General features: G+C 42.0%; 9 protein-coding genes and 2 long non-coding RNA genes across 24 annotated transcripts in view; 4 read left to right on the forward strand and 7 right to left on the reverse strand.

Annotated features, from left to right (window-relative positions):
• Positions 1–3,196, forward strand: part of LOC144598899 (sex comb on midleg-like protein 2) — a 99,106-nt gene extending 95,910 nt beyond the window's left edge. The window contains 2 exon segments of the mRNA XM_078409471.1: positions 1,538–1,701; positions 1,822–3,196. Of these exon segments, the coding sequence (XP_078265597.1) occupies positions 1,538–1,701; positions 1,822–1,947 (290 nt within the window). The 3' untranslated portion in view covers positions 1,948–3,196.
• A 3,431-nt stretch (positions 3,197–6,627) lies between these two features.
• rai2 (retinoic acid induced 2) lies at positions 6,628–59,335 on the reverse strand. Of its 2 annotated transcripts, none has more exons than XM_078409473.1 (2): positions 59,024–59,335; positions 6,628–14,359 (listed from the first exon to the last, which is right to left on the reverse strand). In XM_078409473.1, the coding sequence occupies exons 1-2, from the start codon at positions 59,039–59,041 to the stop codon at positions 12,599–12,601; spliced, it is 1,779 nt and encodes a 592-aa protein (XP_078265599.1). In that variant the 5' UTR covers positions 59,042–59,335; the 3' UTR covers positions 6,628–12,598. The 2 variants fall into 2 exon arrangements, with proteins under 2 accessions (XP_078265599.1, XP_078265600.1); XM_078409474.1 differs by lacking the exon at positions 59,024–59,335 and adding an exon at positions 58,013–58,355.
• On the forward strand, positions 59,268–74,186 carry LOC144598905 (uncharacterized). The gene is made up of 3 exons (XR_013547927.1): positions 59,268–59,452; positions 72,407–72,503; positions 73,843–74,186. It is a non-coding gene; the product is annotated as an uncharacterized LOC144598905 (long non-coding RNA).
• Positions 74,187–80,891: 6,705 nt separating this feature from the next.
• LOC144598559 (uncharacterized) lies at positions 80,892–179,597 on the reverse strand. 2 transcript variants are annotated; one of them, XM_078408738.1, is made up of 12 exons: positions 179,333–179,597; positions 159,666–159,827; positions 136,054–136,304; positions 131,900–131,986; positions 130,631–130,705; positions 125,849–125,950; positions 123,069–123,621; positions 117,867–118,070; positions 114,067–114,176; positions 107,458–107,626; positions 85,127–85,330; positions 80,892–83,000 (listed from the first exon to the last, which is right to left on the reverse strand). In XM_078408738.1, the coding sequence occupies exons 1-12, from the start codon at positions 179,487–179,489 to the stop codon at positions 82,816–82,818; spliced, it is 2,259 nt and encodes a 752-aa protein (XP_078264864.1). In that variant the 5' UTR covers positions 179,490–179,597; the 3' UTR covers positions 80,892–82,815. The 2 variants fall into 2 exon arrangements, with proteins under 2 accessions (XP_078264864.1, XP_078264865.1); XM_078408739.1 differs by lacking the exon at positions 117,867–118,070.
• Positions 179,598–181,350: 1,753 nt separating this feature from the next.
• On the reverse strand, positions 181,351–221,347 carry LOC144598906 (uncharacterized). 6 transcript variants are annotated; one of them, XR_013547929.1, is made up of 13 exons: positions 221,032–221,345; positions 214,275–214,430; positions 212,760–212,956; positions 209,975–210,064; positions 206,926–207,000; positions 206,239–206,343; positions 200,484–201,030; positions 197,322–197,525; positions 196,645–196,766; positions 194,901–195,108; positions 190,822–191,025; positions 182,729–183,976; positions 181,351–181,793 (listed from the first exon to the last, which is right to left on the reverse strand). XR_013547929.1 is itself a non-coding variant. In XM_078409477.1 (12 exons), the coding sequence occupies exons 1-12, from the start codon at positions 221,045–221,047 to the stop codon at positions 183,825–183,827; spliced, it is 1,956 nt and encodes a 651-aa protein (XP_078265603.1). In that variant the 5' UTR covers positions 221,048–221,347; the 3' UTR covers positions 181,351–183,824. The 6 variants fall into 6 exon arrangements, 4 of the variants coding, with proteins under 4 accessions (XP_078265603.1, XP_078265601.1, XP_078265602.1 ...); XR_013547928.1 differs by having other exon boundaries at positions 181,351–181,546; positions 181,660–183,976; XM_078409477.1 differs by having other exon boundaries at positions 181,351–183,976; positions 212,880–212,956; positions 221,032–221,347.
• A 934-nt stretch (positions 221,348–222,281) lies between these two features.
• LOC144598908 (uncharacterized) lies at positions 222,282–293,786 on the forward strand. The gene is made up of 3 exons (XR_013547930.1): positions 222,282–222,528; positions 292,635–292,810; positions 293,558–293,786. It is a non-coding gene; the product is annotated as an uncharacterized LOC144598908 (long non-coding RNA).
• LOC144598907 (actin remodeling regulator NHS-like) lies at positions 230,756–582,522 on the reverse strand. Of its 5 annotated transcripts, none has more exons than XM_078409481.1 (9): positions 582,187–582,522; positions 297,723–297,875; positions 280,504–280,625; positions 263,022–263,084; positions 246,472–246,667; positions 242,964–243,095; positions 238,060–241,074; positions 235,385–235,505; positions 230,756–234,910 (listed from the first exon to the last, which is right to left on the reverse strand). In XM_078409481.1, exons 1-9 carry the CDS (start codon positions 582,461–582,463, stop codon positions 234,340–234,342), a joined length of 4,650 nt encoding a protein of 1,549 aa, XP_078265607.1. In that variant the 5' UTR covers positions 582,464–582,522; the 3' UTR covers positions 230,756–234,339. The 5 variants fall into 5 exon arrangements, with proteins under 5 accessions (XP_078265607.1, XP_078265606.1, XP_078265610.1 ...); XM_078409480.1 differs by having other exon boundaries at positions 238,060–241,077; XM_078409484.1 differs by lacking the exon at positions 582,187–582,522 and adding an exon at positions 356,788–356,989 and having other exon boundaries at positions 238,060–241,077.
• Positions 582,523–620,686: 38,164 nt separating this feature from the next.
• On the reverse strand, positions 620,687–749,225 carry reps2 (RALBP1 associated Eps domain containing 2). Of its 3 annotated transcripts, XM_078409486.1 has the most exons (20): positions 748,833–749,225; positions 726,051–726,174; positions 701,758–701,909; positions 697,954–698,071; positions 688,627–688,733; positions 685,360–685,510; positions 682,588–682,651; positions 678,610–678,758; positions 675,308–675,414; positions 663,745–663,832; positions 661,007–661,093; positions 654,487–654,532; positions 653,617–653,753; positions 647,023–647,084; positions 643,971–644,075; positions 638,573–638,656; positions 629,857–629,996; positions 628,794–628,899; positions 624,455–624,562; positions 620,687–620,965 (listed from the first exon to the last, which is right to left on the reverse strand). In XM_078409486.1, exons 1-19 carry the CDS (start codon positions 749,010–749,012, stop codon positions 624,494–624,496), a joined length of 2,076 nt encoding a protein of 691 aa, XP_078265612.1. In that variant the 5' UTR covers positions 749,013–749,225; the 3' UTR covers positions 620,687–620,965; positions 624,455–624,493. The 3 variants fall into 3 exon arrangements, with proteins under 3 accessions (XP_078265612.1, XP_078265611.1, XP_078265614.1); XM_078409485.1 differs by lacking the exon at positions 620,687–620,965 and having other exon boundaries at positions 621,463–624,562; XM_078409488.1 differs by lacking the exons at positions 620,687–620,965; positions 643,971–644,075 and having other exon boundaries at positions 621,463–624,562.
• Positions 749,226–770,682: 21,457 nt separating this feature from the next.
• Positions 770,683–802,959, forward strand: LOC144598560 (histone-binding protein RBBP7). Its single transcript, XM_078408740.1, has 12 exons — positions 770,683–770,811; positions 773,210–773,354; positions 783,953–784,098; positions 785,335–785,508; positions 789,283–789,398; positions 789,666–789,826; positions 790,864–790,990; positions 791,140–791,217; positions 795,949–796,025; positions 797,410–797,467; positions 801,538–801,648; positions 802,018–802,959. The coding sequence occupies exons 1-12, from the start codon at positions 770,787–770,789 to the stop codon at positions 802,084–802,086; spliced, it is 1,287 nt and encodes a 428-aa protein (XP_078264866.1). The 5' UTR covers positions 770,683–770,786; the 3' UTR covers positions 802,087–802,959.
• A 9,106-nt stretch (positions 802,960–812,065) lies between these two features.
• Positions 812,066–869,944, reverse strand: LOC144598912 (gamma-taxilin-like). The gene is made up of 10 exons (XM_078409489.1): positions 869,829–869,944; positions 840,976–841,288; positions 832,065–832,156; positions 827,899–828,069; positions 825,416–825,610; positions 820,478–820,597; positions 819,470–819,544; positions 818,910–819,002; positions 816,979–817,074; positions 812,066–814,665 (listed from the first exon to the last, which is right to left on the reverse strand). Exons 1-10 carry the CDS (start codon positions 869,886–869,888, stop codon positions 814,330–814,332), a joined length of 1,551 nt encoding a protein of 516 aa, XP_078265615.1. The 5' UTR covers positions 869,889–869,944; the 3' UTR covers positions 812,066–814,329.
• A 27,750-nt stretch (positions 869,945–897,694) lies between these two features.
• On the reverse strand, positions 897,695–925,198 carry LOC144598913 (synapse-associated protein 1-like). The gene is made up of 9 exons (XM_078409490.1): positions 924,955–925,198; positions 917,765–917,883; positions 916,553–916,619; positions 915,106–915,179; positions 913,329–913,468; positions 905,334–905,479; positions 904,486–904,544; positions 904,217–904,358; positions 897,695–900,768 (listed from the first exon to the last, which is right to left on the reverse strand). The coding sequence occupies exons 1-9, from the start codon at positions 925,097–925,099 to the stop codon at positions 900,644–900,646; spliced, it is 1,017 nt and encodes a 338-aa protein (XP_078265616.1). The 5' UTR covers positions 925,100–925,198; the 3' UTR covers positions 897,695–900,643.
• Between the last annotated feature and the right edge of the window lie 228,235 nt (positions 925,199–1,153,433).

The following is a 1,153,433-nucleotide window of genomic DNA, read 5'->3' on the forward strand; positions in this document are numbered from 1 at the left end:
AAAGCATACTAGAAATGCTCAGTGGGTCATGCAGCATCTGTGGGAAAAAATGGGCAGACATTGTGGGTCAGGTCCTTCAAACTGATGGAGTAGTGGGCAGATAGCTGATCGAAAGGTGAGTGAGGGCAAGATGAGGGGCAGGAGCTAGCAAGTGATGGGTGAATCTAGATAAAGAGGGAGTTGATTGTGGGGGAATGGGAATATAATAACCAAAGCTGGGGGTGATAAGTTGAGGAAATAAAATGGTGCTGCATGACCCACTGAGTTTGTCCAGTAGTTTGTACTTCGCTCAAGTTTCCAGAATTTGCAGTCTCTTGTCTCCATTTAAGTCTGGGATGGTAGATGCTGTTTGAACAGTTTATATTGTTTCATAACATGGAATGAGGGAAGGAGAATTAAAATGAAAGGTTACCTAAAGCTCAAACCACTCTGGAGATGACTGTTTATCTCTGACCTCTTTCTCGCTAGTTGTGATCAAAGTCAATTAGCTTAAACGTTTGCTCTTCTGCCTTTGTCGGTGTTTATTGAGGATTTCTAGTATATTCTATTTCAATTACACATAGCATTGTGATTAACTATCATGATCAAAGGACGCATATGTACCACAAATCATCATATCATATCATATCATATCATATCATATATATACAGCCGGAAACAGGCCTTTTCGGCCCTCCAAGTCCGTGCCGCCCAATGATCCCCGTACATTAACACTATCCTACACCCACTAGGGACAATTTTTTTAAATTTTTTTTTTTTACATTTACCCAGCCAATTAACCTACATACCTGTACGTCTTTGGAGTGTGGGAGGAAACCGAAGATCTCGGAGAAAACCCACGCAGGTCACGGGGAGAACGTACAAACTCCTTACAGTGCAGCACCCGTAGTCAGGATCGAACCTGAGTCTCCGGCGCTGCATTCGCTGTAAAGCAGCAACTCTACGCGACATAACACAATATTTTGGGAACACAGGATGTTCCAGGGAAGATTTATTCACAAAATGCTGGAGTAACTCAGCAGGTCAGGCAGCATCTTGGGAGAGAAGGAATGGGAAGAATTCCAGGGAAGAATCACAAATGATATTAGCAAGTGCAATCAGAATTGTCGTTCAACTATTATTGAGCTAGCTAGCAACGGATCAGAATTACTTCACATATCACCCAATTCCATTCAATTTTAATGTTATGAAACGTGGTATGGATATACTTTGAATTTCTTTGTGGCTTACATTCTCAATTCATTGTTGGCTCGCAGGAAATTTCTTTTGGTTTACACTTCCAAATTTTAGTTCCTAAAATGGATATTTCTGTAATTACATTATACTAAAGTGAAGTGAATTGACTCTTGAAACCACAATTAGCCTTGGGTACCCATAAATCTGTAAAAACAAAAGATGTTATTCATTCTGAACACAACAATAAATGATTTTAGAAGTCGAAAGCCTTTTTGGAGATTTCACAGGAAGGATTACAGAATTATCAACCCTTGAGCTTTATGATGTTTGGCTTATATTTATCTTGCATTTTTTGATGTAGCTGCAAGTTCTACTACTGGACCTGACCTTCATTCGACAGAACGGGACTCTCCAAGAACTAATAGCAAAGATCCTTCGGCTTGGTCTATTGAAGAAGTCATGAAGTTTGTTAAAGATGCAGATCCCCTGGCTTTGGCACCACATGCAGATCTCTTCAGAAAACATGTAAGTGTTTTTCAGAGCTGTCAGAAGTATTTTTCTTCAAGTCTACCTGTTCATCAGCATTTATTTTGTGGCAGGATTTGTCACCTTTATATGTTTTAACATGTGTTTATGGTATTGCAGGAAATTGATGGAAAGGCACTGCTCTTACTGCGAAGTGACATGATAATGAAATACATGGGGCTGAAGTTGGGTCCAGCTTTGAAGCTTTGTTATCATATTGAAAGATTGAAACATGGAAAATACTAACAGAAGATAAAAAATTATCAACATGAGGGAAATTTTGATCCCTAAAGCCGCTGAAATCCTTTGTGTGAAATATTTTTCAGATTTCTCTTGTGAGGAGTGGCTGTTTTGCTGTTTAATGAGACTTTTAAACCAAGAAAAATGTACTTTTATTCTGCAATGTAGCATTGAAGCATTTTGCAATGTAGCATTGTGTAAGTTTTTGTTTTCAAGGGTGCTGAAAATGCTAAATATTGTGCATTTATACTATTTCTGTAAATTCATTCATTCTTTAAACACAATTCAGTCTGCAGTTAGTCATGCAGGCCACATACCTTTCATTGTATGCTCCCGATTTTAAAATGCAAGTGTTACAATATTCCATTTGCAATACCTGATAATCCACAGTTAGTTTCCTGTTTCCAAAATAGCTAAAATCCAAAGGATATCTGCATCAGGATTTTACTGTACTAAAATGTTTATGCAAAACTTCTAGATTACTAGAAGGATTTTTGAATGATCAGGTGTTCTTGTTAGCAACTCCTGGGACTGTTCTTACCTAGCTCTTCCTATGCTCCAGTGGAGCAATCAGTCTTGTACCATATGATTTTTAATCATATGTTCAACCAGGCTAATGCTGTCACACCTTTATGGGTCAGACAGTAGTTTACACTGTTATGCAGTAATTGAAAACTAGACCAGTACAATGTCTTAGAAGGTTACATTGAGACATTTACATTTATATTATGTTCTTACCCTCATTTTTAAAAATAAATTTGTTGACTATATGGATTAGTCAACTAGCCATGTTTTTATACACTGTGAGATCTAACATATTGATAGTAATCTATTTTACTATCTGTGCCTGTGAAGATAAATTAAATCAGGGACAAGAATGTAACATTTCCTAGCCAGTAACAGTTTGAATGTATTTCATAAATAATTTAATTGGAAGAAGTAACTATTTTACACAATTATGTAGTTGCCTTTTTGTACAAGGTAATTTCCTTTTAGTAAAATAAAAGCAAAATATTTTTTGCATAGGTAATGATACACTTATGGGAAAAGATGCTTTATGCTTAACAAATATTTTGTAGTTATATAAACTCGTAACTTGTGTAAGTGTAGTCATGTTATAATTTAAGAATAGTCTTTGTTATTGTTTATAAACAGTCCTGTTTTTGTTTTAACTGAGCATTTCTCTGTTGCAAATCTAATAAGCAATAGTCAAAGCACTGTATATAATAAATAATCTTGGCAAGAAATAAATGATTTTGGTCAGTTTTGTGTTTCACAGTGTCTGTTAATGTCAATGAAAGTTGGCATGAGTGTTATGTTTACTGTGATAGTTAAAGGACCTATCTAGACATCATTAGCGCAGTATGGAATCGGTAGCCGCAGAAGTCTGAAACATCTGATAAAATTAACAATGTCCTTTCTCCACAGATGGGACCTGACCTGACTATTTTCTGTAGACATTTTATTGGTGGATTTTGAGTAAATGAAGAGAAACATCCCATGGCAGGACTGTCAGTAAGCAGAGGACAGATTTATTTCTGAAAACTAACAAACAAAGAAATGCATTTCATACAGTGAGTTGCCTGAAAAGGAAGTGGAACTAAAGTGTTTCAACTCAATAACATTCTTATGAAGTCAGAGCAAATGGCATGTTGGCCTTCATAATGAGGATTTGAGTAGAGGACCAAAGAGGGCCTTCTGCAGTTCTACAGATCCCTGGTGAGACCACACCTGGAGTATTGTGTGCAGTTTTGGTCTCCTAATTTGAGGAAGGACATTCTTGCTATTGAGGGAGTGCAGCTTAGGTTCACGAGATTAATTCCTGGGATGGGGGACTGTCATATGATGAAAGAATGGAATGACTGGGCTTGTATGCACTGGAATTTAGAAGGATGAGTGGGGATCTTATAGAAACATAAAATTGTTAAGGGATTGGACACACTAGATGCAGGAAACATGTTCCCGATGTTGGAGTCCAGAACCAGGGGCCACAGTTTAAGAATAAGAGGTAGGCCATTTAGAACTGAGATGAGGAAAAACCTTTTCACCCAGAGAGTTGTGAATTTGTAGAATTCTCTGCCTCAGAAGGACGTGGAGGCCGACTCACTGGATGCATTCAAAAGAGAGTTAGATAGAGCTCTTTGGGCTAACGGATTCAAGGGGTATGGGGAGAAAGCAGGAACAGGGTACTGATTGTGGATCATCAGCCATGATCACATTGAATGGCAGTGCTGGCACGAAGGGCTGAATGGCTTACTCCTGAACCTATTTTCTATGTGACTTGCAGTAGATCCTTAGGTAGAAAGAGCAGGGGAGTATTTCAATGACCAGGATATCTAATTCTTTATGGAATCCTGTTTTAAGCAAATTGTTGCGCGTCACTATACTGCAGTGCTGATGAGCGTGTTTTGGTTGTGAGATGTTTGAGTCATACTGAGATCACGGAAGATGCTATATGTCCAATTTCTTCTTGTCTTTCAGACTAGGCCAATGTATTCATGTGAACCTGGATGTGTTAAGTTATCAATTCACAAGAGCAAAACAGCAGATGATTTCACCTGCCCACCACACCTTTTTCATCAGATAGAACATAAGAAATAGAAGCAGTAAACCAGTCCTTTGTACTTGCTCATCTATCAATAAGATCATGCGTGTCACTTTTCCTCAGCCACTATTGCATGAACCACGTAATCCCTCAATTCCCCATATATCTTTAAAAAAAAATTAAATCAGATAAACTCTGATTTACTGCCCTCAATCCTTTGGGACAGAATTCCAAAGATTCACAACCGTGTGGATGAAGAAAATCCTTCACATGTGAAACCGAGTCCTTGCTTTGACATCCCAGCTTGGAGAGCTACATCTAGTTGGTAAAATTTGTTTCAATTAGATCATCACTCATTCTTTTAAATTGGGGTAGAATCCTAGACTGCTTAAACGTCCTTTTAGGGCCATCTGGCTATGTTGCCATCCCACCACATGGCTGGATATATCTTTATATCTATCTATATATATATATATATATTATATATTTACTACTAAAACTCATATCTTGTATATATATATATATATATAAAATTATATCCGTATGTATCTATATATGTATTTATGTGGGGGAGGAGAGGGGGGGGTGGGGGAGGAGAGGGGGGTGGGGGGGCGAGGAGAGGGGGGGCGGGCGGGCGAGGAGAGGGGGGCGGGCGGGCGAGGAGAGGGGGGCGGGCGGGCGAGTGGGAGCGGGGAGTAGAGAGTGGGGCTGGGGGGAGGAGGGGTGGGAGAGAGTGGGAGTGGGGCTGGGGGGAGGAGGGGTGAGGGAGAGTGGGGCTGGGGGAGTAGAAATGGGGAGGAGAGAGTGGGGGAACGGGGGGTGGTGGGGGTGGGAGAGAGTGCGACGGGGTGGGGAGGAGGGGTGGTGGGGGGATGAGAGAGTGGGGGTGGGGGGGAAGGGACTGGGGGTTCAGGGAAGATGGGAGAGGGGGATTGAGTAGGGGGTTGAGGGTGCTACACCAATTCAGGAGAGGCTTTGGGTCCAGGGCTCCTCAGTCACACCCTCTCCCCTTCCCTGTACCCCCTCTACGGCCCACTAGAGCTCTTAAAGATATATATATATTTATTATCTATCTATATATATATATTATTATTTATTATTATACTACTAAAACTCAAATCTTGTATATATATATATAAATATATCCGTATCTATCTGTGATTTTGGCAAAACGGTAAACCGACCGTCTTAATCACCATTCTCGCCGCCAGTGCATATAACAATTATATTTAAATTGGTCTTATATTTTTTAAGTTAGAGAGGTTTTAAAGTTAAAACATTTCATTTCTCACCAATTTCTTGAAGGTCTTCAGCGTGTGACGTCACAATGGGACCAGAGATGAGCTCGCTTCCCCCCCCCCGACCTTTAACTAATGCGCCCCCCCGACCTTTAACTAATGCGCTCCCCCCACCCCCCAGACCTTTAACTAATGCGCTCCTCCTCCCCCCCCCCCCCCCCCGACCTATAACTAATGCGCTCCTCCTCCCCCCCCCGACCTTTAACTAATGCGCAATTAACTAATTGCGGAAAATTGTATACCCGCAATAAATTCAACATAAGGTATAAAATGGGCTCATGAAAATTTAGACTATTTAAACTGGTTCAAATGTAAAGATGTTAACTGGCATAATAAATATTGTATTAATTTACAATGTCTTAGATATTAATAAAAATCAAACCACAGATTTTAATACCTGATGAATCATAAAATGGTAACATTTGATGTGATATTGGATGATAAAGGATCCTGATGTAAAAAAAAATATATATATATACTTCATTACAGAATTGTAAATTAATCTGTTCTGTTCTTCACTTTGATTTGAATTCAAATTTGAAGTCACGTTCAACGATAGGATTTGATTATTAAATCAGTTTGTTAACATGCACATGCCTATAGTGAACTGAATGTATGTATTAAATTATTAAAATTAATTCAGATCACACCTAATGGATTTAGATACAAACTATTTTCCTCTTTCAGAAAATATACTGCATGCACATCTTTTATAAAAAATCAGCTCAAATCTTAATCTAAGGTTTTGCAACAATAAAAAAATGGATGTTAAAAAGGGGATAAGTAACAACATGGTTCAGTACAAAGAATCTAGAATTACTTAATTAATAATCTGGCCTTTATTTTAATAATGTATCAGTCGTTCACATTCATGGTCTACATCATCCATGATACATAATGGGCCATACACAAAATTTCCTTTGCATTGATTCAATGCCTACAAGGCTGTATCACATGGATTGAAAATATTGTCATTCTCGTACAGCACAAGGACAATTTTGCACTTGTAAAAGAAAATATTTTTTGGTCCCATTTTCCTATTGATTTTTTTCTTTGTCATACTATATAATTTAAGGTGAAGAAAACAATGCAAAGTATAAAAATTACATCCATCATCAATGGTAGCATTACAGTAAATGTTTCGCAATGTGGTGGGAACAAAGATCTCCAAGTAATTATTAACTTAGAAGCATTGCTTAATACTATTGAATAATGGGTTGAATAACAGGAATGTTAACCCTAGCCACTTGATGGATCAAACGAAGACCAAAAAAATCATGCACAGAATATTTGAACCAATATACAAAATCTATTGCTTGACCAGCAGTTTTACATCACTATAATAGTCATGAAAGGTTTAACTGATATATTGTTTGGAAAAAAAATCAACGGTACCACTTAAACAAGGCCACAAATGGGCCATGCATTTTGGAATATTACCAGGAGAATCAACTTAAAATTTGAAGGTAGACACAAAATGCTGGAATAACTCAGGTCAGGCAGTATCACTGGAGAAAAAGAATAGGCGATGTTTTGGCTTGGAACCCTTTTTCAGCCAGAAAGTAGAGGGTGTGGGGGGGAGATATACAGGAGGCGAGAAAATAATGCAACACAATACAAAGTTTAGATGTAATTTTATTGTCATTTGGCTGATGCCAATCAAATGACATTCCAAGTCTTGAACTGTTTCATTGACACGATCAACATTTGCATAACAAAGCAAAATGACTACACACCATGGCACAAATCATTTAATTTAATCGTTTTCACACTGGGAGACTTCAGTCTCAAATCATCCATGTTACCACCTGGGTATTAATCATAGGCATATAACACCCCTCCCCCCCACACACAAAGAATTTCAATCAGAAATTAGCAAACAATGCTGCAGAATTTTATAGCTCCTCAATTTTTTTACTTTGTGTGAAAATAAATAGTGTTGCCTGTGGAAACCATCATTGCATGATGTACCAATCCCAGTTGTTCTGCATAGACATCTAACAAATCAAACTGGTTTAGAGATTTTACTATTTTATCCATCCATGATGGATAGTAAAAAGTATGTGGTGTGGTGGGAAACATAAACAACATTTATTTCCACACCTACCCATTGTTCCTAGAAAATTCTAGCATATTGTAAGAAATTAATTTCCTGCTTTGGTCAATAACAGGACTGCTATTTGACTACCATATATAATAATTTATTTAAAGTAAAGACCAACCACATTTACAAAGCTGCTGAATAACAATCTGTACGCTACTTCGCTTGGCTTTCTTGTGAAAAAACATCGTTGTCAAGATTAATTTAGAATATATAGATTTCTCTCAGTATTTAACAAAATACAAATTACATTTAAAAATTTGCCATAAATAACATTTTCTAAATAACATTATTCCATTTTGGTAAGCAATTTATCTTACTATCACTCATTCTGTTATTTAAGGCAGATTTAAACAGCTCATTGTGCAGATTTTATACCAATATCACCGGGGAAATAATAAGGCAAAGCCAGAAATGGTAACCAAAATCATTACAACACAGGAGTTAATTGGTCCCTACGTGGACCTTACACACAACACTTGCTTGGCTATATCTTCATATAATCTATCAAAAATCATATTCTTTGAGTGCAACATTTCATAAACTGTAGTAACATACTCCAAAAAGGCTTTCATGAAGCATGGTCCTTGTTAACCACAATAGCCAACACAACAATTCATAATTTCCTTATTACTCTCAAATCAGGCACAGCATGCTTAAATGCAGTTACTTTCAGTTGTAAGACCCTTACATCTGCAGCAATGTGATATTTTAACAATTCTCAAAAGAGCCATTCCTTGAGTAATAGTGACAATTTATTGCAAAATCAGGGGCAGGTTTTGGATTAGTGCCCAGTTTTAACTAAATTAAAGATGCTCAAGCTCTTTTAGAATGGATATTTACAACAAAGATAAATTTGCAAATCAGACTGACCTGGAGTCTCTGAAACAAGGCATGAATGCACTTGAAATTTTCCACTGCAGTGACTAGTCTGACATGTCATGTGTGCAGGGGAGGGTGACCCATTAGTGAAATTTAATAGGAACAGAGGGTGGATGAAGAGCAAAAGGGGGGGGGGGGGGGGGCAGGACCAGGGAATAGTTCCGGGCAGATACACTGAACAGGAGGATAATGAAAAAATGGCGTAGTTAATGTTATTGTCTATGAGGCAGCAGTCTATGTCTCTTGCTCCTTGCTGGGGTCCTTGGAAAATGAAGGGTGGCTGTGGATTCATCCAAAATTGTTTTAAGTTTGAGTTATTAGCAGACAATGGCAGAGTGTTCATTGCAGTGCAAATTCACAAAGGAGGTGGTAGTGGGAAGCAAAGTACACTAGAAAGGAGAAATGAAAAGTTAAATACGAAGAAATAATGAGCAACGGGTCATGAGAAAAAAATAAGATGGAAGCAATCAAGGTATGGAGCAGCAACGAGAGTGTGTATGCAAATGGAAAGGAAGCAAACACAAAACATTTTGGAAGAGCAGAGTCTCAGTTGCTGCTTTTCTTGAGGTTATTTAGAGAAAAACAAACAACTGAAGAATGGGGGCAGTATACAGTGATCCAGGAGAGTATGTTTCAGTGATATAATTGAACAATGTCTTGCAGTCTCTTGTTGGAACCTGTGATCGGGGTAGACAAGGTAGGAACGAAACACCAAGCACTAAGAGCAGTGAAATCCAGAAAAGGGCAAGAGGTAAATTCAGTGTCACTGCTAAAGTGGTATTGGGAACACATGTGATTGAATGCAGAATTATGAATGAGCCATTGAAGAACATGGAGTAAACAATTGTAGGGAGTGAAGGATGGCAACAAGAGAGAGAAATTGTTTAAGCTAAACATACCATTAGCTTAAACAATAGAAAAGCAGAAAATGGAGGACATAGGATAAGACGCAGTTCAATGAAGAATACAGAGTCGACAAGATTGCCCAAAACAGAGCTCATTAAAAGACCCATAACAACGGAGACAGCAGATTTCTTATTAGGATTTAACAAAGCAGTTTAATGGTATTTCCTCGAATATCTGAAGACTCATGTTTGCTGGCAGTGTGATTTAATTTGCAAAACAAGTGACAAATTATAAATGTACAATCATTTATATTTGTTGAATTAAGTGATTGTTCACTGTAGCAAAGTGGACAAAATAAGAAAGCTTGATGGATTGGATGCATCGGTTGGATTTCAATAAGATTGTTCCTGGAATATTTCCTATTGAAGAATTAGTTGGAACTCTGCAATTAATTAGCCTTAAGAGGCGCCTTTATGAAAGAATGATCACATCCCATTTGTACTACTGAACAAATCAAACTGAAATGACACTGCCTAAAGAGCAACAAACGATAAAAAAAAACTTGGGTCCAAGATTAATGCATTTTCTAATTTTAGTTAATAAACAAAATACATATAAATTTGTTAAATATATCTTTGTAATACCATTGTGATGATTTCTTCAAGGTTAATGAAGTGTTTGCATTTTTCAAGCCATAGTTAATTCCTGCCACAAGAGTGTAAAAAGACTTACTTTTGAAGGACTGTGTGTGGTTGTCAGCTGTAAAGTATTTGATATTTTGTTGCAAGTAGATTTTTTTTGTCCAAAACTACATACATTTCAAAAACCACAGCACAATTTGAAATCAAAGAAAATAATAAATTCAATGATCATCATCTCAAACTGTACAAAATTAAAGTACAATTATAAGCTAGGAGTCATTAAATTCTTAATTTGTGAAACAAATTATTTTTTGTTATTATTCTGGCTACATTATAAACAATGGGTTTTAACCTTTAATCTAATAAATGGTATGTTTTATTAAGTTTTCCAATATCATGCTGATCATATAATTTTCAAAGATAAATTACTTAATTATGATGAATACAGTTCAATAAGCTCGTTAGCATAACAAACTAGTCAAGTTCAGGATTCTTCAAAAGTACGCTTAATTTTAAGCTTTGTTATGTTGCCAATTTACAAATCACTATCGTCATAAGGTTTTTAAATATTCTGAACAGCAAACTTAATATACTCATTATTATTTCTATAGTTCCACAAAACAAATTCAAAAATGTAACACTGAACCATCCCAACCAAGAACGAATGAGTTGCATTTTCCATAGCTGTGTTATTATGGCTGATTAGAGAATACGAAATATATTGCAGTAATTTCAAAATTCCAATATTACTCCTGGTTCAGATGGCATTATCAACACAAATGAGAATTTTGACAGGTGGTTTGAGCCCTGTCACATCATGCAGTCTTGAAAATAATTGTACAAAATAAATACATTCTCTCTCCCTCGCTCTCTCACACACACACACACACGTTTCTATGATGAGGATGAATGCCCTGTGTACCCATATTACAATGACGACAACAGAGACACAAATGATCACTTTGTAGTTATGTACAGTATGCTCATTATTTAATAATATTATTGACCAATTAAGTACCCTCATGAGTACTCTGCTTATGGCTAGGTTTGTGTTAATGCGAATGTGACTTTCATCCAACCTTAGTTAATCTAGATATGGTACTCAAAATACATACTTCCACAAGAGATACAGAAAGTTTTACTTCTGTGTATCACATGAAAAATATCATTGGCTTGGATAGAATGTGAGCATACTTTTGGATGACTGGTGGAATCCCCAAGAGTCCTTCATAGAAAGCTAAACCCAGTGATTGATGACTAATATTCAGATAGAAGTTCCCCCATGCATTGTTGGAAGTTGATGGAAATCACTGTAAGTTGGAATAGCAACCAACAGAGAAAGAAAGTCATTACTGAGCAGATATTATTTCATTTAGTGAGGCATACAAAGAGTCATGAAAACAAACACATGTTTACACTGGCAGAGTTCTGTTGCCTTCAGGCTAGTTTTACTTAAGTGGCAGTTTCAGATTTGTCATAAACTTTTTTTCTTCTAGGTTTATTTCAGATTACTGCAGAGTCAGAATTTCAGAACAATATAAAGGATACCAATTTATTGAGTGTTTGGGCTGTTAAAGCACAACGGGAAACTCCTGTGGTTACGCTGTAGCAAACATCAATATGCAAATAACTCTTTACCAATTCCTTTTAACTGTTTCTTTCAATATAACAATAGTCAATGACCAGGCAATAAGCAAAGCAATTATAATTACTGTAAATTATACTACATTAAATTAGATGCATATAACATTATTTAATAAAACTAAGTACAACATTTGCATTAAACTGAATGGATTCAGACAAAGTAGTTGCCTCATGAATATTGTTTTAAGTTCTAGAAATACCAGTCAAACAAAATTAATCATGGAAAACAAAAGGAAACAACTGTTCATTAATTTTTATGTGGGCCAATTGGTGGTTGTTATGAATCACATGGCAATTGGCTCACATATTAAATTAGATTAATGATGAAGTCACCTGACTTTTGTATAAGTACTTAAACTAATGCAAGAGGGAGATTTAACACCTTCAGAGTTAGGGGTTCATCAGGAAATTATTTAAGATATGAAACATTACACCTTGTAATTGTAATTAGATTTGTAACTGCAGTGTTCATTCAAATATAGAGGAAGAGTGGGACCAAAATAATTCCAACTTTGTTCCAATACAAGGTGTTGGCAAGATTCAAGCAAAAACTTATTTAATAAGTACTCTATAAAACTTCATTACCACAAGAATTAATTTCAAAACAGATGCTCTGTCCTAATCCGTATTCCAGTTTGTTCTATGGGTTTCCTTTTACTCTGTTTACTTCCTTAAGTACTCTAAATTAAAATATCGAACATTATTTCCTTGCAAAAAAGGCAGCGAGTCGCTGTTTTTTTATTGGGAGGACTTGGAAATCTTGTGAGCTCATTTTCTTTAATTTTATGCCTCTATTTTTGTTGTTTTTTTTGCTGTCTCTGAGCTCAAGTTGAGATTTGACATCGTAACATTGTAAAACAGACTCTTGCGATAAATCTGTCTTGTAAGAAAAGTTTTTTGTAGATACTCCGACAACAGTTTTTATTTTACCACACAGAATAGCTGGACCAGCATCCTTTACAGACACTATAACTTTCGTAGTGTCCGTGCTGCTCAAGGTGTCGGTATTATTGCCAGCTCGCGAGTCATCCCTAATTCTATTGTAGTTTTGATCCACTACCCACTTATGCTGGCTTGAAAACTCACAACTATTAGATGTGGCATGTAACACTCCTTCCACTTTCTGTGTACCTATCAGTGGCATTGTATTAGACCACGATTCACTAGAGTGAGACAGAGCTTCACTGAACAAATTAGCTGGCAGATTAGATGATGTATTACCTGGTAGGTTCCGACTTTCTTTGAATTTCTTGGGTGTTGCAACTGATAAATCCAGCACACCATCCTGTTCAATCTGTTGATAAAAAAACTCATTTTTCTTTACTACAGATGTTCTTTTTATTGAAAGATCAAGAGCCTCAGCTTCAGTATTGAGCTTACAGCTGGTGTGTTGATAATCTTGTACTCCCCGTTGCTGGATGCACTCTAGGACTTTTGCATCTTTTTCAGCTGTCGTCTGAGTTCCTCTGTTTGTAGTGCTGCTACTGAAGGTAGCTTTTCTCTGCATGTCTGGCAATTTATTGGGATCTGAATCCTTGGGAATGGGAATAGGAATGGAGATGGGGATAGGTATTGGGACTGGAAGAGGAACTATCACTGGATATGGAACAAGAAGGGTAGCCGGAGGAACTAATGGAGCAAGCAGACCGAGGTTCTGGTGAGGAAGCGAGGAAAAACCATTCGACATGGTCTCAGGGCCCAATTGGACATTTGGCACTGATGGCATGCTGTGTGGAGGGAAAAAATCTTGCAGAATGGTAGGAAATCCAGGGATCGGAAGAGGCGGTGGCAGGTCATACTCCTGCGTTTGATTTGAGGATTTCTGGCCCAGTGGTTGAGACTGAATGCAAGAACCAGCAGTGCCTTGCAGAATGTGGTTTTGGACAGAGTTCACAGGACTTGGGGCAGGTGATGCCAGCAGGAGTGGAGAATTTAAATGCTGAATCAAATGCTGCTCCAGTAACACAGAGAGTGGTACTGCACCTTGATTAGTCATCACCCATGGTGCGTTGCTACTAGGTGGTATCTGTGGTGTTGAACTACCAGCTACCTGCAGGTGGATCGGTAGGACCATAGGATTATCTCCTAAACAAATTGGTTGCAGTACAGTGGCAGCCAGTTTAAGTGACATCCCACTTGGTGGGTCTGTTTGCGGTGTCATTAGAGAAGCTGGTACTGCAACTAAAGGGGAAAGTGCCTTCTTCATGATACCAGTAGGATTGATATTCCAAGCTTCTGCTGTGATGAGCTGAGTCACTCCATTCTCCAGTTTATTGTTTGATATTGTAGGGGATGGAGAGTCTGTAACATCCATCGTCAGGTTAGACTGAGCCTCTTTGTAAAATCGATCCATCTTGTACTGGTTTAAGCATTTCATGCTACAGAACTGAATCTTGCTTTCACTGTCACTAGTGTCCACATTGTCTTTAGTGTGGTGAATGTGTTTACACCAATCGCAGGCCTGCAAGTTAAATGGAAACATATTTATTAGTGACCATGACCTTTTAGGTATCTTCATCCATGACAGTGGAATATAGAAGTTTTAAAAATAAAACATTCTGACCAATTGAGTGTAGTGTACACAAGCTATGTTGGAATGCTCTACGTTATTGTAAGTATTTTTAAAATTCTCGTGTACCTTGGTTCAATGATTCAGTGAACTAACTGCCCAAAAGATAGGACAGATCAACCACTCAGTTCTCCACCAAAATCTCTAAGTCTCTCAGCTGAGCACTTACCACATTTCCTCAAGATATCTTCCCTCTATAATCTACAGCTTTATAGCCCTCTACCCCCACACAGCCCATGCTTGCTTCCTTCCCAAGATTTGCAAGGATTGTCCAAGAGGTCCCATTGTTTCAGTCCACTCTCACCAAACTGCTTTCATCACCTATGCCATTTTGATAGTTTCCTGGTTCTAATTGGTTCATGTTCTCCACAGACAAACAATCCCTCTCCCCACCCCATTGGAGAATGGTTCAGTGGCCTTTGCTTCCTCCATGAAAAGGCCCTACTAGTTCACCTTAACGAACCCAATCATTCACAAAGCATAACTCAATTAAATTGAAAAACTACTTTATTTTCACTCGTATTCTTTTGATCAAAAGGTATAGTGATGGGAACTCACATGACCCCAAGCTATGTCACTCTTTGTAGGATAGGTGGAAAAATCCTTGCTTCAGTTCTACTCAAATGCAGACTGGGTGATCACTATGCAAAGCACCTCTCTGCAGGTGTGACTCTACACTTCCACTTCCCTATCTCTTGAATTCTCCATCCCACTCATCAGTCTGTGGTTTCCTGTACTGGTCCAATGCAAGCTTGATGAACAGCATCTCTTGGCAAAACTCAGCATGTTACCACCTTCAGGATTTAATATGGAATTCAGAAATTTCAGCTAACTTTATTTTTTTGTTTGTATCAGGATTGGACCGATCCACTGTAGAGTTCTCCACCTGTAATATAATTTATCTCTCTATGCTCAATGTTCTGGGGATTTGCAGTATTATTTTGGTTTCAGATTCAGTAATAGCTGTGACCTGCATTTCACAGTTTTAACATCTCTTTGATTTGTTTATCTCTTTATTAATCTGTTTAACCAGAGAGCACTGTAAATATTGGACCTACTTGAGAAACCTCAGCCTCATCCCATGAAAGATTTCCCTTTGTATTATCCATCCCCCTATCCCACATATAACTAATGTATTCTCATTTCCCCAGTTTTGATGAAAGGATCTTTGACCAGAGCTGAAATGTTATATCTGTTTCTCTTTCCAAACATGCTGCCTGACCTGTTGAACATTTTCAGCATTTTATTTCTGCTGCTTCTTCCGAATTTTGCAAGGATCCACCATCACAAAATCATACGTTGAAGTTAAGTTTGTGGAAAGGGTGTTCATGTCTCATAGCATTGGGTATCAGGTGTCAAGAGAGAACATAAAATCGTAGGAGGACCAATACAAAATAATTTGTGTTTTATGAGATCATTTATATTTGTTTCTTGCTTGATTAATTAGTATTGATGATATTGATAAACTGTCACATTCAGTCAAAAACTGTCCATTAGAAGTACTAATTAAGATCACAGAATGTTGTCTTAAATTAAAACACTTTTAAACATAATGTGGCATAAATTTTCATTTCAATAGGTGCCAGATACTGAAGGGATCATCAACAAGAAGATAGATATTTTAAGGCTTTAGGTTTTGTGGTGTATGGAGTACACACTTTCACTGTGTACAAAAGCTCAAGTATATCTGCTGGTAGACCTCTCTTTGCTGTTCTTTTCTTTCCCCTTCTGCACTATACACCATCTGCTGCAACTTGGAACCATTAATTGAGACCAATGTCACGTTGCCCTGAGTGCCCGAGCAATGTTGTGCATCAGATCATTATCAGCACAATTCATAGGTTTAACTCGCTCACCACCAAGCCAATAACAATATTGGCAATTGTTTATATCTTTTGCAAATTCAAGTCTCTCCATTAATTGTGTAATTGATGTGATTGGAGACCATTAAAAAGAAACTTCAAAACAAGTAATAAAATTAGCTTATTTAATATTTGTTCCTTCAGTAGTCCAGGTACAAGACTCAGTATTATTGTTTTTGCATCTTTGTCACTGAAGTGAGACAAAACGAGTTGGAACCTTTCCACACTTTGTCAGTTAATGATTGGCCAGCCGCAGCCAATAACTGATGGCAAGACAAACCTGCCAAGGTTGTTTCTCATTTATCCCTAACAACACATATGCATAGAAGTAATTAAACAGACACAGAATATATGAAAATGAGATCAATAAAAACATGAGTTTAGCCTCTTGGCATTAGAAGTAAAATGTTTGTCAGTCAGTGGCTGAGCTGGTGGCAATGAATCAAGTGAGATCCCAAATTTCAATAAAAGCAGCAGAGTGCAGACTGTCTTTGTTAATTTGTGACAATCTCCTTCTCTCTCCTCCCCCCTTACCCCCCTCTTCGCACATACAATGCAACCTGCATTACCTATATTACTTTTAACAATCTGGGGCAGTTGTTTTGGTCTTATTTGCATTGTGGTTAACACGCTACTTGCTCATGTGATTAACACACTAAGATCGGTACATTAACTTGCTATTGAGTTAGTATGGTGGGCAAATGGGCAGAAACAATTCTAACAGTACTATTTGTAGCACACATTATCTCAACTTCTGTCTTAAAATAGATGGTACAAGGTACTTTGGAGGTTAAAGATAGCTTGACTGCAAAGACAATGTGGGTTATTTTAGGGAGGGACAGCAAAAGATGAAAGTGTATTTCTTTCACACTTTTCATTACCCCAGGAATCTGAAAGCTCTTGACTACAAAAGAGATACTTTTGACAAAGTATACACGTAAAGTAGGAAATAGTACAGCTGCACACAGTAAGCTATCACAATCAGCATTTAAATCAATGGTTCAATCATTTACTTTAGATTTTGGCTGAAGAATAATTGTTCAGTTTGAGGCAAGAGAGAACTTCCCTTCTCTTAGTTAAGTGGACTATGGAGTATTTTATATTCACCCAATGGTTTCAATATCTCAACGAAAATAGTGCTGCACTATTTGGCCCACCTTTCGCCCACCGAGTCTGCACCAACCAGCGATCACCCCATACACTAAGCACTATCCTACATATTAAGGACTATTTACAGAAGCCCATTAGCCTACAAACCTGTACATCTTTGGAATGTGGGAGGAAACTGGGGCACCCGGAGAAAACCAATGCGGACTCAGGGAGAATGTACAAACTCCGTACAGACAGCACTATCAGGATCGAACCTGGGTCTCTGGGGATGTAGACAGTAACTCTACTGCTGCGCCACTATGCCACCCCAAACAACAAAAGCAATTCTGAACAAAGAACTTTGACCTGCAACATTAATGGTTTCTCTTTACACAGATGCTGCCTGACTTTAGTGCATGTGGAAAACAAAACAGGCCAATAAGCTCAATTTGCTTAACACCTATATTTGATGATATCCTTCAGTGCCATACCATTAAACAACTTGATGTTTTAAATTTTGATCCTTGACAAAAAAAATTCCAGAGCCTCACCCCTTCAAAAGTCCATCATTTCTATAATCCACTGGAATTTCTGCACTTGACTAATTTTCTCCTCTTGAGAATTATGTTTAATTACCCCATGGCTATGCCTTTATATGTTAAGTTTTGCAGTACCTTCCCTAAAACTATCCTTTTATTTCTTTGCTTCAACATCCAGATAATTATCATGTGATTGTGTTATGACATTTAAAATAATTAAAAACGCTATGCCAGTTTAAGTCATTATTGTTAGTAGATTTATACTTGGCATCATTATAAGCCATCTAATATCATTTTAGCTGTCCACATTTTAACAATTCTATTTTATGGACTACATCACATTTGCCACACACCACTGGAGTTGTGCAAGTCTTGTTCACATTATGTAGAAAGCACAAGATGGGCCACAGAAGTTGGTGAATTGCTGTTTTTCCATCATGCAAAGCTGGAGCAGCACTTCTTGGGCAGTAAACTTTGGATTTCTGCTTATAACCTCTCATCAGCCTTCACCTGAAGTTGCCAATGCAGTTGGATAGGCATGGTGTGTGATATTAGACTTCCATTTATTTTGATAGTAAAATATAGATTTGCCTTGCACAAAAGCAGTTGTAGTTTCTGGAAGTCAATCAACTCTGACCCAAGAGATTCTCAGGGCCATGTCCTTACCCCAACCATTATCAGCTGCTTCATCAATGACATTCCTACCAGAATAAGGTCACACATGGGGATGTTGGCTGATGATTGTACCACAGTCAATTTCATTTGCAGTTTCTCCATAAAGTAAGTAGTCCCTGTTCAAATGAGTAAGTTGTGCAGCATTTAAGTCAATTTGGGTCACTGTGTCAAGGCCAACCATCTATATTAATCCACTTGACTACATTAGTTCCATATCCGTATTCCATAACCCTGATCATTCAAGTACTGTCCAGATGCCTCTTAAATATTGTTACTATTCCTGCATTCACCATTTTCTCTGGCACCTCATTGCTGATACCAACTATTTTGTGCAAAAAAATCTATCCCTCATATTGCCATTAAACCTCCTTTCTTTCACCTCAAATCTATGTGGAATTCTCTGCCACAGAAGGCAGTGGAGGCTAATTCACTGGAAGTTTTCAAGAGAGAGTTAGATTTATCTCTTAGGGCTAAAGGAATCAAGGGATATGGGGGAAAAAACAGGAACAGGGTACTGATTTTAGATGATCAGCCATGATCATATTGAATGACAGTCCTGGCTCAAAGGGCCGAATGACCTACTCCTGTGCCTATTTTTCTATGTTTCTCTGGTTATGGATGTTTGCTTATAAGCTCTCATCAGCTTTCTCCTGAAGTTACCCATGCAGTTGATCAGGCATGGTATGTGGATTTGACTTCAATTTATTTTTATTGTAAAATATATATATTTGAAGAATAGCCTTGCGCAAAGGAAAACAGTTGTAGTTTCTGAACTTCTGCCATGGGATGCAGACACTGGCTCTCTGCCTTTCTGTGCCTCTCAGTGCAGCAAAGGTTCGATAAAATTCAAGGATAAGTTGATGTGGCTAAAAATATTTGAGTCACAAAGTGCCAGATGATGACCATCTTCAATAAGAGAGTCCAAAAACCTTCCATTGATATTCCATGGCATTACAAGTTCTTCATCATCATCATCATCATCATGGGATGGCACAGTGGTAGAGCTGCTGCCTTGCAGCGCTGGAGACCTGGGTTCGATCCCGACTACGGTGCTGCCTGTATGGAGTTTGTACGTTCTCTCCATGACCACGTGGGTTTTCTTTGAGATCTTCGGTTTCCTCCCACTCTCCAAAGACGTACAGGTTTGTAGGTTAATTGGCTTTGTACAAGTGTAAATTGTCCCTTGTGTGTGTAGGATAGCTTTAATGTGCGGGGATCATTGGTCGGTGCGGACTCTGTGTATAGAACATTGATAAATATATGCAATTATTGTTTTAATTTTTCAAAATGTCTCTCATTTTTTATTGTTGACGGTAACAGCAAAATACAAAGAGCATTTTTACAGTGTACTGAATGTACCAATCATCAATACTTCATAAAATGCGTTCTGACTGTGAGCCAAATTATGTTTTTGTCTGCAATAAAGATTTATCAACATGTACTTTATCAAAGTACCCTCTTGTAAATGAGCTCCCAGGAAATATAAATTGATTTAAAAATTAATTCAAATGCAATTCTTAAAACTGTTTTAAAATGCTTTTGAGGGTTTTCTTTTTGAGAAAAAAAATCACTTTCTCTTTTCACAGATTAAAACCTTACACAGAACTATTGATAGGATTTTATGAAACACAGACTGCTTAGCTTAATATATCGAAGCATAGGTTACTATATGGTAAGACAGATTACTAAGCCATGGATGGACAAGGTATTGTGCCAAACTGTAGTTACATTGGAAGTAATTTTGCAAGGAATTGACTTTGACATCTTACGTCTTCATCCGGCACTGGCTCGAAGAGCCACATGGCCTCCTCCTGCACCTATTTTCTATGTTTCTATGCACAGCCCACACAAGGTGCGCTCCTGTAAGTCTGAAAGTCCAGAGTGATTCAGGTTTAGCTCCCAAGTCCACGAGGCCATAAAATACTGAAGAGCCCAAGCCAGTTCTCTATCCACACCTGTGTATTACACCAATACAATAAATACAGCCCAACTTCATGTGTAATGATTCCAACCAGCATGTAGATCCTACAGTTTGACCTCCAGTAATCCAATTGTGGGTGCAAGCACTCTGACAATGGAATCCCAACATACTTGTGTGAAGATATCAATAAGCTATGTCGGAAAGTTGTGTTGAAACTGAGCAAAACAAAATATGCAATTCATTGAAATTATTACTACAGATAAGGCAATATTGGAAAGCATTCTCTAATCAATTTTTTTGTACATTTCAAAGGTTCAAAAAAAGGTTCAAAGGTTCAAAAAAAGGTTCAAAGGTATTTTATTGTCACGTGAACCAAGGTACGGTAAAATTCGATTTACCATACAGTCATACTATAAAAAGCAACAAGACACACAACTAACTACATAAAAGTTAACATAAACATCCACCACAGCAGATTCCCCATATTCTTCACTGTGATGGAAGGCAATAAAGTCTAATCTTCTTTCCTCTTTATTCTTTGACCCAGGAGTTTTATGTGAAGGATGAATAATTCATTTATTTTGCTTTTATTTTTCATAGTTGAATAGACTTTTGTCAAACAAAAAGCAAGCAACTTATTCTCTCCAGTAAGATTATTTTTGTTTCTATGGTGCAAAGTCTTAGCTATTACATTCAGTAGTTTTAATGAAGATATATAATTTCGTTATATCACATCCACAAACAGAAATGACGATGCACTACCAGTAGTACACAAAAAAGATTCATAGTGTGGAAACAGGCCCTTTGGCGCAACTTGCCCACACCAGCAAACATATCACAGCTATACTAGTCCCACCTGCCTGCATTTGGTCCATATCCCTCCAAATCCCCCCATGTGCCTGTCCAACTGTTTCTTAAAAAGTGGGGCAGTCCCTGCCTCAATTACCTCCTCTGGCATACACCCACTACCCTTTGTGTGAACGAATATCCTTCCTGCAGCATCACCTGCTAGCCATCAGTTTCAATGCAAATATCGGCTTTTACTAAATGTCATCAATTTAAATACAGTTCGGCAAATAATTTTTAAACTGATTTTAAACATCGATGTTAAAGTTTAAAATACTAAATGTATACCTTTGTATTGCGGCAAAGTATTGTGCGATTCCTGATCTGACTTTTCTGTGCCCTGCTCCCAAATGGCATCTGAAAATACTGTGTAACAATGGGTACTCATTCTTTCCTTCCATTTGGCTCATGAATGGCATTATAACCATAGAAACATTGAAAATAGGTGCAGGAGGAGGCCATTTGGCCCTTCGAGCCAGCACCGCCATTCATATAAACATAGAAACATAGAAAATAGGTGCAGGAGTAGGCCATTCGGCCCTTCGAGTCTGCACCGTCATTCAATATGATCATGCCTTCTCTCCATACCCCCTGATCCCTTTAGCCACAAGGGCCACATCTAACTCCCTCTTAAATATAGCCAATGAACTGGCCTCAACTACCTTCTGCGGCAGAGAATTCCACAGATTCACCACTCTCTGTGTGAAAAAATACTTTCTCATCTCGGTCCTAAAAGACTTCCCCCTTATCCTTAAACTGTGACCCCTTGTTCTGGACTTCCCCAACATCGGGAACAATCTTCCTGCATCTAGCCTGTCCAACCCCTTAAGAATTTTGTACGTTTCTATAAGATCCCCCCTAAATCTTCTAAATTCCAGCGAGTACAAGCCGAGTCTATCCAGTCTTTCTTCATATGAAAGTCCTGCCATCCCAGGAATCAATCTGGTGAATCTTCTCTGTTCTCCCTCTATGGCAAAAATGTCTTTCCTCAGATTAGGAGACCAAAACTGTACGCAATACTCCAGGTGTGGTCTCACCAATGCCCTGTACAACGGCAGAACCTCCCTGCTCCTATACTCAAATCCCCTCGCTATGAATGTCAACATACCATTCGCTTTCTTCACTGCCTGCTAGACCTGCATGCCTATTTTCAATGACTGGTGTACCACGACACCCAGTTCTCGTTGCATCTCCCCTTCTCCTAATTGGCCACCATTCAGGTAATAATCTGCTTTCCTGTTCTTGCCACCAAAGTGGATAACCTCACATTTATCCACACTATACTGCATCTGCCATGCATTTGCCCACTCACCTAACCTATCCAAGTCATGTTGCAGCCTCCTAGCATCCTCCTCACAGCTAACACTGCCCCCCGGCTTCGTGTCATCCGCAAACTTGGAGATGTTGCATTCAATTCCCTCGTCCAAATCATTAATATATATTGTAAATAGCTGGGGTCCCAGCACTGAGCCTTGCGGTACCCCACTAGTCACTGCCTGCCATTCTCAAAAGGACCCGTTTATTCCTACTCTTTGCTTCCTGTCTGCCAGCCAGTTCTCTATCCACATCAATACTAAACCCACAATACCGTGTGCTTTAAGTTTGCATACTAGTCTCTTATGTGGGACCTTGTCGAAAGCCTTCTGGAAGTCCAGATATAACACATCCACTGGTTCTCCCTTATCCACTCTACTAATTACATCCACCATTGTAATCATGGCTGAACGTCCCCAATCAATACCCATGCCTGCCTTCTCCCCATAGTCCTTGATTCCACTAGCCCCTAGAGCTCTATCTAACTCTCTGTTAAATCCATCCAGTGATTTGGCTTCCACTGCCCTTTGTGGCAGAGAATTCCACAAATTCACAACTCTCTGGGTGAAAAAGTTCCTTCTCACCTCAGTTTTAAATGGCCTCCCCTTTATTCTAAGACTGTGGCCCCTGGTTCTGGACTCGCCCAACATTGGGAACATTTTTCCTGCATCTAGCTGTCCAGTCCTTTTATAATTTTATATGTTTCTATAAGTTCCCCTCTCATCCTTCTAAACTCCAGTGAATACAAGCCTAGTCTTTTCAATCTTTCCTCATATGTCAGTCCTGCCATCCCAGGGATCAATCTCGTGACCCTACGCTGCACTGCCTCAATTACAAGGATATCCTTCCTCAAATTAGGAGACCAAAACTGTACACAATACTCCTATACAACTGCAAAAGAACCTCTTTACTCCTATACTGAAATCCTCTTGTTATGAAGGCCAACATTCCATTAGCTTTCTTCACTGCCTGCTGTACCTGCACTCCAACGTTCAGTGACTGGTGTACAAGGACACCCAGGTCTCGCTGCACCTCCCCCTTACCTAACCTAACTCCATTGAGATAATAATCTGCCTGCTTGTTTCTGCCGCCAAATGACTTAGACGAAGGGATTAAAAGTACCATTAGCAAATTTGCAGATGATACTAAGCTGGGGGGTAGTGTGAATTGTGAGGAAGATGCAATAAGGCTGCAGGGTGACTTGGACAGGTTGTGTGAGTGGGCGGATACATGGCAGATGCAGTTTAATGTTTAATGTAGATAAGTGTGAGGTTATTCACTTTGGAAGTAAGAATAGAAAGGCAGATTATTATCTGAATGGTGTCAAGTTAGGAGGAGGGAGAGTTCAACGAGATCTGGGTGTCCTAGTGCATCAGTCAATGAAAGGAAGCATGCAGGTACAGCAGGCAGTGAAGAAAGCCAATGGAATGTTGGCCTTCGTAACAAGAGGAGTTGAGTATAGGAGCAAAGAGGTCCTTCTACAGTTGTACTGGGCCCTGGTGAGACCGCACCTGGAGTACTGTGTGCAGTTTTGGTCTCCAAATTTGAGGAAGGATATTCTTGCTATGGAGGGCGTGCAGCGTAGGTTCACTAGGTTAATTCCCGGAATGGCGGGACTGTCGTATGTTGAAAGGCTGGAGCGATTGGGCTTGTATACACTGGAATTTAGAAGGATGAGGGGGGATCTTATTGAAACATATAAGATAATTAGGGGATTGGACACATTAGAGGCAGGAAACATGTTCCCAATGTTGGGGGAGTCCAGAACAAGGGGCCACAGTTTAAGAATAAGGGGTAGGCCATTTAGAACGGAGATGAGGAAGAACTTTTTCAGTCAGAGAGTGGTGAAGGTGTGGAATTCTCAGCCTCAGAAGGCAGTGGAGGCCAGTTCGTTGGATGCTTTCAAGAGAGAGCTGGATAGAGCTCTTAAGGATAGCGGAGTGAGGGGGTATGGGGAGAAGGCAGGAACGGGGTACTGATTGAGAGTGATCAGCCATGATCGCATTGAATGGCGGTGCTGGCTCGAAGGGCAGAATGGCCTACTCCTGCACCTATTGTCTATTGTCTATTTATCTATATTATACTGCATCTGCCACGCATCTGCCCACTCACTCAACCTGTCCCGGTCACCCTGCAACCTCCTAACATCCTCGTCACAGTTTACACTGCCACCCAGCTTTGTGTCATCCGCAAACTTGCTAGTGTTGCTTCTAATTCCCTCTTCCAAATCATTAATATATATGGTAAACAGTTGTGGCCCCAACACCGAGCCTTGCGGCACTCCAGTCGCCAGTGCCTGCCATTCTGAAAAGGACCCGTTTACTCCTACTCTTTGCTTCCTGTCTGCCAACCAATTTTCTATCCATGTCAACACCCTACCCCCATTACCATGTGCTCTAATTTTGGTCACCAATCTCCCGTGCGGGACCTTATCAAAGGCTTTCTGGAAGTCTAGATACACTACATCCACTGGCTCCTCTTCATCCATTTTACTTGTCACGTCCTCAAAAAATTCCAGAAGATTAGTCAAGCATGATTTCCCTTTCATAAATCCATGCTGACTTGGACTTATCCTTTTACTGGTATCCAAATGCACCATTATTACCTCTTTAATAATTGACTCCAGCATCTTTCCCACCACCGAAGTCAGGCTAACTGGTCTGTAATTCCCCATTTTCTCTCTCTCGCTCCTTTCTTGAAAAGTGGGATAACATTAGCCATCCTCCAATCCACAGGAACTGATCCTGAATCTATTGAACATTGGAAAATGATCACCAATGCATCCACTATTTCTAGAGCCACCTCCCTGAGGACCCTGGGATGCAGACCATCAGGCCCAGGAGATTTATCATCCTTCAGTCCCATTAGTCTACCCAATACTATTTCTCGCCTAATGAAAATTTCTTTCAGTTCCTCTATCCCCCTAGATCCTCTGTCCTCCAGTACATCTGGGAGATTGTTTATCTTCCTTAGTGAAGACAGATCCGAAGTACCTGTTCAACTCTTCTGCCATTTTCTAAAGAAGCTTTTCCTGTCCTTTATATTCTTGGCCAGCTTCCCCTCATACTTCATCTTTTCAGCCAGTATTGCCCGTTTTGTTACCTTCTGTTGTCCTATGAAAGTTTCCCAATCCTCTGGCTTCCGGCTACACTTTGCTGTGTTATACATCTTTTCTTTTCGTTTTATTCCATCCCTAAATTTCCTTGTCAGCCACAGTTGCCTCCTACTCCTCTTAGAATCTTTCTTCCTTTTTGGAATGAAATTATCCTGCGTCTTCCGGATTATGCTCAGAAATTCCTGCCATTGCAGTTCCACCGTCAATCCTGCTAGGATCACTTTCCAGTCTACCTTGGCCAGCTCCTCTTTCATGCCTTCATAGTCCCCTTTGTTCAACTGCAACAGACACTCCCGATTTAACCTTCTCCTTCTCAAATTGCAGATTAAAACTAATCATATTATGATCACTACCTCCAAGCGGTTCCTTTACCTCGAGTTCTCTTATCAAATCTGGTTCATTGGACAACACTAAATCCAGAATTGCCTTTTCTCTGGTAGGCTCCATTACAAGCTGCTCTAAGAATCCATCTCAGAGGCACTCTACAAACTCTCTTTCTTGGGGTCCAGAATCAATCTGATTTTCCCAGTCTACCTGCATATTGAAATCGCCTATCACCACAGTGGCAGTAACTTTCTTACATGCCAGTTTTAACTCCTGCTGTATCTTACACCCTACATCCGGGCTACCATTTGGGGGTCTGTAGATAACACCAATTAGTGTCTTCTTGCCTTTACAATTCCTCCCGTGTAGCAGTGGCAAACCTGCCCGCCAGAATACTGGTCCCCCACCTGTTAAGGTGCAATCTGTCCCTTTTGTACAATTCCCCCTTACCCCAAAACAAATTCGAGTGATCTAAGAATCTAAATCCCTGCCCCCTGCACCATTTCCTCAGCCACACATTCAGGTCCTGTATCTCCCTGTTCCTGCTCTCGCCAGCACGAGGAACGAAGCAAACTGGAGATAACCACCCTGGAGGTCCTGCTTTACAGCATTTTTCCGAGCTCTCTAAAGTCACGCTGCAGAATATTCATCCCCTTCTTTCCGACATCGTTTGTGCCAACATCTACTACCACTTCCAGCCGTTCACATTTGCCCATGAGGATTTCCTATATTCTGTCCGTGACATCCTGGATCCTGGCACCAGGGAGGCAGCACACCATCCTCGAATCCCGTCTGTTGCCGCAGAAACCCCTGTCCCTACCTCTCACAATGGAGTCTCCTACTACCACGGCATTGCCTGACGTCGGGCTCTTTGGTTTTGGCTCAACAGCACTTTTTGCTTCGCAAGCCAGTCTGCCGCTCAGTGTGGCAACGTCTTCTTCCCCGACAGCTTCCAAGTGGGTGAACCTGTTCTCAAGAGGCACAACACCCGGGGATCTTACCATTCCATGTTTCATTCCCTTTCTCACCGTCACCCACCTTCTCTCTTCCAGTACCTTCGGTGTAAGAATCTCACTGTAGGACTTGTCGAGGATCTTTTTGATAGTTTTGTTGACCTTGCTTGGGAAAGGTACACAATGTATATTTCATTCGAATCAATGTCAAATACCTCTGCAGCCAAATGTGTTTTATCACAAGGCTCTAGCTCAAGCTGTAACATGCCTGAACAAATGGTTTCCAATTTATTCTTTCACAAATGCAGCATTTAATCCAGCGTAATTACGTAGTGAAGTTTTGGTGGACAGGGTTTAGATGGCTCCCAGGTAGTACTCAGTCCCTGCATCCTCCCATTTCACAATCAATGTAAAATACCCACGATAAAGTGACGAGGTGATGCTTTTTGCAACAAATTGCTCATTTGCAACAGTCTGCAAAAACATTATAGAGAACATCACTATTATAAACATATCTTAAATTTAAAATACTCCTCAGCAAAAATTAAGCATTATTTTTGTTGTTGCAATGATCTAGTACGGAGGCTCCAAGAACATCAGACAATTACTAATTTTGGTCAATTACTATTGATCGTTCATTACTAGAATCAGAATCTAGTTCATTCTGTTGTGGTGTAAATTGAAACTGCTGATAAAACAAATCTTGGCTCAAAAATGTATTTCACTCTGGTGATAAAGGTGTAGGGATGCTGTAAATGCAGAGGTACATGGTTTACGGTGTTCTTTTTCTTCTTGCTTCCTCCATTTTCACTTTCTCATGCGAGCAAGCACTGCTTTTTGTGCGGGTAAGCCAAATTGGATGATCCAATTCTTCTTGTTCACAATGTTTGTACATACTAATTGTATACAGAGATTCTGGTTACCATGTGATCTACCAGGTGTGCTCAAGAACCAAAATAATAGCACTTTAAGTAAATGAGATCAGTCCACTTTCGATCCTCCTATGTATGCCACACGGCTCTTATTTTTTTAAAAAAGAGTCATTAATTATGCCAGCAAATTATACATCCAAATTGTATATTTGTAGCAAAGGTGTATTTCACATATCTGTGCGATGACTGCCTTGGAAAACATAAAAGCTGCAAGTATATGGTTTAGAGGAGATCCTAAACACAGTTTACAATGGATTTGCTGTTTCTGAAGAATCTCTGGAAATGGGCTCTTTACAGATGATGGATATGCCTTTGCTTCTTGCCAGAGGTTCCCAACCCAATCAATGCCAATAATGATTCCTTCAATGGAAGATACCCTCCTTTAATTTAAGCACCCTTTGTGGAGTTTGCAAGGTGTTTGAGCAATTCCAAAGCTACCCAGTTAGGTACCAAAATGCCTTGCATGTCCTTTAAAAAATATACAAATGCAACAAAATACCATCATGTGCTCAGAACTGCCAACTATGCGAGTTTGAGTCAAGTCGTCAGCCGTATCCAAAAGCTCCAATTTCTAGCAGAATGCAAGGAAATGCCCATGGCATGACCAGTGGCACATCAGCTATGTGACTGACACCATTAAAACATCAGGTATACCCAAGCCAATTTATAAATGGGTGCAATTTCATCTGGTAATGATGATGAGCCTGATCCAACCTGGGTTAAACTGGTTTTCTGCACCAGAAACAGCCATAACTGGTTTCCAAGCTACATTTTCTTTACACAAAACCTTCTTTTGCAAAACATGACATCCTTCTCATTATAATGGAAAAATGCCTCTTAATCATAACATGAATATCTCAGTATGACAAAAGAGACACTTCACCTCCGATACAAAATATGGTCATGATTTCAATCACCAGACGTATGAAACACAACATTCCTCAACATTGTAGTGGCACTGATGGAAGCCCATGAGTGTTTATGTGCCAGTGACACTCCTGAACAAATATTGTTTAGTTTAGAGATACAGCGCAGAAACAGGCCCTTCGGCCAACCGTCCACACCGATCAGAGATCCTCATACACTAACACCATCCTACACACACTAGGGACAATTTACATTAACACCAAGCCAATTAATCTACATAGCTGTATGTCTTTGGAATGTGGGAGGAAACCAAGATCTCAGAGAAAACCCACGTGGTCACAGGGAAAACATACAAACTTCATACAGACGGCATCCCTAGTCATGATCCAACCCGGGTCTCCGGCGCTGCAAGGCAGCAACTCTATCGCTGTGCCACCGTGCTGCCCCACTGGCAATGTATTGTTATCCATTAGTTTCATACATGTATTTTAGTTTTGACATGCTTGCATTCGCAGTTTCGGTGAAATATCTTTATCCTCTTTGCTTAATAAAGCCTAATGTTTTCCCTTTGATATGCACCTAATACATTCAAACAGATTTAATCCAGTTGTTTTCTTTCATAGAAAGAAATTCCATTCCAAACAACTACTGTATAGCCACTTGAGATATGGATCGTTAACTTGTTTTTACAATATGGAAAGCGTGTTAATAAATTCAATGATTTTTTCCCCAGTTTTGTTAAAATAAGCCACAAAAAACACACAAATTTAGAAATAATATATTCTTGGAGTTGCACACAATGAAGATCTAGATCAAAATGAATCTGGGAATAATGGTAGAAGGAATCTTTAAGCTAAAGGCATTATACACCCTTCCTTGATTCACTTGTGCATTGTATCATTTAGAGCATTGATGAAAGCATCATGGAGAAAGAGCCAGTAGACTAATTATGGGCCCTTATTATTATAGATCGCATGAAGGAACAGAAATGCCATCCATGAGTCACAAGGGAAAATCTAGTCTAAACAAAATCCACTGAATGTCTGGTAAACAGTAAAATGAGAGGCCAACATGGTGTCCACAATTCACTGCATGTGGATTAATGCACGGAGGCTGATGTTAAAGTAAGCAACAGGGATCACTGTCGATGATGTCATGCTGTTATATATATATATAACTATGACCAGCCAGAGTTTTAACATCACTATATATGGATACAAGTGCCAGTCATTTCACATTATTCACATTTAGTGGAATTATCTCATGCAAGGAGTATAGTTAATTTGAATGGCCATTTTTCTGCTATGGTAAAGCGGGAGACAATAATAGTTTTGGGCTATTACAAAATTATTAAAAACAGCAGCTGAGAGATATGACAAACACATTTGTAGCCTTTACAACTTGGGTACTTCAATCAGTTTAACCCCAATAATGGATCAAAACAAAGGAGAAAATCCATACAAATTAGGCCTTCACACAATTGGCAACGAGCTTGAAGGCAGGATATTCAAAATTAATTTAGTTTAGTTTATTGTCACATGTACTGAGTGAGGTACAGTGAAAAGTTTTTGTTGCATGTTAACCAGTCGGCTGAAGGACAATACATGTTTACAATCAACCCATTCAGTGTACAGATATATGATAAAGGGAATAATGTGAATAACATTTAGTGCAAGATGAAGCCAGTGAAGGCCGATCAAAAATAGTCCCAGGGTCTCCAATGAGGTAGATAGTAGTTCAGGACTGCTCACTAGTTGGGGTAAAATGGTTCAGTTACCTGATAACAGCTGGGATGAAACTGTGCCTGACTAGAGGTATGTGTTTTCGCACTTCTCTACCTTTTACCCGATGGGAGAGGGGAGAAGGGGGAGTGGCCAGGGTGCGACTTGTCCTTGATTATGCTGCTGGCTTTGCCGAGGAAGCACGAGGTGTAAATTGAGTCAATGGAAGGGAGGTTGGTATGTGTGATGATCTGGGCTGCGTCCACAACTCCCTACAATTTCTTGCGGTCTTGGATGGAGCTGTGCTGTGATGTGTTGTGCTGTAATGCACCCCAATAAGATGCTTTCACTACTGTAGAAGTAGGTGAGAGTTGTTCAGGACACGATGAACTTCCTAAGACTTCTAAGGAAGTAGAAGTGTTGGTGTGCTTTCTTGGCTGTTGCTTCGATATGGGTGGTCCAGGAGAGGTTGTTGGTGATATTTACTCCTAGGAATTTAAAGTTTTCCACCATCTCTACTTCGGCACCATCATTGCAAACTGGATATGTGTATAACTTTGCTGAAGTCGATCACTGTTTTCTGTCATGCTGACATTGAAAGGTTGTTGTCTCGACATTAGGACACAAGGTTCCTAATCACTTTCCTGTACTCTGTCTCATTATTATTTGATATCCGACCCACAATGGTGGTGTCATGTGTGAATTTCTAAATTAAATTAGATTGGTAAATGGCTGCACTGTCCTGGGTTTACGAGAAGAGGGCTGCAAATGCAACCTTGTGGAGCACCAGTGTTGAGGATTATCGTGGAAGGTGATTTGTCTCCTATCCACACTGATTGGAGTCTGTTGGTCAGGAGGTTGAGAATCCATAGAAACATAGAAAATGGGTGCAGGAGTTGGCCATTCAGCCCTTTGAGCCAGCACCGCCATTCAATATGATCATCCATAATCAGTACCCCATTCCGACTTTTCCCCCATATCACTCGGTTCCCTTAGCCCTAAGAGCTAAATCTAACTCTCTCTTGAACACATCCAGTGAATTGGCCTCCACTGCTTTCTGTGGCAGAGAATTCCACAGATTCATAACTCTCTAGGTGAAAAAAGGTTTTCCTCATCTCAGTCCTAAATGGCCTACCCCTTATTCTTAAACTGTGACCCCTAGTTCTGAATGTAGGGCCAGGGAGATGGCATTGTCCGTGGACCTGTTGTAGCGGTGGGTGAACTGCAGTGGGTCAAGGCTGCTACATAGACTTGATTTAATGCATTCCATAACTGGCCTCTCAAAACATTTCATGATGGTGGATGTTAAGTCCACTGGACGGTAGTTGTTTAGACATGAGATCTTGTTTTTTTGGCACCGGAATGATGGTTGTCTTTTTGAAGCAGGTGGGTAACTCAGAACAGAGCAGGGAGAGATTAAAGATGTCTGTGAATACTCCCGCTAGCTGGTCCGTGCAGCTACTCAGGACACAGTCAGTTGCTTTCCATGGGTTCACCCTCAGGAAGGCTGATCTAACCTCTGCAACAGTGACCCTGAATGGAGTAATCTTCAGAACGTTAGAGAAACTGTTAATCTGTGGTGACGACCCTTCAGAACCAAGCACACATGAACCTCACTGCAGCAGCTGCAGCATGCTGATGAAGCTTGCGCTTGAGAGACCAAGTCTAACACTTCACTGAGTAGTTCACTGAAGGAAACGAGAGGATGGCCTTGACATCAATATTGGCAGGATCAATCTCCTTCCACCAGTGTGCTTCTGCTGCACCACATTGCCCTCCAACATTAAATGGTTTGCAGTAAAACTATGGAATACACAGCACCATCTTGCAACTTCATGATCACGGTTAATTCAATTTTGTTCTCAACACCACTCCCCTACTCAATTCCCACTTCCTTTGATTTTATCCTTTATGCTACAAAAATGCTACAGGATAATTTCAGTCAACAAAGCAAAAAGGTTTTACTGTGGCAAATCTCTGAATTATGCCCTGATAAAAATTCTGAGGGGGTGGATCTAAAAAAAAATTGGTTTGAATCAAAGGCGAGGACTTATCATAGGTAAAATTCTTTGGTGCTAAAAGATTTATGGGGCTTCGTATGAATGGAAATTCCTGCCACTGCGTCTCAGTCCCGTTTGGAGTATGTTAATGTAGAAGTTGAGAACATGGGAAATGCAGTGGAAAATTATGATACCTTAACAAGTGGCCTTGGAAATGAAGGAAGATGAATCTCCTCTCTCCACAATAATGAAAGCAAAGAGGTGATCCAATAGAGATGTGCAAAAAGATGCAGGGTTTTGAAAAGATAAATATGGAACTGTTATTTCCATTGGTTATCCTGCATCCAATGAACCTTGGTTCTAGATTCAGGGAATGAAGTAATTATTCTTCCTGTGAACTTTGAACATATTCCAGAAATAAACATTTATAACCAATGCTTAAAATTGCTTACTAAAACCCATGCAAGAATAGTTTTCTACTACAAAAATAAATATGGCTACTTTCTATGTCATTCCATTCATGTTTGAAATAATTCTATTTGCATGTTGTGAAGTGATAACTAATTAATGACAGCTGGAATCATATGCACAAAAGCATCTGAACACATATTGTTTACACCAGGATCAAGCCTAGAGTTTCCATTTTATGAAGGTCCACTGCCGATGTTGCTGGTCAAATAACTTCTAGTCTTTCCCCTGTCCCCCCGAGGTAAAGCAAAAGAGAAGATAAAAATAAAAAGTGCAGAAAATAGTAATGCAGCTAAAAAGTGCAGATAAAAAAAATTAACATTAATAAGGTGGACTTGGAAGCACAGCTCATCATTTCAAAGTTTCTAAGTGTTTTCATGATTTTTTGTGGGAACTTTGTATTTTCTCCTTAAAACATGCTTGAACAGTTTAATACAAGTTTTAATAATTTCCTGTAATTAAAAATGAGCAACATGAGATCTCTTTCTTTGGGATTTTGAATATTTTGGAATATATTTTCAAACATCAATTTTTTTTTCTTTTATAAAAAACCCATCGTCTTTCCTACTCTATTTCTGTGTATGTTGAAACTGATTTCATTCCTTTAAACACCTATTTTTCCTCTTGAGTTTTCAATTATTAAATATCAATGGAAAAATCTATTGGTTCCCCTGTACTCAAGTATCAAATGTCCTGTTTGCATGTTGAGTTCTTATCAGCTCATACATTCAGTCACTTTGTGTATCATTTTCCAAGCAGAAGATTGCTGGGCCAAGTTTAATTACCATAGCTTAACATCTAGTGGCAGTTATGACAAATTTTGGCTAATTATTTTGAGAAGTCTATGCAGCATTGTGTAAACATTGTACTTTAGTCTCGTATAACGTTATATGGCATGGAAACAGGCCCTGCAGCTCACCGAGTCCACACCGACCCATACACTTGTTCGATGTTATCTCACTTTCACATCCTACACACTAGCAGCAATTTACAGATGCCAATTAACCTACAAACCTGCACGTCTTTGGAACCTATACTCCAAGGCCACTTTATTTCAAACAATCTAGTCCCTCCAATCTCGGTCTTTGATGCAAAAGAAACATTCAAAATTATTTCAAGAAAGACCACTGGCATTATTCTGGCATCATCCCCGATATTTATTTCTCAACTTGCACCACTAAAAAACAGACCAAGTTGAATTGTACCGTTTTTATTGATGTTAGTTGAGAGATAAATATTGAGATGTAGTTGAGATGAGAGATCCAGTGGAGTGAAGTTGGGGAGCCTTAGCAACAAATGTCCGGACTGCCTTTGACAGAAGCAAAGCTAGGGGAGGGCAGAGCTTTGCCTCCTGTCAAAATCTGAGGGGCTTCTATTAAACTGTTCTTAAATGAATGATTTTTAGACGTGCAAATTAAAATTGCTGTAAATGAAAGTCTTAATTAAAGTAAAAGACATTTTAAATGATTAAAAGGTCAAGAAATAATTAAAATAATCATCTTTGTAATGATTTTGATCCTGTTTGGCTGTACGAGGGGAAAGACAACGTGGAATCCAACAATGGAGTAGAGTGGCAGGTGCACTGGTGTCTATGAACCAGCCCATCCCACGCTTACAGCAGTTCTATAGATATGCTTACCATGCACTGGCAATTATTTTTTGGAACTGCTGGCAGATGCTGCACAATTCTGTTCAATATACCACTACTGTTCAGTGCACTTGGCTTGTGCAAACAACTGCTATGCTTTCTGAATTACAAAGGAATTTAATTAGCTGAAAAATACATTGCAACACCCCAAGGTCAGAAAAAGGCATGATATAAATTTGTTATTTTATTTTCTAGATTTTGGTAGAGCTCTTTTTAACAGATTGAAGTGGGAACTGTTCACAGCAAACAGCTCAATCATCATGCATAACTATAAATGCACCACAGGAGGGTTCGATAAATAAAATAATTAACTTCCAGCACAGTGGCACAGCGGTAGACTTGCTGCCTTACAGTGCCAGAGATCAGGGTTTGACCCAGACTACGGGTGCTGTCTGTACGGAGCTTGTATGTTCTCCCCGTGTCCGCATGGGTTTTCTCCCACATTCCATAGATGTACAGGTTTGGTTAATTGGCTTCAGTAAAATTGTCCCTAATGTGTAGGATAGTGCTAGTGTGCAGGGATCGCTGGACGGTGTGGACTCACTGTGCCGAAGGACCTGTTTCCGTGCTGTATCTCTAAACTAAAATATACCAAAAAAGAATCATATTGAACCATGGAATAAAAGCTCTACTTCCCAAATAAAATGGCAATGGTCAAGTAGTAGAAAAAGATGACAAACAATTCAATAGAACTACAATGTAGAAATGCAAAGATGAAGAATAATACAAGAAATAACAATAAAAGTTAGAAATAATTGAAGACACAATGACAATTTTTTTTATTCAAGCACAATCATTGTAATAAGAAAAAATAAGGGCAATATTACTATTGCAAATAGTGACGGCAAACTAATTTTAGAATTAATTAGAGTCAAATGTTAAAAGAATTAAGGACCACAAAACAGCATGGGTAAGCAAAAACAGTGTATTAGAAAAAGCCATATTACTATATGTTAAACACCAAATACTGAATGGTGTTAAATCTTGAGCCTTTAAGCAAGTAGAATCTTTCAAAGTTCTCACAGACAATGTTTTGGATTTGAATACTGAAAATGAAACTCCACTTAATTCAGAAGACAAAGCAATAAAGATTTTAAAACAAAACACAGTAAATTATAAATATATGTCGGCAAGCTTTTGCTGTCCATAATTAAAGTGACTAAGGAATTTAGAGAAATTGCAGTTGAATAGCGGGAACATCGAACAAACCTTTTTGAAATGTCTGAATAATTGAAGTAGATGAAATAATCTACAGAAAAACTTACGTGTCTTTAATAAAAGGAGAGCATTACCTAAAGTTAAAACCTGCACATTAGGACTCTAATATTCATGATGTTACTTATTGACTTGAAGAACACAATATCGACTATTGTCAATGACAAAAACATGGTGGTTGATTAAGTGATGGCAAAGGTAGCACAAAAAAAAATCAATAAAATTTGTGCCTAGAAATTTATCCCCAGTTGTTAGTGTTAAACACATTGCATAGAAGCAGAAGCAAATTGCATTCTGCCTTTGAATAAATCTATTGATGTTTAGACGTTTATACGACATGATATCTTTCCCATTATTGATTGGGATTAATTGATGGGCATTGGTATGTAAATTAAGATGGTGATGCAGTGGCATGTTGATTTCAATGCTGCGGAATGAGGTAAAGTATCTGGATTTAAAAAAGTGGCTTCACAATGTAAATGTTACTCAAAAGGAACAGTAGAAAATCCAAAAGGGATTTCGGGTCCAAGCAGTTCATTAAAACAGTGTCAGCTACAAAACAAATCAAAATGAGCACCAGGGAGCCATCCGTCATAACTGACAAACTATTAAAAAAAAGCAAGATGTATTTTGTATAGCCTGCAATATAAAAGGGATATTTGATTGCGATTGATATGGTTGTGAAATAAACCAATAAATGTGAAAAACATTGACCATTTATAGCGAAACGTGTAAGAAGGGGTTACAAATTGAACTCCAAGCCACACCAGTCAGGAAACTAACTGTGGAACTCCTGCAAAACAAGATCCCACCTGAAGTAACAACTTTAAATTTAGAATTTAGTTTAGAGACACAGCATGGAACCAGGCCTTTCAGCCCCTGCCGATTAGTAATCACCCGGTACCTTAGTTCTATCCTACAAACTAGGGACAATTTACAGAAACCAATTAACTTACAAACCTACACATCTTTGGTATGTGAGGAAACTGGAACACCTAGTGAAAACCCACGCGGTGACAGGGAGACCGTACAAATGCCATACAGATAACGCCCGATGTCAGGATCGAACCCAGGTCCCTGGAGCTCTAAGGCAGCAACTCTAATGCTGTGCCACTGTGCAGTTTATTATATTATGTTTTGCACTAATGTCTTATTTTTTTGCATTCTTTCTTTTTAATATCTTGCAGAATTTTTGTTCAATTTTGCATAATTCATTTTTTTTATATGCCCATGATAATGCTGCAAACAAGATTTCAATTATGCCTGAATCTCATTGTAACATAGAAACTACGTGCCGGAGGAAGCCATTCAGCCCTTCGAGCCAGCACCACCATTTATTGTGATCATGGCTGATCGTCCACAATCGATAACCCGTGCCTGCCTTCTCACCATATCCCTTGACTCCACTAGCCCCTAGAGCTCTATCTAACTCTCTCTTAAATCCATCCAGTGATTTTACTTCCACTGCCCTCTGCGGCAGAGAATTCCAAAAAATTTACAACTCCCTCTGGGTGAAAATGTTCCTTCTCACCTCAGTTTAAATGGCCTCCCCTTTATTCTAAGACTGTGGCCCCTGGTTCTGGATTCACCCAACATTGGGAACGTTTTTCCTGCATCTAGCTTCTCCAGTCCTTTTATAATTTTATATGTTTCTATAAGATCCCCTCTCATCCTTCTAAACTCCAGTGAATACAAGCCTAGTCTTTTCAATCTTTCCTCATATGAGTCCTGCCATCCCAGGGATCAATCTCGCTGCACTGCCTCAATTACAAGGATGTTCTTCCTCAAATTAGGAGACCAAAACTGTACACAATACTCCAGATGTGGTCTTACCAGGGCCCTATACAACTGCAGAAGAACCTCTTTACTCCTATACTGAAATCCTCTCATTATGAAGGCCAACATGCCATTAGCTTTCTTCACTGCCTGCTATACCTGCATGCCAACTTTCAGTGACTGGTGTACAAGGACACCCAGGTCTCGCTGCACTTCCCCCTTACCTAACCTAACACCATTGAGATAATAATCTGCCTCCTTGTTTTTACCGCCAAAGTGGATAACCTCACATTTATCTATATTATACTGCATCTGCCACGCATCTGCCCACTCACTCAACCTGTCCAGGTCACCCTGCAACCTCCTAACTCCACTTCACAGTTCACACTGCCACCCAGCTTTGTGTCATCCGCAAACTTGCTAGTGTACATGTGACACTAACCTCAACTTGACCCAATTTTACCAGCCAGGCTTCAACTCAGCTGCTCCATCAACTCAGTACTCCCAACAAATTAAACAGATAAGGCACAATGACAACTCAATTTCAGCTCTACCCTGTAAAGTCTCATAGCTAGCACAACAATTTAATGGTGTGACCTGCACAAAGGAAGAGCAAATAATTGCTGAGCAGTTCTATCAAAGCTAGTCCCAGATACATCAATGTTTCTCTCTGGAACCAGCTGTCACAGCTTGTGCTACCTCAAATACAAAAAGATCTGATATGCCCAGGAAACTCCTCTCATCCTGCAGACCATGTGTGTCATGATTCCCATGCTGCTGCCCATTTACAGCTGGATAGGTAACAAACTGACGCTTCTTGTGGTTGTCCATCCCATTCCTCTGGATCTTTCAGCTGCAGAATTACAGTACAATCTGCAGATTAAATTCTAATTTTGCCATTGCCTTTCATTAAAAAGGCAAAACTTACATTGGTCTAATAATTTATATCCCACCTCAAATAATCTGATCAATATTTGTGAAGTCAAGCTCAGTTCCAAAAACAATCCTGGCAGAAGACAAAATTGTAGTAAAGTGTCATGGATCTTTACTTTACAAAACAGTACTGATGCTTTTGCAAATTTACATTGGAACATGCAGTTTTAAAACTGGATCATAAATTTTCAAAAGATTTTAAATGGTGCAAATTTGAGCCATGTAGTGTTTAATTAATTGGAATAAATTTCAATTACAACCAGGGTCTCAAATCGTGCACTAATTTATACACACTTTGAAACAGGATCCTTTGCTGAATGCTTTTGACCCATGTTCCATTACTCTGTATTAAAATCAACTTTTAACACAGTTCTGTTCAAAATAGTCTGTGAAATGTTACCTACTGTGAGTTTCTCCATTTTGTACTTGATTGTGTCCTTGCACAGTCTCAGTTTATTCTTTTTTCCAGAGCACAGAGTTGTAAAGTAATTATAAGGCTATTTCAAATAAAATTAGGTGTTTTTGAAAAAAAATCTCCCAAGTGTTGTATTCGTCTGGCTGCTAGCGTTGAGGAGGCTAACAGCAGTCAGTTTCAGGTGCCCAGTCTCACACATTAGCAAGATCATGTCAATTTGCAGAATAAACCATTTTTAATCGATCCAAATCCCAGAAGCCTTAGATTCACGTGGCAGAGTGGCGCAGCAGTAGAATTGCTGTTTTACAGCACCAGAGATCAGTGTTTGACTACAGGTGCTGTCTGTACAGAGTTCAGACTTCCCAACATTTGATTTTACAAATTCATAATTTTGATGTCCAAAATTCAGAATTTTACATCAAAATTAATAATATGGCACGTAATGCAACTTTTCAGCCAAATGTGCATACGCGTTGCGCTACATTCATGTGTGAAAAACTACTATTATTTTGAACAGTCTGTAGTTCTTTTTCCTCGATGGAGATGCGACTTTTTCCGTATCGTATCTCCTTCCGCGCTGCAGCCTAACATCGAGGCGCTGGCGGCCTCTGCTGGGAATTGACTTCGGGAGCACCAACTGCGGAAACCTGCAGGACTTAACGTCCTCGGAAGCTCCAACTGAGGAAGCAGTTAGGTTAGGACTGCATTGTTTAATATCATGCTTGAATTGGTTTTAAATTCCGATTTGTTACTGATATTTAAACAGAACAATTACAATAGTCCAAGATCCAGAGTCTACCCAATTGGAAATCCAAAATATTGCTAACCTCACTCCCTTCTTTCGTGGTCAACTGCTGCTTTTTACAAATGGTGCTTCTCACATCCAGTGCAGAACATTCCGAGTCACTCTGAAGCACCCCTTTCTGCAAATGGTTCCTCGACTTCCTGACCCTTAAATCATGATCAGCAGGGATAGGTAACAAAATATCCTCCACAATCATTCTCAACACCAGTGTCCCTTAAGGATGTGTTCTCAGCCCGCTATACACCCATGGCCACGCGGCCAAAGTCTGCCCAACCTCATTTATAAGTAAGGTAGACACAAAATGCTGGAGTAACTCAGCGGGACAGGCAGCATCTCTGGAGAGAAGGAATGGGTGACATTTCAGGCGAGACCCTTCTTCAGACTGTGGGTAGTACAGAGATAAATGTAGTCAATGACAGTAAGACTGGTAGAATTGGGAAGTGGGAGGATGTGGAGAGAGAGGGAAAGCAAGGGATACTTGAAGTTAGAGAAGCCAATGTTCATTCCGCTGGGGTGCAAGCTACCCGAGCAAAATATAAGGTGCTGTTCCTCCAGGTCAGTGTGGGAATGGGAGAGAGAGTTAAAGTGTTGAGCAACCAGGAGATCAGGTAGGTTTAGGCGTACTGAGTGGAGGTGTTCAGCGAAACGATCAACGAGCCTGCACTTGTTCATGCCGATGTACAGGAGTCCACACATGGAACAGCAGATACAGTAGATGAGGTTGGAGGAGGTGCAAGTGAATCTCTGCCTCACCCGAAAAGGCTGTCGGGGTCCTTGGACGGAGTCGAGGGGGGAGGTAAAGGGACAGGTGTTGCATTTCCTGCGGTTACAGGGGAAAGTACCTGGGGAGGGAGTGGTTTGGGTGGGAAGGGACGAGTTGACCAGGAAATTGCGGAGGGAACAGTCTCTGCAGAAAGGGGTGGAGATGGGATGATGAGGCTAGTAGTGGGATCCTGTTGAAGGTGGCAAAAATGTTGGAGGAGTATGTTCTGCGCCTTCATTTATAAGTATGCAGTCAACAGCCCCGTAGTGGGCCAGATCTTGAACAATGATGAGATGGAGTACAGGGAGGAAATAAAGAGCTTAGTAACATGTAAGACAAGAAGATCTTCCTCAATGTCAATGAAATGAAGGAGCCTCAGGAAGTGGAATACTGTAGATGCCTCAGTCAGCATTGATATTTCTGATGTGGAGATGATCAAAAGATTTGGTTGCCTGGTTATAAATAGCACCAACAATTTTTCTGAACCCAACCAAGAACAGGAAAGCAGACTATTACCTGAATGGTGGCCGATTAGGAGAAGGGGAGATGCAACAAGACCTGGGTGTCATGGTACACCAGTCATTGAAAGTAGGCATGCAGGTGCAGCAGGCAGTGAAGAAAGCTAATGGTATGTTGGCATTCATAGCGAGGGGATTTGAGTATAGGAGCAGGGAGGTTCTGCTGCAGTTGTACAGGGCATTGGTGAGGAGACCACACCTGGAGTATTGCGTACAGTTTTGGTCTCCTAATCTGAGGAAAGACATTCTTGCCATAGAGGGAGTACAGAGAAGGTTCACCAGATTGATTCCTGGGATGGCAGGACTTTCATATGAAAAAAGACTGGATAGACTCGGTTTGTACTTGCTGGAATTTAGAAGATTGAGGGGGGATCTTATAGAAACTTACAAAATTCTTAAGGGGTTGGACAGGCTAGATGCAGGAAGATTGTTCCCGATGTTGGGGAAGACCAGAACAAGGGGTCACAGTTTAAGGATAAGGGGGAAGTCTTTTAGGATCGAGATGAGAAAGTTTTTTTTCACACAGAGAGTGGTGAATCTGTGGAATTCTCTGCCACAGAAGGTAGTTGAGGCCAGTTCATTGGCTATATTTAAGAGGGAGTTAGATGTGGCCCTTGTGGCTAAAGGGATCAGGGGGTATGGAGAGAAGGCAGGTACGGGATACTGAGTTGGATGATCAGCCATGATCATATTGAATGGCGGTGCAGGCTCGAAGGGCCGAATGGCCTACTCCTGCATCTATTTTTTATGTTTCTATGTAACCACATTGATATTCCATCCAAGAAAACACATCAAGCCTCTACTTCCTCAGAAGACAAAGAAAATTCTGCACATGTCCAATGACACCAATTTCACAGATGCATCATAGAAAGAATCATGTTTGGGATGGCAATTGCTTTGCCCAAGACCACAAGAAAGTGCAGAGTTGTAGATGCAGCCCAGCGCATCTTGCAAACCAACCTAACCCCCCTCCCCTCCAAACTCCATCTATATTTCATGGTGCCACAGGAAAGCAGCCAACATAATCAAGGACTCATTACACCTTGGTCATTCCTTCCTCTCCCCTTTTCAGTTGGAAGATATGGAGTCATAGTGTCAGACAGAATGAAAAAAGGCCCTTCAGCCCAACTTGATAACACTGACCAACACGCCCCATCTACACTCGTCCCACCTGCTTATGTTTGGCCCCTTATTCCTCCAAACTCGCCCTATCCATGTACCTATAAATGTTGCCTGACTGAAGTCCATGTTGACAATATGTCCAGTGACCTACTCCAGCAATCACTTTTGACACCTCCTCAAACAAAATCTTACGCAAGTTTGTAAGATGTGACCTGTCCCACACAAAGTCCCTCTGACTGTCCCTAATCAGTCCATTGTTTGAAATAAAAGCCTCCCTCAATAACTTGAGATAGATATTATTAGGCCTTGGGGACTTATTCAATTTTAGCGCTCATCGACTCTGTGAACACCACCTCCTTGTTGATCTCAAAATCCTCTGGCCTATTAGTGTAGCCCACAAAGAAATTGAACACTTTACCCCCATAATGAATCATCGTGTGGGAGAAGAAATCCTAGATACAGAACTCACATAACAGTCAAGTCAGTTTCTTTAATTTGAAATATTGTCCCAAAGGATTTTTGGAGAACTATTTGATACCAACACGACATATTAGCTGTAAAAAAAATCTGACATATAGTAGCTAGTGGGGGGGGGGGGGGGGGGGAGGGGAGAGGGGGGAAAGGGGGGAGGGGAAAGGAAAGAGGGGAGGGGAAAGGAAAGGGGAGAGGAGGGGAAAAGGGGGGAGGGGAAAGGAAAGGGGAAAGGAGGGAGGGGAAAAGGGGGCCGGGGAAAGGGGGGAGGGGAAGGGGGGAGTGGAAGGGGAGGGGGGGTGGAGATGGGGAGGGGAAGGGGGGAGGGGAGGGGAAGGGGGATGGGTAGGGGAAAGGGGGAGGGGAAAAGGGGAAGGGGGAGGGGAAAGGGGAAAAGGGGGGAGGAGAAGGAGGAGGGGGAAGAGGGGAGGGGGAGGGGAAGGGGGGAGAGGGAAGGGGGAGAGGGAAGGGGGGAGGGGAAAGGGGGGTAGATTTATACATTTATTCAAACCAAGCACCATTTTGTGAGATGGAAAAACATCACATTCATATGCAAAGGCCAAAAACAAGATCGACCTTACTGGAACCTGCTATTGTTAACATAGCATAGTCTAACAGTCATTGCTGGAACATTGACAAAAATATAAAATGTTCTACCTCTAGTCCTATAAAATTCAAGTTAATCTGAAACGGTGCCATTTAGCAGTTAATTCCACGGTAACCCCATGGATGGTTGGGCAGTTAACTCTTGACTGTCATAAAAGGAGCTGTGGGGCATAAAAACGTGCTGAATGTGATTATTTTGCAGAAGTTAACTCATCTGTTTTTCTTTGCATATTACACATTTTAGTTGGTGTGAAAATCCAATGTGGCAAGTTCCCCAAATTTACGGTTTGCATTTTTATTTATATCAAGATTTCAAGATCAATTTATTGTCACATTTACCAATTAAGGTACAGTGAAATTTGAGTTACCATACAGCCATACTAAGTAAAAAGCAACAAGACACACAGCCACATAAAATTACATTTAACATAAACATCCACCACAGCGGATTCCACATTCCTCACTGTAATGGAATGTAATAAAGTTCCATCAGCTTCCTCTTTTTTCACCCGTGGTGGGGGCTGTTGAACCATCCACAGTCGCTGCTGCGGACTGTCCGAGGCCCTCGCGTCGGGATGATCAAAACTCCCCGAGTCGGGAAGGTTGAAACACTCTCAGCAGCATGGAGTCGGGTCGGCCTCTTCTTACCGATGATCAAAACTCCCGGAGTCGGCCTCTTCTTACCAGAGACCGTGGGCTTCACGATGTTAATGTCCATAGGCCCTGTGGTCGGAGCTCTCCACAGTCGATCCCCGGCAAAGGATCACAGCTCTGTGATGTTAAAGTCGGCGCCGCGTCCGCGGTATGAAGCCACGGCCAGTCTCCAGGAAAGGCCGCCAACTCCACGATGTTAGGCCGCAGTGGGGACAAAGATACGATATGGAGAATAATTGTATCTCCGTCGAGGTAAGAGATTGAAAAAAAGTTTCCCCCAATTCCCCTCCACCCCCCACATAAAAGTACGTTTTAGTTTTCGTTGGTTTGTTTTAACATACTTAAAATAACAAAAACAGTAGAAAGGACAGACAGACTGTTGGCGAGGCAGCCACCGAGTGCTGGTGGCGCCACCCGGTGGGTGGTCTTTAGTAATAACCATCACTCACAGATATCACTTTTTTTTGGTATGAAGTTCTGCATGTTTTAATAAAATGAATACAGTACAGAACAGCATCGAGGGCGGTCACGGTGGCGCAGCGGTAGAGTTGCTGCCTTATAGCGAATGCAGCACCGGAGATCCGGGTTCGATCCCGACTATGGGTGCTGTCCATACGGAGTTTGTACATTCTCCCCATGATTGCGTGAGCTTTCTCCGAGAACTTTGATTTCCTCCCCCACTCCAAAGACCTACAGGTTTGTAGGTTAATTGGCTTGGTAAATGTAAAAATGGCCTCTAATGGGTGTAGGATAGTGTTAATGGTCAGCTCGGACCCGGTGGGTCGAAGAGCCTGTTTCCACGCTGTATCCCTAAACTAAACTAAACTGATCTCTGGACAGAAAGAATGGGTGACATTTCAGGTCTCGACCCGAAATGTCACCTATTTCTTCTATTCAGAGATGCTGCCTGTCCCGCTAAGTAACTCCAGCATTTTGTGTCTACCTTCGGGGTAAACAGCATCTGCAGTTCCTTCCTACACAGTATAGAACCAAATGGACACAAGGAACAGCAATTGCACAAAAAGAGACAAAGAAGTCTACTGGATTAACTCCGCGAGTCAGGCAGCATCTCTGGAAAATATAGACAATGTTTTGACATGACACTTCTTCAGACTAATTGTAGTGGGGGTGGGGGGGGGGGATAGAAGAGGAGAAATTTGGAAGAGACGTGGAGACAGGGCAAAGCCTGACAAGGAGAGGTGCGAAATGTGAAGCCAGAAAGAAATATAGGTGGAAGTGGACGGAGGGTGGGGTGTTTGTTGGTTAGTTATCTAGAATTGGATAAATGAGTGGTATATTTCCAGATACAAGTTTCACATAAAAAAAGTTTTTAAATCGTAAAAAACATTATTAATGCAAATTGGTTGAAATTCATAAAGTACAGCACACAGAACCAGTTATTGCAGTTAAAAATACAGTTATGGTTATTTCTTTTGACCAAAACACCAACCTGCAGCGCACAAAAGTGGAAGCAGACACTTTGGGACTCCTGACTGCATGGCAATTGATAGAAAAAAAAAGAACGTTTATTTGATGACGTTTACATCATTGTTATCCTGAATTTTAAATGAAATCAATACATACACAAACACTTACTCCACTGAATCTCTGGAAATTAAACTGACTCCATTTTGTATTAAAGAAATAAAAATCCATAATATTTTGTGGGTATCCTTCATGCCAATTTGCCTGGAAATTCGCTTTTTTTGTTATATTCCAACAAGTCTCATTCCAAACTGCAACTGTGATCGTTACAATTACATTGCGTTTGTTCCTCTACAGGATCAGAATCACAGACCTCTGGCAGTATGAAAGTTGCCTGGCAGGCAAACATTTCATTATATTAATCAATACTTCAGATGTGTTATGTAATTGCCATATTTTACATATGAAAGGCATAGTGGCCAATATTTGTTGCCAAGGTGGATTTTATTGCTTTTCTGTCACTATTCTTGGCAGAGTACAGTCATCCTCAGCTGTTATTGAATGAGATGTGAATGAATGGAATTAATATAATTATTTGTCCTTCACATCACCTTTTTACGTTTGCATTTATAATCAAGGGCCATGATGTAAGGATGTAATAATGTGCATCCAAACTTCGAAAGCTTTTATTGCTCATTTGATCAGTGTGAACAAGATGCAACCTGCCCCTGCAGGACTTGAGGAAAGACATTTCAGCAGCTTCTGGATACTCTGCCACCCTTTCATGTGTAGGAAGGAACTGCAAATGCTGGTTTAAACCAGATAGACACAAAAAGCTGGAGTAACTAAGCGGATCAAAAGGAATAGGTGACGTTTCGGGTCGAGAACCTTCTTCAGACACTGTGGCTGGATGAAGAAGAGCACACTCAGCAACTTGAAGCCATTAAAACTTTCCATTGCCATCCCTTTGATGAAAGTATGTTCATGGATCCTCAGCTTTCCCCTCCTGAAGTATGAGGAAAGGTTTCGGCCAAAAACATCACCCATTCCTTCTCTCCAGAGATGCTGCCTGTCCCGCTGAATTACTCCAGCTTTTTGTGTCTATCTTCAGTCAACAATCAACTCCTTGGCTTTGCTAATGTTGTTCTGGCATCAGATTTTCAGTCCCCTCCTATACTCAGTCTTAGTGTTACCGATTATTCGTACAGCAATAGTGGTATCGTGTGCAAATTTAGACACAGGGCTGGAGCTGTATCTAGCAATAGAATCATGGGTATAGGGAGAGTAGATCAAGGGACTGAGCATGCAGCCTTGAGGTGCTCCTGTGTTAATGGTTATCGAGGAGGAAGTGTTGTGGCAATTCATACCAATTATGGTCTGCTGATGAGGAATTAGAGGATGCAATTACATAGGGATGAACTGAGACTCAATTCTCAGAGTTTAAATGATACGTTTTGAGTTAGTGTTGAAATGTTAGCTGTCGTTATCAAAATATTAACACAATTTCTCACACCACAGATGGCACCTGACCTGCTGTTTATCCGTAATATCCATAGGATTTTACTTTTCTGCAAACGTACACACTTATCAGTTTGAGATTCTGAAATGCCACAAATTCAGTTTTAACTCTTAGAAATTCCAGTGTAATTCATACCATTTTACTTTTGCATCTCTCCCATTAGAGATGATAACATAATGCAATTATTTATCAATGCTCTTCTGTACAGTAAAGGTAACATGTTTGGAAGTATAAAATAAACAGATGAGGAAGTAAAATATAAATTCTAAGAATAGGTTAAGTTGGTGGCTGAAAGAAAGACATGAAGGAATATAGGTGCCTGGGATGGGGACTAAGGTTCACAGGCAGGTTTAACACCATGTGGTTAAAAATTCTCGGTATTTACATACAACAAATCCTTCAGTGGTTTGTTTTTGCACAAGTGTTCCATAAACACACAGTATTCACCAACAATCTTTTGTAATTCCACAAATAATAGATGTTCTTATTCTCAGGAGAGCAAACAAGTTTTGCTTTTAAGAAGAAGCAAATAATATTTTAAAAATGTTTCACATTAAAACATTCCACTGATTTACATCAAACTCCAGGAAGGAATGACTGCACTAATTGAAAAATATTTGAGTATTTTCCCAGCAAAGTTAACAAGGAGCCATTCTGAAAACAACACAAACTCTCAGCGCAACATTTTACTCTCTGGTGACAGATTTCATAAACTTGCTCACAAAGCAGTAATTCCTTAATTTGTGCTTTACTTCCATTGACATTTTGTAATTTGTGTATTCCCTTTACACTCTCTCCCATGAGGCACTTTGCAGAATTCCCCATGCCATTACATTTTCAATGTCCTCCTTGTTATCATATTAAACAGCTCAGAGGATGCAACCTGCACAGGACTACTTGGACAATAAGAACAAGCACATCGGGTTGTTGCTCATACTACAGTTCAGCGTTCCACACTATCATCCCCTGTAAACTTAGCATCAAACTCAAAAAGATTTTCGAAAAGAAGCATATAATTGGGGAAAGTGGCCATTTTCTGAAGCCAGCATATAATGCAGATGAGATGGGGCCTTTTGGCAGATGCTACACCTCACACCTTGAGCGAAAATAACTCTGGGCTTTGGAACATAAAAGTACATCTTAGTGTGTGCAGGCAATGCTGAGTGTGGCTCAGAGCTTAAGCCTCTCCTCATAACCTCCAATTCTCTTACTAAGAGATTCCAAGCCCCCAAAAGGTATAGTCAATGGTTAATCTTCCAGTGATGTGGCAATCTGATAAAATAACTGGATGACAGAAATGTTATTACAAGTTTATAACCACATTATTTCTCTCCTGCTTAATTGAATAGTAATGTGAGAAATGTATTTTGCTCCTAGTTAACAATATCTCTGGATATCCAATCAGCATCAAGGACAAGTTTGACACCATTTGGGTAATATTTTGACCAAACTTTGTTCTTACAACCCATGGATGAGGATGCTTCCATTATATTCAAGGTCTTACTACCTTTAATGCATAATAATGTATGCCATTTTGGAATCAAACAAATGATCACAAATAACACTATAAACATGTGGAATTTGTACAAACCAAGATAGCCAAGGAGAGCCACTCAGTCTCCCCTGCGATGATGCAACTCATGCAAGATAAATGGTACATGGAAGAAATTATGGTCAATATGCACTCATGCATCCTGCCTTAAATATGGCCCCATGACGAAAGATTATATGTTTTGCCTCGCAAGTCTTTATCATAGAAAAATGGACAATTGGAGCAGGAAGAGACTGTTCAGTTCAGTCTGAAGAAGGGTCTCGACCCGAAACGTCACCCATTCCTTCTCTCCCGAGATGCTGCCTGACCTGCTGAGTTACTCCAGCATTTTGTGAATAAATACCTTCGATTTGTAACAGCATCTGCAGTTATTTTCTTATACTGTTCAGTCCTTTGTTTGCCATTTATAACCTTATGGATACTCGGTCTCAATTCCATGGTTTTGCTTCCTCCCCACACATATTGGTGCCCCTTTGATATACAAAGGAAAAAGTGGAGAGCCGCACTTCTACTAACATCCCTTCAAACATTTTCATTAGCCATTTGGAAGCCTAAACATCGCACAAAGAAATGTCAATATCTCAAACTCCATCAAGCCCAGGTTTACCATCCAAAAACCAACAACGCTTATGCTGGCACCCACTCCCACCCAACCTCTCCTCCGCCAATGCCACTAAAAAGTGCAAATTTAACCTTAATTTGCTTCATTAAGTTAACAGGAATGGACTTCGATTTTCCAGGAATGTTGCTTTTCAAAAATTAAGAAATTACTGTTTCACATAATTGGTTTCACATAATTAGTTAAATCTTTTTAATAAAACCAAAATATAATGGAGGCAGTAGTTCAAACAGCATCTGTACAGAGAAACATCAAGCTAAACATTTCAGGTTGAAGAATATTCTTTAGATCACAGTAGGACTAATGCACTAATTAAAAAGTAATACCTTGAAAATACAGATCTCCAATGCAATAGCTGGAATGTTTGAAATGACATGTTGAAAGATCATCAACACCCCTGTCAGGGTCAGTGTCTTCTGTCTACTTCAGTTTGCAAATTATACCAATTAGCAAATGTTACGTTTTTGCAATTTTGTCAGTCATTTCTATAACTCGGTTGCACTTATTTTTGAAAACAATATTTTCCTGCAACTTTTGAAGACTATTACATAGAAGTACATGCTTTCTAGTTTTACGGCATATTTCTCCGGAGTCAAATCATTAAATGTGTGGGGAAAATGTACATGGATTAATAATCTTTTCCATCATTGGTTCAAAAAGAATTATTAATGAAACTACTAAAGCAAAAAGTACATATCTCCATCTTTTGGCAACTTCAAAGCAAGCTTAAATACAGTCTTCATTTAAATAATGTTCTGTATTGCATATGAGCTGTCAATCAAAATGACAACCTCTCCAACATTCAGATAACGCGTGGCTAAATAATCAGGCTAATTGGCATTTAACAAGCCTACACAATTCCCAAAACAGAATCCAAGCAAACATGGGTGATACAGGCAAAAGACAGGTATGAGGAGTTAAATATTCATACCGCTTTTTTTTCAGTTTCAACATCTTTTAGTACATATTTATTAAATTATTGAATTAAATTATATTAACTGACCAAGATAAAGTGTCTGGGATGAAAAGTAATTTATTTCACGAGGTTCATTTTCTGATCGACTTAATTCATTTGCCACAGTGTCACAATTAACAGATCCCAAACTAGAGTTGATTTCTAGAAACTAGAGTTGGTAATAAAAGGCATTGGCTTACACAAGCCTTCATTTGACATGAGTATAGAGACAGCCAAACCCGAGAATATAATCCATATCAAATGTTACACTATAAAATAACTATTCTAACTTCACTTAGGAACAGACTCATAAAATTAACATGAAATGCCACTGAAGATCATGTCCAGAATTTACACAAAATACTACATTCATGAGACTATTTAATCAGAAAATAAATTGCAGTTGTTATCGCAAGGTCACCTCTGATCATTGCGTTTATGCATTAGCTCTCTGCCACTGGACAGAATAGAAACATACAAAATAGATGCAGGCTTAGGCCATTTGGCCCTTTGAGCCAGTACCACCATTCAATATGATCATGGCTAATCATCCAAAATAAGTACCCCGTTCCTGCTTTCTCCCCATATCTCTTGATTCCATTATCCTTACGAGTTATATCTAACTCTCTCTTGAATACAACTCTCTCTTGAATCATCCAGAATAATGGACATCATCATGTTGTTATTTTTCCAGGGGTGTCGCTGGCTGAGGAAACATTGGCATTGATCAGAAACAAGTCTAATTTAATCCTATGAAAATTACAAACACTTTCTGGCATTCAAAATTGTGTTTTTACATGTTTGGGGGGGGGGGGGGGGGGGGGGGAGGAGGAAGGGGGGTAGCAAGTGTGTAGCCTTTTATTAGTGCTGTTGCTATGGTATCATAATAATTCCTAAAAAGTATTGCAAGTGCATTCAAGATCCAAAGCAGCTAGTTACAAATAGACTTTGTTTTTCTATATTTCTTGAAAAATCTCCTCATGTAAATTTCTTAGTGTTTATCAGAGATACCATTGAAAACTGAATTGGCTGATCCTTGGGTCAATTACTGGTCTTAGCATTCATTCCCCACCAGTATCAAACATGAAACTTTAATGTTATCAATTAATGCTTTTATCATTATTCCCTGACCATTCTTCAGACTGAGAGTCAGGGGAGAGGGAAAATAGAGGTATGAAAAGGTACAGAACAAATCAGAGCCACCACTAATGACCCAGGAAAGGTGGAGACCACAATGGGCCATTATTGACTGTGGAATAGGTTCAAGAGCTTTCTGTCAGTATCTCTACCACTCCCTCCCCCACCTGGTTCTATCTGCTCATCAACCCCTTCTCACCTGGATTCACCCTTCACCTGCCAGTTCCCGCCTCAACCCTTATCCTTTTATAATAGTCATCTCCTCTTTACACTCATTCCTGGGTCATTTCCCAAAATATCGATTGTCCATTTCTCTCCACAAATGTGGCCCAATCCATTACGTTCCACTGGCAGTTTTTCCACTCCAGATTCAACAATCCACTGTCTCTTGTATTTGGATGTTCTGCAGCAAGGGACCCAGCAACTTCAATGTTAGGGCACGGCATTTCCCACTGTACCCTCCCACTGCGACCTTACTAATGCCTGCAGTTAAACTAAGATGGAATGAGTCAATAGACAATTGGTGCAGGAGGAGGCCATTTGGCCCTTTGAGCCAGCACTGTCATTCAATGTCATCATGGCTGATCATTCTCAATCAGTACCCCGTTCCTGCCTTCTCCCCATACCCCCTGACTCCGCTGTCCTTAAGAGCTCTATCTAGCTCTCTTGAATGCATTCAGAGAATTGGCCTCCACTGCCTTCTGAGGCAGAGAATTCCACAGATTCACAACTCTCTGACTGAAAAAGGTTTTTCCTCATCTCCGTTCTAAATGGCCTACCCGTTATTCTTAAACTGTGGCCCCTGGTTCTGGACTCCCCAACATTGGGAACATGTTTCCAGCCTCTAACGTGTCCAACCCCTTAATAATCTTATACGTTTCGATAAGATCCCCTCTCATCCTTCTAAATTCCAATGTATACAAGCCTAGTCGCTCCAGTCTTTCAACATATGACAGTCCCGCCATTCCGGGAATTAACCTAGTAAACCTACGCTGCACGCCCTCAATAGCAAGAATATCCTTCCTCAAATTTGGAGACCAAAACTGCACACAGTACTCCAGGTGCGGTCTCACTAGGGCCCTGTACAACTGCAGAAGGACCTCTTTGCTCCTATACTCAACTCCTCTTCTTATGAAGGCCAACATTCCATTGGCTTTCTTCACTGCCTGCTGTACCTGCATGCTTCCTTTCAGTGACTGATGCACTAGGACACCCAGATCTCGTTGTACGTCCCCTTTTCCTAACTTGACACCATTCAGGTAATAATCTGCCTTCCTATTCTTACCACCTAAGTGGATAACCTCACACTTATCCACATTAAACTGCATCTGCCATGCATCCGCCCACTCACACAACCTGTCCAAGTCACCCTGCAACCTCATAGCATCTTCCTCACAGTTCACACTGCCACCCAGCTTTGTATCATCTGCAAATTTGCTAATGGTACTTTTAATCCCTTCATCCAAGTCATTGATGTATATTGTAAATAGCTGCGGTCCCAGCACCGAGCCTTGCGGTACCCCACTAGTCACTGCCTGCCATTCTGAAAGGGACCCATTTATCCCCACTCTTTGCTTTCTGTCTGTCAACCAATTTTCTATCCATGTCAGTACCCTACCTCCAATACCATGTGCTCTAATTTTGCCCACCAATCTCCTATGTGGGACCTTGTCAAAGGCTTTCTGAAAGTCGAGGTACACCACATCCACCGGCTCTCCCCTGTCAATTTTCCTAGTTACATCCTCAAAAAATTCCAGTAGATTAGTCAAGCATGATTTCCCCTTCGTAAATCCATGCTGACTCGGAAAGATCCTGTTACTGCTATCCAAATGCTCCGTAATTTCGTCCTTTATAATTGACTCCAGCATGTTCCCCACCACTGATGTCAGACTAACTGGTCTATAATTTCCTGTTTTCTCTCTCCCTCCTTTCTTAAATAGTCTACATCATTCCATTATGTTACCATAGCTACTTTGTGTAGGAAGGAACTGCAGATGCTGGTTTCCGTCGAAGATAGACACAAAATGCTGGAGTAACTCAGCAGGACAGGCAGCATCTCTGGAAAGAAAGAATGGGTGATGTTTTGGGTCATAGAAGGGTCCAGACCCTTCTCCTTCTGAAGCAGGGTCTCCACCTGAAATGTCACCCATTCCTTTTCTCCAGAGATGCTGCCTGTCCCGCTGAGTTACTCCAGCATTTTGTGACTACCATAGCTACTTTATCATGCTTCACACAAGGCCTCTCTTGACAAAGTATTTGCTCATCCTTTCTGCATCTCCTCCAAAACTGCAAAACACACATTTTTAACCAAGCTTGCACTCGCCCTTTTAATCTGTAACCAGACTGCACAACCCCTTGGATGAATCACTTTAGTCAAATCCAGACTCTACCCCTCACCAAGTCAAACTTATATTTCCCACTCTTTACCCAAAACAAATCTGTAGATATTTCAAACCCACTGTGTGAACATCAAAATCTTATGCAGTTTACACACATGCACACAAATCAAGCACAGAATCAGCACAAAGCCGCTCTGAGAGCTCATGTTAATTATTCAAATGAGTTGACCTCTTCAAATTGCAGTCAGTCAGTCTGCTCTGGTTTAATAGGAGCAAAATCGGAATAAAGATTAGGCTGCAATCCACAAATCACTTTGGGTTACTTGACCATGTTCAATACATCTGGAATGATTGATAGGTTTGATAACACATTAAATATGACAAGCCATGAGTTACTTTCAGGTACAACGATCATTATTCCAATGTGGTACATTTGGAAAATAAAGGAATATACAAGCATGAAGGAAGCAGTTCGGATTGAAATCATCTTTTGTTTTTAAACCTGCTTTGTAATCGACTGATAACATTGATATGGTAACAAAACTGATCATAATTCAAAAACACAGAGAACGAGGAATGTATTCATCTATATCCAATGTTACCTCTTTCAGACAGATTAGTCTATTGTCTCATTCACCAGGGGCAATGAGATTTCTTGTTCAGAGGCAGTTCAGAGTAATCAGTATACATGGTAATGATATATACAACAATGAAAGCAAAGCCACAAAATGATGTGAAGATTGTACTGCATTGTGAAGTAGTGCAAAAAAACCTAAAATGCAGTGACTGGATAACCGAATGAAGTAAAATTAAGAGTAAGAATACACGGCAGCACCTCCAAGAAGTGGGTTTGTAATAGATGATTGGTTCAGGAGTCTGATAGCAGTAGGGAAGAAGCTGTTCTCGTCTGGAAAGCATTCACTTAAAGCCAAAGTAAAATTGCCTTACATGTTCTGCAAGTAATTTATTCTATTGTGATCCAGTTGTAACTAAAATGGCTATTCCAAGGAGGCTTATTCAAGTTCCAATATTGAAAATATCGCAAATGCACCGACCTCAGCCCAGACTTATATTATCACTGTGCCAATTCCATTTGGTAAAAAAAACAACACAAACCAATTACTGCACTTTCAGGAAAGGAAATCCTGACAGGTATCTCACACTCTGCTGAGTGCACTGTTTCCACTTAGATTATGGATTAATCTAGCTTGCTCGCTCGAAGGAAAATGTGGAAGTAAAACCTAGGAATTTAAAACAATAGTAAGTGTGGAAATCAATTATTTAGAGTATTTTATCAAAGTATTAAAACAATTGAACTATTTAAATGTCACATCTGTGTAATTCAACTATTGCATGTAATTTGCATAAATTACAAGATAACAGTAGATGAACAAGAACATTTATCTGTGCACACACACACCGAAACTCAGGTCTCCAATTCAAATTCTAATGCATTTTACTGCTAGCAATGTTGATTGATATTTGCTTTAAAATTATAAGGACATAAGAAAGATAAATAGGAACAGGCCATATGGCCTATTGAACCTGCTCCACCATTCAATAATGTGGATGATACGGTTTCCTGTCTATTCCCCATAATCCTTCATTCCACCGAGTCCAGAAATCCATCTCAGTCTTGAATATATTCGATGACTCGTCACCAGAGCTTTTTGGGGCAAAAGAACAAAACTGTACACTGTATTTCAGGAGAGGTCTCAATGGCAATATGTAGAGCTGCAAACAAATTTTCCCTGCTTTATATAGTGCACCTACATTGTATTAAAGGTCAACAATCGATATGCATTCCTAAATACTTGCTATATCTGCATGTTTACTTTACACTTGCAAGGCCACACAGATTCCTTTGTACAGCAGCATTCTATAATCTTTCCCCAATTAAACAATATCCTGTTTCTCTACTCTTTCTATCACAAGTGAAGAGCATTGTATTTCTCCTCATTAAACTCCCAAGGCCATATTTTTGCCTATTCGTTGAATTTATTCATATCTTTTGCAGACTTTGTCCTCCTCACAAGTTGCTTTCCAACATATCTTTGTACATTCTTGAAATTTGGCAACAATACCTTGAACCGTCGCCTAGATGGTAAATAATTGAAGCTGCAGCACTGACCCCTATGGCTCGTCAACAGTTGTCATGTGCCAATCTGATAGTGATGGATATAACCCAATTCTGCTTTGTGGGAATCAACCTGTGTTCTATGCATTCAGACATATTTTCCTCAACTGCAGAATGACATAACCTGTGCAGCGACCTTCTACATGATACCTTAGTGAGAATGTTGTAAAGTCAAATCCATGTGTAATCATTCCCCTTTATTCTTCCTATTCATTGCATCTTCAAAAACTCAAATAAATTCGTCCAATACAATTTCTATTTCATAAAAGCATGCTATCTGTACCCATTTGCATTACGATTTTCTGAATCACCTGCTACACTTTGCCAGAAAACCACCATGACTGAATATACTTTAACGATGCAAAAATAGAACATTCTGAATATACTCAGCATTCCAATGTCATCAAACAAAAATGTTGATTTATTTCTCACAGATGCTGTCTGACCTGCTGAGTATTTTCATCATTTTCGTTCAGATTTTCAGCATAGAAATTTTTGAAGTGTTTTAATGAAAGGTTTTTTCAACAGATAGGTACAGAAAATCATTGGAATAATGCATTTGCAAAATTGCATATACAATTACTCTATTCACATTCATCTGTTGTTTTTGTAGATTCTGTGTTCAATATTTTGTAACATATATACATTTTCCTGTGTTGTTTTACTTAAACTTTACAAAGTGGTGGATCTATCCTTGCAGTCTGAAATACATAGTTGCTTATATATTCCCATGTTACATATGCATCTATACCAGGATATTCTACATGACTGCCGAATTCCCTCAGAATCCGTTAGCACCTGTCAAGTGCATGTGTTCTATTCACTGAGGAGTCACTACTGCGGGCAACCCAGAAATTAAAAGAACTCCTACTGGGAATTCTTAGTTCACATGTTTACATGGCTCCTTGTACATCAGTCAGTATCCTTGTTGAATAGAGAGGATCCTTATTTAGTCTATGATGAATGTTAATTCCATTGAGAATGTCGAAACAGCAGGTGCAGCTGTTGGTTAAAAAATACAAAGTACTGGAGTAACTCAGCAGGTCAGGCTGCATCTCTGAAGAACATAGATAGGTGATGTTTTAGGTCGGGACTCATCTTCAGACTCCATTGACCTTTGTTTAATTGATGCCAACTCAAGGACTTGCTGATCGTAGTATTTCCAAAAAGAATGACAGATAAAACAGAAGGGCTGTCATGATTGTGGCTTCCTCCTGTAATCTCCTTGCTCAGAATATTTATTCTTTAGTTTGCCAACCTTTTACAAAAAACTTTTGGGGAGTTAGAGAAAGAGAAAAACAAAATCACTCAGCTCTGCCCAAACCAATACATTGAAGTGATTACCCAAATGCTTCCATCATCTTAAAATAGAAGCAAATCGGTCATTAACTGCTCAGATTATTTTTGTCAGCCGTTTTACTTCATTCGATTGGACTTGCATAACGCAACCAATTTATATAATGAATAACCAATAACTTAAAACAATACTCATAAGATGCGATATTGCTGGCGACAACATTCGTTAACAATTCTTCATTCTTCCTGGACTTTGAAAGCAGTTAAAAGTAAACCACACTGGTGTGTCAGGCGTCACCAGAAAACTCGGCTGGATAAACTCGGCGGAGTTCCTTCCCTGAACGACTTTTTATCAGATTAAGTCTTGACAAGGCGTTCTATTCAGACAGAGCACAAACGCCTATTTGCTAATGAAAAAAATAAGTGTAACGCATTCCATGGGGTTCTTTCAATATCTCCTCGACGTTGCCTGAAGGGCAGTTTGTGGTCCGTTCTTCTCGCACTTCAAAGGGCGACTTTGTCTTTGATTAATAAACTGGCGACGAATTTCACTTTTTTTGACGAAAGCGAGATGTAGAGGGGACCAGGTGGGAGCAAAATCCGAGGGAATACTGGAACAAGCTCGAGAGATCACACAATAAACTACTTCAATTTCTTACTCCCCCTCCCACCCCCTCAAAAAAAACACACGGTTAAAAACTCGCCCTTCTCAATTAAAACACCACTTAAAATAGTCAGGAATGAATTAATAAATGCAATGACTGCAGCAAATTTATGCACATCGCACAGATATGAATAAATACCCGGCGGCGACGTTCGCTCACATGACATTTCGCGGGGTGTTTTCAAACACCAGGTAGTCCAAATATTTCATTAAATCGACAGTTGCTTCATCACTAAAGTCAAATATCACTAATGATGATAATTTTTTGCAATTCACCCTTATATTGCTTTGCTATAAATAAACAGACACCAATTTTTTTTTCTCAGATGAAGGGGAGATCTCACACGCACCTGAAACTATGCAGGCCAACCAATCCAAACATCGACGGTCGATCTATCTATCTGTCTTCTAGACAGCATGTTGACGGTGACGTTTGGAGCCGGAGTCCATCATGGGGACGCCGACAACCAAGGGCAGGTTGTCGATGTTTTAATTTTCTTGTGTTGTCTCTGACAGACACACCTCTCCAACTGGCCGGGTCCAAGGGGTGGCCAGCGGCGGCCGTCAATAAGGTTGTCAGCTCGAGAGAGCGTCGGCAGCGGGGCTTCCACCCGCCTCTAAACACAGCGCGGTTACCGATGCCTTCGACCGCGCGAAGCCCCGCACCGCACATCCTCGTGTGTGTGTGTGAACGAGAGAGTGGGCAGGGTTTTGATGAGTAATCTTCCGGATTTGCATAAAGGTGTGATAGTGGGAAAGCAGTCGTTGACAGCTTTCATTAAATTACCTTTAGCATTTCCTTTTTAAGAAAATATAAAACGTGTACCGAACAAAAAGATAAGACGCACTTTCTGCATTTGTCAATATTTTGACGGGGACGACGGCATGAATCTGATTATTGCCTTTAAAAATGTGCGTTTAAACAAAAATGGACAGGGCATAATTAATGCCACCGCATTACGAGTTTCGTTTAATGAATGCGTAGGTTTACGCAAATAGCGAAGGGGGGGGGACCTCGATTTCCACAGGATTGCGAGTCTATTTACCCAACGCAGTGTTTGTTCAACAAAAGAAAAAAACAGCATTTTTCACCCTCAGGAACAACTGAATCAGAATAAGAAGAGAGCCCTCAGGAAGCGGGCGAATTTTGACCGCAAGAGCTCAAGATGCAAGATATGATTAAAAAAAACAAATATATTCCCTCACAAACAGAAGGATCAAGGCAGCCCCGGGCTTCCATTCCACGGCCGCAATGTATCAGTGTCTGAGTGCTGTTGAATATTTGATGACACTGACTCATTTTTTAAAATGTTTCATGAAAGGTTCCCGTGGAGGATGTTGGGTTTTATTTCCATACTCACCTTGTTGTTGTCATTCATCGCTGGCGTTCAAGGAAACAGCGTAATATCCAATATTTATACACAACGGATGCTTCGCTTGTGTGTGAGTTTCCTCTGGGTTACATGTCCTTCTCTTTCTTGCCACGGCGGATGATGAAGAGGTCTCTCTTTAACCCTCCCCGGTTTTAGGGGGCGGGTGGTGTCGGTGCGGTCAAGGGACGGATGTCTTGTGATCTGCGACCTGGAGTCGCGTCGCTAACCGAGGCGAAGCGACAAGCTGTACACTCTCCGCTCTGCTCTGTGCTGCCCCGCCCCGTCGCATCACATCCCATCCCGCCCATAGCCGATTGCAATGGAAGTCCCTCCATGCCGGGCACAGCCCTCACACGACGGAATCACGTTGTTAGCCACGGACTTTCTGCAACCACACCGTCGGTTCTTCGAACCCGGGTGAGGAAAACCGGGTGCAAATTCATATCAGTCTCCAATTCACAAATGTCTCCCTTAAAAGCTCATATTACCTGGGCCATTAATATATCGAAATAACCACATCATGCGGTAACCTACCGCGTCTACCTGCGGGTCATTTGCGGTTTTACAAAATGCTCGTTTTACCTCATGTGGTAGAAGATGAAGTTGGATAGATATACCACTGGACTCCGGTCTTTAAAACATAACATGGAAAAGGAAGAGCCTGATAAAAACATAAATAAATAAACACATATAGCTTGTGGTTAGATTTTAGCGCGGAAACAGGCCCTTCAGCCCAGCGAGTCCGCGCCGACCAGCGATCGCCGTACACTTTCAGGAATTTTTACTATTTTACCGAAAAACACTAGGTGTCGTAGGTTTGTAACCTACAAACTATGAATTTGGAGTGGGAGGTACCCGGGGAAAACCCACGCGGTCAAGGGGAGAACTTACAGCTCCCGTAGTCAGGATTGAAACCGGATCTCTGGCGATTAAAGACAGCAACTCTGCCGCTAATTTGAAGTTTCCAAAAATATTGTTTTCAGCTATTTTCTAAAATCACCAATGACCTCGGTGTATTTAGGCGATTGCTGTGTGGTTTCATTGCTTTAAAGTCTAAAGTATATAAACTCGTGAATACCCGCTGAATAAGGCTAATTGTTATTTTTTTAAGCTGAGAATAATTCAGCCAAAAATCACAAGTTTTAAATCATTTTCTTCTGATTATGATAGATGCTGCATTTCGTTTGTTTTCAAAAATTGTGTATTTTAATCCAATGCATCCCTGGTTTTTTTCATGGTTTTTTTGCCAATGATCTGTGAATTAAAGCAAAAAAACGAGTTGCTGGAGGAACTTGGCGTACCAGGCACCATCTGCGGATGGAAATGACGGTCAACGGTTCGGGTCAGGACCGTTCATCCTCCCGCAGCTCCTTTTGTTACCCTCCAGATTCCAGTGCGTGGAGTCTTTTGTGACTCCTATGAACTAAACTTTCTTTGACTCCAACTATTCACAATATATATCAACAGATTTTTCTGGTGGAAACAAAATATAGTGTTTTCAAATTTTGCGGGTGACACAAAACAAAGAGGAAATTTGAGTAATGATAAGAATGTAAAGAGACTTAGTCATGTCACATAGCATATAAACATGCCCTTCAGCCCAACTTATCCCTGTGGAGTCATGCCCCATCTTGGTTATTTCCATTTGCCTGCGTTTGGACCATATCCTTCTAAACCTTTCCTATCCATTTACCTGTCCAAGTATCTTTTAAATGCTGTTATTGTACCTGCCTCAACAACCTCCTCTGGCAGCTCATTTCATATATTAACCACCCTCAGAATGAAAGAAGTTGTCTCACAGATTCATATCAAAACTTGCCCCTCTCACTTTAAACATACATCACTTGTTTTTGATTCCCCTACCTTGGGTAAAAGACTTTGTACATTCAACCTATCTGTTCCCCTCATGATTTTACATATCTCTTATAGACCTCAAAAGATCACCTCAGTCTCCTGTGCTCCATGGAATAAAGTCCTAGCCTGCTCAGAAGCTGGAGGTGGTACAGCCAACTAAATGAATGAATAATTGACAATGAGTATAATGTAGAAAAATATCAGGTCATCCATTCGACAAAAATATGGATCAATTAGTATTTTAAAATTGGGAAATGTTGATGTTAAAAGGGACCTGGCATCCATGTACATAATTCTTTGAAATAACATATAAGTAGAACAAGGGGATAACAAGGCAAACAATATGTTGGCCTTTATTGGTGGAAGATTTGAATACAAGACCAAAGATATTTCCCTACAATTATATTGGGCCTTGGTGAGACCACCTCTTCCAATGGAAGGTCTATCATATGAGGAAAGACTGTATAGATTAGGGCTTTATTCCAACAAATTTAGAAGAATGAGAAGCGCTCTTTAAGAGCACACAAAGTAATTCCAGGGAAGTATTTTGTCCTCGCTAAAATATCTAGAACTGGAGGTTTTAACATAAGTAGAGGTCATTCAAGATGAATAGGGGAGAAATGTCTTCAGTTACAGGGTGATGAATTCACTTATTGTATTCAAAACAAAGATCCATAGATTTATCGTATGTTAACTTGTATGGATCTCTATATTTATCTCCAGAAAAATCAGTTACATTCTCCAAGAATGCTTTTGCTCACTTTGAAAAAAAACCATCAACATTTCTATTTCCACTTGTGCAAACCCATTTATGGTAATAACTCCTTCAATTATCTTTATCAAAACAAAACAAACTTTCCATAAAAAGCTGCAAGAAAGACGATGGCAGTCTTATCTCTGAATTACAAGTTGCCTGTAAAGCACAAAAGTTATGAACATTATATCATATGTGGAAGAGTTGCAGTTCCCAGTATTCTGCCTCAATCACATCTCTATTGAGGTGCATTATATATGTAATCCTGGAAAATAATATATTTAACCATAATTAATTACTTATTACTGGTTCATGTTCATAGAATCATACAACTATGATACAATGTACAATGTTATCTAATCATACAACATGGCCTAAAGATATTCAGCCCTTCCAGCCTTTGCCAGCTCTTAGTAGAGCAATATGATGAATCCCAGTTTGATTTTGAGATATATTGCTGGTCCCAAATCCTGAACCTCCCTATCCAACAGCACTGTGGAAGATCCTTCACCCGTAGGCTGAGAGAGGTGCATGAAGGTGGCTCATCGTCACCCCCTTAAGTCCAGTTAGGGATAGGCAGTAAATCTTGCCAGCAATGTTCAGATCCTGCAAATGAATTAAAAAAATAATCCAATTTAGTGGATTATTTTTGTCTCTCTGTCAAGTGACAAGCTAGAAACTCTTGTACTGGTCTCCCTGTTCTGTCCTGTAAGGGTCTGTCCTTGGTCCTCATATTTCTCATCAACATGCTGTCCCTGAGTAAAACACATTCATAAACACATTAGAGTCCACATATATGTCAGCAACGTGCAAATACCTCATTACCACATTGCCTGAATTCTCATATGTCTTGTTGCACATAAAATACTGGACAAGCAGAAAATTATTTTTATATCACAGCCATTGTGTTTGATTCCTGGCTATGGAACTCAATTTAATGACATCAACTGCATTTCTATCCTTGGCCCATGTGTCTGCTTAAACGATATAATTTATGTTCTTGGTTTCTTACTTGACTCTGATTTTCTAATCGCACATATCCTCCCATCACCAAGTCTAATTTATGCTTTGCTAAACCACTCAACTTGCCTCAGCCTTGGAATCATTGTAACCTCTGGAGAAAACTATTCACATCCTTTCAACCTCTACCCTTCAGTCAACTGCATCTGAAAACTGCTGCAAATAAACTAACCTATGTGGTACCAATCACCTTTCATTGCCCCTCATTGTCTTTGTGGCAACCAATGCTTGAAATGTAATTTTTTCATCCATGCATTAGAATCCATCCATTACTGCACCTCCTGCTATCTCTGCAACTTTCCCCAGCAACACAATCCTTGTTTCTGTGCTCTGCCAATTTTAGAATCCTTCACAACCTTTTCACCTTTCTCTCCCCTACTACAATCAGTCTGAAGAAGGATCCTGACCTGAACATTTGTCCATCCATTTCCTCCACCGATGCTGTCTGACCCGTTGTTCTTCAGGCATTTTATATTTTTACTCAAGATTCCAGCATCTTCAGTTTAGACAATAGACAATAGACAATAGGTGCAGGAGGAGGCCATTCGGCCCTTCGAGCCAGCACCGCCATTCAATGTGATCATGGCTGATCATTCTCAACCAGTACCCCGTTCCTGCCTTCTCCCCATACCTCCTGACTCCGCTATCCTGAAGAGCTCTATCCAGCTCTCTCTTGAATGCATTCAGAGAATTGGCCTCCACTGCCTTCTGAGGCAGAGAATTCCACAGATTCACAACTCTCTGACTGAAAACGTTTTTCCTCATCTCAGTTCTAAATGGCCTACCCCTTATTCTTAAACTGTGGCCCCTTGTTCTGGACTCCCTCAACATTGGGAACATATTTCCTGCCTCTAACGTGTCCAACCCCTTAATAATCTTATACGTTTCGATAAGATCTCCTCTCATCCTAAATTCCAGTGTATACAAGCCTAGTCGCTCCAGTCTTTCAACATATGATAGTCCCGCCATTCCGGGAATTAACCTAGTAAACCTACGCTGCACGCCCTCAATAGCAAGAATATCCTTCCTCAAATTTGGAGACCAAAACTGCACACAGAGCTCCAGGTGCGGTCTCACTAGGGCCCTGTACAACTGCAGAAGGACCTCTTTGCTCCTATACTCAACTCCTCTTGTTATGAAGGTCAACATTCCATTGGCTTTCTTCACTGCCTGCTGTACCTGCATGCTTCCTTTCAGTGTCTCCTTCACAACCTCAATCACTTAATGACTGTCTTCAGTTTCTAAAGCTTTAAATTAGTTGCTCTGTACAACCTATATCTTTGATTTAGCTGTTGTTCATCAGCATGAATATTTATTTGTGTTTAATGCCATGTTTTGTCTGGTAACCTTTTGCATGTTAGTGGCAGTATATAAATGAAAGCTCATGCATTACAGTTTTGAAATATGAATTTATGAATAGATAATTCATTATTTAAATAATAAAATTGCCATTTACCACTCAGAATAGATACTATCTATGCTCCAATCATGTATTAGAAAATTTCATGTCACAACATTTGTTAAATGCTGTTGCTGAACAAAAAATGTGAAATTTCATGTCACAACATTTGTTAAATGCTTTTGCTGTACAAAAAATGTGAAATATTAATGCTTTATTAGTAGTAGATATTTTTCCAATTCAAAACCCTTTCTAATCCAAATGGATAAAGACAGTTTTGTATCTTATTATGTTCCCATTGTCTGTCCATTATAATTAAAAACAAACACATCTTTTTTTAATAGTTCATTAGTACAACATTCCAAGACTGACAGATTGCAATATGATCATAATGTGCAGAAAATTGCCACGCAAAGTTCAAAGTGATAATTAAACCCCTTCATCAAAAACAAGAGCATGTGTTATAAAAATGATATGTAGAATGATATTGACTAATAAGGAAAAACAAATAAAATAAATTGGAAATAGTCAGTATAAATTCCTTAATATACTGATTTAAGCACCTGATATTTTTGGGGGTATCTCCCAACTGCTATTGTATGTCATAACTTAATAGAGCTCCACAGCACAAGGACAGGTCCTTTGGCCCACCACATCCATGTGACCTCTGTGCTTATCTACACTAATCTCATGTGCCCTCATTAGGTCCATATGCTTTTATGCCTTACCTATTGAAATGTATGTCTAAATGTCTCCTAAACATAGTGACTCCACTACCTCCACCGGCAGCAAGTTCCAGATATCAAACAATCTCTGTGCAAAGGCTTTCCCCTCAAATTCTCTTCTTCAGATCAAATATCAGCAGCTGTTCAATTCTTAGCCTGTGCTATGTACATATGGCACATTTTTTTTCCCTTGTGTTTTCAGTTACTATTTCCTGGAGGTAGAGCCAACTCAATTCCATTCCTAGTAAGAAGTTAATCCCTGGTAACAGTGACAACTTCATTCAGCATAACAAGAAATACTGGCAATTGATCCAACCAATGTCCTCATCTCTTAGTTTAAGTGGCATTCATTAAATACTCAATTTCAATCTTTTGTCACATGAATCCTACAAGGGAGTTGTTGGCCTCCTACTCCTGTTATTCAAAGCAAGTATAGAAAGAATTTTCCAGTAATTGACTCCAATTTTATTCTGATAAGATTTAGGTTGTGGCTTTCTTGGCTTAAAATCAAACAATGCCCACACCCACAGGAATTAAATAATGTATGTTCTTAAACTTGGTTGTTATCAGAGATTATATTCAAACATGCAATCTGATAGTTGGGTCCAGATAATAGTTGCAACTGCATCAGTTTCAGGTTGTTGCTTTATGATATCTAAATCCTTTGATTGGATTATGGCTGTATAAAACTTTTTTTTTTGGTTATTTTATCTTTAACAATGTGTCCTTCTTGGTAGATAATAAACTAAAACCTATTTATAACAAACACCTTTGATAATGTAATGCACAATGGTTTTCAAATACAAGTTAAAGTCTGCTTTCATTAACCATTGAGACTGATAAGGGACCAGAGGCACTTTAATCATTATGAAAGACCCATTGTATGATTTCACATTGTTCTGTATTGACCAAAAAATGGTTTCTTAAAGTGGTTGTGTATTTTTCATTCTTTGCCAAATCCCTTAAACAAAATGAATTTTTCTAAAATAGATGAAGACCAATTTATCAAGCCGGCTGATCTAGTACAGCTTTGATTGAAATTGTTCCATAACTTTAAGATAAATCGTCCAAAATATTTTTAGCCCAAAAGTTAGCAACAAAAGCTGAAGTTTATTGGAAAATTCTAAAAGGCAAATTGGTAGTAGCATTTTCCAAGCAAGCCATACTATTGATCACAAATTTGAAAATTATTCATTTTTAAAAAATCAGTGAAAGATAGGCATGAAAAGAAAACCATTTTCCCCCAAAATAGAGATTTCTATATTTGAGTTTGTTGGTTTAGTCATTTATAAAGTCAAATGAAACATGGCCGATTGGGAAAGGCAGATGGTGAGGGACCAGTCGAGTAGGTTCTGGCGACTATACTGGTAATAAGCAGTTGTTAATGGGATTTAATTAGGCTAATTCCAGTAGATTTTTGGTTGACTAACAGACGTGAACATAATGAAATTTATAATGGAATAAGACAAACGCAGAATGATTGGCAAAAGTAAATTGAGGTTTCTAATGAAATCTCATCGTTCAAATAAGTTTTAATTATTAAATGAAGTACAAATAAATTATTGGTAGAGTTTAAAATATGACTATCGTAAGTTAGTTACTTTTCTGCACTTGTTGAAACGCAAATCGTTTAGTTATATGCCCCCATCTGTATGTTTCAAAAGCCTGTGAGCTTTTTCCGAGTCCTGTGGTAGTTATGTTCCATTTTTCTGGGACAAAATAATTATTTGTCAGAAATATAATTCGCCCAGAAGCCGTGGGGAATTGGTTTTAGATAATTTATTGCAGCGAAAAAAAAACACAGCCCTGCCCCTTTTCACAAGTTTATTATCATTAAACCCGAATACTTCTTGAAAAAAATAATTTGTTGTCAAATTAAGAAGCCGTCCCTGGTTTGATGATCATGACTTCGGGTTTAATACAAAGATAAACATCGTGTATAATGCGAAACGTTAATGTTAAGGTGAAATATTCCCAGTGGACAAACGAGTCACTGAATACCAGAGTCGTGGCTTTATTTCGATTACAGTTTTAGCTAAAATACAGCGGGAATGAAGAGATTCTCAGATTAAGCGTTGATGAAGTTTGATGAAACCAAGCTGCCGTGAAACATCGTAGTCTATAGGCAGCCAACAGTGAGACACGATTGTCGACGTTAAGTACTTAGCCTCCCAGGGCAGACAGATTTACTGCGGTTTATTTGGCGGCAGCCTGTGCACAGAAAACGTGTGGAGGGAGCTGTAATCTAAAGGAAGCCAACCGTATCCCGCCGGTACCGGGGACATCGGTGCAAGGCTTATTTGTGCAAAGAGCAATCCCAACTTTCGCTCTCAGACCGAAAGAAAGCGACGAACTGATGCATTACACACCAACCTCAATATTTTTCAATTGGAGGAACCACTTGCTTGTTTTATGCAGGATTTTATTTTAAATTCTAAAGATAGCGAGGTTATATATATATATTTTAAAAAGCAGCTGGAAAATATAAAGTGGAAAAGTCATAATTAAGATGTTGGCTAATAATATGCAAGGAAAATTAATTACTTAATAAAGCAGTTTGTAAAATGTAAAGCCAGGTCCCAGCTGCCAGTAGTTCATTTAATTGATTAAGTGGAATTGCAAGTCATCGATATAAATAAGCGGCTTCGTGGGCAAAGGAGTGGGTGGCGGAGTTTGCTCTCCTTTAATTAGGCAACATTTGACTTGAACTCGCTGGTTCACCCGCCCTCCTTGCCTCGCCGGAGCTCCCTGTCAATCACACAACACAGATACTCCTGAAATTTTATCATGAGATGGAATGAATGGTTTATGACTTTGGTGCCTCCCATTCTGTCAAGTCCTGAACACACACACACACATGTACAACTCACTTACTGAGACTCCACACAGGAAAAGGCCATCTAAAAGTAGGTAGGGAAGTTTAATCTAGCGAATTTCAATTGCACACTCTTGTGTGGGGAAAGAGGGAGATTTAAAAATAAGACGGTTTTCTTTGGAAAATATAAATGATTATATTAAAAAGATCATAAATGACCTTGTCCAGCCATTACATAATTTCAGGTTTAGGTTTATTATTGTCACGTGCAATGAAGTACAGTGAAAAGCTTTGATTTGCATGCTATCTGAACAGATCAGATATACCAAATATACACCGAACAGCCAAAACATTATAACCACTGATAGGTGAAGTGAATAACATTGATTATCTTGTTACAGTGGCACCTGTCAAGTGGTGGGATATATTAGGCAGCAAGTGAACAGTCAGTTCTTGAAGTTGATGTGTTGGATGCAGGAGAAATGGGCAGGAGTAAAGACCTGAGCGACTTTGACAAGGGCCAAATTATTATGGCCAGACGACTGGGTCAGAGCATCTCTGAAATGGCAAGGCTTGTGGGGTGCTCCCGGTCAGCAGTGGTGAGTACCTACCGACAGTGGTCCGAGGAGGGACAAACCACCATCCCGCGACAGGGTGTTGGGCGCCCAAGGCTCATCAATGCGCGAGGGCAACAAAGGCTATCCCGTCTGGTCCGAAGCGACAGAAGGTCTACTGTGGCACAAGTCACAGAACATTTTAATGGTGGTCACGGGAGGAATGTGTCACAATACACAGTGCATTGCACCCTGCTGAGTATGGGGCTGTACACGGAGGACCAACAGCATATTCGGCAAGTGGTCATAATGTTTTGGCAAATCAGGTCATAATGTTTTAGCTGATCGGTGTAAATACAATCAAGTGAAGCTCAAATACAATAGATAGTGCCAAGGGGAAGTTGGAGAGTATAGAATAGAGTTCTTGGCATTGTAGCGCATTGCAGTGCATCAGCTACATACATAAACTCTAATGTCCTCAATGGTGTAGAGGTGAATGGGACAGTACCCCAGCATATGGAAGGGCCATTCAGAAGCTCTACAGAGGGGAAGAAGCTGTACCTGAGTCTGGTGGTGCATGTTTTTAAGCTTCTGTGTTTTATGTCAGATGGGAGCATGGAGAAGAATGGCCGTGTTCCATTACATTGGCTGCTATTCTGAGGCAGCATGAAGTGTAGATGGAGTCTTTGGTGGGAAGTCTGATTTCTGATGGACTGGGCTGCATCTGCAACTCTCCAATTTCTTGCAGTCTTGGGTAAAGCTGTTCCCAGACCAAGCTGTGATGCAACCCGACAGTATGTTTTCTATGGTGCATCTGTAGCGGTTTGAAAGAGTCACCGGAGACGTGCCAAATTCCCTCCATCTCTTCAGGAAGTAGAGGCATTGGGGTGCCTTCTTGACTGTTGCATCAATGTGGTTGGTCTAGTGACATATCATTGGTAATATTAATGCCAAGGAACTTGAAGCTCTCAAACATTTCCACTTTGGTACTATTAATGCTGATTGGGGCATGTGCTTCATCATGCTTCCTGAAGGCGATAACTAGCTCCTTCGTCTTGCTGACATTGAGGAAGAGGTTATTGTTCTGACACCATGTCACTAAGTTCTCTATATCCCTTTCATCTCTTTCTACTCCATTATGTCATCGTTTGTGATTCTTCCCACCACAGTAGTGTCGCCTGCAAACTTGTAGATGGAAGCAGAACTGAATTTGGCCGAACAACTTTTTGTGTACAGGGAGTATAGTAAGGGATCGAGAATGCATCCCTGCGGGGCATCGGTGTTGCAAATTATTATGATAGCGATATTGTCACCTATCCTCACTGATTGAGGACTGTGGGTCAGGAAGTCAATGATCCAGTGGCAGAGGGGGTGCTGATTCTTAGAATCAGGAGTTTGGAGATGAGTTTGGATGGGATTATGGGATTGAAGGCAGAGCTATAGTTGATAAACATGAGTCTAAAGGAGGAGTTCTTGTTGTCTAGGTGTTCCAGAGATGGTCACACAATGGGGAATACGCCCCGATCTTTATCAACGGGGACAGTGTGGAGAGAGTGTCCAGCTTCAAGTTTCTGGGCACTCACATTTTGGAGGACCTAACATGGTCCAATAACACTGCTGCGCTGGTCAAGCAGGCACAGCAACGACTGTTCTACCTAAGGACACTGAAGAAGTCTGGTCTACCCCAACAGCTGCTGACGACATTCTACCGCTGCCCCATAGAGAGCATCCTAACACATGGCATCCCTCTGTGGTAGGCAGAGAGGAAAGCTCTTCAGCGGGTAGTCCATAGAGCTCAGAGGACCATCGGAACACAGCTACCAGCCTTGGAGGGCATCTACAACACACGATGCCTCAGAAAAGCCACCAGCATCCACAAAGACTCCTCACACCCCTGCAACAGTCTGTTCGAACTTCTACCATCGGGCAGACGATACAAGTCCTTCTATGCCCGCACCTCCAGACTCAGGAACAGCTTCATCCCCAGAGCCAAAGCTGCTATGAACCGGTCCTGCTGAGCCGGATGGTCACATTGCACAGTGATCCGGCACAGATCTACTTGCACTTTATTCTGTTTTAAAACTGTTTCATTGGGTTGTTTAAATTAATACTGACTAGCTAATTAAATTATTGCATCGTATAGGAGGCGCATTCCCAACCTCGTTGTACCCCTGTACAATGACAATAAAGATATATTGTATTGTATTGTATGAGTTTAGGGCAAGAGATGACATCTTCTGTGGACCTGTTGTGAAACGTAAGCAAACTGGTGGCTCAAGACTGGCTGGGATGATCGAGTTAATGTACGCCATCACTAGTCTTTCAAAGCATTTTGTGATGGTGGCTGTCAGAACAGTGGAGGGCAGTCATTAAGACACACCATCTTACTTTTCTTTGGCACTGATAGTGGTCTGATTGAAATAAGTGGGGACTTCAGAATGGAGTACTGAGGGTTAAAGATGTCTGTGAATATCTCTGCCAGCTGATCCTCATAGATCCTGAGGACGCGGCCAGGGACTTCATCTTGCCCAGTTGCTTTCCACGGATTCACTCTCAGAAAGATCGATCTTGCATCTGCCGCAGTAACTGTTGGTACAGGCACACCCAAGACTGATGGTGGGGGGGTGGCATTACACCACACCACCAACTTTCTGTTCAAAGTGGGCATAGAATGCATTGAGTTCATTGTGGAGAGACTCATTGTTCCCAGCAATACTGCCCGCCTTCGCTTTGTAGCCCGTTATAGCATGCATGCCTTGCCACAATCCATGGGTATTTGCTATCACTGCTTTTGCACAGAAGTCAAATTATTTTTCACCTTGGTGCTACTGAAAATGTTTTGCAGTCGATACAAGGCATTCTTTTCATATTCTCATTGTTCAGAATTCCATGCACTTAAAATTTCATCTTTGCCTTTGTTTAAAAAAAATATTTCAAGAGCAGCAAAGTGAAATGCAACAAAATGAATGGTAATAACAAAAACACTGTGGACTAGATACCGACCAAAGCAACTACTAAGACTTGGTTCGGGCTTGTGCAAAGGTGAATCAGGAAGATACTTGGAGTAGGAAGCTAGAAATGTAATGGTTAACTACTAACGCCAGTGATATGAGTGCTGAAGAAGATAAGGGTGCTAAAACTGACAAGGGCTTGTTGTACGCATCCTATAATATTGATAGAAGCCTGTGTGTTATTTGTCAAAAACTTTGTTAAAGGATAAGAATGTCGCAAATGTTCTAAAAGGAAGGAAAACAAAACACATAACCTGAGCATTAAGTTGTCGATTGCCAGAGAGCACAATTAAGGATAATATAAATAGATTATTGAAGGCCCATAAGGAATGTTCAGCATAGATCTCTGGAGCACTGGTCACGATAAAATTTTAAGAGAATATCTAAAATCAAATCTAAGTATCTAGTGAGTATATTTCACATGGAAGGCATCTTGGTTCATGCAAATTGTTTGAGAAAATCAGGGTTCTTTAACATGAGAGGGACAGTTGTGGTTTTGTTGATACATGGAACTGCAGATGCTGGCTTACTTAAAAAAAAAACACAAATTGCGGGAGTAACTCAGCGGGTCAAGCAGCATCTCAGGAAAACATGGATATGTGACGTTTCGGGTTGGGACCCTTCTTCAGACTGATTGTGGTCGTGGTGGTAGGGGGAGGGAAGAAAGCTGGAAGAGAAGAGGGAGATGGGGCAGGACAAAGCTTGGTAGGTAATAGGTTGATACAAGTGAAGGGGATTTTTCAAGGAGGATTTGAATGGGAAGAGGAGTTAAAATGGTTAGCAACTGGGAGATCCTGTAGGCCTTGATGGATCGAGCAGAGGTGTTTGGCTAGAAGCTCGCCAAGTCTATACTTTGTTTCGTCGATGTACAGGGGCCCACATCGGGAACACCGGATGAGTTATATCTTAGAGGCGGTGCACATGAACCTCGTCTCTCATGGAAAGACTGTCGGGGTCCCTGGATGGAGGTGATGGAGGAGGTATAGAGACATTTATTACATCTGCGGTTGCAGGGGAAAGTACCTGGGGAGGGGGTGGTTTTGGTGGGAAGAAATTGGTGGGAAGGATAATGTGTTGGATTTGGAGGCTAGTGGGGTGAAAGATGAGGAGCAGGGGAACTCTAGTTAGGTTTTGTAATAGTGTTGGTGAAAGGAAAGCAGCAAAGCATTGTGTGGTACTGATCATTCCTGGATGGAATTCTTATTGAGGCTACATTAGTTTTCTGTGATTTTAATTTAGTTGCGAAGGTTGTAAACCAATTAACACCAAATTGAAGATGGAACAAATTACATGCAGAATGATGCAAGCAGATGTACAACGCTTGGGCGAAACAAATGTGAGTTACTATATAACGATAAAGAATGGAAGAAGCCTTAAATTGTACCCTTAATTAATTTCAGACATGCAAGGGTAAAATGTAGTTCAACATAAATACATAAATAAGCTAGAGTCGACTCTTAAAACTGTTAACTGTTAAAGAGTTTAGATTGAGATCTTAAATACAAGATTCTGTATAAATCAATGGGTAAACCACATATGGAATAAAGGATGCAGTTTTGGCTTCTACCTCAGAAAAGACTACTATTTTGAGGGAAAAGTACAAATGTAAAGTCATGTAAAGACATAAACTAGAAATATTAAAACATAGTCATAACACAATGACAATAACTGAATTAAGCATAAATAGCTCTTACAGAGTGATACAGTGTGGAAACAGGCTCTTTGGCCCAAACTCACTCACACCGGCCAACAATGTCCCAGCTACACTAGTCCCACTTGCCTGCGCTTGGTCCATATCCCTCCAAACCTGTCCTATCCATGTACCTGTCTAATTGTTTCTTAAACATGAGGACTATTTAAGAGGTGCGGGGCGGAGTGGGCACAGCAGCTCATAATATGTCAAAACGATTTAAAAAATGATCTAGGGCATAATTGATCATGTCTGCAGTTATAAGCTTTTACAAATTAAAAGTCTTTAGACAATGATTTAACTTGTTTATAAACTGTAAATTAAACTTAGCTGCAAACCCCCAACTTTTAAACAGTTGCAATAATATAGGAAATATTATTTATATAGCAGTGCTGTTGTTATTTTTTTAAATGTGCGTGGTTCATTAAGCAATTGGGAATTGTTATGGGGAAAAAGTGGTGGAATCCCATCAGAAAATACTAAGGGTATAATAGACCAATTAACAGATGAAAAATTAGCTAATAATTGTTATCAGAAATAACCATCAAGATGAAGTTTTGCCCTTAATTTTTTTCTGATACTGTAAAACGAGTCTATTCATTTTTTATGCTTTCCAGTTGCAATATTCAATTTCTTCTATAGTTTATGTTGTATTATATGTATTATCCATGGAATTATTTTAAACGTTTAAGTTTTGTTGAAATATATTTTCAGGTCTGGAGAAAATGCCAAAATAATGTCGTCAAGAAAAGTTGACTAACAAGTATTTAAAATGGAAAATATTAAACTCGAACATCAGAAATTAATGGCATTACTTAATTCAAAATTATTTCAGGTAGATTAAGGGATCTAATGATTTTTGTGATTGTCAATAGATAACAACTGTAAAAATTCTAGAATGCCATAAGAATTTGTCATAAGTAACTCCATGACATTTTATGTTCCAAACATGTTGACAATCAGAGTTTGTTCTTCACTCAAAAAGGAAAAAAATCAACCCATTTTCGAGTGAATAAGGGACAAAACTGCACCCGATATCCAGCCAGTACAGAGGAAACAAAAGGCTCAACAAGTTAATCAGAAATATACAAATCAAGAACACGAGAAACAAATCGAAAACCTCTGTGTGGTTAATAACAGAATTAACGGATTAAATCAATCAATCAATTTATATTTTATGCTCCTATGTTAATGAAAATGTAACAGGAAAGGCATGGATTTCATTCTGTTCCCCATATATTGTCACATTTTCTCGTAAATACAACCATGCTATCCAGCTCATTGACTCCTTGTTCGATATTCTCAATAATCTTACTATAATCTTGTAAATTTCCCCGGTGTGGGACAAATAAAGGAATATATTATTATTATTATTATAAAGTTTTTTTAACTGATTTCCTTAATGGATCTTTTTTTGTGCCTACTTTAAGTTTATGATCTTGTGCTTTCAGGTCCCAATTCATAGTTTAAAAAGTTATAGATTTCCTGCCAGTCCAATAACAAACATCTTTCAAACTAGGTATTCATCAAGTGGTTGTTCTTTGAATTTTTTTCTGGGATCTCTATTTTCTCTTTCATGGGAGTGGACTATTTATAGCCAGCCAAAACCCCTTGCAAGGCATTACTTCCCAATATGTTTTTCTCTTTCTCCTCCTTCCCTGGTGCATAGATAAGGTGAATAACCACAATTTTTTACCCATGGTAGGGGGAATCTTAAACTAGAGAGCACTTAAGAAGTGGTTGAATTGTTTTTGAACTATTGAAGTGAATAGGGTGCCGCAGTGGTGCAGCCTCAGAGCGGTTTGGTTAGATTTTACGTGTTTTCTTGGTGTGCCTTTCCTTGCAGTTCTCTCTTTTCCTTCCATGTATCAAATATGTGCAGATCGGTAGATTAATTGGATGATGTAAAATTGGCGAGTGTAGATGTAATGGGAATTTGGGATGTATGGGTTACAGGGAATATTAGTGGGAGAATGGAGTTGCTCTTTGAGCTGGCATAGACTCAGTGGACAAAATGGCTTCCTTCTCTGTCATAGGGTAATACAGAAATAGAAAATAGAGTGGATGGTGAAGGTCTCTGTATCGTTGGTAAGTTCTCCAATATTCTCTATTGTCATTGTGGTCGGCCCTTTGGCCAGAGATGTCCTTGACAACATCAAAAACCCTTGCATATATTTCATTCTTATAATCTGATTCATTTTCACAATAAACATATGTCTTTAATGATCTATGCACCTTGACCTTTTCATCCCTCACCTCTCTAAGATCTACAGGTCTCAGTATGCAACCTAACAAAATTATAAGTATGAGGAAATGCATCAAAGGAAAAATAAAATAAACAAATTGGAACTGTTGAGGTGGCAGTGGCGTGCTGGAAACGAGGACAAATGCTAATCCATCGAGAAAAAGAATGGGACACATTAATAAGAGGTTGATATATTAATAATAACACCTGCACTTGGAAATAAGCAAATGACTAAGTTGGAGCAATATAAATAAGCAGCTTTAAAACTGTCTAAAAAATGAAATAATTAGAAGGCCCAGACCAAGCTATAAAATAAAATATGGAGAGGAACAGCTGGAGTTATAAACAAGAAGCAGGAATGTCACAGGTTAGAAGTTTTGTAACAAGTCCTCTTCTCCCAACTGTGCTGTGGTCAGTGACTGTAGTTCAAATTCTTCTTTAGCCACCAGTGTTATCTGTGGACATTGAGACTGCTCATGCTACCAAGGGGAGTTGTTGATTTATTGGCAAGAAACTAGGGACTGAGGAAAAGAAAAGGGTTTGAGTAAGTATTCATGCGAATTAATAGAACTTAGTAAACTGGCACAGAAAGTAATCAGAAAGACCAATGAAATGCTGGATTTTATCAGAAAATAACTTGGAAAACTTCAGGATGAAAATTGTCTACTAATAATTTGGAGCTTTGGTTAAACCCCATCGAGATGATACTAAATTCAATGGTTGTTTAGTCAGTAAAATTGTAAAGACATTTTTAACAAATATATATGTATATATTTTTTTAATTCTTCAACAGAAAATAAATAAAAGAACTTTTTCAGTCAGAGGGTGGTGAAGGTGTGGAATTCTCTGCCTCAGAAGGCAGTGGAGGCCAGTTCGTTGGATGCTTTCAAGAGAGAGCTGGATAGAGCTCTTAAGGATAGCGGAGTGAGGGGGTATGGGGAGAAGGTAGGAACGGGGTACTGATTGAGAGTGATCAGCCATGATCGCATTGAATGGCGGTGCTGGCTCGAAGGGCTGAATGGCCTACTCCTGCACCTATTGTCTATTGTCTAACAGGCAGGATTTTGAGATTAGCCAAGCTTAACATTATTAAATTGTAAATTGGATAATAAATTCCAGTCACCATTGTCAAATGTAGAAATCGGGAAGTTGTGCTTGAGGTAAAACACAAACAGCTGGTGGGTCAGGCATCATCTCTGGAGAACATGGATGGGAGATGTTTTGAGTTGGGACCTTTTTTCAGGTTGATTGTAGTAGGGGGAGAAAGCTGGAAAAGAGGTGGGCATGGGACAAAGCCTGGTTGGTGATAGATGGATACTGGCATGGGTGGTTTGATTGGCAGATAGGTAGGTAAAGGCAAAAGATGAAAAGGAGAGAAAAGAGGTGTGAAATGAAATGCCAGAGGGAGGGATCAAGATGGACGGGGGAGGGATATGAGGGACATGATAAGTTGGAAAAAATGGGTGTGCACTGGGGTAGCGATGGTGGGCACAGGAAAGAGAGGGGAGGGTGATGTTACTTAAAATTAGAGACATCAATGGCCATACCACTGGGTTGTAGGCTACTTAATCGGAATATGAAATGCTTTTCCTCCAGCTTTTGGGTGACCTCACTCTAGCAATAGAGAAGGCTCAGGATAGAAAAGACGGAATGGGATGGGGAGTTAAAATGGTTAGCAACCGGGAGATCGAGCAGGCCTTGGCAAACTGATCGCAATAGTTCGGTGAAGTCTACGCTTAGTCTCATCGATATAAAGGAGGCGACATCTGGAGCACCAAATGCAGTAGGTGAGGTTTGAAGAGATGCATGTGAACCTCTGTCTCACCTGGAAGGGCTGCTGTGATCTCTTGGACAGGTGTTACATCTCCTGTGATGGCAGGGGAAAGTACTTAGGGAGGGGGTGGCTTCGGTTGGAAGAAATGAGCAAATCAAGGAGTTGCGGAGGGAGTATTCTCTGCGGAACGGGGTGGGGATGGGATGTGAATGGTGGTGGGATCATATTGAAGGTGGTGGTAATGTCAGAGAATAATGTGTTGGATGTGGAGGCTGGTGGGGTGAAAACTGACGACCAGGGAAACTCTATCCTTGTTTAACACTTCCAGAAACAGTTACTCTTCCAGAAACGATACCATTGCACTATCTGAGAAACTTGGCAATATTGCAGATGTAAAACGTACTGCTCTTTCTTTGCCACTGACTACATTATCCCATCGAACAGTGAAAAGCTTGGATAGAGTGGATGTGGAGAGGATGTTTCCACTAGTGGATGAGTCTAGGACTAGAGGTCATAGCCTCAGAATTAAAAGACGTTCCTTTAGGAAGGAGGTGATGAGGAATTTCTTTAGTCATAGAGTGGTGAATCTGTGGAATTCTTTGCCACAGAAGGCTGTGCAGGCCAAGTCAATGGATATTTTTTAAGGCAGAGATAGATTCTTGATTATTACGGGTGTCAGGGGTTATGGGGAGAAGGCACGAGAATGGGGTTAGGAGTGAGAGATAGATCAGCCATGATTGAATGGCAGAGTAGACTTGACAGGCCGAAAGGCTCTATTTTGCTCCTATCACTTATAACCTTATGACCTTATTTCATGCAGCATGTTAAATTGCAAGATTCAGACTACTGGGCTACCAGCAAGACTGGAAAGTGTTGTGCCGTCTGGTCACACTTTTGTAATCAACCAATTGACATAGTTTCCCTCCTCTTTGAATTATCCTGCTGCTGTGGAGTATGAAATATTCACTCTTCTTTTGTTTTTTCTTTTATTTGGTGGTTTTCCTACATGCATCATGTAGAGAAGTACCAGATAGTTTCAGCTGTGTTAACATTTAATGATTCTATAACACTGGGATTTAATTTAATGACTATTGCACTGGGATTTTAAAACAGTGAATAAATGGAGAAATGGTTAAATACTGAACACTTAATGGAGCAGTATTCATTTTATAGAGGCACCAATTTAGATAGACCACAGAGCAGATGTGAAAACCATGGAACAAGGAATAGTTGTATTTAAATGAAAACATTGCAACTTCAGTTGCTAAGAATAAGTAAGAAAATTGGAGGTTAAAACTTGAGTTTTTAACCATAATCTCTAGCTGAAACAAATTTTAAAACAATCTGTGCTATTAAATGCTAAGCTTTTCATTTTATGTGTTACTTAGTTGACCTTGTGCAGTAACCTTTCATTCTTCACTAAACCAGCCTCCGACATTAAAAAAAATTGTTAACGACACCCTGAAAATGAGGGCAATATACAAAACAGACTTTTTCTAACATTCATCATATGGTCTTTTTGGATGGCTCCCAAATGGAACTTTGCAGAAAGGGATTTAGTATCTTTAAAGAAAAACCCCTTCATCTCTCATGTGATATTGTTCTAAACTTTCTAAAGAGTGAATGCATTATTAGCATTGACATTTCAAAGCAACATTTGGCATGTTTTCAGACTTGGATTTGCATCTATAAGCACATAATTGTATGCTCATTTCACAAACATCATGCCCCAGAAGTCACATTTTGGAGCACTAAGCATTTCTTTAATGCAAATTATATCAAATATTTTAAAAGGTTACAATATAGAAGCAGCGACACGTAATTTTTAGGCACTCTGCTAAATGGTTACATTCTAAAACTGTAGCTAGTTCTGACAGCACATCCCATGCTCTACATATTTTCAAGTCTCTAGTCTATGCAGAACTGATTTTACTGCCACCCTTACTAAAACTGTCAAAATGCATCACATTGATCCCTGAGTACGGTGGATGCTTGTTCAATTGGAGCTTTCACAATTGACACAGATAGATTTTTAAACTTGTACATAGGCGTGAAAGGCTGTGAAGGTGGGGTACGGATGAAAAGTACAGCGGGATGAATGGAGGTTAACCTTCTGTTCTGCCTATTTGTTTTGCTGCCTTTTTGAACACAGTATAACAGTCTGAACACAATAATCTTTTAACAGTCCTAATGCAATGGGATAATGGATGCAACAAATCATGCATTGGTTGTGACTGTGTGTTGCAGCCTACATTTCACATTATAACTTATCATATATGACAAATCGTGCATGACTGGCAGTTTCATAGGGTTGAAGGTCAGGACACAAGGTGTCTGCAGATGGTGGACTGCCCTCAGTTGTACTTTTTTTTCTGACTAGGTTGCTACACAGGCATTGGAAGGTTAGAGTGAATGTCAATTAAAGGAATAGAGATGGAATCCTTCATGACATGCCCTGAAATAGGTAAGTGCTGGAACGGTTACTTTAGATTAACCATAGAGATTTTACCTGATTTGAGAGAGAAGACTCCTTATGAATCTGTTGTTGGCATCCACTTCTTACACACTAGGAGCATTTTACAGCGGTTAATCAACCTACACATCTTTGGAATATGGGAGGAAACCGGAGCACCCCCAGCAGTCACAGGGAGAATGTGTAAACTTCACACAAACAGCACTTGAGATCAAGATGGAACCCAGGTCTTTGGCGTTGAGTGGCAGCAGCTCTAACAGTTGTGCCACTGTGCTGCCCTCTGAATCAAATTCTGAATAAATTTTTATATTTTGTCTATTACCTTTTACATAATGAATAAAAAATGTTAATTGATTTATCTGGTAAGTTATGTCAGAAATCTGCACACCTAAAGGAAAAACTGAGGAACTTGAGCTAACAAAAAAAAAATCCTTGTAGAATGAGCCTGTGTGTTTCCGTAATGTACAAAACGAATCAAACACTTCTGTGCCAGTTAATATAATGGAAAATCTTATTACATTGAAACTATCAGTATTATTTATTAATAGTCCAGTAAAGCCCCACATCAATAGAGGCAACACCTCCCCACCCCCGGTTACGCAGGGAGAGGGGTTGTCTTCCTGGAAAACAGTCTGTGTCATAATTTTCCGTATTGCACATCTGTGTCTTCTGTGCATGCATCAAGAAATGTGAATTAAAAAAAATATTTAGTTAGTTTTTATTTACTTAAAATCTGGGTGTTAATTTTGTTCTGTAACTCATGTTTTTGTTGGTGATTTGTAAGACAAGTTTCTGTAACCTGAACGGCTGCAATGTGAGGATTGTCTGCAGCTCTCTGCTCAACATCAGGGCTTGGCTTTACACTTAGTGGCTCTTTGGTTGAAAAATAATTTAAGAGAGGAAAAAAACAATCTTCCATTGACTTTTCTCTGTGACATTGCTTTTCGGAATCGACTCATTTGTTTAACTTGCAAATATTTAATCAGATATGCTTTTTTTCCTTCAGAAGCCCAGAGTTGAAAGCTACCTTGTAACAGTTACTCTGTAAATGTTTATCTAGCTATGCTTTCTTTGTCTGCTTGTAATTCAATGTTTGGCTGACACTGAGTGAAGGTTAGTCACCTCCCACTAAACCAAAATTCTTGATATTGTACTTCAACATGGCAAATACAATTTAAGTTTTTTTTAAAAGAGCCTATCACAATCTATGTGCAATATAAAATCTAACAAGGTTGTGTTTTTGGCTGCTGTTTCAGTGCACATACTTGCCCATAAATAACCAATGACCTTGTACCTCACTAATCCTGTCCTTGACCATCTGCGGCTTCTAAACAATACATACAAGGTTTTCCTTTCAAGCTCATTTATCTAAAAAAATAACTGCAGGGGAGCTGGGTCACATCCAATTGAGAGGAGCAAGTAACCCAGTAGTTAAGTCTCAAATTAAAAATGTGAGCTGCTGCAAAATAACAAACATGCCAGAGTTAAGTCAGTGTGTATAAATGTTCATGAATACAAATTAATACACATGTAAATAAGCAAATTTTTAATTAAAAAAAAGGTGGATTAAAGTTTTAAAAATGTTTCATAAAATAGATCTTTCAAAGAGACTATTAACTGGAACTACAAAGTCTAAACAGTGAAGAACAGGCAAAGCACCCTTTAAAAAGGTAGAAAAAAAACCCTTTCATTTATAGCTGTTATAATTTGGGATGCATTACTCAATAGGGTGGAAATAGGTTCCATGGCAACTTTCCAGTCACAGTTATACTGAATTGTTAAGCAAAATGTTTTAGGGGTGCAGAAAAAGAACAAGGGATGAAAGTAATTGGATAAGAGCTATTATGAGCAAAATGGTCCAAATGTCTTCATCTTAAATTCTTTGTTTTCACCATCTTCTGCATTGTCTTTCAGTATGCCCAAAAGCGCTTTACAATTGCTGTCACTGTAGCAATGCAGAAACTGCTGCAAATAATCTGTACATGGCAATATCCCTCATTAGTCCATAATAAAACAATTAAACCGGTTAAATCCTTCACTGAGGAATTGATATTATTCTTCAAGAATTTGAAGGCTGATAGGATATGGTTTAAAATATCACCTGAAGGACAGGACCAAATGCAGTGGAAGACTGTGTCAGTGTACCACTGGGATATTTTGTGATCGGGTGTCTCTGGACTTAAATCTACAGCCTTCCAGCTTAGAGATGAGTGTACTACGACCAAGCTAAGGCCAGATTTATATTTAGTTATAATAGACTGGATCATTATCTTTAGACTAATTCAGTGCCTAGTCTTGGTACAGCAATTCCTTTCAGAGAAGGAATTCACAACTGTACATATTCAGTCACCATCAAATATAACACTACTCTCATTCTCTAGCCTCTCCAGCATAAAATCATGATGATCACAAATTTAAAACACATTTATTCTTATTTCTAGTAACTGCTCTGCCGGTGAATTCACACACAGTGCCTGGGGTTTCAATTTTAATTTTTTTTGTGGTACTGAGCAGGTGGATGTCAGATACCTGGAACATAGATATGAACTATCTATGCTGACCTGCTAAACCTGCTGACATTGGTACCATAGAACTATCTGTCATGCTTAGGAAGAATAGAGGAAGAGTTTCTGTAGCAGGGAAAGCAAAGCTTCCAAAATCTTTTCTTTAGTTTTTTGTCTATGAAATATGCTTTTCTGACTTCACTCAGCTTGGCAAGGAAATAAAGAGAACTCCCCTGCCCGAATGTGCCTGAATTATGACTTCAGTTGACTATCAGTGATGAAGTTGGGACAGAACAGGCATACGTTAATAATGACTTTATAGCTTGTATGGCAAATTAGGTTAAAAAATCATAATGCTGGAAATTGGACAGGTTTCCAGCATGTAAGTAACCTGGGTGAATTTCAATCACCATTTGTCTGAGTCTGCAGAGGGTTAGAATTGCCCTGTCCATATCTTGGAGGATATTGGCCATGGAATTCATGATGCCAGTGTGCTTGTCATCTCCTGATTACGATTACTATGATGATGCATGTTTTAGTGAAGGTTCAAGTTATCAACCTTTCACAACAATATGGGAACTCCACTCTCTTCAGCTGCAGACTGTTACATATTTTTATGGGCAAAGATGCATTTAACTGTGCAAATAGATGTCTGTATTGGTCTTCATTTTTAATGAGGTCTGTTTTTATGTCAACAGATGTATTGCTCGCAGATAAAATGAATGTGGTATGAAAATCTAGCGTTATCATTTTTAATTCTTATTTTTGAGAATTGAGTAATGATTTTGTTACATTCTAAGCAAAACACAGCTGAAACTGAATGTAACCTTCTCATGGGATGTCCACTTTAATGTTCCTATATAAAATTTTTCCATATTTTCCTGACACCTCAGAGCATTCAATTAATACTTGGATTTGCATCTGTAATCGTGTAAATGCAACCTTCAGTCATTTGCTTCTTATCATTCCATCTCAACTTGGCCTGGGACAGGTGATGAATAATGTTTAAGGAACGACCTTCCTTGTGGTGTCTTCTTTAGTTCATATCTGAGACATCGAATGACACCATTAATTGCATCAACACATACTTTCCAGTCTTTGCCATCCTCAGCCAGGTCAAAACCTGCAAAGTAATCTGATAGAAATTCTGTGGAAAAATGGAAAGTAGTCAAAATTATATTTTTACCTGATAAATAACTTTCAGATTTGTTTTTAAAAGGCTTTACTTTTCTAAGGCATCTTAAAATTATTAAATAAATATATATATATGTATATCCCCAGAGAATGGTGTTTAAGGAGAGGTTTGTGGAAATCATAGTAAGCCCATGCAAAATGCCTAAACATCTGGATAAGGCTTTGAGTAGAAATGAAAGGAAAAACAGATGTCGGAAATCTGGAGTAAAACTAAAAACTCCTGGCACCATACAGTGGTTTGATTAATACCTGGAGGAACACAATAGGTTAATACCTTTTGTATAACTGCTTGTCAGATTGAGCATGGTTGACCTACAGTCAATTTTTGCAGAACTGATGGGGGTAACTCGGTTTATTTTGTAAATTCAGTTGTTTAATGTTTTTGGAGGGAAATGTGTCAGGCCTATATATCAAAGGAATGTTATCCTGCCATTGTGTAAGGATAGCAAGAGGACAAAGTGCTGTTGTGTCAATCATGAAAAGTCACCCTCTCTAACATCTGGGGACTGATGCCAAGGTTAGGAGACCATTCATGTATCACAGACTAATCATGTATCACCCAACTGTTATGGGTATTAATATCAAATAACATTCTTCCACCATCTGAACAGATCTACTGCCATTTGGGATGCAATGTTTTGGACGGGAATGCCTTTAGGAGTCCTCAGAATTGTTTTCACGGAAAACATTGGCCAAAAAAACGTCAATTGTAAATAACATTTTCTCTTGGTTAATCTATCAGTGTGCCTATGTATCAAACAGGATATGAGAAGCACCGAGGGTAACTCAGACACAGAATGTACTCTGGGTGGGGTGCAATCACTGATAGACTTGTGATTACTGCAGAATGCAGATGTAGGACTGGGGTTGCAGCATGTGCTAAACAAAAAAACACCTTACAGTTCATGGTACAAAGGAAGAATGCTGTGGTAACTAACTCCCTAGAGTAATGTGGAGCCATTCCTGTTCCTCTTTCGGAGGCGGTTGGCAGGCCTGGCTTTGCCGGGGCTGGGGGTGGAGATGGTTCTCTCGGCCTATGCCGATGACGTCCTAATGTTCACCGACCCTGTTGACCTGCGGAGGATGCGTGAGGGTCAGCAGCTGTTGTCCGCCAGGATCAACTGGGGGAAGTGTTATAGTCTCTTGGTGGGTCAGTGGCAGGTGGACTCCCTGCCACAGGAGATGGCAGTTTTTGCATGGAGCACCACGCACCTCCTCTATCTGGGGGTCTACCTGAGTCCCACTGAGGGGGCTTGGCAATGATCTTTCATTGTCCAAGGGAGAGTGAGAGAGAGAGAGCGAGAGAGGCCTTTGGCTCACTGAGTCCATGGTGATAGTCAACCATCCACTTCGCTTCTCTGACATTCACAAATTCAGAGATAGGCCGATCATTGCTGACTATGACTAGCAAATCAAACCAGTCTACCCAATTACAGCAAGACCAAGGTAAAATTGAGGTTTGGGTTAACATATATGTGATAACATTCCCCCATACAAGGACCAAGCAACAATAAGTTCCATCGCAGAGCACAGCCACCTTGCTGCCTTAGCTTTCAGTTGAATGATCTTCACCTGAATATCCCCCATCAATATCCTAGGGCCACTATTGATTAGAAGCTCAAATGAACCAGGCAAACAAATGCCATAAATATTTTAAAGGATGTCAGAAACTGGATATTCTATAACCTCCTGACTTCTCATGTATTACAACTGATAAACACATTTCAGGAATGTGATGGAATAGTTTCCACTTGCTGAAATAAGTATAGTTACAGTGCTCAAGAAGGTCAATATCACACAGTGCAAAGAGGCTTCCTTCAAACAGCATCCTTCACTATATTAAACATTGCAAAAGGTTTGTGTAGTGAGGATAACAGTTGGCATTATAATTATTGAACCAGCCTTGAAGGCCCTTTGAAAATTCTCTGGTTTATTTCATAGAATTAATTTAAACTATAATGAATAAACTTTATACGAATATCACTAAACTCTATTAATTTTATACACAATAATCCAAATTATCCCCAATTTAAAAAACTCTGCTGAACTGGATATCAAAATTGGTCAAGTGCAGCTCACCTCTAACAGCATTTATCTTATTACAGTCTAGAGGAGCTTTTCCTTTCCGAATTGCTCCGTACACGTTACTCCTGAGAAGAATGCTGTCTGGGAAGAGATGTCTGATGAGGAAACGAGCTGCCAATTCAGGACGTGTCCTCTGCTTGGCAAGATGAATCACAGAGGCTGGCAACTCCACTTTCCGGTCAGATCTACCGAGGCACTCTAGTACGAAAAGGTAGATTACATGTCATCAATCAAATTGTGAACACGAAAGGGAAATATTGAACTTGTGAAAAATTCCCCAATAACATTTTCTACACACAATAATAGGGAAAGAATTTATATATATTGATGATTCACTGGTAATTCAAGCCTTTCCATTGCCTGGTTTAAATCTAATGGACACGCTGCTCTATGTTGCAAGTTAATTTATATTCTAGTCAATTGAATTACATATTTCAAGTATTTTGAGGACATGGGTAGGTGACGTTTCAGGTCAGTACCCTTGTCCCACAACAAAAAAAATGACAAGCTTTTTTTAAAACTTCATATTATTGTACGTTTTTGTAGATAACACAATTACTGAAATAATCCCTCAGCCAAACTGGCTGTGTTTTGAAGAAGGCAATAATTTGTCAGATGAGGTTTTTTAAGGCTATGTACAACACCAATAAGGTCACATTATGTGAAAAGAAAAAAAAATCACCAATGGTCTCAATGAAACTATTTGGTACCAATGCTTTGCTTTGAAGACTGATACTTTTAAGGAACAGAATGCCTGTAGACAATAGACAATAGGTGCAGGAGGAGGCCATTCGGCCCTTCGAGCCAGCACCGCCATTCAATGTGATCATGGCTGATCATTCTCAATCAGTACCCCGTTCCTGCCTTCTCCCCATACCCCCTGACTCCGCTATCCTTAAGAGCTCTATCCAGCTCTCTCTTGAATGCATTCAGAGAATTGGCCTCCACTGCCTTCTGAGGCAGAGAATTCCACAGATTCACAACTCTCTGACTGAAAAAGTTTTTCCTCATCTCAGTTCTGTCTTTGTATGTCGGGCTAAGCTAAACGTTTCATTGGTCTTCCACTCCTAAAGTTTCACTACGCACTGCTTGTGTTTCTCCCTGATGCACATGATCTAGAATGTAGAAAAGTATAGTACAGGAACAGGTCCTTCAGCCTACAATGTCTGTGCCGAACATGAACCCCAATGTCTTAGTTACCAAGTGGTAGGAAGGCAGTGAAGACAAATTCCATAATTAAATCCAGCTTAGTTCAATGTCATGAACCATGTTTTAGTCTGTTGGAAATCCTGTCCACCCTAACAGTTAATTATCTAGCTGATTGTGGCCACATTCCACCAGAATTTACATCACTGTTGGATTTCTTGCACTTGGCTTCTGTCTCACTTTGTCCTATTTTAATTGACATTTACCATCAAACTTGATTATTTTGGTCATCCTGATATGGCTGGATTATTTTAAAGATAAATCTGAAATAATCCATCTAAAATCTTCTTTTGTATGGATGATTGAAAGCTACAAATATAAAATCAGTTTACCAGTTTAATGCATTTCAGGATGGGAGAATATTTTTGGAATGTTACCTTCAACTTTATATAGAGGGCATTGTGTTTCTACGTGGTCCATATGTGACTAACCTGTCCATGGATGATGGCTCTGTACCTATACATGATATCAAGGCATTAGTACAGCAATTACATAGCTAAAGACACAGAAATGTGTCTTTAGAACTGATGTCTATGCTGGTATTTATGTTCCAGAGTTTATATCCAACTTACTTCATTTCCCTTATCAATACATCCTATTTCTTTCACCCTTATCGGACTGTGTCAGTGTTAGCTCCAGGTGCCAGATGTCCATGTTCTTCTGGCAAGGCTTCCTCATTTATAGATTTACAGGCAAAAGTAAGCAGATTAATTATGAAAATGTAAAATTACTGTCAAGAAACCCAATAATAATATTTCTTGCAGGAATAATCTGGCATTCCTTCATCAAAAATTATCTAGGTTGGTTAAGGAGAATATCTATTAGATAAATCTGATGTTACTTTGAGGCATTATTATTATAAATATTAGTTATCCTTTCATGATTAATGAATTGTGAACATTGATTATTCACCAGAGGTCAACAACGGCATGAATGTTCAATGTGATCACCAAAAGCACATCTATTACTAGCAACAGATAAGACTTTGTGTCCACAATATTTCTTCGTGGTTTGCTTTATCTAATGCACCAGTAATTCAATTGCATTTCAAGGCATTTGTTCTGCAAAATATGTATATTTTCAGGTTGAACTCATTTTCTCACCACTTTTTAAATTTCGTTTTTCCTGATGTTATACATTTATTGACCTGACATTCACTCCATGAGAACCTTGTTGATAATGCTTGTCAGTTTTCTCACAACACTTGAGTGTTCAAAGCAAGCAATGTCACTTGTGGGAATAGATCATATTACATGCATTGAGTGTTTGACGGTCAAGTACAGCTATCTTGATTAAAAACAAAGTAGATTCTCATCAGCTCTACCTCAGGGAACATGTATGTGGATCACTGCATTGGGAATTTTCAAAATATTTCCTGCAATGGAAAGATGAAGCAAGAACATCAATTGCAAGGTTCATAGAATAGTGATGGTAGGTTTCCCCGTGCATATCTACGTTCATTGTTAGTTTCATCACATTGTTCTTATTGATGTGTTGAAGTTAATGACATTTAGCTTGGTTTATGCAATCTCTCAATCTAGCACGTACATAAGGCCGTTGTTCGACTTCAGCCTGTTGTTAAATACCATCTTCCCTTCAGTTATCATCAAGCTCTGAGAACTGTGCCCCCGGTTATCCCTATGTAATTGGATCCTTGACCACAATCAATTTGAATTGGCAACAACTCTTCCTCCTCGATTGCATTAGCACATGCGCAACTCTCTCTATACCCATGACCGTGTAGCCAGACATGGTTCCAATGCCACCTTTAAATTCGTGACGCGTAGGAAAGAACTGCAGATGCTGGTTTCAATCGAAGGTAGACACAAAATGCTGGAGTCACTCAGTGGGACAGGCAGCATCTCTGGAGAGAAGGAATGGGTGACGTTGTGGGTCGAGACCCTTCTTCAGACGGATTCTTTAAATTCGTGACGATACCACCATTGTTGGAAGAATAATTGGTAATGATGAGCCAGCGTATAGGAGGGAGATTGAAAAATGTGATTGGATGGTGCCAAAACAACACTCTTGCTCTCAATGTTAGCAAGCCGAAGAAGCCGATTGTCGACTTGAGGAGGGGAAAGCTGAGGATTCACAAATCAGTCATCATCGACGGGATGGTGGTGGAGAGAGTGAACAGCTACGTTACTGGGCGTGCATATTTCTAAAGATCTGTCTTGGGCTCAGCATATCGATCACGAAGAAAACTCAGTTTAGCAGATTGAAGACATTTGGTACGTTGACGGATACTCTATTGAATTTCTACAGGTATATAGTAGAGAGCATACAGCCTGGTTTGGCAACTTGAAAGTCCAGGAACGAAGACTACAGATGGTAGACACTGCCTGGTCATCACAGCTACTGACCTCCCCACCATCGATGGGATCTATAGGGATGCAATCTAGAAAGGCAGCAAGTGCCCATGAAAGACCTACACCATCTTAGCCGCGCCCTCATTTCACTTCTACCTTCAGGAAGAAAGCACAAGAGCCTGAAAACCGTAACCCCCCGGTTCCAGAACAGCTTCTTCCCAGCAACCATCAGGTTCTTGAATATTACACATTAACCTGAGCAACTATGATCTTCTATGGACTGTGGCTTTGGTTGCACTATGAACTTTGGATTTTTTTGCAATAGAGACAAAACCCTGTGCCTGTTCTACCACTTTTGGGGCCGAAGGTGATCTAAAAGTAAAGTGCTAATATGATTGCTCTAAGTCCTCAAAATATGGAAAGGAAATAGTTTACTCAGATGAAGTTTCCGACACCACTGCCAAAAAGTGTAAGTCACAATAATTTACATTTGTCTATCAAAACATCACAAGGCAGTAGACAAAAATGTTACATTTGTGATTGAGCAGGGGCAGATCGTAAAAGGTTTTATCAAGCAAGTATATTATGATAAATGTCTTGGAGGAGAAAATAGAGAACAAACAAGGAGATGGTTAGAGCTTAACGCCAAGGAAGCAAGATTGTCAAAGGTGCAGCATTTAAGTTCAGGGAGGAACAAGAGACAGGGTTACAAGTGTCAGCAAGTGCAGGAGTGATAAATGAATTGTGCAAAGTAGGATACAGGCAGCGCAGTTTGGGATAACATCAAATTTACAGGTTGTACAAATGAGGGTGTCCATCAGGTGTTGAAAAGGTCAAATCTAACAAAGGGATAGCTGAAAGTATGAGCAGAAGATCAGCTTATGCGTTGGTCTGGAAACATGAATGATGTCAGGTAAGTCATTGTTTAAGTTATGCTACCTGCACTGTGTGTTGAGACCCATATGTACAGAATGACCCATCAGGTAAATTACCAGGGGGCCTGTTGACTCATGACATTCTTAAAAGGAAAGATATTATGTGGGAAATAGAGCCAAGGAGGTATTTTAAGGTAATACACAGTGCAATCAATATTCATGATTCTTGTTTGATTGAAACACTTACACACTAAAAGCATCTATATTATCATCTTGAATCTTTTTCCAAAGTGACCTGTTACTAAATGAGTTATTCATCAGATTTGGTACAAGCATCAAGGACATTTTAGACTGTTCTTATTTTTTAAATCCTGAAACCTTTGAAATACTTCCAAAATATTTTTTTTCATGATGGCGATAAACAGATGCAGCATAGAACTTAAAACAGATTCACTGCTGCAAAGTCCTTGAATGGAATGACAGTAACTCTCGAAGTACTGGTTTATGGCAAAGAAAAATTGTGTTGTATTATTCTTCTGCAAGTATTATTCTTCTGCAATGTCATATTTTCCTGCTGAATAAAAATTGTGCAGATTAAAAACACCCATATAGTGACTGAAAGCAAAAAGTATTCTTCTGCAAGAATAATACTTTTTGCTTTCAGTCACTATATGGGTGTTTTTAATCTGCACAATTTTTATTCAGCAGGAGCACACATCATTAGGCGATCTGTGTAAGAGAAGTTTTAGAAACATAGAAAATAGATGCAGGAGTAGGTGCTTTGAGCCAGCAACGCCATTCAATATGATCATGGCTGATCATCCAAAATCAGCGCCCCGTTCCTGCTTTCTCCCCATATCCCTTTATTCTGTTAGCCTGAAGAGCTGTATCAAACTCTCTCTTGAATACATCCAGTGAATTGGCCTCCACTGACTTCTGTGGCAGAGAATTCCACAGATTCACAACTCCCTGGGTGAAAAAGTTTTTCCTCATCTGTCCTAAATGGCCAACCCCTTATTCTTAAACTGTGGCCCCCGGTTCTGGACTCCCTCAACATCGGGACCAATTTTCTTGCATCTAGCCTTTCCAAACCCTTAAGAATTTTATATGTTTCTATAAGATTCCCTCCCATCCTTCTAAATTCCAGTGATTATAAGCCCAGTCGATCCATTTTTTTAGGAAGGTGGTAATTAGAATGATAGTGTACAAGATAGCAATAGATGGAGGATTTATTTTCATGAAGAAAGGTAAGTTTTGAAAAGTGGAGGATATTCAGTATGGAAACAATGATGATTTTGAGAACAGGTTATTGGATGGAAAGTAAAAAGTGGGAATAAATAGATCCTTCTCAGATTGACAGACTATCAGTGGGGTCCACAGGCCACTGGTCGTCCCAGTTATTCACGTCTAATATCAACACTTGAGAGTGAAGAAAATGTCATATTTTCCAGTTGCTTATGATATCTAAACCAGGTGAGATTAAGAGTACGGGAAAGATATAAAGAAGCTTTAAAGGAATAGGGAGTTGACGAGTGAATGAGTAGTTGAGAACATGGCAGATGGAATATAATGTGGAAAGATGTGTTGTCGCCCACTTTGCTACAAGTAGAGAAAGGCAGAGTGTTACATGATGAGAGGTAATGATATCCAAAGAACTGGCTATGCAAGTACACAAGTTACTTAAAGGCAAGTTCAGCAAAAAATTAAGAAAGCATGTTATTTTGTTTCCATTATGGGAGGGTTTATTATTTGAGTAAGGGTGTCTTGTTGCAAGTGTGTATGGCCATGGCGACACTGCACTTTGTAGTATTGCGTGTAGTTTTGGACTTCTTTTAAGCTAAGAAAGGATGTACTTGCCACAGGCTAGGTGCAGCAACGATTCATGTCTGTCCATTAAAGGTTTTCCTTTCCAAAGAAAGGTACACCTCCAGCTACTTCCCTCACCTGACATTGTCATAGGCATTTTATCTCATGTGGGCCCCTTGTACGCAGACGACTATTTAGTTCTTCTTTCTCGTTGAACATAATTTCTCCTCCATCTATCATTCTTTCCCCTCACTACAGAATGCCTTCCCAGTGATTGAACTGACATCCAAAAGTGAAGTGATGGATGTTGCACCAATCTTTTTAATCTCACTTCTAAATGAACACTGGATATTAATTACTCTACATAAAGGTGATGACTGCATACTCGGGATGACCACTGGTCCACATTGGAGCTCATTACACAAGCATATCACAGCTAATTTGCAATGTAACATTGAGAAGCCTTAAGTGCTTCATAATCCTGTTGTGAACTTTGCATATGATCCACCACAAGCCAACATAGACAGATGGACCTGGGCACTCATTGAATATACGTGTTACCTCAGTAGCCACACCTATTAAAGTGAGGTTCGGGATCCTGTGCTTACATTGTGAAACTGCTCTGACACAATTGCACTGATTGCAACCAACCAGGAGATGTTGAGACGCGGGTCTATAATACAGACATTATCTAAGGACTAGACCTGGGTAGTGTTTGACAAAAGGTCATAAGTTGGAGAGGTACCAACGACGGACACCTCCAGAAGATCCCTCACAGCTAATCAGGCATCCACACTAAAATTAACATACAGAAATGAAGCATTGTGCGTGAAACCAGATTCCTACATGCCCAAGAAAGACCTACAGCCCAAGATTGCCCTTGATCGGAGGTCCTGCAATGGCCAGAAAATACACTGCAAAAACACAAAAATAATGTTATCATTAACTCGATGGACAAAGCCATTAATCAACATCCATGGACTTACAATCTCCACCTAGTAGTGTCATAGAGCATTATAGCATGGAAACAAGCCCCTCAGCCCAACTCATGCTGACAAAGATGATCCATCTAAGCTAGTACATTTGCCTACATTTGACCCATATCTCTCTAACCTTTCCTTTCTGTGTAACTGTCCAAGTGTCTTTTTAAATGTTATTGTATGTGCCTCAACTATCTCTTCTGGCAGCTCATTCCACACACCTACCTGTTGTCAGTTTCATGGCGATAATACTATCCTCAAAACTGAAGAGGGTTTGTGTTTTCAGCGCTACGATCCCGATTCATCTCAGTACTGTATTTAAATCAGTGGCAGTGGTCAAATTGAGGGATCACGGCTCCTGACCCTCTGTACTTGAACAGAAATATTTCATGCAAACTGCTGAATTCTCTTCCTTTCAGCCCCAAATAAACTTTTAAAAAATAACATGACCACAAAAGGTCTATTTTAAGTTACTAGTATATTGAATTTGAACAAGATGAAAAGAAATATGGCTAACCACAAAGGATCTTGTCTGGCTTGCAGATAAATATGCTCATGAAATTGTGCACCACACTTTATATTGATTTTTCCTTTTCTCGGGTCAGGCACACAGCCAAAACTCAAAGTAAGGCAATACAAATACTGACGATCAGATCAATAATTAAAATATAAAACTAACAATTAAATGTCATAAAATTCTTCAAAATACCTTGTGGAGTGTAGTTGCTTTTCTAATGTAGGAAATATGCCAATCAATTTTAGGATAATATCTTGTCAATAATAATACGCTTGGCTAGCACAGTGGTGTAGTTGTTAGTGATACTTTATCACTGTTCCTGCAATCAATCCTGACCTTACATGCTTGCTGTATGAGTTTCTGCCGAGTGCTCCAGTTTGTTCCTACATCTCAAAGATATGCCAGGCAGTTAACGAGCCATTGTAACTAAGTGCCTCTCATAATCAAAGGGCACCTGAGGACAAGTTGCAGGGAAAAAAAGGGGGCAGTATTGGCACTGATGGGATTGATCTTCTAAGAGCTGGCAAGGACACGAGAAGTTCAATGGCCTCCTTCATGATAAGCAAGTAAAATATAGGTCAGGATATGAGGGATAACACCTGTGCTCTTTTCAAAATATTGCTCTGGCATCTTTTGCATACACCTGACAGCACAGATGGAACCTTGGTTTAACATTTCAATTAAACAATCAGCACTACTGATAATGAAGCACTCATTCAGCACTGCAGCTCAGGTTTCTGGAGTTGAACTTGAACGTACAAGCTTCTGACTTAAAGGTAAGAATTATGTTGTCGACAGCACTGAACCTCAGTTGACACCAGCTATGATACCTACTGTAAATTTTACTACAGGGTTCCTTTGATTTTTTCAGTGATACCAGAGAAATCATGTTGGAATGTAGCAACTGATTTACTGAGGAAAAATATGGAAAACATAAAGATGTCACATGCAACTATCTAAACCAACGAAGCATCTAAAGTCCATTATTGCTTGACATGGTGTTCTTGAACAAGAGATATCCAAATATCAGATCTACCTTGCCAAGTTTGCAGCTGAAATTAGTTTAACTGCAGTACAAGTAGATACAAATTCTTGCAAAGCAGTAAAGAAACAAAGAGAATAGTGCAGTGAAATATTGGTGAAAAAAGCAGATCACCGTTATTGGAATTTGTAGACCAGGTACAAATTGGGTGCAGGCTGGCAAAAACTAATTACCAATAGGAAAACAAGAATTATATTAATAATGTACCGATAAAATTAATGAGAGAGTAAACAAGTCAAATCGGAGAGCACGATCACAACTCTCCAGACTGTGAAATCCTGAAATCAGATGGTCACCACAGGAGATGTTACAAGTGTTAGTAGTTTAGTTAAGATCAGTCACTGAGACACAAAGCTGACCTCAACTCAACGGAATAAATCAAAGCAGGATCAAAGGGTCAACTAGGCAGCAAGAAACATTTGTACCTCAATCATAAACAATTCAAACTGAGACTTTTCATCCTAATGCACAGAAGGCGAGACGAAAGTTGGCATCAAAAATGATTGCCTAGACTCCCACCTCATCAAGACTCTTTAGATTGATGCCTTGGAAGATGAGATGGTCTCAACTGGGATTGTGCAATGAATCTCCTCTTCCCAACCCTTCTCCATAGCACAATGAAAGCAGACCTACTCTGGGAAATCTGGAAATCATAAAGATGTCACATATCACAACATATTGTCTGATTCTCATCCAACAATTATTCTGTTATGGGAAAATGACAGGTGAAATGACTTTAGATGATTTTTGGCCTTGATATGTTGGTTCCTTCTACACTTATCCTCGGTCTAATGAATTCCCTGAGCCTTTGAAGTCTGTTCGTTAGACTGTTGGCTGCAGTGAAGCAAAAACCACTGATCATAACCATCAAAGGTCTTTCTGTGCTTTAGACAACTTTTAAACATGGAACTGGCAGAAATTTTACAGAACAAATTTACGAGCTGAAAACTCAACAAAACTTGCTGGCAGTGTAATAAAAATTGAAGCTACTAAATATTTTGTCATCATATACAGGAAGAGCACAAACCACACTAACATAAACAATGATAATAAACAGAACCATCAATTATTGGGTCTGGAGCATAGAGCTCTCGAGAGGAATAGCAGTCTTGTAAAAATGATAAAAATGCTCTAAAATGGAGCGAAAATGTCAGTTGAAAAGAAACTTCACCTTAAGAGTTATACCCTAAATTCGAAGCAAATTTATTTACAAAAACTGAACAGTCAAAATGTAAGTTGTCAGAATATCAAAAGCAAAATGCGCTGCTTTGAGAAAGGCTTAATTTAATGGTTATATGAAGTCCAATCGTGCCATAAAACATTATGTAGCTTCAACTCTATAACCATACCATACCTCTATCACACTGATAACACTACCAACAGTACTTGCACCTTTTCCCATGCTCAAGACTGGTAGCTTTCCTATCATGACAAGGACCTACTCTCGGGAATTCTTTCCCCAACCTCTCCATCTTATCAATTGCTTTACTTCTGAAGACCTTAAAAGTCATCTCTTGTCCTCCCCAGATTTGGGGACTCAACCATTACTGTGGCTCAGTCTATTCTCCACAAGACTGTGAGGACTATTTCATGTTCAAGTTTCTAAGCATGCCCATTGTTGATAAATGAATCATCAAAAGCTTGGCTTAGGACCTTTTAACTGACAGTTCGTTGTTATTTTTTGGTAAAACTGTTGAACAGTGATTGTCAAAACACTGCAACTATCTCGGAATATCATAGAACAAGGATGGAATTTCCATTATTGAGTAGCCATACCTCTGGCCCTTACAATCACCAATAGAACAAGTCGTCAATGAAAAGGTTTCATTTGTAAAAATGCAAGGTTTTCCTAGGGCTACAAATCATCCAGGTAATCACCTACATTCACTCCCAAGTTCAAAGTGAATAAAACCCCCAAGTTGCTGTCGGTTTGTACTCTTCTTAAAAAATCATGGACACAGTGAGAACTGGATTGTCAGTATGAGAGAAAAATAAATGTTTATCATCCACATAGCTGTAGACTTCTTCATAAGTGAAAGATTATTTTACTTTATATCATCCCTTCCTCGACCCCTACCCCCCCCCCCCCCATTGGGTTCCCCCATAATTCTTGGCCGTCAAGAATTAAGGGGGAACCCATTGGGGGGGGTGTCAAAGAAGGGATGCCAAAGAATGCAGTTGAGGCAGGTACTAGAACAACATTTAAAAGACATTTGGACAGGTACATGGTTAGGACAAATTTAGAGGGATATGGGCCAAACACATGGTCGGCATGGGAATGTTTTGCCGTCGGGCCTGTTTCCATGCTGTATGACTCTATGTACATTCTGATTAATAATATGCACCAAACCTTGGCACTTATTCTTTCTGGGAAAGCAAAAGGTAAATAAATCCGACAATTCAGTTTGCAAGTAGTCATGTTTATCAAAGTACATTGCGTGGGTCTGAATTTTTTAAAATAAAGATTCTATGAAAATATTTCATGCTTGGCCTTGTAGTTCATTCAAGGTCTTTAAATCTATTACTGTTTGTTCAGATATAGGTAAGCCCTTTCTAAGAAGGCTATCTGATCTCCCATTATGCTGCGAATAAGAAATAAAAATAAAAATTGTGTACTATTTTCCATTTTAGGTTTTTGTTCTTCCTTAGTGCATCCAGATTGAGATCAAAAAGTGTTTCTTTTTTCATAATACCCCAGCATAAGAACAATATTTGAAAATCCTCATTCGAACATTTGTAAAGCTGTACACATCCCCCCTCCCTTTGTAAAGCTGTACACATCCGAAACTTTACTTGTTTATGTAACTGGGCTGTGCTAATTCTATGTTGTACTGACAAACACCTACAGCACAATGGCCTTGATATACCTTACCTATTGCAATGTATGTGTTCCTTGGTTGATTCTGTGGCCCTGCCACAAGAGGAAAATCAGGCATCCAAATACAGGAAGACAATGTTAATTTGTCACTTCAAATCACCTTGTGACACTCGATCACAAACCTGACTCAGGTTTGGGTGGATTCAGATAGTGGGCTTGAGTCTGAATGTGTTTGGGTGGATTCAGATAGTGGCTTGAGTCTGAATAAGCGAGAAGGAGCAATTGAAACTTACAATAGAAGAGCAGGAACTTACCATAACTGTGGATTGGTTTCTTCCTCAGCTCCAAAGCATGAGGTTTGGACCACAGAAGGTCCGATTATGTATGGTTCTGTGCATGATCTATTGGAACAAGGCAAACTCCCTAAGCTAGATATTGAGGAGTTTATTACCCATATTCATGAGGAAAATTACTCTGCACTGTTGCATCACAAGTTTAGAATGTAACAAAGCAGGACATTATCTATACACTAAAACCCGTTTGTTTGTCCCTGAACTACAGCCAAAATGGTACACGATAGCGGCACGGTAGCGCAGCGGTAGAGTTGCTGCTTTACAGCGAATGCAGCGCCGGAGACTCAGGTTCGATCCTGACTACGGGTGCTGCACTGTAAGGAGTTTGTACGTTCTCCCCGTGACCTGCGTGGGTTTACTCCGAGATCTTCGGTTTCCTCCCACACTCCAAAGACGTACAGGTATGTAGGTTAATTGGCTGGGTAAATGTAAAAAATTGTCCCTAGTGGGTGTAGGATAGTGTTAATGTACGGGGATCACTGCACTCAGTTTTCAGCATGACATAGACAGATAGAAATAGCCCCCCACAACTGCAATCGTGGGGGATCACTGGGCGGCACGGACTTGGAGGGCCGAAAAGGCCTGTTTCCGGCTGTATATATATGATATGATATGATATGATAAATTTAGGCCCACCTTACTCACCGTCATCCCTTTGGTGCTAATGGAAGACGTTTCATTGAAATTGGTGTTATATTTTTTAAGTTATTCACATTTTAAAGTTTAAATCTATCTCCTAGGGAAGGGGAGGGGGGAGAGGGGGAAGGAGGAGGGAGGGAAGAGGTGAGGAGGAAGGGGAGAGGGGGGAGGGAAGGGGAGGGGGGTGGGAGGGGGAGAGGTGGAGGGGGGAGAGGGAGAGGAGAGGAGAGGGTGCTGCACCAATGCAGGAGAGGATTGGGCCCAACGGGTCCACTTGGTCAAGTGGTTAAATAAAATTCACCAACAGGGGAATCTTAGTACAATTAGATCCACTTCCCCGTGTTCTGCGATTGCAGTTGTGGGGGGCTATTTCTATCTGTCTATGTCATGCTGAAAACTGGGTGCAGAGAGCTATGAAATAGAACTTCAACATCAGTGCTTCTTTCAGCCTTTCCTTTGGGCAGGTTAGCCATCATGTTGATGGAGAGCCCTACAGGGCAATAGAACACATATGAGACGGTCATCTTTCAGGCTGTGCACACCACTTTACTTGACCTTCATCTGGAGAGTTTGTGAATTACAGAATACAGTAGCATTGATAGTAATTGAAATAGAACAGAGAGCAATTTTTGAACCATTGATTGTGTGCAGACAGACAGCTCAGTCTGCATTTAGCTTAATGTGTGCTCTGGTAGTCTTCCTGGCTGCAGAATTGTTTCCATAGCAACAACTAATGCACCATTGTCTGTCCTGCCAAAGTCTTGATGATAAGTGAGCCTTCACCTCCATCACTGTTATGACTCGTTGTACTGCAAAATTACCGAGGGAGACTCTGGCAGGACAATAGTGTAAGATGACCTTAATTTATACAGGTATGTGATGCCCAACTTCATAGTGGGAAAAACAGCTCTATCAGATTTTGGAGCTCAACCTTTCTAAGCGCCACTTACTACTGAAGCTTATGTAAGGTTATCATTAGTTATAGCTGAAATGGCTATGCTTTGAATTTGAATAATCATTCCTGAAGTCTGCCTTTCTCTTCAAGCAAGTTTTCCAGAGGCAATTGTCTTGAAATAAAAATACTGTCTCTCCTTCTTGGGACCTGGATACCAATTTGCATGACTCGACTATATTCCAGCTGTACACTGAGAGAGAAGCTTTTCTGTTGGCATGAACAGTGGATGTTCTGGATGGCTGTTTGGTGCCAACAGTGTACATTGTGAATCCGGTAATATAATGAAACTGCAATGTCCTGACATGCTGTAATTGCTTTTCAATGGGAAAATGATTGAAGTGCTTGCCCTGCTATGCAATTCATTAGTCACCTGCTCAGAACATCTGTCTACCAAAAAATAGGCATACATTCCTGTTGTTCCCCTGTGGAATGGATTAAAAAGGAAACTACTATTAGCAGTGTCATTTATGTGTCGTCTGCAGGTGCCCTTGCAAAGTACAGTACTGCTCAGCAACTGAGCCCTTGTCGAGCTATAGCAATGCTGTTCATACATTCCTTGTGGTTACAGCAAATATGAGCAGTCCACCTGCTGTTACCAGTCATCTCTGGCACTCCACATTTGTTTATACACTATGTGGGACTTGAACATTTGTCACTTCTACTGATAAAAACTGAAATAGTACCTTTAAAGGTTGACATGGGACTTATTTTTGTTCCCAATGAATGTCTGTGTCAGCGATAAATGTAATTAATCCAAGAGTTTTGTTCTTAGAACATCAAGAACACCACATACATTTTCTTCAAAATGATAATAGAGTTTACATACTAATTGTCTGTAGGATACACCGATCAAGCAGCGTGACTAGTGAAAAAAAGCCAAAAGAATCCAAGAGTGGGGCATCAAGAAAATAAAAATTTGCAAATACTTGAAAGACAATGAGGTATAAAGCCTGAAATAACTGGAATTAATTGAGCTTTATGGAAACTGAAAACCGATGTGCCTCTTTTAAGTAACTTTACATGATGGATACTACCTAATTTTGCCAAAAGCTAATAAAAATGCAAGAAAACCATTCCTGAACTGAACAAAAATTAAAAATATTAAGAAGCTGTTTGTGAAAGGACTATGTGTTGCAAATCACTTTTTAAAATTATGGTGTCAGCACAAATCATTGTGAAATACAAATATTTAGATTCTGAAATGAGAAACAGTTGAGAGGAATATAATTTTTAACATAGGCCATAAATGATGACTGTCCAGTGTATTTATTTTAAGAATAAAGTGATCATCATTATCATGGCTCCTTTGATATATTCACGGTGGACATTTGTCTTGGAGTTCTTTATGGACATAGAATAGTACAGCGCAAGAACACGCTGTTTGGGCCACATTGTCTGTGATATTTTCTCTTACATCTCAATTCAGAAATTGCTGGCCTAAATGTTGATCAAAAAGATCAACATCCTTTTGCTAGAGGAACTCAGGCAGCATCTGTGGAGGGAAATGGACAGACAATATTTCAAGTTGGCTCCCTTCTTAAGAATGGAGCAGAGAGGAGTTAGTTGATAGAAAGAGATGAGAGGAAGGAGTGGGGCAAGAGCTGGAAAATGATAGGTGGATCCAGGCGAGGTAGCGTGGTTTAGCAGATGAGTCAAGTGGGAGAGAGAAGGATGGAGATAGTCACAAAGTCTGGAGGGAATGTGGAGAAGACCAAAAGGTGAAATTGGTGGAATCTGATCAGGAAGGAAAATAAGGAGTGAAATGTAGATTCAGAGGGAGGGATAGCAGGTAGTACAGAATAGAGGGTACGAGAGGGAGGGGAAACAACAGGCGACCCACAGGAGGGAAGGGTGGATGATGAGTGGGTGAAGGAGGGGAAAAATAACTGGGTGACCAGGGCGGTGGTGGACAGGTAGGTGTGTGCTGGGTAGAGATGAGGTGGAAGGGTTACCTGAAATTGGACAATTCAATGTTCATGCAGTTGGGTTGTAAGCTACCCAAGTGGAATATGACGAGTTATTCTTCTAGTTTGTGTGCGGCATTCATTCTGCCAATGGAAGAGGCTGAATATTGCGTGACTGGGATAGCAAGTCATTATGTTTTATAACAATGTCTCTCCAAATACAATCTTCATTGTCATGTAAATTTCCCCGGTGTGGGACGAATAAAGGAATATATTATGTTAGCACCATAAATCTAAGATAATGTGTTGCTTGTACACATGCTTCTTTGCCTAGCCTATGTGTTCTTAAGAACAGGGCTGTCCAACAGTACTGCTATTAGCAACACATAAAACAAAGAACTGTAATCCACATTAACCTCACCTAACATTAGTCTCACCTTAATAGATATGTCCATCCCAGCTGTCTCTTCTGCAAATGAAATTTAACTTGCCTTTTCTCTTACCTAGTTCTGAAACGTCGATGAAAGTAGGTGCCCACTTGATAACCCAAATGACGTGTCTGCCCAGCCTTTCTCAACATCGGAGGAGCATAGGTGAATGCATAAGCCTCGGGAGCAAGTTGACATTTGGCACTTTGGATTTTAACATCACGTCCTGTGTATTTGAAAACATGACAAAGGGTCTTGGACCTTGAGTTTGAGCACTGTTTCTTTTTCCACAGATGCTGCCTGGCCTGCATGTTTCTAGCATTTCCTGTTTACATTTCAGATTTCCAGCATCTGCAGTTTTATTTTCCTTTACTATAATGATTTAACTTCTAGCTTCACACATATCCTTTGCTTCTCATTCTGTCTGAAGATTCGCTCCAGGCTATTTCACAAGTAATGGTCATGTTAAAAATAAATATGATGCACTTTGGTAGGGAAATAAAATTAAACTCACAGATGGTGAGAGTCATTGGTGATGGTCAATAAAAGTGAGAATTAAGCAGCATTTGTTAAAAAAAAAAATTACTTACATCAGCTCAAGGGTTTAATGACAATCTCCTAACCCTGCTGAAATTCAGGCCATCAAGAATTAGATTTTTACACACACAGAAAAAGTAATTAATGGATGTCACTGTACCAAGAGTACAGTATATATATATTTATAAAACATGCATTTCACCTTGTACCTTAAAAAAATTGTTAACATACAAGAGAAGTCTTTACTGCTGACAGTAGTCCTGAATCCTGTACATTGCATTATTGACCTATAATGAAATCCTTATCTTTGGGATAATTATCATGCCTTATCCCCCACAAAAAGTATTTGTCACTCAGGTTCAATTTTCTCTTGGTCTTTGTTTTTAATATTAGAGTGGACATTGGAAATTTCAATATTCTGCGTGTATTCTTTTAAACATACTATTACTATTTGGTTTTGTTTACTGCACTAGTTCTCCATTCTACTAGTCCTCCTTCCATAGCCACAGTGGCACAACTAGGACTATTGCCTCACTCTTCCAGTAAGATGGGTTCAATCCTGACCTCTGGAGCTGTCTGTGATGAGTTTGCATGTTCTCTCTGTAATTGTGTGGGTTTCCCAGGTGCTCTGGTTTGGCAGGTTAATTGGCATTATAAATTGTGCTAGTGTGTAGGTCTAGGGTAGCTGATGGAAACGAGAGAATAAAATGAAATTTGTGAAATTGAGTGCTTGATGACTGGCATAGATTTGTTAAGCCAAAGGGCCTATTTCTGTACTGTATGACCCTATGTTTTACCTGGTTATGCCTTCTCTGAAGCTTCTAACAAAAATCTGACATATGATTTGATTGTGTGGGATCATTATTGTCAAGTCAAGTCTTGAGTTTATAAACATTTACTTACAGTTAAGTGTTAATGGAAAATAAACAAGATTTTATTGTGTGTTTTCAGAGGCCAATGGAGTGCAAAGCTACCTCTTCTGACATTAGTTCAGATTAGATATTGAATCTGACACTTTTATATTTGTGAAACTCAGTTCTCTTCCTCTCAGAGGGTCAGGAGTCTTTGGAATGTTTTTCTTCCATGGATGATGGATGTAGAGATTTGAATATTTTAAAGACAAAGGCAAGTTTATTCTTGAAAGGCAAGAGGGTGACATATTTCCATGGGTAGACTGGGTAGAATAGAATGCGAAGTTGAAGTTACACTTGGATCACACATGATCCAAGTAATTGGTTGAGCAGACTTGAGGGCCTGAATGACCTGCTCCTAATAATGTCTGTGTGTGTGTTTGCATAACTATTCTGGGCAGTGAAGTTATTAATTGAGCTAAGCAGAACCAGGCTGACTGTAATTTATAATTGAGATTGAATAGGTCAATACACAAGGTTTGGCAAGTTAGCCATCAACTGCATATTTGTTTTAAGAGAAAGCATCCAATAATATTTGCTGTCAGCAGCACCAGTGCAATGCGTTTCCTCTTTTACTAATCTGATTGGTTTCTGTCACAAGGGTGTTGCGGAGAACAGTGAAGAATGGCATAGCAACAGAGTTAATGGCTAATGGTAACCATGTCATTTTTCACTGTCATTCTTTCCATAGCTTCAGGTTCAGAACTGAAGTGGAAAGTAATCATTCTGAATCACTAGTGGTTTATTGCAAAATGAACTACCCACCTCGGATACAGTCTTGATAGCCAATCAACTGCTCTTTTAGATTTATCAAAATGTCCTTACTCTAGATCACTTTAAGGAATTTAACAGTTGGCTCGTTGATTATTCTGCTTCCTTATTTTCAGCATTATCTGGCTTGAAGCCCTTGGGAAAACTGGAAGAGGGTGAACAGATTGCTACATGAGTAACACTGCTTGCAAAAGGAACACAGAAAAACAGTTTCAAAAAGATCAAATTCCCTTGAGCTCAAAAGAAAAATCTAACCAAGGAAAATACAGATAAGAGAAGTTGTTACCACCATGATGCACTGGCCCGTTTTAACAAAAGATATTTTGAAATCTTTACACAGATATGTCCCTTTGATTACATCGCCTGACTATCTTGGGTAGGCTTTCTTTCAAATAAAGAACAGGCTGCTTTTAGTTCAATGAATAAACACTTCACGGGAGCAAAGCGGAAATATACAGATTAGATCCTAAATGTAAGCCAAGTCAACCTGTGTTCAGAGGGGACTAAACATTCTGGTGCAGATTTTTGCATCCGATTGCTGAAAGTGACCCCTGTTGACAATATGCTAATTTAGACAAGAGTGTTGAATTTCATCTGGCAATGCTTTGTTTAATGTATTTGCATAATATTCCCATGGGTCTTTTTCAATGTAACTCTCCCCTTTTATAAAAAATGGTTATGATCATTAAAAAAATCTGTTGTAATGTAGAGAGAAAATTCAATATAAATAACGCTGACTAGATGCATCTAGATGCATGTATGTCGGTCAATTTTGCAAGTTGCTCCAAGGTGAATGGTGGCTGAAAAATAACGTTCAACTAGAACTAGGAGTCAGTATCCTTTGCAGAGAAGATGAAGAAAATCGAATACCCGATTCGCACTAATTGATAATAGTCCAAGTCGCATAATTTTTCAAGCCATTAAATCCTGCTCCAGATTAACATCCGATTGAGGCTTCTGCTGCTGTCCTCACCCAGAATGGGCAAGGAGAATATGCTTTTTTTTTTAAAGCAGTGGCCCTGGCCATTTTCTATGCTTCTGTAATGTATTATTATATCCACTTAAAGTAATTCCCATAATCTCATCTGCTCGTCTCTCCCCCTCAGCACCTCCCCATCCCACCCCCGTTGCGCAAGCTGCTCCCACAACCCTCTATTCCTTTCCATTCCTCCTTTCATTCATCTCCTACCCCTCCCTTTCCTCACCCCCCTACCACTCATATCCCTCCCTCCGGCTTTACATTTCTCTCCTCTTTCTCTTATCTGACACCCTCCTGTCACCATTTTATCTCTTGCCTTTGTGATTATCTCCACCTATCCTGTGCAGGTTTTTGCCCCACCCCTACCACTCTTTACCAGGTTTCTCCCCCATCACATCAGTCTTGACTTGAAATGACATCTGTCCATTTCCCTCCATAGATGCTGCCTTCCCTCCATAGATGCTGAGTCCCTGCAGCATTTTTTAAAATTCAAGGTTCCAGCTTCTAGTTTATTGTGCCTACATTAAAAGTTAATTGCCTTTCTGCATAAAATGTAAACAATCTACTAGTAGTAATTGAACATACAGCACAGGAATGGGCCCTTCGGTCCACAATGTTTGTGACGAACACGATGTTTGTTCACTAGCTGAACAAATCTCATCTGCCTCCACATGATCCATATCCCCCTATTCCCTGCATTTCAATGTGCCTATCTAAAAGACTCTTAAACACCATTATCACATCTGCCTCCACCACCACCACTGGAAATGCTTTCCAGGCCCCCACCACCCTCTGTGTAAATGACTTGACCCCGCACATCTCCATTAAGCTTTCGCCCTCTCACCTAAAAGCTGTGCCCTCTACTGTTAACACTCTGGGAAAAAGGTTCTGACTATCTACCATATCCTAATTTTATGAGCTTCTATCAAATCTCCTCAACCTCCAATGTTTCCAGAGAAAAAAATCATAGTGTATCCACCCTCTCCCTGTAGCTGAAACTCTCTCATTCAGATAACATTCTGGTAAACCTCCTCTGCACCCTCACCAAAGCTTCAATATCTTTTCTGTAATGGGGTGAACAGAATTGCATGCAATATTCCAAATCTTTCAATGGAAAAGTAATTATATAAAACTATAGTTTGTAGAAGCTTTAAGTTTTAAATGTAGTTAGTTTGACATTTGGGAGCAGAGGGTAGATACCTGCCTGTGATCAAGTACATTTACTCAATGAGATGATGGCCTTGACGGCATTCCTGGGTTGATGTTAGAATGTGTAGTTGAATGGTATTTTTCCGAGCAATTATGGTATTTTTGAAAAGTTTACCTTCCAATTTATTCTCTCATTCTCTCTCCCCATCTCTTTAATTCTTCTTCCAGTTTATGAACAATGTACCAGTTCATCCTCAATCCAACTTTCCGTCTCTTGCTACCCATGCTGATGACTTCCTGCGGTCATTTAGTAGACATCAGGAACTCAGCAAGGTATATAAGGTTTCATCTCCCCCACCAATCCACTGTACAAATCTCACTCATTCCTTTATCTTTAAATGAATGACAGATCCAAGTGTGGGCATCCCCGATCAAAGCAAGTAGCAGATCAGAATCAAATAGCTGAATGTACTGTTTCAGGAAATGTACTGCTTTCCTACAATATTAAAAAGCAATAAATATATTGGAATGAATTACCACATAAAATGTTAATACACTCTGAAAACTCCCATAACAGGATCAGTGAAAAAAAAAAAAATCTATCTGTCATATGTTTATTTCCCTCTAATATGAATTGGAAGTGATATTTTCAGATTGGTCACTCGATGGTGCTGGGTCCTGGCCAGAACACTAAGACCATAAGCAGAGGAGCAGAATTAGGCAATTTGGTGCATCGAGTCTTCTCTGCCTTTCGATCATGGCTGATCCATTTTTATCTATTCAATCTTGACTCGGTTGCTGACTGTATGGAATTTGCATGTTCTACCTGTTACCTGTGTTTCTTCCCTTTATCCCAAAGATCATACCAGTTAATTTCCTACTGTAAATTATCCTGGAGTGTACATTGAGGTAAAATAATTAAAGGGAATTGATGGGTATGTGAGAGAATGAGTTCTATGGTTAAAGGGAAATAGGAGGGGGAAATTGAACTAATGGATTTGCCCTGGTGGGAGCTACACTGGACCTTAGGGATGAATGGCCTCCCTTTGTCATAATAATTAAGAAAGATCCCAGAATCTTTGTAGATAATGTTGGTCTGATCAAATAAACCAAGTGATGAAATCATCTCTGTCCATTTTGTTCCCTCCTGCTTTCTCCACTTCCCATTTCCAGTACATCACATTTAGTATGCGAATTATGTTTTTTTTTTTTTTTGCTGACTGAACTATTTAGCGAGATTTTCTGAGCATTTCATGCTTCTTGAATCATATTTACTATTTTACACAGTGTGTCACTAAATTCCATCATCCAGCCTGTTTACAGGTTGCATTCCATTAAAGAAATAACTTGCTTGAATCTCTTGAATCCCTCTCCGGTGCCAGTCAAGATATTGAAATGGCAAAATTGTTTCAAAAATACAGACATCCACAACCTCTTAAGGCACTTTGCATCCTGAGCACACGATGACTTGGTTATGATGAGCACGAGAGATTAAACAAGAAAGATTCAAACAGAAGGCTGTTGCTAGGGGCTGATGATTTAGGTACCTGGGAGCTTGTGGGCAACATCAGACTCCAATTTTAAATGACACATTTGAAGTACACAACTTCTGTGTACAGATCTGCTGTAGTCTATTCTGTGCTTGTACAAACACCCAAGGGGCAACTGCATGTTCATTGCATGGTACAAACATCCAAGGATTAGTGTGCAGTTTAAGTGTGAATTAGACAGAATATAAACCATAATTAAGTAGTACTAGAAGTTAATTCGTTCATTCTTTAGTAATTATAATTATGCCTTGTTTATCTTCTGATCTGATTATCATTTTTCCTCGACGGTGACCACTTACAGCTGGGCAGGAAATCAACCTTGACCTAAAACATCCATCAAGCTAATGCAACATTGTAAAGAGCCTACGGGAAAGAGGTGCAAGACAATAATATCAAGCAGGGAAATATTCAGACAAAGAATGCCTCCTTCTCTCACACATACACACAAGCTCAAAGGAGTCTAGCCAAAGTAGTTTCTAAGTGAGACAAAAAGACTGAATGACTTATGCTTTAGTGATTGAGCCAAGAGATTAAACTAATGAGTCAACCGGCTAATTTTTGTAAAAATAAAAAACCTTAAACATTAGTCTTACCTAATTTCTCATAAGGTTTTTGATTTGGAGTGGGAGATAATGGTGTTGGGTTCTGGTAAAGCCACCACAGCTGACCATTAGCAACAGAATCAGAAGTGGATGGAGACCCAGTTGAAGTTGATGCTTTTTCATCAGATAGGTATTCTCTTTCCTGGTTTGAGCCCGTTTCCTGGTAACAAAATACAGGACAATTATTACTATTTCTTCCACTCATTAACTCAAAAGTCATTCAATGACAGAATAAAAAATATACCATGATGCTGGTTATTATAATGTAGTTAAAAAATAGGCGGGATTCTCTCTAGTGGCAGCATGTAGTAAGGTTGCATATTGCTTGCTCCCTTAACTTTTAACCCTTTTTTACCACTCTTTCAATATTACTTGATTTCAAGACACGGAATAACTTTGTTTAAAAGTGTTGACAACACTTTTATACATTTTAATCTTACAAAGGATGGAGACAAGAGGTAAAAAAGGTTCTCCAAACAAAGATCGTGGTGAAGGCATGGTGTCTGATCCCAGTACTTTAGAAGCAATAGCAAAACTGAATGATAAACTGGATAAAAGATTCTGCAGCTTGGAAGCATTAATGAAAGAAGTTGGAAACAAGCTGAAAGAAGTTGAAAACAAGCTGAGTGTGTTACAAGCCAAGTCTTGCGAACAGAAGGAACAAATTGCTAATTTGTTAACCTTGGGTCAGGAAAGAGATGCAAAGATTGCTGCATTGGAACAGAAAATGACCGAGAACTCGAACATTACAAGATTAAAAATATGGATCTGGAAAATAGAAGCCGTCGGCAGAATCTGCGAGTTGTTGGTCTGCCTGAAGGTCGGGAAGGTGATGATGCTATTAAATATGTTTCTCGAATTCTCAAGGAGATTTTCGGCGCCGAGCAGTTTGGAGATCTGCCGATTTTGGATAGTGCAGGTTGGGGAAAAACCCGGTCTCGTAGACAAACCGAGACATTTGATTGTTCGGTTACACTTTCTGCAGATGAAGGGAAATACCCTCCGATCAGCAAGAAGATTGGGCATGATCAAATTCCAAGATTGCAAGTTTCGTATTCTACCTGACTACAGCCGTGAACTTATGAGACTAGGACTGCCTTTCTATAAGGTAATGTCTGAGTTATTTAAGAAGCATCTACGCCCTTCCCTGACCTATCCAGCCAGATTGCGAATACGACTCCCTGAAGGTACTATTCAGTTCTTCAACAACCCGCAAGATGCTTCCTGCTTTCTGAAGGATTATCAAGACCCTGCATAAACTTTATATTGTTTTCTCTGCCGGTACTGACTGAATTTATAGTTTATCGATTAGTTTATTCATGGCTCCCGGCAATGCTGTGACGGGGGTGGACAGTGTTCACTGTGTGTCCCCCGAGCTGCGGCGAGGAGCTGCTGAGAGCCGGTTTGAGCTACAATTTGAGATCTCTTGTTTGTAATTTGACAACATAATGCTTTTTCATTCTTGGATGTTTATTATGATTTTATATGATTTTATATTTTAGTTTCTTCTTTCTCTTACTATTATAGTTATCCTTTTTATAATTGTTTGACTTCGTAAATAATTAAGAATTTAACCTGATGAGTTATTTTTTATTATTTTTCGGAACATTAACATGATGGTATCATACCTTAACTTTTAAGTTTTTTAAGATATTGGTATTTTTCGGAATATTAATATGACAGTATCATACTTTAACCTTTAAGATTTTTAAGATATTGTTTTTTATTTTTAATGACCCGCTTTTGGGTTTTCAGAATAAGTAAGAATTTATTTCGGTAACTGATTTTTTTGAATAACATTACGACCTTTTTAGATTTTATTTTGTAAGATTTTCCTTTTTCAAAATGTCTTTCGAATGGTTTTCTTTTTAGAAAACAATACTGAGCTGTCCTTGTTCTTCACATTTTTCATGTATTTTGGCTGCACTGTAAGGAGTTTGTACGTTCTCCCCGTGACCTGCGTGGGTTTTCTCCGAGATCTTCGGTTTCCTCCCACACTCCAAAGACGTACAGGTATGTAGGTTAATTGGCTGGGTAAATGTAAAAATTGTCCCTAGTGGGTGTAGGATAGTGTTAATGTACGGGGATCGCTGGGCGGCACGGACTTGGAGGGCCGAAAAGGCCTGTTTCCGGCTGTATATATATGATATGATATGATAATATTAATTTGTTTTGACTATTGAGTGGTAAATATACCTTTCCTCTACTTATGGAGCTGTTGCTAGAGAGACGGGGTTAGGGGAGTAGTTAGGTAGCGTACTGACTGCCTACTGGTCAGTTTCGGGCTTTGCGTGGGTGGGGGGCGGGACTTGCTTTTAGTTTAGTTTTTTCTTTCTGGGCTGTATTAGAACTACAAAAATGTTTGAAATGTCGTAACTTCCGATTCCGCATTAGATTCTTTTCCTTCCGGTTGCATGAATTACTGTGGTCTACAAAGCTAACCCTTTACATTCCATATGATTTTTACAAGCAATATGGATAAAGTTATTAATCTTATCTCATGGAATGCTAATGGTTTGAACCATCCTATTAAGAGGAAAAAATAGGCAAGGGAATATTGACAATGTGCTTGCTCATCAAACTGGACCATTGTTGCTTCGTAGTTAGCTGGTCTCACTTGAACCTGGGATGTCGACCAACTTATTAAAGACATGCCTCTGTTGACTTTTTTAGCAATGAAGCATTATAAAGTTAAGAGGCACTGCCATTCTAGCTTCTATATAGTGCAACGAAGGGTCCATTTTAATAGAATCTAGTTTTAGGTTCTCTCCCTGAATAGTGTCTGTTATGAATTGCCAAGGACATAAAATGTATATCTAGACCTAAGTTCGCTTACTCTGAACCGTGTCTTTTGTTGCACTGTTCAGCATAACCAATGATTAAGGCCATGCCTAGGATTGTGGCCTTCGGGTACTATCAGGTACTAAGACTGTTGACTGATATTCGGTTCATTCTCCTTTACACCCAATATTATATGTATCCTACATTGAAAATAATTACATCTAAGCAGAACAGCCTGGAGGCTATTAAACGGAAACTGTAGGACCAGCTTATAAAAGATTAGCAACTTGTTTCCTGCTGAGCTACATAATATTTAATCAGAATCTATAAATTTAACAAAACATGACAAAATATTGTGAATGCCTGAAATTGAAAAACCTAAAATGATAGCATTGCACACAAGGGGTTCTTGTTCTCATCCAATTAGGCCAAATTGGAAATATTGATTTAAATGATGTATTTACAACGGCACTATAACACTGAAAGAACTTTATCATGCAAGGCTAACCAGCATCGGTTGCATCAATGTTAGGGCAGTCATTCTTTGTCAAAGGTTCGGTACCTGTGCATTCTTTAGTTGATTGAAAAGGTTTCATTTTTGGTGATGTTATCAGGAAAACTGTAATAATTTAGTTGCAAACGGGGAAAAAAAGATTTTCAAAAACATCAGTAGGTAGTATTGCCAATTCTAATCCATTATTTTGATAAAATGTACTTTTAAAATTGAAGTAATGTGTACATCTAAATTACACCACTAGGTCATTAGAGCTCTGCGCATAATACTATGTTCACATTAAATATTCAGATCTGACTAATTGCAGCTTCATGAATGAAGCAACCAAAACAAATACAGAAATATTGAATGAAAAGCACACACTCAATTTTGCCACAAAAATGGGAACAAAATATGTGCAATGTTGCAAACAGTTCAATTTGTCCTAACGATATAGCCATGTGCCAAAAAAAGTATGCTCCTTTATCGTAGTATCACTATTGATAAACATGTAGGTTTTATATTACCTTGGCCGCAATCATCAGCAAGCTATCATATCTTTGTTCTAGTACAATGTAATTCCCAGTCTGGTGAAACCAAATCGTTTGCGTTTACATTGTAAACTATATTTTTTGGCAAGGTGTTTCTTACTAGTATAATGGTGTTAATTTGTAAGACAGGTGCTGGCAATGAGTGAAGGGGGAAGCAGAGAACCTTATCCACTGACAATTCTTGTTAGACAAATGACAGACAAGATGCCATACAGTTGAAAACTATTCCCAATACTGACCAATGGGAAATTAAAGTTATTTTCTTGTCTACAAAGAATGGACAATGAAAACCCAATGCTAAGATATTTGCCCATTTAAAATAATGGCCAGAAGAACATAAACACTGTCCTAAAATGCCAAAACACACTGTTAATGGCTGAATCACTCCAGCAGAAAGACAATGTGGAAATATAATAGAGAAAAGAAAATCAATTTCCTCCACATGTCGTTATTAGAATAACTAGCTTTAGCTTACACCTCACCTTACAGGGAATTCTGTCTATGTGCAGGTTTCTAGTATTTGATAAATGTCACTGCATTGTTACAGTTCCTCACAGTGTAGTGAAAGGCACACAACCCATATTAATGTATGCAGGGGAACTACAGATGAGCAAGAAGGATGAACATTTCAGTATCACCCATATCCTGAAAACAAATGCATGAACAAATGCATTTTTAAAAACTGCTATTATCAATGCCAATTTGTATGATCTTGTTGATTGAGTTTAAGAAAATAACTGCAGATGTTGGTACAAATCGAAGGTATTTATTCACAAAATGCTGGAGTAACTCAGCAGGTCAGGCAGCATCTCAGGAGAGAAGGAATGGGTGACGATTCGGGTTGAGACCCTTCTTCAGACTGATGTCAGGGGGGCGGGACAAAGGAAGGATATAGGTGGAGACAGGAAGATAGAGGAAGAACTGGGAAGGGGGAGGGGAAGAGAGGGACAGAGGAACTATCTAAAGTTGGAGGTCAATGTTCATACCGCTGGGCTGCAAGCTGCCCAAGCGAAATATGAGGTGCTGTTCCTCCAATTTCTGGTGGGCCTCACTATGGCACTGGAGGAGGCCCATGACAGAAAGGTCAGACTGGGACTGGGAGTGGGAGTTGAAGTGCTCAGCCACCGAGAGATCAGGTTGGTTAAGGCGGACTGAGCGAAGGTGTTGAGCGAAACGATCGGCGAGCCTGCGTTTGGTTTCGCCGATGTAAAGAAGTTGACATCTAGAGCAGCGGATGCAATAGATGAGGTTGGAGGAGGTGCAGGTGAACTTCTTGTTGATTGAGTTTTCTCATTATACAATTAACTGTTGTTAAATTTTGGGGTCTGGAAAACTATAATGCTGCAGATTAGTGCTCCAATTGGTTACTTAATACTTGAAGATAATCTTTCTGCTGTTGTGAAATTTATGCACAAACCTTCCTTCCCAGTCTTTTTCATTTGATGTCATAACTTAACTAAACTTAATGGTATCAAGGCAACATTTTTCCTTCCCAAAATTCTCCCTAAAGGCAGTCTGTCATCCTGCTGCAGAATCAGAATTATACGGCTGCCTTTGATTTCCAAACCAAAGGACTAATTCTTTAGAGTTAAGCCTCGACAATCGAAATTGAATACTGACTGTTCAACTATGAAAGCTCAGCTGCTAAGTATAATCACATCATTGCCTAATATTTGCCCAGCGCACTTTCCAATTTGATGTAGGTCAGGGAAGAACCCTTTTCAATGCCAATGGTAGAGAAATTATTGTCAAATAAAATTTCTTTGCTGTTGCCCGAATGGAGATTTGTTAATTCTGCCTAAACTCAGGATAAAACATGGGTTATTTGTGGCATGCAATACAGCTCAATCGTTTAAATACTCAAGATTACATTTATCAAATGTGCTGTTGAGCAACGCTAATGCACTGGTGGCGGAGGTCATGAAATTCTGAGTTAAATCATGTATAATGTATCCTTATGATAATCAAAACTGCCAGTTTTGCAGGTCTAGTGTTTTTTAAATTAGATAGGAAAGATCATCCAAACAGAAGAAGTAATCCAATGTATGAAACCACTCTGTGTGACATTAGACTGCTACAATCTTACAGCTGTTGTTCATGAAGCTGTCAGCAGTGAAGCCAACCATTCTACTGGAATGACATTTTATACCAAAGATAAATGTGGTACTCAAAGAGAAGTTGATAGGGTAGATAGACAGATGGGGGAAGAGGAAATCAGGGGAGCTTAACTTAAAATTTTAGCTAGTTTGCTCAGGGATGATGCCAGGAAACATTACAACACAAACATTCTGCACACAAAGAAGAGAGGCGATTTGGACCTCTTTATGCAAAAATCCTGGATCAGGTGAAGGTTTTAAAACTGAGATTGGTAAATATTTTTAAACTAAAATAAGGCAGCAATATTAAGGGTAGAGGAACTAAAGCCAGAGGTTCAAGTTAACAGGGATCAGCCACAATCCAAATGAAGGGCTAAGAGAGATTTAGTCATGGGAAATGAAATGCATTTATAAGGTATGTTCTAAAATTAAACCTGAAACTTTCCAAGTTTCTGTGGCTTAGCATCATGCTAGTTAGTACATGAACATTCTACACAAAAATACATTTATTGTATAATACTTTTTGTACAATAGACTCTGCTGCTGTTTGAATTATAATCAGGCGATTTATACATATTGATACAGTTGTCTGAATTGCAGTGGAAAAGGTCAGGAGAGCAATTTTACGGTATTCTTTTACAGAACTTGTTCACTATCAATACTGGAAGTAAGAACTTACAACTCTTCTCCTAGTAGTGCTGATCATATTGTTGATTGCTGAGATGCAGATTTTCCAGTCTTTACCAACTTCAGTTAGATCATGGTGAGGAAACTGTTTGCTTAAGAACTCTGCAATGACAAATGGTGATTTTTAAAGTATGTTTACTGAGTTCACAAGCAGATTTGGAGTAAAGAAGAACTCCCAATGTGGCCATGATTATTTTCTAAACTTTGCCATGTCCAATTTAAAATATACTTGAGTCCCTTTGTAAATTGATTCTCATATCTTAGTACAACAGAAGCAGACCATTCAGCACACCATGTCTATGTTGACATATTAATTATTTGTATTAGTCTAATTTGTCTGCATTGATCGATGTTCTTCTATGCATTGGTGATTCAAGCACTTGTCTGAATGCTTCTTAAATGTTATAAGGTAACTGCCTCCACCACCACCACCTCAGGCAGTCTGGATCCCAAGTGGAAAAAAAATCATCCTCAGAACCCCTGTACACCTCCTAGCACTCACCTTATACCTATGCACTCTTGTTTTATACTTCCCACCAAGAAAAAACCCCAATCTATACTTTGCCCTTCATAGTTTTGTATAATCGTATTAACTACCTATAGACAACTACTTAAAGTTTAATGATTAATTAAAACAGCTTAATGTAAATGTTGAAAAAAATGTGTATACTGTTTGAAAGGACATTGTTCTGTGGATGATTTGTTTATCAGCCTCCGTTACTCCATAAGTATGTGGAAGGTTTTAAAATGTACATGATCAATGCTGGTGTTTATAATGTACGAGCCTCCGCCCACCTTACTTCTCATTGAGTCAGTATTCTCTTTCATGTATGTATCTAATTTATCCTTAACTGATCTATGTCATTTGTCTCAACTATTCCACCTAAGTAACAATTTAATGGAATTTGTGAATCGAATATTTGCTTTGATCAGCCATTGTGATTTTACTGCCAAGAAGGCCACTGTACTTTTACTGCAATGAAGGTTTATCTACACAAGAAACTGCACATGTCTTCTGACTAGAAAGTCATATTTTTGAATACGGCCATCACTTGAAAAGGTTTACCAGTTTGTCATAGAGTTTGTGGATGCAGCGACTAGAGTGAACATTCATTAATTGAAAACACTTTAATACATATTTATTAGCATCCTCTTGGTGAAGATGGACATTAGTGATGAAATTCACTATCTTCTTCAATGTACCAGTGCTAAGTTGGGACGATTGAGAAATGTGGTGTCCTGAATATCAAGAGCCCATATCTGGCACAAAAGACCTGGTCTGACAGCTATCAGGCGATCCCTGCCCTGCTCTGAGACCTGGATTACTTACAGTAGGCACCTCAAGGCACTGGAAAAACATGACCAATCCTGTCTTTGCAAATCATCCAAGCACTGAAAGGATAAGTGATTCAACGTCAATGTTCTCCCATGAAACTATCCTCAGCCTTAAGGCCTTAGTCAGTCACTTGGCAATGTACAGTTGGCCTCATTGTATGCATGTGCAACTGCAGATTTCCGAAACCAACATTCTAGTCTGAGCTCCATTACAGAAGATTATGAGGAAAAGGAAAAAGATGAAATGATATGCTCAAAACGTAGAAAAAATACCTCTTCAAAGATTCCTGGGAACCACTGATTCGTGACTACTCAAAATGGGGAAGGAACATTCCAGATGAGGTCCTGACCTATGCCAATAGCACATAGATGAGGAAGGAGTGCACTATCTCATGAACTACTCCCTGCCTGTCCCATCAACAGCCCCATGTGTTGAAGGGTTTGCAGTTCCCACATTGCCGTTATTGAATAGCACAGAACCTAGAAAAGGGGAGAGGAAGCAAGTGACTCTTGATCCTGGTGGACTGCTAAGAAGATGATGCAGCCTATTATTTCAGTTGCAGAATAATACAAATTCATTTTAGTAATGCAGTAAGTTGGATTGCAATAACTCTGAGGAAAATGCAACCTGACAATTTATAATACGAACAGAAAAAAAAAATGTTCTCTGAAGCACAAGATTAAGTATTGACTAGACCAAGTGGACCCGTTGGGCCCAAACCTCTCCTGCATTGGTGCAGCACCCTCTCCTACCCCCTCCCCCTCCCTTCCCCCCACTCCATCCCCCTCAACTCCCCTCATCATCCATCCTCCCCCCTCTCTCCACCCCCTCCCTCCCTAGGAGATAGATTTAAACTTTAAAATGTGAATAACTTAAAAAATATAACACCAATTTCAATGAATTTTCTTCCATTAGCACCAAAGGGACGACGGTGAGTAATGTGGGCCTAAAATTGTCGCGCTATCATGTACCGTTTTGGCTGTAGTTCAGGAACAAACAAACAAACAAACGAGAGTTTTAGTATATAGATTGTCAGAGAAGCTACTGAAGCAGTTACTAAACCTGAACTGCGAGAATACAGAGCTGATATCAAGAGAAGAACAGTGGATTTTCTAATTGATATGTAGAAGCTTGACTCTGCTTTCCACTGTGTCATTTTTAGGCGTGCATAAGCCAATTTAAATTAAACTGGCAATGTCTGTTTAAAATTAGCATGTCTGCCTTTCATCCAGCAGTGGATGTTATTTTCCCTTTGATTTTTTTTTCCATCTCCCGAATACAGTCATGAGTACACTGACGTCAGCTGTCCTCAACTACCACCAACACCCTCTCTGCAGTGACCTTCAGCCATTGTTAATGCTGGCAGGCTTCAACGAGTGGAGGGGTGGGGGAGGGGAGGATGCGGCATTGCAGTCATTTTATATCACAATGTTACGATTTATTGATCAGGAAGGGAACGACTATCCTTTGTCCCATGGAAACAATAGACAAATTGTATACCCCTTCCAATTTGTGCTTAATCAGCAAGTCCTAATGCAGACTTCTTTATTAAAATGGTGACACATCCTCCCCTCCCTTCAGTATTTGTGATGTGTTTAAATAAAATAATAATTGTATGTTTGACAATAACATGATTAAAGTTAAATAATAAATCACTACTAAATTTATAATGCTTCAATTACAATTTTCAGTCAAAACCTTTATTCTGGCTTAAAAACTTGGGGATCAATTCAGTATTTCAACCTTGCATCAACTGAAGAGAACTTTCAATCCCAGCTGGTCTCTATACGCAGTTGGAAATATTTAGCATGCAAATCGGTTCTTCGGGCGAAGCCGATGGATATGAGTGTGCAAATACTTATTCTGTGTTCACGGAGGGTTTCTGTGCTTTTGAACAACTGTCTTGTAGAGTTTTGCTTGATTCATGCATAATTTATGGTTTTGTGTGTTGTTCAAGTCTAGGTGCTTGTGATGCTGCTGCAAGGAAGATTTTCATTGTAACTGTACATCACCATACTAGTGTAATTGATAAACTCAATTTGACTTGAGATTCTACCCTTCAATGGTACGACAGGGCAAATTACAGTAATCGATTACTCCTCAAACCTGCACATTTTTGGGATGTAGGAGGAAGTTAGAGCACCAGAGGAAATTTACAGTCATGGGCGAACGTGCAAACTCCACACAGAACGCCCTGATGGTCAGGATTGAAACTGGAATCGCTGGAGCTGTCAAACAGTAGCCCGACTAGATGCACCACCATGCTATTCACAAGCATTAAATCATGCTCGAAAAGGACTGTCCAAGCATTGCTTTAGAATTACACATGAAAAAATGGTTCCTACAGAATACAGGCTGCCTGCATTTTGAACTGTAGAATAGGCTAATCCTACTTTCTCAAAGAGCTAAACTGAGGTGAAATCCCATTCTCAGTGCAGAAGAGTAATTAAGCTCACCTCTCACAGCTGCAAGTTTGTTAGGATCCAGTGACTTCAGCCCATACTGTTTGTTTCCCAGAACACTACTTGATATGAGAACCTCATCGGTGAACAGATTCCTAGCCAAATAACGTGCTGCTAACTTTGGCTGTGTCTTCTGACTGGCCTTCAATATAAATGCACCAGGTATTTTAACATTGCGCTTGGGATTCCCCAGAAATCCTTAAGAAAAAGAGAAAATGAACCTTAGGATGATGTGATACTTAGAATCAACTTCTCTCACAAACAAAATAAATTACAGTCACCATGACTGGCAAGTTAAATTCAAACTTTTGACGCAAATGAATCCAATCTGGGTATTTTCCAGGAAGATCAATGCATTGAATTCCAACTTTTATCATTGTGTATTTGTTGTGAATGCATCTGCAGTGGAAATTATGCAGCCCTGGATCTTCCACTAACATACCAGGGAGCCACGAAACATGACGACAGAGATTATTTAGTCAGGCTATGTCACCAGCTTATTCACAACCTCCATATTTCTCAGCAGACATCAATAGGATTCTTATCATAGGAAAGGACTAGAAGTGCCGCAACTACTCCTGCTGGGATTCATACCTAGAAATGATCCCGGGGCATGCTTGATGCAACAACTGATTTATTTACAATTAAGATATAGGAGTGTATAATGTACTCTCTTACAGCCATTCATTCTAGAATGCCATGTACACAGAACTGAACTTGCTCAATAACTAGTTTATTATCAAATTATGCTGAAAAGATTTTTTCTACAATTGAGGTGTGCAAATTCCAGTGATATCATGAAACATAACATGGGTTTACATTGCTTATCACTGTCATTTGAATTACCTAAAATTCAACAACTCATCCCAGCCTGTGACTATCAGGAACATTGGTGAAGTTCTTCAAGTTATTTTTTTAACCAGTAGTTTTATTTTTCTAAGCGATGCCCAATCCTTCAAATTGTATTTTTGGAATGATATGACATAATCTGTTTTTAAGCAGCATTTTTCCCTACAATAACTTTCTACCTCAAACTTATTTTAAAGTGGTCTTCACTGTACATCTGTGTTGAGGCAGAGCTTTATTTCTAAGTGATGACAGATCCTTCAAATCCTATTATGTGAAATCAAAGTATTTTTATATTGCTGTCCTAATGTACATCATGATCTGGAATAATGATACCAGATTTAATTTCACTGGATGGATGTGGAAAGATTTGTTGTTGAACAGATGTTGTTGAACAGCATTTTTTTCCTACAATTACATACTGCCTCAAACTGATTTAAAAGTGGTCTTCGCTGTGCAACTGTATTAAGACTATCCAATTTCATTATCACAACTGACTTAACGACTTTTAAAAGAGTCTGTTCCTTTCTCTTCTCCCTCTCCCCATCGCTCCCAAGTAATTCCTTACACTGTGACTTAGTAGTTACTCAGGAAACGAGTGTGGGGATTGCCTCATCCCTCATCAACAATCAAGCCCGACACTCCTGTGCAGCATTGCTGAGATCTTGAACAATAACCTCACATGTTGGGAGTAAATTGGTCACTATTATACAACCTACCTAATTGCCCTTTTCAGTGAGGTGGAAAGGAAAGTCACCAGGTAGATATTAGGTGGCCCATTCTGTTTCCTCAAAATTGAATTCACCCAATGGGGATAATTTGCTTACTAATCATCCTTTTTTTTACATTCATTTGTTCGACGTGAGTGTACATGGCTAGGCCCTTCCTATTATACTCCTCAAATGTCCTTAAAAAGACAATGGTGAGCTGTTCTCTTGAATTACTGATTGATTAATTAGTAGGACTGGCTGTTATAATCCCTGAAATTTTGCACTACAATTGACTTGCATGGTGTTGTTCTTGGGGATGACCACTAGGTGATGTTGCTACCATTCAGACACATTTTCAGTTGTGTACCTCAACGTCACTGGGTGTTTCGGCCTTTCATCCTCAGTCAGCCTCAATCTCACCCTCAAGACACCCTCAGTCGAGGCAGGCCCACCGCAGGGTGATCAGACCAGGGTTTGTGTCTTATGGTTAGCCTCTAGATGGTCAGGTGGCATCCCAGACAGCATCTCTTCTTTTCAGTCACAGCCAGTGACTGCTCCTTCGGCGGCATTGGCAAGTTATTTGGTTGCTTTCCTTTAGGCCTATCCTCTGACTCCTACTTCCCTCAGGAGCCTTGCGCTGGAACTGGCTACAAAGCCCCTGCACCCCACCTCCACTGGACACACTTTTACATTCCAACCCCCCTCCTCTGCTTCTACTGCAAGTTTGGAATATCTCAGCCTTTTCCTTTCGTATGCCTTGTCCACAGCCAACTCCCAGGAGACCGTCAGCTCAATGATGAAAACACGCCGACAGGAGTTGGACCAGAGGATGAGGTCTGGTCGCAGGTTGGTAGCTGCGATTTCAATTGGGAAGATGAGTCTCTGGCCTAGGTCAACACACATTTCCCAGTCCCTGGCTGTGTTCAGTGGGCATGAGTTGAGAGGCGAGAGGTTAGTCCACTGTTTCTCTCCTTCTCGGATGAAGGATGGTATTTGCGGGAATGTTATCTGGGCATTGATAGGCATGGCATTGGTGGTAACTCTCTTGTACTCAAGTTCAGCACCTGGTTGTGTCGCCAGGTGTATCTGCCTTGTGTTGGGCTGGTCTTACAACTGGCCAGGATGTGCTTGAGGTTTGCTGGAACTGCACACAGGGGGCAGGCTGGATCCTCTCCCAGCCAAAGATTTAGGTTTGTGGGAGAGGGAAGGACGTCACATGTGGCTCTGATAATAAAACTCAACATATTTGATCATGCTCCACAGCTCACTCCATGTGATCTTCCTCTTTTCAACGCCATCCCACCTCATCCAGTGGCCTTGCTTGGCTTGGGATATAGCTTTGGCACACCTGGCTGCTTTTTCTTGGCGGCGCACCTCCTGCACCACCAAGTGCTGACGTTCAGCTGGAGTAGCCTTTTGCCAGGTAGGTTGCATTGCTCCCAGGCCAAAGCCCCCTTTGCCTTGTTGGACATGGCCCACTATGTCCCGGTGTCGGAGGGCAGATTTTGCGTCCAGTACTGCTGCGGCTTGAGTCCTGTTGTTAGGGTTGGAACGACGCCTCTTACTATTGGGTCCCGGGATTCTGTCAGTGTCATGTCCAGCCTCGCTTTGGCACATTTGTATTCCTCCACCAGGCTTGAGACTGGCAGTGAGAGGGCTCCATTCCCATAGAGCCCAATAAAGTTATTCTTGTGAAGATACTCCCAGAGTGCATCCGGTATGAATTAGGTCTAGCAATAATGAAGGAACAATAGTATTTTCCAAGATAGATGGGTGTGCGATTTGGAGGGAAACCTGCAGGTGGTGCTATTCCCATGTGGCCCACTGCTCGTATCCCAGGTGGTTGAGATTGTGGGTTTGGGAGGGTTCAAGTAGCTTTGGAGAGTTGTCTATGCAGGAAAATTATAGAGGCTTGGAGACATTTAAAGAAATGGTAGATTTTTTTTGGAAATATTATGGAATTGTGTTATATGAGCGACAGAAAAGAAGATGGGGCAGGGCAGCCATGATCATATTGAATTGCACATCATTTATGACCTTATTGTCTGTGAGGTTTTAAAGCTTTGACCTTCAATTTGATTAGTTGAAGTTATTTGTCCATTGAATAAAGATACAGCAATTCAACCAAATTTTACACATGGAATTTCCTTTCCTTTCAGCAGACCCAGGCGCTGTTCATTTGGAATATTAGTCTGGTATGAGATGGCAAGCACTATATTTTGCACTGTAACTAGCCTGCTATTCATTTTGTGAATAGGCTTTAAATTCCACTCTCACTGCAGGCCTGTTAGAATGGGAAAACATGGAAATCACAGGTCATATGATTCTACTCAACAGTATGGAAGGTGAGCATCCAATGTATGTTAGAATTCCAAGTACATCATCACATTTGGATCTCTCAACTCTGAACCTATGCAAAACCACTGCAAATTAGATGTAATCATTGCTGGACAAGGGTAACCGCTTAATAATCTTTTGATCAGGAATGTCTGGGGTTAGAGAAGGCAGGCGAATGGGGTTAGGTGGGAGAGATAGATCAGCCATGATTGAATGGTGGAGTAGACTAGATGGGCCGATTGGCCTAATTCTGCTCCTATCACTGTGACATGATATCAAATGTGCATGAATGCAGCACTAGTTACTTCATTGTACATGTTTCTTTCTATTTTTATTTAACCATACCATTTCAATATATTATTAACTTCCATCTCAATTCCTTTTGGTATTTCTTGGATCATAAGTTCTAATAGTAATAAATGAACATCAAAACAATAAAAAGGTGGTACAGTGTTTAGAGCTGTTGGTTCACAGTTCCAGCGATTTGGGTTCAATCCTGACCTCTGGTGCAGTTTGTACAACCACCCTGTGAGCCAGTGTTTCCTTTGCGTGCTCCTGTTTCCGCCAACAGTGGGACATGTGCGATGATTTGTTAAATGGTCACTTTAAATTTCCTCTACTGTATGGACGAGGGGTACAGTGTGAAGGGAGTTGATGGGAATATGGGGAGAATAAAATAAATTAGCATGTTGGGTACTTGATGGTCATAATGATCTCAAGGGCATGTTTCTGTTCTGTATGGCATTACGATTCAAATTGTAGATGAACTAGTGCTCAACTTCTCTGCCGGTATTAGAGTATGTGAGTACCTCATGATCATCAGTCATTTGATCCTGTTGCAATGAACAAGAAATACAAACATGGAGCAAGCCTGTGAAGCAAATACACAACGGACTCCATCTTTTCAACAGGGAAGTTCACAGCACGTCAAATCATCTCATAGATAAATAATCAATGGCACAAGAATATAGTATTTCTCTGCTGAAAATTGAAAGCTGAAAGAAAAGTAAGCTTATTTGTTCTGGAATAGCATGATTATGGTCTTTATTATTAGGCGAAAGCATAATATTCTTCAAGCTGTATTACTTACTGAGGGCTAACACATTTATCCATGCAATGGAACAAAGGACAGAGAGATATATTTGAGTTCTTGTTCATACAGTTAACAGAAATTCCAAATTTGCCTATAATAACATGACTGAACTAATGCATGGTGCCATGATAGTCTCTTTAACTCCTCTTTATTAAAAAATAGTTTGAAAAAGAAAAAGTGACTCGCTACATAAAAGCAGTTCTGACTTACCAAAGCTATTCTTTGAAAGATCAAAGGATGACTCCTCCAGCATTGGATCCTTTTTCAAAGGCTCCACGTTACTACAATGATCAGCTGAGGGATCAATGTTCTGGTGAGCATTTTCTATGGTTTGCAAAGTTTTTTTAATTTCTAGCTGTTGAAGCACTGGTCGCTGACCATGGTAGTTCAGTAGTTTGTTCATTCTATATGTTGCTGGTGTGGATTGCGGCCTCTGGTCTGGTTGCTGAAGTTCTGGTTTTAGGGCCAGACGTTGTAGCACTTGACCATGCACAGCTGAGTTAGTCGGTGGCAGCACATTTTCCAGGATCTGCTCCGTGGGATGAAAGACTGCAGATTCATTTGGCTTCTCGTTAACTAACATATCTGCAACATCTTCTTCATCCTGAATTACTATAGGATCATTAGAGTAATTGGGCTCACGTGGACAAGAGATGTTGGGGCAAGTAATTTTCTTCTTTCGCATATTCACAGCAGACTTCAGTACCATTTTCCTCTTCAAGGTCTGATTATAACCATTGGAAAGAGATGCTAAAACTTGCCTCTATAGTAAACATAAAAGCGTTGAGTTAATATATGCCATCTTAGCTTTAACAGGAAAGGCGGAGCAGGCTGGTGCTCCTTTCTGTGGAAAATTGGAAGCTGGAGAAGGGGTGGGGGCGGGAGCTGGGAGGGTGGGGACGGTGACCCTGCAGATACTTATAAATCCATGAGGAGATTTGACAGGTTAGATGGAGAAAATGTTTCTGCTTGTGGGGAGTGCAAAAGCAGGGGACATAAAAGTTGTATAAATCAAATAAATAAATAAAGCCAACCAGGAATTAAGAAAAATATGGTTGAATGGAGTAGTTAGAGGGTGATTATGCTTCTTTGTCTGGGTATTGCATTGTTACTTGCACAGCTTTGGAACAAAGAAAAACAGAGCCAAAATTACACGTGGATGGCTTACAGCAGAAATGGTGATAGTGCATATGGGTGTTTCTGTAAATACAGCACTCAGTAGTGAAACTGATAGTCTCCAAACTTCCAGGTTATCGTTCTGTTTTTTATGTAATATTCTCATTGTTTCATATCCTGCATTTTAAGTAGTATAGATCATGGTGTATAGCTAAAATAATGAGATGAAGCAAAAATAAATAAATCTGTTTTTACAAAAAATATCAGATATGTCAATGTTTTCTTGCCTTTTTTGTGAAATTTTTCAAGCATGATTTCATCAAATCCTTAGGCTAATTTATACCCTGTGGTATTTCATTATGATTTAATAACCTTCAAATTTGGGCACCCATGTCACAGGTTGGTACCCTTATTCACGGAAACACCCATATAGGAGAGCCTCAAGGACAGATGCTTGAAGGACTCCAGACATGACAGCATGGGAATGGGATAAGAAACCAGCATGGGGAATTCTCTAGCTGCAAATGGATAGACAAGAAAGGATTTAAGAGAATGATAAGGGCTACTTCAAGAGGAGTAATAGAATTGGAAAGTAGAATAGTTTTAGTTAAAACAGCTGCAATCGTAGAGGAAAGGGTGTAACTGAGGAGATAGGAAGTTGGAAAAATGTCATGGTGCATAAAAGGCCCAAAACTAGACAGATGGAAACTTGAAATTGTTGTTTTAAGAGACTTGACAGAGTAGACAAGGAAACAAGAAGATGTTAGGAATGCCAAGAAGTCATTAGTCTATCAAGTCTGTGCCGGCTCAATGCAGAATAATCCAGCTAATCCCATTCCCTGCAGTATACCCGTGATCCTGCAAATTTATTTCCTTCCAATGCTTATGAAATTTATTTTTGATATCATTATTAAAATTTTCACTACCTCAACAAGCAATGTTCTGGGTCATTACTATTTGCTGCATAAGGAAATTCTTCCCTAAATACTTCATTGCCTACAACTTTAAATCTGTGTTCCCTGGTCCTTGTTCAAGCAGCTAAAGCAGCTATCTCCTTTATCAAAACATCACCATCATGTGCATCATCTGTTCATATCTCTGCTCAAAAAAGCACAGCACTAGCAAGTATATCTTAATCTTGTAACTAATATTTCTCAACCCCTGAATCATTCTGGAAAATTTCCTCTATGCTATTTCAAGGACTTTCACATCCTTCCCACAATGTGATGACCAGAACTGAACGCAATTCTCTAGTTGTGGCTTAACACAGCTTTGTAGAGATTCGGCATAACTTCACTGCTTTTGCACTCAATACCTCAATTTTCTATCTTCACTTTCATAACTAGCAAAGATCAGCCCCTTCACAACCTGGGAGTCAAGCTAACTGGACAAGGCAATATCCATTCTAGGCATAGCCAGCCTTTTCACTACACTCTACCAATCAATATTTCATCCCATCTTCTACCATCTTTGTTGATATCGACAATTTGACAGCTTTATACCATTATTTACTAAAGAAGTTAAGATGAAAGGGAATGCAAGTGAAATACAACAGGAAAGTGATCAGAGATGGTCACAATTGTGACTGACATGATGGGAATAGAGAAAGCACATGGAATAGCAGAATCAGGGAGATGGCCATGTATCTAGACAGGGAGAAAGAAGTTCAGCAACTTCAGAAAAGTGAAGGAAAGGGAATTGAAGATGGAGCAGTAAGTGAGTTAAAGAATTAGGATCTCAATTGCCTAGTCACATTATCAGCAAGTAATTCAGCACCAGTTCATGAGTTTAAACAGCGAGCAAACATATTTTGTTTCTAAATGGTTGAGCATTTAAATCTGGATGCTGATACCTTTTGTGCAAGGTATACTCACCTGTTTAGCAAAGTATCTTGTTTTTCCTTGACGCAGATCTGATACTTTTCTTTGAATGAATTCCACTTTTCTGTCCAGTCTTCGGATAGCAGAATATATAACCTGCATGAATAAAATAAATGTCTGTAAATTAACAATTATAATACACCAAAGGTTGGTTTTGAAGTCAAAATAAATTTTATTTCATCCTTTCGCAATTCTGACTCCAGATCTCACTGCTTGGTTGCAAAATGTGAAGACTTGTTCTTTCCACATTTAGTTCCCTTCTTAAAATTACAGAATTCTCCCACCCATGAACAACCTACCAAGCAATCCATGTAGGAATGATACAGTCAAGGTAAATTAACCAAAATTATGTTTTTTATACACTGGCCTCAACACACATTTAGAATTGGATTTTCCAGGTTTTCAGTTGACTGCATATAAAGATGAGTAGTGAAATTGTGAACAACTAAAAATTGTAGAAATTACTCGTAATAATAATAACAAAGGGCAGAAATAGGTGGTAGCAAATTAATTATTCACTCGATCATCAAATTAAATGGTGTGTGCAAGTTACACATCATAAAGTTAGAATAGGGTTGTATCTATTTTCTGTGCCGATTATCATTATGGTTACATCTTCAAGACAATTGTTGGGATTCATTTACAAAAGATTTACATTACTAATCCTCAGAATGAAGCATTACCATTATCAGCTATTGAGAGCCTCATCTCTATGTGCTTGCCTTAGTTTTAGGGAAAAATAGTCCATCTCCTTTACATGTGTCTGAATATCTCTATTCTTCTACTGAATTCATTGTAAATATCCTGAACTATATTATCATATGATTCTAACATTGATTTCATGCAAATGGGATCAAGGAAATCTATTTCCTGTACACAAGTTATATTGTCTCCACTATATACTTGGTTCATATGGTAAAACAAGTACAGAAGTAGTCAAGGCAGACAAACTATTAATCATCCTCAATGTCCCGCTGATTTTTTTTCACCTGGTTGAGGTTCACTTTACTGGGCTAGAGGGTTATTTGATCAGATACTTACTGCATATGGGAAGTCCAGTGCAATTCCACAGTCCACCTGCAAAAATTTCTAAACATCTGTTTTCGCTTTTTTATTATGGGGTATTGTGTGTAGATTGATGATTAAAAAAAAAAGAATTTAATCCATTTTAAAATAAGGCTGTAACGTAGCAAAATTTGGAAAAAGTGAAGGGGTCTGAATACTTTCTGAATGCACTGTGTGTGTGTGTGTGTGTATATATATATAGATAGAGAGAGAGAGTGAACACTTCTTTAGACTTGCCCTTGACTCTTGATCTCAAAATGTTGTGGCTTTATGCCCCATTCCAAAAGCTTAGAAGATGCGAAAAAAAGAGCAATCTTCACTTCAATTATTCCACAAAATAATGCGACCCCTCATCATATCCAGGTAGAGATTAATAATTTTGTAATTACTAATGGGCTGCAGCCTGTAGAATGCTCTGCTCTCTGTGGGAAGCAAGAGGAAATGGAGAGAGTGGGCTGATCTCCTACAAATCAATGAGACAATAAAGGAAAAGGAGAATGTGTGATTCACGCACAAAATGACACAGGAATACATGGATGATAGTCACCGGCAAAGCTAAAAATTAAGCAAGCCACTGGAAGAGGCAGGATGGCTAATTTTTTGAATGTTACCAAATGGGCAGCAACTTGGTTAACAAATGTCTTCATCGACAGATTTGAATAAATGCCAGGTGCCAGGACTTTTGCCATTTTACTGTTAGCAGGCAGGATGGGAATAGTCCCAGAGAAGCAGAAGGACTGCAAGGGAATCCAAACTGTTCCATCACGAATTGGGGATAATTAGACAATAGATGCAGGAGTATGCCATTCGGCCCTTCGAGCCAGCACCGCCATTCAATGTGATCATGGTTGATCATTCATAATCAGTGCCCCGTTCCTGCCTTCTCCCCATACCCCCTGACTCCGCTATCATGAAGAGCTCTATCAAGCTCTCTCTTGAAAGCATCCAGAGAATTGGCCTCCACTGCATTCTGAGGCAGAGAATTCCACAGATTTACAACTCTCTGACTGAAAAAGTTTTTCCTCATCTCAGTTCTAAATGGCCTACCCCTTATTCTTAAACTGTGGTCCCTGGTTCTGGACTCCCCCAACATTGGGAATATGTTTCCTGCCTCTAACGTGTCCAATCCCTTAATAATCTTAAATATTTCAATAAGATCCCCTCTCAACCTTCTAAATTCCAGTGTATACAAGCCTAGTCGCTCCAGTCTTTCAAGATACGACAGTCCCGCCATTCCGGGAATTAACCTAATGAACCTATGCTGCACTCCCTCAATACCAAGAATGTCCTTCCCCAAATTTGGAGACCAAAACTGCACACAGTACTCCAGGTGTGGTCTCACTAGGGCGCTGTACAACTGCAGAAGGACCTCTTTGCTCCTATACTCAACTCCTCTAGTCGTAAAGGCCAACATTAGCTTTCTTCACTGCCTGCTGTACCTGCATGCTAACTTTAAGTGACTGATGAACAAGGACACCCAGATCTCTTTGTACTTCCCCATTTCCTAACTTGACACCATTCAGATAATAATCTGCCTTCCTGTTCTTACCACCAAAGTGGATAGCCTCACATTTATCCACATTAAACTGCATCTGCCATGCATCTGCCCACTCACACAACCTGTCCAAGTCACCCTGCATCTTCATAGCATCCTCCTCACAGTTCACACTGCCACCCAGCTTTGTGTCATCTGCAAATTTGCTAATGTTACTTTTAATCCCTTCATCTAAGTCATTAATGTATATTGTAAATAGTTGCGGTACCCCACTAGTCACTGCCTGCCATTCTGAAAGGGACCCGTTAATCCCAAGAAATTATACACAAGAAACTTGGGATACAGATTAATATAATATCTGTAATTAATCTGTAATCTGCAAATAATTATCTGTAAATATTACAAAAAAATTATGTGTGCATAAATAGTCCAATTGAAACTTCTAATTCTACAAACATTGCATTGCTCCTTAATGATGTGTGCAGCTGGTTTCTTGCCAGACCACAGCTCTCCTTCTTATTAGCATCCCAAGATTCTAACATGAGTATAATTTAAAGTACAGTGGTGTAATGGGCCAACCAGATGTTAATGTTCAACCACTGTATTATCCAAGCATTTGTTTTGCTTTTAATTAAACAATTGTCTCGTCTTTGAAAGTACAACCACTCAAAGTAAAATTCCAAAAGAAAGATGTCCATTATTAGGCACCTAAAGGAATATAAATAAACTAAGCCAGCCAGTCCGGAGCTAGGAGGAAATAATTAGGTTCTACCCACCCCTCCCACAGGTATATTTTTGACAAGTTTACAAAATAACGTATGTGAAGATCCCACATAGGAGATTAGTGGGCAAGATTAGAGCACATGGTATTGGGGGTAGGGTGCTGACATGGATAGGAAATTGGTTGGCAAACAGGAAACAAAGAATAGGGATTAACGGGTCCCTTTCAGAATGGCAGGCAGTGACTAGTGGGGTACCACAAGGTTCAGTGCTGGGACCGCAGCTATTTACAATATACATTAATGACTTAGATGAAGGGATTAAAAGTAACATTAGCAAATTTGCAGATTACACAAAGCTGGGTGGCAGTGTGAAGTGTGAGGAGGATGCTATGAGGATGCAGGGTGACTTGGACAGGTTGTGTGAGTGGGCAGATGCAATTAAATGTGGATAAATGTGAGGTTATCCACTTTGGTGGTAAGAACAGGATGACAGATTATTATCTGAATGGTGTCAAGTTAGGAAATGGGGAAGTACAAAGAGATCTAGGTGTCCTTGTTCATCAGTCACTTAAAGTTAGCATGCAGGTACAGCAGGCAGTGAAGAAAGCTAATGGCATGTTGGCCTTTATGACAAGAGGAGTTGAGTATAGGAGCAGAGGTCCTTCTGCAGTTGAACAGGGCCCTAGTGAGACTGCACCTGGAGTACTGTGTGCAGTTTTGGTCTCCAAATTTGGGGAAGGACATTCTTGCTATTGAAGGCGTGCAGCGTAGGTTCACTAGGTTAATTCCTGGAATGGCGGGACTGTCATATGTTGAAAGACTGGAGCGACTAGGCTTGTATACACTGGAATTTAGAAGGATGAGAGGGGATCTTATTGAAACATATAAGATTATTAAGGGATTGGACACGTTAGAAGCAGGAAACATGTTCCCAATGTTGGGGGAGTCCAGAACCAGGGGCCACAGTTTAAGAATAAGGGCCATTTAGAACGGAGATAAGGAAAAACTTTTTCAGTCAGAGAGTTGTAAATCTGTGGAATTCTCTGCCTAAGAAGGCAGTGGAGCCCAATTCTCTGGATGCTTTCAAGAGAGAGTTAGATAGAGCTCTTAAAGATAGCGGAGTCAGGGGGTATGGGGAGAAGGCAGGAACGGGGTACTGATTGTGAATGATCAGCCATGATCACATTGAATGGCGGTGCTGGCTCGAAGGGCCGAATGGCCTACTCCTGCACCTATTGTCTACTGTAAAATGCAAGCACAAAAACGTGAGTCTATCAGCATAGACCAGTGGATTTGACATTCCAGAACACTGCCTTGTTTGTGCTGTAGTGCAATTTCCATGGATTTATGACGGTTCATGAAGCAGAAGGCAGCTGCTTTAAGTATGCAATTTGTCAAATGTCCATCTTGCACAGGACATAAAGGGAAACAAACTATTAATTTTTAAAGCCACGTAAAGCAGTTGGTAGGGTACTTAAAAGGCCTCCTTCTTACCTGACAATAGTTGATAACTTCCATCAGTGAGGTTTGCTGACCTCCATTTTCAGAGCTATCCGACAAATCACTAGCCTGATTAAAGTGCAAATATATTAATACCTTTTCTCAGTTGAATCAATGAAACATCATGTTATTAGAAACATGTCCTACACCGGAAATTATAACTCCTTACAGATAATGCAAGTCGTGTCACACGGAACTGCAGATGTTGGAAATTTGAGCAAAACATTAAGTGCTGAAGAAAGTCAGCGGGTCAGGCAGTATCTGTGGAGGGAATGATTGGATGCTATTTTGGGATAGGACATTTCATCACATTGTGTCCTAACCTGGAACATTGCCTGTCCATTCCCTCCACAGATGTTGCCTGACCCGCGGAGTTCTTCCAGCACTTGTTGTTTACATAAAGCAAGGAGAATACTGCACAATGGGAATTTATGTAAAAGGACTACAATTATTAAGTGCTAGTTCCAAAGTTTCTTGAGCTCTCTCTTGGAGTAGTTTCCCATTTGAAGGGAAAGTATGTGTCTTGTATAGCACTTATATGAACATCTTTTAATAGAGATCTGATCCTATGCCAATAGGGACTCCTACATAATTTTACAGTGCATTGGAAGAGATGGATGATTGGAAGGGTAGAAATGAGAAGGGTACTAGGTATTGGAACCAGAGGAAACCAGGAAGTGGATAGAGGGCAAGAACAGGATGGAAGACCTGGAGGGAGTCTAGTGCCCTCAGGGATCAGAAGTGGTAATGATGAACAAGCTGTGGGATGGGGTTTAATGACAGCAGTAGACAGCAGCCCTTTTGGCGGCCACATGCAGGACCACACACAGGTCTGTCTGGTTTGGCCAAGTTACATTATTTCAGAAGGAGATAAACCATATTTTGTATTATGTAAATGAGGCAACATCAGTTTCAGGTGCACATCATATTGAAAGCTTAGCAGTTCGTGTAGCTCCAGAAAAAAAAACTAGATGCAGGTCCATCACATATTTTATCTGTTATTAATTTTTTTTAAATGTTTTATTGCCCATTGTTAGTTTTTCTTGAGAAGGGGATGTTAAAGTATTCTATCCCACACGGTAGCAATATATTCCATTTTTACTTAGGATATCTAAGGCAGAAAATGTTCCAAGGCGTTTAATAATTTAAGTAGCAAATAATAAATGAGGCCATTCTATGAACAGATGTTGAGGCCTAGAATGTGGCTTGGGAGAGGTAACTGAAAGCTTGGCAGTAAGAAATATGGTGTTGTTTCCTGCTTACATTATCTGGCATTGCATCAGATTCCTCATCGTAGTACTCTTCATAATCTTCGTCATCTGATAGTCTCCTAAATGCAGGTGGTCTTACCTGGATAAACAGAGCAATGTATTGAAATATTACAGCACTGCACTAGGTGTCTGGGATTTGTGTTATTTGACACTGAAACCTCTGAAGGTGGAGCTGCAATGATTCTGTAATTATTATCTGCACAACCTGTCATGCAACAATGGTTACACAATAGGCAATATGTGCTGAATATCTTTGTAAAGATATATTAACAAAATTGGTAGCCAGCTCCATTTTATAAGTCAAAAACCAAGGGTTAAGTTACATGTCACCAACAAAGCTTCATTTTATTCAAAACACTAAGTAGTATTGGTCTGTTCACTATTGCCATTTAGATGGTTTCCCTTGTATAGCAGCCATATTAGAAAGCTTAAACCCAAGATCACAAATCAGAGCTGGAGTGGGGCATTGACCATCATGGTATATTCATTGTAATGCCAATAACAAGCGTAGCTGTGACTTAATGGCCAGATTTTCCTATCCATCACTAGAGCTGGAGGATGGTTTCTACTTTGTCTCACATGCCCAAGATCTAGATTAAATGAAAGGTGAGATTAGATCAGTTTCATAGCATTGCATGCTGATCCTCTAATTACTCTACTGTGTCCCATTATTTTGTAGACAAATTGAAGAATTTTGGTGAATAATTACTGATTTTGGTGAGCAACATGATTTTAATGAATTGAAATAGTTGGTCTCAGTCTCTCCTCTGCAGCTAGATATGGGGGGTGAAAGTTCAGCTACCAGAAATAGTTGCTGAAGATTTTAAGCCATCTGAGGGACACTTACTTCAGCAAGGCTCACATCAATATCACTAACTTATATTTTGATAAACAATGCAGCACTGATGTTTTGCCATATTGCATTAAAGCATTGAACAGAGGAGGCATAGAGTCACACAACATGGAAACAGGCCCTTCGGCTCAATTCGACTATGTTGACCAAGATACCCCATCTAAGCTAGTTCCATTTGTCCTAAACATGTATCTATCCGTATCTTTAAAATTATGTTATAGCATCTGCCTCAATACCTCATCTGGCAGCTCATTTCATATACTCACCACCCTCTGAATGAAAAAAGGTTGCCCTGCCCCTCAGGTTCCTGTTAAATCTTTCCCTAGTCACCTTAAACTTCTGTTCTAGATTCCCCTAGTCTATCTAAAAAATTCTGTGCATTCACCCTCTCTATTCCTCACGATTTTATACACCTCTACACGATCACTCCTCAGCCTCCTGCCTACAAAGAATATAGTCCGAGCCTGCCCAACATCTCCCTATAGCTCAGGGCTCGTTCTGGTAACATTTTCATAAATCTTCTCTGCACTCTTTCCAGCTTAATGACATCTTCCCTGTAGCAGGGTGACCGAAACTGAACACAGTATTCCCAATGCTGCCTCACCAACGTCCTGTACATCACTGACATAACCTCCCAACTTCTGACTGATGAAGGCCAATATACCAAAGTACCTTTTATCACTCTTTCAAGATTCAAGAGATTCAAGATATCTTTATTTGTCATCCAAAAAACAAGTAAATTACACAACCCCAACCAACACACAAAAAAAAAGAAACATCCATCACCTGTGACATAACTTTCAGGGATCTAACCATCCAGAGCAGCCTACCATGTGGGACCTTTTCAAAAGCCTTGCTTAAGTCCATATAGACAACAGTTGCTGTTGTGTTCTTGTCAAACTTCTTGGTTACTTATTCAAAAAACTCAATCAAATTTGTGAGACATGATCTCTCATGTACAAAACCATGCATCCTATCTCTAATAAACTGCGTGCAATCTCTTGGCATATTTGTTCTAATTCCCATTGACTATTTTGGGGCCTATTGTACACTCCCAACAAGGTGAGCAAAGTCCACTAAAAATTAAGATACCTCAAGATTGTCTGAAAATTGACATATGTAATTACATGTACTGAAGCAGATATCCTGTCAGCTACTGAGGTTCCTTGGAGAGAGAAATAAACTTGGATTCTCTGAAGAGAAACTGAGATTTCAAAAAAATAAAAACACTTACAAAAGGAACCCAAATTGTTTTGCAATATGGCAGTTTAAATGGCAACAGCATAAATGTTGGTCATTAATTGTTGCTTTGGATCTTATGCAGATAGTTAGCTGCAATAGATCAGGTTGGCCTGCAGGGATACAGAACCTTAACCTCCTTGGCCTCATCTCATAAGATATTGGGTCAGGTATTTCCTTCTTAACATTTCAGGTCGAAGACCCTTCATCAGAATTAAACTTCAGCAAACCTTATCATCGGTTCTGATTATCAGTGTTTCCAATCTTTTTTGCTTTCATTTCAGATTTCTGGCATCTGCATTTTGTTTGATTTCTATTAATTAGACTGCAGATGTAGTCTTGCACTCTGTTACATCCTGCTTTCCATTGTCTACAGCACTCCCGCTGCCACCATCACAAATATTTATGAAGATTCAAAATTAATCTACATTAAGATAGAGTGGTTATTCGATATTTTATTCAGTTTCTCAAGTAAAGTTCCAATGAAGCTCATTTGCTTGCACAGGCACTGTCCTTGAAATGTGTTATGGTCACTTACTTTTGGCCTGTAAGGAATTTCATCATCCTAATGAAGGTGTTAAGAATGGAAGCCAATCACTTTGCCACAGATAAAAGGAAATCTTTGAGGCCAATAACTTACAATAAGTTTGTGAACCTGCCAGTGAAACTAATAAAGATTCTGCAGGGGACTAGTTGCAAAGTACTAAAAATAATGGAGATAAATCAACTTCAAACTGTGGAACATGTAAAATAGTTAAACTACACCAAACAGAATAATTGTAACATTTGTGGACACCATAATCGAATTGGAAATAATAAAATACATAATAATTCTTGCTTCAGTAATGAAGCAATTCTTGCTTCAGCATGAAGAAGGGTCCTGACTCAAAATATCATCTATCCATTTCTTTCCACAGATGCTGCTTGGCCTGCTGAGTTGCTCCAGCATTTTGTTTTACACTTGCTCCAGTCATGTTGGAAATGCACCAGAATGATAGTTGATTCGACACTCATGAAGCAGTTAGGTGAGATTTACCAGCAAGTCACCTACAAGCACTGGGAAGAAGAAGGGCCTCACCTATGTCAGATCTTTCACTGCTAGAGTTCCCAGATAGAACAGTTGGATACTATGCAGTATCAACACATGTATGTTATATTATTAGAAGATAGACACAAAAAGCTGGAGTAACTCAGCGGTACTGGCAGCATCTCTGGAGAGAAGGAATGGGTAACGTTTCGGGTTGAAACCCTTCTTCAGACATTGGTTACGATACGATATGATAGAACTTTGTTAGGAAATTGATCTGCCAAAATTCATAAAACACAAAATCCATGAAACATGAAATTAAAGTGACGAGTGGAAAGGATTGGGGATGTGCAAAGATTGGGGGGGGGGGGGGGGGGGAGAGTCAGTCTACCCAACGACAGAAGGAGGAGGAGTTGTATAGTTTGATAGCCACAGGGAAGAAGGATCTCCTGTGGCGTTCTGTACTGTATCTTGCCAGCTTGCACACTTACTGCCAGCATTCACTCCTTCGGTGCTCCCATCTCAAACCTGGCTCAGAAAAGCCAAGTCACTTCCTCTACTTCAAGTTCTCATGTCATTCTGTTCCAGCAAATAGTTAATTCTACCAAAAAGGTAGAATTTTGGTAGAATTGGGTCATTGGGTGTGTCATTTGAATAATATCGATTAGTACTGCTGGCTTCACTTCTGCACACCATAACAAAAGTACCTGGATTTGATAACGTCAACATCCTGTGACATCCAAAAAGCTCCGTGGAATGAGCTCAAAAGGTCACAATCTGTCATGCTAATCTTTAATGAAAGCTGTTGAACTGAGTGATAAAACCATACACACCACCCACAAGGAAATCATGTGCTGTACAACATCAGTCACGCTTCAGCAAATCAATTGCCATTCGTAATGCCTAATGCATTAAAAAATGCAAGTGACATTCAAATCAGGCATTAACGTAGGTTAAATAGAGATTAGCGCAAATGAAAATACATATATGCATATGTTAGCTCATACGGATCTGCTTCATGGCTTACCATACTGTGCAATCTCTTCTTCTTCAATGTTACTTCATTGTAGTTGGTCAGTTTTTCCATCTGGGCATTAGGGGTAGAAAACGTTTTCCTTTTGCCTGATCGAAGCCCACATGGGTGATGAGTAACAATGCCAGCAGGCTTATTCTCGGTGATGGGTTGCTCCTGGTAACCAGTGCTTTCAGATTTCACATCAGATAGATCGCCTCCTGCAGAGCTGTACTCCCCAGCGTTATTGTTTCTAGTATTTTTCACTGCAATAAGAATGTTTATAATAATACTATTATTTTAAAAATACCTCTTGTTTTCATTAATATACAAAGCATCACAAATCTAAATAAACTGTTAAAATACATGTGGTATTTTGACAAAAAAAATTGCAGTAAATACAAGAAAGGAGAATGGAAATGTGTGTGTGGGAAATTATAAACACAGAAATTCCATCAAAAATATTGATTCTCAAATAACCTTTAGTAAATGTGTACGCTGCTTCCCTCAATGGAGAAAGCAACAAAGGAGATAAGCATTCCAACTGAGAGTAATTAAGATGTAAAGATGTAGAAGATACAATGGTTCAAGTGTTTCCTTGCCACTTAGAAAACAAGATTTATTTAAATCCCAATCCGTGGAACTTATTTGAATGAAGTGGTCCCAAAGTAGGCTTGACAGCTACCAGCTGACATCATTCTCAGTCTGGTTAATTTGAGGGAAAATAAAACTGCCATTAATACCAATACTTACTCCACTGCAATTGTCAGGATAGGTCACCATTCTACTACCCAATCCCAGGACACTGCACTTCTTTAGCAGCAGACAGCAAAATACCCCTGATTTCTGGCAAACAAGCTCCTCCTATCCACATTCTAATCAGAGAAGTGACATTCAGAGATTCAATGAAACTTTTAAACCAGGATGATTGATTCTTATTCCTTCCATTCCTCAAACACAGATTTTATGCTGTCAGATACACATTTCAGCATATAAAAGATTTGTTACAGTAAGGAAGGATGCCATTCAATCCATCAAGTTCACTGTGATTCAATGCAAGAATTCAATGCAATGAATTATATTCAATTCAATGCAATGTGATATCATGAGAGGTAGAGTTATAGAGGGGAGATACATTTCCTCCCGGTGGATGCAACAAGGACTACAAACCATCATGGCTGCCAGCAAAAGACTACAAAAAGGCTGCCTGCCCTGCTGACACTGATTGCTGCTGATACTGATTGCTGCTGACACTGATGGCTGCTGACACTGATGGCTGCTGACACTGATGGCTGCTGACACTGATTGCTGCTGACACTGATTGCTGCTGACACTGATTGCTGCTGACACTGATTGCTGCCCAGCTGAACCAGATGAGCTGATTGCCTCAGTGAGAGAGCTAAAAGGGAAGGGAAGCAGTGTATTTAAAAAGAGAGACAACGACTGGAGCAGACAGGGAGAGAAGCAGTGTTTGAGTTATATTTTGTAAGTAGGCAGCAAGCTACAATTTTGATTTAACTACCTGTTTTGGTTTTGTGTACCTGTCTGCAAACAATTAAGTTTACCTGTTTTTGGAAAAGACTAAATATATGGAATTTAAGTTTGAAAACAAGAACTTTTCTGTCTTCATTTCCGGCACCCACACCTCCCAACCTTCAAGAGAAAAGCTCCCGACCTCTCAAGACATCACAGCAAGTTATTTCCCTATAAATCCTTCAAATTCATTCATATTCCTTTCAGACACTCCCCCAATTCTCCTTTGAACACCACAATTGAACCTCCCTCCACTACTAATACTGGCAGGGAATTCATGACTCTAACCCAGACCTCCCAATATTTGATTTTACAAATTCAGATTTTTGATGTCCAAAATTCTGAATTTTACATCAAAATTCATAATATGGCACATAATGCAACTTTTCAGCAAAAAAAGGTATGTACACCAAATGCGCGTACCCCGTTGCGTTACATTCACGTGTGAAAAACGACTATTATTTCCAACAGTCTGTAGTTCTTAGACTATATGTACAATGTCAGGCCTATCATGAGTATATTCTACTATTATAGAAAGGTTATTGAACACAAATGCTTTTTACAACAAAGAAAAATTTGTTTTGTTTCGTTTTGTTTTTTCTATTTTGCTTTTTCCTTACACATCCCAATTCTCTTGGTATTGAATAAAAGAATGATCATAAAATGTATGACTAAGTTATGAAGAAAGAGTTTCATTTAAAAAACTGCACATACCTAATTTAATTGAAGACATACTTGCTCCAGTGGTCTTCAACAGCAAATCACAATGGTCCATGTCCCCCCCCAACCCTACTCCCCCCCACCCCTACTCCCCCCCACCCCTACTTCCCCCCACCCCCTCTGTCCCCACCCCCTACTCCTCCCACCCCTCCCCTCCACCCCTCCTCCCCTTCCCCCAAATCTACTCCCCCACCTCTCCTCCCCCACTCCCCTCCCACCCCCACTCTCCCCCTCCCTTCCTCCACCCCCACTCTCCCCCTCCCTTCCTCCACCCCCACTCTCCCCCTCCCTTCCTCCACCCCCCGACCCCCATTCCCTCCTCCCATTCCACTGCCCCCCTCCCCCGCACCCCAACCCCCCATCCCCTCTCAACATCAACGGGCCTCACGCTCCGCAGTGAGGCTAGGCCAGCGGCGAGCGGCAAGAGGCAAGGCGGGGCCGGGCCAACGGCGAGAGGCCAGGCCAGGCCAGGAACAAAGCGAGGCTGGGCGAACGGCGAGATGAGGCGAGACTAGCGGCAAGGACGGGCCAGTGGCGAGGTGAGGCCGGGCCAGCGGCGAGGCGAGACCAGCGGCCAGGCCAGGCTAGCAGCGGGGTGAGGCGAGTACAGCGGCGAGGCCGGGCCAGCGGCGAGGCCAAGCCAGAGGCGCCAGCGGCGAGGCGAGGCCAGAGGTGAGGCGAGCGGCGAGGCATATGTTTTGCGGAAAAATGTGAGGCAAAATCAGAATGGCGGAAATGAAATAAGAAAGCGGAAACTTTCCGCCAAATTCGGAAGGGTTGGGAGGTCTGCTAACCATGCCCACTAAAAAATGATTTTCCTCTTGTCACTTTTAGTTCTTTTGGCATTATCATTATTCTATAATTCCCTAGTTCTTGATCCTTCCATCAATGGGAATAATAACTCTCCAAACATTGCTTATACCTATCATGATTTTAAATACCTCTGTCAGATCTACTTGCAACCTCCATAGTCCCAAGAACAATCACAACTTCTCCAGTCTATCCATGACCCCATCTTTCATCACAGGAATAATTTACTAAATCTCTTTTGCAATTGCTTTAAAGTCTTTACATTATTCCTAATATGCATCACCCAGTGAAAAAATGTGTGACAATATTTAGAGGTCCATCACAATTTCTTTGGCCTTGTAGTCTATAAAGTCAGGAGCCTGTCTGCTTTTTTTTTTAAAAGCACTTTTGCAACTACATTCAGGGAGCCCAGACCATTGTGTTTTTTGCACCCCTTTTTTAACAGAGCCTTCGATTTCAAATAGCTTCCAATTGAGTCTTGCTACAAATATTTAACACTTCACATTTTTTATGCATTCCGCAAGCTATTTATATCTCCCTCAAATCTATTATTATCCAGTTCACAGTTCCCCCAAGTCCAGTATCATCTAGAAATTTTGTAAATGTGCCTTGTACACCCAATTCCAAGTTACAATATATATTAAGAAAAGCACCCTCCTGCATACTAAAATATCACCTTTCCATTTCATATAACTTTAAGGTAAAAGGGACAAGTTTTAATACAAACCCGAGGGACAAATTCTCCCGAGAGGATGGTGGGCGTATGGGACAAGCTGACAGAGGAGGTAGTTGAGGTAGGTCCAAAACAGCAGTTAAAAGGCATATGGACAGGTACATGAATAGGAAATGTTTAGTGGAATATGAACCAAATGTGTACAAATGGAGCTAGCTTAGGCATCTTGATCAGCGTTGATGAATTGTGTCAAAAGGCTTGTTTCCATGGTGTATGACCCCATGACTCTGTGACTATGACTTTAAGAGGTGAACCAGATGACTTTTGATTCCAAGACTAAGTCTGTTCCACAAAACAGATAGCTTACAACTGCACAAGTTGTAAGACACAAAAAACTTGAGAGTAACTCAGCGGGATAGGCAGCATCTCTGGAGAGAAGGAATGGATGACATTTCGAGTCGAGACTTCTTCAAACTCAGTCCAGTCTGAAGAAGGGTCTTGACCCAAAACGTCATCCATTCCTTCTCTCCAGAAATGCTGCCTGTCCCGCTGAGTTACTCCAGTTTTTGTGTCTATCTTCGGTTTAAACCAGCATCTGCAGTTCCTTCTTACAACTATTGGAATATCCGCCAACTCATGAATGCAGTGACGGGATGATCAAGTCACCTCTTTTGAACAATTTCCCTCACAACAGGAAAAGAAAAGCAGCAATATTTATTCAGCCAATAAACCCTGCACTCTCTCTACATGATAATTTTCTCTACAAATATGCCCTGCTGACATCTACAGGTTCAAACCAGTATTACTCAAGAATCTACTCACTAATTTACGTTCACAGACTAAGCTGAAATTTTGATTTTATTGCATGATTTTTTTTTAAACTAATGGATTTTGGGGCATGGTCTGAAGCTTGTGCCGCTATAAACTGTGGATGTGACATTTACTCTTCAGAAAAAAGAGAGAAATGTTATTATTGTGCATTAAAAAGTATATAATCCTGACAATGCCCCGAGTCTGGATAATAAATAAATCAATTTGGGTAGAGTTATGGTGTGGGGTAAAGAGGAAAATTAGCAGCGGAGGATTTGCTCAACTGAATAATATATATACATTTCAGAATTTCTTCCCAGAGGTATATTTTCCAATTTAAATAAAGATAGATCCTTCACTCTTAAATACCATCATTTTATTTTCATCGAGTCTTCATATGATAGACCACAATAACATAATGTGAGTTTTTCTGATACAGGCAGCTTATAATAAAACCTCAATCGGCATGGGCTGCTGAATATCTTTAGGCTCATAATGCATTATGATCTAAAAACTGCTGTGCTGGGATTCATCTCAAATGTTAAAATGGTGTCGCTGACAGCTGCATTTCTCAAGACCAAAGTCTAGGCGCCATGGTGGTATACAACTGATGAGTGTGCATTTCTTCCAACCATTATACAAACAATGTTGTCTGTCATAAAATGCAGTACAGCATGTACAAATAATGCAAATATTTAGTGCTGCTTAGTAACTTACTGGGCCAAATGCTGTTTCTCAAAGAATAGTGACTGCTTGTGACTGGGAAATAAATTGCTTGTTATAAGGTCATCAGGAGGCATAAGGTAATGAAAGAGGCAAGAGATACATATCATGCGGAAAATAGTAAGCACACCGATTTGCTGAACTTACAGTCAAATTAAAAGGACACAAAGTGCAAGAGTAACTAAGCGGGTTAGGCAGCATCCCTGGAGAACACAGATTGGTAGATATGGGCCTAATGTTATTATATGTCTTACTTAAATTCCATGTAAACAATATCCACCACCTCACTGATTACATTTGTCACCTCCTCAAAAATCTCAAATTTAGTTTGCAAGACATGACCATGTACAAAGCCATGCTGACTGTCATTAATTAACCCAACCGAACAAATTCTGCCCCATCTGAGCCTTTTCACTTTTCACGGGGAGGCCGAAGTCAGGAAGAGCCATAGTAGTGGGTGACTCCATTGTCCGAGGTACGGATAGTAGATTCTGTGGCCGCAGGCGGGACTTGAGGATGGCCTGTTGCTAGGGTTCAAGACATCACGGACCGGCTTCAGAACATCCTAGTGAGGGAAAGCGATCAACCGGATAGTAGTTGTGCACCTGGGCACGAACGACATCGGGATGAAGAGGAAGGAGATACTGCAACGTGAGTTTAGAGAGTTAGGAAGAAGACTGAGAAGTAGGACGTCGTCGAAGGTGGTTGTCTCTGGACTGCTACCTGTACCTCGTGCTGGTGAGAGCAGGAACAGAGAGATCAGGGATATGAATGTACGGCTGATGGGCTGGTGCACGGAGCAGGGATTTAGATTTCTAGACCACTGGGATATCTTCTGGGGTAGGGATGACCTGTACAAAAAGGACAGGTTGCACCTTAACAGCAGGAGGACCAATATTCTGGCAGGCAGGTTTGCTAGTGCTACACGTGTGGCTTTAAATTAAGTAGTGGGGGGAGGTGTTGACAAATTGGGAATATGAAGATGGAGTTAAAGGGGAAACGAATACAGGAGAAAATGCAAAGGACTCTCAAATAAATGGGAAGGGAAGTTCTAGAAGGGATAAGAGAGAAAGGTCAGGGCCAATTGTGACCAGTGTGAGAGGGGAGGTGAATACCGAAATTAAAGTGTTGTATTTAAATGCGCAAAGTATAAAAAATAAAGTGGATGAGCTTGAGGCTCAGTTAGACATTGGCAAGTATAATGTTGTGGGAATCATTGAGACATGGCTACAAGAGGACTAGGGCTGGGAACTGAATATTCAGTGTTACACAACATATAGAAAAGACAGACAGGTGGGCCGAGGGGGTGGGATCCCTCTGTTGGTGAGGAATGATATTCACTCCCTTGCAAGGGGTGACATAGAATCGGGAGATGTAGAATCAGTATGGATAGAAATGAGGAATTGTAAGGGTAAAAAGACCCTAATGGGAGTTATCTACAGGCCTCCAAACAGTAGCCTCGACATAGGGTGCAAGTTGAATCAGGAGTTAAATTTGGCATGTTGCAAATGTAGTGCTACGGTGGTTATGGGAGATTTCAACATGCAGGTAGACTGGGAAAATCAGGTTGGTAATGGACCCCAGGAAAGAGAGTTTGTGGAGTGCCTCTGAGATGGATTCTTAGAACAGCTTGTACTGGAGCTTACCAGGGAGAAGGCAATTCTGGATTTAGTAAAAGAGCCATTAGGAGGCAGTGATCACAATATGATAAGTTTTACTACAAATTGAGCGGGGGGAGAAGGGAAAATCGGAAGTGTCAGTATTACAGTATAGCAAAGGGGATTACAGAGGCATGAGGCAGGAGCTGGCCAGAATTGACTGGAAGGAGGCCCGAGCAGGGAAGACGGTGGAACAGCAATGGCAGATATTCCTGGGAATAATGCAGAAGTTGCAGGATCAATTTATCCCAAAGAGGGGGAAAGATTCTAAGGGGAGTAAGAGGCACCCGTGGCTGACAAGGGAAGTCAAGGACAGCATAAAAATAAAAGAGAAGAAGTACAACAAAGCAAAGAAGAGTGGGAAGCCAGAGGATTGGGAGCAACAGAAGATAACTAAAAAGGCAATACGGGGAGAAAAGATGAGGTACGAGGGTAAACTAGCCAATAATATAAAGGTGGATAGTAAAAGCTTTTTTAGGTATGTAAAGAGGAAAAAAATAGTCAAGGCAAATGTGGGTCCCTTGAAGACAGAAGCAGGGGAATTTATTACGGGGAACAAGGAGATGGCAGACGAGTTGAACTGGTACTTTGGATCTGTCTTCACTAAGGAGGATACAAGCAATCTCCCAGATGTTTTACTGGCAAGAGATCCTAGGGTGACAGAGGAACTGAAGGAAATCCACATTAGGCAGGAAATGGTGTTGGGTAGACTGATGGGACTGAAGGCTGATAAATCACCAGGGCCTGATGGTCTGCATCACAGGGTACTTAAGGAAGTGGCGCTAGAAATTGTGGACGCATTGATGATCATTTTCCAATGTTTTATAGATTCAGGATCAGTTCCTGTGGATTGGAGGGTAGCTAATGTTGTCCCACTTTTTAAGAAAGGAGGGAGAGAGAAAAAGGGAAATTATAGACCAGTTAGTCTTACATCAGTGGTGGGGAAGATGCTGGAGTCAATTATAAAAGACGAAATTGCGGAGCATTTGGATAATAGTAACAGGATCGTTCCGAGTCAGCATGGATTTACGAAGGGGAAATCATGCTTGACTAATCTTCTGGAATTCTTTGAGGATGTAACTAGGAAAATTGACAGGGGAGAGCTGGTGGATGTGGTGTACCTCGACTTTCAGAAAGCCTTCGACAAGGTTCCACATAGGAGATTAGTGGGCAAAATTAGAGCACATGGTATTGGAGGTAGGGTACTGACGTGGATAGAAAATTGGTTGACAGACAGAAAGCAAAGAGTGGGGATAAATGGGTCCTTTTCAGAATGGCAGGCAGTAACTAGTGGGGTACCGCAAGGCTCGGCGCTGGGACCGCAGCTATTTACAATATACATTAATGACTTGGATGAAGGGATTAAAAGTACCATTAGCAAATCTGCAGATGATACAAAGCTGGGTGGTAGTGTGAACTGTGAGGAAGATGCTATGAGGTTGCAGGGTGACTTGGACAGGTTGTGTGAGTGGGTGGATACATGGCAGATGCAGTTTAATGTGGATAAGTGTGAGGTGTGTGGTGGTAAGAATAGGAAGGCAGAGTATTATCTGAATGGTGTCATGTTAGGAAAAGGGGACGTACAATGAGATCTGGGTGTCCTAGTGCATCAGTCACTGAAAGGAAGCATGCAGGTACAGCAGGCAGTGAAAAAAGCCAATGGAATGTTGGCCTTCATAACAAGAGGAGTTGAGTATAGGAGCAAAGAGGTCCTTCTGCAGTTGTACAGGGCCCTAGTGAGACCGCACCTGGAGTACTGTGTGCAGTTTTGGTCTCCAAATTTGAGGAAGGATATTCTTGCTATTGAGGACGTGCAGCGTAGGTTTACTAGGTTAATTTCGGAATGGCAGGACTGTCATATGTTGAAAGACTGGAGCGACTAGGCTTGTATACACTGGAATTTAGAAGGATGAGAGGGGATCTTATCAAAAAGTATGATTATTAAGGGGTTGGACACGTTAGAGGCAGGAAACATGTTCCCAATGTTGGGGGAGTCCAGACCAGGGGCCACAGTTTAACAATAAGGGGTAGGCCATTTAGAACGGAGATGAGGAAAAACTTTTTGAGTCAGAGAGTTGTGAATCTGCGGAATTCTCTGCCTCAGAAGGCAATGGAGGCCAATTCTCTGAATGCATTCAAGAGAGAGCTAGATGGAGCTCTTAAGGACAGCGGAGTCAGGGGGTATGGGGAGAAGGCAGGAACGGGGTACTGATTGAGAATGATCAGCCATGATCACATTGAATGGCGGTGCTGGCTCGAAGGGCCGAATAGCCTACTCCTGCACCTATTGTCTATTGTCTATTGAGTAAATCCCAGTGAATATTGGGAAGTTAAGGTCAACCACTAAGCCAACCCTGTTGCGTTAGCATCTTTTAGAAATCCGTCTACATATGTTCATCTATCTTCCTCTGGCTATTAGGCGGCCTATCGCACAATCCCATTGTTGCATCTTTCTAAAGGGCTGTCCCACTTTAGGCAATTTTAAGGCTACTGCCGGCGACTAGGCTGTCGCCGATAGTTCGCCGGATGTCGCGGGCATGATCCTGAGGTATCTTCCAAGAATCGTAGTGGATCTCAGCGCATCGCTGAGAAATCATCCGGAGTAAAAATTTCTCGTCGACAGCTGGCTTGTCGGCAGGTATCGTTGATATTGCGGGCGCTGTCGCCTGCTGTCCTCAGGTTTGCTAGGTTCTCTTAGATGCATTTAGAAGCACATTATATTAAAATAAGTAAAGCCATTTCAAAATACCATAAAATGCTTGTGTTTAACCAATTTATTTATTGTCACGACATTTAACAGGTAGATTGGAAGCGACGGTTAGACGGTCAGGTAAGCGTGGGAATTTTCGCGATGTTTATGGCCATCAGCCATTACATTTAAAGTGGGCTCCCAACCCAGATATGCAACCCAGAAACCAGATATGCATCTCCCATACATTTTCAAAGAATGCCCACACACTTTTCACAAAAATCCACTTAACCACTTAAAAAAAATAAAAATTTTTAATACGGCTATTAGTAAACTGGAAGTAAATCCAATTTATGCCTTGTTACAGTGAAGCTTGGTTTTTAAGTAACCCATACAAGATGTTATAGTTCAAAACACTCAAGTACTTACTGACTTGTCAGTGATTTCAGAGAAAATTAGGACGCCGGAGAAGCACTGACAGCGTGGCAATTTCACGATGTTTCCGAAGACGCTGTAATCTCGACCTGACTCAGCATTGTCGTGATCATTGTCGTCGGGTCAAAGAAAAGTTCGGCGATCTGCTACGACTTTGACAGTCGCCTTAAAATCGCCTAAAGTGGGACAGGCCTTTTATTTTTGAGCTCTACTCAAATTGCCTCGGTGGAGGAACCGTCCAGTATTTCTACTGGTACCTCTTACTCACCTTCTCTGTCTTGGAGAAGGAGCAGAGTGGGTGGAGGACCTCCCTCCCCCACTATTTCCCATCATCCTCAAGGAAGCCATAGAAAGTCACAGAGAGTTTTGATGCGGTTTATTCACAAAATGCTGGAGTAACGCAGCAGGTCGGGCAGCGTCTCGGGAGAGAAGGAATGGGTGACGTTTCGGGTCGAGACCCTTCTTCAGACTGATGTCAGGGGGGCGGGACAAAGGAAGGATATAGGTGGAGACAGGAAGATAGAGGGAGATCTGGGAAGGAGGAGGGGAAGGGAGGGACAGAGGAGCTATCTAAAGTTGGAGAAGTCGACGTTCATACCACCGGGCTGCAAACTGCCCAGGCGAAATACGAGGTGCTGTTCCTCCAATTTCCGGTAGGCCTCACTATGGCACTGGAGGAGGCCCATGACAGAAAGGTCAGACTGGGAATGGGAGGGGGAGTTAAAGTGCTCGGCCACCGGGAGATCAGTTTTGTTAATGCGGACCGAGCGCAGGTGTGCAGCAAAGCGATCGCCGAGCCTGCGCTTGGTTTCGACGATGTAAATAAGTTGACATCTAGAGCAGCGGATGCAATAGATGAGGTTGGAGGAGGTGCAGGTGAACCTTTGTCTCACCTGGAAAGACTGTTTGGGTCCTTGGATGGAGTTGAGGGGGGAGGTAAAGGGACAGGTGTTGCATCTCGTGCGGTTCCAGGGGAAAGTGCCCGGGGTTGGGGTGGTTTGGGTAGGAAGGGACGAGTGGACCAGGGAGTTACGGAGGGAACGGTCTCTGCGGAACGCAGAGAGGGGAGGGGATGGGAAGATATGGCCAGTGGTGGGGTCCCGTTGTAGGTGACGGAAATGTTGGTGGATGATATGTTGGATCCGCTGGCTGGTGGGGTGGAAGGTTAGAACGAGGGGGAATCTGTCCTTGTTGCGAGTGGGGGGAGGGGGAGTAAGAGCAGAGCTGCGGGATGTAGAAGAGACCCTAGTGAGAGCCTCATCTATAATGGAGGAGGGGAAGCCCAGTTTTCTGAAGAACGAGGACATCTCGGAAGCCCTAGTGTGAAACACCTCATCCCGGGCGCAGATGCGGCGTAGACGGAGGAATTGGGAGTAGGGGATAGACTTTTTGCAGGGGACCGGGTGGGAAGAAGTGTAGTCCAGATAGCTGTGCGAGTCAGTGGGTTTATAGTAAATGACCGTCACTAGTCTGTCTCCTGTGATGGAGATGGTGAGGTCCAGAAACGGGAGGGAGATGTCAGAGATAGTCCAGGTATATTTAAGGGCAGGATGGAAATTGGAGGTGAAGTGTATGAAGTCAGTGAGTTCTGCATGGGTGCAAGAGGTAGCACCAATGCAGTCGTCGATGTAGCTGAGGTAGTGTTCGGGGATAGGGCCAGTGTATGTCTGGAACAGGGATTGTTCGACGTACCCGACAAAGAGGCAGGCGTAGCTAGGGCCCATGCGAGTGCCCATAGCTACGCCTCTGGTTTGGAGGAAGTGGGAGGAGTCAAAGGAGAAGTTGTTGAGGGTAAGAACCAGCTCTGCTAGGCGGAGGAGAGCGTTGTTCGATGGGGATTGGCTGGTTCTACGGTCGAGGAAGAAACGGAGGGCTTCGAGACCATCCTTGTGGGGGATGGAAGTGTAGAGTGACTGGACATCCACGATGAAGATGAGGGAGTGGGGTCCTGGGAACCGGAAGTTATCAAGGAGATGGAGAGCGTGTGAGGTGTCTTGGACGTAGGTGGGGAGGGATTTAACCAGTGGGGATAGGATGGAGTCGAGGTAGGTAGAGATAAGTTTGGTGGGGCATGAGCAGGCAGAGACAATGGGTCTGCCGGGACAGTTATGTTTGTGGATTTTGGGTAGGAGGTAGAATCGGGCCGTGCGGGGCTGGGGAACTATGAGATTGGAGGCACTGAGGGGTAGATCGCCGGAGATGATGAAGTCAGTGATGGTGCTGCTGATAAAGGTCTGGTGTTTATCGGTGGGGTCATGGTCCAGGGATAGGTAGGAAGAGGTGTCTGATAGTTGTCGTCTGGCCTCGGTCTGGTAGAGGTCAGCACGCCAGACTACCACAGCCCCTCCCTTGTCAGCGGGTTTAATGATTAAGTCCGGGTTGTTGCGGAGTGAGTGGAGGGCTGCACGTTCAGGAGGGGAGAGGTTGGAGTCCGTCAGGGGAGTGGAGAATTTGAGGCGGCTGATGTCACGCCGGCAGTTGAAGATAAAAAGTTCTAGTGAGGGTAGTTGGCCAAATGGGGGGGTCCAAGAGGAGGGGGTCCATTGGAGACAGGAGAAGGGGTCATCAGTGGGGGGTTGGGACTCCTTACCATGGTAAAAGGCTTGGAGGCGGAGGCGGCGGAAGAAGAACTCGGCGGAAGCGGAACTCGTTGATGTGGGGGCGGAGGGGAAGAAAGGTAAGGCCTCTGCTGAGGACCGACCGTTCGGTGTCTGAAAGGGGGAGGTCAGGGGGGATGGTGAACACCCGGCAATGGTGGGGGTTGGGGTCAGATGGAGGCAGGGGGGCAGGTGGAGGGGGAGGGGATGTATGGTGGGGGGGGTGGTTGGTTAGCAGGGCAGAGGGGGGCATGAGGACCGATGTGGGGAGTACTGGGGGTTGCCTGGCTAGAGGGGGAAGGGGGAGACCCAGTGGAACCCCTGCTGCAGTTACCTGTAGTAGGGGGTGGGCAGTAGGACCCAGCAGTGCTGAGGGACTGCCTGGTGGGGGCTGTGGGCCCAGCGCGGTGTCTGTGAGCCGGGTGGAGCTGCGGCCTGTTGTTGGTCCCGGGGGCCGGGGACAACGACGTCTGCGACCTGCTGCTGGGCGGTGGAGCGGCGCGGGTCGAAACGGCCGCTGGGGGAGGCTGGGGGAAGCCCGGATAATTGGCGGTCGGCCCGGTCAGCGGATGGCCGGGGAGGGCGTGGGCGGCGGTGAAGGGATCGGGAAGGACGTGGGCGGCAACGGTGAAGGGGTCGGGAAGGACGTGGGCGGCAGCGGCGGTGCAGAGGCCTCGGTCGTCGGCGGCAGCGGCCCCGGGGTGGCTGTGGAGGTCGGCGGCGGCAGCCTCAGGTAAGCCTCGGCAATCGGCGGCCCCGGGGAGGCGGTGGAGGTCGGCGGCAACAGCGGTGGAAGCCTCAGGGGGGCCTCGGACGTCGGCGGCAACGACCCCGGGGAGGCGGTGGAGGTCGGCGGTGGTCGCAGCGGATCCGGGGAGGCGGTGGAGGTCGGTGGTGACGGCCTCAGGTAGGCCTCGGCAGTCAGCGGCCCAGGGGAGGCGGTGGAGGTCGGCGGCGGCGGCACCGGGGAGGCGGTGGAGGTCGGTGGGGGCGGCCTCAGGTAGGCCTCGGCAGTCGACGGTGGCGGCCCCGGGGAGGCGGTGGAGGTCGGCGGCGGCAGCCCCAGGTAGGCCTCGGCAGTCAGCGCCCCCGGGGAGGCGGTGAGGAGCGGTACTGCACCTGGTGGCAGTAATGGCGTCGTGGGCCTCTGCCTCATGGTGTGCGGGCCGGCGGTGCGGACCAGCGGTGGAGTTGCGAGCCTGCGGGCGGTCGAGTCGCTGCCGAGGAGTGTCGGTGGTGGCAGCCGTCTGGAGGCGGGATAGTTTGCGAGCCTTCGTGGAGTCCAGGTAGGTGAAGAATCGAGTGTTGAGGGCGTGGATCCGTCGAAGAATAAAGTAAAGTTGGGGCCCGTTGCAGGTGTGGGTTAGTGAGGCCCGGAGCTGTGGGAGAGTCAGAGAGAGGGCCTGCTGGTGCCGGCGCATCCCAGCCAGGGTACAACGCAGGGCACGGAAAGAAAACTGTTCAGAGAAGTGGCAGATGGTCTGTTGGAGCCGGTAGTCCGGTTTGGGTCCGAATTGGGAGGTGTGAAAACGGAGCTGGAAACCACGAGGCAGAAGATGGAGGCGCAGGCAAGTCCCAAGGTAGCGAGTCTGGGTCAAGATGTGGTCGTAGAGTAGGAGGGCAGGAGAAATCACAGAGGGGGAGCAGCGAGAGAGCATGTTGCTAAACTCTCGTCGAAGAGAGGAGGAGAACTTCTTCAAAGTGGGCATACCTCGAAGAGAAATCGCAGTAGAGCAACAAGTAGTATAAGAAAATAACTGCAGATGCTGGTACAAATCGATTTATTCACAAAATGCTGGAGTAACTCAGCAGGTCGGGCAGCATCTCGGGAGAGAAGGAATGGGTGACGTTTCGGGTCGAGACCCTTCTTCAGACTGATGTCAGGGGGGCGGGACAAAGGAAGGATATAGGTGGAGACAGGAAGATAGAGGGAGATCTGGGAAGGAGGAGGGGAAGGGAGGGACAGAGGAGCTATCTAAAGTTGGAGAAGTCGACGTTCATACCACCGGGCTGCAAACTGCCCAGGCGAAATATGAGGTGCTGTTCCTCCAATTTCCGGTAGGCCTCACTATGGCACTGGAGGAGGCCCATGACAGAAAGGTCAGACTGGGAATGGGAGGGGGAGTTAAAGTGCTCGGCCACCGGGAGATCAGTTTTGTTAATGCGGACCGAGCGCAGGTGTGCAGCAAAGCGATCGCCGAGCCTGCGCTTGGTTTCGACGATGTAAATAAGTTGACATCTAGAGCAGCGGATGCAATAGATGAGGTTGGAGGAGGTGCAGGTGAACCTTTGTCTCACCTGGAAAGACTGTTTGGGTCCTTGGATGGAGTTGAGGGGGGAGGTAAAGGGACAGGTGTTGCATCTCGTGCGGTTCCAGGGGAAAGTGCCCGGGGTTGGGGTGGTTTGGGTAGGAAGGGACGAGTGGACCAGGGAGTTACGGAGGGAACGGTCTCTGCGGAACGCAGAGAGGGGAGGGGATGGGAAGATATGGCCAGTGGTGGGGTCCCGTTGTAGGTGACGGAAATGTTGGTGGATGATATGTTGGATCCGCTGGCTGGTGGGGTGGAAGGTTAGAACGAGGGGGAATCTGTCCTTGTTGCGAGTGGGGGGAGGGGGAGTAAGAGCAGAGCTGCGGGATGTAGAAGAGACCCTAGTGAGAGCCTCATCTATAATGGAGGAGGGGAAGCCCAGTTTTCTGAAGAACGAGGACATCTCGGAAGCCCTAGTGTGAAACACCTCATCCCGGGCGCAGATGCGGCGTAGACGGAGGAATTGGGAGTAGGGGATAGACTTTTTGCAGGGGACCGGGTGGGAAGAAGTGTAGTCCAGATAGCTGTGCGAGTCAGTGGGTTTATAGTAAATGACCGTCACTAGTCTGTCTCCTGTGATGGAGATGGTGAGGTCCAGAAACGGGAGGGAGATGTCAGAGATAGTCCAGGTATATTTAAGGGCAGGATGGAAATTGGAGGTGAAGTGTATGAAGTCAGTGAGTTCTGCATGGGTGCAAGAGGTAGCACCAATGCAGTCGTCGATGTAGCTGAGGTAGTGTTCGGGGATAGGGCCAGTGTATGTCTGGAACAGGGATTGTTCGACGTACCCGACAAAGAGGCAGGCGTAGCTAGGGCCCATGCGAGTGCCCATAGCTACGCCTCTGGTTTGGAGGAAGTGGGAGGAGTCAAAGGAGAAGTTGTTGAGGGTAAGAACCAGCTCTGCTAGGCGGAGGAGAGCGTTGGTCGATGGGGATTGGCTGGTTCTACGGTCGAGGAAGAAACGGAGGGCTTCGAGACCATCCTTGTGGGGGATGGAAGTGTAGAGTGACTGGACATCCACGATGAAGATGAGGGAGTGGGGTCCTGGGAACCGGAAGTTATCAAGGAGATGGAGAGCGTGTGAGGTGTCTTGGACGTAGGTGGGGAGGGATTTAACCAGTGGGGATAGGATGGAGTCGAGGTAGGTAGAGATAAGTTTGGTGGGGCATGAGCAGGCAGAGACAATGGGTCTGCCGGGACAGTTATGTTTGTGGATTTTGGGTAGGAGGTAGAATCGGGCCGTGAGGGGGTGGGGAACTATGAGATTGGAGGCACTGAGGGGTAGATCGCCGGAGATGATGAAGTCAGTGATGGTGCTGCTGATAAAGGTCTGGTGTTTATCGGTGGGGTCATGGTCCAGGGATAGGTAGGAAGAGGTGTCTGATAGTTGTCGTCTGGCCTCGGTCCGGTAGAGGTCAGCACGCCAGACTACCACAGCCCCTCCCTTGTCAGCGGGTTTAATGATTAAGTCCGGGTTGTTGCGGAGTGAGTGGAGGGCTGCACGTTCAGGAGGGGAGAGGTTGGAGTTCGTCAGGGGAGTGGAGAATTTGAGGCGGCTGATGTCACGCCGGCAGTTGAAGATAAAAAGTTCTAGTGAGGGTAGTTGGCCAAATGGGGGGGTCCAAGAGGAGGGGGTCCATTGGAGACAGGAGAAGGGGTCATCAGTGGGGGGTTGGGACTCCTTACCATGGTAAAAGGCTTGGAGGCGGAGGCGGCGGAAGAAGAACTCGGCGGAAGCGGAACTCGTTGATGTGGGGGCGGAGGGGAAGAAAGGTAAGGCCTCTGCTGAGGACCGACCGTTCGGTGTCTGAAAGGGGGAGGTCAGGGGGGATGGTGAACACCCGGCAATGGTGGGGGTTGGGGTCAGATGGAGGCAGGGGGGCAGGTGGAGGGGGAGGGGATGTATGGTGGGGGGGTGGTTGGTTAGCAGGGCAGAGGGGGGCATGAGGACCGATGTGGGGAGTACTGGGGGTTGCCTGGCTAGAGGGGGAAGGGGGAGACCCAGTGGAACCCCTGCTGCAGTTACCTGTAGTAGGGGGTGGGCAGTAGGACCCAGCAGTGCTGAGGGACTGCCTGGTGGGGGCTGTGGGCCCAGCGCGGTGTCTGTGAGCCGGGTGGAGCTGCGGCCTGTTGTTGGTCCCGGGGGCCGGGGACAACGACGTCTGCGACCTGCTGCTGGGCGGTGGAGCAGCGCGGGTCGAAACGGTCGCTGGGGGAGGCTGGGGGAAGCCCGGATAATTGGCGGTCGGCCTGGTCAGCGGATGGCCGGGGAGGGCGTGGGCGGCGGTGAAGGGATCGGGAAGGACGTGGGCGGCAACGGTGAAGGGGTCGGGAAGGACGTGGGCGGCAGCGGCGGTGCAGAGGCCTCGGTCGTCGGCGGCAGCGGCCCCGGGGAGGCGGTGGAGGTCGGCGGCGGCAGCCTCAGGTAAGCCTCGGCAATCGGCGGCCCCGGGGAGGCGGTGGAGGTCGGCGGCAACAGCGGTGGAAGCCTCAGGGGGGCCTCGGACGTCGGCGGCAACGACCCCGGGGAGGCGGTGGAGGTCGGCGGTGGTCGCAGCGGATCCGGGGAGGCGGTGGAGGTCGGTGGTGACGGCCTCAGGTAGGCCTCGGCAGTCAGCGGCCCAGGGGAGGCGGTGGAGGTCGGCGGCGGCGGCACCGGGGAGGCGGTGGAGGTCGGTGGGGGCGGCCTCAGGTAGGCCTCGGCAGTCGACGGTGGCGGCCCCGGGGAGGCGGTGGAGGTCGGCGGCGGCAGCCCCAGGTAGGCCTCGGCAGTCAGCGCCCCCGGGGAGGCGGTGAGGAGCGGTACTGCACCTGGTGGCAGTAATGGCGTCGTGGGCCTCTGCCTCATGGTGTGCGGGCTGGCGGTGCGGACCAGCGGTGGAGTTGCGAGCCTGCGGGCGGTCGAGTCGCTGCCGAGGAGTGTCGGTGGTGGCAGCCGTCTGGAGGCGGGATAGTTTGCGAGCCTTCGTGGAGTCCAGGTAGGTGAAGAATCGAGTGTTGAGGGCGTGGATCCGTCGAAGAATAAAGTAAAGTTGGGGCCCGTTGCAGGTGTGGGTTAGTGAGGCCCGGAGCTGTGGGAGAGTCAGAGAGAGGGCCTGCTGGTGCCGGCGCATCCCAGCCAGGGTACAACGCAGGGCACGGAAAGAAAACTGTTCAGAGAAGTGGCAGATGGTCTGTTGGAGCCGGTAGTCCGGTTTGGGTCCGAATTGGGAGGTGTGAAAACGGAGCTGGAAACCACGAGGCAGAAGATGGAGGCGCAGGCAAGTCCCAAGGTAGCGAGTCTGGGTCAAGATGTGGTCGTAGAGTAGGAGGGCAGGAGAAATCACAGAGGGGGAGCAGCGAGAGAGCATGTTGCTAAACTCTCGTCGAAGAGAGGAGGAGAACTTCTTCAAAGTGGGCATACCTCGAAGAGAAATCGCAGTAGAGCAACAAGTAGTATAAGAAAATAACTGCAGATGCTGGTACAAATCAATTTATTCACAAAATGCTGGAGTAACTCAGCAGGTCGGGCAGCATCTCGGGAGAGAAGGAATGGGTGACGTTTCGGGTCGATACCCTTCTTCAGACTGATGTCAGGGGGGTGGGACAAAGGAAGGATATAGGTGGAGACAGGAAGATAGAGGGAGATCTGGGAAGGAGGAGGGGAAGGGAGGGACAGAGGAGCTATCTAAAGTTGGAGAAGTCGACGTTCATACCACCGGGCTGCAAACTGCACAGGCGAAATATGAGGCGCTGTTCCTCCAATTTCCGGTAGGCCTCACTATGGCACTGGAGGAGGCCCATGACAGAAAGGTCAGACTGGGAATGGGAGGGGGAGTTAAAGTGCTCGGCCACCGGGAGATCAGTTTTGTTAATGCGGACCGAGCGCAGGTGTTCAGCGAAGCGATCGCCGAGCCTGCGCTTGGTTTCGCCGATGTAAATAAGTTGACATCTAGAGCAGCGGATGCAATAGATGAGGTTGGAGGAGGTGCAGGTGAACCTTTGCCTCACCAGGAAAGACTGTTTGGGTCCTTGGATGGAGTTGAGGGGGGAGGTAAAGGGACAGGTGTTGCATCTCGTGCGGTTGCAGGGGAAAGTGCCCGGGGTTGGGGTGGTTTGGGTATCCTTGGATGGAGTTGAGGGGAGTTGAGTTTTGATGCGGTTACCATGTGAAGGACATGGTAAGGGGCAGCACAGTGGCGCAACGGTAGAGTTGCTGCCTTACTGCGCCAGAGACCTGGGTTCGATCCTGACTACGGGTGCTGTCTGTATGGAGTATGTATGTTCTCCCTGTGACTGTGTGGGTTTTCTTTGGGTGCTCCGGTTTCCTCCACACTCCAAGGACGTACAGGGTTGGAGGTTAAGTAGCTTCTGTAAATTGTCCCCAATGTAGTGTATGGGGTGATCATTGGTCCACGTGGACTCTGTGGGTCAAAGGGCCTGTTTACACGCTGTATCTCTAAAGACATGTCCAGCAGGCAACTGCTGTTTACAAAGTGCAGCGTCACATTTTAACACTATTAAAAGGGAAGCAGAGCACACTAACAATTTCCTGAAGAACAGATGTTTATGTTTCATGGTTATTTTTGTCCTCAGGTTAACTCTTAACAGAGGATTCCAAAAATCCCTGTAACCCTATTCCTAGGCATGTCTCCTAATTCTCAGGTAATTTTATGAAAATATCTCAAACCCTTGTGCAATTATGCCTCTTGTGTAAACCTCAAATAACATTCAATATCCATGGATACATCTCTCGCCCCATTATCAAATTGCTCAATTTAAAAAACCCACTAGATTAATCAGATATTGGCCATGAAGATTCCTCTGATCAATTGTTGCTTTTTCTGGTATTCCATCACTGGTTCATCTATTTGAATAATTTCCATATGATTGATTTTAAATCATAATTTCGTACAGTAATAATTCTTATTATAAGGCATCATCTGCCGTCATGTCCGTGAAACACAATCCAACCAGCCCCCTTCCCCCTTGAGCAAAATACTGGAGGAATTCAGCACTGTGGGGCTGTATCTGTGGAGGGATTGGAAAGTTTACGTTTTGGGTCTGGACTCTTTCTCAGATGAATTATAGGGGGAAAGAAATGTGAAGAGAGGTGGGTACAGGGCAAAGCATGGCAAGTGATAGGTGGATACAAGTGGGATGTCATTGGCAGATACGTAGAGTAAGTCACTTTCTGCAACCATCTACCAATCACCCCCCTGCACCTGTATCCACCTATCACTTGCCAGACTCTGTCCCAGCCCCACCTCTCCTTTTTTAGCTTAGCCCAACCCCACTACATCAGTTTGAGGAAGGATCCAGACCCAAGAAGTCATGTGTCCATTCGCTCCACCAATATCGCTCGACCTACTGAGTTCTTCCAGCACTTTGTTTTGCTCAAGAGTCCAGCACCTGCAGTTTTTTGTGTCCCCATTCCCCCTCACCTTGTTCTCCTCTCACCCTGCAACATATTCCCTCTCAAATGTCATCCAGCTTAACTTTATTTTAAAATTATTTTGGCACTTACAAAATAAGGGGAAACTGGAGCAAACCAATGGAAACCGAGGTAGTCGCAGGGAAAACAAATACTGCAGAGAGCACATCCGAAGTGAAGAACAATCCCTGGAGCAGAGGCAGCAGGGCTAATTGTCACCCTTCTCCTACCCTCTCATCCAAATAAGCAACCCGTGGAAAATATTGACCCACAGTTGTGATCTCGTTTCTTTAAGAATCCAGTGTTTGGAGAGTGTGCAGTTGGTGTCCAATACTTGCTCTGTTACTTTTATATTAAATACTCATTGTACACATTTCACAACAGTGAAATGAACAAAGTACTCAACAGGTTTCCTTTTACATCTTATCATAGCTATAAATGCATGTCAGTAACACACCCAGCTTATTTTGCCCTACTTCAACAAAAAAAAAATTGTGCATTATTTGGCATTGGAACTGAATATGCTGTAAACTTGAGCAAAACACAAAGTACTGGAGTTACTCAGTGAGTCAGGGAGCATTTGTGGAGGGAATTTAGTTACATTATCACTTTAAAATTAAAAAAAATCCCCATCTATTCATTCATACCAAACGTGCTTCTCCCCCATATCCTTTTGCATAAAGACCAACATAAAATATTTTGTTTCTGACATTTCCTTATTACTCATCTTTGTCTATTTGGAGCCCCCATTAATTTATTCTAATTATTTCCTTTTATCTATTGAAGACTTTTAAACATTTGTTTCGTCTTTCTCACTAGATTGCTTTTGTATTCTACTTTCTCTATCTTTAACAATGTTTTAGTTCCCCTTACTGAAGCTTTCCCAATTAGCAGACTTACTGGCTTGTTTGGCAACTGTGTCAGCCTTTTCTTGTAGACCAATATGATCTTAACTTTTCTTAGACACTGGTAGACCATTTCTCATGTAGGGATTTTGTGGCATAAAATGGATATATATTTGTGTGGATTCTGTGACGATTCTTCAAACTAATTTCCATTGCGTGGTATTATTATAACTTTTAATATAGTTTCCCATCACAGAATATGCTGGAAATATTTAGCAGGTCAGGCCACATCTGTGAGAAGAGAAATGGATTTCAGGTCAAAGACCCTCAATTAGAACTGGAGTATTCTATCTTTGTAGTATCTCTTAAGATTTAAGACACTGGTTTCAGTTTGAACTAAATCACTTTGAATTTTTCTATAACATTTTAACATGCATAATCACCCTCCCCTAAAGGCTTCTTAACAACCAGATTAGTAATAGCCCATTTTCTCTGTTTTTTTCAATAGATTGATTTAGAAAATGATCTGTTATATACTATCTGATATACATTGAATTGAATAAATTTTATTAGCCAAGTATGCATACATACAATTAATTTGTCTTGGTGCTTTGCTCACAAGTAACATAATATACAGTAAACAATTAAGAATGAAACATAAAACATTAAGAATAAAACATTAAAGTTTAAACATGTGAAGAATGAAATAAAATACCAGAGCAAAAGGAGGCTACAGACTTTTGGTTGTTGAGTAGAGCTACTGCTCGTGGAAAAAAAGCTGTTGTTATGTCTGGCTGTGGTGGCTTTGGCAGTCTGGAGTCGCCTTCCACAGAGAAGTGCTTTGAAGAGTTTGTGGCCAGGGTGAGAGGGGTCAGAAGTGATCTTACCCGCTCGCTTCCTGGCCCTTGCAGTATACAATTCGTCAATGGGGGAAGGTTGCAGCCAACAACCTTCTTGGCTGATCGACCAATGCGCTGCAGCCTCCGGATGTCATGCTTGGTGGCTGACCCAAACCAGACCATGATGGGAGAAGGTGAGGACAGACTCTATGATGGCAGTATAAAACTGGACCATCATTGCCTGTGGCAGATTGTGTTTTCTCAGCAGCCGCGGGACGTACATCCTCTGTTGGGCCTTTTTGACTGTGGAGTCGATGGTGGCTTCCCATTTAAGGTCCCTGGAGAAGATGGTTCCAAGGAACTTAAATGACTCCACAGATGTGACTGTGGTGTTGTTGATGGTGAGTGGGGGGAGGGCAGGGGGAGCTCTCCTAAAGTCTACTCTCAATTCTACTGCCTTAAGAGCATTGAGCTGTTGCAAAGGCACCAGGATGCCAGCTGTGTCACTTCCTGCCTGTAGGTAGATTCCTCCCCATCCTGGATCAGTCCAATCAGGGTTGTGTCATCCGCAAACTGGAGAAGCTTGACTGAGGAGTCTGTGGAGGTGCAGTCATTGGTGTAGAGAGAGTAAAGAAGAGGGGAGAGTACGCAGCCTTGTGATGCTCCTATGCTGAGGGTCTGCGGGTCTGAGATGTGCTTTTACATTATGGGATGCTGCAGACCACTGGTCATTTTAGCCATTACATCTCTGTAGTGGCTATTGCATTGTAATACTTGGGTTTTATTTGTGCCATTAATTCATTTAGTTGCTTGGTCTTTTTGCTATGAACATTCTGATGGACAACTTTCAATTTTGCTGTTATTTTTAACAAATTTTCACTGCTTGAACTCTAATTGGAGGTATATTCCCATGCTTCATCCCTTACTGATAAATCCTGGTTTTTATTACCCATGACCCAACTTTGATCCTGTCTCCACAAATTTCCCATCACCTGACCTTTTCCTCCCACTATTGAATTTAAAATTATACCTGAGGCTCTCGTTATTCATTTTCCCAGACAATGGCCTCAGCCCTCAGTGTTACCTTCAGGATCCTCACACCTGCTTCACCTACAGCCGCACTCTCTGTCCTTCCTATCTCTTTTAACCAACCACTTCTTAATCCAAGTTGAAGCTGGAAGAAAGCAGCATTGTGAATTGCCTTACTAGCCTGCAATGTCTCCAGTTTCCAAAAGATACTGAGAGCCACAGTAGTTGATTAAGTGAACCTATGCATGTCAGAGTAGTCAAATTTTGAGACAACTATGGAGTTCCATAATTCAAAAATTAAAAAGAGCAGAATTCTGTCACTCACAAAATAACATTTGTTGAGTTAAATGTCTAAAAAAGGACTGACAGAAACAGAAATATAGAAATAATTTTAATTCATTAATACTGGTGAGAAAAAGTAATTTGATAACAAGGTCATGAAAATCAGCCAATTTGCCAAGAATGTTATATTTCTGGTATCTTTTAATATGTGACTGACATTCAGCTTTCAAAACAATAGGCAACAGCTTCCAAGGTTACTTACGGTATACTAGGGTTGCCAAACATCTCCTTTGTTCCTGACTTTCTTGTGAAGTTGAAGGGACACTATTAACTGAAAGTACTCGCTGTGGAACTTGCATGTTGCGAATGTCAACAACCTCTGCACCATCAAAAATCAGTGCTTCTATTTCCTCTTCTGTTTTCACTAAAAGGCAAAAATTTGGAAAGAGTTATTTCAGGCATTTCTACCTTTAAAAAAAAAAGGTTTTGTAAACTTATGCAACTTCAACAATGCACATGGCATTGAACTGTATGTAAATCAGGTTTAGCAAATTATTGAGCTTTGCTTGTTCAAAGTGAAATGCTTAAGTATCTTCAAAATTAAGTTGGGTCCATCTATCTTAAGAATTAAGATACCACCGGACATCACACGTCGCACTCTCTGGTTCGTCTTGACTGAGCAGTTCTGCAGTAAAGTGTAATCTTTATCTTCAATAAAGTAACCATGTAAGTTGATGCATTATAATGTCCAAATCCAGCTAAGATGAAATTTCTTGAGCCACAGAACTAACATAGATGTAGTTGCAACAATCTCCATCAGCAACCACAAACTATAATTGCAGCACATCACATGCCCTGCCCATGCCTATCCTGTTGAATAGATTTTATTTATTTAAACATCTGAGGCTATACTTTTGGCTGTACCTAAACAAAGTCCAAATCTTGTAACTCAGTGGGTGTTGCACACTAGGCTAAACACATCATGCCTTAGCAGAACTTACAATACATGGGCCTGAACTGCAAAATGAATTTGGATTAGGGACACAAATAATATGTGTCATATACATACTGCCAACAATCAGGCAATGAGGTAAGTGATCTGGATCTATGTTAAGAAAGATATATGATAACACTGAATTGAGTGTATGCAACATGCATCAAATGTAGACAACGCCAACCACAAGCAAGCAAGGTTAAGGCACGTGACAGCAGATTGAATAGGGAGGAGACAGGGTCAATGTACAGAAGCTATGGAAAGTAAAAACACAAACATGAAACAAACATAGCAAATGCTGAAAACCTGCAGCAGCTCAGGCAGCACTATGGCAAGAGAAACAGAGTTAATGTTTCAGGTTAGTAGGTTAGTAGAACAAAAAAATGAAGTCTTCAACTTGAAACATTAGCTTCATTTCTCCTTCCACTGGGTGCTGTCTGAGATTTTGAATGTTGCCAACATTTCCTGTTTTTGTGTCAGATTGCCAGCATCTGCAGTTTTTTTTGTATGTTCACAGGAGAATGATTTATAGTGATGATCCGGCAGTTTTAATGATAATCCTCTCTAATAGAACTGTTACTCCAAATGTCCCAGTTTATAATGTGAGATATAATAATTTACTTATTAAAATGCTAATTTTTTTTATGAGTTTGCAGCTCTGTTGTGTCAATCCCTGATAACTGTAATTCATTTTCTGATGCCTGCCCTTGATTGGTGATTTGTACAAATGTTGCTAATCATCTTACATTCTGTGCAATACCACCTAAGCAAAACCTAAGCAAAAACAAAGTAACTCACGTGTCCATGCATTGGAGTGATTAGGGATAGTTAACTTGACTTTGTGCATGGTAAATCGTTTTCTCACCAATTTGGTTGAATTTTTTTTTAAAGAGAAGACCAAGATGATCAATTCAGCGTGATAGACGTTGTCGATGTGAACTTTAGCAAAGCCTTTGACAAGGTACTGAATAATAGGCTGGTTTGGAAAGCAAGATCGCATGGGGCCCACAGCATGCTAACCAATTGAATAGAAAACCAGCTTGTTGGTAGGAAACAAGTCAATGGCAGTGGGGGGGGGGGGGGGTTCAGATTAGAGGCCTACAAGAAGTGGCATACCACAGAAATTGGAGTTAAATTCATTGTTGTTCATTATTTACCTTAACAATTTGAATGTGAATAGCTGACATGGTTAGTAAGTTTGTGGAGGACACTAAAATTGGTGGTATAGTGGACAGTGAAGAAGGTTATCTATGTTTAAAACAGGATCTCGATCTAATGGGTTAATAGGCCAAGGAATAGCAGATGAAAGATAGACACAAAAAGCTGGAGTAACTCAGCAGGACAGGCAGCTATCTGGAGAGAAGGAATGGGTGACGTTTCAGGTCAAGACTCTTCACTGTCACGTCACCCATTCCTTCTCTCCAGAGATGCTGCCTGTCCCCCTGAGTTACTCCAGCTTTTTGTGTCTATCTTCGGTTTACAATAGACAATAGATAATAAGTGCAGGAGTAGGCCATTCGGCCCTTCGAGCCCATTGAACGTGATCATCCACAATTAGTACCCCGTTCCTGCCTTCTCCCCATATCCCTTGACTCCGCTATCATTAAGAGCTCTATCTAACTCTCTCTTGAAACCATCCAGGGAATTGGCCTGCACTGCCTCTGAGGCAGAGAGTTCCACAGCTTCACAACTCTCTGAGTGAAAAGGTTTTCCGCATCTCCGTTCTAAATGGCCGACCCCTTATTCTTAAACTGTGGCCCCTGATTCGGGACTCCCCCAACATTGGGAACATGTTACCTGCCTCTAGCGTGTCCAATCCCTTAATAATCTTATATGTTTCAATAAGATCCTCTCTCATCCTTCTAAATTCCAGAGTATACAAGCCCAGTCGCTCCAGTCTTTTAACATACGACAGTCCTGCCATTCCGGGAATTAACCTTGTGAACCTACGCTGCACTCCCTCAATAGTAAGAATGTCCTTCCACAAATTTGGAGACCAAAACTGCACACAATACTCCAGGTGTGGTCTCACTAAGGCCCTGTACAACTGCAGAAGGACCTCTTTGCAGCTATACTCAATTCCTCTTGTTATGAAGGCCAACATTCCATTAGCTTGCTTCACTGTATCTTCATGCTTACTTTCAGTGAGTGATGAACGAGGACACCCAGATCTCGTTGTACTTCCCCTTTTCCTAACTTGACACCATTCAGATAATCTGCCTTCCTGTTCTTACCACCAAACTGGATAACTTCACATTTATCCACATTAAACTGCATCTGCCATGCATTTGCCCATTCACACAACCTGTCCAAGTCACCCTGCATCCTCATAGCATCCTTTTCACACTGCCTCCCAGCTTTGTGTCATCTGCAAATTTGCTAATGTTACTTTTAATCCCTTCATCTAAGTTATTAATGTACATTGTAAATAGCTGCGGTCCCAGCACCAAGCTTTGCAGTATCCCACGAGTCACTGCCTGCCATTCTGAAAAGGACCCATTTATCCCTACTCTTTGTTTCCTGTCTGCCAACCAATTTTCTATCCATGTCAGGACCATACCACCAATACCATGTGCTCTAATTTTGCCCACTAATCTCCTATGTGGGACCTTGTCGAAGGCTTTGTGAAAGTCCAGGTACACGATAACCACTGGCACTCCCTTGCCCATTTTCCTAGTTACATCCTAAAAAAATCCCAGATTAATCAAGCATGATTTCCCCTTTGTAAATCCATGCTAACTCAGAACGATCCTGTCACTGCTATCCAAATGTACTGCAATTTCTTCTTTTATAATTGCCTCCAGCATCTTCCCCACCACTGATGTCAGGCTAGGTCTATAATTTCCTGTTTTCTCGCACCCTCCTTTCTTTAAAAAGTGGGATAACATTAGCTACCGTCCAATCCACAGGAACTGATCCTGAGCTGTGACATGCTGCATGACACGTGCACTGTAAAGGAGCTTGCAGAGGCCAACGACATGGCACTAAAATTTGCTCCCTATTGGCAAACAGTTGTGTGATGACATGAATTAATAAATAAGATGCTTAAAAAAAGTTGCTCATTTCAGTTTAGTTTATTGTCACATGTACCGAGGTCGTGAAAAGTTTTTGTTGCGTGCTAATCAGCCAGCGGAAAGACAATACATGATTACAATCGAGCCAGTCACAGTGTACATATATTTGAGAAGGGAATAACATTTAGTGCAAGGTAAAGCCAGTAAAGTCTGACAAAGATAGTCTGAGGGTCCCCGATGAGGTAGATAGTAGTTCAGGACTGCTCTATCATTGCGGTAGGATGGTTCAGTTACCTGATAACAGTTGGGAAGAAACTGTCCCTGAATCTAGAGGTGTGTGTTTTCACACTTCTATACCTTTTGTGCGATGGGGGGAGTGGCCAGGGTGCAACCCATCCTTGATTATGCTGCTGGCCTTGACGAGGCAAAGTGAGGTATAAATGGAGTAAATGGAAGGGAGATTGGTTTGCGTGATGGTCTGGGCTGTGTCCACAATTCACTGCAATTTCTTGCGGTATTGGATGAAGCTGTTCTCAAACCAAGATGTGATGCATCCTGCTAAAATGCTTTCTGTGGCGCGTCTGCAGAAGTTGGTGAGGATTGTTGGGGACATGCTGAACTTCCTACACCTTCTTAGGAAGTAGAGGCATTAGTGCGCTTACTTGGTTGTTGCTTCAATATGGGTGGTCCAGGAGAAGTCGTTAGTGATATTTACTCCTAGGAATTTGAAGTTTTCAACCATCTCTACTTTGGCGCCGCCAATGCAAACTGAGGTATGTGTATCGCTATGCTTCCTGAAGTCGATCACTATCTCCTTTGTCTAGTTGACTGGGAGAAAAGTTGTTGTCTCAACACCAGGACACGAGGTTCTTGATCTCCCTCCTGTACTCTGACTCATTATTTGATATCTGGCCCACAATGATGGTGTTGTCTGCAAATGTTTTAATTGAATTAGAGTTGGACAAGGCTGCACAGTCGTGGGTGTACCAGGAGTAAAGAAGGGGACTGAGAACACATCCTTGTGGAGCACCAGTGTTGAGGATTATCGTTAAGGATGATTTGTTCCCTATCCTCGCTGATTAGGATCCAGTGACAGAGATGAGTGCTGACTCCAAGTCCCGGGGGTTTGGTGTTGAGTTTCAATGGTGTAATGGTGTTAAAGCCCATTACTTGTTTCATGTGCATCATTTAAAAAAATGAACCATAAACCTATTTTGTACGAATGTATTTACAGTAATTGAAACAGATCAACATATTTAAGTTCTGAATTTATTTCCTGGTTTTTGGACCCTCTGAATAGCAAAGAGACCCCCCACCCCCCACATCATAACCTGTGGTAACACAGCTGACAAATGAATTAAAATGGCAGATGAGCACTATTTCCTCCCACAAAAGGAAATGCTTCAATCCTAGATAGTGTTTAATTTCCTTTCTTGGATGAATAATTTGTCAAGTTTTCTCTAAAAATAAATGAAAGACCCCAAATTATGACAGTTGAATCCCATCTTGAATATGATCCTGTCTGCATACAAATATGTAGAAACAAAGAACTGCAGACTCTGGTTTATACCAAAGATAGATATAAAGTGCAGGATTTACTCAGCGGGTCAGGCAGCATCTCAGGAGAAAATGCATATGTGACATTTTGGTCCGGGACCCTTCTTCACGATGCAAACATACGAACATGCCCTGCTCAGGCTGGAAGAACAGCACTGTACTGGGGCCAATAATATAATCTCCCTGCAGTGTACACAAACTCACTAGAATGAGCTTATAATGAAAATATACTTTAATGTAATGACTTCTGTAATCCTGGTGGACAGTGCTTTAACAGAAGAATTGAAAAGAGGTGAAAACAATTGCACTGGTAGCGAAGATCTTTGTGGCCGACTTAGCTCCGCTTTAGTGTTTCCCAAGTGAAGAGACTGCATCTCCAATAAACCCAGACAAGTCTTTAGTGACCACACCAGGATGGTGGGTGCCAGTTGACTTATCAATGCTATTTTTGCTTTGATTATCCTCTTTTAATGCCATTAAATAACCCAACCTCAATTTGTAGTCTCAGACAAATTGCAGCCCATTTATGAGCAAGACAGGCAAAATTCTGTAAAAGAACTATTTACTTTTCTTAATTGTGATAATCTGCAAAAGTTATTAGTGGTGCTGTAAACGGTATTGCTACTTCACAGCTTTAATTTGTTCTCCATTGCTGTCTCCATGGAGTGTGCATTTTCCCCTCGTGACCATGTAGGTTTTCCCAGGTGCACCAGTTTCCTCCCAGTTCCCAAATGTGTGTTGGTAGATTAATTGGCTTTTGTAAAATAGCGTTTAGCATAGGTGAATGGCAAAAGAATAAAAATGGGGATGTTTGCATGAGATGGCTTCCTTCTCCACGAGTAAGCAAACATCCTTTAGCTCACAACATTTAATTACTCTTTCATAAACCCTGATTTTGAGGCCATACCTTCTGTTGCCCAAGCACCCTCTGCAATCTCCTCCAATCCAAATGATTCCTCCCTAACATTTTGACCCAGACTCACTACCACAGCCACATCTGCTTTCTTGGTTCTCTTCCTCCCTAACTACATCATTATCTAAAATTTGATTATCCAGCCTATGTCTTTGTCAAATTAAAGCTCCTGTGAAGATTCCAATGTTTTATTTGCAAAAGACGTTGCACATATACAATTTGCTAATGAGGTAGCATGAAAGAAAACAGATGAAGAGAATGGTAATTGAAGAAATTACATGACCGCACATGAGAGAAAAATATAGATTACAGGGGAAATTTAATGATGCAGAAGAAACATAGAAAATAGGTGGAGGAGGTCATTCGGCCCTTCGAGCCAGCACCACCATTCATTGTGATCATGGCTGATCGTCCCCAATCAATAACCCGTGCCTGCCTTCTCCCCATATCCCTTGATTCCACTAGCCCCTAGAGCTCTATCTAACTCTCTCTTTAAATCCATCCAGTGATTTGGCTTTCACTGCCCTCTGTGGCAGAGAATTCCACAAATTCACAACTCTGGGTGAATTTTTTTTTCTCACCTCAGTTTTAAATGGCCTCCCCTTTATTCTAAGACTGTGGCCCCTAGTTCTGGACTCGCCCAACATTGGGAACATTTTTCCTGCATCTAGCTTGACCAGTCCTTTTATAATTTTATGTTTCTACAAGATCCCCTCTCATCCTTCTAAACTCCAGTGAATACAAGCCTGGTCTTTTCAATCTTTCCTCATATGTCAGTCCCGCCATCCCTGGGATGAATCTCGTGAATCTACGCTGCACTACCTCAATTACAAGGATATCCTTCCTCAAATTAGGAGACCAAAACTGTACACAATACTCCAGATGTGGTCTTACCAGGGCCTTTATACAACTGCAGAAGAACCTCTTTACTCCTATACTGAAATCCTCTTGTTATGAAGGCCAACATTCCATTAGCTTTCTTCACTGCCTGTTGTACCTGCACACCAACTTTCCGTGACTGGTGTACAAGGACACGCAGGTCTCGCTGCACCTCCCTTTTACCTAGCCTAACTCCATTGAGATAATAATCTGCCTCCTTGTTTCTGCCGCTAAAGAGGATAACCTCACATATATCTATATTATACTACATCTGCCACGCATCTGCCCACTCACTCAACCTGGCCAGGTCACCCTGCAACCTCCTAACATCCTCTTCACAGTTTACACTGCCACCCAGCTTTGTGTCATCTGCAAACTTGCTAGTGTTGCTTCTAATTCCCTCTTCCAAATCATTAATATATATGGTAAACAGTTGCTGCCCCAACACCGAGCTTTGCGGCACTCCACTCACCACTGCCTGCCATTCTGAAAAGGACCCGTTTACTCCTACTCTTTGCTTCCTGTCTGCCAACCAATTTTCTATCCATGTCAACACCCTACCCCCAATACCATGTGCTCTAATTTTGGTCACCAATCTCCCGTGCGGGACCTTATCAAAGGCTCTCTGGAAGTCTAGATACACTACATCCACTGGGTCCCCTTCATCCATTTTACTTGTCATGTCCTCAAAAAATTCCAGAAGATTAGTCAAGCATGATTTCCCTTTCATAAATCCATGCTGACTTGAATTTATCCTTTTACTGCTATCCAAATGCACCGTTATTACCTCTTTAATAATTGACTCCAGCATCTTTCCCACCACCGAAGTCAGGCTAACTGGTCTGTAATTTCCCGTTTTCTCTCTCTCGCTCCTTTCTTGAAAAGTGGGATAACATTAGCTATCCTCCAATTCACAGGAACTGATCCTGAATCTATTGAACATTGGAAAATGATCACCAATGCGTCCACTATTTCTAGAACCACCTCCCTGAGGACGCTGGGATGCAGAACATCAGGCCCAGGAGATTTATCATCCTTCAGTCCCATTAGTCTACCAAATACTATTTCTCGCCTAATGAAAATTTCTTTCAGTTCCTCTACCCCCTAGATCCTCTATCCTGCAGTACATCTGGGAGATTGTTTGTGTCTTCCTTAGTGAAGACATATCCAAAGTACCTGTTCAACTCTTCTGCCATTTCCTTGTTACCCATAATAATTTCACCCGTGTCTGCCTTCAAGGGACCCACATTTGACTTTGCTACTCTTTTTCTCTTAACATATATAGAGAAGCTTTTAATGTCCTTCTTTATATTCTTGGCCAGCTTCCCTTCGTACTTCATCTTTTCAGCCCGCATTGCCCATTTTGTTACCTTCTGTTGTCCTCTAAAAGTTTCCCAATCCTCTGGCTTCCGGCTACTCTTTGCAGGGTTATACATCTTTCCTTTTAGTTTTATTCCATCCCTAACTTCCCTTGTCAGTCACGGTTGGCTCCTACTCCCCCGAGAATCTTTCTTCCTTTTTGGAATGAAATGATCCTGAGTCTTCCGGATTATGCCCAGAAATTCCTGCCATTGCTGTTCCACCGTCAATCCTGGTAGGATCCCTTTCCAGTCTACCTTGGCCAGCTCCTCTCTCATGCCTTCATAGTCCCCTTTGTTCAACTGCAACACTGACACTTCCGATTTAACATTCTCCTTCTCAAATTGCAGATTAAAACTAATCATATTATGATCACTACCTCCAAGTGGTTCCTTTATCTCGAGTTCTCTTTATCAAATCTGGTTCATTGGACAACACTAAATCCAGAATTGCCTTTTCTCTGGTAGGCTCCATTACAAGCTGCTCGAAGAATCCATCTCGGAGGCACTCTACAAACTCTCTTTCTTGGGGTCCAGAACCAACCTGATTTTCCCAGTCTACCTGCATATTGAAATCGCCCATCACCACAGTGGCATTACCTTTTTTACATACCAGTTTTAACTCCTGCTGCATCTTACACCCTACATCCAGGCTACTATTTGGGGGTCTATAGATAATACCAATTAGTGTCTTCTTGCCTTTACAATTCCTCAACTCAATCCACAGTGACTCTACCTCGTCAGTCCCTATGTCTTCCCTCACAAAGGACTGAATTTCATCCCTCACCAGCAGAGCTACCCGACCACCCTCTGCCCACCTGCGTCCTTTCTATAGGGTGTATAACCCTGAATATTAAGTTCCCAGGCCCGATCCTCCTGCAGCCACGTCTCTGTAATCCCCACAATGTCATATCTACCAACCTCTAACTGAGCCTCAAGCTCATCTACTTTACTTCTTACACTTCGTGCATTCATATGGCAATTAAATATTCCAGGATTTCATTGTTTCAGATGTGATAGAATCGGAGGGGCAAGAGGTGGGGGTGTTGCATTGCTTGTCAGGGAGGATATCACAGCAGTGCGTTGGCAGGACAGACTAGAAGGCTCGATTAGGGAGGCTGTTTGGGTGGAACTCAGAAATGAGAAAGGCTTAGCAACACTTATAGGGGTGTATTATAGACCGCCAAATAGGGAACGAGAATTGGAAGAGCAAATATGTAAGGAGATAGCAGATATTAGTAGTAAGTACAGAGTAGTGATTGTGGGTGATTTCAATTTTCCGTACATAGACTGGGAATCACATTCTGTTAAAGGGCTGGAAGGTTTGGAGTTTGTAAAATGTGTGCAGGATAGTTTTTTGCAGCAATACGTAGAGGTACCTACCAGAGAAGGGGCAGTGTTGGACCTCCTGTTAGGAAATGAGACGGGTCAGGTGACGGAGGTATGTGTTGAGGAGCACTTTGGGTCTAGTGATCACAATGCCATTAGTTTCAATATAATTATGGAGGAGGTCAAATCTGGACCAAGGGTTGAGATTTTGGATTGGAGAAAGGCTAATTTTGAGGAGATGAGAAAGGATTTAAAAGGAGTGAAATGGGACATTTTGTTTTATGAAAAGGATATAATAGAGAAATGGAGGATATTTAAAGGTGAAATTTTGAGTACAGAGTCTTTATGTCCCGGTTCGGTGGAAAGGAAAGAATAATAATTTAAAAGAGCCGTGGTTTTCCAGGGAAATTAGACACTTGGTTCGGAAAAAGAGGGACATATACAATAAATATAAGCGGCAGGGAGTAAATGAGGTTCTTGAGGAATATAAAGAATGTAAAAGGAATCTTAAGAAGGAAATTAGAAAAGCGAAAAAAAGATATGAGGTTGCTTTGGCAAGTAATGTAAAAGTAAACCCCAAGGGGTTCTACAGATATGTCAATAGCAAAAGGATAGCGAGGGAATAAATTGGTCCATTAGAGAGTCAGAGTGGACAGCTATGTGCTGAGCCGGAAGAAATGGGGGAGATATTAAACAATTTCTTTTCTTCGGTATTCACCGAGGAGAAGGATATTGAATTATGTGAGGTAAGCGAAACAAGTAGAGTAGTGATGGAAATTATGAGGATCAAAGAAGAGGAGGTACGGACACTTTTGAAAAATATAAAAGTGGATAAGTCTCCAGGTCCTGATAGGATATTCCCTAGGACATTGAGGGAAGTTAGTGCAGAAATAGCAGGGGCTATGACGGAAATATTTCAAACGTCATTAGAAATGGGGATGGTGCCGGAAGATTGGCGCATTGTGCATGTTGTGCCTTTGTTTAAAAAAGGTTCTAAAAGTAAACCTAGCAATTATAGACCTGTTAGTTTGACGTCTGTGGTGGGAAAATTAATGGAAAAGATACTTAGGGACAATATATATAATCACATGGATAAACAAGGCCTGATTAGAAACAGTCAACATGGATTTGTGCCTGGAAGGTCATGTTTGACTAATCTTCTTGAATTTTTTGAAGAGGTTACCAGGGAAATTGATAAGGGCAAGGCTGTGGATGTTGTCCATATGGACTTCAGTAAGGCATTTGACAAGGTTCCACATGGAAGGTTGATTAAGAAGGTTAAATCGTTGGGTATTAATAGTGAGGTTGCAAGATGGATTCAACAATGGCTGAATGGGAGATACCAGAGGGTAATGGTTGACAACTGTATGTCAGGTTGGAGTACCCCAGGGATCTGTGTTGGGTCCACTGTTGTTTGTCATTTACATTAATGATCTGGATGATGGTGTGGCAAATTGGATTAGTAAGTATGCAGATGATACTAAGATATGTGGTGTAGTTAATAATGAAGTAGATTTTCAAAATCTACAGAGAGACTTGGGCCTTTTGGAAGGGTGGGCTGAAAGATGGCAGAAGGAGTTTAATGCTGACAAGTGTGAGGTGCTGCATTTTGGTAGGACAAATCAAAATAGGACGTACAGGTTAAATGGTAGGGAATTGAGGAATGCAGTGGAACAGAGGGATCTGGGAATAACTGTGCATTGTTCCCTGAAGGTGGAATCTCATGTGGATAGGGTGGTGAAGAAAGCGTTTGATATGCTTGCCTTTATAAATCAGAGCATCGAGTATAGAAGTTGGGATGTAATGTTGAAATTGTACAGGGCATTGGTGAGGCCGAATCTGGAGTATGGTGTGCAGTTCTGGTCGCCAAATTATAAAAGGATGTCGACAAAATGGAGAGGGTACAGAGGAGATTTACTAGAATGTTGCCTGGGTTTCAGCACTTAAGCTACAGAGAGAGGTTGAATAGGTTGGGTCTTTATTCTTTGGAGCGTAGAAGGTTGAGGGGGGACTTGATAGAGATTTTTACAATTTTAAGAGGGACGGAGAGTTGACGTGGGTAGGCTTTTCCCTTTGAGAGTGGGGAAGATTCCAACAAGGGGACATAACTTCAGAATTAAGGGACAAAAGTTTAGGGGTAACATGAAGGGTAACTTCTTTACTCAGAGGGTGGTGGCTGTGTGGAATGAGCTTCTGGTGGAAGTGGTGGAGGCAGGCTCGATTTTATTATTTAAAAGTAAATTGGATAGGTATATGGATGGGAGGGGATTGGAGGGTTATGGTCTGAGAGCAGGTAGATGAGACTAGGTCAGAGAAAGTGGTCGGCGTGGACTGGTAGGGCCGAACGGTCCTGTTTCCGTGCTGTAATTGTTATATGGTTATATACAAGACTTTTAAATCCTTACTCATCTCACCCTTCACATCGATCCCTATTACACTTGGCCATACTCTCCTATCCCTTTGTGAGTTTTCTTTCCTGTTAATTCTGGGGTCATTAACTATCCCTTTACTCTCTTTCCTTTTAACTCCATCCTTGACTATCACATTTGACAGCCCCCCCCACTTATTTAGTTCAAAACCACCCGTGTAGCAGTGGCAAACCTGCCCGCCAGAATGCTGGTCCCCCACCTGTTAAGGTGCAATCCGTCCCTTTTGTACAATTGCCCCTTACCCCAAAACAGATCCCAGTGATCGAAGAATCTAGATCCCTGCTCCTTGCACCATTTCCTCAGCCATACATTCAGGTCCTGTATCTCCCTGTTCCTGCTCTCGCCAGCATGAGGAACTGGAAGCAAACCGGAGATAACCATCCTGGAGGTCCTGCTTTTCAGCATTTTTCCAAGCTCTCTAAAGTCACGCTGCAGAATATTCATCCCCTTCTTTCCGACATCGTTTGTGCCAACATGCACTACCACTTCCGGCTGTTCACCTTATAATAATAATAATAATAATGCATTACATTTATATAGCGCTTTTCAAACACTCAGACGCTTTACAGGGATTACTAGAACATAGAGAAGAAAATAAATAGATAAATAAGTAAACGAGCAGAAAAAGGAGACAGAAGGTGAGGTGACGGTCAGTGGTTGAAGGCAGTACTGAACAGGTGAGACTTCAGTGATGTTTTGAATGTGGTGAGTGAGGAGGAGTCTCTGACGGTTTGGGGTAGTGAGTTCCAGAGGGTGGGAGCAGCGATGGAGAAAGCCCTGTTCCCCCAGGATCTGAGTTTGGTCCGGATGGGGGGGGAACAGGACAGGACAGGACCTTCACCCTTGAGGATTTCCTGCACTCTGTCCATGACATCCTGGATCCTGGCACCAGGGAGGCAGCACACCATCCTCGAATCCCGTCTGTTGCCGCAGAAACCCCTGTCCCTACCTCTCACAATGGAGTCTCCTACTACCACGGCGTTGCCTGACGTTGGCCTCTTTGGTTTTGGCTCAACAGCACTTTTTGCTTCGCAAGCCAGTCTGCCGCTCAATGTGGCAACGTCTTATTCCCCGACAGCTTCCAAGTGGGTGAACCTGTTCTCTTTTTTTAAAATATTTTATTTAAGTTTTAACAGAACCCATACGTTATACATTTTACATTCCTTAGTAAACAATAGTCACTGACCTATAACTTCGATTATACACGTATTGTTCTGTATTTTCTCCCCTCCCCCCCACCCCCCAGTTCAAAAGAAGGAAAAAGAAAAAGCAGAAGAAAGAAAGAAAAAGAAGAAGAAAAACCTGGAGTCCCGAGGGAGTCACTTCCGAGTAATTTCTTTTTAAATTCTTGTTAGGTATCAAAGCAATCCTGAATTTAACTACTTCCTATTCTTAATCCTAGCTTTGCCATGAATGGGTTCCACACCTTCAAAAAGAAGTCATATCCATTTCTCAGATTATACGTTGCTTTTTCTAATGGGATACAACTCCGCATTTCTGCATGCCATCTTTCAAATCTTATTTCATTTTGTTCTTTCCATGTGACCGCAACACATTTTTTTGTTATTGCTAATGATATTTTGAGAAATCTTTCCTGATGTTTATCCAATCTTAGCTTTGGTATTATTCCTTTTGTGTCTCCTAGCAAAAACAACCTTGAATCCATTGGTATGATCTTATTCATCATTTGATCTAAAAACTTTTTTAGGTCTTGCCAAAAAGGAATTACCTTCTGACATGCCCATGTAGAGTGTATAAAAGTGCCCACGTCTTGGTTGCATCTAAAACACCTTTCAGATGAGTTTGGTTTAAATTTATTTAATTTTTCCGGGGTTAAATATAGTTGCTGCAAAAAATTATACTGTACTAAGCTGTATCTCACATTAATAGTAGGGTGAACCTGTTCTCAAGAGGCACAACACCCGGGGACCTTACCATTCCATGTTTCATTCCTTTTCTCACTGTCACCCACCTTCTCTCTTCCAGTAGCTTCAGTGTAACAATCTCACTGTAGGACTTGTCGAGGAACGACTCCGTTTCTCGGACGAACCTGAGGTCATCCAGTTGCTTCTCCAGTTCCCCAACACGGTCCTTCAGGAGCTGTATCTGGATACACTTCTCACACTTGCGGCAGCCAGAGGCACCAGCAGTGTCCTTGACCTCCCACATCCTGCAAGCATCACATTGAATCAACTTGCTTGACATTTCCTTCTTTCGTCTCTCTCTCTCCAGCGCTTGGTGTGGCGTCCTCCCGCAGCCAAAGACTCGCAGCCAAAGACTCGCACTTTACTCACAGGGCACTTCCCTCGACAGGGCCACACTCCTTGGGCAAGCCTTGCTTATATCAGATGCTAAATTGACTAATTGTCCAATTTACCAATCTTCCAATCTAATTGTTAAGCCAATCCCCACACTCACTCCTAACCTTCCTTCCTCTGATGAGCTTAAAGGTATGTGCTTTGCCCGGCCTGCACTCAAAGACTGCTAAAGTGCCGTTTGCACCCTTTTTATAGCTTGCTCTACCTGTAACTCACCAAGTCCAGCCAACGGTTGTTCTCGCTGCTGCTTTGCCCGACCTGCACTCAAAGACTGCTAAAGTGCCGTTTGCACCCTTTTTATACCTGCACTACCTGTCTCACCAAGTCCAGCCAACGATCGTTCTCGCTGCTGCTTTGCCCGACCTGTACTCAAAGAAGCTTCAGTAAAGTAGTCTGTCCATTGTTATTTAATGTTATTTAATCCATTATCTACAGCAGCGGTCTCCAAACTGTGGCCTGCGGGCGACATCCGGCCCGCCAGGAGATTTTATTCGGCCCACAGCAAGCACGTTCCGTGCTGCAGGCTCTGTGGTAGCGTGGGAACTTTTTTTTAGCGGCCTATATGAATGGTGGTTTATTGTCATGTGTGCACTGCACAGTGGAATTATTTTAGCGCAGATCACACGTGCACAAGTCAGCACAATATTTTGGTGTCGTTTATAAAAGTCCAAAGTCGGGTCAGGGCGCTGGATGTACTGGAGCGGCTCCCGATCCAGGCGAGCCCCAGGCTGCTGCAGAGCCTGCTCCGTCTCCCTCGACTGGCTCGGCCCGTCGATCGACGTCCCTCTCCTTGCCTGACCGACCGCCTGTGTGTCCTGGGGGAAGAGCCTTCTGCAGCTGACCTTGCAGGCGCAGGAGGCATTACCCCTCTCCTACTGGCCCTTATCATGTCCATCGTCGCCAGCGGCTCCCTCTTCCTCGGTTCTCCGGTCTTCAGGGCCGATCTCGGCGGCTGTTTCGAAACCTACATGCCAGGTAGGCTATCAAGTTGAGGGCTTGTATGCAGCTGCCGACTTAATAATAATTTTAAATTTTAATGATTTCTTAGCGGAGTGCCCACCCGTGAGTCACTGCGACGGTGACAATCATATGGTCACTCCGCCATTACATCATATATTTCTATACTGTCTGCATGCCCACTGGTGGTCACTGTAATTTTTTCTGTTTTGTAAATAATTGTGTACCTACGGTATTCCAATATTTAAAGCTCTTTTTAAAAATTGAATATTATTTATTTCTTGCCATATAAACCTCATTAAATTTATAAAACTGACATTTCTTTATTTTTTCTTATGGCCCGCAAAAATATGCCAAATATATAATGTGGCCCTCATGCTGAAAAGTTTGGAGCCCCCTTATCTACAGCATACAAATCCTGCAAAGAATACTAATATAGGCAGCATAGTAGCACGGCAGGTAGAGTTGCTGCCTCACACCAGACACGGGTTTGACCCTGACCTCAGGTGCTATCTATGTGATGTTTGCACATTCTCCGTGACCACGTGAGGTTCTTCCCACATCCTAAAAGACATCAAGAGTTTGTAGGTTCATTGCCCTCTGTAAAATTGCCCAAAAATGTGTACAAGACGGATGAGAAAGTGGGATAGCAGAACTACTGTGAACGAGTGATCAATGGTCGGCGTGGACTCAGTGGGCTTATGTGTACAAAATGAATGAGAAAGTGGAATAACATAGAACTAGTGTGAACGGTTGATCAATGGTCGACATGGGACTCAGTGGGCTGAAGGGCCTGTTTCTATGCTGTATTTCGAAAATAAACTATGTCATAATATTAGGTCAAGAGTGTATTACAGATGCTCCCCGACTTACGACGCTTCGACTTATGCTATTTCGACTTTGCGATGGTGCAAATGGCAGCGACTCGTAGCGGGCCGCAGCTCGCTTCCGGCCACGTGATCAGGTGTATTAAATGCATTTCGACAGGATATTTTCAGTTTGCGGTGGGTTTCTTGGAAAGTAACCCCATCGTAAGTTGAGGAGCACCTGTATTGTTAAATTGTTCTGGAACAGAACAATTAAATTCTTATTGCAACATTTTAGTAAAACTCACCAACATTTTGTTAGTTTATTGATTTGATTAAAGCTCAGCATTTCATAGCTGAAATACAGCTGCACTGAACATACTGTACTTGTTACAAATTATGATAGATGGTTAAGTTTAACATTAGCTCAATTTTATGACCTGTTAGAAGAGCATTAAGCTATACTAGAGAAAGTAAATGGTTGACAGCGAATTTTAGCAGCATCCAAGACAAGGCCAGGCAGAGAAGATTTTTGTTACAATGGCGGAGATAGGCGATCATGGTGACAGAGAGATGGGACTGGAACTTGGTTCAGAAACTTGAGGTGGTGATAATAATGGCAAATTTAATGGCGAGGTAATGGACCCAAGCAGGAAGAATCATTAACGATATTAGATTATATGGAGACCAGGCTGAGAAGCTGAGTGGTCAACATTTTAGTAAAAAGAGAATCAAAGGAGTAGAAGGTGGACTCCTGGTCACGACACGAGGGGAAAACAGGAGAGAAGTAGCCTCGGTAGTTATAAGAAAGGCAACTGAATAGATGGCAATACAAGGAACTAGAGATAAGCTCATGTCACAGAAGCAGAATTAGGTCATCCTGCCCATCGAGTCGACTCCGTCATTCAATCATGGCTGATCTACCTCGCCCTCTCAACCCAATTCTCTGGCCTTCTCCCCGTAACCTTTAACAATCTAGAATCTGCAAATTTCCGCCTTAAAAATATCCAATGACTTGGCCTCCACAGTCGTCTGTGGCAATGAATTCCACAGATTCACCACCCACTGACTAAAATAATTTCCCCCTCATCTCCTTTCTTAAGGTACGTCCTTATATTTTGAGGCTGTGCCTTCTGATCACAGATTCTCCCACTAGTGGAAACATCCTCTCCACATCCACGCTATTCAGCCTTTCATTATTCGGTAAGTTTCAATGAGGACACCCTCAATTCTTCTAAACTCCAGCGAGAACAGGCCCAGTGCCATTATATGTTTTTCATAAACCTCCTCTGGACGCTCTCCAAATCCAGCACATCCCTCCGTCAGATTTGGGGACTAAAACTGTTCGCAATATTCCCAATGCAATCAGACCAGTGCCTGATAAAGCCTCAGCATTACATCCCTGTTTTTATATTCTAGCCCGCTTAAAATAAATGCTAACATTAAATTTTTCTTCCTTAGTACCAATTCAACTTGCAAATTAACCTTTTGAGAATCCTGCTCTCAAGTCCTGTGCACCTCCAATTTCTGGATCCTGGTTGTATCAAAATGCTGGAATCTCGAGCAAAACACAAACTGCTGACTAGCTCAGCAGGTCAGGCAGCATCTGTGGAGGGAATGGATATCTATTCCCTCCAAAGATCTTGCCTGACCAGCTGAGTTCTTCCAGCAATAGACAATAGGTGCAGGAGTAGGCCATTCAGCCCTTCGAGCCAGCACCGCCATTCAATGCGATCATGGCTGATCACTCTCAATCAGTACCCCGTTCCTGCCTTCTCCCCATACCCCCTCACTCCGCTATCCTTAAGAGCTCTATCCAGCTCTCTCTTGAAAGCATCCAACGAACTGGCCTCCACTGCCTTCTGAGGCAGAGAATTCCACACCTTCACCACTCTCTGACTGAAAAAGTTCTTCCTCATCTCCGTTCTAAATGGCCTACCCCTTATTCTTAAACTGTGGCCCCTTGTTCTGGACTCCCCCAACATTGGGAACATGTTTCCTGCCTCTACTGCGTCCAATCCCCTAATTATCTTATATGTTTCAATAAGATCCCCCCTCATCCTTCTAAATTCCACTGTATACATTTTGTGTTTTAATGGGTGTCAATCTGGAATCCTCTGCACTTGTTCAGTTAAGCTGCAATCTGCAAAGGAGGCCATAACACCACCTGTTTACACTAAAGACAAATTAGGAACAACTTTTATTTTCGATGGAAATCCTAAAACATTGGACATTTCCGACAGAGAAGGACAGTAAACAATGATGATTCTCCAGTGAATAGCTGAGCAGTCATTTCTTCCTATAAACATTCAGACTGGCATCGCATTTTTCATTTCTCTCCATGTTTGTCACAATATGTTCCTATAGTCAAACGAGGATTAAAAACTACCATACTTTGCAAAGTTGCAATAATTTTTTGTTCGTGTTTGTCATTTGCCCAAACACACAAATTCAATATTGGGTGATTTTTGGTCAAAAAGCAATATATATCTGCCGACTGGAGGGGGAGAGAGATAAATAGAAAATAATAATTTATTTCACTCTTTTAAAATGAATGCAGTTTCAGCAACTAAACACGACAGGTATCACATTTATGGCCTCGTTTACAGGTTTCCAAAATGGTCTCATCGCTTTCAACCGATCGCGTACATTTAAAAAAAATAAACTCCACATATCCCAGGAAACCCAACCCAGCATCACGGTTTGGAAATCAAAATAAAACGTTTCATCAACATCGTTTCAGGCAAATGTTCACCTCTGCTAAAATTGTCATTAATAACTTAGTAACCAAAACTTTTGTTTGGCAGACGCTAGCCGTGACTACAAGTACAAACATTTAAAACATGACCGCTCGAGAAGCAGCGGTGGGGAATCTGCTGGGCGGGAGTCGGGAATTGCTGGGAGAGGAGCTTCAGCCGGCCATCGCGACGGCGCCGAGCCGCCACAAAGAGGATCACTTGCGATGTATTTCGTGGGGGCCATCTCAATTAAGTTTCTTCTAAATGCACGTCCGTTAATGAAAAGCCGCACAGCTTTCCCCCAATAGGGGGAGAGAGAGAGATTAAAAAAGACGGGACATGTATTCCACGATCCGGCACAATTCGCGTTTGACTTTTTGTTTCCGTCAGATTACATTTCAATAATTTCCTTTGAAAACAAAACGATTAAATATTGTATTTGTTTTTAAAGAAAAGGAAAAAGCGTTTGCTTTGGGTTCCGGCAGGGGGGGGGGGAGGGGAGATGGAGCCAGACGGTTTGGTGACAAATAGCCCAAAGCATCACCATTTTCGACGGTCTGATCTCGTTGACTGCGAGAGGAGGCGAGGCCGGGTGTTTATTTTTAAAACGCGGCCAACGTTAAGAGTGGCCACTTACCGTCGGGCTGCGTCGAGGCGATCCGCTCACCCTCCATGCGTGGTCCGCGAGCAAGAGCGGGGAGCGGGCGAAGGCGGCCGAGCGTCTCCCTCTTTGGCTGATGGCGCTGTTCTCTGGCTCGCCCACGGACGCCCGATGATGAAGATGATCGGTGCATCCATCAGCATCATGGGCTTTCTCGCGAGGAGACTCTACGCTCTGCAAACCCCATGCGGAAGGAGCAATCAGCCAGATCGGCCGCTACCCTGCGGCGACTGAACAACTCACTTGCTCCATTTTATCCAACCCTAAAGTTCATGCAAAAAGTGCAACAAAAAAAAACCCTTCTTGCCAGAAGGGGAAAAAAAACTGCTTCTAAAAAATAAATATTTTGCTCATGCGTTTCCATGGCAACGGACGAAATTACACTTTCCATGCAGCATTCGGAATAAGATCAGGAATAATTGCAGGTGTATTGATTGCGATAAGAATTTTTAAGTATTAAACATTGCATCGCTGAGACGGGCGACAGACTTTAAGTAATAATTGTTGGTTACCAAAATTCCATATACTACAAAATCAATAGGGTTACAAAATCAAACACGTCTAGCATTTCACTCTTTATAGATACTGCCTAACGTTGGATTTTTGGGGGATTTTCTGATTTTATTTTAGATTCACAATATCTGCTGTTGTATTATATATTTTCCATACCGTAGGAGTCCTCGGGATGATGCTTTTTATATGACCATCAATAACATTCCAGTCAGAAGTCAAGAATGAGAATGTTTGCACCATTTAATTATAGCTTTACATCCTGCTCCCCTTTCACCTACATTCCTTCTAGCTTCACAACTCTTCAATACTTTTGTCTCACACCTTCTGCATTTTCATCTTTGGCTTTTGTCCACCATTCCTATCGAAAACCTCCCTTGCCTGTATCAACCTACTTTTTAGTTTAGTTTAGAGATATGGCATGGAAACATGCCCTTCAGCCCACCGAGTCCACACTGACCCATTCCCATAGTTATCTCACCACACACTAGGGGGCAATTTACAGAGGCTAATTAACCTACAAATCCATTGGTGGTACAAATATCACTGTACCTTGATTGGTGCATGGGACAATAAAAGACCTTTGAAATCCACATGTTTTTAGGATGTGGAAGGAAACAGGACCACATGGAGGAAAGCCATGTGGTCACAGGGAGAACGTGCAAACCACAGACTGCTGGCAGGATCGAACCCGTGTGTCTGGTACTATATGGAAACCGCTCTACCGCTGCATCACTGTGCCTCCACTATTAAATGCCAGGCTTTGTCCTGCTCCTCTTCTCTTCCAACTTTCTTTCTCCCCACCCCACAATCAGTATGAGTAAGCATCCCACCCAACCTGAAACATCACCTATCCAAGTCTCCACAGATGCTGCCTGGCCCAGTTACACTTTGTCTTTTTTGTTTTGCAAAGCAGTTCCTTGTATCTGCTTTTTCACTCCACCGTTTAACCTAAAGGCTTTAATTACCCCCATGTACTGAATTACTGCCATAAACCTCTGCCCCTCAAAACCTTTCTTCAAGTTCTCCCTTTTGACAGTTATAGATGGTCAAATTTTGAGATCTTTATTCAAATTCATTTATTGGGTTATACCCGGTACTTTGTTTTCAATGCTGCAGGTGTTGTAGAAATGCAAACTGTGTTTGCAGATTAATATAGTTGTGGGCACCCTGTGGCAAAGTGATCCATCTTTGTCCTGAACCTTTCCCATGATATAGAGGATCCTTGCAATAAATGTCACGTCCCAGCCATCCAACCCACAAATTCCCACTAGGTGAAGCAACCTTATGAGACATCTTAGTGAATTTCTTTGGAAAATATAGGCATTTTCACTAGCTCCTTTTCATCTATCTGCAGTTAAGTCTTCCAACAAAAAAGTGTCAACAGTAACTTAGATTTGTCTTCATCTGTGGACAGGAACACATGAGACATCTTTCACATTTCAAAAAAGTCAAACTTTAATAATTCAACATCAGATTTGCAGATTCTCCATTCCTGGTTCACCATCTCCTGTGTCTGGTGGGTACATTCATCACCAGAGTACAGCAGCAACATTTCAAACCTCATTATCCAGATACTGGAGCTAAGAAATATATAATTGCACCTCAGAATTGTTGACTCCATTCTTGACTAATCAAGAGATTATACAAAAAGGTCAATCTTCTCTTGCAGATGACAATCTAAATACGCAAAAATTTGCAAGTTAGCTATGGTGTTAAGATAAACAAATAGTTTATTGTAACAAAAATGACCAAAATATATTTTGTGTTGCTTCCTGCAAAATACCACTGACCTCTTGAAATGACCACTGTTAACTCTTCCTAATTCATAACAACAAATCTGGGTTGCAGTCATTATTCTCCATGTGAAAAATTACAGCGTCAAAATGTCCATTGTGTGCAGAGCCATAACTACCATTACAAGATCCTGCGAATTGAGCATTGGAAAATGTGGTATTACAAAATGCTGGAGTAACTCAGCAGGTCAGGCAGCATCTCTGGAGAGAAGGAATGGGTGACATGTCAGAAGGGAAGGTGGGGGGCAGAGCCGTGGGTACCTTTTGATAATACCTGCCCCTTATTGTAATCAGAATGCTGCACTGAGCTAAACCAACAACTCAATAAATCAAAGCCGTGTGATTAATGATAACCAGAGCTTGACTGCATAGACTGGAAATCAATATGAGAGTTTGCTTGGACAAGTAAGTGTGCTTAATGGATTCACAGAATTTAAACATGCAGGGATCTTCTAAACTTTAGAAAGAAAACTGAATATAAGATTGGATACAGAAAAATGTATTAGAGCTCTACAAGAATACAATTTGTTGCCTTAAGTTAATCACATATAAAAAATGGCAGCATGAATAACATTTAACAAAATTATATTAAGTGACACTTCTGTTTTTTGTTTTACAATTTAAACATCATGTTTCTGAAAAAAGGCAAAGAATTAGTGGCTCCGACGCCCAACTTTCATTTGTACAATTTGCACTGTTGAATACTTTAAAAATCCAGTGTCTTTATCAAATACGGTACGGTAGCGCAGCGGTAGAGTTGCTGCTTTACAGCGAATGCAGCGCCGGAGACTCAGGTTCGATCCTGACTACGGGTGCTGCACTGTAAGGAGTTTGTACGTTCTCCCCGTGACCTGCGTGGGTTTTCTCCGAGATCTTCGGTTTCCTCCCACACTCCAAATACGTACAGGTATGTAGGTTAATTGGCTGGGTAAATGTAAAAATTGTCCCTAGTGGGTGTAGGATAGTGTTAATGTGCGGGGATCGCTGGGCGGCACGGACTTGGTGGGCCGAAAAGGCCTGTTTCCGGCTGTATATATATGATATGATATGATATGATATGAAATACCTCAATATTCGGGACTGATGAGCTTGAAGGGAAGATTTACTTCCTCTCAAAAGATGCAAAGGGTCATGGTTTAAACTTCATTATTGTTCTCCATTGCAGAAGTGAGCATTTTTTGTTTCTCTAAACAGCATTCTCAATGGCCTCTAAGTGACATGAAGAATTTAGTATCAACACCATGGAAAATATAATACTTGTAAACAATTGGGTTCAGACTGTCCCAAACTCATTTTACACAGGGTTTTCACAAAATACGTTCTCTTATTAATTCAGGATGAAGTCAGTTGAAAACTTCAAATATTAAACAACTGCAAGACCTTCCTCTCCCTCTCTAATTCACATCTTTTGCATTGTTTTTTGATTGCACATTATTTTGTCAAGGCATACAAAATAGACCACATTATCAAAATTAGTTGTGTTGCGTGAGCAGTTAAGATCATCTTTACAATAATGGAATATTCTATGGTGAGGGAAGAAAGAACATTTTTGTTGAGGTGCATCATGAACTTAAAAAAGAAAAACATACAACTAAAAGCACAAATCTTCATACCAGCATCACAAAGTAATAACTTTAGAAAATAACTTTAGAAATAGTCTCTCCCTGCAAGTAAATTTCAGCAATAATTCACAGCACGGTTACCTCAAACATTTCATTCCATTTTATTGTTCAGTTTGTGCGAGTGCTTTTACTACCTGCTCTGCTATAATTTCTCCCCCCCTCCCATTTTTTGCTATTTTGCAATTCATCCTTTTGACTATTGCATGAATGCAACCTTTGACAATCACATAAAATCACATAAAAATAAAATTATAGCATTAAAGCACAACTTTACATATTGGGGGAGCTCTCAGCTAAACTCAGAGGCTTTTAAAAAAATAACAGAAATAATTAGGTATGCTTTCAAGGATTTTATTCTTTCAAATAATTGTTATCCCCCCAAACTTATACTTCATTTTTCATTCTCAGTATCTGCCACACTTCAGATAATCAGAGGATGTTTGTGTCTCCACTGAATTTTTCTTGGGGATCAGTGCTGCGAGAAGTACTGATTTTGTCATTCTGTTTCTCTGACAGTTTCTTATAACACAAACCAAAATACTAAGGAAGCTGTTTCTTGTAATAACCCGGCAGGGACTTCCTGAGGTCATGCCTTATGCTGCGTATGGAACTATTTATAGCAGCCACACATGCTTTCCAGTCACGTCCATTCTCACGCAAGTCAAACACTGGATAGACTTCTTCAAGAAATTCTGTCAACACAACAGAAATATGTTATAAACACTGAGATACATTTGCCACAACAATAGTTATTGCATGCGATATCCAATCACGATTCAGTTCCCTTAATGTTTAGGCTGAATGGGAGAAAATACTTAGCCTGACTGGTCCTGGTTGTATTCAACTCATATTTTGGAACAATATATATGATGACATTTGATGAGAGGACAGAACACCACAGGAGATCCTTCTTCTCTGTGGCTCTCAAACTTTACAATTCCTCCCCCTTCTGTCGTGGGTAGACTGAGACTGCGACTGACTCCGCTATCCCTCCCCCCACCTCAATCTTTGCACATCCCCAAGCCTTTCCACTCGTCACTTTAATTTCACGTTTCACATATTTTATGTTTTTTATGACTGTTGGCAGATCAATTTCCTTCATGGGACAAATAAAGTTCTATTGTATCGTATAAAGCTGCTTGATACATCTAGTATTGAACAAGTCAGGAGAACTTAATGGTCATGTGTACGACAAGGGAACACTGAAATTCTTACTCAATCCTCAGTTAGAAAACATCTTCAACTCCCCTCCCCTCCTTGCTCAAATTGGAAAATTGCCAACTGTAATAGCTACAAATGGCTCCCAATGATGGTCTTTCAGCTCATCAAAGGCACAAGTCCAGACTAAGTAATTGGAAGTGCAGGTAGTTGAACATTATTCCATTTATTCAAGAGAGAGTCTTTTACTATATGTCCCAAAATAGAACAATGAAATTCTTGCTTGCAGCAGTACAACAGCTATGTAAACATATTACTCTGTAAAATCCATTATAAACAAAAAAGTTCAGTATATATTAAAAAAAAGACAATAGTAGTAAAAGGTCAAAAATAACATCCCCAAGTCTGTATTGTTTGGATCCTATTTGGCAGTTGTAGTGTTTAATAGCCTGATGGTTATAGTGAATAAGTTGCTTCTGAACCTGGATGTTAGTTTTCAGGCTCCTATACCTGCCTCCCGATGGCAGGAGTGAAATGAGAGCATGGAGGGTGGTGTGGGTCACTGATGATGCCTTTTTGAGGCAGTGACTCTTGTAGATCCCTTCGATGGTGGGGAGGTCAGTAGCCATGATGGACTGCGCAGTGTTCACCACTTTTTGCAATCTTCTTTGTTCATGGGCATTTGAGTTACCGAACCAGGCTGTGATGCAACCGGTCATATGCTCTCTACTGTACACCTGTAGAAGTTCAAGAGAGTATTCGTTGACATACAAAATCTCCTCAATCTTCTAAGGAAGTTGAGACATTAATGGGCTTTCTTTATGATTGTATCAATGTGCTGGCTCCAGGACAGATCTTCAGAAATATGCACATCTAGGAATTTGAAGCTTTTGATTCTCTCCACCACCAATGTCAATGAAGACAGGTTTGTGGATCCTCTTTCAAAGTTCACAATCAGTTCTTTGGTCTCAATGATGTTGAGAGCAAGTTTGTTGTTCTGGCACCTCACATTTAGTCAGTCGATTGATCTCCCTCCTATACTCTGACTCATTCTCATTTATAATTCATCCAATAATAGTGGTGTCATTGGCCAACTTGAAGGTGAGTTTGAACTGTATCCAGCTACACAGTCAGCCGCGAGTCAAGAGTGAGTAGAGCTTTTTGGAACTGAATCAAATCAAGCCAAATCAAATTTTAACACAAGTCAAATCTATTAAATAAATGTTGTCAAAAATTTGTTAAGAATTCTTATATCCTAATGGTTACTCAGACAGCTGATGACAATAGTTGCTGAACACAAACATTTGCCTATGGCTCAGTGACATCAGGAAAGGAGAAATCTTATTTCCACTCATAACTTGAAATCAAAACCTGTGGCAGTATCCTATTTTAGACAAGATATCAAAGCCATGTATGGAAGAAATATGTAAAAATATAATGGAGAAGAAGCTGCTGTTATGAGGACAGACCAACAAACTTTTCTCTAAAATAAAATTATCAGTAAAGGTAATTTGGAAAAATCAAGTTTTCACAGATCAAAAAGTCATTAACTAGATTGCATGAATTCATACGATACCAAAGTATTTAACAAAAAATAATTGAAACGAGAACCATTGACAGCATAGAAAATGCCATGCCAGAATCAACACTACAAATGGATGAATAATGAAAAAACAAAAAGGCAAGAGGACAGGGTGGCTGTAGGATGGGACAATGTAGAGCTTAAACACTGCTAAGGCAAATAGTTTTCCCTATTATAAACTACCAGGGTCTAAAAAATCTGTGCACAGCAGAAAGTTCACGTACACGCTTGATAAAATTCAATTGGAAAGCATAACATGTAGTTTATTACAAGCTCCACAAAGTCTGAGATTTTTCCTCTGGATCCTCCATGCATCTGAAAGGCTAATGGACAGTCACCTGGACCCAGGGCCGTCTTAACGCATGGGCCTGATGGGCACTTGCCCGGGGCCCCACGAGCTTATATGTTTAATTTTATCGACCATTTACATTTTTATTCCTGTGAGTAGTTGTCGTAGGGGCCCCAGTACACTGCTTTGCCCGGGGCCCATAATGCTGTAATGACGGCCCTGCCTGGACCTACACAAGGGCATTCAATGGTGCACAGCACATTGGTGCACACACACAGGCTGATATTTGCCTGATTTTTAAGACTGTTTCTAAGATGGTGCAGCCGCAGACTTTCACACCAGGACTTGAAACTTTATAAAATAATCAGGATGATGTACTCCAGATCCAAAGTAGTGTAAATGTAAATAAGATCTTGAATGTATAACTACCATCTCTGCGCATGTAATATCAAAGATAAACAAATCTTTTCTCCCACCTTTGTTTTGAATACACTTTACGATTTTATCACAGTCATGTTAAAAATTGCATTCAAAACATCCGGTTTAAAATTAAGGATATTTTGAGAACTGTTAGAATATGAAAGCAACGCAATATTTTGCATGGGTACAATATTTGCTGTCTACAGGACATTTTATTTGATCCAAAATGATCATAATTCAGGCAGAATTAACAAACTCAATTCATGCTTACCAAATTTAGGAGGTGCTTAGTTGTAGAATTATTTAAAAGTTTTACCATCAGATGAAACAACTAATCATTCAATAATGTGCAGAAGCTGTACGTATTAGCACTCTAAAAAGGCACCAACAGAAATTAAACTTGTTTATAATTATTCAAGACAGAAGGATGAGAGGGGATCTTATAGAGACATATAGAATTATATAAGGACTGGACAAGCTAGATGCAGGAAAAATGTTCTCAACGTTGGGCGAATTCAGAACCAGGGGCCACATCTAAGAATAAAGGGGAGGCCATTTAAAACTGAGGTGAGGAGCTTTTTCACCCAGAGAGTTGTGAATTTGTGGAATTCTCTGCCACAGAGGACAGTGGAGGCTAAATCACTGGATGGATTTAAGAAAGACTTAGATAGAGCTCCAGGGGCTAGTGGAATCAAGGGATACCGGGAGAAGGCAGGCACGGGTTATTGATTGTGGATGATCAGCCATGATCACAATGAATGGCGGTGCTGGCTCGAAGGGCCGAGTGGCCTCCTCCTGCACCTATTTTCTATGTTTCTATGTAATAATGACAATGCCATAGTCCCTTCTGGTCAAAGCTTTAGGTGCATTGAAATGTAAATGCAATTTGTATAAAATATCCCAAATATGGTCTCAACTGTCTGAAATAAACCTCATTTAACTAATCAACTGCAGGTTCTCAAGAAACAAGCTTCAGAGAGAACAAATAAACTCATGGAGGTAGGATGGCGACAAGGGTCAGGCACGTACCTGATCTACTGAATATTTTTCATGAGTAAAAGCTATTGACTCGCTCCTACATTTTTTTGCACCCCAGTAAAGGTGGTTTCATTCTTCATTCAATGAACTCATAAAGCTAGATTTTATAAAACAACATGATTAAAACAAAATCTGAATTTAATAATGGAAAGTAATTGCCAAAATATGATAGAAGCCGTTCTTAGTGTCACATGACCTTGAAAGATAACATTTTCCAAATGTCAAGACCAAAACCTCTGATGAACAGTCTGATCCTTTCAGGACTCAAATCATCTGTGAAAGCATCTAATATAAAATGTTCTTAGATCCAAAGAGATTCCTGTTTCCTTGGATGGCTAGCTTTACAAGTCTTCAATGGACCAAAACCCAAGTTTTAAAAAATTAAACCTGTTCTACAATCGAAACATGTGTTTTCAAATGTGATTTTGGATCAACTGCATTTTCTCACATATGCAACTTTTATTTCTGCATTTGTAAGATTCACATTTATTGAGGATGTAATACAAAATACATTTTATTTTAAAGAGAAATTCATGGACAAACTTATTATGCATCCAACCCCACCCCTAAAGGTCAATGTCAAACTATAAAATCTAAAAGGCACAGTCACTTAGGCCCAATGCAATGGTTCTTTTTAACTTAGCTGGGGAATAAATGATTCCTAAGTCTATCAGAAGGGTCTCGACCCGAAACGTCACCCATTCCCTCTCTCCTAGATGCTGCCTAACCTGCTGAGTTACTCCAGTATTTTGTGATACCTCCGATTTGTACCAGCATCTGCAGTTATTTTCCTACCCAAGTCTATCATGGTTGATTTTTTTAAAATTACGAACAAGAATCTTGTTCATGTATAGGAATGTGACCTCAGAGCCAGTAAATTACCACTTAACTAATTTCACTCTATATTAAGTATTCATTGATAACATTCATTTAACATTTGATTTTTCTTAATGATTTTTCTCTTTCAAAGCACAAGGCAGATTTGGGTGCAAATATAAAAATATACTGTTTTGTGCAAAAGTAGTTTAATTAATTTCATTTGTTTGATCTTTTAAAAGAAATCTACTTATATTATTTCTCCACCTCTGGAAGATATTACCAGGGGATGCCGCACGATGGCTGCCTTGCCTACAGTCTGTCTGTCCTTTTCAAACTCTTTTTTATATTTTTGGTAGGTTTTAAAAGTTGGTGTAAATGTTCTCTGATTTGTTTTATGTGGGGGTGGGGAGGGGGTCAGGGGCAACTTTTTTTCAATCTCTTACCTTGCGAGGATGTGATTGCTTTCCGGATCGTATCTCCTGTCGCTCTACGGCCTAACATCATGGAGCTGGAGGCCTTGCCTGGGACTGATTTTAAGTCCCCTCCGGGCACGGACTTACCATCTGAGCGTGCGATCCCTTGGCTCAACGCTCCAACATGGCCTTTAACATCGCGGAGCTCGCAGTCTTGGGTTGAGACCGGTCGGGAGCTCCAAAAGCTGCACGACGTTTGATAGCCCCGACCCAGGGTCCGATCGCCTGGCACGGGGGAGTTGAAATCCCCTCCCCCCATGCAGGAGCTAGATTGCCCCGATGAGGAAGACCCACCGCCGGCTATGGAAGTCAAGATCGTCCCGTCAACGGAAAGTTAGAGGCCCCCGATCGCTGGAGGACAGAGGGAGAGATTTACTTTTTTTCGCCTTCCATCAGTGAGGAATGTGGAGGAGTCACTGCAGTGGATGTTCATGTTGAAATGTATTTTGTGTGTCCTGTTGCTTTTTATTGTTATGACTGTATGGCAAATGAAGTTCCTCGTATGCTGCAACACATACTTGGCTAATAAAGTATTATTGTGATTGTGATATCAAGTGCTTTTACAGAAAAATTGAGAGAGCTTGGGTTCACTCCAAATGAGAGTGGAAAGAAAATAATCCCATAAAGCATCTTAGTGTAACAACACAAGTAGATAAGATTGGTAAAGAATGCATATGCTTGTTTTCAATTGGTCAGGAATCAGAGTCGTGTTGCAGCTTCATAAAGCTTTGGTTAGGTCGTATTTGGCGTACACTTCTTGTTGCCCCATTGCAGAAAAGATGTGGAGGCTTTGGAGAGTGTGCAGAAGAAGTTTACCAGTATTATGCCTGAATCATAAAATATTAGCTTCAAGGAGAGGTTGGAAAAGTTTGAATTATTTTCTCTAGAGCGCTAGAGGCTGAGGGGTGACCTGATAGAAGTATATAAAATTATGAGAGGCAGAGATAGGGTAGATAGTCAGAAGATTGGTTTGTGCTAGAATGCACTGCCAGTGGTGGTAGTGGAAGCTGAAACAATGGTGAAATCTAAAAAGGCTTTTAGCCAAGCACATAAATATGCAGGGAATGGAGGGACATTGAATCACAATTGGGCAGAGGAGACTAGTTTAACTTAACATCATGTTTAGTGCAACATTATGGGTCGAAGGGTCTGTTTCTGTGCTGTAATGTTCTATGTTCTACGTTTATCTTTCTGGCTCATTCAAATCTTCCAATTAGTTATAAACTGGCAGCAAAAAAATTCTCTTGACATTTGGAAAATGGAAACAAATGAAAAATAGAATGCAAAGGAAAAAATTTCCCGCAATCTATGTGATTCAAGTGCTCATCCAGATACTTCTTAAATGCTATCAGTGACTTGCTTCAACCACTCTCTGTGTAAAGAAGGTCCCCATCAGATCTCCTTTAAATCTCTTACAAATAAACATTAATATATGGCCTCTAGTTTTACAGGGGAAAACTTTCCTGCAGCCTATCCTATCTATACTGCTCATAGGTTTATATACTACAATCATGTCTCCTTCAGTGAAAACAGACCTAACCTAGCCTGGCAAATGCCAGAGAACCGCTAACCAACTGCAACACAAGTTGATGGGACAAGCAATGGAAAACAAAACCTTAAATGGAAAGGAACTCCAAATATTTTGAATTTCGTAATATTTTGTATTTGATACAGATATGTCAGTAACTAAGCACAATCAATACTGCCATCGCTTTTTACAGACCTCCATAGAAAATTTAAATCATATTGATTAAATACCTCGAATAGCACCGATTTTGTTTCTGTCTAAAGGAGTAATGCCCCGATCAAAATTTCCATACACATTGCTTCTGACCAGCACCTCCTCAGGAAACAGATGTCGAACTAGACATCGGGCTGCCAGCTCTGGTCTTGTTTTTTGCTTTGAAACGTACATCGCAGAGTATGGGACTTGGACTTGTCGAGCTGGATTACCAAGAGTTTCTAGTGAGGAAAAATTGTTAAAGTTACGGTTAAAAAATCACCCACACAAACGTGTAATTACTTACCTATATTGATCACACAAAGTATAATGACTAATGCAGCCACTTTAAATTTCTTAACAGCTCATTTGTAAATTGAACGCGTCTTGTTAAAGCACAAGGAATAAATGAGTTAAACTCGTTATTTATTTGTTCTTAATGATTTGAAATTGGTCAAGGAGAATGTTAGAGTCATAGAGTGATACAGTGTGGAAACAGGCTCTTTGGCCCAACTTGCCCATACCGGCCAACAATGTCCCAGCCACACTAGTCCCACCTGCGTTTGGTCCATATCACTCCAAACCTGTCCTATCCATGTAACTGTCTATCAACATGTGGACTATATGCCTGCTTTATTCACTTCAGTGGGTGAATGGCAAGCAACATCTCCAAACTACAACTTGAACAAGCATAAAGTAACTATGGTTCTTCAGTGGAGGACACAGGCAAAATAACTTTCCATTTGTTCAATAGATTATCTCCAATTCAATAAACCGTGCGTTTGAAATGAGGTGCAGCACTTCAGCGAAAAAGATTTTGAATTACTGGGATGCTAAACGGTAATTGCTCGATGTTCCTGGACAGCTAAACTCTCTACACTGATATTTGTTAATGTCACAGTAATTTGAATTATTTTTAGCAAATGACCCACCGCCCAGAAAAAAAGGTGTATTTATCAGAGATAGAGTTCCTTCTGCATTTTGTGTTTTGCTTAAGATTGCAACATCTGCAGTTTCTTGCATCTGCATTTATTGCTCATCTGTCTTCTATTCATGCCAAGACATTACCACTGCTGCATGACCACTTATTTCAAACAGCTATTCATTATGAGGTATATTAACAAGTGTCATTTGGAAATCCAGATTTGCATCTGCTCATTCCACTTTACCTCCATTCTTAGTCTTATCCTGAAAAAACTCCAATTGATTTATTGAATGTTAGTATTCTTGAACCTTCTGATGAGCAGCAAATGGGTTAGATATTTGGAGAGATGAAAATAGAAGATGAAAATGCTATTTATTTGTATTTCAAGGGCTCAACCGCAATACACACACTTTGAAGGGCCTTTTTTGTGATGTTGGAATCACAGGCAAGGCCTGCAGTTATTGTCCACCCTTTTGGAAGTGTTGGTGGTGACCCCTGCTGCAGTTTTTCCAATGAAAATGTTGTCGGGTTGGTAGTTTTAGGGATTAGGGCCTACGATGATGAAGAAACACAGATCCATTTTCTAATCAGGATGGTGTGCAATTTGGAGGTGAACCCCAACGGGTAGTACACCATTGCCCTTGTCTCTCCTGATCGTTGAGATTATGGATTCAGGAGGAGCTGAAGTGGGCAAGCACAGCATTTTTTATACCATTGTACAGTATAAATCTTCATAGTCATCCAGAGTTGAAGATGCTCCCACTACAGTTCTCTGGTTCTAAGGTGTATGATCAATGTTATGCAGAATCTGCCACATGTGAGACATATAGAGCTCAACAGGCCAGGTAGATGGATTGCTTGGAATCTTGCATGCACCTTCTAATTACTCCTGACTTCCTAAGTAGACAGACTGACACTGTCTGGAGCCTTTCCAGATGCTTCATTGACCGTCTGAGTGATCTTGGATCAGGGACTACCGGGTCAACAGGAATGTTACATGTTTTTTTTTTAGAATTTTTAGGAAATCATTGAAGTAATTCTCTGTCCTTTTGGAAATCTCTTGCTGTGATGGGGCTTAATATAAAGGAGATGTTGTTAGATGTTATGGGACGCATTAGGGTTGATAAATCCGCAGACAGATATATCCCAGATTGAAATGTGAACGAGAAAGGAGGTAGCTGGGGCCTTGATGGAGATTCGTGTTTTTTTTGAATTACTGGTGAGCTGCGTGGTGCCTGCAAGGTAGTTAATTTACCTTGGGAAAGGAGGGATAAGCCAACAACTTCAGTGTGGGTAGACACAAAATGCTGGAGTAACTCAGCGGCACAGGCAGAGAAGGAATGGGTGACGTTTTGGGTCGAGATCCTTCTTCAGACTGATGTTAGGGGAGTGGGCGGGACAGAAATAGAATATAGTTGGAAACAGTAAGACAGGTGGGAGAACAGGGAAGGGGGAGGGGATGGAGAGAGAGGGAAAGCAAGGGCTATTTGAAGTGAGAGAAGTCAGTTCATACCGCTGGGGTGTAAGCTACCCAAGCGAAATATGAGGTGCTGTTTCTCCAATTTGCGCCAGGCCTCACTCTGACAATGGAGGTGGCCCAGGACAGAAAGATCAGATTGGGAATGGGAGGGGGAATTAAAGTGATGAGCAACCGCGAGATCATGTAGGTTAAGGCGGACTGAGCAGAGGTGTTCAGCGAAACGATCGCCGAGCCTGCGCTTGGTCTTGACGATGTACAGGAGTTGATAACTGGACCTCAGTGTGGTCTACTTTACATCGGTGATAGGGAGATTATTGGAGAAAATGTTAAGGAATATGATATCTGTACATTTGGAAAGGCTGATCAGAGATAATCAATGTGGCCTTGTGCAGAAAAAATTCTGCCCGTGTTAATTTGATTACGTTTTTTGAGGAGATAACGCACTAGAATGATGTAGATAGGCTGGTGGTCATTGACTTAATGGACTTCAGTAAGGCGTTTGACAAGTTCCTGGGTGGCATGATGGTCCAGCTGGTTAAAGCACATGGGATCCAAGTTGAGCTGGCTAATTGGACCCAAAATTGGCTTGGTGTTAGAAGGCAGAAGATAATGGTGGAAATATGCTTTTCTGAATGGAAGTCCATGACCTGTGGCTTCCCTCATGGATCAGTGGCAGGACCCTTGTTGTTTGTGATGTACATTAATGACTTGGGTACAAATGTAGGAGAAATGATTAGTAAATTTTAAGATGACACAAATGATCAGATAGAAAGTCGGATGGCGTGTTGACAGATGGAATTTATTCCTGAAAAGTGTGAGATGAAGAATTTTGGGAAATCAAATGGGGACACAGTATGCACAGTAAATGGACTAGTGCTGAGCAATGCTGATGGACAGAGGGAACTTGGGGTTCGTCTAAAGTTTCCCAAAAGTGGTAAAAACAAGCAGAAGAGGTGAATGCTTTCCTTTATAAATAATCAGGGCATAGAATATTAAAATTGGGATGTTATATTTTAACTTTACAAAACACTGGCTAGACCTCAGAGTATTGTGTGCAGTTCTGGTTGCCACAGTGTAGGAAGGATGTGGTTGCATTGGAGAGTGGGCAGAGAGGATTCATCAGGAAGTTGCCTGGATTGTAGGGCTTTAGTTACAGGGAGAGATTGGATATGGTGGGTTTGTTTTCTAATGCAATTCTTTGCTTAGCCAGCCCCATGATAGTGGTGCTGCTAAATGCCAGCAATCTTCTTGAACTCCTCCCTCACTGGAACCAACATCAGAAACAGGAAGTTCTTGCACACAGATTGTTGGATTCATGTAAACACGTTTCTTTCTCAGCAAAGTGGTGTTACTTCAACACGAATCACAAATGCAGGCTGAGAAATCAGGGGATTACATCAGCAGCAACTGCTGTTGTTAAATTCTGTTCTGCCATGATAATATATTTTCTGAATCAGTATCTTGACACTAGATCCAGATTCAAAGGAGGAGTTTATTTTTAAAAAGTTATGATAATGCAAAAATTATATTTAGTCATAATATTTAGATTAGTTCTTAGAGATTCCCTTTTAAGTAAAATACCTGCAGATATCAAGCACGTTAATGATAATAATTTTGAACAATTGACCTAATGAACAATTTGTGACAATGCAGAAATTTCAATAGCTCATGAAACTACTGGTTAAAATAATAAAATAAGTAATTCTCCACACCTTTAGGTTCAAAAGCATTATGCCTATCTTTCTTCGGTACAGCAGTGATGTTCTGCTGCTGCCATTCCTGTTGTTGTAGTGCTGAAGTAATTTTGGGTTCTTCAAGTTTTTCTGAACAGATCTGTTCATCTTCTCCATCGGAATCCAGATTTACACACACCTGTGCTCCTTCATGTCCCAAAGCTTTATCATTATCATCCGTGATGTCCTAATGACCAGAAACAATGGGGAACAGAAAAAAACCATGTTCAAATTGCATTTATTCTCACATGACCTGTATTTTAAAAACAGATTTGTGCTCAACTAATGAAGCGCTCAAAACCAAATACATTGCTAAATACACAAAACACAATAAACAATTCTACATGGAGAAGTTCCATTACGTAGATGTATGCAAGTTCATAAGTTGTAGGAGCAGAATTAGGCCATTCGCCCCTGAAAAGGATGTCAGGTAAGCATTGATAATAATCTAATTCTAGCAATCAGAGATGACATTATACACTTTAAGCAGAGTTTACTACTTGCAGAAAATTAAAATTTAGAGTTTCAATTGTTTTCAGTCTGTGCAAGAGAGCCCGAGTTGTGCTGTAGAACCAAACACATTCCTTTTAATGCTATATCCTTCCCAAACTTTCTGTACATGACAGAATTGTGTAAAACACAGAAATATTTTAAAATTCAGGTTGATGAAAATTATCCAATAACTTTGACACATTACATGAGCATCTCCTGCTGTCACAAATTGCAGGATTAATTACACATTGACGATTGTGCTCACTATTATTTTCCCAGATAATATTTGGTCACTGAGTGTTTGAATACCAAGATTTTATTATAGGTCACCTTGTCTGCTACAATTTAATTATTTTGATAATTTGACATGTTATAATTTAGATTCTAGAAATTGGCATATTAAATATTAACTACTCGCAGGGAGAAAACAGATAATCTAATAATTTGCCATGCAATCTGAAAAGAAACACACACACAAAAATTGCATTACCATTGCTCTATTCTGAATTTTAGCAAATACCTGGAAGAATCATTTATTTATTTTAATACAACCCTAATATCAACAATCTGAAGGGTCCCGACCAGAAACGTCATCTATCCATTTTTTCCAGAGATGCTGCCTGACCCGCTGAGTTACTCCAGCACTCCAAGTTATTCCGCCCCCAATATTAACTGTTTTTCTTCTGTTTCTGTGGCCAACTGGGAAATCTCCAACTTAATATGGAACTAAAATTGCCAATCAACTCCATCAGACATATCACTAACATTTCAAAATGCTGCTTTATGGGTATGATAGGCTTAAGTAATAATCACCATAATTCATTTCCTATACAATACAACCATTCCATTTACCACAAGGATTAAAAAAAGATGGTTGTTTTTCTTTGACATCTTGTACGGAAATGTCCAGCAACACTGGTATTCCCCTGGCTGTTGCAGTTTTCTCCTACATCCCAAAAGGCATGTTGGTATGTTCATTGGCTGCACCGGCTGAGAGATTTTTTAAATTACATCGCAATATCTTTGTCTGAATAGGTTAACACCAGATATAAATTGAATTTTTATCTACTGTCCCATTTTAGGAATTATTTCAGCTGTTCAAAAATTTCCCTGTTCCCCCATTTTTTTTGGTGCACTTGTTTTCAAACATTTTGTCCACATAGATTCACTTTACGCTCAAGCTGATGTGCACCTCCCCATAATGTATCTATTCACTATTGACTCGACTTACTGCTCCTCTTTGGATTTCACAACGTAGGCTGCGTATCATGGAATTCACACTGATGGTGCAAGTCTTCCAATCTTTGCCTTCCTTATTCAGATCAAACTTGGGGAAATATGTACAAAGGAATTCTAGGCAAAAAGAAATAAAGATTCAATTTTAAAAGAGAAAACTAAAATTTGTTGTAAACTTGTACCCCTACATCAAAAGCATGCAATATTTCTCTTTATTTCATATCCAAAGTTATAATATAATTTGTTTATAAGTATTGTTTAAAAATGGCTTACAATGAATCAGGAACATATCCATATACATATACATGACCTGGCATTAGCACATAATTTATCATTGGAAATGGCGATGAAGAGGAAACAGGTCAATTACTTTTTCCAGACATTAAAATGCTCTAGTTTATTAAATGAATCTCTTGGGAAGTCAGGAAGAAAAGAGCATTAAAATGTTATACACTAAAACATTACTGTTCAAAGCCATGAGCAAATAGGTCAATTTTTCAAAAATCAAAACTTCGTAATTGGATTCTGACTACCAATTCAGTCCCAAAACAGGCAAACTACATGCTGCACCTCATATGCAAAGGCCTTTTATATTTAATAACATGTGTAAAGATACAAACTTAAATATCTCAAGAGGTTAATTAACCGTCTATCACTCAGAGAAACACTTACCTCGTAAACCAGTGACCCAATTGGGGTCTAGGGGTTTGATTCCTCGAGCTTGGTCACCTTCCATCTTACTACACATCAGCACATCTCGAGGGAACAGCATTCGAACGAGGTAGCGTGCTGCGTACTTGGGCTTGTTTTTTTCACGGGCTTTCATCAAAAAGGCTGCAGGCACCTTTATATTCCGTCTTGGGTCACCTAGATAGTCTGCAATTTCAACAGTCATAGGTGGGTTAAACATGTAGCAAAAATCTTTTTAAAACATCTTCACTTAATCAAGCCATAATAGACAGGCCAGGAGAAAGGAACATCTATCCTCACTTTACCATTAAAACCCACATATTTAGCCTATTCTTATATTGTTATCTTAGCTTATTATAATGTTATAACCATTTTATTCTTGGGCAGCGGAGACTGATCGGATTCAATCTTCAGTTTTTTTAGCATCACTGCCCTGTGTCAATGGTAAGCAGCTTCTGTTTCTGTTTGAGCTTCTGATCAAGTCATTGATCTTTAATGACTTCTAAAACAGACTGGGAGAAGTTTCAGAACTGACCCGTCCTGCAGAGCACAGTACCGCAAATGCTGGAGCTGCTTCCTCGCATTCCAGCAACCCAAGTTTGCAAGTTCTCCCTGTCATCACATGGGTTTCCTCCAGGTTCTCTGGTTTCCTCTCGCATCCCAAAGACATGCTGGTTAAGGGATGAATTGGGTGCAGCAATTTATTCCTTTGTGTGTGCAAATAGTAGAATCTCTGGGCAGTTGATGGAAAGTTAGTGGGAAATGACCTCCTTCATTGCAGTAAGGAAACCAAACTGTTCAAAACTGTTCAAAAGTAACAACAGGACCAGTTTAGTGCCTCTGTTGGAGCTATCACAGATGGCCCAAGACAGTCCCACAGTGTAACCGTGGAATGAAGAACATGAATAATTAACCACAATTTAGAAGCAATTATGTGCTAAATTACCATGGGGACAAATTTATTGCCTAGGAACCTTACAGTCAACATGCAGCACATACATTTTGTTCCAACAATCCAAGTTTGGTGAGAAGCCTACAAAGGAAAACTTAAGTGCGTTTAATTGTCATCTGCAGCAGGTATGGAACAATGAGATTCTTACCTGCTGCAGCTTTACAGGCACATTATCATAACAACACACAAATAAATATGTGCTAAGCAATAAATTATCAGTAATACTAGGTAACCAGACCATAACAGTGCAACCCAAGGTACAATGCGCGACCAAAACAAAGTCCAAACTGCTGACATAGGGATGTGCAGGTGCTTCAAGAAACTGATGGTTGATGGGAAGAAGATGAAATGAAGAAAATGTAATATACTGCTGTGAGTTTATCCATCCATAATATATTTTTGTTTTTCTTCCTTTCTGATGTGCTGGATATTTCCAGCATACTTTCAGTTTTGGATTTAGCAACAGCGCCGAAGAGCAGTACACAGCTTTAACATGGCCCTTTATTTGTTTCCTTCCTCTCTGTAAAACAGTCATCATTAGCCAAGATGGCACCATAGATACTGGAATCACCAGGGCAAACTGGCCTCATCCCATCATAGATTTTTCGTTTATCCTAACCATTCTCTAACTTTAAAAATATTTTACTTCTCGCTTTCTTAATGAAAGGATCTTCCACCTAAAACTTAAATTCTATTTCTCTTTCCACGGATGCTGTCTGACTGGTTGAATGTTTCGCAAATTATCAGATTTTATTACCAATTCCTAGCACCTACAGTTTTGTTTTGATTTTTGATTACAAGGATAAATAATTCTCACTGCAACTTTAACAGGGCTTTTGAGTCCAAACGTGGCATAGTGTGTAAACATTCAAAGACCTTATTTAAGGGATTGTTTTCTCCCTTTCAGGACAATGCAGTGAAGTTGGGATCAGGGAATATAAAACAGAAGAATGAGAAGAATGTGAAGGGATATGAGAGAATAGATATCAAGAACGTTTCCCCTGGTGTGGGGAGTTTAGAATTAGTAACTGTAGTATCAGAATAAGGAGATTGACCAGTCAACCGCTTAAAACTGGGAAGATAATTTTTTTTCCTCACTCTCTTCTCATTGTCTATGCCCGACACCAGAGAACAATGAATCATTAAGCTTACTCAAGGCAGGGATATTTTTGCATACATGGGAATCATGGTTAAGAGATGTGAAGAGATGGCTAGAAAATAGATCAGATACTCTTGCCTTACTTAATTGAAAGGCTTAACAGGCCCAATGGGTCTTCCAGTAGATTTGGTAGGATAATTTTATATTAAAAAAGTGAATTCACCAACTGTGCCAAAAACTGGATCTTATTATTCCTTAGAAGATGCTATTAACCTGTTGTATTAGGACTATTGCACTCTTGCATTTTAGTGCTTATAGCAAATGCATAATTGGTTCATTATCTTTTTCAGTGTGTGTGTAAAATATAAAAAAGGTGTAAATGATGGAGAATTGCTCTGCACACTCTATTACCTATTAGCTGCCAAAAAAAAATAAATCCACCTCTCAGCTGTCAATCTTCAGTCCAAGGTTCCTTCTGGGAGATTTAATGCAATGTGAATTTCTTTCTGCATCACCATTTTAAACTCCAAGTAGATTTACATTTATGTTACCTGCTTATTGGCGTCTTATGACAAGAAAAAGAAGTCCTTCCTGACCAAACTTTTCATATATATTTTTACATACTTCCATTAAATGTTCCAAAGATAACCACTTCGAGACGTTCCCTTCTCAAAAGTATAACTTTCCCAGCCACAAAAACATTCACAGCCAAAGGTGGCCTCCCGGCGGGCCACAGCAACGAGAACAAGCCCGGAGAGGTTGCCAACAAGCCCAGCCTCTGCTAAACCAGTGCACCGGAGAGGAGGAAGAATGACTTGATTGGATAGTACACAAAAAGAGTTTTTCACTGTATCTCAGCACACGCGACAATAATAAATTATAAACCAATTACTATAAACAAGGTTTTATATACAAGTCTGAAAAAGAAAACAGATTTTGTGATATTTAAAAATTAACCATACAAATGTAGTTTCATTACAGGGTTTGAGGTTAAAAATTCATGCAATTAGCCTTAAGACTATAACATGTCTATGTCCAAACATTTAAGTGCGTGTTCAAATAAAAACATATTTAGTAAATGATGATAACTCACCGGAATTGACATTGGTTGCACTTGATGAAGGAACAGAGGACAAATGTTCAGAAAAGTTGTTTTGCTGCTTAGTTCCATTTGTAATATTTGCATTAACAAATGTTTCTCTATCTCTGGAACTACATCCATCTTGATATAGCCTACTTGTGGGTCTCACTGAGTCGATACTGCCTAACGGCTTTGGTACCCTTGTGTCTTGCTCAACAATCGCTTTCCCAGGGACAAAGTCAGAAATCCCAATAGCCGTGCCTGAGCCCTGCATTGCTGGATCTTGTAAAGATTGGACAGATTGAATAGTTGGCAGAGGTGGGCTTGTTCCTCGTGTACAACTGTACATCGTCTGTGGATTGGTCAACGATCGGACAGCTTGGCTTGGAACCGAAACATTTAATGGCTCTTTCTCAACTCGTATCCTGAGTGGGGAAGAACAAAGCCCTCGATCAGGTGGAGGCACCCGGATCCTCATTTCTCTTTCCATTGGTTTGTGTATTTTCATTTTGTTAAGTGGCATCTGATGTGTTTTTCCATATGGCATTGCCATAAGTCTCTGCAAATTGCAATTAGAATTGATGAGATTGAAAAGAAAAAGATAAGTAAAACAATACCAGGTTCATCGAAAAAGGTACGGTTCAATGGAGCACAGGAATGGAGGCCCTGGCATGTTAAAAGGGAGTATGGGAATCAGCATCCTGTGAGCCTGATACCGAACCTTCATGATTTCCAAAACAGCCAGAAATCAAATTATCACAGTTTTACTGAACTTGCCCTCTGTACTGAAGACTCCCATCCCTCCCATTGGAGGCCGTCAATGGATATTTTTAAAGCAGAGATAGATTTAGATAGATTCTTGATTAGTACAGGTGTCAGAGGTTATGGGGAGAAGGCAGGAGAACGGGGTTAGGAGGGAGAGATAGATCAGCCATGATTGAATGGCAGAGTATACTTAATGGGCCGATGGGCATGTCATTCCTTATGATCTATGACCATTTAATCTTTGCTAAACAGTAATACTGAAAATGATTTATAATTTTATTAATGGATGCTGCATCATAGGTAGGGAATGAACAGGAAGCAGAATACTTAATACTGATCCGTTTCCATTACCTGTTTGTAGATATTTCTGCCATGCGGTACGCTAGTCATGTAAATCAGTGCTTCTTAAACTGGTGAATGGTTCACCCAAGAGTGAATTAAATTATTTTTGGGGTGAATGAAACTAGAGGGGTGAATGAAGGGTGAATGACTCCATTTATTCAGATATTTATATATTTTTTTCTATACTTAAAAAAGGCATTGCCATTCAAGTGGTTAGTAAGCTCTTATTGGTTTTAATGGCAGTGGAGCTGGAAATTTGATATGTTTTTTTCTCTCTACATATGGTTTTCTAATTTCAAAGCAGCAGGATATTTCCCAAATTTACTATAACATAACCTTTTAGGGAAGACCAGACAAACTAGTGGGATCATAAATTTATAAATGGCAACACTGGAGGATCGCCCGTTGGCAATTGTCGAACTGTAACTTTACTTTGTGTTGCCAATTTAGCTACTTTTCTGCTAGAACTAGAATTCTATATATATTTACTGTACTTCAATCTACCAGCACTTACTTGCATCAAGCCACATGAATATTAGCTATATTAAGGAGATTTGAGCCCCGTTTTTAGGCAATCTAAAGTTAGATTGTGCCATTTTCTTGTAGTGATATTCTGCATTTTCTATTCTAGCGACTTCAGTATTTTGTGAGTTTGATTTGCAGAATAAGACATTATGTTTTTGTTGAAGTACCTAAAGAAACCAGCTCTAGAGGAAGAGTGTGCAGGAGAAAGTAGTTAATTTCTGAAAGTGAAACGAACAGGACTCAAGAGGAGGTATGTTCAGGAGACAAGTCACTTGTGAAGGGTGACAAGAAACTGAGGATAACGAACTTAAAAATGCAGTTACGTATGTTACAGATGATGACTCTGTTAATGATACGGGCAAGGAAAAACTTAATCTCAAGAGAAAATACCAGGACCAAAGTACCCTCTCCTCAAGACAAGAAAGTGGAATGAAGAATATATCAAGTATGGCTTTTTCCTTCCCCAAGATTAACTAACAAGCCCTACTCCCTCAACTCAGTGCATGTTTTGCAGTGTAAAATATAGTAACCAGTGCCTGGCTCCTTCAAAGTTACACTCATTTAAGAACAAAGCATAGCAATCATCAAAACAAGTTCATACAGTTTTTCAAAAACACTCGTATTTGCGGAAGCAGCAGAATTTCTTCCAGTTGATGGTAAAGAATGACACTGCGACTAAAAAAACTCTTCTTGCCTCTCTTCAAATAGCACATGTGCTCATGAAAGAAAAAAAGCCGTTCACAGAGGCTGAGAAAGTTGTCAAACCATGTTTGAAATCGTTGCCAATCTACTACTTGGTGGAAAGCAAGATAAAGTAGTGCAAATTCCTTTGTCCAATGACACAATGAAACTTTGATCTACTATGATTGCTGAAGATCTGAAACATCAGCTGATGGCGAAACTGTTGGAAGCACCATTTTTCGCTCTGCAGTTTGATGAAACTACGGACAATAAAAACAATGCACAACTCATCAGTCTGAAGAAGGGTCTCAACCCGAAACGTCACCCATTCCTTCTCTCCAGAGATGCCGCCTGACCCGCTGAGTTACTCCAGCATCTTGTGTCTATCTTTGATTTAATCCAGCATCTGCAGTTTTCTTTCCTACTCATTGTGTATTGTCGTTTCCCGGAATAAAGCTTGGGAAAAATTGTTGAGCATTATCTCTTTTGCTTGCCAGTTGGAGAGCAAACTACAAGTGAATTTATTTTCTCCAAGCTTGACTAATTCATGGAAAATGAAAATTTATCTTGGAGCAAATGTGGTGCTGCAGCCATGATGGGGAAACATAAAGGAGCCACCACTCACATCAAAGAAAAATCGCATAATTGCACCTTTTTACATTGTTGTTTACATCGAGAAGCACTGGCTGCCAGGAAAACGGAACACTTGTTGCAATGACCAGAAAAATGAGCTGGAAGAATTGTTGCAAGATGTGGTGAAAATTGTCAATGCTATTCGCCCACAAGCAAAAAAATGTTGGCTGTTTTCAGAGCTATGCAAGGATATGTCTGCAGATCACATGATTCTCCTCCTGCATTCTGAGGTTCAATGGTTGTCATGTGGAAGAGTCCTTGAAAGAGTACTGTCCCTGAAGAATGAACTGTCTGTATTTGTTTACTGAGCAAGGTGACGTGAAAGCAATGCATTTCAACAATGATTTTTGGCTGGCCAAATTGTGTTACATGACTTCTATTTTTGAACATTTGAATCGGCTCAACTTGTCACTTCAAAGTAAAGGAGGTGATATCTTCGATGTCCTTGGGAAAATAGAAGCCATGAAAATGAAGAGCACCATGTGGCATATTAACATTCGCAAAGGCAATTTCTCCAATTTCCCACATTTGAAAAGCTTCCTCAACGAGTGTGAGTGGGAAGAAAAGCAACCTGATCTGGAGAAAACACTGAAGGACATCATTTCCGACCATCTGCAGTCGCTGTCTAAAAATTTTGAAACATATTTTCCTCAGAAGCATCTACAGGACTTGGAAAATCAGATGTGGATAGTTAATCCTTTTATCACCAGCCACATCAAGTGAGCAGATTTGGGGGAAATGTCAGAAGTGTTGATGGAGCTTCATTCTGACTTCACTCAAAAATCATCTTTTGAGATGTACTCCTACTATGGAGACTATTGGATTGGATTACGTGCTTTCCCTGAATACAAGTCAATTGCCTTGAAGGCCCTTCAACCACGAGTAATGATGACACCATCTTTCCTGTCTGAACAAAGATTTTCGACCTTGGTAGAATTGAAATCCAAAAAACGCAATTCACTTCAGTATGTTGATTCGGTAATGAGGGTTGCTTTGGAGAAGGAAATTGAACCTCAGTTTGAGAAGCTTGTCACAGGAGTACAGGAACATCCTTGTCATTGATGATAAGTGTAGAAGTATACTGCTTGTCATTTATTTGCGGTAAACATACACAAGAAAGCATTGTTTCTAAGAATCTAATTCTAAGTTCTAAGACAGTTGTTTACTAACTTTACTTTATGTAAACTAGAAAAATTCTAATAATTTTTCTGTTCTTAGTTTTTTTGTCACTCCTAGTTGGGAGAATGGGAGGGCACCAGATATTCAGAACTGAGCAACAGACAATGTTGTGATGATGTTTTGAGCCTGCATGTGACATAAACATGTCAGTACACATGCACAACTTAAAAAATATATCTGGGTTTGGAAGAGCCAGTTTCTGGAGAGAGGTATACCAAATATGGCAAGTTGTTATTTGGTGGCATTGTGAGCTTTCGTCGGGAAGAGATACAGAAAGCTATATTAGTTGAATACTAATATATTAAATCACATACTCCATGGGTTTTTGAGCTAGTTTTCCAAGAAAAGATTACTTTTCCAAGTAATCAAAGCCCGAAAGGATAAGATGGGGCTGAAGCCCACTGTGTAGACGTTGGAATAGTTTTTTATCATTCTAATAGAATGATTTTCCAACTCCAGTGGTAATTAAACTTTTTTTTTCCTCGCCTAGTTTTCTTTACATATTTTTAGGATGTTCAAAAAGTTGAATAAAATAAACACACAAGAAATTAGTTGATTTATGTTTTTTGCTCATGCGACAAAATAAATTATATATAAAATTATATACAAGGGAGATTAAAACGAAAATTACCAAAAAACATAAGAAAATTTAGTCGTAGGTGAATGAAATTTTGTGATAAAGATTCAAGGGTGAATGACTGAAATAATTTAAGAAGCAATGATGTAAATGATCCTGGCGTCAGGATCTGTGCCCTAGCTACTTATTTTATTGAGACCTAGATTTATGTTGAAAGATGCACTCTCAACTTTAGAAAGAAAAAAAAATAACAGGCTGTTCAAAATTTTTGAAAGCTTAAACATTTGAACGATAATGACTTTTAATCCATGTCAAATTTAAATTCACTCCCATTGTGATTCTGACCAGCCATAATTTTTTTCACGGCTCATTTTAATTGTGTGAGAAAGGTATGTGCTGATTGTTTTCTTGCGTTTTGAATCTAATAACCTCAAGGATATTGAATGTTGGAAAGGAAGCAGAACTAGTGTTTGTTACTTGCACACCAGGTTAGCATTGCAGTCACTGAAGAATTTCACCCTTCTCTACCATCGACACCAACCCAAGGATTTTATGGCAAGCAAAAAGAAAACATCTTGGGAAGGAACTCAGGTAGTTGAGCAGCATTTATGGAGCAAAGATGCAAATTTATGGATGGTCTACATTTTGAGTTAAGATTCTGCATGAGGCTTTCTTATATCGATTTCCTAATTTTTTACAGAACCACAATATCTCAAACTCAGGTCAAGGCTCCATAGATACTGGCAAAGCAATCGAGTGGCATCAGATTTATGTCACAACTCTGTCAATGAGGAAGAGCAGAGGATAGCAAAGCTCTTCACTTCAGTTCACCACAGAATTACTGATACCGGGAACTACCTAAATATTTTTAGCTTCATTTTCCTTAGTCCCTTGTGTCTGTGGTTACTCCCATTTAGGAAGCCATCTAACCCCAACAATTTCTGTTTTTGCCTTAGTTTTACAGCTTCTACACCTTTCTTGTAGATTTTTAGAAATTATTTGACAATTTCAGTAGTGGTATATGCATCACACCTTACTACTAAGGCTGATAACACCAATACTCACCGGCTTGAAAAACATGGGCTTCGTTCTTCCCTGGTTCATCTCTGTGACTCGACGATGCAGAACATCAAATTTCTTGTCCAGTCTCTGGATGGCGGCATACATTACCTGACAGAAAAGGGAAGAGAAGTTTGTCAGAATAGCAACAGAGACTTGACTTATTTTTTCAAAAATAATAGAAATGCATGGTATCAGTAGTCTTCACCTTAGTAGAATTAAAAACTATTGAGAGAGAATGGAGAAGTTGGACCAATTTTCATTTATGAATAGTCAAGATTTGATCCCCGTTACCTTCAAGGTTACATCACGATTTACACGAGCATAATTACATGGTGAGTCATCTCAAGAGGAGAAGGGGACCTCTATGAAGTAGGTCCTCCGTGACAGGCTCCACAACTGGGACCTTGTTCAGATGGGCTCTTTTTAACTAACCCATGGCAAGCATGTGTCAACTGTGTGCAGGTTCCGGGTATTACTTATTTTTTAATGATATTATACTACGTGATAGAATTTCAAGATCATAATCATCACATCATTGACCAGGGATGCACACTCTCTGTGCATTAACAGATTTTCAGTTTCTTAGATTCACTCTTTTTTGTGTATCGGGAACAAAAGATTAAAGATCAAACGAGTAAAAAACAAAAGAATTGTACAAGGAGCTCAGATTATCACTGGCATTGCAGTTACCTGACAGTAATTAAGAATCTCCACTAAAGTCCTCTGCTGATCTGTAACATAAGAACCGTCTGACATATCACTTGCCTGTAGAGAAAAAATACAAATTGGTTCATTGCAATTGTATAAAATGTAAATGCTGGGTTACACCTGAATATATATACAAAACGCAATGTGTTGGAGTAACTCAGCTGATTGCTGCCTGACCTGCTCAGTTACTTCAACACTGTGTTTTGCTCAAGATTCCAGTATCTGCAGTTCCTTGTATCTCTCTGTATATGCACAAAAGCTTATCCCCTAAACACCAGTAAATTCTTTGTAACTTTCAATTTATGCCATGATTCCCCCAAGATATTAATGAATAATTTCCATTGGACCACCAATTGGAACAGAGCAATGAGAGCTGAAGAATTTACACATCATTCAACTACACATGATGCCAAATGTGTTGTACGGGAGATGACAAGAGACATGGAATAGTCAGGGTTCACCCAAAACATGGAGAACCTTAGTTTATATATGTATAAAAATATGATACTGGAGAGATTTTTTAATGTTATTTTCATTTGTCTGTAAAAGTATATTCTGTTTACTTGATGGGAAAGTTTTGCTTGTATGTGGTACTTCATATAGCCATGTAATACATAATATAAACTTATGGTTCCAGACTTTCTTCAACTGTTGTAAAATTAACATTTGTTTTTGATTTTGACCCATAATTGGACACAAAAATGTGACATTTTTTACACATCATAACTTATGTGAAAATATATACGTATCGTAATGGCCTACATTTGTCTAAACAATTTTTTTTTTAGGACCTTTGATATGCCTTTCCAAACCCGACTTTGCTTGGAGAAATTAGTTGCACATATTCATTTGGGAGAGTAAAAAATATCATGCTCATGTACGTAACTCATCGTGTCCTGAGAGTTAAGTACGTAAGATGCCGTTGGAAATCATGAAAAATGAATATTTTTCGGATCGATATTCATTTGTTTCTATGATGCTCAAGCCAAGTAAAAAATATATGTCCAAAAATTCTTAACTCAACATACTTTAAAGCAAACGAGACATAATGTGCTTACTTTGTTCTCCGTGTCCAAATCGTTACGTACATAAGCAGGCATCATTAACCCGCTGTTTTCATGTCTGGTGGATTTGTCAACTTATAAAAACATTTTATAGATTTACAACTCTCTGACTGGAACTCTCTGATTTACAACTCTCTGACTGGAAAAGCTTTTCCTCATCTCCATTCTAAATGGCCTACCCCTTATTCTTAAACTGTGGCCCCTGGTTCTGGACTCCCCCAACATTGGGAACATGTCTATAAGTCTGTTCAACTCATAAAAACATTTTATAAGTAAGTGTAAGTGTAGTTTGTCAGTTTTCTGCTGACGGTGCTGCAGCCTGATGACTCTTCGTGTCTTCGGAGCGTCTGCTGGTTAAATACAGGAGACGTTCAATTGTCCAGCGCTATCTTCCTAATGAAAGCTGCCCATCGGACACCATTTTGTTTGCGTTTTGAAAGGTAAGATTTTGTTTGTATTTTAAATGTATTTTGGGGGAAATATTACCCCAGGTCGAGATTACCGCGTCTTCTGAAACGTCGCGAAAATTCCCACGCTGTCAATGCTTCTCCGAGTCCTAACTTTCGCTGAAATCACTGACAAGTCGGTAAGTACTTGAGAGTTTTGAACTATAACACCTTGTATGGGTTACTTAAAAACCAAGCTTCACTGTAACAAGGAATAAACCGGATTTACTTCCAGTTTACTAAGAGCTGTATTAATTTTTAATTTTTTTTAAGTGGTTATGTGGATTTTTGTGAAAAGTGAGTGGGCATTCTTTGAAAATGTAAGGGAGATGCATATCTGGTTTCTGGGTTGAATATTTGGGTTTGGAGCCCACTTTACATGTAATGGCGGAGGCCAAAAACATCGCGAAAATTCCCACGCTGTCAAACTGTTACCTCCAATCTACATGTCAAATGGCCTGACGGTAAATAAATTGGTTTACTGTCCAATTTCATTGTGGACCGCCACGGATAGGATGTATAACTACACTTTAATGAATTAGAAAAAAGAAGTTCTACCATTGCAATAAAATGCCATTGAGACACCATGTTATGTACGTTAACACTTTTATGGTAAATTTTAAATTACCTGAAAAAACTACTTGCGTTTGCGGAACTATCTTTCTTTCTTTTTGATAGAGTCAGACGATTGTCAAACTTGTAAATAAATGTGTTTGCATTGGTTTTTACAACAATTAATTTTTGGGTGTCTATGTCACGCTTCTATGTCCCAGTATCATATTTATACACATATGCATTAATACTGGACCTTATGTCTGCTTAGGCTGTTGGTTCACTTAACACCGACTTGGAGCCAGATTAATTATCTGCCACATTGGACAGATTGCACTACATAGCAAAAATGTAACTAGAAAAACAATACTTGACAATCTAAAATACTAAAATTGGATTTTCACATCTACCAAATTGTATTCGTCATATTGGGAATTAAAGCATTTCCAGCTGTGTGGGACAAACAGTTAAATGGATAGCAACACAGGCAGTAAAAAAAAAAAGAATTCAGATACCTTGCATCATAGACATAACAGCTCAATGCAAAGAAATGGGACATTTAAGTGATGGTGAGACATGTGTAACCAAAATTATTCGCTGCATAATCAGTTATTTGATCTGAATAAGGGAAGAGGCGATGAAAGAGGAGAGTGAATCACCAAAACATGCCCCTTTATAGATCCAAAGCAGCCGACTAAAATCCATTAAATTCACTTGCTGCTCTTTAGATCAGAAAAAACATGCAACAGGTGGCATAGAATAATTAAGCTTTATAAAGGAAATGAAATAATTAAATCTTCCAAAATAGTTTTTTTTAAATTTTATAATCAAAGACCATGTAGGCATGACATGAATAGTTTGTTTTTTTAAATTTAAAACTATTTCCTTTAAGTACATTGGTTGTATGTACTACGTGATATAAAAGGCAAGTGTATCACATCCAAAGACAATAAAATTATGATTACTCACGCATTCATAGTCTGCACTGTAGTCATAAACAAAGTCACCATTTTCTTCATAGTCACCATAATCACCAGCATCTCTTATTCTCATCTGAGGCTGAAGATAATATGTGCAAAATATTTAGCAGGAAGTATAGATAGTGCCCTCCATAATGTTTGGGACAAAGAGCCATCATTTATTTATTTGTCTCTGTACTTCACAATTTGAGATTTGTAATTAAAAAAAAATCACATGTGGTTAAAGTGCACATTGTCAGATTTTAATAAAAACCTTTTTTATACATTTTGGTTTCACCATGTAGAAATTACAGCAGTATTTATACATAGTTCCCCCATTTCAGGCCACCATAATGTTTGGGACACAGCAATGTCATGTAAATGAAAGTAGTCACGTTTAGTATTTTGTTGCATATCCTTTGCATGCAATGACTGCTTGAAGTCTGCGATTCATGGACATCACCAGTTGCGGGGTGTCTTCTCTGGTAATGCTCTGCCAGGCCTGTATTGCAGCCATCTTTAGTTTATGCTTGTTTTGGGGGCTAATCCCCTTCAGTTTTCTCTTCAGCATATAAAAGGCATGCTCAATTGGGTTCAAATCGTGTGATTGACTTGGCCATTCGAGAATTGATCATTTTTTATTTTTGAAAAACTCCTTTGTTGCGTTAGCAGTATGTTTGGGATCATTGGCAAATGAAATTCCTCGTATTTTGTAAAACATCCTTGGCGAAAAAAGTATTATTGTGATTGTGATTGTCTTGCTGTAGAATGAACCACCGGCCAATGAGTTTTGAGGCATTTGTTTGAACTTGAGCAGATAGGATGCGTCTATACACTTCAGAATTCATTATGCTACCACCATCAGCAGTTGTATTTTCAATGAAGATGTGAGCCAGCACCTTCAACGAAGATGTGAGCCAGCACCTTCAACAGCCATACATGCCCAGGCCATAACACCCCCACCACCGTGTTTCACAGATAAGGTGGTATGCTTTGGATTTTGGGCAGTTCCTTCTCTCCTCCATATTTTGCTCTTGCCATCACTCTGAGATAAGTTAATCTTCGTCTGATTTGTCCACAAGACCTTTATCCAGAACTGTGGTTGCTCTTTTAAGTACTTCTTGGCAAACTAACCTGGCCATCCTATTTTTGCAGCTAACCAGTGGTTTGCAGTGTAGCCTCTGTATTTCTGTTCATGATGTCTTCTGCGGAGAGTGGTCATTGACAAATCCATACCTGACTCCTGAAGAGTGTTTCTGATCTGTCGGACAGCTGTTTGGGGATTTTTCTTTATTATAGAGAGAATTATTCTGTTATCAGCTGTGGATGTCTTCCTTGACCTGCCAGTCCCTTTGCGATTAGTAAGCTCACCAGTGCTCTCTTTCTTCTTAATGATGTTCCAAACAGTTGATTTGGGTAATCCTAAGGTTTTGCTGATGTCTCTAACAGTTTTATTCTTGTTTCTCAGTCTCATAATGGCTTCTTTGACTTTCATTGGCACACATTTAGTCCTCATGTTGATAAACAGCAATAAAAGTTTCCAAAGGTGATGGAGGAAAGACTAAATGCTGAGAGCTCTCTTACACCTGCTTTAAGGAGGCAATTAAACATACCTGAGCAGTTACAAACGCCTGTGAAGCCATGTGTCCCAAACAATATGGTCCCCTGAAATGGGGGGACTATGTATAAACACAGCTGTAATTACTACATGGTGAAACCAAAATGTATAAATATGGCCTTTAATAAAATCTGACAATGTGCACTTTAACCACATGTGATTTTTTTTCTATTACAAATCTCAAATTGTGGAGCACAGAGGCAAATAAATAAATGATGGATCTTTGACCCAAACATTATGAAGGGCACTGTATAAGCAAGAGAAAAGATTATTGTTCTGTACAAATATCATCCACAAGAAAAATCTTGCTTTCTCCCCACATTAAAATGAAAAATGCACCAATTTAAATATAATGCAAGAGCATCTTGACAGCTGAAAAACTTGTAAGCTGCTGGTCTAAGCAGATGACTTCTCGCATGGCAACATTTAGAATTATGTTATCATCAGGTGGGTCACAGTTCCTCCACAGGCAGTATTGTCGCTTTTTTTTTGGACCAGGGCTGTTCACCAGTAACACAGTGTAGCAAAGCATAGACAAAGACAAAATATAAATCTGGCAGACTGAACCAAAGAGGATGAATCCTGTGGTCCTCATTACATGCACACACCTGGATAATCCCTTTTAAAGTGAGGAGAACAAATACCATCCACATTTATCCAGGATCAAGCATTCATTGGGTGTTATCAGCTATAATAATTTCTGACCTTGTCGTTGCCACAGGAAGATAAGAAATGGAAAAAGATAAGACCCATCCATTTCATGTTATAACATCTTGATGTAGCTACAACAGAATATGATGAAGCTACAACAGAACACAAGGAGCAACCTAGCAGGAACCACCTACATGCCAGAACAAACACTTTGAAACACAAACACCTTTTTCTGAACAAATGACAGCATATATACATACAATGATATGCTCAATGATGCAATCACACTCTGAACATGATAGTTCAGTCACCCACAGGTGAAGAATTCCATTTTTTTTAAAACAATCTCACTGAAATTGCTTTCATCAGTAGCCAGCATTAGCAAAGTATGAATCCAATGCATTGACACAATAGACATTAAAGTTCTACTTTGCTCTTTATATTACTAATGATTTTTGAATTATTTGATAATTTGAATTAAGACTTTCCCCAACCACTTCCTTCCTCATGAGGTAGTGACACATACTGCATTACGGACTGTGATTTTCCTTCTTTTTGGCCTATAAACGTAGCTGTATTCTCCAGTGCGTGTAGTCTCATGCGATGCCATGTCAGTTGAAGTATCATTCCTCTTTGGTAGACGAACCTGCGGCAGGTTTCCTGCTGACTCATTGGTATTCATGCCGGGATCATCTGGTTCACCTTCTGCTCCTGATTGCTGTACTAATAAAAAATGGATGGGGATATGAAAGAGTTTTCTTTTATCATCAATTATTTTCTACATCATCTTATAATGTGTAGATGATTTTAAATATCAATTTTATGCAAGTTAGTTCTAAAGTGCAACTTAACCAGTAAGGGTAGATAGAATGTGGAATGGCACAGTCACAAGTACAAATCCAAAGAGGTTACCCAAGGCTTTGCACTGCGTTAGCCAAACCAGAGTCAGAATACTGTATTCTGTTTTGATGCCAACGTCCAAAAGAGACCACTCCCTGCAGCTAAAAGATTAAAGAGGGAACTCCTTCATTTCAATATGCACAGTCACAATTAACAATTGTCTTTATTGCGACAAAATACTGCTCAACCTCAAAAGGGTTTTCACAGAAACAACATTAAGTTTGGCATTGTCACTTTAAGATATTGGAACAAAAGAAACTGAAGATGCTGGAATCTAGAGTAAAACAGAAAGTGCTAGAGTGACTCAGCGGGTCACACATCCTCTGTGGAGGGAATGGATAAGCAAAATTTGGGGACAGGATCTTTCTTTAAATCCAGTTTATGAGATGGTGGCCTGGTGTTAGTCTGTAGGGTCATTGTCAAAGTTAAGTATGAGGAGGAATCCAAGAACTGACATTTGGCTTCAGCATGATAGAGGTCGGCTTGGATATTAGAATAGCTTGGAGTCAAGGTAGGATTTAAGGAGCAATCTAAAAGTCTTTTTCCATTTTCTTAGAATGCACACTGTCCCCCCCACCTTCCCGCTTCACATTCTGGTTGGGGGGGGGGGGAGGGGGGATGGGACAGTGTGCATTCTAAGAAAATGAAAAAAGCCTTTTAGGTTGGTTCTTAAAACCAGAATGTGGGGTGAGAAGAGGTCACCTTTATTTCAAGAATTTTCTGTTTTTATTCATTAATCAAGGGTTTGAGAGGTAGAAAAGCTTAGGGATGGAATTCCAAAATCAAGTTAGCAAGCAATTGAAAGCATGGACACAAATGGTAGAGTCATTAAGATCAGGGAATGCACAAATATTACCTATTACACGATTGTAAGAGATGAATCTAGCATGCATGAAGATGAGATTTGTTCTGTTGGAAATTTTAAAACAATACAACAATCTGATAATTATATTGTGGAGAGAGTTAGGACACAAATGATGGTCAATTAAATAAATTGAAAGAAATGTGCCAATACAAGACTCATTCTTGATTTCTGGTAAATATGGTAAGACAAAGAATATATTCTTCTTGCAAAAGAAGGGAACAAATGTTAGCTTTGAACCAACGGGGCTCCTATTGTTAAACTGACGTCTAAATTTACCATAAACAACAGCAGCTAGATATCTTTTCTGATTATTCACTTGCGACTGATCTTCAGTAGCTGGAGATGAAGAATCATTCTGAACGTCAACCATTTCGGCTCCATTAAATATCACAGGTTCCACATCATCTTCCATTTTAACCCTAAGGTATGCATCTGCAACAAATGAAAGGCAAATGTTCATATTATCACTTAAGTCAAAACAGTCAAAATTATTTTGGCCTCATCTATGAAATCTGGTCTCTGAATGAGATTATTGGAACGTGCTAGATGAAGTTAGACCTAATCCCACAACCAAGGCTCTACAATGCAGCTGGGCTTCCTGCACACAAATCCAATTAGAGAAGTCAGCCAAAAGAAGGCCCACAAACAACACAGCTAACAAACTTTAACAGAGGCAAAGCCATGCCCTTTGGCTGAGCCAACTGACCAAGCTGTGAAGCACCTTTGCAACTACAGCTAGGGGTGGCACAATGGCATAGTGTTAGAGTTGCTGCCTTACAACGCCAGAGACCTGGGTTCGATCCTGACTACGGGTGTTTGTCCAGTGTTAGTACAATCTCCCTGTGACCACATGGGATTTCTCCAGATGCTCGAATTTCCTCCTATACTCCAGAAGTACGTATGTAGGTTAAATGGCTTTTGTAAATTGTCCCTAGTGTGTAGGATAGTGCTAATGTATGGGGTGATCGCCGGTTCGGCACGGACTCACTGTATCTCTAAAGTCTAAAGTAAAGTCTAAAGGATTTTAAACTTGCTCATTACCGGACCACTATTAGTATGAATTGGCAACACCAATTCCTTCTCAATGAGCATCAGCACAGGGGCATCTCAAGGTTTTGTTCTCAGTCCCCTGCTCTACTCTCTAGACACATGACAATGTAAACAGATACAGCTCCAACGCCATATTTAAATTTGCCGATGACACCACAGTTTCTGGAAAAATAACAAACAGGTAAAGGTAAGTCAGAGCACAAAAGGGAGATCGATAATCTGATTGAACGGTGCAGGAACAAACTTTCAAAGTTAACAAGGCCAAGTTTAATGACTTGAGGAAGGGGAAAACCAGAGATCCATCAACCTGTCTTCATCGATAAGACAGCAGTGGAGAGAGTCAACAGCTTCTAGTTCTGGGTATACATATCTCTGAAAACCTGTCCTGGACTTCAGGAAATACTGTATGTCACTGAATACTCTGTTGAGTGTCCACAGATGTACAATAAAGTGCTTACTGACTGGTTGCCTCATGGCCTGGTTCAGTAAGTCAACATCTGGGAAAGAAGGTGGCTGCAGAAGGTTTGTCTGGTCCATCACAGGCACTGACCTCCCCAACATCAAAGGGATCTACAGGAGATGCTGCCTCAAAAAGGCAGCTAATAATCAAAGACCCATATCACCCAAGGTTAGTATAAGAAAATAACTGCAGATGCTGGTACAAATCGATTTATTCACAAAATGCTGGAGTAACTCAGCAGGTCAGGCAGCATCTCGGGACAGAAGGAATGGGTGACGTTGGGTGGCAGTTTTTACATCTTTTAAATCTTGGCACGGTGTAGGATTCTGGCAGAAAGCAACATCGACCCACTCCTGCCAATACTCTCTATGGCCGCTAATTCTTGTTACTTTGTCATATTTTGTGTTTTCTTGATTGGTTTTGATACAAGGCTGCAATTTGGTCAAATTCCTTGTTGCCAATACCCACTGACCTGGAAATGCTGTGTGCTTACAATTATTAAGTTACCATGAGATGATGCTAGATGTCATACATCTCTGGCATAGCTTTTACTTGTTTGATAAGATGTTATTAACTTCCAAACATGACTAATGCTGATACACCTATAGTTCCAGTAAGTCAATTATATTTCCATGCATTGGATGCCTTACAATCTGATATAATACTTAACATACACTGGTCTTCTATGAAAAAAATATTTAAACGCCGGTTTTCAATCTAACAAATATACACACCTAATCCACCATTTCTCCTCCAATAGCTTTGCTTCCTTAGATCTGAAATCATTACATTTTTCCATGAAAACATTTACTTCTGCATTTAATCCCGATTCCTTTCATCTCTTCAAAGCACTGTTTGTTCCTAGATACAAGGACTGTATTTCTCTCCGCATAGTTTTGTGATATCACTGCTCTCTCACCTTTGAAAAACAATCTCTCAGAAGTGCTAAACTCATCTTAATTATGGAAGTTGGGGCAAGCCCATATGAGAGCCCTTGTAGATCTCCAGAAGCAGATTGATAGATGCATCAGCTGTAATCCATCTCAGGCACTATTCCAACGTGAGGGAAGACAGTGGTTTACCACTGGCAGTTTTGGCATTTATATTAATACGACAATCTATCACTTGGCTTTCAGCTACCCAGTTATAATTTGATTACTTGATTTTAAGCATTGCAGACCTCCCAACATTTGATTTTACAAATTCATAATGTTAATGTCCAAAATTCAGAATTTTACAACAAAATTCATAATATGGCACGTAATGCACCTTTTCAGCAAAAAAAAGTATGCACCCCAAATGCGCATATGCGTTGCGCTACATTCATGTGTGAAAAACGACTATAATTTCCAACAGTCTGTAGTTCTTGGACTCAATTTACAATGTCGGGCCGATCATGAGTATATTCTGCTATTTATAGAAAGGTTATTGAACAGAGATACTTTTGGCAACACAAAGAAAAAAATGTTTTGTTTTGTTTTTTCTATTTTGCTTTTTCCTTACACATCCTAATTCTCTTAGTATTGAATAAAAGAACAATGGTCATAAAATGTATGACTAAGTTATGAAGAAAGATTTGATATACGTGACTCGACTAAGCATACGGAAGTACTTGTTGAAGTAAATTTGCACATTAATTGATAATCAGCCCAAAAAGATGGTATAAGAAAATAACTGCAGATGCTGGTACAAATCGAAGGTATTTATTCACAAAATGTTGGAGTAACTCAGCAGGCCAGGCAGCATCTCAGGAGAGAAGGAATGGGTGACGTTTTGGGTCGAGACCCTTCTTCAGACTGATGTCAGGGGGGCGGGACAAAGGAAGGATATAGGTGGAGACAGGAAGATAGAGGGAGATCTGGGAAGGAGGAGGGGAAGAGAGGGACAGAGGAACTATCTAAAGTTGGAGAAGTCGATGTTCATACCACTGGGCTGCAAACCGCCCAGGCGAAATATGAGGTGCTGTTCCTCCAATTTCCAGTGGAGGAGGCCCATGACAGAAAGGTCAGACTGGGAATGGGAGGGGGAGTTGAAGTGCTCGGCCACCGGGAGATCAGTTTGGTCAATGCGGACCGAGCACAGGTGTTTAGCGAAGCGATCGCCGAGCCTGCGCTTGGTTTCACCGATGTAAATAAGTTGACATCTAGAGCAGCGGATGCAATAGATAAGGTTGGAGGAGGTGCAGGTGAACCTTTGTCTCACCTGGAAAGACTGTTTGGGTCCTTGGATGGAGTTGAGGGGGGAGGTAAAGGGACAGGTGTTGCAACTCGTGCGGTTGCAGGGGAAAGTGCCAGGGGTTGTGGTGGTTTGGGTAGGATGGGACGAGTGGACCAGGGAGTTACGGAAGGAACGGTCTCTGCGGAACGCAGAGAGGGGAGGGGATGGGAAGATATGGCCAGTGGTCGGGTCCCGTTGTAGGTGACGAAAATGTTGGCGGATGATTTGTTGGATCCGCTGGCTGGTGGGGTGGAAGGTGAGAACGAGGGGGATTCTGTTCTTGTTGCGAGTGGGGGGAGGGGGAGCAAGAGCGGAGCTGCGGGATGTAGAAGAGACCCTAGTGAGAGCCTCATCTATAATGGAGGAGGGGAAGCCCCGTTTCCTGAAGAACGAGGACATCTCTGAAGCCCTAGTGTGAAACACCTCATCCCGGGCGCAGATGCGGCGTAGACGAAGGAATTGGGAGTAGGGGATAGATTTTTTGCAGGGGACCGGGTGGGAAGAAGTGTAGTCCAGATGGTAATTGGCTTTTCTGCTGTGTTTTATATTTTAACCCCGTCTTAATTAATTAATATAGTTATATAATCTTGCACTTAAATTTAATATTTACTCATTACAGTTCCACCACTGATTTTCTGGCACTCTTGGTTCCAGAGCTTTGCTGGTTTATCCGGCCGGCCAAGGAAATTGGCTATGGGGATAGATGTGCTGGCTCCAGCTGGGCTGGAGTTCCAGAGCCTCGGCCGCAGGTTGCAAATTCAACCCACCGATTGGCCATGAGAGTCCCGATGAGGTCGAGATTGGCATCCTTGCCCGGCCTAGATGCTGCATTTTCAGAGAGACTTCGGGGGGGGGGGGGGGGGGGGGGGGATTTCTCGGGGAACCCCAAGTGGCCTCTAGTGGCCGAATTGACAAATTGCAATTACCGACTGTTTTGCAGAAAAATGTGAGGCGAAATCGGAATGGCGGAAATGAAATAAGCGGAAACTTTCCGCCAAATTCGGAAGGGTTGGGAGGGGTGGCATTGGATGCTTGATTGCCAATTTAAAGGATTAGCTTTCATGGTGCAACATTCTATGTAACTAAAGTTTAATAAATAACCTTCAGTTATTTATTACCCAAGTCGGCATTCACAGAAAATATTTCAGGCGTAGCTGGAACTTGGCTAAGTTTGAATGAGGTACTAAAACTGAAGGACCAGAATTGCTTGAACTCACTCAATCAGAAGTTACTGCCACCTGTAAAAGGGAATCTTGGGCTTTTAAAAGCATCACAATTATGTTCTTTGCCTTTTACAGAAATTTTCAGGAGTGACTTTTGGATATTGCTGAGGGATTTCACCATTATACTTAAAATATATGGCACATGTGGTAATACCGTGAGGATTACATTTGCTCAATGCTATGGGTCGTGTACCATGTTTTGCCATAATTAAAGCAGAGGACTTTATTCTGCCTTCTGTTTTACCAGCAGTACAACTTATTTGCTGTTTATCATGAAACAAAAGCAGTCGAGCGTAATAACAGAAATTAATTCAGAGCCATTTTCTTTTAACTCCAAGGAACCTTGTTATTCTAAAAGAATTCAATTCTAAAAAACTCCAATAATCCAGCGGGACTAGCCCTTTGCCTGACTAGCCAATTTTACAGACTACTGGATGTTATTTCTGTTAATAACCAAACAAATCTATGTCAATTGTTCTTTTAAAGAGGAGTGTTACAGGGTAGTATAATACATTTTCCAGTGAGCTTAAAGGAAATGAGAAATGTACACAAAAAATACACCCCTAAATGACAACGTTATTAAAGATAGTTATGAACAACTTCACCTAATCTGGTCCCAATGCACAGATTGGCTTGAAAGGGAAAGGAGGCAAAGATTATAGTTGCTCAGTCGGCTTTCTGGCTAATTAGAGTCAATAATCGTTGGACCAGGTCCTGAAACAGACACCAATGCTCATGTCAGAGAACTAGAGCAACATGGTGACATAGCTGGTAGAGTTGTTGGCTCAGTGCCAGAGACCCAGGATTGATCTTGACATTGGGTGCTGTCTGTGTGGACTGTGCAGATTCTCCCTGTGACCACAAGTTTCCTCCCACAACCCAACGACATGTAGGTTCACAGGCTTCTATAAAATTGGCATAATGTATAAGGAGTGGATGAAAGCGTGGGACAATATAGAACTAGGGTGATCGATGGTCAGCGTGAACTCGGTGGGCCAATGGCAGGTTTGCATGTTATATCTACAGTAAACATTCAGGACTAGTACCACTCTTGGACACATCTGATATCAAAGGGGAGCCGGTGAGAGCGCAGGGTCCGCGTTAACCAATCTGATCAACTCCCCCTCCCATTCCCAGTCTGACCTTTCTGTCATGGGCCTCCTCCAATGCCATAGTGAGGCTCACCGGAAATTGGAGGAACAGCACCTAATATTTCGCCTGGGCAGCTTACAGCCCAGTGGCAAGAACATTGACTTCTCCAACTTTAGATAGTTCCTCTGTCCCTCTCTTCCCCTCCCTCTTCCCAGATCGCCCTCTATCTTCCTGGTATCCACCTATATCCTTTCTTTGTCCCGCCCCCCTGACATCAGTCTGGTCTCGACCCGAAACGTCGCCCATTCCTTCTCTCCCGAGATGCTGCCTGACCTAATTTAATTTACATTTCCGCTTACAGCTAACGGATTTGTACCAAACTTTCGCTGAGTGACCGATGAAATGTAGATCGAACCAACTCAAACGTTACTGAAATCACCTTGGTTGTATAAATCACAACGCGCGCACAGCCGAAAATCTAGCCCAGAGTGCAAATATAACGAATTCATTGCAAGCGACAGATAACCAGCGTGGCAACACACATGCAAAAAGGGAGCCATCAGATGCAGAAGCAGCAGTGAGCATTATTTCAGCAAACGGACGGCATCGACAGCGCGCGCACGCGCCAACACCCGCGTTCCACCGTGTCGTCACAATGACGGACACGTGGCCCAGCCAATCGGGACCATCCTGGCACCCGCCAACGTTTGGGACGGTCCAATCAGACAAGCGGCTGTGCGCGGCAGGGGCGGGTCCAAGCCCAGCGTTGGCGTGTCCAAGCCCAGCGTTGGCGTTGCTGCGAAAACGCCCTTTAACCGTTTCCGAGCCCTCCGTCGCGTTGTGTTCGGTGCGTCCGTACACAGCCAAATGCAGGCGCCATTGAGGGCGAGTAGAGAAGGAGTGTCGAATGCTGCGACAGCGACGGCCAGCCGACCGTCAATGAGAAAGGGAAAGTTGACCGGGTTAGAAGGGGAAAGCGGGGCTTACTTACCGCGTTTGGCCGACATAGCAGGCGGGTTGCGGAGTTTGACACCGTTGCGCACTTTGCCTCCCTTTTTGCAGACGCTGCACGAATGGCGTGTTAACGGAAGAGAAGCGTTCAACTAAAAAAATCCTCCGTGCACTTCGTCCAATGACAGTGAGGCGAAGCTTTGCGCAGATAGCAACACATTGCTAGAATTGGACGGGGTGGAGAGGAAGCCGCCGACCTGCCCGAGTCTACTGGCCCACAGGGCGTTTGCAAACCTGCCAATGTCTCGATGTGAAACAACGCCTGAGGCGGGGGCGTCACTCGGCCCTCGTTAAAGCATTCGTTGCTGCAGCACATCGTTGCGTTTGCGTGTTTTCCCCATCTGGCTTACAGGGGTTTGAATAATGTATGAAATAGGCGTTGCTGAACGTTTACGGCGTTCGTGTGGCCAAAAAATAAATAATACCACAGGAAATTGAGTTCATTATTTTTATCTGGTAGATGCTAACATCCAGTTCAACACTCCTGGTGCCATTATTTCCCCCGAATGAAGGATTTACAAATAATCGGGAACATGAAACGGATACGGTTGAAGTATTGTTGCCATATCCGTAAAACGTTTTTACGTACATGGTATTTCTACATTTCAATTACAGTGCTCAGACCGCAAATTATTGTGAATAAATCTCAAAGGAGTTCACTCTCACAGACCATCTGCCATGAATTACAAAATAATAAATGGTTGAGAGATGAAGGGTTCCGACCGTAAAGATGTGTATATCTTCCGCAGATGCTGCCTAACCCTCCGAGTTCCTCCGACTACTTTTTGCTCAATTCGACCATCTGCGGTCTCTTGCGCCGTCAGGAATTATGTTTGGAGAGGACCAGGGAATTCTAGAGTATATGATCATTTGCTCACTTTAAATACAGGCTGATTAGTCCGGCAAAGATCAACGTATCGTCGAGGGATCACGTTAGTGTTTGTGCATATGCAATGAATATTCGAAAATGAGCCCAGCAGTTACTGCGAGAGAAAACGTTGATGTCACACAATAAACATGGTTTATGACAGGCAATCTGTTGAAGAGTTTGGCCCACCATTTTTTTTTTGCGTGATAAATGCAACTTATTTTTTCAACAGTAGATGCTGATATTCATGAAAATGGGTGGTGCACGTTTGATGCTGGGAAATTGTGGCATTTAGTGCCGTGTGTCAGGCCCTGAAGTGTCCAGACCAATGTTCGGTTTTGTGCTCTTTGAGAAGAGAATGTTAATCAGTGCCGGATTAACATTGTTGCAAAAGTAGCATTTGCCACGGGGCCCACATTTTCGAGGCCCCTGCGCTAAATGCTTGAAATCGGCATCCCACTGAGGGACGCTGTGTTGCGCGCGCCGCTCCCCGACCGCCGCGGGTTGAATGTGTTGGCGGGGCTAAGCGGACCAATGGGCAGCCGGCGTGTCACCCCCCAACCCCCAACCGCCAACGACAGACCCAGAGGGATAGAGACAGGCACAGAGGTGAGACCGGGGTAGACTGGGGTGGGGGGAAGCACCTAGGGTTGCCAACTGTCGGGATATCCCTTATTTTGGGCAAAATTTGTTTGTCCTGTACGGGACCGCCCTTGTCCCATATGCGGGCCGCTGTAAACCCGGACAGCGTAGGCTAACGGAGCTTGTTAACGGAGTTTGGGGAGCGGGGCCGAGTGTGTTCGCCGAACGGAGGTTGCAACCCGCCGTCATTGGTGGAGCGGGGGCACGTGGCCACCGGCTGGGTTAGGTCACGTGGGGCGCGGGCGGTGACATCACTTTGTCCCATATTTAAGGCACTTTCATAACATATGCTACGGGCCCCGCACTAGCTTAATCCGGCCCTGGATGTAAACCGGGGTAAATAATTTGTATTTAATTTAAAAAGGATGCAATTCATCTAATACACAGGCTAGAAACTTTACATAGAAAAATCACTATCTGCATCCCATTGGAAATTAACCAAATCACAAAAATAAGACAAAGAAGGAAACCCTTCTTAATCAATATGGAATAACTATAATGCTTCAATTGATTTGTGTGATTACTATTTGATGGAATGAAATTAACCAACAATAAATTTATTACCTGTCACTGTCTTACCATTGACAGTTAATGGAACCATTTATCTGAATAATTCATGTTTTTCTGAATTTCCTGGACTATTTGGACCTTAGAACTGATCTCCGCTTTGCAGCCCGTCCATAGTGTTCTGCAGTTTAATCGTGACTTGAAAAGTACAATTTTACTATTTGTTGCTGCATCACCTATGTCCCTCTTAATTTCATCCATCGTATTCAAAACAAGTCTTGACCCCTTGTTAAATTTATAACATTCTTTAGGTTCTTTCTTTTGACCAACATAAACCTATATGATAGGGAGTTTATCTTTACAGGACCACGTTACGGGCTCCGGGCTAAAAAAAAGCCAAACTATCTAGTTTCTGTAATTCCCCATTTTGTCCTTTTTTAATTCAATGCTTACTTTCTCTGAACGCCGATCCTTGTATTGAGATAGAGAGACATAGAGTAGTAAACCAATAAGGATACTGAACTTTGGTCCATCACCATTTACTGATACTCATCCTATATTAATCCCATTATTATTCTCATCAACTCCCTGACCCCCATTCTAACACTAGGGGCAATTATAGTAACCAATACACTTGCCCCAACTTGCATGTCTGTGAGATGCAGGCAGAAACCTGTGCAATCACACACAACACTCCACACAAACACACCCAAGGTCAGGATTGAACCCAGATCTCTGGCACATGTGAGGCAGAGACTCTACTGTGTTACCTAACTTAAATGCCGAGTTTGTGCTATATTAATAGCCAGTTTATTCAAAGTATATGGGTGTAAAACTACAATCATCCAAAACTAATTTTTAAAAAACAAGAGAACCAGTTAAAATAATTTTTGAAAATCTAAAAATAACTAGATGTTGGAAAAACAAAATTAAAACAGAAATGCTGGAGACTCGGCAAGTTAGGTAGCATCATTGGAAGGAGAAACAATGTTGACGCTTCAGATGAAGAGTCTCAGACCTGAAACATTAATTAGACAATAGACAATAGGTGCAGGAGTAGGCCATTCGGCCCTTCGAGCCAGCACCGCCATTCAATGTGATCATGGCTGATCATTCTCAATCAGTACCCCGTTCCTGCTTTCTCCCCATACCCACTGACTCTGCTATCCTTAAGAGCTCTATCTAGCTCTCTCTTGAATGTATTCAGAGAATTGGCCTCCACTGCCCTCTGAGGCAGAGAATTCCACAGATTCACAACTCTGACTAAAAAGGTTTTTCCTCATCTCTGTTCTAAATGGCCTACCCCTTATTCTTAAACTGTGGCCCCTGGTTCTGGATTGTTCCACTTTCCACAGATGCTCTGACTTGTTAAGTATTTCCAGTATTTTGTGTTTTGGGAACAAGTATAATAGGTCATACAATTTTCAGTTTCTGTTACAACTTGCAGATTCAGCAGTTTACTCATGTCAAGTAAAGCAGACCCATTCCCTGTGTTGAATCAAATGCCACCATTATCCTGGGTTGTAATGGTAGCTTGTTATTTGAACTAAATTTGAAATTCATATGCATCTTTTATTTGGGTGTCAACATATTGTTCCTTAACATTGTTTTATAAAGCTCTTAGGAAATCATTAGCATTAGTTGAAAGCCAATAGGTTTGGCTCCTATTCCGCTTTAGGACCAGCAGAATTACTGGCAAAACACTTCACTGCTGCCTGGTACTAGTTTCACTGACAGGGTTCTTCAAAGATTGGTAGATCAGAACTGAAGGAGGAATGCTCTCTATTAAAGGTGGACACAAAGATTGAAGTTGTTAACAATAGATTTCAAAAATAAAGCTCAATTTAGGGCAGACATTTATTATTGAAAAACGTTCCATTATGGAACTATAGACTAAATCAAATGATCTTCCAGGACAACATTCAGGAACATCTGGCAGGAATCAATCAGGAAAACCTCTATTACTACACAACATAATTGCAGATTGACTATATTTTGAGAAAGGCTACAATGCACAAAAAAATATCCATGGTCTGCCTGTTTCTATGGCTGATAGAAAAGTAAATGAGGTCAGATCTTCTGGAGTAGAGTCTATCATCACACCCTAATGCAGGAAGGATTAGTGACCTATGCAATGTTACATACATCGGTTGCTGGGTCTGGTGTCATAATGAAGTACTGTTCCTACGTTTCAAGAGAGATCATTGGGATACGAGTGAGTTCTGGGGCAAACATCGATTATTCCATCAATCTGCTCACTTCAAAGACATGCACGTTTATAGATTAATTGGCTTGGTATCATTGTAAATCGTCCCCAGTATGTGTAGGATAGCGTTAGCGTGCAGGGGTCGCTGGTCGGTGCGGACCCGGTGGGCCGAAGGGCCTGTTTGTGCACTGCATCTCTGAACTAAATTAAACTTGTGACGTAAATATTGTAAAGGTTTGTGGATTCGGATGCCACTCACCTCAAGTTACCTATTTTCTGGCCTATATTTGTAGTCAATATTTATTCGGATGATCCTGTTAAATTTCCGGTCAATGTTAATTTCCTGGATGTTGATAGTGTGCAACTCAACAATATTAATACAGATGATTGTCAATTGGAGATGATTAGATTTTGTTTTATTAATCATTTCGCTACGACCTAACATCGTGGAATCGGCGGCCTCCAGCTGGGATCGACCTCAAAGACTCCGGTCGCAGGGCCTGGACTTACCATCTCGGAGGCTTCGGCCGTGGGCCCTGCAGACCGCAACATCGGGAGTTCGCAGGTCCCTGGCTGGTGACCGGCTTTTGGGAGCTCCAGCCGTAGCAACTTCGACCGCCCCGAAGCGTGAGGTATGATCAACCCGCCCGCAGGCCCTTCATCGCCCTGCGTGGCCTGGCCGCAGCACTTTCCATCGCCTGGTGGGGGCTCAGGACTTTCATCGGCCTGCTCAGATCGGCCCTGGGACTTTCCATCGCCCGGTGGGGGCTTCAAAAAGTTGGGAGCCTCGATCACCTCGTGGCACCACGGGAGAAGAACGAGGAGGAGATAAGACTTTGCCTTCCATCACAGTGAGGGTGTGCCTAGAGCAATCACTGTGATGGCTGTTTTATGTAAAAAAAAAAATTATCTGTGTGTCTTGTGCTTTTTAATGTCTACTGCCGGACCCTGACGTGAGAGGACGCTGGCGTTGAGTATTCGCCGCTTTTCCGTCAGGATAGTTTGTCTGTTTGTTTCTATGTTAATTGTTTTTGTAAAGCGCTTTGAGCATGTGATAAGGCGCTATATAAAATAAATGGATTATTATTATTATTATTATTGCCTGGTGCTGGGATGGTGCAATCTTTAATCATGTTTAAACTGAATATTTTCCAAGTCTTCCTGGATGTGAACATCAAATACATCATCATCTCAGAAGTTGCAAATGGAATTGAATATTAAACAATCATCACCAAACATCCACTCCTCTGATTGTATGATGAAGTGAAGGCCCGGATGAAATATATAAAGGCCACTCTGAGGAACTTCAGCAATTACATCCTGGGGTTGAAATAAACCTCAACCATCTCATATGCTGAGGTCTTCCAGCATTGAGGATAGGGATATCTATGATCCTACTCTTCCCACTCACCTTTCAATTGTCCACTATTTTTCACCACTGGATATGACATCATTTTTTGATCTGATTTTTTAAAATTGTGGGATCACTTAGCTCTGAAACAGCACACATCTTTTGCTGTTTAGCTTGTATGTCGTTGTGTGTTCAGTTGTAACTTCAATTGTAAATGTACAGTGCATTCAGAAAGTATTCAGACCCCTTCACTTTTTCCACATTTTGTCACGTTACAGCCTTATTTTAAAATGGATTAAATTCAATTTTTTTAAATCATCAATCTACACACAATACTCCAATGAAGAAGCGAAAACAGGTGTTTAGATATTTTTGCAAAGTAATTAAAAAGAAATAAGTGAAATATCACATTTACATAAGTATTCAGACCCTTTGCTATGACACTCAAAATTGAGCTCAGGTTCATCCTGTTTCCGTTGAATATCCTTGAGATGTTTCTACAACTTGATTGGAGTTCACCAGTGGTAAATTAAATTGATTGACATGATTTGGAAAGGCACACGCCCGTCTATATAAGGTCCCACAGTTGACAGTGCATGTCAGAGCAAAAACCAAGCCATGAAGACGAAGAAATTGGCCGTAGACCTCCAAGACAGGATTGTGTCGAGACACAGATCTGGGGAATGGTATAAAATAATTTCTGCAGCATTGCAGGTCACGACCTTTTTTCTGGGTCGTGTCTCCGTTCACGCTGCGGCCTACCATCGGCCAAACACCTGGAGCTGGCGGCGTCCAGCTGGGACCACCTGGGGCTCTGGTTCGCAGAGCCCGCGGACTGGACTTACCATCTGCGGAGCTGGCTGCCTTCGGAGGCTGTGGTGGCGCTGCGAGTGCGGCTGCGACTCGCCTTGGGAGGCTTCGGCCACGTGGACGTCGGAGGCTCGCAGGCCCCTGGGTGGGGGCCGACTTCGGGAGCTCCGGCAGCGGCAGCGGCAGCGTCTTCACCCGCCCCGAATCGCGGGGCTTGGGTCGGCCCGCTGCGGACCTTTCACCGTCCGGCGCGGCCTGAAATGGGCCGCGGGATTTTCTCTGCCCGGCGGGGGCTTCAATGTCGGGAGCCCTGACCGCCCCGATGTGGCAAGTTCAACAGCCTGACCGCGGGAGAAGACGGCAGGGAAGAGAAAAGACATTCTGGCCTTCCATCATAGTGAGGAGATGACTGGAGGAGACTCACTGTGATGGATGTTTTTTTGTTTTATGTTGGTTTTGTGATTGTGTGTGTTATTGCTTCGTATTGTTGGACTGTGGGTAACGAAATTTCGTCAAAAAAACATGTTTTTTTGGATGACAATAAAGGCTATTCTGATTCTGAAGAGCACAGTGGCCTCCGTCATTCTTAAATGGAAGAACTTTGGAACCACCAGGACTGTTCATAGAGCTGGCCGCCCAGCCAAACTGAGCAATCGGGAGAAGGGGCTTGGTCAAGGAGGTGACCAAGAACCCAATGGTCACTCTGACAGAGCTCCAGAGTTCCTCTGTGAAGATGGGAGAACCATCCAGAAGGCCAACTATATCTGCAGCACTCCTCTAATCAGTACTTTATGGTAGAGTGGCCAGACGAAAGTCACTCCTCAGTGAAAGGCACATGACAGCCCGCTTGGAGTTTGCCAAAAAGGACTCTCAGACCATGAGAAACAAGATTCTCTGGTCTGATGAAACCAAGATTGAACTCTTTGGCCTGAATGCCAAACGTCACATCTGGAGGAAACCAGGCACTGCTCATCACCTGGCCAATACCATAACTACGGTGAAGCATGGTGGTGGCAGCATCATGCTGTGGAGATGTTTTTCAGCGGTAGCAGCTGGGAGACTAGTCAGAATCGAGGGAAAGATGAACGGAGCAAAGTACAGAGAGAACCTTGATGAAGTGGGGATAAATGGGTCCCTTTCAGAATGGCACGCAGTGACTAGTGGGGTACCGCAAGGCTCAGTACTGGGATCGCAGCTATTTACAATATACATTAATGACTTGGATGAAGGGATTAAAAGTACCATTAGCAAATTTGCAGATGATACAAAGCTGGGTGGTAGTGTGAACTGTGAGGAAGATGCTTTGAGGTTGCAGGGTGACTTGGCAGATGCATGGCAGATGCAGTTTAATGTGGATAAGTGTGAGGTAAGAATAGGAAGGCAGATTATTATCTGAATGGTGTCAAGTTAGGAAAAGGGGACGTACAACGAGATCTGGGTGTTCTAGTGCATCAGTCACTGAAAGGAAGCATGCAGGTACAGCAGGCGGTGAAGAAAGCCAATGGAATGTCGGCCTTCATAACAAGAGGAGTTGAGTATTGGAGCACAGAGGTCCTTCTGCAATTGTACAGGGCCCTAGTGAGACCGCACCTGGAGTACTGTGTGCAGATTTGGTCTCCAAATTTGAGGAAGGATATTCTTGCTATTGAGGGCGTGCAGCGTAGGTTTACTAGGTTAATTCCTGGAATGGTGGGACTCATATGTTGAAAGACTGGAGTGACTAGGCTTGTATACACTGGAATTTAGAAGGATGAGAGGGGATCTTATCGAAACGTATAAGATTATTAAGGGGTTGGACACGTTAGAGGCAGGAAACATGTTCCCAATGTTGGGGGAGTCCAGAACCAGGGGCCACAGTTTAAGAATAAGGGGTACGCCATTTAGAAAGGAGATGAGGAAAAACGTTTTCAGTCAGAGTTGTAAATCTGTGGAATTCTCTGCCTCAGAAGGCAGTGGAGGCTAATTCTCTGAATGCATTCAAGAGAGAGCTAGATAGAGCTCTTAAGGATAGCGGAGTCAGGGGGGTATGGGGAGAAGGTAGGAACGAGGTACTGATTGAGAATGATCAGCCATGATCACATTCAATGGTGGTTCTGTCTCGAAGGGCCGAATGGCTTACTCCTGCACCTATTGTCTATTGTTTATTGTCTAAAACATTCTCCAGAGCATTCGGGACCTCAGACTGGGGCAGAGGTTCACCTTCCAACAGGACCACGACCCTAAGCACACAGCCAAGACAACGCAGGAGTGGCTTCGTGACAAGTCTGTGAATGTCCTTGAGTGGCCCAGCCAGAGCCTGGACCTGAACCCGATCGAACATCTCTGTGCTCCAAGCATGTTTTCTGCACTCTGCAGGTGTTCACTGGTTTGATGCTAACATTAGAATGAGGCACATGGCTGGTCATGAGTTTTCAGATTATAGCAAAATATAATTCTGCTGGACATGACAGCTCACAGTGTCTCCTAAAAACCTAAAAAATAAGCTTCTTGATCAGTTCTGAATCTGTCTCATTTAGTAGTGTGGTGGTGTCAATATAGAAAATGGAGTCCTTGGTGTGAAAACAGGATTTGTTTCCAAAAGGACTGGACTGTGGTCATTTCTGCTGAAGCTATAAAGAACAAACACTTCTGCAGCATGAATAATGCATGAGAATAAGGTAAAATCAATTATTCTCTCATATTAGTCTTTCACCCACTGCTGTCGGGCTCATCTGGTATCTGTGATGTTCAGGACCCAGCCAATTCAATGAGTAGTGGTGTCACTGAACAAATCTCTTGATGGACAATAAAATCCTGAACCCAGAATATATTTTGTGCAGTTTTACCCTCACTGCATCTTCCATGTCAGCTTGATGGTTTATCATTTGTATTTAAAAATTGTCCCGATGAAGTCACCAAACTGAAATGTTCCTTGTTTCTTTCCTTGCTCCATTTGATCTCCTAGTACAGAAAGTTACTTTTTCATTTCATATATTGTTCAACTTCCTTTATAATGCTCTATCCCATATCATTTTACCCAGCAGAAATGATCAACAAGCAGAAATAATCAACCAGTAGGTCCAAGACAGCATTTGGGGTTCACCAAGCTTTCGGTTTCTACAAGCTACAAAAAGAGCTGATTGACCTTCGCTCAATTTGCCGCTCAAAAGCTTAGCTGGTTTGTGTTAGTTAAGAGCACCTGTTTCCATGCCAGGGAGATTTAGGCTAGTTGTAGTACACTCATCGTGGCTCTATCTGAAACCAATGAATCTTGTACAAACTTATTTTCTTATTAAATAAAATAATTAATTGGCCTTTTTGTTTAAGGATCATTATTGCAGATGCTTGAAACAAATCACAATGTAATTTTAAAATCATTCACAAAACATTGAAAGTCACAAAGTACCCATGAACTGTGTGTACAACTGGTGCAAAGAATATATTTTGGTCCTCTTCTGAAATCACAAAGATAGATATAACGAGTTCAAATATGGAAAATAGTTCTTTTTCTGCCGATCAAATGCAGTCACATTTATTGTCAGGCTCTATGCACACCGTCAAAGCAGCCAGACTTGACTGGCCATATGTACTGTACTTGGGGAGAATTCACAGGGAAAGATTCACAATTTTTACTAAAAATAAATACAAGACTTAAAAGTGTTGCACAGCTCTAAAATATACAAAGGCTTAGAAATTAATTGTAAACTTTGAAAACATTTTACAAAAAAGCATCTCGGCATTTTAAAAAGTCCATATTTACAAATATTACAAAAAAATTATAAAATGGCTGCATATCCATAAACCATTCTTGTCTTCCAGATTGGACAGGTTCTAGTACCAATACAGTTACACTGTAACCTTCTTTTATATTTAATTTTATACAATAAACCAAAACTAATATTTTGTTAACTCTGCCAACTATGCAGTTAAGATGCATTCATTCAACCTTTGGCAAAACCGTAGGCATTATTCTTTTAGAGACCATATACATTTTATTTCAACTGTGCAGAACCTTGTAGTTGTCTTATATATGCCAAAATAACTGAAAGAAAGCCTATATAAATTAGGAATCATCAGATACTATAAGAAAACAGCTGCAGAACTTCAAACACTCACTCTCTTACACTTCAGTGCAAACAACAGAACACACCTATTGGATAATGTTTCACAAAAGTAATTCATATATAATTAGATCACCTTATTTAAAGATGGCAGTGCTGTCGGAGCATTCAGTAATTGTATGAGTGCTTCAAATAAAAACAAAGCAGTTCCTCTTGCAACTATGCATCATATATTTTAACATGTAAATTGTCCAGAATGGTTTTTCTTCATTTTAAAATATTTTCATGTAGCCACCTATTCCAGGGAAAAGAAAGATTGGCACATGACTGCTGCTATTGTAACTGTGCAGGGATTGATATATAATCTTTTGCTGAAGAATGGTGCTTTTTATTGAGTGCTTTACACTGCAAGCTTGACAATGTTACCTAACGCAGCCACCAGCAGTGATACAAAGTTTTCAAATTACACAATAAATTGTGCTCATTCATAAGATGGGGATTATTGCAAATAATGTAGAATCTGACCAACAGGAATGAAATATTTGATGACACAGAAGCAACCTTATCAGCGGATGAAATTTATACCCGCCAAGTTTCCCATTTACTTCAAGTTCATCAGCATTTGATAAAAACAAGGTTAACATTTTCAGGGAAAGCCCTGTTTTTATAACTAGATGCTCATCATTGAATTGTTAACTAACATTTTATCATGTACTGATTGGTCTTGCATTTTCAACACTTTCTGTTCTCATTTGCAATTCCTTCATTTGCAGTGTTTCCTGGTATTTTGTGTGATTGTTGCTATTATAAAAAGTGGCCAGATATGATTGCTGTGACTTTTAACAGTCATTGCCTTCAAGCTGAAGTTGACCAAGGTTGATGGGTAAACGCTCTGTGAACAGACCAATGGCGCTTTGTCTATTTTACATAGTTCATATATTCAAAGAGACTCATGTCATGGTGTCAAATATACTTACAATTTTGAACAATTAATGTTTATAGGTTTGTACTACCTTTGCTATTCTGAGATTATTTCCCAGTCTTCAATGCAGCTATTTCATTATCTACATTGCTCTACAATATTTCATCTTTCATTGTCAAAGTGGGATTACAGCCTCTTCGCAAAATATCTTTACTGAACATCTCTGGATCAGTCTGCACTTTAGAAATACCCTATTTTCTTACCCATTCACATATCATTCATCTCTCACAGTTACTCATCCGCTTCGCACTTTTTGAACATTACATTTTTCAATTCGCATGAAAGCTCCTCTTTCTTATCCATTCTTTTTAAGTTTACACTATCACCAATTCCTTCCCAAACCTATAAGGGGATCATAACAAGCTATCTCGACAGGAGGGAAACTCACTGGAGTGGGTGAACAAATGGCTTAAGTTAAAATTGCCCCATGCACTTACTGTTCTTCTTTCCCTTTTCACTAAAGAACTGATAACCACAGAAAACTGTCTTTTTACCTTTTCAGTAAATCCCATTACTTACATCTTGCATTAATAACGTGTAACTTCTGCTTATTCAACACAATAATAGTAGATTATCTGATAAAGAATGTCAAACCTTGTTAAAAAGGTTTATTGTTTCTCTTCTCTTCACCCTGATCTGCCCCAACCAAACCTCATCTGTTATTGTGGGTTCTGAAAATGCTTATATATATTGTTTTAAATGATGCCATTTTGCCAGCATGCAATTCTTGGTGTCTATACACAAGTAATTCAATTGTAATCACAAAAATAACCATTTCCTTAGGTTTCTTTTTTTATATTTGTACAATATAATATTCTTTAAGATTTTTTTTTAAAAAGGTAACATTGTTTATGATTAGGTAGTACCATATTAATCCTTTGAGTGTAATTCCTATTTCTTCAGTAAACAATAGAGGTTAATGAAAGTTTAGGCTATGATGGAAGACCGCTTGAGTAAATATAGAATATTAAGCTCTTAAAACTAGGCATTTGTATCTGCTTTCTGTTGGATTTATGAGAAAGAAAAAGTTAAATTTTAAACTAATTATCACAACAGAGCATCTTAATTGCGATTTGTGGATGACAAGAAGACACAATTTGAAAGGGGTCATTCTCAAAAATAATACCCATTGTATAATGATGCATTTAAAATGATATGTGCATATTATGTATTGGCGCAAATACATCTGCTCCTGCATCATCTCATTTCTCACTGTCTTACTCTCTAAGGTACAGTACAATTTTTTCCCCAGAATATACAGAAGGTGCAAATGATGAAGAATGTCCATGGCTCAAATGATTAACACTTTTTGTAACTATCTAAAATTTGTGACATTTACAGTAGTTTTTAAGTCTGTGCTACATTTAGCACAGAATATTTTATTTAATGTTTACAAAATCATGTTTGGAGTAACAAGAACGGCATTGTCCATTTCTCAAAACTGAGCTTTCTTTAGGCATCTGTTTTATGGCACCGAATAATAGGTGAAAGGGAATGACAGTGCATACGAGGTTGCAACATTCTTAAGAGTTTTAAATTGAATATTACCCAAATTCAGAAAACATAGCCTTTGATTTTCTTTCATTAATGAGTCAAAATCACTTTTCGTGATTTACTCTAGTTATATTTGAAAAAGTAGCTTATTTAATCAGTGTTTATGTTGATCAAATTACTAGTAGTTTTTGAGAAACAATTAAGGGATCTATTATTTCAGTAGTTATTTTTTGTTAATACCTCAGGCAGCAGTATATATTCTTGTGTTTATGACCTACCTTACTTCTGATAAACCTCTCAGTCTAAACATCACTAAACTAAACCGCATGCATGTTCATGTTTGTTTTACCACTGTTGCTGCCGCAGACAGCCATTTGATGCCTGATTGTCATGTGGGAGAGCTCCGATCATCATGTAGACTTCCATCTGAGTTTTCAGCTTCCCCTTCAGAGATGACTTGCATTGGTGCACTATGAAGGCGACTGCGAGCACTGTAGCGACTACTGCCCGCTGCCGGTGGTGCTCGAGAGCGACTTGGTCTGGATGATAATGGGCTGGAGAAGCTCCTGGAGGAGATTCCTTCCGTACTAAACCTTGGGGAGCATGGTGAAATTAGCAACTGCATTTCACATCCAGAAGGGGAAATGGAATTGTCTTCAGAATCTTTAGCATGTTCTGGGGAAATATCTTCAGGAGACTTGGGAGAAACTGGACTTGCATTTTTCAATATTTCTGTCGCTGACAGTCGATAGCTTGAGTCTGACCGACTGCCTTTTTTGAGCAGCAGTAGTTTGAACTCCTCCTGTGAGGTGTTGGATTTGCGGACACTCCTATAAATAGGGCCAGGCTGTTTCTGGACAGTTGGAGGGGTCCCAGGGGAGCTGCCAGGGGATGATCGTGGTTTGTTTACATTCGGCCCTTCATCAGAATCTTTCCTCCCAAGTAGTTTCCTCTTTGATCTGGAGTGAAGAGCAAAAATACATTTCCTCAAAGGTGTTTCAAGACATTGATTAAAATGAATGTGCTACTACTACGTTCAGAAATGACTTCAAAGAGGATTACCAACCCTGCATTCATACATCTTGTGGAAGATTTCGTACCGTTCTTTTTTCCACATGGCCTATTTTCAGAACTCAATAAATTGTTCAAATAATATAAAAAGAGACCCAAATGAAAATCAAAGCAAAACTGTAGAAACTGTAAATCTGAAGAAAAACCCCAAATGCTGGAAGAACTCAGCACGTCAGGTAACATCTGAGGAAAGAGGAACAATCACGCTTCAAGTCTGCAGCCTTCATCAGAACCTGGTTTCCCAATCCTTTCAGCTCTTGTTTCAACCTTGTTACCAACAGCAGCCACCTTGAAACTATTTTACCTCTTGTGTGTTTCTGAGCTATTGACCATTACAAAATAAAACTGTAAAAGATACTGACCTATGAATCACAGCAAAAAGGTCTTCTGTTGTGCGGAGTTTATTTGGCGATATGAATACATTATCTTCATTCATTTGAGGATCTGCGGGAGAAGTTAAATAACTCTCACCCTGTCCCACGTCTGCATATAAAAGAATAATTTACTGTTATAGTTATAGTTATTTTAGTTTGATTAGACAACAGACTTTTAAAAATTGTTACAATCTCGCTAACTCCTTCATTTCACAAATTGTGAACCAAGAAAGCAATATTCTAACCAGAAAATGACAAAAAGTGCTGGAGTAACATAGCTGGTTAGGCAGGCTCTCAGGAGAACATGGATAGGTGATGTTTCAGGTCGCGGCCCTTCTTCAGACTCAGGATGGAAAAATCAAATACTAGAGGGCTTAGCTTTAAGGTGAGAAAGGCATGTTTCAACATTCTAACCAGAATCACTTAGCTCAATTTGTATTTGCATAAATATATATAATCACATGCATAAGTGAACAGTCTTATTCAGGTGAAATTGGCTTCAATTGTTCATCCAAGACTTTCCAGGTGTACGTTCAACTTTTCCACCTATTTGCTTTTAAAATTTTATTTTATTTATAAACTTAAGAACCAAGGTCCCCTTTGATTATATGAAATGCTTATTATTTAGTTTTTAGAAAAAATTGCTTACATTTAGCATATAACTAATCCTATCTTAAAATATTGCCTGTAAATATTGTGTCATATTGAAGACTGCGCATTAAGAGCTTGCCTTATTTTCAAATAGTGCAAAAAAATCATAAATATCTTCCTAAGATTTTCATTTTTGGTTATATAATATTGATGTTCATAAATTTAAACAGGGTATTGTTTAATACTATTATTGTGTCATACTCCAGTGTAAGCTAAAAGTTAACCAGAAATGGCATAACCGAATTTAAAAGCCTCTACTTAGATACATGTTCTCCTTAATTATGATTTTCCAAGATTGATTAAGGGATCAGCATATCTGTTTTCAAAAATAATTGCAGAAAACTCATCTTATAGTCCATAACCTATAACACAGGATGAAAATCCAATTTAAATGAGCTAATGAGAAACGAATAAATATTTTCCCAGATATGTATCCAAATGTAAATGAAACTGTACCAAATGTAAATCATTGCAATGGGTAAAGTCAAAGGTGATAAATATGATCATAATGTTTATGAAGTATATCTAATACTTAAAGTATCTCAAATAAAATTATTTAACACTCATGTCTATTTATTGCCAAATTTAGATGTATTAAAACGAAACATTGGACAAAGATTGATTAAATTGTGCTGATGAAACACAATTGACAATCTCTGATATAAAAAAAATCAAAGCATACCACCAACATACATTTAGGTGTGGATATAAGCATACATCATCCACAATCTGGGCACATTTTGCACTTCCAAGGCCTAATTAGTTGCTTCAGGTTAATGAAATACAGCTGTTTTATTTTACATGAGTGGTTGAGTTTCATAAGATGTTCTTAAAACAGTCTGACGACTTGTGCAATGAAAAGATGCATTGCTGGTGGAATGAACACACTCAAAAATATTTTATGTTACTGCAACAATGCTAAAGTGGCGGAAGTGGCGGCGCCTAACGGCTGCGGCTCGCTAGCAGTCTGTTCGTCTTTTTTCCTTTTTTCCTTTTTTTTTGTTGTGTGTGTAGGGATGGTCTTTTTTTTTTTTTTTTTTGGTTGTGTATGTGTGGGGGGTGGTGGTGTGGGTGGGGGGGTTGGGGGAAACCTTTCTCTTTAGGTCTCTTCCTCACGGCGCGGGGTGCGGCTCAGCCGCGGGGCCTTCCATCGCCCGGTGCGGCACGGCCGCGGGACTTTACATCGTCCGGTGCGGCTCGGCCGCTGAACTTAACAGTGCCCGGTGCGGCTCGGCCGCGGGGCCTAACATCGCCCGGTGCGGCTCGGCCGCGGGACTTTACATCGCCCGGCGCGGCTCGGCCGCGGGACTTTTCATCGCTGGTGCGGCTCGGCCGCTGGACTTAACATCGCCCGGTGCGGCTTGGCCGCGGGGCCTTCCATCGTGCGGCTCGGCCGCTGGACTTAACATCGCCCGGCGCGACTCGGCCGCAGGGCCTAACATCGCTGGTGCGACTCGGCCGCTGGACTTAACAGTGCCTGGTGCGGTTCGGCCGCGGGGCCTAACATCGCACGGCGCGGCTTGGCCGCGGGGCCTAACATCGCTGGTGCGGCTCGGCCGCTGGACTTTGCGGTGCCCGTTGCGGCTCGGCCGCGGGGCTTAGCATCGCACGGCGCGGCTCGGCCGCGGGACTTAGCAGCGCACGGCTCGGCCACGGGGCCTTCCGTCGCCCGGCTCGGCCGCGGGATGTTTCAGCGCCCGGTGCGACTTCCATCCCCTTGCGGGGACTGTGCGGGTCGGTCGGGGACGAGCTGTCTGTCCGTGGGCGTGGGGAAGAGAATGGAAGTTTTGTTGCCTCCATCACAGTGAGGGGGTGTTTGGAGTCACTGTGATGGACGTTTGTGTTGGGGTCATGTGTCTTGTGTTCTTTTTTGTGTATGACTGCTATGTAATTTCGTTCGGTACCTTGGTACCGAATGACAAATAAAGCTCTGTTGAACTGTTGTTGAACTGTTGAAATATTGAGCTTAATAATTTCAACTTGATGTCGAAATAAAATGAGAAAACTTTTACCTATGTGACCTTTGTATCGCCCATCGTAAGGGGTCTCACAAGGAGCTTCAGCACTTCTCATGGTATCAACAACATTTTCTAGGCTGCCATCTTGCAACCTCTGTGTCATTTCTTCAATAGTGTCTTTACTGAGCTTCTGTGCACCTATTGATTCTAGTTGAATTATGTCTGGCGGTACAGTTTCATCTTCATTGACTGAATCAAAATTTAGCTTTCTTTCCAATTTCTCAGTGGTTGCAGGTTTTGGTAGTGCTGCGGACAGGGTTTCTGTAATGGTGTTATTTGATGAAGGCACACTTTTAGGTTTCTCTTTGTTGACTATTTCTAGTGCAAGGACCTCATTCTGAAACTCATTATTAGGATTACTCAAGTCTTGATATATTATCTGTATGGAGCTCTTCACCAAATTTGCTTCACTTATATCTGTGCGGGTACTGGAGACTGCCTGGCAATTTGTTGTTTCAATCGTTTGATTTTCTCCAAACTCTACATTCTGTGAACTCCGATTAGCTTTTAAAGACTTTGCCATATGAAAATGCAAGGATAAAGGGGTTAAACTGTCTCCATTCGGATTATTTTCTTGAAGCGCTTTAGTACTTTCTATATCCAAAAAGTTGGTGTTTGCTTCTGAGGAAGATGATTTTTGTGGTGGTAAATTGGAAAATTCATTGTAGTTCTGTGTATTATAACCAAATAATTCATTTTTATAGGGTGGTTCTTCTGTTATCCCAGATTCTTCCTGCCGTTCTTTCTTGGGTTGCTTGGTTTTACTAACAGAGCGAAGCTGTACAGACTGTAGCACTGAGGGGGTTATGGCAAGGGAAACTGATGAACCGTTGTTGAATCGGTCAGCTGCCTCATGGTCTTTGCTATGATTTGAGATATGCAGTTGGTTTCTGTGAGCAGAAGGTTTGCTTTTAAACACATTCTGAAGAGCACTTAGGTCAAGATGTGTTGGAGGTATAATTGGTAATTCAAGGTCTTTCTTTAAAACATTAACATCCCTTGCAAAAGATGGCTGTAGAGAAGACCTCCTCTCTGGAACCTTTGGCTTTCTTTTTCCGCTGTTTGGAGACAGGGGACCAGGAAAAAGAGGAGTTGGCAAAGTTGAGGTCGGTGTTCCTGACTGGCTTGAATATCCACTTGATGGTGATGCCAAGCCTGCCAATTTGTCGGGAGAGGACAGTTTGAAATCATTGTCAATGGAGGGAAGGGATGGAGTGGTAGCACGGGATTCTGACTGGGATGTTTGCGATTCCGAACCTTCCGGAGACTTTGTGCATTCTATGACAGTTGTACCTGTTGCAGTACTGGAGTTTGATAATGATCTGTAAGGGTCATTAGATTTTAAATCATTCAAGAGCCAGAGGCCTGCATAATCTGATTGTATGGCACCTCCATCTTTAAATAATGGTGTTTCAGATGGGGTAAACTGAGGGTCTGATAACTCATTATCATTTGCATATGTGCTGTGACTATCCCAAGGAATATTCCTTTCATTTGGTAGCATGGGACATTTGAACCCATCAGATGCAAGGCTTAGGTCAAGCTGCAATGAGTTTTGTGCATCTCTGGAAAATACTGTCCCATCCTGCCCATTGTTTGTCTTTGGTTCGTTCTGGTAACTCTCACTTGTACAGACTTCATTTTTTCTCAAAGATGAACTGCGTTTTGGTGGGGCTGGTTTTGCCTTTGGTTTCTTGAGAGCAATGCTCTGGCTCCGAAACCTCTGCTTTCTTAACTCTAAAGGATCCGGTGGAGGGAGCTCAACAAACTCAGAAGCATTTTCTGCACTCTGGATTCCATCAGAGCCTGTAGATGCATAGTTAAAAATGTAGTTTCTAGTAGTTCTTAAACCACAGTCAAAGTGCATGGATGTATAATACCCTTCAGTATCCACAGAGAAATGTGAACCTGAGTCAGTTCTGGAGGAGGATGGTCTCTCAAGAAAGCTGTCACATGTGACCATACTAGCAAAACTTGAGCATCCTAAGCTATTGGTCCTTGAATGCCTCGGGCTAAAATCTTGATTGCACGATGCATCATGGCAATGGTGTAAATAATTCCATTCTGCGTCACTTGTGTTACTTGTATTGAGATCTTCAACAACATCTGTCTCTGTGGAAGTAAAGGAGTTCAGTCTGTGCCCTCTGACTTTGTCTTCTTGATATGCATACTGCTCCAGTAGGAAACTGGGTGAATCATAATTAGTATGGGCGGGTGTATTCAAATATAGTTCTGAATCACAGTGTGATGATCCTGTCAGTGGCGGCGAGGATGCAGTGTGGATTGTCTCTGATGTCTGTGAAGGGCATGTTGAATTACTTCCACTCCAATTACCACTGGAGGATTGATGGTCCTCCTTTTGATCCATCTGACTGCTTAAAATAACTCCTGCACTGGAGAGACTGTTGACTGGACTCCCAAATGTATCTGAATTTGATGAGATCTCACTGTTTCCCATATCTTGCTCTGGCACAAAATTGGACATTTTTGTCACTTGGTCTTTGTGTTCTGGACTCTGCACTGGTTGAACAGTCACACCTATTGAATGATGTGTCTGTGGGCTCTGATGAAATAAACTGGCCTCACTGCCTTCCTCCTCTGCCTTTCCTGGGGTCGGCAAGTATTTTTCAGCAGCACTAATGATGCTTTCAACACTATTGTCCTGGCTTAACTTGTGAGATAACAATGAAACTCTGACACCTTCTCGAGAAAGGCTACGGGAACGGACGTGGTTGTCGATTGGTGCAAGGAACATTGAGCCTGAGTCATCGGCTAGGGTTGTGATGTTCCCATCCGAACGTGACAGTGAAGATGTGATATCACTGCCCCGCTGGGCTCGGATCCGCCTCACTGATGGCGCTGCAATAAGGATATCCTCTGTCTGGCACTCTGAGTCCTTGGTCCTAGATCGGGCACTGGTAGAATTCACTTCATCACCATGATAGTCCAAGTTTGGGTTAACATGAACAATCACATTCCTTTCTTTAGCCACTGAAGATTCATCAGAACCTGCTGCCAAGTAAATAAAAGGTAGAATTATAGGGATCCCACAAAATAAAGTTGCAGAATGCATGCAAACGCCTTTAATTTCCTCAAGTCTGGTGGCTTTTTGACAAGCAGCAATAAAATCCTGCATCAGAGGACTTTTGTTCCAAAGATCATTCTGAACAAATATGCTGACAATCAAGCCCTGGAAGGAGTTCCATTTGGCCTCTTGACAGATCTCCATCAACTTCTTTTCCCCATTTGAACAATTCAATGGGGATATGATGCCAGCATTTCATGATTAAAACAGTCCAGAAATGCTGCCAAGTTAAAGACTACATCTTTAACGGGTGCATACTTCACATTTACTTCTATTCTACAGATGACCTGGCAAGTTTAACCCACATACAGCATGGAAATGCGAGAGTTTGCTCCATTATTAGAAGGCATTATGATGCACAAATACTGTGCCAGCCTAATTTATGGAAATTACCTGATCTGAGAAACTTTGCCCCCTGCTGTTGACTAGTAGGAATAGTATAAGGAATATAGGGGTACAATTCATTAGGAATTTAGGAGGGCGAAAAGAGGATATGAGATATCCTTGGCAGAGTAGATAAAGGAGAATTCATCGATGGGCAGGGTAGACTTGGTGGATCATTCGGGCTGTTTTCATTCTCTATCTCTAAACTAAACTGAATTAGATAGTCTAAGGAAGGGTCTCGACCCGAAACGTCACCCATTCCTTCTCTCCAGAGATGCTGTCTGGCCCACTGAGTTATTCCAGCATTCTGTGTCTACCTTCGATTTAAACCAGCATCCACAATTCTTTCTTACACATAGGCATCTTGTAGGCATGGGTGAATTGGGCTGCAAGGCCTTTTTCCATGCTGCATAACTATGAATCTATGAACTGGTTGGGATATCACGACAAAATCATAGTCAGCTCAGGAAAAATATATAATAAAAATGAACTCATTTTAATTGTTGAAAGGCATTGTCAGTCATGGCAGTGTTATAGTGGTCTTCTTTTATAGCCAGGAAGTTGTTCATCTTGATTTCACATTCTTGATCACAAAATCCACACTGCCATTTTACTGCAGTACTGTGAATGCTTTAACGGCTACCTTTCAGATGAGGGTGTTGTCCAATATTTACCTGTCAACTACATAACTTCAAAATACAGTGATTGTCTAGGATATGCTTGAATTTGAACACAGTAACTCTGTTTATCCAATGTTACAAAAGTGATGTAATTTAAGAGCTTTGAAACATGATAAAGTTATGAATGCCTTTGAATAAGGAAGGATGAGGAAGGATGTGCTGGCTCTGGAGTGGGTCCAGCAGAGGTTTGCAAGAATGATCCCAGGAATGAGTGGGTTAACATATGATAAAAGTTTGACAGCACAAGGCCTGTAGTTTAGAAGGATGAGGGGGGACATCATTGAAACTTACCAAATAGTGAAAGGCAGATAGCATGGATGTGGAGAGAGTCAAGAACGAGAGGTCATAACGTCAGAATTAAAGGACGTTCCTTTAGGAAGGAGATGAGGAGGAATTTCTTTAGTCAGAGGGTGGTGAATCAGAGGAATTCTTTGTCAAGCCAGTGGATATTTTTAAGGCAGAGATAGACAGATTCTTGATTCGTACAGGTGACAGGGGTTATAGGGAGAAGGCAGGAGAATGGGGTTAGGAGGGAGAGATAGATCAGCCATGATTGAATGGTGGAGCAGACTCGATGGGCCAAATGGCCTAATTCTGCTCCAATCACATGACCTCATGACCTAATAAATGCAACTCTTCTTTAGTGTATGGGAACTTCTGCTCTGATTTTGTGTTCAGCTGTAGGTTTTTTTTTAAACGATAGAAAATTGTTCAGCGTGCATTAATGGATTTTTTTTTTCAAGATTTACCAATTTCTTGTTGTACACGCCTTGGAAGTCCACAGATAGTTTTTCGCCTCTTTAACTTCCTTCTTCGCTGCAATGCAGATTGAGGATGAGCAAAGGAGTATCGACCTATGACCTGTCTCTCAAAACCCACTCCTGTAATGGTGAATGGAAAACAATTTGGAATCTGTAGCATTGCCTTTGCAACCATACTTATCAGCACATCACTCGACTCTTTTAACACATTGGTACCAATAGATAAATCATATTTAATCATATATTTTAGGTTGGACTATATTCTCTCTCTCTGTGAAATTACTAACCTTTCATCATCACAAATTCCTGTTAACACCCGTAAGATTCTTATAGCAGCCTAATAATGTCTCACAATATTTTCTTAATAAACAAGCCACGACTAAAGGGCCAAAATTTATCATTATTTTCTAAATTATTTTCACAATTAAAGTGCATATATTTGATGTCATGCAATTCCATCCTACAATTAAATACTCCACAAATGGACTCGGCATCTAGTATTACATGGAAAAATAGTCATCTGAGCTGTCAAGACCTATACGCCCTCAGTGGAAAAGTGGACAAATTGAGCAAGGTTTACAAGATTTGGGAAAAATGTATCACATTTGGCAAAAAAAGTTAAAATGAAAAGGGAAGTACATGGGTTCAATGGTCAAAATATGAAATGTTGGGTTTGGTGTTGGCAAAGCAATTCTGGAGCCAAACTGTTAATTCAAAGGTGCAGATTATCAAATTGGAGATGGGAGTTCAAATCACAAGCCAGTCATCGAATTGTTGTAAAAACTGATCATGTTCACTAATCTTCTGACTAAATCTAGACTATAAAAGCCTTGGTCTAAACATGGAGTAAAGAGCTTAATCCAGAAGTGAGGCAAGAGCAAATGCCATTGAGTTTTAGTGAAACAGATGGCCAGTCAAGGAAAAAAATGTCCTGTGGTTGGAGGCAAACCTTGTACCGTGGTAGCTGGAAGAACTACAGCTGGTCATTGGAGTGGTTTCCCACCATCTCAAGGTCAATTAGGATGGGTAATACATGCTGGCTATTTCAGTGACACTCAAGAATTTACAAATTAATTAAAAAAAATTAAAAGGCCAGTGGATATTAAATGATTCTGTACCTCAGATTATCAGCATTACTCGACATCCATATAGAAAGTTAATTGTTGCCTTGGAAAATGTCTATTAGAATGTGTCAAATGACGTCTGGAATGGATGGAAGATTCTGAGAAATTGAATATTTGCTTAAGGATAGACAGAGATTATATTGTTCTAATTTGAATTTCTGAGCATTTGAAAATGATAAACTAATATAGCATAATACAATTGTCAGCAATGAATGATGTTCAAAGCAGTTTAATTCACTCATACTATAGTACGATTTCTAAAATATTATGTCCTGGTATTCACGTACATCTGGGTGCAAGTACAAATGGCCTCTAGAATTTCTAGAACTGAGAAGTACTAATGACTTATTTGTAGCTCACTGAAAAAGGAAATCCAAAAAGACTCTGTTGGTCAATGCATCTGGGACAGACTATGCTGTTCATTTCTTTGTAGGAGAGGGGCATGAAAGGAATTTGCAGAAACCATGTATTAGAAAGGAATAAAATCATCAGGTCACATGCAGAGATTAACCTTGATTGATTTTGAGGGGTTAGATGTCTGACATGTTTCAAACATAGGTGAGACGACAAACAGAGTCAGATGAAGTAATCACATCTGACCAGGCTGTTCATTCGTAAGAAATGACTTTGTGCCCAATGGGTTTGCCTTATAATACCAATAGGAGATATAGTATAACTTAATGTGAAGCACATATTCCAATTCAGCTACAGGGAATTGTGTGCTTGTACACTCCCTCCAGAACAGCCAGGAAACCTTGCAGTGCACACTGACGTAAAATTTCTGCAAAACACTGTCAATTTATAGCACAGGCCCAATAATCACAGACTGTGGTATGGTTTAAAACTGAGGTGAGAAGGATCTTTTTCACCCATAGAGTTGTGAATTTGTGGAATTCTCTACCACAGAGGACAGTGGAGGCCAAATCACTGGATGGATTTAAGAGAGAGTTAGATAGAGCTCTAGGGGCTAGTGGAATCAAGGGATATGGGGAGAAAGCAGGCACGGGTTATTGATTGTGGACGATCAGCCATGATCACAATGAATGGAGGTGCTGGCTCGAAGGGCCGAATGGCCTCCTGCACCTATTTTCTATGTTTACAAAGTATGAATAAGGGTACATTCTACCTTTTTAACAACTGATTTCCTTCATCTGTTTTTTTAATGTTTTCAATCTTTGTTGTATTATTTCCAAGGGCATGCCTTGCTTTCTGGCACCTCCATCAAATTACCTTTATAGGTAATCCTCATCTTTAACCAGTAATCGATCCAAGGGGCTTCACAACCATCACTTTTCCACTCATAATCAACCCTCACTTGCTGTTAAAGTTAATGGATTGAAATCAGGAACTTGCTGGAATTTGAGCCTTTTGTCACTCTGTTAACCAGGAACCAGTTATAGCTATCTTGACCAGTAGAGACAAAGACTTTGACCATCATGACAACAACTTTTACTTATAGACAATTATAATGTTTTGTTTAAATCAGATGGTTGAGAATGAACTTTGTTGTACATGTTTATGAAAAAAATATAAAAGGTATTCAAAAATATAATTTAAATCTAATGACTCATAAATTGGTTGTACTTTACCCAATATTTTTAAGTGGGCATTAATCTTAATAATGCTTTCACTGTAGAACTATCATAAGGATTACATTTTAATCAAGTTTTAAAAAAAAGTGTTGCTTTTGATTATTGAATGGCTATGCTTCTAATTTACACAATCCTAATCCTGGAAATTAATAGTGGATCAAGTAAAATAATGAATACAAAATTTCATGCACCACTTTAAAATATTTGTCTCTCCCATTCTGAATGCATGCATGATCCTGCGAAAATAATACACTAATAACTTTGTGAGATCACTTTAAATTTGGGCAGACAATACAGCAAAGTTTAATTTCAAGCCGGAAACGGTATAAAGTTAAATGTTCCAATGTTTGAAATTTGGTTTTAAACTATCAAACAAATATATGCCTCATAAGAATCTGCTTTCATTGAATAAAGTCACATGTAATCCTATTTAAAGCTTCAGCCGTGGGAAGAAATAGTCAATGATTTTGTTTTTATTTTTTGCTCAAGGAACACTGTTGAAGTTTATGTCCATTTCTAAGCATTCATATGTATGTGTGAATTTGGACACCTCTCCGAGCCAGAGGCAGAGCCTGCCTGGACCTGCTCCGATCACCCAGATTCTTTGCCAGCAGTGGCAATCAACAGCGACTGATTGTCACTGTTAGCAATGACTGGCGCACATAATGGAGAATAACATGTCCCTGACATGGCTCTACCAAAGAACCTAAATTATTTTGCTCTTAGTGGACGTAATCTAATATTGCTCTTCTTAATAAATATGAAGACTTAGAACTGTACCAGTCACATTGATGGGAATAACAGTAGAAGATACAGCCTGGGCCTGCTGGCGCATCTTCTGCTCTGGAGTAGGAAGAGGTAGATCTTTGCTCCAATTTGTCTGCCTGTCTAGTGTTGTAGGGACGTTCGGTACAGGATTTTTCGGTCTCTGACCTAAAGTGATCACGTCATTATCACCATCTGTTGGTGGAATGGACTGTAAAAGAGTAAAACAGTTTGATAAGATTTGCATACTTGTAAAACGGCAAGTGTAATACGAAACACATTTAAGTAGCATCCTCTTCATGAAATTATCTTTGGCAAATCTTACCTTTTTATAAACAAGTGATAAAATGACACTTATCACTTAAAATTACCATTTTACCATTGATAAAATGTTCTCTCTGTAATTTTCTCCCTATACCGTCTAAAGGTAGCAATATAATGTTACAAATACTTATCATAGTTTAACACTTTTTACAACTACCCTTTCTTTAAGAAATGTTATAGCTATAGTTATAGTAGGATGTTTAACCCTGGAGATATTAAATATGGACAAGCATGCAAATGCCATTGTGATCTTCATTAGACGATGGAAAATGGAAACACAGGATTAATTTTCCACTCTCTTTACCCAACAGAATAGGGCCCAGTTGTGGTGCCTATAGTGCTAATAAAATAACCCAGCTAATGTTGTTGAGTTATCAAAGTCCAGGCAGTCGAACCTGGATTTTCCTGGCTTATCTGATATGCACGTCATCAGTATCATTTAGGATACGTCATCATGTTACTGACATGCAACCCATTTACTCTGCTCCCTTTAAAGTGATAGAGTAGCAGCAGTGAGTACTGCTGGTGCATACTTCCGGTGACCCACATTCTTTTGTGATAACTAGTCTACTCTTTGTAAACTTTAGATGTTCTCTCTGTGACCACATGGATTTCCCTCCCACCTTTCCTCCAGTTTCTCAAAGACATATTGGTTGAGATGTCAACTGGATCCTGCAAATTACCTCGAGTGCAGGTGGGTGTCAGGAGAATCAAGAAAGAAGGATGGGTATGTGAGAGAGAATAAGTGAAAGGAAAATTAAGTGGGAGAATGAGGTGGATGGGATTTCTCTGTCCACTGTCAACTTCCTTTTGTGTCCAACAGTGCTCCTTCAAATATTTGCAAAGCATTAAAATCAAAATCTAACATGCAACGTGCATACACACACTCTCAATAATTCTGCATTAAGTCAGTCAATAATTAATATGTGAGATCAATTATGACATTTTATGATAAAGACTATTTTAACATTAAAATGTAAATAGCATGTTGAAAAGCTTCCTTTGCTTAGATTAGATTAAAGATGATTGAAAATTACTGAATGTAACAATAGTTAAATTATTTTAGATTTTTTTAAGAACTGACTTCTTAAAATCATATTTATAATTCAGTTGGTTGGAAATCCATCTGGTTTAAAAAGTTAAGTAAATTAGAATCCAGTTGTATTAAAAATGAACTAAATAGTCTACACTAGTGAGACAATGGAGTAAATTTCTCTTTATTTAAAGTTATTCCTAGGTGCAGGTCTTTCATTTTACTTTCACCTTATTTTTAAAGACAACACTTCAAATGTCATTGACAGTATAAGCCTATGGGATATATGAAGGTTGTGAAAAGAGTTGCATAAATGCAAGTCTTTTTTTTCTACCTATACATAACGTTTTATAATTTACCATCAATCATGGGTATAGACCTCCTCATCATGTACAGGAAGATCTGCCTCAAGAAGCAGTTTATATCGAGCAAACAACCACAGCATCCTGGCTGTGGTCTCATCTTGTTGCTACAATCAGGAAGCAAGCCCAAGAACCATTATGCCCAGGTTCAAGAACAGTTTAATCCCATCAACCATCAGGTTCTTGAACCACACCACGCTCTCCTCGAGACATTTCTTGAGAGGTAATGGAATAAACCTCGCTTTATTTGAGAATTCAATAATCACATCTGAGGAATTCTCTCTCTAGTTCCCATTTTTCTCTTAATAAACTTAATATTTCTTTGGATTCTCCTTAATCCTATCTGCCAGAACTATCTCATGTCCCTTTCTGATGTCCAGATACTTCTGATGTCCAGAACTATCTCATGTCCCTTTCTCCTTAATCCTATCTGCCAGAACTTTCTCATGTCCCTCTCATCTCATTTCCTACCTGCCAGAACCATCTCATGTCACTAAGATAACCCTGTTGCTTTAGCATCTTTCAGTAATCTGTCTACATTTTTATTCCTCCATTTCCCACTTGCGAATGGGGACCAAAAGTACAATCTCATTAGAGTGCTAACACCTTTCTTATTTTTAAACTCTACCCCTATCGCCTCAGCAGACTAAGCCTTCAGTATGTCCTCCCTCAGTGCCGTTGTGACAGTCTCCTTGATTAGTATAACAACTCCGCCACCTCTTGCATTCCCATCTATCACATCTGAAACATCAAAACCTGGGAACATTGAGCTGCTAGCCATGTCCTTCTTGCAACCACGTTTCGCAATCATTAAAAATATCACTGAATTGTCGCAAATATCGGTTAAATATTTTGATCAAACTACAAGGAAAGTAAATCCGTCATGCATGTAAAACGGAATACACTATATAGGTGAACATTTTACTGAGGTTAAGCTGTACATCAATTTTTTTCTAAATTTACAAAATATTGGATTTTGAAATGATCAATTGAAAAAAAAACTAATTTGGACAAGTTTTTTTAATAGTCCAGACTAATGTGTATGCCAACAGCCTTTCAAAGTAGATCACGTAACCCTTAGTTCACATGTTCTATCTTTGCTCTTGCACCCTGACTCACCAACTGTTCGCGGCGTGCTTCTCTTTAGCAAACCCCACATCTTTTATTCCCATTTGCGCATAGCCACTTCAGCAAACATTTATCTTTAGCATGTTCACAGCACAAGGGATAATTCTACAATGGGCAGCTAGCGCTGTTTACCCAGATTCCCTCCTCAGTCAGGAGTTTGCCCTTGTGACTAGCGCAAGAGCTGCCCAAGATTCATGCATGCTTAATGCGGTGTCATCACTATAGTGACCGTTTTTTTTGTGAAGGCTGCTATTTTCTTCTTTGGTACAGCTCTTTGACGGTGCATATTAAGGACACCATGGGGAGTAATTAGCTACAGACTAGGTTTTCAAACAAGTTTATTTTCTTTCATAGATGTTTCATTCTCCAGTGAAACAAAGAGGGTCTGTTTTGTCAAGATAAACTAATCTTTCTACTGAGCCTGCAAAATACGCAATGCAGTTAAAAATTAAGCTAAATACAGGTACCTACAATGGGCCCTCTGTGACCTTGAATCTTGTGCATTACTGCTGCTTCCATTCATTTAATTTCTTCACACACATCACAAAACAATGCATAAAGAGAGCTAGCCGTACGATTGCATAAGTGATTAGAAATTGGTATACTGTCATGGTTGATTTCCTGAAATCTTTATTGAATGCAGCAGGAGAGCCCATATCACATTGCCCCAGAAAAAGAAGTCTGAAGGTATCTTACAGTACCAACAATTAATTGGACTGTATCAGGTTCTGCACCTGCTAATAAAAATACCTTGTTATGTTGAAAGGTTTCTCGAGTGAACTTATCATTTTTTGGGGCGTGTGAATTATTTTTGTGGTATAATCTGCAACTTTCTCATCAAATCTCACTTTAAAAGAAAGGTATATTTGCTCAATGATTCAAGAACATCAAAACATAAGAAATAGATGCAGAAGCAGCTGGTGCAATATTGTGAACCTATAGCCATTCCATAAGGTCATGAATTAACAATCTCTTTTCTTGCCTGTACTTCGTATCACTTGATTCCCTTGGTGCCTGAAAACCAACTGATCTCAGTCCAAAATACACTCAATTTTCAAGTATCCTCAGATCTCTGGAATAGCAACTTTAAAGATTCATTATACTGTAATTAAAGGTATCACCCTTCATCTCAGTCTCAAGTTGCTGACCGCTTACACATTTTCCAGCTTGTGAAGCTATTTTTTGCAATATAAAATAATATGCCACTTTCCATGCACTTTGCCCAACTTTTTTATTTATGGAATGTTGCTTAACAAAATGTTTTCCAGTATCTCAAGGAATGGTTGTGTATCTTTTTATAATCTACAAGTTTCCTACTTACTGTCAAACACTCAGCCACCTTTTGCATCCTCAGCAAACTTTTAATATGTGCTCTACTTTTAGAACTAGTCAAATGTATGTTACAAAAATAAAGGGACTGATAAATCAGATCTGTGGAATCCCATGAGTAAGAGTCTTCCAGTCACAGACTTCCCCTGTATCATTACTTTATGGTTCCTGCCATTGAGCCAATTTTGAATTCAATTTCTGTTAATGCCATCATTTTGACTAGCCTACTTGTTGAAAGCCTCGTGAATCAATGCAGATTACATCAAATGTACTGTGCCAATTGATTCTCCTTTTGATCTCCTCAAAAAACAGAATCATTGTTCAGACCATCCCGTTACAAACCAATGCTCTCTATACCTGATTAATCTATATATTCCTAAATGGTTTACATTCTTCCTTCGAATGGATTCCAATAATTTGTCCACCATTGCAATTAGCGCAAAACATGTAATTACTTCCTTATTAAGCAATGATACAGCATTAGCAATCCAATCCGCTAGCACCCCTCTGTAATCAGGGAGAATTAAAAAATTGGAGTCAGATCCTTACATTAGGACAGGCAAGACAGGCACTGAGGAAATGCAGATGGATGACTGGTTGAATTTATGTGCAACAGGGTATGATTTCAGGTTGAATTTTAAAGCAAACTTGGTGAAACTGTTTTGGCCCCAATGAAGGATGTATTTGCCACAGTGAAGGTTCGCCAGACTGGTTCTGAGGGACAGCAGGCCTATTGTACGAGGAGGGACTTGGTTTGACTAAATCTATTTGCAATAGTCTTTAGAAGAATGAGAGAAGAATCTCCTTTAAATGCACAAAGTTCTGACCGGCTGGACAAGAGTGGAGACATTTAAGAGTGACCTTAGGGGCAACCCATTCACTCAGAAGGTAGTCCATATAGTGTGACAGGATGCTATTGAAGCAAAAACAATTATGACTTTTAAAAGACATATGGGCAGTTATATGGATAAGAAGAATTTAGAGGGATTTGAGCCAAATGCAGACAAATAGGACCAGCCCAGTAAGATAACTTGGTTGGCACAGGAAAGTTGGATTTAAGAGCCTGTTTCCATGCTGAACAGCTCTATGACTTTTGGAGATGGTGCATGGATGGAGGATTCCAGTGCATTTTGTGGATCAATTTTGATTATAGAATATTTATAAGAGCAGTGGACAATATTTGAGGGGAAAGGGACAAACAATATCAGCTAATAAACAGGACAGGAAAAGAAGCTAGCTGATCATTGGAAATCAGGTTAGTGGAAATTAGGTTAGCACTATACAGCATGGATACGGGTCCTTAGGCCCAGTGAGGCAACACCCATCATGAAATACCCATCAATAAAGTAGCATTTCCATTCAGCCCACATTCCTACCAACTCCCCCAAATTCTACCGCTCTACCTGTGCATTGGGTTATTTGCAGTGATGTGTTAACTGACTAACCCACACATCTTTGGCATTCGAGCAGAAAGTGGAGGATTCTGAGGAAAGCCATAAGGTCACAGGGGGAACATGCAAACTCTACGTATGCAGCAGCTGAGGTTAGAATTGAAACCAGGTCTCTGGATTGTGAACAGCAGCTCTGCTAATCGAAACAACCTTGTTGCCCAGATCAGGGAACCAGGGATAGATCTTCTGGATGAAATGAACTCTGAAAGAAGAACGGTGCAAGTTCTGGCTTGGGCAACAACTATATGGATCAATGAGTTTGGGGAAATGACAAATGTGGCAGAAGATGCGGGTTTGCTGTTGGTGAAATATTTAAGAAGACATTTTTTGATAGTGAAAATAAGCCAAGGGATATCTTTTAATTCCTGAAAAAGTGAATAGTTTTGGCAGACACAGTAGGTTCTAACAGTCCTTTCTTTGGTTCAGATCTGGTGGGGAATGGCCAAGTCAAATCAAGAGTGAAGAGTCAAGTGAAGAGTGTTTTATTGTCATATGTCCTAAAACGGAACAATGGAATTCTTAATTGCAGCAGCACAACAGATATGTAAACATTGTACTCTGTGAACCAGTTGTCAACTGTGCAGATCTTCTTGGACAAGAAAATGCTGATGAGAGTAGTCACAAGGAAAGCAAACTGAGCAAGAGGGGTAATAATTTTAAATGAAACTGGGGCATTAGATGAGGTTGTGGTTCACTGCATCAATGTCATTCAGAATGTATTGGTGGAGAAACTGGGAGACAGAAAGGGGATCTCCCAAAAATGTAATGAATTACTGATGATGATATTTAATGAATGTGCAAAATCCATCACTGATAAAAGAGGATGATTTCAAACAGAATTGGCAATTGATTTTGTTCTTGCCAACAGGATGGAAGCTCATTTGAAGCTTATTGAATATAATTCAGTAAACGTTTAATGAAAACAATGTATTCTGCAGTAGAAATGTTAAAAGCTTATTCCTTTCTGGCTACAATTTTAGGTACACGGATTATAAATAGATATTGAGTCTCTCTATAAAGCAAAGCAAAACATTCACTAATGCAGGTCACAAGCACATTGATATTCTAGATTTTAAATATGAACTTTGTTACTACTGTTCCATTATTGTCATAATAAAAGTATTAGTCTCAATTATCATTTAGGACACATGTGAGCAGACACCAAGCAAATGCTCTATGAGCTCAGTAGATCATTTTATTGATTGAAATGGCAAATCTGGGAAGTTAGAAATGAATATTCCAAAAACAGCATAGAAGATGTCACACCATCTGATATTGAGCAAATGTAGCCGAGAGGATCTTGAAAACAAAGCTCAGTTATAGCTACTGCTTCTGAGCTATTGGATAAATGGTGCGGGTAAAGATTTACAATTGTAAGTTAAACCTCTTGGCAAACAATTATTTGTTTTGATTACCCCATTACCACTCATTTATGTATAAGAAAATAACTGCCGATGCTGGTACAAATCGAAGGGGTATATTCACAAAGTGCTGGAGTAACTCAGCAGGTCGGGCAGCATCTCGGGAGAGAAGGAATGGGTGACGTTTTGGGTCGAGACCCTTCTTCAGACTGATGTCGGGGGGGCGGGACAAAGGAAGGATATAGGTGGAGACTGGAAGATAGAGGGAGATCTGGGAAGGAGGAGGGGAAAAGAGGGACAGAGGAACTATCTAAAGTTGGAGACGTCGATGTTCATACCAAGGGGCTGCAAACTGCCCAGGCGAAATATGAGGTGCTGTTCCTCCAATTTCCGGTGGGCCTCACTATGGCACTGGAGGAGGCCCATGACAGAAAGGTCAGACTGGGAATGGGAGGGGGAGTTGAAGTGCTCGGCCACCGGGAGATGTTTGGTTAATGCGGACCGAGCGCAGGTGTTCAGCGAAGCGATCGGCGAGCCTGCGCTTGGTTTCGCAGTTGGCATCTAGAGCAGCGGATGCAATAGATGAGGTTGGAGGAGGTGCAGGTGAACCTTTGTCTCACCTGGAAAGACTGTTTGGGTCCTTGGATGGAGTTGAGGGGGGAGGTAAAGGGACAGGTGTTGCATCTCTTGCGGTTGCAGGGGAAAGTGCCCGGGGTTGGGGTGGTTTGGGTAGGAAGGGACGAGTGGACCAGGGAGTTGCGGAGGGAACGGTCTCTGCAGAACGCAGAGAGGGGAGGGGATGGGAAGATATGGCCAGTGGTGGGGTCCCGTTGTAGGTGACTGAAATGTTAGCGGATAATTTGTTGGATCCGCTGGCTGGTTGGGTGGAAGGTGAGAACGAGGGGGATTCTGTCCTTGTTGCGAGTGGGGGGGAGGGGGAGCAAGAGCGGAGTTGCGGGATGTAGAAGAGACCCTAGTGAGAGCCTCGTCTATAATGGTGGAGGGGAATCCCCGTTTTCTGAAGAACGAGGTCATCTCCGAAGCCCTAGTGTGAAACACCTCATCCCGGGCGCAGATGCAGCGTAGATGGAGGATTGGGAGTAGGGGATAGACTTTTTGCAGGGGACCGGGTGGGAAGAAGTGTAGTCCAGATAGCTGTGTGAGTCAGTGGGTTTATAGTAAATGTCCGTCACTAGTCTGTCTCCTGTGATGGAGATGGTGAGGTCCAGAAACGGGAGGGAGATGTCGGAGATAGTCCATGTGACATTAATAAATAACATAACATTTATGTTATTTATTAATTTCCAATCTCCACTCATTGCAAAGATTCTTTATGTCTCTCTATTGCTTACAACACACCATATCCAGGTCCCATTCACCCGTAAGCCTTGTCCACTCAAAGTCCTGCTCCTGGTTGAATGTTTGCCAACAAACTGATCAATTTCCATTTCTTTCAGATATGATAGAAAGCTAAAGCTGAAATATTAACTCTGGTTCACTCTCCACAGATGGTGACTGGCCTGTTGGGTTTTTCATAAACAAAGGATTTAGTGTTGATTAATTCTATTTGAAACCTGTAGTAAAATCAGATAATTGTAAAAGGTTTTTAACTCTCACTTTTGTATGACTTTGTTTTGTAAATTCTCTGAAGGAGAAAGCCTCAAAGAAATTTGAAAACAGGAACGAATATTCAGACACCAGGATGAATAATAAGAAAGGCAAGTGTTTTTATGGCAGTGCTACGTGCTAGTCACAGTGACCCATTCAATTTTGGGAATGAATTGGGTAGCAAATCATTTACTTTATGATATGACACAATGGCAACTTATCTGCTTACAGCAATGGAAGTGGCTCACCATATTAAAGCAACCCAATAAGCAAACTGTCACGAGTGCTGTTCTAGTCATTTGGAGGGAATGCCTATGATCTCCCTAGTGATGAGTTTAGTTGCAACATATCTCAGGAATGTTTTAGGTCTATGCCCAACCATCTAAACTTTTGACAAATCTGGAAGCAAAGTTGGGCAGCTATTAGGAGCTAATTCAGAGGTTTGCATTATCAACGACAACCATCATCACTTGGCTAATATTTACAAATATGGATGTCGAAGAAGAACAACTCATATTTCTATTACCAAACATTAGCCTATGTCTCAATCAACAATTCAATTCTCATTCAAGTATTGACCTTTACAAAACGCATTACTTATGACTGAAACCCAATGCAGAATTTTCTTAGCCATAAGATTGAGACCGACACACCTGTGGAGAAATAGAAATGTGATCAGATGTTCTTCAGCTCCCCCCCCCCCCCCCCACCCAGTAGCTGCAAATAAAATTTTATAAATGCATATTGCACTTTTAACATAGAAAGCATTCTCGGGCACTTTACATCACATGAAAAAGCTGCACCAAACATCAAGGATAGTTTCTTCCCAAATGTTAGCAGGCAAATGAACTATCTTACCACAACTAGAGAGCAGTCCTGAACTACTATCTACTTCCTTGATGACCCTCGGACTATCGTTGATCGGACATTACTGGCTTTATCTTGCACTAAACGTTATTCCCTTATCATGCATCTCTGTACACTACGAATAGCTTGATTGTAATCATGTATTGTCTTTGTACTGACTGGTTAGTACACCACAAAAGCTTTTCTCTGGACCTCGGTACACATGACAATCAACTAAACTGAACTGAAAAAAAGGCATAATTGCAGATATTAGGGTAGGCAACTAAACATTTGTTTAGAAAGGGGAATTTTTAAAAATGTCTTGAAAGGAAAAAAGTGAGGCTGGAAAACAACAATCTTTAGGGAGTGAAGTCCAGCTGGTAGGTCTCCTTCAGCAATAAAAATCATGGATTTTAAGATTCAGCGGTATGAACATTGACTTCTCAACTTTAGATAGTTCCTCTGTCCCTCTCTTCCCCCCCCCCCTTCCCAGTTCTCCCACTGTCTTCCTGTCTCCACTTATATCCTTTCTTTGTCCCGCCCCCCTGACATCAGTCTGAAGAAGGGTCTCGACCTGAAACGTCAGCCATTCCCTCTCTCCTAGATGCTGCCTGACCTGCTGAGTTGATCCAGCATTTTGTGATACCTTCGATATGTACCAGCATCTGCAGTTATTTTCCTATGGATTTTAAGAGGTCAGTTGTGGAGGGCAGAATTGATGTGCTGATTCTGACCCCACAGGTTGCCAATGTAAATTTTAGAAACCAGTGAGAGAACTCAATAAAGTCTGCTGCGTGACTTAATACACGGGTTACTCTTGTTTGCAATATAAATACAGGCATGTTTCTGCTCCTTGTACAGCAGTGCTTTGGATTTAGTTCACATAATGAAAAGAAATTACATAGTGGCATACATTGTTAAACATATTTTCTTGCATTTGTATCAGGAACGTTTGCTAGCAATTAACAATTATCCTCAAAAATAAAGTCTGGCAACAAAGAAATGTTTTGTATTGTGTTCCAAACATGGTGAATTGGTTAAAATGCATGTTGACAGCTACTTCCAGAAATATCTTGCTGGATGTTCCTATATTTAGTGTTGAGCACAGGCTGAAGTGCCGACGGGTTCAGGTTTCCTCTCATTATCTTTCTAGGAACTGCCTTTCTGCAGCAGATCTTGGCAAGCATGAGTATTCATCTTTCAGTCTTAAAATCGTACATGAAAAGTGCTGCTTTTACCATACCTAACTCTTGTTGCTCTTGCACGATAATACCAGAGTTAGTAGGCATGTTTGCAGGATCGGAGAGGAGTGGAATTTAGCAACAATCAGCAACAAGCAAAGGCGGGCAACCTCCCTCCTCCAAACATCTAAAAATGATCTTAGGTAATGGAGGTATGGTTGTTTGGAGGTATAGGTTTATTGCATGACATTAAGGTTACACAGATAAGTTCCTCCAAATTTAAATTCTTACGAGCTGCCGAGATACTGGAGGATCCTGCAACACTGAGCCGAGTGACTGCATCTTGTAATTCTTTTCATATATGGTCTAGGAGTTTATAGAAAAACAGCCACATTTGAAGTAAGGAAACCATATCTTGCACCATCCAACAAGATCATGCCTGATGTGCTACTTTTCCACATGATCCCCATTAGCTCTTGATTCCCTCTGCATTCACATGTACCATTAATTTTAAATCTGGAATATACTAAATGAATGAGCTTTGAAAGCCCATAACATATTGCAACAATTCCTTTTTATTTTTGTCTTATGTCTTCTGTATGAGGCTGTGAAAATGAGCATAAACTAGCAGAATGTTTTGCCACAGCTTTCACATATTTGCATATCCGGAGGGTTGTTGCCAAATTGAAGGACATTGATTTTCTGGCAAAATAGTGAATGAGATCAGTAACTGCCTGTCCGCCATGCTTGGGCAATGCGAGGGTGATCATTGATTGTCTATCTGCACAGATGGTTAATGTGGCTGTGATGATCAATCATCAACTTGTACAGCAGTTAATGCGGCAACAAGCATCGATTGCCGGCCTCACATTCTTAGGATGTCTAATAAATAAAGGCTCTTTAGATGCATCCAATATATATCCTGTGCCATGGAAGATCTCCAGGATGATTTTTGTGTCCTGGAGAAGCACATGTTTAGAAAATATTAGCAACACATTAGTTTATATTTTAAACCAAAGAGTCAAATGAATAAGGGAGAAGAACTGAGAGCACCCACGAACTTAACCCACTAATGGGAACAAGAGCTGGATTGAGACTGTCATGAGACAGGTTAGTTTTACCCTACTGATGATGTCTTGTTGCAATGCTAATCCTGGTCAGAACAAGAAGAACTACAGATTGGACATTTGGACCCCTGATTCTGGCTCAGTTTTTCATAAGTAGCAGAACAGCTACCTCGCTGCGATCTATTGAAAGTCATCCCTCAAACCAAACATTTGTTAGGGCGGCACAGTTGCACATCTGGTAGAGATGCTACTGTCAGAGGCCCAGGTTCGATCGTGAACTCGGGTGCTGTCTATGCGGAGTTTGCACATTCTCCCTGCGAGAACGTGGGTTTCTTCCAGGTGCTTCCAAAGACGTGCGGGTTTGTAGTTTAATTGGCCTCCGTAAATTCCCCGAGCAAGTAGGGAGTGGTTGAGAAAGTGAAATAACTAGTGTGAACTGGTGATCAATGGTCGGGGTGGCCTTGGTTGACTGGTTTCATGCTGCATCTATAAACTAAACTAAACTAAGCACAGATTAGGATATGGAAACTCATCAATAGGTAAGTCATCAAATGGTATTTTTATAAGCTGATTGATAGCTAAAGCCATAATTTGTTCAATTGAGAAAATATTTCATGAATAGTAAGAATATTTCATTGTCTGAAAGGGCAGTGGAGTTAGATGGTCTCATCACATTTCAAAAGTACCTGGATGATCACTTGAAGAATCCTAACCTACCAGGCCATGGATCAAGACCTGGGGCTAGGATTAACGTAAAATCCATTCTTTTCTCATTCGTATAAAACATTATGATAAGTAGTGAGTTGCAGCCATCTTAATATTAAGCGAGATTACATTTGTGCTGTAATTATAGAGGGTACTAGACCAAGTGGACCCGTTGGGCCCATTCCTCGTAGAGGGGGGGCAGGGAAGGGGAGAGGGTATGATTGAGTGAGGCCTAGACCCAAAGCCTCTCTTGTATTTTAGCACCCTCAACCCCCCCACTCAATCCCCCCTCCTCCCCCTACTCCTCCCCCTACTAACCCACTCCTTCCCCCCTAGCCACCCCCACTTGCCCGTCCCCTGCCCCCACCCGGGAACGCGGGGGGATGGAGTGGCTGAGTGTTAGACCAATGCAGTAGAGGTTTGGGGGAGTTTCAAAGGTGGTTCAGGGGGGATGAATTGGGCGAATGGAGGGTGGAAGAGAGGGGGGGATAATGGGGCTGGGGGATAGAGTGGGTGAGAAGAGGATAAGGGGGTGGGTTGTGGGGGGGGATGATAAGGAGTTGAGGGGGCGTGAATGGAGTGGGTGAGTGGGGCTCGTAAAAAAAAAACCTGAAACCAATTTAAGTTAATGCAGCACAGGTTTGGGGGAGTTTTAAGGGGGATTAAGGGGGAATGGAGTGCGTGAGTGGGGCTCTGAAGAAAAATCCTAAACACAATTTCAGTTAATGCAGGAACAGTTTAGGGGAGTTTTAAGGTGGGGGGGGGGGTTGAGGTGGGAATGGAGTACGTGAGTGAGGGGATGTGGTGGCTGAGTAAGGGGAGGGTGTTAGACCAATGCTGTTGAGGTTTGGGGGAGTTTTAAAGGGGGTTCAGGGAGGATGAATTGGGCGAATGGGGGATGGAAGAGAGGGGATAAGGGGGCTGAGGGGAGGATAAGGGGGTTGAGGTGGGTTGTGTGGGGGATGATAAGTGGGGTTGAGGGGGTGTTGATGGAGTGGGTGAGTGCGGCTCTTAAAAAAGCCTGAAGCCAATTTAAATTAATGCAGCACCGGTTTGGGGGAGTTAAGGGGGATTGAGGGGGGAAAGGAGTACGTGAGCGGGGCACTGAAAAAATTCTAAACACAATTTCAGTTAATGCCCGAGTGGTTTGGGGGAGTTTTAAGGGGGGGGGGGTTGAGGTGGGAATGGAGTGCGTGAGTGAGGGGGGGTTGAGGTGGGTATGGAGTGGCTGAGTGAGGGGGGGTTGAGGTGGGTATGGAGTGGCTGAGTACGGGGAGGGTGTTAGACCAATGCAGGGGAGGTTTGGGGGAGTTTTAAAGGGGGCTCAAGGGGGATGAATTGGGTGAATGGAGAGTGGGGGAGGGGGGGATAAGGGTGCTGAGGGGGATGGAGTGGGTGAGGGGAGGATAAGTGGGGTTGTGGCGGGGGATGGGTTTTGTTGGAGTGGGTCTCTTACAAAAACCTGAAAACAATTTAAGTTAATGCAACACAGGTTTGGGGATGTTTTAAGGGGGATTGAGGGGGGAATGGAGTGCGCTCCTCCTCCTCCGGCTCCCCCATCTCTCCCTCCTCCCCTCCCTCTCCTACCCCCCCTCCCCTCACCCAGTCCATCCCCCCCCCTTCACCCACCACCACCCCCTCAACACTGCCGTCAGTCGGGCGGGTGCCCCCCTCACGGCGCGGGACAGGCGACTACAACTCCCGGCGGTCAGCGCGGCCCGATCTGAGGAACGGCAGGCGCGAGGCGGCTGTGCTCGGGGGGGGGGGGGGGGGGGGGGGCAGCGCATTAGTGAAAGGTCCGGGGGGGGGGCGGGGGAGCGCATTAGTGAAAGGTCGGGGGGGAGCGCATGAGTGAAAGGTCCGGGGCGGAGCGCATTAGTGAAAGGTCCAGGGGGGGCATTAGTGAAAGGTCCGGGCGGGGGGGAGCGCATTAGTGAAAGGTCCGGGGGGGGGGGGGAACGCATTAGTGAAAGGGCGGGGTGGAGCGCATGAGTGAAAGGTCCGGGGGGGGGGGGGGGGGGGGGAGCGCATTAGTGAAAGGGGCGGGGCGGGGGAGCGCATCGGTGAAAGGTCCGGCGGGGGGGGGGGGGGGGAGCGCATCAGTGAAAGGTCCGGGGGGGGGGGGGGGGGGGGGAGGGGAGCGCATTAGTGAAAGGTCGGGGGGGGGGGGGGGGGGGCGGGAGCCGATCTGTTGAAGACGTGAGGGTCGCATTGCTTTGTGACGTCACACGCTGAACACCGGCGGGGAGCGCGAGCTGATCTCTCATAGGTGCACGGGTGCCATTGTGACGTCACACGCTGAAGCCCTTCAAGAAAAGGATTAGAAATGAAAATTTTAAACTTTAATATCTCTCTAGCTTTAAAAATGTAGCTTCAATTTGAATGAAAGTAATTGCATTATTTGGCCAGGATAATGGTGAATATGGTGGTGCAAAAATTGTAGCGCTATGGTGTTCCGTTTTGGCGGAGTAGTTGTCAAAAGTTAAGCTGTCCACATACACACATACGTACATACGTACATACACACGGACATCAGAGTTTTAGTAATATAAATAGAAATAGAAAGATAATAGATAGATAGGATTCTTGAAATATTTTGAGTAATGCTTTGCTTACACAACATGTGGAGAGTTAAATAAGTATGGGGCAATTCTTAAATTTTTAGTACAAGAGGCTGTTCAGATAAATTCAGTGGAGCAGCATTTTGGTACTGGTTGTAGGTCTGCCAGGTTGAGTATAATTATAGAAAAGAACAGCGAAACCAAAAGTAAAATTAGGGTGAAGCAGCTTAACTGAGATGAGATATCATTTAACAAAATTAGAGTGTAAAGAACAGGTCAAATTTAAATCCTTGTTAGACCAGTGGGGGATATTTAAGGAGGGGACCGTGAAGGTTTTAGGCTACAAATCTTTGACAGAAAGAAAGTTAGGGACATCTGGAATATCATGAAATATAAAGGATCAGATAAATTGACTGAAAAGGGAAAGCTTACTCCAAGACTAATAAAATATGAAAAATGCACTGTATTAATAAAAATAGATTTAGGAACGCAAAAAGATGGCTTGAAAAGATATGGGCAATTAAAATCGAGAGAAACAAAATTATGTATTTTTGTGGGGTGATGTTGTCTTAGCTGTAACTGCATTGTTACAAGTTGTGAGATAATGTGGTCTTAGATTTAGTTTCAGGTGATCCGTGCATTACAGCCATTTTAGCTATGAAATTCGCCCTTACAAAATTCACAAATAACTATCCAAAAATTTTAGATGTGGAATAAAATTTGCTCCCACAGAATTTATGAAATAAAGTAAATAAATCAACATAATTTTTTCCTTGACATATGCGCAGATGGCTCAGTTTCATATTACAGAAAATCGCAGGATGGCCCATTTTGGAGGAATATAAACCACTGGTTCGCAGGAGTCACCTGTAATGTTATTGGGTGTCGGGGGGGTATTCTGTATTATAACTGCATTTTTGCAGTATAGGGAATTATGTTGTGTGCGCTGAAACAATTTATAACACAGTGTGAGGTAATATGGTCTGAGCTGGTTAAAGCATTTGGGATACTTCAGACTGAGCCACAACTATATGGCTACGATAGGTGGCACCATGTTCTTAGATATCAATAATCTGGTAGAGTATTTGCTTGTGGTACTGTGACCTCTACTGTTGTCACAAGGGACAATGCAAAGTTGAATGAGGAGTCAGTACAATAACAAATACGTATTTTGCTCATATAGGCACATATGCATGTTTTTTAAAAATCCATAAAATCTGCATTATGTACCAAGACCAACAAAAGTGGTGGTGCAGCAGTTAGTGCAGCTGTTTCACAGATCCAGGGTTTGGGTTGGATCCTGATCTCAGGTGCTGCATGTTTTTCCCATGACAATGTTTGGTTTTGCTGGGAGCTTTGGTTTCCTTCCACATCCCAAAGATGTGCTGATTGGAAAAACTAAATTATGTTAAATGTTAGGGACAACTGCTTATCAATACCAGCAGCTGAATGCATAACTCTTCCCAACACTAATACAGACATTAGCTTACTTCAAAATATAATTGAGAAGATACTGTAAAGGAAAATAGTTAAGGTTAGCTACAGCATCATAGGTTTTAGAATAAGGACTAGGAAAGAGCAAAGTGTTACTTGAGATGAAATCCAGTACCTTTCTACTCCATGGGGTCATTTGGCAACATTCAGTGGGGGAGGATGAACGAGTGCTGTGAAACTACAAACGACACAAAACATGGCAATGAAACATTTGAACTAAAAAAGAGACAAGTATGTTTTACTCGTATGGAAAACAAAATAAGAATGAAAATCTGAATGAACTGATGCAATGTAATAAATCACAAATACAATAAAATAAAACATAGATGTATTAACATTGATGTAGAAGCAGTTTCAAATGTTTATGACTCCAATAGTTTTTATTACAGAGCATATGGTGTAATAATATATATTTTTATTTTATCACTGAAATATCCAATTGCACCAGGTGTACATTATAGATCACACAGTACTAACAGCCTCATATATGTGCATAAAACAGAACAGAATTGTGGATTTGAGTCATCGCTTAGTTAAATTATTGAATTTTATTAAATTGGAGAGCAAAAGGAAAACAGTTTATTTGACAATTGGACTAGGGTTTTTCACCTATGCATTAAGCTAACTGGAATATTTCCTCATCCTTTTATGCTTGGCCTGTGTCAGGTTGAAGTACCATGGAACAGTAAATAGAGATTGAAACTCTAGCCCGGCACCTTTGGGACATTGCCAGTGCTATAGACACACCCCAGGTTACAAAGGGGTTTCAACAACTGTCCAGACCCAAGGTTTTGTCAAGTTGAAAACTCTGTTGGCAGAGATCACAAAAGTTGCACTGGTAGGTTAATTAGCTGCAGTTTAGTACAGATCTTAGTTGATTTCAGATCTTAGGTAAATTAGTTAATTAGTATAGATTTGTACCACAGCAGTTGTCAGACCACAGAATACTGGACGAATGAATTTAGACATGCAATGTATTAAAAAGATTGTACAAAGCACCAAAACCCTGTTTGCCCTCTCAGCTGTAGGATCCTGCGACAGCATTCCTAGGAGCTCTGACTGGTGTTTTGGCCAATATTTATCATTCATCATCACTCAAATAATAATACTAAAACTGATGATCTGCTGTATGCAAAATTGGATATTACATTTACTTCATAAGAAGGATCACAATACTCTCAATGGTACTTTGGGATTGGATCTAAAAATAAATGTAAGTAATACTTTTTCCCCTCCAGATCACAGGGTCCATGGGTCTCACAGCCCTGCCAGGCAGATTATGGTGGCTGGACAATGGGCAATTTTGAATGATTCATGCATCCCACAGAGAACATTTTTACTTTCACCGTGTTAAACTACTCCTTTTCCCTCCCCCGAACTCCGGTCTCTGCAACTTAGTCATGTCCATTTACAATAGACTATAGCAGGTTCCTATACACATTCTCTTTACTACTCTTTTTTGTTCACATCAGATGGGGATGTGGTATTGAGGCCCAGTGGTGACAATCCTAAAGATCTCAAGCATCTGTGGGCAGCAGAAAATTCACAACATTCATGTGGTTACCTGATGGAATTAAAACAGGCTGCTTCATCTGAAACATTTGTTAGACCACCTTTAAAGGACTGTGTGCAGTTTTGGTTGCCCCATCATAAGAAGATGTGGAGGCCTTGGAGAGGGTGCAGAAAGTTTACCCAGATGCTGCCTGGATTAGAGCGTATTAGATATAAGGAAAGGTTAGACAAACTTGGTTTGTTTTCTCTTGGACAAAGTATATAAAATAATGTGAGGCATAGATTGAGTAGACAGTCAGAACCTTTCTTCCCAGGTTGGAAATGTCGAAGACTATAGGGCATAGCTTTAATGTCTGTGGGGAAAAGTTTAAAGGACATGCGTGGGGAAAGGTTTTTGGGCCAAAGAGCCTGTTCCTCTGCTCTATTGTTCTATGTTCTAAAATACATGCACTTATGCTCAAGAGCTTTTAATGGAATAAACCCAATATTGCACAATTTTGTCAGCAATGAAAAAAGAGCAAAGCTATCAATCCTGCATGGCTCTTGTAGTGCCCTTCGTCTCCTTTATCATTGAATTTGCAGTTTTAATTTCAGTGGAGTGGCAGTGAAGCACATTTTGAATGCCTTATTTATTGGTCATCTGCAACTATGTCAATGAAATTAGACCAGGTTATGTTGTTATTCTGGACCTCATTGTGCAAAGTAAGCTCCAGTATCAAAAGAGCACAAAAACAGACCAAGGTTCTTTCTTCATCATCAGATACATCTTCAGACATTTCCAAAAAGTAACTGCAGCTTGATTCATAAATGTTTCAAAACAACTTTACCTTCTCCCAGTAACTGCAAGGGGATAAAATAATTATTTAGCATTCTACTTGGCATCAACTGAACAAGTACTATTTAGTCAAGACCAAAAAATCTACATCATGCTAAGCACCTGTGAAATGACACTTTAAGATATAAAGTTTCATCTTGCCAAGAAGTTTACTTTCTGTAAGATATTGTTTGTATCAAGAACCAATCGGACAAGTAGATTGAAATTGGGACAAAAGAATAGGATATGCTAATGTAGTTAGATTTCAATAGACAATAGACAATAGGTGCAGGAGTAGGCCATTCAGCCCTTTGAGCCAGAACCACCATTCAATGTGATCATGGCTGATCATTCTCAATCAGTACCCCGTTCCTGCCTTCTCCCCATACCCTCTGACTCCGCTATCCTTAAAAGCTCTATCTAGCTCTCTCTTGAATGCATTCAGAGAATTGGCCTCTACTGCCTTCTGAGGCAGTGAATTCCACAGATTTACAACTCTCTGACTGAAAAGGTTTTTCCTCATCTCCGTTCTAAATGGCCAACCCCTTATTCTTAAACTGTGGCCCCTGGTTCTGGACTCCCCCAACATTGGGAACATGTTTCCTGCCTCTAACATGTCCAACCCCTTAATAATCTTATATGTTTCGATAAGATCCCCTCTCATCCTTCTAAATTCCAGTGTATACAAGCCTAGCCGCTCCAGGCTTTCAACATATGACATTCCCGCCATTCCGGGAATTAACCTAGTAAACCTAGGTTGCATGCCCTCAATAGCAAGAATATCCTTCCTCAACCCACTGACTCGCACAGCTATCTGGACTATACTTCTTCCCACCCGGTCCCCAGCAAAAAGTCTATCCCCTACTCCCAATTCCTCCGTCTACGCCGCATCTGCGCCCGGGATGAGGTTTCACACTAGGGCTTCACAGATGTCCTCGTTCTTCAGGAAACGGGGCTTCCCCTCCTCCATTATAGATGAGGCTCTCACTAGGGTCTCTTCTACATCCCGCAGCTCCGCTCTTGCTCCCCCTCCCCCAACTCGCAACAAGGACAGAATCCCCCTCGTTCTCACCTTCCACCCCACCAGCCAGCGGATCCAACAAATCATCCACCAACATTTCCGTCACCTACAATGGCCACCACTGGCCATATCTTTCCATCCCCTCCCCTCTCTGCATTCCGCAGAGACCGTTCCCTCCGCAACTTCCTGCTCCACTCGTCCCTCCCTACCCAAACCACCCCAACCCCGGGCACTTTCCCCTGCAACCGCACGAGATGCAACACCTGTCCCTTTACCTCCCCCCTCAACTCCATCCAAGGACCCAAACAGTCTTTCCAGGTGAGACAAAGGTTCACCTGCACCTCCTCCAACCTCATCTATTGCATCCGCTGCTCTAGATGTCAACTTATTTACATCGGCGAAACCAAGCGCAGGCTCGGCGATCGCTTCGCTGAACACCTGCGCTCGGTCCGCATTAACCAAACTGATCTCCCGGTGGCCGAGCACTTCAACTCCCCCTCCCATTCCCAGTCTGACCTTTCTGTCATGAGCCTCCTCCTTCCCAGATCCCCCTCTATCTTCCTGTCTCCACCTATATCCTTCCTTTGTCCCGCCCCCCTGACATCAGTCTGAAGAAGGGTCTCGACCCGAAACGTCACCCATTCCTTCTCTCCCGAGATGCTGTCTGACCTGCTGAGTTACTCCAGCATTTTGTGAGTAAATATCCTTCCTCAAATTTGGAGAACAAAACTGCACAAAGTACTCCAGGTAAGGTCTCACTAAGGCTCTATACAACTGCAGAAAGACCTCTTTGCGCCTATACTCAACTCCTCTTGTTATGAAGGCCAACATTACATTGGCTTTCCTCACTGCCTGCTGTACCTGCATGCTTCCTTTCAGTGACTGATGCACTAGGACACCCAGATCTCGTTGTACATCCCCTTTTCCAAACTTAAAACCATTCAGATAATAATCTGCCTTCTTATTCTTCCCATCAAAGTGGATAACCTCACACTTACCCACATTAAATTGCATCTGCCATGCATCCGCCCACTCACACAACCTGTCCAAGTCACCCTGCAACCTCATAGCATCTTCCTCACAGCTCACACTGCCACCCAGCTTTGTATCATCTGCAAATTTGCTAATGGTACTTTTAATCATTTCATCTAAGTCATTAATGTATATTGTAAATAGCTGCGGTCCCAGCACCAAGCCTTGCGGTACCCCACTAGTCACTGCCTGCCATTCCGAAAGGGATCCATTTATCCCCACTCTTTGCTTTCTGTCTGTCAACCAATTTTCTATCCATGTCAGTACCCTATCCCCAATACCATGTGCTCTAATTTTGCCCACTAATCTCCTATGTGGGACCTTGTCGAAGGCTTTCTGAAAGTCGAGGTACACCACATCCACCGGCTCTCCCCTGTCAATTTTCCTAGTTACATCCTCAAAAAATTCCAGAAGATTAGTTAAACATGATTTCCCCTTCGTAAATTCATGCTGACTCGGAACGATCCTGTTACTGCTATCCAAATGCTCCGCAATTTCATCTTTTATAATTGACTCCAGCATCTTCCCCACCATTGACTAACTGGTCTATAATTTCCTGTTTTCTCTCTCCCTCCTTTCTTAAAATGTAGGATAACATTAGCTACCTTCCAATTCACAGGAACTGATCATGAATCTATAGAACATTGGAAAATGATCATCAATGCGTCCACAATTTCTAGAGCCACCTCCTTAAGTACCCTGGTATACAGACCATCAGGCCCTGGGGATTTATCAGCCTTCAGTCCCATCAGTCTACCCAACACCATTTCCTGCCTAATGTGAATCTCAGTTATATAACAGCTACATAGATTCAGATGAATACAAACCCCATCGTGTGATAATATGTAATCTTCCTGACTGCGCTTTGCAGTTAATACGATCACAAGATCTTATGAGGGAGCCATAGAAACCAACTTTATTTGAATCACTATTTGATCTTCCTCTGCAGAAATTAAATCAAGGCACAAACGGATTTTTATAATTTCTCAAAATCCAATTACCTAAATTAAGTTGTCCACAAACAAACACACTGAAGGCTTTTTATATGTCAGTCCTTGCTTCATAACATTTACTGTGCTGAAAATAAACTTTTCAGATAGATTACAGCTGCTCACAAATATTCAACAAAGCTGGTGAATCACCTTGCTTTTCATTAGATTTGTTTCTGATAGTTGATAGGCAATTGTGTATATTTTTTCATCTGTTTTGGCATTTTGAAAAATCAAATGTTTTTGTACCAGATGCATGGCTCTATTCCTTTATTACATTTACATGCTTTGTTGTGAGCAGTATTTTATGGCGCAGGTTCTCCAATGGCATGGCCACACCTTAGAAGCTCAAAAAGATGCCCCTTTGAAGTAGACAATAGACAATAGACAATAGGTGCAGGAGTAGGCCATTCAGCCCTTCGAGCCAGCACCGCCATTCAATGCGATCATGGCTGATCACTCTCAATCAGTACCCCGTTCCTGCCTTCTCCCCATACCCCCTCACTCCGCCATCCTTAAGAGCTCTATCCAGCTCTCTCTTGAAAGCATCCAACGAACTGGCCTCCACTGCCTTCTGAGGCAGAGAATTCCACACCTTCACCACTCTCTGACTGAAATAGTTCTTCCTCATCTCCGTTCTAAATGGCCTACCCCTTATTCTTAAACTGTGGCCCCTTGTTCTGGACTCCCCCAACATTGAGAACATGTTTCCTGCCTCTAATGTGTCCAATCCCCTAATTATCTTATATGTTTCAATAAGATCCCCCCTCATCCTTCTAAATTCCAGTGTATACAAGCCTAATTGCTCCAGCCTTTCAACATACGACAGTCCCGCCATTCCGGGAATTAACCTAGTGAACCTACGCTGCACGCCCTCAATAGCAAGAATATCCTTCCTCAAATTTGGAGACCAAAACTGCACACAGTACTCCAGGTGCGGTCTCACCAGGGCCCGGTACAACTGTAGAAGGACCTCTTTGCTCCTATACTCAACTCCTCTTGTTATGAAGGCCAACATTCCATTGACTTTCTTCACTGCCTGCTGTACCTGCATGCTTCCTTTCAGTGACTGATGCACTAGGACACCCAGATCTCGTTGAACATCCCCTCTTCCTAACTTGACACCATTCAGATAATAACCTGCCTTTCTATTCTTACTTCCAAAGTGAATAACCTCACACTTATCTACATTAAACTGCATCTGCCATGTATCCGCCCATTCACACAACCTGTCCAAGTCACCCTGCAGCCTTATTGCATCTTCCTCACAATTCACACTACCCCCAGCTTAGTATCATCTGCAAATTTGCTAATGGTACTTTTAATCCCTTCATCTAAGTCATTAATGTATATCGTAAATAGCTGGGGTCCCAGCACCGAACCTTGCGGTACCCCACTGGTCACTGCCTGCCATTCCGAAAGGGACCCATTTATCCCCACTCTTTGCTTTCTGTCTGTCAACCAATTTTCTATCCATGTCAGTACCCTACCCCCAATACCATGTGCTCTAATTTTGCCCACTAATCTCCTATGTGGGACCTTGTCGAAGGCTTTCTGAAAGTCGAGGTACACCACATCCACTGACTCTCCCCTGTCAATTTTCCTAGTTGCATCCTCAAAAAATTCCAGTAGATTTGTCAAGCATGATTTCCCCTTCGTAAATCCATGCTGACTCGGAATGATCCTGTTACTGCTATCCAAATGCTCAGCAATTTCGTCTTTTATAATTGACTCCAGCATCTTCCCACCACTGATGTCAGACTAACTGGTCTATAATTACCCGTTTCCTCTCTCCCTCCTTTCTTAAAAAGTGGGATAACATTTGCTATCCTCCAATCCACAGGAACTGATCCTGAAAAATGATCTCCAATGCTTCCACTATTTCTAGAGCCACCTCCTTAAGTACCCTGGGATGCAGACCATCAGGCCCTGTGGATTTATCAGCCTTCAGTCCCATCAGTCTACCCAAAACCATTTCCTGCCTAATGTGGATTTCCTTCAGTTCCTCCATCACCCTAGGTTCTCCGGCCCCTAGAACATTTGGGAGATTGTGTGTATCTTCCTCAGTGAAGACAGATCCAAAGTAACGGTTTAACTCGTCTGCCATTTCTTTGTTCCCCATAATAAATTCCCCTGCTTCTGTCTTCAAGGGACCCACATTTGCCTTGACTATTTTTTTCCTCTTCACATACCTAAAAAAACTTTTGCTATCCTCCTTTATATTATTGGCTAGTTTACCCTCGTACCTCATCTTTTCTCCCCGTATTGCCTTTTTAGTTAACTTTTGTTGCTCTTTAAAAGAGTCCCAATCCTCTGTCTTCCCACTCTTCTTTGCTATGTTATACTTCCTCTCCTTAATTTTTATGCTGTCCTTGACTTCCCTTGTCAGCCACAGGTGTCTCTTACTCCCCTTAGAGTCTTTCCGCCTCTTTGGAATAAATTGATCCTGCAACCTCTGCATTATTCCCAGGAATACCTGCCATTGCTGTTCTACCGTCTTCCCTGCTAGGGCCTCCTTCCAGTCAATTTTGGCCAGCTCCCGCCTCATGCCTCTGTAATCCCCTTTGCTATACTGTAATACCGACACTTCCGATTTTCCTTTCTGCCTTTCCATTTGCAGAGTAAAACTTATCATGTTGTGATCACTGCCTCCTAATGGCTCTTTTACCTCTAGTCCCCTTATCAGATCAGGATCATTACACAACACTAAATCCAGAATTGCCTTCTCCCTGGTAGGCTCCAGTACAAGCTGTTCTAAGAATCCATCTCGAAGGCACTCTACAAACTCTCTTTCCTGGGGTCCATTTCCAACCTGATTTTCCCAGTCTACCTGCATGTTGAAATCTCCCATAACCACCGTAGCATTACATTTGTGACACGCCAATTTTATCTCCTGATTCAACTTGCACCCTATGTCAAGGCTACTGTTTGGGGGCCTATAGATAACTCCCATTAGGGTCTTTTTACCCTTACAATTCCTCATTTCTTTCCATACTGATTCAACATCTCCTGATTCTATGTCACCCCTTGCAAGGGAATGAATATAATTCCTTACCAGCAGAGCAACCCCACCCCCTCTGCCCACCTGTCTGTCTTTTCTATACGTTGTGTACCCCTGAATATTCAATTCCCAGCCCTGGTCCTCTTGTAGCTATGTCTCAGTGACCCCTACAACATCATACTTGCCCATGACTAACTGAGCCTCAAGCTCATCCACTTTATTTTTTATACTACGCGCATTTAAGTACAACACTTTAACTTCTGTATTTACCTCCCCTCTCACATCGGTCACAAATGGCCCTGCCCTTAATCTCTTTTCCCCTCTAGAACTTCTGTTCCCATTCCTCCGAGAGTCTTCTGCAATATCTCCTGTATTCCCTTTAACCTCATCTTCATATTCACAATTTGTTAACCCCTCCCCCCCTCTACTTTGTTTAAAGCCACAGGTGTCGCACTAGCAAACCTGCCTGCCAGAATGTTTGTCCCCCTGCTGTTAAGATGTAACCCGTCCCTTTTGTACAAGTCACCCCTAGCCCAGAAGAGATCCCAGTGGTCCAGAAATCTAAATCCCTGCTCTCTGCACCAGCCCCTCAGCCATAAATTCATACCCTCTATCTCTCTGTTCCTGGCCTCACCAGCACGAGGTACCGGTAGCAGTCCAGAGATAACCACCTTCGACGTCCTACTTCTCAGTCTTTTTCCTAACTCTCTAAACTCCTGCTGTAGCACCTCCTTCCTCTTCCGCCCGACGTCATTCGTGCCCACGTGCACAACGACTTCAGGTTGATCGCCTTCCCTCACTAGGATTTTCTGAAGCCGGTCCGTGATGTGCTGAACCCTGGCACCAGGGAGGCAACAGACCATCCTCAAGTCCCTCCTGCTGCCACAGAATCTTCTGTCCGTCCCTCGGACGATGGAGTCACCCACCACTACGGCTCTTCCTGACTTCGGTCTCCCCTGTCGAGTATCCTTGCCAACAGGTCCGCCACTCGGACTGGAAACGTCTTCTGCCCCGACAGTTCCCAAGAGGGTATACCTATTTGCAATAGGCACAGCCACTGGGGTCTCCTGTAGTCCACGTCCACTCCCCCCTGAAACAGTCTCCCACCTTCGCTCGACCTGGACCCTTGGCGTGACAGCCTCACAATAGGTCCTGTCGAGGAAACTCTCGCATTCCCGGATGGCCCTGAGGTCATCCAACTGCCTCTCCAACACCACACGTCCATTCAGGGGCTGCACCTGGACACAATTCTTGCAGGTGTAGCTCCCAGAAGCTCCAGCGACGTCCCTATCCTCCCACATCCTGCAGGAAACACACTGTACCAACTTTTCCGCCATTACTTTGTGTCTATAAACAGTTCAGGCTTAAAACAATTGTAACCTCCTCACCTCAGCCTCCTCACCTCAGCCTCCTCGCCGAAGACTCGCAGCCAAAGACTCGCACTTTTCTCACTGAGCAGGTACTTACTTTCAGCCAACGGTCGTCCTCTCTCCAACTTCCCGACCTTTACAGACTGATTAACAGTGCCCTATTGGCGCTCTTTTTAAACTGCCGTTCCTCCCACTATTAACAGGTACTTACTTTCAGCCAACGGTCGTCCTCTCTCCAACTTCCCGACCTTTACAGACTGATTAACAGTCTGTAGATATAGAAGTAGATATGTAATGTGTCAATTCTAAGTATACAATTTGCCCAGAAGAGACAATAGCACTTTTATGTTGATTTGTTTTACCCTCATTCTTTATTCCTCTGATAAATTAATCAGTATGGCTGCAGATAGCCGGTGGCACTAAAACACCAAAATCATGTGGAAATATCTGGAAGGCAAACACACACTGCCATGGCTACCAAGATCATGTCTGAACTTCAATGAGGATGCATTGCTCTGATGGCTGGCAAAATTCCAAACCAATTTTTCAAACAATAAATTACCAAGCCTTGCTAAGGGAATGGTAGGATTCAAAGAAAATCCGAGGGAGCAATTGACATAATTTACAGCGAACCTTGGAGCAATTATCAATACCAAAACCAGTAAAGAGTCTGGGTAGAAAATATTGACATGCTCGTAATTAAAGAATTGCAAATGTTCATATAGAAATCAATTATATTTATGTAGCAGTAATTAATAGTTTTTTTGCTTGATGTGTGTGCATTACAGTACTTTAATAGCTATTCCACTTTGCCTAAGAAACAACAGTTAATTAATTAGTGTGGAGAATCAAGAAATATGCCAGACGTCTTTCGTGCCAAGAAAATGTCTTGCAGAGCCCACAGGACAATAATAAGTGTCTGCACATTAACAAACTCACAGAGCTGATAAAAGTTCTTAAATGATTTGCTGGCAATCACTGCTTCGAGTTTCCTTATTGCATGGCACCCGCGCTATATTCTGTGCACGAACTCACTGAGCTACGATACTAATGAATGCAAATCACCTCACTAATCCCTGCGATGAGAATTTGCTCAAGAAGCAAACGTCCAGTCAACTTTAACAGCTATATGGACGTATTGTGCAAATTAAAATTTAAAATTAATTCTGAATTATTTATATTTGGGATAGATATCATCTTTCAAATCCCCCCCCAAAAATTCAGCACAGTTTACATTGCTCCACTGAAATATTTAAAAAGTTGTGAAAAGCTAGACTTACTGGATCATGCCTGCAGTAATTTACTCTGACCACTCATCATATATTCATTGATGATAAGCAGAATAACGACATTGGCACATTTACTATGCAGTAATCCCCTCGACACACTTTTCAATTTTCAATTGTTGAGAAACTGGAACCTAACAAGCAAAACAGGGAATTATGCAATCTTCATCAAAATTAAGATATTATGGTGCTTGGGGATACACTCTATGCTAATGAAATTATGTCTGGGCCAAATTTTAGCACTCTCTTATGGAAATTGGACATCGAATCAAGTAGGAATTTTAAAATGTGCTAATGGCAGTGCATGAACTTGCAACAGAAAAGCATTTGATCGTTCATTGTCTGACAGGATCTCCATGCTAACTTGTTGGTTGAATGGTTCTCTTGTGATCGTATTAACTGCAAAGCGCAGTCAGGAGCGTTATGCTACCCATAAAGTAATGCAGAGGGAGAGATATACAATTTTGAGGGCTAGAGATTCAATACCATTGTATTGTTACCTGTAGTCCAGATATCCACATTTTTCAGTGAATAAGAGTTAGGTGTAGATGGCTTCCCTTCCTAGTTTGAGAATTGCACCAACCTATGCACTTCATGCACACTTAAACCTATGTCCTCTGGTTCTTGATTCCCTTACACTGGGTAAAACACTCTGTGCATGATTTTATACACCTCTTTAAAATCACCCCTGAGCCACCTGTGCTCCAAGGAATAAAGTCCTCGCCTGCCCAATCTCTCCCTCTAGCTCAGACCCTTGTCTGACAACATCCTTGTAAATGTTCTCTGCACTCTTTCCCACTTAATTGCATCCTTCCTGTAGTAGGGTTCCCAAACCCGAGCATAATATTCCAAATGTGGCCTCACAAACGTCTTGTACAACTGTAACATAACTTCTTAACTTCTATACTCAATACCCAAACCGATGAAGGCCAATGTACCAAAAGCATTTTTTATCACCCTTTTGACCTGTATCACCACTTTCAATGAACACCTCAAGGAGTTTTACTATATTCAACTCCATGAGCCAGTCTTCAGCCCACTTGTCCAACTGATCAAGGTGCTATAAATTTTGACACCATCTTCGGTGTCTACGATATCACCTATTTTTGTGTCATCTGCAAACGTATGCAACTTTAGCTTGTTCGTATGAGGGAGCCGTAGAAAGGAAATTTATTTAAATCACTATTTGATCTTCCTCTACTGAAATTAAATCAAGGCATAAACAAATTTTTCGTAATTTCTCAAAATGCAAAGTAAGTTGTCACCAAACAAACTCACTGAAGACTCTTTATATTCCAATTCTTGCTTCGTAACATTTACACTGCCAAAAGTAAACTTTTCAGATAGATTATAGCAACTCACAAATAGTATTCTTCTGACATATAAATATTCAGCAAAGCTGGTGAACTATTAGGCCAGTAGGCAGCGAATTTCAATGCGCCTAATATTAAATGGGATTGAATTAGTCCTGAAACCATGGAGAGTATAGGATTCTTGAGGAAAACCAAAGAAGATGTTCGGATAATATCAGTGGAGCAGCATTATGGTATCAGTGACTATGTCAGCCAGGTTGTGTCTAATTATGGAAAAGAATAGACCAGATGTAAAAAATTTAAATTGGGGGGAAGCCAGCTTCACTAAGATGGGATATGATTTTAACAAAAGTGGCGTGAAAACAGCAGGTTGAATTTAAATCCATGTTCAACTAATGGGAGATATTTAGGAGGGGATAGTAAGGATTTAAATCACAAATGTTCCAAAGAGAGAAAGTTCGGGGCTCCTGGAATATCATCATCATCTATATACTAAAACTTGTTTGTTCGCTTGTCCCTGAACTACAGCCAAAACGGTACACGATAGCATGACAATTTTAGGCCCACCTTACTCACCGTCGTCCTCTGGTCCCATGGAAGAAGTTTCATTGAAATTGGTGTTATATTTTTTAAGTTATTCACGTTTTAAAGTTTAAAAAAACACGCATGCACAGTTGGGGCTCCATTGATCCAGTACTTATGTAAGATGGCCGCCGCATCTGCACGTGCGCAGATCAAAAGCGTCTGCGCCTGCGCAGTTGGGGCCCGTTGAGCAGGGCTCGACCGTCAGTCCCATGGGGGCAGGCTTGCCCGCTCCGTAGCGGTGGGAGAGCCAGACCACCGGTGCCGGGGGAAGCAGCCTGGGCCTGGGCCTGGGGGGGTGGGTGAGGGAGGTGGGGGGGGGGGGGTGGGTGAGGGAGGTGGGGGGGGGATGGGAGAGGGATGGGGTGGAGGAGGGAGGGGGGTGGTAGGGAGAGGGGGGAGGAGGGGAGGGAACGGGAGAGGGGAGGGAACGGGAGGGAGGGGGAGGGGAGGAGGGTGGGGGAGGAGTGGGGGAGGAGAGGGTGCTGCACCAATGCAGGAGAGGCAACCCTTGGGGAGGGGGGATAGGGGGATGGAGGGAAGGGAGGGAGGCCGGGAGAAGGGAGGGGGAGGGTGGAGAGGGGAGTGGGGAGGAGAGGGTGCTACCCCTATGTAGGAGTGGTTTGGGCCCAATGGGTCCACTTGGTCTAGTGAAATATAAAGGTCAGATAAATCAACCAAAACACACAAAGGGAAAGCTAATGTCAAAGCTCAGTACTTCCAGACTAACAGGATATGAAATTGCAGGGTAATAATAAAAATGAATTTAGGAGAGCAAAATTATGGCTTGAAAAGATATGGGCAAATAAAATTAAGAGAAACAAATTGATATCATATTGTGAAGTGATATGGTCTTAGCTGCAACTGCATTGAGCCAGGTTCAAAGTTAACGTGGTCTCAACTTTACAGGTGACCCTTGCATTATTGCCATTTGGGTTATGGAAATTTGCCCTTTTAGAATTCACAAAAATCACTACCTAAAAATATGAGATATGGAATTAAATTTCCTACCACAAATTTTATGAGAAAATAAATAATTCAACATAATAATTTGCTTTGACAGATGGCATGGTGTCAAGTTATGGAAAATCTCAATCTAGCCTGTTTTCTAGGAATGCTAACTGTTGGATCGCAATGGGTCATCTGTATTGTTACAGGAAGATGTGGTCTGAAGTATAACTGAAATGTTGCAGGTGTAGATGGTTTTTCCTTCTTGGTCTGGGAATTGCAACACTTAGTGTACATTTAACCAAGTCAACCATCAGAAAAACATCACTGGATATGAGGCAAGAGAGTGGAAATATCTGAAGGCCAAAAGACGAGGAATTCTTTGTGCATGGCAACATTTAGATATACTACATGATTCAACTTCAGTAATAAAAAGACAAATGTAAAGGAAAATTGGGAACCTAGTGGGAGTTTCAAAAAGTTATTGTTTATCCTTTAGGGTCCTCTACGTATAACTTACTATTGCACAGACTTGACTTGCAATTGCCTACCATATTAATTCTTTACAAGCCCTGCTCCATTGTTATCCTAAGTGCTCCTAATCTCTAGCCAGTGTTTTACCCAACCTTTGCCTCCACTCACCAAATTGTACTCCAGCCTGTCCTTGATCACTCCGCCTCTACCCCCACCCCGAATCTTGCTCTCCTCATTGCATTTCCTGGAGAGGTTACTTAAAGTTGGAGAATTCAATGTTCACTCCATTGGGTTGTAAGCTACCCAAGCAGAATATGAGACGCTGTTCCTAAAGTTTGTCTGTTCCTTCTCTCCAGAGATGCTGCCTGTCCTGCTGAGTTACTCCAGCTTTTTGTGTCTATCTTCGGTTTAAACCAGCATCTGCAGTTCCTTTTTACACAAGGAGATGCGGAGGCAGATGATGATGCCTGATATTGCACATGCCTTTCTCCCGAGGTAGACAGTCTCAATTTTCATTGTATGTGAAAATTAATGAAATCCAGGAGCAATGTAGGAGAGCTAAAAAACCTTTGGAATGTAAAAGATTCTTTATAGGTGCTGAGAATACTGTTGCTGCGATGCTGGTCATAATAGTGCACAGTAAATGCATGTTACCATGGAAACAAGAGCAGCAGAAAGTAGACTATACTCATTCAGACCTGGTTACAAACCTGTCTACAAGGCTGACATTATTAGTTCACAAATCACACTTAAAAAGATAATGCAGGAAGGATGCCTGCCCTCTCCTTTCAGTGCTTAGGACAGTACTGAGTTGGAGTAATGGGATCTATCAACCCTACCTCCAGCCAGCAGTTCCTTGCAGAACCATTGGCTGTTTGCTGTTCATTCTTCAGCTTGGTTCCCACTTTCATGCCTGTGCATTTAAAGGCGCAGTCGCAGAAGAGCTGGAGATCAGATTCTACCATTCATGTATACAGTGCAGTGGCCAATTTACCTACCAACCTGCAGGTCTTTGGAATGTGGGAAGAAACCAGTGGACTCAGAGGAAACCCAAGTAATAACAGGCAGAATGTGCACACTCCACACAAACTCAGGAATGAACCCATGTCTCTCAGTTGATTTAATAATGGTATGTAAGTATTTTAATTAAATATATGTTTTAATTTATTTTATATATTAACTTAAATCTATTTGAATGTTTTATTAAATATCTCTGACGATCAAAAACGTCTTCACAGGCCTTTGGCAGGATATGCTGCCTGAATCTTAGTCACCCCTTACAGCCTATGCCTCTGTGGTTTATCTCGCAGGATCAGCTCAGATACAAGCAGTCAGTGTGGACAGGTGGACACTGCAGGTGGCAAACCCAATAAATGGGTTGCTTGCCAGGCGACGGTCTTTTTACTTGTAACAACATCATTCATGTGGTGCTGGGAATGATTGTACATGTTAAAACAGAAGGAATAATTTCTGCAGGTTGGGCTTATAGTTAGCTTATAGAGAAAAATACTTACTTTTACATTCTCAGGCTGACTCAAAGTATTTCACAGCCAATGAAAGACACTCAATTAAGAAATAATTAGCTACAAAGGCAGTTCTCACAAACTTCCCTGTAAGAAATCTGGTCTTACACAGGTATCAGCATGGTGCTGATTTATTACAGTGCTCTTGCTCTTCCAATCTGAACACCCACAAGATGCATCCCCTATACTTTTAAAACAAGACATATTTTAGAGCTGTGCGCTGCTTTGCCGGAAAACCTGCATGAAACCCTGCCTTCCATTGTTGCTTATGCTGCAAGGTATCGCTAACAGCTCAATGTGGAGAGGCTACCTGTGAGTGCTGGTGTTGGCTGGACTAGGAAAGCAGTGACAAACATTTAGTGCAGAGATGAGGGCATCAGGGCACCGTGGCGAAGACTGTCATTGCTGGGACTGCCAGCAGCTGCTTCATGCATTGACAAACCACCCAGATCCTACGGTCTTGCTCAAACCATCCTTTGAATAGGATGCAAACTGTTGGTTCCACTTCTCTTTCTGTGGCTACACAAGTTTAAAGGCCAGTACTCACCACAGATGTTGTTGCCTGATTGAGAAATCACCAGGCTGGGAAGACCTGCGCGATTGCTGTCAATCCTCAGCACTGCCAACCAGGAAGCACATCTCTGCGCTCAGTGGCACTGTGGAGCAGCAGTAGAGTTGCTGTCTTACAGCGCCAGAGACCCGAGTTCAATCCTGACTATGGATGCTGTCTGTATGGAGTTTGTATGTTCTCCCCGTGACCTGCGTGGGTTTTCTCTGGGAGCTCCGGTTTTTCCCCACACTCCAAAGCCGCACAGGTTTGTAAGTTAATTGGCTTGGTATAGCTGTAAATTGTCCCTAGTATGTGTAGGATTGTATAAGTGTGCGGGGATCTCTGGTCAGAATGGACTCGGTAGGCCGAAGGGCTGGTTTCCGCACTGTATCTCTAAACTAAACTAAACTAAACAGCTTAACACCAAATCTAATGGGCAGTATATCTAGACTAGATGCTGGATTCAGACTAGATTGCTGGATTTAGCCCAGGTTCCTGGCACAACAGCATTTCAGTAAAGCATCTCTACATGTGAAGTACTATAAAATAATTTTAGGTGCGATTCCATGGATGGTCTTGTTCCCAAGGATGCACCCTGAACACGAAGCAAGGTACAAGTTTATTTCTAGATTGTGAGATTGCTCCCAAGTGTCAACTCAACAGTGCAAACTGGTCAGCATGTAATTTCACATCAAATCACCATTTTAATAAATTAAGTATATTGATCTCCAAGGTAATACACTAAGTGTTTACATAAATGATTCAGCTAAATAGAGATGATAGATTTTCAGCAAATTTGCATGCAGCCTAGTTTAAAAATTTTATTGCACAGATAATGATTTTCTTTACACTGCCGTATAACTTAAATGACTTTCTGTAGCCTGCATACCCCAGAGAAATGTGCTTACAATGTTTAATGGGGAATATAGGTGGGAGTTGTATTTAAACATTTGTCAAAATCATGCCAAGCCAGGGTGAACAGCGTCTTACCACAGTTTCTCCACAATATATCTGATCCAACTCCTTTCCCACCTTGCCAACATGGAGAGTCGCATGTTCACCTTAGGAAGAACTCTTAATGCACCTATGTGAAGTTCTAAATGTACAAAGTACTGTGTGATCACAATGCAAACCTAGTGCAAAACCAAACTTATTAACTAAAGCGTGAAGGGGTGAACTTACCTTTGTGGTTTGTTGCTTCCTCTGCGCTCTGAGCCTGTGGCTATGTTGTGTCAATGGCAGTGGTGGGGGAAACATTGAAGGACGTTTCATTAATCGTCTCTCTCCAAGTTGTCTCTGATGCTCTGTCAAGAAACCAGAATACAACATTAACACATGCCTTGTCAATTCTGCCAGATGCTGGTGTTGAAAAATATACGTGCCAGCTCAAACCGTGATAGCCTCCCTCTGATTTTCTCCATATCTGATGATCTTTTCTTGGAATGAGGCTTTCCATTCCAGGACATCTGAAATGTTCTCTTTTTTCAGAAAATACAGCCCCCCCCCCCCCGCTGAACCCACTATTGTTGACCACGGTGTTAGCCATATCTAAATCCTGCACTCTGCTCTCACCCTATCTGCTCCCAGCAGAACAGGGGTAAAGTTCCCTTAGTTTGTATCTTTCATCCCATCAGCCTCTACATCCAGCTCATCATTCTTTGACATTTCAGCCAGCTACAACATAATCCCACCGCCACTCACATCATCTTCTCCTCCCCACTGTGGATCACGCTCTCAAAGACTTCCTGCTTTGCTAATTTCTCCCCCTTCCCATGCACATTACCCTGCAACTGTAGGAGGTGCCACACTTGTCACTGCACCTCTTCCCTCACCTCCATCCAGGCCTAAACAATCCCTCTGAGTGAAATGAAGATTCACCTGCACCTTCTCCAACTTCATCTATTGCATTTGGTGCTCTCAACGTGGTCTCCTCTGCATTGGTGAGACCAAATACAGACTGCTTTGCTGAGCACCTGTACTCTGTCTGCTGTGGCCACCTGGGTCGCTCTGTTGACAGCCATTTTACTTCCCCTTCCCACACCGACTTGTCTGTTCTCAGGCTCCTCCACTGCCAGAGGAACAGCACTCATATTCTGCCAGGGTAGTCTACAATCCAACAGCATGAACATTGCATTCTCCAGTTCCTGACACACTCCTCTCACTGGATCTCTTTTCCCCACCTTTTGCTCACTCCTCCCTTCCTCCATTGTTCCTATCTGCCACCACCTCCCCTCATTCAGTTTCACTCTTCACCTTCCTTTCCTATCAGAATCTAAAATATGCAGACGTTTGCTCTCCAGCTGTGGCTACCTCCAACCTTCTCTCCCCCACCTGGCCGTTATCTGATAATCAACCCTTCTTCACCTATTGTTTGCTACCTCTTGCTATCCCTACCATCAACTTTATACTGGCTCCATCTCCTCCACCCTTTCAGTCGAGGTAAAGGGTCTCAAACTAAATCGTCAACTGTCATTTCTTACTAGAGATGCTGCCTGACTCACTGACTTCCTCCGGCTGCTCTTTTTTTTGCTACAGATTCCAGCATCTGCAGTCTCTGGTGTCGCCTTGAAAGTTCCCCCATCAATACCATACCTTAATTTGAATGACTGCAGAATGATTTTCCATGCAGAGTCAGTGTCTCTTCAGAAATTAAGTCTATATCTTTGTTTAGAGAGTGCACCTTATATCGAACTATTGATCACAACTGCCATAAGTTGTCAGCTGAACTACAGATTGGATCTTGGATTCAAGAGTCATGAACAAATTAGCTGGCACAATTCTCCTACTAGAGCAGTAATTGCACTTCATAATGAAGATTTTCCATTGGAATTTTGCGAAGACTCAAGGGTCATGAAAGATGCTTTATAGATATATTTTGCCTTTCGTACGTACGTCATCTGTCTGGATATTCACGGCACAAGATTATTTGCAATTTTACTGCTTGAATTCATTTACAAATTAGATAAATTCTGGGACTGATAACACAACAATGATACAATATCTGACAATCAGTAAATTGCAGAAGACTCAAGAGTGGAGTCAAAAGTATTTAACTGTCTTATGTACCGTAAATGGAACAATGAAATTCTTACTTGCTGCAGCTTTACAGGCCCATTAATGGAATAACACAACAAGTAAATATACAATTATCGGTAATACAATAAATTAATAATCAGTACCACTAGGTAACCAGATTGTGGTGACTGTTTAGAGGCCTCACAGTTCATTTGGCTTCCCACAATAATGTCTTTATGAGGAAGTCTCCATTACATAATTGTAACTTCCACTAAATTACAAATAGGCTGACTGGCAACGTGCAAGCACGATACCACATGTGAGTCAACTTCATTAACAAGGCTGCAATAAGTTAATGATGTGGCTGAACTTGCTTTAAAAAAAACTACTAGTTCTGTTTCACCATTGTCCTTCCATTGCTTCTCAGCTTTATTTAAACATCAGGTATCTCATGAAAACAGCCAAGTTATTTTAACATACTGTATGTTCTGAACAATCATAAAAGATAAAACTGAGCTGTACCAAAATAGGATTCTTAAACTGTGATTCAAATCAAGGATTTAAATCCCTGAATCGAGGATTTAAATTTCTCGGCCATAAATCCAAATAACATGAATGCTGGCGGTGGACTAAATAAATACTTAAATGAATTTTTAACTTTCATACGCAAAACATATATGGTGGTGTAATGAAACTTCTATTCTACAAAACTCTGATCAGAATGAACAATCTTGGGGAAAAGTTATAGTACTCTTGCACATTTCAATGTAGCCCCATTATGTGGAGCTAAGGAGGCTTTCTCTGCTCATAGCCCAGCAGAGTAGTGAAGAATTTACTGCATTAATTTGCACATATCCAAGGTCCAAGGAGTAGCAGTAGTGCCTCTCAAAGTGCTAAATTACTCAGATTTTTGCCCGTAATTCACATGAGCAGTAATTCACACTTTCAGTAGTGATGATAGAACTGAATTCACAGACAACTGTTCGCATTTCTGCCAACAGACACACACACACATTATTCCGTTAATCCAGAATTGAAGACAAAAGCGTTTCACTCGGTTTATGTTTCAATGCCAACAATACCTCTTTCACCCAGTTTGTGATAGCGACCCATTGTGGCACCGACTGCTCTTCTCTGCAGAATGCTGCCTTGCAGTATCAGCTCTCAGCAAGCTTCTCAGGAACGCAAACTTCACTGTGGCAGAGTATGGAGCCGAGGCTCCCAATCCGCAGGCTGCCAGCTGCACACTGGGCAACACTGCTGCCCAGAGAGACTATTTGCTTTGCACAGGACTTCAAAATGATGCTGAATTGATTCAGTCAGTGACAGCTTAGAATGAAGCTATCACGGGTTGCACCAACACAGCAGTACAATGGAGCTGCAGTAGTTTCTGATATCAGCCAGACAATTCATGCATTCCACAAATGGGAAGCTTGATTTTTAGCTTTCATTCATTTGGCTGTAAACAACAATTCCACAATTCAGAAAATAAACTTTCTTTCTGTGGGCATCGCTTTGATTATTTATACCAAGTCCTTCATCAGGACTAAATTTATATTTTACCCTTAGATTGCAACGAGACTTAGAGTGCTCCCAGTAAAAAGTACCTATGACTTCTAAAATATTTATAAGAGGAAGTTGTAATCTGTTGCTCCATGCAATATATTCTGTGATAACCACTCTTCCAGTGTAAAGTGATGAATTGAATGATAGGCCTCTGACCTACAGTGTTCAGCTGTTCTGCAGGCTGTGGGTGAGATTGTAAAGGGCCCAATCTTTGGTCTTACACCCCTAGGTGAATCGAGGACATAGGTTTTAAGTGAAAGGGAAAAGATTTAATAGGAATATGAGGGGTAACTTTTTCACACAAAGGATGGTGGGGATATGGAACAAGCTGCTAGAGGAGGTAGTTGAGGCAGGGACTATCCCAAAGTTTAAGAAACAGTTAGATAAGTGCATGGATAGGACATGTTTGGAGGGATATGGGCCAAACATGGGCAGGTGGGACTAGTGTAGCTGGGATATGTTGGCTAGTGTGGGCAAGTTGGGCCGGATTGCCTGTTTCCACGCTGTATCACTCTATGACTCTAGCCTCATTTTTTAATCACTTTCATCTCTATTCCTGATGACTTTGCCCCTGAACAATCATAACTCTTATTTGGTTGTTGCCTTTGATTATTTGCCTCCTCAAGTCCAAGGGGTGCATGCTTTGCATACATAATGCATCGCTGGTTTCCCTGGAATAGTTAGATCTAACTGACCGTGTACCATTCTACAAATCATAAACCTGTTTTTCTTGGAACTTTCTTCTGCATCACTGGCCCTTATGCTTTGTCCTAAGACCCTCCTCTTAACCTTTCTTCACTATCAAGTTTAATGCCCTTCTGATTATTCCTAGCTTGACTGAATTTCACTCCACTGTCATCACATTGCCATCATGGCCTCCCTGCTCCTCTCTCTGTCAAACATGCCTGTTCCCCTGACTCTCTTTCCTTGCCCCTATTCTAGCTGATATTCATAGCACCCTCTTTTTGCATTACATCTACCTTCTTCCAGACTTCTTCAAATACTATAACTGCACATCTCACTAGCTCCACTATTCTTTCCATCAGTCTCATCTCTAAACTCTTCTCTAACCAGACCCTGTGTTTATGCTCTACACAAGCCCATTGCCATCCTTCCTTAATACTTATTAGCATTACTCTTTATTTCCTTTCCCACATGCCCTTCACCCAGTTGACTTAAATGCACCAGAGTTACTCTAAAGATGCTGCCTGAACTGCTGAATTACTCCAGCACTTTGAGTTACTCACGATTCCAGCACCTGCAGCTCATTGTGTCTACATTTGCTTCATTCAGCTGCTGCCGTAGCAAGTTCCATGTTGTCACCACCCTCTTGGTATTAAAATTAGCCCCGAATTCTCACATGGATTACTTCGCCACATATTCTGCACATACCCTTTCAAAGTTCTACACATGTGTCTCATAATCAAGGATTTTCTTCTCGTACTGTACTGTTGACCACCCTGGAGACCTACAAATAGAATCATATGCCCCTTTTTCTTTCCACTCGACACTAGACTTCTTGTTGGCATCAGGATTTCAATCTACTATTTCACTAAGCAAAAGAAGCAATTCATTGCAAATGCTGGAAATTCAATCACAAAAACGCTGGAAATTAAATCACAAAAACGCTGGAAATATTCAGAGAGGATGAACAAAGTTAATGTTTCAGGTCAATGACCTTTCATATTAATGAGATAAAGTTAAAAAAAACAGGCATGTTTTAAGTTGCAGAAAAGGGAATGTGAATAAAGAAAAAAACAGATTTAAAGGGGAGTTTTAAGACACAGGCTGGTGAGGGATAGGTGGAAACATAAGGGGGGAAAAAATTAGCTTAAAACCTCCTCCCTCCCTCCTCCCCCAACTGGTCCCATCTGCCCAACACCCCCCTCTTCATTTGGTTTCACTACCATCCCACTCTCATCCCTTCCTCTCACTTTTTTTTATACTGGTTCGCTTCCCTCCACAATCTTGGTCCTGATGCAGATTCTCATCATGAAATGTCAACCATCTCTTTGCCTCCAGAGGTGCTGCCTGACCCGCTGTGTTCCTGCAGAAGCTCAATTTTTGCTTCAGAATTTGGTATCTGTGGTCTCTTGCGAATTCTTACCCCATTAGTTATTCTTTCAGATTGGTCCTAGTGACTCTGAACTACATTTCTTGACCTATATCCTTTTTACTTCCTCAATGTCATCAATCTCCACGTGCAGACTTGGTGAACTACGCCTTGGTACCTTCAATCTTCAATTGCCTTATACTGCCCTAGCCGGTGTTTTAATATCAACTTTCCATATGTCAGCTCATACAAAACGCTGCTGCCATTCCCATCCTGTCTTACCCTGCTTCCAGTGATTGCTGATATCTCCTGGGTAGATTCCACCAATGGCCCTGAATAGCCAGGTGTTGCCCAGTTGACAGTGTGGTTGCTGGCCATAGATCCTGTCCTGTTTACCCAAACTGACAAGATTCATAGAAAACATCAGTCTAAAAAGTAGGTCTCATCAAAATACCATGAATAAATCATTTCCCACCAGCAGCTGTGAGGACCTCTGCAATATTGCCACATTTAATAAGCCTGCTCAAATATTGTCATGTTCCCACCTTGAACTGCTTGGCAAGTTTCAAGAAGTGCAGGAATTCATGGATGTGATATTAATTTAAAAAATATGTTGCATCACACCCACTGAGCAAATAGCATGTGAAAAGGCAGCTCTCCGCTATTGAGAGGGCTGCATGTAGTCTTTTGTGCTTGAATTAATTACAGAAGGCAACAGCTCTCTGATATGTTCACATACAACCGCATCTATCATCACACAAACTCATGTATTCCTCAGGCAAAGGGTCTACCCGTTATTTTGAGCATAAGGGTGGGCTCATAGAATTCAATACATTATCATGCCTTTTTGATTAAGGGCAGATGTTTCTTTTTTGTTGCTATGTGTTTCTTTGAGATTGGAAACAAGCTGCAAGGGACAAGAAATCCACCCTTCCCAGGATGGAGTGAAACATTATGCCCACTAGGTGGCAGAAGATCCCTCCTGTGTGTAAATCTATCCCAAGCTCAGAAGCCTCCCATCAACCTTAAAAAATCAAGCTGAATAACACTGTATAAAATATCTCTGACCAATGTTCATTAACTGAAATGTTAACTTCATTTCCATCGTCTGTCATTCCCTAACCTGATGGCGTTTCCAGTATTATCAGTTTTATTTTTTGAGTACAAATTGACTAACAAAATCAAAGTACATTTAAATTAAATTAAGTTATCATTTGGTGTACCTTTGGAAATTGGGTTCAATCAGAGTTTATTTGGGAAAGAAAACCAGGTATAATTACATTCTGGAACACTGTTGTTTTCAAACATTAACAAATATATGAGGCAGAACTGTAAATGCACCAATGTAACAACAGGGAGAAGACCACTTGGCTGACCAGTCCAGGTCATTGTTAATTTTCCACATGATCACATTGATCTAACATTTAGCCATCCTGTTCCACATCCCAGATCCAGGTGAACCTTGAGTGCTGACAGTTTCTGCTCAGTTGGCTGCACTCTTGCCCCAGTTCAGAGGCTACAGATTAAAGATCTAGTCTGCAGGCTGGAGAGCCGAATCAAGGTTGACTGAGCAAAGAGAGTGCGACTGAAGTTCTGTCTGTCCTGTTAGGTGGAGGTAAAGGATCCATGGTTGTATTCTGTGAAGGCAAGTTGCAGTTCACTGGTTAACAAATCAAACAACAAAATTTAAGGGAAAAGCAATTTCTTTATCAGCTTGTGTGCAACTTGGCTGTTTCATTTTTACACTGTATACATCAAAGAAGATATAGACTGGCAACTTGGTAGATTCTATTTTACATTACCACACAAAGTCAAGATCAACAGTACAGGTCCTTAATTTTACGCATCTGTGATTTTGCCAGTGGGACAAGGGATAATATCTTTCAACGTAAACACAGTCATTTGGTTGACTTCAGTCAGGTTAATATTGGCTCAAGGTCTGTCTTCAACAGTGAGCACCCTGAGCTGAGCCAGGGCAAAAAAATAGACAGGATTCCTTCTCGAGATCACTGCCCATGCAGGAAAGTAGATATTGTACTTCGGGCAGAAAGAAGACTGAAATATGAGGGCTGTGAGTACTCTGCAGTCATACGAACACACCAGCACACATTAAGAATGAAAGTGTGAATTTTCATCGTCGGGGCATGTTTCATGTGTTTGCTGTAAATCAGAAAACATGAAAAGAGTGTAGAGAAGCTTCATAACTTAACCAAGCACTCTGACAAATAGATTTACAACTATGTCCATTACTTGGACGGTTATCTGAAATGATTTAATCCAAAGGTACTCAAGGGACCAGCAGGAAACTCACTTGTGCTGATGATTATAATTCAGCAATAGCTAGGATGAGGTAACAATGCACTTCAGCTGACAGGATGGTGAGCAGAATTCAATGATATTGACAGAAAAGTTCCTCAGCATATCTCTAAGACAGTGAAGCCCTTGTCAGCTGTTGATCTATTGTACAAGGAAGGATAAACAGATGACTTGGAAGTGGGTGGCAGCATAGACAGTGAAGTGAACAAGGTTATCCAAAATTGCAGGAGTTGGGCAACTGGGCTGAGGAATGGTTAATGATTTTAATACAGATAAGTGCGAGGTGTTGCATTTTGGGAAGTCAAACCAAGGCAGGACCTTCACAGTGATTGCAGGGCTCCAGTGAATGTTGTGGAGCAGAGGGATCTAGGTGTACAGGAAAATAGTTCCTTGAAAATGGCATCACGGGTAGATGGAGTGGTCAAAAAGGCTTGCGGCACATTGGTCTTCATCAGTTAAAGTATTGAGTGTAGAAGTTGGGACGTTATGCTGCAGTTGTACAGGACATTGATGAGGCCACATTTGGAGTATGGTGTTCACTTTTGGTCACCCTGTTATAGGAAAGAAGTTGTTAAGCTGGAAAGATTACAGAGAAGATTTACGAGGATGCTGCCAGGACTCGAGGGCCCAAGCTATGGGGAGAGGTTGAGCACGTTAGGACTTTATTCCTTGGAATGCAGGAGGATGAGGGATAATCTTATAGAATTGTATAAGATCATGAGGAGATTAGATAAGGTCAAATGCACAGAGTATTTTATCCAGAGTAGGAGAAATCAAGAACCAAAGGGCAAAGGTTTAAGGTGAGGGGGGGAAAGATTTAATAGGAACCCAAGGAGATATTTGTAGCAGGTACTATGACAAAATCAATATACTAAAACTCTTGTTTGTTCGTTTGTTTGTTCCAGAACTACAGCCAAAATGGTACATGATAGCGCAACAATTTTAGGCCCACCTTACTTACTGTTCCTTTGGTGCTAATGGAAGAAGTTTCAATGAAATCGGTTATATTTTTAAAGTTATTCACATTTTAAAGTTTAAATCTATCTCCTAGGGAGGGAGGTGGGAGGAAGGGGGGGTGGGGAGGGAGGGACAGGGGGAGGAGGGAGGATAAGGGGGGTTGAGGGGGATGGAATGGGGGGAGGAGTAGGGGGGAGGGGAATGGGGAGGGGGGAAGGGGAGGGGGAGGAGAGGGTGCTGCACCAATGCAGGAGGCTTGGGCCCAACGGGTCCACTTGGTCTAGTTTAAAATAAATTTGGACAGGTACATGGACATGATAGGATACTTAAGATAGACGCAAAATGCTGGAGTAACTCAGCGGGACAGGCAGCATATCTGGAGAGAAAGAATGGGTGACGTTTCGGGCTGAGACCCTTGTTCAGACACTCTTAACTCTACCTCATTTGGTTATTCCATTATTGTGCATTTTCGGGGGTTTTGCACCACTTCAATTTTCACAGCATTCTGCTGTTTTGGATTTGCCGTTGTATCTGGCATTGTAAATCTGAATTTGGGAAAGAGGGGAAAGCCACTTTACCTTAAAACAGTGAGCATCTTCAGCTAGATCTGGGGATGGAAGTAAGGGAAGACATGCCCAAACCTCCAACAGTGAATCATAACAAGGGGAATGTTCAATTTTTTGCGTAGTGAGACTTCACGTATCATGACAATTAAATAGAAGGTATCACAAAATACTGGGGTAACTCAGCAGGTCAGGCAGCATCTAGGAGAGAAGGAATGGGTGACATTTCAGGTCGAGACCCTTCTTCAGACTTCAGTCTGAAGAAGGGTCTCAACCCGAAACATCCCCCATTCATTCTCTCCTAGATACTGCCTGACCTGCTGTGTTACCCCAGTATTTTGTGATACCTTCGATTTGTACCAGCATCTGCGGCTATTTTCCGACTCCTCCATGACAATTAAATACATAGGTACCAATCCACAAATCCATAGCAGAATATTTTTGTTAAAAAATAACAAGTTACCAAACATGCATAGAAATGTTTGATCTGATGAAAAGTTTTTTTCTCTCTTTTCACAGAAACAGCATAAAATGGATCAATAAATATATTTCGCATCTCCTCTTTTCATTTCACGCTTCCATTTTTTTTCCTAATGCTAGCTTTTTTCCCCACTGCAAGCTTCTACATTGGCCCTGCTGGCATCACTGCACAATTGAGTGATTTCACAGTTTGGCACCAGTTGGCCTCTTAGCCCACCTTTCTGATAGAGATTGGACATTCAGGTACTTGAAGACCCAATATTCTTTATAGCTTCTGTGTTTTACTGTTTACTGGATAGGGGAGTGTATGGATGGGCGGGGGAGGGGGGGGGGGGGGGGAGGGTGCTTTGGAAATGTAGTCTGCTGTAATGTTAGAAACCACAGTGGCTGCCTCGCCAACAATGTGTCTGTCCTTTCTACTGTTTTTATTATTTTAAGTTTGTGTTAAAAGTATGTTTTAGTGTTTCTTGGTTTGTTTTATGTGGGGGGTGGGGTAATTAGGAGAAACTTTTTTTTCAATCTCTTACCTTGACGGAGATGCGATTTTTCTCCATATTGTATCTCCGTCCCCTCTGCGGCCTAACATCGAGGAATTGGTGGCCTTTCCTAGAGACCGGCCCGACGCTTCAAGCCGCGGGTGTGGCACGGACTTTAACATCGCGGAGCTGCGATCCTTTGCCGAGGATCGACTGTGGAGAGCTCCAACCACGGGGCCTGTGGACTTTAACATTGTGAAGCCCATGGTTTCTGGTAAGAAGAGGCCGACTCGGGAGCTCCATGCTGCGGAGAGTGTTTCAAACGTCCCGAAGCAGGGAGTTTTGATCATCCCGACACGAGGGCTTCAGACATCGGCGACAGTGGATGGTTCAACAGCCCTGACCGCGGGTGACAAAGAGGAAGATGATTCAACTGTATTACCTTCCATCACAGTGAGGAATGTGGAATCCGCTGTGGTGGAACTTTATGTTAAATTTTACTTTATGTGTGTCTTGTTGCTTTTCACTTAGTATGGCTGTATGGTAACTCAAATTTCACTGTACCTTAATTGGTACATGTGACAATAAATTAATCTTGATCTTGAAATCTCGAATCTTGAAATGCAACAGCCAAATTGTGCAATAGCACAAACAAAATAATAAAGAGCTGATCATATATTATGTGTAGAAAGGAACTGCAGATGTTGGTTTAAACCGAAGATAGACACTAAAAACTGGAGTAACTCAGCATGACAGGCACCATCTCTGGAGAGAAGGAATGGGTAATGTTTCGGGTCGAGACTCTTCTTCAGACAGGGTATTCTTTAGATAGTATATTAATCTACACCTTGGTTGAAAGCCGAGCATTGGGGGAGAAAGGGATAATTGAATTCTAAGTTTAATGGAATTATAATAGGTGTTGTAAAACAAACAGCAATGTACTGCTGCTCATCTCTTCTGATTGCTATTTCCATTGACTTCTCTGCAGTATTTGGTTGAATGACTACATCCCCTCCTCCCATACCATCTTACCCCTCCCTCCCTCATAGGCTTCCAGTTAGTTATGGGCCTGCATGTGGCCATTCATAATTTCTGGGTCAGTTCTGCTGCTTTTGTCAGTCACTGTTGCCCATTGCGTTCTGTCAGCCACTCCCAGCGTGTCCCCATTATTTCACAAGTGCTTTTCCCCACCTTCCCATCATGCTGTCCAACAGTTTCCACCCGGATTCAGCGAGATGGTCACAGTTTAAAAAGGGACAAAAATTCCATTTAATTCTCTGTGCGAGATAGTGGTCTGTCCAAAGCAACCAGCCTCAGTTGACCTTGAAATAACTTTACTTTGCAACCATAGCGCTGCATTACAAACAGCAATTCATCAGCAAAAAGTGGTGTACTGCGTTTCACATCCCATAAGTATGTCCAGGAAAGATCCAAGGAATAAGATGTAAACACCAATAATGTAAGATTCGAGCAGCGCAGCAATCAGTTTTCAGACTGATAACCAGAAGCCCCTTTACATCAATGTAGAAGTTCCAAATCTCCTAAGAGGTCTTCCTCAGTATCATTCCAATTGTACTCTGATGTTAAATTACCTATGCAGTCCATTGCATTCTGTCCAGTTGTGAAGTGCTATTTTCCTGTGCTTTATCAACAGTTAGATTGGGAATTTGTGCAATAAACCTACACAAGATTAGAGCATGTTCAGTAATTCTATTCATACAATGGAGAGTGGCTCAGGCAACATCTTTTTTATAGAGATACAGCACAGAAACAGGCCCTTCAGTCCACACCAACTAGCAATCCCTGCACTTACATTATCCTACACACACCAGGGACAATTTACAATTTTACCAAACCAATTTATCTACAACCCTGTACGTCTTTTAGAGTGTGGGAGGAAACCAAAGATCTCCGAGAAAACCCGCGCGTTCATGGGGAGAATGTGCAGACTCCGTACAGACAGCACCTGCAGTCAGGATCCAACCCGGGTCTCCGGCGCTGCAAATGTTATAAGGCAGTGACTCTACCGCTGTGCCACCATGCCACCCATGGAGTGATGGAAGGTAATTTACATATATTTTAACTAATTAAGTTGACTTTGCTGTATTTTAGTTGTTGATTTAAAGGTGTTTAATTTTTTGTTTCTGAGTATTATTACTTTGTTACAGCCTTTTTTTAAATGTCTAATAAATTTTAAAACATGGTCTGGTTAATTTGAAATGGTTTGAATATTTTTCAATTTGTGTGAATGTTGGCTATATATTGTTGTTAATGTAGAAAATGCAGCTGGTGAACAAAGATCTCAAAAGACATCTTTTAACTGAAATTATCATCAGTTACTTCATCACAAATTTTGCAATTTTCAATGACCTGCTCTTTTTAGATTATTTTCAAACTCGGCTGAATACAACCATGGTCTACCCCTGAATCCAATGGCGCACATATTTCAAAGAGATCCTGGAAGTTGGACTTTACAACAGATGTAAAGAAGATATTGTACACTGCATCTGCCATGTAATCCACGCACATATTTTGAAAACTATCTTTACTCTGCTGCAATTTTGCATGAGTGGATACAACAATTCAAATATTCACATAAATACATTTTTAGAAATATGAAAGAAATGGTTGATAGTGATACACATTATCATTGGTGTCAAGCTATCTGCCGCCTTTGTTCTCCCCTTTCAGTTGTTTATCTGTCAAGTGATGTTGTCCCTCTGTAAAAAATTACCTCATTTGCCTGTAATGCTGTATTAAGGAAAATGTTCAGATTTCCAAAAGAATTACAGAACATTTCTACTTTACAGAATCAACCCCACTGTAATGGAACATGAAGCACATTTAGTTTTTGGTTGTATTTGTTTCCAGATATGTCCAGACTTTGCTGAACCAAAGGAAATCCCACCACGACCAGATTTACCTGCGATGATAAAGTGCTTTTGCCCAAATCAAAGGGCCGAGAAACAGATAAAATGTCAACTGGAGCTAGGGATGGGCTTCTGTTTTATTTGACCTTGCACTTGTTAATCTGCATGATGCGAAATGTATATCAGTGAGAGCTGTGAAGTTTACCGACATTACAACTTGATTTATAACAACCAACTGCTGTCTATGCAAGATTCCTTTCTGTCAGAACACACCGTACAGCTAAGAGTAATGGTGACTGGGTAGATTCAATAGCTTCAGTGAAAAAAGCTAGTTACAAATCCAATTCGGACTGATGGGAAGGACCTTTGATTTTGTTTGAAGATGTAAAATTCATGCACTGAGTTGGTGGTCTAGTTTATATATCTCCAATTTTCTTCTAAATAAATAAAAGTCAGGAGAGAAGCAAAATGGGTCAGTAAATGCAATCAACATATCCCCGTGGGATGAAAAGCTTTAATATTCACAGCCATAAACACTGCAACTTAGTTTAATATTAGTTGGAACAAATTAGGAATCTGACCTCATGAAGTCATGGGGCAGTGGGTATTAGAAGTAAAAATGACCCTCTATACAGTTGGAGCAAAACCATTTTATTGGGAGAGAAAGCAGCTTCACTGAAGGTCAGAACACACATTAGGAATGCTTCTCTTGGGACTATCGCTTGCTGTACAAGCGAGGTAAAACTATTTCATGACTTAATGTGTAAAAACAATACACCACAAAATGTTCTTAAAAAGGGAAACACTTAATATTGCCAAGAACTTGACAAGAACATAGAACGGCAAATTCATATTAAGTCATGTTCCAAATTCATAGCTCATGCCAAGAAACTCTACTGGTATTAACTAAGTTTGGAGTTGTTCCTGTATTTGGTTCATGGGTTGCCTACAGCAGTGCATTAATGATGAAAACTGCCACATAAAATTCTGTTTATATTGAACTAAGCATTATTTATATAGACCCAGGCATTGATGAATTGTCTTATATCTCTTAAATACTGAGCATTGGAAGGTAATCTGATGGCAGGAAATCAGTCCTAAAATTGGTTTACAGACTAAAATTGATTTACACTACTTAAACATTAAATTGCTGTTCACATATGGGCAAATACAAACATACATTTTCTATCATGATCTCATGCCAATAAAAGTCACTTATAAAATCCTCCTCAATATCTGAACACCGTTGCTTTACACATTTACTTCTCTTATATACCAGATGTATTCCATTGAGGTCATCACAGCAGAGCAAGCATTAGTAACACTATTAAATGCAGCCAAAGTCTCTTAAAGGCTAGGAATGGAGGCTTGCATTACGTCTAAGTGATTGTGAATATTGTAAAGATTGAGCAGGCAAAATAGAAGGCACTTGTGTTGTAAGTAAAGCCTCTGTTTCTCTGCTGAAGCCTTGAAGGTGCTGGTAAAAGAGGCGAGGACTGTTCTTTCATTGAGGAAGCAAAAGAAATGTCAAGACAAGCTGCCCAAAAATATTGGGCACTGGTGTCAGAGCAAACCAATAGAATAAGCCCTGGAACTGGCTATAAATTTATAGATGTCACCAAAGCTACTAGACTCCGTCTCTCAAATTTCTCTTACTTTTTCTTTAATCCTGCAACATCTGGAACCTGTCAATAGTAGTTCTAATGTTAATTCCCCAGGTGTCTGATGTGGAGACGTTAAAACACAAAAAGGGCTACTGTGCATGTCAAACCATAACTATATAAAATTAAACTGTCCCCAAAAAACAATTAATTCATTATCTTTCCAAATATGATCCTTCAAGCTCACATAATTGTCAATGTGATGTCCAGATAGTCATGTTTTGATGATTGGATGAAGTGAATACTCAGTAAGGCAACAGAGAGAAATCTGATCCTGTTCTTTAAACAATGTCAAAGGATCTTATTTTTACAGCTACAAGGGCAGATGTGGCCTTAGTTTCCAAACCTTATTCAAAGGATGACTTGTTCAACAATGCAGATCTCATCTTCTTATCTTTTCCTCAGAAGATCATTCAGCCGATGAAGTCTATGCTGGGTCTCAGAGCATACCCATCAGACCCAATACCCCACTTACCTCCCTGCAACCTATTTTCACTCACATACCTATCAGCCCTCAACCCGACTTTCATGCCACCAGCTTCAGTAAGAGGAATTTACAACAAGCAATTAACCTACCAGCACATCTGTAGGACGTGGGAAGAAAAATGGATCACCCGTGGAAATCCACACAATCACAGGGAGAAATCACTCATTATTGTATTGGAACCACTGTCCAAATTTTGGACTCAAATCTCTGGGGCGAGACTTGAACCCATAACCTTCTTGTAGAGAATAATCCCTGGTGAAGGTACGATCACTAATTCAATGCTTCAGAGCTGCTGTCATGGAAATGATCAAGTCCTGTCTTTAGACGAGATCTATATACAATCAGCAATGGCCATTGCATTTGAGAGTTCATGGACGAAAACAGGAAGGAATTGAAAACAAAATAATTTGCATTACACATTAGCACAACTGCAGCAATTATGAGTAGGAAGGAACTGCAGATACTGGTTTAAACCAAAGATAGACACAGAATGCTACAGTAACTAGGCTTGAAGCAGACAATTTGCATATCATACCTTGATTTGTTGGTGTGAGGTGATCTCTATGCAGAATGCATATCTGATCCTTGACTATGCAGGATGCAGTAATTTAACTGCAGGAATTTCAGTTTTAACCTACCACATTTAAAGTAACTATCTATCTTTCTGCATTTCTCTGTCTCTACTTAGTGAATGGTTTATTGACAAAAAAAACTGATGATGAATGCAGTAGTTTCTATTGATGTCACCTCTAATTTTCTCCACATGGCCAGACAAATCTATTTTTGGCACAACCACAATATCCAGTGGCTTCAATGCTACAAAAAAGTGCCCAGAAAAGAGAGTGACATTCTCCGTGTCAGAAAAAACACAAATAACGTTTTCTCTTCCTGAGGGTGCCAACTTATGCTGGGTTCCAGTTCTAGAGACCAAATGCCAATTTTCTCTCTTGTGGTTGTTAACTCTATGCCAGATCATGATACTACAACTACTGAACCCATGTAGCCATTCACTGCACAAATACAGCCTGAGCAGAGCTTCAGCAGGCAACTAGATCACCAGGGCCCATACACTCCTGTACATGTATGTATTATGCTAAAATAGTTTAGAGATTTGGGCTAGTGGGGTGAGGTGTAGTATTCCCTGCAAACTCTTATCGATATTCTTATATCGATACCCCTAGATTCTACCACTCACCTGCAAAGTAGTGGCAATTTACTGTGGCCAATTAACCTACCAACACGCAGGTCATTTGGACATAGGAGGAAACCGTAGCTCATACAGTCACAGGGAGAACATGCAAGCTCCACACAGGCAGCACCAAAGGTCAGGATTGACCTCGGGAGGTGTGAATCATCCCCCAGATAATGGAGGTTCAGTCTCAGCTACACAGATTCCAGGACAGGTACGTGGATAGGAAAGGTTTAGAGGGATTTGGGCCAAACTCAGGCAGATGAGTCAAGAGTAGATGGGGCATCATGGTCGGCATGGGTAAGTTAGGCCGAAGAGCCTGTTTCCATGCTGTATGACTTTATTACACTCTGACCAGATACTTTTTAAGGTCCAGATTGATGCTGTGATCATCACATCCGGGGACACTTCAATTTTGAAATGCAACAGACAATTAGTACAAAGCCTAAAATGTATACAGAGATATGATAAATACTAAATGGAACATTTCACATCAGTTCTTATTTCCCTGTAGTTAGAAATTCTAAATTGCCACTATAATGTAAAACCATAGACTGTTACCTCATAGAAAATGTTTATTTGACTTCTCGGGTATGCGGAGGTAATTTTCTCAGCATGAGATACACCACCTGACCCTTTCTTAAGCATTTCATTTTTAAACAGGATAATCTAACCTTAAAATAGAGATCCTGAGCATAACATGAATTAACACCGAATTAACTATACTTTCTTTAATTTCCATAAGTACTTGTACATTTTCGCGCTTACCTTTATGCAGGGATTGTAGTTTCTGGATGGCAAATTGATGAAGTTCCTCTATACATGGTGGCCTGGTCGATGGGTGAAGTAGATCTTTCTGCTGATGCCATGGAATTTGGAAATGGACTGTTAGTTTACTCTCCCTGTCCAGGTCCGACACCGCTGTAACACAGAAACACAAAGTAAGCATTCCTGCTGCATCGCCATTATAATAACATAACCAACATCAAAAAATAACTTAAAACAACTGGAGACACGAGGAACTTCAAATGCTGGTTTACCCAAAGAAACACGCAAAAGTGCATTAATTACAATGTTTCTTTAATTACAGATTACTGTGCAATAGAACAATGTATGTAATCTTCCATCAAAGTAAGATTTTGCCATAAACCAATAATAATGTCTTTATCATGTGCTTTCATGGAAAGTAGAGAAACGTAACTTAAACAACTATTAGCATCAAGGGAGCAATTGTAAATTTACAGACCGTTAAATGTTCAACCACTAGCTTACAATACCTTTCCCAAAATAATTCAAAACAATTTACACATATTCCATAACTACCCCATGCGCTAGCATCTCAGCAAAGAATCAGCTGAACTGCCCACTATTAACAGTGGGAATACAAATACGTCAGATTAAATTTTTTAAAGTATTTTTATTTTGAACCACTTTATACAAGTAAAAAACAGACCCTTACAGATTACAGAGCAGTAAATCTGCTGATGAGTTTCCTTGATTACTTTAAATTAGTAAAGGATCATAATTTAGGACAAAGCCACAAATTTCTACCTTTAATCTCTGGTTTGTTTGCCATTTTAAATGAAAACGCTGTTAGCTATGATTCAGGTGGTACTCTCACTTCTTACGTGGGTCATTTATGCGATGGGTCCCATAGTCAAACAGCCTGTAAATACTGTATTGCACATGGCCACGTTATTGTACCATAGGTACTTGGCATCAATGGAGTTAAATCTGATGAGTACCTTCAGAAGGGGGAAGGAAACGGTTTTATGTGATCCTATGTATGTACATGGCTTTGGCTAAGAAATGAAAGGAAGCTAACAACATGCCAATTTCGGCAGTTGACAATTCAAACAAAAGTGAAAACAATGCGTGTTCCTTTATTTTTCTTCTCCTTGGCAAGAAAGATGCAACAGATCTCAATGTGCTGATGGATCAATGGGGGAACTGGCCCAGTGAACAACAGCTTCATCTGACAGAATGCATTGTATTTTTGTTGGCCAGATCCTAATGCAGTTTCCATTGTCATATCATCCTTCATGTGTGCACCACCATATCTGGCAATATAGCAACTTATTAGCACATTGTAACTGATTTCCAATTAGTCCCACTTCCTTACTCTTACATCACAGTTGTCCAATTTTCTCCTCTTTCAGTATTTTGAAAATTACAACCTTCCTGAATCATTTCAGGCAAAGCATTCTTAATCGCTTCATAAAATAATTCTCCTCGTCTCCCCTTTTGTTATAGGGTTATAGAATCATACAACATAGAAACAGGTCCTTCGGCCATCGCATTAATGCTGACTATCATGTCCATCTATATTAATCCCACTTCCCTGCATTACTTCCATATCCCTTATTCAACTACTTTTGCAAATGGCTCTAAGATATTTTTTACCGGTCCTGCCTCCTCCACCTCCTCTGGCAGCTCACTCCAAATATCAACTACATGGTATATGAAAGATTTAACACACGCCCTCTCCGTTTTAGATACTCCTATCATGGGAAACCGACTGTATCAACGCCTCTCATAATGTTACATTCTTCTATCATGTCATGTCTCAACCTATTTTTCCACAAGGAAAACAGATTCAATTCATCCAACCTATCCTTATAACTCAAGCCCTCCAATCCAGGCAACATCCTTATGAATCTTCTCTTCACCCTTTCTTGCTAAATTAAATCTTTCCTCTAATGTGGCGACCAGTATTGGACATAATATTCCCAAATGCAGCCTTACTGAGGTTTACATCTGCAAATGATATCCTGATTCTTGTAATCAATGTCTTAGACAATAACGGCAAGCATGTCATATCCCTTTTCACCACCCTGTCTATCTGTGTTTCCATTTTCATGGAACTATAATCGTGTACTCCTAGGTCTCTTTGTATATCAGTATTCCCTAAGGCCTTGTCATTCATTGTATATGTCCTGCCCTGGTTTAGCTTCTCAAAATTCGTCGCTTTGCACTTGTCCGAGTTTAATTCCATTTTGACATTTTTCACGCTGTTCGGCAAGGCCATCAGCATAATCAAGGGTGAGTCTCACCCCCGGACACTCCCTATTCTTCCCTCTCCCATCAGGCAGGAGGTACAGAAGTGTGAAAATGCATACCTCTAGATTCAGTTACAGTTTCTCTCCAGCTGTTATAGGGCATCTGAACCATCCGATCACCAACTACAGCGGTCCTGATCCATTGGAAACCCTTGGACTCTCTTTATTCGGACTTTACTGCTCTTTATCTTGCACTAAACATTATTCCTCTTATTCTGTATCTGTACACCGTAGATGACTTGATTGTAATCTTGTATAGTCTTTCCACTCACTGGACAGCCCGCAACAAAAGTGCTTTTCACTGTACCTCAGTACAAGTGACAGTAAACTAAATTAAAAAGAACTGAATGAGGAAATAGTAGAAATTTATTCTCCTCCTGCAAATAAATCAACTACCAGGTCACAGTTTAAAATCATTGGCAAAACTTTGAGGGTAGATGAGAATTTTCATATTTTGCAAGAGCTGGAACAAATCCTGAAAAGATACTCCTCGACCAAAAGTTGATTTACTGAGGCAGGATTATTGAAGGTCCCAGATAATCTCTCCCCTTTCAGGACACCTGATGGAAATGTACCAGATTTCACCTCCTCGCCCTCAGTCAGAGCAGAACAAAATCAAATTCACACATTGCAAATCTATTTTTGCAAAAATTTGGAAAATGTTCAAATGGCAAAGTCATATTCAGAAAGGTGGAAAGAGATTTGTAGTTTGCCATACCTAAATTACCTCAATCTTTACCTCAATTTTTTCAGCCTTTCTTAAATTGAAATAAATGGGTTCCTGATCTCTGCCATATTAGATTCGGTTTATCGTCATTTACTCCTTGAAAACCTTTTATTATTTTGAGCAACTCTATTAAATCTTTCATTAACCTTCTCTGCTCCGAGAATAATTCTGGTATCTGAATCATCTTATGCCACTGAACCTTTCTTTCGATGTCCACAAACATTTTCATGCATTTAAGCTAGACCCATAGCCTCACATTTACCTATGTCTACAAACCTGCTTCCAGATTATAGATTAGGTTTTAGAAATTTAAATTAAGGAAAGGATGACCCAAGAAACCCTTATAAATGGGTGCGGCATTGTTCTTGGCCAACTGTTCCTCTTATTTTACTTCCTAGATGGGAAACAACTCGATCCCACGTCAATTCTTCAAAGTAATGATACTGTGGTTCAGAATCCACCAGAATTCCAGACAGAAATCTGTTATATTGCCTCCTAGAGAAGAATTTTCAGGCTACAGTATAATATCTAATTAATTGTTAAAATTACTTTTTCATGATATACCCTGACTCGCTGGTATTTCATCTGCAGAACCTCTCTTTTGACACCATGATTTTGAGCCCAAACCTTTCCACCAATGCAGTAAAAATAACTTCACAGCTAGATTTGACATATACTGTAGTTGCAAAATAAAACATTGCAGGGAATGAGCAAGACAGTGAGACTAATTCAAGTAGTCTGAACAATCATGAAGCTTTGATTTCATTTAGTTTGTGCCATTAGATTTGGTGAACTCCACTGCTCATGACTGGAAAATAGTTCAAGACATAAAGAAGTTTAGTCAGTAGCACATTTTAATGCTATGTAAAAACACACAGCAGTCATTAATAGTCTGTTCTAATGACCCTGATCAATACTTTTATAAACCACTAGACGACCCTTGGACTCGTTGGGTCCAAACCTCTCCTGCAGTGCCCACTCCAAAAGCGCAAAGCAAGATCCCAGGGTATATCTGAGTCTGTGGTGGCCGGGGAGTCGCCCCCAGGGCTGGGGGTGGGCGAGGGGGGGAGAGGAAAGGGGAGAGGGAGCCACTTAGCCCGGCCCCGGGCCAATATCGGCAACCAGCAGCAAGAGAGCGACTGCCTGGCCCGGCAAGTTGAAGCGCACTGCACAGGCACGCCAGTCGGTCTGTTGAAACTGCCTCGGGGCCAGGGGTGGGTGGGGGGGGGAGGAAAGGGGAGAGGGAGCCACTCACCCCGGCCCCAGGCGGCCATCGCGGCGGGCAGCAGCAGGAGAATGGTCGCAAGGCGCTGCCCCATGTTCGTCCTGCCGGTGGCCATCTTGTTTGAGCTTCTCTCTGCCGCAGGGCTGCACCACGGGAGGAAAGTCAGGGGCGGGGCATGCCGGGACGGTGCCTGTCCTCCCCAGCAACCCTCCCACAACTGCGCACATGCAGATCCGGCGGCCATCTTCTTTGACCTTCTCCCATTGTGACGCCGAACACGGAAGTATTACTGCACAGGCGCGGCTGCCGGGCACGGCTAGTGGGAGCGATTTATTAAATTTTTATAAAGTGAATAACTTTTAAAATAGAACAACAATCTGAACGAAACTTGCTACTGCACACTGCAGGCGAATGGTGAGTAAAGTGGACCTAAAATTGTTGCGCTCTCGTGCACTGTTTTGGCTGTATTTTGGGAACAAATGTATATACATACATACAAGATGAGAATTTTAGTGATATAATATATATAGATATATAGATAGATAGATGGCACACACACTGCATTGGTCTCCTCACAGCAGGGATTGTCTTGTCTGCTAACATGAAAAAGCATAAAATGTTCAGAGCAAGTTAAAGGGTACTACAGACAGGACAAAGGAGTGTGTAGGAAGGAACTGCAGATGCTGGTTTACACCAAAGATAGACACAAAATGCTGGAGTAACTCAGTGGGTCAGGCAGCATCTCTAGAGAAAAGGAATAGGGTCGAGACCCTTCTTCAGATCTTCATCAAGTCTGAATATGGGTCTCGACCCGAAACGTCGCCTACTTCTTTTCTCCAGAGATGTTGCCTGACCCGGAGAGTTACTCCAGTATTTTGTGCCTATCTTCAGAACAAGGGCGGACTTTGACGTAAAACTGATTATTAATTCTAGACCAGAGGAAATTGTGGAAAACTACAGGAAGATATCCATTTTAAAAGTACATTAGCTGGATATAGAAAAAAAATTGAAATGGAAGCAGAATTGTATAAAGTTAAGTGGTGTGGATTCCCATTCAAATAGAAACAAAAAGCACATTCGACATCCATGAAATTGTAGTGAATTGGTACTTGAGCATGCTAATTTGTGTGGTCCCATTGACTGCAAACGGAGCTGTGGAACATCTACTCTCTCAATCAATCGTCTAATCAAAACACTAAATGAAAGGGATAAAACCACAGTGGTAAACATCTGGAATTATGATGACGTAAATTTTGCAGTTGTAATAATGACAAAGCTGCCATTGCTCACTATAACTATAGTGCAAAATTGACAGTATTTTCTGGAGGACATCAATGAGCAGTTAAAAACAGAAGTACAGAAACTGGTGCCAGTGATTCCTTACTGCTGCCAGGGTCTGCAGTCCTCTCCAAAGTTACTCTCGGATATCAGTGAATGTTTCAGAATGTATTCTCACTATAAAATACTCCACCAATATCACATTTTTGCGCCATAAATTCAGAATGATACTTTGATTGCATCTAAACCATAATTGTGACTTCGCAACATCTGGGTCTAAAAAGCTAATTTTGTATGTGTGGATTATATCATCCTCAGGTAAATATTTCAAAATGCAAAGGATGTTGAATAATAAAAGAAGCAATTATTATGGTCTGTTGATCATATTTTAGTTTCTATCTTACTGTCAAACATATATGTCCTAATCATATTTTGTTCTCTGTAAAATGTTTAAAACTTTAATTAAAAAAACACTTGATAATAACCATGCATGGGTTTCATTGTCAGCTTTTTTGAGCTTAGCAGTAAGTGATTGCATTTTTCTCCTTGCGGCAAAATCTGGCCTGATGGATAAGCTTTAAATGAGGACCCTTCATTAGAATGGATAAATGGACTGAATTGTTCTGACATTTCTGATGGAAATACCCATCTGAAACATTAAACCTATACATATTAATCTTTTCAGACTACGCATGTCATAGAATTTCCTTAACATTTGTATTAGTATTACGTTACCAAAGCAAAATTGCCTAGTCAAATGCTTAGAATACACAGTGGTATTCAGAGTATGACGGTAATATTCTGAGTACAGCAGCCATATTCATAATAGAACAATAGCTGCCAAGTTCTGAATATTGTAGTTAAATACAGAGCACTATTGTGGCATTCAAATTATAACAGTGCAATTCATAATATAACAATGGATTTCATTTTATTATAGTAGAATTGAAAATATAATTGTTGTAATAATAGAGCACAGAATATAACAGTAAAACATTGAATTCCAAAGATTGGTATCGGGATCATTGTCTTACTGTTATATACAAAATGGACCTGGAAAAAGGGAGTACAGTATCAAAGTGCTTTTTCAGTTGATGTAGACAAGGCCTGCATTTATTGCCCACATACCATGGCCCTTGAGAAGTTGGTGCTGCACAGCTGTGTTGAACTTCTACAGTCCATCTGGTGAAGCTATTCCCTTAGTACTGCTGTTTTGCATGTTCCAATATTCAGATTTGGCAATGGTGACATATTTCCAATCCAGAATAGTGTGTGAATTAGGGGTGAATCTGTAGGAGGTAATATCCCATATATCTGCTCCCCTCTATTTCTCAAAGTAGAGTCCACAAGTTTAAGTCCTGCTAAAAAGCCTAAGCAAATTACAGATGGAGTTGCAAGTGCAAATTGCAGATGCTACATACTATAGCCATGTTGCACTGGTGATAGAAGAAGTCAATAGTTAGGGGTGTCAATCGTGCTGGCTGCTTTCTCCTGAAAGGTGCCAAGCTACTTATGTGTTGTGGAGTTATACTTATCCAATTATGTGGACATTGATTTTTGCTTCGCAGATAGTGGAAAAGCTCTGCAGGTGATTTATTCATTGCAAAATATTCAGCCCTGAACTACCTTTTATGGCCATAGTATTTACATGGATTAACTAATTACGTTTCTGTTCAATTGATCACAAGGCATTTTCCAACTAGACTGAGACTTTATGCCATGGGAAGGTGATAGACTGCCTTCATGAAGAGGGCAGTTATGTTGTGTGTTAACACTCATCAGTCCAAGTCTGAATATTGTCCATGTCTTGTATGTGGGCAGAGACAGCCTCATCATCTAAGAAGTTGTGACAAGAACTAAACACTGTGCAATCACAGCAAATATCCTCTCCTCTGACACTATGATGGAGGAATAAGGATTAATGAAAGTGCTGAAGATGATGGGATAGGGCCATGCCCTGAGAAACTCTTCCATCAACTTCTAGGGGATGGGAGGATTGGCACCCAACATTTTTACCAGTGTGTGTGCATTACCCTTGTCCCTATCTTCTTTCAAACAATTACGAATTGCAGGTGAGTGAAGTGGTTGCACATATCAATTAGTGAAGGTGAAACTGCAGTGTCACTTAATTTAATATTTTCAGTCGCTGGTTCCAACAGTGACATTTGCAGAGGTTAGTTTAACTGCATGGATTTGCAAATGATGATATAAGTGGTTTGCAGCCAGGAGAAGGGGAAAGGATAATGCTAGAACCAGCACTCAAGAGTGTGAGATCAAAAACTTTTGCTCCAGAGGTCCCAGATTTAGATTGGGACGGGGCAGTCAATGAGTGAATGTTAATGACTAGACACTGAAAAATTGTTGATATGGTTGGCAGACTTGCCTTAAGGTTTGCATGCAATGTTGAGGTGGTGGGGCCGAATCTATTGTTGGATACCACACGTACCTTCCCTAGCACCCTCCACTCAAATATGAACACGCCACCCTGTCGAATTCAGCAAGATGTTCATCTTTCTGGGCGTTCATATTCCGAAGATCTTTCCTGGACCCAGCACACTGATGCAATTATAAATAAAGCACATCAACATCTGAGAAGATTAAGGAGATTCGGTATGTCAAAGAAGATTCTCTTGAACTTCTACAGGGGAACAGTAGAGAGCATATAGACTGGTTGCATCATGGCCTGGTTCGGCAACTTGAATGTCCAGGAGCTGAAAAGGCTGCAAAAAGTTGTGAACACTGCCCAGTCCATCACCGGCTCTGACCTTCCCACCATCAAAGGGATTTATCAGAGATGCTGCCTCAAAAAGGCAGCCAGCATCATTAGAGACCCACACCATCCTGGCCACACACTCATTTCACCACTGCCATTGGGAAGAAGGTATAGGAGCCTGAAAACTGTGCTTCAACTTCGATTCCCTACCAAAGCCCGGCTGAGATCTATTAATTAATTGTCTCTGCACTATTGCTCCTGGGGGTTTCCTGGTCAGAGATAAGGACTTCATCTTGAGTATGATCCGTTCTGCCAAAATGCTATCCTTTCAAAATTGAAAGAAGTCATTAAGCCAAAAGAGGCTGTTATTAATGCACCATCTGTCACAACTGCTTTACAGCCGATTAATTACATTAGTAATTGCAGTTACGGTTGTAATGAAGGAAACACTGCAGCTGCTATGTACACAGCAAGCTCCACAGAATGCAAAATAAATGACAGATCCCTTGACTAAATAAATGACAGCTCCCTTGGCGGAGGGATTATATTGGCCCGGGACTCGAAGAATTAACTTTCCCCAAACAGGTGGGCAGTGAGATATTGCGTACTAGGAAATTATGATTCTTAAAGAAACGGAGATCAAAAAGTATCAAAACATCTGAACCAGCTTATAGAATAAAAGAATTGCCGATGTAGGTTAATACACAAAGGGATACAAAGTGCAGGAATAACTCAGCAGGTCAGGCAACATCTCTGGAGAGCATGGACAGGTGACCTTTCGGGAGAAGACCTTTGATCTGAAATGTCACCTCTCCATGTTCTCTAGACATGCTGCCTGACCTGCTGAGTTACTCCAGCATATTGTATCCTTTGTGAACCTTATAAATGAGCTTGTGATCCACCCAGGTCACCGGGAGAACGTATAAACTCCTTACAGCCAGCACCTGTGGTCAGGATCGAAACCGGGTCTCTGGCGCTGTAAGGCAACAACTCTACTGCTGCACTTCCGTGCCTCTCGGCTACAGGGCACATATCTGGAATGTGTTACATTATCCCAATTTGTCTGGATGGGTGCCTATTAACAGACATAAAAGAGAGTGGGAATAAATGGGGGATTTTCAGATTGGGAGGCTGTAACTCGTGGGTGCTGCAGGAATCAGTGCTAGGGCATAGCTGTTCACAAGCCAAAAGAATGCTTTGTACGTGGTGTCCAAGTGCGACTCGTTCTTGATTATGCTGCTGGCCTTGCCAGGGCAGCGCGAGGTATAAATGGAGTCAATTGAAGAGAGGTTGGTTTGTGTGATTGTCTGGGCTGCGTCCACAAATCATTATATAAAATGTATCTGCTTATGTATTTGGAGAGTTGTGACCTTCAGGGCAGCAAAGCTAGGGTTGGAAGGCTGGGTTTTTCAACCAGTGATGTGCTCAACCAAATGACTTCCATCCATTCATAAATTTTCTAGGATTCATTTTTTAGATTCCTCATCACAACTGCACTAATAATTGAAAACATTTTGCCTGACTATACAATAGATCTACTACATTATATAAAATGCAGACAATCAGCGTGTGTCACTTTCTTCGTTAAAATATTACAGTTTAGAAAGCTGCAGTTTGGGATTCCTGCAGGTTTGTGAAATCCAGGAGAATGGGGAGAGGCTGATCTCAATCTCTGTGAACACACACAGTGCCATGGTGAAAGAAATTCTTATCTCTAGATTTTGTACACCTTACTATAAATGGCAGTGTGGCTGAGACCAATCTTGAAGGAAATAAGATCCTATGCCAATACACAGAATAGAACCATGTCTGAAAGTTTATTTCCATTGGTACAGGAGTCTTGAAGTAGAAGCACTGAGATAATTGACTCAAAAGACAAAAACAAATTAAGTACTTAAATAAACCAGGAAACTAGAAACAATCTTAATTAATTAACATTAATTAAGCACTTAATTTAAACTGAAACTCAATGTTTTGCTACCCTAATCTATAATAATCTCACCACTGCAACCTAAAGTATAACCATTAATAACATTATTCAGCATAAAACCAGGTAACTGGAAACCTCCATTAGCATCAATGCACTGTAAAAGAGTATATTAGTTTCCAGACCAACAAGATGGAACCTGCGCAAAATTAGCATACCAATCCACATCTCTAGTCATTAGGGATTACAGAGATTTCACACAATATGTACCACTTAAAAAAGTACTTCCTGACAGAAAATGGCAAAGAGCACTGCAATTGAATGAAGTATTATTGTGATTCTAGAAAATTAAGTTTTGATGTTTTAGTGACACAATGAAATTACGAGTGAATACATTTTATTTGGTACATGCTGAGTCATTTTCACTGAGGAGTCTCTTTGCATTTGTCTCTAAAGTAGGATTTAAGGAGCCGCTGTTTTGTAAGAGATGATTTACGATAACAGAGGCTGCAATATAGAACTTCATCTGCAACTAATTTGCCTTGCTGCCAAGAAGCCAATTCCTGATGCAGCTTTTGATTTAGATCTAGTTTTACAGGATCTGGCAATGCAGCAGTACAAAATCTTCTGTCAATTGGATTGCTACCCAAGCATCTGACAAACCGACAGCAGAAAACTCTAAGCACACACTTAAACCGGAAAAGGCTATTAAAAATGTTTGCTTTGTTAATTTAAGGAATGGACAATGAGGTTAGTCATAGTCTAGAAATTTGATTTGCGATGCTGCATGATTGAAAATTAGTTGTTCCAATAGTGAAACATAGTAATGACCATTTCTAGATTGTTTGTATGTGACTTTGAAAATGTAAGTTTGTGTTTAGTTACGTGTCACGTGTACGCGTCAAGTGAACAACTTCTAAATAGATTTGCACTTGAACATTTGACGTGACTTTCACCAATGATGTGAATCACCATCCAATATTCATTCAAAAACTGCTAGGGAAATAAAACGATATTGACCTGGGAGCGTCTCATTCCAGGATCCACCATTTTTATTACAGCTACTCCAACATATGATGCACAAAGATGGGTCGTATTTCTTGTCTTCTATCCCTTGCGCCCAGCTTCTCTCAAATTCACCCCTAACCAACGATCACAAGTCATAAAATGATCACCTCAGCCCTGACCCCAATTTCCCCAGGACCTAACCTCCCAATTATTCCAGGCTAAAACCCCAATAACCAATACATCAATCATTACTGGTCCTTATCCACAAAATTCCCCAAACCCACAACCTTCCTGATCCTCTGATTCTTCGATGACCAGAACAAACCCCCCCACCCCCACCCCCACTATTTTCCTTTCCCTCAAACTCTGCTCACCAAATTTCCCAAATGGCCAAATTCCCTGATCAAATACCTAAACCCCATTCCCATTCCCCAAAAGGTGCCAATATGGTGATGGTATTTGAGGTAGTCGTTGCTTAGATTCCAACCGCTTTGTAGCCCAAACTCTTAATTAGGTCTCCTGCAAAAATAAAATCAAGAAGCTGGCTAACATCCAATTTAAAGAGGTAGTTGGATGGTTTACACTCAGAAACGAGTACTAAAACACGACCCATGTGGTTCCTAAAATCAGACAATGCTGAGCATGACCTGTAACTTGATAGTGAAGCATTTAGACAATTGGCATCAGCCTTTAGAGGTGCACTCTCCTTGACAGCCACATTGCCACAAAGTATATCGTACTTTGGCTGCCGTAGTGGTGACAGAGGCTGAAGAAGAGAAGGAGACAGCTCTCATCTCCGCACAAAGGTATAAAGAAGTTCTGATCATTGAGATCCAAACCAGAAGGTCCTGTGCACTAGATGTACCATGACACCCACCAAGCCCACCATAAGACACAGCCTAACATGAGATGGCTAGTAATCTCTGTTAGCAATGATAATCCCTACACAGTGGAGCAATGGTTACAGAAATCTAGAGAAACAGATGCTGGAATCTTCAAAACATAAGGTGCTGGAGGAACTCAGCTGGTTAGGCAGTATTTATGGAGTAAGTTGACAGACAGTGTTTCAGGTCAGGACTCTTCTTTAGACTGAGTGGATTGGAGGGAGATAGTGTGAAAAGAGAGGTGGGTGCTGGACAAAGCCTGGCAAGTGACTTTTGTAGATACTGGTGAGGGGGTGGGTCGATTGGCAGATGGGTGGGGTAAGTAACAAAGGCTTGAGGTGAAAAGGAAACAAAGGGTGTTAGATAAAGAAAGGAGTCAAATGTAAAACTGGAAGGAGGGATATGGGTGGGAAGGACAAGGGAGGGGAAAACTGACTTGGGGATCGGAGGAGCACATGGAGGAGACGAGAGGAGCAGGGTGGCTGGGGGGAATGGGAGATGGTTGGAGAAATGTGTGAGCACTGGGGTGGAGAGGGGCAGGGGACAGAGAAGAGGAATTTAGTTGGGCGGGGTGTTACTTTATATTGAAGAATTTAATGTTCATACTGTTGGTTTGTAAACTACCCAAGCGGAATACGAGGAGTTTGCATGTGAATGAATGATACTTTATTGTCAAGTGAGACAAGTCACAGTGATATTCTTTGTTTTGCATCCCCAAGATGCGACATAAAGGGCGCCGACAAAGTTACGAAGTATTCCATTTTACCCAAACCAATTTTAACACATTCCATTTGTGGTCCCACTTAATTCACGGCAGTTCCCCCATGCTGGGTCCTCCATTGTTCTCCCCGCCCCTCACGGCGGTTCCCCCATGCCGGGTCCTCCTTTGTTCCCCCATGCTGGGTCCTCCATTGTTCTCCCCGCCCCTCACAGCGGTTCCCCCATGCCGGGTCCTCCTTTGTTCCCCTATGCCGGGTCCTCCTTTGTCCGTCCTCCGGCACTCACATGGCAATGGAGGAGGCCAAGAACTGAAAGGTTGTAATTGAAATGGGAAGGGAAGTTAAAATAGTTAGCAACCAGGAGCTGCAGAGAGTGGTGCATAAAACCCACCATCACAGGTTTGTCACTTCCTTCCATCCAGAACATCTGCATTGCATCAGGAATGTTAGGGGTATGGCGAGTCCGAAACTTGTTGGTTGTAGACGAAGTTTATTGCAGCCGCAATACACGAATACAGAGTTAAACAACAAGGTACAGGACAACCAATACAAACTTACTGTCTTCCTTGAAGACTTCGCCGAACTGACTAAAAACGGGCGCCAAACGCGCACCTGACATCGCTGGCCAATCAGCGATGTCGTTCTCTGGACCAATCCCCATGGTCGCGTTCCCACGTGACCTCGCTGGCCAATCCGAGGGTTCGACGACCTGGACCATTCTCTATGGTCGCTACATGACCCCCCCCAGAACCCGAGGTGCGGAACCTAGCTGGGAGCCGGATTTCGCGACCATAACGAGTACGGAGAGGGACAGCCTGAACCACAGGAGCCGGAGGTTCCGGACTTGGAGGAACAGCCGGAACGAGAGGTTCTGGAGGAACTACCGGCACGGGGGGTCCTGGAGGAACTGCCGAAACGGGGGGTCCTGGAGGAACTGTCGGAACGGGGGTTTCTGGACTGGGCGGAACTAACGGAGGTCGGCCTCTCCTAGGGGTTTGACCGACCAGGACTGGTTGATCCGGGTCCAAATGGGCAGGTTTAAGCCGGGACACCGAGACGAGTTCACTCTTGCCGCCCATGTCTAAGGTGAAAGTAGCCGTTCCCTTACGTAAAACCCGGAACGGCCCTTGATAGACCTTCTGCAACGGGGCGCGATGGGCATCTTTACGCAGAAAAACAAACTCACAGTCCTTCAGGGAAGACGGTTCATGTACCATGGGACACCCATGACGTGAAGTCGGCACTGGAGCCAGGGAGCCCACCCGTTCCCGGAGAGATGCTAACGCTGATGGGACTGTAGGGAGCAGGGCTGAAGGGTCCGGAAACAGATCTCCGGGTACTCGAAGTGTCGAGCCATATACTAGCTCTGCGGACGACGCACCGAGATCTGGCTTAGGAGCAGTCCGGATGCCCAAAAGAACCCAAGGGAGTTGGTCTACCCAGTCCGGGCCTTCAAGCCTTGCACTGAGGGACGCCTTAAGTTGGCGGTGGAACCTTTCTACGAGTCCATTTGCCTGGGGGTGATATGCAGTTGTGGGTTGTAACTTGGACCCGTACAGTTCCGCCAGCGCGGCCCAGAGGGACGAAGTGAACTGTGGCCCTCTGTCAGTTGTAATAACTGCCGGGACCCCGAAACGAGCTACCCAATGAAGGGCCAAAGTCCTAGCACAAGACGCTGACGAGATATCAAACAATGGGAAAGCCTCTGGCCACCGGGTGAACCGATCCACCACCGTGAGGAGGTGGGTGTAGCCCCGGGAGGAAGGCAAAGGCCCGACCAAATCCACGTGGATGTGGAAAAAACGACAAGCCGGGACCTCGAAATCCTGTACGGGGGGCTGGACGTGGCGCTGGACATTAGCGGTCTGACAGGGCACGCAGGAACGTGCCCACCCCGCTACCTGTTTCCGCAGGCCATGCCAGACAAACCTCGCTGCTACCAAGGCAGAGGTGGAGCGGATGGACGGGTGCGCCAGCCCATGAATGGCATCGAAAACCCGGCGCTGAAGGGAGGGCGGTACTACCGGCCTGGGACGAGGAAGAGAAACATCGCACCAGACTTTCGTGCCCTCCGACCCACAAGCTACCTGGGCCAACTTCAATCCCGAAGTGGTGGACCGGTAAGCCGAAACGGTATCCGCTAGGAGCTGTGCCTCCGTAAGCTCCTGGGGATCCACTTCGCAGTCCACCGCCGAAATAGGGGGAAAAGCAGGTCTAGACAGGGCGGCAGCAACGGCATTAAGCTTACCCGCGACATGACGGACATCTGTGGTAAATTCGGAGATAGCAGTTAGATGCCGCTGCTGGCGGGCCGACCATGGGTCAGACAATTTCAAAAAAGCAAATGTTAATGGCTTGTGGTCCATAAATGCCACAAATGGGCGGCCCTCGAGGAAATACCTGAAATGACGGACAGCTAAATAGAGAGCTAGAAGCTCTCGGTCAAACGCGCTATATTTCATCTCGGCCGAATTTAGTTGCCGGCTGAAAAACGCTAAAGGCTGCCAACGGCCACTGACCTGCTGCTCCAGAACCCCGCCCACCGCCACGTCAGAGGCGTCAACCGTCAGGGCCGTGGGGGCGGAGGGGCTCGGATGGACCAACATGGTGGCGTCTGCCAAGGCTGCCTTAGCTGCTGTAAAAGCCGACTCTGCAGTCGGGGACCACAACAACTCTACCGGATTCCCCGCAAGGCATTGGAAAAGCGGGCGCAGGACTCGCGCCGCTGCCGGAACAAATCTATGGTCGAAATTAACCATGCCAACGAACTCCTGCAGCCCTTTTATTGTGGTGGGCCTGGGAAAAGCCCGGATAGCCTCTACCTTCTCGGGCAAAGGGGCGGCGCCGGCAGGAGTAATTCTGTGCCCTAGAAAATCGAGAGCAGGCAGGCCGAATTGACATTTGGAGAGTTGGATAATGAGCCCGTGGTCTTGGAGTCGCTGGAACACGGTCCGCAAATGGACCTGGTGTTCCTGCACTGAGGGGCTGGCGACCAGGATGTCGTCCAAATAAATAAACAAAAAGGGTAAACCCCGGCCCACGCGGTCCATCAGTCGCTGGAAAGCCTGTGCCGCGTTCTTTAAACCGAAAGGCATACGCAACCATTCAAACAACCCGAACGGAGTAATAGTGGCAGTTTTCTGTATGTCCTCCGGTCGCACCGGAATCTGATGGTATCCTCGCACCAAATCGATTTTGGAAAACACCACCGCTCCTTCCAGCCCAGATGAAAAGTCCTGTAGGTGCGGTATGGGGTAGCGATCAGCCGAGGTGACAGCATTGAGACGCCGATAATCGCCACATGGCCTCCACCCCCCAGATGCCTTGGAGACCATGTGTAACGGCGAGGCCCACGGGCTGTCAGACTGACGGACAATTCCCATTTCCTCCATCTTCCTGAACTCCGCCCTTGCCACCACCAGTTTGTCTGGCGGTAGTCTCCTGGCCCGAGCGAAAACGGGAGGGCCTTCGGTGCGGATGTGATGGACCACACCGTGCTTAGCCGAAGGTGCGTCAAAACGTTGGACGAGCAGCTCTGGGAACTCTGCCAGAATCGCAGCATACGAGTCGGGGGCCGTGACGACGGCCTGGACAGTAGGGCTGGGCGAGGAGGCGATTGTCGGAGCGACGTGCTCATCTTCGGCAGAGGGTCGGAGGTCGTTACCGCGGACATCAGGAACCAGTGAAAAAGCCCAGAGAAAATCTGCGCCCAGGATCGCTTGCTTGACGTCGGCTATGATGAATGGCCATTCGTACGTGCGGAGGCCTAACACAAGGGACATCTTCCGTGTACCGAAAGTGCGAATTGGGCTGCCATTAACCGCGATGAGGGTGGGACCTGTCTTACCCGATCTGGTTTCGAGGTCGGTCGGCGGCACTATGCTGACGATGGCTCCCGTGTCTACCAAAAATTCTGTGTCCGTGAATCGATCATGGACATAGAGGCGCCGGTTCTGGCCAATCGTAACTGCCCCTATGTACGATCGGCCGAGGCATTTCCCGCGAAGGTACAAGGCAAACGACAGTTGCGGGATTCGTTACCCCATCGTAGGTGATAATAGCACCAGCCGCGCTTGTGCGGATCTTTTTGGTGGGCTTTCGGAGAATTGGCGGGAGATGTGGCGCCATCTTGCCGTCGCTGTGGCGTGGTCACCGATGTCGAGACTTTGTTGATTGAACCACTTGCCTTGTTTTTTGCCGCTATGAGCGCGTCCGCTTTCGCTGCATATGCTTCGGGGTCCTTAAAAGAACAATCCGTGAGCAGCAGTCGGACATCCTCGGGAAGTTTCTCGCGGAATGCCTGTTCAAACATCGGGCAATCTGTATGCTCACCGGCTAGCATCATCATTTCGGCCATGAGGACGGAAGGCAGTTGGTCTCCAAGATCCGGTAGGTGCAGAAGTTTTGCCGCACCACCATGCTTATTAAACCCGAAGGTTCGCAGTAATACCTTCTTCATGGCCTCGTACTTGTCTTCCGCAGGTGAATTTACGATGAACCGCATCACGCGCTTGGTTGTGTCCGGCGATAGAGCGCTGACGAGGTAGAAGTACTTTGTGGATTCGTCCGACACCTTCTTTATATGGAATTGAGCCTCGGCGTGGATAAACCAAGCTTGCGGTGCGTACGTCCAAAATAACGGAAGATGGACGCCCGCCGCGCTTGACTCCGGTGTGCCCTGCTCGGTCATCGTCAACGAGGCGTCGGGTTCCTGCTCAGTCGGTGATCGTCCAGATCACGTCGGGGTCACCAATATGGCGAGTCCGAAACTTGTTGATTGTAGACGAAGTTTATTGCAGCCGCAATACACGAATACAGAGTTAAACAACAAGGTACAGGACAACCAATACAAACTTACTGTCTTCCTTGAAGACTTCGCCGAACTGACTAAAAACGGGCGCCAAACGCGCACCTGACATCGCTGGCCAATCAGCGATGTTGTTCTCTGGACCAATCCCCATGGTCGCGTTCCCACGTGACCTCGCTGGCCAATCCGAGGGTTCGACGACCTGGACCATTCTCTATGGTCGCTACAGGGGTATCATCAAGGATGCCTGCTACCCAAGCCATTCTCTTTTCTCTCTTCTACATTCTGAGAGAAGATAGAAATGCTTGAAAACCCAGATATCCAAAGTTAAGAAATGCTTCTTCTTTTCTACTGTTAGATCTGAACAAATAATCTCTTTTATACTCCCACAGGTGTTGCCATGTAATCTTTCTCTTACATAACTATGCCCTATCCAGTTATTTCATTATTGCACTTTAATTTTTTTTGTACTACTTTAAATTGCATAACAGTTTTTGCACATTCTGCTATTATGCATTTGTGCAATGTATTTAGTTGTATCTGTCATTATTATGTTTACTGTGTACTCTATGAACTTCATGCAAACAAGGAAATGCATTTCAAATTGTTGGTATAATGAAGATTAAAAAGTAAAACTGAAATACTGGACAAGATGCTGAAAATACAAAGATTAAATATAGCTGATGAACAGTCACATCTGCATTATGAACTCAATTGGTGATCTCCTGAGTAAATTCCCTCACTGAAATTATTGCTTTGAAACAGTTGATAGGTAAGGAAGATTTCTCTTTACACATTTGTACAATTAACATCAAACATAATTGCTGACCGTACAATACATTTCCACTGGAAAAGTTTGGAGGACAAAGCGCCATCGAGTTACTAAGTGAGTGCGTGTGTAAGTGTTCATTCAAAATTTGTTAATTAGTGTGCCACCCAAAACAAACTGAAATAATCCTCTGATAAAATGTTGAGCTTCAATACACTGCTGATCAATTCCAGTTCTATGCACTGTTTAATTACTCAACACTTAGATACAACATTCAGCTGCACGTGCAATTACCATGAATAACAGAACCATTATCATGTATATCTTGCCCCCAATTAGACAGCAATCAAATCTGTCTCATGCCCAAACCGAAGGGAAAGAAGAATCCTCCATGTGCCAATCACTTTACACAAGCAGCTCCTCATTGGTGCTGAGCCCAACCAAGTTCTTCTTTCTGTGATTTATTCACAAAATGCTGGAATAACTCAGCAGGTCAGGCAGCATCTCGGGAGAGAAGGAATGGGTGACGTTTCGGGTCGAGACCCTTCTTCAGACTGATGTCGGGGGTGGGACAAAGGAAGGATATAGGTGGAGACAGGAAGATAGAGGGAGATCTGGGAAGGAGGAGGGGAAGGGAGGGACAGAGGAGCTATCTGAAGTTGGAGAAGTCGACGTTCATACCACCGGGCTGCAAACTGCCCAGGCGAAATATGAGGTGCTGCTCCTCCAATTTCCGGCGGGCCTCACTATGGCACTGGAGGAGGCCCATGACAGAGAGGTCAGACTGGGAATGGGAGGGGGAGTTAAAGTGCTGGGCCACCGGGAGATCAGTTGCGTTAATGCGGACCGAGCGCAGGTGTTCAGCGAAGCGATCGCCGAGCCTGCGATTGGTTTCGCCGATATAAATAAGTTGACATCTAGAGCAGCGGATGCAATAGATGAGGTTGGAGGAGGTGCAGGTGAACCTCTGTCTCACCTGGAAAGACTGTTTGGGTCCTTTGATGGAGTTGAGGGGGGAGGTAAAGGGACAGGTGTTGCATCTCGTGCGGTTGCAAGGGAAAGTGCCCGGGGTTGGGGTGGTTTGGGTAGGAAGGGACGAGTGGACCAGGGAGTTATGGAGGGAACGGTCTTTGCGGAACGCAGAGAGGGGAGGGGATGGGAAGAAATGGCCAGTGGTGGGGTCCCGTTGTAGGTGACGGAAATGTTGGTGGATGATATGTTGGATCCGCTGGCTGGTGGGGTGGAAGGTGAGAACGAGGGGGATCCTGTCCTTGTTGCGAGTGGGGGGAGGGGGAGCAAGAGCGGAGCTGCGGGATGTAGAAGAGACCCTAGTGAGAGCCTCATCTATAATGGAGGAGGGGAAGCCCCGTTTTCTGAAGAACGAGGACATCTCGGAAGCCCTAGTCTGAAACACCTCATCCCGGGCGCAGATGCGGCGTAGACGGAGGAATTGGGAGTAGGGGATAGACTTTTTGCAGGGGACCGGGTGGGAAGAAGTGTAGTCCAGATAGCTGTGCGAGTTGGTGGGCTTGTAGTAAATGTCCGTCACTAGTCTCTCTCCTGTGATGGAGATGGTGAGGTCCAGAAACGGGAGGGAGATGTCAGAGATAGTCCAGGTATATTTAAGGGCAGGATGGAAATTGGAGGTGAAGTGTATGAAGTCAGTGAGTTCTGCATGGGTGCAAGAGGTAGCACCAATGCAGTCGTCGATGTAGCGGAGGTAGAGTTCGGGAGCTAAACTCTCGTCGAAGAGAGGAGGAGAACTTCTTCAAAGTGGACATACCTCTTTCTGTGATACTGCTTTGATTTTCAATATCCTCCATTGTCATGATCAGCCTTACCAACAGCCAAGCAGCAACTCTATGGACAACAATTGTAAGAACTATTCAAGCTTCACTGATGCCTGATACGACTAACACACAAGAGGCTGTGCCTGTCAGGAAAGATTGAAAAGGCTGAGGCACTTTTCTCTAGAAACTACATGCCTTATCATCACCATCATTATAATCATAATCATACTTTATTAGCCAAGTATGTTTTGCAACATACGAGGAACTTCATTTGCCATAGTCATATAAATAAAAAGCAACAGAACACACAAAATACATTTTAACATGAACATCCGCCACAGTGACCTCCGCATTCCTCACTGTGATGGAAGGCAAAAAAAAGTTCAATCTCTCCCTTTGTCCTCCAGCGGTCGGGGGCCTCTAACCTTCCGTTGAAGGGACGATCTTACTCCCATGGCCGGCGGCGGGCCTTCATCATCAGGGCGATCAAGCTCCTGCATCGGGGGGGAATCTCAGCTCTCCCACGCCAGGTGATCTGACCCCGGGACGGGATTAGTGGAATGTCGTGCGGTTTTGGAGCTTCCCGACATCGATCTCAACCTGAGACTGTGAGCTCCTCGATGGTGAAGTCCACAGGCCGCGGTGGAAGTGTCGATCCCAGGCAGGATGGTGAGTCCACGCCCCGTGGAGGGGCTCAAAGTCAGTTCTGAGTCAGGCCGCAGAACGACTGGAGATACGATCCGGAAAACAATCACATTTCCGGCAAGGTAAGAGATTGAAAAAAAAATTCTCCCGAACCCCCCGCCTGCCCACCCCGCACATAAAACAAACCAGAGAACATTAACACATACTTTTAAAACTCACTAAAAATAACAAAAAAAGACGAAAAGGACAGACTGTAGGCGAGGCTGCCATCCAAGCACCATCTGGTGTCATATCCAAACCTAAGCAATATTTGAGCAAGGGTCCTGACCAAAAACATCACCTGTCCATTCCCTCCACAAACTCTGCCTGACCCTCTGAGTTCCTCTAACACTGTGGTTTGCTCAAGATTTCAGAATCTGCAGTTCCTTATGTACCATTGTCTTTACAATTGAGAAAGAGTTAAAAAAACTAAGAGAAAGAAAGCCTTGCACAAAGCATCTTTCACAGTCTCCAATCACCCCCAAACCTCTAATAATGTGCTTTTAAAGATGTTGCAGAGTTGAAGAGAATAACATCTCTTGATTTCAAGGAAGATTTGGCAAAGTGAAAGGAAAATAACAACCATGTGCACAAAGCAAAATCCCTAAACATAAGTGTGACGATAACTTATTGACTGAAAGATAACGGGTCAGTCTGAAGAAAAGTCTCGACCTGAAACGTCACCCATTCCATCTTTGCAGAGATACTGCCTGTCCTGCTGAGTTACTCCAGCATTTTGTTTCATGTTCTTGTTCTATGCCTGTATGAAACTTTGTGAGTCTTCAAGCTACAACAGAAGTCTTTATTACAGTAACTCAACGCTGGCAGCAAGACAACTAAAATGGCTGCCACCCAACTCCACACTGTATACAGCCAAGATAACTATGTACAAAACATCTCCCTTTGTCCTGTGCAGCGCCACCTGCTGCACAGGAGGAGCATTGGGTCCTCCCACCCCACACAGTCCATCAAACATCACACTCCCCCTTTCCAGTTTGAACGTCTCTATTCCTGAATGAGTCGCCTTGGGGGAGTGCCACGATTGCAACGTGTCAACGTGATGAAGGACCACAGGCAGATCGGCGGGGAGTTCGTCTGGTGGAACTTCGTCAAGCCAGGGGAGGGGCAAATCAGGCACTCCAGTGTCCATACAATTCGGCACCGGGGTGTCCGACTGCTTGGTTCTGGTCAGGCTCTGCGCAGTCTTCGCTGGAGGAACGCGGCTTCTTAATTGGTCAACATGCCGTCGGCAATGTCCTTCTTGTCCTTGGACGGTGTACATTATGGTACCAATGTGAGCCATGATCCTGGCAGCGCACCATTTGTTTCGCTTGGTCGTATAATTGCGATAATATACGTAGTCGCCAATGTCGAATTTGGACTTGTTCGACTTCGTTGGCTGAGTGCGCGCCGTGTTTGAGTTACGGGTCGGGTTCAAAACTGATAGGGGAGAGCGCACTTGACGCCCGAGCATCATCTCCGCTGGCGTTCGACTGGTAGTGCAGTTTGGAACAGTTCGATACTGCTGTAAGAAATCACGCAATGCCAATTGTTTCGATTTCTTTTCAATTTCTGCAGAGCGTTTCATGGCTTGCTTGAAAATGCCGACGAGCGCCGTCCGGTATAATTATGTCATAAAGTCGCACACATTCATCCAAGAGGGCATACAAGAGTCTCCTCAATTTAACAACTGTTGTAAAGTCTGTGGTTCCAATGAAACAGCACAGTGTTGGTACTGTCTGGGTTTGGTGGGGGGGGGGGGAGATAGCCATGGGATTGGGTAGGCTGCGATGGGTTGGGCGGGCTGTAATGGGTTAAGGGGCTGTTTTTAAGGGGGGATTTGATGGCGGGGGTTTGTGAATGTGGTGATAATTGGGAGACTAGAACGATGGAAGGAATTAAAGAACAAGACAACAAAGAAATGCCTTCAATGGCAAAATCAAACTCCCGAAAATATATTCTGTAGATAAATTCTAATAAAGAGTCCAATGGTTTTGAGCTATTCAGCTATTATCAGATGCTAATGATTTTGCTGTGTGTTTCCAGAGTATTTTCTTGTACACTCTTAACAGCCAAAAAGCAAATTTCTCTTAATAATGCTTAAAGCAGTCTCTGTAAATGCAAGCCGTTGGCAGACTCGAATATAGATGTTAGTAAAATATGAGGCCACCCACCAGGTAGCTACCCCACCCCATCTTATTTTGTACTCAGGTGCTCCCTGGCACTGGTTGCGCTCGTATTACCCAGAATGTTTTTACAAAGAGTTTTCTGATGTTTAAAGTAGACTGTGTTATTAACAGGAAGTCACCTATCATGCAAATCCTAATCCGTTGATAGGTCTTCAAAACATTTCAACACATTTCACTCATTTTACTTCAAGGCATACTCGTAATGTAAAACAACATCTTTGATTACATGGGTTTGTGGATAATACATACTGGAGAATTGGTGAATATTAAATATATATATATGTTAAAAGAACCATGTGTGGGATCAAAAGTCATGCAACGGATTGAAAGGTGCAGTGATGTTACACCACGTACTTATGCCTTCAATGCTCTGCTAAATATTTCTCAAGGACCGAATTGTTGTCAACTGTAGTTCAGTTTGTACTCTTACATCGAGAGTCAGGAATATTGAGGTTGACCCCTCAAATCAATATTCAGGAAGTGCATGAATGTTAGAAGTGCTGAGTACTAGCCTCTTAAATAGACGAGATCAGGTTTTGAATGAATGAATGAAAGAATGAATTAATGAATACGTTTATTGGCCAAGTATGTGCACATACAAGGAATGTGCCTTGGTGCTCCGCTCACAAATGACAACACAAACATACAGTTAACAATTAAGAATAAAGCATAACCACATCAAAACAATAAGGATACAACATTACGGTCTAAACATGTGGGTGAAAATAAACCAGAGCAAAAAAGAGACTACAGTCTTTGGTTATTGAGTAGAAGAGACTACTGATTTTGGTTATTGAGTATGTTCATTTTCCATGCACATGTTATGAAATGCATAGATCTTGAAATTCAGTTTTTCTGCTCCTTCTCCAGAAGCAGAGCTTCATTTTGCTGAATTCCCCAATATTTATGCTGGTGAAATCACCTTGTTATGATACATTTACAATAGTGTTTAAATGTTGGTGAAAGACAGGGATATTATATTTTTAAAATAATCTCTCAGTTTTTATAGTTGGAGTCTTTCAGCATCATTTTGGGAGCAGGAAGTCAAGAGCAGGTGGTGCAAGATAACTTGGGTTAGTATGGTAGGCTCTCTGCATCTGAATTGTATAAATACAGGTGAGCAGAGACTATGAGCTGTAATTTGTAGGAAAGAACTGCAGATGCTGGTGTAGGTAGACACAAAATGCTGGAGTAACTCAGCGGGACTGGCAGCATCTCTGGAGAGAAGGAATGGGTAACGCTTCAGGTCGAGTCCCTGCTTCAGACTGAAGAACTGTAATTGAACTGTAATTCTGGATAGTGGAACTACATCAGTAAGAATCAGTTTATTCAGCCAACAGACTGCCTGCCCCCTCATGTAGGTGTAAAATATCCCATGCACTTGTTGAAAAATAGCAGGACACTGCTCCCAGGTTAGTACTCCCAGCACTTATTCTCAACGCACCCAGAAATCACAATACCTGGTCATTTATTTATGCAAGTTGGTTGCACCATCTTTATGGTACAACAGCGAGCATGCTTCATGAAAAATATTTAATTGACCATGAGGCACACTTGGATCTCTGAGGTTGTAAAATAAACCATAAAAATACAAGTTACTCCTTCAAGAGAGCAGAAAAGCACAGAGCAATTTCTGAGCTTGGGGCAGATTGCACAGCTCATCTTTTGTTTGAGGTAACTGCAGAATAATTGTTTTCTGTGCTCTTGTATTAGTAAGAGGAATAATCCAAGAATTATGTTTCTCTTTCCAATGCTTCTTATCATAGTAAGCAGCCATGATTGGACGTTCAAGCTGAAAATTGCTGCCAAGTGTAGATGAAATGATTTCACTCTCAGTTTCATTTTTACCACACATGAATAAGGGTATCATACACAAAAAAATCTATAGCGCTGTGCAAGACAAAAACGAAAATATACAAACTGTGTTAAATAGAGAGATCAGTGTTTTCTATGTTCAATCTCGACAGGAGATGAAAAGGGGTTAATTGAACAAAGCGAAAAGAGGAGGTGGGAAGGGAGGGAGCTTCGATCCTGCACTGGAACCAGTCAAGGGTGTTTTCTATTGAAGCATTTCACATGTTTCTGCAATCATTTCCTCATACCTGTGTAATATTTTGTCAACAGCCAATGTTTTTGGTGGAATTATTAATGAAATGAATATCTACCAATTTCACTTCTTGTTTTCAACAAAGATTGATATCCCCTATCAATGATCAAATATAGTGCATTTAGAGGTAAAGTTACTTTTTAATTATGCTTCTGTATTAACAAATTCTTCACTTTACAAGTCACAGAGCATATTACCATTAGCTTTCAGTGGTTGAAACTGATTAGAGATTAAAACATTTATGCATCCCTGAAAAAGGATAATAAATCATGGACAGATCACCATACAAGCATGAAGGTACTGATAGTATTGTCAGCATAGTAACAGCTGGATGGAATTATGAAAAGCAGCAGGAGACCAATTTAGGGTAAAACAACTTTTAGAGTGTGAACAATTACAGAGAAGACCTCCAATTGGCTGTGAATTATTTCACATTCCAGTTAATTCTGTAACTATTTCATTCCAATGGTTAATTGCTCACTGCCAAATGATGCACCATTTCAAGTCAAATAACTTGGAACTGGAATCAAAAGGAAATGTTGTAGATACAAAAGTCTATGATATACCAATTTAAAAACAGGTAATTCCATCTTTTGTTTAGATTGCAAACAGTGGTTGGATATTCCTGGAGGTTTTATCTCAAACATTTTCCTCAAAAATGCCCTCATCCATAATCCCTTGTTGCAACCATAGTATCTCTCCAATGCCAATATTAATATTACCATTCAATAAATGTGGGAATGAAAAGTTTTTCTTTTTCAAAATCTACCTTGATTTTTCTCCTGGATTCATTCCAGAAAATTCTTGAGATTAATCCTCAGTTCTGAATATTCTATGGAAATCCCAGAGGGTAAGTTTAGTGACCATCTGTCACTCAGCAAAGACATTTAGAAACTAGTGTCATAGTGAGTCTTATCCATGCTCTCCAGAGATGCTGCCTGGCCTGCTGTGTTTTCCAGCACTTTGCGCCTTTCTATGCTTTAACCAGGATCTGCAGTTCTTTGTTTCTGCATTCTGTTAGAAGTGGACTTGCCTAATAAATAATGTTCCCAATTTACTCTCCCTAGCTCCTGCCTAATAATGCTACAATAGACAATAGACAATAGACAATAGGTGCAGGAGTAGGCCATTCAGCCCTTCGAGCCAGCACCGCCATTCAATGCGATCATGGCTGATCACTCTCAATCAGTACGGCACGGTAGCGCAGCGGTAGAGTTGCTGCTTTACAGCGAATGCAGCGCCGGAGACTCAGGTTCGATCCTGACTACGGGTGCTGCACTGTAAGGAGTTTGTACGTTCTCCCCGTGACCTGCGTGGGTTTTCTCCGAGATCTTCGGTTTCCTCCCACACTCCAAAGATGTACAGGTATGTAGGTTAATTGGCTGGGTAAATGTAAAAATTGTCCCTAGTGGGTGTAGGATAGTGTTAATGTACGGGGATCACTGGGCGGCACGGACTTGGAGGGCCGACAAGGCCTGTTTCCGGCTGTAGATATATGATATGATATGATAGTACCCCGTTCCTGCCTTCTCCCCATACCCCCTCACTCCGCTATCCTTAAGAGCTCTATCCAGCTCTCTCTTGAAAGCATCCAACGAACTGGCCTCCACTGCCTTCTGAGGCAGAGAATTCCACACCTTCACCACTCTCTGACTGAAAAAGTTCTTCCTCATCTCCGTTCTAAATGGCCTACCCCTTATTCTTAAACTGTGGCCCCTTGTTCTGGACTCCCCAAACATTGGGAACATGTTTCCTGCCTCTAATGTGTCCAATCCCCTAATTATCTTATATGTTTCAATAAGATCCCCCCTCATCCTTCTAAATTCCAGTGTATACAAGCCCAATCGCTCCAGCCTTTCAACATACGACAGTCCCGTCATCCAATTTAGTATCTTCCCCAATGTCCAGGCTTATGCTTATTCGCAGCTATATTAAAACTTATGGAGTTGTGATCACTGTTCCCAAAATACCATTCCACTGAAACTCCAGTCATCTGGTCACCTTGTCCATTATGGTTCCTCCTTGAGTTAGATAATCCACATACAATTGCATAAAACCATCTTGGATACACTCAACAAATTCTGCCCCATCTAAGCCTTTTGCACTGAGTAACTCCCAGTCAACACGAGAGAAGTTAAATTCAGCCAATGCAACATCCCTGAGGGTTTTTTTCTGTAATCAGCCTACAAATCTGTTCCTCTATCTCCTGCTGGCTACTGGGAGGTCTACAATGCAATATATCTTTATTATCATTGTACAGGGGTACAACGAGATTGGGAATGCGCCTCCCATATGATGCAATAAATGAATTAGCTAGTCAGTATTAATTTAAACAACCCAATGAAACAAATGAGAACAGTTTTAAAACAGAGTAAAGTGTAAATAGATCTGTGCCGTTAGTGTGACTGCACCTTTCTTATTTTTGAGCTCAATCCATATTTCCTCAGTGTGTCCTCTCTGAGGGTTGCTGTGTCATTCTCCCTGATTAGTAAAGCAAATCTTCCGCCTCTTTCACCTCCCTCTCTGTCATGTCGGAAACATTGAAACCCTGGAACGATAAGCAACTAGTCCTGTCCTTCTCACAAAGTCTCCATAATGGCCACAACATCATAATTCCAAGCATTGATCCAGCCTCAAAGTTTATTTGTTTTACCCACGATACTCCTTGTATTGAAATAAACACACTTCAGGCGAATCATAGATAAAAGCCAGAAATAGATTGCTTATATTACAAAACACACACTGTGAACAGATAAGGTGGCAATGGCATTCAAAGAATACCATCACCATGCAGAACCTTAAGCCATTTGTAGCCTGGCAACCATAAAAACTTTCAAATAAAACTCTCTGAGAGTCTGCATAATTACAATACAATACAATACAATATCTTTATTGTCATTGTACAGGGGTACAACGAGATTGGGAATGCGCCTCCCATACGATGCAATAAATTAATTAGCTAATCAGTATTAATTTAAACAACCCAATGAAACAAATTAGAAACAGTACAACCCAATGAAACAAATTAGGAACAGGCCTATTAGAAAGATACATCTTGATTGCTACAGTTTTCCCAATAATATGACCTAAACTAATATAAAACAATGATTCAGGCTTTTTCTAGAATAGGAATAGAAATTGTTCTGTGACCTTAGTAAAGAAGCCACTGCAGTAAAACATAACACCATCAGAATCAGGCATATATTACTCATGCAGCAAGCAGGGGTCTTGAGAATAAGTAATTGTTTCCCTCCTCTCTTGAGGTAGTTCTGAGATACAATTAAGGTCCTTGGCAAAAGGCACATGGAAAACTTTTTTCCCCATGATAAACTACAGTGAACCTGCAAATAATAGTGGGATGAGGTTCATTAACTTTCATTGCAGGCTGCAGCTTTCATGATTCGTTGTAGAAGACCAAAGCCTCATTGGTGAGATAGCTTGCATTGCCTTCTGGGAGGATGGCAGTACTCGTCACCTCACCAACTGTGTTATCAACAACTATTCTGCTCAAAAGCTTCCTTTTCATCAATGTTATTTTAATGGGAATTTAGGTCACTTTTCCTTTCAATTAATTTACTGCATCTAAGCCAGTTTCTATTGACCTCATGGTTCCACATATTTGTGGCTAACAGCAGAGGGTACATATATTGTGGAGCAAACTACAAGATTGAGGGGGTTGAACCCAAGATCAATAGGGAGTAATTTCATGAGAGCCCCATGACCGTTCTCTTTTTATTTAAGGGGGAAGGGGTTAGCAGAGGAAAGATTTTAACACATCTACTTGATGGACTTCATAGCTCAGCCACCTTATTACCTCTTTACAGAACTTTGGTTTATCATGTACGTTCTATACTGTTTGCATCTGTTGCAAGCCCAACACCAGACTCCCGAAACAGGCTAGAGTTATCAAGGGGACAGAGAAATACCTCATGGACATTCTCAAATCATGCTTGAAAAATATATAACATCTTTATCATCATGTGGGAATTGGTAGCCCATGATTGATCAAAATGGAGGAGGAGCAAAAGTGAAGGTCAAAGTACCTTGAGTCTTTTTGTCAGTACAAGGAAGCTCAGCAGACTCGGTGGAAGCCACATCACTTTTGCATGTAACAAGCTGGAGCTAATCACGAGGCAAAATTAGCTGAAATCTACAGATTGATCTCCTGGCTCCAAATGCTGCAACCCATGTTCTCCAGCAATGTTTTATCTTGATTCTGCTATGTAATATGGCAGGACTCAGGCACTGCCCCTAGAATGTGCTCAAGTACAAAAACCCAGAAATCCAAGGGTTCTTGTCAGCTCTTCCGTGCACTCTCAAACTGCCGGCTGCTCACTCTCATCAAGAAAGAGGCCACCACCAAAGTGACCAGTGCTCTCATCCGCTCCATTTTCTCTGCAGCTGTGCAGCATGAAGCCTGTAGTGTGGACAAGAAGCTCAAGCCCTCTCCTGGGAAACGAGCTGTCTGCCTGATGCCACTTATATTGGCATGTTGTGGTCTCCTGGTGTTTTATAGGCAGGATGGTGGGACTTTCTAGCCAATGAAGGTGGGTTCATCCTGCTCATCTCACTCAGCCACCATCATCATTCAGCATATGCAAGGAAATCTTTTTTTCCCCAGAGCGTAGTGGAGGCAGAAACCTTCATCACCTTTAAAAAGCAATTTACTTTGGAGAGCCATGACATGCAGGGTTACAGATCTAATTCCGGTGGGATCAGACTGAGTACATCTTACCCGATCAATCTAAATAGGATGGCTCGATTAGCATTCTTCTGCATTGTGAACTTTCTACAATCTCTAACATTATGCAGTTTGATCTTCCTGGAATTGATGGTTTCAGCAAAATAAAATAACTTTTTAAATGCCAAGAGGTTGTGAACTCAAGTTGAGAGCCTGTGATATACAAGTTTAAATTGCCATGCTCCAAGGATTTACTTTCAGACTATTACTGATCATAATTAGTATAAGTTATTACAAAGACATTGGATCATAGTTCAACAGGTGGTTGTGAATGCAGATGTTGATGCAGCTCAAGTGTATCAACCATTTCTATTTCTATCTCTGGTTTGCAACGTGTTAAAACTTGACTCAAAGGCAGGTCAGACCCAACAAAAACCAAACCATTACCACTGGTTTCACCTGCACTCTGTTTTGTTAAGAGCAATGCATCTTGATACTGTTGCAGATTCAAAGAATCTGGAAAATGTTAAATATTTAAAAATACTGTAGATTTTACATCTGGCCAAAACTTCCCCTCAGCCAATTCCACAAAAACAAATTATTTAGTCACTAGCTGTTTTCAGGGAGTCATCACATGCATTTTGGTTCCTTTACATATGTCCAGAGACTGTGAAATGTATGTTTTATTCCTGATCGGATCAGAATAGTTTATTTTCATATACACCAGAGTGTAATTAAATTCTTTGTTCTTACTTTGTTTAAGACTTTGTTCACAGAGCACACATTTTTTCATATGTATAATTTTCCAAGATCCAAATGTCTTTGGCATGGACAGCATAAACATGTCCATTGCTCATGAAACTGAGTTTAGAGATATAGCATGGAAACAAGCCCTTCAACCCACCGAGTCCACACAACCATTGATCACTTGTTCACATTAGTTCTATATTATCCCACTTCCTCATCCACTCCCTCACACATTGTCTTGGGGTAATTTACAGAGACCAACAACTTAGAAACCTGTAACATCATTAGGATGTGGGTGGTAACCAGAACACCTGGAGGAAACCCACTCGGACTAAGGGACAATGTGCAAACTCCATAGAGGCAGCACCCAAGGTCAGGATCAAACCTGGGTTCTTGGTGCTGTGAGGCAGCAGCTCTACCAGATTCAGGTGATCCCACTGGAATTAGATCTGTAACCCTGCATGTTTGGCTCTCCAAAGTAAATTGCTTTTTAAAGATTTCAACATTTCTGGTCTCTTGTGTGTCCAAACATTTACACTGTTCCTTCTATCGGCTCTTCACAATTATTAACCAAGTTATTGGTATCCAGATCCTTATCTAGTCTGCAAAGTCCTGACCATTTCTTTGTCTTTCCTATTCATACTGCAAACATAAAACATTTTGGAAATCTGAGTGGCTTGAATGAAAAAAAATCCTCTTAGCTTACAACAGTTTACCTATCTATATTCTCCAGAGATGCTGCCTGACCTGCTGAGTTACTCCAGCACTTTGGGGTTTTTTGTGCATTAACCAGCATCTGCGATTCTTTGTTTCTTCAAGAGAATGGAATCTTTGTTTAGATTAGTCATGTCATGTTTTATGCATGGATAATTACAATATAGGAATTGTTACAGATGAATCTCACCAATTACGGAACAGTAGTCCAGTGAGATTTTAATCACATGTGAGAAAGGACAATTTTTTTTAAGTGGCTTTTTAAAAAAGCATGATCTACATTACTCACTATCAGGAGTCAGCTAAATGATGCTGCTAATAGCTTAAAATGGAATCCGTCACCATGACAATGTATCCTGATCCATAAATTTAGTCATTAATGAGAATATCCTGTTTATTGCTAATATTACAATCGCTTCTAGCTGACTCTCAAAATACATGTTCGATCTATATGTTCTGGGCATCCATTATCATTGACAATGTAATCTGGTCCCTTCATGCAAATGTGGTGATCTATAATGTGTACCAGTATATTTACTTTCTTAGGCATCTGAGAAGATTTGGCATGTCCACAATGATTCTCTTAAACTTCTACAGTTGTGCTAGGGAGGATATTTCAACGTGATGCATTTCTGCCTGGTATGGCTAATACTTTGCTCTCAACCACCTGAATCTGCAAAGAGTGGTGAGGTTCTGCCATTCAGTCCATCTTTATGGTGCTTTTCACCACAGAAACTGGGAGTATCATCAAGGATGCCTACCAATGTACCCATTCACTTTCCCCTCTTCTACCTTCTGGGAGAAGATAACAAGAGCTTGAAAGCCCAGATGTCAGATCTTAGAAAAGTTTCCTTCCCCACAGATCCCTGAACCAATCATCTCTTTCATGCTCCGTTTCCGGAGGTGCTGCCACGTAATCCACCTTGTGCGGTTATTCCATTATTGCACTAATAAGTTTTGTACTACTTCAGATTGCACTCAAATCTTTGCACCATTCTGCTGTTTTGCATTCATTGTTGTATTTATTATGTGCTTATTGCATTTATTGTTTACTGCAGGTATTTCATACTAACAATGCATTCCGTGGCACCCTGGTGCATATGACAATGAACTAATCTGGACATAATTGGATCAGTGTGGCATGGTTTAATATTTTTTCTGCTGAGGAATAAACCCAAAGTTGTATATAACCTTCTGTACCTGGCAACCTATTCATGCACTTATTCCATCTATAATGAAGCTGCTTTATGATTTTAATATCCAGCCTCATCTCACTAATATGCTAATTAGTCTACCACTCAGAAGTTTGAAGCAGTTTTCATGAAAACACAAGGTGATCAGTGATCACAATATCGCCTTTGGACATCAAGAGAGTCTTTATTGCACTCCCTGGATTATAGCATTGCACCAATAAATATTAGATAGTGAATATTGATTCTGCAGGATACTGCCTGCTTTGGTCCCAGATGTTTTCATTGTTAAAGCACGAGTGCTAGTCTTCAAATTACAATATTAATCTAAGATTTTATTTATGTCAAACAACCGAGAGTTAACAGAAACAAAAGCAGAACTACCAATAGTACATAAAGCATCTTTAATGCGGTGATTAATTTACATAAAAAGTGAGACTGAAGCTTGTTTCCTTGGCAGCTTAATTTCAAGATATCCTAACCATTAAAGTGCAGGTTATAGAAGGACTGTGGATATCCATTATGGGTCCTGGAGTTCCAGCTTTAATTCAAAAAGCAGTCAGTGGATAATAACATTTCCAGTGATATATGATACCAAATATTAATTTTAATCAACTTCTAAACATTCATCACACAAAGTAATCACTTCTGCAGATGCTCAATGATAGGAAACAGGTGAGTTTTAAGGGCTGCAGGAGGTCTATGTTCAAGACATAACTGCTTCCATGTACAAGACTAATTAATATTCTGTAATGCAGCACACTGCAGCCTAACACATCACTTAATACACTGGCAGCTACCACCATGCAGTACTGTTTGGAGAAAAAAAACACAATGTTGGGAAACTTAATAAGTGCTGCATTAATTCCCTCGAAGTTCCAGTGGCCCTCGATACATTAAAAAAAATAAAGCCTAGCAATTTGAATACATAAAATGGATTGGCTGAGAAACACACAAATTACTTCAATTTGCAGCAGAGACAACCAGCATGATGGTATTCATTAAAAGCAATACACCCTCTAAAATTATCCCTTTGAAGTCCACCTGCGTGTATCTAAATTTAAACCAGCTGTTGGCCTCAATCATCTGTCCTTCCACATACACAGCTGGATTTTCTTTAGAAGCTGGTACACAATGACCCTGCAGTCTTTGTACAATCTGACTCAGTCCAACAATTTGGTATCCATGGAATCAATATTTTCTTATGCTAATAAATTATCTTCAACTCAGGGGTTTGTGGTTTTGGCAGCTGATTGTTAATTTCAGTAAGCAGCAAACTGGAAGGCCAGGAGATATCACATTACTAATTAACTGTAGGTTAGGTTAACATCATAAGCAGGCAAGGAGCACACATGGCAATTGCATTACCACAGACGCAAGATAAATTGGGTTTGCAGTCCAGTATTACAGACAATGGAAAAGAGACTTGAAAGGGAGACAGAACCTGTATTTACACTGTATCTTTCACGGTGTCTGACATCCCAAACTGTTTGTTCACAAAATACCTTTTTGAAGTGCAGTCACAGTTGTAATTTGGGAATCAGGTGTACAACTCGCACAACACAAGTTTCCTTGAACAACTATGCAATAACGCTTAGAGAGTTTTTTTGTGCGATGGCTGTGGGAACGTATTTGCCAGGGCAATTACCCTGCTCTTTTATAAAATAGTATTGTGCGATATTTTACATCCACCTCATTACAAGGATTGAATTACTGACAGTACACCTTTCTGCACTGGAAGAATCATCCAGGATTTTGTAATCTGGAGGATAAACCCCAAATCTTTTTGACCCAGTGGTTGCCACCTGAAATACTACACCCACGTAACTCCAACAACTGGATACTGTAATAAATGAAACTCTGGGTGAATGAACATTACCTGGATGTATGCAAGAATATCTCAATCTCTATTCACCGTCATTTAGCATCTGCTCAGAAGATATGAAGTCTAGATATCAATGGTGTCAATGGCCTGTGCCAAATTAGCTGAGTGCAGTTGTGTTGGTGAAAGGGGATATAATAATGGCCTCAGGTAGCCTGAGCCAGAAAAAAATCCCTATTAAGATCTCTGCTGTTGGCTGTCTAGCAATTTTACAATCCCCGATTGTGACAGCCCAAAGTCACCAATAATACTAATAGCAGAAAAGGAAATAACATGGGCCTACAGGTCTGTAGGGCCCAGTAATGGACTATTTCGGTACATTTACCCAAAAGTTACCAACCCTAGTTGGGCATCTGCCTATGAGTTTATTGCATGACCTCCCACTCCAAACACTGTGCCCCCATAATCCCACCTATAATTCCGAAACTGATTAGAAAGTGAAGCCATTTTTCAGTACTTGGTTGAACAATCCTTGAATTGCTTACCCGTCTATTACAAGCCTTTTAAAAAGAAAATAGTTTACACTGTTTGTAAGGTTGCTTGCAACAGTATCTGGATTAATCTTGAATTTGTTAAACTGAATGTGGGTTAATCTGATTAACACACATTCCCCAAAATTTTACCATCAGTGAACTGAAAACTGTTTCAAATTTAACTAAGTTCATGGATAATGTATAGCTATCATTATTGATCAAAGGTAGCCTGGATAAATATTGGAAGAGGTAAAAGAATCCTAGACTACATTCAGTTACAATTTGTACATTATTTAAATAAAATGCTTGTCCAATCAGCCAATCACTTTAACTTTCCTAAATAATATTTCAGCTAAACAGTGTCTCTGGGGCAAATATTAGAAATATTCTGTGCGGTAAGCACTGTGCAATATTAAATAACCAGGACAAAGTGCATCTAAGTGTTTTAATTCAAGATTGACAAAAATAAATTCCAACTGGCTAGAGATGTTTGTATGGTTGCGGCTCTCCTCACCATAACCACAAAAAAATGAATACATGTTCAAGTGTGTGTGGTCATGTTTTGAAGAACTGTGACTAACCTTGGAGCACCACCGTAAGCTTCTTGGACTATATATAACATTAACCCTCAAATCGTCAAACTTCTCAATAAAGCTCAGATCAGGTTTAACTATGTAAAGCACTGTGTTCTGAAAAAAATAAATCAATCTCTCTGATTTGGGTTTGTAAAATCAAACATAAAAATTACATGATACCAGAAAAGCAGATCTATCTCTTAATTCCAGTCAACCCAGCAGAGGTTTGACATGCACTTTTACACATACGCCCTCTCATTCCAACAAACCAACTGGCAATAAACACAATTTTGCACTGACACAAGCTGGCATTTAGCATCTACTCTTATTCAGACCAGCAGAGATCTGACATATACTTCCCTCTGACGAACAGGAATCTGACACATTCTATTTAGACTAATAGGGATAAATAGGGATGGATGTACATTCAGGTCAATAGGATTCAGACAAACATTGCCATTTCAGATCTGCAGGAATTCAAGACACACACCCAATTAAACTATTAGGATTATGACACATCTTCCTCTTCAGATCTAACATTCAATACCCCATTCAGACCAGCAAATGTTTCCTGCTCTATTTCCAATTGGTATCTATCCCTAAATATGTGCATGTTCAATTCAGCCTATGTGCCCCAGGAAGTTGACAACCATAGTAAAATCTTTATATCTGTACCACATCTATATATCAATTGTACCTCAGATCCTGTGGATCTGTCCCTTCACATCTGCATCGCACTGACGCTGCAGAACCTTAAAGTCTGCCCTGCAATATCCATACATCTGTAATGCATCTTATGTGCTCCTGTATCTGAAAATCTGTACTACAATATCTTTACCACAGCACTTGTGCAATTGCATCCCAGCATTCGTACCTCAAAATCTGTACCTCAGCATTTGTGGAAACCCACCCCCAGCAATGAATTTAATTGTTGAGGAGAAGGGGAGAAGAAAATGATAAATAAACTATCAATTAAATCTCACTGTGCTTACAGGGTTAACATCAACCAGAAAACAAATAAAATATTATTCCATGATATATCTTTCAAAAAGTCGGCACACTTCCAAGGATGCAAACTGTGCTGTAACCTTCTGGATTTAATAAGGTTTGGTGGACTTACACCATGTTTTCATTTCTTTGTTCTTAGTCCAATTGACAATTTAATTCCATCGTTCACCAGATGTAAAGGAGTGGTATGTCACTCTGTGTAATTTATTAGAAATAAATACTAGTTCTGTGGTCATCAAAGACGGAATTTATGAGCCAAGATGGAGCATTGTAATAATCCCTGAAGACCCAGCAGGGAACAGCCTCTATCTGGTTGTTTGTGCCACTATGATTGTCATAAAGTAAAACAGACTTAAAAAGTTCAACTCTTGTAATACGGACTACAGCTGTAATCATTCACAGCCACTGCTGCTGCAAGAAAAAATAGAATGTTTTTGAAGATGTTTAATACAAGCTGTAATGTAATGACTTAAAACCAATTAATTTTTGTATGTGAAGTGATTGCTTTGAGTTCATTAAGTAACAGTGGTCCAAGTATCCCACTATTTCACGATCTCCTTCATGCAAAGTACAATCAACACTTGGAATGGAAGTCCATTAGGGTGTTTATAGTTAGGTGAGAAAACCATTGTGGTGTGGGCAGTCTGAAGCAAAACTGCTCCAATTTTTAAATCCTATGTTTCTTTGTTTGAAAATGTTCACATTATAATGTTTCTTTTGCCACAAATCTGGCATATTTCATACAACTCTAAAGACCCCACGGAGTAAAATCATATTTAATACTTGTTACAAGATATCTGCAACTCATAAGGAAGGAACATTATATCACGAGGTCCAGGTTCTTTTACAAAACTACCTCCTGAGCACGAGCAAATTAATCTTCTGATGACGTGTCTGTTTTTAACATTCCCCATGGAAATAAAAGCAAGCAAATCTGAATATTTTTGTCCTGCCAATTAAATATGCTGCATGCATTAAGACAGGTAAATTTCCTCATTCTCACCTATACAACAAATAGAAAAGGCTTCGTAGCTTAGCTTAGATACTAACGCTTTGCAAATCCATTATATATTTTAGACTGATTTAATAATTTGGAGAGTCAAAGTTGTCCCTGCTGTCACTGACACATTGAGATTCATTGTTTCTGATGTACTTTCCTTGCCTCAGCTTTGGACTGCATTGCACTTTCTCCTCTTCCTCGTGTATTCCTCTCTCCTCCTTTACATTCCCTGTGCATCAACACTCTCTCTCTCTCTTTCACTTCCATCCCACCCCGCATTAATGATTTTTCCATCATATGCTAATCCATCAAATCCACCAGATAGAGGGCTTTCTGTTTGACACTCCATCTAGTAATTATCACCTCTGACAATACAACTTTCCTTTTAAAATACAGGAGAAAATTATTTGTCAAAGGTAAAAACTTCTGAGTGGGATAAAAGGGGAAGCACAGAGAGGAATCAACTGAATTTCAATTTGCATTGGCTACTGACTCAACCAAAGCCTTTCACACTCAGGCACAAAAGAGCCATGGCAATTACATGGAGATATATTTTCAACTTGTAACGGAACAAATTTATTGAATTTTTTACAAATTAAAATTTTGATGTTTATACAATGTTTATACAATTATCCGTAACACTGACATTATAGCCTCTCCCTTCTTCCCCCACCTGGACTCGCATCTATTTTTCCCCTCCCCTTCCATCTACATTCCTTCCTTAAGCTTCACAATTTGCAACTCTTTAATCCTTTTGTCTCAATCCTTCTGTCTTTTCATCTCTGTCCAACATCCAACCCCACCCATTCACCTGTATCCATTCACCAGCCAAGCTTTGTCCTGCTCCTTCTCTCTTCCAGCTTTCTCCTCCCTTTCCCCCTACTATCAGTCTGAAGAAGGGGCCTGGCCCAAAAAGTCACCTATCCATGTTCGCCAGAAATGCTGCTTGACCCGCTGAGTTACTCCAGCACTTTTGTGCCTTTTATCTTTTAAAGAAAACACTGGTTTTATCGTTACCTCAACCTGCATTGGAAAACCACTCAGGGGCTCTTCATACAGAAGCAAGTCACTGACAACAGCTGTTCCATCTGACAGCTGAAACAATAAATGAAATTCTTTTCTCTCAGGTGTTAGATTTCCAACATGCCTTGTAAAGGTTGAAGTCTCCATCTCAAAGAGATCTAAAAGAAATTTAATCTGCCAACTACAAGAACCTCTTTTTTTTATAACATGATCCAAAAGGTTTGGGGGCATTTCTACATATATGTCCATCAGATTCATGAAATGGGAAATGTGAATTTAAAAGCAAGCTTGGCCAAGACACCAGTGGTTAGATATGGAAACAAAATGAGAGAAATGTTACTACATATTGATCTTATTAAAAAATGGTAATGGTGAATACCAATACAGAAGCAGATTTATTTATCCAAGCTAAGACAAAGATGGAAGTGGTAGAATATTTTAGTGGATTAAACTCAGTCCTTTTGAACATGGCTATTATACTGCTTCATCATAGAAAATTTACAAATTCTCCAACTTTTTACACTTAAAATACCTGAGAAAACCGATATAGGTATAAACTGCTAATGCATATATAGCTGTCCCCAGATTATGATGCCCAAGTTATGGAAACGAGTATGAGCTCCTGTAAATTAAAAAATCCGATTTTCATACATAGAGCCATTTCTACACACTGCAGAACTAGTTTCCTTTGTGTGCTGAGTAAATGAGAATGCTTGATGACAACATAACCCCACAGCCTCCACTTTAGAATGTTATATTGGATATCAATGTTTGAGATTCTTTAGAAACACTGCATTTTATTCATTTGACCATTATCATGCCTCCAAAAGTAAAAAAAGATACACGTGTTGGATCAATGGAAATTATAATGGATATAATTAAGTAATCTGAAAAAGGGAGAAACACTGTTGAACATTGGCTAAATGTTGGGGTTCAGTCACTATCATAATGTGGGACAAAGTATGTATTCTTGAGCATGTTATCATCCTGATACAGGCTGTTGCAGATGCTTGGGCTGAGGTAAACTTAACAAATATGAATGGTTTGTGGAAGGATCTTTGTCCTAACTTTGTTTATGTTTCCTGAGGTTATTCCAAGTGTAGACGATGTTATGGAAAAAGTGGTGGCACTTGGTAATCTATGTCAGTTTGAAATTAATGAGGATGATGCCACTGGCTAGTTTGAATCTTAAGTTTAAGAACTAAGCAATGAAGATCTCATGGAACTGGAAAACCCACGGTTAGAAGTGAAAGAAAGAAACAAGAAGTTACAATCCTAGAATCTGAAAGGAGATTCATTACAAAAGGATTGGCAGCAATTCTGAAGACATTTGATGAAGGCTTGCGAATGTGAAGAGCAAAACCTTAACATTGCAAGATACGACAAGGTATGTTTGATGTTGTAAAGACATTTTAGAGGAAAAGAAAAAGCAACTGTCTAATCTTGGTTTTATATGTTTAAAAAAGAGTTTAGAAGGATATCAAAATCAGTTGCCTTTACCAGGCAACATTTCTAGAAAAAGTTGAATCTACCTCATTAGCATCTCTAAAACCAGTTGCTTCTACCACAATATTGTGAAGATATAGTTACCATATTGAGTGAGTTTATATGTACAGATATATTTTCCAACTTATAGCTGAAATCGATGCCTGTAAAAATGGAAACGGTTCGTAACCCGTGACAGCCTGTACCTACACATTAGACTGAAGTCTCAATGTTGCTACCTTTGGTTGTTTCTGCACCTTCTTAAGTAATTCAGCTGAATGAAGAATGATTTTTATTTAATGAAATCAATTTTGAAGATGATGGCATTATGTTCATTAAAAAAATAATTGCATGGTATCGTTAACTACACTGGATCAGCCAGTATCCTGCATTAGAAGTGAATTGAAGGGCGACTGATATTAGTTTTCCTTATACTGTACAATAATCCTATCTAGCTATTCCAACACAATAAGATGTTTTAATAGACAATAGACAATAGGTGCAGGAGTAGGCCATTCGGCCCTTCGAGCCAGCACCACCATTCAATGTGATCATGGCTGATCATTCCCAATCCGTACCCCGTTCCTGCCTTCTCCCCATACCCCCTGAATCCGCTATCCTTAAGAGCTCTATCTAACTCTCTCTTGAAAGCATCCAGAGAATTGGCCTCCACCGCCTTCTGAGGCGGAGAATTCCACAGATTTACCACTCTCTGACTGAAAAAGTTTTTCCTTATCTCCGTTCTAAATGGCCTACCCCTTATTCTTAAACTTTGGCCCCTGGTTCTGGACTCCCCCAACATTGGGAACATGTTTCCTGCCTCTAATGTGTCCAACCCCTTAATAATCTTATATGTTTCAATAAGATCCCCTCTCATCCTTCTAAATTCCAGTGTATACAAGCCTAGTCGTTCCAGTCTTTCAACATACGACAGTCCCCCAATTCCGGAAATTAACCTAATAAACCAACGCTGCACGCCCTCAATAGTTTTATGTACACAATTGGGTAAAGAGAGAACTTGAGAATCAAAATTCATGTAGAACTTCACTTCCCCAAGTGCAATCATCCAGTTCAACTCTTCCAGTGTACAATTATTCTCCTTTTTAGATTATTCTCCTTTTCTCTTTGTACAACCTGTTGTACTTGTGTTTGGCTTGATTATACTCATGTATAGTATAATTTGACTGGATAGCACGCAGATAAAGCCTTTCACTATATCTTTAGTATATGTGACAGTAATAAACTAATACCAATATCAGAACATGTATCAAGCATCCATCTGAATGCTGCAACTGAATCCGCTCCACACCGATCCCAGGAGTGCATTCCAGACCCTTACCTCTTGTTATGTGAAGATGATCTTTTGTCACTGTTACACTCGGTTCTTTCACCAATCACATTCTTTCTAAGTCCCCTAATTTTTTACCCTTCTGGCAGTTTCTCTCTATTTGCTTTGGCTTTGCCCTTCGTGATTTTAAATATCTCTACCTGATCCTCTCGAAACATCCTCTGTGCTGATAAAACCAGCCCCAGTTTCTCCTGTCTATCCATTCAACTGACGTCACCACACAGACCATTTTACTAAGTCCTTTTTGCATCCTCTTAAAAGAATGTAAACCTTTCCCAAAGTGTGAAGAACTGGAAACAATACTCCAGGTGTGGCTAATCCAGAATATCATAACTTTCTTGCTCTTGTATCATCAAATGCAAGTACTGTTAACACCATTAGAACTCTGGGATTTAGTTCGACACATGATGAAAAAATGGTAATATATTTTCATGACAGAATGATGTGTTTATTTGAGTATTCCAATAAACCTGCTGCCCCAATACTACTTGATATTCAGCTTATGAGTTTGGAAGGTGGAGTTAAAGAAGCACTGGTGAGTGTTTGCAGCGCAATTCGTAGATGGCACACTCTGAACAACAATATAACAATAGAGAGGACAATAAATATTTCACATGGTGGTCGTGCTGCCTACCAGGTAGAAATATTTCCCTTATTTTTCCATTTATTTCTGCTTTACTAAGGGTATTTCATGTTGCTTTCAGTCTGCATTCCCTGTCAATTTTAACCCAAGAGAGATGGTAATTTAGGAATGAGCTGTGAGAAATGTATTTATGTAGATATCAAAATTTTCCATCCCTGAGGGCTATAAATGCTCGGTTGTTCGGTATATTTAGAACTATGATTGATAGATTTTTGAATAGTTTGGAAATCAGAGAATAAGGGATTTGGGTAGCAAGGTAGACATATGATCTGCCATGATCTCTCTGAAGGGCAGTGCAGGCTCATCAGGCCATGTGGTTTTCACCTTTTCCATTTTTATGTATTTCTGGTTAGAGCCAAGAGATATTGGTCAAAAGCAAAATGGCCAGGAGTGTTTGGGTTATTGTGAAGTTAAGTGCAGCTTGGTAGCACTGTCACATTTGCAATTACTTTGGTTATATGTGAGAGTAGACTGATGGGATGGTACCTGGCTGAGGTGGAATTGTTATGGTTTTTGGATTTACCTGGATAGTTCTGCACATTGTTAGGTGAATGGCAGAGTAGAAGCCAAGAGTCTGGGCTCTGTCATTGTAAAAGATTAGCAAGCAGATAGTGGGAAAGATTCAAGGATGTACTCAAAGCCTCTTTGAAAAAATGTAATATCCCCATTGCCCATTGGGAAACTGTGTCATGACCATACAAAGTAGGGAATTACACTTGGAGTGGTGTTGCGAACCTCAAATTCATGCAAGTGGGAGCCCAGAGAAGCCCTTTGTAACTGGTGGAAGCAGCACACACCACATACTAACCACTGAAAATAGAAAATAGAAAAGCTGGATTAACTCAGCAGGTCAGCCAGCATCTCCAGAGATGCTGCCGGACCCGATGAAATAATCCAACTTTTTGTGTCTATCTTCAGTTTAAACCAGCATCTGCAGTTCTTTCCTACACATACTAACCACCCATCTGCTCTGCCTAATCTGTAGAAAAAATATACAATTCACATATTGGCTTAATCAGCCACTTCAGTACCCATAAAACAGGAATGAAACAGGAACAGAAGTCATCATCACCATCAGAATGCATGGCTTGCGAGGCTATTTTCTGAGACTTTGCGGCACACAGAGGTCAGGCCAAATTGATGTTAGATTTCCTTCAGTTGGGTTGGGTCAGATGGGTTCTGAAAGAGTTTTGTGACGTCTTTTATTCCAGATTTATTTCATTATTTTAAGTTAAATTCACTGGCAGTTGTGGTGAGATTCAAATTTACATTTCAGGGTCAACAGTATAGATCAGTAACTTAACTGCAATATTCCTGTACATCTCTCCTAATTGTATAATAATGTGCCACTACCTCTGGAGGAACTGTCCTGTTGATGGCACATGATATATCGAGTCCTGCTAATGAAGGAGTCAGGCTACTGATGAGGGACAGTTTATTCGTTTTGGGATCTGCTAAGTACGTTGATATGTAGGCTGCAGTGCTAGTTTACACCGAAGATAGAAACAAAATGCTGGAGCAAATCAGCAGGTCAGGCAGCATCTCTGGGGAAAACGAATAGGTGAAATTTCAGGTCGCATCCCTTCTTCATACTCTGTGATATGCCAGTTTGATATGGCAGTTTCATTTATGGTCCAAATGTGTTCCTTCTGCTCTTGAATGAGCACCATGAAAAATACATCAAGGTCAAGTGGCAAAAAATAGTGTTGGAAGTGGAGAGACAGCACTGTCTTATTTTCATTATCTTTGCTTTGAACTAAACAGTTGACTTGCTAGTGATTCACTAGCTACAAAGGGCAACATCATTTGCTTAATCTGCTGTAGTTGGCTTTCCAAAAACAAATGTCATTGTGGCTATCAAGAGCTCTGCCAAGACAAGACGTTAATTTCAACCAGCTTTCAAATATTAATAAATAAATGTCTTCACAATAACATTTCAAGGGACAGAACATACAATAGGCTACTTTGGTCTTGTCAACATCAGGATGCTAAAAGCAAAATACGTGATAGTTATGAACTGGAATGCTTCTTCATCTTTTAAGAAGTATTTCTCTGGTCTGGAATGTTCTCTGCAGGGGAAGGAAAAGAGGCTTAAATTCAAGCAGCTGTCTGTTTGGTGAAAAATTACCCAGACAAAGCCTAAATGTTAAGGCCTGGCTGCCTCTCAAAGCAAAAGCTTTTGCTGACAGATGCTAGAATTGAGCCAATAAATTTAATTTGTGGAATTAATTATATGTAATGGTAGACAGACGGACAGCAACTTGTTTGGAACTTTAGAAAATTGAAACAGAGCTTGGATTGACGTTGCCTGCTCCACTAATAACACAGGTTAAACTGAACTGGCTATCCCCTTGTACCTCAATACAGATGTCTGATCCCAGTCAATGAGTGTCAAGGCTCGAGACCATGAAGGGTAAGTCCATTGCTCTCCTCGTATTATATCTAGCCACACCTACTTTCCAGGATAAGTGACAAGAGACATCATTAATTTTTCTCCTTCTAGACCAGAGTATTAAAGTCAATCCATCCAGTTGTTACCGCACTCAGAAAACAATATAATGCCCAATGGTTTTGAAGTTATTTCATTCCAGTTATCTCTCCTGGAGTCTGGAGTTAAGCTGCCGACCGCATAGACACGGACCATTTCCCCTTTCAAACAGATCTGAATTTCCTCTAACACTGTACTTAAACATTCCCGTTGGACACTTTTATATCCCGCCATGCTCAGTACTTTCATTTCTCCTTCACTGACATTTATTCAGTTTTACTCACTTTCGACAGCATTTCAATACCAGTTTGAATAAGTAGAACAACTGCTACTGAGATTTCCCTTGTACCCTGCAGAATCAGATTTTCTAATTAATAAAACATTTCGTAACCACAACCCGTGGCTGGTAGGACCTGCAGCTCCAGAGGCAATTATAACGTGATGGAAATCTGGCTGGTGAGCAGTTAAAATTGCAACAGAGACTTAACCACTTTCTTTCTGCTTCCTGCCTGCATTCTTCCAATTCATTCTTCCAAACAGCCTCGAAGGATATCTGGAAACCGACAAAGTCCCTCTAGTTAATACTCTTAAGATGACATTGTGATTTAAGGGTGATTTTAAATCTAGGCCTGGGTGAAAGACATTTGATTGGTTTCATTCAATATGAAGCTGGCTTAATTCAGAAACAATGATGATATTCTCATTCCTGCATTACTACTCAATAAATAGCCTTTGGATCTTCCCTCATTAAATCACCATCCATCATCTGTTTTACATTTAGAAGTTTAAGGTACCATGTATGAAAAGGTAAATTCAATATAAAGATTTAAGGCATTAGGCAGGATTTGGATAGTCCCAGACACACTTATTACAGATATAACTATAGGTTACATTCAACGGTCCTGTTTTAGGTACACTTGGTTAAAATATGTGGCCTTCAGCAAAGCAAATTTGTTTCACTGAGCAAACTTTAGTCATTCATTTGGATAAGCAGCAGCCACAATGACTGCCGATTTCCTTTGTGTAAAGGCTGATGTGAAGATGCAAAGAGCATGCCTACTGCTCTTTGTATTCATTGTTTGGCAATAGTGTAACCCAATTTCAGATGAGCCTCGGACCTCGTGGTTGGGACCACAATTTAGTTAGTTAACAAGACATGCATTGTGGGCTTTAGTGTGACTTACAGGGAACCTATCTGAGCTAATCTCAGCTGAGAAGTCTGGTGCTAGGAGCTTGGCTCTGCAAAGTAGATTACTCTCTCATGGCTTCCCACCACATACCATTGTCATGATAGTTCTCTACACCAGCTATGATTCTCATTCACCCCTCAGCCCATTCACAGCCATGGCCTCTATCCCAATGGCTGAGTATACCCCTGAAACTCAGCCGTACAAGGGTGCCCAACCCCAATTCTTGAGCTGCTGATGCCCACTTGAATGTCTCCCTAACCCATAGCTTGTATCCATGGCATGTTTCTATTCTCCACTTAGCTCCAATAATAGTGGGCAATGTGGAGGAATGAATATTTACTTAGTTAAGTAAGCTAAGCCAATTTTATTTAAACACAAAGGCCCATGATCCTAAGCATTGTATTCAAAAGTATTTGGTAGTGGCAGTCTTTGAATCTTGCAGACAAATAGGATTAACTTAGATGGGCATCTCGGTTGGCATGGGGGGATTTGGTCCAAAGGGCCTGTTTCGGTTCTGTATAACTATGACTCTCTTTGTTGAATCACAACATACCAAACACTCAACATGCCTATCCAGCTCGGAAAATCGTCTCGGCCAAGGCATTTTTATTCTATGCCAACATGATGATCTGGGACACAAAAAAGAATAAAAATCCAGGTTTTAGATAAAAGTAAATAGTTCTGTTTCTGAAATGTTTGAAAATGCTCAGGAGAATTAATTAATAAACATTTCATCTACACCACTCTCCTTTTAAATGTTCAGAATTTAGGTGTTGAGCCATACTGACCATCTCAGAAAACATTTGGCTGTAGGGGCAATTATTGAAATGAATAATGTCTATTATGTACAATTTGTGATCACAAACAAACTGATTATGAGAGGAAAAACTTACAAATCTGGAACGAACTCATTAAATAAATTTACATCAGGGAATGTGTGATACTATTTGGTGGAATGCTGGAATCTAATTATTCTGAAGAAATCTCATTCATGATCAGGTGATTCAACATCCATATCAATCTTCCTCTCTAGTTGATTTCAATACAAGTTGTATTGTCTGATAGCCTTTAAACCATAATGCAATCAGACATTCAAATGGACTAGTTGAACTTCCCTTATACCATTCAATAAATGATTAACAACATACATTTTGGGTTGTTATCTGGATTGGTCCTTGTGTGGGAGGGACTGGACCTGTGGGATTGTGTCCCGACACAAATCCACGCTTTCAGATGAAGAGAGAAGCAATCTGGGGGAGGAAATCTCCATAATGTCTGTTATTACATATTAGAGACACTACCAATTAATCATTAAGTTGATTCAGTAAATCACTACGTTCATGCTATTATTGGCTGGTACGGCCCATTTTCTTTGGGGTTTTGCCAATGTGCTTCGTACATCTAACAGGGACCCAACCAAAAGCAAAAGGAAACCATAGAAAGCTGATGACAACATGAATTTCCCGGTGGTCTAACTTCTGGCATTTTTCCATCTTCTCTTTACATGGTAAATGATAGTTCAAGGCGGCCAGAAAGCAGGATTTTCACACTTCTCGCACACAGATGGAACATAGCTCAAGCAGCTGGGTGGAGATTTTATTGTTTTATTTCTCAATTTTCCCTTATGCATCTTTTTCCCCTCACCTAATCCATTCTTTCTTTTGTTCTCCTTAATTTTCTTTCATACTTGATTTAATATTGAACTCTCCTAATCTAATTCATTCTCTTCATCAGTACTTTCTCCACTTATTTACCAATCCTTTAATTAGGATTCATTAGTTAGGAGGTACACTGTTAGTTCTGCTGTTCACCAAGTTTCCTGCTGCTTTATTGTATGCACTGCACCATTATTAACACAGTGGTAGTTATTTTAAACATATGTGTATACACTTAACTAATGGGGTACTTTGCAAGATACTGCACTCCTACAAAATCTGACATTCATTCCATATTTTCCAAGATCTTCGATTATACATGTTGATGCATGTATTTCCAGGATTTTGACCCCTTTTTGCTAAATTTCCTCTTTGTATGAAAAGTGAGAACACTGTGAAACATTAGACATTATATGGATTTTCACCAGATTAAAACAATGGTAGTAGAAAGGGACATGGTATTACACCCCTCACTCTACTCTGTGCTCAATAAAGATAAAGTTTGAGGAGTGGGGGTGAAGATTTAAAAAGTGGACTTTATAGATAGTAATATAATGTTCAGAGAACCATATAGCACAGAAACAGGCTTTATTGGCCAACCTTGTCTGTCCCAATCATCACGTACCAATCTGTACCAATTCCATTTTAAATGATGTGAGAGTATCTGTATGCATCATTCCCTCAGGCAGAGTGTTCTAGATTTCAATCACCTTCTATGTAAAAATAATCTTCCTTAAATCTCCTTTAAGCCTTCTACCACTTACCGTAAGGTTATGTCATCTGCTTATAGATACCTCTGCTAATCGCAAATGCTTCCAGCAACAGTTTCCCAATGAGAATAAAATTGCAAAATAGGTAGATTACTGCATAATATGGTTCTGGAAGGGGGCTTCACATTTTTGGGCCACTGAGACAGCTCTGGGCAGTTAGATGATGAAATCTAACTGTGGCAAGAGTGTTGAACAGAAAGGTAAAAAAACAATGGAAATAGGAACTTCAACAATTATTTAAACCAAGAAAATGCAACCTACACAGACAAGATTCAAAAGGTTGTAGTCTCAAGACAATTGAACAATGTCTGATTAATGGTAAAACTAGTTCTAAGCATAAAGGCCAAGGGATATATTTTTAAAAGACATTGCATTTGGTGATAACCACTGCAACTGATCACAGGCAGAAGTATTTAAAAGCAGCACGAGAGACATCAATCGACCTTGTGAATTTAGGGCCAGCGTATATACTGTTTGACGATGGCTGTCGAGAGATGCTCCCACTCCTGCAGGATGAGTCCATTTCCAAAGACCAAGGAATCGCATGCAGTGACTCGAGAAGAGTCTGTCTCCAGTCATCTTGTTGTGCTTTGCTATTGGATCTGCAGTTGCTTTGTCAGCACCCTATAGTTCATGGTGTGCAATGGCATCCCATGTTAAAAGAAATCACGGACAGGTATCTTTCATTCTTTAGAAATGTATCAAGTTATGCTTCATCCAGAGTCATAGAGACATACAGCATGGAAACAGGCCCTTCAATCTTCATTCTTTCAAAACGAATTCTTGCATCTGCAGCAGTCCCTCAGCATTGAGTGATTTATAACTTCAGTAGATCTGGATATTAATCAAAATCCTTACATGATTATGCCTTTCCCTCTTGGCATTTCCATTTCCTTCAAAGTGTTGAAAAGCTCTCTCAGTTTGATTTTTCTGTCCTCCTGTAACTATATCTCTTGAGACACTGTTACCAATGATTTCAAGCTGGCTCCGCCTTACATTAGTCTTTCCTTTGTTTGCTCCCCTATATTCACAGTTTCTAAACAATCATTGGTTGTTACCGTTTCCTCACTTATAGTAGAACTACTGCAGATCAAACATTTATTGAATCCCCCCCCCCCAGGACCTTTAACTAATGCGCTCCCCCCACCCCCCCCCGGACGACCGCCGCCCGTCCCAGCATGCCTCGCGCCTGACATTCCTCAGATCGGGCAGCGCTGACCGCCAGGAGGTATAGTCGCCTCTCCCACTCGGGGGGGGGGGAGATGCGGCACCCGCACGACTGATGGGAGTGCCGGCCAATGAGCGTGTGGGGTGACGACAGCTCTGCTGCTGTTCTCCCCTTTCCTCCCCCCCCTCGCACTCCCTCAACCCCGGAGGAGCTTAAAGCGGCATTGCCGGGCCTGCAGGAGGGATTTGGGCTGCAGTTGGGGGAGGGTTGACATTTTGTCTTCCGCTCCGGCGTGTGCGCAGATGGTGGCTGCGAGCCATTTTTTTCTTTTCAGCTCCCACATCACGCTCCACCTCTGATTGGTCTGGGTCCCACGTGGAAGGGGGTCGCAGCGCGTCATCATTTGCTCCTGCCCCTCGCCACGTGGGCACCAGTGAAAGTCTCCACCCTCCCGCTCGACGTCCGATTGGTCCGCCTCCAACTGCGGGGAGCTCATTTGTTCCTGCCGCTCACCACGACATGGGCACCATTCATTGGCTCCGACCTCTCTATTTGCGCCCGATCGGGCCGGGTCCCTTATGTGGGGTCCAATGATTGGCTCCGACCTCCCGCTCGATGCGGGTGGAGCAGTTGCTTCGGGCTGACAGCAACTGCCGTCGCAGTCCACCACGCGCTGCTGCTGATTGAGGACACAGTCTCCAGCGTCGCAAAAAGAGGATTTTCAACGATATAGAGACGAAAACTTTATAGATAAGTTTCATTTCATTTCTAACAAAAAAACTACATTTATTTTAATTGTTGATCGTGATTTCCATTGCGTTTAATTTTATTTGAAAAGACTATTAACAAAGCAAAGATTTCATAGATAAGTTTACTTTCATTTTTAACAAAAAGACATTTATTTTAAATAAGTTTAATTTCATTTATAACAAAAACATTTATTTTAAGTGAGGAACGCGATTTTAATAAAGTTTGATTTTATTTTTTTAAAATTATTTTTAAAAAGCAACTGGTCTATAGATAGGTTTAATCTCCTTTTTAACAAAAAAAAGCTGTTTATTTTAAAGGGAATAAAGCGATTTTCTTTCATTTGGTTTAATTAAATTTTTTGAAAAATACCATTTTAAACTAATTCTTCGCTTTTCATTGGTGACTGAAATTGTGTTTAGGTTCTTTAAAAAAACCAATGTGATTTTCATTGAAAGTTTTAAAAGGATTCATTTTGATTTAATACTTTTGTTTTCAATAATGACAAATTGTGTTTTGGTTATTTTAAAGAAAAAATGGCATTTTGATTAACATTTTTTTCATTCCCAAAAAAAGACCTCCATTTTGATCTAATACTTCTGTGTTCATTGATAACTGAAATTGCCTGATCTCCATTTTGATCTAACTAAAATTCTCTTGAGGAGTTTATACATTTTAAAAGAACTCCATTTTCTTCTAATACTTCCGTGTTTACTGTTAGGTTACATTGTTTTCCATTTTCATCTAATACTTATGTGTTTTTTAATAACTGAGATTGTCTTTTGGTTCTTTTAAAGAAAAGACGCTATTTTCATTGATATTTATTTCATTCCAAAAAGAGATCTCCATTTTCATCTAATACTACTGTGTTCATTAATAACTAAAATTGTGTTTCGCAGTTTATAAATTAATGACTCAGATTGTGTTTACGACTTTATAAAATTAAAAAAAATCATTTTGATCTAATACTTCATAACTTTAATTGTCTTCCATTTTCATCCGGTACTTCCGTGTTCATTAATAACTGAGATTGTGTTTAGGTTTCCTCTTTTTAACATCATGCCAAGAGGAGGGAGCAAACGACGTGCAGGCTGGACAAGGAACAACGCAAAGAGATGTCAAGGAGTAAAGAGGGGCAGAAGGGAACAAGAGAAGCAAGGAAGAACTGAACGCCTCCAACATCTCCGACAGAGAGCGCAAGACAGAAGGGATAAAGAGATGCAACAAGAAAGAACTAAACGTCTCCAACATCTCCGACAGACAGCGTGAGACAGAAGGGATAAAGAGACGCAACAAGAAAGAGCTCAACGTCTCCAATATCTCCGAGAAAGAGCACGAGAAAAAGAAGGGATAAAGAGAAACAACAAGCGAGAACTGAACGTCGAGAGCATGTCCAAGAAAGAGCACAAGACAGAAGGAATGAAGAGACGCAACAAGAGAGAACTGAACCTCGAGAGGATCTCCGACAAAGAGCACGAGACAGAAAGAATGAAGAGACACAACAAGTGAGAACTGAACGTCGAGAGGATCTCAGACAAAGAGCACGAGACAGAAAGAATGAAGAGACGCAACAAGTGAGAACTGAACATCGAGAGGATCTCCTAGAAAGAGCGCAAAGCAGAAGGGATGAAGAGACGGCAGGTGAAGAAACTAGAAGGCTGGCTGATCAGCGGTCCAGAGATAGAAATACAACAAGACGAAATGCACAACTCGCAAGGAGAAATCTTTCTGCTGATGTTGGTGAAATGATGAAGATTTGCCCTCAGTGTCGAGCGCACCGTTTCTCTGGAGAAACCGCAAACTTTTGCTGCATGAAGGGCAAGGTCAATATTGCTCCTCTCCGGCCACTACCTGATGAACTGATGAGATTGTATACTATTGGCACACCGCAAGCAAACGAGTTCAGAAAGAATATTCGACAATACAACTGCCTCGTTCAAATGACATCATTCGGTGCCAAGGAAGTGCTGCCACCAAGGCCTGGATGGAGTCCCTCAGTCATCATTCAAGGGCAGATTCATCATTACCTTGGTCCGTTGATGCCTGACCTAGACCAACCAAGTCAATTCTTGCAGATCTCTTTCATGGACCCCCAAGATAGCATTGAATTGCGAATGGGTATATTGCAAGATGCTGGCATTCAAAGGGAAATTGTTGAGATTCTTGAAAAATTGATGAGTAAATAACCCTTACATTAATTCACTTTACATTGCCAAGGATAGAATTAGAGATTTACCAGAGGCATCAATCGTCATTGATCCAGATCATCGGCCAGCTTGTGGAAATGAAAGGCGATTTAACACACAAATTGCCAATGAAGTTGCTGTCATAATACCAAACAATGATGAACCTGAGAGAACATCACGGCACATTGTCTTGAAAGAAAGAGGAGGACGCCTGCAAATTATTTCATAGTCTCATAGGTCGTATGACAGTCTTCAATACTGTCTTTCCACTTGGAGATGATGGATGGCATCACCAACTTGAAATGAATGCTAGCAAGAAATTGACAGCAATGCGATATTATGCCTATAGGATCATGAATCGTTATAATGAATTTAACCAACTTTTGAGAGGACGACTCGTTTAACAATACGTAGTTGACATGGCAGCTAAGATTGAAAGTGATAGGCTCAATTATATTCGTGTAAATCAACCATCGTTGAGATCAACAACTTACAGAGGCCTGACGGATGCATTAAATGATAATGATGATTTGGATAACATTGGAAAGCGCATAATCCTCTCCTCAACATTTGTCGGTGGACCGAGATACATGATGGAACGATGCCAGGACGCCATGATGTATGTTCGGATGTATGGCAATGCTTCGTTTTTCATTACGATGACTTGCAATCCGAAGTGGAGCAAGATCCGACGGTGCCTCTTTCTGAATCAGCAGCCATGTGATAGACCAGATTTGATTGCTTGGGTCTTCGATCTGAAAAGAAAACTCTTCATCAAGTGCCTCACTGGACCAGATGGCCTCTTTAGAAACTGTATAGCTTTTGTCTTGACTGTGGAATATCAGAAGAGAAGACTGCCTCATTTGCACTGTCTGCTGTATGTATGTCTGTATGTACGTATGTATGTATGCTCCCGAAATACAGCCAAAACGGTACATGATAGCGCAACAATTTTAGGGCCACCTTACTCACCATTTGCCTGTGGTGTGCAGTATAAAGTTTCATTATATTTTAAAAGTTATTCACTTTATAAACTTTAATAAACTTTATACTGTGAATAGGACAAGTTATTTTGATCTAATACTTCCGTGTTCGGCGTCACAATGGGAACCCAATAGGTCATATATGAGATTGTCATTTTGAGATCGTCATTTTGATCTAATATGGCATCACAACGGGGGAGGGTTATTGGGCCAGGTGGCGGTGCGCCTGCGCAGCAGCCCCGGGAGTACCGACGCCTGTCCCAGTGTGCCCCCCGCCTGACCTTCCTCCCGTGGTGCAGCGCGGCGGCAGAGAGGTCAAAGATGGCCGCCGGCAGAACGAACATGGCGCAGTGCCTTGTGGCCGCTCTCCTGCTGCTGGCCGCCGCGATGGCCGCCCGGGGACGGGGTGAGTGGCTTCCTCTCCCCTTTCCTCTCTCTCCTCTGGCCCCAGAGGAGACTCCCCGGCCGCCACAGCCTCGGATATATCCTGGGATCTTGCTGTGTGCTTTTGGAGTGGGGGAGGGGAGGGTGCTAGATCAATGCAGGAGAGGTTTGGACCCAACGGGTCCATGGGTCGTCTAGTACTTCCTAAAAGTAGGTTGAAGAATGGCAAATGGAGTTCAGCTCAGATAAATGCGAGGTTTTATGTTTTGACGAGTCAAACCGGGAGAGGACTTTCACAGTGAATGGTGGGATGCTGGGCAGTGGTGTAGAACAGAGGGGCCTAGGAGTACATGTACATGATTCCTTGAAAGTGGCATCACAGGTGGACAAGGAAATGAAGAAGGATTTGGGCACGCTGGCCCTCTCATCAGTAAGCCGTTGAGTATAGAAGTTGTTATTCTATGTTTCATGTTGATGAATTAAAACTGGAATCAAGGAAAATTTGTTGTTAAAATATTTTGTATAATTTAGAATTATGGAGGCTCGATGTAGAATGGACACAAATTTCCTGGATGATTCTGGGAAGAAACAGGACAAAATGGTTGGGACATGGGCTGATAAATCCCCAGGGCCTGATGGTCTGCATCCCAGGGTACTTAAGGAGGTGGCTCTAGAAATAGTGGAAGCATTGGAGATCATTTTTCAATGTTCTATAGATTCAGGATCAGTTCCTGTGGATTGGAGGATAGCAAATGTTATCCCACTTTTTAAGAAAGGAGGGAGAGAGAAAACGGGTAATTATAGACCAGTTAGTCTGACATCAGTGGTGGGGAAGATGCTGGAGTCAATTATAAAAGACGAAATTGCTGAGCATTTGGATAGCAGTAACAGGATCATTCCGAGTCAGCATGGATTTACGAAGGGGAAATCATGCTTGACAAATCTACTGGAATTTTTTGAGGATGTAACTGGGAAAATTGACAGGGGAGAGTCAGTGGATGTGGTGTACCTCGACTTTCAGAAAGCCTTCGACAAGGTCCCACATAGGAGATTAGTGGGCAAAATTAGAGCACATGGTATGGGAGTAGGGTACTGACATGGATTGAAAATTGGTTGACAGACAGAAAGCAAAGAGTGGGGATAAATGGGTCCCTTTCGGAATGGCAGGCAGTGACCAGTGGGGTACCGCAAGGTTCGGTGCTGCGACCCCAGCTATTTACGATATACATTAATGACTTAGATGAAGGGATTAAAAGTACCATTAGCAAATTTGCAGATGATACTAAGCTGGGGGGTAGTGTGCATTGTGAGGAAAATGCAATAAGGCTACAGGGTGACTTGGACAGGTTGTGTGAGTGGGCGGATACATGGCAGATGCAGTTTAATGTAGATAAGTGTGAGGTTATTCAGTTTGGAAGTAAGAATAGAAAGGCAGATTATTATCTGAATGGTGTCAAGTTAGGAAGAGGGGATGTTCAACGAGATCTGGGTGTCCTAGTGCATCAGTCACTGAAAGGAAGCATGCAGGTACAGCAGGCAGTGAAGAAAGCCAATGGAATGTTGGCCTTCATAACAAGAGGAGTTGAGTATAGGAGCAAAGAGGTCCTTCTACAGTTGTACCGGGCCCTGATGAGACCGCACCTGGAGTACTGTGTGCAGTTTTGGTCTCCAAATTTGAGGAAGGATATTCTTGCTATTGAGGGCGTGCAGCGTAGGTTCACTAGGTTAATTCCCGGAATGGCGGGACTGTCGTATGTTGAAAGGCTGGGGCAATTAGGCTTGTATACACTGGAATTTAGAAGGATGAGGGGGGATCTTATTGAAACATATAAGATAATTAGGGGATTGGACACATTAGAGGCAGGAAACATGTTCCCAATGTTGGGGGAGTCCAGAACAAGGGGCCACAGTGTAAGAATAAGGGGTAGGCCATTTAGAACGGAGATGAGGAAGAACTTTTTCAGTCAGAGAGTGGTGAAGGTGTGGAATTCTCTGCCTCAGAAGGCAGTGGAGGCCAGTTCGTTGGATGCTTTCAAGAGAGAGCTGGATAGAGCTCTTAAGGATAGCGGAGTGAGGGGTATGGGGAGAAGGCAGGAACGGGGTACTGATTGAGAGTGATCAGCCATGATCGCATTGAATGGCGGTGCTGGCTCGAAGGGCTGAATGGCCTACTCCTGCACCTATTGTCTATTGTGAAAGGCAAAGTCTCAAGGAGATAGTAAACAACACTCAGAGCATCCTAGTTAATCTAAGTGGACATTGAACTGGAGTTGGAGAGATTTGGGTTGGTGTTCCTGAGTATTATGGGAATTGATAAGGCACTTATGGAGGTGGTGGAAATAGAGCATGTCACAGCATTTAAAGCACATACTAGTGGTGACTAAAGGTTTTATGGTTGTTGGTACTGCAAATTAGAAATCCCATTGCTGAGGTAATTTAAACACTTTATTTCTAAATAAAAGGGAAGAGCTGAGCTTTATTAGGAAAAATAGAGTAAATTGCCTGTCATTTGCAATTTAAGCTAAATCCATTCTTACCCACCACAGGTGAGCAAATGGCACAGAGAAAATATTGGCACAATTTTGATTTTTCTTTGTAACAAAGCATGTGCTGCGACTGGAGACTTGGCTATCTCACAAAACCACTCTTTTCTGAATTTACGTACTCACTGGCAGGGGAATTCAGAGCTAATATATTCTGAGGTGTTCTCAATAAAATAAAATGTTCTTAAAAAATAAAATCAGTTATGAGGATTGTGACATGCCCCTGATTATACAGTGTTCAATTCAATTTCCAACTGTTCCGATTATAGCAAATGAAGCAGCATTTCTGCATTTAGCAAGATCCAGATAACAAGCGGGCAGGGAATGATAAGTGGCAAGTGAAGTGCCAGGTATCAAGCGAAGTATCAACAAGAGTGCCAAACCACCTACCCTTTATACTTAACAACATTACCACTGCTATCCTTCTTCATTAACATCTTGGGGTCACCATTGACTAGAAACTCAACTGGACCAGCCACATAAATACCGTCACTAAAAGATCTTCTGACATTCCAAAGCCGTTCCTGCATTTATATGACATGTCAGAAGCATGGTGTAATACTCTCCACTTGCCTGAATGAGTGCTGCTTAGACAACACTCAAAAAGCTTCATGTGATTGTGCATGAAACATCTTGCAGTTGGTAATCAATGAATGAGAGACCTCAGTATAAGTCGACAACCATTAATGTGGGAAAACTCTTGTTCATTATTAGCGGTATTTCTTAAGTAAACTGGCTACCTCACTATCCCAATATTAGCCATCCACAAGGACAAATCTTATAGATTTGTAACTAAATCCACAAAGTAGTGTGGGATGGATTATTTAGAATAGAAGTTCATTTCACTCTTGATATTGCAATTTTAATCATAGTGGCAATAGGGATGTTACATTTGATCCTTGGCTGGGGATTGGGAAATTAAAATCAGAATAATAATGTAAGTATGAGAACAGGTCAGGTAAAAAGATGTTCAGTCTTATTGTAACATCCACGATGCAATAGCCTTGTTAATTCTCATTGTAATTGTGCTTCTCCACTAGTGAAATACTTCTGGCTTTAATGGAGACTTACTAATGGAGATTGACACAAAATGCTGGAGTAACTCAGCGGGACTGAATAGTGCCAAGTTAGGAAATGGGGAAGTACAAAGAGATATGGGTGTCCTTGTTCATCAGTCCTTAAAGTTAGCATGCAGGTACAGCAGGCAGTGAAGAAAGCTAATGGCATGTTGGCCTTTATGACAAGAGGAGTTGAGTATAGGAGCAAAGAGGTCCTTCTGCAGTTGTACAGGGCCCTAGTGAGACCGCACCTGGAGTACTGTGTGCAGTTTTGGTCTCCAAATTTGAGGAAGGATATTCTTGCTATTGAGGGCGTGCAGCGTAGGTTCACTAGGTTAATTCCCGGAATGGCAGGACTGTCGTATGTTGAAAGACTGGAGCGACTAGGTTTGTACACGCTGGAATTTAGAAGGATGAGAGGGGATCTTATTGAAACACATAAGATTATTAAGGGATTGGACACGTTAGAGGCAGGAAACATGTTCCCAATGTTGGGGGAGTCCAGAACCAGGGGCCACAGTTTAAGAATAAGGGGTAGGCCATTTAGAACGGAGATGAGGAAAAACTTTCTCAGTCAGAGAGTTGTAAATCTGTGGAATTCTCTGCCTCAGAAGGCAGTGGAGGCCAATTCTCTGGATGCTTTCAAGAGAGAGAGATAGATAGAGCTCTTAAAGATAGCGGAGTCAGGGGATATGGGGAGAAGGCGGGAACGGGGTACTGATTGTGAATGATCAGCCATGATCACATCGAATGGCGGTGCTGGCTCGAAGGGTCTACTCCTGCACCTATTGTCTATTGTCTATTGACAGGCAGCATCTCTGGAGAGAAGGAATGGGTGACGTTTCGTGTTGAGACCCTTCTTCAGACTTCTGAGTCTGAAGAACGAATCGACTCGAAACGTCACCCATTCCTTCTCTCCAGAGATGCTGCCTGTCCCGCTGAGTTACTCCAGCATTTTGTGTCTACCAGCATTTGCAGTTCTTTCCGACTAATGGAGATTGTCATGATTAGCCAATAGCTCCAATATCATTGCATCTTGTGATTGCCAATATGGCAAAAGTGAAAAAGATGGACCTTGTTCTTTTTCTGTCAAGAAATTCTTATCATCCCAATAGTCACTTGGAAAAACCGGCACTTGTGTAACCAACGGCAATGTCAGGGGTTGGATTGGCTGGTGTAAATAAATAATTATGTTTAATTCAATTTTACTCGTACCAATATGCTCCTCCTAATTATCATAGTGGATTGTCTCAGCTTGGTTGAACGAAAATCGTTTTCATGTTGAAAGGACCTTGCTTTTGGCCAATTGTGGATGCGGAATAAATTTACACAAGCAAGAAAGCAAAACATATTAAAATGTAAAATAGAGGTCACTCCTAAAAAAAAAATTCTGCTCACTTGCACAGCTTCTTTGTAACAGTCCATCACCATCAGCCCATTTTGCTGAATGTGCAAAATGTGCAAAATTGAACTGCCTCTTTCAGGCTTTCATTGTTTGCCTTTCTTTACCTAACAGACAGATAAATAATCCCTTATAATCCTGGTTAAAGAACATTACTGCAACCAGGAACAACGTAAATTGCTGGTTTCATAAAGAAGATGTAAATTTTGGATGTGTTTGCAGTGGAAGGCATGATGCAAACATAAACTAACGTACAAAACAAATTGCTATATGTGTCTTATGTTAAAATATGCTTCTAACATCACAAGTGAGTAGGGACAATGCACACAAAAGCTGCTGTCTGGGGAGAGATTCAAACGGCTTTAAATCTCACAAACAACGCACTATAAAACTGTCCTTAAAAACCATTCTTTGTATTACTATTCCAGTTGCACATTGATGCAGAAATTAAATGATTTTTAAAACGTAGCTTCATTTATCCTGTCTCCATCAGAAGAATAGCTGCATTTTTCAGCAAAATTAACTCAAAGCCGTTCACCTCTGCACTGAATAACATGCAAGGATGCTCTACACACCACAGTATCAGCATGCACTGAGCACTTACAGAGTTAAAAGCAGCTTCAGCGAAGTTTCCTCACCCTGCCCAGCAAAGCGCTTGAAGCTCATTGTGGGCACCTGCTTTCCTCCGCGGACAGCATCCCATGGCCAAAGCTGGATGTGCTGCTGTAATGGAGAATGGCGCCTTAGCACCACATCAGCTTCTCCCCTTCAGCAACAGCTTGCATTTTAGTCACGCTGATGATGTAGAAAAGCTATCCATCCTTTGTGCGGGTGGAGGTGCTGTGTGATGGTGTCAGAGTGAAAGAAGCGTTGGGGTAAAAGACGGCTTGCAGCTCTACTGTATCCAAAGACCACCCCCTCTCAGCTCCTGCGATGGTTCAGTCCACTTTGCTTGCTTTTTGCTCTCCTCCTAATCCCATCACGGCCAAACTGCAGAGCACATTCCCATGCAGTGGCTGCAGCTACTGGGCTTCATGCAACACCAAAAGAGGCAGCAGGGAGGGGTTGTGGTGGCACCGCTACGTGCAACAAGACAAAACTGTCCTCTCCGTAACGTGCAGAGGAAGGTGAGCCATTGTGAGGAAAATCACAGAGCTCATTCAGTTAGCAGCAGACATGCTATTCATTGTGAGGGTAAACCGAAACATTGGAAACTGTGGGACAAAACTAGAACTTGAGCATGGCAGGGGCTTTTGGATTTACTGGCTGGGGCCCAGAAAAACTGCAATGCTCAAGGAGTGTGTTTGGAAAGTATTGGCACCGGCATCCAGCACCCCTATCCCCTCCTCCTTCAACCTAAATTGAACACAAATCTTTTTTCCGTGTGCATTTACCAATTAGCACTTTTCAAGATCAGTGTATTTACCGTTATGTAAGCTTAACTGTTTGTTACACGGTGACAGATTTTGATTGGGATTGCACATCTATCCCCTTGTCCATGTAAATATCCACCACCTACCATTGCAGTCTAGCACTTTCATTTCTATCTGCCTATTGCCATCCACAGATTGCAGAACCTGGTGACAATTAGCCAAACCTCAAGTCTCACCGTTCATCCCCATGCCGAATTTCTGAGACAGGGAGAGGGAGAGAAAGAAACCAGGAAAGTGTCATGCTTATACATCCTTCTCTGCTGACCAGAAATACAAAATTCCCATGAAATAACTCGACTTCTCTTTCACTGGCACACAATAGAAACCAGTGAAATCATTGTGGTGGACTCCAAAATTATAGCAGAGAATACTGCCGCATTATAACCAACATGTACTCAGCAAAGTCACCACTGCACGCTCAGCTGCTCAGTCAGAAAGAGGTTCAAAACACAAGCACTAAAAAGAAAACATGATCCAAAGATATCATCCAACGATGGGAGAGTGAAACAAGAATTTGAAGACCAAATGAACATCTGCTGCCTATGAGGAACTGGCCTGATTCCTAAATCAGCTCCAAATATGTTATTCGAGGGAGACACGATTGAAGTGCTTCTTGGGAGATTGCAGGGTGCATGACTTCCTTCTCTCTCAAGCCTTGCAATCACATCTGCCTCTTCCATGTAACTTAAAAGGATGGGAGAGGAAAGATTCTAAAGTCTGCTTTTAGCTGCTGATACAATGCCTTCCGGCTGCTGCTGAGAAACACCATACCTGAGCCCCTGAGGCAAGTAGATTGCAGTTGGAAGAAATGAGAGTAATTTAAACAAAATTTCTAACATTTGTCTATGGCGCTTTTGACATGTCCCCAGGATCCCTGGAGGCACTCAAGTTTGAAAAATGAAAGATCTTTCTCCAGGTTTCAGCAGCTGCCTCTCACATTGGGGGCTAAAAATGGGAACCGTCTGTAAAGTAAAATGGGATACCCATTTCTATCTTCACAAAATATCACTACTTGGTTCAGTCCCAATGACACATTCTGCGACCAATAGTCTTAGAACTGACTTTTCCACGCCTTCTACATATGTCTTACTACAAGAGAACTCTGTTTTTTCTTGAAAGGAGTTAGAAAATTACTTGCAGTGTATAGGAAATGGTAGCATTATGGTTAAGAATGCTAAAACTGATTTGCTTTTTCATAAATCATATCATATCATATATATACAGCCGGAAACAGGCCTTTTCGGCCCACCAAGTCCGTGCCGCCCAGCGATCCCCGCACATTAACACTATCCTACACCCCACTAGGGACAATTTTTACATTTACCCAGCCAATTAACCTACATACCTGTACGTCTTTGGAGTGTGGGAGGAAACCGAAGATCTCGGAGAAAACCCACGCAGGTCACGGGGAGAACGTACAAACTCCTTACAGTGCAGCACCCGTAGTCAGGATCGAACCTGAGTCTCCGGCGCTGCATTCGTTGTAAAGCAGCAACTCTACCGCTGCGCTACCGGAGAATATTAAATGGCGGCGCGCCAGACCCTTCCACTCCGTTTATTGCACAACTGAATTTCTGCATCAAAACCGTCTACAAGAGCATTCTCCACCAGGATGGATTGATACCAATTGCTGGGACTACTGATCCACTGGTTTGAATTTGAATCCCACCATTATATTTTCAGTAAAGATGAGCAACAACCGAATTGTCATAAGTTCTATAATCTAGTTCACTGATGTTCTTGAGAGAATGAAAATAGTTGATCTTTGCTAGGTCTGTATTAAAATGTGACTCCAAACCTACAATGTGGATTGCTCTTAGCTGAACTCTAAAATGCAATGGAATTTCGTTCAAATATGCACTCGTCCGGTGTATAGTTTTGAATGACAATAAAGTTATATTCATTCATTCATTCAAATGGTCTAGTAAGCCATTGAATTCAAGGTCATTTGGAATGGGCTGTAAAAACTGGGATAGTCTAGCCAATAACGATCACATCGCATCACATACATGAATAATAATCATTGTAATCAATTATATAATTGTAAACAATTGTAATCATGTATTGTCTCTCTGCTGACTGGATAGCACGCAACAAAAGCTTTTCACTAATACACGTGACAATAAACTAAACTGAACTGAACTAAAAATCTTCCATTGTCAGAAGAATAATACTAAATTATCTTGACCCCATTAGAGGAAGGGCTTGACTGACTCAAATATAAGGATATCAACTCCCATTGAAGTTCTAGTATTACTTCTGGAATTTTCAAATTATCCTGCATTCCAAGTTGATCCCTAATGGAAAATAACAAGAAAACATTCAGCACTCACAAGTGAAAACAAAGATAGGCTCCTGATCTTGATAGAAAATGTTTCACACAGACACCTGAAGCAACGAATTGTAAATGCCATCAGGCAAAAACAAATCCCACAATGTGCACCTGAAAGGAGGAGTTTCCCAGGATAATCTGTCAAAAGGCACCATTGATACCTCAAGAATGAATTTAATTCTCATTGACAGGGCATTCAAACAATGCCGGTTGACTCCACATAAACATCCTTCATCATCTAACTCTACCAACATATCATCTGTTTCTTTCTCTTTCCTAGATTATGCATCTATGCTATTTATCTCAAGGATGGCACAATAGAATAAGAGGATTGTTATTTTACAGAAGGCAGCCATTTGGTCCAATAATTCCTTACTAGTACTGCCAGACCAATCCACAATCCCATTCCATATCCTTCCATCAAGTCATGTAATCATATTCAAGTATTTATTCAATTCCCTTTTAATTGTGTCTTCTTCCACTGCTCATTCAGGCAATGAATTCAGGCCATTTTCTATGGAGTGGTCTGCTGAAGCAGCAGCATCTCAGCGGCGGAAGGGAAGAGACTCGACAAGCTGGTCAGGAAGGCCAGCTTGGTCCTGGATTGCCCCCTCGACTCAGTGCAGGTGGTGGGAGAGAGGAGGATGATGGCTGCTGGACAACGACTCCCACCCCATGCAGGACACTGTCACTGCACTGAGTGGCTTCTTCAGTGACAGACTCCTTCACCCCAAGTGCGTGAAGGAGAGATATAGGAGGTCCTTCCTTCCCGCTGCTGTGAGACTGCACAACCAGCACTGCTCCCAGCAGACGAGTCAACAATAACAGCTAAGAACACACAGAAAACTGATGACAATTTATGTATCTTTTATTTATAATGAATGATCTCTTGCTCTCTTGCTATCCACTTTGCTGCTGTAACACTGTAAATTTCCCCGGTGTGGGACAAATAAAGGAATATATTATTATTAATTCCGAATTAGGACTACTCAATATGTGAAATCTTTCCCTGCTGTCACCTTAGATTTTTTTTTGTAAATCACCTTTTGGTTTAGTTAGTTTAGAGATACAGTGTGGAAACAGGCCCTCCCCCCCCCCCCCATGTCCGCGCTGACCAACAATAATCCATACATTAGTTCTATCCTACACACCGGGGACAATTTTACAGAGGCTAATTAAGCTACAAACCTGCACTTCTTTAGAATGTGATAGGAAACCAGGGCACCCAGAGAAAACCCATGCGGTCATGGGGAGAACATACAAACTCCATACTGACTGCACCCGTAGTCATGATCGATGTACGGCAGCAACTCTACCACTGCGCCACTAGGCCATCCTTAAATCAATGTTCTCTGGGTCTTCACCCATTCTGCTGATATTTCCTTTATTTAGACCCTGATTGATTTTGGACACCTCTCTAAAGGAAACAATCCAATCATCTCCTGCCTATTCATGTAAATAGTCCCTTGTCCACAAAATTCCAACTGGGAGCAAGCTTATCTTGTTGTTTTTTTTTATCGGGGGGGGGGGGGGTCCAGATAGAAATCTTTAATAAGATTATATAAGAAAATAATCTTATTTTTATGACACTAAGTTTTTAATTATCTTCTCCATATGCTGTTAAACACCTACCAAATTTAGTGGAACTTTATCCAGACACCTTGCATTCGTTTTCTCCAGTAATGAACTGTACACTTTTCGATCCATTCTGTTAGATATATGTCTAGAACACTAAATGGTGTAATATATAATAGAGGCACTTTACTGAACTCTGCTCCCAGTATTTGGTTTTTGTAGGAAGGAACAATGCAGTGCTGCCAGGGTTGAGTTTCTAAGGCATAACCCTTCAGTTTGGATATCAGAGTCTTAAATCTTTTATTGTTCTTTCTCTGGTTATATATCTCTTTTGCATTATGAAGACCAGAACGTTGCACAGTACTTGTAGGTGTGGTGAATTATTTTGCTATTTAGCCAATTCAGCATAAACTCTTATAAATTTGACCCACTGTAGTTATAGCCTCAGGAGATATGAGCACATGACAAAAACAATGTTGTTCTGTCTAAAGTAGTAGGGCATCTGGCTTGAGCCTCATTGATTTTTATATGCAATATATTGTAGCTCAATTTGCAAGATTTTGCAAAAATATATATCAATATTTCAGACATATCGAAAAGTATTAGCAGCATGTACAAAAGCAAGCAACATTAGTCTTGTTAAAGTCAATTTCTCAATATACAATGTATTTGAGGAAACAGCCAGCAGGCATCCTAACTTGGATACAAAAATGTCCTTGTTTCAGTCCCGATGCGTATGACAACCAACCACTCTTGACACTAGGCTATATTTAAGAGGGAGTTAGATGTGGCCCTTTTTGCTAAAGGGATCAGGGGGTATGGAGAGAAGGCAGGTACAGGTTACTGAGCTGGATGATCAGCCATGATCATATTGAATGGCGGTGCAGGCTCGAAGGGCCGAATGGCCTACTCCTGCACCTATTTTCTATGTTTCTATGTTTCTATGTAGACTAACTACTATGTTACTTGAGTAATGCAATAGATTCATTTTAAATTACTATGTATGCTTTCACAAGGCAGAAAAAAATAGTGAGATAGTGGAGATAAATTAGAAATCACTTGAAAACTGTTGTGGGAACAGTGATGTTCAGTTCAGACATGTTTACCAGCTTCTTATGAATGCCCACACCAATGTCATGGTGCCTACATGTTCACAAATTGCAAATTAGCCATAAACCAGCCATTGGTAAAGATATATTCCAAAGAGCAGTCAATATCACACGCTTGAATGATTAATTTTGTACCATCACTGCCTTTTTGTCCTATTAATGTTTGATTGAAGACCCTTTCTAATGCAGCCCTCAGGAGAGGACAGAAAGGACACAATCATCTAGGTATAACTGTGCATGATGAGGTGGTATTTGGTTTGGAAGTTTCTTTATTGGCGTAGTTAAGTTGTGTTGGGGCAAGATGCAAAAATAATCATTGCAAATAGCTCTGTACTTTAAGTCAGCTTTTCAAGCAAACCTTCTGGTCAATTTTCTTATCCATGACCAAATTATCGATATCAGGGTCCTTGCTAATCTTAGCTGCTCAGGATAGATTGAAAAATAAAGCCAGTACCTTCTAACCGTGTTGTTGAGCTACCAATCTGCTGTTGGGAAAGCTCGAAATACAGATTCATTTTTGTGGGAGTTTATTTGAAATTGAGCGAATCCTGGACAGCCTATGTTGCAATCACATCATTACATTGCTGGAGAACGTTTCATTTATTTCCATGTGCTATATCTTCCTGCCTGTCAAATTGAAGAGAATTTTTTTCCCACAGGGAGAAACAAGAAAATTACAATGTGGAGTTGACAACATTCAAGATTTTTAATTGAGAAAATTCTCATTTAGAATTTAACTGCAGCTGCAACAACTTTCAATTATGTAGCTACACAAGAACATGATCAAAAAGAACTTGGAGATGACGATTGGATCGGATCGGATCGAAGGATTGGATCTTAACTCCGGACATTAGGCAGGAGCCAGATATGAAGGATGTTAAATTTGGATCAGCTTTCCACTTCAGCACTTGCTTGTTTGACTTACCCGAGAACAACTGATGCATTAGATACATTCCCATGCTTACTAACAATCTTTCTTGGAGCCTTTACAAAACAGCCTTCCTTGTTCATTAACAGGACGTTTGTCTAATCTGCCAAAGGTATGAAGAAAGAAGGATTTCTACAGCATCTTTTGTGACATTAGGACAATTTAAAATATTTTATAGCCAATAATCTTTATTGAAGGATAATCACTGTTGTAAATGTAGAAAAATATAGCAGTTGATTTGTATGCACCCAAATTTCAAAGACAGCAATGAGATAATAACCAGTTAATCAGTTCAAATTATATGAAGAGGATAAAAACTGACAATTATAAAATGAAGGGTTTTCATCCCAGACCCCTCTATCACCTCAGGGAGAGTTAAAATGACTACGTTCATTTTTATGCCTTTGATGCAAATAGTTATATTGAACTAAAGCAAATCTAAATGCAGCTATTCATTGTTAATAATTTCAGGATTTTGATGAAAAAGAGCAATCAGAAAATATCCACTCAAATGTCAGAAATGTATTTGTTAGCTCTGATGGCCTATGGCTCAATGAAGTTGCTTTTGTGCTTTTTTTTGGAATCTCCAAGTAGGCAGCCTTCTTTGCAGTTTTAAGGGTATATGGAAGCAGGTACACAAAGACTTGAATCAGACACATGTTGTAAGATCACTGCATTCTAGCCAGATTCAAACTTTTGCAACATGCTTCTATTGATCCAACTTAATTTATTTTTTGAATAATTCTGTAGAGTCACTTTGCACATGGTAAGGCTCTAATGTGAAAATCTGCTTTTGTGGTGCAGTTTGTGGGATTAATGTTGGTTAATTTGTTGGAAGAACTCCACTTGTTCTCAGGCTTGTTAATGCAGCGTGGGCTTGAACCCACAGTCCTTTACATATTGTTTACAGGATTGGCACCTGGAGGTCTGGCCCTTCAAGTTGGTGATGACTACACACCCAACATATTTGTATAATTAAACAAATCTGAAATTTTAAAAAACTAGTGTCTGTAATAGTGCCTGTGAAACAATAAAATACTATAAAACCTATCTGGTCCTTTGGAAGGAAAACTCTCCAAATATGACAAAAAAGCTTTGAAATAGTCCTCTTAATTGTCATCTGAAATAACACTACAAGACCCTTAAGCATTGTCAGGGATGGAGAATTAAGGCTTTACAAAGCAGATTAATTTAAAACTATTTTGTAATCTCCTTCAGAGGTTACCTGTAACTTTCTCCTTCAGAAACATGAGCAGTGAGTGTTAATGAGTTGGGTGAACAGAGCAGCCCAACTCCTTACTTGTATGATCTCAAAAAGTAGGTAGCTTTTACAGGAGACCAGACTGTAATTATAAGTGGGACTTCTCTTGGACATTGATAAGCTATGAACCCCTTTGTGAAATTCACCCCAAGATTTATTGATTGAATCTCAGTGTTTTACAATGATTCACTCTCCATACCCTGTTTCACGTTAGAAACATAGAAACATAGAAAATAGGTGAAGGAGAAGGCCATTCGGCCCTTCGAGTCAGCACCGCCATTCATTGTGATCATGGCTGATCATTCACAATCAGTAACCTGTGCCCAACTTCTCCCCATATCCCTTGATTCCACTAGCCCCCAGAGCTCTATCCAACTCTCTCTTAAATTCATCTAGTGATTTGGCCTCCACTGCCCTCTGTGGCAGAGAATTCCATAAATTCACAACTCTCTGGGTGAAAAAGTTCCTTCTCACCTCAGTTTTAAATGGCCTCCCCTTTATTCTAAGACTGTGGCCCCTGGTTCTGGACTCTCCCAACATTGGGAACATTTTTCCTGCATTTAGCTTGTCCAGTCCTTTTATAATTTTATATGTCTCTATAAGATCCCCTCTCATCCTTCTAAACTCCAGTGAATACAAGCCTAGTCTTTTCAATCTTTCCTCATATGACAGCCCCGCCATCCCAGGGATCAATCTCGTGAACCTATGCTGCACTGCCTCAATTACAAGGATGTCCTTCCTCAAATTAGGAGACCAAAACTGTACACGTTCTTCCTTGAATCTCATTGTGAACTGTAATTATACTTGATGTATGTGACTCACAGTAAGAAGCCAGGTACTTTGGTGCACATGTACAGAATTTGACTTTGGAATAAACCCCTGCTGTAAATTGACTGTTTTGAGCAGTTCAATCTTTTGTAGCTTTAAAGAATTGCTTGCTCTTTGAGACGGTTCCAACATAAAATAGCCTTTGGTGTTCATAATGCAGCAACAAATATTTATAAAACCCAGGAAGTTAGTATGGTGGGGAGATTTAGCATAGCATATGCAATGCTCTCTGCTGTAGCTATGCATGTTAAATATTAAGGTCACAAAATCTATAAATTTTAAATCTTGATATAAAAGCTGGATGTTAATTCTTCAGGCCTGACCTACTTTGTACTTCACCTGAACTGGGGAAGTCTTCTATTTTGGAACCAATAAATCCAACAGGATTCATGGTTGCATTATGACCTTGAAACATACTGCTAAACATTATTGGCTATAACTGCTCAAATCCATGCTTCACTCTACTTGTGTTGCACATAATATAAGATGTTCATTTTGATTCAGGAGAATTAAGGTTAAATAGACTGAGCCTTTTTGCAGCATTCTGTCAATAGTAATAATGACTAGACTCTTCACAATATCCCCTCCATAAACCTGCTATGCCACTGAAATGCTGCTAGTTCTCTCCATCACAGCAAGCAAGCAATTCTGATTTTCATGTAATCCAGTTGTTCTACATTTTCAACCTTTGGTCTTCTTTTTCTGGATCTGTACTTGTTTAGATTTTGTCATTTATGTCATACAGGTGAAAGTTCTTGACTGGTGATTGAAGACTTTTTAAAACCGTAAAAAAATATATAAAATTGCACGGATAGCACAAAGCCAGAGTGTGAATTTATGAGTGAGTTTTCCCTTAGCTCTCAAACACCTGACATGAGTACCTTCCTTCTACCGCTCCCTCTGGCTGCACCTAAATGTTAAACAGTACAATAGCATGTAAAGCAACTACTGCTGAAACAGCCACTTTGTCAATTACACCTGGAAGAGACAGATCAAAATCAAACCATGCACCATTAAAAAGTGCCAAAAAGATTCCAATTCATGAAACTTTGTCGGCGGCGACTTTGTGTACTGTCTTGGTGAGGTCTGCTGTATGATTTTACCAGTATGTGCAAAAATCAAAGAATTTCACTGTACCTAGGTACAAGTGACAATAAAGTATCATTGAATCATTTAATTCATTGAATTAATCTATTTGTCTTTCCTTATATGCAACAAAAGCTTTTCACTGTACCTCGCTCGGTACATGTGACAAGAAATTAAAATTGAAATTGATATTGGTAATTTAATTCTGTTGAACAGTTTGATAGACCTTGCCATTTCCCTGATATCTTATTAACAAGAAGTGTTATTTTCCTATGATTCTCATGCATTGACATAGCGCTGTGAAATTTTTAGTAGCATTGCCCAGGCCGTGCATTGTGTAGGAACTGCTGAAGAGGCTTGCTGGAAGTGATACAAATGCAAAATACTACAGATGCTAGAAATCTGAAATATAAACAGAAAACACTGAAACTACTCAACTGCTCAGGAAGCATACGAGGAAAGGAGAAAAGAGTTAACTCTCTATGGCGATCAACATTTTAAGCAGTAAATATTAGTCAGGACATTGAGAAAAACTTTCATGCATTTCTTCAAATAGCATCTAGCAATCCTCTTATGTCCACTCCAGGCAGTATAAAATTTCCAAAGCATCAGTTCAATTGATACCAACTGCCTCAATATAGATAAAGAATAAACATTAAAGACTGTTCTGGTCTGTATGGGTCAGTTGTACTAACCAAATATTTTCCAAAAGGGATTTGTGTCAATGCAAACAAGCTTCAGCAACTCTTGGCTTGATTATGGTGCAGAGCATTTTCCCTTAAGTAGGAAGGTTTGAAACTGACACTGTCTACTGCAGAACAATATATGCTCTCAGTTCTGCCTTCCACCTTTTGGCCTGAGTTCTGAACACGAAAAAAGACCTCTTTGTAAACCTTTACAGCATTCATTTCAAAGCCGATTACAGACATGATTTTTTCTCCATTTTTGTTGGGAAAAACAACAAAGGACTCTGGTTTCTCATTGTCAGTCTAAAATAATTTTGATCTTGTCTTTATTCTAATGATGGATTTAAAGGGGAAAGATTGTCTCTCGGAGAGCAGTCTGCATAAAAGGGAAAGAAGCTGCAAAAGCTTTCTCGGTAATCGGCAGATTAGGACTTTGCACAAGCTGGCGAAAGACTGATTGGATTCACAGGCTGGAGAACTACAGAGGTTTTTGTTCTCCAGGGGCCTCTCAACCTAGTTAGAGTCATAGAGTCTTACAGCATGGAAACAGGCTCTCTGGCCCAGCTTGTGCATGCCAACCAAGATGTCGCATCTAAAATAGTGCCATTTAACCATAAGGACACAAAGTGATGGAGTAACTTAGCAGGTCAGGCAGCATCTCTGGAGAACATACACCGATTAGCCAAAACATTATGACCAATGACAGGCAAAGTGAATAACATTGATTATCTTGTTACAATGGCACCTGTCAAGGGGTGGGATGTATTAGGCAGCAAGTGAACAGTCAGTTCTTGAAGTTGATGTGTTGGATGCAGGAGAAATGGGCAGGAGTAAAGACCTGAGCGACTTTAACAAGGGTCAAATTGTTAAGGCCAGATGTCTGGGTTAGAGCATCTCTGAAACGGCAAGGCTTGTGGGGTGCTCCCGGTCAGCAGTGGTGAGTACCTACCGACAATGGTCCGAGGAAGGACAAGCCACAAACCGGCGACAGGATCTTGGGCGCCCAAGGTTCATTGATGTGCGAGGGCAACAAAGGCTATCTTGTCTGGTCCGAACCGACAGAAGATCTGTTGTGGCATGTCACAGAAAACTTTAATGGTGGTCACGGGAGGAATGTGTCACAATACACATGTGCATCGCACCCTGTTGCGTATTGGGTTGCACACAGAGGACCAACAGCATATTGGGCAGGTGGCATAATGTTTTGGTTCATCAGGTCATAATGTATTGGATGATCGGTGTAGATAGGTGATGTTTCGAGTCAGGACTTTTCTTCAGACTTAAGGGCCTGTCCCACTTAGGCGATTTTAAGGTGACTGCCGGCGACTAGGCTGTCGTCGACAGTTCCGGGGTGTCGCGGGCATGATCGTGATGAGTCTTCAAAGAATCGTAGTGGATCTTGGCGCGTCGCTGAGAAATCAACTGGATTGAAATTTCTCGGCGACAGCTGGCTTGTCGCCAGATATCGTTGCTTATTGTGGGCGTTGTCGCATGCTTTCCCCAGGTTTGCTAGGTTGTCTTAGATGCATTTGGAAGCACATAATATTACATTAAGTAAAGTCATTTGAAGATACCATAAAATACTTGTTTAACCAATTTATTTACCGACAAGACATTTGACAGGTAGATTGGAGGTGACAGTTTGACGGTCAGGTAAGTGTGGGAATTTTCGCGATGTTTATGGCCATCAGCGATTATATTGAAAGTAGGCTCCCAACCCAGATATGCAACCCAGAAACCAGATATGCATCTCCTGTACATTTTCAAAGAATGCCCACACTCCGCACAAAAACCATTTAACCACGTTTAAAATTAAATTTCTTAATACTGCTATTAGTAAACTGGAAGTCAATCCAGTTATGCCTTGTTACCGTGAAGCTTGGTTTTCAAGTGACCCGGGCAAGATGTTATATTTCAAAACTCTCAAGTAATAACAGACTTGTCAGTGATTTCAGTGAAAATTAGGACGCCGGAGAAGCATTGATAAGCGTGGGAATTTCGCGATGTTTCCGAAGACGGTGTAATCTCGACCTGACTCAGCGTTGACGTGGTCATTGTCGTAGGGTAAAAGAAAATTTCGGCAATCTGCTACGACTTTGACAGTCAGCAGAAAAACAATACATGATTACAATCAATGCATTTACAGTGTATTGATACATGATAAGGGAATAACACAAGGTAGAGCCAGCAAAGTTTGATCAAGGATAGTCCAAGGGTCATCAAGGAGGTAGATAGTAGTTCAGCACTGCTCTCTAGTTGTGGTAGTATGATTCAGTTGACTGATAACAGCTGGGAAGGAACTGTCCCTGAATCTGGTGGTGTGCATTTTCACACTTCTGTACCTTTTGCCTGATGGGAGAGGGGAGATGAGGGAGTGGCCAGGGTGCAACTCGTTCTTGGTTATGCTCCTGGCCTTGCCGAGGCACCAAGGTATAAATGGAATCAATAGAAGGGAGGTTGGTTTGTGTGATGGCCTGGGCTGCGTCCACAATTCGCGGCAATTTCTTGCGGTCCTGGATGGAGCTGTTCGCAAACCAAGCTGTGATGCTTCCTGATAAAATGCTGTCTATAGTCAACCATAATCCACCAGGCTAAACAAGAGCGCATATAGATAGCATTCTTGAGAAGTATGGGTGGTAAAAGAGTGATCACCTTCTCGTGTCCAAGCACCAAAATCATATGTCTTTCGGTCGATGGGTTATTTTTAGCATCCCAAACCATGTGTCGCCTGTCCTCATGTAGTGTACCATTCAAAAGGTTGCATGGCCTGCCTGTCACTGCAGTGGTAGGTCTCAGATATAGTAGCACCAACCCATTTCACCACAATGGTTCTTGACTGGTTGATAAAATATGCAGGGAATATGGGCATTCCAGGTAGTTTATTTTGCTCCTGCAGAAAGCTGCACAGTAGTTTTATCCTTCATGCTGCACCCAGTGAAAAGATTTGCAACCCATGCCTGCCACAGCATCTCACAGATGGTTGCAGCAGTGGTGCTTGCTCTCTGGTTGTTCATGAAGAAGCCCTTGTACATCATCAGATTTTTTTTGCAGCAGTGTGACCACGTAGGCAGTGTGCGTCATCCACTGCTGTTTCATTTCTCCTTCACTGCCCACAATTCTCATGTATGCCTGGTGGTGCGATTCCAGCAAGGATACACAAGCCCATTGATACTCAATGGCTTTAGGCAGTTAATGATATTCTACAGTTACCATTCAGATCTGGATGAGTAGAGCTTTGTGTGGGCAGAGTACTCTCATACCAGCAAACATATTGGCACTGGAGTAACAGAATGTGTGGTGGTTCTAACAATGAATAGGTGTGCTCTCTATTTTAAATTTGCAAGCTTCCATATGATGCCGTTTCATGCACAGAACTTAATTTTTTGTCACCTCAACGTGGTTTTTGTAAGAATGTGTGGTGTACAGTCTTCTCTGAGGTGCTGGTTTATACAGTGAGTGAGAGAGGCACCATTTCTATTTGCATCACCATTCATTCATTGAGTACATTGGTTTGCTACAGGACTAGTAACTTAGAGGCCTGAATTGATAAAGTGTTTCTACATTTTGCTTGATCTAATCCCATCATCAGTGCATCTCATAAATTTAAATTCAGTTACTGAAGCAATTCGAAATTAATAAGGCTCAGTAATGAATCTTCGAGATTGTTTTAAATTGGAATTTCTGTTTCTTTCATTTACCTTTGCACTCGTTAGTAGGCCCTTGCTGGTATATGCTTTCCCCTTTATACCTTGAATCATCCTTCTCAGTTGGGAGTTATGCTCTGAGGGAACTCATGCCACAGTAACAGTGGTCCTGCAGTTTTACAGCCTGGCTAATGAGGATTGACAGCTAATAAACCACATGTGGTTTATTATGGTGTTTACAGAGTACCATGTTTACATATCTGTGGTGCTGCTGCCAGTAAGAATTTCATTGTTCTGTTTCGGGACATATGACAATAAAACACTCTTGACTCTCTTGACACAGGTTTCTTCATAGCTGAACTCAAATCTGTTCTCAGAATATCTCTGCTTTCCAATTGATTGCAACAATCTGGAGGGCATTTCCCCCATTCCAGCATTGGAAGGGAACCACTACATTGAATTTATCTGAGATCGATAACCACAATGAAAGCTATGGAAACTGGACATTTTTCACTTCCTACGACACAGCATGTGTTAGATTTATGCATTGAATACAAACAATACAAACAATAGATCTGACCTATGCTGCACAGGTTTGAATGCCAGAGAGAATGCCTAGCTGAGGAAATCGTATGCAGCTGGATTATAATTTCTCACTTTGCATATGCATTTTAATTCATGGACTATAAAATGCATAAATCTCATCAAGCATTAGTTTTGCTATTGGAGCAATGTCACCACTAGAGGCCTCTGATGGTCCACGGCACCTGGGTCCTAAGGCCAGAAGGAGGGCATCATAAGAACTTAGAAATGCTTGAGAAATGCCCCTATGCTAAAGCCACTGTTAAAAGGCAAATTCCCAAACCTGTTTTCAGGCCAAGCAAACTCTTTAACAATTGCAATGGTAGGCATTTATTTACATGGTAACAATATTCTGAATCAATCTGCTAGATAGCTCCAAAATTGTGGATTGTAGCTCTGAAAATGGGGCTTGTGATGCATGCCAGCCAAATTTAGACAAAACATTTTCACCAGCATTCCATGGCCCTTTGAATTTCCCCGGGAGCTTGCCCTGGGACTGACCTTCTGCTCACTTGAAACATGTTATCCAATGATCAAGAGTGGGCACATCTGAAGAGTAGGAACTCCACAGGCAGTAGTTGCTCCGGTGGATGAATAGGGCCATGCTTGGTCCACGTAAGTAGGGTGAATCTGGGATTGAAGATATCCCGATCTTGAATAATCCCATCCCTGATCCCCCATATCTAATCCAAAAGCAATCTAGAAGCTTTTGCACTGGATAAATGGAAGGGTTAACAAAATTAAATAAATATAGGAGGTTATCATTGGCATTAATTGGCAAAAGACTTTAGTACATGAAGGATTTCAGAATTGGTAACTGATGGATGTGCAAGGTGCATCCATTGCATTGCCTTTGCCAGGCCTGGACTGGCCATCTTAAAATTCATGTAAATGCCAGAGGGGCAAAGACACTCAAACGTTGGTGGGCCAATCTTCATGGGAAACCTAAATGGAAGAACATCTGTACTCAATGTCAAAATTACCAAAGCTCAACCCACTCATTATTTTTATTTTATTTTATTTTATTAGATCTGTATATGTTATTTATGGCATTGCTGTGTTGCTAGTTCATGCTTCATTTGTGATTCCACCATATAACCTGATTAATTGTCCATTGCTGAGAAGAACCGGATGAACCTAACCTAGGTAACCCAGAACATGCTGCCATAAATGTAGACATTAACTAGCCCAAAAGATGAAAAGGCAGAGCTGAGCATGTCAAAGAAAATAAGACTCAAGAGACTAATATAATAAAAGTGTGAAAATAACTGATTTGTTCTGTCCTCATCCACGAAGCCAAAGTAAATCTAAACCTGGGCCTAAAGAGAACACATCTGCTGAAGATATTACAAGGCCTACATAAGAAAGCACATCTGCTGAAATAAATGTCTCAGAAGTACAAAATGAGGTAAGCAGGAGGTAAAAGGGAAAGCAAGCCAGGGCAAAATAAAAAGATCCTGAAACAACAAAACCAGTAATACGTTCAGGTTGAGCCCCATTCAATTATTTTATTGTTTCATTCTGTTCAAAAAGCATAGAACAAAATAATTTTTGCAAAAAGAGTTACATGCTATAAAATAACTAAAACGTCAAATAAATAAGCAGAACATTAAAAAAAAAATCCGTCCAACTATTTATAGTTTATTTTTTAATTAAACACACAAAAGACATATATAAATTAAGCACTGGAAATTCATGTGGCGTAGAGCCCATAGCTTGAACTTGGGCCAAAGTGCTTTAAATATTAGAGCCAATTTTTACTCCAGTTAGTCACTGGCTTTTGCTTACCGTGCATATTAAGATGAGCAAAACTCCCTATCATCAGGAATAGCTATTTTAAAATTTATTTAGCTTGATTTATTTGTGAGTAATAAGTTATCTACAACTTCAAGTAAAATAACCTGGTGACATACACATTTCTAAACACCCACATATGTTTTAAAGAACAAATTTGCAGCCAAGGTCTCTAAGTGTCAGCTGCAATTCAGTTGGTAGCACTCTTACTTTGAATTTTAGTTCAGATGCACTTCACAGATCTAGCACAATAATCTAGGCTCTTACTATAATGCAGCCTTTAAGGCTCTTAAAAGAACAGTGTTCACAATAGTCAAGATACTGCGGGCTGCAAAATGCCCACTACAGGATTGGATTGGAGTTGAGAGTTGAAGTGAGTTGTCAAATTCTGCCAAAAACTCTCCAAAAATAAGCCATTGAAAAAAAGAGATCTACACAGCAACTTTCACCTCCTTCAGAACATGCGAACATGTGCCTTATAGCCAATGAAGAATTTTTAAAGTGTAGTTACTGTTGTACTGTATTAAACATGGCAGTCAGTTTACACCGAGGAAGCTCCCACAAATGACAATGTGTTCATATCCTGATCACTTGTTATTTGAAGCTTGGATATTGGCGGTGACACCAGGGATTACAAACTCCTCCCTTGTTGTTCTTTGGAAAAAACAAGGAAACTTTAGCAATTATCTGAGAGGGAGAGCAAATTCAGTCACAATTTGGCATCTCATCCATAGAATAACAGCTCTGCACAGCAGTACAGCCTCAATTCTAGACCGTCAGCCTACTTTTGCTCATGTCTACAGAATAAGATTCAATTCCAGAACTTGCTGAGTTAAAGAAAGTTACTCACTGACCCACAGTCAAACACATTCATGATCTCCACTGCCGGATCATAACGAGAGTCCTTTCTGTGCTGAGCAGTACGAGCCATGTAGCTTTAGAAAGAGTTTAGTTTAGTTTAGTTTAGTTTAGTTTTCATCGCGAAAACAGGCCGTTTTGCCCACCAAGTTCACACCGACCTACGATCCCCGCACGTTAACACTACCATACACACACTAGGGACAATTTACACTTATACCAAGCCAATTAACCTACAAACCTGTACGCTTTTAGAGTGTGGAGGAAACTGAAGATCTCGGAGAAAACCCACGCAGTCACGGGGAGAACATACAAACTCTGTACAGACAGCACCCATAGTTGGGATCGAACCCAGGTCTCTGGCGCTGCAAGCGCTGTAAGGCAGCAACTCTACCGCTGCGCCACCGTGCCGCCCTGTACGAGAGAGTGAGAGCATTTTGTGAGCTTTTCTCTTCAGCCTGATTATGCCCATTGCACTGTTCCTCCCACCTCCTGGAGCAGACAGCTTAATGCAAGCCTGCCACAAGTTGGATCAGTGTCAATTCTTCAATGATTTACATCGCTTTTGACTACCATTTTGAGTTTGTGAATCAATTACTGCTGATGACTTGGCACAGCCCAATACTACTTTAACCGCTCTGAGATGAGTAGAATTTAAAATCTCTTGAGGAAGCTTTATATAGCACTTCATGGCATTCTCATGTTATCCAGGCCAATTACAATAGCTGGTCTCTGTCATATCAAACGAGCAGAAGCATTTCTCAATAGACAATAGACAATAGACAATAGGTGCAGGAGTAGGCCATTCAGCCCTTCGAGCCAGCACCGCCATTCAATGCGATCATGGCTGATCACTCTCAATCAGTACCCCGTTCCTGCCTTCTCCCCATACCCCCTCACTCCGCTATCCTTAAGAGCTCTATCCAGCTCTCTCTTGAAAGCATCCAACGAACTGGCCTCCACTGCCTTCTGAGGCAGAGAATTCCACACCTTCACCACTCTCTGACTGAAAAAGTTCTTCCTCATCTCCGTTCTAAATGGCCTACCCCTTATTCTTAAACCATAGTCCCAACTCTATTCAGAGATTCTGATTGAATAGCATGCATCTATTTACACCTGAGAAAATGAGTGTGGGGGTAGGTTGTGCTGCCTTCTGTTATTAACCTGTATTGTTCATTTAACTGACACATTTAAGAAGAATGGACAATTGACAACAGCCAGAACAACAATGGCCATCTTCCAGATGATTTAGCTCCACCATGATAAAGTGGAGATGTGGCTGCTGGGAATCAGCGGGTAATAATCACTGTGAACTTTTCTAGTTAATGAAAGGAAAGTGGGAGCTGACCCTTCCAGGAAAACCATTTGTTCATTCCTAGTTCCAATCTTTTAATGGAATTCCTAGCTCTGCAGCATGGTCCAAATAGGAAAGAATTGATTCCTTTTAAAGAAGACATGTCATCATTGTACATGATTTCTAGCCCTGTCCATCCCAGGTACTGACCTGCACACTATTGAAGGGTATAGATATAGGGTGCACTGCCTCAAAAAAGCACCTAATATCATCAAAGACCCACTCCACCTTGACCATGCTCTCATTTTGCTGCTACCATTGGAAAGAAGGTGCAGGAGCCTGAAGACCATGACAACCAGTTTTATGAATAGCTTCTTCTCAACAACCATCAGATCTTGTACATTATACAACACTAACCTCAGCAACTATGAACTTCTATGGACTGTTTTAATTGCACTAAGTACTTTGGGGCTTTGTTGCATGAATATTACGATTCTTAATTTATTGAATATTAAAAAAATTATATTTTGTCTGTGTGCATTGCATTTACAGGCCTGTTAAGCTGCTGCAAGTAAGAATCGCATTGTTCTGCTGTTGGTACAAAGGGCCATTAAATATTCTTAACTCTTCACTTTTGGACATTTTTAATGGAGGTGGATAAAAGCTTAGTTGTGATACAGCTTGCGTCTAACAGTCAAATGGTGGAATAATTACCAAGTCAATTTCAGATGAAAAATGAAAATACGAAACGAAAGGACATAAGAAGAAGCTGGTTGCAATATTTTTGCCTATTAGTCAGAGGCGGCAGGGTAGAAATTGCTCCGATTCTTAAATACATAACCTATGCTGATACTGTAGCACAGATGAGTGCTACAGAGTTGGAGGTGTTGCTTTCCTAACAAGAATTAAAGTAAATGTCTCCTCGATTCTCTCAGCTGAGCAGGAAGGTTCCTGTGAAACTACTTTGAAACAGAATTAGGACAATTGGCCAGGTGTCTTTGCCAATATTACTCCTCAACCAACAAACCAGTATGTCTAAAACAAATGATGTGGACATTATCACATTGTTGTTGGCTTTACAGTGCACTATTTGCTGTATCATTCTTACAATAATAAAAAAACATGTTAGAATTGCTCAGCAGGTCTGAGACTATTTGTGATGAGAGAAACAGAGTTAACTTTTTAAGTCAACAACCATCATTGATCAGAAATAGTGATTTCGTTTTTCTTTTCACAGATGCTGATTGACCTGCTGAGCAATTCCAACATGGTTTTTACTTTTTTATTTCAAGTATCTTTCTTTGGAAGACTTTCGAAATCAAGGATCACTTGCGTCTATTATATCTCAATAGGTTCTGAAGACTGGTGCAGAATCTATAAATGCTATCATAGGTAGGTGGAGGGGTGCCATAGAGACATTGAGCATTGCAACACAAAAATTATGATTAATGTAGAATTAACAAAAGTGGATGGTTGCCAGTTGGCATGAACTCAATGGGTATTCTCATCAACTCTCCCATATGCTCCAATCCATCTGCACACTGGGGCCAATTTACAGTGGCCAATCAACCAACCAACCCACAATCCTTTGATTATAGAGGAGCCATGAAAATCTACGTGGTCACAAAGATAATGTACAAACTCCACATAGATGGGGTGGATTAAACCCAAAGCTCTTGCACTGTGAGGTAGCGGCACAACCTCTAAGGTAGGGAGGATAATGGTTTGCAGGTTCCATGCTTTTTCTGCCATTTTTGCTCATTCTCTGCATGTTCCTGATAAGCTGAGTTACATGGTGCAGAATATCCTGCGGTTGTGAAACAAAAATTTGTAAGCCCAAGTCTTACTTTACAAAAAAATTAAGGACAGGGCCAGAGATCAATAGGCTAAACTGGCCCCTCCTTTTTGTTTTACGAAGCGTTTAGAATGCTTTGAATCACCAATGCAAATTTTAAAAATCTGACCATGGATTGTAAAGTGTGTGCATGCAGCTGCAGGACCTTTGAAGGAAAGAATTTAATTAAAATTTACTGCACACAAAATGTGAGACCTCCTAATTATACTTCTTTGACGGTGTATGAATGACTGCACAGTGTTGCATGGTCGTTGCTTGTAATTATTAAATATTTTGAAATGGTAATGTGATAGGCTGGATAGTCGTGGGAAGTCCTGCTTGTAGTTAGGACGATGATTAGTCGGAACGATGGATAGAGCGGTCTTTGTTCCTGCTTTATGTTGTAGTACCTGAGGAGGTGTTTTCTCATTTAATGCCTGAATTGTGGCTAGGGAGAGTTAGTCTGTGTAATGTGAGTGGTTCTTTAAGCCCCCTTTTAGCTTGCACCATGAAATGAGGTGAGTGTCTCTTTTGAAAAGTAGAATGCATTTACCAAACCACTTTTAACACAATAAAATACTGCATCACAAGGATGTGATATGACCAAAATAGAACCTAGCTCTTTTAGCTTTTTGTCTGAGGCACTGATGCCTCTTGAAACAGTTAATAAAAGGATAAGCTGTAAAAATCCAAAAACTTCTTAACACCTGGGTTTCAGAGGGAACTGAGTGGTCTACTGAGTGATTTGCAAAAGACTAGAGTGGAGGCACAGATATAATGAGGAAAGCTCATAGAATGTTAACGCTGGAGGAAATTAGTTATTTAGGCCACTGGTGAGACCACATCCAGAGTACTATGTTCAGTATCCACGTCCAGAGTATTGCGTACTCATTTAAAGGATGTAAATGCGTTGGAAACAGTTCAGAGAAGGTTTATTACACCGATACCTGGAATGAGTGTGTTGTCTTATGAGGAAAGGTTGTACTTGTATCTGCTGGAGTTTAAAATATTGAGGTGACTTAATTGAAATGTATAATATAATGAGAAGATGTATAAGAATTGAAGAGTTGTGCATGCAGAAGATGTTAAGAAGGCAGCCAGCATCATCAGAGACCCACACCACCCTGGCCACACACTCATTTCACCCCTGCCATTGGATAGAAGGTACAGTAGCGTGAAAACTGTAACGTACAGGTTCAGGAACAGCTTCTTCCCTACAGCCATTAGGGTGTTAAACACTACAACCTCAAATAAGATCTGAACTGCATAGACTATCATTGTTATTATTGCACTATTATTGTTTGTTTCACAAAATGCTGGAGTAACTCAGCAGGTCAGGCAGCATCTCAGGAGGGAAGGAATGGGTGACGTTTCGGGTCACGACCCTTCTTCAGTCTGAAGAAGGGTCTCGACCTGAAACCTCACCCATTCCTTCTCTCCTAAGATGCTGCCTGACCTGCTGAGTTACTCCAGCATTTTGTGAAATAAATACCTTTGATTTGTACCAGCATCTGCAGTTATTTTCTTACTTTATTGTTTGTTTCTTTTTTATGTGTATGTGTGCGCATGTGTGTGTGTGTATGGTATACACACACACGCACACGCATACGTACATATAAAAAACATACACTGAACTTTTTTTTCTCATTCATTACATTGTTTACAGTGCACTATGTTTACACATTCTGTTGTGCTGCTGCAAGTAAGAATTTCATAGTTCTATCTGGGACATATGACAATAAAACATTCTTGACTCTTGACTAAACTAGGACTTGTAGTCACTGTTTAAAAGTAAAGGGTAATTCTATTAAAATCATGATGAGGCAATTTGTTTCACTTAGAGGATTATCAATCTTTGCGACACTATCATTCTGGGGTACTCGAAAAGGCTTACGGGACAGAGCCTTTGAATATTTGGAAGGCAGAGATAGCTAGTTAAACAAAAAGATGGAGGTTAGTGCAAGTAAAGGAAATGTGGGGTTGAACATATAATCCGATTAGTATGACCTTATTGAATAGCAGAGTGGCCTCAAGAAGCTATATTATTAAAATTATAGGGAATTTGCATTGATCAAAAAGGTTTATCCTGGCTTCCATTCAATGTGCCTGAAAGAGTGGTTGACCTAGAAAAACCATCATCAGACTTATAACACTAAATCATTGTCTTTCAGCCACGCTGGACAGAATAAGCTGAATGACTCCTATGTTATACATTTCTGTAGTTCTAGAAAGACTGGAACTCCTCCATGTATCATAAAAAACCCCATTCCATTACTTCCATTCAATTACAGAAATAGTCCTTCACTCCACTTCCAATGAAGAAGCCATATAGTTTGCAGGCAATCCACTCTCATCTCTCCATTCATCATGGAGTCAGTTCTTTATTTATTCAGCAAGGAGGCATTTTTGCCTTAACTTTCCCCACATTGCTTGTGATGTGACTGGTCCCCTTTTTTAATTCATTGTAAAGATGGCACACATTTCCTTTTCAGCTTTCTGGCCATTTCTGGAGATAATGCAGGCAGCAGGGGCCATGGCAGGCCTGGTACAAATGGCAAGATAAATTTCCTAATATTCCTCATCTCCATTCTCAGCTGGTTTACCTTCACTGGATCAATGCAGTGCAAGGCAATTGCAGGAACTTTCAAATCCATTTAAAGTAACATGACCTAATTTGTCACATACCAGGACAGGTCCATCCAGGGATCACCTTTACCTTCTCAATCTGTGCTGTTCTGTCTCCGCCAGATGGTTTACCTTTTATTGGGCCATCAGAATTATATGAATCATTTGAGTTTGTGCATCTGTGAGGGGACTGATAAATTTTGAAGGGAATTAGAAAATGTAGTTTTGACTTGTCAATGAAGGGATACCTATTTTACTGTAAACATTCTGAATATCAAAGCAAGTTGGAGCACAAAATCTACACAACAATGAGTGCTACCAAGAGAAAATGGAAACTTTCAGATCAGAACATTATTGTAGCACAATAAAGGACAAAGTGCCCTTGAGAGTGCTGCCATTTAATCTTCTTTGCATTGAAAGAAAATAGGCCACTCGGATATCTGGTGACTTTGTTCCGACCATCTTGAACTGTAATCATACTTTATGGAATTCTGACCACCATCTGACAGACCATTAAAAAATGTAATAAAATAATTACTGAACATCATTAATATCATTTAAGATCAATCTTGCTGTAAGTGAACCCGAACCTATCATTTAAACACAGAGCTTTATCTTGTCACCGGCCCTGCACATATTTTTCACGTTATGAAGCAGATGGGAGCTGTTGATCCTGTGAAGCGTGGGGCCTTTCTAGCAAATGCTTACAGATGATTTCCACGTTTCTGTGACCTACTTCCAAATACTGCTGCAGCAGTGATGCTCTGATCAAATGCGCTCCTGAAATACCAATGGGCAGTCCTTTGGAATTACACGCAAAATGCTAATCCCATTGGCTTGTTGTGGCACACCTCAGACATTCCTGCTTCTAAATACCAGGAAAAAACCCCAGCTTTTATTCTGTGTAATGCTGCTTCCATCTTTACATTGTATATTGTTGATCATCAGCACAAATAAGAAATGTTTTACTTGACCTGGCGTAGAGCAGGACTGTGTTTTGTGAAGAGGAGAGTCAGCAGTAGTGACAGATTAAACATATTAATTTTATCAACTGAAAAGATGTGTCCTTTCATTGGAAAGCATTGAGGCTTATATCTGGGGGTTTGAACATTAACACATTATCATAACGCACCTTATTTACATAAGCAAATGCACATGATTTGCATACACTTGCGGCAAACATGGCTATTAAGATTTTGCACTGTGCTTTTATTTTTTCTACTATGAATGTCCTTTATTGGAGAGCTAAGGACCTGCGCAGACCCACTCCCAGGTCACGGAGCTCAATGGGCTACAGCAATTAATCCTTCTAACCCACATAAACAAAAGTGGCAGCATTTCTATGCAGTTAAATTGGCAACGCTAAGAGACCCCTTTAAACCTCAGTGTGTCCAGGATTGTAGCTCTGAAAGTAGCAGGAAATGAAAGAAACCACACTGATCCAGGTGGATTTTCTTCTGTCAGTAGCTGCTAATTGTAGGGTCAGTTGTCTCTGCAGAGAGAAACTATTCTCTGCATGTCTAGTCTGTCACCATTGCCTTGGGTTGCGATTCCAATACACAGAGGGGCTTTTCATTTTCCAAAGCTCCCAACACAAAAGAAAATTCACGGTCATTGTTCAGTGCAGTGTCTGGCATTTAATTATGTAATGCTTGGTTGCATTGACAGAAAACAAGATAACAAATACAGTTATTTCAGGAAATGTAATCTTCCAGCATCTCAATTTTTTTACCAACTTATATATTACAACAGTTCAGTAGAACCCTGTTTAGTTAAACCTTCAGGCAAATGTGTAAATCCACAAGAAACTATTCTTCTTCCAATTTAAGGCAGTATGGTTACAATGGAGATTCAATGTTAAAAGAAGCTTTGTTTTTCTAATATGACAACTCTTTCGGATGATCCCCTTCCCACCACATTCTCCCTTTGTTAAGATGCAATTTTACTGTGATCTACGAGTCAATAGACAATAGACAATAGGTGCAGGAGTAGGCCATTCGGCCCTTCGAGCCAGCACTATGAATACTATGAAATGTGTGTTATTGCCATACACTTCTGATAACTCAAAAAGGTAGTATCATGCGTGCTTGCAGTGAAGGGTGTCAGTAGAACTTATCATGCAATTAATCAGAACTTTGACATGCATTGTATAGGTTTATTAAATTCTTTCATGTTTGAGGCAGATGGAAGGAAGTTTAATTTAGTTTAGTTTTGTTTAGTTAAGTTTAGAAATAGAGCGAGGAAACAGGCCCTTTGGCCCACAGGGCCCTTTGCGTCGACCAATGATCTAGTTCTATCTGGGGCAGCACAGTGGCGCAGCGGTAGAGTTGTTGCCTTACCGCATGAGAGACACGGGTTCAATCCTGGCTATGGGTACTGTCTGTATGAAGTTTGTGCATTCTCCCTGTGACCACATGGGCTTCCTCTGGGTGCTCTGTTTTCCTACCACTTTCCATGGATGTGCAGATTTATAGGTTAATTGGCTTCTGTAAATTGTCCCTAGTGTGTAGGATAAAACTAGCATATGGGTGATCGTGGTTGGCATGGACTCAGTGGGCCGAAGGGCCTGTTTCCATCCTGTCTCCCTAGTGGTCAGTCTGAATTTCTCGAACCTCTTCCTCAGACAAAAGAACCAACTTATTCCAATCCTTTATTATAACAGAGGTCTTGGACGAGAGTGAGTAGGTTTGAGTGGCTATGTTTCATTACAGGACAGATTTCAGGGGAACAATAATGCCACATGATAAAAAAAACTGTTTAATAATCGACACAGTGGCTGACGGGGCACTCTATTATCATGGCAGTCACAGGGAAATATGTTGCCTCTTAAAGTAAGACTTCCTCCTCCAGTATCAGCAGATGTCAGGCATAGCAAAAGTGGGACCGCTGCAATGTAGGTGGCACCTGTTGTGACTGCTGCTACCAGACAACTGCATTTTTAATTTTACTACAAACAAACTATTTTTTGTAGTACATATGAAGTTCTGATAGCTTTGCTGTTGTGGAATGTATATGCCTCAGTAACTTCTCTGCCTTTTGGGTTCAAGCCAATATAAACATCACACTTTACACTCTTTAAAAACTGCCACCATTGCTGCCAGTTAAAACATACGTGTTTTCACACAAAAGCTAATTTGTAAAATAACATTCTCCTTCCTTCTTCTTATCCTTCTCTTTTCCTTCCTGCTTTCTTTCCCTTCTTCTTCTTCTTTGCCATCTCCTTGGGATTGAGAATGACTTGCTGTCACTCCAGTTCTGTGGATCAGAGGTAGCCACTAAGGCCAATGTTGGATCTGTAGACTTTGCCAAAGATGGATTAGGAGGCCTTGATTTGGTGAAGGGGTTGAACTCTGGTAGATGGTGTGTTATTTCTACTGTTTTTGTTGGGTTTTCACTCTTTTCCAACATAGTGATTAAGATTCTCAGTGCCATATGCTGCTTTTCTTGTTTTGCGCAATCTTAGTGGCAGATTCCCACAAGCAAGTGAGGATGTTATATATTTCTAGGGAAAATTTGAGTTCATCTTTGAATTGGTTTATTTTTGTCTGACTTGTATCCAGGCACAGGTTAAAGAAAGGACCTTGTTTTATGAATATTGTATCAAGAGTGCAAATAATGTGCCTGACCATTGCAAGCCCGAATAGATACAATGTTAGCCTCAGAGCAGACAATGATATTGATTAGCTTATACCACCAGTGCTTTGGCAGTATTTTGCAAAGCCTAGGATGGAGGTTCCTCCTCGGCGTTTTGAGATGCTTTCTGTAGGGAGTCCATGTCACAGAAGCATACATGAGGGTTGAGATCATTGCTTGATAGACCACGAACTTCGTGTCTCAAACTTTTAAAACTGTTTTTGTCAGATGGCCGGAGGCCGTACTGGTCCACTGAAGACCGCGATCAATGTTGTTTAGCAGTGGTGATAGAGGACCTTTGTCTTGAATGGTGTACAAGAGAATGGGCCTATCAGCAAATATTCCTGATGAGGCCCATTCTCACATACGTTTCTCCTATGTGGCAGACAGGAGAATGTGGCCATGATTGTCGTGTCTCTGAGATCCCCTGGCATATTTCTCCTCTTCTCAGATGTGTGATATGATGCTATGAATTTGGTTTTAAAGTTGTTCTCCAGCAAGTTTTTGAAATTCAGCAGGGATGCTGTTGACACCTGGGGGTCTGGTTGTTTTTCCATTAACATGTGGCCTTTCCAACTTCTTGTTGCTCTAAGGTGGAGGTGAAACTTTTTTTTTCCCTTGGAGGTGTGACTTGACAGTTTGCTGTGGAATGGCCTCCAAGACACACATATCAAGAGGTAATTTATTGTTGATAAGTTCTGCAATGTGCTCCTTTATGTGCACCATGATTACCTTCAATCCTTGACAATATCTCTTCCAATATGAGGCAACTCTCATTGAGATTCATCTTTTTTCTGCCCAGGCATGTTCCATACTAATCTCAGTGGCTCAATTTAGAGAAATGATAGTGATGTCGTTATGTTATTAGATTAGTAATCCAGAGATTTGGTGAATTTAAGTAATTACATAAATCTGGAATAAGATGTTAGTACCTGTGAGAGTGCGCATGAAGCTAACAGATTGTCATATAATTGCACCAGGTTGACCAATTCCCGGAATAAAGCAAACTTGCTTCCTTCAGCCAGTCTAGCATATGTGTGATTCCAAATTCACAGAAATGTAGTTGATTCTGCCCTTTGAAATCAGGGTGATAAATGCCTCACCAACCACACCACATGCCTTGACAGGATTAAATAAAATTCTACCTTCAAGCAAAGAGATGGATGGTGGCCTTGCATTAACCTCCGAGCCGTCAGCAACAGGCTCAACTTTTCGGAGTGAAATTACTAGCACATGTATCAAATAAAGGAGAACAATCTGGAGCATGAGTGCTGAAAGATTTTTTTTATGTTTTTGTCTCCTGCACATCAGATATCACAAGAACAGGGTTTAGGTTGCTTCCCTCAAGCTTCCTGTGATATGGGAATGAACTCAGACATACAATCGTTCTTTGAGTTTACACAGCAGGTATTGAGGGAAAAGATAATTATGATACTTGGAAATGTTTGAGTGGTACCTAAGAACTGGTCACATTTTGATAGCATCTAAAACACAGATGAGGCAGCAGTTCAGAAACATATTAGTTTTCATAAGAGTGAATAGATTAGACAGTAGTAAATTACCTCTAAAAGCTTGTCTTGAAAGTATGTCTCTTTATTCTTCCCCTATAAGAACAGACCACAGAACCCGCTGGCACAAGGAGCCCCCGTTGTTTTGTACTTATAGCTGCTTTTGTTTGCTCCCCTTCTCTTCCTCCAAATTTACCCAGTTGTTGTGTGCTTGCTGCTTCTTGTCTAATAGCATTAACCGATGCCAATTCAATAATCTCAGCTATTCCTCTAACACCCCTCATTTCTTCTTTGTGTCCAATTTTAAAGCTGCCTGATTGTTCACGTATGTCTGATTGTTTTTCTCCTTACTCAATCAGAATTGTGGGCGTCATAGTGCTGCAGCAATAGAATTGCTGCCTCACAGTGCTGGAGACCCAGGTTCCAGCCTGTCTACAGATGCTGTCTGTATGGAGTTTGTACATTCTCCCTGTAGTCACGGGGTTTTATCTGGGTGCTCCGGTTTCCTCACACATCCCAAAGATGTGCAGATTTGTAGGTTAATTGGTCTCTGTAAATTGTCCCTAGAGTGTAGGATAGAATGTGTATCGGATGGTTGTTGGTTGGCACAGACTCGATGGGCCAAAGGGCCTGTTACCACGATGTATCTCTTAACTAAACTAAACAGCACATGAACAAGTGCACAAACATATGCACATGGTTGCACGCTTGCAGGAACACTGAGTTGTGGATCAATTGGCAGCACTATTGCCTCTGTCAGAAGTTTGTGATTTCAATCTACAATCTGCAGACATTAGTTTAGTTTAAGGTAGACACAAAATGCTAAAGTATCTTCTTCAGACCGAAGAATGGTCTCAAGCCGAAACGTCACTCATTCCTTCTCTCCAGAGATCCTGCCTGTCCCGCTGAGTTACTCCAGCATTTTGTGTCTATCTTCTGAAATAAAACCCTTGCTGAAATAATAAAAAACAGTGTTATGGTTAGGATGGCTCATTGTGTCACTAGATGGCATGAAAACCTCCATGACCATTGGCACAGTGTAGCGTGGTGACAGGCAGAGGGATTGGGTCTTCCATCAAATTCTAATGCAACAATAATGCCGACGAATATTACGCAACTGAATCATTAAATCTTACTCTTGAAGGTTCAGCTATTGAAACTGTTTGAACTTAACATATTGCTGCTGCAGTACATTGTATTATTAGTGCAAGATACATTGCAGAATTGGGTTAAATGCCTGTAGTTTCTCAAACCCACCCTTGATCAAGGTTATCCTTTGAAGTGTCAGTAGAAACAACAAGATGAAACATTTGAGAGACGATAAAATTACATTTCTTGTTTGTCTCCTTTGAATATCATTGCCAAATATCTTGAAGTGGGACAGTTGACATATGGAATATCCATTGTGTGCAATTTATGAAAAAAATAAAGGTAAAGAGAGACAATAGTGTAATAAATTAAGTATAAATTGCACAAGGCTCAATCAAATCGAGTTGTGTCTTAAGATACTTTTTTATTGTAAACCCAGCATCTGCAGTTTCTTGTGTCTCTCTTCTTCTTAATATACTTGAGCATATGCAGTTCAGAGTTTAAATGAGTCAACGGTTGCCCAAGCACATTTTCTTGCTTAGTATCCTTAAAGTGTGCTTTCTTTCTGAGACTAACAATCAGACTTAGGGATTGGAAATCACAGATGTGCACGTACTCATGATGAAACACTTAAAAGGTGACCTTAATCTGCTTCAGCAAAAGAAACATCATAGTAAATGTGCTTCGAGCTCTGTGTCAATGTTAGTTTGCACCAGCGATCCCTTTGATTGAAAGGTAGCTCATAGTACAAGCACATAATTTTGATAAATAGCTGTCATACTCAGAAGCAATTTACTGTTTGCATAAAGCTCCCACAAATGTAAACCTGAAGTAAAAAAATATCGCCCTTTGTTTTGAATGAAAGATAGGTTGGTAAGGATTAGATGTAAAGAAATAACTTGTCATGCATCTTTTCACCTAATAGTTCATTTCACTGACAAGCTAGTTTAAAATATCATTTTTGTTCCGTGCTTTTATATCTGCTGTGCTGACTCATATATCAGGTAAATTACAACATCAGAATCTCATTGTAGCCAGGAGGACAACTTATTACAGTTTAAAGAGAACAGTGGCTACAAGTTTTGAAACATACAAGATGTATTTATGCCTGTAACCATGGTTACATATAGAGTATAAGTATTTTCTCTGCCAAAACAGTTTGATGGCTGAATATCATGAGACTCTAAATAATGTTACATTCTGAATGATGTTTCAATAAGAGACAACAGTCAAGGAAAGGCCATTTTTCATTAGACAATGAGTAAAAAACAAGGAAGCTGCTTTGTAATTTTGGGAAATTAAAAGATTCAAGGGATTTGAGGTTTATAACAGTAAAGTGGTACTGAGATAAAATATATAATCTTATTGAGTGGTGGAACAGCTCAAAGGTCAGATGGCTGCCTCCTGCTTCTATTCCTTACCATCTTAGTAATATTGGTTAAACTATTGCATTCAATTTTGAGCAACTCTTTCCAGGGTGGAGTATCAGAGCAATGGGAAGCATTCAATGGCACAGCTAGTGGAGCGGGACAGTGGTGCAGCTCGTAAAGCTACAGCCAGTCTGAAGAAGAGTCGTGACCCGGAACATCACCCATTCCTTCTCTCCAGAGATGCTGCCTGACCCGCTAATTTACTCCAGCATTATGTGTCTATCTTTGGTGTAAACCAGCATCTATACATCTTCCACACGGGCAACACCTGAGCCCGGGCTCGTGTGGATTTTGCACATTTCCCTGAAACCATGTGGGTTTCCACCCAGTGCTCTGGTTTCCGCCTACATCCCAAAGACATGGTGATTAGTCGGTGAAAGGACCACTGCAAATTGCACCGTGTGTAGGTGAGAGGCAAAAACGGGAAGGTGAGTTATTGAGACTGTAGGGAGAATGAAGATAAAGGATTCATGCCGGATTAGTGTAAATGGGTGATTAATGGTCAGCTGGACTTGGCTGAAGGACCTGTTTCTTATGTTGTGCCTCTCAATGACTCTATGACATTGTATGCTTTCCACTTGAATGGCCAGACAGGTTACATTGTTTGCTTCATGCACTCCCTAGCTTTCAGCCGAAAGTGGAAGACCTTGTAATGCCCACTGCAAGAAGTTCAAGAAGCCAAAGGAGAACAAGAGGGACATTTATAATCCAAGACGCACTGTGTAAATTCCTTTGGGTCATTGCCTGCTTTACTGCCATACCATCATGGAGACCCCAGATACAACAAATATTATCTTCCTGCTGCAAAGGTAATGGATATAATGAAATGAACAACTCTACTTCAGTAAAGATGTTCTTAATGTTCTTGGATTTTACAGAATATTTTCTTAATTATGATGTTGCAAGTTCTAGGTCCAATTGCCTAGAGTTTACAATTTTAGTTCTGACTGACTGTAAGGTCAGCTAGCATGCAACATAAGACTAACAAAAATGCATAAACTACCCACTTAACCAAAATAATATTTGGATATATACAAGCTCATTTTCTGCCCAACATTAGTGACAGCTATCTTCAGCAGTCAATTTAAACCATAAGATGGATGGAAGAACAAATTATGCACACAATCGGACTGGCCGGAGGTGGCCTATTGTGCCTTTGTTTATTCTCTGAAAGAGCTTTCCCATTATTCTTATCTTTCAGCATTATCCTGCATTTATTTCGTCTTCAACTACATATCCAATTCCCTTCAGGAATTTATAATTGAACCTGCTTCCATCACCTTTGCAGGACCAGTCAGATCTTAATAACTTGTACACTTAAAAAAACATGCTCCATGTTTCCTGCAAGTTATTTTGCCCGTATCCTTAAAATGTGTAGCTGACCCTTCTTTAATTAAATACACATTTGTTCCATAAAGCTTACCACACATGTCTAATCCGTAAATCTCAGATATTGTTTTCCTAATGTCCATACATTGGCCATTTGCCAGGCTCGGCTCCTTGAACTAATAACAACTCTTTTGGTCTAATGTCATATATTAATATCCTGACAACCTAACAATGACTATGGTTATATTAATATCTGTGGCATTAATAACTAGGCTCTACAGTCCTGAAGCAGTAATTTTCCTTTTCATTTATTGAATGTAATTATATTTCCTTTGTCATGAATGACAGTCAGGTTATTAATTTGGACAATCTTTCTTGCTTCTCCACATCCCAAGCAAATGTGTTTGTATTTTGACCGAAGGCTTTGGTGCTCTACAATCTGGTTAGATGAATGCAAAATATTTAGCAGTTCTGCCTTTTGAGCATATCTGCCTGTGAAAATGAAAGTTTTACTCCTACTCAGAAGTAAACTGGAGGCCAAAAGCCCTTTTAATCCATTTATCAGTGGCACCTCCTCCAGCATAGTACTTACAGTCTACAATATTACTTCACCTTTCTGCTGATTTTTTTGTGTTAATTGATGGGTTTAACCAGCAATTTTCTTAGAAAATTTTATATGATTAACTCCTGCACTTCAATGTTATTGCAATAATCAGTACTTCAAAATCATACATTGTCAAATTGGACATAAATCTTGTTGAATTGCTCAAAGTAAATTAAGCAGGATCCTGACTCAATCCCTTTTAGGTAGAGCAGTGATAGAAGGATTAAGAATGTTTCTTGCTGAAATAAATAAATGGCAGAAATAGGTCTGAAGGAATAAACAAAGTGGTGGAGCTGGGTTATGCATTTATAAAGCATCTTTCATGTCCTTTTTGTGATGTTCCAAGTGTTTAAATAAAGTAGATTGAAAGTACAATAATTTTTAGGATTGGTATAATTGAGGGGACAGTTGGGTCAGCCAGTAGCAATCTTGCCTCTCTGTCAAAAAGATAATGGCTCAATCGATTCCAAATTGTCTCCGAACAGAGTCAACCACAGTTAAGAGTCAACCACATAAGTGGGTCTGGAGTCACACTTGTGCCGAACCATGTAGGAATGCTGGGTTTGATTCCCTCAAGGGCAATAGTGAAGCAGATAGATTTTTAAAGATAATCTGGCAGAGTCTTGGAGTTACAGGGCACAGAAACAACATTTTAGCCCACCATGTCCATACTGACCATCAAATAACTGTCTATACTGATCCCATTTACCAACACCTAGCCAACAACCCTGATTAAATTCCAGATTTACTTAATTCCCCAATTATCATTGTGGCAATCAGACTCATGGTTCTGGATCAATGGCTCAGTGCACTGGTGTAGAATAACTTAACAAAACAGCAGTATTGTTTATAACAGTGGTTATATTTCAATCTACTTTATTGGCAGTAAAGAACTTGGGAACCCCAAAAGGGACATTAAAAGTGGTATGTAAATATAAACGTTTATTTTCTTTAATTTTGGATCAAATGCTTACTTTATGGTTATCATTTAACTTTGGGAATTTAGTTGGCCATGTTATGATTGATATAGTCTGGAGCTGATCTGCAGAGCTGGTGAGGTGCAAGTTCAAAGAAGTAGCACTTATGGATTATTTTTGTGTGAATTTTCATATGCCATTCAATAAAGATTATTTTTATATAGCAGGCTCAGTGAATATTTATTGTGATGGGTTTAATTGGAAAGATTAAAAATATATGAGAAAGCTAATTGCAAAGAATTCAATGGGGTACTTGATTAGTCAAACACAATAGGTAATCATAAATAAATCAACAGGGAGAAAAAATAAACAGACAAATGCGCCATTTACAATATGAAGAGTACAATCAAAGTTGGAATACTGTTTGTCATATAGAGGGCAGTGGATGTCTAGTGATATTTCTCGGGATGAGATGGATGAAGGAGATCTGTTTATGAAATTGTGGCATAAGTCACTGGTTGAGTCGATAAAGGAAGCAAAACATAACCCATGATCATGAATATTGTCGTAGACATGAGGGGGTGAATGGCCTACTCTCACTTCTATTTCTGATGCACTTGTATGTTCTATTCAAGGTCAGTGGTCATGATGGTTTATTTTACGACCAATTCAAAATTTGAGCTCTTTAGTCGACAACTAAAATCTGTTTATAATGAGTCAATTTTTTCCCAGGGACCAATCTTAAGAGCTTAGGATATTATGTGCACTGCAGATCATAGATCAGACCCCTGGCTTTTCTGCTCCATTTTAATTCTATATTTAAGTTTTACAGCAGCCAAGATCATCATTGGATGAAGTTATTTTCTTCTTTGCTTTACTTTGTAAAATACATCTGTCCATCTCCTAGATTGTTTTCCACAAGGACCCTTTTCTTTGCACAATTGCATGGTGAATTCTCAATTTCATTGAAAATTATTGGCCAGACCAATAAACCAAAAGGTAAAGAGTGATAAAATGTTGAGCTGCAGCAAGCTGCAAGTATTTCCAGAATAAAGAATGAACAATCGAAAATCAGGGTGTGATGTTTAGCATCTATAGTCCCAATCTGGGGAAGAAATAGAGACCAAGCAAAGATCCACATGCAGATGCTGCTACATTGCTACATAAGGGGCGGCACGGTGGCGCAGCAGTAGAGTTGCTGCCTTACAGCGAATGCAGCGCCGGAGACTCAGGTTCGATCCTGACTACGGGTGCTGCACTGTAAGGAGTTTGTACGTTCTCCCCGTGACCTGCGTGGGTTTTCTCCGAGATCTTCGGTTTCCTCCCACACTCCAAAGACGTACAGGTATGTAGGTTAATTGACTGGGTAAATGTAAAAAATTGTCCCTAGTGTGTGTAGGATAGTGTTAATGTGCGGGGATCGCTGGGCGGTGCGGACTTGGTGGGCCGAAAAGGCCTGTTTCCGCGCTGTATCTGAAATAATTGTGTGCCAGGAAATATGTATGTCTCTTTTGTAAACAATGATCTGCAGTCCCATATTTATACCCAACGGAATTTCATTATAATCAATAGGTTATTAACACTCCTCTGGGAATTAGAGATTGCAACAGCAGTAAGCAATTCTCAAAAAGCATGTATTTTTCCAATTTTCTTTATTCATTAGCTATAAAAATATTGGAGATGGAAAAGATTATTTGGTTATATGATGAACCTCTCGGTATATGTCCCAGCAAAGTTGGCTATCCTGGGGCAGATTGTGCACAGCACAGCTATTATAAGGGGCACTTTCACCGACAAACTTCTAACAAGCGGCTGATATGCAGGAGCTCTGAGGTAAACCTCGACAGCTGCTTCTAATTGACATTTGATTATATCATAGAACTAATACATTAAAGGTTGAAAAGAAAATATTTGTTGAACTCTAACATTTTGAAAGCCACAGTCCCTGCTGGAGAGAAAATATCAGTAAATAAGTATAGATGGTAACAGAAGCATGGGCAACATGTATTGCTACTGTGTATTGTGATTACATTGAAAATATAAGGATTATAAAACATAGATAATTTAATATTCTGCCGCACAAATGCCCAGACAAGTCCCATTGTTTGCTTCATGCACTCCTTAGCTGTCAGCTGAAAGTGCAAGGTCTCGTGACCACTGCAAAAAAATCAAGGAGCCGAAGGAGAAAAAGAGCGATGTTTATAATCCAAGACGCACATTGTAGATTCCTTTGGGTCATCGACTGCTTCTCTGCCATAACCCTGGTGGACATTCCAGATACAATAAATATTATCTTTCTGCTGCAAAGGTAATGGATACAATAAAATGAACACCTCTTCCTCTGTAAAGTTTCACCCAGATGCTCTTGGAGTTTACAGAATATTTTCTTAATTAAGAGGTTGCACGTTCTAGGCCGTATTGCCTGGAGCTTACAATTTTAGTTCAGACAGACAGCAAGGTCAGCCATTCACGAAACCTGTCAGCACAGGCTATTGCAAAGACTTGTGCACTGCTGATTATCAATAGAAAATCACTCCAGGTGGAATTCTTGTGGTAAACTAATTTTAACAACACAGATAATGAAAATCATTTTGCTAATCAACCCACCATGAAGTGCAACTAGAGTGCCAAGCAGAGGAAAGGGGTAAACAAGTGGAGTTGGGATGGGCAAGGGAAGGATGTGGTATCTGGAGAGAACAACTCAGAATAGCTCCATACAGGAGATTTTTGCCTCAATACTCAAGGATCAACCAAAAGCAAATACTGGAATGCTTGCTTGATTAATTCAAGTTTGGAAGAAGACTTTGACAGATTCCAAATTGAAACAGTTTTATTTAATCAGCTTATTTTGGCTACATTGACAGGAACTTGTTAGAAAGGGAAATATGCAAAATAATTATTTTATTCAATCTATAAAATTGTAATCTTTCAAACCCTAAACAGACGAGGAGAGAATGTTAACTGCTGATTATTCAAATTTAAAAGAGATACATAAATATTATCTGTTCACAAAACATAGAAAATGTATGAAGATAGGTACATCTCCCGGGCCTGATCTAAGGACTCTGTGGGAAGCTAAAGAAGAAATTGTAGGAGCCCTGGCTGAGATATATGAGTCATTGTTAACCAATAATGTTGTGCCTGGATTTAAGAGGGATTCAAAGAAAAACCTAGGAAGGTTTTAGGGATGTTCAGCAAGGGAGATTGTGTCTCACAGATTTGATTGAGTATTTTGAAGAAGTTATCAAAAAAAATTGGTGAGGTAAGGGCTATAACCGTAGTTTACATAGAGTTCAGCAATGTCTTTGTTAAGGTTTTGCCATCATTAATCCATCCACTGATACTTGTGTCTTCACTATGAATGACAATTGGTTATACGACAACATGGAGCAAAATACATACACATCTGGTATCTTCAACTATTCTCTACATACCATCTTCCAGCATTAATTCCATGAAAATCTTCCCATCCCCAACCTCAGTCAATTGTAGCTCCCTGACTCTATCCATTCTCAGGTAATTCAGACCAAGAAGTAAATACTTTGTGAGGTTATTTCCAGGCATTTAATTGTTGAACAAGAGCAAAACTTTCTGACCTTATCTTCTGCTATTGGTGTAAGACTATATCCTGCATTCTGTTTCCTATATTTTTTGTATTACCTATCTATCATGTATGGTGTGATTGAATTCATGTAAGGTGTGACTTGTCTGGATAGCAGGTAAAACAGTACATGTGACAACAAAATACCAATACCATTATCAATACAAGGGGTGAGGGGCTATTCTTTAGTTGCAGAGATAATTTTGACTGTTGGGCGATGCTCATGCAGCACTGTCACTAAGCATGCAAGAAAAACCTGTGTATTCTTTTTGTCTTAGAAAGGAAACTGATACCTCTATGGTAAACCACAGGGATAATCCTGCTTCCCTTTATTCAATTTCACAGCTTTTATTTTGCATCCCATTCAGCATTGTTTCCGAAAAATAATTTGATGTAGAGTTGATGCACTAAAGACAGCGAGTTAAACCTGAAGCAGTGGCTCCAGGAATGGGAGGAAGCATGAAATTGAAACAGAACACAGGGAGCAGCTGGATGGGGAAAGGGTGACTGCAAAGTGGAGTAGTTGGTGCTGGAGCATGTTATTCTTGATTTACATTACTAACTTGGAACTCATTGTAAATTGATCAAGTTCGCAGACGAAAGGAGAACTGAATCCGACAAGGCAAATTGGGAACAATAAGTTCAAAGGAGACTAAACATAAAAGTTGACAGATAAATTTGGCATGGATAAAGAATAGATAATATCTATTCCATGAAAGGTGCTGAAATGGGAAAGGATAATTGAGAGTGATTTGAAAGTGTTGGTAGATTCATCATTCAACATACCCAATTATTCCTGAGCAACATTGCAATTAACAAAGCAAGCAGAATGATGGACTACAACAGCTGAGCACCAGTCATGCCTAAATGGTGCAGTGTTCCAATTAGATGCACCTTTACGTTCTCAATTCTAGTCACAGATGCATTCAAATCTTGGCAGCAATTCAAGGAGAACCACAAGGAGAAAACATTGACTCTTGGCATTAAAGGGCTGACGTCAGAGAAATGACCCCAAAAAAATGGCATTGGCGAAAAATACTCTGAGGCTTTTAAAAGTGTCGATTTTTTATTTATTTTTGCTGCCTACAAACTGTCTGCCAAGATGTGAAACCCTTAAAGCAGGTTCCACACCTCAAGACGACTGCGTGGCTTTCCTCCAGCTTGAGTTTAGTTTAGAGATGCAGTGCGAAACAGGCCCTTCAGCCTACCAAGCGCCGACCAACGATCCCCAAACACTAGCACTATCCTACACACTAGGGACAATTTGCAATTTTTACCACAGCCAATTAACCTACAAACCAGTACGTTTTTGGAGTGAGGGAGGAAAGCGGAGGACCCGGAGAAAATCCATGCATTCACGGGGAGGAAGTAAAAACTCAAAAACAGACAGCACCCATAGTTAGGATCAAACCCGTGTTTCTGGCACTGTAAGGCTGTAACTCTACCCCTGCACCATCGTGCCATCTCTGTCTGGTTTCCTCTCACATCCTAAGGTTATGTGGGTTATAGGTTAATTGGTCACTATAAATTGTCCCAAAAGTGTTGGTGAGTGGTAAAATCTGGGGATAGTTGATGGAAATGTGGGAGATTAAAATGAGATTCATATGAATGGATGCTTGATGGCATCCATTTATATACAGTGGACCGAAGGGCCTGTTTCTGCACTATTCAGTTCTTTAATTTTAGGACTCTTTGTCCTTCACTAGCTATAAAATGGATTGAGACGTCCTGAGGGTGCTGTGTAAATGCATGCAGTTTGTATTCTTTCAGTCCAGACACATACAATGAATGGATAAAATACTTGGACATAGGCACCAGAGGATCTACACAAGTAAATACATTTAGGAGAGAAATAATCACTGGAAAAACCAATAAAAGTGGGCTCTTTTAAACTCCAGGCTTTCATTTAGTGCCAAGACTGGATTAATTTTGCTCCATACAGGTTTAATTATCCAATTCTATTTCTCTCAGACTCAATCATCTGAGTCTTGAGTTGAGAGGCTAAAAATGATTTTTTCCTGGAACTTGAAGAGAGAGACAGACATCAGTAGTGACTTTTACAAGCATATTGCTAGGTAACCCAGTCTATCTCATTATCACCATTCAAGCACTTCCTGTAATTTGAGCTGTTAGAGCTACAAACTGTAATTATTTCCCTTTCCCTGGCTTTATTCATTCTGATTGCAGCACAAAAATATGATACGGACTGTTAGCAGCCCACAGTGGCAATTATTAACTGCTTATGGACTTCTGTTTAGTGATTTTTATTTCACTGACGTAAAAAGATTTGTTGGTAAAATCATCATTTGTTACCCTTGTTACAGCTTACAACACCATTATGCAACATTACATCAATAAATTGCGAGCCATTGCAAGAGGCTAGTTCATTGAATCTTACAGCATGGAAACAGGCCCATCGGCCCACCATATACTCATCTTTACTAATCCCATTTTCCAGCTCTTGGCTTATAACTTTCCTTGCCTTAACAATTCAAGTTTTCATCTGGATACTTTTTAGATATTGTGAATCTCTGTCTCCATCATTTCCTCTGGCAGTGTGTTTCAGATTCCAACAACCCTCTGTACAAAATAATTCTTCCTCAGATCCCATCCAAACCTTAGTTTATAATCCCATGCCTTCTGGTTTTACACATCTCAACTATGGGGAAAAGTCTTTTACTATCTGCCCTATCTATGTCCTTCATGATTCCTCAGTCAGGTCCTTCCTCAGCTTCCTCTGCTACAAAGAAAATAATCTTAGCCTGCTTTCTGCTCTTGTGATTAATGCCTGTGTTAATGAAGGTATGCCTTCTTCACCACATTATCTACCTGTGCTGCCACCTTCAGTGTGGTGCCAGAATTGACGCCTGCATTTCTGAACAAGAACGAAGTGTCAAGTGTCATTTGCCAACTATTTGGATTGATGAGTCTTTTTGGTTCTGGCCCTAGTTCCAGTATTCACCAAAGGTAAATGGTCCACTGATACTAAAAGTTGTTTACAAACCCAAAGAAGTACCTCATTTCACAGTACCTCATTCAACAGAATTGCCAGTCAATTGCCAGTTAATGATTCAACGATTCAATGATACTTTATTGTAACATGTACCTTGGTATGGTGAAATGCTTTGTTTTGCACATAACCCAGTATAAAATCATACAGCAGACCTCACTTGGGAAGTACACAAGTGTCGCCACGTTTCTGGTGCCGACAAAGTTACAAAAGATTACTGAGCAGTCCTATCTTCTGCCTGCCACTGTACTTGGCAGCAGGTGGCCTCCCACCAGTTTCCCCTTGGATTTTGGCAGCCCCTCCGGGTGCCCCTTTGTTCTGGCCAGCTCCCTAGCAGATCCCCCCTTCGTTCTCGGCGGTACCCCACCAGGTCCCCCTTTGTTTTTGACAGCCCACCATTGGGATCCCCTTGTACTGCTACTCAGAGTAGAAGGATTCTGCCTGCCAACAGGGTGTGCCCCATATTCATTTTTCTATTTTGATGCCCTTTGAAGGTATAATTTTGGTTGCTCCCTTGCCTCTGCATCAAGGTAAAGGCAAGGAGCGGGGTTAATGGAGGAGGATGGGATAGTCAATTGGCAAAAAGTTGGCTGTCGGATGCTTTAAAGACATTTATCATCATGGTATTGAAGGCAGCTGCTGCGTTAAGGAAATCATTTCCTCACTTTTATTTTTGAAACTATGCCAACTGCTGATTCACAATAGTGAAATAGAAAGAAACCCAGTTTCTTGACCCAGTTTATCCTTGCCAGGAAAATCAGCAATGGAAGGGTGGGAAATCCTAAGCAAGCACCTCAACATTGCATTTAGTTCCTTTTTTCTTACAAGTGTCCTGTGAAGAAATTTCAGCAGCGAGAAAATTATTTCAGGGAGGGGTTCTGCTCAATGTGTTATTGTTTTGATTAACTTTCGAAAATGAAACAATGTGACAGAGTTCAGAGAACTCATAAACCAGAAGAGTGAAGTTCAAGTGGTTGAAAAGAACATTTGCACTGCCAGAATGCAGCAAATAGAAAGTGTGCTCCTTCCCCACCCCACCCACCATGCATTTTATATAAATAGCAACGTGTTTATATACAGTGTCTTTAACAGAGTGAAACATCCCACAGGAGATCTACCAGGCATTCCGATACTGTGTTATAGAACAAGACAAAGACCAGCACTGACTTGATCTATGAGTTATGCTAACTGCTGATGAAAATCCACAGGTATCCATGCCCCTTGGATGCCAGCAACCATGCCAGTTCAGGAGCTATTTTGGCACAGTTATAAGTTCTAATCAGAGAAGTCAGAATCAATCTAATGGTGATTTATGAATCAGTGGGAAATTTAAGGAGTACTGTAAATTATCTGTAAAATTTACTGGTCGTTAAATCTCAAACACAAAAAGAGAAATATTCTTTTGATCTCCCAAAAAAAGGCTTGGATTACTCAGCACTGTTGGTGAACCCACCAAATTCAAGCTTCAAATTCCTAGGAGTAAATATCATCAACAAAATCTCCTGGACCACCAATATTGAAGCATTTGCCAAGAAAGCACACCAATGACTCTACTTCCTTACAAGCTTAGGAAGTTTGGCATGTCCCCAACAACTCTCACAGATGTGCCGTAGAAAGTATTTTATTGAGATGTACCACAGAATGGTTTGGGAACAGCTCCATCCAAGACCGCAAGAAATTGCAGCAAATTGTGGATGCAGCTCAGACTATCACACAATCCAATCTCCGTTCCATTGACTCCATTTACACTTCACACTGCCTCAGCAAGGCCACCAGCATACAGTAATCAAGGACGAGGCGCACCCTGGCCACTCCCTCTTCTCCCCTATCTCATCGAGCAAATGGTATAGAAGTGTGAAAACACACACCTTCAGATTCAGGGACAGTTTCTTCCCAGCTGTTTTCAAGCTACTGAACCATCCTACCAACAATTAGAGAGCAATCCTAAACTACGATCTACCTCATTGGAGACCCTCAGACTATCTTTGATCTGACTTTATTGGCTTTATCTTCCACTAAACATTAATCACATTATTCCCTTTATCATGCATCTGTAATCTGTGGGTGGCTTGATTGTAACCATGTATTGTCTTTCCACTGACTGGTTAGCGTGTAATGGCGGATAGCAAAAAACTTTTCACAATTTTTGAGTTTGAGTTTAAGTATAGTTTGAGTTTAGTTTATTGCCACGTTGTCAACTCAAATTCAAAACTCATTGCCAGGTGATTGTATTGATCTCTATTGCCTGTTCATCAGGTATTGACCTTGACAAATACTTGGTGTTGGGGCCCCCGGAAAAAATGGGCTGGCTTGATGAGAATACAGGTCACAGGTGTTTCAAAGATATTTAGGATGTCCAACTGCCATGGTAGCATGAAGCACGTCATCAGCTTTCTGAGGATTCATCTCGGTTTATAACTTTCCACTGTTTTCAATACCTTTACTGGCTGATGGAATGGGAGATGTTAGGATTGAAAAATGCAAAATGCATCTCAAGAATGGCTGCAAGAAGGATCATGCAAATTCAGAAACAGATTTTTAGTAGCAAGTTGAATCCCAGTATATTATTGCGGCTTGGTTCCTGGAAATTGTTGGTGTCCTTGTTATATTTTAAAACGCCATTAATGTGCTCAATATTAGGAATGAATTGATTTTCTTTGAATTCTCAATGCAATACAAAGTACACAGTCCCACAGGAAGAAAATCTTTATTTATATCACAAGTTCCCAATGCATCAGCAGAATACAGAATTTGTGGATTAAAACACTTATCTAATCAAACCACCAATCATGGTCTCTTGGATATGTAACGTCCCAAACAGTCTGGCAACATATTAATCATTGGTTGTCAACCTGGGGTGCACAATCCTCTCAAGAATGTGTAGGGGGTGGGAAGAGCATCAAAGAATACAGGGGGCCATAAACTTCTAACTGACTGGATAAAAGGTTTGAAAGTTCACAAAAACAAAAGTAAAATAAAAATATATGGAACAAATTAGTTTTCAAGCTATTGAGCTGCCACTGTCCCCAGGGATGGCCCTAACTCCTTAAAAAAAGTGGCTTATGATGTTATCATGTTTATTGAACGCGAACAAATAGGGCTTTCATTCAAAAAGGCTGGAAACTATCGTTGTAGACAAACCCCAGATCCCTTACAAGATTATCTCAAAAAATGAAACACAATTTGAAATTCTCAGATTCTCTGCATGATGTGGCATTATTTTTCATGGATTATTTACTTTTGTAAACAATTATAATTGGAAATTGGAAAGAAATTTTTATTCAGACGTTACAGGCAGTTTAGAGAGATCAGGAGCATGATTCATCTTTGTCACAATTCGTGATCGTAATGAGAATGTCATTATGATCCCAAAAAGAAATACCAATACTTTGGCAGGGGCAAAACTTTGATTGGAAGGATTCAAAGAATCATTGGGGGAATGAGGAGCAGAGGAGTCAAACATGAGTATTTTGAGGGATAATGATGAAAGATCACAGGTGAGGAAAATCATTGATAACAACAACTAAATTTGGGACAAGGATGTGTAATCAGGTGGTCAGCAGTTGAATTAGTTTGCAGAGACCGTGACAGGAGGTAGAACAAAAAAAATTAAAGGGTTTAATTCAAGTGGATAACAGATATGTGCTGAGTTTACGCGAACTTGATTTCTCTTCCACCAATTTTTCCCTCTCAGTTTATGTATCAACTTGCCATCCATTCTCAACAGCATGGTTTTTCATGCAAAAGCATTTTTCATTCAATACAAAGTTAACACAAACTGTATGTGCTCTGTTTTCGTCCCAGAAACAGGAAACACAAACAGGATGGAGACTGCTAAAGCACGCTTCAATCATTTTTCATGCAGAAACTTTATTATTTGTTGACATTAATGCAATCTGCTTCTTTTCCTTTAAGCAGTCCCTTGAGGTCAAGAGTGGCTTGCCTCCAGTTTTGTGTGTTCTGATGAGGAAAACATGGGATCTGTAAATTCTGTCAGCTGGAAGAGGAAGAGGTTATGGGGTGGATGATAGTTAGGAAGTGGTGAGATTCTTCCACTGTTTTGGCTGGGTGTGAATATCTGGTGTTGGCCACATGTATTCTGATTTGCTTTGCCAATTTCCAATATTGCAACTTGGAATTCACGCAATGCAAAGAATAGTATTCAAACAGTTTTTAAAATGGTTTTCCCTTTCTGTCATCATTCTCTTCCTTGGCCAAAATCCCAGTAAAGAAATTGCTGCCACATCCACTCCTTCCTTTTCCCTGCAAAATGACTCAGTTTGGAACTTGCACAGCTGAGATATGGGAAATGATCACAAAATGTCATCTTTCTCCTCAGCTCCACTAAGTACTGGAACGTTGCTATTGGGTGATATCAGGCACAGTCTGGAGTTGTCAGTGCTGTGCTGGTTAGCACCCTATGCAGTGCAGAGAAGGGGCATAATCTCAACGTTTACTTCATCCAATGTGAATGCATTCAATAAAACCACATGGTATTTCACAATTTATGATGATCACGCTGAAGCTTGCCCACTGTTTCTATTCCATACTTTACGGCATTCCTTTAAGTATGAAGGGAATGGGCTACAAGGAATGATTGCAGATGTTCATGCTCAGCGGTAATGCATGAGGGTGATTTGGGAGAATTTTATCCAGGTGATGTAAGCAGCATGGAATTGGCCTATAATCCTATCAGTCACTGACCATCCTATTTATGTTTGGCCCGTTACCTTCATGGACAGAGTCCACAGAAAGATATCTGAAATGCCTACTAATGATCAGTTTCATGTGTATGTATGTATTCATTTCCTGGCTTCTCAATCCGCCTTCGGTTGACTATTTGGCGCCATTACAAGACTGTGCAATACTAGAAGGATATTTCCTTTAATTCTATTCCAGCACAATGATGCTTCAGGAGAACGTGCAAGTGTCAACAATAGTTAGTTTTAAATCATTTGAATTAGGTCCATAAAGCATTTGTCATCCTTTCTGCATGCAGCAACAATACCCAAGCAATCTATTTCTACTTGTATTAAAAAGTTAGAACATGACTGATAATGTGCTTAATCCATCAAAGAAAATGGCCTGAAATCATCTTAAACTATTCTTTTTCAGGGACATTACAATGCTGCCCAGGGTGTTTGGGATAGGAACAACTGAGGTTCTGTTTACTTTGAAAACATTTCAAATTCCAGTGAACTCGGGGTGTGTTCAACACCAGGAAATGCTGGAACGATATAAAAATAGAAACAGACAAACCTGCAGCACTTTATTCTCAAGCCAAAATGATCTGGCACTAACACAAATACCAAATTACACACATCACTGTCACAATAGCGTAATGCAAACCCACCACATGGAGAGGAAATGAGGGATAATGTAAACTACCACAAAGGAGAAGTTGGAGCTAGCACAGGTTTAGTTTAGAGATACATAACATGTGTAAACAGGCCCTTCGGCCCACTGAGTCCATCGATCACCCCTACACTAGTTCTCTGTAATCACACTTTTACATCCTACACAGTAGAAGCTAATTCACTACAAACCTGCAGATCTTAAAATGTGGCAGGAAACTGGAGTACCCAAAGAAAACCCAGGCAATTACAGGGAGAATGTACAAACTCTGCACAGATAACACCTGTAGTCAGGATCAAACCTGGGTCTCTGGTGCAGTGAAGCAGTAGCTCTACTGTTGTGCCACTCTGCCACCCTCAACCTTGAGTGCCATGAACATGAGAATCACAATTGAGACCCTCAACCATGAGAACCAGGAACCTAGATCAACCATACTCATATTGAAAAGCTGTCAAGTGGAGTGGAAGGTCTGAAGCTGTTTGTTGACCACTGTTGAGTGGTCAACATCAATATTTGAGGCACTTCAATTGATAGAGGGGATAAATCACAGCAACCTCAGATCGCTATCCTAAGACCCCAGATGAATCTTAGAGCAGAGCTGGACAGTTGACTGTAAAGCTGCCACTACAGCCAGCACCGATATAGATATTTGACCCACTAGGTCTATGCCAATTGTCAGGTATTTTCCAATTACCCTAATCCCATTTGATTCTCCCCACAGTCCCATCAACTCCTCTCAGATTCTACCACTCATCTACACACTAGAGACAGGGTGGTGATGAAAGCTTATGGCACGCTTGCTTTTGTTTGACAGGGCATTGAGTACAAGAGTTGGGGTGTTGTGTTGCAGCTGCACAAGACAGTGATGAGATATCGCCTGTAATATTGTGAGCAGTTTGGGCCGCCATACTCTAAGACAGAACTGATTAAGCTAGAGAAGGTGCAGAAAGGTTTCACAACGATATTGCCAGAACAGGAGGGTTTGAGTTACAAGGAGAGACTGGATAGGCTGGGTCTGTTTTCATTGGACTGAGGGAAGGAGTGATGTTAAAGAGATTTATAACATCATGAAGGCATAGACAAGGTGGATGGTCACAGTCTTTTTCCTATGATAAGGGAATATAAAACTAGAGGTCATAGGTTTAAGGTGAGAGGGAATTTTTTAAAGGGGTCCTCGGGAGTATGTTTTGCACAGAGTGGTGGGCATATGAAATGAGATGCCAGAGGAAATGCTGGAGGTGGGTACAACCATGTTTAAAAGACATTTTGATTGGTTCATGGATAGGAGAGAGGCTTAGAAAGCAAACAGGACTAGTTCATGAAGCCACCTTAGCTGGCATGGACGGTTGGTCTGAAGGGCCTGTTTCTGTTCGATATGACTCTATGACAGCAGCTCAATGCATCCAAGATGATTGAAACATTTCCCTTGGTGTTTTCAGGAATTGATCATGTTGAATGCAAGACACATTTTGGAGTCCTTTAACTAATATAACTTCAATGACAAAGTAATTTTCTCACTGTAGTTCCTCATTTACATGATAACATTCCAAAATATACCATAGGACAAGGAATATAATAGGCGCAGAACAGGAGATTAAAGAAAGGGGAACAGAAAAGCTGGCAGGAGAATAATGGACTCTGGATGACTTTTGAAGACAAGGTGTGAAGTGAAAATTGCACGGATTAAGGCAGGAGGTTCCTGAGGCCAACAAGATTAGGGGCTGAAAGAACACGATTAATTATGGAGCACATTGGCCAAGTTACTGGGCTGGTAATCAGAGACCTGACTATTGATCCAATGGTGTTAGTTCAATCTCCACCACACTACTTGGGGAATTCAAATTCAAGTGATTTAATAAAAAGGTCAGTTTGGTAACTTTAAAACTAAGGGATTGTCAAATAAACCCATTGGATTCACTAATGCGTAGAAATGCTGGTTTATACCAAAGTGCTGGAGATGCTCAGCTGGTCTGACAGCATCTTTGAAGAAAAAGGATGGGTGATGTTTTGAGTTGGGACCCTTCTTCAGACTGGAATTCACTAATGTGCTGTGGTGATGAAATCTACCAGCCTATCCCATCTAGTTTATAGGAATTCCAGGACCCACCTATGTGGTTGGCCCTTTGCTGAATTTGAAATGGCCTGCCAAGCCCCGAGGTAGTTAGGGTTAGATCATAAATACAGACAACCTTCATTTACAGGGATTGTGGTCTTAGACAACCATTCATATTGTGACTTTCCATAATGCAAAACATAATGCGTCCGACAAATGCGCATGTGTCAAAAAATACAAATTGAGAAAAAAATAATATGGTGTTTACATATCATATCATATCATATCATATATATCATATCATATATATACAGCCGGAAACAGGCCTTTTCGGCCCTCCAAGTCCGTGCCGCCCAGTGATCCCCGTACATTAACACTATCCTACACCCACTAGGGACAATTTTTACATTTTACCCAGCCAATTAACCTACATACCTGCACGTCTTTGGAGTGTGGGAGGAAACCGAAGATCTCGGAGAAAACCCACGCAGGTCACGGGGAGAACGTACAAACTCCTTATTTAGTTTTTTTCACATAAATTTTGCGGAAGCAAATAAGTAACTTATTGATTAGACATTAATCGTGATTGCAGATTAATATAGCCTGGTCTACTGATTTCCACCATCAGCAGGCATTTTCCAGAACAAATGATGATTGCTGGTTCCTCCATGAATCAAATGGTTCCACTGCTGCATTTGACTGAGATCAACCTGACATGCATAATTTAAACCTTTCACCCACAATGTTTGCTGGAGAAATTGCCCTACTTTGAAGGGGATGTTGCTGTGCTTTCTGTTTCCTCCCTTCTTTAAATGTACTGTTTTCAGGATAAATTGATTTTGTGTGCTGTACACAGGCTGTGGTGGTTTGCTCTAAACTATTGACTGATGCAATGTTGTCAATAGGTTGGCGTGTAACTTTTTTTGAAGAAAAACTTTCCATTCCATCAACCCAGTTGATGAAGAAAAATATTAATTTTAGCCGATATCTCATCAAAAATCTGGCTTGGAGATACGCGTAGAGGACATCATGATGTTTGCAGGCATTTATCTTTCGTATGTGCCAAACTACTAAAATCTGACGGATGCACATTTATTTAGCCTTGGCAGCACAATTTAAATTTTCTGAAGGTATTTGGATCGTTCATCACCTCCACGAGGACTAAATTCTTTGTTCTCCGGCTATGCCAACTGACCTTTGCTGGTTGGGTTAGCTAATATACTAACACAGTTACCACACAGAGACATTCCTTGAGACCAATAATGAAAGGATCACGCATCAATTTAGTGATGACCAAGTAAGAGGCAAAGTCAACAACAAGGTTCTCAATACAGGAATTTAATATGAATTTGCAGTGAGGTGCATAAAAGGATATCTATGAACAGCATAAATGATTATAAGTTTTGGTAACTCCTTCAATTGTGTTTCAGTTTCTGAATTAGAATCTTTTTTTGCTTTCCCTGGCTTTTGAGATCCTTTTATTTTTGGGCCATAAACAATATCAGGAAGAACATTTTTATGTTTGGCAATAAAACTGGGGTTTACTGAACTTTGTTCATATCTACTTTACAGAGAGGAGTGATGACTTTGTGGTTGGCCAGCTTTCATTGTTGAAAAACATTTGTCCCTCACACACAGAAGAAAATACATCTTGTCCTGCAAGACTTATATCTTGATAGGATCAGGGAAGAACAGTTGGCTCAAGCCAATGATTCCCACAGCAATTCACACTCTCCTTCTGCTTTCAATCAGTTTACAAGCTGAGTGGTGGAAAAGGGATCATGTCATTGGCAGCATGTGCCTTCAAATCTTTAACATTCTTGCCTGTAAAAAACATATTACACTAGAGCCATCCAAGGGACACCAGACATGGAAATCTTTTGCAAGCTTCAATCATAAGATCCAAATCTTCCCTGAAGTCTAGATTAATGAAGCCACATGAAAAACAACAAAAAGACAGCACATTTTGCCTTTCATTCTTGACCAGTACAGCTGTAATTTATAAATCTAATCCTGAGCTCTAGCAAACAGTACATAAATAAAAGGGCATTTTCAGCAAAGTGCAAACAGCAGAGATTTGTGTGGGGTGCTATGTGATGGTGCTTAAATCAGAAGTGCACAGGGAAGACCAAAATGTGTGCCTGTGAGGCTTTGGAGCTTATGTGCATCCCTGACTTTCATAGTTTCACTGCTGATGGCCATCCTTCCTTCAATTGCCAACCACTGAACATTGGTATTTCATCACTAACCACTCTGCATCTCTTCTGCTCTCTTTTCATCTGAGATTTTCTTGAAAACCTGTTGCCTTGACCAAGCTCTTGGTCACTTTTCATTCCATCTCCCTATGAAGCTCAGTGCCAAACATGGTTGATAGCAGACCTGTGAGATGGCTTAGGATGGTAAAGATGCTCTATCCTTTGTAAGCTATGGTCACTGGTACTAATATATCATCTAATTATCAGCCTTCTACATATGACTCCATATAACATATAACATATAACAACTACAGCATGGAAACAGGCCTGTCCGGCCCTACCAGTCCACGCCGACCATTCTCCCTGACCTAGTCTCATCTACCTGCACTCAGACCATAACCCTCCAATCCCCTCCTATCCATATACCTATCCAATTTACTCTTAAATAATAAAATCGAGCCAGCCTCCACCACTTCCACCGGAAGCCCATTCCATACAGCCACAACCCTCTGAGTAAAGAAGTTCCCCCTCATGTTACCCCTAAACCTTTGTCCCTCAATTCTGAAGCTATGTCCCCTTGTTGGAATCTTCCCCACTCTCAAAGGGAAAAGCCTACCCACGTCAACTCTGTCCGTCCCTCTCATAATTTTAAAAACCTCTATCAAGTCTCCCCTCAACCTTCTACGCTCCAAAGAATAAAGACCCAACCTGTTCAACCTCTCTCTGTAGCCTAAGTGCTGAAACCCAGGCAACATTCTAGTAAATCTCCTCTGTACCCTCTCCATTTTGTCGACATCCTTCCTATAATTTGGCGACCAGAACTGCACACCATACTCCAGATTCGGCCTCACCAATGCCCTGTACAATTTCAACATTACATCCCAACTTCTATGCTCGATGCTCTGATTTATAAAGGCAAGCATACCAAACGCCTTCTTCACCACCCTATCCACATGAGATTCCACCTTCAGGGAACAATGCACAGTTATTCCCAGATCCCTCTGTTCCACTGCATTCCTCAATTCCCTACCATTTACCCTGTACGTCCTATTTTGATTTGTCCTACCAAAATGCAGCACCTCACACTTATCAGCATTAAACTCCATCTGCCATCTTTCAGCCCACCCTTCCAAAAGGCCCAAGTCTCTCTGTAGACTTTGAAAATCTACCTCACTATCAACTACTCCACCTATCTTAGTATCATCTGCATATTTACTAATCCAATTTGCCACACCATCATCCAGATCATTAATGTAAATGACAAACAACAGTGGACCCAACACAGATCCTTGGGGCACTCCACTAGACACTGGCCTCCAACCTGACATACAATTGTCAACCGTTACCCTCTGGTATCTCCCATTCAGCCATTGTTGAATCCATCTTGCAACCTCACTATTAATACCCAACGATTTAACCTTCTTAATCAACCTTCCATGTGGAAACTTGTCAAATGCCTTACTGAAGTCCATATAGACAACATCCACAGCCTTGCCCTTATCAATTTCCCTGGTAACCTCTTCAAAAAATTCAAGAAGATTAGTCAAACATGACCTTCCAGGCACAAATCCATGTTGACTGTTTCTAATCAGGCCTTGATTATCCAAATAATTATATATATTGTCCCTAAGTATCTTTTCCATTAATTTTCCCACCACAGACGTCAAACTAATAGGTCTATAATTGCTAGGTTTCCTCCCAATGTTCAGCACTCTTGAAGTCAGTGGAATTGAAAATCGGAAGTGGAAGTGATGGGCATGTTTCCTTTAGCACCTTCTCAGTAACGGCGATCAAATATGAATTTCTACCCCAAAACTCTGTCTGCGCCACACAGCTTTGAGGTCTTTACTGTTTTACCAATAGTACATTTGTTCAAAGTCAAACAGTTCCAGAGACGTGCCAGTTGCAAAAAAAAGTAATCCAGATTCTTGCGGTGATCATTATCCACTTTCTTGTCATGCAAGGTGAGTAAGAGGAGGAGGTTTTGGGGTTAATCTTTCAGCTGTCCATCTTGCTCTTTAAGTTCTCAACTATTATTGTGTCTAACTGCAGGACTTTTACCAAATCAAAGAGAAGCCAAATTGTTCTTCAACTTCATGTTGTAGGATGTCTGTGATCCTCTGAAGAGTTCATACAAACTGCTCCTGCATAGAATCCAACTTCCCCTAATACCATCATCTAAATCCCTGCCCACCCACTCTAAGCCGTCTTCATTCCTGTCTTCCTTATCCCCTTCTGCTTCCAAATCCCTCTGTTGGCATTGATTTAATATCTTCATTCTTATCTGCAATCCCCTCTATGTCTTTGCCTTCCCGATGTTTGCAACATTTTCCTTCCCTATTTGATGAAGAATGTCCTTTATTGATTCTGGATCCTAATATATCTTCCTTCATTCGTCTCACTTTCAATGATAGAGCTTTAAGCTGTCTTCATATTATTTTTTGAAATGCTCTTACTAAAGCTCATCTTGCTGAAAAAAATCCCCAAAACTTACCACTCTGAGCCTTTAGTCACCTTGCCAAGTAGCTTGTTGTTATTATCTATCGAACTACTTTATAAAGCGGACGCACAGACTTTCATTCCCCCTTCCAGAATTCACTGCAATTGGCAGTCATTTAATGGCTAACCCAAATTTAGAGGATGTTGTGGAGAAAAGACCAAATCCAACAATCAGTCTGAAAGCAGTACAATGCTTGCTAATGTTAACGGCAAATTATGAAGGACATGTTTATTGGAGCATATACAATGCAACAGGACCAAAAAGAATCATTTGAAATGCACACCAACCCTCTTGGAGTCAGCTTTTGACAGGGAAAATTAGTGTAGGCAAATACCTTCCACAATATACAAAGATTTTATATCCAGACAACATTGTGTGGTCTTGTAGCTACTGTGCAGTGATGTAGGAGCATTCAGCACAGTATCAGTGGAGGAAATCTTAAATATTATAGATGTTTTAGAAAATACACTGCGTAATGAAAGCTCTACAAATATTGAGGGCAGTTGCCACATTGATGTTCAACATGTAACTACTTAATGCTGTAATATTTCACTTGGTGGTAGAGCATAGATTGGGTTCTTAAGTATATCACACTCACAGACAAAACTGCTCTGTTATATGGCTGATAGACATCAGCCATTGAAATTAGTTAGGTGTATTCAATGGAATTTTCAGGACAATGCAAGAGCCAGAGGCACAATTGAGAAAGTTCATATAAAAGATTATGTTCGGTATTATTTTGCTTGTTCTACAGGTTCATTTACTTCTCTCTTTCTATTGGCCAGAAAGGTTTAATTAACAAAAGAGTCAATGGCTCACAAGAATATGGGGTGCCCCAAAAGATCGGCCAAATATTGTTCAACCACTCCCTCTCCTTCAGTGCTGCCATTAATCACCTCTGTATCCATCGCAGGTCCACCCTGCTTCCAAAACTGTGCCTTTAATTTTTATTAACATATTCACAATATCAAATCCCTTTGCCCTGTTTTTGCAGAAATGATTCCATGGGAAGTCTTCAAGAACTGGCCAATAATTATCTGTTACCCATAAATTTTAAGATTGTTTCGCACAGGGAGAAGGCTGAACCTTGCTTGAAAGTAATAAATTGGAGTAAGTCAAACTACAACATTATTAGACAGGAGCTCAGGAGGGTAGACTGGGGGCAGTTGTTATTGGGCAAGTCCACATCTGACTTAGTAGAATACAAAAGTCTGTAAATTATTCTGAAAAAAACCTTACAATTGTTTCTGGCTTGACAAAGAGAAAGTATTGGAAAGGAAGATAACAGATAACAAGCTGTCATTAGATAAGTGCATCTTGTACATGCATGTTTCTTTCAAATCTGAGCATTCTTTTTTGGGTAGCTCTGAATTTAAGGATATTTAGTGACAGCTTCAGCCAATATGTGACTGAAATCACAGATCATGTTGAGTCAATTCAAAGCGCACAAACCAATCATGGGGGTAAAATCATAGCAATACCGTCCACTGCCTGATCAGTGGCAGAAATTCAGACACAGTGCAGGTGCAAGCCTGAGGCAAACATTGTGCCCTATCCCTAGCTAATTCCTGTCTTCAGACCACTACCATTAATCAGCAATCAGTGGACCACGGCCCTGGTTTTTCCGATTCTGGACTCTTCAGCAGGAGGCTCATCAAGTTCCAACAGAAGCCCGGAGGACAACAGCTGGCCTACAGCTGCCTATTCCCAATTGCTTAGCTCAGACCCTTTGATAAATAAAGCAGAATTAACCAATGCTGAAATCCTCACAATGAGCACGTTGTCTCACAAGACGCGACAAGCACCTGCACGTCTTCCAAATTATCATAATGTGGCTTGGTTCCTCCCCATCAGATCCTTCCTGCACAGCCAGAGCCTCAACTACTACTGTACACTGATCACAAAATTGCTGAAAGGTAATCGAGACAACATTGCTGCTTCATGAGCTATGCATTTGCCATGAAGGTCTTGGAAAAGATGCAATGGTCCGTGTCAAGGTTGATCCCGAACAACTACGGAACTGAGGATTGTGCCCAAGGATACGGACTCAGACAAACTTCAACTGCTACTGAAAGGTCAACAGCTCAATGAAAGATACATTTCAGTCTATCCGAAACTTGTTGGTCTCCCATTGTAAGGAAATGACCATAAGTGAATTCTGTCAGTATGCATGGTTTAAGATAAATGAATACTGCTGAGGAACACACTGAAGCTCGATGCAGCCATCTCAAAGACTGTGAGGAAGGACCACAGTCAGGAGTCCTGCCACAATGAGGGGCTAGCCCTTGTGCAACAACCTTCCAAATGCTTAACATATATCATGATTAAGGAGAAAGCAAGTGGGGTATTGCAGCTTTGTGAGAGATTGTACTAATTTGATGAAACAAGGAAGGTAGAGAAAGTCAATAATCAATTGTATTTTGTGTATCTATTATTATGAATAAAGTGTATTTTTGAAATAAAAAAATACAACATGACCTCGTACCCGATATAGTGTAATTGCCATAAAGTTGTGGAGAGGGACAGAAGGGAAACAGGCCCTTTGGCCCACCCAGTTCATGCTGACCATGAGTCACACATTTACATGAATCATATATTAATCCCATTTTTTATTTTCTCTGCATTCTCACCATCTCCTCTAGATTCTACTGGTCTCCTACAAACTAGGGCGAATTTACAATGACCGCCGATTAACCAACCAACCTACACATCTCTGGACTGAGAAAACCAAAGCACCCGAAGGAAACCCAATCTTTCACTTGAAAAACATTGCAGACAAAAGGGTGGGTCATAGGCCTTACAGCTGTAAAACAGGAGGACTGTACACCACTGTTTGAAGGTATTTATTCACAAAATGTTGGAGTAACTCAGCAGGTCAGGCAGCATCTCGGGAGAGAAAGAATGGGCGATGTTTCGGGTCTAGACCCTTCCTCAGACTGATGTCAGGGGGTCGGGACAATAGAAGGATATAGGTGGAGACAGGAAGATAGAGGGAGATCTGGGAAGGGGGAGGGGAAGAGAGGGACAGAGGAACTATCTAAAGTTGGAGGTCGATGTTCATACCACTGGGCTGCAAGCTGCCCAGGCAAAATATGAGGTGCTGTTCCTCCAATTTTCGGTGGGCCTCACTATGGCACTGGAGGAGGCCCATGACAGAAAGGTCAGACTGGGAGTGGGAGGGGGAGTTGAAGTGCTCGGCCACCGGGAGATCAGTTTGTTTAACGCGGACCGAGCGCAGGTGTTGAACGAAGTGATCGCCGAGCCGGCGTTTGGTTTCGCCGATGTAAATAAGTTGACATCTGAAGCAGCGGATGCAATAGATGAGGTTGGAGGAGGTGCAGGTGAACCTCTGTCTCACCTGGAATGACTGTTTGGGTCCTTGGATGGAGTTGAGGGGGGAGGTAAAGGGACAGGTGTTGCATCTCGTGCGGTTGCAGGGGAAAGTGCCCGGGGATGGGGTGGTTTGGGTAGGAAGGGACGAGTGGACCAGGGAGTTACGGAGGGAATGGTCTCTACGGAACGCAGAAAGAGGAGGTGATGGGAAGATATGGCCAGTGGTGGGGTCCCGTTGTAGGTGACGGAAATATTGGCGGATGATTTGTTGGATACGCTGGCTGGTGGGGTGAAAGGTGAGAACTAGGGGGATTCTGTCCTTGTTACAAGTGGGGGAGAAGGGGGAGCAAGAGCGGAGCTGCGGGATGTAGAAGAGACCCTAGTGAGAGCCTCATCTATAATGGAAGATGGGAAGCCCTGTTTCCTGAAGAATGAGGACATCTCTGATGCCCTAGTGTGAAACACCTCATCCCGGGCGCAGATGCGGCGTAGACGGAGGAATTGGGAGTAGGGGATAGACTTTTTGCAGGAGACCGGGTGGGAAGAAGTGTAGTCCCTAGTCTGTCTCCTGTGATGGAGATAGTGAGGTCCAGAAACGGGAGGGAGATGTCGGAGATAGTCCAGGTATATTTAAGAGCAGGATGGAAATTGGAAGTAAAGTGTATAAAGTCAGTGAGTTCTGCATGGGTCCAAGAGGTAGCACCAATGCAGTGGCCGAGCACTTCAACTCCCCCTCCCACTCCCAGTCTGACCTTTCTGTCATGGGCCTCCTCCAGTGCCATAGTGAGGCCCACTGGAAATTGGAGGAACAGCACCTCATATTTCGCCTGGGCAGCTTGCAGCCCAGTGGTATGAACATCGACCTCTCCAACTTTAGATAGTTCCTCTGTCCCTCTCTTCCCCTCTCCCTTCCCAGATCTCCCTCTATCTTCCTGTCTCCCTATATCCTTCCTTTGTCCCGCCCCCCTGACATCAGTCTGAGGAAGGGTCTCGACCCGAAACGTTGCCCATTCCTTCCTTCCCGTGATGCTGCCTGACCTGCTGAGTTACTCCAGCATTTTGTGAATAAATGCCTTCGATTTGGACCAGCATCTGCAGTTATTTTGTACACCACTGTTCGATCACTAGAAAACAAGCCAAAATAAAACATTACCCTGTACATTAGGGAGAATGCTATAATTTCTCGTCCACACTGGGTTCCATTTTCTCCAGAAGAAAATCGATAATGATTCCTGCTTTGAATCATTGTGCTCTGACACATTGCAGAGTGTGAACAACCAGTGCAGAGGAAAGACTCACCCAATGCACTCTTCAATGGACGACACACATTGGCTGACACATAAAGAGTAGCAAATTTGGAGATAGAATTATTTGTGGATTTAGAGCAGAAGACAAGTTAACATTGGGAAGGGGGGTGTTAGAGGGTGGAAGTGGAGATAACGTGGCAGAATTTTCTTGATCAGCAATCCCTGCATTTTCTTTTTATGCCAGTTTTGTTTTTAGAATTCAAGAGGTCAAAGCACAAAACTCATTCCCATAACCAACTAAAAGAGCCAGACTGGAGACAAAATGAACACAAAGTAAAACAAAGCAGCATAGAAGTTAAGTATTAATGATACAACCATCTTGGTACCAGCACAAGGTTCACCCAACACTTCAGAGAGAGCTGCTTAAGATGTAAAGTGGTAAAGTTAAGGATTGACTTACATGAACCTTCTGGTTGCTTTCTTACCACAATTTGTACTGCATGATTAAGGGCTTGTTTCCAACCCACAAAGCTTTTGTAACCCATTATATGCACTAAACTTCAATGCTGTCACTAAATTCGTCCAACTTCATCGGTGAATTATGAAAAGTTTCATATTAAACCGATAGAGTTCAAAACAAGAGTTCAATGTTCTTTTTCCCCTCTCGGTGAAAATTTAAAGAACAACTGGTCCTTTATAGATTTTTCGGGTTTCATTTGAAATGAGAACTTTGAAAAGTTTGGTTCAGCTGCATCACAATTGTGTCAATAATAGGTCAATCAATGTGCACAATATCCCAACTGCCTTTCCTTGGATTTCAACCATCTGAAGTCATTTAAAACATCTAGGCGGCGTGGAAAAGACTGGATAATTCTGTTACCCATCTGTTAATGGCTGATTCTTTGGACACATGGATTTCTTAATGAAAACCAAAATCTAACACTGGTTGCAACATGGCTCTGAGGAGTGCTATACCTCAGGAATTGGTGCAGTGCCCATTGCTGTTTGTGGTTTATATCAACAATTTGGAAGAAAATGTACAAGGCATGATTAGTAAGTTTGCAAGTGACAATAATATAGGTGACACTGTAGACAGTGAAGACAGTTGTCAAGAATTACAGTGGGATCTTGATCAGCTGGGCAAGTGGGTTGAGGAATGGCTAATGGAGTGTAATTCAGATAAGTGTAAGACGTATTTTGGGAAGTCAAACCAAGGCAAGACCTTCAGTGATCAATAGGCCATGGGGAATGTTGCAGAGCAGAGGGAACTAGGAATACAAGTACATAGTTTCCTGAAAGCGGCATCATTGATGGATAGGGCAGTGAAGAAGGCTTTTGGCATGGTAGGATGTTTTACAACCAACAAGGTTGTGACCAGTGGAGTTTCACAGCAATCTACACTTGGACCTCTGCTGTTTGTGATATATAGTGACTTGGACGTAAATGTAGATGAGTTGTTTAGTTTGTTTGCAAATGACACTAAGATTGCTGGGATTTTAGACTATGAAGGAGACTGTCAAAGTAAAACATTGTGCACTGAAGAGCCTGTCCCTGTGCTTTGCTGTTCTATGTCATATGTTCTCTTTCTGAAAGTGGCACACATGGCTCTGTATAAATGGAAGAAACAAGGAACTGCTGATGCTGGTTTAGACACAAGGACACAGTGTTGGAGTAACTCAGCGCGTTAAGGCAGCATCTCTGGAGAACATGGATGGGTAACGTTTTGGGTCGGGACCCTTTTTCAGCCTGATAGGTAATGTTTCAGGTCGGGGCCCTTCTTGAGACATTTCTGAAGAAGGATCGCAACACAAAATGTCATCTATCCATGTTCTCCAGAGATGCTGCCTGACCTGCCACATTTCTCCAGCACTTTGTGTCCTTCCGTGTAAATGGAAATCTTTTTTCTTTTTTTTTGGTTTGGGAGTACAATTTAGTTTGAGATTTCCTTTCATCCCTCACATCTGGGAAAGACCTCAGGCGTCTCAGCATATGTGACCATTGTTGACATGTCAGCTGAAACAGAGTTTGATAGTGAACTGCCCAATTCTGGGAGGACTGAGTGTGGACTGCAACATCAGTTTTAAACGAAGCACAAAAGCACCAACCCACCCAGTGTTCCAGATCCCATTGCTTTAATTGAAGAGCAGAAGAATTTTCCCTTACATCCGAGATAATGTTTATAGAGTAATAGAAAAAAATATAGCGCTAAAGGAGTTCATTCCACAGATGAACATGCTGGCCAAAACTCAGCTTTAGGTTAACCATACTTTCCCTCTCTGTGGTCAAAGTCCTGTGGTTTGTGGCTCTTCAAGCATTAGTCCAGCTATATTCTAAAAGCGGTGATTTAATTCTGCCTCTACAATCCTTTCAGGCAACAAGTCATGTTTAATGAAATAAATCTTTCCTTAGCAAACTTCACTAAAATATGATATCAGATCATGTTCACGTGGCTGTTGATTGAGAGCTTGCTGTGAGCAAACTGGCTGTAATCTTTCTGCACTACAAAAGTGGCTATTCTTGAAACTGTCTTCATTGGCTGTAAATCATCTTGGGACATTGTTGCATAATTCCAGACGTTCCCTTGACTGAGCGTTTTCAAAAACAAAGTCTGTGTTTGAAAAAGACTGCACCTCTTCCCCAGTCCAGTACTTTTCCCTTCTTCTTCCCATCCCTTGGAATGGGAAGAAGAAGGGATGGGAAGAAGGGATGGTTAGCCAGGCTAACCAGGTGCCATAGGCACCAACACACACGCAAGTCATTGTATATTAATTCACTTCCAGCACATCATAACTTGCTTTGGCATGTTTATTGGCAAATGTCAATAATTGTTCATTTCACCTCACAGAACAAGTATTTTTATTCTAAATAATCAGAATTCATTAAGTTATTTACTCCAGGAACAAAAGACCTGAGGGTCTTTAATATTTTTCAATTTGTTTTCTTACAAGTATTTTGCCAAATGAACCCAATGTGCTAAAATAGGTATACTTTATTAAAATACGCCTTTGTTGTGTTTGGCAGGCCATTAATATTAAGCTTTTAATAATACACTGTGATTGATAAATGATCTGCCCCTTTTCTCAGCCATGATTTTGCACAATCCTGAGATCCATATGATAGAAACCAAAGTATATGAAAACATATAAATCTTATCTATTGAAATTATTTAACAAAATTAACATTCATTTCTGTTGAGCTGAATCATAACATACCATTAAATGACCCAGGCATGAGATAAATAGTATCAGCAGCGTTTTACTTTATCTGGAGCTTTCATCAACCCACACAGATAAATATATTGTTTACTTGAACAAGCTGACCTCACTCAATGATCTAAGTTGCTGCTTCTTTTTCTAACCAATTTTCTTCTCCCAGTATTTCAAGGCATTGGGAGTCGCAGCAATATAGTTTCCTCAGGCAATATAGTTTCCTGGTGGTAGCCAGAAATTTCCACAAGTTCCCATTACGCATGGATAAACTTTAACATTCGTTGTTGGCAGGCAATTCAACTAAAGGGGCATCACAGCTGCCCCTAATCCCATAATTGCCTTGGCATCCACGCACAAATGCAGTTGTTACTGGAAAATGATTAACAACAACTTCTATTTATGTGGTAACTTTAACGCAGTAAAACATATCAAGGTGGTTCACCCAAGTCTTTAAGTACTGCAGAGTTTAATTAGACTTTAACATAGTGCCCAAGGAAATATTGGGACATAGGGATCAAAAGGGCAGAAATTATAGAGTGCTTCAAAGGAGAAGAGAGAGGGTAGGGAGTTCCCAAGAGAGGAAGGTGTGATGAGGGATGTGTTAGAGGCTAGAGTCAGGAGAACATAGGGTTCTTGGAGTATTATGTGCTGGAGATTTTACAGACCTACTATAATAATTTAATATAATCCAAACCACAATTGTATCTGGCAGATCATTATGCCACCACTTAAATTTTAAGGCAAAAGTAAGGAACCTCTACACTCCTGTGCAATCCATTTCAACGAGGCTCCTGTACATTATTTGCACCTTTGCAGATTTTTTAAAAGGAGTTGTCCTGGTTAGAAATGCATTTACATTTAAATTACTCCCTTAAGAACAATCATAAGAGCAAAATTAAACATGTCAAATCCCATTACTAGTGCTGGTTTAAACCTCCCCTTCTCCACCAGAGCCCAGACATCTGACAGTAACAAGATGTGTGTTGACCTGGGGAACACATTGTGAACATTGTGCATTCCCCTTTCAGTTAAAGTTTGGAGCAAAATCAAGCAGGTGTAATGGCAATGTTATGTACAGTCTAAATTATTATCCATGTTCAAGTGATTTCCTTTTAATGTGCTTTCATTTGGCAAATATTCAATGTTCATTTCCCCAGCCTACTGTGGTGTGACAATATTTAAAAAAACTGCTATCAGGCATCAGGGTCTCTGAGACAAACTACTAACATCTTTGTAATTTCCATTGACTTATTTAGAGTGCAGTCTTTTCATGAAGAATAGTGGTTCTTACCAGAGCCAATGGAATTCATGTCCATATGGCTGGAACCAAGAGCAGGGTAACCCCAACTCTCTGCAGTATTGTGACATTAATTGGCCACAAACAGAGTTTACCAGCACTGTTGACCTTATTCTTTAATATTGTGGTGAAGTTTCTACTCTAATATTCTTGAGGATTGGTATGATTCTCAAGGATTGAAGACAAAGGTGTAAGCTGATAGAAACTGGGGCGACTTAAATTCAATTTGATAAAGTTCTGAATTATCACTACTCTGAATCGGTTAGATTTAGATTTAGATTTAGATTCTACAGCGCGGAAACAGGCCCTTCCGGCCCACCGAGTCCGCGCCGCCCAGCGATCCCCGCACATTAACACTATCCTACACACACCAGGGACAATTTTTACATTTACCCAGTCAATTATCCTACAAACCTGCACGTCTGTGGTTACCAAGACTATGAAACCATTAGGCTGCCATGGTTTAGAGCAAAAAATCTGCTGTATCCCAAAAGTGATTCCAAACTTGCAGCAAAGTGAATGACCTTCAAATGTCCTGGAAAATGGCTCAGCAAACTATTAATTTCAATGAGCAACGGGCAAGGGGGATTGAGTGTTGACCTTGGCAGTAATACACACAGACTATGAGTATATAATGATTCTGTGCATTGCGGATATGTCTGGCTCAGGCATTGGTTTAACAAGTCTGCCAAGTTCACATTTGATTTCTAAGTTGCCTTGCCAAGAGTATCATCTGGTTGCCAACCTGACCTCAGAGAGCAAATGGCTGCCACAATCCAATCTGGACCACTAAATGGATTCAACCTGCCACTCTCTAATGCTTGATGATACCCTTAACAATACAGATTGCAGTGTTCATTTTTCCCCAAGGTGTGAAAGGGTGAGACAGCAGAAATATTGTGCTGCATTGGCTGACTGGGATCATGAATTTTTGGCTTGAAGCCTGTAAATCTGAAAGAGGCTTTGATCACTTGGATACTAAACCACGCAAGCGTGGCTCCACTTAAAATAACCACCTAGAGAAGACAATATTTGTGCGATTTAGTTACCCTGGGAATGGGTGATCTCGGATATTTCTGGCTTCATCCCATTTTGCCCAGAGTAGTTTGTATGATTCATGGAGCTCACACGTCCCACCAACTGTGCAGCTTGCAATGATTACATGATTAAATCACAATGTTTGTGGGTGGGCCAGTGTAATGGCATAATGTGATGTGTAATGATACAGTGCATATCATGCATGGAACAATCTGCCGGAGGAGGTAGTTGAGGCAGGTACTATCACAACGCTTAAGAAACATTTAGACAAGTACATGGATAGGACAGGTTAAGAGGGATATGGGCCAAATGCAGGCAGGTGGGATGGGACATGTTGGCCGGTGTGGGCAAGTTGGGCTAAAGGGCATGTTTCCATACTGTAAGATTCTTTGGCTCTATGACATCTATAATCCTTGAAAAATCTCTGAAATAGCCCATGCATTTTGAAAAAAAATCCCTGTAGATACTAGGCAACAACCTGCATTAATTAAATAGATTTAAATGCGGATGAGCAGCATTGCGGGAGTGCTTCATCAGAAATATTTGCTGTGGTCCTAGAGGGCAACTCCCCACCATCTTCTCAAAAGGAATTCAAGATGGGCAAAAAATGTTAACTTTACAAGCAAGACTCTTGGCTGAACAATATTGTGCGAGTCTCCATGGGCTCAGGTTTTAGAATCCATAATGAGACCCACTTGAAGGAAATAATTGTATCTGGGTAGTGTCTTTTACAATTAGGCATTGCAATGCATTTTGTATCCAATTAATTGCTTTTAGAGTGTTGCTGGTGTTAATATGAGAAACTAAGGATCCAACTTAGACAAAACAATACAATATAATTTTCCTTAAATCAAATCAGACAATCTACTTCAGCAATGTTGATGGACAAATCAGGAAGACATAAAGACAATACAAAAACTGATAGGTTCGTAGACAACAAAGACAGTTGTCTAACGATACTCTGGGACTTAGATCAGTTGAATCTTTGGCAGAGTGATGATGGATAGAACTTAATCAAGGCAAGTGTGAGGTAATGCACTGCCAAAGGTCAAACTCTAGTTGGGATGTATAGAATAAATGGCACAGATTTTAGGAGTGTTGGCATACAGAGATACCTTGATGTGCAAATCCACAGTACCCTGAAAGTGGCAAAACAGGTGGATAGGGTTGGAAGTATTTTGTATGCTTACCTTCACAGACTGTGGCATTGAGTGTAAGAGTTGGGATGTCATGTTGCTGTTGTACAGATATTGGTTAGATTACACTTTGGATATTGTGTACATTTCTGGATGCTCCACCTATCGTGGGTTTCACAGTCAAACGACTCTCAGCACCACCTGCACACCCCTTCATCCTGCAGGGCTTTCCCCCGGATACTCCAGTTTTCTCCCATGCTGGTTGGTTGTCTTATCGGCTATTGCAAAGTAGCCCTGGTGAAGGTGGATGGCAAAAGAATCAGGAGAAGTTTTTAATTTCTCTCATTTCCTTATGTTTAGTTTAGTTTATTGTCACGTGATGGGTTACAGTAAAAAGCTTTTTGTTACATTCTATCAAGTCAATGGAAAGACTTTACATGATTACGATCAAGCCGCCCAAGGTGTACATACAGCATATAGGGTATAATGTTTACTCCAAGATAACATCCAGTAAAGTCCAATTAAAGATTGTTTAGAGGTCTCAAATGAGGTAGATGAGAGGTTAGGACTGGACTCTAGTTTGTGGGAGAATGGTTCAGTTGCTTGATAATAGGTGGGAAGAAAATGTCCCTGAATATGGTGGTACGTGTTTTCAAATTTATGACATAGAAGGAGATCATTTGGGACGTTGAGTCCTATGCTGATTCACAAAGCATTCCCATCTGTCTCAGTCCCCCACTTGTTTCACGTATTCCATCACTCTCACCCAATTCTCGTATCATCTACCTTCACCAGAGGCAACTTACAGCACCCTATTAACCGGCCCATGTCTTTGTGATGTGAGAAGGAACCAGAGCACCTGGAGGAAACCCACACATTCACAGGGAGAATGTGAAAACTCCACATGGAGAGCACTGGAGATCAAACTCACGTCACTGGATCTGTGATGCAGCAGATCTACTAGCTGTGCCACTGTGTCAACTACCAAGGAAATCAGTGAAGAAATGAAATTGATGGAAATCTATTCTGAGCTAGTACAGACTCGATGGACCAAATAACCTCCTTTTATGTTGTAAGGTAATATGAAAATATGAAATTCATCCAACTAAAGCAGTTAATTCAAACAACAGCATTCATTTGACCATCTTAAGTCAGGGAGAAGCCACTAATCATCTTTCCAAAGAGCTGTCAATGAATAAGATTGTGTAATAAGAAAGAGTAAACTGGCCATACAATATGAGCTGAACCAGACCTTTTTGATAAAAATATCCTTTTCAAAGCCAGTACCCATGCAATCCCCAGTTACAAATTACAGAGTAATTGAGGCTCAGTGAGAGCAGCAGAGTGCACCAAAAGTAAATGACTCACTGACCACTGTACGCTTGTTTAGGTTTGAGATAAGCCATTTTTAATAATGCAGTATCTATCAATAATTCATTCATCTTATTTAGCAATAACTGGAAGATGTGCACGGAAGAGGCAACGGGTCTAGGCGTTCCTTTTCTAAAGCATAATTGCCAGAATTTCTCTTCCATATTTACACTTCCCTTCCAGCTTGGTTCTGGTTCAAACAACTGAGGTCTTCACATATGATTCCAGACATTTAGATCCTGTGGCTCTGCTGCATTTTAGAAAAAATGATTGACTGGCATTTCCAAGCCAGTCTTTTGTGAATGGTGCAGTAAGCTCTCTGGCACCAGCACTGGCTGACTAATCAGTCTGTAGAGATTGGAGGTGTGTCAACACGTCCAAATTCTGTCAGGCTCAACTTCATTCATTCAACAGTGGTAATCCAGGCATCAGGCTGACAAACATGCTTTAAAGTGACACCATGCTATTGTATACCTCCACAGGGGCCTTATTAACCCCTCAACCCCACAAGGAACCTTTTTTTAAAAAGTTTATTTAATATAAATCTTTCTTCTCTGGAAAAAGCCCCTTGCCTAACATTTAAGTAATTCTCCAATTCTCACATGTGTTCATTTCCTCAATAGATAAACAACAGGTACTGAAAGAAAAGCCTGGGTCATTTAGCAAATATTTCCCAAAAGGCAGCAGAGAAACTAACACATTTTAAACAGAAGTACTTTACCTTTCAACTGAAGGCACAGCTGGTCAGAGTTGCATATTTGGTAACCTGTTCTCTTACATAACAAGATCCAATATTTTTTGCTACTTACTTGGCCACTTGATAAAAAGAAACAACTGAATAGCTTCATTGATTTGTTACTTTCCCCTTCCTGGTGCATTACTGAACATTCAGGGTGGCACAATGGCGTAATTAGTAGAACTGGTGCCCACTACGCCAGAGAACTGGATAAGATCCTGACTTCAGGTGGCCTCAGTATGTGGAGTTTGCACATGCTCCCCGTGCCGACGTGGTATTCCTCCAGGTGCTCTGGTTTCCTCCCACATCCCAAAGACGTATGGGTTGGAGGTTAGATAGACACAAAGTGCTGGAGCAACTCAGCGGGTCAGGCAGCATCTCTGGAGAAAAATGATGGGCGATGTTTCAGGTCGGGACTCTTCTTCAGTGTCTGAGGAAGGGTCCCAACCCAAAACGTCACCCACCCTTATTCTCCAGAGATGCTGCCTGACCAGCTTACTCCAGCATTTTGTATCTATTTTTGGTATAAACCAGCATTTGTAGTTCTTTGTTTCGAGGTTTGTAATTTACTGGGCCTTTGTAAATTGTTCCTAATGTGTAAGGAGTGGATGAGAAAGTGTGATATCATAGAACTAGTATAAATGTGTGATCAGCGTGGACATGGTGGGCTGAGGGCCTGTTTCCATGCTGTATGTTTAGTTTAGTGTAGAGATACAGTGTGGAATCAGGTCCTTTGGCCGACCATGTCCAACTTTCACATCCTACACACCAGGGGCAATTCACAGAACCCAATGAACTTACAAAGCAGCACGTCATTGGAATGTGGGTGGAAACTGGAGCACCCAGAGAAAACCCGCAAGGTCAGGATTGAACCCTGGCCTCTGGCACTGTGAGGCAGCAGGTCCACCAGGTGCGTCACTAGTTTATCTCTAAACTAAACTAATTCTTGGCTACAGCAGTGGAAGAGAGTTGGCTTTCCAGCTGAGTTTCACAATTCCATTTTACAATTCTGACATATTTACAAAGATTTTTATTCCCCGGGGATAGGCAAACTCAACTGGCCGAGATTCATGTAACAGCTTCTGTGTCATTCTTAATGTCAACTGAAGACCTCAATATTAAAACAACAATTTTGAATAAATTGGGATGTTTGGTGTCTTAAAAAACCCAAGTGACCTCACAGGAATGAGATTAATCACATTTTAACATGGAACCACATAAGGAGATAATCTGAGAGATAATTAGAAGCGATACCAGCTGACAGCCACAGGCTTACAGGACTGGACTGGAAGGGCATCAATGACACAGCCTTGTATCAAATATGGACCTTCTGTACACACCATTATGGCCGAATGCTGTCAGGTAGGAGCATGATTTGTGACTCCAGAGCTGACATGCATCAATCTCAGATCTGGAGAAGGTTGTCCGTGTACTCAACAGCACTGGAATTCCTCCATATACCATAGGATAAATTTATTGTGTGCTATAAGCTCTGAATATTTGCTGACCTCTCCTGCAGCTTTGGAATTCTTCCCTCTTTGTGCCTCCTCATGATAACTTTCCAAGCAAATGTCCAACAGTGGACAAACACTGAACATTCTCAAATAAATTCCTAGATGTTCCTGGCACATCTCTATCTCCTTAAGTTGTTGACACAGATGAGACCATTTCAGACCAAATTGTGCAAATGTTCAAGCTGGAATATGATATGTGCTCCTATTGAATGTGGAACCAGCAGCTGCTGACCCCTGAGCCTGTGCATAGACTACATATGCATAGTTGCTCTAAGCTTCGGTATGTGTAGGCCCAGCCTCTATTTTGAAGTAGATTTCAGCGCTTCGGTAAAGATTGACAATTGTATCTAGTATGCAGGATAATGCTAGTGAATGGGGATCGCTGGTTGGTGCGGACTCAATGAGCCGAAGGGCCTGTTTCCGCACTGTATCTCTAAACTAAACTAAACAAAATTAAACTAAATTAAATACTAATAAAATACCAACATTTTGTTTTTGTCCTGATATTCAATCACATAGCTTACACAAGTGAAAATCTATTTTTCCAGATTGAAATATGATAATGACCGTTTGCAGGTCAACTAACAACACTTCAGGATTTAGCTAGATACTTCCTGTGGTCAGTCACCCTCATGCCATGGACACGTGTGATAATGTCATTGACTGTGTGATTCTTCTTTTCAAGCAATGCAGGGGGACAATGCAAGTTGTCCTGTGAACAGCTGTCGTTGGGTGGACACTGGTAGGGCAATATGGACTCATCAGCCAATTAACTGTACATCTTTGGATTGTGGGAGGAAACCGGAGCACCCGGGGAAAACCCACATGGTCTCAGGGAGAACGTACAAACTCCGTACAGACAGCACCCATAGTCAGGATCAAACTCTGGTCTCGGGCACTGTCAGGCAGCAATTCTACAGCTGTGCCACCATGCTGCCCTAAACAGGACTGCCCTAAAACACCAGCTATGGGATGTTACAGTGTTGAAAGGGGGTGCCCACTGGGGGTATAATTCTTCAATCAGCCTTCCAAATTGCACTGATAGCCCCATCACCTCCTGGTCTCCAGCAGGTCTCTATCACATTGATCTGCAGTCCCACCAAACCTGTCATTCTCCACGATGTGCTGGTCGAAAGGTGCACATGCTCACCCTCCCAGGCACCTGATTCTGCTTCCCCCCCACCAACCACATCAGCAGCTGACTTCCTGCTCCCAACACACTCTCCAACGCCAAATACTCCCCCTCTCATCAACCTAAACTAGCACTGTCCTGTGCCAAATCCCTCCCTTTGACACCAACAGCTGATTTCACATTCCTAGACCAGTCCCCCAAAGATGAACAATATGCAGAGTCCCAACCTTGCCTAGTCTTTCTGATGAACCATTTGGGTCCTGGTTCCATCTGCAACATCAAGAGCTGATCTCCCTCTTCCCCACCCCTAACTTTGCCCCTAGTATCAATAACCGGTCTCCCATTCCTGATTGCACCCACAAGTTGGCTTTCTGTTCCTGATTTGCTCCACCATGCCGCCAAATGCTGGGCTCTGCTGCCACCTCCTGCTTAACCAATCAGGCCAGCAGCCTCCTGAATCCACTCGTGATGGAACAATCAAGTGATACACACTCAACTCTGAAAAGGCTAAGAGCATGAGAGATGGCAGTTTGTTGATGAGGTTTTTTTAATATTTCAAAAATATAGAAATACCGTTGGAACACATCTTTTTCTTCATTCATAGTATCATCAATCCAATACATCCTCTGACATCAATACCACTTTTGTTCCCTCCTTAAGTAATGCACCCATTAAATGTTTGAGAGGCTGTCACATAGGACCAAGTCTCTCCGTGTCCAGTGGCAAAAGGACTCTACATTGTGGTCCTTCCTCACAGAGCATTTCCGCAGCTACACGAAGATTCAGTGTGTCTCTCAACATGTGTACCTGCCATTTGTGAACATGCCATTTGACAGCATTCGCTTGCAGACATCTCGATGCACTGGAAGACCAATAACCTTTGGGCCATCTAAAATGAGTCTTTCATAGATTGATGATCTTCCAGCAGCAGTTGATGTCTCATTCAGAGTATGTGCCCAGGAACAGCCTGTAGTTGAAGTTTGATTCAATAACTTGCTCCATGGTAGTGCATCTGCGCTGATTGTGTATCTCACAGTTTAATGTCAAGATGTCTATACACATAGGTTAAAGCTGACTGTCCATTGCCTCACTTGACCCAGTCCCACATAGGTTAATCTTTGATCCTATAGTTCTTTAAATTACATGATAAACAAGCACACACGCCTTAAAAGCTTTGCTTATCTTCCCAAAGGTTACAAGATATGGTTACGCACATTATGTTGAAAGAGAGCTGTAAAGGCAGCAAAACCAAGAAACAATCATTACTTTCCATTCCAATGAATATCTAGAACAGTGCTGAGTGATTATTCACAAAATTTTGTGTAATGAAATTAAGTATAGGGTCCATAAAATAACTTCCATAATTGCTGGTTTATGTAGAACTCAGAAAGCTAACAGGTAACTGGAAACATGACGTAAATACAAGGGAGCAAAACTTGTTATTACCAATCACTGCTTCTTTTCAAATGAACCTCACAAATCTGTTGTAAGAAAGCAATAATGTTTGGTAATCCCTCTGGGCATAATGTGTGCACACCAGGGAGTTTCTGAGTTATTTAAATGGATCCCACTAACTTTTCCAGGCAGCCTTGTCTAAGTATTTAATGTGGACATTCTTAAGTAAAACTCTTGCAGTTCATTAATTCACCTTCCTTCTTGTTAAAGGTAGACACAAAATGCTGGAGTAACTCAGCGGGCCAGGCAGCATCTCAGGAGAGAAGGAATGGGTGATGTTTGGGGTCGAGACCCTTCTTCAGACTCACAGAGTCCCTCTTGTAATCTTTTTTGTCTTTTCTAAATGTGCCAACGTTCTGGGCTTTGGACATAGAGATAAAGATACCAAACAAACTGTGGCCTTTCACTCTGCATGAGCCAGTGAGCATTCAAAAGTGCGTGGGGTCATATCAAAACCTCTCCCTGCTCTCATAAAGATCCAAGCACATGCAATTTTCATCATGTTTTACTCTGCATCGTCCAGGAACACTGTGGTTAACTTTCCTGCACCTGCCTTAACTGCATGCAATTAATTTAGTAAATAGGCCTCAAAGCTTGGGCCACATTTTATGGCCTAGCCTCTCAATAAGACTCGAATTAGACTCTCAATAATTCATTAACCTATGGAGCATTCATAGACACACAATTCACTTAATTAATAATGGGTTGTTCTCAATTACTGAATAATTTATAATTAGAAAAGATTTGCATTCATAGCCATTTCTGCTCAGTATCCTACCGAGATGTTTTCTCTTACTAAATGTCAGTTGGGTGATTAATATAGTGCGTTTCATGTCTGCTTTGGTTTATTTATTCACCCTTATGTGTTTCTTTTGTTGAAATGGATGAAACTGTTTTGAAAGAAATGGTACTCTAAATTCTGGAGAAAGCTGGGACTGATTACAAAGCAGTAATCTAACTGAGGGGGTTTAGTTGCATCATAAATACCTTGTCTAAGCTCCTTAAATCTAAAATCTCTCTGGAAGATCTTTTTCTTGACATAGCAATATTGCAAAAAAAAATTTGAGGGCAAATGTATCATTCAGCTATGACCTGCACTGTGTAATGTTAGTAATGTTAATGGTAACGGCCATTCACTGAAAATGTTTGTGGATAATGACATTTTGACCATGTGATTCAGACTATGTGATGTTTTTATAAATATATTGAGAGGCAGGTAAAAATTATCTACCAAGCAATATTATAGTCAGTGTATGTTGTAGATATTTAAACAAACAAAATGTCTGTGTGGTCGTATGAGTATGCCTGACCTTTGTAACTCTGTATTTATGTGTACTGCGAAAAGGTATACAGGGTTGTAGAGAGTTAAGTGGGGGCAAGTTATATAACCTTAGGGGAGGACAGAATATAGGGGGATGATCACAGACCACAGACCGGTACATGGATAGGACACGTTTGGAGGGATATGGACCAAGCGCAGGCAGGTGGGACTAATGTAGCTGGGACATGTTGGCCAGTGTGGGCAAGTTGGGCCGAAGGGCCTGTTTCCACATTGTATCATTCTATGACTCTATGACCAAAAATATTAACACTGTTTCTCTTTCAATAGATGCTACCTGACCTCGCTGAATGTCAGATTTTTGATATCTGATCCTGGAAATGTAGGGGATCTTAAAGATATACTGAAATTGCATGATAAACAAGGCAGATATCCTGAAGATACACTGACATTTAAATGAATGAGAGGCAATCTTATCAAAACATTTAAGATCCTTGGGTGAACAGCCATCATGGATGCTGAGAGGATGTTCCCTTTGGTCTCAGAATAAGTGGACACTCATTAAGAATGAGATGACAAGGAGTTTCTGAGATAAACAAATAGCAAAGGGATCAAAGTTTATGGAGAAAAGGCAGGAAAGTGAACTTGAGAATATCTGATCAGCCACAATCCTGTTGAAAAGTGTAGCAGGAGCAAGGGGCTGAATGGTCTAACTTGTTCCTCCTTCCCATGACTGTTCTGTTTTATGGAAAGACTTATCACATTCCTACGTTACAATGACCATGACACAACACTCGAATTGGTCACTAAAGCTGCCTGCTAAAAGCTTTCTAAAAGAGTCAAAAATCTCTTCGAAAATAGCCTTGAATGCAATCTGAAGGATGTTTGACCAGTGTGGTGGTCATCTCACAAATCCTGAAGCTCCTCAGTCTATAGAGAGTGAACTGCCGTCACCAAAAACTCCTCTGGAGTATCAGCTTAACCACAAAATGTAGCTATTTATATAACAGCATCTGCAATGTAATGTCAATTTCCTAACTACACTTGTGGAGGAAGGAACTGCAGATGCTGGTTTACATCGAAGATGCTGGAGTAACTCAGCGGGACCCAGTAATAACATCACACATTCCTTCTATCCAGAGATGCTATCTATCCCACTGAGTTACTCCAGCATTTTGTGTCTATCCTAACTACACTTCCCTGCTTTGATCAATAGGTTTGTAGTGGTAATTATAATCTGGAGTTTTTTGGCTCTATTATCAGGAATTGAATGTCAGGGAGAACAAAATCAACACATATTTCCCTTTCAATTTTAATTAGTTTTTTCTAAGAGGGAAAAAGAAGATAGCAGAGAGCTTAGCTTTGTTTTCACCAGTACACACTGATTAGGTTTATGCAATAGCCACTTGGGAAGGTGTTGTGTAAACTATAAACTAGTGTGAATTAACAGTTTCAAGAAAAAAATATGTTAAGATAGCTCTTTTCATTGTCTCAATGTGTCCCTTGCAACCAATCAAGTATCTTTGAAGTGGTGTTACTGTTGAAATATGGGAAAATAAGTTGTATGTTTTGTGCATAGCAAACCCCTACAAACATCAACGTATTAACTAGACATCATGGTTTGTGGATGTTGAATGAGGGTTAATACTGACCAGAGCTCCCAGGATAAATGAAATTTGAAATTTTTCAATGGGATCTTTATGTCTATCTTGAGGGAACAGATGGTTGAACTAAACTATGTTTGGTTTAGTTTAGAGATACAGCGCAGAAACAGGTCCTTCGACCCACTAAGTCCGCGCCGACCAGCGATCCCCACATATTAACACTATCCTACACACTAGGGACAATTTTTTACATTTGCCAATCCAATTTACCTACATACCTGTGCATCTTTGGAGGAAACCGAAGATCTCAGCGAAAACCTATGCAGGTGACGGGGAAAACGTACAAACTCCATACAGACAATATCCATAGTCTGGATCGAACCCGGGTCTCGGATGCTGCAAGCGCTGTAAGGCAGCAACTCTACCACTGCCTAGCTACCGCTACCGCATAGGTAGTGGCACAGTTGTGGAATGGGTGGTACTAATGTCTACAGCTCCAGAGACTCCAGTATGATGCAGACCTCTGCTCTTGTCTGTGTGGACTTTGCTTCCTACAAACATGTGGGTTTCCTCTGGATGCTCAGTTTTCTCATGCAATGCCAAGACATGGTGGTCAGTAGGTTAAAGAGCTATTGTAAATTGCCCCTACCTTAGGTGGCTGGTGGAAGAATCAGGATGTGGGTGAGAGAGTATTGGAAAATGAATGGGGGAATGTGATTGTTCTGGCGCAATAGGTTGATTTACTTCCTTCCATGTGGTATGAAAAATGTAAAATAATATCTCATCTGGGAGATGGAACCTCTGACTAGTGCAGCACTAACTTAGTGATACACTGAAGGAATAGAAAAGGAAGAAAATCAAGTTATTCATGTCAGGGGACATTATAGAAAATTATAACATGCATAATGATAGCAAGACACCATTGTTAATGTTCCTTAAAGCAGAGAGTATTGTGTGTCAAATATAGAGTACCCAGAGCTTGAAACAAATTACCTCCAAAGGGATTTTAAAGATCGGTAATTTTTCCCTATTGGCAGTAGTGGTTGACAACTGTGAAATGATGGGTGCTAACAGGAATACATGTAATTAAATAAACATCTTGCAGTCATACCTGCCAACAATAGCAATAGATAATCAGTTTATGTTTGTCCTTAATCAATTATTGCTTTCCTGTATCCCAAGAGCAACTCTGACCTTAACTGGTTATTTTTATGGTGACATTATCTAATCTGAAAGGCTTTCAGCTCAACAAGACAAATCCTAAAGAGCTTCCCACCTTGTGTCAACAGCTAATAGCTCATCTGCTCACACCCCTATCAAGAAAAGCAAATAAAACCCAGACTCAGGCATCATTTATTGTGTGCAATTAAGCTTTTTTTCAGCTAGATGAAATGTTGAAATGGGCTGTCAGGCCTTGATGGCTTTATCACACTACATGGACATGGTTTATCTCTCCCACTGGAGGAACATGTCAAAGTGATCCACACAAGGCATCTGCTATATTTTGAAGTTGAGTTTCTACCTAGACAGGAGAGTTTTAAACCAAGAATGACTGCCACACAGTCCGCCTTGGCGATCTCCCGGTTGCCAAACATTTTAACTCCCCTGCCTATTCCCATACTGACCTTTCTGTCATGGGCCTCCTCCACTGTCAGAGTGAGGCCACACACAATTTGGAGGAACAGCACCTCATATTTTGCTTGGGTAGCTTACAACCCAGCACTATTAATATTGATTTCTCTAATTTCAAGGAACTCCTGCATTCCCTCCCCTCCCCTCTCTCTCCCCCTCCTCACCCTAGTTGTCCTACCAGTTCCACTGTTCGCATCCTTGTATCCCTCTTGTTATCACACCTTCCTCAGCCAACAATGGGCTATTGTAGGCTTTACCCTTCCTGAGGTCATCTGTTGCCAATCCTGATTTGTTCTGGTCTTTCCTTGCCTCTAGTTTATTCCCCCCCCCCCCTCTCCTCCGACCTCTAATTTCATTTGGAAGAAGAGATCCGACCCAAAACATCACCTATTCTTTTACTCCAGAGATGCTGCATGGCCCATTGAGTTACTCCAGCATTTTGTGTCTATCTTCGGTGCAAACCAGCTTCTGCAGTTCCTTCCTACACAATGACTGATACTTGAAGCTTTCCCTTTGTTGTAGCTGGAAAAAAAACTTGATCAGTATCACCTTCACAGTCATTCTCACATCACTATCCCCTGTCGATAAACACAAAGTGCTGGAGCATCTCTGGAGAAAAAGGACGGGTGACATTTTGAGTCGGGACCCTTCTTCAGACTTCCTATATGAAACCTTCTTCATTATCCCCTGTTTTTGTTTGCCCTTCCTTTCCAGAAACCTGCAGCTCCCTGCAGTGGATGTCAGAACTCAACCACTGTTTGAGTTGGATCTACAGCGGTATTTAAAATCTGAAGATAATATGGATAATCTAGTTCAGTTAACGTTCACAGAGATAAGATCATGACCAAGGAATCTAAACAGGGATTAGATTCCTTCCCTTGGTCATGACTTTGTATCTGTGGCTCCAACTCCAACAATGTTTCTCTACTGTAGAGCTCTAGATCTTGTTTACATATTCTGTTGTGCTGCTGCAAGTAAAAATTTCATTGGGTCATATGACAATCATCTGGGACATATGACAATAAAACACTCTTGACTCTTGACTCGAGATACTGTGACCATGACTCTATGACTCATCTGAGAGGACAAGCAGGCCATGGCTAGTTCATAAGTTCATAAGTTCTAAGATTCATAAATTTGGTCCATCAAGTCTACTCCGCCATTCAATCATGGCTGATCTATCTTTCCCTCTTAATCCTATACTCCTGCCTTCACTCCATAACCCCTGGCACCCTTACTAATCAAGACTGTCAATCTCCACCTTAAAAATATTCATCGACTTGGCTTCCACATCCGTCTGTGGCAATGAATTCCACAGATTCACCAATGTCTGACTAAAGAAATTCATTGTCATCTTTCTAAAGGTACGTCCTTTTACTCTGAGGCTCTGGCCTCTGGTCCTAGACTCTTCCACTAATGGAAAGATCCTCTCCACATTCACTCTATCCAGGCCTTTCACTATTTGAATGTCACATCTGAAAGGCGGCATCTCTAGGAGAACAGGACATCCTCAGCAAGCACTGGATGGCAGCCAAGATTTTTTTTGCTCAATTTCTAAGGGAAATTATTTTACTGTATTAGATCAACCATCCATTTTACACTCAACATTGGACTTTGCATTCCAGATAAGTCCTTCGATATTTTTGTTGGGGTTATTTTGTGGATTCTAACTTTCCAACAAGTGGGTGAAGCTAAAGTTTTCCCAAAACTAAAATGTTTGCAGTTGTGTAATACTGGCCCTCCATAATCTGCTGAGTAAATCAGAAATTAGGTCACCTTGAAATAACAATTCCTCAGGTCTTAGTCCAAGGACAACTTCCTCCTTCTTTATGGAGAGAAGCCGCAATGCTGAGTTAAGTAAATATGCTCTCAGCATCTTACAGTTAACAAATTAAATCAAATGGCCCACAGCTATTGCGTGTAGCACAGCTGGTTTGAATTCTGAACTTTATTTATTCATTACCAATAATATAAATTTATTTTTTATTTAGCTGATATCTACTCCAAAAAAAATTTAAATAACAAGAATGGTTTGTTTTCCTAATCCCCTGAATATCTATTTAGGGGTGAGTTAAATGAGGTTGACTTGATTAATGCATTTGATCGGGCAGGCAGAAAGAAAACAATTTGCTCTGGAAGAGGAGTCCAGAACTGGAGGCAATGAATTTAAAATTAAACTTAGGCTGCTCAAAGTAATGAATAGAAGTCATCAGTGATATATCAATGCAAATCTGGAATTATTTGATTTCAAGAAGCTGCTATGGCTCTTTTAATTAAAATAAAACTTTACAATTGAGTGACTGACTGATATTAGATAAGGGTATCAAACCAAGGAGAATAGATGATGTTGGCATACTAATCAGCCATGACTTGAGTGTCAAAAGATCCTGAAAGACCAACTTTTTATTCCACTGAATGGCTGACTTGTTCCACTGAATGGTCTAAATTTGTTGCATTGAAGGGAATGCTCTTCTACTCATTGAGTGACTCTTGTCCCACTGAACGATCTACTCTTGTTCTCCTCAATGAACAACTCTTGATCCACCAAATGGTTGACTCTTGATACAATGAATGGCCAGCTGTTTCTCTCATAAATAGCCAATTCTTGTTCCACTGAATTACCTCTTCCCCTTCATTGTTCTCACTGCTATTACTCCAAAGACGTACAGGTATGTAGGTTAATTGACTGGGTAAATGTAAAAATTGTCCCTAGTGTGTGTAGGATAGTGTTAATGTGCGGGGATCGCTGGGCGGCACGGACTCGGTTTCCGCGCTGTATCTCTAAATCTAAATCTAAAATTACTTCGTAAAATAATAGAAACTAGACCAAGTGGACCCATTGGGCCCATTCCTCGTAGAGGGGGAACAGGGAAGAGGAGAGGGTTTCGTCACTGAGTGAGCCCTGGACTCAAAACCTCTCCTGTATTGGTGTAGCACCCTCACCCCCCCACTCAACCCCCCTTATCCTCCCTCCACTGACCCATTCCATCCGTCCTAACCCCCCCCACTTGTCCCTCCCCTGCCCCCACCACCATTCCCCCCTCCCCACCCCCATTTCCCCTCCCCACCCCTATTCCCCCTCTCCTGACCCTCACCTCCCTCCCCTCCCCCACCCCCACTCTGCCCTCCTCCCCACCCCCTCTCTCCTGCCCCCCTCTGTCCCCCTTTCCCCCCACCCCCACTGTTCCCCACTGCCCCCTCCCCCACTCCCCCCTCCCCATCCCCTCCTCCCCCCACCCCTACTCTCCCCAACCCCATCCCCCCACCCCCACTCTCCCCGACCCCCACTCTCCCCCTCCTCCCTCCTACTCCCACTCCCCCTACCCTCCCCTCCACCCACTCGGCCGCCACGCCCACTCCTCTCCTTGGAGCCGTTGGCTGCGAAAGGCACTTACCAGTGCCTGTGCGTTCAACGCTGACTGCCAACGTGCGAGTCTCTGCCAGGGCGGGGCCGGGCGAGAGGGGAGAGGCGAGGGGGAGGGGAGAGAGGGCAGGTGCGAGGGGAGAGCATAGGGGAGGTGTGAGGGGAGGTGCGAAAGGAGAGGGAATGACTGAGGCCGGGCGGGCAGCGGCGCTGCTGGCGGCCATCTTGTTTTGACGAGTGAGGAGCAAATGAAGTCGAACGTGGAGCATTGTGACGTCATACGCTGAGGAGTTTCAGGAAATGGGTTAGAAATTGAATTTTTAAACTTTAGAATGTCTGTAGCTTTAAAAATGTAGCTTCAATTTGAATGAGTTGTTAGAGATTATGCCCAGGATAATGGTGAGTAATGTGGTGCAAAGATTGTGGCACTATGGTGTACCGTTTGTGCTGTGCGAAGCAGCAAAGTTATGGTGTGCACAAACACGCATACACATGGACAGAGTGTTTTAGTAATATATATATAGATAGAAGATAGATAGATGACAATAGCTGCCAAATTGGCACCCTCAGTGTATACATTTACTACACTACTTGGCACTGAGCCACACATAGCATTGTGGCTTCAGGCTCATTATGTGCTGTGTACCAAGGATCTGACAATTAGTGGCACCCTTACTTTAAATGGTTTTAGAGCTGGAGAGGGCAGGAAGGGAAAGTGGAGTGCAGGGGAAGGAGGAGAGGAAGAGAAATGAAGAGGGAGACAGGAGAAAGGAGAAAGGGAGAGAAGAATAAAAGATGAAGGGGAAATGTGGATAGGAAGGGAGGAGTTAAGAGGAAGGAAGAATAGAGGAGATGAGGGAAGGGGGAAGAGAGAGAATGGGAAGGGAGGGGACAGAGGAGTTGAAAATTCAACCAAGAACCTATGCTTCATCACTGGACAAAGATAAAGTGGGGTTTGACTGGAGTGTGAATAGATTGTGAATAGATTGCCAGAAGAATAACCAGCAACTCAATAGCAACATTTATACTGCAGCTTCAATAAATCAAAGCCTCCAGAAAACTCCCTTTATGGGAGCAATATCAAAGACAATTTGACACCAAGGCATACGAGGTGAGTAAAAGCTTAGTTTTGAGGAGCATCTTTAATGAGGAAGAAGAGGCAGAAAAATAAAGGGGTTTTAAGGGGAGAATCCATGGCTTAGGGATTTGGCAGCTGAAGTGACAGACTTCAATTGTGGCGTGATTAAATTTAGAGATGATCTGAAAGCCAGGATTGAAGGAAAACAGAAATCTTATTGGGTTAGAGAGGAGCAAATCCGTGAACTAAAAGAAAATAAAAATGCTGAAAAATAAAAGAGACTCACCACCCATTCTATTCAAAGCAAAAAACAAAGTGATGAAAAAGCTCAACAGGTCAGGCAGCATCTGTGAATGGAAATGGATAGATGGCACTTCTTCAAGATTTGCCTCCACAGAAATTGCCTGACTCTTGGCTTTCTCCAAGTCTTTTGTTCTTTACTCAAGCTTCCAGCATCTGCAGTGGCTTGATTTCTCTTGAAATATTATAGGGTTTTGCCATTTTCAGAATAGGGGCTGACTGACATTTCACTCCAGTGCAAGTTGAGAGCAGAACCTCCAGACAGCTGGAGACATGGATGGAACCTCCTTCTGGGCTGCTTGGTGCAGGCAATTTGGAAATGTACGCTCATATACCAGACAGATACACCGGATGAGACACATCCTCTCCAATGGGGCAATGCAAGTCCTCCTGGGCTCTGAGATCTCTGGCTCCCACAGGAGCTGCAATAGTGGTACGATACGCAAGTAAGTCTTGGCAAGTTGCAGGATCCGTGATGTGTCAGATATCTTTTATAAGCATGAAGGCTGGAGTTCCAAGTATAGTCAAGGAACTCTATAATACTTCCACTTAAAGGTAAGAATTACAAGCTAATGTTCCTGCACCCACCACCACCATCACAACCATCCTCTATCCCACCAACCAATTCCCTTGCAGTGGAGGATGGACAGAGCTACATGACAATCCTGATCTCAACCCACTTTCCAGTTCGTTGACCAGAGATAAACTCTGGGCCCAATGCTGGATTACCAAAGGCAAACTGGATTTAGTTGTGGGAATAAAGGAAGGAAAAGCAGCCTCAGTTTCTGCTAAATAGTCAAATAATGACAAAATAGGTTTAGCTTGCATTTGACAGGATTTAATTTCCATCAACTTTTTTTTGCATTAGCTGTGTAATATACTCATTTCAATGATTGAAGTCTCTTGTCAAAAACAAATGAAATAGAGAAAAATGAAAGGCAAGGGTTTTAAAGCTTTCATTTTAAGATGATGGATGAAATTGATTGCAGTTGTCCAATTAACAAGTTGAATTAACTTGGGGAGGCCAGCTCCCATAACTAAAGTGAGCCAGGTAGCTGCCTGAAACCGATGTAATGTTTGAGTATGGTATTCTCAAATAGACCAACATTTGTATTGGACACAAAATGCTGGAGTAACTCAACAGGACAGGCAGCATTTCTGGAGCGAAGGCATGGGTGACATTTTTGGTCGAGACCCTTCTTCAGATTGAGAGTCTGCCTGTCCAGCTGAGTTACTCCAGCATTTTGTGTGTATCTTCGGTTTAAACCAGCATCTGCAGTTCCTTCCTAAACATTTGTATTAGGATATCCTTCCCAAATTCAGCAAAGAGGCCTCACACATTCTGGGTCTTCGGTAGCGAAATCTGTCTTAAAGTTGCATTTTGTGAGAAGAATGGCGCTTCCTGGTTTGACCACAATCCTGATGTTTGCTGTTGGCACAGAAACATGCCCATGCAGAACTTTCCAGTTCCAGCCTTTGCTGGAACCCATGAGCGTTATTGTTCTGATGAGGTATTTCAGGCTTACAACAAGCAGATGCAGATACCTGACTGACTGCCACACCTGATTAGTTTGACCCGGGTGAGGCCAGTGGTGAAAATTGACAGCAAGATCTTGGTGCGTCATCATCGTAGACAAGCATGTCACCCATTGCTGTCACTGAATAACTTGGCAATTTCTTTGAAAAGCAATTAATGCCCAACATGTAGTGACATTGAAACTGTTATTAAGAAATATTTAAATTATTTTTCCATTTTATCAGATTATTGTTCAAAACAAAATGTTATTGACATTGCATGGTCCATTGCAACAGTTAACTGATTTCAGACAAAAGAGTTCCTGGGTGGGGATGGGGAGGATAAGTTAGTGTTCCTTCCCAAGAAAAGAGAGAGTGGATGAACCTCAAGTGGCGGATCTGCCCCATTCCATCCCTGTGATTGAATAGTTGTCTGACCACCACCATCAGTAATCATTCCTGAATGATGCACAGTTGTAGTGAAGAGCTGGAGGTTACCGAGCTTTATGTAACTATACGCCCACAAAGGGTCAGGTCTTGGAAAGGCAGAGAGAGAAACTGCCAATGGAATTGAAAACAAATCATGCCACACACCTTTATGCTTTTTTTTTGTTTTATCCTCAATGCAAATCATTTCATTTGAATAAATAATCTATTAAATTATTCATGTCTGCGGATATTGCAGAAGAGTGAAATATAGACTACAATGGGCTACAATTTTCTAATTACACAACTGACAGTATTTCACTTGAAATGAATGGATTACTATCGGTATTACAATTGAAGCAACTAGCTCCATATGTATATTTTGTTCTTGGGGGTTTGATCCATTGTTAAAGCTAAGTAATCTGACCCACCTAGTCATTAGTTGCCTGCGTTGGATGCACTGTGTTTTTATTTGATTTAATTTTCACGATAAATTACTGCTTGGCTGATTTTAAAGTGGAGTTACATTATAGCATATTTAATGCAATTGACAAATGTCCAACTTCAGTTTTAAAGAGGGGAACATTAAGCTGGCCCAATTTCACCACTCTCCAGTGGTTACCCTGCAGAATCAGTTCTGACCTTCATTTGGTTGATTCCAAAATTAGAACTCAGCACATGAGTGGTTGGAAACAAAATGCTGGAGTAACTCAGTGGGTCAGACAGATGAACATCTATGACCTGCCATGGTTTGTCCTGCCCCTCCACTCTTCTAGTTTTCCTTCCTTCCACCCCTGTGGTCAGTCTGAAGAAGAGTACTGATCCAAAACATCACCTATCCATGTTCTTCAGGGATGCTGCCTGACCCAAGAGTCAAGAGTCAAGAGTGTTTTAGTGTCATATGTCCCTGATTGAACAATGAAACAATGACAACAGAATATGTAGACATAGTACACTGTGAACAATATGATAAATGAGAGAAAGAAAAGTTCAGTGTATATATATACACATACTCATAAGTGTACACGTTAGAACACATGGTATTGGGGTTAGGGTATTGACATAGATAGAGAACTGGTTGGCACACGGGAAGCCAAGAGTAGGAATTAATGGGTCCTGGTGAGACCGCACCTGGAGTATTGTGTGCAATTTTGGTCTCCTAATTTGTGGAAGGACATTATTGTTAATGAGGGAGTGCAGCGTAGATTCACCAGGTTAATTCCTGGGATGGTGGGACTGACGTATGATGAAAGAATAGGTCGACTGGGCTTGTATTCACTGGAATTTAGGATGAGAGGGGATCTTATAGAGACATATAAAATTCTTAGAGGCTTGAACTGGGTAGATGCAGGAAAAATGGTCCCGATGTTGGGGGAATCCTGAACCAGGGGTCACAGTTTAAGAATAAGGGGTAGGCCATTTAGGACTGAGATGAGGAAAAACTTTTTCACCCAGAGAGTTGTGAATCTATGGAATTCTCTGCCACAGAAGGCAGTGGAGGCCAATTCACTGGGTGTTTTCAAGAGAGAGTTAGATTTAGCTCTCAGGGCTAGGGGAATCAAGGGATATGGGGAAAAACCCGGAACGGGGTACTGATTTTGGATGATCACCCATGATCATATTGAATGGCAGTGCTAGCTCGAAGGGTCGAATGGCCTACTCCTGCACCTATTTTCCATGTTTCTAATGGGGGTGATACAGTACCAAAAAGAGCCATTTTATTTATATGATCCAGTTAAAGGCTTGCTCTTATCACCAGCTTCAGATTTATTTGGGTCAATTTACTATTTTAGCTATATGTAACATACACCTGGCAATTGCAACAGGATTGAAACCAGATATAGCTTATCATATAGGTCTCAGAAAGACTGCGGGGTTTGAGCTTAGCTACTTCTCATTGAAATCTGCTGCTGAACCAAATCAATTTGCAATCGATCGTGTTATTAGAAAACAGTTATTAGGAAATGATGGTCTTCCTTCCTTTGTTATTGCTATACATAGGAGTGTTACAAACACCATCAATGGGAAGAGCAGAGGCTCGCATTAAATTAATAGGTCTTTTGTTCATTAGTCAAAGGGAATATCCTCAGGGATCAGGATTTTCTTTTTTCAATCTCTGATGTGCCCCCAAATATTTACAGTAAGCATGTATATTTTGGTTCACTACAATTTAAACTGTTTCATGCCAAATATTTCAAAGAAGATTCTACATCTGAAAGGAAGGTTACTATTGAATGAAGGAATGTGGCATCCAATGTGTTTCACTTGGACACGTCCCAAAACCAGTTCTTTTCTTGCTAGTCCATTAAGAACTATTACATTAAGAAGGATGGCTGACACAGTGATTGCACCTATTGAATTTTCTGTGCCTTACCACCAAGTGTGCAGTTTCATTGCTCGGTGGGACCGAGAGCTCAAAGATTTTGTTCACAGGTACAACTCCACCAATTGTACATGGGTCATTTGAACTGGTCTCTTTAAAGCATTTACTTGTCTCAGTACTCTTATTTATAGTGAAGTATGAAGGAGTCCTGGGATAGATTTCAATTGACAGAAGTGAGATGATCAATGATGCGTAACACCAAACCAAGGAGAAACAACTGTGTGGGTTCAACGACACACTGAACAGAGGTGCATTTAGCAGTAAGGAAAATTAGTCATTGGAGACTTCCCAAAACAACTGCCCTTCACAGGTAAATCTTCCCAAATCACAACGTTCTAGTAACTCCCCATTTTGTTTTTAGCTCACTACCTCTCTGGACTTTCTTGATCATGGACTAAATATCTGATGCTAGCTTAGTATTCTTTTTAATCCTTGTTCATGTTTGGATTCCCTCTATAGAACATTGAACAGTACAGTACAGGAATAGGCCCTTTGGCCCACAATGTCCGTGTTGAACATGATGCTGAGTTAAACTATTTTCTTCAGCCTGTAAGTGATCCATATCCTTCCATTCTTTGCATATCCATGTGGCCATTCAAAAGCCTCTTAAATGCCAGTATCATTTCAAAGCTGTTAAAGGGAAGGAATGGGTGATGTTTCGGGTCGAGACGCTTCTTTGGACCCAAAATGTCACCCATTCCTTCTCTCCAGAGATGCTGCCTGTCCTGCTGAGTTACTCCAGCATTTTGTGTCCATCTTCGGTTTAAACCACCATCTTAACAAAGCTGTTAAAGGTCTTGCCATTAACTGTATTCTTTCCCCTTACATTTGACTTCCCAAAGTGCAACACCTGACCCTCGCTCAGATTAAACCATCTGCCATTTCTTCCATTTCTGTCTCTGATCTATATTCTGCTATATACTTTGACAATCTTCCTCATTGTCCACAACTCCACCAATATTGGTGTCATCTGCAAACTTACTAACCAACCATCTACATTTATTTCACAAACAACAGAGGTTCCAGAACAAATCCCTGTGATACTCCACTGGTTGCAGACCTCCAGGCAGAAAAACACCCTTCCACCACAACCCTCTGTTTTCAATGAGTAGGCCAATTCTGAATCCAAACGACCAAGTGAGTATGGATCCCATACATCTTAGTTTTCTTGATCAACCTACCATGAGGGACTTTATCCAAAGGCCCTACTAAAATCCATGTGGACAACATCCACTGCCATACCCTCATTGATCACCTTTGTTACCTCCCCAAAATACTCAATCGAGTTCATAAGACATGACCTGCCATGAAAAAGCCATGCTGACTCTCCTTAGTTAGCCCATTCTCTTCCAAATGAGAGTAAATACGATCCCAAAGAATCCTCTCCAGTAGCTTCCCAAACACTAATGCAAGATCGCTTGTCTATGATTTCCTGGATTATCTCTACTTCCCTTCATTAATAAAGGAACAAAATTGGCTACCCTCCAATCCTTTGGAATCTCACCTGTGGCTAGAGAAGATGCAAAGACCCTTGTCAATCGCATGTCAACTCAGGCAATGTATTGGCAAACTAATAAATCTACATTCCTTGCTTCTCTCCTGAGCCCAGCACTGTTCTGAGAGAGTAACTGGCCTGGAATTAGGTAGGAGGTTGAATTTTGTACATTGGTAAGCAAAATCAGGATCAGATTTTGACTGTCTCAACACTTACTTTCGATCGATAGCAGCAGAAGAACAATTGTGAGAGGATGGAAATGGGCCCAGAAAAGAAGCAGTGTTAACTTGCAACAACCCTAATGCTCACATGATTTGGCTTCTAATAACCAGGAGTTGCTAGTTTGCATGATGCTTCACCCCAGCAATCATTGCCCGGGCTCACTCAAGAAGAGTGGGTGCTTGAAATCGGTGCCAGGAGGTGGCTGTTACTGCGGAATATCATTAATTTAGGCCAGAAAACAGAGGAAAAAACACAGGAGGGAAAGAATTAACACACAATAACATCGCAGAATGTTTACATTGGCATTAACTCTGCTTCATTAACTACATCACACTGTGAAGAAAAGATGGAAATGAGCACAGTTTGCAGACTGTGGTCTTCAGCTACTTATTTTAATAATTACACAGTGACAGTATGGCAATGAGGGCACCATATTCTCAATATTTGTCAGTCTGTCTGTTTAGTTATTTTTGAATGTCTTCCTCCTTCAGACAATAACCAGAGTTCTACCCTGCAATCAACCTATGTCCTTGCTGGTGACTAGACAGCCAGGTTGCTGGCAGGTAGATTAACTGCATAAATGTGGTCAGTTGGAATAGCAGGAATGCATTGCCGTGGTAACTCGCTCCATTCATTCTCTGCCGTTGTTAACTTGCTGCCACTTTTAGAATACCTGGCTGATTTGTTTGATGACCAAACTCATTCATGCTGACAAACCACATGACCATGACCTCATAACGCACAGGTTGTTTACCACAATAAATAGGTGGAGAATGTCAAACTGATCTTCACAGTCCTGCAGTGAATACTGAAGGATGTTGCTTTTGCACCATGCCAGAAAACTGTATGGCTTACTGGGAGTCGTGCAGCGGTCATAAGGTCTTCACATCAATAATCACGCATTCTCTCACACACACACAGAGGCACAGGCAACGTACAAGCAACATACATTCACAGACACACACACACACGCAGTGTCACACATGCAAACATAGACACAAGCTCACTCATTATACACACACATGCACAAGTTGATACATACACAGACATGCACACATACATTGACACACACAACCTCACATGTGTTTTTGCCGTACACACAAACATACTTACATAAATGCACATCCAAAGACACATATAAAGACAGACACACAAACATACTTCCTTACATGGAGACATCCAGCCAGAGGCACGCAAAAAGATAAACAATCTCTCTCTCTGTCACACATTCACATACAGACTGCCCCAGATACATTTTTTCTTTAAATCTACTTTCCTTCCTGTGACAGCATAAAGAATCCCTTGTTGCAGTCATCTGTCCAAGCTCTGGGCACTGGGTTATACTGATCCTCTCAGCAATGATGCCTGTCAACACTGCAGGTTGTGGGAATGCTTAGTCTACATCAACAAACAGCTTCTGGAGGTGGGATTTGTGGAGAGTTTTGTGAGATGGTTACAGAATCAGTGAAGGGAGGACGTGGCGAGAGGTTCTTTCACAAGGTGTGCTGTTCAGATCTGGAACTGATTACCTGGAAGGGAAGTGAAACAGTGACTTCAAAAGAGAATTGGATAGATTGCTGAAAGCAAAAACTTGGCAGGGTTTTGACAAATGAGCAGCTGAATATGAGACTCATCGGATTCCTCTATCAAAGAGCTGGCACCGCGGTATGATACACTAGGCTTCCCCTGTGTAGCAAGATTACATTCTCAGATATGTTCAGAGACAAAAAAGTTAGATTATCAGACATGTTCGGAGAAAATATAGTCAATACTAGATGACATCAAGAGATTTAAATCAACCAAATAAATGTATCTTTTGCACCATGGTTATATTTAACACACTGTCTGGACAAGATACCTTAACCTTGAAATAATATAAACCAAACATTGGTGCTGTGAAGTTACAAGTGCACAATGATGTTTGTAACAAATTCTGAAAACTTTGCTGGTGTCAGATATGGCTCGGTTAGTTTCTTACATCAGAAGGCTGATTGTGAAAATTACAGTTTGGGGCACTTAAGAGTCAAGGGAATCAAGAGTGATTTATTGTTGTATGTCCAGAAACGGAACAATGAAATTCTTACCTACAGCAGCACAACAGGTATGTAAACCTAGTCATTATTCAGTAGATACCACAATAAACAACAAGAAGTGCAATATTTTTTTTAAAAATAGTGCAAAAACACAAACAAAGCCTGAAGTTCATAGAGCAATCAAGGCAGTTCATAGTTTAGTTGGACTTCATGGTGTTCAATGACCTGATGGTTGTTGGGAAGAAGCTGAACCTGGACAGTACAGTTTTCAGGCTCCTATACCTTTTTCCGATGGCAGGAGAGAACTGAGAGTGTGGCCTGGGTGGTGTGGTACGTAAGGGAATGGTACACTGGCATGGGTACTCCCTTTTCAATCAGATGTTAAATGGAGACCCTACACCACTCTAAGATAGAACAAGATTCTGTTCTGAAGAGCAGGATAGTCATTGCCAATGTGCTTTCTGTACAATATTTATCTCAATCATTGTTATAAATCAAATTGCTGACTGTGTTGCCACTGTGTCTACAACATGTTAACAATAACTACACTTCAGAATCTGTATAATTGCCTGTAAAGTGCTTGAGATGTCCTGAAGTCACGAACAGTTATATAAATGCAAGTAATTATTTTCGCTGCTGATGTGGCATATAGATTTGGAGCGTGATACTTGGGAGAATAATTAGGTCCAGAATTTTTAATTTGTGCTTAAACCCTCCGATTTTACCTTCTCATCCCCAGTGTTCAAGATGAGTTGTGCCATGACCATGGAAGGAAGTAGAGGCAAGTTTAGACTTCTAAACCTGAAGTCCAAATAGCAGATATCCACTGGAAGTCATTGAAGGAGAGTTTATGTGGGACTTTGCAGAGGCAGTGAGACTAATTGCAGAATCCCAACAGAAGACTATGATGGGGGTGGAGAGGGAAATGCAGGCAGAGCCAGGTGCCCAATCATCCAAGTAAAATATGAGAGATGAGGTTATGCTCATCTCATAGCATTGAGGATGGCCTTAAATACCCTCGAGAAAGCCAACACATTTGAAGGCATACCCATGCCCTGTTTAGCTGAAATCTCAACTCATTGGGTATTCAAACTGGAGCATTCCCATGAGAGGCAATATTGTTCTCTCCGCATCGCACTCATTAGCTGAAGGCAGAATGCCAATTCCACAGGTTATCCTCCAGAAAACCACAAGAGCGACTAATGCAGTTTTGAGTCTTGACACACAAGGTAAATGCAGTCATCAGCAACAAGTTGCCATGGCAGCAAGTTGCATCTCAACGGCTCTATACATCTAAAAAAACACTCAATCGGCTTTATAGAGGTAGAAAGAAAATGTTGTTACCAAATAAAGGAGCTAAGAGTAGGGGGAGTTGACCAAAGGTTTATGGGAAATCTTAAAACAAGACAGGGAGGTGGGAAGGTTGAGGACATGGGGATAAGAATTCCAGAGCATGCAAGCTAGGTGGCTGACACTAAGGTCCTAAGGTCATAAGGAATAGGAGCACTTAGGCGATTTTTTAGGCGACTACAGGCGACTAGGCTGTCGCCACACGGTCGCCACATGGGTGTCGCCTATATGGTCGTGAGTCGTCTCCAAAGAGTCGTAGCATTTTTCTGGTCGCTTCTGGATTTTGAGATGTTTAAAAATGTTTGGCGACTGTTGGTTTGACGCCAATGATCGTAGCTTGACGTCTCCCGACATAGGTGCTGTCGTAGGTTGTCGCCAAGTGACGTAGGTTGTCGCCGGTGCTGACTTCGGTGAATTCAATTGGTGACTACCTACGTCAACCTACGTCAACCGGCGACAAGTACCGTTGTCAAAACCGGAGGCCAAAATGAAGTGAATTGTCTTCAGTTATCGCCGACAGGGTCGTAGCTTGTCGTAGCTTCTCGCGGGTAAACAGGTTGATTTCAGTTGTCGTAGGTTGTCGCCTGTGTGGTCGTAGGTTGTCAAAGGCGCGGTCGTAGGTGGACATCCTAAGTCGCGACGATTGGGTCGCCGGTAGTTGGTAGCTTGCCATAGCTTGACGTCGACTAGGTGGTAGATTGTTGTAGCTTGTCGTAGACATTGTCGAAGGGGAGGTCCAGTCGCCGTTTTTTTAGCGACCTGCTACGACTATGACAGTCGCCTAAAAAATCGCCTAAGTGGGACAGGCCCTTTAGGCTTTTCTGCCCATCAAGTCTACTCTACCATTCAATCATAGTTGATCAATCTCTCCCTCCTAACCCCATTCTCCTGCCTTCTCCCCATAACCTCTGACACCTGTACTAATCAAGAATCTATCTATTTCTGCCTTAAAAATATCCATTGACGCTCTCCACAACCTTCTGTGGCAAAGAATTCCACAGATTCACCAGCCTCTGTCTAAAGACATTTCTCCTCATCTCCTTCCTAATAGAACGTCCTTTAATTCTGAGGCTATGACCTCTAGTCCTAGACTCTCCTACTAGTGGAAACATCCTCTCCACATCCGACACTAATAAAAAGAAAAAGATGTGCACACCTAGGATATATAAATTCTGTTTGTAAGCTTTCTCCCTGGTGGTATTTAGCAAGACTCCAAAGTTGACAATGTTCAGCGGCATCTGGTTATCATCTCCCTATTGCAAGATTACCACAAAAGCTACCTGGGGTCAGAATTAACCTCAGGTACAGATATAGACTCAGTCACGCTAGCCACCCCACGCTAGCTACAGATTTGACTTCCCATTGAGAGTATGGATTGGTGAATACTTGTGTTGCTGTCAACATTCATTAACTAAACAAACATATAGTGGCAATGAAGAGTCAAACTCCTGCGAATTAATGTTAGCGGGAGGGCTGGGTCTTCTCATGAAAGATATGTTGAATATTTCTCATTCTGAAAATCAAATAAACTGCAAATTGTGGAAATCTGAAATAAAAAGAGAAAATGCTGGAAATGCTCAGCAGATCAGGCAACATCTGTGAAGAGAGAAATAGAATTAATGTTTTTGAATGAAGATGTAACTCTGTTTCTCTTTCCACATTTGTTGCCTGAATAGTTTATTATTTTTAGTGATTTATTTTGTTAATTTTGGATAGTTATTGCAATAAACTTCATTACAATAGGACATGAATGGAGACAGCGATAAGTGCTGCCCGACTGGCTACAACCCTTCTTATTTAGCCCTGTCCAACCTGGTTAATTGCTGGTAAGTGAGTTCTGTGGCCGAAAACAAGAAGAAAGAAGTGCATAGCCCAATAAACCACAGTTGGATCACAATAAAAGTAAATGTCATTTATGTCTACAATGTAAGCTTTAAAACAGGCTGAAAAGCTAGACGTTCCACAAATTTGGAAGGTCATAAGTCCATTTCTCAGTTTGTGCTGCAACAGTTGATTTTGACCGGGCAGGACCTCTGGAACTCATGTCAATTTTCAGTCTCACAGCTGGGGAACTTTGCAAAATTGTAACTTTGTTTCTCTTTCCATATTTGTTGCCTGACTAGCTTAGTATTTCCAGCAATTTCTATTGTTAATTTTGAACAGTTATTAAACCACTATAATAGAACAGGAAGGTCGATATAGCCAGACATGTGCTGTGTGACTGCCTCCTGGCAAAAAAAACTGGCTACGATTCCCGCTACTCATTGGTTTCCAGTGACCACTGGAGGAAGTATAAAATAAAAACAGAGCATGCTGGAAATGTTCAGCTAGTCAGGCAGCGCCTGTGGAGAGAAAAACAGAGTTAAGGTTTCAGGCTGATGACTATTCATTAGAACTGATCGTTGACCTGAAACTTTAACAGATGCACTCTAAAATAATAAATATTTCCAGCACTGTATCTATGTATGCATGTTTCCAAGTGTGTATATCTGCTTGCTTGACCTTATGTACATCGAAATGCCAAGATCTGTCTGTGTTCATCCTTTTGGGCATTTGCTTGCATACCTATTTATACACCCGTGCATATCCATGGGGTGTACCTGAGTGTGGGGATCCTGCAGCAACATTGGGCGAGAATGAGATTAGCTGCAGTCCTCTCCACCTCAATAGTCCTCACCTGGCCTCATGAAATAAAGGGATCATTGTATTTGTCGGTGCCCCTGACTTGGTATCACATATCATGAATTCAATACCATTTGCTTCTCGGTTTTTCATGGTAGCCGCCTAACTGATGCCTGCACCTGGGCTGCAGTGACAGCGTGAAGATCGCCTGCTTTAACAGAGACCAGATTGTGCCATTGGCGCTGTAACTCAGCACTTTCAAAGACAAAGGGAGCATCTATTTAAAGAACATGGAGGGCATAAAATCCCACAGGTTCTATCCCATCTGTGGAGAAAGGGAGTATCTTTGGTGAAATTCTATATTTATGATCGGCTCTGCTATCAGGACCCCATTTTATTTTGTTATTTTAGTTTTGGTCTGGCAATTCCGGCACGATAAAAAACAGTTTACACAGTTTACAGGTGAAACTCAGTACCTTACAAGGGTTTTATTGGTGGGTGTGATGAAACTCAAATCAAGTTAGTGATTCCCTTGAGAGGTTTACTTCAACCATGATACATTTCCCCAGTGCGAGTTCTAGAGGGAGAAATTCCCAGTGCTACCTCCCCATTCTGCCCATTACACATTTAGCTTAGTTTAGAGATACAGAATGGAAACAGGCCTTTTGTCCCATCGAGTCCACTCCGACCAGCAATCCCTGTACATTAACACTATGCTACACACTAGGAACAATTTACAATCTTTACCAAAGTCAATTAGCTTCTTCAGAGTGTGGGAGGGAACCGGAGCACCTGTGGAAAACCCACGTGATCACGGGGAGAATATACAAACGCCGTGCAGATAGCACCCGTTGTCAGGATCAAACCTATGCCTCTGGCGCTGTAAGACAGCAACTCTACCACTGCACCACTGTTTGTAAATTGCCTATCATCTCCAAAAGCTATTAATTGATTTAATTTTATGGCCAACTATTATTCATAAAATGGATAGCAGTCAGGCCACATGGTGTAGTTGACCAATCTGTTTGGGACCAGACTAAAGCCAAAGGATCAGATAGGTAAGGTGTGGCATGTTGGGAAAGCAATAAGGAAATTGGCGCACTGCTGATTGTTTCCTATCGTGGGAGGGGCTTGAATTGTCAGGAGAGCTGGCTATGCTGGGACATTTTCCTTTGAAGTGTAGGAGGCTGCGGGCTTACCTTTTTGAGGTAAACAAGACAATGAGGGGCATGGATAAAGTGAATGCTCACAGTCTTTTACCCAGGATACATGATTCTAAAACTGGAGGGCATTGGCTTAAAATGAGAGAGTAGAGATTTCAGAGGGTCCTCATGGGCAATGTCTGTAGTCAGAAGGTAATCTGTATGTTGAATGAGTTGCTGGAGGACACAAGGGAAGCGGATACTAAATGACACTGGGGCAGAAATATGAATAAGAAGGAGTTGGAGAGATATGGGCCAGCTGCTGGAAAATGGGACTAGCCTAGAATGGCAACTTGTTCGGCATGGACATGGTGGGCTGAAAGGTCTGTCTCCATGCTGTATAGTTCCATGACTCTATGACTCTGGCAATGTTTGATATTAGTGTCACATTATGTCACAACTGTCACAAAAACAAATGATGCAAAGAAAAGTTTCAGAGCTCAACAACAGCTTGGTTGCTCACTAAGCTACTTAGAACATGCACTGCAGCCAAGCCTTAGGTTCACTTCCAGCACCATCTCAAACTGGTGGTGAACACAACGTGGCTCTGAGTCAGGAAAAAGAACAAAAATAATGTTATCACCTTTTCCAGGAGCGAACGTATATCACTTGGGATGATGCCACTGTGTGCAGAAAATTGGATGTCCATCTTAGACTATTATTATAACATAATCCATCTCCAAATCATTATATATTGCCTCCATAACCACTCTCAGCTTTCAACCACTGGCAACTAATTATTTTATGCCTTGATGAGCTACACTAATAGCTGCATAGTTGTTGAATGATTGATTGCTAACGAGGCCACCATATTCATCCCACATCCCAAAAAGTTTTGTCGGGTAATTGATCACTGTAAATTGCCCTTAGTGTGTAGATGTGTGGTGGAATCTTTTTTTTTGAGGGATGGGGTGGGGTTAAGAGGATTGGGTAAATAAAATAGGTAATGGTAGGATTAATTGTGTAGGAAAGAACTGCAGATGCTGGTTTAAATCGAAGATTGACACAAAATGCTGGGGTAATTCAACGGAACAGTAAGGCAGCATCTCTGGAGCGAAGGAATGGGTGACGTTTTGGGTCGAGACCCTTCTTCAGACCTGTCTCGCTGAGTTACTCCAGCATTTTGTGTCTATCTATGATAGGATTAATGCTTCTGCACAGACTCAATGGGCCAAAGAGTATGTTTCTGTATAGGAAGGAACTGCAGATGCTGGTTTACTCCAAAGAAAGACACAAAAAGCTGGAGGAACTCAGCAGATCTGACTGCATCTCTGCAGATGAAGGCGACATTTCGGGGCATGTGGGTCCAATCTGAAGAAGGATCTCAACCAGAAACATCACCTATTTCATTTCTCCAGAGATGTTGCCTGACCCGCAGAGTTCCTCCAGCTTTTTGAGCTTGTTTCTGTGTTGTTTCTTTCTATGAGTTGGCAAACAAGTGGCCTTTGGTGAATGATAGGTCGTGCACCAAGGCTCAGGAAAATGGCCAAATCGGCTGGAGAGGCGGAAAACTCCCATTAAAAGCAGCAGTCTGCAGACAACAATATGCACTTAACCTGTCATGAGGCAGAGAAGACCACACTTGACAACAAGGAGGATATCTGAAAAGGTTACGAATAACTTAAAATATATATAGGGGGATTGCATGTAAGGTCATAAGGTCAAGGGGCGTGACGCACGGAGTCGCTCAAGCCATCTGGAGTGCATTGCAGCTTCCAGCATACACTAGTAACACATGCGACACGTACGATACCTTGAAAAAAGCGCCAAAATGGTCAATTTTGTGCTGTTAAAATGGGGAAGAAGCTGGAGGATCCGGTGGAGGAAGAGGAACCGGGAGAAGGGCTGCAAAGCCCGGGGTCACAAGCAGCAGATGGGAAGACGTCTGGACAGCCGGCGGGAGAAGGGGAAACGTGACCGGGAAGGGAGGCAGGAGAGCAAAACCGAGAAGTAGGGGGCCGCTGGGGCGAGAAGAAGAGGAGGAGGAGGAGGAGGAAAGGACGGGGTTGAGCGAGCTGGGGGAGGAGCAGTGGGAAAAACCCAAGCCGAGGGGCTGGAGGGTCTGCAAGGGCAGAAGCAGCGAGCGCTGGAGGTCGACGACCAGTCTTGGAGGAGGAGACGGTGGAAGAGGAGGAGAAGTGGAGTGTCGAGCCCGAAGAGGAGGGCGCAGAGGAGCCGGGTAGGCCGATCGGCAGCGGAGGCCGAGCAGCAGTGAGAGCTGGGCCGGGCATTGGGAGCCGAGGCAATAGGCGTAGGACCAGCCCACGGCTCCGCTCGATGGCCCCAGCCATGACGTGTTGAGCGCCGGCCGTGGAAACGGAGCCCGGCTGACAGAGATGGCAAGCGGGGAGAAGGGCTGGAGGGCTAGCAGGAACGGCGAGGGGTCGAAGAGCCACAGGAAGCGAGGTGCGGAGCAGGGGTGCCGAGCCTGGAGGAGCGAAGAGCGCAGGAACGGGGAGAGGTGTTGGGATACTAGGAGCGCCGGGAGGGAGCCGGATGATATGAGAAGAGGGGGGAAGTACAGCCGCAATATTCAACTGCAACACCCTCTCAAATTAGGACTGACGAATTGTTCCACCACAAAAGTCATTCCAAACATAAAATAGAAGAAAAAGACTAAGCAAATATCCCAACTCTTCAATGGCAGCCACAGTAAGTGCTTACCTGAAGTTCACCGCTTGCACTCCAGAAGGCATTGTGTGGCAACAATAGGGGTCAGGGGTCGTGACCTCACCTGCCATGCAACCCCCCTATTCCTATCCCACTTACAACAACCAAGGCTCCATGTTACATCTGAGACAAACAGTCTGGAGTCAGTGTTGCCTAATTGTCTAACTGTTTGGGCTCATTATTGCCCAAAGAGCACATACTGTGAGTAAGAGGTCAGTTCAAAGGTCAAACCTTCTAGCCTTGGCAATGGGGTCAATTGGTTCCAAACGGTTGATTGTAAAGTTTTACAGTTAACTACTTACTGACTGAACCTGATCTAAACAAGCAATGGGAGATAACATTTAGTATGTGCTCAGAGAGCTTAATCAAACTGATAGCAAACAGACCACCCTCAATGACCACCATCAATGAGCGGCAATAGGCACTTTTCAATTGCAGCTCCTCGTGTGTAAGCATGGCCAATATTTATCCAATGATTAGCGGGGTCAGGGACAGGAGGAAATTATCAGTGTTAATCCCTGATCCTTCGCAGCAATAGAGTAAACTTGCAGATCCACCAAGTTACAGATGAGAAAGATCAGCTGGTGCCCCTGCCTCTGATTGTTCGATATATCCTGCTAGAAGCTCACATGTTGGGCAGGATCAAGGAGTTTTTTTGCACCCTTGCCTTATATCCATGGTATCAGATTTAGGCAGCAAGGCAATACTTGTAGTGGTGGGGCCAAGAGAGGTGGTGATAGGTGGGTGAAGTGGTGGAGCCAGATATAAGTTGTCGATTGATGTTATTAAATTGATGAAAACTGAGGTGCAGCCAAGCACAGATCTTTGGAGGTCTTCAGAGCTAAATGTGTAAGAACAAGAAAATAAATCATGGCTGGAAATTCTTGGGCTACAAATAGATGGATAGGAATGGAAAAAGGTACGGTCCAAATTATCAGGAAGAGGGTTTGTCTGGAGAAACATAATGAGAAAAGGAAATTAAACAAAAATAAAGTTAAGAAGATTCAGTGACCCTGATTACAAGTAGCGTCCATCAGCTATAACCAATGCAGATTTGTTTCTGTTTGAGGTTCCCTCCCCTCTCCCCACTCTTCTCTAGTTGACGGCTCTTGCTGGTTGCCCTTTCAATCCCATAGGCTGCAATACCAGTAGGATTTTATCTGGGATGGTAGGGGTGGTGGGCTTCAGAGAGGAGTTGCTGTGGCCCTGGAACACTGAAGCCAGGACCTCAACTTTACAGCTCACAGGGCATTGAATCTGGCCTTAATAATAAAATAACACGAAGAAGCTGAGAGCTGCCTTTGGCCTCTGTTCATAAAGGGCAGCCAATGGACATGTGACAATTAAAAACAAAAGTTCCTTTCGTTCACCAGCAAACTCTCTCCTCGTCCAATACACCACTCAACATCCTCTTGTATGGTTCCCTTGCTTAGTTCCTTGCCAACTGTGGTGGAGGGGGGACGACTCTGCTCTTGTTTATATCTAATATGGTCAGTCCACAAGAACTCGTGAATTCCTGGACACTGCCACAAATAACCAGGAGCTGCACCATACAGCATTAAAAATATTTGTATATGATGTTCACGTCATATTTGAGCATTTATTCACTTTATAAGCCTTAATGATGGAATAACAAGGTTGGCTTCTTCCGCACTGTCAAACAGTCAAAGAGATTTGCTTTCCAATTGGCGCATGAAGGCAAAGCACTATCAGTAGGAAGGAACTGATGATGCTGGTTTAAACTGAAGATAGACACAAAATACTGGAGCAACTCAGCGGGACAGGCAACATCTCTGGAGAGAAGGGATGGGTGAGGTTTGGGGTGGAAATCCTATTGGGATGGGTGTTCTTGGGGATCAGTGGAGCGGTGCGAGTACGTGATCAGAGCCAGGAAGTCTGGTGATGAAACCTTCAGGTAACAAAGAAGAAGAGTTGGCAACCCAACCTGCTCCTGATACTCATTCATTGACACTGTGCAACAGTGGGGCTGGATTGGGATCGGACATGTCGCTGCAGCTGGGTTTTTCTTCTGCCAGTACTACAGTCTCTAAAGTCAATTGCAATTTCCTTTTCGCCAACTACTAAAACTGAGACATGAGAACCACGACATGACCGCTAACACTAGAAGCCAGCTTTAAATTGGCAATTGTGGGAATGGCAGCATTTCTTGCAAAGCAGCAATGCAACGTTGCTATCAACTTAACTGTGACTCCAACACAAGAAGTTCCATTCCAGCAATGAATTCCAGCATAAAAGTGAGTTCCCACAACCCGCCTCTTCAATGTGTGTTTTGGCAAATGGTTCAAACTGCATCCTAATGCAAACAGTTGAAGCCTCATTCAATACAGATGTTACCAACAGAAATGTTCGACTCTTGAAAAAAAAATCACAGCACATTCAGAGTGTTACAGTTAAAGGTTCAGTTTCTAGTGGGGCACCTGCTGTGATCACAGAAATATAAAACGTGTTGCTTCACAGAAGGTTCCGTTTGAAATGTTTTGTCCATATGAAGCTCCCTCCTCACTCTGCTCCCTTTCCCATTCTACTCATCAAGTTATTTTTAATTTTATCAGTGGTGTTGCCTTCGCAGGCAGAGCCAGCATTTAAATTGGCAACCTTAATTGCCCTGGAGAAGGGGGTCTGAAGTGTCTTCTTGAAACACTGCAGTTCTTGAGATGTGGATACATCCACAATGCCATCAGGGAAGGACTTCCAGGATATTGATCTAGTGGCGGACGAAACAACAATATATATTTTAAGTAAGGTGATATGTGACTTGAAGAGTAACTTCCCAGTGATGTTGTTCCCTTGCTTTAAAAACCATTAGACATAGGAGCAGAATTAGGCCATTCAGCCCATGGAGTCTACTCCACCATTTGATCACGGCTGATCTAATTTTTCTTCTCAACTTTATGTTCCTATCTTCTCCCTGTAACTTTTGATGCCCTTCCTAATCAACAACCTATCAATCTCTGCTTTAAAAATACCCAATGTATTAGCCTACACAGCTGCCTGTGGCAATGAATTCTACGGATTCTGCACCCTCATTGCAGAAATTGTTCCTGTGGATAAATGTGAGGTTATCCACTTTGCTGGCAAGAACAAGAAGGCAGATTATTATTTGAATGGTATCAAATTAGGAGACGAGGGGGTGCAACGAGACCTGGGTGTGCGTCATCCTTGGTACCACTATGGAGAAAATTCCTTGATACAAATGTATGTTATTTTGCCATAATACAATTAATTCTTTAGGGATATTAATCTCTGATTTATAAAGCGTTTTCCACTCTAATGAAGAGTATATCATGCTCTGTACATGGGAACATGAGGCAATGAAATACCCATCACACATTTTGCCCAGTCTTTTTCATTTATAAAACTTCCCATCATAAAATGTCTTCCAGGAATGCAACCCTTTTGTAAACCAAGATATAGCTGCATCCCATACTGGTGTCAGTATATGTCTGGAACATTCTTTCCCGCCCTCTTCTCCCTCAAGCAACCCCAAAGCTCATCTATCCCATTTCGTACTTAAAATCAGGGATTTGCTGTAAACAGGAGAGTAATTCTGGGTTCCATCATCACCTATAACAACAAAGCTGATTTCCCTCTCCGTGCATTGCCGGCACAGTCCCAAAAGATCAAGGACTTGGGAAAAGAATGTGGGGAAATGAAGTCAAATGTTTTTTAATGCAATGAGAAGGGCTGATCTGGAATGCTCTGGTTGAAAGGAGATAAAATTCCATCGCTAATCCTCTCCACTTCTCCCTTCCTTTTAAGTGCTTCTAAAAGCCTACCTCTTTAATTATGCTTCTGGTCACGAGACCTTGCATTTCCTTATTTAGCCTGGTATCAAAATTTGCTTGATATTTGTGGCTTGAAGGCACTGGGATATTTTGCGGTGCTGAGAATGCTTTTTGAATACACACTGCTGTTGGATGCAGTTTCAAAAGTGACTTGCAAATAGCAACTGAATTGATACCAGGAGAGAGAAAAAATACCCAACATTGGGGAGAAAGTAGGGAGTGGGATTAAGTCAAAGAGCCAGCATAGTGTCGATGGACCAAATAAGAAATAAGAAATAAAAGCATTTGAGGAAAGATCCAGGTGGATTACGCGAGTGAGCAAGAAGGTTGCAAATGGAGTATAACGTGGGAAAAGTAAAGTTATTGACTTTGAAAAGAAAAGAAAAGGAAGTATCTAAAAGAATTTGTAAATAAGTAGTTGAACTGCTGTCCATATCCACTACATCCTTACCCTTTCTAGATCTTGTCAAAAATATCTACTGATGTGACATTGACCGTTTCCCCCTTCTGTACTTCCAGTACTTTGCTCACTGAGGACCAAACCCAAAATAATGCCAGTCAGCACTGGCTACCACTCAGAGGTAATCCCGGTGTCTGCATTGACTACTGTTCCTATTATAATATCTGCCTGAGAGAGTAAAAGAGTACCAGAGCAATGGGTCAATGGGGTTGTAGCGAAGATATTTAAGAATGCACCCAATAAGTGTAATAAGTGACATAGTATTATATGTGCCAAGCAACATGTTATGTACATTCATAGTTCAGCACATATCAGAGGCAGGTGATGCTACACTCAGAAAAGAACAAGTTTTTTTTTTAAAGCTCATAGATGCACAGTTAGATTCTTACCCTATTCTACATGATAGAAAGGCACCAAATATAGTACTGGTAACACCACACAAATTTCTTAGAATTTGAAAAGGTTTTTGGCATCATTTGGAAGACTAATTTGTGGTGTATTCTGTTGGCATGTGGAATACCTCTTCATATAATCATATATAATCAATATCAACAAAATCTACTCCAAATTTGCATGCAATGTTGAACTCAGCTTTGAGATTCAAACAGGATTGTATCTGGGTGTGGAAACAAGGAAGTGCAAGGAGCCCGGATGTTGGAACAAGGAACTGAGTTTAAAAAGTTAGCAACTGCAAGATGCAGTAGGCTTGGCAGACCAACAAGGCTTACTGGTTTTAACTCCTCTTCCCATTTCATACTGACCTTTCTGTCCTGAGCCTTGTTCATATCCAGAGTGAGGACACATGCAAACTGGATGAACAGCATCTCATATTCAGCTTCGGTAGCTTAGAAGCCAATGGTATAAACATTCAATTTTCCAATTTTAGGTAACTTAAACCCCTAACCCTCTTTCTTTCCATCCCCCACTCTGCCTCACCTGGACTCCCACCTATTTCTCCCCTCCCCTTTCTCTTCGACCTAGATTCCTTCCTCCAGCTTCACAATTCACAACTCATCAATCCTTTTATCTCACTCCTTCTGTATTTTCATCTCTGGCCTTTGTCCAACCATCTGCCTATCAAAAACACACTGATTCACCTATTACCTGCCAGGTTTTGACCTGCCCTTCCTCTCTTCCAGCTTTCTTCTCCCCCCCCCCCCTAGTATCAGTCTGAAGAAGGGTCCCATCCCAAAACATCACCTATTCATGTTCTCCAGAGATGCTGTCTGACCCGCTGAGTCATTCGATCAGATGGACACTTATGGATCCCTTATGGATCTTGACTTTGTGAATGATCTCATTCTAAATTTTTGTGCAGCCAGGACAATATTGACACTATAATTATCAGGAAACTTGGAGGTGAATTGACCAACTTTTTTGAATGGAAATGATAAGGTGGATACTTGAAGGCAAGCAAAAATTGGAATGCGTGAAGCCAATCTATAAGGGGATTGTGGACATGGAGCTGAGAAAGATGGGACAAAGATGGGAAACATTGAAAGACATGTTACCACTTTGCTAAGCAATGGAGTTACAATGGGGAATAAGGGAGAGGGGTAAAGGGTATTAATTTGGGTGCCTTTGTACATTGAGTCAAGATGCAGGTAAAGCAAGCAATTAGACAGGCAAAATGCTGTTATTGTAAAGGTATTTGAGTCAAAGAATAAGAATGCCACTTTTTAATTGTACAGAGCTTTGCAGACTTGACACCTGGGATGTTGCATGCAGATTTTTTCAAATTAAAGGGAGGATATTCTAGCCTTTAGCACCACTCAGCAAAAACTCACCAGAATGATTCCCGTGATTGTTCAAGGGGCATAGCATCACTTCAGGGAAGTGAGGCCATGACCTTATCTTGCTTTTAGTTATCACTAGACCGATGGGTTCCTGTTGTTACTAAAGGTTCTTTAATAACTTGTCAGTTTCTTTGTTGAACTAAATTAAGGCGCATGTAGCAATCATAAGCGCTTGAACAATTGGTTGGGCAGAAAGCAGCCAAAACAGTACACGATAGCACAACAATTTGAACAAAACACCACCCGTAGACTCGCTAGGCTCCCGTTGTGACAGCGGTTGATGAAAAAAAAGACACACAATTTTAATATTATTGAGTTGTCAAACGTTAACTTGAAAAAAATTTGAGCATTTACCTCAGGAGTCATCGTTCAACGAAACATGCGTTTAATGACTTCATTGAACACGGAAGTATTAGATCAAAATGGCGATGTTTATTTTATGGGGTATGTGCCCGAAATACAGCCAAAATGGTACATGATAGCGCAACAATTTGAACGAAACTTGAGACTGCACACCGCAGGCGAATGGTGAGTAAGGTGCCCCTAAAATTGTTGCGCTATCGTGCACCTTATTGGCTGTATTTCGGGAACATACACCAAGATGAGATTTTTAGTAAAATACTAGACAACCCGTGGACCCGTTCTGTCCCGTTGTTACTGAAGGTTCTCTGGGCGCGCCTCCCCCAACTGCGCACATGCGGATACTGGGCCCGGCAACCCTTCCGCAACAGCGCAGGCGCGGCTGCCTGGCCCGACAAGTGGGAGCACACTGTGCAGGCCGTTGAAATTCCCTCGGGGACAGGGGCAGGAGAGGGGGGAGAGGGAGCCACTCACACCAGGCCTGGGCGGCCATTGCGGTGGCCAACAGCAGGAGAGCGGCCACAAGGCACTGCGCCATGTTCGTCCTGCCGGAGGCCATTTTCTTTGACCTTCTCTCTTCCGCCATGCTACAACACGAGAGGAAGGTCAGGCGGGGGGCACACCGGGACGGGCACCAGTCCTCCCGGCGCTGCTGTGCAGGCGCTCCACCGCCGGGAACAGTGAACCTCCCCCATTGTGACACCGTATTAAATCAAAATGACAATCTCAAAATGGCGTTCTCATATATGACTCATTGGGTTCTCATTGTGATGCTGAACAAGGAAGTATTAGATCAAAATTACTTGTTCCATTCATAGTATAAAGTTTATTAAAGTTTATAAAGTGAATAACTTTAAAAATAGAACAAAACTTGATACTGCACACCGCAGGCAAATGGTGAGTAAGGTGCCCCTAAAATTGTTGTGCTATCGTGTACCGTTTTGGCAAGATGAGACAAGATTATATACATACAAGATAGTAATATATAGATAGATGTAGTCATATTTCCTCACAACACAGAAGAAGTTCATTCAGCACATCATGTCTATGCTGGCTCTCAGAGCAATCCCATTTGTTCCGTACCATCACTTATTTCCTCTCTCTCACATCAACCAGCCTCCCCCCACCAGAAACTTTCTACCCCTCCATACTATGAGATAATGTACAGTGGTCATTTAATCTATCTGTGCATCGTTGGGAGGTGGGCGAAAACCAGAACACCCAGGGTCACAATGAAAATGTGCGAACTCCCCACAGACGGCACCTGACTCTCAGGTAAGTCACTGCGAAACTTTGGCTATATTCACTGGAATTTTGATGAATGAGCATTGGATATGACACAAAAATAGCCAGCTTTGTGGTGCTGCCACCCTTTATTAACACCAGATACTTCAGATATTGTTTACTTTCACCACAGATAATCAAGCTGCCCTATTCTCTCCCGCTGTATCAGGTGCACATTAATGAGAATCCAGAGGAAGCTGATTATATTTTTCATGAGCAAGTAAGCAGTGAATAATTGGTGTCACTGCAGGACCTCAATTTGCATCTTGTATGCATTTGAATGTTAACCTCCCCAGATTATACTCATGTTCCCTCTGCAACAAATCATCCTTCAGCCCTGAGGCCATAATAACAACTCAATCACAACTAATAAGTTTGCCCAGCCATCTCTTCTTCCATACCATGGCAAGCTCCTGTGTTAATCTGACAAACACCAGCCATCATAGAGTCCTAGAGTACGGAAACAGGCCCTTTGACACAAATCATCCATGCATCTAGGTGCTCCACCCAAATCATGTTTTTTTGAGCCATGTCGAACATTTATTTATCTTAACCCAATCTAATATCGTAAATGTCAATAAATGCATAAAATAAATTAAAAGGGTGTGCAACACTCCAACCAATACTGTTCATGCTTTGGCAGATTTAGTTAAAAATTAGGTTTCAGGTATCTATTTATTTATTGCATGTTTTGGCCAAAATCCCATCCAGTGGTAGAAATGAGACATCAGCACAATCTAAGGTTAAATTCACATAACTCATTTCTTAGTAACAGCTAATGATATCAGAGCAGCTTCACAGGTTGAATCACTGTCAACCAAGATGCGAGCAGACATGATGCCAAGAACATTATAACTTAGAAGGAGACTATTTCACTCACTGTGACTCTGCACATACATGGACAATCCACATCAGTTTTGCTAACCAGCCAGTGGAAAGACGATACATGATTACAATCGAGCCATTCACAGTGTATAGATACATGATCAAGGAATAACGTTCAGTGCAAGATTGTGCATATGATCACACTGCTTATTCCCCTCAGTCATACCAGAAATATATCCAGAGGAACTGAATGTATTTCTGAGGAGTAAATTTGCAATGAATTAAAAGGCATCACTGTTGGGCCTGTGATATCAGTTTGCATCATGTATGACATAAATGTCAATTTTCTCCTGCATATTGGTGGTTAAAAAAAAGACTGTGAAAATATTTTTTGAATATTGATGCTGCATAATGTTTTTGGTTATTGAATGGCAGTGGACATATTAATTTGAAAAATCCATTTACCTGTTATTCTGCCCCAACCTATCAAGTTTCCTCTCTAATTATTCAGATACAAGATGCCATGATGCTTGTGATCTTGGTGCAAAATAATTACCTTGGTAAGAAAGCTGGAAAGTTTTTTTATCCTAAGTAGCATCCATCTGCAGTCTGCCACTGGTGATATAGCATTGTGGCCCTTTGCCCAAACATTACCCATAAATGTTTTAAAAAAATAATCAGTTGTGAGGCTTCTAGAAACTCTGAGCAAGATATTTCATCTTCTAGAACCCTTTGAAGTTTGTAACCAGTTCTTATTTTTCATTATTGAGAAGACATCTGGACTCTGGCAATATAAATGCCAATAAAGAATAAACCTAGTGTGCTTCACCAAATACATCCCTTGTTCAGGAATATTCCTTGACGTGTATTAGAAAGGTCAATGTAAGCCAAAGCAGGAAGCACTGGGACTGGGTGGGCCTGTATTCAACTTTCCTATCTTCCTGTTATTGATGAGCACAACACAGTTATTTCCTCCCCCTACTCCCCGCCTCTACCATCCCCACCATCCCCATCCTCTGCTTTCTTCAGAACCTCAATTTCTTTCTGGGTCTGGTTTTCCCGGGTCTGGGAAGCTCTTCAAGATGACAGCTCACCACCAACTTCTCAAGGGCAGGAAGAAGCAGGGTATGAATGCTGGCATTACATATACGTTTTTGTTTTAAAGCTGTTGTGGTGCCCATGTGCAAGACAGGACAGTGAGAGTGGCAAGCAGCTAGACCTTAGTAGAGCATCATCCATTTTGCTCTATTCTGGAATCAGGCTCATTCTACAAGGGGTAACTCATAGTTGATAAGAGCATTTGGTTCATCTGTCCATCTGTGAGCGACAGGGGCTAGTTGGTGCTAGTCCTCCACCTAAATCCTTTCCACCGATTACCATATCTCCAACTGAGACCAAACAGGTCTCCACTGCCGCCTCCTCCTTCTTCTCCCATTGTTCTGTCCATTTGGCCTCAACCTCACCTCCATTGCCACCTCCTCCTCCTCCTTGCAATGGTCATTCAATCTTCCGAAACCAAGTCTTTGATATGTGGGAGAAAGATGGAGCACCAAATGTGGTCTGGAGCAGAAAATGTGGTCACATGTAGAACATGCAAACTCCACACAAGCAATTCCCACGGTCAGGATTGAACCTAGAACACTGCAGCAGTGAGGCAGTGGCTCTACTAGCTGCTCCACTGCTCTGTTCAATGTGCCCTGTGTCTCCCCAAATGTTCCGTCTCAAGAGTCAAGAGTGTTTTATTATCATATGTCCCAGAAAGCACAATGGAATTCTTACTTGCAGCAGCACAACAGAATATGTAAACATAGTACACAGTAAACAATACAATAAGCGAGAAAAAGTTCTCCTTTACATATACACACACATATATGTGTGTGTGTGTGTGTGTGTGTGTATGTGAGTGTGTGTGTGTGTGTGTGTGTGTGTGCGTGTGTGTGCGTGTATGTGTGTAAACAATAACTTTTTTTTCTCATTTATTATATATTTGTATATACAGCATGTATTTGTATCATTTGTATCCATTTGTAGCAGGGATTCCCATAAACTAATGGGAATATTACAATAGACAATGGACAATGGACAATAGGTGCAGGATGAGGCCATTCGGCCCTTCGAGCCAGCACCGCCATTCAATGTGATCATGGCTGATCATTCTCAATCAGTACCCCATTCCTGCCTTCTCCCCATACCCCCTGACTCCACTATCCTTAAGAGCTCTATCTAGCTCTCTTTTGAATGCATTTAGAGAATTGGCCTCCATTGCCTTCTGAGGCAGAGAATTCCACAAATTTACAACTCTCTGACTGAAAAAGTTCTTCCTCATCTCAGTTCTAAATGGCCTATCCCTTATTCTTAAACTGTGGCACCTTGTTCTGGACTCCCCCAACATTGGGAACATGTTTCCTGCCTCTAACGTGTCCAACCTCTTAATAATCTTATACGTTTCGATAAGATCTCCTCTCATCCTTCAAAATTCCAGTGTATACAAGCCTAGTCGCTCCAGTCTTTCAACATATGACAGTCCCGCCATTCCGGGAATTAACCTAGTAAACCTACGCTGCACGCCCTCAATAGCAAGAATATCCTTCCTCAAATTTGGAGACCAAAACTGCACACAGTACTCCAGGTGCAGTCTCACTAGGGCCCTGTACAACTGCAGAAGAACCTCTTTGCTCCTATACTCAACTCCTCTTGTTATGAAGGCCAACATTCCATTGGCTTTCTTCACTGCCTGCTGTACCTGCATGCTTCCTTCCTTACATTTGAAAAAAGTCTTTCAATTGTTTGGAACAAATAAAATTCACTCAGGCAGATATTTATTATGAAATGATAATGGCATTTACTTAAGTGTTGGTGTGGAATGTATTATAAAACATGTTTAAATTACAATTTTTTCTGATATACAGCAACTCACACATCCTGTTTTGAAATGGAAAAGTAATACAGGCTCGAAAGATCTCTGCACAAAACAGAAGCTGTTTTTGTTCCAGACAATTCTAACAGTTAGAAAACAGACAAGGCCCTCGGGGAACCATAATAAAGCACTTTCCAAAAATGGAAAACAGATAGGACAATTTCACCGACCCCACCAAAGTCATGTAAATTCACCTCTGTATCCACTTTATCGATTGCCTGGCTATTCACATTGGTGTCAGCTTGGTTGGTAGCACATTTGCTTCTGAGAGCCAATGGGTGTCACATCCACTCAGAAACACCCCAGTCAAGTGATGCACTGTTTTATGGACAGAAGTTCCTTCTTCGAGAAATTTTACATATAATTTATTTATAATTTGTTTTTGTGTATTTGTATGAGTCCATGTGCTCGTGAAGCTGCTGCAAGAAAGATTTTCATTGTATCTGTACCTCACTGTACTTGTGCAGATGATAATAAGACTCCACTTAACTTGAATTGAGGCCATGCCTGTTCCCATTTAGAATGTAAAAAATCTTCTGGCTTTATTTCAAAGCAATTGTTCCAAGTGTCCTGTCAATATAAATCCTTAATCGACATTACAAAAGCAGATTATTCTGCCATTCCCAATTTGCTCCTTGTGGAACTTTGCTGTCTGCAAAGAGCTGTAGCCACCAGGCTCAAGAACAGTTTCTTCCCAACAACCATCAGACACTTGAACATGACAAAATACAAACTAAACTATGCACTAGGGACTGTCTTTGGTTGCACTAAGGACTTTGGGCTCTTTTACACCAGTACTGGGCTTGTTAATTGATTGATTTAAAAAAAAAAAAATTGAAATGTAATATATGTTAACTCTGAGTATATACCTACAGGCCTGTTCTGCTGCTGCAATTAAGAATTTCATTGCTTCATTGTCAGTACATATGAGGGGCTCATGTTGTCGACCTCCTCGTGGAACCCTATCAACTGACCTCGGTCAGGCGAACGACGACAAACAGAGACAACAGAAGCAGAAGCATAAGCAGAAATAACAACAAACAAACAACGGCTTGCAGCCCAAATGCAACCTCAGTTTCTGCAGCTTGGCACCAACCCAGAGCATGCGACCTTCTTAGGGCAGGCACCTACGGATGTCGAACCGGATGGCATCACCCTGCTGCAGCTGAATGCGGAAGGCCTCACCAAGGCGAAGACCACTATCATTGAACATCTGCTACAGACCCACAAAGTCACTGCAATCAAGCTCCATGAGACTCACAAAAGTGACAGCTCCCATCTGAAGATTCCTGGTTATATCCTGGCCACTTACACCGAGAGCAACACCCATGGGATTGCCACTTTTGTCCACAGCACCTGGAGGGCCTTACATAACTTCTGCTGCCTCAAATGCAAGAAGAAGTACATATGACAATTAAATACTTTGGACTCTTGAAATTGCCTGCAATTCTTCTTGCACTCCAACAGCAACTTAATTTCAAAAATATTTCGCTGCTTATAAAGAGCTTTGGGGTGTCCCGATAGTGAGGTGAAAATGTCCATATAAATACGACCCTTTCTTTCATTGCATTAAGGAACTATGAAGAGCCTTGTGGTCTCACAGGAGGTGAAGCAGAAAATAACTCATCTCTGGCAGTAGAGCAAAGTAGCAAAGAATGGCATTGTCGTTCTAGTTTCCTTTCCCTTTGGAGTCAGCGAGGAATGTTTTACCTCCGAAGTTTCAAGGTGTGATATGATTCTAACCTCTGCACGTCCACACAGAAGAATTGGCTGGAGTCTCAGGCATACCTTTGGATTAACCTGGGTCTCTGGCCATGTTTCAGTTACCCTTGGGATTGATTAGTAGCTCAGGACCACAAAGGTTGAAGAAATGATCAAGTAAATCAGCACCTTCATTCTGCCCAGTATAAGCTGCAGCAGACAATGTATCTGACAGCCATGAACCCTAACAGTATTCAATAAAGCAGCCTAAGATGCGGCCTGGCCCGCTGGGTTATTCCAGCAATTTGTATATATGTGCAATTTGTGACATGTAAATAAATGAAGAATTTGGCTCAATTGTCATCATCGTTGAAGCTCAGCTTGTGCACAACATTCACAATACACATTCTATCAGATCCAAACGTCATACTTTGATACTTAGATAATATTGGAGAATTCTGCATTTTGTGATCTTGCTGAGACTTTTGCCCTACTATGCCTAGTGGGCAACACTATAGTCCGAAAATGTGCTGCTCTGTCGCTCAGAAAGCACAGACCCCAGGTCCTCCTGTGATACAGCAATGACTGAACTCCTGAGAAAACCTGCTGAATAATTTACAGCACAAGCAGAGACACATCCAAGAATCCCACAACCATAACCATATCAAAACTACAATAAAAATGTGGTCACAGTGGTTAGAAAGAAGCCTAAAACCTTAAGCCTCTTATGTTACTGATGTCTACTGTTGTACTCCTTAATTATCCTTTCCCACACACTGCTTGGAACCGGAGCTTGCTCCCGACTGACTCGCCTTTGTTTGGTTGAGACACCCTTTCTCATTCTGTTTGCTTCGGCTCTGGCTTGTCCAGACTGGGCTTCCTGGTTAGTGTCTCAGCTGCCGCTGACTGCCAGTTATTATTTAGGATGATGGCCATCTCCATGGGGGTGATGGTAAGGTTTGTTGGGTCCCAGCATGGTATGTACTGAACGGGCATGATCCATTCAGAACCCAAACCTTCCTGTTAGATCCAATATCGCTCAACACTAGCTAATGAAGCAGAAACCAAAGTAACCCCCCCACCCCACGAACAACTTCCCCACTAACCATTGCATGTTTCCAACCATTTGCAGGTCATTGTAAATCAGATGTATAAAGTAAAATGTTTTGCAGATGCGCTATTGTATTCGACACAAAATCTTAATTAACTAATTTTATTGGGATGGGGGATGGGTAGGGATCAGTTAAAATCCATCACAGAATAATCTGCAATTCTCTTGGTGCTACCGCAGCTGTGAATACACCGTAACCCCATCACAAATCAGCTATTCCCTCATTACAGGCATGTCCTGTGGCCATCTTTCATTATTCATTACACAATATTCAAATGTAATAGAGATTTACATTTTTATGTGGAAATCGCAAAGGAGTATTTTATGATGAACAGAACAGCTGAGTTACAAGGTCTTTAAAAGAGAACTGAATTGAAGCATGTACAATATGCCATCCTGTCATGCCCCGCAGCCTCAGTGACTTCTATTCCATTGTACTGAATTGTACAACCCTTGAAGGCTTATGGTGTCAAGAACCTTTGCTGCTGGAACCATCCACTCGATGATCCTTCTTGCCTCTGCAGGTACTGGACAAAGTCTAGCTCTTAAAATTTAAAGACAACCTGATAAAATTAACATGTAAATGGCAGCTAGTTGGATAAAGCAAACTCCCAATGTCTGGAAAGCCAGATTACGTTACACATGGCCATGCCACAGTAACAAGGGGAGAGGGGAGTGGAGAGAAGATAATGGTGGAGGGCAAAGGTAGGTTGGAAGTGTGGGAGTGGTGTCAGGAAATAGCATATCAAGACCCTGATAGTGCGATGAAAAAAATAAATGTTGTTTCCTTTAAATTCGGATTCCAAATTAAGTTAATTAAGCTTAAAAAAACCCTCTATTTAGTTGAGTACAATAAAGCATGTTAAAAAATGTTCAGTTTAACTGTTAAGATCTTTGGGATTACCTGAGCTATTAAACACGTTTCCAATTTAATAGCCGTCTTAAAGCAATTGACTGGCTACATTTTCTTTCTCTCTCTCTCCCTCTCTCCCTCTCTCCCTCTCTCCCTCTCTCCCTCTCTCCCTCTCTCCCTCTCTCCCTCCCTCCTTCCTGAAAGCAGAAAACAACTGCAGGCAGAACACATAATTTATGAAGTACAATCCTTTTGCTCGGTTGTTTAGCTGTTACATTAAAGAAGTACGACTTGATATTGGTTATACATGGATGGGAAGAAGTTATATTTATAAAATCTGTTAGACTTAACATACAACGTAGAAGGCAGAACAGAACAGCACAGGAACAGGCCCTTCGGCCCACAATGTCTGTGCTGAACATGATACCACAACCAACTCTTATCTGCCTGCACATAATCCATATCCCTTCACTCCTTGCATATCTATATGACTATCCAAAACTCTCTTAAATACCACTATTATGTCTGCTTTCACCCCCACCCATGGGAGTGCATTCCATGCACTCACCACCCTCTGAGTAAGACACTTGATCTGCACATCTCCTTTAAAGTTTGCCCCTCTCACCTTAAAGCTATGCCCTCTAGTATTTGATATTTTCATCCTGGGAAAAAGATACTGATTGTCTACCCTATCTATGCCTCATATAATTTTATATCTTCTATAAGGTCTCCCCTCAATCTCTGGCATTTCCAAAACAATCCGTCTTAAAAGGGACAGAACATATCAGCTCAGGACAGCACATTGGATATATCACCACTGTAATTTGCACCACCAATACAGCATTATGAACTTTCAACTCCTGTCAGCATTCTCTTCAAGGAAGGAGTTAAATTACTCTGACATTCTAATACTACCTGAATAAAGTCCCTTATGTTCATTCCTTCATACTGATGTTCTCTTCTCTTCTCTCTTGAAATTGGATTCCTTGCTGAGATACAGTCTGTAGGGCCTTTCCTTTACCTCAGGCAAACAGCCCAGTGACAGAAAGTGTCACAATGCATGCATCGCCTGCTTTAATCCAACATGCCTGCATTATGTTCTATTCCCATGAATCTGTCTCTTTTCCTGAGCAACAATGCCCCTTTTAATAGAATTTATGGAATCAGCCTCCACATTCAAATCAGCCTTTGGCAATGAATTGTACTATATACTTGGCTTTATTTCTTTAGGTGATTAACATCTTAAATAATGAGAGTGTTTGCTACTGCTTCAGATAGTGGAAACAGCCTGTTGCTATTTATCTTGTTGTAGTCCTTCATAATCTAGAGGACATCCATCATGTTCAACATCTTCTATTCACCTCTTCCACTTAAAATGTTATTAATTAAGACATAATTTGTCTTTCCGCTCACACCTGTAGAACGCATTTCTTTATTGGGTTGTAAATTGGACTGCACCAGGAGCACAAGCTGCTACTGATGCTTCCACACCATCTATCACATCCACCTGATGGTATTAATGGCTGCTCGATTGCCCTTCCATGCTCGCTGAGGTTGGCACTTCAAAGCAGACTGGGATCAAACTTAGGCATCATTCAAGCTGGAAGGCACATTGTAATAATAACTCTGGAGCTATTTTGCAGAACTTCATAAGTCACCATTTTTATGCATTCCTAGAGCATTGTAGCAATGTAGGACCTGCTAACAATTAGGAAACAAAAGTAGCAAGAATTTGGAAGGGGGAAAGTATCGTCAAAGATGCCTGCCACCCTGGCCATTCCTTTTTCTTTCTTTGAGATTCTGAGAGAAGATGCAGGACCTTGAAAGCTCAGTCATCTTCCCCACTGTTATCAGCCTGAACTAATCACTGCTTTCACGCACACGGACCCCTCCCCTCATGAAGGTGCTGACACGTATGCTTACTTTCATTTGGATATTCCGTTATTTGACTTTAGGTGTTTTTTAGCACTACTTCAGATTGCTTTACAATCTCTACACTATTCTGCTGTTTTGCATTTGTTGTGTTTATTGTTGTACCTACCAATACAATGTACACGGTTTACTCTATGAGCTTCTGCACCATTGTAGTGTAGATAATCTATTAGCACACACACCAAAGTGTTAAAACAAAAGGGAAAAAACAAGTGTTTTATAGATAAATAGTGACAAGAGAATGGAAAAAAACCCCATCTCTTACCCAACAGCAATGTGTAATTTGTTCACTTGTATAGATTCACAGCATCTCAGCTTAATGTATCATCAGAATAATAACAATTGTACAGTTCTCCCTCAGTACTGAATTAAAGGTAATCATATAAGCTGCTAGCATCAGGTTCAAGGCATTCAAGTTTCAAATTCAGAGGCCCGAATATTAGTACTGAATCACTAGGCTCGACAGCAAATGATCAGCTATCAATCCATGCGCTAAATGTTCATCAGCCATGATGTATCAATATAATTCTGATAGCTCACTTATTCACAGCATGTGGGCATCACTGGCAATATTGGCATTTGATGCCAAAACTTAAATATCTCTGATCTGAAGGGGTAATTGAGAGTGAATGACGTAAGTGTGTCCGGAGCCACATGTAGACCCTATAGAGTGAAACGATGTGGAAACAGGCCCTTCGACCCAACTTGCCCACACCAGCCAACATGTGCCAGCATTTGGTCCATATCCCTCCAAACCTACCCGATCCATGTAATATACATGGATCCATGAAAATATAGGCGACATATTTCCTCCCCTGAAGATCACGGTGGCGGCACGGTGGCGCAGCGGTAGAGTTGCTGCCTTACAGCGAATGCAGTGCCGGAGACTCAGGTTCGATCCTGACTACGGGCGCCATCTGTACGGAGTTTGTACGTTCTTCCCGTGACCTGTGTGGGTTTTCTCTGAGATCTTCGGTTTCCTCCCACACTCCAAAGACTTACAGGTATGTAGGTTAATTGGCTGGACAAATGTAAAAATTGTCCCTAGTGTGTGTAGGATAGTGTTAATGTGCGGGGATCGCTGGGTGGCGCGGACCCGGTGGGCCGAAGGGCCTGTTTCTGCGCTGTATCTCTAAATCTAAAAAATAATAATTAGTGAATTAGATGTTCTTTTTTATGATAATCCAATGGTTGTGAATTATTGGTACTGGAAGTCCCCAGGGTTTCGTTCCTAAGAACTGCTTGTAACTTGAACTTTACATTAGTCGGGGAATGAATGAAAACCATATGGTAGAAGTTCAAAGGAACAGGTGACACGGCACAAGGAACAGTCCCATTTCCACCTGGCAGAAGATACCTGCAGCCCTGCTTCACCTGGCAAATCACTCCCACAAGTCTTTTAAACACTCAATCATTTGTATGGGTTGTCCACAAGTTGAGCGTTCTTAACTCAGAAAGGACCTGTATGAGTTTTTAAAGTTAACTCTCGACATGTAATTATTTGGTATAACATTTAAGAACTAGAGCCATGATCAGAAGAATCTGCCAGTCCTATCATTTTCTTGTTGAAAATACTGGCAAGCGGGAGTGAGATATACAGTTTGATCGGAGTAAAAGGCTTTTCAGACCACAATTGCTTGATACCACAACTAATTAAACAGCTAAGTTCATCTTAGTTACTCAGCCACTCACACTTTAAAGCATGATCTGTGGCTCAGACTGTAGTGCTCTTGCCTCCCATTAAGTTTGCTGCCTCAAAGCCCCCCTCCTTCAGAGATTGAACACAAAAATCTAGGCTGATAACTGCTGGAGTGCAGAGGGAGAGCAGCTCCAATGGATTTGATGGCTTCTGAACAGAATGTTGAACTGAAGCTCTCTCTGTTTCTATAGCAACACTTTGAAGAAGGACATCAAGCAGCATCTGTGGAGAGAGAGTGAGAGAGAGACAGACAGATAGACAGAGACAGACAGAGACAGACAGAGAGACAGAGAGACAGACAGAGAGAGAGACAGAGAGAGAGAGACAAACAGAGACAGACAGACAGAGACAGACAGTCAGAGACAGACAGAGACAGACAGCGTTAATGTCTGAGGTCGATCACCATGTGAAAGGTACCCATACTGTTATCTTTGTTTCTCTCTCCACAGATGCTGCCTGAGTTGGTGGGTTTTACCAGCTTTCTTTTCATTTCAGCTTTCCAGCATCTAAGGTTTTTTGCAGTTATCAAGTATACTCCGGGCTATATTAGCACCTCAGCAAACATCAATTAAACAGATAATCTCACCACTATCATATTGCTGATTGTTGGAGTTTCCCTGTGGGCAAATTGGATATTTCATTTATTATAAATTGCAACCATGAATACACCTCAGAAATACTAGATACTTTGGAATGTTGTGAAAGATACCACATTAAAGCAGTACTTCTTTTCTTCCTAAAACATTACAAGTGACCTGATATGCACTGATTATTTTAGGTGCCACTAATCTCACTTAGACCTTCCATCATAGTCAGAGTGCCATAGAGTTATACGACACAGAAACAGCCTTCGGTGCAACTCGTCCATGATGACCAAGTTGCCTAACTGAGCTAGTCCCACTTGGCTGCACCTGGCCCCTATCCCTTCAAACCTTACCGCTCTATGTACCTAAGTATCTTTTGAATATTGTTATTGTACCACCTCTACCAACTTCCTCTGGCAACTCATTTTATATCTGCACCAATCCTCAGAGTAAAACATTTGATCCTCAGACCCTTTAAAACCTCGGCTCCACCATCACCGACAACCTCTCCTTGTACGCAGAGATTGACAAGAGGATCGGGAAGGCAGCTACATCTCTCGCTCGCCCCACAACTCGAGTGTGGACCAACCCAAAGCTGACAGTGAAGACAAAGATAGCAGTCTACAACGCCTGTGTCAACAGCACACTGCTGTACGGCAGTGAGACATGGACTACATACGTCAGACTAGAGAGAAGACTCAACATCTTCCACCTCAGAAGCATCCACTGTATCCTGGGTATATCCTGGCAAGACAGAGTACCCAACGCCGAGATTCCATCTCACACTGGCCTTCTGAGTATGTACACTCTACTCTGGCATCCACAGGTTTCTCCGTACAAATCCTCATAAAACCTACCCACTTGACTTTAACTGCAGTTACTTCCTTGGCTTGGTGTCACATAAAATCAAACAACTGGGGATATTCTCCAACATTAAAGGGCGCCTGCAATTAATTTTTGTTGGCAATAATTTATATTGTAATTTATAATAATTAATTGCTCCATTTGTGAAGTAGAAAACAGTTAAAAGGAGTATTATAGGGAAACACAATTTAATCTGGCAATGAGAAAAGAGGACTACTCGTGGAGATAGACAAAAATCCTCCCATGATGCTGTCAAAGAAGACCTGGTCCTAAGACTCAATAGCTTTCCATTGGTTCCTAATGGGAGGGGATACGGGTTTGGTCATGTCGGAGTGGGATTGGGTGAATGTGAAGCAGAACGTCATTGAGGAGGTGTGGGAACAACTTCCAGTGCACACCAAGCTTGGAGCCATTGGATGGTGGTCAAGAGTGGGAACACCAGTGCCAATTCCTGCTGCTCGAGATCCACAAAGAAATCTTGTACATTCTATATTAGGCGACTTCTCAGGTTGAACCCCTTTGGCACTTCCGTTTTTATAGGCAATTCTGATACCAGGCACCGGGTACTGTACATGATGATCCAAATTTCATTATTGAACTTTGACTTCTGACCTTGGGGTCACAGTTGCTCAAGGACATCTGCGAAAATGTTAAGAGGTACTAAGATTGCCTTTCTCACTCGTGTTTGCTCTGAAATCACTCCACAAATAAATAAAAAATAGTGAGCTAGTATCATCTTGGACAGGATTTTTACCCACAGCTTCTACATGCATATAGAAAAATATGAAATCAAATCTGCAATGATCTGGGTCATTAAATAAAGAGATGATTTTTCTGATTTTCTCGATTCAAAGGTGGATTCCAGAGATTAATTGAGAGTTCACTCCCTGGAAGCAGGAAATGCTTTACACCTGAGCTGCTGTTAATAGTTGAGGTTCTGCACGGTATGCTTTCATCTAATTTCACACATGCCACTGATCAGGTAGATGTGAGAACATTATTTCAAAGATCTTTGTTGTACATAATACACAAACAACCACTGCATTTGAGGAACCTGGCTCAGAATGTACTAGAAAATGAAAAACTTCATCTGTTCAATCTAAGGTTCAAAATGTTTGAAGCTGCTTAAGTACGGGACCAACTCCAGTCCAGTCAGGTATCTTGATCCAGTCCATGTTTTCAAATGAGGTAACATCTTTGGTCTGTGGATGTTGTAGTTCCAAGTTAATCACCATGGCATCGTTCAAAAGCATGTTTGTTCTGTCTTGTATTTCCAATTTAACGGCATTTCAGTTCCAAATGAATCATCCAAGAGTAGCTTTGTCCATGCTCCTTCCATGTTTGTAGTTTTTAATTTGGAGAGGAGGAGGAGGGTCCTTTAAAGTTTACACTTTGGAGATTAAATGAGATTAAAAGTAATTAGCAAAACACACTTTTTGATCATTTTTGTGTTTGATGAATCTTCTTTTAATCAAAATACAGGTTAGTTGCTTGAAAGAAAATGCTCTGGTTTGGAAACACTTATAGAACAGTACAGCACAGGAATGTTTATGCCAAACTTATTGCTTGGTACGATAGAAGTCCTTTATATTAAGCAGGTTTGATCCATGGAATGGAGTTCTGTATGAATTACATCTGACTTTTCTGCCATGTCCTGTGCCCTCTCTGCCAATTGTAACATCCTTTTCAAAGTCTTCATATTATACTCGCCATTAGCCCTTACAGAGAAGCACACAAGACACAGGAACTGCAGATGCTGAAATATTGAACAAAACACAAAGTGCTCAGCAGGTCAGGCAGCAGCTTTGAAGAATATGGATAGGCAATGTTTTCGGTCAGGACCCTTCTTCCGAGATACCTGTAAGTTTGAACCTTGTGGTGGAATCAGATGAGGCATGACTGAAATGGTGTTGAAGACCTTCTAATATGCTTACACTCACTATTCAGACAGGTGGCAGGAACTCGAAGAGCCAGGTGGAGTGTGTGGAAAGGATATTTAGTAATATAGTTTCCAGTCACCTTGTGTCAAGATGTGGGTATAGGGCACACTTCAAAGTTGACCCAAGTGGACATTGTTAATGAAAGGGGCTTGGCGAGAAGTGACAGGATACAAATAAGTTTCCAAAAATCTCTGGAGAAAACTTAGCTGTCTGACCCGCTAAGTTTCTCCAGCTTTTCGTGTAGTATTTTGTTTATGTTTATTGACAGGGAAAAGTTTCGATCTATACAAAAATGTGTATATTTGACTTTGAAACCATTGGAGAAGCCCATAGAAAATAAACCATTTTATTCTGGGTATTCATTTGAATACACAATCACAGTTATTGCATTCATATATCTTATGGCAGTAATGTCACCATAAAGTCTCATTTACTTTGGAGCTAGATTATCTCCAGTTCACTATTTACCATCCACTATTTGTTGATTGGAAGATAACCAGAGATCAATGTGAGCGAAAGATAACAAAAAGAAGAGAAGTGCCAGAGGCCCTCATCCACTGCAAGGTGTTTTGCCAACACCCTGGTTTTCATTTCTTTTCTGAATGACAGAGCTTTGTAAATTTATTGTCACTGTTCTACAGCTTGTGGCTTCAGAGCTAGGTGCCTGCCCCACAGGCCCATTACATCTAACACTGTGAACATACAGAGGACACCGAAAGGTTATCGCTGATGTGAACTCCCCCAAGGAATACAAGTCTTCTGGCAAACTCCCACAGAGATTCTCATTCATTCCTCAGGATAATGAAATAAGAAACTTTGTATCATATATCAATTCCATTTTAATGATTTGTGTAAAAAAAAAACATTCCATCGAAATAATCCATACAGCAGAAAAGTAATATGTTACTCCAATGGCCGTAAGTAAAGTTGTCATTTGTGTTTGATTTAAATGTATTTTCTTATCCTCTAACTTGTTTGGCAAGAAATATTAGATATACCCCAGATGTACAGTTGCATACATTGATTTCATGCAAATGGGGTGCAGGTACCTTCTCTGTGGTGCATCGTTCACATATTCAGGACATCGACCATACTGCAGGGCTTGAATTTTTTACTTTCACCGGGGTGGCACAGTGCCAGAGACCCTGGTTCTATCCTGACCTCCACTGCGACTGTGTGGAGTTTACATATTCTCCCTGTGGTTGTGTGGGTTTCCTTTGGGTACTTTAGTTCCCTTCTACATCCCAAAGGCATGCAAGGTTTTTGATTAATTGGCCTCTGTAAAATGGCCCTTAATATGTTGGGAGTGGATGTTATGTAATCATGTAGAGTCTTTTTGCTAACTGGACAGCACCCGGAGAAAAAGCTTTTCACCGTACCTTGGTATACATAACAATAGTAAACTAAACTATAAACTAAACATACTAAACATTTTACTATCTTTTTACCCTTGGAATCAAACATTTTAACACAAACCAATATTTGCCCAACAGAATGATTGTTGGTGGTTGTATCAGGCTCTACAACCACTCCTGATTGTTAAATTTGCCACTACAAGAGTGGCCATGTGTGCAGGCTTTTAAATCTGAACTTTGGTGAATTTCCTATCACAGGAATGAAATGTAAAATGGGCCACTTCACTAACGTCATGCAGCCCCCGTGCTCCCTTCACACTCAGTGAAAGGCTGCCTGCAGGTTCACCCCGCCGTCTGGACTAGAGGAGGTTCTCAGTGAAGCAGTGACCCTGCTCTGGCTGCAATCCATCACCAGCAGGCATGACACATGCTGCAAACACACAAGGAGGCTGCACAAACATCTCGCCCGTGCACATCGCTGGAAAAAAGCCATCCATCGCTCTCAAACTTGGAACATCGGCAGCTCTTGGCTTTTGTTTACGATGGGGATTTTCTTTCTTTGGCAACACTGATGATTAGCAGCTTGTTGCTTGAAGCAGGTTCTAGTGTGTATTCTTAGAGACTAATTTGGGCTCAGAACAAATGCTGCTCTTGGGGGTTATCTATACTGGTTGTGCTTTAACTTGTCAACCTTTTTTCTCCACCATTATGGATGCATATATCAAGGTGTGTGGGTGGTTCCAGGCTGATGACTTATAGATGGCCACTAATAGATCAAATTAGGAGGGTTCTTCACACAGTGGGAGCAGGGCAAACGTGGAAACCTGGATTGGATCAAGCAGATAGCATTCATGTGTTTAAAATGCAGCTGGATGTATACGTGCGAGAGAACTGACATGTCCATGGTAGGAGTCAGTGCTTAAAGTGTAAGTTGGCTGATTATGATAAATATTCCAAAACAGTGGACATAATTTCTTTGTTGTAGATTCCCTGTAAAATGTCAGTTCTAAGTTTACTCATTTGTGGTTATCTGGCTTCCTTAAACACATCTCTGGTGTATACAAACTGAATTTTAAAAAACAACTTGGATATCCTTAGGTGCGCTTTTAAATAAACATCAGCTCCACAGACAACAGCTCAATTTTCCCATTTTAGTTTAGTTTATTTTGGAGATATACCATGGAAACAGGTCCTTTGGCCCACCGAGTCCATGCTGACCAATGATCACTTGTACACTAGTTGTATCCTACACACTATGGACAACATACAGAAGCCAATTAACTGACAACCTTGCACGTCTTTGGGATGCAAGAGGAAACTAGAGCACCCGGAGAAAACCCATGTGATCACAGGAAGAATGTTACAAACTCCATAAGAACAGCACCCGTATTCATAATTGAACCCTGGTCTCTGGCGATGGCCCATAATTCTTGAAGATGTGCCAAAGGAAGTGCTGATTTGAGGAAGTTCACAATCCAACATGTTCTGAAGAGAAATGGTTTGTTTTGAGCACCCCAGTCTTTTTTTAATCACACATTTTGAGCTGACAATTACAAACAGGGTTGCACGATTTATCAGATAAGGTTGAAACCTGTCTATGGGATATCCTTATTGCATTCTCATGAAAGAAGTTCTCCTAAAGTAACACAATTGTAATCTGATGAAAGTATCACTCCAATTATATTGTTCTTTATGACTGTGAGTTCCCAACTGTGTTAGAAGTTTTAGAAGGAGTGAGCCATTTAACTCTTTGAGCCTGCTTTCCCATTCTATTTGATCATGGTTGATCATAGATCTCAATACCATAATCTTGCTCTCTCCCCATTTCCCTTGATGCCTTTTGCCCCTGGAAATGTATGTATCTCCTTCTTAAATATATTGAGTGGTGTTGCCTTCCCTGCTTTCTGTGCTCACAAATTCAACAGGTCCACCATCCTCCGGATGAAGACATTTTTCCAAAATCTCTGGCTCTGTAACCTGATACTGCCCCCTTGTTCGAGACACTGAACTCAGGGAAACATCCTTCCCGCAACCAGCCTGTCCAACACTGGTCGAATTTTATACGGTTCAATTTAGATCCTCTCTCAATCTTCTATACTCTGTGCAAATTAAGTCGAATTAAACTTAGAGAGACACAAAGGTTTGCAGATGCAGAAATTTTGAGTGGAATACAAAGTTCCGGAGTAATTCAGTGGATCAGGCAGGACATGGATGGGCTCTGTTTGGGTCGGGACCCTTCAACAGACTGATTGTAGTCGAGTGGGGGGAAAACCTGGAAAAGAGGTGGGGGAGCAGGACAAAGCCTGGCAAGTGATAGGTGAATATAGATGAGTGGGGTTTTGTTCGGCAGTTAGGTCGACAAATGCTAGAAATAGGAGACAAAGAGGACAAAAGGAGACAACATTTTGCCAGATAAGGAGAGAAGAGGATTGAAAGAAGAGTGAAAGGAATATGGGTGGAAGGGGACGGGGAGAGGGCGGGATGGTGGAAGAAATGGGTGCGCACCAGGATGGGAGGAGGGCACAGGAAAGAGTGCGGTGATAATAGAAGGGTAGGGGGGGGGTTACCACAAATTGAAGAATTCAATGTTCATGATGTTGGATTGTAAGGTACCCCCAAGCGCATTATGAGATACCTTTCTTCCATGAAAATACTTCGCGTGTGACCTCACTACCATAAAGGTCAGTATGGGAATGGAAAGGGGAGTCAAAATGGCGACCGACCATGATATCCACCAGGGGTTGACGGACAAACTAATTTAATACAATGTCTCCTCACAAGACAGTCCCACCATCCCACGAGTGAACCATCAGCTCCTGCTTTGTTGTGTCATTAAACAAGGACAGAGAGCTCTCACAATTTCGTTTTAACTTAAAGTGCCTTCCAATCAATAAAATACATTTCAAGGCATGACGACAGAAAAACATGGCAGGTGATCTGTGCAGAGTCAGTTCCAACTGTGATAATGAACAGGTTACCTGTTGGAATTATGAGAAGGTTGAGAATTAAATATTGGCCAGAGGAATGGGGAAAAATGGCCGTTATTTTCCAATTGGTTCTTTTATATCCTCCTGAGATGGGCTTGGCTTAACATCTCATATGAAAAACAGCACCTCTGGCAATGCCGCACATTCTCAGTATCACAGAGAGAGAGCATACTTCAATGTATAAAGTCTCTGAAGGCTATCTGAACCTATAACCTTCTGATCCAAACATCAGAGTGTTATTACTGAGCCACAGCTGGCACAACCTGGACATGCATTAGTGAGAAAACACCTTTCAGCACCATTTTGATGTCCAGTCCAACGTCTGGCAGCTCTGAAGGTGCAGCACTCCTTCAGTGCCGCAGTAGAATGTCAGTCGAGAGTTTGTGCTCAAACCTCTGGAGAGAGTAACTTAGACAAATTGGCACTTCTAATGCACGCTGTTCCATTTGAGGTGCATACCTGCTGGTTGGTACTGTAAGTAGATTGCAATTTAAAACACATGCTCATTTATTTCCCACTGTTATACATATCCATTGTGGGAAGGATGTTTAACTGGAGGCAGTTACACCCATTGTGTGGTCAACGTGAGCGATGTACTGACATCAACAATGAGTGGAACCTTCTCGTTCTGGTGGAGTTCCAGTCCCATTTCTGCCCCTGGCTAAATCCAGAAATACTGCAGATTAATGCAGCTATTCAGGTATGGAAGAACATAATCATGAGTCAATGCAACACAAAATCACCTCCGTTCTTTTCAAACGCATCCCTTAACAAAATGCACATCTGGTCACTACATCTGGTTTGTACTATATAGATTCCAGATAGTCTTAACAGTAGGCAACAATTATAAATTAATGGTGGCATTCAATGGCTGCATTGATAACAGATGGTACTAGTAATTCTAGACAGTGTACTCTACTCTCAGTGTAGTTAGCACCAGATCCTTATCCATACTTGTCTGCTTCATATTTCCTTTCTCGGTCAGGGTTTCACCAAATGCCTAGATAGATAGACTGTTCCTCCAGAAGCATGCAGATAATTTGTGAAAGAGAGCGAGACGAAAGCCTTTCTCAGCATTATGGCACAGTTATTGCACCAAATGGCAGCATCGGTGCTGTACGGTAATTCCCAACTGCACCAAGATAACCTCCTAATGGACAAAATGCATAAACCCATCACAGGCCTTGAAAACCAAGAACCTCTTACAAGTTTTCTGCAGTTACTTTTTTTTTAAAGAAACTTACACTCAATTAGCCAACCAAGCAACCGAGTTTGACAAAAATGCCAAGGGAATGGTATGGTAGTACACAATTGATGGAAAGCATTGCTCTGGCAACAGAGGACCATGTTCTCTGGAACCTGGTTTCAAATCCACCCCTGATGATTGGAATAAAAATGCATTTGCTTCCTACTGTTGGAGTTGTCCATACAAAGTTAGTTGGACTGTCTCCGCCCGGTTCCCAAGCATTTATCACAGGCAGGATATTTTGTGACTGAATATTCATTCTTCAAATACTACATCTGAGCCACAGCTCAAGTATAAAAAAAACATCCCAAGGATCTATATGACACCGTACTGGATGAACTGAAATTTATGTAGAATGGAGCTTAGAAGTAGTAAGCCAAGACTTGAAGAAAATTGTGCCCAGAAATTGGATTGCACTTTTTTGTGTTGCAACTAAAATATAACCTTCCAGTCTGGATGAAAAGTCTTGACCCAATACATCAACCGGACGTTTTCCTACACAGATGCTGCCTGACCCACTGATTTCTCCAGCTGCTCTACTTTTTTTGCCTAAAATATTGTTCCCAGTCAAATCAGGTCTCCCTAAAAAAATAGCAAGCAAATTAAAAGCAAATCTGTACAGAAATATTTTTGTGTGTTTATTTATCTTGACAAACCTGTATAAGGTTTTGGCAACTATTCTCGACATTCCCTGAATGTTTCATCGTTCTAACCACAGAAAGGTAACAGCGTAGATGGTCAACCTCCCACTGTGGCCTTTGTAGTATCAGACATCAAACGATGAGTTGAATTGCAATCTATGCGTGTTCCAACAGGAAGAATATCATTCCAATGAATCTTCTGCAGGCTACTTCCTGGGATGAGAGGATTGTCCTATCAAGAGTGGCTAAACAGTTTGGATCTGGATTCTTTAGAGTTCAGAATAGTCATAGACATAAAATGGAACAGCCAAGGAAAAGGCCCTTCTGCCCAAAATGTATATGTCAGACATAATGCCACAACCAACTCTTATCTGCCTGCACATAATCCATATCCCTCCATTCACTGCATATCCATGTGCCTATCCAAAAGTTTCATAAATGGCTCTATCATATTTGCCTCCACCAGCAGCACATTCCAGGCACTCGCCACCCTCTGTGTACAACATTTGTATTCCTTTGAACTTTGCCCTCTCACCTTTAAGCAATGTCCTCCAGCATTTGATTTTTTCATCCTGGGAAAAAATTTATGACTGTTTATGTCTCTCCTAATTTTATACACTTCCATCACATCTCCCCTTAACCACCTGCATCCCAGTGCGAACAATCCAAGTAGGTCCTCCCCCTTTAGCTAACAACGCCGAATCCAGGCATCATTCTGGTAGTCCTCCCCTACACTCTTTCCAAAGCCTCCACATACTTCCTGCAAGGGGGCGACCAGAACTACTCGCAATAGAATGATGTGAGATCATAAGGAGATCTGATAAAGTAGATACTGAGATGCTTTCACTAGTGAGAGAGTCTCAAACATGGGGACCTAGTTTCAAAGTAAGGGGCAATTCTTTAAAACCAATGTCTTTAAAACAAATGTCTTCTCACAGAGGATAGTAAGTCTCTGGAATTCTCTACCCATTCCCTTATCCCAGGGAAAAGGTTGTGGCTACTCAGCTTATCTATGCTTCTCTCTATTTCATAAACCTTTATAAGATCACCACTCAGCACCCTACAATTCAGGAGAAAAAGACTCAACCTATGCAGCCTCTCCTTATAATGCAAACCTTTCAGATCCAGATCTTCATAATAAATCTATTTTGCATTCTTTCTAGTTTAATGACAGCAAAATAATCTTTCTTCCAACAGCTAAAAGAAATAATCATTAATTTAATTGCAGTTTGACCTGCTTGGAGATAAGTTAATCAGCCTCTGTGAATGGTCCCTGGTGTGCAGGTCAGTGATAGAATTGGAGACAGTTGATGTAAATGTGGAAGAACAAGCAAATGTGACTAGCTCAGGTATCACCTTGGTCAGCATGAACGAAATGAGCCAAAGAGCCTGCTTTGCTGGTGTATAAAGCTATAACTAACAGGTTGCAGGGAAAATTACTGGAGAAAATAAGATTGTTCTATTAGCCGGCATAGATTTGATGGGCAGAAAAGACGTTCTACTTTGCTGAAAGGAAGTATGAAATGTAGAGAAGTCACTTTAAAATGTGCCAAAATCATCAAGTCTTTCTTTTATGATGACAGAATGCACACCACTCGAATCAGGCAGCAGTCAAAATGTCAAACTGGTTCCTTACGTTGCTCTTCTGCATTAATTACATGCAGGTTTCAATGAAACAGAGATGGTTTCCTATTTAGTATTTACCACAGTCTCATGCTTAGTAATTTGAATGAGGGCTGAGGACAAGCCTCCACTTGAGATTGCAGGGGCCTGCAGCATAGTGAGACCACAGCAGTGATAATGAGAGACTGAAAGGTCATGCTGTTGCTTTCCTGTGGTTTTACCCAACACTGACGTTTTGAACAATGAGATGGTTTGCTGGAACTGGCAGTCTGTTCTGTTCACTCAACCTCATCATGCATCAAACATGTTAAAAAATCATGTCAAAACAAAAAAGTGCAAAACAAAATTGTCACAGAAGTCATGCAAAATAGTGATCCATTTGTAGGCTGAAAATTCGAACCAGTTTCACACAAAACTGATCAAGCTGAAATAAATGTGCCATGGATATGCTCGAATGGTGGTTATGTGATAGAGATGAGCACCCAGACGTTACTGGACTAAAATCCATCATAATAGTGAGATGGAACTCAATACATCTGTGCAAGAAATGTTCTACTGTAGAAACCTAACTAGTAGTGGGAGTGGGAACCTTATTGTAGATATGATGCCAGTCCCACACTCAGTGGTTAACTATTAAAGGGGACTGTACAATGTTGTCTACATATCATATCATATATATACAGCGCGGAAACAGGCCTTTTCGGCCCACCAAGTCCGCGCCGCCCAGCGATCCCCGCACATTAACACTATCCTACACCCACTAGGGACAATTTTTTACATTTACCCAGTCAATTAACCTACATACCTGTACGTCTTTGGAGTGTGGGAGGAAACCGAAGATCTCGGAGAAAACCCACGCATCCCTGGAGAACATGGATAGGTGTGGTCAGGGCCCGAAACGTTACCTACACATGTTCTCCAAAGATGTTACCCGATATGCTGAATTACTCCAGCACTTTGTAAACTGGCATCTGCACTTCCTTGTGTGTACTGAAAGTTCATAGGAACTCTGATCGTGTTCCTTACATAAAATGAAAGAAAATTGAATGGGATATTAAAAGAATGACTTAAGACAGACACAAAAAGCTGGAGTAACTCAGCGGGACAGGCAGCATCTCTGGAGAGAAGAAATGGGTGACATTTCAGCTCGAGACCCTTCTTTAGACTTTCAGAAAAGAATGACTTCCGTGGGGGTGGGGGTGGGGGGGGTGGGGAGGTGGGGGGGGGTGGGGGGTGAGGGGGGGGTGGGTGGGGGGTGGGGGTGTTGTAGGCCTGGACACTTTAGGCCTGGACACTGTAGGCCCGGGGGCCGCTGTAGGTCTGGACAGTGTAGGCTCGGAGACCCTTCTTCAGACTGGATTAGGGATAAGGGAAATGCGAGAAATAGGCGCCCTCACTCGTGTCTCCTCGGTACCCCGCAGCTCCGCCCTTGCTTCCCCTCCCCCTAGTCGCAACAGGCACAGAGTCCCCTACCCGCAGCTCCGCCCTTGCTTCCCCTCCCCCTAGTCGCAACAGGCACAGAGTCCCCTTAGTCCTTACCTTCCACCCTATCAGTCGTCGCATACAACACATAATCCTCCAAAATTTCCACCACCTCCAACCGGATCCCACCAATAGCCACATTTTCCCATCTCCACCCCTTTCCGCCTTCCACAGAGACTGTTCCCTCCGCAGCTCCTGGTTAACTTATCCCTTCCCACCCAAACCACCCCACCCAGAGAGTTGTGAATACGTGGAATTCTCCGCTACAGAAGGCAGTGGAGGCCAATTCACTGGATGTTTTCAAGAGACAGATAGATTTAGCTCTTAGGACTAAGGGAATCAAGGGATATGAGGAAAAAGCCGGAACGGGGTAGTGATTTTGGATGATCAGCCATGATCTTATTGAATGGCGGTGCTGGCTCGAAGGACCGAATGACCTACTCCTGCACCTATTTTCTATGTTTCCATGTGTGTTTGTGAGTATATATATATATATATATATATATATAAACATAGCACAAAAAGTAAGGAAATTTGTGTTTGGTAGATTATTTCTTTGTTGTAACAATGCTTCTTGGCAATAAATCTTATACCGTTGGAAAGCCTGTTTATTTCCCTTTTAAATGGTGCCACATTTGTAAGGAACATGCATTTGTGGGATGAGCAGCAGAGCTGAGTATATGGGTTGCGCTCATGAAAAATTTGCCAAATCTTCTCTGCCAATGCCAAACAACTTATTCTGCTGTTGCTATTGACTCTTGTTTTGAGCTTCTGGTACCCCCAGGTGCTGACAATCAGGTGCCTGATTGGCACCTGATTGGCAGCATCTGTGAGCATGGGCCCTGCTACAGTGGTCAGTAGGTGTCTGCTCCAAGAATCGGCATGCCACGTTTGACTGATCTGGATAGGGCCCGTGCGGTAGGGCAACTTCAAGCTGGTGTTCCGCAAAACCAAGTTTGGGCATTATTTGGAGTGAGCCCTAGTACCATCTCCAAAGTGAAGGCCAAGTTCCATATAACGGGGGATGTCAGAGACAGGCCGCGAAGTGGACGTCCCAAGAAGACGACACCCGAAGAAGACCGTTTCCTCACCCTGTCAGCACTTAGGAACCGTAGGCTGTCTTCTACAGATTTGCAGTCAAGGTTTGCAGGACGATATGGCCGACGGCTCTCTGCCCAGACAATTCGGAACAGACTGCACGCAGCCGATCTCCGGTCTCATAGGGCTGCCAGGAGGCCTGCCATGACTGCCCTTCACCGTCAGGCCCGTTTGCGCTGGTGTCGGCAACACGTGCACTGGAACCTGTACATGTGGAGGAACGTTATGTTCAGCGATGAGTCCAGATTCTGCCTACGGCAGTTGGATCATAGGGTCAAATTGTGGAGAAGACGCGGAGAACACTATGCTGATTGCTGCACCGATAGAGTAACATCTTTTGGTGGAGGCAGTGTGATTGTGTGGGGCGGCATCTCCCTCACTGGAAAAACGAGGCTTGTCATCATTGGAGGCAATCTCAATGCAGAGAGATATCGAGATGAGATTCTGCAACCAGTGGCAATCCCATATCTCCACAGTCTGGGACCGAACTCTATCCTCCAAGATGACAATGCTCGCCCCCACAGAGCAGGGTTTCTCAGACTACCTCCAGAATTTGGGAGTGGAGAGGATGGAATGGCCTGCCAGCAGTCCTGACCTCAACCCCATTGAACACTTGTGGGATCAGCTTGGGCGTGTTGTTCGTGCCAGAGTGACCAACACAACCACATTGGCTGACTTGCGACAAATGCTGGTTGAAGAATGGGATGCCATCCCACAACAGTGTGTGACCAGGCTGGCGACCAGCATGAGGAGGAGGTGCCAGGCTGTTGTGGCTGTGTATGGTTCTTCCACACGCTACTGAGGCTCCTGTTTATTAAATGAATAAATTGTTAAATTGCCAATATGTCTTGTTTCTTCAGACTTCAATCATCCAATCCACCAAACAACACCGAACAAGAGTCAATGGCAGAATAAGCTGTTTGGCTTTGGCAGAGAAGATTTGGCAAATTTTTCATGGGCGCAACCCACATACTCAGCTCTGCTGCTCATCCCACAAATGCATGTTCCTTACAAATGTGGCACCATTTAAAAGGGAAATAAACAGGCTTTCCAACGGTATAAGATTTATTGCCAAGAAGCATTGTTACAACAAAGAAATAATCTACCAAACACAAATTTCCTTACTTTGTGTGCTATGTTTATATATATATATACTGAACATTTTTTTTTCTCTCATTTATTGCATTGTTTACAATGTACTATGTTTACATATTCTGATGTGCAGCTGCAAGTAAGAATTTCATTGTTCTTTTTGGGATATATGACAATAACATTCTCTTGACTTAACTCATGATTTCACTGGTGTCATTTTGGGAAGCTGTCAAATTCAGAAAAGGCATTTCCCTAAAGGAAGGGAAAAGAATACCAGGGCCTATATTTATCCCTTTCACTCATTCTCCAGATGCTAAAGACCTTGGCTCTTCATAAAATTCCCTAGTCTTCTCAGGTAGACGACATGAAAAGAAGAGCATTCAACACTGAGCCCTAAGTTCCTAACATATCTCCCTTAGGCAAACTTTGAATGGAGGTCCACTTGTGAAGCCGATGAACAGTGGACAACAGGTGAAATTTAAATGGATCTGTGAAATTGACAAGATGGCCAACCTTACTAATCATTTTTGTGGCTCGGTGCTTAATTCACATTTGAACTTGCCTTGTACCTTGATTTAGCTTAGAAACAAATTTTAAGCTAGATGATATTTCTATTTGCAATAAGTTACGGATATTCAGAATCAAAATCTACCCACTCTGCTTTGGTCAATCTTGGCAGAGAAAAAAGTACTTTTTAAATTACTTTTTAAAATGAATCATTGTGCCTATGTAATAGTTGTACAATTACCGTTTGCCAAAGTAATTGAAACTTTATCCTCAGTAAACTCCCAGAAATGAAAGTAATTCCTCCTGTTTATACAGCATCTCCCTTCTGGCTCTTATTTCAGGCCTATAAATAACACAAGAGAAATGGAATATGCAAATCCTGTCCTCTTTGATTTCATCCAAAATTGAAGCTTAGTTCAGTGACCTAGTTTACTCAACCCCTGCAAAGTTTGCCTCACGAAACACGAACGACGATATTAAAAATTTACTCCACAGAAAATGGCAACAATATGCGACGCAAGAAGAGAGAAAAGAAAAAGCGGGTAATTGATTAATGAGCAATTGAGAGATTTCATTATTGTGGAATTTATGTTTTGCCACAAGGGCGAAAAGATACATGCAGAAATAAAATTGCTTCCTTGGTTCAGCTTTCTCAACAAAACCTCTTCTGGAATTTCAATTAAGATTTTCTTACCTCTGCATTGGTCGAAAAAAAAATCTGGTGAAACCGAATGACAATAGATGCTGGGTACAGACTATCTTGTGAAACTTAGCATTTGAATGAGAAGGAATGAAATTGCTTTTCTTTAACATTTACTGTTGTACTATGGAAGTGTGACGAATGGTGCATTTTCTAAATTTGCAGTTTGCAAGGGTATAATATATCATCATATCATATATATACAGCCGGAAACAGGCCTTTTCGGCCCTCCAAGTCCGTGCCGCCCAGCGATCCCCATACATTAACACTATCCTACACCCACTAGGGACAATTTTTACATTTACCCAGCCAATTAACCTACATACCTGTACGTCTTTGGAGTGTGGGAGGAAACCGAAGATCTCGGAGAAAACCCACGCAGGTCACGGGGAGAACGTACAAACTCCTTACAGTGCAGCACCCGTAGTCAGGATCGAACCTGAGTCTCCGGCGCTGCATTCGCTGTAAAGCAGCAACTCTACCGCTGCGCTACCGTGAGCCGGCAATTGGAATACTTTGGCCCAGGTATTAAGGAGAGGACATTCTGGAAGAATTATTGAATTGAATTCATGATACAGTTAAGGAACAGTAGAGGCAATGCTACACTGTTACACTATAATCCTCCAAATAATGGAAAATCTAGTGAGGAGCAAATTTGCAGGGGGTTTACAGAGATGTGCAAAAGCAACAGATTATTTATGGAAGAATATCTATTACCTTAATGTAGACTGGGATAGCAAAAACAAAAGGGACAAAGTGGGGGAGGAGTTTGTGAGGTATGTTCTTTTCGCAGAGGGTGGTGAATCGCTGGAATTCTCTACCGCAGAGAGTTATAGAAGCTAGATCATTCTGGGTATTTAACAAGGAAGTAGAAATCATCATGCTTTTGTAATAGTGTTCTGGTTTCCTCCCACATCCCAGAGATGTGTGTGTTGGTAGGTTAATTGTCCACTGTGAATTTGGGAAGAATTGATAGAAATGTGTGGAAAATAGACTACAGAGAAAATTAGTGGGGAATGGGATTGTTCTGTGAACCGGCATAGACTTAATGCGCCAAAAATGGCCTATGGCTTATACATTGTGAGGAAAATGGAAATATTTGTTCCCTTCCTACAGTTTAGTCACTTCCTACAGTTTAGTGTTATAGGTCTGAAGAAAGCTAAGCACCAATCTTAGCAAGGTTTCATCTGTCGGCTCACTGGAACTCACTGTAGATGAGCCAACTCTCCAGGCCTGACATGGAGTTCACGCATTAAAGATTAATCTGGGGACAACAGCAAGCAACTCAAGAGAAATATCAAAGCAGCATTAAAATAAATCCATGGAAGGATTTGTTCATGTGGAAAAAAAATTACAGATGCGAGTAAAAGCTGCAGTACTTGTTCAAAGAAAGGTGGGATAATGAATCCACCAGGAATGGCTCCTGCCATAGTTGGCAATCCCAGACTATCAAAAGGCAGGGACCGTGAACTGAAGATATTGCCGTGCTTTTGACCTGGCTGAGCAGAAATGATTGCTAAAACTTCAGCACATTAAATTGGATGTTTAACTGTGTATGACGAGGTATGACCGGAGGTATTGATTGTGGATGATCAGCCATGATCACATTGATCACATTTGGCTCGAAGGGCCAAATGGCCTCCTCCTGCACCTATTTTCTATGTTTCTGTGTATAGTCATTGCTTTATGAAATATCCAATTGATTCACAGAAATATCCCACAACCTATAATATTATAATGACAAGATTGTGATGGTGACATTGAATGAGGAATATATATATTGACAATAACTATAAAGAGAAATCCCTTGTTCTTCTTCAGAACATCCAGAAGATGTGTGGTTAATTAGACTCTGTATATTGCCCCAAATGTGTAAAGAGTTGATGTGAAAGTGGGATAACCTAGAACTAGCATGAACAGGAGATCGAAGGTTGGTGTGAACCTAGTGGGCCGAAGACCTGTTTTCATGCTTTATCTCTAAACTAAACAGTACAACAGGATCTTTTATATTCACTGTTGGAGCCTTAGTTTAATATTATACCTGAGGGATGGTTCCTCTGACAGTGCAATGGTCCCTCTGTACCGCAGTGGAACATCAGAGGAGCTTTTGTGCCCTCAAAGCACTGAACAAGACTTGACTCCACAATTTTGACACAGACTACCAAATGAGCCTGAAGCAGACAGATTATTACCTTGGATCCTTGTCAACCCAATTTCTAATACGAGAAGAGATTTGCTTTTTTTTGTGGTTGTCTTCCAAGAAAATTGACAATAAAACACCAATGAGAACTCCCAAAATAAATGGTAAATAGTGCTATTTGCTATTCTGACGACTTGATGGACACATTTTGTGTTCTTAAGGCCCTTTGGCAGGCCTGTTGGTACAGCTAATTCAGACAATAATGTTCTTCATCCATTTCTAAACATTAGAAATAATGGCAGTCCATTCATCCTTCAAGCACATTTCACAAATGTATTATGCCATGTAATGTTTACTCTACACACAATCTCCAGTTAATCCGTTGCTTACCCTTGAAGCCTCACCGGAAAAAAGTGTATCCATTTCAGTCCTAAAATTATTAAGATGTCCCAGCACATATGCATACCAATTTTGTTTTGGAAGGGAAGTATAGGCGGGTGGTCAGCAATTCCAATATTTCTCCACATGCATTGAACTAGCCATAGTAATGTTCAGGAAACACCAAAAATCAGTTTACAGCCCTGCGATTAAACTTCATCCCACCGTGGAGTTTGGTAACTCTGATTATTCAGAAGCAATTTTTGAGATAGATTGTCACTCCACACTCAGCTTCCTAAACTTCAAGAAGATCTTATGTTTTTTAAATTCTTGCATAACATGGCAGGGGGGATGTAAGGAGGATGTTTTTCCTGGTTGAAGAATCTACAACCAGGTGTCATAATCTCAGAATAAGGGGTAGGTTGTTTAAGACTCAAAGGAGAGAAAGGTAATTGCTCAAAGGACAATGGATCTTTGGAATTCTTAAACTTACCATTTCTTTCTGGGATTCAACCACCCCAAGCCCGTCGTGATAACATCTGCGGATGACTGCACCAGAAAGCTGCTCAGCCTAACCACCTTCTGCATGACATCCTTTATGAGAAGGAGGCCCCATGCCGGGTGCGCTCACGGAAGCCTCTGCGCCCATACATGGAGAGTCTGGACGCAGTGAGCAATGCAGCACTAGCTGTCCCAGAAGGACTCCAGCCACACTTTGAGACCTGGTCACCACACCCTCCAGGCAACAACCTCCGCAGGAAGGCCTGGGTTCAACTGAACAGGCTACAAACTGGTGCTGGTCGCTTCACAGCCAGCTTGAAAAGATGGGGCATTGCAGACACCGACCTCTGTCCTTGTGGTCAAGTACAGACCAACAAACATGTCCTAAGGGAATGTGCTGTGACAGGACTCCCTGCCCACTATCCCAACTTGATAACCCCCAATTAGAGACTTAGCTCACCAATTGTCACTTTTGATGTAGTTGACATACGAAAGAAAGAAGAAGGAATTCTTAAATCCAAGGGATCAGGTGGCTTTGTGCTTATTCCGCACAGAGATCGATAGTTAACTGGATGTTAAAGGAATCAAGAGACAGTGGTAAAAAATGGTCCTGAGGTATATCAGCCGGGAAGCAGGTCTGAAGGGCTCAATGGCCAATCCATGTTTCTAATCTCTACTCACAGGCTCATGACATCACAAACTGCCTTACCTCTGAAGTAAAGTTACCACTTTGACGTAAGAAATGCATGGCCAAATAGGTCAGAACAAAATATTGCAGCAACATGATAATTACCAGATAGCCTGCTTTCAGTGTTGGCCGAGTGATAAACATTTGCCAGCTATTTTTTAGAGTTGCCTGCCTAACTTTAAAAAATGGTGATATGGGATATTTTGTGTCTTAGAAGAGGGTAAAACATGTCTCGGGTCAGTGTCTTATCAGAATGATGGCATCTCAGACAATGCAGCATGCTTTCAGTGCTGACTAAAGGCTGTGGGCATAACTCCCCCTGTGGACAAAAGTACTGAAAACATCAACTGCTGTCTCTTACTGATTTCTTTCATTGATATTTCCTGAAAAGGAGGACTACGTCACTGGACCCGTTAGACTGGATTATGCTGGTTAATGGTTTGTACTAAAGGAGACAAATATATTTATTACCAACATCAGATGACAACAATAACTTTGAGTCCACTTCAGCCAAAGAAGATATTGAGAATGAAGTTGCCATCTCCCTGCACTTTCTGTCTCTTTTCACCCATTGAGAGAAGGCTGGGGCCAATCTAATTGGTGCCAAGATGATCATCAGATGTCATGGAGGGAACAATGTAGCACACGGGTCTTGAACAAGTAGTCATGAATATAAAATGGTCACTGATAAATTCAGGAGGCACTTCTTCCTATAGAGATTGATGTGAATAAAGCGAATGGCACAAGTACACTTAGACGAGTGCATGAGAGAGAAAGGAATAGAATGAACTGAATAGATTTGATGAACTGGGGTTGGGATGACAGTTGTCGGTGGAGTGTAAAAGTCGGTATGGACCAATTGCTGCAAATGACCAGTCTCTTGGATATAAATTCCAATTTAACAGCTTTAAGTGACTTAACCTTTAATTTATTTGTAAATCCCATAACAAATTTTAGGCGAATACCTGGTTAGTCTGTAACTTTAATTCATCAACAGACAGTATTTTGCACATGCCCATCACCTTTCCCCAGCACTTCAAAAAGGCTGGAGGGAGCATCCTTTGATTGGGCCACAAACCCTCTGTATATGAAAATCAACGTTGAACCAACTCATCCACACTGACCTGAAGCAAGCCTAGTGCAAGGATTCGATTTAGATTGCGTGGACTCAGTAAGTGAGGTGTGTACCATTCCCTGTACCCATCAACCTAGACTGTTTACAGCAGAGAAGATGAGAATCACTCTGTTAACATCCAGATCACAGGTCTTGTTTTATTGTGCCAACAAAAGCTTTGCTCCTTTGCTAACACCTATACAGAGTGAAGAATCAAAACACTGCATAAAATTAACAAGCTGGTGGAACAGCAGCCATATCAAACACCATACTGCCAAGTGCTAATTGTGTATCATTGAAAGTATAGTTTCCTAAGAAAATATTCTCCCACACCCCTCATTACATCACTTAGAGCCAGGGCGGCATAGTGGCGCAGCGGTAGAGACCCGGGTTCGATCCTAAGTCTGGGTGCTGTCTGTACGGGTTTTCTCCAAGTGCTCTGGTTTCCGGCCACATTCCAAAGATGTACAGGTGTGTAGGTTAATTGGCTTTGGCAAAATTCTAAATTATTCCTGGTGTGTAGGATAATGCTAGTGTACGGGGTGATTGATGGTCGGCGTGGACTCAGTGGGCTGAAAGGCCTGTTTCCATGCTGCATCTCCCAGTATCCACCTCACCTCACATCCGGAATCTTGGAATCATCCTTGATCAAACCCTCTCCTTCGACAAACACATCAAACACATCACAAAGACAGCCTTCTTCCACCTCAAAAACATTGCCCGTCTCCGTCCATCCCTCTCCTCCACAGCTGCAGAAACCCTCATCCACGCCTTCATCACCTCCCGTCTGGACTACTGCAACAGCCTCCTTTATGGCGCACCCTCAAAAATCATCAATAAACTTCAATACATTCAAAACTCCGCTGCCCGTCTACTCACACACACCTCGATCCGTGACCATATCACCCCCGTCCTTTATAAACTCCACTGGCTCCCCATCCCCCAGAGAATCCAGTACAAAATCCTCCTCATAACCTACAAAGCCCTCCATAACCTGGCCCCATCCTACCTGACCGACCTCCTCCACAGGCACACTCCCACCTGCACCCTCCGCTCTGCCGCTGCCAATCTCCTATCCCCCCACATCCGGACTAAACTCAGATCCTGGGGGGACAGGGCTTTCTCCATCGCTGCTCCCACCCTATGGAACTCACTACCCCAAACCGTTAGAGACTCCCCCACACTCACCACATTCAAAACATCGCTGAAGTCTCACTTGTTCAGTACTGCCTTCAACCACTGAAGGTCACCTCACCTTCTGTCTCCTTTCTCTGTTCATTTATTTATTTACTTATTTATCTATTTATTCATTTCCCCTATGTTCTCAAAATCTCAGTAAAGCGTCTTTGAGTATATGAAAAGCGCTATATAAATAAAATGTATTATTATTATTATTATTAAACTAAACTAAACACCAGGTATAATATTTGCCCTTTGCTCAGTAATACAGTCCTCATGACATTGCTGCAACCTGAGGGATTAGCTGACTATTCACTGGATATATTGACCCCATTCACATGCACATCTACTCTCTACCTTATCACGAACAGTGATCAGCTGTGGTACTCTGGCTGATTGGTCTTCGCTGACTCAAATATATGCCGACTAGCTGTGAGCTGAGAGTTAACTCAGCACAGATGTGGAGCTGAATCCACAATCTTCTTGTCTCTACATCTTGGACACTCTCCAGCTCAATATAATATCAATTGAGCCAAGAGTTCCTGATGACAGCCTATGTGAACACACCCATGCTGGGGCACAGAATGGAAGGGTCAATCCATGGTCTGTCTTGGATTACCATTCTTTGGGATACAGTGATGGTGCAGAGGGAAAATAACTGGCGTCGTACTCTAGAGGTCTACAATAGTAGTCCAGAGACCTAATTTCAAATACACTATGTTAGCTGTGGAATTTCAATTCAGCGGGGTGGCAGAGTGGCGCAATGGTAGCATTGCTGCCTTACAGCGTCAGAGACCCTGGTTCGATCATGACCATGGGTGCTGTCTAAATGGAGTTACTACGTTCTCCCTTTGACCGCGTGGGTTTTCTCTGGGTGTTCCGGTTTCCACCTACACTCCAAGGACATACGAGTTCGCAAGTTAATTTCTCTCGATTCATCCTTTGCATCTAAAATGCCCTCTGACACAGAGGTTGTGATGCAATATAAATGGCGCTTGTCAGTGGCAGCAAAATAAAGAAAATAATTAGCTGGAACATGACGATGGGCTTCACCACTACTTGAAATAGAGGAAGAAGAAAGAAACCAATCCACTCACAAACCCAGTCAGATAGGGGTTGCATGCTGTGTGTTAATGTCCAGTGAGGATAAACTCAGACTTTATGTTCTCCTTGTTCCAATACTCGCCACACGGATAACATATGGGTGACCTTCTGTAAACACATTACACCTGCCTGAAGGGACAGTGCCAATAATTTAATTGGAAGTGAAAAATCGGGCTGCTTGTACAATGGATAATGGCTACTTTATGCTCGGGGGCAAGTTCAGAATCTGCTGAACCGTCTCCCAACACGCATAGGTCTTGAGGCAAAGGAAAGCTCAAGTGTAACTTTCACTATCAGGACATACATACATCAGATTAACTTGTCAGGTCCTTGTGAGCCTGTTGCTTCACAGCCAGACCCCTGCTGCATGTTCCAGGCAAGTTTTGATATGGATTTAGTGATTTCATTCTGCTTTATTCACACCACATTCCTGCTGTTAGGAATGTGATGGAAAAGTCATACCAGTGCAACAAGGTCAGAGGTTTTGCATTTCATACCTTGGATAACCTCTTGTAAGTGTCAGTAGTGATTCTCAAAACCACAGGCGCAGTACCAGGTGATAAATTACTCCCAGAATCAGCTACAAACTGGAGAAAGAGAAACAGAGGCCACACTTTCATGTCAACAATTTGTTAGTTCTGATGAAACATCTTTAACCTGAAATGTTCACTGTTTCTTTTTTCACAGATGCTGCCTGGTCTCTAGCATTTTCTGTTTTTATTTCAGATTTACAGCATCTGCTTTTTTTCCGTTTTTCAGGTACAAGCTGGGTGTCCAACACCCCTGGCACTACTGCCAGTTAATCATACAACCAGACTGGCAAGTTATATTGTACATAAAGATTCTAATGTGGTCAGTAGACCCAGCCACGTCTAACAGTGGTGATAGATTAGAAGGTAGCAACTCAATTCTTTCAACAAGTAGCGTCTGGGAATACTCATCTGTTGGGAAGTGATTGTCAGTACTGATTATACAACACAATATGATGCACGACCATCCACTCCCCCGCTCTCATAACCTTATTCTTAACATCAAATTAAAAGAGATTTGTATTTTACACAGGGCTTCAAATTGTCTCATGCAGCACAATGTTTCAATGTTATTGAAAACCTGATGATATCCTTTGTGGATTCAATCCAGGTCTTTGTGAGATGCAGAGAAACCAGTGGGTGTGAGAAGTGACATTAAATGGTGAGCATTGCAGTTCTGACATCCTGCTGACATTTCTTTTCACCCCAAGAATGGTGTAGACTCTCACAAAGAAGCAGGAAATGCAGGGCCTGCTCTGGGACTAACAAACCCTTATGGCGAGTCCGGAAACTTGTTGGTTGTAGAAGAAGTTTATTGTGGCAGCAATATTCGAATACAAAGGTTAAACAACAAGGTAAAGGACAACCATCAAAAACTCACTGTCTTCTTCGAAGACTTCTCTGAACTGAACATTTCGGGCGCCAAAAGCACACATGACAACGCTGTCCAATCAGCGATGTCGCTCTCTGGACCAATCCCTACGGTCGCGCTCACACGTGACCTTGCTGGCCAATCTGAGGGTTCGACGACCCGGACCATTCTCTATGGTCGCTACATGACCCCCCCCAGAACCCGAGGTACGGAACCTAGCAGGGAGCCGGATTTCGCGACCATAACGAGTAAGGAGAGGGGCAGCCTGAACCACAGGAGCTGGGGATTCCGGACTTGGTGGAACTGCCGGAACGGGGGGTCCTGGACTGAGCGGAACTGACGGAGGCCGGCCACTCCTAGGGATTTGGCCGACCAGGACTGGTTGAACCGGATCCAAGTGTGCAGGTTTAAGCCGGGACACCGAGAAGAGCTCACTCATGCCGCACATGTCTAAGGTGAAGGTAGCCGTTCCCTTACGCAAAACCCGGAACGGCCCTTGATAGACCCTCTGCAACGGGGCACGATGGGAATCTTTTCGCAAAAACACAAAACTCAGTCCTTCAGGGAAGGCGGTTCATGTACCATGGGACACCCATGACGTGAAGTCGGAACTGGAGCCAGGGAACCCACCCGTGCCCGGAGAGATGCTAAGACTGATGGGACTGGAGGCAGCTGGTCTGAGGGGTCCGGAAACAAATCCCCGGGTACTCGAAGTGGCGAGCCATATACTAGCTCCGCGGACGACGCACCGAGATCTTGCTTAGGAGCAGTCCGGATGCCCAGAAGAACCCAGGGGAGTTGGTCTACCCAGTCCGGGCCTTCAAGCCTTGCACTGAGGGACGCCTTAAGTTGACGGTGGAACCTTTCTACAAGTCCATTTGCCTGGGGGTGGTATGCAGTAGTGGGTTGTAACTTGGAACCGTACAGTTCTGCGAGCGCGGCCCAGAGGGACGAAGTGAACTGCGGCCCCCTGTCAGTGGTAATAACTGCCGGGACCCCGAAACGTGCTACCCAATGGAGGGCCAAAGTCCTGGCACAAGAGGCTGCCGAGATATCAGACAATGGGAAAGCCTCTGGCCACCGGGTGAACCGATCCACCACCGTGAGGAGGTGGGTGTAGCCCTGGGAAGAAGGCAAAGGCCCGACTAAATCCACGTGGATGTGGAAAAAACGAACTGCTGGGACCTCGGCAGCAATATTCGAATACAAAGGTTAAACAACAAGGTAAAGGACAACCATCAAAAACTCACTGTCTTCTTCGAAGACTTCTCTGAACTGAACATTTCGGGCGCCAAAAGCGCACATGACAACGCTGTCCAATCAGCGATGTCGCTCTCTGGACCAATCCCTACGATCGCGCTCACACGTGACCTTGCTGGCCAATCTGAGGGTTCGACGACCCGGACCATTCTCTATGGTCGCTACACCCTCCTTCCCATCTACGGAATCCAACACACTGATCTTCTTGTACGTAAGTCCTCCTTCAGGAATGCTCCTTGGTGTTCAATCCCTCTTGCCACAAACATCCCCACGTGTCCTACTTCTGGCTCAATCATCCCTAGCCAATCCCCATGTATGAATCCCAAATATAGGAAGCAGATCACATCCAGCTGATGAACCGTATGCAGTACAAATTGTGCAAAAAAACATTCCAGCCACAGCATGGTCACATTCCAAGAGCTGCCCATAAAGAAATCAAAACTTGGCCTCATTAATTACAGATCAGGTCAGAGTGACATCAAAACATGAATTCAATTTCAGATCTATGTTTAGTTGTCTGACTTCAGCACACAGCAAGTTTCATTGTATTCCGGCTAGTTAAGGCAAATCTACCAGGGTGCCATCTGCTATCCATGCTAATCGCTATCCATGATATGGTAGAGTGCACATGCACATGTGTGTGCATCCAGAAAAACACGTGTGTGTGTGTGTGTATGTGTGTGTGTGTGTGCGTGTGTGTGCGTGTGCGCGTGCGTGTGTGCGTGCGTGCGTGTGTGTGTGTGTGTGTGTGAATGAACCTGAACATGTGAGAATTGGGCTTAGAAGTAACCAATAGTATGAAAGCAAAATACTGCAAAATCTGTAAATGTAAAAATAACTCCACAGGTCAGGCAGCAACTGAGCAGAGAGAGACAAAGTTAGTGTTTCCAATTAATAATCTCTCATCAGAATGACCGATCACCAGTTGTATCTCTTGTACTCTGACATCAATGATCTGCTGATTCCCCAGCTTGATTGATAGAGTTAGCAGAGGAAAGGTTTCCATGTGACTCCCATTCAGTCGCACATCGTGCTTTGGGTAGGGTAGTTTCACTGCTTGTACATAACTACCAAAGGTCTCCATTCTAAAATGCTGTTCCAGGCGTTAACAAACTTCTCACTATAGGTTTTTTTTAACTACTTTTCTTTTGGCTTTGCCCGCAGTATGAACATGGAAAGGCCCTTCTGCCCACAATACTTGTGCTGCATATAATGCCAAATTAAACTAATCCCTTCTAGGTATGTTCGAGATTTCTGGAGACTCCAGTGGCCACAAATCATCAAAACGCGAGTCCACTGCTCTCATTCACTGCTGCAATTTCCTTTTTACATCCTTGTGAGGGGTCTCAAAATGGAACACTGGCCCCCATGAAAATGTCACCAAAATCAATCTATAAAACAAAATCAGTCAAGCTGGCAGGTGAAGTGAAGATGAGGGAGAGTCATCATAATACAAGGAGCATTCTTTATTTCTTACTAAGTAACAATTAATGATTCAAATTCCCATGTATGACACTTTAATGATGTTAAAAACATATCAATGATTTTTAGAATTACCAGATCCAGACACTTGATCCCAGCATCAAAAGATGCGCAAGGAAAATAACACCGAGAAATTATCCATACTTTATCAAATTAATTTTCAGTGCCAGAGGGGCTTTTTGACAATAAATAACATTTATTATCTCATTCAAAGTGCAATTCCAATGAAACTCAGCCTTTTCTGATGAGGTTCGTGAAAGGCCTGCAGCTAGATGCCATCCCATACAGTTCAGCAGTGAGTCTCTGCAAAGATACCTCTGCAACAGAGCATTTGCCGGAGCTAGGAACCTAAGGCCAGCAGTTTCCTGATTTTTATCATCGCCCGTGTATGTGAGATAGACACAAAATGTGAGAGTAACTCAGCGGGTCAGACAGCATCCCTGGATAAGATGGATATGCGATGTTTCGGGACAGAACCCTTCTTCAGAGGGAGCTGGGACTGTAAACACGGAGGCAAGTGGGGCAGGAAGAAGGAAATAGGACCCGCAGATTAGAGACCTCCTTTGCTTTCTGATTTTCCTTCTCTACTCATTCACTTGCTGACTTGCAGAAGAAAACTGACACATTCCAAAAGTGTTTAGGCGCATCCTGAAACTCTGAAAAACATTATATTAATGCAAATTATTCTTTCTTCTCACTGATTATCACTCAGCATTCTCTACAGCAGGAGGGAAGGAAGGAACAGAGAGCTGGTGTTCCAACCTGTAAAACAATTGGTCTCCTTTTATTGTTGGCCTCTGGGGTTCTTGGTTCTTGGTTCACCAAAATATTCCAAATGGAATTTAAACTGGAGGTGGCGGAGTATGGACTTAAGCAAGAAGGGCTTCTTGGAGAAGAGCTGCCTTAAATTTAGTTGCGCCTGGTTGAATAACTATAGTAGGGTGAGGACTATTCCATGCTTTAATTGTGCGAGGGAAGAATAAATTGCTATACACATCTGTCTTGATAGTTGGTATCTCAAATTTAATCGAATGCCCTCGTCTACTCCTGATAGGTTTGGGTTTGGTGTGGACATGAAAAGAATCCTGGGCTGCCAGCTAACTATGAAACCAAAGCACAAAGAGAAATGTGTTGCATTTCATCGGGTGCTCAGGTTTTCTTCCAGATGTCTTGCTGAATTTCCACACGGCATTGTTCACAGTCATTATTTTGTCAAGTATATTTCAATATGAAATAACAGCAATAATTAATGGGTTCTGATGCCCCTCAGAAGGAACAAGATTAAAAGGAAATTTTACACTTTCATGGAGTTTGCTTTTATTCAGTAACTTCCATGCGGGGTACCTTTCCTGTAAGCCACGCAGCTCATCAGTGTGGGAAGCTGTCAGGCTTGTTGCCGTGCTGTTGCATGAGGTTATGTGAAGGTCATCAGCAATGGGAGAGTGCCAGAGGTTGGGGGGTGGGGGGGGGGGGGGGGGGGGTAGGGTCGAGAGGTTGGCAGGGGGTGGGCAGATAAACACAGAGCATTCAACCACAACTATGTGTGTGTAATCAGCCCAGTCTAATGTACTGACTCTTGCACTTCCTGACACCCTGTGCCTAGTTCAGCTGGATAACTAGACAATAGACAATATGTGCAGGAGTAGGCCATTTGGCCCTTCGAGCCAGCACCACCATTCAATGGTGGCCGATCATTCTCAATCAATTCCCCGTTCCTGCCTTCTCCCCATACCCCCTGACTCCGCTATCCTTAAGAGCTCTATCTAGCTCTCTCTTGAATGCATTCAGAGAATTGGCTTCCACTGCCTTCTGAGGCAGTGAATTCCACAGATTTACAACTCTCTGACAGAAAAAGTTTTTCCTCATCTCCGTTCTAAATGGCCTACCCCTTATTCTTAAACTGTGGCCCCTGGTTCTGGACTCCCCCAACATTGGGAACATGTTTCCTGCCTCTAACGTGTCCAACCCCATAATAATCTTATATGTTTTGATAAGATCCCCTCTCATCCTTCTAAATTCCAGTGTATCCAAGCCTTGCCGCTCCAGCCTTTCAACATATGACAATCCCGCCATTCCGGGAATTAACCTAGTAAACCTACGCTGCATGCCCTCAATAGCAAGAATACCCTTCCTCAAATTTGGATACCAAAACTGCACACAGTACTCCAGGTGCGGTCTCACTAGGGCCCTGTACAACTGCAGAAGGACCTCTTTGCTCCTATACTCAACTCCTCTTGTTATGAAGGCCAACATTCCATTGGCTTTCTTCACTGCCTCCTGTACCTGCATGCTTCCTTTCAGTGACTGATGCACTAGGACACCAAGATCTCGTTGTACGTCCCCTTTTCCTAACTTGACACCATTCAGATAATAATCTGCCTTCCTATTCTTACCACCAAAGTGGATAACCTCACACTTATCCACATTAAACAGCATCTGCCATGCATCCACCCACTCACACAACCTGTCCAAGTCACCCTGCAACCTCATAGCAATTCTAACTGTAAAGTTTGCAGGATTGATAATGTCATACAGGTACATTCCAGACACTTATCAGAGGCTGGTATTAATTAAGGCCTGGAGGCTTAGCCACATCAGTGACACATAAGTATTCTTTTAAGAGATAAAAGGATTTGAAACAAGGTCTTTATTACAAGACATTGAATTGCTGTCTGTCTTCCTTTTACTAATATATTAAAGCTTCTTGTATTTTGTTTCCCACCTCTAATTTTCTCCTCTCCTCTCCTGGAGGCACGGGCCCATACTGGGATGTGACTACACTGATCTCAGGCGATCATTGCCTCATCCATAGAACCATTTTGCATGCCTCAGTCTAGACATCAAATGTCAACGGGCTAATTGTGGTGCCTCTGTTTTCACCCCAACTAACCAGCTGTGGCTCAGTTGCTCAAGCCTTCACTTCTGACTCAGGAGGTTCTGGGTTCAAACCCCACTCTGATTTTTTAAAAGTTTGTGCAGCCTGCTTAGTGCAGCCCTGAGAGATTGATACGCTGTTTTTGAGATGAACTGTTAAAGTGCGGCCCCACCCACCCCCTCACCAAGGACGCTAAAGATCCTGAGGGACTAATACAAAGAACTGGGGAGCTCTCATGTCCTGGCTTACACTTACCCCTCAGTCGACAGCTCATTATTATTTGTGGGAGCTTGCTGCAACTCCTACAGTGGCAATAGCTCAAGAAGGACAATCTATAAACTGACGTAGAATGCAATAATATTGGGAAAGTGTCAGTACATTAAAAAAAAAACTTTCTTTTGTTCATTAATCACAGATTTAGGGAAGTTGGCGTGGGTAATAATTTCTAAATCTGGGACCTTCATGCCGAGAGGAATTGACTGTGCAGTAAGCAGTGCATTCAGCAACTGATGCAGCAGGTATGTCCAATTTTGGATGGGTATCCTGTGTTTAAAAGTACTTTCCTTGTACAAACAAAATGCTGTTTTTACTAATCTGTACTGTCACAAGAGGTGTAATGCAAGACAATCCAAGCACAAAATGCCAATCCATAAATTTTCTTTCTGCAGGAGTATGACACGGAGACACCAGCATGTCATGAGAACCATCAGCCAGCTAGAACCGTGGGAAATCAGGAAGATACTCCAACAAGTTCTTCGAAATTTCTGGATCATGTTCCCATGACTTTGCATTGCTAAATTATTGTTGCAGCAGTTCATGAAGCACCAATCCACTGCTCATCAGGGAAATTTAACTCAGTGCGTGCTGCAGTCTTTAATTTTACCACATTTTCTCATTTTATAAACATGTGTTGGGTTGATCTTAGCTCTAGAGTCTTCTTATTAAAAGCTCTAGAGTCTTCTTTTTATTTCTGCTTCTCCCCTCGAGTACGCTCTTGAAGAAGGGTCCCGGCTCAAAATCCTGTTTGTCCCTATTCCTCCAATAAATGCTGCGTGACTTGCTGAGTTCCTCCAGCGCTTTGGGTTTTTTTGCTCAAGATTCCAGCATCTGCAGCTTCTTATGTCTCCAACTACTTCCATTTATTCAGCACCTTTGTGGTAGCAAAATGCTTCAAGAAAATAAAACAAAAAAAAAGAAATTAATCTTGAACAGCCTAGAGATGTCAGGGCAGATGATATTAGCTTGGTCAAAGAAGTTGGTCTGAGGGAAAGTCTTAAAGGAGCACCTTAAATAACAGGATGTGGTTAGAACTTTAGAACAAGATGTGGTTAGAATAAAACCTTGCTCCAAACGTGATGCAGAATTGATTATAAAAAGCCGAGGCCTGCCGAACACTTAATTTGTTCATTTTCCATATGTTGGAACATCCAAAGCCACCTATTCCCGTCCCATCATAAGAAAGGTTCTGACATTCATTACAAATGAAACAGGAGGCCAGATCCTGCGACCTCTAGGTGTAAGCCACTACAAGGGGGATTTGTGTCACAATAATATTAGCTTGACATATTGAGAAGAAAGGGCATTCGCACCTTCCTAAAGAATGTTTGTGCCGTTCTAGCCGCCCCATCACTGGAAAGATGTGGAGGCTTTGAAGATGATGCAGAAGAGGTTTACCAGATGCTGGCTGGATTATAAGGTATTAGTTATAAGGAGAGGTTGCACAAACCTATTTGCTGCAATTTTTGATAACCATCTTCGCTATCTATGATACCACCCACTTTCCGATCATCTGCAAACGTACAAATTATGCCTTCTACAATCTCTTCCAAATCATTGACATGGACTACAAATAGCATCGGGTCCACATCACTAGTCACAGGCCCCCAAACCAAAAAACAAACTTCCATCTCTGCTTCCTTCCATAAAGCCAATTCTCTATTCCGTTGGCTAGCTCTCTGTGGATCTCATGCGATCAAACCTTCCAGAACAGCTTACCATGTGGAACCTTAACAAATGCTTTGCTGGCATCCACATAGACAAAATGTGTAGGAAAAAACTGCAGATGCCGGTTTAAATCAAAGGTAGACACAAAATGCTGGATCAGGCTGGAGAGGATTGGGTGACGTTTTACCCCATCAGCCATCACATTCAGCATATAATCCTCCAACATTTTTGCCACCTCCAACGGGATCCTACTACTGGCCACATCTTCCCATCTTTACTCCTTTCTACTTTCCGCAGAAACCGTTCCCTCCGAAACTCCCGGGTCAACTCGTTCCTTCCCACCCAAACCACCCCCTCCCCAGATACATTCCCCTGCAACTGCAGGAGATGCAACACGTGTCCCTTTACCTCCCCCCTCGACTTCATCCAAGGAAACAGTCTTTCCAGGTGAGGTAGAGGTTCATTTGCACCTCCTCAAACCTCATCTACTGTATCCGCTGTTCCAGGTGTCAACGTATCTACATCGGCAAGACCAAGTGCAAGCTCGGCGATCGTTTCGCTGAACACCTCCGCTCAGTCTGTCTTAACCTACCTGATCTCCCGGTGGCTCAGCACTTCAACTCCCCCTCCCATTCCTAATCAGACCTTTCTGTCCTGAGCCTCCTCCATTGTCAGAGTGAGGCCAAGAGCAAATTGGAGGAATAGCACCTCATATTTCGCTTGGGTAGTATACCCTCCAGCGGTATGAACATTGACTTCTCTAACCTCAGATAGCCCTTGATTTCCCTCTCTATCCCCTTCCCCATCCCAGTTCTCCCACTAGTCTTACTCTCTCCGACTACATTCTATCTTTGTCCCGCCCCCTCCCCTGACATCAGTCTGAAGAAGGGTCTCGACCCAAAACTTTACCCTCCACATTTTGTATCTATCCACATAGACAACACCTGTAGCCTTGTCCTCATTAATCTTTTGGGTTACTTCTTCCAAAAAATCAATCAGATTTGTAAGGTATGATCTCCCACATGTAAAAGCATTCTGATTATCCCAAGTCAGCTCCTCTCTATCCAAATGCATACATATCTAATCCCTCGGAATCCTCTCCAATATTTTGCCCACCACGGATGTTAGGCTCCCTGTTCTACAGTTCCAGGCTTTTCCTTGCAGCCCTTCTTAAATAGAGCCCTTGCATTAGCCACCTTCCTGTCTTCCGAAACCTCACCCGTGTCTAATGATGATTCATATATTTCAGGCTGGGTGCCTGCAATTTCTTCTGTAGCTTCCCAGCGTCTTCTGACATATCTGATCAGGCCTGGGAGATTTATCTACTTTTATAGATATGCGGGACAATTTCTTTTACACAGAGTGATGGGTGCCTGGAACTTTCTGCCAGGGCTGGTGGTGGTGGCAGTTATAAGAGGAGCATTTAAGAGCCTTTTAGATAGGCACATATATATACAGTAAATTGAGGGATGTGGATCATGTGTATGCAGAGGCAAATAGTTTAACTTGGCATCTTGTTCGGTGCAGACATTGTGGCCTAAATCGCCTGTATGCTGTACTGTTCGATGTTCACTGTGTTTTACGTCATGGCTCGGCCGCGGGGCCTTCCATTGCCCGGTGCGGCGCGGCCGCGGGACACCATTCTGCTTTAGTTAAACATTTTGTTCAAGATGGCCGCGCCGTTGTGTTTGGCTGCCTGCCACTGTATGTTTCTTTTTTTTTCCTAATCAGATGTGCAGCACTTTGGTCAACATGGGTTGTTTTTAAATGTGCTATACAAATAAAATTGACTTGACTTGACTTGACTTGACACAGCAAAGATCAATGCGTTTAGTTCGAACATTCCAACTTTACTCTTGGGAGACAGTTTACATATTCTGAGTTGGATTAACATGCATTATAATTTTATTCTTGTACAAATGTGGAGCAAGCTTGCATCTCATAGGGCAAACATTGGGTTGAATAGACCCGAGAAATGACCAGCACTTCATGGCTCCATTAATGCTTCTCCGAAAATAGTCACAAAATAGCAAAAGCGTGCCGGACAAGTCAATTCTCATGAGCAATTGTTAAACTCTGCCCTTTTACATCAAATCTCCCTCCATGTGCGGAAAGGTATTAATTTTAGACTAGTTAAACTCACAACAAGCAAACATTCACCTCCAGAAGCGATGAATTATTGGCAAGAAATTATGGATTCCCAATAATCTGGTACACAGATGGTGCACAGATTTATGCAGGATAAACCCTGCACATCCTTGCTCAGACTTGCTTCATCATTGACGGCTATAGTCTTCAGTGCTAAGATCCTATGCTGTGGAATTCCCTTTCGAAACAGCTCAGTCTCTCTTCCACTTTTCTTTAAACTTATTCCTTAAACCATATTGCTTCAGCAAAACTTTTGGTTAGCCTTCTTAATATTCTTTATGTGACTCAAGGAGAGATAGCTGAATGGATAGAAAATTGGCTTCATGGAAGGAAGCAGAGGGTGATGGTGGAAGGTTGCTTCTCGGACTGGAGGCCTGTGGTGTGCCTCAGGGTTCGGTGCATAGTTCCTTGAAGGTGGAGACGCACGTAGATAGGGTGGTCAAAAAGGCTTTTGGCACAATGGCCTTCGTCAGCCAGAGTATTGAGTATAGAGGTTGGGAGGTCATGATGCAGTTGTATGAGACATTGGTGAGATCGCATTTAGAATATTGTGTTCAGTTCTGGGCATCATGTTACAGGAAAGATGTTGTCAAGCTGGAAAGATTACAGAGAAGATTTGCGAGGATGTTGCCGGAAATAGAGGGTCTGAGCTATAGTGAGAGGTTGAGTAGGCTGGGTCTCTATTCCTTAGAGCGCAGGAGGATGAGGGCTGATTTATAGAGGTGTATAAAATCATGAGATGAATAGATCGGGTAGATGCACATAATCTCTTGCCCAGAGTAAGGGAATCGAGGACCCGAGGATATAGGTTTACAGTGAAGGGAAAAAGATTTAATAGGAATCTGAGGGGTAGCTTTTTCACACAAAGGGTGGTGAGTGTATGAAACAAGCTATGGAACAAGGTGGTATTTGAGGCTGGGACTATCCCAATGTTTAAGAAACAGTTAGACAGGTACATGGATGGGATAGGGTTTGGAGGGATATGGACCAAACCCGGGCAGGTGGGACTAGTATAGATGGGACATGTTGGTTGATGTGGACAAGTTAGGCTGAAGGGCCTGTTTCTATGGTGTATGATCTCATCTCTGTTAAGGCTCTACTTAAAACCAGCCATCAGTCCAACAATTATAACCTTCTGTGTTTTAATGTGGTGGTAAGAATAGGAAGGCAGAGTATTATCTGAATGGTGTCAAGTTAGGAACAGGGGACGTACAACGAGATCTGGGTGTCCTAGTGCATCAGTCACTGAAAGGAAGCATGCAGGTACAGCAGGCAGTGAAGAAAGCCAATGGAATGTTGGCCTTCATAACAAGAGGAGTTGAGTATCGGAGCAAAGAGGTCCTTCTGCAGTTGTACAGGCCGCTAGTGAGACCGCACCTGGAGTAATGTGTGCAGTTTTGGTCTCCAAATTTGAGGAAGGATATTCTTGCTATTGAGGGCGTGCAGCGTAGGTTTATTAGGTTAATTCCCGGAATGGCGGGACTATCATATGTTGAAAGACTGGAGCGACTAGGCTTGTATACACTGGAATTTAGAAGGATGAGAGGAGATCTTATCGAAACATATAAGATTATTAAGGGTATAAGAAGATAACTGCAGATGCTGGTACAAATCGAAGGAATTTATTCACAAAATGCTGGAGAGCAGGTCAGGCAGCATCTCGGGAGAGAAGGAATGGGTGACGTTTCAGGTTGAGACCCTTCTTCACACTTCTAAGCCTTCTAAGATTATTAAGGGGTTGGACACGTTAGAGGCAGGAAACATGTTCCCAATGTTGGGGGAGTCCAGAACAAGGGGCCACAGTTTAAGAATAAGGGGTAGGCCATTTAGAACTGAGATGAGGAAAAACTTTTTCAGTCAGAGAGTTGTGAATCTGTGGAATTCTCTGCCTCAGAAGGCAGTGGAGGCCAATTCTCTGAATGCATTCAAGAGAGAGCTAGATAGAGCTCTTAAGGATAGTGGAGTCAGGGGGTATGGGGAGAAGGCAGGAACGGGGTACTGATTGAGAATGAACAGCCATGATCACATTGAATGGCAGTGCTGGCTTGAAGGGCCTGCACCTATTGTCTATTGTCTATGGTTTATGGTTTATAATGTCAAACTTTACCCAATAATTGCCTTGCACAAGCTCCCTGGGTTTCTTACCAATTGGTATTTTTGCCATAGAATGTTAAAATAGCTAAGGATGGAGGTTAAAACAGGCACAGAACTTTTATTAGGTTAGTTGTCTAATCCATGTAGCGCAACAGTCAACAAAGTCAATAAATGTTAAATAATGTAAATAAGTGGACGTTCTGATGAAGCTATGTTGTGCTCTGGTCAAGACAATAGCTAGGGCAGAGAAAAATCTCATGTATTAAAGACAGTGCAGAGACATACAAGGCTGCAGTTAACAGTGCCTTCTAAGACGATGGCTTATCAGTCTGGAAAGAGGGTACAAAAATTGACTTTCCTCGTCCATTATGGATTTGGTAACCTTTCTGGAATTAAGCTCCAAGGAAATGTCATCTTTTATAACTAAGTAATCACAGCACCTCATTAACTGCAAAATAACTTTAAGCATAATGTGTTTGAAGCAGAATCTCCACAACACAAACAGAGAATAAAGTTTTTCCATTTAATTACTAGGATCTGGTAATGGAAGATTTGTTTGCTTGTTTACCTTTAGAGCTATTGGCCACTTAGATGTGGAGTAACATGTCCTGGCCTCAGGCTCCAGGCTCCTGCTAGACTGGAGTCTGCAATCGGAGCAAGAGCCATATGGCTAAATGACAGCTCATGGCAAACAAACAAGCTTAATGTCACAATCTCAACAGCGAAAGGCACTGGAGGTTGATTATTTTAAAAGCAATGCTATTAGGAATATTACAAAAAACATTGTGCGATCATTTTTTTTAAAAAGTTGACACAAAAGTTATTTCACTAAATGCTTACATTCAGGTCCCGTAAATTCCTTAACTAACAGAAACACTTTGAATGATATATTAAGAATAGTTTCAGTCACCATCTACTGATTTGCCAATAACAGTCATTGTTTCTACAATACAATAATGGTAAACCTAGCTTCCACTAAAAGCTATACAAATCTCCAGTTTTATTCAGGACATCAGTCTGAAGAAGGGTCTCGACCCGAAACGTCACACATTCCTTCTCTCCAGAGATGCTGCCTGACCTGCTGAGTTACTCCAGCATTTTGTGATACCTCCAGTTTTATTCATTTGTTTACAATAGGAAACATCACTGGCAATATTGCTATTTGTTGTCTATTCATAATTGTCTCTGAAGTAAGGAGGCAGTTAAGAGTGTAAAAAGCATACCACCAAACCTCAATTTCGACTTCAGAAATCTGTGTTTAGATATTTAATTGCTTTGTTCTGTTTATTTCACTGGGCAATGGGGAATTAACTTTTCACTGAGTCCAACACAACTGGAGTCTCTGGTTTGCTTTGAGTTTCTCTGGAAATTTGACTGGGCATCGCCTTATCTTTCTCGGCAATTATTCTTCGCAACTGAGATCACCAGGATTTGGGGGGCATAACTATCAAGGATAGTATTTATTGTCCCACCCTCACTGCCTTTGAGAAGCTGGTGTTGAGTCAAAGTATTGAACCACTGTAATCCTTCTAATTAAGTGGTCTTTCACTCTGCAGCTGGGTTGGGAGATAGGCACAGGCGATGACGACAGGCCGACAATATGTTTCCAAGGTAGTATTGCGTGTTAATTTAAGCAGAAATTACAATGATGGCAATCTTCATGGGAAACACAGAAATTGTGTCAGACACAGAAATGAGATCTATATTCAAATTTGCAGAAGAAACACAGGAAAATTATAGAGAGACATAAAATAATGGAGTAACTCAGCGGGTCAGGCAGCATCTCTGGAGAAAAGGAATAAGTGACGTTTCGGATCAAGACCCTTCTTCAGTCTGAGATTCAGGGAGGGTGAAACTAGAGTTATGGGAAGGTACAGTCTGAAGAAGGGTCTCGACCCGAAAGATCACCTATTCCTTTTCTCCAGAGATGCTGCCTGACCCACTGAGTTACTCCAGTATTTAGTGTCTATCTTCAGTGTAAACCATTATTTGCAGTTTCTTCCTACACAGGAAACTGTAAATGGTTGTTGCATTTCACTTAGAGGAGCAGCAACTATCGCATGTGAAATAGACAGAGCAAAACAATCAAGTCTGTTGGCACAGAAATTGAGATTTTCACCATTTTGCTGACTTCACAGCAGGTTATGTCCCATAGATACTATCTATGTATAAAATAACATTTTATTTTGCTATTCTTATGACCAGAATTTATTTGTGCATGTGTGTACACGTGGAGGAAGAAGGACAGTAGAGTAAAGGATGACAAATATATTTGAACTTGATGTAAAGTATTGTTTGAATGTGGGATAATGCCACTTAGTGATTGTGGGATGGTTCTTAATGTGCCAAGCGATGTTGCTGTCCTTGTAGATGTAACTTACATCAGACATTAAGGCATTTTGTTGCATTTTTTGTCTCTCATCTCTGTGTGGTCTTGTCTGTATCGTGGCATCTGTGATAGGATTAAAGAGGATGCTTCCAGTAGCGGGAGAGTCTGGGTCCAGAGGGCAGAGCCTCAATAAAAGAATGCACCTTTAGACTGAAGATATGGAGGAATTTCTTTAGCTGGTGGGTGGTGAATCTATGGAATCCGTTGCCGCAGCCAGCTGTGGAAATCAACTCGTAGGGTATTTTCAAAGCAGAGATTAATAGGGTCTTGATTAGTTGGGGTGTCAAAGGCTACAGGCAGAAGGCAGGAGTTGGGGTTGAGAAGGAAAAATAGATCAGCTATGATGGAATGGCAGAGCAGACTCGATGGACTAAATGGCCTAATTTTGCTCCTATGTCTTATGAACTCATATTCAACCTTTTGAAGTAGACCCTGGGGTTCTGGTACAGAAAATAATTACAGATTATTACAGAAGATCTTATTTTCATTTAAAAAGAAGGCTGTAGAAGTAATAATGAAGGGTGGGTTCATTGCAGTACAACACCATGGAAACTCCACAATCCTTGTGTAGCAATGTCACAGAGACGTTAGTAAGGTGATTAAAAATGTAAATCATGATATAGACAATGAGAGAATGCTGAAAATATTCCCAACAAAAGCATTTTTCATTTTTATACCATATTTATATGAAAAGGGTTGTGGTGGAGCTGCATGATTAGTGACGGGATTACTTTTCTGTAGATTTGGACAGTTAAAAAAGAATTTTGGCTGTGAATGTTACACTGAAGTAAATCATATACTGAAACTCCTCAAAAATCCTTTCAAAAAATTAAAATACATAGTTGAAGCCATCATCATAAATATTTAATTCGAAAATAACAATGATGTAATCTAACAGCACCCCCTTCTCAATACCGATGCTGCTTTTGCTCCTACGTGGGAGGGAGTTAAACAGTCCACAATCATTCACTGTAATTGCAAATTTTGCTCGGGAAAGAGTAGCAAGCAATAATTTCTCAAAATGAGATATGTAGTCGTAAGCATAGAGATACATTGTTGCAGCCTTTTTCTACATTTCTATACGAGTTGTTCTCACAGAGATTTCAAACGTCGTGAATTGACCATCAGAACTGATTAATCTCTTTTCACGTTTATCTCATGTTGAGGCCACAGCAATACCTATCTGGAAAGTGATTGTAAAATTAAACATTGTTCCCTCTTCAATGGCAACCAAGTAATGTATCTAGGTCTAACAGAACAAATCTTAGCGTTCTAACGTCTGCAATCCCATGGATCCTTCAACACTTGTTTCGTTGAAAACTCTTTATGTGCGCAAAGCTGAAGCTTGCAAAGAAAGGAAAAGTGACAGCTAAACGTCTCGACTCAACGGTCAAAAAGTTAGAAGTTCCAGTCTCACTCCAGGGTCCCAAGCACTACGTCTAGCCTGATAGTGCAGTGCAGTAATAAAAGAATACGTTATGGTTGTTGGTGCTAATATTTGAATGAGGCTTTGAACAAAGCCCTATTGGTTCTCTCAGCAAGGTTCCCAAACCAGCAACAAGACTACATTTCTTCCATGTTTGCTATATTACCACAGTATCAACAATTTTGTGGCTGTGAAATTAACTGGGACATTTTGATGTCATGCATATGCTGCCTCACAGACACTTATGACTGTTGTTTCTCCTGTTCCACCATAAAGAAAGTGAAACTTCTTTTTTGGACCTCTAACTTTCAAAAAGGATTAATTATTTCCTTGGAGAATGGTAATTTAAGTAAGCATGACATATGTCAGTTTAAATGCAATCTATAAACTTGAGCTGTTGACACAGCTCCCAATGTTTTGCTGTTGTGAAGGATGCAGCATTTAAATGACAAAGAAACTCTTGAATTGTTACCTAGCTGGCCAAACCAAACTCTGTGTGTCCACATTAATCAAGATGGTTCGATGTGAGATTCCGACTAAGTAGGGGTGGTTGTTTATTTACTTGGTGGGTGTGAGTGAATTCTGCAGCCATTGAGATGATAAGATGCCTGTGCTAGTGATCAAAGCAACTCTTTCTTCACATCTTGGTATCAAGCGCTCCTGTACAAGTTTGATATGGAATAACATTTCCTCTATTCTCTCAACGTCACCTCATACCGCATCAAAGTGACTTTCTACTTCCCACACCCAACCCAACTGACCCAAGTAAGAGGAGTTCACTGATTCACCATCAACCCTTGCCAATTTGTGGTCAGTGTCACACCTGGATTCCCAAACACATTCCTTTGAGGAGCCTCATTCTTACTTCATAATACTGAAAGGAATGCTCCTATTTTCTGGAATACAAAAACTGCTTTACAAAAATTATATTTGCTTTATTTAAAAATTTCTAGCTTCATGCCAAAGGAAAATAAATATTTGCTGCATTAATGCAACAGTCTAAGAGGCCATAGCTCAGGAAGAAACCATTGTCAACCAAGGCTGGCTGCCTATTAGGTTTAATTCCTGCAGACTCTGGGTGCAAATGAGTACTGGACACTTCTGCCTGCTGCCTGGAGCCATAAGTGGGTGGCAGGAATAGGGCAAGATTCATTCATCAGAATATATAGTTGGACCACTGTGCTCTCAATTGAAATGCCAAATCCTCTTACTTTAACCTGCAGTTTGAAAAGATGTCAACTGGAATCAAATAAAATGAAAAATACCAGTGGATTTAAAGTAAAAACATAGCAAAACTCTGACATGATTTTGTTTTATCAGTGGCATGTTTAAACATTCTATTCTCTTATACGTTTAATAACGTGCTTACTTTTTAATGGGCTGGTGGTCGTCACTGCAAAAGAATGGGAATAGTTTATAACTAAACTCACAAATGTTTTTACTAAAGCAAAATATTGTACATCTGAAAACAAACCCCAAAAGTGCTGGAACTACTCAGCAGATCTGGCAGCAAATGTGGAGAGGCAAACAGATTTATGGTTTCAAATGATGAAAGGTCAATGGCACAAACATTAACCCTTTTTCTCCCTTTAATGATACTGCCTGCCATGCCGAACACCAGACATTTTCTGTTTTCATACTGTGAACGTTTTTGGTTCACTGAGCCTTGAGGATAATTAATGCAACTTTGTAAAGGGTAGGTGGGTGTTTGCTGTTTGGCACAGTTGCAGTGGATCAAATGGCCAGTTTCCCTCTGTATGACTGATTGAAAGTCTTATCAAGGTGTGCAAGGTACCCAAAGTGGTGGAACTCCCTTGTGTGCAAGGTACCCTATGTGCTGGAATTTGCTCTACCATTTTGCATCAAATTGCTTGGCAAATTCATGCGGTGCATTGCATGAGGACCTTGGGACACTAAGACAGGATAAGATCCCTATTATAAGCCTGTGGAGTTCTAGGTTCAGACTCACTGTTCATCTTCAGCAAGTCATCACATGCATAATGCATCGGTCTCCACCTTCGGACTGGCAGAGGCCCAGTAACAGTCTGGAAATGCAAAACATTTAAAATTCATGCACGAGAATTACCATGTTGGCAATTACACCAAAGGAAAGTTCATAGAGGCTTGGAACTTTCCTTTGAAAGGAAGAAAGGGCAATCATAGTAATTTTAATATTCAAGAGCATTTGTTTCTGCTTCAAATTTAAACCAATCTGATCAGATGGGCGCAAACACTTATTTTTATATAACTCACTATAGATAACACATCACATGCGAAGTGAGATACAAATGTTAGCGTAAAAAGTATGGAATGCACAGAGTGGCCTTTGGGAATCCAGTTCAATGGTTCAATGGTTCTTTATTGCCACATGTACCTGCATACAGTGAAACTCTTTTTGCTTACAGTTCAGTAAAAATCTTAAAATAGGCACAATCAGTGAAAATAGACACAATTTCCATCCTATGTCATGCGCACATTACTTTGCATTATCATTTTTTGGTTAAATAGTAAAACAAAACAGTTCAGATGAAAGCATTAAATTAGACAGAGATAATAAGACAGAGTGAATGAGAAAAATGAGAGCAACTGGATTTCAATGTGGGGAATTATGAATTGGTATAGTTTAGATCTAAACAGGATAGAACAGTGATTAACAGCAACCTATGTAATCCACTTTGGTTTCATTGAGGCAGAGTGTAATGTACTGCTGTAACTTATATCATATCATCATATCATATCATATATATACAGCCGGAAACAGGCCTTTTCGGCCCACCAAGTCCTGTGCTGAAGCAAAGATATTTCTACGGTCAACATTTAGAATAGTGGCGGCCCATAGAAATATGGCAGTCCATGTAAGCTTATCATTAACATGTCATGTACAAGCACAGAAAAATAATCATAATTGTAAAGGGTAATGGAATGTTGCCCTTCATACCTTGAAAACTGGTAGATGTTATGCTGCAACTATATAAAGCAATGATTAGGCCACACCTGGAGTGTGTATTAAGGAAGGGTGTATTATCTGTGGGAGAGCAGTATAGATTTACCAGATTTATGCCTGGAATATTAAACATTCATAACTTGGATGATTTTCTCTAAATTCTTCAGGAGTAAACTTTTTTTAAATAGTAAAGAGTGAGTAGAGAGATTTTTTTTCCTGGTGGGAGGGTCTACGATTAGGTGTCAGTTGCTAATTTTAAATCCCAGATTGAAAATTTTGAAAGCCAAAGGCACCAGGAAAAATTAGAAAAGATAGGCAAATATGGAGACAGGCAAAAGATTAGCCATAATCCTTTGGTAGAACTGCCTTTAAGAGGACTCGGTCCAATGTAATTGTGATCTTGGAACTGGAGTACATAAACTGATCGGAGAATGAGCAAATTTGAGAAAATCTGACGGGACACCTGCAGCTAAGGTCTTTAATAATTAAATGTAAATATGGAATAAAAAGACATATTTAGAAAGCATTCTTCATAACTGGAATATCCCAAATTGACAAACAAATGCAGACAAAGGCACAAGGTGCTGGAGTTACTCAGTGAGTCAGGCAGCATCTCTGGTGATCATTTATAGGTGACGTTTTGGCTCAGGACTGATAATCAAATACATTTATTATGAATTTTGTTATTGTTGCGATTTAGGAAATCAAAACAGCTAATTTGTAAATTATATGATCATAGGAATGATTTGACTTTGTGATGTTGGTTGAGGGATAACAATTGGCCAAGGATCAAGGGGGAATTCTCCAACCCTTCTTCAGAATAATGCCAGGTGACATCTTGCCCACCCAGGACAACGGACACAATCTCGTCACTTGAAAAAACACCACCCACGACATTGCAACAATGCCTCAGTACTGTTCTTCGTGCCATCCTGGATTATATCTGAAACAAGATTTACTCTCTCACACCATGGGTATATTCTAAGTATGACCTGCGTGGGCTTTCTCCGAGTGCTCTGGTTTCCTCCCACACTCCAAAGACGTACAGGTATGTAGGTTAATTAGCTTCAGTAAAATTGTAAATTATCCCTAGTGTGTGTGTGATAGTGGTAGTGTGCGGGGATCGCTGGTCGGAACAGATCGGTGGGCCGAAGTGTCTCTAAACAAAACTAAACTTATCTGGTATTGGTTATCAGAAGTAGACTCTGCAAACGTTAAGGGGTCAGCCAGCCTGAAGTACCGGGGCCATGGTTAGCTTGTGGCATGAAGAACTGCAGGAGTGGAAGGTGGGAGTATGGGAAGAAAATTCTAGAAATCCCAGTGGGGCAATTGGAGCTGTGATCATGGCCCAAGGCTTGGAGGAAGAGGGAATCAAAATGGCCCACCATGCCGTTACCAGGAGGGGTCCCTATTGTGATCTGTCATTAGCAGTTTATGGAAGAGCACTGGAATGGAAGCCAGGAATCCCAGGTGGGATGAGAGGTCAGAGGTCAGGGGTCAGGGGTCAGGGAAGGGCAGGATGGTCGGGGTCACAGCAACTGGGGAAAGGGGGTTCACTGCAGGGGATAGGACCTAGGATGGAAGCAAGTAATTTACTTAGCTCACAGCCTTGCAGCTTCAGATAAACAGCTTTAAGCAATTGAGCTTCCCAGCAATAATCCAACTTTAATTTCAGTGTACCACAGTCAAGGAAGCCAGAGTTCAATGTAACTTTCAGAAGATTTTGTTTGCAGTCTGCAGCCCCAAGCAGTATGCAGTAAAAAATACTGCATTGCACAAGCAGTTTGTACTAATTCAGATTTTGGAGCTCTGCAAAAAGCATCACACCTGAAAATTATTGCAATTGCAGTAATAGCTGCAACAGTGTCGAGAGTCACATTGAGAAGCTTTGACCCTAAAACTTCACTGGACACTTGACCAACTGATGGGCCGTCCCAGGCGATTCCATCTGTCCTTAAATAACTTCCATCTGTGGAATGCACCTCAGCAATGAGTTGGTGGACGCACTGCAACATTCCTCCATATCAGCAGCATGGCTCCTTTTACTTAAAAGGGGTAATAGTGAGAGATGGTTTGCCACGTGTAAGCTTGGGGAAAAAGGAATATCATCTTAGTGGGGGTTTTTGGCCACTTTGAAAAAAAGTACCAATCCTGAATCACATTGAGAAGCCTTAGTCATAGTCGTATGGTGGAACCACCTTTAAGAGCTAAATGGTTCCCTCCCAGTCTGATGTAACTGTGATCTGGGAATTGGACGACATAAATAGATATAAATAGACACAAATATAACAGATAGACACAAAATGCTGGAGTAACTTAGTGGGACAGGCAATATCCCTGGAGAGAAGGAATGGGTGATGTGTTTTGGGTTGAGACCCTCCTTCAGACCCTCCCGTTCCTTCACATATATACGTGTGTATATGCCTGCTTGGCCTGCATGAGCATGTGTGTGAATATATAAATTAAACAATATATTGTAGGCGCAATAGAAAAATCTAATTTGACATACCTGCGGATAATGCCTTTCCTATTTGAGTGTAAATATAGAATAAAAAAGTTACATTCAGATAGTGCTTTTCATAACCACTCCTCCAGGTGAAAAGATCTTTTGCTGCAGTGATCTCACAAACTGTACCAGTGGTCGAATTCTCACACTGGGATTGAACCAGCTGAGGCCTCCCTAATTGTGAACATTGTCTTTTTCCCCTTTCTCAATGCACAAAAGAGAAACCTGCAGGCTGAAGCTTTCCTGAAAAGTGTTTAGAATGTTAAGAATGGCCTAGTTAGAAGAGTGTGGAAAACAGCTTGGAATTTTCCATAAACAGTTTTTTTGTTTCATTTTCTTAATAAATACTATAACTTTTGGTCTTGAAAGTACTTCATATTTTATCATTCAACAGCTTAGTGCTATAGCCTTGTAACATCTTTAAACAGACTGCATGATGCGGTTTGCAAAGCCCAGGCAAAGTTATTGCTTTACATTCACCAATATCAGTAACAACACAACCCGACAATTAAGACAGGCTATTAAGAAAATGCACAGCACAGCCAGCTTGCAAGAAGCAAATCATTTGCAGATGGGCCAATAAGCCCTTGTGATTCTGGGCGGCTCACAATCATCTGGTTTTGTTCACTCTGACCAGAAAATGAGTCAGTCACTTCCCAGCAAGTCCTCTGTACAACACAATCCAATCCTTTTCCATCACGGTGCTATGGTCTCAAAACAGACAGCTCTTTTCCCAATCCCGTTCACACTTTCTGCACTCTGCTTGCTACAAGCGATGAAGCAGACTTTCTATTAAGGAGAATACTGGTCTGTAAGAGTTGGTGATGTGCACTTAAGTAAAAGGAAGAGAAGGGGAGAAAAAGATTACAAACAATAAGAACACATGAGATAAGAACAGGGATCGGCCATGAACCTGCTCCTTTATTCAAGGTCATGGCTGACTTGATCTTGGCCTCAGCCCCACTTTCCCAGTTGTTTCCCGTGACCCTCAACTTCTTCATTATGCAAAAAATCTGTCAACTTCAGGCTTGAATAAATTCAATGACTCAGCCTTCACAGCACCCCGGGGTAGTGAATTCCAAAGGTTGACAAGCCACGAAGAGAAAAAAAAATCTTCAAGTCTGTCTTAAATTGTTTTGAAACCACGCTGTGTATTCTTAATTCCCCTGCAAAGGAGAAACGTCCTCTCAGCACCTGTCAAGTCCTTCAAAATAGTCACCTCTTATTTTCCCCAATTTCCAATGATTTTACGCCCAACTTGTTCAATTGTTTGAGGATAGCCGAGGTAAATCATTAATAGAAGTTCACTGTTAAATTGCTTAACAGGAAAGGACATTTAAGGAAATTGTAAAATTATGATTAATTACTTTCTCAAAATAGTTTTCATTATGTTATCGTAGTCATACAAAGCTAATTAATTTTTGTTAGCATACCACTCATTATTTATTGACTCAAGAGAGACACAAGAGACTACAGATGCTGGAAACTGGAGCAAAAAAACAAACGACTGGAGGAACTCAATGGGCCAGGCTGCATCTGTGCAAAATGAAAGGACATACCTTTAAAAAGGAGGAGGAATTTATTTAGTTTGAGGGTGGTGAATCTGTGAAATTCATTGCCACAGACTGCTGTGGAGGCTGTCAATGGATATATTTAAGGTGGGAATTGACAAATTCTTGATTAGTATGAGTGTCAGTGGTTATGGGGAGAAGGCAGGAGAATGGGGTTGAGAGGGAAAGATAGATCAGCCATAATTGAATGGCGGAGTAGACTTGATGGGCTGAAAGGCGTAATTCTGTTCCTTGAACTGATGAATTTATGAACTAATGAACTATCCTCCTCAATCTTTTCCTACCAAGTTTTGCATCATTCACAAAATCCTTCTTGCTTATTGATACCTATCCTCGTGCGAGGTGCCCTGCTTCGATAGCTTTCTGTCCCTTTGACAGGGACATACGGTAATTGCATTCTTCAATCATTTGCTCTTTGAGGTCAAACCATGCATAAAAAGGCCCATCTTTGAAACCAACAGATCCCAGCATAAAGGCAACATTTATCGGGTTATATGACTTTGCTGTTAACAAGTGTTTTATGCACAATTCTGGGCAGAAAGCAGTTTTCAGATAAAATTGGCACAAGGTTCCCATTTTGCTGCAAATTTTTTATCTGCAAAATAATTTCTGTGTCAATTTCTCTTACCCTGTCACATTTCATCAATGGCAAAATATATAGTACATCATACAAGCTTTGCTCCAACGTGCCACAAGTAATGCTACCGGATTGTATTAAATGTTTGCATGAAACCTGGTCACAATTAATTTATCTAGTTGTAATTTTCACGGACAGCAAAACGACTGCAATGCTGTCATGCTGTCAAGCTTAGCCTTGCCACACTGTATTTACATTTTAATGTGCACAGTACTCAGCTGAATGCAATTTCTGTTCAGTGTGCGGTATATTGCAACCTGCTGCTGAAGTTAAACCAAACTTTGCCTGGGCATCACACACAATGATATTCAGTGAGAACCTATGCTGTCATGCTTGCACTGAATGTTCAAACCCACCTGAGGTGTAACAAAAAAAAACAGCCAAGAGCATTTACAGCAGCTCAATTAATGTGTCAGAAAAATGATATCAGGGCCGGGATGTAATCTGGTTATATAATACACATGACAAATAGTTTTGTGAGTGTAACATAAAATGAGGGGCAGTATAAATGTACCACGGAATGAGATTATTTTTTGATTAAACAAGCCTGAGAACATCATGCATAACCAAGAGGACTGCTACAGTCTGACAGATATACTGGTCCTTAACTAAAGAAGTCTGTCAGCTCTGCCAGTGTTTCCAGCTTCAGCATACAGCAATTGCACTTTTTATAGCCTTCTATTTCTCATGATTGTTGGTACAATAGCAATGTTTTATAAAGCTGTGTGACTGTCGAAGATTCAAAACTATCATCAATAACAACTTGTTATTGGACTTCCCCAACATTGGGAACATGTTTCCTGCCTCTAACGTGTTCAACCCCTTAATAATCATATATGTTTCAATAAGATCCCCTCTCATCCTTCTAAATTCCAGTGTATACAAGCCTAGTTGCTCCAGTCTTTCAACATACGACAGTCCCGCCATTCCGGGAATTAACCTAGTAAACCTACGCTGCACGCCCTCAATAGCAAGAATATCCTTCCTCAAATTTGGAGACCAAAACTGCACAGTACTCCAGGTGCGGTCTCACTAGGGCCCTGTACAACTGTAGAAGGACCTCTTTGCTCCTATACTCAACTCCTCTTGTTATGAAGGCCAACATTCCATTGGCTTTCTTCACTGCCTGCTGCACCTGCATGCTTCCTTTCAGTGACTGATGCACGAGGACACCGAGATCTCGTTGCACGTCCCCTTTTCCTAACTTGACACCATTCAGATAATAATCTGCATTCCTATTCTTACCACCAAAGTGGATAACCTCACACTTATCCACATTAAACTGCATCTGCCATGCATCCGCCCACTCACACAACCTGTCCAAGTCACCCTGCAACCTCATAGCATCTTCCTCACAGTTCACACTGCCACCCAGCTTTGTGTCATCTGCAAATTTGCTAATGTTACTTTTAATCTCTTCATCCAAGTTACTAATGTATATTGTAAATAGCTGCGGTCCCAACACCGAGCCTTGCGGTACCCCACTAGTCATTGCTTGTCATTCTGAAAGGGACCCATTTATCCCCACTCTTTGCTTTCTGTCTGCCAACCAATTTTCTATCCATGTCAGCACCCTACCCCCAATACCATGTGCTCTAATTTTGCACACTAATCTCCTCTGTGGGACCTTGTCGAAGGCTTTCTGAAAGTAAAGGTACTACATCCACCGGCTCTTCCCTGTCCATTTTCCTAGTTACATCCTCAAAAAATTCCAGAAGATTAGTCAAGCATAATTTCCCCTTCGTAAATCCATGCTGACTCGGAACGATCCTGTTACTACTATCCAAATGCTCTGCAATTTCGTCTTTTATAATTGACTCCAGCATCTTCCCCACCACTGATGTCAGACTAACTGGTCAATGCTTTGCTGGTCTAGGAGCTGATGTTACTCGCCGAACACAGGGAGAAGGTGAATGGGAGATGCTGCTCATTAGGATACCAGATGGCAGCATTTTGGGATAAGCTCATATTTGCTCTATACCAATAAACATTTCTCTCGCCGGACGTTCTTTAAGTCCAAGTCACTTTATTTACAGTCAAGCAGTCGGTGACTGGATCAAACTTAAACAGGAAGTGGATATTTCAGACAGATCACAAAAAACATTTAAGAAAGGCGAGAAAAATACAGTGTTTGGTAAACTAATTCTTGTTATTTAGAGTTATTCCATTCCCGGTTCTTGCATTTTAAATTCTTAATTTTGTTCAACAAAACTAAATCGATGTGAAATAATCGGAAGCAGAAAGCAACTGGAAAGCTGAACTTAGCCAGGATTTCATCAAAACATAACGCACAATGTGTGGAAAATTAACTTGCCCTTAAGTGCTGCTGGGAAAACATGTGCCAATGTATCTCCCAGCTGAAGCAATGTTAACACAGAAATGAGGAAGTGGACTAAAACGCTGTGGCTTCCTGCTGACAAAACTATTTACTTTCATGCTTTAACAGGAGCTATTGCGAACCATCCATCATGTGCCAGGAGCTGGCATTGAGAACTGACCCAGAACAATCAGTACAGAAGGTAAAACAACATACTGCTCCACTCACCCATCCTGCCAAACTTTTCCAAAATTGGGGCTGGGGTGCATTCAAATGTTGCTTCATTAGGGACCTGTCAACCCAACACTTTTGTGCTAAAGGAGAATCTAAAAAAGAGATTACATGATTGATGGAAAGAATGGATATGTGGGCACGGTTTGGGATATCTGGACTAGAATGCATGCATTCAGTCATGATGACGAGCCACTAAATAGAATCCACTGGGCTTCAGACCATTTCAAGGTACCTGGAAGGTAAAGTTGTCAATTCTGGTTGAATGCTCTCTGTGTGGTTTTGTCTCACAAACTCCTGGTCGAACTGTTTTACTCCTACACTCCAGCTGTTGGTCACCCGCCCTCTAGACCTTAAAGGGCACTATACATTCTCATGCCAATCAAAGAACCAACCATGCTTTAACAGCCAACTGATGATGCTTGACCGGCGGTCAATCAACCATATAATCGTGGAAAATACGACCAATACTCCGGCATTGTCTATGAATGGAGAAATAAAATCAATGTTTTAGTTTGATCATCATTCCTCCATTCTTGGAACAAGTGAGAAGCTCATTAACATCAAATGTTAACTCTTTTTTTCCCTGTGTAGATGCTGCCTGACCTGTGGAGTATTTCCAGCATTTTCCACTTATGCATCACATTTCCAGCAAATGCTGTGCTTTTGCAGTCTAATAATTTAATCACAATTATTTTATTTTTATCAATTTTTGATTTTTTTTTCCTTTGCCCATTGTATTCTCTGACTCTCTAGCTTTTTTTCATTCATATGTATGTGATAGTTTAGCTTTAACTTTCCCTCATCTCTCATGGAGTGCATGAAAAAAGAATGCTTCAACTCCCTTGCAGAAATGCACTCTGAATCTCACTTAAGGAATTGGAAAGGCACGAATTACAATGAAAAATCCATTCCCATATGAATGCTTAAATCAGCCAGACTGTTTCAATTGTTTCAAATTCCTCTCTATTTATATATCGAGGACCTGTTATTTACAATGAAATAATGGCCTTCATGGTGTATGCTGTGCAGAAGCTCCAACCTTTGCAAATTACCTTCTCAGTTTTCATTGGAAAGTCAGGTTCTACCTATGGTCCGCTACCATGTGGAGAAACAAAATGTTCGGACTCAGAAACTTTGTGGTGGCAAACATGCATCCAAAATGGTTGGATACACACCTTTTTCACAATAATACGCAAGATATGACATTTGTTAACTTTCAACAAGTAAATATAAATAAGTGAGTAAACGTCTATGGAGTGGGTTACAAAAGTGTGAACAAGCCTATCTGCTAAAGTGTGTATTCACCCACTGTAGGCAACTGCAGAGAAATGTATCCATTCAATACCCAACCATGGTCACAGCAGAAAAGAATACAATCTTCAGTAGGCCAAACAGCTTAATCACTTTTAAGATGATAAGATAGTAGAGCAGCAGTAGTCAACATAGTTTCTTAAACTGCTCCAGCAATCAATATTATCAATAATCTCATCATTGCCCTCAACACTTTTCTGCCTGATCCCTGTAACCGCCAGTCCAAAAAACAAATCAGTTTCAGTCTTAAAGATGTTTAATGACTTAGCCCTCTGCCCTCTGCGAAAGAAAATTTCAAAGATACACAAATCTAAAAATTCCTCCTCATCTCCTGAGACTATAGTCCCAAATTCCAAATTCCCCCATGAGTTGAAACAATCCACAGCATTATGGTCTGTCAGAATTGTATACGATTCAATAAGATCTCCTTTCATTCTTTGAAACTCCAGCGACTGTTAGACCAATTGCTTATTTTCTTCCTGATAAGACCATCCCTTCTTCCTTGACCTACTTGTAATGCAAGCAAAACAATTGCGCGTGGCCACTCAAGCAGAACCAAAAGTACAAACAATACTGCAGACGTAGGAAATCTGAAATAAAATCAAGGCGCTGGATAGCAGCCAGCAGGCCAGGATCTCATTGATAAAAGACCCAAAAAATTAAGATAGAGACACAAGTAACTACTGGAATCTTGAGCAAAACACAAAATGATGGAGGAACTCACCAGGTCAGACAGCATCCGGGGGGGGGGGGGGGGGGGGGGGAGGGAGTTGCATTGTGTGCCATCTACAAAATGTACTGCATTTACTTGCTTGGACCACTCCAACAGCACCTCTCAAATCCAATCCATGACCTGAAATAAGGCCAAGGACAGTAGGCACATGTGAACACCACCACTTACAGGTTACCCAGCTAGTTGCACACCCTCCTGACTTGGAAATAAAGCGTTGTTCCTTCATTTTCACTGGGCCTAGATTCTCCTCCAGAAGGACTGCAGCAGTTCAAGAAGATGGCTCATCACCACCATCTGAAAAGTAACTGAGGAAGGATGTAAATGCTACCACTTTACCAATCGGTCTCCTTCATTCCTGACCCTCCTGCCATTGAGAACAGCCCCACTATATGTAACACAATCATTTTGACCATCCATATTCAACCACTTTTTTACCTTCGCTGCTTGAACAAGAATGAACCTAATTAATTTTAGAAAGACATAATCCTCAGTAATCACATACCACTATTATGACTGCATGTGTTTTTAATTTAACATGTGGAATAGCAAGTTTAATTATGGAAGAATACAAGAGAAGAACTTTAAGTACTGTAATCAAAGCATAAGCCGAGTATTAAAAGGAACTTTTGCTAACAAAGTAGAAAGGAAATCTGCCTCCCACAACATTCTGTTTTATCTGTAGCCATGCTTTGTGTGCAGTTTAAATCTACTCTCCAACCAGAGAAAGCAAGTTCCTATTTATCTCAGAATATTAATCTCCACATAAACACTAACAGAGGGAAAATGTTTGAATTTTTGAAATATAACACAAATTTTAGAGTAAACAATAAGTAAAGAATTATTTTTATAGCTTACCTTACTATCCTTGTGCAGTGCAAAGGAATTTATTCAAAGAACCATCGGTTCTTGCAAGATGGGAAATTGATTTGGGGAAACTCCAAGCTCACACACAAGTGTTCAGACATGTTCAGCAGCTCCAAGTGCATGGAAAACATTTTTACCTTATTTTTGCCAAATTTATTTGCACATATGGCTAGAGAAGAGTCTGCTTTTCATGCAGAGGTGGGTTACACAAAACGCATTCCCTGCCTCAACACAAGTTAAAATGGGTGTGCCTCTCAAAGTTGGAAGGTGCGGAGTCCAGGGTGGAGAGCCATCTACTAGATTGGCCGCCTTTAAATTCACCCATCGCTGTAGTTCTTTGGGCCAATCTCACTCACCAATTAAGTTTAGAAATACAGAGACGCAAAGAATCCTGCATAGAACACAAATTGCTGAAAAACTCAGCGGGACATGCAGCATCTCGGGACGACATGAACGAGCGAGGCTTTGGGTCGGCACCCTTCCCAAAATGTTGCCTATCCATAATCAAGTGAATATCCAATGTTCCTGATGTGGTTTCCTGTACATCGACAAGACTGAGTCTACTAAGTAGACTCGCCGATCGTTTCTCCCAATGCGCTCGGTCTGCCAAGGCCTACTGGATCACCCATTTGCTAACCATTTTAACGCTTCTTCCCATTCCCATACTGACTTCTGTCCTAGGTCTCCTCCATTACCAGAATGAGACTACAAGCAAACTAGAGGAACAGCACCTCATATTCCGCTTGGGAAGCTTACAACTCAAAGATATGAACATTAAATTTTCCAATTTTAGATAACTACACCTCCCCCCGCCATGTCCCTCCTGGAATTGCATCCATTTTCCACCTCTGCCTCCCGTTTCACCTATATTCCTTCCTCTGGCTTTACAATTCACAACTCTTCAAACCCTTTGTCTCATACCTGACTTCTTTTGTTGTTGTTTTTAGCCAACTATCTGCTTATCAAAATCCCCCTCACCTGTTTCAACCTATTACCTGCCAGGCTTTATCCTGTTCCTCTTCTCTTTTAGCTTTCTACTCCTCCCCCTACAATCATCTGAAGAAGGGTTCTGACCCGAAACATCACCCATTCATGGTCTCCAGACAGGCTGCCTGACCTTCTGCGTTACTCCAGCACTGTGTCCTTTTCAAGCCAGATGTTCTTTGACCCAGTATTAGCCTGAGCACCCCTGGGCTCTGTCCCAGTATCGATCTGGGCACTCCCTCAACCAGAGTGCCCCCTCAAGTGCCAGTTACAAGAGTCTGCTGATTAGTAAAGTGCCTGAGAGCCAAACTTTTACTCGAGGTGGGAAAAGATTCTGGGAACTACACGAGGTGAAGATTACAATCCAATAGAATATGCAAAGCCGGCAAAATGGAGATGACATCATAATGCATTTTGGAAGAAAAATTAATTCTTTAAATACACCACACACAGTTATACTTGACAGATGAATGCTCTTTTAGTGAAGCTGACTATTCAGTGCAAACAATAGGGGAGATTAATGTTTACATCATTGTGATATGAATAGATTTAGCTCAGCTTTATAATTAAAGCACAAATCTCACAGGGCTTTATGATGGGTAATTGTCCAATAGACTCACATAGATTTTTGTAAGAGGCACGGTGGCGCAGTAGTAGAGTTACTGCCTTACAATGCCAGATACCCGGATTCAATCCTGACTACGGATGCTGTCTGCACATAGTTTGTACGTTCTCCCCGTGACCACATGGGTTTTCCCCGGGTGCTCTGGTTTCCTCCCACATTCCAAAGATGTACAGGTTTGTAGGTTAATTGGCTTCGGTAAAGATTGTAAATTGTCCCTGGTGTGTAGGATAGTATTAGTGTACAGGGATTGCTGGGCAGTGCAGACCCAGTGGGCCAAAGGGGGCCTGTTTCTGCGCTGTATATCTAAACTAAAACTAGGTGGCTTCCAGATATTTTTACCCACTCTATTCCTTGCCAGTAGGGACAAGGAAATCGTTCCCATGATGTCATTTACTAAGATTTTAAATTCCACCTTGTAAAATCCGAGCAGACTCCATCTCCAGGCCACTCCTTTGCATTTCATAGTTTAGCTTGGCATCCTTCCAGAAAGTCCTGGAGTCTCCAGAAATTAAATGTTGCTTTCTCGCCTGCTTCCAATTGCACTCAACAAGCAGAGGGAGTGAACATACTGCTAACCTGTGACTGCAGGATAGCCAACCAACCCTGTACCGTGCTGACACCAAGGGAGGTAACGCAGCCAAGCCACACTCTCTCTCTCTTTCTTGCTGTTAGTTTAAAGAAAGACAGACTGGTGTCTGAGATACATCCATAATTGATAATAAGAACTATCTGAAAAGGTCAAACTCTTACTGTCAACTCCAATGCCTTAAGGAGACTACAGGTGTTCCAGAGAAATCTACTTAAAGCCAAAGCTTTTTCAAGGCAGGAACTAAGATGAATTGTTGATCATTCAGCTGGCTGCTACCAAAACATTTACTTTTTCAACACATGGGGTGGCACAATGGCACAGCGGTAAAGTTGCTGCCTTACCCCGCGCCAAAGACCTGGGTTTGATCCTGACTACAGGTGCTGTCTGTTGGATTTTGTATGTTCTCCCCGTGACCATGTGGGTTTTCTCCAAGTGCTCTAATTTCCTCCCACATCTCCAAAGATGTACAGGTTTGTAGGTTCATTGAATTTGGTAAAATTGTAAATTGGCCCTGGTGCGTAGGATTGTGCTAGTGTACAGGGATCGCTGGTTGGCGTGGACCTGGTGGGACCAAGGGTCTGTCTCCACGCTGTATATCTAAACGCTAAACATAGTCTCACAGTCCAAAATGGCAATTTATTTTTGCAAAACTCACTTTTACATGAAGATATGAGCCGGAAAAGAAAAGCTTTAATGCTAGTCTGAAGTTAAACCTTAGTACCAGGAGAACCAGAAATTATGTTAGGAAGAATTTTCATTGCATTAGTGATCAGTAGTTGCCGTATTCTTGGGTTGGGCATTGGGAACAAGATCCTTGGTGATGGTGGGAGGCACAGCGTGTGCTATCTGCGTGAAGTTGGCATGTTCCTCCCTATGACCACTTGGGTTTCACCTGGGTGCTATGGGTTGCCTCCCACATCCCAAAGATGTGCAGGTCAGTAGATTAATTGGCTATTGCGAATTGTCCCTAAAGCATAGGTGAGTGGTAGAATCTAGAGGAAGATGGTGGGAAGGCAAGAAAATGAACAAAGGAATTAAAGTAGGAGTGTTGTAAATTGGTGGCCGATGGTTGAACAAGATTTGTTGGTCTGAACGACCTGTTTCCATACTCTACCTTTCTATGACTATCGTGTAAGGTGAAAGCAGATGCAGTAATAGGGAAGGGGTGTGAATCTTTATAAAAGGATTAGATAAATTAGTAGAATATGTATTTACTTTTACAGTTGTCTGTTTCTAACTCCGCCCATAATAGGACACAAGGTTTTTATAGGTATTGAAACATCTATTCTGCAATTGTTAACCATGAACGTCTGAAACTGCAATGACTTTAGAATTGTGTAAAACTAAATGAAAATAAAATAGTTGGATGGGTATTGCTATGAAGAAAATGTGTTGTAGACAGAACAAGGAATTGCAAAGTGACTCTGCAGAAGGGTTTGAAGTCTGAAGAAGGGTCTCGATCTGGAACGTCACCTATTCCTTTTCTCCAGGCTGCCTGACCTGCTGAGTTACTCCAGTATTTTGTGCCCATCTACCATGCAAACCAGCATCTGCAGTTCCTTCCTACACATGCCTGTGTGGAAAGCCACCTGAGAGTCGGATAGCTGTCTCTGGGCTCAGCTTTTCAGTTGAGCTAATCCAGGACTGATCATCGATAAAAATGCAAAACATTGCAGCTGCAGAAAACCTGAAATTAAAGCAGAAAATACTTGGAATATTCAGTAGGTCGAGCAGCAACTGTGGAAAGAGAAACAGCAATCAATGACTCTTAGATGGACACAAAAAGCTGGAGTAACTCAGCGGGACAGGCAACATCCCTGGAGAGAAGGAATGGGTGACGTTTCGGGTCGAGACCCTTCTTCAGACTGATTGAAACTGGTTCCAATAAAAGACCATTGCCCCGAATCATTATTTGTGTTTTTCTCTCTCTCTCTCTCTCTCTCTCTCTCTGCAGATGCTGCTTGACTTATTGTTTTGCTTAGCATTTTCAGTTTTTGTTTAATAGCAGTCAGCTGGACCGAGACGGTGACATTTTGAACAAGGCCTGTGAAACCAAGAGCGTGATTGGGCTACCTGGTTACTGAAAGCAAGACGATGATCAAAATGAATGACAAAGAAACCAATAGCCTGTGCTCCCCTCTATCTCAGCACATGGCAATTAAACAGTGTTCCATATATTTGTTGCTTCTTTAGACGTTTACAAGCCACCTTGAACAGATGAGTACATTTGCTGCACAAGGTGCAATCATCATAATTTGTTTCTATTGCACTATCGCTGTCTAATGGTAGAGTAAGAAGCCTGTTAAAATTAATTGGCATGTTGCCTGTTATTTGCCTCCATGGACTTCTTCCCATCAGTAGAAAAGTTTGAGATTAGAGCCAAGTTCTGGATTTCCTTTCCATGAACTTCCACTGAACGTTTATTAAAATAAAGAACACTGGCGAAGGCCAAATGAAAAATGAGTGAATCTGTTCGTTAAATCAGGTATGAAGAGGTGACAATTGATGACACGATGAGGGATGGGAACACATTACAGGGACTTTTGACATACACTAACCCAACTGGCACCATGCCAGTGTTTTGCTGGCTCTGTGGAAAATTCTGAGAATCTCCATACCTTGACTAGTAATCTTCTGGTAATATCGAAGTCCAATTGTCACCAATCAGGAACTGTGCTACAGTGCCCGGTTATTCTAAGAAGAATATCAAACATTTTTCATTGTAAAAAAAAAACGAAAGTAGAAGAAAAAAATCATGCCCTGTCTGTCTTTGCCCACTTTTCTGGTTGTCTAAAGAAGGACTCCACCAGTCACTAAAGCATAAAACCCTTTCCACTTTAATGTTTAATAAACAAAACCAAATTAGGAGTGAAGCTGTTCCTTGGTTTCTTCATACAAGGCATTGCATGTATACAAGGTACTCAGTTCCCTAGTAAACCAGGAAATATTTTCGCAGCTCCGTCAATGCCTAAAATAAAATCAGCTCCAAGATGCAGGCCAATACATCAGATAGATGCCTCAGTTTTTATCAGAAATCTAATCCATTTTCTTAATGGAGTATTAAGTGTTTTCTCATCTACATCTTTGCTTCAAAATTTGCAATGAAAAGAAAGTATCTTAATAAGGATGTAGTTCTGTATGTTCCCCCTATTTGCGAATTTAAAAAAAAACATTTACTGTTTCACAACTGGTTACTAAGGAAAAGTTGAGAAATGAATTCAGGTTCATTCAAAGGACTCAGCTGGGCAAGGATTTGGATTGAATAGCTCAATGGGAATCAGCCAGAACATTCTGCATCTACTGCAGGAGTCAGAGAAAGGCTTCACATTAATTTAAAAGATTACAGATTGCAGTGGGATGAAATCTGATCTTAACAAAGAAGTACTTACTGTTTGATGCTAAAATTAACATCGAACAGAAAGGAAGGTATGGTTTTTTGTTTTCCCATAAAGTAAGCAGCAAAATACTGAATGTGTTGTAACTGAGGGGGGAAAAAATGGAGGTGATAGAAACATTCAGCAGATCAGATTGTAATAATGGAGAGGGATACGTAGAGTTAAATTTTTCTACTGTCGGGATAAGTTCCAAGGAGGCCAAAAATGGAAGCTCTAAAAATATCCTACTCTGCACTCAAAGTTATTGATGACAACAGAAACTTAAAAATCGTGCCACAAACAATAAATGCAGACGTGGGTGTAAATATCTGCAGAACCTTCCAATGTTGGGAAACACTGAGAATTTACCATAAATTGTCACAGGAATATATATTTTAACAGATATATGGATGGGAAAGGTTTAGAGGCTTATGGCCGAAGTATCGGCAAATGGGTATAGCCCAACATGCCAACATGCACAGCATGGACTGTTTCCGCACTGCATAGTCCTATCACTCTATGAATAAAAATAGGCCATTGAGTCTCTCAGACTGCCACATGGCTGATCAATATGGTTGATTCTGTACTCTGGCATCACAGTCACACTCTCCATGTCATGATTTACTTCTTAATCTAGTCAACACTAGATGACCAGTGTTAATTTTCACCCATGGGATTGGCTCAAGGGTGGAGTTGAGTTCAATGTTGGTAGAACTTTATTTACGATAGAACTTTATTTATCCCAGGAGGGAAATTAATTTGCCAACAGTCATAAAAAAACACAAAATACATGAAACATGAATTAAAGCAACAATGGTGAATATCAACTGATGCCTCAAAACAACTTGCCACCTCCCCTTGGGTTACGCTGCCTGTTTCTGTAGACGTCCCAGGACCAATCTCCATTGGGAGCCTGGCTCCCTGTTCTTCAGATATGCCCATCGGAGTCTGAATCAGCTCAGGAAACCGGCTGCTCTGAAACGATGGCTTTGACAGCCTTTGAACCCCTGTCCCCATGCTCATCAGCTGTCAGCATTACTGTTTGTTAGTGAATTACCTTTGATATTTCATCAGACGCCTTTTAAAAAATCATATAATATTTTTAAAAATTAGAAGAACAATTTTACCTTTAAGCCACTCCAAAAACAGTCAACTTGCTAAAGATCAATTAAAATTCAAACTAACAAATAATTAATAAATAACGCCAACTAACTCCCATAGCAATGAATGTCTCACTTTATCTACCCTGCTTTTGCCAGGCATGAAATAGCACTGGCTCACAAGGCAAATTTCCCAACCCAAACAATGGAAAGCTTATGGAAATTCCTAGTGCCCTGCTTATTCCAGGAGAGGTCCATTAGACCATGACAGTGCAGCTACAGACGACAGTCATGGTGCAGAAGGTGCTGTCAGTCTAAGCCAGCAGCAATGCTGGAAACCAGGACTCCTGCAGATATATCTTGGGAAAAATCCCCAACATCAGTCCTGGCCACTGTCTGGAAGATCAGCCCTATTCAGCCTCTAATGTGGGGCTGGAGGAATGCTATTCAATCTGTAATTTTTAGATTATTACCACTCCCCAGTTTTAAAATTTGTCTTTACCAAAATACATACCATCATTTGGAGCATTGTCAAAACTCTCATTTCAATGATGAAAGTAACAAGCAGGCAAATGGCATTGTGACTGCTCCAAACAGGATTAAACATTTCAGGAGGCTCTGAGTAACAAGAACAATGCCCCATTTTGTTCAATCAGAAAGTTCACATAAGCAACAATGGGCTGAACAGTCTCCTTCTGTGCTGTAACAGTCTATGTGATGTTCTTAAGCTTCTAAAGTGGAGGTTGAACCCTTGGCCTTTTGGCCCAGAGACAAGGTGCCAATATGGGTTCCAACTTCTCAGCAGGTAATGTACAGAGAACAGGATCTTAGAAGGTTAGAGACCCGGGTTCAATCACCATCTCGGGTGCAATCTGCATGGAGTTTGCAGTTTCCCTTTGACTGCATTTTGTTTCTCCTGGATACTCTGGCTTCCGAACCACATCATGAAGATCTGTGGGTTTTATTAGTTAATTGGTCACTGTAAATTGACCCCAGTTTTCAGGACAGAGTCGAAAATAAAAAATGAGATGAATGTAGGATTAGTGTAACTGAGTAGTTGGCTGGTGAGGACTCACTGAGACAAAGGATCTGTTTCCAAGCTGTATCTCCCTATGACTCTACTTAGTATGTGCAGCACCATAGGTATATCCAGCCCTTTGGGCCATGCCACTGAACCCTCTATGTCGGGTGTCTATGACGTGTCCGATTCGATGCGTTGGTGGAATGAGCTACTGGAGGCCCCGCAGTGGCCAAGTGGGCAGATCAGACACACACTGTAGTGGTATGGAGCAGCGGAGCAGTTTTGGAGGATATCAACAACAAGGTTGGCACAGACATGATGAGCCAAAGGTCCCATTCCGGTGAATTACTCAACAGGTCAGGTAGTATTTGTGAAGAGAGAACCACCAATGTTTCAAGTCAGTAATTTCCACCCATAATTGGAGTTTTGATCTACTTTCTTACCACAATTGTAATCTGATCTACTAAAGTGCCTATAATAGAGCATTTACAAAGTGGCAGACATCAAACAAAAGCCAGACACTTCAAGGGTGTTCAAACATAAAGGTGAGCACCAAATTGTTGAACTTCACAAAGCAGTCTAGATGCACAATGCTAAAATTGGCCAAAAGCTTAAAAATCAACAAATCTTTCAGTGTTTATTTCAAAACAGTAGATGCTGGTGTTCCTTGCTTTGTCAAAGTTTGGCATTCAAACAGAGCAAGGCACAAAGTATCAACCAATCCAGATTTGGCAACAAAGCAGTACATTTTTACTTTCCCGTAAATGATGCAACAAGATCAGAAAGAACTTCCTCAAGTGAGAGAACAAAAAAAAAGGCATTAATCAAAGAAATTCAAATACAAATTGTTGCTTTCTTCACTGCTACTTTAAGAACTTTATCCTGAGACTTGTAATCCTCCACCCACATCATTAGACCACTGTATGTTGCTCTGCTTTCATCAGAAGGACTGTTTGGGGCTGTGGATAATGTGGTTATGGGAATCAAAGCAATGACAAAATATACTTACACTGGGAGGGAATAGTCTGCTTTTTAGACATCAATATGTTGGAGAACAGCTAATACTGAAAACCTGGCTACGATACAAATAATGAGTTGAAATTGTTATTTCTGGCCAGTAGTCCATTTATTTTGTTTAAATGGGCTGTCCATTTTTATTATTTAAATGGAACAGGAAAAAATATTTCTAGTGCCTGTGGTCTGGTTTTTCTCCAGGTTTAAAGGCCACACATAATCTTAGGGATTCCAAATCCCAATTTACCTTTGGTTTGTAAACTGTAACCTCTCGACTTATCTCTGAAATTGAACACATAGCTAATTGGCACCAGCTACCTGCCCAACCCTGCACCTCTTAATAACACACACTGCAGTTACTTGTAGGCAGTGTTATCTTTAGATTTTTCCTCGGTTCCAGGGACTTCCAGTACTTCTTGTTCTGATACATCTGATAAACTAATAAGTTACTTTGATGTTGAAGAAGCAGCCATCCTGCAATACAAACAGCATATGTGGTTGCTATTGAGAGCAGTGTATGAACTAGCAGTACAACTTGTTATTCATTAACATTGCTACCACATATTTTGCTTCTAAACAGGGGAATCAGCCTTCAGGCGAAGGGTATTCAATGGTGTAAAACCCAGATATGGTTTAGATGTAACAGTCCCACCAATGAGGGAAGTTGAAAGCAACAGATAATGTTAATTCAGTAGGTCAGACAGCATCCCTGGAGAACATGGATAGGTGACATTTTGGGTTGAGACCTTCAGAAGAATGGTCTCGAGCCAAAATGCCACCTATCCATGTTCTCCAGGAATGCTGCCTGACATTCTGAATTACTCCAGCACTTTGTGTCCTTTTATGTATTAACCAGCATCCACAGTTCTTTGTTTCTGTTAACTGCCTGTCCCTCTCATCAGTTGATAATACTGATTAACATCAATATGTGACAGCAAATAAACCCAAAGGTAAAATTGTTTTGAATATTGTAACTATGCAGCTTTCTGAACATTAAAACAGAATTTTCCCTGCAATATTTCAGTTTCAATTGCAAATTATGATTCAAATCCAAAACGACTCCAGTAAATAGCTGAGTTATATTTAAACCAGCTCAAGAATTAATGCATAATCAAAATGTACCTTGATGTGACGTCTGTCAACAGTCCGTAATATTTCCCCCATAGACTCCATTAATGACCTTTGGTTTGAACTTGGCCCGAGTGAGCAAGTGAAGTGAACAGAGCTGAAGCCGCGAGGATAATAGTGCCCTTACAGGGGTTCTTGCAGTCACAAAGCTAATGTTATGATAGATATGAACCATTTAATTTTAACTAAATACTCCAGTTTGGGCTGATTAACCATACATCCAATGATACTTGTGCGAGAAAGAACTGCAGATGCTGATTTGGATCAAAGCAAAAGTCCTTTCATTCACAATTTGCAAATGGAAATATGGTCTGAAGGGATGTCAAACATCAATGAAAGGTTAATAAATATTGATTAACTGGACTATTCCTTCCTGGACAAACAAAAAGACTGAAAAAATGAAAGGAATGCTTTTGGGCTCTTGAGTATTCATCACCACATTCAATCAGCTTGGCCACTTGGTCACTTCAAAGGTCAACTGTTAGCAGTAGTCTAGCCAGGGACTCTTCCTCTGGTCTTAAAGAAGGAATAGAAGTCCTTGGCATGAAATTAGTTTTCACCAGATAATTATATATCCAACAGTAAAAAATATTATTGGTCCAATGGAAATAATATAAAACAGAAAAAGAAAGTGGAAATGCTGAAAAGAGAAAATGAAGAATGGAGTGGGTTCTTGGCCCACCTAAGGAAACAGGCTAGATACAAAATGCTGGAGTAACTCAGCGGGTCAGGCAGCACTCATAGAAAAATAAAAAATAGATGCAGGAGTAGGCCATTCGGCCCTTCAAGCCAGCAACGCCATTCAATATGATCATGGCTGATCATCTAAAATCAGTACCTCGTTCCTGCTTTCCCCCATATCCCTTGATTCCTTTAGTCCCAAGAGCTAAATCTAACTCTCTCTTGAGAAAAAGGATAGGTGACATTTCGGGTCAGGAGTCTTCTTCAGACTAGGTGTCATTTTGGGTCAGGACCCTTCTTCAGACTCCAGCACTTCAGTTACTCCAGCACTTTATTTCTATTGAGTTGCTCCAGCACTTTATGTCTATCGAGATGCTGCCTGACCCGTTGAGTTACTCCAGCACTTTGTGTCCAGCCTTGGTATAAACCAGCCTCTGCAGTGCTTTACCTCTGCATCATGAAACAGGCTGTCAGATTATCGGACCATTATGTGTGAGAGGAGACACAAATTCCAACCAATAGTGCCCTCCATAATGTTTGGGACAAAGACCCATCATTTATTTATTTATTTCCCTCTGTACTCCACAATTTGAGATTTGTAGTAGAAAAAATCTAATGTGGTTAAAGTGCACATTGTCAGATTTTAATAAAGGCCATTTTTATACATTTTGGTTTCACCATGTAGAAATTACAGCAGTGTTTGTACATAGTCCCCCCATTTCAGGGCACCATAATGTTTGGGACACAGCAACGTCATGTAAATGAAAGTGGTCATGTTTAGTATGTTGTTGCATATCCTTTGCATGCAATGACTGCTTGAAGTCTGTGATTCATGGACATCACCAGTTGTTGGGTGTCTTCTCTGGTGATGCTCTGCCAGGCCTGTATTGCAGCCATCTTTAGCTTATGCTTGTTTTGGGGGCTAGTCCCCTTCAGTTTTCCTTTCAGCATATAAAAGGCATTCTCAATTGGTTTCAGATTGGGTGATTGACTTGGCCACTGAAGAATTTACCATTTTTTAGCTTTGAAAAACTCCTTTGGTGCTTTAGCAGTATGTTTGGGATCATTGTCTTGCTGTAGAATAAACCGCCGGCCAGTGAGTTTTGAGGCATTTGTTTGAACTTGAGCAGATAGGATGTGTCTATACACTTCAGAATACATTATGCTACTCCCACCAGCAGTCGCATCATCAATGACGATAAGTGAGCCAGTACCTTCAGCAGCCATACATGCCCAGACCATAACACCCCACCATCATGTTTCACAGTTGAAGTGGTATGCTTTGGATCTTGGGCAGTTCCTTCTCTCCTTCATACTTTGCTCTTGCCATCACTGATATGTTAATCTTCGTCTCATCTGTCCACAAGATCGTTTTACAGAACTGTGGTTGCTCTTTTAAGTAGTTCTTGGCAAACTGTAACCTGGCCATCCTATTTTTGCGGCTAATCAGTGGTTTGCCTCTGTATTTCTGTTCATGAGGTCTTCTGCGGACAGTGGTCATTGACAAATCCGCACCTGACTCCTGAAGAGTGTTTCTGATCTGTTGGACAGGTGTTTGGGGATTTTTCTTTATTATAGAGAGAATTCTTCTGACATCAGCTGTGGAGGTCTTCCTTGGCCTGCCAGTCCCTTTGCAATTAGTAAGCTCACCTGTGCTCTCTTTCATCTTAATGATGTTCCAAACTGTCGATTTTGGTAAGCCTAAGGTTTGGCTGATGTCTATAACAGTTTTATTCATATTTCTCAGTCTCATAATGGCTTCTTTGACTTTCATTGGCACAACTTTTGGCCTCGTGTTGATAAACAGCAATAAAAGTTTCCAAAGGTGATGGAAAGACTGGAGGAAAGATTAGGCGCTGAGAGCTCTCTTATACCTGCATTAAGGAGGCATTTAAACACACCTGAGCAACTATAAACACCTGTGAAGCCATGTGTCCCAAACATCATGGTGCCCTGAAATGTGGGGACTATGTATAAACACAGCTGTAATTTCGACATGGTGGAACCAAAATATATAAAAATACCCTTTAATAAAATCTGACAATGTGCACTTTAACCACATGTGATTTATTTTTTTCTATTACAAATCTCAAATTGTGGAGTACAGAGGCAAATAAATAAACAATGGGTCTTTGTCCCAAGCATTATGGAGTGCACTGTAGTGCATTACAATCAGTGCGTACAATGTGGTCTCTGCTATATCAGAGAAATCAAATGCAGCTTGGGTGTTTTCCAATTAAGTGAATGCAATCAATGCTCACATTATGGTCCTTCACAATGAGAGTCCCCCTCATCAGTTGGGAATACTGATAACATGACAGCAAGTAGATCCAATGAATGAAATACAAAATTATCCCAATTATTCTGTCTCTAAACATCAAAAACAGTTATTGATTGGATAACTGCTGTGCAGAACACTTCTTTTCATTCACACAGGTTGGCCCTGAGCTTTCCAGTTACCTGCCTCTTTAATTCTTCATGGTGTTGCCGCCCTTACTCTCCATGTTGCTACTACTATGCCCAGTATAAGCTTGAGATATGGCCCCTCATCTTCCTCCCAGGCACGTTTATAACCTTGGAACTTAAGATCGAGTTTAACAATTTCAGGCAATCCTGTGTTATTTCAAAAAATGTGGTGGACCTTTACACCAATTTGTCTCTGTATTATTTTGCTGCTGGTTAAAGTAATTGGCATCTTGACAACTTTCGTGTGCAGACAGTCTTTTTTCATTCCACTTCTCCCTCTCTGCAAGTTGCACTTTTCTAGTGCTGATGATGGATCCATCACCCAAAAGGTTGAGACACAAGAGAATGCAGATGCTGGAATCTTGAGCAGCAAACAAAGCACTGTAGCAACTCAGCAGGCCAGGCAGCATCAGTGGAGGGAAACAGACAGACAATGTTTTGGATTGGAACCTTTCTTCAGCACTTAGTTTTTCACCTAAAACATATTGATTGATTTTGTTTATTGCCCCAGGAAAGTTGCCTTATATAATGTATACTTCCAACATTTTGTTCTTCTTGGTTTAGTTTAGTTTAGTTTAGCTTAGTTTAGCGATACAGTGTGGAAACAGGCTCTTTGGGTCACTGATTCCTTGCCAATCAACAATCACCCCCATACACTAGTTCTATCTGACACTCTAGATACAATTTAGAGAAGCCAATTAACCCACAAACTCGCACATCTTTGGAATGTGGGAGGGAATTGGAGCACCCGGAGAAAACCCACATGGTCACAGGGAGAACGTACAAACTTTGTACAGACAGCACCCATAGTCAAGATTGAACGCGGATCTCTGGCGCTTTAAGGCAGCAACTCTACCGCTGTGCCACTATGCCGCCTTTGTTTTAGCAGCAACGTCTTCATTTGCGTTGTATTTATCAGATAATTCTTTAACCTAAATGTGAGTAAACTATCTTCTCAGATGGGATTACAAGTTACCTGGTACTAATATCCGCTATTATACAAAATAGCAGCACAGCTGGTAGAATTGCAGTCTCAAAGCACCAGAGACACAGGTTCAATCCTGAACCTAGGTACCGTCTGTGTGGAGCTTGCACATTCTCCGTGACCCAGTGAGTTTCTTCCGGGTGCTCCATTTTTCTCCCACATCCCAAAGCTCTCTATAAATAGCCCCTAGCATGCAAGGAGTAAATGAGAAAGTGTGATAACATAGAACTTGTATGAACATGTGATTGATGGTCGATGTGTACTTGGAGGGCCGAAGGGCCTGATTCCATGCTGTATCATGAAACTAAACTAAAGTAAAATATCTTGATTTCAAAGATTGCCTGAAGTAGACCTTTAAAGAAATTTTTCCTGAGCTCCTGGATACCATGAATGTAACTATATTGAACACCATTGAACCATTGATATCTAGACTCAACTGTCCTAGACTGGGTAGGAAGAGGGACAATTAGCCCTTGGCTGCTATTCAGTGAATTTCTAATAGATGGTTGTACGAGTCAATACACTGAACTCATCTGAAAATGGATACTCCACATAATTCTCAGCTCACACAAATGAAACGGCTTTTCAGACAAAACAGCATCCTTGTAACTAAGCAACAATATGAAAAGAACCCTGAGTAGAGGAAGGAAAAATACTGGATTATGAGGGGTGTTGATAAAGAAACATAATATTAAGGTAAATGGTATTTTGAGGATTTTTGGTAACCAGACACAGAAGAGCACTGTAATGAATAGAAAGCTTGGCTAAGCCTTGTTCTTGTACAATACTGATTTCATTTTAAATGATGGAAAGACTCACACAAATCGGTATAAGTGTCTGCCCTTTTACAATTACTTTGGAACTTTTATTGCTAATGTTTCCATGACGCCTACTAAAGAATGTCAGTCTGCTGGATTTGAAGGAATGGTTCAAACCATTGTTGACGAAAGGGTTAAAAAAAATCTCTCATTCAAGAGAGCAGTCATTCATTAAAAGTAGCAAAGTGGGTGGGTTATTGGAGGCAGGGAGCGGTCAGTTTTTGCTTTGAGGTCAAAACGAGACTGTGGTTGCTATTGTTAGGGATTACTGATGTGTAAATGGATAACGACAAAACCCAATGAATAATCAGCTACATAAGGGTTTCAGGACCTTCACCGTTCAACCCAAAATATCCAAAGTCCTGCATAAAACTCCATAGACAAATTAAATTAGGTTTTGGGAGGCGGTGGTGATGTTCTGAGAGATGATAGAAGTAGCGAGAGGAGTTTGGTACGCTAAGTAGCATTAAGAACAAAAATAAGCTATATTTGACATGCAAAAAAGATCCAGAGACCCTTCATATGTCAACTAGGCAAGAAAACAGATGTTGGCAGGGGAAAGATTAGGAGTGGGTGACAAAAAGCCTGGTCATAAATATAGGTCTTGAGGCAACCTTGAAAAAGAGATGCAGAGAGGATTAAGAAAGGGGCCCTGTATAAAAAAAGAGATTAAATATAGGAATCAGATCTAGACCAAACTACTTAAAATATATGTTCCAAAAAATAATTTTCAATTGATCTTTTAAAATTGCTTGAAGCAAATTATCTGTGAATGCATTTTGAAAGATACTTTCAGAGGCAACACACCCTTTCAGTTTTATTGCTTCTTCAGTCATTAATATTTAACATTCCGTTCAATGAAAAGCACTCACTAAATTCAAAATAAACCAACTGGAGCTAAACCTTTTCAAATTCTTTCATATACCACAAGGATAGGGATGCGGCCCCAAACCCCCCTCCTTCTCCTCACCTTCCACCCCATCACTGCATTAGCATTCAACGAGTCATCATTACCTCCCAGGTCCTCCAATTATCAGCATGTCAGGAGGGTTGTGGCTTTGCTGTAACTACAGTATGGTTTTGGGTGGCTGGGCAAAGAAGCAAACTGCAGAACTCCATACCAAGCAATTTTCTGAATTGAGGCAACTCAAGAACTAGTCACCAAGAACTAGTAGAGAATCCCAGCAGTGGAAGAGCAATACAATGTATGATAACCACCATCTCTCTGCCTTCTACTCCATGACTGAAGTTAATAACACATCTACTGATGCTCAATGTATTTCATGACACTCAATGTCCATGGACTTGTTGACAAATTACAAAGGTAATGGCTAAGTTTTTACTTTAGCGGCAATGGTGCTGAGATATTTCACAATGGTCATTATTTTTCTGGCCTTGATCAAAAGCCCAACTCTTGCAAGGACAGGAAAAGAGAAGGCCTAACATATGTCTGTAAGTGGTAAATTGATGAATTTTTCCTTTCCAAATATGGTTGCTGTCAGGTTGCTGAGATGGTTCTCTGACATTGTGTGGCTCAACAGTTGTCCTTTATTTTACTCCTTTATTGATGGAGGTGTCGGCATTGCTGGCTAGACCAGCATATATGACCTGTCTTGAACTGCCTTGAACAGAGTGGGTTGATATAGAACATTGTGGCTGCTCAATGCTCTGGATAAGCATTATGCAACCACCAAAATGGTAGGAGACATGGGAATAAAGTGGGACTGCAGAAGTGAGGGAATTTTACCAAACCAGATCTTCACGAGTGGTGGAGTATACATGAGGGGCCTCATGATACAGCCCTGCTCCAACACTCTAATATTCCAAGGCTTTTTATCGGTTTGCAATTACAATATACTCAGATCCTCCAAGTCTCTGACTAACATTTTCCTTAACTCCCCAGGTCCTCCACCTACCCTGCGTGCCCCCAACCCACATTAATTTGGGTTAAATATGGTTGCTGGACAGACAAGGCTCAAGTAGATTATTTCACAAACTGCTGCTAGTTAGATCAAAGGATTATATAACAGTAATTACCAGCATGACAAGACAGTTAATCAATAAATATTATCCGACCAAAGTAATTTAGACCAAATGAATTGTGGCCAAATTGCTGAAAGAGTACCAGACTTGGAGGTTGTTTGCTAAAATCAGTCTGAAGTTAAAACAGTTCGTTACCATTTTCTTAATTGGGAGATTATACTGTATCTTTAACCCCCTGCCATCAAAAGGTGTTTGCTATATACAATAGTTACTATTTTCTAGTCACCTTATTACACCATCAGGTGATACAGATGTTTTACTTAATCCATCAGGGATGCCAATATGCAGATTATTACTCGTGCGATTAATTAATTTAAAGTGATTTATTATTCTCAGAAATCTCAAATTGCCAATTACATGATTTCCACCAATAAATAAAACCAATAGGTATCTTTCCCCAACAAATCCATCCACATTATCGACTCCTTTCAGATTGCCAATAAATTAACATTTGCTCTGAGTGATTGACTAATGTTATTTCTTCTCAATTGGTTTCACAGCTAGCTTCAAAACAATACTAGAATATGTGGGTTGAGCCTTTGTTAGTTACACTTAAGTAAAACTGCCTTCATTATGGATTTTAATTAAACGGTTTTTGTTCAATAACAGGTTTGGGCTATATTTTGCAGAGTTCTAAACATGATCGTGATGGTATTTCTGTTTGCAATCACTTACAAGTAGGTGAACAAATGTTCATCCCAACTGAAAGGACTTAACATCAGTCACAACATGAACCATTAAATCTTGCATGTTATTATGTCCAGATCTAGATGCTGGTACACACGCACAGTTCTTTAACTACAAATTATACCTTCCGCTTCCCTGCCCAATGACAATATTAAGGACTTGCAGGTTAGGATCACAGATCAGGAACAATAAGTTATAAAGCAGCAACGTTTTGTAAAGAGTTAACAAACATTTGTGGTGATACCACGAGTTGCTATGGCTTCAAATGATAGGAACCAAAGTTATGAAAAGGATGTTCAATAGGCAGAGTCAAAAGTAAGAGTTTAGCCATATTCAAAAGGTGGTGCCTGGAACCTGTTGCCTGACGGCACTGCCAGGGGTGATGGTTCAAGGCTGATACGATAGTGACATTTAAGAGACATTTTGATAGGCAGGGAATTGAGATATATGGATTATGTGCGGGTCAATACGATTTGGTCTTGGCATCATGTTCGGCACAGACATTGTGGGCTGAAGGGCCTGTTTCTGTACTATACTCTGCATCGAGGACAAAGGTAGCAGGCACATGGGAACACTACCACCTGCAGGTTCCCCTCCAGGCTGCATATCATACAAATTTGAAAATATTTTGCCATCCTTTGTCATCTCTGAGTCACGTAAGGACTTCATTGTAAGGACTGCGGCTCAATATCTACTTGTCACGGGCAATTAGGATGGGAAATAAATGCTGGCCTTGTCAGTGGTACCCAAATCCTCAAAAAATGAATTTTAAAATATGCAAACTAAAGCCGTGGAAAATTATTTGGTAAATAGAATTGGGACCTGTGCATATATCTAATATCATTTCACATATTAAAATAAATGAAGGCTAATTTGACGATATTTCAAACAGAATGGAATTTAAAATGAAGCATATAGTAGTAATATAAACCCTACCTCTTTAACTGAAATGGTTGAAATATAGTTAAACCTGGCTGTAATATTCCACACTCAACAATGTTCACAGGTTTAACTGGTTCTGAGCAGGTGGAAGAACTGCCATTAGAAATCATTGGAATCCTTTACAAAAACAAATCAGAACCATAGTTATTACCACTGGTTTGTGTGAAACGTGTGAATCAGGTGCATGGGGAAGACTGGGCTACAATTTGATGGCCCATGTGTTCAAACTGCTTGTTCAGTGAAGTACACATGAACAATGGACAGATAGAATTGTCCCTAAGGGGACCTGTTATAAAGTGGTGGGGTAAAGACACAATGAGAGGCCGGAAACAATGTGGGAGAGACCCAGCACAAAATAAATCAATTGCATTGCAATAACCATCTCTGGACCCTGCTGAGCCAATGTCGATGATCATAACATCTTTGCCATCAAATATTGAGCATGTTTCTCAATTACCAGGTATTATTACCTTGCAAGAGGTTTCACAACAAAAAAAAAAATCGCATTGAGAAAAATTCCATAAACCTGTTTTCCAGTGTTTCCTGCAATGTAGTTTACAATTTCCTGAAAATGCACAGACTTCCTTCTTTGCCACAGGCATCAAGAACAGCCATCGCAAGACTCTTTGATGTGCTCACTGGATCTGTTAAGGCCTGCCCTAATAAGAAAGCACCTCCAATCTGGTAACAAAACATGCTCTAACGGAGCTTTTCCTTACAAAAGGGAAGCTCACAGCCGCCATCAATGACTTATCTTCACCGGGGTATGTCCAACACCTGGACAGTTGTTATGGCTAACTGACTGCTAATGAGTCTAATTAGCCCATGACGGTAGGGGCTGGCAGTGAACCCTAATTAAAACCTGGGTGTACGGAACAAGGCCAGACCTGCTTTTGAAAAGTATGCTTGTTTTCTTGTCAACACGAAGTTGAACGCGGAGTTGCTGGTAATTAAGAACTTGAAAGGAAAGTTTGGCTAAACGTAAGACTTCAGACATACAGTGTGGAAACAGGCCATTCGGCCTAGGAGTCCGTCCCCACCAGCGATCACCCTATAAACTTGCACTATCCTACACACCAGAAACAATTTACAATTTACAGAAGCCAATTAACCTATAAAACCACAAGTCTCTGGAGTGTGGGAGGAAACCGGAGCACCCAGAGAAAACCCACACGGTCAAAGGCAGAATGTACAAACTCCATACTGACCGCAACCATAGTCAGGATCAAACCCGGGTCTCTGGCACTGTAAGGCAGCAACTCTACCGCTGTGCCACTCTGCCACCCTAAATTATGACTCTAATAACTCTAGAACTTTAATAATAAAGGAATCTATCAATAGAAACCAGGGCCTTTAAAATACATCCCCTTTCTTTAACCTTGCCACTGGGGAATAACTGGTTAAAACCAGTGACTGACAATTGACACAACAGAGTGGATTTAATGCAAAGTCTGAGGGCATTAATATTACCAATGATCTGTCGTGGACCAACCAAATTGATGCGCCAGCCACGAGGGCACACCAATTTCCTGATGAGACTGAAGAAATTTGGCATGTTTCCAATGAGTCTTACAAACTTCTTTAGATGCACCAGAGAAAGCATACTGTTGGGTTGCACCACAGCTTGGTTTGCAAAAAGGTTTGACCAAGACCGCAAGAAATTGCAGAGTTGTGGATGTAGCCCAGTTCATCACACAGACCTCTCAGAACCTCAGAAGGTCTATGTGGCCAGGCTGGAGATGGTTGGCCCCCAAAGGAGCAATCTATTTTTTCCCCAGGCCATTTCTAAGCCTGGCATGCAGTTGCCAGACAAGGTCAGATGTCATTTGCTTTGCAACACTCCCGGAGGATCCCCGTGCTGGGAGTGGAGGCTGTTGTAAGGGGATGTCATGACAAGAATATTCCTTGGAAGTTTCCTGAAAAATATGATTCAGATGACAACCCTCTTTATCTTTCATATCATACATTGTATATAAGCTAAATAGAATTTACACAGAACCTCGGTACATGTGACAATAATAAATCTAATCCCTAAACCTATAAGCATAGTTCCCCGACAATCCTAGACTACAGGACTGGGGCTATTTTAGATTAATTAATTTCAGACATGCCATAGAGACAGATGCAGGACAAACATGAGTGATCTTTCCCGAGTCAAGGGGAAAGAAATGGATAGACAGAGACAATGACAATGGCATTCTTCCTGATGTTATTTAATAATCATGAATGAGGAAGTTGCGGGTTACATAAATCGTACCTGGAAATAAGCCGATCAGCCAAAACATTATGACATGATGAACCAAAACATTATGACCACCTGCCTAATATGCAGTTGGTCCTCCGTGTGCAGCCCCATATGCATTGATGCACTGCGTATTGTGACACATTCCTCCCCTGACCATCATTAAAATTTTCTGTGACTTGTGCCACAGTAGACCTTCTGTCGGTTCAGACCAGACAGGATAGCCTTTATTGCCCTCGCGCATCGATGAGCCTTGGGCGCCCAACACCCTATTGCCAGTTTGTGGTTTGTCCCTCCTCCGACCACTGTCGGTATGTACTCACCACTGCTGACCGGGAGCACCCCACATGCCTTGCCGTTTCAGAGATGCTCTGACCCAGTCATCTGGCCATAACAATTTGGCCCTTGTCAAAGTCACTCGTGTCTTTACTCCTGTCCATTCCTCCTGCATCCAACACATCAGCTTCAAGAACTGACTGTTCACTTGCTGCCTAATATATCCCACCCCTTGACAGGTGCAATTTTAACAAGATAATCAATGTTATTCACTTCGCCTGTCAGTGATCATAATGTTTTGGCTGATCGGTGTATCTCCAAGGAGTTTACCCCAAGACCTTTCAGGCTCAAGGCCACAGGCTTCAGTTGGAGCTTGTGTGTCTGATGTCAATGCATGTGCTCCAAATGAAGCAGGGCCCCAGACGGGGGTCCAGGCACAGCTGGAGGTCTGGACATAGGGGGCCCACAGCTGGGGGTCTGGATAGAGGGGGCCCTATCAGGGGGGTCTGGGTGCAGAGGGCCCACAGTTAGGGGTCCAGATACAGGGAGCCATCTCCAGTGGTCTTGGCACAGAGGATACACAGCTGGGTGTGTGGGTACAGCCTGCCCTGTCGGGGGGTGCGTCCAGGTATGGAGGACCCACAGCTGGGTGTGTGGGCACAGGATGCTCACAGCTGGTCCGGGTACAGCCTGCCCTGTCAGGGAGGGGGGGAGTCCAGGTATGGAGGACCCACAGCTGGGCGTCCAGCCACAGGGGGCCCTCTCGGGCGGTCCTGGTGCAGGGGCTCCACAGCTGAGGGTGGGGGCACAGGGTCTCACAGCTGGGGGTTTAGCACAGTGGGTCCACAGCTGGGGGTCCAGGTACAGGGGGACCTATCAGGGAGTATCAGGTACAGGGGGACCTATCAGGGAGTATCAGGTACAGGGGGACCTATCAGGGAATATCAGGTGCAGGGGGACCTATTGGCGGGGGGGGGGGGGGGGGCAGGGGTCCAGGTACAGGGGGCCAACAATTGGGGGTCTGGACACCGGATCTACACACATGGGTCCCCGTCTAGGGATCTGGACACAGGGATCCGCACCAGAGCGTCCACAGCTAGGGGTCCAGAACAGGAGACCCCAATTGAGGATCCAAGCACAGGGATCAACAGCTCGGGGTCCAGGGGGCCCGGATTCAGATCAAAGCCTGACTTTGTGTTCCCATGAAACATAGCAGACAAATAGAACTATACAAAGACCGTTCAACCCTTGCCTAATTTGGTCACGATGAACCTTTTAGGATATACAGCCCTTGGTGGCTTTGCCAAATCTTCACTGTAGGAATTCTAAACGATTCCTGCTCTCCCCTCGTGGCTTTTGCTTTTGATGGCTCTCTCTCTCCAGTAGATCGCAACACTTGTCTTACAAGCTGCCCTGGTATCTTTCCCAACTGCATCCCTGAGGCAAAGCAATCGATGAGTCTGAAGAAGGATCTCGACCCAAAACCTCACCTATTCCTTTTCCGAGATGCTACCTGACCTGCTGAGTTACTCCAGCTTTTTGTGTCTGTCTTCGGTATAAACCAGCATCTACAATTCCTTCCTACACATCTTGGATGCTCCAACAACCCTCTCATCAAAAGATATTTCTCCTAAGGTCTCAACTCACTACTTTTGCCAACAATTTTAAACCAATGCTCTCTCACTGCCGACCCCCCCAGTCAAATGGCCATCATCATTTTGAACAGTGTAATAAAATAGAAAGATGTAGGAAAGAACTGCAGACGCTGGTTTAAAATGGAAACATATTTATTCCTGCAGTGATAAAAGAATTGTCTTCAAAGTAGTTGAAATATCTGAAAAGTTCATCAATCTTTCCAAGAATGGAATGTCTTTGCTGGGAACGAACAGATTGTTTCGTACAAAAAATGTCCCATTGCTGTAGTGTCGACAGATCAAACTTAACACCTGACAGGAACTCCTAGAAATAGTGCTCACTGCTCATCACACACTTTCTTGAGCAATGTATGCACACTCCACTCTTTGCCTATCCTGCTTCAATCTTGGTATTCTCTGGATCTGTCACAAAACCAGCAGTGGAGTATGGAATAGCAAACAGCAATAATACAGTTTGAAGTCTAGATCAGGATAGGTTTACCCCCGATTTGAGAATAATTCTTTGAACATACCACACAAGTAAAGCAGAAATGGAGATTTCCAAACATGGAGCTCTTTGACGTCTCTGGTTTGTAAACTTTAAGTAGAAAAGAAAAATAAATATAATTTTCTATGAAAGGGCAAAGGAACGTGGCGCAGTTTCATTTGAAACACCAGCAGCAATGCTTAAACCTTGTTCACCCATTAGTACATTGCCATAATTATTTTCAACATCTTTTTAATAAAGGGTCAATAAATAATAAACTAGTTTTCTTCCAACTAGAAAATATAATTTCACCTTTCAAATATTGCAAGACCTTGCTTGGTTATTTCTTGTCCACTGGTGTTTTTAAACTTCTTTCAAGAATAAGTAATTATTGTATTATTAAACTCCATATTTACAGCAAAATATATTTGTTTCAATTATACAGGTGGCTTTTCCTTCATAAGAGTGCAATTTATGCAATGTTGACTGATGCTAATTTCTTACATCATATAGCTTTGTGTCTTGGACATTTAAATTCAGATAACACCCACGGTCTTTTGCAAGGTTTGTGTCCTGCAGAAAAGGAGCTGATATGCCTGGGGTGAGAATTTAGACTGAGATTTTGTCTGGAGGCGCACAGCAAGGTCGAGTAACTTTGAAGTGAACTCCAAAATTATAACAGTGAACACTGCCTCTTATAACCAACACATCCCGAGCAAAGTCGCCACTGCACTCCCAGCTGCTCACTTAGGAGGAGGTTTAAAAACATGCAAGAATGGAAACAACATAGTCTAATGATATCATTGAAGGGAAACTAAAACAAGAATTTGAAGAGCCAATGAACATCTGCTGGATATGAGCAGCTGGCCTGATTCCGAGATCAACTCCAAAGACCACCAACAGATCAAAGGTGTAACATTTCATCATTTTCTCATCCGCCAATGCCGCTGCCCCACCCTATCTCTCCATCTGAAAAAAAAACACATTGAATTTTTGAAGTGTATTTATCACCAGCAAAGCAGCATCATTGTGTTATATTTTTTCTGTAATAACTTCAAATAACCTTGTGTAGCATCTCGGAAAACCACAATAGATGTATAGTATGCTCCAGAGGGTCTCATAATGTTTTTAATCGTTTTAAGAAAGTGCTTTCTACAGTAGATTTCATCTCAGAGAATAGGCTTCATGCTGTTTTTTTCACTGCTATTTTCATTTGCAGAAAAATATTAAAATTGTCTCCAGATGTCCTTGGATCCTAAGCTTGCCTGGTTTTGTTTTCCTTTCATGGTATATTATTCTGTTTTATTACTTGCCCCTCGTGCAGGGCAGCTCACAAACCACCTGCTTTCAGAAAGTTTTACTTCAAACCATTCCTGTAAAAGTGGCTACTGAGTTTCTTGAAGTACCGCTTCTCAAAAGTGGCCACTGAGTTTCTTGAAATTCCCTCAACTTTCCAAGGGGAAAAACTCAGATTTTGTTCACTGTAAACAGCAACTCTTCACTGGCAAAACAATTGGCGACTAAATTGGGGAAACTGAGGGGAGCACATTGCTTCACTGTTGGCACCGCATTAAAAATGTCAATACAAATGGGCTGGATTGTAAGAGCCTTTGCAGCAAAGCCTGGAGGGAATTCTATTCTTCACTATTAGAGGGTGTGTGTGTGTGTGTGTGTGTGTGTGTGTGTGTGTGTGTGTGTGTGGGGGGGGGGGGGGGTGTGAGTGTGTGTGTGTGTGTGTGTGTTCCACACATTTTCTCATCCAAAATCCAAGTATGGAGAGGTTAAAGGCTTGAAATATACATGCATGACTAAAACTCAAATGAACACAGCCACTTAACTTGTCTAATCTATAAAAGATGGCAAAGTTTTCCAAGTATTACAGATGGCTTCAAAAAAAATTGTACTCTATAAACAGACTTTATGGAAACTGTGGAACATCTAATGAATATCCTGAGCCTTGCTCATGGTCAGTCTGAGGAAATATGGGTAGACACATCTGGGTGTAAAGACGGAAATAAAAGTCAGGTGGTTTTCATGACGCGAGGTCAAACTTCATGTGCCTTTGCCGTGTTTATTTTAACAGATGCATATTTGTAAGAAAGCCCATTTAAGATAATTGCTGAATTTAGGATAATTGGCAGAAAGAGGCAAAGGTAAGATTGGGAGGCTTTCTTTAAAAACACAACATGCTGTTGTGATCTGAGTTATTTTCGATCTTCAAACTTTTCAATCTCGTTCCATTCTGAACAAGCAATGGGAGCAGATTGCCAATGTGACTTCAAAGAAGAATTTAAACAAAGCACTTGAAAAGAAAATGATAAAAAGCAATGGAGAAAGACAAGGGGTTAAGACTAATAGGACAGCACTTTTCAAAGAAATGGTACAATGGGCTACATGGCCTCCTTCTACGATGCACGACACAATGATAGTGATGTACGATGCAATGGCAAAACAAATCTCTTGAAATCAGGACATGCCAAAGCATTCTTTAGATCCAGCAAAGATCAGGCATAGAAACAGGTATTTTGGCTCACAAACACATTCCAATCTCCACATTTGAGTCATAAAGCCACAGTCATACAACACGGAAACAGGCCATTTGGCCCAAATGCCCACACCAACTAAGATGCACCTGCCTGCCTGCCCATATCGCTCCATGTAACTCCAATCTATGTAACTGCCCAAATGTATTTTTTAATGCTGTTATAGTATCTGCTCTGACAGCTCATTCCATAGACCCCTCAGGAAAAAAGTTCCCCTCAGATTCTTATTAAATCTGTCCCCACTCACCTTAAACTTTTGGCTTCTTGTCTTGATTTCCATACTCTGAGTAAAAGACTTTGTGCAGTCACTCAATCTATTCCCCTCATAATTTTATACACCTCTATAAGATTACCCTGAGCCACATCTGCTTTATTCCAATCCTAGCCTGCTCAACCTCTCCTCAAGTCGCTCAGGTCCTCAAGTCTTGACACCATCCTCATAAATCTTCTCTGCATTCTTTGTAGCTTAACAACATCCTTCCTATAGTAAGGTGGATGAAGCTGAACACAGTAGTCCAAATGCACCTTCACCAACGTCTTATACAACAGTAACATGACATCCTAATTTTTATACTCAATACCCTGGCTGAGCAGGGCCTTCTTGGAACGTCTTCTTGGCCACCCTATCTGCCTGTGATGCCACTTTCAGACAATACATTTCCCTGCACACCTTGATCCCACTGTTCTGCAACACTCCTCAGGGCCCTTACGTTCACTGTGATGTTCCTAGACCAGGTGTGACTTCCCAAAATGCAACACCTTGCATTTATATGCATTAAACTCCATTAACCATCAATTAGTCAGCCCACTTGCCTAACTGATCACGATCTTGTTGTAATTTTTGATAAACATCTTTGCCAGCTACGATACCACCCACTTTAGCGTCATCTGCAAAATTACTAATCAGGCATTGTACATTCTCATCCAAATCACAGCTATAAACTACAAACAACAATGGGCCAATTCTCTATTTCTTCGATCCCACGTGATCTAACCTTTCAGAGCAGTTTGCCATGTAGGACCCGATCAAATGCCTTGCTACGGTCCATATGGACAACATCTATGGCCTTAACCTCGTCAACCTCTTTGGTTACTTCTTCAAAAAACTCAATCAGACATGTAAGACATGATGTCCCATGGACAAAATCATGCTGACTTTCCCTAATCAGCCCATGTCCGTTCAAATACATATATATCCCATCCCTCAGAATACTCTCCATATTTGCTTCATATTTTACCTCTCACGTGGGCACTAGGGCCAATAAACCATTGCCCATTGATATACCAAACTGAAATGGCACGCAGTCATAAGAACAGGCAAACTCCACACTCCTCTGCAGCTCAGGGTTGAAACCACGTCACTGGAGCTACAAGACAGTTGTTCAGCTCAGTTGTTATTGGTCCCACCAATTGTCATAAGTTTTGACAGTTGGTGGCACCAATAACAACTGAGGTTTCTTATAGAAACATATAAAATTCCTAAAGGAATGGACAGGTTAGATGCAGGAAAAATGTTCCCGATGTGGGAAGAGTCCAGAACCAGGGGTCACAGTTTAAGAATGAGGGGTAGCCATTTAGGACTGAGATGAGGAAAAACTTTTTCACCCTGAGAGTTGTGAATCTGTGGAATTTTCTGCCACAGAAGGTAGTGGAGGCCAATTCACTGGATGTTTTCAAGAGAGAGTTAGATTTAGCTCTTAGGGCTAAAGGAATCAAGGGATATGGGGAAAATGCAGGAACGGGGTACAGATTGTGGATGATCAGCCATGATCTTATTGAATGGCGGTGCTGGCTCAAAGGGCCAAATGGTCTGTTCCTGCACCTATTTTTCTATATTTCTATATTTCTATAAGGAAGGCAGCATCATAGAAAATTATTATCTACTGAGTTAATGGTGATGGGGCCCTGGCCATTTTAACATGGTACAAAAACGTAAATGAAACTATGAGGCTAGTTGACAGCACTGTCCCATGACATCAGTAAGTAGGAGATATGGATCTGACACCTGATCTGGTCTGTTCCCCCATTTTGCCCATCCACAAATGAGATTCCCAGTGCTAACTTGGGAAAGGACCATCAGTAACGTCACCCGTTGTCTGAAGAAGAGTCTCGAGCCAACACATCATCCATTCATTCTCTCCAGAGATGCTGGCTACTAGCTGAGTTACTCCAGCATTTTGTGTCTATCTTCAGTTTAAACCAGCATCTGCCGTTCCTTCCTACACACTTCCCTAAAGCTCAGCTGATTGACGGTTCCAGTTTCCATTCCAGAACTGCACCAAGTTAGTCAAGCTCAGGCAAGACAGAGACATTACAACCTCTGTCCATAACTGGGGCAGGAAGTCTATCAGAGATTCTTTCCATCCTGAACACAAGGAGGAATTAATAGACACGAAGGCCACCATTTTCAGCATTCGTTGCTTGAGTAGATGTCAGCTGAAGACGGGATGCACATTACTGGCGAATCTGGACAATTAAACTGACACTCAACTCTCACTCTCCTGGAAGATTTTAGAAGACGCAGCCAGGTATGTCCCAGTGTCAACCCACCACCCCCCTCCTGCTCATGATCAATGGCCTGAGAGGCTCGAGAAAAAAATGTTGCTTCCATTAGCCCAGGTCAAATGATGTGTGAAATGTATTGCGGGGTGAAAGAAGTATCTGGCTGGGTAAAGGGCTGGAGCTGCAAATTAGCTTGTTCTTAATGCAGCAAAAAAGTCATGCAATGCATGATCTTTAGATCTCACATTGTGCTTCACAGCCAAAGTACTTTTGAAGGGTAGTCGCTATTGTAATGGAACGTCCTTAAACCTTGGGCAATAACTGGGCATAGTTTAGCCAGCCTGTTATTTAGAAATTCCCTAATTCCCTAGCTTTAGCTTCTCGAGCAAGCACACAGCAGTTCCTGGTTTACTCCCTGGGGTTGATTTGCTCACACCATCATCATGACGTCCTTTTAACTGTGGTCACTGATGCTTCAACATTGAACCTATCTTTGGCATGGATCAAATAAAGCTGGTGTGTGTGTGTGTGTGTGTGTGTGTGTGTGTGTGTGTGTGTGTGTGTGTGTGTGTGTGTGTGTGTGTGTGTGTGTGTGTGTGTGTGTGTGTGTGCGTGTGCGTGTGTAATATTTGTGTGTGTGTCTTTTTCTTTGTGTGTCTGCATCTTTCTCTGTGCATTTGTCTGCTTTTTTCTCCTTCTGTGCGCCTCTGTTAGTATGCACATGTCTTTCTCTTTGTGTATGCATGTGTCGCAAATCAAAAGGAATTAAACATTAAAATCCTGTCAAAATCTAAAAGTGGATCTTCTGAAAAGTAGGACTGGCTGCTTTTGAACAAAAAAACATTGAGCAGGCAAACTAAAGATTAGAAGATCCTCCCTCGTTCTCTAAGAAACATCAGCTGTACACATGGAGGGCAGTTGTACATCGCTCCTATTTTTCAGCGTGCACTATGCCGTTAAAGCAATTAAAAACGGTTATCTCCTCTCCCCCCCCCTTCCCACCCTGACCTCCACAGAAGACAATTAGAGACACTCATTAACATCATTTTTACATTGTTTGAGTAATTCATGTAAAACTAAGTTTTAATGGCTTCCAACAGAATTGTTTCTCACAGTCACCTACATCAAAGGCTGGTTGTTCTTTCAGAGCTATGTAAGAAATGTGTCAAGTGCTGTCAACATGAAGGAAGAAGCCCCACTTGACAAGCTTTGTACCTGAGAATGAAACAACTTCATCCCACACCATTATATGTGCCTCTGAAGTTACATGCATTCCAGCTACTCTTACTGTCTCAGTTTTATTGAGGCCTGTTTGAAAATATGACAATTGATACACGAAAATTGTTTCACCCTTCTTCACTACACATTAATTAAACAACGCTCCCAGCTGAAGCAGAAGACTGTAAAATAGAATCTCAATGACTTTGAATAAAACATGTCTACAATTAATTCTAACAGGAAATCCATGGTTCAAATTGCCATTTAGAGAAAAGGAATCTCACATAAACAACTACTTTCATTATACCACACCAAATTAACATTTTATGTGTAGGTCCAGACAATGCTTTATCTACAGTTAGGGGTTATGGGGGGAAGGCAGGAGAATGTTGTTGAGAGGGAAAGATAGATCAGCCATGATTGAATGGCAGAGTAGACTTCATGGGGAGAATGGGCTAATTCTGCTCTTATAACGTATGAATTTATGAACTTCAAAGATCAACGTACATTTTGTTCAACATTCCATTCTTAAATTGCTTAGCCAAAATTACAAGCCTATAGGGTAGTTTCCATATCCTCAGCCAATGATTCACTGAGTTTATCCAAAAGAACCAGAAAGATTGTCGCATATTTGGTTGATTGATCCTGACCACGATTCCCCAACTTGTCTCAACACCTCAGAGTAAGCCAAGATAAAAATACACAGATCTAAAGTAATGCAGTTTAATAAGCTCATAAAAATGGCAGTCAACACCTTGTGGTTCATCTCTGGACTGATAAGAGTTTGCAGGGTGAGGTCACGTCAAATATATGGAAAGACACCTGGAATACAGCAGACGGTCTTGGTCTCCTTAAAAGGACTTAGGAGGAAATGTATATTTAAAAGGATTATATCATCAGAGCTGTGTTAGACTAAGCATGCTGGGGCACTTGTCTCTCAAAGACAGGGCTGGGAAGTGCCCTGATGATGTGTTCTATGATTCTGAAAGGGTTTCACTGATTAGATATAGAGAGAATGTTTCCACTTGTGCAGAGATTAAAACCAAGGGCCAGAATATAATGTAGTTACTGACAAATCTAAGAAGAAATTCATAAAAAAGCTTCTACCCACAAAATGGATGGAATGTAGAAATTGCCATGGCATGGAATTGGGGTTCTGTGTATTCAAGGGCTTTTAATAAAGGTGTGAAGGAAAATGGACTGGAAGTATATATTAAGACACTTAGACGAAGAGGTTTATTCTGCAAAAAAAAAAATACTGTTTTGGAACAGTTAGGCTGAATGGCCAACCAGTTGCTGTGCTTTACCAGCCTGATGAGTGATCACTGGTATAAGACAGAATTTGCCCTGTTCCTCCCTGCAATTTCAAGGTGCTCTTCAGTAACAGAAGAGGGAAGTTGTAATGAAAACGGCAGGAGTAACAAATGTCATACTTCTTTACTCTTTCAACTTAACTTCTGTGTGTTGCTGCTTGCAGATACGAAACCCCCTCAGTGCACCAGCCTGGGGTTCACGGCACGTGTGGTCTCAAGCAAGGAATACAAATGGCGTCATAGTGGAGCTCCATCTCACATTCCTCTGGAACCCTACATGTAAATGTTTCAGCACTGGCAACTGGATAGCACCATGCATTTATTGTGAAGGTTTTGTACTGTACTCTCTAATTCAATGATACTGAGGCCCACCGAGCAACTTCAGTTCAAGATCAAATGAATCCAGCAGAGATATTCAAAATCAAACAGGAACTTCCTGGCCTATCCAGCTTAATACCAAACATTGCAACGAATGTATTGATTCAGTGAATAAAGAAGTAAATAGCATTACAGCCATTTATGGCAAATAGTTTGCAACATGAAATTTTATAAATCAAAATGGCTGGATGATAGGCATTGTGGGAACTTCAGCACAATCTATTCCAATGCATGGACATGGTGATGTCTCACAGCTCCAATGATCTGGGTTTGATTCTGACCTCAGCTGCTGAATGCGTAGAGTTTTTATGTTCTGTTCTTGACCATGTGAGTTTCCGTCGGGTGCCCTGGTTTCCGCCCACATCGGAAAGATTTACTGAGGTTAATTAGCCACCGTAGATAAATAGTAAAAGTTTAAAAGGGGAGTTGATGGTCAAGTGAAAGAGAATAATTTGCAGGGATATAAAGAGAGGGAGGATGTAAATGATGGGATTGGTTTGCTGGGGATTGGCATGAACTTGGTGTGCTGAATGGCCTCCTTTTGTGTCAAGATAAGTTCATTAGAGAGTTGTGCACTATTTGTCTAGCTTGTCCAGCTCTTTGACTAACTTGTCTGTTGCAAATCCATTGAATGTCACTCCTCTAAACCATTTGAGCTGCCCGTGTGTTCATGGCCTATCTTGGTTGATTTTCCAGAAGAAAGCTTCATAATTCAACCACATGCACTGCAAAGAATCAATGGCGTTACAGCAAAAATACATCAAAAAGGAATATGTAGACTAATCACGGAAATCCTCATGTTTTCTCTGTAGTTAGGAAAATGATGTTGTTCAGTTCTCGCTTGTGGAGAAATCCACTGCGATTGTTGTGATAGCATTGGGAGGCAACTTTAACTTGACCAGCCCATTTCAAAACTGAAGAGATCACATTACAGCAAGCTCAACTTTACATTTTGCATAAGTTAACGGAATATGTTATTAAACAAGGTGTAAAGCTGGCATTCCACATTGCAGTGGGTTTCCCACCAAGCTAATAGGCTAAGTTAATATGCAGAATCCATGATTGTTTAAGACAATGATTCATTCCAGAGACTGGGAAAATTCTCCCGTATCCTGAACAGGTAGAATCTTGTTGCTGCCGTTAGCAAATCAGGGTACAAAATACATTACCCACTAGCAGAGAATGAATGAGAGGTAGCTGACCAATTAAGATTGATCCAGAGAGGCAGAGAAGCAGTATTCATATGTATACTCGCCTGGAGACTGCAGCAAAAGATAGTGCTGCTCGGAGTACTTCTCCCTGAAACTGTATAAATTAGGCCAATTTGGTCAGGGAAGAGGCACCTCAGAATTGCTTGTTAATATGATTTCTCAATCACAGAATTAGATTTGGAAAAAAATCAACCAAGATAGGTCTAAAGGTGAGATCATGAACACACGGGCAGCTCAACTGGTTTAGAGGAGCGACGTTCAATGGATTTGCAATAGACAAGCTAGTCAAAGAGCTGGCTTCCAGCTGCAGCCCAGCCTGCCAGACGTGCATTTCCTCAATCATGCTGAAGTAAGCTTGCACTCATCCGGTTTGGTGTAATCTCTGAATTAATTGTTTCCAAATTAAAGAAAATAAACCAAAACGTACATGCAGCCATTTAACTTTTATTACAGAACAGAAGTGATTATTTTTCTGCCCCAAAGAGCTAATTAATCTCAGCTGCCTCAGGGTTTTCCTCTTAGAGGCTCATGGAAGGGGAGACAGAGGGGCCACTCATCAATGTCCCTTTTAGAGTCATAGAGTCATAGAGTGATACAGTGTGGAAACAGGCCCTTCGGCCCAACATGTTCCAGCTACACTAGTCCCACCTGCCTGCGCTTGGCCCTTATCCCTCCAAACCTGTCCTATCCATGTACCTGTCTAACTGTTTCTTAAACATTGGGATAGTCCAGGCCTTAACTACCTCTTCTGGTAGCTTGTCCCATTCACCCATCACCCTTTGTGGGAAAATGTTACCTCTCAGATACCTATTAAATCTTTTCCCCTTCACCTTGAACGTATGTCCTTTGGTCCTTGATTCCCTTACTCTGGGCTCTGGGCAAATCCCCTGATTTGCCTCCTGCCTTTCCTGGGAGATGGGAAGTGATGAGAGAGAAAAAAAGTTCAAGTTAACTGCACCCATGGAACTGCGGTCCATCAATGCCAATCATCACTCTCCACCCCAAAGGTGTAAGGTAACAGCGTTACTAGCTGTGCCAATGTGTATGGGAAGTAATTAATGGGGATGGTTACAGCAATATTAAAAGCTTGTCGTCATTTAAATGTCAGCGTAGAGGTTCAAAATTAGTATTGTTTAAAGTAGATCAACTGGTGGTGGTGATGATGCAGAGATATTGGAGAAACAAATGAGTATTCACTAAATCTGAATGAAGATCATTTAATGATTCGAATGTCACATTTCCTTCTCTTTTAGTACATTGATCATGTGAACAATTGACATCAATTGCTATGACTTTATTTGCATTCTGCAATGTACGCTGAATATCACTGAGTCTTAACGTTAACCTTTCCCACCGAAGATGAAAGCTCGTTTTTAACAGACCATGTGGCTGCAAGGCAGGTCTTGAAAGCATTGCATTACAGCTCAGAAAAAAAGCAGTCTAGCTTAAATAAGCATGAATTATTCCATGTTCCCATGTTACACAATATACATATAACAATATATTCTGAAAGCTAAGAATAGTTCTGCATGTACATTTCTGGCATTTCAACATCGTGACAATAATATCAGCAAGTCAAAGGCTCTTAAAATATGATGATTCCTAACATATCCATAGTGGGCATTTCACTATTGCAGCAAGACATTCAATAAAATAATTTTTATATTTGAGTTTTTTTTAGTTTAGAGATACAGAGCAGAAACACCCGAGTCCGTGCCAACCAGTGATCACCGCACACTAAAACTATCCAACACATACTAGGGAAAGTTTACAGATATACCAAGCCAATTAACGTTCGAACCTGTACGTCCATGGAGTGTGGGAAGAAACCGGAGATCCCGGAGAAAACCCACACGGTCACGGGGAGATACCCCTTACGAACAGCACCCGTAGAACCCGGGTCTCTGGCGCTGTACCGCTGCGCCACCACACCGTCCCGATATGAACATTATTACAGGTGAGGTTTACGGGTTTCCTTACTGCATACAAGAGGAAATTTGGATTTTCTTTTTCTGAGGAGACCTCAACATTTTTGTCTGAAACATCGTAACTCTGGAAAACTTTGCACTTTTTCCAGATAGCTTTTTACAAACCAATTCCAAGTAATATTCCTCACAAAGGACATTGGGATGGTGGTCCTTTTCTCCTGACCAACTATTAACTGAAGCTTGAACAGCAGGGGGGGGAGGGGGGGAGTAAGGCACTGGAATTGTTGACGTGTTCAGATTTCTAAACAAAGAATTAACCAAAATCAGAAAAATTAAGCAGATAATATTCCCTGCAACTCTTGATTTATTTGTAGCAGATTATTAAAAATTTGGTTTTAACTTCTTCGGAATCATTTGACTGGAAAATGGATGACAGAGTAGTGATTTTTCTATGCATTAGTCGAGTTAACCCGGAGTGTCTTTCGCCTGGCACCAGGTGAAATTGGACTGGGCCCTGTGAGGTCACACACGTGACCAGTCATATTTGACCTCTGTCTTTAAACAAACATTGTCAGCGTAACATATAAAAATTTCACTTGATAAACTTCGACATATATAAGTCATATACACAGTACAAAACAATATACATGTAATGCTTTCAGAATTAGAAGAGATGTATTCCACAATTTTTCACATTTTTGGTCACACACGTTACCAAGAATGGCCCTCTTGAGAGAAGAGTGGAGACCCAGTGTCCAAGTGATGTGAGTGCAGGCTGGAGAAAGGAAGGAGCAAGGGGAAGAGGAAGGTTACCAGGGGAGGTCTTAGCAGAACAGCGTAGCCTTATCTCCCAGCAGTGCAGAAGAAGGAGCCACTGATTGCATGGGCGATGAAGAGATAGAGAGATGTTTTTCATTAAGTGTCTGCATGATGCAAAGCCCCACATTCTACTCATTGACTCTATCCAGACCACAGTGCGTTACTCTCATACTAGTGAGAGAGCCCAGGTAACACATTATAATTCCTCATAACTTTCTTGGTAGAATGTCCTGCACCAGTTGAGCAGATCACAGAACAAAACATTGATTCAATTACTGGAATGCCTTGCTACAACACATTTCAGTGGCACGTTTCTCACCTTGACATTTTTGGGGAGGATAGTGTGAAATTTATTTGAGCACTGCTTAAATAAATGGGGATTCTCCTCCAGAAGGAGACAACTTGAACCACATTCTGCTGGACTCTGCTGGTGTTTAATTGGTCTCCTGGACCTGCAACATGCAGGACCTCCACTCGGACGTGTAGGACCTCCACTATGAGAGTTATCATATCATATCATATCTATACAGCCGGAAACAGGCCTTTTCGGCCCTCCAAGTCCGTGCCGCCCAACGATCCCCATACATTAACACTATCCTACACCCACTAGGGACAATTTTTACATTTTACCCAGCCAATTAACCTACATACCTGTACGTCTTTGGAGTGTGGGAGGAAACCGAAGATCTCGGAGAAAACCCACGCAGGTCACGGGGAGAACGTACAAACTCCTTACAGTGCAGCACCCGTAGTCAGGATCGAACCTGAGTATCCGGCGCTGCATTCGCTGTAAAGCAGCAACTCTACCGCTGCGCTACCGTTATCTCACTGATCAGAATGCCCAGAGTGCTTTCACCAATCTCAGGACTCATTTCCTTCCCACGGCAGCCTCTGCCTCCTCCAAACGTGTTTGGCTGCCTTTGGGAGTGTGCCTTTCGGGCTGATTCTTCTCCCTGAAATGCTGTGCAGAAAAAGGCAGGAGCCTGAGTCGGCTACTAGTAGTCTGTCTGAAGAAGGGTCCAAATCCAAAACGTTGCTTATTCATGTCCTCCAAAGAAGCTGCCAGACCGCTTAGTTACTCCAGCACTTTGTGTTCTATGTAAAATTCCAGCCTTTGCAGTTCCTTGTGTCTACATCTCTCTGTCTTTATTGTGGTTCTGATCATCTAAAAGATAGGTAATTCCTATGTTTTGAGTTTCTTGACATTTTAGAGACTATAAACATAAAAGAGCTGCAATGTAATTTGATCAATCAGAGTCTGCCTTACACATGAAACCTTTTGCAAATGGAGACTTAATTTATGGTAAAAAGTTAATCAAAAGTTGTAAATTGTACAATCGTTGGCTCATTTCTACAGGCGAAGCACATTCAGCCCACAATGCACATCTATCAGACCAATAAACTACATTTTTATGACATGAAATTTGCTTCAATACAATCTAAATTTTGTTTTAAATGAATGCTTCAATACCCCTTCTGTTGCTCTCACTTTTCATGTATTAGTACATCTGTTCCAAATATTACTCATAATGAGAATATACCAAGAGTAACTGTGAATAATAAACACTAACAGATGGGAATGACATTAATAATTTCATTATGGAGTGCTAGCAACTAATTGTGATCTTTAATTGCACACAGTTTTCTTTGCAGTTTTCAAGGTTCAAAAGAAATATGCACAACATCAGCAATTTAGATGTAGATGGGCCCGGATGTTGTTCTGCGTCAACAATTTTTTTTTTTAAATTCCTGTGGCCCAAAGCACGTGTGTGTTGGAGTTCTCACTCCCCAAAAATTCAACTGGACCCAAGGCCCCAGGCGTTGTGGACTGCAGAATTAGTCTCACATACTTTATTTGCAAAAATGTCTGTCTGCTGCCATCGGGCAGGTTTAAAGTAATCCTGGGTATGGTAAGTGGTGTTACAGAGATAGCATGGGTCAGGTGTTGCAAAACTTGGTTTATGGTGCAGAGACGTCCAGGAGTTGAGAGGCTTCAGTCAGGGAAGGAGGAGAGCGACCAGAGCCACAAGGGTCAGGTTGGCGAAATACAGGAGAGGGCTGGATGGTTGTTGGCTGGTGTGAGGTGCAATGGGGTCCATGGAAAACCCCAGTAATGGGCCAGCACATGTTTTGAAGGGGAGCGGTTCTTAGTGCTGGCCTCCAGTGCCTTGAACCTGGTCAAACGGAGCATCTTTAGGTCTTGCTGAATCATGGGATCATGATCTGCTTCTGTCCAAGTGACCTGTGCCAACGCCAATGAATTGTGTGCAAGTGGAGTCCAAATACATGTTGAATATAGCAGGATATCACTGTGAGTCCCCAAACACTGGATGAGGCCATTCGTTTTGGAGGATCAAGAAACTATTTGACAAAGCTCACAAAACCAGCAATTTGCATCTAATTGCTTTCAGCTATCAATTTTCCAATGAAGTTCTCTCGTGCAATGCACATTTTATCACTCCCGTAGGTGATATAAACACCACATCAGTCTCTAATCATCCTAAAACAGATTGAAAAAGACCATATTTTACAAGAGCATCTATTACAAGAGAGTATGCAGCTGCATTCCTTTCGAATTTCATAGCATTCCCATCTCCAAAATCTCTCACTGCTAACATTTATCACCAGTTCCTCAACCATTAACACCAGAGAGCTGGACCAACTGCCGACATCTCATAGTGCAAAGAGCAAGACCACAGGCTTTAACTCTCCAGCAAATGGCTTACTGCCCAACTCCCCAAAGTCCTTCCACTGTCTTGAAGGCATAAGTTAAGACATATAAACATCATTGGATTTAAAGTGGCTATGATTAGCAATGAGATCAATCAGTTCTGCTAAAAAGATGAATGGTGTTAAATGGGAACAATCATTTGTATCAACCTGAGAAAATATAACATTTTGTATTTTCAGGTTACTTGTGTAGAGTTTCAGCTCTGAGCATGGTCACTGATTGGATGATTAATCAATGATTATGGCTAATATTGCGCCTCTTTTAATTCCATTCAAGATCACTTGGACACTGACAGGTAAAATCTTCATACACCAGAAGTAGTGGACAGCGTTTCTGAACGCAACTTTTTAAAAACCATACAACTTTAAAAATTGTACTCTTATGTATTTATAGTTGTAACTCGGTGCTGTAAGTGGGGTTATCACAAGAAAAGTGAACTTCTTTAATATATGTGTCCAGTCTATTATGTGCAATTTGCTTAATTTTAATTAAGTCATAAAAAAAACTTTTAAAACTATAAGGAATCATTTCATAGTTACAGATGTGCACCAATCAGTTTTTCAGCTTGTTCTTCAAAATTATAGTCAAAACTGTTATTGCCTGTTATTTACCTAATGCATCCATAAAACTGATTAATGTTCAGAGTCTCCTCGAAGGCCAGCAAGCACCAACAATTAATGGAAACGTGCAATGATAATTAACTTGATTTGCCAATGTGGACAACTTTGGGGCAGGATTAGCTTCAAGAATAAAGTGTGTTAGATTGGAACTAAAAAATGCAGAAACTTAATCTCCACTGAACATAACTTGTGCTTAAAGCTTTGCATTTGTTTACACTGGCTGTGATCAAATTGCACAAATAATCAATGCAGATAAATGGAAATTCAAGGCGTATATGTTTCCCTGACAAAACTTTCACTTTCTCATTTTTCTTTTGATCAGATCTCACCTATTTATATCTCATTTCACTTAAGGCACAGCTTTTGTTTAGCCCATGAGGAGCAATAAGCTTGGATTCACATTTACTATTGTGTATCATCTCTGATTATTGAATCTATATACTAAAACTCTCATTTGTTTGTTCCTGAACTACAGCCAAAAGGGTATACGATAGTGCAAAACGTTTAGGTCCACCTTACTCTCCGTCGTCCCTTTGGTGCTAATGGAAGAAATTTCATTGAAATTGGTGTTATATATTTAAAGTTATTCACATTTTAAAGTTTAAATCTCTCTCCTAGGGAGGGGGAGGGAGGGAGGGGGGAGGATAAGGGGGGTTGAGGGGGATGGAGTGTGGAGGGGAAGGGGAGGGGGAGGGGTGGAGGGTGGAGGGAGGGGGAGGGGGAGGGGGGGAGGAGAGGGAGGGAGGGGGGAGGGGGAGAGGGGAGGGGGGAGGGGGAGGGGGGAGGAGAGGGTGCTGCACCAGTGCAGGAGAGGTTTGGGTCCAACGGGTCCACTTGGTCTAGTGATCTAATAAAACTTCAATTCTTAAGTGACCTTGTTTCGTACCAAATATTTCCCCTTGATTCCCAAAAGGACTGACTTGGTGAAGTATGGATTCATATGCGTTGATAGACCTCCACTTTGTTGGTTAATGGCCAGCAGAAGGAACTATGAATGAATTTCTCTAATGTAACTGAGGAAAATTGTAGACTTAGTTAAGATCCACTAACTTCCTACAGACTGGGAATTTAATGGGACATTTTATATTTTTAGAACTCCAGCTTGGCCACAGGGGAGACTAAACATTTTTTCTTTAAATCATATTAGAGGTTTTAAAATACCTTTCCACAAAACCTAACTCTGTGCTTAGTCAGTGTACATTAAGAACAGGGGAGAGAGATGTTAGGTGAAAGGAGGATTAGATTTTGATGTAACTATCTTCCAGGGAAATAGTCTGGTTCCTCCTGCATGAATAATGGCCACTCAGGGAAGATTTAAAAACAGAGGTGTCAGAGAAGAAATATATCTATTTTCTTTTGAAATGAAGCATATGAATACCATTTCAAGTATATCCCAAATGCAAAGATGTCCCATTTGGAATCCACCCATTTAAATGTGTCATTAGATCTGTCAAAAGAGGGAAACTGATCTATTTAATTAAGCCCATTTGTTTTCCAGATGGCCTCTCTCGGTAGACTGTATATTAGATTCACGCATTCTAAAATTTAGAAGCCAAGGGAAGAGAATATTAACCATGAAGTTTATATTTTCTTTATGGAGGGCAGGAGAGCATTAAGTTGAGATGGGGACAAAGTTCTTGCAATGTGAAATGGTGAGCAAAACACACACCTGGGAATGTTTGCCTTTGGTTGACCCCAAGGCAATTCTGGCCAGCCTCCACTACAACATCAATGACTTGTAGACACAGGAAGCTGAGCTTGCTTAAATCCTGAGCAAAAAGCAAAGTGCTGGAGGAACTCAGCAAGTCAGGCAGCATCTATGGAGGGAATGGACCGCACCACTGACCAGAATGCACCCTAGACGGCGACTTGCCCCACGGGCCTCCCAGGGGACTGCGGAGAAGGCGGGCAGCGAGGCCTGTCTGGGCTGAAGGAGCCTCAACGGCGGCAGCGAGAAACTCAGCGGTAGCGTGAGCCTCGACGTAAGTGGTGGTGGGGGAAGGAGGAGGGCATTCTAGTTTTAGAATCCTCTGCCCGGGGGATAAGTCTGCGTTTGTTTGTTTGTTCCGGTGAAGGTGCTGTGTACACAGCAGCCAGCCAACAGTTGCTTGTCTTTTTCCTTTTTCTTCTCACTTTTAATTTAATTTTAATTTCAAGTTTTCATGTAACTTGTTGTGTGTTGTGACTTTTGGCAGACCAATTTCCCTCTGGGGAAGAATAAAGTTTTATCGTATCGTATCGTATCGTATCGTATCGTAGATGACGTTTTGGTTCGGGACCTTTCTTCAGACTGATGGAATGGTAGGGGGGGGGGGAAACTGGAAAAGAGAGGGGGTTTGGGACAATGCCAGGCAAGTGATAGGTGGATTCAGGTGAGGGGAGGGGAGGGGGTGTAGCCAGTGGGCAATCAGTGGAGTCAATGACAAAGGTTAGAGGTGAAAAGGAGACATAGGGTGTTACATAAGGCTAGAAGACAATAGACAATAGGTGTAGGAGTAGGCCATTCGGCTCTTCAATCCAGCACCGCCATTCATTGTGATCATGGCTGATCATTCACAATCAGTACCCCGTCCCTGCCTTCTCCCCATTGTGAAATGTAAAGCCAGGTGGAGGTGATATTGGTGGAAGGGGTCTGGGGGAAGCGAAAGAGGGGCAGAGGAAAAATGATAAATATGGATTTGGGGTGGGAAATGAATGTACGATGGAGGGGAGAGGAGCAGGGTAACTGGGTGGTGGGATGTGGTAGGTAGAGCATTCTCTCTCCACCTTGACAAACCCTGATCGTAATTCATCAGAACAAAATATAACACATTAACCTGCTTTCTCTGTCATTTGTATTCATGGGGTAATCTGTTGTGCAAGGTGTTTATAAGGTTTATTTGCAGAACAGAGCAGATTTGTTTGTTACATGTAAAATACTTTGGGATGTTTCTGAAGGGCTTGATTAGGTATTATTCAAACTAATCGTTTCCTTCTGCCATTACCACAAACCCTCACTCAAATATTACTATTTAAAAAAGACTAATTTTACAAATGTTTTCCCCCAAAAAACATTGGACTGGAACAGAAAAGTGTGCTAAATTGAGTTTGGGAGTGTACTTTGGTTTTTAGTAATTATGTTTGCATTATTTCATTTCAATAAACAAACATCTAAAGATATATATGGGCCACTTTGCCCTTTGACGTGTCCTGCCCACTTCAAATAGCTTTCATAAGAGACATTACAGAAGAATTCCTTTGATTTCACATTATAATTGGGCAACATCTAAAAGCAGTGTAGCTTCTACCTGCCGTATACTTAGTAAAAGGAATGTGCATTACCCAAAGCCTTGCTTTGTAAAATGTGGCTGGATTCCTTGTTGTGAATGGAACATAATTAACCTTCTCAAGTTGAGAGTTATTTTTTTACCTCTGCTTTCCTGTAAGATTTACATATATTTTACAAAACTATTTTATTTTATGAATTCAAGACCTTTTGCAAAAGACTGAGTACTGGAGCAAAACCGGCAAATTTACCAGAGCACATACTCCACTTCTTAAAATGGTGCTAACTTTCAGATAAGGTATTAAGCTGAACCCTCATCTCAATCTTGTAAGCGGGATTAAAAAAAATCTCAACACTATTTTGAAGAAAATCTTGGACATGTTGCCATTGGACTATAGTTATTCCTCATTCAACGGTACAAAAACACACAATTTGGCAAATATCACATTGTTATTTGTGGGATCTTACTATATGTATATTAACTGCATCAGTGACCACATTTCAGAAGTACTTTGCCGATCATAATTGGGGTCACAATGTTAGTGTTGGGAAGAGCACTATAAAATCGCAAGATTTTCTCTTGCTGGTCAGACATGCGAGGACCAATTTCCTCATGATATTCACGTGCACATGTTAAAATAACATTGTGTTTTCTTGATGTGCATTGTTGAAATCAGGACCCAATGAATCTGTTAGTAACTGGGCCATACCGTCCAATGTTCGTTCCATGTTTTGTGGAGTGAGCTGACATCTGCTGGAGCAACAAGAAGGACACTGTATTTGGCCTTCATTTTTGGAAAGGGAAGGATGCAAAGGGCCCAAACACAAACTCTTCTATTTATTATTGTACTTATCAAACCACTGGCACCTCCAGTGACATGGTTTTATGCTATCATTGCGCTTATCCAGCCTCTAACAAGACCCTAGCCAGTATTTATCAACCCTCCCAGGCCCAGCCGCAACTATCTAAACTACCCCTGCAGTTACCACACTCCTGAAGTGTTACAGTATTCCAGGCCATCACTCTGACATGATCTGATCCAAGTTAACATTGCATTAACCAAACACCAGCATGCTGTCACAGTGTTCTGTGCTATCACTGCATTTACCAAACCAAGTCAAGGCTTGTAATAAGCTAACACTTGAAACACTTATTTGGAATTAGATTGGTTTCCGTCTCTGCATGTAGGTTCCACTGCTGGTGCAATTATCATTTTTTAAACTTTTGACTTGCATGAGTTCACGAATTATGATGATCAACTTCATGACATTCATGTTTGAACACATCAGTAAGATGTCGAGACTGACCTCCCACTATAATGCCAATAGTGAGCTCCAAATGGTGGAGTTAGTCGAATGCTTTCACATATTTCTAGCCCTCCCTTGAGCTAGCAAAGTAAAGTAAATCATTACACACGTCCTTACAAGACCACAGAATTGATGCACAGAAGTAACCCACTCACTCCATTGTCCTCATATCGGCCCTTTCAAGAGCGTTCCAATTAGTCCCACTGTTATTCATTATTAATTGCTTCTGATTCCATGGCTATGAGAGTTACTATGTCAACCATGTTACCACATGCATGAGATGATAAAACACTTCTCCAGTGCCCTCCATAATGTTTGGGATAAAGACCCATCATTTATTTATTTGCCTCTGTACTCCACAATTTGAGATTTGTCATAGAAAAAATCACATGTGGTTAAAGTGCACATTGTCAGATTTTAATAAAGGCCATTTTAATACATTTTGCTTTCACCATGTACAAATTACAGCTGTGTTTATACATAGTCCCCCCATTTCAGGGCTCCATAATGTTTGGGACACATGGCTTCACGGGTGTTTGCAATTGCTCAGGTGTGTTTAATTGCCTCTTTAATGCAGGTATGAGAGAACTCTCAGCACCTAGTCTTTCCTCCAGTCTTTCCAAGACATTTGGAAATTTTTGTTGCTGTTTACCAACACGAGGGCCCAAAGTTGTGCCAATGAAAGTCAAAGAAGCCATTATGAGACTGAGAAACAAGAATAAAACTGTTGGAGACATCAGCCAAACCTTAGGCTTACCAAAATCAATTGTTTGGAACATCATTAAGAAGAAATGGTGAGCTTACTAATCGCAAAGGGACTAGCTGGCCAAGGAAGACCTCCACAGCAGATGACAGAATAATTCTCTCTATAATAAAGAAAAATCCCCAAACACTTGTCCGACAGATCAGAAACACGCTTCAGGAGTCAGGTGATAATTTGTCAATGACGACTGTCCGCAGAAGACTTCATGAATAGAAATACAGAGGCTACACTGCAAGGTACAAACCACTGATTAGCCGCAAAAATAGGAATGGCCAGGTTACAGTTTGCCAAGAAGTACTTAAAAGAACAACCACAGTTCTGGAAATAGGTCTTGTGAACAGATGAGACGAAGATTAACTGATATCAGAGTGATGGCAAGAGCAACGTATGGAGGAGAGAAGGAACTGCCCAAGATCCAAAGCATTCCACCTCATCTGTGAAACATGGTGGTGGGGGTGTTATAGCCTGGGCATGTATGGCTGCTGAAGGTACTGGCTCACTTATCTTCATTAATGATACAACTGCTGATGGTAGTAGCATAATAAATTCTGACCTGTTTAGACACATCCCATCTGCTCAAGTTCAAACAAATGCCTCAAAACTCATTGGCTGGCAGTTCATTCTACAGCAAGACAATGATCCCAAACATACTGCTAAAGCAATAAAGGAGTTTTTCAAAGCTAAAAAATGGTCAATTCTTGAGTAGCCAAGTCAATCACCCGATCTGAACCCAATTGAGCCTGCCTTTTATATGCTGGAGAAAACTGGAGGGGACTAGCCCCCAAAACAAGCATAAGCTAAAGATGGCTGCAATACAGGCCTGGCAGAGCATCACCAGAGAAGACACCCAGCAACTGGTGATGTCCATGAATCGCAGACTTCAAGCAGTCATTGCATGCAAAGGATATGCAATTAAATACGAAATATGACTACTTTTATTTACATGACATTGCTGTGTCCCAAACATTATGGTGCCTTGAAATGGGGGGGACTATGTATAAACACTGCTGTAATTTCTACATGGTGAAACCAAAAAATGTATAAAAACGGCCTTTATTAAAATCTGACAAAGTCCCAACTTTAACCACATGTGATTTTTTTCTATTACAAATCTCAAATTTGTACAGAGTACAGAAGGAAATAAATAAATGATGGGTCTTTGTCCCAAACATTATGGAGGGCATTGTAAGTCACACTGCAACAACTGCATTGTTATTGGACCATAGATTTAAATCTATGAAGCAGGAGTAATTTCCAGCCCCAGCATATCAGAGATTTATAATTTGACATGCATGGCAAATCCCACTTTCACTCCGATATCAAAAATCATTCTGTTAAAATAACACTTGGCTTATTTACGATTCTTGAAATGCTATGATTCAATTAAATGCAGGGAAATGTCATGGCTATGAATTTAGACTTAATTAAAAGTCAATCAGAGTGTTTTAATCCCTCCACTCCCCCAGCTCTTCCCAGTTTGATGTAATATTAAGCAACAAACAATCTGCTTGAGGGAACCCAGCGCGTCAAGCAGCATCTGTGGAGGGAAATTAACAGTTGGTGCTTCGGATCAAGGCCCTTCATCTGGACTGAATAAGTGGAGGCAATCCAGCGTCTGGAGTCCCCTGAATATTTATTGACATAATATTAAACCCTACCATCCTTTATGAGTCCTCAGATCAGACAGGCAGCACACGTATCTTATAAGCGCCTTGCAAAATAAATTACTTGGGAGAGATCTGGCCTTTCATCCTGATGCCTTTCTCATGAATTACAGACACCGACCGGTGAGGGCACAATGATTTGCTAAGATTTTGTTTTGAAAGAAAGAAGGACCTTCAAGGGTAATACTTCATCTTACATTTCAGCTGTGAGAATGAACAGCAAACTCACTTTGTGCCTTCAACTCACCGACACAGGCTTGTTAATAACCTGGCAGCTGTCACAACTTTCCTTTGAAAATCATCAGTTCTGATAAGAAAGAAATTTATACAGAACTTTCAACAACTTAGGACATCAAAAATGCATTAGTGCTAATTAAGCCCTGTTGCGGTGTAGTTACTCAGCAGGGCAACTACAAACAACAGTGCACTACATGACCACACCATCTACTTTACCAGCCTTGCTCACAGTCAGGTCAGGAGGAAATCACTCCTGCTCTGTATCGTCGTAATGCTGCAAAACCTTTTACGTCCATCTGAAAGGGTGGTTAAATCCCTTACCATTTCATTAGAAAGACAGGGCAATAAACACTCCCCATTGCACCTGATATGTTCCTGGATATTGTTCTCAAACATCTGGAACGTCTATGGACTGCTAGCAATGAAACATGACTAAAACCTGTCAATGATAATATTGTCTGTGCTGGCCCAGCACCCAAAAAGAAGGGGCATTAACTCAGCCCTGTTTAGAACTAACCCACACCCACAAAGACTATACTTGGTTCCAGGAGAAGATTACTGTTGCTATTGCTCCCACCATTGATTACCATATTCACTATGTGAGCAGAACCAACAAAAGTCTATAATCTCCATACTGGCTTCATCAACTACTTCAAATGTCACGGACAATTTTGACAGTGCCTCTGACTACCACTTCTACAGTCATTTTGGGGAGGGGGCTGGTGGCTGGGGATAATTCATCACACAGGGTCTCCTATTATTGTCATCCATTCACCAAGTGTTGTCAAGAATCGCTCACTCTGTCCTTGTGTGACACAACAATTCTTGATAACACTTGGAAAATGGACGACAATAATGGGAGACCCTGACTATCCACATTTCCTACCATACTATATCAGCCACCAGACCACGATGCAAAATGACACTGTTAATGTGGTAACTAGAGGCACTTTCAAAATTTTCAGTGACATTTTAATATGTAGGTGGTGTTATATTCTCAGAGACTCCTTCGCCAATGGAAGTATCACAATACTGTTGGGGTTTTCACCAAATGAAGAATCACAAGTAAATTCAGGCTCTGCAAATGGCCAATTGGTCAGTTAATGGCAGAGAGGTTCAAACAGGCAGATGACTCTATGCTTTACCTGCCATTGGCCATCCAAAGTGCTCCAAAACCATTGCAGTACATTGTCCTGTAGTGTGATCACCATGGTATGGTAGGAAATGCAGCAACCGATTTCTCACAGTTTCCACAAACAACAGTGTGATAATGACTAAGGATGTTGGCAAATAGGGTGCAAAAAAAAAGGCATTGTTGGCAGTTTCTCACATCGACAAAATGGATCAACATGTCAATGTGAACAACAGAGGCCCTGTTTATTTTGGACATTGCTTCCTAGCATTATGCCTTCTGTGGCACAGGCAGGTAGGGTTAACCACAATGTCCAGCAACTGGTGCAGGAGGAAATGATTGACTCAGATGGCTTTAGTTCTTTCAAGAGCTAAGTCTCATGATGGTAGTGCTGAGCTTGTCTCGATAAGATACAACGCCACCAACAGCAGCTTCTGGTCTCTAATAAAACCAAATACCACACGCTATAGGGGGAGTGAAAAGAACAAAATGCATATGCTAGTTATTAAAGTGTGTGCTAATCACCCCTTCTCTCTGAATGCCAGCCAATATCCATTTCCTCCAATCCCTACAGTATATTAGAACACAGGTAATCCTCTTGTTAAAGCCACTTTAAGGTTTTAAGTGCACCTGGAATGTGACTTCAGGGGCTGTACTTATCCAAGAGATTTGCATGGCTTGAGGCTGTGCAAGCATACAGTTTCTAACAGCTGCCAATATAGTCATTGATAAGAGATAGAACCAATTCAAATCAAACAGTCTCAGGCTGGATTCCCAGTCACAAGTCATGTTGGTGATTCAGTGACAGAGTAGACGAGGGTTGAGGGTTGAGGTAGAAGTCTCAGCATTAACAGTGGGATGGGGGAAACTATTCTGCTCATCTGCAGCTTCCTCGCCTGACTGGATATTATTCGGCGGTAGCTTTGACCACAATTGGTGCTAGACTCTTCCACCACAGGGAATCAAAGGGGGATCTTGATTCCATTTTCACTCTGATGTTCATCAAAGATACACTTCCACCAGGTTTTCCTTTTTTTTTAATTATCAAAAAATACTTTATTCAAGAAGTAAATATATACAAAATATGTTCCTTCCAAAACTCCATCCGACATTCTCAGAGGCTATTCATACATTGAATACAGATATTCAATACCCCAATTACGCAAAATTACCCCCCACCCTTGCCACTCATGTGGCTCACTGGCGTGGAATCCCTTCCCTTATTTTGAGGGGCGTCTCCACCACACCCGGCCCCCCATGTTCAGCAGCGGAAGGACCCTAGACTGTGGTCCTCCCCCACAGAGCCTTAGCGTTGGCTGCACCAAGCTTCAGTGCGTCCCTCAGCATGTATTCCTGCAGTCTGCAGCGGGCCAGTCGGCAACATTCCCCGACGGACAGCTCGTTCCACTGGGAGGTCAACAAAGCTCGGGCAGACCAAAGAGTGTCTTTCACCGAGTTGATGACCTTCCAGCAGCACTCGATGTCAGTCCCTGAATGCGTCCCTGGGAACAGTCCGTAAATCACAGAGTCCTCTGTGACGGAGCTGTTCAGAATCGTGTCAGGGACCCTTGCAAACCTCTCCAGACTCTTTGCAAATCCACACTCTGCGAAGAGGTGGGCAACTGTCTCCTCTCCATAGCAGCCGTCCCGAGGGCAGCGTGTGCTGGTAGTGAGGTTCCGGCGGTGCAGGAAGGATCTGACTGGGAGGGCTCCCTTCACCGCCAGCCAAGCCAGGTCTTGGGGCTTGTTGGTGAGCTCTGGCGATGAGGCATTTTGCCAGACAAGCTGGGCAGTCTGCTCTGGGAACCACGCCACAGGATTCATGGAGTCATTTCCCTGCAGTGCCTGCAGGACGTTCCGTGCTGACTACTGCCTGATGCACGTGGTCAAAGGTGTTGGTCCGGAAGAACCTTTCCACGAACGACAGATGGTTCGGCAATGTCCAGCTGACTGACACATTGCGTGGCAACTGCGCCAGGCCCATCCTTCGCAACACCGGGGACAGGTAGAACTTCAGCAGGTAGTGACACTTGGTGTCCACGTGCTTTGGCTCTACGCTCTGCCTGATGCAGCCACACACTAAGGTGGCCATCAGGATGAGGGGGACATTGGGCACGCTTTTACCCCCGTTGTCTGCCGACTTGTGTATTGTGGCCCGTCGCACCCGGTCCATCCTCGACCCCCAGATGAAACGGAGGATGACCCGGGTGATCCCTGTGGCGTAGGAGGGAGGGACAGGCCACATTTGCCAGGTACAGCACCCCCGAGAGCACCTCACACCTGATGACCAGATTTTTCCTCATGACGGAGAGGGAGCGCTGCTTCCACAGCTCCAATTTCTTCCCCACCCTGGCTATCCACTCCAGCCAATTCTTGTCATTGCCTCAGCCTCCCCAAACCAGATCCCCAGCACCTTCAAGAAGTCCGGCTTGTTGGTGAAGGGGATGAAAGATCGGTCAGGCCAGTTGCCAAATAGCATGGCCTCACTCTTCCTGCGGTTTACCCTGCAGTCCTCCCAACATTTGATTTTACAAATTCATAATTTTGATGTCCAAAATTCAGAATTTTACATCAAAATTCATAATATGGCGCGTATTGCAACTTTTCAGCAAAAAGAAAATTATGCACACCAAATGCGCATACGTGTTGCGCTACATTCATGTGTGAAAAACTACTATTATTTCCAACGGTCTGTAGTGCTTGGACTACATGTACAATGTCAGGCCTATCATGAGTATATTCTGCTATTTATAGAAAGGTTATTGAACAGAGATACTTTTTGCAACACAAAGAAAAAACTGTTTTGTTTTGGATATGAAATAAGAAAGCGGAAACTTTCCGCCAAATTCGGAAGGGTTGGGAGGAGTGTACCCTGGCTCCCATGGCCGACTCAAACTGGTCACAGACGCTAATTAATCTGCGGACCGACCCTGGATCCGAGCAGAAGATGGCGACATCGTCCAACTACAGGGACGTTTTGACCTGAGTGCCCCCACTGCCTGGCAATGTCACTCCTCTTATGCTTGCGTCCTTCCTGATGGACTCGGCAAAGGGTTCAATACAACAGACGAACAAGACAGGGGAGAGAGGACAACCCTGCCTGACTCCAGACCTGACGGTGAAGCTGTCTGATTCCTCCAGGGATTCCACCTGAATGTCGGTCAAGGTTGGGAAAGGTACATAAGTTTCCACTCTCTAACACCAGCACATTGAGGCCAAAAGAAGCACCTTTACCATCATGTGTGGGAAGGAAATGCAGACGCTTTTATACCGAAGATAGACACAAAATGCTGGAGTAACTCAGTGGGTCAGGCAGCATCTCTGGAGAAAAGGAATAGATGACGTTTTGGGTCAGAACCCTTCTTCAGACTCACCATTCTTCCCTTCCCATCTTCATGGTTTGCTTGGTCAGTAGGGATCAGAATAGCCCATGGCATCAGAGGGCTGACCAATTAATTCTCAAGAGCTTGTACACATTGCGTGCACAAAGAGTCACATTTAAACAAGACAGATTCTGTTGGGTTTCATGGTCAATATCTAATTTAGCAAAGGCTCATGTGCTGCACTCCTCACTGTCACTGAAGTTAAATTTATTCCACAGCCCATTGCAGATCACATTTCTTTGAGTCAGAATATCCAAATGGAGCTTAAGAGCGCAGTCTTAATACCGATTTAATGCACTGGCCATTATTACAGAATCCATCTAAGCCATTCAGTGAAATGTTGCCCAAGGAGGAAGAGATTATAACAGCTAATCATAGATTCAAAGCAGGTGTGGTTACCATGAATCTCCAGTTTTTTACACTTCAACATTACTTGCAGTTATCAAGTTGCAAACTATTAACAGATGAAATCTTTATTGCCGTAATGCAAGCGATGTTTCCATGCATAGCACAGAAACAAAGCTTTCTCCTGTACAGATTCATGCAGCACACGATTAGTAAAAACAACAAAGTGCTGGAGTAACTCAGTGGGTCAGGCAGCATCTCTCGAACACATGGATAGGTGAACATTTCGGGTTGGGACTCTTCAGACTGATTGTCGTGAGGAGACAGTTGAGGAACTGTAAGGCTCTTGGACACTGAACACATCTAACTAACATCAGAAACGTTTGCAAATGGCTGGGCATATTTGAGCATAGATGCACTAGCAAAGGTTTCTAAAAGGCACCATTTTGTGACCAAACATCCAAAATTAATCCAGTGCACAATTGGCATCATTAAATCCATTACATTTCATGTAAAACAGAATCACAAGAAACTGCAGATTTGGGAATGTTGAGCAAAAATGAAAATGCTGGAGGAACTCAACGGGTCAGGCAGCATCTGCAGAGGGAATGGACGGACGACGTTTCAGGTCGGGACACTCTGTTCAGCCTGAGTGGAGTAATGAGGAGAAAGCTGGAAAAGGAGGTGGGGGTGGGACAAAACCTGCCAAATGTTGGTTGAATCCAGGAATTCCTTTTCTCCAAAGATGCTGCCTGACCTGCTGAGTTACTCCAGCTCTTTGTGTCTGTCTTCGGTTTAAACCTGCAACTGCAGCTTCTCCCAACACACGAACTCTAACTTTTGTTCACATTGCAGCATCATAGTAACTGACCTGAACCACTCAGAATAATTATTCCTTTCTGCTTGAAAATTAACACTTTCAAGAGCAAAAAGGTGAGTTAATACTTTCAAGAGTTAAAAAGGTGAGTATGTTTTAATTGCTAATGTACGGAAATACTTTCAGATATGAGAAAATCTCAAGCCTACCCTTTCATCTACTAGAGGAATGCCTTTAACATTCTTGTTAACCTATGTATGGTGTTTGATGTAATCTGCACTGTATCAAGGTACTTTGATTGTTTACTGCAACTGGTACAACTGCGCACAGCATTGCAGAACACACATCTTACAGTGTACATACTGCAGCAGTTGTGTGTATGTTGTTATTCTTGGGACAGAGAGCCAGCTGTTTCAGTGTGAGCCCACAGTGTATAAAACAGTCCCGTTGATCTGGCTTCCAGATCTTAAACACAACTCATTTTTCATGCTCGACAAGCAGCTCACTCTGTTATCTATATATTACTAAAACTCTCATCTTGTTTATTTGTTTGTCAGTTCGTTAGTTTGATTGTACGTACCCGAAATACAGCGAAAACGATACACGAACGCACAACAATTTTAGGCCCACCCTACTCACCATTCGCCTGTGGTCTCGATTGATCAAGTTTTCTTACATTTTAAAAGCAATTAACTTAATAAACTTTAATAAATGTGCTCCCCCCCTCCCGTCGGCAGAGGGTCAAAGAAGATGGCCGTCGCCGGTGAACTGCCGCTGCAGGAGAGGTTTGCGCCCAACGGGTCCACGGCTCGCTCTGGCCGCCCGGGGCTGGGGTGAGTGGCTCCCTCTCCCCTTTCCTCTCCCCCCTCGCCCGCCCACGGCCCGGGGGAATACCCGGCTGGCAACGGGTCCATGGGTCGTTAGTTGGGGGAGGATTGCCGGGCCCGCAGGAGAGGTTTGGACCCAACGGGTCCATGCCCATCTAGTATTTTCTAAAGTGAATAAATATTAGAACTTGTGAGCATGCAATCACTGAGAATGTTTTTTTCCCAGGTTATCTGTTCCTGCAAACAAAGAGCTGCCTCTTGTAGCAAGCTGCTGTTAGAATAGTGCTAAATGCAATAAGAAGGCAGTGCCTCCTTGTTTACAGGGGAAAGGCCTGAACAAAATGCCTTTGAACCGAGTAAGCTGTTGAAATGTGATTTATACCAGGCATCATTTATTTCCCTCCAACATATAATTTTGTTAATGAGAAAGAATCAATGAATCTAACGAAGCAGACTAACATTAAGGTTAATCATGGATTGTCGTATATGTCAAAGTAGCAGGGTAAGTTTCTGCATTTTACATGAAAGCATGACCTTCCCTCCCCACCTGCAACCTTCCACCCCTCCCACCCTATCCCAAACCCCCACCCTCCCCCAACAAAAGGCAGTCATAGTTTTGTGGAAAGGCACCACCCAAAAACAGAGGTTAAAGAGGTTAAATTAAGCGTTAGACCCGCTATTACAGCACTACATCGACTTCACAGAGCACAGCATAATGAAAGATTTAGTGACTATACTCAGCGATAATGTAGTAGTGAGCCAGGCACAATTTCACACTGTCCTTTCATTAAAAAATGGAAAAGAATCTATTCATTATGAAGTAAACTAATGTTCGAAGATTATTCTTAATTTGTTGTGATTCATTCATTCAAAGCTTACATTCTTAAATCCATTCATAAAGTATAATCATTTAGGAAGTTCCCTTTCCTCTTCCTATTTATTCTGCATGAACTACAACACTAAGAATTGCAGGCATTTATGAAAAATACCATCAAGGGCCAATTACTATTCCCAGGGCACACCCATAGTCTGGTTCCCAATGAAAACAATCGCATTTTAATGTAACTAATAATTTATGACCAGTTGACTTGACAGCCTCTTGCAGGCAAAAACGGCTATTAAAAGTAACTGATGCTATAATTACAAAATATAAATCTCCAGATGTTACCATTACCGCAAAAGGTTTAGTCACCTGCCAGCATTTCTTAGCCCTGTCAGAATAATAGTTTATTGATTCATTGTTAACTATAAACCAAATATATTTAGAAATTGATTTTATTCGAGACCCTGGTCTTCAAGACATTTGAGAACCAATACTACTGATACTTTCAATGACTAATGACTTTACATTTCAAACAAGATTACTTTATGAGGAAATAGATGGACTTCAAAACTATCTAAGTCTTTGAACTCAGGTCTTTACATTTCCTTCCTGCTGCAGCTGTTTGACCTTCTTCTGAATTCAAGAATCTTACTCTATTATTCAGCAACAATTCTTGAGATGCAAAGCAAATGCACAGTATAGACCTCATCCCACCATGCATGCATCCATTAAATTCTAAGACCACACATCAGACACTTGGTATGGATCGACTCAGGTAACTAAAAGACAACATTTAATCCCAATACCAATATTTAAGTGCTTATGTCATGCTGGCAGAGGCAATCAATGTTTCTTGCACATGCTTGTAGTGTGTGATCAAGACAGTTCCAATTGATTTGGCACCCTTATTTTATACCATATTTCTTTACAACAAAGGAGGGCATTTCAGCCAATGGAGTGTATCCAGGCTCACAGAGCAATTCCATTCCCTCAATAGATTTCCCTGCAACCTATTCTCTCCAGACTCCCATCATCTCTCCCCATATTCCACCACTCCCCGACATACCATGGGAGATTTATGGTAGCCAGAAAATGGGGGAAATCTATGCGAGAAAAACATACAAACTCCACACAGGTAACACCTGAGGTCAGAATTGACCATGGGTTGCTGGAGCAGTGAGGAAGCATCCCTACTATCTGTGCCATTTCATCACCCCAAAGAGAGATCAATCAGTTCCTTTCATGGTTACTTTATTCCCTCCATTCTGAGAAACCCGAGTTAGAGTCTTAGAGTCACAGAGTGATACAGCATGGAAACAGGCCCTTTGGCCCAACTTGCCCACACCAGCAACATGTCCCAGCTACACTAGTCCCACCTTCCTGCTTTTGGCCCATAACTCTCCAAACCTGTCCTATCCATGTACCTGTCTAACTGTTTCTTAAATATTGGGATAGTCCCTGCCTCAAATACCTCCTCTGGCAGCTTGTTCCATACACCCACCACCCTTTGTGTGAAAAAGTTACCCTTCAGATTCCTATTAAATCTTTTCCCCTTCACCTTAAACCTCTGGTCCTCAATTCACCTACTCCGGGCAAGAGACTGTGCATCTACCCGATCTATTCCTCTCATGATTTTATACACCTCTATAAGATCATTCCTCATCCTTCTGCGCTCCAAGGAATAGAGTCCCAGCCTCCTCAACCTCTCCCTATAGCTCAGACCCTCTAGTCCTGGCAACATCCTCGTAAATCTTCTCTGTACCCTCTCACATTCTACCCTGGCTGACATTCTACAGCTACCGGCTGCCTTCTTGGACAACCATTGCTCATGATTGGGCTACCTGAGACACTGTGAATTTACTGACTTGGGCAAGGGATTTGGGAAAGGAGGAAGCATCACAACCAGATGCAGCCCTCTCCCTGACCAAGACTAAATACCGATTGGTTGTTTTCTCTATAGCCCTTGGAATACTTCCCATCCTATCACAAACATGTCCTTGTCAGTTGTAGCACCCTAGTCAAGAACCAATAATTCAACAAAGAGCAAGTTGCATTTTAAATCTTTTGCGAAGCTTTTATTTAATGATGGTTCAGAAAGTACCTTAACTTGCAGCAACAAAGCTCCTTTCAGGCCTTTCAGTTTGCTATCAAAAAATCACTCTGTTCTAATCCCAGATATAATCTTGGGAAAACCCCTCTTTTTTAAAATTATAGTGTTGATACTCTAAAGGCAGTTTTACAACAGGCTGCAAAAAGTGACCTAATTACTTCACTGTGCCAATTCTTGCCATTGTGATTGCTTAAGGCAGAGAGTGGCATCATTCGGTGGTTAATCATTCCAGGACTATCCTCACATTGCACCCGGTGTGGATGAAGCAAGTATTAGGGCCAACACAAACAAGTTGGACATTATTGTTTCGAGATGTACTTACTGGGCATTATTAATCAATTGTTCTTTCTTGAAAAACTAGTTACAAAAAACAAAGTAGTCAATTTTCAACTCAGAGTTCCCGTGCAGAGTGTACACAATAAACAAAATATACATATTATTTGAATTGTTTCCTGGACAATGTCACATTCAGCTTAGTGTAATAGAGTTAGCTAGTATCCAAATTTCCAGCTGTTTCAAGGAGGACATGTCAAACTTTCGGGTAACATCAAAACATTATTCATTTCAGACCATATGGCATCCCTTCAGCCATTAGTCATCGTGAAGCCCGTCCACTGTTGTAGAACTAGTGAGGCGAATTCGTGTTTTTGTTTTCTAGATAGATTAACTGAAGCATTTCGACAGATGCACAGATATCCGTGTTATTTTGAACCATCTCAGATTTGTACTCATTTCAATGAGATTTATAAATAAATTTACCCGTCAAATATGTCAGCAGCAGGCCACAGCGTGCTGCCGGCTACACAAATCCACAAATTGTATCTATTCAAATTAGCCTTGAAAACGCAAGAATGCCTGGAACGAACCTGTCAATGATCAAATCCCTGGCATTAGCCTGAGTCACAGCCATTCAAATTTATATTGATTTACACGAATTACAAGTTGTGTGGTCAACCAATTTGAGACAGTCCTTACATTCCTATCTAAACAACCCTTCCTGGATTGAAGGAAACGAGGATAATGTGCTGTGTGGGGGGTAGGTTGGAAAGTTCAGATTGGATCCGAACAGGCTGGTTTAAACTTTCGAGGTGGGTTGGGTTAAATAAAGATGCTGCCGCATTAACCTCTGGGGTTGGTTCCAGTCTGTCCGGGTGACCAGGCGGTGATAATTATGAAAATTTGCAGCCATTTGAACCGCAGCCAAACTAGAGGCTTCACTCAGGGGTGGGTCGTAGGCTCTCCAGCTGACGGGACCTGCTCTCGCTCTCTTTGAAGGAGGCGCCTCCCGCCCCAGCGAGTGGGCAAACGTGGAGCCAACCCGCAATATGAGTGGGAGCATTTTCTCAGTCAGACTTTGTCGACATGGGGGGCGTCGACTTTGTCGACAGTCGGCCGCTCGGCATCCTGGGCTGATCTGATCTGACAGCCCTCTCGCTTGCTCGCAGCGTGCCCGATTCTAACGCAGAGCCAGCCTCCACAAAACCACTGGGCTCCGGGTAACAACTGCACAAAGAGCCTCTGCTAACATGGGCTGGCTAACATGGGCTAGTCAATGTGCACTGGGCGAGATGGCTGGGGGGGAAACGCACCGCAACCACCGCAAACTTGGAACAGCACAACCCCTCCACTCAATCTATCCAATACTAAAGGGCAGGCATTTCACAGTTAAATGTCTTATATCGGATAGGCGGCTCCTTCACTTGGCCAACCAACCCTGTACTCAGTGTTCCACGGAGATGAATCTTTGCCTTAACGGTACATTGACACCGCCTGTCGGGAAAGCGCCAGCCCACATCACACTGACACAGTTTCCTTCACTGAATTGCTGTTTAATACAAACAAAGTTGTGTGTTTGTTGCATCAAAACAGATTTGATACAGCAAGATCTCAGTTACACGTTTTGTTTTCATTCTCCCCGATGTTTTGCAACAAGGTCGAGGCGGGTGCAATCATTTCAAGGCTCGTATGATGTTTCCGGACCAGTCTAGCCGGCCTGTTATTTTCTGCAAGCTGTTTCTGACACAATCCAGCGCTCTGTGAGCCAACGCTGGAAGCTGGGAAGCTTTAAATCTCAGTCTCCACTCCGGCATCAGCTCTCCCTCACTTCCTCCCTCCCTCCCCTCCCCTCCCCTCCCCTCCCCACCCACCCTCCCTCCCTCCCTCCCTCCCTCCCTCCCTCCCTCCCTCTCTCTCTCCCTCCCTCCCTCCCCTCCCTCTCTCCCTCCCTCCCTCCCCTCCACCGCCCCGGCCCCCGAGGTCAGTGTGCGGCCCCGCGGAACCTGTTAAAAATATAAGGCATCGGCGCCGCCGGCCGGAGCTCAGCGCCTGGCGAGTTCCAGCAAACAACCTGCAGAGGAGAGGGGAAGTGGGAAAGGAGCGCGAAGTCGAAAGTGCCGGGAATGGAAGGGCAAAGTCTCTCTCTCTCTCTCTCTCTCTCTCTCACACCCCCACACACACATCCACACGCACACACATCCACACACACACCCCCACACACACACCCCCACACACACATCCACACACACACATACACACACACACACACACACACACACACACACACACACATCCACACACACACACACATCCACCCCCACACCCACATCCACCCACACACATCCACACACACACACATACATCCACACACACACACACCCACATACATCCACACACACACACACTGATAACGCCCTGGGCGGCGAGTGTCTCTGGTTGTCCAGAGGGAGAGAGAGAGAGAGAGAGACCACACCTGAACCCGCTGAGGCGTGAGGTGTAGATGTGGAAAAGTCCCAAATATGATGGTGTTTACTGAGAGACGGAACACGTGATTGCGCTCCTGAAGCGAACAGTGCCGACACCAGGCGCTGCCAACTCAGCGCTGTCCAAAGAAACTTTCCCCAAATCCCTGCCAGTCAGTACCAGAGTGAATGATCATCAACAAACACGGTGACTGGGATCCCATTGACCAGAGTCTCAGCCTGAGGGAGGTCACACCTTTTCAAACATATCCCCCCCCCCCCCCCCCGCGGCTCAGACAGACAGACAGACAGACACAAGTCAAACAGGCTGAGAGACCTCCTGAGAGACGCGTCTCCCGGCTCCGCCAGTGGGAATATCTATCTCACACTTACGCACTGTTTCCCGCCTGGGGTCCAACGCCTTCACGGCCGCCCCCATGTCGCTGATCTTCCGCTGAATGGCACCGAGACGGCGGTGGATGGCGAACACCTCGTCCTCTATCTCCTGGAAGAGCCCACAGGCGTGTCTGGCCAGCTCGGCAAGTTGGCCCACGGTCCGGGCCAGAGTGTGGTTGCTGACAGCGGGCAGATCTTCAAACACCCCGGGCCGCCCAGCAGAGCCATGGCGAGTCAGGATCAGCGGCTCACAGATGCGCTTGGGGAAAGGCATGGCGCTCTCTCCCTCTCTAACTATCCCTCCCTCTCTCTCTCTCTCTCTCTCTCTCTCTCTCCCCCTCTCTCTAACTATCCCTCCCTCTCTCTCCCCCTCCCCTCTCTCTCTCTCTCCCTCCCTCTCTCTCTCTCTAACTATCCCTCCCTCTCTCTTCCCCTCCCCTCTCTCTCTATCTCTCCCTCTCTCTCCCGGCTACAAGTTACGGGAGAATAAATGGCAGCAGGTCGGGCCGAAAGTTTCCCTTCTCCTCGCCCCCCCCCCCCCCCCCCCCCCCGCCCCCCCGCCCCCACCCCCACCCCCACCCGATCCTCACTACAACCTTGCAGGAAGCGCCATTCCGCACCCCCGCCACTCCGCGGCGACTTCCCCGACAGCAACACAGGCGCTCTCCGCCTTTGCGATCATCAGTTGCCGTTTTGGTGCCTTTTTCTTTTTTAAAGAGGTTTTAAATGTTGCGGGGAAGACGCGGAGCAGATCGTCTGGATCGGGACTGGCGCGGGTTCCCGCCCTGTCCCCACCACAACCCCTCTGTCTCTCCCTCTCCCTCCCCTCTCTCTCCCTCCCCTCTCTCTCCCTCCCCCCTCTCTCTCCCTCCCTCTCTCTCTCCCTCCCCCCTCTCTCCCTCCCTCTCTCTCTCCCTCCCCTCTCTCTCTCCCTCCCCTCTCTCTCCTCCCCTCTCTCTCCCTTCCCTCTCCCTCCTCTCTCTCCCCCTCTCCCTCTCTCTCCTCCCCTCTCCCTCCCTCCCCTCTCTCTCCCTCCCTCTCTCTCTCCCTCCCCTCTCTCTCCCTCCCCCTCCTCTCTCTCTCTCCCCGTCTCCCTCTCTCTCTCTCCCTCCCACTTTCTCTCTCTCCACTCCAACACCTCCACTATCCCACCCAACCCCAGTAACTCTCCGCCGTAGGTTGAAGTTGAAACATGTCACCGAGTCAGGACAGTGAACTTCAGCAGTGGAAGGAAGCAATGTGCCCGTGTGGTTCTTGTGGTGGTCGCTCATTCCAACATTGCTGCTGTGGGAGCTTGCTCTGCTCAATCCAACAGCGTTATTCTGTTGACTGTAAACCCCACTGGGATTCCTGACAGATACAATGTTTAAAGATTCAGTGAGTTGTATTTGAATGTAAAGCACTGAGCGTATTTTCTGTACTGATGTCTTCTCCTTAGGCAAAACACAAGAATCTGGAGGAGCTCAGCGAGCCAGCAGAGACCGGGGAGGGGATGGGCAGGCGACGTTTCGGGTCTGGAGAAGTGTCCCCCGAACCTGAAACTTCAGTCTGAAGAAGGGTCTCGACCCGAAACGTCGCCCATTCCTGCTCTCCCGAGATGCTGCCTGACCTGCTGAGTTACTCCAGCATTTTGTGAATAAATCGATTTGTACCAGCATCTGCAGTTATTTTCTTATACAGCTGATCCGCAACTGCCCTCAGCTTACTTGGCTTTGCTCCTTCTTCCCCGATTGAAACATCCATCCGGATAGCAGCACGTCGGGGACCTTTAAATTATTATCACTATTTATGTGAATATGTTTTCCCCATATAAATTGACGAGCTCTACGTTTAATATTATGTCCCCTTGTCACAGATGCCTCCAGAGAAAATAGCTTATTTTATTGTATATAAACTTGACTTGATTTTTTTAATCGTCCTTAAAAGCTTCATCGCGGAAACACAAGCGACTCTGTGTAAACAAAAAAAGTGCTTTGTTGCCCCGATAACTGATTTATATGCCATCATCCCCTGTATCCATTCTACAACGAATAGATCCAGTCTGCCCAAATGCCAATTTTGCAAATCCCCATTGTAAATACCTGTTGTCATCTGCTGAGAGTAATCAGCAAATTTAAATATAACCACTACTATTTCTACCTCCTGGTAGAGCCAGAGACCCAGGTTCTATCCTGACTTCGGGGAGAGTTCGCACGTTCTCAGCGTAACTGCGTGTGCTTTCTCCGGGTGCATCCCAAAGACATGCGGGTTTGCAGGTTAATTGGGCTCTGTAAATCACCCCGAGTGCGTAGGAGGTAAATGCGAAAATAAGATAACATGGAACGTGTGAACGGGTGATCGATGGTCGGTGTGAACTCGGTGGGCCGAAAGGGCATGTTCCCATGCTATATCGTCAATCAATCATTGTTTCTGTCTTATCCCATGATGTCAGGTCCCAGGGTTCAGGGAACACCACGTTATATCTTACTATTCATATTATCAACATGTTATTCTCACTTTCAGTTTCTTATCTTCTAATCCAAGTAAAAGGCAATATCCGCTTCCACACAGTATCATTCCTGCGAATCACCTTATTCATGAGCCACTGGATGACTGTATGGCGATAACAGTCATTGAACTTCCCTTTATTTACTTTTTCACGAATCTCCTATCTTTATTGTGGATGAGGAAATTGCAAACGCTTGTTTACACCGAAGATAGACACAAAATGCTGGAATAACTCAGTGGGACAGACAACATCTCTGGAGAGACGGAATGGGTGACGTTACAGGGTCGAGGCCCAGACTGAAGAAGGGTCTCGACCTGAAACGCCACCCATTTCTTCTCTCCATAAATGCTATCTGTCCTGCTGAGTTACTCCAGCATTTCCTATTTGTATTGCGTTTGCTATCTGTTTCATTTCTCTGCTTTGTGGCTCACCCACATGTTTGAATTCCTTGACATGAACACTATTGATACTCAACCTTATCATTCCATTACTGCCAACGATTGCCAGCAGTAACTGATATAACCCCAAATCTTTGACTCCATGGCTATTGCATTACATTACCATATTCCCAAACCCCATGCAAATTCAACATTATAAGATATTGAGACACAAGGGACTGCAGATGCTGGAATCTTGAGCAAAACACACAAAGTGCTGTGAAGGAACTCTGCGGTTCAGGCAAGATATTCTCTGTTGTATTTGAATCTAAACCTATTGTGTTTTTGCTATTTCAGGTCCAGCAGTATTTGCTCATCATTTTCACCTCCCCCCCCCACCACCATTAAAATCGATCACCACTACAGACCATTTAGGTCCCAAAATCCCAGGAGTAAATCCATTCCCCCAAGCACCTTTCCCAATTTCCCTGTATACCTGCAACCTATTTTCTCTCACAACCCATTGACTCCCCTTTGATTCTTTTTGGCAATAACCTACACTAATGGTGACTTTATTCTTCAATTGTCCGACAAGCCTGTCCGAGATTATTAGAGGAACCCAGAGCATTCAGAGGAAGTCATATGCAAACTCCACAGAACCAGCATTCAAGGGCAGAATTGAACCCAGGTCTGTGAAGCTGAGAGGCAGCAGCACTACAAGAATTGGCTGGAGCGGATAGCCAAGGTGGGGAAGAAGCTGGAGCTGTGGAAGCAGCGCTCCCTCTCCTTCACACGGGAAAATCTGGTCATCGGGTGCGAGGTGCTCTCAGGGCTGCTGTACTTGGCACAGGTGTGGCCCATCCCTCCCTTCTACGGCACGGGGATCACCCGGGCCATCTTCCGCTTCATCTGGGGGTCGACGATAGACCGGGTGCGACGGGCCACAATGCACAAGTTGGCAGACATCGGCAGGCGTGCCTAACATCGCCCTCATCCTGATGGCCATCTTCGTGTGTGGCTGCATCAGGTGGAGCGTAGAGCCAAGGCACGTGGGCACCAAGGGCCACTACCTACTAAGGTTCTACCTGTCCCTGGTGTTGCGAAGGATGGGCCTGGCGCAGTTACCACGCAATGTGCCAGTCAGCTAGACATTGCTGCACCATCTGTCACTCGTGGAAAGGTTCTTCAGGACCATCACCTTTGACCACAAGTCCATCGGGCAGTGGTCAGCACGGAATGTCCTGCAGGCACTGCAGGGGAATGACTCCATGAATCCTGTGGCGTGGTTCCCAGAGCAGACTGCCCAGCTTGTCTGGCAAAATGCCTCATCGCCAGAACTCACCAACAAGCACCAAGACCTGGCTTGGCTGGCGGTGAGGGGAGCCCTCCCAGTCAGATCCTTCCTGCACCGCCGGAACCTCACTACCAGTGCACGCTGCCCTCGGGACGGCTGCTATGGAGAGGAGACGGTTCCCCACCTCTTCACAGAGTGTGGATTTGCAAAGAGAGTCTGGAGAGGTTTGCTGGGATCCCTGTCACGATTTATTCCGAACAGCTCCGTCATGGAGGACTCTGTGATCTACGGACTGTTCCCAGGGACGCATTCAGAGACTGACATCGAGTGCTGCTGGAAACTCGGTGAAAGACGCTCTGTGGTCTGCCCGAGCTTTGTTGACCTCCCAGTGGAACGAGCTGTCCGTCGGGGAATGTTGCCGACTGGCCCGCTGCTGAGGGACGCACTGAAGCTTGGTGCAGCCAATGCCAAGGCTCTGTGGGGGAGGACCACAGTCTAGGGTACTTCCGCTGCTGGACATGGGGGGCAGGGTGTGGTGGAGATGCCCCTCCAAATAAGGGATACTGTGTAAACTTCTTTGTAAATTTGGAAATGAATATCTGCATTGAATGTGTAACCTCCGGAAATGTTGGAAGGGGTTTTGAAAAAATGATGGTTTGTAAATATTTACTACTTGAATAAAGTTTTTTTTAATATAAAAAAAGAAGCAGCACCAACACTGTGCCACGATGCCACTTGTTTACTCTAAATGGGAAATGAAGAACATTTCCCACTCAGATGCTCTGCATGCGTCCAGTCATTCGGTGTGCGTTTCTCCCCTCAGGGCTACCTTCTTGCTCCTCGCCTATTCTGTGTGAGGAGAGAGACACACAGAAGAGAGAGGAGGCAAGAAGGTAGCCTGGGGGCATTGACCAGTTGTAGCTTCATTTCATGATTTATAAAAATCCTAGCTTCAGAGATCACACTATGTGCTTTACACTTACTAAGAAACATAGAGATTTAATAAACTCAATGGGATACGATGACCTTACTGCAATGAAAATGTCCATCATAAAGAACATTATGGATTCCAAGGGTTCCATCATGATGAACAATGCATAATTTTAATAAATAATAGGGTGGAAGAATGACAAATGGGCAACTGTGTTTCGAGATAAGTAACCTGCAGCTACTACCAAAAAGTAATGTCTACAATGTTACCAATTCAGTCGGATACCCTACAGGCAATGAACAATTCAAATGGGATCATTATCTCTGAATAAATATAACATTGACCTATATGGCAACCTGTTTCATCTGTTAGACAGTCTGTTTCCACCCTGTTTACTCCTGAAGTTTTGAACCATACCTCTGTTACCTCTAGACTTGCCTTTCCTCATACTCAGTTATCCGGCCTCGTACTCTGCATCCTTTGTAAACGTGCAACTCATCCAGAACTCTGCTTTCCGTACTCGAACTGCACTAAATCCTTTTCACATATTATACTTGTGTTGCCATCCCATATTGCAACCCCCCACCGCTCCCCAATAAGGCATCGCAAAGTTCCAATGTATTTTCAAGTGACATAACGTTTGAATCCTCATCAACATAACGTTGGTTCGTGTCTTTTTTTAAATGTACCCAGCCCTGTAATCCGCTTTAATCCTTACTCCTTGGATTTTGACCTTGCGTTTATTTGAAATTGTCATTGCCCTATTATTGATGACTCTACCTTTAGGGGCCTAAGGACTGGAATTCTTGGCATAAAACTTTCCCACTCTCTGTTCCTCTGCCTTCTTTTTGTGCTCATTAAAAACGATGCCTCGTTGATCACACCTTTGCCACCCATCCCGATGAGCAGCAGCTTCCAAATATCGATAAGCAAAAGAAAAAAAACTGCAGATGCTGGAACTCTGAAATAAAAACAGAAAATGCTGGAAACAATGAATGGGTCAAGCAGCATCTGTAGTGCGCGTAATGAAATTAATATTGCTCCTTGATTACTTTTCATCAACTAGGGAACACATCTTCATCCTATTTCAACTCGTCTACTTCTGAACTCCAATGCTTCCAATGTCGTTAATTGTCATATGTAGTCCAGGGTGGTGGTGCATTGCTTATATTGCCAGTTTAGTAATACAAAGGCTTCCAGCAACGTTTCAGACACCCTCGTCCAAAGCCCACCGAGGCAGCTAAAAAAACAACGGTCACTAACAATTACAACCACGAAACCATGATAAAATAATTTGGAGCAGTAATATTCTTCAGATGCCATCGGCGGTGCTTTCCTGGTCTCGGCGTAGCTTCAAACCTACAACAATGTGGTTGACTCGCAAGTGGCCTCGCAAACCACAGTGCACAGAGACAGTTGGGGGTGGGCAATAAATGCTGGCTTTGACTGCGATTCTGAACAATGAGTAAAAAACACTCCTGTTAAACGTCTCGATTGTTGTCGTAGAAAGTGGTAATCGCCAGAAATCTAGTGTACGCTTCAAAAAAGATTTCAATTATTCTTCACTCTTTTTACATCATCCCTTGATTTATGTGCAGTGCTCCGCTGTAAATTGCTAGCATCTTTCTTGGAGACAGAGCTCAATCACGTTGTAATGAAAAATACAAACACAGCCACAAGTGTAAGGAATGGGAATATTTACAAAGCGAAACACATTTATGGTTCCCTGTCCGTTTTACATGATTTATTTTGTCTCCAGTAACAGGATATTTAACTAAAGAACCATTTGGCTAATGCTTATTATCACCTTTCTTCAAAAGCAGACCTGAAGATAAAGAATTTCGGGATCGCTGCAGAGATCAGCACCGATTTTGGAAGAGACGACAACTGCCCATTTGGCAAAACTGTTTGCAGAACAAAAATAGATTTTCATCAGTAATAGGTCAAAACGAATACGGCTATTGAGGAATTATTCTAAATGCGACAGAAATTGAATGCATGACTGAAATACGTCGCTTCAGAAGACTTTTTGTTAAATGTTCACTGGCTGAATGACTCCAACGTTGCATGTTGTCTGAGCTCTGAACTTTCTTTTTCCCACAGGGGTTCTTCAAGTGCCAACGAGTAAAAGGAACCAAATCGAGCGGGACAGTGCTAGTAAGAGCATCATGTACCGAGTGACCTTATTCTCCGAATAATGGTCAATTAACCCCCGGGTCGGATTTGGCTTTACGTTTAGTTTCGTTGAAAGATACAGTGTGGAAGCAAGCCATTCGCCACCCATCGATCATCAGTCGATCGCACTAGCTCGACGTTATCCCACTTTTTCACCCACCCTACCCAATTTTACAGAGGCCAATTGATCTACAAACTACATAGTCTTTGAGATGTGGACGGAAACCGAAGCACCCGGTGGAAACCCACGCGGTTATAGGGGAAATGTGCAAATCCACACTGACAGCACCCGAGTTCAAGATTGAACCCGCTCTCTGGCGCTGTGAGGCAATGTGTCGTCCTTAAGGATAAAGGATATTCGACCCAAGGACCCAGTGGGTGCTTGGCCTCTCTTACAGGTATTGGCATCTGGAGTTCTGCAGGTCCATTGGCAAAATAAGTCTCCGTATTACTTGACGGAGGCGCTCGGATCAGCGCTGCCCGCAGGGAGTTTTGACAACAAAAAAAATGCTAAAAGCTTTCATATACCCTTGTTGTTGTTGTTGTTGTTATGGTTGGTATTTTTATTTGTAGTTGTTCGGACGCTGTAGATCCACCCATTGCACACTAAGGCATGAATGAATGGCACGGTGTCACTGCACGGTGCGGGCCCCGACCCAAACGCCGGTCAACTCCGACGTCCGTCAAGCACGGAATAGTTTTCCATCAGTCAATATTTACAGCGTATTCAAACTTGGTTCATTGCAACTGACCTTTGACTTTCGTAAGAGCCAAAAGTCAGCTCATAAGAAAGGGTGATTTACGAGTGCCCCTGATTCTATGCTTTATTATCCGATATTTCATACCACTCGACGGGATGTTGAAAGGGGTCGTTCCCACATCTCTTGTTCTGATCAGACCAGACATGCTTCCTCGGTCCGAGGTCCCGAGCGCACAGTTTCTTCTTTACTGTGGTATGCGTGGTCGGTCTTACATGTATACTTACAGATGTGCGCATAGAACATAGAACAGTACAGCACAAGAACAGGTTCTTGGAGTCACAATGTCTGTACCGAACATGATGCCAAGAATGCCACTTTATCTATCTGTGCATAACCCATATCCGTTCATTCCATGCATATCCCAAAGTCTTTTAAATGCCACTAAGGTATCTGCTTCAACCACTACCCCAGCAAAGCGTTCTCACCAACCTTTGTGTAAAAAAACTTGTCCCGCACATCTATATACTAAAATTCTCATCTTGTTAGTTAGTTCGTTTGTTCCTGAACTACAGCCAGAACGGTACACGATAGCGCGACAATTTTAGGCCCGCTTTACTCGCCATCGTCCTGGGGTGCTATGGATGAAGTTTCACTCAAATTGGTGTTATATTTTTAAAGTTATTCACATTTTTAAGTTAAAAAAACCATGCATGCGCAGTTGGTGCCCCGTTGATCTGGTACTTACGTAAGATGGCCGCCGCATCTGCGCGTGCGCAGAACAAATGCGTCCACGCCTGCGCAGTTGGGGCCCATTGATCTCGGGTACGAGTAGGGGTCGGCCGCCTGTCTCTTGGGTGCGGGTTTGCCAGCTCTGTAGCAGTGGGAGAGCCAGGCCTGATACCGGGAAGAGTAGCTGGAGCCTGGGCGTGGGCCTGGGCCTGGCCTGGACGTGACCGAGTAACAGCGAGCCTGAGGTGGGCTAAGGGGAAAGGCGGCAGCAGCAGCAGCGGGGGTGAGGCCGGGCATTGGTGGAGGTGGAGGCCAAGGCCTGGGCTTGGCGCTGGGCCTGACCTCGGCTTCCCCATCCTCACTCCTCTCCCCGACCGGCTCAGCTCCTTCCCCACGCCGCCCAGAGTCCAGCGACATCGGCGCAGCAACAGTGGGAAACCGCCACTGCCACCGCCATCTATCCCCTCATTGTAGCTAATAACCCCCCCCCTCCCCCCCTCTTTAATCCAGGGATCATTCTGGCTCTTTTAGGACCGAGATGAGAAAACATTTCTTCACACAGAGAGTGGTGAGTCTGTGGAATTCTCTGCCACAGAAGGTAGTTGAGGCCAGTTCATTGGCTATATTTAAGAGGGAGTTAGATGTGGCCCTTTTTGCTAAAGGGATCAGGGGGTATGGAGAGAAGGCAGGTACAGGCTACTGAGCTGGATGATCAGCCATGATCATATTGAATGGCGGTGCAGGCTCGAAGGGCCGAATGGCCTACTCCTGCACCTATTTTCTATGTTTCTATGTAAACCTCCTCTGCACCCTTTCCAAAGCCTCCACATTCTTCCTGTAATGGGCTGACCAGAACAACCCACAAGCCTAAACCAAAGTCCTATAAAGCTGCATCATGACTTCCTGACTCTTATAGTCAATGCCCAACCTATGAGAGCAAGCATACCAGTGTGCCTTCTTTACCACTCTATTCACTTGTGTTGCCACTTTCAGGAAGTTATTATGGACTTGGACCCCAGAACCCCTCCGTACAACATTGCTGTTAAGGGTCATGCCATTAATTGTATCTGTTCCCCTTACATTTGACATCCCAAAGAACAACAATACTTTGACAGCCTTTCTCACAGGCTGGACTCCAGAAATCTTGACGTCATCTACCCGTCCCTAGTTGTCATACTAGTTTCATTGTCATCCTGTTGAGTTTCACTGTATAACTCATTATCACCCAGCCCACAGCTGACAATGGACCATTATGGGCTCCACCTTTCCTTGATCATCGTTACTTTTTGCATATCTTTCATTCATTTGTTCTATATCACCATCTATATTTCTTGTTTCCCTTTCCCCTGACCCTCAGTCTGAAGGAGGCCGTGACCCGAAACATCACCTATTCCTTTTCTCCAGAGATGCTGCCTGATCCGCTGAGTTACTCCAGCTTTTTGTGTCTATCTTCGGTTTACACCTACACAATTCCTTCCTATACACATTGTATCCAGTCAGCTTTCTCTCCTTGGATCCCATCCAATCTAATCTTCCAGAACAGCTTACCATTCAGAACTTTATCAAATGCCTTACTAAAATCCATGTAGACAATATCCACCATCCTATCCTTATAGATCACCTTCATCACCTCCTCAAAATACTCTATTCAGTTAGTAAGACACGACCTGCCATGTACAAAGCCATGTTGACTGTCCCTAATTAACCCATACTCCTCAAAATGGAAGTAAATCCTATCCAGAAGAATCCTCTCCAATAGTTTCCCTAACACTGATGTGAGGCTCACCAGTCTACAACGCCTTGGATTCTCTCTACTTTCCGTCTTAAATAAAGGAACAACATTAGCTACTCTCCAGTCCTTGGGAACCATTCCTGTGGCTAGAGAAGACGCAAAGATCTTCAACAAGGCTTACACAAGCTCCTCTCTTGGCCCTCTCAATAACTTGGGATAAATCCCATCAGGTTCTGGGGATTTATCCATCTTAATGCTCTTTAACATCTCCTTCTTAATCTCAAACTGCCGTTGCATATCAGTATTCTCATACAGATGAATTATACTCTCCTGCCCCTCAGATACTGATTCCCCTGTCCATCTTCTCTACCCCTTCTCTCCATTCCATCTATGTTCCTTTCCCACTTTCTCTTCCTCCATTGACATCCCTACATTCTCCCAAGATTTTCTCCCAAAGATTGAAAAGACTAGGCTTGTATTCACTGGAGTTTAGAAGGATGAGAGGGGATCTTATAGAGACATGTAAAATTATAAAAGGACTGGACAAGCTAGATGCAGGAAAAAATGTTCCCAATGTTGGGGGAGTCTTAGAATAAAGGGGAGGCCATTTAAAACTGAGGTGACAAGAGACTTTTTCACCCAGAGAGTTGTGAATTTGTGGAATTCTCTGCCACAGAGGGCAGTGGAGGCCAAATCACTAGATGAATTTAAGAGAGAGTTAGATAGAGCTCTGGGGGCTAGTGGAATCAAGAGATACGGGGAGAAGTTGGGCACATGTTACTGATTGTGGATGATCAGCCATGATCACAATGAATGGCGGTGCTGGCTCGAAGGGCCGAATGGCCCTTATGTTTCCATATGTTTTTATATGTTTCTATGTTTCCCCAATCTTTCTCAGCACGAATCTTTCCGCCCTTCGGCCCACTGAGCTCGTCCCGACCATCGACACGCACCAATCCTACATGAATCGCATTTTTACTTTCCCCACATTCACATCAACTCCCTTCAGATTTTACCACTTACCCACACAATAGGGGCAATTTATAGTGATAACTTTAGCCTCACTTTTTGAGAAAAAAAACATGACGATCCTTTTCATCACTGTCCAGTTAATTGACCCGCGCTTCTCGCTTGATTTCTGAAAATAGGCGCACTTCACTGCTTTCTTATGGCAGGGGAAATAATTCAATGATATTCATGGTATTCTTAAAAGAAGCCACCCTCATCATCTGGGGGGGGGGGGGGGGGGGGGGGATCCCTGGCTGATAACCACTCGAAACGGAGAAGGAGTATTTGGGACGGCAAATAGTTATCTTGGTCAGGAGCACATTGGCAGCGCTACATGTAACCCGCACCACCAACCCCGTCCCCTCTTGTCGTGGTGACCGTGCGTGCCTCACCCGCACTGATGGATTGGAAGCGAGCGACCCACGACGCAAGGGAGCGGCGAAGAAGAAGTATTTCCTGGTCCAGTTTTTCTCTGCTGTTTTCAAGTTGACACCCTCCTGTTATTTGCCACCGCTCATGGCAATTATTGACGACTTGGGATACATTACAGTTGAACTGTAGTTACTTATTAGGCGGTTGAACAATGATCAAAATATTGAAGTGCGACCAGGAGCTGTATTAACCGACAATTGGCTGCAATTCGCACGTGTGGATCTGCTGACTGTTATCCAAATATGCCACCTTTCGGATGTCCAAAAAATAAAATTGACTATTCCATTAATTTGGGCGTTACTATTCCCGAGAGTGCATGATGTGTACATTCTTTCCAATCCAAGAACAATGTAAACAAGCATGATGCTAAAGCAGAAAGCGGCTGGCAATTATAAGGAGGAAGGGTGAGGCGTGGTGACGAAAACAGTCTAATCAATTGTTTAATTGAAGAGAACGAACGAGCGGGACATTGTCTCAACTTGGCCGCGGTCCAATGAGTTCTCGCTCACATGTATTTTAATTGGCGCAGTAAACAGAACCAACCTGGCCGGACAAAGGCAGAGCCCGTCGGGGCCAACAGCTGGCGTGGGATGGGCACTGCCTCTGCGCCGTGTAGCTCTTTCACACACTCGGACAGCTTCCAGAATTTGGATTACGTTGCTCGGAATATAAAGACAAATTCATGTCAACAAGGACGGGATCGCCGAGTCTCAGCTTTCGTTTGCACGCTTAAAGAACAAAGCAAACGCGATTGAACTGGAGAAACATAGAAACTGGAGTGGAAGCGGAATAGTTCTAATCCCTGATACCAAAATGGACACAAACAAGTGAAAAACGATGAACGGATTTTCTGTCTGCAATGTGTAAAGGAGAAAGAATGAAACTAATTTCTACATGACCAGAGGTTTCAGTTACAAGACAAGGATGACTGGTCTTAAGGACTACAAACCTGTCGCACTGACTGACCTCTGTAGTCATGAAGACCTTTGAAAGACGAACTGGCCTAGCTGAAAAACATAACAAACTGGATCCTCTGCATTTTGCATACAGGGCCAATAGATCGGCGCAAGACGCGGTCAACCTAGGCCTGCACTTCATCCTCCAGCACCTAGACCGCAAGGGGACCTATGCCAGGATTCTGTTTGTGGACTTTAGCTCTGCTTTTAACACCATTGTGCCAGAGCTACTACACTCCAAACTCTCCCAGTTGACTGTGCCTGAACCCCTCTGTCAGTGGATCATCAACTTCCTGACAGACAGGGAGCAGCATGTGAGGCTGGGAAAGCACATCTCGGACCCGCAGACCCTCAGCACAGGAGCACCGCAAGGCTGCGTACTCTTCCCCTCTCCTTTACTCTCTCTACACCAACAACTGCACTTCCACAGACTCCTCTGTGAAGCTCCTCAAGTTTGTGGATGACACAACCCTGATTGGACTGATCCAGGATGGGGAGGAATCTGCCTACAGACAGGGAATGACACAGTTGGCATCCTGGTGCCTTTGCAACAAACTGGAGCTCAATGCTCTTAAGACAGTGGAACTAATTGTAGACTTTCGAAGAGCTCCCCCTCCCCTCCCCCCACACACCATCAACAACACCACAGTCACATCTGTGGAGTCATTTAAGTTCCTTGGAACCATCATCTCCAAGGACCTTAAATGGGGGGCCACCATCGACTCAAAAAGGCCCAACAGAGGATGTACGTCCTGCGGCAACTGAGGAAACACAATCTGCCACAGGCAATGATGGTTCAATTCTATACTGCTATCATTGAGTCCGTCCTCACCTTCTCCATCATGGACTGGTTGGCTCAGCCACCAAACACGACATCCGGAGGCTGCAACGGATCGTTCGATCAGCTGAAAAGGTTGTTGGTTGCAACCTTCCCCCCATTGATGAACTGTTCACTGCAAGGGCCAGGAAGCGAGCGTGCAAGATCATATCTGACCCCTCTCACCAAAACTCCCAAATTCCCACAGTGGAATTTAAATTTAGTTAAGTGAGCAATTGGGATTTTTTTTTAAAACCCGTTTCATTTGACTGTTAGAAAATCACATCTTGCTGTTGGTCTTAGCTGGACTGCCCTGTCTGTGGGGAACAAAATAAACCAACAACCATGTGGTCAACTCTTAAAGAGCCATGTCAGGGACTCAGTTACACTGTGACTGCTATATTATTGCAGCACATAGAGGCCCCCCACCTTCTCAAGGGGAATTAGAGATGTGCAGTAAATGCTGGCCAAGATGATGATACCAAAGTCATAGAGTCATACAGCATGGAAACAGGTCCTTTGGCCCAATATGTCCCATCTACACAAGTCCCACCTGCCTGCGTTTGGCCTATATTCCTCTAAACCTATCCTATCTATGTATCTGTGTAAATGTTTCTTAAATGTTGCTATTGTACCTGCCCCGACTAGCTCCGCCAGCAGCTCGTTCCATACACCCACCACCCTTTGCATAACAACATTACCTCTCAGGTTCCTATTAAATATTTCCCCCCCCCTCACCTTAAACCTATGTCCTCAGGTTCTCGATTGTCCTCTGATCTATTCCTCTCAAGATTTTGAAAACATCTATAAGATCGCCCCTTAGCATCCTGTGCTCCAAAGAATAAAGTCCCAGCACTGTTCAACCCCTCCCTGTGGACCAGGCCCTCGAGTCCTGGCAACATCCCCATAAATCTTCTCTGCACCCTTTCCAGCTTGACAACACCTTTCCTATAACATGGTGCCCAAAACTGAACACAATACTCCAAATGTCCTAAAAAACAAATAAAGAAGGCCCTGCAGTGCATGAAGCACATTTAACTCTTCTTCAATTCATTAACTCAGGTAAATGACCACTCCATGGAAGGAGGGGTGGAGGTTTGAATGCCGTATCCTTTTCCAGGTAACAATAAACATAAGAAACAGTATATGTTTATATTAAACAGAATTCATTAAAGTGTATATTTTGTGGTAAATCTCATTTCCTAGCCTCCTAATTGAGGTGACATTTGAGAATTCGGAGTCTTTGATTTGTGGGAAATTAAACCCCGGCATTTTTGCTCCTGACCTTTAGGGTTGTTTGACAAGATCAGGGAAGAGACTGTAAAGTGTTTGATTGTTTGACCTTTCACAGAAAGTCGCAAACATCACCCATTCATTCTCTTCAGAGATACTGCCTGTCTCGTTGAGTTACTCCAGCATTTTGTGTCTTTCTTCAAGATAATTGATAGTCCTGGAAATACCTGGCATCCATCAACAATCCCATCCCATCCCAGAATATGAAGGTTCTGTGCTTACAGGAGCATGGTATTGACAAGACATATACTGGAACCTCACCATGGCAACACCAATATTTACTGTTTGTCTGCACTACCAATGTCAATAAAGGTAACAGGTACTATGGGATTGTTTGATAATACTTGGGGAGACTGACCACAAAACCTGATTAAGGACTTAGTTGCCCTCAGTCTGTTTTGGTGGCCAGGCCTCCTTGATCATGACACCAGGCTCCCAAAGCGAACAATCTATCCAGTGCCCTGTCAGAGGAAGATATCCCTCTCCTTTACTCTCACTATCCAGGTGAAGGGTTTCAACCCAAAACTTTAACTGTCTATTTCCTTCCACAGATGCTGACAGGTCAGCAGTTTGTTTCTTGCACTAGATTCCAGTATCTGTGGAAACATAGGAACAGATCACGAGGCAAACAAAGAACAAAAAAATCAAAGTTGTACTCAAAGCCTTTTTGAAGGAAAGCAACATCCCACTGACTCCTGGGGACCTCTGACCTATGTCTGCTCAAAGTGGAGGAGGAGTAGAGAAGTGGAGTGATCCACCACTGGCCTCAGTGGCAACCTCACCACTGGAGCAGGTCATCCTCGATCCCAAGACTGGATCAGAAGAAAAAGAGACAATCAGCCCGCGTCTAGTCAGTGGCAGTAATGGGTTCTTTAGTCATTAGCAGGAGACAACTGTGCCATTTGACCACAGATAATGCAAGTCTTTATATTACCCTGCTGTACACAATTCCTTACGTTCCTTCTTCCCCACCCTCTTACCAGGAAGGGTGTCTTTAAATTACGCAGCAGAACTTAATTCCCCAAATCCTTTCTTCCCCACCCTCTCATCAGGAAGGGAGCGCCAAAGCATTGGTATTTCTAACACTTGCATTTTCCATAGTTATCCAATTAAGGTGATCCTGGATTTGACAGTGGGTGTCAAATAGCATATTCTGGTACATGTAAAGGAGGTCTCGTATTGTTGGGAAAACCTAACTTGTCGTGTTACCTAATCCATGTCTGGCACTCCTTCAGTGCACAGTAAGTTTAAGCAGAACTTTCTTTGACAAGTCGAGTCAAGTCAAGTTTATTTGTCACATACTCATACAAGATGTGCAGTGAAATGAAAGTGGCAAAGCCTGCGGATTGTGCAAAAAATTACAATTACAGTATAAAAATTTAAATTAATACAGAAAAAAATTATTAGTCCCTGGAGATATAATAGTTAACAGTCCTGATGGCCTGTGGGAAGAAACTCCGTCTCATCCTCTCCGTTTTCACAGCATGACAGCGGAGGCGTTTGCCTGACCATAGCACCTGGAACAGTCCGTTGCTGGGGTGGTAGGGGTCCCCCATAATCTTGCTTGCTCTTGATCTGCACCTCCTGATGTATAGGTCCTGCAGGGGGGCGAGTGTAGTTCCCATGGTCGTTCATCTTGTTTTGAATCTAATTTTCTGCTTTCTAATGTTACATTAGTTGCATGCCTACTTAAATAAAGCAATTACAATGGTGCAATATAGAGCAAGAGTGTCCCATTACAGTACGGTTTGTAAACTGAAAGGCATATTGTTATTAAAACTTGTTCCAGGATTCTGCTGCGCAGTGATCAGAGCCACTATTAGAGTGTTCATGGTTGGTATCCATGCAGTCTCAGAAACAAATCTGTCTTATGTCACCTGGCAATTGTGCCAAATGCTGCAGTTAAAGCCATACACTTTGTTTCATGTGAAGTGTGAATTCTTTACACACGAGCTACTTTACAGCGTAGACACAAAAAGCTGGAGTAACTCAGCGGAACAGGCAGCATCTCTGGAGAGAAGGAATGGGTGACGTTTTGGGTCAAGACCCTTCTTCACACTTGCCTGCAGTTGGCCCATATCCTTCCAAACCTCTTCTTTCCATGTACCTGTCCATGTGTCTTTTAAATGTTGTAATTGTATCCGTTCTGTCACATTCTCTTGCAGCTCGTACACATAAGCACCAATCTCTGTGTGAAAGGTTTGCCCCTCAGGCCCTTTTTAAATATTCCCTTCTCACTTAAGGCGTATGGTCTCTAGTTTTGGACACTCCTAACATAGGGAAACACCAATGGCTACGCAGCTTATCTATGTTCCTCATGATTTCAACTTAAATTCCTTGCTTTCATACTCCATGCCTCTATTTCCGAATTCCAGAATCTCACCTGTCATTTTCTCAATTTAGCATCACACTTGACTCAACGCACAGATCAGGTCTAATGTAGTTTGTGAGAATAAAACATTGGGTTCAGTGTTTAGCTTGCAGATGCAGCGTGGAACCAAGCCCTTCGGCCCACTGAGTCCGCACCAACCAGCGATCCCTGCACATTAACACTATCCTACATACACTCGGGACAATTTACAATTATACCGGAGATCCCGGAGAAAACCCACGCGATCACGGGGAGAATGTACAAACTCCAAACGGACAGCACCCGTAGTCGGGATCAGTGGTTGCTGAGTTGCTGCCTTACAGCACTAGAGACCCCTAACTAAAGGGTGCTGTCTGTACATAGTGTGTACATTCTCTCTGTGACTGAGTGGGCTTTCTCCGGGTAGTCCGGTTTCCTCCCACACTCCAAAGACGTGCGGGTTTGTAGGTTAATTGGCTTTGGTAAAAACATTGTAAATTGTCCCTTGTGTGGGTGATAGTGTTAGTGTACAGGGTGATCACTGATCGACGCGGACTCAGTTTGGCTGAAAGGCCTGTTTCCGTGCTGTAGTTCTAAAGTCTGAAGACTCTTAAAGCTCTTAAAGATAGCGGAGTCAGGGGGTATGGAGAGAAGGCAGGAACGGGGTACTGATTGTGAATGATCAGCCATGATCACATTGAATGGTGGTGCTGGCTCGAAGGGCCGAACGGCCTACTCCTGCACCTATTGTCTATTGTCTATTGACTCTCTTGCACAATAAGCTGTCTTGCAATGTAACACAATGCGGATTCAGTCCGCAAATGACGCAAAGTATTTCTTGCAGCCATGATGCATCTCTGCTTTAAGAGGAGCAGACTGCCTTTAAGTAATGCTAGCCATCCATGATATCTGGCCCCTTGCTGATATGTGCAAGGGTAGGACTGGCTCTACCCAGCAACCATATAAAGCAGCAGGCAACATGCACATGATATGTTGCCTGTAATGGATTGAGCAGGTAATCCTGGGTTACAAATCCCACGCCTCATTTGAGGATTGACTGATCCCCTCTCTTGTGTCATTTGTGAGCAGGTTCCAGAAAATAAAATGATGATCACATTATCTGTGATACTCTTTAGGGAGGGGAACCTGCTTGGTCTGGTTCAGCCCCATACTATGCAGCCAATTCAATGTAATAAATACAGCCATGTCAGTGTTGCTAAAGTCATGAGAACTGATAACTTGCCCTCCTTCACCTTTGCTTCCAATGATCATCCTTCACTAGTTTCTCTCACTCTCCTCTCCTGCTCTGTATTTCTTTTTTTCTTTGAAGAAGCAGTGTCAAAAGGCCATCTGCTGTTACAAACTCCTTGGATCCCTGTTAAAAATAAAATCACATTTCCCAAGGAATAGGATTTGAATATCATTGGTCCCATCCTGACTGTTGCTATTTCCACTCTGGCATCTGGTGACATTAATAGGACTCACGATAATAACTAAACATATTTTGAATAACTAGCTGGCAAACTAGGCATGAACTTTGAATCAATAACTTTGGTTATTAAAAACCCATCAATCTCAGATTTAAAATTAATTTAGACTTTAGACTTTAGAGATACAGCGTGGAAATAGGCCCTTTAGCCCACTGAATCCGCGCTGACCAGCGATCACCACATATACTAGTTCTATCCTATGCACTAAGGACAATTTATAATTTCCAGAAGCCAATTAATCTACAAACCTGTATGTCTTTGGAATGTGGGAGGAAACCGGAGCAACCGGAGAAAACTCATGCGATCACAAGGAGAGCATACAAACTCAGCTCAGACAGCATCCGTAATCAGGATCAAACCCGGTCTCTGGAACTATAAGGCAGCAACTCTACCGCTGCACCACAGTGCCACCCACTGCACCTTTCCCTGCACCTGAATAGTCAGGGTCCTGTTTTTACTCCTCGTTCTATTCTAACATTGAAAATAATTTAACATAGTTACCTAGGATTATTTTGATAAAATTGCAATGCATTTGCTCTGAGCTAACACATCTGAGCTAAAGAAAATACCCATAACTGCTCACTGTACTCTGGAGTGGTCAAATATTGTTCAATTGCTGCCTAACTTTGATCTTCATGTACATCAGTTCACTGCAGATAAATGCATGCAATCCTTTAACGCTGCACACATCATCTATCTTTTCATTATCAGTAAACTTCGATATAGGGTCTTCTGCCCCATGAACCAATTTTCTGCAATGAGGCCAATGCTTGCAATCTCAACATGCATTATTATAGGAACCTACACCCTGCCAATGTGTCAATTTGCTTATTACACTTAGTCTCTGTCACCTAAAACCAGTTTCCCAATCAGATCCATGGAATACCTTAATTTACATGAGCATTAAAGTCAGCTAATGAGCCCTTGTGAGTGACAATCAAATGCCTTTAGAAATCCGTATTGATAATGTTCATGGAAATTACTAGTTACCTCATGAAATATTTCAATTAAGTTCATCAGGTGTGATCCACTCACTGCGGGTCTCTCTGTCCCACAGAAAAATTTCAGAAGTCCAGTTTAATTTTCACTAATTATAAGCTTCTGACAACAGATAATTAAATGATTTACCCTTCTCTTCACACTGTGGGAAATATAAATTTACCGTTTGTAAGTTGTAGGTTTAACTAACTCTGGCATCATGGGAATGTGTGTTTCTTCCATTGAACATTACATTACATTACATTGAACTCAATTATATCAAGGATGGCATTCGATAAATGTATATGCATTGTTAGGCTGTTAGCAAAATCGATCCATGGCTTTCCTCTTCCAAAGTCAATCAGTTCCTTGGTTTTCCTGATGTTGAGAGGAAGGTTGTTGTTCTGGCACCATTTGGTCAATTGATCGATCTCCCCCCCCCCCCCAAATTATTGTTATACGAAAGGGCATCTCCTTTTTTTTTTCTGTCATTGAATTCCATTATTTTGGTGGCAAACCATGGAATAAGTCTGTGGGAGAATTGGCAGTTGATGTTGATAAAGCTTCAGTACAAAACATGGTATAGGGTTGGTTATTTTGTTTGGGATAGTTTCATTTATTTAGTATGATGTCATAATTCATAGGATGCTTAAAGGTCATGCAGTTGAATTACTGGAGTGTTCAGTACAAGACGTTTCTGGTGTAGTCGGTCTGCAAGAGATTTTGCATTGAAGGAACAAGCAAGAGAAATAAACTCTGTAAATCTGCAGAAACTCTCATGAAACCAGTTTAATGCTTCTTAAAATAGCATGTCTGGAATTCTTTCCTTCCTAATCATCGTGGACAAGAACAAAATGTTCAAAATACTTCTTTTAATGGACCCAAATAACCTTTCAGTTAGAATGCAAAGGGAGATTTCAATTGGATAATGAATGGCATTTCTGAGCACTGCCAAGGTCACAATGTCAACAATGACTCAGTTAGTTTTAAGCTACTAGTTTTTGAATTCAAGTCCCACTGAAGAGACTGGAGCATAAATTTGCTCAGAAAGAATAGAACTTCCTGAGTGAGTGCTATAGTGTTGAAGGTGTCATCGTTCAGAAGAAGCATTAAACTGAAGTACTACTGTTTGATTACGTTGTGGGTCACCTCTCCAAAATTAAGTACAAGTCATCAGGTGCGAATGAAGAGGACTTTAGAGGTGCCAGGTCATCACATCAAAAAAGGACAGTAGACTCCTTCTGGTGTCCTGGCCAATGTTCATCTTCAACCAACATTTTTAAAATATCTCATCTGGTTCCTTTCCTTGCCCTTTATAGATATTTATTACTGCACTTCCTCCAGTATTTACACTTCAGAAGCATTCCACTGACTGTAAAGTGCTTTGGCATATCTGGGGGACTGAAGCAGCAAAAGGTTACTATACTGCCCTTCCAAATTCACAGCTGACTTTAAGTATCCCACGTTAAACAGAGTGAAGTAAAAATATTTGCTTTCATATACCATCTTTGATAACCTCAGAATGCCCCAACGCCTGTAACACAGAAACAAGAGCACACCATATTCACTCTCTTCAGCTTGCGCTATTATTCAATTAAATCATGCTGCTCTGTATCTTAATGCCATTCATCAACCTTGCTTTCCTAACTCCTAATGCCCTCATCTAATTCTGCATCTGTCTTCATGATGGAAGACACAAAATAAGATTCCAGAAATAGGGGAGACCGGTGCGGCTTGTAGGAATGAAGGATTTAAAGCAATTAGTAAAAGCAAAGTGAAGGTGGTGGAGAAATTAATAGGATTAAAAGCTAACAAGGCCCTTGCATGCGATGATATTGGGGATATCTGATGATATACAGGGATATTGTTTTTGATTTTTCCAGAATCTCCCCAATGCACAGGGATTGGAAGGATGCAAGGGAAATGACAACAATGCATTTAGAAATTCATAGTTACATTTGGTTGTTAGTAAGGGTTTATGAAAATAAAATCAAGCTTGAAAAATCTTTTGGAGTTTTTGAGGAATCTGGGGATATGAAATATTTGTACTTTTAAAGCATTCTCAATATAATGGTTGGGATGTTGTACCTAGTGAGATAGTCTATTGATCAGTACTTGCATTTCAACAATCCATAGCACCCAGGTCAGTTCACCCGGTAAAGTCCTCTTCACTAGTACCTGGAGACTTGTGCCTTGTTTTGGAGAGATGTCGCACAGAGTAGTCAAGCAGCTTAAGCGAGAAGTCAGCCTGGTGAACCTACATCAGTCATATGGCAAACAGCAGAAGCAGCATGGGTATAGATGGTAAGTTAACCCATAGCAAACAGATCCAATTAAAGCCGTGTATTCTTGCCACTTCAGTCATGAGTGTGGTAAGACAATTAAACCAATGGTAGCAGGAGAACATCACCATCACCACAGGATTGGAACCACCTTTCATCAGAAAGGCCAAAGGAATGGTTCACTTTGGTCTCCACCTGATAGAATAGCAATCATCACAAAAAAACAGTCTTCATCCACTTTCATTCCATGTGACATCAAGAAAAGGCAAGAGTCCTGGATAGCTCAAAGGACACCAGGTCAGCAGTAGTGCTGAGGACATTATGCTCTGGACTTAGCTATGCTTCCGTACAGGCTGTTCCAGTACAGTTGTAACATTGGAATCTGCCTAACATTGTGGAAAACTGACCAATTCACTCCCATCTACATAAAATGGCACATATCCAATGCAACTAATTTATGCCGCAGTTTATTCTGAGTCAGCAGCAGAGTAATGAATTGTGCCATGAAGATAAGAACAAGAGCAGGAGTGGGCTACCTGGTCCTTCAATCTTGTCCCATCATTCAATTGATCTGCCCCCATCCTCAACTCCTCCTCTGTGCCATTTCCATTATCCCCATTCACAAGTCTTCCAAAAATGTATCTACCACCACTTTAAATACTTTTAATAATCTAGCCTCCACAAATCTCTGGGGTGGAGAATTTCAGATCATTACGCTCCAGGAGAATATCTATCTTTGTACTTTGATTTTAAATGATTGCCCCCTTATCTTGAAACTAAGTCTCCTTGTTCTAGATTTTCCCACCAATGACCCTTTCTCCCACATTTCAACAGCTACCCTATCTTGCCCCCTCGGTTCCCATATATTTCAATAAGATCACTTACAAACTCCAAAATGGATAGTGTTATCAAAAAATACCTCCACCCAGCTGACTAATTCAGAGCTCATTATGATTCAAAGTTGCAGACCAAGGGAATTAATTCTGCAAAGAAGGCAGGAGTGCCAGTCCTTGTGATAGCTGCCTGTGGTGAGCAACCTGCCAAAAGCTGGAAAGGACGGCCTTCCCCAATGCATCGTGATGATTTATGCAGGCTTTCTTGTGGGCCTGGAAAAGCATGTCCTCGTTCTTCATGATGCACAAGCATTAGCCTTTGTCTGCATGCTGCCCATCAATCATCTAATCTCAGCCCTCTGCAGCAGAACTCATCCTTGGAGACGGGGTACATGCTCGCACCATATGCAGCATGTATATTAGATGAAATAGTGGGACGTGAGAAGGTAATATTATACATGCCACTGCTGGCCAATCTGGCAAGAGTGGTTTCCTGTGCTATCCGGTGAGCTGTTGGATCCACAGGCACCCCGCCATTATGTGTTGTCCGTGACATTTCTGCACAAACGTTTCCTGAAAGATGATGAACCACAGCACATTCAGTATGTGGTTGGCGTGGCAGAATGCTGAAGCCAAGATGTGGGGATAAGGCTTGGCAGGGTGATCGATGTGCAAGGGCATGGTGAAACTGTGTTACACGTAGTTTGATTGAGGTGTCTCCAAACTAAACTAAACTAAAACTAGGGCAGCCCCTTATAAAAAGTGATCAGCCTTAACCTCCAGCCAGCCCATCTGATCTAAAGAGCCAGTTTCAGCACTGATTACAGCCAGAGTGCCTCCCCTTTAAGAGGTAGAAACATAAAAACAGAAAATATGTGCAGGAAGAGGCCTTTCAGCCCTTTGAGCCAGCAGCGCCATTCATTGTGATCATGGCTGATCATCCACAATCAATAACCTATGCCCAACATCTCCCCATATCCTTTGATTCCACTAGCCCCCAGAGCTCTATCTAACTCTCTCTTAAATTCATCCAGTGATTTGGCCTCCACTGCCCTCTGTGGCAGAGAATTCCACAAATTCACAACTCTCTGGGTGAAAAAGTTCCTTCTCACCTCAGTTTTAAATGGCCTCCCCTTTATTCTAAGACTGTGGCCCTTGGTTCTGGACTCCCCCAACATTGGGAACATTTTTCCTGCATCTAGCTTGTCCAGTTCTTTTATAATTTTGTATGTCTCTGTAAGATCCCCTCTCATCCTTCTAAACTCCAGTGAATACAAGCCTAACCTTTTCAATCTTTCCTCATATGACAGTCCCGCCATCCCAGGGATCAATCTCGTGAACCTACGCTGCACTGCCTCAATTACAAGGATGTCCTTCCTCAAATTAGGAGACCAAAACTGTACACAATACTCCAGATGTGGTCTTACCAGGGCCCTATACAACTGCAGAAGAACCTCTTTACTCCTATACTGAAATCCTCTCGTTATGAAGGCCAACATGCCATTAGCTTTATTCACTGCTTGCTGTACCTGCACGCCAACTTTCAGTGACTGGGGTACAAGGCCACCCAGGTCTTGCTGCACTTCCCCCTTACCTAACCTTACACAATTGAGATAATAATCTGCCTCCTTGTTTTTGCCGCCAAAGTGGATAACCTCACATTTATCTACATTATCTACAGCTATTTACGATATACATTAATGACTTAGATGAAGGGATTAAAAGTACCATTAGCAAATTTGCAGATGATACTAAGCTGGGGGGGAGTGTGAATTGTGAGGAAGATGCAATAAGGCTGCAGGGTGACTTGGACAGGTTGTGTGAGTGGGCGGATACATGGCAGATGCAGTTTAATGTAGATAAGTGTGAGGTTATTCACTTTGGAAGTAAGAATAGAAAGGCAGATTATTATCTGAATGGTGTCAAGTTAGGAAGAGGGGATGTTCAACGAGATCTGGGTGTCCTAGTGCATCAGTTACTGAAAGGAAGCATGCAGGTACAGCAGGCAGTGAAGAAAGCCAATGGAATGTTGGCCTTCGTAACAAGAGGAGTTGAGTATAGGAGCAAAGAGGTCCTTCTATAGTTGTACCGGGCCCTGGTGAGACCGCACCTGGAGTACTGTGCGTAGTTTTGGTCTCCAAATTTGAGGAAGGATATTCTTGCTATTGAGGGCGTGCAGCGTAGGTTCACTAGGTTGATTCCCGGAATGGCGGGACTGTCGTATGTTGAAAGGCTGGAGCAATTAGGCTTGTATACACTGGAATTTAGAAGGATGAGGGGTGATCTTATTGAAACGTATAAGATAATTAGGGGATTGGACACATTAGAGGCAGGAAACATGTTCCCAATGTTGGGGGAGTCCAGAACAAGGGGCCACAGTTTAAGAATAAGGGGTAGGCCATTTAGAACGGAGATGAGGAAGAACTTTTTCAGTCAGAGAGTGGTGAAGGTGTGGAATTCTCAGCCTCAGAAGGCAGTGGAGGCCAGTTCGTTGGATGCTTTCAAGAGAGAGCTGGATAGAGCTCTTAAGGATAGCGGAGTGAGGGGGTATGGGGAGAAGGCAGGAACGGGGTACTGATTGAGAGTGATCAGCCATGATCGCATTGAATGGCAGTGCTGGCTCGAAGGGTTGAATGGCCTACTCCTGCACCTATTGTCTATTGTATAGCCATGTCTTTAATTAGCACTCAATGCTGCCAGACACTTGGGCCCATATTTACACTAAGGCCAGCCACTGTGTGTTTGATATGGACTGGCCTGTTACTGAGCTTGGGTATGGTGTATGTATGCCTCTATCTATCTACTTCAATACTTATTTGCCTGGAGAATAAGGCATCACAATCTCAGTGCCTGATTTCTATTGGAATAAAATGTTTCTATAGGAATAAAATAAAATGAGATCAGTGATGTTGCTCATTGTGATAAAATGCTCACTTCCCCAATGGTCAAGTTGCACTTATGTCCAAACCTTCATTAAGCTTTAAGTTTACTTCGTTTCAAAGACGTCTGCTTTGGATCTCATTGTTCTTACTTACCTCCAGGCCTAAACGTGGTGAAGAACTGAATCAATCTAGTATTGGATGAAGACATAAAGAATTACACTAACAAAATAAGTGGTAGAGTTAGGAAATGGCTAGAGCAGGAATGCTTTGAAATTCAAACCAAGTTGGTAATGCTAAATATGCCATTTATTCTTCTTCTGAAATTCATTACACTGAAGTCTTAAGTACATTGCAGCGAGGCAATGATAAACTTGCATTCGATACCAGTCACCAGGAATGAATCCTGCAGTAGTAATGAAAGGCAGGGGCTCAAATATGGTTGGCACGGTGCTGAAGCTGGTGGAGCTGTTGCTTTGCAGCTCCAATGATCCAGGTTCAATTCTGATCTCAAGTGCTATCGGTGTGGAGTCTGCATGTTCTCCCTGTGACTTTTGGATATGCTGGGATACTCCGGTTTCCTCCGACATCTCACCTGTGGATTGGTAGATGTTGGCCACTGTAAACTGCCCCTAATGTGTAGGTGAGTGGAGGAATCTGAGCGGAACTAATGGAAATATGGGGAGAGTAGAGTGGGATTAGTGTAAATGGATGCTTATCAGTTGGCATGAACTCAAATAGGCCAAAGAGGATGAGTTCATGACCTCTAGTACATGTTGGAGATATAATGTTCATCATGGAAGGAAACCTTTACCTGGAGTGGTCCTTGTGTGACTTCTGGCCCAACAAGCCCTTGGAAAGGATCCAGTAACTCAGTCAGTTCAAGGTCAATTAGGCGACAATAAATATTGGCCTTGCTGGGGGCATCCAGAGCTCTTGAACAAATGGAAATACTCTCCACATGCAATGGTGCCTTTGCTGTAGGGAATGTGGATGTCAGCCAAGGGTTCCATTACTGCTTATTCTCTAGTGAATGGATGCATGTGCGCCCTGATTGAAGGCAGAATTGGCCTTCTGTTGAGTTGGCTGCATCGTCTGCCAAGCTTTGTATTTGAAGATTTGCCACGTGGCAGACCTAGAATCTATGGACATGTACGGACGCAGGAGAGTTGGGGCACAAGAACAAACTCCCAGTAGACAAAATGGTTCAAAAGACGACATTTCCCTAAATGTGCTCTGTTTGTTATTTATTGCAGTTTAAAGTGAGAGAAAGCTGCTTGATTTACATCTGTACCTACCTTGATCCAGCATTAAACAGATAATTCAGCCTGGTACAGTTGCAAGTCGCAGAATTAGCTTTGTGCATTTACCATCAGTTTGTGCAGCACTGTGTCAAATACGATCTGACATTGTAGTGCACAGATGACGGTGACTGTGCAAGCGCAAAGAAGTTGTACGGGGGAGGGGACACAGCAGGCAACCATTTAGAAGGAGAATCGGTTGTAGGTAAGGGATGGAGTGAAATAATTGTAACCATGACCGAAGACGGCACTCGCACTGTTCAAAGTAGGATAATTCATACCTATGACAATTACGAGACTCAACCCAACACTTTGACCCACCGTTTATGTTCGGTTCACTAGCCAGGATGGATTGAGGTGAAGGAGCTGTGACATTACTGTAAGAGTGACACTTCTCCTTAAGTTGATGCTCTCCTGTGTGAAGATTGGAATTATTCTCATCAACTTTTAAACCACAGTCATTGCGCATAGATTGATCAAGGAGCCATGATCGCTGCAAATAGACTAGAGCACACTTATAACAGAGCAGTGCATCCAATGTGATCACCTTCAGATCCTGTTTCAATAAAAGCAAACGTTAATATTGGACAGGTTGTGTAAGAAAATAACTGCAGATGCTGGTACAAATCAAAGGTATTTATTCACAAAATGCTGGAGTAACTCAGCAGGTCAGGCAGCATCTCAGGAGAGAAGGAATGGGTGACGTTTCGGGTCGAGACCCTTCTTCAGACTGATGTCAGGGGGGCGGGACAAAGAAAGGATATAGGTGGAGACAGGAAGACAGAGGGAAAACTTGGAAGGGGAGGGGAAGAGAGGGACAGAGGAACTATCTAAAGTTGGAGAAGTAAATGTTGAGCTGCAAGCTGCCCAAGCGAAATATGAGGTGCTGTTCCTCCAATTTCTGGTGGGCCTCACTATGGCACTGGAGGAGGCCCATGACAGAAAGGTCAGACTGGGAGTGGGAGTTGAAGTGCTCAGCCAACGGGAGATCAGGTTGGTTAAGGCGGACTGAGCGAAGGTGTTGAGCGAAACGATCGCCGAGCCTGCGTTTGGTCTCGCCGATATAGAGAAGTTGACATCTAGAGCAGCGGATACAATAGATGAGGTTGGAGGAGGTGCAGGTGAACCTCTGTCTCACCTGGAAAGACTGTTTGGGTCCTTGGATGGAGTTGAGGGGGGTGGTAAAGGGACAGGTATTGCATCTCCTGCGGTTGCAGGGGAAAGTGCTCGGGGAGGGGGTGGTTTGGGTAGGAAGGGACGAGTGGACCAGGGAGTTACGGAGGGAACGGTCTCTGCGGAACGCAGAAAGGGGAGGAGATGGGAAGATGTGGCCAGTAGTGGGGTCACGTTGGAGGTGACGGAAATGTTGGAGGATGATTTGTTAGATAATATTGGACAAATCTTTACATAGTTACCCAGTTACTAAATGCTTCTTCCAGGAAGAGACAATAGGGAGAGCCGAGTCTTAGTTTGCACAAAGCTAGTTTACCTCAGCTGGGATGGGGCAACGGGGATAAAATCGACCTCTGTTCCCACTCCAATGATTTGGGCTAGAAAGAGTATATGTGAACGTCAAATTAATGCCGAATGGGCTCTGGTTATGATGGGTTCCATATTTGGTCCTCCCGTAAACAGTTCTTGCCTAGGCCCAACACATTAACAATGGTCCTTTTGGGGAATTACTCAAAATGTTTACAGCTTTTGTGATAAATTACAGAGGAGAAATAGGATCAATTAGTTTTACAACACCCATCTTCACTGTGAGCAATTTTCATTTTGCTTATCGAGTGTGGGGAGCAGAAGTCTTTGAACATCTAGCTGTCCTAGATCATAGAAACATAGCAAAATAGGTGCAGGAGTAGGCCATTCGGCACTTCGAGTCAGCAACGCCATTCAATATGATCATGGCTGATCATCTAAAATCAGTAACCCGTTCCTGCTTTTTCCCCATATCCCTTGATTCCTTTAGCCCTAAGAGCTAAATATAACTCCCTCTTGAAAACATCCAATGAATTGGCCTCCACTGCCTTCTGTGGCAGAGAATTCCACAGATTCACAACTCTCAGGGTGAAAAAGTTTGTCCTCATTGCAGTCCTAAATGGCCTACTGCTTATTCTTAACCTGGGGGCCCTGGTTCTGGACTACCCCAACATCGGGAAACATTTTCCTTAATCTAGCCTGTCCAATCCTTTGTTATATGTTTCTGTAAGATCTCATCTCATCCTTCTAAATTCCAGTGAATGCAAGCCCAGTTGACCCATTCTTTCATCATAGGTCAGTCCCGCCATCCCAGGAGTTAACCTGGTGAACCTACGCTGCACTCCCTCAATAACAATAATGCCCTCCGTCAAATTAGGAGACCAAAAATTGCACACAATATTCCAGGTGCAGTCTCACTAGGGCCCTCTACAACTGCAAGGACCTCCTTGCTCCTAAACTCAAATCCTCTCGCAATGAAGGCCAATATGCCATTAGCTTTCTTCACTGCCTGCTGTACCTGTATGCTTACTTTCAGTGACCGGTGCACAAGGACACCCAGGTCTCGTTGAACCTCCTCTTTTCCTAATCTGACACCATTCAGATAATAATCTGCCCTCCTGTTCTTGCCACCAAAGTGGATAACCTTACATTTATCAACATTTTACTGCATCTGCCATCTCGCCCAACCTACCCGTCACCCTGCAGCCTCATAGCATCCTCCTCGCAGCTCACACTCCCACCCAGCTTTGTGTCATTTACAAACTTGGAGATCTCACATTTAATTCCATTGCCTAAATCGTTAATATTGTAAATAACAGGGGTCCCAACACAGAGCCTTGCGGCACCCCACTAGTCACTGCCTGCCATTCTGAAAAGGACCTGTTAATTCCTACTCTTTGCTTCCCGTCTGCCAACCAGTTCTCTATCCATGTCAATACACTACCCCCAACACCATGTGCTCTAATTTTGTAGACTAATCTCTTGTGTGGGACCTTGTCAAAGGCTTTTTGAAAGTCCAGGTACACCACATCCACAGGCTCTCCCTTATCCATTCTACTTGTTACATCCTCACAAAATTCCAGAAGATTAGTCAAGCATGATTTCCCCTTCATAAATCCATTCTGACTTTGACCGATCCTGTCACTGCTTTCCAAATGCGCTGCTATAACATCTTTAATAATAGAATCCAGCATCTTCCCCACTACCGATGTAAGGCTAATTGGTTCATAATTCCCAGTTTTCTCTCTCCCTCCTTTCTTAAAAAGTGGAGTTACATTGGCTACCCTCCAGTCCACAGGAAATTATCCAGAGTCGAGAGTACATTGGAAAATGATCACCAATGCATCCATGATTTCTAGGGCCACCTCCTTGAGTACTCTGGGATGTAGACCATCACGCCCCGGGGATTTATCTGCCTTCAGTCCCAACAGTTTACCTAACACCATTTTCTGACTAATGTGGATTCCTTTCATTTCCTCCCTCCCACTAGATCCTCGGTCCCCTAGTATTTCTGAGAGATTGTGTCTTCCTTAGTGAAGACAGAACCAAAGTACTTGTTTAACTGTTCTGCCATTTCCTTGTTTCCCATTCTAAATTCTAGTATAGCCTCTACACTTTAGGGATAGAGGAACGAGATGTAGTTTCAATGAAATGTACAAAATTGTTAAGGGATTTGGCAGAATAGATGTGAAGTTTGTAGCGTCAGGAAATTTCTTCCAGAGAATAGTGAACCTTTGAAGTTCTCTATCCAGCAGAGCTGTGGAGACGCAGTCTCTGAATTCATTGAATAAGTAGATCAATAGATTCTTAGATATTAAGGGAATCAAAGAATATGTAGATAGTGCAGAAAAGTGGAACTTAGGTAAAAGTTCAGCCGATCGACTAAAAAATGGGTCAGGCACGAGGAGCTGAATGACATTCCTCCTTCAATTTCTTATGCTTTTAACACAAAACAAATAAATATGAACTCAATTGCATGATCTGCCATTGGCTCAGCAAAACACATCTAATCGCAGCTGCATTTTTTTTATTTCACACTTTAGCCATGCTGATGACTAAATTCTAATTCAGTGCAAATATTTGGGCTGCTCTCTCCCCTAAAATGCAACAAGAACTGATTAGAAATACTTAAATGGCTTCATAGTGCAAGGAGACTTCTATTTCTTCACTGAAGAAATGATACCAGAGTAACATCCCAGCCCTTATAGGTAGTTGTAGAAGCATTGAGGTTTTGGCATGGAATACCAGTTTGCATTTTACTAAGTTCTGTCAGGGAAGTGATGAGTGTGGTTGTAAATGTACAACACTGTGATCAATTTTCAACAGATGCTCTTGTCTACTTATCTGTTCAGCCAAGGTCAATGGATCACTATGGAGAAGTGGTCCTCCATAAATCATTCCAACTGGATTGCTCTACAGAAATGAATTGTAACAACCATGCAGATAGATTTGGGAATGAAAGAGCAGATAAATGAATAAACAAGTTGCATTGTACTAATTCCAATCTCAGGACATTTACAAAGAGTGAATACTTTGCAATCAATCCTGTAAAACAAGAAACAGCAAAGCTAACTTTATAAACATCGAGCAACTATGAGCAGCAAAGTGATCATATTTTTCAGTTATGTTGATTGATGGGAGATATTGGATGGAATAAAAACTCACCCTTTAAAAGCTCCAGAGACTCATTCACATTCAACTGGGAGAGGGGACAGAGTCCTTGTGTAAAGTTTTATTTGAAAGACTCCATCCCCATGAGGATATACCTTGAGCCGCAAGCCTTTACTTCAGGAGCAAGATGGAAGTCAACGATCCTCATATCATCGGATTTGTTGTCAGATATGATGCTGGTAACTGAATCGACAAGACACAGGGGTTGTCAAATTTAAAATTAAAATAGAAATAGAGATACTTAGCAGGTCAGGCAGTATTTGTGTAGAGAGAAACAGTTAAGGTCTCAGATTGATGGCTCTTCATTAGGGGAAACAGTATTTCCTGCTTGTATTTCAGATTTACAGTACCAGCAATTTCTTTGCTTTTTGATAAGCAAACATTTAGCTAGGAGATGGCAGGGGGAGGGGGCAAGCATTAATTTAAGGCACAATTTCTGTTAATTTCTGGGCATCAGTTACATCCTGCTTGTCAGCGGGCTGCCTGAAATGGGTAGAGAGGCAGCTCCTGGTTGTCAGCATGTTGACAGGAGCGCAGGGGGTGGGAGGGCTGGATGCCCATGGCATCCAAGAAGGGGTATTTGCTGAGGTGTTATTAGTGGGCAGTGGAATAGCTGGCAGTGGCAGAGAACCTTCCAGGGCTGGGAGCAGCCTCTTCTTTCGAGTGACCAACTTCCACTGGGAGGATGAGACCAGTGAAAACATCTGCCCTCCATAAAATCCTAACAACCAACACAATTGAGGACTCGAGGGCCAAGGCTATAGGAAGAGGTTGAGCAGGCTAGGCCTCCATACCTTAGAATGCAGGAGGATGAGGGGTGATCTTATAGAGGTATACAAAACCATGAGAGAAATAGACACAGAGTCTCTTTCCCAGAGTAGGGGAATCGCGAACCAGAGGACATAGGTTTAAGCTATGGGGAGAAAGATTTAATAGGAACATAAGAGGTAACACACAAAGGATTGTGGCTGAGGGATATGGGTCAAACGCAGGCAGGTGGAACTAGTGTAGCTGGGATATGTTGGCCGGTATGAGCAAGTTGGGCCGAGGGGCTTGTTTCCATGCTGTATGACTAAAATCCCTGTCCAATCAGACAGTAGTTCCAACTGCTTAAACAAAAGTCAGTTAGAGTGGTAGATGTGAATTAAATGGGAATTATGAAAGAAGCATAATTGCTCCCTTTGACAATCTACATACCTTGTTTCACAATGCCTCAAAACTCTGCTCCACATTGGTGCCTATTGTTTCCTATCTAACATTTTCATCACGCAATGGACTGTTTAATTCATTCCAAACTATCAAACATAAGCACATGTGCACTAGAGTGATTCAGGTCCTGCAGTTAAGTATAAAAGGAAGTCTGTACATCATTTTGACAGATTGCATCCCAGAGAGTAGAACTAACTTGTCTAGAAAGTCCTAAGGCAGTTCAGTGCATTCCCTATGGCCCATAAAATTACCAATGAATCATGCATAAACCCTCAAAGGGCAGGACACATTAACACTGAATCAAAGCACAAATCTTGCATAAACTAAACTGAAAGACACAATTTTGCCACTGGATGACTGGCCCTTTAGTAATAGCACCTCCTACTGGCAGACATGCACCATCACAGGGAAAACATCCAGATTTAACAATTAGTCACAGCACAGAAACAGGTCCTTCGGCCCAACTTGCACATGCTGACAAAGCAGTCTCATTTAACCATTTGCCTGTGTTTGCCCCATATCCTGCTAAACCTATCCAAGTACATTTTAAATGCTGTTATAATACCTGCCTCAATACCTCCTCTGGCAGCTTGTTTCATATACTCACCCTTTATGTGAAACAGTTGCCCCTTGGGTTCCCCTCTCATCTTAAACCTGTGTTCTCTGGTTCTTGATTCCCCTTCTCTGGGTAAAAGACTGTGCATTTATCTATTTCCCTCCCGATCTTATGCACCTCTATAAGATCACCCCTTATCCTCCTGTGCTCCAAGGAATAAAGTCCTAGTCAGCTCACCTTCTCCCTCAGGCCCGAAAGTCATGACAATATCTTTTCTGCACCCTTTCCACTCAGTGCCATCTTCCCTATAGCAGGGTAATCAAAACTGAACACAGTACTCCAAGTGTGGCCTCTCCAATGTCTTGAACAACTGTACATAACTTCCTAACTTCAAGATTCAATTCACTGAATACACATTGATGAAGGCCAGCATGCCAAAAGCCTTCTTCACCACTGCATCTTCCTATGACGCCACCTTCAGGGATATATGTGCTTGTACTCCTAGATTCCTGTGCTGCAATACTCCCCAGGGCCTTATCATTCACAGTGAAGGTCCTGATCTGGTTCGGCTTCCCAAAAAGCTACCCATCACACTTATCTGAACTAAATTCCATTTGCCCTTCCTTGGCCCACTTGCCCAGCTGATCTGGGCCCCACTGTAATTCTTGATAATCTTTCACTATCTATGCTACCAGCTATTTCATTGTCATCTGTAAACTTACTAATCATGCCTTGTACATTCTCATCTAACTCATTAATGCAGATGACAAACAGTATGGGCCCAGTACTGCCCCCATGAGGAAAACCACTGATCACAGGTCTCCGGTCTATAAAAAACCTTACACCACCACCACCTGCTTCCTACCATGAGGTCAATTTTGCTTTATCTATTTATATAGCACTCCCTGGATCCCATGCAATCTAATTTTCCAGTGCAGCTGAACATGCGGAACCTTATCAAAGGCTTTGTTGAAATCCATATAAACTATGTCTGTTCCTGACCTCGTCACCTTCTTCAAAAACTCAGTCAAATTCATGAGACACTATCCCTAATCAATCTGCCTTACCAAATGCATGTACATCTTATCCCTCAAAATCCTCTCCAGTAAATTTCCTGTCACAAATGTCAGGTTTCATTCATGGATGAGATAGCATCAATCAGAAGCTGTGAAAACTGTCTGTTGGTTCCTTATTTAATCTGCCGTTTAATATATTGAATAACAAATAAAGCAAGAGATATTTCTAGATACGATGCAATGCTGGATGAAGGAAAGTGATGTTTTGGTCTGCTATTGTATTTTACATAGATGATCTGGATGCTGAGACCAATCTCGTTTGTTGTATTTGTAGAATATACCTTCCGTGCAAGAATTACAATGAGAAGGTCAGAGAGGAAACACATTGAGATGCGGATTAGGTGTGAATGGGGCCAGGATAGAAAGATTATCAGTGGGAAAGAATTGCAGGATGAATAAATCATTGGAAGGCGAAGACTGTGGGAGGTTAGAGAAGTGATCAGCTGGTGAAGGGTGAAGATCGGCAGCAAGGACTTGTGTGGGGAAACCCTTGGACCAGCACCGGTCAAGTGGTACGGAGGGATTGGATGATAATATATAAAGATAACAAAGAAGGAACTCACCTGACACGAGATCAATACCATAGTCACTTCAGTAACAACCAGAAGGTATTTATTCACAAAATGCTGGAGTAACTCAACAGGTCAGGCAGCATCTCAGGAGAGAAGGAATGGGTGACGTTTCAGGTCTGAAGAAGGGTCTCGACCCGAAACGTCACCCATTCCTTCTCTCCTGAGATGCTGCCTGACCTGCTGAGTTACTCCAGCATTTTGTGAATACCTTCGATTTGTGCCAGCATCTGCAGTTATTTTCTTACAGTAACAACCAGTGTCATACCTTTGAACTTTAAATAACTTGTCGAACTAAGGTAATTTGATTATGTCCAGTTGCAGAACGTCATTCTGCTTTGAGGAATAATATACATGTATAATGTTGCATTTGGCCTAATAGTGACCCATGGCTCCTTCAAGATCATAACATTATGGGTTTAAGCCCAATAAAGCCCAAAAGGTACTGAATGAAGGCAACTACTCCAGATCAATACTTGAACAGAAATACAATGTTGCTTACGGGACATTCTTACAGATGAAACAGAAAGCCATCACACCTCATTGTTGCTGGAGGTTGAGGTGGATGTTGGAGACAGTTGCATTGTTCTTACAGCAGTAATTTATCCAGTTCCTGGCCAATTTGTTTCCTTGAGCATCATCACGGGAAAGTAAATGAAGTGGAAAGGAAATTCTACAGCACCTGAAAAAGGTGTGTTGTCGCAGGACAGAGCCCCCTCATCAGTTTTGTTTTACTCTCTGGTAACAAAACTGTTTTGGGTTAGGGTCCTCATCATGTAAGATAGAACTCTCCTTACACACTGCAAAAAGGAAGGACTTTTCTTGCACTAGTGAAGGAAGTCAGATAGCCTAATAGATTGCTGATCGCTTTTGTGGATAGGGATTACAGAAAAGATAGCCTGCAGTCAGGGCTATTAGGGAAGGAAGGATCAACTGGAACAATGCATTAATAAAGTAAGAATAAGGCATCTGAAGAAGTGTTTCGACCCAAAACATCACCTATTCATTTTCTCTAAAGATGTGCCTGACCCGCTGAGTTACTACAGCCTCTTGTCTGTCTCAGAGTAAGGATATTTGGGGTAATTTGGATGGGAGATGCGATTGAGGTTTCTATGGAAAGGGAAGGTTAGGTGAATGAAAGTGACATTACGTGCACTGTACTTTAACTTCACTGCACATGCTCTTGAGCATCAGTATTCACTATGTGTGCTCCGTGTGCTCACCACCCATTTCAGTTGAAACAGAATTCACCTGTGATCTGCATAAAAACCATCACACAACAGGAGTGAATCTGTAGCCTGGTACCTATTTGTTCACCTTTCATCTCCAAATGAATAATATTGTGCATTAAATGGCTAACTAACACGTTAGACCATAAAACCAGTTTTTTCAAAAATGCTTTTGAAGAGTAGCTGCTTTGCAACACCAGAGCCCCAGGTTCAATCCTGACTACGGGTGCTTGTCTGTATGGAGTTTGTTTGTTCTCCCCGTGACCTGTGTGGGTTTTCTCCAGGATTTCCAGTTTCCTCCCACACTCCTAGGTCATACAGGTTAGTATGTTAATTGGCTTGGTATAATTGAAAATTCTCCCTAGTGCTGTGTAGGATAGTGTTAGTGTGCGGGGATTGCTGGTCGGTGCAGACTCGGTGGGCCGAAGGGGCTGTTTCCGCGTTGTATCTCTAAACTAAACTAATTGCAGAGAGATGTAACAATATACTTCATCTACAGAACTGCTTCTCTTTAAGGGAATGGTTCAAACGATATTCCGCATAGACTGCTTTATAAAAAAACAGAATATTTTACAACAGGAAGTGGTTATGGCAGAGATTCACTGCATTTTTAAAAGGAAAACTGAATGAACATTTTGAACTGATGATTCAGTACAATGGGAAAGGAACACACCAGTGGGATTAATTTGATTGGCACCAGCACCTGTGCTGAGTGAGTGACTGCTGTGCAGATGCACTATGGCCACCACAGAATGTGTTTTTACACACTGGTGAACATTCATTCATTATTTAACATAGTTTACAGGGATGAAAATCAACTGAATTCATAAAGTAATAAAAGTGCATTTCATGGTGAAACAGATTCCATGGAAAGTGTGTATTTAAGTTAGTGCAAAAACAGTCTACAGGAGAAACTCAGTGGCTCAGGCAGCACCTGTGGAGAGAAATATACAGGTTTCGGTTTGGGACCCTTCTTCAGACTTTATTTTACCTAGTGACCTGATGGAAATCTTTAGAACTATGAAAGGGTTTTGTAAGGTAAACTTGTGGATCCAAAACTAAAAGTTTCAAATATGAGATAATAACTAATAAATCACAGAAAGAATTCAGGAAAAAATGTCTTCTGCCAGAGAATAGCTAAATTTACTACTCAATGGAAGTGGAACAGGCAAAGAGCATAAATGTATTAAGTGGATACCTGGCAAGACTGAAAGGGAAATGAAAATAAATGTTTTTATGCAGGATCAGGTTAAGTAGAATGAATGGAAGCTTGTGGGAGTGAAGTTTAAAGATGGGTTGGAGCCATTTCCGTACTACAGATTCTAACTGTGTGATATTGGGTGTGCTATAAATTTGCTAGAAAGGAACTTGCTCTTTGCAACTGGTCACACTTGGCCAAAATCAGCAACAACAGTGTAAAATAAAAGGAACCAATCAAGAGTGAGTAGAATGAAGTCACTTCTCAAAGATTCGATGGGTAAACACATCCTGTGGCACTGATACATATAAAGCAGGAAACCAAGGAAATGAAAGTACCTTAACAAAAGTGATTGATGCCGTGGGTATCCAAATACAAGCTTTTGTGTCCGGGCCAAGTACAATAAACTTTCACTCAGCTCAGCCGCAATGCTTGGTTAGGTGAGAATTTTGCCTTTGTTTTAAAGTTGGTAATGGTGTTTACACATGTTCCATAAGAATTGAGTGTGCACCAAGTATTTGATTATAGTTCCATTTCCTAAACTGTAATGATTATCAGAATTGTTTTTAAATGGAAAGTGTTAATTTCTCCATTATCGTCACTTCCCGACAAGTGTGTATTGGGGAGTTGTTGAGTGGGGGAGAGACAGAAAGGAACGATGCCATTGTTGCAGAGAACAGTCAGTATGAATGCCAAAAATAACTTGGGAGATTTTGGAAAGCTCCACACCACGCCAGGGTGAATCCTACAGTAATAAAAGAGGCAATGCTCATATTGCTGAGAGTAAATTGAAAACACAAGTGAAAATCCAAGGGACACCAAATCACCACTGACCGACAGTGATCTTTTTATGTTCAAATTGCATCTGAGAGATGAAGACACTGGTGTATGCACATTTAGAAAATGGATAGTTTGTTCTAGAAATGCCTTGCACCAAACATTTCTCAATGTGTTACAGTACGTTTATTATAAAAACAATATTACAGCAGCATAAAGCAGGCAGTCTATTCCTTCAATAGGTTGTGAGAAAGAATGCAGATTGTTAGATAGGGGTGTATGAAACAATAGATGTAGAATAACTACATGACAGATTTGAAGGACTGCTCAAATTAAACAGAGAACAATGGATGTCTGGCAGTAACTGCAGGGCAGCAAAATCTCTTAACAAGGGTTCGGATGATGTCATGAATTATCCATTAGAAGTCCCTTTGTATTGCGTGCTGGACGTCAACGTTCAGATCTTCTGTGTTAATACATGATCACAGTTAAACAGGGTGATGCAACTGAGTCTGGTCATTCACTTACTGAGAAATAATGCTATAACATATTTCTAATGGGGCAGTGGGATTCCAGTGAGCACTGTTACTTTTGGCAGCATCAGTCAATAGTTTCAAACAATTCCATTGATTCAAGAGGCGAGGCACTGAATCTCAACATCTATTTCTCTTCAAACACAACTGTTCATATGTTATTCTATAGTACACAAGCACAAGATTTAAATCAACATACCTGACAAATACAGTTTAAGGAAACAATATGTATAAATAGCACCGCCATTTAATATGATCATGGCTGAGCATCCAAAATCAGTACCCCGTTCCGGCTTTGTCTCCATATCCCTTGATTCCCTGGAGTAACTCAACGGGTCAGGCAGCATCTCTGGAGCGAAGGAATGGATGACGTTTCGAGTCGAGACCCTTCTTCAAACTGGAAGGGTCTCGACCCGAAACGTCACCCATTCCTTCGCTCCAGAGATGCTGCCCGACCCGCTGAGATACCCCAGCATTTTGTGTCTACCTTCGATTTAAAACAGCAACTGCAGTTCTTTCCTTGATTCCCTTAGCCCTAAGAGCTAAATCTAACTCTCTCTTGAAAACATCCAGTGAATTGGCCTCCACTGCCTTCTGTGGCCGAAAATTCCACAGATTCACAACTCTCAGGGTGAAAAAGTTTTTCCTCATCTCAGTCCTAAATGGCCTACCACTTATTCTTAAACTGTGACCCCTGGTTCTGGACTCCCCCAACATCGGGAACATTTTTCCTGCATCTACCCTGTCCAATCCTCTAAGAATTTATGTTTCTATAAGATCCCCTCTCATCCTTCTAAATTCCAGCGAATACAAGCCCAGTCAACCCATTCTTTCATCATACGTCAGTCCCGCCATCCAGGGAATTAACCTGGTGAGCCTACGCTGCACTACCTCAATAGCAATAATGTCCTTCCTCAGATTTGGAGACCAAAATTGCACATAATACTTCAGGTGCGGTCTCACCAGGGCCCTGCAAAAACTGCAGTAGGACCTCCTTGCTCCAAAACTCACATCCTCTCGCAATAAAGGCCAACATGCCATTGGCTTTCTTCAGTGACTGGTGTACAAGCACATCTAGGTCTTGTTGCATCTCCCCTTCTCCCAATCTGACACCATTCAGATAATAATCTGCCTTCCTGTTCTTGCCACCAAAGTGGATAACCTCACATTTATCTACATTATACTGCATCTGCCATGCTTCTGCCCACTCACCCAACCTACCCAAGTCACCCTGCACCTCATAGCATCCTCCTCGCAGGTCACACTGCTACCCAGCTTTGTGTCATCCGCAAACTTAGAGATGTGACATTTAATTCCCCCGTCTAAATCGTTAATATATATTGTAAACAACTGTGGTCCCAGCACCGAGCACCACAGGAGCCCATGCAGCAGAGAACAGATGCACTGCAGAGGCCCAGAGGAAATGCACCGCGCGCAAGGCCCGGGCTATCTCCACTTCCACTGAAGCACTCATTCACTTGTGCCCTACGTGTGGGCGTGTCTTCCGGGCCCGGATTGGCCTCACCAGTCACTTCCGGACCCACAGTCACCAATCCTCCAACTGAAAGTGAAGTCATTGTCATCTTCGAACCCGAAGGATGAACAACAACAACAACACTTTGTGCGAGATCTTGACAACTGAAGCCATTGCTGCCAATAGTTGATCAATTAAAATTTGGGCTGATCAAGCTACCACAATTGGAGATTGCAGATAACTTTTAGAGTTATAAGGTTGGAGATAAGACAGAGTAGGGAACCAATGCCACATGCACAGTTTAAAAATCAAGGTGAGAAGTTTAACTTAAGTTTAACAAACAAAAGTCAGAGTATAATGGATGGATGTCACTTGATGCCAATTAGAAAAGAGGCAATAATTTTAGTTTACAAGCGATGGTAGGAGCGAGGTAATCCAGGAAGGGTTAAGTCTAGAGTTTCCAGGTTGCCTAGCTCAGGTGAACTCCTGGCACAGCCAAGCTAGGTGCCATCCAAAAACAAACAGAAAACCATATGAACTGTTGTGTTAACAGGACCAGTTGGAAACATCACCTACAACACGGTAGCGCAGCGGTAGAGTTGCTGCTTTACAGCGAATGCAGCGCCGGAGACTCAGGTTCGATCCTGACTACGGGTGCTGCACTGTAAGGAGTTTGTACGTTCTCCCCGTGACCTGCGTGGGTTTTCTCCGAGATCTTCGGTTTCCTCCCACACTCCAAAGACGTACAGGTATGTAGGTTAATTGGCTGGGTAAATGTAAAAATTGTCCCTAGTGGTTGTAGGATAGTGTTAATGTGTGGGGATCGCTGGGCGGCACGGACTTGGAGGGCCGAAAAGGCCTGTTTCCGGCTGTATATATATGATATGATATGATATGATAACATACTAACATGTGTCTGGAAGATTCAGAAATGTCTGCAGATTTTTTTCAACATAGAGCCACCAACCCCCAAATCAGGTATAAAGCAGTAGCACCAGCTGTATTCAAAATGAAATATATTCTACAACCTTTGACACCTCTATTGAAATAAAAACTCCACATTAACTATAATCAGAATACAAATATTGCACATTAACACAAGGCAAACATATGAAAATATCTATACAAAAATGACCACCATAATAATTACTAAACCCCAGCATATCAGCGATTGAACTGAGCATTGCATTCCCAGAAAGTCTCTCTCTATTTGTATAAAATTATTCTGTTATTTTGTCTACATAAACATGGGTCTGGGCGTGAATAGGATAGTACTTTAAAGTATAAGACATACATTGCTGCAACAACATATAACTGCTCAAACATTGAATGTTCCACCTCAAAAAGGAAGACCATAATTTCAGAAAATATAAAATACAAGGAACATTTGGAAAAAAACCCCACCCACTTTAATGTTCATATTATCTTCATCAAACAATTCTGTAGAAATAAATGGTATATTTTGCACAATTCAATATATTTAATGAATACTTAAATTTGAAAAATGACAAGAACATGTGATGGAGGTTGGGATCGGGACATTGGAATATGTGGATCATGTTTCCAGGTCTTCAGTGATCAATGATATTTCAAGGTATGGGAAATGTGAAAAATATGCTTTGACAAAATCTCAGATAATTATATTTGCCTTCCCATTTAAAGTTGCCTTTGGATTTACAATACATGTGAGAGAGCCAAACATGCATTGTGCTCTGAAAGGGGGGCAATATTAGATTTGCTCTGCTATTATTTATCATGCAAGATGGCTAGATTAGATTGTGCTTTAAACAAGGGAACATTTTTGAAGTTTGAATGTTAGTGTTCACATTGAAGAAATGTTACTATTTTTGTGTTCAAACACATTGTGGTAAAAATGACAGTATTGAGAGGTCTTTGTGTCATATTGGCCCCTTTTGTGCCCCATCCTATCCGAATACATTGTCCTCACATTTGAGCTTCCATTAGATATATTAGCCAAAAGGTGAAGTCACGTGTGAGGGATTGGTCGAAGAGGCTCCAACTGTGACTCCAATGCAATCCGCTCTTTGCGAACCTCCTGTAAGAAATAAATGTTTGCATTATGTTTTTTTTATGCAACTGCGAAGCCATGGACAAGGAAAAATCCCTATTAAACCTTTGTGGAGACAGTATAGAATTGAAGCACTGTGTTCAAAGAAATTTGATCGCCAACAAAATGTAATTATGTTTGCAGAACATTTGTGTAACATTTCTGGAGGTCACAGTCCTTGCTCTGAGAAATATATGATGGAAAATCACATAATATTGCTCAATCACCACTCATTTTTATTGTCCAGCAATAAAAACTGCTCAATAAAAAGTCAAATGATAAAATGGAGTAGAAAGCTTGCTGTAAGGCTCTAACTGGCAACTGCCAAATATTGATGTTAATAGAATATTTTAAATTATAAATCATCTTTACTGTCTACATGCCTGTAATGCTGCAGCAAGCAAGATTTTCATTTTACTTGTCCTTGCTGTACATGCACATACGACAATAAACTTGACGACTAGACTTGATGGAAATGTTTTAGAGGGTTAGAAAGTGAGGCAAGGATGAACTCCAAAATAACATGTTGGGGGACTTAAAGAATGGTAATGCCTCAGACTGTCAACAGGTAATGCTTTTTTGTCAGAGGTGGTCATACCTGATATTTCATTCACACAAATGCTTTTTACTGCATTTCAGAGGTAGTCTGAACATTATTTACATCTTGCTACAGGCAGGCGTTTATCTCAGTTGCTGCAAATGGAATTGAACTTTGTGCAATCATCAACTTCTCAGCTTGTGACGGAGAATCGCCGCAGAAGTGGCAGAGAACTGTTGGGTCTAGAACATTACCTAGATGAACACCAGTTGCATTGTCCTGGGCATGGGATGCCTGACTTGCAACAAACACCACCCTCCAGCCAGTGCAATTTTCACCTCCAAACCAATACATCTTGATGCCAAAAAGAAATACAAAAATTTAAGCAAATCATCTCAAATTATTTATGACATAGGAGGCCATTTGGCCCATTACATCTACCACAGCAATTCCATCAACTCCATTTCTGCACTCACTTCCCTGTAATCAATTTTCATTCACGTGAACATCAAATCAATTGGCACATCTGTATCCACCCCACATCTGTATCTACCTATTACTTGCCAGGTTTTGTCCCACTCCCTCTCCCTGCTACAATTAGGCTGAAGAAGGGTCCCAACCCGTAACATCACCTATTCTCCAGAGATGCTGCCTAACCCATTGGGCTACTCCAGCACTTTGTGTTTCTTTTTTGTAAACCAGCATCTGCAGGCCCTTATGTCTCTAAAAAAAGAATGGAAAGGTGATTTCACTGGAAGATGTAAGATTCGCATGGAGCTTGAGTAGGTACATCTTCAGGTGTTTGCCTTCCCCTGGCTAAAGAGTTTAGAACTACGGGGTCAAATTCTCAGTATATAAAATTATGAGAAGCATACGTAGGGTAGATAGTCAGAGTCTTTTTTCATTGGAAATGTAAAATAACAGGAGAGATTAGGTTAAAGGTAAGAGAGGGAAAGTTGAAAGGAGATTAAGGAGGTACGTTTTGTTTTTACACAGAGAGTGATGGAGACCTGGAATGCACTGCCAGAAGAGATGGGGGAAGCCGATACCACAACAACAAAGAGGCATTTAGGCTGAACATGCAGGTAATGAATAGGATACGAACCATGTATAGGCAGATGGGGTTAGCTTAATTTGGTATTGTGGTTGCGGCAGAATGTCAGGCTGAAGAACCTGTTCCTGGACTGCATTTTTATACATCCTATGTCCAGGATAGGAAGCATTTAGATTAAGACAAAGGTTGTCAGTCTTTGAAATTTTCTATTCCCAAGGACTGTGGTTGCTTGCTGATGGAGTGCAATCAAGTCTGAGATAGGTAGAGCTGAACAATTTGTTAGTCAAGGGACCTGGCAGAAAAATTTAGGAGGGGTGAAGTTGAGGTAAAAGATCAGCTGTGATCTTACAGGATGGGGAAAAGGCACATGGGACTTAAGGATTAGGAAGCCAGGGAAACTCCTGGTATCCCTGATGATTACACCCTTGAAAAAGTGCCCAGATGTAACTCCTTATAGGCTGTGTTAGGGAACTGGAGCATCAGCTGGGTGACCTTAGAATCATCTGAGAGAATTCTGGGGCAAAGGTGATATTCATAAGAGGGATGGGTTGCACCTGAACTGGAGGCAAATTAATATTGCGGTGGGCAAATTAGAAAATGCTATTTGGGAGGGTTGAATCTAGATTGTCAGGGGAACGGGCTCCAATATAGTTACGAGGCATGTGCGAGGCTTGAAGTCGATACACAAGGCAATGACAGCAAATTCAGTAGACAGGGTAAGCTGGAGCACAACAGGGAGCGAAGAACGGTTGGTTTAAATTGTACTTATTTCAACGCTACAAGCGTGACAGGTAAAATAGATGAATCCAGGGCATGGGTAGGTACGTGCGACTGGGACGTTGTCGCCATTATGGAAACCTGGCTAAAAGAGGGACAGGACTGGCACTTTAAAGTTCGAGTCTACAGTTATTGCAGGCCAGATAGAGGAGCGGGTAAAAGAGGAGGAAGCGGGTTGCTTTATTGATTAAGGAAAATGTCAGGGCAGTAGTTTGAGATGACATTCCTGATGATTTATCCAGCGAGGCGATATTCAGGAGCTGAGAAATAAAAAGGGGATAATCCTTGTTGGGAGTGTACTACAGGCCCCCAAATGGTCAACGGGATTGAGAAGAACAAGTATGCTGGGAGATTGCAGTCAACTGCAAGACTAATAGGGTTTTCACAGCAGGAAATTTTAACTTTCCCAATATAGACTGGGACTGTCATTGTGCCAAAGGTTTTGACGGGGTAGAATTTGTCAAATATGGACAGGAAGGTTTTCTTAGGGAATATGTAGAGGGTCATACAAGGGAGAGTGCAAAGCTTGACCTATTCTTAGGAAATTGGGAAGATCAAGCGACTGAAGTATCAGTGGATTAATCTTTTTGGACCACCGATCACAGTTCTATTAACTTTAAAACTGTTATGGATAAGGCCAGGGTAGGCCCATAAGGTAAAATTCTGAATATGGCATGGCCACCTTTTGTTGGTATTAGAAAGGAATTAGTTAAATTTGATTAAAGTAGGTCGTTTGTGGGCAAAGGGACATCCTGAACGTGGGATGCTTTTAAAAGTGTGATGACAAGAGTTCAAGGCAAGCATGTTCCTGTTAGAGTGAAGGACAAGGCAGGTGGGAGTAAGGAAGCCTAGATGACAAGAAATTGAGGCTTTGATCATGGAAAAGGAGGCATGGGCCAGGTGTAGGCAGTTGGGATCAAGTGTATCCCTGGAGGTTTAAGGGGTTAAGGAACATATTTACAAAGATATTCAGTAGGGCAAAAAGGGGACAGGAGATATCCCAGGCAGATAATATTAGGCAGAATCCTTAACATTAGGGGAAAGAGGGTAACTATAGAGAGAATTAGGGCCTCAGAAATCAAAGCAATCATCTCTGTGAGGATCCACAGGTCCTCAATGAGTATTTACCAATGATAAAGATATGAAGACAGGGGATCTTGGGACAGTTAATGGAGATGTCTTGTGGATGGTTCGTATTGTAGTCAAAGAGGTGCTGGTGAGGGCAAAGCATAGACATTGCATATATGGATTTCAGCAAGGTTTTTGATAAGGTTTTGCATAGTAGGGTGCTCAGGAAGGTTAGATCACAAGGGATCCAGGGAGAGCTAAATAAATGGACAAAGAGATGGCTTCTTGGAAGGAAGCAGCGGGTGATGATAGAAGGTTGAAAGAAACTGCCAGAGGAGATAGTTGAACCAGGTTCTATAACAAGTTTTAAAAGACATTTGGGCAGGTACACGAATAAGAAAAGTTTTAAGGAATATGGGCCAAATGTAGAAAATGGGACCAGTGTACATGGGGTTTCTTTTTGACATGGACAAGGTGAGGCAAAAGACCAATTTCTGTGCTGTTTTATGACTGCATGAATTCCTCCTGCTTCTTCCATTCTTTTGTTTTGTTGCGAGCAAGCTCATAGTAAACAAGTAATGCAGAATGAAAGCCCTACAGCACATCTACCTTCATTTGTGGTGCCCCTGCCACTTTTAAGCATTGTGACTTAATCCTGTATGACTAATTGGCATAAAAATGACAGGGCAACACATGTTGTAAAAGAATGAACATTAAATTTGCAGTGCCTTTAAAAATTAAAGACTAATTTTTTTCTTTAATGGCTCATTCTGGGCATCTACCTTGAACTGCTGCTGCAACTCGCCGTTCAACCTGACCAGGGCCATATTAACTTCCTTATTTTTGCGGATCGCTGTCTGAATGGCTTTGTTCTGCTTGGATGATATTCTGCAGCAAGAAAAATAAAACATTAGAATGAACATTAAGTGTTTAATAACCTTCAGTGAAGGGCAAATTGCCAGTTACCAGTTATAAGTTTGCGATTTTAACAACTTAAATTCGGACTAATGGAAGTAAAGGTGGGGTTATTTCTCATTTCAACCCTCCCTCTGCTCATTAAATGACTGTTTAGTCTGAACTAATCTTTTCTTGCTGATCCAGGGATATGTTTTTCCATGACTGTGCAACTAAGGATTAATATCTAACACACAAAGCAGCCGATAGACTCTGCTGATATTAATCTGAGGTCACACAAAGGTGAGGACCGGCATCAGCTACTGAATGGTGGATTTATCCTGCATCATTTTATCAATAATGAGTCTATTTTTTGTGAACTTCTTTCAATGCTAATAAAACAGAGCTTAAAAAGAGATTTGTTATCAATGCACAGTATGCAGACACAGCTGGTCTGGGGCCACTTACTTCTAGTTTCTTTGACCTTATAGTGCACAAAATTCAGTAACACACTGTCCACTAATTTGGGATCCACAATGTACATGGGAATCCAATTGCTTTCTGGTTACTTGAATTACAATTCTAATGAAGGAATAGAGTCATAGATACACAGCACGTAAACAGACACTTCGGTCCAAGTCAGCCATGCCGGTTATGTCTAATCGAACCAGTCCCGTTTGGCAGCGTTTGGTCCATATCCATCTAAACCGTATCTATCTATGTACTCTTTAAATATCTTTTAAATCTTGTAATTGTATCTACCTCTACAGCTTCCTCTGGCATTTCATTTTCTATATCCTTCAACCTGTGTGAAAAAATTTCAAACCATATTACTTTGAAATCTATTCCTTCACACCATAAATGTATGCACTCTAGTTAGTTTGGAGACTTCATCTAAACTTGTATAAAGCCTCTGGTTCTGAGGAAGCTTAAAGGAAGCACAGAAAGTACTTTTGCAGTTGTTGGTGTGGTTTGGCATTTGGTCCGGAAGCTGAACTCCACTGTGGTAACTGCTCCTGGCTTTCTCCCTGGTCTTTCGGTCGAAGCTTTCTGCGAAGAGGTTTCAATGGAGGCTGGCGATGTGACGCGTCCTTTGTTGGAAGGAAAAAGAACAAAGCCATTTGTTGCTAAAACTTCTCTCACAACCTTTGCATGTAATTTTATTCCTTTTGAAACCCACTCCACCCCACATTATATAGCCATGTGTGGGTCAGTTGTAGACAACATGAAATGGATAGAGTACCATTTGGCCCACTAGCTCTCAGCTGTGGCTCAGTGATTCTACTTGAGGCCACAGAGGCAGCAGGTTGTGAGTTGAAGTCGCGCTCCACACGAAACAGGCACACCAGAGCAGCACACGAGGAGCATTGCACTTTCAGGAGTCGGGAGCCCTCAATGATGTAAAACTAAAGGTTCAATCTACCTTTGAGGTTGGTGTAAATATCCACAAGAGTTCGCCACATTGTCCCAGACAATATTTAACCTGCAACCACCATCACTCAACAACTAGCCATCATTATGACCGAGCTGTTTGTGAATCTTATTGTGCTTAAGGTGGAAGCTATATTTCCTACATTGCAGCAGTGACTGCAATTCAGAACACACAAAGTGCTGGAGTAACTCAGTGGTCAGGCAACATCTTTGAAGGACATTGATAGGCGATGATTCGGGTCAGGATCTTTCTTCAGAGTACGAAGAAGGATACCGACCCGAAACAACACCTATCCATGTCCTCCAGCAATGGACAACAGGTCAACGGAGGATGCGATCTCACTGGCTCTCCAATCCGCACTGGACCAATTGGACAATAAAAACACTTACAACAGCACTTATGTGTACAACAGTCCATATTGGTTTTACTGATATTGAGTCTCGACCCGAAACATCACCCATTCCTTCTCTCCTGAGATGCTGCCCTGACCTGCTGAGTTACTCCAGCATTTTGTGAATAAATACCTTGAGAGCCAGGTTGTTGTGCTGGCACCATTTGGTCAGTCAATCTCACTTCTATACTCTGACTCATCACCATCTGTAATTCGTCCAACAACAGTGATGTCATTGGCAAGCTTGAAGATGGAGTTCCCACTATGTCCGGCGACACGGTCATGAGTATAGAGTGAGTAGAGCAGGGGGCTGAGCACGCAGCCTTGAGGTGCTCCCGTACTGATTGTTAACGAGGAAAAAGTATTTCTGCCAATTCGCACAGACTGTGGTCTGTGGATGAGGAAGTCAAGGTTCCAATTGCAGAAGGATGCGCAGAGACCCAGTTCCATGAGCTTGTTAACCAGCTTTTTTTTCCGTTCTTTAAAAAAAAAATAATATTTACAATACCTTAAAACAAAACAGAACTCACCACCATAATACAAGACAAACAAATATACTAAATAAACCACTATACAACTATGTTACAATCCTTGTCAAGGATGCATTCAACCCCCCGTGGTGCCCAGCGGTCCCGGAAATCCTCCAGAGTGCCCGTGGACAGCGCGTAGTCCCTCTCCAACACCACCCGGGCGCGGATGTAACCCTGGAAAAGGGGTAGGCAGCTGGCTCGGGCAGAGCCCTCTTCCGCCTGGCGCCGTGAGTCGCAGATGGCCAGCTTGGCCAGGCCCAGGAGCAACCCAACCAGGACATCTTCAGCCCTACCCTCTCCCCTTCGCACAGGGTGTCCAAAGATGAGGATGGTGGGTGAAAAGTGCAGCCAAAAAGCAAGGAGCAGCCCCTTTAGATATTGGAATAGGGGCTGCAACCTCACACACTCCATGTACACGTGGTACACAGACTCTTCCAACCCGCAAAAGTGGCGGGCGCCTGGCGAGTCTGTGAACCGCGCGAGGAACAGGTTGCAGGGGACTCCTCGGTGCAATACCCTCCACCCCAGGTCTCCGATGGAGAGGGGCAGAATCCCTGCGTAGAGGGACCCCCACCGCGGGGCCACCTCGCGACCGGAAGGCAACACCGACCGCCACTTAGAGTCCGGACGGTGGACCAGGGCGAGGAAGTGCAGGGTGTGGAGGAGGAGCCCGTATAGGACACGCCTCCCTGCGTCTCGGAGAGACGCATAACCAGCTTTTTATTTATTTATTTGTTTATTTTTATTTTTTAATCAAAAATATTTATTCAAATATTAAAATAATATATACAATACAATAAAACCAAAACAGAACCCACCACCAGAATATTATACAAACAAATATACCAATTGAAACTATTATACAATTATATTACAATCCCCATCCAGGATACATCCAATCCCCCGCGGTGCCCAGCGGTCCCGGAAATCCTCCAGGGCGCCCATGGACAGCGCGTAGTCCCTCTCCAACACCACCCGGGCACGGACGTAACCCCGGAAAAGGGGCAGGCAGCTGGCTCGGGCAGAGCCCTCTTCCGCCTGGCGCCGTGAGTCGCGGATGGCCAGCTTGGCCTGGCCCAGGAGCAACCCAACAAGGACATCTTCGGCCCTACCCTCTCCCCTACGCACAGGGTGTCCAAAGATGAGGATGGTGGGTGAAAAATGCAGCCAAAAAGCAAGGAGCAGCCCCTTTAGATATTGGAACAGGGGCTGCAACCTCACACACTGCATGTACACATGGTACACAGACTCTTCCAACCCGCAAAAGTGGCAGGCGCCTGGCGAGTCTGTGAACCGCGCGAGGAACAGGTTGCAGGGGACTCCTCGGTGCAATATCTTCCACCCCAGGTCCCCGATGGAGAGGGGCAGAATCCCTGCATAGAGGGACCCCCACCGCGGGGCCCCCTCGCGACCGGAAGGCAACACCGACCGCCACTTAGTGTCCGGACGGTGGACCAGGGCGAGGAAGTGCAGGGTGTGGAGGAGGAGCCCGTACAGGACACGCCTCCCTGCGTCTCGGAGGGAGATGAAGGGTGTCGAGGAAATGCGACTCATGTTGTGTGGGACCGGCTCCCGGGAAGGATTACGGCGCCTGGGTCCGACGAGTACTTCCGGTTGAGCGGGGGTTTGCTCAGCCGCAGGTGCTCCACACATTTGAGCCTCTCCGACACCCAGCGGGGCAGGACAAGGGCCGGCTGCTCTCACGCCTGGGCCGCCGCCCTGCATAACCAGCCTTTTTTTTTTTTTTTTTTTTTTTTTTTAATCAAACATATTAATTCAAATATTAAAATAATATATACAATACAATAAAACCAAAACAGAACCCACCACCAGAATATTATACAAACAAATATACCTATTAAAACTATCATACAATTATACTACAATCCCCATCCAGGATACATCCAATCCCCCGCGGTGCCCAGCGGTCCCGGAATTCCTCCAGGGTGCCCGTGGACAGCGCGTAGTCCCTCTCCAACACCACCCGGGCGCGGACGTAACCCCGGAAAAGGGGCAGGCAGCTGGCTCGGGCAGAGCCCTCTTCCGCCTGGCGCCGTGAGTCTCGGATGGCCAGCTTGGCCTGGCCCAGGAGCAACCCAACAAGGACATCTTCGGCCCTACCCTCTCCCCTACGCACAGGGTGTCCAAAGATGAGGATGGTGGGTGAAAAATGCAGCCAAAAAGCAAGGAGCAGCCCCTTTAGATATTGGAACAGGGGCTGCAACCTCACACACTGCATGTACACGTGGTACACAGACTCTTCCAACCCGCAAAAGTGGCAGGCGGCTGGCGAGTCTGTGAACCGCGCGAGGAACAGGTTGCAGGGGACTCCTCGGTGCAATATCTTCCACCCCAGGTCCCCGATGGAGAGGGGCAGAATCCCTGCGTAGAGGGACCCCCACCGCGGGGCCCCCTCGCGACCGGAAGGCAACACCGACCGCCACTTAGTGTCCGGACGGTGGACCAGGGCGAGGAAGTGCAGGGTGTGGAGGAGGAGCCCGTACAGGACACGCCTCCCTGCGTCTCGGAGGGAGATGAAGGGTGTCGAGGAAATGCGACTCATGTTGTGTGGGACCGGCTCCCGGGAAGGATTACGGCGCCTGGGTCCGACGAGTACTTCCGGTTGAGCGGGGGTTTGCTCAGCCGCAGGTGCTCCACATATTTGAGCCTCTCCGACACCCAGCGGGGCAGGACAAGGGCCGGCTGCTCTCACGCCTGGGCCGCCGCCCTGCATAACCAGCTTGGAGGGGATGATGGTATTGAACGCTGAGCTGTAGTCTATAAACACCAGCCTGACGTAAATGTTTTTATTGTCCAAGTGTTCCAGTGCGAAATAGAGAGCCAGTGAGATTGCATCCTCCGTTGACCTGTTGTGGCGATAGGCAAACTGTAGTGGGTCGAGGTTCTTGTTGAGGTAGGAGTTGATATCCACCATAACCAACCTCTCAAAGCACTTCATCACTACAGACGTTAGTGCCACTGGTCAATAGTCGTAAAGGCACGTCACCTTACTCTTCTTGGGCACCGATATTATTGATGCCCTCTTAAAGCAGGTGGGAACCTCAGACCTCAGTAGTGAGAGGTTGAAAATGTCCGCAAAAACCCCAGCCAGTTGGTCTGCACAGGTTTTGAGAACTCGACTGGGTATACCATCAGGTCCAGGTGCTTTCCGAGGGTTCACCCCTCCTGAAAGATCTTCTCACGTCGGCCTCTGTGACTGTGACTGTAATACCATCTGGAAGTATGGGGGCTTGGGAAGGCTTCCCTATCAAAGCATGCGTAGAACGCATTGAGCTCGTCAGGGAGTGATGCTTCGTTGTCGCTTGAGCTGCCTCCTGGTTTTGCCTTGTAGGAGGTGTTGGCATTCAAACCCTGCCACAGTTGCCAAACATCCACCCAATCCTCCAGCTTTGAGCGGAAGTCCCTTTTGGCCTTTTTGATGGCCTTGTCAAGGTCGGATCTGGACTTCTTATAGACCTCTGCCTCACCAGACCTGAATGCCCGGGATCTGGTCCTCAGAAGAATGCGGATCTCCTGGTTCATCCAAGGCTTCTGGTTAGGAAACATTTGGAAGGTTTTTGTTGGAACAAAACACATGTCCTCCACACATTTTCTTTTGAAGTCTGTAACGACTGTGGCATATTCTTCAAGTACGTTGCCGAGTCCTTGAACATTGTCCAGTCTACTGACTCAAAGCAGTCCTGTAGTTGTTTCTCTGCCTCCCCAGACCAGCTCTGTGTATTCTCACCTCTAGGGCTGCGCTCTTCAGTTGCTGCCTATATGCAGGAAGAAGCAGCACTGCTGAATGGTCGGATTTCCAGAAGTGAGGGTGAGGGATAGAGCGATAGGCATCTCTGATGGTCAAATAGCAGTGTCAAGGGTGTTTAATCCTCCGGTGCTGCAGGCTACATGTTGGTGGTAGTTTGGGAGTGATTTTTTCAGGTTAGCTTTGTTGAAGTCCCCGACTATGGTGGTAAAGGCTTTGTGGTATGCCGTCTGGTGATAGTTGACCACGGCATGCAGCTCCTCCAATGCTAGACGGACATCTGCCTGGGGTGAGATGTAGAACGGACATCTGCCTGGGGTGAGATGTAGACCATAATCAGGAAGATGGAGGTGAATTGCCTCGGGAGTAGGATTGGGCGGCACTTCATCACCAGATGTTCCAGGTGCGGAGAGCAGGAGTTAGACAGAACTGCCACGTCTGAACACCATAAAGAGTTGGCCATGAGGCAGACGCCCCCGCCTCTCCCTTTCCCAGATGCATGCGTACGATCCATATGATGGATGGAGAAACCTTCAGGCTGGACCGGTGAGTCTGGGGAGCTGGGGGGTGAGCCATGTCTCTGTGAAACAGAACACAGAGCATTCCCTCAGCTCCCTTTGGTAAAACAGCCTTGACCTTAAGTCCTCCACTTTATTTTCCAGTGATTGTACATTGGCTAGTAGGATGGTAGGGAGAGGGGGGTCATAGTCCCCTGCGTTTCAGTCTGACTTGGAGTCCTTTGTAATATACACCAGGGTAAAATGAAATTCCGTTCACACGAATCTCAGAATAAACTGTTTACAATAATGATAGATACAACAATGAATGCGGAAGAGCAAGGAATAGTGCAAAGATTGTAATGCAACATGAGTTCATTGAAAGAAAAAACGAAAGTGCAGTAATGAATAACAAATGAGGCATGGTTAAGAGCATCTGGCAGCACCTCTGTGAAGTGGGTGTGAAAGAAGTGATAGGTTAGGGCGGGGGAAACTGTTCTTAAGTCAGGACATCCAGGCTTTCAAGTATTTCTATATTTTCCCAGAAGGTAGATGGTAGAAATAGAAATGGCCAGCGTGGCAGGCATCCTTGACGATATTTCCAGCTTTTCTGATGCAATGTGCAGTAAAGATGGGCTGAATGGACGGAAATGATGAGCTGTGAGCTGTATGAGGAGGGGAACATGTCTTGGTGATACTTAATTTGCCTGTTCAAAAACCGGCGTTGAATGCATTGAAGATAGACACAAAAAGCTGGAGTAAAAAATTCAGCGGGCCAGACAGCATCTCTGGAGAGAAGGAATGGGTGACGTTTTGGGTTGAGACCCTTCTTCAGACCTGTCCCGCTGAGTAACTCCAGCTTTTTTTTGTCTATCTTCGGTTTAAACCAGCATCTGCAATTCCTTCTTACAGAGATGTGAACTGACAGTTTTCAGAAGAGGCAAATGTAACAAACATGGTGACATCCCAGGAGGATGTAAAATAGGCAGACACACTGTATATGAAATTTAAACACAAGTTTCAGACATTGGATTTTGTAGGAAAACTGCAAATGAAGGCAAGGCAACAAACTAAATGGTACAATTTTAGTGGGTGTTCAAGAATATTTGAAGATGTAAGCAAACAAATCTTTGAGGATGGAGTGATAAACTGAGGAGGTTGTTTAAAAAAGTACAAGTATTAGAACATTATATTAAATATTTATTCAATACTTATTCCTCAGAGGGTACTGTGTTCATTCTGGACACCATACCTTGGGAAGAATGTCAAGGCTCTAGTTGCAGGAGAGTTACAATAATACCAGACATAAAAATACCTCAGATATGTAAGCATAACTGAAATAATATCAGCCATACTACTGCTACGGCGCCTGAAAAGACCTGTAGATATCGCCTGGTGAGGGATGTCCACATGGGTCTTGCAATTCTTGATCCTGAACTTCAAATTGAGGAATGTGCTTGAATTATTTTAATAAAGGGTGCCTTGCTCAGTAGCATGATCAGAGTGATAACTTAGTCCAATGGCAAGGAGGATCAACATGACTGGAGGCCTGTTTAATTAACCTTGCCAATTGTGGATGCACACTAAAATGACAATTCTCTCTCACACAAACACGGCCCTCCTTACTGACAACCACTCCTTCACGAGTATGCACCGATTCAAACAAGCTTGCCAACCACCACCCCCTTCTTATGCATCCTTCTGCACACCCCATTCACTATCCCCACCTACCCCCACCTCCACTGGCTCTCCTTTGATGAGGCAGCAACCGCCTGCTCGATAAATCTCACTGGGCTGCAGGTGTGTTGTTAAATCACAGGATATCTTTAGCTGGTCGACGTTGAGAGAATAGTCCTCACTCAGGAGGAGCCCCTTGTGCTTCTGCATTGACCACATTGGGTTTACCATCATTGTGACTTGGGCTTACAGAACACTTATTAATTATGCAAAGCAGTAACAAAAAATACAGCAAAATACAATTCTCTATAGAACATTCAGCCATCTTCAAATATGGAAATTATTAATCATACATAGTCTTATGTCAACATGCTAAGTATAACTAGGCCAAATATGTGGTCCCTATAGAAACATAGAAAATAGGTGCAGGAGGAGGCCATTTGGCCCTTCGATCCTGCACCGCCATTCATTATGATCATGGCTGATCATCCACAATCAGTAACCCGTGCCTGCCTTCTTCCCATATCCCTTGATTTCGCTAGCACCAAGAGCTCAATCTAACTCTCTTTTAAATTCATCCAGTCAATTGGCCTCTACTGCCTTCTGTGGCAGAGAATTCCACAAATTTACAACTCTCTGGGTGAAAAGGTTTTTGCTCACCTCAGTTTTAAATGGCCTCCCCTTTATTCTTAGACTGTGGCCCCTGGTTCTGGACTTCCCCCAACATTGGGAACATTTTTCTTGCATCTAGCTTGTCCAGTCCTTTTATAATTTTATACGTTTCTATAAGATCCTCTCTCATCCTTCTAAATTCCAGTGAATACAAGCCCAGTCTTTCCAATCTTTCCTCACATGACAGTCCTGCCATCCTGGGGAATTAACCTCGTGAACCTATGCTGCACTGCCTCAATAGCAAGGATGTCCTTCCTCAAATTAGGAGACCAAAACTGCATACAATACTCCAGATGTGGTCTCACCAATGCCCTGTACAACTGCAGAAGGGCCTCTTTACTCCGATACTCAAATCCTCTCGTTATGAAGGCCAACATGCCATTAGCTTTCTTCACTGCCTGCTGTACCTGCACGTTTACTTTCAGTGACTGGTGTACAAGGACATCCAGGTCTCGTTGCACTTCCCTTTTTCCTAATCTGACACCATTGAGATAATAATAGAATGATTTTATATTGGCTCATTCTATCAGTCAAAAGAGCCTCTTCACGATGGCCTCAAAAGACAGGTTGAACCAAGCAAATGGCCTATAAAATATCCTCCATTGAAAATAAACCAGGAGAAAAAGAAACTTCAGATCACATCACCAACATCAAATAAGTTGGCAAATAAAAAATAATAGAAAACAAGTAATTCCAACAAACCTTAATTGGAGAATTACTTTCTTCCCCAAGACTGCTCGATTTGTTCACCTGACTGTACAATTCTGTCAATGGTCCTTTACTACCCTACAAGAAGAGAAAATAAGAGCAGGTGTGGGATATTCAGCTCTTTGATCATGTGTTAATGTGTAAATGCATGTCAACCAGCTGTGATATATTTCAGTTCCTGGAATCTAATTTAGGATTAGTTGACAAATTCTTCACCAATATACATAAAGAAGCACCTGAGAGCCATCAAAACAAACCAGTCCATTCAGGATGAATCAGCAAAAAGTATCTAAGTATCAACTGAGATTATGGAGTGGAATAAAAACCTAACCAACAAACATCTGAGTCAAGAGATGATACTGATAACTAACCGAGATATCAGCCCTGTAGTTCTTACTGTATATGCTGCACCCACACCCTACGGCTTCAAGCCTCGTAGCATAAGATTCTTCTATTTCATCCCTTGCTTTTGATGAGCTATGTTGTACTTTGCTTTCACAGTTTTCAAGAGAGGGTTAGATTTAGCTCTTAAGGCTAAGGGAATCAAGGGATATGGGGAAAAATCCGGAACGAGGTACTGATTTTGGATCATCAGCCATGGTCATATTGAATGGCGATGCTGGCTCGAAGGGCCGAATGGCCTACTCCTGCACCTATTTTCTATGTCTTCCAGATCATGGACTGGGAGGATGGTCTACTGCTTGGCCATCCCTGAAGTTATTTTATAATTCAGAAAGTGACATTGTTTACAGGCTTCCATCCCAGATGGGAGGGAAGAGCCTTTCAAATGTTACAGTTGAAATGAAGAGCTCAGTGAATGAATGGCAGTGCTCAACACGTTTTCTAGTGACGCAAAACATATGAGCCTTTTCACAGTGCCATACTCACTTCTGTAATAAATGACTATTAAAAAACACAATAATCACTGAGATCCACATCTTTTAAACAGAGTCTTGTGTTTTGGCACTTTATTAGAAAATTAAAAAAATATTTATTTGTTTCTGAGGAATGCTCTTTTTGTTTTGAAGTGGTGAATCACAATTCCTTTTCCTTACACTTCCTCCTTAGGGTTAATACAGCAACCATGGTTCAATAAATAACAATTTAACTAAATCATAGCGTGCTCCCCAGATTTCAGCTGCTGGATTAGACGGTGAACCTGGGGAGGTTCACCTCACAGCAAAGTTTGAGAGAAGATCAGATCGAGGTGAGGAACATTGTGATGAGTTTAGACAAAGCCAGATAAAGGATGAGTATTCCCACTGGTGGATGGTTCAAGTACTACAACATTGAATTGAAAGAAATTGGGCTTAAAAAATATACAAATGTGAGAGAAACCATTTTTCCCCTACTGTTATGTTGAAACTGAATGGATCAGGGCTTTCAAGGACAAACAAAACTTTTGTTTTCTTTGGTAACATTCCTGAATTTTGTTTTAGGATGGAAGAACAATATTGATGGAGGAACAATGTTAAATGAAGGAAAGTGATCTACAAAATGCACTCTCCTACACAAGAACACAAGAAAATAGGAGCAGAATTAGGTCACTTAGCCTTTTAGGCCTGGCCTGCCATTCAATGTAATGATGACTGATCTGCCCCAGGACTCCATTTTCTGTACCAGATCCGCACAGTCCTTAATCTTACAAAAAAATATCTCCCTCCTCTTTAAATAGTCCAACGATCTATTAACTTCCTATGTAGATTATTCCAGATAAAAATCCCTGTGCACTTCAGTTTTAAATGATCTTGTAATTATAGCTCCTTGCTTAAGACATCCCAGCAAGTGGCAATACCTTGATACCTCCCCTGTCAATACATTTTAAGATCTTGCATGTTTCAGTAATATCAATAATAAGACGTTATTGCCTTCCATCACAGCGAGGAATGTGGTGGAGCCACTGTGGAGGATGTTTATGTTAATTTTTATGTTGTTATGTGTCTTGTTGATTTTTTTGGAATGACTGTATGGCAAATTAAATTCTTTATATGTTGCAAAACATACTTGGCTAATAAATGACATGAGGTACGAGTTCTCTAAGCTCTAAAGAATGCAGATCCCATTTCTTCAACCTTGAAGCAGGGTCTCCACCTATTTCCCTCCACAGATGCTCTCTGAACCACTGAGTTTCTTCAGCAGTTTGTTTTATTTCAAGATTCAAGCATTTGTAATCTTGTCTCTCCTCTGTCTTTTGATTCATCCAACCAAAGTGCATCATCTCACACTTTCCTACACTAAACTTCATTTGCCAAGTTCTCACCCACTCACTCAACCTATCCATATCCTATTGCAGAGTCCAAATATGCTCATCAATTCATGTCCTCCCACCTATTTTTGTGACATTTGCAAACTTGGATACCTCACATTCTGCTCCCAAAACCAAATTCCAAATGGAAAAAAAACCTTCACATTGTTCCTGGATGTAAAAAAAAAAACCCAGACCAAATTGTCCTTAAACAGGGCACGAGCTTGGAGAAAGTGATACAGCTTTACAACCTCAGTTTTTATTTCAAATTTCTTTAACTTTATTTTCAACCCTTGTGATGGCATAACATAAGCACTTGAGAAAGAATAATTTGTCGGTTTGAGGGAATGGGATTTACAGTAACTCTATTAGTAGCTGGCACAGACTCGATGGGCAAAATGGCTACTTTATGTGTATTGACAATTCTATGGATTCTACATAAAATCCAATTTGTCTATCAATTTTCTTGGCTGCAAAAATACTACTAGGTGCACCATCTGGTGGTAGAAGCTCAGATTACAAACCACTTTTGCAAATTTACTCTTCTGTGACTTAGCAGCAATTCTATCCTGCATATTGAAATTCCACAAAACCCATTTCTGATCTTCAAAGACTCTCATCTTCCACTGTGTCGAGGCAGCTAAAGTGGCTGCTTACCTTACCAAAGGATTGGATTGTCCAAGTCAATGTTTTGGAATCAGATTGATGAGTGAACCAACTACAGGTAAGATGATTCCAGATGTCCCTGCCTCCTCATTAAAAGATAGGGTATTGATGGAAAAAAGTTTATAACATCAACTTGTCTTTCATGTCATTACATTTTAAGTCTGAACCATATGCTTTTTTTCTATTGCACTTTCTATCGGGGACAAAATGCAATTAAAAAAAATCTATTCATTTTTTAGATCTGAGTATCACATGCAAGGGCAGCATATAATTGCGACTTGAAAATGCAGCAGACAGTTCATTGGGGTACAGCCATTTCAAGACTCAACATGGGGAAAGATGTGCTGTCATATAGGCCAGTCCAGGGAAAGATGGCAGATATCGTCTGGAAGTTTGTATGGTCTGGATGGCACAAACCTCTGGAAGTTTGTATGGCCATTGTTACTCTGACTTGTCATTCTTTCATTAAGCCTTTTCTGTATTCAGTTAGCTAGCTCCCCCTTGTTTCTACTCGATCTAACCTTCCAGAACAACCTACTATGTGGAATTTTATCAAAGGCCTTGCTGAAGTCCATATCGACTATGTATATGACTCTGCCCTCATAAGCCTTCTTGGTTACTTCTTCAAAAAACCCAATCAAATATGTGAGACATGATCTCCCATGCACAAGATCATCTGGACTATCCCTAGTCAACACCTATCTTTCCAAATGCACGTATATCTTATTCCTCAGGATATTCTCCAGTAACTTGCCTCCCACAGATGTTGGGCTCACTGGCCTATAGTTTCCAGATTTTAATTTCCAACCCTTTTTAAATAGAGGCACAACATTAGCCATCTCTAGTCTTCCAGCACTTCACCAGTGTCGAATGATTCATCTATCTCAGTCAGGATTTCCATCAATTTCTTCCTGGACCTTGGCACCAGGAAGGCAACACACCCTTCTGGACTTGCATTTGCTGCCACAGGAACTCGTGTCTGTTTCCTTAACTAATGAGTCCCCTCTCACTATAGCCCTTACTTCACCCGACCCAGCTGTGCCACAGAATACGCTTGGTGCAGCAGACCTAATTGCTACTGCTGCTCTCCTCTGACGAGTCATTCCCCCCACCAACAGTATCCAAAAGATATACCTGTTTTTGAGATGAACACCTGCAGAAGATTCCTGCATTCTCTGCCTATTCCCTTTCTTGGTGTCACCCATCTACTTTGTGCCTGTACCTTAGGTGTAACCACCTCACTATAACTCCTATCTACGAAGCCCTCTGTCCCACGGACGATCTGAGTGTCATCCAGCCGCAGTTCCAGTTCCCTTGCGCGGTCAGTTGGGAACTGCAAACTGAACACATTTCCCACAAGTGTATCCTCATAAACACTGGAAATTTCCATGACTTTCCATATCCTGCAGAAGGAACATATCATTGCCCTAACTACCATCCCTATTGCACTGACCAGAGTTACAAAATAAGACCTTGCTGTCACCTTCCTTTCTGAAACTTCTCTATTCAAAGCCACAACACATCCTCAAACATATCATTTCACCTCAATATACAGCCTCTCTCAAAATGATTGCTCCTGAATGGCCCTCCACCAGTGCCTATGTTTCTTTTCAACACCATCAGGAACAGTCACTCCGAACTCCAGCAGCAGGTTTTTAAATCTTCCGTGCCTCTCAGCTGCTCAGTTGACAGTGAAACTAACCTGGCTTCATGTTAATGTTCATAATTCCACTTTATTCTCCACTGCATTCAGTACTTTAATGGACGACATTTTCTTTTTCTTTCACGTGTCCCCGAATGGCTGAGTATTGGTAGCATTTTCTGACTTTTCGCAAATTTTTTGCATTGATTCTGCGATGCAAGTTTACTAATTCAATTTGATCGCAAATACTTCAGTCAACCCCGGGGTATTGAAAAAATATTGGTACTTCCCAAAACTCCATTCAGATATTACTGTATAATTAACTACAGGATTTCCTACCCCATGAGTAAATTATTTAGTTGAAGTCACTGAAATTTAAGACTGATTTACACTATGTCTGGATTCCCACCTCTAGATAAATTGATTTGATAATGTTAGTTGCGGAATAACTTCTGGGTAAGGCAGCAGAAAGAAACCCTGTTTTACTACAAATCAAGCAATGAGATCTTTAATGTCCATTGAAGACACCCGATGGAACCATGGTTTAATGTTCTAATTGAAAAGACCGCATCTCTTAATGCACAGCACTCCCCCAGCGCAAGGCTAAAGTATGCCACGCTAAGGACAAAATCATGTGGTCAGGTCTTTAGCCCTTACCTTAAATCTTCTGAAATCATTGAGTGAAGATTATTACTCCAGTACTTACTTAGCCTACAATCTGGCAGTATCTGGCTAACATTGCATTAATGCCCCACACTCTGATACCACCTTTCCCTTTCTTTCACTGTGGATATACATCTCCATAAGTAGTCAGAATTTTGCAGATGTAATAGGTTTACCTGTTCACTGAACTTGCTGAAATCTGCAAAATTTGGCTGCTGGATCGTCTCTTGCGGTTTGGCAGGCAGATTATTGACCTTTGCATTAGCAGGAAAGGGAGCAATCTACAGAAAATAAAAGGCAAGTTTTCTAACTGCAATCACCAATCTTTCAGGATTTCAAAGAAGTCAAAACATTTCTCACCTTTCCTCCCTTGGAAGCACTAAAATCTCACTATGGGCAGTAATATTGCCTTCAGCTACCCCTACTAACTGGTCAATTTTGGTGAAGGGAAGCAATAAAGGATGGTGACTGACCATCTGATGGTGCTGCAAGTCATGGGCAAGTATACTTATACTCAATGTTCACAGATACACAAATCCGACAGGAGTTGCAAGACTCCGATTGGAAAGACACATATTCCTGGAATAACAGTGGGTCAGGCTGCATTCTTAGAAAACATGGATAGATGACGTTTCAGGTCGAGACCCTTCTTTAGACTGAAGAAGAGTCTGAAGCACTGACTCTAATCTGAATTTGCCATACCTACCCTTCATTTCCGAAGGTGTCCAATCCGAATTGCAGGACCCTTACAGACTGCTGCTACTGAGAGTAATTGAAAATCAAAGCACTGCAGATGCTGGAAATAATAATAATATATTCCTTTATTTGTCCCACACCGGGGAAATTTGCAGTGTTACAGCAGCAAAGTGGTTAGCAAGAGACATTCAATACAAATAAAAATAAAGATAAGGATAATTGTCATCATTTACTGTGTTTTTTTTTACTGCTACTGTTAACTGGTCTGTTGACTGGTCTGCTGGGAGTTGCGCTGATTGTGTAGTCTCACAGCAGCGGGAAGGAAGGACCTCCGATATCTCTCCTTCACACACTTGGGGTGAAGGAGTCTGTCACTGAATGAGCTACTCAGTGCAGTGACAGTGTCCTGCATGGGGTGGGAATCTGAGATAAAAACGGAAAATTCTGGAAAAACAAGTCAGGTGGTATTTGTGGAAAGAAGAAAGAGTTCATGTTTGAGGTTGAAAGGCTTCTGCTTCCCTAGCAGATGAAAGGTCTGCAACCTGAAGCATTACCTTTGGTTCTCTGTTCACAGAAGCTGCCTGACCTGCTGAGATTCTATTTGTTGCTACCAAGAGCTATATTGGATATTGGCACTGTACTGATTTACATTCTCCTTTTTATATTAAAATGCTTTCTATGAATGGCACAACTAGACTCTCATCATGATCTTTTCAGATCTTAAACTGTTCTGTGCATTCTAAATGTAATACGGAGGAAGAACAGGTGTATTGATAAGCTAAAACTAGCTGTCAACTGAAAAATAAAGCAGAGGACAAACAAACACTAACAATCAGGAATAGCAGCAGGGGGTGGTAGGAGGTGGTAAGCAAGTGGAAATTACAGAACAGTTGAGAGATGCAGCTTAAGTCAGCAAATATGAAATGGAATTGGTAAAAACCTCATAACCAGGTTTACATCTGCTCATTCAGAGAAGTAAAGAATCTGGAAAAATGGTGAGAAAAAATTTACTAAAAAAACACTTAGTCTAAACAATCTCATATCTTTCCAAAGACCTGAACTGCTAAAAGGTTCTTTGCATTTACTTGGAGAACTGTGTGTATGTGATGATTCTGTCCAACAGTTTTTACATGACTCTCAGACATGTCGGAGTCAGTGCCAAGGCAGCAGTGGCAGACACCTATTGTTGATTTGCGGGAAAGACGTCCTGATCTGTTAGACCGTGCATGTCTCTTGCTCGGCTCATCCACTGATAATGCAAATCATGACTCGGCACTTTGCTATACTGAATTTCATCTGCCACTTCTCTGCCCACTCTCCTAACCTGTCAGTCCTTGCTTCCCCTATACTGCCTGCCCCTCCACCTATCATCGGCAAACTTGGCCACAAAGCCTTCGATCCCCTTATCCAAATCATTAATATACAACGTGAAGAGGCCCCAGCACCGACCCTTGCGGAACTCCACTAGTCACTGGGAGCCAACCAGAAAAAGCACCTTTTATTGTAACTCTTTGCCTTCTTCCATCCAGCCAACCCGCTATCCATGCTAGTATCTTTCCTTTAATACCATGGGCTCTCATTTTCTCTAGCAGCCTGACATGTGGCACCTTATCGAAGGCCTTCAGAAAATCTAGGTAAACAACATCTACAGCCTCTGTCTGTCCTGCTATTAACTTCCTCATAGAACTCCAACAGATTCATTAGACAAGATCTTCCCTTCACAAAACCATGCTGACTTTGACCTATTTCATCGTGAACTTCTAAGTGCTTAACCTCATCCATTATAATTGACTTTAAAATCTTACCAACCACCAAAGTCAGGTTAACTGGCCTATAGTTTCTGCTCTTCTGCTTTGCTCCCTTCTTGTGTAGTTGGCTAAGATTGAAAGGCAGAGCAGACTCGATGGGCCTAATGGCCTAATTCTGCTTCTATGTTTTATGGTCTAATTAAAACCATCAAAGATAACAAAAATATCATCTCACATCTTGCCCTCAGAAGCTGGTATCTCTAATTCACTTTAATGAGACTTGCCAGATGCGATCCTGTGCAGGCCCAACAACCAAGTTTCCTAGTTTGAAACCACAAGGGACTGCAGATGCTGCAGTCTGGAGTAAAAAAATAAAGGGCGGGTCGGGCAGCATCTGTGGATAGAAATGGACTGATTACATTTTACATGAAAGGTTGGGAACATTCATAAGTCTAAAGAAGGATCAGAACCCAAAATATTATCTATCCATTTCCCTCTACAGATGTTGCCTGACCTGCTGAGTTCCTCCAGCAGTCTGTTTTTTTCCTAACTTGAGAGTGGGGAAGTCTGCCAGGGCCCCCTTTGTCCTGTAGGACCATAGGAGGAGCCCATCAGTGTACAGGGCAGTCGGCAACCCAGGTGGTAGGAGGAAAATTGCCCCCATATGCTTAAATCCACACCAGTGCTGGCTATTGGGACTTCCAAGTCCAGCTAAGTCCTGGTATTGAGGTGGAAGTTCAGGCCATTACGGATACCCATGGCTGCACTGAAGACCGTGCCTTACCTTGGCTGTTGGAGGTCGTGGTGGGATGGCAGGTGGTGGCTTGAACCAACCGGATGTTATCACTAAAATGAAAAGATATTCACAAATTGCAAATATTAACACTAATTAATACACAAGCAAGTAATTGCTAACATCCAAAAACTTGATATGTCCATACAGGTCATGCTGATGGCATGCAAACCCAAGAATTAACAAAGTACTTTCTCTATGGTGAGGTACAGGTATAATGAAAAATCTTGCTTGCAGCAGCATCAAACACACATGGGCACAAACAAAGAGAAAATTATAGATAAATTATAAACATAGAAACATAGAAAATAGGTGCAGGAGTAGGCCATTCGGCCCTTCGAGCCTGCACCGCCATTCAATATGATCATGGCTGATCATCCAGCTCAGTAACCTGTACCTGCCTTCTCTCCATACCCCCTGATCCCTTTAGCAAAAAGGGCCACATCTAACTCCCTCTTAAATATAGCCAATGAACTGGCCTCAACTACCTTCTGTGGCAGATAATTCCACAGACTCACCACTCTCTGTGTGAAGAAATGTTTTCTCATCTCGGTCCTAAAAGACTTCCCCCTTATCCTTAAGCTGTGACCCCTGGTTCTGGACTCCCCCAACATCAGGAACAATCTTCCCGCATCTAGCCTCTCCAACCCCTTAAGAATTTTATATGTTTCTATAAGATCCCCCCTCAGTCTTCTAAATTCCAGTGAGTACAAGCCTAGTCTATCCAGTCTTTCTTCATATGAAAGTCCTGCCATCCCAGGGATGTATGGAGATTGTGCAAAAAAAAACAAGATATGAATGTACTAATATAAATGTTTAAAAAAATCGAAAGTAGTGCAAGAGGTGGGCCATCATGTTCCAATGTTATGGTCGGATTAGACTCGTGTAGGTTGATTCAAGAACCTTAAAGCTGTAGGAAAGCAGCTGTTCCTGAACATGGTGGTGCAGGATTTCAGGCTTCCCTACGTGCTATCCAGTGGGAATCTTTGAGAAGAGGGCATGGTGAGATGGGCGGATGATCCTTGATGATAGAAGACGTCTTCTTGAGGCAGTGCCTCATGTAGATGCTGTAATGGAGGGGAGCGCTGTGTCCGTGATGGACTGCTGAATCCACCACTCTCTGCAGCCTCTTGCATTCCCTGTGTGTTGGAATTGCCTTGCCAGGCAACTAGTCAAGATACTTTCTATAGTACATCTATAAAAATTCGCTATTGATGGACACATACCAAATTGTTTTAAACTTCTAAAAAAAGTTGACATGCTTTCATTGTGATTGCATCAGTTTACTGGGCCTTGGATAGGTCATCCAAAATGTTAACGTCCGGGAATTTGAAGGTCCATCAATAATCCCAACAATAAAAACTAGCACTTGGTCCAACTTCCCCTTTCTGAAGTCCTTCATCAATTCTTTCACCTTATTGACGTTGAGCAAGAGGTTGTTGTTGCGGCACCACTCAACTAGGTGTTCTATCATTTTCTTGTACACTGACTCATCACCGGCAATGATTTAGCCAATTACAGTGATGTTGTCAGTGAATTTATAGATGGTATTGGAGCCTGTGCTTAGCCACAAAGTCACGGGTGTAAAGAGAGTAGAGCAGGGAACTAAGCATGCAGCATTGAGGTGCACCTGCATTGATGGTCAATAAGGAGATGCTGTTACCTGTTACTGCTGATGAGGAAGTCAAGGATGCAATGCAGAATAATATTATAGCTACAGAGAAAGTACAGCAAAGGCTGCAACAAGGTAGATTGGGAGATTGGAAATACATTCTCAGTTTAGGAGAGGTCCGTGATGGACTGGGTGGGAGGCCACTTTTGTATGATGGACTGTGTATGGCACATAATGCAACATTGTGCTTAATGCATCTACACAGTTCACAAATAATCCATACAACTGATGTTAGTCCTTGTGCAATGTCCACCTGGATCCTCCACTATGAAAATGATTCATGGATATGTAATTAACAGCACATAATGAAGCAAATCAGTACAGCGGAGATCAGCTCACCGCCTACACCTCACAGGTCAATAATTGCTTGCAGATTTGTTCATGATCAGCTTAAGAGGTTCTCACTGAGCTGAAGACTTCAGTTATAAGTATAGGAGCAAGTCTGCATAGAAACATAGAAAATAGGTGCAGGAGGAGGCCATTTGGCCCTACGAGCCAGCACCTCCATTCATTGTGATCATGGCTGATCATCCACAATGATAAACCTATGCCTGCCTTCTCCCCATATCTCTTGATCCCACTAGCCCCTAAAGCTCTATCTAACTCTCTTTTAAATTAATCCAGTGAATTAGCCTCCACTACCTTCTGTGGCACAGAATTCCACAATTTCACAACTCTCTGGGTGAAAAAGTTTCTTCTCACCTCAGTTTTAAATGGCCTCCCTTTATTCTTAGACTGTGGCCCATGGTTCTGGACTCCCCCAATATTGGGAACATTTTTCCTGCATCTAGCTTGTCCAGTCCTTTTATAATTTTATACGTCTCTATAAGATCCCCTCTCATCCTTCTAAACTCCAGTGAATACAAGCCCAGTCTTTCCAATGTTTCCTCATATGACAGTCCTGCCATCCTGGGGAATTAACCTTGTGAACCTACGCTGCACTGCCTCAATAGCAAGGATGCCCTTCCTCAAATTAGGAGACAAAAACTGCACACAATACTCCAGATGTGGCCTCACCAGGGCCATATACAACTGCAGAAGGACCTCTTTACTCCAATACTCAAATCCTCTCATTATGAAGGCCAACATGTCATTAGCTTTCTTCACTGCCTGCTGTACCTGCACGCTTACTTTCAGTGACTGGTGTACAAGGACACCCAGGTCTCGTTGCACTTCCCCTTTACCTAATCTGACACCATTGAGATAATAATCTGCCTCCTTGTTTTTGCCGCCAAAGTGGATAACCTCACATTTATCAACATTACACTGCATCTGCCACGCATCTGCCCACTCACTCAACCTGTCCAAGTCACCCTGCAACCTCCTAACATCCTCTTTGCAGTTCACACTGCCACCCAGCTTTGTGTCATCTGCAAACTTGCCAGTATTACTTCTAATTCCATCACCCAAATCATTAATATATATTGTAAATAGTTGCGGCACTCCACTCGCCACTGCCTGCCATTCTGTAAAGGACCCGTTTATTCCTACTCTTTGGTTCCTGTCTACCAACCAATTCTCTATCCATGTCAATACCTTACCCCCAAAACCATGTGCTCTAATTTTGCTCACTAATCTCCCGTGTGGGACTTTATCAAAGGCTTTCTGAAAGTCTTAGAAACACTACATCCACTGGCTCTCCTTCATTTATTTTACTTGTCACATCCTCAAAAAATTCCAGAAGATTAGTCAAGCAGGATTTCCCCTTCATAAATCCATGCTGACTTGGACCAATCCTTTTACTGCTATCCAAATGTGCCGTTATTACCTCTTTAATAGTTGACTCCAGCATCTTCCCCACCACCGATGTCGGGCTAACTGGTCTATAATTTCCTTTTTTCTCTCTCACTCCTTTCTTAAAAAGTGGGATAACATTACCTACCCTCCAATCCACAGGAACTGATCCTGAATCGATAGAACATTGGAAAATGATCACCAATGCACCAACGATTTCTAGAACCACCGCCTTGATTACCCTGGGATGCAGACCATCAGGCCCTGGGGATTTATCAGCCTTCAGTCTACCCAATACTATTTCTTGCCTAATGCAAATTTCTTTCAGTTCCTCTGTCTCCCTCGATCCTCTGTCCTCTAGTACATCTGGGAGATTGTGCCTTCCTTAGTGAAGACAGATCCGAAATACCTGTTCAACCCTTCTGCCATTTCCTTGATACCCGTAATAATTTCACCCATTTCTGCCTTCAAGGGACGCACATTTGTCTTTACTGATCTGTTTTTCTTAACATACCTAAAGAAGCTATTACTATCCTTCTTTATATTCTTGGCCAGCTTACCCTCGCACTTCATCTTTTCAGCTCGTATTGCCCTTTTTGTTACCTTCTGGTGTCCTTTGAAAGTTTCCCAATCCTCTGGCTTCCCACTACTCTTTGCTAAGTTATACATCTTTTAATTCCATCCCTAACTTCCCTTGTCAGCCACGGTTGCCTCTTACTCCCCTTAGAACCTTTCTTCCTCTTCGGAATGAAATGATCCTGCATCTTCTGCATTATGCCCAGAAATTCCTGCCATTGCTGTTCCACCGTCATTCCTGCTAGGATCCTTTTCCAGTCGACCTTGGCCAGCTCCTCTCTCATGCCTTCATAGTCCCCTTTGTTCAACTGCAACACTGACACTTCTGATTTAACCTTCTCCCTCTCCAATTGCAGATTAAAACTAATCATATTATGGTCACTACCTCCAAGCGGTTCCTTTACCTTGAGTTCCCTTTATTAAATCTGGTTTATTGGACAACACTAAATCCAGATAACCACAGTGCATTTCCTTTGTTACGTGCCAGTTTTAACTCCTGCTGCAACTTACACCCTATATCCAGGCTACTGTTTGGGGATCTGTAGATAACTCCCATTAGCGTCTTCTTACCTTTACAATTCCTCAATTCTTTTCACAACGACTCTTCATCATCAGTCCCTATGTCGCCCCTCGCAAGGGGGTGTTCATTCAAATTAAAATTGCAGTTTATAGCAGCACATTATAGCCTTAGTAGTGGCCCTGCTGTTCTTGCTGTACAACCAGAGGCTGCATTTGGATTATTGTGTGCAGTTCTGGTCGTCCCAATGCAAGGAAGGGCATGGAGGCTTTTCTACACCCTCTTCAAGGTTTAGCAGAATGATGGGCATCAGTTATAAGGAGAGGTTAGACAAACTTGGATTTGTTTCTCTGGAGCGTCAGAGGTTGAGGGGATACCTGATACATAAAATGATGAGTGGCTGAGATAGAGTAAACAGTTAGGATGTTTTTCCCAGGGTGGAAATGACTAAGACCGGAGGGATAGCTTTAATGGCAGAGGGGAAAAGTTAAAAGGAGATGTGCTGGTGGCAGCATACAGTATATTTGTAGGATTTAAGAAACACTTGGATAGGCACATGGATATGCAGGGAATGATCTACTCAGAGTGTGTGTGTGTGTGTGTGTGTGTGAGTGTGAGTGAGTGTAAGTGTGTATATTTGTTGTTTATTATGGTGTTTACAGAGTATAACATTTACATTTCTGTTGTGTTTCTGCAAGTAAGAATTTAATTGTTCTGTTTGGGACATATGACAATAAAACAGTCTTGATTCTTGACTCTTGAATGAGTCTTTGCTTTCTGGACTGGGAAAATTTCTCATACAAGATTTCTACAGGGTCAATGTAGCGAGCAGATTTCCCCTGACAAAGCTGTGTTAACATTGGTGGGGGGAATTCAGTCTCAAAATAAGAGGTTTGCCATTGAGGACAGAAATAATAAGAAACTTCTTCACCTAATGTATTGTGATTTTTTGGAATTCTCTACTGAAGATGGCTGTGAAAGCATTGGTGCTTAAGATAAAGATCCATATTTATGGACCTGAAGGGAATCAGCAATTATGTATAGGTGATTGATAGAATTTAGGCGGAGTTGAAGAGTTGATAAGAATGTGGGGCAAATTAAAATGAATGGGAGTTACGTAATTGGAGCAGTGAGAGTTTCTACTCAAGTGCAATCAAATTGTGCTCAGAATTCACTCCGTCTTTTATTTTAACTTATTTTCAATTCGCCAAATGTATCATCTGCTGTAAACCAATCTGACTGATCAGGGTCTTGGAACATATATTTTTTTAATGTATTAAATTACATTCCATAATGTTTTTAAGTGTGATTAAATGCCAGAATCCAACCAGCTGAAAATAGATTTTTTTAAATTAAAATGATTTAACTGGAACACTTAGTCTGACATTTGAGAGCACAGTATTCAAAATTTTAACCAAATTTAAAAAGCAGATCTTAAATTTTTTTTTTTTAATGTCCCATTGTCTTAAAAGAATGGTTTAAATGTTTGCAAATTACTAGAAAGTTAAGGTTAACTTGGATTAGATATTGTTCAATGTTGTACGTGAAACAGGCATCTAAAGCGGAAGACTTGAAATTCAATTTGCTTTTGATATATTTCTAGCTTGAAATATTGATTTTTTGTGCTGATTTGATTCTCTTGGTTAAACCATGCAACCTGGTACATATGCCAAGACCTGACCAGTAAGGCCAAATAGAACTTGTGTGTCGACCTACAGAAGACTATTTCACCAACTAAGTTATCAACTGATCTAAAGATACATCTAAATTGCACCGATTTGAAGTACAAGTGGAAGATAAGCAATGAAGGACAGATGTATCATAAATCTTATCTTGACATCTTTTAAGGACAAAGAATTTCATGGTTATAATTACTAAGTTCTAAAAATATGCGGTTTCTAATGTTAAAAGCAGTCACGGTAAGTAAGCTATTGCTGTTTCATGTACAGTGCAGAATTACATTAATTTTTCATCTCATAATAACAGATGGGACAATTCTATTCACTTAAGATACTGTGTGAAGGAAAGAAGTGCCATATCTTTCATAGCAAGGCCAATGTTTTGCACACACTGTGGGTTCACTGACCTTGACTACCTTGCTGAAAAAGTTTATTTAGGTCCAGAGACGATGCTCTCGAATGAGTTTTTGGCAGTCTTGGTGGTGGTGTTGGGGGAACTTCTCCTTTCTTAATCGCATTTTCAGCAGAGGTACTGGAGTATGATCTGCAATGGATAAGCGTATTTTAACAAGGGTCAGTGGTTGGAGGGTTTTGCAGTCACGGATGTACTTGCCAACAGTTAACACTCAGCACCTAAAATGGAATCACTTGCTTTACTGCTATTTAATGATTCCAAGGTACAGTGAAATGCTTTGTTTTTATACAACCCAGTAAAATCATGTAGCAGACCTCACCTAGGCAGTCCACATGTGTATTCCCTGTGTTATATTTTGTTCCACCTTATTTAATAGAATTGAATAACAGGTGGGACATTGAATAGACAGCCAAAGAGATACCATTCATTTCTCATGACAGGTTCCTACCCCAAGTGTCAAAATTTGCAAAACATATGCATTAAAACATAAATGTCTAAACCATCTGCCAGTCTCAGAATAGGCTTTAGAGAAAAGCAAAAAAAATCTAGAATTAATAGTCAGGCAGACAGAACAACTACCCATTGTAGAGGGATTTGTCTAATAAACAAGTCTCATTCCAAGTACTAAATTACACAGCTAGCCTTTCAACCGATTTACACAACTTACTTAACTGGGTTGTTACATTTATTCAGCTTCTATTGGGATCCTGCCAAGGTTGGTAAATGCACTTGAGATAATAGTAAATCAGATAGATACTCTTAATAGACAGAGCATTGCAGTACACCATGAAACTCATGTAAAAATGCTATTATTTTAATAAACATAAGATATTTAAAAATCTATTGAGGACACATAAATTACCTGGGTCTTGTTTTTCTTTTCTGGCTGAATTCCAGATCTTGACAACCTTCAGAAAACAGGAGGTTGTACAATAAGATACAGAAATAATGAACAAAAACATAGCACACTTTTTAATGATTAAAAAAATATCAAGCATCAGAATCAAGTTCTTTTATAAATATGAGCAAACTCAGCAAGAATGATCCCTGTGGGGACGGCAATGCTTTTATCTACACAGGGCGGCACGGTGGCGCAGCAGTAGAGTTGCTGCCTTACAGTGCTTGCAGCACTCGAGACCCAGGTTCGATCCCGAGTACGGGTGCTGCCGATACGTGACTGCGTGGGTTTTCTCTGTGATCTTTGGTTTCCTCCCACACTCCAAAGACGTACAGGTTTGTAGGTTAATTGGCTGGAATAAGTGCAAATTGTCCCTAGTGTATATGTAGGATAGTGTTCATGTGCGAGGATCGCTGGTCGGTGTGGACTCGGTGGGCCGAAGAGCCTGTTTCTGCGCTGTATCTATAAATTAAACTAAACTATGGGTTGCCCTATTGCTCACTGCTTTTCCGCTACATACAAACCTTTACCACAAAGCCTCTTGGCAGGGAGAATCCAGGGAGAAAAATTAATGTCGCATCCATCAGCAGTCCTCCCAACATTTGATTTTACAAATTCATAATTTTGATGTCCAAAATTCAGAATTTTACATCAGAATTCATAATATGCTGCGTAATGTAACTTTTCAGCAAAAAAAAAGTATGCACAGCAAATGCGCATACGCGTTGCGCTACATTCATGTGTGAAAAACGACTATTATTTCCAACAGACTGTAGTTCTTGGACTACATGTACAATGTCGGGCTTATCATGAGTATATTCTGCTATTTATAGAAAGGTTATTGAACAGAGATACTTCTTGCAACGCAAAGAAAAAATTGTTTTGTTTTGTTTTTTCTATTTTGCTTTTTCCTTACACATCCCAAGTGGTGAGTCTGTGGAATTCTCTGCCACAGAAGGTAGGTGAGGCCAGTTCATTGGCTATATTTAAGAGGGAGTTAGATGTGGCCCTTGTGGCTAAAGGGATCAGGGGGTACGGAGAGAAGGCAGGTACGGGTTACTGAGCTGGATGATCAGCCATGATCATATTGAATGGCGGTGCAGGCTCGAAGGGCCGAATGGCCTACTCCTGCACCTATTTTCTATGTTTCTATGTTTCTTGGTATTGAATAAAAGAACAATGGTCATCAAATGTATGACTAAGTTATGAAGAAAGAGTTGATATATGTGACTCGACTAAGCATACAGAAGTATTTGTTGAAGTAAATTTGCACAATAATTGATAACCAGCCCAAAAAGGTGGTAATTGGCTTTTCTGCTGTTTTATATTTTAACGCTGTCTTAATTAATTCTTCTGAGGCCCCCTCGGTCATGGCTGACCATGGGTGATGCATCCTAGTTGGCTGCTTGCTCCACACCTCGGAGTGATGTGTGGTCGGATGCAAGCCTGGGCGATGTCATATGAAGGACAGGCTGTTGCCCATGCAGCACGTCCCCCCTCTCCATGTCGCTGATTGATCCAAGAGCAGGAGCTGCCACAACGAGGTTGTAGACAATGACGAACTGCCTTCGGGACTCCGACTCCGGATTTTCTTGAGGTTTACTCCTGGAGCCTTTTCCATGATTGGATATGGCCACAAGGCAGTAGATGTTTTAGATCAGAGTTTTCCCTCTCCTCGATGGACTGCCTTCCCAGGCTGACGAGCCTCATCTCCCCAAGACTTGTGGGGGCGGGAGCGTCTACCTTCCCGTGCAGGTCTATGACAACTGCCCACTATTAATTAATTAATTAATTAATTAATTAATTAATATTGTTATATAATCTTGCACTTACATTTAATATTTAATCATTACAGTTCCACCACTGATTTTCTGGCACTCTTGGTTCCAGAGCTTTGTGCGTTTATCCAGCTGGCCAAGGAAGTCGGCTATGGGGATAGAGTTGCTGGCTCCAGCTGGGCTGGAGTTCCAGAGTCCTGGCTTCAGCTTGCAAATTCAACCCACCGATCAGCCATGGAAGTCCTGATGAGGTTGAGATTGGCTGCCTTGCCCAGCCTGGGTGCCACATTTTTGGGGAGACTTCCAGGGCAGGGGGATTTCTCGTGGAACCCCTAGCATCCTCCAGCAGCCGAATTGACAAATTGGCCATGGAAGTTCCGATGAGGTCAAGATTGGCTGCCTTGCCCAGCCTAGGTGCCACATTTTTGGGGACTTGACAAATTGCAATTACTGACTGTTTTGCGGAAAAATGTGAGGCAAAATCAGAATGGCGGAAACAAAATAAGAAAGCGGAAATTTTCTGCCAAATTTGGAAGGGTTGGGAGGGGTGCATCAGCGTGGCTCAGCAGTGTATGGAGGGATATGGATCATGTGTAGGCTGATGAGATTAGTTTATCTTGGCATTATGTTCAACGCAGACATTGTGGGCCAAAGGGTCTGTTCCTGTGCTGTACTATTCTATGTTCTATATTTTCAGATTCAGCACTGAAAATTTTAAAAAGCCGATCATCATTAATAAATCCTTAATTTGTTTATTATAAGTTACTTTTGCGATGAACAAGCTGGACGAATCCAAGCCTAGTAGTTTACTTGCAAAGCATTTCAGAGAGGAAATTTATTTTTTTCTCCTTGTGTTACTTGGTCGACTATTTTAAACATTCGTTTCCAGCTTTGGTTTAACATCAAGAAAACATACGTAATGTATTTAAATTACGCAAAATTATCCCTATCAATACAAATAACTCATCCAAGAAATGCATAGAGTTGAAATGCACTGTGAATACATAGTGGGTTTTTTATTGCTAGGTTTTATTTAATCAAGGCTTGAAGGAGTTGTCAGATTACTCAGAACACAGACTCATTATTTCCCAAATGTTGTGGATATGACAATCTAAAAATAAGATGTATTAAAAATTCTATCAACAATTATATGGATTATTCCTGTAATTGGAATCACAATTTAAAAGCAGTTATTTTCCTTGTTGATAATACTTCACAATTCTGGCACTTAAACACACTGCTCATCACCACAATAAATTATTTTTTCATTAGACAGTGAGCCAATGTTCAGCAGCAAACCAGTTTGCAGTTAATTAAAATTCTAAACCAATAATATATGTTCAAAATGCTTTGATTGGGTTAATTGCACCTACTGCAGCTCTATTGTCAGTCATATGGTCAAGTATGGGAGGAGTTGTCTGATTTTTCAGAACATAGACTAGTTATTCCCTACATTTGGTGGATATGCCCATCAAAGTATAAAGAAATTGGATTTACATAGAACAGTACAGCACTGGATTAGTACAGGTGTCAGCGGCTATGGGGAGAGGGGAGGAGAATGGGGTTAGGAGGGAGAGATAGATCAGCCATGATTGAATGGCAGAGTAGACTTGATGGGCCAAATGGCCTCATTCTACTATGCCTTATGACCTTATGGAACAGGCCCTTTGGCCCACAATATCTGTGGCAAACATGATGCCAAGATAAATTCTTATCTGCCTGCACATGACCCACATTCCTCGATTCCCTGCATATCAATGTGCCTATCCAAAAGCTTCTTAAACGTCACTTTCATATCTGCCTCCACCACCACCCATGGCAGCATGTTCCAGGGCACCCACCATCCTCTGTGTAAAATCTTGCCCCACAAATCTCCTTTAAACTTTGCCAGCAGGGGGTTCCAGAATGTACTTTTTGCTTGAGGAGTATACATTATTGTACAATGACCCATATTAAAATCCACCTTCCACCCATGAACCAGTTGCCTTTATTTAATCTCTTACATTTATCTTACATTTTACATGATGCAACAGAGAAATACTGAATTATCTTACATTTTACATGATGTGACAGAGAAATAGATTTCATTTTCCATCTCCTTTCTAAAGGTTCGTCCTATTCTGAGGCTATGGTCTCTGATCCTAAACTCTCCCACTAGTGGAAACATCCCACTCCACATCCACTCTACCCAGGTCTTTCACTATTCGGTAGGTTTCAATCCTTCTGAACTCCAGTGAGTATAGGCCCAGTGCCGTCAAACGCTCATCATATGTTAACCCAATCATTCATGGGATCATTCTCGTAAACATCCTCTGGACCCTCTCCAACTCCAGCACATCCAGATATGGGACTCAAAACTGCTCACAATACTCCAAATGTGGTCTGACCAGTTGCCTTATAAAACATCAGCATTACATCCTTGTTTTTATATTCTAGTCCTCTTGAAATAAATGCTAGCATTGCATTTGCCTTCCTTACTACCGATTTTACTTGCAAATTAACTTTTTGGGAATCCTGCACAAGCACTCCCATGTCCCTTTGCACCTCCAATTTCTGAATTCTCTCCCCATTTAGAAAATTGTCTACACCTTTATTCCTACTACCAAAATGCATGACTCCACACTTTACTACACTATATTCCATCTGCCACTTCTTTGCCCACTCTCCCAACCTGTCCAAGTCCTTCTGCAGAGTTCTAGCTTTCCCTACACCAATTGCCCCTCTACCTATCTTCGTTTAATCTGCAAACTTGGCCACAAAGCCTTCAATTCCATCATCCAAATCATTAATGTACAATGTGAAGAGTAGTGGCCCCAGCAAAGGACCCCCTGTGAACGCCACTAGTCACTAGCAGCCCACCAGAAAAAGCCCCTTTAAGCCCTCCACTCTTTGCCTTCTGCCACCTCAGAGGGTAAGGAATGATCATTGCTAAATATATTCAAGGCTGAAATCAATGGGACATGAGGGAATCAAGGAAAGTGGGAAAGGTTGAGAAATGAGCAAGAATCTGACCTGTTACTGAATAGCAGTGGACAACTGAGGAATCAGATGCTGAAGGAGGCTATATGTTACTCATTTTATTACTTTCAATATTTTTTTTGTAATCAATTATCAAATGGTTTAACTGAGTGTTTGTCCAGGAGAAGAACCAGCCATTCAGTTCAAATGGAAGCACATTGTTTCATCCTGTGCATGTTATTTAATTCCAGGAAACTATATAAGATCAGCATAACTATTCACAATATGACTGCAGGATCTGACAGGTAAACAGGTGTGGTGATTTTGGACAGAGAAAAGGAGTAAAGCAAAACTAAATATAGTGACTAAAACATAGTTTAACATAGGTTAGCAATTATTTATTACTGTCTACTATGATTTAGCAAGCTGTGCGAAAATATAATTTTCTACAAATTATGGTCAGTCTATCAGGCTTCAAATAATGTTCTCATATATAGACTATCATGAGGTCTGGTGTAGTGTTACCTTCATAGAGACACATGATATAGAAAAATCAGAGACTGTATGTAAAATAATTTGTTCAGTGGTTCAATTGAACCAATGTTGAATGATTGATCCAGATTGTGTTACAGAACCATCAAGGGTTATCCCAAAAAGCTTACATTGGAACTTTTTCCAAATATCATCTTAAAATGTAATTAACCATTAGATAATTTACTTAATTACCTGAGCCAAGAATTTCAAATGCTACGAGGTTCTATCTATTTCTTATAAATCTTTATTGATTGGCTCTTATATTTTTTCCCACTGCTCATACTAACACAAATTACATCAATTGTTCCTTCACACTGGAGTAAACATCAAGCTGTATTCAAAAGTTGAATGTAAATTAAGTATTAAAACATGAAATCAGGGATTCTCAAAACATGATTATTTGCAACTTGCGGTACAGGGCACAGCTGGTAGAGGGCAGCATAGTGGCTCAGCTGGTAGAACTGCTGCCTCACAATGCTACAGACCCGGAGGTATCACAAAATGCTGGAGTAACTCAGTGGGTCAAGCAGCATCTCAATAGAGAAGGAATGGGTGACGTTTCGGGTGGAGAAGGGTCTCGACCCGAAACGTCACCCATTCCTTCTCTCCTGAGATGGTTACTCCAGCATTTTGTGATACCTTTGATTTGTACCAGCATCTGCAGTTATTTTCCGACACGCTACAGACCCGGGTTCAATCCTGACCTCGGGTGCTGTCTACGTGGAGTTGTGTGTTCTTTGTGACTGCATGGGTTTCCTCAGGGAGCTCCGGTTTACTCCCACATCCTAAAGACGTGCGTTTGTGGAATAATTGAGCTCTGTAAATTGACCCTAGTGTGTAGGTAGTGGATGAGAAAGTGATATCACATAGGACCAGTGTGAATGGGTGATCTATGGTCAACAGTGGGCTGAAGGGCATGTTTCCATACTGTATCTCTAAACTAAACGAAACCATTCCAAGTTTGTTGATGTCTAAAACTAAGTTTGGTCTTCCCCTCTTTCACAGATGCCCTCGCTCAACCTCACTGCCACCAATTGTAAGGATTATAGAGTGGAACACCTAATCAATGGGACGTGAGCAATTAGTCATCACATATTAATGTCTATTGCTTTGTTGGACAGGTTGAGATTGTGGGGGACAGATACATTCATGAAATTGCCGTTCAATTTTCTTCAATCATTCATTACAATCTTATCCTTCTCTCAGGTACTTGCCTGCTTTAGATAAGCTGAATGCATCTTCTGCAATATGGCATTCTTCTGGTATTTGTTTCGAAGTTGCATTTCTGCTTAGAGTTAAATCTGTAAAATAAATGTAAATGTTATTACAGTTTGTCTATCACATTCCCTCTGCCCTACCAGGCAATTCTATTCCTTATTTTGTGTCCTTCATGTAACAAGACAAGATCCCTAGCCATTTGATGGAAATTATTATGATTTGTGCTGATAAGTTAGCTTCTCTTTTTTTTTCTCAGTCCAGGATGCCTCCTCGTGTTGTACAGGAAAATAAATGAAATTGTGGAAAATGCACTAAATAGTAATTTTGATTGGTTTAACACAAAGATGCTAGATTTTATTCTTCTAAAATTTTACCTGGTCTACTTTCTCCCATGATAAATAGGACTCTCAATCATAACATTTCTGGTGCATGAATTTGATTAATGGATGACGAGTTCGGAATTTCATAAAAAATACATCTTACTTTAACAGGTTAATTTGCTATTTTTAGTTAAACTATTTTCCATATTTTGGTCTAAGTAGAAGATCTTGTGTGCATTCCACCCTGGTTAATTGCCTTACTTGGTTCAACAAAGTTGAAGTGCCCATCATACTTAGAAATCAAGTAAAATCTCTCTCAGATATCTTAGCAAACTATCAAACCTGACAAATCTTGGAATTTCTGGGCTCTTTGTCTGACCCGTGTGGATAAGGTGACCTTAACTAAGCTGCTGTAGGGAAATAAATCAGTGCTATAAACCACTTCTGAAGATCACATGCAGGCACCCATGTGAGAGTGCTAAAGATGATACCCACTTGATCAGACAGTAGGTGACATACATCACCCAGGCTCATAAGTGAAGAGAGATTCTCAAACAAACATGCAAAAGAGCAGAGGTAGAAGAGAAAATGCGTTGAAAAATGTAGAGAAAAATTAAACTAAGAAATTGTCCCAATTGTCTCCTGAAGTCAGTGAGTTGAGAAACAATAAAAAAATTCTAGGGTTCTAATCCTGGCATTCGTGACTGATCTAAGTCAAATTGATACATTCGCTTTGATGTTCTTTAATTGGGAAAAGAATGATCGAGAAAAAGGTGAGGGTTGGGGTGTTGGAAAGGTCGGGAGCGCTGCAAGCGTCTCTTCAACATAATCATGATTTGAGGAAGGACACTATTGAGGCAGTGCAGCGTAGGTTCACGAGGTTAATCCCTGGGATGAGGAAAGACTGGGCTTGTATTCACTGGAGTTTAGAAGGATGAGAGGGGATCATATAGAGACGTATAAAAGTTATAAAAGGACTGGACAAGCTAGATGCGGGAAAAATGTTCCCAATGTTAGGGGGGGGTCCAGAACGAGGGGCCACAGTCTAAGAATAAAGGGGAGGCCATTTAAAACTGAGGTGAGAAGAAACTTTTCACCCAGAGAGTTGTGAATTTGTGGAATTCTCTGCCACAGAAGGCAGTGGAGGCCAATTTACTGGATGAATTTAAAAGAGAATTAGATAGAGCTCCAAGGGCTAGAGGAATCAAGGGAAATGGGGAGTAGGCAGACACACAGGTTACTGATTGTGGATGATCAGCCATGATCACAATGAATGATGGTGCTGGCTCGAAGGGCAAAATGGCCTCCTCCTACACCTATTTTCTATGTTTCTATGTATGTTTCTATGAAGAATTACATGTAGGTCATACTTGTGGCTGAGATTATTTTAGGATAAAGACCAGAGAGTTACAAATCCAAAAACATTTCCTACAAAGCAGAGCAAATTGTGCTTCACAGCTCCAGCTACTCAGGTTCATTCCTGACCTCAGATGCTCTTTATGTGGAGTTAACATTGGTGAGTTGCTTTTAAATACTCCAGTTTCCTTCTACACCTCAAAGATACACGGATGGGAAATTAGTTGGCCACTGCAAATTGCTCCTGCTGGAGGTGGGAGTGAGGAAAAATAAGGAAGAGTCAATGGGGAAGAGAGGATTATAAGCATATTAGAGGAAGAATAGGAAGGATGGAAACGTCCTGAGAGACTGTATGAAAAATGAAACTTAATATGTAAATACATTCAATAGCTGGTCCTCATATGTAACTTTCATGGTACAAAGGTGAAATGTGTCCCAATTTGAAGTATCACTATAGACAAACTTACTGACATCAAAATCAACCTCTTCCCCACACAGAAAAATTAACCTGTTTATATTCAATTGACATAACAAAAGTTGAGTTAAATTGTTCTCTGGATCTTAATTCAAAGTCAATATGGATCAATTGATGTTGCTTTGAACTGGTGACACACAAAGGATTGTGCTAAATATTGCTGTGAGACCCTTCACTGAGTTTGTTGAATTTCTAAAGACTGACTTTAGTTTTTATATTTATTTGCTCAGAACTAGGTCACAAAAACCACCAACAATTTGACATTAACCCTCTGCCGAGTTCTTTCTGATCTGTAAAATAATGGCAGCTACCTTATCTTGTTATTATGTCCTCTTGCAAGAGACTCCCCGAACAGTCGAAACACCTCAAGGTTATTCACCCTTACAATCTTATATATTTCAAAGAGATCAACCCTCATTCCTCTCAACTGTTTTACTATGTGCTCTGTTTCCTCCATGGGATCCTCCACAAGAAAGTCTAACCCACCGATACTTGTTCCCTGTGAGGTGGTGGATCAATAAAATTACACAAAATCAAAATAGACATTGCACAATAGCGCTGAAAGAATTTTAAATGTTTGTACCTGGCTTGTCCTTGAAGAAGTGCAGTTCTGGTGGCTGAAGGGAACTGGCAGGTAACGTGGCAGGCAGTGATTCAGCTGCAACATTCTCCTGTTTTTTGTTGAAACAAAAAATTGTAACACTCACTGCTTTCTTGCCACAATCCCAACAAAATCATGCAGAGATCCCAATAACAAGTCAAATCCTACTGGAAAGATATTGCCTGGTTTAGAAGCACATCCAGAAAAATGAACATAAAGGGGGAAAAAAAGTAGCAAGGGAAAAAAAAGGCCCTTTTCCCAGACTCTAATTCTGAAGAAAGGTCTCGACCTGAAACATCATCTATTCCTTTTCTCCAGAGATGCAGTCTGAGTCACTCCAGCTTTTTGTGTCTATCTTAGCATAAATTAATACCAGTTTATTATTCTGGCTTTCGGTACAGTTCAACATACAACAGAGGACAGAATAAGCCAGGATCCTCCAGTGCTTACTTCATCAAGGAAAAAGATCCAATAATGTTCAATAAAAAATAGTACATGTATTCAGTATCTGCAAGATGCCTCAAAGCATTTCACACATAATTATCCTAGTGGTAAGCAAGGTGATAGCGAATGTATATACGCACATTAGTTTTTTGTCGTAATGGGTGAAACTGGGATCAGGATCCCTTTTCAGCACGTGACAACCTCCTGCTACTCATATGCAGATTAAGATACAGGAGATAGGCAGACGGTAAAGGCCAACAATCTGTCACTGGATCCTCTTCCTCCTACAGCAAACAACAAACTAGCGAGGGGAGTGACAAGAAATGACTGCTTTTTTAAAAAGGAAATTGTTTATCTGATCCCAATAGGTTTAATTACAGGAAGTTGAACAAAAAAAAGGTTCAAATTTTATTCAAAATCAATAAGTTAAATAATTGAATAAATATAACAAACTTAGATTAAATGACTAATTGTCAAAATAAACCAAGGCATCAAATGGTTTAAAGTTATGATGTATCAGCCATCAAATACACCAGGCCACAAATGCAGCATGATTGGGAGACAAATATTCTTAGCTTTAGATCTCTTAAAAGGAGCAGATGTAGGGGGAAAAAAAAGCAGGGTTAACAGTTTTGAAACCAGGCGTAATTTGACAGATTGAGGTAAAGAAGGAAATTTCCACAAGACTCAACCTCGTCATAGGAGTAAGTTAGGAAGGAAGAACTGACAACCTGTAGAGGAATTACTTGAAAATGCAACACTGAATCTGTAAAGAAGCATTACTCTCATGCTGTAGTTATGCTGTGTGAAAGGTCCAAACATATTGCAGTGAAATGGATGGAGGATCATATGGAATTATACTGTCTGTCTAATTCTTTTGATGCCACATTGACAATTGTGCTCCCAGCCATCTCTTCATGGAAACAATACAGGGCAGTAATGTGCACTGTTTTCAAGGCTGTGATTGAGGTGGCCATAAAATATGTGTAACCATTACCTACCATTTAAATCCGCATCCTCGTACTTTCAGTTATATCTGCCAATATTTATGGCTTCTGCCACCACTTCCCCAAACTTTAAAAAAAGATTGCTTACAAACATTTGCAGACTTGCAAGGCAGTAAGATTGAAAACAATGGCTCCATTTCTCTGGAATTTTGGAACTCATTTGTGCAGTAATGTTCCATTGACTCCCTCCCTTCTGGTACAACATACTGGCATTTACCATAATCAGTTATTCGACTATAAAAACATTAAACTCTAGTCCAAATGTCAACCCTATGTACAAACACATTGAATCCTTTGTATTGCTATTCTGTGAAGGAGAAGCCTGGCCCAATTTCTCGTATCTTAGCTGAAGGAACAATGGGTAATTGCAGCACCTTTGCCTTGATCTTATCAGAGGTCAGCACAGAACAACCTGTGTAAGAAGGAACTGCAGATGCTGGTTTAAACCGATGATAAGACACAAAAAACTGGAGTAACTCAGCGGGACAGGCAGCATCTCTGCAGAGAAGGAATGGGTGACGTTTCGGGTCGAGATCCTTCTTCGGACGTTCCTCACAGCCTCAAGATTACACTAAGTCATTGGGAAAGGTTTTACATGTACCTTGAAATTTGCACTTCACTTACTAAATCAGCCAGGGCAAAGCTGTGTCAAAATGATTCAAAGACTTTTGTGCGGGAGGAAGGCATTTTGTGAGTTCCCACTGCCTGAGAAAGGATACATCAAGAGGAAGGGTCAATGTGCAAATAAAAGGCTGGTTCTGCTTTTTGGCTTTCACTTTCATGTTTATCTTGTGCAAGCTTGTTGCCAAGTGTGGCTGTTAGCTGCAGACATTTAGTTGGGGAGAAATGAAAACACTTGTCTGAACCTGAGTATCCATTGTGTTTGTGTAATTACCACAAGTGTGATGTTTGACATGCTCTCTTGGAGGCATGTACATGAAACTTGCTGCCTTTGAAAATGTAATTAATCTAAGTCTTGTATTTTTAATCTGCAGTATGGAAAAGCTTTTGACATCACCCGTCTCGGTACTCTGCAAGAGTTAGTTATTTTTCACATGAAGGAAAATAAAATAAATGATCAGAATACAAGGAACTGCCAATGCTGGTTTGCAAAAGAAGACACAAAGTGCTGGGGTAACTCAGCAGGCCAGGCAGCATCTTTGGAGAACATGAACAGGTTACATTTCAGGTCGGGATGATTCTTCAGACTGATAGTGGTGGGGAGAAAGGGGGAGGGCGACAGCTGGAAGTGAGGAGGGGCAGGACAAAGCCTGGCGCATGATAGGTGGATACAGGTGTGGGTGGGTTTGTGATAAAACCATAAGGCATAGGAGTGGAATTAGGCCATTTGGATCATCAAGTCTGCTTGCATTACATTGATTCCATTTGCCACTTGTTTGCCCATTCTCTCAGCCTGTGCAAGTCCTTCTGCAAAGTCCCTGTTTCCTCAACACTATCTGCCCCTCCACCTATCTTTGTATCTACTGCAAACTTGACTACAAAGCTATCAACTCCATTAGACAAACAAAGACCCACCTGATTACACAGTTGCCTGTCCAATCATCTCATTTGCTGCATATACGGTCTTCGGTGACCTTGAATAATTATTTTAATATGATTTCATGACAGAATTCTGAACTACTATTCATAGAATAATCACATTTATGTATTTTTTTGGAAGGGTACATCAAGGATTCTGCCCCAAGAGATGAGCAAAATGCACGTAAAAGCGCTTTTGGATTTTCCAAATCTTCCAAGTAAGAAAAATGTCCATGAATTACATCAAACATACATTTAATGACATTCTAAGCATTTGATCTTGCTCGCCGCAGTTTGGAGACTTCTTCAAGTGTCTAAAAGGCTAAAGGGCCTGTCCCACTTAGGCGATTTTTTAGGTGACTGCTGTTGACTGTCATAGTCGTCGCAGGTCACCGAAAAACTGACGACTGGACCCCCCTACGGCAATGTTTACGACAAGCTTCAACAACCTACCACCTAGTCGACGTCAAGCTACGGCAAGCTACCGACAACCAATGACCCAATCGTCGCGAGTAGGACGTCCACCCACGACAACCTAGGACCACACAGGCAACAACCTACGACAACCGAGGTCAACCTACGTCCTCCCGCAACAAGCTACGACAATCTACGACCCTGTTGGCGACAACTGAAGACAACTAAAGACAATTCACGTCATTTTGGCCTTCGGATTTGACGCCGGTAACTGTCGCCAGTTGACGTAGGTTGACGTCGCCAATGGAATTCACCGAAGTCAGCACCGGCGACAACCTACATTGCCTGGCGACAACCTAAGACAGCACCTACGCCAGGAGATGTCAAACTCACTGTCGCCAAAATATTTTCAACATTCTGATAATTCAGTGGCGACCAGAAAGGCGCTACGACTCTTTGGCGACTACTCACGACCATACAGGCGACACCCCGGCGACCGTGTGGCGACAGCCTAGTCGCCTGTAGTCGCCTAAAAATCGCCTGTGGGACAGGGGTTTAAGAAGCCCTGGCTGTAATTCACAACACTGCTGATCACAAAGTTCTACTCCACTGCAGATGATTAATAGCCATCTTCTGTATCTGGGGCATTTTTTTCTCACAGTAGAGGAGGTTAAAAATAGCATAACTGCCTGGTACTGGGTCCTTCTAATATACTACAGGGAGAAATGCAGTACACACATATAATCAAACAAGCAGAAGTTTTAAGATTTGCAATGGCAACAATTTTCACTTTGCCTTGTATTAGCTAGACAAAAAGCAAATATTTCACTGGCTGACAGGCTTCCCCAGTGGGCATTGTTATTTTTAGTATCGACAATATTTAAAGAACTGACATCTTCAATGTTCAGGTAGACACAAAAAGCTGGAGTAACTCAGCGGGACAGGCAGCATTTCTGGAGAGAAGGAATGGGTGATGTTTCGGGTCGAGACCCTTCTTCAGACTGGTTAGGGTGATGTCTAACCACAGAAATATCACTTGCGTTGCTGCCATTATCAAGTAGCAGCGAAAACACCATCTAGAAGCAGCAATCTACATTAGTTGCACTATGGAAGGTCAGTAACAGCTATGGGGAAGAGAGTGGTTCACAGATGGCAACAACTAACATCTGTAACCATCACCAATGCCTTACCAAGAAATCATCGGAAAAACAGATAGGGTCTTTGAGTTATAATTAAAGCTTTGATTTGATGTACTAAGTTCAGTGGCACCGTCCAATTTTCCTATCCTTATGGACAGTGTGTGCAGAAGGAAATATCTGCACAATCCTAACTTCCAGAAGCTGTGGTTATGTTGAGTTTATAATTAAATGTAGGCAAAACAAAGCAGAATACATGAAAGTTTGTTAACAGTTTTGCCAGGACCTCGGCACACTATCATAAATAATGTCAATCACAAATCTGGCTTAGGCTTGTGCCTTGCTTGATAGGTTCTCAAGAAATATGAGTGCAAAAACAAAACACTGAAAAGGCAGATGCCGACTGAATACAGAGTGAGCGAACAACCTATCTGGTATTTATTCACAAAATGCTGGAGTAACTCAGCAGGTCAGGCAGCATCTCAGGAGAGAAGGAATGGTGACATTTCGGGTCGAGACCCTTCTTCAGACTGATGTCAGGGGGGCAGGGCAAAGGAAGGATATAGGCCCCCGTGACGTCAGTCTGAAGAAGGGTCTCGACCCGAAACAACACCCATTCCTTCTCTCCTGAGATGCTGCCTGACCTGCTGAGTTACTCCAGCATTTTGTGAATAAATACCTTCGATTTGTACCAGCATCTGCAGTTATTTTCTTACAACAACCTATCTGGCTCATCTTCTTTCAGCAAATGTAAATTCAAGGGCTAAATCTCAGAGCAAAACACCACAAAACTCACTCTTTTAACACTATTGTTACTTGGTAATGTAAAGAAAATCTCAGTTCAAAATGCAAAAACAAATACACCAAACATAGCAAAAAGAATAAACCATGATAAACAATACATTCAATAGACAATAGACAATAGGTGCAGGTGGAGGCCATTCGACCCTTCGAGCCAGCACCGCCATTCAATGTGATCATGGCTGATCACTCTCAATCAGTATCCCGTTCCTGCCTTCTCCCCATACCCCCTGACTCCGCTATCCTTAAGAGCTTTATCTAGCTCTCTCTTGAATGCATTCAGAGAATTGGCCTCCACTGCCTTCTGAGGCAGAGAATTCCACAGATTCACAACTCTCTGACTGAAAATGTTTTTCCTCATCTCAGTTCTAAATGGTCTACCCCTTATTCTTAAACTGTGGCCCCTTGTTCTGGACTCCCCCAACATTGGGAACATGTTTCCTGCCTCTAACGTGTCTAACCCCTTAATAATCTTATATGTTTCGATAAGATCTCCTCTCATTCTTCTAAATTCCAGTGTATACAAGCCTAGTCGCTCCAGTCTTTTAACATATGACAGTCCCGCCATTCCAGGAATTAACCTAGTAAACCTACGCTGCACGCTCTCAATAGCAAGAATATCCTTCCTCAAATTTGGAGACCAAAACTGCACACAGTACTCCAGGTGTGGTCTCACTAGGGCCCTGTACAACTGCAGAAGGACCTCTTTGCTCCTTTACTCAACTCCTCTTGTTATGAAGGCCAACATTCCATTGGCTTTCTTCACTGCCTGCTGTACCTGCATGCTTCCTTTCAGTGACTGATGCACTAGGACACCCAGATCTCGTTGTACGTCCCCTTTTCCTAACTTGACACCATTCAGATAATACTCTGCCTTCCTATTCTTACCACCAAAGTGGATAACCTCACACTAATCCACATTAAACTGCATCTGCCATGCATCCGCCCACTCACACAATCTGTCCAAGTCACCCTGCAACCTCATAGCATCTTCCCAACAGTTCACACTACCACCCAGCTTTGTATCATCTGCAAATTTGTTAATGGTACTTTTAATCCCTTCATCCAAGTCATTAATGTATATTGTAAATAGCTGCGGTCCCAGCACCGAGCCTTGCGGTACCCCACTAGTTACTGCCTGCCATTCTGAAAGGGACCCATTAATCCCCACTCTTTGCTTTCTGTCTGTCAACCAATTTTCTATCCATGTCAGCAATGCTTTGTGTGGAAGAAATTCTGACTCATTAATTTGATTGAGTTTTATTATACTTGGGGTTCAAGTCCATAGTTCTCTGTCTGGCAACATGGGTAGATAGGGTGGTAAAGAAGGCAACTGGCATGCTTACCTTCAGAGGTTCGGACACAGAATATACAAATTGTCAGGTTGTGGCAAGTTGACAAAAAAAGTGGTTAGACCACAATTGGGTAATTGCCTGGAGTTCTGATCATCACCCTATAGGGAGTAATTATGCTGGAGAGTACAGAAAAGAAAATGTTGCCTTGATTGGAGAACTTTAGTTATGAGTAGAAATTGGATAGGCTGGGTTTATTTTCTCTGGAGCAAACGAGTGCTGAGCGAGACCTGATTGAGATATAGACTGGGGTAGATAGTCAAGAATCTTTTTCCATAATACATAGAAACATAGAAAATAGGTGTAGGAGAAGGCCATTGGGCCATTCGAGTCAGCACCGTCATTCAATAGGATCATGGCTAATCAACTAAACGGAATTTCAAAACAAGCAGCTTTAGTTTTAAGGTGAGAGGAAGGAGTTTTGAGGGGAGAGTTTCTTTTATACAGAGCCAAGTTGATATCCGGAACGTACTGCCATAGAAGGTGGTGGAATCAGATACAATCATTACAATTAAGACAGGCACTGATTGGGCATGGGATAGAAGGATATGGACCTATTGCGGGCAAATGGGATTAGTGTTGATGGGGAAAAAGATCAGCCCTTTTCTGTGCTGTCCGACTCAATGCTTAGAAGACCAAGTCCAAGTGCCACTTCAGAGGTCTGAGAAGATCATCTCGGCTGAAAGTGCAGTGCAATACTGAAGGAAGTGCCGCACTATTGGAGTGAAGTCATAGAGTTACACATCCCTTCATTCTGACTCATCTTTGCCAACCAAGATGTCTATCTGAGAATATGCCATTTCCCTGCTTTTGGCCCATATCCGTCGAAACATTTCCATTCATCAACCCGTCCAAATATCCTTTAAACATCGTAATTGTACATGCGTCATCAGCTTCCTGATATATGGAATGTCAGTTCATTCCATACAGCCATGACCCTCTCTGCGAAAAAGTTGCCCACGTTACTTTAAAAATTTTCCCCACTCGTCTTAAATCTACACCCTCTAGTTTTAGACTCCCCCCCCCCCCACACACACACACCATGGGAAAATGACTGCAACCATCCACCTTTTTGTAAGAGTTTTTTGTAAATCTGTGCTGAATCTGCGGAATTCTTCGCCACAGAAGGCTGTGGAGGCCAAGTCAAGTCAAGTCAAGTCAATTTTATTTGTATAACACATTTAAAAACAACCCAAGTTGACCAAAGTGCTGTACATCTGATTAGGTTCCAATGGGGAAAAAAAATGAAACATACAGTAGCACGCAAACAGTTCACAGCGCCTCCTCAATGAGCCTCAAACGCTAGGGAGTAGAAATAGGTTTTGAGCAGTGGATATATTTAAGGCAGAGATAGAAAGATTCTTGATTAGTTTTGGTGTTAGAGGCTATGGGGAGAAGGCAGGAGAATGGGGTTAGGAGGGAGCAATAGATCAGCCATGATTAAATGGTGGAGTAGACTTGCTGGACCAAATGACCTAATTTTGCTCCTATCACTTATGATCTTATGGATACTGTCACAATTTTATATACCTCTGTAAGGTCACTCATCAACCTCATACACAACAGTGAAAACAGCTGCAGCCTATCCTGAATAACTCATTCTCTGCTCTCCTGGTAACATACTCGGGAATATTTTCAGCACCCGTTCCAGCTTAATGACATCCTTCCTACAGCTGGGCAATTGGAACTGTGTGGTCCGAGTGTGGTCTCACCAACAACTTGTGCAGTTGCAACATGACATCCTACCTACTGCACTGAATGCCCAGACCGATGAAGGAGAGCACGCTAAATGCCTTCTTCACCATCCCGTTTACCTGTGTCGCCTTTTTCAAGAAACTATGTACTTGTACCCTTTGGTCTCTTTATTCTACAGCATGCTACAGGCCCTAATATTTATTGTGCAAGTTCTGCTCTAGTTTAAGTTAACAAAATGTAACAACTCACACTTGTCAGTTAAATAATCAACTGGCATCCTTGGTCCACTTCCCTAATTCATTTTGATCCTGTTGTAATCTTACCTAACCATGTTCACTGTCCACTGCACCACCAATTTTGGTGATATCCACAAACTTAAAACCATGTCAACAACATGGTATTCAAATTGTTAATCAAGGTGACAAACAAGGACCCAGCACAGGTTCCTGTGGTGCACCACTGGTCATCAGTCTCCAATCTGAATAACAACCCATCACTAGTGACTCTTTCTGCCAAGCAATTTGTGTATCAATTGTCTAGCATACTGTGGATCCCATGTGATCTAAACAACCATGCGGGACTGTCAAAGGCCTTGATCAATTCCATGTAGACAATGTGCACCACCCTTCTTTCATCAAACCTAAAATAAAAGCACAACTGTTAGACATGATTTCCCATCCACAGAGTATGTCAACTATTCCTTATCAGTCTTGCCTTTTCAAATGCTGCCAGATCCTGTCCCTCAGAATCCCTTCCAGTAATTTTCCCACATGGATGTTTGGTTCACTTGCCTATCGTGCCCTCGCTTCTCCTTGCAAATTCTTCCCTCGATTCCCACAATATCCCTGGCTACACTTAGAAACATAGAAAATAGGTGCAGGAGGAGGCCATTTGGCCCTTCGAGCCAGCACCGCCATTCATTGTGATCATGGCTGATCATCTACAATCAATAACCTGTGCTTGCCTTCTCCTCATATCCCTTGATTCCACTAGCCCTTAGAGCTCTATCTAACTCTCTTTTAAATTCATCCAGTGAATTGGCCTCCACTAACTTCTGTTGCAAAGAATTCCACAAATTCACAACTCTCTGGGTGAAAACGTTCCTTCTCACATCAGTATTAAATGGCCTGCCCTTTATTCTTAGACTGTGTCCCCTGGTTCTGGACTCCCCCAACATTGGGAACATGTTGCATTGAAGAGAGAGTGGGGGAAAGGGGGGTGGTGGGGAAAGGGGGGGTGGGGGAGAGTAAGAGTGGGGCTGGGGGAGGAGAGAATGGGGGGGGTGGGGTGAAGAGAGAGTGGAGGAAAGGGGGGTGGTGGGGAAAGGGGAGGTGGGGGAGAGTGAGAGTGGCGGTGGGGGAGGAGAGAGTGGCGTCCTCAGACACACCCTCTCCCCTTCCCTGCCCCCCCCCCCCCCTCTACCAGGAATGGGCCCAACGGGCCCACTTTGTGGCGGCAGACACAAAGTCAAAGAAGATGGCCGCCGACAGGACGAACATGGGGCAGCGCCTTGCGACTGCTCTCCTGCTGCTGGCCGCCCGGGGTCAGGGTGAGTGGTTAGAAAGGTTGCCGGGTCCGGTATCCGCGCGTGCACAGTATGTTCAGCTCTTCTACACATAGTCAAGAACGGAGGCCCTGATATTGTGCTTCATTTGTTGTGGACTTATCAATGCATTGTTGCCAGTCTTCCCGTGGAGTGCCATCTTGCAGCGATTCCTCAAAATTTACTCGACCACATTGATCTTCATACGGATTGTGGGGTCAAGGTTGGATGGACAGGCAAGTAAGGAAAGTTCTTTCCTTAAATGTTCAAGTATTTTAAATTATTCCAAACCAAGTCTTAAAATAGTTGAAATTTACAATATATATATATATTTCTAAACGTTAGAAGCAATAGAGGAACGGGGAGGGTGCTAGACCAATGCAGGAGGGGTTTGGAGCTGATTTGGCTTGTGGTTCAAATGCAAGGGTTATTTGAGTATAATCTGAGTGGAATCTTGCTGTGCATTGCAGGGGAGGGGGATGTGGGGGTCTGACTGATTCTGGGGGACGGGGAGGGTGCTAGACCAATGCAGGAGGGGTTTAGAGCCGATTGGGGTTGGGGTTCAAATGCAAGGGTTATTTGTATAAACTGGGATCTTGCTGTGCATTGCAGGGGAGGGGGATGTGGGGGGTCTGATTGATTCTGAGGGAGGGGGAGTCTGGAAATAATTACATTTGTAATATTTATCTCTATATTACTACAATTCTCATTAATAATGTTAAAATTGTGTCTTTTTTTCATCAAACGCTGTCACAATGGGGACCCCAAATGAGCTCCCACTTGCCGGGCCCAGCAGCCGCGCCTGCGCAGTTGGGGACGGTTGCCGGGCCCGGTATTCGCGCGTGCGCAGTGGGGGGAGGGTTGCCGGGCCCCGTGGCAGCCTGCCTGCGCAGCAGCGCCAGGAGGATCGGCGCCTGTCCCGGCGTGCCCCGCGCCTGACTTTCCTCCAGTGGTGCAGCGCGGGAGGTCAAAGAAGATGGCCGCCGGCAGGACGAACATGGGGCAGCGCCTTGCGGCTGTTCTCCTGCTGCTGGCCGCCATGATGGCCACCTGGGGTTGGGGTGAATGGCTCTCTCTCCCCTTTCCAATCCCCCCTCGCCCGCCCCTAGCCCCAGGGGAGACTCCCCGGCCGCCACAGCCTTGGTTATACCCTGGGATCTTGCTGTGCACTTTTGGAATGGGGGAGAGGAGGGTGCTTGACCAATGCAGGAGAGGTTTGGACCCAACGGGTCCACGGGTCGTCTGGTTTCCCTTAATTCCTTTGCTTCCAAGAGCTTCACAATAGGTACAAATGAGAAATATTAAGGAACTGGGCCATCCCCCATGGCTCCATAAATAGCCAGCCACATTGACGCTTAAGAGGAATTTTTCTTTACCTGGCCACCCTTTTGCTTTTAATATATTTTGTAAATTCTCCAAGGATTCTCTTTTGTCTTATCTGCCAAAACTAAGTTGTGTCTTTTATACCCTCCTGATATTCCTCATAAATATACTGCCACATCTATTATGGATCATTTACCTGATCATGACATTATTGTGTTCATAAAAAGTGAAATAAGTGTTATTAATTTGAAAAGAGTAGCATTGACATGTCAATCACTTCTCTGGCCTCACCTCACTGTGGCTCCAGTTTGCCGATTGCTGTTGTAGTGGTTGAGATTCAATTGGCAAGTTGCCATGGGAACACAAACATACATCTTCATGCATCAATGCTGGAGGTACTAAAATAGAAATACCACCATTGCAGGTTAATGAAAGGATACCACAAATAATCACAATGTCTAATGTAATCAAGAAAGTGTATGGTTAATCAATTCTGCAAATTTCTAAAAACATGCTTTAGAAAAAACTCAGTGAAAGCTGTAGTTACATTGTCAGTTCCCTGCTGTTGTAAAAATGATTTTTTTAGCATGATATCTCTGAAGTCAAATTCAAACTTGAAGATAAGTTAACTTCATGTCCATCTCATTCTAGGTAAAGTATAAAAACAGACGTATAAAATGGGACAGACTTTGAATTTCCTGTGAAGTTTATAAATAGGTGCTAAATGTCACTTGGTCATTCCTAATATTGATAGACTAAAATCTGTGATTTTTTCAAAGAAGCAGGATGTATGTCATTTTATTTCAGGGCTGAAGTGACTTGCATTGTTCTAACAATGTGTAGTTTGCATTCAACACATTGTTGGAAGAAGAACCAGCCATCTAGATTCTCAGATACTTTGTTAGCTTGAGGTGAAAGTGTGAAGTTTTGCAATTTTATTTATGTGCTCATGGAACGTGGATGTCTAGGCCAGCATGTATTACCCATCCTAAACTGCTGTCTAACTGTGTGACCATGGCCAGTTCCGAAGACCGGGGTTCCGACCCAAAACGACACCTATTGCGGAGATGTTGCCCGACCTGCTGAGTTACTCCAGCATTTTGTATCTGGAGTCGCACAGGGACTAGACCAGTTAAAGACAGCAGATTTCCTTCAGGAAAACCAGACAGGTTTTTATGAAATCCAGTACATTCCGAATCATCAAAACTGGAACATGCATTTTTATGTGTAGGAAAGAACTGCACATTGCTGGTTTAAATCAAAGGTAGACACAAACTGCTGGAGTAACTCAATGGGACAGGCAGCATCTTTGGAGAGAAGGAATGGGTGACGTTTCGGCTCAAGACCCTTCTTCGGTCTTGACCTGAAATATCACCCATTCCTTCTCTCCAGAGATGCTGCCTGTCACGCTGTGTTACTCCAGCATTTTGTGTCGACATTCATTTTTATAATTTCTATGTAATTTACGTTCATGGATTAATCATTATCCATGTCATTACATGTCATGTAATAGTGTATTATTCATGACATGGATTAGCCAAACCTCCAGATTATTAGACCAGTAATTTAGCCCCTCTCCCACTGACCCACATGAACAGATTGGCTTTTCCATGGAATTGAAAACTAACCCTATATTGGCAGAATCAAGTCTATGGAGGGATGGAGAGGTTGGAATAGTGGGATTGAGGGAGTGAAAGGGAGAGGCACAGAAATAGGTCACTAATCTCATACATCAAGGGTATAAATAAGAGAAAAGAAAAGGGACACTCCACAGCCCACTTCATTCCAGGGAAAACGTCCAGCCCATCCAATCTCCCCCATTCAAGAGAGAGCTAGATAGAGCTCTTAAGGATTGCGGAGTCAGGGGGTATGGGGAGAAGGCAGGAACGGGGTACTGATTGAGAATGATCAGCCATGATCACATTGAATGGCGGTGCTGGCTCGAAGGGCCGAATGGCCTCCTCCTGCACCTATTGTCTATTGTCTATAACTCAAATCCTCTAATGCCGAAAATATACAATGGTGAATCTCCCCTAAACTCTCTCCCGTGGAATCACATGCTTCTTATAGCATAAAGATTAGAACTACACAGCACTCTATGTGTGGTCTAACCAGTGTATGTAAAGTTGCAACATAATGTCTTGACTTTAATGTTCACCAACCATATTTCTTCTTCACCACCATATCTACCAATGTTGCCCCTTTCATAGAACTATGGATTTGGACCTCTAGGTCTCTGTGTTCATCACCATCCCTTAGTTCTCTATCACTTTCTGTCTACATCCTACCGCTACATGACTTCCCAAATGCATGACCTTGCACTTTTTGGATTAAATTCCATCTCTAAAGACCTGCCTAACTCTCCAAATAATCTATATCCTCCTGTAGTCTTGGACAACTTTCCTTGCTAATCATAACACTGTTTGTATTGTCCACAAACTTCCTAATCACATCTTCTATATTCACATTTGAGTTATTTATATATATCATAAACAATGATGGTCCCAGCACCGATCCATTTAGTTCACAGTTAGAGATTTCCAATCAGAAAAGCATCCTTCCAACACTACCCTCTTCCTCCTATCACAAAGCCATTTTGGGAGTCAATAAGCCAGCTCATTTTGGATCCATGTGCTTAACCTTCTGGACCAGCCTACCATGTAGGACCTTGTCAAATGATTGATTGATTGATTGAAATACCATTGAAACAGGCACTTTGGCCTATCAACGTTATCTTACTTTCACATCCACTATGTACACACTAGAGGCAATTTATAGTGGCCAATTAACCACAAACACGCATGTCTTTGGGATGTAGAAGGGATGTAGAAGGACATCCGGAAGAAACCCATGCAGTCACAGGAAGAATATGCAAATACCACACAGGCAGCAGCTGAGGTCAGGATCGAACCTGGATCTTTGGCACTGGGAGGCAGTAGCTCTACCAGCTGCACTCTGTGTACCGCAATGTCTCCATGATATTTTTGAAACGGTATGATATTTTAAATAATGCATTTTTCATACTTTCCAATTTGTTGTTCTGCTTTTTGTTAAAGGTTAAAAAAATTGTAAGTATTTTTATTTCTTGCTTTCCTTGAGGAAAATGCCTTCAATCTGACTGGTCCTTCAGCCAACGTGCGACAAAGTCCCTGTTGGCAGAGATTTACTACAGGAGGTGCCAATGACAATGCCATAATACCCACTAAATCTTCACTGGCACAACCTCAAGGTCAGTGGCAAGCAGTACCCCCTCACCACTGACAGAATCATCTGAGTTCTGAAATATATGCATTAAAAAATTAGCATTCTAAATGTGAGAATGTAAAAGTTGCCACGACTCTGCTCATGCCTTTGTTGTTGAGAATTTGACAATCAACCTGCAGAAAAAAGTAGCAAACGTCATTCTATTGGTATGTTGCGCATGTGTATTTAAATTGCACTGCACTAAAACTTAATGGAATAATTCCATCACCCTTTGCTGCCATCAGCAGGGGAGCCCAACATTGCAGCACTGATTCCTCAGTCTAGTTTTTAGTGCTCTATTTCTCTCCCCTGCAAAGTGTGGCTCCCCTCTGGAAACATATTTTTCTCACCTTCACTCCTCTGTAGATATTCGGGAAGCAGGGTCTCGGGGAGTGTGGCCGGGAGTGAATAGCCGTTTTTCCTGGCAACGACTAGGTGAAAGGCAGCACAGAACTCGTATAGCGTTAAAGCTCCATCACAATCCACATCAGAGAGCTCCCTGTGGACATAATGGCTGTTAACCTTGAGGTCTAAATATCTTGCCTGCATCTTATGATAACTTTGAGAAGGTATCAACATTAAATTCACAGAAACATCAATCGATTTTCTTCTCAGAAAAGCTTCAAACTTAATCCTGTGCCACGTTTAAGTATTGACCTTGTAGAATATTTAACAATTTTGTTTTAGATACCAAATTTGGTTTAACAAAAAGGATTAAATGTTTAGCTCCCAGAAGTTCAATCACATCCATGTGTTCTGAAGATGCACAGGGCAAAATAGGACACAAGTAAATAAGATGCTGGAATCAATCAGCCAATCTATTCTTGCACACTTCCATATAGCGATCTCAAAAAAGGCTTTATTCCATCAGTAAAGTAAGTACCTCGACAAAACCATTAAAAAAAATCTCTGCGCAGAAAACCATGTGGCTGTGAATTTGGACTGGAAGTGCATCGACCTGTTCTTGCTTTAAAATTTTCAAATAGCATTATTGAAAATGGAAACAAATGCATTTTATTTGTTAATCCATGATCTTTCAAGTATGGCAAGGTATTACTTCCCAGTCAATAAAATCAAGCTATTCAGAATCTGAAACTAAAATATAACAAAACCTAGAAATTATCATATAAAAATGAACAGGAAAGAATGCAGGGAACCAACTTTATCATTTGAATCCTTTTCTCACCCATTGTGAATGTGTTTCTCACAAACTATCTGTAGGAGCCATTTTGCGTTTATTCGTTATTTTTCATATTATTATATTACTTTGTATCCTGCTGCATTATTTGGACACTAAGAGGTTAATATTATGCTTACATATACCACTGGGAGGTGCCATGGGCGGGACCAGATCATTAATATAACCTGCCTAACACTTACGTAATGCTTTAGTATGTGTGTGTGTGTGACGCCGAAGAACCTGCTGACAATAAGGTTAGCAAGAATATGCAAGAAATATCTGCTGCAGATAAGATCTGGCAGTTTGTATAAGTCACGTAGGTTACGGTAGGACATTAGATTTTTACCAGGCTAATCAATAACAAGTCGATGACAAGAGATATGTTATATTGCAACTTCAAATAAACGACTAACTTCAAATGAAACGTTGTGGAGATCTCTGTTGTTGATTGTTTGCGAAAAGAAAAATTCGTTCCAACTATCCTACGTCAACGACAGCTTTGGAGCTTGATAAGAAAGATGAGAAGCTGGCTGTAATACTATCTTTGATTAATCTGCTTTTCATTGATAAAATTTATATTTTACTTTTAAAATTCAAGCTTTATCCTTCTTTCGACATCTGATTTCAATATAACAGAACAAGAGAGATAACCACTTCCTAATAAATCTGGTGTACTCTTGTATCTCTGCAATGGCATGTGCATATTATAGGGCTGTGAATATCTGTTATTTCCTTACTAGCTTAAGTTGCTGGGTTCTGCTGGGTTAACTGCTTTGATAATTGAACAAAATCTGGAGCACAAACATTGGCAAAATTGCTCACTGGTGCTTAAAACATGTAATTATTTTAAAAATATAAGTGATAGGGTTGTTTAGCTACAGGGCATTACTGATTTAATGTTCTGTGTTGATACTTGTGCAGCTTTTAAGTAGCTGCCAAACTAGTTATTCCAGCACGTCATGTCTCTTTTTGTAGTTACTCCAGCACTTTGTGGGGGTTTTTTGTAGAGTTACTCCAGAGATGCTGCCTGGCCTGCTGAGTTACTCCAGCACTTTGTGTCTTTTTATGTATAAACTAGCATCTGCCAGTTTCTTATTTCTGTTGACAAACATACTGATTGGGCTGCCTAAAACAAATGAAACTAAGCATGTCTTAATGTTTTTTCTATGAGATTGTTTAGTTATTTAATAGATTAGGGGTAGCAACAAACATTCAATGGACAGCAAGTGGAAATGTAGAAAATGAATGAAAAATATTTAATTGGCATTCGTGCAGATAATATAAGAGATGATTAAAAGATTGATATTCTAAATATCTTCTACAATGAGTACTAGCAGGAAACGAGTGTTGTCACTGATACTCGCAAGAGTGATGAGAAATAGACTGATCGGATAACATTGTCCGTCATTCAGGAGTAATAATTACAGCTGTGCCTGGTGCAGGTACAGCAGGCAGTGAAGAAAGCCAATGGAATGTTGGCCTTCATAACAAGAGGAGTTGAGTATAGGAGCAAAGAGGTCCTTCTGCAGTTGTGCAGGGCCCTAGTGAGAACGCACCTGGAGTACTGTGTGCAGTTTTGGTCTCCAAATTTGAGGAAGGATATTCTTGCTATTGAGGGCGTTCAGCGTAGGTTTACTAGGTTAATTCCTGGAATGGCGGGACTGTCGTATGTTGAAAGACTGGAGCGACTGGAGTATACACTGGAATTTAGAAGGATGAGAGGAGATCTTATTGAAACATATAAGATTATTATGGGGTTGGACACGTTAGAGGCAGGAAGCATGTTCCCAATGTTGGTGGAGTCCAGAACTAGGGGCCACAGTTTAAGAATAAGGGGTAGGCCATTTAGAACAGAGATGAGGAAAAACTTTTTCAGTCAGAGAGTTGTAAATCTGTGGAACTCTCTGCCTCAGAAGGCAGTGGAGGCCAATTCTCTGAATGCATTCAAGAGAGAGCTAGATAGAGCTCTTAAGGATGGCGGAGTCAGGGGGTACGGGGAGAAGGCAGGAACGGGGTACTGATTGAGAATGATCAGCCATGGTCACATTGAATGGTGGTGCTGGCTCGAAGGGCCGAATGGCCTACTCCTGCACCTATTGTCTATTGTCTATTGGAGGTTAGAAGGGAATATTTCTACAACCCTGAAAAAATAACTTTTTTAAACTCCTGGAGCAATCAAAATAGCTGCGTTAAAAACAAAAAATAAGATACAGGGTATTTGAATGGCCAATTTTTAATGTAGTATGAATACATCAACAAACTGGCAACCAATTTCTATCATGCCTGTCAGCACATCTAAAAATTAAAGCTGACCGTGAGGCTTGGAGTACAGAGACATCCAACAAAGAACATCCCTGAGTCACACTAATGACGTGGTAAAAGTACACCAAAATAACTTGCATTCATATGCAGAAGGAATAACAGCAGGATCATTTTCAAAAATAAATTGACAGGTCAATTCATCAGCATGACAAATTCTTTGTGCAATTTACATTTTTCTGTTGTCAAACATGTGATCAACACAACTGTGGCAAATAGGCAGGAAGTTACCAAGCGATAACTTTTGTAGCTATTTAAAATTATACTAATCAATAACAAACAGAAAATGCTTGAAATACTCAGTGAATCTGGCAGCATCTGTGGAAAGAGAAACAGAGTTAATGTTGAAAAGTTGTAGAGTCAAGAGATTTGTCATATGCTACGGAACAATAACATTCTTACTTTCTGCAAGTTTATAGGCACAATAGTCGCAACAACAATAAACATATAATAAATTAGCAATTATTCCAAGGAACTAGACTATGGCAGTGAAAAACCCAAAGTACATGGACAATTTGTGCTGATTCACAACTCATGGGGCAGTCTTTGCTCAGCTAAAATCACCCGCATGTGAAAGATCCTCTGGCAGCAGCTGCTGTTTCACCATTGATTTCCCAGTAATATTTGAGTCCACATCTCCTATGTGCAAAAAACTATTAACATATTAATCACAGCTTCAAGCTAGTTTAAAATTTGGCAGATTCTGGTCTGTATGAAATCATATAGATCTGGAAAACAGATCACAGTGACTGGGTTCATGTGCCAATGGACACAGTTGAAAACCACAGTTGAAAAGGGAAACAAGATAAATAAATTGAATTAGACTTACCATATGTGAGAAAGTTCTCGGATAGGAAGCTTTGACTTGGTGAAGAGATCCTTAGCAACAAACCCTGTAGGAGGACGGGTTAATTAGAGACCAAAATTGTGTGAAAATGAAGAGAAAAATAGCTTTAAAACTACAAATCTCTGAAGAGTGTAAACTGCTTAATTCCATCCACAAGAGACTGTTTATTCCTTTTGAGCTCACAGAATGGCAGACCGTGTAGGATCGTTCTAGTGTAGGGAAGCGCCTGTTTCCACGCTGTATCTCTAAAGTCTAAATGTAGGCTATGATAAAGAATTTGAATATCAATGAAAGTACAACTGACAACAATCTATTACATTATTTATTGAACAAATTCCAATAAATTAAATGACAGCTGGTTATATAAAATAACTGTGTAGGAAGGAATTGCAGATGATGGTTTAAACCGAAGATAGACAAAAAATGCTGGAGTAACTCAGCAGGACAGGGAGCAACTCAGCAGGACAGGGAGCATCTCTGGAGAGAAGGAATGGGTGACTTTTCAGGTCGAGACCCTTCTTCAGACTGATGACAGGGGAGAGGGAGGCACATAGATAAGGAAATGTAAGGTGTGAAAACAGGACAAAGGGGATAAGGATCAAGGAAAATGTAGAATAGATCCTTGTTAGCTGGGAGAAGGTAACAACAAAGCAGAGATAAAAAGTAGTTGGAGACAGTCAGACTGATCAGAGAACGGGGAAGAGGGAGGGATGGAGAGTGAGCAGACTGAGGGGAGATGTTCAGCGAAACGATCGCCGACCCTGCACTTGGCCTCTCCGATATATGGTATATCTATATATCGGCGAGACCAAGCGAAGGTTCGTTGATCGTTTCGCTGAACACCTCCGCTCAGTCCGCCTAAACCTAGCTGATTTCCCAGTTGCTAAACACTTTAATTCCCCTCCCATTCCTGCACTGACCTCTCTGTCCTGGGCCTCCTCCATTGTCAGAGTGAGGCCCAGCACAAATTAGAGAAACAGCACCTCATATGTCGCTTGGGCAGCTTACATTCCAGCAGTGTGAACATTGGCCTCTTTAACTTCAAGTAACCCTTGCCTTCCCTCTCTCTCCATCCCTCCTCCTTCCCAGTTCTCCGACCAGTTTGACCATCTCCGACTACATTTTATCTCTGTTTGCTTTGTTGTTACCTTCTCCCAGCTAACAATGATCGATTCTACATTTTCCTTAATCTCCATCCCCTTTGTCCTGTTTTCACACCTTAACACTTCCTTATCGATGTATCTCCCTCTCCCCTGACATCAGTCTAAAGAAGGGTCTCGACCTGAAACGTCACCTATTCCTTCTCTCCAGAGATGCTGCCTGTCCTGCTGAGTTACTCCAATGTTCTATATAAAATAACTTCCAGGAGTAAACTAACATAAACTAACAAGACAGAGAGAGGGTTCAGTACTAGAATGGTGTTAAAAGGGAACATCCAGAAGCCACCAATAAAGTATTGCAATTCATCTTCCAGAGTTTTAAAATGTTATACATGCTTTTATTTATTTTATGAAAGGCACATGCTAAAACCATTTTGACTGCCCATTATCCCAGATTGCGTTTAGATGGAAACTATTTGCAACAAAGCTATTCATTTTAACAGTGATACCAATTTTTAAACAGTTAAAGCACTTGGCATGATATGCACCTGTGGACATTCACTTCCATTCCATGGACATGCAACAAGCACATAATTAAAAAGAAAATGGACAGGAAATGTATTGTTAATGTTAATATGTCACTTACTTCATCAAGCTGCAAACAAAGGCATAATCATAATTCAGGCTGCTGTGTGGGTTTAAGTTTGGTCATTTATGTGTGACATTGGTTCATTGTAGAGTGGGATTCAGGTGTCATGTGTCATCTTTAAATAGAAACCATCAGGTTGTGAGGAGGGTGTTTTTTCTGAAGTGCTATTCAGATTCATGGGGCAGGGGAAGGGCCTTAGTTAAGCTCTGCATTAGCCTTTGCTACCCTCTACATAAGGCTCTTGCTATGCTCCCTACCAACCTCTCTTTACCATTAGTTTCAAAGACAGTATTAAAAATATACAGAAACAACAGCTATTTTAGGACAGATCTGGCAGATGGTGTCAATTGGGTTTCAGCTGGTAGCATTCTAAGAAAGATGCAGGTTTAAGACCCACAGACTTGCATATAAAAATCAATTTGACACTCCAGTACAGTGCTGACGAAGTGCTGCATTGTGAGAAGATCTATCTTTGGAAGCTTCATTTCTCTCTCTTGTAAGATTGATATAAAAAATGCCATGCCACTACTTTGAAGTCAAGCAAGGTTTTTTTTTTTAATGTCTAGGCTTTTATTTATCCCTCAAAGAACATTACTAAAACATATAATCCAGTCATGATTACAATGCTGTTTGTAAGATTTGCCATGTACTAGTTCCTTCTTTGAAAGTGTGTACATCTGTAACATGATGTTGGAACATCATTAAAGGAAAATGAAAGACATTGTATAAATACAGTTGGAGAGACCCAAAAAGCTGGAGTAACTCCACGGTTCAGGCAGCATCTGTGAGAAAAGGAATAGGTGACGTTTCAGGTCGAGACCCTTCAGAAGTCTCGACCCGAAACGTCACCTATTCCTTTTCTCCAGAGATGCTGCCTCAGCCATAGAGTTACTCCAGCTTTTTCTGTCTATCTTCGGTTTAGACCAGCATCTGCAGTTCCTTACTACACATATAAATACAATTCTTCATTTTTCCCTTTTTTTAAAAATGAATCCAGTGTATTACCTGAAATAAGGGATTTCATATCAGGCTGCAAGGATTTAAACTGATTGAAGTAGTACTCTCGTTGTTCCTTAGTTATCCTCCAGGGGTCATCTGTGTGTTCCGAGAGATCTTCCTGTGGTTCTGGATCTGGAGGTGGCACAGATGTTTCTTTCTATAAAGAGCAAAAAGACACTGGGCTGTAGTTTGCTGCAGATCTGATTTTAAAGACATCTATCTCTAATTAGGCATGACTTACCCACATAATTTGCTTATGCACCAAACTGTGGAAACCATGGGCAATTTAAAATGCATGGTATGATAAAATTGATTTTCCCTCCTGCTTTCAATAGGGCCAATATGTCAAAAACTATAATAAAAGGAAATTCTAACTTTACATATTATGTTGAATTGATGCCTCCATTCCAGAATGAATATCTTTATATTGGAATGATAATGATCAATTCTATGGAGTAGGTGGGAATCCAGATTAAGGTAAATCCCCATGAAGCTGCCACTCTGCATGTATATGTATAATGATGGGAAAGGGAATATCATTAGACAGACACAATTTTATCCAAGAGCTTGAAAGCTCACAGGACTGTTGCTGACCAAGATCCTCCCCCAATGGACTCTGGGAATAGCTGGAGCCCAAATCAAGGTGGTTAACGGATGATATTATTCTGTAGGGAAAAGCTTACTCACAGAAGTAATAGGCAGCACAAAGGGGTAACTTCACCATGCCTCGCTTGTGCATGCAAGATGGCACACTGGAAGCTGCAACAAATGTGTGTGTTTGAAGTTTCACCTGCTCAAGGAGACAACTAGTGTCTGAGTAATTACTTTCTTTTAAACATCTCATTTCCTAGTTTGTGGTTACCAACATTACAGGCTTTTTTTCAGGCGTGCTCCCTGCCAGAGTAGAGGAACATACAGTATATGAGCGGGAATCTGTACAGGTTGACCAGTGTTTCACATTCAAACTTGGATGTCTTTTTTCAGATGATGAAATATTATATTAATTTATATTTGCTGTACATGTGGAGAGCAGGCTGAAGTCAAAATCCATTCTCATGTATGTTTTTACTCTGAAGCAGTTAATGGTACATTTTATTTCCCCGTGGGTAGTATCACACTGCTTTATTTTTCTTTCAGGGTAGTTTAGTAGTTTGAGATAGAGGATCAGGAAACCGTTTTAAGAGAAAATAGTTTATCGTTCTGCATGCCTTTGTCGCATTTGCTGCAATTTTATTTGGTAACTTAGTGTTTTGTATAATTTGTTCCGGATTAATTCTCATTGTGAAACCCACGTTGACAATAGTCCGCAGTCAAAGAGAAAGGCAGCTGGCATTTCACAGGAGCAGCTGCACCCTGGACAGGCAATTCAATTTATTTAGCTCATTAAAGTAGCCATTAAAATAAAGTGTGATGAGGTCCCTGCAGAAATGCATAAACAATTCAAACTGACTTCTGTTTAAACATCAAAACTAATGGGTGTTGTGTAATCTTTGGGTTCTCCACTTACAATAGGTTTTGTCGCTTTGGAGATGACTGAGGAAAGCAAAACAAAAGGTTCAGGTCCACGCCATGACACTGCCATGTCCTGAAAGCACAATAAGTGCAAGGGATGGCATAATTTGGCATGGCATGGGCAGCTGCCCTGCAGATGGTTATTCCAGTTTCCCTCCATGTCCATTAATTTGTGATTGGAAAAGAGATTATCGCAGGTGTTGATTGATATGTGGGAACTTCACTGATGTATGGAAGAAAAAGCTTACAGCAAAATAAGTGGGGTAGTGGATTTACTTTGAGATATAGTGGGCTGAATGGTCTCTTCTATTTGATAATAATAGCATATTTCAAATGTATCTTGGATAACGGTTTCCTGATCCTCTATCTCAAACACTCAACTATCAGCTCCTTTATTCCCAGACTGTATAGCTGTTGATGTCCTGGGTAGTCAGTGAAGTGCAGGGTCCACAGAAACTAAGACTGTGGCCAAGTACACGTTCAAAGTAAAGCTCCATGATGTTCTGCTAAAACCTCACTCACTAGAACCAAGTTAAATTCCACAAAGTAACTCAAGATTGACAGAGGAAATATGGATTTTTTGAAAATGAAAATTACATCAGACTGACAGGCTGCAAAATTCTTGGTCAAGTTGAACAAAGCTGCATAATTTCCAGAAAAGACGGAGGGCTTCTTATTTATGAATTATTTGTACTTATTAATTCTTTGCAGTCTGTGGCACTACCATCACCCGTATCAAAGACTCACCTAGCCCACCTCCTCCATGCTGGTTTAAAACTTCAAGTACTTTATATTATTTCAAAAATAAATTTTACTCATAAAAATAGATACAGGAAATACAAAGCAATACACGGCTTTCTGGGTTTTGGGCAGATGAAAGCTTGTATTTCACTGAGTTGATGATCTTTCAAGAGCAACTGATGTGTCCCTGGGAACAGTCCCTATTAAGAGAGCTGTTAATAGAGAGCTATTAATAGAGTCCCTATTAATAGAGAGCCCTCTATTAAGCAAGTGCTCGGGATAAATGTTGACAAAGATCTCTGCATTCTTTTCCAAATGTTTGCAAACGCACAGTGCACAAAGAGTTGGGCAAATGTCTCACCCTCATTGCATCATGTAGTGGGAGTGTGACTCAGAAAGGATCTGTCAGGGAGTGCCCTGCTCACTGCCTACCAAGTGAGATCTTGGTGTTTGTGATGAGTTCCGGCAATGAAGTATTCTGGGAAATGGTTTTGATAGTTTTCTTGGAAAACCATCCTCCAGCATCTATCATGACCTCCCACAGACCCTGCAGGACATTCCATGCTGACCAATGCCTGATGGATTTGTGATCATAAGTCAGAAGCTTTTCTACAAGGACTAGGTAGTGTGGCAAAGTCCAGCTGAATGTAGCATTCCGTGGCAATGAGTCCAGGGCCATTATTTTCAATACCAGGGACAAGTGGAACCTCAACATATAGTGAGACTTTGTGTCTGTGTACTTTGGTTCTACGAAAAGCTTGATGCAGCCAACAAAAAGGTAGCCATCAAGACAAAGGCAACATTTGATATGCAGTAACCAGTTCACAAAATATCCACTTAAGGCAGGATTCTTTATTGGAGATCCCCATTTCCTCCTTCAAGCGTCAACGATGACTTCACTATTTGTATTGAAACAATCTTCTTGTTTTGCTAACCCCCCCCAAAAATTTGCTTCTCAAATCCCAGATTTAACTGGTGAATTATTCTTTAAAAATGCATTTTTAGTAGCTTTTTGTTTACCTGGGCATAAAATGAATACATAACGGAAGGTTTAGGTTCATAGTTCCCATGGGTCTGTCCATCTGGATAAATGATTGAACCTGTAGTTGGGCTCCTTTCATGAGAGACTGTAACACAAAGAAAAATTATTTAAATTGAAATATAGTGCACACGGCAATTGCAGCCATAAACTTACCATGACTGAATAATGAATTCTACTATTGTGGAGTCTTGTACATCTGTCTATAGAATGCACTCGAGGTACAGCAAAGGATAACTGAGTTGTGATTCATGGTTTATGAATCATTAGTGACTGGTTGGAAATTCTGACTAGTAACAGGCAATTAAAATGACGGTCTAACAAAAGTGGCAGTCGTTTTAATCATTACTGCAGCGTGGGGCAGAGAGATGGTTTGCCAACAACTCTGATTTATTATGGAGTCATCTTTTTATGGCTGGTTTGAGGTGAATATGCTTGCTGTTCCAGAATTGGTGTATCTCAAGATTATCCTTTGCATACTGTACTTCTGTTGGATGCTCTGCAGGCACAGGGAATGCCAGAAGACAGCTAGGTTTCATGTTCGTGAAAATTACCCGGGCACAGTTGCAAAACTATAACCTAGAAATTTGATTAATTGAAAGTCATTTAACCCAATTTCCATGTAAAATTGAACTTAATCGGGCCAGGCTCTTGTGTGCAATTAACCTTAACCTCAATTAACGGACATTTTTCTGGCATCAGTTGTGCGCTTGATAAAGACACATTTCCTCGCTCACCATCAAAAAATGGAGCAATTGGGTGCATCACAAAAAAAACAAGAACATATCTTGCTGAGATGTGAGCAAAGAGTCTATGCTTTGACACTGATGTGTTGCATTTTTTACATGCATCTCCAAATGCTAAGTTTGCATGTCCCATTTTTGTGCTACATTTAGCCCAACTTGTCCATGCCGAGCAAAATGCCTTATCTAAGTTTAATCTCATTTGCCTACATTACATTATTCCGCTAAATGTCTCCTATCCATGTACCTTTCTAAATGTTGTGATTGTACCTGCCTCAGCTACCTCCTCTGCAGCTCGTTTCATATACTCACTACCCACTGAGTGAAAAAGTTGCCCCTTAGGTTCTTATTAAATATTCCTCCTCTCACAATATCCCCATGTCCTCTGGTTCTTGATTTCCCCAACTATGGGTAAAGGAATCTGTATATTCCCCCCATCAATACCCCTCATGTTCTTATACACATCTATAAGATCACGCTTTAGCCTCCTGCGCTCTAAGGAATAAAGTACTAGCTTGCCCAATAGCTCAGACCTTCAAGTCCAGGCAACATCCTCGTAAATCTTCCCTGCACTCTTTCCAGCTTAATGACATCCTTCCTATAGTTGGGTGATCAAAATGAACACAATACTCCAAACATGGCCTCACCAAAGTCTTGTACAGCTGTAGCATAGCATCCCAACTTCTATACTCAATACCCTGACTAAGGAAGCCATCTTTATCACCTGATCTTTCTGTGATACCACTTTCAGGAAACAATGCACCTGTACTCCCGGATCCCTCTGGTCTACAGCACCCCCCAGTGTCCTACCATTCACTGTGAAGGTCCAGCCTTGGTTTGACTTCCCAAAAGGCACCTCACACTTATCTGCATTGAACTCAATCAGCCATTCTTCAGCCCATTTGCCCAGCTGTAATTTTCGATAATCGTCTTCACTGTTTACAATACCACTTACTTTAAACTTACTAATCATGCCATGCACATTCTCAAATAAATTGCTGATATAAACCACAAATAGCAATGGGCCCAGCACTGTTCCCTGATTCACACCACTAGTAATAGGCCTCCAGTTAGAAAAACAACCTTCCACCATCTCCCTCTGCTTCTGTATCTCTACCTAGGCAAATAGATTTCCCTGAATCCTATGAGAACTAACATTCCAGAGCAACCTACCATGCGAAAACTTACCAAAGGCCATATTGAAGTCCACATTGACAATGTCTATGGCCTTGCCCATGTCAACCTTCTTTATTACTTCTACAAAAAACATGAGAAACAATCTTCCATGAACAAAACCACGTTTACTATCCCTAAACGGCCTCTGCCTATCCAAATGACTATCCAATCTTATTCCTCAGAATCCTCTCCAGTAACATACCTACCATAAATGTTAGGCTCACAGATCGATGGTTCCCAGGCTTTTCCTTGCAACATTTCTTAAACAGAGGCTGTTTAAACGTTAGCAACTTTCAAGTTAGGAAGAGGGGATGCTCAACGAGATCTGGGAGTCCTAGTGCATCAGTCACTGAAAGGAAGCATGCAGGTACAGCAGGCAGTGAAGAAAGCCAATGGAATGTTGGCCTTCGTAACAAGAGGAGTTGAGTATAGGAGCAAAGAGGTCCTTCTACAGTTGTACCGGGCCCTGGTGAGACCGCACCTGGAGTACTGTGTGCAGTTTTGGTCTCCAAATTTGAGGAAGGATATTCTTGCTATTGAGGGCGTGCAGCGTAGGTTCACTAGGTTGATTCCCGGAATGGCGGGACTGTCGTATGTTGAAAGGCTGGAGCAATTAGGCTTGTATACACTGGAATTTAGAAGGATGAGGGGGGATCTTATTGAAACATATAAGATAATTAGGGGATTGGACACATTAGAGGCAGGAAACATGTTCTCAATGTTGGGGGAGTCCAGAACAAGGGGCCACAGTTTAAGAATAAGGGGTAGGCCATTTAGAACGGAGATGAGGAAGAACTTTTTCAGTCAGAGAGTGGTGAAGGTGTGGAATTCTCTGCCTCAGAAGGCAGTGGAGGCCAGTTCGTTGGATGCTTTCAAGAGAGAGCTGGACAGAGCTCTTAAGGATAGCGGAGTGAGGGGGTATGGGGAGAAGGCAGGAACGGGGTACTGATTGAGAGTGATCAGCCATGATCGCATTGAATGGCGGTGCTGGCTCGAAGGGCCGAATGGCCTACTCCTGCACCTATTGTCTATTGTCTATTGTCTATTGTCTAGTCATGCGGCACCTCACTCGTGTCTAATGATGATTCATATATTTCAGCCAAAGACCCTGCAATTTCTTCTCTAGCTTCCCACAGCGTCCTCGGATATATCTGACCAGGCCTGGGAAATTTATCTGCCTTCATATGTCTTAGGAAATCCAGCACCACCATGACCTTAAACCAGACCAACCTCAAGATATCTCCATTTACTATCCCAAGCTCCGTAGTCTTCATGTCTTTCTCCATAGTACAAATTGAGAAATACTCTTTGAAGTCCTTGCTCAACTCCTGCAACTTCTCACATTGATGATCCCTCAGGTTTCTGAGGGGTCCTTTTCTCTCTCTAGTAACCCCTTTCCCTTAATGTTCAGAAAGACATATTGCATGGAAACAGGCCCTTCAGCCAAGCTTGCCGATGCCCCATCTAAGCTAGTTCCATCTACCCTCATTTGGCCCTTATCACTCTCAACCTTTTCTATCCATGTATCTGTCCAAATGTCTTTTAAATGTCGTTATAGTACCTGCCTCAACTACCTCCTCTGGCAGTTTGTTCCATATACCCACCGCCTTGCATGTGAAAAGGTTGCCCCTCAGGTTCCTATTAAATCTTTCCCATCTCATCTTAAACCTATGTCCTCTAGTTTTTTGGATGATACTTAATCTTATTTGCCAGAACTATCTCTTGCCCCCTTTATGCCCCCCTGATTTCCTTATTAAGCATGATCCTCAGTCCCCTAAATTCCTCCAGAGAACATCAACCACTTGCCAAGTGTGGATAATTGCAATACACTGAATTTACTTAAGTACCATCAGAAGAAAAAAAAACTCCCTGGTATATTTGACAACTAATATTTTAATATTTTAATATTTTTAATATTTTAATACATGATGCAAAGGTCAAACTTTCAGCCATTTCCTCAAGTTTCTTTCTATGATATTGATTAAATGGAAACAGACAAATGCTGTCAGAGCGTTTAAGAGGCTTTTAGATAGGCACATGGAAATGCAAGGAATAGAAAGATATGGATTGTGCCCAGGCAGATGAGATCAGTTTAACGGCATCATGTTCGGCACAAACATTGTGGGCTGAAGGGTCTGTTCTTGTGCTGTACCGTTTGTTCTATGTTTTATCTCTCCAATTACTTAGCTAAATAGTCATTCTTCCATTAACGAGTATTAATGGTGGTAGTTTTTTAGGGGGGGGGGGTTTATTTCATTAAAGACAATTCCATAGGTAACCTAAACCCAGTCTCTCAGCGTTCCGGCATGTGTCAGCAACCCTGATAACTGCCCCTTTGGGCAGGGGGCTGAATCATTAAATTGTCCATTACCCATGCGAACTGTTGAGCTCAGCCCTCCTCAGATGACTAATGCAGAACTTTTTTATTGTGCCTTGCAAGAGCTCCTAATTTCATAGAATTGAACCATTAACTCACACTGGATGTCTATGTAATAATGGTAATGTGTGCCACAGAACTGCTGAAACAGCACTTCTAGAAAATCCTCACCTGTAAATCAACCCTCAACTATTTTAGCTGGTTTCCCACAGGCATGATTTCCTAAGAAGAAGCAATTATTCATACTGTAGGACTACATCGCCTACAAATAAGTGGATGCATCTGCTGACAGTTCACTGAACAATTTTTAAGCACCTTTAACCCCCATTTCAGGTGATTGACATTTAATTTCTGAAAAGTGACCTGTACATATGCAAGAAGTAATTCATCTTTTTCTGCTGACTGACTTTTCCACTTACAATTATATTTAGACTCCTTGGTTAAAACCAGCAAGTTTTTATTGACAAAACATAATTGCCAAAAACGTGCACTGTGAAACACTGATAATATCCCATTCAGGAATTCCAATGGTTTGGTTTCTGGCTTAGCAGATAATGTTTCCCATACTCACCACCCATTCTACTCTGAGTCTCACCGGCCCTGGCATTTCCCCGATGCTCACCAGCTCAATGTCCAAGTCCAAAGGCACATGGGGTCTCCAGCTCCTATGCTTCCTTGAAATTCTCCAGTACAATGGAGAATTTAGTATAATACTTTGATGTAATTAAAAACTGATTGAAAGTGTTTTGGGGAATTAGCAGCATGCAACTGTCTTGAAAATTCCTCACCAAATTCCCAAGTGTGTCTGATTATCACAGTTTTACTCATTGGTAGGACAGCAATGTCAAAATTAGGAAGGTGAAAATTAGATTGAATTGAGAGAAGAAAAAAACAAAAACAAAATCTCGCTTTTTAATAAGTTTCTTGTACTTGCTCATTGTGCATTATTGTTTTCATTTTAAACCAAGGTTCTTTTTTGTCAGATATCCGTTTAACAGCATCACAGTTCTGTCTTTTTGCAAATCTTCACCATCCTTTATTCTAATGGATTTTCCAGATCAGTTGCCTTCCATAAATGGATAACAACAAGAAAACAGGAATCTAAATTCTGTTTCCTGAAGTGCTCTGCTTAATGTTACTTCTCATTCTGACACTGCGCCTCACTCGTTTCCTTCCTAAAACTTCTCAGCAGAATTTTTATGGACTTAATTACCCTTTTATGTGGGATGCTTGCCAAGAGATTCTCAGAAGCTCATATATGGGTTAGATCATACTTTCTCTTTAACGCTGTTAAAACAACAGAGAATTTGTGTCAAGTGCGTGTTCCAAATGTGTGCCTTCGGTAGAGGCCTTATGTGGTTTAATGGCACAATTTTGTCTTCATTTTCTGAGGAATAGCAATTTAAAGATCAATGACAACAGAAACCAGGTAGGCATTTAAGAACAAACTGTAGCACCCAAACAGACTGTTCTGATACCTCTTCTGAGACAAGGACTCCAACATGAATTTGTCATAGTTATTCCTCAAATGTATAGAAGAGGAGAAGATAGCAATGTCAGGCATCGACTATAATCTTACTATTTGGCTTTGGAAGGGAAATGTCCCATTCGCTTCCAGACGGAGGTGGGTCCAGAACAGTCCCAAAAGTAGCATTTTGTGGTATTTTTATTTGATATTCCTTGTAGGGCCAGCAGCAGGAATCTCTTCTAGACCTCACATGGACATATTTTGTTTTCCAGGCTGCTTTTGTGATTGTGAGAAAATGCCAAAATCTGACTCCCATTGGAGTGGAGCCCATGAGAGACTTTTCTTCCTATAGTCTTGACCAGTGACCCAACCTCCTTTCCCAACTGACCCACTGATCAGCTGCTGCTTCCTGTCAGCTTCAGTTTCAAAGGTTTCAAAGTTCTTTTATTGACATGTGCACCAAGGTACAGTGATCTGCGAATTACCATACAGCTATACCAAAAAAAGCAAAAAGACACACAACTACATAAAAGTTAACACCACAACAGATTCCCCACATTCCTCACTGTGATGGAAGGCAATAAAGTCTAATCTTCTTCCCTCATTTTTCTCCGTCGGTCGGGGCAGTCGAACCATCCGTCGGGGCGATCGAGACTCCCATGTCGGGGCGATCGAAGCTCCCGCAGGCGACGGTTGAAGCTCCCGTGTCGGAGCGGTCGAAGCTCCTACGGCTTGGAGTTCCCGATGTCAGTCTATGACTTGAGACCGCGAGCTCCACGATGTTAAAGTCCTCAGGCACTCGCGGTGGAGCTCATAGGTTGATCCCTGGCAAAGGGATCGCGAGCTCCGCGATGTTAAAGTCCCACAGCTCCCACGGTGGAGGTCTTGAAATCAAAGGCAAAGACCGCCAACTCCTCAATGTTTGGCCGCAGTGCGGACGGAGATACGATACGGAAAAAATTGTCGAGATAAGAGATTAGAAAAAGTTTCCCCCAACTCCCCCCCCCCCCTCCCCACCCTTCACAAAAAACAAGCTAAAGAACACTAAAAACATACATTTAACACATACTAAAAAAACAACGAAGAAAGGGACAGACAGACTGTTGGTGAAGCAGCCACTGCTGGCGCCACCCGGTGGAACAGGCCAATGTTAAAGAATCGAGATCTTGGAATTAAAATTGCTAATCACTGCTGAAGGACTCAGCACATTTGCCTCAGATCCTGCCACCCATTTTCCAACCCTCTTAAATTTATATATTACTTTGTTTGTTTGATTATTTGTTTGCTCAAACTCTCTGTTTGTTTGAATCTTTATTTGCGGATGCCTGTGATGTAAACTTATTTTGTGCCCCCATCACACGATAGCACAACAATTTTAGGACCACTGTACTCGCCTTTGTCCCGGGGACACTTTCATCCAAGTTTCATTCAAATTGGTCTTATATTTTTAAAGTTAGAGAGATTTTAGAGTTTAAAAATTACCTTATGAAACTGGCGCTTGCCATGTTCAGCGTATGGCATCACAAAGGGACCCGCCCGAGTGACGGCCAATGAGGGAGGGGGGGCCCACTATGACCGACGGGGGCGGGATCCACCAGAGTGACGGCAATGGCGGCCAATGAGGGGGTAAGGGGGGTTGATTTTACTCATATAAATAAACAGTTTAGCTTAAAGAAGGAAACCCATTCAATTTAAAGAAGATACATTTTATTTTAAAGAAAGATTTATTTCATTCTTTAAAAAAAAACGTCCTTCCATCCCACTCAACGCTTGATTGGTCCAGGTCCCACGTGGGGAGTGTCGCCCATTCTTTAAAAAAAGTCCTTCCATCCCCCTTGACGCCCGATTGGTCCGGGTCCCACATGGAGCGAGCGCCACCCCTGCTCTTCCCGCTAACTCACCCACTCCATCCCCCCTGAACCCCCCTGCTCCCCTCCCCCTCACCCATTCCATTCCCCATCAACCCCCCCTTATCCCTCACCCCCCCCTCCACTCACCGGCTTCCCCCCGTCATCAGTTGGAGAGGGTTGCCGGGCCCACAGGATCGTCAGTTGGAGGAGGGTTGCTCCAGGAGAGGGCCGCAGGAGAAATTTGGACCCAACGGGTCCACCTCAGTCTCATAGTTGCTAAATGTGAGCAGGAAGCAGTGATAAGATTGATTCTGCATAAACCAAATCCCCTTGGAATTTGCCAGGATATAGAGTGAACATGAAGAATAAATTGTTCTCAAGCAGTCTATTGTCATATAAATGTGTCTTAAGGGATACTATTCTGCCAACACACATTAGCCTTTATGACCATGTACAAGATCACACAACTCATTGGCAATTTTCTTGAAATTTATTTGTTTGTGTTTATCTAATTTATCGGTCTTTGACAACACAATGATACAACTGGTTATGCCTTGAGGTAGAAGACAATAGCATTTCAAAGACAATCCAAATGTCTACTGACCATGTCTAAATGCACAGCAAGCCCCAGCCACCTGATGACCTACACTGCCTCCAGGTCATGTAACAGCAGGATTTTAAATCCCTCAATCATGATTACAAACCCCTCTATGCTCATGTTTCCCTAGCTCTGTTATTTTACTGTATTGAGGTGCTAAATAAATAAGAAAAAATATTCTTGAAAGAGCTGTTGACAACTATGGTTCATATATTTGGTAAATAGGGCTAGGAATTGAGAAAATAAACAGCATATTAAAGCTCATGGACAACGAATTAAAAACCAAATGAAAATGTAAACTTTGGACACTTGATGTTTATTGCTAACACTAAGTTTTAATTAGTTAAAAACAAAAATTCAAGCCCTATTCACAAGCCAGAGGGGATTTACAAATTAGTGACATATGCACAATTGAACTTAATGTAATGCTCAGGATAAATAATATTCATATACTATGCAGCAAATCAGTCAAGGCCTAGGGTTGTAACTCATAATTAATTCAAAGAGAATATTGGTATTTGAATCAACTTCTTAGCCTGAACCACAAAAGGCAATAATATTTTGGGATAAAACTGCTCCTCAACATTTTCAAAGGCTCATGTAATTAGCAAATTCAAACTCAACTGAATGTCAACTTATACAAAGGTATCACAAAATGCTGGAGTAACTCAGCAGGTCAGGCAGCATCTAGGAGAGAGGGAATGGGTGACGTTTCGGGTCGAGACCCTTCTTCAGACTAGTCAACTTATACATGCTCATTACTCTATTTCAATCATTTAGAAAATGGTCGTACACAAGTACCATCATACACACTAGGGATGTTACAATTATTACCAAAGTCAATTAACCTACAAACCTGTACATCTTTGGATGGTGGGAGGAAACCGTGGTTTCCAGAGAAAACCCATGTGGTCACGGGGAGAAAGTACAAATTCCGTACAGACTGCCCCCTGAGTCAGGTTGGAACCTGGGTCTCTGGCGCTGTAAGGCAGCAACTCTACTGCTGCGCCACCTTGCAGCTGCCAGCCATTTGCTCGTATGATCCAAAATATTTCACCAACTCAAATGGGAAAGCACACTTGTGGATTTAACGTACCTGCGCTATTCTGATCAAAGGCAACTCTTTGTTTTCCATCTTGGCTCGCTGTTTGATTTTTCTGGCATGAAGGTGAAGGAGGAGAAGTGAAGGGCAATGCAGCTGCTGACACAGGCTCCTGTTGCAATAGAACACAGTGACATTTCAGTCCAGCAGTAGTGCACGTTCATATTTCAGCGAGCAGGTGTAGGAAACCGCGACTAATTGCCTCAATGATCATGCCAAAAAATCCACATCCTCCAATAATCTACTTCAATCTTCATCCACTGCTAATATACTCAGAGACAAAAAGAAAAGTAGCCTTTTGAGGCATAAATAGGTAAGAGGCATGTAGAGTGCAGATTAAACTCTGCTGAGTTAGGAAATCTGGGCCTGTGTCTCATTCCATTTAGAATAATGGGCATTAGAAAGAGGGGATAGGGATTCTTCAGAAGCCGCTGAAAAGTATGCATTTATGTACAAAACATAGATAGATAAAGGAATGGACTGGGCATTATGGTGAAATTTTCCATTAGAATACAAGGTCAAGTTATTGGCCAGTGATAATTTGAGGAATCTATTAGCAGTCATGAACACCAAGGGGCAAGTACAGCAGGAGCGTTGAAAATGTAACACCAAGACGAGCATACAAACATTTTTCAAGTCATCTGTGTCTACATTTTGCCCTTTCTTTTCCTGCCCACCACTTCATGAAACCCTTTTTCAAGTCAATCAAAGATGAGAGATGGAATTACATGTCACTACATGATGGTACCTGATATTAATACTTCGCCAATTATAGTCAAATACAGATTTTCCTGTACTGCCTACTTAATGCCTGGGTGGGACATTTAAGCCATAAAGTAGAAATTGTGGTTGTAGTTGAGGTAAAGTATTTTAGGAAAGAACTTAGTTGGCTGGTGTTCTCAAAAACGACTGGTTTTCCAGTGCAGAGAAATGTCCACAACCAAATGCGATACACTGGCATATTTTAAGTTGCAAGATAGTGGGCTAAGAGGCCCACTGAGGTTTGATTCTTCTGCATAGAAGCCTCTATGGGGAGTGTTCACAGTTTACAGCCTTGCAAAGTTTGAACATGCATGTAAACCTCTTGGGCTTATTCTTTACATGCAAGAAAGACTCTTGACATGCTGATATAATGTGAACCTTGTAAGCAAATACAATGATACATCTTGTCCTGCAAATTACGATAAATATCCTGAATTATATATTTGCAAATGTTACAAATAAGTTTTGGTTTTGTTAAACAAACCTTCTTGGTGACTTCTGCTTGTTTATTAGTTTAGTTAAGATGAATGGCAATAAGGTTACTCTATTCTTCACAGATAATTATTTACAAACTAATGAGAAATCAGGTGCAAACTAACGATTTGTAAGAAGGAACTGCAGGTGCTGGTTTAAACCAAAGATAGACACAAAGTGCTGGAGTAACTCGAAGGGCCGAATGGCCTACTCCTGCACCTATTTTCAATGTTTCTATGTTTCTAACTCAGTGGGACAGGCAGCATCTCTGGAGAGAAGGAATGGGTGATGTTTCGGGTCAAGATAAAGGTTGATAAATCCCCAGGACGTCATCAGGTGTATCTTAGGATGCCATGGGAAGCAAGAGAAGAGATTGCTGGGGTCTTGGCAGAGAATTTTGGTGAAGAAAGCATATGGCATACTTGCCTTCATCTACTGAAGCATCACGAATGAGAGTTGGGGCATCATTTTACTGTTATACAAAATGGTTAGGCTACACTATGTCTAAGGCCAAGATTGACAGATTTTTGATTAGTATGGGTGGCAGGGGTGATGGGGAGAAGGCAGGAGAATGGGGTTGTGAGCAAAAGATAGATCAGACATGATTACATGGTGGGGTAGATTTGATGGGCCAAATGGTCTAATTCTGCTCCCATAACATGAACATGGTGGGCTGAAGGAACTTTTCCAATGCTGTACAACCCTGACTCTAACCCAGAAAGTGTAAAGTTGACTATTGTATTAAGAGTCCGACAACTTGTTAGTAAACAAGAACTAAACCTGGGAACTTCCTGCCTCAAGTAGTTCAATAGCATACACGCAGTGCACTCGCCCGATGAGCTATACAGAGCTCTTCCGTTTCATTCTATCACCAATCAGCATCCAATTTAAAAGTGAATAGAAGTCTGCCAATGACAACAAACGAGTCATTTAACTGAAGGGGAAGGAAAGTCTAAAGGGAGACCTTTTAATTCAAAGCATTCCTAATTTTTATTTAACAAATTCACTGTTACTTTTTTTTAATGCTTTTAGTCTCCTTCAAACAGCATATCAAGCCAAGAGATCACTGAAAAAACTGTCCTCATATGTTTCCAAGTAGTTCAAGAGTGAAGCTATTAGTTCAAATTCATATGGCAGCTGCTTGACCATGGGCCTGCCAGGGGAACAGTGGCTTCTCGGTGGGCCAAAGGGTCTGTTTCTGCACTGTATCTCTAAACGAAAACTAAACTAAATGAGGATATAACAAAAGTAGATAGAAAAATAAAGTTTGCTACACTTTGTGTAGAAATTATTATTATGGTGTTCCTGATGAGCAGTCTTTGGGCTGATGCCTATGCATTACTCTGAAAGGAAAGTTGCAACTAAATCTGCATCCATCGTATTTTCGGATAATGTGCTCCAGATAATCATAAGATCATAAGTGATAGGAGTAGAATTAGGCCATTCGGCCCATCAAGTCTACTCCACCATTCAATCATGGCTGATCTATCTCTCCCTCCTAACCCCATTCTCCGGCCTTCTCCCCATAACCTCTGACACATGTACTAATCAAGAATCTATCAATCTCTGCCTTAAATATATCCACTGTCTTTGTCTCCACAGCCTTCTGTACATTGCTGTGTAATTGCTGCGTTACATTGCTGTGTAAAATACATTTGTGCATATCACCTCTGGTCTTTTGCCTATATCTTGAAAATCTGTGTATTCTGCTTATGGGATCATGTTCCTCTCTCTGTTTTCAATGTGGAAACAAGTATTACTATTGAACTTTTCTATTTTTGAAATATCCTCCTCCACCATGGAGTGCTTCTCCATAACTGCTAGGAAAGATTCATTTCAGAGAATAATGTACGGGCATCAGTCCAAAGCCTGCACATCGGACCATCACATTAATAAACTAATTACAAAGTGAGGCTAAATTTTAGTTGCCCTTCGTGTTTTGTTTTATCCTCAGCTAACCAAATATTCTTGCTGACTTCTTGGTCCTCTCAATCTGGAAACATACAGCAGACCAATTTATAAATTGCAGATTTCAGAATAAGGGTTCAGCAGTTTCAGTGCAAAAACAGCCATGGAAGAAAAAAGATCACCCAGTACATTTAAGTACCATTTCTATCTAATTGAGAAATCTAATCTTAAAGAAATTCCTCTGTTGTTCTATTTCTCCCTGTGTGTAGACAAGAATCGGTCCCACCATATCATGGGCGGCACGGTAGCCTAGCGGTAGAGTTGCTGCTTTACAGCGAATGCAGCGCCGGAGACTCAGGTTCGATCCTGACTACGGGTGCTGCACTGTAAGGAGTTTGTACGTTCTCCCCTTGACCTGCGTGGGTTTTCTCCGAGATCTTCGGTTTCCTCCCACACTCCAAAGACGTACAGGTATGTAGGTTAATTGGCTGGGTAAATGTAAAAATTGTCCCTAGTGGGTGTAGGATAGTGTTAATGTGCGGGGATCACTGGGCGGCACGGACTTGGTGGGCCAAAAGACCTGTTTCCGGCTGTATATATATGATATATGATATGATATGCCCTTATCCACCCCAAGATCAGATTAGAATTTACCATTTTTGCAGTTGCGTTGTCTATGCCTCCAGGGGAGCTCATTAATGAGACTGGATGAGTCAGTTGACCAAGAGCTTCTGTACTTTGGTGAAAGCTGCTGTACTGCGTCTCGCTGTCACTCTTCAAGGCGAAGAACTGAGGAATTGGCAATTCTGAATGGGTTTAAAAAAATAAAAAAAAAGTTGGTAAGAAGCATCATTAACAACAAGTCCAACATTTCCAGAATTCTAGTATTTAAAATTCAATAAGCAAGATTTCATTTTGAAAGTTGCTCTAAACTTCCATTAACCTAATTATTTCCAGCTGGTTTACTCTTCCCATAACCTTGATCTCTCTCTCCATCAATTCCAGTAGTGCAAAACATGAAAGGAAACACGAGTGCAAAAAACAGTGTTACAGCGAAAGAGAAGGGCCACAATGAGTTAGATTGGGAGATCAGGGATGCATTCTTAGATTATGAGAGCTCCGGGTTAGCAGTCTGATAAGAGCAGACAAAGGTGGTCTATATAATAAGCATCAATAAATAAATGTTCTTGGCCAGGTGCTCCACAGATACCATTACACTTCCCTTGTTATGGAGGTGGCTGGGGGAGTGGGAGGGCAGGGGGGTGGGGGGAATCTCATGGCCATTCAGAATCAGGATTTGACTCTATCCTAAGAACACGGGTATTTCAATGCTCTGTTGGTACATTAAGGTGTTTGGGGAGTGGGGTGAGGTCAGGCGGGGAGAGTAAGACAATAATGTAAATAGTGAATTCTAATACTACAGCACTCAATGATCTGCCACAGTTTGCAGGAGATTGTGAAGGTAAATGGCAAAAGTGCCTGTAGTGTGATCCAGGGAGCAGCCAAGAGAATAGTCCCTTCGAAATGATGAAACGGGAGATTTGTTTGGTGGTGGAATCTTCTTGAAGATGGTGGAAATTTGTGCATGATTTGTTGAATGTGGAGTCTCATGGAGTGGATGGAGTGATGTTAATTCAAGGTTAAATATTGGCCAGAACTTCAGGGACAAATTCTTGGATATAGTCAGGAATATTCACCATTCTAGATACAAAAGCTTGATAGCACGTCCCACCAGATTCAAAAACAGTTTCTTCTCCGGTCTTATCAGACTGTCAAACAGACCTCTCATACGCTAAGAAAGCATTCCCGATCTCCCAATCTAATTTGTTGAATACACTTTTTCTTTGCCTGCAAGTTTTCTGTAACACTATTTACTGCACTCTGTTCCTTTTTGTACTACCTCCTATACTCATGCATGGTATGATTTGCCTGGAGAGCATACAAAGCAAAGTTTTTCATGTATCTCTCGGTATGTGTTACAATAATAAACTAAACCCAGAAACCTGAGGAGCTGCTCCCATGTAATATTTTTAACGTCAATTACTTTGAAATTGTGATTTTTATATGAATATATCAAACGATATTTGAATAACATAATTGAAACTATGATAAAATTTAAATTATATTAATTTGGAAATAATATGAGCCCATACAACTTCAAATACACGTCCCATCACAGTTAAAAGACCTATTAAAGGATGCAAGCAATCCATGCAGTTTATGTCCAAAGTGCCTAAAATATGAAACCTGACACACACATAGAATGATTATTCACTAAAAATATTATTTTCAGTCTTCTAATATCTGCTAGTAATACAGATTCATAGTTCAGTGCCATAAATTGTTTTTTTTCTTCTTTGCACACAGGTATTTCACAAGTACTTCAAGTACACTGTTTAAACTATCACATCTCAGACAGAACCAACCATTGTGAGTCTTGTAACAGACAATGGTTTGAGCCATTAAGTGTAAACCTGACCATCTGTAAAATAATACTATTATAAATAGCAACATACACAAGTTTCAATGCCGATCAGATTTCTCTAATGCCAGGGTTCAAGGTCTAGCATCTTGCAATGTAATGGACCCAGACCTTCAAGTGACTAAACTGTTACAACAAAGATTCTGACTGGGGAAATCAAAATACATTTTGAATATACAAGTATGAAAATAAAATTTGAAAAGGTGAAAATGAAAATAAATACTTGTTATAAATACTTGTCAAATTGGGGGATCATAGACCAAAATTTGTATTAGTAATTTTGCTAATTCTAAACTGGGTAGACATGGATTCAGAAAGTGCAGTCCAATCTCGTCAGACTTTCAGCTGTTGGAAAACTAGAAAGTACAGTCGAATTAAATTCAACTAACAAAGTAAGAGAGTGAAGAAACTCAACAGGTTGAAGGAAACGGTGCTAAACATTAGTGCAGGTAATACTGTAAATAGACAGAAAATAAAGAAAGTAAGATGATATGTCTCAATGAATACCTACCGGCAGCACTAATGTTGTAGTCCGTGGCCTATTAGAAAAAACAGGCAGACAACCTAATTCGTTTAACCTCTTTATTCTACTCATCCAGGTGGGAGAGAGCTTAGATACCGGAGCGTTTAGAAACGCTCAGGAAGCTAGTGTAGTCTCTCTCTCCGGAAGCTTACATTTACACACCTTTTATACCCTAAATACATGTGGCAGTATTTTTCCATCACTGCCTTATATGGCAACTTTACAATGCCATATAAATCTTTATGTGTCTTTCGGGACCTCCGTGTCCGTCGTGTCCATCGTGACCTCTTCTTTCTTGGGAACAAAGGGCAGTCCATATGGCAAGATGTTCTTCTTAACATTTCAAAGCTTTGAGGCCAGTTGCTGATATCAGAGGATACGATCGGCCATAAACCGCGCTTCCATGCTGACAACAGGATGCCCCAGGAATAATCCGAGCTGGAGCTTTTACACTCCTGCAATAAAACCCACATTGCTGCATTCATAATGTTAGCCCTTACACTAACCTCCATGGTGATGAAGTGCTTTGAGAGGTTGGCAATGACACATATCAACTCCTATCTTAGCAAGGACATGGACCCACTGCAATTTGCCTACTGCCACAATAGATCAATGGGAGATGCTATACCGTTAGCCCTCCACTGTGCACTGGACCACTTGGGACAATAAGAACACACACTGTACGATAGGCTATTGGTCAACTCCAACTCGACATTCAACACTATCATCCCTTCTAAACTTGTCAAACTCAGGGAACAGGGTCTCTTATCATCTCCATGCAACTGGATCCTCGACTTCCTCATTGGCAGACCACAATCTGTACAAATTGGCAATAACATTTCCTCCTCGACAACCATCACCTCAGGAGCTCCTCAGGGCAGTGTGTTCAGTCCCCTGCTCTACTCAGTCCATACCTATGACTGTGTAGCTAGACACAGTTCCAACGGTGTCTTTTAATTCACCAGCAATACCACCATTGGTGGATGGATAATGGGTAACAATGAGCCAGAGTGCAGGATCAATTGAATGCTGAATCGATTGAAAATCTGATTGAATGGTGCCAAAACAACAACCTTGCTCTGAATGTCAGCAAAACTAAGGAGTTGATTGTTGACTTTAGAAGGGGAAAGCCGAGAATCCATGAACCTGTCTTCAGTGACGGATTGACGGTGAAGAAAGTCAACAACTTTAAGTTCCTGGGCGTGCATATCTCTGAAGATTTCTGTGGCAGCTTGTTTCACATACCCACCACCTTGTGTGCGAAAAAGGTTGTTCCTCGGATTCCTTTTAACAATTTTCCCTCTCACCTTAACTCGATGCCCTCTAGTTTTAGACCTCTCTCCCATGGGAAAAGACTGACCAATCACCTTACCTAAGCCTCTCGTGATTTTATATACCTCGATAAGATCACACTTAGTCTCATATCTGCAGGGAATAAAGTTTTAGCCTATCCAACCTCTTCTCATAGCTCAAGCCTTCTAGTCTCGGTAACATCCTTGTGAACCTTTCCTGCACTGTTTCCACCTTAATGACATCCTTCTACAGCTCAACAACCAGAACTGCACATGATACTTAAAGTGTGCTCTCACCAACAAAATGAGCAAGCTAACATCCCAACTCCTGTACTGTTGCCCTAACTGATGAAGGCAAGGGCGGCAAATGTCTTTTTCACCACCCCATCTACATGTGTTGCTACTTTCTGGCATCACTGCACCTACTTCTTGATAGCTTTGTTCTACAAAGGCCTAGTCACTGTTTAATTCCCATTCCGGTTTAATTTACCAATATGCCACATCTTGCACTTCTCCAAGTTGAATTCCATCTGTCATTCATTGACCTACTTCCACAGTTCAGCTAGATCCAGTTTTAATCTTAGATAAGGTTTATTGTCCACTACACTATCAATTTGGTGAAATCAGCAAACTTACTGATCATATTAACATCCGAATTGTTAATATAGATGACAAACAACAGTGGACCCAGCACCAATCCCTGTGGTATAGCACTGATCACGGGCCTCTACTCTGAATGACAACTTTCTAACACCATCCGTTAACTTCTAAGACCAAGCCAATTTTGTATCCACTTGGCTATCTAACCCTGGATCCCATTTGATCTAATTTTGCAGACTAGCCTACCATGCAGATCTTTGATAGAGGCCTTGCTAAAGTGCACACGGACAATGTTTATCACCCTGCCTCATCAATCTTCTTCGCCATTTCTTCAAAAAATCTAAATCTGTGAGACACGATAATCTGTGAGACACGATGCAGAAAGCCACGCTGACTCTCCCTGGTCAGTCCTTGCATTTCCAAATGCTGGTAGATCTTATCCCTCAGAAACTCCTCCAGTAGGCTTCTTCACTAGCCTGAAGAAGGGTTTCAATCCGAAACGTCACCCATTCCTTCTCTCCAGAGATGCTGCCTGTCCCGCTGAATTACTCCAGCTTTTTGAGTCTATCTTCCCATCACCAGTGTCAGGTTCACTGGTCTGTAGTTCCGTGGCTCATCTGGAAACTCTTCATAAATAAAGAAACAATATTAGCCATCCTCCAGTCTACCAGTACCCCTCCCGGCCTTATGATGATGCAAATAACTCTGCAAAGGCCCCAGAAATTTCTATGTTGCCCATTTGATAAAATCCCAGGAATTTATCCACCTTAATATGTCTCAAGACTGACAGCCCTTCCTTTGTTGCATGGTGGATATGTTTCAACTCCATTTATTTACTTTATTCCTTGGCTTCCATGTCCTTCTCAATGGTAAATCTACATCACCCATCTCATGTGGACCCAAAGAGCAACACAATAAAACTTAAGGTGACCTATTCTTTCACTAGATAATCTTTTGCTCTTAATATACTTGGAGGATCTCTTTGGATTGTCTTTTAGCTTGACTGCCAAAGCTATCTTATACTTACTTTTTGCCTCCCTGATTTAGTTTAATTTAGTTTAGAGATACAGTGTGGAAACAGGCTATTCGGGCCACCGAATCCATGCCAACCAGCGATCCCCGCACACTAACATTATCCTACACACACTAGGGACACTTTACAATTTTACCAAGCCAATTAACGTACAAACCTGTTCGTCTTTGGAGTGTGGGAGGAAACCAGAGATCCTGGAGAAGACCCACGCAGGTCACAGGGAGAACGTACAAACTCCGTACAGACAGCACCGGTAGTCAGGGTCGAACACGGGTGTCTGGTGCCATAAGGCAGCAACTCTGCCGCTCCGCCACCGTGTCACCCTAATACTCTCTCATACTCCTCAAGGATTTCATTTGATCTTAGCTGCCTATACTTAGGTCATGTTTTGGTTAATACACTGGTGCCAAAACTGATTGTTTAAACTATGGCTACTCCCTGAAATATAAACGATACTTTATTTGGAAAAACTTGTTAGAACTCAAAATTTACATAAATTAAATTTCTAAGAGACACAAAGTACCTGAACAATTATGTAACTGCCAACTGCAACAGACCACAAAGGATACAATTGTACCATCATACCTTCTAAAAACATCTGTACCCAATTCTAATTAAATTTCATCAGATAAATAAACATAACTCTGAGTTTTAATACAATGAGACAAGGAACTTTAATTCAATTTTCAGCTAGCAGAGAGGGCTAAATGCTTTGAGCTACATGTGCAATATAATATTGTTGTGAGGGCCTCATTCACAAAACGTGCATTGCCCTCACCCTAGGAATATCACCCCCATCCAGCAGCTCCAGTTAACACGGCTTTTCAACCATGAAACAATTTCTAAGCACAGACCTTGGTTTTCCCACCTACTTATTTCAGTTTTAGCTTTGTTTCCTCTAATCATTCAAAGCAAACTTCAGTAATTTATAAAGTTTTTACTGTTGAACTTTTGTCTCAGAAAAAATGACAAGTTCGTTTGATCAAGCTGTTGACATCTGCTCTTTGCCTCTGGGTTGCTAGCAATCTTGGAGAGAGAATCTAAAGGGTCAACAGCTTAAAATCACAAACATGTGTTTCTATTGTTGGCCAGAGTTGCAGAAACTTAATATCTTCCTTTAGAGTAATAACAACATATGCAATGTTTTAGTGCATCATTCTGGGCCTTAGAAATTTAATGACAGAGCAACTACAATTCATGAACTCGGCACGGTAGCGCAGCGGTAGAGTTGCTGCTTTACAGCTAATGCAGCGCCGGAGACTCAGGTTCGATCCTGACTACGGGTGCTGCACTGTAAGGAGTTTGTACGTTCTCCCCGTGACCTGCGTGGGTTTTCTCCGAGATCTTCGGTTTCCTCCCACACTCCAAAGACGTACAGGTATGTAGGTTAATTGGCTGGGTAAATGTAAAAATTGTCCCTAGTGGGTGTAGGATAGTGTTAATGTACGGGGATCGCTGGGCGGCACGGACTTGGTGGGCCGAAAAGGCCTGTTTCCGGCTGTATATATATGATATGATATGATATGAACTCTCATTAACTAAATGCCTTGCTCAATAGCCCAAAATATGCGTACTGAATTTTTAAAACAAATTAATTAAATTGGGAGGTCAAGAAGGAGCTGCAGCTAAATTATAAAAGTGCAGGTTTCATGGCACCTGCCTTTGAAAGACTTGCAAGAGGGACATAAACTTAATCTGTGACAGAGTTTTCAAGACAGCAAACAAAAGGCAAAGCGAGTACAGCTTCCATCATTCATGAAAAGATACGGCTGTTGGCTGGGAAGCAAAACAAAATTTCTAGCACCAATGTGCAGGGGGATAGAAATATGGATATCCACTGAAACCTGTGTCACCTAAAGAAGGTTGGTGTAGCATGGATACATGGATTTACATAGATGTTACGTGGATAGGACAGGTTTGGAGGGATATGGACCAAGAGCAGGCAGGTGGGACTAGTGTAGCTGGGACATGTTGGCTGATGTTGGCAGGTTGGGCCAAAGGGCCTGTTTCCACACTGTATCACTTTATGACTCTCTGACTCTAAATTCCCCAAAAAATCACACAAGGTCAGCAGGGATTGTATGCAAAGCAGAGCTTATAATTTTTTCATACCAGGCCACTAATATCAATTTAATCTACCAATCAGACAAAAAGCATGGATTCTCAAACATTTTAAGAATCCTTACAGTTATAAACGTTAATCTCTGCATAATATATTATCTTTCTTCATCCTACCCCTTAGATATTTGGAAAATACATAACTTGTGAAATGGTCATAGACCATTGTGGGAAAGTGACACATGAAACTGCAAATGCTGCAATCTTGAGCAAGATTGAGCAAATTGTGTTTTGTTTGCATTGTAGGATACATGTGAGCTGGTGGTTGGCAGAAGGGTGGGGTAAGTGACAAAGGCTGGATGAGGAAAAGAGACAAAAGGGCCTCAGATGAGGAGGAGGAGTGCTATTTGAAACGGGAGGGAAGGTTAAGGGTGGAAGGGTACAGGGATGAGTGGAAAAAAGAGGGAATTAAATAAAAAATATGGGATACAGGGATGTGAGATGAGTGTACAGAGGAGGGGACAGGAGCAGGATGTTTAGGATAGTGGGGATTGTGGGAGAAATGTGTGTGCATTGGAGGGTGTGGGGCAGATACTTCTTGAAATTGGAGAATTTGGTGTTCATGCTGTTGGGTTATAAGCTACCTAAGCACTGTTCGTCCAGTGTGCAAGTAGCCTCACCATGGCAACGAAGGAGGTCAAGGACAGAAAGGTTGATGTAGGAGCCGTTTTGCATTTATTTGTTATTTTTGCATATTATTACATTACAGTGTATCCTGCTGTATTATTTTTTGGACACCAGGGGGTTGTCCTGAGATGAATGTTGGAGTTTACGTAATGGACTGGGAGGTGCCATGGGCAGAGCCAGATTATGAGTATAACTTGCTCAGCTCTGACGTAATGCTTCAGTGTGACAACGAACAGCTTGCTGAACACAAGGTTCGGTAGCCGTACGTCAAGCCTGCTAAGATAATAACGTCTTAATAGTAACAGGATATGAAGGAGTGTTGGTGGGAAACCAAGTTCATACTGCAAACAAACAAGTTAATGACAAGAGATATGTCAATATGTTTTATTGCAACTTCAAATAAACGACTAACTAACAGCAACGTCGTGAAGATCTCTTTGGTGTTGATTATTTGAGTCAAGGACCACCGCTCCCATTCCTTCGTCAAATGGTAAGCTTGGGGCTCTATAAGGGAGACCAAACTTGCCATTTCAGTTGATATGGAAATAGGAAGAGGTTTTAAAATCGTCAACGTACTGAATCTTCTCAAACCTTCAAGTTGAGGCATTGATAAGCATTCTGTCCCGCATCCTGGAGGTTGATGTGGCAGAGACAGAGAAATTGACAATAAAGGATGGCTTCCTTCAAGACGCAGGGTGGAAGCAGGTGTAGTCATAGGGGGAAAGTGTTTGGTTGTGTGGGTTGATAAAAAAATCGACTGAGCATTGTTTAATTGCAAATACAATTCACTGGGTTAATCTATTCTCTGTCTGCCATAAACTGGATAGCTAGGACATTCTTCTGCCATGTGATTGCTGGGGTTTTGTAGTGTGATTGCATTATGCATTGAAGAAATTCGCCATTAGCTACTCTACAGCCAGAGAGCCCAGAAATGAATTGAATGAACTCTAACATAGCAATCAGACCTGCAAGGCAGTAATATTATAATTTTTTCTTGCTACCATGGTTGAATCTTGCTACCATGTAGAATTGTGTAGATTACGCTGAAAAATTGCAGCATTAGTTGGGAATGAAATAGCCGCTAGTGACGTCATTCCATTCTGACTAGCCTTGCGATTAGAAAATATGTCTGATCTTCAGCAGCTGTGATATTACTAGAAACATCACAAAGCAAACTTTGATCTGGTTGAGAACTTTAAACAAAGGTTTTTGTTTCAAACTGTACAACAGCTGACTCAAATCTGACAAACTCCCAACAAAAAAATGTGAGCATTACAATTCAACCTCAGAGGAGATTAATTCTGTATGAGAAATATGACACCGCAGTCTGATATGCAAGCCAACAAACTTTCAATGAGGAGAGAGTGGGGAGGGATTGGTGGAAGTAATGTTATAAGCACATTTTGTGAGCAATTTCCTACCAATAGGAACTGCACTACAACTATGTTATACTTATACACACACTAGCCATTCAAAAGTAACTAAGAATTAGATTTATTTAAGGCACTCTCCCTGTGGAATAAAGAATCCACTATTTCTAAATACATCTCTTTCAAAACTCCAAGTTAATCATTGTATCTTGGGACTGCCCAGCTTTCTCAACAATTTTTCTGGTAATACATTTTGATTAAATCTTAGATCCTACTCAGTAGATACCAATTCTCCAATATAATTTGCAGGTTCATGAGGTCAAACAAGATTTTCCTCTTTGATTTAAGTCCTCAATTTAAGATCAAATGTTCAGGTGATAAGTCAATCCCAAACATTTTACTTAACAATGGAAATGCTCAAAATAATGTCTTCATTCTAGGCAGGTAAGCCTGGTCATGGTTCCAAGGATTGGAATCATATCCTGAGTCAATGAGATAGTCCCAAGTGCAGGTTTGTTTGTACCCGGAGAGTGTGGCAAGACTCATGTGCTCTCATTATCATTTTAAACAAATGACTGTGATTCAAAAACCCACTTCAGACATTTGAACTGACCCACAGGAAGCTCTTCAGTATATTCCTTTGGTGGTTCTCTTTGCCCTTCAAAGAGGATTCTTGATGCATTTGTGGTAGAAGAAGAAGCCCATAAACAGCAATAAACTTAATGACCACAACATCCGTTGGTTGAAGGCTAAATGTAAATAAGGTTCCAAGAGAACTCCTTTACGCTTCTCCAAAATAAGATCATGGGATTTTTCTCATGCTTCATCATCTCATGCTTAGGACAATGTGTACAACGCTCCCTTTGAACATCACTGGTCTGCCAGTCTGATGAAGGGTCTCAATCAGAAACATTTATTCCTTTTCTCTAAAGATGCTGCTTCACCTGCTGAGTTACTTCAGCATTTTGTGTCTATCTTCGGTGTAAACTAGCATCTGCAGTTCGTTCTTGCACTAGTCTGCCAGTATTGATTATCTTCTCATTTTTCTGAACTGGAGCTCTACATGATTCCATGATTTTCTATTTAAGAGGTAACAGTACTATCACTACATCGAGACCAATAAAACATTAAACTGAATTCAATTCTATAATTTTCTTTTCCCTGAATCCTAGACCAACTGATGAACTTTTAAGCCTTGGGAAATTACTCCTCCTTGTGGAATTACACCTGGCCTCAAGAAAAGGAAATGAATGTCCAAACTGGGAATGCATCAGATCAAATGGCTAGTCAAATTACAATGTCCCCCAAATCAAACACAAACATTGCAGCTCTTGGAAATCTGCAACAAACAGAAAATGATGGATACTCTCGGTCGTTCAGGCAATATCTCAGGAAAGATCAAAGAGCTAAAATCAACTCTGTTTCTTCCCCAGATGCTGCAAAAGCAAATTGCCTCATTTATTGTATTGATGGCTTGTCCATTGGAGTCAAGTGTCATCTATATACTAAAACTCTCGTTTGTTATCTTGTTTGTGACTGAACTACAGCCAAAACGGTACACGATAGCGTGACAATTTTAGGCCCACCTTACTCACCGTCATCCATTTGGTGCTAATGGAAGAAGTCTCATTGAAATCGGTGTTATATTTTTTAAGTTATTCACATTTTAAAATTTAAATCTATCTCCTAGGGAGGGAGGGAGGGGGGTGGAGGGAGGGGGGGAGGGAGGGAGGGTGGAAAATAAGAGTGGTTGAGGGGGGGGAAGGGGAACGGGGGATGGAAATGGGGGAGGGAGAAGTGAGGGGGGAAGTGGGGGTTGGGGTGGCGAAGGGAAGGAGAGGGAGGGGGAGGGAGGTGGGAGGGGAAGAGGGGAGGAAAGGGGGGAAAGGGGAGGGGGAGGGGGGGAGGAGAGGGTGCTGCACCGATGTAGGAGAGGTTTGGGGCCAACGGGTCCACTTGGTCTAGTATATACTAACAATTAAATTCTTACTTGTAGTAGCATAACAGGCCTTTAACACAATACACATAGATAAATATAATAAACAAAATTCAATGAATTTATAACCCCAATAGAAATTAAGTTTAAAAGGTGGTTTGAGAATGACTCTGTTTACCCGTTCTTGGAAGTGCTGTTTTGTGCAATGCATATTTACTGAAAGTCTCAATATCTGGTAGAGTTCCATTTGTGCAAATATAGGTGTAGAATACTCAAATTCAGGATATATGATTCCTATTCTGTCCGTTTGCCATCTACTTTGTTGTTGTCACATTGATTAATGACGGGCAGTTTGCAATAGGAAAGGCTTTCCAATGCTAGGACCATTGAGTTCATTCATTCAGAGGAAACTTGGTAATTCAAGGAATGGTGTGCTCTAATTTACCCTTAACTGGACAAATCACAAGCCCCAACTCTATCACCATAACCTGTCAAATTAAATAATGTTTAAAATTTGTATAGCAAGACATCCCAGCCTGTAGCATGTGTAGGCTCTGGAACATCTGCAGAAAAGAGCACAGTCAGGTGTCAGGCAAAATGAACGAAAAGGACTTGTTTTAAAATAAAGACCCAGCAATAGCTTAGTATCTGAAAGTTGTGACGGCACATTCAATCATGGCTGCATAAAAAAGGTATTATCAGTTCTTAAAGTCAAAAGCATTGTAATATGGGAAGGAAGGGCTAGTGAAGGGACTTACCATATTGCAGCGGTTATGGGAGATGGGGGGATGGGGGAGATGGGGTGATGGCTAGCTACTTCGCTGAGTTATGGGGGAGGAGCTGCATTTCTCTGATAGAAAACAGACACAGAAGAAGGACATTTTGTGCTGTTATGATATAAATGCTCCAAATTTTGATAGACACCAAATTGCATGCTTTTTGTTTTAAACAAGCAGGAAAGGGAAAATGGTGTTCAATGCAATTGCAGAGGCATGGCATCTGGTGATACATTTCTTGCTTGAGTCAGGAAGGTGTGGTTTTGAACGAGGAGATTGTAATTTCGAGTGCCATTCTAGAGACCTCAACACTGAACGTTTTGTGCAGTACCAAGGGAGTACTCCCTGTTATAGGCATTGATATAAGAGCTTCAGCCTGGCTTACTCCACCCTCTCCCACGGCAATTCCTCTCAAAGAACAATATTTAATTCCTCATTCAATGAGATTCAGGTCACAAACTGTTCTTTATTATATTGTTCTTTGTGGGGCCTTGCATACAAATTGCCGACTGTATCTGGAAGCAGATATGATATTGGCATTTAAGAGACTTTTAGATAGACACGTGAATACCAAGGGATATAGAGCGTGTTCAGGCAGAAGGGATTAGTTTAAGTAGGCATCATGTTTGGCATAGACATTGTGGGGCAAAGGGTCTGTTCTTGTGCTGTACTCTTCTATGCCCTTTCTAGAATAACTGTGCTTGAAGCATAGTGTTGATTATAAAATGTTTTGTGATATCTTGAGACGGTGATAGGTGAAATAATTGAAAATCACTCTTGGCACACCATTCACATCCATGTATTTTCTGTCTAAAGATCCCTTGTGAATGGAACAATTAGATTGCAAAACAACTTTAAACTTTAAATGTACTTCCCATTTAATTTTAATTTATCTCAACCCATCAATCCTAACAAAATTATGTTCAGATTTAATCAACAATAAAACAATCACGTTAAATGTAATGTTTTGGAGAAATGACAGATGTACACTTGATAGAAACTATATTCTATCTATGCAGAGTGTACAAATGGATCTGATTTATATCCATTATCAATAGCCCACTTTATGTAAATTTATCATTGGAACAGCCTTCAGCTGGTGAAAATTGAATAAGGAAAGAAACTATTTTTCTATACACATGCACTAAAACATCCTGTGCAGACAGGATATAGATTATTTCTCGACACGAGAATTTTTTATTTTCAATTGTATATAGATTTTAAATAAACTTGATAAATAGAATGCCACTGCAGAGGAAAAAGTAATAAATCTCTCCAATCAAGAGGAAAGGCACAATTGACTCAACTACATCACTCAAGAACTTTGTAATCAGCTTTATCTTTGAAACAATCCATCAAACCCCTCTGTTGGCTGCATCATATCCTGTATGTGCATTGCTTATCACGTGTAGAACTGTCCTGAACACCAGTAGATAATTATAAACAATAGGTTAGTTGGGCTATGGGTAAAATGAAACAAATTAATTCTGTGCATCCTGTACAAGACTGCTATTAAGGTGGTTCAAAAGAGATCCTCACTTTCTGTATGCCTTGGGATGGAATACAAGTTGCTGATTCACAAAATAACTGAGTTATTATACTGAAGGTATTTTGAGCATCCTACTGACCAAGCAGTTATATGGATAACCTATTAATCAAGGGCAAATGGAAGATCTAGCAAACTTTTCAGTCAGTTTGATCAAGTCCGTTAAACGCAAGGTCTTGCGCTGCAGCACAACAATGCTACTTGTTTCCTTTTTTCAGCCACAACCCCAAAAATAAATATTTGCAAAAAACCCTAAAAGAGCCATCTACAGATAACAAAACTATTCACTGCATGTGTCAAAATATTTTCAAATAATTTAAATTTAACAACCTACTCTTTGTTAAATTTACAACCTACTCTTTGGCAACCTACTCTTTGCCAATTGCTCTTGGCTGGTCATTTACCAGCACAATGTTAACAAAGGGTCCTTGTGTTAATAGTGATTGATTGCTCCATGCTCATTACTGAAAGACAAGATTACCATAAAATGGAATTGATTTTCCCTTTCAGAGGCATATTGACATGGGTACACAAACTTTAACAAAGTCAGGTTCTGACGAGGTACATGGCTTCACCAGGAAGTTATTCTGCTCAACAATGTAAAATATAGTATTCAAAACAAGCACTCCATAAAAACATAGAACAGCAACAACAAAAAAAGTTGATATTTGTTCATGAAGAGTATTAGTATTTTACTTTCCTCAAATCTAAGCAACATGAAAATAATATTTCTTGAGGCTGCTCTTGGTGGGGAGTGGATAGATGTGGAGATTGGGAAAAGGAGTAGTGATGATGAAACCAAATTTAGGACTTCCAACTTAAGGATCACCGAAAAGTTAGTTCTGGGTTAACACTACATATTCACTGAATGGGAAGCAAGAACGACAAAGGAAGGTTGCTGAAGATGGGTGAAGCATAAATAATGGGACTGACCAATTAGGCTGAACAGATGGATTGAGGGTAAATTCTATCTAATTCAGTACAATAAATGTGAAACAATTTTAGCATCAATACTGATGCTATATTTGAAGTGCAACCACACCTCGAATATCATACCTTCACACCACAAGTAAAATAAACTGTGACATTGGAAACTGTTCTGCTTTTTCTGGAGGATATGAAAAAGCAAAACACCATGCCTGCAGGAGTCTTACGGAATTTGTTATACCAGTTAAAGCATCTTTCTGATACTGGAAGAGCTGCAGGTTAATCTTGCAAGTGTTGTTTTCTCTTTGCAGTAACAGAAAAAAAGAAAATAATACTATGTCCCCTCAGCCACATTGATATAGATTGTGAACAGATAGGGCCAAGAAACCGTGATATCCGCAAGTCATTCTGTCAACCAGAGAAAGATCCATTTACTAACATTATTTGTTTTCTAACTGTTAACCGCATTTCAATCCACATTTGGGTATTACCCTAAATTCTGTGTCTAGCCTTATTCACCAGCCTTCAGTATGGAAACTTCGCAAAAGCTTTTTGAAAATTCTAATACACCACAGCCATCGGTTCTCTCTCATCTACTCTGCAGGATACATTCTCAAAAAACTCCAATAGATAAGGCAAATATGATCTTTCAATAAAGTCTAGATGCTTCCGCTCAATGACACTATTATTTGCTATATTACATCCTTTTTATAGATCCAGCATTTTGTCTCTATCATAGACTAATATGCTGGTTGTTCCCTATATTTATCCCATCCTTTCTAAAATAATGTTACAATGGCTACGCTGCAACCTATAGGAACAACTCCAGAATCGACAGAACTTTGATAATCAGAGTATACATTACCTCATTTGCAACCTCCTACAAAACTCTAGTATGCTGATCCATGAGAATCCATAAGGATTTATCAGGCTCATTAACATTACACCTACACTAACTCCACTTATTTCCTCACTTGCACTGCATGTTTAGTTCTCCATTATTTCTGGGAAGTTCTTTTTATTGGTCATCACAGTTGCTCAATTCCTCTGCCACTTCATTATTCCCCATTATAAATTCTTCCATCTGTAAAATAACCATATTTGCATTCATCGGTGTTTTATTTTGTATATATCTACAGAACTTCGGCGTCTTTTTTTAAAAATTGCACTTTTTCTTTAAAAACTATTTTAGGTCATCCTTTCCTAAATTTTAAAGTTTTCCCAATCAATGAGCAAAGTGCTTTATCAGGCAATATTATAAACTTTTTTCTTTTAATGCTGTCTTTAATTTCTATAATCTATGTTTGGATCATTTGTATTCTATCTCTACGGAATTTGTAAATTCTCCCTGTCATCGCATGGTTTTTTTCTGGGTCCTCTGGTTTCCTCCCACATTCCAAAGATGTGCAGATTTGTAGGTTAATTAACTTCTGTACGTTGTCCCTAGTGTGTAGGATGCAAAACTAGAATAACTTAAAACAGGTGATCGTTGGTCGGTGGAAACTCGATGGACCGAAGGGTCTGTTTCCATGCTGTATCTCTAAATACTGGGTGCTCCTGTTTCCCTGCAGAGTCCAAAAATGTTCAGTTTGTTAGGTCAATTGGGTACCAGAACGATTAGTGTATGTGGGTAGCAATAGAGAGAATAGGGGTTGGAGAAAGGTTGCATTATTCCCTGAGCTTCGTTCCCTTTAAGAGCACTTTATCTGCATGAATTGTAGCAGTTCAAGGCAGTATCTTTCCACTATCTCAATAGCAATGGTGAATGAACAATAAATGATAGCTCTGTCTGGGATGGCCTGTTATATGAAATACTTCAACAAAAACATTCTTGTAGCCTAAAGTACTGACTTTGCATCTCTACCGAATTCCATTTATAAAGAACATTCTTTACAATTGATGATCAACAGATATTTTTAACCCTCTGGCCCATGAAACTGTTAACTTTTGAGAAATCTTGTTCTTAGATGTTCAGATATTACACATATCCTTAATGTTCATGTAATTCACAGATAATTTAACATACTCCCCAGCATCTTCTAAACATTCTAGTTATGTTGAATTTCTGTGAACATAGCATCTATCATGGATCAACATCTATCTCTGACTTTTAAAAATAACATTGGGCTTAAGGACCAAATGTAATGCACTTAATACGTTCAGCTTGGCTAAGTATTTATACCCACTTCTGCTGAGGTATTCAGAATTGCAGGAAAGATTTATAAGTGCAATGTACCACAGCATTTATTTTCTTTGTGATTTTGTGTACCTGAGCACATCCAGCTGGACGAGTTTTCCAAAGTACAGCATTTATTCTGCAGTGCAGACAGAAATTGATAAATATACAACGTACAGTTCCATGAATGTGACACATAAGATTATGATGCTGGTAACATCCTGAGCATATTGAAGGGTGAAGCTTTCAGTATATTTAGTTTTTCATTTTTCAGTTACATTCCATGGATCACATTCACATTTCCATGAATATAATTCACTTTATCCCTAATCCTTCGCCATTCTATTATGAAATATAATCTTCAAAAGGTTCAGTAACTGGTATAATATCTATTTTGAAAATTGCATTAAACTGTACAAGTTTAAAACAAAAATATTCTGTTTCTCTCCAATTCCTTCATAATAAATTTCTAAAGAATGTTCAATATTGCCCCCCCCTCCCCCCACAACCTTTCTTAATACAAATACTACATTTGTAAATTGAAGAAACTTGATGACCGATGTTTTTGAATAAATAATTCTGTTTCTCCCATAGCAAATATCTTCTGTCGTGCTAATAATTAGATGCAACTACAATTAGAAAGAACTCCCATCCATTGCTGGTCAATTTTAACTGCCCTCAGAGATGGTAATGACACATGTTCTCAGGCCACAATAGTCATTTTGGTGAAGGTGCTTCCATAGTCCCATTCATCGAATGGGTATAGTATTTGAAAGCACAGATAAAGAAGAAATGTTAATGTCAAAGGAGAATAGAGCGAGATTTGAATGACAATTTGGATCGTACGATACGATAAAACTTTATTCATCCCCAGAGGGAAATTGGTCTGCCAACAGTCACAACACACAAGGTACACAAAAATCATGGGGGTCCCACATGTCTGTTACCCATGTAGGGGAATGTGTTTCATGATTCCAGGCTTTCGTAGAAACGCAGAAACCTTGGGGAACTGCAATGGATAGTTTACAACTGCAGCCACAGTGCACCAATGGTGGAAGGAATTCATGTTTAGCATAGTAATTGAGGTGTGATTTAAGTGGGCAGTTAAACCCTGGATTATGTCAAGCTTTGGGGGTTATTGTAGTTGCCCACTTTCACAAGTGGAGCATATTCTGTCAAGAACCTAAATTATTGCCTTTAGATAGTGGAAAGGCTATTGATAATCATGATTGGTGGTATTTGTCACATGTAAAATTAATCCCAAGTAAACTTTAGATCCAAAAGCAAAAAACTTATTTTCTTCAATATCTGAAAAAAATTGACATATATTTCCTAAAAGGAATGTTGCCTATAATCTATAGCTATATGGTCAAACACCAAGCCGGCCACACCTCTATTCGTTAGAGCTTAGAAGAATGAGAGGTGAACATACTGAAATGTACAAAACATTTGGGGCCCAACAGGGAAGTACGTTTCCTCTGGCTGAGGAGACAAAAGATAGATTAATCAGGACTGAAAAGAGGAAATATGTATTTTCTTGGAGGATGGTGCATATTTGAAAATGTCTACCCTGAAGGGTTGTGGATGTGCTATGAATATCTGGATATAAGAAGAATCAAGGAATATGGGAATGGAACAGGAAAATGGTGTTGAGGTTGTAGATGAACCATGAGCTTTTTGCCCAAGGGGCCAAATGACCTATTCACACTTCTATTGCTCATGTTCTTACATTATTTGCAAAACAAGAGGAAATTGAAGACCAAAATAGACTCCCTTAAAAGATAATTAAGTGTTACACTGAGGTAATAATAATGCAGTGGCAAAATCCCTTCTGAGCTACATAACTACAAACCTTACACCCACGAGGTCCTGATGCAAACCTGTAATTATTTAGATAAATTATAATATTTGAAAAGGTAACGTTTTTGTTAATGCTTCCATGGCAACTTTTATTTACCCAATTTGGGAGAAAATCTCTAGAAAAGCTTAGACCACTGTGTACTCAGTGTACTCTTATGGAACAAAATCATTTGCTTCTCCAATACCTGTATAAACACTGAAAGATAATAACACCAGTAAGGATCAGAATGTCTATTTTTTTTTTAGTTTCAAAGTGTTCAAGCGTGAATGTATTTTTCCAAATCTTGTGATACAGTGAGATGGTGAGGATTAGGTCATGTATTGATAGCTATTTAAGTCAATTGTTCTTCGAACAGATTTGCTTATCAGGCTCTTGTCTGGTAACTATTTCTGAAGAAGTGTTCATTTCAATTGGGTCAGTTCAGGGATGAGATATTACCTCTTGTACTATTGTGGGTAAGCCATTGTGGGAAACTAGAATGTCTTTTGGAAATAATGATTAATCACAATTATTGCCTTTATTTATGGATAGTAATCCCTTTTTTAAAATTAAAAAACCCCAAGTTTCTTGGGTAAGCAAAATTATGCATCGAGACAATTGTTAGAGAAGCGTGTTGTAAATTGCAGATTGAGATACAACAAGAAGTATATACAACAAGATCATAGTGTAATAAGAAGAGAAGTGTAAGGGAGGTTTACTAAAGAATGGGAGATAATGAGTTTCAACACAAAGCTCGTAGTCAAGAAAAGCAAGTACATTTGGGCCAAGAAACCTGTTTGATTTAACTGCGAGTTGAGCAAAATTGCAACCATAAACTGGCCTCTTGGTACCAAATGGGAAATCTGGCCACTGAATCATTTGTAAAAAGGTACTGTGCACAGTAAGCTTAACCGGAGAGCCAAGGCTTAGTTAGTGTTTGTGAAACGACAGTGCCCCTCTATGTTGCTGACCAAGTGTCAGAGGCATCCAGCCTCCTTTAGGTGGTCACCGTCTTTGAGAAATAGGGCTTTCTTCCCTTTCTGCTGGTGATCGCCCAGCAATCTGCCAATTTCAAACTCTATCCATCTTTCCCAATTGCTGGAAATCCCTCCAAACACAGTTCATCATCCTTCTCGTCCAACAGCTGTATGCACCAAACACTCGCCGGGGTTCCTCTACCCATCCCTCATCATCGGCCCAATCCCCATCTCTACAACAAGCAATCCTGTTCCCAACCATTCTGGTGATCCTCTCGCTAATTTACTTCCATTTCCAACGGTGGGGATTGCAAAGTCTGAAACCTTGGGCATTTGAAACAATTGAATGCCTGGTCAGCAGACCACAATTTTAGCTTCCTTAACTTAGACATAGGACCCAGCATCTGTTCATTTAATTATTTTTGCAATCACAAGATTTGGACTTCTTCTCATTTCCTCATAGAATCTAGTGGGGGAAGCACTACCTCCCATTGTATTGTTGCTTACCTGCCCGAAAATGAATATTGATCCAATCTTTTTCGATCCTTCAATTCATCTTCTATCCATAAAGCCAACCTCAAGAACACTTATTTTACCCTACAATATTTTGTGACACTTTGCAAGTTATCTAAGTATAAAAACATCAGGGATGAGCATCGCAGGAAAGAAATGAAATGTATATAGGGCCAAAAGAGAGATTTGAAATGACAATTTCAATTAAAATTAAAATTGGAAATGTTAAGTAAACTAAAACAAATCCATTGGATAGAACCCATGATGAGATGGGCTGCATCTTTGCAATTTAAAAGAATCCAAGGCGAAAGTGAAGTTCCTGCCATTGCATCTGAAAGTCTGCAGGTAACCAACACCACACAAATGAGAATGGGGAGGAGGGAAAGAAAAAAAAAGAGAAAAGAAAATTGAACATACCCAATGACTTACTGACTATTCCCATTTGTATGGGAAAATAACAGAATCCCGACCAGGAGAGTCAATAGAAAGACACTGAGAAAATAATGACTTTCAAAATGGAGATTTGTGCACGACCAACCACTGTGGATTTGTTGAACAGGTAATATGGAAACTAGAAAAGGTTCATTGTGCAAATGTGTGCAATTGATCTAGATTTCAATGAGGGCACAGTTGAGGTGTTACTGAATAGATTAATGAATAAGGTGAGAGCACATGGAGTCAGAGAACAAGAAAAAGAAGGGTCTCAACACGAAACATCACCCAGTCCTTCTCTCCAGAGATGCTGCCTGTCCCGCTGAGTTCCTCCAGCATTTTGTGTCCACTTAAAAAAAATGGATAGTCAGCTTGTGCCACATAATGCATAGAGTAGGGAATAGGGTAGCTATTCATGAGTGGCAAATGGTGGAAAGTAGGGTTATCAATTAGATCAATTGTGACACCTTTGCTGTTCGACATTCATATCAATATATAGTCAGGAATCAATACATAAGCTACAAGTTTGTGAATGCCAAACATTGGTTGGGTGTGGAAGGCACAGCAAGATTGATCAATAATGAGAATAATTTCAACAAGCTGTAGAAAGATGTAAATAAACAGGCAGAATGAAAGCCAGTTGAGCGCAAGATAATGAACACAAACAGTATAGCACAGGAACAGGCCATTCAGCCCACAATTTTCATGCTGAACAAGATGCAATTAAACTAATTCCCTCTGCCTGCACAGGATCCTTATCCCTCCATTCGCTGCATATCCATCTGCCTATCTAAAACTCTAGTAAATGCCACTATCCTTTCTGCCAACACCTTTATCTCTGGCAGCAGGTTCCAGACACCCACCACTTTTGGTGCAAAAAAAAATCCCACACATTTATTTTACACTTTGTTCCTCTCACTTTAAAGTTATGCCTACTCTTTGACAGTTCCACCCTGGAAATAGGTTATGACTGTCTACCCTATTTATGATTCTCAGAATTTTGCATACTTCCATCATCTCCCCTTAATCTTCAAAAGGAAAACAATCCAAGTTTGTCCAGCCTCCCCTAATATTCTCTAAACCAGGCAGCTTTCTGATAACTTCGCCTACACTCTCTTCAAAGTCTCCAAATCCTTCCTGTCAAGGGACGATCAGAACTGCACACATTACTCCAAATGTAGCTGAACCAAAATCCTATAAACTTGCACATGGTATCTTTACCACACTCTCTATTTGTGTCGCCAGTTTCAATGAGCTATGGACTTGGACTGCAAGATGCCTCTGCACATCAATGCTCCCATCATGCAACTAAGTATACATTCCCCTTATACTTGACCTCCGAAGGTGCAACAGCTTAAACCTTCTTGGGTTAATCTCAATCTGCCATTTGTTTACCTGGGTAGCTGATCTATATCCCGTGCTCTACCCTTCTTCAGACTGAATCCTGGATGATATGTTTACTAATCACCCAAGTACATACAGTTAATAAAGTATTCCTCTGGGAAATTGAATTTTGAGGAATTGAGGTGAAAGGTACATTAAAGAAATCAATTTTTGGTTAAAACACACTTACATTTTTTTACCCCTGTGACTGCTAAATTAAAGGACTAGATAGATAGATAAAGAGATAGATAGATTATCCATCTATCTATTCATCTCAGGAAAGAGTTACTTTGTTGAAGAGAGAAGACTGAAAGGTGCCTTATTGGGATCTTTAAAGGATGTTAAAATAGAAACAGGAAATAGTCAGCAAGTCAGACAGAATCTGAGGAGAGAAAACAGTTAATATTCAAATACATGACCTTTCACCTGAATGGTGTTCTGCATTTCTTTCTCTTTCATATTTTTTTCAGCTGCAGTATTTTATTTTTAAGAGGACAAAAAATGGATTTCTTCTTGTTTGAAAGAGTGAAACTGGAGATTTTTGATACAAAAAAAACCATAAAATCCAAAAGGAAATTAAAATGAATTCATTTGCCCAGAGCTCTGTGGAGGACTTTGCTACCGAAGATCTTTCTTACAAATGTCTCTCCTCAACATACGTTTATGTTGAGGAGAAACATTTGTAAGTAAGAGAGAGAAGATTATGGTGATTAGTGTTAGACAAGTGAATAAGCACTGCATGGGTTTATTGAAATGAGTGACTTTGTAAAATAGTGTACATTGTGTTATTCCATAGTCATTACTATATTTAGAAAAAAGGGTCAACCAAAAATTTATTGCATCTACGTGGCCAATTGTCAACCTGTTTATTGTCATAAACCCAAATGTCAACCAGTTTATATTATCATAAACTCTTCCAACTAGATTTACAAAAGTGACATTCCATTTTTAACCCTTTGTACGTTGTGACTTTCAAATCAGAACCAATCTAATAAACTTGGAGGAAATGTGCCCATTCTGACTTATTACAGCCTAGCCTGAACAGGTGATCCTTCTCTCCAGAGATGCTGCCTGTCCCGCTGAGTTACTCCAGCATTTTGTGTCTACCAGGTGATCACATGTGGATAGCAGCTTTGTTGCGATTAACATCAAAGTCTGTAACTTTAACTCTAGGTTTAAAAAAAAAAATGAAAGTAATTTTCCAAAGAGAAATAGAGGGTAAGGTTAAAGAAATAAAACTAGTTCTAGTAAGGGCGTGAAAGATTACAGGGAGAAGGCAGGATAATTGGGTTGAGAGGGAAAGATAGATCAGCCATGATTGAACGGCGGAGTAGACTTGATGGACCGAACGGCCTATTCTACTCCTATGACATGAACTTATGAAATCTAGATGCAACCTTTCTTTTCATACAATGTAGCAGTTGTTTACAAGATATCACAGATTGGGACCACATCACCTGCTAGATACAACAGTCAATGATACAAAAAGAAAAGCTAAATAGTTACATCCTCATCTCATCTCCTAAACATGTATGTGCTCAGACAAAAAAAAAATTAGACTTGCCATAGAATAGATGCAAAATCAAATAGTTTATCAAGCTCCTCAAGATATTGGGACAAAGTTGTAGTTCAAACATCAAGGCAATAATCCTTGTTTAAAACAATTTACATTCGAAAGTTCACAGAACTGAAAAGTTAACTCAGTTTCTCTGTTTACAGACAGTCATATTTAATTGTGTGTATTTAATTGTGAAATTAATATAGTGAGAACTGATCACATTCTTAGATATAGGCACAAAATACTGGAGCAACTCAGCAAGACAGGCAGCATCTCTGGAGAGAAGGGTTGGGTAATGTTTCGGGTCTCGACCTTTTCTCCAGAGATGCTGTCTGTCCCGCTGAGTTACTCCAGCATTTTGTGTCTTATCTTCGGTTTAAACCAGCATTTGCAGTTCATTCCTACACATTTTGACCACATTCTTATATCACCTTATTTTCAGCCCTGCAACAGATAACCCTTAACTCCTCTTTACCAAGGATAACAAACTGTAATATCATGGTCCCATGAATACGAACATTAATTTGGATTATGTATTGGACAATGTTCACTCAATATTTTTTACAGGAGCATTTTCGTCAAATTAAAATCATTGACATTTTCCCCAAATAGCTGACAATCTACATCTTTCAGCAACCTGTATAATTTTCAGATTGTAAGTCGGTATTAAGAGGCTCATGAAGATTTGGCATTTCCTAATTTGCTCTCACGTTAACATATATAATGTTATTTTGAAAAGCATTGCTGTTCATTTCTTTTCAACATATCTATTAGTTTGTAACATGCAAAGTTTAGAAGATCTATACAACCCAACATTAACAGCAGCACTGTAACTTACCACAGTTAATGCTTTCGAGGTGTACTGGAAGGCCAGACTGGGCTGCAGCTATTAGTTTCAGCGCAATGTAAAACTGGCCACGACCAAAATAACCCAATTTCTTTGCACCACAAAGGTTCATGATCTGAAAGGACCAAAGAATATATTTTTAAATTAATGACATGGATGAGAACTCCACACACAAATGAAATTTACAAAGTTATGCAAATAACATTTCGATTTGCATTACAACTAATCCTAAACAGCCATATAGCAGGAAATAAATTGAGGATTAAAGATTTTAAAGATGCAGTAAAAAAGATGGAGTAGCAATGAGACATTGAACTAAATTACTTTGAAGTTCAACATTTCTTACTCCATATTATATTTTAGTCAGAATGTGTGAGAAGGAACTGCACATACTGGTTTAACCCTAAGATAGACACAAAATGCTGGAGTCTTTCTTTCTTGCGTATGGCGTGCACAGACTAAAGTTGTAGGTCAAGTGAAGACATCCAGGCCAGGGCAGCATCAGTTGCTGGGTGGGGCATGTTGGGCAGATTGTTCAAGTCAGCATGGATGGGAAGGTCAGGGTTAGCCTCAATGGTGCAACAATCTTTCAACATCCTCTCCCTTCTGCGTATGTTGGGAGGAGCGATGTGAGAGAGGACAGGGAGCCACTGCAAAGGTGTTGACTTAAGCGTCCCTGTGATGACCCGCATTGTAGAGTTAAGGACAATGTCAAATCGTTTGGTGTGGCAGCTATTAGCCCAAGCTGTTGAGCAAAACTCGGCTGTTGAGTAGACTAGGGCGAAGCTTGCAGTACGGAGGGTGTGTGCAATGGATCCCCAGCGGTTGCCTGCAAGTTTCCTGATGATGTTGACCCTTGCTTTCAGTTTATCAGCCACCCTCTTCAGGTGTTCACGATAGGTGAGTGTGCGTTCCAGGATCACTCCTAGGTACTTGGGGAATTCCTCATTCTTCACCGGCTTACCACAAAAGGACACATGGAGCTTTGCATTGGCGAGCCGGTTGCTGAAGAGAAAGGCAGTGACAGTTATCTTAGTGGGTTGGGGCTCCTCCATCCCCTTCAATTCTTGGGTTAGTACTCTGCTGATATCCTCAAGGGCAGCTCTCTGGTAGCCAAGGGCAAGGTCATCTGCATATGCAAACTTCCTGGATGAGGTAGTTGGCATGTCACTCACATAGATGTTGAAGAGTAGGGGAGCTAGGACAGAGCCGCGGGGGAGGCCATCATTCAGGGTCCTAACAGAGCTGGTCTGGTCCCCAAGCGAGACCCTAAATCTACGGTTCCTCGGCAACCATGTCTCCACAAGGTGTCATCAGCTGATGACAGATCGATGAGAGCAACACCAGTTTTCAGGGCACATTGGAAGCCAGCCTCTATATTGGTAGTGATGGCAAGGACTTGATCTGCACAGCTTCTACCAGGTCTAAAGTCAACTTGCTCTCTGGGCAGAACAAGTTCTACCAATAGAGAAATCCTAGCAAGCAGGAAGCGCTCAAACAGCTTGTAGGATGTACACAAGAAGGAGATGGGTCGGTAATTAGCTGGATCATCAGCAAATTTCCCAGGCTTGAGGATGACGATGACCTTAGATTCTCTCCAGGCCTTAGGGATAATTCCTCTACAATAGACATGGGTGAAAAAAAGCAACCAGCCAGTTACGTCCTTGGGGGCCAAGGTTCTTCAGAAATTCCGGGTAAATCCCATCAACTCCTGCTGTTTTCACAGCTTTAGTAGAGGACAGGCCTTTGTCTACATTAACTGGAGTGAATGGAGTGGGAGATTGCAACCTTCACGTGGTCCACCCCTTTTCGACTCGTGCAATCACCCCGACGTGCACAACCTAATGCTGGAGTAACTTAGCGGGATAGGCAGCATCTCTGGAGAGAAGGAATGGGTGACGTTTCGGGTCTGAAGAAGCGCCTCGACCCGAAAAATCACCCATTCCTTCTCTCCAAAGATGCTGCCTGTCCCGCTGAGTTACTCCAGCATTTTGTATCTATCTTATATTTTAGTCAGGTGATTAATATATTCCAAAAATAGCTCATACTCAGCATTCACATTTTCTTATTTTATAAGCCCTTGCAATCAGTTCCTGCAGAGGTCATGAATAATCAATGACACAAAAATACCATCGGTCACATCCCCATCTTGCCTCCTAAAACTTGTCTTGAAAGTAAAAAGGCCATACTGATAGCCTTTTACTGCAGAATAGGTATTAACACTATGTAGAACGTTTCCAAGAGAATTGTCCATATGAAACTGAGCCGAGTAAGGTTATTGATCTACTGATTAAATAAATATATTCAAAATTAAGTTCAGTGGACAAAAAAGGAATGGTAGAGTATTGTGTTCAGTTCTGGGCAGTGTGTCATAGGAAAGATATTGTCAAGCTGGAAAGGGTACAGAGAAGATTTACAAGCATGTTGTCAGGACTAGAGGGTCTGAGCAATAGGCAGAGGTTGAGTAGGTTGGTAGATTTATTAGGTTGGTGGATGTATGGAACAAGCTGCCAGAGCAGATATTTGAGGCTGGGAATATACCAATATTCAAGAAACAGTTAGACAGGTACATGGAGAGGACAGGTTTGGAGGGATATGAACCAAATGCCAGCAGGTGGGACTAGTATAGCTGGGACATGTTGGCCGGTGTGGGCAAGTTGGGCCGAAGGGCTTGTTTCCACACTGTATATGACACTATGACATATGACACTATGACACAATGACCATTTTGAATAATGAAAGATCTGCCTTGATCATGCTGTGGATTAGATTTCTCAAATACACTGTTTCGAGTGAAGTAGGAAATTGGCAAGATCTGGTCATCATCCATTTAACAACTGGAATGCAAAAACCCAGAGACATCTGACCCACAGCCATTTCTTCTTTACATCTATTGCCCAAAAAGTTGAAATTTAACCTGTCACTCTACTTCTTCAAACACTGAAATTGAGCAAACATGAGTGTGGGTGCTTCAGGAATAACATATTACCAATTTAATGAAATATACTAATTTCCAGAGCTCACAGCAATACCTGGATACCCTGCCATGCTTTAATTGTTGTAATACAAGAGGAAACAGCCAAAGTGAAAGTTTCTTGTTGAGGATTTTAAAAATATTGTTATATATCACTGTACTTGCTTCCAGTTATTTCTCTGAAAATATTTTCATCACATGGTTCATAATTGCATTCAGCAAGACTTAATGAGATACAGCTCCGAGGGACTTTCATCCTCCTCACACAAGCCTTTGTTCTTTCATGGATCTCCTCTAACAGGCTGGCAATTATTGCACCAGCTCCCTGACATGGCATGTCTTTCACCCACAGTCGTTGAAACACATCCAGATTGTTTCCATATCTTAGGATTCTTCAATGGTTAGTCCAAACACCAAACTTTCAACAACACGTTCACATCTTCTGAACGGACAGACTTTCACACAACCACATAGACATTATATCTATTTTATAAACCTGCATATTCTTTCCTGAACACTCCCACACCAATGAAGCTGCCATCTTTCAGATCCATGTGCTGGACAAAAATCATCTTATTTCAGGAACTAGGGAGTTATCCCTGGTATCTGCTATCTATCTTTCCTCCTCAATCATAATTTCTAAAACAGATTACCTTGTTACTATTATGTTGTTGTGGTGGCTGCGCACAAATTATTGCCTACTTTAAGAATGTGACCTTGTTATAAATACCTTCCCCTTAATCCCCAGGACGGCCCCATAACAGAAGCGTCCACGTCGTGGGGCTGGAAATTGGAAGTGTCCTGAGCTAATTCTGCTACCACCATCGTCTACTGTACAAGTGAGGCTCCCACTGATTGTCGCCGGAAGCTTGCACCCTTTTCAGGACGGACGATGACAGTGATGTAACATTTGAATGATGGACATGAAAGAAGAAGATTCCCAGGACTCCAAGTGATGCAATATTGTCCTTTTACCAAGTCAATCGAGTACTATGGGAGCAATTCCATAAATCTGAGGCTTTTTCTCTTATCAGCCAACTCATTGTCCATCACAAAGCCAACATGACTTCTTATTTGGCCTCTCTTTCTTTCCAGCTATCCAGCAGCTCATCGGCCAGGTCCATTTCTCATCAAGATGTACAAAACTTAAAGGGCTTGACAGGCTAGATATAAAGACAATATTTTCCCTGGTTGTGGAGTCTAGAAAACAGAAGTCACTGTCTTAGAATAAGGGCTTGGCCATTTAGGAGTGTGATCAGGAGAAATTTGTTTGGTCAGACATTGGTGAATCTTTGGAATATCTCTACACTGAAGGACAATGGAGGCACAGTTGGTGTGTTTATTCAAAATAAAGACTGATAGATATCTAGACATTATAAGGAATCAAGGAAAGAAAGAGCTATACAACATCGTCGAAGTAGAAGATCAGTTATCATCTTAATGAAAGGCAGAGCATGTAAAAGATCCAAAAAGTCTACTGATGTTTGTTCTCAAGGCCTATTGATTGGTATGTTGATAATGCAAACAAATGCCAGACAAACAGTAATGATGTTTTGATTACTGTTCATGTAACTCATTTAAGGTCATTTGACACATACACAAAGTGAAAAGATCCAGTGCTGATATAAGTCACTCGTAAATAGATGCCCACTGAAATTAAGCATTAAATTACAGAAATACCCTTTTAGAATATTCATAATCCACTATGTGAAATAGCAAAATATATCAGATCTATTTTTTGAGAAACATTTTTTTTTTTTAATTTATTTATTTATTTATAGTATTTTCAATAGGCATACAAAAATACATAAGTGGATAAATATAAGGGAATACATAAGCATAAGCAATGGCAATGTATAACATAAATATCCCCAGGTTGTGTAAAACAAATTGTTATTTATACCTAGAAGATATGTCGGTATATATATGAAAAAGATAAGGATAAAAGAAAAACGAAAAGAGAGAGAAAAAGAAGAAAAAAAAGAGAGGAAAAAAACCCCCCAAAAAAACCGGAAAAAAAACCAGACTGTACCAGGTGGTTAACGAAAACATAGTAGTGTCGCCCGCTCCAATCCCCTCTACCTGCATAAAGCAATATCAAGAAGAACGAAAAAGGTTGGAATAAGGTCACATTACATGATATGAAAATATTGAATAAATGGCCTCCAAGTCTGCTCAAATTTGATCGAAGGTTCGTAAACAGTACTTCTAATCTTTTCCAAATTTAAACATGAAATAGTTTGAGAAAACCAATGAAATAAAGTAGGAGGATTGATTTCTTTCCAATTCAACAAAATAGATCTTCTGGCCATTAATGTAAGAAAAGCAATCATCCGACAAATGGGGGGAGATAAACAAGTAGAGTCTATCATTGGTAAACCAAAAATTGCAGTAATGGGATGGGGCTGTAGATCAATATTCAAAACCGTAGACAAAGTACTGAAAATGTCTTTCCAGTACCTTTCCAAGGAAGAGCATGACCAAAACATATGGGTAAGAGAAGCTATCTCAGAGTGACATCTATCACATATAGGATTTATATGGGAATAAAAACGAGCCAGTTTATCTTTGGACATATGAGACCTATGAACGACTCTAAACTGTATCAAAGAGTGTTTAGCGCATGTAGAAGAAAAGTTAACAAGTCGAAGAATTTTATTCCAATTGTCAATAGGGATAGTAAGATTAAGTTCTCTTTCCCAATCATTCTTAATTTTATAAAAGGGATCAGAGTGTATTTTCATAATTATATTATAAAGATTTGATATTACACCCTTTTGAAGGGGGTTTAATTGTAACATATTCTCCAAAATACCCTTAGAGTCTCGGTTAGGGAAAGAAGGAAGAACCGTGTTTAAAAAATTCCTAATCTGTAAATATCTAAAAAAGTGAGGACTGGACAAATTATATTTGTTAGATAATTGTTCAAAAGACATGAAACAATTATCCAAAAATAAATCTGAAAATCGTACTATACCTTTAATCCTCCAAACTAGATAGGCTTGATCCATCAGAGAGGGGTGAAAGAAAAAATTCGATACAATGGGCATCTCTAAAATAAAATAATTCAATCCAAAAAATTTCCGAAATTGAAACCATATTCGTAAGGTATGTTTAACTATCGGATTGTCAATTTGTTTATGTAACTTAGAAGGAGCTAAAGGAAGAGAAGTTCCTAAGATAGAGCCCAATGAAAATCCTTGTACCGATTTAGTTTCCAAATCTACCCAATGAGGACTCGGAGATAAGTTCAAGTCGTTTAGCCAACATTTCAGGTAACGAATATTAGTTGCCCAATAATAGAATCTAAAATTAGGCAATGCCAATCCACCTTCCTTTTTGGAACATTTTGCATGTAAAAAATACCTATAAAAATGATTAAATAACCTGTCTTGTATCACAATAATGAAAATTAAAAATAAATGTTTTTGGTGGAAAAATGGCTGAGTTTTATATTTATATACTCAGAGTTGGCTTAGATTTACTCTAATAGTGAGCTCTCTGCACATTTCAGTCCAGCCATCTGTGCTAAATGCATTTGTGCATCTTCAAAAGAGTAATGTAGTCATTTCTTTATTAAACCTTCACTAGTGTTTTGTTACTGGACTGTCTTTGACAGCACATATCACCTCCTGCTTTTTGCCCTCAACATCACCCAGCCGCACCCTGAATACTTCTACTACCTCCACTTCCCTGTAAACAAGAAGCTGCAGAATTCAATTCTACGATTAAAATCTGATAGAAGCAAAGTTACCCTTCAAGATTGAGAGAGTTTTTATTGTCCTCTGTCCCAGACAGAACAATGGAATTCTTACTTGCAACAGCACAACAGAATTTGTAAACAAAGTACTCTGTCAACAATATAAATGAAAAAGTTTGGTATATATATGTGTGTGTGTGTGTGTGTGTGTGTGTGTGTGTGTGTGTGTGTGTGTGTGTGTGTGTGTGTGTGTGTGTGTGTGTGTGTGTGTGTGTGTGTGTGTGTGTGGTGTGTGGTGTGTGTGAGTGGTGTTTGTATGTGTATGTGTGTGCGTGTGCAGAATTCATGAAAGAAAGAGAGGAAAAGAACAGGTTATGTAAATATACCGACAACAATTTGTTTCTGTCAAGGACAGATGCAAGCAAGGACCAGTTGGCACCGCTGACTTGTGTCGCTACAGAAAGTCATTTGAATATCAATTTAAAAGATGGTAAAATCATGAAAGAACAAAGAAAAAAACTGCTGGAAACATACAGCATGTCAGGCGGCATCTGTAAAGAGTTAACATTTCTTATCAATGACATCATCACAAGCAGGAAAGGTTAGTGATTAATCAACTTTTAAGGGGAGGTGAAGTGGACAAAAACCCTCTCTATCCTCTCACTCTTACACTCATTTAAACTCTCCTGCCTTCCACATTAGTGTACTTTGGGGTACATTATTTAACATGCTGACCAAGTGTGCTGTAACTCCTGGCATTCACTTTTTTAGGTTTGGGAGACGGTTACACTGGCAGAGCTGCACACTTATCTGGTAACTTTCCGGCCAATTGCTTGCTGCATCCCCACTTTGCTGGTAGGAGCAAGGGATCTCTTGTGCCATGTGTCGGTGGGTGACCTCCACTGGCAGCAGTCTGTGCCTGCTGACTTCTTCCAACACACCTGGACTATTAAGTGGCTGAGAGAAAGAGTAGGGTCTTTAACTCACTGGGACTCGATTGCAGGAAGGGGTTAGGTGAATGTTTTATTTACGTGATAGGATACTTAACAATATATGTCACAGCCTGAGAAATTAAAAGGAAATGAAAATGAATTTCCTATTGCCTTCTTCTTATTTTTGTAACCAATCACTTCATATCAAAGAGAAAACTACTTCCATGCTGGAAGAAGTGCAAATGTCCAGGGGTTCTCAATACGTATTCAGCACCCTTCCAAAAAGAAGAAGGTAGGGGTTTACCCACAGGTCTGGCCACTTTAAACATAGCTTCACTTTAAAACAGGCTGCTTTGCTGGTTCACCTGATGCAGTGAATCAAGGAGAATCAGACTTGAGAGTTACATTGCCAATTGAAGGCCGATTTTCTGAGTTTCTATCTTTTATGTGGGGATATAATTGAGTAGGATAATTGTCCCCACTCAGAAGATCCAAAGTGGCAAGCCGAGGAAAAAGCAAAATATGTTGCAGTGACTCCCAAAGATTTAAGTGTTAATGCAGCGGCTCCACGTGTTACAAAAGGAGATATAGTAGACACAAAATGCTGGAGTAACTCAGCGGGTCAGGCAGCATCTCAGGAGAGAAGGAATGGGTGACGTTTCGGGTCGAGACCCTTCTTCAGACTGAAGAGGGTATCGACCCGAAACGTCACCCATTCCTTCTCTCCTGAGATACTGCCTGACCCGCTGAGTTACTCCAGCTTTTTGTGTCTACCTTCGATTTAAACCAGCATCTGCAGTTTTTTTTCCCTATAAAAGGAGATATGTTTTCTTTACTGGAAGTGGGAAGTCAATGGAAGATTGCAGTTGGCCATGTAATAACAGGATAAGATAGGGAGATCATCAGGAAGGATGGTGGTGTTGAGCCAGATCACCAGGGGCGATGATCAGTTTTAGAATGAAGCTTTAGAGTTGGGGATCTCTAGTCGAGGGAGACCCAGAAATAAACAAAGCCTCTAGCTTGCAAAAGTATGCCCAGCATTAAAAGCCTGTTACTTATTTACAAGATAATAAAGCCAACATGTCTGCTTAATTCTTTAACTAAGGGACTAAAAAAATCTTCAGCTTGATTATTAATCTGTGATACTTGTAGCTGACACGCTGATAACTTTGAACAAAGGATTGGTACAATGGGTACTAATTTTTACCACAGACCTCTCTATCCCCACCATCAACATAATTGTTACCAGCACTCCCCGTCACACAAGGTACACGAGATACAGTACATTAAATTATCCCTCACGGCGTAATACCGATTCCCTGAGGGATGCATTTGTTCCATGTCCAGCATTATTATTCACTGTGTTATTTTTGTTTGTCAGATTAAGTGTTCGTGAATACCATTTCGAGATTTTAGATTGGCTGATCTTATGGTGATATGTAAAGAAATATGTGTTTGGCATGTTCTCGATGAAAATTAAACAGGTCAACTCCCATGAAAGATGAATAAACGGGAACATATACTGAAAACTTTCTTGAAACAAAACTGTATTTAAAACTCATTAAAGAAGATCTTGTTGCACTTGAGGCATTATTATTAGCTTTAATTCTGCAGAAAATAATTTCATGCATTAATATTCATAAGTTACAGCGTTTTATTGTGTTCACAATGGCAGAACTCAGAATGAGGAGAGTCTATTCTCTTATTCTTTAATATTCAGGCGGCAAGTGCTGCCTTGAAAAGGTTTTGATGTTGGCATCAGTGTGTGAGAGGACTGGACATATGACCTTACTGTAGGTCCCAATCAGACCAATACATTGTCGGATTTACTAGTGAAAGACACTTCCAAATTCCATGAGGAATTTGGCAGGATCAATGAGATCTTTGTAGCCATTTCCATCCATACTATCTGCCGGGGGGGAGGGGGGACCCAGTGTCATACAGAGACCAATACTGAGCCCAGGTCCCTGGAACTATGAAGCAGTAGCACAGTGTTTAATATTTTCCAATCACTTTTGTAACTTTATGAATATTTAATTTTTATTTATTTTTTAATATTTACTTGAATTTTCATGTATTTTGATGAGATGGCATCTATTTCATTCTAATCAACTATTATCTGTCCTAAATATGAATCTGAATATTACAGATCAGCAATATAAATTGGAACATGTTTATGTCAATACATCGTCAGCATGGAACAAGTTTTCCAGCTCTATTAACTCTCGACAATTACATTGAACGTGTTTGTCACCATTTTTTCAGCCTCACCCTGCTGGATTGCCCAATGCACAAGGATAATTTTCATTAGTTATGGTGCAGTGGTTAAGGGCTATTATGAAAACTACTGTGTTGCACAATAACCAGTGGAACAAACACAAATGGTTTATAATTGCACAAATGAAATGTGATAAAATTCATTCAACAAAATATCCAGAGTACACATTTTAAGGGCTGGTGAACATTAAATAAAGAATTTCCTTAGGTGGTGGTGACAGCTTTTAGGAAAGGGAATGCTGGAGGTTTCAGAAATATAGTTAAAATCAAATCAATTCAACAAACCTTTCAAAATGAATCAATACAGACAACGTGAACAATCTATGTTATATTTGCATTAATCTTCCTTCAATTGGAACCAATAAGAAAATATCTTTCTCCACAGGAAAGAAAAAATCTATTACGTGTGTTTTTTTATTTAAAGAACATGGACAACAATTTAATCATTAAAAAAATCAGCAAGGAAACAACAAGTATTTCGAAAGAGTATTCAGCAGAGCAAAATGTCCCTGGCTGATTCATAAAAATACATACAAACAAGAATTATTTTACCAAGCTATTGGGATAGATGAGAGGTACGTGTTTTAATAAGAGGAAAGACAGTGAGATGGAGATGCTTAGAAAATAACCCCAGGTCCCAGACAATTGAAGGCATTCCTTGGTCACTTGCCCAGCTCATCAAGATCCTTCTGTAATTCTTGATAACCATCTTCATTCTCTACGATATCAGCTATTTTGGTGTCATCTGCACACTTACTAATCATATCTTGTACATTCTCATGCAAATGGTTGATAATAGATGACAAACAGCAATGGGCCCAGCACCAATGCCTGAGGCATACCATTAGTCACAGACCTCCATTCTGAAAAACAACCTTTCACCACCACCCTCAGCTTCCTTTCACAAAGCCAAATCTGCATCAAGTTAACTAGCTCTCCCTGAAACATACAATTTAACCTTCCAGAGCAGCTTGCCAAGTGGACCTTATGAAAGGACTTGCAGAAATCCATATAGACTATATCTAAGGCCTTCCCTCATCAACCTTCTTGGTTACCTATTCAAAAAAACTAAATTAACTTGTGAGACACAATTTTCCACGCATAAATCCATGCTGACTAACCCTAATCAGTTGAGTCTGAAGAAGGGTCTCGACCCGAAACGTCACCCATTCCTTCTCTCCAGAGATGCTGCCTGTCTCGCTGAGTTACTCCAGCATTTTGTGTCTACCTATCCCTAATCAACCCGTCTTTCTAAATTTACATGTATTTTATTGCTCAGAATCCTTTCCAGTAACGTTTCTATCATACATGTTAGGCTTGTTGGTCTATTGTCCACAGATATTTCCTTGCAGCCCTTTTTAAATAGAGGCACAACATTAGCTACCCTCCAGTCTTCCGGCATCTCACCCGTGTCTAACGATGATTCATGCATCGCAGCCAGGATTTCTGCAATTTCTTCTCTGGCTTACCATGGAGTCCTTGGATATGTCTGATCGAGTCCTGGAGATTTATCCACCTTTACACATCTTAAGGCATTCAGCTCCTCCTTGACTGCAGTACGGATCGTCTTCAAAACTATTTCCATTAACTTTCCCAAGTTCCCTAGTCTTCAGATCTATTTTTGCAGTAAAAATAGAGGAGAAATATTCATTGAGGACCTTGCTCATCTCCTGCGGTAATGTTTTGTGGCAAGTCTGGAGTGAATGTTGATAATAAAAACACATGAGGAAACAAATAATGGATATGGCTTGCTTTATCTTGTAAGTAATGCATCTTGCTACATTGGAGAGGTTGAGAGCAGTTTTCAGCTGATATGCCTTTGACTGAAGAGTGTGATTAGGCATCAGATAGCAAAAAACCTGACACACCCACTATGTCTTCTTAAATTCTATAGAAGCCAAGATCACAGCTTTCTACTGCCAATTGTTAAGATCATTACCACTAGAAGTTGCTACAAACAAGCTGCAATTTGCGATTCACATAACATATGATGATATGATGCTAGTTAATGATACTGATGCATTGTTTAAAAGATCTCCAAATTCCAACACAGAAGTACTTGGGCAGAATTATAAAAGGTGATGTTACTTAACTACTTCAACTTTTGGAATAGCAAAAGCTGTGATTTTTTCCCCAGGTTAATTGATGATAGCATTTTGTCTCATTATCATGGAATGGATGTTATTAACTATAGGTTGCCTTGCATTTCAACCTTTTGCAAAATTGATGACTCATTATATCCTAAGTTACAATCCAGTTGGCTTGCATTAGCATTTAAAGGACAATTTTGGCCTAATTTGGAGAATAATATATTTAATCATGATGTTGCGCAGTGTTGTTTTCTAAGATTGCTGTATGGTTCAGTGAGGAGAGCTGATGTCATATCATTTGTGCAATTTTAAAAAAGAATTCCATTTCGGAATTTGGGTGATCAACAATAACATTTACCAAAGTTATTTTTCTCAATGTGGAGAATGGGCTTGAACTTGGACAGCACCGCAGCTAAATGAGCAGAGAGCTGAGAATGCCTTTCCCTCTATCACAGCTGCTGAGAGATCTGGTCTCCCAGCTTGTTGTGAGCTTCCCATAGCTAGAGATGCCAATGAAGTAAAGGGGATTGGAAGTCCACACAGACAGAGACACAGAGACACAGAGAGAGACAGAGACAGAGAGACAGAGACAGAGACAGAGACAGAGACAGAGACAGAGACAGAGACAGAGACAGAGACAGAGACAGAGACAGAGAGAGAGAGAGAGAGAGAGAGAGAGAGAGAGAGAGAGAGAGAGAGAGAGAGAGAGAGAGAGAGAGAGAGAGAGAGAGAGAGAGAGAGAGAGAGAGAGAGAGAGAGAGAGAGAGAGAGAGAGAGAGAGAGAGAGAGAGAGAGAGAGAGAGAGAGAGAGAGAGAGAGAGAGAGAGAGAGAGAGAGAGAGAGAGAGAGAGAGAGAGAGAGAGAGACACACACAGTCTCTCTCTTCATCTCCGCTATCCATACACTGTATCAAACTTTTCTGCATATGTGATGTAGAAATTCTATACAGATGTGACTATTTTTTTTTATGAGTTGGGGGGAAGGAATCATTTCAGCCATAACAGAAATATACTTTCTATCAGAATATAATAATGAAAGCAAATGCTAGAAAATAGAAATAACGTTTTTAGATTTGATGAATCGCATGGCTTCTTTCGCTCCAATGGTATTAAAAGCACAGTCAAGAGGAAGAATACAGCGAGCTTTAAATCCACATACCTACCACCCACTCTGTGAAACCCGCTCAGCTTACTATTAAATCTTTTCCCTCTCACCTTAAACCTATGCCTTCTGGTTTTTGATTCATGTACCCTGGGGAAAAGACTGTTCATTCACTATAGGTAGAAACAAAATGCTGGAGTAACTCAGCGGGTCAGTAACTACGTCATTTTGTGTCTACCTTCGATTTAAACCAGCATCTGCAGTTTTTTTTTCTGTTCATTCACTATATCTGATTTAAACACCTATATAAATGTATCCCTCAGTTTTCTCATCCCCTGCTCAACCTCTCCCTACAGCTAATGCCCTTGAGTCCTGACAACATCCTCGTAAATCTTCTCTGCACTCATTGAATTGGAAGAGATATTGTCTAATTGGAAGAGAACAGCAAGGTTAGGAAAGGGATAAGTCTTGGAAACAGGTTTCAATTCCTTACTGAAACAGAACTGCAGAGAAACCCGAGGATCAAAGGATCAGTAGATCCTGCAGACCTGCAGAGGTTCGAATAAAATAAGGAAATTTAATTGGAGTTTATGAGATAAAGAAGGGGTGGGGTATATCCAACTGAATGCACTATTTAAATTGGTTAGTGTAAATCAGGGACTTAAATATTTAAACCCACTTAGGCGATTGTTTAGGTGACTACAGGCGACTAGGCTGTCGCCACATGGTCGCCGGGGTGTCGCCTGTATGGTCGTGAGTAGTCTCCACAGAGTCGTAGCGTCTTTCTCGTCGCCGCTGGATTTTCAGAATGTTGAACATTTTTCGGCGACATTGGGTTTGATGCCAATGAGTGTAGCTGACGTTTCCTGACGTAGGTGCTGTCGCAGGTTGTTGCCAGGTGACGTAGGTTGTCGCCAGTGCTGACTTCGGTGAATTCCATTGGTGACTACCTACGTCAATGTACATCAACCGGCGACAGGTACCGGCGTCAAAACCGGAGGCCAAAATGACGTGAATTGTCTTCAGTTGTCGCCGACAGTGTTGTAGCTTGTCGCGGGTGGACGTAGGTTGACTTCGGTTGTCGCCTGTGTGGTCATAGGTTCTTGTAGGTGCGGTCGTGGGTGGACGTCCTACTCGTGACGATTGGGTCGCCGGTTGTCAGTAGCTTGCCGAAGCTTGACGTCGACTAGGTGGTAGGTTGTTGCAATTTGTCGTAGACATTGTCGTAGTGGGGTCCAGTCACCGTTTTTTCAGCGATCTGCTATGACTATGAAAATTGCCGGCAATCGCCTAAAAAAATCGCCTAAGTGGGACAAGCCCTTTACCTTCTTACAGAGGATCAATTACATTTTGCTACATTGGGCAACGAATTTAAATTTGGTACAATTATTCAAATTGAAAATAGATATTCCATTTGTATTAGATAATGCAACTAAAAAAACCCCAAAGTAAGGTGTTGTGATGACCAGAGTCTCCTGGAACTCATATTAAATGAGAAATTTCTTGGACTTTCATTTCAGTTCCTTCTGCTTCTGGTATGTTCGATCTTTATTCCATCCTTATGCATTCCTTCAGGAGAGTATATGAGTAAAATAAAGGAATAATCTGAACCTGTAATTTGAAAAAGGTTCTCCAAATGTTGCCACTAGCAAGTTGCTGATCTTAGGTCATGACTTAGTGCTGCATTAAGAGGTACCAGCAACAGCCAACTAGAAGCACGATTTGAGACAGACTTTTAGTTTGAGGTACAGTATGGAAGCAGGATCTTCGGCCCACCGAATCCACAATGACCATTGATCATCCGTTCACACTAGTTTTACATTATCCTACTTTCATATCAACTCCCCACTAGGGGCAATTTACAGAAGCTAATCAACTTACAGACCCGCACGTCTTTGGGATACGAGGGGAAACCAGAGCACCCGGAGGAAACCCACGCAGTCACAGGGAGAACGTGCAAACTCTACGTAGACACACATGGTCAATCAAATTTGTGTCTCTGGCGCTGTGAGGCAGCGGCTCTACCAACTGCGTCACTGTACTACCCAACTGCGTCACTGTGCTACCCAACTGCATCACTGTGCTACCCAACTGCATCACTGTGCTTCCTAGATGCAAGCAGTTTTCCTTGTAATACATCATTGTAAAATTCTTTGAGTTTTAAGAATTTTTGCATTCTTCTGAATGCACGTGGAAGGATTTTAATAGACAGAAGGAAATCCTAGATCTTTCCATTTGAAGAAAATCATCAATTTTGCTTTCTGTTTCCTGACAAAAATGGTCCTTTGCGAGCATCAAATCAGATAGATGCCAGTCTGAAGAAAGGTCTCAACCCGAAACATTAGCTATTTCTTGTTTCCAGAGATGCTGCCTGACCCGCTGAGTTACTTCACCATTTTGTGTCTATCTTCGGTGTAAACCAGCATCTGCAGTTCCTTCCCACACATCATATCAGATGGTTACATAACCAAAGTGAATTAGAATGCACCATAAAAATGGTAGAAAACATGTGCCAAATATTTGTTTGAAAGAACAAAATATTTTTATCTGGTGATAGAAAGTGATAAGTGGAATAAATTGTTTAAGAACTCAATTAAAAAACCTCTAATTTCAGGACTTTTGTAGTGGGCAATGTAGCAGAAAAACAATCTGCTGTTCTTCAACTATGTCCGACACATGCTTGTCATTTCACCTCTAGCCTTTGTCAATTACTCCACCCATTTGCCTATCATCTCCTGCCCCTTCACCTGCATCCACCTATCACTTCCCAAGCTTTGTCCCACACCCATTTTCCCCAGCTTTTCTCCCTTACGCCATCAGTCTGAAGGGTCTAAATCCAAAACATTACCTCAGCATTTCCCTCACAGATGTTGCCTGATCCGCTGAGTTCCTCCAGCACTTTGTTTTTGTTCAGGATTCTAACATCTGCAGTTTCTTGTGAAGCCATTTATGTTGGCATGTCTTAGTTTATGATCAAATTTGTAACTGCATCATAAATATTGATTTATTTAGTGAAAAGTAACGATTTACTTAACTATAAATTATTAATACGGGGCCTTATCTTCCAAAAAATAACCCAATATTAATACCATCTACTTTTACTTTTCTTTTAATAGTGGGATCCAGCAATATTAAGAAAGTACAAGTTAAAAAGCAGTCTTCAGAACAACAAGGAAGGAGAACAGGAATGGTGACTAGGATCAAATAATTTATGTCTTACCATGAAAGACAGGGTTGTATTTAAAAAATGCCTTTTGTTGTGAAATATTATGCAACAAGCCATGAGGTAAATCATAGTCATTCTCTAGTTGACTATGTTTACAGCATGTTTTCAGAAACAGCTAATCTATTTTAGTGATAGCAGTTCAGGAATAAATATTGGCCAGGGCATACAGCATGAAAATTGGACACTTGGCCCACTGACGGCATGCTGACCAATAAGCACCCATTTTCAACAACAAATCCCATTCTTTTTTTATTCCTCCCACATTCTCATCAATTCCCTAGATTCTATCACTCACCTACATACTAGGGACAATTAACAGTAGCTAATTGACCTCTGAATTCACATGTCTTTGGAATACGGGAGGAAACTGGAGAAAACCTCTGGTGTCACATGGCGGATGTACCCAATCTATGCAGCAGCACCAAGAGTCAGGACTGAACCAAGGTCATTCAATCTGTTTGGCATCTATTTCACTAGCTTTGCCACTCTGCTGCTCCCATCTCCTTCAACATAATGCCATGGAATCCTATGTCTACTTGTGAGGTCAAAGTCATACCCAAACAACGGCACTTTAACACAAAATTTTACTGGAACGACAGCCTAGATTTTGCATCTGAGGATGTTCTTGAATTCATGACGTTCTGACTCGAAAGATAAGCATGACTGGTCTTTTCAACAACAAAAGTAGGGTGGTGTGCTGAGGTTCTAAGTGGAATGGAAGCAGATTGACATTAGACCTAATCGAAGGTATTTATTTTACAAAATGCTGGAGTAACTCAGCAGGTCAGGCAGCATCTCAGGAGAGAAGGAATGGGTGACGTTTCGGGTCGAGACCCTTCTTCAGACTCTGACATTAGACCTAAGAGACATTTGGACTGTGTTGAAAATTAGTGAATGAACTAGGCTCTAAAAAGAGAGATGGAGAGATAATTACCGAGCTTGTTTAGACAGCTATGGTCTCAACTTTCAATGATGAGACGAAAGAACTGGGGATGCACAAGAGAACAGTTCTGAAATTTCTCAAAAATATGTAGGACTATAAGTCTGCAGTTTTAAGGATGGTTGAGGATGAGTACGGAAATTTGGAAAGCAATGATGGTCCAAAAATAAAATTAGACCTGCAAAGATAAAGGTCTTACAATTAAATCAAGTTCATTGAAGGTTCATGGGAGATTGGCAAAGAAAGTATTAGAATGAATAAATCTAGAATTAATACAACTAGGGATAAATATTTTGTTATTATTGTGATAACCAATATTTGACAAGTGTTAAACAGATGTGTGTTGAAGATGATAGTGGCTGAAGCTCTGTATGTAGTACAGCAGGGCACTATGATAAAAGTCACCAACAGTTTGGTTCAACTCAAATCGGTGGCCTGTAAACTAATGTTGACAAAAGTAAATAAAATAAGAGAGCAAAAGAATCCTATAATCACCAAATAATTGTAATGCTAATTAAACACGTTACTCAGAACTGAAGGGTGGAATATTGTGAATTCATGATGATATTAAGTCAGGAAATGAATTCCTTAAATAGCATCTCTGCAGGCACCAGCAGTGGGTTTGGACTTGTCCTTACATACATAAACCTTCGCAGTAAAAATAGAATCCAGAACTGGGTTTGGATAAGAAATTTGCCAAACTTCAAATTGCTGTATTTTCCCCAAAGTTACAATTAAGTGTGTATGCAATGTGCATTAATAATGCTAGAACTATGACTAGCATTGATAACAATTCCATGGTAAATAGATAATTGTAGAACACATATCAAATCATGAATGAAGAAACAAAATTCTCAAATGTCTTTTTCCTTTCATATTCCAGGATTTTGCTTTTGTATACACATGCATATGTCTGCAAAATCTCTTAGTTCTTATAAACATGAAATGCTAACCCTACCCTCCTCTCTCCAGAGATGTTGCCAAACCTGCTGAGTGTTCCAATAATATGTTGTATTTTTAGTTGGCTTTCGACTTCAGCAGCATTATTCCTCTGCTTTTACAGTTTTCATGCTCATTAATCATTATGCTAAACACCACAAATATACAAAAACTATTTATTCTGCTTCATGAAATCCTCCACTTGTGTTGGTGGGGGGTTATTTAACCAAAAGTAATACAGTTTGCAAATCAAGTAGATGGCTTGTTGCCTACTAGGACAAACATCTATATACTAAAACTCTTGTTTGTTCGCTTGCTCCTAAACTACAGCCAAATCGGTACATGATGGTGCAGCAATTTTAGGCCCACCTTACTCACCGTCGGCCCATGGTCCTATGGAAGAAATTTTATTGAAATCGGTGTTATATTTTTTAAGTTATTCACATTTTAAAGTTTTTTAAAACGTACAAGCGCAGTTGGGGCTCCGTTGATCTGGTACTTACGAAAGATGGCCGCCGCATCCATGTATGCGCAGAACAAACGTGTCCATGCATGCGCAGTTGGGGCCCATTGAGCAGGGCTCGGCCGCCTGTCTCTTGGGGGTGGGAGAGCCAGGCCTGGTGCTGGGGGAAGCAGCTGGGGCCTGGGCCTGGACGTGACTGGGTAACTGCGAGCCTGAGGTGGCCAAGGGGATAGGCGGCAGCAGCAGCAGCGACGGTGCGCCGGGCGTTGGTGGAGGTGGAGGCCGAGGCCTGGGCCTGGAGCTGGGCCTGCCCTCGGCTCCCCCGTCCCCCCTCCTCACCCCAGCAGGCTCAGTGCCTTCCCATCGCCGCCCAGAGTCCAGTGGCTCAGCAACAGTGGGAGAGCCACCGCTGTCTACCACTGAACATCCCCGCACTGGGACGGGACAGGACTCTCCCCCGCTCCACCAGCGGCGGCCGCCCGGGCCAGGAGACGGATTGCTACGGAAACTGCAGGTTGCTCCCGGGAGGGAGATGGAGGGAGGGAGAGGGGGGGAGGGAGGGGAGGGGGGAGTGGGGAAGGGGGAGAGGAGGGTGCTGCAGGAGTGGTTTGGGCCCATGGGTCCACTTGGTCTAGTTGAACACTATTTTACATTGGAGGGTGGGGTTAGGATTAGGGTTGGAGTTCCTCTGTCGCAATCCAAACTCCAGGGATAAATGCTCCAGTTTACCAGATGTTGTCAGCAAGTTAGCATGATTGCAAAGCAATGCATTGCAAAGGGGCAACATTTATTCAGAAATGTGAATAGTTTACATGTATACATGGGTAACACTGTATACAGTTCTCCGTCTTTAATTTTTTAGTTAACATATGACATCCCACGAGGAAAATTGTGAATTAATAGTGACATATCCATTTCAATTTTTTTCTTCAAATTAAACTGCACTACACAGTTCCCTTAAAGTACAGGATTCCATCAACTTAGTTTGCAAATTTCCCCTGCAGGTTATGCTAATCCAATTCACTCCACCCATTATCGGAAAGTGGGAGAGTGCTCTGACTGCAAAATAAAGGTTAATGGTGCAAAATAAAACCTCTGCGTTGCTAATGCCCTGTCATCCAGAACGGGTTATGCCTCTGGGTAAAATGCTTATACGCCAGTGACATGGACATTGATTGGCCAGTGGAAAGTGGTCTGCATGTGAAATACTGAAATAAAAATCCAACCTGGTCAACAATGGCCCTATCAATCAGCAAATGGATGGAGAAACAAAGAACTGCAGATACTGTCTTATACCAAAGATAGACACAGCATGCTGTCAAAGATGATGTATCAGCTCGGGATCCATCTTTAGAAGAAGGGTCCTGACCTGATACATCACATATCCTTTTCACCCAGAAATGCTGCCTGACCCACTGAATTATTCCACCACTTTGTGTCTAGCAAATAGATGGATTTTTCTTGAGCCCCAAAAAGATCCAGAAGTTGATTCCAGAGATGATGCAAGAATGTGTGCCTCTGACATCAAGGCACCATTTTACTGAGACACATTGCAAAGAGCCCTGATAAAGGGAGTGATGTTCGTAGTTATTGCAGGCTGATGAACTCAAGTAGCTCAGGACCCAAGATTGCTTTATCAATTGTTATCTCTTACTTCTAACGTGGACTGTTCACTGATGATTGCATGGTGTTCTGGTCAGTGTGAAATTCCCCAGATAATTAAGCTGTCATTTCTCTGCAAAAGAACCTCTTGCTTGGGCTGATTGCCTCATTAGCACACGTGAATACTTAACTGCATTACTATCCCGAACATTCCCAGGACCCAAACTGTGTTTGTGCTGGGGAGTGCAGGAGATTCTCCATTATTTTATTACAAATATATGCAGGATGTATAGATTTCTCTATGGCCATTATGCCATCAATACAATACAGTTTCTTACAATAGGTCAATAACACCGATGTTTTCACTCTTCAGTAATGCACCCACGAGACATTTGAGAAGCTGTTACACAAGACATCACTCCCTTGATAAAGGCAGCAGAGATGCGATTGTTTTCCGGATCATATCTCTGGTAGCTCTGCGGCATAACATTGTGGAGCTGGAGGCCGTGCTCGGGACTGCCTTTGAGCCCCACCGCGGGGTGAGTACTTACCATCAGAGCATATGATCCCTTGCCTGGGATCGACGCTCCAATCGCAGCCTGCGGACTTTACATCAAGGAGCTCGCAGTCTTGGGTTGAGACCGACGTCGGGAAGCTCCAAAAGCCGCACGACATTCAACTAGCCCCAACCCGGGGTAGATCGCCCGGCGCGGGGGAGCTGAGATTCTCCCCCGATGCAGGAGCTTGATCGCCCTGATGAGGAAGGCCTGCGCCAGCTATGGAAGTAAGATCGTTAACGACAGGTTAGAGGCCCCTCGACCGCTTGAGGACAAAGAGGGAAGAGATTGAACTGGTTTTTCACCTTCCATCACAGAGGAATGCAGAGGAGTCACTGTGGTGGTTGTTCATGTTAAAATGTATTTTGTGTGTTCTATTGGTTTTTATTGGTATGATTGTATGGCAAATGAAATTCCTCATATGTTGCAACACATACTTGGCTAATAAAGTATGATTATGATTTGTGAGTTAATTGGCCCTGCCCCTAGTGCCCCTAGTGGATGGGATAACATATGTTATCCCACTTTGGCAACTGCATGCCAAAGTGGGGATAACATAACACTAGTGTGAACAGGTGATAGATGGTCAGCGTGGGTTTGGTGGGCTGAAGGGCCTTTCTCCATGCTGTATCTTGGTGCTTGCTTGAGTTCTGGCAATAAGGCATTCTGCCAAATGACGTTGACAGTCTGCTCGAGAAACCATCCTATGTCCTTCTGCCATTAGTTATTGTGTGCTGACCACAGACCATTGACGGACTGCTGATCCAAGATTTATTTCTACAGAAATAGTGCTAAGAACAGGTAGTGTGGCAAAGTCCAACTGAAATGAAAACTGAGTGGCAACAAGGCCAAGCCCATCATTAATAATGCTGGAGATAAGTACAATCTCATTACATGGTTTCACTTGGTCTTTGTGTACTTCGGGCCCACACAGAGTTCGATGTACCCACACATACTGGTGGTCATCAGGATGAGGGTTACATTGGGTATGTTTTTGCCCCTAATTGTCTGAAGACCTGAATAAAACCACCCAATGGATGTCCCCGCTCCCCACATGAAATGGAAGATGGCAGACACTTGATCAATTGCACAGGAGTGGGGTACAGGCCACACCTGTGCTCCTTCCAGCAACACAGCATTCTCCATTGACCAGATAAAATAGTCAAGTCATATTAATGTTGAGACAAACAGTGGGTGACCTCTTCACATTCGGTTAGTTGTCTTCTATCTAGACGACACAAGACAGAAGCACACGGCAATACTCTCACCCTGTCACGAAGGGCAGATCTGCAACGCTCAAGAAAGCATCAGGATGAAGTGGTCCACTTGATTAACCATTTCATCCTGGTGCTGAAGCACCCAGCCCTCCAATGTGCAATGTGCAGGTTTGAGACGCACATCATGCGCTTTAAATGTACAGCCAGAGTCAGTGCATGAAAATATCTAGCACTACCACTGACAGTCCCACGACTGTAATAGTTCAAGGCTGCAATCTATCTTTGCCATCACCAGGGAATTACCGCAAGCAACAGATGGCCATCAAAAAGCATCAAGAGAAGCAACAAAAAAAGCACACCATTTTAAAAAGAGAAAGTAACGCTCAGTCCACGTTGATCGCGAAATTATGCGGAATAAGGATGTAGTCCAGAGGACGCGATCAACAAAATCAGTGAAGTTCAGCCGCCACTGTAACGAGTCATTTCGGGAGAAATTGTGTGACCTCCACAACACACCATTTACGATTTATTTTATTATTATACCATTCATTATTTTATTCGAATTCGACCCCTCCCCTCCCCCTCCCCCCAAATACGCAATCTTGCAACTTGACTGTTTAAAAACAATCAAAATGTGTATATTGGAAATTGCAGGGACAGTCTAACAAAAAAAGTTTGTTGTGCAACCGCACTCCATGCAGCATCTCATTACACAAACACATGTTTCAGATAAATGACATTGCTTCTCCACTTACCTGATGCAGAGCGTCTGGAGGTAGCTGGGACGCTCGGAACAACTCGGCAACTTTGGTTCCGGCGGCAACTTTGCCCCGGTCGTCGGCATCTGAGGAGGCGAAGGAGAAGAGGTCGGAGAAGAAATTCTCCTCGCTGTCACTCAGAAGCATGCCCGGGGCACGCGCGCTCTCCCGGGACATTCTACAGCTGTCCTCGCTCGCGGACACCAGGACACCTTCTCTCGACTGCAGACACAAGCAGTTGCCTGGCCAGATCAGCACTTAGTTCGCACTGTTCCTCCTCCTCCTCCTCCTGCTGCTGCTGCTGCCGCCGCACGCTGTTATCATTCACCGCTCTCCTCTGCTCAGCACCGCTTCAATATTTTTTTTTTATTTCCTCCCGCAGCCACACCGCGCCGTCAGCCACCGCCATTTTTTTTGACCAGCCGGCCTGACGTCAGCGCAACTCCGCTGCGGCTCGGCTCACAGCAGCTGCACAAAACGCTTAACCAGGGAAGGGTTTGCAGAACTGTTCCCATCCCCGCATCGAGAAGGGGTACTTTGAATTCCTGTGCATTATTTTCATTCATCGGTCCCCATCGGCAAAATTTAAAAAACGATGGAACGTTTCATTTGCAGAGTTCTTCATTTGCACGATTCAGGTGAGGTGTTGGTGTACCTGGGTCAATTCATGGGTGCAAGCAAATATCAGGAGAAATGCAAAGGGGAAATTTGATTTTGCATTTTTAAAGGGCGGTTATCGAGCCACCCAGCCACTATACCAATAGTTTTTCAAGAACAATGTAGGAGATGCAATGAAACACAAGGTTTGATAGAGTGCAGAAAAGAGCACGGACATAGTTGTCGGAATATTCGTTGGGCGTTTTTGTTCACAAACCAGTATTTCCAGAAATCAGCTTCCACTTCAGATGCAAACAACGAACACTTGATCAAAGATTCAGAAAGGCAAGCAGATTCCTATTGATCTGGCAAAAAGCAAAGAAGTATGCAAGGCAAAAAATATGAAAAAGTCTGAATAAGGGTCACGACCCGAAACGTCACCTATCCGTGTTCTCCAGAGATGTTACCTGGCCCGCTGAGTTAATCCAGCATTCTGTGTCTTTCTTTGGTAAACCAGCATCTGCCGTCCCTTGTTATTACTAAATATATGAGCCGGGGGTAGTCGTATCCAAATCAAAACGAAAAAATACTTACTGGAAGAACTCAGCGGGCCAGGCAGCATCCGTGGAAGGAAATGGACAGACGACGTTTCGCGACGGGACCCCTTTCGGACTGAAGATCCTGACTCGAAACGTCGTCTGACTGTTTCCCTCGACGGATGCTACCTGGCCCACTGAGTTCATCCAGCACTTTGTTTTTTTGCTCCGAACTCTAACACCGGCCATCTCTGGTGTCTCTAACGAAAAACGAACAGCTCTGTCAGGTTTTACCGAGTATCCGATCATGAAACGCCGTTTATTCCGACCTATAGATAGACAAAACGTGCTGGAGTAACTCGGAGGGTCAGGCAGCATCTCTGGAGAAAAAGGATGAGTGACGTTTCGGGTCGGGACCCTTCGTCAGACCCGAAACGTCACCCACGCCTTTACTCCAGATATGCTGTCTGACCCGCTGAGTTACTCCAGCACTTTGGTATAAATCTTCGGTATAAACCAGCATCTGCAATTCTTTTCTACACGTTTATTCCGACCTGTTGAATGCTCCCAGCACTATTTGAAGTGTTTATTTTATTCTAGATGTAATGATGCATACATTTAATTAAAATATAAACTAACAGATTATTTCGTTAGACTATACAAAAATAAATTGAATTAAACCATCTGAAATTTCACTCAGGCATAGAAAGGCAACTAGCTTTAAAGAACTTAATTTTTTAGAACGGAATGCAAAATGCGATTACTTTTGTTTCGCAAAGCAGTTTAAAAGTTATTTGGTATATTAAAATCAATCTGTTAAACAAATCAGACACGTTAAGGTGAAGAGAACGTTTGAAGAAGGGTCTCGAGCCGAAACGTCACCCAGAGATGCTGCTTGTCCCGCTGAGTTACTCCATCTTTTTGTGTCTATCTTACGTTTTACCCTTATCAGCTTTTAAATGTTGACACTGGCGTCCTCTGGTGTATGATCAAATAAAGAAAATTAGCTGGCGCGCTCCTCTTTCCCTGAACGTTGGATGCTTTCACCGCATGCACGAAAAGAATGTCGTTCGCAATTTGCAGTGATGTTTGCCATCATATCATATCATATCATATCATATATATACAGCGCGGAAACAGGCCTTTTCGGCCCACCAAGTCCGCACCGCCCAGCGATCCCCGCACACTAACACTATTAACACTATCCTACACACTAGGGACAATTTTTACATTTACCCAGCCAATTTACCATAACTCGAAGCCCTTGAAAAAAGATCCTTCCCGAGCCGGTCATGGATTATGACAAGGTGTGAATAAATGACGATTAATTTCTTAACCTGCATTAAATTGCACGATATAGTATTTAAGCTACGTAAATAAACTTTGCTGGAAAACAATATTTATTTTTCAGTCACGTGCGATCACATAATTTTTCAATTAGTTTAATTACATTAAAGCCTATTCGCCACTAAAATCTGCGATAAAACTATCCGTACATCACTTTAGATGCCTACTTTATTTTATGAAATTTTCGGGAGATAATATTGTTTTTAAAATTTGACTTTTATTGATACCTATATTTTTGTTTGCTCTTTTGCATTGCACATTCATTTTTCTATTTTCCTCATATGCATTTTTTTTCTCCAGATTTTCTTATTGTTAACCCCCCCCCCCCTGTTTAATGCTTAATATTGATTTCCCATTCACGTGCTATGGATGGATCTCTTCCTATTTAAGGATTTAAAGGATTCAAGTAAATGATTCAAATAAACATTTTTAAAATATTGATTGTTCCGATGATCTGATTAATTTTGTTTATTCATTCATTATGATCGTTTTAATTGTCAACTTAAATATATCTTGACATCAATTTCTAATGAGGCCGACAGGTTAAGAAGGAACAAGAGAGATGCAAGGAACTGCAGATACCGGTTTACGAGAGAAGACACACAGTGCTGGAGAAACTCAGCCGGTCAGACAGCAACACTGGAGAACATGGAGAGATGACATAGATAGGGTCCCGAAACGTCACCTATACCTGTTCTCCAGACATGCTGCTTGACACGCTGAGTTACTCCAGCACGTTGTGTCTTTTTTTAAATTAAAAGAAACAAAGTTAACTTTTGAATTTTATAATCTGTGCGCCGTTCACGTTCGCAAACGCCAACTGCACTGGGGTTCAGTGAAAGCTTAGGAAAGAAACTGCAGATGCTGGTTTAAATCGAAGGTAGACACAAAATGCTGGAGTAACTCAGCGAGTCAGGCAGCATCTCGGGACGAGACCCTTCTTCAGACAGAAACGTCACCCATTCCTTCTCTCCTGAGATGCTGCCTGACCCGCTGAGTTACGCCATCATTTTGTTCTAGCTTGAAAGCTTAAATATGTTTGACAACTACTACACATAAAACTTTCGAATTCTGTTCACTGAAAATTTGCTGGTGTTTTCGCGTGTATCTGCTGTAATCGGGTTTTATGAATATGCATTTAATTGCCTGGCAGGGTCTATATCGCGCACGGAATCTAAAAAAAATGTCCAGATCGGGCAGAAATTGATAAGCAGACCTGGAACAGGGATGTGCGTATGGTGAAGCATCGTAAAAGAACGGATGGTAAAGGTGAAAGCAAAATTTCCGCATCGGAAGTCGAAATTCGGAAATTTAGTAGAAATTCCTTCTCTCCAGAGATGTGTGTTAAATATCTAGCAGCGCTATTCAAACTTCAGAAAATACTGAAAGCCGCTAAATAGCTGGTAGTGCTAGGAATGATTACCGTTGTAAAAATCATACAAAAGTAACCTGTTGCATTGTTCTTCACAGGAGCATCTTAAGATCACAACGCAGTTTAACTTTATTGTTTAAAATCGCATTAAATTTATGCCCATTAATGCTCTGTGTGCCTTTGTTAACATGGAAAGTACGGCACAGAGGAATGCCGCGGGTCAGACAGCACCTGTGGAGGAAGTACACCGACGACGTTTCGGGTCGGGACCCGAATTTAAGGCGATTTGCTCCCACCCTCTGACAACGTTAATCAGTATCTGCCACTAGATGGTGTACAGGTTGCCTGGTGACTTACAGTTACATTTTCTTTCTGCAAGGTCTGGCGCAGACAAGCTCAGCAGTTCGGGACATACGCTCTAAAACGTCAAATCGCACAATTGCTAAATTTTCATAACATTTGTGAAATTTTGGCAACGCCTGCACCAAAACACTGTTCCAAGATTTGTGTAATTTCTTTGTGAGCAAAATAAACATCACTCACCTTGGCATTTCTATTTTAGTTGAGTAAAGTGCATGTCCAGATTTACACATTCCGGCTTCCACAAATTGCATGTCAATGTCTGAGGATGTTAAGTAACAGCTCAGTGTTTGAGACAGCTGGTGTGTACATTTTCTTTTCAGTCTGAAGAAGGGTCGCGTCTCGAAATGTCACCCATCCCTTCTCTCCAGAGATGCTGCCTGTCCCACTGAGTTACTCCAGCTTTTTGTGTCTATCTTCGGTTTAAACCAGCATCTGCAGTTCTTTCTTACGCGTAGTGTTTCTTCACTGTCTGAAGAATGATCCAGATCCAAAAAGATATAGACACAAAGCGCTGGGTCAGGCAGCATCTCTGGAGAAAAGGAACAGGTGACGTTTCAGGTCGGAACCTTCTCAGATTAACATGGTGAGCTGCTCCAGCACTTGTGTCTATCTTCAGTGTAAGCTAGCATCTGCAATTCCTTCCTACACGTCACCTATCCATGTTCTCCAGGGATGCTGCCCGATCCGCTGGGCTACTCTAGCACTTTGTGTCCTTAGCAGTGCTTCTTTTATACTTTTAATACGCAAAATCTATTTAATCCTCCCTGACCATTGTCCACGACGACTGGAAAACGGTCGTCTTTTTCCTTTGAAAATGTTGCTTCAGTTGTAAAAATGTGGCAGGAGCCAACTGTCTGTGTGAAAATGCCTTCTTTCTACTTGACCACTTGGAAAGAGAACAGCACCATGGTTCAGAAGATTGGGGCTGCGAATTTGCTTCCTACACAGGCCTTAAGAGATGGTTGATAGCATTCACATCAGATATTCACATTGTCAGAATCTGCCAGTTCCCGAGATTGTCCAGACGCTTTCGGTATTCCCGGCAATTGCAGCGCACATTGCATTCAGTTGTGCATGCCTTGATTCAAACTGACGTCTACTTCCAGGGTGCTGGCAATTTTTTGTCATCTTTAGTCTGCTGACATGTATTTACTTAAGTCAGTGTAAACAGTCCCTTCAGCTTAACCTGGCCAAGCCAACCTTATGCCCCATCTATATTATTCCCACCTGCCCACGCTTGGCCCACAACCGTCTAAACCTATCCTATTCACGTTATGATAGTACCTCAATTACCTCGTTCACCCTTTGTGTGAAAGGAGGGAGTGCCACACATTCGCTTGCATCATCTTTTGGATGAGCTATAAGCCGAGGCATTGTCTGCTCTATTAGAAGGATATAAACACTACATTTAAGAAAAGCAGCATGGTTGTTCTTGTCTTGGCAGGTCTTAATCTTTCATTCGTCATCACTTGCTGCTCAAAGATTGGTTCCTGGACTTCTTATGACAAAGACTATACTTCAAATAAACTTCATAGCTCATGAAGTGCTTTGGGATATTCCAAGGTAGTGTGCATCACAATAAGTGCCCACTTTTTTCACACATCAAGGTCTACATCAACTCATTCAATCTTCAACTTGGAGCAATGTGAGATAGTCAAGGATGTGACATTAAACATGCAGCATGCATCTTACCTAACTCTGAAAATTAAGTAATTAAAAATTAATTTAACTGAATTTCTGTCACTCCTATCAGTGAAATACAGGCAGAATTGGCTGAAGCAGTGCAAGGTAGTGGACTCGTAAGCTCTGATTGTATTGCAGAAAACTATGCAAGCTTTTTTCACAATTGTTTATGTTGCTTTAAAAATCCATGGCGTAATCCAGCTCACAAGGAGATACACCCACATCAAAATAACAGGGATAAGGAGTATCCACCAACTTCTCCCAATCGTAGATGTCTTCAAATTTTGTATATCCAGAATACAGACATCCAGAGTCATATTTTATTGATTATTAAAACTTGATGCTGATCTGCAAAAAAAGGTTCAGCAAAATTATGGTACATATATTTATATTTGAGAAACAATAAAATAATTTGGATGGCATAAGAGGAGAAAAGGGTAGAAAGAGGAGAGAGGATTTCAGAGTATTGAAGCATGCATTCATGGCATAACATATGAGTTTGAATGTGAAAGTATATTTCAGGACCTCTTTGATTATCAGAGGAGCTAGTTCTTCATCGTCTCTGCCTCATTGGCTGCTCACCGCCAGCTCTGTGATTTACTGAGGCCTTGACATTGCTTTGGAAATAACAGAATTTTACAAGTGTAGATAAATCCAGGATTTGACTCAAAGTGCAGTGTCGGCATGTATCCCTCATACGAATGACAAAATTATTTTTCAAATACTGCCAGAACAGCACTGTTTTTCTTCAGTTTTACCACATAGACTTCCCCTGGAAATCTCATCATTCCATGAACCTTCACCAGAAGACGCCTCTTCTTTATAGTGGATAACCTGCTGGGCTCTGGTAATATATCACTCTAAGTTTACCAGTCTCCATCTGTGCCCACTCCAAAGTCTCACTGCTACAGTACAACTGGATTCAGATGTGTGGAAATGGCAGAGGCACAGAATCATGGTACATTACACAAGATTAGTACGGGTCTTTAATTGAGGATGACCTGCTGGTGAGGATGTGAGTTAATTCATTCTCAGGAAGCAGTGTAACGAAAATCAAAAGTGTGTTTATGCCAGTTAGTTACCTACGGCGCAAGCTATCTTTTCAAGCCGGTGCATATTCCCTGCATTTCCCAACGAGGTGTTCCATCTCACTTTCCGATGCACTTGTTTATTTATAATGGTTCTTCTCTTCAGTAGCTCCACTTCATTAACGTTCAACCCCCTAAAGCAAGATTCAAGTCTTTCATTTTTCAAGCATTGTGCACATGCTTTGCCCGTAAATACAACAGGAAAATATTTAAACACACTGCAAGTAATTCCAGAACATTAGGTATTACAGCCTAATAAGATATTACATTAGGTATTACAGCCTAAATAACTTTTCCCTTACACAAGTCACAAATCATCTACATATCTATATACTAGACCAAACCTCTCCTCCATTGGCGCAGCACCCTCTCCTACCCCCCTCCCTCCCCTCCCCTTCCCCACTACCCCCCTTATCCACCCTCCTCCCCCCTCCCTCCCTCCCCCCAATCTCCGGGAGGAGGGGGGGAGGGAGGAAGAGGGGAGGGAGGGGTGAAGGGGATGGGGTGAGGGGGAGGGAGGGGTGAAGGGGTAGGGAGGGGGTAGGGAGAGAGGGGAGGGAGGGGGAGGGGTGAAGGGGATGGGAGAGAGGGGTAGGAGAGGGAGGGGATCGGGGGGATGGAGAGGGATGGGGAAGGGGTGAAGGGGATGGGGTGATGGGGAGCTGCACCAATGCAGGAGAGGTTTGGACCCAACGGGTTCACTTGCTCTAGTATATATATATATATATATATATATATATATATTATATAACTAAAACTCTCGGTTTGTTTGTGTGTATATGTTTATGTGTTTATGTGTGTACCATGCCCTCCCCCCCCACCCAGAGGACTGCCGCCCGTCCCGGCATGCCTCGCGCCTGACCTTCCTCCCGTGGTGCAGCGCCAGAGAGAAGGCAAAAGAAGATTGCCGCTGGCAGGATGGCCTCCCTCCTGCTGCTGGCCACCCGGGGCGAGTCGCTCCCTCTCCCCTTTCCTCTCCCCCCTCGTCCACACCCGGCCCCTCGCCAGCACCCGGCCCCGGGGGAGATTCCAAGCAGGAGGCAGATGGTCGCCGTCCCCGTCGTCTCATTGTTGGCCTCTGTCTCCTCCAGCGTCCGCTTCAACCGACGGCGTCGTCGAGTCCCGGCTCACGCCCGGGCCCAGTGCCCCAGACCAGTCAGGGTGGGGGGGGGGGGGGGGAGTGGAGGGGGGAAGGGGGGTTGGGGGGAGTGGAGGGGGTGGGGGAGTGGAGGGGGATGGGGGAGTGGGAGGGCGTGGAGAAGGGGGGAGTGGGGGGTGCTGGGGAGGAGGGGGAATAAGGGGGATTGAGTGGAGGGGGTGAGGGTCCTATACCAATATAGGAGAGGCTTTGGGTCCATGGCTCGCTTCGGCTGCAGCACTGGCGCCAAGGAGCCGAGGTCACTGGCACCCTCTCCCCTTCCCTGTCTCCACTCCACGGGGAATGGGCCCAATGGGTCCACTTGGTCTAGTTACCCATAAAACTCTCTCTTGCAGAATTTACATGGATAAAGATAAATAAATAAGCACAACATTAAAGTTTGTATCAACTTGTGTTTCTTCACATATGCAAAGATGACATGGCATTATGTTTCGGAAATCGCGTTAAGCACCATTTTCCAGAAATGGAACTCCCTTTAATGTGGAGATTGCTTATAATGCTGTACATCTATCAAAATATACAACTTCAGACTTCTTTGGCTGATTGCCAATCTATTTGCTTTGTCTTACACAGATTGAATACAGAAGAAACAATGAAAATTAATTTCTCACTACTTCTATTGAGTAACTAAGTTATATCTGCACTGGTACTGGAGCAATTCACTGAGTGTCTCTGTTACATCCACCTTCTATGCCTCCATCATTCCACACATTGGACCTCAGACAAAGCGATCAGTAATAGCAATGGAGCTTCAGTTCAGAGAGAACTTGGAAGAACTAATCCTCAAAGTTAGAGCACTCCTGTGACTGTGCTTGCTTTATTCAACCATCAGTGGAGAAGGAAAATTATGAAACATTTTTAGACCATTTGGCAATAATACTTATACTGAATATAATTGTTTACTATTCAAAGCAGCGATAGTTAAAACAAATAGCACACAACTTAAATTTAAATTATTAACTGCTCTTAAAATCCAACTGTTATTTAATGAAGACAATAGTTTATTCATTTATGACTCTTTTAAATTGAAATTAATTCTAATCACTCAGATCAATGGTGTCTCTTAAATCAATACACCTGCTGTGAAGACTTGAAAGCATTCATCATCACTATCCATCAACTAAAAGGAACATTTTGATCAGTGGCATGCAAGAGTTTTTACAGAGATACTGGAGGCCTGATACTTGTTCTCGGTTATATTTCGATCACTCCAATGTGTTGATGCATGGAAAATTTTATCATCCACTCTGGAAATAAAAAGTAGAACTTCAAAAGTAATGCAATTTCAAAGATAGTTTCCAGATTGCACCTAGAGCAGAATCTCTGAACTACACAGCATTATCTGTGAAATTCAAACAGCTCGAGTGTTACTCGCCTCCCCTGGTGGTACTTTTCACAACTGAAATACGGCAACTGACCTGAAGTAGGGTCTCGACTCGAAACGTCGCCCATTCCTTCTCTCCCGAGATGCTGCTTGACCTGCTGAGTTACTCCAGCATTTTGTGAATAAATACCTTCGATTTGTACCAGCATCTGCAGTTATTTTCTTATACTCAGCTATTCACCACAGTCAACATCACTGAACTGGAGTTTGTCAAGCTGGCAACTTTTTCCCAAGTAATCGTAAACAACTTTAGGATTTCTGCACATGCAAATGTGGAAACCTTGCACTTGTTGTCAGAGGTTTGCCTCTATTCTGTTGAATGCACACCAACACTGGATTTCCCAAGGAGATCAGCAGGAGACTGGAAGTTGCAGAAGTAGTGCATTCAGAAAGTATTCAGACCCCTTCACGTTTTCCACATAGTTATGCTACAGCCTTATTTTAAAATGGATCAAATTCTTTTTTTTTTAAATCATCAATCCCTACACATTACCCCATAATAAACAAGTGAAAACAGGTGTTTATAAATTTTTGCAAAGTAATGCAAAATAACTGAAATATCACATTTACAAAAGTATTCAGACCCTTTATTCAGTATGTTGTTGAGGCACCTTTGGCAGCGACTACAGCCTCAAGTCTTCTTGGGTATGACGCTACAAGCTTGACACACCTGTATTTGGGTAATTTCTCCCATTCGTCTCTGCAGATCCTCTCAAGCTCTGTCAGGTTGGTTGGGGAGCATTGATGCACAGCTATTTTCAGGTCCCTCCAGAGATGTTCGATCAATAGACAATAGACAATAGGTGCAGGAGTAGGCCATTTGGCCCTTCGAGCCAGCACCGCCATTCAATGTGATCACGGCTGATCATTCTCAATCAGTACCCCGTTCCTGCTTTCTCCCCCTGACTCCGCTATCCTTAAGAGCTCTATCTAGCTCTCTCTTGAATGTATTCAGAGAATTGGCCTCCACTGCCCTCTGAGGCAGAGAATTCCACAGATTCACAACTCTCTGACTGAAAAAGTTTTTCCTCATCTCTGTTCTAAATGGCCTACCCCTTATTCTTAAACTGTGGCCCCTGGTTCTGGACTCCCCCAACATTGGGAACATGTTTCCTGCCTCTAATGTGTCCAACCCCTTAATAATCTTATACGTTTCGATAAGATCCCCTCTCATCCTTCTAAACTCCAGGACCCTGTACAACTGCAGAAGGACCTCTTTGCTCCTATACTCAACTCCTCTTGTTATGAAGGCCAACATTCCATTGGATCGGGTTCGTCCGGGCTCTGGCTGGGCCACTCAAGGACATTCACAAACTTGTCACAAAGCCACTCCTGCATTGTCCTGGCTGTGTGCTGAGGGCCATTGTCCTGTTGGAAGGTGAACCTCTGCCCCAGTCTGAGGTCCAGAACCATCTGGAGCAGGTTTTCATCAAGGATCTCTCTGTACTATGCTCCGTTCATTTTTCCGTCGATCCTGACTAGTCTCCCAGTTCCTGCCGCTGAAAAACATCCCCACAGCATGATGCTGCCACCACCGTGCTTCACCGTAGGTTTGGTATTGGCCAGGTAATGAGCGGTGTCACTTGACATTCAGGCCAAAGAGTTCAATTTTGGTTTCATCGGACCAGAGAATCTTGTTTCTCATGGTCTGAGAGTCCTTTAGGTGCCTTTTGGCAAACTCCAAGCAGGCTGTCATGTGCCTTTTACTGAGGAGTGGTTTCCATCTGGCCACTCTACCATAAAGGCCTGATTGGTGGAGTGCTGCAGATATAGTTGTCCTTCTGGAAGGTTCTCCCATCTTTACAGAGGAACTCTGGAGCTCTGTCAGAGTGACCATCTGGTTCTTGGTCACCTCCCTGCCCAAGGCCCTTCACCCCCGATTGCTCAGTTTGGCCGGGCGGCCAGCTCTATGAAGAATCCTGGTGGTTCCAAAGTGCTTCCATTTAAGAATGATGGAAGCCACTGTGCTCTTCAGGACCTGCAAAAATTGTTTTATACCCATCCCCAGATCTGTGTCTCGACACAATCCTGTCTCGAAGGTCTACAGCCAATTCCTTCATCTTCATGGCTTGGTTTTTGCTCTGACGTGGGACCTTATATAGACAGGTGTGTGCCTTTCCAAATCATGTCCAATCAATTTAATTTACCACTGGTGGACTCCAATCAAGTTGTAGAAACATCTCTAGGATAATCAATGGAAACAGGATGAACCTAAGCTCAATTTTGAGTGTTATAGCAAAGGGTCTGAATATTTATATAAATGTGATATTTCACTTATTTCTTTTTAATTACTTTGCAAAAATTTCTAAACACGTTTTCATTTCTTCATTCTGGGGTATTCTGTGTAGATTGATGACAAAAAAAATTTTTTTTAATCCATTTTAAAATAAGGCTGTAAAGTAACAAAATGTGGAAAAAGTGGAGGGGTCTGAGTACTTTATGAATGCACTGTAGATACACAACCTTCATGGGATATGAGTATTCTGTATCAGGTGGAAACTTGCTCATGGATTGCTGTCATGTTAATCTTAATGGAATAGAATAGCCATGAGAAATGGTGTTAATTATTTTTTTCATTGATTAGATTACATAAATGCTTAAATATTTTAGGTTTAATTTCTATTTTTCATCTAACATTTTGTAAACGGATGGTAAATCAGTTTAATAATTTTAATAGATTTTGATTTATTTACATGTTGAAGCATGTCAGAAACATTGACATTTTGAAAATTTCAACTGTCTCAGATAATAATCAGATGGCAATATTTTAAAAAAATCATTTTTGTGGGAGCAGCTGCCCATTTCCTCCTTGCTTACATGATCACAATTTTGAAGTGGAAGGCCCTAACACTGCACTGTGCCTCAATGCATCAGATCAGGCTGGTTTTACTTTGTTAGTTCGCACTGGAAGAACTGTCTTGCCACTGACTGTAAATTCTGGCTGTACAGCACTCCTTGTGAATTAATGACATGATAAATTTGCAATAAAGCCATAAACACATTTAAAATCCAGAAAATATACTAAACACAAAGTTTAAGCTTAGAAGTATCAGTCTGAAGAAGGGTCTTGACCCGAAACGTCATCCATTCTTTCTCTCCAGAGATGCTGCATAGAAACAGGCTCTTCATCCCACCAAGTCCATGCTGTCATAATAATCGATAGTGTATTAAAAGGCATCACATGTTGCACTCAGTGACTAAAAGGACAGGTAGCACATGCTCAGGAGAATAACAAAATGGCAGAATAAAAGACAGCATGTTCATATTCAGCGGCGTTAAATGTCCATTTATTGTTATTGGATCAAGGTAAAGATCAGACATTGGCGTTGAGGATGGGATGGGAATTTCGTAGTTCAACTTTTGAGGCAGTCATGGTGTTTGGTGGAGTTGAAGGAGCTGGAATTAGGGGGATTGAATCCATTGGACCCAAGTGGGGAAGCGAGTGTAGTGAGTGTGCGTTCAGAGGCATAGTCAGAGAAATTTGATGCCTAAGTGGACACCCTGACAATGTTTGTCGACAGGGCAAAGCCAATGAAGCTCACAGAACGGAGAACTTTGCTATTGTCCAGTGCTGGAGCTTCAGTTCAAGAGACTTTCAAAATGCTTCCAGAGACAGGAGGAAAAGCGTATTATGCTAAGGCTGTTGTTGCTTTGAAGAAGCATTGTCTGGTTGAAACAAATGCTACATTTCAACAATATCTATTTTGCAAGATGACAAGGAGAGATGGGGGAAAGCATTGCTCAGTTTGTCACAAGATTGCATCAGGTTTCCGAGGGTTGCAACGATGGAGCTGATTTGCAAAATATATTAGGGATCAATAGACAATAGACAATAGACAATAGGTGCAGGAGTAGGCCATTCAGCCCTTCGAGCCAGCACCGCCATTCAATGCGATCATGGCTGATCACTCTCAATCAGTACCCCGTTCCTGCCTTCTCCCCATACCCCTCACTCCGCTATCCTTAAGAGCTATATCCAGCTCTCTCTTGAATGCATCCAACGAACTGGCCTCCACTGCCTTCTGAGGCAGAGAATTCCACACCTTCACCACTCTCTGACTGAAAAGGTTCTTCCTCATCTCCGTTCTAAATGGCCTACCCCTTATTCTTAAACTGTGGCCCCTTGTTCTGGACTCCCCCAACATTGGGAACATGTTTCCTGCCTCTACTGTGTCCAATCCCCTAATTATCTTATATGTTTCAATAAGATCCCCCCTCATCCTTCTAAATTCCAGTGTATACAAGCATAATTGCTCCAGCCTTTCAACATACGACAGTCCCGCCATTCCGGGAATTAACCTAGTGAACCTACGCTGCACGCCCTCAATAGCAAGAATATCCTTCCTCAAATTTGGAGACCAAAACTGCACACAGTACTCCAGGTGCGGTCTCACCAGGGCCCGGTACAACTGTAGAAGGACCTCTTTGCTCCTATACTCAACTCCTCTTGTTATGAAGGCCAACATTCCATTGGCTTTCTTCACTGCCTGCTGTACCTGCATGCTTCCTTTCGGTGACTGATGCACTAGGACATCCAGATCTCGTTGAACATCCCCTCTTCCTAACTTGACACCATTCAGATAATAATCTGCCGTTCAATTCTTACTTCCAAAGTGAATAACCTCACACTTATCTACATTAAACTGCATCTGCCATGTATCCGCCCACTCACACAACCTGTCCAAGTCACCCTGCAGCCTTATTGCATCTTCCTCATAATTCACACTACCCCCCAGCTTAGTATCATCTGCAAATTTGCTAATGGTACTTTTAATCCCTTCATCTAAGTCATTAATGTATATCGTAAATAGCTGGGGTCCCAGCACCGAACCTTGCGGTACCCCACTGGTCACTGCCTGCCATTCCGAAAGGGACCCATTTATCCCCACTCTTTGCTTTCTGTCTGTCAACCAATTTTCTATCCATGTCAGTACCCTACCCCCAATACCATGTGCTCTAATTTTGCCCACTAATCTCCTATGTGGGACCTTGTCGAAGGCTTTCTGAAAGTCGAGGTACACCACATCCACTGACTCCCCTGTCAATTTTCCTAGTTACATCCTCAAAAAATTCCAGTAGATTTGTCAAGCATGATTTCCCCTTCGTAAATCCATGCTGACTCGGAATGATCCTGTTACCGCTATCCAAATGCTCAGCAATTTCGTCTTTTATAATTGACTCCAGCATCTTCCCCACCACTGATGTCAGACTAACTGGTCTATAATTACCCGTTTTCTCTCTCCCTCCTTTCTTAAAAAGTGGGATAACATTTGCTATCCTCCAATCCACAGGAACTGATCCTGAATCTATAGAACATTGAAAAATGATCTCCAATGCTTCCACTATTTCTAGAGCCACCTCCTTAAGCACCCTGGGATGCAGACCATCAGGCCCTGGGGATTTATCAGCCTTCAGTCCCATCAGTCTACCCAAAACCATTTCCTGCCTAATGTGGATTTCCTTCAGTTCCTCCATCACCCTAGGTTCTCCGGCCCCTAGAACATTTGGGAGATTGTGTGTATCTTCCTCAGTGAAGACAGATCCAAAGTAACGGTTTAACTCGTCTGCCATTTCTTTGTTCCCCATAATAAATTCCCCTGCTTCTGTCTTCAAGGGACCCACATTTGCCTTGACTATTTTTTTCCTCTTCACGTACCTAAAAAAAACTTTTGCTATCCTCCTTTATATTATTGGCTAGTTTACCCTCGTACCTCATCTTTTCTCCCCGTATTGCCTTTTTAGTTAACTTTTGTTGCTCTTTAAGAGTCCCAATCCTCTGTCTTCCCACTCTTCTTTGCTATGTTATACTTCCTCTCCTTAATTTTTATGCTGTCCTTGACTTCCCTTGTCAGCCACAGGTGTCTCTTACTCCCCTTAGAGTCTTTCCGCCTCTTTGGGATAAATTGATCCTGCAACCTCTGCATTATTCCCAGGAACACCTGCCATTGCTGTTCTACTGTCTTCCCTGCTAGGGCCTCCTTCCAGTCAATTTTGGCCAGCTCCTGCCTCACGCCTCTAATTGCTCCAGCCTTTCAACATACGACAGTCCCGCCATTCCGGGAATTAACCTAGTGAACCTACGCTGCACGCCCTCAATAGCAAGAATATCCTTCCTCAAATTTGGAGACCAAAACTGCACACAGTACTCCAGGTGCGGTCTCACCAGGGCCCGGTACAACTGTAGAAGGACCTCTTTGCTCCTATACTCAACTCCTCTTGTTATGAAGGCCAACATTCCATTGGCTTTCTTCACTGCCTGCTGTACCTGCATGCTTCCTTTCGGTGACTGATGCACTAGGACATCCAGATCTCGTTGAACATCCCCTCTTCCTAACTTGACACCATTCAGATAATAATCTGCCGTTCAATTCTTACTTCCAAAGTGAATAACCTCACACTTATCTACATTAAACTGCATCTGCCATGTATCCGCCCACTCACACAACCTGTCCAAGTCACCCTGCAGCCTTATTGCATCTTCCTCATAATTCACACTACCCCCCAGCTTAGTATCATCTGCAAATTTGCTAATGGTACTTTTAATCCCTTCATCTAAGTCATTAATGTATATCGTAAATAGCTGGGGTCCCAGCACCGAACCTTGCGGTACCCCACTGGTCACTGCCTGCCATTCCGAAAGGGACCCATTTATCCCCACTCTTTGCTTTCTGTCTGTCAACCAATTTTCTATCCATGTCAGTACCCTACCCCCAATACCATGTGCTCTAATTTTGCCCACTAATCTCCTATGTGGGACCTTGTCGAAGGCTTTCTGAAAGTCGAGGTACACCACATCCACTGACTCCCCTGTCAATTTTCCTAGTTACATCCTCAAAAAATTCCAGTAGATTTGTCAAGCATGATTTCCCCTTCGTAAATCCATGCTGACTCGGAATGATCCTGTTACCGCTATCCAAATGCTCAGCAATTTCGTCTTTTATAATTGACTCCAGCATCTTCCCCACCACTGATGTCAGACTAACTGGTCTATAATTACCCGTTTTCTCTCTCCCTCCTTTCTTAAAAAGTGGGATAACATTTGCTATCCTCCAATCCACAGGAACTGATCCTGAATCTATAGAACATTGAAAAATGATCTCCAATGCTTCCACTATTTCTAGAGCCACCTCCTTAAGCACCCTGGGATGCAGACCATCAGGCCCTGGGGATTTATCAGCCTTCAGTCCCATCAGTCTACCCAAAACCATTTCCTGCCTAATGTGGATTTCCTTCAGTTCCTCCATCACCCTAGGTTCTCCGGCCCCTAGAACATTTGGGAGATTGTGTGTATCTTCCTCAGTGAAGACAGATCCAAAGTAACGGTTTAACTCGTCTGCCATTTCTTTGTTCCCCATAATAAATTCCCCTGCTTCTGTCTTCAAGGGACCCACATTTGCCTTGACTATTTTTTTCCTCTTCACGTACCTAAAAAAAACTTTTGCTATCCTCCTTTATATTATTGGCTAGTTTACCCTCGTACCTCATCTTTTCTCCCCGTATTGCCTTTTTAGTTAACTTTTGTTGCTCTTTAAGAGTCCCAATCCTCTGTCTTCCCACTCTTCTTTGCTATGTTATACTTCCTCTCCTTAATTTTTATGCTGTCCTTGACTTCCCTTGTCAGCCACAGGTGTCTCTTACTCCCCTTAGAGTCTTTCCGCCTCTTTGGGATAAATTGATCCTGCAACCTCTGCATTATTCCCAGGAACACCTGCCATTGCTGTTCTACTGTCTTCCCTGCTAGGGCCTCCTTCCAGTCAATTTTGGCCAGCTCCTGCCTCATGCCTCTGTAATCCCCTTTGCTATACTGTAATACTGACACTGCTGATTTTCCCTTCTGCCTTTCCATTTGCAGAGTAAAACTTATCATGTTGTGATCACTGCCTCCTAATGGCTCTTTTACCTCTAGTCCCCTTATCAGATCAGGATCATTACACAACACTAAATCCAGAATTGCCTTCTCCCTGGTAGGCTCCAGTACAAGCTGTTCTAAGAATCCATCTCGAAGGCACTCTACAAACTCTCTTTCCTGGGGTCCATTTCCAACCTGATTTTCCCAGTCTACCTGCATGTTGAAATCTCCCATAACCACCGTAGCATTACATTTGTGACACGCCAATTTTATCTCCTGATTCAACTTGCACCCTATGTCGAGGCTACTGTTTGGGGGCCTATAGATAACTCCCATTAGGGTCTTTTTACCCTTACAATTCCTCATTTCTATCCATACTGATTCAACATCTCCTGATTCTATGTCACCCCTTGCAAGGGAATAAATATCATTCCTTACCAGCAGAGCAACCCCACCCCCTCTGCCCACCTGTCTGTCTTTTCTATACGTTGTGTACCCCTGAATATTCAGTTCCCAGCCCTGGTCGTCTTGTAGCCATGTCTCAGGCGGTACATGATTGAAAATGGAATGGCTTGAGATTCAAGTTGTTAGAGAAAGGTGACATGCTGACATTAGCAGAAACACTGACAATTGCCCTTTCACTTGAAGCCAGTTTCAGACCATGCGATTGGACGGAGTAAGTCATGTTAACAAAGTGACATCTACTGAGACTAGCAAGGGACACAGACTTGGTAAGCTGAACATAATCGTGACCATTTTAGAAGTGGTAAAGTCAGACATTTTTGCAAACATTCATGCTGCCCTTCCAGGGGTCAAATGTGCAGAAAGTGTGGTGAAATAAAACATTTTTGCAAGTAAGTGTCGAGCCCCAGGCAAACCAAAGAGTGACAATGGAAAGACAAACAGATTTGGAGGAAGAAGGGAGCAGAGAGACGGATGTTGTTAAAATTTACGCCATGTGAATGGTAGGGCTCTGAAGAGTGTTGAGTAGAGGGATCTAAGAGTGCAGGTGCAAGGTTCCTTGAAGATGGAGTCGCAGGTAGATAGGGTGGTCAAAAAGGCTTTTAGCACATTGGCCTTCATCAGTCAGAGTAATGAGTATAGAATTTGGGAGGTCATGTTGCAGTTGTATGAGACATTGGTGAAGCCACATTTGGAGTATTCAGTTCTGGGCACCATGTTACAGGAAAGATGGTGCAAGCTGGAAAGGGTACAGAGAAGATTTACGAGGAGGTTGCCAGGACTGGAGGGTCTGAGCGATAAGGAAAGGTTGAGTAGGCTGGGACTATATTCATTGGAGCGCAGGAGGATGAGGGGTTATCTTATAGAAGTGTATAAAATCATGAGAGGAATAGATTGGGTAGATGCATAGAGTCTCTTGCCCGGAGTAGGTGAATCGAGGACCCGAGGACATAGTTTTAAGGTGAAGGGGAAAAGATTTAATGGGAATCTGAGGGGTAGCTTTTTCACACAAAGGGTGGTGGCTGTACAGAATGAGTTGCCAGAGGATGTAGCTGAGGCAGGGACTATTCCAACGTTTAAGAAACAGTTAGACTGGTACATGTATGGGACAGGTTTGGAGGGATATGGGCTAAACATGGGGAGGTGGGACTAGTGTAACTGGAACATGTTGACCGGTGTGGCCAGGTTGGGCTGAAGGGCCTGTTTCCACACTGTATGACTCAATGACTGTTGTTGAATGTTCGTGCGTGTGTAAATATGATGAACCACAGACGGATGCAAGATATGATTTTACTATCAACAATACGCATACAAAAGTGCCGGTTAGAATTGGAGGTGTGAAGGTAGACTTCATAGTAGACTGGAAGCGATAGCAATGTTATTGACAGAGCACTGTGGGAAGACTTGAAACGGGCAAAGATAAAATGCACTTCAAGGAAGTGTGAGAAGAAATGGTATCCTTATATATCGAAACCATTCCAAACTGTTGGATGTTTCAAGGCAGAGTTCCAAGCAGGTGATAAACACACTATGGCTGAATTTGTGATCATCTGGGAGAAGAGAGAGCCACTTATGACTAGAGACTGCCCAAGCATTAGGTGTGCTACACATTGGGTTAGATATTAACTCACTGAAGTCATATGCAGACTTAAAGGAGTTCAAGCCAGTGTTTGAAGGCATAGGGAAATTACATGATCATCAAGTCAACTTCAAGATAGACCCAGTTGTTAAGCCTGTAGCACAACCAATGATAAAAACTCAATTTGGATTGAGAGAGAAGGTAGAGGCTAATGTAGAGCTCATTGAACAGGATATAATTGAGTTTGATGAAGAATTGTGCCATAGGTCAATCCAGTTGTAGTGGTGCCCAAACCAAAGAGATATAAGGCTGTGCGTGCACATGAGACAAGTAAATGAGGCGGTTGTATGACACTCATTAACTACTGTTGACGAGGTGCTACTAGAGCTACTGACAAGCAAAGTATTTTCAAAACTAGACCTAAAGTGGGGTTATCATCAGCTGGAGTTGGACCCAGAGTCAAGGGAAATAACAATCTTCGTCACACATTGTAGACTCTACACCTATAAGAGGTTGTTGTTCGGAGTCAATGCCGCACCTGAGATTTACCATTAAAAATTTCACAGCGCAGCAGTGTTATTGGACCATGTTTGGTCCTCCGAAATGTGAGTGCCCAGAAACTTGAAGCTGGTTGCTTCAAAATAACTAGTTTGGTTGAAGGCTAAATGTTTGTTTGGTGTCGCAGAATTGGTGTTAATGGGCCCTAAGGTGACCAGTGATGGCATCAATCCAGCTGAGGTCAAGATTGAATGTTAAGCATGTTCATCGTGGTGTTGGAATGTTCACGTTAAAACTCATTGGATTGTAAAGTCTAGGAAAAGCCTAAAGAATATTGTTTCATTTGTTACATATTTCAAGTTAAGGTGTTGTTATAATCAGTGAGGTCATATATTGTTCACTTCACAATATAATCATAACAAAATGGGCTTTTTTGTTTGATAGGGGAGTGATGTCATAATAACCATTGTAAGGCATCACATGTTGCATAGTCGCAAAAAGATAAGGTAGCACATGTATGGGGGAATAAAAAAATGGCAGAATAAAAGACAGCAAGTTCATGTTCAATGGTGTTAAATGTGCATTTATTATTATTGAATCATGGCAAAGATCTAACACATGCCTATCATTGATCACCTTTCACATTAGTTCTAGGTTACACCCCTTTCACATCGGCTTCTTGCACACTCGCCAATTTAGACACCAATTTTTCTACAAATCAGCACATCTTTGGAATATTGTACGAAACAGGATATTGTAGGATGTGAGGGGACCGCCGAGAGCGTTGGTGGACACAATGCTGGAGAAACTCAGTGGGCCTTACAACTAAGTAACCCGCTGAGTCACTCCAGCACCGTGTTTTTCCCCCTCAAGATTTCAGCATCTGCAGTTCCTTACGTCTACTCTGGTTCAGCTAAACACTTCCTTAGCAGACAACTGTTGGAGATGGCCAATTGTGCATTAAACTATTCAGCAGGATAAAGAGATCGCCATTTCATTTCCCAGCGGAGATATCCTCCCGACCCGAAACGTCACCTATTCATTTTCTCCAGAGATGTTGCCGAACTCGCTGAGTTATTCCAGCATTTTGAGTAGATGCTCCTTTCATTTGGTAGACTGAAAGGCAAATTTCCATGGCAACCTGGCCTGGTTCAAGATTATACCAATACAGTAGTTAATCACGTGGGATATTAATTTGGAAGAACTGGGAGGATGGGTTAAGAAATCAGTCCAAAAGTCGAAACATCTCTGGAGAAAAGGAATAGGTGACGTTTCGGGTCGAGACTCTTCTGCAGACTGAAGTAAACGCGGAGTTACTCCACAAAATGCTGGAGTAACTCAGCGGGACAGGCAACATCTCAGGAGGGAAGGAATGGGTGCCGTTTCGGGTCTGGACCCTTCTTCAGACTGCTGTTCCTTCTGACACCAGTCCCTACATTGTGTAGGAAGGAACTGCAGATACTGGTTTAAACCGAAGATAGACACAGAAACCTGGAGTAACTCAGCGGGACAGGCGGCATCTCTGGAGAGAAGGAATGGGTGACGTTTCTGAGGAAGGCTCTCGACCCAAAACGTCACCATTCCTTCTCTCCAGTGATCCCGCTGAGTTACTCGAGCATTGTGTGTCTATCTTCAATATAGGGAACGGCGTCCTTATTGCTGATCACTTACACTGAATAACTGACGCGAGGAGAAGCGAACGATCAACTCGACGGTAATGAGGAGCGACAACGGATAGAGGGGAGGTTTGCGCGTGCGCAGCGCCGCGGGCAGGTCAGGCGCGCACCCGCGGCCACGTGCGACCCCTCCCCCCCCACCGGGCGCGCGCACGGAAAGGCGCGGCGCGCTCCCGCTCGCGGGCGCAGGGAGGCGGGGCGAGCGGGTCCACGGATCGCCGCGCGTGCGCATACGGTGTAGATTGTGGCGCGGTGTCGGTGGTTGTGCTTTTACGCGCGAGCGGGCTCGATTGTTTCGGAGAAAAAAAATCACATATAATTCAAAATAAACGGCGCGCGGCAGCAGCCTTCATTCCGTATGGTGAGAATGGCGGATAAAGAGGGTGAGTGTTGAGTGTGCGGCACCGTGCATCGGAACTTCAGCGGCGTTGCTCGAAGCCAGTGGGCCCAGTGGCGCTAAATCCCGGGCCGGGTTGAAGGGAGGGCTAACTCGGGCAGCCGGAGTTCGTCAGCTCCGGGCCTCAATTGCGCGGGTGGAGAAGTCAGGAGGAGGAGACGGCTCGTCACTCGGTGCACCGGGCTCGGCCGGCGAGCGAGCGGTCATTTCCCCCCCCAAGCCCAATGTCTCCGATGCGAGAGGCCACTGACCCGAACGAACTATTCGAGCCCGTGGATCTGGACGGAACAACCTCAGTGGCCGCGTCTAACACCGGCCTTTAGGATGGATGCCTTTTTTGTGCGGCGGGTCGGGGATCTGCGGTGGGTGGGACTTGGGTGGTCCCTTATTGGTGCTGGCCTGTCGTTACGTTGGGAGCTGACCAGATTTTCTGTTTAGTAGCTGGAATGGTGCTGTTGGGTTAATTATTGCCGCGTTTTGTGTGTTGCGTGCAAAGCCATTGAAGTCATGTTTGCAGCCGGGTGCCTTCTTTGACAGCTTACAATGTGCTTTTCGTGACCTCGGGTCAAACAAATTTGAAATCTGGTCTCTTACAATGAAGGAAACGTGCCAAATGTTAGGCAAAGTGAGTTCCCTCGCTGCTATGGAGTAAATAATCAGCTTGGAGTGTTGAAACTGAAATGTTAGCCGTTTCTCTTTCCACCTGGTCCGGGTATTTCTAGCATTTGCTGTTTTTGTTTCAGATTTCTAGCATTTGCATATATATTTTTTATTTTACAACTAGGAAAACTCCTAGTTTGGCGACGTAAGACATTTGGGTCTGTATTAGGCACACATTTAGGTTCTATCGTGATGGCGTCTTAGAGATTCAACACTGCCTCAATTTAGTTTGGTGTCGTTGTTGATTGGGTGTTTGAGGGGTCTGTGTCACTGCATTTTAAAAAGTATGGGGAGGAGGGGACGAATCTCAATCATTTCCTGAGGATTGTGAGGGGTGAACTGACAGATATTGAAAGTATGAGATTCTGAGTGAATTAATTCTGATATTTTAACTGCACAGCGTTTTCTAGAGATGAACCTAACTGTGTTGTAACCTGACCCAAGAATGTAGCATTGGTGAAATAAAAATTGGGTCCAAGTCATAAAAGGAAAAAAAAGGCATGATGAAGAAAACTTGGTTGGATTTTGAGGAGCTTATAAAAGAGGTGGACTTTGGGAGGGAGTTATAAAGGTCCATGGTAAACATTAGTATTGAAACCAGGCATGCTCTCAAGATTTCAGAATCAGAGTTGTGCAAATGTCTTGGAGTGTGGTTGATCTGGAGGAGGTTGTTTTGAGAAGACTAGGCAGTACCTCTGAGTTATTTGAAATTAATGAGTTGTGTAACAATTTGTGTAGACCAGTGACTGCAAAGATGGGTAAATAGTACTTGTTTGGACATGGATAGTATTGTTTTGCATGATTTAAACCTCAATAGAACATTGGAGAGTACAAGAATGGATTGGAAGATCAGGATCAGAGTTGCCATTGGCAGTGATAATCTGGTACATTCAGTCACTAATAGGTGTCCTGTAGTTTGGGAATATGGTCTTTGTAAAATTGGAAAAGGTTTGGTTTACTGAGACGGTTGTTGGAGAGAGGGCTATGTCACAGCTTGTGATGCTGTACACAAGAAACATTTGCTTATCCATTACTTAATGTTTGAAGAGCAAACTTCTGCTTATCCACTACTTAAGTTTAGAGATGATCGTGGTGTGGTATAGTAAAGCTAGCTGTTGTCAAAGTCCATGTGGTGATACTGTGGCATTTTGCTTTAAAAATGAGGAAGAAAAAAATGAAGGAGAATAGGAGACCATACAAATTCATGGTCATGGTGGCGCAGTGATAGAGTTGCTGCCTTACAGCGAATGCAATGCCGGAGACCCGGGTTCGATCCCGACTACAGGTGCTGTCTGTACGGAGTTTGTACGTTCTCCCCGTGACATGCGTGGGTTTTCTCTGACGTCTTTGGTTTCCTCCCACACACCAAAGAAGTACAGGTTTGTAGGTTAATTGACTTGGTAAATGTAAAAATTGTTCCTAGTGGTTGTGGGATAGTGTTAACGTGCGGGGATCGCTGGTCGGTGCGGACCCGGTGGGCCGAAGGTCCTGTTTCCACACTGTATCACTAAACTGAACTAAAAGTTTTATAAAGGCATTGAATCAATCAAACATAACATTCTTATGTAAGTTTTTAATGTAGCATTCATGATCTTTTTGAGCTATAAATTTGTCTTTCAGTTAAATTTAATGGTCAACCCGGCGTAACCTATGAGCTTCTTGAATCTACGTGATATTTATTTTTGGAAAACTTGAACTGGAATTAATATGTTATTTTTTTATAGTTTATGACGACGCAGTGGAAGAGCGTGTGATCAATGAAGAATATAAAATATGGAAGAAGAATACTCCATTTTTGTATGACTTGGTTATGACTCATGCATTGGAATGGCCGAGTCTTACTGTACAGTGGCTACCTGATGTAACCAGGTAATTTTCTTTGTCAAAGATTTTGTTTATTTTTTTAGAGTTCTGGTGTTCTCTTGTAATGGTGTTACCCATGAAAAATTAGGCCCAAAAATGTTACATTTCTTTACCGTAGATCAAAACTGTAATGGCAGTTTCTATACCGTCTCAAAGTCCAACTTCGATAGCCATTACTTCTCGGGGATGGAATGGAGGTATAGCTTACGCACACACCGCACTCTGAGATAACAAAAACGAATCTTCCCAATGCTGTTTCTTGATTAATTGGTCTTTATTAAAGTAGCACAAATCAAAAGAGTGATTCATAACTTTTCGTTCTTATCAACTGTTTCTTCTTCAAACAATACAGTAAAAATCATGTAGTCGTTACCGTGTGGTCCTTGAGAGTGTAGCTGGCGTGAGTGTGGCAGACGTGAGTGTGGTAAAAAACTATTCTCTCCATCCTCCGAGACTAAACTGACCCACAATCTCTGTCTCTACGCTAGCCTCCTCCCATGTGGACACTCCCCATTACGTATCAAATCACACCCACAAGCATGCAAAAAGACAGAAACTAGAAATATTAAACATAGCCATAATACAATGACAGTAACTAAATTAAGCGTAAATGGCTCCTACACACCGGCCCCTAATTGTTCTGTGTATATAACGAAGCAATTACCAATAGACTTAAAAGGAGCTATAAAAGCTTAATATTTATCAAAAACAAACGTAATATGCATTATATGTTGGCATTCAAACTTTTTTAGCGATTCTTCAATCTTCTCCTTCACCTTCTAGACGCAGACATATCTTGGTTATTGATCTTACCAAGATGTTATCCTTAATCTGAAGTCGTACAGTACGCACAAAACCTTTAACATCTGGCATGATCTCCAATATCCTGCCCATCAACCAAGAACCTCGTGGTGCAGTAGAATCAACCACCAAGACGATATCACCTTTGACAATCCAATGTTGTTTACGAAGTTTCGACAACATGTGATTTCTTCCTCCATGTCCGATCTGTTCATGAATATGTCGTAACAGCAATGTTGAAATATGAAAGTCCTTCGAGAGAATAATAGGATGCTTAGCTTCTTCAGGCATCGCTAGTTTATTTGGGCGACCACCTACTCTCAGAAGTCCTTTATCCAGTATCGGATCAAGCCGTATAAATGACTACTTTTAACACCATGTTCACCAGCTTGTAATGTTGATAGCTCTTCCTTGTATTCTTGTCTTTGACAGAAAGAGATAACTGCATTTTCTGCCTTAAAAAGATCATCCGGACATGAACACTGTCATGCCTTATAACCATATAACCATATAACAACTACAGCATGAAAACAGGCCTGTCCGGCCCTACCAGTCCACGCCGACCACTCTCCCTGACCTAGTCTCATCTACCTGCACTCAGACCATAACCCTCTAATCCCCTCTTATCCATATACCTATCCAATTTACTCTTAAATAATAAAATCGAGCCAGCCTCCACCACTTCCACCGGAAGCCCATTCCATACAGCCACCACCCTCTGAGTAAAGAAGTTACCCCTCATGTTACCCCTAAACTTTTGTCCCTCAATTCTGAAGCTATGTCCCCTTGTTGGAATCTTCAACTGCAGCTGCAAGCCTTAAAGACTTGCATCTCTTTGTCAACCTTTTCTTTCAGCTTGCCAGGATCTGTTTCAAAGCTACTCACAGCAGCCCGAGTTTCCTTTCTCTTATGAGACCACTGCAAAAGCAATGTTTTTAATTTAAGAAACCAAGCTACCACAGTCTTCAACGTATTCCATGATGAAAAATGGTTAATTAAATAGTTTGTTGAATCCAATGGGTCCTTAATAATGGCGTTCACTAAGATGTCTTGCTTGATCTCCGGATCATTAGCAGAGATTTCAGTTTCCAGGTTAAACTTTGGCTATTCTCGGTCTGGTTTACAGAGAAACTGGCCCATTGATCCATCTCTTACTGCTTAAGAAGCAGTCTGCTGTTAATCCTCTAGAGGCTTCATCCGCAGGATTCTCCTTGGTATTAATATACTTCCACTGTGATACATTAGTAGCATCCTTTACAAAAGAGATCCTGTTTGCGACAAATGTTAGGAAGCGTTTATTTTCATTATTGATGTACTTAAGCACTGTCATGCTATCAGTCCAGAAGGTAGATTCCTCCAGCTTAAACTGCAGCTGGAAGCTCCATTCTGGGAATCGTCATTTGCTGCAATGGTGCCACACAGGCCTTTCCCATTACGAATGCAGCATGTACTTCATTGTTATCATTTTCCAGTCTCAGATATGAAACAGTACCGTAACCACTTTCACTTGCGTCAGAAAATTGATGCAGCGGTGCAAATGTGATTCGACCAAAGTTTGTAGGCTTCATACACCGGTCCACACTGAACTCCGAGTTCTTGTCGAGATCTTCTAACCACTCTGTCCATCGCTGAGAGAAGATTTGCGTTATACACTCATCCCATCCAAGTTTCTTCTTACAGAGATCCTGCAAAATTAACTTGGCTGGTAGTGTAAATGGTGCAAGAAATCCCAAAGGGTCGTAAACAGAACCAATCACAGACAGGATGCCCCGTCTTATACATGGTCGATCCTGAATCGAAATTCTGAACTTGAACACATCTGTTTCGACGCACCAGTGCAATCCCAGTGCTCTCTCCATGGGCAGATTGTCTTTGTCCAAATCCAACTCCCGGGTTTCCTTGGCTCTATTATCTAGTGGAATGGTTTCCAATACATCACGGCTCTTGCTAATCCATTTCGATAGCATGAATCCTCCCTTGTTGCAGAGGGAAGTCAAATGTTTTACCATTTGAATTGCTTCTTGTTCCGTAGACATGGATTTTAAACAATCATCCACATAGAAATTGCTCTTCACTGTGTTTGTCACTTCTTCAGAAAAATTAGCTTTATTGTCCTCCACGGTTTTCCTTAATGTGACGTTTGCACAGCTTGGTGATGACACTGCTCCAAAGAGATGTACCTTCATCCGGTATTCAACGAGATCTTGTAATGCATCTCCTTCCGGCCACCATCGGAATCGCAAGTAGTCGACATGCTTTTCCGATACCGTGACCTGATGGAACATTGCCTTGATATCCGCCATCAAAGCTACCGGCTCTTGTCTGAATCTGATGAGAACTCCGATGAGTGAGTTTGTTAAGTCTGGACCCTGCAGCAGTTGACAGTTAAGTGATTTACCCTTGAAAACCGCAGCACAGTCGAAGACCACTCTTAAAGTTCCTTTCTTTGAATGATATACCCCATGGTGTGGGATATACCAAAGCTCTCCATCACTTCGATTCAGCTGGTCTTCTGGCACCCTTTCGGCATAACCATTATCAATCATCTATGTGAGGAAAGATGTATATTCATCATGAAATTTCGTATTCTTGCCAAATTTGCGTTCAGATTCTGAATGCGTTCTGCAATGCGACGGTTATTCGGCAGATTAACACTTTCTTGTTTAAAAGGTAAGTAGGCAATAGTATCCTTCTATCATCTTTACCGAGTGATTCATAATTTCCAAAAATTTTACTTCTCTGGACATTTCTTCTAATTCGTTGCTGGTTCTTTCATTGATGTCGTGATTATATTGCTTGGTCAACAACTCCTCTAGATATACAATAGATAGTCGATTGATGGCAGCAGCAGTATAGTTATTCCTTTTCCTGCCTTTGTTGTTCCTTCTCAAGGAGCCATAGATAACCCATCCAAGTATGGTTCTCACAGCAAACGGTCCATCTCCTTGACTGGTAACAACCTTTCTAGTTTCTAATGCCTTCAAAGCATTCGTTCCAATAAATAGGTCGATATCAGAATTTATTTTAGGTATCTTGACATCCTTCAAGTAAGGCCATTTTTCCAAGTCTTCTTGCTTAGGTATATTTGGATGAGAGACAGGCATAGTCTCTTGTGTAAGCACATCAAATATTTGTATAAAATTGTCTTCCTACAGACTAGATATTTCCATAATTGTGATATGATAACTATCTAGCATTTCTGACCATTTATGGTGTTCAAGAGAAGCTTAACATTTTCTCCTGTAATGTCCAGTCCAGCCTTCTCATCAAGCTTTCTGTGCATAAGGTAGCTGAACTTCCCCTGTCCAAAAATGCGTATGTTTCGAGCACTATATTCCCCTCACTACTCCTTACCTGTACTGGTAAGATGGAGAAAATACAGGTTTCTACCCCGGCCCCACTATGCGCATTTAACTGAGTTGAGGCAACAACATAACTTGTAGCTGGCTTCTCCTTTTGTTCCATTTCCTCCGGCTTCTTGTCCGTATTCCTCTGTTCAATGTGAAACAATTCAGGATGATCTTGTTTGCATATATTACGTTATCCGATTCCTGCAGTCTTTAACCATGTGTCCTTTCTTCAGACATCCATAACAGATTCCTTTCTCCTTCAAGAAGTCAATCTTTTTTTAATATTCCTTTTTCTTGAATTTTCAACACCATCTTATAGTGTGACCAACTTCATTACATGAAAAACAAAACCCTTGTGGCTTAACGGTAGATACATTTTTAAAAATTCCATACTTCGTTTCTACGGGTATTACGGCAGCAGCAAAACTGCTTTCCTTAGGTCCTGATCTTCTCTTTGCTTTAGTAAAGGTAGAGCCTTTGACAGCTGCTGATTTAGGATCTTAAATATTCCCATGGCGTAGGTTTGACATTAACCGTACTTCTCTTTCCATGAAATTCACCAGGTCAGGAAGCATGGCCTCTCTATCGTCAACCTCCTGTATTAGGCCTGCTTTATCTCTCCACTTTTCTCTAAGCCTATCGGGCAGTTTTAGAATGATAGCCTTCATATTACTAACAACGTTTATTTCTTCCATGTGGATGCTATTTCTCATTGAATTACAACTCCTAAGAAATATCGCAAACTCATGCAAAGCCTTCACATCTTCCGCCTTAATAACTGACTAAGCAAAGGTCTTTTTCATGTATGCCTTAGCAATCTTCTGTTTGTTACCAAAATGCTCTTTAAGCAACTCTCGCCATTTGATAGCCCTTATCCGCAGCCAAATGTCGACAACTTTTAACAAGCTGGTTTGAATATCCGCTTGTGTATTGCTCCAGAAATCATAAGCTATCTCTGTGACTTGTAGTTTTCTTTTCCACTCCTTCTTCAAACGCTACTATGAAAGTTTCATATTGTAAAGGATCACCATCATATTTAGGAATTTCCATTGGGGGTAAGGTGGAAGAGAGATTTTGTTGAACCAGGAGCTCGCTGATTCTCGTTTGATTCCTTACTAATTCATAGAATTCATTTTGAGATCCCTGGCTTAGTGCAGATCAATCCGGATAAACTTTGTCACGAGTCCCATAATCAGTTGTGTGTCTCTGGCTGGGTGCAGGTAGCTGATGAACAGGCCTTTGAGAAGAGTACTGGGTTGGCTCATTTCGAGCCTTAACAGACATCCCAAAGGTAGGTTGCTTCGGTCTAGCACCCAGTTGCTTTGGTGAAGTTTTATCGGCCATCCACTTACTCGGTGCCAGTTCGGCTTCACAGGACCAGACTGAATCTGGCTGTGGGTTGACTTTAGCTGCTGTTTCCAGCTTAGTAGCTCCTTCTTGGATTAAGGAACTCTTCGTCTGAGATACATTCGAGCCGCATTTTGATCTTTGGCCTTCCAGTATGTCCCTCCTTGCTCCAGCAGCTGCCAGCTTTGTGGCTATTTCCAACTGTTCCTTCTCTCTCTTCAGCTGTTCTGCTTGTCTTCTCAGCTGTTCTTCTTGTCTCTCAGCCTCTCTCTTCAGCTGTTCTTGTTCCTCAATCTCATATTTTTTCTCTAAGGCGGCAGCTTCTAGCGAGAGAGCAGCCATCTCAGCTTCAGCTTCCATTTGAGCAGAGACCCTCGTAGTTGAACTGGCTACAGAACCAGATTTACGTCTGGATCTTCGCGTTGAAACGTTCGAGACACTATCCTGAGGTATAATTTCTTCTCTCACTTCAACACGTTGCATCATACCTTTTACTGTAAAGTAATGTTTGAGCTTCGGACAACCACTTCTCCGCGTCAGCCATGAAACCATCAAAAAATTCCACCCTCTCTTGGAACCACTGAATGTGCCATTCGAGTTGCTCCTTTGGTAGTTGTAAACACAGTATTGAGTATTGTTTTTCTCCAACCCATGGCAAAGGTTGAATAGTTGATCCAGATTAGATTGTACAATGTTCCCATTCTCATCTGATTCCATTAGTTCCTTCCGATATTCAATTAATTTGATGACCTGCTTCCACAACTTGTCTCTATCCTTCTGGCATCTTTCCAGATAGACTGCCTCTCCCTTTTCCGAAATGTTAATGTCTCTTTTCTCATATCTACTTGATATCTCGTATCCGCATCTCCCTCCTGTGGCGGTTCTTCATACTTACCTGAAAGAAGATCCATGATGAATTGGTGCTTATCGCTATGTTCCAGAAACACCAGAAGAATTCAAAACAGATTGAATATTTTTTCAAAACACATCATTAATTCCAAGGCTGAGAGTCTTCGGCCAGCACCTATGGTAAATAATCGCTAGCTGAGCACCTTATCTTGTAGAAGTTCACAACATCGTTAATATTCAAGGTCAAGTCAAGTCAAGTCAATTTTATTTGTATAGCACATTTAAAAACAACCCACGTTGACCAAAGTGCTGTACATTTGATTAGGTTCCAATAGAAAAAAAATGAAAACATACAGTAGCACGCAAACAGTTCACAGCGCCTCCTCAATGAGCCTCAAACGCTAGGGAGTAGAAATATGTTTTGAGCCTGGACTTAAAGGAGTCGATGGAGGGGGCAGTTCTGATCGGGAGAGGGATGCTGTTCCACAGTCTAGGAGCTGCAACCGCAAAAGCGCGGTCACCCCTGAGTTTAAGCCTAGACCGCGGGATAGTGAATAGCCCCAAGTCGGCCGATCTGAGGGACCTGGAGTTAGAGAGGGGGGTTAGAAGATTTTTGATGTGGGGGGGGGAGTGTCCATTTAGGGCTTTATACGTGAATAGGAGGAGCTTGAAGTTGATTCTGTACCGTACAGGGAGCCAGTGGAGAGAGGCCAGAATCGGGGTGATGTGGTCCCTTTTACGGGTACCCGTCAGGAGTCTCGCTGCGGCGTTTTGGACCAGTTGCAGGCGGGACAGGGAAGATTGGCTGATCCCAGTGTATAGGGAGTTGCAGTAGTCTAGGCGGGAGGAAATGAAAGCGTGAATGATTTTTTCTGTGTCGTCGAATTTGAGGAAAGGTTTGATTTTAGCTATGGTTCGAAGTTGGAAGAAGCTGGCTTTTACCACAGCGTTGACTTGCTTATCAAATTTTAATGCAGAGTCAAATATCATGCCGAGGTTTTTGACATGCGGTTTGACTAGGCAGGATAGGCTTCCAAGACTGCCTGTTATCAATTTGATGGAGTCGGGGGGGCCGAATAGGATGACCTCAGACTTGCTCTCATTTAATTGGAGGAAGTTCTGTGCCATCCAACATTTTATGTCCTCAAGGCAGTGTGAGAGGCTGTTTAAATTTGACTGGTTGTTGGGTTTCAGGGGGAGGTAAAGCTGAGTGTCATCGGCATAGCAGTGGAAAGAAATGCCGTGCCTTTGAATGATTTGGCCAAGGGGGAGCATGTATAGAGAGAAGAGAATGGGGCCTAGGATGGAGCCTTGTGGAACTCCGCAGGAGAGGCTAGCTGGAGCAGAGGAATAACTGCCTATGTTGATGGCGAAACTCCTATCTTTGAGGTACGAAGCGAACCAGCTCAGGGCAGTGCCATCAATGCCAACCGCGTACCGGAGACGGTCAATAAGGATGGTGTGGTCCACTGTATCGAATGCTGCGCTGAGGTCGAGAAGGAGCAGGATTGCACAGTCGCCGGTGTCGATGGCGAGAAGCAGGTCGTTGTGTACCTTCAACAAGGCAGACTCTGTGCTGTGGTGGGCTCTGAAACCTGACTGGAAACTTTCCAGGATGGTGTTTTGGTGCAGGTAGGGCACTAATTGGTTAAGGATTGCCTTTTCAAGGACTTTTGACAGGAATGGCAGTTTGGAAATGGGTCTGTAGTTGCTAGGCAAGGTGGGGTCTAGGTTAGGTTTTTTCAGTAGGGGCTGGACCACCGCGTGCTTGAAACTGGTTGGAACAGTGCCAGTGGCCAGAGATCTGTTGATAATAGAGAGGATGCTGGGACCAGCTATTGCAATGACATCCTTCAGAAGGGCAGTGGGGGCAGGATCAAGGGGGCAGGTTGCAGGTTTCATAGTGGAGACAAGCTTTGCAAGGGAGGATAGAGTGACGGGTTGGAAGCAGTCCAATTTAGATGAACAGACTAGTGAGACAGCTAGGTCACGGGTGGGAGGGGAAATGTTCATTCTAATATTCTCAACTTTGTTGGTGAAAAATTTAGCGAATTCTTCGCAGTTAGCAGGGGACCCAACTAAGCTGGTACTGGGGGCGGGACATATGACAGAGGTAATTGTTCTAAATAGGACCTTGGAGTTATGAGAGTTTTTCGAAATAAGGTCGGAGAAGTATTGTGCTCTAGCAGACTTTACTGCTTCCTGGTATTTGAGAAGATTGTTTCTCAGAATTTCGAAGGAAATTTGAAGCTTGTCACATTTCCATCTCCTTTCTGATTTTCTGCACTCCCTTCTTAGGGCTTTGGTGGTGTCATTGAGCCACGGCCGACCTTTGGGCTTAGGCTTTTTCATTTTAAGGGGAGCGATAGAATCCAGGATGGAAGAGCAAGTGATATTAAATAAAGAGGCGAGATCCTCAGTGCTGAGATGGGGGGGAGAGGCCTCAATAGTGCAGATGTTGGGGGCAGCTGTGAGAGCCTCGGAGAATTTACTGGCAGTCAATGAATTTATGTCGCGGGAGTAGCGAACAGGGAGATGAGATTTTGCGGGAGATAAAGGCAGAGATGCGTCAAAAATGATAGCGCTGTGGTCCGATAGACAGGCTTCAGTAGTTTCAATGTTGTTGATTGGGAATCCGGACGATAACACTAGGTCGAGAGTATGGCCTAACTTGTGAGTGGGTCCCGTGGTGTGAAGAGTCAGATTGAAGGACTCAACCAGGTGCATAAATTCACTCACAAGAGGCTTAGTGGGACAGCAAACATGAATATTAAAGTCACCAAGAATCATGATCCGGTCAAATTTGGGCAAAATGCTAGAAATCAGATCAGCAAATTGGGTGATGAAGTCCTTATGCATTTTTGGAGGGCGATACACAAGAACAATTAAGAGGGGGTAGGCTAGGCCCACTTTAATTAGTTGCACCTCGAAACTGGAGAAATGATCAGCGTTCAGGAGGCGGCAGTTGAAATGTTTCTTAAACACAGTGGCTAAGCCCCCACCGCGTCCAGAGAGCCTAGGCGAGGTGAAGAAGTGACAGTTATCAGGACAGAGTTCCACGAGTGGAGCAAGCTCACCAGGGTTAAGCCAGGATTCTGTGAGCAGTAGGAAGTCCAATCCACGGGTGATGAAGAAGTCGTTGAGGTCGTGCTCTGCGAGTTTGATTTTCTTATCTCCTCGTAGCATAAACAAGCTTCTTGTATCAAATAGTACTTCTGCAGAATTTTCTCACAGGCTTTTAAGTTTTTAAAACTTCTCGACTTAAAATTACGACTAAACAGTCGTCTACTCACGGTACCCGGTCAATGAAGTCTTCAATCTTCTAATGACCCAGGTGTAGACTGTGTCAATTTGCCTTCGACCGGCAGATTCTTTGTTCCAGGATTTCAGCTCTAATCTCTGACAGAGATTCAGCTTTTTCAGTTCCACTGGTGAATCGGATTTTGCTTGTAGAACGTCTTTCTTAGATTCTTCTGTTAGAATAGTTTTTTTGCTCAAAGTCCATTCGGAGGAAAACTTTTTACTCTCCTCCATTCAGAGAAGCTTTTTACTCTATCTCCATTCAAAGAAAAGTTTTTTACTCTAATGTAATGGCAGTTTCTATACCTTCTCAAAGTCCCAACGTCGATAGCCATTACTTCTCGGGGATGGAATGGAGGTATAGCTTACGCACACACCGCACTCTGAGATAACAAAAACGAATCTTCCAAACGCTGTTTCTTGATTAATTGGTCTTTATTAAAGTAGCACAAATCAAAAGAGTAATTCATAATTTTTCGTTCTTATCAACTGTTTCTTCAAACAATACAGTAAAAATCATGTAGTCGTTACCGTGTGGTCCTTGTGAGTGTGGCTGGCATGAGAGTGGTAACAAAACGGTATTCTCTCCATCCTCTGAGACTAAACTGACCCACAATCTCTGTCGCTACGCTAGCCTCCTCCCATGTGGACACTCCCATTACGTATCAAATCACACCCACAAGCATGCAAAAAGACAGAAACTAGAAATATTAAACATAGCCATAATACAATGACAGTAACTAAATTAAGCGTAAATGGCTCCTACACAAACTCTGTGGAGATATTCAGCATTATAATAAGTTAAAAGTTGAAGATTCGTGATGGGAAGCCGAGTTATCAAAGTGTTACCATTTAAAAATATTTCTCCAAATATTTTTTTAGATTTTATGCTGAGTATCAGTTTAAATCTTCAGTAAAAACATCAGCGGTGAAGAGTGTTTTATCTGTTTTGTGCAGGCCTGAAGGAAAAGATTATAGCGTTCACCGTTTGGTGTTAGGAACACACACATCCGACGAACAAAATCATTTGGTTATTGCAAGTGTCCAGATCCCCAACGATGATGCTCAGTTTGATGCTTCTCACTATGATAGTGAGAAGGGAGGTATGTACTGGGACGTTACGCAGGCTTAAAAGTATCTCTCTAATACTCTTTCATGCTCAAGATTCCAGCATCTTGAGTTTCTCGTGTCTCTGTGGTGTATGTTTCATCCTGTATTTAGCTCCTTGTGTTTGGAAGTCAAGCTATTGGGTAATGATCTCGGGGCCCTTTTAAATCTGTTAGATTATCTGTTAGGTTATCTAGTAGAATTATGTATCGCATCTAGAGACCTTTTGCCTATTTGAAATATAATTCTCAAACAATTTTACTCATTGTCATTTTGTTTTTCAGTATTCATCTTATTGGTCTACCATAGGTTCATTTTTTTGGGCTATGCTGTCTAGAATTTAAATCTAAATTTCATAAACAGCACTCGGATCAATGACATTGCTAAATGCCAAATTTCTCACTTGTTTTAGAAGGTCATTATCAAATTGTAAATTTATTAATGTATTTGTTTAGTGCACATTAAAATTACAGAAAGTTGACCAACTTCCTTCGAGATGGAGAATCAACAAAATAGTTTGACACTTTGAATTTTCTCCTCGAATCCCAATGTTGTAAATATCAGAATTAAGGGATATAATTGGGATACATTCATTAACTAGTTTTCATGCCAAATGGTTTCTTACCCAATTGTACACAAAACCTCTTTACACATTCCCTCGAGAGATAGAGAGACGTGTTGTGCTTTTGGATTTGATGTTTAGATGTGTTCTGCTTGCTTTCTCTTTTTTGGAAACAAAATATCGATTAATATGTTCAGTTTTACTATACAAGGCATTATATTATACACCCACAGTGTGAGTTTGCCTATTAGCAGTGGAATTGATTTGAAATTATCCCGTTTTATTTCAAACAGACATTACTGTTGCGCAAGTACACGGTCTCCTATCAATTGGACCAATATCTAATTTACTACGATGCAAGTTAAAAGTATGAACTACCAGAGGCCCAATGTTTGTTTTTTGTAACATGCACCTTCTCGGTATATATTTTGGAGTGTGGGGGGGGTGGGCGGGGGCATGTCAGTAATATTTAATGGGAATGCTTTCTAATCTGCTTCATTTGCTTTTCTCCCACTGTGAAAAGGATGTGATTGGAAATATTCCTTTAATTGTTGCTGAATAATTGCGACTAGTTTGCAGAACAGAATATGCTTTCCTTTATGTTATGATTTGCTGGCCTAATGTTGCCAATTAAGATAAACTATTGTAATGTATCATTTTCATTTTTCAGAATTTGGTGGATTTGGGTCTGTAAGTGGCAAAATAGAAATTGAAATTAAGATCAATCACGAGGGTGAAGTGAATAGGGCACGTTATATGCCACAGAATCCATGTATTATTGCCACCAAAACTCCAACCTCTGATGTGCTTGTCTTTGATTATACCAAACATCCATCTAAACCGGGTAAGGAACATTGTTCATTTTGTTCATTATGACATCATACACACTAAAAAGTCGGTGCATGGAGGAGCCTATAAATGCAGAAATGTGACTTTGCAGAGGTTATATGAACAACAGTGCCCTCCATAATGTTTGGGACAAAGACTCATTTATTTATTTGCCTCTATACTGTATAATTTGAGATTTGTAAAAGAAAAAATCACATGTGGTTCAAGTGCACATTGTCAGATTTTAATAAAGGCCATTTTTATACATTTTGGTTTCACCATGTAGAAATTACAGCAGTGTTTATACATAGTCCCCCCATTTCAGGGCACCATAATGTTTGGGACACAGCAATGTCAAGTAAATGAAAGTGGTCATGTTTAGTATTTTGTTGCATATCCTTTGCATGCAATGATTGCTTGAAGTCTGTGGTTCATGGACATCACCAGTTGTTGGGTGTCTTCATTGGTGATGCTCCGCCAGGCCTGTATTGCAGCCATCTTTAGATTATGCTTGTTTTGGGGGCTAGTCCCCTTCCGTTTTCTCTTCAGCATATAAAAGGCATGCTCAATTTGGATTCAGATCGGATGATTGACTTGGCCACTCAAGAATTGACCATGTTTAGCTTTGAAAATTGCTTTGTTGCCTTAGCAGTATGTTTGGGATCATTGTCTTACTGGAGAATGAACCGCCGGCCAATGCGTTTTGAGGCATTTGTTTGAACTTGAGCAAATAGGATGTGTCTAAACCAGGCATATGAATTTTCCGTGTTTTTAAAATCCATTTTCCACGCCTTTTGCATGATTTCCATGTTTTTCACTTTGCCAAATAAACAGAGAAATCGGATCGGAAAAAATGAAAGGAATAAAAATGAACGGTGTATAGACATGTAATGAATACTAGGGTTCTGCGAGAACCCCCTGCGCCCTGGAAGTCTCGCCGAAAATGTGGTACCTAGGCTGGGCAAGGCAGCCAATCTGGACCTCATCGGGACTTGCACAGTCGATCGGTGGGTTGAATTTGCAACCTGCAGCCGGGGCTCTGGAACTCCAGCCCAGCTGGAGCCAGCAACTCTACCCCCATAGCTGACTCCCTTGGCCAGCTGGATAAACCAGCAAAGCTCTGGAACCAAGAGTTCCAGAAAATCAGTGGTGGAACTGTAATGAGTAAATATTAAATTTAAGTGCAAGATTATATAACTAAATTAATTAAGACAGGGTTAAAATATAAAACACAGCAGAAAAGCCAATTACTGCCTTTTTGGGCTGCCCAGGCCATAACACCCCCACTGCCCTGTTTCACAGATGAGGTGCTGTGCTTTGGATCTTGGGCAGTTCTTTCTCTCCTCCATACTTTGCTCTTGCCATCACTCTGATACAAGTTAATCTTTGTCTTATCTGTCCACAAGACTTTTTCCAGAACCGTGGTTGGTCTTTTAAGTACTTCTAGGCAAACTGTAACCTGGCCATCCTATTTTTGCAGCTAACCAGTGTAGCCTCTGTATTTCTGTATGAAGTCTTCTGCGGACAGTGATCATTGACAAATCCACACCTGACTCCTGAAGAGTGTTTCTGATCTGTCGGACAGATGTTTGGGGATTTTTCTTTATTATAGAGAGAATTCTTCTGACACCAGCTGTGGCGGTCTTCCTTGGCCTGCCAGTCCCTTTGCGATTAGTAAGCTCACCAGTGCTCTTTCTTCTTAATGACGTTCCAAACAGTTGATTTTGATAAGCCTAAGATTTGGCTGAAGTCTCTAACAGTTTTAGTCTTCTTTTTCAGTCTCATAATGGCTTCTTTGACTTTCATTGGCACAACTTTGGTCCTTATAAACAGCAATAAAAGTTTCCAAAGGTGATGGAAAGACTAGGTGCTGAGAGCTCTCTTATACCTGCATTAAGGAGGCATTTTAAAACACCTGAGCAATTACAAACACCTGTGAAGCCATGTGTCCTAAACATTATGGTGCCCTGAAATGGGGGACCAAGTATAAACACTGCTGTAATTTCTACATGGTCAAACCAAAATGTATAAAAATCCCCTTTAATAAAATCTGACAATGTGTACTTTAACCAAGTGTTTTTTTTCCCCCTCTATTACGAATCTCAAATTGTGGAGTAAGAGGCAAATAAATAAATGATGGGTCTTTGTCCCAAACATTATGGAGGGCACTGTAAATTAGTGCTTTTCATGAGTGAAGACAGATGCAAGGTACAGTTGAGAGACAAGATAGATTAAACTTTGATAACAAGGAGTCTTTAGAAATGTTGGCTAAACTTAATGAAGGTGCATCAACTGGTTAGAGAAGCTGGGACTATTTTATTTGGAGACGATAAGGGGGCAGGGGGGACGACGACTTAATAGAAGTATATAAATGATGAATGGTATGGACAGAGTGGATAACGAGACTGCTGTAGGAAAGAACTGCAGATGCTGGTTTAAATCAAAGGTAGACACAAAATGCTGGAGTAACTCAGCGGGACAGGCAACATCTCTGGAGAGAAAGAATGGGTGACGTTTTGGTTCGAGAAGGGTCCCGGCTCAAAACGTCACCCATTCCTTCTCTTCAGAGATGCTGCCTGTCCAGCTGAGTTACTGCAGCATTTTGTGTCTACCTAAAGAGACTGCTGTTTTGGTTCGAGGAAGTCTAAAGGCTGCAGATATGAAATAAATAGTAGTAAGAGTAATATAAAGAAAATCTTTTTAACACTGGGATTGGAATCTGAAATGTACTTCCTGAAGATGTGGCTTTCAAGAGGAAATAAATAGAATATATGATGATAAATTTGCACGGCTATAAGGAAGGAGTGGGAGGTTTAAATAAGTAGATTGCTCTGGTGGAGTTGCTGTGGACACAAAGCTGAATGGCCTTGTATGCTGTTAACATTGCCATAATTCTGAGAGTTAATTAAGTCACGGTGAAACAAATTAAATCAAAGTAGTGAAACGTTAATAAATGGACCATTAAAAACCCTACATATATTTGATCTACCCAAATAGATAAAAGGTAGCATTCCGAACTCTAAACATTTTGCAAATTGCCAAAACTGTTTTCAGATTAGCATGTGTAAGTTTTAAATAGCAGCGGGTAAATATATTGCACTTTGATAGCATGACCATCTCAATCTCATCTATAATGCTTGAAAAACTGCACTAAATCTGGATGAAATTTTGATTATTTGGAGATGAAGGGGGTGCAATTTGTGTGTAATGTGAATTTATTACTGCCCCAAAAAGCTATTTGTTTATTAAAATGTAACTTTTTCCTCTAGATTTGAAATATAAAGAAATTCCTATCTGTCGTCCCTTTGGGGCTAATGGAAGAAGTTTCATTGAAATTGGTGTTATATTTTTTAAGTTATTCGTATTTTAAAGTTTAAATCTATCTCCTAGGGAGGGAGGATAAAGGGGGTTGAGGGGGATGGAGTGGTGGGGGGGGGAGGGTGTGGGGAGAAGGGGGTTCTGCACCAATGCAGAAGAGGTTTGGGCCCAACAGGTCCACTTGGTCTAGTTTTTTCTTAAAATTAGGGATTTTGTTAATGGTTATAAAGTACAGTTCAAAATAAAAACACCATTGTCTTTAAAACAAAACCTACAAAACGCCCAGCTTGGTATGGGGAGGCAGTTATTGTAAATAAACTTAGCTAGATTTTCCTTGCCCTACACTATAATATCTCTATAATAACTATCTGTTTACGGTGGTGTGTGTACAATATTTATTTTGTATATAAGGCTAGTTTTTGAGTTAAACGGGGGCCGACTGTAATCGGCTGGTTTGATTGTTTCACATTAGATCCAAGTGGCGAGTGTAATCCTGATCTGCGGCTACGTGGCCATCAAAAAGAAGGGTATGGCCTCTCCTGGAACCCAAATCTGAGTGGACATCTTCTTAGTGCTTCTGATGATCATGTAGGTGCACGTGTTGCTTCAGTGTTTGACTGATCAAATGAGTAAACAACTGTATTGCAAGCCTTTTGCACAAGGTGGTTGTAAACTGCAGCCAAATCTAAGAATGAAGAACTTTGATCATTATTGTCATGTAACTCTGCTAATAGATGGGCAAAAATTTATATTTTTAAAACAACTAAGCTACTACATGATTAGGTTTTCAGACTGGGTATCGCTTTCTCCAAATTAAGATTGGTAATAATTTAAATTCTGTCTATTTTTCCACAGACTATCTGTCTTTGGGACATTAGTGCAGGTCCAAAAGAAGGAAAGATAGTTGATGCTAAAACAATCTTTACAGGTCACACTGCAGTTGTAGAAGATGTGTCCTGGCATTTATTACACGAATCCTTGTTTGGATCAGTGGCTGATGACCAGAAACTCATGATGTGAGTATAAGATTAATGTTAATTTTTAAGAGTCAATACTGTAACCATTGAAACAACAGGAAATGATAATGTTACTTCCTGTAGACCAGAGGTATTTGCTAATATTAAGGGCTATAATCCCAATATCTATCTTTTTCTCTTTATAATATATATCCTGACTCTGGCAACATCTCAGAGCTGGCAGGCTGTGGATGGCAGCCCAGAGACGCATGGAGCAGCACATCTGCTGAGGGCTGCAGGTGAGGGAGAGGGGACCACCATTGACCACTTTATCAATACCACTGCTGTAGACTAGTAGCAAGTGTTTTGTGGACAGCGTTGTCCCAAGTACATTAATATTTTCCAGTGAACATTCTGGTCTTTTGCAGTGCCATACAATGCATGTTCTCATGCAATAAGGAGAGTTTTATAGCAACTAGTCTTCATGTTCATTTTTTTGTTCTCACAACTTTTGAGTGTTTTCTGTCAATATTGTTCAATGCTTCATGAAAAATTGGTACCATTTTATACTACAGCCATAAATAGATGGTTTTGAGCTTCTACTACAGACTACTAGATTTTCAGATGAGCAGACATTTTCCAACCATTGCCTCTGTCTCTTTCAGGGGGTATTCTTCGCCTAAATGGCTTTTCTTCATGTGTGAGTGCCAGCAGGTGACATAGATTTAAATCTGCATTTACCTCTTTCCTGTGTTGGATTTTCAGCACAGTCATCACATAGAAACAGGAATTCTTGATGTTTTGTTTTCTCTTCTAGCCAGTTATAGAAGTCAATTGCCGAATCTTATGAATGGTCAGATGAGATTTGAACCTAAGGCCTTGCATCCAGTTACTATCTCAACTAAAGTGTATAAAATGAAAGGTGGAAATTGCTGATGGTCAATTGGGCAAAACTTCAAATGGTCTTGGTCTGCACAGAACACACAACGATCTGACCTTGCACTGTTTATGATATTGCAAACATCTCATTGTGATAAAAGTTATCTTGTGTTTTTGAATTTCTTGCTAAAGTTCAAGTTCATATTTTTGTTTTGCAGTTGGGATACCAGGTCAAATAATACTTCAAAGCCTAGCCATTCTGTGGATGCTCACACAGCTGAAGTCAACTGCTTGTCTTTCAATCCATACAGTGAATTTATCCTAGCAACTGGCTCTGCTGACAAGGTCAATATTTTTGTTACCAACCCTATTCATTGCATGCATCGTCTTTCTACAAGTTTTTTACATTCTATAAATTCAGATTGTTTTCCAAAAAATGCACTATTAAAAGCAATGTGACTAAACATTTAATTTTTCCAATGTGTTATATTTAGACGGTGGCATTGTGGGACCTTCGAAATCTAAAATTAAAGCTTCATTCCTTTGAGTCGCACAAAGATGAGATCTTCCAGGTGAGCAGCATGAGTTTTTTTAACAGGAGATTGAGAGGTTTTTAGTTCAGTTAATGCTTCCTTGTTGGAATTGGGAGATGTAGGTTATACTTTACCATCTATTTTTCTTTTGTTTTATTTCTTGTCCATTAAATAGAAGTAATTTCCCATCAGATTATACTTCCTAGGAAATATCTTCCATTCCATTAAAAATTTGAGATTTGTCTGACAATGTCTTAAATTGTCAAGTACAGGTGCTCTTCGACTTACGTTCCGATAAACCCATCGTAAATTGAAAATATCGTAAGTTGAAAATTATTTAATACACCTAACCTACCAAACATCATAGCTGTGGCAGCTCCCAATTGTGGCTGACTGCCCAGCATCACGAGAGAGTATCATACCGCATACGACACTGCCAGTCTGAGCAGCGGACAGGTCTGCGAGTCTGGGAAAAGATCAAAATTCAAAGTACGGTTTCTACTGAATGTGTATCGCTTTTGCACCATTGTAAAGTCGAAATATCGTGCGCTGAAGCATAAGTCGTGGAGCATCTGTAGTTGGACTTTTGTACAGCAAAAGTAGTCTGTACATGAATTTCCCCCCTCCTGCCATTTCCAAATTGATAATTGTTCAAGTTATTTACACTTGCTGATGCACCCGTGTGGTAAATATTGATTGCGGCAGATAATTTTTAAATCTTAAGAAAATAGGGTATGACTTGGGAAACATTTTAGAGCTATCACAATGCTGGTAACGTAGAAATAGATTTATGTTGTGCATGGTAGAACATTGTTTGCATGGTAGAAATGCCTGCTCTTGCTCTTTAACTCGCCTTATAATTCTGGTTCAATCTATTAATATTAGTCTAGTACATATGGTCACTAAGTATCATTGCTGTAAAAATGACTTTGAGAGAGTGGAAGTGAATTTGAATATAGTGGTATTCCATGTTTTTCCTTTTCCAGGTTCAACACATACCATTGTATGGAAATGGCACAAGCCCCACACAATGCCACCAAAATAAATTGTATCTGACATTGAGAAAAGTGAACCATGTCTTCTCTTGCTCCTTTACCTGAGGAATTTTATAATTCTTCACTGATCTCTGCCATTGCTTTTTGGCGCACAGGACTGTACTTATTTGGTGCTGCTTTTATCTGGGCAGTCATTCCTTGGAAATTGTTCCTAAATGATACTTTCTTTCACAATATTTCTGCTGCTGAACTCTTTTTCTTTTCTGTTTTCCATCTGCATGCTTGACAAAAAATGCAAAATCCAGTGTTAATTTCCACAAGTGCTGAAAACATTGTTTCAGATCTTTCAATCTCTCCATTGTTCTTAAGTTGTTACACTATGCTCGACATTCATAAGCAGAATTGTCTTTGGATGTATCTAATTTTGCAATAGTCACTGAACCATCCCTTTACCTTGCAAAGATTTGGAGTAGAAACCTTGTTCACTGCCATGACCTGATGTTGGACTCAATTGTGAGCTTCTAGCACTATGCTATCAAGAAATCATTCTATTTCCACCTTTTGTATAATTACCTCTAAATTCATCTGCTGGTGAAATCCTCATCCAAACTGTTATTTCTGGACTTCCATGTTCCAGCATATTTGGTTGGCCTTTCTTATTCCATGTAAAGTTTTGCTGATGGACATTGAGGTTGTTTCGGAAGTTTAACAATCTTATTTCCTGTCACTTGAGCTTTCCTTTTAAAAAAACAAACCTTAAATGTTGATAGCCATGCTTTCATTTGTGAAAGCGAAAACTAGAGAAATTGCAGAACTTTGATGTAGATATTTTTACTGAGACCTATTGCAGCCCATCTACTTGGTTATTTTTAATCATCCTGCCCTTTAGTTAGAATCTTTACACAGTAAGAATGTAGGAAACCTTGAATCCTTTATGACTTTTCTTCTCTCAAGAAACTTGAAGTTTGGCATGGGGGCCATTCTGTATGTAAAAGCTTAACTTTTTATGGCTCGGCAGATCATAGTACAGGTTGCGCACCGATTTTCTGGCACCCTCTGTTCCAGAGCCTTTCTGGATTATCTGGATTATCTGTTTTTCCAGGCCAACAGAGGTTGCATGATAATGAAACAACAATACCCTCTTGGCCTGCCAATGACACCCCTCCTGTGTCTAAAGCACCATGGAGTGCAGAAACTAATATATATATATATATAAAATGAAACAATATGAATACAATGACCTGCTGAGCCATTCCTGTCTCCCTGGCCGCTTAGAACTTTGGCTTTCGACCCCACCCCCGACTCGCAAGGTGCACCACTCTGCCCTCCGCCCCACCCCCACTCTGCCCTCCTCCCCACCCCCACTCTTCCCTCCTCCCCACCCCCACTCTGCCCTCCTCCCCACCCCCACTCTGCCCTCCTCCCCACCCCCACTCTGCCCTCCTCCCCACCCCCACTCTGCCCTCCTCCCTACCCCCACTCTGCCCTCCTCCCCACCCCCACTCTGCCCTCCTCCCCACCCCCACACTGCCCTCCTCCCCACCCCCACTCTGCCCTTCTCCCCACCCCCACTCTGCCCTCCTCCCCACCCCCACTCTGCCCTCCTCCCCACCCCCACTCTGCCCTCCCCACCCCCACTCTGCCCTCCCCACCCCCACTCTGCCCTCCTCCCCACCCCCACTCAGCCCTCCTCCCCACCCCCACTCCGCCCTCCTCCCCACCCCCACTCTCCCCCTCTTCCCCCACTCTCCCTCGGCCGCCATGCCCACTCCCCTCCGTGAAGCTGTTGGCGGCGAAAGCCACTTACCAGTGCCCGTGCGTTCAACGCTGACTGCCAACGTGCGAGTCTCCCACGGGACCGGGTGAGGGGCGAGGGAACCACTGAGCCCGGGCAGGCGGTCCCACTGCCGGTGGCCATCTTGTTTTGGTGAGTGAGGAGCAAATGAAGTCGAACGTGCCCCATTGTGACGTCATAGGCTGAGTTCTTTCAAAAAATGGGTTAGAAACTAAATTTTTAAACTTTAATATCTCTAGCCTTATAAATGTAGCTTCAATTTGAATGAGAGTTGTTGCATATTGTGCCCAGGATAATGGTGAGTAACGTGGGCCAAAAATTGTGGCGCTATGGTGTACTGTTTTGGCTGTGCGAACCACAAAGGTAATGGTGCACACATACATACAAGCAGAGAGTTTTAGATTTATAATATAATATACTAGGCCAAGTGTACCCACTGAATTACTCCAGCACATTGTGTCCTTTTGTCTATTAACCATCATCTGCAGTCATCCCCAATAACTGCGCCGCTCCCTATGCACCTATAGTCCGTTAAAAGTAAATCCTCATTTTAACGACCATTGCGGAGGGTGTGGTGTTGGCAGCTATGGCTCTAAACTGCTGGGATAGTGGGAGCCGGGGATGGATCAGCAGGTCATTCAATTCGCATTCAGTTTACAATTCCATCTGTGGCGCTCGGGGAATTTCAACAGAGGTCTCATAATTTTGTCTGGATTTTAAGGGGGTATACTAGACTGAGGTGGACCCATTGGGTCCAAATCTCTCCTGGGGCAACCCTCCCCCAACTGACGATCCTGCGGGCCCGGCACCCCCCTCCAACTGACGAAGCCCGTTGCTGGGCGGGGAGTGTGCAGGCACGGACCCATTTGTTCTGTGCACAAAAGTACTTTAAATTGAACAACCTCCCCCCACTCGGGCGACACGCAAGCATTAGATGAACGGGACCCAACTGCGCAGGCGCGGACGTGAAAGTATTAGATGAGCGGGATCCAACTGCGCATCCCTCATTGGCTGTCACTAGGGCGGGTCCCATTGTGATGTCACACACTGAACATGGCAAGGTGGGTTTAATAAGGTCATTTTTAAACTTTAAAATCTCTAACTTAAAAAATGTATAAGACCAATTTGAATGAAACTTGGACGAACAATGGTCACCCAGGACAATGGTGAGTACGGTGGTTCTAAAATTGTTGCGCTATCGTGTGTGTGGGTGAAAACCACCCGCACAAACGGAACAAAAAAGTGCACAAGAAACGCACGGGACAAACAAGATGAGAGTTTTAGTAATATAATAATAATACTAATAATGATAATAAATGGTGGGGAGAGACCATCATCTGCTGTAAAATTGGTGTTCAACCTGTGTCAACCTACTGTGCGTTGACATTAAGGACCTCTCCAGGCCTCTTATTTAAAAAAAATCTTTAATTTTATTGATTATTTGTGAGTGCAATAAATTATTGGAAATAATCTCTGGTTTTCATGCTGCTGCCTTAGTATTCCTATTAAAATGAGCAGAGGCTCGTCTTTTGAGTCATGACAATGAGATAGTTAGTGTACAATGTGCTCTCACACCACCTTGCCAACATTTTTTGCCTGGATCATCTATTTTATTAGGACAACAGGCCTGTAGAATTGGTCATTTGAAATTAATAATGGCATGTTATATAATTCTCTAGTGGGTTACAATTAAAATTTATATGGCTATACATTGAAAACATGATTATGAACTTCAGTGGACTGCTTGTATCTTTCTATGTCAGTTAATTCAAATCATATGGAACTACCTTTCATTAGAATGATTCAGGATCTGATTGTCTATATCTGTAATTTTCATCTCTTATTCGTTTCTATCTAGTATACTGCACATACGCCCACATATTCACGAGACTGATAATGAAAGCACCATTTCCTTTGCAAGACCTCTATCCATAATCTTTACTATCCCATTTACCAAAGATGCTGAAATTTATTTTGTAGGTCCAATGGTCTCCACATAACGAAACTATCCTGGCTTCTAGTGGTACAGATCGTCGCCTCAACGTTTGGGATTTAAGGTGAGAAGAAATTTGTACTTTTCCAATGAGCAGCTTTCTTTCAGCCACATATTGATCTGACCTCATGGTGTAATAAAGTAGAGGGTAATTAGTAGCATTGTTCATAGGGAGCACTATCGTAAAGAACACAAAGATCTGAGCTAAAGTGAACAAATAGCAGACACGTTGGGTTGTTCGAATGAGTCTGAGACATCGGTGGAAATTGTTTAGGAAAAGCATTGATAAAATGGATTATTCCAGCTTTCCATAAAATGAGATGACAGGAAATTGTTCACGTGTTGACCAAGACTTCTCAAAACACTGATTCAAAAATGTGTAATTGGATTGTCAAATTGCTGATATGACGCCATATTTTGGAAAGGTTAAAAAAATTAATTCTTCATCCACCACCAATTATTGGGAAATTATCATAATCTGTTATTAGGGATAATAACCAAGTGTTTAAACAAATATAATCTAATGAAAAACTTGCAAAAGAAAAAGTCTTGTTCAATTTAATTCTGCAGAGAGATCATTGTGATAAACAGGGTAATGTTAATGGCTATTACTCGGACTGCCAGAAAGCATTCAATGTAGTTCTAAGTAAAAGACTGGCTTAAAAATAGACTAATTGGTTTCCCTGCCTGGTCGTTTTTCTTCTGATAGTTTTAATGGTTCAATTTTGTAAAGTATCTGTATTTTTCTCCATTTTTGCAATCATTTTGTTAATATATTTCTCAGGCGCCTTGGCTTGCGCCTTGGCTGAGGGGTGATCCTATCGAGGTGTATAAAATCATGATGGGAATAGATAGGCTGAATGCATAGTCTTTTACCCAGAGTATGGGAATCAGGAACCAGAGGTAAATAAGTAAAGATTTAATAGGAACCTGAGGAACAGCTTTTTCCACCAAGATATAGTTGTATGGAATGAGCCACCAGAGGAGGTATGTAGGAAGGAACTGCTGATGCTGGTTTGCACCAAAGATAGACACAAAATGCTGGATAAATTCAGTGGGACAGGCAGCATCTCTGGATAGAAGGAATGGATGACGTTTTGGGTCGAGACCCTTCTTCTGAAGAAGGGTCTCAGCCAGAAACGTCGCCCATTCCTTTTATTCAGTGATGCTGCATGTCCGGCTGAGTTAGTCTAGCATTTTGTGTCTTTATCTTTGCCAGAAGAGGTATTTGAGGCAGGAACTGTAAATACATTTAAAAGACATTTGAACAGATACATGGAGGTGAAAGGCTTGGGGATATGGCCCAAATGCAGGCAGGTGGGACTGGCGGAGATGGGGCATCTTGGTCGGCATGGGCAATTTGGGCAGAAGGGCCTGTTTCCACAATGTTTGATTCTGACTTGTTCTGCAGACTTTAATAAGAATTACCCTGGATGTTGTTATTGCAGCAAAATTGGCGAGGAACAATCAGCAGAAGATGCAGAAGATGGACCTCCAGAATTACTGGTAGGTCTGTGTACAAAATAAAACAATTCAACTAATGTACTTTGCAATATGTCATTCTGTTTATGTTGCCTTTCTTCATTTGCCCTGTTGCAGTGAACAACTTAATTCTTTGCAAAAAAAGATGTAAACATGGACATTAGAGCTTAATTTCTGAGGTTTAGTGGGAATGTCTTCTTTTGACATCAGGATAGTCTTTTCAGAGTTTAACATCAAGGATCCGAATAAAACTGAAGTCCATAGAATGCTGGAGTTAACAGGATTGTATCACATTAAACACAAGTAATGATGATTGTTAGAGGCCATTCATCTCCATACCAGGACATCAGTTCTGGTATTTATTGATCATAATACAGTACAGTATTCTATTTCTCAGATAATGAGGGGATTTAATGTTTAAGTCTTGCTGAATATGGATTATTTCTGAATTTGGCTGATGTGCCAAATACTAGACAATGAGTATTCCCATGAGAGATAAGAGCAAGTTCTTAAACTGCTCAGCAAGTGAGGCAGCAGCCATGGAGAGAAAAACAGCTAACCTTTTTAATGATGTGTTATGCAAATTAAGTGCAAGAGTTGTAGGCTACTTGGTCTCTCAGAGCTCCATGTAATTTTTTCCGAGTCAGAACTAATTTAACATTAGTGTGGGGTGTGCTCTGCAGACTGCCAGTTTGTCATCCACTCACTTCTTGCATGTATTTAGTGATGGTCAATAACTAATATACTTCCTGACTATGGTCCGGCTCTATATATTTTTTAATCTAAATTTTAAGCACTTGTGCCCATAGAGGGTTTTTGTCATGTCACTTTAGTTATTTTATCATTCATTTTAAATTTGTGCTGTGTGGTTATTAACTCTTCAGCTTAAGAAAACACTTTTCCTTTATTTACTTTTGCCCATTTGTTATTTTAAGCATCCTTTGAACTCTACTTTCTTGAGGTGAAGAAAACTGCTTTTTAATATTGTGCTATTTGAGATTTCATTATTACTCATTTATGCCAAAATGGATGAGACAGTAATATAGGGATAATTCATTCCACATCTTTAAACTTTGCAATATTTTGATGTAGTGGAGAGTGAAGAAATATATCTAAAATTGCAACAGGATCTAGATGGGGAAGTGGGCCATGAAATGGCAAAGGGAATTTAATTCTGACAAATATGAGATGCTGCATTTTGTAAATGGTTTGGACCTGGAGAGCCTTAAGAGACCCAGGGCGGTGGTACATAGTTCCCTGGTAGTAGTGGGACAGGTAAATTATGATGACAATGTTTGAAAGCTTGCCCTCATCGGTCAGGACATTGAGTATGGGAATTGGGACATCATGTTACAACTGTTCAAGTAGTTGGTAAGAGCACATTTGAAGTACTGAGTAGTTCTAGTTGCCCATCTATGAATTATATCATTATGCTAGAAAATGTACAGTGAAGGTTCATAAGGACTTTACTGTGACTGGAGGCCTTTAGTTAGTTATGAGATTCTGGATATGGTGGGGTGTTTGCTCTGGGGAGTAGGAGATTGGAATGACCATAAGTATACAATATCATGAGGAGTATGGTTACAGTCTTTTCGCTAGTCTTAGAGAATATAAATTTAAGATGTGAGGACAAAGATTTAAAAGTGACATGCTTTGCAACTTTTTCGCAGTGTGGTGGGTGTTTTGAACAAGCTGTCAGAGAAAGCTGGTGAAGTAGATACAATTACATTTAAGTCATTTAACAAGGTACATGAATAGAAAAGGTTTAGTAGAATATAAACATAGCACAAAAAGTAAGGAAATTTGTGTTTGGTAGATTATTTCTTTGTTGTAACAATGCTTCTTGGCAATAAATCTTATACAATACAATACAATATATCTTTATTGTCATTGTACCCAGGGGTACAACGAGATTGGGAATGCGCCTCCCATATGATGCAATAATTTAGGTAATTTAGACAGCAGCAACCCAACGAAACGAACAGTTGTAACAGTTTTGGACAGGGTAAAGTGCAAGTTGATCTATGCGTTGTGGCCATCCGGCTCAGCAGGACCGGTTCATAGCAGCTATGGCCCTGGGGATGAAGCTGTTCCTGAGTCTGGAGGTGCGGGCATAGAAGGCCTTGTATCGTCTGCCCGATGGAAGGAGTTCGAACAGACTGTTGCAGGGGTGTGAAGAGTCTTTGTGGATGCTGGTGGCTTTTCTGAGGCATCGTGTGTTGTAGATGCCCTCCAAGTCTGGTAGCTGTGTTCCGATGGCCCTCTGAGCTCTATGGACTACCCGCTGTAGAGCTTGGAAAGCCTGTTTGTTTCCCTTTTAAATGGTGCCACATTTGTAAGGAACATGCATTTGTGGGATGAGCAGCAGAGCTGAGTATATGGGTTGCGCCCATGAAAAATTTGCCAAATCTCTGCCAATGCCAAACAGCTTATTCTGCTGTTGCTATTGACTCTTGTTTTGAGCTTCTGGTACCCCCAGGTGCTGACAATCAGGTGCCTGATTGGCAGCATCTGTGAGCATGGGCCCTGCTACAGTGGTCAGTAGGTGTCTGCTCCAAGAATCGGCATGCCACGTTTGACTGATCTGGATAGGGCCTGTGCGATAGGGCAACTTCAAGCTGGTGTTCCGCAAAACCAAGTTGCGGCATTATTTGGAGTGAGCCCTAGTACCATCTCCAAAGTGAAGGCCAAGTTCCATGTAACGGGGGATGTCAGAGACAGGCCGCGAAGTGGGCGTCCCAAGAAGACGACACCCGAAGAAGACCGTTTCCTCACCCTGTCAGCACTTAGGAACCGTAGGCTGTCATCTACAGATTTGCAGTCAAGGTTTGCATGACGATATGGCCGACGGCTCTCTGCCCAGACAATTCGGAACAGACTGCACGCAGCCGATCTCCGGTCTCATAGGGCTGCCAGGCCTGCCATGACTGCCCTTCACCGTCAGGCCCGTTTGCGCTGGTGTCGGCAACACGTGCACTGGAACCTGAACATGTGGATGAACGTTACGTTCAGCGATGAGTCCAGATTCTGCCTAGGGCAGTTGGATCATAGGGTCAAAGTGTGGAGAAGACGCGGAGAACGCTATGCTGATTGCTGCACCGATAGAGTAACATCTTTTGGTGGAGGCAGTGTGATGGTGTGGGGCGGCATCTCCCTCACTGGAAAAACGAGGCTTGTCATCATTGGAGGCAATCTCAATGCAGAGAGATATCGAGATGAGATTCTGCAACCAGTGGCAATCCCATATCTCCACAGTCTGGGACCAAACCCTATCCTCCAAGATGACAATGCTCGCCCCCACAGAGCAGGGTTTCTCAGAGAATACCTCCAGAGTGGAGAGGATGGAATGGCCTGCCAGCAGTCCTGACCTCAACCCCATTGAACACTTGTGGGATCAGCTTGGGTGTGCTGTTCGTGCCAGAGTGACCAACACAACCACGTTGGCTGACTTGCGACAAATGCTGGTTGAAGAATGGGATGCCATCCCACAACAGTGTGTGACCAGGCTGGTGACCAGCATGAGGAGGAGGTGTCAGGCTGTTGTGGCTGTGTATGGTTCTTCCACACGCTACTGAGGCTCCTGTTTATTAAATGAATAAATTGTTAAATTGCCAATATGTCTTGTTTCTTCAGACTTCAATCATCCAATCCACCAAACAACACCGAACAAGAGTCAATGGCAGAATAAGCTGTTTGGCATTGGCAGAGAAGATTTGGCAGCTTTTTCATGGGCGCAACCCACATACTCAGCTCTGCTGCTCATCCCACGAATGCATGTTCCTTACAAATGTGGCACCATTTAAAAGGGAAATAAACAGGCTTTCCAACGGTATAAGATTTATTGCCAAGAAGCATTGTTACAACAAAGAAATAATCTACCAAACACAAATTTCCTTACTTTTTGTGCTATGTTTATATGGGCAAAAAGCAACCAAATAGGACTAGCTTGAATAAACATCTTGGCCAGCATGGACTAGCTAGGCCAAAACAGCATTCCAAAAGGGAAGAATTTCTTCATGTGGAGTGTCAATTTATAGGTAGATTTAAATCTCCTCAACAACCATTCAAGCAATGTTGCTTTTTTTTCCTTGCAGTTTATTCATGGAGGTCACACTGCAAAGATCTCTGATTTCTCCTGGAATCCAAACGAACCGTGGGTAATCTGTTCTGTTTCGGAAGATAATATTATGCAAGTTTGGCAGATGGTGAGTGTTGGTCTTACTGAATTGGCTGTAGCCCAAATAACAAAGATATACAGATGCTCCCCGACTTACGATGCTTCGACTTGTAATATTTCGACTGCGAAGGTGCAAACGGTAGCGAGCCGCAGCTCGCTTCCGGCCACTTGATCACGTGTATTCAATGCATTTCAACATGATATTTTCGGTTTCCAATGGGTTTCTCAGAATGTAACCCCATTGTAAGTTGAGGAGCACCTGTAGTATAAAAATAGTATAAAAAGTACAGAGTATAAAATTTAGTTAATATATTTGGAGCTTGTCTAAAAGACTTTTGTATTATGGTTAAATTACATAAATGTTATTTATCAAGATTTAATTGTAATTTTGTTTCAGGCTGAGAATATTTACAACGATGAAGAGCCTGATACACCAGCCTCTGAACTAGAGAGTCAAGGATCATAAGCCTCATTTTCACCAACTGCTTTCAAGAGATCTGAAAAAAAATCTAGACTGATAATCCTAATACAACAATTTTCCAAGTGGTCCTTTCCAGTCGAGTGCTGGGGCTTGTGTATATATAAAGCACTTACAGAAATTCTGACGTGCAGTTCCTGTAATTGCCAGTGAATGTCGTACAGAAATTTTGGAAGTGTTTTGAGAATGCTAAGCCTGATTTATGCAGTAGTATGTGATTGTATTTCTTAGCATGTATCAAAGCTTATTGATAGCTGCCTGAAATCTAAAGCACAAATTGTATACACTTATGTTTTGCCATAATACAGCTTGACCCTGAAATGTGATTGGCACCAGGGACATTGATTTGGAGTGTGCATGACAATTGATTCCAATGGAAGTGTGTTAAATTTGAAGTATCGACAAGGAATTTTTTATCCTTAAACTTAAGGACAGGAAAGACATTGATTATCCAAAGTGCATGTTGCAGCACTTGAATTATTTGCCTTGCATTTGTCCAGCCCTATTGACCCACAACACATGCATATAGTGGTGGTTCAAATGCCATTAACTTTCCAGCATTTGTTGCTAGAGCATATCCATGTCCATAATTTTGTAATAATTGCAGCATATGTTGTATTATCATTGAAAACAAAATATTTACAAGTTTTTCAGTGTAATTCAGCAAATGGTGAAGAAATGCTACTGCAATCTTCTGAGGGATAAGAACCAACGTATGTGGTGTAGGTTTCTTAGTGTTTGAGGCTCTTGTGTGTATGAGTGTATGCATTTATAAATTTCTGTAGAAATTTGCTTGTCCTGTATTTTCCTTCATAATTTTAAAAGAATTGCATTTTATGCACATTGTAGAGCAGGGATATACAAACAAAATAAACTTTTTGTAATAATTTCTAAAACGGTGGCTGTTTTTTTTAGATGGAGAGAGGCAGAATTTAATCAATAAGCATATTGGAGATTACTTTATCTTTTATGAATGAAATCTCATTGCAAAATTAAGGGTTTTGCATGTGTTGGGAATAACAGTGATTATGTTTGGATTTGTGCTTGTGTTGGGGATTGACTCCATATTTATGAAATTTCTGGTCTTGGATAACTGGGCTATGGATTTGAAATCCTGATGAAGAGAAGCTCCTTTTCTCTATCATGAATCACCTGGGATGATTCCCCTATTGATCTTAGACAGCCTTCTGAGAGGTCAGGTGGCACTTTGATTTAGCTTACATGTGTAAAAGACGGCACATCCTACAATGCGCCAATTTAGTATTACGTGGGGGAAAGGCAGGAGAATGGGATTGAGAGGGAGAGATGGATCAGCCATGACAATGATGATGGGCCGAATGGCCTAATTCAGCTCCTATCACTTATGAACTTAAGTGTTAGCCTAAAACTTGTATTCAAATTTGGATGAATCTTTAACCATCAACCTATATTTTTATTTTTATTTACACAACGGTTTGATGTGAGGCAACATTCACCTACCACCTAATTTTGAGGCGACTTTGTTAATCTTTAAGGACCATTGGTTAAGTCAAAGATAGACCAAAAAGATGGAGTATCTCAGTGGGTCACAGCATCTCTGGAGAAAATGAATAGGTGAAGTTTCAGGTTGTGACCCTTCAGTCTCTCAGTTAAGCCACTGTGGATGATCCACATGGGTTCATGGCACCCAATTCTCCCTTAACATTGCAATTCTGAACTGACACAGCATCAAATTCCAAATCTCTACTGTGTCCAGGTTGAAATAGGTTATGCTTCACTGTCCTTTTATCTGTTGAATTGCCATCATAAGTAGTTCTAAGTGACAATTTTTGATTATCTAAGTGAATGTATCATCTTTACGATTTAAGTATTCAGCATGGATTTTTATAACCTTTGAGAATTGTGTCATATTGGACCCTGCCCATGAAGGTGAGAATTGATATAGACTTAATCTTTGGGAGTGCTGGCAGATCTTGCATCTCCATGCTGATGATTTTCTGGTGAACTAGCAGAGATTAACTGAGAAGCAGTGGATGTAGAGCCATTGCTAATGTTGCCAAGTTCAGATAAACTCAAAATATAAGGGGTTCTGACTTTTCTTCACCTAAGAACATAGGTTCTGTTTAGGTCACTTTAAAAAGTTCAGTGAAACTGGGTTAAAATGGATTTCAAAGAGAGCAAATAGAAAATACTTGCTTTTAAAGGCATGTTATCATTCCCAGTAATCCTCAGACACTCTGCAAGTAACCAATTTATTCAGGGGTAGCATAAAAACAAGCACATACAAACTGGAAGGAAAAATGATTCTGTTATTAAATGGAAGAGTTAGTTACAAGATAGTAGTATTATGTTCAAAATGGAATGAGAAGGAATTGGCATGGTAAGCTTCCTAGGTCAAAATGGACTGGTTTCAAAGTCCTTCAATTTTTGGATTATTTCTCCAGGTGTTGATCATGGTAGTGATCTATTGAAATTCAGTACTAGTAGCCTGCCTATTAACCTGGCATGGTAGAATTAAACCTGCACGCGGGGGACAGGCTGCTAATAATTCTGGCACATTCAGATGCAATGCTTAATTTCACTATTAAGCACTGTGTCAGTGATATCTGCATCACCCCCCCCCCCCCCCCCCCCCAACTACCTGAAGAATGAAATTAGCAGGGGTTTGGTTTGCGGCAGCATTGAAGTCCTGTCCGAAATCCAGAGCTCCTGCACGTGTAATGTTTTACATTAAAATGGTGATACAGTCCTTAACATCTACATGGTTGCACTTATTTACACTTTTCCTTTCTTTCTGCCTCACAAAAAAAATCACTTTCCTATCTAGCGCTTTATTTGCCCTGTGTTCTTATTTCTCCTGAAATACTTAATTTATCAAATTCACTCTTCCACAGACAATGCATAACTGCTGTGAATCCTCTGACTCAGAGATCCTGCAACTATTACTTTCCTCCTAACTATGTGGTGGAAGTCCAAATATTCTCGTCCTCAATTGTTTGCTCTAAGATTTCTTTGGACATATAATCTAGCCGGTTTTCGGTATTGTACCTCAATCTGATTTTAACCACCCCCCCTCAATTGTAGCATCAGAGAACCATCTTGAGCAACCAATCTTTATTAAAAATACTCTTGGGCATCAAAACCTATAAATCTATTGCTGATTTATTTGCCTATGACTCTTGTCACTTTCACCATGTGTTCTGAAATATTGGGAAGACTATAGTTGATTCTTGTTTACACACATGCATTAAACCTGACACATTGATGAATAAAGTTCATGCATAGGCTATGCCAAAATAATTTATTTAAATATCTGATCAGTATTTTTCTAATTGCAGCTTGAATTACATAAAAAATAAGTTGTGTAACAAGTAAAGAAATATTAATGAGATGCTCATCTCGACCTACTTTTGAATGAGTGGTATTAAAAGATGAACGTCACTGTAGAATTAGCTTTTACTGAATTGACAAAATTGCATAATGTTCTCAATATTATAAAAGTTAATCAATCTTGAAGTTTTAAACACTTTCCATATGTATAAGCAAGTCAACGACAATGAATGGACTGAGAACATTTAATTAAAAGGTGATGTTTAGGAATAGTCCTGAAACCTACAATTGAGATGAATGTCAAATAATATTTTCTAAAATAAATGTCTTTCTACTAAACATTTTATATTTATTTTGTCTTTCCAAGTAATTTACAGGTCTGCTGTTGAGCTCGAGTTTAATAACCGTCAATAAAACCTTGTAACTGAAATGGTGTATTAATTGATTGCTAATGTAGGGATAAATAACATCCTCACAGAAAGATAATGCCCACATTTGAGAACTTCTCCCAAATACCTTGCAGTTTCTTAAAAGTTGAAGTAAATTTAAGATTCCAGTGTTCATCTTGCACAACTCCTTGTTAATTCTCACCCAGAAATGTAAAAATGCACATTGTCTATATTTTCTGGTAGATTAAATGGTGCAAGCTTTAATTCAAACATTGCTCGCATCAAGTTCCATTGTGTTGTCAAAAGATTGGGCTCCCTAATAAGCAATGTTAGTCTTCTGCTGTTTTCAATTCCACTTCCTGGTCTCAGCCCTTTCTAAACTCAATCTCATGAATTTACTCTTTCAAATTTGGCATTTGATCATTTTGAAATTAAACTGCTCCATTATTGGTGGCTGTCTTTTAGTATTTATCAATACTTTAAGAAATTCCCTTCACAAGCTTCTCCAGCTAGCTTTTTTCTTGAACCACTTTAAACCTACATCCTTGACCAAGATTTTTGGAAATTGTTCTAATCCGATGCTAAGCTGCCTGTTTAAAACTCTGTAATAATACATAATGTTTGGGACGAAGACCCATCATTTATTTATTTGCCTCTACTCCACAATTTGAGATTTGTAATAGAAAAAATCACATGTGGTTAAAGTGCATTGTCAGATTTTATTAAAGGGTATTTTTTATAAATTTTGGTTTCACCATGTAGAAATTACAGCAGTGTTTATACTTGGTCCCCCATTTCAGGGCACCATAATGTTTGGGACACATGGCTTCACAGGTGTTTGTAATTGCTCAGATGTTTTTATACCTCCTTAATGCAGGTATAAGAGAGCTCTCAGCACCCAGTCTTTCCTCCAGTCTGTCCATCACCTTTGGAAGCTTTTATTGCTGTTTATAAGGACCAAAGTGCCAATGAAAGTCAAAGAAGCCATTATGAGACTGAGAAACAAGAATAAAGCTTAGAGACATCAGCCAAACAGGCTTACCAAAATCAACTGTTTGGAACGTCATTAATAAAAAGCATTGGTGAGCTTACTAATCGCAAATGGACTGGCAGGCTGAGGAAGACCTCCACAGCTGGTGACAAGAATTCTCTCTACAATAAAGAAAAATCCCCAAACATCTGTCCGACAGATCAGAAACACTCTTCAGGTGTGGATTTGTCAATGATCACTGTCCGCAGAAGACTTCATGAACAGAAATACAGAGGCTACACTGCAAGATGCAAACCACTGGTTAGCTGCAAAAATAGGATGGCCAGGTTACAGTTTGCCAAGAAGTACTTAAAAGAGCAACCACAGTTCTGGAAAGTCTTGTGGACAGATAAGACAAAGATTAACTTGTATCAGAGTGATGGCAAGAGCAAATTATGGAGGAGCGAAAGAACTGCCCAGGATCCAAAGCATACCACCTCACTGTGAAACACAGTGGTGGGTGTGTTATGGCCTGGGCATGTACGGCTGCTGAAGGTCCTGGCTCACTTATCTTCATTGATGATACAACTGCTGATGGTAGTAGCATAATGAATTCTGAAGTGTATAGACACATCCTTATCTGCTCAAGTACAAACAAATGCCTCAAAACTCATTGGCCGGCGGTTCATTCTCCAGCAAGACAATACTGCTAAAACAAGAGAGCAGTTTTTCAAAGCTAAATAATGGTATATTCTTGAGTGGCTAAGTCAATCACCTGATCTGAACCCAATTGAGCGTGCCTTTTATATGCTAAAGAGAAAGCAGGGGACTCGCCCCCAAAACAAGCATAAGCTAAAGATGGCTGCAATACAGGCCTGGCAGAGCTTCACCAGAGAAGACACCCAGCAACTGGTGATGTCCATGAATCGCAAAGGATATGCAAAAAAAACTAAACATGACTACTTTCATTTACTTGACATTGCTGTGTCCCAAACATTATGGTGCCCTGAAATTGGGGGGGGGGGGGGGGGGGGGGGAGGATTATGTATAAACACTGCTCTAATTTCTACATGGTGAAACCAAAATGTATAAAAATGGCCTTTATTAAAATCTGACAATGTGCACTTTAACCACATGATTTTTTTCTATTACAAATCTCAAATTGTGGAGTACAGAGGCAAATAAATAAATGATGGGTCTTTGTCCCAAACATGGAGGGGACTGTAGTCCTCAAATGTGATAAGCAACAATAACTGGACATCTGCTGCAGTAAAAGACTTATTTTTACTGGAGGCCAGGAATAGCACTGCTTTCAAAGTGATGTGAATGTATTTGAGTATTACAGTGAAATTATATTTGTCAGGAATTCGTGTAATGTAGATATGGGTGAAAGCCATAAAACTCTGAAAATGACAAGAAAACAATAGTTATTATCCATAGTTGTATTTTTTGATTTTGCGCTTTACATCTCCTTAGTAAATAACATTTTAGATTTGCATTTCAGGAATTCTACAAAATGTGAGAAAATTTGAAAGCATGCTATCCACCCACTCAGACTTGCCCAAAACCTGAATAAAAACAAATTTAAGTATTGACTATTTCTGCCTCACATTGTTTCACAGTAATTCTCTGCTACAATCTTCAGAGGTAGTTTTTTTTTGTTCTCATCACCTGAGGTTTCAATCACAGCAATGCAAGCTAAATGTAAATGCATGAAAATCAAACAATAACTGCAAATGCTGGAACTCTAAATTAAAAAAAAACAAAATCAGCAAGTCAGGCTCCACCTGTGGGAAGAAAAACACTGTCCATTTCTCCACTCTGCTTTCCCATAGATGTAGCCTCACCTATTTAGTGTTTCCAGCATTTTATTTAAGTGTAAATGCACCATCATTACTTTCTTGCCTCAGGAAAACAATAATCAACACAGTGAGCCTATTCCAAACAGGCAGTGTTAGGAAGACGTGCTATGTACCAAACATTCCTTTTATATTTTGAACCAACATATGCAAAATGTAACAATCCTAGTGGAGACTCAAGTTGAATCTTAATTACAATAAAATACAGGACAGCATCTAAGTTGGGGTTCGGGATTGATTTTTTGGTTCCGCAATTAGGTAGAAAGACCAATATAAAAAACATTTCAAAAGGGGTGCCAATTTTACCAATTTGCCGGTTCATGTGTGAGGTCCAGAGAAAAGATATAATTTTTTTCTGTACTGGAATTTGTGTCTTAATTCCCCTCTCATCTTCATAGGCTGTGGCATATGACATCTAGCTCAGTGAGATTTTTATAAGATATATTGAACAGTTCAGAACCAGCTTAGTTAAGACGGTCATGTGTAAGGTAAACAACACGTGAAAAGCAGAATATGCCAGTTTCTCACTTGCTCAATAGTTTGAATATGGAGGAAAAACTCTACAGGTCCACCAGAGATTTTATTTCAGCTCCCTTGGTTCCAGAACCTTTCTGAATTATCCGTTTTGCCGGACCAACAAGGGTCACTACTTGCCAAGGCCTAGGGCAGCCTAGGTGGCCGAGATGCCAGCCCACATGGTCGGCCTCGGAAATCAGCCAAGGAAACAGATCACCCGGCTCCGGCTCAGCCAGAGATCCAGTGCCCTGGCTGCAGGGGGCAAATTCGACTGCCGATTGGCCATGGAAGTCCTGATTCCCTGCCTTACCTGACCACAACTTTCCACCAGTTGTAGGGGGAAATCGGTGGTGGACCTGTATGTGGATTAACACACATCTCTGCCATTTTCCCATCTCTTTGATGCCTCTTTTTGAGATAGTTGTATGAAGATAAATCTCTACCCTTGTAACACATTGCCCCCAAATGACCATTGTGCATGTGCAAGAAGGATAACTTTCTCCTTTACCTCAATATCCACGTGCATATTTTGCCAAATTCTACATGGGATGAAAAATCTTATTCCTTTTCACCATCTCTCACCCCAGGGGCAAATCAGACTTATCATATTGCCCCACCCCAACTCAACTAATACCCTAGCAACCAGTGGTCTGCTCTGAAAAAATCCACAAAGGAGTGTAGGGTAACAGATTTGCCATTTTCAACATACCAATATTTACTAAACTGCAGAAAGTCATGCCCAACACCTTTATGAAAACAGCCACTTATTACATCTCACCCATCGAGGAAGGAAATGCAGATGTAATTTAGAGTAATTGCAATTTCCCCAAAGCTTTTTTTATACCAAATTTTGGCCTTCCTTCTCCACTCCTCAAAGTTGTGACTACATTGTAAACTAGACATCCACTATGACTTGGCAGAATCAATTTAAATTTAAAAAACCTTGCTTTGAGATATGGTCTGTTTGTGCATTGTTAATGTATTGGGACTCTCCATAGATTGGGTAGTTGTAGCAAGATACTTCAAATCTAAACTTTAAACATGCCCTAAATATAAAATTATTTAGCATACATCATCAGGCCAAAACACTGATTATGTAAATAAGTATAAAGATGGCAGCAAGTAACTGTTCAAATAATCTTTAAAAAGGCAGTTTAAGTACTAACAAGACTTCAGCCACAGACAAAAAAGGGAAAGACACAAAGTCTTGGGATCAGTTGAGATGTAGCTTCTGACGCAACAAAAGCATATTTGGAATCACTCAAGTATTACTCAGGAAATCACACGCATCTTGATTGATTGATAACATTAATTTTCTCAATTCATGTCATCAGTTAATGTTGACTAGCGGGATTTTATTACCCCATATTGTATTAAGTATATACTTTAAAATTGATTGGGAAAAAAAAGGAAATGTTAATCACAGGAAGAGGATTTTACGTGATCCCAATAAAATGTAAACCTAATAGGCAATGTTGCCTCCTTGAAGCTGAGATGAATGACAATTTTGCAAGATAAAAAATGCATGTCACCAATGAGTATGGAGTCAATGCTCAATGGCACAGCAGCACAATGTAGTCTTACAATATTCTCTTAACCAGAGCTTGAATGGCTGAGGAACTGCTTCACCGACCTCGTGAATTGGTATCATTCACGTAGTGAGTAGCTGCTTCACCCCTATATAATTTCACTTTATTTAAAGTAGGCAGTAATTTTGCTGGACAAGTGCAAATATTATGCATTGATTAGAAAATGAGGTGAAACTATCCATCTGAGGGAATAGATTGCACAAATTTGTACTTTCAATAAAATATATTAGATTGATTAATCTCTATATAAAAATGATCCCTGATATAAATGGGTCACTGTTTGAATTGTATAGTGTGGAAAAGTTAAATTAAGGCGCTAATTTCATTCAAACAAGGGATCTTGTTTATGAACTAGATTTAATAAAATCTAGTTTAACATGGGCTAGCAAGTAACATTTATCTGATTGAGATTACATAACTACCAGCAGAAGTCCAGGTAAGTATCACTGGTTTCGACAATTTGAAATGGATATACTACACTTTTGTTGGCCATGCACTGGCACCTTCCAATCTGACATCAGGGTGCTGTGGTGCTAGAATCCAGGAAATGATTGCACAGTACAAGGTACAGGTAAGAATTAACCAGATCAGGGTTAGTAATGGCTACATTCCCCTGCAGTCCATCACCCAATGCAATCCAAGCAAATCCATGCTCTTCAGCCACCTGCATGTGCAAGATCCCTCAATATCCTGTTTGTAAAGGTGATCCAGATCTTGTATGCTTGGTACTCAAGTGTGGATGCAGGCTGCAAGTACCGCTCAGTTTGCTCCAAAATATAACATCTTTATGTGCACCACTAGATTAATTGCAGGCATCGCCTTGATTCACTTGCACTATCCACAGCCAACCAAGCAACACACGCTGTGTTCCAGCAACAGGGGACAAATGGTTGTACCTCAATTTAAAATGATGGCCATAAAGATTGTTATTAATTTGGAGCTCTGGTATCTGGACACAGTCCTTTCTGGATCTACCAGTCACAAAGGCAGTTTAAATTCAAATAGTATGGGGTTATAGTAAAGCTCTATTTGAAGAAGAGCTTTCGCAACAGTGTTGTGGGTTCATAACATCCTTCAGGAAATGGTGTCGGATGAGGGGAAAAAAGAGTGCAAATGTCCAAAGAACTATAGAATCAAGTGAAATATTTCAGATTACTTAAAATGAGGGTAGGAAAAAAACTGCAGCTGCTGGTATAAATCGAAGGTAGACAGAAAATGCTGGAGTAACTCAGCGGGTCAGGCAGCATCTCTGGAGAGAAGGAACGGGTGACATTTCGGGTCGAGACCCTTCTTCTGAATGAAGAAGGGTCTCGACCCGAAACGTCACCCATTCCTTCTCTCCAGAGATGCTGCCTGACCCACTGAGTTACTCCAGCATTTTTTGTCTACATAAAATGAGGGAGTCACAATACAAAGGAAACAAGTAAGTATTAAGCACACAATACGTAAATTACTTCCCAAACTGAATACTAGGCCTTGTAAAGTCACTGACATGTGGCCGAATTTCATTGAGCACAAAAGCCAAGAGAGATCTACTAACAGGTAAAGGACTTCCAGAAAGCATCACATGAAAGATGCACCAAATATCAACTCGCTTGAAGTGTTGAATCCACAGCAACTCACAAAAACTTCCTGTGCTATTTCTACTAAAACTTGTGTTGGCTCCTTAGTGAATAAACTTCTTCCCTTGTTAGAAATTCTTCACTGCCATTTCCAGAACATCTCTATGATTTGTATGATCTTTATAATGTGTTGATTAAAACAGGCTCATACATTTCATGGGTAGACAAGAACTACAGCTGCTGGAGCATCCAATTTGTTAGAAGAGACGAGCTTCAGATTCTGCAGTGCTGCATTAAATCATAAGCAAAGTTCAAGTGAGGAATGAAAAGCCTCTACCGAATCTAGGTTGATCAGACCTATAAACATGAATCAGCATGGGCAAATAAAAATGTTCTTAAATTATATCCAGAAACACATCCAATTTGGAAAAGCATATCCTTCAATCTTTCATTCCTCATCCAAATGAAATCCACATTGCGTGAGCAGAAATACTGGTTGCCCGAAGCCATCTGATCTTTCACAGTGCAAGAACAGAAATCCATGTCCCATGTTATGTGCTACTAAACTAAATACGAGTACAAGAGAAATCAATAAAGACCAAGACAAAGACAATTTAGAAAAGGAGAGCAGTACATGAATAACAGCTCATTCCTTGAATTAAAATTATATCATTGGGTAGCTTACGATTACTTAGATCAGATAACAGAGGACAGGTTGTAAATAATGATGCATATTAAAAGCTAGAAGACTTCAGTTATTTGCCTATCCAGACTGAGGTCAGCCATCTTATCAACCTGCCCACAATCCTGAGTTTGTATCTAATAGATTTCGATTCAATTTCCGTTCTACCACTCTGCCAGAGACATCTACATTTCATACCAAACTTGCATTAGAACTGGGATACCAATTTACTTTTGGTACCCTTGGGAAGCTAAAACAGGCATTCTGAACCAAATGAGGGGGATAGTCTAACCCATGATCCTGTGCATCATACATGTCCAGCATCATCATTGAAAAATGCCAAAACCTATGCTCAGTTTGAAACAAGATGACCCTTAGCTAGGTTCAAATCCTGAGGTGAAAGGACAGTGCAGTTGCCATGGCTACATTAAATATTCAGAGGAAAGTTTTCCCCTTTATTCTCAAAAGTAAAAAATAGAAATAGCTTGATGAAATAGGTTAAAATGCAAATCAGGGTCAGTCTTGTCTCTCAAATTAACAAAAACTGCAAGAATAGCTTGCAAAATTAAACTAGATCCCAACACTAATAATCGAGAGTCAAAATCCCTGGAAGTTTTGTACTACTCAACTGCAGAAAAGAGAAAAGTAGAATGAATGGCACTCCAGTTCCTCAAAGATTCAGGGTGTAATTAAGGAGGACAATGAAGGGATATTGGACAGTGGAATTCAACAACTGGCACAAATCTGTAAAAGGCTCAATGAACTAAAGATATGAAAAACCTGCAACTCTGCAGAATATTTCGAACTCTCAATCTGTTTCCTATCAATTTACGCCCATCTGAAGTGATCCATTATACTTATGCACAACTCTTACTTTCATGCATCCTCTCAAAGTTTCAACCAACTTTTTATCAGAGTTCTGGAGTTAAAAGATATAGCATTAGAAAATCAGAAAACAATCTAAACTGTGGAAGCTCATCTCAAATAAAGCCGATTGAAGTTAACACTGTTGGAATATCACTTTGCATTAAAAAAAAACATAACTCATCTGTTAGTTAAATTACATGAAAATGTTCACATCTCAGAACAAGTATTGAGAGTATCCAGGTGGATATCAATGCCAAAAAAAAACATTAAAAAATGAAGCATTATGAATATTTATAAAGGAGACTAACTTGACCCACCATACAGCTACCAGAACCACATAAATTCCTTTTATCCCCTAAGAAAATACAGATATGGTAGAAAAATGTGTAAGAAATTCTCACCACAAAGCCAATCAGTACCAAGAACAAGTCAAACAATAATTACACAAAAATATATAACCACATAATTTCTTTTTAAAGCAGATAACTTTAGTCAACAGAATTAATGCCTGAAGCTATCACAGCATTTTCTAGATCTCCAGTTGAACACTTTTGATCTAAAATAGCTGGAACACAAGACTGGTTTCCTTCTCCTTCCTGAATTATTGTGTTCACTTCGGCGATTTCTGAGGAATCTGGTGACTTGCAAGCCTGGTAGTCCTCTTTTGTCAGATTCAAGGTCCCATCGCTTCCTGAAAGCTGACACTGAAGAACCTCCACTCTTTTATTCAGATCATTTCTCTCCGTTTGCAAAGCTCTGCAAAGCTTTTCCAGCCGCTCCAGTTTCACTTGTAGACATTTGTATTCCTTGTCTCGAAGGGTTTTCTGTAAGAATTTAAGAAAACCAAAATCAGGTAAAAACAAGGTTTTTGGCCTGTTATGTTACAAACTCCCGACTTTAACCTCATACTTAATTTTAAACATGCTGTTAATTAATTATTGGATAAGATATGGAACTGAAGACCTGCTTGTCCTCGTAGAAATCCGAAAAGTTTTGCAGCACCATTTTGAAAGATGTTCCCAGTATCTTGGGAGCCTAATATTTACCCCATGCATCAATATATCAGGAAGAGATTTTCTTGTCAATATCAATATTATATGTGGACCTACAGCAGGCAAATTGGATACCGCATTTCCTACCTTCCACAGCATTAGCACGTTGAGATGGCCAAATGATTTTATATTTTGAGACACAAGGAACTGCAGGTGCTGGGATCTTGGGTAGAACACGTGAAGTCCTGGCTTAACTCAGTGGGCCAAGCACCATCTCTGGAGGGCATGGATAGGCGACGTTTAGGGTTGAAACCCTTCTTCAGATTTTATATTGTCCCTGTCTCAGTCTCTAAATCTCAATGTGCCAAAACAGGAATGTAAGAAATGTACAGGTATACAGATGTCCCAGAGGAAGCATCCTATTGGGATGCATCACAACTTGGTTTGGCAACAGTTCTGCCCAAGACCACAAGAAATTGCAGAGATTTATGGGTGTAGCCATCACACAAAGCCGTCTCCCCACCACTGACTTCACTGCCTTGGTAAAGCAACCAACATAATTAAAGAATGCTCACATCTCAGTCGTTCTCTCTTCTCCCCTCTCCCATTGGGCAGATACAAAAGCCTGAAAACACATATCTTCAAGAACAGCCCCTTCCCTGCTGTTATCAGACTCTTGAATGGATCTTTCATATGTTAGTATAAGAAAATAAATGTATTAGTTAATAAATGTTAGTGATGTATTCCTGATTTCCCAATCTACCTCGTTGTAGCTCTTGCACTTTAAAATAAATCTGCATTTTCTCTGTACTGTAACACTATATTCTGCAAGCTGTTTGATTTGTATTTTTGCTTTACCTTCTGTACTCATGTCTGGTATGATTTGCCTGGAAAGCACACAAAATAACGTTTTTCATTGCATCTCGGTACACGTCACAATAATAAATCAATGGCAAATGTAGCATCACATTTGCCAGCTAAAATGTTTTGCAAATCATATGGAAACAACCAGAAAATCTGTTCCTGCTCTCATAATCATTTGCACTCTTTTAACTACTATTAAAGGCAAACTTGAAACCACCCAAAAACAGAACAGTTTGGTGCAAAAGCTTAGCATTTGTGAACAGGCTTGTTTCTCTTTTTGTGTAAAAAGTGCTTTTCCTTCTGAATAAATGAGATAATTGTAAGTTCAAAGGACAAGCAAGCCAGGGAGGACTACATGCAACTTACAGGAATAATGCAATAACCTTCACATCAATGCTTTTCCACCCTACGTCATAATAAAAGTGGCATCGAATTGATACTGACCCCCTTATAAAAAATAGATAAAATAGACAGACAGAAGGTGCTACTGTGATTCAAAATATTTACTCCATACCCTTGAAATCCATTGTACAAACAAAAATGCGTCACTCGCATAAATTTAGACAACAGATATAGGTTCAAACGTAAAAATCAGACATTACACAATCGACTAATATTGCTACCGAAAAATAGAGAAGTCATACGGTATTTTTAATTTTATTTACATACAAGAATTCTGGAATTCAACAAATATGAAAATTAGTAAACAAAAAGAATTCCTTTCAATTTACTGAGAATTGGCTCTTGGGCTAAGAACTTCTGAAGTTCCAAAATACGTCCAGCTCCCCAATTGCAGTGTTCCTTCAATGTAACGTGCTGCAGATGAAGGCACTTTAATTTCTGATTGATGAATGTTAGTGTGCAAAACTCCTTCGATCCAAGGCACTAAAGCAGGTTTTTCAATTCCCTCTTTCAATCGTCAAGAGCAGTTTGCTTGCAGAAGAATTATAAACCAGAAGATAGATCCTATATAAAGTTATTGATGTGCCTTTAATTTACCGGGAAAGATATAACTCATTGCAAGTTTTTCCCTGGCTCGCCCTCATTGCTCTATTTTAATATTTCAGAAATACACCGAAATTCAATGCCCCTGAATTTTCAGTATACTCTAATTACAAATTCAATGCACGAATAATGTTCAGGATCCATCCCAAAACAGGTCTTTAAAAATGCCTCCAGTGGCGAGCTTGGATTGGGATGTTTTGCACAAAGTGGAGCCTGTGCAATGCAGATACAAAACACGCAGCCCATTAAAACAGCTGGCAAATAAATTATACACACCTCCTCGGCCATCTGTAAGAGTGCTTTGTTATTGTTCTCCCATTTAGTGCGCCACACTGTGGTTTCTTTTTCCAGTTTCTTGATTTTCTTGGTCATCTAATGAGGAAGAAGAAAAATCCCTTTCAGTCTGATCTGACACAGAAACATTATCCCGATAGATTTATCTTCATGCAAATCACAAATGCAAATGAAACCTTGACCTGAAGCAAGTTTCCATTTTACATCCTCCCTATGGGAAGATCATTTACTTCCTTCCCTTGAACCAGCCAAATAGGCTTTGATCAATCTATGTGCTCTAATGCCACAATTACATTGCATCAAGTAGTGTATACACAACGTCAAAAGGCACAAAAAACATGTTCATCATTTTCTGATTGTCACAATTTTAAATTGGGGTAGAATCTCAGTGAGACTGTTATGAAAGGATTAATTAAGTTGTCCTCAGTCATGGATATTACAGGACGCCCAGTTCTACTTTAAGCTGAGAAAGAAAAGTCAGCTCTACAAATTACATCTTGCACAGAGGCAAGAAATCTGTTAGGTCTTACTGTCAACATCAAATAAAGTGGAAGCAATTTAAACTTTGAGATTCACTGACTTTTGTCATTGCATAAGACTCGTAGAAACACACGACTGTCTTTTGAGGGTCTCCAAACCAAACTACTGGGAAAATCACACAGGTGCACATGCATGTTTGACATGCATACTTCAAATGTGCTTCATCCTGTCAACGAAGTTTCCAGGGTTATTATACACATTTAGCAAGCTAATGGGAATCAGATACCACTACAGCATAAAGTAATCACAATACTGATTTACCACAGAAGGCTACGCTGTCATTGGCTATCAACGAATCCAGGCAAGAGATCCACCACCAACAACCATTCAGCTTAATCATCAGTAATGAACTGGACCGATGTAAATCTGTTCAACTTTGAGATTCTAAACTCCTTAGTTGCAAAGGAATCCTATCTACATCTTTCAATGATCAACTGGCAAATGAGAAGTGTAGTGGGTGAGGTAATTGTATGGTAATGTTATTGGACAAACAAATCAAAGAATGAAAGTTCAAACCCCACCATCATAATGAGTTCAGGCTTTGGTCATTTCCCCCAGAGTAAAATCATTATTTAGTTTAGTTTAGAGATACAGCACGGAATTAGACTCTTTGGCCCCACCGAGTTCGTGCCAATCAGCGATCCCTGCACACTAACACTATCCTACATACATTAGGGACAATTTACAATTATGCCAAGCCAATTCATCTACAAATCTGCACGTCTTTGGAATATGGGAGGAAACCGGAGATCCTGGAGAAAACCCACGCAGGTCACGGGGAGAACATACAAACTTCATACAGATAAGCACTCGTGGTCAGGATCAAACCCGGGTCTCTGGAGCTGTAAGGCAGCAACTCCACCACTATACCACTTAAGCGATGGCAAGGCCACACACCATTTAGTTACTGACTTTTTCAGGTTGATTGGGGCAGAGTGAAGGGGAGGATGAGCAATGTTTGCCTGAGTCTATACAACCTAATTCTGGTAAGCACCGAATACTGGACATGCATCTTAATTTCAGATTCCCAGTGCTTCAACCTGGTGGATGGATACCACCTCACAAAGTGGTAAAATGAAAGAGGAAATAGTGATACCAGACAGTGGGGGCTTGTTACAGAGACTAGAAAAGTGTACAGCAAGATATACTAAGTTCAAATACATGTTGCTATTTCACGCAATACATTTCATATGTAGTTAACAGATTTAGGACTTTTCCTGATGGGAGAATACATTCTAAACATCTAGGCCCATATACTTAAAAAGGAACAAGTAGCAAATGAAGCAATGGAAAGGAAAATAAAACATTATTAAAACATACTGTTAAAATATTATTTGAACAAGGCAAATTTGCAATAGCAAATTTGAATTTACCTTTTCCATTTCCTGCCTGAATGTCGTGAAGACCTCATTGCTCTTTGCCAGTGTTGTCTGAAATTCTTCAAACTTATCCATATAGAGTGAAAGCTTGAAAACAACAAACACCTTAGTGAATAAATAAATAGGCTGATGCCAGTTAAGATTAACTCACACGAATCTAGTCAGTTATGCTCCCTCAAGCAAAGAGGCCATTGCTCTGGCAAATGGTTCTGGCGCCATTTTTCATGATTCAAGTCCAAGTTGTTATAAGGATAGCGTTCTTAACTTGGCCATAAAGGCCTACGTGTGTGTTCATCAGGATGCCCCGAATCACAATGTTCTTCTCTCCCCACAGATTCTAACCGTGTCTCACTCCTCCCTCTCACTTCTTTATACTGCCCATCATCTCCCTACACTCAGTCCTGATTCAGGGTCGTTACTTGATATTTTAGCCGTACCTCTGCCTCCACAGATGCTGCTTGACCAGCTGAGTTCTTCCAGCAGTGTATTTTAAGTCAGTTGACTAAGCTGGCAGGGTGAGGAAATATTGAGAACAACTAACTACATGCACATACCTGTTGCTTCAGATGTCCCTCCTGTCGCTTCATGAATTCACATTTGAGCCTCAATTCAGTGGCTTCTTTTAGCAGCTATTAAAACAGGTCAAAACAGAAATAGGTCATTTCTAACGTCATCTTCATACTTCGACAACAGTCTCCGTTGTGTTCCAACAACGCCAATATCGTTTGAAAAACTGGATGAAATTCTCAAAACTGTGCAATTTATGTGTTTAATTGAATTAAGTGCGAGGAGAGGCAGCTCATACTGTACTTGTGATATGATACACTAGACAGGCAGCATTTTCAGCCGAGGTTTCTTTGGAAGAAAAAGGACATTAAGAAAAAGTGCAGAAGCAGCCTAAAGTTTATCAGGCATAATTGATCATCGTTTAAGCTTGTGGGCTCTGGTACCTAAAATTGGGTCTTCACTTTTACTGGGAGCTTTAACAAAAAAAAGAGAAAGAATATTTCAATCAAACCAACTGAAGCCTTAGCATCTGTGTCACATGCCTAAAGAAACACGTCCAGCTAAGTCCTTGAATATTACGCGTTACTGCAAACTGGAACACATTTTAGCATCTTCTCTTTGAGCCTCTATTTCCTCCTGCCAGGCACCCTTTCCAAAGTTGAAGCAGGCAAATGACTGCCAGATGGTTTGCAACCAGCTGCTGAGGTGGTGCACAGATAGACCTGGATAACTAGTAACAAAGGTAAATTGTTAATATCACAAAACGGAGATTGGTTACAGAGAAAAAGTAAATCAGCATGCTGCTGCAGGTACCATTTGCAAAATCATACGATTTACACTCGTGGTTTTTGTGAATGGGCATTAAAAAGTTAAGTGGACACAAAAACCCTTTCAATATGGCAGGGAGCAGAGGGCAGGGATAAGGAGGAAGAAACACCTCATAGCTTCACAAGTATAACCTACACACATTAAAATGGTGCATTTACAAAATTGAAAATGTACAGCATCAGTAAAGATATGGAAAATGTCCAAAGAAAAAACCCGCCTTCACTTACAATCTCCCTCTCCCTGAGATGTTCCTCATCCAGCTCTTTCATAACCTCTGTAGTTCGCTGAAGTTTGGCGTCAACCAGTTGTTGTTGTAACTCCTTGTGCTTGAACACCTTGTCGATGTGCTGTAGAGTAAGTGGGAGAAAGCACATCAACATAAACCAAGGTTTCCAAATCACCAGGCAGAAAGCACCAGTTTCCGTTACGAAAATACAACACAAACACGGATCCATTTAAAAACTGCCTTTGCTGACTGGCAGGGAATGCTTTCAACCCATCAGCAATATCAAGAGCAATTAGATTCAAGTGTTGCGACAAAGCAAATAACACAATTAAATTTATTTTCTTCCTGTTACTCAGAGTACCTGAAATTAGAAGCTGCTGTAAACACCTTCACTGCTGCACACAGAGCATTGAACAGGTCCATGCAAAAGAAATAACCTCATTTTATAACAAAATAAAAACTGTAAATGCAGTAAATCCAAATTAAAGCAAGAAATACTGTGAGCAATCAGCAGGTCAGGCAGTACCAGCATCAGTTCTGAAGACTGGATTTTAACCTAATTTCTCTTTTCATGCAAGCTGCCTGACCTGTTTAGTTTCTCCAGCATTTTCTACTAGATTCATATAAAAGCTAGGCCTTTTCATTAAGCAGGTCTGGAACTACATCTGTATTTTAGTTTAGTTTAGTTTAGAGATACAGCGTGGAAACAGGTCCTTCAGCCCACCGAGTCCACACCGACCATTGATCGCACATCTTTGACATGTGGGAAGAAAATGGAGCATTCGGAGAAAACCCACGTAGTCACAGAGAGAATGTACAGACAGCACCCCAGGTCAGGATCGAACCTGTGTCTCTGGCCCTGTAAGGCGGCAACTACACTGAGGCCTGTGCACTGTATTTTAGATAAACAGCAAAACAATTTCAGTCTTTTTACTTCACATGCACCTGTGTGCAGATTTACCTTCTCCCTGGCAATAATTATATTTCATGGACAGCCAGACACAGGCAGCTTGGCAAATAAACCTTCATTAACCATATTTTTAATTTAGAAGTGGGAAACAAGGAATTGCAGATGCTGGTTTACAAAAGAAGACACGGAGTCCTAGAGTAACTCAGCGGGTCAGACAGCATCTCAGCATAACGTGGACAGGCGACGTTTCGGGTCGGGACCTGTCTTCAGACTGATTGTAGGGAGGGGAATGAGTAGGAAAGCTGAAAGAGAGAAGGGGCAGTACAACGCCTGGCAGGTAATAGGATAATACAGACGAGGAGGGTTATTTGATAGGAGTTGGACAAAGGCCAGAGATGAAAAGACAGAAGGTGTGAGACAAAAGGATTGAAAAGTTGTGAACTGTGAAGCTGTAGGGGGAGGGAGAAATAGGTGTAAATCCGGGTGGGGCTCAAGGGATTGGGGGGGCTAACAGAAAGTTAGAAGTATGGAAAGGCAGGACATAACCCAACATGTAATAGGGCGTAACAGGTGAGGAGGGTTTCAATATCTCAGTCTCTGCCGCATCTGCTCCCAAGATGAGGCGTTCCATTCTAAGACATCCGAGGTGTCCATGTTTTTTTAGAAAATGTGGTTTCCCCTCTGCTGTCATAGATGGATCCCTCACCCGCCTCTCCCGTGTCCTGTAGTTTTGCTCTTGCTCCCCCTCCCCCGGATAGAACAAGGATAGAGTTCCCCAGGTCCTCACCTTTCACCCCACCAACCTCTGGGTGAAGAGGTTCTGCATCCAACACATTCTCCGACATGTCCACCACCTTCAATGTGATCCCACCACCCGTTACATCTTCCCATCCCCACCCCTTTCCACCTTCTGCAGAGACTGCTCCCTTCGCAAATCCTTGGTTCACTCATCTCTTCCCACCCAAACCACCCCCTCCCTGCCACAGCAGGAGATGTAACACCTGTTCCTATACCTCCTCCCTCACCATCCAAAGATCCCAAAAGTTGCTCCAGAGGAGACAAGAGGTTATGTGCACTTCCTCTAACCTCATCTACTGCATCAGGTGTTCCCGATGTGGCCTCCTGTACATCAGCGAGACCAAGTGTGACTCGGCAACCATTTTGTTAAACATTTGCACTTGGTCTGCCAAGGCCTGCAGGATCTCTGGGTTACTATCCATTTTAACCCCTCTTCGGATTCCCATACTGACCTCTCGGTTCTGGGCCTCCTCCATTAGCTAACTACATAACTCTCCCCCTTTCCTTCTTCAAATATAAAATACACCCCCCCCTATCTTACCCACCACAACCCTCCCCCCCCCATCCCCCATTGCCCAATCTGGACTTGCAGCTATTTCTCCCCTCCCCTTACATTCTTCCACTAGTTTAGTTTGCAACTCTTCAATCATTTTGTCTCACCTTCTGTTCATCTCTGGCTTTTGTCCAGTTCCTATTAAATAACCCTCCTCACTTGTTTCAGCCAATTACCTGCCAGGCTGTGGCCTGCCCCGCCTAGAGTCATACAGTGTGGAAACAGGCCCTTCGGCTCAACTTGCCCACACTGGCCAACAATGTCCCAGGTACACTAGTCCCACTTGCCTGCGTTTGGTCCATATCCCTCCAATCCTGTCCTATCCATGTCTGTTTCTTAAACAATGGGATTGTCCCAGCCTCAACTACCTCCTCTGGCAGCTTGTTCTATACACCCACCACCCTTTGTGTGAAAATGTTACCCCTCAGATTCCTATTAAATCTTTTCCCCTTCACCTGAACCTATGTCCTCTGGTCCTCGACTCCCCTACTCTGGGCAAAAGATCCTGTGCATCCATCTGATCTATTCCTCTCATGATCTTAAACACCTCTATGAGATCACCCCTTATCCTCCTGCGCTCTATGGAATAGCTCACCCCCTCTAGTCCTGTATCCTTATAGCTCACCCCCTCTAGTCCTGGCAACATCTTCATAAATCTTTTCTGAACCCTTTCAAGCTTCACAATATCTTTCCTATAACATGGTGCCCAGAACGGAACACAATATTCTAAATGCTGTCTCACCGCCTCTCTTCCAGCTTTCTCCTTCCCCCCTACAAACCGTCTGAAGAAGTGTCCCAACGCGAAATGTTGCCTGTCCATGTTCTCCTGAGACGCTGCCTGACCTGTTGAGTTACTCCAGCACTTAGTGTCTTCTCTCAACCAAATTAAAACATAGTTGAGATGCTCCCAAGTCTTTGAACCTCAGATGCTTGTCATTTTACTCCAAGTGGCCAATTTGCCTCTAGTCAAATTTACAAAAGTATTGAACAACATTTGCAAAAGCACCCACACCTCAACCCAAGATTCTGGGCGAGCAGCACTCAGTCCACTTTAGATGTTGCATTAAGGGAGAGTTAGATTTAGCTCTTGGGGCTAATGGAATCAGGGGGTATGGAGAGAAAGCAGGAACGGGGTACTGAATTTGGATGATCAGCCATGGCGGTGCTGGCATGAAGGGCCGAATGGCCTACTCCTGCACCTATTTTCTATGTTTCTAGATTACCAGTTTTGCACATTTATTACAATACAATAATTATTGGATAACAACCAGTCTGAACTGTTGGTTCGCATCAGATAATCCAACAGTTGTCATGTGCATTAACACAATTCTGACAACAGTATGTATGATTCCGAAAGCTAGAATGGATATTATTTTCCAGGAGTTACTTCTCCACTTCCTTTGAAGATTGAGTAGATTTGGTTTGGCGTTGAATACTCTTAAACGATTGTATGGTAAAGAGCATATTGACGGGTTACATCATGGCCTGGTTTCACAGCTCGAATGTCCAGGAACGAAGGAGATTATAAAAAGTGAATGCCTCCCAGTTCATCATGGGTACTGACCGCCCCACCATCCAAAGGATCTATAGGAGGCGTTGCCTCAAAAAGGCATTTTCACGGACCCACACCACCCTGGCCACACACTTCACATTTCATTCTGCCATTGGGAAGGTGGTGTAGGAGTCTGAAAACTGTAGCGTCCAGGCTTAGGAACAGCTTCTCCCTTACAACCATCAGGCTATTGAATACTACGAACTCCAACTAAACTCCAAATTGCCGTAATAGCACAAGGGACGGGGCTTTGTTTCTGGGTTTTTTGCACTATGTCATTTACTTGTTTTGTTTGAAACTTTCTGTTGTTTATTCTGGTGTTCACCGAGTACTATGTTTACATATCGGTTGTGCCGCTGTGAGAATTTCACTGTTCCGTTTCTGGACATGACAATAAAAAAGACTCTTGGCACCTCCAGCATGCAGGTACAGCAGGCAGTGAAGAAAGCCAATGGAATGTTGGCCTTCATAACAAGAGGAGTTGAGTATAGGAGCAAAGAGGTCCTTCTGCAGTTGTACAGGGCCCTAGTGAGACCACACCTGGAGTACTGTGTGCAGTTTTTGTCTCCAAATTTGAGGAAGGATATTCTTGCTATTGAGGGCGTGCAGCGTAGGTTTACTAGGTTTATTAATTCCTGGAATGGCGGGACTGTCATATGTTGAAAGACTGGAGCGACTAGGCTTGTATACACTGGAATTTAGAGGGATGAGAGGGGATCTTATCGAAACGTATAAGATTATTAAGGGGTTGGACACATTAGAGGCAGGAAACATGTTCGCAATGTTGGGGGAGTCCAGAACCAGGGGCCACAGTTTAAGAATAAGGGGTAGGCCATTTAGAACAAAGATGAGGAAAAACTTTTTCAGTCAGAGAGTTGTGAATCTGTGGAATTCTCTGCCTCAGAAGGCAGTGGAGGCCAATTCTCTGAATACATTCAAGAGAGAGCTAGATAGAGCTCTTAAGGATAGCGGAGTCAGGGGGTATGGGGAGAAGGCAGGAACGGGGTACTGATTGAGAATGATCAGCCATGATCACATTGAATGGCGGTGCTGGCTCGAAGGGCCGAATGGCCTACTCCTGCACCTATTGTCTATTGTAATCAAGCATATCACAATCTCAACTCACCTCTTCGCGCAGCTCATACTGTTCGATGAGCTTCTTCAGTTGCTCGGCAAGTTCAATGTTCTCTTGTCTCAGCTTTGTGTTGTGCAGGTTATGCTGCTCCATCTGGGCCTGAATTTCGTTGAGGGTCATCTGGAAATGTGCCGTCACTTCCTTGCGCCGCTCTTCCTCTTCGCGAGCTCGCTGCAGGTTCTCCTCCTGCACAAGTTACAAGCACATTTGCAGTCAGCGTGCTGCTACGGGTGGATTCATGCAGCAAAAGTGAAAAATGGATCAGGACGATTGTGAGGGAGTTTGAAAGTGAATTGCGAAGTACTGATATTGCAGCCAACCACCAATTCAAATGTCTTGACTTTGTATTGGGAACGGATCTAATAACTTCTGCGAGTTGCATAATGGGAAACAGGGCATTTAGGACGAGTGGAAAGTGTGTGTAGCAATGCGACTGCCTTCCCATGAGGGAGTGGAGGCTGGCTCCCCCAACCCAAGCCCCAAGGGACCAACCCGACTGTACATGCTGCACTAGGGTCAGGCTGGGTTGGTCAAGATCAGTGCTTCATCAAATCCGGGAGACTGGTTCAGTCAAGAAATTACTTCCCAAAGTTGACACTCTCTAATGCATTTAATTCAGCCTTTCAGAAATACAAGCAGCATTTTTTTAATTGGTTATATTTACGGAAAGGCAAGAAAGGTTAACTGTTTTCACAATGTTTGTGGTGGTGCTTAAACTTTATACACGATCAGGGATCTCGATGTAAGCTGCCTCTCTCCACCAACAGCCCCCTCATCCCCACCCCACTGTGACTCCGTGGCTCAACCCCGATCCCCCCTTAACCCGGGCTGAACCCCAATCCCCCCGTGACCCAGGCTCAATCCTGACCTCCCGTGCTTTCTATCTGGTGTTTGCACGTTCTTCCCATGACCTCATCAGTTTTCTATGGGTGCTCTGGTTTCCTCTCACATCCCAAAGGTGTGCAAGTTGGCAGGTTAATTGCTGCTGGAAAGTACCCCAAGTATGTAGCAGAATCAGGGGAATTGATGGGTGTGTGATATTGAGGGCGTGCAGCATAGGTTTACTCGGTTAATTCCCAGAATGGCGGGACTGTCATATGTTGAAAGACTGGAGCGACTAGGCTTGTATACACTGGAATTTAGAAGGATGAGAGGAGATCTTATCGAAACGTATCAGATTATTAAGGGGTTGGACACGTTAGAGGCAGGAAACATGTTCCCAATGTTGGGGGAGTCCAGAACAAGGGGCCACAGTTTAAAAATAAGGGGTAGGCCATTTAGAACTGAGATGAGGAAAAACTTTTTCAGTCAGAGAGTTGTGAATCTGTGGAATTCTCTGCCTCAGAAAGCAGTGGAGGCCAGTTCTCTGAATACATTCAAGAGAGAGCTAGATAGAGCTCTTAAGGATAGCAGAGTCAGGGGGTATGGGGAGAAGGCAGGAACGGGGTACTGATTGAGAATGATCAGCCATGATCACATTGAATGGTGGTGCTGGCTCGAAGGGCCGAATGGCCTCCTCCTGCACCTATTGTCTATTGTCTATTGATGAGATTGTGCTGGCACAGAGTCAAAAGGCCAAATGGCCTCCTGCTAAGATACAATTTGAAAAGCATAAAGAAATCTGGGTGAATTCAATGTTAAAACAGGCACGGACTGGGAAATAAAGACAATTGGACTTAAAGCAGAAGTATAAATTACATTAAAAAAATCTCCAATAATTAAAGCTTGGAGAAAAATGCTGCACAAATTAGTTTGCTGCCAGCGGTGAATATTTTTAAAAGGGTAGATGGACATTAAATAACAAGAATTTGCTTCTGTGTAAATACAGCAACCTTTCATCATCCATGCAGTGAATAAGCATTACTTTCATAAAAATCAAAGTTGATGAATAAGTGTGAGAGGGAATAATTTATAGGGGCACAACTTCTGACTCAAAATGTAGAAACTTCGAAACAGGTGACAAGAAGCCATCCCATCAAAGCCAATTACCAATAAGGGAGATCATGGATGACCTATTATTTAAACCAATATATCCATCATTCCCCCATAATCCACAATATCTTTGGCCAATATCTCTGGTCCATACCTGTTGTCAGAGGAGCATCCCAATTGTCCCATTCCCCCTCCTCATATTTCCCTGTAACTCTGCCACTTACTTTCTCTCGTGCAGATCAATGCCTTTCTTTTTAATAGTTCTGGGTGGCCAAAGGTGTGTTTAAAATAGGGCGGGGTATGAAATCATCTCCATTATAAATGGAAAAGTTGACATCAGCCATAGTTTGGAGGGGTATTTTAGAAATATTTCATCTGAAACTATGAATAGCACAAACCGCAGTTTTCTGTCCAAAATTTGGAAAGGACATGGCATCAGAAAGGCAGTCATACAATGAACAACTGGAGTTCCATTGATGGCTAAAGTACAATCTGGGCCCTCGGGATCTATCCACATTACTTCAAGTGCTGGGCTCCCTTACCTTTAATGTCTTGTTATGGCGCTGAAGTTCACGACAAAGACTCTCCAGTTTACTTCGAGCCAAAATAGCCTTGCTGTGTTCACTCTGCAAGTGAACCTTCTCCTTCGCCACCTGCGACTGTTTCTTCTGAAGTAGTTTTATTTGCTTCTGGACACTTCGGTTCTCTTCCAACTAGAAATAAGCAATTTGAGGAAATTATGAATTAAAAAAATTGGGTCAATTGCCTTCCACCAGCATGTCTCCATGTTACTGAAGCAATAAATCAAATGCCTAGCTTTTCTATAATGCACTCCACTTGGCTACTGAGCACTCAAAAGTCAGGCATAGAGCCATCAATGTTGAAGTTCTAGTTTTAATCGCTGATTGGATAGCGCGAAGAGCAACTCAAAAATGCATCATGACAACACAGGTGTATGTATTTAAATGGTACTTTTCCACTAATGAAAATTGGGGTCAACTTCACAAAAGTGCCCAGCAACAGAAATGACACTTACATCAAGGAAATCATCCCAGTGTTTCAATGTTATGCTCATATATAAGTCAGAGAAAGTCAATAAGGACTTCTCAACTGTTATGACAAATGTGGAACCTATAATAATCTGACTTGTTTTAAGCCTATGTGATTTGATGTGAAGAACTTAGTAAAGATATCCATGCCAATCAAGCGAGAAAGAAAAAAGTAAATGATTCAGCAATGTGTAAATCTTCAAAGGTTGGGAAGGTGAGGTGGCATAATCATAAATGGGCCCCAATCCTATACGAGAAATCCATCAGAGTACAAAAAAACCCCCCAACTAAGCAATGATCTGCTATTGCAAATCGATGGGACGAGATCTTTTGATAGGAAGACAAATTGGGGAATCCAAAGTTTACATTAAGCAGAAGAAGAATGTTATTTGAAAAATAACATTAAAGCTATTTTAAATAAAGAACCAAATTCCAAGTAGATCAATAGGCCCGTGAGTATGCTCTCCATTCAATAGACAATAGGTGCAGGAATAGGCCATTTGGCCCTTCGAGCCAGCACCGCCATTCACTGTGATCATGGCTGATCATCCACAATCAGTAACCCATTCCTGCCTTCTCCCCATATCCCTTGACTCTGCTATCTTTAAGAGCTCTATCTAACTCTCTCTTGAAAGCATCCAGAGAATTGGCCTCCACTGCTTTCTGAGTGAAAAAGTTTTTCTTCATCTCCGTTCTAAATGGCCTTTCCCTTATTCTTAAACTGTGGCCCCTGGTTCTGGACTCCCCCAACATCGGGAACATGTTTCCTGCCTCTCGCGTGTCCAATCCCTTAATAATCTTATATGTTTCAATAAGATCCCTCTCGTCCTTCTAAATTCCAGTGTAAACAAGCCCAATCGCTCCATTCTTTCAATATACCACAGTCCTGCCATCCTGGGAGTTAACCTTGTGAATCTCCGCTGCACTCCCTCAATAGCAAGTATGTCCTTCCTCAAATGTGGAGACCAAAACTGCACACAATACTCCAGGTGTAGTCTCAAGAGGCCCCTATACAACTGCAGAAGGACTTCTTTGCTCCACTACTCAACTCATCTTGTTATAAAGGCCAACATGCCATTAGCTTTCTTCACTGCCTACTGTACCTGCATGCTTACTTTCAGTGACTGATGAACAAGGACACCCAGATCTCGTTGTACTTAACCGTTTTCTAACTTGACACCATTCAGATAATAATCGGCCTTCCTGGTCTTGCCACCAAAGTGGATAACCTTACATTTATCCACATTAAACTGATCTCCCATGCATCTGCCCACTCACACAACCTGTCCAAGTCACCCTGCATCCTCATAGCATCCTCCTCACAGTTCACACTGTCACCCAGCTTTGTGTCATCTGCAAATTTGATAATGTTACTTTTAATCCCTTCATCTAGGTTATTAATGTATATTGTAAATAGCTACGGCCCCAGCACCGAGCCTTGCGGTACCCCACTGCCTGCCAATCTGAAAGGGACCCGTTAATCCCTACTCTTTGCTTCCTGTCTGCCAACCAATTTTCTATCCATGTCAGTACCCTGCCCCCAATACCATTTGCTCTAATTTTGCCCACTAATCTCCTCTGTGAGACCATATCAAAGGTCTTCATCAAGATCATGGCTGACATTCGATCTTAGCACCATTTCCCTGCACTATTCCAACATCCCTTGATTCTCTCAGTTTCTAGAAACCTATTAATCCATTTTGAATGAACTCAATGAGCAAGCCTCAATAGCTCTCCAGGGTAGAGAATCTCAAAGACACACAATCATCTTTACGAATACATTTTTCCGCTCATTTAACAGCCTGTTAGTTATTTAGAGCCTATGACTGTTGGTTCTATACTTCTCAGTCATGCAAAGCATCCACTCATTCGGAAACATTTTTTGTGAACCTTGTGGTTCTGTGGTGATGTCTGCTCCTGATTATCTTTTGTTTTGAGCAAAAATACACAAAAGCATGGAAGTTTGGAGGGAGTACCCAGTTTAGCAACAATTAAAGGCTGAGAAAGGGAGGGGTTTGGAAATGAGCAAAGCAGCAGTGAAATAGGGAGAACATGCAACCAGTCTTGTGAATCAAGGTCCCTCCTCAACCTGTATTAATCCCGTAACCACATACCCTCAGAGTTACTCCAACACTGTTGTGCTTTACTCAAGATTCCAGTGTTTGCAGTTCCTTGGGTCCTCTCCTCAAACCTTCTGTGCTTATTCTGAACCCTGACTCTACAACTCCAGACGATAGCCTCTGAACACTCCATGCACCATCTCTACATTCCAGGGTCTGAAGAGTCTCGACCCAAAACATCACCTATTCATTTTCTCCAGAGATGCTGCCTGACCCACTGAATTACTCCAGCATTTTGTGTCTATCTGTGAAAAGGTTTTTCCTCATCTCAGTTCTGAATGGCCTTCCCCTTATTCTTAGACTGTGGCCCCTGGTTCTGGACTCCCCTAACATCGGGAACATGTTTCCTGCATCTAGCGTGTCCAATCCCTTAATAATTTTACATGTTTCTATAAGATCCCCTCTCATCCTTCTAAATTCCAGTGAATACAAGCCCAGTCGCTCCATTCTTTCATCATCTGACAGTCCCGCCATCCTGGGAATTAACCTCGCTGCATTCCCTCAATACCAAGAAAGTCCTTCCTCAAATTAGGAGATCAAAACTGCACACGATACTCCAGGTGCAGTCTCATCAGGGCCCTGTACAACTGCAGAGAGTAGCTGCAGATTAAAGTGTACCCAGTTTTGATTCGGGTGGACCCGTGCGTACTTTGCCCAACGCATGGATACTTGTTCAGAACCAAGGAACATTGGTGAACCAACCTTCTGGTTAAAGCACCTCCACATTTTGTACTGCCATTGCCAATTGTGACCAAAAAATATTCCATGCAAATGCTAAAAACTGGATGAATAAAAACTTAAGGATGAACAGGCACAGGCCATTCAGCCCCTCAGGCCTGATTCCTGCCATAGCATTTCCTGGCTTATCCTTTAACTCAGCACCACTTAAATACACTAACGTCATACTTCTTGATTTCCATGATATCTTTCAACTGGGCTCGACACCATCCTTAAGTAGAGAATTCCAAACTCTCTACCCTCTGTGCAAAAAAAATCCTCATTTGTTCGGAAATACTAATCCCTTATTCCAAGACTGTGATCCCTGTTTCCAGATACCCCAACCGGAGAAAATGACATCTTGAATCTATCTATCTATCTATTCTGTCTTTGAAAATATATATTTTTTCCAATTAAATTGCCTCTGCTCAACAAGAGTGTGTACGTTCAGTTTATGCAATCAATCCGGTGAATCAGCAGGGCTGATTGCAGTGTCTAAGTGGAATGGGATTATTGATGAATTAAGTTGAGCAGTAGCCAGCAAGGTTAAATACATACAACTGGGTTTTAGATGTCAAAGTGAATCACATGGTTTATTTGGCATAGATCAGCAGACTGCAATATAACAAACAGTTCTCTGGAGAAATTGTCACTTGTACTAATGTTTATCTAATTGCTGGACATATGCTGGTGTGTACGTTTGTATAAACAGGCAGCCACGCTGAACACTCTTCTCCCATCCTCCCTCCACAACAAACCCCATCCCAAAAGTGCAGCATTAGAAGAGAAGTTGGTTTATTTTGTCCCAGTGAAACAACGTACCAAGTCTGCATACTTCTTGCACAAGGCTGCTAGTTTCTCCTCCGGAGTGCTAAGCGTGTTCAGCGCTTGCATCAGCAACATCACCTCCTTCCCTGCAATGCAATAAGAGAATCAAAGGCTACTTTAAAAAAAAATTAGATATAAAACTTGCACCTATATCCCCATTTATCGTCACAGGTAATGAATCAGCCTCTGGATGTCTCACACAATCACTGCAGTTTTAATGAGCAATTAAAGCCATTGAGTTAAAAAAAAATGCAAAGGAAAACACAGACCACCTCTGCTGCCGCCTAAGCTGGGGCACTGGAATTCACAGCAGAATTGGACAGCAAATGTTAACTGCCAGCTCACAACATTAAGCCACATTATTTAAAAACAACTAAAATCGAGCACAGAGTTCTTAATTGATAAACACGGATTACCTGTAGTGACAGGGAGCGTGATTAGAAAATCCACTGAAATAACTAGTTCTAATAACTTAATCCAGTTCACTGATGATCCAATTTGCCGCATCTGAACTCAATTCAAGTTATGCCCTTGGTGCAATTACAAATAAACTTCACAAATCAATATTTTTTTACAAAGATGTTCAAGTTTCTGAAGGGTTTTTGATCTAAAGCTCTAACTGTTTCCTTTCCACAGAAGCTGCGGAGTATTTGTAGCATTTTCTATTTTTATTACATTTCCAGCATCTACATTTTTTTTTTAACTTACAAGTTTCTGAATCCAGCGACACCACTATTCCCTTCCACTGCTGACACCCACACTAAATATTAGGGCACAGTGTCCAGCATTCAGAAAGTGTGGTGTTATGCAAAGTATTTTTAAACCATCATACCCCAGTCCAATCAAATTAAAATGGGAGTGTTAATTAAGCAAGACTTCAACTACGTGTTCCATTACTTTGGAAACACTTTCCTTGACTTTAGTAAGCTTGGAAAGTTCAAGTTAACCTTACCTGAATATCAATAGTTCCAACAATGGGGTAACATCTACTTTTCACCACTCAATGATTCTGCCCCAAATCAAGGTGCAAAATATTAGTTCTAGAATGCGCCAACAAGCACCCCAGGAGAGGATATGCATGTGTTTGTTGCAGAGTAAAGCAGTATCTGCAGCTTGCCTTAGGACTCCCTACATTGGTGTCCCTCAGTTCACTACCAGGAGGGGTATTCCACTTCTGCCACCTATCATTTCAGAATAAGGATGGCAAAATTAGAAGTATTTTCTGCTCAAGGCCCACAACCAGACGGAATCCAAGAACTGAGGAACCACACTTTTGCTTTTGAAGTAAAGAGAAAGGAAATTTTAATTTTTCTGTGTCTTTAACAAAGTTAAAACAAAGTGAAGCACAGAACATATTGTTATGGCTATTGTTATTGGTTTATTATAGTCATGTGTACTGATCAGTCAAAGCCACGCACAAGCACAACAGGTAGGGCAAAGAGAAAAATATATCAGAGTGCCGAATATAGTGTCACAGAGTTAGTGTCGCAAAGTTATAGAAAAAGTGGAAGAGCCACAGTGAGGTAGGTTGGGAGATCAGAATTACAACCTTAGCTTGTGGGAGGACAGTTCAGCAGTCAGATAACAGCAGAGAAGAAATGTTCCTGAATTTGGCGATACGAGCTTTGAAGCTTTTGTATCTTCTGCCTGATAGGAGAGGGGAGAAGAGGGGATGACTGTGGTCCTTGATTATGTGGTTGCTCTCCTGAAATGGAGTGTAAACGGTATTTATTGTTGGGAGCGAGGAGGAATAAAAAGGCTCGTTTTTGCATTCCTGGGCTCCACTCCCGTTTCTTGCAGTCTTGAGTAGAACTGAAGCTAAACCATAGATCGACACAAAATGCTAGAGTAATTCATCGGGCCAGGCATCATCTCTTGAAAAAAAAAGAATAGGTGACGTTTCCTGTCAGGACCCTTCTTCAAACCAATGATGCTAAACCATGCTTCCTACGGTGCATCTTAGAAGTTGGTAAGAATCATTGGAGACATGCTGAGCTTCCCAATTCTTCTGGGAAGGTAGAGGTGTTGGTGTGCTTTCCTGGCCGTAGCTTCAATGTGGTTGTTCAACTAATAGAGCCGTTGCCTCACAGTTCCAGTGAGCTGGGTTCAGTCCTGACCTCTGGGGCTTGTTGTCCACAGTCTCCCAGTGACTGCATGGGTTCCCTTGAGGTGCTCCGGTTTCCTTCCATATTCCAAAGACATGTGTACTGGCAAGTCAATCGACCCGTAGTGTGTGGGAGATTGGTAGAATCTGGGGGGAGCTGATGGGAATGTGGGAGAATCGTCTAGAGGGACAATTAGTAGGGGAATGGGGTCCTCCGAGAATCGGCATGGTGCCCATGTTCCAAAATCATCTCCCATACAACAAGGAAATAAGAAATGTGAAAATATGAAGTCGCAGGAGTCTGAAACGATTTTAATTGTAGAAAAAAAATTCCCGGGACTTGGACATGTGTGCAAGTCTAGTGACTGCAACCAATAGCAAATGGCCCTGAACAAAGTGGCTTTTCAGGTTGGGCAATTCTTAATCGCATATTGCTATGCATCTGTGTCACATACAGCTATTCTGGCTGCAGATGGCAGATTACCCAAATGACATTGGGGTTTTCAAGACAGCAATTCACTTCAGATTTTACCTTCTGGTAAAAGTTAGCTGGTTTGTACTCTTTAATCTACCTCGTTCAGTTATTCCATTACTGCATTTCGGATTTTCTTGCACAACAATCTTGCAGCATTCTGCTTTTTTAATTTCCGTATGTATATTGTTTACTCTGCGAGCTTCATGTGAACTTCATGCGAGCTCCATGCGAGGGCGGCACGGTGGCGCAGCGGTAGAGTTGCAGCCTTACAGCGCTAGCAGCGCCGGTGACTTGGGTTTGATTCTGACCACGGGTGCTGTCTGTACGGAGTTTGGACGTTCTCCCTGTGACCTGCGCGGGTTTTCTCCGAAATCTTCAGTTTCTTCCCACACTCCAAAGACGTACAGGTATATAGGTAAAATTGGCTTGGTAAATGTAAAAATTGTCCCTGGTGTGTGTAGGATAGTGTTAATATGTGTGGATCACTGGTTGGCGTGGACCCGCTGGGCTGAAGGGCATGTTTCTGTGCTGTACCTCTAAATCAAACTAAACTGAAAAGAATTCCATTGCACCGTGGCGTTTGTGTCAATAAACTAATTTGATCTCATCCAAGATTAATTAACCACGTCACCAGGTTGGGATACATGCATTCCCCGACTTACGCAATAGGCCAGTTACCTAAACTCACACTTAAGTAAATGATTCACAATAGGTGGTCCTTGATGGCCGCGCCGTTGTGTTTGGCTGCCTGCCACTGTATGTTTCTTTTTTTTTTTCCTAATCAGATGTGCAGCACTTTGGTCAACGTGGGTTGTTTTTAAATGTGCTATACAAATAAAATTGACTTGACTTGACTTGACTTGTCAGATCTTTGCCTTGATCCGATTATAATAAATGCACAATCAACACCACTGAATACAAACATATTCTTTTATTCTGTCATGTTTGTTATCCCCACACACACACGTGCCATCTGACCTTTATTGTTACTTTTGTGACCTTTCTGACTTGGTGTAACATGTGATACATTTCAATACACCAGTTACCATGGCATCCCTCCCTTATCAAACAAAAAATGATTTCCCCATCATCATATTGTGAAATGAACATTCCAACACCATTCTGGGTATGACGTTCATTCCATTGATAATGCATCACTTCCACGTGTCAACGTATCTTTTAATCCTCTTGGGTGGTCTTCTGAGATGCTTTGGTCTGGCTCCTGCCATAGCTGAGCTGATACTGGATTCTGATCTTTCATGGTCTGCTCCACCAGTTTATTATCTCGATTCTGGTTTTGTGTTGTCTCCACTGCAAGCTGCTGCATTCTTGGCTCATCAAGTTGGTAGCCTGGGGTCTGATCCCTCACAGTCTCAACGTCAGGCTGTAGCTTTCCTGGACTATCACAACTGTAATGGCAGTTTCTATACCTTCTCAAAGTCCAACTTTGATAGCCATTACTTCTCGGGGATGGAATGGAGGTATAGCTTACGCACACACCGCACTCTGAGATAACAAAAACTAATCTTCCAAACGCTGTTTCTTGATTAATTGGTCTTTATTAAAGTAGCACAAATCAAACGAGTAATTCATAACCATTCGTTCTTATCAACTGTTTCTTCTTCAAACAACAGTAAAAATCGTGTAGTCATTACCGTGTGGTCCTTGTGAGTGTAGCTGGCGCGAGTGTGGCAGTCATGAGTGTGGCAGTCTTGAGTGTGGTAAAAAACTGTATTCTCTCCTTCCTCCGAGACTAAACTGACCCACAATCTCTGTCGCTAGCCTAGCCTCCTCCCATGTGGACACTCCCCATTACGTATCAAATCACACCCACAAGCACACAAAAATGACAGAAACTAGAAATATTAAACATAGCCATAATACAATGACCGCCCGCCCCGGATCGCGGGGCTTGGGTCGGCCCCCTGCGGACCTTTCACCGTCCGGCGCGGCCTGGAACGTGGCAACTACAACAGCCTGACCGCGGGAGAAGACGGCAGGGGAAGAGAAAAGACATTCCGGCCTTCCATCACAGTGAGGAGGTGACTGGAGGAGACTCACTGTGATGGATGTTTCTTTTTGTTTGATTGTGTGTGTTATTGCTTATTTTTATTGCTCTTGTTGTTGGACTGTGGGTAATCTTTCATTTCACTGCACATTTATGTGTATGTGACAAATAAACTTGACTTGACAGTAACTAAATTAAGCGTAAATGGCTCCTACACACCGGCCCCTAATTGTTCTGCGTATATAACAAAGCAATTACCAATAGATATTAAAAGGAGCTATAAAAGCTTAATATTTATCAAAAACTAAAATAATATGCATTATATGTTGGCATTCAAACTTCTTTAGCGATTCTTCAATCTTCTCCTTCACCTTCTAGAAGCAGACATATCTTGGTTATTCCTTAGTCTGAAGTCGTACATTACGCACAAAACCTTTAACGTCCGGCATGATCTCCAGTATCCTACCCATCAACCAAGAACCTCGTGGTGCAGTAGAATCAACCAACAAGACCATATCACCTGGAATAAAATGTCTTCTCATTCTCAACTATCGTTGACATTCTTGAATTAGAGGTAAATATTCTTGTGTCCACCATTTCCAAAAAAGGTCTGCCATATATTTTACCTGTCTCCATCTGCGTCTAATATACAAATCGTCCTTCACAAAGAGCCCAGGTGGTAACATTGGCTTGTTTTTCAATAAAAGAATATGATTTGGTGTAAGTGCTTCCAAGTCACTCGGATCATCAGAACTCTTGGAATGGGTTGGTCATTCAAAATTGCTTCAATTTCACAAAACAAAGTTTGCAATCCTTCATCATCCAAAACTTGTTGTTTAAGAACAGACCGCAGCACATTTCGAACCATGCGGATCAATCGTTCCCAAATGGGATCCCGCTGGGGGATTAAAATTCCATCGTATCCCTTGCTGAAGCATATCATTCTGGATCTTGTTGTGATTCAAGCCTACATGCGCTTCTCTCAACTCTCTTTCCGCTCCAACAAAATTCGTACCATTATCTGATCTTAATGATAAAACCTGACCTCGTCGACAAATAAATCTTCGTAATGCATGAATACAGGAGTCTGTATCAAGCGTAGATGCAACTTCAAGATGTACCGCTCTACTTGCCATGCAAGTGAAGATTACACCATACCTTTTCACCAGACATTGTCCTCGTTTGACCTCGATAGGACCGAAATAATCAACTCCTACTCTTCTTCCTCCAAAACTATTTTGTCTTTCCATCATTTCTCTTTGCTTTACCTGGGGCTTGACACGTCTTTGCAAAAAAAAAAAAAAATTTCTCCACATACTTTGGACATTTGACCCCTGGCAGGACAACATGAATCCTTGCCAAAATGTCCAAAATCTCCACATCTAAAATACTCACAATCATCTTCAGCTTTGGAATGACCCTTACCGTGTTTGTGTCCCTTGCGAGTCCCAGTAGATGTCACCTTGTTAACATGAGTGGCTCCATCCAATCCCACGGTCTGAAACTGGGTTTCCCTGGCTTCGAATGAAGCAGCAATTGTCAGTGTTTCCGCTAATGTTAGCGTGTCACCTTTCCCCAACAACTCCAGCGTCTCAAGCCATTTGATTTGCAACTTTGTACAACTTGAATCCCCAAATTTGATTCTGCAACTCAGCTGCATAGTTGGTTGATGCACTCAGAAACGATGCATTCTTGTGACAAACAGGGCTTTCCCCCTCTTTCTGTGTGTGAGCACAGATGCACAGCAATGTGTCATTAAGAGTTGGCTAACCTGAAATGGTCACTTTGTTCAGGGTCAGTTGCCATTGGCTGTGGTTGCTAGACTGGCACACATGTCCAAGTCCCGGGGATTTCTTTTTCTCCAATTAAAAACGTTCCAGTCTCCTGTGACTTCATATTTTCACATTTCTTATTTCCTTGTTGTATGGGAGATGATTTTGGCACATGGGCACCATGCCGATTCTCGGAGGACCCCATTTCCCTACTAATTGTCCCTCTAGACGATTCTCCCACATTCCCATCAGCTCTCCTCAGATTCTACCAATCTCCCACACACTAAGGGTCGATTGACTTGCCAGTGCACATGTCTTTGGAATGTAGGAGGAAACCAGAGCACCTCAAAGGAACCCATGCGGTCACAGGGAGACCGTGGACAACAAGCCCCAGAGGTCAGGGCTGAACCCAGCTCACTGGAACTGTGAGGCAACGGCGTTGTTCGCTGAACTACCACATTGAAGCTACAGTCAGGAAAGCACACCAACACCTCTACTTTCTCGGAAGAATTGGGAAGTTCAGCATGTCTCAATAGACAATAGACAATAGGTGCAGGAATAGGCCATTCGGCCCTTCGAGCCAGAACGCCATTCAATGTGATCATGGCTGATCATCCACAATCAGTACCCCGTTCCAGCCCTTTCCCCATACCCCCTGACTCAGCTATCATTGAGCTCTATCTAACTCTCTCTTGAAAGCATCCAGAGAATTGGCCTCCACTTCCTTTTGAGGCAGAGAATTCCACAGATTTACAACTCTCTGAGTGAAAATGTGTTTTCCTCATCTCAGTTCTAAATGGCCTACCCCTTATTCTTAAACTGTGGACCCTAGTTCTGGACTCCCCCAGCATTGGGAACATCTTTCCTGCCTCTAGAGTGTCCAATCCCTTAATAATCTTATATGTTTCAATAAGATCCCCTCTCATCCTTCTAAATTCCAGTGCATACAAGCCCAGTCGCTCCAGTCTTTCAACATACGACAGTCCCGCCATTCCGGGAATTAACCTAGTGAACCTATGCTGGGCTCCCTCAATAGCAAGAATGTCCTTCCTCAAATTTGGAGACCAAAACTGCACACAGTACTCCAGGCGTGGTCTCACTAGGGCCCTGTACAACTGCAGAAGGACCTCTTTGCTTCCATACACAAATCCTCTTGTCATGAAAGCCAACATGCCATTAGCTTTCTTCACTGCCTGCTGTACCTGCATGCTTACTTTCAGTGACTGATGCGCCTGCGCTGCCCTCGCAGAAATAAGTAGGCACGATGCAGTTAATGTGGGTGCCAGGGCAGAGTGGGAAGTGGTGATCCACAGACATAGCAGCTGGGATACTGCTCTTCACCTCATGAACCATGGGAACGGGTGATCAACGGTCAGCATGAACTCGGTGGGCCAAAGGGTCTGCTGTATCTCTGAACTAAGGTAAAGTAAAGTACTTTACTTTATTGTCCATTGTCAGGTAAACGTACAAATCGAGCAACAACCACATAATACCATCTCGATAGATTTGCTGCCTTTTGCTCCAGAGACCCTGACCACAGGTGCTGTCTGTATGCAGTTTATACATTCTCCCCGTGACCTGCATGGGTTTCTCTGGGTGCTCTGGTTTCCTCCCACACTACAAAGACATACAGGTTAATTCGCTTTGGTAAAATTGTAAATTGTCCCTAGTTTGTAGGGCAGTGCTGGTGTGTGGGGATCGCTGGTCGGTGAGGACTCTGTGGGCCTGTTTCCGCGCTGTATCTCTAAACTAATCTAAGTCAGGGGGGGGGGGGGTGCCTGTAATTCCCTTCTTGTGCCTTTGTTTCACAAGCATTGTACCCGTTTGTGCACTTAATCTAGTGATCTGCTTGTTTTTAAATTTCCTCTCTTCTTGCACCCATTTGCTCATCCCCAATCTCCAGGAATGTTCAAGTTAAACAACCATGTGTTTCTCTCATCCAGAGCCAGCTGACACCACAGACCCTCCGGGTCATCCTGCATTGGATTCAAAACTACTCCCTTCAATAAATCCTTTCATCCCATTCCAACCTCTTCACCTGCTAAACCTTCCCCTATGACCCTCCCTTTCTTGCTATTCCGTGCAAGCCCCAGAATCCCAATGTACCCCATTTATGGCAAAACTTCCTCTCACCTCTGAGAAACTCTGAAACTAGCAAATCTCTAATCCATTTGCCATTTTCTCCAGTTTAAAACCTCAAGACCAATCTACATGGCATAGCTCTCATCTTCTCTTCCCTGACAACACTTTTGGTTTCTAATTTGGCATTGTTTCCTTCCATCTATTTACAGAAGCACCTTGGGAATTCCTCTATGTAGAAGACAGGCTGTTTGCCTCTCCGCTGATTCTCTTTGGACTTCTTCTGCAAGTTCTTATGCACTATTGTAATCATCAACATTATGCTTCATAACCAAATGTGTACAATAATTTAATTCACTTGCCTTGCTCCTTGTAGCTAGCACCAGAAACATCAAGAACAATATTACTTAAACAAAAGTACGGCTTAATAAAATTCTGGCATTAAATGAGGCTGTAAATGTACCCACCTAAAGCCTTTTCCTTGTTCTTATCCAGAACCAGGTGCTGCTCTCCCCCAGCCGGGTCTATTCGCAGCTCCTCACTGCCAGGTATCTCCCCTCTTGTTTCCAGCGTGACGCAGGTGGGCTCAGCAGACAGCAGCCCTTTGTTTCCAGTGTAGCAAGCCTGGTGCAGGTTGCATCTATTCCCAATTAAGTCGGCGGTACTGTTCATTGGCTGCAAGACCGGCTCAGAGTTGGTGCAGGACCCACTCACCAACAAACGTCTGGCAGCCACATCCAGTCTGCAAATCTCCTGAGTTTCCATGGTTTCACTTCCAAACTGCAAGCAAAAAGAAAAGAATCTGAAGCTGGTGGGGAAGTGGTGATATTAATGAAAATCCTTGTGTGTGCCTCGCATCAAAGTGAATCTTACAGCCATAGGAAAGCTGGAATAGGCCACCTGACCCTTCAGCCTTTCAAAATGATCCTGGCTGATTTGCACCAAACCTCACCCACTTCAATGCCAGTTCCACACAGCCCTCAATTCCATGATCTTTTAAATATTGATCCACTTCCTCCGATTCCATTCCACTCCCCCCCCCCCCCCCCCAAACAAATGATCACTTCCCTAGTGGGTTGTGGAAACTAGAATTCCAGAGTTTCTGATGTCCCAGTCATTTACGAATATATCGCACATTTCAATAATGTATCAAATGAATTGAATGTAAAAAGAGAATAAACAAGAAAAAAAACCATTACCTCCAACATCTTGATAAAAGTAAGTTGTGGTGTATTGAACTGTTTAAAATTCTTGCCTTATACAAATTTCACACATAAGTTGATGATAAAGAAAGATGATATTTGGGGTAACAGTTAGTGGGTTCTTAACTTCCAGGAGCAGATTTAGGCCATTTGGCCCAACGTCTACACTGCCAATCATGGCCAATCTATCTTTGTTTCTCAACCCCATTCTCCTGCCTTTGCCTCATAACCCGCCACACCCTTACCGATCAAGAATCTGTCAATCTCCACCTTAAAAATATCCACTGACTTGGCCTCCACAGCCGTACATTGCCCTAGCTTGACATTTACAGCAACCTGATTGGGTTTACAACAACTTCCCGATCCCAAATCACCAAGATGCACAGTCAAAAACAAAAACATTTATTTCTGCAGAAACTAAGCAAAAGCAGTGCGTTTTATTTACACCCAGCTGCAAATGAATGAAACGTCTATATCGACTAACCCAAGTTGGCAAAAAGACCACACAGACACATGGGATCTATTTTTAATCTTTCTAACAAATATTTAAAAGGGAAGGCAGGATTTGCCTTGGTTTCAGAAAGATCTTCAGCTGCCAATAAACTGGTGAAAATAAAGCAACAAATTCTTCTCGCTCTTTTACTTCCCATGCTGAGGCTCAAATCAACCTTCTGCTATTTAGTTCTGGTCTATTCCCTCAGTTACGAACATTGCAAAGTCATGAACCAGAAAATGTCCTTCTGTTCCTTATCACCTGCGTCCTCTTTGAATAAAAGCTGCTCATCCCCTCACCTCTGCAAATTATCACATTAAAGCGTTGCAGATTTAACTATTAAAGAATGCAAAACTGGCGATGGGTGCAGGAGCTGATTGATGCACTTTGTCTCCAGAAATAAAGTTTGTGCAGATTCTGTAGAGCCGCCATATCTTCCGATTTTTATTGCATGAATAAAAGCAAACAGTGTCTGCATCTAAAAATGACTATCACTAAACAGAGTGCTATTTTAATTTTAGGCATTAAATGCTGTACCCCATTATCCTTGGTCTGTGGTCTGTGGACTACCCGAATGTATTGGGCGATGTTTCTGTTTGGGACCCGTCTTCAGACTGATTGTATGGGGTGGGCAGGGGGTGAGGGTGAAGAGCTGGAGGTGAGAAAAGACCAGGATCAATCGGGGCCAGTCACTAATGACCGAAAGCAGGGCGGCGCCTGGTAAGCCCATTGTTGGTTAGCGATGCTGTGATCTCTAGAGGGAAACAATGTGGATAACTGTGCAACTGGTAAAATGACTAGAGCGGAGGAAGGGAGCAAGGAGAGTGGAGTGTCAGTAGAAGTTACTTCAATGAGAGAATTTAATGTTCATACCACTGGGTTGTAAACTACCCAAGTAAAATACGAGGTGCTGCTTGTCCAATATGTGTGTGGCCTCACTCTGGCAATGGAAGAGGCCCAGGACAGAAAGGTTAGTATGGGAATGGAAGTCAAAATGGTTGGCAACCAGGAGACCCCATAGGTCGAGGTGAACCAAGCGCACGTGTTCATCAAAACAGCCGTCAAATCTGAAACATGAACCAATTTCCCATTTCTACAGATGCAGTTCAACCTTTTGGGTACTTCTAGGCTTAGTTTTTATGTCACTGGGACTGGAAAATGAATCTGACTTTGATACATCTGGTCCAAAATGGCCTCTCATTGCATCACTGAAACGCCAGCTGCATAACAACAAAAATAATATCCATTTACATCGCATCTTTGCTAAACAATGTATAATGTCTTAAGGTGCTTCAGATGAGGATTACAAGACAAAATTTAACAACAGGCCACTAGAGATATTAGCATGGATGAGTAAAGCTTCATCAAAGAGTTGGGTTTTAAATAGCACTTTAAAGGAAGACAGAAAACTAGAAGGAATTCCATAGCTCGAGCCTTGGTAACGGAAGTCATGGCTGGCAACAGTGGAGTGATTAAAAATGTATCATTCTAAAGTAGAGTGAGCACAGAGTTGTGGATGGTGTTACAGAAACAGGGACATATGCCATGAAGGGTTCATAAATCAATGATCAAAAGAGTCAAGAGTGTTTTATCATCACGAATAGGAAATAGAACAATTAAATATTTATTTGCAGCAGCATAACTGAATTGTAAACACAGTACTCAATATAGACACAAAAAGCTGGAGTAACAGCTGGTCAGACAGCATCTCTGGAGAAAAGGAATAAGTGACATTTCGGGTTGAGACCCTTCTCCAGACCCAAATCAACACCTATTCCTTTTCTCCAGAGATGAAGCTCCAGCTTTTTGTGTCAATGTTCGATTTAAACCAACATCTGCAGTTCCTTCCTACACAGTACCCAATACCTAGGTCAAACGAAACAAAAAAGTTTAATAAAGAATCACTGTGCAAAAGAAAACAAAGTCCAAAGTCCCTCGTGCAAGCAAGACAGTTCATCGTTCCAAGTTTAGTTGGTGTTTGCAGTGTTCAATAGCCCAATGGTTGTTGGGAAGAAGCTATTCCTGAACCTGGAGCTCACAATTTTCAGACTCCTATTCCTTCTTCATGATGGCCGGAGTGAAGTGAGAGCGTGGCCAGGTTGGTGAGAGTCCTTGATATTGTTGGCTGCCTTTTTGAGACAGCGCCTTCTATACATCCCTTCGATTGGGAGGAGGTCAGTACTCGTGATGAGCCTGGACACCCAGGCTGTGCCCACCACTTTTTGTGATTTCCTTCATTCCTGGGCGTTCGAGTTGCCGAACCAGACGATGATACCAACTGTCAACATGCTCCCTCCCATGTACCTGAAGATCCTTCCACCCCACTGCTCATCCAAAATAAGGATGAAATATACTGCAATCAGAAGAGTGATGGCTGAAAAAGGCAGCAGAATTGTGTCCTACCTCAAGCTGATGAAGGATAGAACATGGGAGAATGACCAAGCATGCTTGGGAGCAATTAGGACTGGAGGGATCTAACATCAAGACAAGGCTCACCTCCTTCTGATTGCACTTCCCAAAGTAATAGTTTACACATGAAAATTCCTGGCCTGCTCAGCAACTGGCAAAATCCAAGCAAAAGGTGTTTTTGCCTAAATGCACAAACCATAGGCTTGCAACAATCACTCCATTAAAAATCACAGATAGTCTGCTATCTCTGACAGACTGCTGAATCCTCTGCTGCTGGTCCTGCCAGAGGTGTCGTCCTCCACTTCATTGGCACGAATTCACCAATCATTGACAATTTACTGCTTTCCGCGCATTTTAAAATCAATTGGTTTAATTCTCACCTCAGGATCAATGTGGAAAGAAACCCCGCTTCTTTGTGTGGGTGATTTTGTGTTTTATTTCAAAAATCCACGTTTGAAGTCAATGAAGAACAGATCCATGGCTGTGGTGGGAGCAATCACTGTTGATTTGACACTAACAGCAGTGGGAAGTTAACATGTACGCACTGCTGTGCTAATTCTGTCTTGTAAGTGAGTTGCAAAGGCATAGACTCACACCCATAATACACCCACAGCATGAATCAAACTCACAGCTCAAGCTATTTTAATTTCAAAACGAGTCACTTTCTGTGAGTCAGTCGTTCGCGTTGGTTAGACCTGGCAGGCTGATCTGGCATTTAATTTAAGTATTAAACTTAATACTTGGATTTAGATACTAAATATCAAGCCATTAAACATTGCTAGATACATATGTATTGAATGAACTGATTCACAGATGGTGGCCATTTATTCTACTGTGCATGTGCTGATTTTAATGAAGACAGTCAATTAATTATTTTCTTGTCCTTTGCTGATAGTTCTGGTTAATGAACTTTTGATTTACTTCAGTGGCTTGCCATTAGTTCAACTGAACCATTGCGTTCAAAATGTGACCAACCTTAATAAAAATCTAAATATCCAACATCTACAACCACCATGACCACCACATGAATAGGGCAGCACCCAACAGGCAGAATAACCACAACCCACAGATAAATGGAGTCCCTTAGAACAAGCCACGTCCAGGTCATATTTTTCCAGTATAGGATGAAAACAGGCCCTATGCCCACTTTGTTCATTCATGCTGATCATATTGCCTATCTACACTAACATGGACATATAGCGCATATATTCCCCTAAACCTTTCCAGTCCATAAATAAAAATAACTGTACCTGTTAAATATAACCACCACCTCTTCCGGCAGCTCATTATACCTTGTGTTGAAAAACTTGCCTCTCAGAAAAACTTACCTCCTTTAAATCATTCATGACACCTTAAACCTATGCCCTCCATGTGAACAACTTGATTGAAATCATGTGTAGTCTCTTCGCTGACTGGATAGCACGTAACAAAATGCTTTTCACTGTACCTCAGTATTCAATGATACTTTAATGTCACGTACCTAGGTACAGTGAAATACTTTGTTTTGCATACAACCCACCTAGGCAGCACACAAGAGTTGCCATGTTTCTGGCGCCGACAAAGTTATAAACGTTCACTGAACAGTCCTATCTTCTGACTGGTGCCGCACGTGGCAGCAGGCGCCTCCCTGCCAGAACCCCCTTTGTCCTTGGTGCCCCCCTCCCCCCACTGCCAGATTCCCCTTTGTCCTGGGTGCCCCCCCCCTGCCGGTACCCCCTTTGTCCTGGGTGCCCCCCCCCCCCGCCAGATTCCCCATTGTTCTCGGTGCCCCCCTGCCAGATTCCCCTTTGCTCTCGATGCCCCCCCTGCCAGATTCCCCTTTGTTCTCAGTGCCCCCCCTGCCAGATTCCCCTTTGTTCTTGGTGCCCCCCTGCCAGATTCCCCTTTGCTCTCGATGCCCCCCCTGCCAGATTCCCCTTTGTTCTCAGTGCCCCCCTGCCAGATTCCCCTTTGTTCTCGGTGCCGCCCTCCCCCCTGCCAGATTCCCCTTTGATCTCGATGCCCCCCTGCCAGATTCCCCTTTGTTCTCGGTGCCGCCCCCCCTGCCAGATTCCCCTTTGTTCTCGGTGCCCCCCCCCCACCTGCCAGATTCCCCTTTGTTCTCGGTGCCCCCCCCCCCCCCTGCCAGATTCCCCTTTGTTCTCGGTGCCGCCCCCCCTGCCAGATTCCCCTTTGTTCTCGGTGCCCCCCCCCCCTGCCAGATTCCCCTTTGTTCTCGATGCCCTTCCCTGCCAGATTCCCCTTTGTTCTTGGTGCCCCCACCTGCCAGATTCCCTTTTGTTCTCGGTGCCGCCCCCCCCCCCTGCCAGATTCCCCTTTGCCTGGGTCCCCCCTTCGTTTTCGGGTAAAACTAAACTACTCTGGGACAAACACCGACACAACCCAAGATTTAACTGGGACAGATATTTCCTGGGTTATATCTGTACTTTCTAAATAAAAATCTATCAGTGATCAAGTTTCCTCACTTAAAATTCACTTGCAAATTAAATCAAAACTTCAAGTACAAAAAATGTCTCCAGGCGCTTTTGGGAATGAGATACACCTCAGAGCATGCTTTGAACTCTGGTGGTGTGAATCACTCCATTACCTGGAAAGGCATGGAATTGGTCCAACAATATTCAATGTCAAAGGGGCTGAGAGTCAGCACTAGGTATATATTCCGGAGCTGTTTAAAATTAATGCTTTCATCAGACCAACCTATGATCCAAATTTAAAATAGAGTGATCTAGTGGGCTTTGGGTAATTTAAAAGCAGTTAGCTTAGGCATAATAGGTCACTTTAAGTGGGAGTGGGAGTGGGGGTAGGGCAGGGGGGGGGGAGGGGGTAGGAGGGGAAGAGAAAGGAAATTGAAACCAAAAAGGTGCCGGCTTTGGTTTTTAAATTTGGACTTTTGTACCCATTTGACTAATCTATATACTTCTATATACTAAAACTCCCGTTTGTTTGTTTGTTTGTTCTTGAACTACAGCCAAAACGGTACACAATAGTGCGACAATTTTAGGCCCACCTTACTCACCATCATTCCTTTGGTGCTAATGGAAGAAGTTTCATTGAAATTGGTGTTATATATTTAAAGTTATTCACATTTTAAAGTTTAAATCTATCTCCTAGGGAGGGAGGGGGTGGAGGGAGGGGGTGGAGGGAGGGGGAGTGGGGGTGGAGAGGGTGCTGCACCAATGCAGGAGAGGTTTGGGCCCAACGAGTCCACTTGGTCTAGTAGCTAAATAAATAGCTTCGGCCCAGAGTCTGTGTGACCAGCAAGAACCCAATCCAACTCACCTACATGCTATGACTGAGTTAAATATAGTAAACCCTCATTTTAGTGGACATGGGGCTACAACATTAACCACAACAACAACCCTCTCACTGAACCCTGCAGTAGCTTGTCAAGAACGGCTCGCGGATGCAGACCAATAGCATGCACGCCTAGTTTTAAGGTGAAACGACACAAAGCGCAGGAGTAACTCAGCAGACTGAATCAGTCTGAAGAAGAATCCCGACATCACCTATCCATGTTTCCCAGAGATGTTGTGCATGTCCTGTGTATTAACCACCATCTGCAGTATTTTGTTTCATCTTCATACAATAATACCGTACTCAGTTGTAGTGGATAATCGGCAATAACTTTCACTATTACCCCCCCCCATGGTCCGTTACAACGAGGATTTAATGTATACCAATTAAACTACCAACATGAACATCTTTGGAACGTGGGAGACTATGTTATAATGTACAAAATGTAGGAGCAAGGCATACAAACTTGTGAGGGGCACAGATAACGTGGGCAATGAGAAACTTTTTCTTATAACAGAGATGCAAAAAGCAGCAAGTATATATTTTAAGTGATGACTAAGTGAGGTAGAGAGGATCCGAGGAATTTATTTTTCACATTGAGGGTGTTCCAGGCAATTTGGAACTCACTGCCTGAAGAGATGGTGGAGGGAGGCACTCCCACAAAATTTAAAAAGTAATTTGACGAGTACTTGAATCGCCAGGGAACGGAAGGTTATGGACAAGTGGGGCTGGTAAAAAGAACTGGTATTGACGATCAGCACAGACACAGTGGGCTGAAAGGCCCATTTCTGTGGTGTACGACCATGAAACGAGAGGACGCAAGAAAATCCAGTCACAGGGCAAAAGTACCAACTCCAGAGACAGCACCAGAGATCTGGAATTCATCCGGATTGCTGGCGTTGTGAAGCAGCTGTTCTACCGGCTGTGACACTGTGCTGGCCAAACATAGAAAATACTCCTTGTCACAGAGTGTTAACATTGGAGATTGTTTATTGCATTTTGATCATCCAACAGCAGGCTTTCCTCGAGCAGTACAACAATCGGAGATGACCTGATCCCAAATACCATTATAAAAACATGCAGATCAGATGCAGTGAACATGTATTATTAACCAGCATCTTGTATTTCCGTATAAAATAGGTCAGTTCAGCTCGGCATCATGTTCAGTACAAACATTGTGGGCTGAAAGGTCCGTTTCTGTGCTGTACTGTTCTATGTATGTTTGTTTTAATCATTCTGACTAATGTCAGAAGATGTGAGAATGTAAATAGGATATAGTTTTTACATAAGAGATATTTACAGAGTGCAAACTTTATGAAGCTGCACAGACCTGCAAGGTCCCAACATTATATTTCTAAATTATCATAGTCATTGTGCAGCCTGATTAAATTTAAAATCACAGAAATGGAAATTTAAAAAGCAGTAGCAATGCAGGAAAGGTATCTTTACTTGTCCCGAATGGCTGAAACTGTAGTTTTCCCCTCTATTGTCAGAGCTATAAGGAAGGGAATGCCAGGATTTGCAACTAGTGATGGTGAAGAAACAGTAATACATCTCCGACTTGGAATAGTTTCTAGGTGACCGTGTGATCTTCCTTGTTGGTGGTGCCAATTGTGGTTTTGGGACATGTTTTCTGAGTGGCCTCAAGTACATGCGGTGTGTTTTGTAGGTGGTATGCACAACAGCACTGTGTCACCGATGAAGGGAATGAATGTTTACTGATGGATGGGCGCCGATTGGGAGGACTGATTTATCTTGGACGGCATCTAGTTTCAAGTGTTGTTGTATGGTATTATGCTTCAAATATTGTAATTCCTTGATGTAAGTAGAATGTTTAATCATACTCCTGACGTGCATCTTGTAGATGGTGGAAAGGCGTTGATGTATAAGGATGTCCAAAACTTGCAATTGTCACCACAGTATGTGTGTGGTGGGTTCAGTCAAGTCTTGCATTCACTGATAACCCCCAGGAAATCATTGGATGCTGAGGGCAGATGATTTTGGACTAGATCACAGTCTGGCACAAGTGGTATTTGCCCTTATTAGCCCTTAACTGAATGGTTTCTGGGTCTTATTGCATGCAGTTACTGGCTGGTTCATTTAATGAGCGGTTGCACATGGAACTGGACATTGTGCAACTAGAGAACAGTCGCACTTCTGATCTTATGATGAACAGAAGGTCAGTGGAGAAGTATCAGAAGATGGCTGAGACAACAACTGAAGAATTCTTGCAGAGATGTCTTGGGACTGAAACAACGCACCACCAATATCCTTTGCTATTTCCTTTGAAAAAAAGTCTCAACTCCAGACAAGTGAATGCTTTATCCTTCATTCTCACCAATAGACTGATTGGACAGTAATGAGCTGCATTGAATTTGTCCTGCTTATTCTGTACAGGCTAGCTTTATGGTCAGGACAATGTTGGTGGTTTACCTATACTGGACAAACCAAATTGACTGGGCAGCTAATTCAGGTGCACAAGTTTTCACAGCAGGCCACTGACTTTCAATTAAACCAAAAAACACTGAGCAAGTCACTCACTTGTGAAAAACTGACGTACAGCTTAGGTGAACATCTTACTGCCCCTCAAAACTCTTCCTTTCCTCAAGACCCCAGATGTATCATTACATTTTCTGGACACTATCTCTCCGAAAGTTCCTTGTGCAAATCCCACAGGCCAATTTCTGCCCCACAACACAAAATGCACGTTAGGCAAACTCAAATATCTGAATATTATTATTGATTCTCAGCCATCCCTGCTGGAGTCAATCTCCCTTCAAGAAATCGGCTCTAGTGAGGGTTATTTTTGTTTTTATATATAAAAAACAAAATGGAGGGGAATGTAATGCATTACATCTTTTGTATTGTATCTTTCCTTCAATAAAAATAAATATTAAAAAAAAGAAATCAGCTCTATTCCCATCCATGAAGCAGTTTTCATCACACTACTTGTGTAATAAGAAACAGAAGTGCGGCATGGAGACACAACGGTAGAGTTGCTGCCTTACAGCGCCAGAGACCCAGGCTTGATCCTGATCACGGCAGTGCTGTCTGCACAGAGTTGTTACATTCTCCCTGTGACTGTGTGAGTTTTCTCCAGATGCTTCAGTTCCTCTTACACAACAAAGAATGGCAGGTTTGTAGGTTAATTTGCTTTGGTAAGTTGTAAAATTGTCCCTAGTTTGTGTAGGTTAGGGTACGGGGTGATTACTGGTTGGCACAGACTTGGTGGGTCAATTGGCCGTTTTTTGTGCTGTATGTCGAGAGTCTTTCTAGACTGCTTCAAAGTTCAACCCTTTGGCTCAGACATCCAGCAGCATTCTCCTCCTCTTCAAAAGTCTAGATTTGGTTTAATGGAGCATCATACACACCTTGCCCCTACTCTCACCACCCGGCTCCAAAATGATAGAATGAGTTGCGTGGTCAAAGCTTTGGAAAGGACCACAATCTTCTGTTCCAGAGATGAGAGCTCTTCCACTGACCCACTACTTACACCATCTGAGTTTTAGATTCAAACATCTATACAAACGTCAAACCTTTATCCACTGTGGAAACAAGTAACATTGACAGCAACACAGAATTGTCATTGTAATGTAGATGCACAGCAGGCTTGCTTAATGCCTCAATTAAAAAGACAGAAAAAAAGCAAATCATGCTTTTCTCATAAGCGGGTCAGGCTGGGTTGTCAGATTGTCAGTGAGATCTTTCTCAAGCACCAGCTGATCATCCACCTGTTAAAATGCTCTGAGGTCTTCCAGAATTTTACTGCACAAAGGGCTGACAGACCCATTTTACACAAACTCCTCCTCAGCTGGCTTGGACCCAAGAACGAGTATGTCAAGTGGTGACAGTCTGTGACATCAATGGGAATAGCAAAGAGAAACCTTGTGAAGGGCAGTCAGCACTGCACTGGTGATGCCTGCTCATGCAACACGGAAACATCAGAGTATATTTCCCAAAACGTATTTCACTGTACCCGGTATACGTGACAATAAAGAAATCGTACCTAACCAGACATGCAGAGGCCTGACAGGTTTCTTATGTTCAGCAAACTGATGGGTTTATGCTAAAGATGTTGCTAGCTGTTTTGGATACTTTCTTGAGCTCGCTGATCCAACACAACAAAACCAGCTCTTTGGCACATGTAAAGAGACAACAGCGGCATCAACTGGCATAATGCCCAACACTTGTGAACAGTTTAACCAAATAACCTCAGCTAGGTTAATACGGATAGAAATAATTATATGCAGTCTTTTGCATGAAAAGTAAGTGTAACAAGTTTATACATGTCAACAATTAATATAAACACAAGGCAACCGAGAATTCTTTCCCCAAGACCATCTCCTCCAAGATGTCCCTGAAAGTTTCATCCTTCCCTCCTCCATTCTTCATGGCATTTGTTTAAAAGTGAAACCAAACCTGATCATTTGCAACCTCGTCACTATCTGACCCAGAGTTGAGCTTTGGACCATGTCTTTTATATATGTTTTGACCTCAACTGCATCACCCATCTGACAATGCCTAATCACTTCTGCTGACAATTACCTTATATCTAACTCTTTTCTTATTTCTAGACTAATAGAAGAGGTGTTTACAGCCCTTTCACAGGTCGCTTGCAGGTCCCAGAGATTCAGGGTACGTATACGATATGGTTCCACAGCGTTTATTTTAGTAGTCATTTTCAGGATTTGGTGTTGCTGGCTCGTTCTGTGTTCATTACCTATCCCAAATATTGTCTTCTCAAGGGCAGCTAAGCTGCCTTCAGGAACTGCTGCAGTCACTTAAGTGAAGGTGCTATTATCTGTTTTTAATTTTAGTTTGGGAGATCCAGCATGGAAATTGGTCCTTTAGCCCATGTCGACCATCGATCACCCATTCACACTAGTTCTATGTTATCCCACTTTCGCATCTACTCCCTACACACTAGGGGCAATTTACAGAGGACAATTTTAACCTACAAACCCACATGTCTTTGGGATGTAGAAAGAAACCGGAGCACCCAGAGGAAACCCATGCAGTCACAGGGAGAACGCGCAAACTCTATACAGACAGCGCCAGTGGTCAGGATCGAACCTGGGTCTCTGGCACTATGAGGCAGCAGCTCTACCTGCTGTGACACTGAGCTGGCAGAGAGTTCCAAGATTTAGGTGCAGCAACAATGAAGGACAGATGATATTTCCAAGGTGTGAAACTTGGGAAGGAACCTGCAGGTGGTGGTGTTCCACGCTTCTATTACCATTGCCTTTCTTGTTGGTAGACGTTGCGGTTAGCGGAATTAGTCAGAATAACACCACTGCATTTTGCAGATGGTACACACTGCAGCCACTATGTGCATGGTGGATAGAATGAGTGTTTAGGGCAATTGATGGGATGTCAATAAAACATGCGGCTTTGCTCTGAATGGTGATGAACGTCATGAGTCTTGGAAGCTGCACTCACCTGGGCAAGTGAGAATGTGGTGTCACTTGAGAGGGGCTAAACTGTTTAGCCCAACTTGTCATCTAACCTGAGGAACTGTAAAAGCATGTAATGCATGCAAGCATCACATGATCATGTCAGACAGCTGCAGCCAGACTGTTTCCTGAAAAATTATCTAGACCGCTCACTCACTCAAGTTAGTGATCCTACATTAAATTTTGTGAGCCACAGAAACATTAAAAGTGCAGGAAACGGGTATAAGGAAAAACAGCGCTTCAAGCTAGAATACGAAGATAGTTTTGCAGTCACTCAAAAATGGCAAACTGTGCTTTACTTTGAAACATCAAAGCCAGCAATATGAATCATCAATATAGCGAATCACAAGTTTTTATTTTACTAGATTAGAATTAAAAACAAGATTACGACATTAAACTGCCTAAACAACCGACACACCATTTTTTTGCAGTTATAAGAAAGCTGAACAATCAAACCTAGTTTTGCTTTATCACAGAAGGGAAAAAAACAAAAAAAAGCGCTTCTATAAAGTAAATACTATTCAAATGGTTATAATGGTAGGTCCAGGTCACATGAAACCTCAGTGACTCATGAAACAAATTCCAATTTCCAAACTAATTAATGGCAGGCTGGAGACATGCAAGGCCTTTAAAACTTTAAAATTTATCTGATTTTATGATGTGGGTGTCATCGGCAAGGCTAACATTTATTGCCCTTACTAGCTGTTCATAAAAGAACGATGGTGCGTCTCCTCCTTGAATTGCTGCAGTCCTCCTGATGAAGATCCCACAAAACACTGGTTCGAGAGTTCCAGGACTTGGAACCAATGATGATAAATGAATGGTAATAGTGTTCCTAACCCCAGGATGGTGTCTAACTTGGAGGGGACCTGCAGGAAGTGGCGTTTGCATGTGCCTACTGCCCTTGTTCTGAGTGCTAGAGATTGTGGGTTTGGGAGGTGCTGTGATTGCGGTGCATTGAGCAGGAAGTAGCCAGTGTGCATGCGTGTGTTCGTGTTTTTGAATTTCTAATTAAAGCAGCCTGGAGCTGCAAGGGCCAGTAGGCTTGTCCAATTCTGCTCTGAACTAAGTCAACGCGTTCTCCCTTCAAATTAGGCTAAGTGTTTTATCTGCCCCCAACTTGGACCAAATTCCTTTCATTTATCACCCCCAAGATCATGGGCTAAGTGAATCTCTGGTTAAGCAATGCCTCAAATTTTAGAGCTCTCACCAGTGTTTTCAAATCACTCTGTGGCATCACTCCTGCACAGGTCTATACGTCACCAAACCTACAAGTCAAAAATATCAACACTCCAAGTCTGCCCTTTCACTTTTGCTTGAATTTAATCACACAGCCATTAGTGCTCGTGCCTTCAGCTGCCAAGGCCCCAGGATTTGACATTCCCTTCCTAACTTTCTTGTTTCTAACTTTCCACAAAGACTCTCCTTACATTTCTCTTCATCTCTTTCTGGGATGGTGCCTTGGGACCTTTTACTATAACAAAGGCTGCTGTGTAGATACAAATTGTTGCTGTTGTTATTTCTCCTTTCATAATCATAATAATCATAATCATAATGAGACTTTATTATGTTTTGCAACATACGAGGAATTTCATTTGCCATACAGTCATACCAATAAAAACCAACAGAACACACAAAATACATTTTAACATGAACATCCACCACAGTGCCTCTTCCACATTCCTCACTGTGATGGAAGGCGAAAAAAAGTTAAATATCTCCCTTCGTTGTCCTCCAGCGGTCGGGGGCCTCTAACCTTCCATTGACGAGACGATCTTGACTCCCTTAACCGGTGGTCGGGCCATCCTCATCGGTGGCGATCAAGCTCCTGCATCGGGGGAAATCTCAGCTCCCCCGCGCCGGCGATCTATCCCGGGTCAGGACTAGTCGAACCTCGTGCGGCTTTGGAGCTTCCCGACGTCGGTCTCAACCCGAGACTGCGAGCTCCTTGATGTTAAAGTCTGCTGGAGCATCGATCCCAGGCAAGGAATTGGCTCCGATGGCAAGTCCACGCCCTGCGGCGTGGCTCAAAGTCAGTCCCGAGCAAAGCCTCCAGCTCCACGGTTAGGCCACAGAGCGACCGGAGATATTATCCGGAAAACAATCGCATCTCCGGCAAGGTAGAGATTGAAAAAAAAGTTTCCCCTGTGTTGATATCTGACATACATACTGAACTTACATTACATACTCCTACCACGGCATCAGTTATTGGACTGGGATTACCCGAGAAGCACTTAGAAGTGGTAAAAAGCAAGACTGTTCAAGAACGACATGAACATTTGATACACAAACATGTTATAGGAAACTGTGAGAGCTTAACTGTGTACCAGAAGAAAGCAAGCTGCAGTGATGTTGGGCCAAATGTTTGTTTATTTTAAATCATGTAATGCCAATACTAGTTAAAATAGTGTACATACTTCAGCCAGAGAACAGTGTACAGATCTGGTCACCATTTGCCAGCAAGTATGCAGAAGTGCTAGACTGGATTCAGAAGAGATGCATAGACTTTGCCAAGACTGAATAATTTTAGACATAAAAGATTGGCTGGTGGCGGCTGTTTTCCTTGGAAAAGAAGGGTGCGAGAAGAGATTTAATTAAGCTGCATAAAATTGTGTAGGGCTCAGACGTGTAGATAAGGAGGACTTGTTTCCTTTGGAAGAGAGCTTAAAAGGATTTACAGTAATCGGTAGAAGGATCTGAGAGAAATAGAGAAAATTTTCCACCTGGATCCCATGAGGAATTTGTGACTAAAAGCGCAGTAGAGGTAGAAATCTACAACATATTTTAAAAGTACTCATATCCACTTAAGGTACAGTCAATCTGCAGGGAGAGCTAGACTGGGTAGTGGTTCATACTTGGTGTGGATACGATGGGCTGAATGGCTTCCTTCGGCACCTTAAGTTTCTGACTTTAGGCTTTCTTATAATACCATTTTGTAATTCCTACCCAAGTGCTGTTCAATTAATGTTTCTATTAAGTGGCCCAAGTGCAAAGAAGTCAGTTTTGCAAGAAGTTACACATCACAATTGTTATCAATTTCAAATAGCAATTCAAACAATACTTGCAGATTTCCAGGAACTGGGACAGATGATCAGAACTTCCCCTTTAGATAGGCTCACTTCAACAAAACTGTCTTACTGTGGTGCAAACACAAAAAGAGGAGTCACACCATCCAAAATCATGGCTAAAAAGGCAAGCCGGAGGAGCAGAGAAAGCTCAACTTCAGATATTTGACGGTGAGATTGATTGAATAGAAGATAGAGCAGGGAAACAAGCCCTTTGACCCACCGAGTCCACACCGACCATCGATCACTTGTACACACTAGTTTCATGTTGTCGCATTCTTCTCATCTACTCCCAACACATTAAGGAGAATTTTACAGAAGCCAATTAATCTAAGAACTTACGTCTTTGGGATGTGGGATGAAACCCACAGGGTCACAGGGAGAACGTGCAAATTCTACACAGATAGCACCCAAGGTCAAGATCAACCCCAGGTCTCTCGTGCTGTGAGGCAGCAGCAATTCTACCAGCTATGCCACCCTAACAGAAAGTGGAGAAAGGAGTGCTGGTCATAATGGTGCACAGGTTGAAACAGTTCATTCAATGTTAAATCCCACACAGCCAAAGTCTCTGGCACTGCCTAAAGCCATAATGAATTAAACTCGACACTTGGAGTTTACAGTGGTTGAAATAATAAGCTCCAATGGTTTCTACCACAGTCCATGAGTACATTATAAGTAAAACCACATCACACATTCCATATAAATTAACATTTTCACAGGATACCTTGATACGTTGTCAAATAGCTCCGGGAAGATCACAGCACCTCAAACAGCAAATTCCCAATTCCTATCTTTGCCTTCAGGTTATTGTTGATAAGTTTACATTTTATTAGCAGCAAACTCTCAGTCTCTTTGTTCTGTACTTCTAACCTAACATACAATTTTTTTCCATCAAGTGCCATGTATGTGAGCAAATTACTGATCAACTGTATGTGAACATGTTGAATTTCTCAATTAGCTAATGACAAACCGTAGGAGGAAAACAAAAGATAGAAAGGCTGGAGTAACTCAGCAAGTCAGACAGTATCTCTGAAGTTACTCCAGCACTTTGTGTCTTTTTTTTGTACATACCAACATCTGCAGTTCCATGCATTTCCTTTAAATTGCAGGAGGAACTCAATGGGTCTCAATCCGAAGCACATGCTGCCTCTTTGCCTCCAGATAGGGCTTGATCCGCTGAGCTCCTCCAGGAGTGTGCTTTTTTTGCTCCAGTTTCCAGCATCTGCAGTTTCTTCTGAACAATTTCTCACAGTTATCTACCCATACTACAACTCACATTTGCATAGTGCCCTTAACCTGGTGAAATATCTCAAGCCTCCTTGAGGGAAGTCACAAAGGCAAAGAACCAAAGGAGAACCCTAGAGTGAGCATACATTATTGAACAATCTGTTTGCTACCCAAGCAATTGATTTTTTGTCTCGACCATTCAAAGCACGGACTACTGTGTTTTATCTTCTTTGCTACCTTTAAGCAGCAGGTTTTATTTCTGCCTGAGATATATTTGGCCACTGTGTTGGAAAACCCTCCTCTGGGTATTATAATTGGAAAATATAAACAGTTAAAGTCAAACTCCTACATGATGAGAAATAAGGAGCAACAGGTTTCATTTTCAAGTTTGCAGCAAGATCTAGCTCTTCCTTCCCAAATTGGCAATTTTAAGAATTATTATTTATAGTGTCAAAGAGCACAGAGACAGAAATTCAAACAAACTCCCATGCCAAACACTTCAAGTATAACTTTTCTTGAAGGTGTAAACTGAGCTTTTTGGGAACTAGTATCCATTTCAATAAAAGATAGACACAAAATGCTGGAGTAACTCAGGCAGCATTTCTGGAAAGAAGGAATGGGTGACGTTTCGGGGTGAGACCCTTCTTCAGACTCTTTTGTGTCTACTTTCGATTTAAACCAGCATCTGCAGTTCTCCCCTACACATTCTGTTTCAATAAACATATATTTAAAAAACTTGAACCTCACAGTAGGCACAATGAATGATGAGTTCTTCCTTGCAGAACTGACAGTACATAGAGGCTTATCACAAAGATTACTGCATTTTTTCTTAAATATTAACATGTTTATTGAAGAGGGAGAAAGTTGCAGAGGCAGCAAAATTGCAATTACTAATCAACATCAGTGACTATCCCACCAGCTAGGGAAGCATTCACTGAATACTGTATATCAGGAAATTATATGCAAACAAGATTCCTGCTTGAGTGTACAATCCAGAAAGCTTCTACAGACAAATGCTTTTACAATTCTATTGCATAAGTTCCGTTTCTAGTGTCCAAATCCTGATCTGGTAGGCCAGCACTAATTGTAATCTTCACACTCCAGTGTGTATCACGTCTCATTCCAATGGGCAACATACTCTGCGCAGTTTGGTGATGGCCTACGAATAAATATGCAGCAAGCTAAATTACAAGAACTTGTGTAGATCCCAGAGATAAACAGATATGTAGATATCAAGGGAAGCAGGAGAAATCAGGGTTATTGAGAGAAACTGTGCCAAGGTAAGTGACCAGCCATGATCTTACTGAATTGCAGCTGAGGCACAAGGGACAGAAAGCTCCAGTTTCTCATATTCACGTGCCATACTTTGCAGCGCGAATGTTGTGTGGTCTGTAATTTCAATGAGTACCTTAAGACATTGCTATACAAATGCTCCTTCAGTTTGCAAAATATTTATAAATTGACCATTTAGATGTAATTTTTTGAAACTGAACTTTTACATGAATTTTATGCATACTGTTTATTGATGGGGTTGTTGAAACAGATCACAATGGGGGGAGATTCACTGACAGAAAAACGCAACCTCTCACGCAAATTAATGAGCTGCCGATCAGAAAACAGGAAGTAATACGGAAGCAAACATAGCATACAAACTTACTTGTTAAAAGGCAAAGGACAGGCAAAGAAATTAAGTCAGATTAATATACCAACAATTAAACTTAGTCAGCCCATTTCTTTAGTCACCCACTCCTAACTTGCTAACCCCTGTTTTTGAAGCTCAATTTTTATCCCATGTACACCATATTTTATAGAAAATATGTCTATGATTTAATCTACAGAAAACATAGATAAAAGTAAAATTAAACAAGCAGAGAGAGAGAGAAAGATTAAGTTAAAACTGAAGCCGCATGGCTGTTGCAGAAGATTCTGGCCAGATATACTGTATCTTTGGAGAACAGGGTGTGGCTCTCAGGCCTACTCTGCCTTTGATTAGGCAATGAGAGCACTGAGCCACACAAAGATCACACTTGACATCAGAAATCTATATTAACTTCCATTTATATAGCACGTTTAGCAAATTATAACATCCAAAGGAGTTCAAATGCAAATCAGAAAAAATGGAGGTCAAGTCTAATAGCGAAAAGAGCCTGGCCAACTGAGCTGTCACGCTGTGAAAACAGAGAGGATGAGACGGAGTTTCTTCCCACAGGCCATCAGGACTATTAACTCTCATATCACCAGGGACTAATTTAATTTACTGTATTAATTTATCTTTTGTGTTTAAAAAAAATTCTATTCTGTTTTGTAGTTTTAGCACAATCTGCAGGCGTTGCCACTTTCATTTAGACAATAGACAATAGGTGCAGGAGTAGGCCATTCAGCCCTTCGAGCCAGCACCGCCATTCAATGCGATCATGGCTGATCACTCTCAATCAGAACCCCATTCCTGCCTTCTCCCCATACCCCCTCACTCCGCTATCCTTAAGAGCTCTATCCAGCTCTCTCTTTAAAGCATCCAACGAACTGGCCTCCACTGCCTTCTGAGGCAGAGAATTCCACACCTTCACCACTCTCTGACTGAAAAAGTTCTTCCTCATCTCCATTCTAAATGGCCTACCCCTTATTCTTAAACTGTGGCCCCTTGTTCTGGACTCCCCCAACATTGGGAACATGTTTCCTGCCTCTAATGTGTCCAATCCCCTAATTATCTTATATGTTTCAATAAGATCCCCCCTCATCCTTCTAAATTCCAGTGTATACAAGCTTAATTGCTCCAGCCTTTCAACATACGACAGTCCCGCCATTCCGGGAATTAACCTAGTGAACCTACGCTGCACGCCCTCAATAGCAATTTCACTGCACATCTTGTATGTATGTGATAAATAAAGTTGACTTGACTTGACTCGAGTTCAGTCTTTAAAAAAAGCAGAGTAGCAAGGCGACGGCTGCGAATTCCAAACTCTTGGACACAGACCGCTCAAACACAGCAATCATGGAATGGTGGGCTGAAGTTGAAGAACACTGTGTTCTCAAGGGTTGTGGTCTAGAGCGTGTTATAGAGATGGAGAGGGTCAGGGCCATGGTGTGACATGAACACATTGAACAGTTTAAAAAGAAAGCCGAGCATTAGCGAGCCAGGTCAAAAACCATAGGCCAGTGAATGAGCTGCAACTAGGCTTTAGCAAAGCTATACTTTAGAGTAGTCAAAAAAGATAACAGCATGGATAAAAGTTTGGGTAGCAGGTTTGCCAAGGAAACAGTGATGTTTCACAGCTTATGGTAATTACTGCATGCAATGTGAGATTATAGGTTCAGCCCATGATTTGGATAAGGGGATTGAAGACTTTGTGGCCAATTTTGCAGATGATGCCAAGATAGGTGGAGGGGCACGCAGTGTAGAGGAAGCAAGGACTCTGCAGAAGGACTTGAATAGGTTAGGAGAGTGGGCAGAGACGTGCCAGATAAAATTCAATATAGTAAAGTGCGGAGTCATGCATTTTGGTAATAAGAATAAAGGTGTAGATTATTTCCTAAATGGAGAGAGAATCCAGAAATTAGAGGTGCAAAGAGATTTGTTACAACAAAAAGTTAATTTTCAAGTAAGGAAGGCAAATTCAATGCTAGTATTTATATCAAGAAGACTGGAATACAAAAACAGATGTAATGCTGAGGCTCTATAAGGCACTGGTCAGGCTGCATTTGGAATACTGAGAGCAAATTTGGGCCCCATATCTGAGGAAGGGTGTGCTGGCTCTGGAGAGGGTCCGGAGGAGGCTTACAAGAATGATTGGGTTAGCATATGATAAGCGTTTGGCAGCATTTGGCCTCTACTCACTGGAGTTTGGAAGGTTGAGGGGGGACCTCATTGAAACTTACAGACTAATGAACTCCAGCGAGGTCTAACCTCCTCAACCTTTCCTTCCAAGAATCTTTACCCTTGGAATCATTTGGATGAACCTTCTCACAAAGACCCTACTGCACACAAATTCCTCCCCGAGATCAAAACTGTGAGCAGTGCATCAGGTGCTGTCTCATCAATGCCCTATATGGGTGTAATAGGAGTTTCCTACTGTTTATATTCCATCCGCTCTGCAATAAAGCCCAATATGTTGTAGTCAAAGTAAAATAATATAGATTTTTTTAAATGACTCAGTGTGAGATGGCAATGGGCAAAGGCAATGCGAACAGTGATAAAAGGTAACCTTGTTGGTGAGCAGTTGAAGACCATGGCCTTGGTCAAAACCAGTTTGACTGGAAGAAATTGTGGCTCCTATTGAATGAAGCTACAACCCACAAAGTTGCCAATAGAAGAGAGATGGTAATGGGGGAAAAGCTGGATGTTGTCAGTATACATGTGGAGTCTGCCATCATTGTGTTGCCAGGCACGTTGCATTGTCTGGAATTAGAGGTGGAGACAAGGATAGATCCTTGGCAGATTCCAGAGACAAATGTTGTGGATAAAGACAAGCTTAACTGCATGACTGAACTTGGTGTACACTTCAAAAGGAAAGTGCAAACAGGATTCAAAGAAAATACCCACTGTACCCCTTCAGTACAAAAACTGGAATGTCAGCAAAACTCAAATCCTGGAGAAGGGCATAAACCAATAAAATTCTAAATCAAGAGTACAATGGCAACTCAGTTAAGTTGACAATTTGGGTTATGTCTAAAAATATCAACTGTTTACATAGCAACTCATGGAAATGTTCGAGTCATAGTCCAGTCATGTAAAATTCGCATGTACTTACAAATACTATAAATTTTCACAAATTCAAAGAGAATGTGGTCATTGAACAAGTTGCCATTTGGATTTTCAAACTTACACCACTGAAATATCAAAGGTTGATAGTAGCAGTTTCAGATATTGTCAGTTCCAGAATGCAATGAGCAATGCAATTGCTAATCCAGTAGTTTGCTTTAACAATATGCATTAAATAACATATAACAAAAAAAAATTCGGAGAATCTCACAATAAAAGGTTGAAAATTTCTCGTGCAGCTTCCGTTCGACCTGAATGGTGCCAGACAACAATAGAATCAGGATCTCAGAAACCGCCCCCAATCTTCTTCCTCAGATCAGGAGAACTATTATTTTTCAGTACCCGGTCACATAACCCAAACTTCCCCCAAGTTGGAAACTTTGTCGGCAGAGATCGGCAAATGTTGCATTGGTTGGATATTTAGCTATATATCAGTGTAGATTTTAGTTAGAATTAGTTCATTAGCACAGATATGTACTACAGATTCTAAACATGTCAGACCGTGGGAGTTGTCAGACCACAGGATGCCAAACTAGAGTGTTTCAATTTGCAGTGAAAAACCGTTAAAATCCTTTCAGGATATTTAATGTATGTTATTTATCACTAATCCCGTCCACTTAAAATCAGAGCTTCAACTGAGACAGAACCAGCAATATTACATGCCCACTTATTTTTTCATTGCATGATTCACACTTTGGAATGATTCATTTGTACTAATGCTAGCTCTATATCACACTCAAAGTTGTGTTGTTCACAGCAACCTGTATTTATATAGCTTTTAATGTAGTAAAAGTACTCCAATATGTTTTGCAGCTCCCTGTCAAACAAGGTTTTTGAAAACAATGGAGAAATATTGGGGCACATGACCAAAAGATTAGTGAAGCAGGCTGCCTATAATGTGCAATATAAAGGGGGAAAAAAAGAGGTTGAAAGGGAGACCTTGACCGTAAGCAGTGATTCAGCACTCAAAATTGGAAGAACCCCCCCATCTCAGTTGCTCAAGACTGCTAGAAAATTCAGATGTAAAAAGTGCTGAGGGAGTTGGTGCATTAAAATATAAAAGTGCAGATTATAAAATTATTCCTTAGGTGGAAGCTAATGGTGCCAACGAGCAAAAGAATAAAGGTTGAATGGGACTTGGATCTAATAGAACTGATAGATTTTGATGACCTCAGGTTTATTGAGGGCAGAGTGAAGAAAGCTAGTCAGTACCAAGAAGAGTAAACACTCACGGTCTTTTTTCCACGATTCTAAAACTAGGCTTGGGATGAGAGGGGAGATTTAAAAGGGACCTCAGGGGCACTTTTTCACTCAGAAGCTAGTCTGCATCTGGAATGAGCTGCCAGAGGCAGCTACTGAAGCTAATGCAATTGTGAATTTTAAGATGGGTTTAGTTTAATTTACAGGTATAGCGCGGAAACAGGCCCTTCACACCCACCGAGTCCCCGCCGACCAGCGATCCCCACGCACTAACACTATCTTACACGCACTAGGGACAGTTTACATTTATACCAAGCCAATTAACCTGCAAACCTGTACAACTTTGGAGCGTGGGAGGAAACTACATCACCTGGAAAAACCCCACGCTAGTCACGGGGAGAACGTGCAAACTGCATAGACAGCACCCATAGTCAGGATCAAACCCGGGTCCCTGGCACTGTAAGGCAGCAACTCTACCCCTGCGCCACCATACATAGAAAGGATTTATGAGGTACTAGACCAAGTGGACCCATTGGGCCCAAACCTCTACTGCATTGGTGCAGCACCCTTTCCTCCCCCCCCCTCCCTCCGCCCCCCCCCTCTTATCCTCCCTCCCTAGGAGATAGATTTAAACTTTTAAATGTGCATAATTTTTAAAATATAACACCGATTTCAATGAAACATCATCCATTAGTACCAAAGAGACGACGGTGAGTAAGGTGGGCCTAAAATTGTCACGCTATCGTGTACCGTTTTGGCTGCAGTTCAGGAACAAACAAACGAGAGTTTTAGTATATAGAAGATGAGCCAAATAGGGATAATTGGCATGGATAAGTTTGGTTTCCATGCTGTAGACCTCTATTCTGACTTTTAGTTAGAGGAAAACTCCGTTCATCCAACTATAATAAATAACAAGACTCGGGAGGAGTCATTAGCAGTGGGAGTAGAGCTGAATGTTGTGTCTTCAGACCCAGCAGCACCATGTATCTACAAAGCAGAAGATGACCAGAAATAGACCCGATGCACATGTCAGGGTTCATTCGTGAGCACGATGTAGGAAGCCTTTTTGGCTCTGGGTAGAAGAAATGGAACAAGGTTAAGCAATGGAGGAAGATGTTTTAGGCATTTGTCTCAAAGGCAGAAATCAGAGTCAGGAGATACTCTCATTGCAGATCACAAAGAACATTCTTTTTTATTTTATTCACAGCCGTTTGGTACCTCAGCAAGGCAAAAACCTGATTAGAGGAATTCAAACAAAATTCTTTGCCTGAATTATGAAGTGAATTTGAGCGACTACAACACATTCAAAGGCGAGGGGGGGAAACGGCGAGAGATGGATTGGGGGTTTCCAGGAACAGAGGAGATTCCACAGCAGTCTTATAGGGAGAGAGAGCCATGAACTAATTAGCCAAATCCAAAAGTAATTACTGGAAATCTGAAAACAGAATGCTGGATATACTCGACTGGTCAGGGAGCATCTGAAGTGCGAGATTTCAGGTTTATGAGCTTTCATCAGAACTGGAAAAATGGTGATAAAATAAGTTTGAAGTTTCAAAGGATGGGCCAATAAGGGTGTGGTATTACTTAGCTACAGAAAACAGAGATGGACAGTGTGAATATGATTGTGGTAACAGGATGTGGGTCTCGTACACGAAAACATGAGGCAATTGGAGAGAAACAGAAAAGGAAGAGATGCAATGTGGATGAGGCAATTTCCAGAATTAATTTGGGTGAACACGATTCCAATACCCTATTGGGAAGCTAAAAAAGACCTTAGCAGTAATGCAGCACATGTTTTGCTTGCATTCAGGGGAAATCCTGGTATGATGTATAGTTTTGGCGGATGAGTGCAGGGCTCCGAGAGTACTTTATACAATTCAAAAGTTGGAAATTGCTAAACAGGTTGTCCACCAATCCTGAGACTAAGAAAGCAAAGAGGGGATTTGTAGCAGGGATGAGAACTGGATATTAATAGTATTTGTTTTTAAAATGGGACTAGGGCATGAACATTGGTGGCAAGGAAGTAGATCAGTCTGCAGAGAATGTTGTGTTAAACATTAGGTCAGAGGCCAGACAAATATGATTTTGAAAACACATATGGAAGTGAATTGCGAGAAATCTTACATCATTGCAGACATTGAAGGAAGTGGGGTTAGAAAGGATGGAGGAATGGGGAGGGAAATCAGACTGGACGGCAAGAGAAGGAAGTGATTTGAAATGGCCTTGCTACATCACATTGCAGAGCCATATTTTATGCTATTATTCATAAATAATCTGATTGCTAAAATTAATTATTTAAAAGTCCATGCATCCATACAAATTTAACAAATTAAATTTGGAATAAATTGATAGCCTCAATATTGAACACAAAGATTGCGGATTGTTTAAAAACGGATTTGGTACATCAATTCGCCAATAATGGAAATCTACCACCCTTACTTAGTCTGGCAGACACCACACGTAGAGGATTTTCAGAAGATTATAGGTTCAATTGCTATTTTAACCCCCCCTCCCCCCTCCTTACTTCGAAGGAAGGCAGGGCAATTCTCTCTGTCCTTTGGACCAAAGAATTACCACTCACTCAACGTTACAAGATCTCATTGCTCTTTGAGGTAGTCTGCCATGTGCAAATCAGTGGTATCCCCTTCATTATAACAAAAACACTTCTTCAAAGGAGCATCAGTGACAGTACTGCAAGTCAATTTATTTTAATATACTTGGCAATGTTGTTGACTTTTAAAAGGCTTTCCAACACATTCAGTTGTATCAAGACCCCTTAACAAACCACAGATTTCAGTGGCTGTCGAATGCAACCCAACACAACTCGAAAACAATTAAGGAATAGTATAAATGCCGACCCTGCCATGACACCCAAGCACAAAAACAAAATCAGTCCAAAGAAGGGTCTCAACCCGAAACGCCACCCATTCCTTCTCTCCAGATACTGCCCGTCCCGCTGTGTTACTCCAGCAATGTGTCTATCCTCAATGTAAACCAGCATCAGCAGTTCCTTCCTAAACATAATTTAAGTAATTGTTGTGAACCGGCAGTTTACAAAAGCAGGTAGTTTAACAATAAAAATGATATCTCTCTTGGATCATTAAATCAGTATCTATGCTCCAGACAGGGATAATTTAGGCAAAAAAATTGTCGACCGTAACAGGTGATTCTCCTGTTCAATAAAACATACTCTGTCAGAGGAACAGCAATTAAGAGGCACACAATCCTCCAACATTTGTTCGAGAGCTACAACATTGGATTCTGAAATTAATCCAAAGAGCATGGCTCAATGAAAGGACATGGTCAATCCTCAAATACCCACTGCTTCTTGCCCACACAACTTCACAACACACCATAACACTCAAGGCAACGTTTGTAGCCACGTGAATGCCGTATTTTCCACGTTACCCTTCCTCCTTCCAGATCTCAGCGGTTATGGGTTCGAGTGGTGAATCTGTGGAATTCGTTGCCACAGAAGGCTGTAGAGGCTAAGTCAGTGGATATTTTTAAGGCAAAGATAGATAGATTCTTGATTAGTACAAACAGTTGTCAGAGGTTATGGGGAGAAGGCAGGAGAATGGGGTTCAGAGGGACATAGATCAGCCATGATTGAATGGCGGAGTAGACTTGATGGGCCGAATGACATAATTCTACTATTCCTTATGACTTGCCAAGACCAAGTAGAAATGGAGCTCAGGCAGCATAGACTGACTCACTCTACTAAAAACAGCAAGCAATCATTAACTTTGCAAAATACAAGTAGTAATGGAGGAAGTCAGCAAATCAGGTAATGTCCAGAGGGAAATGGACAAATGAAGTTTTGGGTTGGGACCCTTCTTTAGTCTGCCTGACCTGCTGAGTTTCTCCAACACTATTTCTTATTCAATATCCCATCATCTGTAGTCCCTCGTGTCTCCATTTATATATGACGTGCATCTGAAATGCTTCAAAATTTTTGTCTTGATTAAATCAGGGCATCAAGAATAGCTGAATGCATCAGTTAGGTATATACAGGAGTCTTGACTGGGTTCAACCTAGCTAATGATAACCTTGTATTCCTTCATCCTCATGAATTTTAATCACCACCTAACATTTATACCAGTCACCTATAGAGCAGTAAGATGTGAGCAACAAAAGGTAAGGAATAAGAGTAGACCATTTGGTCACTCAAATTAGTTCTATTTGTTAAGATCATGGCAGAAATTGGTGGCATAACTCACTTAATAAAAAAACTATATACATAGAATCCTTTACTACAGACATGCTAGAAGTATACATGTATTAAAGTCAGAGGCAACCAAACTGTGAAACCTCGCTTCAAGAAAGGAATCCAGAATCTAAAACTTAAGTTCACCAGTTCTCTTCACAGCTTTGGAACGAACTGTAAGGTTTCCAGCATGCTGTGCTTCTAATTTGAATGAGAAACAAATGTACCAATAAGTCCTTACCCCAACCCCTCCAGTTTCATAACCTGGTGTCCAAATGAAGCTGATCAGACATCTTTAGGCCCAGTGCCCCATGTGAATTCTTTCATGGCAACACTCAAAAGGGATGTCTCTTATTTATAGGTCTGTCAGCAACCACGAGTTTGCATACTGTACACATTCCCCCAAAACGTCCTTATCTCTAATAACGAACAGTGGCTGATTAGAAAAATTATCAAGTTATCAATTATCAAGACTCAAGGTTGCTTGCTAGTCATTTTAATGTCCACTGGTAACATCAAGTCTAGTCGAGTTTAATGTTTTTTGCAGAAATAGGGTCCAATGAAAAGTCTTGCTTGAAATGAAAAGTCTTTGCTTCCTATCTGCTCCCCCCGTGACAGTAGCACCTGTTGTGGCACATAAATGTGTTTTATTACAACCCCATCTCTGTCTGCACAGGTAACTCACATATGCAACTTTGTGAAATTACATCAGCTCAATTTCATAATATTCTCAGTTTTAAATACAAAGAGAGATGCAAAACACTATGAAGTTATCAGATATTACTAGGGCACGTCCAGCCGTTATGTCGTAAAACCATACCATTAATATCCATTTTTTAATCGCTGTGTGCATTGTACCTGCTGCAACTGTCACTAATTAGCAACTCCATTAGCTAAGTTTAATTGGTGCGTTATTAACTGCCTTCGCCCAAACTCTACTCAGCAAATAATTGAAGCGGTATCGAAAGAAAACGAAAGCTGGCAGAAGGGAGTGATTGTCAGACATGAACGTGAACCAAGATGACCCATAACCCCCGGCTGATACACGCACCACCACTACTACTCTTGGGGGTCACAATTTATAACGTTATCAGATTTTAAATTGGCACACAAATGTAGTGCAGAGTCATACGTATCCCCCCCAACCTCCCTCCCAACGTGTTGCAGTGCTGTCTCCACGTGCTGGGGGCTCCGGTTGCGGCTCTGCAGCGCCCGGCCGGCACCTGTCCCGGATCCGGGCGACGTTCCATGCACGGCAGCACGCGGCGGCCAGAGGCACAGCCATCTAAAGCAGGCAGCTGCAAAGTCGACGCTGCATTTGAACGTCCTCTCAAAGAACAAAACGCAATCCCTTCCCCCCCCCCCCCACACTCCTCAGTAGGGAGAAGGCAGCAAATTACTAACCCGACAACCTGCGTTGCCCTCGCAAGTTGGCCGGCGGAGGAGACCCTCGCCGTGCTGCATCCGCCAACGAGAGCGAAGGAGGTCCTTTTAGGCCCCAGTTACTAAGATCGTTGCATCCTCCTGCGCAGCACGGTAGGAGGAGGGCGGTGATCGAGCGTAAGCGAGTGAGTGAACTGCACTGTAAACAGACGGCTGATCCGCGATGCCCCCTGCCACCTCCCCGGGTAACCTGCGGACACCTGCTCTCCCCTTTTGACCCACTCTAATCCGACCTCCTCTTCGTTGATTTAACCTCCCTCCTCTCCGGTTTGCTCAAGGGTCAGGCCTCATTTGGGTTCTCGCCTTTATTCTTGCAAATTTGTTTTTGTGCGTACAACTAAAGGAAGGTTAACCTTCCCCCTTCCCCGGACTAAAGTTGCATTGAGTCGGGAGGAAGAAGCGTGGGGTTTGAAGACGGGTTTCTGCGCACGGGGTTATTGCCTCTGGGTGGCTTGGCTTTGGCCGTCCCGTTCCCCGACCTTGAGAGTGAAGGTACTCCGATACATCCCCTCCCCGGACCCCACCACTCTGCACTACACTACCCTGCCATGGCCTGCCCTGCCCTCACCTCTCCGTCTTTGCCGTTCAGATCCAGCCTGCTCGCCTCCTGTACGATCCGCGTCGCCATGATGTGACGGAAGTGTATGCTTGTCAGGGAGGGGAGGGAGGGAGGGAGGGAGCCGGGAAGAGCCGGCTGTTCAGAAGAGCAGCGTGTGGGCGCTCGGTGACCTCCACCGGAGTGCTGGAAATCACCAACTTTGCAGCATCATTCCTGTCAACAAACGTTACAGATTCAGAAAAAAACAAGGAACTGATATTAAAAATAAACACCATACGTTCCATCCACTCGAATGATATCCGTTCCCTTTATGTTACCTTAGAGCATTACTCACTGTGCCAGGAAAGGGACTTGTTGCCTATGTGTCGCTGCTTGTTTAGGGAATATTACAGGCTACAAACTTATTATTGTCCATATAGTCAAATGCCAGGGGACACAAGCCATTGAGCTCATCATGTTCACGCCGACCAGTGGCCACCCATCCTCATTAACCCATCTTCATGCACTTGGCCGGTAGCCCCTTGTATGCTGAGGCGTTTCAGTGGCTACTATGGACACCGTCAGCGACTCTGCTTCTGCCACTCTGCTTATACCAAATGCCATCTTGTGGGTAACAACGATCCCTGTTGAATCCCCAAACTCATCCAGTCTCTTTTCCCGCCCCATGGTGGGTCGTGGTTAATTTCTGTCTCAACCTTTTTAACGGTTTTTTGTCCAGAAAATCTGTCAATCTTTGTCATATCAGATGAGATCTCACAAATATGTTTAATGTGGCAAGTAAGTTGAAATTCGAGGGGGGCGAGGCGAGGGGGGAGGGTTCAGATATGCATCAGATATGCAAATTGCATGTGAGATATAAGGCAAGAGTGTTGACGGAGATTTCACAAGAAACTGGAATGTGTTGGTTATTGGATTAGTTATTGATGCAAATTTAACAGGATGGTATGGCCCAAGTATGTTGCCAGTGGAAAGTCAAGGTTGGAGGATTGGCTTGGCTTTGTAGGTAACAGAGCTTATATTGAATGTCTTGCCAAAAGATCTTGTCTGTCTGACAATACATGATATTGGTCAAGACATGATTGTATACCAAGCAATACAATACAATATATCTTTATTGTCATTGTACAGGGGTACAACGAGATTGGGAATGTGCCTCCCATACGATGCAATAATTTAATTAGCTAGTCAGTATTAATTTAAACAACCCAATGAAACAAATTGTAACAGTTTTAAAACAGAATAAAGTGCCAGTAGATCTGTGCCGGATCACTGTGCGATGTGCCCATTTGGCTCAGCAGGACCGGTTCATAGCAGCTATGGCCCTGGGGATGAAGCTGTTCCTGAGTCTGGAGGTACGGGCGTAGAAGGCCTTGTATCGTCTGCCCGATGGAAGGAGTTCGAACAGACTGTTGCAGGGGTGTGAAGAGTCTTTCAGGAAGAGGACTATGTTGCAGTTACCTTTACTTGCATATTTTTCAGGAGTTCACGTCCTTTCCAACCCTGGCATTAGTTTAACTGAGGAAGATTAGATCCCGAGTGCCTGAACTGCGCTGCCAGGAATGGTGGTGGTGGCAGGTATGATAGTGGCAAACAAAGAGACATTTTTGATAGGCATTTAGATATGCAGGGAATGGAGGGACATGGATTATACACAGGCAGATAAGAGTTTGGCTTGGCATTATGTTCGGCACAGACATTATTTTGCTGAAGGGCCTGTCCCCATGCTGTGTTCTATGTTCTAAGGCACTTTTAATCCCAAAGCACTGCCTAAGAAGAAAAGTAGAATACTCATCTTAAAGAAGTGTTCTGTCCTGAAATTGCCTCTGTCCACTTCCTTTCATTGATGCTGCCTGATGTGCTGAGTTCCTTTAGCAATTTGGTTTTTTTTGCCGAAGAAGAAGCAGCTGTATAGATGCTGCAGAATGTTTGAGAGGTTGGAAGATGAACTAATACTTGTAGCCAACCTCAATCCTACTGTGATGTTGATGTGGCTTGTCCCATCAATGGTGAACTTTTCCAACACACCTTACACTCCCAACTGAACAAGTTGCAAATGATGAAGAACTCAATGACGGACAAAATAAGGGAGATTTTCTTCCTCAAAAGGTCATCACCTATTATTCAATAGCTGGAAATGCAACTCATTGAAGCAATGAATATTTGGTTATTCAGACTCTTTAGGAAGTATAACGAATGTTGGTGAAAATTAGAATATCGGTGAGCAGAATCTTATTTTTGCTATAATCCTCGATTAAAAGATCAATTTTGATGGATGGAAGTGTTACATGTAAATGAGAATGCATCAAGTCAAGTCAAATTTATTTGTCACGTACACATACACGATGTGCAGTGAAATGAAAGTGGCAATGCCTGCGGATTGTGCACAAAAAAGAATTACAGTTACAGCATATAAATAAAGTTAATAAGTTACTATAGTGTAGACAAAAATTTAGTCTCTGTGGTTATAAAAGTTGACAGTCCTGATGGCCTGTGGGAAGAAACTCCGTCTCATCCTCTCCGTTTTCACAGCGTGACAGCGGAGGCGTTTGCCTGATCGTAGCATGTGGAACAGTCCGTTACTGGGGTGGCAGGGGTCCCTCATGATCTTGCTTGCTCTGGATCTGCACCTCCTGATGTATAGGTCCTGCAGGGGGACGAGTGTAGTTCCCATGGTGCGTTCTGCCGAACGCACTACTCTCTGCAGGGCCATCCTGTCCTGGGCAGAGCTGTTCCCAAACCAGACTGTAATGTTGCCGGACAGGATGCTCTCTACAGCCCCAGAAGCAATGAAGGATCCTCAGAGACACTCTGAATTTCCTCAGTTGTCTAAGGTGGTAAAGGCGCTGCTTTGCCTTACCCACCAGTGCAGCAATGTGCGTTGCCCACGTCAGATCCTCTGTGATGCGGACTCCCAAGTATTTAAAACTGCTCACCCTATCCACAGTAGACCCATTTATCTCCAGTGGCGTGTACGTCCTTGGATGTTTAGCCCTTCTGAAGTCCACAATCAGCTCCTTTGTTTTAGTGACATTCAAGAGGAGGCTATTGTCCTGACACCAGAGTGCCAGATCAGCCACCTCCTCCCGGTAGGCCTTCTCATCGTTGTTGGAGATCCGGCCCACCACCACAGTGTCAACAGCAAACTTGATGATGGAGTTTGAGCTGAACCTGGCCCCACAGTCATGTGTGTACAGGAAGTACAGTAGGGAGCTAAGGACGCAGCCCTGGGGGGATCCTATGTTCAGGGTGAGGGAGCTAGATGTGTGTTCCCCCATCCTGACCACTTGAGGCCTGGCGGTGAGAAAGTCCAGGACCCAGGCACACAGAGGGGTGCTAAGCCCCAGTTCCAGCAGCTTCTCAACCAGTCTGCTGGGGACTATTGTGTTGAATGCTGAACTAAAGTCAATGAACAGCATCCTCACATAGCCCCCCTTGTTGTCCAGATGAGAGAGAGCAGTGTGTAGAACCTGGGAGACCGCATCATCTGTGGACCTGTTCGGACGGTATGCGAACTGTAGTGGGTCCATGTTGCGAGGAAGGAGGGCGCAGATGTGCTTCTTGACTAGCCTCTCAAAGCATTTGTGTACTTAGTCACCCGCTATCAGGATTTGTGTACTTAGTCACCCGCTATCATGTTTCTCTCAAATGGTGGAACTAGAAACTACTGCTGCTGGAATCCTGAGCAAAGCGCAGTGCTAGAGGAATGCAGTGAGGAAATGAACAGATGACGTTGCAGGTCAGAACCCTTCTTTAGACTGATGGAGTAGGGGGGGAGAAAGCTGTAAAAGACATCTGGCGGTGGGGCAAAGATAGCAAATGATAGAAGGATATAGTTGAGGGGGCTGGGTAATTGGCAGATGGGTGGAATAAGTGACAAAGACTAGAGGTGAAAAGGAGACAAAGTGTGCCACTAATAAGGGTGTCACTAAGGAAGGAAATGGAGTGAAATGCAAAACACAAGGAAGGGACGTGGGTGGAAGGGGAAGGAGAAAGAGAAATAAAGGGAAATGGGGAACCTGGGAATGGAAGAGTAGAGTGCAGGGTGGGAGGAGGAACATGGTGACTGGGGTGGTGGTAGATGGTGGGAATGATGGCCACGTATGGGAGGGAGTGTGGAGCAAGGGAAAGAGAAGGTGGTATTACTTGAAATTGGAGAATGTTCGTAGTGCTGCCTTGCCTGCTGAGTTCCATCAGCAGCTCTCCTTTTTTTGCTTGTGTTAGCTAGAACTGCTGCATGCATTTCATAATTCAACTTTTCAATTTCCCAGGCAAGGGACATCTGTATTCTGGACAGAATGAGTCTCTTTGAAACTTTGAGTCCAACTTGCATACTCCACCCGAAATGTTATGACAGATAGTGGGTATGTAACAAATGTGTCGTAATAGTAACATTTTCTGTGTTAGATGATTTTTTGGAACACATTTCTCTTTAAGTTATTCTGGTCGTGTGGTTATTACTAAATACCTAGGTATTGGGTATTCAGTCTCAACAAATTTTGTGATACTTCAACATTCCCTACCATCCATCAAATTGAGAGGAAGAATACAATTTACTCACAATCAGAAGCATCATGTTATGACTGCTTTCTCCAACATCCATAGTTTCAGAGAACTGTCTGTGTGCATCCATTTAAAATGGTGAGGCATTAAACTACTTGTAATGCATTTGACAATGTTACATAGTTTACACAGCAATGTCCTGTTTAAAAAATATATATTTCAAGGCATTACTTCATCCTGTTTCTTACCAAGAGCCATTGCGTTTCAACTTCCATGGTAGTCATGAATTCAGCTTGGCATTAATGCAGTACTTCATTTGACTCGCGTTCTCCATGGTACTCACGAGTGATCCATGCTGGCTGATATGGTGTCCTTGCTATGACACAAATGCGCGTGTTTGAAACCTGCCCACATTTAATCTTTCTGCTACTGCCTGTGAAAGATTGTTTGGTAAAACAAAATGTTTACACATCATGAAGGTATTCTTTCATGAACATCCGTTTATAAAATAATTATTTTCACTGCTGCTCATCGACAAGATTCTTTCTAGGGTACAGGAGGAAGTAAATCAAAATGGTGGGTATCTGGTGCATGTAACATAGTAAACAAGCCTTCAAGAGGGAGAATTACCATGCAAGTCAAGGAAGACTGAAGGTAATGAAGGGAGATGATGTTGGAAATGATAGAAAAAGGTTAAAATCATATGACAGAGTTCATGCATTACTGTTTAGCTCGTAGTATGGCGAGTCCGGAAACTTGTTCTTTGTTGGAGAAGTTTATTGCGACAGCAATATTCGATTACAAAGGTTTCTCAACAAGATAACGGACAACCATCAAAACTCACAGTCTTCTTCGAAGACGTCTCCGAACTAACTCTTTTCGGGCGCCAAAAGCGCACATGACAACGCTGTCCAATCAGCGATGTCGCTCTCTGGACCAATCCCTACGGTCGCGCCCACACGTGACCTTGCCGGCCAATCTGAGGGTTCGACGACCAGGACTACTCTCTATGGTCGCTACATGACCCCCCCCAGAACCCGAGGTACGGAACCTAGCAGGGAGTCGGATTTCGCGACCAGAACGAGTAAGGAGAGGGGCAGCCTGAACCACAGGAGCCGGGGATTCCGGACTTGGTGGAACAGCCGGAGCAGGGGTCCCTGGACTGATCGGAACTGCCGGAGGCTGGCCTCTCCTAGGTGGTTGGCCGACCAGGACTGGTTGGTCCGGATCCAAGTGCGCAGGTTTAAGCCTAGACACCGAGACGAGCTCACTCCTGCCGCCCACGTCTAAGGTGAAGGTAACCGTCCCCTTACGCAAAACCCGGAACGGCCCTTCATAGAACCTCTGCAACGGGGCACGATGGGAATCCTTTCGCAAAAATACAAACTCACAGTCCTTCAGGGAAGGCGGTTCGTGTACCATGGGACACCCATGACGTGAAGTCGGAACTGGGGCCAGGGAACCCACCCGTGCCCGGAGCGATGCTAAGACTGATGGGACTGGAGGCAGCTGGTCGGAGGGATCCGGAAGCAAATCCCCGGGTACTCTAAGTGGCGAGCCATATATTAGCTCCGCGGACGAAGCACCGAGATCTTGCTTAGGAGCAGTCCGGATGCCCAGAAGGACCCAGGGGAGTTGGTCTACCCAGTCCGGGCCTTCAAGCCTCGCACTGAGGGCCGCCTTGAGTTGACGGTGGAACCTCTCTACAAGCCCATTTGCCTGGGGGTGGTATGCTGTAGTGTGTTGTAACCGGGAACCGTACAGCTCTGCTAGCGTGGCCCAGAGGGACGAAGTGAACTGCGGCCCCCTGTCGGTGGTAATAACCGCCGGAACCCCGAAACGTGCTACTCAATGGAGGGCCAAAGTCCTGGCACAAGAGGCTGCCGAGATATCGGACAATGGAAAAGCCTCTGGCCACCGGGTGAACCGATCCACCACCGTGAGGAGATGGGTGTAGCCCCGGGAGGAAGGCAAGGGGCCGACTAAATCCACGTGAATGTGGAAAAAACGGACCGCTGGGACCTCAAACTCCTGTACGGGGGGCTGGACATGGCGCTGGACTTTAGCGGTCTGGCAGGGAACGCAGGAACGGGCTCAACCAGCTACCTGTTTAAACAGGCCATGCCAGACAAACCGAGCGGCTACTAACGCAGAGGTGGAGCGGATGGACGGGTGCGCCAGCCCGTGAATGGCATCGAAAACCCGGCGCTGAAGGGAGGGCGGCACTACCGGCCTGGGGCGGGGAAGGGAAACATCACACCAGACTTTTGTGCCTTCCGACCCGCAGGCTACCTGAGCCAACTTCAACCCCGAAGTGGTGGACTGGTATGCCGAGGCGGTATCCGCCAGAAGCTGTGCCTCCGCAAGCTCCTGGGGATCCACCTCGCAGTCCACCGCCGAAATGGGGGAACAAGCAGGTCTAGACAGAGCGTCAGCAACGGCATTAAGCTTACCCGTGACATGACGGACATCGGTGGTAAATTCCGAGATGGCAGTCAGGTGCCGCTGCTGGCGGGCCGACCATGGGTCAGACAATTTGAAAAATGCAAAAGTTAACGGTTTATGGTCCGTAAAGGCCACAAATGGGCGGCCTTCAAGGAAATACCTGAAATGACGAACAGCTAAATAGAGGGCCAGAAGCTCTCGGTCAAATGCGCTATACTTCAGCTCAGCCGAACTCAGTTGCCGGCTGAAAAACGCCAAGGGCTGCCAAAGGCCACCGACCTGCTGCTCCAAAACCCCACCCACCGCCACGTCAGACGCATCAACCGTCAGGGCCGTGGGGGCGGAGGGGCTCGGGTGGACCAACATGGTGGCGTCTGCCAAGGCTGCCTTAGCTGCTGTAAAAGCCGACTCTGCGGCCGGGGACCATATCAACTCTACCGGTTTACCCGCAAGGCACTGGAAGAGTGGGCACATGACCCGCGCAGCTGCCGGGACGAACCTATGGTAGAAGTTAACCAGACCTACGAACTCCTGCAGCCCTTTCACTGTGGTGGGCCTGGGAAATGCCCGGATAGCCTCCACCTTCTCGGGCAAAGGGTTGGCGCCGGCAGGGGTGATTCTGTGCCCTAAAAAATCGAGAGAAGGGAGGCCGAATTGACACTTGGAGGGTTGGATAATGAGCCCGTGGTCTTGGAGCCGCTGGAATACCGTCCGCAAGTGGACCTGGTGTTCCTGCACTGAGTGGCTGGCGACCAGGATGTCGTCTAAATAAATAAACACAAAGGGTAAACCCCGACCCACCCGGTCCATCAGTCGCTGGAAAGCCTGTGCCGCGTTCTTTAAATCGAAAGGCATGCGCAACCATTCGAACAACCCGAACGGAGTGATCGTGGCAGTTTTTGGTATGTCCTCCGGCCGCACAGGAATCTGGTGGTATCCTCGTACCAAGTCGATCTTGGAGAACACCACCGCCCCTTCCAGCCCAGACGAAAAGTCCTGCAGGTGCGGTATGGGATAGCGATCAGCCGTGGTGACAGCATTGAGACGCCGATAATCGCCACATGGTCTCCACCCCCCAGATGCCTTGGAGACCATATGCAGCGGCGAGGCCCACGGGCTGTCGGACTGACGGACAATGCCCATTTCCTCCATCTTCCTAAATTCCCGCGCCACCACCAGTTTGTCGGGCGGTAGTCTCCTGGCCCGAGCGAAAACGGGAGGGCCCTCGGTGCGAATGTGGTGGACCACGCCATGCTTGGCCGAAGGGGCGTCAAAACGCTGGATGAGCAGCTCTGGAAACTCCGCCAGGACCTCAGCATACGAGTCAGGAGCCGCGACGACGGCCTGGACAGTAGGGCTGGGCGGGGAGGCGATTGTCGGAGCGACGGGCTCCTCGCTGGCGGAGGGTCGGAGGTCGTTACCGCGGACATCAGGGACCAGTGAAAAGGCCCAGAGAAAATCTGCGCCTAGGATCGCTTGCCTGACGTCTGCTATAATGAATGGCCATTCGTACGTGCGGAGGCCTAAAACAAGGGACATCTTCCGCGTACCGAACGTGCGGATGGGGCTGCCATTAACCGCGATGAGGGTAGGACCTGTCTTACCCGATCTGGTCTCAAGGTCGGTCGGCGGCACTATACTAACAATGGCTCCCGTGTCCACCAAAAATTCTGTGTCCGTGAATCGATCTCGGACGTAGAGGCGTCGGTTCTGGCCAATCGCAACTGCCCCTATGTACGATCGGCCGAGGCATTTCCCGTGAAAGTACAAGGTGAGCGGCAGTTGCGGGATTCTCCACCCCATCGTAGATGATAATAGCACCAGCCGCGCTTGTGCGGATCTTTTTGGCGGGCTTTTGGAGGACTGGCGGGAGACGCGGCGCCATCTTGATGTCGCTGTGGCGTGGTCACTGATGTCGAGACCTTGTTGATCGAACCGCTTCCTTTCGATTTGGCCGCCATGAGCGCATCCGCTTTTTCTGCATATGCCTCGGGGTCCTTAAAAGAACAATCCGTGAGCAGAAGTTTGACGTCTTCGGGAAGCTTCTCTCGGAATGCCTGCTCGAACATGAGGCAATCCGTATGTTCACCGGCTAGCATCATCATCTCGGCCGTGAGAACGGACGGCATCCGATCTCCGTGAACCGGTAGGTGCAGAAGTTTTTTAGCGCGGTCATGCCTATGGAACCCGAAGGTTCGTAGTAACAGTGCCTTCATGGCCTCGTACTTGCTTTCCGCAGGAGGATTGACGATGAACCGCATCACGCGTGTGGTCGTCTCCGGCGATAGAGCGCTGACGAGGTAGTAATATTTTGTCGCGTCTGTCGATATGTTTCTTAAATGAAACTGGGCTTCGGTGTGGACAAACCAAGATTGTGGTTGATGTGTCCAAAACGACGGAAGGTGAACGCTTACTGCGCTTACTGTGCCAGGCGCAGCGGTCAACAACAGGGCGTCATGTTCGCTCATGGTCGGTGATCGCCCAGATCACGTCGGGGTCACCAATATGGCGAGTCCGGAAACTTGTTCTTTGTTGGAGAAGTTTATTGCGACAGCAATATTCGATTACAAAGGTTTCTCAACAAGATAACGGACAACCATCAAAACTCACAGTCTTCTTCGAAGACGTCTCCGAACTAACTCCTTTTGGGCGCCAAAAGCGCACATGACAACGCTGTCCAATCAGCGATGTCGCTCTCTGGACCAATCCCTACGGTCGTGCCCACACGTGACCTTGCTGGCCAATCTGAGGGTTCGACGACCAGGACCACTCTCTATGGTCGCTACAGTAGCACCTTAATTCCTTGTGAAAAGCCTAATCCATTGGGGCATGCATTTGCAAACAAAGATACTTTTCAAAATTTTGACCTACAAGTTAGATGTTCCCAATGCTCTCAAGGTGAACTCCCAATAGGAACCAGTCTGTAGTAAGCAGTGAGAGACACTGGAAGTGAATTTAGGAAGTTGGGAAGTTGGAAGTTTAGGAAACACAATCGTGTTTGCAGCATTAAATCTGTCATCTGAGAAATCCAAAGGTCACTATAGTACTAATGTTTACGTCATATTAAATCAGCTTAAATTAAACATATTTATTATACATTGGGAAAGGTTCACAGCAATCAGTAGACGTAATAAATGAGATCAAAGTTACAAATCTATTTACAATGTCAAAGAATTCCTCTTTGTAATTACGTGTAGTGTACTTTGAGCAGGATTGGTGAGTCTGTGAAGCTGAGGTGGAGCAGCAGCAATATATTTATATATTTCTAATATTTTCAATGCCAGCTCTTGGTGCAATCCCACTTCCCCACTTATTTAATTACAATCTATTCTCTCTCAAATTTAGGGGTTTAGATTTATTATTCTCGTGTATACAAAGGCACAATGAAACGCTTTGTTTTGTATGTCATCTAACCAAATAATACCATACATAAATGCAATCAGGCCAAACTCAAGTGCAATAGGTAGAGTAAATTAATAGATACAGAGTGCAGAATATAGTTCTCAGCATTGCAGCAAGTCCACAAAGTCCAATGGGGGAGAGGAGAATCAGACAGTACACTAACTCATGGAAGGACATTCTGTTAACAGAAGGGTAAAAATCTTTCCTGAGTCTGGTGGTGCACACTTTCAAGCTTCTGTATATTCTGCCCGATGGAACGGGGAGAAGAAGAAATGATCAAGTGGGACAAGTCCTTTATTGTGTTGGCTGCTTTCCTGGGGCAGCATGAGGTTAGATGGAGTAAATGGTGGGGAGTGATGAACTGGGCTACATCTACAACTTTCAGCAATATTTTGTGAGCTGGGCAGAGCTGCTCCAAAACTAAGCCATGATGCAATCTATAATATGCTTTCCATGGTGCATATGCATAGAGACATACTGATTTTCTTCAGTTTCCTGAGGAAGTAGAGGCATTAATGTTATTTTTTTGGCTATGGCTTCATTGTGCTTGGTCCGCAACAGTTTGTTGGTGATATTTATGCCGAGGAACTTGAAGCCCTCAATCATTTCCACCGGCACCATTGATGTTGATTGGGGCATGTAACCCACCATGCTTTCAGAAGTTGATAACTATCTCCTTCGTCTTGTTGACATTGAGGGAGATGTTGTAGTCCTGACACTATATTACTAAGCTCTCTTTCTTCTCAGTCTCTTTGTTGTTCAAGATCCAACCCACCACCGTGGTATCATCTCAAAACTTGTAGGTGAAGTTACAAGAGTTTGGCTGCAAATTATGAGTGTACGGGGTGGTTAGTAAGGGACTGAGAATCCATCCTTGTGGGATACCGGTGTTGAGAATTATTGTGGAGGATGTGTTGTCACCTACCCACACTGATTGTGGTCTGTGGGTCAGAAAATCAATGGTCCTGCGGCAGAATATGGATCCAAGAGTTTGAAGATTATGCTGTTGAACGAAGATCTAGAGTCAGTAAATGTGAGTCTAACATAGGTGTCCATAATGTCTAGGTGTTCAATAGATGAGAGGGAGATCATGGGGATGGCGCCTGCTGTAGATCTGTTATGACAGTAGGCAAATTGCAGTGGATCAAGGTAATTTGAGAGGCTGGGGTTAGGCACCATCACCAGTCTCCAGAAACACTTCACGATGGTCAATGTCAGAGCCACTGGATGGTAGTCATTAAGGCATGCTAGCTTATTTTTCTTTGGCTCGGGGATTATAATGGGGGGCTTTCTTAAAGCATGTTCATAAGACATAGGAGCAGAATTAGGTCGTTTGACGCATCGAGTCTGCTCCGCCACTCAATCATGGCTGAGCTATCTTTCCCAATCAACCTCATTCATCCACCTTCTCCCCATAACCTTTGAGATCATTACTAATCAAGAACCGAGCAATCTGTGATTTAAAAAAATCCAAAGATGGCCTCCACAGCCATTTCTGGCAATGAATTCCACAGATTCACCACCCTCTGGCTAAAGAAGTTCCTTCTCATCTTTTTTATAAAGGTATGTCATTTTATTCTGACAATATTGTAAATTTCCCCAGTGTGGGACAAATAAAGGAATATATTATTATTATTATTATTATTATTATTATTATTATTATTATTATTATTATTATTATTACTACTACAATAAAGCAGGCAAAGTCCTCAGAATGGAGTAGTTGAATTTGTCTGTGAATACCTGTAGCAGTTGAGCTGTACAGGTCTTGAGGAAGCATTTGTTGACTCCATCAGGAGGAAAGATTCTAAGGAGAGTAAGAGGCACCCGTGGCTGACAAGGGAAGTCAAGGACAGCATAAAAAAAAAAGAGAAGAAGTATAACATAGCAAAGAAGAGCGGGATGCCAGAGGATTGGGACTCTTTTAAAGAGCAACAGAAGAAAACTAAAAAGCCAATACGGGGAGAAAAGATGAGGTACGAAGGTAAGCTAGGCAATAATATAAAGGAAGATAGTAAAAGTTTCTTTAGGTATGTGAAGAGGAAAAAATAGTTAAGGCAAATGTATGTGAAGAGGAAAAAATAGTTAAGGCAAATGTGGGTCCCTTGAAGACAGAAGCACGGGAATTTATTATGGGGAACAAGGAAATGGCAGATGAGTTGAACTGGTACTTTGAATCTGTCTTCACTAAGGAAGATACAAACTATCTCCCAGATGTTCTAGTGGCAAGAGATCCTAGGGTGACGGAGGAATTGAAGAAAATTCACATTAGGCAGGAAATGGTGTTGGGTAGACTGATGGGACTGAAGGCTGATAAATCCCCAGGGCCTGATGGTCGGTGTCCCAGCGTACTTAAGGAGGTGGCTCTAGAAATCGTGGACGCATTGGTGATCATTTTCCAATGTTCTATAGATTTAGGATCAGTTCCTGTGGATTGGAGGGTAGCTAATGTTATCCCACATTTTAAGAAAGGAGGGAGAGAGAAAACAGGAAATTATAGACCAGTTAGTCTGACATCGGTGGTGGGGAAGATGCTGGAGTCAATTATAAAAGACGAAATTGCAGAGCATTTGGATAGCAGTAACAGGATCGTTCCGAGTCAGCATGGATTTACGAAGGGGAAATCATGCTTGACTAATCTTCTGGAATGTTTTGAGGATGTAACTGGGAAAATGGACAGTGGAGAGCCAGTGGATGTAGTGTACCTTGACTTTCAGAAAGCCTTCGACAAGGTCCCACATAGGAGATTAGTTCGCAAAATTAGAGCACATGGTATTGGGGGTAGGATACTGACATGGGTAGAAAATTGGTTGGCAGACAGAAAGCAAAGAGTGGGGATAAATGGGTCCCTTTCAGAATGGCAGGCAGTGACTAGTGGGGTACCACAAGGCTTGGTGCAGGGACCGCAGCTATTTACAAAATACATTAATGACTTGGATGAAGGGATTAAAAGTAACATTAGCAAATTTGCAGATGACACAAAGCTGGGTGGCAGTGTGAACTGTGAGGAAGATGCTATGAGGTTGCAGGGTGACTTGGACAGGTTGTGTGAGTGGGCGGATGCATGGCAGATGCTGTTTAATGTGGATAAGTGTGGTGGTAAGAATAGGAAGGCAGATTATTATCTAAATGGTGTCAAGTTAGGAAAAGGGGACGTACAACAAGATCTGGGTGTCCTAGTGCATCAGTCACTGAAAGGAAGCATGCAGGTACAGCAGGCAGTGAAGAAAGCCAATGGAATGTTGGCCTTCATAACAAGAGGAGTTGAGTATAGGAGCAAAGAGATCCTTCTGCAGTTGTACAGGGCCCTGGTGAGACCGCACCTGGAGTACAGTGTGCAGTTTTGGTCTCCAAATTTGAGGAAGGATATTCTTGCTATTGAGGGCATGCAGCGTAAATTTAGAAGGATGAGAGGGGATCTTATTGAAACATATAAGATTATTAAGGGGTTGGACACGTTAGAGGCAGGAAACATGTTCCCAATGTTGGGGGAGTCCAGAACCAGGGGCCACAGTTTACGAATAAGGGGTAGGCCATTTAGAACGGAGATGAGGAAAAACTTTTTCAGTCAGAGAGTTGTAAATCTGTGGATGGCTGTGGAGGCCAATTCTCTGAGTGCTTTCAAGAGAGAGCTAGATAGAGCTCTTAAGGATAGCGGAGTCAGGGGGTATGGGGAGAAGGCAGGAACGGGGTGCTGATTGGGAATGATCAGCCATGATCACATTAAATGGTGGTGCTGGCTCGAAGGGCCAAATGGCCTACTCCTGCACCTATTGTCTATTGTCTATCTGAACCAGTTTTTAGCAGATTCATTCTCAGGAAGGTCAAACTTATGTTTGCCACAGTTACCGTTGAGAAAGGTGCACCTGGTGACAGGGTGCCAGGGTTATCAGGGCGGGTGATGTCCTCACCAACTTTCTGTTCAAAGTGGGCATAGAATGCATTGACCTTATCAGAGAGGAACCCATTGTTGTCATCAATACTGCCTGATTTTGCTTTGAAGCTCCTTATAGCATGCAAGTCTTGCCACAATCTATATGTGTCCATGTCATTGCCTTGAGACTCCAGTTTGATCCAAAATTCACTCTTGACATCTTTAATGATAGATTTCTTGTACTGCTCATTACTCATTTACCCCCCCCCTTCCTGTACACTAATTGTCTTGCTGACCATTTACATGACGGGTAATTTACAGTAGCCAATTAACCCATCAATTAGCACATTTTGGGGATTTCAGAAGAAGCTGGAGTAACCAGACTCTCAAAGCTAGAACCCATGCCGACTCAACGAGACTATGTAAACTCCACAAGGCGAACACTGGAGGTTTGAAGCAAGCCTGGGTAATTGGAACTGTGACGTAGCAACATTACTTGTTCCACCAGTGTGTTTCACAAGCAGCATAATTATTCGATCCAGGATACATGGGAAGATTTTGCAAAAGAAGCTAGTCATAAGAATATTGAATTCCCTTGACATTGAGTAGTATGTAGTATGTTGTAAATGAATTAATCCTACTGGGAGAAATATTGATGAGCCACAGGAATAAAATATGCAAATGTTGTTCATACTCTACTAAACCTTTTCACGAATGCTCCTGAATTATGGAACCAACATTCAGTGATACTGTACAAGGGCAACTAAACAACAGGCTCTGGGTTACCCCATTCTGCTCATCCAGATACAGCAGAGGTTCAGGTTTTGTTAGATTCTGCATAGGTTCAGTTGTATCTCCTAAAGAAAGCTTGTGAATATCTTTGACCACATTAAACTTAGATGTCAAATCTTGTGAATACAGCAGATTGACACAAAATGTTACTCAGCAAGACAGGCAGCATCTCTTGAGTGACATTTTAGGTCGAGACCCTTCTTCAGACTGATAGCCAGGGGAGAGGCAGTCTAGAGATATGGAAGGGTAACGTGTGAAAACAACAGATCAAAAACAATGCTAAGGAAATGTAGAATGGTTTATTGTTAACTGAGGGAAAGTTATTTGTGGAAGTAACTAAAAAGGTTGATGAGGGCAAAGCCATGGACATCTATATGGAATTCACCAAGGCATGTGATAAGGTTCCGCATGGTAGGCTCCTGACAGGTTGGATCATATGGAATCCAGGGAGAGCTAGCCAACTGGATAGAGAATTGGCTTCATGGAAGGAAGTAGAGGGTGATGGTGGAAGGTTGTTTTTCAGACCTCGTGTGCTGTGACAGGTAGTGGACTTCAGAGCTGGTCCCTTAGTGCTGGTCCCTTAGAGTTTAGAGATACAGCGTGGAAACGCCATTCGGCCCAACAGATCCTTGCCGAACAGCGATCCCCGCATATTAACAATCCTACACACATTAAGGACAATTTTTTACAGTTACCAAGCCAATTAACCTACAAACCTGTATGTCTTTGGAGTGTGAGAGGAAACCGAAGATCTCGGAGAAAACCCACGCAGATCATGGGGAGAATGTACAAACTGCACAGACAGCACCCGTAGTCGGCATCGAATCCACGTCTCCAGCGCTGCATTTGCTATAAGGCAACAACTCTACTGCTGTGCCACTTTGCTGCCCTTTGTCAGTGATTTGGATGAGAATGTACAAGGCATGATTAGCAAGTTTGCAGATGTCATCCGAGTAGGTTACATTGTAGATAGTGATGAAGGTTATCAAAAATTGCAGCAAAACTGATCAGTTGGGCAGGTAGGCTGAGGAATGGAAAATGATACAGATAAGTATAAGGTATTGCATTTTGGGAAGTTAAGCCAGGGCAGGACCTTCACAGTGAATGACAGGGCTCTGGGGGGTGTTGTAGGGCAGACAGATCTGGGAGTGCAGATACATAGTTCCCTGAAAGCAGTATCACAGGTAGATAGGATGGTCAAGAAGGCTATTGGCACATTGGTTTTCAACAGTCAGATTGTTGTATAGAAGTTGGGAGGTTATGTACAATTGTACAAGACATTGGTGAGACCACATTTGGAGTATTGTGTTCAGTTTTGGTCACCCTATTATAGGAAAGATATTGTTAAGCTGGAAAGGGCACAGAGAATATTTATAAGCATGTTGTCTGGACTGAGCTTTAGAGAGAAGTTGAGCAGGATAGGACTTTATTACTTGGAGTGCAGAGGATGAAGGGTGATCTTAGAAAGGTGTATAAGATAATGAGGAGATTAGATAAGGTAAATGCACAGTTTTTTACCCAGAGTAGGGGAATCAAGAACAGAGATCATAGATTTAAGGTGAGGGGGGAAAGATTTAATAGGAACCGGAGGGGTAACTTTTTTACACAAAGGATAGTAAGTGTATGGAACGAACTGCCAGAGGAGGTAGTTGAGTTAGGCGCTATCGCAACGTTTAATAGACATTTGGACCAACACATGGATAGGGTAGGTTTAGAAGGATATGGGCCAAACACTAGGTGGGACTAGTATAGTTGTGGCATGTTCGTCGTCATGGGTAATTTGGGACAAAGGGTCTGTTTCCATGCTGTATCACACTATGACTATGCCAATACCTGAGATCAGATCGAACCCAGGTCTCTGGTGCTGTGAGACATCAGCTCTACCAGTTGTGCCCCTGTTTTTCCAACCTCTCCATCAAACTAATATTGGAATCTCACAATGATTACTGTTAAGTGCATTTCAATCACAGGGCAGGTGGTTCAGTCAGGGTGGCAGAATAACAGCCTTACCCCTCAGGGACAACTAACTATAAGCAAAACCTTTTCCTGGTGCTTGTTTCCCATTTGATTTGAAGGATATTCCACACATCTCCAGCTTCAACTTTCCCTTTATATATTTTTTAAATGGCAGAGGATTTTTTTGGCTATTCGTGTACTTTTTTAGGTTTAATGTTGTCCAGTGATGCCACACATTAACTCCAGCCTCTCAAACAGCATTGATCCACTGCAGTTTGCCTGCTGCATAACGTCTGATGAACAGTGAAAACCTTTTGTTTGTGTGCTATCCAGTCATATTAGATAACACTATGCATGAAAGCAATCAAGTCAGAAGATAGGACGAATAGAAAGATGCCAGAGTGCAGAATACAGTTACTCAGCAATGTAGCATAAGAAAATAACTGCAGATGCTGGTACAAATCGAAGGTATCACAAAGTGCTGGAGTAACTCAGTAAGTCAGGCAGCATCTAGGAGAGAGGGAATAGGTGACGTTTTGGGTCGAGACCCTTCTTCAGCAATGTAGCATAACAATTCCAGAGAAAAGTCCAATGTCAGCAATGAGCAGTTGGAAAATCGGGACTGTATCCTTGCTTATGGAAGGATTATTCAGAAGCCTGATAACACGGGAAGTAGCTGTTTTGGAGTTTGCTGGAACACGCGTTGAAGCTTCTTGATTTTCTGCTCAATAGGAGCAGGGAGAAGAAAGAATGACTGTGGTGAGAAAGATCCTTGATTATGTTGGCTGCTTTCCCAAGACAGCATGAAGTGTAGATGGAATCAATGGTGGGGAGTCTGGTCTGTGTGATGGATTGCACTCTATGCAATTTCATGCAGTCTTGGGCAGAGTTGCTCCCAAACCAAGCTGTGATGCAACCAAATGGTATGCTTTCTATGGTGCATAAGTAAAAGTTTGTAAGAGACATTGAGACGTTAATTAAAATAAGCTTCTGACCAGTACATTTGCCCATCATCTTGACATTATCAAGTGAAACCAGATTGAGCATAATGACCTTAAGAGTATGACCCTCCTGTTCCAAGAATTAATAAAGGGGAACCGTGAGGTCCACTGTATCCTTAGCAAGATTATGGTCAGGACTACATTGACTTTTTGGGTCACACCATCTACTTGGCCGTATAAATGTACATGTAAAACAGCACATACTGATGATGACAACTAGTACAAAAATAGTATAAATATTAGAAGACAGGGGAGTGACCAGGAGTTACAGAAAAAAAGACACATATTTCACTCTTCAGCGTCTAAATTTGACAGACAACTTGTTTGTTTGCACCTCATTGGTATGTTTTTTCTAGTATTGTAAGTATTCTACCTGTGTTTTGGAAATGCTTTGTAAAATATAACCTCTGTAGAAATTAGGACTGAGAATTAAATGTGCTTCACTTAAAAATATAACTGTTTATACTGCTTCATCACCTGGATATATCACCCCCTTGGCTGGGAGAGAGAGAGGGGTCACTGTTCAAAATAGTGATTGTTGACAGATTGTTGTTCAAAAGAGACTGACATCATGAAGTAAATTAGTCTCTGAAATATAGGTTGATATGGTATAATCTCCTTAAAATGATGTAGATCTCCCTAGTAGATACTTATAACAGATAGGGTTTAACGTTTTGACTTAAACTTAGGACTCAAGAAGGGCCATACACAATATTATCACATTGAGCTTGGGCTTCAAAACCCTTGGGCTTTGAACATTTTTGATAGTGTGAACCACTGAGGTTTTCAAAAGTTTTGCTGAACATTGTGTGCAATTTGTTAAGTTGCGACACACATCCACAGTGGCCCCACCATGCTGGTGTTTCATATAACACTGCAGCTGAGAGATTATCATGTGGAATCCTGTTCAATGCAACAATGAGGGAATGCGAATATGCATGCCAGCATCACTTGTAATGTACAAAACTTACTTGATATAAATACTGATAGATACTGATGAAACCTGGTGTATTGAATAACTTAAGCAATGAGGAGACAGATGTTGTTTTCAATGATTTCAAAGCCAAAATATCTGGCTGGGGCAAAACTAGTTTCAGCCTTAAACCTGCTTCTACATCCAACCTTCCTTAGTAATTAGAATTCAACAAGTGCAGTCAATCCACTTCCACTCTAAATACCTTAAGGGAAAAGTACATTACTTCCTTCAGGGACAACTCAGTCATAGAGCCAGAAGTTATTCAGGGGGCATTGTGTGAAGATTAATTTTAAGGCATTGCACAATAGCTCCTCTAGGCAATTTTCTTTTCTTGTCTGTGTTACTTTGCTGGCAATGTTTGCAAATAGATTTCTTATCAACTTATTTTTAGACTCAGTGATAGGAAAGTAATCCACCAGGTTCATAGCAATGTGTAGTTTAGTTCAGAGATAAAGCGCGGAAACAGGCCCTTTGGCCCACTGAGTCCGCGCCGACCAGCAATCCTCGTACACTAACATTATTCTACACAAATTAGGAACAATTTACAATTTTACCAAAGCCAATTAGCCTACAAACCTAAACGTCTTTGGAGTGTGGGAGGAAACCGGAGCACCCGGAGAAAACTCACGCAGGTCACAGTGAGAACGTCCAAACTCCATGCAGACAGCACCTCTAGTCAGGATCGAACCCGGATCTCTGTAAGGCAACAACTCTAGTCAAACGCTGTCATGTCATTGCCTGACCCATGCAAATGGGTCACTGTCTGCAACTGAAAAAGTTGTTTGACCTTGTTGTGAGGCAATAGTTCTGGGAGGCCACAATCCATCTTCTCAGAGAGCTGCAAATATATTTGGATTTGATGAAACTGACTGTTTTCATGGATTCCTGTAAAAAGGTCTTCATATCAACAGGCATTTTTATGTAGCTAACCTGTGGATGCTGTGGTGGTTGAAGATGCCACAGCTTTTAATATGTGTCCTAACAACAATATTGCCTTGGCCCAGCAAAAAAACATCTGTGCCAATTCTTTATTAACATTATTAACAGATGAAAATATTCAAAACTCCAAGTATAACCTTAACTGTTGCCCAGGTTTCCAATGATACACATAGGAAATCCTCATCCATCCTTCTTATAAATCCAGTGCTAATGAATGCAAGATGTACAAGATTTGCTTTGTTGGGAGAATCATTCACTTCAAGGAAACAGAGATTATCTTTGTATATTTTTCCAATTCCCTGTTTCTTTTCCCCTGCAATGAACTGAGTTATCGGACAGCGATAGTAAATTAATTTGTTTGACAGCTTTCTTTGCTGACATGGTTTACACCATTTCGTTTCCAGCTGGGAATAATAAGTCAATGCAGGTTGTGTGAGGTCTTTGCTATAAAGTGCTCCCACAGCCCTCATTGTCACTGCCTCTATTGAGTTGCGTTTAGTTTATTGTTACGTGTACTGAGGTACAGTGAAAAGCTTTAATTGTGTGCTAACTAATCAGCAGAAAGAGAATACATGATTATAATTGAGCCATCCACAGTGTACAGATACATAATAAAGGGAATAACATGAATACCATTTAGTGCAAAATAAAGTCCGGTAAAGTCTGATCAAAGATAGTCTTACTGATACTATTCTGCAATATTTTCCTGCTTTCATTGAATTCTCTCAGCTCTTTGTTGACAAATCACCAATGAACACCATGTGTTTTATTTCAAAATGCTGGCTCGAGTGAGCTGGGTTAAAACTGTGACAGCACTTCATAACACAGGGCACATAGTCCCAGGGTAATGGAGACTAAAACTAGAGGGCATAAATTTAAGTTGAGAGGGCAAAGATTTAGAGGGGACCGGAGGTGCAGGTATTCTATTTAGAAGGTGGTGAATAAATGGACCGTTACCAGTGGAGGTGGTAGAGCTAAGTACAATTGTAGCATTTAAAAGACAGTTTCCACGTTCTCCCTGTGATCGTGTGGGTTTCTTCAGGGTGCTTTGAATGGGATAACATGATCAGGTGATTAGTGGTCGGTGTGGACTCAGTGGTCCGGAAGGCCTGTTTTCATGCTGTATTTCTAAATTAAACTAAATAAACCTACACCAATATCAATCAACCAATACAAATCACCTGACACTACATGACACTGTCTGGTTGCTTCCACCTGTGCAAAGCAACCTAACTTCTCAATTCATTACTGCCAGATAGTAAAGAACGTTGCATTGTTATTCTTCTTTATACTGGCTGGGTTCCATCCTGGGTTTCACAGTTTTAATTGCCACTGGTGGCTTCTCAACACAATTCTTCAATATTACAGCACCATGTGATAAATCTATGCTGATGAGTCATTCCTTTGATTACATCTCTGTGCATTTACTTTCCGAACAGAGAACTTCACAGACCTTTAACCATCCTTGCATGTGGAAACTCCCAACTGTCCCTTAAAGACACGAAGTGCTGGAATAACTTAGCAGGTCGGGCAGCATCTCTGGTAAAACTTGGATAGGTGACATTTCAGTTTGAGACCCTTCAGAAGGGTCTTGACCCAAAATGTCACCTGCCCATGTTCTCTAAAGATGCTACCTGAGCTGCTGAGTTACTCCAGCACTGTGTTCTGTTTATTAACCAGCATCCGCAGTTCCTCACTTATCCATTAAGTCTGTACAACATGGTCCATTCCTATGCTATTTTTTATCCCTCCGATTACCCTATCGACAACTAATGTTGGAGAGAAGGCAGCTACCTGCAGGGAGACAGAAGTCTCAGATTCAGAGGGTGCAGCCCAGGAGAAGTGGAGCCCTGTCATTAATGTTGCAGCAGGCCTTAACCCTCCTGTTAGGATTTGTTTCAGGTTATCCTGGGTTGTGCTTGTGTTCAATAAGTTTGCACAAGTGATGTCAATTAAACATTGTGCTTAATGTCAGTGTACAACGCATTTGCAGTGGCCGATCTGCAATGAAGTGCTGACAGCCCTGCCCTGGTCTTCTGCACTGGCACGTGATACACGGATACAGGTTGGGGGGGCCCCCCGGTTGTTTAGCAGATGGGTGGACAAAGGCCAGTGATGAAAAGGCAAAAAGTATGAGTTAAGGGCAGAAGGCATGCAAAATATGAAGCCAGAGAAAGGAATATTGGTTGAAAGGATGGGGGAAGGGGAAAGGCAGAAAAGGGAGAATTATGTCGATGGTCCAAAAGGTTCTGAGATCACAAATCCGAGACACTCCAAATTAGTGTTGAGGGCTGAATTTCTGAATAGCTCTTTTGTTCCTCAGCTGAAGATGTTTGATGCCTGGTTTGATATAGGCCAATCAACATAGCCCCATCGTTGGTATGTTTGCAAATGCATACAATAATGTTTCATGGTGAAGTCAGTTTACAATTTCATAAGCAGTCTCCCGAGCAGGTAGCCAGCTTCCTTCATAAGGTGCTTATTCATGCCACTGTACTTTTAATTTCAAAACTGATTACTGCTTGTATCTATTACTAGCAATTCAGGAAGGCTTGTTCTCATTGATATTAATGGCTACTATATCAGAATGGCTACTATATCAGAAGCTTCATATTTTGTCTATGGCTGCTTCACCCCAACATAGGGCAATAGTGAGATGGTCTGTTTATAACACATCCCCTGGGTACAGAGATTATGATCTATCGGTGGAGTTTAAGATGATTACATATATTGATCAGTCAGACCAAGAGGAATGATCTCCTCTGATGGGAGATCCTGAGCTGGAGCAGGTCAACTCAGTAACCACATCTTCACATAAGAGCCAGTAGAAATACACAGACACATCTGACATAAAGCTGCTGTGACTGCAGATGAACAGAAAATTATCAACGACAGATACTTGCTTAGAGATGGAACAAAAGCTGCAAAACCAAAATGGGTTTAACAAAGTGAGCCACAAACTAGCCTTACATGTACTCAAAAGGACCAAGAGCTACAGAGCCATGAGGGATTGAACAAACTGAGTAACAGATCTGCCTTGTATTCAAAATATCTTTGAAATGTGTTTACCTCTTCCTAGCCTCAGTTTTTATATGGACACTCAGCCTGGGGGTGACATCAGGTCTCCCCATTGTTCACATGGAGGGGATGTCATATCACCTCACAGTGAAAGCCATGGCAACCAAAGGCAAAGGTCGTTCACCGGTGTTGAGGTGCAGATGATGAAAAGCAATGGAGAAGGAGCAGCTCTGTTTCGGGCTCTGCAAGGACCTCGGGGCACTACATTCTTTGTTGATGTAAGTCTGTTCTCAATACATTAGGAACTGTTGGGCTCATCATCAAATGTGGAGAATGGGAACAGGGTTGGTGAGCAATAGGTGTTGTGAGTGTGAATGGAATCGGTGAGTGTTGTGGGGTGGGCTGTAGTGTGGATGGAGGTGGTGATTGTTGAAGGGTGGGTGAGTCGTAGTGGGGAGAAGGAGGTACGTGGTGAGATGGGGAAGGTTTGGCGGCCAATTGGCAATGATTTATTGTTGAAAGAAGGAAGAGTGCCAGTGAGATAAAGAGTTGGTAGCAAATGTGTTGGTGATGATGAGGAACTAATTTGGCTGTCAAGGGAAGTTTATGGGAAGGGTGGGAGTGGTCAGTGAAGAGTGGGGATAGATTGATGGTGTGTGGTGAGAGTGATAAGTGGTGAGAGTGGAAATAAGGTTTGGTGAATGGTGGAGCTGAGCTGAGAAATTTTCAAAGTTAGTGTTGTGGGGGCTGAATCTCTGGATACATAAATGCATCCAATTACTGTATTGATTACTTAGATGAAGATGCAAACAGCACAATGACACAGCAGTAGAGTTGCTGCCTTACAGCACCACAGAACTGGGTTCGATCCTGACTATGGGTGCTGTCTGTATGGAATTTCTATGTTCTCCCAGTGACCGCATTGTACGTTAATTGGCTTTGGTAAAATTATAAATTGGTCCTAGTGTGTAGGATAGTGCTTGTGCACAGGGTGATCGCCGGTAGCATGGACTTAATAGGCCAAAGGGCTTGTTTCCACACTGTATCTCTAACATCTAAATACAAAATAAAAGTCTCTTGTCTGGTTTGATGTAGGCCAATTAACTTGGCCCCATTTTCTATGTGGGATCAATGTCTACAAGAATATGTCATGGTCAATTCAGTTAACAAACCATACTTCATAAGCCATCTCTTGCTGGGAGCTAGTAGCCAGCTCCCTTAATGAGGTGCTTACTCATGGAACTGTACTTTTAACTTACAAAACTGTTTACTACTTGTAGTCTACATTCTGAAGTAATTCAGGAAGACTGGTTTCATTTGCATTAATGGCTACTATATTTAAAACTTCATCCTTTGTCTATGACTGCTTTACCCTAACAGAGGAATGGTTTATTTAATGTATACTATAGATATGGAGATTGTGATCTACTAGAGTTTAAGGAAATTAAAATGTATTGATCAGGGAAGAATTAACTTCTTCGATGAGAGGTCTACAAGTAGAGAGCACTGAGTTGGAGACTTCAGGCCCATTTCAGCATCTGCCTCTTTACTGAAGAGCCAGTAGAAATACACATAATCCTTGTGCATAAAGCTGTAGGTCAACTGAGTCATCAAGGAGGACAGATACTTACTAAGAGAAGGACCACGAACTGCAGAACCAAGATGGATTGAACAAAATGAGCAACAGATCTGCCTTACATGCACCAAAAATATCTTAGAATTGTGTCCACCTCCTCCTGCCCTCAGTTCATATGGACAGCCTGGGGGTGACATCATCTCTCCCCATTGTTACCATGGAGGTGGTATCATGTGACCTCACAGTGAAACACATGGCAACCAAAGGCAAATGTCTTTCACCAGTTTTGAGGTGCAGATGATGAAAAGCAATAGAGAAGGAGCAGCTTTGCTTCCAGCTTGGCAAGGACCTCAGATATCGTGGACACTACATTCTTTGTTGACGTAAGTTTCCAATACATTAGGAAATGTTGGGCTCATCACATGTGGAACATGGGAACAGGGATGGCGAGCAATAGGCTAGTCGTGAGTGTGGATGGAAGTGGTGACTTGTGGGGTGGGTTAGTAGTAAGGGGGTAGGTGGTAAGTTGTGGAAGGTTGAGTGAAGAACTTGCAATGGGTTATTATTGAAGGAAGAAAGTTCCAGTGAGATAAGTGACAACAAATGTGTTGGTGATAAAGGGGAAGTAATTGTGCTGAATGAAGACAGGTTTGATGGAGAGATGGTAGACCAGCATCTGCAGTTCCTTCCTACCCACCTGTTGCAAGTAGTTGCAAGTTGTTGAAGAAGGGTCTCGACCCGAAACGTCACCCATTCCTTCTCTCCAGAGATGCTGCCTGTCCCGCTGAGTTACTCCAGCTTTTTATGTCTATCTTCTTTTTGTTGCAAGTAGATATTAGGTTTACCGATTGCTAAGCTGCAGATAATTGGGGGAAGTCTTTTAGGACCGAGATGAGAACGTTTTTTTTCACAGAGAATGGTGAATCTGTGGAATTCTCTGCCACAGAAGGTAGTTGAGACCAGTTCATTGGCTATATTTAAGAGGGAGTTAGATGTGGCCCTTGTGGCTAAAGGGATCAGGGGGTATGGAGAGAAGGCAGGTACAGGATACTGAGTTGGATGATCAGCCATGATCATATTGAATGGCGGTGCAGGCTCGAAGGGCCTACTCTTGCACCTATTTTCTATGTTTCTATGAAAGCTTTTTGAGGAATGAGAAACTGTTTCAAACTCAGTATCCTTTGTTAATGTTGTAAACATCTTACACTCTGCTGTCCTATTGCTTGGAATGCATGGTCTGGCACCTGGCTCATCCTATTCCTTTTCCTTTTCCAAAACTCTCTTTAAACTCACTGGGGCACAGAAATCAATTTCCAGAATCCTTTTGAACTCATCTGGACTTTATTCCCATTCTTCCTTCAAACTCAAGATGAACACAAAAAGCTGGAGTAACTCGGCAGGTCATACAGCATCTCTGGAGAAAAGGAATAGGTGAAGTTTCGGGTCGAGGAAGGGTCTTGTCCCGAAACATCACATATTCCTTTTCTCCAGCGATGTTGTTTGACCCGCTGAGTTACTCTCGCTTTTTGTCTATCTTAGGTTTAAACCAGCATTTGCAGTTGCTTTCCTTCAAACTCGCCTGGTTTTGTTTCCTATGCTTCCATTAAACTCACTAGGTTCACTGGAATGTGTCATATTTTGCAACATCTAAAAAGAGTGAATTAAAAGTGTTAGTGAATTAATAGAATAGAATCCAATGGTCAGGATTCCTTTGTTATTTACTGTATTTCCTTTGTTATCAGAGGATATTGTGCTGATCAGATCTGCTTCCAGAATTCAGGGTCAAAACGGTTGAAATCTCCTAGGATTTAAGGCAGTTTATAACTGACTGAGTTTAAATGTATGAGAATGAAATAAATCCTTAAAGATCAGCAAGAGAATGTACAACAATAAAAGAATAATTAGATCGTGGGCCGAGGTGCCTTTTCGTTTCATATCATGACCCACATCCCGTATCTACCTGTATTTATAACATATTGTGTAAAAATATTATAGAAATTATATCTGAAACTCGTCAAGAACAAAACCGGCACATATTTAAAAAATATGGAAAAAAACTCAAATCTTGTCAATTTTCCAAGTAGTAAATGTCCAATCAAAACACGTTTGACATTGAGTCGGACGCCAATTGACCGATAACACGCTTTGTTTCAGGCTAGCTAGGCAGGGGCCTACCGGGATCAATTGCAAGGTCAATTGCATTTTGTTTGTAATAACACGAAATGAGGTGTAGTAGTATAGTGCTTTCCCCCATTTAAGGCTATCTGTGGCCAGCTTGACTCACGCAGTGCTTGTCAGCCTCTGTAAGGGGGACACATCTGTCCTTCCTGAAGAAGACCTTCCCGGCTGCATGTGGAACTTTTACAGCTCAACAAACAAAATCCTGTTCATGGAAATCCAACAGAAATCCAGGAAAATTCTCGCCAATCCGCACCACTATCAAGGGGAGGGGGAAGAGACTTGGCTCAAGTGGAAGCCGATCTCTCCTACAGCCTGTACCTCCTTGTCCAAGGTCCTGTCATAGCAGAATGGGACAGCGCTGGCTGCTACAGGCTCAGAGTCATCTTATTTGGAGATGAGCAGGACAAGCAGCCGGCTTACAAGCGAATGCCCCAGTACTACACTCATCCTTGCCTTCAAACTCCAGCTGTCACTGGCTATCCGGTTTTCAAGAGGCAGTGAGTCATGCTCCAGATGACTGGTGCTAGGCACAACTGTTTATTAAAAACTACTGTAACCTTAGAGTGACCCAGTGAGGATGTAGGTTGTAAGAAGTAGAGTATTGATCTTTCCATCATAGCTCAGGACTATTGACTTTTTAGGAAAGAACTGCAGATGCTGGTTTAAATCGAAGGTAGACACAAAATGCTGGAGCAAGTCAGCGCGTCTGAAGAAGGGTCTCGACCTGAAACGTCACCCATTCCTTCTCTCCAGAGATGGTGCCTATCCCGCTGAGTTACTCCAGCATTCAGTGTCTACTAGACAAAGTGGACCCGTTGGGCCCAAACCTCTCCTGCATTGGTGCAACACCCTCCTCCCTCCTCCTCCACATCTCCCCCTTCCCCCTCCTCCCACTCCATCCCCCTCAACCCCCCTTATCCTCCCTCCACCCCTCCTCCCTCTCGAGGAGATAGATTTAAACTTTAAAATGTGAATAACTTTACAAATATAACACCGATTTCAATGAAACTTCTTCCATTAGCACCAAAGGGACGAAGGCGAGTAAGGTGGGCCTAAAATTGTCACGCTATCGTGTACCGTTTTCGCTGTAGTTCAGGAACAAACAAAACAAACGAGAGTTTTAGTACATAGATTATTGACTGTTTATTCACTGCACTAAACTGAGGGTTTGGAAAGTGCAAAATTATTATTTTTTAAAATTATTTTGAACTGGTTTTAAAACTGGCTCGAAGTTGGCTTATCTTACACGAACATAATTTTAAAACAATTTCTCACATTCAAATATGCATTGCTTTCCAAAAAAAATCATACAATCTCAATATTAAATGCAACTGGAAACAAGGCATACTTAGAACATATGCATGACTTCCAATTCACCATAGCAAACGTCAATACAATACTCTCAGAATTACTCTTACTAATTTCACCCACTTTTGTTGTGGTAACGCAAGCGTTCAAATAATTTCTGCGTTATGCTTTTCTTGAATTCTTTGCCTAATTGGCACATGGAAAATGATAAAGCGAGCTCTCGGTGACAAGTTAAGCAGTAAAAACAGGTACCCTTGCAAACATTCATTGTTACTGCGACAAGCATGTAAGCTTCTAGGCTGAAGGGTCTTGATCCGAAACGACACCCATTGCCTATCCCCCCCGAGATGCTGCCTGTCTCGCTGAGTTACTCCATCTTTTTGTGTCTATCTTATTAGACAATAGATAATAGGTGCAGGAGTAGGCCACTTGGTCCTTCGAGCCAGCACCGCCATTCACTGTGATCATGGCTGATCACACAATCAGTACTCTATTACTGCAGTTTAAACCAGCATCTGGAGTTCCTTCCTACACAAGCTTCTATTCTATTGGTCTGGAAAAGCTACTTGGTTTGTCCAAATTTGTTGATGTGACTCATTTTGGTCTGAGGAGGTATTAATCATTGTGTTTCTCTCTTGTTATGTCTCTGCGTTCTAGTTGCGGTAACATCACTTCGCACGGAGCTTCCTTTCGCGATAGAAGTTGTAATACAAGTTTATAAAACGAGAAAGTACCACTTTTCCCTCCCCACCCTGCTTGCTTGTCCTTTCTAGCGAATCCATTGCTCTCCCTAACCATTGCAGTCTTGAGCTCCGCATCACTCAGCCGCATAGTATAAGACAGCAGTTCGAGATGTTCAGCTATCATGGCCGTTGCCAGAGTGGTGACATGTATTCCTGCAAGGCATTGGGATACAAAAATAGTTTCGCATCTGGGTGCTGCGATATCTGGCAGCAGAAACAAAAGGGACAGGGTAAGTCAACTCAGTAACAGAGGAATTATTTCCACAATAGACTGCCCCTGCTAAACCTCTTTGGACTGGCTGGCGTCCACCGAGACAGATCATTACATCTGTAATGTCAACTTTTGCTTCTCTTTTTCTAATTAGCTTAATTAATTAGTGTGCAGCCTTTTGCACTGACAAGTTATGAATTCTTTCTCAATTATTTTTTTATCTAAATCTGTGCCAAATTTCAAGTAGATACTAGAGATGGGCCACAAAAGTTAAAATCTAGACACGTTCGATGTTCGGCCTGCGGTCTAAATGAGGGAGTGAGAGAAACAGAAAGAGATAGGATAAAGCACCACAAGGACAAGATAGCAAGCAATGTGCGATGGTAAAAACATTGCTTACAATTTTGAACCATTTTGGTTCATTTGCATTTATCATTTACATTCTAATATGAATTTATTTCAAATATGCATAAAAGAACAATAAAATATAATAAATAAAATGAATCGAAAGAACTTTTTATTAAGCATTCATAAGTTTCACTTAGCTTGGAAATAAAACTTTGTACAACTTAAAAGCAAATCAAATTTTTATCCAAGCCTTGTGTTGTGTTGAAACATAGACATAGAAACAAAGTGCATTTTACTGAAACACCCGAAGACCTCATTTTTAGGAAAGAGTACTGAATCCAGACTGGAATGCAATAAAAATGCCAAAATCCAAATCATAACAAATAATTTACCGACTTTTTCTGTTGTTCATCACAAAGATGAGAGGTCAGCCCAGAACATGTTAACAAATGATAAATAAGAGAAAAATGACAACTTAGGCTAGAATGTTTAAATCACTGAGGGCATAAATGTTTGAGTAGGGAACTATTATGAAAATGTAAGTGCTTTTAATCATTAATAGCTTTCAGAATTAAAATGAATACAGGGTTTATATTTGACACAAAAATATAAATAGCAAAGCAAAATTATAAATATATCTACATTTCCAGCCTTCCAAGTGTGACTAATATTTTTTTGGCAAAAATTAAATTACATACATTATGCAATTTTCCACAATGTTGAGTGAATTTTAAAGAAATGCACCCAAACACAATTTAAAAAAAAATCCCATAAAAATCAAGAGATTATGTTTATTTGGAAAACACACAGATTGTGGAACAATTGCAGTTCATCAGATTTTACTTCAGAAAATGAAAAGCAGACCTATATATTTTATATTAATCTATATGCATGGCAATCATTTTGGATTATTTCAGAACTAATCTGATTTATAGGTCTGAAAAAAAAAAATCAGGCTCTATTTCCCACATACCATTTTTAATTCAGTTCAGTTAAATTTTTATTACATCCATAACAGTTAGATAGCTTCCTTAAGTTAATTACCATTTAATTAGGATTGAAAAGGGGAACAAACAAAATTGCTTCCCCATCATAAATCTATTTGAACGAGACAAATATTTTGTATTCAGATTAGTTCATTCTCACATGCACCAAGGTGCAATGAAAACCCTGATTCACATGAAGCATGTAAAAAAATTATTGGTCTCTGGTGTACATAACAATGAACTAATCAGAACACAAAATATCTGCCTGTTGCAATATTCACCTACAAATCACTATTACACCTGCATTGAATGCATGTAAAATTAATGGTGGATATAAACACAGAATGCATAAATCCCTGTAATTAGAAATACAACTTTCTCACCTGCCTTGAGAACAAAGAGGTAAATTACTCTGAATTATAGATGAATCATTCGCCCCATTTTATTAAGAATAATTCTCAAACTAAAAAAGTTTTCTTTTCAGGTGACTGTGAAGAAAATTCAAAAATCATGCTGGTCCCGGTCAGTTTTGTGCCGGCCAAAGTACTGGAGAGCAACATTGTTCAGTTCAACCCTCAGTTTGTAATAGTTCTTCAATTTCCTTATCCCAATTTTCATCTGCTTTTTCTGTCTCAGCCACTACTTCAAAATCTTGAAGTTCCTGCTGCAGTTCCCTCTCCCAGTCAGCAGATGCTGTTGAAAAATGAAGCTTGTGATAAATGGATGCATTTGAAGCAAAATTCACAATCTGTAGGAGTCAAAGAGTCTAACAGCATGAAAATAGGCCCTTCAGCCCAAATTGTCCATGCCGACCAAGATGCTCCAAAGCTAGTCTCATTTGCCTGTATATTCCCAAATCCCTCTAAACCTATCCATATGTACCTGTCCAAGTGTTTTTTAAATGTTTTTGTACCTGCCTCAACTCCCTCCTTGGGCAACTCATTGCATATAGCCATCACCCTCGGGGTGAAAAAGTTGACCATCAGGTTCCTATTAAATCTTTCCACATACTTGAATCCCTTCTTCTGGGTAAAATACACTATGCATACCCTATCAATTCCCCACATGATTTTATACACCTTTATGAAGGTCATATGAAGAGCCTCCTGTGCTCCAAGGAATAAAGTTCTAGCTTGCCTAATCTCTCCCTATAGTTTAGGCCCTCGAGTCCTGACAACATCCTTGCATAACTTCGCTGCACTATTTTCAGCTTAATGACATACTTCATACAACAGGGTGACCAAAGCTGAACACAATACACCAAATGTGGCCTCACCAACTACTGTACCACAACGTCCCAAATTCTATACTCAATATTCTGACTGACGTACCAGAAGCCTTATTTACCATCCTATCTACCTGTGATGGTACTTTCAGGGAACTGTGTACCTGTACTGCTAGATTCTCATATGCAATGAAAACCCTTATTCACATGAAGCACTCTGCTCTACGATACTTCCCAGAGCCTTGTTATTCGCTTGTCAAGGCCATGCCTGCACTGTTTGAACATCCCAAAATGCAATACCTCACACGTATCTGCATTAAATATAATATACAATAATGTTCTTGAATGTTGTTTTAAGAATTAAAAGCACAAACAGGCCACTTGGCTGTCAAGCCTGCTCCACCAGTTAATACAATCGTGGCTGAATTAATTGCAATTCCCACTCCAGATTCCATCCACTCAGGGTAACCTTTCATCTCTTTCAAAAATCTATCTACCAATACCTTCAAGGATTCAAGGACTTTGCTTCCAAAGTCTCAGACAAAAATGTATTTCATTTGTTTCTTAAATAGGAGATTCTAATTTTTAAATAGTGATGTATGTTCTAAATTATACCACTGCCCACCTTCCCCCGGGACATAGGTTTAAGGTGAAAGGGAAAAGCTTTAATAAGAACTCAAGGGGCAACTTTTTCCTACACCGAGGGTGGTGGCTATATGGAACAAGCTGCCGGAGGTGGTGTGTAGGAAGGAACTGCAGATGCTGGGTTAATCTGAAGAAGGGTCTCGACCCGAAACGTCACCCATTCCGTCTCTCCAGAGATGCTGCCTGTCCCGCTGAGTTACTCCAGCATTTTGTGCCAGAGGAGGTAGTTGAGGCAGGTACTATAACAACATTTAAAAACATTAAACATCTATAACTAACTACCGGTGCAGCCCCCCCCCCTCAACCGGAAGTGCCGGCACCTCCTTAGCTGATGACCTGAACTCTTCTTACGCACGGTTCGAGACGGGTAACATCACCCTTAGCTTGCCGTCTAAAAACAACACCGACAGGGCACTGGCTAGCGAGGCTGGAGGGGGATCCACCGCCGGGGATGTGCACACATTCTCGGTGTCCGAGCATGACGTGAGGAGGGCTCTGACACCTGTGAACACGAGGAAAGCTGGAGGCTCTGATGGTATGGCTGCGCGAGTACTAAAGTTTTGTGCTATTCAGCTTGCTCCAGTGCTCACCACAATATTTAACCTCTCCTTGGCAAAGTCCGTGGTCCCTGCATGCTTCAAAAGATCCATTATTGTACTGGTGCCAAAGAATGCCTCTCCAGCTTGTTTGGACGACTACCGATCGGTGGCCCTCACCTCGGTTGTCATGAAATGCTTCGAGAGACTAATCAAGAAGCACATCTGTGCCCTCCTTCCTCGCAACATGGACCCACTACAGTTCGCATACCGTCCGAACAGATCCACGGATGATGCGGTCTCCCAGGTTCTGCACACCGCTCTCTCTCATCTGGACAGCCAGAAGGGGGGGCTATGTGAGGATGCTGTTCATTGACTTTAGTTCAGCTTTCAATACCATAGTCCCCACCAGACTGGCTGAGAAGCTGCTGGAACTGGGGCTTAACACTCCTCTGTGTGCCTGGGTCCTGGACTTTCTCACCGCCAGGCCCCAAGTGGTCAGGATGGGGGAACACACATCTAGCCCCCTCACCCTGAACACAGGATCCCCCCAGGGTTGCGTCCTTAGCCCCCTACTGTACTCCCTGTACACACATGACTGTGTGGCCAGGTTCAGCTCAAACTCCATCATCAAGTTTGCTGATGACACTGTGGTGGTGGGACGGATCTCCGACAACGATGAGAAGGCCTACCGGGAGGAGGTGGCTGATCTGGCACTCTGGTGTCAGCTTTAAATACCTGGGAGTCCACATCAAAGAGGATCTGACATGGACAACACACATTCCCACACTGGTGGGTAAGGCAAGCCAGTGCCTTTACCACCTTAGACAGCTGAGGAAATTCAGAGTGTCTCTGAGGATCCTTAAATGCTTCTACTCTGAGAGCATCCTGTCCGGCAACATCACAGTCTGGTTTGGGAACAGCTCTGCCCAGGACAGGAAGGCCCTGCAGAGAGTACTGTGTTCGGCAGAATGCACCATGGGAACTACACTCCCATCAGGAGGTGCAGATCGAGAGCAAGCAAGATTATGAGGGACCCCTGCCACCCCAGCAACAGACTGTTCCAGCTGCTACGGTCAGGCAAACGCCTCCGCTGTCACGTTGTGAAAACAGAGGATGAGACGGAGTTTCTTCCCACAGGCCATCAGGACTGTTAACTATTATAACTCCAGGGACTAAATTTTCTTTTCTGTATTAATTTTAATTTATATGCTGTAATTGTATTATTTTTTTGTTGCATAATCCGCAGGCATTGCCACTTTCATTTCACTGCACATCGTGTATGTGTATGTGACAAATAAACTTGACTTGACTTGGACACAGGGACAGGGATAGGAAAAGTTTAGAGATATGGGCCTAACACAGGCAGGTGAGATGAGTGCAGAGGGGGCATCTTGGTCGGCATGGGCAAGTTGGGCCAAAGGGCTTGTTTCCAAGCTGTATCTTTTTGATTTGTCAAAGATTAAGAAGCAAATGTTCTGTTCTTCAAGGCATAAAATGTATTAAAACGAGATCTTTAAGTAAATAACAAATTACATGATAGCTACAAAATATAGAAAGCCAATTCTGGAAAACATTTTCAGCATTACTATATTAGGTATACTGGCTACATTTCTATGCAACTGATTAAACAATATATGGTTTAGATAAAAACAATTAAATCTTCTAATTGACACTTAATTGAAGAAAAATGTGGGGAAAAAAATAGCAGCAATTGCTATTAAGTTTGTGTCACCTTCTTTTGAATCAACATCCTTTTTATCCAACACCAGCTGTTCAATTTCTTTCCGTAGATCCTCTTGGTTCAAATTGCATCCATCGTAAGCATCACTAATAAATTCTGTAGTACCTGGACTTGTAGAAATTTCTTCCTCCTCCTGACAGGAAGAGAATGAAATAAAATCTTTTTGCGGATTACTTCAAGAAGCAATAAGTGCTTACATTAATGGGCAAAACCAAAGCATTCAACGGAAGTAATAAGCTATGCTCATCAAAATATGTTACCTCTTGAGATTCTGCTTGAGTTTTGATTGGAAATGGTGGTGTTTTTGACCTCATTGTTTCTGAAAAGTCAAAACATTTATTATAAATTATTCATTGCTCAATAACAAGTGTAAATAATATGATTATAAAGATTTTCAGAATCCAATGCAGGAGATAAAATGCTTTGCATTTAATTGATGATGTACATAGGGAGTTAAGCCTAAAAATAATCGGTCTTATCAATATAAAATACTGTCAAATTGCCATGCTGGGAAAAGTTGGCAAACCATGATCAAATCCACTGACTAAACACAATAACAATTATATTTTTGAAATTGTGACGCATATCATTTGAGATTCTTGACTGGATTCTAGTTTTTTTACAAATCACAAAACAGGTGATTTGGAATATATTTACCCTGCAAGAAGACTCCTGATAGCATTCACCCCAAATTATATATCCCCCTCCCCCCCACACACGTGAAGGACATTCTACACTTAAAGTGATCATTCTCTGCAGGTAAAGGTGCCAATAAGACTGGGGGGATTATTTTTGAAGGATAGCTACTGTCAATACAAATGGCATTGGTTACTAGCCAGCTGTGAACTGTTTCACCTCCACTTAAACAATCAGAAAACCGCTGGCAGCCTATTTTAACAGAGCTACACATTTTTCCCCTCCAATCAGGCCCAAGGTAAAGGTAGAATTGGTGCTGGAAGTTGGGGAAAACTCCTTTGAAGACCCAGTTCAAAATGAAATTGAGGAAACATAACTGGAACATTCTAAAGGGTACATAAAGTACAAATTTACTCAGAGGGGTTCATTGTATGAAGAATATAATTTGTCTACATTCTGCAGGCACTATTACCTGTCAAATGAGAATCTGCATTGCTATCTTCCCTCTCCTCTTGGTCAACTGCCTGTTGTTGAGCAGCTAAAGCAGTAAGCTGTGCTGATTGTTTGATAAGTGACACTCTGTAAAAGTAGTTTGTCCAAAACACTTCTTCCTTCACACTGGAAGAGAAACAGGTCATTATAAAGCAAAGCATTGTATTTTAAATAGATTGAGTATATATTGCATTCTTCAAAATGAACACTTTGTTGACAATTCAGCCTCAGGAATGTTTCAGCACATGAAATTAAGTAGTCATTGATCATATTTCTTTCTTCAATAACAATGTTATCCAATGTTATAAGTCGATGCTTCTTGGTAGGGAAAAGGTTTGTTCAACCTCCCACTAAGGAAACATTTTTTTTTTTTAACAAAGTTTATTTCTGATTTTTATTAATACAGCTTTGATAATTCAATGCATGAACACATTAATGCTGATAAGTATCCCCCCACCCACCACCAGCAATACCATTCAATATACTAAACATTAAAAAAAGGGAGAAAAAAAGGAGAAAAAAAAACCCAGAGGAGGGAAGCAGAAAAATCGGAATGTTAAGACATATCAGGGACCATTCTAATATTTCAATTCCACTCTTAATTACATACACACATATCAAAGACGCTACCCAACCATAAAATTATCAGAGCCTAAAGCATCAATACAACTAAGAAAAGGTTGCCATATCAATGTAAACTTGTCAGCTGATTCCCTAACAGTATACCTAATCTTCTCCAATTTAATAAAATACAACATATCCCTAATCCACTGTGCAAATGTTGGAGGGTTACAATCTTTCCATCTGATCAGGATTTGTCGTCTGGCCACCATCGTGGCAAAAGACAAAAGATTTCGTTTATTATTATTTAATGCAAGATTTTGTGTTACCACACCGAATAAAGCAAGGGGGGGCTGATGGTTCCAAAGATTCATTGGTAGTTTGGGAGAGCATATCAAATATTAATTGCCAAAAATTAGATAACTTAGGACAATCCCAAAACATGTGAATTGAAGTGGCTTGGTTCTGCCTGCAACGGTCACACGTGGAGTCTATATTGGGTGTAAATTGGGCTAGCTTAGCTTTGGTCCAGTGCAATCGGTGGAAAATCTTAAACTGCATAACAGTATGCTTCATGCATATCGAAGATGTGTATATACCCCCAATCATCTTTGACCAGATAAAGTCTGAAATTGTCATGCCCAGATCCCTTTCCCACTGCTCTTTTAGGGAGTTAAGACTTGTCATGTTTTCTTTTATTAGTAAAGAATAGATGTCACCTATCTTTCCCTTTCTGATTGATGTAATGTTATTAATTGAGTCTAGGAGTGTGTCTAAGGGCTGTGAATGGAATTGAGTGATATTAGAAGATATGAAACTACGAATTTGCATATACCTAAAGAAGTGTGACCTAGAGATATTGAATTTCTGAACAATCTGTGCAAAAGATGCAAACAAACCATTTATAAACATGTCTTTAAATGAACAGACCCCATGATTGAGCCAAGCACTGAATGAAGCATCTGTCGAAGGTGGCAGAAATGCATGGTTCGTTAGGAAACATTTTGTTGTTATTTTGGAAACTCAACCAAATTTCACTATTTTTAAAACAAATTTCTCAAAAGCACTGCATTATTGAAGGCAACATCTTTTGTCTCTAATGCTGTGCAGTCTCAGCAAAATCTGATTAATTAATTTTGAAAAACATTATGCTTTATGGTTAGATATTAAGCAGGTTTTATAATTACAGTGGGATAAAATACAAACACAATCCTTAAAAAAAAAAATGCTGGAGGAACTCAGCAGATTGAGCATCTGTGGAGGGACAGGAAATATTGACGTTATGTGAATTTCTGAACAATCTGTGCAAAAGATGCAAACAAACCATTTATAAACATGTCTTTAAATGAACAGACCCCATGATTGAGCCAAGCACTGAATGAAGCATCTGTCGAAGGTGGCAGAAATGCATGGTTCGTTAGGAAACATTTTGTTGTTATTTTGGAAACTCAACCAAATTTCACTATTTTTAAAACAAATTTCTCAAAAGCACTGCATTATTGAAGGCAGCATCTTTTGTCTCTAATGCTGTGCAGTCTCAGCAAAATCTGATTAATTAATTTTGAAAAACATTATGCTTTATGGTTAGATATTAAGCAGGTTTTATAATTACAGTGGGATAAAATACAAACACAATCCTTAAAAAAAAAAATGCTGGAGGAACTCAGCAGATTGAGCATCTGTGGAGGGACAGGAAATATTGACGTTATGTGTCAAAAATTTGCTTCAGAACCGGTGGCAGGATCAGCACCACTGGTTGTCGACAATTTGTTTCTTCCATAGATGCTACTTGACCCAGAGTCCCTCCAGCTGATATGTTGCTTTTTTGCTCCAGATTCCAGCATCTGTGATCTCTTGTAACCCCCGCTCTCATGCACTACTTTAGTCATACACCAAGAAGTGAGACTTGACACAAGTATGTAACTATATTGACTCTCTTTTCTATGTTTTGTGATACTTGGCAGCTACAACAGTCTTGATCACTTTCTATAGTCATAGTAATAGTGTGGAAACAGGCCCTTCAGCCCAACTTTCCCACTCCGGCCAAACTGTCCCAGCTACACTAGTCTAGTTACACCTTCCTGCGTTTGGTCCTTATCCCTCCAATACTGTCCAATCCAAGTACCTGTCTAACTGTTTCTTAAACAATGGGATAGTCCCACCCTCAACTACCTCCTCTGGCAACTCGTTCCATACACTCACCACACTTTGTGTGAAAAAGTTACCTCTTGGATTCCTATTAAATCTTTTCCCCTTCACCTTGAACCTATGCCCTCTGGTCCTCTACTCTGGGCAAGAGATTCTGTGCATCTCCCCGATCTATTCCTCTCATGATTTTGCACACCTCTATATCACCCCTCATCCTCCTGCACCCCAAGGAATAGAGAACCAACCTACTCAACCTCTCCCCATAGCTCACACCCTCTAGTCCTTGCAACATCCTGGTAAATCTTTTCTGATCCCTTTCAAGCGTGACAATATCTTTCCAAATAACATGGTGCCCAGAACTGAACACAATATTCTAAATGCGGTCTCACCAATGTCTTATGCAACTGCAACATGACCTCCCGACTTCTATACTCAATACTCTGACTGATGAAGGCCAATGTGCCAAAAGCCTTTTTGACCACCTGATCTACCTGCGATTTGACATTCAACGAACCATGCACCTGCACTCCTAGATCCCTCTGCCCGACAACACTCCTCAGAGGCCTACCATTTACTGTGTAGGTCCCACCCTTGTTAGAGTCCCAAAATGCAACACCTCACACTTCTGTATTAAATTCCATCAACCATTCCTCAGCCCACCTGCCCAATCGATCCAGATCCTGCTGCAATCTTTCACAACCATCTTCAGTATCTGCAAAACCACTCACTTTTGTATCAGCAAACTTGCTAATCTTGCCCTGTATGTTCACTAACTTCAAATAGCCCTTGCTTTCCCTCTCTCTCCATCCCCTCCCCTTCCAAGTTCTCCCACTAGTCTTACGGTCTCCAACTACATTCTATCTCTGTCCCACCCACTTCCCTGACATCAGTCTGAAGAAGGGTCTCGACCTGAAATGTCACCCATTCCTTCTCCAGATATGCTGTCTGTCCCACTGAGTTACTCTAGCATTTTGTGTCTACCTTCGATTTAAACCAGCATCTGCAGTGTTTTCCTACACACTAATCACAGGCCTCCAGTCCGAGAAGCAACCTTCCACCATCACCCTCTGCTTCCTTCCATGGAGCCAATTTGTTATCCATTCAGCTATCTCTACTTGGATCCCATGCGATCTAACCTTCCAGAGCAGCCGACCATGCGGAACCTTGTCAAATGCCTTACTGAAATCCAAGTACACAACATCTACAGCTCTGCCCTCATTTACTTTTTTAGTCACGTCTTCAAAAAAACAATCAGATTTGTGAGACACGACCTCCCACGTACAAAATCATGCTGACTATCCCTAATCAGCCCTTGCCTATCCAAATGAATGTATAACCTATCCCTCAGAATACTTTCTAATAACTTTCCAACTATAGATGTTAAGCTCACTGGCCTATAGTTCCCAGCATTTTCCCTGCAGCCCTTCTTGAAAAGAGGCACAACATTTGCCACCCTCCAGTCTTCCGGAACCTCTCCTGTACTTAAGGGCGACATGTGAATTTCAACCAGGAGCTCCAGCAATGTCCTCGGATATATCTGATCAGGGCCTGGAGATTTGTCTGCCTTCATACACGATAGTACCTTCAGTACCTCTTTGACAGTAACCCCGACTGCTCTCAAGACACTTCCATTGACTACCCCAAGTTCCACCGTCCTACTGTTTTTCTCCTCGGTATATACAGAGGAGAAATACCTATTGAGGACCTTGCCCATCTCCTGTGGTTCCACACAGGTGACCACTTTGATTTCTGAGGTCCCACTCTCTCTCTCTAGTTACCCTTTTCCACCATATATATTTATAAAATCTTTTGGGATTGTCAATGCTACCCGCCAGAGCTATCTCCTGGCCCCTTTTTACCCTTCCGATCTTTTACCGTTTACTCCTTAGTTCCTGAAACTCCTCCAGGGATGCACTTGATCCCAGCTGCCTCTACCTGTCCCAAGCATCCTTCTTGTTTTTGACCAATGCCTCAATTTCCCTTGTCAGCCAAGCTTCCTTATGTTTGCCTGCTTTACCCTTCACTCGAACGTGCATATCCTGAGCTTTTGTCAGCACACTTTTGAAAAACATCCCACTTGGCTGATGTTCCTTTCCCCTCAAATAACCTGCTCCAGTAAACTTGAGCAAGTCCTTCTCTCATACCCTCAAAGTTGGCCTTACCCCAGTTGAGCATTTTAACTTGTGGACCCTCTCCGTCCCTATCCATAACTATCTTAAACTTAATCGAACTGTGGTCACTGGTCCCAAACACTTCATTAACTTGCCCTTCCCAATTTCCCAATACTAATAATAATAATAATAATGTATTTTATTTATATAGCGCTTTTCATATACTCAAAGACGCTTTACAGAGATTTAGAGAACATAGGGAAATTAATAAATAGATAAATAAGTAAATAAATAAACGAATAGAGAAAGGAGACAGAAGGTGAGGTGAGCTTCAGTGGTTGAAGGCAGTACTGAACAGGTGAGACTTCAGCGATGTTTTGAATGTGGTGAGTGTGGAGGAGTCTCTAACGTTTTGGGGTAGTGAGTTCCATAGGGTGGGAGCAGCGATGGAGAAAGCCCTGTCCCCCCAGGATCTGAGTTTGGTCCGGATGTGGGGGGGATAGGAGATTGGCAGCAGCAGAGCGGAGGGTGCAGGTGGGAGTGTGCCTGTGGAGGAGGTCGGTCAGGTAGGATGGGGCCAGGTTATGGAGGGCTTTGTAGGTTATGAGGAGGATTTTGTACTGGATTCTCTGGGGGATGAGGAGCCAGTGGAGTTTATAAAGGACGGGGGTGATATGGTCACGGATCGGGGTGTGGGTGAGTAGACGGGCAGCGGAGTTTTGAATGTATTGAAGTTTACTGATGATTTTTGAGGGTGCGCCATAGAGGAGGCTGTTGCAGTAGTCCAGACGGGAGGTGATGAAGGCGTGGATGAGGGTTTCTGCAGCTGTGGAGGAGAGGGATGGACGGAGACGGGCAATGTTTTTGAGGTGGAAGAAGGCTGTCTTTGTGATGTGTTTGATGTGTTTGTCGAAGGAGATCTAGATCCAGTGCTGTTGCCCACTCGTGTGTAGGGGCCTCTACATACTGCTTAAGAAAATTCTCCTGAACACTTTTGAACCCTTCACACTATGATTTTCTCAGTCAATATTGGGAAAGTTAAAATCCCCTTCAATAACCTTATTTGACCTGCAGCTGTCTGCAATCTCCTGGCATATTGTTCTTCTAATTCCCGTTGTCAGTTCGAGGGGCTGTAGTACACCCCCAACAAGGTGATTATCCCTTTCCTGTTCCTCAGCTCCATCCATATAGTCTCACTAGACAAATTGTCCGTAATTTCACCTCTGACCACTGCCGTAACATTCTCCTTAACCAACAATATAACCCCCCCCCTCCTCTTTTTCCCTCACCCCTGTCTCTCCTGAAGCACCTATACATTGAACAATGAACAATTGAAGCCTCCAGTCTTGCCTCTCCCTTAACCAGGTTTTAGTCATGGCTCAACATCGACAAGGTCCCACATAGAAGATTTGTGGGCAAAATTAGAGCACATGGTATTGGGGCTCGGGTACTGACATGGATAGAAAATTGGTTGACAGACAGAAAGCAATGAGTGGGGTAAATGGGTCCCTTTCAGAATGGCAGGCAGTGACTAGTGGGGTACTGCAAGGCACGGTGCTGGGACCGCTGCTATTTACAATATACATTAATGACTTGGATGAAGGGATTAAAAGTACCATTAGCAAATTTGCAGATGATACAAAGCTGGGTGGTAGTGTGAGCTGCGAGGAAGATGTTATGAGGTTGCAGGGTGACTTGGACAGGTTGTGTGAGTGGGCGGATGCATGGCAGATGCAGTTTAATGTGGATAGGTGTGAGGTTATCCACTTTGGTGGTAAGAATAAGAAGGCAGATTATTATCTGAATGGTGTCAAGTTAGGAAAAGGGGACGTACAACGAGATCTGGGTGTCCTCGTGCATCAGTCACTGAAGCATGCAGATACAGCAGGCAGTGAAGAAAGCCAATGGAATGTTGCTCCTGAGTATAGGAGCAAAGAGGTCCTTCTGCAGTTGTATAGGGCCCTCGTGAGACCGCAACTGGAGTACTGTGTGCAGTTTTGGTCTCCAAATTTGAGGAACGATATTCTTGCTATTGAAGGCGTGCAGCGTAGGTTTACTAGGTTAATTCCCAGAATGGCAGGACTGTCATATGTTGAAAGACTGGAGCGGCTAGGCTTGTATACTGGAATTTACAAGGATGAGAGTGGATCTTATCGAAACATATAAGATTATTAAGGGGTTGGACACGTTAGAGGCAGGAAACATGTTCCCAATGTTGGGGGAGTCCGGAACCAGGGGCCACAGTTTAAGAATAAGGGGTAGGCCATTTAGAACGGAGATAAGGAAAAACTTTTTCAGTCAGTGAGTTGTAAATCTGTGGAATTCACTGCCTCAGAAGGCAGTGGAGGCCAATTCTCTGAATGCATTCAAGAGAGAGCTAGATAGAGCTCTTAAGGATAGCGGAGTCAGGGGGTATGGGGAGAAGGCAGGAACGGGGTACTGATAGAGAATGATCAGCAATGATCACATTGAATGGTGGTGCTGGCTCGAAGGGCCGAATGGCCTACTCCTGCACCTATTGATGTTGGTATCCCTCCAGTTAAGGTGCAACCTGTCCCTTTTGTACAAGTCACCCCTGCCCCAGAAGAGATCCCAATGATCCAGAAATCTAAATCCCTGTCCCCGCACCAATTCCTCAGCCACACATTCATTTCCCCCATCTTCCTGTTCTTACCTTCACTAGCAAGAGGTACTGGAAGTAATCCTGAAATCACTACCCTGGAGGTCTTGCTTTTCAGTCTTTTACCCAATTCCCTAAACTCGTGTTGCAGAACCTCCTTCCTCTTCCTACCTATATCGTTTGTGCCAACATGCACAACCTCTGGCTGTTCCCCCTCCCTTTTGAGGATGCCGTGCAGCCGCTCCAAGATGTCCTAGACCTGGAGTCTCACCTGCCGCCGCTTTCTCACTTTGGTGAAACCACGCTCAATCTATCGGGCTGTTCCAGATATCCCCTCTTCATTTACAACTCGCTTAATCTGTTAACAGCTCTACAGCAAATTCTTATTCTGTATGTAAACTACATGCAAATAGGATATCCTACTAGTTATAAGTTATTATATACATTATTAAAAGAGATATACAACAATTTTGAGCTGGCCTTTGCTCCATTCTGGCTTTTTTTTTAGCATGCACAGTATAAGTGTAAGACTTACAGCTTTGGAACAAGATCAAATCGCATTCTGTTCAGGAGTTCATCTTCCTGAAGCATTACAACAGCAACAGGGTACATTTGATCAAAGTCAAAATTAAATTGAACTCCTGCTGGAGGGTCTCGAAGAAAGTTTCTTCTCTCCTATCAACATAAAAACTTAGTTGAGTTTGACTTGATAATATTTATGTATTGTATTATCCGATTCGATAGCATGCAAAACAAAACTTTGTGCTGTACCTTGAGACACATGACCATAATAAGCCTAAAGGGATACCATATCAAAACTACTAGAGCATGCATGCAGATAAAGACTCGACCTATAAATTACCACAGTTGAATCAATGAATAAAATCCAATTTACTCTGATAAAAAACAGTCTGGGTGGTCTTTGAATATACATAACCACAGGTGGGCTGGAATAAGCTTCTGGGAGTAAAAAAAAAGTTTGATCTTAAATTGGAAAACTGCAAATTCTTTTTACATTTGGTGGTATATCAGGTAACTCGGAGAGGGCCTATCAGAACAAAAAAAAAATCAGGTATCAAAGAATGTGAGTTTGACACACTCGGGGGCAATTTACAGAGGACAATTAATCTATAAACCCGCATGTCGTTGGGATGTGAGAGGAAACCGGAGCACCCGGAGAGGCCCACTCATTCACAGGGAGAACATGCAAACTTGTCACACACAGCCCCAGGTCAGGATCGAACCAGGGTCTCTGGTGCTGTGAGGCAGCGGCTTGGCCAGCTGCACTACTGTTATCATCAGCTTCACAAGTTGAAGTGGCATCATTGAACATCTTGGTTTAACCTATCTTGTGGCTCTAGATAGTAAACTCAGTGTGACTTCCATTCAGTGCGATTTATTTTGTGCCTGTTCCAACCAAACAAAAAAATGTTTGCAAACATACTGGTGACAATAATCAGTGCAAGATAATGAGAATGACTTTAAGGAAAATATGGGACAGGAATTTATATTGAGGGGATAAAATCAAGATACCCGTGCTCCCCGAACTCACCCACGTTTCCCGCGCTCCCCAAAACTCACCAGTTTTTCCCCGCGCTCCATGAAACTAAACACATTTCCCTAGCTCCCTGTGTTTCCTGCACTCTCCAAAAACGTCACTGCCTGTTTCCCCAGCTCCCCAGAAACCCATCTTTCCTGCCTCCCTCGAACCTCCCCCTTCTTTTTCCACCTTCACTCAAAACTCCCTAGTCTGTTTCTCTCAATCCCTTGAAGCGTATTTCCTTGAACTCTCTTGAAAGTTACTGGGATCACTAGAAAATTATTCTATTGCATAAGATCTAAAAATAAGTGTGTTGGAGTGTATTTATAGGAACACTCTCCAATAACTTGGAAAGTCTGCTATTTCATCACTAAAGTCCAGAGCATGCCAGATTAACAGTTTCATTTTACAGTGGCACTAGTAGTAGTAGGAGAGTTGCTGCCTTATAACGCCAGAGACCCGAGATTCGATCCTGACTATGGGTGCTGTCTGTATGGAGTTTGCACGTTCGCCATAACTGCGTGGGGTTTCTCTGGTTTCCTCCCACATTCCAAAGATGTGCAGGTTTGTTGGTTATTTGGCTTCTGCAAATAGTACCTAGTGTGTAGGATAGAACTAGTGTTTGGGTAAGCACTGGTCAGCATGGACTCAGTGGACCGAAGGGACTATTTCCACGCTGTATCTCTAAACTAAACATTAAAATCTTGGATCATCGACATATTGACATTATTTCACAAATTCAATTAAAAAAAATTGAGAATATCAGACATACTGCTGATAATGCTAAGATTTGCTGCTGAATAGTTTCTTCTTCACTGTATCCAACCCAAGGAGCTACTGCAGCATCTGTAAAAATTACAAAGTATTGTGTTTGCAATGGTAATTTATCTTAATAAGACCGTGCGATGATTACAGTTTATCAAGAATTTCTCTAACTAAAATGATTTTGTAATATAGAAAAATTTCAAACTACATTTATAACTGCAACTTCAAAATGGTTCTAGTTTTTGTTTAGAAACAAAACACTGCAAATGCCGGAATCTTGAGTAATAACCAATCTGTTGGAGGAACTCGGTGGGGTGATCAGTATCCGTGGAGCAAAATGGACAATATTCCGGGTGGGACCTTCACCTGGACTGGAAGATAGCCAATAGTGGTGAGTGGGGAAGAGTGGCACAAGAAGTGGCAAGCAAAAGGTAGATCAAGGTGAAGTGGGGTCGATTGGCAGAATGGTGTAATAAATCATTTTTTGAGGTTGCAAGCCAAACTCCATAAAAGCATTGGGCTAATCCTCTAGCCATATCTCATCAATCTGGAATACTACTAATACTTTCACTTTGCATTAAACCAGTAAAGAATAAACATTGAACTCAAATAAAATATAAAGAAAGTGTTTGAGAATCTTTACAGTCTAATGCACATTTTCAGAATTTAATTTCCAAAGCACACAAAAAATAGTGGAACACCATGAAATAGAAAACAAGGTTTCTTTAATCATCTGAAATCACACAGAGCACTTTTACTATTTTATAATTTGCCTTCCCATAAATGAGATAATGGCATCATGCAAGTATGAAGTTTCTATTTTAAATTTAATTCTATTTACAATATTAATATATTATATTAATTTTTTTAACCTTCTCTCTACTGGATTTCCTGCCTTTTAGATAATAGCAAATATAGTGAATGCTTTAAAAACATATAATTACATGTAGCACATGGATGATCACAGCACCAATAACTTCGATTCTGGCCTTAGGTGATGTCTTTGTGGAGTTTGCACATTCTCACTGTGACCATGTGTGTTTCTTCCATGTGTTCCGGTTTCCCCCCACAACCCAAAGATTTGTGGATTTGCAGGTAAATCAGCCTCTGTAAATTACCCATTGTAGGAGTCGTGGCGAAAGTGGGATACCATAGAACTAGTGTGAACGGGCAATCAATGATCAATGTGGACTTGGTGGGGCCGTAGGGCCTTTTTCCATGCTGTATCTTTCAATCAATTAAAATATAACTTGGCTGAAGAAAAGCAATCGACAGTGGCAAATTGAAGATATTTTAGTGCAGACAACTGATCTATCACAGCGCAATAAACCAGGATGACAAAATAATTTGATCAAATAAGCAAATCATCACAATAATGGCATTAAAGAATCAAGTACTGAATATTCTAAGATATAAATATATGTAAATAAAAACTATTTATAAGTAGTAAGCACCTGTTTTCTTTACCAGCTTTTCTTGCACAAACTTGTCTTGTTCCTTTTGAAAATCTCCAATGATAGTCTAAAATGTAAAAAAAATAGCTCATTCCCACACTAAGTGAAAACATTTGAACATAAAAGTCAATATCAGTTGCATAAAATTCTTAATTCACCTTTATGTATCAGTACGTGCTTCATAAATGACTTGGGAAAACTAAAACAATTTATTTTTAAAAGTGTTAGTGCTACAATTTAAATGGAAATAACTTTTTTGATGCCTTTAAGATACCAATAATGTTTTGCAAAGTTACAGTTGAGCTTTGCATCATTAAACAACAATGAAATTCAAGGCTTATACATAATATGAATGCCATGAAACCAACCTGGGTATTTAGTGTTTATTTTACAATAAAAAAATGTTAAATAAGGAATTATATTTAGTTTTTTAAATGAGAAATTACAATAGAGTTTCTGCTATTATCAAATTAATCCATGTCCAACTGGTCACACCAGATATTAAATTAAAGAAATGAGAGCAAATTGGATTATTACAATCTTTAAAGTTATGTCGAAAATGCTGCCCAAAGTGGAAAATATTTTCATATTAAAATCGCAAGAATGGCTTTTATGTAAAGAAATTTTAAAATCCCCTTTTACCAGTATTTATAAAATTGCACTAATGCTACTAATTGTAAATATGTAAAACATATTATAATTTAAAAGTGAGATCAGTGGAGTGATTACATTCTATTGCACAAACCTATTGTGCCGGTTCTTGGAATACATTACACGAGAATATCTCTACTCTTACCTATTTGTTAATTTAAAGGGTATAATGATCCACATTTCCAAATCTATTACTTCTACTGTGCAGAAGAACAAGGGCAGGAGATACCCCCCGCGCCCCCCCCCCCCCACACACACACATATATATCTGCATTCATTTTGCATAACTAGCTCTAAATACATGAACCACCTACCCAATAATTCCATGCAAGTACCGGGTGACTGCAGTAAGTCATGGCATTGACCGTCCACCGTTTTTTCATTAACAATTAGGGATGGACAATAAATACTGGCAGTGCCAATTACTTCTTCCAAATGAATAAAAGCAAAAAATAAATTCCTCAAGCTGCCATGTTAGCTGCAATAATCAATATAGTTCAGTACTTAATGTCAACTCGTGAATTGTAGAAATCCAATTTAATGTCCATGAAAGGTACAAACCTTGTCAATCACACCATCAATGTTTCCTTCTTCCACAGATTTCTTTATTGTTTGTGCAGTCTCAACCACTGATTCAGATATCCTTTTTGTAGCTGCAGTGGCAAAACTGAACAGATAATCTGAGCAGGAGAAAATACAAATCAGATATTGCAATTAAACTTTTCACATGTATAATCAAACTTAAACCGTGTTATTAAAAGGCTCAGTAAGAGCCTGACTGATCCACCGATTTTGATCTACAGAAATACAAATCATAGAGGGGAGGGGGAGGGGGGAACAGGGAGAGGGGAGTGGGGAGGAGAGGGTGCTGCACCAATGCAGGAGAGGTTTGGGCCCAACGGGTCCACTTGGTCTAGTCTATAATAAAATCAGATTTCCTGGAGAGAATTTTCATGTCGCAAATTGAACTAAAGAAATGGAAAGGGATCAAGCCAGGAGACATCATAGAATCAACCCGCTTTACAATAGCCAACACTTGCCTTGATTTTTGCTTCATCTCCTAAAATGACTCAGTGCAACTGCAACTATTTTGCTGTGACAATAAGTTACTAAACAGAGAATCTTAAGCTGTTAAGTAAATATTTGATGATATGAAAGATGCTGCCTGCTATCAGACTGCATTTCTCTCACAGATGTGGTCTTGCAGAACTACTTTTGGAAATTGGATAAATTTAGCAAGCCAGGCTCTGAGTTGACACCCATTTTCGGTAATTCCATGGATTAGCTCTCACCAACTACCAACGCTGCTGCTGAGACAGTCAAATGGTTTCTTCAATTTTGTCCATCTATCTTATTAATCCTCTTCGGCTTCTCTTACCTCTAACTGTACGATACCTGACTTTTCTATTGCATTGTATATCTGCATTGCATTTCTCAAATATCAAGTTTGTGCTCAAGAACATGTATTAAGGAAACAAACAGATTTTATTTGATCTTCAACTGGTTCTCCCATTCTCAAAATGCATAAGAATTTTGAGCAGTCTACTCTGGTACCACGTCAATCTTTTCCCTCTTATTCTCTTATAAAGTTAAGCTACCAATACCCGTGTAGTGCTACTGAAAAACCAATGTTCTTATTATGCTTATTTTAGCTTTTATAGTAAAATCTGCTTCATTACTGTGATCAACCAAATGGTGTAATCCTTTTTAACACAGAGCTTCTCATTTCTTTAGTACACCCCATCTGTTCTGACCTCCAGTCACAGCTTCTACTTCGCTCTCTTGGTCATTACAGCTTTGATTGTGATAATTTTGACATGCAAATAACGAATTAACGGTCTCATTCTTTTTGCTGGCTTTTGTAGGTTTTCTTGGGCTTTCCTTACTTATGATTTATAGCGTATATGGATTTCTTACATTATTAATATTTCAGCATCAATCTCTTCCAGTCCAGGACTCTAGCAACTAACCACATGCAACTGCATGGATCTTACAGTAGTTTCGAATAAACTGGGGAAAGAAAGGTATACCAGAACATCAGATTCGAGTGTACAAGGTTGAAGACTAGTTCGATGTTGGAAAAGCTCCCAGGTTCATTTACAAGATAAACCATGAACATGGGGGAACTAGAAGAGATGTGCTTCTACGATTACGAAATTTTGATCATCTGTGCTGCATTATCATTTTAGTTAAAAATGTTATGTTTGTTCTGAACCACATGTGGGCAGTCTTTGATAAAATAATGACATTGCTAACTTTCCAACGAAATTAAGCCTTGCTGGAATCAACAAATAAACCACATAGTGTGGCGGACACGGAGCTGTCCGTCCAAGAATGAGGCAGCACACTGAGTTATCCACCACTTTATTCCGTGTGTCGCACCCTCCTTCCCAACTCTCTTATCTCCTGCTCTTGGACTCCTCGTGACCTCTCACGAGCCGAAGGTTATGTACTGTGTGTGGCCCACTACCAGGGGCTGCTACAATAGCATATCTAATTCATTTTCCTATCAGATGGCTGTGTTTCTGCATGAGAGGAAAACAGTGACTGAAGATACCAGGAAAAGGATCCAAAAGCTGATTTGTGAAATTTGACAACCAAGATATTAGCAAACCAAACTAGATAGACATTTATTGATCCCACATTACCAACCGTTATCCTTTTCTGCAATGCAGCATGTTATGAAATGTGATTCTTCTCTCCGTTCGTATGCCGTCCCTCTGATTATGGACACCAGTTCTGTGGGATTGATGAGACCAACATGCTACCTGCAGATTGCTAAATATGGGGGCAGCAGCAGCCTGGTGGGAAATTAATCTGGGAGGTGGTGCTTTCCTTCTACTGTATTTGTAATATACCAGGCTTTGTGTTCCAGATGGTGGACTGAAGTAATCAACACCACTCCAAATGCTCCTCTATTTTGAACAGGCTTGGGCCTACAATTCCCAGTAATTGGTGGGGATGACACAATCTTTCACAATGCTTTGATAACATCCTGTTAAGCGACAGAGCTTGCAGCATTTGTTTTCAGAATCACCGCTGACCATTTGAACAACATAGACTGGAGCCCACTGGGTGTAGTTATGGTCTTAATGCTGGGGTTGTTGACTTGAGGGAGGTCGCTGATGCATGGTATTCGACAGCTAACGCCAACACTGTCTCCACAATATCCTTCAAATCCAATGAGAGTATAAACATCAATGAAACAATTACATTCCTGACTGTACAAAAAACATTTACAAAGTTGGACAAGCATTTTTTTAAATTCCTCTGTATATTTTGATTGCAATTTGGCCTGGCTCACAATATTATCCACCAATGCCTATTAGGTAAAAGGGAGTTTCCATAAACAGTGTTCATCTAATAAATTTAAACTTTACCAACACGCCTCAGCCCTACAAATTAGCCATTCATTATATGGCTGCAATGCTGACATAATCCATTCTCTCAACTGAATGACGGGCTAGTGTTTACAGTCAAACTATCGTTTAATTTTTTAAAAATAATATACAAAAGAAACAAGCAGAAATATTGACATAATACTTAAATTCCGATGTGACATTTAAATATGTTGAATTGAAAGATAAATATTTTGGAAGTGCTCTTCTCTCAAATTCAGCCAACAGGGACTATATGACATGTTCTGTAAGTGAATTGAGAGTATCCATGCAGAAACCCAGCTTCTATCTGGGCAGCTAGTTAGCATTCAGATTTAGCTTCAGATACAAAATCTGAATCACAATATCAACTTTATAATATTGTGAAAAATATAAAAGTATTGATTATACGATGTACTGGTGAGCAAATGGCACTTGACAGCATCTTCAACAATCTTCAGCTACATTTTGGTCTCTGAGCAGACCAGATCAATGGTGCAGTAATTAGCAGATGTGTGGTATGTGGGAGGTTGTGTCGCACAAATCTGATTGATATTTTGAAGACATGACCAAAAAGGTCGATGAGGGCAGAGCTGTAGATGTTGTGTACATGGATTTCAATAAGGCATTTGACAAGATTCTGCATGGTAGGCTGCTCTAGAAGATTAGATCGCATAGGATCCAAGGAGGGATAGCTGAATAGATAGCAAATTGGCTCCATGGAAGGACAAAGAGGGTGATGGTGGAACGTTGCTTCTTGGACTGGAGGCCTGTGATTAGTGGTGTACCTCAGAGTTCGGTGCTGGGCCCTTTACTGTTAGTCATCTACATTAATGATTTGGATGAGATCATACAGGGCAAGATTAGCAAGTTTGCTGATGATACAAAAGTGGGTGGTTTTGCAGATACTGAAGATGGTTGTGAAAGATTGGATCTGGATCAATTGGCCAGGTGGGCTGAAGAATGGTTGATGGAATTTGATACAGAGGAGTGTGAGGTGTTGCAATTTGGAATATCTAACAAGGGCAGGACCTACACAGTGAATGGTAGGCCACTGGTGAGTGTTGTAGAGCAGAGGGATCTAGGAATGCAGGTGCATGGTTCGTTGAAGGTCGAGTCACAGGTAGATCAGGTGGTCAAAAAGGCTTTTGGCATATTGACCTTCATCAGTCAGAGTACTGAGTATAGAAGTTGGGAGGTCATTTTGCAGTTGGTGAGTCCGCAAGTAGAATATTGTGTTAAGTTCTGGGCACCATGTTATTATAGGAACAATATTCTCAAGCTTGAAAGGGTTCAAAGAAGATTTAAAGGATGTTGCCAGGACTAGAGGGTGTGAGCTTTCGGGAGAGGTTGAGTAACAGGTTGTGTGAGTGGGCGGATGCATGGCAGATGCAGTTTAATGTGGATAAGTGTGAGGTTATCCACGTTGGTGGTAAGAATAGGAAGGCAGAGTATTATCTGAATGGTGTCAAGTTAGGAATAGGGGACGTACAACGAGATCTGGGTGTCCTAGTGCATCAGTCACTGAAAGGAAGCATGCAGGTACAGCAGGCAGTGAAGAACGTCAATGGAATGTTGGCCTTCATAACAAGAGGAGTTGAGTATAGGAGCAAAGAGCTCCTTCTGCAGTTGTACAGGGCCCTAGTGAGATTGCACCTGGAGTACTGTGTGCAGTTTTGGTCTCCAAATTTGAGGAAGGATATTCTTGCTATTGAGAGCACGCAGTGTAGGTTTACTAGGTTAATTCCCGGAATGGCGGGACTATCATGTTGAAAGACTGGAGCGACTAGGCTTGTATACACTGGAATTTGGAAGGATGAGAGGAGATCTTATCGAAACATACAAGATTATTAAGGGGTTGGACACGTTAGAGGCAGGAAACATGTTCTCAATGTTGGGAGAGTCCAGAACAAGGGGCCACAGTTTAAGAATAAGGGGTAGGCCATTTAGAACTGAGATGAGGAAAAACTTTTTCAGTCAGAGTTGTGAATCTGTGGAATTCTCTGCCTCAGAAGGCAGTGGAGGCCAATTCTCTGAATGCATTCAAGAGAGAGCTAGATAGAGCTCTTAAGGATAGCGGAGTCAGGGGGTATGGGGAGAAGGCAGGAACGGGGTACTGATCGAGAATGATCAGCCATGATCACAATGAATGCTGGCTCGAAGGATCGAATGGCCTCCTCCTGCACCTATTGTCTATTGTCTATTGTGCGTAGGCTGGGCCTCTATTCTTCAAACAAATGACTTGAAATTTACAGGAAATAAGAGAAAACTTCAGAAATAAATTAGTTGGGCAAAAACTTGCTCTGAAATGACATTGGAAAGTAAGTCCAAAGAAAATTTTAAAATCTATTCAATATATTAAAAAGCAGGTAAGGAACAAATTCCCTGAGGTACTTGAGGGGTAACCTATGCATGGAGTTAGGCAATACGAGTCAGATCATAAATGAGTACTTCTCAATGGTATTCACCAGGGAGATGAACATGGAGGCTGCAAATTAACGAAGGGGTACATTGATATCCTGGATACTTGTGTGTATCAGGTGGGAGAAAGTAATGTCAGAAATATAGGAGCACATTAGGGTGAATAAAACTCCAGTCAGACTATCCCAGATGTTAAGGAATGCAAGAGATGAGATTGCTAGGGCTCTGACAAGTATACTTTCATCTTTGTTAGGCATTAACGAGGTAATAGAAAACGGGAGGATAGCTAATTCATCACCTGTCCAGAAAGGACAAGAATAAATTACAGGCCTGTGAGACTTACAACAGTGGTAGGAAGGTTGTTGGAGAAGATTCTGTTGGATACGTTTACAGTAATCAGTAGTAAAGAAAGCAAACTCAATGCTAGCATTTATATCAAGAGGGCTTGCATATCAAAACAGGGATGGAATGCTGAGGCTCCATAAGGCGCTGGTAAAGCCGCAATTGGAATATTGTGAGCAATTTAGGGCACCGTACCCGAGGGTCCAGAGGATGTTTACAAGAATGATCCCAGGAATGAGTAGGTTAACATATGATGAACATTTGTCGGCACTGGGCCTGTACTCGCTGGAGTTTAGAAGAATGAACGGGGACCTCATTGAAACATATAGAATAGTGAAAGGCTTGGATAGAGTGGATGTGGAGTGGATGTTTCCACTGGTGGGGGAGTCTAGGACTAGAGGTCATAGTCTCAGAATTAAAGGATGTTTAGTCTAGGACTAGAGGTCATAGTCTCAGAATTAAAGGATGTTCTTTTAGCAAGGAGATGAGGTGGTGCATTTAGTCAGAGGGTGGTGAATCTGTGGAATTTGCCACAGAAAGCTGTGGAGGCCAAGTCCATGGATATTTTTAAGGCAGATAGATTCTTGATTAGTACAGATGTTAGAGGTTATGGGGAGAAGGCAGGAGAATGGGATTAGGAGGGAGAGATAGATCAGCCATGATTGAATTGTGGAGTAGACTTGATGGGCTGAATGGCCTAACCCTACTCCTATCATTTATGACATTCACATGGAAAGGCAGGAATTAACTAGGAGTCAGCATTGTTGAATGCAGGAGAATGGATAAACTGAGTTTTTATGAGGCTCATAGCAGTTATAGAAGTTTATAAAATTATGGGGGGTATAGATAGAATAATCAGAATCTTTTTCCCCCATGGCATGAAATAGAGGGCACAAGTTTAAGGTGAGGGTGATTTTTTTTTTACGGAGATCTGAGAGTTGAGTTTTCCAAAAAAAGTGTGGTGAATATCTTGAATGAATTGTCAGAAAATAAAGTAGAATGTGATAGTTATAATGTTTACCAGGCATTTGAACAGATACTTGGAAAAGTAAAGGATACGGGCCTAATGTGGGGCAAATGGAATTAGCAGTCAGGCTTTATGGTTTGCACTGGATTGCCTAAGGTCCCGTTTCTGTGTAGTACACTCATCTAATTCAAACTGATAAGTTTTCCAAGAGTCTGAAGGAGGGTCTCGACCTGAAACGTCACCCATTCCTTCTCTCCCGAGATGCTGCTTGACCTGCTGAGTTACTCCAGCATTTTGTGTCTACCTTAAGTTTTCCAAGGGTACACTTTAACTAGATACAAATTTGAAATATCAGTTAAAAGTGTGTAACAATGAGTGTTAAGAAATGTTAATGGAGCTTTCAGTTCTTGCAGACCCGAAATATTACCATTTTCGGGCGAGGGGAGTGCAGGGAGGGCGAGGGGAGTGCAGGGAGGGCGAGGGGAGTGCAGGGAGGGCGCGGCGAGCACGGGAGGGAGGGGCGAGGCGAGCACGGGAGGGAGGGGCGAGGCGAGCACGGGAGGGAGGGGCGGCTCAGCTGCGGTTGGGCTCAGCGACCCCGCAGCCCGGGCCGGAGGACGCCCCAGCGCCGACATCAGACTCACCGCCCAGCCCCTTGACCTGGCTCATCGCCTCAGGGGGAGCGTCTCCGGCCGCCGTTCCCTCTCCGGGGTCGCTCGGTGGTGACGGCGACGGAGGCGGCAGCAGCGGCTCCTCCAGCCCAAACCAAGTACCGACCGTCCGAAACATCGTCCCGGCCTTGCCCGGTGATGCGGCGCCGCACGGGAGCGCCCGGCCGTCACCTCAGCGAAAGGGCTGCCAAGCTTCCGCGCATGCGTCCTACCCAGCGCGGCCGCAGCAAAGTGACGCCTGCAGCTGTCGGAACCCTGAAAGAAAACTCGGGCTTCTGGTTCTGGTTGATTACGGCGCAAACACCTCATAGGTGGTTATCTCGCGCAGGTCAGAGTGAGTGAGTGAGGTTTACATTTTGAAGTGGGCCTTTTTGACCAAGTTGAGGAGATCTAGTTGCTCAATCCTCTTTTTAAATGACTTAAACATCATTTAAGCAGCACGTGTGTTGGGTGGTAACATATTCCATTCCCTTATATCGTCCTTGGGGAAAGGGAACATTGGTGGCAAAGTTTATTGAAATTTAGCGAGTTGATGATGTAGGGACCGACCGGTATTTTGTCTTGTTTCATGGCAGTTGGTGCTTTGGGATGACGGAAGATTTGATGGAGTGATTTTGTGAATCTCGTTGTAAATTGCAATAAGTCTTATCCTGATTCAGCGGAGCTCTAGGGTGTCCCATCCGAGAGAAGTCAGCATATTATTCACGCTTGATTTGCTCTTGTAGTTATTACATACAAAGCGGGCTGCTCGGCGTTGTACTTTCTCCAGTGTGATCTTGTTGTTCTTGAAAGGATCCCGTACGGCTCCACAATACAGACCTCCCAACCCTTCCGAATTTGGCGGAAAGCTTCCGCTTTCTTATTTCATTTCAGCCAATCCGATTTCACCTCTCATTTTCCGCAAAGCACATGCCTCGCCGCTCACCTCACCGCTCCGCTGGCCCGGCCACGGCACTGTACTTGCCCGGCCCCTGGCCCGGCCTCGCCACTCTATTCGCCTCGCCACTGTACTCGTCTCGCCGCTAGCCCGGCCTCGCCTTGTCACTGGCCCCGCCTCACCTCTTGCTGCTGGCCTGGCCTTACCTCGTCTCTAGCCGCTGGCCCAGCCTCGCCTCGCCCCACTACATCAAAACAATAACTGGCAGCCTTGGAAGCCTATCCTCTCTCGTCAAACTGCATGTCAAAAACCTTGGCGAGATATTTCACACTGCATTAAAGTTTGACAAGCAAGTCAACGCTGTGGTTAAAAACCAGCTTCCTCCCTCCTAGACTACTGCAACTCCCTATACACTGGGATCAGCCAATCATCCCTGTCACGCCTGCAATTGGTCCAAAACGCCGCAGCGAGACTCCTGACGGGTACCCGTAAAAAGGAACACATCACCCCGATTCTGGCTTCTCTCCACTGGCTCCCAGTACGGTACAGAATCAACTTCAAGCTCCTCGTATTCACATACAAAGCCCTAAACGGGCTTTTGCCCCCCCCATGTCAAAAATCTTCTAACCCACCACTCTATCTCCAGGTCCCTCAGGTCGGTCGACTTGGGGCTACTAACTATCCCGCGGTCTAGGCTTAAGCTCAGGGGTGGCCGCGCTTTTGCGGTTGCAGCTCCTAGACTGTGGAACAGCATCCCTCTCCCCATCAGAACTGCCCCCTCCATCGACTTCTTTAAGTCCAGGCTCAAAACCTATTTCAACTCCTTAGCGTTTGAGGCCCTCTGAGGGGGCGCCGTGAACTGTTTATGTATGTGCTGTTATGTTTGTGTGCCATGGTATGTTCGTTCTTAGTACCTGCAGGACCTATACATCAGGAGGTGCAGATCCAGAGCAAGCAAGATCATGAGGGACCCCTGCCACCCCAGTAACGGACTGTTCCAGATGCTACGGTCAGGCAAACGCCTCCGCTGTCATGCTGTGAAAACGGAGAGGATGAGACGGAGCTTCTTCCCACAGGCCATCAGGACTGTCAACTTTGATAACCCAAGAGACTAAATTTTTGTCGACACTTTTTGTGCTATGTTTAGTAACTTATTAACTTTATTTATATGCTGTAACTGTAATTATTTTTGTGCACAACCCGCAGGCATTGCCACTTTCATTTCACTGCACATCGAGTATGTGTATGTGACAAATAAATTTGACTTGACTTGACTTGACTTGACTTGAACTGATGTACAGCACTTTGGTCAACGTGGATTGTTTTTAAATGTGCTATACAAATAAAATTGACTTGACTTGACTTGACTACAGAGCTTGAGGCCCGTTGATGTTGAGAGGGGATGGGGGGGTGGGGTTAGGGTGCGGGGGAGGGGGGCAGTGGAGTGGGAGGAGGGAGTGGGGATCGGGGGGTGGAGGAAGAGAGAGGGAAGGGAGGGGGAGAGTGGGGATGGGAGGGGAGTAGAGGAGGAGGGGTGGGGGAGTGGATCTGGGGGGAAAGGGAGGGGTTGAAGGGTGGAGGGGAGGGGTGGAGGGAGTAGGGGGGTGGGGGGTGGGGGGAGTAGGAGGGGTGGAGGGGAGGGGTGGGGGGGAGTAGGGGGGTGGGGGGAGTAGGGGGGATGGGGAGAGGAGGGTGGGGGGAAGTAGGGTTGGGGGGAGTAGGGTTGGGGGGGGGGGACATGGACCGTTGTGATTTGCTGTTGAAGACCACTGGAGCAAGTATGTCTTCAATTAAATTAGGTATGTGCAGTTTTTTAAATGAAGCTCTTTCTTCATAACTCAGTCATAATTTTATGACCATTGTTCTTTTATTGAATACCAAGAGAATTAGGATGTGTGAGGATGTATACGCTGTATAAAACTGGAGATAAACACCACTTCACAAATTACAGACCTGTTTCTCTTCTCCCACAGTTCTCTAAAATTCTGGAAAAACTTTTCGTCAACAGATTAGACAATTTCATAGATAAGCACAATTTACTCTCTAATAGTCAATATGGATTCAGAAGTAACCGGTCAACATCACTAGCTTTAACTGAACTCATTGAACAAATCACAAATTCTATAGATAAAAAGAAATATGCTGTTGGGGTATTCATTGATCTAAAAAAAGCATTCGATACAATAAATCATGAAATATTAATCAATAAATTGGAACCAAATGGGATTAGGGGGTTGGCTTTAGAGTGGGTTAGAAGTTATTTAAAGAACAGGAAACAATTCGTGAAGATGGGAGAATATCAGTCTGGATGTTTGGACATTGTGTGTGGAGTCCCCCAGGGGTCAGTGTTGGGTCCTAAACTCTTCATCATCTACATCAATGATATATGTAAATTATCAAAAATATTGAAATTCATCCTATTTGCTGATGACACTAACATTCTTGGTTCTGGTGAAAATTTACAGCAACTTTTGGACAGTCTCACCTCAAAATTTTGCAAAATTAAAAAATGGTTTGACATTAACAAATTATCACTAAACTTGAGCAAAACAAAAATTATGATATTTGGGAACAGTAAAATAAACAATCAAGCACAGGTACAGATAGAGGGTGTTAACATAGAAAGAGTAAATGAAACTAAATTCCTTGGGGTGATAATAGATGAAAAAATTTGCTGGAAATCTCACATTAAACATATCCACAGTAAAGTATCTAGAAGCATTTCAGTTCTGGCCAAAGCAAAACATTTCCTAGATAACAAATCACTTCGCATTCTGTTCTGTTCACTAGTTTCACCTTATTTAAGTTACTGTGGGGAAGTACATATATAAGTTCACTTATACTGCACTATTCATACTGCAAAAAAGAGCCATTAGAATAATTCATAATGTCGGTTTTTGTGAACACACCAACTCATTATTTATAAAGTCTAAAATAATCAAATTTTATGACATTGTGGAATATCAAACAGCTCAATTCATGTACAAAGTGAGAAACAATTTGCTACCAAGTAACTTACAGGAAATGTTTTATGAAAGAGAGGGGGGGTATAATTTAAGGGGAACATTAAATTTCAAGATTCGCAATACTCGAACAACAATGAAAAGATTTTCTATATCAATCAGTGGAGTAAAGCTATGGAACAGAATGAATGCGGAATTAAAACAATGTTCAAACATCATCCAGTTTAAAAACAAATATAAACACATGATTTTTTCTAGGTACAGTGAGGAGGGGGATTAACAGTCACCAGGGGTCTACATATAATAACACATCATTATTTAAATAAGTATATCTATATGAACATATAAGGGTGTATGAGTATTTTTGTATTAATATCTGATACTTGATAAATATTGATTAGGGAATGGGGGTAGGATTAAATAAGTTCACACTTCTTCCTACTCCTTTTCGCACATGTTAAGTAATGGATGATTCCTTGTATTTCTTCTGTTTTTTTGTTTATTTTGTTTTTTAATTGATGTCTTTTAACATGATCGAAATAAAATAAAATGAAATGAAATGAAATGAAAAGCAAAATAGAAAAAACAAAACAAAACAATTTTTTCTTTGTTGTAAAAAGCATTTCTGTTAAATAACCTTTCTATAATAGTAGAACATACTCATGATAGCCCTGACATTGTACATGTAGTCCAAGAACTACAGACTGTGGAAATAATAGTCGTTTTTCACATGTGAATGTAGCGCAATGCACACACGCATTTGGCGTGCATACTTTTTTTTTGCTGAAAAGTTGCATTACGTGCCATATTATGAATTTTGATGTAAATTTTTGAATTTTGGACATCAAAATTCTGAATTTGTAAAATCAAATGTTGGGAGGTCTGACAATACTCCAATTTGAGCCTGACCAAGGACTTGTAGGCGTTCCCTTTGACGGATGTACTACATGCGTGAAAATTTCATTTAAGAAGGCCGAGTGTTCTATTTGCTTTGTTAGACGCTTTACTAATATTCGTTGCCCAACTTAAATCTTTGCTTAATTTGACTCCTTGATATGGGTGATGATCGACAGCAAGTAATGTATGGCTACCCATGTTGTATTCCAATAAAAGTGGTTTAGTCTTGTGTGAGACATGCATGGTATGACATTTGGTTGTATTGAATGACATCTGCCAGGTTTTTCCCCATTCACAAGAGAGCATCCAGATCCTTCTGTAAGGACCAGCTGTCTTCTGGTGTTTTAATCTCTCTATAAATTATGGCATCATCTGCGAAGAGTCGAACTCTGGACGAAACTGCATTTGGAATGTCATTAATATACAGTAGGAAGAGAAATGGACCCATGACAGTTGCCTGTGGCACACCTGATGTCACAGGAGTTTCAACAGACATCTCTCCCTCCCAAGAGAACTCGTTGGTGTCTCCTTGTCAAAATGATCTCAATCCATTTTAAGAGGTTGTCATCTATTCCTATATGGTTGAGCTTGTATAGGAGCCGCTTGTGGGGAACCTTATCAAAAGCCTTACTGAAGTCTAATATAATCCGGTCAGTCTGACCCTTTTATCAAGTGACCTGGCTAGATCATCGATGAGTCCCGCCAGTTGGGTTTCACATGATCGACCCTCTCTAAAGCCATGTTGGCGGTTTGTTAGAAGGCTGTTGTCAGTTCTGTGAAGTTCCAATAAATAACCAGTATTTTCCTTTGTGGAGCTAAGCATATGTTCGTATTTTAATTATTTTAATTTATATTCCATTGATATGGCATAATAACAAATATCTGAGGGAAATAATGGATACACTAGCATTACATTAATGGACAACCTTTAACTAATTGTCAACACTAATTTTCAACACACTCATTTTCCTGGTCCTAATCACAGGCAATTGGAACAGAAAATTAGCATAACATTTTCCCATTGTATGAAATGGCATTGCTACAATTTCAAGTTTTCAATTCATTTTCCCATAGCATTAGAGGCTTGTCAGCAAATTTAGTAGCAATTGTAAGTTTTAAGGTTCTTCAATTGAAATTATGCATGAAACCTGCTGTTTAGTCTGTTATTCCCTGAAGTTGGGTTCAAAATTAATTGCATGTGTTCACATTATGTCATTTTTCTTGTTCTTTGATCACTGATACCGTGGCTTACTTCATTATTTTACATTATTCCCCTGATCAAAAAGAGGTAAATTGCCCTGTTATATGATATTTTCTGCTGATCTGTTGTGGGTTTTTGGGGATTGACAAAGAATGTAATTGATTTGATTTTTCAGAGGATTATTTACCTATTTGAGGGTTAATTCTGCAAGGTTTCATAGACATATTTTCAGGCTTCAACCCACTTTCATTGCGTCCACTTGACTGACTGGAATTACAATGAAGCAACAAAATTGCGCAAGATTAACCTCACTGTAATCTGGTGGCTGGTGTAAAAGGTGGACAGCCTGTTCCATGGATTTACCAAGCAATAGCTTGAAAAATAAACACACACATGTATAAAAGTCAATATCCCAAGATTATTCTTAGATATTATTCTTCTGCCGGTTCATTCGTCTCCTTCTGACACGAAGAAATGGCTGAGTGAATTGGAGAAGACTAGAGGTTCTTAACGCCCTTGCTATAATGCTGAAGATTTGTGTTCCAGTGTGCTTTAACGTGTACCAACTTCAAAATTCCCACCTACCAAGCAAATGACTAGGTATGTCCAGTTTAGGATATATCAATTCTTTCGGGGCAATTACCACCCAGTCAATCAATTTCAACTATAAAACGCAAGCACATACAAGATCAAGTTACAGATAGGCTTTTTCTTACGTATTAAGCCATGGTCTATTAATCAACCATTCTGGAAAGTAGTCCAAGAAAATTAAATCAGGCTTGAAATATCTGGGGATCTACTTTGGGGACGCAGGGTAAAAAACGCTACAGGAGGAACTGACAAGGTCAGGAAGCACCTGTGGAAGGAAGTGAACTGACATTATTTCGGGTTACATCCCTTGGTGCCATCAAAGAGTGAAAACTCTGCCCAGAAAGGAGACCAGCCGCTTGGTATTAAGATCATTTTCTGTTCACACATACTCTTAACTTCCCTTCAGTGTCAGTGGAGTTCATGTGCAGGGTTCAATAAACAGTATGAACAACTGTTTACCCTCTGCCTGGATCTGGGGAAATCCATCACACAGTGTAAGTCTCTACCACTAGATGGTAATATTGGCTGCTTTTCCCTTTACTGGTGTGAGGAAACGCTCAGAATATGGAACAGTTTATTTATTTCTGTAAACTTGCTGAATTATAAAGTGATTTTGCATTAAAGAAGTGTATGCATGTAGTGCAAGATAAAAATAAATTGAAAGTATATGAATAATAATGAATGCGTTCCAATCATCCAACTGTATGAACATTGAATTCTCCAATTTTAGGTAACAACCCAACCCCTCCCCACTTTGTCCTCCCCCTCTCTACCCTGTGCATCACCTCTAAGTACACCCATTTCTACCACTATTATCCCACCCCCCTTTTCTGTTCCCCCTTCCCCTCCTTCTATATCCCTTCTTCTAGCTTCACATTTCACGATTTTTCCCTCCTTATCCCCGCTTGTCTTCATTTCATCTCTGGCTTTTGTCCACTTATCTGCCAATCCACCTGATAACCCACCCCCACCTCTCTTCCATGTTTCCCCTCCTACTACAATCAGACTGAAGAAGGATCCTGACCTGAACCATCTCTTATCCATGTCCTCCGGAGATGCTGTCTGACCTGCTGAGTTACTCCAGCAATTTGTGTCTTTTTTTGTAAACCAGCACCAGCAGTTCCGCATGTCTCCTTTCATCCTTTTATTTTTGTAATATGAACAAATTCATAAATTTCAGCATTATGTTGTACTGCATCGGAACACATGGATAAGTTTATATATAGTAAGGAATAGAAAGCTTTGAACGTAAAATTAGTTTAAAATATGTGTAATCTTCAGTTTCAGCTATACTTCCGATTCATTTTTAGCTTCTGAATAATAATTTATAATTATATTAATAATTTCACCCGACATTCATGGATGGAAGAAGTAAAAGTGACTCGTGGATGGTTAGATCTGGGGGAAATTGATGGGAATATAGGGAGAAGAGATTATATGGAAAGCTATTTTTCAATGCCATTGTTCTGTGAATCAGCAGAGACTTGATAGGCTGATGGACACAAAATGCTGGAGTAACTCAGCGGGTCAGGCAGCATCTCTGGAGAGAAGGAATGGGTGACGTTTCGGGTCAAGATCCTTCTTCAGACTGATGTCAGGGGAGGGGGCAGGACAAAGATAGAATGTAGTCGGAGACAGGGAGACTAGTGGGAGAACTGGGAAGGGGAGGGGATAGAGGGGATACTGACTCCCATAGCTATCTTGACTGCACTTCTTCCCACCCTGTTTCCTGTAAAGACTATCCCCTATTCCCAATTCCTCCGTCTACGCCGCATATGCGCCCAGGATGAGGTGTTCCATACAAGGGCATTGGGGATATCCTCATTCTTTAGGAAATGGGGGTACCCCTCTTCCATTATAGATGAGGCTGTCACTAGGTCTCCTCAAAATCCCACAGCTCCGCTCTTGCTCCCCCTCCCCCTATTCGTAACAAGGACAGAATCTCCCTTGTCCTCACCTTCCACCCCATCAGCCGTCGCATACAACATATTATCCTCCAACGGGATCCCACTACTGACCACATCTTCCCATCTCCACCCCTTTCTGCTGTCCGCTGAGACCATTCCCTCCGAAACTCCCTGGTCCACTCATCCCTTCCCATTCAAACCACCCCCTGCCCAGGTACTTTCCCCTGTAACCGCAGGAGATGCAACACCTGTCCCTTTACCTCCCCCCACGACTCCATCCAAGGACTCAAACAGTCTTTCCAGGTGAGGCAGAGGTTGACCTGCACCTCCTCCAACCTCATCTACTGTATCCGCTGTTCCAGTGTCAACTTCGCTACATCGACGAGACCAAGCGCAGGCTCGGTGAGCGTTTCACTGAATACCTCTGCTCAGTCCGTCTTAACCATCCTGATCTCCCGGTGGCTCAGCAGTTCAACTCCCCCTCCCATTCCCAATCTGACCTTTCTGTCCTGGGCTTCCTCCGTTTTCAGAGTGAGCCCAGCGCAAATTAGAGGAATAGCACCTCATATTTCGCTTGGGTAGTTTACACCCCAGTGGTATGAGCATTGACTTCTCCAACTTCAGATAGTCCCTGCTTTCCCTCTCTATCCCCTCCCCCTTCCTGGTTCTCCCACTAGTCTTCCTGTCTCTGACTACATTCCATCTTTGTCCCACCCCTTCCCCTAACATCAGTCTGAAGAAGGGTCTCGACCCGAAACGTCACCCATTCCTTCTCTCCAGAGATGCTGCATGACCCGCTGAGTTACTCCAGCATTTTGTGTCTACCTTCGATTTTAACCAGCATCTGCAGTTTTTTTCCTACATACTTGATAGGCTGATATTGTCTTCTTCATTGGTGCATGGAAATATATTGATTAAAGCTAAGTTGTTGATGGTATGGCAGCAATACGTGCAAATTTGACATGACAGCATGAACCATGAACTTGGAGTTTCACTCATTGTGTTCCCCTCAATTGTGACATTTTTGTGTTGGATGTCTTCCACATAGCAGTGGAAGCAGTTATGGCTGCAGCTGTGGAAAGACCACAAAATCTGGGTGACCCTTTCCTCTCTGTGAAATCTGGTAATGTGTGGAATTCATTTCTATCCCCAGTTGCCGCCTTAGGCTAACTCCCTTTACGAAATGCTGGCTGGCTTTAGTCATCACTGACTAGCTTGACCTTGTGCTATAGTTACTCATGAAATTTGCCAGATTGCTATGCATTATGATTAGCAACCGCACAGTTAGTGCTGGCTGGTCACTAAAGACATGTTAAGCAGAAGCCAGTTGATCAACCATCACAATTCTAGTTCACATTTTCTATTGTGAAATTATTTACCCCCCTTTGTAATTTCAGACCTTTCTTTCAGGATGTCTCTACCATTATCCAATTTACGAATCCAAAACATGCTAGTAACTAGCTCTACCTAATCACTGTGGTACTTTTGGTGTGGCCATTCAACTTAAGAGTATACTAATAACTGGAATTTTGATGTGTGAAAAATGGCACTTGTAAATTCAATAGCTAAGAAGCAAAACAGTTGCTGTTTTGTGTTTCTTTTGCTCGTGGTGACTATATGAGTTTTAGAAATTCTACTTGTGCGTTGGGATTGCATTTCACCTATGCCCACCAATTTTGATAAAATGGAAATCCAGTGTGATCCTGTTGATGATGAATTAAGATTGTGAAACAAAATATTGGATATGAGAACATGTAATAAATTAAATTAAATAGACTTTTAACTTTTCAAGGATTGAATTATTCATAAAGAATAATAAGACAGGCTTATTTTAATGTTTTATCAGGTTTAAAAATCCGGAAATATCTTGCAATTATTTTTTTGCCTTTCCTGCTGTTACACGTGAAGAAATAATCATTTTATTTCCAAATATACATTGTAACTAGCTTTATTAACATTCCAGGCAAACAGTTGTTATTTTACATTTCTTTGATGGTTTAGCTCCACATTTGATGCTATCACAGTAGTGTTTGTTCTGTATGAACTAATGGATTAAGCGTGTGAAATCATTCCTCTTATGAAATCATAGAATGGTTACAGCTTGCAAGAAGGTCATTTCAGCAATTGAGTATATACTGGCCATATGGCAGAGCAAGACAGCTAGTCCCAGTCCCCTACCTCTCCTCAAGTCACTTCTGGTTCTTTTGTCAACCTTCTTCAATCAATATCCCCTAATTTGTGACTCCCCTGCTAATATGAAAATGTTCTCCCTATTCATTCATATGCTTCATAATATTAAACACCCTGTCATGTTTCCTTCCAGCCTTTGTTCTAAGGAGAACAACTCCAGCTACTTCAGCCTATCCACATAAACAAAATCCTTCATCCCGAGGAAAGCATTTTGGTAAGTATAGTCTACACTTCTCAAAACTTTCATATATTTTCTAATGTGCCCACAATTCTCCAATTGTTGGCAAACCAATGTATTGTAAAGGTTCATCATGGGTCCTTTGACAATAGACAATAGGTGCAGGAGTAAGCCATTCGGCCCTTCGAGCCAGCACCACCATTCAATGTGATCATGGCTGATCATTCACAATCAGCACCCTGTTCCTGCCAATCAGTACCCTGTTCATTGATTGCTCATTTAATTGAAAAGCTCTAATTTCAGAGAGAATCGAGGAGTTGATTACTGATTTTTTAAATTTCTTTTGTTGTCAGTTAGTTTATAAAATGGATTGTAATGGTCAAACAAATCTGAGGACATGATTATTGAAAATATGAAGAATGCTGGATGAAAAAATCTTGTTTAAAACTAATAACAGGTACATTATTCATGCACAATATATCATACCAGCATTTTATACCTCTTGTAACATGAAATAGAAACTGCAAGCTTGAGCTTTGCTCTTATACTTTGCTATGTGGAGATTTTGCCCAGTGTGTCAATTGTTTTTATTGTTTTTCTTAACATCAGTTATTGAATTGCAAAGGATTGAGCATTTTTAAGTACGTTTAATTCAATTTCCCAACTCTTTTGCACTCAGTTAGGTAGAAGAACATCAAAATGAGGGAGTATGAATCATATTTGATTTAGATTTAATTTAGAGATACAGCGCGGAAACAGGCCCTTCGGCCCACCGAGTCCGCGCCGCCCAGCGATCCCCACACATTAACACTATCCTACACACACACTAGGGACAATTTTTAAAAAACATTTACCCCCAGTCAATTAACCTACGTACCTGTACGTCTTTGGAGTGTGGGAGGAAACCGAAGATCTCGGAGAAAACCCATGCATGTCACGGGGAGAACGTACAAACTCCGTACAGACGGCGCCCGTAGTCAGGATCGAACCTGAGTCTCCAGCGTTGCATTCGCTGTAAGGCAGCAACTCTACCGCTGCGCCACCGTGTCACCATGCAGGCAGAGTTTAGCTTGGCATCATGTTTGGAGCTGACTTGTAGACCGTCGGGCCTGTCCTGTGCTGTATCTATGTTTCTATGTTGGTCTGTCTTAAAAGCTTTTATGTATATTTCTTAATTTACCATAAAACTAATCCTTACATAAATAGTTTAATAAATTTCTTCAGTTATTTAAAGTCACATTAGCGACAGATGCTGGGACAGACATCATGATTAAAATGCCAGCTTTTGGTGACAAATTATTTTTCGGCTGTGTTAATTAAAGTGCTTCAGGTTACAACTCATGGATATGCCATCGTTATTATTGAGAAATATGCCTTTTCAATGTTGCTTGGACGTGGCAGATTTTGTATTTGGCAGTATGCTTATGACTCAGCAGAAATCTGAGGAAAAGCGCATCACCAAATTCGTGTAGTTTTTGGTTCAAATTTGTTGCCAAATTACAAAATGTATCCAAACTGGGGCCTGGCAACCTTCCCCCAACTGACGACCCGTGGACCCGTTGCCGGCGGAAGAGTCTCCCCCGGGGGATGGCGAGGGGGGGAGAGGAAAGGGGAGAGGGAGCCACATATCCCGGCCCCGGGCGGCCAGCAGCAGGAGAGCTCTCCTCATCTCCCCCCCCCCCCCCCCCCCCCATTGGCTGCCATTCACTGTAACTCGGGTGGGTCCGAACGGCAACCCTCCCCCAACTGCGCACGTGTGCATCCGGCGGCCATCTTACGTAAGTATTAGATCAACGGGCCCCAACTCCGCAGGCGCGGACCCGTTTGTTCTGCGCACACGCGGATCCGGCGGCTATCTTACGTAAGTGTTAGATCAACGGGCCCCAACTGCGCAGGCGCGGAGCTGTTGGGTTCCCATTGTGACGTTGAACACACAGACCCGTTGTGTTCCCATTGTGATGTCGAACACGGCTGACGGGTAGGGCAAGTGGAAAGGGGATTTATTGAAGTTTAAAAAGTGATTTATTACAGTTTAAAAAGTGAAAAACTTAAAAAATATAAACAACCATTTGAATCGCAGGACAATGGTGAGTAAGGTGGTCCAAACATTGTTGCGCTATCATGTACCGTTTTGGCTGTATTTTGGGTACGTACAAAAATGCGATGAAACATAGCATATAGTTTCATAAAGAAATACCATTAGAATGTCTAACTAGTAACTTACTACTGGAAAGCATACTTTCCATTAAGTGCTGGGTGGGTTCAGCTGAACCGTGAAGACATTCTGACTATGGTGTACGCATGGAATTTTGGAGCTATGGCCATTTAAATGGCAATGCTGCTTGGCAGTACCAGCAAAGCTCAGCACAATCTGGCCAAGTAATTTAATTGCAGACAAACACCAATGTGTATATGGAAATAATTTATTGCCTCCATTGTTTTTCCTTGTATTTAAAATTGAGGCTTGAGATACATGTATGAAAGGCAAAAGCTTGTTGGCTTTTTTGCGAAAGCATTTTGATACAGTGAAAATTTAATGTAAAAACATCACTAGAGCGAGAGGATTTTCATATTAGTTGCTTTAAGAACATCATGCATATCAGAATAAAATACAAGCCATTTATTTATTTACAAAGTAATGCATTTGCATATTATATGTGATGTGTTTTGCAGTATCAGCAAGTATACTCCTAAGGCAAGAATAGGATAATTTGCTGAAACAGCAATCCTTGCCATCAGAATTTTCACAGTTGCGGTGAAAGAAGTTGCATTGGATTTATGTGCTTCCAAAGTGTTAAAGGATGTTTATTTTGTTTATTCAGTGCTTTGCCAGCATACTTTCCCACCATAATAATGCCTCAGTTCACACTGAAACTGTTGTACATCTATTCTTATTTGTAAATTTATGATCCATATTAAAAGTCGCAAGGTATTAGTTCTTATATGAATTCCAAAAAGTGGATCAAAATACTGCGGGCTAAAAATTCAAACCCTTGTTACTTCTTTTAAGTATTCTTCAAGTACATGTGCAGGACTTTAAAGCCGACAGTTTTTAGAGGGTACTTTAAACAATTGCACATTACATACAGCACGTTTTACAGCACATACAGCACATTACATACAGCATGGTTAGTGGTGGGACCTGTGCCTACGCTGTCTGTTGTACTCGTCCTTGTGCTTGTCCCTGACCCTAGGAGATTGATTGTAGTATGAAATCGATCACTAATTGCAAGTATAACATTGCAGCTTCTCGAATGCAAAATGCATTCTTTGATCAAGTGGTTCTGGATGTGTAACATCCCACTTGTAATAAACAGTTCATGCAAGCAGTGGTAACATGGAGACACAAGGGACTGCAGATGCTGATTTACAAAAAAAAGACACAAAGATCCTTGTGCAATATATAGTTCAAATGACTGAGAACATGGTTCAATACTTTTTATATTTTCCCATGAGAGGGATAAGGTTGAGTTGAGTAAATATGATTTGTATTTACACTTACTGTCTGAGTTAAGAAGGCAGTTGCAGATGTGCTGAACATACTTTTAGGTTTCTCATGTGACATTCGACGCACTCCTCCTCAACATGTATTGCAGTTAATATTAGGGCCATAATCTCCTGTTCATCCCAGAAGTAGAGTAAACCTCTGAAGCTCTGCTCTCTGATTATTCGAAAGCATCTTTTATGGTGACGCAGCGGTAGAGTTACTAAACTAAACTAAACTAATGTGCATACTGTCCGGTGAAAAGATAAAGCACAACTGTGTGATTGATCAAGATGGCAGAATTATATGCAAACACAGCAGCTTGCTTATCTCCAACAGTTTGGTGGAAGAACTGGTTAGGGAAAGTAAATACAGTTTACTGCCTTGTACTGGATGGAGAAGAATAACAGAGTATTTCACACTGAGTTGCAATCAATTGGGATGATGCATTTCAAAAATTTTCAAACAAAACCAATGAATACTTCTGATTGTACTGGGAAATATTCTGTAATACACATTCGCATCAATGACGTATTTCTTTTTGTTCACTGATTAGCTCAAGGAATTGATTGGATTATCCAGTTTCAGCATTATATTAATACAAACTAAAAACACCGACATTATTTAGAAAATAATAATTTTTGACAATATTCTATCTGCACGTTGTTGTAACATTGAATTGAAAATATGGCTAATGTCCAGTATAAACGATCAAGTGGCATTATCTGAAAGTGACACATTATGAACCAAGATGTTTGTCTCATACGGTTCATGTCCACACCTAATGAAGAAAAAATTCTACTTTTTTTTAAACAGAGTGGTGATTGCTTGGAATGTACTGCCAGGGGTATTGGTTGAGGCAGATGTGATAGTGGCATTTGAGACTTTTTGATAGGTATGTAGACATGCAGGGAATGGAGGGATACGGATTATGTGCAGGTAGATAAGAATTGGTCTTGGCATCATGTTGGGCACAGACATTGTGGGCCAAAGGGCCGGTTGTTCTGTATTCTATGTTCTATTTTCTTTCCTCTTTACTTTATTCATTTCTCATCAGCTCGTGCTGTATAATGTTCTGTGGGAGCGAGGATTAGGAGGGAGAGCACTTGTTACATTTTAGAGTTTGTAGAGAGGTTGTGGAGAGGTGTGTTGTATTCAGCGGGCAGAGGGAATGAAAATCAAGGATTTTACTGCATTTGGTTGAAGAGAGGATGGAGCTCAGTTTGATTAGGGAGTGGATCATACTGGGACTGGGTTATTGAGAGGATCTTGTGGGGCCAGAAGAGAGGAGATTCTGCAGGTTCAGTTGTGTAGGGGATCAGGCCGGAACTGCTTGGAAAAGCTTTGAGTCATGGCTGTTCAGAGAAGGGATCGTGCAGAGAAGATTGAGCTGGCATTGGTCAGAGAAGAGGCCGAAAGGGACTGCAGATGTTGGAATCTGGAATAAAACGTTAGTTTAATGTTCATGGTTAGTAAAAATATTTAAGTTCATGTCTTGCGGCTCTTTTGTTCATGTCTTGCGGCTCTCAAACATCTGAACTTTATCGTATGTGGCTCTTACATTAAGCAAGTTTGGCCACCCCTGGGCTAGGGTAAGGGAGGGAATTTGGCCACAGAGATTCTGAAAGGGGGTGAAGTTGGGGTCAGTTGAAGGGAAGAGATTAAACTGGGATTGATCAGAGGGGAGATCAAGTTGTGATTGATGGCAAAGAGATTGGGTTGGGGTTGGTTGGAGAAGTAACCAAGCCTTGAGAATAGTGCCTTTGCCTTGACTGACATAATGGATGGGCATGGGTAGGTTTGTACAAGTCTGCCTATGAAACTCCTCTGGAGGATTTTGACAAATAGTAAAGCCAGACCCCATCTTTTCCATCTGCCAGGCTGTCAAGGTTCCTAAATATGCCTAAACATTTTTAATTCACAGAAATGATTAAAAAAACATTATACTAAAGAAAGATGAACTTTAGAAAAAACACAAAATCCACTAAAAAACGCTGATAAACAACTGAAAATATGAAACAAACTTCAGCAAAAACAAAAACATGTCATTTTTCCTTCTGCACGGCCAGGTTTAATTTGACACAGGACTCAAGAGAAGGATGAGAGGGGATCTTATCGAAACGTATAAGATTATTAAGGGGTTGGACACGTTAGAGGCAGGAAACATGTTCCCAATGTTGAGGGAGTCCAGAACCAGGGGCCACAGTTTAAGAATAAGGGGTAGGCCATTTAGAACGGAGATGAGGAAAAACATTTTCAGTCAGAGAGTTGTGAATCTGTGGAATTCCCTGCCTCAGAAGGCAGTGGAGGCCAATTCTCTGAATGCATTCAAGAGAGAGCTAGATAGAGCTCTTAAGGATAGCGGAGTCAGGGGGTATGGGGAGAAGGCAGGAACGGGGTACTGATTGAGAATGATCAGCCATTATCACATTCAATGGTGGTGCTGGTTCGAAGGGCCGAATGGCCTACTCCTGCACCTATTGTCTATTGTCTATTAACGAGTCAAGAAGAGGTTTCCCAGCTTTTAGTGTTGTGGACTCTCAGCAGGTTCTCCACGTGGAGTCCAGCAGTGGACCACAGATGAGTAATGACCACTGGGGCTTGGCCACCAAGTTCACTGTGTTCACGAAGGAATCCAGAAACAAGTAAATGCATCCTGAGACAGCGATGTGTAAGAAAGAACTGCAGATGCTGGTTTAAACCGAAAAGCTGGAATAACTCAGCGTGTCTGAAGAAGGGTCTCAACCTGAAAAGTCACCCATTTCTTCTCTCCAGAGATGTTGCCTGTCCCGCTGAGTTACTGCAGCTTTTTGGGTCTATCTGCAACAGCGGAAGGCAATTCAATGAAAATCCAGAACACCAGCATCAAAAGAGCAAATAATTCACAATGTTCTAACTGCAAAAGACCACAAGGAGGAGCAAAAGCACCATGCTGGAATATAATCCAATGTGCTTATGTGTTACATTTACTACGAGTCATTTCATATTTTATCCAGCAATGTACTAAAATAATAATCCTACAATGAAAGAGGCATTGTATCTAAACTTAGTGCTATCCATTACATTTTGAATCATACAATTTTACTGTGAAGGTCTGAGTGAAGCAGCAGCCAGAAGCAGCGAGAGCGAGTATTGGCTGGAAGTAGGTGAGTCAGGGGGAACGAAGATTTAAAAAGAGCGTCAAAGGCCCAGGTTCGAGTAATTTACAAATTAGCCCTAAAGTAGTTGATTAGGTAGCTGATAAAAATAAGTGCAGCTATAGTGGAGCGCTCTTGTTGAGGTGAAGTGCCTTGGTGAGTAAAGTGCGAGTCTGGCTCGAGAGTCTTCGGCAAGGAGACTGCGCTCAAAGGTGGAGAAGGTGAGAGGCACAACCAATTGGAATTTGTCTACTGAAATAATGGCAGGCAAGTTGCTGCAGTGTGACTCTTGCAGGATATGGGAAGTCAGGGACACTGTTGGTGCCTCTGACAATTACACCTGTGGAAATTGTGTCCAGGTTCAGCTCCTGAAGGACCGTGTTAAAGAACTGGAGCAGCAGCTGGATGATCTCAGGACCATCCTGGAAAATGAGAGCTTCCTGGACAGGACCTACAATGAATGTTACACCAAGGGTACAAGAAGAACGAAGGTAGGTGATGATGAGGAAGGGATGTAAGCGTGGAGTGCAGGAGAGCCCGGTGGCTGTACCTGTTGAAAACAGGTACACCCTCTTGGAAGTTGTCGGGACGGACGACACTTCCAGTCCGAGCGGCGGACAGGTCTTTCAATCAAATCCTAGCACTATGGCTCAACCGGAGAGACCTACGTCAGGTAACGCCGTAGTGGTAGGTGACTCAATAGTGAGAGGTACTTTACCGGACAGGAGATTCTGTGGCAACAGGCGAGACTCGAGGATGGTGTGTTGCCTCCCTGGTGCCAGGGTCCGAGACGTCTCAGACTGATTACTGGTCATCCTCAAGAGGGAAGGGGAGCAGCCGGAAGTGGTTATACATGTCAGCACGAATGATATTGAGAAGAAGAGGAAGGAGGTTCTGCAACGTGAGTTTAGAGATTTAGGAAGAAGGCTGATAAGCAGGACCTCAAGGGTGGTTATCTCCGGTTTGCTTCCAGAACCTCATGCTGGTGTGGGCAGGAACAGGGAGATAGGTGATCGGAATGTGTGTCTCGGGAACTGGTGCAGGGGGCAGGGATTTAGATTTATACACCACTGGGATCTCTTCTGGGGTAGGGATGACCTTTACACAAGGGACGGGTTGCACCTTAACTGGAAGGGGACTAATATTCTGGCAGGTAGATTTGTTAGTGCTACACGAGTGGGTTTAAACTAAATAGCGGGGGGAGTGGTCGACAAATTGGAAGTATAAGGATGGAGTTAAAGGGAAAGAGAGTACAGGAAAAGTTACAAAAGAGACCCAAATTAATGGGACGGAAAGTTCAAGAAGGGATGAGAGTAAGGTCAGGTGAAATAGGAACTGGTGTGAGAAGGGAGGTGAATACCGAATTTAAAAGTGTTATATATGAATGCGCAAGGTATAAGAAATAAAGTGGATGAGCTTGGGGCTCAGTTAGTGATTGGCATGTATGATGTTGTGGGAATTACAGAGACATGGCTGCAAGAGGATCGGAGCTGGGAACTGAATATTCAGGGTTATACGTACTATCGAAAAGACAGACGGGTGGGCAGAGGGGGTGGGGTAGCTCTGTTGGTAAGGAATGAAATTCAGTCCTTTGCGAAGGGTGACATAGAATCAGAAGATGTAGAGTCATTGTGGATAGAACTGAGAAATTGTAGGGGCAAAAAAACCCTAATGGGAGTGATCAATAGGCCCCCAAACAGTAGCCTGGATAAAGGGTGCAAGTTCCATGATGAGTTAAAATTGGCATGCAACAAAGGTAATGCTATACGGGGTTATGGGAGATTTCAATATGCAGACAGACTGGGAAAATCGGGTTGGTACTGGACCCCAAGAAAGGGAGTTGGTAGAGTGCCTCCGGGATAGATTCTAAGAGCAGCTTGTACTGGAGCCTACCAGGGAGAAGGCAATTCTGGATTTAATGTTGTGTAATGAACCGGATTTAATAAGGAAACTCAAGGTAAAGGAACCATTTTGAGGTAGTGGCCATAATTTGATAAGTTTTAGAGGGAGAAGGTAAAATCAGAAGTGTCAGTATTGCAGTTGAACAAAGGGGACTATGGAGGCATGAGGGAGTTACTGGCCAGTGTTGACTGGAAAGGGACCTTAGCAGGGATGACGGTGGAACAGCAATGGCAGGAATTTCTGGAAATAATCCAGAAGATGCAGGATCATTACATTCCAAAGAGGAGGAAAGATTCTAAGGGGAGTAAGAGGCAACCGTGGCTGACAAGGGAAGTCAAAGACAGTATAAAACTAAAAGATAAGACATATAACATAGCAAAGACGAGTGGGAAGCTAGAGGATTGGGAAATTTTTAAAGAACAACATAAGGTAACTAAAAAGGCAATACAGAGAGAAAAGATGAAGTATGAAGGTAAGTTAGCCAAGAATATAAAGGAGGATAGTAAAAGCTTCTTTGGGTATGTGAATATGAAAAGATTAGTTAAGACAAATGTGGGTCCCTTGAAGACAGAAACAGGTGAATTTATTATGGGAACAAGGAAATGGCAGACAAGTTGAGCAGGTACTTTGGTTCTGTCTTCACTAAGGAAGACACAAACAATCTCCCAGGCGACAGAGGATCTAGGGTGATGGAGGAACTGAAGGAAATTCACATTAGTCAGGAAATGGTGTTGGGTAGACTGATGGGACGGAAGGGTGATAAATCCCCAGGGCCTAATGGTCTGCATCCCAGGGTACTCAAGGAGGTGGCTCTAGAAATCATGAACACATTGGTGATCATTTTCCAATGTTCTCTAGATACTGGATCAGTTCCTGTGGATTGGAGGGTAGCTAATGTTATCCCACTTTTTAAGAAAGGAGGGAGAGAGAAAGCAGGGAATTATAGACCAGTTTGCCTGACATCGGTGGTTGGGAAGATGCTGGAGTCAATTATAAAATATGTAACTTGGATTTGGATAGCAGTAACAGGATAGGTCCAAGTCAGCTTGGATTTATGAAGGTGAAATCTTGCTTGACTAATCTGGATTTGTTTGAGGATGTAACAAGTAAAATGGATAAGGGAGAGCCAGTGGATGTAGTGTATCTGGAGTTTTGGAAAGCCTTTGAAAAGGTCCCACACAGGAGATTGAGCAAAATTAGAGCACATGGTATTGGGGGTAGGGTATTGACGTTAAGAAAATTGGTTGGCAGACAGGAACCAAAGAGTAGGAATTAATGGCAGGTAGTGACAAGTGGGGTGCCGCAAGGCTCAGTGCTGGGACCGCAGCTATTTACAATATATATTAATGATTTAGATGAAGGAATTAAAAATAACTAGCAAATTTGCAGATGACACAAAGCTGGATGGCAGTGTGAACTGTGAAGAGGATGCTACGAGGATACAGGGTGACTTGCATAGGTAGGGTGAGTGGGCAGATGCATGGCAGATGCAGTATAATGTGGATAAAATGAGGTTATCCACTTTGGTGGCAAGAACAAGACGGCAGATTATTATCTGAATGGTGTCAGATTAGGAAAAGGGGAAGTGCAACGAGACCTGGGTATCCTTGTACTTCAGTCACTGAAAGTAAGCATGCAGCAGCGGCAGGCAGTGAAGAAAGCTAATGGCATGTTGACCTTCATAATGAGAGGATTTGAGTGTAGGAACGAAGAGGTCCTTCTGCAGTTGTACAGGGCCCTGATGAGTCCACTCCTGGAGTATTGTGTGCAGTTTTGGTCTCCTAATTTGAGGAAGGACATTCTTGTTATTGAGGGAGTGCAGCATAGGTTCACGAGGTGAATTCCCGGGATGGCGGGACCGTCTTATGATGAAAGAATGGAACGACTGCGCTTGTATTCACTGGAATTTAGGATGAGAGGGGATCTTATATAAACATATAAAATTATTAAGGGATTGGACATGCTAGATGCAGGAATCATGTTTCTGATGTTGGGGGAGTCCGGAACCAGGAGCCACAGTTTAAGAATAAGGGGTAGGCCATTTAGAACTGAGATGAGGAAAAACTTTTTCACCCAGAGAGTTGTGAATTTGTGGAATTCACTGCCTCAGAAGGCAGTGGAGGCCAATTCACTGGATGCATTCAAAAGAGAGTTATATAGAGCTCTTAGGGCTAACGGAATCAAGGGATATAGTCAAGTCAAGTCAAGTCAATTTTATTTGTATAGCACATTTAAAAACAACCCACGTTGACCAAAGTGCTGCACATCTGATTAGGAAAAAAAAGGGGGAAAAAAAAAAAAAAGAAACATGCAGTGGAGGGAGAAAGCAGGAACGGGGTACTGATTGTGGATGATCAGCCATGATCATATTCAATTGTGTTGCTGGCTCGAAGGGCCAAATGGCCTTCACCTATTTTCTATGTATGTAGTTGGATTTAGAAATGGCTCTTATCCTTTTTCAATAAGAATATAAATTAAGTTTCCACACTTGAATGCACATCACTGTTCCAAGCAGTTTTCTGATGTCAGATGAATGAAATTGATGCTATGTGTAAGCTTTTTCAAGTGTTACGTTTAAAACGCAGTATGGTTATTCTTTCCTCGCTGCTCTTTAAAGGTTTCAGCAATTGCTGCTTTTGTCTTGTGAGATTTCAGGTTGAAGACCCTCTGCAGAGATCTGAAACCTAAGTACATATTGACATTCCAGCGACATTGTCTTCTTCAGAGGCAATGAAATGGTGGAGGATTGCTTCTGCTCTGGATTATGACTACTGGGGTTGCTGATGAGGCTGATGTGGGAACCACAGACTCTTCCACAGACAGGACAGATGTGGTAGTTTGTGAGGTGATCTCCTACTGCTTATGAATGATATCTATGTACTCCCAAAACACAAATTTTCAATATAATCCTGAATTGTCCTCCTCTAACTTGAGAGGTTCCCAGGAAACAGTGGAGATGTTGCAATTTTTAAAGGGGTCTGAGAACATCCTTGAATCTTTCCCTCTATCTGCCTGGAAGTCTCTTCCCATGACAGAGCTCAGAATAGAGTGTCTGTTTCAAGAGCCCATTGTTGAGCATGTGAACAAAGCGGTCTATCCAACATAGCCGAATGAGGGCAACTCGAACCTCGGTGTTCGGGATGTTTGTGTGAGAGAGGATGTGAATATTGGTTTGCTTATCCTTCCATTGAATTTGGAGGAATCAGTAAAAATGGCATTCCATTGCTTTCAGATATCTTCACAGTGCAGCTCTGAGCATGAATCACTGCTGAAAAATAGGTCATTAATTTTGTGCCAGGTCTGAGGTCTTGGTCTTCAAACAACTTTTGCACAATGGATCAGAGGCTCATTAAAATTGATGATGAATTTCAAGTTCGATGTCTGCTTTGGCCGAGAGGTGGCTGCAATATATGGGAAGTGGTCCATGTATTGGCTGTGCGTAGGAAATACATGGAAACTATTTGTGCAGCAAATACATTTTCATATGCCAGAGTGAATGAACTGACAGTGATTTGAGCTGGACGTCCCACCATGCACAATTGTAAACAACCTTCCACCATCCACAATTGTAAGCATCTTCTATTCACTCACAAGTGAGGTTTCTTTGGCTTTGGCTCTGGAGTGTAGATTTTAGCTAGAATAGTTTCTGATTTGTTCTAAAGTTTGGGTCCATTCCAGCAGGGTGGTGAGGAACTGATACAGTCGAAGGCATGTCCAATAAAACAAACCATGGAACATGGAACAGTACAGCACAGAAACAGACCCTTTGACCCACGTTCATTGTGCCGACCATGATGCCGATATAAAGTAATTCCATTTTGTTGCACAGGATCTGCATCCCTCTATTCCCTGCTTGTTCATGTGTCTGTCCAAATGCCTCTTAAATGCTGCTATTGTACTTGCTTTCACCCCTTTCCCTGGTAGCATGTTCCAGGCACCTACTACTCTCTGCATAGAATAATGTGTGTCACATCTCCTTTAAACATTCCCTTCTCAACTTAAACCTATGCCCTTTAGTATTTGACATTTTGCACTCTGGGAAAAAAAACCTGTATCTATCCTATCTATGCCTTTAACTGTGTGGAGTTTGCACGTTCACCTTGTGACCGTGTTTCCTCAAGCTGTTCCATTTTCCTATAACATCCCAAAGACTTGCAGTTTTTTAGGTTAATTGACCTATAAATTGCGCCTAGTGTGGAGGAAGTGGATGAGAAAGTGGGATAACATAGAACTAATGTGAACGGGTGATCGATGGTCAGCATGGACTCAGTGGGTTGAAGGGCCTGTTTCCATGCTGTATCTCTAAACTAAAACTAAAATTCTCCCTGTAGCTAATACACTCTAGTCTAGGCAACAACCTGGTGAACTCCTTCTGCACCTTTTCCTAATCCTCTACATTATTCTGATAATGTGGCAGCTAGAACTGCACACAATACTCCAAATGTGGCTTAACCAAACTTTTATACTGCTGCACCACTATTTGCGAACTTTTATACTCAATGAAGATACTCACAAAATGCTTGAATGACTCAGGACAGGCGGAACAGGCAGCAACTCTGGAAAGAATGAGTGATGTATCGGGTCGAGACTTTTCTTCAGACTGAAAGTCGGGGAGAGGGAGACACAGAGATAAGGAAGGGTAAGGTGTGAAAACAAGACATCAAATGGGATGAGGCTCAAGGAAAATGGAGAATATATCATTGTTAGTTAGGAGAAGGTGGCAACGAAGCATACAGAGATAAAATTTAATCGGGGATAGTCAGACTGGTCGGAGAACTAGGAAGGGGGAGGGATGGAGAGAGGGGGAAAGCAAGGGTTACTTGAAGTTAGAGAAGTCAATATTCATACTGCTGGGGTGCAAACTGCCCAAGTGAAATATGAGGTGCTGTTCCTCCAATTTGTGCTGGGCCTCACTCTGACAGTGGAGGAGGCCCAGGACAGAAAGGTCAGTATGGGAATGGGAGGGGGAGTTAAAGTGGCCTGACCCAATGCCCTGACCGATGAAAACAAACATCCCACCCTGTCCCTTGTATTGCCACTATCAGCTTGCTCTGCATTTGCACCCCAAGATCCCTCTGCACCTCAGTGCTCCTCAGGGTCCTGTCAGATACTGTCTATTTTCCTCTTGCATTTGACCTTTAATTCTGCACTTGTCCGGGTTGAACTCATCTGCCACTTCTCCGCCCAAATTTCCAACTGATCTCAGTTCTGCTCTATCAATTGACAACTTTTATTGTGTTCAAAAACATCACCTACGGTTTCATCCAAATCATTAATGTATTTTCAAACAGAGGTCCCAACAGAGATCCTTGCAGAACACCACTAGTTATCCCCAGTCAAAAAATGCAACCCTCCATCTTTTGGATCCAATTTACCAACTCATTGGGGATTTTACATGACTTAATCTTCTGGACTCGCTACCATGAGGGACCTTTTCAAATGCTTTACTAAAATCCATGCAGATAACATCTATTCCCCAAAAAGCTCTTTCTTCCCCAAAAAGCTCAATCAAATTTATGAGGGAGGACATTCTGCACAAGGTTATGCTGACTTTGCCTAATAAGTCTATGCTTTTCCAAATGTGGGTAAATGCTATCTCTGAGAATTTTCAATAATTTTGTTTCCTTGTTTGTTTCTGTTACCCTTCTTGGAAAAGGGAACAATTTTGGCTGTTCTTCAGCCCTCTGGCACCTCGCCCATTGCTAAAAAAGATATAAAGATATTTGTTAAGACCCCGGCAATCTTTTCTGTTTCTTCCCTCAGCATCTTGGGATAGATCCCCTCAGGCTCTGAGGACTTAGTTTTTCAAGACACGCAACATCACCTCCTCTAAAGTCTACATGCCCTAGAAAATCAACATACCCCTTCCTAATTAATCACACACTTGCCCTTCTCCTTGGTAAATGCCTATGTAAAGTACTCAATAAGAATTTCATCCTCTTATTCTGTGCATATATTCCTTGATTTGTCCTTGTGTGGACCTCCTCTTTCCCTAACTATCCCCTTGCTCTCAGTATAGATAAACTAGACCAAGTGGACCTGTTGGGCCTAAACCTCTCCTGCATTGGTGCAGTACCCTCTTCCCCTCCTCTCTCCCACCCCCCTCTCCCCCCTTCCCCCCTTCTCCCCCCTTCCCCCCTTCTCCCCCCTTCCCCCTTCTCCTCTCCCCCCTCCCTCCCTCCTCCCCCTCGCTCCCCCTCCCTCTCCTCCCCTCCCTCCTCCCCTCCCCCTCCACCCCCTCCCCCACCCCTCTCCCCTCCCCCTTCCCATCACCCTCCCTCCCCCTTCCCATTGCCCCCCCCTTCCGCTCCCCCCCACTCCATCTCCCTCAGCCCCCCCTTATCCTCCCTCCACCCTCCCTCCCCATCCTCCCTAGGAGATAGATTTAAACCTTAAAATGTGAATAACTTAAAAAATATAACACCGATTTTTATTAAACTTCTTCCATTAGCACCAAAGGGACAGCGGTGAGTAAGGTGGGCCAAAATTGTTGCGCTATCGTGTACCGTTGTGGCTGTAGTTCAGGAACAAACAAACAAACAAGAGTTTTGGTATATAGATGTATAATGAAGAGCTTATTTGGCCTTTGGGTGAATGTAAATAATCATTTGGATAACTCAAGAAGAGTTATGGCCTATATTTATCTCTCGATTGATATTACTAAAATACATTGTCTGGTCATTATCAAATTTCTGGGAGGTCATTTATAGCTGTCTTGGAAGGTAACTTGAATCAAAATGGGTCTCTTGAACTTTGAAATAAATTTCTTAGCATTTCTTCCTGTATTGGCCTCGAGCTTTTCCCTTTTCCAGGAGAGATCTTCTAAGCATTGAAGAACAAGGTTTAGGATGATGGCGATGGTTGTAGTTATACTATATTTGGATAGGACAAGCTTGACAAACTAGTTGATCTTTTCTTTCAGGTTTCAATGTAAACATGTATATTGATGACTTAGTCAGAATTGAGCACTTCCTGATTATTGGCTGCATTGGATATGGATTTGTGGTTACCAAATCCTTTTGATACATGACTCCCAGAGGTGGAATTAGATGCAGTTATTAGTATATTTCTTGCAATATTGATGCCAAATGTTCATTGTCTTTGATTTATAGTAAATGCATAGGACTCAAATATGTAAATCACCGAGTAATACATTGTGTCAGTTAACACAGTCATATTAACAATAATAATAATAATTAATAATAATTATTGATAATAATCCACATTAATTCTTTGGATTGATAAGTAATTCAGTTCAAAATTCTCAGTCCAACATTTTCTTTATAAAACCTTTCTTTTATTAACACAAGCGTGTTTTCCTATTACAAAAACTATAATACAGTATTAGCAGAAGATAACGAGGAACGCCTAACTTCAGAACAATTTAGTTAAAATACTGATTTACTTAACAATGAACTTTTATTTTTTGCTAGGCAAATGAAATCAGAATAATTCTCCATTTTCTTGTCATAATTTGCTCTCTTATGACATTTTGCTGTCCTTTCAAATGAAGCAGCTATTTCTTAGTCTGCCTTTGATTCTACATTATTCGGCAGCTGACCTTGGTTTTGAATGCAAATTCAAAAGACAAGGAAAAATTGTCTTCAGTTACTAATGCTTCATGCATGCATAAGTATCTCTCCCTGATTGTACTCACCTCTGCATATTCAAATTGATTGAAGCTTAGCCTTAGTGACCAAAGACAGATTTCTTGTTAATATTTTAGGCATATTTTATTCTTGGAGTTTTGTCAGTGTTGTATTTTTCCAAAACTTAGGATTTATTTCTGAATTAACTAACTTCAGGTGCTGTATAAGGGCCTATTCTCTGTTCAGATATTTAGAATTTATGAAATTTGAATTGTGCTGTGGCTGTACCATTTTGTAAAATCAAGGAGTTATTTTCATTAATAATCATGTTGACTGATTTAAAAAAGTTTAATGTTAAGATATAACCATTGACAATGTCAACAATACAGCAGCACACCATCAGATTTATTGAGGTCAGTTAATGAAACTGTGTGATCAGGAGTTTGCCTTCCCCACAGCTAATTTGTTAAAATCAACTGGAGTATTTAGATTTTCTGTGAAATAAGAATAAAAATATTCTCCTAAATAAATGTACAATTTGCTTAAAGAGAATAATCTTTGATCTAATTATTATCTGATTTGAATAATATTAGATCATCACTAAACCCCTGAAATAATTAAATGGCATTAATATTCTTCCTTCATGGTGTTTACTCAACTTCTCCAAAACATTAACAAAATAATCACAGAACCAGCATCGAGCTTTTTTGGCCTGTACCAATCTTTAAATCTTTTTAAATGCCATTTAATGTTATTCTCTCTCTATTTTTTTCCTTTACAAAAATTTAAATGCTTTCACAGTTTCCATTTCTGCTTCTATTTTTGGTAAGATATTCTTGCTTATAAATTGGATTGTGTAGCATTGTTTGTCAGGGCTAGGTAATTGGATTTTAATGCTGTTCAGAGTAATTTGTGAAAACAGGGCCAGTCAACATCAATAGAGCAATTTGCGAAATTCAAAGTGGTACATCGAGGCCCTGTAGGACATTAACAATCAAATTAGGTCATGTTTTCCTGATTTGGGAAAATGGTTGGCCACTTAACATGAACAATGTTTTCATGTATTCTGTTCCCTGTAGCTGAAATACATATAGAGCGGCACAACCAGTGGCACATGCTACTGTAGTCTTTTCCAATCAACTCTGGAGGTATTAGGAGGGGAAGGTGCAGTATATTTGGGGAGGTGTGCTGCCGATTTGCCACATTACCTCTTTACCATGGGTGCTTCTGTGAAGACTGTACTGTTGGAGCTGAACGACAGCTTTCAGAGGCAAATCAGGCGTGCACTCAGATCCCAAAAGAGAAAGGCAGGAGAATGGGGTTGAGCGGGGAAGATAGGTCAGCAATGATTGAATGATGAAGTAGGCTTGATGGGATGAATGGCCAAATTCTGCTCGTATCACTTATGAACTTACTCTCTCATCTATTGTTTGATCTTTGTTCAGCCATCTCGCCAAAGCCTCTGGAGCCTAAGTCTCAACACTTAAACAGTACTTCACCCATTACTTCTCTCCAGAGATGCTGCCTGGCCCTCTGAGTTACTCCAGCATTTTGTATCTACCTTTGATTTAAACCAGCATCTGCAGTTTGCTTTCCTACACTACTTGAACTTCAAGCAGTTCTTTTCTCAACAATACACTGGATGTTCAATAAAATCTTTCTCTGCTCTCAAAATGGCTGTTCACCAACTAACTCCTCGACCTTTGCAGTTTAAAAGAATCACATTGAAGAGTTTATCTCAGAATCACAATGTGGATTTTGACTTTTATGAAGTACAATAGAAATGATCTTTCACAACACAATGAATCAGGGAAATATGTAGGAAACAACAAGTAAGGTGCATGCTCTTTATGACCTTGCAAAAGCAAATTGATTTATGGAGAATCCTTCCCGTGTTTCACTGTCATGAAATGTCCATTATCATTTTCCTTCTGTAGGAAAAAGCTGCAGATGCTAGTTTAAATCAAAGGTGGACACAGAATGCTGGAGTAACTCAGCAGGACAGGCAGCATCTCTGGAATGGGTGACGTTTTGGGTTGAAACTCTTCTTCAGACTGATGTTTTCCTTCTGGTCCATGTCTTATAGGCTGTGATCCACTCCAATGGATCAACTATGGCCCCAAAGTCTTGGAAAATATAGAGCACTTTCCATTAGTGTAAGCCATCTTTCAGAGAGAGCAGACGTGAATGATGAAATCCTCTGCTGTACCTGGAGCACTTGATAACCTGCTGGAGCTGGCAGTCAAATACCACTAGAATCAGTGCAGATTATTGATACATTTTTAAATGTAAAATGTCATTAACAAAAAAAGGCAGCATTACACACTTAAAAAGTGCACATTTTCACAGCAATCACAATTGAACACCAGTTAATTTGTGCAGGCGCGAAATGTTTAATGTTCAGTTTAGGAGTAATCCAATTTCAGGCTTTTGCTGTGTTCAACCAAGTTAACAAAATCATAACGCGTGGAACTTTAGGTGGCAAATTTACAAGTTTTGTATATCTATCAGTGGAGATAATCTTTTTCCAATGATCTTATTGAGATAAAACAAATTGCAGAAAAAAACTTGCATGGGGTTAGGCAAATACTGTACATGATCAGTTTCTTATTTCTTCATGTAATTGATCGCACCACAATGAAATGACTTGTAATCTTGTTCAGCCAAATGCCAAGTTTTCCATAGTACACATTTATTTTGATGGGATGACAACTGCTTTGTTTATAAGAAAATATGATTGAATCAAAATCTGAATGAAATGCAGACAAAATAATTAAACCAGCATCTCCAGTTCTTTCACACACAGGCAATCTGAGCCTTTCCTACTCAACAACCAAAATTTTTTTGGGTAATCCTGTTAGAAAATGATATAATGCAAGTGAGAAGAAATCTTGATGGACAACAGAATTTGACAACCTGAAAACATTGCATTGTACCAGATTAATCAATAATTTAATAAATTGCCATGTAAAGGGCCAGTTCTGGTCTAACTATGACAACAGTGGAAAAAAATCTCAATTAATTTTGAGATTGTCCATCCAGAGGCACAATGGATCTGATATTCACTCTGACAAAGCCAAGAGAAATATAAGGTGTAGCACCAGCGACTATACACTGTTTTCAACCTCATTAAAACCTTTGAAAACCAATAGTCACGAGGAGCTATGGAAAAACCCTTTTCGAATTTAGCTGCCTATGCATCAGTAGAGTGCAGAATCCCTGTATAAACAACGGAAGGAGTACACTACCTCAGAATCTACCCACCTGCCCAGCTTGTTGGCCTCCTCCTGCTCCATTTGTGAAAGAGCCTGGAGTTTCCATATGGGTCTTACTAGCAACCTCAGCCATAAAACTGGCATGGAAGCAAGTCATCCTCAATTGGCAGGAATGACCACAGAAGATATTTTGCTAAATGTTGCTAAAAAAATACATAAGGTAAGTGGGAAGATCAGGCAATCAGAAAACATTGTTGCAAAACAACAGACACATCAATCATTTAATTGTGACATAGGTGACTGCAGATGCTGGAATCTGGAGTGAAAAACAAACTGCTGGAACTCAGCGGGTCGGGCAATATCTGTGGGGGATGAAAAGGGATTTAGATCAAGACCCTGCATCAGAATGGAGAGGGAAGATAGCCAGTATAAAGTTGTTGGGAGGTGAGATGGGGGCTGATAAGTGAATGGTGGACTGAGGAGGGGTGTAAAATGATGGACAGATGGAGTCAGGTGGGTCTAGGAAGGAGTTGTGAGACAGGCAGATGGAAACAGCCAAGAAGAAAAAATGGGCAGATGGAGCCAAGTGGAGTGAGGAGAGGGTGAAGGTGGAGACAGTTGCTGGAGGGTAATGAGTGGGGACACAAAGACGATCAGTCCTGAGATCTGGTAGTAAAAAAAGGAAGGTGATGGGAACCATTACGGGAGAGATGAAGGGCAAATGGTACTACATTGGGGAAAGGATACAGTGGGTGGTGTAGGTAGTAGGTGGATGGAACCAGGAGGAGGGGGATGAAAATAAGTGGTGGGGCATTTGGAGCAGGTGGTATGGGAAAGGAAAAACAGGATGACAAAAGGTGGATCGGAAAGAGAGACACAGGAGGTGAGGGAAATTGGAAAATTCATTGTTCAAACCATTGGTTTGGAATTTGAGGTGATGTACTCCAGGTTTGCATTGGATCTAACTAACCCTGGCAGTAGAAAAGGCCGGTGTGGAATGGGAAGAGGAATTAAAATGGCATGCAAATAGGAGTTCAAGATGGCGATTGTAGGCAGAGAGCTCGGCCAATCAGTTGAAGGTGGTACATGTGAACCTTTGGCTCAGCTTGAAGACCTATTTAGGTCCCTGGATAGTGGTGAGGGAGAAGTATAAAAGCAAGTGTTGTACCTCCTGCAGTTCCGAGGGAAAATGCCAGTGGTCAGGGAGGGATGAGGACTATGGGAACTCAACCTCACATCTGTTAATTTCAATAATTTAAGAAGGTGGACAACATCTAGTATAGTTAGGAGTGCACAATAAATATTGGTATTTCCAGTGATACTCTCAATGAATAGACAAAAGTTTCAGCCTTAACCATTGTAGTATGGTAGTATAGTGATAAATCTTCATGTATCTTCAACATTGTTTGATTTATTTTTATCCAGAAAGAAGAGACTAAATATACTCTCTTGTCACTGTATTGGGCTGCAAACACATCAGTTTGGCTACATTTTCCAGCACACTCAGCTGCATAAACTCTTATAAATTCCGAGAGATAAGATATACCTGCATTTGGAATGACATGGGCTGTTGAGGGAGAGTCAGCATGGTTTTATATGCAGGAGGTCATGTCTCACAAAAAAAAATTCTCTCAAAAAGTGACCAAGAAAGCTGAGGAGGGCAGTGTCGTAGTCATGTGTAAGAAGGAACTGGAGATGCTGATTTAAACCGAAGATAGACACAAAAAGCTGTAGTAACACAGTCTGTTGAAGGGTCTTTACCCGAAACGTCACCCATTCCTTCTCTTCAGATATGCTGCCTGGCCCACTGAGTTACTCCAGCTTTTTGTGTCTATCTAGTATCGTAGACATGGTCTATATGGACTTCAGCAAAGCCTTTGATAAGGTTCTGCAATGTGGGTTGCTCTGGATGGTTAGATTGCATGGGATCGAAGAAGAGCTAGCTGCCAGGATACACAATTGGCTTAATGGTTTAAGTAGAAAGTGATGGGGGGAGGTTGTTTTTTGGACTGGAGGCCCATGACTAATGCTGAGCCTCAGGGATCAATGCTCAGCTAATGCTGAGATATTCCAGCAGTTTGTTTATCACTCCAGATTCCAGCATCTGCAGTCTCCTATATCCCAATTAAATGATTGATGTCTGTTGTTGTGCAACAATGTTATCTGATTGCCTGATTCCGATGCTCATCAAGAATTCTTCCCACTTACCTTATATAAAGTCTGGTTTAAATTCACTTAGTAGGAATTATAGATCCCCACGTTCAATAATCTGGAATTGATTTCTTTGCTGAAAGAGAAGTTGAGTGACCACACTAAAACCCCTTTCCATCAAATATGATATTGGAAAGGCAACAAGGAGCTTTTTACCTACTGTCAATAGGGCAGAATTATAATCAGAAATTTCCTTCTGTAACTAAGACTTGGTACTATTTCTTAAACATTGGCTTCAACTTAATATCATTTTGTAGCTCAATTAGTTCTTCCTCTACTACCTCAAATCCTCAGCCCCCCTCCACCCCCTTGCCTCTTAACACATAGAAACACCTCCGAGGTAATCCCACAGTCCCCAGGGAGCAGTACTACCCACTTTGGGAATCACTGGTTTACAGGGATCTGGGGCAAATGCAGGCAATGGGACTAACTAGATGGGGCATCTTGTTTGGCATGGATGAGTTGGGCCGACTGGCCTGTTTCCGTGTTGCACAACTTTATGACTATATGAATGCAATTATAATTACCCCTTTGATTTTCTCAAATTCTTAAACTTTCCATATATCTTTAATTCTCCTTTTTTCTTTTCAGTGAACAATGAAGCAAATTGCTTACACAAATCTGGTATCTTAATCATAAAAATCTCATTCTCTGATTCAGATTTGTAAGTGCTTCCCATCATCATATTTAATTATCTTCCTTTTCTTCTAATTTATTGGTAAATACTCCTCATCCCTTTTGTATGATGTAGAATTTAATTTAGCTCTCCTGAACTTTTGTTTCCATTTATAGATCATCGTATTTCTCATAACGGTTTCTATTCCATGGTTTCACTTTGTTGCATAGTTCTTTATAATCTTTGTTTTTGACTGAGTCTGGCTACTTATCCTCAGGCACAACTTTTTTCTCCTTCAAAACATTCACCTGTACAGTGCTACGCTAGATGGTCAATAACTATTACTTTGCACAGTATTTTGTTTTACTAGTTCTTAGCTCACTCAATTTTATGCAAGCTAAGTCATCTTCTCTCCCTTTTCACTGTGCAGGGTTTTAGCATTGTGAATCATTTTATTGTGCAATGAAGGTATAGGTACACCGTTGATATTCCTGCACCCTTGGTTGCAGAGCCTTGCTGGATTATCCATTTTGCCGGAACAACAAAGGTCATGTAATACACCTCTCGACCCACTAGATATACCCCTCCGTGTCTCTAAAGCACCATGAACTGCGAGAAACTTAAATGAAGAAATAATAATTAACAAAGAAGTAGACAATTAACTCTTTCAGGACAGAGGTACACACCCTGTAAGGCCGTGCGCCACACACAATGCTCTCGTAATATTGTCTGGATTAAAGGAGGTGCTGACCATCAGTTGCGGGAAAATCAGTGGTTGACCTGCACTATTTATTTAGCTAATTTTGTTGACTTCTTGACTGGCTCTTGACTGGCTCTTGACTGGCTGTAGTACACGATTAGTTTGCTCCTGACTTCCAGGTGTTGCCTGTGCATTACACGTCACACTCCAGTCCCTCTGCTTCCCTTCAGGAATGGCTCATGTACTGACTGCAGGTCCAATCATTTTAATGGGGTTTGTCAACCTTGCTCAAATAGAAAGGCAAGAAGTTTATTTTCATTATTTTGCTTAGTACTTCTAGTTAATTTTTCCTACTTAAAGTTGAAATTGAGCAATTTTAAATATCTCTGTTAATGGACTAGACCGCTTTGTAAAAAGATTAGGCTTCTGTGAACAGCATAAAACATGACACCCACAGTAAAAACACAAGCTACAACTGTGGGCAGCGGATTGAATTGAGGAGACAATCCTGCACAACAATTTGTGCTGGTATTATTGTGCATATTAGCGAGCAAATTCAGATATTCACTCCGTTATAAGGCTCCAGAATTTGCTCATCAATTCACATTGCAGCACATTAACTTATCTTAAATAGCTCCTCACCTTTGCCCTCCATGTTATTACTCAGAACTACATGGACTCACACATTAGTCACGCATTAACCTCGCTGAGAAAGCTTTGCTCTTGACTTTAATGTGTAATTGCCTTTTAAATGTTGTGATAATGTCCAACAGATGCAACAGTAGATCGAATTACTTCCCCAACGCAATGAACCTCAGGGTTTAGCAAGAGAGTACTTTAAACTCTTTATTATCATTACTGCAGGCAGCAAATTGTTCTGTGAGGTTTTAAAAACTTGCTCTAAAATATGTATATTTTTTCTTTTTCAATCCTTAATGTCTATAATTTAGAACATCAACAAAACGCATAAATTAAAATATTATCTCCTTGTCCTGGATGCACTCCAGTCTCTGCTGAGCCCACCAGTCATGGCTTCCAGTAAATACTGCATGCTCTCTCTCTCCATGGACATCTAGGCACAGACATAACATTGGAAGACGAGTAGGCAGTCGGCAGAGATGGGCACCCTCAATGGCCTGCTACTGTGACCTGCGACTTTGACTACACCCAACAGCAAGTTTCAATGGTGGTCCCTTGACTGACACACCTCTCTGCACTGAAAATCTAAAGATCTGGAGCAGCTAGAACTTGAGGAACATCTCTGGCAGATAATCATTGACTTTGTCAAAAGAATCACTCAAAGTCAGCTTAGAGCTAAGACAGTTTGCTGCTTAAGGACTGCTGAACAGATGAATGGCAATGGTAAAAGGTTGTTCAGTGTTAATACATTATTTCCTTTTGATAGTCACAGAGTGAAGATTATTCATGAAAAAGGACACGGAGCAATTTAGATTACAAATATTTAACTGGAGAATGGCCAATTTAAATAGATTAGGACAGATATGGCCCAGTTAAATTGGAACCAAAAAATGGCAAGCAAAATGGTGGGTTTTCAATGAAGTAGGGAACCAAAGCCAGACCACCCTGAATAACAAAATAGATAGGGAGCCGAATGAAACAGAACTAATAGATATTTGTAACAAAGATAAACACAAAATGCTGGAGTAACTCAGCGGGTCAGGCAGCATCTCTGGAGTAAAGGAGTAGGTGCTGATTCGGATTGGAATCCTTCTTCAGACTGCTATTCTGAAAAGGTTTTGACCAATGTGTCAACGACTCCGTTCTCCAGAAATGCTGCTAAACCCGCTGTTACTCCAATATTTTGTATCTATCCTCGGTGTAAACCAGCATCTGCAGTTCCTTCTTACACATGTCCAGTTTGTAACACAATTAAAAGGATGAGAGGGGATCTTATCGAAACGTATAAAATTATTAAGGGGTTGGATACGTTAGAGGCAGGAAACTTGTTCCCAATGTTGGGGGAGTCCAGAACCAGGGGCCACAGTTTAAGAATAAGGGGTAGGCCATTTAGAACAGAGATGAGGAAAAACTTTTTCAGTCAGAGAGTTGTGAATCTGTGGAATTCTCTGCCTCAGAGGGCAGTGGAGGCCAATTCTCTGAATACATTCAAGAGAGAGCTAGATAGAGCTCTTAAGGATAGCGGAGTCAGGGGGTATGGGGAGAAGGCAGGAACGGGGTACTGATTGAGAATGATCAGCCATAATCACATTGAATGGCGGTGCTGGCTCGAAGGGCCGAATGGCCTTCTCCTGCACCTATTTTCTATTGTCTATAACCTACAGGCGGAAAAATGGCATTTTAGTCTATATTGGCTAAGGATCTGCAGTTGAAAAATAGGGAGGTTTCGTTAGAACTGTACAGGTTAGAATTGTGAATGAGGCCACACCTGGAATACTGTGCCATGTTTTGGATTCCTTAGCTAAAAATGGATATACTAGTGATTGAATATTATGAATCAAACCTAATCAACAGATCCATTGAAATAATAGATCAGTATAAATAACAAAAGTAAGGGGTTAATTAAATGGGCGAAATAATCCTCGTTGGGAAATTGGGCTGAAGGTGACTCACCTTTTGGTGGCAGTTCAGAGGAGGATCACTGATGAGCAGGTTTGTGACTCCTATGACTGTGCTTTGCACTGCAGAAGCAAGTAATGCACCTGAGATCAGATACCAACACAGAGAACTTCCATCAATGAGTCCAGGAAAGAGCGGAGGTGTATTGTGCTGAGGGGCTGGATAAGCTTTGTATCTGACTCTTAACTTCAGGCCAACACAACTCCATTTGTTTAAACAGGATTGTAGACCTGGATAGAAAAGGAAGTGAAGGCAAATGGTTTGTTTTTATCTTTATTCGAATTATATATAGTAATTCAAAACATTGATATCAGTTACCTTTTAAATTGATTACTTTTTATGGTTTATTTTTTTGCTTTCAATTATCAAAATCGGAAATGTCTCTAATTGTTATCAGAAAGATTTAGAATCATTTGAGATGCCTTTACTTGCATGAGCTGTCAAAGTTATTATGACACTCCAAGACTGGTGGATCAGGATCTACCACATCTACCACGCGCAGCAGCTGCGGCTCACCTGCAGTCCGTTTGTCTTTTGTGTTTTTTGTTGTTTTTTGTCTTAATTGTAGTGTTTAGATGTGGTGTAGTATTTTTTTGTGGTTGTGTACTATGTGTGGGGGAACTGTAAAATTGTCTCTTCCGAACGGAGACCCGACCTTTGTTTTCTGGGTCGTGTCTCCGTTCCCACTGCGGCCTACCATCGGCCAAACACCTGGAGATGGCGGCCTCCAGCTGGGACCACCTGGGGCTCTGGTTCGCAGAGCCCGCGGACCGGACTTACCATCTGCGGAGCTGGTTGCCTTCGGAGGCTGTGGTGGTGCTGCGAGATCGGCTGCGACTCGCCTTCGGAGGCTCCGGAAGGCTTCGGCCGCGGGCCGCGTGGATATCGGAAGCTCGCAGGCCTCCGAGTGGGGGCCGACATCGGGAGCTCCGGCAGCGGCAGCGTCTTCGCCCGCCCCGAATCGCGGGGCTTGGGTCGGCTCACTGCGGACTTTTCACCGTCCGGCGTGGCCTGAAATAGGCCGCGGGATCTTTCCCTGCCCGGCGGGGGCTTCAATGTTGGGAGCCACGACCGCCCCGACGTGCAGCGGCAGCGACTTCGCCCGCCCCGAATTGCGGGGCTTGGGTCGGCCCACTGCGGACCTTTCACCGTCCGGCGCGGCCTGGAACGTGGCAACTTCAACAGCCTGACCGCGGGAGAAGACGACAGGGGAAGAGGAAAGAAATTCTGGCCTTCCATTACAGTGAGGTGGTGACTGGTGGAGACATTGTGATGGATGTTTCTTTTTTTTGTTTTGTGTTGCTTTGTGATTGTGTGTATAATTGCTTATTTTTATTGCTCTTATTGTTGGACTGTGGGTACCGAAATTTCGTCCAAAAGACTTGTTTTTTTTGGATGACAATAAAGGTTATTCTGATTCTGATTCTGATGAGGCCCAATGCATTGAGGGATATCGGTGTTAATAAGTCCTCCAGTGTTATTTAGATCTGTGGGCCTCAAAATGTTGATGTAGCAAAGGCGTTAGTGAGGTGCTGGGAAAGAACTGCAAACACGAGTCATAGGCTCAATTGAGCATGATCTGGATTCATTTTGTCACCTTGGGTGTGGCAAAGGAAAATAGTTAATAAAATAATCAACAGCTAATATATAAAGGCCTCAAATGCCTTGAACAGGAATGAAACAAATTGGAAACCGGTAGGTAAGAAATTTCAAATCCCATCATGATCAAATAAATAAAGTGGGATCATTAAATTCTAAGTGAGAATCTGGAAAAAAAATTACTCAAGTCTCCCAAAACCTTCCTGCATGTGTGACTTATTTATTTCATCCACCTAGTCTTGTCCTCGCATGCTATCCTTATACAATAGTAAAATGACTAGAGAAACATAGCTCTACTTTTGGAAATTTAAGACCGATCAGTGAAGGACATGAAGAGAATGATAGCTTGCCATCATAAGCAGTATTTTTTTTAAAAATCATTTATTTTCTAGGGCACTCTGTACATCTTTTGCTTCTGTAGATTTTGCATTAAAGAAAGCATTGGAATCGTTCTTTTTATGAAGAGAGGAATTTTTATTTTCAAAGTAAATCAGAAATAGCTTAAAAGATTGAACACCTGGCATTTTATGGATGTAGTTTGCAATGGTAGATATGTTATTCACAGCAGGAGTTAAACTTGAGCAAAGATTTTTCCTGAGAATTCGTCTTTTAGAAAACATTTACATCTGCTGCCCCTTTTATTCCAGAGTCTTTACTTGTTTCTAAGATGTCTAATATATGGTACTTATCAAATGCTTTTGAAAGATCAATTGCATTGCCCTAAGCCACTCTCTCTATCATCAAAGCACTCAATCAAGTTAGCTGAACAAAAGACCTCTCTTAATAAATCTTGCTTGGTCATCATTCAAGCCTGGAGTTTATGGAGGGCAAATCTCAGATGCATTAGAGTGCTACGCAGCTTGTGCATAATGTTATGCAGTGTTTTAGTAACGGAGTAAGGGTTGGAATTGTGTAAACACTGGAAAGATGAGTTCCCAAATATGGGAGAATTGAAACCATCCAAGGATATGGGATAACTGGGGAGAATATTGCCAATCATTCTTGGGGTGAGGTTCTCGGGTAGCAGTGGTATTGAAAGGGACTAAGTTTGGATCAAAGAGGAAGATGGCTACAAAATTTGGAGAGAGTCTCTTGTTTTGTATTGTGCATTATTGTTGATCCAGAAAATAGGAATGCTTTGCAATATAAGGTTCAAGAGTAGAACATACATTTCTAGAATAACTAAGTGCATCAGGCAGTATCTCTGGAGGACATGGATAGGTGATATTTCGGATTGGGGCCCATCTTCAGACCCCAAGTACGAAAAAGGGTCTCAACCCTTAATGTTGACTTATCCATGTCCTCCAGACATGCTGCTTGACCCACTATATTATTCCAACATTTTGTGTTCCTTGCAAGATTCTAGCATCTGCATTTCCTCCTGTCTCCATAAGTTTCAAGAGTACTGGTTAGAGGCATTTTTGCTTTTGTGCACACGAGTGAACATTATGTTCAGCTTTGGTTACCCTGCTATAGGAAAGATGCCATTAAGCTGGAAAGAATGTTGTAAAGATTTACGAAGATATTGCTAGGACTTGAGGGACTGAGTTAGAGGGAGAGATTGAGTAGGTTATCTTCCCCAAAGCATTTTAAATACCTTCTGTCAGTGAAATGGGCTTTTTGAGTTCCGCCCTCATGCAGTTTTGTGTCCTTGACATGGAGAAGTGTTATACGGGGTACTGATTGAGAGTGATCAGCCATGATCGCATTGAATGGCGGTGCTGGCTCGAAGGGCTGAATGGCCTACTCCTGCACCTATTGTCTATTGTCTATAACTTTCACTCTGCAACACTCTTGGTCCCTCCAACAATATGGGATCAATAAGATCAGGGCTTTCATCATGAGATTTAGGACTAACAGTCTAAAGAAGGGTTCCGGCCCGAAACATCACCCATTCTTTTTCTCCAGAGATGCTGCCTGACTGGCTGAGTTACTCCAGCATTTTGTGTCTAACTCAGGGCTTTCATTGATTGATTTAAAGGGGTTAAATCTACATCTCAGAAATGCTGCTGCCAACTACATCTGGGAATATTAAATTGTTTATCCTGATTACTCATTTAGCAATTGTCCACACCTATTTAACTAAGGCAGTACCATCATAGAATTTTGATTTGGAATATTCATCTGCATAATCCTGTAAATAACTCCCTGTTAATTTCCTTGTCATTTAATATTTTGGTGGTGACATAGTTGAGGGCACCCAGGTTATGCTGGTTCCACAATAACATTCATAAAATATTGATCCACGAGTGAACATTTTCCATTATTTTCCCTTTGTACTGCCATAGGTAAAACTAGAATCATTGTGAAATTGATGGTTGGTTTATGTTATTTTTTTTCAAGTTAGTCTCATTCTTTGTCAACATTTAATTCTCTTCTGGTTTAAAATGCTATCCTAATTCAGGATTCAGTGAATGATATGTGATGTATCACTCTATAACTCGAATAAATATGCATTAGAAGTGCAGGAAGCTGATCGCTGATGCTCCATAAATGCAGTGACACATATTTTATGTAAGTGTGTTCATAAGGAATTATGCGACCCCCTGCCTCACCAGACCTGGTCTGTTTGCTCGCTTATCCACTCTATGAATGGAGTAAGTGCCACCATTTCAAGAAGTGCAGTGCATCTAATGCTTTGATTAATGAGCAGCAGGGTGCACTGTATAGTAGTGGTGTTGCTTCCATGCAGCCTCCAATCCATGGACAATTTGTATTTAACTGAGCTTCAGGATGAAGGCACTGCTGGGAGAATGCTTTGATTTTTGAGGTTTGTCTGGTTTAAATGAGTATGAGATAAGGCAAAGGAAAAAAAAAATACCCAAAGGTACTGTGATAGTTGTGTTTGTGCACATTTTCAGATGAAAATACTAATCTGTCTTCCTCCAACTGAATCACTGTAAACTTTCAACGTTTTATGTTTCCAGATCAACTTGATTTTTTATCAAACGACCCTTTCGTTTTTAATCATTTTTCATTCTCATTCTGATCCACTTTACCATGATCGAGAGAATTGACTGGCACATCATTTGCTTAAACTATAATCACAGACTTTGCACCACACATCAGAAAAAAACCCAAATTTATAATTATTTTGATATAAAAGTACGGCAGCTATTGTTTTCAAAATTTCAGGTATGTGAAACTCATTTAACCTCTTCAGTTCTCCAGGTTTCCAAGTAGTGGTGCCTGGGGGCATATTTGCTGCTCTTGCACCAAGATTTCTGGTTTGATTTAGGCCAGTTGACAGATTTGGCTGATTCATACGAGAAAGTCCTTGTCTGATTCATACGAGAAAGTCATGGTCACGTGAGTAGACAGCCTGTCTGTTTGCAAAGCTGTGCTTTTAATTTTAAACTGATTACTGCTTTCAATGTAAATTAGAACAAATATTCTGAAGACTGGTACTTGTTTTGAATTAATGACTGCGAATTCCACACAATTTTATGACCCTTGACTGTGTGCATTGCTTCCAAGGACTACTGCCTTCATTCTGCCTGCATAATCAGTCAAGAAGCTCATAAGAGTTCAAGGGTTAATTTTTCCTTTATCTTTACCTCACCTTCTGTCATCTCCCCACAAATAATGAAGGATTAATGATTTGCAGCAGTTGCATTTTGTAAAAATATTTACAGTGCGGCATCAAAGTTAAATACATATTCGTTCCAGAAGCTCCAAAGATCTTGACACGTTTTACATCTGCCTTACATCTACAATAAAACACTAATCCAAACATTAAAGAAAAATCAAATAGCCTTTCAGTAATTTTTCTTATTCTGTTTATGTTTTTTTGAGATTCTCTTAATTCCCTAGCGTTTAGTTTCCAGAATGAATTGCAACAGAGGACAAAATGTAGCTTGGAGATAAGCAGGGATACAACAACACGAGCAGCATCTTCAAACATATTGACATGCCGGCGAAATGAGGAGAACGTAGAATGAATAAAGTGTGTTGAGCGCTGAAACAGGACTATTTCTAAATTATATCTTTTATTTATGCAAATAAATTTTGGTTACATGCTCACCAGTGCTGTTCATATCTCAGCCTAAATAATACACAAATTATCAATAGATTTGCAATATGTAGGAAGGAACTGCAGTTGCTGGTTTACACCAAAATTAGAGCACATGATATTGGGGGTAGGGTATTGACATGGATAGAGAACTGGTTGGCAGACTGGAAGTAAAGAGTAGGATTTAACGAGTCCTTTTCAGAATGGCAGGCAGTGACTAGTGGGGCCCCAGTTAGATACAATATATATTAACGATTTAGGCAAGGAAATTAAATGTAGCATCTCGAAGTTTGCGGATGACACAAGGCGGGTGGCAGTGTGAGCTGCGAGGAGGATGCTATGAGGCTGCAGGGTGACTTGGATAGGTTGGGTGAGTGAGCAGATGCATGACTGATGCAGTATAACATGGATAAATATGAGATTATCCACTTTGGTGGCAAGAACATGAAGGCAGATTATTATCTGAATGGTGTCAGATTAGGAAAAGGGGAGGTGCAATGTAAGCGTGCAGGTACAGCAGGCAGTGAAGAAAGCTAAAGGCATGGTGGCCTTCATTGCGAGAGGATTTGAGTTTAGGAACAACGAGGTCCTACTGTAATTGTACAGGGCCCTGGTGAGACCACACCTGAAGTATTGTGTGCAGTTTTGGTTTAATTTGAGGAAGAACATTCTTACTATTGAGGGAGTGCAGTGTAGGTTCACAAGGTTAATTCCCGGGATGGCGGGACTGACATATGATGAAAGAATGGGTCAACTGGACTTGTATTCACTGGAATTTAGAAGGATAGAAACCGAAAATAGGTGCAGGAGGAGGCCATTCGGCCCTTCGAGCCAACTCCGCCATTCATTGTGATCATGGCTGATCGTCCCCAATCAATACCCTGTGCCTGCTTTCTCCCCATATCCCTTGATTCCATTATCCCCTAGAGCTCTATCTAACTCTCTCTTAAATCCATCCAGTGACTTGGCTTCCACTGCCCTCTGTGGCAGAGAATTCTAAAGAGCAAGTGTAAATAGCCCTACTTAGAAATAAATCAACTTAATCAAAGTACTTTTCTCCCTGATTGTACTGTCCCTTGTGTTGGGATAAATTTAGTTCCTCCGGCAGAAGGAGGCCAGAGAACAATTGATGCTTAAAATTTGAAACCTGTGAAATGGAATTCTAATTCACCACTATTCTATTTGGCTGCAACAGATTCGGAGCCTGGTGAATAAATCCCTCTGTTGTTTTAAGGAAAGAACAGGAAGGGGGCCAGTGATTAGAATGCATGAAAGAAGTCCCCTGCTTCTGATTTGTACAATCTAAATTAAACGATTGTTGGCTGGGATTCCCAGGATTGGGCAAATTTGACAATTCATACATTGATAAGTTACGAGGAGCAGAATTAAGTCTACTCCGCCATTCAATCATGGCTGATCTGTCTTTCTCAACTCCATTCTGCCTTCTCCCCATACATACCCTTACTAATCAAGATGTTGAAGTGAGACATGAACAGAGAATGTCGTTTTCTACTGATTTATGGATCAGGAGAAGCAGAAAAGCTTCTTCTCATGACTTATCCCCAAACCCCAGCCTCTCCAGAGAATATGCACAATGTTGTAGACGCATCTCTCCCTATGAAGTCAATATGTGCTTTATTGTCTGGGATCACTTCTGTACCAGTGCAGCGCTCTTTTGCCCAGCAGCAAACAGATTCTCTGTTTGCTGACCAAAAATGAGGAAATGGAAGTTCTTCTAATAAGATGCTATTGTTAAACTCAATCGCACTTCTGCCTTTGAGGAATTTCTACGTTGTTAATACTCCCTGCTTCCTCCTTGCCTTCTGTAAATATCAGGGCTTGTTTATTTTTATTATCAGTAGAATATGCACAATTTTCATATATAAACAGAATGTTACTCCTTTATTAATTTGATTAAATAATGCAATGAGAGAAAAATACTCTGTGCAGAGTTTCTATTAAGTTTTGTGTAAGAAGGAACTGCAGATGCTGGTTTATAATGCCGATAGACACAAAAAGCTGGAATAACTCAGCGGGACAGGTAGCATCTCTGGAGAGAAGGAATGGGTGACGTTTCGGGTTTAGACCCTTCTTCAGACAATTAAATTAAACCAATTAAGTTTTATTGTTTTTGTTAATATGGACTATTTGCTATCAGTGTAATCAGCAACGACTCTATGGCATTTGACTTAAATTTAATTTCTATGATCTTTTGTGTTGGTTTAAATAGCACACTGGAAGTAAGCCATATCCACTGTGCGAGTATTGTGTGCAGTTTTGGACTCTTTGCCTTGGAATCCAGCAAATAGATTTACAATATTGAATATTGGACCTCTGAGGAAAGATTGAGGAAATTTCTATTACCTGAAGTTTAGAAGAAAAATAGATAATTTCAGGGAACTAATTGTGCGTATTCCCCAACCTCAAAAAATTAAACAATATCGATGCTAATGAATGCCACAAGAATTTCAATTGAATGTTTTGCAAAAAATTGTTTTAATGAACTTTCATGTGGTTTTCAACTGATATTTCAGACTGTTTTGACAACTTGAAATGTTTACTAATTTATCAATCTGCTGTGTGCAAAGCTGGCAGGAAATGGTTATTACAGTGCAGGAGGAGGACATCAATCCATCGAATCTCTACTGGCTTTATATGAACAAATTAAATAATCAATTGCATCATTATCACCTCACTCCGTAAGTCCAGCAAGTTCATTTATTTTAAATACTTACCCAGCTCCCTTATGAAACACTGCAATTGTATTTGCCTCCACTACTAACCCTGGTAATACATTCCCGACTCCAACCACTGACTGCAAAGTTTTTTATTCATGTCACCTCTGGTTCTTTTGCCAAACATTTTCAATCTGTGAGCTCTAATTCTTGACCCCCCTCCACCCATAAAACAAACTGCATCTATGCTGCCTCAATCAATGGGACATTTTGGTCAGCATGGACAAGTTGGGCTGAAAGGCCAGTATGGTATCCTTCACTGTGTGATGGAGCAGGCATATGGATTACTCCTGTTTCTGGAAAGGCAGAATTAGCATGATAAATATGTTACCAATTTTTATCCTCTAGCTAGTGCTTTTGCAGAGATAGCAGAGGTGTGCAATCTGTCTCCAAAATAAATTAGTGATCATTGAGCAACCTAACTAATTCTGGCATGAATATCATGTCATAAGTGGGACAACACTAACTATCCTCTACAAGCCTATGTTTACTATGTTTATAATGATTATATTTTTTAAAACATTTTTTGTTCTTATCTGTTTTGTTTGGGGTTTGCAGTGTTCATTTTTCCATGGAATTCTGTGTTACACATTCCCAGACAGGAAAATATGTTCAGTTGAGAGACTAAATTTGGTGTGTAACCTGAACCGACAGTGGGAGGGATTTGATAACCCGTATAGTAATGATGATCGGCATAGCATATTTCAGTGCACCAGATGTGTTATATGGACCAGGCAAGTGCAATTGATTCCAAAAGGTTCTTTCCAATAATTGCTAATGTGGTGGAATAATGCTGTGATTAAATGACAAATTAGACAAGAAATGAAGCTTGAGCAATGTAGGAAGTGGGGATTGTGGTGACCAGAATATTTTTGTAAAGGAGATGAACAGTTTAGTAGTACATTTGCCAGAAGTAACAGGTGCTGAAGACAAATGAGACTGCAGATGATGGAATCTAAAACATAAAACAGAATACCGGAAGAACTCAGTGGGTTAGGCAACATCTGTGGAGGCAAAAAGTGTCAATTGACATTTCAAGACCCTGCACCAGGACAGGTGCTAGAATATTATGCTAATATTCTGCCCAATACTTATTTGAATAATTGTAATCATTGTAGCTTGCAAATGTTATTGTACTGCATGAAGTTGATATGAGATTTTAGCACAATCTCTTTTCTCAATTGCTTCTATTGTGGAGACAAGCAGTTTAAGTTTCATATCTAGTGTGAGATTTTGCTTCCTTGTATACTGTTTGAGGAATAACCAGCATATTGAGGCTGAATGTAGCCTGTATGGGTTTTACCGCCAAGAGAATGCCACTTTCACATGCACGATGTGAAAGATTACTTAATATTGTTGGAGTTTTTGTTCTTGGCAAGCTGAAAGCATTAAGGCTATAATTTGGAAATACATGAAGCTGATTCATCGGGAATTCACTGGAGATCTTCTGTCTTCCTACTTATTTAAATGTGTGTGAGTGTGTGGCATTAAATAATTTTGCAGCTGGGAGACAATTGTGATTCTTTTTATTGATGGCTTAACTGAAAATGGCGGGCGATTGATTCAAATATAGGCAGATGCTAGTGAGACCAATCATATATAAAATGTAAAAAATCATGAGAAATAGATCGAGTAGATGCACAGTCTCTTACCCAGAGGAGGTGAATCGAGGACCAGAGGACATAGGTTTAAAGTGAAGGGAAAAAGATTTAATAGAAATCGGAGGGGTAATTTTTTCGCACAAAGGGTGATGGAGGTGTGGAACAAGCTGTCAGAGGGGGTAGCTGTGGCAGAGACTATCCCAACATTTAAGAAACAATTAGACAGGTACATGGATAGGACAGGTTTGGAGGGATATGGACCAAACGCAGGCAGGTGGGACTAGTGTAGCTGGGACATGTGGGCAAGTTGGGCCGAAGTGCCTGCTCCAAACTGTATCACTCTATGACTATGTCTATAACAAAGTAGCTACAAAAGACAATCTAATTAAATATGTATTTTTCCTACCAAGGTACAAATATGGTAAGAACAATTCTTACAATAGCATTTATTGTCTTTTTTTTTCTTACTGAAATGCCAACCTGCTTCCTGAACCATTTGAATTCATAATCATATAAATAACTTTAATAGTTTAAAAATAAATAATTTGGAAAAAATAAATATAATCATGTCAAATATTTAATGCCAGCCATAATGTTTTTGCCAGGCTACACAGTGTTGGGGTCTGATCCTTAGAATAACTATTTATGGTTTCCATGGGAAATTTGTTTGATTGGAATGAATTCAAGCAAGAAGTAGATTTGCAGTCGGCTTCAGTATTATTCTGGCATATTGCACGGGTGGGCTAGAATTCCCCAAACACATCAAGGTCACTTAAACATATATTCACTCAATTGACTCTACAATTGGACAGCGAAATTAGGAATTTCCATCTCAATTTTGTGATGAGACAAAGCCTGTGGGAGGAAAAATCTCCCAGAATAGTTTACATCCTGGCAAGGTGCACAGGGGCTTCAAGAGGGAAAATGGGAGATCATCCACACAGCTATTGGTATAATGTGCTAAACTTAGGCTTGGTCCCTTGTGCAACAAACAAGTCAAACTTTTCTTCAAGTCATGTTCCTTGGGAATAAATCAGAAAATGATCCTTTTAAGGCGTAGGTAGACATAAAATGCTGGAGTAACTCAGCGGGTCAAGCAGCATCTCAAGAGAGAAGGAATTATTCCTTCTCTCCTGAGATGCTGCCTGACCCGCTGAGTTACTCCAGCATTTTGTGTCCTCTTTCAATTTGAACCAGCATCTGCAGTTATTTTCCTACACATACTTTAAGGCATTGTACAATTTCTCGCTTGCTACGTCTCAACACATTCCGATACTGCAAAATACTTTTGCAAAGTACTTTATCTAATATCATTTCATAGGAAACATTAATCCAAACAAATTCTGAGAGCTATGCAGAAGGTTATAAAAGGTTAAAAGGAACGGGATACTAATTTTAGACGGTCAGCCATGATCATATGGAATGGTGGTGCTGGTTTGAAGGGTGAATGGCCTTCTCATCCACCTATTTTCTATGTTTCTAATATAGAGGCAAGTATCCCAGCAGTAGATCAGATAAGGTTTGACCTTCCACAAGTAAGGCTGAGGCAGGCCATAATTGCCCAGTTCGGTTCTATGTTGGTCTAAAAGACCCATACTGTTTGAAGGTCTCAGAAGAAATCTGTACAAGTAATGCCAAAATGCCTTTTGATTTAGTTGCACTCTCCAACAGCCTCCATGTAAATGCATAAAATATGCATGTGGGACATGGAATGAATTTCTGTGAGAGTTTTACTGCTGCACTAGGTGTTACAATAGCATTTGGTATGTATGGGGTTGGTTGAGAGGGACAGTTGGCTCCAGACCTATGATTCGTTTTGGTACAATGCACAACTTAAAAAAAACAAAGTTTAAAAACTTGCATGTAAGCAACAAAGGCCAGCCTAAGTATCAACTAAAATAAAAAGATACTGAACTGGTCGTGCCCTAAAAAAGCCCCAATAAGAGAAAGAAAATAATAAAAGTTCCAAATTAATATGAAGAAAACCACACTAGGAACACCAATTTATTCACAAAATGCTGGAGTAACTCAGCAGGTCGGGCAGCATCTCGGGAGAGAAGGAATGGGTGACGTTTCGGGTCGAGACCCTTCTTCAGACTGATGTCAGGGGGGCGGGACAAAGGAAGGATATAGGTGGAGACAGGAAGATAGAGGGAGATCTGGGAAGGAGGAGGGGAAGGGAGGGACAGAGGAGCTATCTAAAGTTGTCACAAAATGCTGGAGTAACTCACTAGGAACACCAAAGCTTGTTTGTTGTTTGTTATTATATGAGGAGGAGCGGTGGTGAGAGAGAATGGATGTGTAAAAGCACATTCACAACATTTAATTGCTTTCAATCAGCAAGTGTGATCACTAAACAGTATTGATTTCTTTTCAAGCAGATAGTTCTGATGTTTTTGAAGAAACAGGGGGAAGGCCATATAAAACAGGATCTGTTACTTCATTAATCACCTCGCCCCTGCTTCACCTCAAACAGCTTTCTTTGGCTTTTATTTGGCGACAGTGGAAGAAACAAATGATTTAGTGTGCAGGAAGGAACTGGAGATGCTGGTTTACGCAAACGATAGACAGGCGGGACAGGCAGTATCTCTGGAGAGAAAGTATGGGTCTGAAGAAGGCTCTTGACCCGAAAAGTCACCCATTATTTCTCTCCAGAGTTGCTGCCTGGCCCGCTGAGTTACTCCAGCATTTTGTGCCTATCTTGGCCAGTTTGAGTTGGGTTCCAGATTATCTCATTTAATTGAGCTGACAGAAGGCTGAAAGATTTTGTGTACAAAATCATGAGAGGAATAGATCGGGTAGATGCACAGCGTCTCTTGCCCAGAGTAGGGGAATCGAGAACCAGAGGACATAAGTTCAAGGTCAGGGGGGCAAGATTTAATAGGAACCCGAGGGGTAACTTTTTCACACAAAGGCTGATGGGTGTATGGAACGAGCTGATGGAGAAGGTAGTTGAGGCTGGGACTATCGCAACTTTTAAGAAACATTTAGCCAGGTACATGGATAGGACAGGTGTATAAGGATATGGACTAAACGCAGGCAGGTGGGACTATGTAGAAGGGACATGTTGGTCACTGTTGGCAGGTTGGGCCAAAGGGCCTGTTTCTATGCTGTTTGACTCTATGACTATGAAGAAGGGTCTCGACCCGAAACTTTACCCAGTCCTTCTATCCATAGATGCTGCCTGAGCTGCTGAGTTACTCCAGCATTTTTATGTCTCCGCTTTAGTTTAGAGATACAGCGCGGAAGCAGGCCCTTCGGCCCACCGGGTCCACGCCGACCAGCGGTCCCCGCACACTAACAATATCCTACACCCACTAGGGACAATTTTTACACTTATATCAAGCCAATTAACCTCCAAACCTGTGTGTCTTTGGAGTGTGGGAGGGAACCGAAGATCTCGGAGAAAACCCACGCAGGTCACGGGGAGAATGTACAAACTCCGTATGGACAGAGCCCGTAGTCGGGATCGAACCCAGGTCTCCGGCGCTGTGTTCGCTGTAAGGCAGCGACTCTACCGCTGCGCCACCGTGACTGCGATGATATAGCTTTCTTTCAAAGCTCGGGTGGAGAGTGGACCCCAATTATTCCCTTTTCATTTGTTAATCAATTTGCATTTAGGAGGCCATTCTATTCACTCCTGACGGCGGTGTGATTATGCAGTGACTTTGTGTATCATGTCTGTCCCTGCATGTGTCTGTCTGCACTCAACCGGTGGTCTGAAAGGCAGCAGCTACTAATCGGTCTCAGCCAACAGGCTTACTGATTCAACATTCAACCACCCAGCAGGACAGCGTCCTCTGTCCAGAAGTGAACTAAAGGGGTCAAACCTGCCTCTAAACGCGTGCACAGTCTTTGCATAGCTTCTCTCGTGAGCCAAGTGTTCCAGGTTCAAGTCCCACTTCAGGGACAAGCGCAAACCTATTAAGGTTGGAGTCTGAAGTTCTCAGTCTGAAGAAGGGGTCTCGACCCCGAAACGTCACCCATTCCTTCTCAACTGGAGATGCTGCCTGACCCGCTGAGTTGCTCCAGCATTTTGTGCCTTTCTTCGGTTTAAACCAGCATCTGCAGTTCCTTCCTACCACAGGTTACGTGAAATATCAGGGACTATGGGGCAAAGGCAGGAGAATGGGGTTAGGAGGGAGAGGTAGATCAGCCATGATTGAATGGCGGTGCAGACTTGATGGGCCGAATGGCCTAATTCTGCTCCTATCACTTATGACCTTATGACCTAAAGCTAAATGTAATTTTTGAGATAAAGAGTGCTATGATATTAATATGGTCTTCAGTAAATGGTGGACGTAAATTAAGTAGTTTCACTTGGAAGGAGGAGGATGAAATATTACTAGTCAAAGGGAATCTACAAATGAACTTGTGGAAGAACAAATGGATTTAATACAATTAATACATATGGTAGAAAACAATGGTACGTTGAGATAAATACATTTCAAAGATCTGACAGTAACCACCCAGGACATTGAAAAAGAAGACTGAGCAAATTACAGTTATATTAATAATAATTTGGCAGTAGATTTGGAAATGTGCATTTGAATTCACAAGAAACAAATGCCATTCCATTATGTGCGAAGGGGCTGCGGAAGAACTGAGGAACCATCAGACATTTCAGTGTAACAAAAGATGCTGGGAAAATAACTGGAAAGTGCTCTAATGTTTTTGCTCTCATTGTTGCTGAAGAATCTACATCCCAGCAGTTCTGAGTGCTTGAAGAACCCAAAAGAACTTTGTATAGGTGACATCAAAGTGCGAGTTGTTGTCACTACACACATTCAGTGCCCTTTACACATATACATAATATATGTCTGGAGTACATAATACATTTTAATGCTGCATTATTGGTTTTACCTAGCCCTTTGTATTTCTGCTTTTTATGTTTCCATATCTGGAAGTTTGTATGTCCCATGTCTTGTTGTTTTACTTCCGTTATGGCAGGATTCTCTCGTTTCCCTTATCCCTAACCAGTCTGAAGAAGGGTCTCGACCCAAATAATCACCCATTCCTTCTCTCCAGAGTCTGATGCTATCTGTCCCGCTGAGTTACTCTGGCTTTTTGTGTCTATCTTTGTAAATTAATTTGATGCCTGTACTATTGGCCTGACACTAGAAATTTCACTGCAAGTAACTAAAGGTCAGAGGGGTAATTAGGGATTATAGGTCAGTATTGTCGGAGGAGTAATTAGGGATGGACAATAAATGCAGGATCATTTACAACAATGTTCACTTACAGTGAGTAAATAAATAAAACATGTTCTGCGAGTCTAATTTGATGCTTTTTAGCTTAGGGATGGACAATAAACACGGGATCATTTACAACAATGTCCATTTACAGTGAGTAAATAAATAAAACATGTTCTGCGAGTGTAATTTTAGCTTCCTCCATCTATTGGTAAAGGTAAGTACAGCATTTTTGTCATGAATTCAATTAGAAAGGCTCAGATATATTTTCCTTCGGTTACTAATGGTTTTACAAGTTTCTCTCCGACCAGTGATTATTTGTAGGAACAGATTTAACAGAACATAGAATAGTACACTGTGAATGGCTCGATTGTAATTGTGTAATTGTCTTTCCGCTGACTGCTTGGCACGCAACAAAAGCTTCTCACTATACCTCGGTACACATGACAATAAACTAAATTGAACTGAGCAAGGGAACAGGACCTTTAGCCCACAATGTCTGTGGCATGTATGGTGCTAACTTAAACTAATCTCCTCTGCCTGCACGTGATCCATATCCTTTTATTTTTTGCATATCCATGTGCCTATCTAAAAGCCTCTTAAATGCCACTTCCACATCTGCTTCCAGGCACCCACCACTCTATGTTTAAAAAAAACTTATACCGCACAAGTCCCTTAAACTTTCCCTCTCTGACCTTAAAGCTATGCCTTCTAGTCTTTGGCATTTCCATCCTTGGAATAGGTTCTGACTACCCCTTCTATTCCTCTGATAATTTTATATATTCTTGATTAGCACAGGTGTCAGAGGTTATGGGGAGAAGGCAGGAGAATAGGGTTAGGAAGGAGAAATGGATCAGCCACGATTGAATGGCGGAGTAGACTTGATGGGCCAAATGGCCTAATTCTACTATTCCTTATGATCTTATGACCTTATGATATTTCTATCAGGAGTATATAAAATTATGAGAGGCATAGATAGGGAAGATAGTCTTAACCTCTTACACTCCAGAGAAAATTATTCAAGTTTGTTCAACCACTCATGATTAATCCCTTTAATCCAGGCAACATTCTGCACCCTCTCCAAACCCTCCACATCCTTGGTGTCTTTGGGCAACTAGAACTGCACTCAATGCACCAAATGCCACCTAACTAAAATGTTCTAATGTTGCATTATGACTCCTGACTATTACAGTATATTCAATGCCCTGACCGATGAAGGCAAACATACCAAACATCTTCTTTACCAATCTATCTGCTTGTGCTAAAACTTTAAGGGACCTATGGACTTTGACCACAAGATCCCTCTGTATATCAATATTGTCAAGGATCTTAACTATATTTTTTCCTTACTTTCCGTCTCAAAGTGCAACACCTCAACTTGTTTGGATTAAACACCATCTGCCATTTCACTGCCCATACTGTATCTCTAACTGATTTCATTAAAGGGGATTCATACTTTGGTTGAAATGATCACAAATGCTTGTATTATTTTTCATGTTATCTGTTAGAGCTAAGTTTCAAGACAAATTTATGGGAGTGTGTCTACTCTGCAGTAATTTTTTTGTTGATCATTAGGTTTTGGACAGATGTTAGGTGTTTTTATCCTGTATTTGCAATTTACAAACACAATCATAAAGATATTAGTTACTCTAAGGAGAAAAAAGCGCAATTCACTTTGAACAGAACATTTACTTACAAATACTCGCCATGGTTTGCATTGCCTCCTGGCCCATTAGAGTTAAGTAATACATTTACAACCTTGCAGCTGGCAACACAGTATGGGGTTGGATCTCAAACAATGACACTTTGGAGTAGAGGAAGCTAAAGAGCTTGGCATCATGGTGTCAAGACAACAATCTGTAGAGGACAGCAAAATGAAGGAGCTGGTCATCAACTTCAAGAAGCGGGGTGGAGTTCAAGTCTTAGTCTGTATCAATGGTGTTGAAGTGGCGATGATCAAGAGCTTTAGGTTCCTATAAATATAAATATATATAAATATTACAGCAATTTGTTCTGGTCCAACAATTATGTTCTGGCCAAGAAAGTACACCAATGTCTCCACTTCCTTCGACTTACCAACTTCCGCAGAAAGCGTCCTATTTGGATGCATCACAGCATGGTAAGACAACTGATCTGCCCAGGACTGCAGGAATTTATAGACAGTTGTGAATACAGCCCAGTCCATCATGCAAACCAGATTCCCCCCATCATTGTCTCCATCTACAGTTCCCACCAACAAAGTCAAGGACCACTCATCGGATAGAAGATACAGAAACCTAAAAGCATTTACCACCAGATTCAAGAACAGCTTCTTCCCCACTAATTATTAGACACTGAAATGGTCTTAATACATACTAAGGATGAAGCCTGATCTTCCAATGTACCTGTTTGTGACCCTTGTAATTTTTGTATCTGCACTTTCTCTCTAGCCATTACACTATGTTTTGCAATCTGTTTATTTTTCCCTTTTGCACTACCTTGGTATATATGCAGGGTATGATTTGGTTTTTGAACAGAACCAGAAATGGAAATGGCACTCAAAACAGAGTTTTGCTCGGCCAATTTACAACCCAGCTGGATGAATATTGATTTCTCTAACTTCAAGTAACCCGTGCTTTTCCTCTTTCCCCATCCCTCCCCATCCTAGTTCTCCGACAGATTCTATTGTCCTCCTGATTAAATATTACTGATTGTATGCCGCGTTGTCACCTTCCCCTCATCTAACAATGAACCATTCTACATTTTCTTATCATCATGCACTTTGATCTGTAAGTTTCACACCCTTCTATATCTCTAGACTCCCTTTTCCCTGACTTTCAGCCTGAAGAAGGTTCTCGACCTGAAACGCCACCCATTCCTTCTCTCCAGATATGCTGTCTGTCCTGCCATTACTCCAACATTTTGTGTCTATCTTCTGTGTAAATCAGCATCTGCAGTTCCTTCCTGCAGAGTTTTTCACTGTACTTTGGTACATGTGACAATAATAAATTGTTACTAATATTAATAGAAGAGATTTTATTCTTCGTATGCCCAGCCTTTTACATCATTCACTTTAATTAATAATCTGATATACCTTTATCATGCCCAAAGGAACAAAGGAACTACCTGAAGATGTAAGTTCTTTAAAAAAGGTTTTTAAAACACTTTTGCATCACAAACAATGGTCACTGCAGCTCAGTGAAAAAGTAACGCGATCGGCCGTCTGAAGTCTGAAGAAGAGTCCTGACCCAAAATGCCACCCATCCTTTTTCTCCAGAGATACTGCCTGACCCAGCGTTATTCCAGCACTTTGTGTCGATCTTCAGTATAAACCAGCATCTGCAGTTCCTTTCCACACAATAAAATAATGTGAAATGGATATAAAATATGCAGTTTGGTACTTTGAAATAATTGCATTGGACATATCAGGTCAAAAACACAAAAAAACAGAACTGCCTCTTGAGAAATGAGTAAATCAAAGTCTGAATCTCAAAGCTGAATAGTTTAATTTAGGTAATAATGCGATGAGTCGCTGGAAGCAAAACATTGGCTGGTCAATAATGTGTAACAGAACTAAATAATCCCTAGGCTGATGGATTGTTTCTTGGTGGACTAATACATCAAAATCTCAGTGCAGTAATAATTATACCAACCTAGTATTGTGGGCATCACTGAGCCACAACCAAAGCAGCGGCCAACATGATTAAAATGCCATGAGTACTGCCAAATTTAGAGACCGATAGGATATATATATGTATTATCTGAAGATCAAATGACTACTAACAGACGACAAGCAGCTAAAGGCTGTAAAAAAATCCATTGCTCTCCTGTGGATTATTTCATGAAATCTGGAAGAAATAGAACAATACATTGGACCTTGGCTTTCCACTAGCTTCTTTAGAAGGGCAATACCTTTATCAGTACAATGCTTGATTTATTTTGTTTTACTGATAAAATAAAACCCTGAAGATTGTTCCTAACAGTCCATTTTTGGAATTTCCTTTAACACCATTAAAACCTTTGTTGTCAATATATTTTATAATGCTAACCATGTATTTTGCTTTAAGGATGTGGCCCTCAAAATAAAATAATATTATGCATAGATTAATCATGTATTTTTTGTTGGATGTGGAATAAAATACATTTACCGGAGATTAGGTTTAATTATTTAGTGATGTTCGAGGTGGAAGTGAAGACCCCGGATAAAATGAAATACAGGCTAGAATAGAAAACTTTAAGATACAAGGAACTGCAGTTGATGGTTTACAAAAAGAAGATACAAATTGCTGGACTACATTAGCAGGTCATGCAGTATCTCTGAAGAATATGGATAGGTGATGTTTTAGGTTGAAACCCTTCTTCAGACTGATTAATTTTGGGGGAGAGGGGAAGGCTGGAAGAGAGGTGTGGTAGGGCAAAGCTTGGCGAGTGATAGGTGGATGCAGGTGGGGGGGGGGGGGAGGGGTTGAAAGGCAGATGGTTGGGCAAAGGCCAGAGGTGAAAGACAAGAAGTGTGAGATGAGGTTAGAAGAGAAGTGACTTGTGAAGCTAGTGGAAAGAATAAGCGGAAAGGGATGGGGGAGAGAGGGAAGGGGAGAAATGGGTATGTCCAGGTGGGCCACGGGGAAGAACAAAAGTTTTTTTGAAGATTAGTTACCTAAAATTGGAGAATTCAGTGTTCATACTGTTAGGTTGTAAGCTAACGCAGTGGATTACGAGGAGCTGTTTCTCCAGTTTGCGCATGGGCTCACTCTGGCAATGGGGAAGGCCCAGGACAAAAAAGTCAGTATGGGAAGGGGAAGGTTATCAACTGGGCGAATGTGTGGATATTATTCATTGTCATCGCCATGTTAGTTGCAATCAAAATTGAAAGTTGATAATTTGCCTAAAACTTTCTTTTTGATAATGGTAAATATTTGCTTTTTTTGCCAAAAATAACAACTGAAGTAACATCCATAAATTAACTAAAAGAAAGAAACACAAATTCTAATAATGCTGAGGCCGTATTACTGTGCAACACTATCAGTTAAATTATGTCCTGGCTCTTTGATTTGGGTTTAAACTCACTTGATCTAAGGAAGATATAGATTAAAATGTTACCGAATGAGGCAAGCTGATATAACTATATAAAACTTGCCCCAGCTTAGAACATAGAACAGTACAGCACATGAATAGGCCCTTTGGCCCACTCTGTTTGTGCTGAACATGATGTCGGGTTGAACTGATCTCAAATGCCCGTTAATGATCCATATCCCTCTATTCCCTGCACTTCCATGTGCCCATCTAAAAGCCTCTTAAACGTCACTTTCAAATCTGCTCCATCAGCACCCCAGGCAATGTGTTTGAGGCCCCCACCACTCTCTGTGTAAAAAGCGAGGATTATTCCATTATTCATTTCATTTTAATCAAAGCAGTCTGTACAGACTACCAAACAAATTGGATCCCAAACCTCAATGCATTATCGGAGAGTCAAATGGACATTCTAAAGATTTGTTATTCATCATGTTGATAGTGATAAACATTAAATGTGTGAAGAAAATAAGTATTTTGAGGAACGTGGCAAAATGTGGACTGCAACTAACATGAGAAAGAAGAGATTATAAATGTAACACAACCAAGATTCTTGCAGAGAAAGTTAAATGGGCAGAATGTGATAGAAGAAAAGGCAGAAGGATAAGTGGAGAGACATAGTTATCAAAGAAAACTACTGGCGTAGCCTTATCTGCAGTGCCAGGAAGGATAATCTATATGAATGAATGAATGAATGAATGAATGAATGAATGAATGAATAAGTTTATTGGCCAAGTATGTGCATATACAAGGAATGTGCCTTGGTGCTCTGCTCATAAATGACAACACAAACATACAGTTAACAATTAAGAATAAAGCAGAACCACATCAAAACAATAAGGATACAACAATAAGGATAGAACTATCACTCGTGGAAGAAAGCTGTTTTTATGTCTGGCCGTGGCTGCTTTGACAGCCTGGAGTCACCTTCCAGACGGAAGTGCTTCGAAGAGTTTGTGGCCAGGGTGAGAGGGGTCAGAGATGATCTTGCCCGCTTGCTTCCTGGCTCTTGCAATGTACAGTTCGTCAATGGGGGGAAGGTTGCAGCCAACAACCTTCTCAGCTGTGCGAACAATCCGTTGCAGCCTCCGGATGTCGTGCTTGGTGGCTGAGCAAAACCAGACCATGATGGAGAAGGTGAGGACGGACTCAATGATAGCAGTGTAGAATTGGACCATCATTGCCTGTGGCAGTTTGTGTTTCTTCTGTACATCCTCTGTTGGGCCTTTTTGACTGTGGAGTCGATGGTGGCCCCCCATTTAAGGTCCCTGGAGATGATGGATCCAAGGAACTTAAATGACTCCACAGATGTGACTATGGTGTTGTTGATGGTGTGTGTGGTGAGGGAAGGGGGATCTCTTCGAATGTCTACAATTAGTTCCACTGTCTTGAGAGCATTGAGCTCCAGGTTGTTGCGATGGGACCAGGACGCCAGCTGTGTCACTTCCCCTCTGTAGGCAGATTCCTCCCCTTCCTGGATCAGTCCAATCAGGGTAGTGTCATCCGCAAACCTGAGGAGCTTGACAGAGGAGTCTGTGGAGGTGCAGTCGTTGGTGTAGAGATAGTAAAGGAGAGGGGAGAGTACGCAGTACCCGCTCCTATGCTGAGGGTCTGCGGGTCCGAGATGTGTTTTCCCAGCCTCACATGCTGCTTCCTGTCCGTCAGGAAGTTGATGATCCACTGACAGAGGAGTTCAGGCACAGTCAGCTGGGAGAGTTTGTAGTGTAATAGCTCTGGCACAATGGTGTTAAAAGCAGAGATAAAGTCCACAAACAGAATCCTGGCATTCTGGCAGGCAGTGAAGAAAGCCAATGGAATGTTGGCCTTCATAACAAGAGGAGTTGAATATAGGAGCAAAGAGGTCCTTCTGCAGTTGTACAGGGTCCTGGTGAGACTGCACCTGGAGTACTGGGTGCAGTTTTGGTCTCCAAATTTGAGGAAGGATATTCTTGCTATTGAGGGCGTGCAGCGTAGGCTTACTAGGTTAATTCCCGGAATGGCGGGACTGTCATATGTTGAAAGACTGGAGCCACTAGGCTTATATACACTGGAATTTAGAAGGATGAGAGGAGATCTTATCGAAACGTATAAGATTATTAAGGGGTTGGACACGTTAGAGGCAGGAAACATGTTCCCAATGTTGGGGGAGTCCAGAACAAGGGGCCACAGTTTAAGAATAAGGGGTAGTCCATTTAGAACTGAGATGAGGAAAAACTTTTTCAGTCAGAGAGTTGTGAATCTGTGGAATTCTCTGCCTCAGAAGGCAGTGGAGGCCAATTCTCTGAATGCATTCAAGAAAGAGCTAGATAGAGCTCTTAAGGATAGCGGAGTCAGGGGGTATGGGGAGAAGGCGGCACAGTAGCGCAGCGGTAGAGTTGCTGCTTTACAGCGAATGCAGCGCCGGAGACTCAGGTTCGATCCTGACTACGGGTGCTGCACTGTAAGGAGTTTGTACGTTCTCCCCGTGACCTGCGTGGGTTTTCTCCGAGATCTTCGGTTTCCTCCCACACTCCCAGGTATGTAGGTTAATTGGCTGGGTAAATGTAAAAATTGTCCCTAGTGGGTGTAGGATAGTGTTAATGTACGGGGATCACTGGGCGGCACGGACTTGGAGGGCCGAAAAGGCCTGTTTCCGGCTGTAGATATATGATATGATATGATGATACTCCAAAGACGTACAGGTATGTAGGTTAATTGGCTGGGTAAATGTAAAAATTGTCCCTAGTGGGTGTAGGATAGTGTTAATGTACGGGGATCGCTGGGCGGCACGGACTTGGAGGGCCGAAAAGGCCTGTTTCCGGCTGTATATATATGATATGATATGATAAGGCAGGAACGGGGTACTGATTGAGAATGATCAGCCATGATCACTTTAAATGGCGGTGCTGGCTCGAAGGGCCGAATGGCCTCCTTCTGCACCTATTGTCTATTGTCTATTGTCTAGGGAACCTCAAGCCTAGGCCACTGCAAAAGGATGAGCTGAAGTAAATGATTACAATCAGCTTTATGAATCTGAACTAATTCTGACTCCGAAAGTCTGAGAAAACATCGTGTATAATTTATCAAGATGCAGTGGTGACATCTGGTTAGTTCAGCAAAAGTAGCACACAAAAAATCTTTAATGCAGAGAACTGTTTCATTGAGTGTATTATGAAAGAGAAATTGGCTTTGTGAGGGAGGAGATCTATTTTGAAATGTCAGTACATTCTATTGAAACTTTTATTCGAATGTAACGATTCTGACGCAAAAAATCAAATTGGCTTGATATCTTGGTTTACAATATTTTAGTTTGTGCGTGTTTGGAAAAAATATGAAATAATGAATTATGGCATATTCATAATTAAATGTTAAGTAAATAATTTGTAACCATTCAAGCCATCAAGCTTGGAATGAAAGGGAAAGACAAAGAGCACTCACGATTTATGCATCAAAGGGTTAATGATGTAATTTTGATCACTGTCGGTAGCACAAAACTTGGCAATGTAGTAAATGGTGAAGCAGTTAGTGATAAATTTGAATTTCTGGACAGTGTAATGGAATTCAGTTCAGCTAAGCTGTACAATATTAAAAACGACCTTAGGGAGTTTGTTGACAAGACTTTGGATGTGGTGGGAAAGACGAACAAAGTCATTTTTTAAATTTGTGCAATCCAGGGCTTACAAATAAAATAACAAAACAGGAAACTTTGCTAAACCTACACAGTCCTGCTCCAGATGGAATATTATGTCAATTTCTAGTCCATGTCGTAGCATCAAAGAGTCAGACAATGTGGAAACAGGCCCTTTGGCCCAACATGCCAAAGCTGACCAATAAGCCCCATCTACAGTAATCCCACCTGCCTGCATTTGGCCCATATCCCTCTAAACCAATCCTATTCATGTACCTGTCTAAATGTTTTTTAAACCTTGCGATCAAACCTGCCTCAACTACTTCATCTGGCAGCTTGTTCCATACAGCAACCACCATTTGTGTAAAAAAAGTTACCCCTCAGGTTCCTATTAAATCTTTCCCCCACACCTTAACCCGTGTCCTTTAAAAATCACATGAAAGTTTTGGGTAGGGTACAGAGACATTTGCCAGAATGTCTGGTGGCTAGAATGAGTGGTTATAGTTATAAGGGTAGATTAGAAAAGGTGTAAGTGTTCTCCTTAGGAGGCAAAGAGAAGATTTAATAGGCATTTTGAAAACTGTTGAGATTTTGATAAAATGAACAAACCAAAACAGTTTCTGACAGCTGAAGGGTTATTATGGGACTCAGTTTTAGGGCATGTGGAATAAAGCAGATGGAATATGGAAAATGTATTTAACGCAGAATTCACAGTTTAAAAGAATGGTATGTACGGTTACAATAAGTGCCTTCCGAATTGAATTGGATTAATACATGAAGAAAAGATTACAGTATGTTGGGAAAGAGTGGTGAAGGAGGGCTAAGACTGGATGGTTCCTTGAAAGACATTGTGCGGACTTGGGTTGAATAGGACACAAAGTGCTGGAGTACTCAACAGGTCAGGCAGCATCTCTGGAGAACATGGAGAGCCTTTATCCATGACATGCTATTGTACTTCCAATACGTGTACTGCATGTGATGGATTGATTTTTTTCAAAAGTACAGATATTGGATGCCACAAATAACCCATCATGCGAAAGATTGTTATAGTTGGAATGACTTTTATGAGGGTATTATCATGCATCATTGTGCTTAATTACTGGTATGATTGGGCTTTTTCCATTTTGGGTGACATGTGTAATCGCTGCAATTAATTCACATTGACAATTACAACCGAGCGGCAACAAAGTACAAATTGTACCAAGCGCATGAAGGAAGTTCTTTTGAAAGCAGGTAGTGCGAAAAAACCCACTAAAATCATAATTTCACACCCAGTTGCTATTATCATTTAAACTTTTGGGAAAAAAACATAAGCCAAAAGCTTCAACTAATTTTTTGTCCGAAACAAAACTAATGCAAAAGCAAAATACTGCAGATATTGGAAAACTAAATAAAGACAAGAAATAATGAAAGTGTTCGTGAAGATTGAAACCAAATTATTGTTTCAAGTTGGAGACACAAATAACTGCAGATGCTGGAATCAGGCAAAAAATAAACTCTGAAAGAATTCAGCGAATCAAGTAGCACTTCTAGAGGCAAAGAGACATTTTGAGGCGAAACACTGAAATAATATCAAAATCTAACTATTTACTCTATAGGATTTTAAATGTAACCCATTATAGATTCAATTAGTCTTCTAGTCATTTTGTCCACAAAGCTCTTCAATGTAGAGTTGACATCTCTGAAGTATCCATTCAAGCACAATTGTCTTCAGCCATTCCCTGGATATGCCTCATAGGCATCTGATCTAAAATCTGCAATTGTTATGTCATTATAGTTATAGTGAACCCGTTGTGTGATAATATTTTAAATATCTTGCAAAACACAGAAGGAAGAACAGCTACTAGAGTAATTTGGAACATTACTGGACTCAATCACAACCTCTGTTTTAGTTTTGATGAAGTGTATTCAACTGGAAATAGTGGCTGTTACTCTTTCCACAGATACAGCTACTAAGTATTTGTAGAAATTTCTATTTTTAGTTTAGATTTTCAGCATCTGCATTTTGGTTTTGATTTTCACTCTGTTTTAGTTGCCTCTTGTGATTTCACACTGATGCATCCTGATTTCCAGCAGATTCTGAATTTTTCCTCAATCCCACTGCTCATTACTAAAGGATTGCTACATTTTCAAAAGGTCAAGATAAGGTGCTGCTGCTTCATCACTAATCACGTTCTATACCTAAATTTCATGCTTGTATGCTGATAACCATAGCATTTCTACAATTTAGATCCTAATGTGTGCATGGCAATGTAGAAGAATAGCAAAGAGTCGAAAAAGAGAACTTAAGTTCAAAGGTCACGGTTTTTATCAACCCATATGATGTGATGGGAACTTACCAGATCAGAATCATAACTCTGCAGTTATTTCTTTCAAATGCAAATAGAATTCTCATTCGAAAGCCACAAACTAGTCATGCTCCATCACACTACCAAGCAAAGCATTCCTAATGCCAACTATTCAAGCCGACTTTGGCTCCTTAGCCATTCATCTAACATCTGTGTCCTTTGGGTCATGTTGCTCTGCGTAGGTTCTTCATTATTTTGAACCCTTCTACCATATCGCCTCTCAACTTGCTTTGCTCAAAAGAAAGCAATCCTAGGTTTTTCAACCTTAGACCCCCATTTCTGAAACCGTACTAAATTTTATTTTGCTTATTCTCCAAAGGACGTTACATTCTTTGTGAAATATGGTGAAATACTCCAGTTGCAGCTGAACAAACAATGTTGATTTCTTGCTTACATACTCAGTGGCTCTATTTCTAAGCCAAAAAATCCCATGTGCTTCTGAAAGCACTTATTCACTATGCATTGCCACCTTCAAATATATTTTCTGTGGCCTCTGCATTTTAAGACATTTCTACTCAGTTCCACCTCTCTGACCCCCCTCTCTCACAAAGAAATGTAAATAAAAGAGAACAGGAATAACAGCAGTCCTAGTATCGATTCCAGGTGAATATCTCTATCTGCTTTCTTTGATCCAAAACAACCAAATACTGTATCTCAAGCACTAACAACATGAAAAGCAGAGTGTTGGAAATGGAGCATGTGTGGACAAAAAAAATCAAGTTCATGTTTCAGGCCCTTTACATTTAATCAGGAACCGCATTCATCTGAAATATTAAGTTTCTCTTACTGCTTGCTGCCCAACGTGCTGGTCTATTGATGAAGTTTAATTGAAGGAGGTTGGGAGGAGGCAGAATCTCAAACAGGGATATCATGGGCTTAATGGCTAGTTTCTGAGTACTATGCAATATTAATTAGCTATTTGGTTTACATACCGAGTTATGCAAGACAAATTATTCATTAGTAACCTACATATTAAAGAATTATGCATTAAAGAAGAGACCTTACAATAAGAGAATCAGCTTTAAATGGGTGGATTTCTCAAGTAAACATGCTCCTTTCAGGTGACAGAATTGAGCTGATAAGTTCCCCATTAAAAACAAGGAGATACTCATAGCTTAATGTCATACTTAACTAGCCATTGAGATGCCTGATCACAACTCTCGTGATATGGAAGGCACCATACATCAGGGAAAAGATGAGCCATGTTTAAGGCGGATAATATTCAGTATTACATAGATTATTGATTTACATTATGCAGCAACAACATCTTGTTCCACTTTTAATGCCCCAAGACACTTCATAATAATAATAATATATTCCTTTATACGTCCCACACCGGGGAAATTTACAGTGTAACAGCAGCAAAGTGGATAGCACGAGAGCAAGTAATCATTCATTATAAATAAAAGATACATAAATTGTCATCAGTTTTCTGTGTGTTCTTAGCTGTTATTGTTGACTCGTCTGCTCGGAGCAGTGCTGGTTGTGCAGTCTCACAGCAGCGGGAAGGAAGGACCTCCTATATCTCTCCTTCACGCACTTGGGGTAAAGGAGTCTGTCACTGAAGGAGCTACTCAGTGCAGTGAGTGTCCTGCATGGGGTGGGAGTTGTCGTCCAGCAGCGATGTTAGCTTTGCCATCATCCTCCTCTATCCCACCACCTGCACTGTCGAGGGGGCAACCCAGGACAGAGCTGGCCTTCCTGACCAGCTTGTCGAGTCTCTTCCCTTCCGCCGCTGAGATGCTGCTGCTCCAGCAGACCACTCCATAGAAGATGGCCGATGCAGCCACCGTGTTGCAGAAGGTCCTTAGGAGTGCCCCCTGCACTCCAAAGGACCTGAGTCTCCTTAGCAGATAAAGTCTGCTCTGGCCCTTTCTGTATAGCACATCGGTGTTTTCAGTGCAGTCCAGTTTATTGTTGAGGTAGACACCCAGGTACTTATAAGAATCCACCCTCTCAATGTCCATTCCCTGGATGTTCACTGGTGTCGGGGGGACCTGGCTGCGCCTGCGGAAATCTTCCACCATCTCCCTGGTTTTCCCCGCGTTGATCCGGAGGCAGTTCCGCTGGTACCAGTCCACAAACTCCTTGATTAGTTCTCTATGCCCTGTCCTTCTCGCCCGCGATGAGGCCGACGATGGCAGAGTCGTCAGAGAACTTCTGTAGATAGGAGTCTGCAGAGCTGTGCCTGAAGTCTGCAGTGGACAGGGTGAACAAGAATGGAGCTAGCACTGTTCCCTGCGGAACCCCAGTGCTGCAGACCACCCTGTCCGAGACCAGGTCCACTGTCCTCACATACTGTGGTCAGTTGGTGAGGTAGTCCAGAATCCAGGATGTGAGGTGGTGATCCACTCCTGTGCGCTCCAGCTTGCCTCCCAGAAGCCCCGGCTGGATGGTGTTGAATGTTCTGGAGAAATCAAAGAACATGATTCTCACAGTGCTATCCGACCTCTCCAGGTGCGAGAGAGCTCTGTTCCGTAGATGATGGCGTCCTCCACCCCGATGCGAGTCTGGTAGGCGAACTGCAGCGGATCCATTGATGGTCTCACCAGGGGGCAGAGATGGGCGAGGACCAGACGCTCCAGTGTCTTCATCAGGTGTGATGTCAGTGCCACCGGCCTGTAGCTGTGGAGTTCCTTCGTGTGCGGCTTCTGTGGTACCGGTAACATCCATGCAGGATGTTTTCCACAGCTGTAGAACTCTCCCCAGTTTCAGGCTCAGATTGAAGACATGCTCCACTATTCCGCACAGCTGGTCTGCACAGGACTTGAGGAGCCTCGAGCTGATGCCGTCCGGACCAGCCGTCTTCCTGAGCTCATTTCTCACCTGGTCTGTGGAGAAAGACAGATTGGAGCACAGGGGCTGGGTGCTCAAGGGTGTGAGAGGAGGAGGGGGTGTGGGGGGGATGGTGTGGGGGGAGGGTGTGGGGGGAGGAGGTGGGGGTGGTGGGGTTGGGGCAGGAGAAGCAGCAGCAGTGGGTGGTGACTGTGACCCAAGTGCTGTGGGAGGGGAGGTGGGGCAGCGTACTGGACGTGCAGACAAGGGGGGCTGCAGTAGGGGTGACTGGACCGGGGGAGGGGTAGGTGACTGATCGAACCTGTTGAAGAAAAGGTTCAGATCGTTCACCCACTTCTGGTCCCCCATTGCCCGGGAGTCCGGTTCCTTGTACCCAGAGATGGTTTTGAGGCCTCTCCAGACTCCACTGATGTTGTTCCTCTGCAGCTGGTCCTCCATCTTCTTCCTGTAGCTGTTCTTCCCCTCTAGGGCGGCACGGTAGCGCAGCGGTAGAGTTGCTGCTTTACAGCGAATGCAGCGCTGGAGACTCAGGTTCGATCCTGACTACGGGTGCTGCACTGTAAGGAGTTTGTACGTTCTCCCCGTGACCTGCGTGGGTTTTCTCCGAGATCTTTGGTTTCCTCCCACACTCCAAAGACGTACAGATATGTAGGTTAATTGGCTGGGTAAATGTAAAAATTGTCCCTAGTGGGTGTAGGATAGTGTTAATGTACGGGGATCACTGGGCGGCACGGACTTGGTGGGCCGAAAAGGCCTGTTTCCGGCTGTATATATATGATATGATGATATGATATGATCTTCCTCCTCAGCTCCTTTTGCACTGCCTTCAGCTCCTCCTTATTTCCTGGCTTATTTCCTGGGTTGACCCAGGGTTTGTTGTTGGAGAAACACCGTACAGTCCTGGTGGGTACAGTGTACAGAAGTTAATATAGTCGGTGATGCACTGGGTTAGACCGTCAATGTCCTCCCCGTGGGGATCACAGGGTTCCTCCCACACAGTTGTTTCGAAACAGTCTCTCAGAGCCTCCTCCGTCTCCTCGGACCATCCTCTAACTGTGCGGGTCACTGCTGGTTGCCTGTGTAAGAGAGGTTTGTACACAGGCTGGAGATGGATCATGTTGTGGTCAGATCTCCCCGGGGGGAGGGGTGCTGAGTTATGTGCCTCCTTGGTGTTGGCATAAAATAAGTCCAGTATTTTGTTGTCTCTGGTGTGGCAGGTGACGTACTGGGTGAACGTGGGCAGAGTGGATGATGGGGGTGCGTGGTTGAAGTCCCCGGAGATTAGAAAGAGGGCATGTGGGTGCTGTGTTTGCAACCTGCTCACAGCTGAGTGCAGTACATCACAGGCTGTGTCGCCATTAGCAGAGGGGGGAATATATGTTGCTATCACAACAACATGTGAGAATTCCCTTGGTAGATAGTAAGGCCTCATGCTAACAGCTAACAGCTCGATGTCCCTGCAGCAGAGCTGCTCTTTAACAGTGATGTGCCCAGGGTTACAAAACACAGCCTGCCCTCCTCCTTTTTTCTTACCACTCTCCACTGTTCTGTCTGCCCGCCTCAGGTGAAAACCGTCCAGTGAGGCGTTCGTGTCCAGAGTTAACGTGTTCTGCCAGGTCTCTGTAAGCAGCATGATGCTGCACTCCCGATATTCCCTCTGGTGCCGGGTCAAAGCCGCCAACTCGTCCATCTTGTTGGGGAGAGATCTTACATTTCCCATAACGATGGACGGGAGCGCTGGTCTGTAGCGTCTCCTCCCGACTCAACGCTGGATTCCAGCGCGGCACCCTCTTCTCCTCCTCTTCAGCTCACGGGGGACATCGGGTCTCTCCTGAGGCAGCACCGCTGGGTTACGGAGCGCTAACAGTTGCTCCCCCGTGTGAACAATAGGGCCCTGGCTGTGCGCGGGGTCTCCGGACACGGTAGGTGAAAACAATAGTGCCAAAACGGCTGTCGTCTCCATACCGCGCTAAAGTTACACAAAATTAATACAGAAAACTAATACACAAGAATAGTGATAGAAATAACTTAACTAACTACTAAGAAAGAGAAAAAAACCACTGCAACATCTGCTGCACAGGGAGACGCCATCTTGGAATATCATGAGAGGTATCAAACAGCATTTGTTATACTGAGCCTGATAAGGGGATATTTGGGCAAGTGACCGAAAGCTTAGTCACAGAGACATGATTTAAAGAGTGTCTTGCAGGAGGAGAGAGATACATTGAGAGATTTTGAGAGGAAGTTCTGGAGCTTAGATACTTGGCAGTTTAAAGCATAGCTTCCCATGATGAAAATGTTACATTCAGGAATAATTGGAATTCCTGGTTAACATGCATTTTATTTTAAAACGCATCCTTGTTTTTAAATATCTCCATGGCTTCATTCCTTGCTGTCACTCATTTCATCTATTCCTGTAAGTCCTGAGATATTGGCGTTCCTCCAACTCAGATCATTTTGTGAAGTGCCTTTTGACATGGGGGAGGGGGTTGTTAAATTTGTCACAAGTATAGAAATTAGTTTTTGTCAGAGTTTTTGTTTTATAGTCAGCGAGTGGCCTGAATGCTTCTTGGCATTTACCAACATTTACCAGAGTGTTAGGTAAGGGAAAAAGACAAAGGGTGGGTTGCGATTGATAGTTAAGGTAAGAAATCACGCCACCCGCGGCATGTAAGTAGGGCCAGTGATTGGTGAGAAGAGAGAATGGAAATTAAGCATGAACAAACATTCTTCAGCACTCTCAGTGGTCAGTCAATGGTTATGAAACCTGGCACTGTCTGGTGGATGTTAAAACTTGTAAACATGCTTGTCCTCTTTGTTTCCTGCTGCGTCCTGTGATAAAACAACTTAACCTGCAAGAAAGTGGGAAGGGTTGCAAAACACCAAATGCTGGAGTATTCAACAGGTCCGGCAGCATCTGTGGAGGGAACGGATAGGCGATGTTTTTGGTTGGGACCATTCTTCCGGCTGATTGTGGTAGGAGGATGGAAGTTGGAAAACGGAGGTGAGGACGGGACAAAGCCTGGCAAATTAGTCCTTCTCCCCTGCTCTGAGCCCAGCAATTTAATTCCTTTCAGATACTTGCCTCACCCCTTTTGAACAATGTGATAGAATCTATCTTCACAAATCCCCCAGTAGTGCAGACCACACCTTTGTTTGCTTCATAAAGAAATCTTTCCTTATGTCGCCTGAGGTTCCTTTGTTCTTAATTCTTAATCTTAATTCTATGTCCCCTGGTTCTGGACCCTTCCAATAATGAGAAGACTTTCTCTCTATCCATTCTCTGTTTACCCTCCCTGGTTTAATTAGATCCTCTCATAATCTCCATTGCTGAAGAGAACAAACTCATCCGTGGAGTAGAAACAAAGAATTGCAGATGCTGGTTTACACAAAAGGACACAAAGTATTGAAGTAACTCAGCAGGTCAGGGAGCAACTCTGGAGAACATGGATAGGCACCATTTTAAGTTGGGACTTTTCTTCAGACTTGAAAAATCCTTCTTTATATATGTCCCGACCTGAAACGTCACCTATGCATGTTCTCCAGTGATGCTGCCTAATCTGCTGAGTTACTCAAGCACTTTTGTTCTTTGCGTCCTTTCTGCTTTTCACAACCCACCCTGACAATGTGAGGCAAACCACTAATGTTTCTTACACTAACCATTGCTATACCACTGACAGCTAGTGCTTCCCTTTCTCCTGCATCCTAATAACCTTGCCTGAAGAAACAATTGACAACCAGAACATTTCGAAAAAAATTGGAAAAAAAACCCCAAGACATAACATTTTTATAAATTCAGTATCACTGATGAAGAAGAGATTAGTTTAATCTGGCATCATGTTCGGCACAGACATCACGGCCTGAAAGGCTTGTTCCTGTGCTGTACTGTTCTTTGTTCTATGCCTCCACATCCTGAAGTGAACTCCAATGCACCAACTGAAAACTTTGTTGCTCGCATCCTCGTATCCATGTGCTCAGCCATTCTTCAAAACAAACAAGTATGATTCCTTTCAAAGGACTCTCACTTCTTTAAACAAAAGATTGTGTTTTAGTGTTGGGCCCCTCACCAATAGATGCCGCATTTCACCAACGCAGCTTTGTCCAGGAAGCATTTAAAACAGCAGGTGCTGCCTGCAGCACAAGGACTAGGCGGAAGTTAATTGCCTACAACCTATTTTCAGTATCACCCAATTTCCCCCCATGTAGGTCTCCCTTGTGTCTGTGCTGTCTTCAGTGGTTGATATTGCAGCTGCAAGAATTGCTCACAGATATCCTGGCTTGAAATTGTGACTGAGTTGCCACTTCCTCATGCGGTCTCTTTCTCGCTCGTGTTCTGCAGATGCCCATTGCACTGCTGGTAGTAAGGGAAGGGACACAACTACAAGTGAACTGCTGTGAATCTTGAAATCTACTCTGTTTGGTATACCAGTCATCCGAAGGCACAGGAATGGAAGCAGCAGAATAATTTCTTCTGCTCAACAGTGGTCTCCTCCGTTAAATCCTGAGCATCAACATCACTCCTATTGCAGGCATCCTGTTCAAACATGCATGAGTTGTACAACAGACAGAGCTTGTTGCCTGGTGACCACCCTTTGGCTTGCTTGGCTGACTCAAAGACATTGGGCCATTGTCAGGATACTCTGATCTTCCTTATCTGCTGTCTATGGCTAAACACCAGCTGTGAACAATCCTTTTCCTTGTGGTACATCTCAGAGTGGTTGTGCAGTGCCTGCAGTATTGTAGTTGCTGTCAGTACCTGTACCATGATTAAGTCAGACATCCTCATGATAGTTCCCACTGGTTATTCCTAGGCAAGAGAGATTGAAATATTCTCTTTCACTAGTGAGCATTAATCACATTCTTCATGCAATGATGGAGCACAAATGCCGAGATGTCCTCTTTCTTTAGTAAATGTGGTTTCTCTTCACTGTCATGGACGGATCCTTCACCCGCTTCTCCTCCGTGTAGTTCTGCTCTCGCTCTCCCTCCCCCCAGACGGAACAACAATAGAGTTGCCCTTGCCCTCACCTTCCATCCCACTAGCCTTCGCATCCCACATATCAATCTCCAATATTTCTGCCACTCTCAACGTGATCTCACCACCGGTCACATCTTCCCATCTCCACTCCTTTCCACCTTCCACAGAGATTACTCCCACTGCAAGTCCTTGGTTCACTCCTTCCTTCCCACCCAAACCACCCCCTCCCCAGATACTTTCCCCAGCAATCGCAGGAGATGTAACATCTGTCTCTGTATCTCCTACCTTGCATCCACGCAGAGCCCCAGCAGTCCTTCCAGGTGAGACAGAGTGAGACAGACGTTCACGTGCACTTGCTCTAACCTCACCAACTGCATCTAGTGTTCATGATGTTGCTTCTATCATATTGGCGAGACTAAGCATAGAATCTGCAAATTTGCTTGGTCCGCCAAGGACTACTGAATCTCCCGATTGCTAACCTTTTTCACTCCCTATCCCATTCCCAAACTGACCTTTTTGACCTGGGCCTGGTCCATTGCCAGAGTGAGGCCCTATGAAAACTGGAGGATCAGCACCTCATATTACACTTTGGTAGTTTACAACCCAATGGTGTGAACATTGAATTCTCCAATTTTAGATAACTAATCTGCAAAACCACCTTTCTTCCTTCCCCCCCTCCCTTTACCTCTCCCCCTTCACTGTGTGTCACTTGGGACGCGTGCCCATTTCTCACCTTCCCCCTTCTCTTCCACTGATGTTCCTTCACATTTTGCATTTCTTCTGTCCTTTTCTCACTCCTTTGGTCATTTCATCTCGACCTTTGCCTGACCCTTCTCACCTGTATCCACCTATCGCTTGCCAGGCTTGCCCCTCCTCACTTCCAGCTTTCTGCTTCACCACCATAATCAGTCTGAGGACGGGTCTCGACCTGAAACATCACCTATTCGTTCTCCAGCGATGATGCCTAACCCATTGGGGTACTTTGTGTCTTTTTTTTTAATAAACCACCATCTGCAGTTCCTTGATTCTCCACACACAGGAGTATTCTGTACATATGAGGTTAAAAGAGACTGGTTAAAAAAAAGGATAACCTTTTGATTCATGGTTTTTTTGTTTCTTTACAGGAAGACAATTGAGTTTGTGAATGCAAATACTCTGTCTTGCACCACCCCAGTTATTTTAGAACTGAAGCTGAATAAGCTAATTATCTTTCCCCCGTGATTCAGAACCTCCTGGGGAGACCGGTGATGGGTAAGAAAGAACTGTTGAGTTCTTGAAGCCAGGACATGAAATCAAAAAACAGTATTTCCAAATCTATAGTAAGAAAATAATAAACTTTGAAAATCTAGGTTTTGGGACAGCTGTATTTGTACATTGAAGCATATTTTGGGAATGAGCCACAATAATGATTTAGCAGCAGTAGGTTTTCAGAATATGTTTTGATTTGCATTCGGGAGAGCGTCTGTACATCTGGAAGTGTTGGATTCAGATAAGCTTTTCAAAGTGAAAAGTTTCATGGTGAAGTTTGAAACATTTGGAGTGTGTAATGGCCAATTTGGTCTAGCTTTGATGTAGCTTAAAAAGAGACATACTCATTTTGACGTTAGACAGTTCCATAAAATGTGGTACAGGATAAGGGGTGGCATAGGCAAAATTGCAGAGCAGAAGAGTTTAAAAGGAATCTGAGGACATGTTTGAAAGTGGATCTGAAAAATTCAATTCATTGGTAGTTGAAGAATGGGGTGGTTAATTTCCTTGTGCCAATTAATTAAGTGGTTAATTGGTCCTGGAGAGATTTCTGATGATCTTATTATATAGTGCAAAAAACAAACTGTTGGAAGAACCCATGCTCAGGCAGCATCTGTGGAGCGGAATGAACAGGATGTTTCAGATCGGGATCCTTCTTCCTTCGACTGGAATCCACGTGAACAAGGAAGTTAACTGAGAGAGGTAGAGAGAGGTGAAGTGAAAAGGAGCAGGACAAGAATTAGCAAATGATGGGTGGATACAGGTGAGGAGAGGTTGGTTGGCAGATGAACCAAGTGGTGGAGGGGTGGTTGGAGATAGTGACCAGGGCTGGAGGCGGTAAGTGCAGAAGACAAAAGGCTGCAAATGGTGGAATCTGATAAGGAAGGAACATGGGGAGTGAACTATGGAATCAGAGGGTAAAAAGGAATGGGATGTGGGGGGAGAAGGGCTATGGGGTCCCAGAGTAGGGAATGGTGGGAGATGAGCAGATGAAGGCGATGAAGAGGATAGGAACTGGATGAAGTGGGCAGGAAAGTGGAAAGAAAGATGTGTGTGTGGTGCACGTGTGTGGGTGGGAGGGGAGGGGGGGGTGGGGTGGACTGGGCAGATGAGAGGGGGGGAGTGTTATCTGAAATTGGAGGGTTCAATGTTCATTCAATTGAGTTGTACAGTACCCAATGTAGAAAATGAGGTGCCACTCACCAGTTTGTATATGGCCACACTCTGGGAATGGAGGAGCCTGAGGTCAGACAGGCCGGTGTGGGCATGTGAAGGAGAATTAAAATGGCAAGCAAACAGGAGCTCCAGACAGTTCTGGCGGACAGAGTGAAGTGTTAGGCAAAGCAGTCACCTCGTCTACACTTAGTCACACTGATACAGAAGAGACCACATTGAGAGCACGGATTGAACGCAATGCAATAGATGAGAATTCAGGAGGTGCAAGTAAACCTCCATCTCAACTGTAAAGGCCATTGGAGTCCCTGAACGGAGGTGAGGGGACTGGTGCAGGGACAATTGTTGCACCACCTGCAGTTTCAAGGCAAGAGGCTGGGGCGGGGGAGGGATGAGCGAATCAGGGAGTCATGGGGAGTGTGGTTTCTGTCAGCCTTCATAGAATATGAAAGATAGAACAGTACAGCATAAGAACAGGCCCTTTGCCCTGTGCCTAACATGATGGCAAGACCATCACTTATCTACCTGCATATAATGCATAATTCCTTCTTTTCCTGCACATCCATATTCCTATCCAAAAGTCTTTTAAATCAGGGCCGGATTAACAAAATAGCACAAATAGCATTTGCTACGGGCCCCACGCTTTCGAGGGCTCCGCGCTAAATGCTTGAAATCGGCATCCCATTGAGGGACGCTGTGTTGCGCGCGCCGCCCCGGGTTCCATCCCAGCCACGAATGCTGTCTGTACGGAGTTTGTACGTTTTCCCCATGACTGCGTGGGTTTTCTCCGAGATCTTCGGTTTCCTCCCACACTCCAAAGACGTACAGGTTTATAGGTTAATTGGCTTGGTGTATGTGTAAAATTGTCCCTAGTGTGTGCGGGGTTTGCTGGTCGGTACAGATGGTGGGCCGAAGTGCCTGTTTGCGCGCTGTATCTCTACACTAAACCCTTCCATCACACAGTCCCTGAGAGTCCCGTATTAGGCCCGTGGGCCGCTGTAGGCCCCGACACTGTAGGCCCGGACAGTGCAGGCTAACGGAGCTCGTTAACTTTAATGGAGTTCGGGGAACGGGGCCGAGTGTGTTGGGAGAGCGGAGCCGAGTGTGTTCGCCGAACGGAGGTTGCAACCCGCCTCCCGGCCCGGGCGGCCATCATTGGTGGAGCAGGAGCACATGGCCGCTGACTGGGTGAGGTCACGTGGGGCGCGGGTGGTGACGTCACCTTGTCCCGTATTTAAGGCTCTTTTTTAACATATGCTACAGGCCCTGTATTAGCTTAATCCAGCCCTGTTTTAAATGCCACTCACATATCTGCTTCAACCACAACTCTCGGCAGCGCATTCCATGGACTCACTTGTAAAAAACTTGCCCCGTACATCTCCTTTAAACTTTGACCCTCTCAGCTTAATGCTATGCTTCTAGTATATGTTTTTCCCATTCTGGGAAAATAATTTTGACTGTCTACTTCATTTATGTCCCTCATAATTTTATATACTTCTACCATGGGGCAGCACAGTAACACAACGGTAGTGTTGCTACCTTACAGTGCCAGAGACCCGAGTTCCATCCTGACTACTGGTGCAGTCGGTACAGAGTTTGTACATTCTCCTTGTGACCGTGTGGGTTTTCCTCGGGTGCTCTGGTTTCCTCCCACACTCCAAAGGCGTACTGATTTTTAGATTAATTGGTTTCGGTAACAAAATTGTAAATTGTCCCTAATGTGCAGGATAGTGCTAATGTATGGGGTGATCGCTGGTCAGCGCGGACTCGGTGGGCCAAGGGGCCTATTTCCATGCTGTATCTCTAAAGTAAAATCAACGGTCTCCCCACAACCTCCAGCATTCAATCCAAGTTTGCCCAACCTCATCCAACCTGTTCAAGGTCATCTGGTCAATGTCATAAAGGAGAACAACCATCAGTCTTTGGCTATCCCCTGGCAGCAGGTCTGGCTCGCCCACCATGGAACCTGAAGAGGGAAGCTGCTGAGCCCAGCCCCTGCTTGTCCCCAAGGACCAGAGAGCGGAGGAAGACGATGACGGTGGACGCAAGGACAAAGTGCTGGTTAGTGGATCTGGGGTCGTTCCTTCCGCATTCTCATGGTCAGCTGTGGGAGGACCCCCAGGCACAAAGGCTGAATAGTGGCTGGGCGAGGAGAGGGATGACGGTTTGTTCGACGATCTGGATCTAGGCAGAAAGCCTTGTAGCCAGGAGAACGGGCCTATATGGCCAGCTGAAGCCTGTACTTTGAAAATGGCGCCAAAACCTGGCGAGTGCTGTATATTGCCTTAGTGAGCTATTTATATACACTTTCTATTTATGTATAATAAATATATATTATGTATAATAATAATTTATAAACTGTATGCAAAAAAAGAAATTCACTGCACCTCAGTACATGTGATAATAAAGAACCATTGACCATTGAAGTAAACGGAGTATTTATGCTTTAAAATTTTGTTGAGGCAAAATGTGTAGAAGTTTGATAGGTTAGCATTTCTTCAAAGCTTGCTCCAAAACTTTACAGCATCTATTGAGCTGAATATGAATCTTTTGCTTTTGCTAATCCCTTATGGGAAAAGTATGGGAAAATGTGATTTTTAACTCAGCTTTTTAAAAACAATGATGGATATTTTGCAAAGCAGTATTGCATTTTATTGCATGATACATGAAGCATTGAAGCTGGCTAAAAGGTTAAGCTCCAGCAATTTACAAATTTTAAATACGTTCTGTGGGAGAAAATGGATAAAAGCAATGCCAAATCAAAATAGATTAAATGCTCATTGTTATGAAAGGCAGCAATTTCTTAAAGATTATATGTAGATTGAAATCATTGTTCAGTTTCATTGTGAAATAAATATTTATAAAGAAACAATTTTGTAGCCCATCAGCAAGAAAACTTTCAAAACACTTTTTTCTTGGGGAAAAAAACAGCACTGTTGTTTTTTAAACAACGGTTGTTTTTTATTTCCGAAAAGTTGGAGAGATATTTCTGATTGGTGGAATTGGAATTGGCATTCCTCATGCACAGTATTGTGGAGAAAATAGTGGAAATCTGTCCTGATTTCATCAACTTTACAGCTAATTTCCTATCTGCCTTCAAATTCACTTGGACTATGTTTGACATCTCTCTCCCCTTTCTCGATTTCTCTGTCTTCATCACAGGGGACTGATTCCACCGGGTGGCGCCACAGTGGCAGCCTCGCCAACAGACTGTCTCGTCCTTTTCTTCTTTGCTGTTTTTAGAACGTGTTAAATGTATGTTTTAGTGCTCTTTAGCTTTGTGGGGGTGGGGGGGGGGGGGGGGGTGGGGGGGGGGTAGGGGTTGGGGGAAACTTTTAAAAATCTCTTACCTCGACAGAGATGCGATTATTTTCTGTATCGTATCTCCGTCCACACTGTGCCCTAACATCGAGGAGCTGGCGAACTCTTGCTGGGGATCAACTTTGGGAGCTCCAACCGCAGGAGCCTGCAGGACTTAACATTGTGGAGCTGGCGGTCCCTGTCGGGGATCGACCTTAGAGCTCCAACTGCGGGAGCTTGCGGACTTTAACATCGTGGAGCTCACGGTCCCTTGGTTAGGGACCGACTGTGGGAGCACCAGGCCGCAGGAGCTTCAACCGCCCCGATCGCGGGAGCTTCAATCGCCATCTGCGGGAGCTTCAATCACCATCTGCGGGAGCTTCAATCACCCCGACTGTAGGTGGTTCGACTGCCCCGACCGCGGGAGTATAAAGAGGAAAGAAGATTAGACTTTATTGCCTTCCACCACAGTGAGGAATGTGGGGAATCCACTGTGGTGGATGTTTATATTAACTTTTATGTTGTTGTGTATCTTGTTGCATTTTTTAGTATGACTGTATGGTAAATCGAGTTTCACTGTACCTTAATTGGTACATGACAATAAAATACCTTTGACCCTTTTTGAACCTTTAAGGAACAGACTATTGACTGACAACTACTACAACCCTACAGATTCCCATACCTACTTACTCTGCACCTCCTCCCCCCAACCTTTTGCCATGGAGCCATCTTCTATTATCAATTTCCCATCTCTGTTGCATCTGTTCACAAAATTAGGCTTTCCACTCCTCTGTGTCCTGCAGATCTCAACTTGCTCTTCTTCCCCCCAAGATGGAGAAAGGATAGAGCATACCTGGTCCTCATATTTCATCCCACCAGCCTCCACACCAACACTCAAACATTTCAATCATCTTCATGATCCCACTGCCAGTCACATTTTCCCTTTCTGCTTTTCAGAGAGACCACTCTCTCCATAACTCCTTGGCTCGGTCATTCCTTCCTATCAAATCCATCTCCTTCTCACGTACTTTCTCTTGCAACCGCAGGAGATGTAACTCCCTCCCTTACACTCCCTCCCTCACCACCATCCAAGAACCCCAGCAGCCCTTCCAGGTGAAATAGAGGTTCACGTGCACCTTTTTCAACCTTGTTTATTGCATTGTGTTCCTGATGTAGCCTCCTTTATGTCAACACTTCACTGAACATTGGCCTTCAGCCAAGGCCTGCTGCAGCACCTGTAGAAACAAGGAACTGCAGATGCTGGTTTACAAAAAAGACACAAAGTGCAGGTCAGGCAGGATTTCTGGTGAAACAGTATAGGTGACGTTTCAGGTTGGACCCTTCTTCAGATTAATTGTGGGGTAGAGGGGTAAGAAACTAGGAGGGGCAGGATACAACCGGGCAGGCGATTGGTGGATACAGCTGAGGGAGAGTGTTTGATAGACAGATGGTTGGACAAAGGCCAGAGATGAAAAGACAAAAGTTTTGAGGCAAAAAAATCGAAGTTCAGCTCCAGCTTGCTAACCATTTTAACTCTCCTTCCCATGCTGACATTTCTGTCCACACATTTCTCTCACTATCTCCCACCACCCAAGCTGTGCTGCTCCTGACACTCCCGTTTCCCACACTCATCTCCCACCCCCGAGTCCCAAATTTCCTTTTATCCCCACCCTGATTCTGTCCACCCATATTCCTCCGTCAGGTTTTACATTTCATACATCTTCTCCTTTTCTTATCCAACACCCCTTTGTCTGCTTTTCACACCTAGTCTTTGTCACTATAAAATGATAAATAAAGATAAATAAAATAAAGATAAATTAATAAGTTTATTGGCCAAGTATGCATATACAAGGAATGTGCCTTGGTGCTCCCGCTCACAAATGACAACACAGACATACAGTTAACAATTAAGATTGTCTCCACCCATCTGCCAATCACCACCCCCACCCTTACTTGTATCCACCAATCACTTGCCAGGATAGACACAAAAAGCTGGAGTCACTCAGCGGGCCAGGCATCTCTGGAGAGAAGGAATGAGTGACATTTTGAGTCGAGACCCTTCACTTGCCAGGCTTTGCCCCATCTCCCACCTCTCTTTTACAGCTTCTACCCCCCCCTGACATGAAACGTACCTGTCCATTCCCTTCACAGATATTGCCCGACCTGCTGAGTTCCTCCAGCACCTTGTTTTTTAGCCCAAAATGCCCGGATTTACTTGGATCTCTGTGTTGCCATGCTTTCATGTTCATTGGGATGCCCGGGAATATCGCGCTGTACATACGTCAAGCTGTATTTATTATAAGCATAGCCCTGGACTTCAGACTTCAGAGATACAGTGCGGAAACAGGCCCTTTGGCCCATCGAGTCCGTGTTGTCCTGCAAACCCCACACACTAACACTATCCTACACACAAGAGATAATTAACAATTTTACCAAAGCCAATTAACCTACAAACCTAGGCGTCTTTGCAGTGTGGAAGGAAACTGGAGCACCAGGAGAAAACCCACGTGGTCACTGGGAGAGTGCACAAACTCTGTACAGATAGCACCAAAGTCAGGATCGAACCCGGGTCTCGCACTGTAAGGGCGCAACTCTCCTACTGTGCCACCTTGTCACCCCAATTACAATTGCGCCACCGTGCCCTCCTCTAATAGACATCTTTTGGGGAAGCGAAGGCTATCATCGACCTCCCACTTTCCACTAGATTGGATAATAAAGAACCTGGAAAATCCTGCCATGATGATGTGCTCCTTGGAACCCAGCCATTGAAATAATTAAGAAGAAACAATTTTGCAATTCCTGTGATTTGTAACTGCTCAGTCTGAAGAAGGGTCTCGCCCCGAAATGTCACCCATTCCTTCTCTCCCGAGATGCTGCCCGACCTGCTGAGTTACTCCAGCATTTTGTGAATGCTCAGTTGTTGCCTCGTCCAAGCTCAGTAATTTACAATGTTTCTTATTCAGGCTTAGGAGTAGTTTTCACGGTTGCAAGGTTCACGTTGTAACAATCACAGTACCAATCTGTTACTTTTATAAAAGTTTAATCAGAAACTGCTTGTGCTTCACTAATTGGTTAAGTCGAAGACTAATTTATGAACAGCATTAGTGCATTATCAGATACCTGAAACTAATTTGTCCAGCCACTATGCTGATCAGTGCAATGATTTTGCAACCTAAAGAGACCAGGGACATGGGAAATATGTGAAAAGGACTTTTCCTTATGAATTAAAATAATCTTATGTGGAATATTAGTGAATAAAATGTTAAATACATCATCAGGTAGTTTCCTTTGATTTTATTTTTCATAGAAGGCTTTTACTGAACACTCCTCATGAGAATTCATAAGAGTTGGCAAAAAATACTTCCTATGTTTTTTGCTCTAAAAGAAGCTCAACGGTTGAATGACCAGAATGTAGAAGCAAAGAATTGCAGATGCTGGCTTATACCAAAGATAATCCAGCTGATCAGGCAGCATCTCTGTAGAGAAAGGATGGGGTGACGTTTTGGGTCAGTACACTTCTTCAGATGGCTTTTTTAAAAGGAGTCTTAAGAAGGATCCTAACCTGAAATATCACCCATCCTTAGTCTCCATAAATGCCACCTGACTTGCTAAATTACTCCAGTATTTACTGTCTATGTGTTGAATGACTAGATCGCTGTTGACACCCTTAGTGAACGATGAAATATATCATTGCACTATTAGCTTGGATTGAGGGATGTCATGCTTTGTAGAAGATATTAGGAAGAGAATAGAGACTCTGTAATATCAAGATAAGTAGTGACATAAGTGTTGATACTAGTAGCTTCTAAGTCAATAAAACATTTTAGATTTCTTAAGTAGAAGAGGTATGATTTTTTCCATCATACCGTTTAGGAAAATAAAACTCAGTGATGCTGTCAGCGGAGGTTTGCAAAGTATCTTTGGTATTAACGGAGCAGGAGATACGTTTGTGAAAACTCTGATGATGTGTGTAACATGGAAAATTAAAAACAGAGCTTTGCGATTAACATCATTAGGCTTACATGTGTTGTCATCTTGCTTTTAAGCACTCAGGTAGGATCATTCTAAGATTATTAAAAGCAGATTGTAAAATATGTAAAGAGAAAAAAGCAACGTTCTATGAAATATGGAGACAATTTATGTTCATTAAATCAGCCTTTAATTGCTAAAAACTTCCCTTCTGGGCATTGTTCAGGTTTTCTGCATGGATTGTTTCTCTTTTGAGCCACCACCTGTTTTTGAAGCTCCTTTTTCTTGACAGATGGTTGTATACAAAAGGGTCCAACATTTTTATTTTGCCTTGATAAAAGCATCAATACTGGAATATCAAGATAATCATAAGGATACCTACCCAAAACGTTGCCTATCCATGTTCTTCAAGGATGCTGTCTGACCCGTTGAGTTATTCTAGCACTGTGTCTTTTTAAAACAAATCATGAGCACATGTGGATTAAATAAATATATTCATTTGTGTTGATAAACTTGTAATGACTTGTAAGTTGTCATTCAAGACAAAGTTTTAATTTCATTCATTCTTGAGTTATGTCATCGCAAAGAAGGCTCAGATTTATTGTGTAGGACTGAACTGCAGATGCTGGTTTAAGATGATGGTAAGTGTCTATTTTAGGCTCAGGTTTATTGCCTATCCCGAGTTGTAGCAACAGTGAAAGGACATCGTGGTCTATACAAAATGGTCGAGTAAAGGGCCTGTCCCACTTAAGCGAAAAAAACAGCGACCCTACGACAATGTCTATGACAAGCTTCAACAACCTACCACCTAGTCGACGTCAAGCTACTGACAACTGGCGACCCAATTGTTGCAAGTAGGACGTCCACCTACGAACGCACCTATGACAACCTACGATGACACCTAAGACAACCTACCACCACAGAGGTGACAACCTACGACAACCAAAGTCAACCTACTACGACCCTGAAGACTGAAGACAACTGAAGACAATTCACGCTTCACCCAGTTTCCCTATAAAAGGGGGTGTCCGGTAGGGTTTCCAATCATTCTGCATCATGACTATTTGAAAGTGATGCATGAGAAACTACTCTGAAATACAATAACTTCATACATCAATTTTCCGTCAAAATGTCAAGAATTTACTTTATTGATATTGAAACAAACAAATTTTTAAAAAGGTTGATAAAAACATACAACAGTGCATACAAAAATATTTCAATTTTTCAAAAATACTTCAATAAATTCCAATAAACTTCAAACTTTAAACAGAATACAAGTGCAAAAACATACAAAACCAAACATCATTTATGGACACATAACACTGATGGGTGATCAGATCAAGTCCACACTTGGAATTCACTGAAGTCAGCACCGGAGACAACCTACGTCACCTGGTGACAACCTATGACAGCGCCTACGTCAGGATACATCAAGCTACGCTCATTAGCATCAAACCCACTGTCACCGAAAAATGTTAAACATTTCAAAATCCAGCGGCGACCAGAAAATCCAAGCTACGACTCTTTGGAGACTACTCACGACCATACAGGCGACACCCCGGCGACCGTGTGGCAACAGCCTAGTCGCCTGTAGTCGCCTAAAAAATCGCCTAAGTGGGACAGGGGTTTAACTCCAGCATTTTGTGTCTATCTTTTGTGTAAACCAACATCTGCAGTTCCTTCCTACACATCTAGTCTATAGTGCTCCGATGTGCATGGAGGTGGCTGATCAGACCAATGTGGGCTTGAGATCTCCACCTACATAGGTGGCAGAGGTGTGGGAATGCTGCAGCATCAGTTGCCCTTCAGTTATGAGATTCTCTTTTCCTCTTTAGTTCCTCCCATCGAGTGACCTCAAATAATTAAGCACCACTTTTTATGCAGGATGTTCCTATGCTTGTTTTTCCTACTGATGTGGAACGCTTCAGGGATTTTCTGGGAGTTTATAAGTTCAGAAGTTCATAAGTTACAGGAGCAGAATTAGGCCATTCAGCCCATCAAGTTTACTCCGCCATTCAATCATGGTTGCTCTATCTTTCCCTCTCAACCCAATTCTCCGTCTGCTTCCCCATAACCCGTGACACCCTTACTAATCAAGAATCTGTCAATCTCTGCCTTAAATATATCTATTGACTTGACCTTCACAGCCTTCTGTGACAACGAATTCCACAGATTCACCATCCACTGACTAAAGAAATTTCTCCTCATCTCCTTTCTAAAGGTATGTCCTTGTATCCTGAGGCTGTAGCTTCTGGGCCCAGACTCTCCCACTAGTGGGAACATCCTCTCCACATCCACTCTATCCAGGCCTTTCACTATTCGGTAAATTTCAATGAAGATTCCTTCTCATCTTGCCAAACTCCAACATGTACAGGCCCAGTGCCGTCAAACGGTCATCATATGTTAACCCAATCATTCCTGGGATCATTCTCGTAAAACTTCTCTGGACCCTCTCCATGGCCTGCACATCCTTCCTCAGATATGGGGCCCAAAACCGCTTACATGTATGTTTTACACACTGCAGCTACTGTGCTCTGTGATGGAGGGAATTAATGTTTAGAATGGGGTGGGGGGTTGGACTGCCAGTCACACAGGCTGCTTTATCCTGGAATATGTCGGTTTCTTCAGTGCGATTGGTATGGCATTCATTCAGACATGTGGAAACTATTCCATCATACTCCTGAAGTGAGCTTGTGGAAGGTGGGAAAGGCTTGGGGGGGGGGGGGGGGGGCAGGATGTGAGTCACCTACCACGGGATGCATTGGCTCTGACAAGCTCTTATATTTATGTAGTTGGTGTAGACAAGTTTGTAATCATTGATGACTCCCAGGACCTTGATGATGTGGAACTCAACGATTGTAGTGCGATTGAGTATCAGGGGGTTACGCTGTCTCTTGTTGGAGCTAGTCATTGTCTGCCATGTTTGTGGCACAAATGTTACTTGATGCTTATTACCCCCTGGCTGAATGTTGTCTAGGTATTGCTGCTTGTAGTCATGGGCTACTTCATTTGCTGAGGTGTGTTGGATGGATGAATTGAACATTGTGCAAGCATCATTGTCACCTTCTGATGGAAGCAAGGTCATTGATGATGCATTTGCCTCGGGCTCGGATGGTTGATATCCAACAATCACTACATTCCTCCTTTGTATCAGTATGACTCCAATCGTTGGATTATTTTTCACTTGCTGCTCCTTGATGTTAGATCCTCGATTCAGATAGAAGACTTCCTTTTGAGCATGGGGTACCTGGACAAGGAAGAGCCAGCTGAATTGGTCAATTTACTGCCACATCATGTAAAGGAAAGTTAAAGGAGGGACATCAGGCAAGAGCCACAAATACAAAAAGGATAAATTACATTTTTTTAAATCTTCAATGATAATTCATATCCAAATGAATGAAATTTCCCACTTAAAGAAGGTATTCAGTGCCACAAATGTTATTTGGCAGGAAGTAAACCCATTGAAAATTGACAAAAAATGGACTGGGAAAGATCCAATGTATTTCTGATGTGTTTTCCCGGAATATAATAACAACATATAACAACATATAACAACTACAGCATGGAAACAGGCCTGTCCGGCCCTACCAGTCCACGCCGACCATTCTCCCTGACCTAGTCTCATCTACCTGCACTCAGACCATAACCCTCCAATCCCCTCCTATCCATATACCTATCCAATTTACTCTTAAATAATAAAATCGAGCCAGCCTCCACCACTTCCACCGGAAGCCCATTCCATACAGCCACAACCCTCTGAGTAAAGAAGTTCCCCCTCATGTTACCCCTAAACCTTTGTCCCTCAATTCTGAAGCTATGTTCACTTGTTGGAATCTTCCCCACTCTCAAAGGGAAAAGCCTACCCACGTCAACTCTGTCCGTCCCTCAAAATTTAAAAAACCTCTATCAAGTCCCCCCTCAACCTTCTACGCTCCAAAGAATAAAGACCCAACCTGTTCAACCTCTCTCTGTAGCCTAAGTGCTGAAACCCAGGCAACATTCTAGTAAATCTCCTCTGTACCCTCTCCATTTTGTCGACATCCTTCCTATAATTTGGCGACCAGAACTGCACACCATACTCCAGATTCGGCCTCACCAATGCCCTGTACAATTTCAACATTACATCCCAACTTCTATACTCGATGCTCTGATTTATAAAGGCAAGCATACCAAACGCCTTCTTCACCACCCTATCCACATGAGATTCCACCTTCAGGGAACAATGCACAGTTATTCCCAGATCCCTCTGTTCCACTGCATTCCTCAATTCCCTACCATTTACCCTGTACGTCCTATTTTGATTTGTCCTACCAAAATGCAGCACCTCACACTTATCAGCATTAAACTCCATCTGCCATCTTTCAGCCCACCCTTCCAAAAGGCCCAAGTCTCTCTGTAGACTTTGAAAATCTACCTCACTATCAACTACTCCACCTATCTTAGTATCATCTGCATATTTACTAATCCAATTTGCCACACCATCATCCAGATCATTAATGTAAATGACAAACAACAGTGGACCCAACACAGATCCTTGGGGCACTCCACTAGACACTGGCCTCCAACCTGACATACAATTGTCAACCGTTACCCTCTGGTATCTCCCATTCAGCCATTGTTGAATCCATCTTGCAACCTCACTATTAATACCCAACGATTTAACCTTCTTAATCAATCTTCCATGTGGAACCTTGTCAAATGCCTTACTGAAGTCCATATAGACAACATCCACAGCCTTGCCCTTATCAATTTCCCTGGTAACCTCTTCAAAAAATTCAAGAAGATTAGTCAAACATGACCTTCCAGGCACAAATCCATGTTGACTGTTTCTAATCAGGCCTTGATTATCCAAATAATTATATATATTGTCCCTAAGTATCTTTTCCATTAATTTTCCCACCACAGACGTCAAACTAATAGGTCTATAATTGCTAGGTTTACTTTTAGAACCTTTTTTAAACAAAGGCACAACATGCGCAATGCGCCAATCTTCCGGCACCATCCCTGTTTCTAATGACGTTTGAAATATTTCCGTCATAGCCCCTGCTATTTCTGCACTAACTTCCCTCAATGTCCTAGGGAATATCCTATCAGGACCTGGAGACTTATCCACTTTTATATTCTTCAAAAGTGTCCGTACCGAAGTTCTTTAATCCTCCTAATTTCCATCACTACTCTACTTGTTTCGCTTACCTCACATAATTCAATATCCTTCTCCTCGGTAAATACCGAAGAAAAGAAATTGTTTAATATCTCCCCCATTTCTTCCGGCTCAGCACATAGCTGTCCACTCTGACTCTCTAATGGACCAATTTTATCCCTCACTATCCTTTTGCTATTGACATATCTGTAGAACCCCTTGGGGTTTACTTTTACATTACTTGCCAAAGCAGCCTCATATCTTTTTTTCGCTTTTCTAATTTCCTTTTTAAGATTCCTTTTACATTCTTTATATTCCTCAAGAACCTCATTTACTCCCTGCCGCTTATATTTATTGTATATCTCCCTCTTTTTCCGAACCAAGTGTCCAATTTCCCTGGAAAACCATGGCTCTTTCAAATTATTATTCTTTCCTTTCCACCGAACAGGGACATAAAGACTCTGTACTCTCAAAATTTCACCTTTAAATATCCTCCATTTCTCTATTATATCCTTTTCATAAAACAACAATTTCCATTTCACTCCTTTTAAATCCTTTCTCATCTCCTCAAAATTAGCCTTTCTCCAATCCAAAATCTCAACCCTTGGTCCAGATTTGACCTTCTCCATAATGATATTGAAACTAATGGCATTATGATCACTAGACCCAAAGTGCTCCTCAACACATACCTCCGTCACCTGACCCATCTCATTTCCTAACAGGAGGTCCAACACTGCCCCTTCTCTGGTAGGCACCTCTACGTATTGCTGCAAAAAACTATCCTGCACACATTTTACAAACTCCAAACCATCCAGCCCTTTAACAGAATGTGATTCCCAGTCTATATACGGAAAATTGAAATCACCCACAATCACCACTCTGTGCTTACTACTAATATCTGCTATCTCCTTACATATTTGCTCTTCCAATTCTCGTTCCCTATTTGGCGGTCTATAATACACCCCTATAAGTGTTGCTAAACCTTTCTCATTTCTGAGTTCCACCCAAACAGCCTCCTTAATCGAGCCTTCTAGTCTGTCCTGCCAAAGCACTGCTGTGATACCCTCCCTGACAAGCAATGCAACACCCCCACCTCTTGCCCCTCCGATTCTATCACATCTGAAACAATGAAATCCTGGAATATTTAATTGCCAATCGCAACCCTCCTGCAACCATGTTTCACTGATCGCCACAACATCATACTTCCAGATGTCAATCCAGGCTCTAAGCTCATCCACCTTTCTTACAATGCTCCTAGCATTAAAATATACACATTTAAGGGACCCATCATTTCTTATTCTCAGTTTATTTCTTTTCCCTTCTTTCTCTCCTACATATTGGGTCTGAGTGTTTCCCTTTTCTGCCTCCTGCCTCACACACTGCCTATTAGCTATCTGTGTTTGAGTCCCTCCCCCCAACCCTACTAGTTTAAAGTCTCCGCAGTTATTTTAGCAAATCTCCCCGCCAGGATATTGGTTCCCCTCGGGTTCAGATGCAACCCGTCCTTTTTGTACAGGTCATACTTCCCCCAGAAGAGGTCCCAATGATCCAGAAACTTGAAACCCTGCTCCCTGCACCAGTTCCTCAGCCACGTATTTATCCTCCACCTCACTCCATTCCTATTCTCACTATCGCGTGGCACAGGCAGTAAGCCTGAGATTATTACTTTGGAAGTCCTTTTTTTTAACTCTCTTCCTAGCCCCCTGAATTCTCCTTTCAGGACCTCTTCCCTTATCCTACCTATATTGTTGGTACCTATATGTACCACGACCTCTGGCTCCTCTCCCTCCCCTTTCAGGATATCCTGGACACGCTCAGACACATCCCGGACACCGGCACCAGGGAGGCAAACCACCATCCGGGTCTCCCGACTGCGTCCACAGAAACGCCTATCTAACCCCCTCACTATAGAGTCACCTATTACTACTGCTCTCCTCTTCCTTTCCCTACCCTTCTGAGCAACAGGGCCGGACTCCTTGCCAGAGGCCCGGGCACCGTCGTTGCCCCCAGGTAGGCTGTCCCCCCCAACAGTACTTAAACAGGAGTACTTATTTCCAAGGGGTACAGCCACCGGGGTACTCCCTAGTCCCTGCCTCTGTTCCTTGCCCCCCCTAACAGTGACCCACTTGTCTACCTCCCGTGGTCTAGGAGTGACCACCTCCCTGTAACTCCTATCTATAACCTCCTCACTCTCCCTGATCAGACGGAGGTCATCAATCTGCCGCTCCAGGTTCCTAATAATGTGTTAAATACTGGGGATCCTTGGCTTCCCAGAAAGCATCTCCCTGATTTCAGTGTTTAACTGTGAGTGCACTGTTAATAAAAAGTTGTTGTCCTATTTACACTTCAATGGTGGGGATGGTGTGATAGCTTATGGCAAAATACAAGTCTCTTGTTGGAGGGAGGTGAAAGAAAATCACTTTGCAGTAACCTACATTTACTCAGATGCAAGGAGATCTGCAAAGGGAAAAGCTACTGATCAATGATCATCACCAAAGCAATCAAATTGCTTTGACATGTCTTTCTGTTTTTAGAGCAGTGAGGTCTGTTTATTGTCCAGCCAACTAAACAAAAAATTGACAACCACCAAAGTTGATGATGGCATCCTCTTGTTTGAAGGGAGTCAGTGGATCTAGATAATTATCTGTGGCAGACCACTTTGAAAAGATGGATATTTCCTTAGGGTTTCAGTGACCAGATTCACATCAGTTACTTGTGGTAGAATCTGGAGCAACAACCACTGAGAAATCTTTCCATGCTGATAATAAGTTTACAAGTAATAATGTGTGTTTGATGGGAGATGAAAAATGTGAAGATTATGCATAGCATGCCATTGGGATCTTCATGAAATAACATTGAAGTATAATGTTTTTCTGGGGAAAATTACTTTTCAAAAGATCCTGTTGTACATCAAAAAGAAATCAAATGTTTCAAACCAAGATAACTGTTTCTGTGGCTACATATTACATTTCAGTACCTGTAAAATAATTGGCTTTTAAATTGAACAACACTGATAGTATTTAAAATCCATCTGTTAGACCTCTGAGAAATAATAGTTTAGTGATTTGTAAATTACGAATGTGAAATACCATTAGTGTTTAACGCTGTTTTTGTTCTCCAATAACAGGCAGTCTAACAAAATAACAGAAGAGGGATGATTTTACTTATTGCTTTCTGAACAAAATTGAACAGATTCTCTGGAGAATCTTTGCTTCAAATCATTATATAAGGTAACAGTTTGATGTTTGGCAGCTCTTATTTGGGCTTCCGGCTTTTGTTTTGTAGGAGCAAACACTTAATTGAAAGCCCTGCAAAAGCCTTAGTTCTTCAATATTTGTCTCTGTTGTGCCGGTAAAGGAATTCAATGGGAAAAAAAAGATGCATATTGTTTAGACTGTGCATTCAATCAAAATTATTCTGCTAATTGTCTGTGACATATTCCATGTTTAAACCATTCTTTTGCATTCCATCTCTGTTCCCAAATCTCCACAGTAGCCCAAACTCTTAATTGAGGGAAGTTTGGCTTTGTGCCATTTATTTTACAATTGCAAAGCCTGGCAGGTAATAGATTGATACAGGGTAGGGGGGATTTTAATGGCAGAAGGTGTGCGACAAAAGGTGTAAATATGAGGAAATTGACGTCACCGATTCCTTCTCTCCAGAGATGCTGCCTGGCCCGCTGAGTTACTCCAGCATTTTTTGTCTACCTGTAGTCCTTTTCAAGGTATCATTTGAAATACACAGCAGGACCATTACTTTATCTGCTGTAAAAGCTACAGACTAGCCAGTAACCCATGGAGCCTTGTGAATTATGTTGTGATTCTTCAGCTGCCGGCATTCATTAACCACTCATGGACAAAGCTGCTGCTATTTCCTTCAGTGAATGTCTCTGCAACCTGTGAAGAATTGAGAAGATTATCTCAGTCTGATTTTATCTGTAAATGGATCTCTCCTTGTTGAAATTAATTAGGAAGAAGCTATTTATTATTCTTGTTTAGTTTATCTTGGCCATGAGTTATGGTGGTTAGGATTTTCTCTTCATTTCCCTCAGCTCAATGAGGGATGTAAATTGCAAATTTTGTGCTGAGTACATTTGTATTTTTCTCGAGAATTAGCCATTCTGTGCCGACATTTTGTTCTCACAACCACGTCATTCCTCTTAGGCCTTTCATTTATTGTTTGCATGCTGTTCATCTTTAATTCTTCTATGCCAGTGACTCTTGTTGTTTTCCTTTCTCATGCTACAGAATTTGATACCTTTTTTGTTAATTTAATTCTTTGAATTCTTAGTTAACTCTTCACAATCTTTTGGTTTATACTCACAATGTTTTCATTTAAGTACAAGTTTTAATTGGACTTCACTTCATTGTCAGAGTTTAGTTTAATTTAGTTTAGCGATACAGCGTGGGAAACAGGTCTTTCGCCCACCGGGTCCCCCACCGACCAGCGATCACCCCGTACTCTAATACTATCCTACACACGAGGGACAATTTACAATTCTACAGAAGCCAATTAACCTACAAACCTGTATGTCGTGGGAGGAAACCGGAGCACCCAGAGAAAACCCGCGTGATCACAGGGGAGAACGTACAAATTTCATACAGATGGCACCCCTAGTCAGGATCAAACTCAGATCTCTGGGCGCTGTAAGGCAGCAACTCTACTGTTGTGCCCACCGTGCCACCTTCAAGTTGCTCCAACTTAATTGTCTGTGAACATAGGTAGTCCTATTTCACTCTCTCGAGCTTAAAATTCAGCTATATTCAATTCCTGCTTTTAACTCCTACAGCATTGTCTTGCAATAGTGCCTGGCAGGTCTACTTACTCTTTAATAATATGCTCCTTCTCAGGCAATCTGTCAGAATCAAGTATGACTTTCTTCCAATTGAACTTTGTGTGCTGCAAGATGACTGATGAGCCTAGTGTGGGAACTGCAGTCTGTGTAGATGGGACAAGAGGCATAATGTCATAAGTGATTGTAGAATTAGGCCATTTGGCCCATCAAGTCTACTCCACGATTCAATCATGGCTCATCTAACTCTCCTAACCCCTTTCTCTGCCTTCTCCCCATAACATCTGTAGTAATCTATAGTAATCAAGAATCTATCTATGCCTTACAAATATCCATTGACGGCCTCCACAGCCTTCTGGGGCAAAGAATTCCACAGATTCACCACCCTCTGACTAAAGAAATTTATCTTCATCGCCTTCCTAAAAGAATGTCCTTTAATTCTAAGGCTATGACCTCCAGTCCTAGACTCTCCCACCAGTGGAAACATCCTCTCCACATCCACTTTATCCAAGTCTTTTGCTATTCTGTATGTTTCAATGAGGTCCCCCCTCATTCTTCTAAACTCCAGCGAGTTCAAGCCCAGTGCCGACAAACGCTCATCATAGGTTAGCCTATTCATTCCTGGAGTTGCTGCTGGGGCAAGCAGGTGGTTAGTTTGTGGGTGTATTCTCCTTCTGCCATTTACACAGCGCTTGGTGTGTCTCAAGATTCTCAAGACCGCCCTGAATTCTCCTTCACTTTGAATGATCACAAACCAGAGATTCCCAGGAGTTTATGGGGTTATTGCAATTTTTCAAGGGACCTTTGAGTCTTTTCCTCTGTTCCCCTCCCACTCCCCCTCCCCTCCCCCTCCCTCTCCCTCTCCCCTTCCCCATCCCTCCCCCTCCCCATCCCCCTCCCCCTCCCCCTCCCCCTCAAGTTAAACCAAAGAGTCTGTTCAACGATTTGAAGAAAAAGCATGGTAATGAAAGTGAATCATTTGTTGCAAATAAAGGGTGGTTTAATAGATTTAAAGCAAGGGCTAAGGGGGCAAAGGGGGAGGGGAGGGGGATAGGGGAATGGGAGGGGTGGAAGGGGTAGGGGATGGAGGGAGGGGGAGGGAGGGAGGGAGGGGGAGGGAGAGCAGGGGAGGGGGAGGGGAGGGGGAGGGGGAGGGGAAGGGGAGGGGGAGGGGAAGGGGAGGGGGAGGGGGAAGGGGAGGGGGAGGGGGAATGGGAGGGGGAATGGGAGGTGGGGGGGAGGTGGGGGAGGGGGGGTGGGGAGATGGAGGGGAAGAGGGGAGGGGGTAGGGGGAGATGGGAGGGGGGAGGAGAGGGTGCTGCACCAATGCAGGAGAGGTTTGGGCCCAACAGGTCCACTTGGTCTATATGGAATAAAATTTTAAGAAAATCCAAGATATTGGGAGCACAGTGCCATGGCGGTAGAGTTGTTGCCTTACTGCGCCAGAGACCCAATTCTGACTATGGGTGCTGTCTGTACAGAGTTTGTACATTCTCCCTGTGATCACAAGGGCTTTCTCCAGGTGCTACAGTTTCCTCCCACAGTCCAAAGATGTGTAGCTTTGTAGGTTAATTGTCCTGCGTAAATTGCCCCTAGTGTGTTAGATTGAACTAATGTACAGGTGATCATTGGTCGGCACAGACTCGGTGGGTCGAAGGGCCTGTTTCCACGCTGTATTTCTGAACTAAAACTATGTATTTGAAATTTCTCTTCCACTATTTTAACTATAGTATCACTGCATATTGGCCTTATGCAAATAGCAAGAGGTGCTTCAGACTAAAATATTGTTTTACATTCCAGTATTTCATAGCAGAATTTTAGAGCTTATGTTTTATGGGCTTATTTGTATTCCAATTCATTTTTATAGTCATATTCTAAAAATATATATTTCGCCTGTGATGAGTTTGGTAATGAGAAGTTAAAGACGCGGTCTATTTATTAAAAGAAAGCAGTTCCCCTCAACCTTTGAGTCAGCTTATTATGATATTTTTCCAAAGAGCAAGATAATTAGACTGAAATATAGACTGGGTCTTTGTTCCCTAGAGCATAGGGGGTTGAGAGGTGACATTATAGTGTTTTATAAAATCATGAGAGGCATGCATAAGTTGAATAGCCACGGTCTCTTTCTTAGGGCAGGCGAGCCAAAGACTGGAGGGTACAGGTTTAATGGTAGAGGGGTTAAACTTAAAAGGCAACTGAGGAGCAACCTTTCCCCGCAGAGGGTGGTGGGAAAATGCAACAAGCTGCCAGAGGAAGTGGAGGAGGCAGGTACAATTACATCATTTAAAAGATATTTACAAAGGAACATGAAGGGATATGAATCAACGCGGACAAGTGGAACTAGCTCAGGTAAACATCATGATGGGCACGGCCAAGTTGAGCTGAAGGTCCTGTTTCCATGCTGTATAACTCTATGACATTGAGTTTGCTATTTCTAGTCATCTTGTGGCAGGACATATGAAAGTTCTAGTGAGGGGGCAAGAAGAATTACTAGAGTGGGCCTGTCGACAAGGGTTTTCAGTTCCAAAGTTAGACTGGAGAAGCTGGGTTGGCCAAGGAGATTTTGCAGAGGTAGACTAGATTAAGGCAAGTGTAGATTTGGTGAATAAGGAGAAGAGTTTCCCATCAGCAGATGGTTCAAGGAACAGGAGACGCAAGCATTTTGTCAAAAGATATAAGAAGGCGTGAGAAAAATCTGTGATGAGATGGAATTCACAGCCTGAATCAATCATTATCTTCAAAAAGGAACAGGATAAGCACTGTGGAGTGAGAATTTCAAGACTTTGGGCAAAGAGCCAGAAACAACATGGATGGGATTGCCCTACCAGAAGCCAGCATCGATGGGATGGATCAAACATCTGCCTTCACTTGGAAGGGTTTTGGGATTTATACATCTTTACTTGAGTCACAATGGTTCTATTGTGCCCTCTGATCACACAAGGGTTAGAGGGTTAAGAGCCAAATGCAGCCCTGCATCGCAGGCTAGTTCAGGTGGGCGAGTTGGTTGCATGAACGAATTGGGCCAAAGGGCCTGTTCCCATGCTATATAACTCCATTATTCCACAACTCCAATGGGTGAAAGCAAAATACTGCAGGTGCTGAAAATCTAATATAAAAATCTGGATAAACTCAACACATTAGGCAGAGAAACGGCATTAATTAATGTTGATTATTTTACAACCTTTTTATATTCTTCATTCAATGGATGTGGGCTTCACAGACAGAGCCAGCATTTAGCTGCCTAGCTCCAATTGCACTTCAGAAGCTGCCTTCCTGAACTGCTACAGGATTCAGGATTCAGGATTCAGGATATCTTTATTTGTCATCCAAAAAACAAGTCTTTTGGACGAGATTTCGTCACCCACAGTCCAACAATAGAGCAATAAAATAAGCAAATTACACAACCCCAACCAACACAAAACACACAAAAAAAGAACATCCATCACAGTGAGGCTCCTCCAGTCCCTCCTCACTGTGATGGAAGGCCAGAATGTCTTTTCTCTTCCCCCTGCCGTCTTCTCCCCGCGGTCAGGCTGTTGTAGTTGCCATGTTCCAGGCTGCGCCGGACGGTGGAAAGGTCTGCAGCGGGCTGACCCAAGCCCCGCAATCCGGTGCGGGCAAAGTGGTTGAGGTGTGGATATATCCACAGTAATAAGATGCCAAATTAAATGAAGAGCATCCCTGTTCATGTTGAAGTTTGCCTTCTTTGAATATTGATAATCTGCTATTTGATTTAATATATTTGCATAAACCATGCACATGTGTTGCTCTGTTGCAGCTCTGCAAGGTGTTCAGAAGCCATTTGCTCAGAGATAGAGAGATCAAAAGATTGTTACCGCCTTGTGGCGGTGATGGACGGTTGTTTCTGCAACTTTGTGATCAGACGCAGGGTCATTAATTATCTGGAACTATCTACAATGGACACCTGGAGCCGGGAGACTTGCAGAATCCGTTTGGTAGCCTGCAAGGAGTTTTAGGAAACAGCAATGAAAGTTCTGGATCTCATAGCTGTAAGGCCATGGGTTTAATCTTGTTCCATCCCTACTGGGATGGCTAAAGTGATCTTTGGGTCAGTGAGCCTCTATCTAGTAGGACATTTTCTTGTGTTTCATGGATGGGTTGGATTTTGCTGTAAGTAGCTGAGAGTATAGCTGCTCCCCGATTTACGTAAGGGTTATGACCCTTGCATTAGTCAAAAGTGATGTAGTCTGAAACGGAAGTCCGATTGTGCACACCTAAATTTACCATTTGTAGTGTGAGGTATCAGTGGGAGACCACGTGATAGCCCCATCAAGACCACTTGCGACTTTGATGCAGACCATGAGGGTGCTCCAACATTAGAATTCACGTGGAAGCACCGAAGTGGAGACCATCTACGAGCTCTGAAGTGGAGACCATCTGAGAACTCCGAAGAGGAGACCATCTGAGAGCTCTGAAGTAGAGACCATCTGGGTCTCCAAAAAATGTACAACTTTTACCAAAGCCAATTAACTTACAATCTTGTACGTCTTTGGAGTGAGGGAGGAAACCGGAGCACATGGGGAAAACCTACAGTCACGGCGAGAACGTACAGACTCCATACAGACAGCACACCATGCCGCCCAGTTTCTTTATTACTTTTGCACAGGTGAGGTAAAGTGGATTGAATCTTGAGGGGCAGGCAAAATCTGGAAAAAAAAATTAAAATGAATGAAAATTTAGATCCTTGCCCGATAATTAGGGAAAATTGCAGATGTGGAATATTTCAAATGAGCCAAAACAGGATTAATCAGGTGGGAGCTCTAGCATGAATTGGAAAGTAAAAATAACGTTCTACACTTATTTGGAAAATATTTTAATATTTGTGAATGTAAATTATAGCGATTCATATGAAAATGATCAGATGAAGGCATTTTTTGTTGCAGATAATGCGTCAGATATCACCATGTCTTCAACCCGGTGACATCTTCTAAATTCAATTTACTTGCAGATTTTTTTTCTTATCTCGATAGATTGTTGAGGTGAAAGGAGGAGGAGTTTAATGCGACACTCGTTACAGAAAATAATGAGATCAGTTTCCTCAGCAGAGAACTGTTAGCTGCCGCGCTGACAGGGTAATTGCCAAATGAAATTGCAGTTAGGCATTGAAATACTGCTCTGCAAAAAGTAATATAGGCTTGATTTTAACACGTGGGGATAGCAATGCTATGCTCTGCAATCTAATTTTATCACAAACTTTGGTATGGTTTTTATATTCTCAGATGACAAGATTAGGAGAAGGCAGGAACGGGTACTGATTGAGAATGATCAGCCATGATCACATTGAATGGTGGTGCTGGCTCGAAGGGCTGAATGGCCTACTCCTGCACCTATTGTCTATTGTCTACTGTCTATTACTCAGAACTTGACAGTAAAATAAGGTCTTAATTACAGAAACGACTATCAATAAAACGAGTTCTTGCACAGAAACTTTGATTAACGGTAAAACGAGGTCTTAATCACGGAAACTTGACTAACAATAAAACAAGGTCTTTGTGGAGGGGTTTTGATTGGCAGATGGTTGGAACAAAGGCCAGAGATAAGAACAGAAAGTGCGACACAGGTTTCAAGATTTGCAGATTGCGAAGCCAGAAAAAGGAAAGTAGCTGGGGCGCGGCGTGGTGGAGGGGACAAATAGATGGGGATCCAGGTGAGGCATCGGGGAGGGGGGAGGGGGGAGGGGGGAGGGGGGAGGGGGGAGGGGGGAGGGGGGGAGAGGGGAGGGGGAGGGGGGAGGGGGGAGGGGGGAGAGGGCAGGGGAGGGGAGGGGAGGGGAGGGGAGGGGAGGGGAGGGGAGGGGAGGGGAGGGGAGGGGAGGGGGGGGAGAGGGCAGGGGAGGGGAGGGGGGGAGAGGGCAGGGGAGAGGGCAGAGGAGGGGGGAGAGGGCAGGGGAGGGGGGGAGAGGGCAGGGAGAGGGAGAGGGCAGGGAGAGGGAGAGGGAGAGGGCAGGGGAGGGGGGGAGAGGGCAGGGAGAGGGCAGGGAGAGGGAGAGGGCAGGGAGAGGGAGAGGGCAGGGAGAGGGAGAGGGCAGGGAGAGGGAGAGGGCAGGGAGAGGGAGAGGGCAGGGAGAGGGAGAGGGAGAGGGTAGGGGAGGGGGGAGAGGGCAGGGAGAGGGCAGGGAGAGGGAGAGGGCAGGGAGAGGGAGAGGGCAGGGAGAGGGAGAGGGAGAGGGCAGGGAGAGGGAGAGGGCGGGGAGAGGGAGAGGGCAGGGAGAGGGAGAGGGCGGGGAGAGGGAGAGGGCGGGGAGAGGGAGAGGGCGGGGAGAGGGAGAGGGCGGGGAGAGGGAGAGGGCGGGGAGAGGGAGAGGGCGGGGAGAGGGAGAGGGCGGGGAGAGGGAGAGGGAGAGGGCGGGGAGAGGGAGAGGGCGGGGAGAGGGCAGGGAGAGGGAGAAGGAGAGGGCAGGGAGAGGGAGAGGGCAGGGAGAGGGAGAGGGAGAGGGCAGGGAGAGGGAGAGGGCAGGGAGAGGGAGAGGGAGAGGGCGGGGAGAGGGAGAGGGCGGGGAGAGGGAGAGGGAGAGGGAGAGGGCAGGGAGAGGGAGAGGGCAGGGAGAGGGAGAGGGCAGGGAGAGGGAGATGGCAGGGAGAGGGAGAGGGCAGGGAGAGGGCAGGGAGAGGGCAGGGAGAGGCTCAAGGGGCCAAAGAGCATGTGTCAGTGCTGTATGATTCCATGACTCTTTGACACTAACTCCTGGACATCCAACTGAATGGAACCACATGTATTTTATCCAGAATTCTCTAATTGACTTCCCTGCCTGGTTCTCTACGAAAATCATTTTCCTTTCAGAAGTTAGGAAATTGCAAATTGACTGGTAACCACCAGTCTTGAAAATGCATGAGATTTTGATATAAAATTCAATTTTGAGGTTGATTGATATAAGTGGTGGCTTGTGGTGATAATTATTGCATTTTAGTGCAGTAATTTTGTGAGCTTGTTTTAAATTTGCCATTGACACATAATATTGTTGCCTTGAAAATAATAAAAGGAAATCCAGATGTCAAGTGTTGCCTGTGAAATTGAAAAACAACAGTTTAATTGGAAATGTGGCTTTAAACTGACAGTGCATGAGGGGTTCACACACACACACACACACACACACACACACACACACACACACACACACACACACACACACACACACACACACACACACACACACACACACACACACACACACACACACACACACACACACACACACACACACGACTTTTGCAACTTGTGAAGTGATGTTGAACTGGGTACTCTGTTACTAATGTCGGGGATCGCCATTTAAGACACAGGTGTGATTTGGAAGTCTCTTCCTCAAAGGGCAGTGGAAGAAATGTTTAAAGTCAGAAGAGGAGATATTCTTGATTAACAAAAGAGTCAGAGGTTGTTGGGAGTGGATAGGATGCAGAATTGAGGTTACATTTAGATCAGCCATGATCCTACTAAGTGGCAGAGGCGGATCCAGGGAATGAGTGGCTGACTGCCTCTAATTTGTATGTTCATAAATCAAGCCACTACTCTCTACTTCTGGTAGTAGTGGCCCAAGTAGTTGGTGAGCCGCTACTCTCAAGTGGTGTGTTAGGCGTTCTGGTGCAAAAGAATGGCATGTTTATATTTCTGCAGCATTTTGCAGTATTCTAGCACTATGATGGAATGGTTTCATTATAACAGAATTCTGTACGTATCTGAGAATAGGTTGTACTGGTGGACCGTTAGTAAACTCATTAAACTCAGATGCAACCATGGAAAAGAGTTCCAGTTCTATCTGCAGCTAGTTGTAGCTGAATGTATGAACAATTAGGACTCTTAATTATTTTTTTACTTTTCCAGGTAGGGATAACAGTCAAGAAGGACTCCAGGGTCGTAAGAATCTTATCTAACATTCCCCTGTCATCAATCATACAGATGTGATAGCTGAGAAAGCCCTGTTTCGTGCAAAGAATTGTGTCTTACTCATTATTATGCTTCATCCATCATCCCTAATTAAATGATCTAATCATAAGTGTTTGGTTGGTGCAAATTGTCACATTTTAACCATTACAAAAAAAATAACACTAAAAAATATGTAAACATAAAACATATTCAGACATCTGAGTTCTTCAGAGACATTTTTTTAAATGTATTTTTGTTTACCCATTTTTTGCTTCGTTTATAATTTCAGCATTTCCCAATTTTTTCTCCCTTTCCATTTCTTGGTATAATAACTTGCAATTGGTAGCAAAATCAGTTTAAGTGTCTGGCTTCTGAAGATGATGGTTCCCTCAGCTTTCTTGCCAATTTCTTGCCATAATGGCCTCTCTTTGCAGGAAAAATAATTTCTGTTCAAATGGCATGAGACAGGGCAAATCAACAACTATGTTCTGCGGAATGATTGTGAGTTGGAGTGTGGATGTATTGCTGGGTCAGCTCTTAAAGAATAGAATTTCTAACCAACTAAATTCTTTTGCAACTACTAGTAAAGTATTTAGTTTGTAAGAAATTCTATTCTTTAAGGGCTGAAATTCTTCAGTTGGTTTACTGTGGTGTTCTTTCCTCTCTAAAGAGATTATTAAATCTAGAAAATAGATCTATTAGATCTTCTGTTCCATGAATTAATTACACATAAATCAATTTATATGCAATGCACCACTAATGCCTCTACTTCCCCAGAAGACTAAGGAAGTTCAGCATGTCTCTAATGATTCTTATAAACTTCTAAAGATACATCACAGTTTGGTTTTGCAACAGCTCTGCCCAAGACCACAGAGCATTTGGATGCAGCCCAGTCTATCACTCAGTCCCTCTCCTCACCCTTCAACTCCACCTGCATTTCACACTGCCTTACGAAGGCAGAATCAAGGACCATTTAAACTCTTGTCATTCCCTTTTCTCCCCTCTCCCATTGGGCAGAAGATGCAAAGGTTTGAAGGTACTTACCACCATATTCAGGAACAGCTTCTTCCTCTCTGTTATGCCTCACATACACTAAGGACATGGTAACCAACTTCATCATGACCCTTGCACTTTAAAAAAATCTATACTTTCCCTGTAACAGTAATGCTGTAACATTGTTGTTTTCAAGAGATAGTTAGATTTAGCTCTTAGGGCTAAGGGTATCAAGGATTATGGTGAAAAAGCCGGAAAGGGGTACTGATTTTAGATGATCAACCATGATCATATTGAATAGCGGTGCTGGCTTGAAGGGCCGAATGGCCTACTCCTGCACGTATTTTCTATGTTTCTATTGTATCACTGTATTTCTACTCTCTGGTACTTTTCTCTTGTACAATTATCTGTTGTACTTATAAAATGGCCTGATCTTTGCGGAGACTTTAAACTAGTACGGTTGGGGGAGGGACTCAAACACAGATAGCTAATAGGCAGTGTGTGAGGCAGGAGGCAGAAAAGGGAAACACTCAGACCCAATATGTAGGAGAGAAAGAAGTGAAAAGAAATAAACTGAGAATAAGAAATGATGGGTCCCTTAAATGTGTATATTTTAATGCTAGGAGCATTGTAAGAAAGGTGGATGAGCTTAGAGCCTGGATTGACATCTGGAAGTATGATGTTGTGGCGATCAGTGAAACATGGTTGCAGGAGGGTTGCGATTGGCAATTAAATATTCCAGGATTTCATTGTTTCAGATGTGATAGAATCGGAGGGGCAAGAGGTGGGGGTGTTGCATTGCTTGTCAGGGAGGATATCACAGCAGTGCGTTGGCAGGACAGACTAGAAGGCTCGATTAGGGAGGCTGTTTGGGTGGAACTCAGAAATAAGAAAGGCTTAGCAACATTTATAGGGGTGTATTATAGACTGCCAAATAGGGAACGAGAATTGGAAAAGCAAATATGTAAGGAGATAGCAGATATTAGTAGTAAGCACAGAGTAGTGATTGTGGGTGATTTCAATTTTCCGTACATAGACTGGGAATCACATTCTGTTAAAGGGCTGGATGGTTTGGAGTTTGTAAAATGTGTGCAGGATAGTTTTTTGCAGCAATACGTAGAGGTACCTACCAGAGAAGGGGCAGTGTTGGACCTCCTGTTAGGAAATGAGACGGGTCAGGTGACGGAGGTATGTGTTGAGGAGCACTTTGGGTCTAGTGATCACAATGCCATTAGTTTCAATATAATTATGGAGAAGGTCAAATCTGGACCAAGGGTTGAGATTTTGGATTGGAGAAAGGCTAATTTTGAGGAGATGAGAAAGGATTTAAAAGGAGTGAAATGGGACATTTTGTTTTATGAAAAGGATATAATAGAGAAATGGAGGATATTTAAAGGTGAAATTTTGAGAGTACAGAGTCTTTATGTCCCTGTTCGGTGGAAAGGAAAGAATAATAATTTGAAAGAGCCGTGGTTTTCCAGGCAAATTGGACACGGTTCGGAAAAAGAGGGAGATATACAATAAATATAAGCGGCAGGGAATAAATGAGGTTCTTGAGGAATATAAAGAATGTAAAAGGAATCTTAAGAAGGAAATTAGAAAAGCGAAAAAAAGATATGAGGTTGCTTTGGCAAGTAATGTAAAAGTAAACCCCAAGGAGTTCTACAGATATGTCAATAGCAAAAGGATAGCGAGGGATAAAATTGGTCCATTAGAGAGTCAGAGTGGACAGCTATGTGCTGAGCCGGAAGAAATGGGGGAGATATTAAACAATTTCTTTTCTTCGGTATTCACCGAGGAGAAGGATATTGAATTATGTGAGGTAAGCGAAACAAGTAGAGTAGTGATGGAAATTATGAGGATCAAAGAAGAGGAGGTACGGACACTTTTGAAAAATATAAAAGTGGATAAGTCTCCAGGTCCTGATAGGATATTCCCTAGGACATTGAGGGAAGTTAGTGCAGAAATAGCAGGGGCTATGATGGAAATATTTCAAACGTCATTAGAAACGGGAATGGTGCCGGAAGATTGGCGCATTGCGCATGTTGTGCCTTTGTTTAAAAAAGATTCTAAAAGTAAACCTAGCAATTATAGACCAGTTAGTTTGACGTCTGTGGTGGGAAAATTAATGGAAAAGATACTTAGGGACAATATATATAATCACGTGGATAAACAAGGCCTGATTAGAAACAGTCAACATGGATTTGTGCCTGGAAGGTCATGTTTGACTAATCTTCTTGAATTTTTTGAAGAGGTTACCAGGGAAATTGATAAGGGCAAGGCTGTGGATGTTGTCTATATGGACTTTAGTAAGGCATTTGACAAGGTTCCACATGGAAGGTTGATTAAGAAGGTTAAATCGTTGGGTATTAATAGTGAGGTTGCAAGATGGATTCAACAATGGCTGAATGGGAGATACCAGAGGGTAATGGTTGACAACTGTATGTCAGGTTGGAGACCAGTGTCTAGTGGAGTACCCCAAGGATCTGTGTTGGGTCCACTGTTGTTTGTCATTTACATTAATGAACTGGATGATGGTGTGGCAAATTGGATTAGTAAGTATGCGGATGATACTAAGATAGGTGGTGTAGTTAATAATGAAGTAGATTTTCAAAGTCTACAGAGAGACTTGGGCCTTTTGGAAGGGTGGGCTGAAAGATGGTAGATGGAGTTTAATGCTGATAAGTGTGAGGTGCTGCATTTTGGTAGGACAAATCAAAATAGGACGTACAGGGTAAATGGTAGGGAATTGAGGAATGCAGTGGAACAGAGGGATCTGGGAATAACTGTGCATTGTTCCCTGAAGGTGGAATCTCATGTGGATAGGGTGGTGAAGAAGGCGTTTGGTATGCTTGCCTTTATAAATCAGAGCATCGAATATAGAAGTTGGGATGTAATGTTGAAATTGTACAGGGCATTGGTGAGGCCGAATCTGGAGTATGGTGTGCAGTTCTGGTCGCCAAATTATAGGAAGGATGTCGACAAAATGGAGAGGGTACAGAGGAGATTTACTAGAATGTTGCCTGGGTTTCAGCACTTAAGCTACAGAGAGAGGTTGAACAGGTTGGGTCTTTATTCTTTGGAGCGTAGAAGGTTGAGGGGGGACTTGATAGAGGTTTTTTAAATTTTAAGAGGGACGGAGAGAGTTGACGTGGGTAGGCTTTTCCCTTTAAGAGTGGGGAAGATTCCAACAAGGGGACATAACTTCAGAATTAAGGGACAAAAGTTTAGGGGTAACATGAGGGGTAACTTCTTTACTCAGAGGGTGGTGGCTGTGTGGAATGAACTTCCGGTGGAAGTGGTGGAGGCAGGCTCGATTTTATTATTTAACAGTAAATTGGATAGGTATATGGATGGGAGGGGATTGGAGGGTTATGGTCTGAGAGCAGGTAGATGAGACTAGGTCAGAGAAAATGGTCGGCGTGGACTGATAGGGCTGAACGGGCCTGTTTCCGTGCTGTAATTGTTATATGGTTATATGGTTATATCATACTCCTGTGTAGTCTCGCAAACAACATTTGTCACTATAATTCCAGTACACGTGACAATAATAAACCAATACCAATATAATTTGGTTTAGAATGTGCCAGTGTTCATTTCTGGGTGAAAGTGTGCACATTGAGCAATTGGCACACGCAGTTCCCCTGCATGCACCTGATGAGCTTCTGCTGACAACAGTGCACGCAATGATGCCACGAGTCATCCACCATATTTTTCCTCTCTTGTTGGCACAAATAGGAATTTATTGGCGCAAGCATTGATTGTTTTGAACCCTCACAAACACACAAGGATGAACACTATTGTTCCAACATCAACAGCAGTAGTCAATTAATGTACGGGGATCGCTGGGCGGCACGGACTTGGAGGGCCGAAAAGGCCTGTTTCCGGCTGTATATATATGATATGATATGATAAAAGATCTGAATTGATGCACGGTTGTATTGCCTGTAGCCCTAGGCTTTGGCTTTGATTATTCCAGTCTCTCTGGGCTGTTGGTAATAATCGGGCTACAACTGGGTTCTTTACTTTTCTTCAATCACAGCTAATCTCAGTAGCAGGTAATGCAACATGCAGTCTCCACGGGTCCTCCAGGGGACTTCCTGCCCGACACAAAATAAGTCACCAATCCAACCATTGCCCAAAGCAACCAAAATTAATGTGGGGTGAGACTGGCTGACTAACCAAAATCCCACACAATAGTAATAACATTACAATGAGTAATTATATAACAATAACTATAGCAACAACAACAATACTCCTCTATATAACGATTCAAGTAATATTACAGAATTGTCCATCGGATGATTGTATTTTTGTGTTTACATACGATATATACTGTATATGTGATACACATATATATGTGTGATATATATATATATACGTGTGTGTATAATATTTATATGTATATATATATATTATACACACTAATGCAATATATACCGTTCAACATATATATACTGTATATATTGTATAATATTATTTTCAACCCTACAAAAATAAATGCAATACAATAAACTAAGATTACATTGCCCACTGAAATATTGCTTGCAATAGTAAACGATGATTAGAATAATGGAAATGCCATCTACACTGCATGGATCTTTCAAATGATATCAGGGCTGTGTGCTACGATCTCTGTCCAAGTGATCTTCCTGCGCTTTGCATTGGCAGGGCCACGGGAGCCACAGGATTCAACTGGGGTAGGCCATTGCCACAAGCACAGCAGTTCATCATGTCCCACCCTTTAGATTTTAGACTTGAGAGAAACAGCATGTAAATAGGCCCTTCGGTCTGCACCGACCAGTGATCGGTGCACCAGTGCACCATCCTACACAGCGGGGGCAATTTACAATTTTACTGAAGCCAATTAATCTACAGACCTGTACGTCTTTGAAGTCTGAGCTGACCATCAAGTACCCTTCCACACTAATCCCGTTGATTGCATATCCTTCAATGTTAAAAACAGCAACTGGAGGGATGTCCACAGTCTTCACTGCTTTCTTTGGTCTCCATTAGATGCTTACTGCTCCCCACATGGTCACATATGTAGAGGAGAAGGTGATGTGAGGGTTGGACTGGTGTGACCATGGATATGAGCAAAAGTCTGCTTTTTCTGGATGGTTTTCCAGTGGGTGACTAGTCTTTGGTTGTAAAGCACTAGGCCACATCCTGAGATCCTCCATAATGCATAATAGATGCAAGTTCTTTTTATTCAAAACATTAACAGGCATCATTGTCACATGGGCTTTAAAAATCTTTTATTGTTCCTGGCATGTGCTGCCAACTTTGGGAACGTTCCGATGATATTCATTGTTCACAAGAGTGACACAGAGTAGACTATTTTAAGAGCAACATGCCTCACGATCTCCTGCTTCGTTCTTGTGTCTCTATCTGAGTAAAGGCAAATGAGTAACGATTTTCCATGTGCTGGAAGTCAATTTAATCAAATGAGAGGTGTAGTGCCACTCTCGTGACGTACATCGCCCTTGTTATTTCTCAGTAATCACTTGTTGCCTGTCCTTTAAAACACGTTAATTCAATTTGACAGGCAATTACTTTAGGGTGGAGATCTGCCTCATCCTTATTTACAATTAGTCATTGGCAGGAAGATAGCATAACATAACATAACATAACAACACTTTATTGTCACTCGGCACAACACCGAGCGAAATTTCAGCAGTCACACAAAATACAGCAAAAAGAAAAGAACACAGGACACCCGACCCCAACACAAACATCCATCACAGTGACTCCAAACACCCCCTCACTGTGATGGAGGCAACAAAACTTCCCCTCTCTTCCCCCCGCACCCACGGACAGGCAGCTCGACCCCTACCGAGGCAAACGACACGCACAGCCCCCGCAAGGGGATGGAAGGCCCCCCCGGCCGAGCCGCCCCGGGCACCGAAACGTCCCGCGGCCACACCGGGCGATGTTAAGTCCAACGGCCGAGCCGCACCGGGCACTGAAACGTCCCGCGGCCGAACAGCGCTGACGATGTTAAGTCCAGCGGCCAAGCCGCACCGGGCACTGAAACGTCCCGCGGCCACACCGGGCGATGTTAAGTCCAGCGGCCAAGCCGCACCGGGCATTGAAACGTCCCGCGGCCGAGCCGCACCGGGCACTGAAACGTCCCGCGGCCACACCGGGCACTGAAACGTCCCGCGGCCACACCGGGCGATGTTAAGTCCAGCGGCCGAGCCGCACCGGGCACTGAAACGTCCCGCGGCCGAGCCGCACCGGGCACTGAAACGTCCCGCGGCCGCACCGGGCGATGTTAAGTCCAGCGGCCGAGCCGCACCAGGCACTGAAACGTCCCGCGGCCGAGCTGCGCCGGCAATGTTAAGGCCCGCAGCCGAGCCGCACCGGGCACTGAAACGTCCCGCAGCCGAGCTGCGCCGGCAATGTTAAGGCCCGCAGCCGAGCCGCACCGGGCACTGAAACGTCCCGCAGCCGAGCTGCGCCGGCAATGTTAAGGCCCGCAGCCGAGCCGCGCCCCGGGGAAGAGACCTAATAAAATAAAGGTTTCCCCCCGCCCCACCCCCCCCACCCCACCCCACACCCCCACCACACACCCCCACCACACATACACAGCCAAAAACAGAAACAAAAACCATCCCAACACCGACACAAACAAAAAAAAAGAAAAAAAGACAACAGACTGCCAGAGAGCCGCAGCCGTTAGGCGCAGCCAACTCCTCCCGCTAACCGTGTTAAAGAACAACTATTAACTTTTACTGTTACATGCCTAGATTAATATGTTTTAAATTGTTCACTGATCATGCGCTGGATGCCACATATCATTACAAATCCAAAACAATCTGAAGACACATGCACAAAAAATTAGCCTGATTTTATTTTGTTTAGTTTAAAGATACAGCGCGGAAACAGGCCCTTTGACCCATCAAGTCCGCACTGATCAGCGATCCCCACACACAAACACCATCCTACACACACTAGGGATAATTTACAATTTTACTGAAGCCAATTAACCTACAAATATCTTTTGAATGTGGGAGCAAAAACTGGAGATCCTGGAGAAAACCCACGCAAGTCATGGGGAGAACGTACAAACTCCATACAAACGGCACCCGTAGTCAGGATCGAACCTGGGTCTCTGGTGCAGTAGGGCAGCAGCTACACCATGATGCCACGGTGCCATCCTTGGAACATTCAAAGACACACATACCACAGTAAGAAAGTCTTTCAAGAAACATTCAGACCCCGGAAGGCAGTTGTACGCTTCCTATTGTTTCTGAGCAATTCAAATCTGATTGACTGCACACTCTATAGTCACCTCATCAAATTATCAATTTACTAAAAAATGCTATGCTAGGCGAGGGTGACAGGGCCTGAATACCTTCATGGGTTACAGCCGAAATCCCATCTCAGATAATGATGCATCTATACTGGAAGAGCTCAATGCCTTTTATGCCTGTTTTGAAAAGGAAAGAAAAGTTTCACCTTGGCTTGCACACCCATCCCCAACTGACTCAGTCCCACACATATCAGTTGCAAAAGTCAGATCTCCTTTCATGAGAGTAAATTTTCAAATCCGCCAATCTACTGGCTCCATAATTCCCTGACATTTTCTAACCCCTCACTTCAAAGGTCTTTTGTCCCCATCTCTTTTAAGGAAACTCCATCATCCCAGTCTCCAAGAAAAATACAGTGTTTCGTTTCAATGACAATTGCCCAGTAGCTCTAACATCGACCAAGGTCATAATTATCCATTTTCGCGCCAGTGTTCCAGACAATCTGGACCCCCTGCAATTTGTGCAAAGGGAAAATACTTCTAAGGAGGACATCATCTTGCATTATTGCAGTAAGTTCAGCCCTGGATCACCTTGACAATAAGAACACCTATGTCAGGATGCTATTCATTGACTATAAGTCAGCCTTCAACATTATAGTGCTGAATAGGTTCAGCCCTGAACCTCTGGACCTTGGCCTGTGATTTCCATTTGAAACTGGCTTCTAGACTTCTGACCGGCAGGCCTCAGTCCATTAGAAATGGTCATAACATTTCCTCCACGCTCACTGTCAACACTGTTGCCCCTCAGGGTTGTGTACTCAGTCCCTTGCTCTATTCCCTGTGCACCAAGTACAAACGCCAACTTGATCTTTATGTTTGCACTGATATCACTGGCTGTCGGCTGAATGTGCAACAATGATGAGACGATGCAAAGGAAAGAGATGTAGAACAATGAAAGGCCTAGAGAGAGTGGACATGGAAAGGATGTTTCCCATTATGGGAGGGTCTAGAACCAGAGGGTACAGCCTCCCAATAAATGGACATACCTTTAAAATGAGTATGAGGATGAATTTATTTTGCCAGACAATGGTGAATCTGTGGAATTCGTTGCCACAGATGATTGTGCAGGCCAAGACATTAGTTTTTAAAAAAAAACAGAGATCGATAGGTGCTTGTGTAGGAATGGCGTCAAAGGTTACAGGGGAAGGCAGAAGAATGGGATTGGGAAGGAAATATAGATCAGCCATGAATGAATGGCAGAGTTGATTCAATGGGCTGAATGGCCTAATTCTGCTCCTATGTCTTATGGTCTTAGGACCTTGCGTCATGCTGTCAGGACATTAAGCCCTGAGCATCAGGCTGATATACAATTTGGTAGGATGAAAGCTAGGATTTGAAATCTTCATAGTACTCAACTAACTTGTAAACCTTGAAATCTTTCTCCAGGATTAATTATCAGTGATAATTATTTCTACTCTTTTTATTCTTTTTTTTAATAGCTGAAACATAATATTTTGATGATTACAAACATAAAGTTGAGCAAATTTAAAATAAATATGGAATCTGATTCTTCAGCCATGTTTCTTTAATCAGCCCACACAGCTTGTAAATGTGAAAATGTACTACTTTATTACCTATTATATTCTGAACCTGACCTATGTAGAAAGCAATTTTTGCAAGATTTTCAAATGCTGTTGTCTGATTGACATTTTTTTCTTTACTGGGGAGCTCTGAAGTGATACTGACTGCATAGAGTAATAACATGGACCTTGCAGATAGTGCTACTTACATACACAACAGATTTCATAGGTAATCTTCTCCAATCCTTTTCAATATCATTTTTTTTCCGTGCTTCGTTGCATGTATTTTATCCTTTTTAATGGTTTAGGCTTCACATCTTGTCATTACTTTATACAAAGTATGTTTTAGTTATTTAGTGCCTTTCTTCCATGACCTGATGAAAAAAACAACTAATATTGACCTCTTTTAAACACACACATTCTGTCACTGATTTTCCTTCTTTGCCTTTGGGCAGAGATCTCTTTTCTATTAACTGCTGTGCCTCTTGTGGCTGAGATGATGATTTGCTCTGGTTGTTAATTTAACCAGGCATTCGCTGTTGTTTACACTGGTGGGTAATACACCACATCATAGCTCTCTGTTATAGTGGACATGTGAGAGGGTGCAGAGAAGGTTTACCAGAATGCTGCCTGATGTAGAGGGAAGGAGCGGTTGGATAAAGTTTGGATTGTTTTCTCTGGAGCAAGGGAAGCTGAGAGGAGATCTGATAGAAGTATATAAAATTACGAGAGGCGTAGATAGGATAGGCAGGTAGACCTTTTTCCCAGGGGCAAATGTCGAAGATTAGAGGGCGCAACATTAAGGTGAATGGGGCAAAGGTTAAAGAAGATGTGCGGGGCAACTATTTTGGACACAGAGTGGTGGGTGTCTGTATTGAGCTGCCAGGGGTGGTGGTGGAGGCAGACACAATAGTGGCATGCAAGAGGCATTTAGATAGGTACATCTAAAGGCAAGGAATGGTGGGATATGGATCATATGCAGGCAGAGGAGATTTGTTTAACCTGAGCATGCTTTCTGTGGTGCATCTCTAAAAGTTGGTAAAGGTTGCTTGAGACATGCTGAAATTGTTTAAGCTATACATTTCTGTTTGTGCACATAACTCATTGAATTAAATGCTCTAATCTGCGTAGGAGGGAACTGCAGATGCTGGTTTAAACCAAAGATAGTCACAAAATGCTGGAGTAAATCAGCGGGACAGGCAGCATCTCTGCATAGAAGTTGGTCTCGACCCGAAATGTCACCCATTCCTTCTATCCAGAGATGCTGCCTATCCCGCTGAGTTACTCCAGCATCTTGTGTCTATCTTCTGAGTAAAATCTGGTTGTTCTGAGAAGAATGTGTCTTCTCCTAAGTAGAAGGTGTCTTCTTGTGTCTCCTTCCGAGTTCTGAAGAAAGGGAGGTGTGATGAATAAGACATTTTTTTGTCTAGGGGCACACAAATGATGTGTGCTGCATCTTCAGTCTGAAGAAGGGTCTCGACCCAAAACATCACCCATTCCTTCTCTAATTTGTACTTCCGGTTATTCTGTTCACACCCAGCAGTGATCCATCCCCTGGTAGAGCACCCAATGTGGTAATGGATTTTGAATGAATTTAAATTTGCTGTTGTCATTTAGCCAGATCTGTCTGAAGAAATGTCTCGACTTGAAACATCAAATACTAGGTAGAACGTATAGCTTTAAGGTGAGAGGAGCAAATTTTGAAGGAGATGTTTTTTCCACAGAATGAGTGAGTGCCTGGAATACACTGCTGGCAGTGGTGGTTGAGTCAGATATGATTTTTAGTTTAGTTTAGTTTGGAGATACTGCATGGAAACAGGCCCTTCGGCCCACCGACTCTGCATCGACCAGCGATCCTCGCACATTAGCACTATCCTACACACACTAGCGACAATTTACACTTATACCAAACCAATTTACCTACATACCTGTATGGCTTTGGATTGTCATCTCGGATAAAATCCACGCAGCCACGGGGAGAATGTATAAACTCAGTACAGACAGCATCCGTAGTCGGGATCGAACCCGGGTCTCCGGTGCCTCAAGTGCTGTAAGGCAACAAGTCTCGCGCTGCACCACCGTGCCACCCTGGTGAGTGATGCCCTGGTGGACAATAGTGGTATTTAAGAAACGTATGGATATGCAGGGAACAGAGAGATATGGATTATGTACAGGCTGCTAAGAGTTGGTGAGTGTAGGAAGGAACTGCAGATGCAGGTTTAAACCAAAGGTAGACACAAAATGCTGGATTAACTCAGCAGGACCAGCAGCATCTCTGGAGAGATGGAATGGGTAACGTTTTGGGTGGAGACCCTTCTTCAGACTCAGTCCAGACTGAAAAAGGGTCTTGACCCGAAACGTCACCCATTCCTTCTCTCCAGAGATGCTGCCAGTCCGCTGAGTTAGTCTAGCTTTTTGTGTCTATCTTCAGATAAGAATAGGATTTGGCATCATGTTTCGCTTAGGCATTATGGGCCGATGGGCTTGTTCTTGTTCTTGTTCTTGTTCTTGTGCTGTACTGTTCTATGTTCTACAATCTATGAAATATCATCTGTCCATTCCCTCCACAGATGCTGCGTGACCCGCTGAGTTCCTCCAGCATTTTTGCTCTTTGCTTAAGGTTCGAGCACCTGCAGTCTCTTGTGTCTCCAATAAGTTGCAACTTAATTCCACTAGTGGGCGGCAGAGCATTGGGGTTGGTAAATGGCTGCACTTTGCTGTTAGTTGCAAAGCTTAGCCTTTATGTCGAGACTGAGGTAATTGACTAATAAGAGCGATGACAGTAATACTGATTATGATGTGGTGTTGCCTTGGTTAAATAATTGAAGAGTTACACACTCAGTGAGATAAAATCATTTATAACATAGCAACAACTGTTCAAACTTTAATGAATGGAGATTCTGACATTTTCTGACAATAGACATATGTAGTTAATTTTCAATCATGTATCTATTACTATAGGATTAATGAAGCATGGTAAGAGCATATCATTAATATTGATATTACACCATATTTCAAACTTTATGGACACTAATTGCATTAACATCGTATAATGAAAACAACATCAAACAAAAGCAGCTGTAATGAATTTTTTCAATGCAGCACCCAGATATCTTGCTGAAACAAATTATGTTAACTTTTTACTTTAGTTTAGTTTATATTAGTTTAGATTAGTTTAGTTTAGTTCAGTTTAGAGATACAGCTTGGAAACTGGCCCTTCAGCCACATGAGTCCACGCCATCCAATGACCCATACACTTGTTCCATCCTACATACAAAGGACAATTTACAGAAGCCAATTAACCTCCAAACCTGCACGTCTTTGCAATGTGGGAGGAAACTGGAGCACCCAGAGAAAACCCATGTGGTCACAGGGAGAACGCACAAACTCCGTACAGACAGCACCCATAGTCAGAATTGAATTCAGATCTCAGGCCCGGTAACGTGACGGTAACAAATTCTGCACTCATTTCTGAGTTAGTCAATGCCAGTCATTAGTCTTTTTGTTGGAATTTTGTGCACCCGACATTGGTTTTTCCAGTGTCATTTTGCCTAAGTGACATAAACAGCCACATGAGACCCCAAAGTAATTTTGGCAGGATTTTCAGAAACAGTTTTCTGAACTACTATTGGTTCCATTTACCTACAGATGAATGAAGATAGACACAAAATGGTGGAGTAACTCATTGGGTCAGGCAGCGCCTCTGGAGAAAAGGAATAGGTGACATTTCGGGTGGGGACCCTTCTTCAAACTGGTCTGAAGTCTGAAGAAGGGTCTAGCCCAGAAATGTCACTTATTCCTTTTCTCCAGAGATGCTGCCTGACCCACTGAGTTACTCCAGCATTTTATGCCTATCTTTGGTGTAAACCAGCATCTGCAGTTCCTTCCTACTGCTTTTATGTTGAGGGGTATGACTGAAACAAATTAAAGGACCTGGCGCATATATTCTGCAGTCAAAGACAAGGTTCTGCACACCTCTGCACAAAACAAACATCAACTAGCCTGTCCCAAGTGGTTTTGATAGGTTTCCCCTTAAAATGAAAGTGCCAGGAATGACAAAATAAGTCCAATAATACAAGCTTGTGTTCCTTGCTCACCAGAAAGAAACGAGCAATAAGCAGGAGAAAGGTATCTGATAAGAAAGGTGGTTCTTAAGGTCTCCTCCATCTTTTCTCATGGCTTTGACAAAGAATCAGAAAAAGATACAAAGTGCTGAAGTAACTCAACAGGTCGGGCAGCATCACTGGAGAACTTGGGTAGCTGACATTTTGGGTTGGGACCCTTCTTTAGACCAGCTCCAACCCAAAATGTCACCTATCCATTCTCATCGGAGAGGCTGCCTGATCCGCTGAATTACTCCAGCACTTTGTGACTTTTCTTTAAAGCAGCATCTGCAGTTCCTTGTGTCTTCACAAACAATCAGCATCATTTCAACCACAGGGAGGAATAAACACACATTGCCATCAACTAGAAGCCTCCCAGCAGTACAGAAACCTTCACCTGCTCATGTAGAACAGGTTTTCCTGCCAAGGAGGTGTCTGTGACGATATGAGTATCTTCTTTCAATATCTGCATTTTTGGGACTCCAGCATTTAAATAAAATGTCCAAAAAATGCATTCACCGAATATAATTTGGAATAGGGCAACACAATGCTGCATGTGGCTTGTCATGCAGGTATCCTGAGAGAAGGTTTTTGAGAGTGAGAGTTTGAGTTGAGTTTAGTTTATTGTCACTTGTAATGAGGTACAGTGAAAAGCTTTTGTTACATGCTAACTAGTCAGTGGAAAGACAATACATGATTACAATCGAGCCATCCACAGTTGTACAGATACACAATAAAGGGAATAACATGAATAATGTTTAGTGCAAGATAAAGCCAGAAATGTCCGAGCAAAGATAATCTAAGGGTCTCCTATGAGGTAAATAGTAATTCAGGACTGCTCTCTAATTGTTGGTAGTAGGATGGTTCAGTTGCCTGATAACAGCTGGGAAGAAACTGTCCTTGAATCTGGAGGTGTGCGTTTTCATACTTCTATACTTTTTGCCCGATGGGAAAGAGGAGAAGTGGGGGTGACTAGGGTGCGACTCGTCCTTGATTATGCTGGTGGCCTTGCCGAGGCAGCATGAGGTGTTAAATTGAGTCAATAGAAGGGAGGTTGGTTTGTGTGATAGTCTGGGCTGCATCCACAATTCTCTTGGATGGAGTTGTTCCAAAATCATGCTGTGATGCATCCCGATAAAATGCTTTCTACGGCACATCTGTAGAAGTTGGTGAGAGTTGGACATGCTGAACATCCTAAGCCTTCTAAGAAAGTAGAGTCATTGGTGTGCTTTCTTGACCACTGAGTAAAGATCTAGGTCTTTGGAGGATCCTGCTCTGTGCGGGACAGTGTAAGGCAAAAGTTCTGCGCAAATTCCTGCTTCAAAAATCCCATCGCGTCATATTCACACTGTTGTTTTGCAGAATATTTTCTGAAAATTCTTTCACATTTACCGACTGAATTAGTTTTTAGAATTTACTCCACTGACAAAGCCATTTTTCACCAGTGATGTGTAATGAACAATGAGCACATCACCATTGACAGCTCTGCTCTTCACTGACATCTGAAAGTACCAAAGGTTGCAAGATTAATGTAACTGCGGCCTATACACAGACAACCACTGAATAGCCTCTGGCAATGGTGGGATTCAAATTGCATTTTAGCTTGTTGTAAAACACAATAGGACTTGGATTGTGACCTGCCTTGATGGATGCACCTTTTGATATCATACATTTTGACAACTTGTTACTTCAGAAGTTTCAGTAGAAAATAAAAAAGATTAATTGCCAGGATACACTGTCTTTAAGGATTAAGGGGTGAAAGGATATTGAGCAATTTGTATTGCAGATTCCTAAAGCTGTGCTTTCAGAGATGTACTGATTGTAATTAAGCTGGTCTCATTTGCCCATGTTTGGTCCCTATCCTCTAAAACATTCCTATCCATGTACCTGTCCAAATGTCTTTTAGATGTTATTATTGTACTTGCCTCAACTAATTCCTCTGACAACGCATTCCATATATCCACCACCCTCTGAATGAAAAAGTTACCCTTACTGTAGGTTCCATTAAATCTTTCCACTGATGTTTCCTGATCTGCCGAGTGTCTCCTGCATTTTCAGTGTTTATGTCAAATTTTCAGTTAAAAAAATCATCTACAGATTGATAAGAAACAATCAAGGCAGTGCATTGTATTAACAAAGGATACACTCCTCTGCTAGAAGGTGTATATCAGTGCATCAGCGCCTGAAAAGCCATCTTAAACCTGTGGTGAGTGATGGGCTCTTGCTTGTTCACTAGGAAGAGCTGCTGGTTTAAAGTTCCATGGCTCATTGCAACCGAGCAGGAACAGGCTCATAATGGACTCAAATGTTTAGTTTAGGTTTAGTTTAGAGATACAGTGTTGAAACAGGCCCTTCGGCCAATCTATTCCGTACCAACCAGTGATCACCCCGTACACCAGCACTCTCCTACACACTTGGGATAATATACATTTTTTACCAAAGCCAATTAACCTACAAACCTGTACATCTTTGGAGTGTAGGAGGAAACCAGAGCACCCGGGGAAAACCCACACAGTCACGGGGACAAGGTACAGACTCTGTACAGACAGCACCCGTAGTCGGGATCGATCCCGCGTCTGGCACTGTAAAGCAGCAATTCTACCGCTAAGGTCTTACTTCACTACATTCAATATTAAGGAGAAGGAAGTCAAGCGGGTCGCAGTCATAACTGGCACGTGTGGGAGACAGAAGTTGGGGAGGTATATAGCCTGTTGATACAAACATGAGGTGGGGTGAAATTGGAGCTTTGTGTGAAGCCATTACTGGCTACGAATGGAGATTTGGAGTCACAATCTGGCAAGGTCGGTATTTGAGCTGTGGTTGGGATCAGATCCAGGTGGGAGGAGCACTGGAGCAAAAGCAGCAATGAATGGGCTATTCAATTTTAAAAAGTACATCCCCGCAACTATTTTCCAATGCTTTGTTTTTGAATGAGTGGTCATATTTTTCATGGTCAATGCGTGTTTGAATGAGAAGCCATCGACCCAAAACTTTAACTTTTGATTCCATTTTAAATCATTTTTTGTTCAAAAATATATCAAATTTTACTTCGCAACAAGACATTGATTTGGCTCAGTTTGAGAACCATGTTTGATGTTTATTGGCAATGATATCAAAGGATATTGGGCAGAACTCAATGAGTTGAAAATTAATTAAAAATGCCAATTGCATTGACGGAATAAAGCAGAACATTTGACAAATTGTCTCTGCACACACTACCTGGCAATTAGTCTCTTTTAAAATGGGGAAATAATAGTGATTGTGTGCACGACTTACGCACTAAGATATATGTTTGACCTGTGAATTAAGGAAACAATGGAAGTCTGTAGATTTATCAAGGAACATGCTAAATTGAAATATAATAGCAATCAAAAATATATTAACAGAACGGTTACTACATTCTCTGTTTAATGCCAGCACCTACTCAATAAAGAATACTTAGAATATGACAGCTGTGCGCACACAATAGTCAGAACAAGTAAGAGTTGGGGCTGTGCGTCACATAATCAGACCCCGATGACCTCTCTGCCCAGGAACACCTTTTACACCCAGTTTCCTCTAATAAAGTGATATACAATCTCCGCTTCTCTAAATATTAGTCTAACACAGGGAGGACACAATATCTGGTGCTTTAAAAATAATGCAAAGAATACAAAGTGTACAGTAATCTAACCCTGCAAGTAAGCTTTTAGGGGGGGTTTATCTGAAATAGTACTTTATGTAGGTCTTGGAGAAGTTACCCGGGGGGGGGGGGGGGGGGGGGGGGGGGGGGGGGAGGGGGGGAATAGATGAGATCAGTTTAGCATTATTAAAAATATATATTGAAAGCTGTGAGAAGATAAACTGAAAGCAATTAAGGTAAGCAAGACACACCAACGTTGAAAAGATATAGCGACAAGTTGCTTACCCTTTGGGAGATGACAGAAGTCAAGAGAGTTAATAAGAATTTGTTCTTAATGTCTTAGCAGGCCCTTCGCCCACAATGATGTTAAGCCAAACTCTTATCTGCATCCACTTGATCTACATCCCTCCTTCCCTGCATATCCGTGTGCCTATTCAAAAACCTCTTAAATGCCACTGTCATATCTGTCTCCACCAGCACCACCCCTGGCAGCATGTTCCAGGCACCCACTACCCTCGGTGTAAATGACTTACCCACCACATCTCCTTTAACTTTTCCCTCTTACCTTAAAATTAAGCCCTTGAGTATTTGATATTCCCATCCTGTGAAAATGGTTCTGCCTATTTACCTTTAATATGGCAAATACATAAATGCATATTACAGGATGACATAACCAAAGTTAAGTGTGTTAAATCATCCTTATTGTTCCTGAACACCTCATTACATTTTTAAGCTTGTGACTTCCTGAAATCCCTGTATTTAAGTTGATGTGAATGCTACAGCCATTTTGTCAGCTGAAGAGAGATTTAACAAAGAAGGTTGTGTTTTACATCATGCATCACATTATAGGTTGACTGGATGCACATTGAAAGTTTTGTCAGTAAGTGTCAGTTTATAATTTTGAAATATAATTGGGGAATAAACTCAAAGAATGATATTCCACAGGGCTCAATGGTAAACAGATAATCTTTCAAATCAAGAAGAAGCATGACCTTTTATTGTATAAGAAAATAACTGCACATGCTGGTACAAATCGAAGGTATTTATTCACAAAATGCTGGAGTAACTCAGCAGGTCAGGCAGCATCTCAGGAGAGAACGAATGGGTGACGTTTCAGGTCGAGACCCTTCTTTAGACTGAAGAATGATCTCGAAGACCCTTCTTCAGACTGAAAAATGATACCTTTTATTGTGCTAAGTGTCAACATGAGGTGGGCAGAAAGAGAGTTAAAGAACAGGTACGATTCAGACCTTTATTTCCAAATTCAATCAAAATTATTTCAGTACTTGCCTTTTTTGTTTATACCATGAATTGACACCATTCAGTTTGATTGACCTATACAGCTGAAACCTCGTTCATTTATTTGGCTTCCACAACCCATTCAATTCACTTGTTTTCTAACTTACCTAATGTATTGCAGTGTGAGATTTGACATTCATAATAACCAATGAACTTTACAGATAGGAGTCCTGTTTGAAAGCAATGAAGCCTGGAATCTACGGTGTATCGTTACGGAGAGGCAGCTGATGGAGCTGTTGCCTTGAAGTGCCAGACAAAGAAACATAGAAAATAGGTGCAGGAGTAGGACATTCGGACCTTCGAGCCTGCATTGCCCTTCAATATGATCATGGCTGATCATCCAAAATCAGTACCGTTCCTGCTTTTTCCTCTCATCCCTTGATTTTGTTAGCCCTAAGAGCTACATCCACAGTAACTCTCTCTTGAAAACATGCTGGTTCAATCCTGACCGTGGGTCTTGTCTTTGTGGAGTTTGCACGTACTCCCTGTGTCTATAGCTTTCCTGCCATGCCACAGGCATGTAGGTTGATTTGTCATCACAAATACCTCCAGTGTGCAAGTGAGTAGTAGAATCTGGGGGGAGTTGATGAGAATGTGGGGGGAATAATAAAAGTGATTTATGTAGGATTCGTGTAAATAGGTGCTTGATGGTCAGCGGTGGGTTGAAGAACCTGTTTCTGTGCTGTATCTCTCTATCTCTACATGTTGTGTGGCTCTCCCATAACTATTTGTACAGGAGTACCGTATAAGGTTCTGGTCCCTGTACTCTATGAAGGACATAATTACACTGGTGAGGTTGCAGAGTGTCTCAGTTAAGAGAAAGGACTGGATTGGGTGGAGCAGAGGAGGAGAAGAGGGGAACCTAAAGAGTGGTACACAAAATTATGAGGACCATAGACAGGGTAGGTAGGCAGAATTTGTTTTCCTCAACAGCAGAGGTATCTAAAACTAGAGGACTTATATTTCGGGTATGGGGTAAAAGATTTAGAGGGGATCCAAGGAAGAATTATTTTCACCCAGAAGTTGGAATCTGGACTGCGCAGCCTAATGGGGATTGGAGGCAGGCATTCTCACAACATGTAAGAAGTCGCCAAGACATAGAAGGTTATGAACTAAGTGCTGGTAATTGGGTACTTTATGGTCGGGGTAGAGATGGGACGAAGAGTTGTGTCTGTGCAGCATGACTCTTCTTAGGTCATGGATATTCTGCTGCCTGTTGTAGTAATGATAGTGGCATAGCATTTTTCCCTTTGTGGGTTTTGCAACGCCAAGAATGTGCCGCCTTGATTGAGACAGGGTCCAATGGGGAGCAGGCAAGTACCATGTAATCAAATTTCTTGACCTCTGTGTTATGCTGAAGAGAGCTGGGAGTAAGCTGTTTCACTTATGCAATTTGTAAGTGTCAGTATGTGACTAAATCATGAACAGAGTTGCTTCAATGGCACCTTTTAGTTAATACGTGCTAGCCACAATTAAACAAAGGGGGATCACAGAAAATAATATTTTTAAATATAAACAGCACAGTGGCACAGTGGTAGGTAGAGTTGCTGCCTTGCAGCGCCAAAGACCCGGGTTTGATCCTGACTATGGGTGCTGTATGTGTGGAGTTTGTACGTTTCCCCTGTGACTGTGTGGGTTTTCCCGAGGTGCTCTGGTTTCCTCCCACATTCCAAAGATGTACAGGTTTGTAGGTTGATTGGCTTTGGTAAAAATTGTCCTCAGTGTGTTGGATAACGCTAGTATACCGGGATCGCTGGTTGGCGCGGACTCAATAGGTCGAAGGGCCTGTTTCCGTGCTGTATCTCTAAACCAAACTAAACTAAATAAAAGCCCTCACTGTAATAATTGCCTTTTACAACCAATAACATAGTGATAACTATTTCCTTTATGTAACACTACATCATATCAGCATGTCTCATTTCATTTCATAAAATAAATCACTTCTTACGCCTGCAGTTGTGTAGACAATTGAGCACCAAATCCTTGTCCCATTCAGCTAAAATAACAACCCTCTACAAACCATAAATGAACAAGTTTCTAATGTGTTCCACATTTTGTAAGAATATATATATATATATATATATATATATATGTGTGTGTGTGTTTTACCATTCATCACATCTGTGGCTAGCATCAAGCAGATTAAAAACAATCAGCATTTTGATGGCAGCTTTATTGCCTCTTTCCCTGAGAGCTTAATGGGTAATAAAGTGCTTTGGAAATGTAGTCACTGCTGTGTTTTAGGAAATGCCACAATTCATTTAACCACATATATCATTGTGGTAATGACTGAATGTTGAATGAAGTGAATATTGGCAAGGACATCAGAGACAATTTCCCTGCTCTTTATGACCTTGGGTTATCAGCTCGTCAGAAACACAAGTAGCCTCTCGGTCATGCTCTGGACTGAAAAGAACAAGCTCCATGCAAACGATTTCTGCTGGTTTATGGGGTACATAAGCCCCTTGGTCATGTCTCCATGCACACTCAAGCTGTTGTTCTAATACCAGTATCCATGACTGGGATATAGAACTACAAACCATAAGTCATTGTTTAATTATGGTTGCATGCCTCAATCTCCACAGATCCAGCTTTGATTAACATTGGCTACAGATGGTAGGCTAATTTGACAAGGTGAAAGTATTACCAGCTCCTTTTCACATGATGAGAATTTAATTGTATTGCCAAAATACATTGCTATACAGGTTTAGGTTATTTTAGTTTACTTTAGAGATACAGCCCACCAAGTCCGCACCGACCAACGATCCCCGCACATTAACACTATCCTACACAAATTAGTGACAATTTATACCAAACCAATTAACCTACAAACCTGTAAGTCTTTGGAGTGTGGGAGGAAACTGAAGATCTCGGAGAAAACCCACACACGTCACGGGGAGAAAGCTCATACAGACAGCACCCATGGTCGGAATCGAACCCGGGTTTCTAGCGCTGTAAGGCAGCAACTCTACCATGCTGCTCTTAAGAGGTGGTTAGCAAAAGGTAACTTTCATGTCAAAGGTGAACGTTACCATTCCATAGATGCAACCGGAGACTTGCCATAATGGGGAAGTGAAAATAGGAAGAAATAGAACTGAACCAAGGGAAGTATACTGGAAATTCTTATGATAAGCTTAGTGGAAGAAAACATGGCAAGTTCATGTGATTGTCCACCTTAATGTGGAGTTAAACTATTTCACAAGATACATGACAAGAAACATAACGCGACATTGATTGGGAATGCTGCATTCACTTTAGGGTGCATGGAACACACATTCAACAGATTAGACGGTTCAAGGCTGCTGTACACAATCATATAGTTGAAGTGACACAATAAACTGTGTGGGTGAAATTCAATCTGATTCCATCAGCACACAAATGTTAAATTATTTCCAGGTTTCACAATATGTTCTAGCATCAATTATATTTGGTGACAGCTCATTCCAGCTTTCTTTTTAAAGTTTCTTTTTCCACTGTAATATTTCCCCCCTGGTTTTACTTTATTCCCTGTGGCATATGTTTTTTGTCCTTGGACGTTTCTTTGGGCAGGACAATGGCTTGTTTCCCCCCTTCAATTCTGTGGGTTCTGAGGTGGCTGCAGGCTTCTATATGAAACCCATAGACTGGCCTAAGAGGGCAGATGGTATCTGAATAGGTGGGTGGGTGGGTGGGCTGTTTGGTATGTTATATACTTTGTCTGTTATTTTTTTATTTAATTCGCAACTTTTCCTTGGATCCCATGTGCTCTGACTTTACCACTATCTTGCTGTGTGAAACTTGTGCAAAGCCTTTCTAAAACCCGAGCACTAATATTTGAGAATGGGTTAAGGCAAGGGAGATCTCTGCATCCTGGGGTTGGAAGTAACGTCTATTGGAAGCATTCTCAATTTATTGCTCTATGGCCTGAGAAAACCTTGACGAATAGGCGAGGCAGCTCTGGAAAAATAGGAATGTGGGGGGCGGGGGTGGGCACTACAAGGTGTGGTGGTTAGACTATGGTGGTCAGGAAGGAGGGCTTGAACAGGAGATGCTCCACGTACAATAGTTCATCGTCCACGTGCAGCACAAGATGTGAGTGGAGGAAATAAGTGAGTCTCTGACTTGAGATCAGAGAAAATAACTACTGACTGCAAACTAAGCATATGGACCTGCTTATATAAACAATGGGAGAATATCATCTTGCGTGCAATAGAAGAAGTGCAGACAAGGCTGGGGATCATGTCTCCAGCAGCTAACCTCCTAGGTCCATCAGTGAGCAATGTGAAAATAAGCACCATTTGTGGATTCACATACATCAACTATTGTTCTCGTCAAAATGACCTTCAGTGGTGTGGCCTGCATAGCAAAAAGGTCTGAGCAACACATTACTGTCACGTGGGAAAGGGGGCAGAGTAAGCCTCATCAAAAAAACAGCCAAAGAATCTTTAACAGTTGACACCGCTGGCACTCCTGACTATCAAACTATATAAAGCCTGGGCATTTCAGGTATATTCATGATCTCTTAAATAACCAGAAAATAAATTGTAAGAAAATGTAAAATGGTAAATAACTGCAAAAGTGCATAAAAATGCATTCAAGCAATTAGATACACCTAACCAAGCTAAATTAATGGGAAGTATGTGGTCTTTATCTATTCTTAGCTTGTCTCTCTCCATTTCAGTTAATGGAGTCATTGCTTCTGCAGTGGGTCGGACCTAGTCATTCGGTAGGTTCCTGGTGTCAGTGCTGGGAATGACTACAAGTTCAGCCCAGTTCAGCAATTTTAGAATTCCAAAACTCGAGATAATTCAAAAATTCCCAGCAAAAAATATTATATTGTTTACTGTCTTCTCTATATAGTTCCTTAGAGAGTAGTTGAGCAGACATCTTCAGCACATTTAATCAGGTTCTGAGTTACAGGTGAAGTGCTGTAAAGCTGGATGTACAGCTGTAACGGGCATCAAAGATTATGGGGAGAAGGGAGGAGAATGGAGTTGGGAGAAAAAAATAAATCAGCCATGATTGAATGGTGAAGTAGAGTTGATTGGCTGAATGGCCTAATTCTGCTTCTATATCTTGTGGTCTCAAGGGATTAAGCTGGTCTTTCATGACTAGCATGGGCATGATGGGTGGAATGCCCTTGTTTTGGATCAGAAATTTCCAATTATTCTTGCATGTGCGAACAATCAGGGCTTATGGACCAAACAAATGAGCAATAAAAGAAAGGAGGAACAGAAATAACACAGTGTTTAGTTTAGGTTAGTTTAGAGGAAACAGGCCCTTCGGCCCAGCAAGTCTGCGCCGACCATCGATCTCTGTTACACTAGGACAAACTACATACTTGGGACAATTTACAACTTTTACCAAAGCCAATTAACCTTCAAACCTGCACATCTTTGGAGTGAAGAAGGAAACCGGAGCACCCAGGGCAAAACCCATGCGGTCACGGGAAGAACGTACAAACTCCGTAGAGACAGCACTCGCAGTCAGGATCGAACCCAAGTCTCCGGCGCTGTAAGGCAGCAACTCTACTGTTATGCCACCGTGCCGCTCCAGTGGACAAAGTGAAAGTCATTGGATCAACGTCCAGTCTGTTTAGGGACTTACTGCTTGGTGTTTCTGGAGCTGCCATGATAGAGACACACTGCTGATGGATAGAATAAACAAGGAAGTCTTAAACTTACATAATATCTGTCCCAGACTTTTCAGAACATACCAAAATGCACTAAAACCTTTAAGCTTTCTATAAAATATATCACTGTTGTAATTTCAAATTATAGTTCCTTACAACATAGAAAGAGGCCATTCGGTCCAACAAGTCTGCCTAAGTCTGCAGACCATTCTCATTCCCTGACTAACTTTCCTGTAAACTGTTCTCTTCACATTCCAACCAACTCTCCCCAGATTCTGCCACTCACCTACAAACTAATTAATGGTGTGTATTCAACCTCTCAAACCACATGCCTTGTGGATGTGGGAGGAAAATGGAACATCTGGATGCAACTTACACTGTCGAAGGGTGAATGTACAAACTTAAGGTTGAATCAAAGCTGCTGATGTGATTATTATATCTTTCTCCATTTCATCCCTTGCTGGCTACAGACCAATAATGTTAACAACTGATTAAATGCATTTCATGCGCACCCAACTAGGTGCCCAGGGAGGCGTAACCAATGGTTTTATAGCATTTGATGGACATATTAAATGGTTGCGTTGCCATATTTATCAGTCGTCCTATTTACTGTCAAAAGAAGACACAAAGTGCTGGTAGCCTGACCTGCTTAGTTACTCCAACACTTTGTGTCTTTTTTGGTAAACCAACATCTGCAGTTTATTGTGTCTACGTCGTACTCACTGTCCCTGAGTGTGAACAATGGACCCAATTTTTGGCAACCTTGTGTTTTCAGCTTAAACTGTCTCAGCACTGATAACAGATTACCAGTTAGTCAGTCTGTCTGAAGTGAAAATATTCAAGGATGTTGCTAGGTCTTGAGGGCCAGGACTATAAGGAGAGGTTAGGCAGGCTGGGACTATATTCCTCGGAGCGTAGGAAGATGAGAGGTGATCATATAGAGGTGTATAAGACCATGAGAGGAATAGGTAGGGGGTAGATGCACAGAGTCTTTTGCTCAGAGTTGGGGAATTAAGAACCAGAGGACATAGATTTAAGATGAGGGGGGAAAGATTTAATGGGGATCTGTGGGGCAACTTTTTCACAGTGAGCTGCCAGAAGAGGTAGTTGAGGCAGAAACTATAACAATATTTAAAAGATATTTGGACAGGTGCATGGATAGGAAAGGTTTACAGGGATATGAGCCCAACGCAGGAAGGTGGGACTAGTGTAGATGGTTCACCTTGGTCGACATGGGAAAGCTGGGTCGAAGGGCCTGTTTCCGTGCTGTATGACTCTATGACTCTAACCAAAGAAATAGAATACGGTCAAGTCCCATAATGCTGAGTTGAATTTTCCAATTTAGAATGTACCTACTTATGCATTTCCATAGGTCTACTCTGCTGTTTTTGTTCTGGCATTTCTAACAGTCGACTAGTATAATACTTTTACAATATGCATTTGCTCAGCACAAACTTAACGTGTCGGATGAAAGTTTTTGGCAAATGCCACATGATTATATTCAAAATTCAATGATTTGATCACCTAAACATACAAATGGAAAATGCATTATTACCAACTTTTAAATTAAAATGCAATCCTTTTTAAAAGCCAATTATTTTTGTGTACTTTTTAATGTATTTGCTGCTGTGAGCTGATTTTTAGCTTGAGGTTAATACTGGGACAGATAACAAATGAATTGCATCCAAATGCATTCCTTTATAAGGCATTTAATGAGCGAAGAAGCTGAAACCTGAAGTTTTAGTTATTTAAACTGTTGTGTAATGAAAATGGAAAATAGCCATTGATGTTTAAACAATTTATCTATTAGGTTAATTAGCAACCAATATTTTTCCAGCCTCTAGTTTTGTTTTGTTTTCCCAAGAGGAGAACAAATAAAGGACAGACTAATTCAGCTGAATGGCCTGTTTACGAACTGTAAAATTCATACAAGCTTGTCACTGTACCTCGGTACACGTGACAATAAATTAAACTAAACTAAACTAAACCGTGCACAGTTCTCTAAACTAACTTGTACCAGATGTCCTTTCCAGGATTATGAAGGAGTTTGATAGGAGCGAAATACAGAAAATGCTTCCTCTTGAGTAAGCAAAAGAAAACTGAAGGCCAGAACCTTGTGGCTGCTAATTCATCCATCTAACAATTGTGAGCGTCTTTATTTTTGTAACAAATATATTTAACATGGAACCTGGTAGTTGTGGACCAGAGCTTGGATATAATTTAATGGAAGACAGAAAAGTACGTAAAAGAGTAGGAGAGTTCACTGATTCATGTGAGTTGAAGAGGGTTGGAGGGTTGGTGCAGCATTCAGACTTGCAAAGGCCTTTTGGACTGAATAGCTTATTTCTCTTATGTCAATGCAATATACCTGATGTTACATTCATTGCATTATTCTGCTGCGTGCAAGGCTGAGGAAGTTTGCTGATTGAAAGGAGGTTTTTCTGATGGGAAAGAATTTTTGGATTCAACTTGCAGTTCAGGAATGCCCAACATTACCGAAATACAGCATAAGAACAGGTCTTTTGGCCCAACATTGTTAGATTAATTTGTTATTTTAGCAGTGTGAATTCTGTGTATGCTGCTGGTAATAGATTTTTCTAATCGCAGCCTCATAGTAAATCAGGTGGTAGTATTTAACAATGACAGAAACACACAGCTATGTTTCTGCTGGTGTTGTGGAGCTTTGATTAAACCAGAATGTACTTTTGAGACCATCTAGTCTAATTGCTGTCGATGAAGAGGAAGATTAGAAATTTGTTCCCTTGTCTATTTGGAGATGAATTGTAAACATCTTCTTTATGAGTTAGATAAGAAATGCATTAATCAAATATACACAGAGGAAATCATGCCCAAATAGTGGATGTAGAAAAGATTCCCTCAACGGCTGCTGTTTCATTCTATGTAGAATAAATCTTCCCTCAACGGCTGCTGTTTCATTCTATGTAGAATCTATCTATCTATCTATCTATCTATCTATCTATCTATCTATCTATCTATCTATCTATCTATCTATCTATCTATCTATCTATCTATCTATCTATCTATCTATCTATCTATCTATCTATCTATCTATCTATCTATCTATCTATCTATCTATCTATCTATCTATCTATCTATCTATCTATAGAATAGAATAGTTCCTTTATTGTCATTGTAACATGAGCCATGTACAACGAAATTGTAAAATGTCAGCCAGTCAGTGCACCATTCAAACATTTCTAAAAGCTAACGATACATACAAGGTAAAATATTTAAAAAAAGATAAACAACTAAAATAAATATCATGAAAATAGCACGCATAAACACCCAACCCTACATCCTTCTGTCGATTTCACAGTCTCTTATTATGTATCGCCCCTGCGTTCCTTGGCGGCTACATTTAGTGCCTTTATAGCAGTGGGGTAAAAACTATTTTTAAGTCTGTTTGTCCTTGTCCTTGTAGATCTGTACCGTCTGCCTGACGGTAACAGTTCAAACAGGGAGTGTCCGGGGTGGGAAATGTCCTTTATAATACTCTGGGATTTTTTGATGCAGCGGGAACTGTGTAAGTCCTCCAAGGTAAGTAGAGGGCAGCCGACAATCCTCTGGGCGTTGTCAATGGCCCTCTGGAGCGCTTTCCTCTGAGCCGCTGTGCACGCCATGTACCATACGCATACACAGTATGTTAGGATGCTCTCAATGTAGCACCGATAAAAGGACAACAGCAGTCTCTGAGTGATGTTATTCTTCCTGAGCACCCTCAGGAAGTGCAGTCTCTGCTGGACCTTTTTCAGCAGCGCAGAGGTGTTCACGCTCCACGTCAGGTCCTCCTCAATATGGATTCCCAGGAAGCGGAAATCCGCCACCCTCTCCACACAGTCCCCTCTGATAGTTAATGGTACCATGTCCGTTTTATTCTTTCTGAAGTCTATTATTATTTCCTTTGTCTTTAAGGTGTTGAGGAGCAGGTTATTTTCTCCACACCACACTGTCAGCTGCTCCGCCTCATCCCGGTAGGCGTACTCGTCCCCCCCGGTGATGAGTCCCACCACCGTAGTGTCATCCGCAAATTTGACAATGGTGTTGCTGTGGTGGGCGGGGGTGCAGTCATGTGTATAGATGGTGTAGAGCAGGGGGCTCAGCACGCAGCCCTGTGGAGAGCCGGTACTGAGGCTGAGGGCCGTGGATGTGTGATGGCCCACTCTGACTCTCTGGCTGCGAGCTGACAGGAAGCTATTTATCCACATGCAGGTGGAGTGTGGAAGTCCCAAGTCCCCCAGTTTGTCCACCAGTTTATGGGGAAGGATTGTATTAAAGGCAGAGCTGTAGTCCACAAAGAGCATCCGCACGTAGCTCCCCGGCTGCTCCAGGTGGAACAGTGCAGCATGGAGGGCTGTGGCTATAGCGTCCTCTGTGGATCTATTCGCTCTGTACGCAAACTGGTGGGGGTCAAAGCTTCGGGGCAGGAGTGATGTGATATGACCCCGGACCAGTTTTTCAAAACACTTCATCACCACTGGTGTGAGTGCGACTGGCCGGTAGTCGTTGAGGCTGGAAATGTGGGGTTTTTTGGGCAAGGGGACTATGATTGCGGACTTCAGACAGGATGGAACAGTGGACTGGGCCAGAGACTGGTTGAAAATCCTCGTACAGACTCCAGCCAGCTGGTCAGCGCAGTCCTTCAGCACGCGTCCAGAGACGCCGTCGGGTCCAGTAGCCTTCCTTGGATTGATGGCCCGCAGCGTGCGCCTCACCTCATGCTCCTCTATCTTGAGGGTTAGGCTGCTGTGGACCATGTGGTGTGATATGGCTGTCTCGGGTGGCTCCACTTCAAAGCGAGCAAAGAAGAGGTTCAGCTCCTCTGCCAACGAGGCGTCACCTTCAGCAGCTCCAAGGTTGGTCTTATAGTTGGTTAGATACTGGATCCCCTGCCACACCTGCCTGCTGTTGTTACTGTCCAGGTGGTCCTCTATCTTCCTCCTGTAGTCTAATTTGGCCTCTCTGATGCCTCTCTTCAGGTTAGCTCGGGCCATGCTGTATAAAGCCCTAGATCTATCTATCTATCTATCTATCTATCTATCTATCTATCTATCTATCTATCTATCTATCTATCTATCTATCTATCTGTCTGTCTGTCTGTCTGTCTGTCTATCTATCTATCTATCTATCTATCTATCTATCTATCTATCTATCTATCTATCTATCTATCTATCTATCTATCTATCTATCTATCTATCTATCTATCTATCTATCTATCTATCTATCTATCTATCTATCTATCTATCTATCTATCTATCTATCTATCCTGTGAGAGATGAGCTCGCATTCCCCCGCCCCCCCCCCCCCCCCGCACACCGTGGTATTCAACGTGCGACGTCACAATGCGACCCGCACGTCTTCCAGAGAACAGCTCGCTCCCCCCCCCATACCTTTAACTAATGCGCTCCCCCTCCCGGACCTTTAACTTATGCGCCCCCCCCCGTGCACCGCCGCCCGTCCCAGCATGCCTCGTGCCTGACATTCCTCAGATCGGGCAGCGCTGACCGCTGGGAGGTGTAATCGCCTCTCCCACTCTGAGAGGGGGGGGGGGGGGCACCCGGGGGGGCACCCGCCGGGCCCACAGGAAGAGGGTTCGAGTGGGTGCAGGGGAGGGTGGGGGTAGGAGGGGAGTGGGGATGGGGGAAGGAGAGAGTGGGGGAGGAGGGGGAGGGGTGAGGGGAGGAGAGAGTGGGGGTGGGGGGGGGGGTCGGGGAGAGTGGGATTGGGGGGAGGAGTGGTGGGGGAAAGGGGGACAGTGGGTGTGGGGGGCAGGGGAGGGTGGGGGCGAGGGGGCTGGTGGTCTGGGTAAGAGAGTGGGGTGGGGGGGAAGGGGGACAGCGCATTAGTTAAAGGTCTGGGGGGGAGCGAGCTGATCTCTGGAAGACATGCGGGCCGCATTGTGATGTCGCACGCTGAATACTGGTGGGGGGGGGAGGGGGAGAACGTGAGCTCATATCTCACAGGCACACAGGTCCCATTGTGGAAGACCTTCAAGAAATGGGCTAGAAAGGAAATTTTTAAACTTTAAAATCTCTCTAGCTTTAAAAATGTAGCTTCAATTTGAATGAGGGTTGTTAGAGATTATGCCCAGGATACTGGTGAGTAAGGTGGTGCAAAAATTGGGGAGAGTGGGGGTGGAGAAAGTGGAGAATGGGAGGAGGGGGTGGGGGAGGAGAGAGTGGGGGTGGTGGGAAAGGAGGGGTGGGGGAGGAGAGAGTGGGTGGGGAGGAGGGGGTGGGGGGAGGAGGTGGGGGGGGGGAGAGTGGGGGTGGGGAGGAGGGCAGGGTGGGGGTGGGGAGAAGGGAAGAGTGGGGTGGGGAGGAGGGAAGATTGGGGGTGGGGAGGAGAGTTGGGTGTGGGCAGGGAGAGGGGGTAGGGTGAGGGGAGGGAGGTGGGGGCAAGTGGGGGTGAGGGGAGGGGGAGGGGGAATTGGGGTGGGGAGGGGAAAATGGGGGTGGAGGCAGGGCTGGGGGGAGTGGGGGTAGGGGAGGGGCAAGTGGCGGTGGGGGCACAGGAGGGGCAAGTGGGGGTGGGTAGGGGGGATGGAGTGGGTCAGTGGGGGGATAAGGGGGATTGAGTGGGGGGGGGTTGAGGGTGCTACAATACAGGAGAGGCTTTGGGTCTAGGCCTCACTCACTCACACCCTCTCCCCTTCCCTGTCCCCCCTCTACGAGGAATGGGCCAAACGGGTCCACTTGGCCTAGTTTTAAATAAAAACAGAACATGCTGCTACATTCAATGGGGATAGGCAACATCTTTGGTGCGAGCTGTAAAGTTAATATTCAGGTCAATAGTCTTAGCAGCATTCTTATCTTCACTTTCAGATTTCAACATCCGTAATATTTTACAACTGTTTTATTTGAACATATGTCGGAATTAGTTTCCAAGTTGTAAATTTGATTCAAAGTAAAATAAATGAAAGGGCCAAAGGAACAATTACATTGCCAATTCCATTTGTCATGTCCTATTGATATTTGCCTATGTTTTAAGACTTTATGCTATGGAAATGCAAATATAAGTTGGACATAGCATTATTTTTGTTTAGAGATGTAGTCACTGATTTGATTTGGTTTTTTTTATGCCTTATCCTTTATTTCCAGAATTTTGTTCCTATTTCAAATTTCCTATTTCTGTTCCTATTTCAAATTTCCAGGATCTGCAGAATTTTGTTTTCAATTCTTGACATGAAACCTGCACAGGATAAATATTTGATTCCTGCAAAGATTCATGTTCAAAAATGAATCTGTGCACCTGATGAATTTAAAAACCTACATGTGCACTGTGTTATACATCTGCCCTTTAAATATTTCTATGCTGAGCTTGGCACTAGAGTTCTCTACTTCTGACGAAACAACTTATACAGAAGATGAAAGAATAATTTCTGCCTGGGAGACACTGGGGCAAGATCTCCCACAGGAATTAAGAGCAACCCAACTTAGACCAAACATCAGATGTTAGATGCACAGTGCACATAAAAATTTCTTTGAGCATATGTGTGCCCATTTCTAGTGGAAGTCCTGCCATTAGGATAGGCATTTCCAAATGCATTCTAATGCATGTGTCATTTGCACATGTGATGACATCCTTGTGCGCAAAGCTCTTTTAGTTACTCGTGTTTGAAATTTCCTCAGATGTAGCAGGAGGGTGGCATGGTGGCGCAGCAGCAGAGTTGCTGCCTTACAGCGCCAGAGACCCGGGTTCGATCCTGACTACGGGTGCAGTCCGTACGGAGTTTGTACGTTCTCCCCATGACCGTGTGGGTTTTCTCCAGGATCTTCGGTTTCCTCCCATACTCCAAAGACGTACAGGCTTGTAGGTTAATTGGCTTGGTATAATTGTAAATTGTGCTTAACGCTAGTGTTTGGGGTGTTCGCTGGTTGGAGAGGACTTTGTGCCAGAAGAGCCTGTTTCCGCACTGTATCTTTAAAACTAAAAACTAAGTGCAACCTATGACTTGCATTTTACACTCAAAAGCAAAACAAAAAACAAACCTTGCTCTAACTCATTTATCTTTAATAATCTCGGTGTAATAAAAATGAACTGCAGATGCTAGTTTATACCAAAGATAGGCACAAAAACTCAGAATGTCAGGCAGCATCTCTTGAGAAAATGGACTATTGATGTTTCGTTTGGGACCCTTCTTCAGACTGAGTGTCTACACTCTTATCCATTCTCCACACACTAGGGGCAATTTACAGAAACCAATTAACTTGCAAACCTGCACGTGGGAGGAATGTGGGAGGAAACCGGAAAACCCAGAGGAAGAGGGGGAGAAGGTGCAAACTACACACAGATAGCACCCAAGGACAAGATTGAACCCAGGTTTCTCATGCTGTGAGGCTGCCATTGTGTCATCTTACAGATTGATCAGTGATCTGCTTGTGCAGCAGGTTATTAAGGTGAGCCTGACCTGCCTGCAGCAGCTTTTCACTGTAGAGATTTAAGCTTTTTAATTCTTTCTCACAGTCGTTCAGCAGGGGATCTGATCATCCGAGTGCAAATCAATCCACTGGCCCACATTGACTTAGGAGTCATCCTGTTTAATATGAACACTAGCAAAATACTAATGAGAAAGTAAGTAAATTCAAAGAAACACCCTGACAAATTTTGTGCATTTTCTTAGCCGCAGATATAGTATTCCATAGATTCACCACCCTTTGGCTAAATAATTTCATCCTTACCTCCATTCTAAAGGCACATCCTTTTATTCTGAGGCTGTGCCCTCTGGTCCTAGGCTAGTTCTTCCTGTGACTGCACGGGTTTTGTCAGAGTGCTCCAGTTTCCTCCCACATTCCAAAGGTGTGCAGGCTTGTAGGTTAATTGGCTTCTGTAAATTGTCCCTAGCGTGTAGGATAGAACCAGTGTTTGGGTGATCGTTCGTTGTACATGGACTCAGTGGGCCGAAGGGCCTGTTTCCACACTGTATCTCTAAAAAACCTCTCCCACTACTGGAAACATCCTTTCTACATCCAGTCTATTTGTTTTAACCCTGCTCATTAATTATATGCTTGCATGGAATAAAGGCAAAAAACATTTGCACAATGTTATTCATGTACCCGATTATAGTAGTGCATGTACAGTATATGCATGATGTAAAACTTTCTCCTCTTACCCCCATCGTTGTCAAATAAATCTATTGTTTCATTATTTCAGTAAAAGATTGATGCAATCTGGTAAAATGAAAAACAAAATTGATTTCCAAATACACCAACAGAATCCATAAGAAGCCAATGCTCCACGACCGCTGCCATCATTAAATAGATAGGAAAAGCTCATCATTAACTGATTGAAAAATAATTAGTAGTCTAGATCATTTTGTGTTAAGCCAGATATCATTTGCTATTGGTATAATCGATAAACTACTTAATGGTCTCTCACATCCCAGAGACCTGCTGGTTGGTAGGTTAATTGGTTATTGTAAATTATCCCCAAGTGGGTATTTTGAGCATCAAAGTGGAATTCATATGCATGTGGGAGAGAAAAAGTTACAGGGAAATAACAGGGGGAATGGGATTTGTTATGCCTTTTGAAATTAAACCACTTGGAGACTGAAACTGGTTGATATAAAAGTCTATATTCATCAAGAGTAGCACACATTCTCTGGGAGAATTTCCAAACTCAAAGTACATTGAATTTATAAACAAAAAGACAACAATAAGTAGCAGAGACATTCCCTCCGCAACTCCCTGGTCAACTCGTCCCTTCCCACCCAAACCACCCCCTCCCCAGGTACTTTCCCCAGCAACTTTCTATTCTGGCCCTCCTCTATTGTCAGAGTGAGGCCCAGCACAAATTAGAGGAACAGCATCTCATATTTTGCTTGGGTAGCTTACACCCCAGCGGTATGAACATTGACTTCTCTAACTTCAAGTAGCCTTTGCTTTCTCTCTCTCTCCACCCCCTCCCCTTCCCAGTTCTCCCACCAGTCTTACTGCCTCCGACTACATTTTATCTCTGTACCACCCACTCCCCTGATATCAGTCTGAAGAAGGGTCTCGACCCGAAACGTCACCCATTCCTTCTCTACAGAGATGCTGCCTGTCCCGCTAAATTACTTAAGCATTTTATGTCTACCTTTAATTTAACCAGCATCTGCAGTTCTTTTCTACACATTCCAGATACTGGTTCTTGTTTTAAATTAATAGCTGCAACTTCACCATAATTAGATAATCCTTGAATAATCCCTAATGGGATTGATGGAATTGCTCTGAAAACCAGCATAGTCTTGATGGACTGAATGGCATTCTTCTGTGTTGTAAGGAAATATAAGAATGGAAAATGGCTCCTGCTTTTCATGAAGTAATGCTTGACACATCTAAATGAAGATTGCAGGATCAATTCATGTACTCATTGTCTTCTGGCCCATAGCATGTCAAACAAATGCAGCAAATATCAAAGTATTGTCACATCATTAGATGATTTTTAATAAAACATTCTGTACAGAAGTCACTAACCCATAGCATGCCAATCAAATACTGCTCTGTAAAGTCATAACATGTGAGCAATCATAGAAGTGTGAATTTCTTATATTCCACACTGCACTAACATTGATCTATGGTACCAGATAAAGATAAGTTTTAATACCTGTACATCCTGCTGGTACCACCTGGTAAGCTGTAAATGCAGATAATATATCCCAACTACAAACCCGTGTACACCATTTAGAAACAAATGCAAAGGTAAATCGTAATCTATATGCTGGGAAACTGAAATATAAATATGAAATGCTGGGAATGCTAATTAGGTTCAGGCCATTAAATTAGCATTTCAAATTGATGACTTTTTGTCCTAACCTTGTCTTCTCTCCACAGGTGCTACTTAATGCTGAATATTTCTGCATTTTCCGTTTTAACAGCATGCAAATCCTTGTCTATTTTACATGGGCGCTCATTAGCACAGATCAGTCTGGCCATTGTAACTAAATTGAAAGTCAATTAATTCATCTCATAGATGCTCTGCTGCATTTTAAGTATTTATATGAAGGGGCTTGCTACCCAATACAAGTCAAAATGAATAATTAATAGTAACAACACAATGATTAATTGATTGGAATATTGTTTTACTGTTCTTGTAAAAAATATCAGATTTTGCGCAGAAGATTGGAAAAGATAAATTTTATTTGACAATCAAATTCTGTCCCCAAGTTTGTTTTAAAGAGCTGTAACATAACAACTTCCATTCATAGAGCACAATTAATAGAGCAAAACATCCCAAGACAGGCTATCAAATAAAAAATGATGTTAAGTTTTAAAAGATGTTAAAGCAGATGGGAAAAATCGGCCAGAGGTCGGCTTTAAGATGGATGGAAAGGCAATAAAGTACAGAGGGGGAATTCTAAAACTAAAGGCCAGATAGCAGAAGGCATGGAGAGCTGTGAAAGAGTGACTATATGGCGAGTCTGGAGGATTGCACTTTGTTAAAGAAGTTAATTGCAGTAGCAATATTCAATCACAAAGGATAACAACCGAGATTACAGACAACCATTAACTCAAACTGTTCACATTGAAGTTCTCTTCCTACTGACTGGTTTTGGGCGCCAAAACCACCACGTGACCTTGCTGGCCAAGCCGAGGGTTCGACTCTCAGGACCAATCCCTATGGTCGCTACATGACCCCCCCCAGAACCCGAGGTACGGAATCTAGCAGGGAGCCGGATTTCGCGACCAGAATGAGTAAGGAGAGGGGCTGCAGGAACCGCAGGAGCAGGGGGTCCCGGATCAGCGGGAATTGCAGGAGGACGGCCCCGCCGAGGCAGTTGACCGACCAGGACAGGGCGGTCCTGATCCAAGTGTGCAGGTTTGAGCCTGGACACAGAGACGAGCTCACTCCTGCCCCCAACATCCAAGGTGAAGGTGACCGTCCCTTTATGCAACACGCGGAACGGTCCTTCATAGACCCTCTGCAACGGGGAACGATGGGCATCTTTACGCAGAAACACAAATTCACAGTCCTTCAAGGCAGGCGGTTCATGCACCATGGAACACCCGTGACGTGAAGTAGGAACCGGAGCCAGGGAACCCACTCGCGCCCGGAGTGATGCTAAAACCGACGGAACCGAGGGCTGCTGACCAGAGGACTCCGGAAGGAAATCCCCGGGCACTGTGAGTGGTGAGCCATATACCAGTTCCGCGGACAAAGTTCCGAGATCCTGCTTAGGAGCAGTACGGATGCCCAAAAGGACCCAGGGGAGGTGGTCTACCCAGTCAGGGCCGTCCAGCCGTGCACTGAGGGCCGCCTTAAGTTGCCTGTGAAACCGCTCCACGAGCCCATTAGCCTGTGGGTGGTGCGCCGTGGTCTGCTGCAACCGGGAACCGTACAGCTCCGCTAGCATAGCCCAAAGGGTAGAGGTGAACTGGGACCCCCGGTCGGTGGTAATGACGGACGGAACACCGAAACGGGCCACCCAATGGAGGGCCAGGGCCCGGGCACAAGAGGCGGCGGAGGTGTCGGACAACGGGAAAGCCTCTGGCCAATGGGTAAATCGGTCAACCACCGTGAGTAGGTGAGTGTAGCCCCTGGAGGAAGGCAAAGGTCCAACTAAATCAACGTGAATTTGGAAAAAACGGACCGCAGGGACCGCAAACTCCTGCACCGGAGGTTGGACATGGCAGTGAACTTTAGCGGTCTGGCAGGGAACACAGAATCGGGCCCAAGCGGCTACTTGCTTCCGCAGGCCATGCCACACAAACCTAGCGGCTATTAAGGCAGAGGTGGAGCGAATGGACGGGTGCTCCAGCCCATGAATGGCATCAAACACCCGGCGCTGAAGGGCGGCTGGCACCACCGGCCTGGGGCGGGGAAGGGAAACATCACACCAGACTTTTGTACCCGCAGGCCCGCAAGCCACGGGCCAACTTCAACCCCGAAGTGGTGGATCGTTATGCTGAGGCAGTGTCTGCCAGGCGCTGTGCCTCCGCAAGCTCCTGGAAATCTACCTTGCATTCCACCACTGAAATTGGGGAAATGGCTGGCCTGGACAGGGCATCAGCAACGGCATTAAGCTTACCCGCGACGTGGCGAACATTGGTGGTAAACTCTGAGATGGCAGTCAGGTGCCACTGCTGGCGGGCCCACCATGGGTTGGACACTTTCGAAAAAGCAAAAGTCAATGGTTTGTGGTCAGTAAAGACCACAAATGGGCGGCCTTCTAGAAAATACCTAAAGTGGCGGACAGCTAAATAGAGAGCCAGAAGCTCTCGGTCAAAGGCGCTGTATTTCAGCTCAGCCGGATTAAGCTGTCGGCTGAAAAACGCCAAGGGCTGCCAACTGCCATCTACATGCTGTTCCAAAACCCCTCCCACCGCCACGTCTGACGCATCGACCGTCAGGGCCGTGGGGGCGGAGGTGCTCGGGTGGACGAGCATGGTGGCGTCTGCCAGAGCCACTTTAGCTGCCTCAAAGGCCGTCTCAGCGGCCGCGGACCACTCCAACTCGACAGGTTTGCCTGCGAGACACTGGAAGAGCGGACGCATGATCCGTGCCGCTGCCGGCACGAACCTGTGATAGAAATTCACCATCCCCACAAACTCCTGCAACCCCTTTACTGTGGTGGGTCGCGGGAAGGCACGAACAGCCTCCACTTTTTCGGGCAAAGGAGTGGCGCCGGCTGAGGTGATCCGGTGTCCTAAGAAATCAATAGAGGGGAGGCCAAATTGACACTTGGAGGGGTGGATGATGAGCCCGTGGTCTTGAAGCCGCCGGAACACGGTCCGCAAATGGACCAGGTGTTCCTGCTCCGAGCGACTGGCGACCAGGATATCATCCAAATAAATAAAAACAAAAGACAATTCACGATCAACATGGTCCATAAGCCGCTGGAAAGCCTGCGCCGCGTTTTTCAAACCGAAAGGCATACGCAACCATTCGAACAACCCGAACGGAGTGATCGTGGCAGTCTTCGGCACGTCTTCTGGATGCACAGGAATCTGGTGGTACCCTCGCACCGTCAATTTTGGAGAATACCATGGCACCTTCCAGCCTAGACGAGAAGTCCTGGATGTGCGGTATGGGGTAGCGGTCTGCCGTGGTGACGGCGTTAAGACGCCGGTAATCTCCACATGGTCTCCACCCCCCAGATGCTTTGGAGACCATAGTCAACGGAGAGGCCCACGGGCTGTCGGACCGATGGACAATGCTCATTTGTTCAATTTTCTGAAATTCTTCACGCGCTACCATCAGTTTGTCCGGCGGCAACCTCCGGGCCCGAGCGAAAACGGGGAGCCCCTCGGTGGAAATGTAATGGACAACGCCGTGCTTTGCAGAAGGGGCGTCGAAACGCTGAACGAGCAGCTCCGGAAACTCAGCCAGGACCGCAGCATACGGGTCGGAGGCCGCGACGATGGCTTGGACAGTCGGGCTGGGCGGGGTGGCCGGCGGTGGAGCAGCGGGCTCATCGCTGCTAGCGGAGGGTCGAAGGCCTTTACCTCGGACATCGGCTACTAGTGAAAAGGCCCAGAGGAAATCTGCGCCCAGGATCGTCTGACCGACTTCCGCGACGATAAACGACCATTCGTACGTGCGGGTGCCTAAAGACAGACATTGCCCGCGTACCATACGTGCGGATGGGGCTACTGTTAACCGCGATGAGGGTAGGCCCTCTCTTACCCGATCGGGCTTCGAGGTCGGTCGGCGGTACGATGCTGACTATGGCTCCCGTGTCGACCAAGAACTCTGTGTCTGTGACACGATCTCTGACGTAGAGGCGTCGGTTCTGGCCAATCGCAACTGCCTCTATGTACGATCGGCCGAGGCATTTCCCGAGAAGGTGCAAGGGTGAGCGGCAGTTGCGGGCTTCTCCACCCCATCTCAGATGATAGTAACACCAGCCGCGCTTGTGCGGATCTTTTTGGCGGGGTTTCAGAGAAATGGCGGGAGTCGCGGAGCCATCTTGGTGCCGCTGCGGGCTGCCCAATGGTGCCGAGACCCTGTTGATCGAACTGTGTTTTTTCGATTTCGACGCCATGAGCGCATCAGCTTTCTCCGCGTATGCCACGGGGTTCTTAAAAGAACAATCCGTGAGCATAAGCCTAACATCTTCTGGAAGTTGCTCTCGGAATGCCTGCTCGAACATGAGGCAATCCTTGTGCTCACCTGCCAGCGCCAACATTTCGGCCATGAGGGCGGACGGCAGCCGATCCCCGAGATCCGGTAGGTGCATAAGCCTTTCAGCTCGATCATGCCTACTGAATCCGAAGGTTCGGAGCAGAAGTACCTTCAGCGCCTCGTACTTGCCCTCTGCTGGAGGGGAGGTGATGAACTGCATCACCCGCGCAGACGTCTCCGGCGGTAGGGCGCTGACCAGGTAATAATACTTTGTCTCATCCACCGAGATGTTTCTCAGGTGGAACTGCGCTTCGGCATGGGCAAACCAAAGGTGTGGTTGATGCGCCCAAATCGGAGGAAGATGAACACTGACCGCGTTTAGCTGCGGTACGCCGGGCGTTAGAACCGAAGCAGAGGCGTCTAGTCCCTGGCTAGATCACGTCGGGGTCACCAATATGGCGAGTATGGAGGCTTGCACTTTGTTAAAGAAGTTTATTGCGGTAGCAATATTCAATCACAAAGGATAACAACCGAGATTACAGACAACCATTAACTCAAACTGTTCACATCGAAGTTCTCTTCCTACTGACTGGTTTTGGGCGCCAAAACGACCACGTGACCTTGCTGGCCAATCCGAGGGTTCGACTCTCAGGACCAATCCCTATGGTCGCTACAACTAAATTCAGGATGTTTTCTCTAATACAGGCCTGCATGACAGAAGTGGAAACATTTCAGAAGGTTACAGAGTTTGAAGAGATGATAGAGATGCAGAGGGGAGAGCAGGGAGAGATTTGAAAACTGAGGAGAATTTACAACGCAAAGCAATTAGCAAATTTAGGAAATGCTCAGCAGCTCAGGCAGCATCAAGAGAGAGAAATGCAGAATTAATGCTGCAGGATTACTGTCCTCCATCAAATCATGGAAGAGAATTGTAAAATTGCGCCATGCTTTGACAGGGAGCAAATGAGCAAAGACTGAGCAGTGAATGTGGCAATACTAATTTAGATAAGGATCAAGTCAAATTAAATGACCCCAAGCTTATGGGGAAAAGTGCAGGGGAAGGTGAGGTTTGCGGGAAGAAGCCAGGGTCCTTATAAATTGTCTACATCAGTACTAAATCAAATGAGTCTTTTGTCAATGGCCTTTGTACAGCTGGGGTCATAGAGTCATACAGAATGGGAACAGGCCGTTCAGCCCAACTTGATCATGTCAACCAACGTGCCCCATCTACACTCATCCCACCTGCATGTATTTCGTCCATATCCTTCTAAATCTTTCCTATCCATGTACCTGTTCAACTGTTGTTTAAATGTTGTGATAGTACCTTCCTCAGCTACTTCCTCTGGCAGCTCGTTCCATATATCCACCACCCTTGGTGTGAAAAGGTTGCCCCTCAAGTTCCTATTAAATCTTTCCCCTCTCATTCCATTATCACTTTCCTAAATTCTCTGATTGTTAGATATATCTTCAGCTTTGAAACATCCTTAGCCCAAAAAGAGCTCTTGGTTTTCATGGATTATCATGCACCGAAATTATTATGCATGGAAAATTCACGAATATAAATGTTTCTTTAAAATGTTATGAAACAGCTTGATGTGATGAATAAGCAGGAAGGGAAGTGTAAAAACATTCTTCAAATGGATATTAAATAATCCTGTTACCTGATATTCCACAGGAGTAGATATTTTACTTTATTGAAATAATGAATGAATTGCAAATGAGGGATACCCATTTTGTGGGAAGGACGGATTTTTTCATATATACTGCCAGAATTCGCAATTGTTGCACAATTTATTGGAAACACAAAGAATGTAGAGGCATCAAATAAATATAAGCCAATAAAATGTTAACTTTTTTGCATTGAAGAGAGAGATTCAGGGCAATAAGTGAAAGAATGATAACAGGAACCGCCAGTGTAGAATACTAGGAAAGAACGTGAAAGTAACATAACATACTGTGTGGAACAAAAGTCACAGGGCAGCAAGTGGAAATGCTTAATGCAGAATGAGAGGTTTATTTTCCAGAGTCTCTTATTTTTAAAAGTGATGATGCAGAAATTTAAATTTGACACTGGAAGAAAAATACGATCTTTCAGGGAAGCAAATGTTTTTTAAAAGAGAAACTTGCTCACTTTGAAAACATTATCAAAGCAGATCCAACACATTAAATTGCACTGGTTACAGTCATTTATTGTTTATGGGTTTTGTAAATTTAGTATATATTCATCAAATAAAAAGCTTACAAACATTTATTTCTATTGTAGATAAAGCAAAATTTGATTACAACAGAGTACATATTGCAAGTTTGGCCCAGCTGATTTGAGTCACAAGATTCATGGTAATCATTTGTATTTTCATACAATAAGCCTGTAGATAGATGACAGAACTGTTAAAAATATTTGAAAATATTTGATAAATTGAAAGAGTGGAAGTAAATGACAGATCTTGCTCTTTTTGTATTATTACATGCATTATTACATACAGATAAAAAGAGAAGATGTACTTTGCATAAGTTAGTGATATATGTAGGGTACCAATGAAAAGAAAAAAACAAACAAACTGCAAAGTCTGAAAATCTAACATAAAAATCAAAGCAACTGCAGGTGCTGGTTGTTCCGGTTTTACCCTGTCAGAAACATCTCCCGCCTCCACATTCCCTGCAGCTTATGAGCTTTTTTTTGGTCTCCTATCCAGTTCTGACAAAGGGGCTTTGACATGAAACGTTAACTCTGTTTCTCTTCCCACAGATGTTGCCCTATCTGAGTATCTCCTGAGTAAACCTGCAAGTATTACTGCAAGTATTACTGCAAGTATTACTGCAAGTATTACTGCAAGTATTACTGCAAGTATTACTGCAAGTATTACTGCAAGTATTACTGCAAGTATTACTGCAAGTATTACTGCAAGTATTACTGCAAGTATTACTGCAAGTATTTTTGAGGCAATCATTGACACAGGTTGTGCCAAAAGCAGTCAGTGAAAACAGTTGTTTCATGTTCCATTAATTGTGTAATCAAGCCTCTGTTCAGCTATTTGATGAGCTGTGCATTTCAGGGCACTAATCAGGACTACATGGCGTTGTTGCATTCAAATTTGAGTGCACAAACTATTCGGTGGTTTACTCAGGAGATACTCAGAAGATAGGGCAACATCTGTGGGAAGAGAAACAGAGTTAACGTTTCATGTCAAAGCCCGTTTGTCAGAACTGGATAGGAGACCAAAAAAAAGCTGCAGTTGCTTTGATTTTTATATTAGATTTTCAGACTTTGCATTTTTTTTGTTTTCCTTTTCATTGGTACCCTACATATACCACCATCTTATGTAAAGTACATCTTCTCTTTTGTCTGACATAATTATGCCCAATCCTACTCAATGATGACCCGCACTTGCAGTTTCCAAGCTGCATAAAATAATTCTCACCTCCTTGATCGTTGTTGTGTTGTGCCGTGCCCCCTCGTCACTGACCCTCCTGTCGTCGACATGAGAGGAATAGATCGGGTAGATGCACAGAATCTCTTGCCCAGAGTAGGTGAATCAAGGACCAGAGGGCATAGGTTTAAGGTGAAGGGGAAAAGATTTCACACAAAGGGTGGTGGGTGTATAGAACAAGTTGCCAGAGGAGGTAGTTGAGCTGGGACAATCCCAACATTTAAGAAGCAGCTAGACAGGTACATGGATAGGACAAGTTTGGAGAGATAAGGACCAAACGCAGGCCGGTGGGATTAGTGTAGCTGGGACATGTTGGCCGGTGTGGGCAAATTGGGCCGAAGGTCCTATTTCCACACTGTATGATTCTATGACTCTATGACATGATTTGTCCCCAGTATCCTCCATGTCTTTCAAAGCTTGGAACTGCTGTAAAAAACCTTACAATCCTTTCTGCTCCGAAGAGTACTGTGACATTTTCTCTAATCTCTTCGTTGAACAGATGCCTTTCGGTTTATGAGACCTTGGCACCATTTTTAAAGCGCGGTGCTCACACGTGTACATATGCATCCTGCTGACTTGCTGAGGACTGACTAGTGAACTGTAAAGATTTAGAGAAACGTAGTCTAGGGGATCAGAAATAATTTCACACTAACCTGTGGAAAAAAGCTACCGCACAAATCGACTCTCAGGAGAAGACACATTCTTCTCAGAACAACCAGATTTTACTCAGAAGATAGACACAAAATGCTGGAGTAACTCAGCGGGACAGGCAGCATCTCTGGAGAGAAGGAATGGGTGATATTTTGGGTCTGAGTTACTCCAGCATTTTGTGTCTATCTTTGGTGTAAACCAGCATCTGAAGTTCTTTCCGACAGATTTTACTCACCCAGTTTCTCCCGAAAACTGTGCAAATTAAGAAGCCAATGCTCTGTCCTCTCTGAAATCTCTGACTCCTACAGCCTTAAATGCACCTTCACAAGTGTAACTGCTTTACCCTTAAGAGGTCAGGACTTAGGTCACTCTCAGCTTTCCAGACTGAGTTTTATTCCAGAAGAGGTTTTATTGCAAGCTCTCTTTGTCTTCTTTGCAAGATTCCCCAGTGCAGACATTCATAGATTGCACTCATGCCCTTACAGAGACAAGCTCAACGGCTTGTCTTGGAAATACTTTCACAACCTATCCATCATCGGATGGAACTATTGGCAGCATCCGTATATTAAGTAGCAACACCCTCCTTTGTGCATTAGAGTCCTGTTTGTTTTGTAGTACGTCCCTTTGAAAGCTAGTTGCAAGGAACTGCAGATGCTGGTTTAAACCAAAGATAGGCACAACATCGTGGAGTAACTCAGCAGGACAGGCAGCATCTCTGGAGAGAAGGAATGAGCAATACTGTTCTCTCAACCACATGAATGAAGTTCATGCTCATTATTTGGCATTCACACACACTGTCAGGGTATCAGCTGGAAGTGTTTTAACACCAAAGATTTGTTTGGAGCAATTTCTAGGCTCCTAATTTCAATTATAAGGCTAGTGATTTTTTTTCAACCAGCTCCAGCATTTTCTGAAGTCCGTTTCGATTTGGTGTTCTCTGCTGTTATGCTCCCTTTACCTCAATCCTTTCTTCAAAATCCCTCACTTAAATGTTGCATTGCATTAAATCTGCTCCGTGCCTACCCATTTCACCACTATATTTAAATATCTCATGCCATGAGTCAGCTGGGGAGATCTAGCTTGATGGCCAGAGTAATCCACACCAGAAACATACTCAGCAATGGCAGACCAAATCCCTCCAATGGCTAAGTTGCACAACATGGGACAGGAATAACTGACCTGAGTGGTGTTTTGTAACCTCTTTCATGTTGTCAAATTCACCGCGTTCTCTGTTATCCATCATACTGAGTAACATAAGGCAAGATCAATTAGTGTGCCAGTGACAGCAGTTATTTTCTCCCTAAAGTCCATGAATATTTAAAGGAATACGTAGTTGAGTATGCTCTTTTAAGAGCAGCTACTTCAATCCATGTTAAGCTGCTGGGAGATCAGACATACATACACGGTAAGCCCTTCAAGAATCGCAGATGGATCAACTCCATGAATTATCCCAACATTGAAATGAAAGGCACCCACACAACTGACTTTTCACAAGTCTGTTATATAATTCAGTCCTGGATTCAGAAGAGCTGCACTCTGATTTAACCATGTTCTCTCTTCCATTTCGACCACTGCCTATTATCATTCACTAGATGCCGAGCAGCCAAAACAAGCTCACATATCCCGCAGCACCTCCTCAGGCACGTGAAAATATGAGCTCACTTCTCAGTGGAACAAGACAAGGTGGCAAAATGCAATGAATAACAACAACTGCCAGATGCACTACTTATTTAAAACTGCCTGGAGATGGATGTGCTGCTAGAAGGATCAGATTGATATATTGCGCTGAACCATTTGGGAGATTGAACTCACATGCCAGTCTAGAAGATTACATGCCACCATCTCACTTGTAATCTAGTAGGATGCATAGATCACATTTACTGAGTTAAAAATGTTTGCATATCTGAATGCAAAATAAACAGAAGTGGAGTGCTTTTCCTAAATCTTTCTCTTTCACTAAATGTTAGATCCATATTGAATGTGCTTGTCTAGAACTCTGGTATATTTGATGATGTAATGAAGTAATTTATTAGGATAGGAAAAATATCATGCTTCAACACAATCAAAAACAAAATAGTTTTGTATGCCTCGTATACATTACTTAACGGGAATTTCAGACTGACAGTAGATATATAATTTGCTGAGTTGGTAAATAAGATGAACATAGTCTTCTTTGCACATTATACCAGCCAGTGCTATCTCATATTCCTTGCCACCAGATGCTCAACTATTCTAGTGGTTATTTAAACATATGGGGCGGCACAGTGGTGTAGCGGTAGAGCTACTGTCTTACAGCACCAGAGACCTGGGTTTAATCCTGATTATGGGTGCTTGTCTGTAAATAGTTTGTACATTCTCCCCGTGACATGGTCGGGTTTTCTCCGAGATTTTCGGTTTCCTCCCACACTCCAAAGTGGTACAGGTTTGAAGGTTAATTGGCTTAGTAAATTGTCCCTTGTGTGTGTAAGATAGTGTTAGTATGTGGGGATTGCTGTTCGGTGCGGATTTGGTGGGCCGAAAGGCCTGTTTCCATGCAGTATCTCTAAACTAAACTAAACTAAACTGAAAAATATGAAAAAAAAGTAGACAAAATGTGTAGGAAGGAACTGCAAATGGTTATACATCGAAGATAGACACAAAATGCTGGACTAACTTAGCAGGACTCTGTCTGAAGAAGAGTCTTGACCCGAAATGTCACCCGAAATCTCCAGAGATGCTGCCTGTCCGGTTGAGTTACTCCAGCATTTTGTGTCTATCTTCCATGAAAAAAAAGTAGCATGAAAAGACACCTTTCATGCTCCTTTCATGATATTCCAAACCCTTATACAATCATTCAAGTGTATGGTGGTATTTGGTTAATTACTGTGGCAGAAACCTGGTTCCTTGATCTGAGTTTGAATTTCTAGTTTGCTTCCGGGTAATTTATACTCCAGTAATAAGATAAATTTGGAGTGGAAGATTATCCCGGTAATGGTGCCAATGAAACTGCTGGATTGATGTAATAAAAATTGTTTTGGTTCACTGTGAGTCCATTGGTGTGCAAACAGAGTTGGCCCCACTTCCATGCACAAAAATGGCCCAGATCTGTGCAAAACCAAGTTGATGATGGACTCCTCCTTGCTCCTTGACATTGATTTCATTTTGCATTGGCCCTCAATCCACTCTCGCTTGAGTATTTTTCTGAATCTACTACACTGGAACTAAGACCTCCTTAGGCATGTCCCCTGCTCTAGAATAAGACCACTGATGCCCAATGTATCACCATGCATGGACACTCTGCTCATCATTAGAGTATGTGCTGTGTCAATGTCTGAGCTTGTGGCTGACACTTCCATCAGGTGGTGCCACCACAGTGGCTGCCTCGCCAACTGTCTATCTGTCCTTTCTACTGTTTTTATTATTTTAAGTATGTGTTAAAAGTATGTTTTAGTGTTTCTTGGTTTGTTTTATGTGGGGGGTGGGGGGGAGGGAAATGGTGGAAACTATTTTCAATCTTTTACCTTGACGGAGATGCGTTTTTTCTCCGTATAGTATCTCCGTCCCTTCTGCGGCCTAACATCGAGGAGTTTGGTGGCCTTTCCTGGAGACCGGCCCGACGCAGCGTGGACTTAAACATCATGGAGCTGCGATCCTTTGCCGAGGATCGACTGTGGAGAGCACCAACCGCGGGGCCTGTGGAATTTAACATCGTGAAGCCCGCGGTCTCTGGTAAGAAGAGGCCGACTCGGGAGCTCCATGCTGAGGAGAGTGTTTCAACCGTCCTGACGTGGGGTGTTTCGATCATCCCGACGTGAGGGCTTCAGACATCGGACTGTCGGCTGTGGCGACTGTGGATGGTTCAACAGCCCCGACCGTGGGTGAACAAAGAGGAAGATGATTGAACTTTATTACCTTCCATCACAGTGAGGAATGTGGAATCCGCTGTGGTGGATGTTTATGTTAAATTTTACTTTATGTGGCTGTGTGTCTTGTTGCTTTTCACTCAGTATGGTTGTATGGTAACTCAAATTTCATTGTACCTTAATTGGTACATGTGACAATAAATTGATCTTGAAATCTTGATACTGATCTTGGTGCATCTTCCCCTTCATTGTCTTCAATATCTTCTGCCATTGTCAGGTCAGGTTGTACCGTGGGATTTCAGAATGGGAAAGACATGTGTAGGAGGAGAAAGAGAGAAAGTAAACGTGTAAGCTTATGCCATCTATGGTCTATAAACAGCTGGGTTACAGGCGAGATGGGGCACGAGAGAAAGCATGAGACACATCAGCATTTGTGACTGTTTCAGCCTCACCATGGGTTCCAGCCTCATCCACAGCTCTTCCTGCCTCATCTTCTCCATGAAGGTGAGGACTCATATGTGCATCTCTATCTCTGGGCATGGCTCCCAACCTGAAACGTTGCCTATCATGTTCTCCAGAGATGCTGCCTGACCCACTGAGTTACTTCAACGCTTTGTGTAATGTTAGATACCATATTTGTGAGAGTGCTGAAAACCAAATGATAGACAATATTTGGCTTTCAGTGGCTTGGACTGCTTGTGTGAAAGCACTGAACTGCATTCAAGCTGATAGTGTCGTGGTTACCGGTGTTCAAAATGAAGCAGATGACACGGAGAATTCTTCAAGAAGTTAAAAGCCTTTATTTGCAAACAACGGCTGGAACAATCAGGATGTCAACCATCTGACTGCCCACTTAGTACACCGGGCAGCCTATTTTTATAGGGTTATTCTAAACCTTATCTCCTTTGTATTACCTTATACCCACACTCCCTTTCTCTCACACTCCCTTTCTTCAGTCCTTCATTGCTTTGTAGTACCTGTTTGTCCCGCCAACATTAAATCCCATTTAGTAATATATCCTTATCTCAATGCTCACATCCCTTCATATTTCGCCTCCCTTATTTCCTGCTAGTTCATCCCTCACATCCATCCATCCCCCCAAGGCCTATGTTTTTCCTTATCTCTTCTCTTGCCACCATTAAATCCTACTCATTGATGAATGTCCGCATCCCTTCGGATTCTGCTACCCTTATCATCAAGGCTAAAGCAAAGGTACAAGCTAAAGCAAAGGAGTGTTATACAAAGGAATGTTATGTTACAGAGACGTGTCAAGGTCACGGAATGTCTAGAGCGCCTTAATTAGTTACAGACAGGCGCCTAATGCCTAAGCAGTTACAAACCTTAAACAACAATGTATAAAATAATGCCGTAACAATGTCTAATGTATAAAATACTAGCAAATAATATCATGCATAAAATAATATTCTCCCATAATAGTTCCTGGCACCAGCTGCCACAGTGACCTGTGTGTGTGTCGGGAGAGTCTCTTGGCCCATAATGGATTCAAGGCATCTCTCCCATGTTCCATCATCACTGTGGTCCAGCAGTTTCAGTTTTGGTCTCTCCCATGTGGTGGCACTTTTCATTATTTCCGTAGGTGGATTTACTTGCAGAAGAACCTCCAGCTCCTGCTCGTGATATTGCGTTCCACTACTTACAAAGGTGCAGGCCAGCTTTAACTGGAACATGCGACTCGTATCACTGACCCTCTGCCGATGCATTCAACTGATCAAATCACGATCATTGTGGATAGATAAAACAATTGTTATAATAGCACATTGCACAAAATCAACACGCTACTTGTCTGGCAAGGAAGAACGTGGATTAATCAGCGTTGCAATGCACACCTTTATCTGGTCAGAGCTATCAATTTTAACTCCAGTGAGTCAAAAATCAATTCATAATATTTAGTGTGTGGAAACCACTACTTTAATTTAAAGGTGTGAGACAGCTATGATTACTTGTGATATTTAGCTTAATTTTCCTGCTAGATCTTGGTGTGTTCAGGGTGCTGCAAATTCATTAAACAGCAGGCAACGAGTACACTGCTCACAGATCTGTCAATCTCTAATCTAGTAGACAAGATGCTGATTAAAGTATTCTAGGACAGGTTTCCTTGTGATTGTTTTTGTGCTCTAATCCTTGTCAGGAATATTTGAATTTGTCAAGTACTCCATTTCATCAGATCTCCCATCAAAGTTGTTCACATTTTTAGAACATTGTCAGATGAGTACAGGAGCGAATGCCTGAGATTAGTTAGAGCACTGAAGGGGATAGGGCGGACCTGATGCTACACATTGACTATCTGAGGTGGGGCAAGAATGTCCTCTGTTCCTTTTGTTGGGTCAGGCAGAAAATATTGGGCCCATTATATCAAGAGCCGGAGATATGGTCAGGAGAAACCTTGTTTTACAACGCACTCTGGCTATCAAAGGGAAAAAAGAATCGTCTTTGGTCTGAGGAGAATAAAAGGGTGTCAGACGTATATTGAACATTTGCAAGTCCCACATCACGAGCCAAGCTCGATCAACTTGACTCTCAAGGTAACCAGGTGCATGAGCCGATTGTATCACAAACAAGGTTCACTGTTCTATTGGTCCAAAAGCCGAATAATGTGGTTGCTGAAATTCTGGAATAAAAGCAAAAATGCTCCAAACACTGGTCATGTCAGGCAGCATCAATAGAGAGAAAAAAACCCAAAATTAGCATTTAACATCAACCACATGTCATCTGTAGATCTGACACTCTAATTCTGTTTCTCTTTCCTCAGGTGCTGCCTGACCTGCTGAATATTTCCAACAGCTTCTTTTTGTTATTGTACTATTGGTGTCTGAGTATTAATCTTTGCGTTGGACAGCACATTGGACTAAGAGCCTTATTTTCAAGGGAAGGGTCGACATCTGGTTTCATAAGGATTTGGCGTAACATGGTTTTCAGAAGTGGTTCAGAGCTGCATTATTTAAATGAGGCTTAGTGCCTTTGATTTTACCAGCAATCTGTATTTAATGCCTCCAGTATAGATTTCCCACAGTTCTGGAAATGCAAGAGGAAATAGCATAAAACTGATTGAGCTTTCAATGGAGATACCCAGTCTACTGGATGTTTGATGAAAATCATCAACAGTACCATGGACAAAATCAAGAGCCTTGTCTTGGGTTTTCTATGGGGTCCGACTGAGGATTTGGGATGAGTCTGGCTGAACATTTAATGTCTACTCGCTAATTGTTTAAACAACTAACCTTGGAGTTTATGTAATCACTTTCAGAAAATGACTTAGATATGTACAGTATTTTGTATCCAGGTCTGTGTGTCCCAAAGCAGCCAGCAACTAAGTAACAGATGTTGGAATACTTTTCAGGTGTAGTTAAAGAGCGGCTGTGTAGGAATTCTAAGAGTTAATCGACGAACAAAAAAAACAAAAACAAGAGTGGATGATTTAGTGACTGGGTCTGGGGAACTATATTGGTTGGTACTCTGTGCTGCTGTTATCCAAGACAGTGCAATGTGATCACTCAGACCCATCTGAGAGGACAGATGGAGGTCATTTGGTTAAGTTAGGAGCCCTAAGAGCCTGCTTTGTCATTGATCAGGATCATAGTCAAGTCAAGTCAAGTCAATTTTATTTGTATAGCACATTTAAAAACAACCCACGTTGACCAAAGTGCTGTACATCTGATTAGGTACTAAGGAAAAAATGAAACATACAGTAGCACGCAAACATAACAGCACATACAAAACAGTTCACAGCGCCTCCTCAATGAGCCTCAAACGCTAGGGAGTAGAAATAGGTTTTGAGCCTGGACTTAAAGGAGTCGATGGAGGGGGCAGTTCTGATGGGGAGAGGGATGCTGTTCCACAGTCTAGGAGCTGCAACCGCAAAAGCGCGGTCACCTCTGAGCTTAAGCCTAGACCGCGGGATAGCCTATCATCTATCTGAAAGCGTTTTACTCTCGTACAGTAAATCCTTGATTTCCTTCATATCCAGTATCTATTGATCTCTGTTTTAAATAAACTAATGACTCTGGCTCAACAAACCGCTGTGATGGAGGTTTCAATCATTCACCACCTTCTGTGCGAAGAAATTTCTCATTTCAGATCTATCAATTATATTGAGTTGGCAATCACAAGTTCTAAGAAAATAACTGCAGATTGCTGGTACAAATCAAAGGTATTTATTCACAAAATGCTGGAGTAACTCAGCAGGTCAGGCAGCATCTCAGGAGAGAAGGAATGGGTGACGTTTCGGGTCGAGACCCTTCTTCAGACTGATGTCAGGGGGCGGGACAAAGGAAGGATATAGGTGGAGACAGGAAGATAGAGGGAGATCTGGGAAGGAGGAGGGGAAGAGAGGGACGGAGGAACTATCTAAAGTTGGAGAAGTCGATGTTCATACCACTGGGCTGCAAGCTGCCCAGGCGAAATATGAGGTGCTGTTCCTCCAATTTCCGGTGGGCCTCACTATGGCACTGGAGGAGGCCCATGACAGAAAGGTCAGACTGGGAATGGGAGGGGGAGTTGAAGTGCTCGGCCACCGGGAGATCAGTTTGGTCAATGCGGATCGAGCGCAGGTGTTGAGCGAAGCGATCGCCGAGCCTGCGCTTAGTTTCGCCGATGTAAATAAGTTGACATCTAGAGCAGCGGATGCAATAGATGAGGTTGGAGGAGGTGCAGGTGAACTTTTGTCTCACCTGGAACGACTGTTTGGGTCCTTGGATGGAGTTGAGGGGGGAGGTAAAGGGACAGGTGTTGCATCTCCTGCGGTTGCAGGGGAAAGTGCCCGGGGATGGGGTGGTTTGGGTAGGAAGGGACGAGTGGACCAGGGAGTTACGGAGGGAATGGTCTCTGCGGAACGCAGAGAGGGGAGGGGATGGGAAGATATGGCCAGTGGTGGGGTCCCGTTGTAGGTGACAGAAATGTTGGCGGATGATTTGTTGGATCCGCTGGCTGATGGGGTGGAAGGTGAGAACGAAGGGGATTCTGTCCTTGTTGCGAGTGGGGGGGAGGGGGAGCAAGAGCGGAGCTGCCGGATGTAGAAGAGACCCTAGTGAGAGCCTCATCTATAATGGAAGAGGGGAAGCCCCGTTTCCTGAAGAATGAGGACATCTCTGATGCCCTAGTGTGAAACACCTCATCCCGGGCGCAGATGCGGCATAGACGGAGGAATTGGGAGTAGGGGATAGACTTCTTGCAGGGGATCGGGTGGGAAGAAGTGTAGTCCAGATAGCTGTGTGAGTCAGTGGGTTTATAGTAAATGTCCGTCACCAGTCTGTCTCCTGTGATGGAGATGGTGAGGTCCAGAAACGGGAGGGAGATGTCGGAGATAGTCCAGGTATATTTAAGGGCAGGATGGAAATTGGATGTGAAGTGTATGAAGTCAGTGAGTTCTGCATGGGTACAAGAGGTAGCACCAATGCAGTCGTCGATGTAGCAGAGGTAGAGTTCGGGGATGGAGCCGGTGTACGTCCGGAACAGGGATTGTTCGACGTACCCGACAAAGAGGCAGGCATAGCTAGGGCCCATGCGAGTGCCCATAGCTACGCCTCTGGTTTGAAGTGGGAGGAGTCAAAGGAGAAGTTGTTGAGGGTAAGAACCAGCTCTGCTAGGCGGAGGAGAGTGTTGGTAGATGGGGATTGGCTGGTTCTACGGTCGAGGAATAAACGGAGGGCTTCGAGATCATCCTTGTGGGGGATGGAAGTGTAGAGTGACTGGACATCCATGGTAAAGAGGAGGGAGTGGTGGCCTGGGAACCGAAGTTATCGAGGAGATGGAGAGCGTGTGAGGTGTCTTGGACGTAGGTGGGGAGGGATTTAACCAGGGGGGATAGGATGGAGTCGAGGTAGGTGGAAATAAGTTCGGTGGGACATGAGCAGGCAGAGACAATGGGTCTGCCGGGACAGTTATGTTTATGGTTTTTGGGTAGGAAGTAGAATCGGGCCTTGCGGGGCTGGGGAACTATAAGTTTGGAGGCATTGGAGGGTAGATCGCCGGAAATAGTGAGGTCTGTGATGGTGCTGATGATAAAGGTCTGGTGTTTGTCAGTGGGGTCATGGTCCAGGGATAAGTTGGAAGAGGTGTCTGAGAGTTGTCGTCTGGCCTCGGTCCGGTAGAGGTCAGCACGCCAGACTACCACAGCACCTCCCTTGTCAGCGAGTTTGATGATTAAGTCTGGGTTGTTGCGGAGTGAGTGGAGGGCTGCAAGTTCTAGACTCCCTGGGCTCCCTGCATCCAGCCTGTAAAACCTTGAAAGAATTTTGCAAGTTTCAAGAAAATGTCTTTTCATTCTCCAAAATTCAAGAGAATACAGTTTCTATCTATTTAATTGCTCCCCATACAGAAAACTGTTATCTCTTGAACCAGTCTTATGAATCTTCATTGCACTCTCACCATAGCAAGTATATTAGAAACATAGAAAATAGGTGCAGGAATAGGCCATTCGGCCCTTCGAGCCTGCACCGCCATTCAATATGATCATGGCTGATCATCCAGCTCAGTAACATGTACCTGCCTTCTCTCCATACCCCCTGATCCCTTTAGCCACAAGGGCCACATCTAACTCCCTCTTAAATATAGCCAATGAACTGGCCTCAACTACCTTCTGTGGCAGAGAATTCCACAGACTCACCACTCTCTGTGTGAAGAAATGTTTTCTCATCTCGGTCCTAAAAGACTTCCCCCTTATCCTTAAGCTGTGACCTCTGGTTCTGGACTTCCCCAACATCGGGAACAATCTTCCCGCATCTAGCCTCTCCAACCCATTAAGAATTTTATATGATTCAATAAGATCCCCTCTCAGTCTTCTAAATTCCAGCGAGTATAAGCCTAGTCTATCCAGTCTTTCTTCATATGAAAGTCCTGCCATTCCAGGGATCAATCTGGTGAACCTTATTCATTTCAGGCAAACTATACTCAATATTCTAGGAGTTTATGTAATAACAGTAAGACTTTGTTACTCAGGTATTTCAGCCTTGTTCTCCCTTAGTGAAGCACTGGAAATGTAGAGTAGGAGGGTCAAAATGTGGTCGTAAAGCAGGAGGGTCAAAATGTGGTCGTAGAGTAGGAGGGTCCCTCCTTCCTCCCCTCCCCTCCCCCTTCCCAGTTTTCCCACTGTCTTCCTGTCTCCACCTATATCCTTTCTTTGTCCCACCCCCCTGACATCAGTCTGAAGAAGGGTCTCGACCCGAAACGTCACCCATTCCCTCTCTCCGAGATGCTGCCTGACCTGCTGAGTTACTCCAGCATTTTGTGATACTGGAAATGTAGACCTCGGTTTTGTATTTGAAAAGGAACCGGAAGGTGCAAGACTGATGTTTAGAAACTTTATTTATATATTTTTTTATCGGCACCAAAGCTGTGTTGTTGGGTACAGATCTCCCTGGGTTTTAATGCAATATGTCCATTTCTGCATATACCTTTGCTCTGAGGTTGCTCTGAGGTATTTCAGGATCTTAAAGGTGATGGCACTTTTTAGTTAAGTTTAGAGATACAGCATGGAAACATGCCCTTCGACCCACCGAGTCCACACCGACCAGCGATCCCTGCACATTAACACTATTCAACACACACTATGGACAATTTTACATTTATACCAAGCCAATTAATCTACAAACCTGTATGTCTTTGGAGTATGGGAGGAAACCGAAGATCTCAGAGATAACCTACGAGATCACGGGCAGAACATACAAACTCCGTACAGGCAAGCACATGCAGTCGGGATTGAATCCGGGTCTCCGGCGCTGTAAGCGCTGTAAGGCAGCAACTCTACCGTGCCACCCTGATGAAATCCACTTATTACTGCAGCTGCAACCTTGGAAGACAGTTCTTAATGTGGCACATAGTGATTTATGGTGTGATTTAGCAAAGAAAGTGGTTTGCATTTTGAGCCTTAAAATGACACATTTGCAGGGGAAACATCCATAAGACTATGAGACTATAAGACCACAAGACATAGGAGCAGAATTAGACCATTCAGCCCATCGAGTCTACTCCACTATTCAATCATGGGTGATTAATTGGTTGAGCGCAGTTGGCGTAAGGCAATGGTCTATGAAAAAGCAAATCACACTGGAGATAATAAATGGATGATAATGTAGTTTGGGGTACATTTTACTGGGACCACGATTCTGCTACAAACAAAATTCCTGCTGGAAAGTCAGGGGTTGAATTTCTTGCCAGGCACCTGGAAATGGACATAATCTACTCAACCTCAGGTAAAGCATATATTCGACTCCAGAATCCTCGTTGTTTTCAGCAGTGTGGGAATGAATTGCTGCCCCTGAGTATTTAGTGAGTCATCAGCATTGTGTATTTGAATCTAGAAACAGCTATAAATACACGCACAGAGCAGATCGACATATTTAGTTGGAGAAACATTCTTATCTATTCTGTGATGAGTTATATCCTTTGCAGGGAGAAGAAAATATTTTTGTTTCCATGGTTTTCCCATTTGATTAGAAAAACAGCTGAATGAACATTGACAAACATGGAAATAAATATTTGACATTGACATGCAAGAATTTTTTTAAATTTTATTGCTACAGCAGGGGTGTTAAAAGATTCATTGTGCCTTGATATGATGTTGAAAATTTTATGTGAATTGCATGACTGGAAATGGATTGTAGCTCACAGAATTAAAAGTTCAATTACCAGAGATTTTTTTCCTCTGGCTTTGGAAGGCTCAGATTATTTAGCAAACATGAATCATAATTGCTCAGTTAATTGCAACATAGCTTAAAGTCAAGGAATCATAGTGATATAGCATGGAGACGAGCCCATCGCCCCGCCATGTCTATGCTGACCATTGAGTAGTTATCTGTACTTTTCCCATTTACCAGCAGATGGTATGTAGTCTTCTATGCCTTGGTAATCAACGTTTGGTTTAGTTTAGTTTAGAGATACAGTGCAGGAATAAGCCCTTTGGCTCACTGTGTCTGCGCCGACCAGCGATTCCCCCATACACTAACACTCTGCCACACGCTAGGGACAATTTACAATTTTTACCGAAGCTAATTAACCAGTATGGGAGGAAACTGGAGCTCCCAGGTAAAACGCACATGGTCACAGGGAGAACGTACAAACTCCGTACAGACAGCACCGTAGTTAGGATCAAACGGGTCTCTGGTGCTGTAAGGCAGCAACTCTACCGCTGTGTCACCATGTGCCCTACATGCTCATCTTGATTATGGTCCTCCTTTAAAATAAATTGATGGTCGGATTTATGGTCCTTATTGGGCTGCATTCCAAAAGTGACTACATCTTGCGAGTACCTGACCCACTAAACACCTCCCTGGGATGCCCTGTGTTCATGAAATGCACATCTGTCTTTTTTCCATTTCCTTACCTCCTGAATCAGCCAGATTAAAAACCATGCTGTGCTGTGAGTTTACCGAGCCTCAGCTGGATAATCACTGGCAGAAATAGGAACAGAAAACAATGATAGTGCGCAGTCAGCCAGCACTTGAATGATGACTTCCCATTAAATTCTCAAGCTCAATCGTCCATCAATGCATCCCATCATGTCCTAGTTTTCTATCTGTCTGCCATATCTTTTTACCTTTCTGTAGAGGCTAATTTGTTAAAAAGCAGCTTTTGATGAATAACTTGCGCTAAGCAATATTAGAGTGTTCTTGTGTGGAAGGGAGAAATAATTGGGACGGTGTGGAGCGGAGAATATAGCTGAAGTCTGCTTGATGCACAGTGGGTAGAGCAAGAATGGTTATGAGGGATGAACAAGACTTGCATGAGACGCAAGAAGTATTAAACCTCAGATTATGTTTCATTATCTGCATCTTTGCAATTATACTCCTGTCAGTTTTGCATGATACCTTCTATGTTAGTTCCATATGTGTTAATATGTCAAGTATTTAGCACTTCCAATTGAGGATATATTTTTACCACTTCTACTTCAGAGGAACTATTTATCTTCACAATAGATGTGGGAAGAACCTCAGCTTCATGCTACATGCTCACTTGGCAAGGGCGAGGAAGAATAAAAAATGACTGAATGGTTAATTACACCATCATATCCCAAAGATAAGAAAGGTTATGGCAGGTTGGCAAAATAGTGTTGCTGGACCTTTTATGCCGAAATTCAAATGGTAATTGACGCTTCATCCATTCGGGTAGATCTTAAATCCAGGTAAAATGAATGATTAATTTGCAAAAAGTTTTTCATTTCTCCATGAGATATTCAAGACAAATTGGGAGAAAAGTTAATTGGGCAGATGCCATGCTATTATCCCTTTGACCCAATCACTCAATTCCAAGTACCTCTTTGGAGAGTTCAGGAAATTGATGGCGTGTTTACATTTAAGTTATAATAACTAATTGTGACCACAAAGTGACTTGATTGCTGTACAAACCCATTTGGTTCATTGCTGTCTGTCAGGGAAGGTATTCTGCCAATCTGGACCATGTGTGACCACATTCTCTCCCATGTGTTTGTTTTTTAACTGCATTGAGAAATGGCCTAGCAAGCTGTTGTTTGGGGCATTTAAGGATGGATGATAATCTATGTCTTGGCTTACCAGCAGCTTTCATGCTTTGTGAATGAATAATTCAAAGTAAAATGGAATTGGCACTGCAAACTATCAGAATTTCAATAAACTTTCCTTCACGGAAGCTAATGTTCATATCTAATGATACAAAATGATATTTTTATGTTGTCTTCAATAATAATGGACTGATGTCTGTTTTTAAAATTTTATCCAGCCTCTGTTGATGTACAGTACCTCTATGCCCAAGGTCGTTATGCCCCAACAAAAAAAACCCCAAAAAAACCCACCAGACTAGTGCAATAAATCAATGAGATCCCTTGCAGTAACCTATGGATTGACCATGAGATGCCTCGTTGCTCTGTAATGTACAGATTAAGGTAGGTGGGACATCCTCCAATCAAATGTGAGAAGATTTGATTTCTATGGGCTATGATTAATTTAAAGTTTGAGATAAATGGCTCCCAGTATCAAGATAGACACAAAAAGCTGGAGTAACTCAATGGGAGAGGCAGCATCTCTGGAGAGAAAGAATGGGTGACGTTTCGGGTCGAGACTCTTGTTCAGTCTGGTTAGGGATAAGGGAAACGAGAGATATAGACGGTGAAGTGGAGAGATAAAGAACAATGAATGAAAGATATGGAAAAAAGCAATGATGATAAAGGGAACAGGCCATTGTAAGGGTTTGTAGGGTGAAAATGAGAAGCGAGTGCGACTTGGGTGGTGGTGGGAAAGAGAGAGAGGGAATGCTGGGGCTACCTGAAGTGAGGGAAATCAATATTCATACCACTGTAAAGTGCCCAAGCGAAATATGAGATGCTGTTCCTCCAATTTGCGTTTAGCCTCACTCTGACAAAGGAGGAAACCGAGGACAGAAAAGGCTGTGTAGGAATGGGAAGGAGAATTAAAGTGTCCAGCAACCGGGAGATCAGGTTGGTTCATGCGTGCTGAGCGAAGGTGTTCCACAAAACGATCGCCTAGTCTGCATTTGGTCTCATCGATGTTAAAGAGGCCACATCTTGGATACAATGGATACAGTAGATGAGGTTGGAGGAGGTGCAAGTGAACCTCTGCCTAACCTGAAAGGACTGTCGGGGTCCCTGGACAGAGTTGAAGAAGGACGTATAGCGACAGGTGTTGCATCTTCTGCAGTTGCAGGAGAAGGTCCCTGGGGAGGGGGTGGTTTGGGTGAGAAGGGATGAGTTAACCAGGGAGTTGCAGAGGGAACGGTCTCTGCGGAAGGCGGAAAGGGGTGGAGATGGGAAAATGTGGCTGGTGGTGGGATCCCGTGGGAGGTGGCGGAAATTTTGGAGGATTATGTGTATGTGACAGCTGATGGGGTGGAAGGTAAGGACTAGGGGGACTCTGTCTCTGTTGTGACTATGGGGTGGGGGAGCAAGGGCGGAGCTGTGGGGTACCGGGGAGACACGAGTGAGGGACTCATCTATGATGGGAGAGGGGAACTCCTAAAGAATGAGGACGCCTCGGATGTTCTAGTATGGAACACCTCATCTTGGGCACAGATGCAGTGTAGACGGAGGAAATCCTCAAAAAATTCTCAAGATTAGTCAAGCATGATTTCCACTTCGTAAATCCATGCTGATTCGGAACGATCCTGTTACTGCTATACAAATGTTCCGCAATTTATTCTTTTATAATTGACTCCAGCGTCTTCCCCACCACTGATGTCAGGCTAACTCGTCTATAATTTTCCGTTTTCCCTCTTCCTCCTTTCTTAAAAAGTGGGATAACATTAGCTTCCCTCCAATCAACAGGAACTGATCCTGAATCTATAGAACATTGGAAAATGATCACCAATGCATCCATGATTTCTAGAGCCACTTCCTTAAGTACCCTGGGATGCAGACCATCAGGCCCTGGGGATTTATCAGCCTTCAGTCCCTTCAGTCTACCCAACACCATTTCCTGCCTAATGTGAATTTCCTTCAGTTCCTCCGTTACCCTAGGACCTCTGTCCACTAGTACATCTGGGAGATTGTATGTGTCTTCCTTAGTGAAGACAGATCCAAAGTACCTGTTCAACTCGTCTGCCATTTCCTTGTTACCCATAATACATTCACCTGGTTCTGTCTTCAAGGGACCCACATTTGTCTTAACTATTTTCTTCCTCTTCACATACCTAAAGAAGCTTTTACTAGTCCCCTTTATATTCTTGGCTAGCTTACCTTCGTACCTCATCTTTTCTCCCCGTATTGCCTTTTTAGTTATCTTCTGTTGCTCTTTAAAAGAGTCCCAATCCTCTGGCTTCTTGCTCATCTTTGCTATGTTATACTCCTTCTCTTTTATTTTTGTACTGTCCTTCACTTCCCTTGTCAGAAATGTATTATTAAATGCATGTAGATTGATTTTGGAAGGACGTACTGAATGATTGAAAAATGATTGAGTCATGTTATGGGGATATAGACTCTGATGTTGAGTAAAAGTAATTAAATAGTTTTTACCATTTTTAAACTTCAAGGAGCATTTGAGATCTGAGTTAGAACGGTGAAATCACCATTTTGACTGTTACCGCAGGAAGAAATTCAACAGTATGAACTCATGCAGTGCAGTTGAGGAGCCAGGTTATTATAAATATCTTTCATTTCTAAAACTTAACACAAAATGTAAAGCAAAGGGTTTCAAACGTACTTTGCTGTGTTGTATGGCTCACAGCACAGTTCAACAGACAGATTTTTTGGTGGTGCTGATTTTTGAGTTAAATGTTGGGCAGGACAGCAAGAGTACCTCTTGGTTCTTCTTTAAATAGAGCAGTGGTGATTCCACATCCACCTGAATGGTTGTTCAAGGCGAGCAGGGGGGGCAATAAGCCACCTCCTCAATACAGAAATGGTCAACGATATCCTTGTGACAAACTGGCTACTTGATAACATTGTACCTGGACTCTGAATTAGCCTTCCTTTTGGACCTGAAAGGCCTGGATAGAGTGGGTGTGGAGAGGATGTTTTCACTAATGGGAGAGTCTGGGAACAAAGGCCATAGCCTCAGAATAAAAGGGCGTACTTTTACAAAGGAGATGAAGAGAAATGTCTTTAGTCAGAGGGTGGTGAATCTGTGGAATTCATTGCCACAGATGGCTGAGGAGTCCAAGTCAATGGATATTTTTAAGGTGGTGATTGACAGATTCTTGATTAGTAAAGGTGTCAGGGGCTATGGGGAGAAGGCAAGAGAATGGGGTTGAGAGAGAAAGGTAGATCAGCCATGATTGAATGGCGGAGTAACTAGATGGGCCAAATGGCCCAATTCTCCTAGAACTTATTAAATCTCCTTGCAACTGCAGAGGAAAAAAAACACATCCTGGCATTCCACATTGCATTGCATGTAAGGCATCAACTTGAACATATTGTTCCTGGTGCAGTAAATTGTATTGATGTGTTATGGTGACTTAACAGTAGCAGGGAATCAGAAAGGAGATAGGATAATTTGTGTAAAATGCCTTCATTATGTGCACCAAAGTGACACCGTGGCTTTTCACTTTAATTTCTCTTTTGATTCCCACTAATAATCCTGACCAGCACTGTTCCATTGAGGTTTGATGAAAACCAGGTCAAAGAAGCTTAACTTTCACTCAATTGTCATATCTCAGCTGCTCATAAAAGTGAATATGTGGTGCAACTGAAACCAGACTGTTTTGTTAATGATTCATTCTCCATAACGTTTGAACATTCCAATAGAAACATGCCTGTGTGAGCTGAAGACTGAAAAATGAAACTATTACATCACAGAAAGGTTCACTTTCACTTTGCTTTCTATTCTGCCAATACTTTGTAATCAATCACCTGTTGATGACTTGAAGCTATTAAGTGCACATCAGTCTTGCATGCTGAAACTAATAACTCAATCTTCATTCTTATTTGTAGAGTTTGCCCAAGTCACCTAAGAAAGATTATCACATTTAAAACTCATATTAACATATAACTGAGCTGTCAAGTCACGATTCTCCATTTGAATTGAACTGCTTACGGTCTCGTCCCTGGGGAAATCCAGTGAGTAGCGACACTTCCAGTAATCACCAACTGTTTCTCTGCATTAAATGATGATCGTTCATAATTCGATTAGTGTGTCATTTTTTTATGGCTTCAGTGGCAAATCCTCCTGATGAGTAACTTGCAGAGAGCTCTTCATGGGGAGAGGGAAAAGATTACTTGATTCAATGATTCAATTATACTTTATCGTCACATGTACCTAAGTACAGTGAAATACTTTGCTTTGCTAACAACCTGGTGAAATTATACAGCAGACTTCATTCACCTAGGCAGTGCACAGGAGTTGCCACGTTTCTGGCGTCGACAAAGTTCCAAAAGTTCATCGATTCGTTTTATCTTCTGCTCACAATGGTGAACCGGGCCTGCCGCCGTCTGAGGAAGGGTCTCGACCTGAAACGTCACCCATTCCTTCTCTCCAGAGATGCTGCCTGTCCCGTTGAGTTACTCCAGCTTTTTGTGTCTATCTTCGGTTTAAACCAGCATCGACAGTTCCTTCCTACACACTGCCGCCGCATGTGGCAGCAGGCAGACCCCTGCCATGTCCCCCCTTCATTCTCTGCGGTTCCCCGCCGGGTAGCTCTCGGCAGCACGGGTCCCCCCACGCTCTCAGCCATAGTCATTAAAAATGCCGCACTTTAATAATTTTTTGTCATGTTTTTCTTCAAAATGAGGAGACCCCTGAATTTAATTTTCAACCATTTTGCTTTCCTGGATACAATGGTATATTCATTTAAAGGAAAACGTAAAGCTTTCTGATTATTTAGAGAAGTAAGGGACATCAGCTTAACATATGAAGTGGTGCTGAGGTGAGGTGGAATGGTGATGCAATCAGGTGGGGTTAAATAGTCCACTCCTGCTTCTTATATCTGAAATATGTTAAGTTTAGTTTAGTTTATTGTCACATGTACCGAGGTGCAATGGAAAACTTTTGTTTCCGTGGTATCCAGTGAAAGAAAAGGCATACATGAATACAATCAAGGCATCCACTTCGACCAGATAACGAATAAAGATGTAACAATTAGTGCAAGATAAAGCCAGATAAAGTCCAATTAAAGGTAGATGGAAGGTCACCAATGAGGGAGATGGGAGGTCAGGACCGCACTCTAGCTGAAGAGAGGACGGTTCAGTTGCCTGATAACATCTGGGAAGAAACTGTTCCTGAATCTGGAGGTATGTGTTTTAGTTTAGTTTAGCTTAGTTTAGTTTAGCTTATTGTCACCTGTACCAAGGTACAGTGAAAAGCTTTTGTTGCGTCCTAACCAGTCAGCGGAAAGAAGAAACATGATTACAATCGAGCCAGTGTACAGATACATGATAAAGGGAATGACGTTTAGTGAAAGATAAAGTCTGGTAAAGTCCAATTAAAGATAGTCTGAGGGTCTCCAAGGCTGTAGATAGTAGCTCAGGGCCACTCTCTAGTTGTTGATAGAATGGTTCAGTTGCCCGAAAACAGTTGGGACGAAACTGTCCCTGAATCTGGAGGTCTGCATTTCTACACCATTTGCCTGATGGGAAAAGATGGAGTAACTGGGATGAGACTGGTTCTTGATTATGCTGGTGGTCTTGGCGAGGTAACATGAGGTGTAGATGGAGTCAATGGAAGGGAGGTTGGTTTGTGCGACGTTCTAGGCTACGTCCACAACTTTAGGCAGTGTTCTTGACCACAATAAACAGACACCTTTGATTGCAGGGTGTTGTTGCGGGTTGGAGTATTCTCGTTGAGGGAGTGAACTTGATTGTGGCATCTTTAATATTTAAGCTTTACTAAATCCATTTAGAGTTCTTTGCATTGGCCTCCTGCTCTATGGAATGTATTTCTTGGTGGCAAATATAATTTGTTGAGAGTAATTTAATGTGGTTGTTTTAAAACAATTCCTCAAAGACACCATGCTAAAATATACTGCAAACTAAAATTAACTAAATTGCCTACTAAGAACACTGCAGGCAGAGCATTTAATCTACTTACCATGGCAAAGTATAATCACACCAGTTTAACCAAATGAATCTTTTTGGAACATGTGCAGAAAATGGAGGACGGAGTGTAAATGTATTGTTTCTTTGTGTGGGAGTCCGTTGTTAAAAGGAAGAGACTACATTTCACTTTAGGCCTTCCATTTGCAGCCAATAATAGATTACGATATATCAAAAGCAATAATATTTGAGAGTTATAACGAATACATTTAAAACCCTCCCTTATCTCCTCTAAGTAGGTGCCAGCATTAATGGATATAACCTGTTTTGCATTGCCAGGCTGCAATTACTTCAAAGATTCCATTTCCCTCTCATTCCTATACAAGATTAAAGCTCTAAGAGTGTGAAAATGAAAAGAGAGGGAATTGACTGATAATCTTATCCACAGACACATGTATTAAACCATCAGCCCAGGATTACATTAAGGAGCCAGATATTAACAGATATTACAGTTCACTTAGGGATAAGATGACAGGTGAACGAAGATTACTTCAGCTCCAGTGATGTTCATGCTCTTCCTGTGCATGTTCACTTCCAATTTCTATCTTTGAAAAAGTTTCCTCTTGAGATACGCAAGTCATAGACTGGATGGTCACTAGTCTTGCCAAATCTCCAGTAATGTGGGTAAGACGATCTTGCTCTGCACCATTGAACCCACCGTCTTACGGATTATGCACAGCCACTGGCACTGCTAGAGATGACCATGCTAGATTTAAAACATCATGTTTCCCGGGGAGAAAGACCCCCTGGCACTGTCAAACATATTTTATGGCCACTCTGAAGTGATCTGATGCAGCCTCCTGCCCAGCAGTGAGGTGCACCACATCCTGACTGTCCCATGAGTCTCAGGTCAGCGTACGATCATCACAAGCCTGAAGCACATACAAGCAAGATAGACACTCAGCTGGACGGGCAGCATTTCTGGAGAGAACAAATGGGTTCCTGAATGGGAAGGAATTGGAATGCTTGTCCCACTGAGTTACTCCAGCATTTTGATGTCTATCTTTGGTGTAAACCAGCATCTGCAATTCCTTCCTATGTTTATGTACAAGGAGATGGGTAGTGCATCAGGTAGCATGGAGGAATCTACCTTCAGGTTCTCCCATAAGGTTATGTGGGGAAAGGAAGCCATAGCATTCACTCTCCAGGTCAGTTGTGAGCCTCTTTGCTAGGTTTTCGAAATAATTGCAACACATGGTGCCGCTGATAAATGCAGTGGTATACGTCAAATCTATGCTATCTCACTCTGAACCCACCAGAGACCGGGTCTCTGCCACACAGCAGCAGCTTGATAACATAGAGAAGAGATACCATGCATGGCGGATGACACTCCAACAGCAGCAGAGACATGGCATGCAGCGTCATCTCCTGCAGCAGCCCAGCAGGTGATACACCTCTTCACTGTTAGCAGGATCCTGTTGAGATTGTGCAAAGTGCTAGTTTCAAGGTTGGGGAGCGATGAGGCACTGAAGTGAAGTCAACAAGTCCATGTGATTAAGACAGCAGGGCCTTGGCCTCTGGATCTGGTAATGGAACCAATGGTGCGGACTGAGCACCAGCAGATCACAGCACCATTGTTCACCAAGTCCACTAGAATCACTTGGCCTGGAGGTTTGTGGCATCGTATCATAAAGACATTCATCCACCTCCCACCATGTGATCCCTGGCACATGCACACCTGTGTCCCACAGTCACTCATCCCATATTCTTCCTTCAGTTGGTCCTGGCTACTTTGGAAGTTGGCAAGAGTGTTTTGGGTCATCAAGGATGGTGGCGCAGTGGTAGAGCTGCTGCCTTACAGCGCCAGAGACCCGGGTTCGATCCTGACTATAGGTGCTGTCTGTACGGAGTTTGCATGTTCTCCACGTGGCCACGTGGGTTTTCTCTGGGTGCTCCGGTTTCCTCCCACATTCTAAAGATGTACAAGTTTGTAGGTTAATTGGCTTTGGTAAGAATTGTAAATTGTACAGAGTGTGTAGGAGAGTACTAATTTATGAGGATCGCTGGTCGGTGTGGACTCAGTGGGCCTAAAGGCTGGTTTCTGTGCTGTATCGCTAAACTAAACTAAACTAAACTAGATGTCCGTGCAGGCTCAAAGTGAAAGCGAACAGCTTGCCAGTAGCTAAACTGTTGACTGGCAGGGGATACTGTGATCTAATGCTACAACATCCAAACCCACAAATGCTTTTTAAATGCAAAAGCACAAGGATGTTTTAGTTTACTGAAAGATATGATGATTTCTATTTATGTATAATTTGATTTGCCATATATAAATAATTCTCAGAGCAATAGCATTGTTGAAAAGCCTTATCATTTAGTGTAAATAACATGCTCAGCAGTGGAGAGATAAGTGGCACTGAACTGGCAGCTGCTGGCCCTGCTACTGGTTCTACCAGGCCTGAGCTGGGAAGGATAGTGATGGAGTGTTGTGAGAATGTCACCACTGTTTTATTTTCAGTTTTAGTTTATTATCACGTGTACCGAGGTACAGTGAAACGCTTTTGTGCTAACAGGTCAGCGGAAAGACAATGCATGGTTGCAATCGAGCCATCTACTGGTAAAGGGAATAATGTGAATAACATTTAGTACAAGGTAAAGTCCAATCAAAGATGGTCCAAGGGTCTCCAATGAGGTAGATAGTAGCTCAGAACTGCTCTCTAGTTTTTGGTAGGATGGTTCAGTTGTCTGATAACAGCTGGGAAGAAACTGTCCCTGAATCTGGACGTGTGCATTTTCACACTTCTATACCTCTTACCTGATGAGAAAGGGGAGAAGATATGTTTGTGGCCTTGCCGAGGCAGCGTGAGGAGCAAATGGAGTCAATGGGAGGGAGGTTGGTTTGTGTGCTGGTCTGGGCTACATCCACAATTCTCTGCAATTTCTTGTGGTCTTAGATGGAGCTGTTCCCAACCATGCTGTGATGCATCCAAATTTAGGGGCAATGAGGCATAAGCAATCAATGCTGGCTTTGTCACAACTGCAACATTTGATGGATAACAAATGGAGTGGGAAGCTGGATTCTGACTATTACATGTTGTCTAGGGTAACATCTCTGAACATGTACAATATTTACCCCATACCCTCAACTTGTTTCCTTGTGATATTAAATTTCTAGACCATTAAACCAAATTGCAGACATCAGGGATACTTAATATTAAAAACACTGCACTTGCAACTTTGCAATTGTAATTGAATTTATTATTCAGATTGCTGCAGGAACACAGGTTGTAAGTCGCCTTTTTAGATTCCATGAATGCTCTAACTTTACAATCTAACAAGGTTGAATGTCAAGCTTCAAGCAGGCAATCAAGAATATTACTGATGTAAAGCAAACATGAGGGAGAGCAAATGCAAAGCTTATAAAGCGTGAAGCATGAGAGTGTTCTGTCAGCCTTATGCCTGGTTGATTTAGTTTCCTGTAAGTCATGACGAATGTATGATTGTTGTCTTGTATTTCACATGAAAGGGTGGTGAACGGTTCCCTCGCTGTGCAATTGGTTCACAATGAGCTACTGTAGCTGTATCCCTGAACTACGTCTGCATCTAACAATGTCAGGGCCACAGCACCGCGGCAACATGATGCTAGCTGATTTTTCCAGGCTGTGGTGAATGGTTCCAAAGTGAGCAACCAGTGCCCAGCTGCTTGGAGGGCAGTAATTCTCAGTGTGGGAGATGGCATGGAGTCTGTAGTCCCATTGCTGGCTTGGGCATACAGCAACCCGCTGTGGAGCCACTATCCCTGAAACTCTCCAGCGTTATGCTGGGAACTTAGTCTGCTCCGCCATTCGATCATGGCTGATCTATTTTCCCACTCAATCCCATTCTACTACTTTCTCCCTGTAATGGATCACATCTAAGAACACACTGATTTCTTGACCGCTGGAATGAGCGCATTATTTTAGTTTAGCTTAATGTTTTTGACAACATATCCATGTTTTATATTTTTTAAATGTTAATCATTTTTAAATCTCAATTAAGATCTGTGGAAAAAAGTCCTCAGGATATTGACAGAAGCCAAGCTTTTATAGGTATGTAAGGGTACTGAAGAAGTTGTGGAACATGCAGCTAACAACTCCACAGATGTGGGCAGTGCCCTTTGAGAAGAACCCAGTTCAAGGAGATATTGTCTGATACCGACCGACTGACTGCCCAATGCAGCTCTTGTCACAGCATGCTCATTGATCTCTTGCCACAGAGCTGTGTACGGTTCTTAAACATAATCATCAACCACATCTGGGAGGGATAAGTCCTGTTGCTCAAATGACAGATTTAACCTGATGACCTGTTGGGAATAAAAGCAGCACAGAAGCCGAGCGCAGAATAAAGAGAGTCATAGTTGATACCATACTGGCTGACGTAGATTTGCATTGTGGCTGAAAATCAATAGGGGGCACAGACTGGTTGCTGCAATTAATATTATAGGGTGTGATCGAGAGGAAGGCAGCAGATTACACTGAACTAAATCGAAGCCTGCTTTTTCAAGCAGCAAAATCTTTCATCTTAATGAGTTGGTTTGACTAATTGAGTCTCCATTTGATGCTCAGATTAAAGGTAGAGAAATTGTGGGTTTTATTAAATGTGTAGATATGTGTAGGTAATGTGTAGGTATTTGAATTTCACTCTTTCGTGTATTGAATGAGTGCTGTTTTTGGGGTCACCAGTCAAGTCACATCAGAACTAGTTATTGCCAAGTGCAGTGAGGAAGAAGTATAATGAAAATCTTGCTTGGTACAACATCACAGGCTCATAGACTCCGACAACATAAGTTACACATAAATTCCACATTAATTCTACAAGACAGTGTAAAAAAACAAGATCAAAACAAAACATTAATGTGAAACACAATTGGAAAAATAAGTCCATGGTAATGCAAGAGGTGGATGTACCCCTTGGCAATAAATACTCCTGTTTAGGTACTGTTGGGGAGTACAGCCTACCTGGGGGCAGCGACGGCGCCCGGGCCTCTGGCACGGAGTCCGGCCCTGTTGCTCAGAAGGGTAGGGAAAGGAAGAGAGCAATAGTGATAGGGGACTCTATAGTGAGGGGGTCAGATAGGCGATTCTGTGGACGCAGTCGAGAGACCCGGATGGTAGTTTGCCTCCCTGGTGCCAGTGTCCGGGATGTATCTGAACGTGTCCAAGATATCCTGAAAAGGGAGGGAGAGGAGCCAGAGGTCGTGGTACATATAGGTACCAACAATATAGGTAGGATAAGGGAAGAGGTCCTGAAAGGAGAATTTAGGGGGCTAGGAAGACAGTTAAAAAAAAGGACTCCCAAAGTGATAATCTCAGGCATACTGCTTGTGCCACGCGATAGTGAGAATAGGAATGGTGTGAGGTGGAGGATAAATACGTGGCTGAGGGACTGGTGCAGGGAGCAGGGATTCAAGTTTCTGGATCATTGGAACCTCTTCTGGGGGAAGTATGACCTGTACAAAAAGGACGGGTTGCATCTGAACCTGAGGGGAACCAATATCCTGGCGGGGAGATTTGCTAAGGTAATTGCGGAGACTTTAAACTAGTACGGTTGGGGGGAGGGACTCAAACACAGATAGCTAATAGGCAGTGTGTGAGGCAGGAGGCAGAAAAGGGAAACACTCAGACCCAATATGTAGGAGAGAAAGAAGTGAAAAGAAATAAACTGAGAATAAGAAATGATGGGTCCCTTAAATGTGTATATTTTAATGCTAGGAGCATTGTAAGAAAGGTGGATGAGCTTAGAGCCTGGATTGACATCTGGAAGTATGATGTTGTGGCGATCAGTGAAACATGGTTGCAGGAGGGTTGCGATTGGCAATTAAATATTCCAGGATTTCATTGTTTCAGATGTGATAGAATCGGAGGGGCAAGAGGTGGGGGTGTTGCATTGCTTGTCAGGGAGGGTATCACAGCAGTGCTTTGGCAGGACAGACTAGAAGGCTCGATTAGGGAGGCTGTTTGGGTGGAACTCAGAAATGAGAAAGGCTTAGCAACACTTATAGGGGTATATTATAGACCGCCAAATAGGGAACGAGAATTGGAAGAGCAAATATGTAAGGAGATAACAGATATTAGTAGTAAGCACAGAGTAGTGATTGTGGGTGATTTCAATTTTCCGTACATAGACTGGGAATCACATTCTGTTAAAGGGCTGGATGGTTTGGAGTTTGTAAAATGTGTGCAGGATAGTTTTTTGCAACAATACGTAGAGGTACCTACTAGAGAAGGGGCAGTGTTGGACCTCCTGTTAGGAAATGAGACGGGTCAGGTGACGGAGGTATGTGTTGAGGAGCACTTTGGGTCTAGTGATCACAATGCCATTAGTTTCAATATAATTATGGAGAAGGTCAAATCTGGACCAAGGGTTGAGATTTTGGATTGGAGAAAGGCTAATTTTGAGGAGATGAGAAAGGATTTAAAAGGAGTGAAATGGGACATTTTGTTTTATGAAAAGGATATAATAGAGAAATGGAGGATATTTAAAGGTGAAATTTTGAGAGTACAGAGTCTTTATGTCCCTGTTCGGTGGAAAGGAAAGAATAATAATTTGAAAGAGCCGTGGTTTTCCAGGGAAATTGGACACGGTTCGGAAAAAGAGGGAGATATACAATAAATATAAGCGGCAGGGAGTAAATGAGGTTCTTGAGGAATATAAAGAATGTAAAAGGAATCTTAAGAAGGAAATTAGAAAAGCGAAAAAAAGATATGAGGTTGCTTTGGCAAGTAAAGTAAAAGTAAACCCCAAGGGGTTCTACAGATATGTCAATAGCAAAAGGATAGCGAGGGATAAAATTGGTCCATTAGAGAGTCAGAGTGGACAGCTATGTGCTGAGCCGGAAGAAATGGGGGAGATATTAAACAATTAATTTTCTTCGGTATTCACCGAGGAGAAGGATATTGAATTATGTGAGGTAAGCGAAACAAGTAGAGTAGTGATGGAAATTATGAGGATTAAAGAAGAGGAGGTACGGACACTTTTGAAAAATATAAAAGTGGATAAGTCTCCAGATCCTGATAGGATATTCCCTAGGACACTGAGGGAAGTTAGTGCAGAAATAGCAGGGGCTATGACGGAAATATTTCAAACATCATTAGAAACGGGGACGGTGCCGGAAGATTGGCGCATTGCGCATGTTGTGCCTTTGTTTAAAAAAGGTTCTAAAAGTAAACCTAGCAATTATAGACCTGTTAGTTTGACGTCTGTGGTGGGAAAATTAATGGAAAAGATACTTAGAGACAATATATATAATCACATGGATAAACAAGGCCTGATTAGAAACAGTCAACATGGATTTGTGCCTGGAAGGTCATGTTTGACTAATCTTCTTGAATTTTTTGAAGAGGTTACCAGGGAAATTGATAAGGGCAAGGCTGTGGATGTTGTCTATATGGACTTTAGTAAGGCATTTGACAAGGTTCCACATGGAAGGTTGATTAAGAAGGTTAAATCGTTGGGTATTAATAGTGAGGTTGCAAGATGGATTCAACAATGGCTGAATGGGAGATACCAGAGGGTAATGGTTGACAACTGTATGTCAGGTTGGAGACCAGTGTCTAGTGGAGTACCCCAAGGATCTGTGTTGGGTCCACTGTTGTTTGTCATTTACATTAATGATCTGGATGATGGTGTGGCAAATTGGATTAGTAAGTATGCAGATGATACTAAGATAGGTGGTGTAGTTAATAATGAAGTAGATTTTCAAAGTCTACAGAGAAACTTGGGCCTTTTGGAAGGGTGGGCTGAAAGATGGCAGATGGAGTTTAATGCTGATAAGTGTGAGGTGCTGCATTTTGGTAGGACAAATCAAAATAGGACGTACAGGGTAAATGGTAGGGAATTGAGGAATGCAGTGGAACAGAGGGATCTGGGAATAACTGTGCATTGTTCCCTGAAGGTGGAATCTCATGTGGATAGGGTGTGAAGAAGGCGTTTGGTATGCTTGCCTTTAAAAATCAGAGCATCGAATATAGAAGTTGGGATGTAATGTTAAAATTGTACAGGGCATTGGTGAGGCCGAATCTGGAGTATGGTGTGCAGTTCTGGTCGCCAAATTATAGGAAGGATGTCGACAAAATGGAGAGGGTACAGAGGAGATTTACTAGAATGTTGCCTGGGTTTCAGCACTTAAGCTACAGAGAGAGGTTGAACAGGTTGGGTCTTTATTCTTTGGAGCGTAGAAGGTTGAGGGGGGACTTGATAGAGGTTTTTTTAATTTTAAGAGGGACGGACAGAGTTGACGTGGGTAGGCTTTTCCCTTTGAGAGTGGGGAAGATTCCAACAAGGCGACATAACTTCAGAATTAAGGGACAAAAGTTTAGGGGTAACATGAGGGGTAACTTCTTTACTCAGAGGGTGGTGGCTGTGTGGAATGAGCTTCCGGTGGAAGTGGTGGAGGCAGGCTCGATTTTATTATTTAAGAGTAAATTGGATAGGTATATGGATGGGAGGGGATTGGAGGGTTATGGTCTGAGAGCAGGTAGATGAGACTAGGTCAGAGAAAGTGGTCGGCGTGGACTGATAGGGCCGAACGGGCCTTTTTCCGTGCTGTAATTGTTATATGGTTATATGGTTACAAATCTGTATGTCTTTGGAGTTGAGGAAACCAAAGTTCTCGGAAAAAACCCCACACGGTCACGGGGAGAACGTACAAACGCCGTACAGACAAGGACCCGTGGCCAGGATCGAACATTGGTCTCTGGCATTGTAAGCGCTGTAAGGCAGCAACACTACTGCTGTGCCACCATGCCGCCCTTGTGTAGGTCAGTTCAAGAACCTGATAGTTGTTGGGAAATAGCTGTAGCTGAACTGGGTGGTGCAGAACTTCAGGCATCTGTGCCTCTTCCTGGCTTGGATGGTTGCGATCCTGGACGCTAGATGCTGCCTTCTTGATGTTGTGCCTCATGTAGTTACTTTTGAATGTGGAAGGGCTATGCCTGTGATGAACCAAACAGACAGCACAACTCCCTGTAGCCACTTGCATTCCTGTACATTGGAATTGCCGATAATTTCAGTGCATTAGGCAAAGTTCACTGGAATAGTTGATGGCATGCCAAATAGCTTTAACTTTCTAAGAAAGTAGAGGCGCTGATTACATTTACGCGTCGCACCCAGGATGTTAATACATAAGAATTTGAAGCTGCTAACTCTCTCCAAAGCTGACCCACCAACTCACCCAGGCACAGCTGTCACTATAACAGTGAACAATACATCTACTTAATGTGTTGGTGAGTGATATGTTTCTGTACTTTCAATTATTGCTCCATCAAATTTCTGTAATATTACCTTGGAAGTTTTAATGGACAGTAGCAATAGGACTTTCAAACTGAAAATTGCTGTCATCAAATGTAATCTCGACGAGGTGCAGCACGATTGTGCAGAAAGCTTTGTGCAAATGCTAGTCTAGGCACAGGCCCATACTCAATGGAATCATCTCATGAAATGTTATTGAGCACATACTGCCTGAGGTAGGATTAGGGTTGTGCAGGTCAGGGAGATCGGTCGACTGATCGAATGGGACCAGAACAACAACATTGGTCTCAACATCAGTAAAATCAAGGAACTGATTGTTGACTGAGGGCCGAGGATCCACAATCCTGTCTTCATCGAGAGGAGGGTGGTGGAGGGAGTCAAGAATGTTTTTATTGCCATATGTTCCAAAACAGAACAATGAAATCCTTATTTGCAACAGCACAACAGATATGTAAGCACACACACCACACACACACACACACACACACACACACACACACACACACACACACACACACACATACAGTATATTTAAAAAGAAATATATATATATATATATATATATATATATATATATATATATATATATATATATATATATACACATAGCCATACATACATGTTAGAGTTATACTGGCATTTCCACAAGAACATCAGGAACTTCTCAATGAGAAACTATTATTTAGTGTGCATTAATACCCATTATTCCACAAGGGTGCAGAACTTGCTTTCACGGAGAGTGGTTAAAGTGAATCGTATTGCTGTATATGAAAGATGTTGGACAAATATATAAGGAAGAAGATAATGGAGGACTATGCTGACAAATGTATGTGAGGGAAAACAGAAAGGGGGCATAACTAGAGCATGAGCACCAGCAGTTGAATAGAATGGCCTTTTTGTATTCCTTATCTCCCATGTAATCTTCTTGCACAGCAAGCTATCATTTGTCATTTGATGCATATAAGCAGGTGGAAAATTCAGAAACATGTATACGTGATTACACAGTCTACAGTAAATCTTAGAGCATTGTTCCAAAAATACCTGCATATATTTACAGGTGCCTGTAGATGGAAATGGAGTCACCATAATGTGAATTAAGCAGAGTACAATGTGCCATCACTGTAATGTAGTGGATTTAGCATGATTGAAAGAGATCTGTTCCTCACTCTCACCGGGCCACTGGTTTTCTAATATTTGGATATGGTTTTTTTGTGCCTTCTTCTATGAATTCTATGAAGGTCTCAGAGGTTATCATATCATATATATATACAGCGCGGAAACAGGTATGTAGGTTACTTGACTGGGTAAATGTAAAAAATTGTCCCTAGTGGGTGTAGGATAGTGTTAATGTGCGGGGATCGCTGGGCGGCGCGGACTTGGTGGGCCGAAAAGGCCTGTTTCCGCGCTGTATATATATATGATATATATACAGCCGGAAACAGGCCTTTTCGGCCCACCAAGTCCGTGCCGCCCAGTGATCCCCGTACATTAACACTATCCTACACCCACTAGGGACAATTTTTACATTTACCCAGCCAATTAACCTACATATCTGTACGTCTTTGGAGTGTGGGAGGAAACCGAAGATCTCGGAGAAAACCCACGCAGGTCACGGGGAGAACGTACAAACTCCTTACAGTGCAGCACCCGTAGTCAGGATCGAACCTGAGTCTCCGGCGCTGCATTCGCTGTAAAGCAGCAACTCTACCGCTGCGCTAGAGGGAGAAGACAGGAAAATGAGGTTAGGAGAGATAGATCTGCCATGATTGAATGGCGGAATAGACTTGATGGGCTGAATGGCCTAATTCTGCTCCTATCACTTATGACATGATTTCAAACATTAACCAGTGGATGGGTCAAATCATGCTAAACTGATATTAAATTTATACTGCAGGTGTGATCTAAAGACGACAGGTTAGAAATGACCTTGCACATTTTATAGGCTTTAACCTGCTGGGTACTGAGTCTGCTGCCTGCAATGTATAAGTAAATGATCAGCAATGATCATAATGAATGGCGGTGCTGGCTCGAAGGGCCAAATGGCCTCCTCCTGCACCTATTTTCTATGTTTCTATGTTGTGACACAATAGTAAAGTTTCAAAAGCGTTTATTTCAGCTGATACTGGAATTATAGGAAAGATACCTCTCATCTTTGCAGAATATCCTAATTATTTAATTTGCAGTCATTAAATGGTGGAATATACAATGTTGATTAAACGCAAAGGTAAAATGCAAATGGCAATAACTAAATGTGCCTAGAAGTTTAACTCGTAAACGTGCGCTAAAATTTAATTGGCTTAATTACACGGCAGAATTAAGCATGACCTTTCCTCCTGACTTTGAAATTCATACAGTGATTTATACTTTGATTTGATACACATCTGAACTTATCAGATGGAGCATGTGGTCCCATATCTGATTATTAGAATGACAAACGTTGGAAGCACTAAAGAAACTGCAATCATCTATTACAAATATTAGGTATAGGTCTTGTTGTTGCTTCAGAGCCAGATTTGAATAGAATATCTATTTGACTGTGAAAATATCAAGGTTTGTTAATAAAATATTATATTGATTTGCAATGGAAGTTAATGAATTTTCTTTTGTGAAGCAGTTGAAGGAGCTGCAATTGGTGAGATAAAATGTTATATTTAGAAAGATTCTCGAGGATGGAGACGCCATTGGCAAATCATTTACCTGATGTCTATCCTTGTTGCTCTGAACAGGTGATATTTTTTTGAACTGCACAAATTTTGGAAACCATTTGATGCTACAGAATAGTCACTTCAGATGATCATAAGATCATATGTGATAGGAGCAGATTTAGGCCATTCGGCCCATCAAGTCTACTCCACCATTCAATCGTGGCTGATCTATCTCTCCCTCCTAACCCCATTCTCCTGTCTTCTCCCCATAACCTCTAACCCTGTACTAAATGATGATTCAGAGTTTGGAGGCTAGAAACAGGACCAGGCTGTTTTTTTAACATTTAAATAGGGTTGGGTGTTGTTTGTGAAAGCTACATAAATGATAAGACTTCAGTTGTGTCGTTCACAGAACAATATCTTTAGGTTGACACAAAATGCTGGAGTAACTCAATAGGTCAGGCAGTATCTCTGGAGAGAAGGAATGGGTGACGTTTCGGGTCGAGACCCTTCTTCAAAATCTTCAGATATCCCTGTAAATGGGTTGTGCCAAGAATGGCACTGTTGATGTCAATGTGTCATTCAATGTGCTGTAAATTCTCTCAGCTGTGAGTGTGTTGTCTAGCAGGTGCAATCCTTGCAGACAACTCTTAAAGGGATCCCAATAAGGACAAATACTTAATTTTTGAATTTTATTATTTTAAATAGCATGGCTACAGAAGAAACAGGAGATAGAATAAGAAACTAAGATTAATAAAACTTGATTTTTCTGTAAAAACCTGCAAAAACCTGCTAAAAAACTCGCTAACTTTTTTCACTGTAATATACTCTGAAAATGTTGCATTTTATACAGGCAAAATTGATATGGTAATCTAAAGCGTGATTACTGTGCTTGGTAAACAATCATCTTAAAAAATAACTTTGTCCCTGTGGATTGTAATACCCTCAGATATTGTAAGGTAAAGTAAATATTATAATATTTTAAAGTATTTATTTTTGCTGTTTTATGATCTGCTAGTTTTTGAGTCATTCTACAGCAGCCTTACTGATACATTGCAAGGTGTGAATACTTAATGGTTTCACACTGCCTTAATTTCATCATTGGGAATTCATTGCAAAATACAAACAGAAGATAGCCAAAGGTAGATTTAAAGTACAAAGTCCTTCTTTGATTCTTATTCTTCCTTTCATATCAAGGACATTAATTCCTATTTACAAATTCATCTGTGCTTTATCTGGGAATTAGAAACAAGCCATAAGCCATTTATGGTCAGATGTTATTCAGCATTTTGTGTCTACTTTCGATTTAAACCAGCATCTGCAGTTTTTTTTCCTACTATAATATATTTAGTTTAGTTTAGAGATATAGTGTGGAAACAGGCCCATTTGGCCCACCAGGACCATCCCGACTATCGATGACCTGATGTCTCCAGTTTTAAGTTATCCCACTTTCTCATCCACTCCCTGCATACTAGAAGCGATTTTACAGAGGCCAATTAACCTATAAACCCACACGTGTTTGGGGTGTGGGAGGAAATGGGAGCACCCACAGGAAACCCACTCGGTCATTGGAAGAATGTACAAACTCCACACAGACAACACCTGAGGTCAAGATCGAACACAGGCGCTGTGAGACAACAGCTCCATTGTGCCCTCGCTCTTGCATGCTCTATTATAAATAGATTTTAGATCATTCCAATGATTAAGAAATTGGATAATGAGAAAATAAAAATGAGCTCAATTGGATTCAATCTGTAGGGATGATTATCCACTGATATATTAGAACAACATATAGGTAGCAATTCAATTACAGCACTGTCACAAAGGACTGATTGCTTCATTGTTTTTTTTGTAGAAAATTACTGGTCATATGGTAACACCTTAATGAATAGTCATCAGAACAATATTTTCAAAATTGAAATCAGCCACGCACAATGAAGTTTACACATACAAAAAAAATCAATAACTCAGGCCAGCAAAGTTCTTGTAAGAAATCTCTGGGGAGATTTTACACCCTTAATTGATGAGGTTGCTGTAATAATAACCTAGATAAGATTGCAAAAATCATTGTTTCCATCTGCAGTCACATCAGATGAAATGGGCAAGGATTTTAGTGTACATCGTTGGGCCCAAATCTCTCCTGCAGGCCAAACCTAGGGCAACCCTCCCCCAACTGACGATCCTGCGGGCCCAGCAACCTTCTCCAACTGACGAAGCCCGTTACCGGGGCGGGGATTGTCCCCCGGAGTCGTAGGCGGGCGAGGAGGGACAGGGAAGGGGACAGGGTGCCACTCACCTTGTGCCGCCAGTGTCCTCCCCTCTCCCCCACCCACTCACACAATCCACCCCCCCTTAACCCCCCTTAAAACTCCCCAAAACCTCTCCTGCTTTGGTCTACCACCCTCCCCTCCCCCACTCCCTCCCCCTCCCCACTCCCACTTCCCTCCCCCCACTCGCCCCCTCCCCTCCCCCCACCCCTACCACCCCCTCCCCCACCTCGACTCCCCTTCCCCCCACCCCCACTCCCCCCTCCCCACTCAATCACCCCCACTCTTCCCCTCCCCACCACCCCACTGCCCCCCCACCCTTCCCCTCCCCTCCCCCCACTCTTCCCCACCACTCCCTCACTCCCTCCCCCCACCACCCCCCTTCCCCTCCCCTCCCCCTCCCCCAACCCCCACTCCCCCCCTCGCCCTCCCCTCCCCCCCACCCCCTCCACTCACCCACCCCATCCCGTTCGGACAGTTGTGTGAGTGTGAGGGGGCGGATGCATGGCAGATGCAGTTTAATGTGGATAAGTGTGAGGTTATCCACTTTGGTGGTAAGAATAGGAAGGCAGATTATTATCTGAATGGTGTCAAGTTAGGAAAAGGGGACGTACAACGAGATCTGGGTGTCCTAGTGCATCAGTCACTGAAAGGAAGCATGCAGGTACAGCAGGCAGTGAAGAAAGCCAATGGAATGTTGGCCTTCATAACAAGAGGAGTTGAGTATAGGAGCAAAGAGGTCCTTCTGCAGTTGTACAGGGCCCTAGTGAGACCGCACCTGGAGTACTGTGCAGTTTTGGTCTCCAAATTTGAGGAAGGATATTCTTGCTATTGGGGGCATGCAGCATAGGTTCACTAGGTTAATTCCCGGAATGGCGGGACTGTCATATATTGAAAGACTGGAGCGACTAGGCTTGTATACACTTGAATTTAGAAGGATGAGAAGGGATCTTATCGAAACATATAAGATTATTAAGGGGTTGGACATGTTAGAGGCAGGAAACATGTTCCCAATGTTGGGGGAGTCCAGAACCAGGGGCCACAGTTTAAGAATAAGGGGTAGGCCATTTAGAACGGAGATGAGGAAAAACTTTTTCAGACAGAGAGTTGTAAATCTGTGGAATTCTCTGCCTCAGAAGGCAGTGGAGGCAAATTCTCTGAATGCATTCAAGAGAGCTAGATAGAGCTCTTAAGGATAGCAGAGTCAGGGGGTATGGGGAGAAGGCATGACGGGGTACTGATTGAGAATGATCAGCCATGATCACATTGAATGATGGTGCTGGGTTGAAGGGCCGAATGGCCTCCTCCTGCACCTACTGTCTTGTCTATTGTCTATTGACATGTAAGTATTAGATGAACGGAACCCAACTGCGCATCCCTCATTGGCCGTCACTCGGGCGGGTCCCATTGTGATGTCACATGCTGAACAAGGCAAGAAGTCGGTTGAAATAAGGTAATTTAAAAACTTTAAAAAACTTTAAAATCTCTCTAACTTGAAAAATATAAGAGCAATTTGAATGAAACTTTGATGAACGTGTCCCCAGGACAATGGTGATTAAGGTGGGCCTAACATTGTGCGGGCCGTGTACCATTTTTGTGTGGATAAGAAGGGTACAAACGGAAGAATCGCTGCCGCTGCCGGAGCTCCCGATGTCGGCATCTACGCGGCCCGAGCCTAAGGCGAGTCGCAGCCGCTCAGAAACATAGAGAACGCAGGGAACAAACAAACAAGATGAGAGTTTTAGAGATAGATAGATAGATAGATAGATAGATAGATAGATAGATAGATAGATAGATAGATAGATAGATAGATAGATAGATAGATAGATAGATAGATAGATAGATAGATAGATAGATAGATAGATAGATAGATAGATAGATAGATAGATAGATAGATAGATAGATAGATAGATAGATAGATAGATAGATAGATAGATAGATAGATAGATAGATAGATAGATAGATAGATAGATAATGTGGGATGTGCATGCATTAAGAAGTTTAATTTTGAATGAAGTACCAAGCGGAGATTTTGAAATTAAGCAGACCAGCAGTAGGTTGGTATTAAGCATGGTGGCGCAGCGGTTGCGCAGAGTTGCTGCCTTATAGTGCTTGCAGCGCCAGAGACCCATGTTCCATCCTGACTATGGGTGCTGTCTGCACGGAATTTATATGTTCTTCCCGTGACCGCGTCGGTTTTCTCCCAGATCTTTGGTTTCCTCCCACCTCCAAAGACATACTGGTTTTAGCTAAATTGGCCTGGGTTTGTATACTTGGTATAAGTGTAAATTGTCCCTAGTTTGTGTAGGCTTGTATTAATGCTCGAGGGTTGCTAGTCTGTGCGGATTCAGTGGGGCGAAGGGCCTGTTTCCACACTGTATCTCTAAACTAAACTAAACTAAACTAAACTATTCCTTTTCTCCAGAGATGCTGCATGACCCGTTGAGTACTCCAGCTTTTTGTGTCTATCTTCAGTGTAAACCAGCATCTGCAGTTTCTTCCTACACATTCACCCAGCTAGACTGGGTGAGAGACTGCCCCCACACAGTCTGGTCTATATAGTATGACTCTGTAGATACATCGACTCTAAACAGCTTCGTCAGTTCAGGGCCAATTAGCGATGAACAAAAGTGCTGGCATTGCCAATGATGTCTATGGGAGAATAGCTAAAAACAAAATTATATATTGTGTTGGAAGTGTATTTTAGATAATGACAGTAAAGAGCAGCACATTTAGAGATAAAGTAATGAAGCCAATGTTCCCTTAGTTCTTGACGTCAGAGGATGATAAAAAGGAGTAAGGACTAATCATCAATGATTTGCTGAGAAAAAGAAGCAAAGAGGCTCACATTTGCAATAATTGGATCACATTATGTGAGGAAGGTACTTTTTAAGAGAGAGTAGGGACCCATTGAATGACTTAAAAAACAGCTCAGAATGCAGGACATACTGACTCTGGTTGGGCAACTCAGAGGGAACTATAGACATGAGAATAATGAGAAAGATCAGGCAACTGAGAACAAGTATCTTGATCAAGATTTAATTTACGTCACCCAGCATGCGAATATATTGATCTATCAGATATTGGAAACAAAATACTTGAGTCATAAGCCCAGTTCAGATGTGCTCGGAATCATGGTAAGAGAGATGGATCTCATATGCATTTGATGACCTTAGAGCACGTGGTCAGGACAGGTCACATAGAGGGACCACAACTCATGGGCCCGTTTTTGCGCTGTATCTCTGAAATCTAAAGTCTAAACTCGCTATCCTTGGGCCAACTCTCTCTAACTGTGCACGGGGGTTTGCTTCTGGCCTTCCACTGGCCTAACCCCAAACCACCACTACCCATCATTTCCACCCTTGTGATGCACACACATACTTACTCTTGATAGGGATTAGGTGGGGCATGGCAGGGTCCTCCTCTCTCCATTTTGATACACTTCAATTGGAGCAGTCTTCTGACCAGGGAGGTGATATGGGTACTTGGGAGACAGAGGCCGTTGACTAGTTGAGAGCAAGCTGTGGAGACATGGTGAGGGTGGCAGCAAAGATGGAGATGAGGGTCAGTGAGAGTTCAGGAGGAAGGGAATGAGGCAGCAGGACAGAGGAAGTGAGGAGCTGGGGAAAGACAATGAAGAGACAGGAGAGAGGAAGCAAGGGGTAGGAGGGTGCAGAAGCAAAGGGGCCAGACCCTTTCTAATAATAGCAGTTTAGACTTTAAACTTTAGATTTCAGAGATACAGCGCGAAAATAGGTCCTTTGGCCCACCAAGCCCGCACTGACCAGCGATCACAAACATTATCCTACACACTAGGAACAATTTACAATTTACAGAAGCCAATTAACCTACAACCCTGTACCTCTTTGGAGAGTGGGAGGAAACCTGAGCACCTGGAGGAAACCCATTGGGTCACAGGGAGAGCGTATAAACTCAGTACAGACACCATCTGTAGTCAGGATCGAACCTGGGTCTCTGGCACTGTAAGGCAGCAACCCTACCGCTGCGCCACTGTTCTGCCTCAGTTATAGTGGAGAAAGTGGAAGGGAGGGCGTACCGGTGAAGAGACACTGAAATATTAAATATCCTTCCATTAAGACGTCTAAAATGGGCAACCAAATGCAGAGGGAGGTTAACAGAAAACAATTTATTGACACTTCTGCGTGTTACTGCCTGCTGGACTGCTTGCTTTATTGATCTGCAATGCTCTCCAGAGGCCTGCAAATCTGTTGCGTTTCTGGTCATCGTTGCCATTAGTCTGGTAGAACTGTGACAAAAAGGTTGTACATTAGAGCAGTGCCAGTTCCCAGCTTGCTCAGGCAATTCCCACAGGACCTGGCTGAAGGTACAAAAGGACTTTAGCAGCTGTGAAGCTGCTAAGTAATTTAACACTGCACTGTAATTTAACCATTTATTTTAACTTCCCCAACCCCCGTCAAAGCCCCGTTATCCTCAGTTGTTAACCAAAAGTGGAAGAATGAATGAATTTACCTTGTCTCTATGCACGTTTCCTTGGGAAGTTTAAACATGTTTACTTGGTGTTGGCTTGGATAATTAAATTTCATCTTAAATGCTGATTTTATGCATAAGATCATTATTTACTATATTAGATATTAATATTATGATGTATTTAATCTTAACTTTGATCGCCTAGACACAGTGTTGATAATGAGGTATAATAAATTCAGATTTTGCAATTAATATTTGCTAAATTTTATATTTAACTACTGTTTAATGAAACAACATTTTGAAACTAATATTTATGCCTTTAATATTCAGGTTGACCAAATCTGTGGAATAATATTTTGAATTTGCATAGTAGGCTTTTTATTACCAAATTAGTTTGTTACTGTGCAAAATAACTATTTTTTTCTTACAGCCAATTGAACATAATCTTGCACTTTTCCTTATTATATGCTTAGTAATAGAAAAAAAAGGAAACAACCTATAGAATTGCCATTTAGGAATTAATAGACAATAGACAATAGACAATAGACAATAGGTGCAGGAGTAGGCTATTCAGCCCTTTGAGCCAGCACCGCCATTCAATGTGATCATGGCTGATCACTCTCAATCAGTACCCCGTTCCTGCCTTCTCCCCATACCCCCTCACTCCGCTATCCTTAAGAGCTCTATCCAGCTCTCTCTTGAAAGCATCCAACGAACTGGCCTCCACTGCCTTCTGAGGCAGAGAATTCCACACCTTCACCACTCTCTGACTGAAAAAGTTCTTCCTAATGTCAGGTAATGTTTCCATCCTCGTGTATAGTTTACTCCTGTTTATCTATGCATCCTGTTCAGAGCTCCCATTTCCCCAGAACTTCCAGTTCCCTTGACTCTCCCCCTTGTATCTATCAACCTTGCCTCAACAGTGCTGGTAGAGGGCAGCACGGTGGCACAATGGTAGAGTTGCTGCCTTACAGCGTCCGAGACCCGGGTTAGATTCTGACTGCGGGTACTGTCTGTACGGGGTTTGTACGTTCTCCCTGTGACCACATTGATTTTTTTCCAGCTGCTTCAGTTTCCTCCCACAGACGTACAGGTTTGTAGATTAATTGGCTTGGTAAAAATTGTAAATTGTCCCTGGTGCGTGTCTAGGATAGTGCTGGTGTGCAGTGATCACTGGTTGGTGTCGACTTGTTGGGCCGAAGGGTCTGTTTCCATGCTGTATCTCTAAACTAAACTAAACTAAACTAAACTAAACTAAACTAAACTAAACTGGAGTTGCTGTTTCATAGCACCAGAGACCTTGCTTAAATCCTAAACTTGGGTACTGTTGGTGTGGCGTTTGCATGTTCTCCCTGTAACTGTGCGGGGTTTCATTCATGTGCTCCGCGGAGATTCCTCATACATCACAAAGATATGTGGCTTTGTTGGTTAAAAAGCCTCTTTTAAAAAAATTGTTACTAATGTGTGGGGAGTCGATGTGAAAATGAGACAACGTAGTGTGAATGGGTGAACGGTGGTCAGCATAGACTCAGTGGGCTGAAGGGCCTTTATCTCTAAACTAAACTAAAACATAAACTAAACCCTCAGTGATGACTGTGCTTTCAGTTGCCCTGACCCAGTATTCTGAAACTATCTCTCCATATTCTACTGCCAGGTTTTCTACTTCAAGACACTGCTTGAATACCATTTATTTGCTGAATAATTCGAAACCAATCCCTTAGTCCAAATGCCTCCACCCTTAAACCCACCACCATTCACATACTTGTCACTGCTTCAGTTACTTTCCCATTCATCTCTTCCAGAGTGAGGTTTTCAATTATTTATATCATTTTCTTTCCAACTCCCTTGGTAGATTTGCTGTGCTTATTTGCAACCAAGGTGCATTAATCCTGATCATGCACTGACGGCTGGGATGCAGCTGCCCCGGGGACTCTTCAGACCATGGTCTGTGGCTCAGCACATGTGGAATTGAAACAACTGTGCATCTCTGGCAACTCTGCTAGGGTTGTCAGGGTAGAAAGGATGCAGGGTTATGCTCAGTCACTTCAGAAATGACACAAAGTGTGAATGAAAGAAAACCCACACTATCACAACGTTTAAGAAACATTTAGACAGCATCTCTTCCTCCATATATGTCTAACCCCAACTCAACCATCCGCACTGTGTAGCTGCACAGCCATTACTCGATCCACAATCCCAGTCATGATTCTGAGCCATTCGGGCTTACGGCTGCTCGCCACCCTGTCTCAAGAAGGAGCAGGGTGCAGCGAGACATGAGCAACAACTGGCCACTTGAGCTCATGGATCAGTAAACTAATCCTAGTGCTCCGCTTTCCCAACACACCGACTAGAATTCCTGGAGAAAAGAAGGGCCCAAGTTTCAGAGTGATGGCAAGAGATGTCACTAGAAATACAAACAAATGCTGTAGCTGATACTTGGCAATGAGTTTCATCCTCTTTGTATATATCACCGAATACACTGGATTAATACTACTTCAGCACTTAGCCAATGATAAGCTTGGGCAACTTACTTCTTTGTTCTTTGCCAGCTGCCTTTGACTTTCCAGTAAGGATTACGTCTCTGACCCTTGCCTCTGGTCAAGGATCAATGAATGGATTTGAATGTTCTTCCTCTACACTTCTTGCTGGCTGCCTACCAGACTGTATGAATTACTGTCTCAATATGAGCCATTGATTATCTTGTGTGAAACACTGTTGATACTAGATGAAAGCAAGCTAAAAGGCAAATGATAAATTTGCTAATACTGACACAATAGATCTTTAATAGATTCCCGACGGGCCACGCGGCCAGAAGGTTTCTCGTCGGGCCCCCATGGCCATGGACTGGGAACGCAGCCAGAGGCCTTTATTGAGGCGCTGCGGTCTCGATGTCTTCTGGATCGCCGCTTAGAAGCCCGGGTCGGACGAAGCGGCCGACAGACATACCATTGGCAACAATGGCATGTCCGTGTAGAAAGGAACTGCAGATGGTGGTTTACACTGAAGATAGACACAAAGTGCTGGAGTAACTCAGCAGCTCAGGCAGCATCTCTGGAGAAAAGGATTAAGTGATGTTTCATGTCGGAACTCTTCTTCAAACTGTTTCTGAAGAAGGGTTCAGACCGGAAATGTCACCTATTCCTTTTCTCCAGAGATGCTGCCTGTCCCGCTGAGTTACTCCAGCACTTTATGTCTACCAATGGTGTGTCCGTACTGGGAGCTTTACCATTTTGAACTTTGTTTTAACACTGGACGCAGCCAGTTAAAAGTTGACATAAAAAAATACATGACAACAGAGTCCATTATTATTTGTATCGTAGATACTGTAAATGTAATGATTTCATTCTGCCTTTTTCTTGTCAAGTAACCAACACTTTGGAATCATACAAAGAGCAGGAAGAAAGAGTTGCATGGATTGAATGGGAAATAAATGTTCTTTGGTTTTAATTAAGTCTCATTTTCTTTACCGCAATATTTTGTGATTTACTTTCTATTGCTAATGAGATCTAACGCATCATTTTCGAGAAAGATTATGTCTTTTATCACAGAAAGTACATCACAGATTACCATTCCTGCCATGGCGATGATGACAGTATGTCTCAGCATCCAAATTGATTTCTGTTATTCTTTGACTATTATTTATCAACACTCTTCAATATTTTTCTTTGTATTTCCTCTTTAAACATATTTAAATAGATCAGGCTACGGAAGCTGCATGAGATTGTGTGGTAATTTATTGCCTGGTAGAACTGTCTCAATCTAGTCCCTAACTAATACTCATAGTTTATACATGGCTAGCTTTGGGAAGGAAAATGCCTAATGTGAAATAAATAATTGCATTTATGTAGCACCTCTGCATGGCTTTATAACCAACTAGACGGGCATGGATCTGTTTGATCCAAATCTCTCCTGATGGCGCGGCAATTCCCCCCGTTGGGTGCATTGGGTCCAAAACTCTCCTGCGGGCCTGGCAACCCTCCGTGCAAACCTCTTCTGCAGGCGCGGCAACCCCCACTGGATGTAAGCCTCTCCTGCGGGCCCAGCAACCCTCCCGCAACTGATGATCCATGGACCCGTTGCTGGCCGGGGAGTGGACCCCGGGGCCGTGGGCGGGCGAGGGGGGAATGGAAAGTGGAGAGGGAGCCACTCACCTCAGCCCCCTGTGGCCATTGCGTTGGCCAGAGCGAACTGTGGACTCGTTGGGTGGAAATCTCTCCTGCAGCGGCAGTTCGGCGGCAACAGCCATCTTGTTTTACTCTCTGCCGCCGCACTACACCACGCAAGGAAGGTCAGGCGCGGGACAGGCATCAGTCCTCCCGGCGGGAGGGTGGGGGGAGCGCATTTATTAAAGTTTATTAAGTTAATTGTTTTTCAAATGTAACAAAACTTGATCAATTGAGACTGCAGTAGAGGAATGGTGAGTAGGGTGGGCATAAAATTGTTGCGCTATCATGTATTGTTTTGGCTGTATTTCTGGCAAGTACAAATATGCAATATATATACGTATGAATATATATACAAGATGAGTTTTAGTGATATATATATATATAGACGAAACACTTTTGAAATATAGTTAGTGTTGTAATGAAGGTCACAAGGCAGCACTTCACGCACAGCAAGTTCCCACAATCAGCAACATGATAAGAAACAGTCTGACAGGTACTGAGGGATAAATGTTTGCCAAGGCTTCAAATTAATGATATGGAATTTATTATATCATAAAAATGTAAAATGCTCATTATACACAGCAGGTTGGGTAGTATCCATGGAGAGGGCAATAGAATTAATGTTTCAGATCAATGATCATCAGAATTTGAGAAGTGAGAAAACACATGTGTGTTTAGGAAGGAACTGCAGATACTGGTTTACACCGAATATGGGTCAGACAGCATCTCTGGAGAAAAGGACTGGAGAAGGGTCTCGACCCGAAACGTCACCCATTCCTTCTCTCCCGAGATGCTGCCTGACCTGCTGAGTTACTCCAGCATTTTGTGAATAAATCGATTTGTACCAGCATCTGCAGTTATTTTCTTATACTATGAAAAGGACTGGGTGACGTTTCGGGTCGAGACCCTTCTTCAGACATTCAGTGTATGTTTAGTTTGCAGAGAGGGAGGATGGAGAGAACAGAGGGAAAGTCTGTGGTAAGACAGACATCGAGAATGCCAAGCTCTGGGCTAATACTTGTTGGGCCTCCTAGTCAGTAGATGAATGAGAACTGTTCGAATATAAAATGCAAAAGATCATGCTGGAGCTATGAGATGTAGAACATAGCAGTTGCTGGAAGTTGGAAATGAAAAAGAATACCCACCAATTTAGGCAGCATTTGTGAAGAAAGAGACGCTGAGTTCAGGTGGCTAATCTGACACCCAACAGTTAAGGTAAATGACCAATTCTAACTCAAATAGGAAATTGCTGAATTCAATAAGACTTCAGCAGAAAATGAGGTGCTTTTCCTCAAGGTTATTGGAGCAATGCAGGTGGCTATTGGAGCAATGCAGGTCCCCTCTAATTATCTACCTTATTTTCCCACTTTAAGATGCTTCATGGCTACTGGTGAAACATCAAGAGACACCAGGATTCAGTTACCTTGTAAATGTGTTTGTTACTTTAAGTTGCTACATAAAATCAGATGAGGTAGTTTTGAATATCCCTTGTTTATTGCAATAAAGGTTTCTGAATATCATTGTGCTTTTAAATATGTGTGCATGTTTATACTACAACAATACAGGTTGTAGTTGAGATCAAGTTCGGAGTACAGTTTAGGATTTTGGCCTTATTTAAGGAGGGATTCACTAGCAGTGGACTCAACTTATGGAAAGTTCACTAGATTGTTTCCTGAGATAAAAAGGGATGGTTGAACAGCTTGGCCGATGGCCTTTGGAGTTGAGAATGAGAAGTTATCTTAATGAAACATATATATTTCTGAAATATACAGTAATAATTGAAAACAAACTCCATAATCTGAATTGGAGGCATTAGAATTTATCATGATCAAATTAGAATTTAAGTGAAATGTCCATTGTTTGAGTGCCTGAAGACTAGATTTCAATTGTTTTTGGAATGATAATTGTGTAATGCCCATTGCACCAACATACAGCCAGATGTTTGGAAATTTACTAAAAATGGGTTGTACCCAGAATCATATGCCAAGACAGGGCCTGTACGGTTTCCCATGCGAGCTGCGGGAAAAACTCTCCGTTGGCCTCCCTGCACCTTGCTGGTAACTGGAATAGCATCAAACATCGAATGAATTTGTCACTGTGGTAGCCACAGAACAGTTGCAGAATAGGCACCATGGGATAGAGTAACAATAGGGAAGGTGATTCCGTGTGTGCCTGTTGTGTGTGTGAGTGGGTGGGTGCATGTCTGTGCATATGCATGTCTGCCTATGTATCTGTTTGCATGTGTGTGTCTGTTTGCATATGTGTGTCTGTGTGTGTGCATACCCACCCAGGTAATAGTCTGCCATGATTGAGTCCTATGCAGTGATTGACCACTGTAAATAAGAACTATGAGTGCAGAACTCTGATCTACACTCTGTAAAAAGGCTGCAACTTGTGAAGGAATAGCCAGTGATAATGTTTCAGATATCCCCAGCATTGAAATCTGTGTGTAACACATCAATATTTTTGATTCATGTCCCACTGGCTATCTTGGCCTTCCTAGCTTTTTTGTGACTGTTCAGTGAAGTTTAAATCATTTTTATGCATGACCATGCGTGAAAAGTGGGCTTTGATGGCAGCACTTTGAACGGACGAGCTCTTCTCATAATGATCAGCTTTGATAATTTCCCGCACTGACAATTTCCCAGCTGACCATTGATCCACTGGGAAGGATCTGACATTCTCATGACAATAGTGCCTCGGGCAGATGAGGCTCGTCAGCCTGGGAAGGCAATCCATCTAGGAGAGGGAAAACTGAAGACAGAAGCAGGTGAATTTATTATGGGGAACAAAGAAATGGCAGAGGAGTTGATCCGGTACTTTGGATCTGTCTTCACTAAGGAAGACACAAACAATCTCCCAGATGTTCTAGTGGCCTGAGATCCTAGGGTGACGGAGGAACTGAAGGAAATTCAGATTAGGCAGGAAATGGTGTTGGGTAGATTGATGGGACTGAAGGCTGATAATTCCCCAAGGCCCGATGGTCTGCATACCAGGGTACTTAAAGTGGCTCTAGAAATCGTGGATGCATTGGTGATCATTTTCCAATGTTCTATAAATACAGGATCAGTTCTTGTGGATTGGATGGTAGCTAATGTTATCCCACTTTTTAAGAAAGGAGGGAGAGAGAAAACAGGAAATTATAGACTAGTTAGTCTGACATCAGTGGTGGGGAAGATGCTGGAATCAATTATAAAAGAAGAAGTTGGAGAGTATTTGGATAGCAGTAACAGGATCTTTCCGAGTCAGCGTGGATTTACGAAGGGGAAATCATGCTTGACTAATCTTCTGGAATTTTTTGAGGATGTAATTAGGAAAATGGACAGGGGAGCCAGTGAATGTAGTGTACCTGGACTTTCAGAAAGCCTTCAACAAGGTCTCACATAGGAGATTAGTGGGCAAAAGTAGAGCACATGGTATTGAGGGTAGGGTACTGACATGGATACAAAATTGGTTGGCAGACAGGAAACAAAGAGTAGGGATGAATGGGTCCCTTTCAGAATGGCAGGCAATGGGGTACCGCAAGGCTCTGTGCTGGGAACGCAGTTATTTACATTATACATTAATGACTTGGATGAAGGGATTAAAAGTAACATTGGCAAATTTGCAGATGACACAAAGCTGGGTGGCAGTGTGAACTGTGAGGAAGATGCTATGAGGTTGCAGGGTGACTTGGACAGGTTGTGTGAGTGGGCAGATGCATGGCAGATGCAGTTTAAGGTGGATAAATGTGAGGTTATCCACTTTGGTGGTAACAACAGGAAGGCAGATTATTATCTGAATGGTGTCAAATTAGGAAAAGGGGAAGTACAATGAGATCAGGGTGTCCTAGTTCATCAGTCACTGAAAGGAAACATGCAGGTACAGCAGGCAGTGAAGAAAGCCAATGGAATATTGGCCTTCATAACAAGAGGAGTTGAATATAGGAGGAAAGACGTCCTTCTGCAGTTGTACAGGCCCTAGTGAGACCGCACCTGGGGTATCGTGTGCAGTTTTGATCTCCAAACTTGAGGAAGGACATTCTTGCTATTGAGGGAGTACAGCGTAGGTTCACGAGGTTAATTCCCGGAATGGCAGAACTGTCGTACGTTGAAAGACTGGAGCGACTGAGCTTTACACTCTGGAATTTAGAAGGATGAGAGGGGATCTTATAAAAAATACCTGGAACTATTGCTTTTCTGTTTCAATTCTTCTCGGAAACAAGGAGAGTCAGATTGAAAGAAAGACTTGCAATTGCTCAAAGCCTTTTACAACCTCAGGTGGTCTCAATGTGTGCTGTGACCAATGAGGCACCTTTGGATACATGGAGCCAATTGTATCGTAAGTGACACAATAGCAAGCTCACAGACTGCACGCTCCAACAACCAGTAAGATCATTGTGGAACGAGTAATGTTCAGAATACAAGAACCAATACGTCAAATTTTCTTTGAAATAATGCCTGGGAATGTTTCCTTTCACATGAGAGAGCAGCTTCAGCCACACTGCACCAAAATGCAAAGAAAAATACAAACTAGTAGATATACTCAACAAATCAGTGGAAAGGACTGGAAAATGTTAAGAATCAAGCAGGTTTAATTCCTGATGTATGAAAAAGGGTCCCGACCCAAAACGTCACCTGTCTCAGTTCACCTGAGGTACTGTTGTGTTACTCCAGTACTTTGTGTCTTCTTTTGTAAACTAGCATCTGCAGTTCCTTGTTTCTACAAACATATTTTAAATCGTGGAAAAGGGGTGGGGAGTGGGGCGGGAGGGTCAGTAGCATGAAACTGGTAGTAGCAGCGCTTCATGTCTGTCTCTGAAATTCATTCCACTGAAATTGATAGGTTTAATTTCAAAAGAAGATTATTACGTGGCAACACTGTTATAAAACTCTTTCAACACTACCGATCATCGATTAATTTCTAGATGCGGGGCATTTTACACGAGAGTACACAAAATAATGGGATCTTGAGAAGTTACATCTGGGTAAAATAATGTCTATGTTGAAGTTGGAGAACATAATTTTAAGTGCCACTCTAAATGAGTGACGAGTGAAATTAGGAGAGTACACTTGCTTACATTGAGTGATTTAGAATATAGAAAGTATGCAAAACTTTTAAAAATTAAATTAATAACAGAGGCAAAATAGGATAAATGCCTCTGAGAACTGGCTCAGGTATACTCTTCCACAGCAAACACTTGTCATTTGAATCTATAACTTGCACCATGTACATTGGAAGATGGCAGTAGAAAGAGCAAAGAATAAAGTAGGTTAAAGAAAGAAAATAACCTGAAGTTTCCGAGGAACACAATTTTTTAGATTCTTTGAGATCTGTTGAAGTGCCTCATTAAGTTCCTCTGAGCTGATTACAGTTCTCCCTCACAATATCGTAAGAGCTTTCTCTCTGATCAAATTATGCAAATACGTGTGCCTGGTTTGACAAGCTTGTTAATTCTCGACCTATCGTTATTCTTTGTTTTTTATTAATAAGTGCCATTTACCTAATTATTTCAATCTTCATATTAACATTGTTAGTGATTTCTTGTCGGCTTGCCAACTAATGAAATCTCAAAATATTTTCCAAGAGCCTTTTTGAACACTGGATTTGTAAAAGTCTCTCTAATTGTTAAAGAACTTGCAAATAGAAAAACTTGTATGGAATTACGCACCATGAAATTAAAAAGCAGTGATCCATACAGTATATCTTGGTACGTAAATAAACACATGATATAATTTTAAAAGGCAGTGAATCTTAGTATTGAGATAAGGAGATGCATCCTTATTGCTTTTCCGCTCCAAACTTTGATCTGAAATATGATTCATTTACAAACATTTTGTGACAGTTTCATTTTAAGCAGACAAGGTGATCTGAGAATGTTAATGCTGATTTTTTTGTTGCTATTTTTAAAATATATCTAATGTCAGTTGGACATTGCAAATACGCAGGATGTACCAAAGGGAGCATTCATGGTAATTGAAATCACACTTACTCAAGATATTAATAAAATGTACTTTTCAAAAGTACATAAAATTGGCAGCCCAGGTACAAAACGTAACAGAGACAGCATTAGTAATATTGGCCTTTGTGTCGACTGAGATGGAATTTAAGTGTGAGGAAACATTGGTCCAGTTGCACACTACATTAGCTAGATTCTCACCAGAGATCGACTTTTAGTTAGGGGGGCATGCCTCAGTAAGGATACTTTACACTGCATATTTATCTGAATGGTTTAGAGGGTTACTTTACAAGAAGTGGTTGCTTAAAAACATCTGCATTTCCTTGAGACTTAGAGATCACAGGATGGCCTAAACAAAGTAATTAAAATAATAAAGGGATTTGGACAATGAATCGAGGATAAGTCTATTCAGCACTTTTAGTCCTTCCAGGTTTAGGATGGATTTCAGTTGACCTGGTCTATGAATCCATTAAACTGGCCCTTGCACTATATATTTTATGATTCCTTAAAACATCTATTAAATACAGTTTATAACATGTTGAATTATGTACCAGCCCCTCGGGTTTGTTGTGCCAGACATCAGAGAAAATGCTGAAATCGTCAGCAGTTCAGGAAGCATCTGTGGTGAAAAAAGCAGCATTAATATTACAGGTTGATGACCTTTCTGCAGAACTAGTTATTGACCCAAAATGTTAACTCTGTTTTTCTCTCTCTCTAGATGCTGCCTGACCTGCAGGGTATCTCCAGCCTTTTATGTTTTTGTTTCAGATTTCCAGCATTTGTTCATTGTACTATCAATTATAGATATTCACTAACCTTTGTCTAAATTTTTTGTTTCACTGTGACCCTTCCCAAGTGACCAAGTTGTTCTGGATTTCCTCCACAGTTTAAATTGTTTCCCAGTATTCACCAGACCCCTTCATGCGTGTAGTTTAAATATATTGTGAGCAATGAAAAAAAAGCTGTTTGAAATCCTGCATGCTGAGCATAGCTTCATGTTTAGTTCAAGTTGCCACAGGGGTAAACAAGTACATATGCAGGCAGTGGGGAGTGATATCAGCAAAGATATAGTGAGGCAGAAGTAAAAAAAATAGAGCCTTTGTTGCACTGAAGAAATGCCAGGAAAAGCCTGTCTAATTTCAGACGTCGGTTTGTTGGTGAGAAGGGATAACATTTAAGGGAGATGTGCGAGGCAAGTTATTTTACCCAGAGAATGAAACGCGTGGAATGCACTGCCAGGGATGGTGGTGGAAGCAGATACGATAGTGACATTTAAGAGGGTTTTAGATAGGCATATAGATATGCAGGGAATGGAGGGTTATGGTTTGTATGCAGGCAGAAGAGATCATATTTAGCACAACATTATGGGCTGTATGGCCGGTTCCTGTGCTGTACTATGTTCCTATGTGGCCTTTTCTATGTTCTATTTTGTGCCTGTAATTTTGGCCTCTATGTTGTGAATGAATGAATCAATTATACTTTATTATCACATGTGGCATGTCACAGTGAGATTCTTTGTATTGCATACACAATTATGCACAGAGCCGCCCCATGCCAGGTCTCCCTTTGTTCTCGGTGTCATGTCCAACAAACCCCACGGGCCCGTCCGACCTCCTCTGACACGTCAATAGTCAATAGTCGTTTATTTGTCACATACACATAAATGTGTAGTGAAATGAAACATTACCCGCAGTTCAACAATAAGACCAATAAGAATAATCAATAAAATTGACTGCCAACCCCTTCCTTGGCCATCTCCTTAGTTATGTCCCACAAGAGATGCTGAATGGTTGATTAACTGGCCACTGTAGATTATCTGTGGAATTCTTTGCCACAGATGGCTGTGGAAGCCAAGTCAGTGGATATCTTAAAGGCAGAGATAGATAGATTCTTGATTAGTACAGGTGTCAGAGGTTATGGGGAAAAGGCAGGAGAATGGGGTTAGGAGGGAGAGATAGATCAGTCATGATTTGAATGGTGGAGTAGACTTGATGGGCCAAATGGCCTAATTCTACTCCTTTCACTTATGACATAACCTTATGATCCCCAGAAGTGTGTAGTGAGAGAATTAGGGAGGAGTTGATGGACATATAAGGAAGAGGATAGGTGGCAGGGAAATAAATAGGGGAATGAGATAACTCTGAAAGCCAGCATAGACCTGAAGGGCTGAATGGTCACCATTTATATAATGAGAAAATTGGAAGTAAAGATCCTACGGCATTGCTTTGAAGAGAAGGGGGATATCTCCAGTGTCTTGGCCAAATATTATCTTTAACTTAAAATTAGATGAGAACATACTCTAAAAGGTGCAGGAATAGGCTATCTGGCCCTTTGAGACTGTTATGTTATTCATTAAGATCATGACTAATCTTCTACCCCAGCACCATTTTTCTGCATGTTCAGAAAACTATTTTGGATGAGCAAAAGGATTCATGGTGGAGTAATGCAAAGAAGAAATTTCCCCTCATCTCAATCTTAGGAAATCGATTAGAAGCTTCCAGCCATCGTAGCCTGCAAGGGGGACGCTCATTAGTGTTAGACTGGACTTTGAAAATGGCACCAAAAACCTGGCGCCTCTTGCAAGCGGGTCAGTAGACTATTTCTGTACACCTTGCTAATCGGGGATGTGCTAAGGTATGGTAATACTTTGCTGGACTGTATGCAAGAAAAGAATTTCACTGTGTGTGAATTGATCTAATTGATCTCTTGAACCGCTAAATTCTTAATGCTTGCCTCCTGATTCTAGACTCCTCAGCTGGAGGAACCATCCTCCCTGTATCTCGACTGCCACGCCCTTTAAGAATTCTGCATGGTTTGATGGGATCCCTTTAATTTTCTAAACGTTTGAGAATTCATTCCTCATCTATTCAATCTCTACTCAACCTGTCATTCCTTGAAACCAGTCCCGTGAACTATCCCTGCACTCCTTCTGTGGCAGGTCCATTCTTTTGTTAGTTAAGTGGAGCAAAACTATACACAATACCAGAGTACAAAAAGTTCCATTACTTTGAAGTGAAGAAAAGTAGAGAGGGTTTCCTTGGTATCCGGGTCAATATTTATCTCTCAACCAGCACTTAATAATAATGTTCTGATTATTATCACATATCGTGCATGGGAACTTGGTCGCACTAACAGAAACAAATACATCGCCTGGTGTTTATGGATTTATTCTGAGGTAACGAATGGTGCAACTAAAATACAAGTCTTTCTTTCTTTTATTACTGGAGTTAATTAACCATTATTTCTGTAATATTTCTCTGCGTTGTTTGTCAACTCCTTTAACAAGGTTGAGGCTGCATTCCTGTGGTTGCAGGTTTGCGGTCTTGTGAATTGTTTGTAACACGAACAGTTCGTAAGTTGGAAATGCAGCTGCAAACCAAGTCTCTTCTTTGTTTGGGGAAGATGCCTGCTGCCCTCCACAGCTGACAAATCCATCCCATCGGTCTCCCAAAATGCGCGCTTGCAAGTACTGGTCAGTACGGGTACAAGTACAAGTAGGTCGGAAGGTTTATAAGCTGGGGAGGACCAGTTAGTGTCGCAATTGCATTAAAATAGCAACCTTCACTTCAGGTAGGCCTGCCAGAGGAACCTAAGTTACCTGATGGGAATTTGTTTATTGCAATTTGTGTTTGAGAGAATCAGTTTTGTATTCTGTTCTCTTATGTGTGCCCGTTGACTCTGCCTCACTCAAAGAGTTCTAAGATTTACTGTGTAAGAAGGAACTGCAGATGCTGGTTTAAACCGAAGATAGGCACAAAATGCTGGAGTAACTCAGCAGCACAGGCAGCATCGCTGGAGAAAAGGAATGGTTGACGTTTTGGGTCGAGACCCTTCTTCAGATTTACTTGAGATTTACTTCTGTGAGACTGACGTGGAGGCTGAGTGATTACAATAATAATAATAATAATAATAATAAGTACTTTATTCGTTCCACAACGGGGAAATTTGAAGGGTTACAGCAGCAAAGTGGATATCAAAAATAAATAAGCATTCATTAAAAAAATAAAATAACGGTAATTATCTTTATTTACTGGTCTGCTGGGAGCAGTGCTGATTGTGCAGTCTGGCGGCAGCAGGAAGGAAGGACCTTCGATATCTCTCCTTCATACACTTGGGGTGAAGAAGTCTGTCACTGAAGGAGCTGCTCAGTGCAGTGACAATGTCCTGCATGGGGTGGGAGGAGTCGTTCAGCAGTGATGATAGCTTTGCCATCATCCTCCTCTCTCCCACCGTCTGCACTGAGTCGAGGGGGCATCCCAGGACAGAGCTGGCCTTCTTGATCAGTTTATCAAGTCTCTTCCTGTCAGCAGTTGAGATGCTGCTGCTCCAGCAGACCACTCCATAGAAAATGGCTGATGCCTCCACCGTGTCGAAGAAGGTCCTCAGGAGTGCCCCCTGCACTCCAAAGGACCTGAGTCTCCTCAGCAGGTACAGTCTGCTCTGGCCTTTCTTATACAGTGCATTACCATTATCAGTCCAGTCCAGTTTATTGTTCAGGTAAACACCCAGGTACTTATAAGAGTCCACGCTCTCAATGTCCATTCCCTGGATGTTCACCGGTGTCGAGGGGGCGTGGCTGCACCTGCGGAAGTCCACCACCATCTCCCTGGTTTTCCCCTCGTTGATCTGGAGGCGGTTCCGCTGGCACCAGTCCACAAAGTCCTGGGTCAATTCTCTGTACTCCCTGTCATCGTCATCTGATGATGAGGCCGACGATGGCAGAGTCATTAGAGAACTTTTGCAGATAACAGTTGGCTGAGCTGCGCATGAAGTCCGGAGTGAACAGGAAAGGGGCCAAAACTGTTCCCTGCAGACCACCATGTCCGAAACACAATTCCTTGTCTTCGCATACTGTGGGCAGTTGGTGAGGTAGTCCAAAATCCAGGATGTGAGGTGGTGATCCACTCCTGTGTGCCCCATTATAACAGGAATACTGTGGAAGCATCTGTGCTTTAGACTTTTGAATGAAGCTTGGCTACAACTCTTGAGCAGCAAACCTTAAAATGGGAAGCTTCCAGGCCGATCCGTCAATCTCTGAAGAGTGGATGCCTCTAGATATTGGATAAGAGAGGTTTGAAGTATGTTGGTAACTAATTTCTGTACTTCTGGAGCATGGGTTCCAATATGTAATTTGTGCTCTCCCAGCAAAGACACAATGCTGTCATGGGTCATTCTTTTTGAGGATTTGTAATTGTTCCAGGGATTGTCAGTAGCCGCTGTTAGCAGGGGTAGCTGGCATAAAGAGTGTATTTGATTTATTTTTACTTGCTTGCGAACGTTTTAACTAAATTGCCTCAACAGTGTTAAAGCCTTACAATCCCATTTGTACCCCATCCTTTTTCCTCTCCAAAAGCGCACATGTACTCCACATTACGAACCACAGCTCCAGAGTATTTCTCCAAAACACTGATGGAATTAAAGCACATACCTAAATGAATTCTAGGATGGTGCAATTTTTAAGCAGATTTTCATGTAAGATCGTAGCTGTGAATGTTGCTTGGAGGTTGATAGCAGAAGTGCATATTTTATAGATTGGAGGTAAGTGTGGCCTGATGCAGTGAAGGCTGCATTATACTCTAAAAATAGTCCCAAACAGAGGGAAATTAAATTTTTCTGCTGGATCGAAAGCAAATTATCACAGATGTTTGAACAGTCGTGTTTCTTCTTCCACCCACTCTCTGTCCCTTTGCTCCGCTGTGAAATAGAATTTCAATACAACACACAACCAAATCTCAATTAATTGCAAAGGGCACCTGGCTCAGGAGAATACTAAACATCTGGTGGAGAGACAAAGTAAGCAATGTGGACCTGTGGAAAAGAACAAGCCAGGATCCCATTGACTTACAAATTCGAAGGAGAAAATGGAGTTGGATTGGACACACCCTCAAAAAACCTGCCACAAACATCACCGGGAAGCCCTGAAATGGAACGCCCAAGGAAAAAGGAAAAGAGGTCAACCCAGGAACAGCTGGAGAAGAGGTGGCCAGGCAGAAATGTCTGGGAGTGAGCTCAACTGGGGAGATCCCGAAAGAACCGCCAACAACTGAGTGAGGTGGAAGACATTTGTCAATGGCCCACGCTCCCTCGAGGAGCAAAGGGCTTAAGAAGAAGAAGAAATTAAATCAAAAATATTAGTATCAAATGTAACTTTCCAAATTAAGGTTTTGTGATCTCAGAAGTAATCATGGATCAGTATAGTCAAATGTTTTGCAGCCAGGTTATAAAATTTGCTTAAGCAGTGCCTTCTGTTCCCGATTCAGCACAGCTTCTTGAGAAGAGGGACAGTCCATGTTGGAGGTAGATATCCTCACTGTATTTGAGAAGTGCTTCTTTGAGTATTTGATGTGTCTGGGGTGACACATATAAAATTCTTAAGGGGTTGGAGAGGCTAGATGCAGGAAGATTGTTCCCGATGTTGGGGGAGTCCAGAACCAGGGGTCACAGCTTAAGGATAAGGGGGAAGTCTTTTAGGACCGAGATGAGAAAACATTTCTTCACACAGAGTGGTGAGTCTGTGGAATTCTCTGCCACAGAAGGTAGTTGAGGCCAGTTCATTGGCTATATTTAAGAGGGAGTTAGATGTGGCCCTTTTTGCTAAAGGGATCAGGGGTTATGGAGAGAAGGCAGGTACAGGCTACTGAGCTGGATGATCAGCCATGATCATATTGAATGGCGGTGCAGGCTCGAAGGGCCGAATGGCCTACTCCTGCACCTATTTTCTATGTTTCTATGTTTCTATGGGTGGTGGGACAACAAATGTGCTGTTGGGATTTGGGATTAAACAAATGGATTTTTTCATCCATCATGTATTGAAAGGGCTAAATGGTTGTTGTAGCTTTCTAAGATCTCATGAAAGGTGTTAGGTTGGGTTTAATTGAAGGAATAGATTATTAAACAGTACTGTTACAGTTTGGACAAAGATTCTGCTTTGATGCAAAAGATCACAGTAAATTAACCTGTGCCAAATTTACACATAACATGTAACCATTTTTTAAAAAAATGCAGTAAACCACATGGTTTCCTCTGGGTGCTTTGGGTTCTTCCCACATCACAAAGACTTGTGCGCTGGTAGGTTAATCAGCCACTGTAAATTGTCCCCAGTAGGTAGATGAGTGGTAGAATACGGAGGGAGATGATGGGGAGTGTGGGAAGACTAGAGTAGGAGTAATACAGCATTAGTGTGGATGGATGCTTCATCACCAGCCAGAGGGGAAAGCATGGATTTGTAAAGAAATAAAAGTTCATGAAATGTTCAGTGTGAACCACTGTCATGGAAGTAAAAAATAATCAAAGTAATCACATGTGGATAATCAAACTTCACAAGGGGAATTTCAGAACATGTTACACTGAATTACAAATGTTTTAAGGGACAAGAACAGACCATTTCTTCTCAACTGACCCACACTGGGGCTTGTGTTTCTTCCTCAAATTCCTCAAAAATATTCCTCTATGCCTTTCTTCCTCATCTGTTAATCAGGGTGTCCCGTAAATGTACCTATGTTTGCCTCAATGATGCATTTGTCCCTTGGGAAGGAATTTTCAGCTGAATTTCTTATAGGTTTTATTACTAAGCTAAATGATAACACAGTGTTTCAGTATTCAATCCTGACCCCTGCTGGTGTCTACGTGGTGTTTGGAAGCTCCAGGTGCTTTGGTTTCCTTCCATATCTTACAGACATGCATCTTGGTTGGTGATTCTCACCCTAACCATACTTTTGAAGGCACTTCATTATAGTAGATGTAAATGCTTTAACTGTAGTTGTTGAGTCGGGTCACTGGGCTCTTCTTGGGCACAGGTACAATAGAAGCCCTCTTGAAACAGATGAGAACTTCCTGAATGCAGAAGTGAGAGATTGAAGATCTCCTGGAGTACCCCAGCCCGTTGGTCCTCACAGGTCTTTAGCACTCAGCCACGTACGCCGTCTGTGCCAGATACTTTGCATTGGTTCACCCTTTTGAAGGACTCTCTGTCATGAGCTTCAAAGACTGAGAGCTCAGTATCATCCTATAGGAAGTGATAGCATACAAGCCCTGCTTTAGATGCCGAACATCCGTTTGTGACTCCACCTTAATTCAGAATTCTCTCTTCATGATCATAATTGTCTTTCTGAAGTCATATCTGACTTCTTCTATGACATTGGATTGCCAGTCCTGAACGCCAAGGTTCCAGCCTTCAGAAGATTACAAGCCTCCTGGTTTGACTATGGTTTCTGGTTGGGGCAAACTAGGAAAGTTTTTCTGGGTACACACTTGTCCAAGCATTTCTTTATGAAGTTGGTGGTGACTGTGCCATATGCATTCAGGGTTGCTGATGAATCATTGGACATGGCCCAGTCCACCATTCCTCTGCTTCATCTGGCAAGTTCTATATGATCCATTTTGTTGATATCGTGCTCTTCAGTCTTTGCCTAAATACAGGGGGAAGAAACACAGCCACGTTGTCAGATTTTCCAATGTGTCATAAAGGGAATAGAGAAAAAATTATTGTTGGGTAAAATAGACAAAAGGTACACCAGCAATCATGTCCAGGCAATAAATGTAGACAGAATTGATCATTTGAAAATCGACTGTATTTTACATAAATTTGGAAGTAAGAATATATATAAAGTTACTTAGTATTGTTCATGGGATTGTTTCTGTTGGAAATGGAATAAATATGTCTGAATTGTCATTTGACTGGGTGACATTTTCTGCACACTTGATATGGTGAGCTGTCTCTAATATGTTTAGTGGAACATTGTAGCCCATATTCCTCACAAATAAATTACTGTAGCTTGTCTAACGGTGATTGAGAAAATTGTTTTGACATCAATGTGATGAAAATGAATAAGAAATTGATTCTCCCAGTAAATTAATTTCAAGCGTTTTCATTGGGCTTATCATGATTGAAGCAGTTTTAAGCACCTCAAACCTGACACATTTCAATTGTCACGAGAAATTGAATCAGGAGCAGGTCAGGCACCACTTCAGTTTGTGCAGCAATTCCAAAAAAATCATGGCTGTTCCATACAACCTCTTTGCTCCTATACTCAATTCCTCTTGTTATGAAGGCCAACATTCCATTGGCTTTCTTCACTGCCTGCTGTACCTGCATGCTTCCTTTCAGTGACTGATGCACTAGGACACCCAGATCTCGTTGTACGTCCCCTTTTCCTAACTTGACACCATTCAGATAATAATCTGCCTTCTTATTCTTACCACCAAAGTGGATAACCTCACACTTATCCACATTAAACTGCATCTGCCATGCATCCGCCCACTCACACAACCTGTCCAAGTCACCCTGCAACCTCATAGCATCTTCTTCACAGCTCACATTACCACCCAGCTTTGTATCATCTGCAAATTTGCTAATGTTACTTTTAATCCCTTCATCCATTAAAGTCAAGTACAATACACACTTCAAAATATATCACAGAAAAAGCACATGCACTTTGAGTGAAATTCAATGGAAGGAACATTAGCAGTGTTTGTTTAAAATGTTCTACGCTACGATTAGGATTTATATCCACTATTCTATCCATTATTCACAGAGGATGGTAGGTAAATGGAACCAGCTGCCAGAGAAATAGCTGAGACAGCTACTATAACAGCATTTAAAAGACATTTGGACAGATAAATAGATAAGAAAGGTTTAACAAATGGGCCAAATGTGGGTAGGTGGGACTAATGTAGATGGGGCATTGAGGTCGGCATGGGCAAGTTGGGCCGGAGGGCCTGTTTCAGTGCTGTATGACTCTATGACTCTGTGAGGTGAGACTTCATATTCACTTATTTAGCATTGAATTTGATTTCAGATGGGGCTGTATTTATCCCATTCATTTCTCCGACTGCTCTTTCAGTGAGGCCCACTTCCCACTATGTGTTTGAGTCCTTCAGCCTTTACATTTAAATCTGAGAAGCGTTGACATTGCAGTGACATCTACAATGTATGCAGGAATGTATTGGTGCTTAACCTAAGCCAGAAAATGAGGTCGGATTCAGATATGTTAACACTACAAGTAGATTGGCATCATGTTCATGTGAAGTATAAGTCAGATAAATTATTTTTTGGCTGCTTGGAATTGATTCTTTAGATGGGGGTGAAGGGGGTTAGAAATTATTTTGTAAAATAGGGGAGAGCAAATAGATTCAAACAGTACATGTAATGGCAGTTTAGCTTATGGGAAATTCGCTCTGACAGAATTCACAAAAATCTGAGAGACAAAATCAAATATGCTGTTCAGTTCAGTTTTATTTATCGTCACGTGTACAGTGAAAAGTACAGTGAAAAGATTTTGTTGTGTGCCAACCTGTCATTGCATCATTCAGCACTGAAACAAGCCCTTTGACCCAACTTGTCCATGCTGACACAGTTTCCCAACCTAAGCTAGTCCCATTTGCATGCATTTGGCCCATATCCCTCAACCTTTTCTATCCACCTACCGATCCAAGTGTCTTTTAAATGGTGTTATTGTACCTTTCTTAACTACTTCTACTGGCACCTCATTCCATATACCCACCACCCACTGAGTAAAAAGGCTGCCCCCTCAGGTTCACATTAAATCTTTCCCCACTCGCCTTACAACTATCATGGGATTTGTGTCATGTTTTATTTTATTTGCAGTTCATATTTTATTTTCAGCAACATTTCTTGGTGTATGTGCATGGGCTTTGTGTTGTAGAAAATAACAACGTAGACGGTTTTCTGGAAACACAATCTGCTCCCCCGTATAGCAGGGGTCATCTATTTTAATTTCTCCCTTCTGCATCTCATTCCAATATGTGACTGGTTTCACTGTATTGAGTTGCTGTACTAATTAGCCTAATCTGACCAGGTTTAAAGAAGGGTCTTGACACGAAACATCACCTATTCCTTTTCTTCAGAGATGCTACCTGATCCACTGAGTTACTCCAGTACTTTGTGTCTATCTTCGGTGTAAACCAGCATCTGAGGTTCCTTCCTACACGGGTTTGTTATTGTTCAGAGGAGATGCAGGGAACTGCAGATACTGGAATCTTGAGCAAAACACAATGTAACTCAATGGGTCAGGCAGCATTTGTGAAGGGAATGGATGGAAATGTCCAATCCGTTCCTTCCACAGGTGCTGTCTGACATACTGAGTTACTCCAGCACTTTCGTGTTTTGCTTTGTTATTGTTCAGATAGTTTTATCGTAACTATCTTCGCACTTAAAACAATGTGGTCCTATCCAGTTCAGTGAGGTAACATGGTGCCTCATATAATTAGTCAACTTACTTTATATTCATAGGCTTCATTACTCATAGAATTCTTCCATGTAAACTCTGTCCATTGACTGTAAAGATGGAGATAAACATATCTTCCAATGCTTCCTTAATGCTTCATCACTAAATGCATGAGATTGACCCTCGTGCTAATTGTCCCAAAGTTCAGAAGGCCACCATCACTCATCGTCATCATCATCATCATTTTCAAGCATATATAGTAGCTACAAGCTGTAAACTGGAGCACATTACAATTACTTGAGTACAGGCTTCAAATTAAAGTTTAAACTTGCCAACATTTGCTTTCTTGGAAGGCAGGGTTTGATGGAGAGGGTATTGGACTTAAATGGTGATAAAATCAAAATATACCTCTTCTAACCCAGGCAACATAAACCCCCGCTCATCTGTATCCACCTCTCACTTGCTAGACTTTGTCCTTTCTCACCTGTTTTCTAGCTCTCTCCCCATACTACAATCAGTCTGAAGAAGAGAGCCCACCTGAAAGGCCCATTCCCTTTAGCGATGCTGCCAGACCCGTTGAATTACTTTGTATTTTACTCAGGTTTCCAGCATCTGCAGTTCCTTGTGACTCTCTCTGTCAATGTAACCATTTGTTCGTTCACGTAAGCAATATAGTGAACAAAGTAAGGCAATGTTTGAAAAGAGCTTTGGACAGTCACATACAGGTGCTGGTCTCAATTATAGGTTTTGTCCATTGCTGCAGGGACCTGCTCAGATTCTCGTACAAGCAATGAAGTTCGGAGAGAAGAAAGGTTATCTTTTATAATCCAATGATTGAGAGGCATTTTTAAGTAACTACAAGTGTACTGCCTTTCGTTGCCATTGCCTGGGTAGGTTTTGGCTATTTCTGCTTGATTAACACACAGCACAATTTATCATCCTGTCCACACATTTCTTGCCTCCCACTGTGTTTTACACTCATTCGATTGAAGACAAGACAAATACATGCGTGATTGCTCACCAATCTTTTGGCTATCATGCCTGCAATGAAATAATGAACTGGAAGCAACCATTTTGCCATCATAATGTCTGCTGTTGAATTATATGTCCCCATAAACACTTCTGCAAAGGAAGCATAAACCTACAAACTTCATCCTTTGTTGCCTGAGTGACTAAGTTTTGCTCTGGGCCATATTTCATTGGGGAAAGGTGAGTTTTCTGTATTTTAACAGCTCCCCTGTTTTAAAATAAGGAGGGTGATCGTATCATGGTGGTGATGTATAAGGCCAGTAAATTGAAGGTCTGACCGATGGCTTGAAGAGAGTCCAATTCTTCCATTTATGCCAGGGAATTTAAATTCATTTAATTAAATAAGTTACACTAAAAATCAATTGTCCATACCTGTGATAGACCGGGCAGTATTCACCACGTTTTGTAATCTTCCTCGTTCCTGGATATTTGAGTTGCCAAACAGGGCTGTGATGCAACCAGTCAATATCTTTTCTACCGTAGACCCGTGGAATCTTTTGCCAAATCCACGAGCAAGGATGAAAGTATATTGGGAGTGACATTGTCAGGCGGGGGGGGGGGGGGGGGGGTGCTTAGATCAACGTCTCCCCATACATGGATGATGTTGCTGTCTTCTCCTCGGATCCACGGTCGGTCTTCAGATTGTGACCAGTTTGGGTTGATACCGCAGGAAGAGCGCGGCCATGCTCTGTGGCCAATGCCTGACCAATCTCCCATCCCCTTCACCACCAGGTCTGATTAACTGAAGGTGCTGGAGATCTGGATTGCATGGGCCGTGGTATGTAACAGGAATTGGCTGGAGTGGATAGCCAGGATTAAACAAAGGTTTGTACTAAGGAAGCTGCACTCCCTCGTGGTAATTGATTGGAACCCGTGAGGTGCTCTCGGGACTGCTGTACTTGGTGCAGGTATGGCCCATTCCCCACACTCCACCCTCTCCATCATCCGCACTATCTTCTAGTTTATCAGGATCAAAGATGGAAAAGTTCTTCCAGACCAACTCCTTTGACCACAAACCCGTCAGGCAGTGGTCAGCATGGGACATCCTGCAGGCACTGCGGGCAAGGAATTGATGGATCTTGTAGGGTCCTTTGTGGTTCATCCCAAACACTGCGTAACAGAAGACTCTGATTTACGGGCTATTCTCAGGGACACATTCGGAGATGGACATCAAGTGCTGTTGGAACACCACCGACTCAATGATAGATGCCCCTTGGCCTGCTAGTAATGTTGCCAACTGGCGCATTCCAGACTGCAGGATTATGGTCTGAGGGACACACTGAAGCTCAGTACAGCCAACACAAAGGCACTGTGGAAAAGGACCACAGTCTAGGGTCCTTCTGTCGCTGGACATTGAGGGCCAGAGTCCAGTGGGGATACCCCTCAAATAAGGTAAGGGATATCATACCAGGGTGCCACATGAGTGACAATGGTGTTATCTACAGTACATGTAAGAGAAAAGAGATGTGCTAATACTACTTGGTAAAACACCAACAATATTGAATGTATAGATAGATTAAGAACGTATAAAGAATTTTGCACTGTTTTTGTTTAGTATATTTTTTAATGACTAATAAAGTTTAATTTTGAAATTATAAAAATGTAGCATAGAAGATTGTGGTCGGACTATAAGTACAGATCCCTCCAGTTCTGCTCACAACCCCATGAATATGGCCTTACAGTGGCAGAGACTCAGGTTCGATCTTGACTACAAGTGCTGTCTGTATGGAATTTGCACATTCTTCCTGTGACTGCATGGGTTTTCTCCGGGTGCTCGGTTTCCTCCCACATTCCAAAGACGTGCAGGTTTGTAGTTTAATTGGCTTTTGTAAATGGTCCCGAGTGTGTAGGATAGAACTAGTGAAAGCATTGGTCGGCGCGGCTCCATGGGCCGATGGGCCTGTTTACCCGCAGTATCTCTAAACTAAAATAAATATAAGACCATGATGACTGTGGTGTTGATATGTTCTTGTTATGGTAAGTTGGAACTTTTCCCATTTAAGAACACTCCATGTGCTTCCTCGAGACTTCTGTTCATGCCTTATGTCTCAGGTATGGAAATAAAGAAAGCAGCTATTGTTACCCCATGCCTAACGGCTGCGGCTCGCTAGCAGTCTGTTCGTTTTTTTTCCTTTTTTTTTTGTTGTGTGTCGGTGTTGGGATGTTTTTGTTTTTTTTTGGTTGTGTATGTGTGTGGGGTGGTGGTGTGGGTGGGGGGGGGTGGGGGAAACCTTTCTCTTTTAGGTCTCTTCCTCACGGCGTGGGATGCTGCTCGGCCGCGGGGTCTTCCATCGCCCGGTGCGGCTCGGCCGCTGGACTTTACACCGCTGGTGCGGCTCGGCCGCGGGGCCTTCCATCGCCCGGTGCGGCTAGGCCGCGGGACTTAACAGTGCCCGGTGCGGCTCGGCCGCGGGACTTTACATCGCTGGCGCGGCTCGGCCGCAGGACTTTACATCGCTGGCGCGGCTAGGCCGCGGGACTTTACATCGCCCGGTGCGGCTCGGCCGCGGGGCCTTCCATCGCCCGGTTCGGCTCGGCCGCGGGACCTAATATCGCCCGGTGCGGCTCGGCCGCGGGACCTAACATCGCCCGGTGCGGCTTGGCCGCGGGACTTAGCAGCGCACGGTACGGCCGCGGGACCTTCCATCGCCCGGCTCGGCCACGGGACGTTTCAGCACCCAGTACGGCTCGGCCGCGGGGACTTCCATCCCCTTGCGGGGACTGTGCGGGTCGGTCGGGGACGAGCTGTCCGTCCGTGGGCGTGGGGAAGAGAGTGGAAGTTTTGTTGCCTCCATCACAGTGAGAGGGTGTTTGGAGTCACTGTTGGAGTCACGTTTGTGTTGGGGTCATGTGTCTTGTGTTCTTTTTTTGTGTGACTGCTATGTAATTTCGTTCGGTACCTCGGTACCGAATGACAAATAAAGCTCTGTATTCTGTATTATTGGCAGTGGTCCTGGATAATCAATGACAAGTACAGCTGCTGCCAGTTTCTGTTTTTTTTAGCATCCATAACAAATTTCTGCGTTGGTATTTTGATCCAGTATGTAAGATTTCATGCAGCTATATCTGATGCTAAGTCAGCCTGCCAGTTAACACTGATGCCACCCAAGAGGTAACAAATACTCAAAAGTGTGGGAGGATATTGGGGCAACCAATATGTGAAACCTATGTGGTCACAGGGAGAACACGCAAACTCTGCACAGACAGCACGGAGGCCAGGTTTGAACCCAGGTCAATGGAGCCGTGAGGCAACAGCTCTACCAGCTGCACCACCGTGCCACATATTCCATAATACATGGACATAAGCAAAATAAATGGCTAATCGATATTGCGTGCCTCTGGGACAACTTGCAAATTCTTTAACCTTGAACAAAAGCCACAAACAGAGATTGTTGAAGGATGCACATCAAAACACTTGTGAAGGCAAACCCTTGGAAACACTATCAAACTGAACTGCTTGAGTTAGCAAGATCATTATCACGAGGGAAAGGGCAGTTGATGTGGAAAGATCAAATATACAATTGTGAGTGGGATGGGAAAAGAAACCAAGCAGCGGAACACAACTTTTCATTTTGAAACCATTGACAGAGAACAATCTATCTGAAGAAGGGTCTCGACCCGAAACGTCACCCATTCATTCTCTCCAGAGATGCTGCCTGTCCCGCTGAGTTACTCCAGCATTTTGCATCTAACAGAGAACAATCTTCTGCATCAGTGATATTAGCAGAATTTAAAACAGTGCTTGTATCCTGCTGGCAACTACTTCCAAGGAGCAGAATATCCAGCTCAAAGAAAACAAGGTGAGTCATGTGAAAAGCTCAACCATTTTGTCAATCTTTGTCCCCAGTGCACCCAAATTTATCAAAGCAAATAATGAATGTTAAAGCCTTTGCAGCAATCAACACTAGTTTTGACATAAACTGCTGGAGTAACTCAGCAGGTCAGGCAGCATCTCAGGAGAGAAGTTTCAGGTCGAGGCCCTTCTTCAGACTGATGTCAGGGGAGGGGGCGGGACAAATATAGGATGTAGTAGGAGACAGGAAGACAGTGGGAGAACTGGGAAGGGGAGGGGAAAGGGAGGGACAGAGGAACAATCTGAAGTTGGAGAAGTCAATGTTCATACTGCTCAGGTGTAAACTGCCCAAGCGAAGTATGAGATGCTGTTCCTACAATCTGCGCTGGGCCTCACTATGACAATGGAGGAGGCTCATGACAGAAAGATCAGACTGGGAGTGCGAGGATGAGTTGAAGTGCTGAGCTACCGGGAGATCAGGTTGGTTAAGGCGGACTGAGCGAAACGATCGCCGAGCCTGCATTTGGTCTCGCCGATGTAGAGAAGTTGACATCTGGAACAGCGGATACAATAGATGAGGTTGGAGGAGGTGCAGGTGAACCTCTGTCTCACATGGAAAGTCTGTTTGGGTCCTTGGATGGAGTCGAGGGGGGAGGTAAAGGGACAGGTGTTGCATCTCCTGCGGTTGCAGGGGAAAGTACCTGGGGAGGGGGTGGTTTGGGTGGGAAGGGACGAGTGGACCAGGAGTTATGGAGGTAACATTGACGACGGTATTGGTGCTACCTCTTGTACCCATGCAGAACTCACTGACTTCATAAATTTCACCATTAATTTCTATCCTGCTCTTAAATATACTTGGACCATCTCCAACATCTCCCTACCGTTTCTGGATCTCACCATCTCCATCACAGGAGACAGACTAGTGACCGACATCGACTACAAACCTACTGACTCTCACAGCTATCTTGACTACACTCCTTCCCATCCTGTTTCCTGTAAAAACTCTATCCCCTTCCCCCAATTCCTCCGTCTACGCCGCATCTGCGCCCAGGATGAGGTGTTTCATATTCGGGCATCAGAGATGTCCTCCTTCTTTAGGAAACAAGGGTTCCCCTCTTCCATTATAGATGAGGCTCTCACTAGGTTCTCCTCTATATCCCGCAGCTCTGCTCTTGCTCCCCCTCTCCCCATTCGTAACAAGGATAGAGCCCCTCTTGTCCTCACCTTCCACCCCATCAGCCATCGTATACAACAAATTATCCTCCAACATTTCCGTCACCTCCAACGGGATCCCACTACTGGCCACATCTTCCCACCTCCACCCCAGAGGCCTACCATTCACTGTATAGGTTCTGCCCTTGTTCGACGTCCCAAAATGTAACACCTCACACTTCTCTGTATTAAATTCCATCAACCATTCCTCCTCCCACCTGGCCAATCGATCCAGATGCTGCTGCAATCTTTCACAACCATCTTCACTATCTGCAAAACCACTCACTTTTGTATCATCAGCAAACTTGCTAATCTTGCCCTGTATGTTCTCATCCAAATCATTGATGGTAATTGATAAACAGTAACGGGCCCAGCATCAAACCCTGAGGCACCCCACTAGTCACAGGCCTCCAGTCCGAGAAGCAAGTCTGCAGTTGTTTTTCTTTACAGTTGCCAGAGAGCTCAGCCATGGGTAGAAGTGAGCATCTGCAGATTACAGATTAATGTAGCAGTGTGATACAGGTGCTGTGGCCAATTGAGTGAATTGACCACATCCACATCTACAGAAGCAGTCACCCCAATGGATGATCCCCCTGTCTTTGTGCCATCTGCTGCTTCAGAGACCAGTGAGATCGGATAAGCAACTGCCACACAGCAGTGAGGGCATTGGGAAAATTTGCAACCTACTTAATCTTCACACATCACAGAATCGCTCCTCATTAGCTGTGCAACAGTGGAGATTTATGCAAATAGTACAGCAAGTCATTTGTACCGGTTGTGCTGATCGTAAATCATGGAAACAAGAACATTATTTTTTTCACATGAAAGATGTGAAAATTGAAAATGAAGCCATCACAGCCTAGAGATAAGATAACATGCTTGTGGCACTGTGAAACATAACAGTGCCACAGGCATGCAAGCGCTTCCAAGTGCTGTGTAGCCATTTGATGCAACTGCCACTAGAGGATCACAGTCACAGCATGCATGCTCTACTGCACAAAGGTTGTCTTCCAGTAAAAAAACTCACAGCACCACTGCCAAAAGTGATTCTAAAATAGGTAACCCTGACATTGAAGAAGCTTAGTAACCCCAACGACACAACAACCAACGCCTTCAAAGCAAGAACTCTCTTCACACATGAGCAGAACCCCCCCTCGTATCTGGAACACCATCTTAAACAATCAGAATGGTTCTTTTAATCAACACGGTGATGGGATGCAATGTTATTTGTTATGTTACTGTTAGGTTCAGTTAGTCTATATTTTAATTTTAAGAACTAAGTATAATTTTGCCTTAGATTCGAAGCATGCCCAATATCTTTGGTGTGGTAATGAAAAGATATTAGTCAGAATTGTTTTGACTCCACTGCCTGCTGAGAAGAGATTAGTTGTCACGTTGTTGTGTCAAGTCAACAGAGAAATATCCCATTTGATCCAAGTGATTATACTAACATTTATATTTGTCTTTTCTTCTCCCTCTTTGTCTAATCTCATTCGTAAATCCTGAAGCATTTATCGACCTTTCCCATAACAAACCACATTCTCAATACTCTCCCAGCCAAAAAACAACAAGGTCACTATGTGATGTACTGGAAATAATATATATTTTTTGTTTTTTTAGTTTTTCAAAAAACTAAACTAAACATACTTAATTCTCAATACTCCTGTGTGAGTTTTTTGTACTGAAAACGACAAAATTGTGAGCAATAGGTTTCTTGTTAAGGTTTCACTCATGTCACATGATGAATTCTTAACTGATATTTGCTCTGTTGGTAAAGAAGGCCACTGATCAATTTTCCGATCTATATTAATGCTTCCTGTTAAACCTTCTTTGGAGCTAAAGCTGACAATTTGCACCACATTATTAACCTTTGAAAGAAAAGTTAATTTGAATCTAATGACAACCTCATAATTTTCAACGTTTATTTTCTAATTGGATCTTGGCCTGGGAGCTACTGTGTGTAACAATCGTTCTCCATGCTTTTTACCAGAACAACGTAATACAAGTTAGAAAGTGATTCTGTGACTTTCCAGGTCTAACAGTCCTTGGTTGTTTTGTCACTCTGTTTTTTGGGGTAATGGTCGTTGACCCACAAATTAAAACTGGCACGTGGTCTCCCTACTTCCCCTGTCTGAAGTCAAAGAACAGTTCCTTGGTTTTGTTGAAGTTGAGCGAGAGGTTGGTGTAATGCCAGCACTCAGCCAGGTGGTCAATCTTTCTCTTGTACGTTGACTCTTCACCACCCATGATTTGGCCAACAACAGTGGTGTTGTTGGTAAATGTGTAGTTGGCATTGGAGCTCTGCTTCGCCACAGAGTCATGAATATAAAGAGGGTAGAGTAGAGGGTTAAGCACGCAACCTTGAGGTGCATTTGTGTTGATGGTCAATGTGTTTAGTTTAGTTTAGAGATACAGCATGGAAACAGGCCCTTCGGCCCACCCAGTTCACGCCGACCACCGATCATCCGTACGCTAGTTTCATGTTATTCCATTTTCGCATCCTAGGGGCAATTTACAGAAGCCAATTAACCTACAAAATTGTTCGTCTTTGGAATTTGAGAGGAAACTGGAGCACCTGGAGATAACCCAAGTGGTCACAGAAAGAATGTACAAACTCTGCACTCGTAGTCAAGATTGAACCTGGGTCTCTGGCGCTGTAAGGCAGCAACTCTACTGCTGCACCACTGTTCTGTCCTAAAAGGAGGAGGAGTTACACTGATGAGCTCTACCAATGAGGAAGTGAAGGATCTAGCAATTCAGTTGCAAAGGGAGATACAGAGGCATGTGTCTTGGAGCTTTGTGATGAGTTTGGAGGGAACTATAGCGTTGAACACCGATCTGTAGTCATTGAATAACAAAGAGCCTGACGTATGTGTTTGTGTATTCCAGATCATACAGAGTGGAGAGTAAGTGGAGGGGTGCATGCTGTTAGTCAGTTATGGATTTAGGTAATTTCTGAGACAGGAGTCGATTCACACCATTACCAAATTCTCAAAGAACTTCATTATGGTGGATGCAAACGTTACTGGGCAGTAGTCATTCAGATAGGTCACCATGCTCTTCTCAGGCACTGGTACAATAGATGTCCTTTGGAAGTTGGTTAGAACCCCAGACCGCAGAAGCAAGAGGTTGAAGATGTCCTTGAACACTCCAAGTAGTTGGTCTGCACAGGTCTTTACCGCCCGCTCATGTACACCATCTAAGCCGAACTATTTGTGTGGATTCAGCATCTTAAAGGGCCCCATCGCAGAAGCGTCCACGTCGCGGGGCTGGAAACTGGAAGTGGCCTGAGCTAATTCTGCTACCACCATCATCTATTGTACAAGTGAGGCTCCCACTGATTGTCGCCAGAAGCTTGCGCCCTTTTCAGGACGGACGATGACAGTGATGTAACATTTGAAACATAGAAGATGGACACGGAAGAAGAAGAAGACGAAGAAGCCGCTTGAAGGCCCTTCAGCCCAACTTGTCCACACTGATCAACATACCCCATCTACACTCGTCCCACCAGCCTCCATTTGTCCCATAACCTGTCCTATCCATGTACCTGTCCAAATGTGTCTTAAAGGTTGCGATAGTACCTGCCTCAACTACCTCCTCTGGCAGCTCATTCCATGCACCCACCAAGAATGTTCAAGAATGCTTGATTTCTAGATACCAAATGGAGGCAATGGGGATGGAACTGCATATTAAACCTCATTGCACTGCCAGGAGTTTTCTGAGCATTCTGCTATGGCATTTCAAGACAGACACGCCCAATGCACACAGTTCAAACTAGCAAGTGAATTCTATCCAGGAGAAGGGGTGAACTGTGAGATCCAAGCTCAAAACCAGAGGTTAGATGTTATGCAATTCCGTGGAACATTTGTGTGTAAAGTTTTAAAGTGTAAAATGCTGTACATTTTCCTGTAACAAAAATGGGTCACTTGAGCCTGAATCATTTTGAAATGTATAAAATCATGAGAGTCTCTTGCCCAGAGTAGGTGAATTGAGAACTAGAGGACATAGATTTAAGGTGAAGGAGAAAAGATTTAATAGGAATCTGAGGGGTAACCTTTTCACACAAGGGCTGGTGGGTGTATGGAACAAGCTGCCAGAGGAGGTAGTTGAGGCAGGGACTATCCCAACATTTAAGAAACAGTTAGACAGGGACATGGATAGGACAGGTTTTGAGGGATATGGACCAAATGTGGGCAGGTGGGACTAGTGTAGCAGGGACATTGTTGGCCGGTGTGGGCAAGTTGGACCGAAGGGTGTGTTTCTACACTGTACCACTCAATGACTATGAAATAATCAAGGATACTTCATCAGGAACTGATGACTCTGCATCTGACATTTCATTGTGGAGCAACAGTCAATAAAGTCAACAGCATGCTGATGTGGAAAGTCAGTCCAGGGCAATATAGGTCTGAGGTAACCATGCTTGAGCTTTCCAGTGTACCACCATGCTTATTGAATGGTATCCACCAGCCACAATCCTATTGTTTGAGGAGCTCAACAACATTTCTGGCGAACACGGAGAGGTGAAGTTTTGAGTTGGAAACCTTTTTCAGATTGAAATGTCACCCATCCATGTTCTCCAGAGATGCTGCGTTACTCCAGCGCTTTGAGTCTACTAATAAATGATAGACTGGTTTATTCCATGCAAGCCACTCTCAAGAATGAGGTAGTAGTGCATTCTAAACTTACTACTGAAGCACCCCACAACCATCTCTCCAGTTCGATAATATCCAATACCAATCCAAAAGATCTGCATCACAATGACTAATTTTCTAACTTCCAGAAGTGTTCACTTCGTATATTTAACGAAATGACTCATTTTTGGACTTACCGAAGTGTGCATTTCACGTATTCCAGTACCAGCATTTCCGATGGGCATTGATGCCATGAGCTCTCCATGTTTGTTTGCTGCCTAGAGCATCATCTGCAGCTTCTCATCTCCACAAGACTCTGGTGTGAAGCTTACAATTACATGAGTGCAGTAAACCTGTCAGGGTTTTAAAGCAGATTTAATCAATTTTCTTGGAACTAAATTACTGTATATTAAAATTATTTCCGATTTTGTATTATCCATAAACTTCCTAAGGTCAACAGTTGGCTCTGACAGAAGCAATTAAATTTTGGAGAATGAGTTATGTAAATATCTCATAACTCACTGTCTAATGCGTATCATTATTTTTATTATACACAGATAATGATAATGTGGTGTTTTTCAGTAAATCACATAAATGAGCACTCATAATACTCTAAGGGCAAACTGGAAATATATACGTGGGAATTGTTTTTATTGGCATAAATGCCTCTTGCAGAAAGGTCTTGTCACAAATAGGTAGAAGCCTCACAGCTCCAGTGAATCGGCTTCAATCTTGACTGCCAGTGCTCTCTGTATGGAGGCCTTCTTCAGGGGGCCTTGTTTCTTCCCACTTCACAAAAACGTGACAGGCTAAGTCGGCCCTCATGTGTGCGGGTGAGTGGTCATGTCTGGGGGGAGTTGAAGGGAATGTGGGGAGTATAAAATGGGGTGAACGTCAGTAGTTGCTCGATGGTCACCGCGCTCAAAGTGGGCAGTAAAACCTGTTTCTTTGCGGTGCCACCTTTTGACTGTGGCTTAAAGTTTTATTTCAATATATAACTATTCCAATGCCCCCCCTAATCGGTTTCTCACCTTCTAAAACGTCGTTTATCCAGTTCCTTCCACAAATGCTGCCTGACCCATTGCTTTCTTCCATTTGCACTTTCTTTATTCCCACCTTGAAACCACTATAATCTTGGATTCATCAAGGAACGGTGTTGATCTGATCCTAATCTGCTCTTACCATTCACTCAACTCTTTGCACACAAGCACAAGAAACTGCAGATGCTGGAATCTTGAGCAAAACATAAAGTGCTGGAGGAACTCAGCGATTCAGGCAGCATCTGTGGAGGGAATGGATAAATTATATTTTGGGTCGGCGCTTTTTTTCAGACTGAGTTCAGACAGCCTGTCCATTTTCTAACCAGGTGGTCCTTGACCCACTAGGTTTCTCCAGCATTTTTTTTTTTGCACTGTTTACAAGTTCTTCCATATCTTTCCATATTATCACTTCCAGCACCTCAATTCTGAAATTCAGTGCATCCATTTCCATCCATCCATCCACCCCTGGAGGCTGCACGTTCCTCAAATGCCATCCATTTCTTGTATTCTCATAATCCATTATCTCATTGAATACCAACATTTGTTTGATATTATTTCTGTAAAGATTTGTGCCATCATCTTTTGCTGAACTACATAAATGAAAGCTATTGTTGTGGAGATGATCTCTTTGATTATATTTGTGCCTCTTCTTCTTGGAAATTCATGGATAGTTAATTTCAGACCCATAAATGGAGTACCCAGAATTTGGATTGATTATAGCATAATTTAAACTACATTTTATAACTTTAATGCAAACACTCGATGGAAATTAATCTTATGCAGTTCCCTTAGGTTAAGGTTTATTATTATTATCACATGTACCGAGGTCGAGTGAAAAGCTTTTGTTGCGTGCTATTCAATCAAATCAGATAACACTATACATGAATAAAATCAAGCCAAACTCAAGTACAGAGTACAAGCACAGAGTGCAGAATATAGTTTCTCAACATTGTCGAGTAACAGTTCCAGATAAAAAGACCAATGTCCACAGTGAAATAGGTTGGATAATTGGGATTGCCCTCTAGTTTATGGAAGGACTGTTCAGAAGTCTGATGACAGTGGGAAGAAACTGTTCCTGAGACTGGTGGAGTGCCCTTTCAAGCTTTTATATCTTTCAGCTCAATGGGAGCAGGGAGAAGAAGTAATGACCTTTATGAAACAGGTCCTTGATTACATTGGCTGCTTTCATAAGGCAGCATGGAGAGTCAATGGAGTCAGTGGTGGGGAGTCTGGTCTGTGTGAAGGGTTGGACTACATCAATAATTCTCTGCAATTTCTTGTGGTTGTGGGCAGAGCCGTTCCCAAACCAAGCTGTGATGTACCTCAGCAGTACGTTTTCTAAGGTGCATCTGTTGGAGTTTGTTAGAGTCGTTGGAGACATGCTGAGTTTCCTCAATCTCTTGAGGAAGTAGAGGCATGGTGTGTTTCAATGTGGTTAGTCCACGACAAATCATTGGTAATATTTATGCTGAGGAACTTGAAGCTCTTAACAATATCAAAACATAATCATCTTGAAAATCAGCAGATATTTCATTTTCAAGAATGCCAAGTTTCATAACTTTTTTTTTGTTTTGAACCAATGTCATCTGGTTACAGGAAATATTTTATGTTAAGGAGTTAAACAAAAGTTGCTATGAATTAATATCTAAGAGTACAGGATTCACTAAAAATAGCCTGGTCTGGCTTGGCAGTGTTCAAAATTATTGATATCCTTTGCTTCTTCAGATATCAACATGACTTTCCTCTTCCCCTGGTTTTACACCGACAAGTGCTTTATCTATCTATATCTATCTATCTATCTTCTATCTATCTATATAATACTAAAACTCTGCGGTCCAACATTCCGTATGTATGTATGTATATGTGTATGTACGGAAGATTACTTACAAACCCTACTCCTCCTAGACGGTACACCAAAGCGCTACGATTTTTGTACCGCCGTATTCACCATTAACCTGGGCAACTATTGTAAGTACTTTCGTTCAAATTGAAGCTACCTTTTTAAAGCTAGAGAGATATTAAAGTTTAAATTTTTCATTTCTAACCCTTTTCTTCAAGGGGCTACATTTGTTTCCAAAAGTTTCCAGAAAAGGATTTAGTTTTCAGCAAGGATTTAGTTTTCAGCTTGTGACGGCTACATTGTTTCGAAAAGCTTCCAAGAAGTCTTTTTTGTTATTGCAAGTCAAGTCAAGTCAAGTCAGTTTTATTTGTATAGCACATTTAAAAACAACCCACGTTGACCAAAGTACTGCACATCTGATTAGAGAGTAAGAGTGGGGCTGGGGGAGGAGAGAATGGGGGGTGTGGGGACGGGCCCAACGGGCCCTCCCCAACGGGCACACTTGGAGAGTAAGAGTGGGGCTGGGGGAGGAGAGAATGGGGGGTGTGGGGACGGGCCCAACGGGCCCTCTTTTCTAGTATAATACTAAAACTCTGCGGTCCAACATTCCGTATGTATGTATGTATATGTGTATGTACGGAAGATTACTTACAAACCCTACTCCTCCTAGACGGTACACCAAAGCGCTACGATTTTTGTACCGCCGTATTCACCATTAACCTGGGCAACTATTGTAAGTACTTTCGTTCAAATTGAAGCTACCTTTTTAAAGCTAGAGAGATATTAAAGTTTAAATTTTTCATTTCTAACCCTTTTCTTCAAGGGGCTACATTTGTTTCCAAAAGTTTCCAGAAAAGGATTTAGTTTTCAGCAAGGATTTAGTTTTCAGCTTGTGACGGCTACATTGTTTCGAAAAGCTTCCAAGAAGTCTTTTTTGTTATTGCAAGTCAAGTCAAGTCAAGTCAGTTTTATTTGTATAGCACATTTAAAAACAACCCACGTTGACCAAAGTACTGCACATCTGATTAGGAAAAAACAAACAAACATCTGATTAGGGAAAAAAAAAAAGAATGAAGGCTATAGTGGTCACTTGACATACACAGATCAGGAGGACGGGCCCAACGGGCACACTTGGAGAGTAAGAGTGGGGCTGGGGGAGGAGAGAATGGGGGGTGTGGGGACGGGCCCAACGGGCCCTCTTTTCCGGGCCCAACGGGCACACTTGGAGAGTAAGAGTGGGGCTGGGGGAGTGAGAATGGGGGGTGTGGGGACGGGCCCAACGGGCCCTCTTTTCTAGTATAATACTAAAACTCTGCGGTCCAACATTCCGTATGTATGTATGTATATGTGTATGTACGGAAGATTACTTACAAACCCTACTCCTCCTAGACGGTACACCAAAGCGCTACGGTTTTTGTACCGCCGTATTCACCATTAACCTGGGCAACTATTGTAAGTACTTTCGTTCAAATTGAAGCTACCTTTTTAAAGCTAGAGAGATATTAAAGTTTAAATTTTTCATTTCTAACCCTTTTCTTCAAGGGGCTACATTTGTTTCCAAAAGTTTCCAGAAAAGGATTTAGTTTTCAGCAAGGATTTAGTTTTCAGCTTGTGACGGCGGCTACATTGTTTCGAAAAGCTTCCAAGAAGTCTTTTTTGTTATTGCAAGTCAAGTCAAGTCAAGTCAAGTCACTTTTATTTGTATAGCACATTTAAAAACAACCCACGTTGACCAAAGTACTGCACATCTGATTAGGAAAAAAACCCAAAACATCTGATTAGGAAAAAAAAAAAAAAAAGAAGGCTATAGTGGTCACTTGACATACACAGATCAGGAGGACAGAGTAAGAGTGGGGCTGGGGGAGGAGAGAATGGGGGGTGTGGGGACGGGCCCAACGGGCCCTCCCCAACGGGCACACTTGGAGAGTAAGAGTGGGGCTGGGGGAGGAGAGAATGGGGGGTGTGGGGACGGGCCCAACGGGCCCTCTTTTCCGGGCCCAACGGGCACACTTGGAGAGTAAGAGTGGGGCTGGGGGAGTGAGAATGGGGGGTGTGGGGACGGGCCCAACGGGCCCTCTTTTCTAGTATAATACTAAAACTCTGCGGTCCAACATTCCGTATGTATGTATGTATATGTGTATGTACGGAAGATTACTTACAAACCCTACTCCTCCTAGACGGTACACCAAAGCGCTACGATTTTTGTACCGCCGTATTCACCATTAACCTGGGCAACTATTGTAAGTACTTTCGTTCAAATTGAAGCTACCTTTTTAAAGCTAGAGAGATATTAAAGTTTAAATTTTTCATTTCTAACCCTTTTCTTCAAGGGGCTACATTTGTTTCCAAAAGTTTCCAGAAAAGGATTTAGTTTTCAGCAAGGATTTAGTTTTCAGCTTGTGACGGCTACATTGTTTCGAAAAGCTTCCAAGAAGTCTTTTTTGTTATTGCAAGTCAAGTCAAGTCAAGTCAAGTCACTTTTATTTGTATAGCACATTTAAAAACAACCCACGTTGACCAAAGTACTGCACATCTGATTAGGAAAAAAAAAAAAAACATCTGATTAGGAAAAAAAAAAAAACGGGCACACTTGGAGAGTAAGAGTGGGGCTGGGGGAGGAGAGAATGGGGGGTGTGGGGACGGGCCCAACGGGCCCTCCCCAACGGGCACACTTGGAGAGTAAGAGTGGGGCTGGGGGAGGAGAGAATGGGGGGTGTGGGGACGGGCCCAACGGGCCCTCTTTTCCGGGCCCAACGGGCACACTTGGAGAGTAAGAGTGGGGCTGGGGGAGTGAGAATGGGGGGTGTGGGGACGGGCCCAACGGGCCCTCTTTTCTAGTATAATACTAAAACTCTGCGTTCGTATGTAGGGATGTATGTGTGTATGTACGGAAGTTTAACTTACAAACCCTACTCCTCCAAGACGGTACACCAAAGCGCTACGATTTTTGTACCGCCTTATTCACAATTAACCTGGGCAACTATTGTAAGTACTTTCGTTCAAATTGAAGCTACCTTTTTAAAGCTAGAGAGATATTAAAGTTTAAATTTTCATTTCTAACCCTTTTCTTCAAGGGGCTACATTTGTTTCCAAAAGTTTCCAGAAAAGGATTTAGTTTTCAGCAAGGATTTAGTTTTCAGCTTGTGACGGCTACATTGTTTCGAAAAGCTTCCAAGAAGTCTTTTTTGTTATTGCAAGTCAAGTCAAGTCAAGTCAAGTCACTTTTATTTGTATAGCACATTTAAAAACAACCCACGTTGACCAAAGTACTGCACATCTGATTAGGAAAAAAAAAAAAAACATCTGATTAGGAAAAAAAAAAAAACGGGCACACTTGGAGAGTAAGAGTGGGGCTGGGGAAGGAGAGAATGGGGGGTGTGGGGACGGGCCCAACGGGCCCTCCCCAACGGGCACACTTGGAGAGTAAGAGTGGGGCTGGGGGAGGAGAGAATGGGGGGTGTGGGGACGGGCCCAACGGGCCCTCTTTTCTAGTATCTCTTAAAAAGGAACTGTTCCTAAATGCATCCAATCCAGGATTTATTTTGTTAGCTACATGGATAACCCACACTTGTCAGTTGTACTTGTCTCTTTCCTCTGCAAGCTCTTGGCAAAGTGATTACTTTCTACTCGAGTAGGTGGCCAATCCCTGCATGGAACAATACCTCCAACTTTAAGAAAACACAAAAGGAAAATAGATCAGATGTTGAAAATATGAAGCGAGATTAAGGGAGATACCTGGAGGGTCAGGCAGTGGCTGTGCAGATAGAAACAGGGTTAAAGTTTCAGATCAATGATCTTTTAACAGAGTTGAGAACAGTTTAGAAATTCAGTGATAGACACAAAATGCTGGAGTAACGCAGCAGGACAGGCAGCATCTCTGGATTCAATGACCTGAAACATTATTGGTGTTCCACTCTCTACATACACTGCTTGACTATATGAAACTTCTCCATTAACATCAACTTTTCATACATCCTAAAGAGTAAAATGAAATTATTCACCAAAAAAACTGCAATCTACCAAAAATGTAGAATCAAAGAACTGCAGATGCTGATTGATACACAAAAGGGCACAAAGTGCTGGAGTACTGGATATCCCAGTTGCTAACCAATTTAACTCTCCTTCCCAATCCCACACTGACCTTTCTGTCCTGGGCCTCCTCCATTGCCAGTGTAAGGCCACACACAAAATGGAAGAAGGGCATTTCATATGGTATGAACATTGAATTCTCCAATTTTAGATAACCCCTCCATTTTCTCCCCCAAAGCACCCCTCCCTCTCTCTTCACTCCGTCTTCCTCTCCTGTGCCCCAACTGGATGCCCACCTACCTCTCCTCTCCATTCACCCCTCCCCTCTCCTGCCAATTTCCTCCCTCTGGCTTTACAATTTGTAACTCTTCAAACCTCTCTCATATCTTCCTTCCTTTCTTATCTTTGGCTTTTGTTCCAACCAGCTGCCGATCAAGACCTCCCTCCCTCACCTGTGTCAACCTATTACCTGCCACGCAGGTCCTGCCTCTCCCCTTTTCAAGCTTTCTGTTCGTGTGGCGGCGCTGTGCAGCAGCTGCGGCTCACCTGCAGCCCGGTTGTCTTTTTGTTTTTTTTGTTTTTTGTCTTAATTGTAAGTGTTGGATGTGATGTAGTCCTTTTTGTGCTTGTGTACTATGTGGGGGGGGTGGGAACTATAAAATTTGTCTCTTCTGAATGGAGACGTGACCTTTTTTTCTGGGTCGTGTCTCCGTTCCCGCTGCGGCCTACCATCGGCCAAACACCTGGAGCTGGCGGCCTCCAGCTGAGACCACCTGGGGCTCTGGTTCGCAGAGCCCGCAGACTGTACTCACCACCTGCGGAGCTGGCTGTCTACGGAGGCTATGGTGGCCCTGCGAGTGCAGCTGCGTCTCGCTTTCGGAGGCTTTGGCCGCGGGCTGCGGGCCCTGTGGATGTCGGAAGCTCGCAGGTCCCTGGATGGGGGCCAACTTCGAGAGCTCCGGCAGCGGCTGCGTCTTCGTCCGCCCCAAATCACAGAGCTTGGGTCGGCCCGCTGCGGACCTTTCACCGTCCGGCGCGGCCTGCGATAGGCTGCGGGATTTTCCACGGTCCGGCGGGGGCTTCAATGTCGGGAGCTACGACGAGGCAATTTCGACTGCCTGACCGGGGGAGAAGACGGCAGGGAAGAGAAAGACATTCTGGCCTTCCATCACAGTGAGGAGGTGACTGGAGGAGACTCACTGTGATGGATTTTTTTGTTGTCTTATGTTGGTTTTTGTGATTGTGTGTTTTATTGCTTTGTTTTTTATTGCCTCTCATTGTTGACTGTGGGTAACGTAATTTCATCCAAAAACATGTTTTTGGATGACAATAAAGGCTATTCTATTCTATTCCATTCTATTCTATTCTATTCTATTCTTCTCCCCCCCCCCCACAATCAGTCTGAAAAAGAGTCTCAACCTGAAACATCACCTATCCATGTTCTCCAAGGATGCTGCCTGACCCGCTGTTACTCTACATTTTGCGTCCTTTTGTGCAATCTACTAAAGCTTTATTATGAAAGAAGGGCAGCACAGTGGCTCAACTGGTAAAGCTTCTAGCTCATAGTGCCAGAGACTCGGGTTCTATCCCGACTTCGGGTGATGTCTTCCTGGAATTTGCAGGTTCTCCCTGTGATTCCCTGAGTTTCCTCTGGGTTCTCCAGTTTCCTCCCACATCCTAAAGACATGCAGGTTTCTAGTTTAATTGGCCTCTGCAAAATTCCCCTTAACGTGCTGGGAGTGGATGAGAAAGAGAGATAACATAGAACTAGTGTGAGCAGATGATTAATGACCGGCATGGACTCAGTGGGCCAAAGGGCCTGTTTCCATGTTGTATCTCCAAACCAAACTAATTGGATTCTATCAAACTCTGAGAAATGAGTGCAGCACTCCAAGTGCTTAAACAGAGATGTACATGACTCTGATATAATTGCGACTCCATTGGGCTGCAGCGCCCTTGGGATAATCGTCTGCTCTTGTATGGTTGAGTTTAATCAGTGAGCCTGTGACAGATGGCAAGCTGCAAGCTCAGTGGTACCCAGGTCCAGCTCGGATGTGGATGGTTTTCTGTTTCTGTTTGGTCTCTGCACACCGAAGCAACAATAACTGTTCAATAGGATAGGAAAATAACTGTAGATGCTGGAGTGAAGGAAGAAGGTCTGAAGAAGGGTCTCGACCCAAAACTTCACCCATTCCTTCTCTCCAGAGATGCTGCCTGACCCGCTGAGTTACTCCAGCATTTTGTGATATCTTCAATAACTGTTCAATGGTTAAACTTTCACTTGGAGCTTTCCCGCATCTTAATAACTATACAGAACGCAGAAATAAATACAAATTCAGTGAACAGCCTGATCTGACATAGCTGGTTCTGCAGGTCCCAGATAAAAGTTAGGTATCAAGTACTTTCAGGTGCTCATTTTGTTGACCGAGCAAAACTCTTATACACAGCACCATGGAGAGAAAGGAATATAAAATGATGGAGTATTCACTCGCAATACAAAGTGGTTTCACGAAATAGAATCCCAATTTAGCTCCTGCCACATGTATACTTGCAGCAATTTAAGTTTGCTACATTGCACCTCGGCAAAGTGCAACTTATTGCACATGAGAGTTCGGCTCTGAAGGCTCCACAAGGATGCGCAAGATGTCACTTGGTTTAGTAATGTTCCTCTTTCTATCAAGTCTACAGCTGGCACCACTCGTACACTGGGTGAAAGGTTAACCACTGCTGCTCATTTATAGTCAATAGATTTCACAAGTTTGGGTCCAGTTTCTTGGTAGATTCTGGGTTTATCATACTTGTAAGATCTATACAACAGTAAATTTGCAGTGTAGGAAGGAACTGCAGATGCTGGTTTAAATCAAAGATAGACACAAAATGCTGGAGTAATTCAGCAGGACAGGCAGTATCTCTGGAGAGAAGGAATGGGTGACATTTCAGGTCGAGACCCTTCTTCAGACTGATGTCAGGGGAGTGGGAGGTACAGAGATAAGGAAGTGTACAGATAAGGAAGTGTGAGGTGTGAAAACAGGACAAAGGGAATGAAGGTCAAGGAAAATGTAGAATAGATCATTGTTAGTTGGGAGAAGGTAACCACAAAGCAAACAGATAAAATTTAGTCAGAGACAGTAAGACTGGTCTGAGAACTGGGAAGGGGAGGGGGGGATAGAGAGAGCAAGGGTTACTTGAAGTTAGAGAAGTCAATGTTCACACCGCTGGGGTAGGCTGCCCAAGCAAAATATGAGATGCTGTTCCTCCAATTTGCACTGGGCCTCATTCTGACAATGGAGGAGGCCCTGGACAGAAAGGTCAGAGTGGGAATGGGAGGGGGAGTCAAAGTGTTTAGCAACCGGTGCAGTGGCGCAGAGAAAATGTGTAGGGGGAAACTGCAGATGCAACAAAATGTGTAGGAATGTGTAGTAAATTTGCTGTAATTGCTGCAACTAAGGTACTATATTTCATCCATTTTCTTGCAGTTAATATTTTAGCTTTATTTCCCCCCAATGAAACCACAATGTGCTTTGTTATTATTGCTAGCTATTCTTAATTCCTACCCAGGGATAAACTAATAAGAATGTTAATGATGCCTCTATCATGCTTATTTCTGAAACTACACTCAATAAGATATCTAGGAATCACCAGCGTATACTTGAGAGAGTCAGTTAAGGAGAGAATATTTGTATCTCCAGCAAAGTTTAAGCTGGCAATGCTACCACTCATTGATGTTGCTCTAACTGATGAGACTTTTGTTAGTCGAGCAAATGTATTACCTGTGTGAAGTTCAAAGCCCAGAACAAGGGCATATCAAACACTTTCTGCATTATTTGCCAGGCAACTGAAGAAAAGTGATTCACTTTTACCTTAGCCTCTGGTGTATCATTGCGAAGAGGAGAGATTTTTCAGTCATCAAAATGTTTTTTTAAAAATGGCTGACTCCACAAATGTCATCTTGGTGCTCACACTGCTCATTTGACATCAAATCAAGTGGTAGAAGTGACCTTTCCTGCCACTCCCAATGCACCACACATGGCTGATTGGACTTGATGACCTTTGTAACCAGGTGACTGTTCATTTTCAATCCCCTGCTGAACCTGAGGCTCCATGTGCATCATTCCTCACCATGTATGAGTTCAGTATTGGGATTGCTAACTCCTAGCCTAACTGCAGCTATTTTTTCCATTTCCCGTCTACAACTACCTCGTTGCAGTAGATTTCCAAAACCTGCTACGCGATATTGTCACTGAGAAAAAATTGTGAATATCACCAGATGTTGAATTGGAATCTTCATTGAACTTATTTTCTGATTCAATTGTGCACCTCTGAAATGTTCTGTGAATTTACCGCAAAGCACTAATAAATAAAAGTAACCGGTTTCTCTTGTCTCTTTCTCTGGGAGGGAAGGAAGCCCTAGAAAATTGTTCAACTTGGATGAATGATCTTCTGCCACACCTTACTGCAGTACATCGCATTTCCCTCCATCTTTCCTGAGAAGGAATTGACCATAAAATCATAAAACTTACATTTAAAAAGACATAATTCACACCAACTGAACATCAAGGCTGCGTGCTCAGCCCCCTAGTTTACTCTACACCCATGAACATATGGCAAATGGTATTGCAGAAGAGCCCATACATAAGAACGAGCAGTTGGATGACTGGCAGATGGATTTACCATCTAGGGCAGGGATAGAGGCGTCTTCTGTTGTGTGGGAACTCGGTTTGTGTCTGCATTGTCGATTTACGAACTGTTCCAGATGGGAACAGATCTCCGGAACGAAACTCAGCAATAACCTGGAGAGCTGCCCTGCTCTGTTAAATGTTATTTGGTTCGTTAAATTTTCTTACTGCTAATAAAGCTCACCATAGCAAAAGTAATCATATTTTCTGCAGTTAGCTTGTCAACAATAGTGAGTAAATTCTTATAAATCAGGGCACAATGCAGTAATTTCTGGTCTCCAGGTCATTGAATTTAATATTAGTTCTCTATCATCTGTAGTTGTTCTGTTTCATGCATATTGGTGGGGAACATTATGTCAGATTTTCAGGAACCCAGCATGATATCGATAAAAAATGGCAAAGATGAAGAAGACTGTGTTGGGATCCCATGTCAAGCTTTTACGGCTGTGAAAGGACTTCACATCAATTGCAAAGCCAGCTCAATATATTCCAAACAAATGACTCAATTTACTGCAAAGCATGTCAAGACACACTATTACCTGGTGTGAACTGGTGCTGATAATTTATCAGAATGGCAAAGCACACTGCAGGGATATTAAGCCAACCAAGCCGACCAACTCTTCTGCAATCTCATTTCATCTATAAATGTACTGACTCGATAGAATGGTGGAATGGGTCACTGTTGTTAATCTATCACCTGCTTGAGGATCCTTTCAGTAAAATACTTTTTCAAACCTTAATAGGCGGACAAGCATCTGCAAATACCTAAGATCATAAAAAAAGTTTGTATAAATTAGATTCCTGAGACTTTGTATCTGCACTGAATGATTAACCTTACAGTTGCACATAATGGCAGTTTTAAATAAATGCATCATTTAATATTAGTTATTTCATTCCATAAAGTATTTTTGAAAATTGGCCATTTCACCCACTAACTCGCGCATCTTTTTATTGTGAGAGGAAACAAGAACAGCTTTTTCTGTCTCAGATTCCCAAGGTTTTTTTTCTCACCTCTGGCATTCATCCCCATCTGGTGTTTCTTCTCTGGATGATCACCAATTAATAAACGTACAACCCATCCTGCCCCCTCTCTCAACCCACAACACTCTTTATTTATTCAATCTCTCTTGATGTCTTTTGTGACTTCGTGTGAGCCATGTTGGGACCAGAGCTGTTGATGTAAAAGGTCTTGAGCAGCAGGGCCAGCTGGAAGGATCTCTCTTGGAGAATTCCTGGAGAATCTCTCTGAACTTCAAGAGTATAAAATCTCAACATTGAAGTTTCATACTTTTTAAGCACAGAGATAACTATGGGGGATTAAATACGATTTCAATGGTGCAACATTTTGCACGTTGAACTAATGGCTCTGTAAAATTACATTTACAATGGAAGCACAACTCAAAGGACAAGAATCCCCCTGCATAATCAAATACCATTGTTGGGAATCTAGACACCCCAAACAACCTTCTTTTATCACTGCTTTGAGTGATAGCTATCTGCAGGCAATGTTGTGTTTTCATGCAGCTATCCTTGTCTTAGATTTGAGACTGGTTCTCATTTGTACTAACTCGCTGCTATCCCCATTGCATAACTTCTGAAAGATGTCCCAAGGCTAACAATCCCTTGCAGTCTTCAGCCTATACAGACTTTCCCTGTGTTCTTTCCATTACCCCCCTCCACTCCATCCTGCCCTCTACCCTTCGCTGCAACCTAAAACATACTTGCATTCTAACTCTGCCGAAGTCTGGCAACACCATGAAATGATGCATTCATTCTGTTGCTCTGGCTCCACAGATGCTACCTGACCAGTTGTGCTTTCCAGCATTTTTTGCTTTTATTAGTATTTAAAATCATCGAACTTACTTCAAAACTACTGCTATTGATATTTGTTTTTTATTGAAGAGGATCTTCAGTAATAATTTACTTTCACCAAATGCTGCCAGGTAATAATAATTCACCATGCTGCCAGGTAATAATTTACTTTCACCAAATGAGCATGGGCAGAGTTTTACTGCTCCAGGATTGTGTGCTGCATATAATTCTGGCCTCTTGTGGCTTTATTATGGCTCAGAGATCTGGGATCCAAAGATGTACGTTGGTGATCACAAATGCTTTCGATGATATGGATATGGTGTACATTAGATTTTGTCTTTCACAGGACTGTTAAATCAGTATTCATAAGTCATAAGGTCATAAGTGATAGGAGCAGAATTAGGCCAGCCGGCTCATCAAGTCTACTCTGCCATTCAATCATGGCTGATCTATCTCTCCCTCCTAACCCCATTCTCCTGCCTTCTCCCCATAACCCCTAACACCCAGACTAATCAAGAATCTATCTATCTCTGCCTTAAAAATATCCATTGACTTTGGATTAGCATCTGTGGCACAGAATTCTACAGATTCACCACCCTCTGACTAAAGCATGGTGAATGGGATCAGGTCCAATTCTGTGCCCACTCTCCCCACACCAATGCTTGCCTGGCATACCCACTGCACACTCTATTCCAACCCCAGCATTGGCAGCCAAAATCACTTTTTGTTTTATTTAATTTTTTTAAATAAAGGAGCTGCTTATGGGCATAGTCTTGTCCATGTAATGGAACATGTTGTAAAACAACCAGTTAAAAAGAGAAGTGTAAAGTGAAAAGATTAGTTTTTCGACCTGGTATAAATCTTGCATAACTGCGGACGTAACATAATAAATATTGCCAGGAGAGTTACAGAGAACATGCTCACAATCGTGCTCGGTGCAGTAAACGGTGATTTAACCCACAGTCAATGATAGTTATAATCCATTAAATGGTGGACAGGCTGAATCTGAAATTCTGAAGATGAATTCCAGACTTATACACATAATTGCAGTTATTTAAATTTGTTAACAACTTGGAGGTAATATTGAGCAACCCATAGAAATCAGATGCAGAGATCATATACCTCATTGTTAACTAAAATAGAGGCAGGATGTCAACTTCAGTGCATTATCATGTCTGCTATATGCAGCCTGTGCTATGATATTGAATAGGTGCATTCATAAATACTGTTTACTGCTATGTACTACATCAAGATAGCCTCTATCTTCAGTAGGGAAAGTGCACTGTGACTGCTGAGGTCACGGATTAGGGTTTTTTGTACAGCCATCAAGTATAGGATGGAAGGGGCACTATGCTTGTCTGATGCTGCATTGTAGGCCCTGCTTGAAAAATGGACCAAGTAAGAGATGCTGCCAGGTAAGAAACAGTCCCAGCATTTGGTCAAAAGACAATGGCAAGAGATAGTTGCAGAGATCAAAGTTACGAAGGATGATTCTAGGGTCATGGAGTGGGGGAAGAAATCTATGGATCTAACATCTAACAAGGAGGGGCCTGGTCTATTTGGGAGAGAGGTGGGAGAATAGTTGCGCTCAGGAAATGAGGAGAGGACAGAGGTCAATGGAGAGAATTGAGGAGACACCAGAGATCGGGAGGTCTTGTGCGGTACTGGGCTTTGAGCTGGTGTGTCTCCTTATCTATCTAAAACCTATCTTTACAGAGAGCCAGTAATCAAAATACCAGAAGTCGTGACAAAGGATTTTTAGTAAATGCCAAGAGCATCACAATGGCACAGCTGGTCTAGCTGATGCGTCACCGTGACAGAGACCCGTGTTCAATCCTGACCTCCGGTGCTGTCATGTGGAGATCTCTCTGCGACTGCGTGGGTTTCTTTCCATTGTTCTAGTTTCCTGCCACATGCTAACAACGTGCGGTTTAGTAGGTTCATTGCATTGTGTAGTAATTGCTCCTGGTGTGTAGGGAGTGGGGTCATGTACAAGTAGTGTGGTCGGGTGATTGATGGTCGGTGTGGACTTGTTGGGCCAAAGTGCCTGTTTACATTGCTGTATCTTTCAATATTCATTATCCTGTGGTAAAATATTTGTAGTTGAAGTTCAGAGTTAATAGTAATATTTAATACTAGACATTCCTTAATACAATTTAAAATAATACATAGATTACATTATTCGAAGACGAAATTAAATAGGATTTTTCCTAGTATCTCTCCTATTTGTGATAAATGTCAATTTCAAGAAGCTAATTTAACTCATATTTTCGTAACTTGTATAAAAATGCAAAACTTCTGGTTGGAGATTTTTAAAATAGTTTCTAAAGTTATTAATAAAAAATTAGATATGGACCCAAAATTAATTATATTAGGATTATCAGAACATACTACAAATTTTACAGTAAGTCAGGTACATTTTCTTGATTACAGTCTAATAACTGCGAAAAAATAAATACTTAAATTTTGGAAAAAACCAATAACCCCCACAATTAAAATGTGGACTATGGAAATGACAGAGACCCTGCATTTGGAAAAAATAAGGTTTGCCTTAATCGACAAACCTGAGTTATTTTTAAAAATATGGTCTCCATTTATTGAATTTTTAGAAAAGTAAATGGGTTTGGCACAGGACTAAAATAAAAAAATTTAAATTAAAAGTTGAAACTTGAGTTGGGGGTTGGATGTACAGCTGTGGTTTTTGTCTCCCGGATCTACTCCCGTTAATTTTTATTGTTAGATCCTTTTTTTTTTTAACCCTCTTACTCTCTCTCCCCAAGTTTATAGTTTTATATTTTTATTTTTACTTTCTCTCTTCAAAAATTTAAAAATTGAAGCTATGTAAGAACTTTGTAACAAATGTGTTTTTTCTTATTTCTATTTGTACATATGCTTTTCAAAAATAAAATAATTTAAAAAAATTTTA

The sequence above is a fragment of the Rhinoraja longicauda genome, chromosome 12 (assembly GCF_053455715.1).
Source record: "Rhinoraja longicauda isolate Sanriku21f chromosome 12, sRhiLon1.1, whole genome shotgun sequence".
Taxonomy (NCBI): Eukaryota; Metazoa; Chordata; class Chondrichthyes; order Rajiformes; family Arhynchobatidae; genus Rhinoraja; species Rhinoraja longicauda.

What these genes read in the sequence shown, in the direction of transcription:
- LOC144598559 (XM_078408738.1), bottom strand. Translation starts at nt 179,489, where the DNA reads ATGCACCGATCATCTTCATCATCGGGCGTCCGTGGGCGAGCCAGAGAA. An exon ending in CTGATGCAATGCCAGATAAT is followed by an intron (nt 130,706 to 131,899) that starts GTAAGCAGGAAA and finishes CACTTTAATCAG; the next exon opens with GCTAGTGATTTGTCGGATAG. An exon ending in AAAACCTTATGAGAAATTAG is followed by an intron (nt 85,331 to 107,457) that starts GTAAGACTAATG and finishes TTTTCGTACTAG; the next exon opens with AGTGCCTCGGTAGATCTGAC.
- LOC144598912 (XM_078409489.1), bottom strand. Translation starts at nt 869,888, where the DNA reads ATGGCGACGCGGATCGTACAGGAGGCGAGCAGGCTGGATCTGAACGGC. An exon ending in GCCATAACAAGACATTAAAG is followed by an intron (nt 825,611 to 827,898) that starts GTAAGGGAGCCC and finishes TAACTTGTGCAG; the next exon opens with GAGGAGAACCTGCAGCGAGC. An exon ending in TCAGGCAGGAAATGGAAAAG is followed by an intron (nt 817,075 to 818,909) that starts GTAAATTCAAAT and finishes CTTCCTCATTAG; the next exon opens with ATGACCAAGAAAATCAAGAA.
- reps2 (XM_078409486.1), bottom strand. Translation starts at nt 749,012, where the DNA reads ATGTCCCGGGAGAGCGCGCGTGCCCCGGGCATGCTTCTGAGTGACAGC. An exon ending in ATTCAGCTTATCTAAAGCAG is followed by an intron (nt 654,533 to 661,006) that starts GCAAGTACCTGA and finishes TGTTTTCTGAAG; the next exon opens with GTTGTCAAGATCTGGAATTC. An exon ending in AAAGTAATTCTCCAATTAAG is followed by an intron (nt 629,997 to 638,572) that starts GTTTGTTGGAAT and finishes CTTCCAACAAAG; the next exon opens with GACGCGTCACATCGCCAGCC.
- LOC144598907 (XM_078409480.1), bottom strand. Translation starts at nt 582,463, where the DNA reads ATGCCTTTCCCCAAGCGCATCTGTGAGCCGCTGATCCTGACTCGCCAT. An exon ending in TATTCCCATCAATGTGACTG is followed by an intron (nt 243,096 to 246,471) that starts GTACAGTTCTAA and finishes TCACCATTACAG; the next exon opens with GAGTGGGTTTTGAGAGACAG. An exon ending in CTTTTTGCTGTGATTCATAG is followed by an intron (nt 234,911 to 235,384) that starts GTCAGTATCTTT and finishes TCTTCACTCCAG; the next exon opens with ATCAAAGAGGAAACTACTTG.
- LOC144598913 (XM_078409490.1), bottom strand. Translation starts at nt 925,099, where the DNA reads ATGTTTCGGACGGTCGGTACTTGGTTTGGGCTGGAGGAGCCGCTGCTG. An exon ending in TTGATGGTGTGATTGACAAG is followed by an intron (nt 916,620 to 917,764) that starts GTTTGTACCTTT and finishes TTTACATTTTAG; the next exon opens with ACTATCATTGGAGATTTTCA. An exon ending in TTTGATCTTGTTCCAAAGCT is followed by an intron (nt 905,480 to 913,328) that starts GTAAGTCTTACA and finishes TTTCTCTTCCAG; the next exon opens with TGTGAAGGAAGAAGTGTTTT.
- LOC144598906 (XM_078409475.1), bottom strand. An exon ending in TGCAACCAATGTCAATTCCG is followed by an intron (nt 197,526 to 200,483) that starts GTGAGTTATCAT and finishes TTGAAATTGCAG; the next exon opens with ACTATCTAGGTGACCCAAGA. An exon ending in TTGGGTCACTGGTTTACGAG is followed by an intron (nt 196,767 to 197,321) that starts GTAAGTGTTTCT and finishes CTTTTTGCCTAG; the next exon opens with AATTCCTTTGTACATATTTC.
- LOC144598560 (XM_078408740.1), top strand. Translation starts at nt 770,787, where the DNA reads ATGGTGAGAATGGCGGATAAAGAGG. An exon ending in TGGCTACCTGATGTAACCAG is followed by an intron (nt 773,355 to 783,952) that starts GTAATTTTCTTT and finishes TGTTTTGTGCAG; the next exon opens with GCCTGAAGGAAAAGATTATA. An exon ending in ACAAAGATGAGATCTTCCAG is followed by an intron (nt 791,218 to 795,948) that starts GTGAGCAGCATG and finishes TTTATTTTGTAG; the next exon opens with GTCCAATGGTCTCCACATAA.